The sequence below is a fragment of the Malaclemys terrapin genome, chromosome 10 (assembly GCF_027887155.1).
Source record: "Malaclemys terrapin pileata isolate rMalTer1 chromosome 10, rMalTer1.hap1, whole genome shotgun sequence".
Taxonomy (NCBI): Eukaryota; Metazoa; Chordata; order Testudines; family Emydidae; genus Malaclemys; species Malaclemys terrapin.
The window spans coordinates 28,365,566-29,370,472 of NC_071514.1; the positions used below are offsets into that span (position 1 = coordinate 28,365,566).

Consider the following 1,004,907-nt stretch of genomic DNA (forward strand, 5'->3'; position numbering starts at 1 on the left):
AATCTTTTAGAAACCTGTCAGCCTATGAGGGACAATTAGAGAAGTTAATTATGGTTAAGGTTTGAATTTCAATGGTAGAGGTTTGTGTTCTAAATAGTCATATTAACTTGGAAATCTCCTAAATATTAGCATATTAAGCAGCTATGCAACTAATTATTACCCCCGACACATTCAGAACAACTTGATAAATTCTGCAGGACTCATCACAAATACCCACTAAACAGATCACTCTATAAGACACACCACATGCAGAATACAATATACACTACTGAAACTGACAGAGTTACAGCAGTAACATGCCACATGGCTTTTACCCTCACACTATTTAACAAGAGGTTATGAAACCACACTGTAGAACCAGTTCATTACAAAATGTCTTAAAACTGGAGGGACTTCGGGAACAGCATATGCAAATTAATACCAGCATATGCTTCCCTGACTTCAGTATGAAAGAAAAGCACAACCCTTTGAGGTCAAGAATTTTAGGCCAAATTCTAGGCTATTTTTACCCTACGGGAGTCCACTCAAGTAAAAATGGGTGAGATGGAGATGTAAGGGAGAACTGAATTTGGCCCAGAAAGCATGTGGTTTGCATCTCAAATCCACACTAACTCCATAATTCTGTCATTTTGTAAATGTTATTCTCATTTAGATTTGGAGAGAGGAAAAGCAAATGAATTGAAGGCTTTAAAATGTAAATTATTTACTTAAAAGAAGAATGGCTACAAAAACTCATACGTAAGTGGGTATTTATTCTGCTTCTGTAAATAGGCCTGGAACATGGGGCTTCACATTCTGACTGATTCTGTTTCTGAGATTCCCTCAAGAGCAACACTGGCTCAGTCATTATTTGTAGAAATGTTGTCTGCAGTAGTAACAGGTAAAGAAGAACGATTAGTACGCAAGAGCTTGAGTTTTAAAAAAAGGGTCTCCTCTGCTCTGCCATAACACTGATTCTTAACGGAATGAATATTAATCAACACACAAATACATACATCACTGCAATGATACAATAATTTACAGCTCAGGCACTTACATTCTACATGTAAATCCTTGAAATTGTTGCACATGTACTAGCTCTCCACATGCAGCTTCACCTCTTTCAGAGAGGTGAGCAAAACATTGTATTAATGAGGATTTTTCCATGAATTATTTTCAGAAGGAGCGATGCTTTCTTATTCTGACATGAAATTAAATTTGGTTCTCAAATTTACAAAGCCATCCAAAGCAGGAAAGTCATGGCTATAGAACAAGTAGTCTCGTTACAGCTGCATAGGGTTCCAACTATTCGTTTCTCGTTAAATTGAAGCTATTTCTTTGTATGCAGAATTTACACTTAGTACAGAAAAAAGTGAAGTGACTGCCTCATTAATGTTGTTCCACACTCAAATGTCAAGTGTTTGCTTCCATTAGGCTATTACTATTCAGATTCCTATGTTTACTAAGATTTCATACATGCCATAATACTTAATACACTCCATTTATAAAACTCCATTTTAGAGAGAGAAAGAGAGACTAGAGTTTCCTTTACATAATACGCATATTAAGCCACCACACAGTGGTGAGTCACAGAGGCCAAGTAGGGGTCTATCTGTACCATGGCGATGGGAGAATGTTGTCGCATTGAGTTGGCAGAAGAATCCCTTTGAGACCCTCAGAACCAATGGGCTTCTGCCAAAACAAGAAACTCATTGACTTGGCATGGCATATGCTAAGCTATTCACACATGGAACCATGAGAAAGGTGTACATTGCTTCCTATTTCCCTCTCTCTAATCTAGTCTTCGTCAGACATAGCCGAGGCAGAAAATGAATGGTTGGGGAATTAACATTTCCTCCATCACTGTTTCACAGTCATCACATCAATTAGAGAAATAAAAGAAAGACTGATTAAGCAAGCTTATTCATTCCCCTGCTGGTACAAATTGTTCCCTGCATGCTCATTCTTTGCATTGGTCAGGCTTGGTTTAAATGACTCAAGCAATGGGGTGCTTTCTGTTTACCAAGAATGACTCACTATTAGGAATTTTTCCGTCCATTTAGCCTGAATGTTATTCTGTTTATCACAGTCAGATATTTCAGTTGCTATTCAGCTCTCCATCAGTATTTTCTTTAAAGTCTCTCTCCCTCTAGCCCCTTATAGACTCATAGATTTTAAGGCCAGAAGGGACCATCATGATCATCTAGTCTGACCTTCTGCACATTGCAGGCCACAGAACCTCACCCACCCACTCCTGTAATAGACCCATAACCTGCAACTGAGTTACTGATGTCCTCAAATCATGATTTAAAGACTTCACGTTACAGAATCCACCATTTGCTCTAGTTTAAACCAGCAAGTGACCTGTGCCCCATGCTGCAGAAGAAGGTGAAAATCTGCCAATCTGACTTGGGGACAAAGAATTATCTGTAGTAACTCGAAGCCCTCCCCATCTAGTGTCCCATCACTGGCCGTTGGAGATATTTGCTGCTAGCAGTCGCAGATAGGCTATATGCCATTGTAGGCAGTTTCATAATACCATCCTTTTCATAAAAGTATCAACCTCAGTCTTGAAGCCAGTTAGGTGGGGTTTTTTTTTTTTTTGCCCCACTGCTCCCCTGGGAAGGCTGTTCTAGAACTTCACTCCTCTGGTGAGTAGAGACTATCATCTAATTTCAAGCCTAAACTTGTTGAAGGCCAGTTTATATCCATTTGTTCTTATGTTCAGATTGGCACTTAACTCCTCTCCCTCCTTCATATTTATCTCTCTGATATATTTAGGGAGAGCAAACATATCTCCTTCAGCCTTCATTTGGTTAGGCTCAACAAGCCAAGCTCTTTGAGATGCCTCTCATAATGAAGATTTTCAATTCCTCTAATCATCCTAGTAGCCCTTCCCTGCATCTGAAAGAATTCATCTTTCTTTAAGATTGGAGACCAGAACTGCACACAGTATTCCAGATAAGGTCTCAACAGTGCCTTGTATAAAGGCACTAACATTGCCCTGTCTCTACTTGAAATACCTTGCATGATGCATCATAAGATTGCAAAGACTACTTTTTCACGGCCACATCACATTTGCAGCTCATAGTCATCCTGTGATCAACCACTACATCCAGCTCTTTCTTTTCCTCTGTCACTTCCAACTGAGGTTAGTCCCTAAGTGCATTAAATTTCATCCCTTTTCTATTACTCCAGTTTTCAAGACTGTCCAGATCTTGCATAATTCTGATCCTCCTCTGTATTGGCAATACCTCCAAACTTTGTGTCATCCACAGATTCTATTAGACTCCCACTTTTTGTGCTAAGGTCATTAAAAATATTAAATTATATTTGTCCCATGACTGATTCTTGAGAAACTCCACTAGTAATCTCCTTCCAGCCTAACAATTCACCTTTCAGTATGACCTGTGGTAGTCCGCCCTTTAACCAGTTCCTTATCCACCTTTCTATTCTCTTCTTAATCCTTGTTCTCGCCAATGTCACTAATAATTTCCCATGTGGAACTGTATGAAATCCCTTGCTGAAATCCAGGTAGATATATCTACTGTATTTCCTTTGTCTAGAAAATCAGGTATCTTCTTAAAGGGAGACTATCTCTTGTGCTGCTTTTTCACTGAATGCCTTATAATTTGGCAATATTTTTCGAGTGCAGATGTGACTACCCATTTGAGAATTAATTACTTATACATTCTGTTTCTACAGTGTCCCTTAAAAAGAGATTGATATCAGACACTTTTTATGCAAAAACAGGAACATCTGACAGCAAATAGCCAAAGATGGGATTATATCGAATTCCATTCCTTCTGCTGTGGTCTGCAATAAATGCTCCTTCTCTTTTTCATTTCATGCATAATAGCCACCCAAATGTGAAAATAACCTCTATTACAACACAATGATATAACTTTTGCTCATCTTGGCTAGGAGCTACAATCATCTCATTGTCTCTAGGCCTTAACAGACATCTACAGCATGGATTCTGATAATTTTAACACCCAACTTGCTTACTCTGCTCCATCCAAATGACTTTGTGTGGAGACCTTCTAATCATTGGCAAAAAAAAAGCAAGAGAATCTAAATTTGCCTCAAATTAGGGTGACCAGATGTCCCGATTTTATAGGGACAGTCCCGATTTTGGGGTCTTTTTCTTATATAGGCTCCTATTACCCTCCCACCCCCGTCCCGATTTTTCACACTTGCTGTCTGGTCACCCTACCTCAAATATTTCTTTGAAAACAAATGTTATTACATCAGAAAACAATCATTTGGCTGAAAAAAATTGCTGCTGTTGCAAGGTAGATTGGAGATAGAGAACGAAGACAGGTGCTACAATAAAGCATTAGACTTCTACTTATTTACTAAGAACTTACAGTATCATTAAAACAGTTGCCAGGCAGGCAAAATACATTTCATTTGGTTCCTTGCAAACCATGGCCTGGCATGTCAGGACACTTAGAAATCAGGAAATACTGTGTTTAATCACATGGAATTGGGCCCAGATTCACTAATATGACCATTTCCTACAAGGTACTATGCCCTAAATGTGTGCATAATATTTAAAGTACCTAACTAGATCCAGCCTCAGACTCAGTCACAGGGCTTGGGCTAGGGGTGAACCAGGAGACCAGACAACACACAAAGCCACAATGCAAAGCTGTGACAAAAGAATAAACCCAACACAAGGGGAATTCTCACTGCATCCACATAAACAGTATGAGAGAAGACTTAAGGAAAAGTATACAGTGCTCAGTGTATACAACAGGATGCTCAGTGAAAACTGAAACACAGCCTGCTTTAACATGTTCAGTCATCCGTGAAGGGGCAATTCCTTTCCAGACCCCAAACTTGCAGTCAGTTGCTGCCTTAAGAGCATGCAAGACAACTTATATAACAGACTATGCCGTATGTAATGATCAGTAACTCAGAACTCAAAAGTAGAATAATAGGTTGACCTATTGCATAAAAAAATAAATAAGAAAGGGGAAAATGAGTGAGCAGATGTGGTTAAAAAAATGGGGGGGAGGCTGAATTTTCTATGAATATTGCATATTTTTTCCCTTTTAAAGAAAAATCAAAATTTGAATTTCCAAAAATTTCAAGCAGTTCTACCAAGAATCTCCTCCCAGCCAATAGTAAGTTATAATGGCAGAGGAAAGCAAGTGGCTAATCCAGAGACTTGGAATATCAACTCTAGTCAAATCAGTTCACTTTCTGCCACCCTGCTCCCAGGGGCTACTTCTGCAGCCCCAGAGACAGTGCCAGTTACATCCCAGTTGTCCAAGAGCACACAGAACTTCCCTTTACAAAGTTTTTCTTCACTTTAGATTCTTAATATAAGTTGGTAGGAACATATATCCCATTAAAATATTTTACTGAAGGCAAGGATTTAGGACGGTCTATCTAGCTTTAGTCAAGTAGAATGGAAGTTAAGAGTTATGAAAAATAGATTACTTTTGTTTGTGACAGTTCTTGGACACTGGTCAAGTACCAGATACTGCATGCCACAGCCTGTCCACCCCCAGTTCTCTTTTACAATATGCTGCACCATGACACTAACAATATCCCAAGGTATCATCTATTTCCATTTACAATAGTACAATTCTCTTGTTTTATTGTCAAAAGCAAATACATTTCAAATAATTGGTGTGTGTCTGGGTCACATATTGATTTCATCCAGCTCGCCCAATGATTCTCCACTTGCAATAGTTTACATCAGTGCCACCATCACCGATTTCAGTGGAGTTACTTTTCCTGTTTTACAGTACAGGAGAATCACTCCCCATTGATACCAGTGGTAGCAATGATGAGAGTGCTAGTACAGTACTACAGTATCATTTCAACCTATACTCAAGCAGGATTAGGTGACTCACTATTTATAACGGTGGCAGCTGACTGTCACCTTGTCAATACTAGTGTCCGGTTTGCTACCACCAGTGGAACTGCACCAGTGGTAGAATAGTAGGAATATTTGGGGAAAACAAAATTCTAGCACAGACAATTACTATTATTTATTGTGGTAGCACTTAGGAGGTCCAAGTCATGGACCAGGACCGTATTGTGCTAGGTGCTATACACACACACAAAGCAAAAGATGGTGCCTCTTTACAGTACCATAGAGAGATACTTTCAACTCATCTGGAACTGATGCCTGTTAAATATGCACATAACAAGTACAGCCATCAGACAGTGTTTCTTTCATTCTCCAAGATCAGTGGTTATTGTGCTCCGTGAAATCCATTTATTCAGAAGAGTTTCCTACTCTTATCCTTTTACAGCTACAATTTTTGCCATAATGGCTGAAAAATATTTGTTTTTTTCATATTCCTTTCCAGTCCTATTTCTCAACGCAGTTTACAGTAATTCCTTAAGGTAGCTCCCCTGTTTGATGTGCTGTTTATAAGAAATGCACTGAGTCAGCTAGCATGCTTTGCTATCCATTTACAGTATGATATAATGTAACTTGGACAAATTCCTTTAAACAGGATTTCATACCATGAATTCCTGCTCCTCCCCCCAATCAAGAGTGAATCTGAAGGTGTGTTATTCTCAGTTAATTCCAGTATGGTTCATGGAAGGAAGAAACTGACTATGCTCATGCTATTTAGGTTCCTGATTGAAATGACAAACACAAAGTATTGTAGTATATACTGTGCTGATGTCAACTACTCTAGCCTTGAGCTGTCATGATGGAGGCAGAAAATGGGTGGGTCAGGAAAGTAACATGTTCTCTTCTGATGTTCATGTTCTGACTCATATTCCAAAGCTGGCAAATAAGAACGGTTTCCATGGCAACCTTCTAACCAAAATTAAGAATGTGAATAATTTCTGAGATCCCTTTAAAGATCTGACTGATAGTTTGTAGGTGGCAGAGTCAGGAACATTCAGTTTAAAATAATACCTGCTGCCTCAGTTATTCAGAATGTTTCTTCACTCAAATCAGTAGTTAAGGCATGTTATCATCTAGGGTTACATGGAAATCTGAGGATCCTGGAACCAGTATGCTGGTTCATCTGAGCTTGCCTGAACCAGTACACTGAACTGAACTTAAACACTGTGAATGATCTGAAAGACACAGGATTGCTATCTTTGACAACACATTTGTATGGCACTGGCATGCTATCACTGTGGTGTAATGCTACTTTTAAGAACACAGGAATAAAATCCCAGCTCCACTGAAGTTAACTGGTGTTTTTCCTAGGGCCCAGGTTATTAGAGAACTGCCTGCTTCCCTGAAGTGTCCTGCACTAAAGAATCCCTATTCCGCTTCACAAGCAGGAAGAGGAATTCAGGTTTGGGCTCACCAAAATTGTGGTCAGTAGGCAGAGGATCTGAAGTCCCCCTGGTTGCCCCCAGGACAGAATGTTCATATTAGCTGAGGTTTCCCCTCTCAGTCATAAATTGGTCAAATGCTCTTCCTACTGTGAGAAAGAGACTTCTGGAATTCTTCTGATTATTGTAGGTACTGCCACATTAGTGAGTTCCACTGCCTACAGCTTTTGTCAAGGCACTTTCTCCAACTGGGAAGCTTTTGCTTTTTCATTGTAATATTTGTAGCCACAACGGTTGCATCTCACCATCATCTCACATTAGATTAATGGTTTTTTGTTCCTCAAACTATTTCCTTCCTCCTCATCCTCTGATATTGAAATACAACAGAAATGTGAGCTACAATGTTCTGCAGAAACACGAGGAACATTCAATGTATCATGGTCTCTTAATACTTATAAATCAGTGAACATTTTCACAGCACTCTGCAAACATTGCGTAACATCCCCACAATCTCTCTGAGATGAGATTATCCCTATTTTATATTATGGGGAAATTAAGGCAGAGACAAGTTAAGATATTTCTCTAAGGCTGAACACAGCAAGCCAATCAGCAATAGTGCCATGATTGAAATTGATTTACAGCATTGTGCTGCTACACTAGATGGGTTCTCAACTGTACACAGGCTGTGATCACAGGACCAATTTTAGCCAAAGAGAGTCTTAGGTAATTTCAGAAGAAGAATCCATTATAACATATCAATTAAAATTATGAAGTTGGTATCCAAGTACTTCTGAATTTTAGATAGGGTATGTGGGATTTTAACCATATCACTAAATCATTCTCTTTCATCAATGAACTTTACAAATATTAGGTAGTTAAACATTGTTTTAATGAACTGTGAAATGCACATCATGTCTGCAGTAATATCAGTGATTCAGATATCACTGATCATATTGATTTTGTGTTCAAGTGGATCATGTTCCCTAAGTATTTTATAAAAAAAGTATATTCAGAGAAGTTAATGGATGCTTTCAAAAAATAACTCATTTCTAACTACATCCCACCACCCAGGTTCTTAATTATTAGAAGGTAATTCTATATTGTAGCTGATTTCAAATGCTTTGCCTTTCTACATGCATTTCTAATTTAATTTAACCAGGAGATTTTTTTAAAAAGAGGTTATTTTAATATTTAATATCTGATATATGTAGGGGTTTCCAATATACAAACAGCAATTATATTACTAAAGGGAAGTTAGTGATTCATGAAATAGAAAATTACAATTCAGTATACTTTGATTATGATTACTTACACTCAGCAAGGAGGAGGACTGTTTTCTTAGCTGGCACTGTGGAACACAGCAAAATATGTCCACATTCTGACCTTAGAAATATTGAATAAGCTACATCAAACCAGCTTGGAATGATGTGTGGATAAAATAATGTTCACTGAAGAAGTCTACCTTTTCTATTGCAGATTTAAACTTGTTAACAAGGACACACATTATATTTGTATTTCATGTGTTTCAGAAATATTGGTCTTGCACCATTTTATACCCCAAGAAATGAAAGATCTTTCTACTTCAGTTAGCATTCTATAAAACTATTAAAGGCATCCATCATTCTTTGCTCACTGAACCATCATACACAGGAAAGAGGAACAGCTACACTGATTTAAAACAGCCCTAGAACAACCTTTGATAGCTTTTGAGCTTTAGCTGTAATTTACAATTGCCCTTTTACCTATTAAAAAAAAAAGGATCATGGCATGACTGAATATCACTGATTCTCATGACTAGCTCTGAGACAGATATTGTGAATTATCAGATGGGTAAAATGAAATATGACAGGGAAAAATTTCCCCCACTCCCTTTTTACAGTTAAAACTGTAACATTCTACCTTGTTGATAGAGTAGAGATTATATTGTTCTAAATTGCTATATAGCTCCAATGGAATAGTAGTTCCAAATTAGACATGTAGTACAATACAACCATTCTATTATCCACAGGGCTTTAGCTTGCTGGGTTTTCCCTAATCTAAATAATTGTTATTCACCAGAAGCTCTCAGTGTTGGCCTAACTTTACTCTAATTAAGGTCAATGGTAAATCTCTTTAAAGATAAACAAATGTGTGCTTTTATTTTTCCCCACAAAGAGGTACTGTCATTCTATAGAAGGGAGAAGACATGGTGCCAACCACTTCCATTAACAAATACTCCTAAATCTTTCTATGAACTGAACAATTGCCAGGAGCTTTAAAAAAAAAAAAAAAGAATAAAAACTATCTCCTTTTAATCATGGAAGATGGATAAATGTCTGCTGATCTCGTTCCCTCCCTACTTTGTAGATTCTTGCTCTCTTCCATCCCTTACTGGGGGAGGGGGGAAACCCTGTATGTTTTCCATTTCAGTTTATTTATTGAACTTTATAAAACTACAGCTGAGGAGCCACCATTTTGTGTTTTTGTCATCCACTAGGAAGTAGGAAGAGTTTCATAAATGTGAAAAATATTTGTAGCATCCAGCACAGAGATTGTCAGTGAGAAACCATGGAGGCAGGGTTTGGAAAGAAGAACAACTGAGGGGTATCCTGGGGTGTGATTGCAGTTTGAGTAGACATAGCTGAACTAGCTTTACTGTAGCTAGCTCAGGCACTGAAGCAGTGAAGTCGCGATAGCATATGCTTCAGAGCAGGCAGTACAAGCCCACCAAGAACACTAGAAAATTGTTTGTGTGCTGCCTTGGTACCCAAGCTAGCTCATGTATGTCTACACAAGCATCAGTCACACCCCATGATTGCCGTATAGACACACACCCCGAGAGAGAAGTGGGAAAGGCAAGAGGATAGTAATGGCAATAAAACAAGAAGCAAAAATAGTACAAAGGGCAGGATTCTGATCTTACTATCCCAGCCATTAATTCTACTCTAGCCAATGGCATTACTCAAGGGTAAAACCAGTGTGAGAGAAGGATCAGGCCTGCTCAGATTACGTTATGTGGTCCAGTGCCTGGCAGCAGTGAAACAAACATGCTGTTACTCATGATAGAGAACAGGGAACAAAATACCTTTAGTTGTCCCTGTATCTGCCTTTAAGCACTACATGGAGACCGCTCTCCACAGAAATAAATTGGCTAGCCACTCACTTGCTTCTTAATCATGACAGTCAATTTAAATGACCTTGCCCTCCAAGGACTGTCCTTAAGTATAAACAGGGATGTGGCATAGGAGGGATTAAAAACTGTGATCTATGATACCACTTACCTTACCTGGCGATCCATCAGGCTCTGTCCCTCTATTACAATTTACTCACACCCACAATACTGTGAATTAAAAAAAAAAGGCACATAGAATCATAGAATATCAGGGTTGGAAGGGACCTCAGGAGGTGATCTAGTCCAACCCCCTGCTCAAAGCAAGACAAATCTGCAACTAAATCATCCCAGCCAGGGCTTGGTCAAGCCTGACCTTAAAAACCTCTAATGAAGGAGATTCCACCACCTCCCTAGGTAACCCATTCCAGTGCTTCACCACTCTCCTAGTGAAAAATTTTCCCCTAATATCCAACCTAAACCTCCCCCACTGCAACTTGAGACCATTACTCCTTTTTCTGTCATCTGGTACCACTGAGAACATCTAGATCAGTGTTTCCCAAACTTGGGATGCCGCTTGTTTAGGGTAAGCCCCTGGCGGGCCAGGCCGGTTTGTTTACCTGCCGCGTCTGCAGGTCTGGCCAATCACAGCTTCCACTGGCCGCGGTTCGCTGCTCCGGGCCAATGGGGGCTGATGGAAGTGGCGGCCAGTATGTCCCTCGGCCCGCGCCGCTTCCAGCAGCTCCCATTGGCCTGGAGCAGTGAACCACGGCCAGTGGGAGCAGTGCTCGGCCGGACCTGCGGATGCGGCAGGTAAACAAACCGGCCCGGCCCGCCAGGGGCTTTCCCTAAACAAGCGGTGTCCCAAGTTTGGAAAACATTGGTCTAGATCCATCCTTTTTGGAACCCCCTTTCAGATAGTTGAAAGCAGCTATCAAATCCCCCCTCATTATTCTCTTCTGCAGACTAAACAATCCCAGTTCCCTCAGTCTCTCTTCATAAGTCATGTGCTCCAGCCCCCTAATCATTTTTGTTGCCCTCCGCTGGACTCTTTCCAATTTTTCCACATCCTTCTTGTAGTGTGGGGCCCAAAACTGGACACAGTACTCCATATGAGGCCTCACCAATGTCAAATGGAGGGGAATGATCCCGTCCCTCAATCTGCTGGCAATACCCCTACTTATACAGCCCAAAAATGCCGTTAGCCTTCTTGGCAACAAGGGCACACTGTTGACTCAAATCCAGCTTCTTGTCCACTGTAACCCCTAGGACCTTTTCTGCAGAACTGCTGCCTAGCCATTCCGTCCCTAGTCTGTAGCAGTACATGGGATTCTTTCGTCCTAAGTGCAGGACTCTGCACTTGTCCTTGTTGAACCTCATCAGATTTCTTTTGGCCCAATCCTCTAATTTGTCTAGGTCCCTCTGTATCCGATCCCTACCCTCTAGTGTATCTACCACGCCTCCTAGTTTCGTGTCATCTGCAAACTTGCTGAGAGTGCAGTCCACACCAGTAGTCTGGGAGCTGACCTTGTTCGTGAAGACAGAGGCAAAAAAAGCATTGAGTATATGAGCTTTTTCCACATCCTCTGTCACTAGGTTGCCACCTTCATTCAGTAAGGAGCCCACACTTTCCTTGACTTTCTTCTTGTTGCTAACACACCTTCTTGTTACTCTTAACATCTCTTGCTAGCTGCAACTCCAAGTGTGATTTGGCCTTCCTGATTTCACTCTTGCATGCCTGAGCAATATTTTTATGCTCCTCCCTGGTCATTTTTCCAATCTTCCACTTCTTGTAAGCTTCTTTTTTGTGTTTAAGATCGGCAAGGATTTCACTGTTTAGCCAAGCTGGTCGCCTGCCATATTTACTATTCTTTCTACACATTGGGATGGTTTGTTCCTGCAATCTCAATAAGGATTCTTTAAAATACAGCCAGCTCTCCTGGACTCCTTTCCCCCTCATGTTATTCTCCCAGGGGATCCTGCCCACCAGTTCCCTGAGGCAGGACTGGCTCCAGGGTTTTTGTGCCCCAAACGGTGGGGGAAAAAAAAAAAAGCCGCGATAGCAATCACGATCAGCGGCACTCCAGCAGCAGCTCCACTGTGCCACTTTCTTCTTTGGCGGGAATTCGGCAGCAGGTGCTTCCCTCCGAGAGGGACCCGCCGCCGAATTGCTGCCGAACAACCCGACGTGCCGCCCCTTCCCCTTGGCCGCCCCAAGCACCTGCTTGCTGGGCTGGTGCCTGGAGCCGGCCCTGCCCTGAGGGAGTCAAAGTCTGCGTTTCTGAAGTCCAGGATCTGTATTCTGCTGCTCTCCTTTCTTCCCTGTGTCAGGATCCTGAATTCGACCATCTCATGATCACTGCCTCCCAGGTTCCCATCAACTTTTGCTTCCCCTACTAATTCTTCCCAGTTTGTGAGCAGCAGGTAAAGAAGAGCTCTGCCCCTAGTTGGTTCCTCAAGCACTTGCACCAGGAAATTATCCCCTACACTTGCCAAAAACTTCCTGGATTGTCTGTGCACTGCTCTATTGCTCTCCCAGCAGATATCAGGGTGATTGAAGTCTCCCATGAGAACCAGGGCCTGTGATTTAGTAACTTCTGTTAGTTGCCGGAAGAAAGGCTCATCCACCTCATCCCCCTGGTCTGGTGGTCTATAGCAGACTCCCACCACGACATCACCCTTGTTGCTTTCACTTCTAAACTTAATCCAGAGACTCTCAAGTTTTTCTGCAGTTTCATACCGGAGCTCTGAGCAGTCATACTGCTCTCTTACATACAACATACCAGCTGCCTTTGTAGGCATCACAACAAAGGCGAGATTTAAGGAGGGATTACCAGACTCCTTTCAATATTTGAACAAAACCAGGCTAGGAATCTAACTCAGATTCAGATGAGTAAACACTAATAATAACTGCCTCAAAGAGCCTAGGCCAGTTCCTCAACTAGTGCAAATCAGCATAGTTACATTGAAATTAGAGCCGCAAGTGGTGTAAATCCCCATGAAGTAAAAAGAACTATGCCAGTTTATACCAAGATATATAAAGATCTAGTGCGCAACTTCTAAGAAAAGTCTTTTGTGGAAAACTGCTCAGCCTGCTATTTGGCTAAAGTACTTCCCTGTGAGCTCTGACTCAATGGTGTGAAAGTGCAATTTCCTGTAATTACTCTTTGTAATGTGTTTAATGGTATATTTGCTCCTTTGAAGTCATCACAATATTTCTTTAATGCATAATGGTATTTCAAAAGGACAGTTTTTAGTATTTATTGCCTTCTTACCACTGCTCGTTTTAATAATATTTTTTTGCAATTTGTTCTGACTGTGTATTTGATTTATGAGTATTTCCTTTCAGAGTAACAGCCGTGTTAGTCTGTATCTGCAAAAAGAAGAACAGGAGTACTTGTGGCACCTTAGTCTCTAAGGTGCCACAAGTACTCCTGTTCTTCTTTTTGAGTATTTCCTTCTGCATCAACTGCCATCATTGCTAGCAGGTAGCAATGGTATAATTGGCAGATAAATTTACCTTGCAGGGGGCTCTTTTGCAGACATACCACGACTACAGAAAATTACTTCGGAAAACAATGCAAAGTCCCAGCAAGGTAATTCTACTGGTGAAATTATTCATGGGTTTATGAGGCTTGCTCTTCAAGCTGTTAAGCAGAGCAAAGAGGTTTCCCAAGCCAAGATGATCATGGTTAATGACCTAGGTGATAACTTGGTTCAGGATAAATTCCAGATTGCACTATCCTAAAGCTACCTCAGTACTCAAGGTGTCACTATCCCAGTCCAAAGGGGGCCAATTAACAAATAAATAAGTGTGTTTCTGGCAGAGATGCCCTGACATTTTATGTTTGTGATCTTGTAGTCAGTGTATACCACAATAAACCAACTATTAAATCTAGGCTCTGGACTACTGCAGATCATTGTAATCTACAGTAATTTCAGAAGAGTATTTTTAAAACATCTAAATCTATACCTATAATCAGTGACTATCACTGCTTCTTTCAAAACATATTTTAATAGTAATTTTTAGTGCAATGCATGATTTATTTCCCTGCATGTACTCATGATATCCTTTTGATAATTATTCTTCAGTTAAAGGTTTTGGGGGACCTATATCTGTAATTCATTCTGTGTATGGCTACCACCCAATTTACTCCTTTTCCGAGGGTCAGTCCCAGTACCTTAAATATTTAGAGATTTCTCTGTATGACAGTGGAGGAATTCTATCCATTCTATACTGTACTCCCACCCCTAAATATTTGCCCCTAGTTGGGTTATCCAGGAAGAATGAACCAGGGTCCTTTGGATCTAAAACAATGAACTTTTACTGCATTAGCTCTAAAACTCTATAAATGACCCAATCATGAGAAGAGGAACAGAGACATAGCATCTAACCAGCTCTTCTTAACACAAATATGATTTACTACCGGTGTTGCTACTGTGGTTCTCGTATTTGGTATTCAGATCAAGGGTCCTCTGTGACCACTGTTTTTATTAGTTGAGGGAATCTTTAGCTCCCCACAGACCTTGCTGGGGAAAAGCACAAAAGAAGCTGGGAAGAGCCAGCCCTGGTATGCTCCTCTTCTCCTGAACCCCACAGAAGCACTTCCATGGAAGACCCAGATCCATAGGTGTGCCTGGTTTAGATGAGTTTTGCTGACAGCTCTTCACCAGATTCTCCTCACCTATATTTGTAGGGTCTATAAACCTCCTGCCTTGAGGATGGCCCAGGAGGAAACAGCAGGCAGGGAGCCAGCAGGAGTCATGATGTCCAGGGGCAGATGGGTGAACACAGTTAAAAGAGCAGATATCCGTGCAAGGGTGGGGGCTGAACTCAGACTGATATTGTTGGGAATTAAAATACTTTAATTAAACCTGCATTTAAGTATTATAATAGCACTGCCTTGTTCTCCATGGCAGTCATAGCCCTCTGTTTTCATAAATTCCCTTACATCTGTGCTGATTGGCCTCACACAGCTTTACCTGAAGGCATTAAAACATACACGCATTCTAAAACAGTTTAGGACCTTTAACATGTAACTGTGCCAGGAGAAATTTGCCCTGACGCTATCGCAGCAAAATACAGCTAAATGCCAAAAGATATGGACTTAATCCCCTGATAAGAATAGAACATAAAAGCCTTTCAGGATTAAATTCAGGATTTATCTCTTATTAGTGAAAAAGAAAAAGAACTAGTATGCGGAGCAGATGCTCAGTAGGGCTGGCCCAAAAAGAAAAATTCTATTCTGTAAAAAAATTAGGTTTTGAAATTTATTTTCATTCTGATGTGAAATGAAACCAAGACCTTTCAAAATTTTACACACATACGCTCTCTCTCTCTCCCCGCCCCCTCTCTCCCCTCCTGCCCCCACCTCCCCCAGCATAGCCAATAGCATAGTGGTTCAGGCACTCACCTGGGATGTGGGAAACCCAACTTCAGGTCCCTGCTCTGAGTGAGTGCCTGAGCCACTGGGTTATTGCCTAGTCTGGGATGGGTTCACTCCCAAACACTCGACATGGGGAAAACTTTCTGTAGTTTCATCAAAACTAATACATTACTGCAAATGTTTTGGTTCCAACAAATCAACATTTTCCATTAAAAATGTTTTGTTTGAATATTCCTGACCAGTTCTACTGTAAATTGAAATCAGTAGAGTTTGTTGAAGTCAACTGAGCTAGGGCAATTTATACCACCTGGGGATCTGCCCCTTGGCACATCAATGTTCCTTTCTCGTAGTCCAATGAAGGTAAAATAGACCAGTGATAAGTTATGAGCTCTTATTTCTAACCAGTATTTAAAGTTCAGTATTTAAAGTTATTCAGAGATTACTGTAGCCTGTGAGGAAATACAGAATTAGATCTTTTCTAAATGACATGGAACAGCTGGTGTTAACAACTACTGAGAAACAATATTTTGGGACTCTTAGGAGCAGTGAGGGACAGAAACAAAAGTTTGTCAGAGTTGGAAGGGTTTTGAATATTGATGAGTCTGAATTCCTAAAGCAAAAGAAAGATGTTTTCTGCATTTTAAAACTTTATGTTTAAATAGTCTTGGTGAAAATGTCAGGTTTTATATTTTGTTCATAAACCAGTTCTCCTTCTAAACCAAGGTGATTAGGTGCTTTAGTTTGCCTGCAAGAATTATGTTTCATGCTAGTGTTTTTGACAAGTCTCATTAAAATAACATCCCTTTACTGTGTAGGCTTATACATTAGCAGATGGCTATAGTTTGAGGGCGAATTGCACAAATCCATTGTAGACACATAACTGATCATTGTAACGACTGTAATTAGCTTCCATGTAACTTTTCATCCATAGATCTCATAGCTCTTTACAAAAGAGGTGAAGTAAGATTATCCCCATTTTACAGATGGCAAAACTGAGGCACAGGGAGATGAAGTTGCTTGTTGAAGGTCATAGGGCAGGCTCGGAATAAAAGTCAGGTCTGTTCAGCCCGTTCTAGTACCCTTTCCACTGGATCACACTAGCTCCCTAGACAGCAGGCCATAGAAGGATTTATAGCTCATCCACCAGGCCAATAGGTACACAAGCATAAACTTAAAGTATTTATAACCAGCTTTATCAGAGATTTCTCTGTAACATAAGGGGAGGATATTATCTCAAATTAAGAATTGTTTCTAAGAGGTTGATCCTGATCCATGCAGATACACACTCCTGTGTGTTGTCTTGAAACCATGTGTACACATGACAGTTGTATAAGATTCACCATCCTATAGGTTTACGTAGCTGAAACTAAGTGCTAAATCTGACTCACTAATCAGTGGTCACCAGTAAACTCCTAAATTAAAATAGAATATGGACAAAAGCAAATTTTCATCTTTCTACTCAAATTGCAAAATCCTTATTCCAAAGACCATCTTTAAAAATTGAACCTAACAGTACTCTCAGGAATAGAAAGTTGAACTATGATAGAGCAGCCCCTGCTTGCAAATTTAGCAAAATGTGGATATTAAACCCAAATCTCAGCAAATTTCATTGATGCATTAGGGAATATTGTGAAACATCATGAAGTAGTATACCAACAATACACAGATGAAGCCAATTTCTACATCAACTTCATGCCTTGACCATCTCCCAGCTACCCAAGGGTTTGGCAGAGATCAGCACATTGAAACTAAAGAACAAGGTGATGATGGTGAGGAGAAAGAAAAACTTTGAGGTACTCACATTTACAACATTATGCTCCACTGAAGGCATCTGTTTGTAAAGACAGTCTGCAGCCTTGAGGCCACTGCTCATAATTATGCCTAATTAGCTTTTTTGCACATGAACACAAGAGGGGCTTGGGTTGAAGCTGCTTTGAGAATTTGGTCCATTATATTTTAAACTCAAACAATTGTCATTTGTTAGCCTTATGCTAGACTATTAAGGGGAATGCAGTGTGGATCTATATTTATTATCTTATGGCAACTTCAGGATGTTGATGGTACTTCATCAGATGGAAAGCTATGTTGATCTTCTGATGTTCCCTCTTCAGTATCTTCATATTTGCAGCAAGTCAGACTTTCTGCCCAGAAGTGAACCATAATCAGACTCAGAGTGCAATCCAGAGAGGTTCATTTCAAGTTTAATGAAAATTTTGACAAGAAACCCATAAAAATATTGGCAATTTTTGCAAAACATTGTAACGTTGTCTCCTGAAAACAGACTGCTTTTGGAGTTCACAGAATGAAGAAATCCAGGGTCTAATTCTCCTTTCAGTTACACTGGTATAAAACAAGAGGAACTATATTAGTGAGGAGACTGAGGACCTACATTTTGTCTTTCATTCAATTGCTGCATTGTTTCTTAAATGAATAAACTGTAACATTCCAAATTAGGGTGACCAGATGTCCCGATTTTATAGGGACAGTCCCGATTTTTGGGTCTTTTTCTTATATAGACTCCTATTACCCCCAGCTTCCGTCCCGATTTTCACATTTGCTGTCTGGTCACCCTATTCTAAATTCTATCAGAAAATCTCCCCTCAAAAAAGAAAAGATCCAGGGAATTATACTTTTTATGCCATGGAGGGACTCAACTAGAACTTATATCATTATTAGAACTGTGAAACTTTTGAAATATTGAAGATGCCATATCTAAACGTATGAATTTGCTGGGTGACACTGTAGCTTGGCAACATTATGCAACATAGAAAGTAATAATCCTGTGCTTTGTATTTATTGGTTCCTAACTTATGCATTTTTATGTTTCAAAGATGAGAAAATCCAGGAAACATTCATATTTATGAAACATCAGGAGAAAGCTACTAAGAGATGGAGAGAATTGAAAATAAGTGAAACCCTATAGCTGAAATTAAAGGTCATGCCCACCGTGCCCAGACCCAGAATGTACAGAACCAGTATTTTATTCCCTGGTGGTTCCTAGAACCCTGAAAGTGCTACCCAGCAATATGTATATCAAGAGAAGCATGTAATACGAAGGACACCTGTAGATTCCTTAATGAGACTAACTTATTTTATAAGGGGGTTGGAACTAGAATTCAGAATGGGTAGCTTGGCACAACAAGCCAGTCTCTTTAATTTAATATCACACTGCTTTCAGCCTTATCTCTGTTCTTTTCTCTACATCATTACTCATTTATACTGTTTACTTTGATGGACTTGGTTGGCAATTTCTTTCATATAATTGTGACTCTGAAAGAAAGAGTTCAACTCCTATTTCAGTCAAAGAACATTTAAGATATATTTGCCAATATTAGCCTTTTGAGCACTTACTGAGTTTCTGAGTTTATTCTCCTTAGAGAAGATGCAATCTCAGTAGCCTTTTCTCAAAATAATATTTTTGAGGCATTCTGTATTGTTACTTTATACTCACTGCAGTGATAATAGGTCACCATCTGTTAAAAGGTTTACTTAAGTATATTCAAGACCATATTCAACTACCAGTGCCATATACATCATTACTACTTTTTTCATTTTATCCAGGCATCCTCTTTACCTATTTTACTAGCCAAACTGTAGGTTTTCAGAATTCCACAACATGACATTAATCCCTTCTCTGATTTACATATTTCCCATTAATATCTGATCTAGGTTTGAGGGTATTGATGCAAGATGTATTATTTGATATCGATCTACATTAAAGCCTGTTTTCCTTTATTAGGCTAGTCACCTAAAATACCCAACTACTCTACCAGCGAGATTGTTAAAGAAAAGGAGCAAAGAAAGGCAGAGAGAAAGATACTAATTTTTAAAAGAGGCTTTAATTTTTAGAAGGACAAACTTTTTTGACAGCACAATTTGTGGGCAAGTAACATAGGGAATTAGTCACATTTTACAGATAGTTTCTCTGTGCCTCGTTACAAAAATAAATACATTAAAAGATACTCAGATACTATGGTGATTGGAGCCAAGTACATTAGATAGCCAACCCTTCAAAAATGTACCCCCTTTATTTATTTATGCACACACACTATGTGTATACATAACACACAATACACAATATAGAAACCACTCAACTTTTTCCTCCTCACTTTTGGGGGTTCTTCTTTCCCCATCCCCAATACATAAGCGATCTTTTTTAATGCAGAAAACCATTTAAAATAAAAAAAATTAAAACATTGATCCATATCACAGAAATAAATGCTCACATTTTACCTAGTTCTGCCAACTCCACAAATGCCAAAGTAGTTTGCAGAGTTCACAACCTCAAACTGCATAAGTTTAATGCATCTCTAGCTGATATCTTAACTAGTTGCTCACTTTCTAATGAGTCAGTTGTATACCACACAAGCTCTCTATATCACTGTTCCTTCTGTACTGTAGCCAGCTTGTGAATATGAAACCTTACCAAATGCATTTTGATAATCTGAGGTGCATAATATCCATTGAATTTAGTTTGTAATAGTAATAACACAATAGTAATAACTTGGATGGACTTCAAGAATTCTGTTAAGCAAGACATCTCTTTCCATATAGCAAATCCAAATTGACAGTCTAGGCAAATTATGATGACTATACGCCAGTAACAAAAGAACTGACCCAAACTTTTACTCATAACTCAAAAATGTTTTAGATTGAGGTTTGATTGCCTGTTCTCTGTCATTTTCACATAATTCAGCACACACATCCTGCACCTCAGATAGAAAAATTGCTAAAATACTTTAAGTGAAACTTTGCTCATTGCATTTTCTGACAGAGAAATTAAAGGCTTAAAAAGAGATGTAGAGGGCCCCGAGGAACTAGAATCCAGAGACGATGGATTTCCTCCACTACATAGCTTGTACTTATCTCTTTCAGTAATCCTATTACCTTGGTTAATTCCTGGGTGAACAACTTTTCTTCTTCCTAGTCAACTCCTGCTCCTATAACCCCAGCTACCATTTCTGCCCTTCTTCAAGCCTGCCCAGGATCTTGCCCATTTCTTTAAAAGAGAAAATTGAAGCAATCCCCATCTTGAGCTTCATCCTTCCGCTTCTATTCCCACCCCGTGCTTGCTCTTTTTTCTGTTCTGTCCGGACTCAAAAGCATCTATGTTGAGCTATTCTCCTTTTCCAATCTATTTAGGCATGTATATTATGAACATCAGCATGGTATCCAAGTGTTTTACCTTCTCCCTTATCCCAGCTGCTGTCCTCCCTTGCTCCAGCATTTACAATCACTTCCTAATATCTGGCTTCCTCCTCCTTCTGCTTTCAAGCTTGCTGGTTTCTTTCCTATCCTAAAATGCTCCCTTTAATGGTACAACCCTCTCCAGCTAGCACCTCATTTCCCTCCTTCCTTTTGACATTGGAGGCAAACTTTCAAAGACATTGTCTAGTTCTACTGCCTTGAGCTCCTCACTTAACTCCTTCCTCGATACCCTACAATGTCTTTTGACCATAGCATGCCTGAGCCCTGCACTCCAATAAATTTGCCCTTTACAAAGTCAGCAATGACCTTTTCTTCAAAGTTTTAAGGACTTTCTCCATTTCTTTCCAAAAACTTCCTCTCTTCTTCAAAACTCTCTTCTTTTGGCTTCAAAGACTGCATGTTCCCACAGTTCTCTTCCTCCATCTTAATTGCTCCTTTAGTGTTTCCTCCCTTGTTGGTCCACCCCATCTCCTTCCATTTCTTTCTGTCATCCTTGGCTTCACTCTCCCTCCCAGGCAGCCCTGTGCCTGGAATGCCTTCCCAGATCCAAACCAATTCATCATGCCACCTACCTCCATGTCTAGCAGAAAAGCTATGGGGGAAGATCTCTCATGTAGTATTTCCAAAACATAAGCAAGAAAGAGGCCAGAATTATTCAGATACAAATGGATAGCTCTGGAGGGAAGGCAGCAAGAAAACAGTAGTAATATTTAGGGTTACAAAATCTTTTTAACCAGGACTCTTTAAACTATAATGTACAGAGTAACATTTCTGCCTCTGAAAAGCAAGGTTTTAAATTTATAGAGATCTGAGCTCTTAAATTACCTATATCAGAGGAAAAGCCACGTTTTTTTTTTAAATCCATAGACAATCATTTGTGTGGATTCAAACACCTATTAAGATACACTCATTTTATATTCTTTGCCTCTCATTCTCTTTGCCTCAATTCTATGATTCTCTTTTGGATTTACAGTAGTTTCGCCCCCTATTTCTTTTTCTACACACACACTAGAAAGATACAATGCCATTTCCAGGCTTCAAAGACAAAGTAATACAACTATCAATTAACGCACGGAGATATTTTTCTACCATGTTCTCTCTAATGCCTCATATGATCCCCAGCTATCCCTCCCTGGGAAGGATGGAGGGCTAGCTCAGTGGTTTGAGCATTAGCCTGCTAAACCCAGGGTTGTGAGTTCAATCTTTGAGGGGGCCACTTAGGGATCTGGGTACTTGGTCCTGCCTATTGAAGGCAGGGGGCTGGACTCGATGACCTTTCAGGGTCCCTTCCAGTTCTATGAGATGGGTATATCTCCATACCCAAAGTATAAGATTCTGGAGGTTATGTTGACAGTGGAAGTACCATTCCAGTTTCTCTACCCAGCCTGGACCTTTGATGTCACCACACATTTTTTCCATTCTATCTGACAGTCAAACTGCATGAGATGTAGAGGAATGAGTCAAGTAAGAGGCAAGTCCCATTCAAGAATTTTTCAGTATTTGGATGGGACAATTTCTTACACTTCATGGTAAGAGACAGAAATTTGGTCCTGGTCTGCATGCATGTTGCCTTTATCCATCACTGCACAGCAAACAAACCAAATGGGGCTAGTTCCATTATTTTATGCTGGGATTATTTGGTCATTCCTTGCTTGGTGTCTTGAGGTGAAATTTTGGCCCCACTGAAGTCAAAATTGATTTCATCCATAGCGTCCAAAGTCTTTTTTTCCTAGTTTGATGTCTGTTGTCTTTGATGCTTGCTTCTCTCCTTTTTTTTTCTAGCTAGGGACTTAAGAAAGGAGTTGGGAATTTGTAACTTAAAGGGCCAGTTCTTATATTAAGTCACTTTGATACTCATCTCTCTACCTCGAGACAATGCATTAAACATTGATTACCTGGTCAGCAATCTTCAAATCCAAAGACCCATGCTCCTTGAATTTCAATCTGAACTTTCTACCCACCCCAAAAATCACAATATCTGAGGCAGATATTCTGCAAGTTCTTTGAAAACAAGAATCTATTCTTCATAACCAAGAACTGACATATCATACAGGAGGTTCCCACACCTCCATTATGCTTTAGACTGAAAATTCTTTTCCAGTGCAGTATATTTCATGACCTTCTTATGGCAATGCTGCAATGGCAGAAGTATTAATATTAGCCTGCCAGTTTATGGAGTATTAATACATGAAAATGTAAAAAGAACTGAAACAATACAGCAATGGAAGGCTAAAACAGTGGGATGGGGACTTGCACCACGGGTTCTGCTAAATGACCTGCCAAGCTTTTTCAGTTACACAGAAATCGAACACAATCCCACAAACCACTGCAGTATCTCACAAGCTGCACCAAAGGGATCCAAACAGCTTTCTGCTGACTGCACTAACCAGTATGCTTATTCAAGTGCAAAAATTATCATGTTTGTTATGATGCATTACTCATTTTGAATATCTCAGACTCATTCTTTCTGAGCCATTAAAGAAAAAAATCATTTTAAAGTTGAATGGAAGCTACAGCAGGCTGCAAATTCTCTATTTCTATGGAGTTTTGCAGTTCAGCACTTAAAGCTTTGGAGGAATTATTTTCTTTTGGGCAGTACTTTAAGATGCACTGCTACATAATCAGTCTACTACTTCAGCCACTTTGTCTCTCGGCTGTGGTTTTAATCTTCTGGGAATTTATTAGCTGCCACAATTGGCCTTGATTTTTCAAATAAAACTGCTCCTTTATAATTCATACTATTATGAATTTCAGTTTCTTCAAAATTTTAATTAAAGGCTGTATGATTTCACATTGTTTTCTGTATCAAGGTTGATTCATATAAATTTTAAGCATTGGAGTTTCTTTTCACTGGATGCAAGTTGTATTATGCTATAGCTCCTGAATTGGAGGTGCTGGATTACTCACTCAAGGCCAGGAATATTTCCAAGTCTTAAATTTATGCAGTCCTCTCATATAAGGAGGAGCCATCAGGGGTTATTATTGTGGTTCAATTATTTTCATAGCCAAAAGGAAAGAATACTTCTGACATGTACGCAAAAGAAGAATTATATTAACAGATTACAAAATGCTGTATTTCAATAATTCAAAAGAATAAAACAATCAGAACACATATGGTTAACATTAGGCAGAAAAGGCATTATAATAACTTGGAAATGCAGCAAGCATTAAATAATTACCCAAGTAGCACTTCCAGGGTCCAGAGGGAGATACAAACTATGGGGTCACAATCGTCTTACCAATTACTTTCCCTAAGAAGTTTTAAGAAGTCCCTAAGGAAACAAACAAAAAGAAAAAAACAAAAATACACATTACAGAGGACCAGGGTCGGCTCCAGGCACCAGCAAAGGAAGCAGGTGCCTGGGGCGGCCAATAGAAAGGGGTGGCAGTGCATCCGTTATTGGGGTGGCACGTCCGGGTCTGCGGCGGTAATTCAGCGGCAGGTCGTTCAGTCCCTCTCCTCCTCTTCGGCAGTACTTCGGCGGCAGCTCAATTGGGTTTCTCTTTTTTCTCTCTTTTTTTTTTTTCCCCTCGCTGGTTGGGGCAGCAAAAAAGCTGGAGCTGGCCCTGCAGAGGACCAATTGATACTGGTGAGAAAATGGAGTAGCCCCTTTGATTTACACTAGTGTAATATGAGAGGACAATTTGCCTAAGAGCATAGGTATGAGAATTGAACTGATTTCAGGCCTCGCCCCCCCGTTTTTTTTTTTTAATGGGATCTAATTTCAAACTTCAGGGGAAGTCCCATTTCATATTGGACTATATTGCATCACCTTGAGGAGAAGTAGGAAAGTAGAGCATTTCCACTTTGACAAATAATGATATTCTATCCAAAGGGATGGGAGAGAGAGACCCAAATTTGTTCACTTTTTGAAACATACGATTGTGTTGAAGTGATTCACAGAAAAGCAAAGTGACAATTCAGATGATGTATCTACTACAAACCATTAGTGTCAGGCAGAATAGAAAATATCACATAATTTCCTTAGTGTATTCTGAAATGAGTCCAGACCCATCATTGCAGATGAGCACATGCTTGTCTTTCAGTCCCAAATATTTTCTCCATTTCTATAAGGAAACAGACCTGTTTCCATTATTAATTTTTCTGGAAGGTGAATAGATTTCTGTCTTCATTAATACAGCTCCAGCTGAAAGCAATATATAATTTTTTATTACTAAGATATACACATTTATGTAGAGCACACTTCCTTTCTGACCCATTCTTGCAACCTGAGCAGAATTTACCTATGAATGTATTTGGAAGAGGATATTTGTTTTATTATTAATTATGTAAATTACCACGTAACCTTGGAGACCCAGTCAGGGACCAAGACCCAATTCTGCTAGGTGATGTACAAACTATTCTCCCAAACTCAGGTCTGTCTGAAAGCTAGATCCCCTTCTCCTTGTCAGCAGAGGGAATTTGACAGATGTGAGGACTATTTATGACACTAAACAGAAGCTGTCTGTAATCCAGAGACCTAATCAGAGTGGCTGAATTGCACATCCTATCTCAAAGAGAAGGGAAGACATGGGCCCGACACTTGATAAGGGTGCACTCAGGTGGCTGGAAAAGGGTATCAGAGGGGACAGCCTACTCAGGGGCCGTGACAAGGCCTTTTATTGTTTTAACCCTTTTCCTCTCTGTTGGTTATGTTCTTATTGATAAATAAAACTTTCTTTTGAACAAGCTTTCCTCAGTCACTGTATATTCACACTGGTCACTGGCGAGTTGATAGCAGGACCAAAAACTCAGTTGGACCTCTGAGGACACTGTTGGTGAACAGGGGTTCTGTAACTTGGGGACCCCATTCTCAGAGTGGGAGTGAACTGCGGGGTGCCACAAATAGACATACAAGTGTGAGCCTGTCCCTTGGAATGGGTGGCAACGGGGAGACAAAGCCAAATGCTACAGCTCACCCTGGAACCATATCAACTTCCTAAAAGGGGGATGGAATGATTGGTGAAAACTGACATGAGACACAAAAATTAAAGCTCTAGAAAAAGAATCCATCCACATTCTGATTTTCTACTGAAGAGACAAATTTAAACTGGATAATTGTTAAAAGCAGAATTTGCTTTGTGCGGCTTAAGAGCAGTGCATTGGGAAGTGAAAGGAGCAAGTAGCCCCTGTACTACTGTCTTGAAAAAGAAATAAAACCAGAAGCATCTTCCTGTATCCCAGCCATCAAGTACAATCATAGCAGTTTTCTAGCTAGCTCCTGGGGTATTGCTTAGGTCTTCCACACTCTTTAGAAAGACATTTTCACATCATCTGTCTCTTCCGGTCTACAGGAAATCAAAAGCTCTTTCATAGGATCACCACTGCCTAACATTGAGCAGACTGACAAAGAGGATTTAAATAATCCCATCACCCTCCAGGAGATTAGCAATGCTATAGCTATCCTTTGTGTAGGTAAAGTGCCTGGGGTGGCTGACTTCCCTGCAGAGTTTTTTTTTAAATGCTTCATTGTCAGATTCCTGAGCTGCTGTTATGTATGTTAAGCAGACAAACACTTTAGCTGACAATCCAGTTACTGGCAGGCACATGTATTTTGGATCTGTACAGGAAATGAAAGCCTGTGCTTTGATTGCCAAGGTTATATGTCCAACTTGCTCATACCTCAAGGGTGAAGAATAATAAAATTATTTCCAGGGGCTTAGCAACCCATCTAGGAAAATGCCCATTATACCTGATTCACCCTGACCAGGTGAGTTTCCACAAAAGGAAGTTCTCAGCAGATAAAACCAAGAGACTTCTAAAGTATCTGCATCCTGTACTCCAATCTGGGCAGAGAAGGCTTTTGGAAGCATCAATGGTTCCATTTCAGTTACTTCAAGCTTATTCAGTAATCCCCTTCCATGGGGTTATTCATCTCTCCACACAGTTATCACTCAATTCTGCTGGGTTTTCCCTCCAAAATATCTCCAGAATATAACTGGATCTCTGTGTTTCCATTGCCAAGACTCTTTGACCAGGCCCTGGTCATTTCTCACCTCAATTACTGAAGCCTCTTCCTCATTTTTCTCTCAAGTCTCCTCAGCCACCTTCAAGATGGGGGGAAACGCAGCCATTGATACAGCCTACCTTGCCTATCCCTTAGCTGCTCCATCCCTTCACACTCTTCGTCAGACCTTTCACATCAAATTTATGTGCTTGCTCCTGCTTCAACGATTGGCACAACTTAAGTCCTACTTACCTTTCTGCTCTCACCTTTTTCCATTACCCTCTTGTCCATTTTGGGTCACACAAGTGGCATAGCTAGTCTTACCATAGCTTTGTGTCCTTCACCCATACTTCTGTCCATATATTCTTCCATACTGCTCCCTATGGCTAGAAACCCCTCCATGAACTAATCCAGTTTACTGCCTCCCTTTCTTTATGACCCTCCTTCAAGCTCACTTTTTACAAAAGACTTACTGCTAGCCCTCAAAGAATGAGTGAATATAAACCTGTAAAATAAAATTGAATAAATATAATATCCCTGTCACACAAGAGAAATATTTCAAAAACCAAAAACTCCTACCATGGTTAACACTAGTTAATCTGCACTAGGGCTCCCAGTGCTATTAACCTCAGTGGAGCTGAACCAGTGTTAACAAAAAGTAGTCCTACCATTTGTAAATTCCCTAACAAAGAAGTCAGGATGGGTCTGGAGAAAGTTTGCTTCACAGCTCCATCTCCTGCTCTTTTTTCAACAAGTGCACTCTGCCTACCCGTTGACAAAGGCAGTATATGTGCAGAAGGGAGGGGCCTAAATATAATCTGCCTACTTGGGGATATGATGCCACCCATTAATTACTCTCCCACCCCATTCAAGAGAGCACTAAGCTGGAACATCTGTCCAGCTGCTGCATGAGTCTAGTACTGGGTACAAGGCCTCTTTCCTCATAGCACAGCCACAGTTTACAAGATAATATTTTGCCATTACTTCATACCTTGAATAAGGCTTGTTAACTGTGAACCAATCTATATATAAAGCAAAATCAAGAAAACAAAGCATATTTAAGGGCAGAAGTAGGAGATGTTAGCTACATAATACAGGTAGTTTGCTGTAATAAATCCCTTTGTAAGTGAACTCCGGTCTAGAAGCCTGATTTGTGTTGTCAGAATCATAATTTGTGCTGTCCCAGAGCATGCAGAATTCTTGTGACTGAGACCTAAAAGAAGGTTAATTCAGTCTATGAATAAAATAATCATTGGAGGGAGATAGGCCTAAGAAGTCATCATGGTATTTTGAACATCAGATCCCAAGCAGGCAGAGATTATTGCATTTAGATGAATGAAAGTTCAGTGACTCTTATCAAAAACCAAGTAATCACTAAAAACTTTTCAGATAGGCTACAGAATGGGACAGGGTGTCGAGGGAACTATATGACAGACAGAAAATACACTAGTCATCGGACAGGTGTAGCTAGTAGACTACCATTGCAATCTAGTGATATTTGATGTTGACACATTATATACCCATATCTATGAACTGTGTTTACCTGATCATAGCTAGATTGTCCTTTATTATATAGTATGCGCATCAGTCACTGTCACCAGATTTAAAAAAAAAAGAAAAAAGGGAGGGTCTTTTTCCAAGTTCAGTGCATATCTACAATCCTGTAACATACTTGGTTTTTCATAGATCTCAGAATACTTCTCTCCTGGTGACCTCTTGCAATTGGGGAACTATCATAACACCATATAGTAGACTCAATATGAATAAAGAAAATGAGGTAGAGGATTGGTTAATTTGTTGGATGATAACTGTACACAGTTCACTCTGCTTTTGAGAAAATCTGGTGTTATCCTGGGTTTGATGCAGAAATTACTGGGTGAGGGTCTATGGACTGTATTATGCAAGAGATCATAAGGGTACCTTCTGGCTTTAAAAATCTATGAACCATTCTGGTGCACTGTTTGCTGGAAAGTCCTGAAGCAGTTTCAGTTACTTCGATACATATCATAAAGTAAATGTATATAACCCCACACTGAATATTTAGCATAAGATTAGACTATTACCCCATCACCAATGCCATATAATTTGAAATAGTGTGTTATAAATGAAAATGGCTTGGTACTTCTCTTTTTGTAGGCATCATTCATGTAACACACCATTCATTATCTGCTGTACATCACATTTCAAAAGCACACAGTAACAAGACAGTAAAATCTGACTGTCAGATGTACTAAATCACTGCAAGATGACATGGGGCCATTAAGCACAATACTTCAATTTGAGCAGCTAGTGCTTACATCAGTGTAACATTTAAAAAAAAAAACAAATGAATTTTGCTTAATATCAATGCTCAACTAGAAGGTGAAATTCAAATACAAAGCTTCAGCAAATGAAATTCTGGCCTGTGGCTCTAAAGCTCAGTTGTAGGTAACATCCATATTTAGCCATCTAAACATGGGGCTTGGTTTTCGGCTGAAATGCAAACCCTTCCCTGCATGGGTGTAGTTTGGGGGGACAGGCATTGCCCCCCCAAAACTGCAAGCCTGGCTGGAGCTGCCCCCACAAATATAAAAGTCAAACTACCCCTATGCTTCCCTGCCTGAATGAGCTTGCATTTATAATTAATGGTAATTGTAGGTGCTAAGCAACTCTAGGGAGACGGGGGTGGGGTGGAACACCACTTATTGTGTGCCTAATTTTAGGTGCCCAGATTTAAAAAGTGTGAGGCTACGTTCTCTTGTCCCCATTCTTCCTTACCACCCCACAGGTCCTATGAAAACAGAGAAAGTAAAGCTATTCCATCTTTTCAAATCAAATAACCCCTGCATCAGCTCCTATCCACTAAAAAACTTAATTACTCCAGAACACATTTGTCTTATCCACATTTAGACTTCAGACTAATGGAGTATACTGTTTCCAAGATGCATCCTGTCTTTCCTTGGCACATGTACCATCTAATCTATCAGACAGAGAAATGCTGCTGTACTTATGAGTGGAACTTGCTTTATTTTTCTATCAGGTGCTTGATAAGTGATCACGCAGATGTGTAGCCATCTGATAGCAAAGTCTACATTGGATGTAATCAACTTATAGTCTCTACTCTACCTTTGGAGTTGCCATAAAAATACTGTAATAAAAGCAGATCATGTACCTATATTTTTAATGAAAAATGGTCCCCATATTCTGGATTGGTTTTAAAATTAGTTCAAGCCTTTTAGTCAGCATTAAAAACAAAGTTTGATCCCGTAACAAAAGATTCACTAATATCTCTCTGCAAATGTATTGTACTAAAAAAATGCAGTGGTATCCTTTTTTAATGTTAAGTGAAAAGCTTTTCAAAAATATGATCCCGATATCTGATTTTTGTTATGCAACATCAGCAGGATCATTTTCTTTTCCGTCTACCTTGTCATGATTTTATGGTCTTTAACTGAAATGTGTTACTTTTCATCTACTAAATGCTGATTTGTTCTTACTGATGTTAGCAGAAATTGAATGGTGTGAAAGGAAGTACAAACCTGTACCTTTTGTAAAAGTTGCAATATTTCATATTTTGCTCTTTCTATATAAACATGAATTCATCTTATTAGTACCATGTTCCCAGTTTGTTACAATGAATCTGGATAGGTTGAATATAGAAAAAGGAACTTTTGATGTGCTTAGCTCATAGCTAGTCACAGATTATGTAGGCCTCTCCAGTTTGCAAAAATGATTTCAACTAAACTACAGGCATAATAGAATTGATTTTCTAAACTGAAGTGATTTGCTAGCCTGTGACGTTTAGCATTAATGACCTAAAGTACGTGTGAAATATTTTTCCACAAATAAATAGCCATTGAACCTAATTTTGCAAGCATTTCCATCATTCTTTAGTGCTAGTCCCAGGATGCAAGGAGTCCATGCAAATTGTCTAGGATTCAGTATCTGTAAGATAGGGTTACCATACGTCCGGATTTTCCCGGACATGTCCGGCTTTTGGGGCCTCAAATCCCCATCCGGGAGGAAATCCCAAAAAGCCGGACATGTCCGGGAAAATAGGGAGTGAAGGGCCAGCGGTGCTCGGCCGGGGGCCGGAGCCGCTGAGGCCAGCGGTGCTCGGCCGGGGGCCAGGGCCACCTCCTCGTGCCCGCCTCCTCGCGCCCCCCAGCCCCAGCTTACTTGCTGCCTGCCTGCTTCAGGCTTCCCATGAATCAAATGTTCGTGGGAAGCAGTGGAGTTGGGGCGGGGCCAGGGAAGGGGCGGGGCTGGGGCGGAGTTGGGCGGGGCAGGGGCCCGTGGAGTGTCCTCTTTTTGGACACTTAAAATATGGTAACCCTACTGTATGAGAGGAAATCATTAAATTTCTTATTTAATACCCATTGACGTTAATGAAAGGACTTCAGTTCCCAAGCGCAGCAAAAAAATAAACTGGTTACATTTTTACCAAGTTTAGTTGGATGGAGGGGAGTTAGCAGGCTTTTGACAGAAAAAGTAAACTGAAAGCAAAGACCAGCAGCTCTAGTTATACAAATATAGTGTAATCATGTAATCTCCTTGAGTGGAAGGCCCCCCTTTGGTTTCAATGGGAGGTGCACATATGGAAGGACAGTAAAATACTACTAATTAAAGGTATATTTTATAGCAGTTGTGTTGACTTGAAATCAGGAAAACCTAAGTGCTTTGACTCAATTCATCCGAAGAGTAACAACCTCTGAAGTTATTGGAGTTATACCAGGAAATAATTTGTTCTTGGATGTAAACCTGAAATAAGAGAAGACATGCAAATGTAGATGGAGCAGAAAAAGGATCTGCATATTATGACAGAATAATAGACTACATAGGGAAAATCCGGACCCTTCTTCCATGACTGTAGTTAGTCTACTACAATGGAACTGGTACTATACTGCTATGGGAGGATGGAGGTGGGAAGATTTGAGGTGTCCACACATTGGTCAGACTCTGGTTATTTGGGCTTGGTGCAGGGGACAAGTTTTATCCTATATAAAATGATGTGATGCATTAGGGGTAAAGTCACCTTTCAAATCATTAGACTGGATTAAGATTTAAATATTGTCCTCTCTGCAGGCACATACCTTTCATTGACTTCACTGGGGATTCCATACATAAGAGGGAGAGCAGAACATTGAAGTCAAAATCCAATTTCCATATCAGAAAGAATTCCCTTCTTAGAGTCAAACCTAGAAAACTGTGGTAAGATTTCAAAGGCATTACCACCTGTCACTCACTAGACATTCTGCTGACACATCCCATTTAGTGCTTTTCTCCATAAAGGTAATTAAATATGCCCTTTATACACAACAAACAAACAAACAATGAAACCTTCAGAAGTGTTGAGAAGCGAGGCACAACACAGGAGAAAATACTGGGAGGGTTTTTCCTCATTATTTTATCCATCACTTTAGTTGCCCAACAAGTACAGCCCATAAAAACTCGAAGGTGTGAAGCATCCCTGGATCCCACCATTTAATGTTGGCTATTTTTATGCTGTTTTCCGCAGAATAGCAGCTTTCATTTCAAAAACAAGATTTTTTTTAAAAGTTAGAAGTGCAACTGGGGCTCCTACTAACATCAGGCCCCCATCTTATTAGACAAATTCTCTGCCCTTTGCCATTTAAACAGTTGAGGTAGAAAAAGCGGTTTTACATCTGGGAAATGGAAACAGCATGGAGAAGAAGTGAGCTGTAGTCCACGAAAGCTTATGCTCTAATAAATTTGTTAGTCTCTAAGGTGCCACAAGTACTCCTGTTCTTTTTGCGGATACAGACTAACACGGCTGCTGCTCTGAAACCTAGCATGGAGAAGGTAAGGGACTTGCCCAGGATCACACCAAAAGTTTGTGGCAGGGCTGGGATCTCCTGAGTCCCAGTCCAGTGTCTTAATCACAAATCCACCCTTCCTCTTGTTCATAGCTAGTTATTTCCCTTACAGAAATAACCTACCATTGCTCTGAAAACCAAACTAGTAGAATAGCAGATCCAATAGACAATAGCAGCAACAAACAAATGCACCATAACCCTTTCCTCTTTGCATGAGGTTTTAAACTTTCGGTCAGTGGTGGGCATTTGCCAGTAAATGGCATTAACTACACAAGGAAGTTTAAAAAAAAAATTAGCTGCAATTGAACTGACCAACAAGCAACAAAAGAACAGTTTCACTGTCAAGAGCTGCAGATCTATTGCTGTCAACTGGAAGGAAGTTGTCAGAATGTCCTTTGAAAAACAGAGATGTCATGTCTGGAGACAAAGAAGTATTTCAAAATGAATAATTTAATCAAGGAATATCACTTCTTTCTGTTCGTACATTGTCCACTATGATGAATTACTTGAAGTTATTATAAACAATTTCTGCAAGTACTACTTGGTCTGGAGGATGCTTACAAAATATATTGCAACTATTTGATCAAAAAAATTCCATATGCGAGTTGTGTAGGTTTATTTTATTTAGAGAACTAGGTCACAGGTAGCTTTAGACATGTAAGAGGAAAGTTTCACATTAATCATCTTAACACTGAAGAAAATTAGTATAAATGTATCTTCACACGTGCAAATTATCACCTTTCGCTAGACATGATATTTCTGCCAGAGAAGGCAGTGTTAATAGAAAGATCTGTTATTCATGCCCCCTTCCTTCTCCAACCTCAGTCCAACCAGGTTTTATTTCATTGCCCAGTCTTACCTTACATTAGATCTTGGAGGTGGGGCGGGAAATAATCTCAGTGGAATTTACTACCAGTTTTTGTAGGTCTGATTTTGCTGCTGTTGCACAGCATATTAGAAACAAAAATCTGTCTATCAAGATAGTAAATTTTTTGAATGTATGCATTTGTAGTTGTTAGATCAACACATTTATTCTGTCTTTAAAACATTTGTATTTTACATAGTTCCCTTACTAGGGTGACATTTTTCATTACCTTTATCTCCTCTGAAGATATATTCTCTTTTGATCCCCATTTTTATTTTGTAGTTTAAAAGGGAGTTTTGTCATGTTAAATGATTCCTTTTGTCATTTGAGGCTCCTATGCCCATTCCCTTTGAGTAGGTTAAGCCTTGGCAATAGATAGATAAGCGTTTAGGGAACAGCAGTAATGTGCCTATTGTTAGTTGCAGCAACATGAGAAATGTGTCATTTCTTCATGCTTTTAACTCTCAGCTCCCAGCACGCAATACTTTTCACCGTTTGTCTGTCTGAAGCAAGTCTGCCTTTCACTGAATTTTGGATTAAGGGATTCATTCAATAGATTTCTATGCAATCAAAATTACCCTCTCTGAAATTCCAAGTTTTAAAGAAATAAGCCTGTTAAAAATCCCTGAAATAGCTTCTATTAAAATAAATATGGGCCAGATTCTACAATCCAACCAAACTGCACATAGTACAGGTTGAGGTTGGAGTGATACAAGGGTGCTGTCAAGCTCAGTGCAGGGATGGTCCTCTAGCATAAATTATAGTAGCCACAGGATGTTCTAACTCATGCCAGCTGCTAGTGTCCCTATTTATTACCAGGTGCCCCAAACCATACTCAGGTATTTGCAAAGCATAGGAACATTCAAGCCACAGCCCTTTTCTGCCAGCCACATCCCTTACGCTGCTTCCCTCAGTTTTGTCAGCATAAGACATTTCCATTGTCTCCATGTTTTTGGAGGATCCTTTTTGCACTAAGGATATACTCACAGGGCTGGATATGCCTGGCCCTATCAGCAGAATCTGTACTGCACCAGAGAATTTGGCCCCTGATTTTCCAAAGTTGAAAGTTTATACACCTTACATATATTTAACCCAAAGAACTAATGGTATAAAATGGTCATTAGCAGAGAGAGCTAAAGCTGACCCGATTGCATTGCATCTAGAGTTTAGTTGACATTTTTCAGAACAGCATTTTTAAGAATTTCCATTTGTACAGTACATTTGCTAATCCTCCTGTATTTCCTGGTCAAGGAAATGTACCATGCCCTTTTTTCATTATTATTTTTTTTTTAATATATATAGCATGCAATTTTAAGTAATCCAGTGGCATCGCTGAAATATTTTGCAGCCTCACAAGTTAGTTTTTTTTCCAGTAAGAACTGATTTTTGTCAAACAGTGCTTGGTGGCAGAACACAATGAGGAATTTATGCAGAATGTGAGACAAACTGGTCTTGGATTATGCAAAAAGCAACTTTTGCGAGCTCAAAAAACAGCAACTGTAATTAAAAACATCAAATATCAAGATGTGTTTCTTACCTTTGGAATTTGCAGACATCCTGAACAAGCAGAAAATGTAGAGTTTTCCTTAAGTATAATGTATAGAAATCCAGCTGCTTTGTACCCGGGAGATAAGGTTCACAGGCATTTACCCAATACCAGTGTGGTTTCCATAGGTAGGGCACTTGTATTCCATTTCACTCCCTTTGAAGCACAGGATGTTGTTTGAATGCAAATTCCTTCCCAGGACAAATAGAATGTTATTGTCACTGAGTGATGAACCTGGGTCGAGGGGGTGCCATTAGTAACCTACACTCTATTTTCCTGAGTGTAGTCCATGAAACATTGAACCTAAAAGGGAGATTGTAATTTAAAATTAGAACCATTTAGTGCCTGCTCCATTCTTAGTATGCCATCATCATGAAAACTTTTCCCACAGCTTGCAGAAGGAAATTTTAAAGGCCCAGATTTTCAAAAACAGAAGCCTAAGTCAGGGTCTTAACTGTGATCAGATTTTCAAGTGTTTAAGAGCTCCTAGTGAGGTCAACCAAGAGCTGTTGTGAGATCACTAAAGTAGATCACTACTTCTGAAAATCAGGCTACTTTTTGAGGTGTCCAACTACAAATTGAGAAGTCTTAGCATGGCTTATACTAACTTTCAGATGTTATGGAAAACCATAGTCTAAATATTTTTAAATTGTGAGATTTTCCTGGCAATGACCATAATTAATACATCTACCACAGAAGAGCGGAAAGAGAATCAAGATGCTTGCTTACATTGGGCTAGATTGTGCCTTGTAGTAAAGCTGTGAACCAAGGGGGCAGTGCAGAGGCATTCCAACCCCAGGAGAATCCCCAAGAAATATTGTGTCTTGATGGGGAGTAATTTGCTTCTACCTTTACACCTTCTCCTACTACATGGCCATCTAGCTCCAGTGGCTGATAAGAGAGGTGACAGAACCAAGGTTCTATCTTACTCCCAATCCACCCCATCCCTTCCTGCCTACTTGCTCAAGAGGGAGGAAAATGGGAAAGTTGTGTGTGAAGAGAGGATCTCTGGCACAGCCCCTCTGCTTTTCCAAATGCCCAGAGCCACAATCTAAAGTAGATTTTGTCCAGTTGGGAGAAAATGGGGTAGGGAAACAGTTCTGCCCCTTATGGCTAGATTAATCATCCTAATTTAGAAGAGACTGTACCTTGAAGATCACTGACATTGTTTAAGATGTTTATCAGGGTATACACATGACATGATTTCTATCAAACCACCAAAATCAGCATCCTCTCCTGACTAAAAATGATTGTGTACTGCAAATGAAAGATATGGCCAATAAAAAGAACTGATAAAAATTAAACCCTTTGCTGTCTGTTTTAAGTCGCTAACGTTTAAAATAAATTGCTGTTTTCAGTACAGTAAATCACGAGGGTTGCTTTAAAGAAATTTAGTTTTTGGTATATCACAGCAGCTGCCAATTGTAGACTACTTACTATAAATAACAAACTTTCAATTTTACTATGCAATAAATATAAACACTGAAACTACATTTTCCATGCATTTTAACTAAGTAATGCCATACATCAGTCAGAGTAGAATCATCTACAGAAAAATCCAACCCTTTTAAGAAATGCAGAATGTGTAAAAGTCCAGAAACAATTCCATTTATTGCTAAAAATACTTCCTCTCAACCTATTTGTGCAGATCTGAGTTCAGATTTCTTTGTCTCCCCTTTCTCTCTCCTTTGTCCTGGACTACTATACTCAGACCCTGGCAGATACTGTAAAGTAAAGGAGGAACATATTTTTGTTCTGTTTTGTTTTTTAAACCAGGCCACTAACCACCCTTATATTGGTGTAAATTTGGCAAATCCGTTAAACCTAAATTTACGTTAACAACCCATTTATTTTTATTTTTATTTTTTTAAAACAGACCTGATAATGTTCAGGTCTGAATATTACAGTGCTCTTTGCCTCAGCCTACACAATCCACTATGATGGTGCAAGTTGCAAGCATGAATCAGTGACAGAATTGCTTCAGATCCTATGCTATTCATTGATAAAAGGTTTACAGTTTACTTTTTAAAAAAATGAAATTCTTTTTCTAGCTGAACTGTTCTTCATCTCTGCATTCATCTGCACTAATTGCCCTTTATTATTGCTGCTTTTTGACTTTTACTAGTGGCTTTGATTTCTAGAACAATCTTTTAGAAACAGCTCCAGCAACTAATCATTAGTCTGATTTTCTAAGAGGGGCATTCTGACTTTTAAAAATAAGTCTTTCTTGCCATGCAGAAACTGCTTAATGTTTCCCTCTCAAAAAGATGGTTACTAAAAAGCAAGATGGTTATATAAAGTCAACTATATAGAAGACATAGGGGTCAAAAATGAAATAGTTACAATACTCTGTTCAGGAGAGATGGTTTAAAAATATGGGGGAGCGGAGTGACAAGGAGTTGCTTACAACAGTGGTTCTCAACCAGGAGTCCGGGGCCCACTGGGGGGCTGCGAGCAGGTTTCAGGGGGTCCACCAAGCAGGGCTGGCATTAGACTTGCTGAGGCCCAGGGCAGAAAGCTGAAGCCCCACCTCCTGGGGCTGAAGTCCAGGGCTCCAAGCCAAAGCCTGAGCAACTTAGCTTTGCAGGTCCCCCTGAGGCATGAGGCCCCAAACAACTGCCCTGCTTGCTAGCCCCTAACCCTGGCCCTTGCTTTTATATGCAGAAAAACAGTTGTTGTGGCACAGGTGGGCCCTGAAGTTTTTATACCATGCTGGGGGGGGGAGGGGCTTCAAAAAGAAAAGGGCTTAGAACCCCTTCCCTACAAGACCATTCAGTTTTCGACCAGCTACTATAAAATCCATGATTCAGGTGGCCTGTACTCCTACGCCAACTGAAGTGGGAGAAAGAGGGAGGTAACACGTCTAAGAACGCCAATGACTAATGTCTCATTCTTTACCAACGGATCAATTTAGCCCTGATACCGCTAGGAAGGGCTAACTGGAGCTCATTATTTACCAGCTAGTGTAATGAACATTTAAGTACTTTTAACAACATAATGAGGAGGTCTGTCAGAGGAAAGAATTCACATGAGACCAGCTTCCATTTTTCTTGCTCAAAGCCTCAGTACTCAAAACTGATGTCCTTGTCTGTACATTTTATTCTCTCTATATTTTTGAAATAGAAACAAGATTAAACTAAAAGGAGCTCATATACATATTTATCTTCCACCAAAGCATGAAGAAAACATCAAACATGCTTTTATAGCCAGACAAATTAAAAGGAAAAAATAAATATCTGCAAATTCTTGCAAACTCCCTATTACTAGTCTCCCAATTGCTCATTATTAAACAGATCTGTATGCCAGGGGTGTAGGAGAGGAGCTCACCTCTGGAGCCAGACTCCTTTCACTTTGTTCTCACCTTTCCCTAGAGGAGTTCTTCCTCTCTACAAACCAGGTTCTCTTGCCTGATTCCAGCCCCTTTGTGCTAGAGCCAGGCATTTTACTTTCCAGCATGTAGCAAATTTAACAATAAATACATAGACAAATAAAAATTTCCATAGGGGAGGCACCAAAACTTCATGGTTCAGGTCAAATTTAGCATATAGTTTCAGCCAGAAAAAAAATTCAGACTATCAAAACATTTTGTTTTAATACTTTTTCAACAAACTGTTTAGACATTTCATTACAAAACTACATACAAAACATTGCATTTAACCTGAACATTTTTTTCCTTTTTCACAAGAAAAGAAAAAGTTTTAAAAAAATCAGTTTCGGTTTGACTAGCTTATTTTTCAACTGAACCAAAACAATTTAATATTTGCTCAGCTCTAATTGGTACTGCTAAAGCGGAGTAGAGGCCCAGCTCTTCTATGCTGTTTAGGTGTTTAAGTGGCTAGAATCTGGCTGCAGGTGCCCATTCAAAAGTGGCCATGATGAGAGAATGGGAACTCAGATGATATAAATGTGTTGAAACTGATTCCTATCCCAACCACCAGGACATTTCAGCAGAAGAAGGTCAGAGTGCAGCTCTGCTTCTCCAATTCACAGGACACATAGCCAGCTGTCATAAGCTATTGCCTATTGGAGCCTGGAGGCCGCAATGCATGAAACAGAGCATGTATAACCCCTCAGCTGTGGATGGGACAGCATAATAGCTTTGCACCTGTAATAGTTACAGATAGCTTAAGAGGAGAGGCTCCTATTTCACTGCTTAAGAATTGTGTGAAATTCACCATTGTTGCTTCACAAGCAACAGAACCATTTCACAAAAAGTTGTGACACTTTTCACGTCTGACATATGGGGGAAACCGAACATGTGGTTCAGCAGCTGACATCCTTTATTTTATCCAGGGATTAGAACAGGATCGCCATTTTTACTTGTAACTTTAGGATTGGAACCCAGCACCAGAAAGACACAATAAAAAAAAAGAAAAAACCACAAACATCCCCACTTGACTGTCCGGAGCACCTAGTTTCCTTTCAGACCCTCCTTCCAGAAGCACACCCACACTGGCCAATGCAAAGAGCAACACATGGACTAGTTATCTTTGAACATCACTATATTCTTCAAACAGAATCCCACTATGGTGAAGTAGGACAGGATCTCTTTCCACATCTGTAGCTTTATGTAGGAAGCCCTTCAAGACATAAGTAGCACTGCATAGGAGCAAATCATGGTTGACATCTGCCTCAGCCTGATAATTCCTTGTCCTTCTTTCATATTCAAGGATCCCCAGGATGACTTCTGACCCATAATCTGAGGTTTTCAGTGCTACCAGTCAGGAAGTTTTCTTTAGGTAGCAGCAGAAGTATCTGCTGAGGAGATGACCCCTTTGTTCCTCTAAAACTTAAGTTTACTGAGGGTTTTAACATATGAGACGGCTTTAGAGGGATTGATTTTTTTCCTTGGTAAACTGCATTGCTTTTTAGATATTTACTTGCAGATTACCTGCTTGCCTCTGTCTCACCTGGGTGTTCCAAGGCTTCACTAACTGATGTTTGTTTAATGTTTCAGGGTCCTCACACAGAGGGAGCACTTACTGTTATTGCTATTCATTACAGAACCTATTACACCTACCAAGTGAAATATCCACTTTTGCTATGAGCATTTAAGAAAACTATGGGGAAAAACCTGCATTTTCTGAGCTGGTGTGCTTCTGAGAAATCGCTGTGTTTCTGAGCAGAGTTTCAAAACTAATACAGGGTAATACTTGTCACATAATGTAGTTAGCAGTTGCTTTTATTACTTCAAGTCAGAGGGTGCTGCCATACCCCTAGGGTAGCACCCCTGCACTCGCTGTGTAAGCAATTGCAGAACTAGGGGCCTAGTGCAGCTATTGTGGCACAGAGGGGGCAAGGCCATGTTCTCACACCTCCCCACACCCAAGAAACAACAACAACCCCAGAGTCACTAATCTCAAAAGGCACCAAGACTGATTTCCAGAGTAAAAAAGATTTATTTAAACAAACTCTGGATCTAACCCAAAATTCTCATTGCTCTGAGGCTATATTTTCTAGTAAATATAGACTTCTGTTTAAATAAATTGAGCCAACCATTGCCCATGACATAAGGCATGTCATACTTGGCTGATGGAGTGATAGTCTTCCAAGGACAGCTGGTGATTAGCAAGTCCCCTTGGTTGGTAAGATATTTGATGCATTTTACAGTATAGACCCACTGTAAAGTACACAGTGTGACCTGAAGGTCTTCATTAGGGACCAGATACAAAACCTTTGATTGCATTCAAATTTCAGGACTCTTAATAAGGCACCATGATCCTATTATCCTTTACATTTATTCTGCCAAACTGCACCCTTTCATAGCAAGAGCTGTGATGTTTTTATATCAGGTATTTTATTTTTCACCCACTCCTCCTGACTTTGTGGAATAATATTTTTAGAAAAGAAAATGAGAGCAATCAGGGAAGATGATTAATCAACCTTGTAACAAGTATGTTGGAAAATTGAATTATCTAATTACTGTTGTAGCATTGCTGAAAGTAACAAGGCAAGAAGTCACGGATTCATTAGACTGTATTACTAAGCTTGAAGACCACCGCAGTTGCCATGGAGTACAGAGAGGAAGCGATCTAATCAGACTAATTTCTGTCTCTATATCTGATTTCCCTCCACGCACCCATTCTGGAATCGGGGCTTATGCACAATTGGCTTACCGGATACACACAGGACAACCAGCATGGTCAGCTAACCAGAAGCTCTGGCAGGGCAGAATTTAACAATTCCTCTCCTAGAAATAAAATCTAACTTATTTTGATCAAAGGAAGATGCCCCTTTCCACCCATTGGAAATAAGGTGCATGAGGCCTGATGCTCCCCTCCCACATATGGTGTCCAGAAGAGGTGGAAGCAAAAGTAAGTAAATGAGAATCAGGGACCACAGAAGGGGAACATAAACATCTAAAGAATGAGCCCTGATCCCTGAGAGATTGAGAGTCCCCGATCTACCCCTCATCCCACCCAGCTAGGACCTTGCTGTCATGAAGACGACAAACATGCCAGGCTGGAGGGCAGCCACTCTCTATACCACATTCTCTCAGGACCCAGAAACTCCCACAGAGTCATTTGCAGCTTCTACTACACTGCTGCAGAAGGCATTGAGAGACATGATACACAAACTAAGAGTCCACAGTACCCAGGGTGGCAGGTTTGTATAATTTTTGGTGGTGCCCAGAATGGGTCCAAGTCCCACTCCCGCCCCATACTTGCCTTGTAAGTGATATATATATTTTAAAATAATATAAAAATGGACTGGAAGAGGGCACAGGGTTGGGGTGTGTGTGGGGGGGTGATGGCTCTGGCTGGGGGTGCGGGCTATGGGGATGAAGAGTTTGGGATGCAGGCAGGCTACCATAGGGCTTGGGTCAGAGAGGAGAACTCCACAATTCCTCCAGCCCCTTCCCCCCCAGCACCACACTCACCCGGCACCGTCACTGCATGTGCTCCTAGAGGCCAGGCCCATCTCAGGTCTGGGAATCCCCCTCGCCTCCCCTGTGGTGGGTGCCAAGGGCGGGAGGGCTGCCATCATGTGTGTATGCCTCCACAGCCACCACCTCAGCCTGCCGCTGGCACCGCTCCCTTTTGTAGCCAGCAGCAGCCGGCGAGGGAGCACAATGCAGAATGGCAGGGCAACCTCCCACTGCCCAGGGCACAGGCAGGGACGCTCCGGGGGGAGGCGCGCGGGGGGCAGCAGGCGGGGCCAGGGGACAGATCCGGCCCCGCTGCCCCTGCAAAGTACAGCTTAGGTCCAGGTAGTTCATGCTGAATGGTGCTTTGGAGATGTCCTACATATAGTGATTGCTCTAGGTATAAATTTTATTAGAGAATATTTAAAGAAATAAACGATACAGAAAATTTGAAGCGTTAGTCATTGGTCATTGGGGGTAACATGCAGAGTAAGGGGGTATGTTGGTGTTTTGGGGCTGGGCAGCACACATAGTATATACACACTGCAATGTCCCCAATGAGGGGTGGGTAACCGGTGGGCGGGATCAGGAGACAGTCGATAAACGGTGAGGGTCCACCACCCATACGGGAGGCAGGGACAGTCATGGGTATAAGCAAGCGGGCTGGGTAATGGGGAAGGGGTGACCCTCACGTGGCGGGATTCAGCTAGGTTTGGTGGGTTTAGGGCTCAGGGGATAGGGTCCAGCAGGGGGTGTGTGTGGGTGCACGAGGTCTCCCCGGCTCACTCTCGGTATTGGCGGTGGCCGGTGATGTGCTCGGTGTAAATGTCCCGGGACCAACGGATAGTGTCCGAGACCATGAGGCGTCTCATGAGCCGCGCGTAATGACGGCCCACCCCACAGGACCTCAGCACGCGTTCGTTACACGGGTCCCAGGCACCCAGGGCCCCAACGAGCAGAGCGTCGACGTGCACCTCGTAGCCCTTGGTCCGCAAGGTGTCAGCCAGGGGGGCGTATTTTTCGAGCTTGCGGGCTCGGGCTTCGCGGAAGGCCGGGGTCCTGTTCTCGAACGGAATCGCTACGTCGACCAGGATGATCTTTTTCCCCACCTCGTCCGTGACGACGATGTCCGGGCGCAGCGGGCTGTCGGTGCCAGGGACGGTGCGGTTGACAGCGATCTCTCCCAGACGCGGGTTGATGGCCTTCACTAGACGGTCCTGGACGGCGTTGTGGCGTAGCTGCCAGGCTCTGGCGTGGGGCTTGCAGCAGCACAGGACGTGGGGCAGGGTTTCGTTGACGTACCCGCACTTCCTGCAGCGTTTGTCCCGGTTCCCGTGGCGGATGGCACCGTTGAGAGGGACGCAATTCAGCCGGGCGCGGTGAATGAACCGCCAGTCGGCGAACCGGGTGAAGCTGCCTGTGGGGAGGAAGTGGTTGCTGGAGTCCCACTTGCTGGTTACTTCGAAGACTTTACCCTGGTCCGGCTTTTTCTTCAGGGCGTCCACGTAGAGCGCGTGGACGGCGGCCTTCAGGGATCTCTCCAGCACGCCTCTGGCTCCCGGGGTGACGACGATGTTGTCCTCCGTTCCGATCCGCGGTATCAGGACTCCCAGCTCCTGCCGTTCCTCGTTCCATTCCCAGCGGCAGCCCAGGCGCTTTCCCAGCCGGCGCGTGGCATTGCGGGCGCGGGTCCACAGCGAGGCGAAGTCTCCCCTGTCCCGGGCGAAGTCGCCGTCCAGGGAGCCGCTCAAGAAGGTGGCCACATCTCGGTCGGAGGGAGGTCTGCCGATTCGTTTCTCGGTGGCGGCGTGCAGGGCAGTCGTTGCAACGTTCTTTACCGTGGCGTCCGGGCAAGTCAGGAGGCGGAAGGCGTGCGTGAGGACCGTGATGTCGCAGAGGTCTCCCATACGGGGGACGCCGGCACCACCGTGCCTGTGCTTGATGTATACGAGTTCGTTGCTGGCTCTCCGGGGCAGGGACATCCAGTTTTTGACCAGCTTCCGGATGGCGTTGTCCGCCTTGTTGAGGGGCACCTTTGCCACGGCGGATCCCCTCAGGACGAAGGCGATGCGGGGGATCAGGAAGGTGTTGAGGGCGTTGATCTTCTGCCACGGCGCCAGCAGGGATGTGTCGATTTTGGCGGCGTCTTGCAGGATCTCCCCGATGGTGTCCTCGGGGGTCTGCCGGACGCGGAAGCCTGTCGGCGTGCCGAGGTGCTGGTACGCCTGCCCCTCCGCCAGGGGAACGACGGACTCGCCCTGGATGAGGAACTCCGTCATCAGTACCGAGTCCCTCTTGCTCCCGTCGACGTGGAGGGACGCACACTTCTTGGCATTGAAGCGGAGTCCCGCCCAGTCCGCGGTTCTCCCGATGGTGTCAAGCATGCCCTGGAGCCTCTCGGGGTCGTCCGCGATCAGGACCAGGTCATCCGCGTAGGCCAAGATGCTCACCCTCTCGCCGTGTAGGTCGAAGCCGTCGGCGCCGTCAGAGATCGCCCGCAGGAGCGGCTCCATGGCGAGGTTAAAGACGATGGGGCTGAGGGGGCAACCCTGCTTCACGCCGCTGTGGATCGGTATCTCTGCGGTCTCCCCTTCTACCGATCGGATGGTGGTGCTGCAGCCCTCATATAGCTCCCGGATCAGGTGGAGGAAGGTCTCTGGCATCCCAAACTCCTGTAGAGTGTCGAAGATGTGATGGTGGGGGATGGACCCGAAGGCGTTGGCCAGGTCGAGCCACGCTATCGAGCACTGCCTCCGCGTTCTCCTGGTCGTCTGGATGACGGTCTGGAGAAGGAAGTTGTGCTCGTAGCACCCCTCCGACGGCATGAAGCCCTTCTGGGCAGCGCTGATGGCTCCCTGAGCTGTGGCGCAAATCTAGTATCTGTTCTTATCAGTTTAATCTTTATTAATTGCATCTGATAAGCTACTACCTAGATCTATATCAGTTTAATCTGAATCACTACTGATACACTGTATCAGCTATCCTGACGAGCTCATGGTGCTCTGGGATGCATCCTGCAACCCCTAACACGCAACCTAAAGCTCTGACCACTGTCCCAGCACAGCCTGTTGCTCGACACAGGCTCCCGGCTGTTACGCCTGGTCCTCCCCGGAGATCTTCTCAGATCACTACCCGAAAGAAGTCTCTCGGTGTCTCAGAGCCATGGCAAACCAGCAGATCCAGAGGGAAGTGCGAAGACAAGGAGAATCGCCCCCAAGATGCTGCTGCAGAAAGCTCTTCCATCCGAAGACCAGCCTGCAGGAACACCACCGAGAGGAGGAAGGTAGACCCCGGTCCCCAGCCGCCGGGAGGCCGCCCTGCAGTGCTCCAGCCGCTGGACGAACCTGCAGCCGACCGCCAGCAGCTGCAACCACCGGGCGTCTGCTCCACCTCGCTCTTGCCGCGGGAAGAGCCACAGCCGCGGAGAGACTGCCTCCCCACGCCCCTGCTACCCCAGACATCCACTGCCGCCCAGCTGCTGCTGCCGCCAGGAGTCCGTCCCCACGTGTCCCAGCTGCCGGAGAGGAGCCCCGCTGGCCATCTGCTGCCCCTGGGGCCAGGTATCCTTCCCACTGAGCCCCAGCACCTACTCCCCTCAGGGGATTCTCCCGCGGCTCCCCCACCGCCCATGCTGCCGGGGGGCTGCCCCCCCTCCCCAAAGCGGCTGCCCATGCCACCGGGGGACCCGTGCCCCACGCCCTGGCCGCCCCCCCTGGCGCAGCCTGGGGATCCCTGCCCCGAGCCCCAGCCCCTGCCGCGTGTCCACCTTGGGGAGCCGGGCCACGTGCTCCAGCTGCCCCTACCCCAGCCACCGGTGGGCTACTCCTGCCCCACGCCCTGGCCACCTCTGCCTGGGCAGCCCGGGGAGCCCCACCGCGTGCCCCGACCGCTGCTGCCCGAGCCGCCGTCAGGGGTTCCCTGCTCCGTGCCCCGGTTGCCGCTGCCTCCACGGCCCGGGGAGCCCCGCGGCGTGCCGCAGCCGCCGCGCCCCGGGCCCCTAGAGGACTCCTGCCCCGCTCCCCGGCTGCCGCTGCTTGAGCAGCCCGGGGAGTCCCGCGGCGCGCCTCCGCCGCCGCCGCCCGGGGACTCCGGCCCAGCTCCCCGGTTACCGCTGCCTACACGGCCCGGGGAGCCCCGCGGCGCGCCTCCGCCGCCCGGGGACTCCTGCCCCGTTCCCCGGCTGCCACTACCGGAGCAGCCCGGGGAGCCCCGCGGCGCGCCTCTGCCGCCGCCGCTGGGGGACTCCTGCCCCGCTCTCCGGCTGCCGCTGCCTGGGCGGCCCGGGGAGCCCTGCGGCACACTCCCACCGCCGCCGCTCGGGGACTCCCGCCCCGCGCCCCGGCTGCCGCGGTCCGTGGAGCCCCGCGGCGTGCCGCGGCCGGGGCTGCCTGGGGACTCCTGTCCTGCTACCCGGCTGCCGCTGCCCGAGCGGCCCGGGGAGACCCGCGGCGCACCCCCGCCGCCGCCGCTCGGGGACTCCCGCCACGTGCCCCGGCTGCCGCCCGGAGACTCCTGCCCCGCTCCCCGGCTGCCGCTGCCTGGGCAGCCCGGGGAGCCCCGCGGAACCCCGCAGCCGCCGCTGGTCCCACCGCCAGGGGACTCCTGCTCCGCTCCCCAGCTGCAACTACTCGGGCAGCTCGGGAAGCCCCGCCACGTGGCCCAGTCACCGCTGCCTTGGCCACCGGGGATCTCCTGCTCCGCGCTGCTGCCGCCTATGCAGCCAGGGGATCCCCACCACCCGTCCCGGCCGCCGCTGTCTGAGCCCCCGGGGGTCTCCTGCCCCGCGCAGCTGCCGCCTATGCAGCCAGGGGATCCCCACCACCTGCCCCAGCCACCACCGCCCGAGCCGCAGGGGGCCTCCCACCCTGCGCCCCAGCCGCCACCGCTCGCAGTGACCGAGGAGCCCACTGATGCGCCCCGGCGGACAGGACCCCGACCCGCTGCCCGCCGACTGCCGCGGAACCTGGGAGACCTGCCCCCCCATCACCTGGCACTCCAGCTGCAGAGTGACTCCCCCGCTGTCCACCAGCTGCTCCAGCCACCGGGGGACCCCCCAACCACTCCCCTGCCACCCCAACCGCCGGGGACATCCACCACGCTCCTGCTGCTCCAGCCAACGGGAGACCCCCACACCGCCCCACAGCAGTCGCAACTGCTGAACACCCCACCCCACGTCCCCCGGCTGTCAAGGGAACTCTGCCACACGCCCCAGCCACCACGAGATGCCTCCCCGGTTCTCCTGCGGTACCCAGACACGCCCCCTGCTCCCCAGCTGCTCCAGCCGCCACGAGACGGCTCCCCTGTCCCCCGGCGGGCACCAGTCACACCCCCTGGCCCCCAGCAGTCCCCGCCCGACCCCCAGCGGGACACCCTTGCTGGAGAAACCTCTACTACCACTGAGACCCCCGCTCCACAGGGGGGTGACGATGACACCATCTACCTCACATACCCCCTTGCCGCTGATGCGCTCACCTGCCCCATCTGCTCGCCGCCCCGGCGTTTCCGCCTCCTCGGAGGAGTCACCAGGCACTTGAAAAGGTGCCATGGCAAATCCACCACCTTCAGCTGCGCCCTCTGCAGCCTGCCCTTTGAAACTCAGAAGAGATGCAAGGCACACCAGGCCAGCTGCAAGAGAGCCCGTTCAGCGACAACTCTGGTCCCGGCCTCTCGCCCTCCTGTGCCCCGGCCCGCTGCTCCCGCGCCGCGTGGAAACGGGGCACCCCCGCCAACCGCCACCTTAAAACCCACAAAGTACAGCTTAGGTCCAGGTAGTTCATGCTGAATGGTGCTTTGGAGATGTCCTACATATAGTGATTGCTCTAGGTATACTACACTTCTTTAACAGAAAACTAGTAAATGGTTATGAACTCTAAGTGCAACTCACACTGAGAAGGATTAATTTTTGTAGGAGATTTGCAGCACTCTTTACTCTGTTAAAAGTGCTGACGTGTAAATGGAACAGCTGAAGTAAGCTTATATGAACAAGAAAGTGAAACAAAATGATTTCAGAAAGTGCTATTCAGCCCAGGTCGAGGAAAAGCCACACACAAAACGGCTTTTAAACAAACAAATCATGACTATTTAGCTTACATGACAGCTAAAGTCCTCCATTAAGTGAACAAATAGCAGACTAAACACTTCGGATTTGATATAAAAAGAAATTTCTGGCACATACCTACTTTCTTGAGGAAAAGGTGGTTGGTTGGTTGGGTTTTTTTGGTATGGCTCAGAACACCTGGTGGGTGATTGTTAAATTAGCATAATTAGCCTCCAATTAAAACCCATTACATTTTCACCTGTTCCACTTGCAATGCCTGGAGTTTCTAGATTGTGCAATTAGCTTCCTCCAATTTACCCCCCACTGGCAGGTCATAGGGAAGCAAACACACTATTAAATAATTAACCCTTTGTCTGCCAGTTTTCCAGGTTCCCACCTCCACTAGCATTAGAAATTTCCTTTATGAGCTCACTGGGAGAAGAATGAATATTGTACCTTTACATCCTTATCTGAGACAGCTAATACAAGGCACATACAACTTGATATCCTATACGTTCATCTCTAGACTGAAATATTCAGGTTGTGGCATCACAAATTCTCACCTTTAGAAGGAAAAAGCAGACTGTGTGCTATGTCATCCTTTACAGAAACTAAACAGGCCGCTGCTGACAGAATGTTACATTTCTTTGTACAAGGGAAAAACAAAAAGTTGGATAATTTTTCACTTTAAAACATTTTGTATATGAAGTCATTGAGCCTGCCCTCCCTTAGCATCATAGTCCGAGCAAAGCCTTTAGTAAGGAAATTACTGATTTAGAATCAATCTCAGACGTTAAGGCTAGAAGGCACTATCATGACCATCTAGTCTGACTTCTGCACATTGCAGGCCACAGAAACTCATCCACGCACTCCTGAAATAGACCCATAACCTCTGGCTGAGTTACTGAAATCCTCAAATTGTGATTTAAATACTTCAAGTTACAGTACATCCACCATTTACACTAGTTTAAACTTGCAAGTGACCCATACTCCATGCTGCAGTGGAAGGTGAAAAACCCCAGGGTCTGTCTGTGCTAATCTGCCCCAGGGAAAAAATCCTTCCTGATCCTAAATATGGTGGTCAGTTAGACCCTGAGCATGTGGGAAAGACCCACCAGCCAGAAACCTGGAAAAATATTTTCTGTAGAAACTGTCAAAGCCCACCCCATCTAGTGTTCCATCACCAGTCATTGGAGATATTTGCTAATAACAGTCAAAGGTTGGCTACATGCAATTATAGGCAGTCTTATCATACCATCCCCTCCATAAACTTATCAAGCTCATTCTTGAAGCCAGTTAGGTTTTTTGCCCCCAATGCTCCCCTTGGAATGCTGTTCCAAAACTTTACTCCTCTGATGGTTAGAAACCCTCGCCTAATTTCAAGCCTAAACTTGTTGGTGGCCAGTTTATATCCATTTGTTCTTGGTGCTTAACTTAAATTAGCTCCTATCCCTCCCTGGCATTTATCCACTTGATATATTTATAGAGAGCAATCAGATCTCCCCTTGGCCTTCTTTTGGTTAGGTTCAATAAGCAAGCTCTTTGAGTCTCCTTTCATTAAGTAGGATTTTCATTCCTTGGCTCATCCTAGTAGCCCTTCTCTGCATCTGTTCCAGTTTGAATTCATCTTTCTTAAACGTAGGAGACCAGAACTGCACACAATATTCCAGATGAGGTCTCACCAGTGCCTTGTATAATGGTACTAACACTTCCCTAACTCTATTGGAAATACCTTGCCTGATGCATTCTAGGACTGCATTAGCCTTTTTCATGGCTACATCATATTGGTGGCTCATAGTCATCCTGGGATCAACCAATACACCCAGGTCTTTCTCTTCCTGTCACTTCCAACTGATAAATCCCCAGCTTTTTATAACAAGAATTCTTGTGTATGACCTTGCACTTTGCACTATTAAATTTCATCCCATTTCTATTACTCCAGTTTTCAAGGTCATCCAGATCAACTTGTATGATATTCCAGTCCTCCTCTGTATTGGCAATACCTCCCAAATTTGTGTCATCCACAAAGTTTATTAGAATAGTTCCACTTTTTGTGCTAAGAACATTAATAAAAATGTTACATAAGATTGGTCCCAAGACTGATCCACTAGTAACCTCCTTCCATCCTGACAGTTCACCTTTCAGTATGACCCGCTGTAGTCTCTCCTTTAACCAGCTCCTTATCCAGCTTTCAGTTCTCATATTAATCACCATCTTCTCCAATTTAACTAATAATTTCCTATGTGGGACTGTATCAAATGCCTTACTGAAATCCAGATATATTAGATCTATTGCATTTCCTTTGTCTAAAACAAGAGTTATCTTTTCAAAGAAGGAGATCAGGTTGGCTTGGCACAATCTACATTTTGTAAAACCATGTTGTATTTTATCCCAATTACCATTTAAATTTATGTCCTTAACTACTTTCTCTTTCAAAATATGTTTATCCCTTTTACCAATTCACTCTCCCACAAATATGCAGCAGCTGAGGCCATCATAGTATTTATATGAAGTACAGGCATTTATTTCTATGAATAGGAATAACATCTGAACTTGTACTAGCCAGTACAGAGAAGAGGGGATAGAGGTCCAGGTCCTCAGAGGTATTTAGGTGCCTAACTCCCACTGAAATCAATAGGAGTTTGGTGCCTAAATATCTTTGAGGATATGGATTGGGGGGCCTAATCCTGCAACCATTATTTCCACATTTGATGATATGTTTACTTACAATATATATTATTCATCCACTAGGTGTCTCTGTGTATTGTACAGAGCATAGCATCAGTAGTATCGGTACGGTAAATAAGGTCTGGATGTGTGAGGGTGATTGGTCCTATAATTGTCATGCTTCAAAGCGCTTTGAATCAAGAAGATCTTTCCTCTCACATGATAATTTTGCATGAGCAAGGTGCATTATTGGATTCTACCAGATTATCAGAATCTACCATTCCTTTCTTCAAGGATAGCAAGGCCCACAGTATGTAACCTGCTGCACCTTAACAAAAGAAGAGAATATGTAATATCTAATAATTCAGCAAAACAATTATTGCTGAATATTCACCTTTCATCTATTACTCTCAGTGACCACAACATGCTGAATTAATTCCTTGTCATTTGGTTTTGAACTTCAGGCATTTCATTTAATTGGAAAGGTAATCTAGGTCTGCAAATCAAAAAAATAAAGAAAAATAAGTTTATATTGCTGATGGAATACAATTTGTGTGCTGATTTTCACACACTACATCAGGGGAGCTCAAAACTATTCATTAAATAATAAAGAGGTACTCTTTACCTACACTACACTACATTTATTCCCTTATTAGCTGTTTCCTGGATTGGAGTTTCACCTTTGTGATGTTACTAATATATAAGACAAGGATGCAAAGAAACAAAAGCATTCACTTTTTATTTCTTATTTGCTGCCCTACATGCTGTGAAGATGTTTCCAGATCTATTAGTATTTAGTACAATGAACAAAACCATGAATAAGAAATGTAGCTGTAGGGCAGTGTTTCCCAAACTTGGGACGCTGCTTGTGTAGGGAAAGCCCCTGGTGGGCCGGACCAGTTTGTTTACCTGTTCTGTCTGCAGGTCCACCAGATCGCAGCTCCTACTGACCGCGGTTCGCTGCTCCAGGCCAATGGGAGCTGCTGGAAGCGGCGCGGGCCGAGGGACATGCTGGCCGCCACTTCCAACAGCTCCCATTGGCCTGGAGCAGCAAACCGCGGCCAGTGGGAGCCGTGATTGGCCAAACCTGCGGACACAGTGGGTAAATAAATTGGCCCAGCCCACCAGGGGATTTCCCTACACAAGCAGCATCCCAAGTTTGGGAAACACTGCTGTAGGGCATCACTTGGAGTATGGAATTAAAAGTGAAAAATCAAGAATGCAGTGTGATCTGGCTTTCATCTTCACTGGGGCAATGAATTACACTGCCAGATAGGCTTGCCTTACAAATCACTTATCTGGTTCCACTCAGATAGAGGCTGCCTGGGACTATAATAGTATGCATGTGTACAAATAGGGCAGTATTTTGAAAAAAATGTTTTTAAAAGGAAGCAAACTCCCATGTTAAGGCAGCATGGAGAATTTGTTGTGATAACAGAAAAGATTAAAAATCTGAACTGAAATTCCACCTTTATAAATAAAGAACAACTATCTGATGGCTTTTTGGTGGGCTGTGAAAATCACTTGGGTGATCAGAGTCACTAGCAGCTTGACATGTGTTCCCTGGCACAAAAAACACTTTCTAACCAGGACCCGTGAAAAGGATCTTAGCATAGAAGTTGGGAACATCATAGACATTGGAGACAGAATGGAGCTTGGTTTCTCCCTTTTTGGGGTGAGATAGCATACAGTAATCAACACAATAACTGGCAAATCCATTCTTCCACTTTCAAACAGTAGAAACATAGGCAAAACTCTCAAAAGCGAATGTTGTGCCAATATTTAAAAAAGGCTCAGGAGATGGCAGGAAAATGTATAGACTGACATTGATCCTGGGCAAGATAATAGAGCGGCAGGACTTAATTAATAAAGAATTAGAGGAGGGTAATATAATTAATGCCAATCAAAATGGGTTTACAGAAAATAGATAGGGGATAGGGGGAGCCTATACAAGAAGGATGGGCTCCACCTAAACCAAAGTGGATCCAGACTGCTGGCACTTAACATTAAAAAGGTTGCAGAGCAGTTTTTAAACTAAGAAATGGGGGAAAGCTGATGGCAGCAGAGGAGCACGTGGATTGGACAGAGACATCTCTTAGAGGAGAATCTATTGATAGAAATTCTCTAGGTTTTAGTCAGGAGGAGAGGATGGAAGAGAATAAAGTATGGGCCAGACCAGATGAGAAACATTCACATAAAAAAGAATCTGACACATCAGAAAAGGGCAGGCAAATAAACAGTAACCAGTTTTTAAAGTGCTTGTACACAAATGCTAGAAGTCTAAATAATAAGATGGGTGAACTACAGTGCCTCGTGTTAAAGGAGGATATTCATATAATAGGCATCACAGAAACCTGGTGGAGTGGGGACAATCAATGGGACACAGTCCTTCCGGAGTACAAAATATATCGGAAGGCCAGAACAGGTCGTGCAGCGGAGGGGGAGTGGCACTATATGTGAAAGAAAATGTAGAATCAAATGAAGTACAAAATCTTAAATGAATCCACATGTTCCATAGAAGCTATATAGATAGTACAGATGTGGTCTCCTCATCTCAAAAAAGATATACTGGCACTAGAAAAGGTTCAGAGAAGGGCAACTAAAATGATTAGGGGTTTGGAACGGGTCCCATATGAGGAGAGATTAAAGAGGCTAAGACTTTTCAGTTTGGAAAAGAGGAGACTAAGGGGGGATATGATAGAGGTATATAAAATCATGAGTGATATGGAGAAAGTAGATAAGGAAAAGTTATTTACTTATTCCCATAATACACGAACTAGGGGACACCAAATGAAATTAATAGGCAGCAGGTTTAAATCAAATAAAAGGAAGTTCTTCTTCACACAGTGCACAGTCAACCTGTGGAACTCCTTGCCTGAGGAGGTTGTGAAGGCTAGGACTATAACAGGGTTTAAAAGAGAACTAGATACATTCATGGAGGTTAAGTCCATTAATGGCTATTAGCCAGGATGGGTAAGGAATGGTGTCCCTAGACTCTGTTTGTCAGAGGATGGAGGTGGATGGCAAGAGAGAGATCACTTGATCATTACCTGTTAGGTTCACTCCCTCTGGGGCACCTGGCATTGGCCACTGTTGGTAGATAGGATACTGGGATAGATAGACCTTTGGTCTGACCCACTATGGCCATTCTTATGTTCTTATGACAATCTGGACAATATCCTTCTGGGATTCAACCAGTGCCCAGTCTCCTGACTTTACAGTTGACAGCTTAGAGCAGAATTTTCACTGCATGTGCTGAGATTCCACTCCCAAAACTAACTAGCAAAGAAAGTCAGCACATCACATTTCTAGTCTGCTATCATTTCCAGCCTGGATAATCATTGCAATTCCCACAAAGGGAACAAAAAACAATTATGAATATAATTTGAAAAGGCTACAACCAAGTAGCTTAATGGATGCTAGCCTATTTGCTACCAGAACTCTGGCTTGATTTAGCTCTGATTAAAGTGACTAAAGTCAGTATGATTAGATACGTATAGGTAACACCCTGATGAAGAACACCAAGAAAGACTTAAGCTTGCCTTGAAAAAAATAGTTTACTGTCTCAAGCTATATAGTAAAAAAGTGAATGAAGGCCTGCTCTGCAGGGAGCTGCTGAGCTAAAGGCTGAGAAGTTGTGAGAGTTGCTTGCAAAGTATATAGGGAAGAAAATATTCAGGCAATTTATTCAACACATTTTCCCTCTTATTACAATGACCTCTTCCTTTCAGCAAGTATGTTCTGACTTGGCTTTATTTAAGAAGTTGATGACTATCTATTGGTATAAAGTCTGCCTTGACCTGCTTGTTGTTTACCAGTCTATTTCAATTTCCATGCTACAAGCTGCCTGATAATTATTCAAACAAAACCCAAGCTTTGTAAACGTCAATTGAGCCAGGGCCTCAGAGCTGAGGAAAGCACTTTCTCCAAGACACAGCCATAATTCATGCTTCTGCTTTCCCAATCACTCACAATTGCTGTTGTCAGAGTAGAAGCTTAGCCAGAGCGAGTGTTAAAACTAGCAGCACCAGGGCATCTGTCTTGCCACCAAATACCTCTCAATCTCTGTCTGAGGGAGCTACTGCAAGAAATTAGCCTTGTTGCTTCTCAGTCCAGTGATGCATTTAGAATTGATAGCTCTGTCGTTGCCTTGTATTATCCACATTGTAATAAGCTGAGTGTATCTTGCTAAATGTCACACTTAGATACCCGCTGTCATTTTTCAGTAGATGAAATATATGTTCTACCTTGTCCTTTGTTCTCCAACAGGAGATATCAGCATGCTGACAATGTCTACTACCGTATATACTTAATTCAAAAGGTCAAGATAAGCTGTGAGAAGGATCAAAAGTCATTAAAAAGCATGCTTCATATACTCCTCAAGGTAACACTCTGTGGATACTAACTAACATAATATACATTACAACTCTTGTAATGGAAACCGACATTTTAACACTTGCTGTAATTTTATGAGTAATGTAGAAAATCTTATGCTAACTTCCAGAGGTAAAACAGACTGTGCACAATGAGGGAGTGGAAGTGCAGTAAGTTAATTAGTCACACCAGAGTACACAGGTTCAAGTTCTGGGTTAGGGCACAAGTGAAACAGAGTTTGAGAGCTCCCTTTACACATAGTATACCAGTGTAACCCTTCTGCCCATCTAAGTTGGCAGCAACAAGGGCCGGGTTCTGTATCTAGGGGTTCCGTTTCAATAACGCAATGCAAAACCGGCTCGAGCCCCCACCCAGTGACCTGGGACAATTACATACCACCCCCTGGGCACCTCCAAGAGGCAATACTTCCCCTCTCGCAAGCACGGAGTCTGAGTGTAACAGAAAATGTTTAATAACATGAGGTAAACAACATCAGCATTAAATGGAAAAAACACCACAACTAGAGTTTTTAGACCAAACCATGAGCGAAGACCCACCCCAGCAAATTGAGCCGTGTCCTCTCCCGTTGGTTCTTGAAACCAGCGACCCAAGAATCACCAAAGTCCCAAAAGTCCACCAATCCCAAAGTCTCTTGGGTCCAGCAACCCAAGAATCACAAAAGTCCCAAAAGTCCGACAACCCCCCAAAGTCTCTGTCCATGATCAGTGCAGCCCCAGAGTTCAAAGGGGGGGTGAGCAGGGTGTTAAGGGGCACCTTACGTGATCCGAGGCCAACCGGCTGCTTCTCCGTGGGGTTCCACTGCAGCCTTCACCACGAACTGCTCCACTCCACCCGCAGTCCCACAAACTGCTCTGGCAGCTGCTCCGCTCCGCTCACCGACCTGTGAGCCGCGCTGCTCCGCTCCGCTCACCGACCTGTGAGCTGCGCCGCTCCGCTCCGCCCGTCCCTTGGGCCGCTCCCACAAGGCTCTGCTCTGCTAGCTGCCCCTCCAGCCGCTCCGCTCCGCTCACCCCCGCTAAGCTAAGTTAGCTTAGCAATATAGCTTCAGGCTCCCCCACTAGTTAACACAGCCTCAGTGACCTCAGCTCTTAAATAGCTTTAGCTCTTTTGTGATTTCAGCTCTTAGTGATTTCAGCTAGTAGTAGGGGAGCCCCAGTGCTGGTGCACTATTGGCCCAAAGTGAACTCAGCTCAGCAGTCTGTAACTAGACTCCTAAGGGAATCAAAGTTAGCTCTGACATTCAACAGTGGAGAGAGGAGGTAGTGCAATTGGTGTTTCAACCCCCTCGGGGAGGGGGCCACACCATCAGGTACAAATACCTGTCCCCATCCTCTCTCAATTCACTGGGTTTTGTAACCCATGCCCCTTGACAAGCAAATGCTACTTAGGTAATGGTGAATGACTCACTCAGTCCTTCTGTCATACAACAGTTCCACTGGCCTTGATTCACAGAATCAGGGTAACAAAACTTTATTCTTCCTGCCCCAATAACAGAGAAACTGGGGATCCCACACCAGCCAAAGTAACCACTTTGAGTTGCTGTGGTTTCATGCCAGGCGAGTGGGTGTGCCTATGCAAACAAGATCAGCCCCTGGAGTTCTTTTCCACCCTCGCCATAATTCACCACCAGATGTCAGGGTAGAGCTCATCCTGACTCTGCTTACATCCTCCCCCCAGCCGAAAATTTGTCGTCCCGACAAATCACACTCCCTATTATAACAACTCACTGGTTCCCTCCAAAGGGCCTCAGATAGCCCACTCTAGCTTCCACAAGCCTGTGTGCTAAACATATTGGTTCCTCACTAGTTACCCCAGGTGCATCATAAGTCAACCGTTTTACTGGTCTTATTACCCTGTCTCGTCTATTGAGAATCTCTGTTGCCGTGGTGGGCGGGACAGCCTCTTGACCGATGGATGGAGAGGTTTCCTTTGAGGGTCCCTCGGCTACTGGCATAGGCCCCTGCATTTCTAGTTCTAACAGTGGAGGGTCCAAGGTGCCCAGGACATCCTCCACCTGTATGTCTCCACTGTCCAATAACCTGGGTGTGTCATCACATGGGGGTCCCACCAGTGGCTCAGGGGTGTCAGGAATGGGCCTAAATACTTCTGCCATGGGGTTTAGGGTGGAAGAAGAGGAGCTCTCTGTTGATTCAGCCGATCGAGACTGAAATCTTGTCTCCATCCCAGGGTACACCATGGTTGTGTCTTCCTCCTCAGACTCACTCTCAGATGTGCTGCATGGGGGTAGGTTAGCTGCAGGGGGCTGGCTGTCCACGTTGGAGGGCGGCTTTGGTCCAGCACCTTTGTTCTGCCCAGGTGCCCTGTTGTGGCCCATCTCATACGGGGTGCCTACCAATTCCCCCACAGGGAGCAAAAGGTTTCTATGCACTGTCTTTGTCTGCCCTGGACCCTCTTCAGGTTTGATCTTGTAGACCGGCAGGTCTCCTAGCTTTTCCATCACCAAGTAAGGTATTGCCTTCCATCTGTCGGCTATCTTGTGTTTGCCAGCAATACCCAAATTTCGCAGCAGAACTCTGTCCCCCGGCTGGAGTTCTTGCAGACGTACCCTAGCATCATATCGATGTTTGTTGCGGTCGGCGTTCTTCCGAGCCGCAGATGTAGCTAAGTGATAAGCATCCCGCAGCTTTTCTCTCAGTCGGGATACATATTGCTGATGAGTTTCATAGCTATCTCCATCCTCTGATACACCAAAGCACAGGTCTATGGGTAATCTTGGTTCTCGTCCAAACATTAAGAGATATGGGGTGACTCCTGTAGCATCATTCTTTGTGGCATTGTAGGCGTGCACCAGATATGCAACATGTTGGCTCCAGGTTGCTTTCTGCTCTGGTCGCAAAGTCCCCAACATATCTAATAGGGTTCGGTTGAACCTCTCTGGCTGAGGATCACCTTGCGGGTGATAAGGTGTTGTTCTAGACTTCTTAATTCCCGCTATCCTCAGCACCTCCTTCAGAAGATGACTCTCAAAGTCCCGCCCCTGATCCGAGTGTATCCGGGCTGGAAATCCATAAACTGAGAAATATTTCTCCCACAGTACTCGAGCAACCGTGGTGGCCCTCTGATCACGCGTGGGATATGCCTGCGCATATCGTGTATAATGGTCAGTCACTACTAGAATGTTCCCAATATTCCTCTTGTCTACTTCTAAAGACAAGAAATCGATGCATACCAGTTCCAAAGGTTTGGTGCTGGTGATGTTCTTGAGATATGCAGCCCTCGTGGGCAGAGTTTTCCTTTGAACACATCGAGCGCAGGTCTCATATTTCCTGCGAACATCTTCAGCCATCCGAGGCCAATAGAATCTACTACGAAGAAGTTCCAGGGTCCTCTCCATCCCTAAATGTCCAAAGTCATCATGCAGGGCCCTCATGGCCAGGGCTCTGTACTCTTTTGGCAGCACTAGCTGTGCTTGTTGCTTTTGTAAAGGGTCTGTGGTCACTCGATGTAGCACTCCCTGAATCAGTTTTAGTTTGGTCCATTCTCTCAATAGTAGTTTACCCTCCGGGTTAGGTGGGACAACCACAGCTGGGCTTCGCCCCTCCCTTTTGGCAAGCAGTGTATCACGAATACCAATATCTTGCAGCTGGGCTTCCTGCCAGTCAGCCGCATTGAGCATGGGCAAAGGAGATTGGTCCAACGCAATATAGTTCACTGAAGCAGAAGGCACGCATTCAGGGGGCAGGCCCAAAGCTTCTGCAGCACATCCATGAAGACTCTCATGGGACTCTGGCTCCCGGCGACTCACACTGCAAATAGCCCTCACTCCATCTGTGGGTATCACAGCAACTCCTGGTGCCTGTGGACGCCTGGACAATGCATCTGCATCTACATTGCTTCTCCCTGATCGGTATTGAATGCTGAAGTCATAGCTAGCCAAAGCGGCCACCCATCTTTGCCCTGTAGCATCCAGCTTAGCACTTGTTAACACATAGGTCAGTGGGTTGTTGTCTGTCCACACCTGGAACTGAGCACCATATAAGTAGTCTCGAAATTTCTCAGTGATGGCCCATTTCAAGGCCAAGAACTCCAGCTTGTGGGTGGGATAGCGAGTTTCACTATCAGACAGTCCTCGGCTGGCAAAGGCTACAGGTTTACGTCTTCCTTCCACTTCCTGGTACAGTACTGCTCCCAGACCCTCCAAACTGGCATCAGTATGCAGGATAAATGGCTTGCTTGGGTCAGCAAAGACTAGTACTGGAGCATGAGTTAGGCAAGTAATGATTTCTCGAAAAGCCCTTTCACATCTCTCATCCCACCGTGGCCCAAATGGTTCGAAGGGGCCATAGTGTCTCTGCACAGGAGGCTTTGGGGACCTTCCCTTATTCTTGGTCTTAGATTTGTTCCTGCTGGACTGGTATCCCCTGGTAAGATCATTCAGAGGTTTTACAATCGTAGCATAGTTTTTCACAAATCTGCGATAGTAGCCACTAAACCCAAGAAAGGTCTTGAGTTCTCTGTAGTTACTTGGACATGGCCATGTAGTGAGGGCTTCTATTTTATCGGGATCAGTACTCACACCCTCTTGGGACACGATGTGACCCACATACTTCACGGAGGTCCTGCAGAACTGGCATTTGTCAATTGAAAGCTTCAAACCATAATCCTCTAACCTATCAAGCACTTTAAGAAGTCTTTCTTCATGCTCCTCCAAGGTTCTTCCAAACACTATCAGGTCATCCAAATAAACTAACACTTGCAGTAAATTCATGTCTCCCACAACTTTCTCCATAAGACGTTGAAATGTGGCAGGTGCTCCAGAGATCCCTTGGGGCATGTGTTCAAACTGATAAAACCCTAATGGGCAGATGAAGGCTGTCTTCTCCTTATCTGCTTCACCCAGAGGGATCTGGTAGTATCCACTCCGAAGATCCAACACAGAGAACCACTGGCTTCCCAGCAAACAGTCTAAGGCATCTTGGACTCGAGGCATTGTGTACTGGTCAACCACAGTACGGCGGTTTAGGGTGCGGTAGTCAATACACATCCGGATTTTCCCATTCTTTTTACGGACCACCACAATGGGTGAGGCATATGGGCTGCGGGACTCTGTAATGATGCCATTCGCAGCCAGCTCCTGAAGATGTTGTCGCACATCTTCCATCTCGGAGAGGGCAATCCTCCTAAATCTCTCCCTGAAAGGTCGAGAGTCATGTAGTCTGATGTTGTGCTCTACTCCTTTTGCACATCCCACATCCCACTCATGCAATGAGAACACCTTGGATCTTTCACAAAGTTTCCTCCTCAGGCGATCTTTCCACTCCTCGGACAACGGTGAATCTCCAAAGTCAAACTTTGCAGGGTCTATTGGCGGAACTTGAGTCTCACACTGGGGTTTTACAATTGATTCAGGCTCAAAGAGATCCGCTATCTTTTGTCCTTGCTTCACAACAACATCTCTACTTGTTTCATTAGCAATCAGTATAGTCACCTTTTCCTGGGCTTCAGCAGGTAGGGTTATGACTCCACTGGGGACCAGCACTCCTTCCGGGAGCTCTCCTTCAACCGGCTGCTCTACCATTGCTAATGCCCCTTTACTGCCTTTCAGCCGAGTACTCATGACAAGCACTTCTTGCTCCGTCCTTGCAGGCACTACTAACGGGGTTGTGCCCATGTACTTCAGCGCCCCAATCGGTAGCTCAGATGTCTCCTTTTTAGCACCCTCAATCTTCCTATAGGCTTCAGCACAAAGCGTATGGATCATCAGGGTATTCAGGTACTGGTCCCCAGCCCGTCATCTGCAGTAATCCGCGAGCACCTTGAAGAGACTGGAGTTGGTCCCGATCAGCACAGACACATCAGAGGTCCCTTTAGGGTCAGGGCATATTAATGCAGCTGTGTCCACCTCTTCTCTTACCCCAGCAACCTCCTCTGGGAATTCCAGGTGCACTATGACATACCCTTGGTAGGGGTATTCATCCATGCTGAGGCCACACAGACCAACGCCAGTCAGTGGCTGTATAGGCAGGTGCCTAAGCATTTGTTGGTAGAATGACTGAAATATAATAGTCACTTGAGATCCAGTGTCAAGCACGGCTTTACAATCCACCCCTTCAATCTTCACCATGACCTCTGCTCGAGGCCCTATCAGTCCTGCGGGGATCCCAGCTGGACAGTCTTTTCTGGGGGAATCTTCAAATCCTGCAGGCCTGGGTGGTCCCCGTCCCTGGACTCTCTGGCAGCTACCGGATCTCTCCCAACTGATCCTCAGCTTTCCATACACTAAGGAGGGGTTTTCTTCATTATGGCACTTGGCAGCACTGTGTCCATCCTGACCACATCGGTAGCAGAAGAATTGTCCTTTCCCTCTTCGCCCAGATGGGATGGTGGCTCTAAATGCTGACTTCTCCATCGCCACGGTCAGAGGCTCCTTATTCCCGGAAGTCTTAGCTTGGTCAATGGTGCTTTGCAGTTCAGCTATCCGTTCTGTCAGGACCTGCACTTGTTGGGCAAGTTCCTCTGTGGTGCTCACCATCAGTACACTGGCCATTTGCAGTGGTGTTGTGCCGGCTGGCTCCAATGTTTGGGCTTCCCAAAACTCGCTGGCAGCCTGCCTTTCTTCCTCTTCTCTGACCTCCTTTATCAGCTGGGAATAACTTGGGGGATGTTCCCGTCGTTCTCTTAGCCGGAGATGGAGTAGAATCGAATTCTGATATTGAGCTCCTCTTACAATTTGAGCCAGTCTGGTCCGATCCATCTGTTCAGCAGTCACTGCACCCCTCATGACAGCTCTCTGAAGCAGTCTTTCCAGCCTCTGTATATAGGCTGAAATCTTCTCACCAATTTGCTGTCGGGAATTAAGGAACTTACAGTAACTGTCTTCAGGGCCCTCTACACTCCCAAAGGTATGATCAAGGGCCTCTAGGCAGTCCTTCACACTGACCCCAGGGTCAATGAGCTTCAGGGTGCGAATCACATCTAATGCTGGGCCACTAAGGCTCTCTATCAGACATCTTCGCTTTTCTGCATCAGGTACGGCCCACTCCTGCAGCATTTCAGTGGTATGCTCCAACCAGGGTTCGAACTCCTCTGCCCCAGCAAATAACCTTAACTCACGACAAGAGTTTGACCTAGCATGGGACAACACAACCTTTTCCAATATTTGCCCCAGTGCTTTTGTCCAATCATTGGCTGAGGCTGTGGCCCCTGAGCTAGAGGCTGCAGGACCGGGGCCCAACAAACCCGACATATTAGCCATTATACAAACAGTAATTTCCTCAAAATATAACCACAATTGTTTCCCAATGCAGGGGAACACTCAACAGGTGCTTGCGAGGGGTACTGACCCAGGGGATCCCGGACGAGCCCCCAAAAATGTAACCCTTCTGCCCGTCTAAGTTGGCAGCAACAAGGGCCGGGTTCTGTATCTAGGGGTTCCGTTTCAATAACGCAATGCAAAACCGGCTCGAGCCCCCACCCAGTGACCTGGGACAATTACATACCACCCCCTGGGCACCTCCAAGAGGCAATACTTCCCCTCTCGCAAGCACGGAGTCTGAGTGTAACAGAAAATGTTTAATAACATGAGGTAAACAACATCAGCATTAAATGGAAAAAACACCACAACTAGAGTTTTTAGACCAAACCATGAGCGAAGACCCACCCCAGCAAATTGGGCCGTGTCCTCTCCCGTTGGTTCTTGAAACCAGCGACCCAAGAATCACCAAAGTCCCAAAAGTCCACCAATCCCAAAGTCTCTTGGGTCCAGCAACCCAAGAATCACAAAAGTCCCAAAAGTCCGACAACCCCCCAAAGTCTCTGTCCATGATCAGTGCAGCCCCAGAGTTCAAAGGGGGGGGTGAGCAGGGTGTTAAGGGGCACCTTACGTGATCCGAGGCCAACCGGCTGCTTCTCCGTGGGGTTCCACTGCAGCCTTCACCACGAACTGCTCCACTCCACCCACAGTCCCACAAACTGCTCTGGCAGCTGCTCCGCTCCGCTCACCGACCTGTGAGCCGCGCTGCTCCGCTCCGCTCCGCTCCGCTCACCGACCTGTGAGCCGCTCTGCTCCCCGACCTGTGAGCTGCGCCGCTCCGCTCCGCCCGTCCCTTGGGCCGCTCCCACAAGGCTCTGCTCTGCTAGCTGCCCCTCCAGCCGCTCCACTCACCCCCGCTAAGCTAAGTTAGCTTAGCAATATAGCTTCAGGCTCCCCCACTAGTTAACACAGCCTCAGTGACCTCAGCTCTTAAATAGCTTTAGCTCTTTTGTGATTTCAGCTCTTAGTGATTTCAGCTAGTAGTAGGGGAGCCCCAGTGCTGGTGCACTATTGGCCCACAGTGAACTCAGCTCAGCAGTCTGTAACTAGACTCCTAAGGGAATCAAAGTTAGCTCTGACATTCAACAGTGGAGAGAGGAGGTAGTGCAATTGGTGTTTCAACCCCCTCAGGGAGGGGGCCACACCATCAGGTACAAATACCTGTCCCCATCCTCTCTCAATTCACTGGGTTTTGTAACCCATGCCCCTTGACAAGCAAATGCTACTTAGGTAATGGTGAATGACTCACTCAGTCCTTCTGTCATACAACAGTTCCACTGGCCTTGATTCACAGAATCAGGGTAACAAAACTTTATTCTTCCTGCCCCAATAACAGAGAAACTGGGGATCCCACACCAGCCAGTAACCACTTTGAGTTGCTGTGGTTTCATGCCAGGCGAGTGGGTGTGCCTATGCAAACAAGATCAGCCCCTGGAGTTCTTTTCCACCCTCGCCATAATTCACCACCAGATGTCAGGGTAGAGCTCATCCTGACTCTGCTTACATCAGCGAAAGGAATGCTTGTCTAGAATGACTTCATGCTGCTACTGTGGTCTTATTCTGAATGTTAAAATTTTGTCAGGAGCTTCATCAGCTTCTCTTTTCATAGAATCCTAGAAATTAGAGATGGTCAAGACCTACAGTATTAAATCATCCTGTCCGTCCACCCCCCTGAAACTGAATGATTGTTTTGTAGTACAGTATGTTGGTGAGCATTTTGTTCTGTCACTACTACTCTTGGGGCACATTTTTCTAGTTTAGAAGACGTCATTGTTAAGGAACATGCCTTGGTATTTCCTTTTATATGAATTTTTGCTACTTTTCATTCCATTACTCTTTATCTTATCCCCTTTGCCCTAGGCAACAAATCTGGCCCAAGAGAACTTTTCTTCCTTCTTGGTTTTTACATCCTTCAAACTCTTCCCTCCTTTTTTTGTCAGATTAAATAGATTTAACAGAGTCAAATACTTCTCTATAAAATCAATTCTGTTGGTGCCCTTGGCATGTATGTATGTTCTTTTCTAAACAAACTCTCAGTTTTCAAAAATTGTTTTTTTCTAGCTCAGAAGCAGCCAGAACTGTATGTGGGATACAACTTTCAGAATGCTGAACTTCCATTGACTTTTAAAGAGACTTAGAAGCCTAAGTGATTTTGATGCTTTTCAATAAAAGCTACCTTTTGTTTTCCATGTATGCACTTGCCAGTCTATGGCCTCTCAGTTCTCTGACAATTGTCGTCGAACATTTCCATAACTCCACTAGTCTGCAATCTTACTCTTCATTGTGCATCTTACTGCATTCTCAAAAAGAAGAACAGGAGTACTTGTGGCACCTTAGAGACTAACAAATTTATTAGAGCATAAGCTTTCGCGGACTACAGCCCACTTCTTCGGATGCATATAGAATGGAACATATATTGAGGAGATATATATACACACATACAGAGAGCATAAACAGGTGGGAGTTGTCTTACCAACTCTGAGAGGCCAATTAATTAAGAGAAAAAAAAACTTTTGAAGTGATAATCAAGATAGCCCAGTACAGACAGTTTGATAAGAAGTGTGAGCATACTTACAAGGGGAGATAGATTCAATATTTGTAATGGCTCAGCCATTAGTATGTGAAGTATGCCCTCTATCTAACCCCTCTCCCCCGCTCTCTGCCCCCTTACCGCACTGCCTGGAGCACCGGTGGCTGGTGGCGCTACAGCCGAGCTGCCTGGCTGGAGCCAGCCACACCACCATGCAGCGCAGAGCACTGGGTCAGGCTGAGGCTCTACAGCTGCGCTGCCCCAGGAGCTCGCAGCCCCACCACCCAGAGCACTGCGCCGGCGGCACAGTGAGCTGAGGCTGTGAAGGGGAAACAGCAGGGGAGGGGCCAGGGACTAGCCTCCCGGGCCAGGAGTTCAGGGGCCAGGCAGGAGGGTCCTCCGGGCCGTAGTTTGCCCACCTCTGGTATAGACGAATAAAAATTCTTAAATGAATGAAAAGGCTACTACTGATTTTTACATTAAGAATTGTCATATAAGGCACTTTGAAATTTATGAACTTGTCAGCGATAAATCTGCTCTGCACCAATCCCTATAAAGCGCTCTAAAATGAATACCTGCTACAGTGGTTTACAAGTTAAAGAAACATTTATTTAACATCAAGACTATGCTTTTAGAGAGGTCTCCACAGTCTTGCCACCTAATTAAAAAAGCATCCCTTAGCCTCAGAACAGATTTCGTTTGCATGCCTCAGTGAATATAATCCATAAATGGCAAGACCGCTACACAAATTAAAATAAAATATTTAAGCACTGAATCTCTTGACTCTTTCTGTCACTCAACCAGGGCTGTTAATGTTTCCCTATAGTACAGAAGCTGCAGTGGGGCCAAAAGCGTACGTCTGTACTTTTCAGCCCCTGCTGCTCTGGCAGTAATGCTGGGTCAAACTCATCCCTGAAGTGACTCCATTCAAGTCAGTTGAGTGATCCTATTGATGTCTTATGTGTAGTCAAAGGAAAGTAATTTCTCTGGAGGAAAGCATATTCAACTCACATACGCAAATAGTTACTGTATGTTTAAAGTTGTGACATCCTATGAACTTTAACAAATTTACCCACTTATCTTTGTGAATTCCCCCAGATCTTATTTGTTTCCCCTCTTCTTCAGAATTGCCTTCCCACATAACTAATTGAGAGGCGGCACCAGAGAAATGCCTGCCAGAACTCACATGTACATCGGTAAAAAACGAAATTTTTAACTCAGGTAGTCAGCGAGTCTGCAAATTCCTTCCATGAAAGTCTGCATTAAAATATATTGTTTACTACCCTGGAGGACAAAAGCTAACATAAAACCAACTGTGAACATTCTGGATAACTCTATTCTATCTCCAGTTACCCATAGGAGCGTCATGTACTAATGGACTGCTACAACTTTAGCACATACCATGTAGAGCTATTAGAGCTAATGATTCTGGGATACCATATATAATTAGCTTTATCACTCAGCTGGTACAGCACTCCAGGGATTTCTACTGTCATGCAATGGCATCCTGGGAATATCAAATTGAAAGTGGGGCCACCTGAGGTTCTGCAAGGACAGAGTAAGGAAAATAACTGCTCTGATGGGGGCTCCACTCCAATCCACCACATAATTAAAGCTCCCCAAATGTTTACAGTTCTATTTAGCTCAGCTGGTAAAGCTGACTGTTACAATAGCCTCATCATTTGAAACACAAGAGAATCACACACACACAGGTTTTGATAATGTTTTGTTTTTTTCCTTGACATTCACCTATTTTTGTTCCATATGTTCTTTCATGTCTTTGCTGCTCAACGCCTATATTTATTTCATTCACTGCAAACTGCCTCCTTCAAACACTTGACATCTTTGCTTTTGGCTGGCTCAAAGTTACTATTATCTATTTGTGACTTCTTTCAGACATGCTCAGCATTGGGGGCCGGCTCCTGCCAGGTTCCTCCTCTCCTGAGTGCTCTACACCCAACTGTCATTAATTTTTAGTGGACATTGATGGGCCTCAGCACTTCAGAGGCAGTGCACAGTGTTTTGCATGACCAAGACCTTAGAAAAAATAAAGCAATATGCAAAAGACTCCTATTTATGCGATTAGCTCTATGTACAACATGGAGACCGGGGAAATGAGTCGGAAACAAGAGGGAGTGTGGGCTATATTGGCAGAGAGAAAGGAGAGTCAGGAAAAAACTGGGAGGAAAGATCAAACCAGTATTTTAGATGCCTATATACAAATGCGAGAAGTATGGGGAATAAGCAGGAAGAACTGGAAGTGCTAATAAATAAATACAACTATGACATTGTTGGCATCACTGAAACTTGGTGGGATAATACACATGATTGGAATGTTGGTGTGGATGGGTACAGCTTGCTCAGGAAGGATAGACAGGGGAAAAAGGGAGGAGGTGTTGCCTTATATATTAAAAATGTACACACTTGGACAGAGGTAGAGATGGACATAGGAGACGGAAGTGTTGAGAGTCTCTGGGTTAGGCTTAAAGGGGCAAAAAACAAGGGAGATGTCATGCTAGGCGTCTACTACAGGCCACCTAACCAGGTGGAAGAGGTGGATGAGGCTTTTTTCAAGCAACTAACAAAATCATCCAAAGCCCAAGACTTGGTGGTGATGGGGGACTTCAACTATCCGGATATATGTTGGGAAAATAACACAGCGGGGAACAGACTATCCAACAAATTCTTGGACTGCATTGGAGACAACTTTTTATTTCAGAAGGTTGAAAAAGCTACTAGGGGGGAAGCTGTTCTAGACTTGATTTTAACAAATAGGGAGGAACTCGTTGAGAATGTGAAAGTAGAAGGCAGCCTGGGTGAAAGTGATCATGAAATCATAGACTTTGCAATTCTAAGGAAGGGTAGAAGGGAGAACAGCAAAATAGAGACAATGGATTTCAGGAAGGCAGATTTTGGGAAGCTCAGAGAGCTGATAGGTAAGGTCCCATGGGAATCAAGACTGAGGGGAAAAACAACTGAGGAGAGTTGGCAGTTTTTCAAAGGGACACTATTAAGGGCCCAAAAGCAAGCTATTCCGCTGGTTAGGAAAGATAGAAAATGTGGCAAAAGACCACCTTGGCTTAACCACGAGATCTTGCACGATCTAAAAAATAAAAAGGAGTCATATAAAAAATGGAAACTAGGACAGATTACAAAGGATGAATATAGGCAAACAACACAGGAATGCAGGGGCAAGATTAGAAAGGCAAAGGCACAAAATGAGCTCAAACTAGCTACGGGAATAAAAGGAAACAAGAAGACTTTTTATCAATACATTAGAAGCAAGAGGAAGACCAAAGACAGGGTAGGCCCACTGCTTAGTGAAGAGGGAGAAACAGTAACAGGAAACTTGGAAATGGCAGAGATGCTTAATGACTTCTTTGTTTCGGTCTTCACCGAGAAGTCTGAAGGAATGCCTAACATAGTGAATGCTAATGGGAAGGGGGTAGGTTTAGCGGATAAAATAAAAAAAGAACAAGTTAAAAATCACTTAGAAAAGTTAGATGCCTGCAAGTCACCCGGGCCTGATGAAATGCATCCTAGAATACTCAAGGAGCTAATAGAGGAGGTATCTGAGCCTCTAGCTATTATCTTTGGAAAGTCATGGGAGACGGGAGAGATTCCAGAAGACTGGAAAAGGGCAAATATAGTGCCCATCTATAAAAAGGGAACTAAAAACAACCCAGGTAACTACAGACCAGTTAGTTTAACTTCTGTGCCAGGGAAGATAATGGAGCAAGTAATTAAGGAAATCATCTGCCAACACTTGGAAGGTGGTAAGGTGATAGGGAATAGCCAGCATGGATTTGTGAAGAACAAATCATGTCAAACCAATCTGATAGCTTTCTTTGATAGGATAACGAGCCTTGTGGATAAGGGTGAAGCGGTGGATGTGGTATACCTAGACTTTAGTAAGGCATTTGATACGGTCTCGCATGATATTCTTATCGATAAACTAGGCAAATACAAATTAGATGGGGCTACTATAAGGTGGGTGCATAACTGGCTGGATAATCGTACTCAGAGAGTTGTTATTAATGGTTCCCAATCCTGCTGGAAAGGCGTAACGAGTGGGGTACCGCAGGGGTCTGTTTTGGGACCGGCTCTGTTCAATATCTTCATCAACGACTTAGATATTGGCATAGAAAGTACGCTTATTAAGTTTGCGGATGATACCAAACTGGGAGGGATTGCAACTACTTTGGAGGACAGGGTCATAATTCAAAATGATCTGGACAAATTGGAGAAATGGTCTGAGTTAAACAGGATGAAGTTTAACAAAGACAAATGCAAAGTGCTCCACTTAGGAAGGAAAAATCAATTTCACACATACAGAATGGGAAAAGACTGTCTAGGAAGGAGTACGGCAGAAAGGGATCTAGGGGTTATAGTGGACCACAAGCTAAATATGAGTCAACAGTGTGATGCTGTTGCAAACAAAGCAAACATGATTCTGGGATGCATTAACAGGTGTGTTGTGAGCAAGACACGAGAAGTCATTCTTCCGCTCTACTCTGCTCTGGTTAGGCCTCAGCTGGAGTATTGTGTCCAGTTCTGGGCGCCGCATTTTAAAAAAGATGTGGAGAAACTGGAAAGGGTCCAAAGAAGAGCAACAAGAATGATTAAAGGTCTTGAGAACATGACCTATGAAGGAAGGCTGAAAGAATTGGGTTTGTTTAGTTTGGAAAAGAGAAGACTGAGAGGGGACATGATAGCAGTTTTCAGGTATATAAAAGGGTGTCATAAGGAGGAGGGAGAGAACTTGTTCACCTTAGCCTCTAAGGATAGAACCAGAAACAATGGGTTTAAACTGCAGCAAGGGAGGTCTAGATTGGACATTAGGAAAAAGTTCCTAACTGTCAGGGTGGTTAAACACTGGAACAAATTGCCTAGGGAGGTTGTGGAATCTCCGTCTCTGGAGATATTTAAGGGTAGGTTAGATAAATGTCTACTAGGGATGGTCTAGGCAGTATTTGGTCCTGCCATGCGGGCAGGGGACTGGACTCGATGACCTCTCGAGGTCTCTTCCAGTCCTAGAATCTATGAATCTATGAACAACAATCAGTTCAGATTCCCTAAAGAATCATCCCTATATATGGAAATAAATAAGTTGTCTTAAGCAAAGGGCTAATGCAAATATGTACAGACATACACTGGTGCAAAGCAGCCCTGAATTCAGGGGATCCAGCTCTTGGAGAATCCCCCCGTTTAGGGAAAAATATTCAGATAAGAACCTTTAAAGTAGCCTCTATACTGTCACCCAATCCTTTGTGGCATGTAGTAGGAAGCTGCGCAGGGGATGAGGGCCCTTGAAATAGGTTAGAGCATCTTTCAGGCTGCTTAATCTGTGCCAGGGGACCAGCCCAGTGCAGAGTGGCCTGGGGTTGGGGGACCCTCATAGAGCATCTTTGCACCTTCCCAAGATGTGCTGAGTGCTCCATGCCCACACCCAAGGATCAAGCCCATTAGCTATTACTACCACAAAATAAGACATTTACAGCATTTTTCCTTCTCAAAGCCACCTACTGCCATGTTTCTGACATCCCATTTGACAAAAAGATCAGTGTTCAATCCTTCTTGCACCACTTTATCTCCTTTTGGATCTCCCTTTCTCCAGCTGGGTATATAGCTCTTGACAACTCTTCTTTACCTGGGATGTTGATAAATTATGCTGTATGCTTCAGTTAAGTGATTTCACTTAAAGTCTCTTTGTATCTACAGGGGTCTTCTTCAGAATGTATGAAATAGATTTTTCAGGTGAAGACTGACAAGCTCTCCCTTTTCTCTGATAGATCAAAACAATCTGCCTAGATCTGTATGGTTGTAAAAATGTTCTTGACATAGGCAGCGTGGTTTAGCTACTTCAGTTTGCATATTCAGTTCTACAGGGCATTCTGATAGAAAGTCATACAGAATTTCAAACATTTGGAGATGTTGTACGGCTTCCTTTATAGTGACACTACTACACTTTCTGTAGGATGCAACATAAATTGGTTTAGGCTTCTATGACACTTCACAACCTTCTTCTTTACATTGATGGATATCAACCCTCTTCATCTCCCTCATTCCGAGTCCTTCATTCTACAGCTGTTCCTTTTTATCCTTGGCTCTCCTCCCTGAGGATAAGATGATGTCTTTTTCTTTTCATAGCAGCCTTGATCAAAATTTTGGTTTTAGTCATTTACTGACACAAGGACATGCAGTAAATATTTCCATAAAGAACAGTGTCAAATCAACACAAAGAAAGTTTGCTCCATTATTGTACTCACAGAGGAAATGAGAGACTGCACTACACAGTTTCAGGAGAGACAAGTTAAGGGAATAATTTGTGACAGTAAACCATTGCCTGAGGAACAGAGCAGCATAGAGGCACACAACCCTGGTGGGAACTATTGGAGCCCTCAGGCAGACACTATGCCTTGACATTTGCTGCACCACTCTAGATAGGGGTGTAGTGTTTGCTCCTCAGTGTGGGGGTGTGATTCCCTTTGGGGAATCAAATGACAGCAATGATAATAGAACCAAGCCAACTGGGCAGGGATGCAAGTTGCAAGAACTCATTGCACAGGGGATAAAAGCAGTCCAGCTCAAAATGTATACAAGCTTAAGTGTACCTGTGTAGCATAAGCAGTACTAGTTTACTGAAGTTACTGACTGACTTGTGGCAATGCCAATAGAAAATACATATAGGAACACTAGTGCAGAAGTGTGGGAACTAATGGAGTTTAGCAAGACTTGCCTGGAAAGAAAGAGCAATATAATTTTAGTGTGAGAAACAATCCTAAATATTAATAGGCAAAGAGCTGTGGAAGCTGAGCTGAAAAACCTGGGGCACAACTGGGGAACCATTGAAAGACTTGCCAGAAACAGACAGGAGTTGAGGAGCTTTGCGCTGCCCTAAACGCCAGAGGCATAACGGAAACACGATGATGATGAAGAATCCTCTCGAGCCTATGGTTCATTATGCTTATGAGACGGTGTTGCCAGGTACTGTTAGAAGAGACTGGCATTAGAATAATAAAATTGTTTTGCACAACCCTCAACTTATTCAACAGAGCAAGAACCAGAAGATTTATTCTCCTCTGCCAGTGCTGGAAGCACGTGGTGTGGTTGACTCCCTCACAACATCCTGCCAAGCTTCTGATTTCCATAGAAGCTAGACTCCCTCCTACTCCATCTTCTTTGGAGATCCACAGATGAGGAGATGGATCCTTCCCATCTCTATCGTCTCCTGAGTCTTACTCGGGCTGGTCAAAAATTTTCCATCGAAACATTTTTTTAACAGAAAACTGTTTTCGACTAAATGAAAATTGTTGCCATCAGTGTCTGCTTTCCTCAGAAAATTGGGGTTTGGTTTTTCAACAACCTATTTTTTCCCCACGGAAACCATCACAGTTACATCAGTGTCAAACTACTTCTATTGCTGCCACTGCCAGAGTGGGAGGAAGTGAGGAGCCTAATAGCAGGCTTGCCCCTCCAAACCACCTCCCCAGCCATCTAATACTATATCCCCAGACAGCCCTTTCCAGCCCTCATTTTCCCATCATCAACCAGCCCTCCAGCTACCGGCCTCCCTCCCAGCAATTCCCAGACACCCAACACTCACCTATTTCAGCAGCCTCAGGTACCTGTCAGCAATTCCATGCTTCCCCCAGTATCACCTATCTACCCCTAGACCTCTTCCAGCACACACCCCATCACCTACCCCCAGACACCTTAGCACTGTCTAGCACCTACCCAGCTGCACATCCCAGATACTTTCCAAGACTCACCCACTCATGTAACCTAGCAGCTGCCCACTCGCCTACCTGTCCCAGCCAGAGCAGCCAAGTGTTGTATAGCTCCATGATCTGCTCCAGCTACTGCTGAGGGCAGAGTATGTTGAAATTTATGGTCACATGCAAATGATTTGTGAATATGCAAATTAACTCAATCTGCACAAAATATCACACATAATTAAAACTTGGCAGCTATACATTGCAGTCAGCAAGATTACTTATATGCTTGCGGATCAAGGTCTTAGGTTGCAAGCTGCTTGGGGCATGGGCTCTGCCTTTGTATCTGTTTACACAGCTCCTAGCTCAAGGAGGTCATGATATCTGGCTCCTATTGCAATATAAATGTTAGAGGATAATATTTGGCTATGTTACCCACATATCTGCACAATAAAGTTCACCACAATAATAGGGTACTCAAAAGAACAGAGAACTGAGTGTTGTGTCAAGGACCATATTGTGGCCTATTGAAATAATGATAGAGTTTTTGCACTGCATGTGTGAAATCAATGATTCAAATCACAAGCAATTTCTTACAAAACTTGTGAGAGGTTCAGTGGTTAGAGATCTCACCTAGGACTCATGGGAGGCAGCATTCAATTCCCTGCTCTGCCAAAGATTTTCTGTATGCCCTTGGGCAAGTCAGTGTGTATGTGTTTAGTTCTTCATCTGTGAAAAGGGAATAAAGATATTTCCCTACCTCCTGACGATAGTGGAAGGACAATACATCAAAAGATTGTGAGAGCTCTTATAAGTACCTAAAATAGGTACAACTCTGTTCTCACTCTTCCTTAGTCAATGGGATTTGAATTATGTGTCCATTGACACGTATTCCTTATATCCTACCCAAACAGTTTAGTCATTAGATTTAATTTAACCTTCCTTACAGTGTGAATACTTCTAAACATATATAACACCAGAGTGAGCAAGTGGAGAATTCTAATTCAGTAGCATTTAACAGAGAATGTCTAGGCAGTGGCTAACTTGCAACTGGTACTAAAAAGAGAAAACATGAGGTGTCAAATACAATTAAAGACTAACTGATTATGTATGTTACTGATCAACTGACACTATCTATTGCCATTTGTATCCATTAGCATGCAAACACTGTCATTTTAATTATAAACTTACAGCCATACTACAAGACACAAAACTTAAAGTGCTGCCAAAATAAATTATCTTAGGCTGTTTGTATTGCATGCTGGAAACTATTTTATAATTAAAAATACATTAAAATAAAAGCGGGATTGAGTGGCACTTCATTTGACAGAGCTGTTCAAAGAAAAAAGGGGAAAAATACAGCTCACTGTCACTGTGAGTATATAAAAAAGTGGGGAGGTCCTAATTTTGGCATAAAAAGCATTATGTATATTTATACACTAATATTATCCCCAGAATTTCAAAGTGCAGCTATGCACATATAGGCAGTGGAATTAAAAAAAAAAGCTGTTTAAGAACATGGATGCTGAATATTAAACACCCAGTGTTCCCCCAGCCCTTCATTCTCTATTATGTGCAGTGACATTTGTAAACAGTGATTGCAAGATTTGTTTAGCTTTTATACAATTTTACTGGAATTGCGGCAAACGGTATCTCCCCTTTCCTATCTGTTGTCTTTGTGCGATTGCCTTGGATTAGGTTTGTAAAGTATTGTGGGAGTACATTGCTCCTCTCTCACTTGTTTAAGCAATACTTAATTGAATATTTTTCTCCCATCTGAAAAGAAATGCAATTACACCTTATAGTTTTGAGGAAATACCTGGCTAGTGCACATTTTCTGCTTATATTCGGTATTTGTCTCATTACCCCAAATATAATCCAGCTAGGAAAAAATATCTATATTTAAAGATGCACTACATTTGTATCTTTCCTTCCATGCTGCATACTGCATGCATCTGTACAATGGTTCTCTATTAAAGAGAATGTCAGAGCAGCTCAAATATAGCATGTGTGATCATACAAACAGTCTACTGACTGCACTCTATGGAGATATTAAGCCCTAATATAACCAAAAAGCATGAATGTTTCATGGGTTACTACTAGCTGAAGGTGCTAAGCAAAAAGTGGAAAGAGAATGTTTGCCATTTTAGGGATTTGGTGAGTGAGAGAGTTTCAGGACCTCAATGATCAAATCCCTTGAATACCTCATTATTTTAAGTGCCTTTTCTGTCATTTATAAATTATACTAAGGAGATTTGCAAAGGAGAAGCATATTTTTCTCTTGCTGTAGATAAGGTGCAGTTAGATGTCAGTTTTAGCATGTTCAGCATCCAATCCTTCATGGGTGAAAGATTCCTAGTGGTTTCATTTGTACTGCTTTATCCTAGTCATACAAAATTCAGACATCCTTTTCAATTGATTTGTCTTCCTCTATCATTTGGACCTTCATTATTTGTTCCTCCTCCTGTAGGGATATAAAAGAAGGTACTAACAGTGATTCCCCCAAGTGACAGTGACCCCCCTCATAATTTGTCCCCCACACTTTAAAATCCAGCAGTTTCACCAAGTACAAAAATCTCTTGGGTCTTCTGTTAAAACTTGTAAGCTACTGTCTGTAGAAACCATTGATTATATCTATCCTGTGAAAGATACTTTATTACTATGTAAAACTTACAAACAAGTTAATTGACTTTGTTCTTGAAGTAATTGATACAATGTAAACAAACACTATAAGCTGTTAAGTGACTTTCACTTCATTCAATGGCTCCTAGGACAGACCCCCACCCTCTGTGATTAAAGGGTCGGGAGTCTCAAACGAATTAAAATATGGTTAAGATATGGAATGTATGTTGATGAATGCTTGATGTACATAAATGGTTAGGGAGGTGCCAGCCTAGAAAAGGAGTATCCATCGGCCGAAGAATGTGTCAATTAGGACCACCAGTCAACCCCCTGAGGGTAAACTGGGATCCACCCCATCACCTGGAAGAATGAGAAACACAAACTTTGGACAGTGTGGAGCCACCAGGAATGTGCCACTTTGGACAGGAATGTGCCATCTGCTGATTGAGTCAGCAACAGCAGGATGAAACAGTTCCCATAGACTAACATAGGAATTAATTCCTATAAGAATGGACTCTAAAGACTGATGACTTTGAGTCTCTGGTTCTGCTGCCAACCTCCAGGAGCATCAGGTGTACCTGGCACAGACTCGGCTCCATCCTCATGACCAAGATACCTGGCCAGTAACTTGGCATGAGCAACTTCTAGGCTGGTAACTATAACACCTATACAGAACTTGAATGAATGATTGTGTGAATGAACCTCTCTATCTATCTATCTATCTATATATATATATATGTGTGTGTGTATAAGAAATAAGTAGTCAAACAACGTTGTTTACTTTTATCTTTTGCTTTATCAGTATATTTACAATAAATGTGGCATCTTTGCCTTATCCCTCTTAATAAGATCCTGCTGGTTTTTATTCTATTGGTATAACACTCCCCGCCAAATATCAGCAGATAATATATCTTTTCTCAAAAGTACCCTGATCTTCTCTTTCTGAAAAAGAAATGTTTATTCCCCAGCCACTTGCATTTCACTGACTTTCTGAGTTTGAAATTATGTCCCATCCCAAAGGTATTGCAGAGAGATCTTGGAGTGATGGGAAACATGGGGCCAGATCTTCTGGTTTGTTTAATTAGTACACAGGACTGATCCAAAGCCAGTTGACATAAATGGAAAGATGTCCATTGACTTCTAGGGGCATAGGACCAGGCCCTACAAGAAAGTAAAATCAAATAAGGGGTATCAGAAATAAACAAGGAGAGCTATAAATGTTACTAGTAGATGAAAAAAAATTATGATGTGAGAGGCAAAACTGAATTCCAGTTAAATGATTCCCTGCATGCATCTTCACTTTCCTTTGTTAGGCCAGGCTTTAGTGGGGTTGTAGTACAGATAATCAAGGACAGAACTTAATATAGATTCATAGTAAAGGGTAGATAGTGGCAAGACATGAGAAACATGGGAGAGGTCACCATAGGCATCTCCTCTAGACACTAAGCCTAGATGGAAGTGAAGATGAAACATTTCTGGATAACGGTCAAGGCATTCTGAAGCACAAGATACTGTCACCTATGAATCAGTTCATGATCTAGAGATACTGACTACAACCAGAAGACAAACAATCCTGGATCATCAGTTTACAGACAAGAAATTATCTGAAAATAAGAGGAAATACTGGAACCAGTTATTGTCAACTACTTGGAAGAGAGAGGTACGTAAGTATAAGATTTCAGTAAAGCAAAAGTAGGGAATTAAGCTCATGGGAAAGTTTTGCAGATTAAATTAGTGATTAGACCTCACCTGGAAACAAGCTGAGAAAAAGTTCAGCAAGATATTCACTTTCAAGTTCTGAATATTAATAGTCAGTGAGACAAGCAAGCTGGAAATGACAGACTATGCACATTTAAATTTTGGTGCTTGCAAAGTTTCTAAACTCCTGGAAAGAAATTATGTCAGATAGTAATCCAATCTGAAAGCATTTTCTTTGTATATAAATTGAACCACAGAAAAATTTCAGTCACAGAATCCATTTCAAAGACGACAGGTCATTTCATTTAGCATAAGAAAGCTCCAGCTGTGGCTCACAATACATTGTAAAAAAATTGGACGAATTGAGAAAGAACAAGGTGTCATAAGGACACCTTGTAGCAAAGGGCTTAACTCCATTCACTGTCTGAAAAAAAAATATTGAGATCTCAATCTTATGCTAGAAAACTTGACTTTCCATTAATCAATTGCCCATGTGTCATTTTTTTTAAGTTTGACAGGTCATAATTTTACTGTTTGACAATTGTTAATATCAATTTGTCAGAGACCTGGCATGGATAATTTAAATCTTCACCTCCAAATGCATCAAACACACATCTTTTGAGGTGCAGATAAACTTTTCCTCCTCTGTTTCTCTCGATATGAATGAGCATTGGATAAGCCTCTGACATTGTGGAAGTTTTGCCAAACTGAACCTTTTGAATTCTGTTCATCATTAATTTACTCTGTGGCTTAGCAAAATCAGTACTGGACAAACACAAGAAATCAATTGGTGGGGGAGAGGGGATGTTCCTTCTGTTCTCCTATGTGGTACAATAAATGATACTTTCTTTTCCTGGTGAATTGTTATTCTAAAGCCCTTTGTATCGAGCCTCCAGAGTCAGCTCAGTTGAAGAGGAGCCATTGTTCTTGGAGTTTTGTACCATAAAACAGAGCATCACCATTTAAAAATTAAATGAGAAAATAATTTGGAGGGTCAATTGACTTCTGACCTTTGGAATGTGTTTTGAATTATATATAAAGATGTTGGGCTCACAAATCACATGGGACATTCCTATTCTCTAATTGGATGGGCATAACTCTTAGGATCAGGTTTCCATTGCAAATATTCAACTTTCTGTAAATATTCTGCATTATCTTAATACTTCCTATTACTTTCCTGCCAGCATACTCATTAGCTAAAATATTCACGGAAAGTGAATATAAAAAGTTGCTTGCAATACTTAGGCTCCCTGACTAGTTTTGATTTCATTTTCAATTGCTTCATTGTAATTTACTTTGGATGTATTGTGCATGCATACAGAAATACCTTTGCTCAGTTACTTTAAGGTTTTGGGAGAGGAAGGGGTTTTTTTGTTCGTTTGTTTTTTAAATCACAGTCACAGTTATCTGCTGTCCTGCACTAAATACTCAGGGTGAAATCCTGGGTCCACTGAAGTCAACCTCCCATTGACTTCAATGAGATCAGGACTTCAGGCTCAATGTGGTGATGCTGTAATAAGAAAACTACACTGACGTAATGCGTGACCCACTGGCACACTTCCAGGATGCAGTAATTAAAAAGAACAAAACTAACTTTGGGAACATTTTTGGGAAAAGAATATTGAAATCCTTCTTCTGGGAAATGCTAATCTATTATCAGCAGAGTAAAATATTTTGAAGGTCCTCCATAAGCAGTAAATTGTCTTAAGATTGTCTGCAACAACGTGGTGGGTTTCCTTAATAGATATTTGGAAGTCATTGGATATTCCCTGCTAACATTTATTGCAGCTTATTTCCTTTGGTATTTTACTTTTGCCTTCACAAAGTGATTATAATTTATATTTATACAATCTATTAAAACAGACTACACAGAAAATGATAATTCACCAACCTACCCCATATGCAAGAAATACCAAATTTGTGGGTAAAACTTTTGTTCTGGACATGGATGTCTTTTTTAAGGAGTGTCTGGTACCAGCACATGCATTTTCTATACACTAAGGGCCAAACCCTTGTCCATCTGCAGTAGGCAGCAAAACTCTTTTGACCAGAATTGATCATAATATAGGGGGATTTGAAATTGTACACACACCAGTTTTGAACAGAGGAAACAGCAAGAATTAATTTAGAGTATCAATCGCTATTTACACTTAGAAGGGAGGAATAAATGTAAGCAGTGCTGCATATAATTCCTGCTGCAAAGCACTTCACATATGTTACATTTACTTATTAACATTCCTTGGTGCCTTTTTTTTTTTCTTTGTTTTAATTTGAGGTGGTGAAATTAAAAAAGGTAGGAGCGTTCTGGTCAATCTTCCAACTGGAGTTTTAGGGAGATATCTCCATGCCCTCTGCCCAAGAATCCCTAACTTAAATCATACTTTTCAATGGTGCTGCAAGCACTGGTGGACCATAGGGGACGTTTTACCAACATCAACGTTGGATGGCCCAGCAAGGTTCATGACACTCGTGTTTTCAGGAACTCTGGTCTGTTTAGACGGCTGCAGGAAGGTATTTACTTCCCAGACCACAAAATAACTGTTGAGGATGTGGAGATGCCTATAGTGATCCTCAGGGACCCAGCTAGTTCATTTCTTTTAAAGTCAATCAGTTATTTCACCTCATTCAACAGTCACTGTCCCAATAATCTTCTAATGTCATTAGTATATTAGGATCAAAGTCAATCCCACCCTGCACTCAGAGAACACTAGAAAGTCATTTCTGGGCTACAGAGCTTCTAGAGGAAAAGCAGGAAGAACCAGCCCTTTGGTGTAAGACACAGAGTGTAAGTATTCCATATTTTTAAAATGACTGACCCAATAAAATCATTTCTTATATCACATTACTTCTCACTGAGCATTCTGTGCTTGCTTGATGAAAAAACATCAGAAAGCTGTCTGACCAATGAACATCCAAACATTCCGATGGTGCCAGATTCTCAATGGAGCTACACCACTTTATACCAGCTCAGGATCCAGCCTTTGATTTCTAAATGTGCAGTGGAAGTAGTTAGAGAACTTCACCAGAAGCATAACTTTTCATACAGGCTTGTATAAGAAAGATCACTTAGACACTCCTTGAAACCATTTTTATTATATCAAGGCCTTTTTGCAACTAAGTATGCCCCCCCAAAAATGACCTGTTCTCTGCCTACAACCATTCCCAGTATTTCTATCAACCTCCCTAGGTGATACTCTCTTTTTTTGTTGCTGTTCTCTTCTCTCTCCCAGTCTCCTAATGGTGCAGCATCTCCTAATGTGGTGGTCTCTACTGGAGTAAGGCCTTATCAAGGATGAGCATGCTGAGTACAGAATACAGTCAGGTTCAGCCTGTTTTCCTGTGCTAAGGTCTTCTAGAGCCAGGGTACCTCTGTTGATAGTACTCTGCCCACACTCTGATTCCAGACCTGTCTACTTGTGAGTTCCTGTGAAGCATAGTTGCCTCAGTGGGCTGTAGATGGATATTCTAACCTATTAAGAGCCTTATAGATCACAACTAAGATTTTTAATTCACTCTGGAAATGAATAGGTAGCCAGTGGAGTTTGTAAAGCTCTGGTGTGGGCTGTTCAGACTTCACTCTGTTCTCACTTGGCTGTTCAATCAGCTGGCAGCTGCATGCTGTATGAGGTGGATTGCCTGTGATGGTGGCCATGTCTACTCCAGGTGAAGTGAGTTACCTTAGCCTAGAAGTTTGAAAGGTGTGGTTCATCAGAGAAGGAAGGGTGCAGCACTTTACAGCCCAACTAAAGAGAGTGGACAGCATTCCTGCCCATTGTTGTAAGGTGTGTGTCCAGAATCTGCGCATCAAATCTGGATTAACCCTAAAGTTTTTATCAGACCTAATAAGTCAGTCATGAATGAATGCAGTTTAGATGCAGTTAGACAACTTCATATTGGTTCCTATTTGGAATGCTTTCTTCACAAAATCACAATGGCTATAAACTTTAGGCCTGATTCTCATTTACACTAACACTCCTTTATACCACTCAGAGTAGAAAGGGGTTTTAACATAGCTCCTATACACTACCACAGCTGTGTAATGGGGCTTTAGCACAACTGAGGCCCTTATTTTCTATTGCCCTGTCCCTGCACCAAGAAATGAGAAGTAATTGGGGCCTCCAGAGGAGAATTATTACAGCATATTCTATTCTATATAAGGTCTCCCCCACTCTAATAGTTTTAAAAAACCCACTGGAAATAAAACAAGATAGATGTTCCATCTGTTGATAAGCAATTTCCAAGGCTCAACACTTTTGCCCACAGTGAAAATGTCTTTCCACAGCATAACACATCTTTAACTACTTGCATGATCTTTTGTTCTCACACCACGTGATCAGCTGTTTTAAAAACTCTAGAGCTTGTGATGAACAATTTACATGACACGCATAAGTGCTCTTAGTGATGAAGGCCCAGATGCTGAACTGCTGGGAAATCTTCAAGTGGCTGGCAAAGATACCACAGCACAGCCAAGGGTCTGACCCAAAATCATGGACCTTGAATGTTAATAGAATATTGTTGATCAGTAGTCAGTGTCTCTCTCTGTCTCACACATACACAGCGTCTTCCAAGATAATTCCAACCATGCGTTTTAATAAGCTCACAACAGTACTGGGAATTTACCTGAAGTCCTCTAGACACTATAAACCTTGACAAGGACTCAGTGTGGGGTTGATTGCCATTTAATCAAAACAAGACATCTTCTCCTCCTCTTCCATGTGTCTTCCTGTCAATCCTTCTAATCTACATCTTTGGTAACTACTCTTTTGGCATCAGCCTCCCGCTACTGTATGAAATAAGATGCCTGACAAGAGCACGGAAGTAGCAATAGATGTCATTGTACACTGCAGCAAATGTAGTAAAAAAACGATTTCGTATTATTGGACTCAGTAGCAGAAGACTATTTACAAAAATTGGCAAAGATGCCTCCTAGTTCATCTCAGTGGAAAATGTCCTTTCCCACAAAGCCTTTGTGTTATGTCACACAGCTTTTCAGAAACATCTGTTGAGTTTTTCTGTTAAAACTATGTCACAGATTATTTTGAGCAGTTTAACCTTTTTGCCGAAAAAGGTCACAGAGGAAAGAAAACATGAAACGGTATGTCAGTGTATGAGCTGAAAAACAACACGTCTGATTAACTACATTGTAAATACAGCAGTGAATGTAAAATGTAAAAGCTGCAATGAAGCAAGAAGGCAAGATTAATACCAAGCTAAATGAATGCCAGAGCCAAATGCCAAGGAATGATGAGATCCATTATCCAGGGTTCCAGCAGCAGCCAATAAATCCAAAAAGTTTATAGCATAAGATACAGGTTAGACCAGGTGAGTGCTCATATATAACGTAGATCAAGAAAATTTAGGGCTTTCAGGATCATGGCTCCTATACTTGAAAGCTTGATTTAGGGGAAAATGCTTGATGTCCCCACCCTGTTCCAGATTTTGCCCCCCTTATATATGAATGGTGCAGCACCCTTTCTATATAGATCTCCTCCCCAGAAGGTGACCTCAGCTGCCTCTGTAGCACTGTCCCCCTCCTCCTCTGGGCCCTCTCTCTGGCTCCAAAAACCCACCTGATGGGATGTACACAGGGAAAGAGTGGCAGCAGGGAAGGAGATAGTTTCACCAGTGTATATTCCCAGAGAAAGACAGAGACCAGAGCTCTATTCACTTTACTACAGAGCCCCCTAGAGGAGTCCTGTGGGCAGCGCGTTACTAGGAGGCTGGAGGAAAGAGAGCCAGAGCAGAGGTACAGAGCTTTGAAAGGATGACCTGGCTTCCTGGAGGCCTATCCAAGTAGGGGACAGACCCCCGTTTTGCAGGGTAAAGGGAGAAATCTTTCCCTGTTTGAGAGGATCTGATTTCTACATGTTATGTTGTAAAAAAAAAAATAAAATAAAATAAAAAAACAGCACAAAACTAGGGAAGGAGGCAAGTCTAACACTTGTCCATTTTTAATTAAATTCTTTAACAGCAGCAATTTTAATTAAAAATGAACCCTGTCAAGTGGCAAGGTATACTAATGATGTGAACTCACCAGAGCCGAAACATTCAGCTTGAAGGTCTTGCTCAGAAAATAGAAGTCTCCTTGCATTACTGCAATCAGTGGCTGAGAAAATTTCAAAGATGTCACCAATTGTGAAATTAACTTTTTATGACAAACAAATGGAAAGCGACAGTCTAGAATCTGAATTCAAATGGTTTTGCTGTGCATTGATACCAGCTCATTGTGTAAAGCCTTCTACATATATAGAAAGTAGATGCTTGAGGAATACTCTGTTTTTCTTTCAAGGTAACGCTGCAAGCAAACACCCCAAGGCGTTTATTATGCAAGATCATAGCTGCTAACACCAAAGTCTAGATGGGGCAAGAATGAGATTTAGGATACCTGAAAAGTTCCATTTATAAATCATTATTCCTTTGAACCAACTGTAGGCACACTATCTTAATACCACTACTTTGGATTTGTAAAATTACAAAGACTCTTGGTTTTCAGGTCAGGAAGTCTCAGTCCCCTGGGTGATATTCTGTCTTACTCTTGATCTCCCAAGCTTGAAATTTTGTCCCGACAGACAGCATAAACAGAGACATGCTTTTAGTCATCTTAATAAATACTAGGCCCAAATCTCCAAAAGGAAGAATTTGAAAAATAAAATGAAACATTGGAGGCAAAATCACTTTCATTACACTGACTGCAAATGCAATTTCAGAAACTGCAGCCTATCAAGGTCTTCTTTAATATTTTTAGATACACATTTATCCTTTACCACAGAAAAATGCCCAAGCAAATTAACATTTCTGTATCCCATTTAAACACTGGAAGTACAGACTTTAGCAAGAGGTAAGCCTTCCGATTTTAACTGTTTCAAATTATAGACCCCAAATGATAATTTGTAGTCACTAAACTTATTTGTGGTAAATATAAATGTGCAAATGGAGTTTACTACCAGTGCCTGAGAACACATTTTGAATAATTGCTTCCAAGCATCTGCATTTTGATTAATTTTGAATTATCTGAATAAATTAAATTGCCTATGACCATGTTTAGAAAGTGGATTAGGATTTTTAGTAACTATTTTGTAATGTTTCATATCTAATTTTTAAACACTGGAGAATTTTGGATCTTTTTGAGAGCTTTATTCATTCTTACAGGTAAAAATCTTATTTCTTTCTTCTCCCCCACCAAATAAACAATCCCCATAAAAACGTATTTAGATGTTTTATAGACCATATTCCCCTATGGATTTACCTGATATTCCTTCTACAGCATCCCAAAGTGAAGTGTCCTGATCTAACATCTTATTCATTTCTAGGAGCTTAAAATTTGTTGCTTTAGATCTCCCACTGCTAATGTAGAGGACATGTATAATGCCTCATTAATATGAGCAAATTATTTATTTAAACCCTCTGGGTTGAATAAAATATCACCTAACTTGTTTTGTATGGCATCTACAGCTCTAATATTCTAGCTTAATTCAACTGCAATGGGATTAGTTTGCTGGCTCTCTCACCTGAGTAATAACTATTGGCTTCAGCCAGTTTGGCTGAATTTTGAGGGAAATGTTGGAGGGAGGAAAGAGGTGCAAGGACAGGAATTATGCAATGAGAGCCAGGTTTTTAAAGGTCTTAAGGCACTAAATACATTTACAATTTGGCCTTAAGGCCTAATTTTTAAAGGTATTTAAGTATTGCTGCACTCAGCAATACCTGAATGAATGCATACCTGATTAAGGAGCCTAAATCTGTCTCGCTGTCACTTTTGAAAATGAGAAAGAGACAGAATCCAATCATTCCGATAGGAGAACTCAGAGAAGAGTTAGTTTCTTAATATGACTTTATTTTCTGTAAAGAAAAAGAAAAAAAAAAAAAGAACCCCAGACAATACACAATAACCACTGCTTGTCCCTTCCACTCAGACAATCAAACTGCACTGGAGTCTATGTGCCATGAAAGAGCTTCATCCTTGGAATCTCAGGATGTGGGCCTCGGCCTGTCAGTAACAATTTTGTCTAGCACTTCGGCAAGTCTGGAGTATGAAAGGCACAGAAGAAATCAGATTCATTCTGTTCCTTCAGAGAGATTAGATGCTGGTTTACCTTAAATTACAGACAACTAAATAAAACACAGACAGCAAAGAGAACTTTCAGCGAAACAAAGCTGAGATGGCGCACAAGTATTTACTTTAGCTAGAATTTGTCATTATCACACATTGTCATCTAGCCCCGTATATTTCAGGAGCCACTTTAGAGTTAGTTACAACCAGTGTGTCTTCTATTGAGAGGATTAAAAAAAAAAAAAATAACACACCCCAGCAGTCGGTAGTGTAGGGGAAGAGAAAGAGAAACCAGTGCTGGGAAAATTGGCTCAGATTCGGACTGGATATGGGTATGCACATGCGCACACATACCTGCTGGATTTGTTAGCTGGCCATATACATGAAGGAGACACCACTGTCAACTGCTGCAGAGAAAAAGTGTCCCTACCTACAAGCATAATTGTCATGCCGCCTCCTCCACTATAACAAAAAAAACCTTCATTTCTGTCTCCTTCATCACAGTAGTCCCTGGAGAGCACGAACAATATTTGGGTTGCCTTTTGGCAGGCACACTTGCAAGTGTTTTATTTCTCATTCTCTCTACAACAGCTATTGTTCCTTTTGCAGCTCATTTAGTGGAAGAGCAATGGACTCTTGGACGTAGGGTTCAGCTATATCTCAGAATACCTTTCAGGAGAGGTTGTGTTTGAATCTTATCACAAGCACACAAGCTGTGAAAGACATGACAAAATATTGAGGTGGTCTAATTCAGAATCTGCAGACCATGGCAAGTTAGCCCTGTGAGAGATTAGGTTTAAGCACTGCAGGGAGATTTAGCTATTCAACACGTTACTATTTAAAGGGACACAGTCAACTTGAAGATTTGTCTGAAAATTCTGTATCTGTTGTAGTTACAAGTAACACCCAAGGTGAAAACATTAAGTGGGAAAAAATTCTGATTTTTTATTTTGTGCATTGGACAGTATTGTGTGTCAAATTAATGTCAGTTTTTCCTGTCTATCGTCATTTAGGCTGAGATTTTGGCAACCCAGCTTCCATTCGATTTCAAATTCCTCTAGGCACCTTTAAAAATATATATATATGACCCTTAGTCATTTTCTCCATTGCTGAAAAGACATCAACAACAAGTGATCAGAAAAACCTTTAACACTTTTTAATTGGTTTTGGGGTTTAATTTTAGTGTTTATTTTAGGGCTGTCGATTAATCACAGTTAATTCATGCGATTAACTCAAAAAAATTAATCGAGATTAATTGTAGTTCTAATCTCACTGTTAAACAATAGAATACCAATTGAAATTCACTAAATATTTTGGATGTTTTTCTACATTTTCAAATATATTGATTTCGGTTACAGCACAAAATACAAAGTGTACAGTACTCACTTTATATTACTTTTATTACAAATATTTGCACTGTAAAAATTATAAAAGAAATAGTGTTCTTCAATTCACCTCATACAAGTACCATAATGGTACCTCAAACAACTACCATACAATCTCTTTATCATGAAAGTGCAACTTACAAATGTAGATTTTTTTTTGTTACTGTAGTGGTGCACGTGGCCCACTCCAGCAGGGGGTGGGGCAGAAGCAGCCAGGGAGGCTGTGGAAACCTGCAGCTAATTAGGGTGAGGCTTGTTAGGAGGCAGCTGCTGGGGCAGCCCAGATATAAGGAGCTGCCCAGCAGAGTGAAGGAGAGTCTCTCCCTGACAAGCAAGAGAGGAGGACTGGCTCCCAGGGAGAGCACCTGAGATACAGCAGTGCTGAACAGGCTCCAGGGGAGCAGAGGGTGAGCTCTGGCCTGTTACCTGCTAGGCTGCAGGCCCCTGGCAGAAAGGGCCCAGAAGGTGCAAGGGCCAAGGGGAAGTGGCCAAGGGATGATAGGCAGACAAGGGGAGAGAAGGAGGGCAGAGAGGCTGCCACTAGAGGGTTCCTAGGACAGGACCCAGGTCCCTCCCACCCCTTCCCTCTTGCACTGCACCTGTGAGAGATGATGGAAGAGCATGGCCAATACAGACTGTAACTTGCCCCTGAAGTGAGAGGCTAGACTTTGGGTTGTGGTTGGCCCCTGGGGTGGGTGTAAGTTAAAGGACTGCTGTGACCCCTGGAAGGTGGGGTGAGAAAGAAGTAGTGGGCACTGCTGGAGAGCAGTGTCCTGAAGAGGACACCACCAAGCGGGGGAGCAACGCAGGTCTGAAACAGCGGAGTAGAGCAGACAACTGGCAGGACACCACCCACAGAGGACACTCCAGAGCTGGACTGAGCTAATTCCCGGAGCAATCAGCAGGAGGCGCCAGCGGTGATGAGTCCTGACCCTGTTACAGTTACACAACTGCACTCAAAAACAAAACAATGTAAAACTTTAGAGCCTACAAGTCCACTCAGTCCTACTTCTTGTTCAGCCAATCTTTAAGAGAAACAAGTTTGTTTACATTTACAGGAAATACTGCTGCCTGCTTCTTATTTACAATGTTACCTGAAAGTGAGAACAGATGTTCACATGGCACTTTCGTAGCCGGCATTGCTAGTTATTTAGGTGCCAGATGCCCTAAAGATTCATATGCCCCTTCATGCTTTAGCCACCATTGCAGAGGACATGTTTCCATGCTGATGATGTTCATTAAAAAAATAGTGTGTTCATTAAATTTGTGACTGAACTCCTTAGGGGAGAACTGTGTGTCTCCTACTCTGTGTTTTCACTGCAGATCTGACAAAATGCAAAGAAGGTACCAAAGTACCTTCCAGCAGCTCCCATTGGCCTGGAGCAGCGAACGGCAGCCAGTGGGAGCTGCAATCGGCCAAACCTGCAGACGCGGCAGGTATGCAAGCCGGCCTGGCCCGCCAGGGGCTTTCCCTGCACAAGCGGCGGAACAAGTTTGGGAACCACTGCTCTAAAGTTCTAGGTTGTTTTGTTTTTGAATTCAGTTATTTTTTGTACATAATTCTACATTTGTAAGTTCAACTTTCATGATAAAGAGATTGCACTATGGTACTTGTATTAGGTGAATTGAAAAATACTATTTCTTTTATTATTACAGTGCAAATATTTATAATAAAATAAATATAAAATGAGCACTGTACACTTTGTATTCTGTGTTGTAATTGAAATCAATATATCTGAAAATGGAAAACATCCAAAATATTTATATAAATAGTATTCTATTATTTAACAGCACATTAAATTGCGATTAATTTTTTAATTGCTTGACAGCCCTAGTGCATTTTTATTATGCATTATTTAAAAGGGTGCTCTGTTAGAAAATGGTACCAGAGCAGGGCTATGACTTGAGCCTTCAGGCCATAATTATTGCAGTATTACTAACAAAACCCCATGTGAAACCTTGCACAGGGCAATGCTTAATGACATTTTATTCCACCTAAACCTCAGTTTAAACTTGGAACAAATTGTGCTGAGTTAATTTACTAATGAACTCATTAACAGAGTAATTTGGACAAGAGTTTGTTACAAAAGTATCCTACTTAGAAAACAACCCTCATATTCTTGACAGTAATTCTAGAGAGTTCATTAAGGTTAAATGATGGTAAAACACTTGTAACAGGTAAATAGAAGATAATGTATTTCATTACCTTCAGTGTCTGATACCATAAGCTAATTTTAACTTAATCAAATTAACAATGATAAGAAAACACTTCATAAAAGAGTTAAATGCTTTTCTTTCCCTTTCATCACAGTTTTTCCCTTTAAGTTAATTTTCACAGTGGACCAATAAGGTTGCATAGAAGAGTATCTTAAAATATTCCCTCCAATCACAACTGTGGTTCTTAAACCTGCAATGCGCAATTCCGTATTCTTCACTCACACCACGCTGTATTTGAAGAAAATCCCAGGCATGTTAGCCAAGGCTGTAGCAGGCTCATCAGAACTGGTCCAAAATTTTCCAGTGGAAAGCCTTCCTTGTTGGAAAATGGCGTTTTGTTGAAACCAAAACTTCCTGTGGCAATGTGTTGATTTAAAAAAAAACTTTTATATATGGAGCTGTTGTGATTGACCCAAAATGATTTTTCTTCCAGTAATTTCATTTCATGGGCTATTTAGAAAGCCTTTAGTTTTGTTTAGATTCAGAATGAAAGTAGTTTCAAAAAAATCACAGAATTTCCCATGAAACAAACTCTGATTCCCACACAGTTCTACTCAACCACCTCTACCTGAGGCCCAGTCACCACTAGAGAGGAACATATTGAGAGGATGTGGGTTACATATGACTTCAAAGTACATTTACATGGTAAAGTACTGTAGAAGGTAAATTAACTTGACTTGATAATAATGTGACCTACACATTTGGACACTCAAAGAGGCACACCTATGTGCCTAACAGCATGGATTGAATAGGCACTGAGCCCAAAAGTAGAAACTTTAGATCCACACCCAAACTCTTCCCATGTTTGGTGGTGTTCAGATATAGATATTTGATACAGGATTTGGATATCAACTGGGATGTTGGGGAGAGTCTAGTAGTTAAGTGCAGAAGAGCCCATTTGAGGAGCCAAGTACGGGATCGGCGTTCCTAAATCAGGTGTCCAATACTTTTTTCTGCATACACATGGAGGAAAAAATATATGGGTAAGTGTTTTTAATTTGTGTACATACTGTGCAAGTTTTTTTTTTTTAAGTTTGTAATAATTATTAATTAAGTAAAAACATTTCTCCTTTTAGCCCAGATTAAGAAAGATGCATTTTATGCAGAATATCAGAGGTTGTATCGCCAAATAGAAACTGAAAGTCAAGGTGACAATTTCTGGCCAGTGTTGATTGATAGTTTGTTCTCTGACCAGCGAAAAAGATGTAACTGCTGCAATTACAGGCATATATAGTGATGAACCCAAGAATACTCAAAGCTGAATTGTATACCAGCCTCAAGCTGAAGCATACACCAGCCTCTCAACCAAGGACTGCAATCAGTTTGATGCTGTTATTGGTTTGATTTGCTGACATTATTCCCAATATAAAGCATTACTATAACTGAAAAACAAGTCACTTTCAGAAGAAACATCTTTTAGTGGACAAAAAGAACTGGCTTCAGCAGTAGGTGCTGCAAAGGTACCAATAGAAAAGATTTACTCAGTTCTTTGTCTGGTCAAATTGGCTATCAATAACACACAGTACAGGCTCCCCTCTGCCTTTTTGCTAACAAATATTCATGCAGCATTTGCCAGTCTACTTCATTCATCGTGGGGGATTTATCACTCAGCTTTAAGGGCAGTAATAATAATAGAAAATATAATTTGTACTTGAGATACCATTGATTTCAACTGGAGCTGTTGAAAGTAATCTAAAAGTCATATTTATATGTTGCAGAATTGGGCACAGGAGAACTGAGGCATCCAAAATTAGTGGACATTGAAATTTCTGGCATAAGTAGCTTGTTTTCACACAGAAAGGCTGTGCCAGAGGAAGAAATAGAACAGGGTGCTCTTGACACCTCATCATGTGCTTCAGAGAGATTGAGTGCACTCCAGTGACAGTTCATTTCCATACCTTTCTACACTCACTTCTGGCAGCTGGAAATATGAAAGCTACAGTGCATGTAGTCAGAGGAAGGATGGCCTTGTTGCTGAAACACAGGAAACAGCAAGTAGGGAGCTGGGAGGGGAATGGTTGGGAAAGTAGTCAAGGAGCTGAAGTAAGCTCTCAAAAAGGAACATCTGTTTAGATAGCAGGGCAGGGGGAGGAACAGGAATCTGGCCATACCCAACACCAGCTACGCTGCTGTTGTCTCCCACTATTAGACATTAACAAAATGAGAGACCTCAGTGAAAGGAAGCTCTGAAATTCCTCTCTGATAACCAGCTTCTTAGATCCATCCTACACTGTTTATCCCAAACCATCGAGAGTGTGAACTTGCTCATATTGTGTGAGTTAAAGGTACAAGCAGGTAAGTATTTGAGGTGAGTGGGAAACCGTTTTTCCACCTAGTGAAAATATGAAATTTCTAAAATCTCTCATTATGCATCAGGATGAAACCAACATCTTCTGAAAAGTTTCACCAACACCTCCCTCCCCCACACACACACACGAGGCCCACCCCAAAATAGCCAGCAACCTGCAGCACAATAGCTATGCCAGCCTAGTCCCGGGTGGAAATGCAGCTGGTTTGATGGAAGAATGATTCCATAGACCTGGCTCCCATCATTCAGGGAGGTGTAGTTCCTACAGTGACTGAAAAGCCTCTTCCGTTGCCATAGTAAGCATCTACATTACAATGCTACAGTGGCATAACTGCAGTGCTATATTTGTGCCACTAGAGGGCCCATACTGTAGACACAGAAAATTGCCCTAGATATTGGGATATTGGCTATTCCAGGGCAGGTTCTCTGTCTCCCCCATGCCCCCATACAATGAATAGGGAGAGAGATGTCTCAGAATGGGATTTACAACAACCAGCACACTCTACGTGGCTATCCCCCTAAGCTAACCAATTGGAGATGCCAAGGTGAGGGATCTCTCTTAGGCCCTGTCCCTCACAGGATGTTCAGTACCCACATCTGGGCTCTAGGAAGATGCCCCCCACTGCTTGGTATTCTCGGGTGCAAACTTTCTCTTGGCATTAGGTGGCACTGGAAGAGGAATTCCCTCATGTCTTTTTATCCCAGTGGATACGGTATTCATGGGGGATGTGGGAGACTCCTGGTTCAAGTCCTCCTCCACCTGAGTGGGAGAGGGGATTTGAATAAGGATCTGCCACCTCCCAGGTGAGTGGGTTATAGGATATTCTGGTGAGGGGCTCTGTCAACGTGTCCTGCTCCAATGTAGATAAATAAGTATTTTAAAAAGTCATTGGTGTGGGGGACTGGATCTTGTATCTCCCACCTCCCAGATGAGTGCTCTAATCACCAGGCTCTTTCTCACACTTGCTCTGATTCTCTCTGGCCCAATGATTCTTTCATTATTTATCCAGAGTGGAACAGCTTCAACAGGAGACACTGAGGGGAGCCCACATCAGTATATATCTTGTAGCCCTGTGGATAGGGCACTCACCTGAGAAGTGACAAATCCCTGTTCAAATCCCTTCTCCCCATCAAAGGGAAGAAGGACTTGAACCAGGGTCTTCCACATCCCAGGTGAATACACTAGACACTCTACATACTTACCAGATCTGGCCTCACAGGTAAGTTAGGCAGAAGAACGCCTATCTTTCCCTGGCTCAAGCATCACTAGGAGGCTTAGGTGTCCAGATGCCTGGCATGGGGCTGTAGTTTGCACACTCAGAAGCAGAAACATAGGTGCCAAGGTAACAGTGCAAAAATGTAGGCGCTGAGTGATTTTAGGTACCTGCAGGGTTTGGCAATAGCTGAGTTGGGTTTTTTATTAATCCCACTGGGGTTTAAGGTTGGGATTCTGAAAGTGGTAGTTAGGCACCTGAGTCTTTTTAGGAATTTAGCCCAACACTGTCATTAGCTATGTTGCCCTGAGTAAAGTTCTTATTCAGCTGAGTCAGCTGTTTCCCTACACGTTCCCTACATTATTGGGGACAGTCTTTCAACTAATTACGTTTAGGGAGATACACTTCTGTTAGAGCAGATAAACCGAGATACTCATTTGTATACATCACAGTGGAACAAGTCTTCTAAAGATATCAATTTGACAAACAATATTAGATCATTATGAGGAGGCAAGATTAGATCTGATAACAAACAGTGACGAGCCATATTTGCCTATGGCTGTCAAAGTAACATCAGCATTAGATTTTCTATCAAAAGTATAATTTGAAACAGCCAGGGATGGCTCAGATGTATTTATCAGTGTACAGATGCATTTCCAAGGAAGATTTAGAGCTAAAGCAGTAACTTGTTAATTTATTACATACAGTAAATGGAATTTCCATCTGTTCTTGCTGCACTTAATTGTAGATGAATTGCAACTAAAAGATCTCCGGAACAAAAAACCCGAATCAAGCAAAACATTTAAACATGCTTAACTTCAGGTGTGAGAGTAGAAGTAGAAGTATTCACATGCTTAAATGCTTTGGTGGAGAAGGACCAAAACCCTATTCTACAAAAATGGGCCAAAATCAGAACATGGAAAATAAAGATGAGGTGTGTTCAGGTCAAGTTCAGACCCAGGCTCTAATCTGGCTCTAATCCTGCAACTGGATCCACTAGGGTGGGCCCCTGTGCCTGTATGGAGCTCCATTAAATCAGACTCCATGCGAGTATAAGGGTAAATGCTAATGGAGCCTTCCTGGCTCAAGCCCACCTGTATCTGGGAAAGAGCAAAAGTGTTCACGCCACAAATATGACAACAATCTTAGCCTCCTAGCAGCAAAATTGGGTCACAGTTAAATTTAATCTCATGCCCAACAAAAGTTGGACATTATAACAGCTCATATCAAATTTGTCAAGTTTCCTAAACACTAGATTTTGCATTGAAATAATGGAAGGGGAAAGGGACAGTTTCACATAACTTGGTTGTTGAGCACACCAAGCTCAGGGCATGTAGGGGCTTTCTAGGGGGAGTGTTTGTTCTGAACTGTCTCTAACATTTACCCAATAAACCAAATGTAGATAGAAATTGAGTTATTCTAATATTTTCCATACTATTTGGCAAACTTCATTTAGTTATGTGCTAGCCTAGAGGCAGCATAACAGCTGCTAATGGACATAGCCAAGGATCCATATGGTGCTGTTAGAGGGTTTTTCCATGGCTTAACATCTAGATCCTCTGAAAGTCAATTTGTTAAATAGCTTGCAGATGAATAAAAACAAAACACAAGAATGGAGACTTTGCATTAAAATTCCAATGTAATCACTTTAAAAAGTCCTACGTTTTAACTTACCTAGACTTTATATGAATATATAATGGGAGAAGACATTTCTTATTTTAACCAACATATAATTGAAGACATGTCTGCACTACCACTTAGGTTGGAAAAATTTGTGTCACTCAGGGGTGTGAAAACACACACCCCTGATTGACAGATAGTTTTGCTAGCATAAGTGCTTGTGTGCATAGCTACCGCTGCTCATTTAGATGGTTTTATTATGTCAACAGGACAGCTCTCTCCCATTGGCATAGAGCAGCTACTGGAGTGATCTTACAGTGGCACAACTGTCTCTGTACAGCTGTGCTGCTGTAAGATCACTAGTGTAGACAGGTCCTCTCAGAGGTCCAGAGAGGCCCGGGCCACTTCCAGCTTTAGAGGCCCCTAGCCATAATAAAAATTGATGACACATGGTGCCATCAGAACCGATATTTTTATTAAACTTGGTCATATTAAAGAGTTTAAAATGTTCATAAACTATATCAGTTAACAAAAAAATTGTCTTTTACCAAATCACAACTCTCATTTGCTTAAATTTGCAGCTCTAAGCTGAGAGTGTGTGTTACATTTTGGTCCGATAGGGATGTGCATAAAAACAAGTTACAAAACTTATCAAACGCCAAAAAATTAACAAGTGTTAAAATTTGAGGCCCCGTTGAGCTTGAGGCCCAGGCCAAACAGCCTTCCTGGCCCCACCTCTGATTGGTCCTGCGCATAGACATGGCCTCAGTATATTAATTAGACAAATGACAGAGTGCATGTATGGGGAAATGTACATCCCCAGGTGGGTTTGATATTACTATTGTATTTCACTTTTCCCAGACGGGTGGATCATGCCTCAATCCTGGTTAACATTCAGGTTGCATCATGCACTGGCACAAGTGAAGGAGAAGGAGAAGAAGAAAACCTTGTCTTATTCTTCAAAGCTGTTCAAATACATAAACAGAAGACATTGAGAAACATGCAGGGCGCTAATGTAAGGGCAGTAACCCATTCAGTGACCACTGATATGCAAAAACATTTGGAACACTTAAAAGGCTGTTCACCAAAAAGTAGTAAATGTTCCATGTGCAGTATCATTCCAGCAAAAGACAACCAGACACAATCATATATGCCATCCCGGTCCCAAAAGGAGATTAGATACAGTGGCCTAGATTCTCCTCAGAGCCAGACCACTTTGTGTTGTGCTGCCACCACGAAGTGACCCCCAAAGCCAACTCAACCAGTAACGAGAATGTGAGATTCTCAGAAGGTAAAGAGCTGTCATAGTGATGTGTATGTTACCCCAGGCTTTGTGGCCAGTTTAGGGAACCATGACTTTCCTATACCCCTCAACTCTACAGGGTGCTCTGATTTATATAGGGGTTTTGGCTCAGTGCACAACAAGCTCAAGTTCAGGAGAGCCATCTTTACACTCAAACCCCAACACTCCCCTACACCTGCTCACCTCTTTCTTCTTAAGACATGTGTAACTGTTTGCAGGACTCAGGCCTTAAAATATGAGGGGAGAAACAAAATATGTTTACATCCTTGGAATCTTTACCCTGTAAGCTCTGTATCAGAGATTTCTTCACATACAGCAAAAATTCAGGTTTAGAAAAGGTGTAACTGTGAAACAAACACTACAGATGATGGCCTTTTTTATCTCTAGGGTTATTGCTTTTTTATGTAATAAGTCAGAAGAAAATATAGCGAACTCTCCTTTCAAACACAGACAATAAGGTGCTAATTTCTGCACAGCACCTGCCTGCACTTCAATAGTCACACTGTTCGATCTATCACTCTGAAGCAGCCCTTGCAAACTGTCACTGCTGGGTTATGAATTAAGCTCTCTGTGATTTAGGATTGGCAGCAGCTATTTCCAGTGATCTTGAAGACCTGTAACAATAAATTTGAAGTGTCCGGCAGGTATTCAGGGAAAGACCCCATTGGAGGGGAAAAAATAGATCTCAGAACCTGCACAACTCAAAAGCTTTGAAGAGTATCCAGGGAAAAAAGCAGCAGGAATCACCTTGGTAAGTTTCTCAAAAAAAACCAAACAAAAAAAAACCACTAGTGTCTTCCCCTCTAGTAAAATTATCACACTACCTGCACATTTCCTCAGACCTTGCTCTGCTCTAACAGACCGGCATACCATTGGGAAGAGGCTGGGGGCTCTTGCACCCCCCCTTCCTGAATTTCGTACCCAGAGGTCTGCTCACAGCGCATGCCCTAGCCCCAGCCAGAGCTCTTACCTGCAGCACTGCTTGAGTGTGATATGTGATGAGTTCTATGCTGCTCCCAGCTTCCACCCTTGGAGGGAGGAGTTTATTTATAAACAGAGACAGGGTGATTAAGATAACAAAAGGCTTGTCATTAAATTAAATTAAGGATCATTAGATGATCCTGAAAGCTTTGCCATGCACTCCAGTTAAAAGATAGGAAACAAAGGGTAGGAATAAATGGTCAGTTTTCAGAATGGAGAGAGGTAAATAGTGGTGTTCAACATATTCATAAATGATCTGCAAAAAGGGGTAAACAGTGAGGTGGCAAAATTTGCAGGTGATAGAAAATTACTCAAGATAGTTAAGTCCAAAGCTGACTGCAAAGTGTTACAAAAGGGATCTCACAAAACTGAGTGACAGGGCAACAAAATTGCAGATGAAATTCAATGTTGATAGATGCAAAATAATGCACATGGCAAAATAGAATCCCAACTATACATACAAAATGATGGGGTCTAAATTAGCTGTTATCCATTAAGAAAGATCTTGGAGTGATTGTAGATAGTTCTCTGAAAACATCTACTTAATGTGCAGTGGCAATCAAGAGAGCTAACAGAATATTGTTAATCATTAAGAAAGGGATAGATAAGACAGAAAATATCATAATGCTTCTATACAAATCCTTGGTATATCTGCATCTTGAATATTGTGTGCACATCTGGTCACCCCATCTCAAAAAAGATATATTAGAATTGGAAAAGGTTCAGAGAAGGGCAACAAAAATGACTTAGGGGTATGGAACAGCTTCCATATGAGGAGAGATTAAAAAGATTGGGACTTTTCAGCTTGGAAAAAGAGATGACTAAGAAGGGTTATGATAGAGGTCTATAAAATCATGAATGGTGTGGAAAAGTTGAATAAAGAAATATTATTTACTCCTTCTCATAACACAAGAACTAGAGGTCACCCAATGACATTAATAAGCAGCAGATTTAAAAACAATCAAAAGGAAGTATTTCTTCATCATCAACCTGAGGAACTCTTCCAGGGGATGTTGTGAACTCCAAAACTATAAGAGTTCAGAAAAGAACTGTTTGCGACATGCAGGAGGCACTGGGAGGGAGGGGGATGAGTGGAATCAGGATGCACTCAGGAGAGGGGGCGGAATCATGTCTGGGGCCACCGGCCCCACTGATCAACTCCTCACCCCCAGTGCCTCCTGCATGCCGCAGAACAGCTGTTCAGCAGCATGCAGGAAGTACTGGAAGGGAGGGGAAGGAGTGGGGATGGGGCATGCTCGGGGGAAGAGGTGGAAAGAGGCAGGAAAGAGAAGGGGAAGAGGTGGCGTGGGGGGAGGAAGAGGTGGGGTGGAGGTAGGTCTTTGGGGAAAAGGGTGGAGTGGGGGCAAGGCCTGAGGCTGAGCAGGGTGCTTTTTTTGGGAGGGGGTGTCCGCAAAAATTCTAAAATAAAAATGGGGTCCTTGGATTATTAAAGTTTGAGAACTGCTGGTTTAAAGGTATTTCTGACTGGCTAAATGAAAGATTTTCATTAAAAATAACTTTTATATCTCTGGCTTTAGCATGGTCTTGGTAGGTTTTTTTTTTTTATATCCTCCAAATTTTACTACTTCTGATTAGCTGGCAAGTACACTAGGGGACATTTGAATATCAGGTACTGTACTTTTTTCCTTAACTTGGCTTATCCCTCAGCACAAAGAACATACTTTGCACCACTTGCTTAACTTGTGGTGTATTGGGAGCAGTTGTATTGATTTACAAGCAATGCAGACTGCTAAGGGACAGCACCAAGGAAGGAGTATTTTTTGCCTGCCCAGATAGAGAAACAGAACGTTCTCTCATTGGTTTTCCCACAGTGATCATTCAAATAGCAGTGAAAACAGTACACTGCTCCCACTGTATTAGCAGTTCAATTCCTTATCAGAGAGAGTCTGCACCTAAACCCAGGTCTCCCACACAAAATGTCATCCTGCATTGAAAATTAGAAATTAAACATGGAAAAGGCATAGAAGAGCATCTTGTTCATCCTTCTGCTAGGGCAGAATTATCATCTTCACTATGGCCCCAAGCCAACAAAGCACTTATGAATGGACATAATTTAAGTATGTTAATAGCACCATGACAACTAAGTATCCCCCAATAGTGCTGCCTTTTCAGCACTGAAACCAATGGGACTACTCCCATGCCTAAAGTTACACGTACACTTAAATGTTTTGCAGGATTGAAGACTATATCGTTGATGGTTTACTTCTAGTCTATTTCAAAGAATTGTGAAGTGAGAAGAATTTTCTCAATTAGGAACAAGTTAGGAAATAAAAAGAGATTTCGCTGTTTTCCCCCTTTGTTGTACTTCTATCTATAGAGCAAATACAGAGCAAATACAATAATTAGTAAAGACTCCAAATGTTGCATCAGAATGACAAACCCCATCCATAATATTGCACACACATTTAAAGTAGTCTTATTACCACCAGTTGCATTCAGGATACTGTACAGACACAGAGAAAGACCCGGTACTAAATTGTTTACAGTTAAGGCTGTGATTCTGTCATGGAAGTCGTGGATTCCATGATGTTCCATGACCTCCGTGACTTTCGCAGCTGCAATGGCTGGTGCGGCTGATCCCGGGGCCAGCTGCTTGGGCGCCTCCTAGCCAGTTGCACCAGCCACTGCTTGGGCAGACAAAGGGTGGGAGAAAGCAAGCATTATCATCTCTGTTTTACAGATAGAGTACTAAAGCAGAGATGATTAAGAGATGTGTCCAAGGTCACACAGGGAATCTAGGACAAAGCCAAGATTTGAACCCAGATCTAACTCCACCAGAGAGGTCCTTTGGGGCCATCTGCCTGTCCCAAGTCAGGATAAAGGAGGAGGGTTGGGCGTGGGGCTAGCAACTCCACCCCGTAAAAAATCAACCTGCTATAGAAACGCCAACAATAGAGATAACAGAGACTTTTAGCCTGGAAAAAGAAGGGTCTTCGACTCGAAGACGCATGACGCTGGGTGGTGAAAGTCGTGAGGAAGCCACTAAGCTGATTACCCTTCTTGCAACCAGGAGGATTACCATTGGTACATGGAACGTGAGGACCACGTACGAGTCAAGAAAGATGGCACAGGTCGCAGCAGAGATGAGGAGCAACAACTTGACCCTACTAGGCATTAGCGAGACAAGATGGACGCAAGCTGGACAAAGATGACTGTTGACAGGAGAGCTGTTGTTGTATTTCGGACATGAAGAGAGTGACGCACCCCACACACAGGGAGTAGGCTTCATGTTGTCCAAGCAGGCACAGAGGGCACTGATTGGTTGGGAGGCACATGGTTCCAGGATCATCACAGCATCCTTCAGAACTAAAATGAAGAGGATTAAGATGAATGTTGTACAGTGCTATGCTCCAACCAATGACAGTGAAGAGGGGGACAAAGACTATTTTTACAATAGACTTCAGAAAATATTAGAGATTCTCCCAGACAAAGACATTACCATCCTTATGGGAGATTTTAATGCCAAAATTGGACCTGACAACACAGGATATGAACAAGTCATGGGGACCCACGCTCTGGGAGAGATGAGTGAGAATGGAGAGAGATTTGTGGATCTGTGTGCACTTAACAACTTGGTCATAGGAGGTAGCATCTTTCCTCACAAGCGGATCCACAAGAGTACCTGGGTATCGCCAGCAGGCATGATAGAAAACCAGATCGATCATGTCTGTATTAGCAAGAAGTTCAGAAGATCTTTGCAGGACGTTAGAGTTAGAAGAGGAGCAGACGTAGCGTCCGACCATCACTTAGTGGTGGCCAGATTGAAGCTGAAGCTGAAGAAGAACTGGATAGACGCGTCAGATAGAAGAGTGAAGTTCAACGTTAGCCTTTTGAAGGATCATAAGATCAAGGAAGATTTTGGACTGACGCTGAAGAATAAGTTTTCAGTACTACAGGATCGGTCTGAGGAAGAGGAAGACAGTGTATCCAACAGATGGCAGAAAGTGAGAGAGACACTTAGGTCAGCATGCCAGGAAGTGCTTGGAATTAAGAAATATCAGCAGAAAGAGTGGATCACAGCAGAGACCTTGACTAAGATAGAAGATAGAAAGAAGAAGAAGGCAGTAGTTAATAACAGCAGGACTAGAGCAGCAAAGGCTAAAGCGCAAAAAGAGTATGCTGAAGCCCATAGAGCAGTGAAGAGGAATATTAGGAAGGATAAGAGAGATTATGTGGATGGAATGGCAGCAGAAGCGGAGCAGGCAGCATACAACGGTAATATGAAACAGCTGTATGACATCACCAAGCGACTGTCTGGAAAGTTCAGCAAACCAGAGCGTCCCGTCAAAGACAAGCAGGGAAAGTCTATAACAGAAATAGAACAACAGATGAATAGATGGGCGGAGCACTTTGAGGAACTCCTGAATAGACCAGCACCATTAAATCCACCAGACATTGACCCAGCCAACGAAGACCTTCCAATCAATTGTGATAGACCAACCAGAGATGAGATCAGAAAAGCCATCACTATGATGAAGAATAGGAAGGCGGCTGGACCTGACGATATTCCAGCAGAGGCCCTGAAAGTAGATCTGGATGTTTCAGTGGAAATGCTGTACCCCCTCTTTGAGAAGATATGGGAAGAAGAAGTGATTCCAGCAGACTGGAAAGAGGGATATCTTATTAAAATCCCCAAGAAAGGAGACCTCAGCAATTGTGCCAACTACAGAGGAATCACACTTCTGTCGGTGCCAGGGAAGGTCTTCAACCGAGTTCTCTTAGAGAGAATGAAGGATGCCGTTGACCCACAGCTACGAGATGAGCAAGCAGGTTTCCGGCAAAATAGATCATGCACGGACCAGATAGCAACGCTTCGCATCATAGTCGAGCAGTCTATGGAGTGGAACTCCTCATTGTACATCAACTTTGTTGACTATGAAAAAGCATTCGATAGCGTGGATCGAGAGACTCTCTGGAAGCTCCTTCGGCACTATGGCATCCCAGCAAAGGTGGTCAACCTGATTAAGAACTTATATGATGGCATACACTGTAGAGTGATCCATGGAGGGCAGCTTACAAACAGCTTCCAGGTGCGAACCGGAGTCAGACAAGGATGCTTGTTGTCACCATTTCTCTTTCTCCTTGTCATTGATTGGATTATGAAGACATCCACTTATGAGCGTAGGAACGGAATCCAGTGGACGTTGTGGACCCAGCTTGATGACCTGGATTTTGCCGATGACCTTGCACTCCTTTCGCATCGCAAACAGCAGATGCAAGAAAAGACCAACGTAGTGGCAGCCATGTCATCACAGGTTGGCCTCAACATCCACAAGGACAAGACCAAGATCCTCAAGATTAACTCCATCAGTAATGACCCAGTCACACTGAATGGAATCCCTCTGGAAGAAGTGCAGTCCTTCACCTACCTAGGCAGTATCATCGACCAACAGGGTGGCACGGACGCAGACATCAAAGCAAGGATTGGTAAGGCAAGAGCAGCTTTCTTACAGCTCAAGAACATCTGGAGCTCTAGAGAGCTGTCTTTGGCAACAAAGATTAGACTGTTCAATTCCAACGTGAAATCAGTCTTATTGTATGGAGCTGAAACCTGGAGGATAATTAAAACAACCACCAGGAGGATCCAGACCTTCATAAATAGTTGCCTTAGAAGGATTCTCCAGATCCGCTGGCCAGACACCATCAGCAACATCTACCTCTTGGAGAGGACCCATCAACTTCCAGCAGAGGAAGAAATTAGAAGGAGAGGGTGGGGTTGGATAGGACACACACTACGCAAGCAGCCAACCAACATCACTAGACAGGCATTGCGGTGGAACCCCCAAGGCAAGCGGAAAAGAGGCCATCCAAGAAACACCTGGCGACGCGACCTTCAGGCTGATAGCAAAAAAATGGGCTATACCTGGAACCAGCTAGAGCAAATGGCCCAGGATAAAGGACTCTGGAGATCTGTGGTTGGCAGCCCATACCCCGACTGGGGCGACGGGCATGAGAGAGAGAGTGAGTGAGTGAACCCAGATCTCCAAAGGCCTTAGAGAGTGCCTTAAACGCAAGACCATCCTTTCTCCCTACATTCTTTTTAATGCAAAGTTCACATACTGTACAAAACAGAACTCTTGCATAAGTCCTGGATAAGAGAATATACTGCAAGCAACATGATAAAGAAAATCACAGAACAGCCCAAATTCCCATATGGAAAGACTGTTACCAGTGGCGCAGATGCATATAACCCCTGTAAAGCAATGAAGTCATTTGGAGTTTGCTTTCTTGTTTTGACAATTCCTTCACCCTCACTTTTTATGGATAAATTATGAACAGCAAAGTCTATTGACCACAAGGAAGATCTACATTTCTTTCTTGATATGCAACAGTGACACCATATGGATGGAAAATAAAGGTAGGATGAAATTAACTCCGTGTGACTCAAACTTGTATTTGAGAGTTGATTTTCTACCTACATACCAACTTTGTAAATAAAATAAAAGAGGGATTATTGATCTGTGGATTTTAAAAACAAATTGATTATTGACTAAAGTTTAAAAATAAAAAACTGCAGTGCAGGAGGCTAAAAAGCTAATGTCTTTCATTGTTATTTTTCTCTTTTTATTAAAGAATAGCTTCCTAGGCTGACTGAATCTTTTGTTCCATCCTTGACATATTCTGACTGACCTAAAGCCAGGATAATCAGTACTTGTCTACACTTACAGCACTATAGCTGTGCCACTGTAGCACTTACTGAAGATGCTACATATGCTGACGGGAGAGCTTCTCCCTGGGCGATGTAGTTCTAGGAACATAAGTTTGTGCCATAGAGGAGGGCTCAGACTAGGAACTGGAGAGCAGAATCCTGGAATTATGCACCCAATTTAAACACAGTTTTTCTCTAGCACTGCCACTTTGCCACAGCTACTGGCCCCGCCCATCCTGACTTTAGACCAGGGGTTGTGCTGGCCGCGGGCTTCTCGCCGCCCCCATTGGCCCGGGACGGCGAACCGCGGCCAGTGGGGGCTGCGATCGGCCGAACCTGCCGTGTCAGCAGGTAAATAAAACTGGCCCAGCCCGCCAGGGTGTTACCCTGGCGAGCCGCGTGCCGAACGTTGCCGACCCCTGCTTTAGACTATCTAGTGGGGCAGGGTGGGCTATATCAGGTACTTTGCTACAGCAGCCACTGACATGGTTTGTGCTGGACTTGCACAGAGGGATGAATTTAACTCTATAAGTGGAGTTGGGGGTAAAGTGTAGCAAGTTTATAGACACTGCTGTGATGCTACATCCCATATTCTTCATAGAAATATGGTTATGATATGAATATGGCATAACTAAGATATACTTTATGCAAAATGGCTCACATAAGATATCACTGAAAAGGTTATAATCTACTGAATGTGTTTATCCAATTTGTATGCATATATCATTTTTGTACCTGAAGCTAGGAATATTGACCATGTATCTGTATTTCAAATGTGCTACTTTGGGTGACATCCACAACTAGCCCTTCAGGTACAACAATGAAGAAGTCCGACAGGGCTGATGGTCCATCAGCAGAGACAATGGACTGTGAAAGATCTTAGTCTTCCTGTGGATGCTCCAAACAGCCTGCGAGTAATGGCTGCTACAACCCTGCAGAGACACGTGACTGAGTCACCTGGTACTGGACCCCACTTGGAATGCCATTGTTTTTTCACTGGAAGGCAAAGGGTTCCTATCATACATAAAAGCTATAGAAGGCAGGGGAGTGACATCATCGTGGTTCTCCTCTGCCTCCCCACCCAAAGAGACACTGGGGAAACACCTGAAAACAAGAACTGAACTGCGGGGAGAACAGCTGAGCCCAGGCTATAAGAGTGTCCAGCCTGTAAATGAAAATACGTGAAGTTTCAAGCTGCAGGCCAGTGCAGCTGGCTTTCAAGAATCTCTGTAATCTGTCTGAGACAACATTTAGGGTGAGAAATTACTATTTGTAGCCAATTTCTTTAGTGTATTAAATTTAGTCTGCATGTTTTGTTTTATTTGCTCAGTAATTTGCTTTGTCCTGTTTGCTATCTCTTATAATCACTTAAAATCTATCCTTTCTAGTTAATAAAATTGTTTTTGTTTATTCTGAAACCCAGTTTGTGCAATTCATAATAATAAGGGGGGGAGGGGAGAAGAGAGACTGTGCATACCTTCCTTCACACTGAGGAAGGGGGAGGATTTCACAATATACCTTTGGGTCTGCACTCCAAGGGAGGTGGCACCTGAGAGCTAGAGCACCTTAAGCTGAGTCTTCCCAGAGGTGATCTCAGTGTCTGTGTCTTTCTGCAGCTAGGTGTGGCCCTGCCTTTGTGTGCACTAGTGGAGGCTTAAGAGCCTGGCTCAGCAAGACAGGGTAAAAGGGGGCACAGGCTGGCAGAACAGCCGGGCTCAGTGGTATCCCAGTACATCAGGTGGCACCTTAAAAGGGGGCAACCACTTACAACTGCCTCTGTTAAAAATTATTTGTTTTATTTTTGAAGTAAAACAAGACCATCATGGGCAATGCTTTAATGCAATACAAAGGTTGAGGTTTTCCTCACACAAGTCAGAACACTCAGTGCTGTGGTTCCTTCTGAAACCTAACCTTTGTCCTCTGCATGCATGCCGAACAACAGGGATTTTCACTGTGGGCTCCATTGTGAGCCCCACAGCATGCCTGTGCAGGGGAGTAGGGAGCACTCATGTGGGTGGCCACATCATAGGAGCCTGGCCAGGACTGCTACTCCTCTCCCACACACAGGTGGGCAGGAAAGGGTAGACTCTTGACTTCATGGGCTTATACAGCAGAGTCTGAGCAAAAGGGGGAAATTGTGATCTGGCTCAGAAAGGAAAGCAGGAGCTGGATGGTTGCAATCTGGTTCTGCTTGGCTGCTGGTCCAATGCAACCTTACTCAGGGTGGAATGCAAGGTTCCAGAATCCAGTCCTCTATGACCCACACCCAATTGCACAATATCACATACTGATTTCCTGGCTTTCTGTGATTAAAATATAAGCTCCAGTGCTGCAACACTAACGCTTATTTGCATTTCATTATTAGCGCAAAGGCACAGCTCAGCACTGTGACCTTCAAATGCTAACCTGATATCATGGCTGGAGTAAAACTCCCATCATTCCATACAGCGGTCAGCCTAAAGGTGAAGTGATTCATGATATCAAATTTGCTGGACTCTGCTAAATTAAAAGCAGATCATTTGATTTCCTCAAAAATTTCTGAAAATCTCATTCTGAACCAGGTCCACTTGCACATCAGTGCTGTGGTCTTTCCTAAAGTAATTTCATTTTGGATATAGGTAATACATTATATTAATTTTCTATTAGGGTTTTGCCACACAGAGATGTAGTGCATGACAAACCAGGGTGCAGCTGTACAATGGACTAGCCTGTCACACACACTAAGGCACAGTGCAGATCTTGCTGTCATTCACTAAAAAGAGCACTTTGACACTGTTGTTTGACAAGGCCTCAGATTCATCATTCATTATCTTGCAATGTGAAACCAAAATATGGTTAAAGGCCATATTTACATGTTGTAAGTGGATTACCCCCATGCACCTCCTAGTGATAAGACAGTGCTGCAGGTCCTCTACCTCAGTTTCCCAAACCAGCATTTTTCCCACCTGCTCTGGTGTTCTCAACCAGGGGTCCACAAAGGTCTTCCAGGGGGTACTTCAATTCATCTAGATATTTGCATAGTTTTACAACAGGCTACATAAAAAGTGAAGTCAGTACAAACTGAAATTTCATACAGACAATGACTTGTTTATACTGCTCTATATACTATACACTGAAATTAAAGTACAATATTTATATTTCCAATTGATTTATTTTATAATTATATGGTCAAAATGAGAAAGTAAGCAATTTTTCAGTAATAGTGTGCTGTGACATTTTTGAATTTTTATGTCTGATTTTGTAAGCAAGTAGTTTTTACGTGAGGTGAAACTTGGGGGTACACAAGACAAATCAGGCTCCTGAAAGGGGTACAGTAGTCTGGAAAGGTTGAGAGCCACTGTTCTATATGGCTTGTTCTGCCAGGTGCATCACTATGAAAGTTCAATCCCCTCCAGGGCAGCAAAGTCCAAAGTTACAGTCTAGACAAACAAAACAGAGGAGCCTTTGTTCTAGTTTGGTTTAGTTCTCAGCCCCTTTAAGATTGGTCATCCATCCACCATCAGTCGCTCCCCTGCTCCTTCAGGTGAGACACCCCACTTCCAGAGCAGGGCTTAAGAAACTTCCTCAGGTCCCCAAGTACCTATAAATATTTCCCTGTCCGAGCCAATTTCCTCCAAAGAGGCTCAATCAGGCATCATTCCTAGTTCATCTCCAGACTCCTCCTGACATCTCTCCCCAGTGAGGGCTATTGATCTATGCTTCCCTGAGATGACTGGGCTTTCCCTGTTTTAGCCCCTCCCTTCTGGCCTTACACTCCCCAGGCACAGCTGATTGGACTCACAGCAGCACATTAACCCTTCTGGGTCCATGTAGGGTTTGTAAAACCTACCATAGATGTATCTTTATAGGAACTACAAGAATAATGAGAATACAAATGTTGTATAAGAAAATATTTTAATCTTAGGCTTGGTCTACACTACCCCCCTAATTCGAACTAAGGTACGCAACTTCAGCTACGTGAATAACGTAGCTGAAGTCGAAGTACCTTAGTTCGAACTTACCTTGGTCCACACCCGGCAGGCAGGCTCCCCCGTCGACTCCGCGGTACTCCTCTCGTCTAGCTGGAGTACCGCAGTCGACGGCAAGCACTTCCGGGTTCGACTTATCGCGTCCAGACTAGACGCGATAAGTCGAACCCAGAACTTCGATTTCCAGCCGTCGAACTAGCTGGTAAGTGTAGCCAAGGCCTTAGTAGCTGTTTCTAGACTGAACTGTTGATATACTCTATGGGATTGTCAGAGCACTCTACCAGAGAGAGGGCTATTAAAATGCCACCAATACTTTTGTTGCATAAGAACATAAGAATGGCCATACTGGGTCAGACCAAAGGTCCATCCCGCCCAGTATCCTGTCTACCAACAGTGGCCAATGCCAGGTGCCCCAGAGGGAGTGAACCTAACAGGTAATGATCAAGTGATCTCTCTCCTGCCATCCATCTCCACTCTCTGACAAACAGACGCTAGGGACACCATTCCTTACCCACCCTGGGTAATAGCCATTGATGGACTTAACCTCCATGAATTTATCTAGTTCTCTTTTAAACCCTGTTATAGTCCTAGCCTTCACAACCTCCTCAGGCAAGGAGTTCCACAAGTTGACTGTGCGCTGTGTGAAGAACTTCCTTTTATTTGTTTTAAGCCTGCTGCCCATTAATTTCATTTGGTAGGCCCTAGTTCTTATATTATGGGAACAAGTAAATAACTTTTCCTTATTCACTTTCTCCACACCGCACATGATTTTACATACCTCTATCATATTCCCCCTTAGTCTCCTCTTTTTCCAAACTGAAAAGTCCTAGCCTCTTTAATCTCTCCTCATATGGGACCCGTTCCAAACCCCTAATCATTTTTGTTGCCCTTCTCTGAACCTTTTCTAATGCCAGTACATCTTTTTTGAGATGAGGAGACCACATCTGTACGCAGTATTCAAGATGTGGACGTACTATGGATTTATATAAGGGCAATAAGATATTCTCCGTCTTATTCTCTATCTGTTTTTGAATGATTCCTAACATCCTGTTTGCTTTTTTGACTGCCGCTGCACACTGCATGGACGTCTTCAAAGAACTATTCACAATCTCTTTCCTGATTAGTTATAGCTAAATTAGCCCCCATCATATTGTATGTATAGTTAAGGTTATTTTTTCCAATGTGCATTACTTTACATTTATCCACATTACATTTCATTTGCCATTTTGTTGCCCAATCACTTACTTTTGTGAGATCTTTTTGAAGTTCTTCACAGTCTGCTTTGGTCTTAACTATCTTGAGCAGTTTAGTACCATCTGCAAATGTTGCCACCTTTCTCTTTACCCCTTTTTCCAGATCATTTATTAATAAGTTGAATAGGATTGGTCCTAGGACTGACCCTTGAGGAACACTACTAGTTACCCCTCTGGAAATTTACCATTTATTCCTACCTTTTGTTCTCTGTCTTTTAACCAGTTCTCAATCCATGAAAGGATCTTCCCTCTTATCCCATGACAACTTAATTTATGTAAGAACCTTTGGTGAGTGACCCTGTCAAAGTCTTTCTGGAAATCTAAGTACATTATGTCCACTGGATCTCCCTTATCCACATGTTTGTTGACCCCTTCAAAGAACTCTAATAGATTAGTAAGACATGATTTCCCTTTAAAGAAACCATGTTAACTTTTGCCAAACAATTTATGTTCTTCTATGTGTCTGACAATTTTATTCTTTACTATTGTTTCAACTAATTTGCCCGGTACTGACGTTAGACTTACTGGTCTGTAATTGCAGGGATCACCTCTACAGCCCTTTTTAAATATTGGCGTTACATTAGCTATCTTCCAGTCATTGGGTACAGAAACCGATTTAAAGGACAGGTTACAAACCATAGTTAATAGTTCCGCAATTTCACATTTGAGTTCTTTCAGAACACTTGGGTGAATGCCATCTGGTACCGGTGACTTCTACTGTTAAGTTTATCAATTAATTTCAAAACCTCCTCTAGTGACACTTCAGTCTGTGACAATTCCTCAGATTTGTCACCTACAAAGGACGGCTCAAGATTGGGAATCTCCCTAACATCCTCAGCCGTGAAGACTGAAGCAAAGAATTCATTTAGTTTCTCCGCAATGACTTTATCATCTTTAAGTGCTCCTTTTGTATCTCGATCGTCCAGGGGCCCCACTGGTTGTTTAGCAGGCTTCCTGCTTCTGATGTACTTAAAAAACATTTTGGTATTACCTTTTGAGTTTTTGGCTAGCTGTTCTTCATACTACTTTTTGGGTTTTCTTATTACATTTTTACACTTAATTTGGCAGTGTTTATGCTCCTTTCTATTTACCTCACTAGGATTTGACTTCCACTTTCTAAAAGATGCCTTTTTATCTCTCACTGCTTCTTTTACATGGTTGTTAAGCCACAGTGGCTCTTTTTTAGTTCTTTTACAGTGTTTTTTAATTTGGGGTATACATTTAAGTTGGGCCTCTATTATGATGTCTTTGAAAAGTATACATGCAGCTTGCAGGGATTTCACTCTAGTCACTGTACCTTTTAATTTCTGTTTAACTAACCTCCTCATTTTTGCATAGTTCCCCTTTCTGAAATTAAATGGCACATTGTTGGACTGTTGAGGTGTTCTTCCTACCACAGAAATGTTAAATGTTATTATATTATGGTCACTATTTCCAAGCGGTCCTGTTATAGTTACCTCTTGGACCAGATCCTGCACTCCATTCAGGACTAAATTGAGAATTGCCTCTCCCCTTGTGGGTTCCTGTACCAGCTGTTCCAAGAAGCAGTCATTTAAAGTATTGAGAAATTTTGTCTCTGCATTTCGTTCTGAGGTGACACGTACCCAGTCAATATAGGTATAATTGAATCCCCCACTATTATTGAGTTATTTATTTTGATGGCCTCTCTAATCTCCCTTAGCATTTCATCATCACAATCACTGTCCTGGTCAGGTAGTCAATAATAGATCCCTACTGCTATATTCTTATTAGAGCATGGAATTACTATTCAGAGAGATTCTATGGAACATGTAGATTCATTTAAGTTTTTTAATTCATTTGATTCTACATTTTCTTTCACATATAGTGCCCCTCTGCCCCTCCCCCCATGTGCATGCAGTGCTGGTGTAGCTGTGTCGATCCCAGGATATGAGAGAGACAAGGTGGGTGAGGTAATATCTTTTATTGGACCAACATCTCTTGGTGAGAGACAAGCTTTCGAGATTACATACAGCTCTTCTTAAGATCAGCTCTTCAGTTCTGTGTAGCTCAAAAGCTTCTCTCTCTCACCAACAGAAGTTGGTTCAATAAAAGATTACCTCACCCACCTTGTCTCACCAATACTTTCAGCATTAACCTTTAAGGACTGCTGGGAGAGGCAGAAAAATAAGACGGGGTTTGTGTGTGTGGCTGAATTTGGAGATTAAATTGAAGGAGATGAGACAACAGGGTAGTATGGGGTAGGCTTATGCAGAAAGAATGTCAGAAACTACTCATGCTCCTACTACTCACCCACGAAACCCTCTCAGGTTGTCAGACACATGTGTTCGTGCTCCCTTTTTTCATTCCCACCAGTTATGGTAGAGGTCTGTGCTATGAAACTGAAGATTCCTGGTTCGAGTTCTGCTGATTACTTACCCATGTAGGAAAAAATAGCATGGATGTGATAATTAAAGATTGTATCCTAAAGCATATGCGGGGGGCAGTATTAAGGGTTACATGAACAACTTTAACTCTGGCACTTCTTGACTTTGAGCATTTAAGTTTTCAAACATTTGAGCATTTAAGTTTTTAACATTCTTCAGGACTTTTTAATATATATGGGACCATCTATTAGCACTTGTGGGGGAACTGGATATCTATCTCTCAGGACATTGTATGGATTCAGAGCCTCTCACCTGTTGTTCACCACTTTGAGTCCAGCCCAGATCAGTAAGGACTGAAAGTTGTTTTTGACTCATGCTGGCTCCAATACGAGATGAGTTTGGTATGTTTTAGTTCTAGTTCCCAAATCATAAACTCACTACCATACTTAGCACCAATGGGCAAACTTTCTGCCGCTCACTGTGCAGACATACCCTCTGAGACTCAGAGCTATAGCACTGAAAATAGCCACGTGGACTCCACTGAGGCTGGAGTTCGGGCATCTGCAACATCCTCCTGAAGAAGAGGGAGATATGGAAGCAGATACTTCACCAACAGCTAAAGGACAAAGCACTGAGAAAACCACAAGGGATCCTTCAGATCAGCACACAGAGCAGTTTGCTGATTCAGCTAGGGCAAGGACTGCCTCATAGATCTAATGGACTGTGTAGAGCACCTGAAAGGCTCATTGAGCACTGCTAACAAAGTTGAGTATCTTATGGTACCTGTGCAGAAACAATTGGTATGTGTGTTAAATGGTTTGGGATTGCTTTTACTGGAAAGGGGAGATGTTAAGAGTATGTACTGTGCCTTTAAGAGTAGGTTAGAGGGAACTGGATTTGGGGCTAGGGAGAATCACTTGGAAGCAGTCTAGTGGCAGTTTCACCAGACACACAGCTAGGAGCTCATGGGTCTCCTTTGTCTTGTGTAACTCTGTTTTAGTTCTAATAAAACCTTACTTCTTAACGCCCAGACTCTTTTTCCTTCTTATGAATTAAGAAGACAACCCAGGCCTGGCCACCCCAGATCCAGGGAAAGTCACAAAGGTAAAGGGGAATATTCCCCTCCACCCAGGAACTGAGCTGTACTGCCCCAGAAGGCATTGCCACCACCATCTCCTGGGCACACCGCCTCTGCGTATTGACTACTGCATGGCTTTGTGGGCTGTGGCTTACTCCCCCTGTGCATAGCGGGAAACCCATAGCCCTGTCTCTCACCCCAATCACCTTACATACCCTAGAACACAGATGCTACAATTCTGGCTGGCCTTTTCATGGGCTACAGGAGGACAGGGGAATGGTCCTTATTAACTCCCTCTACTGGGCAACTGTGAAGTTATAGACAAATTCTGGCCCTTGTTCTGTGCAAGCCTTATAATAATAATAACCACTTTAACAGTGACCTGTCAACAAGCGGAATCACTGCTAACGTGCTCCTCTGTGATTGGGCATGGCACAACAGGCTCTACTTCTCTAGCATCCCTGACAACAGCTGTTCTGGCCCTGCAATGATCTGGTTCATCTTGCAACTTGGCCCTCTGGCCAGGTCACCTTTAGTCCCCCACATTCAGGGGAAACAAAAAGTCTGATAAACTAAACTAAAAATACCCGTAACTCCTTGGTCCTACCTGGACTCACTCCTCTGCAGACTCTTCACTTTTCCCAGGCTCTGCAGAGGTTGTCTCCAATGCTTGTGCAGAGCAACGCCTCGCAAGGCTTCCTCCATTGAGGCCTAGCCCCACACTCAAAAGTCCTTTTCCCTTTTTGTCAGGATTTTCTGCACCATCCGCAGAGGAACCCAGGCCCTACCTCTGTGGGTTTCACTCCAGCGACTCTGTGGTGAGTCGCTAAAGCCCTCCTTGGACTTCTCCCTACCTCAGTCTTTCTTCAGGCCCTTTCTCACAGCCCTCCCTGGGCTTACTGCACATCTGCCCTGCTCTAAACCTCTAGAACTCTCTAGCAACCACAGAAGGATTGAAGAGTTGTTTCCCTCTCTTCTGGGCTTACCACTGAGCTTCTTCCCCAGCTGGGCCTGACTCACCCTCCAGGTGCAACCACAAGCATTAATTGCTGTCTGTCTCCAATTAACTCTTTCATTACTAGCGTGGGGTATTATGCTCCTCCACATGGAATCTAGTAACATATTATTTTGCTCTTTCTTCACAGGTGTGTGGTTTTTTTTTTTTTTTTAAAGATAATTGACTGAAGAGAACTGTGCTTTGGGTCTAATCCTGAGCCTACTAAAGTCAATGGGAGTCTTGTCATTTACTTCAATGGGAACTGAATCAGGCCCTTCATTTCTTAAATAAAGCATTTACTGCTTCTTGAACCATGAGAGTAGAAATCAGAGCCCACAAAACGTCCATCTTAAATCAACCCACAAAAGCCTCCCCTTTTTCTCTTTCAAAACAAAACTATGTGTTGACCTGTTTTCCTGGGAAAATATTTGCACATCTCATTAAAAATATGCAGCACAAAACAAGTTGGCTTACGGGCTGTAAAATATAATTAAATATAAATAATTACTCACGAAATGAGAACTGTATCCTACATTTGTGGTACCATTTACAGTAAAGGGATTGGGAGATGTATGAATGGACTATACAGCACAGCCCCTTTATGGAGGCTTGAGGAATGCATTAACAATGAAGAGTTCCCCTTCCCTTGGAGAGTTCACTGTGAAGCATTATCACAGTGCATTCTCTTTCACTAAAAAGAAATGACATCTGCCTGACAGATGCCACTCCTGGGGCAATTCAGCAGGACAGTATACAATACCAACACCTTGGTATTGATAGGGTTTCCTCCAGCCGCAATGAAACATCATTATTAGAGCACATGGGTCAATTTCAATGAACTCCCTGTTATGGAAACACATTCATTTTGATGAGCACAAACTCTAGACTTCAGCTGTTTGACTCCCTCATTTTAATTGCTAAGTATTTTGCTGAGGGATGGTTGATGGTTCTAACTCTTCAAATAAATGTCCACAAACAGATAAATGTTGTTTGTCTGTTGTAGCCTTAAAGCTTCCCTGTGGGAGTATGTAATTAGTTTTGGATTTTCAGTGGGACTGATGTACACTGGAAGCTTTTTAAAAGGAAGTGAGGATAAAAAGGGGAAAAAAAAAGATACATAATTCTTTTCCAACAGAAACTTCTTTCTATGAAAGCGAGTAGAAGTCTTTGATCATAATATTACAGTAAAAATGATCCTTTCCAAAACGTATTTTGCATAGTAATAAAATTTTCAAGGTTTTGCTTCTTCTTAAATGCACTTTCAAGTACAACATATGAGACTTGGGGGAAGAACTGTATAGTTTTGCTAGGGAGGAAAAAAATGCAGCAGATATTAATCTAGATCATTCACAAAAGTCACAGTGCAATTTAAAGAGAATAAGAATGAATTCTGTAAAATTTGTGTAGAAGTAATATGTCAAAGGAGGAAATGTGAAAATGAACCTATCCTGGTTATTTTCAAGTCTGATTAAGGGAGAGAAACTAATTGTATTCATACATTTTAAAATTTCCTCTCCAGATTTCAGACAACATGTCAACCATACAACAGTCATTTGTACTGTCATTTAAGGATTAGAAAGGATATTAGGCACTATACAGAAGAACTGACTTTTACTATTAAGTTTATAGCTACAGGATGAAGTAAATATTCCCAGACTTTGGGTTTTTAACAGATCATTCAGAGAAAAGGATTACCAACTTTTTACCAACCAACCAGTCCTGGAGCTCAGTGGGTTGGAGATCTGGGTGCAGGTGGCTCGTCAGAATGTTCTGGGGGAGTGGGGTTCATGGGGGGGGGGGCTGTCAGGGTTGTGGGGGATGAGGCTCAGCAGGAGGGTCTGTGTATGAGAGGATCTGGATGCAAGGGGGTTGGGTGGATGGGGAAGCAGGTCCATGTACAGGGATCCCTGCCCCTGCAGGTGAGGAGAGATGGATGCAGGAAATGGCAGGGGGAGTTTGCAGAGCTTCCTGCAGCCGAGGGAGAAACCTGGGATAGATCTAACCTGGTCCCAGATGTGGTGTAGGGGAAGAGGAAGTCCCGTTCTCCCCAGACCAGCCGGAACTAGCAGCTGAGCCCACCGCAGGTTAGGAGCCACCAGCCAGGTCTTCTCCAGTCCTGCTCCCTGCTCCACAGTGATTTACCTCTCTGCCAGCTGCCCTGGGCACCTGAAACATACCATTGGGGAGGGTCGCATGACCGCTCTTGTGGCTTCCCTTTGCTTCCCCATCAGAAAGTCATTTTTCTGCGGGAAAGCAAAGAAATCTACAGAGGACATAAATTCTGTGCATGCGCAGTGGTGCAGAATTCCCCCAAGAGTACATCATGAACCTTAGCGCTGATGGGTCTGTCAATGACCACAAACATATAGCATGCTCTGATAATAGTCATCCACGTATCTGGATTTGATAATCTGATTTTGAAAAAGGCTTTTTCTCAAGGTTTTCTGTACCTCAGCATTCAGGCCAAGCCAGAAATACCATGAGAATTTCCCTTCCACCAAGAACATTTTGGTTCTTCAGTTTCTAGTGCCATTCTAACCCAGGAAGTTGAAAGCAGAACCAAAATATGACAACCCTTGTTTTTTAAAAAAAACAAAAAAACAAAAAATACAATTAAAAAACCTCAATAATGGTTCCACTCAGTTCTTATTTAACTCACAGTCATCCATAGGTGTGCATCAATAGAGCATGTTGCTCTATATGTCAAAACACAAGCTGCTCATATCAGGATACTTTGAATTGTGACAACCTGAGTTTTGACATGGAAATAAATAATGTCAGCCCTGAGTTGAGTAGGAATGCATTCCAACACATTTTGTGAGGCACTGATTCATCATAGATCAGATTCTAAATCCATTTGGAAATAGACTATGCCTATTTATCCAGGCTGTTGGTTTCAGATTTTATTTGGTTATTACACCGTGGTATAAATCAATCAACCCAGCTTTATTGCCAAAGCTGCTGTTGAGTAGGTTTATATTCTATATCAGGAAGACACAACACAAATGCATTGTAAAAATCCACTGCCGTAGAGTAGTAGTCTTGCTCACTAAACTGGACTAGCACAATATAGCATTCAGGCACAATGCTATTGAAGAGTACACAGTAATGGCTCTGTTTGTTTTACTATGCAGCCTCACACACACACTTACTTTCAAGCTTTGTTCCTGTAAACTATATTTACAGCTAGCTACTTGTTTGGTATCTTTATACAGGTTTTTAAAAAGTGGCATTTCTATCATGAGCTTACCTTACTCCTTTTGCCAGCTGGATAAGAATAAAACCTAGCCCCAGTGAGAAAAATCTGTTCTCCTTTCAAGTGGGGATAACTTGAATGTGCAAGAAGGCATCCCAGAGACATCAAAACTTTCATAATCCTAGATGCACCCTGGACCCATCCCATGGAAAATCTTTCCATTGACTTTAATGGGTGTTGGAGCATGCCCTTAAAATCTTAGGGCTCAGTTCCTCCAGCGCCGCCCCCTTCTTCCCCCCGCCTCCAGGCTCACTGCCCACTTCTCTCAGCCAAAGGGCTTATTTTATTTTGAACACAGACAAGTATGCCTGGTAAAGTGTTACCAATCAGAATGATACAACACTAACTTTACTCCTGTGACATACCAGCCAGCAAATCTTTAAATTCAAACACCACTGGAACGTAGATATTTTACTAAAAGTTCCTTTCACACAGATTACATTTACATTGCAACCCCCGGTATGATTTGCAGCTGACATGTTACGTTGACATATCCACGCTAGCTAGCTTGCTAAAAATAGCAGTGAGGATGTAGTGGGGCAGGCTGGGTTTGGAACATAAGGATGTACCCAGGGAGGCCAAGCAGGTTTGCACAGCTAGCATCTTCACTGCTACTTTTTGTAAGTTAGACTAGCGCAGGTGTATACAGAGTTTAAATTTTGCCAGGGCTGAGCCCCAGGACCTCTAGACTTGGCAGTTCATAGCCCTGGCACCTCTGGGCTTGCCACGTCAGTTATGAAAGTAAAAAAATTGCTTGAGCCCAAGCATCTCTTTCGTTTCAAATTAAGCACTGGGTATACACAAGCTGCAAATTACTCTCTGAGTTGCAGAGTAGATGTAGCCACAGTGGTGGTTCTGACCTCCTGCAGACAGGTACGAAAGGTACCTCAAGAAAACCTGTTTGGTTTGTGACACTTCAGACTCAATATCATTTAGAAAAAAAGCCACCAGACCCATTTGTGTGTGGGTGTGGGGTGGTGGCAGGGGTGCTTGGAAAGATCAGTAAAGTATGAAATCTGCTTTAACACTGTGGTTCAAAGTCTCAGTTGACGTCAGTTGGCATTGCTCCATTGATTTCAGTGTCAGCTGCAGTTATGCCAGTTTACACTAGCTAAGGATATGACCCCCATATGTTAGTCACCAGGAGAGTCTCCTGAACTCCCTTTGGACCCCTTTAAAAGTCAAAAGGGAAATTAAATACAAAAAATAGTGCTAGTGAAACATTAAGGCCAGAGGGCAGAGTACTGTGAGGCAAACTATATCCAAGCTCTGTGACACTGATGGAAATTCTGCAACCTAGGCAGATAAATTTAAACAAGCTGTCCTATTTAGGATTCAGAGTAAACAACACTTTAGGGTGCATGGAGCAGTCCTCTCCTCTCAGTGCTATTGTTTCAGACTTTCTGCAAAGTTGGGAAGACATTGATGTATTTGTCTAGACTCAGGTCAAGTTTTCAAGGTTATGTGCAACGTTGATGATGGCAAGAAACATCCATTTTTACAAATGAAATCTGCAGAATGGCAGAACCTACATATTGCTGATTTAAGAATGAAGAACAGGCACACACAAATTAGGGATTTCCTACCTGTCCAGCCCACTGCTCTTATCCAAACTATCCACATCTAGGAACACAACTGCCCAAGTCTATGTAGTCCTCTGACTATACACAATTCTTTTTCCCTCAGCAGGCCATATGACATAACCTGCTTACAGCTACCCCTTCATTCTTACCTTGTGTTTGTCTTCTTCTATCAGTCCCCAGCCTGATGTCTTTTCTACAAGACCATCCTTTAGGAGTTGGCCATGAGGGAGAAACAGAGGCACTCTCTTCCTTTCCTTCCCATATTTACTTGGAGGGTGGAGAGTTAAAATGGCTTCTGCAGGTGATCTTGAACACATGGGTAAACTCACCCAGCCAGCGATCCTGAAGAATACCAAATACCATGTGACTTCAACCATGTTACAAGGCTCACTGAAACTTGAAAATGCACATATTTCCCCCAAGTACCACGGCAAAAAACGCAAACAAAAACCTTTGTTGTGACATTCACACAGCAAAAAAGATGTATGGCCAATTTTGACTGATTTTTGCCTCAAGAAATTTTGCAGGAAAATTTACATTTGAGTAAATGCAACCTAGATGGAACTACTATAAGGTGGGTGCATAACTGGTTGGAAAACTGTTCCCAGAGAGTAGTTATCAGTGGTTCAGTCATGCTGGAAGAGCATAATGAGTGGGGTTCTGCAGGAATCAGTTCTGGGTCCAGTTCTGTTCCATATCTTCATCAACTATTTAGATAATGGCATACAGAATACACTTATAAAGTTTGCAGATGATACCAAGCTGGGAGGGGTTGCAAGTGCTTTGAAGAATAGGAATAAAATTTAAATGATCTGGACAAACTGGAGAAATGGTCTGAAGTAAATAGGATGAAATTCAATAAGGCCAAATGCAAAGTACTCCACTTAGGAAGGAACAATCAGTTGCACACATACAAAATGAGAAATGACTGCCTAGGAAGGAGTATTGCAGAAAGGGATGTGGGGGTCATAGTGGACCACATGCTAAATATGAGTCAACAGTGTAATGCTGTTGCAAAAAAAGCAAACATCTTTCTGGGATGTATTAGCAGGAGTGTTGTAAGCAAGACATGAGAAGTAATTCTTCTGCTCTGCTCTGATTAGGCCTCAACTGGAGTATTGTGTCCAGTTCTGGGTACCACATGTGGAAGAAAACCAGTCCTCACTCTGAGTTTGTGTGCAACATCGCAGAGACTGTTTATTCTCAAGCAATTGCAAGGGGGAGAGTGTGCACGGACAGGGATTCCCCCTTCCTAGGCAGGTCTCTGCTTTACAAGCAATATAAGGCAAGTATTTATACCTTCCTGTTACATACATCAGTGGCTAGTGGTTTATCCTTTGTTTATACAAATTTCTTCAGACACTACCTTATCTCAAGATTTCTGCTCAAATCAGCATTCCATCCTTATCAGCTAAAGTGAGGCAAGAAAACTAAAGCAGAGGCGAAAACAGCATCTCGTACAACTCTCACGTTGTTAGAGTTAGAGGCCTCTCTTAATTCTGCTTCCACATACATTTCAGGAAGGATGTGGACACATTGGAGAGAGTCCAGAGAAAAGCAACAAAGATGATTAAAGGTCTAAAAAATGTGAGGGAAGATTGAAAAAACTGGGTTTGTTTAGTCTGGAAAAGAGAAGACAGAGAGGGGACATGATAATAGTTTTCAAGTATGTAAAAGGTTGTTACAAGGAGGAGGAAGAAAAATTGTTTTTCTTAACCTCTGAGGATAGGACAAGAAGCAATCGGCTTAAATTTCAGCAAGGGACTTTTAGGTTGGACATTAGGAAAAACTTCCTAAGCACTGGAATAAATTGCCTAGGGAGGTAATGAAATCTCCATCATTGGAGTCTTTTAAGAGCAGGTTAGACAAACTCCTGTCAGGAATGGTCTAGATAATTAGTCCTGCCAGGAGTGCAGGGGACTAGACTAAATGACCTCTTGAGGTCCCTTTCAGTTCTATGATTCTATGAAAAGGCTTGCAAAACAGCAAATTTCAAAGTTTTAAGTAAGAAAGCTTGGCATAGCTTTCCACTAGTCACAAAACCATACACAATGCTGTATCTGTAATGGGATTGTGGCACACTTTAAGCCAGCTGGAAAGCCAACGTGATTTCAGCCATTGCAGAGGAGGAAAAATATCTCTATCCAACCGTTCTGTGGAAACACCTGGTAGAGATATACAGTCCAGTAATAAGCCTGGCACTTCAGCAAGCTTGAATGGCTCTTTATGTCTACACAGCACTGTTATGGCCACACCTTGTTAAATATGCAAATTACAAACAAAATTAAAAAGATCCTCCTACAGAAATGCAAACACCACTTGGCTTATCTCCATTAACAACCTTCCTAGATTGTTTAATTGCAGCTCTAACAGATGCTAACGAAAACACCTGTCAAGATTACAGATTGCACTGTAGGTAAGAATCAATGTTGTTTGATTTCTGGATTCAAAAATAGGAAACACTTTGCAGTGTATTGGATAGAAATTTGATGTCATGTGCTGTCAATCAAGAGCATCTAATTTGTAAGCCACAGCTCCATACTGTTCTCTGCCTTGGCTAAATAAATGTATGATCTAGGAGACCCAGACAGAGACAGATAAGCTTAAGGCTGGAGTCTGAGTTTAATTCCTGAAAGTGTAATTGTGGGCAATAGTACTAAATATGCAGTAGTGGTTTTCTCCAGACGCTCAAAGGCACATATTGCATTTCTCAGAGCAGCTAGCCCATGGTCTCTAAGCAGGGAGGATGCCAGCCAAAGCCAATCCACAAGGAAAAGGGCATCTATTCCTGCTGCAGTCACACCTCCTGCCTTGTTGTGGGGGGAAAAAAAAAAAAAAAAAGGACTTCCAAGGCAAACACACTTTTTAATTAGAAGGCTTTTCCCAGGAAACAATAAGATTGGAGCTAGACCATCCAGAGCTGGAGCAAGTCTTCCTGTGTAAAAGCTGTGGAGGATCAACGTTAAACTGAAAATTAGGGTCTGATGGAAATTTTCCACTGAAACTTCTTTTTGATGAAAACTTGATTTTTATTTTACTAACTTTAATTTTTGAATTTTTGTTGGAAAACCAAAAATGTATGGGTTTTTCAGTTTTTTGATGAAAAGTCTAAATTTTCCAATTAAAAAAAAAAAAACCAACCACCCCATTTTCTCACCAGCTGTACTGAAAACTCCACTGGTCTTGAAGCCATAGAGTTTCTGCTACAAAATCCCTTTTGGTGGATTAATCTAGTCACAATGCCACTTAGGTTTGTCCCCTGGCCTCCTCCACCATGGGAGAAGAGGTAAGTCCAAAATTGAGTGAGTGGCTTTACAACTTGGTGCCCAGCACCAGTCAGGTTTGGGACCTTAGTTCCTTCTTCTTGCTGCTGCCAGGAGGCTGGCTCCTGTACCAAAGCTCCCACCACAACCTCAGGGACTTGCCCAACCTCACCCCATTTCTAGCAACCTGAGCCCTGGTCACCTCACCAATGGTACACACCATGCATACAGCCACAGATAAGATTGGGTGGGGCTACTTAGTGCTTAACTCTGCCTGATGGGAAGTAACTGAGTACTTGAGTGGGATTTCCAATCTCCTCCTCCTCCGTTTCATGGCTATAGGAGACCCTTTCTGGTAGTAAAGGGATTTGCGTGTGTGTCTCTGGACATACAATGTTTAGTAGAACCCAAGGCAACTGTCTGATACTGAGAAATCCTCCTAAGCTTCAGTCTGTGCAATCTTAACTAACATTTTCAAGGCAACAGCAGCGTTAAGAAACAGCTAACTAGCATGTCAGAGTCCGGGGATGTCCCCCCTTGCTGGGCTTTCTAGTGGGACAGCACTTTAGCCAGCAGACTTTAAGGGTATATTTATAGCCCATAGAGGGAAGTTTGTCCCATTTTCCCTAGTTTAACTCGTTCATCAAGATCCAAACCACGCAGACGTCTTTCTTCTTCAAGAGTAATTAGCCAGCTCAAAGGGATTAAAGCCCTTCCGAACACGGCTTGCACCCACCCTAGTGCTTTTTAACCCCTCCCCTCCCCCCCCCCGGGTTACAAACCAGGCTAGTTACTAAGGCGCTTAGTCCAGACGCATTCCAAGTCCTGTTGTTCTGGACAGAGAGGTAATGAAACAAAATGTCCCCTGGTTTTAGACGCCAAACACTGGCAATCTCCCCTCCTATCGGCTTCCAGGAAAAGCGAGCACACTTCGTGCTCACCAGGGGAGCGTTGAACCAGCTGTGACCATGAAGGGGCAGCTGCTTTGCTACAGTCACACGTCCGCTCAGTTAGCAGAAGCGGAGGGGCCAGGCAGGTGTGAATTAGCTAACAGGCGCTAGCTGGCTGTCCGCAGGCTCGGCGCATTGTCGCCGCCGCAGCTAATCTGTTGCTACCTTGCATTGCCCTGTGCTGCAGCTGCTTGGCTGCCGGCTCCAACCTGCCCCGCCCCCGCCACACGTCTCTTCACCTCAGCTCATCGCATATCCACCCTGCCGCCCCTGCACGCTCCCCTTTGCCTTCCATTGGGCTGAGCTCCCCCCGCCAAAAAACCCCAACCAACCGAATCGGGGCACTAGCACGCTGTTTGCCGCCACCCCGCTGTTCACGAGGCTTGTGTGCGCTACCCCTCCCCCCAGGCTATGTCCATTTAGACACCATTGACTCGTTATTTCCGTGTGCGCCCCACCTTTGTAGCGCCATCTCGTGCCTCCCATCTTATACCTAGAACAAAACAAAACAAAAACAAAAAAAAAAAAAAAGAGAGAGTCCCTGCTCCAAAGAGCTTACAGGCTGTGTTTGTACAGGGCCTAGCACAGGGGGTTGGTGGTCCATGACGGGGGCTCCTAGGCACTAGAATAATACAAATAAAAATTAATTAATAATAATGCAATGCAAGTCAGAGAACATTCTCTAGTGTTGATTGAAATGGCCACCTCAGGACCCTGTGATGCCAACTGGCAGAGGGTACATAAGGGTTACAGGGCTCCCCAGGGGATAGTATCTTCATACTAGTTCACCATATAATGTCTTATAAAGTGTGTACTGAAATCCTGTGCTACACTGACTATCATCATCTTTGCAAAAAGTATGTGCAGATAATATGTAAGGCGATCTGTGCACATCTATATTGTAGATAGATATGTATATATTGGAAATTATGTGTTTAAAGCATTGCCATTACAGACAAGTGACCCAGAGGTAATATGCCTTAAGACAGGTTCCAGGAGGTGAGAGACTTACTTCCTGGCTGATCATTGTGTACTGTGTGCCTTACAATGGAAATCTATTTACATACTGAGTCAAATGCTAGTGAGAAGATTATGCATCTGAAGAAGTGAGTTTTTTTTATCCATTATGCCCAAATAAATCTATTAGTCTTTAAGGTGCCACCGGACTCCTTGTTTTTGTGGATACAGACTAACACGGCTATCCCCTGATACTTGAGAAGATTATGGGCACTTCAGGAGATGAATTTAACAGGAAGAGGTGACTAGTTGGTGGGAGGGAACCCAGTTTAGGGATGAAGAACAAAGGGCTGGTGTAATAGAGCTAGGGGGTGCAGAAAGACCCCCTGGCAGCCATCATCTGGGGAGGTAAGTTGCCAGCAGGCTTGGTTTTATGAAAAGAAGAACTCAGCCATTCTGGTTGAAAAACGCTGAGAGAAGGACTTAGGATAAGTAGAATCTTATTAGACAAGCAGCAGCTCGTTAGTTAAGTTTAGGCTCTAGAATGTGTGTTATGATTTAATTGTATATGTAACCCTCCTGTGACCAGTATTTCTATGTGGTATTATTTGACTCTGTTTTTTGTTAAATCAACTCATACCTGCTTTCTCTATGAACAAACCCATGTGCTGAGTTAAGTGGAGCTATGTCCTACAGGGTAACTGCTAAACCTTGGTGTATTGTTCCTTTGGGACCAGAGGATCTGTGGCTGTCCAATGGCTAGGCACTCTAGGGAGATGCTTAAAGGACTGGGATGGGGGGCAGATGGAGTATGCCAATTGCTCGCCTGCAGAGGGACAGCAGAGCCTGCGTGGGCTGAGAGCGGAGGGCTTGTGTTGCTTGTGGCTGATGGAGTCAAGAAGCTGACCCCTACCAGACACAGATGAGGCTTCCTCACGCTAAGGACAGGTGATAGTACAGTGGCTCACAAAGCTGGATAACCCCAGGAAGCACGGCACCCTGATTTGGATGCTTCTGATCCTACCACCTGGAGGCTGTGGCTGACTGGTCTCTGGGGTTTCCCCCCAAGGCTACATGAATCCTAGTGCCCTGCCGAGTGTCATAGTGGGTCTCCCCTGTACATTTCAGGGTCCACAAGGATGCTGGGGGGAGGAGTGGTCTTATCTAGTGCCTGTTTTGCCCCAACCAAACCACCACCAGCCCCCATTCTCTCTGCCCTCCCTCCACCAAGCAGTCCCTGCTTTGGCTGCTTCTGATACTACTGGCTAGAGCAGTGATACTCAGACTGAGGCTTGAGAGCCACAAGTGTCTCTTTAATGGGTCTCCTGCAGCTCTGTGCAGCACATGATGTTAAAACACTGTGTGATTTAATTATTAACCAATCTGGCTGCTTTTAAATTATGTTATTAACTAATTGTAGTTGTAATATATATCTGACTAATTGTAATACTTGGTCAGATATATAAATAGTAAATGAAACAATGAATTCACTCTACTGTGGCTCTTTGGGTAATGTTGATCACTAATTTGACTCCTGGACCACTGAGGTCTGAGTATCACTGGGTTAGAGTCTGTGGATGGCTGCTCTCTGTGGTTTTTCCACAAGTTCCTCCATGGCTGGAGGGGGAGAGGAAGCACCCCTGTATCCTAGTGCCTCCAGAGGAGAGGGCAAGTCCCTCCTGCACAGCCTCACACTTGTCTTCTACAGTGCCTGCATCAGGGGGATCCTCTCCCTGCTGGAACGGCAGTTTTTAGCACTGCTTTACACCCCTCCGGCCGTTTTACCTGGCATAAAGGAGCCAGAGCTTCTCAAGGGAAGTGATGGGAGAAAATAATTTAAAATTGGGCAGTGTAATTGAGAACATACAGTAGGAAACAACCTGGTTTGGAAGCAGGGAGGAGATGATGACCTATCAGTAAAAGGCTTTCTTTTCCAATCTCTAATAGGTACAATTGTCTATCAGGAAACCAGGATGGCACTGTCAATACTCTGTAAGGTTATAGAGCACAGTGTTCTCTCTCTTTTGGCAACATTTCTATATTCTGCACAGTATTAGATAAGGCATGTTAATTAGATCCCTTCAGGGATCTAGTCAACTGTTGATACATATGTTTAACTCCTGTGTACAGGAGTTACATAGGGTTCACCAAATAGGAAATAAACCATGTCACAAAAGCTGATCTTTAATTACTTTATTTTTCACAATAATAAAAAATAAATTAGTCATAAACAAAAATAGTTAACTTTTTCCATCAAAGAGAAAATGTATACAAAGGATGCTGTACAGTTCAGGTTCGGGTGCATTGCCAGGGATACATATTCCTGAACTAGTCACAAAGTACTTTAACTTATACTCCCCCTTTAAATCCACTCAAGAAACTGGCTAATCAGAAAATTACAAAATGGTAACTATGGATTTACAATATGACATATATATATATGCTATAAAATTCCATGAAAACTTGGATTAGTATGATGAAAGACCTGGACAAAAATGTAGATGGCATACGTAAATAAATACATATTAGGTCCCTTTAATAAAAATCTGCATATTCTAAATAATTGAACTATTTTGGTGCAGTGGCTTGTTCCATAGACATAGCTCAGAATACATATTTCCTATAAACATCTTGTATTTACAAATAACAAAAAATAAGTTATAATAAAGTATATCCTTCTGCCAAGATGGATGACTGGGTTAAAGTGAAATGTAAGTAATTTTACATATATAAAGTAGGGTTTTTGTGTCACTCAAATCGAGGCTTGATGATCTGCACAGTTAAGGCCCCCGTCCATGAAGACATAGGTGCTGGAACTAGAGGTGCTGAGGGTGCTTCACCCCCTAGCTTCAAGTGGTTGCCATCATATACAGGGTTTACAGTGTGGTTCAATGGCTCTCAGCACCCCAACTATACAAATTGTTCCAACACCCCGCTTAACAATGTCCCTGATGACTTCAGGGAGGGTCAGCAAGGGCACCTACGTCCACCCATGATGAGCACATTGCAGGGTCAGTTCTGAAGAGACCCACACAGTGCACCATGACAAAGCAGGCTAATGAAAGCAGTGTTGTTAGAAAGTCACTGGGAAAGTGTTGAATTTTCAAAGGAAATAATCAAGCCCAAAAGATAATGGGAGTTTGCATTTCCCAATCCATTAAAATTCCAAGGAGTCTCCATTTAAAAAAATGTAACTATACTCCCTTGTGTTTCATTGAAAATTGACAAAGGGCCAAATTCAGACCTAGTGTTAGTGGATGCATTTCTAATAAAGTTGCACCTGCTTTCACCAGGTCAGAATTTGACCCAATAATTGTTTCTTATAATGCAAATTAGTTTGCCTATTTAAAAACACTAAAGATGAAAATGTTAAGTGTTAGTAGATTGCTTTTATTCAGCTCCCTAAATAGAAACTAACATAACCCCCACTAATATATTCTGTAAGCCGTGTTAGGAACGAAGGAAGTTTACTTTAAGCATTCATTGTTTGAATTTCCCAATTAACTGCCCCATAGACCGACAAATGCTTTTATAGAGAGGAGCCAAAAGGCATTAAACACAGCTGTGCCATAAAAACCAAGTTCTGCAATGATTTTTTCTGCTATTCAATCTATAAATGATTGCTCTAATGGTACTTTTAAAACAGCAGATGTTGTATGTGAGAATACAGGAACAATACATACTTTCATAATTGTGCAGTTATAGGTACTCTGGGTGCATTGCACAGGAATTCATTCAGTAGTTATTTTAATAAAATGAACCACCAAGTGTTCAGGAGCTGGTTGAACTATCAGGAGAATAGCTCTACTAATAACTAGTCTTATTTCTGACACAAACTGTTAAAAGCTATCTTGTTCTCGCTCACTATAAAAAACCCCACCTTGTATTAATTCCCACAGCTGTGCCAACTAGTCCTCTGTTCAAGGTAATAAAATAGTCTGATCACTTAGCACTGCTCTAAACATCAAACATTCTTGTTGAGTAAGCAGGTATGGCAGTAGCTATTAGCACTCCAAACACTCCTGAATGTGAGTAGTCCCACTGAACTCAGTTAAGTTGTGGCTATCTCATCCATACGTGCCTTGTCTATGAACTTTTGAGTTAACACATCTCGAAAATACAGCAAGTGTTTTCCTACTTAAAAGGACCCAATTTTGGATCTGTGCCATTTGGCTATGGAAATGGGATCATATAAACATTGTAAAAACAACATTAATTCTAGACCCTGATGTATTATGCCCCAAAGACAGATTATTACATTACATTAGTCGTAATTGTATGAGTGTGTTGAAACCATGGCTGGGTTGTGTGATGTTCATGCAAAACCATGCAAACCTTGCCCACTCGCTTTTGCATCACCCCTCAAAATCTGCCTCTGTCATGTAAGATCAGCAAAATGGGTTCTCTACAGATGTTTGAGAAGCCAGATGTGGGGCTCCCTTTGTTGTGTGCTGGCTTCAGGTAATCACTTTTCACCAGTTTGCCTTATATTGACGATCCACATATTGTCCCCATAGTTACTCTGATCTTCTATTTTATCCCAGATCATGTAACCTGAAGATTTGAAAGGTGAGAAAATGTTTTTTCTACTACATATTCACACACAATAAAGAAAAGGTGTTATTCAAATTAATGAGCCTGATTCTGCACTTGCTTACACTGGTTTTATACCCGTGTAACTCCACTGAGTTCATTAGTGCCATTCCTGATTTACATCAATGTAAGTGAAAGAATCAGGAACTATACATGGTGTCAGGCCAAACTGGAGCACTGCTATATAAAAACAAACACTTGTAATAATTAAAATGCAATAACTGGTTTAAATGAATAGTTTTAAAAGTGCACTTCATGTGACAATGAAATAGTACCATAGATAATATTAGTCCTTCTGCATCAGTGTGTGTAGGAAAGGAGAGTTGATTAGTTTATATTCTAAAAACATCTATCATAATTATAGTGAAACTTGCCAGTGACAGCAAGAGATTAAATCTGGCCACAATCAGGCTGACTCCTTACTGCATGGTGTTTAATTAGGTGAGACTAATACTTTTTAAATAGTATATATGAAAACTGGCCTTACACCAGATAGCTCAGTTTATATAACTATCAATATAAGTGACCACATTCAACTAACAAAGCAATGAATCTGAGGAGTAATACAGGGTATATATACATAGATATATACCCTTTTATACTCGGCTCCTATGAACTTTGCTGTCTTCAATGGTAAATTAATGGAGCCCACAAAAAGATAAATCCTTCTAAGCCATCCCAACTGCCACGTATTCAAGAGCAACACATTTTATAACTTGCCTACAAACCATGTAAAGCACCACATTCACATACCTATTTACCAACTCACTGTTCAGCTTAAATTATTTACTTTATCCAAAGGTATGTGCAAACTGTTTATGGTTCATATATTATTGTTGTGTGAACTATAATTTATTTCTTCATCTGGGATGTAAATAATCTTTTTATGCTACAGATACTTCCCTAAAGTAGATGAAATACACTTCTCTTAAGGCAAAAGAGAAACAACAGAATTAGATACAGTTTGTCAGGATTTGCTACAATGTGACATTCATATGAAAATTTATATTTACCACCATTGGAAATTTGACAGTTCCTCCCCATAATTCTTTGGTCAAGAATCTACTGTATACAGTGTAATCTCAGATCTTCAGGAGCTATATAAAGTCCTTGATGGATGACTTTTCATGACATAACGGCATAGGACTGAGAAGGGATCATTAACTCAAAAAAAAAAAAAAAGGTATATAATTAGTCTTTCAATTTCATACAGGTCTCCCATTGTTTAATTAAATTAATTAGAGGATAATCCAAGTTCTAATGACATTTAATAATTTCTAATCACAAAGAATCATTATTGTGACATCAAATTTTAGAGACAAAGGAGAACTCCCACTGATTACAATAGGGACTCCTGATCAAACATTGATGGTACAATAGGGCTCAGAGATAATCAACATAGGACTAGCATAAAGCTCAACAGTAAACATGTATCAGGTATAAATAGGATTATTTGGCACCATTTTTGAATTCAGACAGTGGACACCTTAAAAATGGACTCAAGATTAAAGGTATCAGTAGGGTTTAGAGTACATTGCAATGAGTAATTCAATAAGCAAGTTATTTTTTTTCCACCAGCAGAACTCAGCGCTACTTGCACAGAAATACTTAAAAAGACTCAATAAAAGTGGATGAACTGTGAAATTTTCAGGTAGTTTAATACCTTTAATCTGCACTGAATGCCTTTATCTGCACTGAATGTCTCATTCTGTTTAGCTCTAGCAAATTCCAGGACTGAGTACAGTAAGTGTAGAAAATGAAGATCAGCTAACCCAGGTGCAAATCTGTAACCATTCTTGACTGGAACAGGGAGACATGGTGTAAATAGATGCTATTCTTTTAGAGTAAGTTTACTGAGGAAGAAAACAAACTACACTGTAATAATCCTTCAACAGATAGGAGTCAGGATTTCCTTAATACAGACTTCCAAACTACTGCACTAGCAGTTATATATATATATATATATATATAAAACCACCACAGACGGCTGATACCAAAGGGTTATGAAAACATGTTAGAGACAGAGGGCCAGATCCTTTGGTGGCAGCTTCAGAAACTGATGGCAATCCTAACTGAATCTTATACACATTTGGATTGATCCTATTACTTACTGAACACTTCTATAATGAAAAATTATTATGCAGCGAGATTGCTACATCATGGTGGAAGACCCTCTGCTGGTGTAAACTGACAATTTAGATCAGTGGAGGAACATCACCCATTTGAGCTTCAGCTGTTAGCTTCACATGTTAAAGAGAAGACTTAAAAGACTTAAGGGCACTGTGGTGGGTAATATATTGTTTTCAACATCCATACAGAATTACAGGCTATAACTTTAATGCACTAGTTTATGAATTAGATACAAGGCACTTATAGGCAGTCAATGTGTGTACATTTGCTGCTTAGTTGAAGGCAGGAAGTTAGTGAAAGAGAGCTTAATCATGACACTAATTTAGTATGAAGGGTTGAGGTAATAAAACACACATATTAGGGTGCCAGGAAATTGAGCTTAAATGGATCCTAAGGGTGTTGGATTTTTTATGACATAACACTTCTCATTTACATGTTCTACTGATACCATCTACTAATTTAAGTCCAAAACACCAAAGAAGGGTTGATACTCAGCAAATGATCATGCTGCTGTATCTGTACTGGTCAAACATCTCCAATAAATGCATTTGACTGATTTTCCTTTCATTCAGTTCATAACAAGAAGGGTGGTATTTTCCTTAAATAACAATTATTTGATGAACAGATGCATACAATAGTATCAGTAAAAAATAATGCTTTAAAAATCACGGTTTTACAATGAACATTTTAAAAGCCAAAAAGCTCCTATTATATGCTGCATGTTATGTGTGAGACATAACCATAGTCTTGATGTGCTCAGCAATAAGGAAACCATCTCTTTAAGAAGGTAGAACCAGTTGCAGTCCAAACAGTAACACTGTTTATGTTCCCATATCGAAGGTAAACATGGACGCTACAGGTGATGGAGTAGTTGTTATCTGCGTCCTAGAAAACCTGATTGTCTATTGGCCACCCTTGTGCAGGATGCACAACAAGCTGTCTTGTAATAGGTATAGACACAGAGACGGGCCTGCACCACCACATTGCAGTTGTAGTATTTGTCTTTGCAATTTTCATCTGGGGGGGAAAACAAAGCACAGACTTTTATGATTCAGAAAGAGTATGTTATCAGAGCAGATTATGGTAGAGTGCAAATTTATTTTTAAAGATTTACTGTCAGGTGAAAAAAGCATATATTTAAAAATAGCCTACTGATGTAAGTAAGTTAAATTATTAAAACTACAAGAACTTTTTTTATTTGAATAAATTTAGAAAAAAAATGCACATATTTAAAACAATCTACTTTACTTTTAACAATTTGTGTTTGCTTTTTACACTTAATTTGGCTTGAATAATGAAAATGGACTAGATAGTAGCACTTGTATTTGTAGTCAGGTTTGTGTCATTTTCACTTTCAGATTCTCAGGTAATAAATACCATGCTGCAGTGTTTGGGTGGCTAATGCTTCAGGGGAATATTAACAGTACTACCAACTCCCAAGCACTGAAAAGTCATGAATCAGGCCCCCCACAATCACAAGATTGGCTTATAAATATAGAGATTTTGAAAAATAATAAATGTTGGGTTCTTTCTATTTGCCCTCTGGGTTCTGAGCCACTAGGATGCACTCCACTCACATTTAAAAACCATGAGGGCTAGAAACGTGCTTTTTTGATGAAAACTGAGAGTCTCTCATAATCACATAACTCAAGGAGCAGGGATTTTAAGAAAAAGACCAAATAACACCAGGCACACAATAAAATCATGAGACTTGTCAGTATTAATTTGTTTTAAACAAAACTGTTTCCACATGGAGGAGGAGGAGGAGGAGGAAGAACAACATTTCTATCAGTCTTATGCTACATAATAGCTAATTTTTACAAAATCTAAATTTGTGAACAAATTTGACCTGAAAGTTGCTACAGAGTAGAATGAGGTTCTAACTATTTCTTAATACATCTTTCTCCCCTTCTCTAGTAATTATAATTAGTAATAAAATGATTCCATAAAAATTATGAAAAAAATCCCTGACAATATCAAATTAATGCTAACGTGTTACATTTTGGTTAATAAATTTCATGAAAGAAATTTGACTCTGCATTGACATCTTAGGTTCATATTTTAAAATCAAGAAGAAAAGTGAAATCTAGGAATTATTTTGGGGAGGTTCTATGGCCCGTATTATAAAGAAGGTGAGACTAGATGCTCATAATGGTCTCTTCTGGCCTTGGAACCTATGAATGTATGCAACAGCACCGGGAAGTTCATAATAAAGAAAATGTCTTTTGTATGCATAGTTCCTTGTAAAAGGTATTAGAAGACATAGAATATTATACATGATTAAATTTTCTGGTTTTAGGGTTAAAGCAGTAAGAACCCACCAAATCAAACATTCAAAATACGAGGTTCCATAAAATACACACTAAAATTAACCCAAATGTGCCATTTTAGCAGATCCAAAAATCTCTCATACGCTCTGGGACTTCAAAGGGAGTCAATTTCTGATAGTGTTCAAGGAAAACATTTTAATCAGAAGACTCAAAGAGCTTGGCTTGTTTAGCCTAATCAAAAGATGGCTGAGGGGAGACATGATTGCTGTCTCTAAATACATCAGAGGGATATATACGAGGGAGGGAGAGGAGTTATTTAAATTAAGCACCGATGTGGACACAAGAACAAATGGATATAAACTGGCTATCAACAAGTTTAGGCTCGAAATTAGACAAAAGTTTCTGAAGAGTGATGTTCTGGAATAGCTTTCCAAGGGGCGCAGTGGGGGCAAAAAATCCTAACTGGCTTCCAGACTGAGCTTGATAAGTTTATGGAGGGGATGTTATGATGAGACTGCCTATAATGGCAGGTAGTCCATCTGTGACGGCTAGCAGCAAATATCTCCAAAAGCTGGATGGGACACTAGATGGAGAGGGCTCTGAGTTACTACAGAGAATTCTTTCCCCTGTGTCTGCCTGGTAGGTCTTGTCACAAGCTCAGGGTGTAATTGATCACCATATTTGGGGTCAAGAAGGAATTTTCCCCATGACCCTGGGTTTTTTTTTGCCGTCCTCTGCACCATCGGGCACAGGTCACTTGCTGGTTTGAACTGGAGTAAATGGTGGATTCTCTGTAACTTGAAGTCTTTAAATCACAATTTGAGGGCTTCAGTAACTCAGCCAGAGGTTATGGGTCTATTACAGGAGTGGGTGGGTGAGGTTCTATTAGGGTGACCAGATGTCCCAATTTTTTAGGGACAGTCCCGATTTTTGTGTCTTTTTCTTATATAGGCTCCTATTACCTCCCACCCCCTGTCCCAATTTTTCACATTTGCTGTTTGGTCACCCTAGGTGCTATGGTCTGCAATGTGACTAGGTCAGACTAAATGATCATGATGATCCTTTCTGGCTTTAAAGTCTATGAAAACCTACTGTACCTTTTTAAAAAGAGAGCCTTGTTTTGTTTAAAAACAAACTCCTAAAATTGGAACAGAAAATAAACGCTGAACCCAGAGAGCCTATACAGGATTGTTAAATATTTTCTTCACTAGATGGAGTTCCACAGTCAAAACAGTCCAGTTTTCCTGTCTCCTTACCTATTTCTGGTATACAATCCTGAGTGTTACAAGGTTCTTTTTCTTCTGGTTTAAGCTGTGGATCACATTGGTTACTGGGTGTCAGATCATCTGACAGACATCGTACTTCTCGAACCCGGAATCCTCCTTCACAGGATTTGGAACACTGAAATCAAATGAGTTAAAATTCAGGAAGGTGATAATTTGTGCTAGGAAACCCCTACAGAGAAAGGGGACTTATAGCCTTATCCAAAGCCTCCAGATTTCTTTCCATTGACTTCAATAGGATTGGGATCCTTAAAATGCTGACTAAAAAGTTATGGGATTCATTTCCTGTTAGGGCTCAAGAAAAATCCCTGTCCCCATGATCCCCAGTACAAGTGAGCAGGACAAGGCTCTCTCTAAGAGAAACCACTTCAATTGAAATACTCTCATAGAACCCTCTTCTGGGGTACATTTTATGAACCATCCTGATAGCTATATGACAGGAAGCCAGAAAGATTGTTATAGATGTGAGAGGAATTCAAGGAACAATTGTTTTTGCTCAGGGATTGGCCTGTACACCACACCAAATCAACCTCAAAGAAACTATTGAACAGAAAGTGGATGTCACGCTGTCTGGAGTGGTTCACGACTGTGAATGCCTACCTCAGGGCAGATTGTCAGAAAACAGAGCAGACGCCCCAAACTGGTGGTGTGTTTTATATTGAGGTTTCAACAAGCCAGTGACAAATGTGAACTCCTGGATCACTATACATATCTTACCATGGAGTCACAGACAATCCCCTTAGACTCTCCAGTCTATCTTGCCACCCAGACAAATGGACTTTGTGATAAAAGGTCACTTAAACCAAAAGTCACATCACATCAGTTTGCTTGCAATTCCAAGAGACCAGTCACTTATCCCAGATCAATTGGTACTCTAGATCTTACACCAAAGACAATGCTGGTAGCCAATTCTATAGTCAACTAACTAAAGGTTTATTAGCTAAGAAAAAGGAAGCAAGAGTCACTGAGAGCTAAAGCAGGTAAAATATATGTACAAGTGAGTCACAGTTTGTAATTCCAAATGGTGCCAGTGATGTAATAAACTGCCAGTTTCCCAAAAAACTTTTCAGGGTTCCCAGATTGTCCGTGGGGATCTCCACTTTGCACCTGTAACCTTTAGGAGTCCATACAGTCCAGAGATGAAGGATTTTTCCCTGAATCCATACTTATAGCTTCTTCTCATAGAAAACAAGCTGACATGTCACTACCCATGTGGGCCTTTCCTTTGATGACAGAGAGAGAGGAACACATTTTGAGTCTTTGATCTCCGATCATCACAATGACCACTTGCTTCAAAATGAGCACTTTTCTGTTAAAGTTCTTCATTTGCATTCCACAAGGCTTCTTTCTCTTTTGATGGGTTATTTAGTTACAGGGGTTTACACAACGTAAATGTTTGTTATTACATAATAACAGGATACAGATATGTGAAAACAATGCAGGTAACTAGTTTTCATGAAGTTTAAACACCAATATACTCTTATACATTTAACAATCACTTTGATCTACGCTAATACACAAGTGAATTGGCCTGGAACTTCAGCATGAGCTGGCACCTGGTCTGCCAGCATCACAGTAGGCAAAAGAGGGAAGGTGAGGGGAGAACTGTGATTCCTTAATCCCCAAATGCACTACACTTTCCACATCTCCACCACTCCCTTGGGCTGACCTTAAATCCCCTACACACTCCCACATACCATGCTGGAGGACTGCAGGGGGCCAAGAGTTCTCCTCTGTGTCCTCTCCACTTCTTGGACCATCCTACTCAGTGTAATCACTGAGGTGCTGCTCAATTTTGGGAGCCAGGAGGACTTCACCAAAAGGGCCAAGTTCAGTCTGAGTCTAAAGTAAGTGCCATTCAATCGACTGCAGTGGAGCTGCCAGGGGCGGCTCTACGTCTTTTGCCGCCCCAAGCACGGCTTTCGGCGGCACGCTGCGGGCGGTCCGCTGGTCACGGAGATTCAGCGGCATGCCTGTGGGAGGTCCTCCGGTCCCGCCGCCGAATTGCTGCCAAAGCCGCGGGACTGGTGGACCTCCCGCAGGCATGCCGCCGAAGGCAACCTGACTGCCGCCCTCTCAGCGACTGGACCAGCAGGCTGCCCCCCCGGAGCTTGCCGCCCCAGGCACACGCTTGCTGCGCTGGTGCCCTGAGCTGCCCCTGGGAGCTGCACCAGGGCAGACGTGAGCTGAATTTGGCCCTAAGAGAAGTTATAACATTTGGATCACAGATTTGCAGGATGGCTTATTACTGTCTCAGCACCTGCTCCTATACTTGCACATACCATTGATAATTGCTGAGAGTTCTGCTCCGGTTCCTGGCAAGTGTACTAAAATCAGACACAGACAGCACCTTCAAGTATTCTTGAAAAACCCCTAAGCGGATTAAGTGTTTTAAACAAAACAGCCAGTATCTTCACAAAAGTCTTTAAAAACTCCAATCTTTGATAGTGGTTTCTGGAAACTGGGTTAGAAACATTATGTGAGTGTTATTATCCTAAACTCCTTCACAAAGAAGAGTGTATTGGGACTGCTATCCCTCTACCATTAAATGAAAAATCTAATCAGACAAAAGCCAAAATAGACACAAAGGTTGTACTGATAAATGGTAAGGAGCCAAGCCTCATCTATCTATTGTAATGGATAAACTCTGCTTTAAACCCTAGGGCATGATTCTTCACTCCATTAAAAAAAAATAAAACTTAAATTAGCTCAAACTTGATTATGAGATGAACATTGATGTAGAATAATAGCAGTGGCTTAGACTAGAAGTTCACAGCACATCCATCAATTTTTGTCCATTTACAGCAACCATGTGCCCGCAGTACTTTTAAAACACTGCCAAGTGCAGCCTCAATGAGCTTTTCTTCCAACAGCAGTTTCTCAAATGAAGAGACTCGTCTATGCTTTGCTTTGCATAAAGGCCTAGGTTCCTGAACACTGTGAATATACCAATTTTCATTAAATTAGCATTTAGAGTAGGGTTACCATATGTCCGGTTTTTCCCAGACATGTCCGGCTTTTTGGTAATCAAACCCCAGTCCGGGGGGAATTGCCAAAAAACCGAACATGTCCGGGAAAATGCCGGCCGGGCACTTCCCCTCCCGCGGCTGCTCTGCTCCTCCCCTGACTCTTCGGCTCTGTTTAAGAGCCGAGCTGCCCGAGCGCTATGGGCTTCAGGCAGCCCCCTTGCCTCCGGACCCCAGCCGCCGGCCGGGCACTTCCCCTCCCGGGCTCCGGCGGTGCAGGGTCCGGAGGCATGGGGGCTGCCCGAAGCCCGTAGCGCTCGGCTCTTAAACAGAGCCTAAGAGTCAGGGGAGGAGCAGAGCCTCTGGCTGCGGCGGCTCTGCTCCTCCCCTGACTCTTCGGCTCTGTTTAAGAGCCGAGCGCTACGGGCTTCGGGCAGCCCCCATGCCTCCGGACCCTGCGTCGCCGGAGCCCGGGAGGGGAAGTGCCCGGCCGGGGGCGCAGGGTCCGGAGGCATAGGGGCTGCCCGAAGCCCGAGCGCTACTGGCTTCACGGTTTGCCGGGCAGCCTCCAGACCCTGCGCCCCCAGCTGGGCGCTTCCCCTCCCGGGCTCCAGCTGCGCTGGGGAAGCGCGGGTGGGGGGGCGCAGGGTCTGGGGGCTGCCCGGCAAACTGTGAAGCCGGTAGCACTCGGGCAGCCCTTTTCGCGTGGCTGGGAGTGGGAGTGAGGAGGGGGCGGGGTTGGGGCGGGGAAGGTGTGGAGTTGGGGCGGGGCTGGGGTGGGAAATGGGTGGGGCCAGGGCCCGTGGAGGGTCCTCTTTTTTTATTTGTTACATATGGTAGCCCTAATTTAGAGTCTTAAATAATATTGTACTATGCATGGAGGTAAGAATTGCATGTCCTGAGGCTACTTGGTGGTTAGCTTTGCTACCAAAAAGAAACAAAAAACCAACATAGGACAATAGCTGATGAGAAACCTCTAATAAAATGTATTTTTCTTGAGGTATTAAATTAGAAGCATTAACAAAAGGAGAAAGCCATCTGAGAGGAAAATATTCTCTTATTGTACTTTGATCAATGTACCATAAAATAATAATGTGGCTTTTACCTTCAAATTTCTTACAAGCCATCACTACTTACCTTGGCTTACTAAGGGTACATCTACACTGCAATTAAAAACCCATGGCTGGCCCATGCCAGCTGACTTGGGCTTGTGGGGCTCAGGCTAAGCGGCTGTTTAACTGCACTGTAGATATTTGGGCTCGGGCTGGAGCCCAGGCACTAGGACCCTGCGAGGTGAGAAGTGCGAATGTTTACACCGCAATTAAATAGCCCTGCAGCCTGAACCCTGCCAGCTTGAGTCAGCTGGCGCGGGCCAGGAGCAGGTGTCTAATTGCAGCGTAGACATACCCTAGAACTGCAAAAATTTCCTCCACCATCTCCTCCTCCCCACCCTCAGTATTTCATGTGAATTTCGTGCTCATAAAAGGTGTCAGCCTATTTAATCCCTGTAGGAATGGGTGGAACCCATCCAAAAGGAACATTAGCAGCCATTCCACAACAAAAAATAAGGACTGGGAAGGTTACTAAAGAACAGGGGTCAACAAATTAGCAGGGACAAAGAATGGAAAAAACAGGAAGGGTCACAGAGTTAAAACATGGGAACCAAAAGGAGACACGGAGCAAAGAACCCCAGACAACACCCACTGTTCTGAAAAAGAATCTAGGGAATCAGTGGAGGCAACCATAAAAAGTGTCAGTTTGCCTGATCTGAAGGCTGAAGTCTTCTTTTTCTAGAGACAAGAGGTACATTAAAGGTGGCAACACTACAAGCTCCCCAACTCTGTCCAGTCCATGTGCTAAGGACTCTTATTTCAGTCTATATGGTCTATTTAGTCTTTGGTCTCTCTCTTGAGATTGCCAGAAAGGTGGGAATGAGTATTAACTATGCTGATAGTCTTTGTGATGCAGACACTTGTCCAGTAGGAAAATGACTTCACGCAAGTCACCAAATAGCCATCATTAGCTAATAGCTGTCAATCACCCACAAACAAGACTGGATTTGAAGTGGTGTCCTAGATGTTGAAGATTCTATTAACCTGTGAACCACCTGGTTCCCTTGAAAAGTTGAACTCAAGCCCAATTCAGAAGTTGAAATGTGGTGCATGGTGCAGTTGCCCAAACCCGTGATTATGGAACTGCTACATGTGTTTATCAAGTATGTGCACAACAGACTTTGTGTAAGGCTACTTCCTGTTCTATTCTATTCAGGTTCTTATACCACCCACCTCACAATATCATCTGAGAGCCTCTCTTCTCCAAAAGCCAGTTCATTAATTCTTTGCTCACAATCTTGAATGTGGCCATTCAGTAAATGCTTCTGAAACTTACAGTAGGTACATCATGTAACATTCAGCACTTTCTCTGCAGTTCACGCCATCCACCCTGTACCATAACTCCAAATTAATTCTAGGCAAGACCTCCCACTTATACAGTGTTGTACTAAACTCCTTTGTAAAGTGCTTTGGAATATACTGATAAAAGGCCCAACATAAGAGCTAGGTATTATATTATCATCATCATCTACTGAAATTTGGTGATCCTGAGGTATGGAGTGAGGTCAGAGTGGTGTGTCCCCCCCATCCTTTGTTAAGTGGAAATTCATGAGACATTCTTAGCATATGGTAAAGGTCAGCAAATTTTTCAGTGCAGAGTAGTGATATTTATCTTTCATTGTCTGTTATCAAACTAGACATGCTGCAAAGCTCGTGTATTCTTTCAGGCTTTACATGTGGATAGGGTTGAACAATCTGGCATGTCAGAAGGTGGGATGTTGTATGTGCTGGGGTCTTAATTGGGGAGTTTAGGTGCTAACAGTTTTTGCATAAAACATATTAAGTAATTTGTTGTATTTTTAACAGTTGCATGGGTATCTTTTGGGTGGTACAGCTTCACATTGCTCCCTAATCACTGCTTTGCCTAAATGGTACAATCTAGCCCTTAATACATTTTTTTTTAAAAGTGTTCCCTTATTAAATCCTTCTAAATCACTAATGCTTTCCTCCAAACGAGTTGGATTCCAGGCTAATCTCACAGTTCTTTTGGAAATAATGTTATTAAATTCCCCACATCTAGGTCTTTCAGGAAATTAATTGATATGACTTGCTCTTTCACTAACAGTTTTCCTCATTTCCTTTAACACTTGTGGAGGACAGTGATCAGAATCTGATGCTTTGTCTGCCATAAAATCATTTCCATTTCTTTTCACCCATTCTCTAACTCCTGTCAGGAAATCTAATCCTGGGGTTTGTTTACATTTTTGTCATCCTTATCCCAACTCATATTTCTATTAAAAAAAAATCAGATAAATGTCTATTTTCCCTACTTTACATTCTACAACAATTTTATAGTTTGGTAGAAACTTTCTCTGTAATTTTATATTTGTATTATTTTTTCAGGCTCCTCTAATTACTCTTCTTATTCCTTTCTGCTTATTTTTATATATCTCACCATTCTCTTCATTACCACACAGTTTATATTTTAAATACTTTTAAAAGCCTCCTGCCTATTGTTTACACTGCCCTAGTCTTTACATCACTATTTAACCACATTGGCCTTTGTTGCTCTTTTCCCTCCATGCACATTTAACCAGGAAGAATTCCAATTTAATTTTCTTCAGCTGACTATGTCCCACTTCCTGCAGCCCTATAGGCTTGCTATACATTACTGACTTCTAATCATAGCTCCTCAAGGCAATTTCTGTATTCCATCAAAATCAGCTCTCCAGAAGCCAAAGATCTTTGTACATGCAGCTATGGGATTTTCAAGGCCAATTACATTGAGTTAAAATCCATATTGAAGCAAAGTCCCTATTGACTCCAGGAGTTTTGTCTGAACGAGTTCTTCAGGATTTTGTCTACTTTGACCAATATGATCCTCAGTGCTCCCAAGCTTCACATTTATTCAATTAAACTTGGCTCACTTTTAAGGATTAGAACTGAAATAACCCCAGACTACACAGGCTGTTTTCCTCCTGTCTTTTTTTGGCATAACTATTTTGCTTGCCACCATTACAAAAATAGTTGTTACCATCATAACACCAGTCATTGTCACCAAAAGATTTTACATAATGATGTGCCTTCCTGTGAATATCAGTCAATCATTTAAAACCTGCCGTCTGATCTGCTAGTACCACAGCCACCTATCTCATATGACCCCCATTATTATACTCTCTGAGTGTTCCACAATCTTTAATGTATTTATTTTCACAATACCCCTGTGATGTAGAGAAGTATCCCCAGTTTGCAGATGGGGAACTCAGTCATAGAGACATGAATAACTTGCCTAGAGTCCATAGGAAGTCTGTGGCAAAGCAGGGATATGAATCTGAGTCTCTCAAATCCCATAATAGAGCCCTAAACACTGGTTGATCCTTCCCTCCTGCTCTAAGTGATAATAATCGCATAAAGATTTTTTAGCTCCCTCTTTAAATCTCATAATAATAAACTGCACACTTCCCTTACTACCAGTAACAATATCAGAGAGAAAATCATAATGTACTTTTTGTTGGTGCAAATGACTGTGTCCATGAGCTTGTGGGAATGCATTTAAAGGTTGTTTTTGAAAACTTGGGCCACATGATTTATTAGGGGAAATTCACTTTGGCCAAAATTGGCTGCCAGCAACACCAACAGAAATCTGAAGAAATTCCACTGGCATAAAATAACAACAGGAATAATACCTGACTCTCATATAGTGCGTTTCATCAGAACATCTGAAAGCACCTCAGTTGCTAATTTGTTTAACCTCAGCCTTGCGAGGTAGGGAAATATCATTAGCCCCATTGTACACATGGGAAACTGAGGCACAGAGAGGTTAAGCAGCTTGACCAAAGTCACACAGGAAGTTTGTGGCAGAGCACAAACTTGAAACTGGTCTCACTTTAGATTGACTTCTGCTGAGTTACTCTGGATTTATGTTGATTTTATTGAGAGGCAAACATGCATTTTTGTTTTCAGAGAAGCACCCCTGAAACAATTACAGGGAGAAATCTGGATTCTGCTCAGCTGCTTTATTTTATTTTGTTTCCGCCTCTGAAAGAAAGTGGCTAAAGTGTTCCCCCTTCTTTTCTGCTTTCCTTTGAAGCCCTAAGTGTGGCCAGATAAATGAGCAATGCAAGCAAGAGGACAAACAAAAAGCAATTTCTATCCTTAATGTCATGTGGGAAAAAATGTCAGGAGGGATTTAGAATCATATTACTTTCAAAGGCACTTGACTAAAGGTTTGCAGAAAGAAAATCAAAATGAGGGATCTGTGGGCTCTGCCCACAGAGGACTGTCATTTTGGATTTGATTTAAGGCCACGGAAAGGAGTGAACTACAGCATTTAATAAGATGTCATCTAAGTGCTTGTCAAACACATCATATGTCCTTCTGAGGAAATACTGGAGTTTTGGGTTTTCATTTTCGTGACAAATGTTGATTTTTTCATCATAATTCTAATAAGCTACTTTGTCACAGATGAGCTACGTTGGGAAGATATATGAAACCAAAGTCACTTGTGGCAGTGGTGCACATCAGCTGGCCCGCTTCCTTTGGAAAATGTTGATACATGGCACTCTCTGCACAGTAAGCTCTACTCCCGGTGATGTTCCAACTGTTGTAGACCGTTTTATGGTAAATATCAGATTGCTTTGGGAACTGGAGCACATCCATCATTCTTTAGTGTCCCTTAATTTTAAATGAAGCCATAATCCTGGAAAGAGGCACTTCTTAATGCTCTGGGTAATATCATTAAGGGATGAAACCACTTAGTAACAGAAAAAATTCATCATTTGCAATAATTATACTCAGCTGTAAAGGGCCAAATTCATATCTGGTGTAAGCAGGCCCTATAGCTTTATATTCTGTCTTATCTATTTGCTGAAGGACTGAAAGGATAGCTGGATTTATCAAGTTTGATTTTGATCATTTACATCCATTTCCCTGGAATGGACTCCAATAAAAGCCCACTCAGGCTTCCCAGGCTTAACACAGATGCTAAGGACAGTTCATTGGCATTGCTCATCACCAAGCAGTCAAATGAAACATGATTCATACAAAGAACTGGGGGATAATTCAAGATGCATGATTAATTAATAGAATATTATTAGGTCCAGTTGTAAGAACATTTCCATTTTTGCAGAACTAATTTTCCAAGTACAGCATGTATCCATTGTTTAATCTTCTCCAATGCTAAATACTTAATAGCCATTTTTCAATGCAGACTTAGTTGCAAGAAAAACATCTGTACCAAATTTAAATTTTACATTCATGCTGATTTTGTGGATTATTCAGAAACATACAGCATACTAAGAAAGGAAGGAAAGAAAAAGTGCTACCTCTTGATCCACAGTGAAATAACTAGTGGAAAGTCACTACACGTAACATCCTGAAACACTGCCATAATGCAAGGTTTCTCCCTTTTCTTTGTGCCATATTGCAAGGTTTCTCCCTTTTCTTTGTCCCATAAGGCATATTCAAACCCACACATATACAATGATAGTCAGGGATTACTGGTCTGTGTGTAAAAAAATGTTTAGACAGAAAATGCCCTCTCTCTCTTTTATTAGATGTGGTCAGTTGGGAATCTAATAAAACAAACAAGCAGACAAAAAAAATCCTCCAAACACTTGGAACTATATGGAATTTGATACCTTCCAACAACCTTATAAACAGTGAGTTTCTATTTATTCTGATAAGCAGCATCTTCGTTCCTGATATTATTCCTGCAGATAGTATTACTTTTTACTAACAGGGTGTAGTTTTTCTGAAACATTGGTTTCATGAATGTTAGTTCTCTTTACATTTTGTGGGCCAAATCTTCAACTGGGGTAAATCAATATAGCTTCTCTGAGGTCAATGTGTCTATGCCAAATTATATCAGTTTAGGAAGCAGCCTTCTTTTGTGTTAGTTGCATAGAAAACTGGGATTGTATTCAAATTATATACAAAACTAGAAAATAAATTGCAACATTTCCCAAATGCTTTTTGAGAGAGATATGATGCTGGTGATGTTATTTATTATTTGTATAGTGCCTCAAATTGGGATAGGCACTTTGCAGAAAAAAAAATAAAGACATAGTATGGAAGAAGTTCAAAATAACCAGATCATGCCAACACTGACTAATGAATACAGTTACTACTAGTGGGGGAACTACCGTGATTGCAATGGAAACGTTCCCAGTTGTGAGCACTACACTTGTAGTTATTTTTTGCAGTACTGGACCATACTACTGGAATTATTACATAAATGGATGGGTGAGAAAAACAATTGCAGAGATGAGGCAAGACAAAATGACAAAATGAAGATCACATGTTTACTTAGCTATGGTATGTGCACACCTTGAAGGTTCCATTCAAGTTATTTTTATGTTAAAATAATTCCATAAATAATCTCCATTTATAAAAACGGGTAAATTAACTCCAGTGGGCTGCAGCATGTGTTTGTTATCAATTCCACCAGTAGCTGAGTGGTTTAGATCCTAATCTTCAAAAACTTTTAAACCCTTTCCAAATCACTCTTGCCGTGGTGGTGCTCTTCTTTCCTGGATTATTCATACCCAGCAGCAAGTGTAAAGCTACAATACTGCTTACAAACATCCTCACAGCAAGTCTCACTCAGCTCAACAGTAATGACATGCTCTTCTCTCAGTGGGGAATTTCCCTGATATATCCTGAATATTCCAGAACATTTAGAGACCACTGCATTGCACATTAGTGGGACAGTATGGGAAAGGGGCACACACATTGCTCTGCAATTTTTCCTGGGAAGCAAGAAATCGTATTAGGCAATCCTTGAGCTGTCTCTCCAAAATTTCTAGTCATTGAACAAGTGACAGTGCAAATTCATTACATGATGAAAATAAGGGAAACTGCCCATACTAAGAGTCCAACTAGTACCCACTGAGGTAAATAGAAAGATTTGCTAGATCATGCCGTAAGAAACCCAACAATATCAGAAAAGCTTATTAGCCATAATTAGTAACGTTAATCTATTAAGCCTATTGGTAAGTTTATAGTATATAACCTAAACAAATGAAGAACATTAAATAATATGGACCTGATCTTAAAAGATGGAGATTCCACAGTGGATAGACATGAAAAAAGGGTCTGAAGGCTTATCTACACAGATAAATTAATCTGGATTAAGATAGGGTGTGGATTTAAAATGGAATAGCTATTACTGATTAACTCCCTGTGTGAGCGCTCTTATCCCAGAATAAGAATGCCTTAATCCAAATTAGTTTGATCCACTTGAATAAAGATAATTCAGATTAAAGTACTTTTATTCCAGAATAAAAGCATCCAGACAGGAAATTAATCAGGAATAGCTATTGCAGAATAACTTCCTGGGTAGCCAAACCCTGAATAGAAATCTCTACTCCCTTTTAATTTAAAATTGGATTTGCTGGTGTTCAGCTTCTTGCAGGGTTACACCATACATCATGAATAAATATTGCCCCACGATCATTTTAAATTCACAGTCACAAAGGGATATTCTTTGGCGGGGGGGGGGGGGGTACTAACACAAGTCAGCCTCATAGACTCTTGATTGTACTAAATTGCAACTGAAAACTTATTTAATCAATTTTACTGCAATTGTTTTCTGTTGTAGAAACATCAGGAAAAAATGCCATCAAAGAGCAGCTGGAAGAATGGTAGTTTTCTGATAAGCAGCTGCAGAAAGGAGTATTGTTGCATTATTGATTAAAATGGGCAGCTAAAACCACAATCACACACCACAAAACCACCACATTGTGACGGACGGCTGTGCTGCTGCAAAGCTGTGGTAAGATCTCTAACCTAGTGTCACAGAAAAATCGCTGACATTAATTTAATATCTGTTAAATAAGTTCCTTTCTGATTCACTTTAAGATCAATGTCAATAAGAATTTAAAGCTGAGTTATTTCTGATTTCTGAATTTAGCCAGTATTTTTCTAGCTATTTATTAGGGATCAAATGCCAGTTCCACTGTGGAATGGACTGACCATTTCATAAAACTCCTCAGGCATTTTAATTCACAGATTTACCAGTCACAAAAAGCTGACTATTCTCAGCAGAGCCTTTTCCATTTTTCCAGTTTAATGACACAGTGCTGAGGATAGGGGCTCACTGTTTATTTGTGCTATGTCCTCACTACGGGAGGGCGGGGGGGTCGATTTAAGATACCCAAATTCAGCTATTCGAATAGCATAGCTGAATTCGACGTATCGGAGCCGACTTACCCTGCTGTGAGGACGGCGGCAAATCGACCTCCACGGCTCCCCCGTCGACGGCACTTACTCCTACTTCCACTGGTAGAGTACAAGCGTCGATTCAGGGATCGATTGTCGCGTCCTGACGAGACGCGATAATTCGATCCCTGAGAGATGGATTTCTACCCACCGATTCAGGCAGATAGTGTAGACGTAGCCTTGGAGGGCAACATAAAGCCAGATTGCGGTCTCCCAGTTAAACAGGCAATCTGGGGTCCTTACACAGCCCAAGTGTCCCCTCCTCTCCGGCCCACACACTCTAGCCCCATCCCAACTTGGATTCTCACTCATAAGTACCCTCACCTCATAAGGACTCACCAATTCTTCTTCGGACAGGCTGAGCCTATGTACTTCCCAGACCAGAGTTCCCTCTGTTCAGGCAGGCTGGGGTCTATCCCAGAGGAGGAAAGACTCAGCCTCCACTTTGCCAAACACAGGACTATGTCTGGAGCGTTACCTCAGTCTAGAACACCCCAGTTGAGTCAAGACCCAGGTGACAGCAACAAGGACCCCCCCAAGCACAGAGTCCTCTTCTGGGATGGTATTGGTGGGACCCCTCAAAGCAGTGGATTTCAGAGCTAACAATTAAGGTGAATGGGACAGTCCAAGCTATTTTTTCAGGCTGTCTCCAGACTCAGGCAGAATCACTGTATTGCTTACAACTGAGTTTTCACAATCATGACAAATTTTTAAAATATAAAGTTGAAATTCTGAAGTATTTGCATGAGTCCAGGAGCATGGCCCTAAGCAATGGGCCTACAGTACCATGGATAATACTACTGACCTTGAAGTGAAACTTTGTATTCTTTATTTGTATTTACAATATAATTCACGTGCAGAGAATATGAAGTCTCATTTCAAGGTCAATATTATTCCCCATGTGATGTTTATCATATAAATACAAAGGAAATGGTCAGAGATGCACCAATCTGGCATGAATATAGAAAAGGAAAAAAGGACTTACTGTGCTCCACTCTGTATTAAACCACTTAGCCCCACAGGGTTTGAGGTAGCAGGACTGCTGGCTGGGAGGTCTTTCCAAAAATGAACATTCATAAGGGTTCAACACATCAAAACTGCCTTCCGTTTTTCTAATACAAATGACTTCTCTCTGTTGGGTTCCACTGCCACATTCAATTGAACACTGCATCAGGGAACAGAAAAAGTGGTGGAAGTCACATAACAGCATATCTCTGATATTCTAGTCACGTACTCTAGCTACTCTCATAAATTAAATATGCATTTTAGACTAGCGTTCTGTGCCACCAGAGGGATAGTCACATTTTATAAGTATTAATGTTCTGAAGGAGGAAGCTTTAAAGCTTGGTTTGCTTATGCTCCAAGTCCCTGGATACAAATCTGGACTGCAACATTCTAATGTCTTCTTGTACATCCTTGTTCCCTGCCTCCACTGAACTGAGGCAGATCTTTCTTCTCATCCCCAGCCCTGCAGACCTGATTATTCACTCTTTCCGATACCCTGCCCACAGCCCAACTTTATTTTATGCTAGAAAACGGCAGGTGAAAAGTGGACTTGAAATACTGCTGCCCCAGGAAATATTAGACATAGCACTTAACCATAATTGTGCCCTGAGGCCCTGATTCAGCAATGTACTTCAGCACATGCTTATAATTAAGCTTCTGAGTAGTCCCATAAAAGTCATTGGGACTACTCATATGCTTCACGTTTAGCCTGTGTTTAAGTGCTTCACTGGCTCAAGGCTATACAGCTTTTTGTCACGTTTTTGCTGGAGCACAGCAATCAGCTGAGCGCTGTGAAAGAACTTGCAAGTTCTAGGCTAACAGGTTCTGTTCGTTGTACTGTTCCATATGGCTGGCCAATAAACAAATGACACACAAGATTTCCATTGTTTATTTATTTATTTGGGCACCAAAGTACATTTTTCAAAACTGTCCATAAGGAAACAGGATTACTTGGTTTAAAAAAAGAAATCCTTACACTTGCCGTACTGAAGCAGCTAAAGCACTATCTTTGGTTCTAAAGACTACAGAAACAAGTAATATTTGGTCAGCTCAGAAAGCCACCTAATCTAGTTACACATTTCCAGCATTTTACAGGGGCGTCAATTACATTAATTTAATTGAAGCCTAGGAAAGAGAAAAGAAAATGAAGTACTTTTTAAAAGGCATACCTTTCAAACTGTTCATAAGACATGAGTCTTTATGAAACAATCACATTTTCTTTAAAATCAACACAGTAAAAAAAAAAAAATTATTTCCTCCCCGCCTTGTTACCCAAAATTAGCATCAAATTTTCAGAGGTGCCTAAGTGTCTTAGGAGCCTAAGTCTCATTGACTTTCAAATGAGAATTAGGGCTGGTCTACACACAGTTTTTACAATGCTTTAATTATGTCAGTTTAGAAGTTTTATACTAGTATAACTGCATCCACATTAGGTAGTTGTACCACCTTAATTGTATCAGTTTCTAAACTGGCATATATAAAGTGATATAAAAATTGCGTAGAAAACCCCTTAAGCTCCTGAATGCCTACATAACTTTGAAAATGGGACTTAGAATCCTGTCACTTAGTTTTGAAAAGTTTGCCCCTACACTGCAGTACCCACCTTGTAGATCACTTGGAAGCAATGGAAGATGCACAGCATTTAGTCAGCAGGTGATGAAGAAGGGTTATCAGAAATACACTTGGAGGATTTAGTGAAAGCCAACAAAACATTTTTTCCCCAATAAACTTCTAAAAAAAAAAATCACATTCTGAATGGATTATATCAGGAAACTTTTGTGTTTCCTGTAGAGGATATGACAGCTGTAACTGTTGATTTGAATTCAGAGCATGAAATTCCAACAAATGTGAACATTACCAAAACCAAACCAAAAAGGATACTCTGACTAAAGCCATGACAACACCATTAGCTTAGTTTCCCAAGCTATGTTAAAAGTAAAGAAGCAGAAGGTGTAAACACAGGATTCTCTATCTTTACATTTCACAGCTGTTTGATTTCTGTACTTGGTCTCAGCATAGTATATTTATATGGCAGTTTCTTTTTCTTACTTATAGGAAGAGGAAGGTCCATCGCTGTCTTGAGAACTATTGCATACTTTTTATCAAAAGGATTGATTTTGCTCATAAAGTAAACTTTATAGGAAACTTAGGTTAAATGCTGAGACAATACACTTTCACTAAACTAAAATATCAGTCCATGATATTAAACTGAAATAAGTTGGAGGCTTTCCATTTTGTTATGTTTGGTATTAAAGTTCGTAATGTGATAACGTATAACTTGAACCAGGCCAGTTTGGGATTTAAATTTCTGTGAGGCTCTGTGAAAAGGACCATCGAGGATAAACGTTGAGAACCCTATATTTATTCATTAGGTTTTAGGAGCCAATTTAGCTTACAGCAGCCATCTGAAAATAAGGATCACAGCGCAGTCTGAACAAGGCACAAATCAGGAAGCTTATCTGTTAGGATATATCCTAAGAATACTAAGGGATATTAATCACAACCTTGTACATTTAGAGTCTCTTTTTAAGGCCTAAAGAGAGCCTCACAAGAAAATTTACCTTAAGTCCTAGCCTGTGAACCAATTAATAATATTTACTTATGGCCAGCAAACTAGCCTCTACTTTGCCAAATGCATGATGATAGCCTAAAAAAGACTTTCTGTTTTGCCTTGGTTTTCATTAGTGAAATGGAATATATGTATGAGCATATAATACAGATCATATGACATCAATGAAAGAGTTTTATTTCTTTTCACAGGAAAAGGCTATCACCACCACAAACATTTTCCGGTGAACTCTCTTATGGGCTTTCTGTAGTTGAGAACTGTTGATACAGGGCTGGGAAGTTGAGGGAATATTGCTTGATCATCCAACTCTTCTACACCACTGGCCTGGCAAGCATTAACAAAAATCAGATTCTTTTAATTCTCCACTGGTGGCAGCAATGGTAGACATGCTGGTGGAGGCAGGGGGAGGTGGTTTTTTACCATGTATTATCATGAATTTGCTTTAGTGGTGCATGCAACCTCTCCTTTGCTTTCCATGAATGGTCATATGCGCAAGTTCTTGTCTGAAATAGTGTTAACAGACAGACAAGGTCTTGTGAATATGTATGTCATATTACAAGAATAAAACAATATTTTCATTCTTATAATCTTAAATGGACTATGGTCTAAGATGGGTTTTAATATTAAAATATTCTCCCTGAGCCTCCATCACAGATGCAGCCAAAAGAAAACACTGGGTTGCCTCCACTGGCCTTCCACCAGAATGCATAAGAATAGGATAAAAGACAGTGATGCCCACAGGTGCCATCAGGCTCCAAGAGACATGCTGCTAAATATGCTGTGCAAATGCTGGGTGGGAGGTGGTGTGTCCAGTTCCATCTCATGAGCATTGCTTAAACAAGACATCTGGTGGCTTTTCATATGTATTGCCAATGGCAACTACTGGCTATAAGATGGTTTGACTATCATTAATAGGGATGTATCATTGAGAACTGGCCTTGAGAGGACTGAAGTCATCAATGGCCACTGTCTGCTGGCACTTCCTCATCACATTGCCTGCCCTTCTGGTTACACAAAGTCCCCACATATCGAGCTCTGAAGATTGGACTTGATGTCAGGAGGGGACCCAGCCCGGTTGTGGAATGGCAGTGATCGCATAGTTGCCCACGATTAATCTGGCTGCACCAAATTAGTAATAACCCTGTGGCACTCTTAGATGCTAGGAATAAAGTGTATAGTGTGGACATGGACACTTGGCTCTATGGACTTCTGCTGTCTAAGTGTAGTGTCGTTGTATGCCACCTATGCAGTTGCTCTTCCTTTCCAAAGTTCATGTAGGTCCTACAGGGTTTAATAATTGCTCTTATTTAACATCTATTAACAACCATTAAGAGATATTGTGATGACACAGGCTGTAATACCAGCATTACTCTGGTGACATGCAGCTCCATTAATTGTTTTCATAAGCTCTGGCTATGGACAATGTGTTCTCCCCTACTTCTTTCAGTGCATGTGCAAATTGGAGCCTGGATGGAAAACAGCTGACTCATGCAGAACCCTAGAAAGAACAAAGTAATGCTAAATGAAAAGGGAATTGCTTCAAGGAACTGGTGAGCACCTTCAGCTAGCCCTCAATTGGAGGTATCTGCCCACCTGCTGTTAGTATTTGTTTTTTATACTGCAGTGACACCTAGGAGCTTCAGCCATGGATTGGGACCCCATATGCACTGTACAAACACTTTGTGCAGAGCCTGGTGGTCATAGTGTAGGGTCATTACCAACACAAAAGGTGACAGTCATCAAAAGTTTCTTCTTCTGTCTCTGGCTAACAAAAACACTCCATCCTATCTTCTATGAATATGGGCTGGCCATGATGGCTCTTGCATTCATCACCTCCTTGCTTACTTATTGTAACTCTTGGATCTAGATAAGATGTTTAAGAAGAAGCTACAGCTGGTACATAGTCGATGAGAACAAATTGCACTGACGCTCTGCATCTTGCAAGGACTTCTGGATCTACATCAGAAACCTCAGATTGCTCTATTGAGCCTTTATGGGATTAAACCATATTATCTCAAGGACCAGCTGTCCTAGGACCTGCCACACCACCTACCAATGTTCACTTCATTGTAGTGAATCTCTACGGCAGCCACTAGGCTCTGGAACACTCCTCCAAATGAGACCAGAAAAAGTCTAGTCCTTGCAAGACTTGTGTCTTCACCAAAGCATTCCTCAAAAGGTCAGAGCAGATGAGAAGACAAACCCAACAGCATCCTCAAAGACAGATGATGAAAACCTAACCAAAGAGGAGGATGGCAAATTGGCTCATCATTACACACAGATCTCACTGTTTTCTACATGTGCCTACAATGATCAAAGGTGACATCCAGAGAAGCAGTGTGGCCTAGTGGACAGTGTGCCAGTGACCAGCTGGGTAACCCTAGGCAAGTAGCTACATGCTTTTATGGCTCATATTCCCCATCTGTAAAATAGGGTAAAGATAGTGACCTCTGTTGCATCTACTATATGAAAGTTAAGTATTTATTAATTATTATTATTATAATAGATGGATTTTTTCCTTTCTATACAAAACCTCCCTAGACCCTTTAGGCTACCAAAAGTGTTACAAATCTTTGTTTTGTTTGCTAATGACTTGTTTATTTTTGCAAACACTGAGCAAAAGAAAAAAAAACTAACTGATTACATTCACCAAACAACCACACAATGTGTGAAATAACTGCACATATCCAGGACTCTGTTCTGCCCCACCAGCCTTCGGTGCACCTTCTGCCTGTAGGGATCGGGTGTCACTGGCCCTGTGGCAACACAGGGATCCCTCTGCAGCTCCGCTGTCTAGGTCATCTTGCTCATTCCCATGACAGCAGGCCTGCAAAGGGCTCCCTGTGCTACTGCAGGAGCCATCCAGAAGCAGGGTGGCCTCCCACATGGCCTGGGGCATGTTCTCGTCCTCGCAGTCCTGGCCAGGGGGTCTCTGCTCTAGTATGCAAACCTCTGCATTATCTGAATCCCTTCCTTGACCCCCAGCATGAAGTACATGGGGGGACAAGGAAGGGATTCAGATAATATCAAGGCCTGGATAATAGAGTTTTGGCTGAACCTGAGTATACGGTACCTACACTGGACATCTGCCACAAGTCTTACTTAATAAGGTGTGACATTTAAACATAATCCTCCCTGCTCCACTATCACTGGGTCCCAAACCTGCTGTGGGGAAGGCAAAAAACCTACCCCAGACTCTCCCAGACTAGTGGTGACCCAGCCCCCAAGGGAAAAGGGCAACTAGCGTAATGCCAAGAGCAGGTCAAGAGGAAACTCAGTTCTTCTATGATTACATGGCTGGGAGGGTGCTGCCAACCCTGTCCCGGTGAAAGATGGCTTCTCCGGGACTGCGCGGGACATATATACTCTCCCAGTTAGCTGGAAGGGCCCCACATCTGCTTTTGGGGGAAGGAGGGTCACCTTCCTCTGAAGCATCTGGTGTTGACTACTGGCAGGGTACAGGGCATGCACCTTGATCTGATCCAGTCTGGCAATACCCTAATTCTCAGTACTCCTAGAGAAATACAATACTGTGTTGCTACCAGCACACTTCTTTGTTTGTTGTTTTTAAAAGGGAGGGACGTGTTCACTGATACTGCTCCTGATTCAAGCAGGATTATAATCACTAATCCTTGGAAGGTTAGAGTTCATTTCTGCAGCATTACAAATTCTCATAGTGTGCGTGGTTTTTAGAAAACGCCTGAATCTGCCAGGGTTTTCCTTTAGTGTTTGCACATATCTATGTGAGGTGGTGTTGGTTCCAGTCTGGAATGGAAATTTGGCTCACATGGGCTCTTATTGCTTGTTTAAAGGTTAAATACACATGATACTGTTCCTGGCATTGTTTGAAAGCCTTTAGAAGATTATTCCAGCAGCATATTGGTTTCTGTGTTGCATAAAGGAGTATGATTTTCAAAGGCTTATTCTGGCCTAAAACAATTGAGTGTTATTAATAACGGGGATTCTGTTTATGTTTTGGGTGGAATTTTGTGATCCCTTGACCAGATAACCACAAAAACCTTGGCACCAATGAAAAAGTACAGGGTGTGTTGAGAAAATCAGCATACAGTTTACCTAGGCTAACATGCACATATAGCATAAGCTCAGAATCATATAATTTCTGCAGCAGAGAGGCTGCAAACTACCCTTAACAGCACAGTGCTGGGTACTGTGTCATACTCTTATCAGGAAGAACATGAGCAAATCAGCTACTGAACATAATAAACAACAGGAGAAACAATGTAGCTGCATTTTCTTTAACTCCTATATAGAACATCCCTGCACTCCCCTCCTTCAGCGATTCTACCCAGAAAGCTTTAATAGTCAGCCAAAGCTCCGGAAGCTGCCCTGACCATGCTCCTTTTACTGGATGGAATAGAGCTAATATCCTCTTAGGATAATACTATTTCTATTTCAGAGAGATGCAGTTATATGTGGAATTTCTGGTTGTAATCCTGGTTCTGTTGAAGTCAACAGGAGTTTTGCCATTAACTTCAGCGGGGTCAGTATGTTTATACAAGTAGAATGTGATCTAATGTTCAATAGCTCTGATTCATTTTCTCTGTTTTAAACTTGTTTAACTCAACGGAGAAGTCAGAGTGGTGAGTTTGTCAAGGACAACCGGTACCAAGTTGTGATAGGTTTGTGAAATAAGAACAACACGTGGAAATGGCAAATAAAAACACACGCTATACTAATGGACAAGCATTGCACAGTATCTTCTGCTTTTTTAGTATCTCAGCGGTATGCTACCTCCACTTGTCCAGCCACTCCATTCCACTCCCACTAATTCATACAAATTCCCCACAGTGTCATCTTTTCAAACTAGTTATTGTTAGGGTGGAGACTTTGTGTGATAAGAGTGAAGAGATTTTTAGGTTTGGGTGCAGTTTGAACCTTCAGGGGTGACAAAGAAATTGAAGTGAAATTTGGGGTCTCATGTTTCAGAGAGACTAAAACTCTGGCTTAGTTCTAGACCAGCTGTGTAGATAAAGCTATGAAACAGGTCATCTGTGTTACCATTTTGTAATCAATAATCACAATTGTCAACATATGTCTATTTGCACAGACTATATAAAATGATCCTTGTTTTGTGTATTCTATTGTAACTGCAAGGATACGTAGCACCAATAGATTTTTGACATGTGTGCTGGGTGAAATATGAGAGAGATTTTCTTCTGTTCCTGAATAGTTACAAAGGAAACACATGCACAGATTATGAATCAGCTTTACCACAGGACTCAGTATAAGTACAAAATAATAAATTACATTTGCTAAGAACTTTGATGAGTTATCATACAGTAAATGAGATTGGAATCGGGAAAAAATTGAACGAACGAATGACATTCTTGATTTTTGCAAGAGATTAATTTAGATGATTTAATTGTTTAATACTGATGATAGATCCATCTGCTTAGAATGCAGTAGCCAAGTTCTAGAAAAGGGACTAAGGATTTTAAAATGGGCATAGGTAGAAATTTTCTTAGAAATTAATCCAAAATGGCACCCATGTTAGACCCAATAGCTGGTTTTAAAACTTAAAATGCCTCTTTTTTCCATTTCAATACACATATTTGAGCATTGCCTCAACGTATGCACTGCAAAATATGTGTTTTCAATGGAAAACAAAGCTTTTATGATTTAAAACTTTGGAATACTGCTTCCCAGCTTTAGGTCTGGAGGCGATAACCACTGCATTGTCTCGATATCAGTGAAATTCTATACCAATTCTCATTTTTTAAAATATTGTTGTTGGTATAGCTCTTAGATAATGTAATTTAGAGGTGGTTTCTGACAATCTTCTGAATAAAGGACAAGTCTGCTGCAAATCACTTGGAGTCCTGATAGTATTTTAGTTATTGATTTTCTTGAGAATGGTTGTGAAAGCTAAAAGTATAATTTCATTTCATATAACTTCTGTTCTTCACAACAGGTCTGAACATTCAGGACTTGAGCAACAGCTGTCAATCAATGTAAAAGGATTTATCATTAACTAGTAATTAAACTGTGTGCACAGCAACATATGTGATTCTGAATATATTTTCGACTGCAAGAAGATTTCTCTTTGTAGAGAATGCATTCTAGCCCCTTCTGCAAGAAAACCACTTGCACATTCATGGACTCTGATGTCAAGAAACACTTCAACAACCTCTGGGAGATCTAAAGACTATTTAAATGTAACTATGATATATGCAGATGTTAATGCCCTCATCAGGTTCCATTACCAGCCACAAAATACCCACTATTTACAGGATTTCTCACTGATGATTTGGTTGCAATTAGCTTTGTAAAGCAGCATGTATCCTCTTACTAAGATCTAGCTCCCAACTGCAGCACTGTGTGTAACCGAACTTTCACAAATGGACTGAACAGGCCTAGGGAAAGATGTAAAAGATCCGTGTACTTTCTGTACAACTGCTGATGTCCAGAGTTCAATTTTTTTGATGTCTTTAAGTTGACAGCAATTCATTGAGGTACCCTTCAGTTGCCTGAGTACATTTAAAAGGGAAGGCTGCCTATGATCAAAGAGCAGGGAGATTTGGAAAACATCTTGCAGCATTTGGAATTCAGGGGAAAAGCTGAGACACAACATCAGACAATATTCTCAAATGTTGTTAATGCCTGAGAGAATGTGCTACAGGAAACAGCCATCACCCATCAGAAAAGGAGCTGCAGGTGCCGCTATAGGTGCAGTAATGTTTTCAGATAGAGGGGATTCTCCTTCCTCAGTAAGGGTTCACTAGAAGCTGCTGGAAAGAGTGTCTTCCATCTTCTGTGCTATATGTAACCTAAATGGGGCATCAACAAAACAGGCACATTGTTCTTAAAGGAGGTGTTCTGATTATCCTCTGAGATGTTCTGTTCTTTGGAACACAGATACTTCAGATCCATTAAATCAATGCAAGTCTCCCCTTACTCTATACCTTCCCTTTTTAGGTTGTTAAATATGTTATTTATTGTATTGATGTTCAAATGTGCAGAAATTTCTATGCTGTAAAGCACAGATTAAAAATACAAATAATATATTTCATGTGTGCAGTGTTCAAGCTTCTAGTCTATCTCCATTGTGGTTCAATGTTTAGAAAAGGCCTCTGGGCAGAATCATATCTGAACATGGGATGGTGCACCAGAAGCATGCTTATAGTTTACAACTATTTCTTGCCTCATTGACCCTCTGAGTTCAGTCTTTGCTCTGAAGGAATGTGTGGACAATACTGACAGCTGGGCTACGTTGGAGTTGCTTTCTTTTCAACGTCTGTACAGGTCATTTCTTCGTGGCCCCAGTTTTTATTGGCACTTGCTTGGACATTAACACTTTTAGTATTGTTTTTGACCACACCTTTTCTACAGAAAGCCCTACTATAAGTGGTAAAAATGGCATTTTATGTTGAAAGAGCCTTGTGATTTGTTATCTGATTGCTGACAGCCAAATTCCTCTTGCTAGAACAATGTGCAGGACCCAGAATGATTAGATTTACTGTGCTGGGTACATTTTGAACCCCTCAGGTTACGTCACTTGTCTTCAAAAGCTCCTGAGAGTTATAATGGGAGGAAGCTGGTATTTCTATGCAGCCTGACGTGCAAGAAAACTGTCATGTAAGGCTTGTATGCAACATCAGCTCCCTTCTCTTCTATGGGGACAGAACCAGATGCAAAGCACCTATTCGTGTGTATGGAATACTCTGTGTAATACGACACAGATTTCAAATATGGTTACAATTACATTTAAACATCTTTTAAAACTAAGTCTATTGTGACTATTTAAAAATACCAACAATTAGCACTTATATTGTGTTTCACAACTTCAAAGCATTTTCAGAATAGGAGCTCTTAAATCTCCATCAAAGCATCCTTTATCATCCCGGGGGATCTTGACATCTCTGATACATTGAAACTACAGGCCCAGCCAAGAGGCACTACCCTAATAATTTGATGGAATGTAGGTACCAGCAGTCTGAAAACCTCTAGAGGTTATATAAAAGTCCACCCACAGGGGATGTAACTCTTTGGGCTCCAGTTGTCAGCTTTTGAAATTCCTCTACTGCCAAGAGCAATATTTTTCCATTAGAATGAAAAGAAACATTGAGATGTGGGACAAGGGAAGAATTTATCTTAGTACAAAAGCACCAGGGAGCTGGCCACTGGCCAAATTTTGTTCTCTTCACCTGCCACTTCAGAACTCAGGGGAGCCAAACCAAAAATAACTTTTGTTTTTAGCACTTGCTTTTGTCTATTCATGCTTAGTGCTTTAGCTGTGACCTACATGCCTCCCTGCTGGCGTTCAGGGTTTGCAATGGCTCTACGATGAAGGGTCCAAAGAGAAGAATGCTGGTTTTGAGTTTTTGAGCTGCCTTAATTGCCAGAAGCAATGTCCACAGATTTCTGACATTCTCATTTTCTGAGGAAGCTGGGTCAATATATACTTCATAAAGTACAGTACTCTAATGGGATTAAATCAAATTTATTCACTTTCCAAAAAGGAGACTAAGGTTTTGACTACACTTAGAAGTTTTGCCATTTTAGCTATGACAGCACAGTTAGAACAGCAAAATCCCACTAGTGTAGCTATAGTTATACCAGTATAAAAGTGCTTATATCAGCATAGCCTATTTTGATTTGGTAAAGCACCTTCTACCAGTGTAACTGCACCTACACTGGGGTTTTACCAGAATAATTAGGTTGGCAAAAATGACACCTAACTAACATAGTTATGCCAGGAAAACGTTTATTAAAGTGTTGACTGGACCTAAACAGGGAGATTATCCCTTGAACTGGGGCTGGCAGTAGAGAAGAGTCCTTTGTAATTTTTCAATAATTAATCTTGTTGAGCATCATCAACTAGTTTTACAGTAAAGGTTGGGTTATTATTATATCTGTCTAATGGAATATCACTGAACATGTTTAACTGTGGCAAAAAAGTCCAAAAACTTATCCGCTCTTTTTTTTTTAATTAAACAAATTCTTTCCACTGGTCACTGAAACCAGTTATTAAACTTGCAAATCTCAAGTGTAATGGCAGCATTTTTTTGCTATTTGGTGACAAACTTATCATTAAAGACACCCTGATATCTTATGAAAAACATACCATTCAGAGAAAGTTGCGGGAATATAGCCTATGTTTATCATTTTTTATTTTAAAATGAAGGAACGTTTCATGAAAAAACATCTGTTTCATTAACTTTTGTTGCTTATAATTCACTTACCATTAGAGATTTGTAATATCGTATTAGTTACTGATGACAGTGTTGTCATCAAATGAGAACTGTGTACCTGGATTTGGGGTAGTGGGTAGCTCTAACTTTACTGTCCATGCTTCTGATCCTGGGACCAAACAAACCCCTGATGTAATTTAACTGAGCCTAAGGGATGATCTAAATTATGCTGGCTAGAACAGTCTTCTACTGGTAGCTTTGTTGGCCAGAGCAGTGTACTCCAGCCATACCCCTCCCTGCCTCTGGTCTACCCAGGAAATATCACCTATACCATGGGGGAGGGAAATGTTACAAAGAGCTGGTTGCTGGGTTTATGTCACATGAAGATTCCTCTGCAGGGGAATCCCCAGCTGCTCTGTGGCAGTGACACAAAGGAAACTAGATCTGGATTTATGTCTCCAGCTGAGAGATACAAGTGTAGTAGTAGAGGAGCAAAGAAACAAAAATTTTATTTTCATCCAAGTGTCATCATAATTTCATCCAAGTAATAAAAAACAGGGGGAGAAAATGACAGCAAATATATATCATATCAACTGAACACAGTTTGTAATTAGTCCTAAAGGTGCACAACCAAAATACTTTCCCACTTTAAAAAATTGTTGTATAGATAAAAAATTGGTGATAGAAATATAAATATATCATTTCGAGGTAAAACTCACCTGACTCCAGCTTCCAGCAAACCACTCCACTTTACCCACACAGGGTCCATTGTCACAGGGGATTGTTTCAGAGGGTCTGTTATTCCCGCAACCCTCCAGTGGCAAGCTGCTAACATGGTTGGACATACAAACTACTGACCGTGTTCGGACTCCCGCACCACATTCTGCAGAACACTGTATGATGGGAGACAAAATAGACACTTATTAGCCTCATTCTTTGGACCACGGTTACACAATGAAATGAAGAGTGGGAACAATCCTGAAAGCGCTAATGATACTATTTAATGCTCATTATTATTTGTATTACTGTTGTGTCAAAAGGCCCCATATCATGTCAGGGCTCTATTATGCTAGGTGCTGTACAAACATCATAAAACCCAGTCCCTGCTTTAAAGAGCTTACAATCTAAATGGTCAAGAGAGATGAAAGGCATGAGGTGGGGAGGGAAGGATGTAACTTATAAGGACAGTGAGCAGGATGAAGTCATGGTAGTTCTTCAAAGCTCTTCTCCTCCACCCCAGATTTGTTTTGTTTCCTTATATACACACAGTGGGAGACGGTGTGAGCAGAGGAAAGGGGGAATGGATGAATTAGACAAACTGCTTCTCAAAGGAAGAATATGAGACATGCATGGCTCAGTTTTCAAACTTAGGTGCTTCAGGCAGGACACCCCATTTCACATCTGGGTGCTCCAATTGGCATTTATATACCAATAGTGACAGCCTACTGCTGGCAAAGAGGATGGGGCTGGGAGGCCTTTCCTAGAACCCTGGCACTGGTCCTGAGGCGGGCTGCAGAGCATGTCTTGAAATCTGTTGGTCATGCTGCAGGGTGCAACAGCTAGAGCCACCGCAGAGTGATAAAAAGGTACATGAAAGGGTCAGGCAAACCCTAACCCAATCATTATTAACTCATCACTAATTATTAAACAAATAATTTCAGTGTAGAACTATTGATTATAATTTTTCCAGAGAACTTGATTCTGTGATACATCAACATTCACATTTTTTCAATGTTACTTCTTAACTGTACACTTCCTCCATATAACCCAAAGCATGTTTTCTAACCCCTCCTCTCCCCCCCCCCACTTGCTGAACAGGCATGGCATCTTACATCTGTATCCATTTTTGTATATCATGTTTGTTCAGAAAGTTCCAAAAACACCTTATTAACCATATTGCAATGGACACTCAATCTCACCCACTCATAGGTAACATTGCAAAGCCTCCTCTTTTTACTTCTAACAGTTGGGATTTTCACAGGAACCTAAGAGATTAAGGCACTCAACTCCCAATGAATTTCAAAGGGGGAAGTGGGCACCTTGGGTGCTTTGAATAGCCCACCCTCCAACTTACTTTCTTTTTTAAAATTCCCTTTGGGCTCACATATTCCTCCTGGTCATGGCTAGACGGAGATTTGATTTTTTTTAAAATTTGATTTCCAAATTTGATCGGACTCCCTTTCAGTCAATTTTAATCCACTTTTTCCCATTTAAAAAAATGTCTAACCATGCTGTTATTTTTCCCAGAATACAAGCCTACTGCAAATTGATATAGAAAGCCTGAAACCTACCATGGATGTAGGTCTCACTGAGGACTTTTGCTAGGTTTTTTGATTGAATCCAGCCAAGTTACCGGCATTTGACAATTATCTACTGAATATGCATTAAGATACAGTCATTAATTACATGATCACGGATGACTTTAGAAATGACCACAAAGTAGTCAAAACACAGCAAGGACAAAGTAGATGACCATAATGGTCCCTTCTGGTCTTAAAAATCTATGAATCTATGAAAGTTCAGATCCAGATTTCACAAAAGGTCAGGGGTGTTCAGATTTGAGGTTTTCCTTTGGCCTCTAGTTATTGAAAATGAAAAGGTACTAGCAAAATTGTAGGAAAAATCTGCACCTATATTACAGTGCATTGTATTGTATTATAATGCATACATCAAGAGTTAATTTTCACATTTCATGACTTAATTACTAAACTTTGCTAACTCTGAAACCTTAACATTCCATTAAATAAATTGTTTATTACTATACATAGACACATTTGTCACAAATCTGAAGATGCTATGCAGTTATTCATTGCTCATCTTGGATTAGATTCCATTTAGCATACCCCTTTAGCAATTCCCCTTGTACTCTGCCCTGTAATCTTTCTCCATTAGGAATAATTCTACTAGTTCAACACCCTGGGCAGCTTCTACTGCTGCCATTAAAAACAAACAAACCTAACATGCCAGTGTTTAATTTGGTATTTTGCATATAACAGACTCTAGATTTGTCTATTTGTTCTTATTACTCATATTTTTCTTGTTAGCTGAATTTGATATTTTGTGTCTGGATTATTAAAAAGAAAGAAAAAATGTGCAGCTTGCTGAAAGATGTGTGTATAACTAAATTTAAACAGCTACAAGCAGTTATATTATATTACACATGGAAAGAAAACCACAAATAAGAATTTGTTACATGGTAAAAAACATATGTTTGATTGGCATTTGCAATTTTATTTTTAATATATAATTTCATTAGCTAGGAGAAGTTATGCATTGCTGCTAGACTGTATAGAACATTCCTTGTGAATGAATGGATGGCTCTGCATTGGTTAGTGTATCCTTACTGCATTTTTAAAGGGATGACTCAAAGTACTGGTAATGGCACACAGACCTGGTCTCTCCTAGTTTGAATCTCACTCCAGTCAGCAGTGACAGAAAGTCTTCACTATCTGATTTACCGCATTAATGATCTGTGGGGCTAGTGATTTATTGAACTGGCGATCTCTGCCTAGTTCCAGCTGTCCACATTACAAAAAAAAAAACCAATCACAACTGGCACTAGCTGCCTTTCCTGTTGGTCTTCTCAAGAGAGGTCAAAGGATTGAATGGGCAATGGAAAACAAATTACCCCCTCATCATCCTGATGCATATCAGTAGGGTAATGTGGGAAACATACTGCTTTGTAACTGTTCCATGGATTAACATCAGTAATTTAGTTTCCACTGTCATCCAGCCAGCACCTTTCACAAAGCACTTAAGCAAATACAAATGCTTTGCTGAATTGGGACCTTGAAGAAAATAAAGTGAGTTAACTGTTACAAATGGTACTAATTGAATACTACTACTACTACATTGTTAATACTAATTAGTAATCAAAATATAATTTTGGAGTGTTTGAAAATTCAGGATTTAAACACATGCTTAAGTATTTTTCTGAATTAAGACTTGTGTCCCCAATTTCCTCCTGAATCTAACAAATAATTCAGGCTCTTCTAAATGATGCCTGCAAGTAACAGATAAAAATCTCAGTTTCTTTGTGAGACAACCTAAACCCAGACCCCAGCTACTAAACTTATTGTACACAGCTCTCACTGTCATCTCCCCAATATGCCTCTCTGCTCTGTTATTATGAATTAGCAATGTATTGATATGTACAAGAAAAGACAGTTACCTTTTCCGTAACTGGTGTTCTTCGAGATGTGTTACTCATGTCCATTCCACAATAGGTGTGCGTGCTCGCCACGTGCACCGGTGCCAGAAGTTTGTTCCCTAGCAGTACCCGTAGAGGAGTGCCCCAGCGACCCCTGGAGTGGCGCCGCCATGGTGCGGTATAAGAGGTGCTGCGCACTCCCCCCACCCTCAGTTCCTTCTTGCCAGACAACTCCAACAGAGGGGAAGGAGGGTGGGATGTGGAATGGACATGAGCAACACATTTCGAAGAACGCCAGTTACGGAAAAGGTAACTGTCTTTTCTTCTTCGAGTGATGCTCACGTGCATTCCACAATAGGTGATTCCAAGCTATATACGTTGGAGGTGGGTAGGAGTTCACAGACACTCTGGACGGAGAACAGCCCTGCTGAACCCAGCGTCTTCCCTGGTTTGGGAGACAATCGCATAATGCGAGGTGAACGTGTGAACCGATGACCATGTGGCAGCCCTACAAATGTCCTGGATGGGGCACCTGGGGGGTCAGAAAGGTGGCCGACGAGGCTTGCGCCCTAGTCGAGTGTGCCCTCACAATCGGCGGCGGGGGGACTCCCACCAGGTCATAACAGGTATGAATACATTAGGTGATCCAGTTGGAGAGCCGCTGTGTGGAGACCGGCTGACCTCTCATGCGTTCGACCGAGGCGACGAACAGCTGCAAGGACTTCCCGAACGGTTTTGTACGTTCCATGTAAAAAGCCAGAGCCCGTCTTACATCCAGCACGTGGAGGCAGTGCTCCTCACTGGACACGTGAGGTTTGGGACAGAGCACCGGCAGGAAAATGTGCTGACCCATATGGTAGACGGAGACCACCTTAGGGAGGAATGAAGGATGTGGTTGGAGTTGGACCTTATCCTTATGGAACACCGTGTACCGGGGTTCGGAGTTCCGAGACCCATCTAGTGGATGTGATCGCCACCAGGAAGGCTACCTTCTATGAGAGGTGTGACCAGGAACATGTAGCTAGTGGTTCAAATGGAGGACCAGTTAACCTTGCCAGCACCAGGTTCAGGTCCCACGGAGGGACTGGGGACCTAACATAGGGAAAGAGGCGATCCAAACCCTTAAAGAATAGACCAGTCATGGCATGGGAGAACACCGTGTGGCCCTGCACTGGTGGGTGGAAGGCCGATATGGCTGCCAAGTTCACCTTGAAAGATGAGGGTGGTAGGCCCTGGGATCTAAGGTGAATGAGGTAGTCTAATATAAGCTGAATCGGAGCAGCCACAGATGAAATGCCCTGATCAGTGGCCCATTGGGAAAACCGAGACCATTTCGCCAGGTAGGCCCGATGTGCGGAGGGCCATCTGCTTTCCAGGAGGACACGCTGAACCCCTTCCGAGCAAGTCCTCTCTTCCCGGCCTAACCATTGAGCAGCCATGCCGTGAGGTGGAGTGCCACTAGGTTGGGGTGGAGGAGGCGACCTTGCTCCTGGGAAAGCAGGTCCAGGCGGGATGGCAATGGCTATGGTGGGGCGACTGCCAGGCTCATGAGAGTCCCGTACCAATGTTGCCTGGGCCATGCCGGGGTGATCAGGAGGACCCGGGCCCTGTCCATTTTTATCTTTTCCAAGACCTTGCCGATCAGAGGAATCAGGGGAAAGGCATAGAAAAGTTAGTCCGACCAGGACAGAAGGAAGGCATCGGAGATGGCGCCCACGCCCAATTCCCCCCCCGTCCCCTCCAGAGCAGAAGCGGGGACACTGGCAGTTCTGCCGTGTCGCAAACAGGTCCACTTGGGAAATGTCCCATGTTTGGAAAATCCTGTGAACCATCTCTGGGTGCAGTGACCACTCGTGCTGAGAGGAGAGCCGCCCGAGAATTCCGGGCACCCGGTAAGTGGTGGGCTTCTAGGTAAATATTGTGGGCTATGAAGAAGTCCCACAACCTAAGAGCTTCCAGGCAGAGGGCAGAGGATCGGGCCCCACCTTGCCTGTTGATGTAGAGCATCGAGGCCGTGTTGTCCATGAGAACCCTGACCACTCTGCCCTCCAGATGCGAGCGGAAGGCCACAAATGCCAGACGGACTGCCCTGAGCTCCTTGACGTTTATATGCAGGGCAAGGTCCTGCGCGGACCACAGACCTTGGTTTCCCACATGGGCTCCCCACCCCAGGTCCGATGCGTCGGACACCAGCTCCACAGATGTGGGTCGGCCCTTCAATGGGGCCCCTTGGAGCATGTTCCCCAGGAAGTACCACCATCACAGAGAGGCGATCACCGGTTCGGGCACAGTGAGGACATTGTCCATCCTGTCTCTGGTCCGGGAGAATACCGAGGCCAACCAGAGCTGGAGGGGCCGCATCCTGAGTCTGGCATGATGAACTACATACGCCGACATGTGATCCAGGAGTTGGAGGCACACTCTGGCTGTGGTCATGGGGAACCTTGTGACCGTGATGAGGAGCTCCCTTAGGGTTTTGAATCTGTCCGGTGGGAGGGAGGCCCTGGTTGCCGTCGTGTCCAGAATTGCCCCAATGAACTCTATGTGTTGCACCGGGACTAATGTGGACTTGGTATCGTTTACCAACAGGCCCGGTGTGGTGCATGTGGACAGGCAGAGTGATACATGATCCTGCACCTGCAACCTGGAGCTGCTCTTGACTAGCCAGTCCTCGAGGTAGGGAAAGATCTGGACCCCCCGACATCTGAGGTAGGCCGCTACCACAGGCATACATTTTGTGAATACTCTGGGAGCAGTGGACAGGCCAAATGGGAGGACAGTAAACTGGTAGTGCTCCTGCCCAACCGTGAAACGGAGGAACCGCCTGTGTCCCTCGAATATATGAATGTGGAAGTATGCATCCTGTAGCTCGAGGGCAGCGTATCAGTCCCTGGAATCCAGGGAGGGGATGATGGAGGCCAGAGAGACCATGCGAAACTTGAGCTTTACCATGTACTGGTTCAGACCTCGCAGGTCCAGGATGGGCCTGAGCCCCCCTTTGGCCTTCGGGATAAGGAAGTACTGGGAGTAGAACCCCTTGTGCCTGAACTCCACTGGCACCACTTCCACCACTCCTAGGCCAAGGAGCTGCCTCATCTCCTGCTCGAGCAGGGTCTCGTGAGAGGGGTCCCTGAGGAGGGACGGGGATGGAGGGTTTGTGGGTGGGGTAGAGGTAAACTGGAGAGTGTAGCCCCAGGAGACGGTGTTGAGGACCCATCGGTCCAAGGTCAGCTGCGACCACTCCGGGAGAAAAGCACATAACTGGTTGGAGAAGGGAAGCTTTATTGCGGGTGGATCCCTGGTATGAACTGGTAAGTTGCCCCCAGGCGTCCCGTCAAAACTGGCGCTTTCCCGCCTGTTTACCCTCGGAGGACCCAGGTTGGGGCACAGGCCTAGATTGTCGTTGTGGGTGTTTAAGTCCCTTGACTTTTTATAAGGGGGCTCATATCTAGAGTGAGTCGCCTGGGTGGGAGCCTGATGCGGGTTGAACTTGGTCCTGGCCGGGGCTGGGACATAGAGGCCAAGGGTCTTTAATGTTGTGCGGGAATCCTTCAGACCATGTAACTTCATGTCTGTCTGTTCCGTAAACAGGGCCTTGCCATCGAACGGAAGTTCCTGTAAGGAGTTTTGCATCTCACTGGACAACCCAGACAGCAGGAGCCACAACACTCTCCTCATGGACACCGCAGAGGCTTGCAGCCATATCTGCGGCATCCGAGGCAGCCTGCAGGGCCACCTTGGTGGCAGCCGTACCCTCCTCCACCAGAGCCTTGAATTCATTTTTGTCACGCTCTTGAAGGGAATCCTCGAATTTGGGCAGAGAGACCCACAAATTGAATTCTTATCTACCCAACAGGGCTTTGTGGTTTGCCACCCTCAGTTGGTAACTCGAGGATGAATAAACCTTTCTACTGAATAGATCTAGTCTCCTTGAGTCCTTATTCTTAGGAGTAGGGATGGGTTGGCCTTGCCTCTCTCTATGGTTGACCGACTCGACCACTAGAGAGTTGGGGGCAGGGTGGGTATAAAAGTATTCATGCCCCTTGGCGGGCACGAAGTATTTCCATTCTGCCCTCTTAGAGATGGGGGACAAGGAAGCTTGGGTTTGCCACAAGGTGTTCGAGATCTTTGCCACCCCTTCATGGAGTGGGAGAGCTACCCTGGCCGGTGCTGAAGCCGAGAGGACATTGAAGAGGGAGTCCGAGGGTTCCTCCAGCTCCTCAGCTTGTAGGTTGAGGCTCGATGCCACCCTTTTCAACAACTCTTGGTGGGCTTTAGAGTCCTCCTGAGGGAGGGGCAGAGGAGGGGCCGTGATCACCTCATCCGGGAAGGCCGCAGACCCCACCACTTGGTCCCCTTCTGAGCGCGGGACCGGGGATGAACGCTCCACCAACTCCTTTCTGGGTGGCTGAGAAAGGGAGGCTGACTGTCTCTCCGAGGCTCCGGCCACCAAGCAATCTACCACTGGTACCATGGCGCCAGCCAAGAGATCTGGGGCCACTGCACCTGCTGTGGCACCGGTGGAGTGGGCTGTCCAGCCTGACTAGCCTGGCCCATTGACTGATGACTGTGAAGGGAGACCGGATGGCATATGATCTACTGCTATCCTGGGACTGGGACGAACGGCAGCGTTGGGAATGGTGCCGACTATGAGACCATGATTCCGGCGTGGAGGAGCGGGAGTACCACCGGTCGCAGCTGCTCCGCAACCGGCTCCAACGGGTGGATCTGCGACAGCGAGGTGCTGGCGATCGACACCTGGGGTTGCGGGAATGGTGCTATGGTGGGGACCTCGAGCGAGATGAAGAACAGGAACAGCGTCAATGCCCGTACCGCGAAGGGCTATGATAGCTTCTGGGAGATAACAACCTCTGGTGCCATCTGTCCTGACAGGGCACGGTCTCCTCACAAGGTCTATGTTCCCTCGAGGTGGAGCAGTGCCTGGAACCCCGGCCAGTCGGTACCCAGCCAGATAACCTGGTATGAGTTGACGGGGACCTGCGCGGACTGTGCATGGGGTGGTCACTGAATGGGGAATGGCATCGGGAACCTTCCCTAGACTGTGAACGGTACCATCCAGGCAGCAATTGCGGGGATCCGAGCGGTGGCTTGCCTCTGGACCAGGGAGCCAACGGTGGTGGTGCCACCGATACTGGCAGAGACATAACGTCTCGAGCCGTCTGCAGGGCCTCCAGTATGGAGGGCACCCGAATATGGACATTGGCATCCGGGGAGGCCGGCTCGGAGTGGGCCAGGCAACTCCGCTCAACTTGAGTCGGAGGCCGGGAGGCCGATGGGGACCGAGAGCTGCCCAACGCGGGTCTAGTCTCTACCCCAGTCTTGCTCCGGTGCCTCGGTGGAGAAAACCTCTTCTTAGCCTTTTTGGAGTGTCCCGTGTATGGGGAGAGGTGCTGGCTGGTGGAGGGCATCGCAGGGTCGCTGCACACCCAATGCTGTGGTGCTCGGTGCTGACTTGGAACGGCCCAGCTGTGTCGGAGTTAAGGCAGACTCCATCAAAATGGCTTGGAGCCGAATGTCCTGCTCCTTCTTGGTCCAAGGTTTGAAGGATCTGCAAATCTTGCAGCGATCACTGAGATGGGTTTCCCCCAGACAGCGTAAACAGTCCGCAGGCGGATCACTCATGGGCATCGGCCGCTTGCAAGTGTCGCACAACTTAAAGCCCGGGGCATGGGGCATGCCCCGACCTGGGCGCACTATACTAATTCTAACTAAGCTACTTTTAACTACAGGTACTGCTAACTGTGAACTAACAGAGTCCAAGAGGGAAGATGCAGCAAAGCTGGAGCAGAGCAGTTCTGAAGCACCTTCACTGGCAGCAAGAAGGAACTGTGGGCTGGGGGGGGGGGAAGAGCGCGCAGCATCCCTTGTATCACACCATAGAGGCGTCACTCCAGGAGTCGCAAGGGGCATCCCCCTACGGGTACTGCTAGGGGAAAAACTTCCGGCAGCAGTGCACGTGGCGAGCACGCACACTTATTGTGGAATGCACATGAGCAATCACTCGAAGAGGAATCATGCTTTGCAAACAAATCTGATAGCTAGTTTTGTATGTAACTTACATGGGTCGTTTAAACACTGTTTACTTTGTAATGAAAGAGGTGCCTGGGCTCAAGCAATGTTTTTACGTTCATAACTGAAGTGGCAAGCCCAACGATGTTGGGGCTATGAACTTCCAAGCCTAGAAATGCCGGGGCTCAGCCCTAGCACAAGTTAAGTACTGCCTTTAAGGATTAAAATATATGCTGGTTCCCTATTTAATACTATGACCTACATAGTTCTCAATATGTACGTGTTTAACTGAGCCCTATAAATAATTGTATTTCAAACCAACTAAGCAGGAATGTGCACTGTTGCTGTAGCCATGTCTCAGGATATTAGAGAAAGAAGGTGGGTGAGGTAATATCTTTTATTGGACCAACTTCTGTTGGTGAGAGAGACAAGCTTCTTCAGTGTAAGCTCGAAAGTTTGTCTCTCTCACAAACTGAAGTCAGTCCAATAAAAGATATTACCTCATCCATCTTGTCTCTCTAAGTGGGAATATGTCTTGTATCCACTCAGCATATTACACCCTAGGAAGGTATAGTTAAATATACGGGAGGTGAGGGGGACAGGAGCAGGGTTATTCTGCAAACAATCATCTGACAATCTAATTTACTTTTCTGCTTCCCAAACAAAACAAAATCGGGAACAAGCTTAGTCTGTGAAGTCTTCCAGAAATTCTCAATAGTCTTCTGTTTTAAATGATTATGTCTGAGCTGGACTAATGTCTCAAATAACAAAGGAAATACCAAATGGGAAGGTATCAAGCTTTCCCACTCTGTGCTGTGAGATTTTACAATAGATTAGCTACCCACAAAGGATCTGAGCAGCAAACGTCAAACCCAAATGTTTCTTATTTTAGTATTTGGTTTTCCATCTTGTTTTTTTCATAAGTAAAAACGTCCAATGTGAAAACCAGGCTCCCAAGAGTAGAGCCCAGCACAGGACTAGCGTAGAGCCCTGCAGCAGGACTGGGATCCCACAGTTCCACAGCACCTGCTGCCATAATAGCAGGCGCGGATGGGAGCGGAATTAAAAAACAGTCCTGCACAGGGCTCTACCCAAAGGTACAGCGAGGGAGTATTTGGATAAAGCCATGCTTTCCCTTCCAGTTTTTACAGATTACACACATATGTTAAGTTGCTTTGTATTCCCACAAAAATACAAGTTTGGGTGACACCCACCCTGATATTCAGAGGTGTGCTGTTTCTTTTCTTCCCAAACTCCCTCCCTCATCAGTTCAGCTTGATGACCCTTTTATTCCCTACATTCTTAAAAAAAAATTGAAACCATTCTTAAAAAAAAAAATTGTAAAAGTCGTCAGAATGATCTCTGGGGAAAACTGAGGTCTGATCTGGCACCACTTGCTCCAGAGTAGCAGGCCTGAATTTCTGTGTTTATTCATAGGATAGGTAAAACAGGTCAATTGTGATTGTGCAAGCTTCCACACACTGATGTGCCAACCTGGAGTTACATTGGTAATTCAGTCTCCAATTCTTATTCTAAACTGAGACAGTCAACATGGCTTCCAGGTAAGTGACAACAGCAGTGTAGACATTTGCCAATGAGGAGCTAAACCAAGCCCCGTCTCACCACTCATTTCATGTGGTTTTAGGCCACCATTTTTAGCTTTAACTGAAGTTTTAAAAAAACCCAAAGAAACAAGTAACATGTTTTCTAGTAAAGCACTGGTAAAACTTGCCAATTTCTGCTGATATCCCTTCTCCAGACCCCATCCCTATCCCACACATTATTCCCTACAGTATTTAGGAGATTGTGCAAATCCTCTCCAATTTATGTACTACAAGAGGGCCACAAAAATAAAATAAATATCAATCTATGAAAAGTTAAAAAACAAAGTTACAAAAATCATTCACCTCCATTCCATCTAAACTATGTGAAAACTGGACACTAATGTTTTTGGAATATACTCCAAGGTGAAGCAAGCAGTGATCTGCTGGCAATAGATTAAGGGTCAAATTTTCAAGAGAGCTCAATCCCATTTAGGAACCCAAATAAAGGCCAGATTTCCAAAGGAGATCAAGGTACTGGGAGCAGTGCTGATCTCCTTTGAAAATCTGGTCAGAAGTGTCCCAAATAGAAATGGCTGGTTCTTATTTGTCTGAGATACTAAGCATGTTTAAACCAATCAGACTAAACACACAGGAAAATTATTCAGTGTGGCGTTAAATGAGCTAATGCAGCAGAGACACTAGAAACTTTGTAGAATTAGTGTTAATTGGTAGTTACATTAAAATAGTGAACCAACCAAATTTTTCCCAGATGAATAGTAAAAATTCAGTAACTATTCGATAAATTCAGCTTATTTCCCACTTTATTTTTGTATTGCCTGGTTGGTGTATTTATTTTTATTTAAAGTGACTGCTCATTATCTTTCAGATCCAAGAGCTATGCCCCTGCTCCCAACATCAGGGAGTTTTATTATGTCAAGTGATTGCTTAACCTTTCTCTTGCCTTGATACAACAGAATAAGGGGAGTATCTGATACAGGACCTCTTCAGAGAGATGCCAATGAAGATTTTCCTTCAGACTAGTTACTGTACTGGAACGCTGGGGCTACTACACATTAAGTTTCATAAACCAAGGGAAAAGTGTGTGAGATATTTAGAAGTAGGGTGATGACTAGAAATACACTAGTGGTGGAAGAGCAATAATACGATAGCAATAGGAATTAGGTGTGATCAGTGACTGTCCCAAGTCACAACACAGTGAATTGCACTACCACTGTTAGTGATGTGAACAATTAGACACCCCACCTCAGAGTCTGAACCTTGGTGAGATTTGGACTCCTGAAGATGTATGCAAATCCTTGAGGGGAAATATTTTTAGTGTTGCTTGTGAAATCTGGTGTGCTATTGTACTTAACTTCAGCATTCTGTGCTAAAATATGAGCTTGTTTTACTGTAATTCTAATCTCTATGTATAGTTTCCAGTAATAAAATGTCTGGTTTTATATTAATGTCTGAAAATATAATAGCATTCTGTATTGACCAATGAGTGCCTGATTGCTTATAAACAAACCAATTTGTTTTTGGCAGTCACAGGTTTTTTAGGAAATCTGAAGCAGCTGCATCATGCAAAAGGGATATAAACTGGAGGAGGAAAAAAGCTTCTTTAGGCATTGGCCACACTTCTATCAACATGTCCTTCAAAATTAGACTGGTTCTGTGTTTCATTGCAAACTAAATACTGAGTTATGGCTTTGCACTGAAACAATGCAAAATTGGTGCTCTTACAGGATTTCCACACAAAATGAGGGGAAACTTGACACTTTGACTGAGTTTTACTTAAAACTCAGAAGAAAAAAAACCACATTTGCATGATCTCCTGTGAGGTGGAACCTCTGCACTTTCCATGGCTCTCCCCAGGCCATCCTTGCCCATTAGTTCATCAGGACCAGGAGGATTTTTATATGTCCACTGTTAGAAACAATCATTGTTAATCATAATAGACCCTGGGATACAGGCAGTATCGGATTTAGAGTTAGTGGGGCCTGTGACATTCTGTACTTCGGAGGAATACCCTTCAACCCCATGTTCATCTTTATAATATGATTGTGTGGTATCCAATGCAAAGTTTGTCATGTCGGGTATCTTCGGAAGGCTTATGATGCACTGAGCATTGTTGTTATGGTAATGTTATAGTAATCGTTGTTATAGTAATGTTATAGGTTGTAATTTCATGTATATAGTTATGAAGCTGAAAATGTGTCCTCATGGCTTAAAGCAAGCCCAGGCAGTTCACACCTCATCAGGGCATGTATGGTACAAACCCAGACCATCCTCACAGGAACAAAGGACACTGGCCTAGGCAGCAACAAAAGATCTGGTGGACTCTCGAGTGAGTCACCCCGTTTCCTTTGGTCAGTTTGGGACTGCGATGAGGTAATGCTCACCTGACTCTGAAGGGAAGGGGGCAAAGCCAAGAGGGAAGAAAGGATAAAAGGAAGAGATGTTTGCCATGCTCTTCCTCTCTCTTCCACCTCCATCTACAGACATCACCACCAAGTGACTGAAGTGCTGATCAAAGGGGATCGCCTGGCTGAAGGGCAACCAGCCAGTCTGTGGTGAGAAGCATCTAAGTTTGTAAGGGCACTGAAAGTGTTAAGATCAGCTTAGAATGTGTTTTGCTTTTATTTCATTTGACCAAATCCGACTTGTTGTGCTTTGACTTATAATCACTCAAAATCTATCTTTGCAGTTAATAAATTAGTTTGTTTCTACCTTTGATTCTACCTGAAGCAGTGCGTTTGGTTTGAAGTGTATCAGAAACTCCCCTTGGTATAACAAGTCTGGTACATATCAATTTCTTTGTTAAATTGACAAACTCATATAAGCTTGCAGCATCGAGCGGGCATAACTGGACACTGCAAGACGGAGGTTCCTAGGGTTGTGTCTGGGACCGGAGATATTGGCTAGTGTCATTCGGTTGCACAATCCAAGGAGCAAATTACATGCCAGAGGCTGTGCATGAACAGCCCAGGAGTGGGGGTTCTCACAGCAGAGCAGAGTAAGGCTGGCTCCCAAAGTCAAGAATTGAAGTGACCTAGCAGATCACCGGTCCAGATAAAACCAGGGGAACATCACATGGCTCTGGGCAGAGCTTCATTTTTGGGGCATCCGCCTCAGGACCCAGCCAAGAAAAAGAACATTCTCTCTCATCTCCTCTCCATTTTTCATTCTTTATTTCTTCCTCCTCCTTCTCCTATATTATAAATAATGGGAAGTAAATGAAAATAAAGTGAGGTACCTTGATTGGGGCAGGGGGTTGGGTGCAGGAGGGGGTGTGGGGGGTGGGCTCTGGGAGGAAGTTTGGGTGCTGGGTGTGGGCTCTGGGCTGGGGCAGGGGGTTGGGGTGTGGGAGGGGATGAGGGGTTTGGGCTCTGGGAGGAAGTTTGGGTGCGGGATGCAGCTCCTAGGAGGGGGCGGAGACAGGGGGGTCTCTGCACACTGCTTCCCGCAGGCACCTCCCCCGCAGCTCCCATTTGCTGAAGTTCCCTGCCAGTGGGAGCTGCGGAGTTGGTGCTTGGGGTCGGGGGAGCACACGGAGACACCCCACCCCTCCCAGAGGCTACAGGGACATGCCGGCCACTTCTGGGAACGAAGCAGTGAGGAGGGAGGGAGGTAGAGTGGGAAGGGAGCTGCCTTAGCCCTGCTTCTGGCACGTCTCTGCGCGCCCCTTGGTGGGAGCTGGACAGCGGGTCTCCGTGCGCTTCCCAGGGTGGGGGAAGCACGTGGAGCTGCAGCCTCCCCCCACCCCCTAACAGGGGCGCGCAGAGACATGCCAGCAACCAGCTACTTTTGGGAGCGGCGTGGGGCCACCAACCATGGCATGCAGGCAGCCTGCCTGCCTGAGCCTTGCTGCACCACCGGCTGGGACTCAGGGGCAGGTTGTCAGATATTTGTCCTGCATTTTGGGGGCCCCACTGTCATTGGGGGCCCCAAGCAACCACACAGGTAGTTTTATGGTAAATCTGTTCCTGTATTAACTAGGGGTTCTATTGCTCCTGGCAAGCTAGCTAATCTAGTGTACTAAACTAGTCACCCATACAAACAGTCCCTGAACATTTTGCTGCCCTAAGCAACCACCTCCTTTGTAGAGTCAGCTTTGGGAGGATAATTTGGCAGCCTTCAATATCAGAACTGTAGGCATTTCAGAATAATTTACCAATTTAGAAGGTTATGCTGTATATTGATTTCTAAAAACAACCTGGAATTTCTAGGGTGAATTTCTCAAGTGATGGAGAATGCACTGTCAAAATATACGACACTAAACAACAGGAAACAGTTTCACTGAAATATAAGTCAGCTAGCCTGTTGAGGATGAGATTTGTGCCAAGTTACAGAGCAGTAAACTGCAGTGGATAGGCCTAGTTTTATGGCGGAACTCCAACCGGCCATGTAGAAGCCCATTGATCTTGAAAGGTGTGTTGTGGAGTGCGTTGATCATCGTAGCAATGAAGACATGTCTACAGATTTTGCATCTGTTGTTCTGGCAGGGCCTGACACTGCTTTGAGTTGGTGTGTCCTGGTCTGTGGGAAGCTGGCTTCTGATGATGAGCTTGGAGAGGGTGGGGGTTGTTTGTAGGCCCAAAGAGAAGGTTCAGGAAAGATTTATTTCAGGATGTGGTCCCCACTGAGTATGGGTTGAAACTGTTTAATGATACCCTGTATGGGTTCCGATGTGGGGTGGTAGGTGACAACTAGGAGTGCATGGTCAGAGGGAGTTTTATTTCTATATTGAAGCAGAGTCTCCTGGGGTATTTTGTGTGGCCCGTTTCATGATGCAATTTAATTCTCTGATGGAGTGTCCTTGTTTGGTGAAGATGGTTTTAAGGTGTATATCCTGGACTTTCTCCTCGGAGCATAGTCTCTGGTGTCTGAGTTCCTGGCTGTAGATAACAGATTTCTTGGTGTATTTTGGAGTGGTTACTGGATCTGTGAAGGTAGGTGTGGCAATCTGTGGGTTTCTTATCTATAGTTGTCGCTGTTGAAGCTGAACGTGGTGTCAAGGAAGTTGATGCTAGTGTGGGAGCAGTCTAGACAGAGTTTAATTGATGGGTGGTGGAAAACTAGGTTGGAGTTTTGATTGTCTGTCCAGAGGATAAAATATCGTTAATGTAGCTCAGGTATATAATTTGTTTCTTGGTCCAGAAATTCTTCCTCAAGGTGGCCCATAAAGAAGTTGACATATTGGGGAACAGTCCTAGTACCCATGGCTTTTCCCAGGGTTTAGAAAAAGTGTTTGTTGTTGAATGTAAAATTGTTATGGGTGAAGATGAAATGGATGAGTTTGGCAATGTATTTGGGGTCAGGTGGATATCGGAGTGTTGTCCATTGTCTTGTAGATATTTGAGGCAGGCAGTGATTCTGTCATTGGGAGGGATTTTTTTCCCTTTCCCACCCCATGACTGGAAAGGTGCTAACTGAACCCTTCACCTTGAGAAATCCTTGAAATACATGTTAACTAGTTATGCTAAACAATCTGTTTCATCTTGCATTTAGCAGTGACACTCTGAATATATTTCCCAAATGTGAAGAAGAGCTCCGTTCAAGCTTGAAACATTGTCTTGCTCACTGACAGAGATTGGTCCAACAACAGATATTCTCTCACCTCCCCTTCTCTCTCTAATATCCTGGGACCAACATAGCTACAACAACACTTCATATATCTTCTCCTAATCTCAGGGCATGTCTACACTTACCTTGGATCGCTGCGGCGATCCATCCACCGGGTGTTAATTTAGAGGGTCTAGTGAAGACCCACTAAATCGACCACAGATCGCTCTCCCATTGACTCCACCACAACAAGAAGCATAAGGTAAGTCGACGGGAGAGTATCTCCCGTTGACCCAGCGCGGTGTAGACACCGCAATAAGTCGACCTGAGCTACGTCGACTCCAGCTACATTTTTCATGTAGCCAGAAATGCCTAACTTAGGTCGACTTAAGCCTGTAGTGTAGACCTGCACTCAGTTCTGCCACTCAGGCTTCAGGATATGTCATTGCACTTTCTCAACCTAATTTATACACTTATTGTGACATACTGTTTATTTATGGCATTTAACTTTCATAACTGAAAGTATGGTCTTTTGATTATGAGGCACAGGACTGGGATTCAAGTGCCCTGAGTTATTTTTCCAGCTTTGCTATAGACTCACTTTGTGACCCTGTGCATAAAATTTATCTGCTGAACTTCAATTGTTCTGAGCACCTGCAAACCCATGGAAGTCAGATGCTCAGCACTTCTGAAACCTTAAGGTTGTCTATGGAAGTACTTCCCCACACAAAATGCACAGTTAACCTGATGCGTCTGATGAAGTGGGCATTCACCCATGAAAGCTTATGCTCCAATACATCTGTTAGTCTTAAAGGTGCCACAGGACCCTCTGTTGCATTAACCTGTGGAACTCATTGCCAGAGGATGTTGTGAAGGCCAAAGTATAACTGGGTTTAAAAAGATTAGATAAAATCATGAAAGATAGGTCCATCAATTGCTATTAGCCAAGATGGTCAGGGATGCAACCCATGCTCCAAGTGTCCCTAAACCCCTGACTGCCAGAAGCTGGAACTAGACAATAGGGAATGAATCACTCAATAACTGTCCTGTTCTGTTAATTTCCTCTGAAGCATCTGGTATTGGCAATTGTCAGAGACAGCATACTTGACTAGATAGACCACTGATCTGAACCAGTATGCCTGTTCTTATGTGCCTCCATTTCCTCATCTGTTAAATGGGGATTACATCATTAGTGTATGTGAAGCACCCTAGAATCCCTCCAATGGGAGATATAAGGTAAGTATTATTATTTCATTTTATTGTAGCATAGTTGACATTCAAAGCTAGTCTTGCTTTGCTGTTCCCTAATGCTGTTTTCTTACCATCTTTTATTTTGGCTTCCAAATATCATTAACATTTTAAAAGTTCTCTCTTGTAAATATGTACTAAATATAAAATGAGAAACAAATGAACAAACAAAAATATGGTAATAGAGAACAACAATTGAGCACTCCAGTCAGTAGAAACAGAACACGAGTGATTCTCCCACTATAGTAAAATAGGAGAGTGTGTGTTCCCTGCTTCTGATTCTCCAGTAAACTGAACTATAGATCAGAGCCATATGGACCATTAGCAACAACATTTTCAAGCCACATGGGTCTCATCTAATTTCTGTTAACCTAGTTTTGTTGATATGTTTGGTAAGGGTCACCAACCTTACACCCTGGTCTGGATTGATTTATGAATTTGAATCCAAATGTGGTGAAACATTGCAGTTTTAACATAGTATTATTTTGAGCAGGGGGGCAGGGGAGGGCTTTAGCCCTCCTTCCCCCCAGCCCCCCCAGTTTCACAGAGGAGGTCTACCCTAGATGGAGCTCTTAATTGCAACAGCTTGAGGGTGATATGTGATGAGTTCCAAAACTGTGAGCAGCACAGCCTTTGAGACAGGGAATTTGTTTATAAACAGAGGCAGGGTGATTAAGATAACAAAAGGCTTATCATTAAAGTAGATTAAGGATCCTTAGATGATCCTGTACGCACTGCCAGGCACTTCAGTGAAAAGATTGGAAACAAAGGGTAGGAATAAAAAGTGAGACCAGAGAGAAGTAAATAGTGGTGTCCCTCAGGGGTCTCTACTGGGACCAGTTCTATTCAACATATTCATAAACGATCTGGAAAAAGGGGTACACAGTGAGGTGGTACAATTTGCAGATGATACAAATTACTCAAGATAGTTAAGTCCAAAGCAGATTGGGAAGAGTTACAAAGGGATCTCACAAAACTTGGTGACTGGGCAACACAGTGGCAGAAGAAATTCAATGTTGATAAATGCAAAGTAATGCACTTAGCAAAATACAATCCCAACTATACATACAAAATGATGGAGTCTAAATTAGCTGAACTCGTCCATAAAGAGATTTTGCAGTCACTGTGGATAGTTCTCCGAAAACATCTGCTCAATGTGCAGTGGCAATTAAAAAAAGCTAACAGAATATTGGAAATCATTAGGAAAGGGATAGATAATAAGAGAAAAATATCTTATTGCCTCTATGTAAATTCACGGTACACCAACGTATTGAATAGTGAGTGCAGATTTGGTCACCCCATCTCAAAAAGATATATTGGATTTTGAAAAGGTACAGAGAAGAGCAACAGAAATGATTAGGGATATAGAACAGTTTCATATGAAGAGAGATTAAAAAGACTGGGACTTTTCAGCTTGGCAAAGAGATGACTAAGGGGGGATACGATAGAGGTCTATAAAATCATGAATGGTGTATAAAAATTGAATAAAGAAGTGTTATTTACTCCTTCACACAACACAAGAACTAGAGGGTCACCAAATGAAATTAATAGGCACCAGATTTAAAACAAACAAAAAAAGTATTTCTTCACAGTCAACATGTGGAACTCTTTGCCAGGGGATGTTGTGAAGGCCAAAACTATGACAGGATTCCAATCAGAACTAGATAAATTCATGGAGGATAGGTCCAGGAATGGCAATTAGCCAGGGTGGGCAGGGATCCAACACACTGTTCTGCATGTCCCTCGCTTCTGTTTGCCAGAAGTTGGGAGTGGGCAACACGGCAACTTGATGATTATCTGTTCTGTTCATTCCCCCTGGAGCACCTGACATTGGCCACTGTTGGAAGATAGGATACTGGGCTAGATGGACCATTGGTCTTACCCAGTATGGCCCTTCTGATGTTCTTATATAGAACCCAGATGCATCTGCACCTCACTGTAACCCACTAGATCCCACTCTCCTCCCAGAACTGGGATAGAACCCAGGAGTCCTGATGGGATCTCTCTCCACACAGAGTTAGTAATAAAGTAAGAATATACATTAAAATTTAAAACCTAACAAGTGTCCCTTAAGCCAGTGGTTCTCAAACTAGGGCCGCCGCTTGTTCAGGGAAAGCCCCTGGTGGGCCGGGCTGGTTTGTTTACCTGCCACGTCCGCAGTTTTGGCCGATCGCGGCTCCCTCTGGCTGTGGTTTGCCGCTCCAGGCCAATGGGGGCTGCAGGAAGGGCGGCCAGCACGTCCCTCAGCCCGCCCCTTTTCCTGCGACTTGCCACAAGATGTTAAAACATGTTGTTATTAGAGCTGAGTGGGCCTAATATTTATTTTATTTTATTTTATTTCTTTTATAAAGGAATTAGATACAGGGCTCCAGTCAGCTAATTGCTAAGTTATCTGCCAAAAAGCTAGAGTTTTCAAGTGCCTAAGGAGTCCTACAAATCATGGTTAAAATTGCCCCCCCTATCAAAATCTGAAATGGCCCCCCTGATTTTGAGCTGTCAGGTTCATTGCAAAAGAGACTTGGGAAGACCTATGCAAATTTGTTTATGCAAACTCATGATAGTAAATTCACCAAGTTTTGCTACTGAGCTTTTCTGTAAGTGAAAAAAATCACAGATAATGAAAGGCAGCATTTGGAATTTGGAGCGTTAATTAGCTGGACAATTTTTTTTTCATAGAAAAAGAAACAATGAATGTAGTATGACAAATAGAAATAGACTGAAGTTCTTGTGAAATGCTTTGGGCCCAGTCCTGCTCCTGTTGATTTTGATGGGAACAATATTTGGTCTTTAACCTACCATTGCTCTCCCTTTTTCATACTGAAATAAATGGAAATTTCTCTCAGTGTAAAGAGCAACAGAGAGTCCTGTGGCACCTTTAAGACTAACAGATGTATTGGAGCATAAACTTTCGTGGGTGAATGCCCACTTCGTCGGATGCATGTTCAGTTGGAGCTTAGTGGATATCAGAGTCAGGTATTTGACACTTAACTTTAAATTCTTTAAGTATTTACCGGATCACGTCACTCTCTAAACTTGTGGTTGATTGATTTATTTTTTGAGAGGAGGAGCGTGGAAGGTCTGGCTACCATATACAGAAGAAGATACACCACCTGATCCACACTGTGGTCATGCAAACCATAAACTTTGCACATGAAACGTATATAAGCCCCAAAGTCCATAAGACTCTACATAAGTGCATACACAGGGATTCTGTCAGTGTTCCCTGAAATAACTATTAAAGTAATGCTATGATTTTTGTGTGGTTTGGAAATTGTCTGTTATGAGTCTCCTTGATCTGACATGCAGCCTCTCTCTAGTTTCTTTGTTTAACAGAGGTTGCTTAATGGTGGTTATTAGACAGCATGTCACTACATCAATTCAAACTTAGTTTACATATAGTGTTTGGTTATGACAGAAGCAGCACTATAGTGAACTGTGTCTCGCTTTACTCTTCAAAGATTTGCTTCAGGGAGATTGCTTGGAGCAAGATGGCTTGTTCTAGGAAGGAATCAGAACTCGGGTTTATATAGCGCCTTTCAGACCCTGGGTATACAAAAGCATTTAACCAAGCAATGACTCAGTGTTAGTGCAGTGACTGACGGTAACAGCAGCTGCCAATATGCTCAATACTATAATAGCTAACACTCTTAGCTGGGTAGCTCATTTTATGGACTGTTGTATAATTCTATTATTAAGACAGAATTTCTAATGGTAATTGATTTCTATCAGTGTGTTCTTGAATAATTCATACTATAGACAATAAGTACATTTTTACACATATACATTACAGCATGTCATTAGGGCTGTGACCATTACTGCTCCCAGTATCTCATTAGGTATATAATTTAACACAATTTTTCATTAATTCTCCTGCTCATGGATCACAGAGTGCACCCTTCAGATCACTAGATTTCAGAGAGCCCGGTTCTCTGCCCTATACTGTGGCTGAGGTGGGCGAGAGTGGAAACCATGACATTCTTTCAGCATGTGTGAGGTTGTTCAGGAGGACTTCTCCATCCAGCTACTGAAGGATCAAATGTATGCAGCTGGAGGGCTGATATGGTCGAGGAGGTTTGAAGCACAGTCTGTAAACTCAAGAATGGCTATGCTGCCAGTATTTGCGGCATAGCTGCAGAGCTCATTGAGCACGGTGGGAATTCCATTTTGGGAGGGTTGACCCATATTATCAACCAAGAATGGATTCATGAGAAACTACCTGACGACTGGTGCCATGGGATTATTCTCCCATTTTGGAAAGGGAAAGGCAATGCTCTGGTGTGCTCTAATCACCACAGCATCACTTTGCCTTCCATTCCAAGCAAACTGTTCATGATGGTTCTTCTTGAACGTGTTAAGCCCACCATAAGAAATCTACACCATCTACAAAAACTTCTGGTCAGAGTGACTCAAATTATAAACATGTATTGGTATTACAGACACAATTTTTTTTTAAAAAAAAGCTTAAGGATGAGTTATTTAAAAATTTCCCTACACACAACATTTCCTGTTACTTCAACAAATCATAGAAACATAGAAATGTAGGACTGGAAGGGACCTCAACAGGTCATTTAGTTCAGTCCCCTGCACTGAAGCAGGACTAAGTGTTATCTGGACCATCCATGACAGTGTTTGTCTCACTGGTTCCTAAAAACCTTGAATGACAGAGATTCCTCAATCCAGTGCTTAACTACCCTTACATTGAGGAAATTTTTCCTAACATAAATCTCCCTTGCTGCAATTTAAGCTCGTTATTTCTTATCCTGTCCTTAGTGATTATTGAGAAAAATGTATCATTCTCCTCTTTATAGCAACCTTTTACGTACTTGAAGACTCATGTTTCCCCACAGTCTTCGCTTCTTCAGACTCTCCATTTTTCCTCATCTTTCCTCATCAGCCATGTTTTCTAGACCTTTAATTATTTTTAAAAAGCAACAGAGGGTCCTGTGCAGAGGGTTCAGATGCAAGAAGTGAGGTTCTTACCCACGAAAGCTTATGCTCCCAGTACTTCTGTTAGTCTCAAAGGTGCCACAGGACCCTCTGTTGCTTTTTACAGATTCAGACTAACACGGCTACCCCTCTGATACTTAATTATTTTTGTTGCTCTCCTCTAGACTTTCTCCAATTTGTCCACATCTTTCTCCAGATGTGGTACCCAGAACTGGACACAATACTCCATTTGAGGCCTTATCAGTGCTGAGTAGAGTCACTTCTCATATCTTGCTTACAACATTCCTGCCAATCCATCCAGAATGATGGTTGCTTTTTTTTGCAACAGTGTTACATTGTTGACTCCTATTTAGTTTGTGAACCCCTATAATCCCCAGATCTTTTTTTGCAGTTCTCCTTCCTAGGCAGTCATTTCCCATTTTGTTTTTGTGCAGTTAATTATTCCTTCCTAAGTGTAGTACTTTGAATTTGTCCTTATTGAATTCCATCGTATTTACTTCAGATCATTTCTACAGCTTGTCAAATCATTTTGAATTCTAACCCTGTCCTCCAAAGAGCTTGCAACTCCTCCCAACTTGATATAAACCACAAAATTTATAAATGTACGCTCTATGCCATTGTCCAAATCATTTATGAAGCTATTGAACAGAACCGGACCCCACGACAGATCCCCACTCGATATGGCCTTCTAGCTTGACTGTGAACCATTGATAACAATTCTCCAAGTACGGTTTTCCAACCAGTTATGCACCTGCATTATAGTAGGTTTGTCTAGGAAATATTTCCTTAGTTATCCAGGCTCCTTCCCTCTTTGCAATCTGCCTCCTGCTCCAGCCCTGGCTGGACAGTCAAGCCCCTGTCCCCAAAGACTTTGGTTTTTCTCTCTCCCAGGCCTCTAGCTCCTTGTAAATGTAATTTCTGCTTAGGTATTGGACCCCTCCCACTGTAGCAGACAATAATGACGGAGCTGTATTGAGCACCAATGCATACAGGAATTGAATGCAGAGATGTCAATGCCCAGCAGAGAGGCAAGTGATCAGAAGTTGCTCCAATAAAAGATTACCTTGGCCCCTTTATCTAGCCATATAGTGAATCTACATCCATATACACTAAGTAAAAATAAGGACCAAATCTTCACTTATTGCTGTAAACACATTTGAACTAAATATTTTAAGGTTCCAAAGTTGTGAAAGCTTGTAAGTTCTTTCACTTGTGGTTTCCAGCCACAAGTGCCACAATACAATGAGAAAGACTGTTCTGTGGTATTTCCAGCTGGGAGTGGAAGCAGACATGTAATAAATCTCATAAAGAAGGTCTGTTCTTGTGAGATTTCTACCACACTTTTGCAGACTCAGGAGGTTTGAAAAAGCTTTATTTTAGCATCTGAACTTTTGGCTGCTTATCTGAACTATTTGTGGGTCACCCATCACTGATCTACACTTATTGCTGAATTGTGGCTTGGCTTAAAATATTTTTTTTAAGAGTTGCTTTAGGAAATTCGAGTGAAAGATACAAAGCCTGCAAATCTGGGAGTGCCCATTTCCATATCATTTAAAACTGTCCATCTAAATGCCCTTAAACAGAAACACGCCCAATCAAAAGGAACAGAGGTTGCTGAATCACTGAAGTAGTATTTGACATGCAAAAATAAAATTTTGGGCCACAGGGACAGACTGGCAGAGCACCGAGAGCTCCCACTGATTTCAACAGGTATTGCTACTGTTCAGCACCTCTGAATATCTTATGCAGGCGTCTAACGCAAGGGTCCAATTTGAAAATTTTGGCCTGTATATTTTTCTGATTCATGTAGAGAAGAATCCTGTTCCTTTTATTCTTTTCACAAATCTAACTCAATGCATTGCTGGCAGAGTTGCTGCTAAATTATGCCAGACACAGTAGCAAACATTTGGAAATCATTAATTAGTTCACTTACTTCCATACGCAGAAAAGGTAAAAAGCCCATTATTTATTATCCAACTTTAAAACAGTCACAGTAGGAAAAAAAAAAGTTTTCAATATAAGATATTTCATCTCTAGGCTCTCACTTAACATACATTAGTAAATACAGTAAAATTTAAAAACACAATTCTAGATTCAAAAGCTTCCTAACAGAATGTTTTTATTTATTTAAATTTTTTAAAATAAACATTTTCAGCTATTAAAAAAAGTCACATATTTAATCCTGCAGAAATGAAAGTGTCAGGCTTGGAGAAGAAAAAAGAGATGGATAGATCCCCAACTGGTAAAGATGCGCTTCATTGCAGCTATAGCAAGTTAAACCAGATGAGGATCTGGCCCAGCATGTTCTCAAAGGGCTAGTTAAGTTTTTCTATCTTTGAGGATAAAATGCTTTTTTTCTTTCCCACACATAAAATATCACTCGAATAACATTTTACAAGGAATCCAGCTCTACACACTAGAAAAACAAACATAGAAAGGCACTTTGTGGTTTACAGTACAGCAATAGGATACTTTAGCTGTTAACTTCTGGGTTAGTCCACGTAAGACTGTACATTAACATTATCCTGAGTGACTAGCAACTTCCTCTAAAAGTTGAAATGTTCTAAGCTCCAATGAGACATGCTCCCGCCCACAAAAAATGCCTCAAAAGTTAATTGCATTGGGTCCCTCTTATTACGTGACAGTTAATTAGTCTGTGGAGGGGCTGGTAAATAATATTGCTTTCAAACAATGACTTCTATAATATTCCATTGCAGCACTAAGATTCTCTCTCAACAAATCTATTTGAAAAGGAAGGCTCAGTTTGAAGTTTTGTTGTTCAGATCTGAGTAGGATTCTGATAATTTTTTCCAATTACGCTTTGAAGAGGTGACTCAGGAGTCAGTTTTAATTGAGCACCTCTTCCTACTCTCTGCTAGAACAGTGTTTCCCAAACTTGGGAAGCCGCTTGTGTAGGGAAAGCTCCTGGTGGGCCGGGGCGGTTTGTTTACCTGCAGTGTCCGCAGGTTTGGCCGATCGCGGCTCCCACTGGCCGCGGTTCGACGCTCCAGGACAATGGGAGCTGCTGGAAGCGGCGGCCAGTAGGTCCCTTGGCCTGCGCCACTTCCTGCAGCTCCCATTGGCCTGGAGCAGTGAACTGCGGCCAGTGGGAGCCGCGATCGGCTGAACCTGCAGACGTGGTAGGTTCTCAAACTGGCCCGGCCCGCCAAGGGCATTCCCTACACAAGCGGCGTCCCAAGTTTGGGAAACACTGCTAGAAAATTTCTAAAATTTAAGGAGTACTGAATTTTGAAGAGCTGGAAAGCCTCTATGTCATCAAACTGAGTCATAGAGAATCATAAAATGATCCCATTGTGGAATTAAAATTTATAGCATGACAGACTAGACACCGCAATGTTTGCGTTCATCATGTGACTGCACTGCCAGAACACATCATCACAGAGAGAAATGACAAGACCCTGGTGGCTCCGCTAAGTTCACTCAGTATGTTTCCATTTTGCCTCAGGCAAAGCAGGCTGGTCAGCACATGACATGACCTCTGAACCAGAACTGTTGGACCCCAAAATGTCACACTGGATTGAATATCACTGAGGAGTATATATAAAATCTTACAGGTATTTCCTCTGAATGTGACTATCTGCCTGTGGGTAAGGACTGGCCAACAGAGTAAGGGATGGAAGGACGAGGCCTATGCAATGAACACTGAGTTTGACTTGTGTATGGATAAGATCTGCTATGCGACCCATAAGAGGGACTAAAATAGTTTGTAGGTGCTAGCTATGCCTATCCCGTAAGTCTTAATAAAATAATATGTATATTACAACTATTAAAGAAATTCCCTGGGCTAGATCATCAGATGGTGTAAATCAGCATCTCTCTATTGACAACAGTTTGACCCTGCCTATGCATCATTGGAACAAACCATATATCCAGCTTACCTAGGATGTGGAAACTTTGAAAGAACCTTTCTGGAGCCCAAAGGGGTCATTTCTATGGCTTTGTAGGGGTCAGGTAATCTTTTTCTTGAATGGGCTCAAACCGGAACACCAAATCTGAAACCTCCTATCCAAAAGAACACTTGGGTAGTATCTGGATCCAAACTTAGGGACTCAGGCCTAACCAAAGCAAAACAATAAATCTGAACACACCCCATCTTTAGGGAAGTCTAGATTCAGATCAGATTCCAAATCCAGACTTTGGGACTTCAGCCCACACTCTTGTCCTTTTTATCACTTCTTGAACCAAAAACAAGCTCATGAACCAGTTTATCTTTTCTTTATCTGCACCTGCCTATGTTATAGATTAAAGCAATTCAGTAAACTCGTATCACAATTGCCCCTTTTATGATTGATATTTTATATTCTTTTGCACTTAGGCCAAACTACTCAATTCTTATGTCTCAGAAGGGTGAATGGGACAGTTACAAAAAACCGTGGAAAGTCTTACCCTGTCACTCCACTCCGTGAGGAACCAGCTCTTAGCACAGGGCCCCATGTCACAGTTTTCAATGTCATTTGGCCGTAGCTTCATATTACACTCCTCGTCATCAACAATGTCTCCAAGATTGCTGACACACTTAACATCTCGGGTCCTCTGCCCCACTCCACATGGCACCGAACACTGTAATAAAACAGACTTTGCATCAGTACTACATTCAAGACCTAGCAACTATAGCCCAGGTCCAGCTGGAGATCATCTATCCATTACCTCCAATGCCACGGGTGCAAAAATCTACATGAGCTGAAGAAATACTGGTTGTTCGTGGGGAGATATTTCAATAGTTCTATAGATGAGGGTCTCATTCCAATGAATCATATAGGTGAATTTAGAAAGACAAAAATTAAAAATATAGGGCCAAACATCGCCATGATGACCATAAAGAACCTAACCACATTGGGACTGATGTGGTTCTGCTGCATTGGGGAGCTTTGTTACAATGCACAGAAACTTAGCCCTCTAAGCTCCAGAAAGGTTGTTTCAAGGTTTCCACACACTCTGCATGCTTCTGAGTTGCACTCCTGGGCAGGAGATAAAGCAAAGAGTAACTCAAGGGAGCACAGCTGCTCCTGATCTTCAACTAAAAGTGGGGGGAAGACTCCCCTTCCCTGCTCTTCTCTGGTCTCTCTGTATGGAGTGCTGCTCCATACAACAGCTAGCAGCATCTCTGCCTGGCGAGGTATGCAGCTCAGATCATCAGAAAGGAGGGCAAAGAGAGGCAGATAAGGAGTCCTGCCTAAGGAACTCCACTGCCTGTTGTGACCCAAAACTGAACATCTGGATAGGACCCTCCCCTGCCAGTGCTCCTATCGCTCTATCATCAAACACTATGTGACCATGTAATTAAAGGCTGCACGATTAAAGGCTGCATGATAACACATACACACAAGGGGTACAAATTAAGGTTGCACAAGCAGCCTTATATTTGGCATTTCCTAACTTCTGAGTTCTTGACTTTGTAGCCTTAACATTCTCTTAACATACGTTTTTTAATTTTTTTTTAACGATTATCTACATGGCTGCAAATGATCAGTGCCAGCAACTGGAACCTTCATTTTCCCCATCTGGACACACTTCTCACTTTCCTGTCTAAGCAAATGCGAAAGCCATGAAAGCATCTAGCAGTAAGAGCATCACTCATGTAGGATTGCATCTATTTCTCCAATCCCTGAGCCCAAAATACTTGCAGAAATTCAGGTTAGGCTTGTGAAACAAGTCACTAACGTATTGGAGTAACACCAATAACGATGATGATGATGATAACACCCAGCTCTTCCATAGCTCTTTTCATCCGTGGAAATCAAAGCACTTTACCAAGGAGATCAGTATCATGACCCTCATCTTACTGAGGCACAGAGAGATGAAATGGCTTGCCCAAGGTCACCCAGCAGTCTAGGAACAGACTCAGGAATAGAACCAAGGTCTTCTGAGTGCCAGTCCAGTACTCTTTCCACTAGGTGACACTGTCCGGAAATGTCCTTAAATCTGGAGTTCCATCTTTTCTAACCAGAATCAGATCAAAGCATCTGCCATTTATGTTTCTGTGTTGGGAAAAATGGCACTGCAACAAATTGCTTAAGATGCATTTTTAAAATCAGGGAGCTATCTCCAAAGTGAAAACCTACTTGTACTCCAGTAACCTAACACAATAAATGCTCTATTTAAACCACAGAGTTTCCAAACTTAAATGCCTCTCTCACTACAGTAGGTCCTTTCCTCCTGATGCCAAAGGATTCTTTTTTTGGGGGTGGAGGGGGGAGGGGCAGGGGAATAAATCAATCACTGGATTTTATTTTGATTGCCATTTCATATCACCAGCTAAAATTACTAAAGCAGTATTTGATTTATAATATTTCTTTACTTTGCTTCATAGGATGTATTTAAAAAAAAAACACCCATCCAAGCCTCTAGATGCCCTTGCATTTAAATATTATTCAAAATACAACGGAATAAAAATAAAAACAAAAAAACCTTAACCAGGTACTGCTTCTTACCACCAACACAGACAATAATTAACCCTACATAGAATCAAATCCTGGATAATAACATATGCCCCTTAACTATAAAATAAGCCTTTATCAAATCTTCCCTCCCTAAAAACACAGATAAATACATTAACCTTGCAAAGCACTCCGAATGATATTTTAATTAACTAAGTATATGTCTACCCTGTCCCTTTTCTCTATTCTCTCTGGTCTAAACAATAAGTTTTAATTGGTCATAACCACCTGGCTTGTTTAAATTGTCTAAGCTCACCTACTACCTATCTTGAAAGCTTTCCCACATTCCCCTCTGTGGTTTTTAATCAAAGCCAAATGTAATCCAATCACATCTGATTAAAGATCTTTGGAGCCACTCCATTGTAGCTCCCCTGAGGTTTCATGCTCCAAATGAACCAATCATTCCCATTTACCGAAGTCCACTCTGTCTGAATTTGCCATTCACTGCAAATCTTCAGCTGGCATGTGCTGGTTGTTTCTGGCTTCTCCAAGTGATGGCATCGGTATTGCTGAACCATCAGAGTACGATTGGCATACACTTGTCGGCACAGGACTTGTCGGTGCTGCATACCAAGGCCACATGTTTTACTGCACTCAGACCACTCCCCTATATCCCAGCTAACAGAGAAAAGAAAAAGGAGAACATAATAATGATCCACTGTTAATAAAGACAGTGCCATATTGTAGACACTAATCTCCTTTCAATTCTGATTATAAGTGTTTGGACAAAAAAAAAGTCTTATACTATCATTTAAACCTCTGCATGTCTTTTGCTGAATACTGAAATAAATAATACTTATCCTTTATATAGGGGACCACTGCATACTTCCAAAGGGTCTACAAAGGATGAGGTGTTACGCTATTAAATGTGTAAGAGTTGCAGAACTGGGTACATAGTGATCTGAGTGTATTTTTAGAAATTGTCTAGCAATATATATTATTTCTGATTACTTTAACAACACTTCCCAAAACATGTAAAAGCAAGATGTCTGCCCTGAGGAGCTTACAGACTTTTTCTGGACATTACACAGGGAGAGCAGTAATAAGACAGTTGTTTGGAGAAGGAATGGTAGATGGATCACCTAAATGGGCATTAACTTACATATACAAATAAAATGATGTATGACAAACAATGAATAGATTCATTTTATTTCAGTGACAATAAGATTCCTTTCCATTAAGATTTCTATTAAAACTGTATATATGTATTTGTTTTATTAATATACATATTTTAATTTTCATGTCATTTTTGGTGTCATGCTCAGGGAGATGAGTGCATTGCTAGTACAAACGCCCTTCACACTGTTAACTTCAGACTTGTTGTGGAGAATGAGGGCAATAGCTGTATCATTTATCATCAGCACTCTATGCATCCCAGTTTACCTGATTGACAATATTCTGTCTGATTAGACAGAGTTGAATTAAAACGTAACGCTTGAATTAAAGGTTATTAAGAAGAACAAGCAGGAAACAAAGCTGTGGCTAGAGATCAGCTATCTCTGGGGAAAGTATTCCAAGAGTCCTTTGAGAACATTGGATGGGCTATTACTTAGAATTGCCCACCTGGCTCCAGCCAGGTCACAGGCCTATTTTTCCCAGGCCAGGGGCCCTAAGATCAAAAATGACAGTAAATCTTAAAACTCCCTGCCTGGAGAGGAAGTGTGTGTAGAGAAGCTGACAGGGAGAGGCAGAGATTGCAGCAGGAGCAGTCAGTCAGAGACAGAGGCCCTGCAGAGTGTGTCTGAGGCAGTATAGGCTTGCCTAAAGCTTATCCCTTGTCTCAAAGCTTAGGCAAGACCCTCTGTAGTGTTAACCCTTTTATCTGCTTGCTATATACCCTTGAGTGAATATATAGTCTGCTGTTCGGAAGGAGCTGTTCTGAGTTACCTTAATCAGCTGCTGATCACAGGCTCCCAGAGAGAAGTGCCTTGCAGGTGCCCGGTACATTTGGGCCTGTCATATTAACATGGTTAGAAGATGGGGGACTGAGTTGTAGAAGAGGGTGGGGTTGCACCCAGAGAGGTGAAGGCAGCAGAACCTGTCGCTGGGGGTGCACTCATGAGGGACTGCAAAGGAGTATAACGTATAAGGCACCACTTACCCTGAACAGTGGGAACGTAACCTGGTGATTCAGTCTAAAGTGGTGTGAACTGCGGAGTTCTGCTCTAGGAGAAGTGCAGGTAGAGGCTTCTCTCTTGGAAAGAGCACCAAGGGAGAGACTAGGGGAGAGATTCCAGGGGCAGTGCACCCTTAACGATCATACCTGTTGAGGATTGGCTGCATTTAACCCAGAGTAAAGTCGGTTTAAGATATGCAAATTCAGCTACGCGAATAGTGTAGCTGAATTCGACATATCAGAGCCAACTTACCCCACTGTGAGGACGGCGGCAAATCAACCTCTGCGGCTCCCCCGTCAACGGCGCTTACTCCTACCTCCGCTGGTGGAGTAGAAGCGTCGATTCGGGGATCGATTGTCGCGTCCTGACGAGACGCGATAATTTGAGCCCCGAGAGATAGATTTCTACCCGCCGATTCAGGCGGGTAGTGTAGACCTGCCCTTAGAAAGGAATAAAAACCACCTCTGACAGGGGAACCCATCAGCTGCACTCCATGTCACAAGTGGAAAATACTTGAGATGTTCACCCTAGAGTCCTATTTAAAACAGCTACCCTCCTTTGTGCAAAGCTTCAGTGACACTGCTGCCTTCATTTCCAGTGTATTTTCTGGCACTATCTTACAAGGCTGGGCATGGGAAGATGTTGCAGGCTTCTTCTTCTGGCGTGGGCTTGGTGCTGGTGTCACAATAGCTCTCAGACACCTCCTCATGAGATATTCTGTTTACACAGTGGAAGATTGGGTATCGCAACCCTGAAATGGCAATAAAACAAAAACAAAAACCAAACCAATAATAAGTAGTGCAGATAAAAAGAAAACATTCAACATACACGTGACTTAGCTACAACAACAGGATCTGGTACAGAAAACTTAAACACAAGAGAGCAACAGGATAAGGAAAATGATCCAAATTAGTAGTTTATCCAATGTACATAAACACAAATAAACATGGGGATTGGTCCTGCTTTGAGCAGGGGGTTGGACTAGATGATCTTCTGAGGTCCCTTCCAATCCTGATATTCTATGATTCTATAAGTGAAATCTGAATGCCTTGCTGCTTACAGCAACACGACGACGGCAGCTGCCTGCAAACACAAACCACAGCACAGCATTGCAAAAGAGTCTGAGAAAGTGTTGTGGTTTTGCTCCATTAAATGTTTTTTGGGGAGAACTGTGCATAGCTTCAGCCTGTAGTTGATTTAAAAAAATGCAGTTTAGCAGCTTGAACACAGGACTGGGAGAAGGAACTTGTGTGCACTAATCCAGCCTCTGAGTCAGATTCCTTTTCTTTTTGCTTTTGGGCAAGTAATTTACCCTCCCTACTTTAGGATTATCATCAGGTAAATAAGGATATAAAAATAATACCTACCTCACTGGAGTGTTGTGAGGCTTCATGAATTAATGCTTTAGGGATGACAAGTACTGGATAGATGTTAAGTATTATTATTTCTCTCCTTTTTTAACTGCTTAGTCTCTTTAGCTAAGTTTTGCACTTAGAGAGAAAGGCGGTGATTTCCTTTGCTTGTGTAACCTGTCTCTGAGGATGGTGAAAAATTCAGACCAAAGTGCCAAGTGTGTCACTTCCATTATTCTGGAACAGAGAATTTTCACCATTTCCAGCAGTTCAGTGAGTCACACAACTCTAGTTCTGAGGTGAAAGAAGAGTTTGTACAAACTCCCTCAAAACCCACACAGTTCTTTCTCATTTCTGCTACTCTGTTCCAAAGAAGATCCATGTCAAACTTTTCCATCCTTGCCTGTAACCAATTTATTCTAATTCTTCTCGGGAGCTACGCTATATTGGCTGAGCACCAGACCTGTGAAAATCAGGCCATTTTCAGTTATCTTAAGTTGGGCATCATAAAGTGAAGCACCCCAAATCACTAGCAACTTTGGAATAGGCCCAGTTAATGTGGAGACTGATGGGTGGGCAAAAAAAGAAATAATGGAGTGTGAAAATAAACTCTGATGTGAAAGGGAAAGATCCTGCTTAGGTTAGAGGTAAGTACGTTTATACCCCAAAATGAACTAACCACAAACAAAACACATAATTCAAACAGGAATGCAGCTAAATTGTTTCCCCTTCTTTCCACAGACATATCCTGATATGCTGTCCCTATCTTACTAACTCTCCTCCCCAAATTTAGGGTCTGATCCTGTTTCAGTTGAAAACAATGGAAGTTTTGCCATGGACCTATGTGACAGCTGGGGTAGACCTTTGTTTCTGAAGTAAAACTAAGGTAAAACTATACTGACTCTCATTTATGTTAACAGCTGCTTTGCTTGGGAATGTAGGGAAGAACAGTATACAACCTGAAGAGTAGAGTCCCCAGTTCGTTATCAGACACACAGACAACTATTAGACAATGTTTATGTTTCAGCAAGCAGACTCTTGTTGCAGCTTTCCAGAGATCATATTGCATATCTCCCACCCTTACCCAACACCAGCTGTTCTTCCTGATGTATCAGGTTTCTTGAAGGCACAATCCTCTACAAGGTACGTCTAGAGTAGACCAAACACCAAGAGGATTTACATCCTCAGAGTAAAGAGAAGTAAATCCTTACAGGAAAGATGCGAGAGAGTATGGCACCAGATGTTAGAGTTGCAGCTTAATTCCTTCCTTCGGCCACCAAATATGCTTGCGTCTATTTTAGAACCAAACTATAGGCCTACAGTGCAGCAACTTGCATGGAACTTAGAGGGAGGAGTACAGGATGCAGGAGGCACTAGAAAGCCAGTCTGTGTGCAAATGGCTAGAATGCTAGCTGCACCTCTGTAAATAGTTCTCTTAACAAAGAGCTGTTTAATTGTAGAAACATGGAGTCCTCTCCTGTTGTTACCCAGCATGTAACATATGAAACACGCACATGTGCAGAGTTCAAAGCTGCATGACTCATCGTAAAAGTCCAAATGAGTCACATGGCTAAAAGTCTGCACAACTCTGAAACTGGATAATTTGCTGACAACATGCAGCTGTGTATGTGTATGTGGCAGGGAGGAGTGAACAAAAGGGTAAAACTGTAATAGCAACAGCTTGAACATCTTGGCTAATGTGGTATAAGTTAGAAGCCTATTATGCTAAGAGTCCATCGATACTGCAACTGGCTTACATGATTGCTGACAATGCAGATCTTATGCCATTGGACTGAATGCTTAGTCTGCTCCAGCTCCTTCTATATCTAATTATCCACTTGAATCTGCTGTCTAAGTCTAGCATCTGTTGTTAACTAGCCCCACATTCCTACCTCCCAGTGTTTTAAATCTCAATTTTAATGGTAACTTTTGGTGATTACTGAAAAGTTTTTAACTGTGTTAACAGATTTTCTGCAGACTCCTGCATCTCATCCCGTATTTACAAAACTTACGTTTTTCTTCATCTAACCAGGAGGTTGGCTGCGAGAGAAAGAGAGAGAGAGAGAAAGAGAGAGAGCGCACGCGCACAGTACATTCAGATAGCTATTTGTTTTAATTGATCTTGCACTAAAGTTTTGTAATAGCTTTAACTCACACCCATGGTTTAAATAAAATAAGTGTGGTTCTGATTAATGCTGTTGGCTGACATGCAGCAAAATATGGCATTTATAATAAAGGAAATTAAAAGCTTACATGTCTGCCAAATTTAAAGTCATTCAGCAATATATTTAAATGAGAAGGTTTGCAGCTGAAATGCTAATTTACAATAAAATTGCATACAGAGCGTCTTCATTCTTCTAGTTCTAGTAGAAAGTAGGTAATTTAGCAATCAGCAGGGTGCTTTAGTCATTAGCTTTCTTTATGAATTTGCTTTTTCAATTAAGAACATGCTGCACACTGCGGTATCACTGTTACTAAATTTCGTATTCATACCACTCTCTCTGTAATGTGTTTCCATTTACAGCTAAGCTAAGGCCTAGATTGTGGCTCTAAGCCACAGTCTGTGCTGGAGGATAGGGGAACAGGGAAGAGGAGTTGCTCTCAGGAGGAGTTTCTCTGGTTCCTGGAGTGTATAAACTGTAGTGGCATATGCTCTCATCTGTATCTGGCTGATGCACAGAGTTGGTGCCAGAGAAATACTCTCACTACCGCGTTTGGGGAAGTTAGCAGTTTCCACAGGCATGGACCCTGGTATTAAAAAGCTACACGCTCAGTCTGATCAGATAGAACTTTAGGACAGAGCTGGTTGATATTTTTCATCTGAAAAATAATTTAAAAAAAGGATAAATGGCCTTTTTTCAAAATCAAAAACTTCAGTGAAAAGTACGTCCAATATTTCCAGTTTTTAATGAAAAATCAATTTTCTTCTCAGTTTTTCCTTGATGCCATTCTGCCATAGAATGAAAGAGAATGAATGATGTGTAGGCACTTTTCTTCTTTTCCTTCCTCCTTTTGCTAGTCAATAACTTCCCAAAGTTGAAGAAGTTATGAAAAATTAGAGAGTAGGAAAAGAAGAAAAGAAAAAATGAAAAAGTGAAGGAAACGATGGACATAAAAAAAAATTTGCAGTTGCAAAAAAGGCAAATGTGGAAAAAAGTTCAAATTTTCAAAAATTATCAAAAAAAAATTCTCAGAATGTTTTTAAAAAAGAAATAAAAAATATTCCTTTACAAACTCTGCAAAATGGAAACAAGTTCAAAATTTCAACGTTGTTTCAAAAAATTGTTTTGCCTCTCTTTATCATTTCTCTTTGAGAGAGAGCAAAGAACCTGTTGGACCTCAATTGCCTTGGAGAATTATATGGGCAGAGGTAGTCAGCCAAGTAACTCAGGCCTAGATTTGTAACAAACTGTTCATGCTATTAGCAAATCATAGTTCTCCCAGTACAGTATACTGCTAATTAAATTTGGTAGAGTCTGGGACACAAGGTTCACCCCCCGTTAGAACCTAGGGAAGGTATATTTATTTCAGACATTCCTCCTCTCTAATTTCAGGGAGTAAGTCTCAGTTCCATAACATGCTGAAAGCTTTCCTGTGATATGATATTTTTCTAGTGTTCTGCTGTTTAATCTGGATTCAGATTTCATAGCTGCTTCCCACTGACTGCCAGATATTTAAAAACAGCAAAATTCTGATCATAGGGATTACAAAGGAAAGTTTCCAACATTCTTCCTATAAAATGACTGAAACCCCTCAAAACCCTTGCAGATTTGTGCACCTGTATTTGCATGCAGAATTTCTTGATCTGAGTGCTCAAATGCACAATTATTTTGCAAAGAAACTTCAGCTTCCACCTTCCGAAAATATGATTGTTCCAATCCTCAGCTGGTGATCCTCACTGATTGCAAGAGAGTTTATATCTATTTACAGTAGCTGAGGATCCTGCCCACATACTCTAATCTAAAAGCCATTTCCTAAGTCCAAGCAAAATAATATGATTTACGTTCACTGCCTGCCCCCAAGTGTCAGACTCCCAAGAGTCCTGATTTTAGTACTGTAACATTTCTGCCATAATTTCCCCAAGTTGGGCCGATTTCCCAATTCATTGTCTGGGACTAGCAAGGAATAACAATAAAAAAAAGAGAACATCGATGTAGTGTGCTTAACTACCCGCTTTCCCAACAGAGATATAATTTGAATTCATTATGATGATGATGTGCATAAGGATCCGCACGATATTAAGATTTCATGCACTAGCTCAGTTTCGTATTTTGGAGCAAGGAGAGCACGCTAAAGAAAATTAACTAAAATTTCCCCCCAGAGGAAATAGGTTTGCAGAGCAGTCACATCTGTCTAACAGCTCGATATTCCCAGTAACAGAATACACTATCAACTCCCTTTACATCACCACCTTTAATTGTCTTCCCTCACCTCAGGACTATGCTCACTGCCACAAAGATGTTACCTTTCCTCTATGTCCAGAGTTAAAGTTTTCTTTATTCTAGCTCAACAGAATCACAATTTTCCCATCAACTTATCAAGTTATATGGAATGTGTAGAGTTGTGTTTCGTTAGCTATATCAGTAGCCCTGACATATACCTCACTGGCCAAGCTTTCTGAGGCTACATCTACACTACAGGGGGAAGTCGATTTAAGATACGCAAATTCAGCTACGTGAATAGCGTAGCTGAATTTGACGTACCGCAGCCGACTTACCCCGCTGTGAGGACGGTGGCAAAATCGACCTCTGCGGCTTCCTGTCGACGGCGCTTACTCCCACCTCCACTGGTGGAGTAAGAGTGTTGATTCGGGGATCGATTGTCGTGTCCCGACGGGACGCGATAAATCGATCCCCGAGAGGTCGATTTCTACCCGCCGATTCAGGCGGGTAGTGTAGACCTAGCCTGAGAGAGCCTTTCCACTTTATAATAAGCTCAGCTAGGAGGTATATGTTGACAATACCTGGAGTTAAGTGTATTTTATAAGTCCTGGTGGCAGGACTTCTCAGGTGACCTTCCCCACCAGTAGAATTTACTCCTGTCAGAGGTTTGCTAGAGCAGGAGTCAGAGCATGAAGGAAGGCACTTTCACTTGGTTTAGATTATATCTTATTTTGATTGTTTTTATTATTTACACTTGGGTTTTATTCCAGACAAAAAGGACAGTATTTACTAGAGCACCTCAATTTAGGTTATATTTTAATACAATTTGTTGGGTTTCCAAATAGGAAAAGGGTACTCAGCTGCTACAGTGAGAGAGGCTGTAAACATTAACAAAAATTGTGTTTGGACATCACAAATCTCTAGAAACTACACACTCTACTATCATCTTCTGCTCAAGTATTCAGCTCCTGCACGCCTGTTCTGGAGAATATACCACTGATGTTCGTCAAAAGCATCAGTACCTCTGTTCCTACCATTGGCTAGTTCAACCAGCTTTTGTGCACCAAACAGCTATGCCTCATCATGCAAAAGGTTAATTAAAGGGGTCGAATCCCTCAAAAAGCTTGTAATTCACACCATATATTGTAAGGGCATCTAACTAGCAAATGGAGCTCTGAGATGGAGGAATCACTGGAGGAATCACTACCAGTATAGGTGCAATCCAGGCAAATAGTAGGAAGATATTTACAGAGGTGCTAAAAGTACTAATGAAAATGGAGGACTTAAACAAACAGGGAAAGGAAACCAGAGAATGCTGAGGATAATGGTAGTGTATCAGGGAAACATGAGAAAAGCAACTTTAGGCAATTGTCCTCAGCCATAAAAGACTGCAATATTTCTCATTTTAGCAATGGATACCATGTTCTGCTTTATAATTAGGCTCGGAAGAATTAGATTTTTGTCAGTAAATGTCGATTTCACCATACACACACAAACCAATGAAAAATATTTCCATCAATAATAATTAAAATTTACAGATAGGCAAAGTAAGAAAAATGCTGCTTGAGAACTTATTAGAGTTTGATTTAAGGATATTTACTTTGTATATTTTGATGCGTGTTGACAGTTTGTGTGTTAATGGTTATGAAGCGTTACCTTTTTGAATATCACTGTCATTAAATAATTATGGACTGACCCCCTCTATGGACTGACACCCCCCCAAAATTCCCACAGCTGTGAAAATGTATATGGATAAAAATATAAAAAATGCTTAAAACTCATAATTTTGCACAACTGTGAAAAATTAAATTGATAAAAAATACTTAAAAATAAACATCAATATTATCTGTTGAAATTATAAAAAAAATTGGAATCTTCCAAGCCTGTTTGTAAACTATGTGCACCATGCTCTGTTTCTTTTCTTTTAAAATTATTTTTATTGACATATATTTGGAACCCACTTTGTGCTACAGATTTGTCTGTCTATCACTTAGTGAGAAACAACAGGAAGCAGTGACTCAAACATATGTCTAATGCATAGAGGGATTTGCTGGGTTTTCTAAGGTCTGGTCTATACTACCCGCCTGAATCGGCGGGTAGAAATCGACCTCTCGGGGATCGATTTATCGTGTCCCGTTGGGACGCGACAATCGATCCCCAAATCGGCGCTCTAACTCCACCAGCGGAGGTGGTAGTAAGCGCCGCCGACAAAAAGCGGCAGAAGTCGATTTTGCCGCCGTCCTCACAACGGGGTAAGTCGGCTGCAATACGTCGAATTCAGCTACGCTATTCACGTAGCTGAATTTGCGTATCTTAAATCGACTCCCTGCTGTAGTGTAGATGCACCCTAACATGCTCTTTCCCCCATGTTTTTCTTCTCCTGGCCTGGAATCCTCCTGTGTGTAATATAAATACTATGCATACACTGTAAAGCATTTACCTTTCCCACACGAAGTGGTGCACTCAGTTGTTCCAACCTGTTTCCAGTTGTGTTCTCGGTTTCGTCGTGGTGGCTGCACAGCAGGCACCTGGTTGTCTGGCTGATGAGAAGGAAACCTTCCTGGCTGAATAACAGGAAAGGTCCCTGTTGACTGTCCAGTGTGAGTGTCTGTCTCCCTATGCAAATTCCCATCTTCGTGATCTGTACCATCTGTCAGTTCTAACTGACCATTGAATGGCTCCCCTGGGGACAGGCAACAATAGCAAATTAAAAGAGTGATCATCTCTTTCAAATATTAGCTAATGCATTCACTAATTAGTAGTTGCAACAATGGTCTACAAAGTTGTCAAGCTTGGAAATAGCTTTTATCTCCATATCCAGACTTGCTGGATTGTTCTGCAGACAAAGACTTTGCTGCTTTTCAATGAGGCACCCAATTCTCAGCAAGCAAACACACACACAAAAGTGGAAATTCACCAGGCATTTTCTAGCATAATTATTGCACCTAATGTCAATCAAGTTTTCCAAGGATTTGTTTTTTCACCATGCTCCATATTCTGTGCCTCTTAATGTCAAATTCCAGCTGCTCCTCATTAAGAAACAGGCTATAGAGCCAATACAAATCTGACAAGGAGAATCAAAAACATGAGAAATAGTACCAAACTTGCCTGCCAATTTTCTCTTTTTTTTTTTTTTTTTCCAGAATTACTGTTACATTTAACACACCTCCATGCTATAGAATTCTAAATATATTCTGTCTAGAGAAAGTTTAGCTTTGGGGGCTTAGAAATTTCCACAGGATTGCGAGAGAGAAGCTGAGAAAGGTTGTTTCAAAATATCAAACTCCAAAAAGAAAGAAAAAGTATTTTAATTTCTGAAATACAGGCAGAGCAATTCAGCTCATAACAGTAACTGATCAAGGAAAAGTCACGGTGTGTTCTTATCCCATGTGACACATTAAAGACAAAATTACCTTCAAAACAGAACTAAAGAACCAGATCCTAGGCTGAAGCAAATCAGAGTAACTCCATCGAAGTCAATGGAGTTACATTGCTTTACACCAGCTGAACATCAGGGGTGAAATCCTGGCCTCATGAAGCCAATGACAAAACTTCCACTGACTTCAGTGAGGCCAGAATATTACTACTGGCTCATAATGCTAAAGAATGTGCTTAAGGCAATGATGATTTACCTGGCCTTCTGTGAGGAGGCAACTGAGGGCTAATGACATTGGCTTCTGGAATGATATACTCGTAATGTATACCTGGGTTAGGTTGCTGATGTATCATCTAAGAGGAAAAACAGTCAAATAAATGTTTCCTTATTCAAAATAATCACCCTTTCACTTGTTAGCTTACTACTGCTTAACAGAAATATGCATTTAAACCAATCAACAGCATGATGATTGCTATTATTAGAAAAGACAAAGGTTTGTTTGGTACATCAGTGAAATATGAAAATAAACAATTTGTTCCTGAGAGGCTAAGACAAGTAAAGAAAATATGAGTTTCTACATTTGCAAATTGCACTAAATTGTAATAGGAAGGAACAGCTGTTACTCAAAAACATCACTGTGAAGAACTACATCATATGCGTCTTCTTGGTACAGGTGCAAAATGTGAAAATACAGCAGTGTTGTTAAAAGTCTTTCACTGAACACTAGGTGGCGAGAGAGGTTCAGACGACAAATGGGTTGGGACTGAAATAACTGACCTGACAGATAACTGAGAAAAGATAAACAAGAAGGAGAAGAAAGAGGGGGAAGGGTCCATATCCAAATGTTCCAAACCCGGCTAGCTCTCTTCTCAAATGATTGTCAGTTCTACTTGAGTTGAGAATGCATAAACAGCACTTATGTATTATCATTTGATAATCGCCCTGTTCTGTTCATTCTGGAGCATCTGACACTGAGCACTGTTGGAAGACAGGACAGTGGGCTAGATAGAACATTGCTCTGTCTCATTATGGCCATTCTTGTGTTCTTATTAACCCATCTGTGTTACCTCAGATACCAAGTTGTCCCCTTTTATAGCCTTGCAGCTCAACACATATCACTCACCACAGTATGTATAAAGCAGCAAGCAAAACTAGCTAACAATTGTATGTCTATTCCATTTATATAGCAGTCGTTTAACAGTGCTCAAGTAAATAGATAACAGAGGTCCACATATACATTGTGGTGACTGTATCACTGATATAGAATTGTGTTCCCAACCACCGCCAAATTCATTTTCAGCCAATTGGACTGAACATTCCACAGACAGCCAAACATGCAGAAAAGGTCCCTCATTTTTTCTACTGTTGGACAAAAGGGTTGGTTTGGTTGGGTTTTTTTTGGTTTGTTTTAATATTTTTATCTAGCACTGGGAACCTTGAGCGTACCTGCAAAGAAAGACAACAACAAAGTGTAGAGGTTTTAGAGCCCAATTGTAAAATCCTTATGCACATTAGTAAGCACTCACATGTGTATCCCATTGAAATCAAGGGAGGGTGTGTGAATAAGTGCCTACCAACCTAGGAGCTGCATAATAAAGCCCTTGCAAGGTACTTGCGCCTCTTGGAAAACCATTTGAACCCCTTAGCAGCGCTACATTATGCTGGTGGAGTGGGAATAGGGATGCTTGCATTATCAGTTATAGACACTATGTACTGTTGATTCTATTAGCCTGGCCTTGGTTACTTTAATAATGCGGCTGATCACACTGCTGCCTTAAAAGAACTTGGTCCTCTGCAGGGGTGTTGGATTGCTCTGGTAGAAGCTTCAGCCAGTTTAATTTTAAAAAGTCTGTCTTAAAAAAAAAATCATCACTACAGATTGCTGTTAGTGCCTTATACCTGAGTTTCCTTATCAGCCAGACACTTCCTCTTGAACATGAAAAGTGTCTTGGTTCTGCCAAAGCAAGGGCTACAACCAAGAGAAAATCCCTTCAACACCCCTGTGACCCACCAGCAACAAACTTGTGGCACTAGGTTTGTTTTGCAGTCAGAAAGCCATTCTGGAATCCACTGAAGTCTACAGAGTTATTCCGAGTTAGAATTCATCTCTTTGTCTTTGAAAAGTGCTTCCTCTGGCAAACTCAACAGCTTTTTCTCTAAGCTCTGCCCCAATGAGAGCACCCACTTTCGGGAATCATATGAGAATGCACTACCTGTAATGATTTCTATAAGAGCTGACCTTCTGACCTCTCTCTACAATTTTAAAATGCACTCTCTTGGTGCCCAGTCCTGCGAGGTGCTGAGCACTCTCAAGTCCTATTGACTTCAGTGGGAGCGGAGAGTGCTCCACATCTCTTCAGATCAGGACCCTACAGTTTGGGTAGTTCCAAGGAAAGCTCTCCTATGGTTCCCCTGATTCTTCCATAGTGTTTCCCAAAACTACTCACAAGGACCTGTTATAACAGTTCTGCTTTGAGTTAGTGGCAATGTAAGCTTTTGTAACAATTAGCTTTATTGTATTCATGTCATAGCTGCTTTATGTGCATAACCAAACTGATCTGAATTTCTGTTCTTTATCTATCTGTTTAAACTTTGCTATAACATAACTTGGGAGCCTTTTCCTGTGCAACTGGAGAATGGAAGAAAGACAGCAGGAAGTGAGAGAAAAGACTGATAGCCAGTTGGAATTAACATTTTCATATCCCTTCAAGGTTCGGAGCTAAGGAAAAGGATTCAGAAATGGTAAGACAAGGACTGTATGGTTCAGGGAGTTGAGGAACTGGAAACTGGTTTATGTTAATATTAGCTATCTCTCTGTAACTAGAAAGTGAGGACCTGTGCGAGGGTGATTATGCTATTAACAAAGCTCCTATGATTTTCTTTCATCTAACACTCCTCCAATCCCCATTTTAGGACAAACCAGCACAGATGGCTTCTCAACCAACCTACAATGCAGTGAAAGGGAGAATGCTGATCTATCAGCCAGCCTAGATAAGCCTCCGGCGGTCCTGACATCCTACAGAGAGCATGATGAAAGAGACAGAGTGCCAAACCAGGGGGCCAGTCCACAGCAATAACCCACAGTTCAAGTCACTAAGCTGTGCCCAAACCCATGGCAACCTTGCTGTTTTCTTACTGGCAAATAAGATGTCTTGAAGGGAAAAATGAAGGGAGATAAACAGGCAAAGATTAAATCAATACATAATAGTGACACAAACAAACTATGAGATATAAGAGCTCTAAAAATCAAAATACATTTTATTCTGATTAATTTAAGGTGCTCTAAAGTTTTTGATAATACTTATTTGGGAACACCTGAATAAGTCATGCATGGCTCCTTTGCCTTCCCTCTGGGTAATACAGTCATCGTACATTAGGCATCAATTTCTTGGCAATAAAAACATCACAGCATCTCAGCTCACACCAGCCAATATTCTTTATGTAAGTGCTCATTATATCCTTTTTTTTTAGTAATATGCATTCTGGGCAATCAGAATCTATTAATCTTTACATCAACATTTTACATCACAACAAATGAAAAATTATTCCCCATTTCCCACATTGGGCCCTGTTAAAGCAATACAATAAATAATTATTGTTACTTTTTAATCATTTTGCCATTTGTAACTCTTCCAGTTGTAGGAGCCGGTGCACTTTCTATAAAAATATACGGCACTAATTTTTCTATCATGTGTCATTTCACTTGTTGAGTTTAATGACAACCAAACCCTGGCCAATTAAAACAACCAATATCATCAATTCAGACTGTGTATCTATACTACATGTGGTCTTTCAGCCAATATATTTTATTTTATATTTGTGTATGAGCATGCTTATATGCACAATTAATTTCATAGTATGCTATAATAATCCACAATAGCATTTTTATTTCAGTGTTGAACAATACCAGAAATACACTGAGTTGAATCCTGACTCCATTGAAATCAATGCTTTTGCCATTGACTTCAATGGAGCCAGGATTTCACTGCAATTTGGTTCTGCGATTGCTTTGCAGAGTGTCTGCTGTTTAGGATTTCCTAATGAAGTTTGCCATTAAAACTCTGCCCAGGAATGCTTCATTTTGTAGCTTTTACTTATATTCATTTAAAAATATACAGAATCAAGAAGGCTTGAATCCATCAGAAGTCTTGACAGGCTTCAGACGTTTGATTCAGGTAACTATAAAACTAACCAAGCCAAATTATCTTCAGCAGAAAAGTGTCTGGAGGAAATACAGCTCTCATGAAATAAAGAATACTATATGCTTTGCCTCTGATTTTACTCAACAAGTTAAATTGGTTTTACTGGAAAAAGAAGAACAGGAGTACTTGTGGCACCTTAGAGACTAACAAATTTATTAGAGCATAAGCTTTCGTGGACTACAGCCCACTTCTTTGGATGCATATAGAATGGAACATATATTGAGGAGATATATATACACACATACAGAGAGCATAAACAGGTGGGAGTTGTCTTACCAACTCTTTGAGGCCAATTAATTAAGAGAAAAAAAACGTTTGAAGTGATAATCAAGATAGCCCAGTACAGACAGTTTGATAAGAAGTGTGAGCATACTTACAAGGGGAGATAGATTCAATGTTTGTAATGGCTCAGCCATTCCCAGTCCTTATTCAAACCGGAGTTGATTGTGTCTAGTTTGCATATCAATTCCAGCTCAGTAAACCCAGGTGGTAAGAGATATCTGTTACTGTTTAGATTTCCTATGATCTGGGGCAATACAGAGGTAACAGCAAAGATATTGTCATATCTAAAACACTGTTACCTCTAAGGATTAAATGGAATGCTGGCATTTATCTATTGCTATTGCTTGTGTTTTTAGTGTCATGTGTGAACAAAGACCAGAACTCTTGTTTTCCACTAGGAAGGTTAATCTGAATTTGACAAACTTACATAGACATCCAGGATCTCGTCTGTCGGACCGTCTGCTAAAAAGGACTCCCCTGCAGTGCTTGAGATTTCATTTGGACGTTTATATGTGAATGTAGTCCCTCCTCCTTCATATCTCCCGGGTCGATCAATTGCCCAGTTTCCATTGATGATGGACCGTCCTGATCGACTCCGCAGTGCTGTCAGGGAGAGAAAAAAAAACACACACACACAAATGCTGATCACAAGGTATCACTTTTATATACTAGTTCTCAGACTGTTAAAGGGTTTTTGAGGCAAACACAAACAAATTCACGTAACTGGATTATGCTGCTGTATATTCTCTGACTTCATGGAATCAGGCAGTATTGCTGGAACAGAAAATATTGCAGATAATATAAATACTTGTGCAAAGAAACCCAGTCTCAAAAACCTGACTCTTATTTGAATATGTGAATTTTATTCCGCAGGAAGAGAAAAATACAAAGCTACAATAGAAAACTAATTTTTCATGGAATATCATGTTGTGATTTTGTCTCAGCCAGCCAGACGGGTACATTGAATACACATGGATAACGGGGAAGTGGTTTCCTGAACTTCCTCCACATCCACGTGAATCTTTATTTAGTGGTTTGGACACAGTAAAGCACTGAAGTGAATACAGATTATCACAACATCTACACTATGTAGAACCACTACCACCCCTACAATTTATGAACCAGAAAATACTTTGGTTTGCCAAATATTCCAATTATTCTTAATGCAGCCTTTGGCAAATCTTTAATTTTCCTTTACAGAATACACATTTTGCCAAACATCTGCAAAATTCTGTTCTGTAAAACTGCTTGGGGTGACGGGTATCTGCAAACACCATTGTTCCCTATCCGTAAGGGAGACTAATTCTACTAATTCCTTTTTCTGCCTAGTCTATTTAGATTGTAAGCTCTTTGGGGCAGAAACTACCTCTTATGTTTGCCCAACACCTAGTACAATCATTGTATTACTATGACTTGTGCCTAAAGGCCCAAACAAAACTGAAGCCTCACTGTGCTAGGCACGGTACATACATAGGCGCCAACTTTCCCCGGCGCTGGTGGGTGCTCAGGCCCCCCCGCTCCTGGCCCCGCCCCATCCTTTCCCCACCCCTGCCCAACCCCCATTCCAACCCCTTCCCCCAAATCCCAGCCCCAACTCCACCCCCTCCCTGCCCCTATTGGACCCCTTCCCCAAATCTCTGCCCCTTCCCCGAGCACGCTGCGTTCTCCCTCCTCCCCCCTCCCTCCCAGCGCTCGCCACGCGAATCAGCTGTTTCGCAGCACAAGTGCTGGGAGCTAGGGGGAAAAAGCAGGCACATGGTGTGCCCAGGGGAGGAGGTGGAGGCAGAGCGGAGGCGGAGGTGAGCTGGTGCGGGGTAGGGTAGGGTGGGGAGCTGCCGGTGGGTGCTAAGCACCCACCAATTTTTCCCTGTGAGTGCTCCAGCCCCAAAGCACCTGCGGATTGGCGCCTATGGGTACATATATATAGAAAAGAGAAAATCCCTACCCCAAAGAGACCACCCTGAGTCTACTATAGTTTAAGTGTAGAATGAGGTTATCTACCATTTAGGGAGATATATAAAATAGAACAATAGGATCCTATTGCATCCTTGAATGAAAAAATTGAACCTTACAGGGTTCTAAAGTAACTGTATAAACCCAAGACAGGGACCTGGGCACCACTCTACACAGCTCAATGACAACCTCTGCTCAGTGCACCGCTGCAAGAGTTCATAGCATTTGGTTTTGGTCACTGTTGCAGACAGGGTACTGAATGTGATGGACCCTGGTCTGATCTAGTATAGCATTAGATCAATGGCCACACTGGAGCCACACATTTACTCCAGATTCGGGGAGCCCTGAGCAGAACACCAAGGAGCCAGAGGGGGTAGGGCTCTTTCTATGACTGGTTCTCACAAGATTAAACAACAAGGCCCAAATTTTGGACCTCTCTCTTTTCCCATGACAGTGATTGCTGCTGACTAGTTTACCTTTGGGGAAGTAGAACAAGTATAAACTTGTTGGTGAAACCTACTTCTAGCAGAAGTCTCCATGCTGGGAACGTATAAGAAAATATTGTTTAACTGAATTATGTAAACAGTACTCATATACTACGGTTATATATAGTGAATTAATAATAATAGTCACTTATTTATTATTAAGAAACAATGGTAACCTTGAACTACCAGTTTTCAAATCTAAATCAAATGGAAATTGCGGTATGTTAGTGACATCAGGTCAGTTTGCAATGGTCTGCATCATACGTTGACACATATAGAAGATGAGAGACAAAACTAACTTTTATCTGTATTGCCTCTCATATCAGAAAGAGGTCTCCTTCCTAACTGGGGATGGAATTATGGGCAGAATAAAATGAATAAGTGCATATTGTTGGTTCTCAGTATTCAGTATTTTCAAATGGGAGAGTATAAGTATTCTAAACACCACAAACAAGTGGGTATTCCAGTTGGACAGGACTTAGGAACCCTTTCCGTAACAAATAGAGACAGTGCCAGAGATGCTATTGGCTCAGGAAATTGGCAAACACATTCACCAAATACATTTAAACAAGTGATATGTGAGGAATTCATGAGCGAGCGGCACAAGGATACTCTGCGAGCAGAGTACACACCATTGTGCTTTATTCACTTAGCTTATGTAAAAAAAAAAAATGTAATGGAAACAAATCTGTTTACCTTTAAAAAGAAATTAGTAGTGACACAATACAGGTTTCAAACTACATAAATTGCAATGAGGATATTAGATTTCAGCCTACTGGGTGCCCTTCACTGTAAGCAGTGAATTTGATATATTTGTTTAACAAAATATAACTTTATAACAATGTGAGATAGCAAATATAAAAACAGTGATAGAAGTGTCTAGCTAAAGCCAGATTATACCTACACACGAGAGAAGGCATAAAGAAACCTCCACTTTGTGCAGGCCGTGTAGAGGTCAACCATCATTGTAATCCCTGCTCTCAAGGGAAGACAAAGACTGCTCTGTTACTATTCTTCTAGACAACTAATCCTCCAAAAGGGGCTGGGATTGGCAAGTACTCCGCTCTTATGCACAGAACCCAATGAAGTTTACTAGGTTTACAAAGTTTACAAAGACTAATAAGCTGCACCCCAGAAAAGGATGTGGTAGTAGGCATGCACCCACCTTGCATCTGAGCACTCCTGGAAGCATTCTGCCTCCTGGTTCTCCCCCTGGGGTGGGGTGGCTCTTTACTGCTCCCAGCACAGCACTATGCTCAAGGGCACAAGCAAGAACTTAGAACACTTGGTATCCAGCAAAAACACCCTTCACTGCTTATGGCCCAGATCCCACTCGCATTGAGGTAATTGGCCCAACTAGTGACTATGATGGTGCAGCATTAGGCCCCACAATAGTATATTAATTTTTATTGTAATTTTATCATTTTATTGTAATGTATGCTACATATTTTCTCTTGAGAAGTATTTTAAGTCCATTTGTTTCCTGGATCTCTTATTTTCTGACACACCTGTTACTAAATAAAGAATTTCTGTACCTACGGATGTTGGCTGACACAAATAATATATTTCACATAACTTTTTTTTTTAGCTTAGCCATACAAGTATATTCTCTTTCCTCACATATTTCTGGGAGGCAAAGTTCAGGTTCAACACACTATTAAATATAGATTATTATAAAATACCGACAGAAAGAAATGACTATAAGCAACATGCTATTTACAACTGTTAAACTTTAATTCAAACACCTGAAGTACAGGGCTGCTTTGCAAACTATATTGATCCTGGGGTTGCATCATTTTTAATATGGAACACTTCTAATAAAGGTTTAACTTTATGATCTGAATATTTTTCTTATACAGTTACTTTTAAAAAAATAATCCGCACATCAAGAGCTCGGAAATGAAAAAAGCGCTGGCAAAGATTAAATTATTGTTAATAATAAAGCTGTAGAAAGATGGCTGTCTGGAAACCAACAAGTCCATTAAATTTTAATTTGACATTCATCAGATGACAGGTTTGAAAGAGGCCTCCACATAAAAAAGGAAAATGTGCCTCTTACTGTGTTTTGATCACCTTGCATTTATCACCTCTACTGCCCTCCATCTAGAAATTTTATGGTGCTAATATTTTTAACCAAAGTATGAAAGAGTATAAAAAGCATTACCAGATTCCTCATTAAGGCACAGTCTACTGATGATTTCATCTACCTTATTTGTCAGCTTCTTAAATAAAACTGCATAGTTTATAATACCCTTCAATAACACTTTGCGTCGATTGTACCATACGTCTCAGACTTCAAATTCTCATCGCACTTTTGTTTGGGCTAGGAATTAATGGGGGAAAGCTCAATGTGATATAAAATAGAATCTGAACTTCGGGTGCCTTAAAAAACATTCATTTTTCCAAGTTCAGCTTTGAACACTTCTTTTAATTATAATGTTTCATAGCGCTTGTCCTGATGCTTGCAGATTCTATTCTGCTTCTCCTGCATCTGATGCTCAGAAGAATAGGGAACAATTTAAAACAAATAATGTAGCACTAAAGAGTGAAGTTCTGTAAACAACGGGTTCCTGCCCATTGATTTTTATTTATTTTATTTTTTTTAAATACATGGGTTGGGTTCTTTTAAATACATGGGTTGTCTTCTGGCTTCTGTGCCTTTAAGGCTTACTCAGTTCACATTTTCAGGCTTTTCTCCACAATCATAAGGGGTAGAAACTTACTTAAAAAAAATCACACCTGTGAATCCCAAATAGCCAGTGGCCTCCAGGAGCTGGTGCTTTAAACCATCAACTATCACAAACTAAAAATTGCAAGAGTTGACAAGATTGAAAATACAGTAAAATACAACTATAAAAAGAGTATTGGCAAGAGAAAGCCCTTTTATTTCCCTGGTCCCAGTCACATGACATACTTTGAAACAGACACAGACAAAAGATATAAACTGTGATTGCTGCAAGCCTGTTCCCCAGAACTGGTGAAGTATTAATTTCTCTGTGCTGGTTTAACTATGTTTAATTAATTGATTGAGCTGAGTAATCTAATGTTAATCAATAATCAAAACCAAACCCTAACATCATGTTGTCTATGTCTAGGGTATCATGAAGAATACACATGCCGAGTTATTACATAATATCAGCAAACAGCATAGCACATAGATGATACAAAACATTATGGTGTAACAATCATAGAATAGGAAAAGCACATTGAAACAGAAGGTATTAATGTACTTGCCAGTACAGAGGGAATATATTAAACAATGGATCACAAGAACAATATCGTGGGATAGCATCACATCCTATCATACGGACACACATCAAATCAGAAGAGAAAAAATGCTTTGCTGTGCATTTTGAAGAGGAATAAGTCTTTAGAATAAGCATATGAAATCTTGTAAATCCTATTGAAATGTCAATAGTAAAGATGCCAAATGGTTTTCAAGGGAGACATAATTCCATGCATTGGATTATCCACAGTGGGACACTTATTGTGAAGTTTAGGAACATAACATACTTGTTAGTTTGGAGATGGACTGGGTGGATAGCAGAGGACTCGTATAGCATGTGTAGGCTTGGAAAGACTAGATTTTTACTGGTAAATGTCAATAAACATTTATTTCACTGTACACACACAGCCTGATGAAAAATATTTCCATTGATAGTAATCAAAACATACAGATAGGCAAAGTAAGAAAAATGTTGCTTAAGAACTTGATTTTGATATATGATGTTGACAGTTTATTTTTTAACAGTTATAAAGCTTTAACTTTTTGAATCTCACCACCTACAGTCATTAAATAATTATTGTCTGACCCTCCCCATAATTCCATACAACTGTGAAAATTTAAATCAATTAAAATTGAAAAGGTGCTTAAAAATAAACCAACATCTGTCAAAATTATAAAGAATTAAAAATCAAATTCAGCTAAGCCTAAGAATATAGCAATGCCAGGTTCTTTTCCAGTTTAGCTGCCAATTGTAACCAATTAAATTTGTGTAACATTTAATGGTGAGTCTCATAAATCCTACCTGGTAATGTAACTGGCTAATTTTTTTTTTTAAATTAAAATTCTTGATAGGTTTTATTCTGTAGGAAAAAAGAGGTAAGGTTAATTACTTGTTAATTTATTACATTGAAAAAATCCATGTGCTGCAAGACCTGGCAGATGTTCCAGGCAGTTTGCCATATCTAAGGACAGAAAGGACTCTAAAATTCATACCTATGAATTATCTACCGACACATTAGCTCCAGCAGCCTTCATGTAATTCTAACTCCCACTGAAATCACTGGGAGTTTTGACTGAGGATATAGACCTCTCTCTCTCTCTCTCTCTCTCTCTCTACACATACACGCATGTAAAGAGGAACAGTATCTGATTGGCATGGCAAAGGTTTTGATTGTGCAGGTGCTCAGGGTAAGCATGGAGGTAGGACTCGTTTGCCAACTCTTACAAAAAAATTACTATAATCAAAACAATAAAAGCAATTTAAAAATGCAGGTATAACCCTGCGCTTCTTGGCTTCACGATGCAGCTATGGCATCTGGGCATCCCTGTACAGTTGCACAAATGTAATACATCTATAGCAATGGTTCTCAACCCACAGCCCAATCAGCATACAGCTGCGGCCCATGTCACATCCTCGGGGCCATACAGGTAGTATGGGATGCGGCCCACAGATGCGGCCCACAATGGTAAATAGGTTGAGAACCACTGACCTATAGGGTTTGAGTTGCAAGAGTGCTGAGCAGCTACAGCTCTAATTGTGGACAACTGGATCTGCAGGTGAGGAGCGCTTGTGAAAATCTGGCCCATTAGTACACACATATAGGAAAAAATAGAGTTTCCATTTTATTCATTCTAATAAAAGATTTTGGTATGGCATTTATGTACATTACCAGAAGTAGCCTATATAAAGTCAAGCACAAACTATAATATGGAAGTTGTACCTAGTTCAGTAATGCAAATGCACAAGAGAGCTTCTGAAAGCTCCAGAAAGAATATCAATATTCTAATCCCACAGGTATCTGCCTGGTGGGTCTTGTCCACATGCTTGGAGTCTAACTGATTGCGATACTTGAGGTGGGGAAGGAATTTCTCCCCCAGGCTGAGAGCCTGCGTGGGTTTTTTTGCCTTCCTCTTCAGCATGGGGCATGGGTCATTTGCAGGTTTAAACTAGTGTAAATGGTGAATTCTCTGTATCTTGAAGTCTTTAGACCCTGAATTGAGGACTTCAGTAACTCAGCCAGAGGTCAGTCGTCTATTTGAGGACTGGGTGAGTTTCTGTGGCTTGCAATGTGCAGGAGGTCAGCCTAGAAGATCACGATGGTCCCTTCTGACCTTATGAGAAATGGAACAGCATAACCAGAGTGCCCTTTGGAGTTCAGAGAACACTGATAATTTACAGATCCATAGAGTGATTTGGGATTCTTTTCCAATACTACCTTATAAAACCTTTTTTTTGCCAACTAGTTTACATTCGAAAACTTGGACAGGTGAAAAAAACTGTACACTGGCTGGTTATCTACCTTAACCCATTCATCCATCACTATAGTATGTAGGCTTTGTACTAATAAAAAGATTCATACAAAAATATTTTTCCCATAAACCTCTCAAAATCTGGCAGTAACATGGACAGAGTAATGTAGCTTATCTATTTCATATTCTAAGGCCCTTATGGACTGAGGGAACAATGTCCTAAGTCCTACTTAATTGCTTCAAAACCACATAAAATCATCACCAGATGGACACAATTTGATTACCCTTATATTAAAATGGATATAAAGTATGAGAATCACTCAAACATTTTGTTTGGTCCTGCCCCAGAGAGAGAGCTGTAGGGAAAGAACACAGGAAGATACAGGAAAACAAACAAATAACGGTGCCATCTTCAATGTGATTTCTTAAGAGGGATACTCCGGCTTGACTAGGACCTTCACTGACACCCTGTTGCTTGCTGAATAACCATATACAATCATAAAATGAAGGAATACTTCCTTTCTTTGGGGAGAAGACTGGGAGACTTATATTTGACAGGAGTGGGAAATACAGGGTGAAACCCCAGCCCCATTGAAGTGAATGGCAAACATCCCACTGACTTCAATGTGGTCATGATTTCACTCAAGAAATCCAATATTTATCCCAAGAAAGATGCACCATAGGCTAAATTCATGGGTGGATAGTACAAGGTGCAACAGCAAAAGGAGGAGCAGGTACATGTATGTATAAGGGACTTGTTAGACTGAAAAAGTCTTCAAGAAAAGAGAACCTAATTAGAGCAAGACCATCTGGGGCACAGTTAGAGCTGGTGTCAGAGCTTATTAAGACAAAGGGAAGGAAATTTAAAGTCAAGTCTGCAAGGGAGAGCCAAGAGCTGCACAGCACGCTTTCGTGGTGGCAGACAACAAGCATACTTGGCATGACCCGGTCAGTTACCACATCATTAAAAAAAAGAGAGAAGGTATTTTTAATGGGCAAATGAACAAGTGCTGCTGATTGATACAGCACTATGTATTAAATTAAAAAATGTGTTATCAATATAGAACATAGCAGTGATGAATTTTTGTGATAGTATTAAATAAGCACATAGCACATTTTCAGAATATTTACCATTAATCACACACTGATCACATTAGCTCTGCCATTGGCACACAAACTCACTACACTGTACTAAGCTGATACACACACAATCAGTATATCATTAGGCAGGAAATTGCAGTTTAAGCTCCAGTTTACACAGTGGAGCCCAACAGTATAGCACCTCTGGTGTAAATTTAGATTTCTCCTGACTTCTGTTGGTTACTTGCACTGCTTAAGTGGCATAATTTGCTAACTACTCACATTCATAACATAATTGAAACAATTTTGCACTATGATATCAGATTTTTAATATATTTTTGGTATTTATATTAAATAAAAGTAAAGTTTAAAATGCATTTTCTTCTGCCATTTAAAGTATCATTTTGGAAAAAACTGTTTTGTTTGATATCACAAAGTACTTCTGCAGAGACAGCTGTCCAGAGAATAGTTGCAGCAGATAATGCGACTACTGTTGATTAGGCTCTGTGATGAAAGAGGGGAGAAAGACACACAGTTTCCTCTTTACCAGTCATTTTCATATAGGAAAACCAGTTTGTAGTAGGATTGTTAGAAGTAAATCTACTAAGATTTATAAATTTGATGATGATTAAATATCTTATAATGGTATAACTGAGAAATAAGGATCTGATATGATGGCATCCCATGTAAGAGAACAAAACTAGTCAGATGATAAATGCCATGCATAATTTGGTATTGGAAAAATTAAATGAAACATATTTGACTTGTATTAGGGAAGTTCTAACAGTGCAGTTTAGTGTGTATCAGACCATCTGCTAATTTGAATAGTGAAGGTTAATAGCTCACACGTTGACCATAGTTATGCAGTATAACTTTTTAAGCCAGTGGTAACTTCTTAATGTCTGTGGACTATAGAAACTCTCCCTATTACTCTCCCCATTAAAACCTTTTAGGACAACAAACTTTTTAGTATTCAAATGTTACAAAATGTAGCATGCCTTCCAGTCTGCTGGGCTAAACACACATTAACAGTGTGGGATGAATAATCTGTTACATATCATTAAATAACAAGGCAAGGTGGGTACCGTCTAAAAACAACACGTAACATAGTACTTGGTAGCTAAGAAAGGGAAAAAAACAACATTTCAGGTGGATAAAGTGGCAAGCAGCCAAATGCCAAGTGCCTCAAGTATCTAAAAAGCCTTTTCAATTTAATAAAATGAGAGTATAAGTGGAGGTATCACACATGGATTGTCATGAAATAACTCTTTTCAGTGTTAGAAATGCAGTCGTTACTAGAACTAGAACTAGTTCAATGTTATAGTTAGAGAAATGGGTGAAATATCACTTGCTAAAATTTGGTGGGAAAAATTTAATATACAATTCCTCCTATAAATTGAATTCATTATTATTAGCCCTTAAAAATAAAATATTCAGGGATCAAACCTGCTCCTACTGAGGTTAATGGCAAACCTCCCACTGAATTAGATGTGAATAGCTTCCTACCCTAGCTCAAGAGCTAGTCACAAAATGGGGAGTATTCTAATCAGTAAGGATCAACCTATCCTTAAGAACCTGATCCTATAAAGCACTGGTTCCAATGGTAGTGGAGGGTTGCTAGCAACTCTCATGAGATGTTCAACAGCCCACAGGATTGGGCCCTAAATCAGGATTCTGCTACATAACACAACATCCCTTCAGGTCCTTTGCTTCATCTCCTCCTGTGCATTAGCACTATGAGGTCCCGGTCCATGACTAGGGCTCCTAGTCTGCAGACTTTGATGGCGGAGCCTCCTTAACACAATTTTCCAAAGACGAAGACCGTAGGGTAATAGAAATAATAATAATAATAATAATAAAGATCAAAAAAGGGGGGGAGATTTTCAAAAGCAAAAATGGGAGTTAGGTCCCCAACTATTTGGCTTCTTTGAAAATCCTAGCCTGAGACAACCTGTTGCCGAATTTTCAAAACTTTTTAGCATTTTCAAAGCTATTATTATTTATATTAAAGTAGGGTCCAAAGCACTCAGATTGGGATCAGAACTCTGTTTTGCTAGGTACTACACAGCCCCTGCCCTAAAGAACTTGCACTCTAATATATGAATAAACTTTAAAAAACAAAACAAAACACATGTACACTTCTGCACTTCCTGGTTTCAGCCAGGACCAGAAGCAGACGCACCAAACAAACCGCAGACACCTTTTAATGCGGTGTTTACAGCTAGGCTAAAACAGAGAGTGAACCTGATCTTGTGAGAGTTCCAGCTGATGTTCCGAAGCCTAGAGACCAGGTCCCGTCATATATGGATCCAAAACTTCAGAACCTTTTCAAACTTGAATCACTGAACCTTCTGAAATTTCAGCTCTGTCCTCTCACATATTTCCCCAAACACATCCAATAGTTCACCTCCTGAGAGATCTTCCTGTCTATTGAGAACTTAACAATATGCCTTTTAAGAATTTATAAAGAATCTCTCTCCTAGACATCAAGATTCTCCCATGACTTGCCCTCCTGCCACAATGTTTCCCAGCCACATTGCTTCTTGTTCTCCAGGAATTGATTCTTTATAACAATCATGACATTAACTTGTAAATTCCATTTCTAGGTCTATAGTTTCATTATTAATGCTGGTGATCATAAATTCATATTTTTGAAATACGCAGTAGGCAATAAAGATTCTATAAACATAGCACAAATAGAAATACAAAATTATGGTTTATAAAACAACAATCATATGAATATCAGTGGGACTATTTCTTTTCATGAAAAGATTAATCATTTATTTGTTTTTCTTTTTTAATTAAAATATTACATAGTGAAGCATAGTACCACAGGTATGTGCAGATTGGGAATAATTTTGTAAACAACAAAATAATTAAGTTTCAGAAAAATACATTATTTCTAGTTTATTATTCTGTATACTGGTGATTCTACGATGGAAAGTAAACTATGAAACTTGAATAATAACAATAAAAATTGCAATGTGGGAATTATCCAAAAAATGTTGAAGTCAAGGGAGTCTTTTCATTATCTTCAATGGGCTTTGGATCAGGCCTTATGTTTGTTTGTTTTCAAATGTTGCTATTTCAAGAAACGAGTTAATCAACACTGTATGTTGGGTGGGGGTTTTGGGGTTTCCTAAGTAGAAAGAATTCATTTGTGTGTGTTCCTGACTCGCAGGAGAACTGCATTTTCCCGCTAACGGTGCCCTGCAAACACCTGTCTCTGGCTTATGTTATCTAATTAAAATGAGTTTCAAATGTTCCTTATTTCACTTTTACCAATGAGGTACTTCAGTTAATTGTATACACCAGATTAATGTTTTGAAAGTTTTTCTTTATCTCTTACACAAATTAAAGAAAAAAAAAGATATCAACATGTACCATAAGAAAACTACCATGACAAGTATTCAGCAGGTTCTTTCATTTTGTGAAAAATGAAGTAGGAGATGTGAAACAACAAAATGTGGACATAAAATGAATGTATTGCTAAATCAGGCTCTCTTCATTATCCGAATGTCAGCTCTTGATGGTTCTGCTATCTCTTTGTTAGCATGTAATAAAATGAATACATCTTTTGTTGGTAAGTGAATTTAGTGTTGATGAAAGATGCTGGATTAACAGTTGTTGAGATAGTAGCTGCAAAGCATATATGATCTGTGTGGTGCATGGGGTTACTAAGACACAATCATCTCACCACCAACTACTGTATAACTAATAGGAATGCTGGTCAGACAAAGCAGTCCAGGGGAGCTGGATGGTGCACCATCATTCTTACTTTGAACAGAGAATGGTAAAGCCCAGGGTGACCTTCCCTGGAAACTGGATTCCTCTGTTCCCCGAGAGAACAAATGCAGCAAAAGCAGAAGGCAGCACTTCATACACTACTCCAACAACACGCCTCACCCCTGATGCGGAGGAACTACCGCTCAAGGTGGGAGGATAATTTGATCCCTACGTTTGTTTATTCCTTGGCCTTTTCACTGAGACTGATAACTAAGAAGCCAATTAATGTCACTTCAAATGCTCTTTATAATATATGGACAGCTATCCACTAAGAACTGGTCTGGCACCACCACTTCATTTCACTTACGCAATTTTATGGCAGCAGATTCTACTACTGATTTTGGGTTACTACCAAATTGACACGCATCTGACGAAGTGGGTATTCACCCACAAAAGCTTATGCTCCAATACATCTGTTAGTCTTAAAGGTGCCACAGGACTCTCTGTTGCTTTTTACAGATCCAGACTAACATGGCTACCCCTCTGATACTTGATACCAATTTGAGGTGGATATTAGAATTGAAAGCCACTACATTCCAGGATGACACTATGGAACTCCTAAGCTAGACACCCTCTTAAATGAAAGAAGCTATGTTTTGATGAAATCACTTTCTCATAAAGGATATTGCTTTGTCTTCTTTCGCCAATGAGTAATGATGCAGGCAATTAGAAAAAATTATCCTAAAAATAGTCGCTCGTTATGCTGTATACAAAGTTATTTAAGCATTAATAAGAGCTAAATAAAACATTTGGTACATTTTTAAATAGCATGCCTCAACTTACAGGGTTCTAATCACTTCTGAATTCATTTAAATTAACCTTTTAATTAGATAAAGAATTAAAATGCAATACATGAGCAATTTATTGGACACTTCTTCAAGCAGGAATGTTTTCTAATTAGACGATCAAGAGCAATAATTTTGCATTTTCTTGTGCCGTGAATCTACTAAACTCTGCAAAAAGTTAAAAGTGAATGGAAATTGCTGTGTTCTTAACTGATGATGACAGATGTTTATAAAAGCAGGTTTCCCTCTTTCTGTCCTTATCATCAGGCCTGTCTTTTCCCACTACAGCATATCATTTCGTCTCTATCTTTACAGGACACCATAAGTCCTTTTTGAAGTATGTGTTTTTATTCAAAATGTTCATCAATAAAGCTGTCACCAAAAAGGCAGGAAGGCAGGCACCAGGTCAGTATAGGATCGCAAAGTGATAAATCAAAGAGACCTCTGCTTCCCATTAGGAAGAATTAGATGGAGTGAGTAGCATGAAATACTTTCCCTCCAGTTTGCCCAGAGAATCTGCTTAAGCAGGTTCAACCCTTCCCTGGTAAAGCAATCAAGAAGGGAATACACATGGGATTTATGTCCTGCCATCTGGGGTATTTTTTATAGGTGTTCCAGAGCAAGGGCACATATATATCATGGACTGATACAGTTCCCAATGAATAAGGTACAGGTTTGTTTGTTTTTAACGACATGTGATCTACAATGTTTGCACCAAGTTGAAAGACAGATACTTTAATATTCAGAATCACTTTGAATGGGACTTCACCACTACTCAAAAAATTAATTGCATTGGTAGCTAGATAATTATGCTAAAGAGAATTAACCTTAAATCCAGAATCCTTATTATAGAGTAGTCAAGTAAGAGGCAACAATTTCTATGAATCAGTCTGGACTTGCCAGACTTCTCTACAAGCAAAATTGATGGTTTAAATCAATAGACTTAATTTTAGAAATGCCTCCTCTACCGTCTTGAATAATCCAACATGAAATGTTCCATTTCATCAAATTAAAATGAAGGCATTTTTTCTTTTCTTTTTTTTTTAAATCCTGTTCCATTTATTTTCTGGATTTTGTACTACTTGTTGGATACCTTTTTACAGAATAATTTTTGACAATGTTAGACTCGTGACTTTTTTGCTGTTAAAAACGGATGATGAATTTTACTGATTTTCCTTACAGGATATTAATGGTAAAGAAGGGGTCAAGACCACTGCTTAACACAGACTGTTCCCATCACTTATTATAATTTTTCATATCACCTTGTTATGCGGTATTATTCAGTCAATGTCTTTAGTTCAATACTTTGCAATTTTGTATTGTAGACTTGAAAAACAATTACCTACCTGTAAATGTTGTTCTTTGAAATGTGATGCAGACATGTATTCTATATGGGTGTGCACACTCCACACACCAGAGCCGGAGAACTTCATCTAGCAGTACCCATAAGGGCAGCGCTTATGTCTTGTGGCTGTAGCCCCGCCCCTGGCTGTATAAGGGCAGCACCACCTTGGCCCCCTTAGTTCCTTCACATTGTCAGAAGTGCAGACTCCAATGCAGAGGGGACAGAGGGCAGGTCATGAAATACACATCTGCATCATATCTCAAAGAGCAAGTTACAGGTAGTAACCATTCCTCTTCTTCATCTAACCATGCATTATCCATGCTGTGATATGCAGGGAGCAGAGTGCTGGGTCCAAACCTGACCCTGATGCTGAGTCAGGAGACTGGGGTGAAGAGGAAGGGATATGGGAGGTCTCACTGATACTGTGAGGAGGTTGGGAAACCAACATTGTCTCAACCACACTGGAGCAATGAGAATGAGCTTGGCATGGTCCAATTGCAGCTTAAGAATGAACTGCAGGATGAACAGAATTGGAGGAAAGGCACACAGGAGTGCTGATTCCCAGATGAGGTGAAAAGTGTTGATCAAGGAGCCTGGACTGAGATCTCCTTGAGAGCAGAACAGACAGCATTTCTGGTTTTCTCTCATGGCAAGCAAGCCAATTGTGGAGATGCCCAAAACTACAAAGATGGACCACAGGATGCTGGCTTCAGAGACCAATCATAATTCAAAGAGAAAGCCCTGCTGAGGTGATCCACCAGGTGATTGTGGATCATAGGCAAATGAATGGCCCTGGGGGAAATGTTTTCCCTAATATAAAACTGTCTGACTTTGATTGCCTTCTGACAAAGCATGTTGGAGTGAGCTTCCCCCTGCCTATTCAAATAATACATCATGGTGGGTATTGTTAGTGAGTATGAGAATTGCTGAGTCCTTGATGTAACCTTAAAAGGTGTGACAAGTCTTGTAGATAACACAAAGCTCCAGGACATGGACATGTAGAGAAGTTTCCTGTTCCAACCACAGGCCTTGAGCCTTCAGTGAATCAATATGTACTGTTAGGCAAAGTTCTCTGGTTCTGGTGCATGGGGCATGCACACAGAATACATAGAATTGTAGGGCTGGAAGGGACCTCGAGAGGTCATCTAGTCCAGACCCCTGTACTCATGGCAGGACTAAGTATTATCTAGACCATCCCTGACAGGTGTTTGTTTAACTTGCTCTTAAAAGTTTCCAATGATGGAGATTCCACAACCTCCCTAGGCAATTTATTCCAGTGCTTAACCACCCTGACAGTTAGGAGGTTTTTCCTAATGTCCAACCTAAACCTCCTTTGCTGCAATTTAAGCCCATTGCTTCTTGTCCTATCCTCAGAGGTTAAGAAGAACAATTATTCTCCCTCCTCCTTGTAACAACCTTTTATGTACTTGAAAACTGTTATGTCCTCTCTCAGTCTTCTCTTTTCCAGGCTAAACAAAACCATTTTTTTAAATCTTCCCTCATAGGTCATGTTTTCTAGACCTTTAATCATTTTTGTTGCTCTTCTCTGAACTTTCTCCAATTTGTCCATATCTTCCCTGAAATGTGGCGCCCAGAACTGGACACAATACTCCAGCTGAGGTCTAATCAGTGCAGAGTAGAGCGGAAGAATTACTTCACGTGTCTTGTTTACAACACTCCTACTAATAGATCCCAGAATGATGTATTTACCATGGCTGCATTTACTTTAAGAAAAAATATTGTGTGTGTGTAACAGTCAGAAACGGTGACACTAAAAATAATATTTAAAAAATATAGGTCCAGATTACCCCCTGCCATGGAAATACTTGCAAGATGAGGCTGACCAAGGGCTTGGGGGTGGGGGAAGGGAATCCTGATTCCTCCTTCTGTGCTGCTTACCTATCCTCCTCCCTCTTCTGGCTGCCATTGCCCGGCTCTCCTGCAGCTGCTCAATAACAGCCCTGGAGGGGAGGCGGAGTGAGTTCAAGTGGCTCAGGGCTGTATTACCTCCAGCCAGATTTTCACAGGGAAGCCTGGGGATTCCATAGGAGATGATGTTGCACAATATGCCCTGTTCTCTACCTTCCTGTATCGCAGTTCTGTTCCCCAAATGCTGCAGAGCCTCAATTCCCCAGTGGAGGGGATTTTCTGGGGCCCCAGAAAGTGGGGACAGTCCCCAAATGGTGTATGCACATGGAGGACACCTCGCCTGCACAGAGGGAATATACCAGGCCATATTTTCCATACCTGTATCAGTAATACCAGGTTAGAGTGCTAAAAGTGCAAGAGCCTTGAAAAGTTAATTTACTTTTCACTGTTTACCCTGCTGGCTTACTTTTTGCAATTCAGTCTGCAGAGATGATGAAAACAGATCAGTCAATTTTACTTTGGTTTCTAGACAGTTTCACTTTCTGGATCTTATGCATTCAGCAAGTGCTGAATGCTTCAGATGCAGTCCCTTCAGAGCAAATATTTATAAAGAATAAACTGTCATAAAAACCATTTCTATTAATACTCGTTTTTAAGACCTCCTCCTTCACATCCACCCCTTCCATTTAACCTGAATTTTGGCCCTAAATTACTTGGCAATGTCTCTTTAAATTTCTGAGATCCACTAAGAACATGGAAGTTTTCTGTGCATCTTAAACATCTTTTTTGTGTGACTGTATAACAAAGAGGCTAAAACATAATTCCTAATAGGCTGGTTACTACTAAAAAATGTTATGCTTTATTTATCAGTCAAATGCTAGAAATGAATGATCAGTTTAGTCTTGATTCTGTTTCAGTACCAAATTATGTGCAGCGATGTTTCAGTGATTGCAGCATTGCGTTCATGGAAGAGCCAAATCATTGTCGAGAAGAGACGTAGAGTCTTGTAAATTTTTTACTTCAGATTCATAAAATGCCATTTCTAAACAATAAACAAGTTCAAACTACCCTGCTAACAGAGATCTAAAATCCTGTAAGAAAAAACGCAAATGTTATCATTACTGACAATTCCTTTTATAACTGTCTGCAGATTCAGTAGGTATAATTTAGCAATTAATAGATATCACAGTGCATTTCAAGCCTATATTTTGCAGTATCTATGGTATATAATTGTCCTTTTGTCTGCATAATTTAAGGTTTCACTGCTAGATCACGTTTAAGTGCCACACCTTTCTGATGACTTTCGTACTTTCTCCAGCCTTGCTATTTTGTCTGGAAATTTCATAGAATAAACATAAAAATGACTATACTGGATCACACCAATGGTTCATCTTGCCCAGTATCCTGTCTTCTGGCAGTGGCCAGTGTCAGATACTTCAGAGGGAATGAGCAGAACAGGGCAATTATTGAGTGATCCATGTCTGAGGTCCAGTCCCCGCTTCAAGCAGTCAGAGGTTTAGGGACATCCAGAACATGGGTTTGCACCCCTGACCATCTTGGCTAGTAGCCATTGGTGGACCTGTCCTCCAGGAACTTATCTAATTCTTTTTTGAACTCAGTTATACTTTTGGCCTTCACAACATCCCTGGAAACAAGTTCCACAGCATGATTGTCTGTTGTGTGAAGAAGTACTTCCTAATGTTTGTTTGAAATCTGTTACCTATTAATTTCATTGTGTGAGTCCCAGTTCTTGTGTTAAGAGAAGAGATAAACAACACTTCCCTGTTCACTTTCTCTATACCATTCATGATTTTATAGCCCTCTGTCATACTTTTCCTTAGCCATCCCTTTTCTAAACTGAACTGACCTAGCCTTTTTAATCTCTCCTCTTATGGAAGCAGATCCATATCCCTAATCATTTTTGTTTCTCTTCTCTGTACCTTTTCCAATTTTGATTTTTCCCCAATGTACATTACTTTGCACTTATCAGCACTGAATTTCATCTGCCATTTTGTTGTCCCATAGCTATTCCCTAGTTGCTAATCTCAGAACAACTGAAAGGGATCCCATTCCAGAATTTAGTGTTTCAGATTGGGTATCTTTTTTAGATCCTCTATTATTGGAGGTCATAATGTTGGCAGGTACAGCTTGTTCTCTGCTATCTCAAATACTCGATGGCATCAAAAACCTAGAATCCAACTCTGAGAAGATCTTACAATATTGCTAGGAGTACTTTGGGGGTGTATATGCATCAACATTTCATAAAATATCAGTGTCGTTATTTCTTACACACATACTCAGGACTTATTTTGTTTTTCCTGGCTAGCAGAACCAAGAATGTAGAGGAACATTACAGACCTGATTTACATTTAAATCATGGGTTGGGGCTGGTTTTTGTTAAATCAGAAGTATGTATTGCTGAGTGCTAATTCTAAATTAGGCTACACTTTCACTGTTGTTATTATTATTTATGTCTATTATGGTGATGACCAAAGTTCCTTGGGTCTCACTGTGGTATATTAGGTTCCGTTCACAGACATAAGACGATGAAGTCCTGCCTCCAAAGATTTAGTTCTAGGATAAACAGATTAATGTACGTAAAGTCTCCACATAAGGCACTATTAAGAGTTAAAAGAAGCATTTATATAGTATATTATTGCTTTCTTTCAGCAACCTTTATTACTTATTACCACAATTTTCTGATCTTCCAAAGAGAGAGCAGCACAGTCTAAGGTCTAAGCATGACAAGCCCGAAGCACGTGTGTTCTAAGATCACCTCTGACAATAATTCCCAGTGTGGCTTTGGTAAAGTTACTTTAATATCTCTGCCTTGTTTCCCTATCTACAATAGAGAGAGAATATTTACCTGCTTAATAGGAGTATTATAACAATTAATTAATGACTATAAAGTAGAGTGTGTGGGGCTGGGTCAAGGTCCCAGCCTGCATGGTTTTCTGTATCTTTCAGAAAGAATCACCATTCACCTTGGAATATTTATTGTAGTGCTGCCCTGCAATCCACCACTCCAATGATTTAACTTCCTCTTTAGTCAGCTACACATTCCATATTTCCTACTTTCTTGACATCAGAAGCCAAGTCAGTGCAACCACAGCAGCAAAGCAGAGGAGAATATTAACTACAGATGCAGACCAAGAGACCACAAGTGCTCTGAGGAACAGAAATGGATATATCATCTACCCAGACACGGGCACTGTGGAGGGATTGCATAAGATCCATTTTAAAAACTGTAAATAGCATTGTTATTCATTTTGAACTCTTTTTAAAATATAATAGTCAGCCAGCTAGAAAACAAAACCAGAAATATAGATAGTCCTGAATCCATATTTGGGCTCTGATTTTTAAAATAGGGAGTCCATAAAACTTACTGTATGTTGCAAACGAAAAGAAAAATGAAGGCAGTATTGTTGACTTTCAGGAATTCTTCTAAAACTAAGAATATGACTTCCTTATGGACCTAATCTTATTTTTAATTTTCCTAAAAACATTACTAGGACCCATATTCGGGAAATCTCTAAAGTACAGGCTTAATTATAAGCATGTGGTTAAGTTCCATTGACTTCAGTGCTTTTAGCCACATGCTAGACTGCTGTCCTGAACTGGCCTGCATTCCAGATCAAATCTTAAGTGACCACAGACATTATAATCTTATTCTCCAGAAACCCATGTAAGTACAAAATATGCAACAGATACACCAAAAAAACCCAAACACAATAACATAAGAACATAAGACCAAAGGTCCATCTAGCCCAGTATCCTGTCTACCGACACTGGCCAATGCCAGGTGCCCCAGAGGGAGTGGACCTAACAGGCAATGATCAAGTGATCTCTCTCCTGCCACCCATCTCCATCCTCTGACAAACAGATGCTAGGGACATCATTCCTTACCCATCCTGGCTAATAGCCATTAATGGACTTAACCACCATGAATTTATCCAGTTCTCTGTTATAGTCCTAGCCTTCACAACCTCCTCAGGTAAGGAGTTCCACAAGTTGACTGTGTGCTGCGTGAAGAAGAACTTCCTTGTATTTGTTTTAAACCCGCTGCCTATTAATTTCATTTGGTGACCCCTAGTTCTTACATTATGGGAATAAGTAAATAACTTTTCCTTATCCACTTTCTCCACATCACTCATGATTTTATATACCTCTATCATATCCCCCCTTAGTCTCCTCTTTTCCAAGCTGGAGAGTCCTAGCCTCTTTAATCTCTTCTCATATGGGACCCGTTCCAAACCCCTAATCATTTTAGTTGCCCTTTTCTGAACCTATTCTAGCTCCAGTATATCTTTTTTGAGATGAGACCACATCTGTATGAATTATTCGAGATGTGGGCATACCATCGATTTATATAAGGGCAATAATATATTCTCAGCCTTATTCTCTATCCCCTTTTTAATGATTCCTAACATCCTGTTTGCTTTTTTGACCACCTCTGCACACTGCGTAGACATCTTCAGAGAACTATCCACGATGACTCCAAGATCTTTTTCCTGACTTGTTGTAGCTAAATTAGCCCCTAAATAGAGATACACCTAGTCTCATAGAATGGGAAGGTACCCTGAAAGGTCATTGAGTCCAGCTCCCTGCCTTCACTAGCAGGACCAAGTACTGATTTTGCCCCAGATTCCTAAGTGACCCCCTCAAGGATTGAGCTCACAACCCTGGGTTTAGCAGGCCAATGCTCAAACCACTGAGTTATCCCTCCCCTTTACAATTCACGAGTATTATGTTATGCACCTGAATTATGGGAAACAGCCACTTCCTGCATCCCAAGCCCTCACAATAGCTGCTGCAGTGAGAAGGTGGGAGAAGGGTGATAAAAAAGCCACTACAGCAAGAAACAGGAGGTAAAATTGTCTTCAGTAATAAGTGCAAATGCGAAAGTGTCCCCTAATGGGGAAATATAATTATAATCCTCAACCGAGGTTAAACAACCAGGGTTCTATAGAAATTACTCAACAGTCCTATAGAGTTTAATACAGAAAGGATAGCCTTTCTATACATTTGTTTTACTATACCATCCTACAGAATTCTATATATGAGATAATTTTTCTGTTAAATACAATGTGATGGTCCAAAAATATATAGAAAGGAGAACATTTTCTATTCAATTGTATAGGAATTTCATAAAGGTAGGAGATTAGGAAGCACCAAGTGAAATCATGGTTTCATTGACAGGCAATACTCCCATTGACTTAAATCAGAGGTTGACAAACTACGGCCGGATGTGGCCCACGGGACCCTCCTGCCCGGCCCCTGAGCTCCTGGCCCGGGAGGCTAGCCCCCGGCCCCTGGCCTGCTGTTTCCCCTCCCCCACAGCCTCAGCTCACTGCACCGCCGGCACAATGCTCTGGTGGTGGGGCTGCGAGCTCCTGGGGCAGCACATCTGCAAAGCCGTGGCCTGACCCGGTGCTCTGTGCTGTGCGGTGGCATGGCTGGCTCCAGCCGGGCGGCACGGCTGCCTGTCCTGGTGCTCTGGGTGGCGTGGTCAGGGGGCAGGGAGCAGGGGGGGGGGGTTGGATAGAGGGCAGGGGAGTTCGGGGTAGTGGTCTGGGGGCAGGGATGTGAATAGGGGTCGGGGCAGTCAGAGAGTGGGGAACATGGGGGCAGGGGTCCCAGGGGGGCAGTTAGGAAGGAGGGGGGGTTGGATGGGGCAGCAGAGGGCAGTCGGTGTGGGGGATCCTGGGGTGATGAGGGGACAGGGAGCAGGGGTGTGTGGATGGGGCAGGAGTACCGGGGGGACTATCCGGGGACGGGGAGGGTTGGATGGGGCAGGAGTCCCGGGGGAGAAGTGTGTGTGTGGGGGAAGGTTGGATGGGGGCGTTGGCCGGGGAGGCACCGCCTCCCCTAACTGGCTCTCCATACAATTTTGGAAACCCGATGTGGCCCTCAGGCCAAAAAATTTGCCAGCCCCGACTTAAATGGAGCCAGAATTTTACCCATCATCCTGAAAACACTGGGGAAAAGGGGATACACTGGGTGACACAGAAACTGGGAGAGAGAAAATAGCAAGGGGGAGAGGAAGGAAAAAGGTAGCATTAGAGAGAGCAGGAAAGAAGGGGAAGACCATGCATATCATACAGAGAATACAATAGATATACTTAGAATTGTGAGCCTCCTATTCTGTTTTAGGCAGAAGTTATCTCAAGTTGCTCTTGTGGTTTAGGATGTCACAATAATCAATCAACAGAACCACAGCCCCAAAATTCAGAGTTGCCTGTTATTTTATAGCCAATTTGTAGGAGTCTTTTCACACGCCTAGACATGCATCTTTAATTTCCTGCTGTGGGAATGCAAGGCATAATGAAGATTAACATTTTAAGAAATGGTGAGCCAGATTCTCAGCTGGTGTAAAACAACACAGTCCCATCTACTTCAATGGAGTTGCACTAATTTACACCCATTGAAGAAATAACCTTGAATAGAAGTTATTTTCCTACTATAAAATAGGGAAATATTCCTTCATTGTGAATACCTGCAAATCCGGTACTTAGAAGCAGTGACCAATATTCAGATCTGGACACTAGCAGTCTCTGATGGGGATTACTTTTCAGTGTAGCATGTGATGTTTTATCTATGCAACTCCCATTAAACCTGTAAGATATTCAATGGTCATCTTATTTATAAAACCCCAGATTGAATCTGGTTCTTATATTACAATAGTTGATCCAACGGACTATTAATGGTCCTAAACTCGTAAGTTGTTCCTGTATAGCGCAACTGCACATTAACTAACTCACCATAGAAACATCACACATTTGGCATAAATCCTAAGGCTGGATAAACTCAATTGAATTATCTCCTAATCCAATCACAACATGGCCACTTGAGTCAGAATGCACAGATTAGTGAAGTGCACATGGGCACCTACCCCATACTTTGGTCCAGTTGGCACAACAGAAAGTTTTTATAACGCTTTATACTCACACTATTGCCAAGGGCTGGCATCATTACAACAGAACTAAATAAAAACAACAGATTCTGAAATCATCTGGGCAGAAAGCCGATGCTGTATCTCCTCATAACAGAAAGGTGAAACAGGAAGATGGGGGGAAAAAAAGCATTTCTAGCAATGTAAAAATGGAATTAATTAATCATTACAAACTGCTTTGAATTTCAGAAGGTATTTATTAAGAATGTATGTACTAATTTTGGATACCAAAAATGTGGTGAAACTGAAGATTGACAATACAATAAAAATAATACAATGGTCAAAACCGATATTTGCTTTTCTTCAGTGCATCATATAACTCTCAGAGGGGTAGCCGTGTTAGTCTGAATCTGTAAAAAGCAACAGAGGGTCCTGTGGCACCTTTAAGACTAACAGAAGTATTGGGAGCATAAGCTTCTGAAGAAGTGAGGTTCTTACCCACGAAAGCTTATGCTCCCAATACTTCTGTTAGTCTTAAAGGTGCCACAGGACTCTGTTGCTTTTTACATATACCTCTGTTTATCTGAGGCCTGGTCTACACTACGAGTTTAGGTCGAATTTAGCAGCGTTAAATCGAATTAAGCCTGGACAAGTTCACACGGCTAAGTCCCTTTTTTTGATTTAAAGGGCCCTTTAAACCGGTTTCTTTACTCCACCTCCGACGAGGGGATTAGCGATAAAATCGGCCTTAGCGAGTCGGAATTGGGGTAGTGTGAACGGAATTAGACGTTATTGGCCTCCGGGAGCTATCCCACAGTGCTTCATTGTGACCGCTCTGGAAAGCACTCTCAACTCAGATGCACTGACCAGGTAGACAGGAAAAGCCTCGTGAACGTTTGAATTTCATTTCCTGTTTGCCCAGCGTGGAGAGCACAGGTGACCACGCAGAGCTCATCAGCACAGGTAACCGTAATGGAGTCCCAGGATCGCAAAAGAGCTCCATCATGGAGGTACGGGATCTGCTCGCCATATGGGGAGATGAATCAGTGCTAGCTGAACTCCGTAGCAGTAAACGAAATGGCAAAATATTAGAAAAGGTCTCCAAGGCCATGAAGGACAGAGGCCATAACAGGGATGCACAGCAGTGCCGCATGAAAATTAAGGAGCTAAGGCAAGCCTACCACAAAGCCAGAGAGGCAAACGGAAGGTCTGGGGCAGAGCCTCAAACATGCCGCTTCTACGCGGAGCTGCATGCCATGCTAGGGGGTGCAGCCACCACTACCCCAACCGTGTGCTTTGACTCCTTCAATGGAAAAACACACAGGGAAGCGGGTGTGGGGTACGAGGAAGATGAGGATGAAGATAATGTAGATAGCTCACAGCAGCAAGGAAGCAGAGAAACCGGTTTTCCCAACAGCCAGGATATGTTTATCACCCTGGACCTGGAACCAGTAACCCCCGAACTCACCCAAGGCATGCTCCCAGACCTCTGGTGAGTGTACCTTTGTAAATATTACACATGGTTTAAAAGCAAGCGTGTTTAATGATTAATGATTAATTTGCCCTGGCAATCGCGGCCAGTACAGCTACTGGAAAAGTCTGTTAACATGTATGGGGATGGAGCGGAAATCCTCCAGGGACATCTCCAGAAAGCTCTCCTTCATGTACTCCCAAGCCTTTGCAAAAGGTTTCTGGGGAGGGCTGCCTTATCCCGTCCGCCATGGTAGGATACTTTACCATGCCAGGCCAGTAGCACGTAGTCTGGAATCATTGCATAACAAAGCATGGCAGCGTATGGTCCCATGTTTGCTGGCATGCAGACAACATCCATTCCTTATCACTCTTTGTTATCCTCAGGAGAGTGATATCATTCACAGTCACCTGGTTGAAATGGGGCGATTTTATTAAGGGGACATTCAGAGGTGCCCGTTCCTGCTCTGCTGAACAGAAATGTTCCCTGCTGTCAGCCACGCGGTGGGGGGGGAGGGGTGAAGTGATCATCCCCGAGAATTGGGTGTGGGAGGGGGGAAAGGGGGTTACTTGGGTTTGTGCTGCATGTTAACCCGGAAACCGCAGCCCCTCCTTTTACATTGCAAACCCATTTTAAATGGCCAACAAAACGGGTGCTTGGTATGGGAAATGAGGGCGCTACTGTTTGAAACCATTCCCACATGTTAAGAAGGTTAAAAAAGCCAAAAGACTGTGGCTTACCATGGCTGCCTGCAAGCCGAAATCTGTTGCCTGGCACTGCGTGAGTGATCTCTCACACCAAACTGGCAGGCCATCAATATAAGAGGAAAAATGCGACCTTGTAACGAAAGCACATGTGCTGTGTAATGTGAACAGCAAAATTTAACATGAAAGAGTGTACCCATCGTTCTCTAAAATGTGTCTTTTTTAACCACCTCTCCCTTCTCCTCCACCAGCTGCACATGTTTCTCCTTCACAGAGGCTAGTGAAGATTAGAAGGAGAAAACGGCGGACTCGGGATGATATGTTCTCGGAGCTCCAGATGTCCTCCCATGCTGACAGAGCACAGCAGAATGCATAGAGGCAGTCAATATCGGACTACAGAAAAGCACAATATGAACGAGAGGAGAGGTGGCGGGCTGAATCGCGGGATGAACAGAACAAGTAGCGGGCTGAAGATGATAGGTGGCGTCAGCTTGCAGACAGAAGGCAAGAGTCAATGCTCCGGCTGCTGGATCATCAAACTGATATGCTCCAGCGTATGGTTGAGCTGCAGGAAAGGCAGCAGGAGCACAGACCGCCTCTAAAGCCCCTGTTTAATCAACAGCCCTCCTCCCCAAGTTCCATAGTCTCCTCACCCAGATGCCCAAGAACACGGTGGGGGGGCCTCTGGCCACCCAGTCACTCCACCCCAGATGATTGCCCAAGGATCAGAAGGCTGGCCTTCAATAAGAGTTAAAGTTTTAAACTGCAGTGTGTCCTTTTCCTTCCCTCCTCCCACACCCATCCCGGGCTACCTTGGCAATTATCCCCCTAGTTGTGTGATGAATTAATAAAGAATGCATGAATGTGAAGTAACAATGACTTTATTGCCTCTGCAAGTGGTGCTCGAGGGCGGGAGAGGAGGGTGGGGTGGTTGGTTTACAGGGAAGTAGAGTGAACCAGATGGGGGGGGTGGTTCATCAAGGAGAAACAAACAGAAGTTTCACACCGTAGCCTGGCCAGTCACAAAACTCGTTTTCAAAGCTTCTCTGATGCACACTGTGCCCTGCTGTGCTCTTCTAACCGCCCTGGTGTCTGGCTGCGCGTAATCAGCGGCCAGGTGATTTGCCTCAACCTCCCACCCCGCCATAAATGTCTCCCCCTTACTCTCACAGATATTGTGGAGCGCACAGCAAGCAGCAATAACAATGGGGATATTCTTTTCGCTGAGGTCTGAGCGAGTCAGTAAGCTGCGCCAGCACACTTTTAAACGTCCCAATACACATTCCACCACCATTCGGCACTTGCTCAGCCTGTAGTTGAACAGGTCCTGACTCCTGTCCAGACTGCCTGTGTACGGCTTCATGAGCCACGGCATTAAGGGGTAGGCTGGGTCCCCAAGGATCATGATAGGCATTTCAACATCCCCAACGGTTATTTTCTGGTCCGGGAAGAAAGACCCTTCCTCCAGCTTTCGAAACAGACCAGAGTGCCTGAAGACGCGAGCATCATGTATCTTTCCCGGCCATCCCACGTTGATGTTGGTGAAACGTCCCTTGTGATTCACCAGGGCTTGCAGCAGCACTGAAAAGTACCCCTTGCGATTTATGTACTCGGTGGCTTGGTGCTCCGGTGACAAGATAGGGATATGGGTTCCGTCTATGGCCCCACCACAGTTTGGGAATCCCATTTCAGCAAAGCCATCCACTATGGCCTGCACATTGCCCAGAGTCACTACCCTTGATATCACCATGTCTTTGATTGCCCTGGCAACTTGGATCACAGCAGCCCCCACAGTAGATTTGCCCACTCCAAATTGATTCCTGACTGACCGATAGCTGTCTGGCGTTGCAAGCTTCCACAGGACTAACGCCACTCGCTTCTCAACTGTGAGGACTGCTCTCATCCTGGTATTCTGGCGCTTCAGGGCAGGGGAAAGCAAGTCACAAAGTTCCATGGAAGTGCCCTTACGCATGCGAAAGTTTCGCAGCCACTGGGAATCGTCCCACACCTGCAACACAATGCGGTCCCACCAGTCTGTGCTTGTTTCCTGGGCCCAGAATTGGCGTTCCACGGCATGAACCTGCCCCAGTAACATCATGATTTGCACATTGCTGGGGCCTGTGCCTTGTGAGAGGTCTATGTCCATGTCAATTTTCTCATCACTCTCGTCGCCGCACTGCAATCGCCTCCTCAGCTGGTCCTGGTTTTGCTTTGGCATGTCCTGGCTCTGCATATACTCCAGGACAATGCGCGTGGTGTTCATAGTGCTCATAATTGCTACGGTGATCTGAGCAGGCTCCATGATCCCAGTGCTATGGCGTCTGGTCCGAAAAAAGGCGCGAAACTAGTATCTGACGGATGGAGGGAGGAAAGGAGGGAGGGGCGAGTGACGACATGGCGTACAGGTACAGAGAATTAAAATCAACAAAGGTGGCTGTGCATCAGGGAGAAACACAAACAACTGTCACACAGAATGGCCACCCCAAAGATTGAACTCAAAACCCTGGGTTTAGCAGGCCGTTGATTTCACGGAGGGAGGGGGAAGCAAATGAATACAGAACAAATCTATTTTTTACATCTTAAGCTGGCAGACGACGGTGCAGCATGACTGATAGCCCTCGGCATCTTCTGAGTGCTTGGCACAAAATACTGGGCGCTTGGCAGAAAATAGCATACTACGACTGATAGCCATCATTATCATTAGGAATTGGGGACATACGGAGTTTCAGCCACTGCAGTACGACGACGACGGATACCAGTCGTAATACACCATCTTCTACCAAAAGGCTGCTGTGTGCAATGCAGCCCCACTTCTGCCAGCACCCAGATTGCCAATGAAGGCTACCAGTCATACTGGACCTTCTACTGCCAAAAGGCAATTAGCTGCTGCTGTGTAGCAATGCAGTACCACATCTGCCGGCACCCAGATGACATATGGTGACGGTGAGCTGAGCTGAGCAGAGCGGGCTCCAAGCTTGGCGTGGTATGTTATCTGCACAGGTAACCCATGTAAAAAGGCGCGAATCAATTGTCTGCCGTTGCTCTGACGGAGAGGGAGATGCCTGACGACATATACCTAGAATCCCCCGCGACACTGTTTTGCATCATTCAGGCATTGGGATCTCAACCCAGAATTCCAATGGGCGGCGGAGACTGCGGGAACTGTGGGATAGCTACCCATAGTGCAACGCTCCGGAAGTCGACGCTAGCCTTGGTACTGTGAACGTGGTCCGCCGACTTAACGCACTTAGAGCATTTTATGTGGGGACACACACAATCGGCTGTATACAACCGACTTCTATAAAACCGGCTTCTATAAATTCAACCTAATTTCGTAGTGTAGACATACCCAAAGGTATATTAGGAACAGAAAACACATTTGGATAGAGTGACATTTGGATAATTAAGGAGAATGACTGGGCATCGTAACAGAGACACAAGTTGGGTGTGGTAGTATCTTTGATTGGACCAACTTCTGTTGGTGAAAGAGAGAAGCTTTCGAGCTACACAGAGCTCTTCTGCATATTCTTTATAAAATTCTTATTCATTTCTTTATAGACTTTGGATAAACCTTCAGATAAAGTTGGCCTGAATTTTACAATGGGAGTTGTACTCAATATATTTGAGTTTTACATATGGAGAGTATGAAAGTCACTCTCAGAACCAAAAGAACCGAACTATGTACTTTTCCAAATTGTACCTCTAATCTTAAAATCTTTGTATGCTGTTTGCTAACTTGGGGCCTGATCCCAAGCTCAATGACTTAGATGGAAAAACTCCAATTGTTTGAAGTGGGCTTTGGCTCAGACCCTTAGTTGCCAAAGCCTGGCCAGTGGTGGAATGTCACCACATGTTTGAAATGCACCACCACGTATCAAAGTCCACAGTGCAAATGTAACTCCCTACCCCAGTCATATCATTTCTTCAGTGTAAACTATATAGGATCTTATATAGATCATTTAGATTTGAAATGGCAACATAGCTTTTATATGCAGCTTTCCACACAAAAGTCCAAAGTCAGTATTTAGCTTGTTTTGCCATTATCGAACACTTCCAATTCAGAAATTTCATGGTATCTTTCCATGTTAGCAGAAAGTCTATCAGCAGGAAGTATTAGGGTGAAAAGAAAAAGAGTATTTTTATGTGTGCACATTATAGACAGCTCGTATATGGCCTACTGGCAATGAGTCCCTTTTGACATGGATTATTTGTCCATATTATTTAACTCCTCAGTGTTTCCATACCACAAATTATAGTCTCAGACCATCTCAAATGCTGTAGGAGGCAATACCTTAACTGCTTTGCTAATTTTATCTAAATGTTGAATTTAAAAATTGTCAGAGATGGAGAATCCACCATGACCCTTGGTAAGTTGTTCCAATAGGTAATTATAATTGTTAAAGATGTATGCTTTATTTCCAGTGTGAATTTGTCTACCTTCAACTTCCAGCCATCAGATCATGTTATACTCTTCTCTGGTATACCGAAGAACCCATTATTAAATATTTGTTCCCTAGATACTCACACACTGTAATCAAGTCAGCCCTTAACCTTCTCTTTTTTAAGCTAAATTGATTGAGTTCCTTTAGTCTATCGCTATAAGGCACGTTTTCTAATCCTTTAATCATTCTGCAATTTAATAACATCCTTCTTGTATTGTGGGCACCAGACCTGGAGAAAGTAATCCAACAGTGGTCCCAGCAGTGCCAAATACAGAGGTAAAATATCCTCTCTACTCCTGCTTGAGATTCCCATTTATGTATCACAGGATTGCATTGGTTCTTTTGGCCACAGTGTCGCACTGGGCGCTCATGTTCAGGTGATTATCCATCATGGCCCCCAAGTCTTTTTCAGAGTCACTGCTCCCCAGGACAGAGTCCCCCATTCTATAAGTATGGCCCACGTTCTTTGTTCCTAGATGTATACATTTACATTTAGCCATACTAAAATGCATATTGTTTGCTTGCACCCAGTTTACCAAGAGATCCAATCGCTCTGAACCAGTGACCTTTCCTTTTAGCTTTTTTACCACTCCCCCTATGTGTGTGTTATCTGCAAACTTTATCAGTGATGCTTTTATGTTTTCTTCCTGGTCACTGATAAAAATGTTAAATAGTGTACGGCCAAGAAACATACCTACTCGATGAAGACTCCCTATTTACAGTTACATTTTGAATTCCTAGTTATCTGTTAGGACAAGGCCTAATTTGGGTGTACAAATGATACATTTATACATTGAAGCCAAATTTATTTTTGATTTGTGCTCCTAGAGCACAAAAAATAGAGTTTAGCCATGTAAATTCTATCAAGTGATAATGATCAAAATGGTGTGCACAAGTAATTTCGCACAGAATGTTGCATGTTTCAAAATTCTGTCTCCCAAGATCCTTCCATGCAGTTTGGCTTTGTTATAGCCCCATCAGTGGTTTTCATATTCCCACTCAAAATGCGCACTTCATCAGGCTGCCAGGAAGTAAGGAAACAGGGACTTTCTCTCCTTTCACATTAGTGTTACAGCAGTGTAGTTCCACTGATTTCAGTGTGGGTGAAAGGACAATTACATTCACAGTATGGAGTATTAATCCCCCATCACATTTCCTAAATCTATGGTAAAATAGTCTTGTGGATGTTCTCACAAATGCATCTGGTTCACTTACTGGGAGGACCTGGAACAAATAGTTCTATCTGAGAAAGATTCATCTTGAGAGAGTTGACCAGAACTAGCCAAGAGAAGTTAGATTGTTTCTCTAATTTGTCTGTGAAGGAGGATGACTTCATTTTAACCTTTTCTGTATACTTAAGGGATGGGAAATTTAAAGCATTTGTACTGTATTTCTTGGCTTGTATGGTCTCAAATGAAAAATGACTAGCTATATATTGACAGACCACATGCTGAGGCTAGTTAGTGTTTTTATACATATATTATTCATTACACAACAGCCCAAGTGAGGTGGATAGCTTCGAGCTATATCATTTTGAATACTGCAAGTAAAAGGATAAATCCAACTACTACAGTATTTTTTTCATTACAGAAATGTTTCATTCTTCACTTGTTCTCCATTCCAATAAAAGCTGACAACTCAGAAATCAATTTTGGGTTTTAGCTTAAAACAACATTAATTTATTAAGGATCCTCCCTAGCATTTGGCTGCCAGCAAAGAAAAATAATATATACTCTAGTGAAAGGCTGTCTCCATTTACCTAAGAACTCTTTGCAAGGAGAATTCCTAGCAGTATAAGCTGGGTGGTCAAAAATAGTTGGAAACTTATCACGTAGACTCATTTCTGATATCTGTTTTCTGATACATTATTTTTCTCTTAGCAGTCTCAAGAGAACAATATCCTGTAAATGTTATCATTTGTCATTGCTGCACACTGAAAGTTAAGAAGATCCACTGTGAATGAAAATGATTTGTTTTTTCATTTGAATGAAGTTATCAAACTATTTGAAATGGAGAACTCCCGTAACTATAATAGAGGTATAGCCTGAGTCTCATAAACTGGACAGTGTGGAAATATCTTGCTAATATTTTCACTAACTTTTTGTTCCAGAAAATGGAGGAAATAACCAGGGGATGGCCATTTTACACTTGATTCTGACCAAGAGGGAAGAACTGGTAGTGAATCTGAAGGTGAAAGGCAATTAGGGTCGCAGTGATCATGAAGTAACAGATTTCATGATTCTAAGGGTACGTCCAAACTACCCACCGTATTGGCGGGTAGCGATCGATTGACCAGGGATTGATATATCGCGTCTCGTTAAGACGTGATATATTGATCCCCAAACGTGCTCCCCGTCGACTCCGGAACTCCACCGGAGTGAGCCACGGCCGTCGATCCCATGCCATGAGGACCCAAGGTAAATCGATCTAAGATACTTTGACTTCAGCTACGCTATTCACGTAACTGAAGTTGCGTATCTTAGATCGATCCCCCCACCGAGTATTGAGCAGTAGAATAAGGATAACGTACTTGAAAAAAAGCAGATAAACTCAGAGAACTGGCAGGGTAGGGTCCCATGGAAAGAAAATTTAAGGGAAAAAAGTTCAGGAGAGCTGACAGTTCCTCCAAGAGACAATATTAAAGGCACAACTGCAAACTATTCCGATGCAAAGGAAAAAGAAGAAGAATAGTAAAAGGCCAATATGGCTCCATCAGGAGCTCTTTAATGACCTGAAAATCAAAAAGGAATCCTATAAAAAGTGGAAACATGATCAAATTGATAAGGAGGAGTACAAAAAGAACAGCATAAATATATAGGGACAAAATCAGAACTGCTAAGGCACAATATTAGTTACACTCAGCAAGGGACATAAACGGCAATAAGAAGAGATTCTTTAAATACATTAGGAGCAAGAGAAAGATGAAGGAAAGTGTAGGCCCTCTACTTAGTGGGGAAGGAGAGCTAGTAACTGATGAAATCAAGAAAGCTGAGGTGCTTAATGCCTATTTTGCTTTAGGCTTCACTAAAAAGGTTAATGATGACCAGATGTTTAGCACAATATTGACAACCGGGGGAAGGAACGCAAGCCAAAATAGGGAAAGAACAGTTAAAGATTATTTAGATAAGTTAGATGTATTCTAATCAGCAGGGCCTGATGAAATTCATCCTAGGGCACATCCTAGGAACTAGCTGAAGCAATCACTGAACCATTAGTAAATATCTTTGAAAATTCCTGTAGGATGAGAGAGGTCCCAGAAGACTGGAGAAGGGCAAACATAGTACCTATCTTTAAAAAAGGAAACAAGGAGGACACAGGGAATTATAGACCAGTCAGCCTAACTTCAATATCTGGAAAGATATTGGAGCAAATTATTAAAATATCAATTTGTAAGCACCAGGAGGATAATAGGCTTGTAAGGAATAGTCAGCATGGATTTGTCAAGAACAAACCGTGCCAAATCAACTTAATTTCCTTCTTTGATAGGATTACTGACCTAGTGGATAGGGAGGAAGCAGTAGATACGATATACCTTGATTTTACTAAGGCTTTTGACACAGTTCTTCATGACATTCTCATAAGCAAACTAGGGAAATGTGGTCTACATTAAATTACTATAAGGTGAGTGCACAACTAGTTGAAAGTCTGTACTCAAAGAGTACTTATCAATGGTTTGCTGTCAAATTGGCAGTAGTGAGTTCCTGCAGGGGACAGTTCTGGGTCCAGAACTATTTAATATTTTAATTAATAACTTGGATAATTGAGTAGAGAGCATGCATATAAAATCTGTAGATGACACCAAGCAGGGAGGGGTTGCAAGCACTTTGGAGAACTGGTTTAAAATTCAAAATGAACTTGACAAATTGAAGAATTGAGCTGAATTCAACAAGATGAAACTCAATAAAGACAAGTGCAAAGTACCTTACTTAGGAAGGTAAAACAAATACACAACTACAAAATGGGGAATAACTATCCAGGTGGTAGTACTACTGAAAAGGATCTGGGGGGTTATAGTGGACCACAAACTTAATTTGAATCATCAGTGTGATGCAGCTGCAAAAAGGCTAATAGGATTCTTGGGTGTATTAATAGAAGTGTTATATGTAAGACATGGGAAGTAATTGTCCTGCTCTATTTGGCACTGGTGAGGCCCCAGCTGGAGTACTGTGTCCAATTCTGGGCACCACAATTTAAGAAGGATTTGGACAAATTGGAAAGAGTCCACAGGAAAGCAACAAAAAGGATATAAGGTTTAGAAAACCTGACCTATGAAAAAGGTTGAAAAAATTGGGCATGCTTAGTCCTGAGAAAACGTGACTAAGGGGCAACCAATAGTTAAGGGCTGTTATAAGAGGACAGTGATCAATTGTCCTCTATGTCCACTGAAGGCAGAACAAGAAGTAATGGCTTAATCTTCAGCAAGGGAGATTTAGTTTAGATATTAGGAAAAACATTCTAACTATAAAGATAGTTAAGCTCTGGAATACACTTCCAAGGGAGGTTGTAGAGTCCTCATCATTGGAAGCTTTTCAAAACAAGTTGGATAAACACCTGTCAGAGATGGTCGAGGTTTACTTGGTCCTGTCATAGCTCAGGGGGCTGGACTTGATGACGTCTCGAGGTCCCTTCCAGCCCTATGTTTCTATAGCTCTAATGTTAATGGCTTGTGTGGGTCCAGTCCAAGAGCAAGAGTTTGTACATCAGTAGTATTACATGAAAAGAAAACTATCTAGGACAGGGATGGGCAAACTACGGCCTGTGGATCAGATCCAGTCCCTGAGGGCTTTGGATACGGCCCGCAGCGCCACAGGCACCACGTCCCTGCGGCCCCTGCGCAGGGGGTGCAGAGGGCTCCATGTGTTGCCCTTGCCTCCAGGCACCGCCCCCCGTAGCTCCCATTGGCCAGGAACGGGGAACCAATGGGAGCTTCAGGGGAGGTACCTGGAGGCGTGGCAAGGGCAGTGCACAGAGAGCCCTCTGCCCCCAGTTCCCCTGGGGCTGCCACCCCGGAGCCAATTGAGGTAAGCGGGGCCGGAGCCCAAACCCCTCCTGTACCCCGCCCCCCAACTCCCTGCCCTAAGCCCCCTGCTTGCACCTCACACCCCTCCTGCACCCCAACTCCCTGCCTTGAGCCCCCTCGTACACTCCACACCCCTCCTGCACCCCAACCCCCTGCCCTGAGCTCCCTCCTGCACTCCGCACTCCTCCTGCACCCCAACCCCCTTCCCTGAGACTCCTCATACACCCTGCACCCCTTCAATGCCCCAATCCCTTGCTGAGCCCCTTCCTGCACACCGCACCCCCTCCCACATCCCAACACCCTGCCCTGGCCCTGCAAACTATTTCCCCACCCAGATGTGGCCCTCGGCCCAAAAAGTTTGCCCACCCCTGATCTAGGAACACTACAAATGCAAAGACACCACTGAACTGAGTTTAATCACACTTCAAAATTACATTGTGCCTCATTACTGGTATCACCAAAGTAAATTAAACTATTAAGCTAATGGACCAAATTTTTCCTGGGTCAAACTCCATTAGAGTTTAATGGAAGTCAACAGACATGAGTCTGGCCAATATCATTAGAACATAAAGGCTACCTTATTAATGGCAACCACTGTTTGCAGCATAGACAAGGCATCAGAGATCAGACTCTAAATAGCTAACAAAAATTATTTACATTTGAGCATAACTGGGACAAATTACCTCCCAGCTGCTTTGCATTCAGGATTTAAAGTTTTATAAAACTGATTTGTGGCAAGGATGATAAAAAAGATATGGCTCAATACCAACAAAGCTAATATGATTTCCTAAGTAGTGTTTTTTTTAAACGAAGTACATATTATGCAAATGGTTCTAAATACATACCAGTCTTGATCTTCAGAAACCTCTCTTTTTCAGGCCTGACTGCCACATTTCTTACATGTTGATGTTTCAATTCCCTACATCACCTGATAGACTGTAGTTGTAAATGCAGTAGCTGTCAAATTCCTGCATACCAAAACTATGACAACGTGGCTAATCTAGCACGTGTCTTCTTTCTTCACAACAGACAACTGCATGCTAGCAAGGGAGATAATGTCTGTCATCAGTCATGTGTTATATTTCTGTTCATACTAATGTCTCCAGAAAGCTGTTGAGAGCACATTTTTGGTTGGTTTATAGATAGATAGGAAATATATAATTCCTTCACAAATATTTATAATATCTCCTATATATATATATACTTCCTTCACAAATATTTCTTTAAATTTTCTTGGTGACTGCATCTTTTGGCTAGGACCGTCACTGGTGAACAAAGGGAAATGGATTTAGGTCTTCATTAAAATCAACATGACTGAGGGAGAAAATATCTTCCGGGCAATACTGTTCCAAACTGATTAGCTTCATGTGTATTTCTTAAACTAAAAAAAAGATTGATAAAGTAGGTTTTAATAAGGAAAGGACTGTTCCCCTCAATAAGTGCCTGTAAATTTACAGCTAGCAGACAGTCAAGCTTTGAAAGGATAAGAATTAAGAACTATAAAGGAATTACAGGTAACGTATAAATGGTTACATATGGTAGCGTAAATAAAATTAACAACATTTTAAAAAGGCAACAAAAAAAAAAGCTGGGAAACATTTTTGGCTTCCAAATGAAAGAGGACAAATATAATGAGATAATTATGTACATCATTAAGAGCTTCACTGCTTGTGACTTGATGTCATTTCTATACAAATTGTTATATAGATTCTGTTCTGCCCCTACCAGACTGCAGTCCATCAAATTATTGCCACACAACCAGTGCCAGAGAAACTGCAGCAGGGAACAGGAACGTCTAAAATACAGGGATAGATCATCAACTCATGGAAAGGGGATGTAGCTCCATTACAGTCAATGGAGATAGCCAATGTAAATTAGTATGAGGATCTGGACTATAAATTGGTATTTTCCCAAAATACAGAATTGTTCACAGAAAACTACAAATGTTACAAAAAACCTCAATGAAATGAATAATATTAAGTTCCTCCCTGGTCGTCTTGAGTAGAGGCAGCAGGGGGCGGGGATGTATTTCTGGCATTATAGTACTTCACATAGATGTTGAACTGGATGGACAAAGACATGGATCTTGCTGGATTTCACAGGTGTGGGCGGAGATTTACAGAGTTTTATGGGACTGCAGTCTGCAAGTGCTTTTCTCTTACCAGTCTTTCCTACATAAGTCAAAACCAATGGCTCCTCAGCAGCAAGCTGTTTGTTTTGAATGGTTGAAACACTCCATGTGGCTCTCCATAGAGCCTCTGTGTCAAAGTGTAAGGGTCTAGATGAGGTTCCATAGAAGATTGTAGGATTTTAATCTTGTCTTTGGTGGGCTCCGCAGGTCATTGTGCAATGGGATCCTAGTGTTTGCATTGACCTGGGTGAGAAAGCGAGATAGAACTGGAAGGGACTCTTGAAAGGTCATCAAGTCCTGTCCCCTGCCTTCACTAGCAGAACCAAGTACTCATTTTGCCCTAGATCCCTAAATGGCCCTCTAAATGATTGAACTCACAACCCTGGGTTTAGCAGGCCAATGCTCAAACCACTGAGATGTCTGGGCAGCTCAATTGGTGGAGGTTGGATGTACTATAGGACTAGGAGCCAGTCGATTGGTATCAAGGAGTTTAGTGTGATTGCTGTGAAACCACACTGGCACACAGTATTTAGCCATAGAATATACCAAGACAATTGTTGCAGTTCATAGGGTCCATGGACTGGAGCCCTGTGATGTTCCAGCCAATGACAGTATATTACATGTAGTCTCTTTCAAGGAGTGCAAAGCCACAAATCTATGCCACTGGATATCATAGCAATGATAAGCAGATCTGGCAAAAGGCACTTTTTCAAATATAGCTAAATCTACAGTAGGTTGTCATTCTATTGAAGCACATCTGAAACTTTGTCCACTTTCTTAAACAAAGAATCAACTAATTCCTGCTTATTTAAATGTTTACTATGGGTTTTGTCATCCATTGTGATTTATTATAAGTTGCCAACAGAGATTGTGTTAGGGAGAAGAACAGAAACAACAGGTAGAGATAAAGAAGGCATAAGACAAAAAAAAACTGAACTATAAATGAGTTTCAAAGATCTATAGAAATATACAGATAAATTTGTAGCTTAAAACATAATTGGCACTATTTTGACTTTCAATAACTGAAATGTACAAATCTCCAGTACCACTTCAAATGTAATTTCGTTATTTGTCCTTTACAGTTACAGCTAGTAAAATAAGAAATCCTTGTCTCTGTGCCCTGAAAATAATGTATATAAAAATCTGATGAGTTCAATCTTCCTCCACTTTAATGGGATTTCTCCCATACCAATATTCCTTCATAATTATGAAAAAGGATTAGCTGTAGGCTTAGGGCCTCTTTAAATCAAAACAAATGTGGAGTAATCCTCAGCCTCTTGTCAGCAGATGAGCCAATATGACTCATTTGACTTTGATTAAGAGGAGCATTCAATTTTTATCATCTTCCCTTCTGCCTTATGCAGTGTATAAAAGTGCATTTTCTCAAATGCTCAAATGGGTGAACACTGTCCATACTTAAGACTGAATAAAGAGATGATTCTTTTACTAATAGTGTCCCTGGGGGAATATTATTATATGGCACATGTTATTAGCTGAGTACAGAGCCTTCAACCTCTAAATCACCAGTCTGAATCTGACCCAAGGCAGAAATGGTAGCGATTTAATGTGGCCAGTGCAAAATTACAGAAGTGATGGTTTTAGTTCAGTTTTTTGTGTGCAAGTATCAACATCACCGTGACCGGCATCAACAATAGCAGTTTCAGTTAAAAGATAAAGGATTGAGAGTCAGAGACAAAAACCTTCCCAAATCCTTCCACAGCAAGAACCTCCTCATCTGGAGATCATCTCTCATACTCAGGCACATGAAAAGAGCAGTGTGGGAAAGACTGCAGTGTTCAATGCCTGTGCTACACCAGTTCTGTGCATAAACAGAGGATTTCCATATGGCACTATGCATGAGCCCTAAAAGCCTGAGCTTGATGACATCATTTTGTTATAACATTAAATTACATTGTGGGATGGAATACCAGTATAACTTACAGGGTCAGATTCTCTTGTCCTATGTGGTGCAAAGTGAACTTAAAGCCACTGGAAATTGCTCCTGGAGAATTTCCCTTCCATATACGGGAGTCTCTGCCAGTGCAAAGCCTGACTCCACTACCTCCTGAGCAGTATTACCTACCTCCCAGCATAAGGCTAGGCAGGGTCCATGCTGGAAGCAGGAGGAGTGTGTCAGAGGGGGCATGATGGAGTGAGGCTCTGCTATGCTCAATTCTTTGCTGATGAAAATGAAAGTTGTCCCTCTGTAATTGTAACTTACTCCAGGCCCAAGTGGCCGGGAATCACAACTGGCTCGCTGTCATTTTCCCTTTCCACCATGCCTGAGTTCTGCACCAAGAGCTCCACTTGGGGGAGACAGAAAATCAAGCACACGAGGTGAAATTCTGGGTCCACTGAGGTCAGTGGCAAAACTCCCAGTGACTTCAATGGAGCCAGGATTTTACTCACCAAATCCAATCCATGGCCATTTTGTGCCTCAGAATGCTTTGGCATTGATGCTGAATGATTAAACTTGGTGTGCACCAGTGTGAAGGCTACTCTGCTATTTCAATATGAATATTAGAGCTAAACTTGAAAACTTGTCGAAAAGCAGGGAGCAGATGAGAAAATAAATTGAAACAATATTTTTCAAACTTGGCATTTTATGGCCAACCAGCCAACCATCAGGTTATTCCTGGCTTTTAGTTGTTTAATTTCGACTGTTAAATTGGAAGCATATTTCCAATTTACACATTTTTACTAAATAGTGAAAGACAGAAATGGCCCAGCTGCTGGCAAAGACCCAAGGAAAACAAGTACTGAGGAGAAGGATGCCCCAGAAAGTCAAGCATATAACCCTAAAACAAATGTTAGGATCCTGCAGGGTCCTAGAGCATGTGGTATTTAAACAGTTTATAGGCTGGTATAGTGCGATAGTTGGTAGTTGCCAAAGTTAGCAGAGGGTTATTTAGCTACATGTGGTTTAAAAAGTAACTGAATCCGAGACATATGCATGTAGCTGTGATTCACAATAACCTCTACAGATTCAGATTGATGGAGGGATTGATTAATATACTCAAACTAGCCCAAGAAGTGACTTTGGCAGAACTGACCACTTGCTGTACAAAAATCAATAAAAACACATTCTACAGTAGTGTACTATTTGTTAACTCAATCTAGTGACATTTAAAAACACCAATACATGTTACAATGTATCCTTAGCAATCCAAGGAGTAAATTGGAAGAGTAAGTGAATTTGCATGTGGTGTTTCTTTCTCTCACCATTCACTCTTGCTTTCCAATCCCCATTTTCTTTTTTAAAACTTTTTTTTTCCTTTATTCACTTTATGCTGGTTTCTGTTGTTAAGCGCCAAAAAAAATCTAAACTACAACACAATCTCTGCCCAACTCATCCAAAGAAACCAAAACCAGCTGATCTAACAGTAATTTTCTCACTCAAGCCAACAAAATCATAGCACACATCTGCACTAAACGCCTCCTATGCTTAAAAAAAAAAAAAAAAAAAAAAAATGAATAGGAGTCATGGACTGGTATTTCACATAGCTGTAATATAAATAATGTGCTGGCTGAACAAAATACAGAATGGCTTTGAGTGGCATATCAAATGAAGCCAAAAAAGCAGCAAAAGATCTCTAAAACTTACAATTGTTTTCCAGCGAATCATTTAATGGAGGTTTTTTTTCTTTCAAGGGAAAAATACAGGACTTTGTTCAAATACATCAGGCACATGCTTGCTCTCATTCCTCTTCCAATTGTGTAAAGTGAACAGAAAGGCGTAAGATTTCCAACACGTTTCTGTACTTAGTAACATTTTAGGACAGGAGGAGTTGAGACAACTCATCTAGTTTGGCTCACCCCAGTGTTAATCACTCCATCATGTTGACTAATACCATCATTACTTGACATGGAGCATAGGAGAAACTCAATACCTTACCTAGCAAATAACCTTCTCAATTAGGGAAGAATTTCAATCTTCAGATTAATAATTTAGAATGGGTTCCTACCTTGGTTGGGTGGGGGGTGACAACAGGATGTTCACCATATTGTGCACAGAAAAACAGGGGAACTCATTTCTGTGTTAGACCTCCTTCCACAGGTCTAACAGTGGTGTCTGTGTAGGGATGATAGGCATTAACATCTCAATGGCAAAACACACTGCTGCCTTCTGAGAATTCTTCAAAAAAATCCCCACTGTTATCCCGGCCGCCAACTGGGGTGGAGGTCTTGAACAAAAGCAATGTGCTCCTGCATGCTCAACCTTTTTTCCCCTTTGTGTGTGTGTGTACATACACACGCAAGTCTGTAATCCATTCATATCTGAAATCTATAGACTTTGGTTAAAAACCTGTAATGCGTACCCCAAATCTCTTTATTCCCTCTTTTCCACAATAAATAGGAAGAATTGCCACTGCCAGGATAAGAAGGCAGAAGAACTTCAAATCAGTGCAATTGCTGGTTGCAATTTCAGTCTTACTATCCTGGAACTCCCTGCTGTGATCTGTCTTCATGGATAAAGGGATAGTTGATGTAAATTCTCTATCCCCACACTGGTTTCAGATCAATGTTGGTCAATGTGAAAATAGAGCGAATGGTAGTCAGACTAAAAGATATTCTCTGTCACTGGCCATGAGAAAACCCTTGATATTTGTGTCATATTTATGTGCGTCCCTGGCAACCTCAGTACTTTAGATTTCTTTCAGCATATAAAAGAAATAGTTTAAAAAAAGTAAAGAAAAAGGAAGCTTGAAGGACACAGCTGATACAGATATGTTCTGACAATCACAATTCTAATAAACATAAGGTAAGATAACATCTCTGTATGCTGAATCCACAACAATTCCCCATTAGAAATGACAGCCTGAAATACTATTCATAGTGTTAACAGGATACATATATGATCTTTATTTAATCAGTCTGCATCTCACTGCTTTCAAAGCCCATGTATGTGTACTTATTGTCCTGGAATCTGATGTCACAGACCGGACCATTGGCAATTGTTTTCCAAACTAAATAGCATCCTCAAAACAAAAACAAACAAAAAAACTACCACCTTTCTAATTATTCAAAAAAATAAAATAAAAATCGGAGTTGACCACATATTGTGTAAGCAGAATATTAAAGAAAATATTTTTCCAAAGCAGACCAATTTACCAGATTTTTCAGGTGATGCTGATGTGCATAGGAAAAGTCTGATTAGTTACAAAATGTCATGCACATTCTTTAACATCTATTGTCCTAACAAACTATACACATTTTAAAATAATGATTCTGATGGATAGCAGAATTAACCACAGATTTTAATGGAAGCAGGATCAGGCCCTGGAGAAATGCACTAGTGATGAAACTTTTAAAAAATCATATCATTTGAAATTACATTTTTCCTTATATCAAACTGGCAAGTGTTTACGAATATTCATGAAAACATTGGGTGTCAAAAAGCAAAAATCGTTATGTTGGTGCAACTTTGCTCAGTCACTTTTTGTACCTAAGATTTTGCTATAACAACCAGCAAGCATTTTAGGGTTTAAGGACTTGATCTTGCAAAAGGTAGAGCATTCTAAATCCCACTAAAGTCAATGGGAGTTGAGGACCTGCAGCACTTTGCCGGGATGCTCAGCACTTTCCAGGATCAAGCCCTAAGTACTAGCCCTGGTGTAAATGTTTTTAACACTAGTTCAAGAGGCTAGTAAACTCGAGGATGCTTGATTTTGGGTGAAATTTAGAGAGATCCTGAATATGTTGCCCTTTTGCTCTGTTGAACAAAAGTTATGCTAACAAAGTGGAAAAAAAAGCCCAATCAATTCACTTCCAGAAATGATTTCATTTTGAACTATTAGATACACATGGTTTGTATCAGAGATGGGCCTGACCCAAATCCCAAGATCTATAGTCCCCTGAACTTTAGGGAAGTTCAAGTATGGGGCTAGACTCTGTGGCTTGATCCCATATCTGCTTCAAAAGTGTTTACAGTGAACAGGGTGAGGCTCAAAACAGATCACACATTCCAAGTTGTAAAACAATCTAGTGAGCAGTAAATGTTATGACTCCCTCTTTGCTTGGTTCCAACTTTTTGTTTAAATCTATGCCTGTTAACTTTAGCCAAGAAAATCTACCTCAGAGGAATGTGATTCTCTCAGGTTACGGTGTCAGATACCTTAAGGCATTAGCTTCACCAGATACTTGACAAACACACAACACCCAAATTGATGCTCATCTTTTAAGAAGTTTCCAAGCAGTCACATTGTTTACGTAAGGGTTTGAACCTTTGAAATAATTTTCTGGTTTTATTGTTACAATAACACTGCCTTGTGCCTGCTGTTATGTTCATTTAACCATCTGTTATGTAAAGACAAATGACAGAGACAAGCGCCACACTCCTGAGTGGCTTGTGAAAACACTATTCAGGTTTGCTGTATGGTAGTGGTGGGCAACCTGCGGCCCGCAGGCCACATGTGGCCTGTCAGGTTAATCCGCTGGTGGGCCACCCAGACAGTTTGTTTACATTTGCATGGCCGCTCGCAGCTCCCAGTGGCCATGGTTCGCTGTTCCTGGCCAATGGGAGCAACGGGAAGCGGCGTAGGCTGCAGGGATGTGCTGGCCGCCGCTTCCCACAGCTCACATTGGCTGGGAACAGCAAACCGTGACTACTGGGAGCTGCAGGCGGCCATGCAAATGTGAAACTGTCTGGTGGCCCACCAGCGGATTACCCTGACGGGCAGCAGGTTGTCCACCACTGCTGTATGGTCTAGACCATGGGTCGGCTATCTACAGCATGCATGCCAAACACAGCACACTAGCCGATTTTGAGTGGCACACTGCCGAGGTCCCGGCCCCCAGCCCCACTCATCCCCCCCGCCCACTGCTTTCCCCTGCGGGGGCAGGAGGCAGAAGCTTGGTCCTGCAGCAGCCAAGCTTCCCCCATCCCCCACTTCTTCCCCCAGCGTGGTGCTTTCCTGCCCCTCCCCCTCCATCTCTCTGCCGCCAATCAGCTGATGGCCCTTGTGAGGGGGAGGGGGAGAGGGAGCAGAGCGGCAGCGTGCTTGCTGCTCTCTAGAGGAGGCAGAGAAGAGGTAGGGACGGGGCCTTAGGGAAGGGGGAGGGACGGGGCATATCCCTTCCAGCCCCCTGCCATGATCCGCTCAGGGCAGGGGGCTGGGAGCACCCCCATGAGCCAAGCACCCCAGCCCCCTGCCCTGACCCCCCCCCCACACACAGCTTTCTGCTCTGCACCCCCACACCCCTGAACTCCCCCCCAAACCCAGCCTTCTGCCCTGCACCTCCACACCCCCCAGCCCTCTGCCCTGACCCCTGAACCCCCCCACGCACAGCCTTCTGCCCTGCACCCCCCACACCACACACCCCAAGCCCTCTGTCCTGACCCCTGAACCCCCCCCAGGTCTGGGGTCCCGGCTGCCAGCCCCTTGCCAGCTGGCATCCTGGCCACAGGCCCCGCTCAGCCCGTTGCCAGCCTAGGTGAACAGAACCCCAGGCTGGCAGCAGGCTGAACAGGCTGGCGGCGTAAGATCAGCATTTTAATTTAATTTTAAATGAAGCTTCTTAAACATTTTGAAAACCTTGTTTACTTTGCATACAACAATAGTTTAGTTATATAATATAGACTTATAGAGAGACTTTCTAAAAAACGTTAAAATGTATTACCGGCACACAAAACCTTAAATTAAAGTGAATAAATGAAGACTCGGCACACCACTTCTGAAAGGTTACCCCTGGTCTAGACAGTACAGTCCATCTTGGTTTTGTTGCTTTCCTAATGCTTGGCACACAAGGATTCCATCAGAAAGAAGCTGGTATGTTATTTTGTACATGCAGCACTTCAGAGAACACCAGCACTACAGGCAATCCAGGAGTTCATCACCATAAGCTGGGGCAGTTTTGCCATTTCCATTTTAGTTAAGGTGCAGAGACTACTCACTTGGGTCATATAAAATTATAAACATATTAAAGGTGAGAATCACCCCTTTCCACAAACCAGTACATGGAAGAGAGCCTGGAGGAGAAAAATTCTGTAGAGATGGGTCCCCCTGGCAGAGTTTTCTCCAAAATCATTCCTTTGGGGGAAGGCTCTGGAGTAGGCAGTGGAATACCCCACAAACACTGCATATATTAGGGGAAGGTTGGAGTGCCTCTGAATTTGCTCTAAAGCACCCTGACTCCTTGTCTGGCTCCACTGGAGCCGAACTAAATGGACACTATGATTAATTGCTGTTTCCCCTTGGAGAAGGCATAATATAAGAGTTAATGCAGCTTGACTGATGCCCTGTATGGGAAGATAACATGTGGACACCTGATCCTGCAGACTGGCAGGCAAGAGGTGTTATGGAGGTGACTGACTCTCATCCTGCACAAGAAGGGGATGATGTGTGCAGAAAGGGAACCCCTTTCTTGGCATTGAGTTGCATTAATCAAGATCGGACAAGGAAAGAAAAAGTGTTAGGTAAAATCAACAAAAAAATCAGAGCAGATTATTAATTTGGAAGCCTCGTGACCTGTGCTAGACCAGCCAGATTCATTTGGAGGAAGAATCAACCCCCCTTCCTCCCCCCACAAGCTTTGGATATGAACCTACGAGTGAATGATGAAGTGTTGTGACAGAAATTCAATAGTTACCTTAAAGATCTGCCATTTATTGAAGGACTCTTATATAAGAGTTATAGCTGAACATCTGCAGACAGATTACAGATTTAGACATTGTTGCTTCAGTTCCTGTCAAGCAATTTATAAGACAAATGATGAGCGGCTTATTTTGCCAATAAACATACATCACTTCCGAGAATTTTCCCAAGCTCTTATGTTGCTTTGCATATAAATGCTCTCATGTTTTGGGTGGAGTCCTACATACTCATCAGAACAACAGATGTGTTTACCTGATATGATTACTAGCTTTTTTTTTCTTCTGCTGGCAAAAGTTACAGAAAAAAAAATCCCAATTTTTCAAATGTTTAATAAACCAAGAATTTCAGTTTGGTTGGAATCCAAATACAGGAAAAGCTTGGTTACCCGGCATGTTGGAGGAATGGGGGGGGGGTGCCAGCTAGTCAAAAATTCTGGTTAAGTAAGAGTTATACTTACCAATGGAGGGTGGGAGTTTGGGTTCGGGAGGGGTGTCAGGGCTGGGGGTTGGGATGCGGGAGGGCTGCGGGGCTCAGGCTCTCAGAGGAAGTTTGGGTGCGGGAGGGGACTCAGGGCAGAGGGTTGGGTGCAGGAGGGGCTTTGCGGTGCCGTATCTGGGCAGTGCTCACCTCAGGCGGCTCCCCGCAAGCAGCGACGTCCCTGCTGTTCATGCTCAGATACATGTCCCTAGATGGAGGTTCAGCCAGGTGGAGCCAGCGCTCGGGGAGGGCGGGACAAGCGCACAAAGCCCCCATGGCCGTTCTGCTGCCTAGGAGCAGCAGGGATATGTTGCCCCTTCCGGGGAGCCCCATGGAGCCCAGTAGGGAGCGTGCCAGCCCCACGCCAACCGGACTTTTAATTGAGATATCAGAAATGCTGGTTTCTAGAGCTTTATGGTTGGTAAAGTGCTGGATAACACAGCTTTTACTGTATTAAGAAAAAATATTATTATATAAACAGATAGATAAAATGGCCAAAACACCCCAGTTTCTTATTTATCTACACGTACCCGAAGACAGATTTTACTACAGTATCTCAGAGGCGGAGACAGATACTTACACATGTAAGTTCAAGGCTTTTAAAGTCACGGTGATGCTGAAGTTGCACCACAGTTACAATTTTTCATATATACAGATATATAAATTCATAACCACATTCTGTATGCATATTTCATAATAACTATCAAGTTCCAGACATTTCAAGCCTTCACAAAAGAGCTTACTGATATATTTTACAATACAAAACAGTATGCAACTTGTTGGTTTAACTTTAATTTTTGGGATTTAACCCATCTGTTCTCCCTTTGGAGTGTCTAGAGCTTGATGACACAAATACCCATGCTTCTTACAGGCAGACTGGGATTGTGAGGTTCCTAGATACCCAAATTTCTCTGAGGCATGTAGGCGCACCTCTAATTAGCCCCATTTGTCCAGTACCATCAGAAAAAGAACATTATCTACATAACTCTGGACAGAGCTTTTCACATGTGAACTGATGAGAGGAATTTGCTATCGATACTACCCAAAGCATAGTTCTTTTAATCCAGGAGCAGAGCCCCAGGTGCAGGGCCAGGAGAGGGGCAGGACCCACGAGTGGAGACCTGGGAGTAGGGGTGAGGCCAGGCACAGGATCCCGGGCACAGGGCCAGCGGCGGGGACCCAAGCCCCAGGTGAGGTGAGGGGTTGGGGAATGGAGGGCTGGGCCAGGGCATAGGTGTGGGAAGCACCCACAGGTTTTTGCTCGGAGTCCGTGGCTGGGGAGTGGGGCGCTGGGCCAGTGGCCCCGCATAAAACCCTGGGGTGCTGCAGCACCCTCTGCACCCCTACTTCCCGTGCCTATGTACAAAATAATATCTTATAACCAGCTTATCACATCCCTTGGGGTAAAGAAGAGACTGAATGTGGTTCTAGTGAATACAAAGGGGCATCTTCACTAAAGCTGCTGGCCGCAGAAAGGCCTTAAGAACTATAGCTCCCAGATTGACACAGGGTGTGCTGCTTAATGTCACTACGCAAGGTCTCTCCAAGTGCCAGCCTAGGCTAACCTGACATGGAAGGTACTGACTACACTACATAGAGGTTTCCAGACAGGTGGACAACAGTACAAGAAACTGTAATCTGAATAGCCCTGTAATCTAGAATTACCACACATATAGGAGGTCTAGCCACTGCATGCTGGACCTGTTAAAAAAGGACATTATAAACAGCAGCAGAAGGAAGGGCTGTGTAAACACCACTACCAATAACAAACTTGAATTGCAAGAAAAATAAGGATGAGGATTTTTCCACAACAACACAGACAGCCAACCTTATCCTCGCTATGTTTCTTTAGATGGAGAGAACCCAAAACGTGTAGTGACAGCAACATAATTACATAGTTTATAAAAAAAAAAAAAAAAAAAGGGGGGGAGGGATAGCTCAGTGGTTTGAGCATTGGCCTGCTAAACCCAGGGTTGTGAGTTCAATCCTTGAGGGGGCCACTTGGGGATCTGGGGCAAAATCAGTACTTGGTCCTGCTAGTGAAGGTGGGGGCTGGACTCAATGACCTTTCAAGGTCCCTTCCAGTTCTAGGAGATGGGATATCTCCATTAATTTTTTTTTTTTTTTTTTTTTTTTTATAAGGAAAAATCCAAGTTAAGACTGACCCTAAAATTCCTGACAAATTATGCTGCCAAAATTTCTGTCCTGTCAAAGGGTAAGTCAGGGAATCGCCCTCCTCTTCATCACTATCTTGTATTCATCAAATGCAACTTGGCAGCCTGATTGCCTGTATTAAAGCTGACATGATTACAAACCATGCAAGACTGACTCTAAGACGACGGTAAGGGGGACTGTTTGCCAGGTCTGATTTCACACATAAAAGTACCCTTCCCAAAACAGCAGAAGGACATTTTCAACTTGTAAAATTCAGCTATTAAAGAATTATAGCACTAAGAGGTCCAAAAAAGGATCAGATATTTAGGCTGAGATCCAGCAGAAAAAGACCACTGAACTAATACTATCAGTCTAAACAAAGAGATTTTGCCAGAATTAATTAGTATATCATTTTACTTACTTCTTGATTTATAAACTGAAACCCATTCCAAGTCTCAAGGCAATGAACATAATTTAAACAACATCAGTCCCAAAGAAAGCTAACAACAATCAGTATTACACCAATTCTCATATCCTGGAGATGATAACTCCTTAAGATTATTTGTTTGTTAACACAGCAAAGATCAGACTCAGCTTCTCTGGCAAAGCCAAAATTAAGGAAGGGACCTTTCCTGCACAATCTGGTATTTCTCAGTTCAGCACAAGGGTAACTATGGTCTTAAATTCCATTCTTGGAGGGATGTCTGTCTTCATTCATCACATAAACCTATGCTATCTCCATACTATGGATGACCCAATTGAAAGACAGATTGCAATTGATCATAACAAATGTATTAACTCAGGTAAGCATGGATCTATTTTCTCACTTAAAAAGGGCAATTTGAAAATTAGATTAAATATCTGACCTATCTTTTCTTTATACAGCTCTTTAAGCACCTCTCAAAAAGTCCACTTCTAACCTTATTTGAGTCCTGTATTAGTAGCCCTGTACCGGAAAGCTTGTCTAAATTTTCCTTGACCAAGAATCCATTCATTGATTAACTTTGTACCATCCTATTCCCTAAACTCTTTGAAGTTTATATGTATTCACTGATACATCTTCACATAAAACTAACCCTATGCCATTTGTCCTCCGCTCTAGGATAATACCTCAGAAAATGTAAAGACATTGCACAGTTTTTGTCTTTATTAATTCTTTTAATCAAATACCTATATTGTACAGTGATTTTTCTGGTCATATTCTAGCCTCAGTAAAATGCTTGCACCTTTTTCTACCCTGAGATATTTAATTATGGCTGTAATAATCAACCAGTGCCAGTAGAGTAGGCATGAGTGAACTGACTTGGAAACAAAAAAAAAAAAACCAAGATTTTCTTTGAGCCTTCACTCATTTTTAGTGCAGATCTAGATTCAAACCTTCTGAGGAGGTCAAATGTTGATTTAATTTTTTTTACTCGATTTTATGTTGTATTTTCAAATCCAGTTTCTAGCCAGAACTAGAAACAAAATGCAACAAGAAACAGTTTCCCACAGTATTTCAGTTGGGACCTGTAGTTGATATGCCAGAAGTCTGTTCTCATGAGCTAGCAGCCCAACTGTGCAGACTCAGGTGGTAAGGATAGTTTGGCTAAGCTGTGCTTAGGAATCATTTAAACTGATGAAAACCTAAGTAACTCTTCAACAGCCTTCAGCATTTATCAAACTCAGATGAATTACCCTAGATTCCTACTCATGTCAAATTATGTTCTCAGTTACCCCAGAACTTTTGGATACTTCTGGAAACTGAACCCAAACTCCGAGCTTTTGAAAAACTGCACTGGAGGGCATCATTTTCAGGAATCCAGCCCTGCAGCTTTCAAAACCTGGTTTACTCCATCTCTGGATTCTCAATTAAAACTAGCAGATCATTTCCATAACCCAATGCATCTCTGAGAAGGAGAAAGTGAGGGAAGAATTTGATTGAATACCTCCACTGGCAGAGAAAGAGATTTGTGATTTTACATTCACTGTGTTACACTGACACAAATTGAGTTTTCACTTTACAGCAAGCAGATGCAAGTCAAGCAACTGCTACAAAATACTGCGTTCACCCTGTCCAACAACTGTTTTCAGGTTTTGGCTATAGCACTCTACCAGAGCACATTAGAAATTCCATCCTTTATACAAGCAGGTATGAATGCTTTGGCATTTTCATAAGCACATGAAACATTTTTAAAATAGATTATTTTATTTTAATTATTCTGTGAGAAACAAATGTCTATAGTGTAAAGCAGGCATATGAGGTATCTATTAGATGGTTACCTTAAGACAATAAATAAATGCTTCAAAAATTTTCAAAATTAAAAATGAAATGCATTTTATTTAGCTGTAGTATAAACCTAAAAGCTTGCTGGCGTGGAAAAAATCTTTGTAAATGAGTTGAAGAGATCTGAAAAATTTCAAAGTGAAAGGAAAACATGACAAACACCATTGGAAAAGAATCAGTTACAAAAACAAGTTCAATGGCAAAAAAAAGTAAATAACCAAAAGTTATCAAGTAACATTAATACACGGTCTAGATAATACTTAGTCCTGCCATGAGTGCAGGGGACTGGACTAGATGACCTTGCGAGGTCCCTTCCAATTCTATGAGTCGCTTACAAATGTTTTGCTTTATACTACATCTATTGCCAACAAAGAGTTCTCCTCCTTAAAAAACATTATTATACAGGTACTCACAATATAACAACAACATACAAATGCCTATCGGTTTGCTGTTTTACCACAGATAGGCACATTTTAGTGATATTACAGCAAATCCTTGAATTAACTTTGCATAGAGGCTTTGATTGTAACTGCCTGTATTCACATGCTTATAATTTTCTCAGAAATTCTCCTTTTAATCTAAGTTCCCATGCTTAGTTTCAGCCTCTCTGTGAATAAATTTCTTTACATCTTTATTTTCTATACATGTTCAGCAAGAGCTCTTCATTCTGAGGATGAGAAAAGGTCTGTCCGGTGGAGCTGGATTAGCAGGCAGGATAGGTACAAGATGGTTCCAGGACAACCTGCCTCTGTTATATGCAATATATGCATTATGATGAGTGCCCCATACACATACACCTCTCTCATGCATACACTGATCTATACACACAGAGTATATGAATTTTATATATGGTAGCAGATCTGTAGCAGTCAAAATTTCCCAGGGAATTTCACAAACCATAGCCGCATTCACAGAGCTTTGAATTGTGCTATGCATTGTGAAAACAAAATAAAAACTGTCAGGGATTTTTCCCACAATTGGAAAGAAACTGGAAGAATCTTTAGTGATTCATCTATGGCTCTCACTAGCCATCTGGGACTCTTATTGAGCTCAACTACAAGCAGAATACCATTACATATGAGTTCACTATAAGCAGATCCCTTTGTGCACATTAAACTTGGTTAAATAAATTCTCCTCCTCTGGCATGAGACTAAGCACAAGCAGTATCAGACCTAAAGAAAGTGGTTTCTGATGTGGTTCGAAGGCACAATAGGGTCAAAAATGAATATGTGTTTCACCCTTAACAATGGATCCATGACCATAATGAAATCTTCCCCTAGATCCCCTTCCTTCCAGTTAGTGCTGGATCAAACTCCTGGTGCTTAGTTGTGCCCTTGATGTTGAGAATTTAGATCACTGTACTGATTTCCTTCTTTATTTTCATAGCTATTCTGGCTCAGTGACCTCAAAACACTCATACATCCTAATTCCAAACCCACCATCCCCAGACTAGCTGTATTGCACCTGTTCTGTATAGCACACAATAAGCCATTAACCTTGGCCTCTGTAATCCAATTATAATCCTCAACAGCAACCAAAAATATCTGCTCTCCAGATTCTGATTTTAAATATATTAAATAAAAACAAAACCTAGTTAACATAACACAATCAGTCAGTCGGCTAGCCACAAATTACCTTGACATTTTAGAATCTAGATGATTAAATGTGAAAAAGGAGTGCCTCTAACAATGTTTATTTTCAAACTCCTCTGTCAATGGTTTAAAATACTTAATTCATTTATTTGCTGTAGATGTACATTGGTTTAAAAATGTTATTTCAAGCTTCAGGGCTGCTGACAATGTTTCTCATGAGACATTATGTTTGAAATGTTCTCTCTGCTGCAGGGGATATTGAATCAAAATATTTTTCACAGAATCTTCTCCCAGTTTCTTTGGCTTCATCCAATCTCATTTTCACAACACAAATTTCTTAAATCCACTTAAACATTCAGACATACTAAGCAATATGTCCAGTTCAAAAGGACACTAGCTATATCCCCCAGACTTTGTTCTAAAAAAAAAAATAATCTTGATTTGAACTTTCAGATTCTTGTTTAAACACACATACTGTCTATTTTGTATTTATTAGAGGAAATAAACCTCCCATTTCCTCACTAAAAAGTCTAAATATAGTTCTGTTGTATGCTAAGCAAAATTGACATTAATTCTAATGTTCCACATATCTCTTAATGCCTGCAAAGATGAACCATTCCAGGAAGAAATAAAAAAAAAAAATTAGCAAATTTTATCGGATGATCTTAAAGTACTTTATAATCATCAGTTAATTAAGCCTCACAACAGTCTGTGCAGTAGATATACAGATAAGGCGACAGAGAGGTTAAGTGGCTTGTCCAAAATCTTATCTGCACTAGTTTGTCCATAAAATGTCCCAGTATTGCTAATACTGGTAAGCACTATGTTTGGTACTAAGTGCTTGTAGGACTAGATGCTAAGGTTTTCAGAGTCCAGAATGGGAGGTTTTTTTCTGGAGATATATGATTGTCCAGATTATCAGACCATTAGATAGGATTAATATACTTTTATCACTTGTTGGCTTATTACAGTCTGAGGATATAATGGCCAAAAAGCCACTTTTGATACTTAATGCTGAACATTCTTTCCCCAAGATCTCTATTTGTTGAGAGGCAATGAACAACAAAATCAATCAGCTCCTCAAATTAGGTCTTAAAGACATCTGGTAAAATAGCCACTTTCAGAATAACAGTGTCAGATTGATATTATACAGCTTTTAAATTATTTATCTACTCTAAGTCTTAATCCCCAGGATGTTAAAATATTTACATTCAAACACAACATTTTGCTGCTCAAGTAGAATTGTAAGACCAGAGGTCAATGGTACAAATCCTGGTCCCACCTAAATCCATTGCAAAATTTCCATTAGTTTCAATGGATCATAATTTTACCATTGGGATTAAAAAAAAAAAAAATAGGCCTTCATCCCATTTCTATGCACAGCTGGGCATGTCACAGAACTGCTGCTCCAGATGAAGTATTTTAGTGTGGGCAACTGCTCTGTTGCATCAGATGTCTACCTGACAAGCTTGTCAGACATTATGCATTATGGAGAACCACTTTCAAAAGAAGTAATGCAAATTACATGTAGAGTTCAGACTGCATTGAGATGAGTCTAAACCTAAACCTAAGGTAGTTAGTAGGTAGGTAATCTGAATTGTAACTCATTTCCAAATTGAACTGCTGAGACTAAAATAAGTGAGTTGGTAAATATGCTCATTACTACTTAATGTTTAAAATAAGTAGCACCCAAGAAGTTTGAAAGTGATGTCACGTGAAATGAAATCAGAACAAAGACAATCTGGAAACTTATAATCACTAGGAAAGTTTTGAGGTGTTTTGAAGGATACATAGATAATAGTGTTATACTTGAGACCATTTAGGTAACATAAACAAAGCTGAAAAAACTATGAACACTGTCCAAGGATATTATGAAGATCTCTTCTGAAATGTCAAATTTAAAGACACATGAGGTAACCTGTGTTTAAATACTTCACTTTTGAACCAGTCTGTCCTGATCTTATGATATTTACTGCATGTCTTCTTTTAAATTTGAATTTTCTGAATACCTGGATAATATCACATGTTTTGGAAACACTACAAACCCTGTTCCGAACACTAGGGTTTTGTTCTAAAGACAACATTTTATTATTGTTTTAAAGTATAAGCAACTTAAACATCATTATCTCCTAATCACTGTCTCTTTCACGTAGATGTTAGTCTGAACAAATTGCTGAGAAAACTACACCTAGAACTAGCAAGAATGAACAAGTTACCCTCGTTAAATATTGCTGTCAAAGCTGTTCTGCTTAGCACACTCTGGGCCTGACTCCCAATTATAATAGCTAGTGATGGGTCAACTTCAAAAGGTTTGGAAATCTGGTTTGGAGAAGCATACAAATGTTTAGATGTTTGTATGAATTTTAGCTGAATTTGAATCTCTTTGGTCAAGAAATCCAACTTGAAACCCCACAGATGATCTCTTCTACCATTTCTAGTACTTCCTGGTTTCAGCCAAGCTTGAAATACTGTATTGCGAGAACATGTTTTTCCTCACTGCATTTGGGGTTTGTCATAGACAAAATTGTGAAGAGCAGAAGTGTGATAAATTTGGTGCTGTGCAAAAACTGTGTAATGAAACCACATGGAGCACAGATGGCCTCCATGTTTTGTTACAAACTGAAAACTCAGCGTAGGTTCCCAGGGTGTTTGCTGAAGTGTGATTCACGATTCTGCAATGAAAGAAAACACATGCAATATGCATATTATGTGACAAAAAACTAAGGACCCAATTTTGCCTTCTTTACATCAAGCAGTACCTTACTCCACAAGCAGCCCCGTTGACTTTGTGGGATTATTTATGTAATAAATTCCTGTTTGGTGTGAGCAAAGGTGGCAGAATTAGATCCTAAGCCACAGTTCAGCAAAGTAATTAAGTACGTGCTTAAGGGCTTTGTTGAATTGGGACCCTGAACTCTGGCATGTTTAGATTCAAGGTTTCTATTCATCCCACTAAATGTAGGGAAGTTTGCAAATTCCAGATCTGGGTCTGGGTTTTGAACAGCTCCGTGTTGGGGGACGTTGAGACCCAATGTTATGGTTCAAGTCCTTCTCTATCAAAAACTGCCAGAGTGTCCAGATTTTGAACATAGAGCTGGCTGCAGAAGCTTTGTTGCCTTCCACCTACTGGGAAATGTCTGCCTTTAATTCCCCATTGCACTTCACAATCAACTAAAAATGAACATTTTGCAAGCGGTCATATCCTGGTCCTCTAGCTAACTTCTTTGCCTGTATGCTAAAGCAGGGCCTTGTTTAAAAGCTGATTTGCTTGATCATTAGTTGACTGCAACTTGTGAAAGCAGAGAAGTTAGCTGTGCCCTTATGGGATAAGCAGAGAGGCTGGTAATTTCATGGATGGAACCACTACCCAAGAATGTTCAGTGTCGGGGAGGCTAATTTGGTTAATTTAGCCATCTAAAATCCATAATGACCATATGTGACAGTATCAAAAAAAAAATGTAATAATTGGTGGTGGCACAAACAAATCAGAAAGAGCTCTGGGAATGAGGAGAAGCATGGGAAACACACAGCTTGCTATTTTCCCATACATGCCAAGAGTCTCGATTATTTTTAAGCACAAATGTTACTATTTTTCTGCTCTGTGCATTCAAAGAATGTTCACGTGGCCCAGCACATTTCACTAGGGTTAAGGGTGTTTTTCTGCTGTTTTTAGATGCTGGCATGTACATCTGAAAGAAAAATTATCTGCAATTTCATGGTTTGACAGCTTTCATTATGTGATGACTTCCAGCAGTTTGCCCGGCAAACTACATTTTCACCCATTTGATATAAGAATTCCACATTTTCTTCCAAACATACTGTATCTATGGAAGTTGCTCATACAGAATAATTCATTCCCTTCATCACCAAATTAGTTAAAAGAGATGGACACAGCTCAAAAAGTTCAGAGAGGAAACCAAAAACTCATGCTTATATACAGCTTATCAGAAAATTCTTTGATTGGGAAGTAGCCAGGGTCAGAAATACTATGTGAATAGGCTCTCTTACAAGAGCTCCAAAATGTCTAGGTTTTAGTACATCAGCAGAACCCCAAGTCTGGTCTTTCTTGTATTAGTCTGAAGAATCACACTTTTGGCTAAAGGAAGAAATGTACAAGGACACATTACAATATACAGTTCTCTACCTCCCCAAAGGACTCCTGTCTACACAGAGATTTCTGTAAAACTAGTCAAATTCCTTTCCACTTCTTGCTAGCAACAGCAAGAAAAAGAAGTAGGAAGTGCAAAGCAAAGAGCAGAAAGGATAAGAAGAGGGCAAGTGACAATGGGGATAATAATGTTTCCCTTCTTTCTGTTGGTTAGCAGTGGCAGAGACATTAGAAATAGATGATGTTAGGAGAGCTGTTAAATGGAATACTAGGGTCTGAAGCTTCTAATGCACTTGGACAATTCTAGGAGTGAGGGCTAAGGAGGATAGTGGTGAAGATTTTGGAAAAAAAATTGGGGGAGGGGGGCAAATAATCAGCTGAACATGAGATCCCACTGTGATGCTGTGACCAAAAGATCAAATGCAATCCTTTGATGCATAACGGGGGAATCTCTTAGTAGGAATAGAGAGGTTATTTTACCTCTGTATTTGGCACTAGTGTGACCACTGCTGGAATACTGTGGCCAGTTCTGGGGTCCACAATTCAAAAGGAAGTTGAAAAAATTGGAAAGGATTCAGAGAACATCCACGGGAATGATTAAAGGATTTGAAAACCTATTATTGTGATAAGCTAAATAGATGGAGCTGGAGTCTAACAAAGAATGTTAAAGAGTGATCTGATTACAGTCTAAGGGTCATGGTGGATTCTTCATCACTGACCATTTTTAAGTCAAGATTGGATGTTTTTCTAAAAGATCTGCTCTAGGAATTATTTTGGGGAAGTTCCATGGCCTGTGTTATACAGGAAGTCAGACTAGAAGACCACAATGATCCCTTTTGATCTGGAATCTTTGAAAGCTCTCAGGCAGAGCTCCATTGTTGTTTATGTTTGCTAATGTCACTCACGATGGGCGCACCAATATAACTGGATTTGCTTTAGGCAGTCTGCCAGAAGTGGGTCTTTAAGAGGGACTTAAATGAGGACAGGCTAGGGGCCTTGCAGATGAGCTGTGTGAATCCATGCCACGCATGGGAAGCCAAATAGGGAAAAACTCACAAATGGTAGACATGGCAGGTCTATGTTTGTAAAACAGGAAGTTCCACACTAGCCCCAATACCAGACACCAGTCAGCTCTGAAAACATACCTCCAGATGTCTGGTGTTACCTGATACTCCCAGATTCTCACTTCCTATTTAATTCTCATGATATTTCTTCACATCTGAATGACCCTGTATTCTGCAGATGCCTTCCCAACACACACACACACACACACACACACACACACAGTGCTGTGACTGATCAGGGTACCTTTTGCATTAAAAGTTCTGCATGTTGTGGTGGTGTTTTTTAAGGAAATAGGAGAATCCGGTTTTCAATGGCTTTCAACTGACTAGCTGCCTGCCTTGCTGGAGACAATTGCCTCACTAACATTTTAGAGAAGATTTAGAAAGTGTGAAGTATATTTCCCATATTGGAACCAATGAACAGGGAAAGTCACAGCAAAACTCTCCTGGACAGGGCAATAGATACAAATCATGGGGTTTGTCCTGCCAGTATAACCAAGAAACAAAAACAATGAGTTAGTATTCTTGTCAATAATTTTGCATTTCTCTCACTTTGCTGAGAGAGCACTAACTGGGACAAACCTCCAGGCAAACAATCACACCAATCGTGTTTTATCTGGAATGAAATACAAACTTACCCAAGTAGTTGTTGCTCTTGGACATCTCGGTAATGTTGATTTTAATAGCCCCTTCAGGAATTTCTACTATTTTGTGGTAGCCAAGATTTGTTAGCGTGTGTTTGAAAACGCCAGAGACCACCTTGCAACCAGTGTTGTCCCCTCCGCATATTCCGCATTTGTCAGCCACCTTGTCTGAGCCCAGGTAGTCATCACAGCCAATGCTCTGCAAAAATCAAACCAATATTTTTTTTCAGAGCTTACAAATACTGTCTCATGAATCCTTCAGAATATTAATCAACATAGAACACTGTCATATGTGACTTTCACAGAATATAAAGACTTCAGAGATTCAGTGAATTGGCATTGTGGATTGTTCCATTTCTTTGCTTTTCCACACACTACGTGTAATAAAATACCAAGTCTCAGAATAGACATTGAGATACTCTGGTTGGAATTTTCAAGTGAGCTTAGGGGTGTTGCAGCACTTGATCTTGCCATGCTTGGGTCAGTGGGACTCTCATTCTCATCAATGTCAAATCAAATTTACCAAAATATGGGCACTGCTGTGACACAGTGCACGTGACCTACTGAACATCATCAAGCAATGAGTTAACACTAAGCTTGGGTGGACAGGGTAGCATAATGAAGGAAGACTAGGGACTTTAGTCTCCATCAGATAGTCAATGGAAAGCCAAGGAGCCTTATACAAGCAGCTGCAGTGGCTGGTTGTCAAAGGCAGGACTAAGCAGTAGTTGGAGCCAAAGAGGTTACTTACCTGTAACTGGAGGTTCTTCAAGATGTGTGGCCCCTATCTGTATTCCACTGAGGGTTTACACATGTGCCATGTGACTGAAGCTGGAGAATTTCAAAGTAATGGTGTCCGTTGGTCCGCGCACGCACCCTTGCTTCACCTCATGGTTTAAGACAAGGCGATAAAGGGCAGGGAGGACCGACCATGTCTCCAGTTCCTTCCCTACTGCAAATCCAACAGATCCGCAGCAGAGCGGGAGGTGGAATACAGATAGGGACCACACATCTCGAAGAACCTTCAGTTACAGATAAGTAACCTCCTCTTTTTCTTTGAGTGATGGTCCCTATTGCATTCCACTGATGATGACTAACAAGCAGTACCTTTTTCAGAGGAGGGTGTGAAGCTGAAGATGGAACAGTTGAGCTGAGGACAGTCATGCCGAATGAGGCATCTGTCACAAAGTTCTGCACCAAGGCATAATGTATAGTGAAGGTATGTACTGAACTCCACATGGCTGCCCTACATATGTCCCTAAGCAGTATATCATGGAGGGTGACCATGGTGGACACTTGGGCCCTAAGTGGAATGGGCCATACGTCCGACAACAATAGCATAGTGTAATGCATCCAGAAATCCATTTGGAGATTCTCTATGTGGAAAATGCTTGCCCCTTAACTCTCCGCTATTGCAATAAATGATCTAGGAGACTTTCTGATCAATCTTGTCCTCTGTAGGTAGATGGCCAACGCCCAGTGGATGCCGAGGGAGTGAAGTCATCACTCCTCTTCCAAGCCATTAGGCTTCAGGAAGAAAGCAGATAAGTGGATGGATTGACTGAGATGAAACCGAGAGAGAAACTTGGGTAGAAACTTAAGATGTAGGTGCAGGGAGACTTTGTCTTTATGGAAAGTGGTGAAAGGAGGGGGATCTGCCATCATAGCACCAAGTTCTCCCACCAATCTCACTGAAGTGATAGCCACAAGGAAGGTGACTTTCATGGAAAGAAGGATCATAGAGCATGAAGCCAGCAGCTCAAAGGGTTGTTTCATCAGTGCCGATAGAACGAGGTTGAGGTCCCATTGGGGAGCAATAGGTTGTACGGGTGAGACATTCTCAAACGGCCTTTCCAAAACGTACTAATCAACGGATGTGTAAATACAGAGTGTCCTTCCATGGAAGAGTGGATCTTGAGAGAGTTTAGGGCAATCCCTGACATCTTTAAGAACAGGAAGTAATCCAAAAGAAGTGGAATCTTCACGTCCTCTGGGAAAAGCCCTTTTTGTTGGGCCTAGGAGGCAAAGCATTTCCACATGGTCCAGTAGGAACACCCTAATGTACTATTTCCTACTGCTCAATAGGATGCCTTTCATTTCCAACGAGCACTCTTCAAGAGAAGATGCCCATCCAAATACCATGCTCTGAGGTGAAGCATCTGTGGATCAGAATGTCTGATCCTGCTGTTGTGGTGCTTTAGCAGCTTGGAGAAAGTGGGAATGGGAAATGGGGGCAGGCTGACATGCAGCGAAGGTTGGTGGCTCTCTAGTGGTCTCAGAAACATCTTTTCTAAGAGGGTTATGTGTGAGGATGAAGGCAGGCCTGGAGGACAGGATTGTTGCGTCGTCTGGTGCTTGCATGATGGTTTGTATGGTTTTTGGTGGAAGAACTGGGAAGTCCTGAACCGTTGTGTAGGTGAGCAGATGGTAGAATTTCTGCTTGGGTGCAGGTGTGTAGATACCCATTGATTGAAGTGTGGCTCTTAAATCCTCGAGGGTGTGGAACTCATGAAAGGCACATCGCCCTTCTTCAATTTGGAAGAAGATTTACTGCCATGCTTATGCACATGCTTTCTCATCTCCCACCTAGGTCCCAGCATGGGGTCTTTACTGGTGCTACCACTGGAGGTGGACTCGATCTCCAGAGCCGGAGACGCATACCTGGCTGTCTCAGGCCAATATACAGGGGGCAGTTCCCCAGCCTGAGTACGACTGAGACCTTATGGTGACTTCCATGAGGTGCTTCTTAAGGCAGAGAGCCTGGCCTTCTCGGGTATGGCTTGGGAAGGACTGACAGATACTGCAGCTGAATGAAATGTGGGCTTCTCCCAAGCAGTTGAGGCAGTGTTGATGTTAGTTGCTGATCGAGAAGGAACATGGACAGGAGGCGCAGATCTTAAATTCTGGCATCTTCGGCATAGTCCAGTACCCACTCCTGGGTACGGAGGGAGGGTATAACCGGTAAACAGATTCCCCCAAAGTCTTAGTTCTATTCCAAATACTACTAAAAAAAGCTAAAACTATGTTAAAACAGTAAAAACAGCAAATACTACAACAAAAACTAAGTATATACAACTCTACACTTTTTAAGGTGCGTCACACACAAGAGGACACTAGTAGCTTCAACTGGACTCTGCGGCAGTGAGAAAAGTGGAGATGTGGCCAGTTCGCCCTGCCCTTTACCACCTCAAACGAAACCATGAGGCAAAGCAAGGGTGCATGTGAGGACCAATGGACACTACTACTTTCAAATTCTCCGGCTCTGGACACATGGTGCGTATACGTAAACCCTCAATGGACTACAATAGGGACCAATCACTGAAGAAGAACTTCTTGTAACCCAAACTGGGATTTTTCTGTTTATATAGAAATCTTTTGTTTCTTTTCTTACAAATTTGATGCTTTTAACCCCAAAAAGAATGAGCAATGAGGCATCTCTCAAACAAACAAGTCTCTAAGTTGTGCTAGGAGCCAAAATCAACATCCTGGCTGCTCCTAGTGATCCAGGTGAGGGGCAGAAATGTGGCCTGATGCCAACGTTGGCTCCCTCTTCAATATTCACCTGGTCCTGTACAATTCAGCCAGGCCAAGGTTTGGGCGCACAATCTCAAAGACAATCCAATAGTATAGATTACAAAGAACATAATTCCTAAAAGTAATGTAAATTTAAAGCAAGAAAATGTGTTCAGTATTTTCTTCAAACCAGAGGAAAATTCAGCAAGACTTGTACTTTACATGCATGCACTACATACATTTCCTCCTTATTTTCAAGCATTTTTATTTCTGTTCATAATAAGTGGATTGAAAGCCTTTCTTTGTAGAACATTACTCCTCATGAATACTGATAGACAGTTCTCATTTCACCTATATAATAGGTCTGCTTTCAAAACAGTGCTTCAGAGACACACACATACAAGGAAGAAACTTACAGTTTATATTATGACTCAAAAAATGTGTGACCTTATGGAGAAAGACAAACCAACCTGATTAAATATAACAATAAAACAGCCTCCCATCAGACTTATGAGTTTTATCAGTTTGATTTATGTATTTTTTTTAAAGTCAAAAGCACTCTTCCATTATTTTAAATAGATAGCCACAATACTTAGTGCAACAGCTGGTTAATGCCTGTTCCATATTCTCTCCTGCAAGTAAAGAGCCAAATGAAAAGGATACGGAAGGCTTTTCCAATAACCCATAACAAAGGGCAGAATCAGGAGCACTGGCATTGTTATGTTTCTTTCCAGTTCCCAATCCTAATTCTTGTCTCTTGCTGTGAAAAATGTTCTAAACCACAAGCCAAATTCTGCTTAGTTCCAATGAAAATATTGAAGACCCTACATATTTTTTTTATGATTATCCAAAGAACACAGATTAAGCCATCTCACTCAACACTGCCAGCATTATGTGGGGCTTGAAAATGATGCCTGCTTGTGGTCATAAAGAGGCTGAATCAAGGTCCCAAACTGTGTGTGTGTGTGTGTGTGTGTGTGCGCGCGTGTGTGTGTGAGAGAGAGAGATAACTGAAAAACTGTTATAACCTATCATTTTTAGCCAGATTGAATTGCCCTGTCATTCAGAAGAGAGTTTGTTTCTTGTTGGAAATATTTGCTTTAACATCTTTCATTTACACTGCATAGCATATACATAGCATTAGAAGGAAAAATCATGTACATATTTCATTTTTGCCTTTTACTTAAAATCTATTTTACTTGCTAATAACTTCATGCCTTTGGACAATTACAGAAATAACCACTGTGTGTTGCTCCTTCAAGATTTCAGACAAGCCTAGAGCAATCTGAAAAATGAAATGCTCTGAATGTAAGTCTTCTGCACAATAACTACAGATGATTGATTGAGCTCTAGCCTTTTTCCTATTAAGGACCTTTTGCTGAAAGGATTTACACTTTTTCCATTGTAAGTTTATCTGAAAAGAAATGTGATTGTGCTTATCACCCTCTTAGGTTATCCCGGTGACATTCAGAAAGTGTTCCACTGCCAGTATGTAAATATATGGAGGAATCCCCTTCATGTATGAAATGTTGTACAATATCTATTGTGTGTATAAATGTTCAGTGATCTTCCATGCGAATATTCTGTCTTCTACGGATTAATAAAGTTTCCTTCATTCAAACAAGCAAAAGAGCTATTTTACAGAATACGTATTTTAGAAGTACTTCAAGGGATTTTAAATTTTTAATTGGTACTATTATTCATATCCTTCTGCCTGTGAATGAAGGTGCCTTTGTACAGGAGTACTGCTCAAAGATCTGAGAGACAGGCAAATTATAACAACTTATTCATTTTAGAAACCCTCTAAAATTGCCTAAAATATTTTAGCCATGCATTAAAAAAAAACAAAAAAACAAAAAAAAAAAAACGTGCATAGCCTGTATTTCTAGATATGGCAAGGATAGCAGTATAGCAAGTTGTGTGTCCCACTGGATCAGTGGGACTTTCTAATTGTATAAAACACATTTTTAGCATTGAAGGGTCATGAGATATTAGATCTGACCCTGTCACTGGTCCAGGACTAAATACTGCCTGTCCTAGGCCTTGGGCCAGAGTAATTTTGGGCTGAAGGAGGAAACATTTTTCTGGCAAGTTGATTTTGAATTTCTTTTTTAAAGGCAGCTGTTTGAAGCTGTTCAGAGGTTTGGAATGTTAGAAATAGTCCTGGTGGAGTTAGATTAATTAGTAGAGTGCTGGGGAAGCAGGGAAAGATGCATGATATTGAATGGATCTCTCTATCACATGTGTGACATAGTATGGATCGTAAGCACTTTGCTGAATCAGGACATAATTATCTCTACATAAACACACACAAATGAACAAGAGAAAATAAAGTTAGGAAATAAAAAAAAACGTAACAAGCCCAAAACAATTCTCAGTGTATACAGCGTCCAGAATTAATGACTTAATGGCCCTGGATTTCAATGGCAGAAAGTTGACTGGAGAAGTCACAGCAACATAATCCACAGAAGCTACTCACACTGGCCTTTCTGCAGTGTGGCCTGAAGCCAAATTCTGCAGCCCAGAAAGTAGGTCGGGTTGGCTAGGACAAGCAATGAATCAGCTAATATGGCTGTTTGGTAGAATAAAGTGAATGCACTTTGCTGATTAGTGTTCAGCTAATGCACTCTTCCTGTGCTATAAAAAGGTCAATATTTTTCCTGAGAATTTTTGGAATTATGATTACATACATTTGAGCACCAGTTTGTTATTTCATTAGCCATTAAACATATACAAATGTTTAAAAAAATCAGAACCCCCTTCTAAACTTTCTTATCAAATTGTTTGCATTCCATATAACCACACACACCAGTTTGGATTGTTAACAGCAGATTCATGGGCACACATAAAGAATGACATGTCTTGCCTGTGGAATAAGAATTTTTTCTCTTGCAATAACTTACCTTTTCTTATGACACTGCATTTGCAGCTGTTCTTGAGTTTCAAATGGAAGAGGGGTAGTGAACATGTGTCCCCTAAAATAATGTTATAGTTCAAAAGACTTCTACTTTTTTGAAATGAATTAAAAGCCAAATATCTTTACTATTTTCAAATAATTTTTGCAATATGTTTTAAGAAAACTTTATAAGTTACAGGTTAGCACTAAAGAAGTTGTTCAAGAATTACACACAATTGTGTGCCAACATTAAGTTAAATGAAATCTCCGGGAAAAACAAGGGACAATCTGGATGAAATATTCAGTGGTGGACTTCACAGGGATTTAGGGCTGTACATACACAATAGAATGGGGTTAGTGCCAGGCATTTAAAGAGATGAAGTGCTGATTCTTGAAATGGAAAGCAGATGTTACAATTTCAGTGCTAAATTACTGTACTAAACTAAATTACTGTACTAAACTAAAACCTATACACAATACAAAGTGACAATGATTTGCCTTCTGTGCTCTAGCTATATTGGTTTATGAATGATAAAAAGAATGATGAGTTCTAATATGTTGCTAATGTCCACTTCTAAAACTGCCAGTATTTGCAGTTAAATGATTTAGAAGAAAACTGTCAGATAATTGATTTGGTTACTGTGTGCTCCAGTGCCTAGCAGACTGTGGCGCAAAGCAGATTGCTGCAAGTTATACTTATATAGAGTTGAAAAACTCCCATGCCTATGCCAAAAAGGCAAAATGACAACTACACGTGTGCCACAAGTGACTCAGCCACTAAAGAAATGGGGTGTGGAGCCACAACCAGCAAGATTCAAATATGACCGATGATCTGACTGTATGTTGTGAATTATCTAGAAATCCCACTTACCAGAAACTGATCATAAAGTTCTGCAGGCTATTAATCTCAGCAGTGCAGAGCCTCTTTTGGGATCTGCAGGCTCTGTTGTTCTGCATGCACAACATAACATCCAACTTCAGACAGGTAGCATCAACAGGGCCTGCCAAGGTCTTGAACTTTTCCTCTTGTAATAACGGTACAAAACTCCGCTGGGCTACTAGCATTGTGGGTGGTACTTATGTTAACACAGCTACACCACCAGATATTGCCTTTATTTTTCTGTGTAATTTTAAGGCCACATCTCTCTCTGTTCTGATAAATGTTCAGTGTGAACCTAATAAAATGATGCTTTGCAACATTATTCCCTAATCAGACAGACATATTTTTGCAGATTTCATTTACCTAAAGAATGGCATTGCCAGCCCCTTCATGGGTGAAAGCAATTAAAATAATTGAATATTGGAAAAAATAACAAGTGTTTTTGATGACCGATAGTTGACTCTTTAAAATTAAAATTTGCAGCCATAGAAGAGAGATTTACTTTTTTCAACCTATTAGAAGTTAGCAGGAAACAAACCACAAATGATAATTTTGAACCAAACATATTCTGATCCAGGCAGTCTTTAGAATATTTAGTGACCGGAAATAAATAGGGCTGTGTATGTTATCCCTTATTGTGTGGAGTATGTGAAGGGTAAGACCCCCTTTCTGGGATGCCACCTGATGTGCTGGGATCCCATTTAGCCCTCTGGCCCTGCCAGCCTGGGTTTCCCTTGCACTGGGTTGCTATGCCAGGCTCTCAAGCCCCTTTTCAGCACACACCCAGGCAAGACCACATCCAGCTGCAGGCACAGACTGCAGTCAGATCTGTGAGAGAGGATTCACCCAGCACTCACATGCACACCCACTGTGGAGAGATAAACCCCAGATAATATTGTCTTGCGCTGTATAGAAAGAACTGCACAGCACAAGCTCAGAAAAATTCACCCTCTCTCCCAAGAGAGATATGCACAGCTTCTTGCGATTGCACAAACTGGGTTATATTATAAACAAGAAATAAATTTATTAACTACAAAAGACAGACTTTAAGTGATTATAAGGGATAGAAAACAGAACAGAGCAGATTACAAAGCAAATAAAACAAACTAAGCTTGATTCACTAAAGATACAGGTTACAAAAAGTAATCTCACCCAAAATGTTGAATTAGGCAGGATGCAGAGTTTCTGTAGCTTAGAGTTCCAGTTATCTCTTCTTACAGACTGGACCCCTATGTCAGTCTGGACTCACCCCTGCCTTTCCCCTCAGGCTAGTTTCTTTGTCTCTTCGGGTATTTTCAGCAGTCTTTCTTCATGGGTAGGCAATGGAGGAGAGTCCTGTTTGCCTTACTCCCCAGCCTTAAATAAGATTTACATAAGGTGGGAAGCCTTTGTTTCCAGTGAAAAAGTACTAGCAGTGTCCAAGTGGTATTTTGCATCAGGTGACATTATCACCTGACCTTGTAGTGTCAATGCAGCATCCCAGGAAACTCCTCAGGAAGGTATGAGATTAGTATCTTCAGAGTTCTACTGTCCTTCTTAAATGGCTCATTCAGGATGATTACTTACTATCTGGTGGGTATTCCCCTCCCCCGCCAAGTACACACACAGTTGTAATTGTTACATAGTCAATATTCCTAACTTCAGATACAGAAATGATACATGCATACAAATTGGATAATCACATTCAGTAAACTATAACCTTTTCAATGATATCTTTGATGAGCCATCTTGCATGAACTATATCTTATTTATGCCATATTCATATCTTAAGCATATTTCTATGAAGAATATTAAGTGTTATGCCACAGAGTAATGTCTTGCAAAAAGGTTCACTTTTAGATCAGATACTTCTTCTACTAGCATTTGCAATGCTTGCCAAGCCAACCAACAGCAGTTTCATCAGCACAGTGAAGGGCACTGTGAAATCTAGTCAGCTGATACTCGTCGACAACATGCACCATTGATTGACAGAGGCCACAGTGATAAGTGTGTCATCGCACAGACCCCATGTGTAGAGGTTGGCTGCAAATATTCCTTGGACAGTTCAGAACCTGTTCCTCAGAGTCCAGAGGTGACATGGCAGGTCAAATCCAGATGATCAAATGGTCAGATCAGTGACAAGGAAGCCATTCCAAACATCTTTAGCTGACTACTCATCACGTCATAGGATTGCTGCTGACAGATTCCGATCTGGTGGTTGAAACCACGATGGATGTCTCGATGTAAGTCGTGCTCTGGGGTGACTGAAAATGGCCATGTACAGTGGGAGACTGGGATTGGCATATAGCTTTTCCACCACTCTGGCTGTGACGAATGTCTGGAGGGGCTATGTTGCTCAGAACTGGTAGCCATGGGATAGGAGTGATGCCTAGGATAAGCATGGTTGAGTTCAAGTTGACGTCAATGAATTTAGTGAGGTGAATGATACCACACAGACGCACAGTATCCCACTAAGGAATAGCACAGTGAAAGAGCCGACATGCGAAGTGTCGATGTGCCTGCACCCCAGGTCAAACTGGCAAATTTGCTGATTAGATTATTCCTGGTCCTGAGTTTAGTAGCAGTCTTTTTGGATGGTCATGGAAAGTCAAAGAACGGTCCAGTGTAACACTAAGGTAGACAGGCTTTGCCTTGAGTTTCAGTCATTTTCTGTTGAGGGAGACGTCTAACTCATGTTTAGCGCTTGCATTGTGGTGGTGGAAGGTACTTTGAAACTGTCGTAGTTACCCTTGGTTGGAGGTGCCAACTGCTACAGTAGGCTGCCAGCTTGGCCAGGTCGGTGTTCAAAATGTTCTCCAATTTGTGAAAATAACTTTATGGCAAAGTCTGATTTTAAAAATAGGAAAATTGTCTCTACATTTCTAAGTTAACATATATGGCAACTCCCTTCTCCCCACACATGCTATTGCTAAAGTTTGGTTGGTATTACTAATGGTTGTACATTAAAGCAAATTTGCCTGAAAAATACATTAATTAAAGAGTGAAATGAGTATCCTGGTTCATGCAGAGAACATAAGATGTGTTTCAATCAAGCCAAATGCAAGATTTAGGAACAGATTGGAAAGGGCTCAGAAAAGAGCTACTAGAAAGATTCATAGCCTGGAAAACCTGCCTTGCAGTGAGAGAGACTTAAGAAGCTCATTCTATTTAGTTATTGAAGAGAATACTATGCAGTGACTTGATCATGGTCTGTAAGTCCCTATATGAGGTGAAGATTTGTGACAGTAAAAGATTCCTTAATCTACCAAATAAAGGCATAACAAGATTCAGTGGCTGGAGCATGAAGCTAGACAAATTCGGACTAGAAATAAGGTGCAGATTTTGAACGTGCAAGTAATTAATCACTGGAAAAACTAACCTAGGGATGTGGTGGATTCTCTCACTTGAAGTCTTTAAATCAATAATGGATGTCTCTAATAATATGCTATAGCTCAATCAGAAGTTATAGGTTTGATGCAGGCTGAAATTCTATGGTTTGTGCTATGCAGGAGGTCAGACCAGATTTCCATAATGGTCCCTTCTAGATTTGAAATCCGTGAAGTTAAACGGTGTGACCTATTAAAAAAAAAATCTAATAGCAGTAATATTGTCATCCAAATACTATAGGAAATGTCTCTGACTAGGTTTTATCACCATTATGTAGCATGAGCCATGGTAATTTATAATTACATTTTTCAAAATTCATATTTAATATCACATTGAAATTAATAAAAACAGTGTGGAAGAAAAGGTTCTAACTAGATAATTTTTGTATTAAATATAACTGACTCTCCTTACAGGGGTCTGGCATTTGTTGCATCCACATTGTAAATCTTACACATGTTGCTCTCAGCAAAAACAAGATACTGCTAATCAAACTGTCTTGGGGAAAAAAGAATAAGAAAAAAGATGGACTAGAGGTGAAATCATCAATTTGAATTCTTGCCATTAAATGATGCGGTGTAGACGAGCGGACTCACCCCTGCGGTGCCTCCTACTGGTCGTCTCAGGAATTAGCTCTTCCAGCGTCCTGGAGCACCCCCTGCAGGCCGGTGATCCACCTGTCCTCTGGCCCCCGTGTCCCTCCCAGACCCCGGTGCCCTTTGTATCTGGGGTGCTGCCCCCTGGCAGTACCCCTCAGTACTAGGGTCTCCCCTCCCCGGGAACTCCCACCCACTATCCCTACCTCGCCTCAGAATAAGGCCACTGCCAGTCACCAACTAGACCCCGCTCCCTGGGGTAGACTGCAGTATAGGCCACTCATCACAGGCAAGGAGGGTTTGGACCTGCTGCCTTGGCCTAGCCTAGGGTTACCATACATCCGGATTTTCCCAGACATGTCTGGCTTTTTGGGCTTCAAATCCCTGTCCGGGGGGAAATCCCAACAAGCCGGACATGTCCGGGAAAATCGGGACATGCGGGGCCGGCGGTGCTGAGCCGGAGGCTGGGGCCGGGCCGGCGGTGCTGGGCCGGGGGCTGGGGCCGGGCCGGCGGTGCTGGGCCGGGGGTGCTCAGCCGGGGGCTGGCCCGGGGCCGGCACCCCAGGGCCCTAGCCGACCCAGGCTGGAGACGCCTGGGGGGGCCAGACTGGGCCGCGCCTCCTCCCCCACCCCCACCCCCTTACCTGCTTCAGGCTTCCCGCGAATCAAATGTTCGCGGAAAGCAGAGGAGGGGGCAGAGTTGGGGCAGGTTGTGGGCAGGGGTGGGGGCGGGGCCCCGTGGAGTGTCCTCTTTTTGGACACTCAAAATATGGTAACCCTAGCCTAGCCCTGGGCTGCCCTCTGCAACCCCCAGTACCCCTTGGCCTTCTACTAGGCTGCAGCCTGGGGCTTTCCAGGCTGGAGCTCCCCAGCTCCTCAGCCTTTCCCCAGCCCTGCTCCACTCAGGTACTCTGTCTCAAGCTTGCTGCAGCCAAGCCCTTCTCCCTCTGAATGCAGAGAGAGACACTTTGGCCTCTGGCTCCCAGCCTTTTTATACAGGCCAGCTGTGGCCTGATTGGGGCGTGGCCCAGCTGTGGCTACTTCCCCAATTAGCCAGGCTTTTAGAGCTGCAGTCCTCTGCCAGGGCTGTTTTAAGCCCTTCCAGGCAGGAGCGGGGTAAGCACCCCGCTACATACGGAAAAAACAAACGAGAGGAGGAAAGTGTTTTAAAGCTGACCTGCAAGTATGTAACAAAGTTAAGGTTGTGCACTAGATTATTCAAATAAACATGGTCTTTTCAGTACATTGCCGAAGTCTACTACATCTGTTGTCGTTGCTGTCATTGCTGTTTCTCAGGTCTGTAAATGGTCAATCTCTGCTCCACGGAGCACCCGCTCCCACTCACTATGGTGACTCAGCCTTGCTATCCTGTTCCATTGACACAGAACAGCACTGCAGGCTAGACCTTTCTCTAAAGGGATAAGGGGAATCCTGATTTTTCCAGATCTCATGGTATTTTTGTTGTTATGCTATTATTAAAGTTTAATTACTTGTATCATACAGGGAAGATCCATGTCCCAGAGATATTGAGTGTGTGGAGCAAGACAAGCAGAATATATGCTAGCAAGAGTCAAGATGCGCTTAATGAATTGGGGAAAGCAACAAACAGAAACCTTAGATTTGTGCTGAAATGACCCTTAATTTGCTTACCTAAAGCATAAGCAAGTATTATTAGGACTGTAATATTTGAAATTATATTTACAGACCATCTTTACTATAATTTCTCTCTCAGAAGTCTGGTTTCCCTTGTCTACCTATCCTAAACAAAGGAACTGCCACCTAGCATTGACTGAAAACGGAACAGCAGTGACACACAATTATTAGATTTTTCATTTGCGGTATAAATCAGACTTATTTTTTATTTTATGAACAGTTAGCAAGTAGCATGTTCCATCACAAGCTCAATACCTGAGTTAAGACTCTCCATTCTCTCTCTCCTCCTCCTCCTCTCTAATCAAGTTCAGGTTTACTACCAATCTCTGAAATGGTTTGTAAAGTTATTTTGGTTAGTATCTGACAGAAACATGCACAGAAAAGTTTAGTAGCTCCATATGTAGAACTTCCATAAAGCTTTTTATTTATCCACAATAAATCTTACATTTCATCAGAGGTACCTAGGTTCAGGAGACGATTACATTTTCCTACACCACCACATCAATTCTCCTACAGCACCGTATTGGCAACTAACACTGTATTTGCACTAGTCTCTTGATGTTTCTATTAGTCACTTAGCAGTACGTAGCAACAACCCAGTACGTAATGGCTCCCTTGTCCCTCTAGCTTAATTTCATTGGTATTACAGCAGGAGAAGAGCAAGTGGTTCATAGCAACAGCAGTGGAAACTAAATGCCTCTGTTTGACTTTTCCCCTCCATCTCAAGCCTAAGAAGTTCTCTAAATACACATCAAGCTGAAGACCATAGAAGAGATTCCTGCACATACCTTAGCCCTCCTCACAAACAAATAAAATCAAATCTGGCCTCCCAGGGATATTGCAAGGGAAAAGCATCTCAGAAAATGGAAGAAAAAAAAATAGAAATGTGTTTAAAGTTTGTTTCATTCAGTTTGCCCTAATCTTTGAAATCTTTCCCTAAAACCTGTAAGAAAATGTCTGCTAAAATACAAGGCAAAACAATTCAGCCAGTAATATGGTAGACAGAATTTAAAAGTTAGTGTTGCCCCCAGGGCATTTGGGTAAAAGTAACAATTTTTAAAATATGTAAAGTGGTTTCCCACAAGCAGAGACTCTAATGAGACTTCTTCGGTGACCAAAGGTAACAGAAATCTCCTTCTACACAAACAATAGCTACTGTATATTTTTGCAATGGTTTCATTAAAAAACAATTTTTCTAAAAGACAAAGCCAGCTTCTGTCCTGCAAAATCATATAGAGGCAGCTAAGCAAAGCACTATGTTGGCAAGCCTGAGATGAGATTTGAGTTTCTATACTCATGCTGGGGATGGTCCATGTATAACCTGGAGAAGGAAATAATTTGTGACCACATGTGTATAGACAGTCACACTGATCATTAGGATACCACATATATGTCGCATAGGGAACAAATTTCATGAGATTCAGCTTCAACAACATACACTTGTTACTCCTGAGGGCATTCTGCGCCAAAAAATTAAAAATTCTGCGCACAATATTTTAAAATTCTGCGAAATTCTGCAAGTTTTATTTGTTAATAAATGCAGAGGCTCCAGCATGACAGTGAGGAGCACAGGTCACTGGCTGCACGAAGATGGGAGATCACCTTGCAGCCTCCCCACACCCCACGCCAGGGACACTGACTCAGTGGTGAGGCTGCACCTGACCCTGACACAGCACAAGGCCTGGGCCTGCCCCAGAAACACCCTGGGGCCCTGCCACTCTGTGCCAGGCACACCAGGTGTGGGGCAGGCAGGCTCAACAAGGTAGAATCCAAGTGTGGAGGGGCTCCGTGAGGGGGGATCCAGGCAAGAGGATTCTGCGTGGGACAATCTGGGTGCAGGCAGCTAAGTAGGGGGTCTAGGTGTGGGGGGATCTGGATGCATAGATGCTTGTTGGGGGGTTCCAGGTGCAATGGGACTCTGCCAGGGCTTCCAGGTGAATGTGGCTGGGTCTCAGAGGAGGGGTCTGGGTGTGGGGGTCTCAGCAGGGAGGTCTGGGTGCTGGGGGAGTGGGGCTTGTGGGATGGGGGTCTGGGTGCAGCTAATTGGGGTCAGTGGTATGGGGGTCTGGATGTGGGGGCTCAGGGTGATGCAAGGGTGGTGGGGCTCATCAGGATGGGGGTTTGTGTGCAGGGAGTTCAGTTGGTGGTGGTCTGGGTGCAGGGGTGGTGGTCCAGAGACAGGACATCTGGGTGCAGGGGGCTCCAAAGGAAGGGTTGAGGTTCAATGGGATGGGGTTTGGGTATGGAGGGCTACGGGGGTTCTGGGTGTACAGGGTGAGGCTTGGCAGGGGTTTCTGGGATGGGAGGTCTGGATGCATGATGATTGGGAGGATGGGGGACAAGCTCCACATATAGTGACCCTCCCCCTGAAGCGGAGGAGTGATGGGGGCAGGAAGCAGGGGAGAATGCTGAGCTTCCTGCAGCTGGGGGAGGTTTCTGGGGGTGGGTCTGACACAGCCACTCCTTGCAAGGGAAGAGGAAGTCCCATCCTCTCCTGCCTCCAGCCCAGCCAAGACTAGCAGCTGATCACGGCTCAGGGTTGGCATGATTTACTTCTCTGCTGGCTGCTGTGGGTGCCAGAAATTATGTACCTGCAGAGCTATGGAGAGGTGCGTGACTGCTCTTGCAGTTTCAGAAAGTCATTTTTCTGCAGGGAAGCAAAGAAATCTGGGGGGAGGAGCATGAATTTTGTGCACGCGCACTGGCGCAGAATTCCCCCAGGAGTAACTTGTATCTCAGTAAGATGAAGGGGCAGCTCCAGATGCTCAATACACACTGTTAAGATTAAAAAGCACATTTAAAAATGCCTTCTATCCAGTGTTACTTTCAAGTTGTTAATGAACAGTTATGGTCAGAAAAGTGACTAGATATAAATGATTCCTCAGAGTTTATTATTATTTGTATGACAGAAATGCCTGAAGTCCTTAACTCAGTTGGGGCCATGTTGTACTGGGCACTATACATATACATTGTAGAAGACAGTCTGTGCCCCAAAGGTCTCCCAATACAAATAGACAAGAGGGACAAAAGGCGGGAGAAAGGAAGTACTATTATACCTACTCTAGAAATAGGGAACAGTGAAATTTCATGACTTCCCCAAAGGCACAGGAAATTGGTAGCAGAGCCCAAAACACTATCCAGACCTCCTGAGTCCCAGTCCAATGTCTTAATTACCAGATTATTCTTCCTCTCTTCCCTATATCAATTCAGAGCTGTATCTAGCACTGCAGAACCAACAAAGGTATGGGAAACAGAGACTAATTATTTTCTGGTTTATGTATCGTCAACAGAATTATTAACTAAATTTTAATTGTAGAAAATTTACCTTGAGGTGTAACACTTTAATACTACTTAATGATACCTTGTAAAGCTCCTTATGTGAGCCAGGGTTACTGATAAAGCAGGTTGAATCAGTTCCTGCAAGCAATGCATGCCTTGGTTTTGACCCTTTTTCCTGTTAGTGAATTGTCTGCAAACAGATAATGAATTTGTGCACTATTTGTAATTGGTCAACAAATAGTTTTTATAAATTCTTTGAGACAATGGGTCCCTCACAAACAGTGTGTATTCAGAATTCACTCTAGGTTTGACCCAAAGCTCATTAAGACAATGAGAATCTTTTGATCAGGGCCTATTTGAGTTGTGTGGCCAGTCACCTAAGTCCACAGTATGATAAATATAAGTTCCCAGCAAACTTTTATAGAAACAAAAATGGTTAGACAACCTTGGTGTAAGAAGGAACTTCACTACTCAGATCACAATTCAGCCCCTGATTTTCCTACTGACCCATTTTCTGCATCCAGGTCCCCTCACACCAATTGCCCCAGATCTCATCATGATCTCCATTTCAGTTCTTATATGCTTATAATGAACCACCACCCTGGCGCAAGGATAGATTTGAGGGCTATTGAACTCTGGATTTCTCAGCACTCTAATAGTGCACCTGTGTTAAATGATGGTGCACTGCTTCATTTCAAATGTATTATTTAAGAGACTTTGGTCTAGGCATGCTCATTGTCAATTAACGTGGTGAGCACTACAGCAATTAAATTGAGTGGGCGCTTTCAAAAGTTCGTAAGGACTTTTTCCACCTGTACTTCTTTGTTCTCCCCTTCTGTGTTTTACAGGTACAATATTCATTCAGCTGAAATCCAGCCCTGATTTTTGGGTAGCAGGCCAGGTCTTCCAGTGTCTGTCCAACAATAATCACTTTGTGGGAAAACACATTCTTGGTACTGCCAGTTTGTTATGGCCTCCAATCCAATTTCCACTGAAGCCAATGGAAAGATCCTCATTGAAATCAATGAGAGTTGGACCAGGCCAGCTTAGTCCTACTCTTCAGTGGAATGCCATCTACACAATGTTTTAAGCTAATTCACGAGCTCCTTGGTTTGCAAAAAGCAGCTTGCTGATTTTACAACTATTCATGCCCTTTATTAATTCTGAAAGATTTTCAAAATGTAGTTTTAGAATTAATTATGGGTATGTCTACACTATGAAATTAGGTCAATTTTATAGAAGTTGATTTTTTAGAATTCGATTTTATACAGTCTATTGCATATGTCCACACTAAGCATATTAAGTTGGCGGAGTGCGTCCTCACTACCGCGGCTAGCATCAACTTACAGAGCGGTCCACTGTGGGTAGCTATCCCACAGTTCCCGCAATCTCCACTGCCCATTGGAATTCTGGGTTAAGCTCCCAACGCCTGATGGGGCAAAAACTTTGTCGCAGGTGGTTTTGGGTACATGTCGTCAGGACCCCCTCCCTCCCTCCTTGAAAGCAACGGCAGACAGTTGTTTCGCGCCTTTTTTCCGGGGTCCTGTCCACTGGACCCGTTCAGCCCACTGCCTGCCTGGATGATTGGAACCCCAGGCAGACAGTGGGCTGAGCAGGGCCGGTGGACAGAGCCCCAGACTGGCAGCGGGCAGCTCTGTCTGCCCGCTCCTGCCAGCCGGGGTCCCACTCAGCCCCGCTCAGCTGGCAGACCTCGGTGAGGTCGATCAGAGGTGCCTGGACAGACATGGCTATCCTCCTCTTAGAACACCAAATGGGAGTGACTCCAGGTCATTCTCTTTTTTTTTTAAGTTTTGTCTCATGGAGATCCAGTCCTGCCTGGAATATCATGCGAGCTGGAGGCTTCTGCCTCAGGCTGCTCACCCAGTCGGCAGCACCGAGTGGTTGCACCTACCCCAGCCTGCCCTTTGCTCCCATGAAGCCTGGACAGTAGTAAGGAGCAGTTCAACTTGTGGAATGACAAATCCAGAACGAAGGATTGCACTCTATGGCCACATTAAGATTATTTCAGAGTCCTAGATAGCATTTAGTCCCTATAAAAGGCTTCATGAAAATTTTCCCTCGCCCCTAACAAAAATGTTAATTTATCAGAGCAGCTGAAAGGGTAAGGAACCCAGGACTATAACTTAGAGAGAGCTTCCATATTATTTAACTCATAATTGATATAATTCAAAGTAAAATTTCACAGCGTGGTCTGTTCTAAGACTAAAAATGCAGGAGGAGAGTCAGAAAAAGGAACAGTGACCTGTTTCTGCCCGGTTTTGAACCGGGGACGTTTTGCATGTTAGGTGAACGTGATTACCACTACACTACAGGGCTTTTGCGTGTTAGGTGAACGTGCTAACCACTACACTATGGGGCTTCTCTTTTTTGCCATAGACTTTGCTGAATGCACAGGAATGTTTTCTCTAGCTATAGAAGCTACCTAATGCAATGTCTATATCTATGGCCTTCCTGCTCACAAAGCGGTCATGCCCCCGCCCAAGGCTGACACAGAGTGGAGTGCATGTGACACAGCGACCTGGCTCGGGCAGGATCACTAGTGAGACATGATACTTTTGCTGTTAAGCAAACACAGCAATTCTTTCCTAGCCTCTGCCACTGAATGCCTCCATGTGCCTTATCAGTGTGGGAGGACTACATGAGCTCGGAAAACATGTCACCAGGAGTGCATTTTTTTCACCTTCTAATCTGCGATAACCTCAGGGATGGAGATAAGGGAGCGCAGAAACATTCTAGGGGGACTGCATGGTCACCTGTGCTGCTGAGTGCTGCTGAGTTCGCCACGCTGGCCAAACAGGAAATGAAATTCAAAAGTTCCCGGGGCTTTTCCTGTGTACCTGGCTAGTGCATCTGAGTTCAAAGTGCTGTCCAGAACGGTCACAATGGAGCACTCTGGGATAGCTCTCGGAGACCAATACCGTCAAATTGTGTCCACACTACCCCAAATTCGACCTAAACTCGTAGTGTAGACCAGGGCTAAGTATCATCATTAATGCCCTTTCAGAGTCTTTTAAACTCAGACAACGGCTTACCAAGGCTCTCAGATGGCCACACACCCTCTGGATCTTGTTTTCACTAGGTTTTGGGCTTTGAAGGGATTTACGTTCATTCATTATCTTGTATGGTTCATTATATTATTCTTTTAAGCAAATTTCAACTTAAACTAACCAAATTTCAACTACCACGACAACCACTCACTGAAATATAAGCAGTATAAATTAGAAACATTTTAACGTGAACATTAATCATCTTTTCTATTTGATGCCTGCTTTGGAAGATACTGACTAGTTAGTCAGCTTGTATATAACATTGCCATTGGAACTAATATTCACCCTTCATCGGCAGAGCCTCTAGGACTCAATCACAATTTGCCTCTTGTCTTCTTAAATAAAACATTTTGAGCTCACTTTTTAAGACTCCATCTTCCAAGGTTTTAGGTGCTGTGTTCCAGTGTTTCTGCTTGTTGAATTAGCAATGTTTTTCTTCAATAAAATTGACAAGCGTTGTGGTAACATTTTTAGTGGTGATACTTGGGCTGTTTACTCTTTGTTCTCCTTCTTGTTAGTCATTCTGGAATGTGTTTGCGGTCTCTGAGGCAGGAGTCTGCGCACACATTTCTGAGCCCAATAAATCCCTTAATGACCTCTTTCTGTTTTTCCTCTATCTCCGTGAAATTTTCTCCTACTGCTATGGACCTATAAATATCAACAAATCTGGATTGTTTGGGGGATTTCTAATAAGCTGACAAAAGTTGGTATTCACTCATCTGCTATTGTATTTGCCATTGACAAGGAGGATGATCTGCATGTTAGTCTTGCTAACTTGCTTGTCATTACTGATATAAGGTCCAATGCACTCTCCAGAGGAAATACTGAAAATACTTGTGCATTTGTTTAACCTCTTCACATATAAACTCAGGAGATAGTCATTTCTCCAGAGTTCCTCCTGCCTGGAGACTGACTTTGGAACAATTCCTCCTGTACTGATCTCACGAAGATTCAATGAGCACGTAAGCTTGTAATACCACACCCCAAACTCCAAGGTCACTCAATGAAGATTCAAAAACACAATCTTGGAAGCCAACAGAAAACGAAAAGGATAATCATAGAATATTAGGATTGGAAGAGACCTCAGGAGGTCATCTAGTCCAATCCCCTGTGATGAGTCATTGCCTCTCAGCAGAGCTCAATTCTACGAGACTTGTAAAGATGGCTACTAAAGTTATTCATGGGGGGTTTATGCCTTCCATTTACTATCAAGAACTGGCTAAAGTTGAACCCTATTTCTACAAAGCACATAAGCAGCTAGTTAAAGGTAAAGGTAGGCAAATCATAGATCAAGTCTTTGGGAATTGGATGCTGGACACGACAGAATATGGGCCACTGATCTGCTAGCAACCTGAGTATAATAATGCCCAAGATCCTAGCCCCATATTCAGGCCACTAGCCTGAGCTGTCAACTATGTAACCACAGCCCCATTTTTAGCACACTAGCTCGAGAAGAGCTAGTGCATGTACGTCTACCTGGTCTGGGCATTACACCTTCCAGCTGCTGTGCAGACATACCCTATGGGACAAGCAGAAAAGATAAAAGAGCAGGTAAACTCTGTTTTAAAAAGTGAACTTCTTAATGGAAAAAAAATTGTGGCCCACTGTGGCAGGCTCCCATGTGCTACACAGGAACATAGGAATTGTCAAACTTTGGTCTGTCTAGCCAACATCCTGTCTCTGACAGCAGCCAGCATCGCATGCTCTAGAAGAAAGTGCTAAAACTGCAAGAGATGCAAGAATCTGCAGCAAGACTGGGTTAGTTTTTGTAAGCAAAAGGGCTAAGAAAGTTCTGAGACTATACCACATAATAGCATTTATGTACAAAAAATTACTGTTTACTTTGCTGTTGGCAAAAATTCCTGTTGGCTGAAAAGTGTGACTTTATAATATCTACTGTGTGCATTCTACAATGTCTCTCAGCTGTTAACTGTGATGTTGAGGCACCCTGGACAGATTTCATGGATGGGATGGTAGTATTCATTTTGGGTTTCACCCAAAGCCAATGGAAAGCCAGTAGAAAGTTTGGATCAAGCTGCTACACATTTTGCATGTATCAGTTAACAATACTCAAATATAAAATAAATTGAGGTCTTGTAGCAAACAGCAAACAGTGTCAAAATATTTCCTTTCCACACACATTTTAAAATGAATTATACTACCTTACCCCCACTGAATTTTATCTGATAAACCATATTTAATATTTTTGCCCACAAGGTGGCACTTATAAGCTTTATAATGTAATAACCTAACCTGAATTTAGAAAGTCTTATGCAGGAAAAATAAATAGCACTGGATGAAGATCATTTTAACTCATATTCAAAAACTAATTACATTTCTGCAAATTAGGCCACTGTTCAGAAACATTTTAAATGTTTAATTCTTTATTAGAAGACACAATATTACATAATAATAAAATACTGTATGCTTCTGTTCTGTTTATGTGAAACAGTTCATACTCATAATAACTCAGAACAACTTTTGTGCTCTCCTCCTTTGGAGTAGTTAAACACCACTTGAGTAATATATTTCTGACAGCCATCACTCAGCAATTTATAGAATCCCATAACCTCCGGAGACAGCTTAAAGTGAACTAGAAGAATATTGCACAGACCAGGAATGAAAGAGAAACTCTTGAACGGATTCCCCCCACCCTTCCCATCAGCTGCTCTTGTTCATCTGGAGACCAGGTGGACTCCATTTAGCAGTCATAAATAAAGATTTTGGGCAAAATCCTACAGTCCTTTCTCAAGATGAAATCCTATTGACTTCAACAGTTGACATCATTTGGAATTCTGCCTGAGTAAAGTCAATAGAAGTTGGCCCTAGTATGGTTTGATAAGACATAACTATTTCACTGCCATTGTCTTCATAACCTTTTCTAATGGAACACAGATAATAGAATATACTTGTCAGACAGACTTAAATGAGACGCCGCACAAAAATTCAGGCAGCTCTCAAATAGATATCATGCTTTCTAGCTTTTTTTACTCTTATAACTTCACACGTAGACTGAAATGACTGAAGCTCACTAATTACTGCATTAATGTTGAGTAAAAAACTGGAGAATGAATAACAAAGTTGGTAATGAGTGAATTGGTTCAGATAAAATAAGAACCAACCTGAACCTTTGCCCGACATTTGAACTAACCTTTACCAAATCAATTTGCGGTTTTCAGAAGTTTGGTTGGCGTATTTTAAAAATAGATGTTCACCTGTATTAGCATTGCTGGTGTCAACAAGAAACAGAAAACAAAGCACCAAATAACACAGAAAGTCTTGTAGTACTTCTGATGTGTCTGATAGCAAGAAGGGTTGGAAATCTGAAAACCAAATAAAATTGAATAAGGCTTGATAATCATGTGTCAAAGGTAAGAGAAGAGTGAGAGAGCAGAAGGAAGGAAGGAATATAGGTATGAGAGACAGAGACACATGCATCCTCTCCTTGAAGATATTTCTGGGGGGGGGGGGAATGAAACACACTTGATTCTTTTTTATTTGTACTACAGTAGCACCTAAAGGCTCCAACTAAGATCAGGACCCCATTGTGCAAGATACCATATAGACACATAATAAGACACAGTTTCTATGCCAAACAATCTAAATAGAGAAGACAGATAACAGGTAGGAAAAAGGAAGCATTAGCATCTACATTTTATAGCTGGGGGACTGAGGTAAAGAGAGACCAAGATCACACAGAAAGGCTTTGCTGGAATTTGGGATTGAACCCAGATCTTCTAAATCCTAGTTCAGTACATTAAACACAAGGCCATCCTCTCTCTCTTAGGGTAACTTGAGCTCTGAATTTGAAAAGTATAAATATGCCTTCATATATGTCACTTAAAGCTGCCCATTAGAAATGATAACATAAGAACTCAGAAAGATTTACCATGCTGCATGATTGTCAATGTCAGGCAACATCTACCTACCGGTACTTTCCAGCCTACTACTGTACATGCAGCAGAGAAGTTCTAACATGGAAATCAGGAAGATTGGCATCTTGAATGAGAAATCAAGATGGCAGGAAGAGAGTTATGTTATTTATTTCTGTGCTGGAAAATTGAATAATTTCATAGTAGATAAGTTTAGTATAAAGATGTTCAGATACTATGGTTATGGGGATCCGACTAGTACTGCAGACAGAAGGACAGACAAGATTTCTTTGTTCATATCTGTAGTATCCAGTTCCTCTTGGCAACAACTCCTTGCATTTACATTATCTGAGTCTCAAAGAGGTTTTACAAACATTAATAGAACCCCACAAGCCTGGCTTAACAAAATCCAGGGCTCCTGGCTTCCATGCAGCAGTTGTAACCACTAGACACATGCTACCTCCAATAGTCCCTCTAATATAGCACAATGGAATGAAAACTAATTCATTGACATTTACAGGAGTTGCCAAGCAATATGATACTTGTCTGTAGCTTGAATTTATCATTCATAGAAGTGGCAGGTTAATAGCACTAGTACAACGTGGGAGCAACTAACCCATGCACCATTTCATGCAACGTGATTCCACCCAGATGTGATGGTAATACAGTACATGTAAGAAGACTGATCTGAGAAAGGTCACAAGCGAAATGAGCATAGGAAGTGTAGCTTACCCTTCATTTGACTTACAAGAAATCAGGTACCTTAATTCAATGATATGTTATTCCCTGTTAGAGTCGTCAGTCTTTCAGTTGTAGCAGAGGTGGCTGAATATACACAAACCCTCTGCTTGGAATGTAATGCTTTGCGAGAGGTCAGCACTTAAGGTGTCCGCATAGGAAGGATGCTGTAGAAAAGAACATTGCTAATGGCATGGGAGGTTTCCCTGCTTGTGAAGTCCATAGCATAGCACATGCTTGGTGCATTCTGCAAAATTAATGCTTGTTTACTTGAGAACTGGATATCACAAATAAAGCTGCAGGTATCCTTGTCAACCACTATGTGGTATTGTGGTTGGGGAAGGGTGTGGAAATCATACCAGGGTTAATTATTTTCTGACCTGTTGGCCACTATTTTCATTGTAGAATTTGCAAATTTTTATATATAATTTCATTTCAAAATCTCTTCAGAAATTGGAACCATGAAGTTTTTTGGGGGGTGTTTTTTTTTTAAGATGATAAAAGATAGCTGGGTCATTTTCATTAGTAGAAAAAGAAAGCATCCTGTCTCCATACTATTTCATTACACACCCAGAAGTATAAACATATAAAAGTCAGCAAACCACAGAAGGATGGGAAAAAATTCACAATAAAATGATGCTGGTTATCAAGTGTTTCCACCATATATCTTGGAAGAAGATCCGCATCTCTTCCTTTTCAATATTTTCTATTCAGTTAGATCTATTTGCCAACAATGGCTCTTCCTGCTCTCTCATCATTTCCTTTTTTATCCCCTCTCTGTCAGGTTTATGAGATGCAATCATTCTACAGCAGGCAGTAAACCTGATTAAAACTGGCTAAAGGTACATGAGTCTAATGTCTCCTAAAGCAAAGGGATTTGGATTAACTTCATTTATCTACTAGTGTTAAAAACCATACACCATTTAAACTAAAAAAAAAAAGTGTATTAATTGTGATGATCCTTTGCTATGAATTTACTCTCTTGCTGCTAAACAACCTTTACTCGTGTCTTCTTTTGATGCCAAAGCTCAATTCATGATCATTATATAGAAATGGTGGAATTACTCTAATTCTAAATGTTTAAAATGATAAGGAAGGCCAAGGTTTGCTGGCAAGAACGGCCATTGGGCAAATAATTTTCTCCTGAGGAACATTTAGCTCCTTTCACGCAACTGCAAACTTTTCCTTTTCCTTATAACAAATCTATAAAATAAAGGGATTTTCAGAAGTAACTAAAATAGGGACTAATGAAGAAGAAGATGAGCTGTGCTTTAAAAAGATATAGCTTTATACACCATTATTATAGCAGAAACCACTAGTTCCACTCTGTTCATCCTAAGCGCCGATTTCCAAGGTTATATAATATAACTTAGCAGCCTTACTTCACATCAGGTTGTAAGTTGTAGAAAATTTGTATTCTCCCATTGATGCACATGTGTAACTTCCATTAAGGATGGAGTATATTAATGTATGAAATTCACATCAAAAAGTGAATATTTCTCTAAAAGAAAAACAAATTCAGGAGCCTAATGGTCCGAAGCTAAGGATGGGCAAAATAGTTGGGTTAAAATAAGAGCCAACCAAAACTTTAGAAAATATATTTGTCACCAAGGTGAAAGCTTGTTAGGGCAATTTTGAATCTTCCAAATTCCTTATTGTGATTAATAACATTTCACATGTGGCATTTATATACTTTTATATATATATAAATAAAAGTAAAGGAACGGTCCAGTCACATGAAAGGTGGGATTTCTAACAAAACAGTCAGGGCTGTAGTTATACATAGTAACATTTCTGTTACATTTTATCCAGTTAAGACCTAATCATAACAGGATTTTAATTACAACATGATGGGCCACAACTTTAGCTGATATTAACTGGGGCAGCTTCATCGTGCCAATTTACGCTAGATGAGGATTTGGCCCTAAAGGGAAGGAGCCTAATTTCCATCCAGAGTAATCTACAGACATTGAGCTGGTTGAATAATTTATTTCATGATTTTTTGTAACATTTTTTCCTGATTCCTACAACTCTAATTAAGTGTTAAAACAGCTGCACAAGGTCCCTTCCATTGTTTACCAAGGCTCAAACTGTGGTCTCCTCCTGCAAAATTTAGGTAAACAGCTTCTGTACAAGGAACCAAGGCATGGTTTGGGAAAGGAAGTCATCCTCCTCCTTAACTTGGTGGCAGGGTGTGGATGCTAGCACTGTCACTCTTTGACCACTGCTAAAGCCTATTACAAAAAGATAGCGCTAAAATAGCAATCTGAATTCCCACACATAGATAAAGATAATTCCATTCATTGAGATGTGTCTACCTTTGATAGATTATTGAGATTGTCAGGAAATGCTTTCCAGCCCCTGTGGAAAATGTACATGATACATTTTATAGGAACAGCAAACAAGTTATATTACAATTAAATGCTCAAGAACTGGCAGTGTATTCTACATACCATGTAGAAACTAGAAAACTTAAGTTCAATTGGACCAATTTTCCCATGCAAGGCTCCTTATGTGATCATTCACACCTCTACAAAGTGAGTGCAAAGTGGGTATGAAATGCTACCCAATCAGAATACACAGAATGACACAGCTGTAAATGAAGCGAGAAGGTGCACGGCTGTAAATGAAGAGAGAAGGTGCACAGCAGCGCAGATCCCTGTCCTTTAAAGGTACATCTGGAGCACTCCAGATGTTTTGAATGGAGCATGGATATTATAGCTTGGATACTTAGTTTATGAATTATGTCCCTTCATGGTTGCAACATGCTCCCCATTTACTTTACAAATAAAAGGAACAATGCAAGTCTTTATGCAGAGACTCAACTCCAATACAACAACATTTTATGGCTCTCATTTGTGTTTATCTATAGCAATTGTTTTTACCCAAACACCTGATCCTATGTAGGCTTAGGGTGACCAGATGTCCCGATTTTACAGGGACAGTCCCGATTTTTGTGTCTTTTTCTTATACAGGCTCCAATTACCCCACCCCCCACCCCCGTCCAGATTTTTCACATTTGCTGTCTGGCCATCCTATGTAGGCTTTCATATATTTTCTGCAGTCTAAAGACCTAATTCTCACAAATCTTTGATGCTATTTACAGACTTCTGCAAATATGTTGCAGTAACATTTGCATGGTGCTACTTCATTAAATAGAGATTTTCTACCTGCACAGTAGGTATTTACATTACCTATCTTTATTTGATGCAGCACTTCATTTTATCAGGGATATCTCTCATATCAGACAGAAGCAAACTGTTCATTTCAGCAATCTAAGAACCCAAATGACATTCACAGCAAATACAGCAGTCTAAGGAAAAAAGCTACTCAGAGAAAGACATATAAATACCCTTTCACAAATACATTCAACAGTTTCTTGCAAGCTAGAGATTTACTTAGGAAAAAATGGTTTTATTCGTGTACAATGGAAAAGTAAAGCTATCCAGGAAAAGTAATCATGTGAAAAGATGTCCTTAAAGATATCAACTAATAACAGCTAATAAAAAAGGATTAAAAATAAAAAGTATGCCTCTCATATCGATGCTTCTGATAGCACAGCTCAAAAGTTTGTCTCTTTCACCAACAGAAGTTGGTCCAATAAAAGATATTACCTCACCCACTTTGTCTCTCTATTGGAGGAAAGTTTATTGTCAGAGATTAAGACTAATAACCATCAGTTACGTACTATACAAAAGACAGAAAAACATATGGTAAAGATGAGTGCAGGGCTTAAAAGTCCTTTCTCTTCATTCTTAGAAAGCTTTGTTGTACAATACAGTCAGCATGTTTTAAATCAGGCACATTCACTGTTTTAGATTAGATTAAGTGGTACATTGTGAAAGTAAGGATGGGGAAACTGATATAGAAAAAATAAGAACCAAACGTTTCTTGAACTTTGGAAGACTTCAAATAACATTTTATTTTCAGCTCTTTTGTTTGAAAAATTAATTACATCTGCACTTCTTGGTTCCAGCTACAGACAAAAAATATGTCAAGACCGACTGTTGACATAGCATTTTCAGTCCAACCAGGAGCAGGGAGTACTGAAAATCAAGAGATTCCATTAAAATTTGCAAACACTAAAAGTTCCCACTGAAGCCAATGGGAATCTTTCCACAGCTTTCAATGAACTTTGGATGGAACAAGACCATAGCCCAGACAGGCATCCAAATTTGAGTGCTTATCTGAAACGAACCTTCTAAAATATGGGATCACTCATTACTCATGATAAATATAAATATCAGCACCCAATGCAATGTGCAATGGAGAAGATTTCATCATGGTCTCAACATGTTGGGTACATTCAATATCTAACTATTACTCTTTTAATATACTGAGCATTTTTTCAAAACAAAATGTTCCAGTCCTCACACCACATAAACCTGCCATTCAGCATCGCATTGTAAAACAGTAGAAGAATCCTGCTACTGCAAAAACTATAACATCCTAGATTCACGCTCCTAATTGTGGATAGCTCAGATGGGAGCATAGAAAATCATTACTAGATGTGTGGTCTTCAACATCTCAATATCTGAACCTCAGAGCATTCATACAGCTTCATGCAAAGGTAAAAGATCACTGCACTTCTTGAAGAGCAACATCTTGTTTCCCAGATTCTCCACATTAAGATCAGATATATGTTTCTGAAGTTGATTCTCACTAACATCATAAGGCTCAAAGCTACAAAGCCTCCCATGAGATTAATACAAACATAAGAATGGTCTTATTAGGAACAAAATCTGTGATCCGAGGGCTAGAAATACACAGATAACTAAAGCTGAGTAGAGTTATTTTCAGTCTTATGATGTTTATGTGGAACATTTTATTTGGAAAATTCTCAGTACATAAAAAGAGTAATGCTTAGCTATTGCTGTTTTGAATGTACCCAGTGCATAGGCCAATGGGGTCCTAGTCCATGACTGGGGTTCTAGGCATTATGGTAATACAAATAATAAACAGAGAGTCAGTAGCAGAGTAGTAGAAACCAGAAGTCTTGACTTCCAGGCAGTGCTTAATTTGTAATGAAAGAGGTGCTGGGGCTCAAGCAAATTTTTTTTTATGTTCATAACTGATGCAGCAAGCCCAAAGGTGCTGGGGCTATGATCTGCCAAGAGTAGAGGTGCCGGGGTTCAGCCCTGACTAGCCCTGGCACAAAGCACTGCTTCCAGGCTCTGTTCTAAACACTAAGGATATGTCTACACAGCAGCTAGACACCCCAGCTGGCCCATACTCGCCAACTCGGGCTCATGGGGCTTGGGCTGTGGGGCTGTTTCATTGCTTTGGAGACTTCCAGGCTCAGGCTGTATCCCAGGCTCTAGGCCCCTGTGAGATGGAAGGGTCCCAAAGACTACACAGCAATGAAACAATGAAACCGAGCAATGAAACAATGAACCAGCAGTGAACCCAAGTTCAGTTCACATGGGCCAGCCACAGGTTTTTTCTTTGCTGTATAGAGATACCCTTACAAGCAAATTCTCTTTGCTACTTCCATGACTGCAGGGGGCCCTTCCTTCCACAGAGGGTGTGGTCTGCTAAAGGCAGGATTTGTGATGCAATCAGCATTATGGGCATGCCTTGTTTGCTGCTGTTATGGAAGAGGAGGAGAAAGGAATAGCGCCTGTGGATTTGCTACTTGGGTTCCTCAGCCATTCAAAACTCTTCTCCCAACATGCATGTGGGTGCACTAAAGGTAGATTAACTCTACAGGTTAGAGTTCCCCATCATCAATCCTTAGTGCTTAACTGCTGTAGAATATTCTCAAAATTAATATCAGTTCAGCCGCAAGGAAAAAATTGGTGGTTTCAAACAGCTGTAAGTGCTGTTTCTTGCTTTGCCTCTTTGCTGCATTAAGAGTAACGGAAATAGTTCACTGGAGAGAGCTATAACTGAGAAACTTCATGAACAAAATATCTGCTGAATCTACACACATTTGATGAGTTTTACTCCTTTTTCGTATAACAGATTTTATATTCTCACAAGGCTTTCTTTGAGCCTATAGTACAGGAATCTTAAAATTCCACCTGTCCTACAGGAAATGACAGCCTTTAAAAAAATAGGAAAAAATATCTATTATTCAAAATCCCCTCAGGACTAGTTGAAATTGAAGGCTCTAGGGCTTTTTCCTCTGCTGCAGTCTCATTTTCACCTGATTTTTTTAAAAGGAACTGGTGGATTATGGCTTTGTCATACTAGTTAACTACATTTAATGCTCAGCCACCTGGATTCTTGGCTGTACATTGGTGCTATACAGGAAGGAGGTGGCCACAGAAGTGGAGGATGTGATGGTATAAGACTGCTGCTTTCAGAGTATCACAAGTAGCAGAACCAGGAACATTCATATTCCTATGAATCTAAGCAATTCCTGAAAGAGATGGTTTCTTTGTGGCAGTCTCTCTCTGGAGGTAACTTATGTGATCCTGAGCACCTGTTGAACTTATCAAGTCTACACGTAATAGTATATTCCCCACCCCCTCTTTCAACTGCCAAAAACTGGACTTTGTTTAGCTTGTACTGTATTGGTCTGGTTGTTAATGTGGGGTTATTATCAAGGGCTAGGCCAAAGAAGCACACTGGGGGTTCATGGTCATTCTAATAATTTCCAGGGGTAGCAGGAAACAAAAAAAAAGCACTTTCCATATGCAGTACAAATAAATGAAAAGTATCACCACGTCCACGTGAGAAGGTATATTCTGCCTAGCACCAGTCTATCACATATTTGGATAATCTTTGTGTTAGTCACCTTGCAGTTAAAGCACCTGTTATCTCATGGCCTATATCAGATTCTCATGCTGTGGTGCTTCTTTTGCTCATACTCACCTAAGTTATTCTGTATTCTATTGTCCTCTCAGTGTAAGTGAACTCTGCCAACATATACAGCCCAAATACCTTTCTGTCTCTCATCTATATTAAATAATTGTTTAAAATAATCTATTTATTTTGTAACTATTCCTACAACTGAGGTTTCCTCTAATAGAGTGAAATTCACATTGAGCAGAGATCCAGTTGTGTAAGATGATATCTAGAGTTCAGATATCTCATCTCTACTGGATTTGGTAGTGACAAGTAATCAGCAAAAGAGTAGATGAATACCAGCCCTGCCGGTAGAGTCCCTCCTTAGAGACCCATGGAGCATATTTCTGGAAAAGTTTGGCTCACTTCTAATTTTACCGTTCCTAGTTCTTTTAATTTTGTCTCATCACTCAGAGCTCGATCACTAGCAGATACCTAGTAGTTTTAATGCACCAAGGTCTGTTTTTATCTTGACAGACAATGTGGTTTATTATCCTGTTGCTATTCTGCAATGGGAACTCCAGTGTACAGAACTGAAGGAAGCTATGTTTAATGTTAGGTATGAAAACTCTCCTGGTTTTACATAACAAGTGAGTGCCAATTACAAAACCTTATTTGATTTACATTTTATTGGTAATATTATAATTACTTCAAAGGGAAAAAGAGAATCATTCAGAGGCCATGTTTTCTTTTGGTGTAAATGTCTGCAGCTCTCTTTACTTCAATGCAATTTTGCCCATTTACACCAGTAGAGGGAATTTTGCCCCAAATATTGAATAGTATCTAAATCACAAACACTTAAATCTCTGCAAAATTTACCAATGATTCACAATTAACCTACAACATCAAATTTTAATACAAGATAGAAGATCTCCAAAGTAGCAAAAGTAGCCAAAAATAGACCTGACTTTGATTTATATTAAACATTTTCTTTTAAAGGATTGTTTATATATTATGGGGCTTATTTGGGTTATTGGACCACATTTTGCTCAGACTTGCATCCTGTGCAACTCATAGAGGAATTGACTTGAATGGGATTGCATAGGCTATAAGCTGAGGTATCTGGTATTTAACTCTGCAGGAACTTATTTCTGGACCCATTTGATTCAGTGCATCTTTCCAGTTTTAGGAAGTTGCTTTTCCCAAAAACTATTTGTACACCAACACTTCTTTATACTCTTCAAAACCTACTTAACAAGTAGCCCACTAGGCTCCCACAGAAAATGTAAAAGTTTGATTATAGTATTTCTAAGGAAAATTAAATTGATTGAACTAAATTGCCTTCAAAGGGTTTTTACAGGTATAACAAAGACATTGACTCAAATTATTCTTATTTATTGTATTTCAAATAGTTCTCCTCCTCCTTGAAAGCTGAAGAATGAAATGTCACCTTATTTTCCAACTACTTATTAGCGAGAATCTTTAGGGCCAGATCCTCTGGTCAATTAAATATTGCAAAGCGGACGTAAAATGGTTGGAGATGGAGAGAAATTCATCCAAGAGGGATTCTGTCATTGGAAACCTGCTGACCCTTGTGACAGCTACCCTCAACCCCAGAACGAGGACTGAATGTTTCTGGGATCTTCTGTATAAGGGACAGAGCAGAATCCCACTATAACATTTCGCCACTGTTAGAGAGTCCCAGAAGAACCTGATGCCAGTGACATCTGTAAGAGCTGCACCCCTGAAACTCTAGCTTGCACCAGTGCTTGGCAGCTCAGGATTGAGGAACTACAACCACTCCCTGATGTTGAACACAGCTTGGACACAGCTGGGACTATGTTCCTCTGTGAGCTCTTATTTAGCACATATATCAAAGCTTGATTTGTACAAAATGATCTTCCCTAACAAAGAACATCCACTCATGTCTTAAATGTGACCTCTAGATTAGACCCCTGGATGCTGAAGTATGAGCAATACACACTAATTCTCAAGACTCACATGCGTCTGACGAAGTGGGTATTCACCCATGAAAGCTTATGCTCCAATACATCTGTTAGTCTTAAAGGTGCCACAGGACTCTCTGTTGCTTTCATTCTCAAGATGTAATCTGTCATGTTATGGAACAAATTAAGTAGTCCCTGCCTGCAGTTATATACATTTATTGTTATTTTTAGACAATATTGTGTGGTGGTTTTCACTGACCATGCGCTGTACAACTGGAGCTGTTTACACCAGCAGTAGAGAGTCCTTGAACTCCCCAGGGAACTGTAAATTGCAATGCATTTTTATAGCTGTGCCCTTTAACTTTTTATACTAGCAGAGGGAATGTTGTCCTGTTTTTTGCTTATTTTGAAATAGAACTTTGTGGTCAGGCTTGGGGTGAGAGAGGAGAAGGTTTCGTATTTAAGATTTTGATACTATAGTTCAGTGGTTCTCAAACTTGATTGCATCGCAACCTCCTTCTGACAAAAAAATTACTACACGACCCCAGGAGAGGGGGACCGACGCCTAAGCGTGCCCAAGCCCCACCCCCTGGGTGGGGGGGCCAAAGCCCAAACCCCACCCCCTCAGGCAGGGTGGACCAAAACCGAAGCCCAAGGCCTTCAGTTCCAGGCACGGGGCCTGTAACCTGAGCCCTGATGCCCAGGGCTGAAGCTCTCAGGCTTCAGCCCCGTGTGGTGGGGCTTGGGCTTGGGCCCTAGCAAGTCTAACACCAGCCCTGGCAACCCCATTAAAATGGGGTTGTGACCCACTTTGGGGTCCCAACCCACAGTTTGATAACTGCTACTATAGTTAATGTGAAAGAAAACCTGTTGCACTGTTACATGATGTGGTCCTCACCCAGGAGAAGCCTCTGTACACGTCTTTATTTTAAATAGCAAACAAACAAGGAAAAAGTCCTGGGGCCAATTTCTGACCTTTAGATGAATGTGCTCAGCTTCATTATGCTGACAATGGGAATTTAATCCTTAATTTGCACTGGAAATTTTTGACTGATATTCTGACTTCTCAGACAAACATAGGACATGATAAAGGACTAATGAGGCCAGATTCATTGAAGTATATAAAGTTTTCTGAGGATCTCAAGTAGAAGGTGCTATAAAATGCATTATATTATTTGTTTATGATGTGAGAGAGCTTTTAATATGTGAAAACACATTTTATGCCCATCACTTGGGATCAGAAGTTTTGATACAAAATGTAAACACATGCTTGACAGTTTTAAAATGGCACTGTGTCATTATGGAGGGTTGGAAATCTTCATATTGAAAAATCAGGTTTATCAATAGACAGATCTTTTTATCTTATGAGTTCTACTAACTTCAACAGAATAAGTCTTCCCCAATCCCATTCCAGTCTTTATTCTACAAAACTGCACAATACAAATCATCAACCCAGTGCCTCAGCAAAACATAGGACTCTTAAGTCAAGAGTGTATTGTATTTGAATGTCCAATTTTTTTAAGTGCAACTTCAGCATTCAATATTGTAATGAGCTCCATGCAAGTAGATCCCTGATCATGAGTGGAGGCCCACTGAAGTCTATCTGGTTCTGTCCAGATGGGGCCTCTTATAGGATCAAACAGGGACTTGGCTTTTTTTTGTTTGTTTTTCAGGCAAAGCTGGAATATGGTGCCATACCTCCAAACAAAGTAAATTGATAAATTTCACAGTTAACCTATTTCAGAAAGAAATAATGCACTAAGCAGACAAAAAGATCACTGTGCCACTCAGAAATATGAAAACATCTTCAATTAAATTTGCATCTGGACTCAGGCAAAGACCTCTTCATTCAGATATGGACAGTTTGAGAGGTAACACATAACAGGGGTTGACAAGTATGAATCTTTACTAGACTCCTCATAAATCAAGACCAATATGGTACATCTTTAAAATCTATAAATGATGGTGAGTAAAGCTCATTTCTGTAAAACACCAGGGACATGTGAGAGACATTAGGTTTTAAGAGCCAAGGAGGGCTGTAAAAATGTATTTGGTGAGTTTCTTGTAAGACTTTTCAGCTATCCTGTGTTGACACCCGTCTGGATCACAAAACCTAAATATTTTTCACATTTGAGCAAATGACAGGATTTGTCTTAATTACACCTGCTGTTTCAGTCATTATCTACATTATGCTTTCACAGAGACAGGAAACAGCCAGAAGCCCATGTTAAGAAAAACATGTGAACCAGTTTCAGTGTTGACCTGCCCTAGTGCAATATTTGAACTTGTAGCATGATGTCATGTCTCTCCATCTGAAGACAACAGGAACCAGAACAGGCCTAAAATACATTAACCTACGTCAGTAAACATAACAACTACTAAATGTATTAGCCAACAGATTTCTCTAAAACACTCTGTCTTACACACAAACTGCGCGAATACCAGCTCCCCAGAGTTTATCCAGTAACAGAGGCAAGAAGCATTCCTACTAAAACCCATTTTTGTCTTTACGGGGGGAATCACTTTTTACTGATAATTTTTTATATCATCCCCTCAACACTAACTCTTTTGAGGAACCACCTGGATGTTGAGAGGATCTCCAGCAAAGGGGAAGCTTTATTATCCTCAATGCTCTTGGCATTTTCAGTGCTTCACTGACAAGAACGGGCTTAAGTAGTGGAATCTTGGGCTTGCCAAAAGAGCTGGAAATCACACAAGGATAGGTGAACCAACTGGGAAAAGAAGAAACTGAACCAAAGCTGATGCCAAACTGCAAATAGAAATGTATTGTATTTGTTCTATCTAATTGAACCCAGTTATTAAAGTGTTTACCAGAATTCCATGAAATGTCTGCTTGAAAGACTTATGACAACAAAAAGAAGGAAACGATTATATTGGGAAGAACAGACTTGAAAGGTAGATGTATAAACATTCCTTCTTGTACAGCGCTTTCACCAGGGCTCTAATACGCCCATTATATAAACCAAATTCCTGTCTAAAAAGTCTAAAAAGTTGCATATGGTGAGTTTTGAATGAGACAGTACCTACGTACAGAAAGATTAAGCACTTCAAGAAGCAAAATTAGCCCCTCAGATAGAGAACTGCATATAGTGAAACAGAAAACTCTAAATGGGATTATAAAAGCTGCTACACATTATAGTACTGTAGGCAATATAGAGAGTTCATCCCAAAGCCTTTAGAGATGAGACACCCACTTGAATTCTTAATCACATGATGCTCTAAATGATTCTGAATACTCATTTTAAAGACAGTAGATCAACACCAATACTATTTAACATTAATACTTCTAAAACAGCCTTGCAACATGTTATCCTCCCACTCCTCCAGAGTGATCAGTTTTTACTTTTGGGCAATGAATAATATATTTTTTCCCCCTGAAGCATGAGATTTTATGCCTGAGTTGATAAATTTCCATGATAATTGCATGACTGGAAACTACTGAATAATAATTTCAGAGTAACTAGATGTTTAATTACAAGACTAGAAGCCTAATTTCAGGCACCCATTTCGGAAAATGTGATTACTCCAACTGTATACGGTGGGTCCTTTGTCCAGAAGAAAAGGGGTTGTTAACCCTATAAGGGTACATCAGTTGGTAAATGATGAGTACTGACAGCAAACGAAATACAGAAAGCCTGCCTCCTGCTCCCTCCCACCCACTAGGCTCCCTTGTCTGGAGATAAGTTAGAGCTAGGCACTGTTTCTAAACTGGCAGGATTCCGGGAGTTGTCTAAGAGAACAAAAAGCACACAAGATTACTTTGCAAGAACTACAAGTTTGGCCATCTTCAATTTCATACCCCAGATGGTGCATTTGGAATGGGTATTTTACATTTAGCAATTGGCTGCCTCCTCCCTCATGACCAGATCCAATGTACCGAGGGAAAATTAAGAGATGGAGGTTTTACTGAGAACTGCACAATCCCTTAGTCAGTGCAAGAGAGTTTCTTTGAAGGGAGGATGGGATGTCAGAGTCAGGCCTGGGAGTTGAGCAGTGATCACTGGATCTGGGAAAGGATGGGAGCATAAGACTATGGGCATTCTTTCCTGTCCTAGTGGCAGTGACTACCTACCAGAATGGATCTGGGAAAGGATGGGAGCATAAGACTATGGGCATTCTTTCCTGTCCTAGTGGCAGTGACTACCTACCAGAATGAAATCAGGTGCAAAGGATGCAATTCAGGCAGGGGTCCACACTGGTAATGGGCAGTTCTTCAAATCACTCAGAGTATTAGGTGGACGGAATTGGAGAGCTGGTACAGGGAACCAGTGATAAGCCCATCCTGGTGCAGTGAGATCTCGAGAAATCCTGGTTCTTTATTGACCTATTTTGTCTTAATGCAGAGCAACTAGCTCCTAGCACCTTGAACATTTAGAGGTGTATATTGGGAGTGTGGTGTAATCAGGGGTTCAGTAAGGAAAGATTTACAGAGCTTTGGAATTTGGTGATCTGCAATTTGTGGGGAGGGACCTGACACCCTGATTCACAAAGTGTCAACAAACCAATTAACGGATGTCAAGGAGATTCATAATACTACAAGAGCCCAGGGAGTCTGTCAAATCGGTGCAGACTTTGCGTAGGTGCCACTCCTTCCTCACAGGGAAAGGAGTTACCTCGGAGAAAGACATATCAGTTCATGGCAATATCAAAAAATGCACACTGATGAGGTTACCCCAGTTAATTCATTCAGCATTGTACTGGTTACATCCACATCACAGCTTGAAATGGGAGCTCAACAAATCAAACCTAACAACAGCAGAATCCAAATGAATACAAGGTTGGAGCTCCCTGTTAGGGAGAATAACTCAGTGGCTTAAGTGCTAAATTCTTTGTGTTAATTCCTTCCTTCAAGATCACATGAAAGCATCCCTTAAGGAAGCTGGGAAAGGGGGGATTGGGACTTCTATGTCTGGTACAGCAGAGAATCAACCCTCTTTCCTTTTCTGCCCCCTTAATCTTTATATGAGGTAGGGTCCCAGCAATGGGCTGGCTGGGACCAGGTTGGAAAGGGGGATGGCTAGTCCCCTAGACAGGTGGAAATAATTAGGGGAAATAATGATGACTTGTACTGTACAATTTACTGCAAGTACTTTCAGATATTTTAGGTGACTAAAGTTGAGGCCTTATTAAGCCACATCCATTGCCTCCTGTCTTTCTTCCAGCATCGTGGGACAATTTTAACAATTGACTGTATGAGGAAATATGGTCACAGGGCCAGGCAGATGCTGCTAGCTGGTTGGTTTGTAAAACAAACCTACTCAATTCCTCTATTTTCTCCCCGCCAACCTTTTTGTTTATGTTTTATATACAGTGTAACAATAAAAGCATTGCAAGATCAAATGTGACAGGATGAAATAATATGGTGGTGTAGTATGACCAAGTTTTACAATAGTCAAACAAATGCGCTGAGCAACTGAGGAGACTATCAATAGCTTTCCTATGATCATGTGGCTCTTTGCTTCCATGTGTAAAATGTGTTGGTAGCATTCCATTAAAATTATCCTTTTTCTTGTTGTTGTTGCTTCCTAAGATACAGTTACAGTACACCAAGGGATGAATTACCATAGTTACAACATCTGTGTGCTATTGGGAATTGTACCATTAATTCGGTATGCCACACATTCCAAAATTCCTCTAAAAGAGAGAGAAAAATCAACTCGAAGTAACAGTACTGAGAGAGAGATTTATAGTCTTCTCAACACACTTCCCTTCTGAATGAAGGGAAAGGACTTGATCCACCCACATATCACATCATCTGGCTATACCAAAAGAAGGACAGGAGACATTTGACATGGGTTTAATTACGCCGCAACATTATTATTAGATGTCTGGGACTATCTGGCAGATAAAAGTGTACAGTGTGGGTAACCTGTGTTTATTCTGTAATTACCCAGGGGCTTTTACCAGCTCCCCCTCTTTTTCCATCCAAGTCCCTCCAGCAAATGTATTGCCGGGACCTTACCATATCTGGGAGGGGGCTCCCACCAGCTCCCCATCTTTTTCTATCCAGGTCCCTCCAGCAAATTTATTGCTGGGACCATACCACCTTCCCCGCCCCCCCCCCCCCCCCCCGGTAGGAGGGTTAAGGTGGGCTATAAGAATGGGGGGTTGGCTCCCTGCCATACCTATCATAGGAGTCCCCAACTGCCCCCCATTCGTTCCTTCAGTGGTTTGAGCATTGGCCTGCTAAACCCAGGGTTGTGAGTTCAATCCTTGAGGGAGCCATTTAGGGAACTGGGGTAAAAAAAACTGTCTGGGGATTGGTCCCCCTTTGAGCAGGGGTTGGACTAGATGCCCTCCTGAGGTCCCTTCCAACCCTGATATTCTATGATTAACAAACTCCTCTTTTTAAGTCCTTTTCCAAGCCATTTATCCAGTCGCTGTATACCTTTCCTATGGAGTACCTGCACTGGACATCTGCCACAAGGAGGGGCCAGCAATTAGCTTGGCTGCTTCAGACTGCTCTGTGTAAAAGGAAGGTTTAGGCACTGGGCTGCCCCTTTTAAACAGTGCATTCCTAGGGGATGAGTCAGCAACCACACTGTCCCCTTTTGCAACAGTTTTCATCTCCCCCCTCCGCCAAAAAGCAGTGTTCCCTTCATTCAGCTAGCCATCCAAGTTGCCCCCACTCCCCCACTTAAAGGTGCAGGGCAGTCAGCATCAAATACTTAATCCAGCACTCACTGAAATCAGTAGGAATCTCTCCTTCTCTAACTTTTATGCACAATTGATCTGGCCCAAATCAAATAACTGTTTATATGGTTAGAAAGTATTTCTAAGACGTACTGGATGAGTAGACCAAGAGCCAAAAAAGAGCTATAGTTGATTTTACAGTTGAAGGAAGACGTGTGTTCATGGACACAAATAGGTTTGGCAGAATGATATAGACCTATCATTCTGAGATTAAATCTGCAAATATAATTATTACCAAATCTAGAGTGGCAAACATTCTATTGATATACACTTATTTCATTTTTTTGTTTTTTATATATATAAATAAAAGCCTTATTATTGCAGAAAAGCTATGAATGTCTTCTGCTGAAAATGATAACATCTATGTGCTAACGTGCTTTTTATACACTTTGGGACCAGACAATTCACATCTCAGGACAAGGTGTTTGCTATGAGATTAAGAGACAATTTATAGCTGACTTATCCCTGAAGCTATCTCAGCAAAAGAGCAAAATGCAGTATAAAGACTAGCAGTATTCCCAAAACATTTCTTATTCTGTGAAACTCATCCATGAGTTTGGTTTACATTCCTTTTGTAAAGTTGTCTTATTTGAGATCCATGATTCAGTGGCTAGGTAGACCTGCTCAAATAGTGTTCTATCTACCAAGGCAGATACAATGTACTGATTAAATAATAATATTCCATTTACAACCAAATAAATTATTCATTAATATTTGCAAACATTTCATTATTCATCCAACTGCACAATTAGCCCACACCCACCAACAGCAGCATACTTTCCATAAGAGGTTCTTAGAGGTCTCCCATAGGATAAAATGTCTCTGTGTTGTATTTCTACACATGGCTCTTGATAAGGTTTCACTACTTGTCAGTACCTAATTTAGAAGAGTCATCTGCATGGGATAAGCATTAGTGAAGATTTTTACTCTAGTTATGAGCCTAAAGTACTTTTTCAGATATTATACTCCCTTATAAGCCTTATGATTAACCTTTTCAAGTATCTTTATGGAAAATATCCCATTGGGTATTTTTTGGCATAGAAGAGACTGATTCATTAAATAGCAAAATATGTTCTTAGAAAATATTTGGACATTTTTCAGATGTACACACCTCTAATGCTACAATTCTGTTTTGAAGAGAACCCTATGTAGTATGTAAGGACTTGGGGTATGAAAAATTGCTTAGCCCTGGTCTACACTATGAGTTTAGGTCGAATTTAGCAGTGCTAGATTGATTTAACCCTGCACCCGTCCCCACGACGAAGCCATTTTTGGCGACTTAAAGGGCTCTTAAAATCGATTTCTGTACTCCTCCCCGACGAGGGGATTAGCGCTGAAATCGACATCGCCAGGTCGAATTTGGGGTAGTGTGGATGCAATTCAACGGTATTGGCTTCTGGGAGCTATCTCAGAGTGCTCCATTGTGACCGCTCTGGACAGCATTCTCAACTCAGATGCACTGGCCAGGTAGACAGGAAAAGCCCCGCAAACTTTTGAATTTCATTTCCTGTTTGGCCAGCGTGGCGAGCTGATCAGCATAGGTGACTGTGCAGAGCTCATCAGCAGAGGTGACCGTGGAGTCCCAGAATCACAAAAGAGCTCCAGCATGGGCCGAACGGGAGCATGAATCCGATGGCTGTATGGGGAGACAAATCCATGCTATCAGAACTCCGTTCCAAAAGATGAAATGCCAAAGTATTTGAAAAAATCTCCAAGGGCATGAAGGACAGAGGCTATAACAGGGACCCGCAGCAGTGCCACATGAAACTTAAGGAGCTCAGGCAAGCCTACCAAAAAAACAGAAGAAATGGCCGCTCCGGGTCAGACCCCCAGACATGCCGCTTCTATGATGAGCTGCATGCAATTTTAGGGGGTGCCCCCACCACTATCCCACCCCTGTTTGTGGACTCCTGCAAGGTGGGAGTCTCACACAACAGGGATGAGGATTTTGGGGACGAGGAAGATGAGGAGGAGGAGGAGAAGGAGGGTAGCATACAGCAGACAAGTGGAGAAAGTGTTCTCTGCGACAGCCAGGAACTGTTTATCACCCTGGAGACAATATTCTCCCAGCCCTCCCAAGGCAGGCTCCTGGACCTTGAAGGTGGAGAAGGCACCTCTGCTGAGTGTACCTTTGTAAATATAATACATGTTTTAAAAGCAAGCAGGGCAAATTTATCATTAAACATGAAGACTTGGGATGCACTCATGGCCAGTACAGCTACTGGAATGCATTCAAGCAACATCCATTTTTTATCTCTCTGTGTTATCCTCAGGAGAGTGATATCATTCATGGTCACCTGGTTGAAATAGGGGAATTTTATTAAGGAGACATTCAGAGGCAAAATGCAACCTTGTACCGAAAACACATGTGCTATGTAATGTTAACAGCTTGGTTCACCGTGAAAGAGTCTACCCACTGTTCTCTAAAAAATGTGTGTCTTTTTAAATAAGACTCTCCCTTTTTTTTCCCTCCTGCAGCTGGAAATGTTTCAACGCTCCCCCTATCATCTCCGTCCCAGAGGCTAGCACAGCTAAGAAGGTGAAAAAAACGCACTCATGATGAAATGTTCTCTGAGCTCATGCAGTCCTCCCACACTGAAAGAGCTCAGCAAAATGCGTGGAGGCAGACAATGTCAGAGTCCAGGAAAGCACAAAATGAATGCGAGGACAGGAGGGACGTGCGAGAGGACAGATGGCAGGAGCAAGAGGAGAGGTGGCGGGAGCAAGATGATAGGTGGCGGCAGCGTGATGTGAGGAGGCAGGATGCCATGCTGAGGCTACTGGAGGATCAAATTGATATGCTGCGGCGTATGGTTGAGATGCAGGAAAGGCAGCAGGAGCACAGACCACCGCTGCAGCCCCATGTGTAACTGACCGTTCTCCTCCCCAAGTTCCATATCCCTCTCACCCAGATGCCCAAGAACTTGCAAGGCGGGGGGTTTCTGGGCACCCAACCACTCCACCCCAGAGGACTGCCCAAGCAACAGAAGGCTGGCATTCAATAAGTTTTGAAGTGCAGTGTGGCCTTGTCCTTCCCTTCTCCCCCACCCCTCCTGGGCTACCTTGGTAGTTATCCTCCTATTTGTGTGACAAATTAATAAAGAATGCATGAATTTGAAACAACAATGACTTTATTGCCTCTGCAAGCAGTGATTGAAGGGAGGAGGTCTCGGTTGGCTTAGAGGGAAGCAGAGTGAACCAAGGGAGTGGGTTTTCATCAAGGAGAAACAAACAGAACTTTCACACCGTAGCCTGGCCAGTCATGAAACTGGTTTTCAAAGCTTCTCTGATGCGCAGCGCGCCCTGCTGTGCTCTTCTAACCGCCCTGGTGTCTGGCTGCGCATAATCAGTGGCCAGGCGATTTGCCTCAACCTCCCACCCCACCATAAATGTCTCCCCCTTACTCTCACAGATATTGTGGAGCACACAGCAAGCAGTAATAACAATGGGAATATTGGTTTCGCTGAGGTCTAAGCGAGTCAGTAAACTGTGCCAGTGCGCTTTTAAATGTCCAAATGCACATTCTACCACGATTCTGCATTTGCTCAGCCTATAGTTGAACAGCTCCTGACTACTGTCCAGGGTGCCCATGTATGGCTTCATGAGCCATGGCATTAAGGTGTAGGCTGGGTCCCAAGGATAACTATAGGCATTTCAACATCCCCAATGGTTATTTTCTGGTCTGGAAAGTAAGTCCCTTGCTGCAGCTGTTCAGACAGACCAGAGTTCCTGAAGATGCAAGCATCATGTACCTTTCCCGGCCATCCCACGTTGATGTTGGTGAAACAGCCCTTGTGATCCACTAGTGCTTGCAGCAGCACTGAAAAGTACCCCTTTCGGTTTATGCACTGGCTGCCAAGGTGGTCCGGTCCCAAGATAGGGATATGCGTTCCGTCCATTGCCCCACCACGGTTAAGGAATCCCATTGCAGCAAAGCCATCCACTATGATCTGCACATTTCCCAAAGTCACTACTCTTGATAGCAGCAGCTCAGTGATCACGTTGGCTACTTGGATCATAGCAGCCCCCACAGTAAATTTGCCCACTCTAAATTGATTCCCGAATGACCGGTAGCTGTCTGGCGTTGCAAGCTTCCAGAGGGCTATTGCCACTTGCTTGTGAACTGTGAGGGCTGCTCTCATCTTGGTATGCTTGCACTTCAGGGCAGTGGAAAGCAAGTGACAAAGTTCTATGAAAGTGCCCTTACGCATGCGAAAGTTTTGCGGCCACTGGGAATCATAGATCATAGAATATCAGGATTGGAAGGGACCTCAGGGGACCAACCCCCTTCTCAAAGCAGGAACAATCCCCAGACAGATTTTTGCCCTAGATCCCTAAATGGCCCCCTCAAGGATTGAACTCACAACCCCGGTTTTAGCAGGCCAATGCTCAAACCACTGAGCTATCCCTCCCCCCTCATCCCAGACTTGCAACACTATGCGGTCCCACCAGTCTGTGCTTGTTTCCCGGGCCCAGAATCGGCGTCCCACAGCATGAGCCTGCCCCATTGCCACCAGGATGTCCAAATTGCCGGGGCCCGTACTTTGAGAGAAGTCTGTGTCCATTTCCTCATCACTCTTGTCACCGCACTGCCGTTGCCTCCTTGCCTGCTTTTGCAGCTTCTGGTTCTGCACATACTGCAGGATAACGCACGAGGTGTTTACAATGCGCATAATTACCACGGTGATCTGCGCGGGCTCCATGCTTGCCGTGGTATGGCTTCTGCAGGAGAGCAGAGTTGCAGCGGAAGCATTGGATGATGGAATAGATATTTATAGAGAGATGCCACGAGAATAGATATTTATAGAGAACAATGAGAGGACCTGTGAGGTGGATTCATGAGCGCAGGAAAGCAGAGTTGAAGTGGAAGAGGGAGCCCATGACAGCCAACATGGAGAAATTCACTATCGATCGAGACAAGAGCAGGAGAGCAGAGAGGCAGCAGAAGTGGTGGTTGGAAGACCAGTTTTGCAGACCTATTGCACCATCTGCTCCCAGCAGCACCAGGACACAACAGTGGCGGTGTCCCTTAGCTGAGCTGAGCGTGCTGCACGCTTGCCGTGGTATGGCGAGACAAGAGTAGGAGAGCAGAGTTGCAGCAGATGCCATGAGAATAGATATTTATTCAGAATGATGAGAGGACCTGCGGGGTGGATTCATGGCACCAGGAAAGCAGAGTGGCAGCGGAAGCGGTCATTCGATGATGACAGTTAGCAGTCCAACTGCACCCGTCTGCTGAAAGCAGTATGGCACCCGCATGGAAAAAAGGCATGAAACGATTGTCTGCCATTGCTTTCACGGAGGGAGGGGCGACTGACGACATGTACCCAAAACAACCTGCAACAATGTTTTTGCCCCATCAGGCATTGGGAGCTCAACCCAGAATTCCAATGGGCAGTGGAGACTGCAGGAACTGTGAGATAGCTACCCACAGTGCAACGTTCCGAAAGTCGACACTAGCCACAGTACTGTGGACGCACTCCGCCGACTTAATGCGCTTAGTGGGGACACACACAATCGACTGTATAAAATCGCTTCCTAAAAAATCGACTTCTATAAATTAGGCCTAATTTCGTAGTGTAGACATACCCTTAGACACATCCACAAAAAGTTACTATTTCCTCCAGTGTACAAGTACACAAGTACACCCAGTGAATATCTGATCACTAGAGAAAATGTCTTCTCTTGCCTGCTGCAGAACCTTTTCGAAAACCTTTAGTATGTCAGGGTACTGACGTCTGATTTTCATTTACACTAAGATTCTTTTACACCACTATGGAAGCATATGGAGTGTGGTGAAGTGCTTAAAGAGTGTGGAAAGGCAATTTATACCCACTTTGTATTTTAAACCCACTTTAAGGCATCTTTACACTGCCAGAGTTACTGATTTTAATGGGACTACTCACATGCGGAAAGTTAAGCATGTGCATGTGTGCCTGCACACTGCAGGTTCTCAGGGCCTTAAAAATTCAAAACACAGTAACAAAAGAAACAGGGTGGCAGTGGGAAGGGGGAACCTAAATGTTTGGAAGCATCAATATTGCACATATCTTGGAATGATAAAAAGAAAGAGGGACGGAGCTTTATGTTTGTAAAAAAAAGCATCATTTCCATCTGTATAAGCTTAGACTTTTAAGTGGATTAGATGTGATAAATCATTCATCACCCATAGGTCCTGACAGTCTATAGGCACTCTTGCCTTGTTTGGTCTTTGTAACTTGTCTTTATAATCAGTGTTGCAAAAATTCTCCCCAACGTCTTTCCCAGATAAAAGACCTGATGCAAAGCCCATTGAAGTCAGTGGAAAGACTGCCATTGGTTTCAATGGGCTTTGGATCAGGCCCAAAGTGCCTGATGTTATTTGTTGGCTGGCTTTATTGATATCAAAATCCATACATGAACCACATTTAATATCAAACCCAGGCTGAATGATGTCATAAAAATGCATCATAAACTGGGCAAAGTTAGGGGAAAATCATACTGGGAAAGTTTAGCTAAAATATCCCTTCATATTTGTCTTCTCCACGTTCCTTTGGCTACCTCTCTGTATTTTAGATGCTTCACTGAAGGTTGACTATGTTTAACTATCCGTTATGTGAGTAGCATCAGTGAAAAATGAGGGCTCTTTTTTCCAGCACATTGGAAAAGATTATTTGGGCTGTGTGTGCACCCATCCATACCACCATAGGCACTGACAAGAATGGCAAAATGGCTCTTTGGGGGAAGGAAAGAAAAAGAAATAGGACACCAAACCGTTACCTTAGCTAAACAGGAAATTAATTTTATAATTCAACTGTATTCTACATAACTTCACACCTCCCGGACGTCAGATAAAAATACGCCAGCTTCATTAAGCTTTCACTGAATAGCAGTAGAAAGACAATACAGCAAGCAATCGCTACTTTATACATACTTTTTTTTTAAATGACTGTGCTTTTTCCTAAAGAAACTTAAATGCCTAAAATGCTGTTTTTGTGCATTTCAATTGAATTTGAATTTCCAACTAGACAGAGTTTGACACAAACCACAAGTAAAAGAATAAATTGAGCTTGTAAATAAGAAATCTATCATTTGCCATTTTCTATCATAATAAAATATGTAAAAATTAATAATCTGAATAAATGCAAGTAAAACTACATGATTGCTTAAATAAATGTGTGTTTGCAGTGTTGTTGTAGTTGTGTTGATCCCAGGACATTAAAGAGACAAGCTGGGTGAGGTAACCTCTTTTCTTGAACCAAGTACAGATATCATATAGTTGCAAATCGACATTTTTAAATGGTTACCAACCAATGAGAATCAACCTTTCCTTAAGAAAATAACTAAAAAGAACAACTGAAAAACACAATTTAAATTGATTATTTAAATCCAGGTTTACTCTCTGCTGATTTACATCCTGATTAGAAAAAGGTGATTTAAATCGCTTTGATTTAAATCAATTCACCCTTGGAGCAGTTATTTTTGCATCAATAATATAAGCATTTTGTGGGTCAATTCATTTTGATAATCTATACAAAATGTGCCCTGACTGTTATATACTTTTGCAGAGACAAATATACCCAATTGTAAAAGCATGGGATTCTTAACTAAATCAAGACGTACATTTCCAAATCTTTGAAGGTTTGCCATATTTATTTAAAACGAGTTTATAGGTTCTCCTTTACGTTTATAAAATCATATATGAAAGGATGATTTCCTGAACTGAAGTGAAAATATGCAAGATGAGTGTCCTGTGGTAGAACAGTTTCTATACTGTCAATTACATAGTACAGATACATTAGTATATTTCCCTTCCTCATAATCTCCAGACTTGTTCTTTGCTTGTATGTTAGACTTAATAATGAGACAAAGCCTAATTAAAGGAAGGATCCTTTATTGACAGGAAAAACTATTTTTGTAAACTGAATGGAGAAGAGAGACAACCTCCAAAATTGACGACATGGTTCCTAGGATTTCATAAGAATGGCCATACTGGTTCAGACCAAAGGTCCATCTAGCCCAGCATCCTGTCTTCCGACTGTGGCCAATGCCAGGTGCTTCAGAGGTAATGAACAGGTAATCATTAAGTGATAATAATATCAGAATTTGATAATAAATACTTTAATTATAAAATAAATATGGATATTTACTTAAAACTGTTTTATATTTGAATGAATATTGATCATAATCATAAGATGGCAACCAAGTGAGATACTTCTAGTTAGAAGATTTTAGTGTAAAATGTATACATGTCATTCTGCACATTAAGCATACATTATACTTTCATATTTCATAGACTTTAAGGCCAGAAAAGACCATTTCATCATCTAGTCTGACCTTCTATCTAACACAGGTCATAGAATTTCACACAGTTACTCCCATATTGAGCCCAATAACTAGGGTTTGGCTAAAGCATATATATTTTTAGAAAGGCATCTAATCTTGATTTGAAGACTTCAAGAAATAGAGAATCTACCTTTTCACCTGGTCATTTGTTACAATGGTTAATTACCCTCACTGTTAAAAAGGTGTGCCCTATTCCTAATTTGAATATGCCTGAGTTTAACTTCCAGTCATTGATTCTTATTATGCCTTGCTTCACTATGTTAAAGAGCCCTGTAGTATGTGGTATACTGATAGCTGAGTAAGTCCAATGCTTACAAATTGTATTATGTAGAGTTCAGAGTTCCTGCTTTCATTGAACTACCGAGCATACAAAAACCCTCCTTCAGCCCAGAGGCAAAATAAATTGGGGAGTTTCAGAGAAAGTGGAGCCAACCCCAATTCCTGGTGATGGATTGGTCTGGTCCTGCCTGCTGAACTTGCACAGCAGAGGAAAACACACTGTGGGAGCCTGCTTATGAGAGAGAATTCCTCAGAGATGAAATCTGATTGGTTGTATTTGTAGACCACATATTATAGCAAAAAGGAAATGTGTACTATAATACTTAAATGCCAAAGATATTCCATTGCATAACCAAGCTTCCCAGGAACGATTACTCCCAGATACTATGCATATCTGCTCAACCTGAAAAGAGCGTCAATGTGTATTTAAATAACATGGTGATCTCCAGAATGGGTTACAACTGAATTTCTTCCTTTACTCAGTTTTCTGCTTTACCGCCTATTTCCCTTTAGGTGGGATACTGACATTCCCCGTATATCTACTGGACAATAGATCTGACTATGACAATTTCAAATGTTTCCAAAGTTCAACGATGCCACACAGTTTACAAGTAGGGAAAAATCCAAATTAGGCAGCTCCCAACACAAACAGACAGAAAAGAATACTAATATTCTTCAATATGAAATAATGTAAACAAATTTCTTGATGCATCACTTGAAGAAGAAAAGACTTTCATTACATTGTGTATTTAATATGATTAGGTTTACAATTAGCTATTGTACACTGATTCCTGGCATGGATCATCCTCAGGCATGGAATTACCACTAAATGTATTGTGTTACTATTTAGGAAAAACAGTCTTAACACAAAGAGAACAACAGACATGCACTTTATATACCATGCTGTAAGTATTCACCAGGGGATTATTTCACAGCCTGTGCACTTTTCTCGGTATGGTATTTTCAGTCATAAAACTTTAGAAGAATACTAAAATCCTACAAAAGCATTACTTGGTTTTCATTTTGTTCTCATAGCAATATCTCAAAAGTTTAGGAAATGATAACAGTGATTGATTCCCCTGCCCCTCAGTTAACAACTGCAGCAAAGCCTGCATCTACCTTTCTGTGAATGTCATGTGTGTATGTGCACAGAGAAAGGCAACAGGAAACTTCTTAAAAAATTAGCTAGCATGGTGTAACTGAGAGCCTGCTGCAGAAATACTATTCAACTGCATACAGCTGGGTTGAGTTTTTCACCTCCTCAATCTCTAAAAGATTATTTATATTTTTCTATTTGAATAACAACTTGAAAACCCTTTGATTTTGGCATCTTTTCAGCTCCAAATCATGAAGGAGTTGCTCAGGGAAGGCCTCCAGTTCACCATCAGGGATGATTAGCTGAAGTTGGCAGTCTTGAACTCATTTAGCCTTTGAAAACCTATCACTCCTGAGTACATTCATTACCTCCTTTTCAGAGGTTCTTGATCCCTTTTGAGTATTTACGACGACAACAGCACAAAGATATTTGTCATTAGTGACCCCTTTCCAAAGGTCTGACGATATTACTGGCCTTTAAGAGCATGAAGCTATTCTTCCCTGAACCTTTTAGTTCTATCCTCTTCCTCAGCATCACCCTGAAAAGCAGGTGGCCGCCAAGGATATTTGTACTTCAAATGAGTTAGCATGCATCACAGCCACACAATGGATGCTAAATCCTCATTGGCTTAAAATTCTTTCCTCATCAGAAACACACAATAGTGCCACAGAAGGACCTTTCAGAGTTACTGATGCAAACAGAGGTCTGCTTGTGTTTCAAGTGTCCATGTGGACATAACAAGTGGCTTTCCGTTGGCTGCATTGCTAGGTTTTCCAATATTTCTGGTGAGAACCCTTCATACATAAATGGCACTCCACTTTTCTTCTTTTTTGCCTCCCAAATACCCGCAGCCTATAAAAGGGGCCATCCTTCAACCAGCACTTTGCAGTGCAAGTATGTGAATAATGGTCAGGCTCACAATTAAATATGCTATCAAATTAACCCCTCCTAACACAAAAAGAAGGGGACTAGCTAGCAAAAAAAAAAAAAGGGGGGGGGAGTTTAACTAGGGAGGAGTTCTTATTTTGCTGCGATACAACAAACTACCTTCTATTGAAAAGTTCTGAAAGGGCCCAATTTCAATGCAACTTGATGGTGTCCACTCTTCTAATGGAAGTGCCTAGGTTTAGCACCAAAGTGCTGAAAATGGATAGCCACAGTACAATTCAGCACTGAAATACTCAGGAGCTACAAAGTTAGGGGATGTGTGGTTTTAAAAGTGCATTGTCACATATTTTATTTATTTTTAATAGGGTGGATAAAAATCAACGATTTAAAAAAAATCAAAAAAATCGGATTTTTTTATTCAAGTCAGATTTTTTGATAAAATGATTTTTGAGGAAAAAAACTATCTAAACATGGCTTTAATTAAGATACATTATAGCTCAAAGATATCTCATTATGGAATAGGGATTATAAATTCTAATTCTATAGTATGAGACAATATATTTATGTAATATTTAAGACAGGGTAGGTAACCTATGGCACATGTGCCAAAGGCAGCACACAAGCTGATTTTCAATGGCACTCACACTGCCCGGGTCCTGGCCACCGGTCTGGGGGGGCTCTGCATTTTAATTTACTTTAAATAAAGCTTCTTAAACATTTAAAAAACCTTATTTACTTTACATACAACAATAGTTTAGTTATATATTATAGACTTATAGAAAGAGACCTTCTAAAAACATTAAAATGTATTACTGGCACGCGAAACCTTATATTAGAGTGAATAAATGAAGACTCGGCACACCACTTCTGAAAGGTTGCCAATCCCTGGTTTAAGAAAAGTTTTGTAAATGAGTTCCAATAGTTCATGGATTAGGGACCCAATCTTATGGGGTTCCACAGGCTTCTATATAGATTATATAGGTTAATCTTTCTATCCACCCAATGGGACTCAGTGCTTAGTCTAAAACAGTGCTTCTCAAAGCCAGTCCACCGCTTGTTCAGGGAAAGCTCCTGCCCGTTGTCTTTACCTGCCGCGTCCGCATGTTCGGCCGATCGCGGCTCCCACTGGCTGCGATTCGCTGCTCCAGGCCTTTGGAGGCTGTGGGAAGCGGTGCAGGCCGAGGGATGTACTGGCCGCCCTTCCCGCAGCCTCCATTGGCCTGGGACGGCAAACCGCAGCCAGTGGGAGCCGTGATCGGCCAAACCCGCGGACGCGGCAGGTAAACAAACCGGCCCAGACCGCCAGGGGCTTTCCCTAAACAAGCGGCGGCCCAACTTTGAGAAGCACTGGTCTAGAAGATACCATCAGAGATGCTTAGTTTTGCAGTTCTCAAACTGTGGATTTGTGTCTCCAGAGGTAACATGCTTGTTAACAGCAATAATGTCTTAAAATAAATAAATAATATATAGAGGTGAGAAATAACAGACCTCAACTCTATTGTCCCTCTGCAAATTTGTGTACACAGAGTCAATCCGTTACCACTCTCTAAAAGTGAAAAGTTTCAAAAAGTTCAATGAATAGAAGATTGTTGGGGATGGAATAGATCTGGACAAGGAGAAGAAGTCTGGAGATAAATGTGAGAAGCAAGAGACATATACTTGTTTTGTTAAAATATTATAAGTTTGTTGTTGAAGAAAAAAATGCAGAATACTTAATGTTGTTTTAGTTAAATGTCTGTCTGGTGGTGTTCTCCTCCTAATACAGCATGTCAAGAAAATCCTCCAAATATTAATGATTAACCTGTTGAATTGGAGATAGTTCACCTCCCAATGACTTCATAAATATCTGCTTCAATTACCTTTGGTAAATGAAATAACCAAACAATCATTCATTTTCTGATATAGCTGTAAAACTAATCTGAAAAGTTTTCAAAATAAATCACTGTTTAAAAATGTACAGTGTGTACCTTCTAAAAATGAAACCTACATCTCCGAGTGGTGAAGAATATGTATTAAGGTTTTAACAACCAACAAGAATGCACTTTTATGTAGAAAACTATGATTAAATTGAGTCTTCCTTTCTAGTGATTTAAATCAATTTGATTTAAACCAAATCCACCCTGATTTTTAATACTCATTGTTTATAATACTGCCCAAGAGACATGAAACTTCTAAACCCTAATAATTGCCTATAAGTCTTTTCCTTTTTCTAGCCAAATACTAACTGCAACTTTACAACATCTTGTCATATCAAAACAGTCTTCTGCACAAGCATTATTGATGTCAGCACAGAAATGGAAAGAGTGGTACAGATGACAAATTTTTCATTTGAAACATTTTTTCAACAAAAACAGCTTCTTCATCAAAACAAATATTTATGGAAAAAGTCCAATATTTTTCTGCTGGAAACCAGGTTTGACAATTTTTTCCTGTTTTCAGTCTTTTGATTCTTAAACAAAAAAACTGAAATTTTTTGAAGAAAAATGTCGATAAAAATGAAAACTTTTTTGTTATCGTCAAAATTTGACTTGGAAACAAAAATCATTTCCTAAACAGCTCTAAAGAGTGGGATTTAAACACAATAGCCCCAAAGGAGTGCACCCAAGACCGTGGGGCTCACTAAAAAAGTAGCCATTTTTAAAATTTGGTGAAAACAAAATTAGATGCTGATATCAAAATCCAAACAACTTTCTCATTCAGATTGGGAGAGACAAGATGCATGAGATAAAATCTTTTATTGGACCAACTTCTGCTGGTGAAAGAGAAGCTTTCAAGTTCACAGAATTCGTCTAGCCCAAACCTGAAAAAGAGATACTCTTTTTCAGGTCTGGGTTCTGTGTAGCTTACCTCACCCACCTTGTCTCTCTAATATTCTGGGACCAATATGGCTACAACAATGCTGCAAACAACTTTTAAAGATATGACATTTAAGGTACTTTGGGTGAAATCCTAGCCCCACTGAAATCAATGGTGAAACTCCTATTGACATCAATGAGACAAAGATTTCACCCTTTCACCTTACCTGAAATTTTTGGAAACAGAATATAAAAATCTGGTTTGGGGATTTTTTTATGTCCATATTTAGAGAGGAGGCCTTGTGGCTTGGAATAAATTGTAGAGCAAACTAAAAGACTCTTATTACTGTCTGTGCAGCATAATTACATTTGAAGCCATCGTAATCATAGCACTTGTAAGGCAACACCTCATTTTGGCCAAGTCTCTCCTTATAAAACACTTGTTTTACTTTAAAGATGTCAGTAAAATACCCAGCACCCTCAAAGCCAGCAATCCTTCTGGCTACTACCTCGCTGGAAGTCATTTATGAGAGAATTAGCTCTCCAATATTTAATCTTTCATTGGAACTATTTATTACAGTCTTTTCTAGAGTGACTATTTTGACTGGGCACAAAGCATTTGGAAACTATAGACAATTTTACATTATGTCATTTATTCCCCAAACATTTTCATTTGGAATAATCAATGCAAACAGAAGAATAACTACAGTATTTGTCATTACACATTGTATATACAAATTAAATTAATAAATATCCAATTTCCCTTCACTGGGTAATGGATGGCATTTTTCCCAGCATGTAGTTCAAACAGCTGGAATGTTTAGACTAATACAGTCTCCCAGCCACTCTCCTTGCTGCAGAAAGCATGAACAACAATGGTGAGCTTTGACTGAGCTATGGGGATTCTATTCAACTTCCCAATATGGGCATGCTACTTACATTTACATTATAATGGAAGTTACACATACATATTAAGAAGAATAGAGCTCTAGGAGCACATTCTTCTGTACTCTTTCCTGTTAGGTAACTCTGGAGGCTGGTATTCATTCCAAATCTCAGAGATAAAAAATAGGGCTCCATTTCTAGATTTCAATGGCAACCTGATACTGCAGTGATAGGAACCATAGAAATGTCCATAAATACAATGAAATATAATAAATAACTCCTCTACAGTGTTAGGACAATTCAAATATTTTCCCATCACTATGTCTTACAAAAATATCAAAAGACACATACATACATAGCCAAACAATTCCTATTGCTCTTAGTATTCAAATAATATGCAGCTAAGTGTTGATTATAAAATAATGCAGCAGAAATTATAGAATGATAACAGAATGGATAGGTATCAAGTCATACATTGTCAATTAATTTTATATTTCAGCTAGGGGACACTTCTCACAATATGTTGGTGGAAAGGTCATAATGTATTGCAAGTAAATTAAGGAAACTCCAAAAACTCACAGGATCTCACTACAATAGACCAATATCTCCTCAAACAATCACAGATTCCTAACAGGCTGTGTGGATAAGAAGATATACTGCAAAGCTTGTTTGAGTTTCTAATTGCATAGATAGAAGTATTTTATTTATTCTAAAAGAACATTAAGATTAGTAAGCATATAATACTCTACCCCACCACCCCACCCCAGTTTACTGAACAATAGATATATAGGTAACTTTTTAAAACAGCAGGTTTTGACTTCTGGTATTTGTCTTTAGTTTCTTATTGGACATGGTCACAAAAGCCCAGATCCCCATATGCCCTGTGCATCCTGGAGCAGCAAAATAAAGCCAGATTGGGGCTACAAAATTTGCAGATCCTCTGCTCTTACTCCTCCCCAGTGGATATGTACAGCCTTTAATTCTGGGAATGCAATCCCTTACTCTCCCAAGACAATCCCCAACCAAGTTACATGGGCTGAGGGCACCATCTGGAACTATATCCAAGCTGTAGACTGGGATTTAGAACTACATCAAGGTTGTAGATTGGAACCAGAAAAGAAGATAATCAAATAGTATATAGTACCATAGGACCAGAAACAGGCCCTGGGCCTTTCAAATCTGGAAAGATTTAATAACAAATCTGCTTTCTCCACATAGTTTTAAAACTAGCAGGCTAATGCAGTGTTTATAGCCATAGTAGCATCTTAAAACAAAAACAGTTATCTGTACATTATAAAATTGTACAGTACTGCAAGTCTCAACAGCCACTGCGATTTCAATTAACTTGTTTATACAACATCTATGGGCAGGTCACTGGATTTCTCAAGAGTTTGTACCCCTCTACCAGGGACGAGGTTTTCGGAAGGACAAGATATGACCTAGAAAGTTGAAAGACAACTCACTCAAGGGGAGGTTTGGCATTTATAAATTAAAATATTTGATATTTCAAAACCTTACTAAGTTAGACCAGTGCAACCACAACCACCACAATGCCATTTCAGGGAATGTGTGGGAAGAATTTGGCCCATAGTTTTTATGATGACAGAAGCAAAAAAGAGCACAAACTTTCTCCATTTTCCTTTAAAAAGCTAGAAATTTTTGTACACGCTTTAGTAATCCTGCCCATCTGCACTGAGCTCTCAAAGGCTCCTACCATATACATTCATCATAAAACAAATCAAGAACTAAGATCAACTTCTTCAAGCAGCAAGTTATATTTTGGTGTTACTTCTCTCACAAAGCGACAAAGAGTCCTGTGGCACCTTACAGACTAACAGACGTACTGGAGCATAAGCTTTCATGGGTGAATACCCACTTCGTCACATTCATCTGACGAAATGGGTATTCACCCATGAAAGCTTATGCTCCAATACGTCTGTTAGTCTATAAGGTGCCACAGGACTCTTGGTCGATTTTTACAGATCCAGACTAACCTGGCTACCCCTCTAATACTTTTCTTACAGACATACTTCAGCTCTAGTCATCAGAATATGGGGTGGAAACTGAAACCACATTAATTATCCATGTGTCTATATAAACTGGGCAGAAGCTTCTTGGTTAAAAGCTGAAAGGAAATAAGGTCCTGTTCTGCTTCATCACTCCCCACCCCACATCTGGAAAAAGAGGATTGACAGAGCTTCTCTCTTGCTGGTATAACAAGCGTAACAATTGTATATGTACTCTAGAAATTTAGGCACTGATTCACAGAAGCACAAGCGCTTGCTTAAATCTCACCAAAATCAACAGAACTTAAGCACATAGTTAAATGCTTTACTGAATCAGGGCCTAGCAGAACAGCAGATACTCACCCAAATTACACAATTAGCAATGTGAAAGCAAACCACACTGACCATAACAGACAAATTCCCATTGGATTCTTTAGACATTTCAAAAAACTCCAGAAAGCATATAAACTGCCAAGGACAAGAACAATAAGTCGTGCTGTAACTTCCCCAGAGGCTTTGAAAATATTCCTCAATTATAAGCTTAGTTTACTTCTGCTGAAATCACAGGTAAAAGTAGCCTCTGTTTTCCAACAGACTTCCCTGGCAACTTTGATGTTTTTGTGAGAGAGTTATTAGATGCAATTAACCAACAAGTTCATGTAACATACAGCAACTCTCCTGTTACCAGGGCCAAAATAGTGACAACAAATCATAAACTAGACCACTGTGCATTAATATGAAGGAAAAAGCAATTTCCACTCTGTCATAACTCATTCCTTATAGCTTCTCCCTGCACATTAGTTGATACCAGGATTCCCAGAGATACTCACCTACAGTGGATGTTTTCCATCATCTCCTTAACATTGCTTTATTTGATGTGTTTCCTTCTTCATCTATCACCACCAGGATGTGCTCTACTATGCTATAAAGATAGTTAAGTACTGAAATGTGTCACCAAGGGAGGTTGTGGAATGCCAGTCACTGGAGATTTTTAAGAACAGATTTAGACAAACACCTATAAGGAATTGCCTAAGTATACTTGTTCCTGCTCAGCATGGGGGGGTGGATGGACTAGATGACCTCTGGAGGCCCCTTTCATCCCCACATATATATGATTCTAAGCTGAAGAGCCAGAGGCTAATTGTGGCAAGCAGTCTGAATTTATAACTATATAATAAATATATAATAATAATAAAATATATCTGAGACACATAAGTGTGAATGCATGGCACTGGTTTTGAAATACATCCAGGTCTCAGGTAGGGTTGCCAGGTGTCCAGTCTTCATCCAGGGTCAAAAAGGGACCCTGGTGGCTTCTGTCAGCACCATTGACTGGGCTGTTAAAAGTACAGTGGGAGGCGCAGGCAGGCTCCCTACCTGGTTCTGTGCGACTCCTGGGAAGCTGCGCACTGCCCCCGTCCCCCAGCTCAGCTGCTCCCATTGGCCACGAACCATGGCCAATGGGAGCTGAGGAGGCGGTGCCTGCAGGTGCAGGCAGCGCAGAGAGCCACGTGGTCGCACCTCTGCTTAGAAGCCGGAGGGAGATGCCGGCAGCTTCCTATGAGCTGCCTGAGGTAAGTGCCACCTGCAGCCCACACACCTTCTGCACCCCAACCCCCTCCCCCACCTCTGAGCCCCCTCCCGCACCCTCAACTCCTCATTTCTGGCCCCATCCTGGAGCCCGCACTCCCAGCCCAGAGCACGTACCCCCTCCCACACCCCAACCCTTGCCCCAGCCTGAAACTCTCTCCTGCACCCCAAACCCCTCATCTCCAGCCCCACCCCAGATCCCGCACCCCAGCTGGAGCCCTCACCTGCTCCCGCACCTCTGGCCCAGACAGAAGCCCTCTCCTGCATGCCAAACACCTCATCTCCAGCCCCACCCCAGAGCCCATACCCGCAGCCAGAGCCCTTACCACCATTCCCCCACACACCCCAACCCCCTGCGTCAGCCCAGTGAAAATGAGTGAGTGAGCGAGGGTGGGGGAAAGCGAGCGAAGGAGGGAGGAGGATGGAGTGAGTGGGGCCTCAGAAAAGAGGCTGGGCAGGGGTCTTTAGTTTTCTGCAGATAGAAAGTGTCAACCCTAGTCTCAGGCCAGGCTGTTACTCTGAATCAGGCCAGGATGGTAAGGAATAAAAATTGATATAATCTCTGGAACATTCAGTACCCTTTTTCAAATAAATTGGAGAGTTCAGTCTGGTTTCTTGCAGATTATGTTAGCATATCTCAGATTACTACTGCAGTTAATATTTATTAGCAACCTTGTTGGCACACTCAGCAGAGAAGATTACAAGTATTTCAGATTTAAATATTTGGCTCTATATACATGGTCCCTCATGTAAACTGCAAACCTCTTAACAGAAAGAGGCAGAGAAAAAGTGTTTTTATGTGGTTACAATGGCCAAGGGAAAAGATATAAATAACATAATATTGCATACAATTTACTTGGAATCATGCAATCCATATATAACATATGCAAATGCACACTGAGATTATTATGTATCTTTTCCTCTAACAGTAGTAACCATATAAAAGTGTCTTCTTTTACTGTACTATACAATGGATTTCAATGCAACTACTCATATGCTTAATAGTTAAGGCTGTGTATATGCATGTGCACATTAGGCCTAAGAGCTCCTAAACCAACCTTTATTGCAAGAACACTACAGAGTAATATTTAAAGGAAGCCTTTTCAGCAGAACACATGCTTTACGTTTTGTTTAATATATACTGTTTATTGTAAGCGTGTGGAAAGGGTGAGGGAACATAAGGGTGAGGCAGAAGGTGGTGAGTATTCTGCCTCCTTTCTGCTCCAAGGTTGATTGCTGTTTTTAAACCAGCAAGCAAACCAAATGGGGAGAGGATGGAGAAAAGAAAAAGACAAGATCACATTTGGATAACAGATGTCAGGTAACAGTAAAATGCTAGAAACTCTAAAGTTGTAGAAACACTTGTCATTCAAGTACAATCCCACAGAGAAAAGTTTCAGAGTCAGGGTTGCACTTTTTGTCTGAAAATATTTAGATTAACAATATATAAAATCAGAAAGCAACATCAAAGGCTGAGTCAGGTTATTTTCCTGTGCCAGAATCCTCTCTCATCAATAAGGGAAGCCTGATGGATTTTAACTTGGCTGAAATGACTGAAACTTTTTTCCTTTTATATACGCACACACTTCTTTACGCTTGATTACTTCTACTCTTTACTATCTCTCACAGAGTTTTTTTTCCGATAGATGTGGTATTACAATATCAAAAACAATGAGTAAATTCTTATTAACGCTAAGACCCCTTTACACTGCCAGAGTAGTACAAAAAGACCTTGGTACAAATGACATCTGGTCTTAAGAATTAAATTCAGACCTGTTCAAGTTGGTGCAACTCTTCTCTCTTAGCAGATTTGCCCACAATTTCACCATGTCTGAATCTGGCACCGTTTGAAGGTTGCATGTTTCCAAGTAACTTGTATAGGATAATGGCCAACATTTTAAAAAGTGGACTAGTGGTTTTGGGTGCCTAACTTGAGACACCTTAAAAGAGCAATAATTTTTAGAAAGTGCTGAGTATCCACCCTCTGTAAACCAGGTTCCATCAAGGTGCCTAAAATTGGACAACCCAAAATTGAGATATCTAAAATCACTAGACATTTAAAATGTTGGCCAATGCACATTACTCTGATATCTTATCCGTACGCTTATGTGATTAAGTCATGCTCTATCACATTGATAAATAATGCCAGTTAGGGTATATCTACACTTCAATTAAAAACCTGCAGCTGGCCCAGGCCTGCTGACTTGGGCTTTCAGGGCTCAAGCTACGGGGATGTTTAATTGCACTAAAGACCTCTGGCTTGGGCTGGAGCCCAGGCTCTAGACCAGGGGTCGGCAACCTTTCAGAAGTGGTGTGCCGAGTCTCCATTTATTCACTCTAATTGAAGGTTTCACGTGCCAGTAATACATTTTAACATTTTTAGAAGGTCTTTTTCTATAAGTCTATAATATATAACTAAACTATTGTTGTATGTAATGTAAATTAGGGTTTTAAAATGTTTAAGAAGCATCATTTAAAATTAAATTAAAATGCAGAGCCCCCTGGACCGGTGGCCAGAACCCGGGCAGTGTGAGTGCCACTGAAAATCAGCTGGCGTGCCACCTTCTGCATATGTGCCATAGGTTGCCTGCCCCTGCTCTAGACCCTGTGAGGTGAGAGGGTTCTAGAGCTCAGGCTGCAGCCCAACTCCAGAAGTCTACACTACACTTAAACAGCCCTTTACCCCGAACCCCTAAGCCCAAGTTGGCTGGCTCTAGCCAGCTGCGGGTTTTAAATTGCAGTATAGATATACCCTTAGAGGCTTTTTATGACGACAGTAAATTTATCAAATTTACTTTTGATACTATCCTCATTAGCTCCTGATCCTCAAAGTGACTTTATGTAGGTGGACTCATGTATCCATGAGGAGTTATTGCAGGATCACGGCATACAATTATGCTGTCTGGAATCTTTTTCAAGAACTCTACCAACCCTGCAGCGAAAAGATTTGAATTTCCACTTGCTAGATTACTAACTAGAGGAGCCTGTGCCTGCAGCATTAATGTCAACAGAATTATCAGACATGATATGTTGGGGAAGAGTCAACACTGCTTTTGTAAAGGGAAATCATGCCTCACCAATATATTAGAATTCTTTGAGGGAATCAACAAGCATGTGGACTAGGATGATTCAGTTGATACAGTGTACATGAACTTTCAGAAAGCCTTTGACATGATCATGCGATAACAGGGAAGGTCCTCTCATGGATCAATAACTGGGTAGAAGAGGAAAGAAAGGCTAGGAATAAATTATCAGTTTTCACAGCGAAGAAAGACAAATAGTAGGGTCCACTCTGAATATGAACTGGGACCTGTGCTGTTCAACATATTCATAAATGATCTGGAAATGGGTAAACAGTGAGGTGACAAAATTTGCAGAGGATACAAAATTACTTAAGATCATTAAGTCCAAAGCTGACTGCAAAGAGTTACAAAAGAATCCCAACTATGCATACACAATGAGGGGGTTTAAATTATCTGTTGCCACTCAAGAAAGATTTTGGAGTCATTGTAGTTCTCTGAAAGCATTTGCTCAATGCAGAGCGTCAGTCAAAAAAAGCTAATTCAGTATTAGGAAAGGAGAGATAAAAAGACAGAAAATATCATAATGTAAATATATAAATCCATGGTAACACCCATACCTTGAATACTGGATGTAGTTCTGGTCACTCCCTCTCAAAAAGATATTAGAATTGGAAAAGGTACAGAAAAAATTATTAGGGATATGGAACACTTTCCATCTGAGGAGAGAATAAAAAGACTGGGACTATTCACTTAGAAAAGAGACAATAAGGGGGATAAGATAGGGAGAATGGCCAGGAAAAAGTGAATAAGGAAGTATTATTTAAGCCGCACATAATACAAGAACCAGGGGTCACCCAATGAAATTAATAGGTAGCAGTTTTAAAACAAGCAGAGGGAAGTACTTTGCACAACGCACAGTCAATCCCTGGAACTTACTGCTAGGGAAGGTTGTGAAGGTCAAAAGTATAACAGGGTTCAAAAAACAATTAGATAAGTTCATGGAGGGTATGTCCATTATGGATATTAGCCAACATGGTCAGGGACTCAACTCCCTCTCTGGCTGTCCTTAAACCTTTGACTGCCAGAAACTGACTGGACAACACACAATAATTGTCCTTTTCTGTTTATTCCCTCTGAAGCAAATGGCACTGGCCACTGTTGGAACACAGGATATTAGGCCAGATGGACCAAAAGTTTGACCCAGTATGACCATTCATATGTTCTTATGTAACAGGGGATTTGCCATTGACTTAAATGGGCATGGGATAAGGCTCATACTCCAGAACTGAAATTCAGTATGGTGCACCTGTCTACAGAAGTCCAACTGTGAGCACTCAGTACTGACACAAGAACTCAGCACTTTTCAGGTCCAGGCCCCCATGTTCCAGACTTGACAGAACAGGGAAATAAGTAATATTATCTCTAAAATGGTTGAAAATAGCTTTTCTACAAGTAAATGTGTCATGACTTGAAAGTCCTACATCTTGCAATTTTGGATACAAGATGGAGTTAGCTATATAATATTTGTATCAATGGAGAACCAGGATTTCCTGATGTTTAATGTAATAAAGCACACTTCTAGACACAGTCATTTGCAGCTATCGGACCTCAAACCTATCATTGGCTAAAGAGATGAATGCTGCCGCTCGTGTATTTTTCAAATTCTCCTTGTCCCTGTATCCACATTTTTGGGAAGATAAATGGAAGAAAAAATGGTGGAAAGTTATTTTTTAATAGTAGCCATCTGAAAGCTGTTAGAATTTGAAATTTTCCAGCAGAGATTAGTGGGCAGAATGTAGGTGAGCAGTTCAAGGAACAAATAATATATTTAGATTATTCCCTGGTAGCAGCAATGGATGCAACAGGCAAGGTATTTCCAGTAGAGACAGGGAACTGTTAGTACTGTTATACAAGGCACTGGTAAGACCTCATCTGGAATACTGTGTGCAATTCTGGTCTCCCATTGTTAAGAAAGATTAATTCAAACTGGAACAGGTGCAGAGAAGGGCTACTAGGATGATCCAAGGAATGGAAAGGAGACTCAAAGATTGTGGCTTGTTTAACCTAAACAAAAGAAGGCTGAGGGGAGATATGATTGATATCTATAAATACATCAGAGGGATAAATACCAGCGAGGAAGAAGAGTTATGTAAGTTAAGTGCCAATGTGGACACAAGAACAAATATCTATAAACTGGCCATCCCCAACTGCTGGACATGGGACACTAGATGGGGAAGGCTCTGAGTTATTACAGAGAATTCTTTCTCAGGTATCTGCCTTGTCTTGCCCACATGCTCAGAGTTTAACTGATCACCATATTTGGGGCTGAGAAGGAATTTTCCCCTGGGTCAGATTGGCTGAGATCCTGGAGGGGTTTTCACCTTCCTCTGCAGCATGGGGCACAGGTCACTTGCAGGTTTAAACTAGTGTAAATGGTGAATTCTCTGTAACTTGAAGTCTTTAAACCCTGAATTGAGGACTTCAGTAACTCAGCCAGAGGTTAGGGGTCTATTTCAGGAGTGGGTGAGGTTCTGTGGCCTGCAATGTGCAAGAAGTTGATTAGATGATCACAATGGTCCCTTCTGACCTTAAAGTCTATAAGTTTATGAGAAATAAAAGAACTTGTTGCAATGCTACCAAGTACATAAATGTAACAAAACTATACTCCAGGCACAAAACATTGGGAATGCAAATATCAAGTTTCTAAAAGTGATATTAAAGTTGTCTCATTACTTATTCTGTATGCTTTATGGAATACTTTAAAAACAAATGATATTTTAAACTGCACATCTAACCAGAAGAGTAATGAGAGAAAATACTATGGACAGGCAACAGGGCAGAGTTATGATTGGTCTTAGAATCTTAACTTTGCATTTCTGAGTTTTCTGTTTATGATATTTAAATGTACACCCTTAATGTTGTATTATGATTTCTCTTTTCTTTTTTAAGCAAAAGTGGAGGGGAAGGAAATTTCCTGTAATAATATATTAGGGGTAGATTTTAAAAAAGGACCTAAATGATTTAAGAGCAGGAGCCCCATTCAAAATCAGTGGGAGTTATGCCCCTAAGTCTCTGAGGTGCTTTTAGAAATGGCATCTTCAATATTTAACTAGTCCCAGTTAAGCTTTAAAGTTCACATTTCATTAAGGTGTCTGAGTAGAAACAAGGCCTGTTGCTACTGTGGTTGTTGGCTGGAGACAGTTGTCTACTAAGCTGAGTTAACCAGGCAGCAGCATACCTGCTTACAGTGGGATAATTTAAAAATACTCATTCCACTTCTAGAGATATTCCTGGTTCTAGCAGTATTTTAAAGGCAATTATAAATATGGGCAATATTGCTGGAACCAGTAATCTCTCTCAAACTGAAATGAACTTTTTAAGTATACCTACTGTGCTTTGGGATGGATGCATTCTGACAATGAAAAAAAGAGGGGGGGGGTTGTTTGTTATTTTTTTGTCCGTTTTGTTTGTTTTTAAAAATGGCTTGAAATAGGCAGAATATTGGCAAAAACCTGCTAACATTTCAGAGAGACTTTAAAAGTTCAGGATTCGTACTTTTTTCTCCCCCCCATCAAGAATTTCTGTGTGTGTGTGTGTTTGTTTTGCTTTGAGGGTGGTGGGGAGAGGTATTTCTAAGATATACTTGCGTTTTATATTTTTGCAATCTGTAAAGGGTCTGCAGCAGGGGACTGAGGGAAGCAGCCTCTGTAACTACCAACTAGGGTGACCAGATGTCCCGATAAAATGAGAACTGTTCCAATATTTTGGGGTGTGTCCTGCGTCCTGACCGATCTTTGGTCAGGACGCAAACTGTCCCGATATCTGCCGGCAGTGCCTTTTTTTGTGTGTGTGTGTGCTCCGGCAGGACGGACTGACTCCGCTTTTTTTTTTTTTTTTGGTTCTTCCCCCCTCCCCACACGTGTCCTGATTTTTTCTTTCCCTCATCTGGTCACCCTAAAAGCGCCCTACCTAAATTAGAAAGGGAGAGCATTCAGTGATGTCACAAGGATAGCTGCAGGTTGAAGCTGTGCTTGGTAGCACTACTGAGGATCCTCAGAAGGGATTTTTCAATTGTTTATCATTTATACATGTATACTTTTCCAATGCCTAATCCAAGCCAAAACCACAGACCTCAGGGAAGATTATATCTATACTTATCTTCAATTTCCAAATTTTCTCCAGTATTGTTGTTGCTACATTGAAAGTATAGCTATTAATATTTTTGCCCTAATGGGAAAAGTGTTAGTGTTTTTTTCACCCTCCTGGAATTAAAAAAAAAAAAAAAAAAAAAAAAAGCTGGTGGCAATTTGACCTAGTTTTGCAAAACACTTCACCTTCAGGAAGAGAACATGCATGGGAAATTTTAGTCCAAAGGATGTGCCGATATGTTTCAGAATATTATGGCCATGATAAAAACAGAGGAATTAATGGAAACTGGCCTGCAAATTTAACAGGTTGTATAGCATATGCAATCTGTACATGCTGTAAACCATGAAGTAAATGTCTTAGGACATATTTATGAACAGACAGGAACACACATTTCTCTTATTTCCATTTGTTTGTTGGGAAAATCAAAATAGCCCTTCAAGAAAGTGATTGTTCAGATTTATTTGAACAGCTCAGTGACACAAATAAAGGCCTCTATTTTGTTAAGATTTAAGTATGTGCTTAACTTTAAGCAAATAAATATTCCTAGCCATATTTAGCAAAGCATGTATAGATGTGCTTAACTTTAAGCATATGCTTAAATCCCACTGATGTCACAAGCTTAGATGTTTAGCTTAATAGTTAGAGTTCTGCACAGATACAAAATAAAATGAACAGAATATATGGAGATATACCTATCTCATAGAACTGGAAGGGACCTTGAAAGGTCATTGAGTCCAGTCCCCTGCCTTCACTAGCAGGACCAAGTACTATCCCTGACAAGGGTTTTGTTTGTTTGTTTGTTTTGCCCCAGATCCCTAAATGGCCCCCTCAAGAATTGAACTCACAACCCTGGGTTTAGCAGGCCAATGCTCAAACCACTAAGCTATCCAAATCACAAAAATGATCCATTGATATCTGCAGATATAAAGCAGATCTTTGTGGATTTGCAGGGTTCTATTAATAGTGATGTGTTTGCTCATGTGCTTTAAACTAAGCATGTGCTTAAATGCATTGTTAAATCAGGCCCACACTTATATAAAACCTTTCAACCAAGGATCTCAAATCAGTGTACACACTTTAAGTTTCACATCACCCTTGCAAGGCAAATATTAGTTTAGATAGTAGAATAATGGCAAGCCATTTTTTAAATCCACAGCATAAGATAGCCATATTATGTTTCCAGAAATACCTTATAGACTAAATGGATGATGATGTGTGGGCAAACTGTCCAAGTCCACAGTGTACTTGATGTGACTAATGATAAACTCAGACTCAAATGCCATTCCTTCCTCAGATTAAGTCAAGGAAACAGTAAATCAAATAGCTTTAAATAAGGTTGTCACAGGCACTGAATGAAGCTTCTACCAGTCATCTTCCAACTGGTTCAGCAGTATGGTCAGTGATGGCAGCCCATAAATAAACAGAGTAGTTTGGGGCCTCTGAAGCATTAAAGCCATAAAATGTGCCTTTGACTTTCCGAATATCCAATAACCAAACACAAATAATAGATAACTTCTATACCAGGTAATCCCTGCTTAGTTTAATTTATAAACCCACTTACATTTATAGCTAAAGATAAGGTGATGACTTTCTTCTGTTTCCAATAACTTGTGTGCCTATGCTGTGTATTTGCCAAGTCAGTATTCACTCTCTATATGAAACTACAAGCTCAAGTATCTTTCCTTATGTCACTGCAATGCTTTTGGAGACAGTTGGGGATTTTACAAATTGAAGGAATATGGGAGGTTACATGTTTCTAAGTAGCAGGTCAGAAACATACAGAGAAAGAAGTAAATCCAAAGAAAACATATATATTTAAAGGGATATCAATCAAATACAAAGTAAAACAAATCTAATTTGTAGGGAATATATCTCAAAAGGAATGTTCCAATACACATTCTAATAAAGAGAACAGTTACTGTACCCATACACAGAATGTTGTCACTTTGGCCTATGGTGTCTTATAAATATATCAAGCAACAAATATTCACACAAACAAAAAAATATTAAAAGAACAGCGAAGTGGAGCACTTCAAAGTCAGCAAATGGCAACATTAGGGTTGCCTGTGCAACCTTAACTCTGCTCCCTTGTATTCCTGAATTACGATAGTTTAATTACATGGTCATATACTGCAGGATCCCAGCTTCATTCAGTGCACACATTGCACAGAGAACTGGGTTCTTTCCTTCTCACACAACACGACCAGTAAGGGATTCTGTGGACCTTTGTGGCTGATTCAAAGCCTATTGAAATCAATGGAAAGACTCCCCTTGACTTCAGTTGGCTTTGGATCAGGCCCCATATTATTCCTTCAGTTATATTTGACATATAGTCTACAATGGGGTTGCATAGGCACAACTAACTGGAATTCAGTAAAATAATTCAGTCAGACTTGTATTCTGATGGACGAAGGGGCACCAAACCTCAAACTCAAGGACCTTCACTGAAAACTATAATTCACAGATATTTAAAAAAGGAAGAACAGGAGTACTGAAACCAGATATTTAAAAGTAAGGACTGTTAGCAAAAGCACCTCAGCTGTTCTGAACTGCAGCTTTGCATGCGGAAATATCAGACGTGTCAACAACTTCTATTCAAAGACAGAAAAATTAAGGAAAACTTTTAAAGCTCAAACCATGTAACTGCTAATATATTGCATTGCTAATGACATTATTTGGACCCATTACTGTCTCCCTTACTCACAGTGGATAGTGTCTGAGCTTAATGGGGTGACTTGTGGAGAAAAAGATACTACTTAGCGTGAGTAAGGCCTACAGAATCCGGCCCTTTATGTTTCACTTCCATTGGTCACTTTCACCTAGACTATTTTTAGTAACACCTTGTGTTTCCTTTCACCTCAAACTATATAAATAGTTGTTCAATTTCTAAGCGCAATGCAATAGAACAGTGTTTCTCAAACTGGGGTCGCCACTTGTGTAGGGAAAGCCCCTGGCGGGCCAGGCCAGTTTGTTTATCTGCCCCGTCTACAGGTCTGGCCGATCGCGGCTCCCACTAGCCGTGGTTCGCTGCTCCAGACCAATGGGAGCTGCTGGAAGTGGCGTGGGCCCAGGGACTTACTGGCCGTCACTTCCAGCAGCCCACATTGTCCTGCAGCAGCGAACCATGGCCAGTAGGAGCCGCGATTGGCCAGACCTGCGGAAGGGGCAGGTAAACAAACTGGCCTGGCCCGCCAGGGGCTTTCCCTACACAAGCAGCGACCCTATTTTGAGAAACACTGCAATAGAAGATTGCTCTAACACTAGAAACCTGATAATCCATCTTCCGCTGACTGTCATTGTAAAGGATTTCTTCATTAATTCTGCTTTCTTGTCAAGATTGTATCAATACAGAGGCATGTTGCCTGCTTGCCACCATGCTGTGGGTAAAGTAGCTAATGTTAACAAGTGTTTTACATTCACAAGTGCGTATACTCAGACTAGGAAAAAAGTAAAGATTTTTTTAATACCCAGAAGCACCAGCATTAACAAGAATTAAGCAAAAAGCTCAGTGAAAATAAGCTTGCTCTGTGAAGCTTGAAACTTGTCTCTTCCACCAACAGAAGTTGCTCTAATAAAAAATATTAGCTCGCCATCTTGTCCTATGCATTCTTGTCCAGAATGTTATTTAAGGAAAAACTGATCTATTAATACAATTTTTTCCCCAAATGCACAACATTTCTGTTTCCTTAATGGATTATTTCACAAGACAGCTACTGGGCATTTTAAATATATTTGTCTAAATTAAATTAAACTAAAGATTTGTTTTTAATTCAATTTCTAAACTTATCATCAAGTTTAGTCTATAAATTGGGAAGTCAAGTTTACTAACTTGGTTTATTGTCCTCCCAATCTGCAAGTTACACACAAAAATCTACTGAATGGCAAAAGATTGGGCTCTTTGGGGCTTCAATTTTAAATATTAAGTGGGAAGGTGCGATATTAAAGGTTTCGCATAGCTGTAACTCTCATCAAAAAATTCATATCCAAAATTTTAACCAACAGAAAGTCAGCCTTCGTATGCATGTATCCAGTTTTACACACACAACTGTTTGCACCCCACCAATCTGTACACACCCATTTTCAACATTAAAAAATATATACATTTGTAACCACAAACCATATAGCAACTCAATTTACACATATGACTGTGCGAGCAGAATGAGTTCATTCCCAATGAACAGTATATTTAAAACTGTGCATGAAACTGTGTGGCCATGCAGTTAGATTCACCCCGGTCTTATTAAGTAGATTTGATTACAGGATCAAGGCTTTGGAAATGCAGGATGACAAAATACACATTAAGGCTCATGACTTTCCTGAGTATTGTGCATGTACATCAATAATACATAGTCTTCTTACTGTTCTCTGCTAAACTGTGACATGCACTTTTTAGATTTAGATTTTTAGATTTCACATTTTCAAAAGTGCCTAAGTGACTTAGAAGCCTAAGTTCCAGTCTCAAATGGTCATTCACTTAGGTGCTTTTTAAAATTTTATCCTAACTCCCCATTTTGCCTTGCTGTTTTCACGCCTGATTTTTCAAAGGTATTTAATTGGGATTTTCAAAAGCACGTAGGCACCTATCTCCCCATAGGAGTTTAGCACTTTTGAAAATCTCACTATGCACATCATTAGGCACCTAAATACCTTTAAAAATCTGGCCCTAAAGTATTCAAAGAGTTGCAACTGAGAATAGAAAGTTTGCAGAAGTTTAGTTTTTAAAAAAAGTTGGTAGCTTGTTTTTCAGGTGAAATTTGAGCTCAACATTAAAGTTAAATTAGTGCACTGAAAATTATATTGGATTTGGTAAACAAGACTAACCTGCCTGAAGTGCCCATAATCTCATAATTACAGTACATCTATAATCTTGTAATTTTTCATGCAGTTGGGCTCCCATTTTATGTATTCACTGTAGGTAAGTATTGTACTACTGCCATTTAATCTAGGAAGTAGTTCTAATTAAACGTGTGGAGCAAATTTCTTCATAATATTCCTCAACTTTCTAGAAATGCTATCAAATCAGAAAATGTAAACAGTGTGCATTCATTAACATTAGCTCCTACAGCTAAAAGACTTTAGGGCAGTGAAATCAAATTTGACAATAATTCTTAATAGTTACAATATAAAGCACTTTACAGCTTCAAAATTCTGTACAGACATTAATCAGCCTTTATGACACCTAGATTAAATAGGCAGGGAAGTGTTATTAAAGAGCAGCCCAAACCAAAACCCAGCACTCTGAAATTTAGGGGAAGTATCTGTCTCTGTGTATGAATTCTGTGCCCACATTTAGTTTTTATTAAAATACTGCCTGCACATTGTATTATGCCACAGGATTGATTCTTCAGGCTCCAATATGGTCTGGTGCTCCAGAGATGCATTGGGATGTCTTGCAGCTGTGTGTGCACTAGAGCTTGGATTAAAATTAAAAAATTAAAATGCCTGGAGGCAAACTTAAACATGCAATCATTGTTGGCATATTTTAAACCTTGTGTCTTTTACTAAGAAAAAAAGAAAACAGAGAAAAATATATTCAAATCACATTACAGTTTTAACAAAAAATGATAATATTTTGCACTCATATTTTCACATTTCATCCAAGGATTTCAAATTATTTTACAAACATTTATTATGTCTTGAAAAAAACCCATGCGGCAGATATTATATTCACCAATTTCACAGTTAAATAAACTGAAACACAGAGGAGTGTAATAATGTGCAAACTGGCACTCACAGGCAAAACCAGGAACAGAATCCAGGTGTTCTGACTCCCAATTCCTTCATTACAGTCACTTGACCACAAATCATTACCTCACTCCAAAACACAAGGAAGTCTGTCATTTACGTACACAGGCATCTGAATCTTGTGTGATAAGAGAATGGGACTAGAGATGGTTGGAAAATTGTCAAAACAACAAAAACAGATTTCTGTTGAAAAATGCTGTTTCAACTAAACCCAAATTTTTCACATGCAATGAAATTTCATATGGAAAAAACCTATTCATTTAGAAAATGTCATTTATGGAAAAGAAACCTCAAAATTTGATTCAAAATGAATTTTTCCTTTCAATAATTTTATTTTATTTCATGGATTTTTTTTTTCATTTGTATAGAACTCTTGTTATTTTTACACTGTTTTGTCCCAATTCAGAAACAAAAAATTTTTTTTCAAAAATTCTCACCAAATGGCAAATCCAAGTTTTGACCAGCTCTAAACAGGACTATTTGTGACAACAAAGTGTAATGGTGTCTGCATCTTCAAGTCCATAGGATGTAACATCAAACACATACTGGATCCCTGGAATATCAAGGCATAACAATGATTCACTATTTGAATAAACTTTACTTCTAAATGTCCTTGTTTTGTCAGTTGCACGTGCAAAACAAGTGCTTAGGTGAGTTATTTCCCAGTTTGCATCTTCAAGTGTGAATTTTGCACACAAACGGATGCTTGCACATTTTGCCACAGCAAAGTTAAAGGATAGATTAACAGGGCTAATGTTATATCTTTACACTATTTAAATTAATAATTTTGAAACATAAAACACTATATGCTATATAAAGATGATCTAATTACTAGCCTAACACTCTTGGCATCTTCCAACTATGTTTTTGCTACTACTTTCTTTTTAATGCAAAAACTTCCTGAGCCACTTTGTGGAAAGAAATGGCAGATTCAGTGTCTCTCTAATAATTCCCAATGTAAAAGGGGTTCAGGCCATTGCCAACAGACTAGTCCCAACTGGCTTTACACTAGGGTTGTGTTTATTCAAGTATTCTCCTTTATGAAGGAAACATTTGGCCTCCTTTCAAGGTAAAGAAGAAACTTCAAGCAGCAAAATATTTTAAGGACAGATGTCTGATCTTGAAACAGCAGCTAATGTTACAAGAATAGATCTGTGCAATAAACACTTACTTACTCATCAGTACTGTTCTACAGTTGCAGGTGTTTCTTTCCACCCATTCAGCTGCTCACAAAATGGTAGCTTAGAAAGCGGTATTCCCTTTTCTACATGGTCTCTCAACATTGCTTTAATTAGTTTAACTTTTTATGAGAGTGAAACGGCACTCTCTTGGAAACAATGTTGCAGTTATATTTGTACTCTGGGCTCAATTATGCCTATTACAAGCCATTGTGGTGCTGAAGAGAGGTAAAAGGCGTGCCGCCCAAGTAGCAGCACCTCCACTGAAACTGAGATGAAGGGAAATGAGTGTGCAGTAGGACTTGCTGGACCATTGCCCACAGCCAATCTTCTCCTCCAAATGCTGTCCACTGCAGATGGCTTCATCTCTGTCCTAACCTCTGAAGTTCTATCTGCACTTCACAAGGGCAGTCATCCAAACTACAGCTTATAGAGCAAATTATAGGCAGAACTGGTAACTATGGTTTATAGCTAAGGCACGTTCTAGTAGAAAATCCTGTTTTCAGTTACTTACGTTTTTGCTGAATTTAAACACTTTGGGCCGAAATTTTACATGTGGGGTGCCTGCTACTGCTGATTGTTATTGTCTTTTATTTTAAAGTTTCAGTAGAAAGAGTTCTGCCATTTCTCAGAACAAGACTAGGGAAATATATGTTGTTTCACCAATATTAAAAAAATATACAACTGTTTCATTGAGACGCTCTAGCACTTCAGTGCTTTGCAGCGGGACTTGAAATTTCTCAGGAAGTTCATTCCAGTGTCGGATGTGCCATTTTCTGTCCCTGTGAAATCCACCCAAATGTAGTGACGTTATAAACCTCTGAAAATCACCATTTCTAGATGCACAACAGAGGTGTGTTAGCATTTGACAGTAAAATTCTCTCCAGATCCCATCTGTACTGAGCACACTCCAGGGGCTGATGAGGACTGTTCCAGCAATTGCTGCCCCTGCCAGGGCAGTGCTGCTGTGGTGCCAGGAACCAGAGTCACTGATTCTCCTGAGCTCTCTATGCCCAGGCAATGTGAAGGAGACATAAGAAAAGGCTGGACTGTAGTGCATCCAGTGAGGGACAGAACTATAACGAGAGGGGCTGGTGCAGAAAGTGACAGCCATAGGACGTAAGGAAACAGCAACAAGGGTGACAGGCTGAAGGGGGGCATTCTAGAAGAACAGGGCAGAGGGGACAGGCTGGGTGAGACAGGGCAGAAGGGTCTGTAACCAGCAGATCATGCTTCCTTCCAGAACCTGAAATTGAACCCAGGATTCCTGAGTCTCAGCATTCCTTGCTATCTAGTAAACATCGAAAAGCACGTGTCTTATTCCCTTCTAATGACTGGTTCACATAGATAACAGCTTTTAACTGTTGCCAGTTACTCTGTTAACTTAAGCGGCAGTGGTCTGTGGTGTGGAACTACATATTTTAAACCAGCTGCTGGCCTATCTGTGGGTCAATATGATTCCATGTGATGGAATTTCTGGTGGTTTTTTTCCCCTTCAGTTTGCTGTTTTTAAAAACAGAAGAGAGACCATACAATGAACTCCATTAGGAAAACATTAAGGTTGCAAAATCAATCAGTCAAGACCTAAGAAATACCACTTTTCAGTTGTTTGGCCCCTTGGAGTGTATGATATACACTAATTATGTGATCACATACTATTTTTCCACATGTATTTCCTTGATTCTCAGGGCCAGCTGAGGCCCTGATCTGAGGCTCAGGACAGCTTTAAGTTGCACCCCAGATGCAGGGACCTTAAAAGATCCCGTGCCAATGGAAAACAGGCATAGTGGATTGACATGTTTATGACATGAGAAGTTGCTAGGTAACATTTTCTCATACTTTATAAAAGAATATTATAGATTTTATTGGAAAGTTTGGCTCACCACTTATGTGTTATAAGTAATAAGGGCTCATTTAGGACTCTTATGAGCCTAGTTTTGCTGGGGTGGAGAGGAGGCAGTGTGCCCAGCCAGCAGTGTGCAGAAGTAAGAGTCTCTGCTGAGCAGGAATCCAGGTGGTAGAAGGTAGGTTTAAGCCAACTGCTCTCTCTCCCTGCTTCTGGACTGTTCCTTCCTCTCCTGCCTCTGGCCATACCTTAGCATGCCCTTAGAACAGGTGCAGTGCAGAAAGGAGCAGTCTACTTCAGCCCTACACCACTCCTTCCCCAGGGAGCCATTTCATCCCCTTAACACCAGTGAAACGGCATAATGAGGCCACAACGGGAGACAGAATCTGTTCCATCACATCTTTAAGGGGATCTGTTGATCCATCCATTTAAACATATCTCTAGATAACTCCAGAAGCAGTGGTGGGAATGTGGGAAAGGGCATCCCTTCCTACATCTGAACAAGTCACAGCCTATAACCTCCTCCTTCCCAGCACAGCAATACTGATTCCTGACATGAAAGGACATGAGGCAATAACCAGCACTCTCCCTGCCCAGAAATATCCTTAAGTAGTGGTAGTCCCCATGTGCTGGGAGGCCAATTATGCCAGGCCACTGCACAGACATGCAGGATAGCAGGAGGAAGAAAATCTCCCACTACCCTTTCCGTTCCCCAAGTGCACCCAAGTGAAGATCGGGCATAATTTACCTCTACCATGACGTAATACCACATAATAGAGCACCCATTCTTCAGGCACCTTTCGGCAAACACATTCAACAGTGTTGTTTTTCGAACCTGATTTCAACACTGGGAAACTATCTGCAGCACTTATACCCTAACAGCAATACGGACCTCTCTACAAACAGCTCTTTCCCTTGTAGTACTTCCACTGTCAGAATTTATAATTCATCTGCTACGAAATTACTCTGGCTGCAGGGATTAGCTAATACTCTCTCAATCATTCATTACATAGCAATAATTAAACACAGTAATATCAGTTCAAGTTATCGTTTAGACCCTTTCAAAATCATTTGCCCCTAACTATCCATGAACTCACTGATGTAATTACAGCACATTGCTCTTGCCAGGACATGAAGGTTGGAATTAGCCATGGGTTTCCCCTTCCCCAGAGCTTGTCAGTGCTTGAACCCCAGCTAAAGCACAGCAATAGCTTTATTAGGGTCCTTACTCTTTAGTGCCTCTCTGTGTACTATGGTCAGATTGTCAAGCAAATATGCTGAAGGAGACCCAGGTACTTACTCTATTTTTATTCAAGGCAAATCCTCAGTTAGGACCTCAGAGGAAATAAATGTGAATTTTGATCTGATCCCAAAATTGAATTTCTCTTATTTAATTGTGCAATACCCCCCCCCCACACACACACACACTTTTTTCAATCAATGATTTGCAAATAAAAAACTGCTTCTTTCACTTAGTTCTCCTATATTTTCTATACCCTGAAAGCAAATGCTTATACTACTTTATTAGGCACTACACAGGATTCAAGTCCCCATTTTTTTCCTCTCTCCACACTACCCACAAATCTTTACTGTCCACTGTATTTAGCACTTCACTATATATAGATCTATATATATGAGATAAATAGATAATTGTTTTTTGGCAGTGGGTGTTATACTTAACTGTTGAAATACAAGTTTAAGTGTCAGTCCCACTTGTAATAAATGCAGTGGGAATTCTGCCGCTGTCTTCAGTGGGAAGAAGGGCTTTCTGCATTTGTCTTCCATTTACTGAAAGCATAAGAGAGATCTTACGAATAAATAGCTGTTACTTTTTCAACAGTGGTACTCAGCATCAGGAGATGGGATACGTGTATTGTCCAGACAAAACTCCCAGTGCCTCTGGTTTGTGATTTATTGACCTGGACTTGTGTGACCTGTGCTAGCTTTGTCTGATATTTAGGTTGCTGTAGTGTTTATGACTGTCTAGTAAAAATACAAATGCCTGTCACAAAATGAATGATTCAAATTCCCTGGAGTACAGCCAGACATCCCAGACAACTGTCCTACCAGCCAACAATATGCTCCTTGCTTTGTCTTCAGAACGCCACAGCTCTAAACCTTTGGAGCTTTCCATCTTCAGTGAGAGGTAGAGCCAAGATTCTGAGTACTTGTATTCTTTAAAGGCCCCGTGGCACGTTTTGTATGAGAGGAGGTTTTAACCCTGGCACCCTGACCAAATTCCAATTTGCCTAAAATACTCCATCTAGTTGTAATAGGAAAAATGTTTCACTTCCTCTCCTGAAAAATACTGTGATGTTATCACAATCCAGAATGCATGCTGTACAGATACCACAAATGCTAGTACAGATGTTCCCCGGGTTACGCAAACCCGACTTATGGAAAACCAGACTTACACAAAAGTTCCGTAAGTTCCGTAAGCTTTTTTTTTTTTTCCGTAATTGTCGGAGATATGTTCCCGACTTACGCAAAATTCGACACGCAAGGCGTTCCGGAACGGAATGTTTGCATAAGTCAGTGAGCTTCTGTATAACAAAAAGCAAAATCTAGGGCCTGGTGTGGGGATATGGAACTGTGCAGTTGAATCCTCCTCATGTCAGGTGTTTGAAACTTCCATAGAAATGCAGAGATATTTTTGCTGAGTCAACTTAGCAGGTGGGTTTTGTTAACTCCGAGTTGGAATGTGTTTCAGAGTCAGAGGAAGGTAGGGACTGGGAGAGAGAGGCCTTGCAGGAAATAAATCTTAGACTCAGGCTTATGGGACAAATTACGAGGCCCCTGTAACTGATTAAATGATCCTCATAAGCAACCCACACCCTACCCTGCAGAGGCAGGCTAAAAACACCCAAGGTCACTGCCGGTCTGATCTGGGGGAAATTTCTTCCCGACCCCACATATGGCAATCAGTTAGATCCTGAACAGGTGAGCAAGAACCAGCAAGACAAGCACCTGGAAGAGAGAGAATGCTCAATACCACCTCAGAGCATTGGCCTACCCCATCCAGTGTCCAATCTCCAGCTGTGGCCATCTCTGATGCTTCAGAGGAAGGAGACAAAATGATTTAAACACACCACAGCACATATCCTATTCACAAGATATACTGTGGCTGTCATTAGACAGTCAGCATTTGTCCAGTTACCTTATGGTAGCTCATATATTGCAGCTAGTTCCTGTTGGGGCTATAGTGGAAAACTGTGATATCTCAAATATTGCTGCACGGTATCTGTTGACAAACGGTGACTCGTATGTGGCAACCACTGAAGCACAACATAAGTAGGAATGGGTGAGACACTCTAACACTGAAAAATATGTCTAATCATATCTGAGAGAAGAAAACAGAACCCTTGAAACAATTTAAATTTAAGAAGCCCATTCGCTGTCCCTCGTATGTGTTTTACACATTGGCCATTCCAAGGCAGTTGCACACCCTAACATCTGTATTGACAGCTTTGGATCCTCACTGATTTGGAGCCAGATTGTAACAGGCCTTTACACAACTGGGTGTCTGATTGAACAGCACAACAGGAGCCTGCAACTCTTCCATCAGGGTTGCACAGCACCCAATGGAGTAGGAAAGAGAGTAAAAGCGACCCGCCCTGGCACACAGTTTCAGCAGTGTGGGGAATCAGCTTGCTCATTACCCCTGACATCATATTAGCACTCTCCCCAAAAAGGTCCCCATGAAGTTCCCCTGCTCAGGCCAGTGGCTAAACAGTACAATTTGATCCTTCCTCTTAATGTGAAAACAGAGGCAAAAAAGCAAATTCTTCCATAAACTGGAAATCTTTGTATAACATTGGCAAATTCACTCTTATCAAAGACAAGAAAGGTTCAGAGGGGAGCCTGTCCAATTCCATCAACCCTGTCATTCCATCTGCACCTAGATTTTACATAGTGTTTAAGAGCCCCACTAGGTGAGGAACAGTAGTGATGGAGAACAGAATGTTCTTCATTGCACAGTAAGTTTGCCGGTCTGAGATAACCTACTAACGTACACTACTGGGATTTGTCAGGCTTAACCCAGGCATTAATGACTTTTCCACAATTTTGTTCTCAGACTAATCACAAAAGCTGTCCTGGATAAATAACAGAATATAGGGAAGGTTAAAAAAATGCCACAAAATTTTACAAAGTAACTTTTTAACAAATTAGCACAAATTAACAAAATACCCTCCAGGAGGACTGAGCACTCATCTAAGACAAGCAACATTATTTGATTAGTACAGTCTAATAAATGCTGCTAAGCCTGCAATCTCACCACAAGACAAAACCTGAAGTCCTAACTCAAGCACTGTAAATTTTGACTGCAATGGAAGCTTTAAGCTGAATAAAGACTGAAAGTGTCCCTCATCTTAAAAAAACTGGACTGAATGAAAAAAAGTCCTAACTTACTTATTTTACAGCATATGCAAATTAAAAATGCATAGAGAGGTCCAATAAATTCCACATATAATTTTTAGGGTGAATATAAATTACACTCCAGTCCACAATAAACAAACATAATCCATATAACTTATGCTCTGACATACACAACTAAGGCCTAGGGACACAGATGAGTCTTCCAGAGTGACCCACATGTAATAGACTCGGGGGTCCTTTAGACAAGCTGAAGAAGTGAATTCCAGAGACAAGGGCCTTTCCCTAAAAATGCTATTCACCCCAATGCCACTGAGAAACTTCATATCTGGGGTCAAACAGAGAAACTGGACATATAATACCTACATAGGTTTCAATAAAGAGCTAAATTAATAATGAATATTAATCTTAGCAAACAATTCAAACAGCTCTAACAAAAACTTTGGTGCACATATTTCATAGACCAAATTCTGCTCTCAGTCACACTCACGCAGCCTCATTGACTTCAGCAGATTGTATGCTCTCTGGGCAGGGTCTTTTTGTTCTGTAAATGAATGAGGCTTCTAGGCACTACCATAATCAATGAATGAATGAATCAATCAATACTAAGACTGAATAGATGAAACAGGAGTTCTAGTCACCTGTACAAATAAGAATCCAACATGCAAACATATATTAATTAATCCTTCTGCTGATGTCATCCTAGTCACATGATTACATCATTCTTCCTGTTCCAATAATGTCTTACCCAACTGGAAGTCACCAGGTATCTCATACTGACTCTTCATAAACACTTAATAAATAATTATTGTAAAATCAGATTGTAACTGCAGCATGCAGCCATGCTAGTGTATATAAATTGACTGAAAAAATCCTGAATCATTTCCTCATTTCAGTCCTATAGTGAATCCAATATCACTCGGGGGAAGGGTTAAACTGCTATTTTCCATAGCATGGAGTAGTAGAAAACAAATAACCGCAACAGCAGGTAGCAGTGTGGCAATAATTTTTTATGGCATGATCAGTTTTTTCCATTTAGAGAAACAGCCAAAGGATATAAGAAAACAGCCAAACAAATATCCATAGCAAGCATGGAACTAATCATTCAGTGAATATACCAGTAGGTTCTTTATGTAAGAAAGGGGAGGGAGTAAAAAAAAAAAAGGTGAATTTCCACCTCGTGTAAATTCATAATATTATCCAGAGCGTGGAAGTTTGGCAGCTGAATTTGCTAGCATATCAAATTAATATCCCGGATCAAATTTGCAAATTCATTCATGTATCAGTTTTCACTCACTCATAACTAAATAAATACTCGCAAAGCAAAAGGTGATTGTTCAGCGCACAGCTCTGCTTCAGTCAATGAGCGCCCATGCATGCACCTGAGCTGAAATCCTTGACTTGCACAGTAAGATGATTCCATAGAGTATAGAGCTCCAATCCTGGAAGCTGCTCCATATGGCAGATACCTGTGCCGGCACACCAGGATCCACCTGTGGAGAATGGCTTGCAGGATTGGTGCCTGGATGCATTTCTTGTAAATGACCACTTTATGGACAGAGGTTCTGAAAGTGAAAAATAAGAAGACCAATAACTGACTAATCATTAAAAGAACTAGGAAGCCCCTTCTCACTGTGTAGAAACTCCCTATGTTAAAGTACACAATAGGAAAACCATTGCAAGCTATTTGAATGGTCACAAGCTGTGCTGCGGCACATATTATTATTTGAATCATAATTTTGGTTATCTACCTCATCTGTGGCATCATGTGCAGAACAGATAATAGAAGCATATTGATTCTTGTGCATTCAGTGTGTAGCAGGGTGACCGTTTACCAAGCACCCTCTCTCTCTCCTTCACCCGCACCCCCTGTGGCCAGAGGTCACTTTGCAGGCACTCTGCCCATTAGACCCCTCCTGTACACCTCCTAAGAACCCATTCAGTTCAGAAGTAGTTCAAACAATCCCCTCCTGGTACTGGTGCTCCAGGCGTCAACCCTCATTCAGTGTCTCTCTCCTGATAGTCCAAAATAACAGTCTTCCAAATAGAATGCAAACTCACCCACACTTCACACAAGATTCTGCAGGACACAGCCCCTCCTCCTGGAAGGACTGTCTTTCTGCTTCTCAGTACCTCCAGCTGGAGTCTGCCCTTCTCCCCAGGTCCTCTCAGTTAGTGCCCTCTGCTGAATCAGGGCCCTGTAAAAGCCTTCTTACTACACCCTGCAGAGTCTACACAGACATAACTACTGTCTCCTCAGCTTCCCCCTTTATTACAATTTCTGGTTCCTTTTTATACTGGAATCATCTGATTCCCCTCAGATGGGGGTCATTCTGTAATTAGGGTTGACTTAGCCTGATGATCTCCAGCCCCTCCGCCAAGCCATCCTGTTACATCGTGCTATCCTTGTACAATATAGAATTTGTTCCTCCTGAACATGTGAAACACATTCAGTACTGTCTGTATAATTTCCATCCTATTATTAATATGAATCTTTCCATCTCATATTAACAAAGTAGGAGAAGAAAAATCTGCCTGACAGTTCAGTTTAAATGAAACTCTAGAGAGGCACTAAAAACCAGATTGTACACTGTCACTGCTGAGGTTTACTGTAGCCAAGAAAATACAGAAAGATAGAAGGAGAATTACATCATGTTGCATAATAATACTTCACTGTGGTTTTAGTGGCAATGGAGCCAGTTGTGAAATCAGCAGCAAATACAAAAATTTCAGTGTTGGCAGAGGTAAGGTAGTTCCAAGGTAAAACTATTAAAACATTAATCAGTAGGAAAATAAGGGCAAATTAGATCAGCATGGTCTACGCTGGAAGAAATTACCAAGCACACAATCATTAGAGGCCAGATCCCCACCTAGTGTAAACTGATGTTGTTCCCCTGAAATCAACAGAGTGTCATTGATTTATTATTTGTATTATGTAGTGCCTGGAGGCCCCAGTGGGATGGGTGTTGTACAAATACTTAGTAAGAATTGCAGATTTTATAGTCTAAATAGAAAAGAAAGACAGACTGAGAAAGGATATGTTGTTATCCCCATTTTACAGATAGGGGACTATGGCACAGAAGGATATGTCCAAAATAACACAGGGAGTCTGTGACAGAATTGGGAATTGATTCCAGTTCTTCCAAGTTACAGTTCATTCCCTTATATACAGGACCATCATTCATCTCTTTACAACAGCTGGAGATCTGCTCCTACATTATACTAAGTACATTTACGTATTAGTATTGCTTTTAACTACAAATTTGCAGAAATGCCACCCACCAGCATCAACGGGTGGGAGAACTGATGGAACCAGTGCTGAAATGGGAACAGTCCCAGTAGCAAGGAATGGAGACACTCATCAAGGGACAACAGGTAACTCCCAGCCCTGGGAGTCTCTGGCACCCATTGGCCAGCTGAGAGAAAGGGGTGCTGACTGATCAGCATTCCCCAGATCCCAGGATTTAGCTCAGCACAGGGGCCACGTGGAGCCTCTTTTGGCTCCACACCAGAAGCCCACTCTACCAACAAGAACCAGGAACGGGAACCTGGCCTGATGGATGCTGTGGGTCTAGCCAACTGCCATTTTAGAGGGTCAGGAAGGAATTTTTCCTCTATGGGCCAATTGGCAGAGGACCAGGGAGTTTTTTCCTTCCTCACAGCACTTTCAAGCCACAGTGGATTGAGTAGGAACATGCCTTGTGCCTAGCTAAGGTACTGGGGGGGAGAGTTATTTGTTGCAACTTGAGGCCAGTTTTCAGTACAGTTAAGAGAATAAAACGAACCATTCCCAGAGGTAAAAGACTTGGGATTTTGGTGTTGGGCCTTGGGCTCATGGGATATGGTGAGACCATGTGGCCTTTGTGGGCCAAGGTCAGATCTTGTGGTCCTCACAGGCCGAGGTCCCCACCCTGCTGCAGCCTCTGTCCCCCTCACAGGGAGAAGAATGCTGGGGGTATATATGGTAAGGAGTTATTGGTTATGTGGTAAGAAGCCTTGTAGCCTCCACACTGGAATCAATTAAATACCTGGTATAAGAGTGAATGGGTGATGGGCAGATTAGCACAGCATAGAGGAGGTAAGTTTAATAATAGTTGCAGCAAGCCACTTAAATTCATGCATGTGTCTGTCCTCATTTTGTCACTGTGTCCACGTCAACAAAGCACTGAATTACTATCACTTGGATATTTTTTCACTGCTCTATGAACCGTCTCCTTTCTGATTTGATGTTGTTCACTCAATGGAAAATTCTAATTGCTGCAGGTATATTTATTCTTTATTGCACTTGTACACAGTATTTCATAGTTTCAATTTTCCTTTCTTCAAGTGTTTTAGCCATCTTCCAGTGTAAAATGATTCTGTTTCTGGAAATGAAGCAGAGACCCATTCATGGCAAGAGAAGCCAAAAACAACACGAGGAGCCAATATTCTTGGTGGAAGATTGGATTTTTACAATGAACGATGTGTTAAATAATGACATCATTTTTCACAAATCTTATAAAACAGTAATAATAGAAAAGAAAAGTGAAATAACTGAATTGTCAAATGGATGGAATTGCCAGTGTCCAGAAGAGGGAGTAGGAGAATGAGAAAGAACATTGAGTTTCATGCAGTGCAGTTGTTGCTGTGTCAGTCCCAGGATATTAGGGAGATAATTCGGGTGAGGTAATATCTTTTATTGGACCAACATCTGTTAGTGAAAAAGACAAGCTTTCAAGTTTACATACAGCTCTTCTTACACAGAACCCAGACCTGAAGAAGAGCTCTCTGTAAGCTTGAAAGCTTGTTTCTTTCACCAACAGAAGTTGGTCCAATAAAAGATCTTACCTCACCCACCTTCTCTCTCATTGACTTTCATGTGAATCAAAAATACAGTTAAAGAATGACATGATGGAAGTGGCAAACAGGAGTAGTTCAAGAGATGGGCACCACTCAGAAGTAAGACTCTTCCAGTGACATATTCAGAAAGACTGAGCTACCTGTTAAGCAGTAGAACCTTATATTTTCAATCTATATTTCTATTTGGGAAAAGTGGCAGATTGTCCCCCACCACTTAGAAAATATGGAGCTGACTGAGGTCCACCCATCCCTAAAGACTACTGAACAGCTCAGGTGGAAGACCTGCTCATCCATATGCCAAATTAACAACACTACTGCAGTTGTTGGTAATCTTCTTTCCAAACACACAATTTTTGCAAGTTCATAAGGAATTGTGGTGACTGACAAACAAGGAAAGGAACACAAGAAATCCACCCCAGCTTCATTTAGCTTATTTTTCTGGAATTTCCAACAGTAAGAAATACAAACAAAAAGAGAAAAATTCACTTTTCAGACTAAAAAGCTTTTAAATCCAAGTCAACCATGGTTGGAAGCTGTCTCGCTGAAAATAGGTATCAGGGGGTAGCCATGTTAGTCTGTATCCACAAAAACAACGAGGAGTCCGGTGGCACTTTAAAGACTAACAGATTTATTTGGGCATAAGTAAGTAACCCTGAAGAAGTGGGGTTTTTTACCCATTAAAGCTTATGCCCAAATAAAACTGTTAGCCTTTAAAGTGCCAGCAGTCTCCTCGTTGTTTTTGCTGAAAATACAATGCCATTTTGGGATGCTAACACAATCGTAGTACTGCACATAACTAAATCACTTTCTGGTTTTGCTTTAAGAAGCAGAACCTGACTGCCTATTCTTTAAAAAACAAAACCTGTTGATTTGTTGAAATCTCTACTATAATTTAACCATTATTAAAACTAAATGCTAATGGTTTACATGTCAGTGACATTAGGTTCCCACCCTACTATCAGAGTTCCTTTTCAGCAACATGACAAGCAGAAGACTCGGAAATGTGTCTATAAAATTAAAAAACTCTAGGCCATATCCTCAACTGATGTAAATTGGCATAGCCCCATTTACATCAGCTGAGAGTCTGGCCATCCATCTTTAAATACAGTTAAAATGCATGGACTCCACGTGCAGCTTTTATAAATTGTGGTTAATTTACTCATTATCTTTTACGTTATCCTTTTATTACTTTTTGTCAAGTAAAAAGTTAGGTTGTGTCACTATAAAGTTGTTGGGTGGGCTGGCTGCAGAGGCCCTGTTAAAATGGACTTAATATGCCAACGTTCAACTTTCGGTATCTCTAACAACTAAATGGCTGATATTGGCTTAGTGTTTAATAGCCCGGTCTGGCAGTTAAATCCTTTACAGCAATTAAAGTGCTTAACCTTCTAGTTCAGATTGTATTTATTGTGGTCTCAAGCTTAACATTTACTGAAACTCTAAGAGAAAAAGGAAATGAGACAAGGGGCTTGAGTAGCTTAAATATGACAAAAGAAAGGGTGTCTGAATTAGTGTTCAAGTGTTTGTAGAAGACATTGCCTTTGTCATCTGCAAGTCTTTCAATCTGACCCCCAGTGAAAGAGAGGAATAAAAAGAACAAACAGGGCAAATAGTTCACATGAAGGACATCCGTCCACAGCTATTCATGAGGCAGCATGGAAAGCTTCTCCAGCTTGTTGGAAATTTTATGTTGGGTGTTGCATTTGTACAGGGCTTAAGCTTGACCTCTGAAATGTTACAGATGGGAACTCTACTCCAGAGGAGAGTGAATACCTGCTGTAAATGTCCAGTTGACTGAAATACTCTAACACTGTCAAAACATTCCAGTGGGGGTGGTGCTGGGGCTAAATGTCCTTATGCAATTCATCATCATCAAAGTGTCACTGGCTGAGAAAGGAGTCACACTGAAGCCTATTTGTGAGGAGAGAAGAATTATAACTGGACCTTATTTATAGTACTGTATCAGCTTTGTATCACAACACTAGCTGTTGGTCATGTTTAGCAAGACAGTCCATTAATAAAAGAATGCCCTGGCATTGTCAGAAATACCTACACGGCTAGACAAGATTTCTTCACACCTTTTTCCTAAAAGATACCTCAGAAGTTCAGTACAGCTCAAGCCAGGAATTCTTCTTTCAATGACCCCATGGCTTTTCCTAGCTTCAGTTAAGTTACAAATCACTAATTGTTAACAGGCTGTCCAGTGGATATGAAACAAACAAAAACTAACAGAGGGTCCTGTGGCACCTTTAAGACTAGCAGAAGTATTGGAGCATAAGCTTTCGTGGGTGAATGCCCACTTCATCAGATGCAAGTAATGGAAATTTCCAGAGGCAGGTATAAATCAGTATGGAGATAACGAGGTTAGTTCAATCAGGGAGGGTGAGGTGCTCTGCTAGCAGTTGAGGTGTGAACACCAAAGGAGGAGAAACTGCTTCTGTAGTTGGATACAGGGCCGGCTCCAGGCACCAGCTTAACAAGCAGGTGCTTGGGGCGGCTAAGGGAGAGGGGCAGCACCTGCGGCAATTCGGGGGCGGCAGGTCCTTCACTCCCTCTAGGAGTGAAGGACCTGCCGCTGAACTGCCACCGCGGCTTCTCCGAGCCGGTGATGTAGCTGATCTGGTTAGGTCTTGTGATGGTGTTGCTGGTGTAGATATGTGGACAGAGTTGGCATCGAGGCTTGTTGCATGGGTTGGTTCCTGAGTTATAGTTGTTATGGTGCATTTCCTCAGATCCCACTGAGGAATACACTAAGAAGCTGCACTATCTACTCAGGACACTCCCTACACTAACACAGGAACAAATCAACATATCCTTAGAGCCCCGACCGGGGTTATTCTATCTACTACCCAAGATCCACACACCTGGAAATCCTGGACGCCCCATCATCTCGGGCATTGGCACTCTCACTGAAGGACTGCCTGGATATGTGGACTCCCTATTCAGGCCCTACGCCACCAGCATTCCCAGCTATCTCTGTGACACCACTGATTTCCTGAGAAAACTCCAATGCATTGGTGACGTCCCAGAAAACACCATCCTAGCCACCACGGACGTAGAGGCTCTCTACACAAACATCCCCCACACACCGATGGAATACAAGATGTCAGGAACAGTATCCCTGATGATGACACAGCACAAATTGTTGCTGAGCTCTGTGACTTTATCCTCATGCACAATTATTTCAAATTTGGTGACAATATATACCTCCAGACCAGTGGCACCGCCATGGGCACCCGCATGGCCCCACAATATGCCAATATTTTTATGGCTGACCTGGAACAACGCTTCCTCAGCTCTCATCCACTCACGCCCCTTCTCTACCTACGCTACATTGATGATATCTTCATCATATGGACCCATGGGAAGGAGACCCTGGAAGAATTCCACCATGATTTCAACAGCTTCCACCCCACCATCAACCTCAACCTGGACCAATCTACACGGGAGGTCCACTTCCTAGACACCACAGTACAAATAAGCGATGGCCACATTAACACCACCCTATATCGAAAACCCACCGACAGCTATGCCTACCTTCATGCCTCCAGCTTCCACCCCGGACACACCACACGATCCACCGTCTACAGCCAAGCGCTGAGGTACAACCGCATCTGCTCCAACCCCTCAGACAGAGACCAACACCTACAAGATCTTCACCAAGCATTCTCAAAACTACGATACCCACACAAGGAAATAAAGAAACAAATCAACAGAGCCAGACGTGTACCCAGAAGCCTCCTGCTACAAGACAGGCCCCAAAAAGAAACCAACAGAACTCCACTGGCCATCACCTACAGTCCTCAGCTTAAACCTCTTCAACGCATCATCAGTGATCTACAACCTATCCTGGACAATGATCCCTCACTTTCACAGACCTTGGGAAGCAGGCCAGTCCTCGCCCACAGACAACCCGCCAACCTTAAGCATATTCTCACCAGCAACCACGTATTGCACCATAACAACTCCAACTCAGGAATCAACCCATGCAACAAACCTCGATGCAAACTCTGCCCACATATCAACACCAGCAACACCATCACAGGACCTAACCAGATCAGCTACATCACCGGCTCATTCACCTGCACGTCCACCAATGTTATATATGCCATCATGTGCCAGCAATGCCCCTCTACTTTGTACATTGGCCAAACTGGACAGTCAGTACGCAAGAGGCTAAATGGACACAAATCAGATATCAGGAATGGCAATATACAAAAACCTGTAGGAGAACACTTCAACCTCCCTGGCCACACAATAGCAGATCAAAAGGTAGCCATCTTACAGCAAAAAAACTTCAGGACCAGACTCCAAAGAGAAACTGCTGAGCTCCAGTTCATTTGCAAATTTGACAACATCAGATCAGGATTAAACAAAGACCGTGAATGACTATCCAACCAGGGCCGGTTCCAGCATTTCTGCCGCCCCAAGCCAAAAAAAAAAAAAAAAAAAAGCCGCGATCAGCGGTGGCAGTTCAGCGGCAGGTCCTTCACTCCTAGAGGGAGTGAGGAACCTGCCGCCCCCGAATTGCCGCAGGTGCTGCCCCTCTCCCTTAGCCGCCCCAAGCACCTGCTTGTTAAGCTGGTGCCTGGAGCCGGCCCTGTATCCAACTACAGAAGCAGTTTCTCCTCCATTGATGTTCACACCTCAACTGCTAGCAGAGCACCTCACCCTCCCTGATTGAACTAACCTCGTTATCTCCATACTGATTTATACCTGCCTCTGGAAATTTCCATTACTTGCATCTGATGAAGTGAGCATTCACCCACGAAAGCTTATGCTCCAATACTTCTGCTAGCCTTAAAGATGCCACAGGACCCTCTGATGCTTTTTACAGATTCAGACTAACATGGCTACCCCTCTGATACTAAACAAAAACTAGTCACTGACAGTACAAGGTCTTTTTGTCATTGCTAAAAAATAGCAATTAGGTTGGAATTGTTAATCAGAAACAGATTGTACGCTATTAGCTGAAATTATAGTGTTATGCTTTAAATAAGAAATCTCAATCCATTTGGCACAAGAGATCAGCCCAAAGATAAAGCAGCTTTAAAAGAACGTGTCTTTATTTAGCTTTTGCCTGATGGATTCACTTTTTCAACTGTTTACAGTTTTCCAGTTTTTGGATCCAAGTAAGGTATTGTGCCTTCAGACTAGAGTGCAATAAGTTACAAATAAAACTAATAAAATAGGGCTTTAGAATCCTGACCTTAACTATATTATCACTTTGACACTAGAATAAACACAATTTTATTAATTACGAGAATAATATGTTGATACAAACCAATGTACCATTTATTTTCCTTCTGTTTATTTCCTAAGTTGGGATTTAACCACTACTACTGCTCTCAAGAGCCTCCATTCAGTTAGGATTGGGCAGGAGGCATGATCGTCATCGCTGAGGATCCACAGATGGAGAAAGTCTGCCAAAAGTTCATTTTCTGGCTACTTTTAGGGGCAGACACTGCAAGCCCCAATTTATTTTACTTGACCTATATGTTACCATTTTGTGGGTTCCATCCATAGTTTCTCGCATCTGCTATCTCCTCATATCCTCTTTACAGGATGGAATTGATTCCCTTTTCTTGGTGGAATGACTTGCCTTGACATTAGGCTGATTGGGTTTCTTCCTAGGCCAGCTTCCAGCATTCTCCCTGGATGTATATTTGGGCTGGTTGGTTCTTTCTGATTAAAGTTAATGTTTTGCAATTTGGTTGTTATTGTGTGGCAGTCCAATACCCAGTGAGATGGAGACTAAAGATGTCTAAGACATAGCTTTAAGGGGAAAATGTCAATTAAAAGAAATTCTCCCTTCAAAAAGAAAAATCTCTCCATGTCCCTTCATTAGTTGTATGTAATGACCGTTTTTAGCTGTAATGACTGTTACAATCATCCTCTCCCTCCCATGACAAAAATCTACCTGGCAGTGCCACAGAAGGGACCAGAGAGCTCTGTAGGTTCCTACTATTGTCTCCTTATGTTGGAGTGACTATAGTGGGGGTACGAAATGGAAACGGCTACAGCACCCTATGCTGCCAGCATTGCGCTGCCAGGAACCCACACTATCAAACCAGACTCAATAATCTGAAAGTAGCACTGAAGAGAGCTGCTGAACCAGTGCAGGGAGGGTTTGCAGAACAACACCTCTGCTGGGAGAGCCATGCTGTCATGGGATTCCCTCACTCTGTACTCCTGCTGTACTTGTGATGGTCTTTCAGGTCCTACACACAATCTACTCTGCAATAAAGGGGAATTCCCCTCTCCTTCACTTCACTGGATAGGGATGAGTAGGAAACCCAAGAAGTTTCCTGACATTAGCACAGGTTTCTTGTTCATAGGGCCACAAAACTCTGACTAAAGATTCAGAATTTGGCCGGTTACAATTGTACGTTATCTGTTAAATATACAGTTTTTCCACAATTACCCCAAACTGCAACCAACAACCAACACAAAGATGTAAAAAAATAAAAATGTGTGTACTACAGTCTGTTGTGCATCACTATGCAAAAGATACAATTCAAGTAAACCAGGATATTAGCAAGTAACTAAGGATTAAAAAGCATTGCTTCCAACAGGCTGATTTGTATTATTCTGAATACAAAGCATACTCAGGGTAACCAAAAAATGTCAAATTATGGCAGGCATACTGAGAGAATCACTGAAACTTGATACTAGAATTAAGAAAGAATCTAAATATTCCATTTTCTACCCTATAGCAAAATTAGCAGCACTTTGAAGTTCTGACACAAAATCTTCAAAGTCTGTTTGTAACAGTAACAAAGAGTTTGTGCTGAACTATACAGTTAAAAAGGGACTACGAAATTTGTAGGCCTGAATAAAATATTCTGATTTAGATCCAGCTCTTCCACTCCCTCCCCAAAGTCTTGTGTGGCTCCAGACCTCCCTGGCAGATTTCCCTTCCCCCTACCTTTGCCCACAGGACATACCACAGGATTTCTATTCTGAGGCAGCGATTCAGGATGCCAGGGTTCGCCATGAGGTCTCACCAACTTTTCCCCATTCCATTCTTACGTTCTTTTGTGCTCTGCAAGACTATGCAGAATCCCATAGATTACAGCAGCTGTGGTACCTAATCTAACCACCTAATAAGAAAGCAGATAAACTGCTCCTGCTAAAGTAAAACCAACACTTATCCCCAATTCCTACCAGCCACTGACTTGGCCTACTCTCACTTTCAGCAAGACACATTTATGACACACAGCCCCCACCAATCTGCAGCAAGAGGAACTGATCCCACATGATAAAATTTGTGCCCTATTTCTAGTCCATCTTTGGACTAGTTATCCCAACGTTATTTTGGTTGCTTAGAAAGTTACCATACCTGCATTTCTGGTATGACTACTGAAAGAGCCTGACTCTCCATTATCTTGCATATTTTATATTCATTTACACAAGTGGAAAGTGGGTATAAAACACTAACATTCTGACTAGGTAGCATTTTACACCAGTGTGTAAATACCAGGTACCTGGGGACAATACAAGGTAAAAGAGAACTGGTCCCTCAGTGCATATTCTGGAAGACTGGGCAAGCCTTAAACAAGTGGTAAGCGGCAAACGGTTAGAAGATGAACCTTTGGTATATTTATTATATTGGGTAAATAAATAATTATTTCCTGGACCTTGTTCAAGGTTTTTGCATATGAGGATTATATGCACAAATAAGTCTCCATTTTAAACTTAAAGCAAGAAAAAAACAAGCTCTTTAAAAGTACCCTGTTATTTTTCACAGAACATCTATTCTGTAACCACATGACAAAACACTGACCAAGCTAATACTTCTTATAATTCATTAAAGAGTATCTCCTTGTACTTGGCAGTAAAGTACAAAGAAATCTAAATGTAATTCTCAACATCCCCACTCCCAGATGCTGGCACAGTTCAGAAGCCAGGGTTTTCTCAGAAGGAATGCTTTTAACTTCAATACTAACAAAGCTGAAATTATTGCAGAAAGAAGTGTATTTCCTCTTTGTTTCCAACACCCACCGTCTTCAGTGCAGTCCAGTCCAAGGTTATAGAAAACTCTATGTTCTAAGTTTGGTGATCCAAATCCTTCAGTCTTTATTTAGGCAAAACTCCCACTGAAGTCATTGGGAGTTTTGCCTGGGGAAGGACTACAGGGTTTGGCTCAGAGTATACACATATGCTCTAGAAACCAAGAATAATGTGACCAGGATTCAACGCTGCATGTATATAGCACGTTCCCAGCCTGTTCAAAGGAGATTCTTTGCACCCACTTCTGGGGTGGCAGGCAGCTGTCCATTTGTGTGGTGCTGGCAGGAGCAGGGAGCAAGACGTTCAGCCCTATTTCTGTGTACTTTCAGTGCCATCCAGAACAACTCCCTTCTTCACTTCATCAATATTAGCAATATTAAAACATCCAAGGAGGCCTAACAATAAACTTCAGCTGCAAGGCAGTGACTATGTAACCCCCCTAGCCTGATGAAAGGATTCTGCCTCATACTCAGCCTGCTCTCTATGGCTCATTCTAACACAGTTCAGATACCCTCCCTAATAGCTCATCGCTCCACTAGGGAGCTGTGGAGACCTTCTTCATGGGATCTGAGGAATGAGATGATTCTGAGATATATGTCTACGAAGGCCACCTGTTGGGATAACTAATAGGTAGACTATTACTATTCTTCCTGCTATAACAAATGAACCTGTTTCTATGACTTAAAAGTAGTTGAGTGTGCCCTCTCTATTTCTCACACACCCACTGTTCCTGTGGATATAGCCCACCTTTCTTTCTGCACCATGCTTAAGCTCCTCTGTTTCTGGATTGCAGCCCATATTCTCTGAATACCTTCTTTTTAAATAAACTGGTTTCATTTTTTTGCCTTGCTTGCTTTTCTCTTTGCCCCTTCCTCAAAGCCCCTCTCAGCTGCTCTTTGGATCCTGACCTCTCCACCAAGCTCAGACAGTTGGACTGAAACTCTTCTTGCAAATACTAGAGTTCAACTCAGACTTATCAGTAGGGCTCTGGGGCTTAGCCAAGCCCCTTCTGCCCTGGAACCAGATCCTCTGCTTCTGGAGGCAAAAAACAGAGCAGCAGTTCAGCGCTCCTTCCTTTCTCAATCACTTCCTAGCTTTCAAATCTCAGTTTGGGGCAGAAAAACAAAGCCTCCCATTTCCACATCCCACCCCAGGAAGCAATCATTTTCTGGGGCTCCATTCTGGGAATGGGACCAGCTACCTGCTAATTATATTTCCTTCTCCCATTGTGCAGGTTCAGGCCAAGCAGAACAAACCAAAGACCAAGCCGTGCTCCATCTGTGAGGAATTCCTCTCAGGAAGCATAGAATGGGAGCTTTGCCACAACTGTTTCTGCCTGCAGACCATCACACTGCCAAATAAAAGGAAACAGAGTAAGAGCAGCATGTTGGAATCTCCTCAGCACCTCCACAATAACAAGTGATTTCTCTTTAGCACTTGGGATTCAACAAGCTGCAAAGTCCTTGTTGATTAGTAATTCTTCCAGAGACCCTTTCACCGCACACTCCAATCCAAAAAAGAAAGGATTCTTGGTCTCCCCCTCTTTACCCACCTCATTACTATTTGATTAATTGAGCCGCTTGGCAAGGAGTCTGGCACGTCACATGACTCTCCTTACCACAAGGTGGATCTAGACTCTTGCAGGGTGGTACCTCCCGCATTTCAACCCCAATTACATATCAGAAGATGAGGGGTAGGGCTTACCCTCCCTCATACGTTGTAGACTGATTCCCTCCTCCCCTTCCCTCCCCCGCCACACACACACACTCATACAAACATACACACACCAACTTCAGACTCTCATCTTCCTCAGTAAGCTCCAGCTCCCCCCCTGGAGAAGTGGAGAGCTCCCAATATGATAGTCCCAAGTCAGGAAAACAGGAGTGATTCTTTCCCCAGAAATATTTGAAAGCATGGGAAGGAAGCTTGTGAGCACCATCAAGATTCATGCATCCATCCAGAAAAAGCTCTGTGTTAACTAGGCCTGTATGTAAATCACACTGCTTTCTCTGCCACAAGACCAGTTTCCACAGTATGGCTGAGAACAAGAAAACTAAATCCAGTTCAAACTATAACTAAATAGAATGGCATTGCAAAACACACTATGTAGAAACATTTGATCTTGGAGGGCCACTGCAAGGTAGACTTCTCAGATTCAGATGATCAAGAGACAGAGGAGCAAGTAATTCAGACATGAAAATGGTTTTATTCCTATTTTAGAGAGGGCGGGAGTGGGGTGGTAGAGGGTGGGTAAAAGTCAAAACAGATCCCTTCTGAGATATCACCATATTTTTTCATCTCATTTGGATTCTGGGTTTAAACCTTTGTGGCATAAAGTTGTGTTTAAAAGTAACATTTCCTCCTCCCTGCTTCCTCTAGGGCAAAATCTAGCTGCTCCATGTATTTTATCAAATATCTTTCCACATATGAGAGAGCAGCAGAAGAGCTTAACTTCTAGTGTTGCTGGAGCAGCCCAGTCCAGCAAATCTTGGAAGAAGCAGAGTTGAAGTTCATAGAAAACAAAACATTACAAGTCCAACAAGCTATACCACTTCAGCCTTCTTGCATGCCTTCCAGACATGCATATTTCTGAGGGAAAATATACCCATCATGGATCTCAAGGACAGAGATGGCTTTATTTCCTTACAAGTTCCCATCCCTGAAAGGCTAGTTGGAAGTAGCTAGGCATTTTCTTGCAACTGGTACCTGACTATAACTGCTACCAAATCAGTAGTAATCCGGCTCTAACTATGTGGAATAGGGTGGGTTCTGTTCCTCCGTCACAAGGAAACCAGGTCTTTAGCCTGGCACAATCACTGCCTGGAAATCTGCCACAATTGTGCATTGAGATTAGCTCCAGACTGCAAGTGCTGAACTTTAAACCATTTGTATTTTTAAAGTACACAAATAAATTTATAGCTACATAAAAAAAATGTCATGCTGCAGGGATTAACCTTTAACAACCTCTCCTGCTATGTTAACAAAGACATTTAACATCTGCCTCTCCAAGTTACATGCAACCCAGGCTAATGAAGGCAGCTTGAAAATTAAGTGGGGCCTCATTATACCTAATAGGGGATTAGTGACACCAAAAATGTTTAAGACCATTTGTGGACACTTTGATGCTGCTCTTTGGCTTGAGTCATCCACCATTTTACCTCAGGTATCCTCCACCTATGTTTGAAACACGGTAGAGCAGCACTTCTTACTGTTATAGAGGAGAAAGGCGTATTTTACTTGGAAAGTGAAACTGATTTCAAAGGAGGTGATAATAGTAATCAGCTCTCATGTATGACTTTTCAGCCCTAGATCTCAAAGCATTTTACAAAGGAAAGTAGGTAGCATTATCCCCATTTAACACACAGTGAAAGGCACAGAAAAGTGAAGTAACTTGCCCATGGACCTCAAATTTTGTTGCATGAACAGAAATCAAGTTTGCAGGAACAATGGACATCTAATTATAAGGAAAAATGGCAATTCTTTTGCTGCAGAAGATCAAAATATTTTTTTTAAAATCTCCAATCAGATTAAGTCTGTGGAAAGTGGAGAGACTGTGATAATACTACAGAATACCATAGATCATCCATTTAAAAAATCAGGGCTATCTTTTGAGCAAGTAGTACACTGGATGCTGTCCCATCGGAACTAGCTTTTCTTTGCTGCATTTTTCAGGCGATTTCAACACTGGGGAATCCACTGGGGTCATGTTTTTGTCTTTAAATGTAAGGTACAGTGAAGCTACCAAACAACTATGAGAGCTGCAGCAGGACTCAATAACCAGGTGTGTCCACTGGTCAGCTAAGGATTTGATCTCTGTGCCGAATGAGAAAAGCAGCAATAGAGCATCAAGCTGTACTTTTCTTCAGAATAAAGTGAGACTAGTTTTGTTTTAAATATGCTAAGTGACCCCATTGCTCTTTTCTGCCTGCACTTTGGCCGAAATCCAGACCCCAATACCAAGGGTGGAAGTTGAAGGTTCCACTGGGGAAAACTAGCTCTCCTTCCCGCCTCTTCCACATGCGGCCCTGCCCACACTCCACCCCTACTCCGCCCCAGGCCCTGCCATCTCTCCCGCTTTGCCTTCTCGCCACTGCTTGCCGCATGCATACCTCCTCTCTTCCCCCCCCAATTGGCCCCCCGCCACCACGCGCTGCGTGTCCCCCTCCTCTCCTCCCGCCCCTGCTTGGCCTGGCTGCCACTGCTCACCGCATCTCCTATCCTCCACACCCGACACTCCGCTTTCTCTGAATCCCCCGCCACTCGCTCTCTCCACCGCTCCCCCAAGCCGAGTGCTCCCCTCACCCATTGCAGAACTTGAACAAGTAAATAAACTTGGGGGGAGCATTTGCTGCCCCCAGGTACCCCTCAATTACCGCCGGCCTGCTGCTTACTTGGGAACGCTCCAAAGGGGAGTTATGGGCCAGGTGGAGGGATTCGGTGAGTGGCAGCGGGGGCAGGGGGGGAAAGAAAGGAGAAATGCATGCAATGAGCGGTAGCGGGGGTGCCGATTGGCAGGGGAGGGGGAAGAGGAGGGATGCAGCGAGCGGTGGTGGGAACATCCAGAGAGGGGTGGTGGAGTGGAAGAGAGCTGGAGAGGAGCAGCCAGGCATCAGCAGTCGGTGGAGGCCTCAGGGAAGCGGCAGAACAGGGACGAGAAGAGGCAGGCCACTACAGCCCAGGTGTCCAGTGGTGGGGTCGGCAGCCGCTGCACCAGAGGAGACTTAGCCTCCCCTGGCCTATTATACCCACCACCCAATACCCAGCCTAGTAAATGAGCCCAGGGGCAGGGAAGATGCATGGTAGGTAAGGGGAAAAAAGACTCCTGTCTGCCAGGCCCCAGATCAGCTGCAGATAGGGTTGCCAGGCATCCATTTTTTTTTTTTTTTTTAACCAGAACACCTGGTCGAAAAGGGACCCTGACGGCTCTGGTCAGCACCGCTGACTGGGCCGTTTAAAGTCTGGTCAGCGGCGCAGCAGGGCTAAGGCAGGCTCCCTGCCTGCCATGACTCTGCAGTTTCCTTGAAGTGGCCGGCATGTCCGGCCCCTGCGGCCAATGGGAGTGGTGGGGGTGGGGCGCACACAGCACGCGCAGAGCCATGTGGCCAGACATGGTGGCCGCTTCCGGGAACAGCGCTGAACCAGGGCAGGCAGGGAGCATGCCTTGGCCCCACTGCACCGCCGACCAGGAGCCACCTGAGGTAAGCACCTCCTGGCCAGAGCCCGCACCCTGAACCTCCTGCCTCAGGTCATAACCCCCTCCAGCACCAAAACTCCCTCCCAGACCCCACAGCCAGAACCCCCTGCCCGAGGTCAGAACCCCCTCTCACACCCAAACTCCCTCCCAGACTCCAAACTCCCACCCACAGCCCAAACCCATACTCCAAACTCCTTGACCCCAGCCCGGAGCCCCCTCCTGTATCCCAAACCTCTCATCCCCGGCCCCATCCTAGAGCCCACACCACAAGTCAGAGCCTGCACCCCCTCCCCCACCTCAACCCCCTGCCCCAGCCCTGAGCCTGCTCCTGCACTCTGAACCCCTTGGCCCCAGCCCAGAGCCCCCTCCTGTACCCCAAACTCCTCATCCCTAGCCTCACCCTAGAGCCCTCACCCCCAGGTGGAGCCCTCACCCCCTCCTGCACCCCAACCCCCTGCCCCAGTCCAGACCCCCCTCCTGCATCCTCAACTCCTTGTTTCTGGCCCCACCCCAACTCCCTACCCCAACCCAGTGAAAGTGAGTGAGGGTGGAGGAGAGTAAGCAACAGCGGGAGGGGGGCTGTAGTGAGTGGGGATGGGGCTTCAGAGAAGGGGCAGGGCAAGTGTGTTCAGTTTTGTGCAATTAGAAAGTTGGCAACCCTAGGTGCAGATTGCAGAACCACTCTGCGGAGGCTTCTTCTGCCCAATAACTGGAGCAGCCTGAATGGGGCAATTATAAGCTTTCCTTGCCATACAGGGAAGCCTTCATAGCACCTGATCTTCTGCCTGCTATGCACCGATGTCTAATGGGTCAGGGGTGTTAACACTCTGCACAACTCCCCCATGGCTACAGAGGAGGGAACAGGAACTTCCTGCAGAGAAGTCAGTGTGTGTAAAAAGTTGAGAGCTCACCTGGGATACAAACCCAGGATAAGAACTACAACATTTGCTTGCTTCATTGGAATCTTAGCCACATTTCTTGTGCCTGAAAACCACTAACGGAAATCTAACTTGAACAGGATTCTGTATATTTCCTGGAAAGGTCAGAAATATCATTCAAACCAATTTTTAAAGGGATTTTGGTGCTTCTGTTTCTTGCTGAAGGCAGACAAATAAAAACATATAAAAATGCCAAATTAATGAGAAAAGCTAACTACACTTTCCTGAATTTCAAAGAAATGTAGTTTTGTTTTGTTTTACCCTTGGGCAAAGTCTCAGAGTGCAGAGGTTCTTATTCTACCTGACATGGTTACATCCCTCCCTCGCAGAAAACTATTTCATTTGGATGCATTTTAAGCTCAGTATATTTGGTTTTGATAACTTATTGCAGTACATCTCCATGTTATAAGATGCCATGAAAACTGAGTAACGCATTATCTTTGTGGTTGACAGAGAGGCGAATAGAAGTCAATATCACACCAAAGATGTCCAGGAACAACCAAGTAGTAAAAGATTGAGTGGGAAATGAGGGCTTTCATGAATGGATTTGGTATTACTCCTACAAGCAAAGGCCTCTGAATCCTGGGTGTCCTGGGGGGGAAAAAAACAGTTTCCAGGAAAAAGACACAATTCTGGTGTGTTTGGTTTTTTTTAAACCAGGAAAAAAAATGTTGCTCCTTTTATGGCATGATTGTGTTTTTCAATTAAGATCATCTTAATTCTAACAGATGCTTTTTAATAATGTAAACACTTTGTTCAAGATTGTAGTACAATAATTTGCGAACAAATGGGAAATGTATAGAAGGGAAATCAATTTACAAGTAATCACATTTACAGGCAAAAATATGACAACACTATAATGTTAGGAACAAATGAAACTGCAATTTCCTATTTGAATTAGTGAAGAAAATTTTCTAGTGCTTAATAATAATCCAAGAAATATTAATCTATCTAACCTATAATGATTAACTGCTTATATCTGATCAAAATGGTATAATGCAAAGAGAGTCTGAATAATAATCTGAATATAATTGATAAATTTTGGTGGACAAACTTAATGGCTACTGTTATTAGCAAACTAACTTTTATAGGCTTATATTCAAGCTGATCTGTTATTAACCAGGCAACACAATTTATAACAAATGTTTGTGAAATAAGGGTAACTAGATTTAATTGTAACTATAAATCCTTACCCATCTTTGACAAACATTTCAGAACAAGTTTATAACATATACAGACTACCCTTAGTTTTCAGTTTCTAAATCTGTAGATTCCAAATGAACACAAAGTCTGAAAGCTATACGTAATATTCCGGTGTAGTATTTGACAATCTAGCTTTTAACCCTCCTTTAAAGTGAAAAGAGAACAACACAGAGAAATGTAATTAGCTCTGAAACAAAAAGGTGTCTGCTGGCAGCTAGCTTACCTGTAAAACCATTAACAATGGAAAACTGAAACCATAGACTAGAGGAAGGCATCCCTTACTGAACAGAAAATGGGATTAGTACAACATTTCTCCATTTTGTGATTTGGAAGTTCTGGGAGACCATGGTCATAGAAAGGGCAATAGAAGATTATTTAACACATATGTCAGTGATGTGCTCTAAAGCAGCCAGGTAAGACTTGTCTGTCAAAAGAGGCCATTTCTTCCAGTGCAACAAACCAAACCTATTACCATAATGAGCAATGCAGATTCAGTCAGCTATTTACCCCTCACCGACAGCTTCCAATAAAGTTTTTGAATTCGCTACCACTTCATTTTAGCAAATTTGACAACGTGGTGAGTCAACACCACACCGCTAGCTTATTTTGGGTATACTTGGTTTCTAAGCACCCAAACTTGGTACTCTAGATGATTTCAGACAATTCCTTTAAAGCCTTTTTTGGAACATTAATTGCTCAAGAAAAGCTTCGGTCTCCCTCTGAGCTTACATAAACACTCTCCACAAGCCTTCATCAAGTTCCTCTGTAAGTGATCAGGCCAACCCAAAAAGCAGAACTGTTCATTTGAGTTAAACAGGAAAAACTGGAAGTATAGGGAGGGACCATTACTGTGTAACCATCACTATATTTTAAGTAGCACTGTATATTTATAGTATGTTACTGCACTTATGAAACATTTCATTGTACAATACAGCTATAACCATGTTTATATGACAGTGCTTGTATTTATAACTGATTTTATACTCATGGACATGAAATATTTAAAATAAAGATAGTGTAACTGTATGCTCAAAGTATGCCATTCAATACATCATCATGATTTTACTTCATGTACCATTTTTGTACTGCCAAAGTTTTACTAGAGAACTACAGGACAAATAAATGAATTCTCAGTGTTCTTGGAGTGTGAGATTAGATCCTCTTCCTGTTTGATCCAGATGAAGTTCATTTTTAAATGGAAAATATCTTGTATTCAGAGACTTTAAATTTATGTATTTTTCTTTTATGCATATTTATGTTATAGACAAGAAATTATAAAAATCATTTTCCTAAGAACATGTTTATCAAAATATCAAAAGATAGTCTTTCATGATGTCAATAGCCGATGTCTACTAAATACTAAGAATTTGTAACACAAATAGACAGTCCAGTGAAACACATTTAGAAGAAACATGCATCTTTCCTGAATTTATTTCCATTTTTGAGCTAAGTTTAAATGATTTGTTATCAACGGTAGAGGTTCAATTAAATGAGCTACTCCACCTTACCCCCAGAGCAAGTCAAGGGCTTCTCCAAATGTGGAAAGTCTATCACGGGTTGACATGGATTCAGTGTTAACACAATGCAAATAATACATAAATATCTGGGGCAATTCCACTTACTAATCTCCTCTTCCAGAATAACTTGACACACTTCAGATACTCTTCTGTGGTAGCTTGGAATTATACATATCATTCATTGTTTAATTATAGAGAAGACGGGGGGCCTGATTCAGATCCCACTGAAATCAATGGAAAAACTGTTGTTGACTTCAATAGGCTTTGGATCAGGCTCTAGGACACCAGTAGTTTTCATACGTTTTGTATTATGCTTACATTTCAATGCTTTCAAAACACCAAAGGGCTGGTCCTGTTTTTAAAAAAAACTGTCCCCATTTTCCAGTAAAAATGCTTGGGATTTAAATAACCAATTTTCATTCCTCTCTGCCTACCTCTCCTGACCATCAGACCAGACTCATGATTTTAAAATACTGCTCTCCATCATTGTCTGGTATGCAATGCACATGAGGAGCACAACTGGGCTTCACACAAGTATATTGGCTTAAAAGAAAAGGAAACCTCAGCCCAATGAAAATAAAAAAATCACTGCCTCTCAGTCTGTGTGTGTGTGTGTGTGTGTGTGTGTGTGTGTGTGTGTGTGTGTGAGAATATATAATAGAGGGATATATACAATATATATAACATCCCTCTATCATGCCATAAGGGCCAACCATCACTAAGTCAACATTTCATGAAAACAGATAGTGGGATTTCAGTATATTCCAATCTAAATCCGATCCAGCCTTATTCAGATCCATGCTCAGCCTTATTCAGATCCATCTCTAATGATCACTGTAGCAGTATTTTTATTGTATGAGTTTTATTGACTGGATTTCCAGTACTCCCCAGAATGCCAAAGACTATTTGAACTTCTGTATCTTGATTCATAGCCAGCCTCACAATGTTCTCCTACCTTGAAAACAACGGGCCTTCCCAAAATGTTGCCTTGTCTCACATCGAGGTTCAGCTAGACCAGGGGTGGGCAAACTGCAGCCCGCAGGCCACTTGCGGCCCACCAGCCAATTTAATCCAGCCCTCAAGCTCCAGCTGGGGAATGGGGTCAGGAGTCGCTCCATGTGCCACAGCTCCGCGCAGCTCCTGGAAGCAGCGGCATGTTCCCCCTCCAGCTCCTACGTTTAGGGGCAGCCATGGGGCTCTGCACACTGCCCCCGCCTCAAGCCCTGCCCCTGCAGCTCCCATTAGTCGGGAACTGCAGCCAATGGGAGCTGCAAGGTTGGCGCCTGTGGACAGGGCAGCGCACAGAGCTGCCTGGCCGTTTGTCCACATAGGAGCCGGAGGGGGGACATGCTGCTGCTTCAACTAAGCACCTCCCGGAGCCTGCACTCCTGAGCCCATCCCGTGCCCCAACCCTGATCCCCCTCCTGCCTCCGAACCCCTCAATCCCAGCCCAGCCCACCCTACTGAACCCCAAACCCCTCATCCCCAGCCCCACCCCTACCCCAGAGCCTGCACCCCCAGCTGGAGCTCCCCACACCCCAACCCCCTGCCCCAGCCTGAAGCCCCCTCATGCACTCTGAACTCCTCATTTCTGGCCCCACCACTGAGCCCACACCTCAGCCATAGCCCTCACCCCTCCCCCACCCCCCAACCCCAATTTTGTGAGCATTCATGGCTCACCATACAATTTCGATACCCACATATGGCCCTCAGGCCAAAAAGTTTGCCCACTTCTGAGCTAGACCATAGGGGAGAGAAGGAGTTTGTCAGGAAAAAAAAATTATAATAAGCAATTTTGAGACCAGACTCTTCCATAGTGCTCTCTTGGGGGGGGAGGGGTCTCTCTCTCTCTCTCTGAGGAAGCAAGATGAACCCAAACTAATCAACTATAGGTTTTTCACAGAAAGAACAGATGTGATGAGGTTATTTTTTAAACACCATCAAAAAGTCCATCCTTAGCAAAGTGCTTATTATTCACAACACTGCTATTTGATTGTTCAAGACACTTCCTTCATGACATCAGCACCAGCAGGCACTCTTGACCTAATTAATTTTTCATAAATCCCTGTAACGGGGTGCACGCCATGCCCCATTGGATTCAGCCCCTTGGCCCTGCTCCTTAAAAACTCAGGGACGCTACAAGCTTGTGCAACACCCGTGCTCTTTATTTTGGGTCCGTTTCCCACCAACAGTTTCCCACTATTTACAATCTATTTACACGGTTTGGCCTCACAGACGCCTGACCAGCAACAGATTAGTAGGCTCCTTCTTCCCTCTGAGCCAGACCTTCCCCTCCTGGTCTCCGCCCCCTCTTCTTCCACTTCCTCCCAGCCTTCTAGCTCCTGCTAATGAGGCTGGCAGGTGCGGGCAGTTCCCAGATAAGTGCTGGCTATTTACCCAGCCCCAATCCATTTCCCCTGACTCGGGGCTGGGGTGACAGGAGCTGATTAGTTGCTTTCCAAGCAGTGCCCTGCCACAATCCCACATACACCACAGAACATCAGGGAATCCAAGACACAACACACAACAAATCCTTACTACTAAGCATTGGACAAAAACATGTGCTTAAGTGTTTTGCTGAATTGGGGCCTAAACATTTAATGATTGACCAACTCAGTGGAACACCAACAGCTCCCAATACATGTTCTTCAAAAGAAGAACTCGGCAGTAGTTAGAACTGTCTGAATATTTACCACAGAGGAACTTTAAAAAAAAAATAAAGTCGCAGTCTTTTAATACATCCCTGGAGAAGGCAGCCCACTAAAAACCATGGAAATACTATTGCAAATGACATTGCTGGACTGAGATTGATCAATCTGAACTGCTCTTGTCAAACTGATTAAGAAAAGCCCAAAGGAGATAATAATGGAGCTCAGACACAGAGGATATAACTACTGGAATCTCTGAGGGTGATCCCTGTAGGCCAGCCACAGGGAGTCATTCTTTAAGATGTGGTCAATAGTGCAGAAAAGTATGAGGCAATTAAGATTTGACAAAGCAATAGGTTATGCACATTACCTTTCATCAAACTTGTCAGTTCTACAGCTCCACAGAGGATGACTTTCCACTCCTTTTCATCTACTGTATTAATTTTTTTATGTGGAGTTCTCCTTTTAACCTCTTCAGTACTCTCACAGCATCCATGCATTTCAGCAATGCTTTTAAACAAAACATCCATTCATTTGAAGGGAACATCTCATCTACACACACATCACAGGCCAGAAACATTTGGAGCAGGAGCCTCCTGGAGAAAAGGGGACGCAGGCAGCTTACACTGCTTCGCCCCACTGTGAGATGACTTTTGGCTGGTAGGGTACTGCAGTCTGGGTTCCCCTGGCAGACTGTCAGTGAATTGGGGCTCTGTGTGAATACTGTACAATCAGCTAGAGGCATTTAACAAGTACTATGCAGAACCACAATAAAGAGACCCTGATTATATCACATGATGCTATTGGACATGGGTCTCCTCAGACTGGAATGTCCTGACTGTGTCTAATCCTATCCCCTGAACATTAATGCTGGGAACAAACACCTATTGATGCTGTAGCCTCATTTATAACAAAATAAACCAAACATACGCAATGGTTTATATTATGTACACTTCTGGTGAATGATTTAAACTAAGAAATGTGAATGAAATCCTCCTGATGAAAGCAGATTTACCTTTTCAAAGTGTATGTGTCCAGCTAACATCCCATTCCAGTGACTTCTCCTTTTACCTCACTTCATGCTAGGGTATCATGTATGCAGAAAAAGTTGTGGCTTCCTATTAACATGCACTAGTAGAATGCACAGTCACCCCTCTCTTTTCCAAGGCCAATGATAACCTCAAAGCCAATGAGAGCCCAAAACTGGGATGATCCCTATTATCCCACACCTGTCTGGGGAGGTCCATAGCCAGCTGCTACAGACATTTACTAAGATGTATCCAAATATAACCTTTCCCCTTGCTGACATAACGCATTCTTTACAACTAAGAGGTATGTAAAGCTACAGACTCAAAGTCTCATCTCACCAATGCTATGAATCTGAAAATGCCCATCTTCTATGGTCAGAATGGGAATTTTGCAAACAAAGTGGAAGGGAAGGACATGTTATCATTTTGGCAGAGCTATCCATGTTCAAAGTCATTGTCTCTTTCATATGCACTGACCATTTCCACTACACTCCCACAGGCCATGAATGAGTCTTTACCCTGGAGAGGTTTTTTTGTTAACTGAATGAAGAACTTAGTATCCAATGACAGGTTTCAGAGTAGCAGCCGTGTTAGTCTGTATCCGCAAAAAGAAGAACAGGAGTACTTGTGGCACCTTAGAGACTAACAAATTTATTAGAGCATAAGCTTTCGTGGACTACAGCCCACTTCTTCTATATGCATCCGAAGAAGTGGGCTGTAGTCCACGAAAGCTTATGCTCTAATAAATTTGTTAGTCTCTAAGGTGCCACAAGTACTCCTGTTCTTCTTTTTTTAGTATCCAATAGCTACAATACTATACCGTTAGCCTTCCCCAGAAGCACAGGTTTATGATGGCTCTTTCTTACCACAAAAAGCTGTTGCCAGCCATAAATTTACAAAGAGCTACTTTAGATTTACCCACCCAGCTCCCACTGCCTTTAGGAATATTGGTAGCAAAAGTCATCCCACGCCCTCAAAGCATCAGAAAACAGCTCTGTTCTTTCCCTATGTGGAGAACTGTGACGGGACCCCCGGGTGCCGCCTGGGACTGTGGGACCGATGTGCCCCCTTAACTCTCCAGCCAGGGCTAGCTCTCACAATGCTTTGCTAGTGACAAGCAGCAAACCCCTACAGGCCCTGTTATCACTCAGCACAAACGCATGTGGAGCCCTGCACCCAGCTAGATTACATGAATGCTCCTAGAGCCACTTATGAATCACACAGAGAAAGGCACCAGCCAAATCCCACCAGCTCCCAGCACTGTACCTCAGGAATATACAGTCTTGCACTGCTCAAGATGAGCAGTTTAAATGTATTAATTGGTTCACCACGTCATCAATGGAAAGTGGATATAACCCGCCTTTGCAAACCTGAGCAGATTTACCACACACTTCGGGCAAACTCACTGGTAAAGATAAACAGTAAAAGAAGTTTATTGACCACAAAAGTTGGATTTTAAGTGATAGTAAGTGATAGGCAAAAAGTCAGAGTTAGTTACCAAAATACAATAAAATATAAACACGCAATCTAAACTCACAACCATATTAGACTGGGCAACATCTAGACTACGCAGTTTTTCTCACCCCACTGGATATTGCAATCTTTAATATACAGGTTTCTCCCTTAAGCCTGGGCCAGTCTCCTCTGCTGGAGTCTTCAGTCTTCTCTGAGTGACCTTGTTGCTAGTTGCAGAGTAGGTGGATGAAGGAGAAAAGTGAAACATGGGCCCCCTGTGTTCTGTTTTATACCCTTAGCCCATGTGCTTGGAGAACACAAGTCCACACATGTCTGGTGGGCATTGCTGAGTCCCCAGGCAAGGTTGAGCAATTCCCCCAGTGTGGCCTTATGCAGGTGAGTCACTGAATTGTAGCTCCCTTGCTGGACAATGGCTGTTGATGGTTGTTTGACACTCTGCCCAGACATTAGTTGCTTTCCTTGCTGTTGTCTCTGGGGAGCTAATATCTGGCTGATTCCCCAATTTACAGCATGTTTTAGTGACAACCATACAACACAATCTCATAACTTCATATGCACTAAAGATATACATATTTAGATAGAACAATGACTTTCAGCCAATCATAACCTTTCCCCTGATACCTCACATGACATGCTTTATTTGTAATATCACAATTATATACAGATGAGGAATATGGGGGTTACAGGATGCTCCCCAAGGTATAGAATGTCACAAGAGGTATCAACATTTTCTCCAGGTCTTTCCAATCCAGGAGTCTGAATTTAGCCCACATGTAAACAGATCCGTCTGCACAGAGTATAGTGCACTCGCCCATGACATCTCTTCCCTAAACCCGAGTACTGCCTCTCTGCTGGGGTGAAATCCTGGCCCAAATGAAGTCAATGAAAGTGTTGCCATTATCTTTCGCCCTGCTGTCCACATTTTGGTGTTCAGTAATTCACTCCTTTTGCTTTCCTTTCATGCACCCCTAATGAAGCCCCCAATAATTTACACAGGACTGATATTTTCAGCTCATTTCCTTACTATCCTGTTGAGAATCTAGGGCAATTTTGTTAAGCAAACAGCTAATGTATTCAATAATTTTTCTTTCATTATTTTTGAATTTTTGCCAAGCCATTTGCAATAACGTGGAGGTTTTTTTGTTGACCTTAAGCAGAAACATTAGCACCTTCTGGCAACATTACTTCCCTGTCCAAGAAAAATTTAATATATTTTAATGGAAGTTTTGAAAGTTCTGCAGGCTTTTATTTGCTTGCTAGACATTCAGAGCTTCCCCCTGAACACAGCAAAGAAACACAGTCCTGAAACTCATGTGGAAAGAGTGCTGTACTGTTGTAAGTGTTGAAATTTGCTCCTTCCAGCCCTGAAGTGTTTCTCTTTCACTTAAATACTGCTTCACCAGCTCTCCTGTGCTTATTTAGCAGCTGAAAACAGCTGCAGATGTTAACTTTTGATCTCATCTGCTCTCAATCAAATCTTAAGAACAGTTGCATAGATGGCTGGAGCTATACCAAGTGCCATTCCTCACTTCCAAGGACTAATGGACTTTTCAGCATTGCCATACTGACTTCTGACAACATGGAAATGTATATTACATCCTGCAAGTTAACTCCTACCTGTTCTGCACATTGTACCTTGTCTTGCAAACACTGATTTACATTTTTTTTCCTAACTGCCTTTGGGGAAAATTGTAAAAGGATTAGAAAGGTCTTCGTTTCACAACTAAAATATATGATAATTGAAGTGACACAATTAGGATTAACCTAATGAATGATGTCACAACTAGTGAGTCCAAAAGATTGAATGAAAATTAAATTGGGAATTACAGTGACATTTCTCAGTAATCTCAAAAATTGCAGTTTTACATCCTAGCTAGGGAGCTATACATTACAATACATTATAGTCCTTGGTTTTGAAGTTAAACAAAAGAAAACATTAGCACAGGTGGGAGGTCAGAGGACAAACAGATACTAGAGTATGGACTCTGAGAAATTATAGCACTTCTGTTATATTATATATTATATAAATTATAGCACTCAGTAGCTCTGTTGTGGGGGAACAAACATTTTACACATGATAATTTATTTTAAATTAAATTTATTGCTAATGAAAAGGGCCAAACCAATATCCTTAGGCAGCAAAATCCTCTGCAAAGTCTGTTACCCAAAGGACAGTCACAGGATAGACATCGATGGCATAAGTTTCCTTACGGTTCCCCAAAGTGACTTGAACTCAACCTGTTGGTATCACCTCCAAAGGCAAAGGAGTAATTCAGTCTCCATGGCTCATTCAGTACATGGACTATCTGCTGAAACTACCAGCAAGGTACCAATTAGGGCTTGTCTATACTTACCGCGCTGGTTCGGCGGCAGGCAATCGAACTTCTGGGTTCGATTTATCGCGTCTAGTCTGGACGCGATAAATCGAACTCAGAAGTGCTCCCCGTCGACTCCGGTAATCCTGCTCGCCGCGAGGAGTACGCGGAGTCGACGGGGGAGCCTGCCTGCCGCGTCTGGACGGCGGTAAGTTCGAACTAAGGTATGTCGACTTCAGCTACGTTATTCACGTAGCTGAAGTTGCGTACCTTAGTTCGATTTGGGGGTTTAGTGTAGACCAAGCCTCAGTGTCAGTTGTGATGATGATGTTGTCATGTAGACACCTCTGAATCAAGAACTGGAATGAGACCAGTCAATTACTTTACCTTTGCAATTGAACAGCTCTCTCCCCAGTTCCAATGCAATTGCTAGGTGTCAAGCTTCACATGGACGAGGCAGTGAATATAGCCTTCAAGCTTCTTCCCGTCATTTTCCAGAGTCCCATAACTGAGCACTATGAAAAGAAGTTCTGTAGAGTCATAGTGACCCCAAGCATAGACTGTCTGGACAACCTTTCATTTAATTCATAGAAATGCATTAACTGCATGTACCCAATATTTAATACACTGAAAATTATGCCCTAATAGTAAGAAATAAATTCAAAGCTAGTGGATAAAGGGGGCGAAGAATGCACAATACTGTGAACGTCTAGAGCTATAACAGTAATCTCTGTTCGAGTCTTTTTCTGAAACCTAGCTGTATAGGACATTTCTCTCCTCTGCTATTAGTGCCACATTGTCAGTTCTGATAGCAGGACTCATTGATACACTGTGGCTGCCAAAGGAGGCCAGGTAAGCTATTATAGATTGCAGAAGTGGCTAGAGATTCTAGACAAACCACAGGTGTTCCCTAGCCTCTTAAGTTATACTGGGCTAAAGAAGAGAGGGTAAAGAAGAGAGGGAACATTTCTAAATCCAGAGCTGGGATGATCAAGCACAAACCAAGCATTATAGAGATTGAGAGGATGCAGTATCCCGTTCCTGAGAAGCCCTTTGTCCCTCACTTTCCTCCTACATCTTGAAGCCGGACTACACAACCAGCACAACCTAATCAGCACAGCCAGAAGAGCTAACAGTTTATGTTTGCCGATACCCACCTGTTCAGGGCTCTAGATTGCTAATATAAGTATGATATATTAATCTCTGTGCCCAGCCCAGCTTTCTAAATTTCATGGTAAAGGCTAGTGCCCTGACCCTAATCATCCTCTGATTCAATAACAAATTCATAACAACAAGGTACCAGGAAGCAATGTCTTGTGTTTCTGTCTCTTAGAGAGTTTAGCTAAACTACTGGAGTTACTGGTCAACCTTCCCTATGGCCACTTTATTATATATTACTCCAAAATTCAAAAGGTCTCTACTGGAATCAAGAAAAAAATACCAACAATTAGAAACAAGCATTTGGTGGTCACTGGCCCTTAGTTAGATCTACTGAGGAGGAAGAAGAACCTAATAGAAGACTTGGGACTATAAAAATGTTACTGATCAAAACACTAGAAAAGGAATAATTGTGCATTCACAAGAAGGTATATAGAATGGCCCAATAAGTCTTTTCATTCCCTAACTTTTATGATGCATCTCCTGCTAACAAAACTCTTCTATTTAACAATGTCTACTCCAATGATCATAAAGATTGATGTTTGAAACTCAAGATGAAGCACTTCATATGTTTATCAGAAGGTAAGTGGCCTATGAAATGTGCCATAGATTCACCTGAGCATAATGAAATTAAAGTCCCATGCAGTTTGGAAAGTTCTAAATAAGTTACATATGTATCAAAGACAGCAAAACTGATGCGTGTAAGCATTCCTGGATCCAAAGATGTTCTTCAAACCATGAGATCTATGAGGGATTCCTATGCTGGATCTGTTTGCCAAGCCTCCACCCCAAAACTCAAACTCCTTACAAAATAGTCCTGCAAAGTTGCAGCTGTGAGGGATGCATTTTTGAATCTTTGAACAGGTCCCACAGATTTCCCATCTAGTTTTCCCCTTCCTTGAGCTGTGAGTGGTGCACCAGTCCCACGAGGTACTGCACCTGACACAGGAACAATAACCATCCCATGGAGCACAACCACTCCATAGAAACCTTTAGAATGCTCTCCCCTCCATGGGCAGCCAGATCTACTGGCTTCTCCAGAAAGATCCCTCTCCTCCTCATACATTTTGCACATGCCGAATCTATCTAATTGTTTTTCCAAGTCTTCATTGTAACTGAAACCCAGACAAATGCAGGGTTGCTCTCTGTCTAACTCTAGTAGTTTGTCTCTGTGTAGAGGTTTATGAGTGCTGCAGCCTTTTGTATTACATGACTTTTCAATAATTTTTCTACGCTTCTCTCTCTTTTCCTACATATGGCAGCCAGGTGCTGGCTCTATAGGAAAGAGATCCTTTTCGCACCAAATACCTTTCAAATATTTCTAACATTATTATTGTATGCCTGTATCAAATGCCGACAGACAAGACGTTTCTTTTTCACTTTTCATTAATATCTGCTGTGAAGTAATATCTCCAAATCATTAAAGCAAGAGAAAAATGTGTGTATTCAGGGAAAGCTGTGAAGCAACTACAGTGAGATATTTTGGGGCATTTGGGCAAAGACATTGACTTTATTTTCATGGCACTTCACTGGTGAGGGTAAATGATGGTCCTTAAACAAATCAAAAAGGACAGAGGCCCTGTCTAGGACACACTAGGAGTGGGGAAGACTGCATACACAAAGAAACTGAATGGAATTCAATAAGTTCAGGCCTTTCATTCACACTAAGGCCCCTTTATATTACCAGAGTAATGTAAAGGGGACTTCGTGTAAATGAGAATCAGGCCCTCAATCTCCTTTCTATTTTTGCTGAAAGAGAGAACTCATTAGCTAAGAACCTAGCAGACTCCTCAATGTTAGTTAAATATGAAGCATTATCATACCACTATCTGGGTGTATGACTGCATACCTTAATCATTTCTGTTTTTTATACTGAAAATAAGTCAGCATAATATTAGTGATGCATTTAGTAATTCTGGCACTGATTTGATACCACAAATTGCTGCTGAATTGAAAAAAAAGAAAAGAAATTTATTTTGGTCACATCATGGACTAGGCAGTGCAATCAGAAGTTGGACCTATTAGACATTTTCTGGGTGGCACCAGAATTCAGCTCTTTTCCATCATTTTTCTGCTCACTGTTCTCCATTAAGTTGCCATTTCTTCCTGCAGCATTCTATAACAGTGGAGGCAACTGCTGAAGAACCAAAATATAGTGCTATGACTTTCAGTTATTTTTAGTTATTGGTTTGTTGGTTGCTGCATTGTGCTTTTGAGTGCCACCATTCCACTGGAAACCATGGACATCAATTAAGATATACCTGGTATAATACACAGAGAAGCACTTGTGATGCATTTGACCCTGGCTACCTGTTACATTAGGCAGCACTGAACACCTATCCTGAAAATGTTAGAGAATGGCCTGGGTGCCCGGCTGAAGATGCCCCAGAGGAAACCAGCTATTCAGTATCTAGACACCTAAACAGACACTTAAAGTCACTTTTAGTTCAATAGATTGGAGAGAACATGTAACTCTACTAGATAACCTCAGACAGTTTCCTGGTTAACAAGGAAACAATAAATGCAGTTAACATAGCCATTCTGTGTCCTTATGCTTTTCTAGAGGATATGGGTTCAGAGCCCTCATCGGAGCACTTGGCGCCTCTGGCTAGAATACTTCACTATCACCTACTCATTGGAGAACTAAAATAAATCTCAGTTTTCAAGCACCTACAAGCAACAGCTCAGCACATCTGTTTGAAGTGTTTTACTTATGTACAGATGTTATGTTTCCCACCCACTAAATGCTTATCTTACAGGAATCTCCGTCTATTTTCTCTCTAACAATTACATTTTATTACTGGTTTCCAGACCTGATTCAAGTACAGTACATTGTTTAATATAAACAATGTCATCAATATAATCCAATACAACAGAAGTGGTCAATGCTGCCTTGTCCCAATACCCCACCTTTAAGAGACTACTTGATTTCATCAGCAATAAAACTATCAAAAACAGCTTAAGTAAAGCTAAGGAACATAATAACAAAATACTAAACTAGGAGAGAGAAAAAAGAAATCTTCCTTTAGTGGGGGTAAATTCCTCTGGTAAAGCTGTTGACTGTTTGATATTAAAATGTAGCATTCCCACATGTTTTTACCATTGTTTTCATAATTTTAATTTCCAAAGAGAAAGGAAACAATCATACACTGAAACATCAAATATCAAAGATTTTTACTGCCATATTTCCCTTATTTGTGACTAGTTAAGCAATAGAGTTGGGAAGACATTTTTCAACCATTTTTTAAAATAAAAAATGGGTTTTTGTTGAAAATAACATTGTTAACCAAAAATGTTAATGAAAATATTTGAGTTTTTGTCTAAAAAGAATGAAAATCATTTTGATTTAAAGTATAAAACTAAAAACTTTGGAGTTTTTTGATGAAAACCTAACATTTTGGGGGGAAACTAATGAAAAATTAAACAAAAAAACATTTTTTGTAAAAAAAATAAAATACAAAACAAAATTGCAGGGCAGGAGAAAATTCATTCAAAACTGTCCTTAGCCTACTGTATCTCCCAAAATGGCGGCTTTGCGGTTTCAATGGTGAAGATTCACTCAGAATCTCCACCACCTCTCTGTGGAGGAGGGGGAAGATCAGAGAGAACTCTTCAAGAACCCTTGCCCTCCCGACATATCCTTCCTTCTTATTCACACTCAGGCTTTTCTCCCAGGTAAAACGATTCTTTGGCACCTGTGAAGAAACAGATCAATATCTTCAGGCAGACAGAAACAGATAGATCTTTTACTTGAATGCTCTCTCTCTCTCTCTCTCTCTCTCGCTTGCTCCACTTTCATGTGTCTCATTTAAAAAGAGTCTTTAAAGAGAAGCAAGGTAGCTGCTGTCAATGATATAATTGCTATGTTGATAAATAAGGGTCTTAAAACACATCGGAGGATGACATTCGGTTGCTGGTGCTGTCCTTTTAGCAGCAATGATCAGTAAGTCACGTGGAAGGCATAATCGAGAAAGCTACAGATATCCAGCAGTGTTGAGAATACAGCTTATGTATTTCAGTCTAGTGGGAAGAGGCTGGATAATTTCGTTAATACACCAATCTCCTTATGTCTCTCAAAATTTGTACACCATAGGTGCAAAGAGAGAGAACGTAGAAAATGCTGCTGTAAGTAATAGAGATAAACCTAAATATTAAAGTAGGGAGCTAATAAAAAGAGATATTACCTCACACAGGCAACAGCCAGGAGTTTACAAGAACTTTAAACATTCCTATGCCTCATTATACATCAGAGCATTTGAAAATCAGATCCTTATAACATTTCCATAAAGAGATAGGAAAACCAGAGAAATGATCTTTAGAAGAAAGAACTATTTGTATAACAACTGTATGATTTAAAAGTAATTATTTTGCTTTAGTGGCACACATTTTTTTAAGTGAGTATCTTTCAATACATCACAATGTAAACTACCCTGCCTTGTACATTCATTGTTCCATTTATATATTCAGCATGTTTGGATCAATCTTAACATTCTTAGAAACTTTCTGCTATTCAAGATTAAGTTGCTATGCCAGAGTAAATAAAACCATTAATATTACATTGCTAAATCTAAATGCTGATGAATGTATTTTTAAGGGGATTATTATTTTTAAAGCAAAAGATAAAAGAAAATCTAAATAAAGCAAGTAAACCAATAGTACAGTACAATAAAAAAAAGCATTTACTGCACTATTAGTTTCTGAACAAAATTATATTTCCATGTGTAAAATTCATGGTAAATTTTTTTAAACATGTGTCTTTATCTAGTAAGTGATCTAACGGGTTTTTTCAGAGAAAAGCTTTCTGGAAAAATGGTCTATGAAATTTAAGAATCAATGAGCTAACCAATCAAGCTTAACCATTTATTTGCCAATGATTAAATGAATTTAATCTATAGTGGACTGCAAATATGAGGCTATAGTCAGAAGTTGTATGCACTATTATGACCTAATCTCTGTGTTCCTCAGATGCTTGCAGCATAACCAAGAAACGTAACATAGGCCTGATCCGGAGCCTATTAAAGTCAATGGGCTTTGGATTAGGTCTTATGGGCCAAAAGCTATTCACAACTCACTACCAGTGCACTTCACTCAGATCTGCAATATTCCTGGTATTACAGACCTGGACTTGCCATAGGAGGAGAGGATCCAGGAGCAGTTAATGCTTGGGAAGGAATGAGAAATTCTTGAGGACTGGGGGTGGGGAGGAGGGAGGGAGCGATGAAAAATTCATGAAACGTGAAAAAATCATTTTAGGAGTTATTTCTACAGCAATATAAATCACAACTTTATTGATGGTAAATCACCCTAGCATACATTTCTATAGCAAAGGATAACTATTAGTCCTGAAGTTAAAGTTGAGAGAGAGCAACAGCAGCACATGACTGGAGAGTATCTCAAGGACACTGTCTCATCTCAAGGATAGAGCATCTGACACAATGTGTGGGGCTTTTTAGAATGACACCAGAAGATTCCATTGAGCGTGCTAAGAAAATTGCTCATACATCCTAGATCAGGGGGGTGAATTCTTCCATGATAGACTAAATGTCAGTCAACCAGGGAAAACATTTAAAAGGGCCATGGCCTGATGTTGTTTACTGGGTTCTTCGCTTGCTCAAGCAGTTCATTTCTCATAACAGTGAGGGAGAGCATGATTTATACCCTACTGTATAGAAAGAGAATCACAATGCTGGCATAAGCTATACTCTTTGGCTGACCTCAGAAATAGACCTGTCAGCCAAGGAAGACTACTACACAAGCAACACAAAACCTGAAGATACTTTTAAAAGAAGGCTGTTAAGTGACTTGGCTCCTACCACGCAACCCAGCAAAGATTTGAAAATATATATGTATTTTTAGAAACAAAACCCCAGTTAGAAGCTGGCACCATGGACCTCAGCTCTGTCACAGGATGGGAGAGAGTAATTAGGAGTGGGAAATGCATTCCAATATAATAGGAACGGACCTGAATCTTTGGCCTAAATTAGAACCAAAAAGGGGTTTTTTAGGTGTGAACAAATTAGTCTAATTTTAAAGATAAGTATATTCTATTTATTTTTATCCATGTTTGCACTTCCTGCTTCCAGTTAGAAAAGGGAACAGACATACTGAAGTACTAAAAGAAAGGCTGTTCTCGCAAGATTTTCAGTGCAAAGTTTGCATGGTTCAGATAAGCAACTGAACGGAAATTTTTAAGGGCCACCCATGATGGTTTGCCACAGCAAGCCAACCTTTCTGCTAAGTATGTTGGCCACCCACAAAGCAAGGACCTATATCTCCAAGAGTTGTGACATTTCCAGGGAAATATTAAGTCAGGAACTGGGGTTTGCAAATCCATGAGGTGGGCAAGGAATTGATGCAGGCGGGATCAACTGCATTCCTGCATATCTCCTCCTAGTTTTGCAATACATGATGTTGTGTAAAGCACTCTCTCCTACCAACAACTTTTACTCCACTCAGCCAAATCAAAGTGTCTGAAACATCCATAGTTCACACATTGGATCTTCTATGGTTTCAGAGGGCAGGGATATAAAGACTATAGATTCTGTTTCCCATTTTTGTATGTTCACATTGCTATCTTGATCCCCTCCCCATGCCTAAACTCATAGGGGATGTTTTAACAACCATTAAACTAATAAAAGGTGTTGTATTTCCAACAGATAGCTGATGAAACTAGCTTTTAAGAATGTGGTTAGATTTTCTGTGCTTCATACTGACTGCTGTAGGAAGTACAAAGCAAATGACATCCCATCTGTCTGAATAGAAGTTCTTCTTCTTTAACAAATCCAATTACTATAGTGATTGCAGAAAAAATCCTTTTGCCTGGACACAATATCATCCTAGAGCTGAAAAGGATTTGGAAAAAGTTTACAAGCTAGTTCCCATCCATTTAAATGCACCAAAAGATCAGCTAGAAATATACTTTTATGAGTAGTTCACATACAGATGAAAACACAGATGAAGAAGACATTTATTTTACATTTGAAGCTATTTTTTTTTTGCCATGTCTATAATGTACATCTATTTATTGTCAGGCAGACAGAATTTTAAAAATGCTAATTGCAAACAATACTAACCAAAAATCCAGATATTTTACTATTTGACCTTGGTTTAGTATCACATGGGTTTGGATAAGAATTTCCTAAGGAGCCCAGGCTGGGTGAATTTCTTTGTAAAGATTTTTGCATTTCCACATACATTTTATTTTCTGAAGTCAGTGGTCATGAGCAACATAGAGTATGTCTACAAGCAAAGAAAAACCCGCGGCTGGTGCATGCCAGCTGATTCAGGCTCACAGGGCTGTTTCATTGCTGTGTAGACACCTGAACTCAAGATGGAGCCTGAGCTCTGGGATATTTCCACCCCGCAGGGTCCTACAGCCTGGGCTCCCACCCAAGTCCGGAAGTCTACACAGAAATGAAGCAGCCCCACAACCCGAGCCCAGAGAGCCCGAATGGGCTGGCATGGACCAGCTGCGGGTGTCTAGCTGCTGTGTAGACATACCCTTAGGGCTCCATCCTGCTAGGGAACCCATTTGGGTGCACCCCTATGCCAGGCCAAGCTCCACTAACCTCACAGGTGCTCCATGCAAGTGCAGGAATCTTTAACATGAAACTCATTGTGGGACAAGGGTGTAGGGATTAAATTACAACGTATTAAAGACAACCAGGTTGAAGACCACAGAGATTTTTAATGGGCGAGAAATTCTATCAAATTTCTAATAAATCTGAAAAATAAGACTCAGTACAAGTCAGGATTAAAATGCCAAGAACAACCTAATGTCTGTCACCCTCTGAGATATTCATTTTCTGTATGAAATCTGCTCTTATATTTCACTACTTAAAACTTGACTCCCTTAGGGTCAGATCCTCGGCTGGTGCAAGTCAGCATAGCTCCACTGACACCTACAGAAATCAATAGGACTATTCCAGGAGTAGGGTATGTCTCAGTGTAAGGTGGCACAATTTGGCCGTTCCATGCTAAAAGCAACTGCCACAATGGAAGAGGAGGCATGGTTTGAGTATTCAGCTGAAGAGATTTAACCCTTATAGAAGTTCAAATAAGTCCCTTCAAATGTGCACCTTGCAAACTGCAAAGGGGACATTTAAAAGTCTGAGTGTTTTGAAATAGAAAGATGGATGATTTTAATCAAATATGATGTAATCGTGTGCTGATGTCTGAACCAAGGAATAAGGTAATGTAGAGCATGCTAATGAAGGCTTAACATATGGTTATACAAAGTCCGTCAGAACTACTAAAGGAGAGACTCTCCAATTGCACATTGAGAATTCCCAGGACAACCTACCTTGTTAAGCCCTGACACACTGGCCCTGGAGGAAAGTTTCAGTGACAGGATGGAACTCAGTGAATGGTCACGTTGGGAGCTATGACACAGGACTTGCAAAAATACAGCATTTCAAAAAAAATCTTGGTTAATCATTATTTTAAAAATAATAGCGGAGCGCTGCATTTTCTGCAGTGTTAAATTCAGATAGCTGGTAGTCTGCTTCACTTTTTTCTGGTTTTCTCATTATTTTCTATCCAATGCCAAATAAGCTTTACTTCTTTCTTAGTCACAGGAACCAATTGTACAGTCTGTTGGTGGGGACAACTGCTCCTGGACACCCAGTAGAGAAGGAAACTGTACTCTGACCTGCAGAGAGACTGAGTCAGGAAGAAGGTAACATTTTGAGCATCCAGCTATGGGTGAAGAGAGTTTCAATTTCCTCGCAAACAGTATCAAAAAGGGTTCTGATACTGGGCTAGTGTGAGCAATAAGCAAGTTGCAAGGTTACATTGCCACATTCCCCTACTGGATAAAAAAAAAATCTTGATACTAAAATATCAGCTAAAAAGACAGGAAAAGTGGTGCAATGCAGTTTAAGTGACATCATGTTGAGTCATTCACTAACCCAATGACTAAAAACAAGTATGAAATAACCAGACCGATACAGTCAGGAATTCTTTAAGATTCACAAAGGAGGAAATTGTAACAGTTGGATTTTCATTATTTTCTCGAATGTTTCTTGAATATCCAAAGAGCATGTATTACAATGCAGGAAAGAACAAGCCATCAAGAAAAAGACCATCACAAGCTGATGTTTTTATGAGCAGACCTTTAACAAATATATACACACACACACACAAAACTATAAATAGGACCCTAACAAATTCACAGCCATGAAAAAAGCGGACCCTGAAATCTGGCCTCCCCCCCCCATGAAATTTAGTCTTTTGTGTACTTTTATACTATATTACACAGATTTCATGGGGGAGACCAATGTTCCTCAAATTGAGGGTCCTAACCCAAAAGGTCACAAGATTATTTTAGGGGGGGTTGGGGTATTGCCACCCTTACTTCTGCACTGCCTTTACAGCTGGGTGGCCGGAGAGCAGCAGCTGTTGGCCGGGCGCCCAGCTCTGAAAGCCGCGCCCCACCAGCAGCAGCGCAGAAGTAAGGGTATCAATACCATACCATGTCACACTTGCTTCTGCGCTGCTGCCTTCAGAGCTGGGTGGCCAGAGAGTGGTGGTTGCTGACTGAGGACCCAGCTCTGTAGTCTGCAGTGCAGAGGTAGGGATGGCAATACCATATCATGCCATCCTTACTTCTGCGCTGGTGCTGGCGGTGACTCTGCCTTCAGAGCTGGGCTCCCGACCAGCAGCTGCTACTCTCCAGCTGCCCAGCTCTGAAGGCAGCGCTGCTGCCAGCAGCAGGGCAGAAGTAAGAGTAGCAGTACCGCAACACCCCCCACACACAATAACCTTGTGACACCCTTTCCCCCCGCAACTCCTTTTAGGTCAAGACCCCTACAATTACAACACAGAGAAATTTCAGATTTAAATTGCTGAAATCATGAAATTTCAGATTTTTAAAATCCTATGGCTGTGAAATTGACCAAAATGGACCCTGAATTTGGTAGGGCCTGAACTATAAAGCAATACAAACATTCATAGAAGTAAATGCAACACTTTAAATCAGCAAACTATAATACAGGCTACTTTTTAAAATGGCTGCTCACTTATTTTCCCTCTTTTTATTTCCTTGTCTATCCAGCAAGGGAAAAATCCTAATTGAATAAATTTCCTAGAGAGATAATATTTATGTAGCCAAGATTCTGCAGCTGCAGAAGAAAAATGCACATGATTATCCATTGGTCTCTGGCGACTCACAGACAAAGGAACTACTCCATTGCTATCGGACATTGTGTAGTTTAGTTATTATATGGCTTTCATGATTAGACATATAATTAGATTTTAAAAGCAGACTTCTCACTACTGTAGTAAAGCATATGATCAATGATACACCTCCAATCCCCTTTTCATATTTAGTCTGCAGTATTAGCTGAAAAACTCAAGTTAACAGTACAGCAGTGTTAAGTATATGGCATAAGGATTACAGTTCTAAAACATTCCACATTGCACTTCTACTGCAGCAATTCATTTCCAGGTAAGAACACAGCATTGCTTTTATTTTACTCATTAACAAGGATAATTGGCAGGCAACACTGCTGCTGCAGTAGATTTACTGTTTATATGGATCTCTGAAGACCACATGTGCATGCAGTGTAACAGAAATATTTTCCATATGAGCCACCACACATTTCAAAGTCCCTACGCCTGGGTAAGGTGAGTCCATCTATCATTTTCTTTACTCAGTAACAATCAACAGGAAAGTTAAAACCTCAGTGACAACTAGAGGGCAATAATTAGCTTCTAGTTGCGCTGAACGTCCACCCTTTTAAATTCCCAGAGCCTCTGATGAAAACTTTTCCCCACTTTTTTAATTAGATCAAAGACTGCATTTCCCAACACACGATTTCATTAAAATAGACCTCGTTTCTGGAATCACAAATATTACCATTCCTTTTTTAAACCACTCTGAAAGCAAAATGCACTCTCTATCTAGAACTATGAGCTAATAACCAGTGCCAACCCAGCAGCTTTTGACTTAGATGTGTTTTCAGTTCACCTCCACTTTCTTTTACCAGGGAAAGTAATTGGTCTGGCTTTATAAGGCTATTAGAATCTTCTGACACGAACAACAAAAGTCAGAGCTTTAAAGCAGAATCACCATCCTTCAGAAGATTTAGTTTTCACTTAGCTCTTATGCATACTGTTGACATACGTAAAGAAAAAAGGCTTATCAAAGAATAGCATATCCGTTTGTTCTTTTAAAATGCATAAATATGCATCACATTTTAGTTAGGGAGTGGGGAGAGAAGAGTATCAAATGTATCAAGGAGTGGGTATGTTTTTGCCAGTGACTTCATTAATAAGGATATTTCATATCTATATAATTATGTTTGCTGAATTCTTTCCTAAATGGAAAATGACTATTTTAAATTTTCTGCTTCAATATGCAATAAGGGCTTGATGTAGAACTAGGCAGATCTGAGCAAAAACCTGGAAAAGTGCATTTAGCAAATGAAGCAGCAATTTCTAATGCATAGGAATGACTGTTCCATTCCATCATTTAGAATTCTCATATTAATAGGAATATCACAAAATCCCTCTTTAGGGATATCATATATATTCTAAAATAGGGATAGTTTTTCTATTTCTTATGTATTATTCTAATAATTCACACACATTGAATGCAGAGGCTAGTTATAAATATACACCATACAAGGAGACTTGCAGTGTTTTACATAAGAAAAACACCAAATAAAAACTTTTTTCAATCATACATCTTTCCTGCAGAAAACTTGAACTTAACGTTGTATATCATCAACACTACAGATTGTTGTAAACAAAATTATATTTTTCTACATATTAGCAGAGAAAAATCCACAAAACATGATGTGTCCTCTGTGCGACAATTAAAAACAAGCTGGCTTTCAATAGGTAGTTTCATTTTAGCAACTAGAGAATTCTGCAAACAGCTATTTTCATACAGTAGCAGACAAAGCAATTCTAAAATGTAACACTGCACATTAGTCTTACACAACATAAAATCACTCACGATCCCTGCTGATAGATAGAAGAGGAAATTAAATTCTGACAAGACGATAATTTTTGACAAGACTTTACACTAGGCTTACCTCTCCCTCAGGTCTTGCTAACACTGCTGTTTGAAAGTCGAGCAATGTTAATATCAGGTAGCTGACAAACATTATTACCCAAAGTTAGAACTACCCTAAAGGAGAAATCCCTCTGCCAAGTACTAACAGCTAGCAGATGCACTTGTGTCTCAGTATCACAGCCCTGTAGTTCTGCTGGGCACCACTCTCTCCCCTTCTGACTCACTGTACTACCAGGAGCTTTGCTCTCAGCCACTACGCTGAAGACAACTGGTAAGCTGATCTCTTCATGTAATGACTTCTCCCTGCTGGGGGAGGGGGCTCGACACAGCAATGAGCTGGGGGCTGCAGTTTGTATCAAGCATAGAAGGGGAGGGACAGAAATGGTCAATGCCAAGTTATGCATCTGCTCTGATTCATAAAACAAGCTAAAAGGTAACCTTTAATACACAGGGAAGCCTGTCAATGCCTTATTGACTTAGGTAGGCATGATTGGAGAACAGAGGCTAAAGCAGTGCAAAGATGCCTGTTGATGCTCAGACAGCAAGAGCTGCTTTAAAGCCGTAGCATGTCCCTTTATTAAAGAAGTTTCTAGCAAAAAAATCAACTAAAACACTATTCAGAAAACTACATATAACCTCTCAGTTTACAAGGAGCCTTACATCAGCACAGCATTAGAGCACAAATGGTCCAATCCTGCAGGGGGATGGAGTCAGCACCCTCAACTCACATACCTAGTTCCTAGGAGTTGAGGGTGCTCATTACCTCTCAGAAGGTGCTTCCTTGCTTGCAGGAATGGACTCTATAGAAAGATTAACTGTGATCCTTTATGGTAAATCTTGAGCACCATCACCAATATACAATCTCTCTCTCTTGTTTTCATGTAGACAACAGACCAAAGAAATTTTGATTTAAAGTGATACAAACCCCAACAATGATAAACTGCTTTGACCAGAATTACAGTTTCAAAAATAAGGAAAAGCTTTTTGTTTGCTTTGTTTTTAGTTGGTGATCATGACATATTTTCAAGCAAATAGTAAAACAATATACAAATATGGAACATAACTTTAGTATTCAATCTGCCAAATAGACAGCTATATGTCTCAGAAACTAGCAATGATGCACAAGACGAGCCATAAAGGATTAAGTGGTTCCTTTTGTTTAACATTCCTGCAGTTCTCTGTAGGATGCTCTTTTCTGCTGTCGTCAAGAAACTAATACAAAATATTTATGAAACATGAAAATACTGTTCTGAAGTCATATTGACTAAATGCATCACACTCAACAGCAGAACAGAACAATTTTGTAACATTTAAGACTTTATGGGACCTCTATATCAGCCCTAAAATTCCTCTTCTTCCCTTTCTCATTTTACTTTCTTCTAATTAGTGATAAAATCTTGAGAGCTGGCAATACAAGTCATGTCAGATTTGGTGTTTTCCTTAAAGCCCCAACTCCTGAAGTCAAGTGTTTACCTGAGAATTTGAGCTTTAATTTAAAAATGTGTTTCTACCCCTCATGGTAGCAAATAAAAGTTCAAAAACATGTTCTGAATGTAACCTAAGGTATCAAAATCCAGAAGATAAAGAAAAAACAACCCCAAATATATTCTTTTTAAAAATCTCATGATTTTTATGCTGATTTTATGATTTATGGGGGCTTGACTCATGATTTTTGAATCCTTGGGGTTTAAATACTGTAACTTTGCATTTGATCCAGTATCTGTTATGTACCTTGGTTTGCTTCATCCAGTCTCTCACTCTCTTTTTTAAATTTATTTACAGTATTTTGTTTGACATTTAACTCCACGACAATCCTTTCCTCTCTCTACCCTAAAAAGGAAAGGTCTGCATATCTGGCTTCCTTGCTTTAGTTTTCAGACTGGTGCCCAAGTAACAGCCAAGTATATTTATGTAAAATGAAGCTTGAAGAATTGTAAATAAATAAATACAGTCAGACTGCTAAAAGATAACAGAATACTGGTTTTCTTCTTACTGGTAAAGATTGTGCTTAACTCTACTGAGCAAAACTGCCACTGAACTCAATGGGGATTTTTATGAAATAAAGGCAGCAGAATTTTCGTAAGAACCTAACAGCCATACTGGGTCATATCAATGATTCATCTACCCGACTATCCTGTCTTCTGATAGTGGGCAATGCCAGGTGCTTCAGAGGGAATGAATAGAACAGGCAATCATCTAGTGATCCATCCCCTGTCATCCACTCCCAGCTTCTGGCAATCAGAGGCTAGGGACACTCAGAGCATGGGGTTGCATCCCCGATCATCCTGTCTAACAGCCATTTATGGACCTATCCTCTATGAGCTTAACTAGTTCTTTTTTGAACCCAGTTATAGTTTTGGCCTTCACAACATCCCCCAGCAAAGAGTTCCACAGGTTTACTGTGTGTTCTGTGAAAAAGTACTTCCTTTGGTTTGTTTCAAACCTGCTGCCTATTTATTGCATTGAGTGACCCCTAGTTATTATGCTGTGTGAAGGAGTAAATAACATTTTCTTATTCACTTTCTCCACACCAGTCAAGATTTTATAGACCTCTACCATGTCCGCTCTTAGGCAACATTTTTCCAAGCTGAAAAGTCCCAGTCTACTTAATCTCTCCTCATACAGAAGCTGTTCCATACCCCTCAGTCATTTTTTGTTTCCCTTCTCTGTAACTTTTCCAGTTCTAATATATCTTTTTTGAGATGGGGTGTCCAGATCTGCACACAATATTTAAGATGCGGGCATACCAAGGATTTGTATTGAGGCATTATGATATTTTCTTATTATTATCCCTTTCCTAATGGTTCCGAATGTTCTGATCGCCTTTTTGACTGCCTTTGCACATTGAGCAGATGTTTTCAGAGAACTATCCACAATGACCCCAAGATCTCTTTCTACAGTGGTAACAGCTAATTTAGACCCCATCATTTTGTATGTATAGTTGGGATTATGTTTTCTCATGTGCATTATTTTTCTTTCATCAACATTGAATTTAATCTGCCATTTTGTTGTCCCATCACCCAGTTTTGTGAGATCCCTTTGTAACTCCTTGCAGTCTGCTTTGAACTTAACTATCTTTAGTAATTCTGCAAATTTTGCCACCTCACTGTTTACCCCCTTTTTACCAGATCATTTATGAATATGTTGAATAGCACTGGTGCTAATACAGATCCTTGGGGGGACACTTCTATTTACCTCTCTCCATTCTGAAAACTGACCATTTATTCCTATCCTTTGTTTCCTATCTTTTAACCAGTTACTGATCCATGAAAGGACCTTCCCCTCTTATCCCATGACTCATAATTTCCTTAACAGCATTTGGTGTCTCAGGCTTTCTGAAAGTCTAAATACACTATATCCACTGGATCACCCTTGTCCACGTTTGTTGACCCACTCAAAGAATTCTAATAGATTGGTGAGGCATGATTTCCCTTTACAAAAGCTATGTTGACTCTGCTACAACAAATCACATCTATGTGTCTGATAATTCTGTTCTTTTTTACAGTTTCAACCAATTTGCCTGATACTGAAGTTAGGCTTACTAGTCTTTAATTGCCGGGATCTCCTCTGGAGCCTTTTTTAAAAATTGGCATCACATTAGCTATCCTCCAGACATCTGGTAAGGAAGGTGATTTAAATGATAGATTACATACCACACTTAGTAGTTGTGTAATTTCATATTTGGCCAAAAGTTAGTCAAAGTTAGTTAGTTAGTTAGACAGATAGTCAGTTCACTGACCTAGTTCCCAAACCATTATTAACAATAGGGAATTAACTGGCTAATTTCTAATGGTCAGTTCAGCGATCACATGTGCAATTGATGACAGAATCTAAATCTAAGGCCTTGAGGGGATGCCATGCTCTGGGAGTAGAAGTGTTTCTGTGCAGTGTAAGGCAAATACTATGAGTAGAGCTGGCCAGAGACCGACAATTCTGTTTTGGGACAACTTTTGAGGTTTTGACTTTTTTTTCATTCCAATATAGAATGGATATAGAACTTTTCAAATGATCTTGAGAAATGTGTTGAAATGTCGATTTTCAGATCTAAAAGGTCAGTTTTTCAATTTGGGTTTCTCTCCCTTCCTCGTCAGAAATTACCAAAAGAGCTTTGGACCACAGAAATCTTCCCAGCTGTAAAACATTTCAGCTTTGATGAAGCAGCATATCTCGACAAAAATATATTTTATCAAAAATGCAACAACCAGTTCTAAAAACCAAAGTTCTTGCATGGAGCAACTCCCAGCATATCCTGTCTTCCTATTAATAGAACTTTCATTTCCTCTGTTGCAGAGAATGTAGCCCAGCAGATGATTTTAACAGCTGGAACAAAATTTTAAGGATGAAATTGAAAATACTCAAAGTGTGAGTTCTCATTTTGGTAAGAAAAATCGAAAATTGCCTAATTTTTGTGAAAAATTTGCTAATTATCCACTCAACAGTAGTGGAAGTTCACTTGAAAATGAGCAAATTTTCAAGCTTAAGTGATTTTGCAGTAAAAAAATGTTACAGATTCACATTCTCATGAATCTTTTACAAATATCCCATTTAAAGAAATACAAAAGAAATAGTGAAAATGTCCACAATTTCAACAGCCCTATCTGTGGGTAAATCAGGTGTTGGGGCAGCATCTGTAGGCAGCCTGGATTACTAGGTAATTCTATCCTAACCCACAGATAAATGCTAAAATAATTTTTAAAAACCCTGAATTTAAAAACACATTTGTTATTTTATTTAATAGTATTTGTAGGGTTTAAAAAATACTTAGCCCCTTACAGTCAACAGGAGAGTCTACTGATTTTTATGGGGCTTGGATAAGTCGCAAATGTTTTTCTCAAATAAATCAGGGTCAGATTATTAAACATTGTTCATCCACAAACCAACTAATAGTGTAAATGGTATCTAAATAGACTGCCAAGCAGGGGATCTGGGTTTGGGTACCTAATCATCTAGGCCAAGCAGAGCTGGGAATAACAGGGAAACAACATACTCAGCTCCAGGGGATGAAGGATTTACTTGAGTCTCTCATATGATTACCTTCCAGAAAGTAGCATTAACCAATTTCAGACATATCTGCATCCAACTTCTTCAGCTGGAAGCAGACCTGTTAGAGTCTTGGAGCACATATAGGGAGCCTAGAGGATTCCTATAATAAAGAACATTAATCCTCAGCTAAAAGCTTCTACTGAGTAAAAGTAGAGTATAGGAGAAAAAAAATCATCTGTCTACTCAAATCAAGTGGAAATGAAATTCTTCAGCAGTTCAAATATGTTGGTCCAGATCATCCTCTGGAAATTCATGCACAGAGTTAACTCTCTAGCAATTGAGGAGAGGAGAAGATGATGACCTTGCAGAAATGCCCCTCCATGAGTATTCTGGGCACGAGTCTCTGCAAATTCTGGATGCAAGGTCAGAGGTGGGTGCAGCTCTCTGCAGAACTATACTTTACAAGTCCCTGGAAATTTAGGTTGGAGGTAATACAGCTTGGCCTTCTATTACCTCCCTCTGGGTCCTCTGCACAGCTGGAAGTGAGCTGCAAAAGGGGTACCAGACAACAGCAGTGTTGCTGCAGCAAGAGGTAGCAGCCTAGTCCATCACTTCTGAAAACTAGACCATGTAATTCTTTGGGAGGAATAATGATGCTTATGGTAAAAATCATTTCAGCACTTTCTAAATCTCTTAATCTCATGAACACAGCACTTTTAATCAGAAGCTACATGGGGGAAGGGATGGGTCAAGTCACCATTTTATTGTCTCTAAGCTAAATAATCACAGGCTTACCAAATGCACCACCAAATTGACATCTCAGTAAAGATCTGTCCTCACAAGTACTTGTGTGTGTGTTAATTGCCCATGGCAATATGTCTGAATTACAAATGTCAGGTCAAATGAGACTTAGAATACGTTTCCACCAAAATGCTGTCAGAGAGCCAACTTGTCCTTCACTGTTTTCATAAAGACCTAAACATACCACGGGAGGAAATGCTACTGAGCAAATGTTCACACAATTATTTCTAATAGAATTTTTACACAGGAGAGCTCTTCTTCTGAGCCTTACAACTGCAGGGGACTGGTTACTCAAAATAAAAACTTCATATGAAATAAATATTGGTGTTTAAATGTTATAATGTGCCCGTTGGTCCATAGGTTACAAACTGAGGCCTCAATTCTGCAAGCTGTTGTATGCGGATTTACCTTTGTTCCTGCATGGAGCCCATTGAAATTAACAGGGTTCTGTGTGGGCAGAGAGTGTCTGTCTGCACAGAGCAACTTTCATTATTATGGTAAATTAATACTGTATGCACAGAAGCATATTTCCTTTTCTAGATGTGTGGTGGGTAAAATGGTGATGACCACAAAAATTAATAACAGTTTTTTGCTGTTGTCAGCACAAAGTGATACAGCCACTTCACCCAGTCACTTTTTTTTTTCAGTGTCTAACAATATACTTATCAGGGATGGAGTTTTTATGAATGGACAGAGTGAATTGTATTCCATATCCATCTAATTAAATTTTTAGTAAAGCCATCTTATCTAAACTGAAGTTGGTAGGCAGAATTTCCTCCAATCCAGATGCTGACATTTTGTGCATAATTTTATTATCCATTTAAGCAAGGATATTCACCTATAGAAACTCCTGTGCATTTCTCTCTTCCCACCCCACTTTTTTTGAGATAGACACAGATAACATGGTGACTGGGAGAAAACTCAAGAAACAGACTTCATTAAGAGTGTCTGCTAAAGAAGAGGAAAGCAAGTCCTTAAATTCTTGATAAAAATCAGTAGAGAAGCCGTTATGCTAGGGCATCTTGTTTGCTTTGTGGCCCTGAATATTCACTACTTTTTCAAGGTTAGTTTTGCTTTTACATTCCATTTTAGTAAGCTCAATCTTATTAGAGTAAAATACTTTTTAAAAATCAGTCATTTTGAAATGGAGTGTAAAGACTGTGGTAGAAAAGATCAAATTCTGCAGCGATAGGCTTTGTAGAGCCTTTTCACTTACCTCCATTACCTTTTATAAGTGCATTCCTAACAACATATTACTTCACCATATTTTTTATATTTTATCCACCTCAGCTGACTATGCTGCTATGCATTTTACAGTTGTACCCTCCAAGAACTAGACAGGATCACTGAAAACTTTCCTTAAATATCTTACCTTACCAAAAAGAATCCTGTGGTATAATGATCCCACACACATGCACCGAACTACACTAATGATACTGAAAGCTGAAACATTTCAAAACAGGTGTTCTAGAAAATTGTGGCTTATTTTAACATTGTTAATATTATATTAAAGGTGTTATCATTTGACCAAACCCTCTATTGTTAGATGGCATCACTGTACTTTATTAGTGCATAGTTCTAAGATAATGAGAAAATTATAAAAAACAAACAAACACTAAAGGTCAAATTAATGTCGAAGGCTACCATCTTGCAAAGATGTATATACATGCTTAACTTTACATACATGACTAGTTCTACTGATTTAAATAGGAGAACTCACATGCATAAAGTGTTTGTGAGATATGGGCCTTAGTTACTCCAGTGTAAATCCAAAGTAACCCCAAACCTACGCTCCTGTAGCTGAGGTCAGAATTTGTCCACAAAACTCAGTAACCACTGGATCAGAAACTGCACAAAATAATCTGGTCTAGTAGAGAAAGATATACCAGTAGTTTAGAACTACTAAGCCACCTCACATTTCAAGTTTTGCAGCCTTTGGATGGAGAAGCCAAAGTACTTTGCTCTTAGTACTTAGTCTCTAAGGTGCCACAAGTACTCCTGTTCTTCTTTTTGCGGATACAGACTAACACGGCTGTTACTCTGAAAAAAGTACTTTGCTGCGGGTGGTAAATAAAAAATGTCTAATTCATTCGTAGAGTTCCTCCAAACCAGAACAAACTCCTCTTCTAATTTGCTTAGAACCACAGAAATTTAGCACCACAAGTATTTTAATTATTTTTTCAGAGATATTATCTAGAGTAAGATTCTCACACCTTCTTCCCACTTTAATGGGAAAGGCATCAGATTACATTTTCTTTCAGTGTAATTTCTAACTTTTGCTCTTTGAAATTAACAAACAACAAAGCAAATCACACAGGATCCATCTGCATAATTATTTTCCCCTTAAAAATAGTAAGCTTCATCTTTGAACAAATTGACTGCCAGCCCCAGGGAATTTCTAAATCTCAATTAGTTTATGGAGTACACTTCCTGGCTGCCCCCTGGGAGAAATAAACCACAGGGCCAAGTTCTCCAAACTTATTACAAGCTTACAGTTTCCCTCCAGATCTCTAAGCTTTTTCCATGACTTCAGCTGAAATCATAAACAATATGCTCAGGTGAAATCATACTTCGTTGCGTCTTTCTATTAGGGGTATATTTGCTTAGAATGAAGACCACCTTTCTAACATGAAAGTAGCAGTAAACCCCAGAAGCTTAATTAATCCCATACATGACAGTCTAGCATTAAAAAAAAAACCCTAACAAGCTTTTCTGCTACTGAAAGTTATTTTATTGGTGTTGACATATTTTAAGTATATATTTGTACTCCCCTCCCTCTCCTACAGCTTAAATTTATTATCTTAATTTTTCAGTATAAAATAAAGTGACTCTTGTGTTGAGAAGAAACCAAGACAACCAAATAATAGTTTCTGTTTTTAAAGGAATGACTGGTAAGTGGACAATGAATATCCCTGTAATGTTTCAGTGTATTCAAAAAACGTACAAGAAGAGTGGAAAAAGAATTACTCTTATTAACATATCATTACCATGAACGGATTCATTGTCCACTTGAAGTCTAGTCTATTTGGGAAAAAAAAAAACCTTAAAAACTGAGTTCAAAGTATTTTCAGACAGTACACCCACCCCGGAACCTCCACCCACTCTCCCTCCTCATATTTTTTTCTGGTATTACAATCATATTTTCCTACCACATAAATTAAAAAATAAAGTTCTCTCCCTTGTTGCTGTGTAAAATAAACAAAAAAGGGGGAACTTACAGATTTACTAGAGAAGCAGTGAAAATGACAAGATGCTGTTGAATGTACAAAGTAAATAAACGGAAAACATTAAGAAAGATTTTCAATTGCTAATACATCTCTCTTACAAAGCTCTGTGTGTTACTTGTAACAACAATAGGTACAAAAGTTTCAGAGAATGAAGATTCTCTTGTTTCATTGTTAGTTTTATGTAGCTAGATGACAGCTGTGTTCAGTCACTTGTTGGGAGGTGAATTTTGGAGAATTCTGATTTCACTTGTTCTGGAAATGATTAGATTGTGGGTTTTATTATTCATAAATTTTAAGCATAGGCGTATTTTGACTTCTATATGGGGAGTATATAGAAGTGGGGGGCTCCAGTCAGGCCAATGGGGCAATGCATGGGGTGGGGGGCAAATTCTGTGCCTGCTCACAGCGGTGCCATTTCAGATTTTTCGGGGGAGGATGGGCAACTTTAACCGTGATTCCAGGGACTACACAGGCAACTGAAAACTCTAGGTTTTTTGCAAATAATAACGTAGAAATTATCTGACAGGAGCACTGTATCTAATTCCTATATCAAGAAAGAAAATTAAATAAATATTAGACCCACTCAGCTCCAGTACTAACATGTTCTGATCTTGTGGCAAGTCACTTAAGGGACACTGGTTAGGTTTAAAATTGTAATGTACAGTAACTCTTCACTTCACATTGTCCCGGTTAAGGTTGTTTAGTTTTTGATCTATTAGAGAACATGCTCGTTTAAAGTTGTGCACTGCTCCCTTATAAGTTGTTTGGCCGCCTGCTTTGTCCCCTGCTTGCAGAATTCTCTGGAAGAGCAGCCCGTCCTCGTGGGGGCTTGGAACCAGGGTGGGCAGGCACCCAGGCTATCAATTGCTGTGCTACTCCTGCCCTCTGCCTTGGAGCTGCCCCCTGTAACAAACCCCTTGCCTACTCTGTCCCCATCAGGGCCACAAGAGTGGGGGAAGCCGGTACAAATTACCGGGGCCCGGCAGTCTGGAAGGGGGCACAAGGCCCGGCTTCCCTGGCTTCCCCCCGCCCCCCATCGGTCATGTTTAGCCAATCCACCCTTGCTGGGGGGCCCAAAAAAATTCCAGGCCCGGCTTCCCCCCACTCTGGTTGGCCCTGTTTAGCCAGTCCGCCCTTGCTGGGGGGCCCGAAAATTTTTTTCCACCGAGGCCCGAACCTGCTCTCGGCAGCCCTGGTCACCATATCTACTCTAGCGACACCATCAGAGGACCCAACGACATGAGCCACACCATCAGGGGCTCATTCACCTGCCTGCATCTGTAATTTTCACTCCATGTATCTGAAGAAGTGGGTTTTTTACCCACAAAAGCTTATGCCCAAATAAATCTTAGTCTTTAAGGTGCCACCGGACTCCTCATTATTTCCCTGGGAAATATCCCGCCCTCTTTCACCCTCTGACTCCACCACCTCAACCAAGCTTCACAGTCATCATTGCTGTGTACAATAAATTGTTTGCTTAAAATTGTTTAAAACTTATACTGTATAATGTCTTTTGTCTTGTGAAAAAATTTCCCTGGAACCTAACCCCTATTTACATTAATTCTTATGGGGAAACTGGATTCACTTAACATTGTTTCACTTAAAGTAGCATTTTTCAGGAACATAACTACACCGTTAAGCAAGGAGTTACTGTATATTTTTACTCAGATACTCTTACTAAAGTCAGAAGGGACCATCTAGTCTGACCTCCTACACAGTGTAGGCCACAGAACCTCACCCTCTCACTCCTGTAATAGATCTCTAATCTCTGGCTGAGTCATTGAAGTCCTCAAATCATGGTTTAAAGATGTCAAGTTACAGAGAATTCACCGTTTACACTAGTGTAAACCTGCAAGTGACCCATGACCCATGCTGCAGAGGAAGGTTAAAAAAAAACAACCAAACAAAAAAACAACAACCAGGGTCTCAGCCAATCTGATCTGGGAGAAAATTCCTTCCTAACGCCAAATATGGTGATCAGTGAGACCCTGTGCATGTTGGCAAGGCCCACCAGGCAGATACCTGGGACAGAATTCTCTATAGTAACAGAGCTCTGCCCATCTAGTGTCCTGGGTCCAGCCATTGGGGATTTTTGCTACAGGCAGTTGCTGATGGGCCACACGCCATTGTAGGCAGTCCTGTCATACCATCCCCTCCATAAACTTATCAAGCTCAGTCTTGAAGCCAGTTACGTTTTTTTTTGCCCCGACTGCTTCCCTTGGAAGGATGCTCCAGAACTTCGCTCCTCTGATGGTTAGAAACTTTCACCTAATTTCAAGTCTAAACTTGTTGATGGCCAGTTTACATCCATTTGTACATCTTGTGTCCACATTGGTGCTTAACTTAGATAACTCCTCTCCCTCCCTGGTATTTATCCCTCTGAGGTATTTATAGAGAGCAATCATACTTCCCCTCAGCCTTCTTTTGGTTAGGCTAAACAAGCCACAGTCTTTGAGTCTCCTTTAATAAGGCAGGTTTTCCATTCCTCAAACCATCCTAGTAACCCTTCTCTGCACCTGTTCCAGTTTGGATTCATCTTTCTTAAACATGGGAGACCAGAATTGCACACAGTACTCCAGATGAGGTCACACCAGTACCTTCTGTAATGGTACAAATACTTCCCTGTCTCTACTGGAAATACCTTGCCTGATGCACCTCAGGACAGCATTAGACTTTTTCATGACCGCGTCATATTGATGGCTCATAGTCATCCTGTGATCAACCAATATTCACAGGTCTTTTTTCTCCCCTGTCACTTCCAACTGATAAGTCCCCAGCTTATAGCAAAAATTCTTAATGTTCATCCTTAAATGCATGAACTTGCACCTTGCACTATTAAATATCATCCCATTTCTATTACTCCAGTTTACTAAGTCATCCAGATCTTCTTGTATAATATTCCGGTTGTCCTCTGTATTGGCAATACCTCCCAACTTTGTGTCGTCTGCAAATTGTATTAGTACACTCCACCTTTTGTGCCAAAGTCAGTAATAAAAACGTTAAAGAAGATTGGTCCCAAGACTGATCCCTGAGGAACTCCACTAGTAACCTCCCTCTAGCCTGATACTTCACCTTTCATTATGACCTCTTGTCGTCTCCCATTTAATAAGTTCTTTATACACCTTTCAGTTCTCATATTAATCCCCACTTTCTCCAATTTAACTAATAATTTCTCACATGGAACTGTATCAAATGCCTTACTGATATCCATGTAGATTAGATCTACTGCATTTCTTTTGTCTAAAAACTCAATTATTTTCTCAAAGAAAGATATTAGTAACTTTGTTACTACCTCTTGAATACAACAATCAAAATAACTGTAGAAAAATCTACAATTACTTTCTATCATTTAGGCTACTTACATGTGGCTCTGTACCCCCTCCCCCTGTCCCCACGTGTCTCTGTGCCCCGAGTCAGCCATTCCTCTACCCCTATGTAGCTTTGCACCTCCTCCTCCATCACCATGTGGCTCTGCACCTCCCTCCCCCCTGTGGCCCTGTGCCTTCACTCCCATTCAGCCCCTGCTCCAGTGTGTCTTCCCCCACTAGCCCTTATAAGCCCCCGTCTGAACCCCCAGCACCACACACTGTATGTTTCCCCATAGCCCGTCTCCTCACCTGGCCTGACAGGCGCTGCGAAGAAGGCAGGCTTTTTCTTTTCCCTTGCTGGCTGGGAGCTGCTGCTATGTTCTGTCACCACAGTGCCCTCTGTTGGGTAAAAGGTGGAACTGCAGCAACATTTTGGCAGAAGCTTTTTTTTGCGCAAAAAAATTAAATATATATTTGGCTCATTAATTATGTGAATGTACAGTAGCGCAGATTTCCGCCAAGAGTATACATTGTACACTCAGGCTGCCTGCCTAAGGCTTGCAGTTTGGGGAGGGGCAACACCCCAGATCTCCCCTAACTCTGCCCATGATTTTAAGGCTATAAGAGACCATTACAGTCATGTGGTCTGACCTGCTGCATAACACAGTTCTGAATAACACAGAATTTTACCCAGTAATTCCTTCACCAATCCCATAATGTTGGTTGAGCTATATCTTGATTTAAATACTTCAAGTGATAAAGAATCTACCACATCCCAAGGTAAGTTGTACCAATGGTTAATTACTTTTACTGCCCACAATTTATGATTTATTTCAAGTATATTTATCTAGCTTCAACTTCCAGCCATTGGATCTTGTTATAGCTTTGTCTGCTAGATTAAAGAGCCCTCGACCATCAGAAATCTTCTCCCCATGAATATACTTACAGATTGTGATCAAGTCATATCTTACCTTTCACTTGGATAAACTAAATAGATTGAACTTCTTTAGTCTTTTGCTCTTGAATTAATAATTATCACACTTAGCTCCCTCGTTCTATTGGGTTACACATGTAGTCAGGGCCGGCAGTCGCCTAGGGTGGCAGGATTTGGAGGGCAGCATTTTGCCGCCCTCGGCGGAAATTCGGCGTCGGGGAGTCCTTCCGCTCCAGGTCTTCGGCAGAAATTCAGCGATGGGTCCTTCACTCACTCCGGGACCTGCCGCCGAAGTGCCCTGAAGACACGGAGCAGAAGGACCCCCGCCGCCGAAGACCCCAGGCCCCCTGAATGCTTAGAGGAGGAGCGCTGCCACGTAGGGCGGCAAAAACCCTGGCACCGCTCCTGCATTTAGTACAACATAGTCAACAACCTGCAAGATGATGCCTACCCTAAAACCTCACCTCTTTCACTCCTTTAAATATAGGTTGCTCTAAATAAATTCAGTTACAACAATACAAACCTGCAGAAGCACAGACACAGCTCAGACAGGTTAACCCAAAAAAAGACTTTGCAAGTTTGGAGCAAACCTATTACAAAATGTCTTATCATAGGCCAGCATTCACAAGACCTGCAACCTGCCAAAAAAACATGATAACTACTGAAAACTGTACATGTATCTTCACAAAAGAACTTAAAAATATTATTTATCTCAAATGCTTCTGTAAAGGTAACTTCATGATGCATTTTTAAAAATCATTTTCATGTAGAAGAGTTTTCTCAAATGACAGGGTGAGTTACCATATAACTGTATTTTTAAAATATATTGTCCCTCTGATGCAGTCTTAACTCAGGGCTGAAATAAATCAGATTGAAAAGAATAATCTATTACACTCATTTTGAAGGAACTCATTATGGGTATTAAGAAGCATTTATTTCATTCTCTTTCAAGGTTGCCCACATTGTGATAGAATTTCAATAGATACATTTCTGAAGGGTGGACTGATTCTAGAAACTTCCATGCATATAGATATGGAATGGACCGTCTTAAAAGCAATTTGAATATTCTTCTTTTCCCTTTCTTGAGGGATATTCCTTCCCTTCCAGGAGAAATATTAAATACTACAGAGAAGCATACCTCTCTCCCCACAATGAGGGAAAAGGGAAAATGCTCCCACACTGCCCTTGTTAATTGGCTTCATCCCTTCATAATTACTACCCTGCTGTCTGTCGTGCCCTCAGCCTGCCCTCTAGCTCCTTGTGGCACTAAAATGAAAATTTAATGTTGATACAAAAGGAGGAAAGCAGAGCAACATGGTTTTGGTACGCCTTGCCTTTTTTTTGCCCTCCCCCCTCTTTTTTTCCCCCCCTCACAGCGGGGTGATTAAAAGTGAACACAGTATGGCAAGGGAGGGTCCCACTGAGATGATTCATTACTGATGCTCAGTGGAAACAGAGCTACAGACTAGGTAGGCTACAAGTAAACTTCTCTATAAAATTAAGACAACTGGACTGAAATCCTAGCCATGCTAAAGTCAAAGGGAATTTGCTATTGATTTGAATAGGGCCAGAATTTCACCTGTAGTCATCTCTGCTTAACCAGTCTCCTCTGATTGTTGCCCATTGTATTGGCACTATGCATTGTTCATGCAATTACTTGAACTTTTTAAATTTTGTACTGCAATCCTGAAAAGGAACCTCACTTTACTTTTGCCCCCATTGTCTGATAACCTCAAACTCTAAATACTTGCAGCCAGGCCTGACTGAAAAGTCCATCTTAATGGACCTGACTGAATATTAACATTGTGTTGATTTATCATTTTGAATCTTTTCTACAGTGGTAAAATGTCTCTCTTTTCCTTCTTTTTGGCATGACAATGCACATGGGGAGGGAGAAAAGGTCCTTGGTTGTCACCTACCCAGTCTTGGACTTCAGTGCTTATTTTTCATGGCCATGCTCCAGTCTTCTGTATTTTGATGACAGAATCCTGGTTTCCATCCCAAGTCCTCCCAGCAACTCTCCACCTTCCCAGAAAGCAGCAGTGTGGTGCAAGCAGAATAAAAAGATGTTTATAAAACATTCATTCCTCTGCCCAACACTACATTTTGATTAAAAAGAAGTGGCAACCTTGCTTTGAACTTTGAATGTTATTAAAAACCCATCATATAGGACCAAAGACTTAGATGTTGTCATTTTCTATCTGTTAAACTTTTCTGCTCTCGAAATAAAACATTAAGATCTTTTGTACAATAGCCAGGCCTTCTTTAAAATATTATGCTAAGGGTTCCCTTTCTATTTTCATAACACCACAATCCCTAAAGTACTCATGCCCCCTGCCACCTCCTCTTAGGAGTAATAAAGCCTTACATTTGATACATTTCTTGTTTAAAATTTACAATACTACACTATCAACCTGGTAGACTCTGCTCACCAGAAAGTAAATGTCTTTGAGAAATCTCTGTGTATACTGTGGTGCGTAACATTTAGTTTCCTTCACAGACTCTTTCTCTCTCACCACACAAACACACACACACACACACACACACACACACAGAGAGAGAGAGAGAGAGAGAGAGAGAGAGAGAGAGAGAGGGGGGGGGAAAGGGCAGTATCTGATCATGTTACTTTTACACAAAACACTTCAATCCAATGTTTCATCTTAATCTGTAGTAAACACGAATCCACGTAAAAATGAACACATACTCTTTTTAACATGCCTAGAACAAAAATCAACTGAAAGTAAAATCATGATGTTTTTCATGGACACATTTTTGGGCTAAACAATGCCCCTTAAATAAAATGAAACCCAATAATCTCCATTCAGTTGTAATGGTTTTAAATTTAGTATTGGAAAGCACTAGCATGTGAGGAACATGTAGTCAAATACAAGAAACTGAGCTATTCCTACATTGCAAAATCCAAGTACAAAAAATAAACTCCCTTTAAAACAAAACAAAATAAATGAAATATACATTGTACAGAGAATGCAGGATTATTTCCTATTCAGATGATGGCTTGTACTAATTAAACATTTTAAGCTAAATCTGGGCTACATAGTAAGAATTAAAATACACTTAACTTCTTCATGATAGATCAAAACTGATGTATCCAACATTATGTATCAGCAAAAGTACTCTAAACACAGATGGGGGAAATGGGTGTATGGATCACATTACTATATAATATCTGCCCTCTTTAATCAAATACAAAGAAACGTGAGCTCCAGCAAACAACAAGTTAGTAGTTTGCATCTGATTACGAGAACATTCCACAGGCTGTGTCAGAAAAAGGAACTAGAGGGATGTAGTGAATTTTGGGGGACAGATAACGGCAAAAGTGTATTTGTATTTCTAGGGCTATACAAACCATATTGTCCTCTAGGGAGTATAAGAACAATATTGTCCCTTGTGACTGTAGGGACAGTGAAAACGAACTAGAGTGACTAATAACTGGGGGAACACCAACATCCACAGACAGAGGAAAAGCTGACTGAAGGTTCTCTAACTCTTAGATTGTAAACTCTTTGTGGGGACCTTTTTGTGCAGATTGATTCAGTAGGGCCTTGGTCATGATCAGATTCTCTGGCACTACAGCAGTACAAAATAATAACTGCAACAAAGAGGAGTCTTTCATCATGTCCATATAGTGGCAAGAATAAGAATACACAAAGATACATAAATAACAACATTCTACCGCTTTCCCGGACAAGTTCCACCTGGCGAATGAAAGCTGGTGGCATATTTGCCAATGTTAAGTGACAAAACTAGACACTCTTTCTCCGTGAAGGAGCAAATAATTTAAGATTTCAGAAACTAATTAATATCCTTAACTGTACTTGGAAACATCCTGGACACTTGCACAGAGTATGAAGCACTTGCATAATAAGTTCTCATTAGCATACCCTCTCTGTGCTGCTATGCAGCCTCGTAGAGGTCATCATTGTAGCATCATGTACAGCACATTACAGTAGTCTGGCACATAGGTGGACAATTGTGGTCAAGTCTATATTTGAGGGGGGACACAATCTCTTGCACAACTAAAGATGAAAAGAGAGCACTATAAAAACCTGACCTATGACTTTCATTCTTAGTTGTTAGCTACAGAAACACTACAGGACAATTTATATGACACAAGAATGGTATCCATAAAGTCATATCTATAACTATCTGTATATAGGAATAGCAACAATAGAGATCTACAGAACAAAGTGAAGAGGATCAAGAGATGTATTATAAAGTGGAAAAATGGCCTCAAACTAAAAAGATGAGCTTGGGGAAAGATAGATATAGATTAGATACAGATCTCTCTCTCTCGCCAGAATCCCAAGAGAAGCCAGCAAGTAAATGTCACAGTTGTGATGCCATCTGAGAGATTTATTTCTCTAGAACACATAGACCACCTCTCTGATAACAACAGGGCAGTGAAATAGAGCTGACTTCAGGTATAAAAACAATAGCACAGTAACCCAAAGGATTGATGTTCATGATCAAATCCCACTTAGAATAGAAACCTGGTGTATTGTATTATAAAAATGCTACTAAGGGAAATAAGCATTGTGGGTATGTTGCTAAAGGCAATGAATACATTTGGCCAAAGACTTGGGACTTAATTGCACTACTGATCAAAACACATTGGATTAAACTTTGTTCAGCAGTTATAAATGAAAACCCACATTACTTCATCCTGAAACAAAACAGAAAAAAAAATTCCAAAGCCATTCACCACACAGCAGAGAAATGAAATGAGCGGTCAGGGAGAACTAATCCTGTAGCGATGTTATTGATACTTTGGGCAGCAACCACATGTTGCCTTTCCCATCCATTTACAAGACCTTGGAGTCACAGAAGTAGCTACACATGTCAAAACTCCTCCACATACTGTCCATTTCCATCTTCCCAATAAAACTGTCAAAGGCTAATCTCAACATACTGTAGAGCACTTCCCAATTCTAATTACACTGCAAATTAAAAGAATTAACAGGCCTAGGTCACAACCCTACCTTGTTAGTGGGCTAGGGACTCATTTGTCACTGGTTGGGGTCCATGCCAGGTCAAGGAAACACAAAGCATCAACAGATCAGTTACACATCACTGGTGCAAATTAGAAGCATGATTTTGATGCAAGAACAAGGCTTTAATTTTCCCCAGAAGTGTAGTGTCAATAATGATCCCTTTTTAATTAAAGAGAAACTGTCTAGCCCTACTGAAGAAAATTAAAATCTGTGGAAAATGTGCTTGTTTACAGAACAGACTTCTGAACAGTTTATCTTACAAGTCTGCCTGTTTTTGAACTAATCACATTAAACACATGTTGTCTGTCAGAACCAAGTGCAGTATCAGCATGTTATAGTCTGCCAGCTGTCCAGATTGTAGAAAGTGGTCACGTGCCAAAAGGGTTGGCAGGCAAACATAGAAGAGCAGTCATTTTGGGGCACTGCTTGATTCATCTAGTTACATGTAGGTATAAATTCCATTCAGGAAGATAGAGCAATGGGTTAGGTGTATAGTATAACTGATCACCTTAATCACCCCCCATTGTTCTTAGTTCCTGGTGGAGCTGTGGCAACCCCTCTCCAGAGTTGCATGCATTCACGCATAAATCATTCATATACTTAATACAATATAGTCCCCAAAGATTTTGTGTATGGTGGCGATATATCACACACATATAACCCATTGATTATATTAAATCTAGCTTGTATATTTGTTTTATGCATTTTGAAAACATGAAGCCTTAACAAAAGTAAAATGTCCCTACATTAATTCTGCATTCAAGTGCCTCATGGAGGTTTCATTTTTTCAGGTACTAATAGGTCAGCAGACTGATAGGAAATTTTAGGGGGAAAAAAACAAACCCTCAAAAAACACTAACATCCTTAAAATCTCAGGCCACTTGTTCACAGCAGCTACTGTTCAACTGTGAACTCAGTGCAAATCAAACATAATTTAGTTTGTAATAAATGAAACTGAGATAATCACAAAGTGCCTGATTCTGCCACACTTCCTCATGTTGAGTTGTACCTTACTCTGTGAATAGCGCAACTGAATTCAAGAAGGCTACTTATAGAGTTAGGGTAGCAGAATTGAGTCTGCAATGATTGCAGCAAAATAGTCAAAGTAAGATGCTTGCTTAAAATATGAAACAGTCTAAAAGTTGTTGCATTTTTTTAAACATAGTGTGCTCAGTAATAAGTCAAATAATGAAACCTCTAGCATGTAGTATAAACGTATATCATGGTAAAGAATTGGAAAGTATCAAGGTCTATCATCAGATCTGGGAAATGTTTACATGTTAATTAAACAGTTATATTATATATTATATACTGCTCATGATACAGGATTTCATGAGAGATGATATGGATGCTACTAAAGAAGAATAAAAAATAATTCTTAAATGTCCATGTAGAACAAAGCAATTGGGGAAATGAATTTTGTATTCCCAGTGATAGGTACAAGTGGTGCTGATTATTTGATCCCCATGCTCATACGATCTACATGGTTCAAAGCTAGGAGCAACACCAGTTCTAATCTGAAAGACCCCCCAGAGAGTTGTAAAACTTGACTGTTTAGATAAATGAGGCCATAAACGCAAATCTTATAGCTAACAGCAGCATATGGACTGGAAAACAATCAGCATTCTCAGAAAAAACAAGTGAACAAAAGCACACAAAATTCTTTGAATGTTGATGCATTAGGAACACTCGAAAGACTTCCTGTCCAGTTCCAAATTTTTTCAGTAGAATAACTTGACATTTGTATGGATTACGTCTTAAATTTTTTTCAGCAATTGTTTCAGGAAAATTTCCCTGCCGTGAACTCTAGGAAATATATTTCTCATTAACTAAACAGTCTAATTTTGATATGTAGTGAGCTCGACATATAAACTTATGCTCACTGAAACAAGCAGTAGTACTGTATTGCATTATGCCCCTTGTTGTTCAACTGGTTGTATATCCAATATTGGAAATACTTGCTTTTCTCTTTCTTAAAATGGTTATTTGGGGATATTTCTAATGAGCCAATCTCTGAATTTCTGAGTCCCCAAACAGTTAAAAGTATCACATAGTGTCCACAACGCTCCTCACCTCTTCCTAGGTTTAACTTCCTATTTTTGTTGTTATTGCTATTGTTTCTTATTTGGTTCTAGTTCCTTGTTCAGTTATTGCAGGGAAGCTTTTGGAAACAGGTAAGTCTTGCAACATATTTTGAAAATATTCAGGCTTGAGCTTAGCTATATCTTCTTTGAGCAGGGGCTTGGACTAGATGACCTCCTGAGGTCCCTTCCAACCCTGATATTCTATGATTCTATGATTCTATAGGTCATTCAAGAAGAAGAAGGTAGTATTACTAATGTATGACTTCATAAATGACAACATCAGTGATATTCACATAATAATTTTGGGGTGGGATTTTCAAAAGCACTTAATTGTGCTCCTAAATTACAAACCCTCAATTGATGTAAATGGTGCGATGGCCATTTACACCTTCTGAGGATCTGCCCCTTAGTCTTCCAGAGTGAATTCATGGACTTCAGTGGGTCTACTCACATGTGCCTCAGTGTTTTACTAGATACAGACCAGAAAAGCAGGGAACAGGAGCTTGGTAAATCGGACTTGTATTTTGGATCAACCCAAGAGTGAGTAGTCATCTCTTTAGACTAAAGCAGTACCAAAAGGTAAAAAACAATCCTGTATCCTCTCTGCGGCAGGTGCTCATTACAATCATGCTTCACTACAAAAGGGAATATTGGCTGACTCACCCTGGGGATAAAGATTATTCCATGCTATTCGTGGGTTTATTTATTGGCAGCTTCCTAGGGCTCTTTTGAATTCTACCTGAAAACACAAATGATCAAAAGAGACATTGGTTTACCTCATCTGATTGATGGCACCACTCCAACAATGGAGAATTCCCAGTGCTTACATTATATTAGTGTGACACTTCCGGGTGGTACCCAGAGTTGTGAGGCACCTCACCACACACTGCCCTTAGCGTGAAGGAGTCTGGTCTGTGCTTGTTGTCACTCAGCTCCATGAAACCAACAGCCTCTGACAGCACAAGCACTACCTTTTAGGCCTCCGCAGGCTTCGTTCTTTCTGTGCGGGTTAGTGAATGGCACACACCAATCCCCAAGCCCTCTCAGAATGTTCCCTGTAGTGTCCAGTCCCTTATCCACTGAACACTCACAGAAATACCAGACTTGCTGTTCCCTCAGGAACAGTGCACACCAGCTTGTAAGAGTCAGCTCAGAATGAGCACTTTGCCTAACCAAAACACTGAGATATATTTATAGTGACAACAAGAAGAAGTTTTCCATCAAAGACTAGAGATTCAGGAGATCGTAAGAAAGCAAATGGTTACATATAACCATAAAATTATAACATGCTTTCCAGAGACTAAACTTAACTTCAGATTAACCTCCTGGCCAAAGAACTTTATCTAACCCAAAGACCACTCCAGCATTTTCAGCCAAGGTTGGATGAGATCACATTTCATAAATGTAATCACACTGTCCACTTACTTCCTAGATGCAGGTGTAGTTTTTCCTTTAAAGATATACCCCCAAAGGTCACTGTCTTTACTGAGAGACAGAATAACCTCCAGTGGCTTTTTTCCTGCGTGCTCATTTCCCATTAATTTCACATCTTTTCATATGTAAATGGACATCCATTGTGTTAGCTTACAAAATGTACATCCCAACAGAGAGATAGGCGAATAAATACCTCTTGTTTTTCACCTGTGCTGGAAGCTAATACCTTGATACAGACTCTAGGAACACATTTTTGTATATATACACAACTCCCTACATAATTTCTGTAGATATATCTCACCAGTGTGAAGCTGGTTTTCATTTGAGACCTCACATAACAGTCTTTGGTGAAACAGAATGTACATACCCAACTCATGAGATTTCTGTAACCCCTTGCCAGATTGCATTCAGAGATTCTTGTGTCTGATATGATAAAACTATGCCATTTTGTCCATGAATAGTATCAGAGGGGTAGCCGTGTTAGTCTGAATCTGTAAAAAGCAACAGAGGGTCCTGTGGCACCTTTGAGACTAACTGAAGTATTGGGAGCATAAGCTTTCGTGGGTCAGAACCTCACTTCTTCAGATGCAAGTAATGGAAATCTCCAGAGGCAGGTATAAATCAGTGTGGAGATAATGAGGTTAGTTCAATCCGGGAGGGTGAGGTACTCTGCTAGCAGTTGAGGTGTGAACACCAAGGGAGGAGAAACTGCTTCTGTAGTTGGATAGCCATTCATAGTCTTTGTTTAATCCTGATCTGATGGTGTCAAATTTGCAAATGAACTGGAGCTCATGTTCCATGCACCGCACCATAACAACTCTAACTCAGGAACCAACCCATGCAACAAACCTCGATGCCAACTCTGCCCACATATCTACACCAGCAACACCATCACAGGACCTAACCAGATCAGCTACAACATCACCGGCTCATTCACCTGCACGTCCACCAATGTTATATATGCCATCATACGCCAGCAATGCCCCTCTGCTATGTACATTGTCCAAACTGGACAGTCACTACGCAAGAGGCTAAATGGACACAAGTCAGATATCAGGAATGGCAATATACAAAAACCTGTAGGAGAACACTTCAACCTCCCTGGCCACACAATAGCAGATGTAAAGGTAGCCATCTTACAGCAAAAAAACTTCAGGACCAGACTCCAAAGAGAAACTGCTGAGCTCCAGTTCATTTGCAAATTTGACACCATCAGATCAGGATTAAACAAAGACTGTGAATGGCTATCCAACTACAGAAGCAGTTTCTCCTCCCTTGGTGTTCACACCTCAACTGCTAGCAGAGTACCTCACCCTCCCTGATTGAACTAACCTCGTTATCTCCACACTGATTTATACCTGCCTCTGGAGATTTCCATTACTTGCATCTGAAGAAGTGAGGTTCTTACCCACGAAAGCTTATGCTCCGAATAGTTCAGTTAGTCTCAAAGGTGCCACAGGACCCTCTGTTGCTTTGTCCATGAATAGGATTTTTTGAGCCACTGTTGCTAACATGTTTTAGTTAAGCCATTCACTGCTACTGCTAACTTTTTGAATGTCTCCATTTTTGGGACATTATCATATATAAAATAAAAATATGTAGAAAATCCAGGTTTACCTATACTAACTGACTAATTCTGCAAAGAGAATCCATTTCCCCCCTCTAAATGTCTAAGACATTTCCATAGAATGTCTTAAACATCTGTAAGATGCATACCCTGAATCCAAGATTTAATTAAGATTAAGTTTTATTTTACCTGGGGCTTGTGAAAAAAATATTTTTGTCATAGAAGATAAAATTTTGTTTTTAGAGTCACTAGGTGAAAGGCTGATGCAATTTGGTGATGTGTGGCTGAAAGCAGGATGCACTGTTCATTGCTATGGTATCATGATTTTAAAGAATTGCAAATTTTCTATAAAATACATTCTCTTTATCCCCCGCCAAGGAAATGTACCAACTAAACAGCAATGGTAAGATATGTAACACATACTTACTTCTCTTATATAACAATGGAGTCCCAAACACAGAGTTTTATGTTTTAGTTTTATCATGTTTGATCTTTTATCTTTAAGTCCTTCATCCTACAAAGAGATGCACACAGGGAGACCCTTGCCCCAAGTGATGCCTCATTTAAGTCATATTTGACCAATATGAGATTCTCATGAGAATCTGCCCCTCTTCCATGCACTTTTTCAGCAATTTTGAATGTCAATCCTTCACCTCAAATCAGTCATTTTCCATTCCCTAATGTGAAATTCTACCACCATTATCATGATAGTTGTCATCCAAGGTCATAGCTCTGATAGCTTTGACTTTAACCAAATCCTACTGTTACTTTCTGCATGTTGTTTCCAAAATTTGTACACTATTTTCCATTCTGACCCTAAAGCATTAGTCCCTGCTCTGTCATTAACTCTCAGCTTGATTACTGTAATTGATTAAAAACAATGGCTACTGTGCCAAGATCTGACACAGCAGAATATAATCTTTTATTGCCTAAATTTTTGCTAGCAGTCTACATTTTGGGGGGGCAGGCTTTTGCAGGTAAATATTGGCCTAAAACCAAAACCAGAAGCCTTACTTACATATAACATAAAGGCCACACATTGCTTATTTTTCTCTCATATTCATGTGTCTTGTACTCCTCTACCCCAATATAACGCGACCCGATACAATATGAATTCGGATATAATGCGGTAAAGCAGCGCTCCAGGGAGGTGTAGGGGGCGGGGCTGCGCACTCCGGTGGATCAAAGCACGTTCAATATAACACGGTTTCACCTATAACGCGGTAAGATTTTTTGGCTCCCGAGGACAGCATTATATCGAGGTAGAGGTGTAGTATTGTCACGTTAGAAACAGCAAGCTGACTCCAATAAACATGCCATAATGTCACTTTAAATGGTTATTTTGACCTTACAGATAGTAGAAAAACAGTCACAGCAAATACAAGATTTATATCAACAGGGGTCCAGCTGTGCTCTTAAAAAACTTTTACTGAAGATAATTTAAAGTCAGATGTACAGTATTCTCCCTTACCAAAATAAACATCATGAAGTACATCTACAGTAAATAGGCAAAATTTCTAAAGGAAATTCAAATTTGCCTACAGATCTGTATCAAACAATAATACATACACTGTGAGGGACAGCACAGTCAACTAGAAATCTGCTTGACCCCAATTTTAAAGCTGGACCCAGACCCAAACCTAACTGGAAAGTGTCTAGTCATTTTCAGACCCAACACTTCCTCCCAACCTGTATCAGTGCTGCCACCTCGTCTTTGGGTGTTGGCCTGGTGGGAGCTTCCTGCTACCCATGCCAACAAGCCACATCTTCAGCTACCTCCTGCCTGTGGGGCTGGTAGGGTGGCAGCTGCATGCTGCACTCCTTCCAGGGGCTGCAGCCACCTCAGAGCACTGTGCACACTCAGGAGTTAGAGGCACAGTGACACTCCCTCCACAGCACAGTGAGGTGATCATGGCAGGTAGGAGTGGGTCTCATAGCCGTTGCTGCACTGACCCTATCGGCAGGAGGTGGTGATCAGAGACTACCCAACTTGAACCTGAGAGGCTTGGGTTGTTTTCTGACTCAATCTAAACCCAACACTTGTAGTCAGGTGCTATCAAGTTGCAAGGCTCTATGATCAGCCATAAGATTAGTGAAATATCATAACCCAAGTTTCATCAACACTTCCATCCTAGTAAGTCATTAAAAGGCTTATAATGGTAAGAATAGCATGATGCATATGTTTTGTGTTGCCGATTTCCACGCAGTTTCAGCACTAAAACATGCTTTTCTCTTGCAGCAAAACTCCACCAGCAAAAAAAGGAATTAATTTGGTGGTAAAACTGGCAAAATGGAAGCCAAAATCGCCAGGTTCACTTCACCTTCAGAAACTCTGATAATATTCCCACATTCTACATGAGCAGCTTAGAAAAAATGACTCTTGATCAAGAATTTTATTTATTTAAATAAACAAGAGCAAAGGAGGGGAAGTAGGGACTCTCCAATCTGAGATTTAAAAACTAACATTCAAAAACCCCTTCTCCAACGGATGTCTTCTACAACTATGTGTTTACTTTATGGATAGTCTAGTATGTTGTTTTCATTGGAAGGATACTCTGTTTTTTAATCCAAAAAAGAGTCATCACATCATGCTTAATTTGGGTTAACATTCCTCTTACAAACCGAGAAGCAATAGAAGGGGAGCTTGATTGGTTGTAGTATTATGTATCTGATGTTAAAAAGATAAAGAATATCACCTCCCAACTATATATTTTTTTAAAATGTGCCCAAAGCAAAACCTCATTAGTCTCTCTGTGTCTAAATACATGAGAAAAAACAATTGACAAACTAAACCTGGATTGCTCAAGGTGATCCTTGAAGTGCATGTATGATATGGGAAAGGTTAGATTATAGACAAAGGTGCTATGCAGTGATAACTAGGGGTAATTGATCAGGTGTGCCCTGACTTTTGGATAGCTTTTTTTTTTTTTTTTAATTGATAGAGCTCTGATTCTGTTATGGCTACAATGAATATTTTTGGTCTGCTGTGGAATGTTAGAAACAAACATATAATTATGGTTATACAACATGTTTGTCATAGCCTGTATGTGCATCAGGGATACAGCGTTTTCCATCTTGACCATAATATGGAAGAGTGTGAGCATGAGAGATTCAAAATGAACTTCTGAGCTGCCAAATGTTGGTTGTGTCCCTTCTGGATCCCTTTATTCAATGTTTCAAAAAATATGTACTCGGAGCTGTATTACTTTGAAGGAACACATAACCATTCAGCCTGACCCTAAGATTAAGCCCATTAATAAATAAAGTGGAGACATTACGTGCGGGATAGGAAGACACTCAAGCCTGGTTTACACTACAAAGTTAGGTCATCTTGTATCCACCTATTTGTACATATATCTATATTCAAATTTATTTCTGGCTGATGTAAGTGCCCTGTTAAGGTGATGCATCATATCTCCACCGAGCCATGGTCAACCTACAGAGGTCAATGCAGCGTGAATGTAGAGACTGTGTGGCCCAGGGGTCGGCAACGTTTGGCACGCGGCTCACCAGGGTAAGTACCCTGGCGGGCCGGGCCAGTTTTATTTACCTGCTGACGTGGCAGGTTCAGCCGATCGCGGCCCCCACTGGCCAAGGTTTGCCGTCCCGGGCCAATGGGGGTGGCGAGAAGCGGCGCGGGTGAGCGATGTGCTGGCCTTTTGCATCCGAAAGTTCTTCAGCCACTGCTCATCATCCCAAACCTGCATTATGATGTGATCCCAGCAGTCAGTGCTTATCCCTTCATAATTTGTCCTCAAAGAAATCATTATCGTTGTGTTTTTTCCTGCAGATCTGCAAATACCAGAGGACCATTCTACCCGTATTTGCAACATTCACGAGAATAGTGCAGAATTGTGTGGGCTCCATGCTACTGTCAGAGATGGCAGACAGCAGGAAGTGCCACATGGGTCTGTCGTATTTAAAAAGGGGGGGGGGGAATTATGGGATATGTATGGCATTGTGGGATGGAGAAAACTGCATGCAAGGAACTAGAACCCCACCTTCCAGAGATCCCTGAGCAAGTAATTTCTATGCCACAACACACTGCAAAAACATCCGACGAAGCATTGCACTGGACAGCTGAGCAAGGCACACTGGGACACCTACCTGCGGTGCACTGCAACTTGCATCAATACAAGTACTCCTCGTGAGTATATGCAGTGCCAGCACAAGCAGCCAAGTATGCACGTGCATGAGTAGTACAATAATTTTGGTAGCTTCATGCCAACATAAATTGCATTGACCAACGTTTGTAGTGTAGGCATTGTCTAAGTGCTAAGCCTGCACTTTTCCATTGATTTCAATGAGAGCAGGATCAAGCTTTAAAGTATAAATTAAGTAGAGACTTGCTCCAATCTTTCCATTGTGATAAACATCCATCCCACTTGTGCTTAATCAGAACACTGTATGTGACACTGAGCTGAACACTTCATGTGGTTAATCTTCACTTTGTAACAGTGAAATCCCTCACCCCGTTAATAATAAAAATAAACAAACTGAGTAGATATTCCCACTAAAGCACTTGGAATGCTTTACAACAGTGAAAACAAATACAATAAAAGCAAAATAAAATACCACCTGCTACTGCTACTATTTTTCCCTAGTAAAATTGTTGTTGACTTTTTAAGTCATATGTTTTGCCAACAGCATCTTATGCTTTTCATAGTAGTTTCCCATCACTGTGCATTTGTCTTTTCAAGTCTTAACAGTGCAGCTAATTCCTATTGTCCTTATTTGGTGAAAGCTATGACAAACCTGAATTCTTGAAAGCGATTTTACATTCCCTCTCTTTAGTGGATCAGATGCTGATCATGGTACAATCTTTCCCTTTACATTTGCAAGTCTAATTAAGGAAGGGTTTTAACAAATATTTAGGAATTTTATGAGAAAATACATCTGTACTAAATCTCCGACTGGGATTAATTCCACTTTATTCTAATCACCAATGTCAAGGGTCGCCTTTTAACTTCCCTTACACACACAGCTCAACCATTCCCTGGCAGAACTTTTACAATGTCTAATAGGACAGGACTCTGTCCTGAGGTTGGCTAAAATATGTGGTGCATGTCGACATCAGAGTCATGGGAAAACTTGACAGAAAGGCTGAAATCTGGCAAATTCAGATGGTTTTTGAGATTTCTTTTCCACATACAAAGAAAGAATTAGTCTTCTTGGGCTTTCCATTTTGTATGCAATATTTTCCCACAGTCAGAAACTGTCTGGATATCGCCTCAACACTATGAGCAAAACCATTCCATTTAGGTACCAGTCCGCATTGCATATGGCAGAGAGCCTCAATTTCCCCAGGGGACTCAGAGGGATGGTGCGCTGGCCCTATCTACCATTTTGCTGATGCTGTGCCCATGCCTGTACCTGCTTTGATAATTCAATGGGAGTTGCAGATGCTCATCGCCGCTCAGAATCTAGATCTTTGGCAATGACAAATTGGGATGTTTATACTTGGTGGACACATGTTTTAGTCTTAAATTGTGTTTTATTATGAAATTCTTATGTTATCAAAACACACTTTAGATTTTTTTAAGCTAAATAAAATGAAATTGTAGAAAAAGAAAAATTCTGCTTCAGAAACCATAAGTGAGCTGATGATATTCTGGGACTAGAATGAGACATCTATTGTGCCCTAAAGCTTCTTTAGCACAAGGACAGCAGGATACCAGCACAGCATAATTTAACAAAGAGAGACGCAAGAGAATGACATGGCCAGCTTATGTAGTTCCTTTTCATGAGTAAATCTGACATACCCAGATAGGTATCTCACATTCAACACCAAGACATCCTTAGGTAAAAAATACTGGGGGCCTAATGGAAGACATTCAGGAGAATTCCTTTTGCTAATTTTCTAATCAGTAGCAAGCATTATGTCCCTCCTTGATAAGAAGGCTAGAGACAGGATTTATTGGCCTGGGGAGTTTATGATTAGCATGGGAAGTCTGAAGCCTGCTGCTCAAAAAAAAAAAAAAAATCACTTTGATGCATGTCTATCAGCACATTCAGCTAACACAATAGTAAAATGTTTTTCTTTTAAAATGTGGGTTTCAGCTCCTGTATCTGGCCACCATCTGATTTAGAAATGAACATTCTTAGGCTGCATACCGTGTTGTGCGTCTACCTTATACTGTATATACAAGAGAGATTATCAAACTGCAAGTGTTCTCTGAGTTCTTTGTCACAAAAAAGGCTATTCAAATTGATAGCAAGTATTTACTCTTAAAAATATCTCTGTTACAATTCAGACATTAGGATAAAAGCTCTATTTCTGTTTACATTTTTAAATACACATAGCATTTTTCACCATCATTTCCTCCTTTGCTTCTGTGTGAATATTGACGGATACTAAGAAAATAAAATACATCAGGGATGTTCAGGTCATGGAATTAGAATAAATACCATCTTCACTGCACTAAGTGGGAAAGTCAAAGTTAAATCCCAGACTCTGTCAAATGTTGCCCAAAGGGATACCTCATGGCTATTCAGGAATACCATTAACCGAGCTCTGAAAGGTACTTATTACACTTCTCCTATACAGAGAGAATCAGTTCTGTTGTCCCTATATATAAGAAAGGAAAGTATAATATAGAAGGGGAAATAAAAGCATACATGGAAACACCTAATTTGACCCTAGTCTGCCATAGCTTAAGCCTCATAGTTCATAGCCTAGAAATACAAGATTGGCTAAAACTATTGGTCCATCAGTAGCAGCCTAATATACTGCCTGTTAGTGGCCAATACCTTATGCAATTCAGATTAAAGAAAGGCCAAAAGTAAAACATAATATGTACTCAATTAAATGTGCTATAATTTCCATGGGAGGAAAATTTCCTTTCTGGCTCAAGCAATGATAACTTTATGCAGCCCTGAAGTCTGACTTTTGATTATCCCTATTTTAGCACGTATCACCACAAATACAGGCGCTGACTTGTTTTGGTCAGTGAGTGCTTTCCACCTTCCGGTTTCTCTGTACATGCTCCTGCCACATACTGGTGGCCCGTGGGTGCTGAGCACCCCCTCTTTTATTTCAGTGGGTGCTTGAGCCCCAGAGCACCGACAGAGTCAGAGCCTGTGACCACAAATGCTGGGCCAAACTGACATCCCCTTGCTCACCCTGCTCTAAAAATATCCCACTGAAATCAATAAGGGACAGTAATGAAACAAGACATAATTCAATGAAAGTAAGAGGTCCACCATCTACTCCCTTGTTAGGAAACCTAGAATAAAAAAATCTTCAAACATGCACTTGAAAAAAAGCATGGCATTTTATGCTGAATACAGCCAGGTGTCTTTCCAAATCATGTTTAAAAACATAAAGACCCCATAGGTAAAATATATGTGACTACATTTAAAGTATTATAAACCATGCCAAAACTTCATTGCATTTATAAATGTACAGCAGAGCACATAAACTAGTGCTCTGCTGTACATTTATAAATGTAACCCCAAATTAAAATATGTGCAATCAAACCCCATGATAAATGTATTAATTTTGCATATGGTCACAGATGCAGAATCTTAAGCACCCTCCATGTGCAATAAAGATAGATATATGACAAATATATTAAAACCCTGAATTTTCTCACTCACAAAAAATCATTTAGTACATTAACTGAATCAGAGCTTGGAACAATCTTCAGCAATCTGCATACCAGAGCAAAACAATGCCCTATCAAAGTGCCCCATGACCCTTTGTCTAACAGGCTGTGCAGTTGGCTTCCCTGATCCAAGAGTATATTAAAATTGCCATTTAAGAGAAGTAGAAAAAACTGCAGCAGTGCTAAGATTATAACAGAGGTTATGTATATTGAGAAGGAGAACAAGAGACAAATTTGTGCATGTGTTTCGTCATTTATAGTTTCAGCTCTCTTGATTAAGTCAATTTCTCTCCCCTCCCTGCAGTTAAATTGTACATGAGAGAGTTAATCAGAGATAAGGAGAAGGGTGGGTCTTATTTTAGAGTAACAAATTGGACTCAGGAAATCTGGTTCTGTTCCTAGCTCTGCAGCAAATTTCCTAATTGGAAATGGACTGAGCTGGCTGTGTTTAGATTGAGACCTGGATCTGAATTAGGTTTAAATACGACATTAGGATTTGAGGCTAGAGTTCAGACCCAATGGAGAATGAGCTGCTAGGTGCAATTTTGGCCACATCTGGAATGGGAAATTCTGACCCAGAAGCAAAACTATGGGGTTGGATTTAGATCGGGGTAGGTGGGTGGACATTGGATCCAACCCCACCTTCCAAAATTCAGTTTCAGATCTTTGGTTGCCTTTTGGCCAATCTCTAATCTTAACTGAATGCAAAGGTGAGGAAAATAACTGATTAGAATCTCCTAGGGACCCCACATATAGCTTCCCCAGAATGACAACTTTCTCTCTTCTAATCTGTTTGAAGTGACTGCTGGCTAGGTTTATCAAAACAAGCTCTCTATTTGTGTTTGTGTGTGTCTGTCACCTCATTAAAAAGAGTTGTGAAAATGTACTTTTGACTTCTCTGCACGCTTTTCATTAGGACAGTGGAATATGTTGACCAATTTGTTTCTCCAGGGTATGTTTCCAACCCCCTTGCTGCTTCTTTCTGTGCCAGATGCCTAAATCACAAACCATGATAAATCTGAAGACTTTGTAAAAAGCATGAAATGGTCTAGATATCACTAGAAACCAGTTTGAATGGTTTGAGTTGCAGCTGTGTACAAATGTTTCAAAATTTGAGACACATACCCGCATCTCCCCATACACCTTGAGTCCCACAGGAAAACCACGAAAGGTTCCAAGCACAAATTGCACCCAGAGCTCATGAAGTCCATGTGGGAGATGTAATATTTTATGGCTGTGTGTAGTTTTACTGTCTAGCCATATGCTTGTTGGAGTACGGATTACACGAAGCTATAAAACCATATGGACTGTTTAATGGTAGTTTAGTGATTGCTAGCAGGCAGAGGCCCTATCCTGTCCACAACAAAACACACAGACTAGTGTCCAAACAGGGGTTTGGCTTTATTGGTAACCCAACACAACAACATAAACTTAATCTAAATTTCTTCTTTTAGTTTAGCTATCTTTAGAGTTTCCTCCAGAATCTCCTCAGTACTAGCTCCATTACATACTCTTACACAGTTCAAGTAGACTAAACAAGCCATACTAGCTACAATCCACATTAAAAAAAAATTCTACCCTTTTCCAGCAATGCTGCAGAAATGGTGCTAACAAAAGTGTAAATACTAGTATAGTCAGGGCTCAAGATTGTTTAGCATAGTATCATGAAAACCTACTGTGCCCATACAATGAAATAGGGGAATAAATTCTGGCCTAGTAGAGTGGGGTAGGCTCACATTTTAGTACAGGATATGACTACACTGGAATAAAAAGACCACCAGCATGGCCAGGTCAACAGACTTTGGCTCACAGGACTCAGGCTGTGGGGCTAAAAAATGCTGTTTAGATGTTCTTGCTCCAGCCCAAGCTCAACCATTTACACAGCAATTTTACAGCCCCATAGCCAGAGCCCTGCAAGTCTGAGTTAGTTCACCTGGCCCAGCCACAGGTGTTTACTTGCTGTATAGATGTACCCACAGAGGCAAAGCAAGGTAAACAAATACTATATATTGCTATATTTAGAAGGAGCCACTGGATTTTACATTTATGGCTTTAGACTGTAAGCATTTTGGAGAAAGGACTGTCTTTTTATTATATATGTATACAGTGTCTGGTCCAATGAGGTCCCAATTCTGATTAGGGCCTCTAAGTACAACCACAAAAATAAATTATTGTTTGTGTGTGAAAACACTTTAATATAGTTAAAAATGAATTTTCTACTAAAACAGAAGTCCATCACAAAATATTTCTCATTTACTTTGAATCTATTTTGATCTGTCCATAACCTTTGATATTTATAATTCAGTGTATAAAACATTTATTATACTTTTGGTGAATCAAGTTAGGAAGGGATCAGTTGTGAGTGATCATATAAACCCAATATAGGACTCATATGTATATATACAGTAACCCTTTGTTGTTTTAAGAGTTTAAAAACTGGATGTTCTAATTCCCCCATCCTCAAGACAATAAAAAATTCTATTGTATGAATTACTCAGTTGCCAATATTTTAAAAATATTTCATAGTAATTGTTGAGTAAAAAAGCATCCGAAACTAGTAAACTTTTTGTGGCTCTCATAAATCTGTTATTTGTAACTTATATGTTTTCTTTAAATCCTCTCCAGCCCCAACATATATTCTGGTTTTTAGCCCAGACACATTAATACATACATTCCTAAAAACAGATGTTTATACTGCAAAACTCTTAAATCCTAAGTCAACAACAGAATTAATGCATAAATTAAAAATGAAAACAGAGTTGACAATAATTTTCTGCTTAAATTACTCTCCAAGAACCCAGTACGATTCTGTCCACAATAGTTGATGATATCCTGACAATGTAATGGGCAATGCAAGGGATACTCTGAGTGAAGGAAAAAAAGTTGGTTTAGGATCACTGTCATCAAGTTTTGCAGGACAAACACAGAAATCTGAACTCAGGTGAATAGCCTTTAGATCATTTTTAAGGTTGGAACACATAACCCAAAAGCCTCCCAAGAAGTGTCAAGTTAAGACTGGCATATCAGTAGCATTCCCGGTTCCTGCTTCCATTGAAGTCAATAGAAATTTGCCATTGACTTCAATAGAAGAAAGAGGAGGCCATGAGTGTTGGTTTCAGTTACTACGCATTCTCTTCTTGACAACTACATGGAGGTTCAATGTGTCATGTCTTCTGCTGTAGACATCTTTGTATTAAACAGGTAGGTACTCAAAGGAACAAATAGTTTAAGCTCAGCTAGGGCTCAGTTTCAAGGTGATCAGGTCCAGAGGCTTCAGCAAGGAGCGCACATAAACATGCAAATACTCCCATTGAAGTCAATGGAACTTCTCAACATTAACTTGAAGTGGAAAGACGTTGTTGACTTGAGGCAAGAAGCCTTGCTCTCAGGACCTTGCAGGTGCAAGATCCTATAAGGCTTGGTGCATTCAAAATTGTATCAGAATTGTAAGCTGTCACTTTAAATGTTCAGGGGGTTTTCTTGGTCCTGCTTGCAGGCTAGGAGGCTGTGTGCGCATTCTAGGCAGAGCAGCAGTCAGCCAGAAGACAGACAGCCTAAAGCAAGCTGGGGAGAACTGTGCATCACTGCTTGAGGTAGCAGCCTGTTTTCTCTCTTCCTGTTTTTGGGTTCTTCTATGTTATCGTTCTAAATTTTAAAAAATAAAGTAGCATTTCGTCGTGACCTTCCAGCAAGAATATTTATGTTTTCATCTAATTTTTCTGGATATATGCTGTGAACATAACAAAGGACCCTTGTTCTCCTCACATACAGTAAAGTCTCTTTGGTTTTGCTATGCAGAAAAAGGTTCATCCATTTCTGGACTTGGAATACTCAGGCAAACTTAATATTAGTCAAACTTGACCTAATTAAGCAACAATCATATCTCTCAAATTTGTTTTTTACTCTATGTTTTCAAGCATTCAGTTTCTGAAGTGTGGGCCACTGTCTAGAAAAAGGTAGTCATTTACCAAACAGATTTCAGCTCCTGTCTATTCAGTTTTATAGAGTGGTTTGACTAAATCTCCAGTGTCAGAGTCAGAGGTAGCCATGGTTGAGAGATGTTGTGGCAAGGGGAAGTGAAGCACAGCTGAGGTACAAAACTGTAAAATATTTTAAAATATTTTAATGGAAGTCTTAAACAGCAGGAAAGTTATTGTGAGTTTGAACTGGTCATGAGCTAATCAAAATTTAGCATTTTAATTGGATGTGATCTAATCAGCTTGCAGTGTTCCAGGAGCAAAGCAAATATTCTCTATCTCAAAACAGGGTAGATTAAGATAGTTTATAAATTATTCACAGTTTTGTTGCTAAATAATACTCTAACATGGCTGTATATATTCTAAAACAATATAACCACACAGTATTTTACATATCGATGTATATGTTAATAACTATTTAACCAGGATTTGTATACGTGCATCCATGCATTGTCCCTCAGCCACAACATAACCCGAGACAGAAAATTTTAAGTAGAGGGAGGCGTTGGGTATTCTGGAAAGAATTGAGGCTGATGTTATTTTTGAAAAGCTTCTGATAGCAAGTTTGCAAATTTAAAGATAAATTCTCATCTGGGAGGGGCCATGCACAAAAAAGGGCAAAGGGGTATGAAATACATAAAGGAAGCTCTAACATTTTACTGACAATTTTCTTGCTCCTTGCACAACTTCCACCTATGTTGTCCTTTGTGTGAAAATGAACAGCAATGCAATATGACTCTGTCCATATCTGCTGGCAATATTGAAGTCAAAGAAAACAAAGGAAGGGTGCTCAAGTAAAGAAAGAGTTTGGAAGTGAGATAGGGTGATGCTCAATTAGTGACAGCAGTGGAAAATGGCTATGGAGAAGATGCTGATGCTAGGAGGGCAGTCAGACCAACAGCTGGAGACAATATAGGGACTAAGGTGCAGACGAGAAGTCTAATGATGATCATAGAATCATACTTCTGGAAGGGACCTCAAGACGTCATCTAGTCCAGTCCCCTGCACTCATGGCAGCACTAAGTATTATCTAGACCATTCCTGACGGGTGTTTGTCTAACCTGCTCTTAAAAATCTCCAAAAAACTCCAACCTCCCTACGCAATTTATTCCAGTGCTTAACCACCCTGACAGTTAGCAAGTTTTTCCCAATGTCCAACCTAAACCTCCCTTGCTGCAATTTAAGCCCATTGCTTCTTTTCCTATCCTTAGAGGTTAAGAAAAACAATTTTTCTCCCTATGCTTTGTAACAACCTTTCATGTACTTGAAAACTTATGTCCACTCTCAGTCTTCTCTTTTCCAGACTAACCAAACCGCATTTTTTCAATCTTCCCTCATAGGTCATGTTTTCTAGACCTTTAATAATTTTTGTTGCTCTTCTCTGGACTCTCTCAATTTTGTCCACATCGTTCCTAAAATGTGGTGCTCAGAACTGGACACAATACTCTAGTTGAGGCCTAATCAGCGCGGAGTAGAGTGGAAGAATTACTTCTCATGTCTTGCTTACAACACTCCTCTTAATATATCCCAGAATGATGTTCATTTGTTTTACAACAGCATTACACTGTTGACTCATATTTAGCTTGTTGTCCGGTCCACTAAGACCCCCGGATCCCTTCCCGCAGTACTCCTTCCTAGACAGTCATTTCCCATTTTGTATGTGTGCAACTGATTGTTCCTTCTTAAGTAGAGTACTTTACATTTGTCCTTATTGAATTTCATCCTATTTACTTCAGACCATTTCTCCAGCTTGTCCAGATCATTTTGAATTATAATCCTAACCTCCAAAGCACTTGCAATCCCTCCCATTTTGGTATCATCCACAAACTTTATAAGTGTACTCTCTATACCATTATCTAAATCATTGAAGAAGATATTCAACAGAACTGGACCCAGAACTGATCCCTCAGGACCCCACTCATTATGCCCTTCCAGAATGACTGTGAACCACTGATTACTCTCTGGGAACGGTTTTCCAACCAGTTTTGTACCCACCTTATAGTAGCTTCATCTAGGTTGCATCTCCCTAGTTTGTTTATGAGAAGGTCATGTGAGACAATATCAAAAGCTTTAATAAAGTTAAGATATACCATGTCTACCACTTCCCCCCATCCACAAGGTTTGTTACCCTGTCAAAGAAAGCTAACAGGTTGGTTTGACAAGATGTATTCTTGACAAATCCATGCTGACTGTTACTTATCCCCTCTTCTAGATGTTTGCAAATGGATTTCTTAAATATTTGTTCCATTATCTTTCCGAGTACAGAAGTTAAGCTGATGGTCTAATTCCCCGGATTGTCCTTATTTCCCATTTTTTATAGATTGATACTATATTTGCCCTTTTCCAGTCTTCTGGAATCTCTCCCATCTTCCATGACTTTTAAAAGATAATTACTAATGGCTCAGATATCTCCTCAGGGAGATCTCCTCAGGGAGATATCTGAGTGTTCTAGGATGCTTTTCATCAGACCCTGGTGACTTGAAGAAATCTAACTTGTCTAAGTAATTTTTAATTTCTTCTTTCCCTATTTTAGCCTCTGATCCTACCTCATTTTCACTGACATTCACTATGTTAGACGTCCAATCACCACCAACTTTTTTGGTGAAAACCGAAACAAAGAAGTCATTAAGCACCTCTGCCATTTTCACATTTTCTGTTATTTCCCACCTCTCATTGAGTAATAGGCCTACTCTCAACTTGGTCTTCGTCTTGCTTCTAGTGTATTTGTAGAATGTTTTCTTGTTACCCTTTATGTCTCTAGCTAATTTGATCTCATTTTGTGCCTTGGCCTTTCTAATTTTGTCCCTACATACTTGTATTATTTGTTTATATTCATCCTTTGTAATTTGACCTAGTTTCCACTTTTTGTAGGACTCTTTTTTATTTTTAGATCATTGAAGTTCTCCTGGTTAAGCCAGTGTGATCTCTTGCCATACTTCATATCTTTCCTATGCAGTGGGATAGTTTGCTCTTATGCCCTTAATAATGTCTCTCTGAAAAACTGCCAACTGTCTTCAATTATTTTTACACTTAGACTTGCTTCCCATAGGATATTACCTATCAACTCCCTGAGTTTGCTAAAGTCTGCCTTCTTGGAATCTATTGTCTTCATTTTGCTGTTCTCCCTTCTACCATTCCTTAGAATCATGAACTCTACCATTTCACAATCACTTTCACCCAACCTGCCTTCCATTTTCAAATTCTCAACCAGTTCCTCCCTATTTGTCAAAATCAAATCTAGAACATCCTTTCCCCTAGTAGCTTTCTCCACCTTCTGAAAGAAAAAATTGTCTCGAATACATTCCAAGAACTTGTTGGCTAATCTGTGCCTTGCTGTTATTTTCCCAACAGATATCTGACTAGTTGAAGTCCCCCATCATCACCAAGTCCTGTGCTTTGGATGATTTTGTTAGTTGTTTAAAAAAAGCCCCATCCACCTCTTCTTCCTGATTAGGTGGTCTGTAGTAGACTCCTATCATGACATCACTCTTGTTTTTTACCCCTTTTATCCTTACCCAGAGACTTTCAACAAGTCTGTCACCTGTTTCCATCTCAACCTCAGTCCAAGTATATATATTTTTAATATATAAGACAACACCTCATTCCTTTTTCCCCTGGCTGTCCTTCCTGAGCAAGCTGTACCCTTCTATACCAATATTTCAGTCATGCGTATTATCCCACCAGGTCTCTGTGATGCCAACTATGTCATAGTTGTGTTTATTTACTAGCATTTTGAGTTCTTCCTGTTTATTCCCCATACCTCTTGCATTAGTACACAGACATCTAAGATACTGATTTGATTCCCCCCCCCGCCCCAGTTCTGTCTTATCTCTCCTTTAACCCTACTATAACAGCCCATGTTCCCTGCAAATGCGGCCCTTCTCCCAGGTCTCCATGTTTTTGACTTACCTGTGGGTTTTGGTCACCTGCCCCCTTCGAACCTAGTTTAAAGACCTCCTCATGCGGTTAGCCAGTGTGTATCCAAATATGCTCTTCCCCTTCCTCAACAGATGGACCCCATCTTTGCTTAGCAGTCCTCCTTCCTGGAACAGCATCCCGTGGTCAAAGAAGCTGAAGCCCTCCTGGCGACACTATCTTTCCAGTCAGGCATTCACCTCTAGGATGCATCTGTCTCTGCCTGGGCCCCTACCCTGGACTGGAAGGACCGAAGAGAACACCACCTGCACTCCAAACTCCATCACCCGTACTCCCAGAGCCCTGTAGTCACTTCTGATCAGCAGAGGGTGATATCTCGCAATATCATTAGTGCCCACATCGATGAGTAGCATGAGGTAGTAGTTAGAGGGCTGGATGATTCTTGACAATCCCTCCATAACATCTCAGATACGGGCCCCTGGCAGGCAGCAACACCTCCCGGGATGCCACGTCAGGGCGACAGATGGGTGCCTTTATCCCCCTTCAGAAGAGAGTCACCAACCATCACTACCCTACTGGGAGTGGTGGCTGCAATCCTCCCAGCCTTGGGGGTACATGGCTTCTCCTCCTCCACCTTTGGGGGTGATTCCTCATTGCTCATTGCCAGGGCAACATATTGGTTTTCCATCACAATGGTGGGTGGGTTGGGATGCCAAGAGCAGAGGAGGCTATTGAACCAGAATTGGTTGTGGGAGCAGAAAGTGTGTGTTTAAACGTAAATTTATATCCATACATCTCATCTCTCCAGATTACAGTATCCTCGTTAGAGGCAGGTTAGGACTTTAACCATGCCCACTTCTTACATCCAAGTTCAGCTGTGGGGATCTTGGGCAAAGCTTGCTGCTCCCTTCCAACCACATTCCACAAGAGGAACTTAAGGATAGAGAGAGGGGTCTCCATACATTTGGAAACCTCTGCATATAACCGGAGGTATATTTGGTAGTTAAGGGGGATATTAATGGTAAATTCCCACAGCTACGTTTTTAATACACAATAGAAGGAGGCTGTCAAAGTGGAATGTAATCCCTATTTAGTCACATATTATTAGCACTTTGTGAGTGTTTTAGGAATAATGTTTTTACAGTGACTATCTCAGGAAATATTAAAATGTATGATATAAAAAAATTATTCAAGCCACAATATTAAATGTTTGCCAAATACAACAAGAACAAAATGGGAAGGAAAAGCAATCTTATTTTCAAGTTTCATAGGATGGATTATGAACAGCAAGTAAAACATACTTTTTATTAAAAAAAATTGTTGGCAGGATCCAAGTGATGATTAGCCACCCACTGTAAAAATGTTACCAATAATTCTTGCTAAGAGACAATATTATTAGCTTCAAAAACAAACCATGTTCCTCCCCTGGCACAGGGCAGGATCAGTCCGTACTGGGACCAGAAACCATACAATCCTATCAGGAGCGGAGAGGATTTTTTCTTGTGCCTGGTAGGGTTACTTACTATCATGAATATCTGAAAATAAGGTATACATAATTCATCTAACTATTAAAGCATTTCCGTTTTAGTTAATCAGCATTTGAAAATTTTCCAAATGTTGTAAATCATGGACTTTTCCCCAGGGGACACAAGTTAATAAATATCACAATGAAAAATGTAAAAAAATTGCTTAAATCTCTTTTTGGCACTCAATGAAGAAATGAATGCTTATACAGTTCAATCAAAACATTTTAGAGAATAAAACTGCATTTATAAGAATGCTAAATAAAAAAAAAAATCTGCCCAGCATTCAAAACCCTTGGCAAACTAGAAATATCTCATTCTTATTCCCCATCTGGTTACCAAGCACTAGAAAGTCCTTCTCATTGTAATGGATAAAACTACTCAAGAGTGACATTGTATTAACATTATAGTCATATATCACTTTGACCTTCATCCTGTCCAGTGATAAAAATGACATTGTGTTTCCATTGTTTCCCTAAACGTCTAATCTTTTTCTAGAAGGCAGCCACATTTTTCCCATTTAATGTCAGAGGGAGACCAGCAGACACAATTCACAAAAATTTATAAACATAAATCAGCTTTCATACAAGCTATCCTTCCTGTTTAGGGGTCCCAGGAGATTACCAACAATCAGGATAAAGACATACTGTAAATTTCCCTAACAGTAAGTACTATGCATAACACTGAGGAGTGCTTGTTAAACATTACTGTATATATTCTGTCTCTTAGGATATTATCAGATGGTAGGACTGAGTTATGTTAAAACACTTCCCCTTGAGATTCTTCTACAAAAAGGCACAGCATTAGCATCAAAGGTAAGGAGAGACTAGGGAATCAAATACAGACAATGAATTTGAGTCTCTTCACTAGTTATGGTTGGATGTGAAATTGATGGAGAAGATGTGCAATGGAATACATCTCACTCCTCTTGTGATTAACCCTTGATGCTTAACAGATGTGAAGAGTAGCTGAAGAAACTCATTAAGCCAAAAATCCACTGTGACTAGGGTCCCTCCTTGACTCGGACAGACCACTACCAAGACTTTAGTCGGGTGTAATGAAACAAAAAGGAATGTATTGAGCTGTCACTCCCCTCCTCCCCCGGAGGCGGGGCACCACCTGCTGCAGCCTTACTCCACAGCAACAACGAAAGCACTGGTAGGGATCGATAGCCTCACATCAGGCCTACTTCCCTCAGAGAGACTCTGAGAGACAGCCAGCTCTCAAGCAAGTCTCTCGGAGGACATTGTAACTATAGTCTCATGTCAGGCCTCCTAACTTCCTTCAGGGAGGCTCTGACAGGGAGCCATCTCTCAAAGCAGTTCTTGACCCCAAGCAGGCCTCTGTCGCAAAGTTAGAGCTAGAAATCTGCTCTCCTTTCCAGGCAGTCTCCAGATGAGCTGTGCTCTCCCCTTTGAACGCTCCCTCCAAGCCACACAACTACTTCAGGTATAGCAAGGCAGGGCTGACTTGAGTCTACAGCAGTTCGTTAACCCTTTCCTGGCCGGTATGCAGGTTTGTATATCCCATCACAGCCATGTTTCACAGAGGAAATTTTCACAAATGTCTAAAGGGTTTGATAGTAATACAGTCCTAGTGAAAGTCATTGGGAACTATACTCCTAAATTATTTATGCGCTTTTGAAAATCTCCCATTAAAACAACTGCAACAGCCATAAAATGAGCTGAATATAATTTCTTTTTGAAATTACACATTTTCCATATTCAGCCGCGAACTTCTGCTGAGAGAATGGAATCTGCAGGTATAGGTTTCATTTCAAGCTAAAAGTCAGTGTTTTAAATTGCCAATGTTTTGAAGGGAGTTTTTAGAAAGTAATTTAGTACACAAATTCCGATTGTTTTAAAAAATAGAAAAACCTTTCACAAAGCCTAATTAAATGGTATGCTCATGAATAAATAAACCTTCAGAGGAACATTTTCAAAAGTGCTCTGGTGACCGAGGAGCCTAAGTCCCATTTTCAAAAGTGTCTTGGACACAGAGTAAAATTATCTTCCAAATTCCTCCTTATGAGTTTCCTCAGCTAAGATGCCTACAAAACTCTGACTACTGTCATGGCTAGACAGGTGGCAAGCTGTGGCTATTTCTCTTCCCCTCCTTTCCTTTTCCTACTCCCTTCCCCTCTGCCTCTAATCCCAAATATTTCTTTAAAAATAAATAAATCAGTTTAAAGCAATATACATATTTACTAATAATCATAATAATCTTGTAACAATAAATAGCAACAAGTGTTGCTTTTTTGCATTCTTTAATGAAAGACAGTTGCAGAAGTAATAATGTCAGGTATGATGTTTGAGATAGGAGAATAAATTTAACAAGCAGTCCTCTTGTTTGCTCTGCAGTCAAGTCTAGATGAATCTAAAGCATATCAACAAGGCATGTCACAGAACAAAAAACACGACAAAAATTTCTTTCCCCTGTGACAAAAAAAAAAAAAATCAGTTTATTTTATAGAAGTCAAATTACCATTTTTTCCAGATGATGAAAACTGAAAATCGATACTGAAAAGAGATGGCTAATCCTTGATTGAATAAGACATTACTTCCACCAAAAAGTAACCTCCCCCCACACTTCCAACTCTTAGCTATCACTCTTTTCTACTTGTGAATTACTCTAGGGTACACTGCTACTTTTTTCACTGAATATTTCACATAAAAACACATATCCTAGAAGGAAGCTATGAAGTTCACCATTACAGCTTATTAATCTGCCTTGCTTGACAATTTCAGCCACAAGTCTTGATGCTCTTAATTTTTTTAAGTTGTTCTACAGGCATTTTTTGTTCCATAGCAATCAATGCTGCTTTGAAGTTTTCACTGGATGGGGGAAAGGAAGTATATAAATTAATTAATAATATTCTGACTTTCAATAAAAAAGACAAACATATTTTGATAAATCTCAAGCTTCCATTTCTATGCATCAGATTGGAAATATCAAGGATTCCTAGAATGAAAGAATGAAATGCCAGCAGGGTCAAACCAATCTTTCATTGTTTTCATTACACAATGTTTACAATGTATTGCTCATTCAGATGAGAAACTCAGCTCCTATCTGCTTTGCATGGACATAATAGATCCCACAACTATTTTAGTAAGATCAGGGTTTATCCCAGGGTCTTAGGCTACAAAAAAGGCATCTGGCAAACTGACAGTGCTATAATGGAATAATTTCTGCCCCCCTTCCCCCTCCAATTGTTGTTCAGTGTACTGCCTGCACATTGTCTGGCTAGTTGATGACTTCCACTCCAGAAATGACTACATTTCAGTGGTGAAGTGATGGCATAGAGTCTGTTAAGCATTTTGAGATTCTTCAGAACTCACTGTATGAGTGTAAGAAATTATTCCTTCTCGTAGAAATGAATTCCTTTTTACTTAAGACTTAAAACAAGCTGTAGCTTTACTTGGGTTCCTGTATATATATTATTATAAATACTTGTACATCTGAATATTATACATCTCATCTTAGGTATACATCCCCTGCAAATTTTTCAAAAGTGTGTTGGAATATGGGTGGGGACAGGGAGCGAAGCAAAATGTGAAAAGTTAACTAAAGTTTAACATATTAGATGAAATATTACAAAGACCACAAGCTTACTAAGCACAAGTGAACATTGGTCTGTTTCTCATCTCCATTAATCAAGAAGTCCCTAAGCCAAGTGACTTCATCCTAATAGTGTAATAACTACTGTTTCAGCCTTTTTTGGAAGATGTTTCATATATTAAATGCTCTTCCAAGACCTGAGTATAGCAGCAGCAATACATTTTTCAAACCAATAAATAAATAAATAAAATCTTATCACTGTCCTTCCAATTTCTTCCTCTTCCAGGCCAGCTCATTGATGGTGATCAGCATGCGACTATGCTATCTATAATTAGTTCTCATACTTTATCCTTACAATGTGAAAAGCATAAAGAATCTAATTTAAAAGTGACAATTAGAGCTGATACAGTTATTCACTATGAACAAATTATCCAAATTAATTTGCTCCTTTGTCCTGTTTGCCAATATGATTTCTGTAAATATACTTGATACTCATAAGATCTCCTAAAATATTTTGGCCAAACAATTTTCACCATATGAATAGTTTATGAACTGACCGCCTTGTTTTTTAAGGTGTGTGACTGGTCAACTTCGCATTGCTTCTGCTTCCAGACTGAATGACTATTGAGAGTGACTAACAAATAATGGTTAATTAATAGTCCTGTTGGCTCAGAAATGCAGTTTTTGCATGTAAACACTTACATGAATGAAAACCTGTTCATGAAAAGATGGAAATAAATAAGGGGTGCACACATGGTTGAACAGAACAGCTCTTTTGGATTCTAGTGACTGTTGGTGAATACTATGTTTTTAGCAGGTGAATACTATGGTTTTAGCAGTACTCAACCATTTCATTATTTAAGCTCTGAACTTGCTCTGCACCTCTGTAGGACCACAGCGACACAACTGAATGGTTCTAAGAACTAAGCTGAACTATAACACTGAAGAAAAAAGGATTGTGCACTGTTTTTCAGTAACATCCATCACTCACTTAAAGCAGTTTTACTAGCCTGGACTGAATGACTTAGTTCCAGAGTTTTGCTGTGCATTTTGTAACAATTTCAGATCAGTAAAACAGATCTATAACCAATCAAATCACAGAGTTGGTGTTGCTTTTGAAACTTCATCCTATTTGCCACAGGAAAGAATTTTCATATTCTTCTGACACATAAGAACCATTATTGTTTTCTTAAAGTCTATATTAAATTTACAATATAGGCCATCAAGATGATTCAAATGGCAGAAATTACACTTGACAGATTACAGTAGGCACATACTGAGTGTATGTGTCAGTCCCAAACAAAATTTGGGATTTAAACATGCCCCCAATACATTTCATATAATTTAATTAACCGATATACTCGATCATAAGCTGGTTCGTTTATAAGCTGACCCCCCCCCCCCCCCCCGCCCAAGATGGATAAGTAAAAATGGAAAATCTTTATGACCCGTTCAAAAGTCGACCCTATAATTCAGGGGTCAGCAAACTTTGGCTCCTGGGATATCAGGATAAGCTGCTGGTGGGCCAAGATGGTTTGTTTACCTCGAGCGTCTTCAGGCACGGAGCTAAACCTAAGTAAACAAAGTGTCTGGGCACGCCAGCTGCTTACCCTGACGGGCCGGAACAGCAACTGGTGAGGACATTTTTTGGGGGTGGGGAGAAGCTGGGAGTTAGGGGAATAACCCCTGTGACGACCCCCCACATGACCTCACCCCTAGCCCGGGACCCCCACACTCTCTCCATGCCATCCCTTCCCACCTTATCTGGGGAGGGCCAGGAGAGGATGTCTCTGGCCTGGCTGGAGCTGTTCCGGCAAGCTGGGCAGCGTGGCCGCAGCCTGCTCCGGCAGACTAGACTGGGCGGCGCTGCCGCAGCATGTTCCAGCGCGCTGGGCGACGCAGCCATGGCGTGCTCCTGTGGGCCGGGCGGTGCGGCTGCAATGTGCTCCGGCGGGCCGGACAGTGCGGCCGCAATGTGCTCCCACGAGCCAGACCGGGCAGCATGGCCACAGCATGTTCCAGCGCCCCACAGCGTGCTCCAGTAGGCCGGGCGGTGCGGCCGCATTGTGCTCCGGTGGGCCGGGCAGCGTGGCCACAGCCTGCTCTGGGGGGCAGGGCCAATCAGCACGGCGGCAGCCTGCCAGCCCCGGAGCTGCAGCTGCTTCGGAGGTTGGGGGAAAGAGCAGCGTGGCCAGAAGTGGAGAGATTCTGGCCTTGCCTCCTCCCTTCTGGCTCTGCTGCCTCTCCTTGCTCCCTCTGTTGGGGGGAGGGGCTGTGTCCCACCTCTCCCTCTCTATACCCGTTCATAAGGCGACCCCCTTCTCTGGTGCTTCCCTTTTTTACTAAAAAAATTCGGCTTATGAACGAGTATATACGGTCATCTAAGCAGCTAGAGTTGACCTTTACCATGAGCAACTGTATAGGAATCCATGATTTTGGAGCCCTAGACTTGCAGCCATTCCTGGCAAAGTTCAGGCTTTTGGCATCGGATTTGGTCTTCTGGGAGACTTTACAAGCCAACAAGACTGTCCCAAAAATCTCAGGACTTTTAGGCTGTCCTGCAACCAGAGTTTGGGCAGCACGAGGTGATGACACTGTACAGTGATGCTGAAGAGGATTAAAGGGGGAAGTGTGTGTCCAAAAAGACTGCAAATGGTTGAGCCAGACCCTGTTTCACTTAAAACAGGTGCTAGGTTATTTTCCATGTTTAACACTTTCAAAAACAAATGAACAAAAAAAATTAAGGTGGAGAAACACAGAGGTCAGAAAAATATCCGTTTTTTTGACTCCCCGAGTATAATTGCAACTCATGGGCTGGCTTTTCCAACAGAGAGTCTGGATCTGACAGAAACTTATGGTCTTCCACCATTCTCAGGCAGCTTGTAAGTTGTTACACTGGCCCTGGAAACAGGGCTGTAGGTCACACACAGTGTATTGCTGGAACTGGCTGAGCTGTGCATGCTGAAGCTGTACCAGCTCTGTGATACTTAATCCTTTTGTGCCAGGAGTTGAGTTTCCCCACACAAGATTTGTTGGCAACAGTGCCAAAGAACTAACCTGAGGGTCTGTTTAAGTCATGGGGTTTTTTTATGTGACTCCAGAGAAAGACAACTTAAACAGAGTAAATTGTAATTGTAAACCTACTAATTGGGCTTTTTAAAGCCTTATCATAGAAATTAATTTCTGCAGAGTGGAAATTGGCATCACATAATGATTTCCAGAATGGTTACATTCTTTAGCTCAAAGCCACAGACACAGTTACTGAGATAATATGCCATTTATTGAAATCTGAGACCTAATGGTAATAACTTCAGGGAAATATATTTATGTAAATCCTTTCCAAACAATCACCACAGAGCAGTATCCAAAGGTATTTGCCTACAGCTTCCCTTCACTGAGTGTTTAGATCCCTGCAAAGGAAGCTGGCTCACATGAGAAGGCAGTATATTTTTAATTTACTAATTTTACCAATTTTCATACAGGCAATTTTGCTACAGTATCTGAGTTGCGGAGGGTAATTTACACCATTGTGAAGTATTTCTTCAAACTGGAGCTTTAGACACAAGAGCCTTTCTACAGAAAATCTTTGGTTTGATATCTTGCCATTTTGCTGTAACTTGTCTTTTACCAAGGGACAAAATTTTAGGAACTAGGTGACAATAATGCAATCTAAACTCAAACATTAAAGCACATTTATCAATGGTTTGTTTATGCTGCTGGAATTTTCTACATAAGAACAGCCATACTGGGTCAGCCCAAAGGTTCATCTAGCCAATGCCAGGTGTCCCAGAGGGAATGAATAGAACAGGTAATCATAAAGTGATCCATCCTCTGTTGCCCATTCCCAGCTTCTGGCAAACAGAGGCTAGGGACACCATCACTGCCCATCCTGGCTGATAGCCACTGATGGACCTATCCTACATGAACTTATCTAGTTCTTTTTGAAGCTTTTATAGTTTTGGCCTTCACATCATCCTCTGGCAAGGAGTTGCACTGTTGATTGTGTGTTGTGTGAAAAAATACTTCCCTTTGGTTGTTTTAAACCTGCTGCCTACTAATTTCATTTGGTGACCCCCTAGTTGTTTGGGAAGTTTTTCAATAAAAGCTCCAAGTAGCTACATCACCTGCCTCTCTGGGGCTGGATAGGAAGGCAAAATAAACTGATTCTACATTTCAAAGAAGTGCATGAGGGATACATGGGTTAAAGCTTATGTTCCAAGTTTAGTGGATTTTTTTTTACTTAGCCTTATATACAATCTATTCTCTAAGAGAGGTGGGTTTTGTTCATTGCTCTCAGCAATTATAAGGTAGAATGACACTAAAAGCACAGGTTCCTGTCTTATGGTATGCTCACATTAATTCTATTTTTATTACTTTTGTGAAAAGACCTAAATAACAGCTTAAAGATAGATATAGAAAGGTGATGTAGTAATGAAAGTGCTCTAACTTTCTCTCTGCTCTGAAGGGTAGCAAACAGCAGACCTATCGTTGATCAGGGATTTCATCTGAACACCTCACAAGTTACTAGTACAATCTCATCAGTGTAATTTGTCCCATTTTCGGTGTGTTCACACTGAAATCACATCTCATCTGCCTATTAAGCTCAGTGTTGCAAATCAGCTGCCACAACTAGGGGTCCACATTATTTTAGTTTGACCTCCTCCCACCTGAAATGCTGAGGGTTCTTCTGGAACTACTGATTCTCTACCAATGGCAGGCCCTGCATTCATTCCAAAACTAGCCCTACTGTTGCATGAGGCTCTTAAAATTCTGTAATGTCAATCAAGACTGAATTAGAATCACTACTTATAGGAGGCTGGTATTTTGCTGCTGTTCTGTGTCCGTCTCCATTGCTGGTACTGTCTAGATAAGCAGTAGGGGGTTCAAGTTGAGCTTCTGAAAAAGGAGACAAACTGAATTAATGATCATTTCTGAAAATATTGGATCCTCTCTGGGGAGCCTCTATTTACCAATTGGAAAAACAGAGCTAATGCTATGTGAGGCTTCATTAATTTTTGTGAAATGCTTTGAGATCCCCAGATAAGTGGTCCAATATAAGTGAAAATTAGTCTATTCTTTTAATTGGTATCAAGATAATACTTGAATAGCTCATCTCTCTAAGCAGCACATAACTTTATTTAAAATGGCATTTGCTGCCCAGTTCTTATACAAGTCTCCCTAGGGAACAGTACAAATTTTAATATGACTTTTTTCTAACAACCTGAAACACCTTTTGAAGTGCACACTGAAATCTGTATGAGTGCCCTGGGAAATACACAAAACTAAGCATAACCAACCAATCGCAGTACCCACTTTGGAAAAAACTGCTGTGACTTGTCCAGTATCACATACTATTGTCATTCATTAAGGTCCTAAGATATATAAATCATATCAAGACACTGACGAAAGGTGAATTACTGGTTTACTTCCATGCACAAAAGTGTAAGCTAATATAAGTATCTAATGCTTAAGCAATGCAGTATTAAGAGTTACTACTGCACTATCCTGCTACACAAGCAAACAGAGCTTCAGAGGAAAAACTATTCATTTTAAGTACTTTAACAGTTATCCACTTATTTTTCATGAACCCGGAAGAATGTTTTTCCATGTGATTTATTGTGGAGATTTAAAATTCCTCCCAGTACAAAGCAAGAGCTGAGCAAACCAGGAAAAAAAAATAGTTCAGCAGCTTTACACGGGCTTCAAATCCAAAATGATGTAGTGTGTTAGTCAAAGGGGGAATATCATCTTTCCCTTGTTATAACTAAACCCTTACATTTTTTAAAAAACAACACATACGAAAACTGAGGTCATTCTGTGAAAAACATAGTTGTACTTTTTTGTTACACTTTCTTTTCCTTAAGAGACCACCCAAGGCACTAGAAAACTGCAGTTTCACTTCAGAGAGGGTGATGTGCGCATAAATAATGTCATGGGAAAAACGGAATGGGAAACTATCCCATTAGGAAGACAATGGCCATAAGGACAGGTTTCAGCCTCATCCCACATGGAAACACAGCTGCAAAAGATCACTCCCTTTATAGGGAACATTTTACTTAGCATCTTGTTTTATGCATTTAAACCAGTGATGAAGCAGCAGGTGATGGCTGCAAAAGAAAATGAAAAAAGCTGACATCAGAAGAGTGAGCACAACATCCCCAATTAGTGGGAAGGTTCAAAGCTGAGCCCTTCACCTTTAAAGGGCATGACATATGCAGTCTGTGGTTGAATTTGGCTCCTGATGGCATGACACACACGGATTTTTTTTTAACTGCTTTGTGAGCAGCCTTTCTCTGATGATTAAAAAGGAGTGTGTGTGTGTGTGTAACAAACTGTCAAGAAGTGTAATTATTAATATTTTTTCCTTCTTCAGAGGCCGTTGTTATGGCCGCCTGCTGAAGCCTGTCCTCTACCAGGCAGATGGCCTGGAATACACTCCCTGGGCTGCTTATTTTCTCTTGAAAGACATTTTGAGTAATGAATTCTGATGGCCTTGTCATTCCCCAGAATCATTTAATTTACAGCCCATTAAAAACCAAATGAATTTCCATTAGTGATTATTATCTTAATGAATAAAAACTGTGTTCTTTCAAGCAGATCCACCACCTATTGTTAGGCATTTAGGCTTCCTACCAACCATTTCCTATTACAAAATAGGTGAATGATTATTTCCTATGCTGCAGGTTTCTTTTCTGCACTTCAACAAAGAACTTAAAGCTCATACAACAGCCCACCCATCTGTCAACCTGGTACCACAGACTATACATATCACAAGATTACCTCCACTCAGGTTGATCCTCAAGCTGCCAAAAGGCTATTGCCTTGCCTCTTAAGAATAAAATTGTAAAGCTCTCCCATGTGTAACACTATCCATATGCACATTGCCATAATATTAGCTCAGTAATGCTGACTCCTCAGCAAAGGCAGAGGGTGCAAGCAATTAGCATTCATGATTGGCATGCAAAGGCAGAAACAGCAACCACAGACACATGTTGGGCCTCTCCTGGACTTCATCAGTGCAGCACAGATTCACAGGAGCCCAAGAAACTGTCAGCCTTGTAGAAATACAAGTCTTGTAGTTTCAGTTTGCTTGCAAAGGAGGAAATTGTTTTCAGAAATATGAAATCACTATTCTTCCTGCAAACTGCCAGAAACCTTTCTTTCAACCATCTACTCTTCGGACATACTGTACATCCTGGAACTACCTACACCCCTCCCCCATTCCTTTCCATTAGGATGACAGGCCCTTCAGGGTAGGCCCATACCTTGTATCACCTAATAAAACCTCAAGGTATCTTGTCATTACTGATTGCATCCACAACCATCACATGCACAATAATTAGTTACTCCCAAACCTAAACAGTTGTAGGTCAAACTTCATTGCATGTGAGTCCCCAGAAAAGAAAACATTCAGTCTTTAAAGGCTTTTATATCCCTGTGTGTTTGAGAGCTCTGACTAAATCATTTAGCACCTGATTTTCCATGACAGCATTTCATTCCGGGGAAGCACAAGCCCCTTGACTCTAACTAGTTTCAGCACAGGCCAAATTGAAATTGATTGGCACAGTGTGTTCTTCCTTCCATACTTAAATAAAAGGAAAAGGCAGTAACTCTACAATCCTGCAGTGTGGAAGCAGCTAAAATGAGGTTTAGCAGCTGCTGTCAAACTCATCAGCACAACATGCTAATCTTAGAATAATTAAATGATGTTTGTTTTCCCACACATAGATAAAGGCAGAAGATTTTCTTAAGACCTCCAGGAATAAGCAAGACACTGCTCTTGCTAGCACTCTGAATCACACCATCCGTCAGAGTATTGTTATTCCAGGTACAGCAGCCTTTTCATTCACTGGGTAGCAAATCATATCTTCAAATACGTTGGCTAGGCAAGGATTTTCCCCAGCCAATGAAAGGAAAGGATTCCCTTCCCATTCAGATCAATGAAAGGAAATTATTCCTTTCAATGCCAGAACAAAACAGACCATCCTTTTTGCTCTCAGTTTGAAATGGATAGGACCGGCCTCTGGAGCATAATGTCAGTGGAAACCACAGGGTCCACCTCTTTGTAGTTTATAAGTTTAAGGAAAGCCCCAGCCCATCAACACATTGAAAACACTCATTTTATCTGCTCCCATCTTATCTCACTTAAAAAGATTGTCTCAAGGAAAAAATGTCTCGCCATTTATTCCCAGATCTGGAAATCCTACAGCTACTGGTTACATATCTTGTATTTCAGTGGAACAATTTCATTAGGCTCCTAGATCAGTTATGCCACTTGTTAAATATAAACTTCCTGATACACTTGCACTGTGTGCCAGAATACCAATAGCAGCCAAGTCTGCTTTTATGAATTAGTCTAAATTCTGAGATGAAGTCTTTCTGCTCCCTTGATTATAGAGATTTCTCTCTCTACACATGTCCTTTTCTATGGTGAGTCTAACACTTTTAAATACACAGGGTCAAATTCATAGCTAATATAACTACTAAAGTCAATGGAGTTAGACCAGTGATGGATTTGATCCAGTAATCTGTCACAATTTTCATGACTGCATAGGGTTATAGCACATCCAAAATCGTTTACAAAGTCCTTAGTATAAGTGAGAATCAGACCCTTTCTACAGTTTAGAATCAGGTATTTAACTATATCATCTTTCTAAACATAACTTCAATAAGTGTGTGTGTGTGTAGGGGGGTGATAGGGCTGCATATTTTATACTTTACTTTCTTTTACTAAAACATGTTGCAATTTCTCTTCTAGGAGGAAATTTCTAAATTTCTGTTTATACTACAATATTTGGCAGAAGAGTTCTGGGGGTTTTAAGTAGTGATTTGCAGATGGACATTTTCAAGCACACGTGGCTAATGCAGTCTCAGATTTGCCAGGTCTAAATGAATTATAAAATAATATGTCTTCAAAAAGATAAGCACTGTAAACAATATACTATATGACCATTTGTTAATGAATCCAAAGTATACCAGTCACAGCTTAGCAGGCTTTGTTTTCTGCCTCTTTTTGCTTAATCAGCACAGCAGACATCTGTTATCCGGAGAGCTGGTTCACCATGTTCGGTATCCTCCTAGTTCTAGTAGTGGTTAGTACTAGATGCTTCAGATGGAGGTCTGCAAAACAAAAACAAAAACAACCCCCAACACCACACCATAAAACACTTAGCTAATTGTACAGTGACATATTAAGGAGGATGACAGAGGAAGAATTCATCCTCACCTGAGGGTTAATGAACTTATGTTCCAAACTGTAAGATCTGACAGATCCTCTTGGCATGTAAAGTGGTTGCAATTACTTAGAAAAGAAATAACTGAATTCTCAGATTACATGGGTATGGCAACTTTTGGTAAATATGGACTTTTTAATAGTGGTCACTAGGCAAATGTTATTTTTTGGCCAATACATTATTCATACATACAGCTACATTATATTTAACTTTGACTTCTCATTGCAACAAACTCCATAGGTTAATTGTATGCATATTAGTTATAAAGTTACTTTATTTTAATTTCAAGTTCCCCTTGTGCCTGCGTTAGGACATCTGAAATACACAGCAAGTGTTCTAAGGACTGATATCATATAATGGGTAAAGAACCCTATCTAGAGCTAAGTAATGTACATGTACTGTCAGCTGTTGTTGGTATTGCTAATTGTAAAGCTGGGTATAAAGTTATTATTAGGAGAGTCCCATGCAATGAAATGATATAACATTACTATGGGAGTGACTATGCTGTGAAATGGATACTGTGTCTTGTGCGAGCTGCATATGTCCCAGTAGCCGGAGCAGATTAGGTTGAGCTAGGTGTGCATCCCATTAATAGACAGAGATGTTCTTCCTCTCCTGGAAAAACCCGACTCCAGGGTTTCTACTAAACCATCTACAGTGCCAAAAGCTATATCAATGGAACAATCACTTCCATCAACACAACTGGATTTGCAAGGAAACTTTGCAGAAAATATGGCATTAGTTTAAGCAATAGTTTGACAATATTCTCAATAGTTCTGGTTGAAAACCAGGGGAGGGAGTGGGTATAGTAATTTTTTTTTTAAATCTTACATTTTGAATTTGGAAATGTATGGAAAAAAGTAACTGACATTAAAAAACTAAACAAACGGATCCCCTCTTTTCCCCACCACTAGGGGCAGTTGTGGAGAAAGTACTTGAAATGATTGTAAGGTTCCTCTCCTTGGTAAGCCTTGCAACACTGCAGATATATAAGAGCAAGAGGAGGAAGACAGAGGATTTAGACATTGGTTTGTTAAATGTCATAATCAAGGGCTATATGAATCACTTAAAGCTCAAACATGTGAACTTTAAGATCCATAAGACTTATTAATAAAATATGGGCTTGTGTCTAGTATACAAACTTACTATTCAAGCAGAAACTAACGCAGCAAGCAGACTGAACTTAAACTCAAACCACAGATATGGGTTCTAAGTGACCTTGGTGCAGAAAGAACAGCTGGTCTGTGTGGCTTCATTTAGAGAAAAAAGAAAATTAGAAATGAAGGAAACCAAACCAGCAATCCAAATAAGAATAAAAGGTTTTCTGAAAGGCAATTGTATCCTTTAAACTGTATTTTAGATAATGATGCAAGTTTAATCCAAGGAAAGTATATAGAACTGAAGTCAAGAAAATGGTGCAGAAATCTAAAACAGAGTTTCATATTCAGGACATGCACTGGGAAGCTGAGAACACTTCAGACAAGATCAGCACTTTTTATAGAACTTTCTAATATATAATTTGCATGCAAAAGCAAGAAACTTTACAACTATTTTTAAAAACCAGCATTGTTCAGCTTTCAAAGAATAAGATCCTGACTCAGGAAAATGCTCAAGTATTTGCTTAAGTCCAAATATCAGGGTCTAGCCATGTTAGTCTGTATCTACAAAAACAACAAGGAGTCTGGTGGCACCTTAAAGACTAACACATTTATTTGCTATGCAGCTGAAGAAGTGAGGTTTTTACCCACGAAAGCTTATGCCCAAATAAATGTGTTAGTCTTTAAGGTGCCACCAGACTCCTTGTTGCTTAAGTCCAAGTTCATTCAAGAAATCACTTCAGCACATTCTTATCTATAAGGGGCCTAAATGCTATGCACCATCTATGTGATGTGTAAAAATATGCATAGCCATGAAGTTAAAGATGTTTGATGTAAATGCCACAGATTCACAAACAAAAAAACACAGATAAGAGGCATTTTCAAGATCTATAATATCTGGAAGGATAATACCCCTAAAATGGGTTAATATGTTCTCTGTTGTCCTATGAAGCAAGATAAAAATCAAGTTCCTGAACAGATAACATAAAATTGCACTTGATAATCTGGAAAAATAGGAGTTATTGAAAAGGGAGAATAACCTGAATATTGAGTTAATACTTCCAAAAGAAGATCTCTATCAAGCATTCTTAAAACTACAATACCCACATGCTGAAGTGAAAAAACAGATTGACAGAGCTAGAAGCGTACCCAGAAGTCACCGACTACAGGACAGGCCCAACAAAGAAAATAACAGAATGCCACTAGCCATCACCTTCAGCCCCCAACTAAAACCTCTCCAGCGCATCATCAAAGATCTACAACCTATCCTGAAAGATGTTCCCTGACTCTCACAGATCTTGGGAGACAGACCAGTCCTCGCTTACAGACAGCCCCCCAAACCTGAAGCAAATATTCACCAGCAACCACACACCACACAACAAAAACACTAACCCAGGAACCTATCCTTGCAACAAAGCCCGATGCCAACTCTGTCCACATATCTATTCAAATGACACCATCATAGGACCTAATCACATTAGCCACGCCATCAAGGGCTTGTTCACCTGCACATCTACCAATGCGATATATGCCATCATGTGCCAGCAACATCCCTCTGCCATGTACATTGGCCAAACCAGACAGTCTCTATGCAAAAGAATAAATGGACATAAATCTCACATCAGGAATCATAACATTCAAAAACCAGTAGGAGAACACTTCAACCTCTCTGGTCACTCAATAACAGACTTAAAGGTGGAATTTTGCAACAGAAAAGCTTCAAAAACAGACTCCAACGAGAAACTGTTGAGCTTGAATTAATATGCAAACTAGATACCATTAACTGGGAGTGGCTGGGTCATTATACATATTGAATCTATTTCCCCATGCTAAGTATCCTCACACCTTCTTGTCAACTGTCTAAAATGGACCATCTTGATTATCACTACAAAAGTTTTTTTTTCTCCTGCTGATAATAGCTCATCTTAATTAATTAGCCTCTTACACTTGGTATGGCTACTTCCACTTTTTTCATGTTCTCTGTATGTATATATATCTTCTTACTATATGTTCCATTCTATGCATCTGATGAAGTAGGCTGTAGCCCACGAAAACTTATGCTCAAATAAATTTGTTAGTCTCTAAGGTGCCACAAGTACTCCTGTTCTTTTTGCGGATACAGACTAACGCGGCTGCTACTCTGAAACCTGTCATATGACAGAAAGAGCAGCCAGTTGTATTTGCAGCAAGATTCCTAAACAAAGCTATGTCAACTGAAAAGGAGATGTAGGCAGCTGGTTTTGTCTGTCTGTCTTGAATCGTAGTAATGTATATTGAATCCCTCCTAGCTTTTGCTAGATGGTGTTGATGAGAAGGGTCTATGTTCTTCAATGCAAGAAAGATTGAGTTAATATGATGTTTTCTTAATTTCTATATTTATACATTCTCCCATAGACTTTTTGGTGGGCATTTTATGAATTGTAAAATGAATTAAACAAAAATATTCTAGAAGGCGAGAGATTCTGTACTTATCTACACACTGGCTGGGGGATTATGTATCTGTACATGGCAATATTTTTTTTTTAAATTAAACACTAGACTGAGAGCATCATGTATGGAATCCTATCCCTCTACTTTGCTGTGACTATACACTGTTTGCTTTTAGCATGCATTGTCAGTAAGGAAAAAATAAATAAATCCCAGCACCTTGCCATTAAGACTATGGACTCGTTTTTGGGAAAAAATGTATATGGATGCCTGGAAGTCATGCTTAACCAAGTGGTCAATATAAATGGATTGCCTCAAAATCCAGGAAACTATACTCCAAGTATAAACCCATATCCTCTCTCTGGAAAGCTGCCAACTACTTTTAAAGAGACAAAGTGGGTGAGGTAATATCTATTATTGGCACAACTTCTGTTCATAGACTCATAGACTTTAAGGTCAGAAGGGACCATTATGATCATCTGGTCTGACCCCCTGCATGCTGCAGGCCACAAGACCCTTCCCTGGACTCTGCCGTTGAAGTCCCCAATCCTGTGTTTTAGTGACTTCAATCGGCAGAGACTCTCCTGCTAGTCATCCCTGCCCCATGCTGCGGAGGAAGGCGAAAAACCTCCAGAGGCTCAGCCAATCTACCCTGGAGGAAAATTCCTTCCCGACCCCAAATATGGCGATCAGTAAGACCCCGAGCATGTAGGAAAGAGTCTCTAGCCTGACCCTTGTTGGCCATTATACTATTTACTTACCATTGCTTGGTTTTCCTTGGCTACTATGTTTTACCATTAAACCATTCCCTCCATAAACTTATCTAACTTAATCTTAAAACCAGACAGGTCCGTCGCCCCCACCGTTTCTCTCGGAAGGCTAACACTTAGGCCAGCCCTGTGCATAGTGCTTTTATACTTGTGAAAACTGTTTTAATTTTCCTATTGTCCCATTCCAATACGTAATTGTGTGTAGATGCACTGGCCTGGGTGAGGTCACATACACATCTAGCTGACAGGGTCTGTCAGCTTGCAATAACAGGAGAGGATTTTTGGGAACCCTGTTTCAAGCAGTGACCCCATCCCATATAAATTACGGCACTTCTGGTACACATACTTAAATGTGCGAGTTCAAAATTCACTTTCCACAGACATTTGTGAAAGTAAAAATTGTTCACTAAAATGGTCATAGAAAGTGAACAGAAATGGGGCATGAATACTGCCAAAGTGCATTTATATTTAAATAGAGTGAATAATCATGGTTTGCTTATGTGGTCTCCACACACTTGAACGCCAACAAATTATAATGGCATATCTTCAAAGCATTCTACTTCAGACATTTGATTGATAGACCTGGTCAAGTAAATCAGAGGATCACTACAGTTTAATAATTCATGTTTCAAATTGTCTGTACAAAAATGTGAGTGTCTAATTCACTTCCGGTGAAGGATTGGGAAAGAGTTTGATAAGGGGTAATGAAATCAGCTGTGATTTGAACACAGAGCTGGGTGGTCAGCAAATTGGAGTTCTAATCCCACCTATGACAGGCCCCAGCCCTAGAAAACACTTTGCCATGTGCTTAACTTTAAACACATGAATACTCACATTTCAATAAATGAGAATACTCACGTGCTTAAAGACAAGCACATGCTTAAGTGCTTTGCTGTACTGTAGCCAGAATGACTCCCTCTGCGTACTTGAGTAAGTCCCTCAAACTCTCTGCTTCTCTTTTTTCCATCTGTATTATGTCCGGTATAGCAATACTTACCGCACTAGGATATTGTGAGGATTGTGTATAGAGAGAGTTTCCAAGATGAAACTTATGTTGTAAGTGATAAGTATATTATTGTAGCACACATGGCTTTGTGGTGACAAGATATTTACATAGCTATCAGAACTATCATGGAAGCAGTAATTCAAGTTACCAATGTACCATATTTATCAAAAAATCTGGATTTTTCATACATTTACATTAGGTTTGGATTGGCTGAGATCCAATCCCAGTGTAAACAATACCCTTTAAGAAAAGCAAAACATCAAGTAAATTCACAGACAAAAGCTACATTGAAAGAACATTAAGGCTGTGGCTTAAACCTACAAGGCATTCACGTTTAGTGACCACACTTTTGCTATCCAGTCACAACAGGAAGTCACATTACTATGGCTTAAATGTATTGCACTGTATCTAGATAGTAAACATCTGATTCATAATTCTTAATTTCCTAACTTTGATGGATTCAAATTTAAGCCTGGTCTTTAATGTTTTCTTATGGTCATTTCTGAAGCTGAAAATGGCCATGTTTACAAAATGTAAAATATTGTACAGTGCAACGTATTTTCACATTATTATTGTTAACAAAATAAGATGCATGCTACTGTTCTGTTTATCTTGGAATATTTGACTCATCCCCAAGTTCTGTTGCTAGAAATTTGGTTTAAAGATTATGGAAATTAACCCATGGTAATCAACTAACATAACATGACCAAGGACTTGAAATTGGCATGTGCCAAAATGAATACAAACCATAGACAAAAACAATTTTGTTGCTAAGCTCCTAAATGTGGAATCAATTATCAACTGACTTACGAACAATAGAGAGCTTTTCCCACTTCCAGATAGATGCATGTATCTAAGGGTGAGGTGAGGAGGTTCCAAATGGTATGGCCAGTCCCTTTTTCATTCTCATCCTTTTAAATGCCTCCTGCACTTAGCAGCCTTCTCCCATCATGGGAGTTCCTCTTTTGCTTCTTCAGCCTCTTAAGGATTAAACACTATCCTTGCAAGACCCCTATATATTCTGCCGCCCCATTCACAGGGCATCACTTTCTGAGGCACATCAAGTCCTTGATCAAAGAGGCAGCAAGTGTTGCAGAGAAGAGAAAGTTATTGAAAGTGGCTATGGAAAGGCAAAATGCTCATATGTCCCCTCACGGCTGATGATGCTGGAAAGTTGAGTTAGTGAAGTCTTGGCGGAAGAGTGGTAAATGATGGAGAACAAAAAGTGGGGGGGAGGGGAAGAGAAGGAAAAAGCCATGGAAAACTGTTTAGCACCTGAGAAGGAAAAGAGAAGAGGTCATGAGAAAATGTTGGAGGGGCCACAAATGGAGGGGAAGATTAAGGGAAAAGATAAATATGGTAGAAAGCATTTGTGAGAGAACAAGAAAGTAAAAATACTTTCAGCTGGGATGAAGACTAGCATAAAGGTTGCTGTGTTTGCCTAGAATAACTTCATTAAATCATTGCTTTTCAAAAATCATTTTTACACTATTTTCACAATTTTAAAATTAAATATACTGCAAACAAACAGGAGGGTATAACTCCAGTTTTCCTCCTGAAAGAATGAAACTGTATAGGGCTAAAAACAAAACGGGCCAATATTTAAAGATCCTCTAACTCATTGTTTTAGAAAGGGCCTTGACATACTTTGAGTACCGTAAGCCACTGTATAAACCCAAATGTTGTTCTACACTTACCAAGTGGAAGAGCTATACATATACTGTCAAGAATATTAATTAGCTCCATTATTTTTCACCACCCAGCTTCTATTAGTCTGAGTTACTGCAGGTCATACTCATGTCATTACAAACCAAAGAGGAGAAACAGCTAAGAAACATTCTAAGGCTATGTCTACACTACACCTTATGTCAGCATAACTTATGTCACTCAGAGTGTGAATAAACCAACCTCTTGAGCAACATAAGTTACACCAACATAAGTGCCAGTGTGGACAGCGCTATGTTGGTGGGAGACATAGCTCCCACGGACATAGCTACTGCTGCTCGCAGAGGTTTTATTATGCTGATGGGACAGCTGTCTCCAATCAGCATAGAGCGTCTTCACCAGACTCGCTGCAGCACTGTATGTGTAGACAAGCCCTTTGTGACTGGAAATAGGTCTTAGGTCCCCTTGATGGGATGAGATAATCCCAAAGGTATCTAAAGACAGACAGTTCAGGGGTTGGTCTGCCTGAAAGCCACCATTTTTGGAGCATCACAACTCACTATAACCTCAATCCATAGTTTTACTTTAAGCACATGAATTATCCTACTGAAGACAACTGTGCTTACAGTCAGAGCCGGGTCCAGCATTTCTGCCGCCCCAAGCAAAAAAAAAAAGCCACGATCTTGATCAGCGGCGGCAATTGGAAAAAAAAAAAAAAAGCCGCAATCGGCGGCGGCAGTTCAGCGGCAGGTCCTTCACTCCTAGAGGGAGTGAGGGACCTGCCGCCCCCGAATTGCTGCAGGTGCCGCCCCTCTCCCTTGGCTGCCCCAAGCACCTGCTTGTTAAGCTGGAGCCATCCCTGCTTACAGTAAAGCATGCGCTTAAATGCTTTGCTAGAGAACAGTCAAAAACATCATAACTAGTGGCTTGTTTGATGCAATTCTTCTCAATAATAGACTAGATGCAATTTATCACTGAAGAGATGAATGGGAGTTTTGTGACTAACTTCACTGGCAATAAGATATGGCTGCATGCTTTGAAACCAGCCTGATCCCTGAGTAGCAGACTGAGAATCTGTTGCTTCTTTGCTGATGATTAGATGCTAAGTGTATAATCCATATTAAAACAATCATTTAATTTATATACAGTCAAACAATTATTCCCGCTCTCCCTAAACCTTTACTAAATGCTGACATGCCACCACATACAGTTAATTTATTCATTTATTTTAATTATGTGTGCCACGAAACCAAGAGACTCATTTGGTCTTGTTGTAAATTGAATAACATTAAGTTCCTGTCACAAAGCAGCCAAACAACCTTTCAGAATCCCAGAAGGAATGCAAAAAACTATTTTTATATAAGAACTTCATAAAATATTTCATTTTCAAAATGTTACAATTATCATCACTTCAACAAGTGACTCTACAAATCCAATAGATCCCCAGCACAAATTATGTGTCTATGTTCCTCAGAATGTTAGGGTATTGGTCATTATACTTAACAAGCTACAGTGCATACTACTTGAAGCATAGCAAATGCAAAAGATTTGCTTTGTACCATCTCAAATCTGCTCCCATCTTCCCTCTGATGGAGATAGCAAAGGTGCAAACTACTCAAAGCTACTCACAAATACACAGAAATATTTAGATACTACTCTGTGAAATGTATAATCATGTAAAAGGACAAACTGTGATGCCTGTCAAACTATGAAATATCACTAACACTCAAACTGTTTAGATCTCTGTCTCACCCAATTAGTGTAGTATTATGTAGATGAAAGATTGCCATAATTCAATTCTTCCCACAGAATCAATGTTCTGAAAACATATTTTTAACTTCAATGGCTGGTTCAAAGCTTTTACTCAGGCTGGTTAGAGTCCTTTCAAAATAAAAATACTGTTTATTGGTATCTCACTATTTCCATAACACAAAAAGCCAGATTCTTCTCTAAATTACACTAATATAAATCTGGAGTTAATTCATGCAATCATAGAAATATAGGGCTTGAAGGGACCTCAAAAGAGTCATCCAGTGCAGGGGAAGGACCAACTTTACCTAGAACATCCCTGACAGGTGCCTGACTAACCTGTTCTTAAAACCCTACAATGACAAGGATTCCACAACCTCCCTTGGTGAACTATTCCAGAACTTAACTATTCTTATAGTTAGAAAGTTTTTCCCTAATATCTAACCTAAATCTCGCTTGCTGCAGATTAAGACCATTACTTCTTGTCTTACCTTCAGTGGACATGGAGAGCAAGTGATCACTAACATCTTTGTAAGAGGCCTTAAGACATTTGAAGGCTTATCTGGTTCCCCCCGGACACCCCATTTTCTTTTTCTTAAGACTAACCTTGTCCAGATTTATTAAACTTCCCTCATAGGTCAGGTTTTCTAAATCTTTTATAATTTTTATTGTTTCTCCAGTTTGTCCAGAGCTTTCCTAAAATATGGTGCCCAGAACTAGACACAGTACTCCAGCTGAGGCCTCACCAGTGCCAAGTAGAGAGGGACAGTTACCTCTTGTGTTTTACATGTGACCCACTGTTGCCCACAGATCCTTTTCACCAGTACAAATTCCTAGCCAGTTATTCACCACTTTGTATTTGCACATTTAATGTTTTCTTCTTAAGTGTAGTACTTTGTATTTGTCTGAATTGAATCACCTTGTTGATGTCAGTCCAATTCTCCAATTTATCAACATCATTTTTAAATCTAATTCTGTCCCCCAAAGTGCTTAAGACCCCTCCCAATCACGTGTCATCTGCAAATTTTATAAGCATGCTGTTCATTTCTTTATCTAAGTTATTAATGAAAATATTGAATAGTACTGGACCAAGGACAGACCCCAGAAGGACCGTATTAGATATGTCCTCCCAGTTTGAGAGTGAGCCTTGATATAACAAAGCAGAATATGGGCCAAAATATTTTTAGCCAGGCCCTTGAGAACAATTGTTCATGGTAGATAGCATTATATGTAGCTATTTATTCAATTAGTAATATAAGCATAGATCATAGACTACCGCTAAGGCCAGTGTGAGGGAAATCCAAACCTGACCTAAAGCTAGCAGAGCCCTGGCTTAGGGAGCATGTCAAGACTCGGACAGAGTACAACAGAGCTAGAAAGGTATGGGACAAAACTTCACTGTTCCACTAGTACCCGTTTTGGTCCCCAGTGGCCCCAGATCCTAGAAGTGGAAAGGGGGCTTAGAGTCCCCAGACTCTGTGCACTCAAGAATCTGATCCATTATAGACAAGTCTGCAGGACTTACTTTAGAGATTGGCAGGTCATACACCAGCAATGTTCACTTAGGGTATATTACCTTTGTCCAGGTACTGCTATTTGCATTGAGAGAATGCATGCAGAAGTATATATTGTATAGCAATATAGAAAATAATTTCTTAGCATCCACAGAGAGTAAAGCATGAGCTCACATTTTCTTGCATGTAGTAGATCAGGACACTGGCAATGGTAATAAAATAATATATAATAATAATTTTGCACTCACAGTGCCCTTAATCTAAGGATTTCTTGTACATGGTAATGGGTTAAACCTCACATAACTCCTGCTAAGTGGGAAAGTACGCCCATGTTACAGATTAATATATACACAGAGCCCAATACATAAAAACATTCTATGTTTATGGGAGACAGTGTGCTCTAGTGGACAGTCTGGAAGACAGGAAACCTAGGTTCTATTCTTGGCTCTGCCACTGGCCTTCTATGTTACCGTAGGTAAGTCATTTCACCTCTCTGTGTTGCTGTCTCACCACCCATCCTTGGTCTGCCTTGTCTATGTGGATTGTACACTCATGGATGCAGAGACTGCTTCTCACTACGTCCTTGTAAAGTCCCTAGCATGTTACAGCTTCACTCCGACTTACATTACACATAATAAATATAATTAAATGCATATGCCCATCTACATTATACTGCAGCAATTTGGCATCTCATCTTAACTCTCAAACTTCATGGCACAAACCAGAAATGCCAGAGGTTTTGTTGATCTGACTTGAAGCATTTCCCTGTGTGTTAAAGCAGTATTTTTAAATTCTGCTCTGAAAAGTGACTGCAAAAGGGCAAAAGGAGGGTTATTGTTCCTCAGGCTACGTCTACACTACGCACTTTTCAGCAACACAGCTATGCCACTATAGCTGTGCTGCTAAAAGGTGCGCAGTGTAGCCGCTGTTTGTCGGCAGGAGCTCTCTCCTGCCGACAAAGCTCTGTTCACACCGGCGCTTTTCATCTGCAAAGATTTTTATTGCTTGTGGAGGGGGAAGAGGGGGAGAGAGGTGTTTTTTCACACTTCTGAACAAGAAAAGCTTTTTCATTCAGATTCCAGTGTAGACAAAGCCTTGGTGACACACACACTCTGATTTGCTTAATTTACAAATTAAAAGGCTTTATTGTTGTTGCTGTTCTAATAAGCAGCCCTACAAATTCAGTTTGACTTCCAGTCCTTGGTTGTGTTCATTCCTTTACATTCACCCTACAAGCAAAATTCTGCCTTCAGTGCAACTTATTCAAACAAAGGCCTCAATTACACCTGTTCAAACCTATTGCCTTCAACCCTTCAGTGGAATAATGCAGTACAATGTGGCAAGAATCAATTACCTCTTCACTAAAAACTCTTTTGATGATGTATGAGCCAGCAGCAGTTTCAGCTCACACGCCCTATCCCTTTTGGATGAAAAAGAGACATGGAACGAACTGTCTGTTGTTGTAAACCAATTCTTGTATTCCTTACAGAGGTTAAGCAATTTTTGAACCATTGTAACACATTATGTTTGTAAACAGGGGGAAAGGGACCATGATCTTCCTTATTTGAAAATGACATAAAAGCAGCTCCTGCAGCACCAGACGAGTTCCTGGACAGCATCTTGCATGCTGTAGCTTGCTCTTAACACCCAGACATATAATCTTCTCAAGTCTGACACCTATAGATTACAAAGATCTTGGACTTTAAGACAGCAGAATTGTCTGTTAAGATACAAAAGGCCAAATACTCTCTTCAGTAACATCTACAAAACTCAGCAAGTCCCAAAGGGGGTGGGTGTAACAGAGAGCAACACTAAGCTGTAAGACTCTTCTGTTGAAAAGCTCAGGTGACTTTAAATAAAGACAAACAGATCTGTTGAGTTTGAAATTGCCTTTGCACAGTTAGTTTTCTATCAATATCCATATTTTAAAATCATTCTGAAATCTGCAACAAAGTGTAACATTTCCACAGCTCATTTTTTTAGTACCCCTATTCATGAAGCAACAGAAATGGATGCTACACAGTTTTTTCTCAAACTGCCTTTCACCCCACTTTAGTTCTCCATATAATAAGATTCCAAGAATGTCACTCTGTGTGTCACTCTGAAGCCTGAAATGTCTGTAGTCAGTGTGAAGTGAGGAAGCAGTTACAAGCATGGCTGAGAGCTCATTTTGTTGAGGATACCACCAGGTACAGTCATCACTGGGATTCGCAGTGTGTTACCATTGAATTTTTAAGTTCTCAGCAATTTTGCCTTCACGAATCGCACTCATTCCCCAGCAATGCATGTATCTATGCCATGCCAAGAGTCCTTGACCATTATGATAGAGGTGATCCAACCAATCACCACTCCTATTCTACAGCTAATTTGCATGAAACCATTTTATTGGCTGAACGAGGGAGACTGCATAGATAGTGGGTTACTTGGCCCAACTGCCACAGTTCTTCAAAACACAACACAACTAGCATACACATGAATCTCAAACACACACAGCGCCTCACAGCAGCACATATCACTCATTTGTCATCAAACACAAATCTCCCAACAAAAAACCCCAAGACACAAGTCAACACAACCACCCACATAATAACACAACCAGCACAGATTACCTCAAACATCACTCTAAAACCTAGAAACTGAGTCGTGAAGTGATGGAAACAGATACATGCGTGGCTGATGGCTCTTTTTGCGCAGAATATCAGCAGGTTCAAACATCCCTGGGATTTGTGTTCTGTTACCATTCAATTTTTAAGTTCTCAGCCATTTTTGCCTTTTTTACATACATGACTTGACAAATTGCACCCGGGCAACAGCACAAGATTTCAGCTACTAGTGTAATATAATGTATCAATCTCACTATAAGGGCTGCTACTGTTCCTCTTGCGTGGTATTTTATTTAATTCCATGTAATAAAAGAATATGTATTGCCAAGTCTTTTCTGCACATTAAGAAAATTTCTAATAAAATTAACTTTAAAACCCTTGTACATTTTACATCACTGCTATATGCTGGTCTTACTTTTTTTTTTTTTTTTTTTAATACCCCAGAACAGTCTTAGATAAACCAGCATGCTTTACCTGACCAGAAACTAAACAAAGAATAAGAATTCACCTACCAAAACTATGAAGAACCAGCAAAACAAAATGGACTAAGAGTTATCTTGCCCTATAGTCATTATTTTTAATGTCCTACTTTACTAGAGATTGCCTTCCTGGACCATGTACAAATACAATGGCTAAAATAAAAAAGTAAATAAATTTAAATTAATGGAGATATCCCATCTCCTAGAACTGGAAGGGACCTTGAAAGGTCATCAAGTCCAGGCCCCTGCCTTCACTAGCAGGACCAAGTACTGATTTTGCCCCAGATCCCCAAGTGGCCCCCTCAAGAATTGAACTCTCAACACTGGGTTTAGGAGGCCAATGCTCAACTCACTGAGCTATCCCTTTTAAGTTTGGAAATACGGGGGAACTATTCATTACCAAATCTCTACTTCTACATATACTAACACAATGAGCTAGCTTAATCTTTACAGACAGTTCTAGCTTTTTCCTTTCTTTTAAACAAAAAATTCATGGCATCCAAGGAAAACAATGCCTCCTTGCCAACATACAAAATAATGAGCAGCTGTGAACCCTTCCCCCTTAATTGCATATTTACATTGTGCTTGCAAAATTTTGCTTATGTTTCAATACTGCATGAGAAACAATACATGATATGCAGAAAGAATGTGCCATGATTTTAAAAAAATTCAAAAGTTATCCAAACTCAGTTTCCATTAGAACTCCCATTAAGAATTTTGAGCTCGGCTCAAACAAGAGAACAGCAGAAAGACAATGGGACTCCAAGTTTCTGGATGTGACAATAATGAATTCATTAATGTGTATTTTCTCTATACTCTCATCTTTATAAAAACTTCTTCCTTCTTTTTTCTATAAGATGTTACTATAAAGTGATACATAAACCTATTTTAAGTGATTGTGTTGTCATTAAGATTGAATCTGAATGCATTAAGAATTTCAACAGAGAGTCCTGGCTTTCAAGGTACAATAATAAAACAACTAGCTATTTTTTCCCAGATCAAAGTGATGAGGTTTGGATAAAAAATTATTCTTCCTGCATTTCTGTTTAAATAGTTTTTAGACAAATACTCTGCTTTGGTGAAATGAGACCCATAAATAGCTGCTACACTTTGTGAATCGTAGATTTGAAAACACTATAAATTATATAATAAAAGACAGTATCAAAAGAAATCCCTAGTTAAGTCAATTGCAAACTCTGACTTCAGTGCAGGCAGAATAAAATTTAGAGAATTAGCAACTGCTCATCCTGTGTTAATAAGGGATTAAGAGCTTCTCTTTTGCAGCCTCTGCGCAAGGTCAGATATAGTGCCTTATGGAAGTCATCGTGGTCCTAATCTAACACTATTCAAGTTGATGGGATGATTCCCATTGACTTCTGTGGATATTGATCACACATCCATATGTCAGTTATTGAATATTAAACACCACATGATTATTTAATGACAGCTATCAGGCCTAATGGTAATCTCAGTTATCCTGATGTAAATCAAAAGTAGCTCCAATGAAGCCAATGGAATTACACCAGTGTAAAACTGGTTTGAATTAGATAAGGTTATTTAATCACTATTCATATATATATAATTCTATAAGAGGTATGCACCTAACAGACTGTTAGAAAAGTAATGTCTTAATTATAAATTAGATGCATATTTGAGACCATTAACACAAAGTATGTCCCAATATAGGTAAACTATTTCACATTCCAAATTACTTTCCTTACTTAACTCACTTACACCATATAAAACTGGAACCGTATTTCATGGGATATCATGATGACTTACTACAATAATGCACACTTTCTCTGGGCTTACTTATTCTCAGTATAGTCATATCTCCTGCAATGCCTTTATTGTTATTGCAACATTCTCTTCACCTTAATTCAGACATACAAAATTATGATTAACAGGAGTCTACATCATGTATGAAAGTGTTTCAACTGTAATTCTTAACAAGATCAAGCTGAACTTTAGCAAACCAAATAGCCTGTCAGAATGTTCCTCCAGTTACATTTTTTTTTTGCAGTTTTAGTTAATGCCAATATGAGACCAATGTGACTTTGTTTACCTAAGTTATGAAATACAGTAATTTTTTAAAAACTACATTCAAGACACAATCCTTCAGAATGTTATTACATCCAGTTCACTTCCTTTATACATTGACTCAGACATAGTTAGTGCCACCTTTAAAAGGTCTGCTAAAATTCATTGCAGTGTTAAAGTACCTGGCTCAGGACTTTTGGAAAAAAACAATTCGTTTGTACCTATACTTCCAGAAAGCTGCAACACAGCAGTTTAAACTGCTTTCCTGAAAGGGCTGTTGAGAGTTCTGTGAGCCTGAAACTTCCCAACCACTCTTAATTATGTGCTTTGTTTTCAGAGTGAAAAACAAATTACTCTGTATTTTCAAAAAGCTCCTCTCAAGGGCTATCTACACTGGAATAGCTATATCAGCACAGCTGCACTGATGCAGCTGTGCTGCTGTAGGACATCTGGTGAAGACACTCTATGCTGATGGGAGAGAGTTCTCCCACCCACAAAATAACTCCGCTTCCACTGGAGGTGGTAACTATGTTGGTGGGAGAGCTGCTGTCCACACCAGCGCTTAGGTCGGAGTAAGTTATGTCACTCAGGGTGTGTGGCTTATTCACACCCCTGCGTGACATAAGTTATAACAACATAAGTGGTAGTGTGTACAAGCTCTTGGTAAGTGCTGAGCACTCTTAGCACCCATTAACATTCATCAGTATTTGAGGCACTTAGCACACTTCAGGATCATAGAATCATAGAATATCAGGGTTGGAAGGGACCTCAGGAGGTCATCTAGTCCAACCCCCTGCTCAAAGCAGGACCAATCCTCAATTAAATCATCCCAGCCTGGGCTTTGTCAAGCTTGACCTTAGAAACCTCTAAGGAAGGAGATTCCATGACCTCCCAAGGTAACCCATTCCAGTGTTTCACCACCCTTCAAGTGAAAAAGTTTTTCCTAATATCCAACCTAAACCTCCCCCACTGCAACTTGAGACCATTACTCCTTGTTCTGTCATCTGGGACCACTAAGAACAGTCTAGATCCATCCTCTTTGGAACCCCCTTTCAGGTAGTTGAAAGCAGCTATCAAATCCCCCCTCATTCTTCTCTTCTGCAGACTAAATAATCCCAGTTCCCTCAGCCTCTCCTCATAAATCATGTGCTCCAGCCCCCTAATCATTTTTGTTGCCCTTCGCTGGACTCTTTCCAATTTTTCCACATCCTTCTTGTAGTATGGGGCCCAAAACTGGACACAGTACTCCAGATGAGGCCTCACCAATGCCGAATAGAGGGGAATGATCACGGCCCTTCATCTGCTGGCAATGCTCCTACTTATACAGCCCAAAATGTCATTAGCCTTCTTGGCAACAAGGACACACTGTTGACTCATATCCAGCTTCTCATCCACTGTAACCCATAGGTCCTTTTCTGCAGAACTGCTGCCTAGCCACTCGGTCCCTAGTCTGTAGCAGTGCATGGGATTCTAACATCCTAAGTGCAGGACTCTGCACTTGTCCTGGTTGAACCTCATCAGATTTCTTTTGGCCCTATCCTCTAATTTGTCTAGGTCCCTCTGTATCCTATCCCTACCCTAGGATCGACCCCTACCCTAGGATCAACCCCTATGTTTCCATTCACACACTTCTAAGAAAAAAATACCTTACTGAGAAAATGCTTAAAAATAAATTAAACAAAAACTACTGTCTAAAGAGCTGCTTAGAGCTGCCTTGTGATTGTTCCTTCATCAATGAATTAAGGGAATCTGTACATTAACCACATTTCTGTTTTACAGTTGCAGCGGTGTTTCAAATGAATAGAAATCTTTCTTTAGCAGAGTTCCAAACCCACATAATAAGGAAATATTATCCCTTAGGCTGGGAGTACTGATATGGCAACACACTTAGGTTCTGGGGATTATTACATTGCACAGTGATCCCACTGTAAAGTGAAGGGGAAGCACTAATGGGCTCTAAAGAGAATCCCACCCAGCTGGAAAGGTGAGTCTAAGTGCAGGACCTCAGAGTTGGAAGAGCTGGGTTTGCCATACTGGATCAAACCATTAACTGCTTCATATATCCCCGGTACCTGATGCCTCAGAAGTGGGTGGCAGAAAGCAAACCAGTGAAAGAGAACTGTACAATGTAAAGCACAGGTTAGAAATTCCTTCAGTGATCCCAGTGGCAGTAAGTTTATGTTTCCAATGTTTGGACAGTGTGTACTGCATAATCTATCTTTGGTACCAATACTGGTGTCAGTAACATATCACAGATTTTGGGGTGAGGGAGCATCTTCTTTTTCTGTGTGAGTACAGTTCCTAGCACACTGGGGTCCTGGTCCAAGACTGGGGCTCCTAGGTTCTACACTAAGAAGAATAAATAATAATTAGTAGGAACAGCAATTTAAAACATAACTCGTTGCAGTGGGCCACTAGTGTTAACAATAAAGAACAGCTTACTCACATTCTAACATGCATGTTTATGGTGTAAGCATAAAAGACACAACCAAAAAAAAAAAAAAAAAAAGAGAGAGACAGCCAGGTTTGTCATTTGGCAGAACAGGAAATGTGGTTATAGTAAGAATGATGAACGATAACATGTGTGTTTTAATTGAGAACATTGGTTTAAATATTCATTTATGGGAAATAAATGTGCTCTATCATTTGACTGTAATTAATCCTGAATAATTTTACTCACTGTCCTGGAACAGCATATCTATTTCAAAAGTTCTAGGAGCAGAATATTAGGTTATGTCCAGTTTGCTTTAGCTGATACTAAATATATGGAAATATGAAGTGTGGGGATGGAGGAAATAAATACTATCTGTAACAGGAAAGGGAACAGGAAAAGTCTCAGCCAACAAAATACTTTAATAGAACTAATTTTTAAATATTCATTATTTTCTAGCATTACTTGCAATTGAATATATAGGACAGTGTCAATTTGAAAACTAGTCCATTTCAAAAAGGAGCTTAATGTAATTTCTGACTCTATACATGTCCTTGAGTCTCCCTACTAATTTTTGTGGATTTTCAGTTACATTTACCTTGAAAATGTCCCTTCCCGCCCCATTGCTGTGAAGAAAATCCACACAAACGGGACAATGACTGACTTTCTACCCCAGGGAAAGCAATGAAACCAACTACACTCAGAGTATTGTCAAATAAACAAAGTGAACTAAAGAGAGAGAAAAATCACCTCTGTCCCTAACTTTCTTCTGTGAAGAGTAGAGCCCTGCAGCAAGACTATGATTCCATGGGTCCTGAAGGACCCACTGCCTTAATAATGGGAGTGGGTAAAATGAACTGTGATGTGTGCAGGATTGGGTGGGTAAAAAAACCAACAAAAAAACAGACCGGTAATTTGTGGGAAAACACAAAATCTTAAAAAAAAAAAAAAAAAATTTATATACTTAAATTTAAGCAAGAAATAGAAAGAGAATTGATGTCAATTATAACAAGAATTAAAGTATTTTTACATGGTTTAAGCAAGATTTGTTTCATTCTTTTAGTGGTAAAAATTCCATTTATATGAATAATATATTAACCAACTGTGATGGGTTTTTTGCTTTTTTTCAGTAGCATGGGGGAATCTGTCTCTCTTGCAGAATTTGCTGGATCTAAGGTTTTTGCAGGTGGAAGTGGGATAAAAATGCAAGAAACTATGCAGGAGCAGGTCAGATTGGATATTGCGGGGCGGAACAAAAGTGGAATTAAAAAAATAGTCCCGCACAGGGCTCTAATGAAGAGGCCCCTTGGGCCTTGATTATGCAATCCAGTATTTTGGCATATCTGCCATCTCAATGCAACCCTACAAATACTGAAGTAATTCATATGCAAATATGAGACCAATTCTGACGTATGTACAGCCGTGCAGAGAAAGGTGATTCTGTTTGACAGAGGGTTTAGAAATTTTGAAATTTGGTTTCATTCCAATTTGAAACAAAAAACAAGAATTTTAAATTCTTAGTAAAAGGGAATGGAGCCTGGCTTCCTGGCTGCCCTAGAGCGGCAGATCCAGAAGTCGCCACCTCAGAGGCAATCCAACTAGTGGGCTTCTCCAGAGCCATGGATCCTGGGAGCCCTGTGGTTCCTGACACAGAGGCAATCTGATCATAGGCACTGACTCCATAGGTGGTCTGGGGCTGGAGCACCGACCAGTAGCCCCCCCATCAGTTCCTCCTCCCCCCAGCTCCTCCCCCTCTGCCCACTGCTGGCCTTGCCCCAGCGCCTCCCGTGTGTTGGTGATCAGCTGTTCAGCAGCATGCAGAAGGCGCTGGGGGGAGAAGGAGAGGGGATGGAATGGGGCAGGAAGAGGCTGGGAAAGGTTCAAGCACCCCCAGGCACATTAGAAAATCAGCACCCTTGAATCTGATCAGTGAGTTGCTCCTCAGCAGCCTGGGCTTCCAGGAGGAAGCTGAGCAGGAACTGGAAGCCCTGCGAGCTCCAGCTGACCCAGGACTCTCATACCTGAGCTTAAGAGACAAGGCAAGGTTCCCAGCTCCCTGTCAACGCACCTGCCAAGACCTGGAAGCCTGGGCCCTTTAAGGGGATTCCAGGCCCAGGCTACCCATGACAAGCTAATTTAAGGAACCCAGTTAGGCAGTTAATTAGGTAAGAAGTACCTGCGCCTGATAAAAGGCCATCAGGGCTCAGTTACAGGGAGGTGCTCACAGAAAGCACAGTTCTCCTAAGGAAGAGGAGCTTTCAGGATTGAAAACCACAGGCCACATGGAGGAGGACTGGGCACAACATGAGCCTAAGAGGAGAGACTTGAGTTCAAGTTTATTTGGGATGTAATAAAGTAGAACACCAGCAGGGGAATGTTGTCTTACATCCCATTTGGACTGCATGGAGTTCTTAAAGGGCCCTGAGAGAAGGGAAACTAGGGCAGGGAGCACCTGCAGCATCACTCTACCTCAGCAGCGCAGGTATGCCCTACAACATGCCATCACAAAAGTGTTTTTCAAGTATTGGTCCTGCCTGTGCAACTGGAGTATGTGTTTTCTATAGCAGGTGGTGTCTTAAGCCCACAGACAACCAGCCTAAAGCCAAAATTAGTATAGACATTTGTTTCATTGAGACCTACCTGCCACAATAATTAGATTATATCTATATTTGCAACAGCAGTGGGGTTCAGACGGTTGGGTGGGTCGTGAGGGGGGTTGTTTGATGCACAGGACTGGCAAACAATCTGGCAGGGAAGCCTCCTGTGACATCCTTACAAATATGCTTATTGCAATCTAAACTGTCACTTAAAAATAACTCAAGAGGAAAAATAGCAACAAAAAAAAAAAAAAAAAAAAAAAGCACACACAGGGATGGCAGATGTTACATGGCTCTTATTGCATTTCCTCTCAATATACAGCACGGTGGCTTTAACTCCCTGAGGCAGGGGTTATAAAGCTTCTTCACAGAACCACTACTTAACAGAGAACCTTCCTTCTAGACTACTTTCCCTCTCACTCCTAACTGTGAGGACCAGTCTTCTTCCATAACATCTCAGTAGTAACTTCCATAAGTACACACACAAAGTGTCAAAAGTGTTACATATTTTAGATGGTCTTTAATGCAGTAGATGAAAGCAAGCCAGTCACACTGAGTCAATTTTTTTAAAAGTGCCTATGTGACTTGGGATCCTGAGACCCATTTTCAAAAGTGATTTAGGCAATTAGGAGATTGAGTCTCACTGAAAGTCAGCAAAACCAGGCTTCTAAGTCACTGGTTCCACACCATGGTAACCTCTTGTTCTCCCTGATTTACTCTGGTTTAAGCAAGGGTGGAATCAGGTTCAGACACCAGTGCATTACTCATGACTGTACCCTAAGACACACAAGCCTTGCCAAACATCCTGATCTGGATGGGAAGTTGTAATTTTTTTAAAAGGTCATTCATATCCTGTTTATTTGCTAATTTCCCAGCAATGATCTACTTAAATCCTGCTGGCTGAGTCTTTCATTGCTACTTCACTTTACAACTTCAGTCATCTAAGCTGCCATAAAGTGAAAGGATAACCCTGTGGATTTTATTTTTAAGAACTCATAAAATGCAGAGAAAAAATGTGTTTATAGTCAGTAGTCTGAGCTGAAGTTTTACATTTTAACATTCACATCTACCCACTATTCCATTTTCAGAAAATAAAATATGCCCTAAAAACACAAACCAGTATGTTCTATATCTCTTGCTGGAAGCATCAAATACAACAAGTTTTAGAAATGTAAGTGTTCAGCTCAACATTGTAAATAAAGTTAAACAAAGCCAATTGCTCCATCCAAACATCCTCACTGGGTGGAGAAACATCTTGTTTGCTACAAAACTTGACAGCTTAACATCAGAACAAAAGTTCCACTGGAAAACACAAGACCCATTAAAGTCTTCATTGCACAATGTAAAATTCATAGCAGTACGCTGTTGCCAACAGTTGCTACTGTTCATCTCAGCTTGTTTGCTTTAGTGGTCATAATGTTGATTGTAATTAATACAGCAATAAAAATAACATGCATTATTAGTCTCGCTGCCACTCTGACAGCTATCAGAAAGAGCAAAAAAGGAAATGCAGTGGAGACTTCCCTCAAGGTCAACAAATTTTTCTTGGACAGTCTGAAGGCCAGTGGCCCTTGTTAAGTCTGACAGCTACTCATAAGCTCTTAAGGCAAATCCTCCTGCAGTACATTAATTAGGGACAAATCCTGCACTCCGATATGCACATAGAACTGGAAGGGACCTCGAGAGGTCATCTAGTCCAGTCCCCTGCACTCAAGGTAGGACTAAGTATTATCTAGACCATCCCTGACAGGTGTTTATCTAACTTGCTCTTAAAAATCCCCAGTGATGGAGATTCCACAACCTCCCTAGGCAATTTACTTCAGTGCTTAACCACTCTGACAGTTAGGAAGTCCAAACTAAACTGCCCTTGCTGCAATTTAAGCCCATTGCTTCTTGTCCTGTCCTCAGAGGTTAAGAACAACAATTTTTTCCCCTCCTCCTTGTAACAACCTTTTATGTACTTGAAAACGATTATCATGTCCCCCCTCCCAGTTTGGTATCATCCACAACTTTATAAGTGTACTCTCTATGCCATTATCTAAATCATTGATGAAGATATTGAACAGAACCGGACCCAGAACCGATCCCTGCAGGACCCCACTCATTATGCCCTTCCAGCATGACTGAGAACCACTGATAACTACTCTCTGGGAATGATTTTCCAACGAGTTATGCACCCACCTTATAGTAGCTCCATCTAGGTTATATTTCCCTAGTTTGTTTATGAGACGGTCATGCGAGACAGTATCAAAAGGCTTACTTAAGTCAAAATATACAACAACTACCACTTCCCTCCTATCCACAAGGCTTGTTACCCTGTCAAAGAAAGCTATCAGATTGGTTTGACATGATTTGTTCTTGACAAATCCATGCTGACTGTTATTTATCACCTTATTATCTTCTAGGTGTTTGCAAATTGATTGTTTAATTATTTGCTCCATTATCTTTCCGGGTACAGAAGTTAAGCTGACTGGTCTGTAATTTCCCAGGTTGTCCTTACTTCCTTTTTTATAGATGGGCACTATATTGCCCTTTTCCAGTCTTCTGGAATGTCTCCCGTCTTCAATAACTTTTCAAAGATAATTGCTAATGGCTCAGATATCTCCTCAGTCAGCTCCCTGAGTATTCTAGGATGCATTTCATCAGGCCCTGGTGATTTGAAGACATCTAACTTGTCTAAGTAATTTTTGACTTGTTCTTTCCGTGTTTTAGACTCTGATCCTACCTCATTTTCACTGGCATTCACTATTTTACATGTCCAATTGCAGTTTTCTTGATGAAAACTGAAACAAATAAGTTATTAAGAACCTCTGCCATTGCAACATTTTCTGTTATTGTCTTTCCCCCCTCACTGAGTAACAGGCCTACTCTGTCCCACATGAAGTCAGTGGGAGTGATTTGCACATATTTAAAGGCAGAATTTGGCCCCTAAACAACTAATCAATCTCGCACATCTTTGTTACCTGTCTGATGACATACAGCACATGAAAAAGGCAGGATTTGCAGATATAGATGTTTTTCTTTAAGGCTTTTAATCCCAACTCAACATTCTGAAACCTCAAACTAAAATATAGTATTTATGGTTTAGTATCCTCTAGTCCTAGACCTGCACCAGAACATTTACTCATCTTAAAAATACTTCAGAACTCCAAACGCAAACTGCATGAAGAATGTGAAATTAGACAAACATCAAGGGCCAGACTGTGAACTCCTTATTCACATGGGTTTGTTAGTGACAGCTCATCAACTAGAGCAAGGAGTTCACAAACTTGGCCCCAGTGAAATAATTCCAAGGGTGACATAGAAAGAGTCAGAAAGGTGGTCTAGACCCAAGACTAAGCAGAAATTAGTTCTGATATAGATACTGTTGTTTCCATATATACCGACATTTCATATTTTATCATCTTTAACCAATCTTCCTCTTTCTTTTACCCAGAACTTTATCATCCTTCTTGACTCTTCACTTCCCTTGAACACATATACAAAGAACCTGTTGCCTAGACTCTCACAAATACACATGCTGTATGTACGTATTGTGAATATAATGTATTCACGGCTACCCCTCTGAGTATTATAACTCTGAGTATTAGAAAATTGTTTTAAAGATTTGATGCATTTTCTGATTTATTTCTATTTTGGAACCAGATCCAGGATTTCCTGAAAGCCAGACTTCACATAAGGTATCTATTCTAAATATGTACAAAGTGAGGAAGTTGTTTGCATTGCAACAGGAATCAAATGAAATTTCCCCCAAGAGTAGGCACCCTCAATATGGTTTTCTTTCTGCAAAGCAGGCCCACAAATACAACTGGACTTCCAGGACTAGATTTTCAAAATTTTTCACAGGAGAGGCATGCCAAAACATATCAAGAAAGCCGCCAGCACCACCAGTGCAGTATAATCCAGCCCCTACCCTTCCAGCTGGAAATGGGAAGCAAAGATGATATTTGAAAAGATCATCAATCCAACTTGGCCATAGCCCTGTGAAATGATTTAATTCATCTTTCTCATTTATATTTATCCAGACTAAAGCTCGAATGATATAAATACCATGTATGGTAGACTGTACCTTGCATTTTAACTGTATATACAGCAAATGACCAAAAATAATGCAGTGACTTGCAGAAGGCATTAGGTCAATGGTTACACAATTACAGGTGCTGGTACAGTTTTTCTATTTCCGGACGATACCATATATTTGGATCAGATATCAGAGAAAGAATCTTGTCATAATATACTTACCTTTTTTCTTTCAGTGTTGTGTAATAAGCTCTGTATACTTTTATTATACAATACAGTTACACTTACTGTGGTGCATTATGTTCTGGGTCAGTGAAGTTTGATGTACAGAAAAGCAACAACTAAAAGAAATATGTCAGCTATAGATCAGATGCATTCAGGTAGGTATTTTGTGCTTTAACAGCAAAATTTTGGATTAAAATATATATAGCTGTGCAAAATAATATGAATATATTAGATTTATATAGATCCTTTCATTGTGAATAGTCCTAAAGAACTTTTCAAGGATACACAGGGAGCACTTAAACCACCAGAGAAATTTAACTACCTTTAAGGATGTAACTCACCAAGTGTTTAACAATGCACATCAACAGTACACATCAGTTTTTGGACAGAGAGTAAAAATATTTCATCCAACCACAGAGGGAAACTAAGTAGGTAAGAAATAAACACCAGAGCTGGAATTTAACAGCTCCCCGTAACCCTTGCAAAAAGTGCAATCTTTAATGATCAGGATCTCAGTTTTACAGCTCATCCAAACACCCCCCACTATATCATCACTGAGCACTCAAATCATTTTAGAAAGAGAACCAACTACTGCATCACCAAAACCTGCAGCACCAAGTGATTCTTGGAACCTCCCTCCAAGCATTTAGTTGACCAGATTCTACTTAGTTTGTAAAATCCTACTGAGTGGATGAGAAATGTATGTAAAACTTTACCTGCTGAAGGGACAATTATCTGTTAGTCATTCAGCATATTGTAGCTGATAACATGGTGAACAAAGAATCAGGAGAGAATTAAATAGCGGTATAAATTCTAGAGACAGGGACTTTCCATATTTTCATTACATCAGTATTATCAATGTGTTTTATTTCTAGTCTATAATGTCTTAGAAAAAAAATTCCATGTATCTTAAATAAAAACATTCTGCATTTCCATTTTGAAAGCAATAAACACATACTATAAACATTTTAATGATTTGCTGTAGACAAACTGCTTACAGGCAAAAGTTAATGTTTGAGTTAATAGTTACTAATTTTCCCGAAGAAAATCATTCTCATGTGATGGGTTCGGTCACAGAGACCCTCTTGGGACTGTCACTTGACGTGCTGAAACTACCTCTGAGCCCGTCTTCCTTGTCAGCTTGGGATTCCAGAATCCTGTCTTGTTGAGCCAGACATGCAAGCCTCCTGCAACACAGACCCAGGGTCCGAACCATGTCCCCAAAGCTGCAGGCTTTAACTGAAAAAACACCCAGCAGGTACTCCTGTCTCCAGCACCCAGCTCCCAATGGGATCCAAACCCCAAATAAATCCATTTTACTCTGTATAAAGATTATACAAGGTAAACTCATAAATTGTCCACCCTTTATACTGATAGAGAGATATGCACAGCTGTTTGCTCCCCCAGATATTAATCACGTATTCTGGGTTCAATAAACAAAGGTGATTTTATTAAGAATAAAAAATAGGATTTAAGAGGTTTCAAGTAATAACAGACAGAACAAAGTCACCAAATAAAATAAAGCAAAAAAGTCTAAGCCTAATACATCAAGAAACTGAATATAGGTAAATCTCACCCTCAGAGATGTTCCAATAAGCTTCTTTCACAGACTAGACTCCTTCTTAGGCTGGGCCCAATCCTTTCCCCTGGTACAGTTCTTGTTAGTTCCAGCTCAGGTGGTAAATAGGGGATTTCTCATGACTGGCAGCCCCCTTTGTTCTGTTCCATCCCCCTTTTATGGCTTTGGCACAAGGCGGGAATCTTTTGTCTCTCTGGGTCCCCACCCCTCCTTCTAAATGGAAAAGCATCAGGATTAAGATGGATCAGTACCAGGTGACATGGTCACATGTCCTGTGAGACCCCAAGCCTCCATTCATTCCGGTCTGACTCACAGGAACATAGGAAGGCTTACAAATAAACAGAGCCATTTAAAACCAGTTGTCCAGGTCAATGGGAGCCATCAAGATTCTAAACCACCATTAATGGCCCACACTTTGCATAATTACAATAGGACTTCAGAGTAATAATTTTTATTTCATAGAATTAAATAGGGCACATGAATTACAGAAAAAATCCTTACTATGCAGCCATTCTGGAAATCTCATTCCATTATTACTATTCTATTCAAGAGCTGGTTACATGTGCAAGCTCTCTCTTGCTCTCTCTTGTAATGTTACTTTTCCTTGTTTCTCTTATTTTATGGCAAACCACAGCAAAAATTGTAGTGACTAGAGTTAAGAGTTTCCTATTTCAAATGCTTAGGAAAATTCAAGAGTTCATCTACCTATCCAGTAGGTATCTATATCACCATAATGTCTGAATGTCTCCTAAGTATTTAAATATAGAAACAAATAAAAATCTCTCTCTTGTTCTTCCTTCCTAGCCTGTAAGAAAAAAAGTTTGATTACCTATCGGGTTGTTTATGCATGTGAGGGGTATGTTGGCTCAATGTGTTTGTGTGCATATGCATGCCGAATTTATTCTAAAGCAGAACATTCATTAGACTGTATCATAGATGTTAGCTATAGACACTTGGTAGGAAGAGGAGGTTACTTATCTGTAACTGGAGTTTCTCCAAGATGTGTGGTCCCTATTTGTATTACATACATGGGTGTGCCTGAGTCTGGAAGTGTTTCTTAGTAGTGTCTGTTGACCCACATGTGTGCACCATGATTTCCTTGTGCTACAGGACAAGGAGGTTAGGGTTTCTCACAGGCAACCTTTTATAGTAGTGTTGGATGATGCTTGCAACACCATCTTTTGCATACCAGATATCAGTGAAGCAGAATGTGTGTGGGGGAGGTGAGTCAGGGTGTGGGTGTATGAGGTGGAGAGGAGTCAAGGCTAAGCTATTTTCAGATAGGGGATGTCAATTGTCCATCACACCCTTTTGTTACTTTAGGGTCTTACAAAACCCTTGAGACTCTTCAGGCTTGATTCCAGCTTCAGGTACAGTTCTTCAAGGTGGGATCCCCCAAACAGCAATGATTTGCCCATTCTGTGGGAGCGTGAATTGTGTGGAGCACCACCTCAGTCTCAGTGGCAACACCAGCCAGCACAGGGCCTTGATCTATCTTTTAAACACTCAAGGCATAATTAGGGTTTGGTTTATAGGTCCCTCTCCCGGGATATGTGTGGTCTGCCTGGCTTCCCTTCTTCAGGCACAGACAAATCCCTAGCTGGGCCTCCATGTACAGCTAACTCATAGGCAATGGGCTTAACTCTCCGCAGGTACTAGCAGCCTAGTATCCCTTTCTGGATGCAGCAGATGGACTCCTGCAAGTTATTTCCATGTTATTGGATCTGCTGTGAATTGTGGTGAGTGTTCTCAGCAGCACAGCAATGCACTGCACTCTCTTGTCTCCTTCATCAGCTGCTGCAGCAAATAGGATCCTGCCCTCCTTGGCCCTTCCTCACCTCTGACACCTGTTTCGATGGAAGGAGAAGGCAGCTCATTCCATGGCCCTGGCTGCCTGCTGTGCCACTTCTCATCTGTGCCATGAAGCAGTTGGCTAGGTCTCTAATTTGATATTTTGTGGAAATGGTGTATGGTGAGGCTGTTTAGCCCCGGCATAAATCACTGCAGTGGTAGGTTTTTCATTTAGTTCTCATTCTCCACCACCCACCAAGGTGGTATCTGCAGTCTCTTCTGTGCAGCTGGGCAGCATTGTTTTTCTTACTCTCTGGCTACATGGTTTGTTCCTTTAATGCCCACATCTCCTGCCTAGTTGGGGTTTTTCTCTCACCCTGCCACTTCCTGCTGGATGTGAAAGCCCTAGTAGGTGGTCTTTCCTGCTAATCACATACAAGGACACTCAGGAAAACCTATGAGTAATCTGAGACCAAGGTCATTGTAGGGGGAAGAGGAGAGTGCAGTATTTAGTACAAGAAGGATGTGGGGGGAAATAGCACCTCTTGGCAGAGTGCTTCTATATCCCTTGCAATAAGAAAATGTTCCTTGTACAAAGATCCAGGGCTTTCATATTATTTTAGTACTGTTCACTTTTATGTTCTGACTAGGGCCAGATGACCCTCTGGAGGAAGTACATTCTCTTTTATCTAGGGTGTGGACACTCCTAACTGACATCTGTTCCTTCTGGACTATCCAAGGTTTTGTTACCTTTTGATCAAAACCAAGAAAATAATAATAATAGACAAGTTTGCATGTAGGAAAATCATGTACTAAAAATGAAACAGGCCCATGATTAAGTGGTCTGACTGATCACAAATGATGCGGAGTTGTACCGGAAACGATACACTATTACTGTGTGTCCGAGTTGACCATCGCTGCTGTAGATTTGACCAATCACATTGGGTGACTCTAGATCAGTTTAGATTATAGTCATGAAGTCTGGCAAATCCAAGAACTGCCTATGTCCTGAGAGGATGACGTTTGCACGATGACACAATATGGTCACATGACAAAACTGGCCTGGAAGAGCTGATTCTGTGAAGACAGCAGGTTCCTAGAGCATGTGTGGCAGGAGACAAGTGGAGGAAGTTTCAGAGATGGGCACCCAGGGCTCAGGCTATTCCAAGTTGGCAAAGCGCCATGCTTTGCTGTGCCAGATTAGGGCTCCATCTTAGACTCATAGACTCATAGACTTTAAGGTCAGAAGGGACCATTATGATCATCTGGTCTGACCTCCCGCATAATGCAGGCCACAAAGCCGTCCCTACTCTTTCCCTTGACTCTGCTGATGAAGTCCCCAAATCCTGTTGCTTAGAGACTTCAATTAGCAGAGAATCCTCCTGCCATCGATCCCTGCCCCATGCTGCGGAGGAAGGCGAAAAACCTCCAGGGCTTCTGCCAATCTACCCTGGAGGAAAATTCCTTCCCGACCCCAAATATGGCGATCAGTAAAACCCCGAGCATGTAGGCAAGATTCTCCAGCCTCACCCTCATTTGCCATTATACTATTTACCTGCCATGGCACGCTGTTCCTTTGACTAAAATCACGTTATCCCCTTAAACCATTCCTTCCATAAACTTATTTAACTTAATCTTAAAACCAGACAGGTCCTTCGCCCCCACCGTTTCCCTCGGAAGGCCGTTCCAATATTTCACCCCTCTGACGGTCAGAAACCTTCGTCTAATTTCAAGCCTAAACTTCCCCACAGCCAGTTTATATCCATTTGTTCTCGTGTCCACATTAGTACTGAGCTGGAATAATTCCTCTCCCTCCCTGGTATTTATCCCTCTGATATATTTAAAGAGAGCAATCATATCCCCCCTCAGCCTTCGTTTGGTCAGGCTAAACAACCCGAGCTCCTCTAGTCTCCTTTCATACGACAGGTTTTCCATTCCTCTGATCATCCTAGTGGCCCTTCTCTGTACCCGCTCTAGTTTAAGTTCATCTTTTTTAAACATAAACTAAAGCTTCTGAGGGAGCTGCTTCAAATTTTCACTGAAAGCCTGTAACTTGCCCTTCTGACAACACATTCTTCCTATGCAGGGGATTTTCCCCTGTGTGTCCACAAAACATGAAGAAAAGGTGTCTGCTATTATTGACTGTAAGCATTTGGTGATATACAAAGCCTGCATACCTTGTAATAAAGTCAAACTAATCCCTCTCCTGGAGTTTAATTAACAAGGTAAAAAATACAAGTAATGTAATCTAGCTCAAGCCTTCTCCTCAGGTGTGGCTGTTCCCACAGTTCATCCTATAGGACCTGTCTGCTCTTGGTCCTAGATATCTACTCAGACAGCCACTTCCACTTCCTTGAAATGCAGGTTGGAGTTAATAAGCCATAGCAGCCAAAAGGAGTCAGCAGGAGTCAGTCAGTCTCCCAACAGGATTCATACACCTGTTAACAGGATGGCATAGGAGACAATCCCTACCATACTATTACACAACTTTACCAAAAATCTATTCATTGACAACAGGTGATTTATCTTGGAATAGTGCCTCTAGACAAGAGGGAGTGTTGCATTTAGAATACCTTGTGCAACACCAGCTTTATTAAGTATTTTGCTAATGAAAAGGTTTTCTGACTAGTTGATTATTCTGCTGTCTATATCCTTTGCAATGATGTCAGAAAAAGATAAGTTCTGAATCTTTTTCTTTTTTTAATCAGTTTTGCTTACAGGGTTGTAGCCATGTTGGTCCCGGGATATGAGAGAGACAAGGTACCTGATGTAATATCTTTTATTGGAACAATTTCTGCTGGTGAAAGAGACAAGCTTTTGAGGTACACAGAGCTCTTCTTCAGGTCAGCTCGAAAGCTTGTCTTTTTCACCAGCAGAAGTTAGTCCTATAAAATATATTATCTCAGCCAGCTTGTCTCCTCTTTATTCAGGCAGTTCATGGTCAGGGAAATGGAAGGTGTTTCCTCTGAGGTAATCTTACTACAAGTTTGCTCATCTGGGAAATAGTAATGAATTTAGATCCAACTGGTTCCAAACAAATCAGCTAAATATCAAGCATTGTTTAGCATTTTAAAAACAGTTTTATCCAGTGTTGAAAGATTACTGAACAGTCTTTGTCTAAAACTGTTTCCACAGTGTGAATGTGACATTGTTAATATTTGTATGATCGTTTATACTTGGATAATTTCTTCCATATTTAAAAAGAATGCGCACAATACTTTTAACCAAAAATATGTTGGAGGCTTTCAAACACTGAAATCCTAGTACATGTACAGTGCAACAAAGACATCCTGGTGTACTGTATTTTGTCTAAAATTCTCTTTCCAAATCATATTGTCTCCCTGAGTTTTTATTGTTATGAAGCCAGAGGCAAGCTGAGCAGAAATGTTATGAATTGAAATATATTATATAGGCTCCTGTTGGAACGCTGCATAGCTGCTATAGTTCCAAATGAAACAGCTGCAGAATTCCACCAGGAATACATAAAGCATGATTAGTTCTTAAAGGGTGCGGGCTAATTAGTTGACGGAATGATGTCATCGAAGCTGCCATTCAGCATAGGGTGACTCGTTAAAGCCCCGGAGTACTTTTTTGGAGTGTATGGCACTAACAGTATTGACAGTGCCCCCTGATCCAATGAAAGTCTGATTTACTGGTTCATACAAACAGTTTTTAGACATGCAGACAATGAATTGGTTTCATTAGACATTGTATTGTACTCAAGTTAGAATTTTAATAGGATACTGGATATATGTTACCTGGTGAGTTCTCATGGTTGAAATGGATTTTATGGTATAAGGGGAAAATATAAGTAAGCATATTTTTCTCTTATTTAATCTATAGCTGTATATTAGAAAACAAAATGGGTCAAATTTCCATCAGTAGGAATTGCACAGTTGTAACTCTGAAGAGAATTTAGCCCAATGCAGTAAGTTACTTTACAAGAGACAAATTGAACTATTCTAATATATGTCATCTTTTGTATCTGACATCTACAGCACCAAGACCCCACCTCTGTGGAGCTAGTCCATAGACACCCAAGACTTGTATAAATACAACCTAAGACTGTAGAAGCTCCTGCATCTCCTATGACCCCATCATTACAAAATGGATTGTGCATCTGGTTAGTCATTAATCTACTGGCTTTGACCTTGTATCTCTCCCTAACTGCATTGCTGCAGAACAAGGGACCCTGTGGTTCTGGACTGCATGGCACACAGGGTTTGTGGGCTCCTGCCCACCACCACCTCATTCAATGCCAACACCACACTGATTCTGCTACTGACAGGGGCCTCGACCAGGGAAGGAGATAATTTGCTCTGTGGGAACAGTTGCCAAGACAGGCTCTTGAAGGCTCCTCTTTCAGAATTAAACATATTTTTCTATACATATATTTAACAAGTTAATCAGTTATAGAACTTGACTTATTGGAAGCCTCGTAAATAGTAACAATAAAGCGGTTAAATTCAAACAGTAGTGCAAATGGCAAAGATATTTAGTAAACTGAGGATGAAAGTTCTCTCCCGTCGGGGTCACAATCATTGCTAGGATGGTTAGCTTCATAGAGAAACTGTTGGTTCAAAGGAATGTGATATCTGTGGCTTGTGCAGGCTATGTTGGAATAAAATTGTGATCACAACTGCATATGGATATGAAGGTTGATGCTTGTGTTTAATGTTGCAAGAAATTTTACCTTGAAGAATAACCACAAGACTAGAGATTGGGGCTCTTCATTCATTGGAAAATCTGGTTTGGTAAAGACATTTTCAACCACTAATTTGCCTAAACACGTTAACATCTGAATGCTGCCACTTCTCTATAAATTACTCAGGGCCACGCTTTGTTCTCATTTATACCAGTGTAAGTACAGAGTAACTGCACTGAAGTCAATGAAATTACTCAGGTTTCCAAAGTGTAACTGAGAACAGAACTTTCACGCTGCTTATGAATTATACTGAATGTAAATATTGTCCTCTAGCTTTTTCATTCTGTCCTTTTAAGGGCAGCAGTGCCAGAGCTGAATAGGAAAACCAATAAACTCTCCCTTGGGGAGAAGCACAATGAATCATACCGACAAAGAGAAAATGTAAGGCAGGCAAACTGCAAGACACAGAATACAACTTAGTACTTGTGAGAATTCTGCAGTGAAAATGAAGACATCTTTTTCAAATGTATTCTGCAGCCGTTTTCACACTTCAGCATCATGGTACATCACGTCCAGAGAAAAGAAAGTCTGCTGCTATTCAGACAAAGGGTACTTCTACAATGCAATCAGAGTTGTGACTGCAATACATTGAGTTTTGATCTAGCTTGAACAACAATAGCAGTGAAACCCTGGCAGCGTGGGCTAGCCACTTGAGTACATAGCCAGGGTGCCAAAGTGGGCTTGTACAGCCCATGCTGCCACAACTTCACTGCTATTGTTATTTAAGCTAACTCCAGTATGTCTACATGTGCTGCAGTCACACCTTTGAGTGAGAATAGCATTGTGGGTCAAATAAGGAATCACCACTGTATAAGACCAAAACCTTCCGGGACAGATGCAGCAAGAAGAGGGGACTATCCTCTGTGCTGCAGGAATCTCCAAGAGATAGATCTTGTAGTAGTGTCACTGCAGTCTGATGAAAAGTCTGCACTGAACTTGCACTGGAGACTGAAATGGGTCAGCATAAAGATGTGAACTTTTGGGAATGGTGGGGCTGAATATGCATTTTAATGTGGAAAACCTCCCCAGCCTTGTCGGGAAGTAAAAAGAGATCTACCTTACCATCAGGGCCGGCTCCAGGCACCAGCTTCTCAAGCAGGTGCTTGGGGCGGTCGCTCCGGAGAGGGGCAGCACGTCCAGGTATTCGGCGGCAATTCGGCGGATAGTCCCTCACTCCACCTGGGAGCGAAGGACCTCCCGCCTAATTGCCGCCGCAGATCGCGATCATGGCTTTTTTTATTTGTTTGTTTGTTTTGGCTGCTTGGGGTGGCCAAAACCCTGGAGCCGGCCCTGCTTACCATCAGAGATGGTGATCATAACATGAAAAGTCTGGTGCACATTTCAGACTGATTCATAATTTAAGCTATCATTTAGATAGGATGAATTTATGCTGAAGATGTACTTTGATTTTTCTAATGTGCATTTTATACAGTATCTGTTGAAAGGAAGACCTAAGAAAAGCATCCAATAACAAAGGGCTCAGAAATCACCGAAGCTGTTACATACAGGCTGCTCCCAAAACAATTGTGCATGTCCATGTCCATGTTTCTGGCACTTATTTTCATTATACAGGTTTAACAGCACCTTTTATGTATAGGGCATAAAAAAGGAAACATCTGAGGAAAATGCCATGCTCCTATCAGCTCTGTCAGAGCTACAGCGAAACAGAATAGAACACAGAGCACTGGAATCTGCACGCAACATTACCTCACAAAGAATTTTTGTAATAAAATTTGCAAAACATACATAGTGCCAACTTTATCCATGGCACACCACCATTTGAGTTAGCAGAGTTGTATCAGGGATAACATGACCTCCACGGTATGATATTCCAAATTTAAAACCTCTATATTGTATATTTTAAAAGCACCAATCCACGGCATTTGGACAGAAGTTAGGGCCTACAACAACAACAAAACAAAAACAAAAAAAGAGAGAGAGAGAGACTGAGACTTTTACATACAACTTTGTTTTTTGAAAGCTGATCTTTCCCCTCTTCCCCCCAGCAAAACCGACGTGTATGTGCACAGCACAGCACAGCCATGTCTCCGCTGCTGCTACCTAAGCTACCGCAGCCACACTGTTGTTTATACCTGAGTTAGCTCGATGAGAGCTAGCGCAAGTATGTGTACACGAGCAGGGGAATCATGCCCCTAGCTTGTAGTGTCGACATAGCCCTAGTTAGAAAGTTTTTCCTAATATGTAATCCCTAGCTGCAGACTAAGCAGATTATTTCGTGTCTACTTCCATTGGTCCTAGTGAGCAATTGATTGCAGTCTTCTTTGTAATAGCCCTTAACAGGTCCCCGTGAGTACACAGACAGGGTACCAAGGTGGGCTTGTACAACCCATGCTGCCACAACTTCACTGCTGAAGTTTTCTTTTCTCAAGACTAAACATGCTCAGTCTTTTTAACATAGGTCAGGTTTTCTAAATCTTATCATTTTTGTTGCTGTCGTGTAGAGTCTCTCCAATTTGTCCCCATCTTTTAAAGTGTGGCACCCAAAACTGGACACAGTACTCCAGCTGAGTCGTCACCAGTGCCAAGTAGAGCAGGACAATTACCTCACATGTCTTATATCTGACACGTGTTAATACAACAGGATATTAGCCTTTTTTGCAGCTATATCACATTGTTAGTTCATATTCAATTTGTGATCCACTATGACCCCCAGATCCTTCTCAGTCGTACTACCAGCTAGCCAGTTATTCCCCAACTATTCACACATTTGATTTTTCCTCCCTAAGTGTAATACTTTTCACTTTTTTTTATTGCATTTCATCTTGTTGATTTCAGACCAATTCTCCAATTTTTAAATTCTAATCCTGTCCTCCAAAGTACTTGTAGTGCTCCCTCCCCCCGCCCACATTGGTGTCATCTGCAAATTTTAAAAGCACACTCCACTCTATTATCCACGTCATTAATGAAAATATTGACTAGGACTAGATCCCATTAGATACGTCCTCCCAGTTTCTCTGGAAACCATTGATAATTACTCTGAGTATAGTTATTCAATCAGTTGTGTACCCATTTTACAGTAATTCCATTCAGACCCTAGTTTGCTCGTGAGAATGTCAGGTGGGATTGTTTCAAGAGCCTTACTAAATAAAATCTTGAATTGTGCACAAGCAACTCCCACCAAAAACGCAATAAATCCCAGCATGTCCACGTCAAAAAATAAGAAGAGGGAGTTGCATTGCTGGTTTCCAAAATAAAACACAATTGCCACATAGCATTAGCTCACAGACAATGGCCAGGGAGGAAAAATATGGTAAATGTAAATCTGTCATTAAAACTTTTTAACCTGGAAATGGCTTTACACAAGAAAAATTGGTCAGCACATCTCTTAAATCCCTTCCTTTTCTCTGCATGCCAACATCTCGCAGTTCTCCTAATTAACTATAGTGTGGGTGCCAGGTTACAAGATCAGAGCCAAAGTACAGTAAGAAGCTAAAATGCATAGCTCAAAAGGGATTAAATTTGCACATTGTGATTCCACAGGGCCAGTACATTAACAACGAACTCAAACACATACCAAAGAATTATAGGCAGATCAATAAAATCTCTCTCCATTTTTTATTTCCCTATAAAAGGATTCCATCCCCTTACTCCCGCACAGAATCCTGTGGACTTCAGTGGAAAACCTCACCACTAGAAGGAAATGATGGCATGCACCCCCTCAAAAGATCACAGAGAAGAAAGGGAATGCCATTTCAAAGGTAACAAGTAAAAGACTGGCCGGGGGGGGGGGGGGGGGGAGGGGGGGGGGGAAGAGACAGAGCTATGACTATTTATACCAGCTGAAGATTTTCTCAAGGTAAAGCTCTCATCCTGCAAAAATGGAAGCAAGTGTGTAGTGTCACTGACTTCAATGTTGCAGTCACAGGATGTGCTAGTCACTGGATAAAGCCTATAACTACGGCTGCAATCCACCAAGGCACCTAAGTATGTGCTTCACTGCATGTAAGCAGTCTTCCTGGAGGGCAAGACAACCTTTATATAACAAGGAGGGTATTTCACAACAGAAGGGCAAGAAATTGCTGAAAAAGCTCAGACTTGGTAAAATTAATCAACCTCTGTGGCAATAAATAAATTATTAGTTATTGTAGCTTTACTTATTTGTCAGCAGGCATCTAGACACTTCCCCCCTCCAAAAAATACCCAACAACCCACAATTGCAAAATGACCTTGTATTTTCAATCTTACACTTACACTGATCCTGATTAACAAGCAGTGCAGTTTGGGATATAGTGACAAAGCAGAAAATGTAGTCAGCCATGTAAAAATTACTAAATATTTGGAACATTAAAAAGTAGATTGTGGTATATTTTAGGGGAGAATGTTTGTTTATTTGTTTTTGTAAAGTATTTGAGAAAAGATCTGAAGATCCACTGTTGTGTTTGACTGTTCTGGACCATGTGTCGAGTGTTCAATGCTGTTCAAAACAATATACCATAATATATGGAGATTACCTATCTCATAGAACTGGAAGGGACCCTGAAAGGTCATTGTGTCCAGCCCTCTGCCTTCATTAGCAGGACCAAGTGCTGATTTTTTCCCCAGATCCCTAAGTGGCCCCCTCAAGGATTGAATTCAAAACCCTGGGTTTTACAGGCCAATGCTCAAACCATTGACCTATCCCTCCCCACCACCAAGTTAGTCAAGATTTAGAATTGATGTGGTAAAACTGAGGGATGACAAGAGATAAACCAGCAGTAAAACACCACAACAAGCCAGATGCCGCCCTGATGGAATACCATTGGCTTCAAAGGAGTTACAAATGTGATGGGCATTAAGTCTACAAAGTTGCCTCCTACTTTATCTTTTAAAGATCTTAAGGCGGACACTGCTGCAACTGTCTGGAGATGTTCTATTTTAACTGTTTGAAAATGAAAAACTAAACACCAACTAGGGAAAGGACTTGTGACAGGGCCTGTTAACTAACTTAACCAAATTCATTGTGTAACTAGGAACAGCCGTGTCACTGCTGGGAAAGAACCCCTCCTTCCTGTTTTTATAAAAAGCAGACTTTGGCTGGCCTACCATTATAAAGCCAGAAAGAGGTCAACACTCAGAATATAGGGTCACTCAAGTAACTTGTTTGTTGATTTTTAGTGGTCCAGTGTAAATCACAGAGACAAAAGTCTCAAGTGTATCACTGTCAGCTCTTGACAGAAGGTTGCGACTTAAGAAAGGATAAACTAAGCTACTACCTCCATAACTCTTGGTATTGGCGGAGTATAATTATGCCCTGCTGTAAGACAGACGTAGTAAATAACATGTATGCTGGTCTTTCTATTTTGATGAAACGGTCTGCAGAACATCCCTTAAGGCTTTGTTTGTGTCTCAATAAATGGTTTGGTTTATTTGAAACTCCTTTTTGTATCTTATGTAACTTGTTTTTCTTTTCTTCACCACACACTTCAGCTTTTCTAGAAATATGGCCATTTGAGCTTTCTATTAACATGACTGTGCCTAGAAGAACTTTTCAGTACTACAATCCTCATCTAGTCACTCAGGGCACGTTTATTCAGCAATTAAACACCTGCAGCTGGCCAGGGTCAGCTGACTCAGGCTCAGGGCTGTAAAATTGCAGTGTAGACATTCAGGATAGAGCAGGAGTCAGCTAACCTAGGCCAACCACAGGTAATTGCTGGGTAGAAATTCCCTAAGTCTCTGATTCATCGTGGTACCTAAGGACATGCCTAACTTGAAGTACATGAGCACTCCTCACTTGCTTTGTTAGAGATGGGTTTAAGTACCTTATTGAATCAAGGCCTATGTGAGCATATTTGTGCCATTTGGCACAGAACCTGCACAACAGAGAACCAGCAATCAGTTAAATGTTAAGAATGCACACCAGAGAAACAGCACATTGTTAACAACCACCTTTTAACTGTTGTTGCTGAAAATCATAACAACAACTAGTGTCCACTGGGAGTTCACTTGCTGGGTCCTCAGTGCTGCTTCCCACGCCTCAAATGGGCATTTCAACGTGTGTTTATTTAGTGGAGAAGCTGCAGGTGTTTTCAGTGACTATCATGGCTGGTATCCCAGTGCAGAATTTAAAATTAAGCACAATAACTTGAAGAATTAAACACCAAGCTGTAAGCTTTAAACTTCTAATTTATTAGATTCACTGAAATAAGTACATTGCTGAGTTTTTACTGGCTCCTGAATGATTCTCAAAGAACTTTACATAGTTCTAAGTATATGTCACAAATGATAGAGGATTAACATTCTTTATTAAAAAATTGTGTGATGAATTCAGCCCATAATTCTAATAACTTGGAACTTTTAGGGTTCAGCTTAAAAATAAAAGGAAAAGGTTTGTTAAAAGTACTTACAATCAGGACTACAGGAATAGTTTGTAGACATAGAATATCAGTTTTATCAACCGGGTTTTATTTTTCTTTATACCATAGTCTTAGGACACAGACTGTTCACAGAGAATTTACACAACTGTGCAGCACTCTCAAATGACACTGTAGATTTGTACTGTGTTTTAAAGTGGGTGAGAGAACAATACACCTGGAAGGAAGTGTTCACCCAAGGCAGGGAGGAAGTTCTGATAGCTATAAGAAAGGTGAGGGCTCATCCTGCTGCTCTCCCATTTTGTTTCAGTGACAGAAAAATCATCTTGGTCTCTCCACATGTTCAAAAGTCCTTACGTACAACTAACCATGAAACAAGGTCTCAGCGCAATACATTATCTAGGTTAAGAATCAATGCCAAACACTCAAAAATATGAACATTTAGCAGAGGTTGGCAAGCCTTTTTACAGAAGGGGATGAACGGGCATTGTTACCCTAGATAGATCCAATTGACTGCCTTTACTCTTCTTAATTTACTTTGGGCTCAGTCCAGGTATTTTAATCTTGGTTCTAGTCAGCATGATCCGATGCCTTGTGAACTATTTCCCAGTGAAAACACTGAAAATGAAATTAAAGCATGCATTATGTATATTTGTCCATTCAATTTCTGCTGCTTTTAAAAGCTACAAAGAAGATAAAGGGTTTGTAATATAGTCACATTGTCTTCACACTTCATTACTGATGGACTAGACATTGCACTGACAATTACGTAAAAAATAATTGAAAAACAATACACATAGCTTAACCGTCTACTCTGGATATATACTGTTAGTACTTCATTCATCAGTGAAATGCAGCCAGGGAAAGGAGGCAGCCTTTAATGGCAAACGCCATCACTACACAACTGTTCAGGACAAAAGGGAAAGAATATCTTACACATCTGAAATTCCAGGTAATTTTATGCAGACAGACTTCATTCAATATTGGATTTTATACAGGATATAGGGACATACATCTCAACAACTTGAAAAGGGGGCATAGAGGTTTTAGGGACAAATTTTGAGCCCTGGCATCTACATTTGCACCACAAAAATTCATGCGCAAAACCTATATTTTACAAGTGAATAGGGTGCTGTATTTAGGAACTTAAAAGACAGTATGTGATTTGTGTTTATGCTGACAGGTTTCTGTCCAAAGTTAGAGACTGGACTGGCCTGTAATTACCATAAGTGGTCAGAGTCTCAGTTTTAAGTCTCATCTTTAAGATAGAGTCCCTACACCATGCTGAGAATTTGTTCTGTGCCACCTCAGAGGAAAGTGAACCCCCGTTCTGGATCTTTAACACCACTTCTTAGAATATCTAGTTTGTTGCTGATAATTTTTAATAATGCCTTTCAAAGTACTTACCTGGCCCAAACTCAGTTTATAAAAGCTGATAAAATCAGACCAAAATCATTTAGAAAATTAGCACTAACTACATTAACATCCTAGAAATCAGAAAGTTTTTAAATTAGTCATAAACACATCTCTTTGGTTAAATTTGAAATAGGACCGTTGATATTATGGGATGCTGTGGCCCTCTATTATTTACAGTAAACATACACATACACCATATGTGAACATATACAGTGCTTTTAAAAATACTACTTTTTGTTTAATACACAAAGTATCCACAAACAAACACACAAGGGTGATTGAGAACACTATGTAATTATGAAGCCAACAAACATCTCAGCCATTTTAAGGGGAAGAATATTTAAAGCATTTTCCAGGGTTTAAAAAAGCCAACTCAGTATATTAAATACAAATCCTAAATATCAGGGAATAAACTCAAGTAGGTTGGAAATGATGACTAAGCTGTCCTCACTGTATGGAGAGACTGCTACACATACTATGCATAGGTAGAAAGTAAAGTAACCAAAAGAAACAAAAGAAGCCTTCATAAGAAGGAGATATGCATGCAAATATACAAAAAAAATGTTCAAAGAAATAAAATTAATGAGCAGTTAGCATGTAAATAGAAGGGCAACATCCAAATGATATAAAACCCAAACACTACCCCAACCAATTTGGTCACTGGGGAGAATGAAGGGTCTCAGAGCAGCATGGAAATTATTTAAAAAACCCTAATATTTTAGTTTTTGCCACTGTGTATTTTAATGCTGCTATTGAAGTAAAAATAAATGTACAAATACCACTCTCAAAATAATACCTTTTTTCTGTATATTTCGTTCTGAAAATGAAAATTTAAACCCTATAAATTATTTTTATTCAAGGCATGTGAAAACTTCAACAGCAAGTTCCGGCCCAACTATAAGATCTGTGCAAATTCATTAGAAGTCATAAGAGAGGTGAGTGACCTCCACACTAAACACTGTAGAGTTCAAAAGTCACGTCTGACACGGTATGATTTTGTGTTGGTAAAGGGGCTTAAAAGCATAGAGCAATCAAGATAAACTGTATCTGCCACATACAGTGAATTCTAAACAAACAATTCTTGTAGTAATAAAATGTATTTGTTTTCATAAAATTCTATAGGCTGTAAAACAATATCCTTATGCAGATAGGATTTCCATAGGTCAAGGACTTTCAGTCATGCCCCATTTCTTGAAATGCTAGGATAAATTATAACAATCCCTTACACATAAGAGCTTAGGTAGTAGATTCAAGGACACTACAAGGATTATGCTGTCTGTCTGCTAGTCTAATACACTAACAGTTCATATAGTTCTGAATTTTCACTCACTAATATGGCTTCTGTTTACATATACAATTGTTTTTCTTTCAATTTTATCATGAGCCAAGGGAAAGATCACATATGCCTACTAAAAGATTCAAATGTGACTTATTACAGTCCCCTGTGTTTATGCAGAAGGTTGTCCCCCGTCCCACTCAGGGCTGGTGCAAGGATATTTTGCACCATAGGCGAAACTTCCACCGTGTCGTCCCCCCCCCCCCCCATAACATCGGTTCATTGAGGGGCAAATCCCAACGAGCCTTTATAGACCGCAGGGACCAGCCTGCCCAGGGACCAGCCTGCCCAGGGACCAGCTGTGCCCAGGGGCTGCTCCCCAGACGAGGTTCCCCCCGCCCCGCCCCCTGAACTCCCCTGGAGGGTGCACAGCCCCCGTGAGCCCTCCCCACCCCGGCGGCCCCCGCCCCGAGTCCACTCACTGGCTTTGCCGGGCTTGGGCCGCTGCAGCAGCTCGGCAGGGAGGAGCTGCCTTCTGGGGGCTCCTGCAGCAGATGCATGTGCCCAGAGGACCCCGTGTGGCCCCCGTGCGCCCCGCAGCTCTCCCCTCACCGCGCTCGGGCTCTGCGGCTCCCAGGAGTGTGAGCCGCTGCCGCTGCTGCCCCTCCCAGAGCAGGCTCAGGGCCCCATGCCCTGGCGGTGGTTCACATGCCCGGGAGCCGCAGAGCCCGAGCGCGGCGAGGGGGGAGTTAGGGGGCGCCCGGGGGCCGCCCGGGGGCCTCTGGGCACATGCATCTGCTGCAGCCTGCAGGAGCCCCCTGGGGGGGCACCAGTGCTGCCGCCTTTGCAGGGCTCCTGCCCCCCTGTGTCGCACCAGCTCCTTCATGGCTGGAGCTCACTGCCCCCGCAAGCCGACGCTCTGGCTCTCCAGTACCTCCGGAAGGCAGCTCCTCCCTGCCAAGCCAGGGCACCACTTTTTGGCACCCCCAGGGCCATCCTTAGGATTTATGGGGCACTATGCAGTATTATTAAACTAGTGCCTCTATGCCCGACAGCAGCCTGAGCTTGAGCCCAGCGGGGTGGGGGCGGGGGGACAAGGCAGAAAGAATAACAATATGCCCGGCCCGCCTTACGGTGGCAGAGAGTCACAGTTCCCCGCAGAGACCCCTGTATCCTCCCCCTCATGCAGAACGGACATGCAGAAGGTACCTAATTAAAAGCACTAAACTTGGGAATAAAAAATGTCAGTCACAGGTTTTTTGATATGGCCTGAAGTTTGTCAGACATTTATTTACAAAAACTTTGTAGTAAGGGTGAGTAAGCTGTCTTGCTGAATACAACATTAAATATTATGGAATACATGATGCAGCTCTTCTCTGTTTTACATTTTCTTAATCAGTATTTCTAAGCTGATTTTATATTTTAAATGTACTCTTAAGCCTTCATAAAGTAATCATTCCAGATGACTACATATTTAACTCACTGAAACAGACATTATTTTAAATTAATCAGTCACAGAGGTTTAGTGTGTTCATAACAATGTTCATTGCTTTTAGAAAAAGGGAACACTAATTTACTGTGTGTGATCTGCATAACAATACACATGTTTATGAAATTTCACCAACTTTAAAAAATGTGTTTCCAAAGCTTTTAGGCATAACAAAGGATTTTATATCTTACTAAGGTACTAATTTTGCTTAAAACTAGTTCATCAGATAGTCAGAAGTAAAGAAATAGAAACTCTTTGTCCAGCTATCTGGAAGCAAAGGGCTCTTGCTTCCTTCAAGGGGGTGAAGGGAGAAAGGGATGGACAGAAAGGACAGGAAGACTTTGGAAGTAAGTTTTTTTACTATAGTCATTAAAGTGTGTATTTTAGATAAGGGTGGTCTTTTGAAGAATTTATTTAAAAAAACATGTGTCTGAAGATCCAAGTATTTAAGGCTAAAGATGATTGTGCATCTAAAAATCTATGCAAGGATTTTTTAGAGATGTGATTTTATAATCTTCGCCAACTTACTAATGAAATATTTTTAAAGCAAATTTTAAACTAAGGTCCTGTAGACTGACGTGTCCTGCGTAAATATGACAGTCATGCACAACTGTTTTTGTCAGTACATTCAGAAACTGACAGTAGATACCTGGGGGTTGGCAAATGCCTGTTAAATGTCTTCATTACCCCTTGAATGGCTCTTTAACAGTTTCAGTGTTGTGCTAATAGGTCTGGCAGGCTGGAGACTTTTTCTCTTTTAACTACTAGATCTCCTTCCCAGGAAGACTCAGAGCCTGCAGGAAGGGTCAGAACAGGGATAGGATAGTGGGGTGGACACTAAGACCCAGTGGTGCCCCAAATTTTCAGGTGCCCTACCCAGCTGCTTATGCCTGAGGATGGCCCTGGGCGGCGACTGCCTAGTTCGCCTAGTGGTTGCGCCGGCCTGTTCCCACCCAACACTAAGGCTAAGATTTTCAAAAATGACTCACATGGGCAGCATCACAATTTGGCTGTCCAACTTGATCATTACCTTAAAGGAACATGATTTTTAGGAAGTGCCGAGCACCTGCCTCCTCAAAGGCCTTGGCTACACTTGCCGAGGCAGCACTGTGAAGCGCGAGTGTAGTCGCGCCACCAGTGCTGCGAGAGCTCTCTCACAGCGCTGCAAGTACTCCACCTCTCCGAGGGGAATAGCTTGCAGCGCTGTGAGCGAGTGTGCAGCGCTGCAGGCGCTGATTACACTGGCGCTTTACAGCGCTGAACTCGCTGCGCTCAGGGGGGGTGTTTTTTCACACCCCTGAGTGCAGCAAGTGCAGCGCTGTGAATTGCCAGTTTAGCCAAGGCCAAAGTCAGGCACCAGTAAGATATCTCAAACTGGGCAGTCAAAAATGGAGGCACCCAAAACTCCGAGCCATTTTTGAGAATCTTGCCTAAATCTATTGATGAAGAAAACTCTTAACTATTACATAAATGAGTTTGAATTGAATTTCATGGAGTGGGACAAAATGGGCCAAATTCTGCTCTTATTTAAGATTAGGCAAATATCGACCAGGTATGGTCTAGGTATATTTAATCCTGCCTCCACACAGGGAGACAGACTAGATGATCTCTTGAGATCCTGTCCATCTCTACAGTTCTATGATTCTGTGCGTACAGTCCCACGGACATTAGTGGGGTTACATGAATGTAACAGAATCAAATTTGGCTTGTCATTAGCAAATACCAGACAGAAAATTTTTGACATGGCTGAAGTTAGTTCAGATGAAGTAGCCTTTGGCTCTAAGTAGCCAAGATGGTGAAAACATAAAATCCAAAATAATGTCTACCTAATTAAAGGCTTTTATGAAAAAAAACAGTCCCTTTAACTGGCTCAAAAAAATCAGTATCATGATCAAACATTAATACAAATTGGCAGAACTTCTAATTTAATTTTAGGTTTTTCTTTACTTTCAAAATAACAGGAGCCATATAGTCTTCTAGTTTAAATTGGTGTGTGACTTTCATACTGGAATAGCCTGAAGATATCAGTGATGAACTAAAAGAAGCAAAAAACACTGTGGAAGTTAGAATGAACAGTGAAGAGCTTATATATTTTACTGTACTTGAAAACATGTTTGAAAACAGGTGAACAGAAACCCAATAATGTGGGATTTTTACACCAAGAAAGCACAAGTACTAATCAAAACAGCCTAATACATTCCCTAAAAATGCTGGAATGTACAACTGGCAATTGACTGGAAGTATATTAAAGCTCAGGATCCAAAATAACCATAGAAGAAAGGCAACAAGACAAAAGGTAGGGAACTCACTGAGTTCCTATAAACACTCCCAAAGCAGCACTAGAGCTGAGCAAAATTTCAAGCAGAGTTACTGCGTCACTCATGGGCTCTTATTTACTTGTTTCCGTAGAATGGGTTCCAACAGTTCTCTAAGGTTGTATGCTACTTTTTATAGAGAAGTTTTTAGCATCCAACAGAGATTATTGGGGCGCACACTGATAAGCGTTTCTTTGCTTTTGCAGAAGCTGCCAAGAAGGCAACTCTTCAAAGTCATCACATTGCGGAAAAAGAGGAAAAACAAAGACGGAGATTTATGCAGGAATATGATTGATCCAGAATACTTATCACTCCATTGCAACAACATTGTAATGAGAACCTGCTGAGTTGCTCTTGGCCTCTCAGTTCCAAGAATGGGGTCTAGGTCATAATCACATTATCTTAGACCACAAATACTGCTGACAGGAGTAACAGAACCAACAGTTTCAAAAGATTAATTTCTTTGAGGAATTGGAGAAAACGTTCACGTTCCTAACGGGAATGTGAGATTATTAAATATTTAATAAAAAAGAAACCAGAGTCACTGCCCAAAACCTAGATGGTAAGATTCTATGGCTGGCACTACCTTTATTTTCATTTTATTTTATTTACATTTTGTTGTCATCTACACAGTTTCACTCAAACAAATACTATGACCACCACTGTGTAAATGAATGGGAGCTGAGTCCTACCTTTTCCACCAGCATAATACTTATTGCTACATAGTTGTAATTAAACCCCATTACAACCTGACCCTGTTCCCCACTGAATCGTCACCAGTCTATTGCTAATGGACTCAATCGCTTGGTACCATGCGCTTATAAGCCAACTAGATCTGGCCAGAGCCTAATAACTGTTCTAACTCAGGGATTACAGGACACACTTCCAGGCTCAGACCTCATCTGTCATCCTTTGGGACATAGGACACTGATACCCAGCTGCCCTAGACTCTAAAACCAGTGTGAGACCTCCCAAGACCACCCACTCCCTTAGCATTTGATCTAGACTGTGGGAACTCTGGTCTGCTAGTTTAACCCCTTTGGGGATATGTGGCAGGAAAGCAAAGAACACAGACTTAGCAAAGAAATTTCTTAACCACAGTGACTTTACTAAAACACCCAAGAGTTACAGAACTTTGAAAATATGACAAGTCCTGAGATGTACCGCACCTTAGTTTGATCTCACCTGCTTCTGTGAGTCCATGGTTCATCAGCATCTCACATTGGACAGGGTCTGTTCCATTCTCTCTCTCCTGTAAGTTCTTCTTATGTATGGTGTCTGTCGGCCAGCGCTGGTGTTGGCCAGCCTCCTGCTACATAGAGCAGACTCCCATTCTTAAGTAGGCCTCCGTCTCTGTGTAATGTGCTCAACTTGAGAAGCTACAAGCCCAATTATGCTCGCCCCACCTGCCTTGCAAGTCCGTGTAGAAAATTCACTGTTCAATGGGAGTGGGCCAATAGTTGAGAATTATTCAAAGTCAATAGTCCCAGATGATTCTCTCTCACTGATAGCCCTTCAATGAGTGGCCGAATACTTTTTCTGGATGAAGCAATTGTCTGGAACACAATACAATAGGCTGCCCTCAGCCAGGTTTAGCTTTGTATTCAACAACTACTACAACATGGAGTTCATAATTTGATGCAGACATAGCCCATTGTGTCTCTCTCTCACACATTAGGAGTGAAAACCTGAGCTGGAAACAAAACTCTTCAATTGATGTAGAAGTTTTGTGGATTTTTCCCATCTGCCATCTGATTTTCCTAAATGTATATCATTGCCTACAGTTGGAGGCAAATCTGTTGAACAGGTATCTCTACAGGGTCTGCTTTGTACTGCTGTCTAATATAAAACATTAGGTCATTATAGACGAGGTAAACAATTTTCAGTTATTGATCACAGTGAATGTTTACAGTGGCTGTGTACAGATGTTAGGCACCAGCGAGGTTTACTGCAAAATTTCAGTGTTCAATGATCTTCAAAATTCCATTTGGACACTAATCTAGGAAATAATATATATTGGGATAGAGCTGGACTTTAAAAAAAAAAAAAAGAGTTACTATTCTGAAAAGCAACAGGTATAAAAATGGAACCCTTTTGCACAACAGATCTGCTCTCTGTGTGTAATCAGAGTCAAAATGCTAACTTATGTATACTGCTGCTTACTCCTGTTGTCACTGCTGAGCCAACACAACGATGGCAGAATGAGCCGGATTTGACTCTGACTTGTGTATTGTCAACAAAGTTGCCAATTAAATTGCAACTGGAGAAATCCCAATTAGGCCTTCAGTTATATCTTTCCAAGCCCACTGAAGAGGGTAAGATTGCACATGTGTAACAGAGGGCAGAATGGCCCTGCAGCATCCTGATTACAGGTGATGTGTGAACTAGAAAATCAGCTTCCCTTTCTGGTTTTCATGCATTAATAAAATATTTCTTTACAAGGCAGGTGGAAGGACTGTTTGAGGAGTTGGGATAGGAAATAGTTCTGGAGGCGGCCACGTATGACCAATTTTTATGAGATCACAGCATGTTATGGGACTAACCTGTTATGTGTGTTGCCTGTGCTGAGGTACTGTTTTTAATTTTTGTACAATGCCCAGAGCACTGGATGGGCACTTTGTAAATAGAAATTAATGGATTAGTACGGCACCTTGGGGACGGGAAGGGGGGGGAGGAGAATGTTTAACCCCTTCAGGAAAAAAAAAGGCTGTTTTCACTGAAATGTTCAAAATTAAAACCAAGCAAAGAAATTCTGTCCAGAGGACAATCTGACCCGGAACCTGTATTACCAAACATGGCAAATTCCTTTGACTGCATAACTGCAAGAGGACTCCCTGGAGGCTTCTCTGATTCTGGGGTAACATGTAGCTCAGGGACATGATACTACTTTAGGGCAGCTAACAAATGTCTGCATTCCATGTACTGCTACTGTGGTTTAACAGAAAAAACATTCCCTGTAAGTGTAAGGCCTGGTCTACACAACGACTTTAATTCGGATTTATCAGCTTTAATTCGAATTTACCCTGTAACCGTCCACACAACGACGCTATTTATTTCAATATAAAGGGCCCTTTAAATCGATTTCTGTACTCCACCCCGACGAGCGGAGTAGCGCCAAAATCGATTTTAACATTTCGAATTAGGGATAGTGTGGCCGCAATTCGATGGTATTGGCCTCCGGGAGCTATCCCACAGTGCATCATTGTGACCGCTCTGGACAGCAATCTAAACTCGGATGCACTGGCCAGGTAGACAGGAAAAGCCCCGCGAACATTTGAATTTCATTTCCTGTTTGCCCAGCGTGGAGAGCACAGGTGACCACAGATAGCTCATCAGCACAGGTAACCATGCAGGCTGATAATCGAAAAAGAGCACCAGCATGGACCGTGAGGGAGGTACTGGATCTGATCGCTGTATGGGGAGAGGATTCAGTGCTTGCAGAACTTCGTTCTAAAAGATGAAATGCAAAAACTTTTGAAAAAATCTCCAAGGGCATGATGGAGAGAGGCCACAATAGGGACTCTGAGCAGTGCCGCGTGAAAGTCAAGGAGCTCAGACAAGCGTATCAAAAAACAAAGGAGGCAAACGGTCGCTCCGAGTCAGAGCCGCGGACATGCCGCTTCTACGCCGAGCTGCATGCAATTCTAGGGGGGGCTGCCACCACTACCCCACCTGTGATCGTGGATTCTGGGTCGGGGATAGTCTCATCAGCGACGCCTGAGGATTCTGCCGATGGGGGAGAGGAGGAGGAGGAGGATGAGGATGAGCTTGCAGAGAGCACACAGCACTCCGTTCTCCCCAACAGCCAGGATCTTTTTCTCACCCTGACTGAAGTACCCTCCCAAGCCTCCCAAGCCAGTACCCAAGACTCTGACCCCATGGAAGGGACCTCAGGTGAGTTTACCTTTTAAAATATAAAACTTGTTGTAAAAGCAAACGGTTTTTAATGATTACTTTGCCCTGAGGACTTGGGATGCATTCGCGGTCAGTTCAGCTACTGGAAAAGTCTGTTAACGTGTCTGGGGATGGAGCGGAAATCCTTCAGGGACATCTCCATGAAGCTCTCCTGGAGGTACTCCGAAAGCCTTGCCAGAAGGTTTCTGGGCAGTGCATCCTTATTCCCTCCTCCATGGTAGGACACTTGACCACGCCATGCTTGCAGCAAGTAATCTGGTATCATTGCCTGATAAAGCCTGGCAGCGTATGGTCCCAGTGTTTGCTGGCATTCAAGCAACATCCGTTCTTTATCTTGTTGTGTAATCCTCAGGAGAGTGATATCACTCCTGGTAACCTGGTTGAAATACGGGAACTTAATTAAGGGGACAGAGGTGGCCGTTCCTACTGGGCTGTTTGCCTGTGGCGGAAAATAAATCCTTCCCTGCAGTTAGCCAAGCACAGATGGGAAATTGGCCCTGAGTTTTTCGCGTTTGGCTAGCAGGGATCTTCCCTGTTACCAGCCACGCGGTGGGGGGGGGTACCGTGATCATCCCAGAGAATTCATGGCGGGAGGGGGGCGGCGGCGGGGGGTGGTGGTTAGTTTGGTGCCTGCAGGGATCTTCCCTGATACCAGCCACGCGGTGGGGGGGAGGGGTACAGCGATCATCCCAGAGAATTCATGGCGGGAGGGGGGCGGCGGCGGGGGGTGGTGGTTAGTTTGGTGCCTGCAGGGATCTTCCCTGATACCAGCCACGCGGTGGGGGGGAGGGGTACAGCGATCATCCCAGAGAATTCATGGCGAGAGGGGGGGTGGTTAGTTTGTTTTCTGCTGCTGCTGCTGAATGTTAACAGAAAAACCACAGCACTCTACAGGCTATGCTTGGTATGTGGGAAAGGAGGGCGCAGAAGCTGTAAGACAATGGCTTACCATGGCCGCATGCAAGCCGAATTCTGTTGCCCAGACCTGTGATCTCTAGCAGCAAAGCCACAGGCACTCAGCATTAAGAGGCAAAATGCGACCTTGCACAGAAATCACATGTGCTATGTAATGTGAATAGTGTTGGTCACCGTGAAAGAGTATAAGCATTGTTCTGCAAAATGTAGCTTTTTAAACAATTCTCTCTTTTTTCCCCTCCCTACAGCAGCTGCAAATTCCTCAAGCCTCCCTCCTCCATCCCGAAGGTTATCACAGATAAGGCGTCGTAAGAAGAGAACGCGAGATGAGATGTTTTCTGAAATTATGGAATCCAGCCGCAGTGACAGAGCTCATCTGAATGAGTGGAAGGAAACAGTTTCAAAGTATAGGAAAGAAGCCAGTGAACGTGAGGACAGGAGGGACCAACGTGAGGACAGGAGGGACCAACGTGAGGACAGGAGGGACGCTCGAGATGAGAGGTGGCGGCAGGAAGACCAGAGGAGGCAGGATGCAACGCTGGGGCTGCTGCATGAGCAAACAGACATGCTCCGGCGTCTGGTGGAGCTTCAGGAACGGCTGCTGGAAAACAGACTGCCGCTTCAGCCCGTTCCACCCTCCCCCCTCCCCATGTTCCGTATCCTCCTCACCCAGACGTGTAAGAACACGGGGGGGGGGGGGAGGCTCCGTACACCTTCCCATTCCACCCCAGTAGACAGCCCAAGCAAAAGGCTGTCATTTTTTTAACCTTTTCTTTGTGGCTTTTTCCTTCCCAGCAATCCTCCTCCCAAATACCACCCGGGTTCCCTCCCTCTCTTTCTAATCTATTAATAAAGAATAAATGATTTTTAAATGATAGTGACTTTATTTGGTTTGAAAGAAAGCTGGGGGAAGGGGGAGGGTGGGTTCCTTACAGAAAATGAGTCAATAAAGGGGGCGGGTTTTCATGAAGGAGAAACAAACAGATATTTCACACTGTAGCCTGGCCAGTCATGAAACAGGTTTTTAAAGTTTCTCTGATGCACAGCGCTTTCTGGTGTGCTCTTCTAATCGCCCTGGTATCTGGCTGCGCGTAATCAGCAGCCAGGCGATTTGCCTCAGCCTCCCACCCCGCCATAAAGGTCTCCCCCTTACTTTCACAGAGATTGTGGAGCACACAGCAAGCAGAAATAACAATGGGGAGATTTCTTTGGCTGAGGTCAGAGCGAGTCAATAATGATCGCCAGCGACCTTTTAAACGGCCAAATGCACATTCTACCACCATTCTGCACTTGCTTAGCCTGTAGTTAAACAGCTCCTGACTCCTGTCCTGGCTGCCTGTGTACGGCTTCATGAGCCATGGCATTAAGGGGTAGGCTGGGTCCCCAAGAATAACTATGGGCATTTCAACATCCCCAACGGTTATTTTCTGGTCCGGAAAGTAAGTCCCTTGCTGCAGCCCTTTAAACAGAGTAGTGTTCCTGAAAACGCGAGCGTCATGAACCCTTCCCGCCCAGCCCGCGTTGATGTTAGTGAAACGTCCCTTGTGATCCACAAGTGCTTGCAGCACCATTGAAAAGTACCCCTTGCGGTTTATGTACTCGGTGGCTTGGTGCTCTGGTGCCAAGATAGGGATATGGGTTCCATCTATCGCCCCACCACAGTTAGGGAATCCCATTGCAGCAAAACCATCCACTATAGCCTGCACATTTCGCAGAGTCACTAACTGTCGTAGCAGCACCTGAGTGATTGCTTTGGCTACTTGCATCACAGCAGCCCCCACCGTAGATTTGCCCACTCCAAATTGATTCCCGACTGACCGGTAGCTGTCTGGCGTTGCAAGCTTCCACAGGGCTATCGCCACGCGCTTCTCAACTGTGAGGGCTGCTCTCATCTTGGTATTCTGGCGTTTCAGGGCAGGGGACAGCAAGTCACAAAGTTCCATGAAAGTGCCCTTACGCATGCGAAAGTTCCGCAGCCACTGGGAATCGTCCCAGACCTGCAACACTATGCGGTCCCACCAGTCTGTGCTTGTTTCCCTTGCCCAGAATCGGCGTTCCATGGATAGAATCTGCCCCATTAACAACATGATCTCCAAAGCACCGGGGCCCGTGGTTTCACAGAATTCTGTATCCATGTCCGTGTCCATGTCCATGTCAATGTCCTCATCATGCTTGTTGCTGCGTTGCTGCCGCCGCTGCCTCCTCGCCTCGTTTTTCTGGTCCTGGCTGAGCATAAACTCCACGAGAACGCGCGAGGTGTTTACAATGTTCATGACTGCTGTCTTGAGCTCAGCGGGCTCCATGCTTGCCGTGGTATGGAGTCTGCAGTGTTCACTCACCCAGGAAAAAAGGCGCGAAAATGGTTGTCTGCCGTCCGTTGCTTTCATGCAGGGAGGGAGGAGGGAGGGAGGAGGTGAGGCTGTACCCAGAACCACCTGCGACAATGTTTTTTGTCCCATCAGGCACTGGGATCTTAACCCACAATCCCAATGGGCGCGGGAGACTGCGGGAACTATGGGATAGCTATGGGATAGCTACCCACAGTGCAACGGTGCAGAAATCGACGCTAGCCCCGGTACTTGGACGCACACCACCGAATTAATGTGCTTAGTGTGGCCGCATACATTTCGACTTTATACAACCTGTTTTTCAAATCCGAATTATATAAATTCGGATTAATCCCGTAGTGTAGACATACCCTTAGTCCTGCCATTGCTTCTGTAACGAGGGCAGCTACTGTCTATTTCACAAGATGTAGAAAGCAATCTATAAAAAGATAGCAACTCTCTAAATCTGCAAAACCCAAACTGTATGTACTGAGGGAATCTACCATCACAGGAAGAGTTAGATTCCAAAAAATATTCTAGCTTGATTAAATTCAGTTTGGAGCCATTATTCTATGACTCAAACAACAGTTTTAGACAAAGCTGCTTTAAGTGTCTTAACCTGACGGGAACGTTTGGAGGGAGAAGGGTGAGAAGACATCTAGTTTGTGGAAGTTTATTAAATCTTGTGGTAAGAGTTTGCAACTTTGCAAAAATGAATATACTACACAGATAATTCACCTAGCGCTTTGTAGAGAGGCATGGGCACAACCTTCAGCCATCTGCACAAATGTATTATGTATTATGCTGTTGTCTGAATGTCCAAACCTCTCTACATCGAAAGACGCAGTAGTTTGGTTTGGAAAACTTTATAAGCAGCTAAAGCATGATAAATAAGAGCCTGTATCATAGATTAAGTTAAACCTTCTGCCCCTGAAAATCCCCACATCTCTGATTTTACCTGTAGCTTGCTAGTATTTTTTGTTGTTGTTTTTAGCATGAGGAAGCCAGCCTATAAAATTAACATATGTACTTTTGCTTCAGGAGTACCACCTGCTTTTAATATTGTATAGACTAAACTAAACTGCATAGAAAATTATACTGTAGAAAACAGCCTGCATTGGCAAGGGCATGGACTAAAAGACCTAATAGGTCTTTGCCATCTCTAATTTCTATGATTCTAACAGCCTGGTAACCTGCAGTTATTACAATTACAAGCACAGATCTGGTGAAGAAAGGGGAAAGACTGCATCTGGACAAACATTTTATGTTCAGATTATAAAAGAAAGCAGATTTCTGTTTCAAACCCATCTTCCCCTGCTACAAAATACACACCTACTTATGTTTCTAATTTCCACTACATGGGATTTGTTAAAACTACAGACAAGCCAAACTACACTAAAATACTGCCAAAGAACCTAGGTCTGCCTGCCTGTGGGTACAATAGGCTTTCACCCACTGGCAAAGTTTTCATGTTATGAAAAGCATTTGAATACCATGCTACACTGCAACAAACTACAAATCTGTCTTAATGACATGTGGCAGACACATTATTGATACAATTAAATACACCACCATTTAAAAAAGAAAATCTATCAAATTTAATATTGTGTATGCAATTAGAATTTTACTAGGGACTTTCAGCAGATCAAGTGTCACTGTCTGCAACATGGAAGAAACAGGAATTTATCCACAGGCAATTTAACCACTTCTCTGCTGAGCAAAGTACAGAAAACATTCAGAGTTGCCAGCTGTGGCTGATATATCTTGGCCTTCTTTTCCTGGTAAAGTGTTTAAAAAGAACGGCCAGGAAACATGAATTTGCTAACCATTCATGGGTTATAATAGCGACATTATTCAAGAAAAACAGACTTGTGACTGTGAAGGAGCCTTGCTCATACAAAGTGGTGGTTAAAAATGTCAGTCACATATAACAGCACCACATTTGTGTTGGTCTGGTTCAAAATGTGACAGCATTTCTCATGCATTTCTACTCTTTAGGACTACTCCTTAACTAGGGTGGTGAGCATCTTTCTTTTTTTCATATGAAATTCTGTACTACCAACCCCAATCATTCAAAACCTATATATCAGCACTTCTCCCCTCCAAAATATCATGAAATTGGCTTAAAAGTCAAGAGATTTTATAAAAACAACATCTGGGTTCTTTTTATTTGCCTTTTGAACTTTTGGGGTACATTTGTTCATATTTTTAAGCTTTTCTCCACAACCATGTGGGCTAGAAACTTACTTTTTTTAAAATTGAAAGCTGAGATTCTCACATATTCACATGACTCTAGTAGCTAAGGCTTTGCGAAAATCAAGTAACACGAGACTTGCAATAAAATCATGAGAGTTGGCAACACTGGGAATCCACAGTTTCATTAGAAAGCCACGAAAATGTTTGTCTAGTTTTGTTATGAAATCCAATATCAACCAAGCTTGATCAGGCTCAGTTTTCCACCAAATTTATAGTCTCGTATCCAAATCCTATTCAATTTCACAATTTATCGGTGAAACCAGGTGATGTTCAGAGTTTTAAATGGACTGTTTGTTGGGTATATATTGTAATAAAGTTGGTTGACAAAGCTGTTCTCTCTCTCTCTCTCTCTCACACACACACACACACACACACAGGATTCCAAGGACTTGCTTTTTCATACAAAAAACTAGTCCAACTCACTCTATCAAATACATAATTAATACTCTAAGAGAAATGCCTAAATACATATTAGATGCATTCCAGTCTCTCAAATAAGTACTGTAATATACTTAAATGAAAAACACAGCCTAAATACTTCATTTCCTCTGAGATCAGAAAGGTTTCAAAAAAAGCCATTCATGTTTCTTGATTAAATGACAGAGGTTTTAGAATCTTCCATAACAGTTTTTATTTGTATTTTCAGACAAAGATTAAAGATCTAATACTAATGTTATAATAATTTAATTCATGTTGTTGCCTCTGGTGGCGGTTTGTATCACAACTTTACTGTAATTTAATGCCAAAATTTGCTCAAAAAGGTTTTGCTTATTTAAAAAAAAATCACCAAATTAAATTAAGAGGGTTCTTGCTATTTAGTTCCTTAATAGAATGCAGTTTGGCTCTCAGACAGCATTCCAGTGAGCTGTCATTACTTGTTTTACTTTCTCTGTTTTACTTGAGACTTCTGTGGTGTTGGATTCTTACAGCTTGTTACAATTCCTTTTAAAGTAAAACTCATGCTAAAATTCTTGTTGATTAGCCTCTCTATACATTGAAATCGGAGTCAAGTCCTTATTTCATATAAAGCATTTACAGCTTTTTGAAATTCAGCCATGCTGCTGCTGCAGTTTAAAAACAAAACACAAAAGAACTTAAAAAAAAAAAAAAAAAGGGGTTGAATTCATACTATTACCTTCTCACTATCAAAACGAGCAGTGTATTTTACTAGCATTAAACAGTAATTAAAATACCATGAATATTACATCCATCCAATGGTTCAAATGTATAATTGTATAGTAGTGGACAGAGCTAAGCAAATAATTAATAGCACAATTTAACTGATTAATTTAGTCTAATTTAGATTGCAAAATATCGGTGAGCAGATTGAAATGGCCTTTATTTGGGATGTGATGGGGCCACGCTCTGTCCCTGTCCTCTGATACCCTAGAAACTGCTAAGAGTCACTTTCATCTTGTGTGCAGGCTGTATTTTACTCTAAGCCAATTCACCAACAACAGGACAGTGCAACACCACAGTTTTAACCTCTACTTCTTACAGCTCTTCTTTCTAGGAACCTAGAAGGAAAGGAGATCTCCGTCACTCTAGGGAGCTCCTTCATTCCAGGCTCAGCTAGCCCTGTTCTCCTCAACCTGTACACTTCCTTCCTGGCTTTTTATCAGGATGGTCAGCTGACAGCTAATTAGTTCCTTACCTCCCCAGCCACTCCTTCTGATTGAATAATTATTTAATCAGCTGTTAATGGGGAAACTAACTGAGGCTACAGCCATCAGAGTGCTGACCCCTCTGTCAGAGCTCAGCAATCTGTCACAGGGAGCATTCAATACAATTCATTATTTTTTAAAATAATCATGCCTAGATGGTGAACAATTCTCTAGGACTATTCACAGGGCCGGCGCAACCCATTAGGCGACCTAGGCGGTTGCCTAGGGTGCTGCGATTTGGGGGGTGGCGACCGCGGCGGTATTTCCGCGGCAGGACCTTCCGCCGCCTTTGTGTGGGGGGGTGGCATTTCAGGGTGGGACCTTCTGCCACCTAGGGCGGCGGAAAAGCTGGCAGCGCTCCTGACTATTCAGTATTCTTTATTTGAGCTGTTTTGATTTGTTGTGATTGGTCAAATAAGTTACATGGTTTTATTATGTATTTATATTGTGGTAGCACCTAGTAACCCCAGTCATGTACCAGGACCACTCTGTGCTAGGTGCTGTACAAACACAGAACAAAGAGATGGTCCTGCCCTAAGACGTTTACAATCTAAGTCTTAGACAAGAAACAACAGATGAGAGAACACAAGGAAACAATGAGATAATAATTAGGTATTATTCATATTTGGTGCTTCAAGAGGTGTTTTAGCACTTCCAACATGAATACTCATAAATGTAAATCTGAAATTCAGTTTCTGCAAATACTCAGTCTGGCAACTTTGTGGTTTGTCTTCTATTCATGACAGTGTTACTATCTATCTTGCAATAGTGCCTACCAGCATTGGTCATGCACTAGGGACCCATTGTGTATTACAGCATTCGGTGTTCTCAAAAAGCAAACAGAAAAGGTGCACAAGTATGACCCAAACCAAAATCAGAGTGAATATTCGCAAAATACAATACATGGTATTCATCCTGCTCTAATAATGAACACAATTTACATTTGTCTTTGTCAAGCTGTGATAGTAACAAGACTCGCCATTGTATTAACAAAATTCTCAGTTAACTCATGGGTATTACAAGCTTAATTTTTCCACTTCCACTTCTGAGTGTGGTATACTATATGCCCCTTGGTGAAAAAGAAATTCTAGCTCACAGCTTTCCAACAGCATGTTGACACAAGGTATTAACATTAACAACAGGAACTCATGAGGCCCAATTCTGTGCTAATTTACAGCTCACAACCCCCCATTGACATCAGTGGAACACACAGGCTGTAAGTCAATGTAGCATTTGGCTCATCAAGTTCAACTTATTAGGCCACATGTTGACTAGTTTTATATAAATGTATATACCCTCTACCACAGTGTTTCTCAACCTTTTCAGATTGGTGACCCCTTATTGGAAGTCAAACATTTTCACATTCTTTTATAGCAAATGTAAGGGGAAAGAACAAAAAAAAGTATCAGGGATAACAATGTAACAATGATATGCCTATATAATACAACAACTACTCCTACCACCACACCACCACCCACCCAAGGGTGCAATCCACTCACTGGTTGAGAAACATTGCTTGACTGTAACTAAATATACAAATAAAGGAGTTAGAAGAGGGAAATTATTATGTTTCTGTAAAAAGTTAAAGGTACAGCTTGGATCGAACAGGATTGAGTACCTGCAAGGACTTATGCAGTAGTAGTTCTATTGACTGCATGTGTGGAGTATTTGCAGGATTGAGTCTACACAACTAAATGGATTCAAACTGAATTTACTATTTGTGAAATTTCCCTCTGTGCAAAGGACCAGTACACCTCTGCACCTTTGCACTACTTACATGACACTTAAGGCCTCAAAATAAGGCTTATGTGCAAGTCAATGGAAATTTTGCCTTCATCAGGAATGCAAGATAGGCAGAGGCCACTGGCTAGACATTTTTAAACACTTTAAAAGCTTGCTTTTTAGTCAGTTTAGATAACTGTGTTAGAATAGCCACACCACTTCTTTAAGATACATCATTGAGTGGTTGCTGTTGTTGCTTGTTTTAATTTTAGCTGAAAGCCTGGAAGACATTTTTTGGGTTTAGATTTGCACTTGAAACCACTGATATCTGTGTAGAAAGATTAAATATGCAGAATTTTAAGGATGGATATTCCACTACTTAGGAAAGAGACAAACAGTCCCCCCAAGACTAACAAAAGAAAGCAAATAACTGACAAAAGAATTTTTAGAAAGATAAAAATAAAGTTTTTGAAGACCCATTAGGAGCTGCCAACTCTGTTCATTTTTCTTGGTAAGCTTTAGACACTTTATAGCCGAGTATGAATAAGAACATTAGCGTTGGAACTTTATGCGTTCAGTGATTATATATTCTTCTACTTTTTATTTTGTTTTTTCATTTCTGGCCATGATTTTAAAAAAGCCCCAAACAATTTAATTCTTACAATCCAAACCAATCTTTTCAGAACAAAATAAAATTATTTACTTCTAGGCTAGATAGAGCCACCAAAAATTATGACCCTGCACCCATGAATCTAATAATTATAATCCAGGTTTAGTAATCTTCTGTATAGTATGGCAGGCATAAACTCTCACTCACTTATTATCAGCCTTCATCCCCACCAGGAATTCCTTACTTTCCTAATGGGGCTAACTGTAGAAAGAGAAAGCATCCTTTTCATTTACCTCCAGTTTCATATTTAGTATGGTGGAATTTAATTAGGACACTTTCTCCCATGTCATACAATGTAGTGGTTTAATACATGGACTGTACAAATGATGTGCACTTTTTCACAGCAATTTTTTTTTTCAAAATAGTACTTAAGCAGCACATAGGTCTCATGTTGGCTCTCTGCACATGGGTGGATTTTACTAGTTCTGCTATTCACTGCAGACATTCTCTGCATTATGTTAAGAACGGACACTGAACTTTCTGAGACACCACCCACCAAGCTACACGAAATGGCTCCTGAATGACTAGACTGAAGGAACCACTAATAGTACATCTACCCAGCAAGATGCAGCCCACACCAGTGAGTCTCAGAGGTTGGGTCTACAGACTCAAGTTTCGGGCCTAACACTACAGAACTAAAAATAGCTGTGTGGATGTTCAGGTTCTGGCTGGAGCGCAGGCTCTGAAGCCTAGAGCACAAGGTGGGCTTCACAGCTCAGGCAACAACCAGAACCACAACATCAACACAGCTCCTTTTCATGCCAAGGACAGGCTGTGAGACTTGCTGCTGTGGGCTGCCGTTTGCTATGTAGATGTACCCTTAGTAGCTCCTTAGTGGTCACTCTCTTCTTTAAACATAAGCTGTAACATCTGCTGCACTAAATCTAATCCATCTAAACAGAAAAGAAGGATCCTGAAATTGGAGGCCCAGGACAGATTTTCTGTATGAAATTACTGGCCTATTTCTAAGGTCTGGTCTATACCTGAATCGGCGGGTAGAAATAGACCTCTCGGGGATCCCCGAATCAGCGCTCTAACTCCACCAGCGGAGGTGGTAGTAAGCGGCGCCGACAAAAAGCTGCAGAAGTCGATTTTGCCGCCGTCCTCACAACGGGGTAAGTCGACTGCGATATGTCGAATTCAGCTACGCTATTCACGTAGCTGAATTTGCGTATCTTAAATCGACTCCCCGCTGTAGTGTAGATGTACCCTAAGTTTCAGTCCATATTCTGTTGTAACGAGGAGAGCCAGCCAGTACATGCATCTCTTAGTAGTAACCAATCTTCCCTTTAAAATATTTCCTCCCACTGCTTGTCCAGGTGTTAAATAGAGCCCTTAAAAATCTGAGTTGAAACCTATTTCTTTTGTAGGCTTATTGATTCTTTACAATAAAAGCTCAATTATGTTGTTTCTCTTTGCTATTTAACCTCAGAACAAAGGTCTCTCACTAGCTGCAAGATCCTCTTTTACAATTGCCTTCCTGCCTCTTCAGAATGAATTTCAGCAGGCTGTGTTTTCTTGTGCATTTTTTCTTTGAACTGCTGTGCTTCCTTCATTTTGAGTTAGTTTAATATGAAACAGATTTGGTTCTCTTGTTTACTTAAAAGGCGTTAACTATAAATTAGTAATTCTTGAATGTGAGGCATCATGTGTGCTGCTGCCCCCTCAACTGCAGTGCAGATGGGAAAGGGGGCCTGTTTCACTCTTCATTATTCCCCCTCCATTGCAAATGCAGTACCACGATGCACTCCCTCATTCTGAAGGCTATCCTATTACACTAATGTACAGACACAGGTTTGTTTGGCTAGAATGTGTCCTTTTAGCATTTAGGAACGGGACTGGAGAGACAGAATGGCTTTGAATTCAGCATTCTGGATTATTTTCTCCACTTTCTTATGTCAGTTTGTACTGGATTTGTCACCATGGCACAGGACAGACATTTAATTTAAAAGTGACACCACTGATCATAAGTTGTTGACCTGCCTGTGGATCACAATGGGAGTGGATGGGTCTGCTCTTGGGTGGCTCCATTACTTTCTTGCTGAGTGTTTCCAAAGGATGAATTTTAGGTAATTGTCCATCATTCCCCAGGACACACTTCACAGGGCTACCTCTTCTCTTATTATTTTGAGGTGTAGTATGTACGACTACCTACACCTCCTACATGGGAGAGTTAATAAGGTGGCATGCTCTACTGTGCTTTTAGTATGTCTCATCCTGCTGTCAGTCAGTACAGTTAATTGCTTTACCTAGTATCTCACTGAGATTTGAGCATGCATGAAGGCTTCCTGGTCAAAGCACAATTCCAATAAGAGGGAAGCAATGCTAATAGGTTGGGGAGAAGCAGTAGGAAGATGTGGTGGAAAAAAAACCACATCCTTCCCTCTGATTGAGGATGTGTGACTGTCATTTATTACATGAGTTTGCAATCTGTGGGTAATGATGAATGATCAGCTACTATTAGATGATCATACAGCAGCAGTGACCAGGAGAACGCTATTTATTCGTGGTACTTCAGTGGGAGTTCTGGGTGTTCAGTGCCTCTAAAAAAAACCAAAGGTGTTAGAGGTCTCAAAAAATGGAAGCATCATAAATATTGAACACACTTGAAAGTTTTTGCCCTGGAGCATTAAACAAAGAGAGAGGCAAACTGTGAAGACCAGAGTCTGACATGAGCAGAGAACATGGGCTTTTGGGCTGAGTGAAAGGAGCAGGAAAGAGTGAGCCAGAGGTGGCATATGATAGAAAAGATTGGAACAGAATGACAGAGAAAAAGATGGTTCTTCAGACAGTGGAATCATAAAGGAGTCCCAGAAACAAAGACGGAAACAGAACACAAGACTGCAGAGCCTAGAAACAGAAAGCAAAACCCAAAGGGGAACACTCAGATACTCCCGCTTGGAAATATTTCCAGGGAAAGTGTGTAATAAATAAAGAATGTTTTTACACACAAGCAAATGTAAGTTGATTTGTTTACTCAGGAAAAAAAATCCAGGTCCTACAATGTTTGGCAAAGTCATTTCATTTTACATTCTTTTAAGGTCCCAGGGTTTTCTGACACAACACTTTTCTTTGGCCTTCTATCCCTGATTAATTATCACATGGTCTGACTCACACTCTGTGATGACTAAAATGAAAGACCATTAACATTACATCAGTGTTGCTACTATTACTGCCGATAATCAGTGAATATTTAGCTCAAGGGCTACCTACGCTAGACCAAAAAGATGTGTTAGTCCAGTGCTGAACAAGCTTTTTTGTTAAAACCACTATCGTTCATGTATCTTAATCTGCCTAGGTATTGCAGACTAGGGTTTCTTTTCTATTTGATTGGTTATTTTTCTAAACATATTTAGGTTCCAAGTATAAATCTTCAAAAGTATGGTTAATTTGAGTTTATTTCTATGTTATGTGAAATCTGCCTTAACCAATTTATAGTAAACACACACCCAGCTCTTGCACAGCACTTTTCATCTCTAGGTCTCAAATTGCCTTCCAAAGGTTAGTTAAGCATTATTGTCCCCATTTTACAGATGTGGAAACTGAGACAAAAAGTGAAGAAAAAAATCACGTTTCCTGACTCAGAAAACATCATCCTGTCCTCTGAACCACACCTCCTCCCTCAGGTCAACAGGGTGCAGGACAAAGGGCACAGGAGTTTGAGTCTAGGGCATACTCATCTTCCTTGGGTTACCTGATTTGTCGGCATGCTTTAGATGTTCAGGTATTTCCTATCATCAGACTTTGCACCAGTTTCATTTCAGTTCAAAGCTGCTAATCTGATACTGAACAGAGGGAGACTTTGCAGTCTCTTTTACATGCAGTAGTTGTACATGCTGTGTATCATATTCCAGAAGAAACTTAAATTAGGGCATGGCTGAAGATAATATCCCAATAATAAAATGATCTTGTTTTATACTTACAGGAAGGCAAAAGACAAGTTGAAAGATACTAATGTGTGCAAAGTCTTCTTGGACAGGGAAATCCCAACAGAAGGAACCTATCTACAATATAACAGAGGCTCACTGTCTTTGGAAAACACTGTTAACATGAAACTATACAAGGAGTCAAGGGGTGGAGGGTTCTTAGCTCCCAGGAACCTGTTTCTTCCATTAACACCTTATTAATGCCAGGCAGGTGTTTCCCAAAGCAATGCCTGGCATTAGCAAGTCGTTATGGGGAGAAACAATGGAGAGTTCATATTTCCAGCAGCCAAGGAAACATAACAGTGTATGCAGAAAGCACAGTAAGAGAACACATTCTACCATAATTAAATATATTTTAATTCTCTTTAGTTTTGTACACACTGGATTATTTTTGTTGCATATTTAGGAGCTCTACTTTTTTGCCAGTAAATATAACCATTCCTAACAGAGTCTCCAACAACAGCAAAATTTCACTCAAAACGAGGTATGAAAACAGCAAGTAAGCTCAAGTTGTTCTGCTTATTTTATAGTGAAGGAATCCTACTTTTTTATATGAAGAAAACAATGTACACCACAAAAATTCAGTGTTAAGCTCTCAAGTTTACCGCATGTTATGCTCGGTCATGGTGGACATTAATAAAACCCCAAAACAAACAATTTCTGAATGTTTCAATCAAGCCACTTTTATTTAATTCTTAAAAGCTATTCAATATAACAGTAACCTATTTCTCCACCTCCGGGATGCACATCTCTGTGTGTGTGGTCCGATCCTGACAAAAGCTACCAGTAACATATAGCTCTATGCCATTCTAATTTTTAAGATAATTTAAATAATTGCATATTCCAAGACTAGCTTTTAGAATGGGGTCAAATACCTGTACTCACACTCCATTAGATCTGCCCTTCCTCAAAAGCAAACAAAGTTCCAAACCTCAGACCCGCACTGTGCCTGTGTGGTTCCAATTAAACACTGCAGACCTCATTGTGCCATTAAGGCACAAGCCTGTGTTTAGGGTGGTGCAGAACCGCTGTGGCCCCACAGGGTATTCCAAGAGCTATTGTACCTCAGGCACAAACCTTTACAAAAGCTCCCTGCATGTTGGAGAAAGCACCCCCACTGTGTCAGCTCTGAGGATGCACTCAGATAGAATGAGAAGGAGCATGGAATAAGACAAGCAGATGGCCATGGTCAGCTAATTCATTTGACTGGGTTCAAACGGGGAATAAGCCCATTGGTCCACATGCCCTTCCCCCTTACACACTAATGCAAGGGACAACCACACACTATTATTGCTAGTAGTCATGTTTATTATGGTAGTGCTATTAATCATGTTTATTATATTTAAAATGGAGCCCCCTTGTATATATATACTGATACTGTATATGCACAGTGTCTGCCCCAAAGCACTTTCAATCTATACAGACACAGGGTAGGTAGGGGTAAGGGATATAAAGCCTGGCCCTTAATATTAGAAATGTAATAATCTTCAATACTGGAAGTGGAATAAGCAGTATATAATTAAGGTGAGATCCCTATGAGAAATAGATTTTTCCACATGGGAATGATCTTTCTTAACCTTTCCAATGTCTACCTTCCACCGCTTGTGAGTTATGAGAAAAGCCCTAACACCTGGAAACTCCACAGTTCCTACTGTTATGTTTTCTGGCTCTGATTTATATATATATAATCTTTAGAATTTCCTAATTTATATTTATGGTGTGGTCCATAGTTTTGCTAACTTGACACTGGCGTCTAGGTCGCCATGGGAGCTCTTTACCTAACCACACTTTTGTATGCCAGAGCTGCAGAAGAATGGACCATGTTTCATATGGCTGACTGAATCTCTACCCCGTAAAGTCTGCTTGGATTTCAGTATGATATGTGCTTTCCTCAGTATAAATTATATCTTTGAAAGGTTGTAAAATAAAATGTCTACAGCTTGACTGAGGGTCCTTTCTTTACTAAACTAAAGCTACTTACTGACTGCATCATGGAACTGCTTTGATATTCACCGATCAGATATTACAAGAAGTTACCTAGAGGATGAAATATCAACAAGCACTCAAATGAGAAAATTAGATACCAAAAATGAGAAGAGAAAGGAAATAGCTGCTTCATATAATGTAGACAATTTACAAGAGCCTTTTAACTGCTGTCTAGCGCAACATCAGGGGAGCGAGATAATTTCTATCTCAATCCAGTCTTCATGTGATGTCCTCTTGTAAAGTGCGCCACTTTGTGGCTACTAGTTTCTCTGCAAAATCAACTGCTTTGTCATTTGCTTTACAGCTTTGGAATGACTATTTTGCTCTTTTCAAAACTACATTGCTCCACTGTTCACATGCCCTCTCCCACTTAGTTGTCATGAGTGGGAAATATCTACAGTACTGTGAATTGTCTAGAATTTAACATACAGAACTTCCACTAACAGTACAAAAATGAGATCAAAGTGATGGCCTGTACTATAAATTCTTTAAAATAAATCTTTCCTCAGATTTTCTTCCCTTAGTGGTTAAAAACCCTTCAGAATTCCATTTACACTCTTCTTTCATACTTTTAAAAGTCTTTGAAGCGCACCTTCCTGACTTTAAAAAAATCAAGAAAGGCTGATATTGATGTGAAGCTAAAGGGGTCTCCTGGCATTAGAATCAAATGACCCCTATGGCTGGAGGAGATGCTGGAGAAAGACAGATTTGTCCTTAATCCAGCGATATTTCAGTCATTGAAACTTACTTTTATGGAGGTTTAGGACACCTGAGGGCAAGATATAGCAAAAAAAGACAAATATAAAAGATTATATTGACAAACTATTTCCAGACCTGTATTTTGGTGTACATGTATTAGCAATGCACAGCTATTCAGCATTTGCCATAACAACAACTAACAACAATAGTGAGGCAAAGTTTAATGAAATGACCACCCAAAAGGTGAGATCTTCCCCAAAACTCACCAGGCAGTATCCTGTTCAAAGGCTGCAAATTATGCGCACACACACAAAACCCACAATATCAATAAATAAATAATAAAACTGGTTCTTGGGAGATTTCTGGTACTTCCTGCTTTTGGGTGGGCTGAAAAAAGTATTAACAATCTTTCCTATTTTTTCCAGGGTCATTTTTAAATGACTAAAGTGTTTGTGAAAGAGGCTGGTTTCATATGGAATTCAGAGTCCAGCCCAGGAAGCACATAATAATTGTGATGGATGTGGGGCAGCTCTGCAATAATTTGTTAATACTGTATATAGTGTGGCTACTGGTATATTAACTGTATGAATACAATAATGTAGTTTAGCATTAGGCTGTTGTAAAAGACAACCAGGAAACAAACAATAGATTGAGATAAATTACCTCCCCATAAAAACAACGAGGAGTCCTTGTGGCACCTTAGAGACTAACACATTTATTGGGCATAAGCTTTCGTGGGCTATAACCCACTTCATCAGATGCATGGAGTAGAAAATACAGTAGGCAGGTATAAATATACAGCACATGAAAAGATGGGAGTTACTTTACTAAGTGCGGGGTAGTGCTAACGAGACCAATTCAATTAGGGTGGACGTGGCCCATTCCCAACAGTTGACAAGAAGGGGTGAATATCAACAGTGGGAAAACTAAAATAATAATAACAAACTCAGTAACAGACTTAAAAGTCGCCATTATTCAACAAAAAAACTTCAACGAGAAACTGCAGAACTGGAATTAATTTGCAAACTTGATACCATTGAATTAGGCCTGAATAAAGACTGGGAGTGGCTGGGTCACTACAAAAAATAATTTAAGCAGTTATAAAGAGACACTTTGTCCAGAGGTCAGGAAGTTGCTGCTGAGATGCTGTTCTGAGAGTGACACACACACAGATAGCGCTGGGCATGTCTGAAGAGCCTAGGCCAGCCTAGGTCACCTAGGTCAGCCTGGATGGTAGTGCTTTAGGTAAAACACAGGCATGCATATAGACACTGTTCTAAAATCCTTCCCCCCACCTCATGTTATGCTACATTTCTACTGTTAAGGTTAAATAATACTTTGGTTTAAGAGGCTGCCTTGTCAATGAATTCACCACTGGTCTCAGATTCCAGACCATTGCTGGGGTAGCATGATTGATCCACAGGGTACTGTAGCCCAGAGCCCCATCTAAGAGTGAGAAGAACCATATGGATTACACCCCAGAGAAGTAAAAGTATGAGGCCTGCCACCTGCACTCAGAGGGATGGGACAGATGTGCAGCTAGCCCTGTAACCGTGACACTCATAAAATGGCAACAGTGATTTCAGAACAAGAAAGTCTAGCTGAATAAATATAACTCCTTCACACACCCTTTCCATAGAAAATATGGAGTCTGCTCAAAATATACACAATATTAGAGGTGGAAAAGCCTTAGATCAAGTTTGCCCCCTGTACGCACAAGATCATGTACCCAGCACATCACTCTTCTGAAATGATCATTTCTGTCTTAATTGGAATGAGATGTGAAGAGTCCACAGCAGAATTTAAAACAATTGGTGGCGTAAGTATTACTCCCCCCACAAACACAAAATACAGACCACAAATGTCATCAGAACAGATCGTGTTATTTGAAATAGGGATTTATTCTTGTTATACTAAAGAAACAAAAAGTGTCCAGAAGATAGTGATACAGACCATGTAAACTGGCTCTTTAGACAGTGTATTCAGCCATTTTTTTTAAATTATTTTTCCATAAAATCCATAGCAGCACAAAATAATGTGCAAATTAGGAATAACTGCAATGTATAACCATATTCTCAATGAGCTTGATCATTTTGAGATGCATTTTATTGTAGTCTGTGAGTGAGCAGACTCCAGTACTGCTAACAGCTGTTGTGTAGTATATTTTTGTAAAAAAAATAGATTTTTAAAGTTTAAACCAACCTATTTAGCTACAACAGGGGGCAGGGCTCCAGGTCAGTTCTTATTTCATCCAAACCAGTTTGCCCATCCCTACTTGTAAAAACATCATTGGCATCTACAGACAAAATTAAGAGAATCATTTCATATGTTGCTAAGGGAAAAACTGTCAAGCAAATCATAATGGGTAAGACTTGCTTAATAAAGTAAATGTATGTGTTATTGAATATGGTGCTTCATGTTAATCAAGCTATGCAAGTAGCATCCACTCCAAAAATCATTTAAATTTTTAAAAGACATTTTCCCAAACAGAACTCTGTGCATGTTTGTGCAGAGTCAGAGAGAAAGAGAGGGAGGATACTTCCTTCAGAAAAATAGCCATTCTTTAGCACAAAAGACACAAATCTATTGGTTTCTTAATTTACTTCATTCCTATGATGTATCATTGTGTTCATTCGACAATCCATGGAGACTCATGTTATTGATATTTATAGAGTTTTTAAAAGCACAAGATGCTTTCCAAATATGTAAAAAACAACCCCCCCAAACCAAGCAGACAGGCAATATTTCCTGCTTTAAAGATTCGCTTGTACACAAGTTACTTTGATAAGAAATCCCTAAGGTGCAAGACAATTAAGTTAGGTAAAACTTGGCTCCCTCAATAATTTCAAATACAATGGGAAATGGCTGATGACTGAGACTGCATTGTTTAAAATTTCTCAACACAAGAAGAGGTAAATTATTCTCAAGAGGCAAGGCACGAAACGAGAGACAGCTAATCTGATATGTAAGTTACAATATCATACACCGACTTTGTTTCAACACAGAAGGTGAAATCCCACCGTCACTGACGTCAATGGAGCCAGGATTTCACCCATATGGTGTCACTCTACCATGAGCCTCATCCTGCAATCAGGGAAATCAATGGGAGTTTTGTAACTGACTTCACGGGAAGCAGAACTGAGCTGTAAATGGGGTAGGTGGGATATGGTAACTACAGTACCTATAATAAACACTAGGTGACACTGTATACTAAGATTAGGGAAATATAATGTCCTTGAAAGATCCCCTTCAAATACCAAATCGGGGCTTTGAAACAATTAAAAATAGACAGGTTCCGAAGAATCTATCTGAGACAGGTCGCAGTAGCAGTTCAGTTTAGTTTCAGACAGCAAATTGAGAATGCTGGAGGTATCTACGAAGTTTGCTTTTACTAAAATACCACATCCTACTGCATTAAAAGGCACCTGGTAAACTGTGACACATCAGATACAAGTCATCAACTGAAGAGGAAGGGGTTTTTGTTTGTTTTTAACTTTACACAATTTAAGAGTATTTACAGAAAATCTCTAAAGGTATTTGCAGTCCCACTATTACTTTAATGACACCTATTCTTTGTGGTATTTATCTTCACTGAAAAAAAATGAGAGTTAATACAAAGATTAGGAGCCATATCTGAAACTGCTGTAAATATGGCATTGCTTCACTGACATCAGTGAAATTACACCGATTTGCACCAGCTGTGGCTCTAGACCATTTAGACCAGACTCCATTGGCTGTGCAAGTGATTTATGCTTGTGAATAGGAGTTCTATGTGCAACCCCCCTCAGTACAACACAGCCAGGCAGGAAATGTCTGAAAGATTCAAAAGTGTCAAAAAAAACACCCAAAACCTTCTTTACCCAGTGCTAATGCCATACAGCCTCATTCTGAGAGGTGCTGAGCATCTGCAATTCCTGTCATAGTTTTCCCAAATGCCAGATTTATGAAAAAATAGCAACCTCTTGGTTAACTGTATTTAATTTCCTTTTCAGAATGGGTGTTGGGACCATCAAACAAACATGCTATCAAACAGTAGTTAAATGCTTCCCCCTCTTAAAATTTACTCAAAGCTTTTTTCTGAGCAGCACATGTGTAGCGTTATAGTCATGGGCCACAGAAAGATGCTATAAACACTGAAGGCAAACTGTAGCATTAGGTAATACATTTGGATTATTTCAATCCTCCCCATTTTATTTTCCTTATTTCCATCAACCCCTCAGTACGCATGAAAGCAAACTGATGCTGGAGGTCTATATATCTGGACCACTGGGTCAACATTATGGTTTTTAAACTTTGGTATTTTATAGACATTACCCAGATGCTTTTTGAGTGATGAAAGCCTTACACCTTATTTAAATAAATAAAATACATTAAACAAAACTCGGTGCAAAACTATAAAAAAATTGATACTAAAAATATAGTTTATTCAAATATCTTATGTATACAAGGAGATTGAGTTGGCTTTCACCCAGCCCAGTAAATGCAGAATTCAAATTTACTCTTTTCTCCAAAATTTCCATGGGGTATTACAAATAAAGCTAAAACCCATATTGTTCAATTTCCCATAAGCCTGTGAAACTGTTTAATTATGTTCACATAGACTTGCTCATTACTGATCCTAGATCTGATTGTCAAGGGATGGTCTAGAATTTAAAAGTTAAAAAACCAACAACAACAAAAAACCCATATACTCTCCACTACCAATTTCACTACTCACCAGTAATAGCTATCCTCACAAGGGGCACAAGAATGTAGCCAGGATGACTATTTCATGAATAGCTCCTTCAGTTACTTGCATAATGATGGAGGTGATATGTGCCATATTTCCAGCTGAGGAAAACTTAATGAGATTCTCTGTAGTTTCTATTAGCACCACTCTTTAATCCCATGGAAGATTCATTGTTCAGCAACATGAGAGGATAAATGTATTGCCTTTACCCCAGCACCTTTCACACAGATTATATTAATATTCTAGCATTTATTGTGCTGCAAATAGCTGTGTAACTAATGCTTTTGTCTCCTATGTACCATCCCTTTACATTTCTAGGAGACTATTGGATGCAGCTACTATTGTGTGTTTAGTTCAGCCCAAGACAGGACATAGATACACATACTATGCTGTCTCAAGGATACTTTAATTTTAAATTAAAGGGAAACTAAAATCAAAACCAAGAAAGAAAAAAAGTAAAGTCATTCACACTGAAATTATAAGTTGCTCTTTGTGCACAAAAAACATAACTGAATTATCATTATAATGAATACAATCTTTTAAGTGATAGGTCCTGCACCACTATTCCTCTTAGAGTGGAATCCCGCAATTCTCCCACTCACAAGTCCACTGGCTACAACACCTCTGTTCACAACCATGAGTCCTGAGATGACTCACCTGGGTTTGGTTTGGCATTTGCAAGAGACATCCCTATGGGAGCTGTTACCAGTAGGTAAATGCAACAATTTAGAATAGCTTCACCAAAACAAAGTATTATGTATTTATCCATAGAAACAAAGCATTCAGACAAAAAGATTTTAACAACAAGAAAACCACATACATCTTACTTAAAGCTTAGGTAGATCTAACTTATCACACACACCCCTGTTTCTGGCATTGAAGGGTCAATCGTCAAGACCAGCAATCAATGCCTTCTTCTGTCTCTTCACCTTTAGGGCTGAGGTTTTTGTTTCATCTTCCCTGATTGGATTTTCCCTGGCCCCACTTTGGAGCCTGTTGCTCAGAACATGGCAGGGGTAAAAGTTCAAAGAATCGACACTGTATTATTTGTTAATTACCAGCGCTTGGATTATCTGAAGTCATTGGCTTTGGTTCCTGCCAATGTGCAAAACCACCTAAGAGACTGAAGTCACATATCTTCAGGAAATTACCCTCTAGTTCTTGTTTAGCAAGCAAAATGATAACTATAAAGCAAGCAACAAGGAGTCTGGTGGCACCTTAAAGACTAACAGATTTATTTGGGCATAAGCTTTCATGGGTAAAAACCTCACTTCTTCGGATGCAGCAAACAGAGGATCACATAATAGGCATAAATTATATTACAGTTACCCCTCTCCTACATTCTTGATAATACACATGTAGGAATTGCTTCCCATTTAAACAGAAATCCTTCTGCACAGCCAAGCAAACTGATATAGAGCAGATGGGGGGGGAGGTAGAAGGTAGGTTACCAAATAAGATCATACGGATGTTTTTTTTATAAATTTTTTTTATAAAATTAAAGCAAATCTTTGTATTTGTATCTAATGCATGGCACAGGATTGAAACATGAACACTGCCAGTTGGAACTTTGCTTGTAAAGGTATGTTTTGGATGGCTGGAGAAAACAGAACTAGAACATGACGAAGTGTGTTGATGATTTCTCTTGCTAACAAAGGGAAAGGCCATGAGATACGGGCTGTAGTCCACGAAAGCTTATGCTCTAATAAATTTGTTAGTCTCTAAGGTGCCACAAGTACTCCTGTTCTTCTTTTTGCGGATACAGACTAACACGGCTGTTACTCTGAAGTTTGAACTGTTTATCCCCTAAAAACTTGGATGTGCAAATATTTGTCTTAATCACTGTAATCTCTTGCTTGTCAGCAGCTGATAACGATGCATAAACATTTTGGAGGAACACACTGACGTCAGGGGAGTTACTCCAGATTTACAATGATGTAAGTAGGCGCAGAAGTTATCCTCAAATCTTTCCAGGCCTGTTAGTTAAACTTTAAAAACCTGTGAACCTTTTTGTTTGACTTTAAAGGAGGAACATTTCTAATGGGAAACAGTAAAGTAAAAAGGAAACCTGTCAAAATTAAAGATCGGTTTCCAACTTCCTGGGTTTTATTTGTTTTTAAGTTCTTTCCTCTCCACCCCCATAAGATCTTTCTTACAACTAAGGGAAAGTTTTTGAATAACTGCCTTTCAGTAACCTGTGGTTAAAGTGACTGACCCAATAAAAAATGTAATTTAATACATTCCTCCTGCTGTCAACATCAGGAAACAAACTGCTCTAGTTACTCTCCCATCTTCTATAAGAAGTCAAGTTGAAATGGCTCATCTCAAGATAGAATGCAGTGAAACTTACCTCTATATTGCTGTTCATCTCACACGCAAGCCTGCTTGTGTCTTGTTAGGGTTTTTGCTCACTAAAGTCCAGTTGCAAGGAGGCTAAGAGCCAGATTCTGCCACCATTATTTGTGTTGAGTAGTAACTTAGTCCGTTATTTCATGGTTAATAAGGTGGACGAATCTAATCCTAAATTAGTAACTATGTTGCACCAAGACACTGGGGTGAATTATGCCCCAATATTAGTGAATATTAGGTTGCACATGTTTCCACTTGATTCCAATGGGATCCCTGTTCACCAATCCAAAGGCAGAATCTGGCCCACTGTATGCCAGAACTACAAATGAAAATTTTTTTTTGCCACAGTTCCACAAAGAAGCTAATTAATTACTCACTCTCTGAAGGCCTTTCTAATCAACTGGCTCAGTGCAGTTCTGAATTTGACAATCTGCATCCCATTATCAAAACTCTGACATATATCATCCGACCCAAAGGGTGGTATGTGCAGTCAAATACAGTCATGATCCCTAAGGAAAACATTTTTGGGCTCCATTCAGCTGTGCAATTTTATTGGCAAGATTTCTTTGTACCTTTCAGCTCCATTCAGAAGCAGTTTCCTGCAATGCAACCAGCTTTTGTTTGAAGACAGAAGCTTTAATCTTGTGCTGAAAATATCCAGCTCCTCCAGGCACCAATGCTTGTTTGGTCACATCTGGAGTACCCATGACCGGTAATGTGATAGCAAGTGTTTGTTCCCACCTATTCCTTCACTGCTATGCCTAGGAATATTACACTAATACTAAACAAGCTTGACTTGTTTTCTTACTCGATGAGGAAAGGGCAAGATCCTACAAATGTTATTTTTAATGTATTGACCCAAGACATTGTCTGGATATACCACAAGGAGGACAGGAGACTTGTTAAGGGTTTTAATCAGGCCGCAACTTTATTATATGTCTGGGACTACCCGGCAGATAAAGTGTACAGTGCAGGCAAATCCATGCTTATTCAAAGCAATTCTCTGGGGCTTTCACCAGCCCCCTTTTGTTTAATCCATGCTTATTCAAATTATTTTTCCGGGGCTTTCACCAGCCCCCCTTTGTTTCCATCCAGGTCCCCCAGCCGACCCATGGCTTGGATCTTACCATCCACCAGCCTTGTAAAAGGGTTAAGGAGGGCTATGAGAACCTGAACCAAAACTTCTTTAATTTTATGCATCTTTGTCTTCCCATCCAGAACCACAGACAAGAAGTGCAAAAATACTACATGAAAAACTGTGCTTGCGGTATTTCTGTCTTAACAAGGAGTGCCAAAAAGGTTGCATCAAAAGCCTGTTCTCATGAGAAGTTTTGCTCAGTTTTGCAGGCCCAAGTGATTAGGACAGAGCAAGTGAGAACCCTGACTTTTTGAGGTTCACTTATCACTACTACAACTAGCAACAAAATCATTGGGATAAAAACAAGAACAAAAAAAATAGGGTGGAATAAGATGGTGCAAAAATAGTGAAAAGTAAGACAGATGTATCAAAGTAGAAAACATCAAACAGAGAAGAAATGCAAGTTATACAATCTAATCTTTTTTAAATTTTTGAACTGGAGAATAATGAGATAATTGCACACCAAATTAAGTTAACTGATATATGTGATCAGTTATGACATGAGTTATGAACATCCCATAGTTATAGCAAAACTGCACAAGATTTTGTAGTAAGTACTGTTCAGTATACAGTAGTTTCACTGAAAATAATGGTAACTATAAACTACCCCATCATATAATAATTATGCAAACAACTCATGTTACCATGCTGGTTAAAGAAGGCTAACAGCCAGTATTGAATTACTGACCTCACAGCGTTTGCAAAAGAAGGTCCGAGCAGATGAGGCTAAGAAATGCATTTACCAAAGCAGGAAGAAGGAATTCTGAAGGGAATCAGAATCATGTCAGAACAGGTGGTCAAGAAATTAAAGTACGGACAAAACTCCAGGAGCAGACAGAATAATCCCAGAAGTCTGAAGAAAGTCACAGGAAAAAAAGAGGGATTTCATTAGTGAATATAGTTAAACTAGGAATAGTTTAAAATAGGTTCTCTTTTCGGAAACTTGCATTTTCAGGATCAGTTTAATATTCAAAGAACCTGGTTAAAGTTTCTGGCTTGCTTGCTGGGGAGCCCACCCTTCTCTGAATACACTAAAAAGAGTGACCAAATTTCTAAATACTTATCCTCTTTCTGGTGCTTCTTTTATGTAGTACTTGGTGTGAAAGCTTTCCCATACAAGAACAGCATTTTGCACAATTTCAAAAGGGGAGAAGTCACATTTGTCCAATAATTAAATAGGTTTTAAAATTTAATTTTTCTTCAAACCAAACAAGCTGTAGTCATATCTCCAAATGCACATGCAGAGTGCAGAAAAGCATGCCCAATTTAAGCCAAATCCCCTAAATGCACACACAAACTGAGGTAAGAATGCATATACACAACATCACACATTGAGTATTAATCAAAACATAAGAACATAAGAATGGCATAAGAATGTTAAGTTTATCAATTAATTCCAAAACCACCTCTAGTGACACTTCAATCTGTGACAGTTCCTCAGATTTGTCACCTACAAAAGCCGGCTCAGGTTTGGGAATCTCCCTAACATCCTCAGCCAGGAAGACTGAAGCAAAGAATCTGTTTAGTTTCTCCGCAATGACTTTATCGTCTTTAAGCGCTCCTTATCTATCTCGATCATCGAGGGGCCCCACTGGTTGTTTAGCAGGCTTCCTGCTTCTGATGTACTTAAAAAACATTTTGTTATTACCTTTTGAGTTTTTGGCTAGTTGTTCTTCAAACTCCTCTTTGGCTTTTCTTATTATATTTTTACACTTACTTGGCAGTGTTTATTGAGTTCCACAAATGGAAAGCACTATGGAAATGCAAATTGCTGTGTCAACTTAATAATTGCTGTGTACATACTAACATGATAGGAGCTGTTAGTGTTTATCAAATGTAAGTGTTTTTAAGTCACCTTAATTCCCATACATGATAAACTAATCTAAATACCTGCATGACAGATTTCCCCCTCTTTTTTTTTTTTTTTTTAGATCCTATAATGTTACAGTTCTGATTTAAAACCACAAAGGAAGGATTCAACATTAAGTAAAAACATTTAACTTATTTGATGTAATCTAGCAAGCAGAACATATTCTGCCCCTTTGATACACTAACACCACACATTAAATCTAGGAAAGAAGATTTTTTTCTGTCCAAGTAGAAATGTTACACATTGCAGTGATTACAATTACACTATTGAATGCATTAGATTTATTAACCCATAATAGGAAACCTTTACTGAAGCTATACATTCGTGCATACACAATATGGATAATTTCAATGTCCAAGCGCCTGATTGTTCCTATGAATCAAGTACATTAATGTCTAAATAACCTAAATTGTACCTGCAAACAACTGAGCCCCTTATCCTGCCTATTTGGAGACACTATCCATGTCCTTACTTATCTTACCCTCTCACTCTACTCTGATGTTGAGAGAACCAACACAGAGTATAGAGGTGTAGAGTGCTTTTAGGGCCTTTAGCACCTATAGAAGTGGGCAGAATTGGTTTCATTTAAGTTCTTTTGGGAATGATATGCTATGCCAATTCATTGAACATTACTAAATAAGAAGCTTTAAAAATAAATACAGATGTGACCAGTATAATAGTAAGTAACAAAGCATAAGAATCCCAGGTAGTAGCCATTTCATATTCACACTATCGATTTGGAACACATATTAGGTTTTTGACATCTCATCCGGAGATTTGGAAATTAACAAACCGCATATGAACTTCATGATGGCAAAATTCTGAACAATATTTCTCATTAGGTTCCTGAGAAGCCATCATTCCTTTTTATCCTAGACTTCCAAATATAGACACATCATCCTATATTCTGTATTTGCAGAAAGCATCAGGAAAACAGGGCTGCTGGTTCAATAAAACGTCCATATCTCAATTCCGCTATTGGCCACCGATCAGAATTGTAATTTAAAAAAAATTCTGGCTCCTTATGAATCAGTTTTAGATCAAGGCATCTTTACTGATAAGCAACTTCCCACGTATCTGTCATCTACAAAGAAAACTCAAATCTAAGACTGCCTGTACTGCTAAAAATACAAATATAGACATATACATGGCATTGTCCAGATGTGTACAAGTAGGAGGAATAGAAAAGGGTTCTAATTTATATGGGATTTCTTCTGGCAAAGCAACAACTAAATTTGTCCTTTTTCATATTTGAATTTATAAGTCACATTTCACACCACTTGTTAAAACTTTCCAATGTTTCTTCTGCCTACTGATACTGGAAACATCAAACATTAAATGCCACTTATTTGCAATTATTAGGTTTCTTTTCTAAACCCCTTCCCATATACCAGAGACTCGAAAAGCAAGCTCTCTTTTGCAAATGCAACAGATAAGAGCTTTTTACACATTTTTCTTATCTTATTGCATCAGAGGTTTTAAATAAACATAAACATCACATTTTGCATAAGAGTGCTATCATCTCACAGAAACTGCAGGACATTTACCCTTTATGATGAGAATCCATACAGCAGATTGTGTAAAGTCAACACAGTACCTCATTTGGACTCCAAAGAAATGACTGTATATCCAACATACAATAATTTATGTTCTACCAACAGAACAGTAGATAACCAATAAGGAGAATAATTTGCATCTCTTAACTGCACATATGGGCTGATGGGAAAAATTACAGTGTTGCTGGTTAAATGACATGTACTTTAACATTTAATTGAATAAAAGTGAACACTAAGTCTTACCATCTGTTTCAGCTGAGAAAGAAGAGAGATATCTACATTCCAAAGCTAAAGCGAAGTTGCTTTCTTACTTTTTATTTTTACTTCCATTGTTTAGCTTAAAAATTACTGGGGAGTTTAATTTGACATAGGGATAAACACCTCTTTTGCAAGAAGCTAAATATATGAGGAAATTCACTGAAAGCCATCTTAATTCTGGTCAGAAACTTCCACACAACCTTTCAAAATTCTCTCAGTCGCTATTTTTCAGGTTTACATATAAGTAAAGTATGATAAGGGCACGTATTTTTCCTATCTATGAAAAATATACAGTATATATAAAGTTAACAAGACACCAGATGTTCACAAATCAGATTGCATCAATTATTATTGTAACTCACATAACATATAACAGACTCCCCAAGATGAATTGCTAAAGTTCACATATTAAGATGCTGGACTTACCTTGCATTGCCCAGACACACAGACTGCAGTTCCATTTTGATCACATGGCGTGCCGTCTATTACTTTTTCAGCTTGTCTCACATAGAACCGGTAGCCTATTGCTCGGCAATTCAGTTCACACTTCTGACTTCCCTTCACTAAAGAAAGAAAAAGGCATAAGTTCCTGCTACCAAGTCTACAGATGTGGTTTAAAAAAAGAAATTAAATATTAGGCTAAGACCTTACCCCTGATTTGGAGAGGCAAAAAAAAACAAGTAGGCAAGTAGTCTATAAATGTCCTATCTATATCAAACAAACATTGGATAGGAAAATATCATTTTTTAACCTCAAGATTATTGCTGGTTTTGGAGAATTCTACAGAAGATTTTTTAAAACAACAGAATAGCTTTTCCAAACACCAGCCTTATAAATCCCTGGCCTTCACTCCAAGTCGTTTGAATGTAATACTGTAGCTGAGAGAGAGACCCAGAAAGAGAGGAACACACACATATTATACAACTAACATGATAAATGCCTAACTTCATGGCTCTGTCACCTGGTACTGATTGTTGCTTCCCTTTCCTGTTCCTATTCCTTTGTCTACATGATTTCTCTTAGGATGAGAAGTCCCTCAGAGCAGGGACTGTGTCTTCCCTTTTGTCAGTCAGTGAACTTGGGAGATATAAAATTAAATAACTAAAACAACAATGGGCCCTAATGAAGAAAGGTCAGCGTAGAATGAAAAACTAAAAATTGGATACTTTGGTTGAACAAAACTCTTCTCTAAGATCCTGACACTACTAAGACCCTGACACAGCAAAACACTTATGTACATACTTAACTTTAAGCGCATACGTAGTTCCATGTTCAATTCATGTGCATAAAGTACTTTGCTGGATTGGAGCCTAAACCAGACCTTAAATCAAAACTGAGGAAATACATCCTCAAATCTGAGCCCATCAAAATATACTCCAGTACAATTGGGCCACAGCTTATAGGTACCCTTCACAGGCTCATCTGCAATTCTAAAGTCCCAGAGACGGATGATGATAGAGAAAAAGAAAAGAAAAAAAAAAAGGGAGAAAGTGCAGATTCCACCTTAAATCACATCTAAAGAAGAAAGTGCCTGGAAGTCAATTGCTCAGGATCAGCAACAGAGCATTCTTAGTTGCTGTCTCTAAGCTTGAAATTCATTCCCTATGATGGTCAGAGAAACCCTGATATTGATGAGCTTCAGGTCACATTGAAGTCTTCTCTGCTCAATCAAAATACAACACGTAGTCAGTTTATTTATTATTACAGCAGGTGAGTTCCTGTTGAGAGTTAGGACACTGCCAATTGTCTGAGTCGGTTTTAGTGACCAATATTTTTGTATGTTTTTGATTCTGTTGGAAAGTGCGTAACTAGACAAATACTTTAATAAATAAAAGCTGCACTAATAGCCAGTTTGCTCTGCAAATATGTTATTTAGGAAATGAAAGCAGGAAGAGTTGTCACCATTATGGAGGTTCATTTGAGGTGGACTGATAAGAAGTTATAAAGTGTATTAATAAGGGACATCCATGGGAAGGCACAACAGATTATACTAAAGCTGATGACAATCTGTACATACAAATGAGAGTACATGACTATGTAAGGGTTATAATATATCAGCAGGCAACATCTGTGGATATGCTAGAGGCAGAGTAAAAGGGCTACAGGCTCAGAGAGAAAGAAATTTGATATTTTCTACTCCATACTCATCCCTCCATCCCTGGTATCAAGCGGAGGGCCCCAAGGGTCGGTTTTGTTCAATATCTTCATTAATGATCTAGAGGATCACCCTCAGCAAGTTTGCAGATGACACTAAACTGGGAGGAGTGGTAGATATGCTGGAGGGTAGGGATAGGATACAGAAGGACCTAGACAAATTGGAGGATTGGGCCAAAAGAAATCTGATGAGGTTCAACAAGGACAAGTGCAGAGTCCTGCACTTGGGTGGAAGAATCCCATGCACTGTTACAGACTAGCGACTGAATGGCCAGGCAGCAGTTCAGCAGAAAAGGACCTAGGGGTCACAGTGGACGAGAAGCTGGATATGAGTCAACAGTGTGCCCTTGTTGCCAAGAAGGCTAACGACATTTTGGGCTGTATAAGTAGAGACATTGCCAGCAGATGGAGGAACGTGATCATTCCCCTCTACTCGACATTGGTGAGGCCTCATCTGGAGTACTGTGTCCAGTTTTGGGCCCCACTCTACAAGGAGGATGTGGAAAAATTGGAGAGAGTCCAATGGAGAGCAACAAAAATGATTAAGGGGCTAGAGAACATGATTTACGAGGAGAGGCTGAGGGAACTGGGATTGTTTAGTCTGCAGAAGAGAAGAATGGGGGGGGGGGGGGATCGATAGCTGCTTTAAACTACCTGAAAGGGGGTTCCAAAGAGGATAGATTTAGACTGTTCTCAGTGGTACCAGATGACAGAACAAGGAGTAATGTTCTCAAGTTGCAGTGGGGGAGGTTTAGGTTGGATATTAGGAAAAACTTTTTCACTAGGAGGGTGGTGAAGTATTGGAATGGGTTACCTAGGGAGGTGGTGGAATCTCCTTCCTTAGAGGTTTTTAAGGTCAGTCTTGACAAATCCCTGGCTGGGATGATTTAGTTGGGGATTGGTCCTGCTTTGAGCAGGGGGTTGGACTAGATGACTTCCTGAGATCCCTTCAAACCCTGATATTCTACGATTCTATGAACTCTTAACACAATGCATGAACAAAAATATTTGTTTAAAAAAATCCATGCAAAAAATTATGCAACTAACAAGACATTTTCTAAACATTATAGTTGAATTACCCAGGGCCAAGCTGCCCTCCACTGTGGCAAAACCCATTTGGATCTGAGGGAGTTTTCTCCAAATTCTTCCATTGAGGTAGGTGTGAATGGGTTGTCAACACAAACAAAATAAACAGGGGCTCTAGCTCCCAAAGAGAATGGATTACTAGTGACACAAGGACTTCCAGGAAGAAGCTTTGTGTCTTCACATTGATTCTGGGTAGCCCACCATGACCCCTGTGACAGTGCAGATTCGGCATTAGCAGTCACCCCTGGAATCAATTCCCCAACTCTTATATTTTCGTGATTCCCTGAGGTGTTTGAGAGCACAAAGCTGGTCATCCACCCACCCCTCCCAACTTTTAAAACCTAGACCCCAGACTTTTATTGCATCTCAGCCCATCACCCAGCCTTCATCTGTAAGTGGTTTTTCTAGATTGCAAATCCTTCAGTGCAAGACCATGTGTTCTTCTAGTCTGCAAAGGCACCCGGCACACTGTTGTTGCCATACCAGCAACAGAAACATTTCCATATAGTATGTTTTTCCCTTCATGATGAAACATCAGCAGTTCAAGTACTGAAGAATAGCTGAGCAGTGCAGCAGACTGTCCTATTATGTTCGGTATTATATGCCCTAAATTTTTGCTTGCTTATTACAAAGTGTTCAGCTTAGCCTCGTGTTCTAAATTCTTTCTAAAACAGTCATAAAACTCCTATCAGCACAAACCCGTCTCTAGAAAACTTCTTTTTGGCAGAAAGAAAATGTCTGTAGACACTTCTTTAAAACAATCCTCCAGATATCAATGTTTCCTTTCTTGCAAATGCAACCAACATAAAGTGTTTTATTACCGCAACTACAATAATGCGTCAACTAATTTCAATACAGCTACTGTACCACCTTAATATCAGGGACCAGGCTCTCCAGATATCAAAATACAGTAATCCTTAAATAAGAATTGATTTCAAAGCATGGGAAATACTCAGAGGGTGTAATCTGGCCTTCTCAACAAGAGAGCAAAGTCTCCATGGTCATAATGTATATTCATTAATCCCCAAGTTCAATGGCAAAGAAATGGGAAGAAGAGAGTATTCATCCTGCTATATATGGATGAAAAACATATGGACCAAAGTTGATGTTGTTTAAATGAAAGAGAATCTATCCACCACACTTTTAAAGGTATAGTGTTATAAAGGGGTAAATTGCTCATAATGCTCACACAGCAGATTAAATACACAACTCCTGTAGGAAATGGATGGCTCATGGATTTAGAAATAAGCTAAAAAGCCTTTCATCTTTAAGTCACCAGTTCAAATCCATCCCTAGGTGAAAGTGACAAAATCATTACCATTTCATGGCTGTTCAGTGGCCTGCATGTATTGAGTTAATGATCTTAGTTCAGTCCAACTGTCCATATTGCAACTCGCACTTGCATTACTGATACCTTTGAATGACCCTGTTATTCCTACTAGTAGTTTCTCAAAAATGTGGCTGAGATATGCCAGAGGGCCAGATGAAGCAAGTTTTCCATGCTTCTTCCTTATTAATCTGACTAAACAGAGGACTCCAACACCTTCTATAAGGAATACATTACTTTTACCACTAGGATGTCTGGGTATTATGGCCCTGATGTGTGCTTAGCTAGATTGGGGCCTATGGGCTTCATCCACTGCAACATTCCCTGAGGTCTGAGTCAAAAAACAAATCACACTTGATTTGCAAAGTACTTGAACTTCCCATTCTATTTTAAAGTGCTCAATTTTCCACTCTCCAGGCAGAGCAGGGGTGTGGGGAAGAAGGAGAGGGGCAGCACATATCATTTTGGTAAAGTTCTTGGCCTCTTATGGAAGAGTTTGTGACACATGCTGTTCTTGTTACATATTTAACTGCCCTTTTGAGAACAAGCCAGTTGTAAATCCAACACAAACCCTGCTGCATTTCTCTTGGGCTACAACACAGGGTAGGAAGCTGTAATGACATGGACAGGTTCTGAATTTAAGATGAAAAGACAACGTGACCATATACAAGATAACAGAGTTCCTTTCCCTCTGGGACAGGAGCTCCCAGGGGCTGGTTCACATTCTGATGAATTTTTAAAAGGTAGTTTTAATTCATTTACTTTTTTTGTTATTAGATCCTCTGAGTTACTCCCAATTTATTAGGTGAGATGAAGTCCCATTTGTGTGACTACCATATATAGTTTGAGAAACCCTGATTTATAGCTTTCACTTCACAGCATTAAATTAATGATGGAAAAAATCTGCAAGGGCTCTTAAAGCACTTGAGTTCATTAAGCCTATAAATTGGGGGCGGGGGAGACCGCTAAAGTCAGAAATTATTTTGCAAATCCAGTAACATTTAGCTTTCTTTAAAAAGCTAAATGTTATATAGCATTGAACTAAACACTTAGCAGACTATTTCTGTGTAAAGGACTGATCATGCAAAGGTGCTGAGAGCCTCCTTGTTTCAATGGAAATTGAGGGCATTCAGCAACTCAGGTGAGCACTTCGCTGGAGTTGACCCCAACTTGCAGAAGTACAGTTCCCAGGAGACCTGTGCTGAAATGAGACTGTACTGTAAAGAGTGTAATTTTTTTTGAGAAAACATATATTTATGTATGTTGTTTAAAAAAGTGAATTTGGTGTTCATGAAAGATGCCAGGTTGACAGCTCTTACCCATGAAGATGTTAATGTATCCAGAGCAGGTCTGGTGCCAAGCAAGCTTATTTCACACTGCCCTACCAATATCTCTAAGCTGTAGGATCCCCTTGAATGGCTGAGATTTTTCATTTCCCTGCCCATTCAATCCTTTCATTTTTCATTTCCCTGCCCATTCTCTGCTGTTACTGGCAACAAGGGATTCAATTAATGCCAACTAAGATTCCAGCAAATAGAGAGAAAACTATTAGGCAACCTATTCCTCTCCTACTCTCATGTTGTGGATGCCTACCCATGAAGAAGTGGGTTAAGATAGGTCATTACACACAGATTGCTAACCATTCTTCAAAGGACAACAGCTTTGGTCACCATTAATCGGGACTGGCTTTGAACTAGCATTCCCAAAGTGAAAGGCACCATTAGCTCATTAACTACTGCCAACATCATCCAGTCCCCCAAGGTAAAAACATTAATTAAAAGTGGAAATCAGGGTGGGGATATGAGCAATAATATTTGACACAGTAAGAAATTAAAGGGCCACCTGTTTGGTATATTTTAATTCTTCTATAGAAATACTGTTTGTTCTTTTCCCCTTTTTGAAAGGGTTACAAAATAACCTGAATAAACCCCATGCATTCTAGAATTACCAGTTTAATTAAACCAGACCTGGGAAAATTATATCATAGACTGTCTACACTCCAATTAAAAGGAAATGGTCCAGATGTTTAGGCCTCTGCTGTAACTGCTGTAACTCAAAGTTTGTTTATTAATTTACAATAGCTCTTCACTGCCAGATTCTATACCATTTTCCCCTCAAATGATTTGTTGCCCAGTTTTATTATTACACTGCACTTCACCACTGTAGTAGTTGAATGTAAACTATGTTATGCTTGGCACCATTTTACTGCAATTGTGAGTGCACAAACAGCCTGATAGGGCCTGTTGGGCAGCATATGCAGCCTCAGGGAACCGAAATAACTCGTATTTTCAGGAAAGCTGGTTGAATAGTCCTTATGGTAGAGATTATAATCTTCCAAATGCAATGCGGTATGCAGTGTAGTTTTAGCTGCGTTGGTCCCAAGAAACAAAGTGGGTGAGGTAATATATTTTATTGGACCAACTTCTGTCTCTCTCACCAATAGAAGTTGGTCCAATAAAAGATATTACCTCACACACCTTGTCTCTCTAAATGTGAAGTTGTGAGTCTGAGTCCAACACAAATCTGAAGGGGAAAAAAAAGAGTGATGTAAACTTCCACTGACTTGTAGCCTGAAGCCAGCACAAGGCCCACGCAGCCTACCTGAATGCTGACATTTTTCTTTTCAGCAGCATAGGGGTGGGAAGGAATGTTCTTTCTCCAGACACTGCACATCAGTAAAGTAGTTCTGCAGCTATTCTAGCCTAGGAGCAGCCTATGTTTCATGCCCTCAGAATTGAGGTACATTTGAAATTTCTGAGAGGCTTAACCATGCCTCTTGCTCTCTTTCTCTCTCTCTCTCACTCACTCACACCTCTTCCAGACTGTGGGTGTAACTGGAACACTGGCAGTAAGCATGAGAAAATATCCTAGCTAGCAGACGCCTAGGGTTAGTCAAGGGTTTCAAGGTTGACAAGGGTGATTTGTCAAGGGTTAGTGCCCTGGCAGTTCAGAATATTCAAACAGGTCTGAAGCCATTAATTAGCATATTTCTGTTTCCCATGTGGGGAAACTACTAAGAGGTTGTGACAGTGCATTCACCTCTTGTGAGCGCCTTCTGTCAGACAGGTGTGAATTTGCACTCTCTGCTCCTGGCGCTCCATCTCAGCTGTTAATCTCATCAGGTAGGTCTTCAGTGGCTCAGCCTTCCAGTTAAATCACACAAAATCTAAAATGGATGAACCCCTTCTGCAGGGCTGGTGGGCCTGGGGCTATTAGATTTTGTGGAGTCCCTCGGGGTCTGTAGTGGAGGAGTGGGCTCAGGGCTGGGGTAGGGGATTGGGGTGCGGGAGGAGGTGCAGCTCCAGCTGGGGGTTGGGCTTGGACAGGGGGGTTGGGGTGCACCAGGAGGTTTGGGGTGCGGGCTCTGGGAGGGAGTTTGGGTGCAGGAGGGGGCTCCGGGCTGGGGAAGGGGGTTGGGGTGCAGGAGGGGGTGTGAGGTTTAGGCTCCGGCTGGGAGGCGCTTACCTCAGGTGGCTCCTGGTTGGCGGTGCAGGATGCCTGCCTGCCCTGGCTCAGCGCTGCTCTGCTCCCTGAGGTGGCCAGCATGTCCGGCCCCTAGGCAGAGGGACCAGGCCACTCTGCACAGTGCACGCTGCCCATGCCTGCAGGAGCTGCCCCTGCAGCTCCCATTGGCCGCAGTACCCAGCCAATGGGAGCTGTGGAGCCAGCGCTGGGGGGTGGGGGCAGTGCACAGATATTCCCTGAATGCCCCTCCCCTAGGGGCTGCAGGGGCACATCGGCGAGTTGGCACTTGCAGCTCCAGTCCTGGGAGGGGCGCCGAGGCTCAGGGACCAGTGTCAGACCCATGGCACGGAGACTTACCGCGGGCCAGATGAAAAGAAGCAGCAGGCCGCATCCGGCCTGTGGGGCCCCCCCCTTAGCCCAAAGCCCTGGGCTGCAGCCCCTAAAGCCCCTGAATTAATCCAGCCCTGCCCTTCTGGGGTAAAAAAGGTCCACCAAGGACAATCGCTCTACCCTTGTTGGTGGCTGCAGCCCTGTCTCTGGCCTCAATTCTCAGCCCCTTCTGGGCTTGCTTTAAGTCCATCCCTGTCCTATTAGGAAGCAGTGCCAGCAGGGATTCCTCTCTGAAGACTCAGCTCTAGTTCCTAACAGGACAGGGATGGACTTAAAGCTAGCACAGAAGGGGCTGAGATTGAGGTCAGAATCAGGGTTGCAGCCACCAACAAGGGTAGAGCGATTGTCCTTGGTGGACCTTTTTTACCCCAGAAGGGAAGGGCTGGATTTTTTTACCCCAGAAGGGCAGTTCTCCAGCCAGGTCACCTCTCACATTCAGTTCCCTTCTGGAAGAGTGCGCGGGAAGGAGGCAGGGTAACAAAGTTCAACAAATGGTTGGCCCTCTCTAGGGTCTTAGTCCCATCCTTGAGCCCTTTAAATTCTAGCCCCTTTCTTGGGCTTTTAAACAACATTTGTCCCCTTCTCGGGGCCTGGCCACTACTCTGGGTCCCAACCCAGGAACCCTACAAATAGCAGCCATGTGCTGCTTCCTTTAATAATTGCTACTGCTATTCCCTGGGCCTCTTTCCATCTAGTCCCTTCCTCTTCACCTTCACCTCAGGGCTGAAGTTCTGTCTGTTCCCAAGCCTGAGGACCTGGAGAATTCCAGTCTTCCTCATCCTTCTAGTCCATCCAGCAACTGCTCTGCTTAGGCCCTGCAGCTCCTTTTAACAAAGCCTCTCGTGCTCTGATTGGCTGCTACCTCACAACCTTTCTAGGCAGGCCTGGAGGACTCACCTTTACTGCTCCTCTTTTAGGGTGGGGTTTGGTAGGACCATGATGATTCAGGATGGGCCTCAAAGGCATGGTAAACCCAATCACAGAGATCTGTACTGTATTTCTGATGATGGAAAAATTAATTTGGTACAGAAGCATGTTCCCTTCTTTGTCAACAAAGAAACATTCATGCTACTGCTATGGCACTGCCAACTAGAAACAGCATCTAAACTATATGGCTGAATCAGAAGCACATAGTTTGAGTGGTCCATAAATGGGTTATATCCTTTCTACCTCCACGTCTTATGAGACATATGAATACACAGTCTCTCTAAATAATTTAGATGAAATAAAAAATGACTCTTCTCAATTTTTCAATATGCAACTTTAAAAGGTGAGTTTCCATTGTCATGTCTGCAGAAAAGGATCTAGGGGTTACAATGGATGAGAAGCTGGATATGAGTCAACAGTGCGCCCTTGTCGCCAAGAAGGCTAACAGCATTTTGGACTGTATAAATAGGGGCATTGCCAGCAGATGGAGGGACGGGATCATTCCCCTCTATTCGATATTGGTGAGGCCTCATCTGGAGTACTGTGTCCAGTTTTGGGCCTCACACTACAAGAAGGATGTGGAAAAATTGGAACGAGTCCAATGGAGGGCAACAAAAATTATTAGGGGGCTGGAGCACATGACTTATGAGGAGAGGCTGAGTGAACTGGGATTATTTAGTCTGCAGAAGAGAAGAATGAGGGGGGATATGATAGCTGCTTTCAACTACCTCAGGGGTCGGCAACGTTCAGCACATGGCTCACCAGGGTAAGCACCCTGGCGGGCCAGGCCAGTTTTATTTACCTGCTGACGCAGCAGGTTCGGCCAATCGCGGCCCCCACTGGCCGCAGTTCACCGTCCCGGGCCAATGGGGGCAACAAGAAGCGGTGCGGGCGAGCGATGTGCTGGCTGCAGCTTCTCGCCGCCCCCATTGGCCCGGGACGGGGAACTGCCCCAGTGGGGGTCGCGATCGGCCGAACCTGCCGCGTCAGCAGGTAAATAAAACTGGCCCGGCCCGCCAGGGTGCTTACCCTGGTGAGCCGCGTGCCGAACGTTGCCGACCCCTGAACTACCTGAAAGGGGGTTCCAGAGAGGATGGATCTAGACTGTTCTCAGTGGTACCAGATGACAGAACAAGGAGTAATGGTCTCAAGTTGCAGTGGGGGAGGTTTAGGTTGGATATTAGGAAAACTTTTTCACTAGGAGGGTGGTGAAGTATTGGAATTGGGTTACCTAGGGAGGTGGTGGAATCTCCTTCCTTAGAGGTTTTTAAGATCAGGCTTGACAAAGCCCTGGCTGGGATGATTTAGTTGGGGACTGGTCCTGCTTTGAGCAGGGGGTTGGACTAGATGACCTCCAAAGGTCCCTTCCAACCCTGATATTCTATGATTCTATGATTCATTCTTTAGTTTGAGGGGAAACTGAGAGGGTAAAGAAAAGCTTTAAAAAACTCTGCCACATCATTGTTCGAAAATTGCTGAAATCTCATCACAAGTAAAATCTACAGAACTGTCTGATGCCAGCGTTCACTGTTAATATGTAAAAACCATAAGAAACACTAACCCCTGATCTCCTAGGTGAGAGCAGCACAGATTTAAATTCTCCTCAAAACGGAAACAAAATCCTGTGTGCTATGGTACCAATTTATCATTTAAACAGAAATATTCTAACAACTACATATTGCATGCTATCAAGTCAGTTAATACACTTAATCATTCACTATCTTTCCAATGTCCTGTAATGTTTAAGTTGTAGCAGGTTAATCACCCCTGATTTGCCAAGGGAAATGGCACTAGCTTAACTTTCCTTCACACTGAGAGTGATATTATTCCATAGTGACTGATGAATTAAAAAGAAATTCCTTTTATTTTGGCAATGTAGGTTTCTTCTTTTGCATAGTAAGGGACAAAGGACCAGACTCAAAGCCCATTTTACAGAATGCCAACTACTCCATAACATGTAGAAAATAATGTAATAATAACATTCCTTTTTAAAAGACTAGCCCATGGCAAAATTTTAGTGGACATGCCAACGGGGACCAGTTCAGACAAAATAAGAAGTGATCCAAATTTCTAACGTATGATAAAATTTCAGACAACTACAAGAACAAGTCTACATCTCTACTCTACTATGTAAAAGCCACAACCAGAAACAGAAGGACATGCCAAATGCCATGCAAAGGCTGCTTTTGTAGTATTTCAGTCCTGATCCAGAAAATACCGAAAATGTCATGGTGGAGCCAGTACTTGTGGGATTTCCAGTCCATTTTCACAGACCCAAGAGCTTCAAATTATTCAGATAGAATCTTGGCTAGTAGGTGCTTCTTTGAAACCAAATCCGCAAAAGCTTGGACGGTTACCTGAAAATGCTAGATATTTTAGGTTTTCAAAAGAGGATCTTCTAATCTATTAAACCACATCAGTCTTAAGATAGCTTCTTGGGTCACCCCATTAACAACGGGCTTTCAAGTCAAAAACTGACCACTCATTTCAACTGGTATTTCACTCTTATTAGCAGTTTCTAATCCATGATAGTCTTTACCTCTCAGCCCATAACTACCTCATTTTAACTGCCACTTGTGTACACCTTGTCAATTGAAACTGGTTTTCTATGGTTAAACCCTTCAAATAATTGTAGTAAGTTGGAGACAGACAATTTTCCTTTGTGGAAGCCATGCTAGCTTGTCTTTAGCATATTATTATGCTCAGCTAGATGATTTTCAAACAATACCTTCAATTAATTGGCTTGGTATTGAAAATAGACTCACTAGTTTGCTACCTACAACATCACCTTTAGCACTTTAAACAAAATACTTACATTCCCAACCTTCCAATCCTATAATGCATTTGAATGATAATTGGCATATTTTTGTTAGCAGATCAGACACTTGACTCTTAAAAAGTCCAGAATTCTCAAGTTCATATCAGCCAGTCCTGATTATCATAATTTAAATCCTCCTTTTGTTCCATCATAGCCTCTTTTGTCGTCTCCATCTGAGAGTGCCCCATTTTTATTACCTGCAAACAACAGTTTTAGAGCAGCAACTTTGGAGTATACATTTCCTTATCTCCCTGCATAGTAAAACCTGGTGCAAAATAGTCATTTAGCTTTTCTGTAATGTCTTATCCTCCATGTTTGCTTCCTTCACTCACTGGTAACCTAGAAGTGATTTTCCTGTTCTTTCTCCTCAAATATATTTAAATTAATTTCTTATTTGCTTTTGATCCATTAGGTTATTTGTTCTTGAAAATTCAACCTTCGTCCTCCAAATTGGCTTCACTTGGGCTGATTTCCCAGGAAGTTGAATAAGTTTGCCATTTAACCATAGTATTCTTTCCTCGCGTCTGGTTTTATTTTCTTGTTTTGAGACATGTAAACTTTCTATAGCAGTAATGTAGCATGTTTAATGTAGCCAGCTGCTTTGCAGAATCAGGCTTTTATTTCTTAACTTTTGTCTTTACTTCTAGTTAATTTCCTCAGTTAGGCCCTGATACTGTTCCCATTGAAGTCAATGGTAAAATCAACTTCAATATTACAGAAATGGGCATTAACAAAATCACCTTACCTAAGTTTAATGTCACAGTACAAGTTCTTATGACTGTCTCAGCCTCCAGCCACTCTTTGATATTCAGATTGTTCCTCAACTGAGAAAGGTTGAATGGTCAGCTGATGACTCAGACCATATATAGATAACTGCTGTTTTAATACAACTCTACAACAAGTCTCTTATGGCCTAAAGCACTTTTGGAGGGATTTGGACCTTTCCTTCACTCAAATGAGGCCTCTCTTATATCCTCTGCCCCACTGCCACCTGCAGGCCTAGGGGTTGCAGAACGCATTGTGTGACAAGAGCCCCAAGTGGTGAGAATTCATCTGTAGGTTTTATATGATCATTGCCATGGTGCATAGTTAGAACTTACTGTGCTGGGATCATTAGCAAATGCATCTTAGAACTCCATTGTAAAACTAGGTGCCGAGCTAGTCAAGAAAGAATGCTCCATTACTAATTAGCCTCACATGTATCTTAACTTTTTTCAAATTATTTGTCACAGCTCTTTGGTTCCTCTAAATCCTTTAGGCTTAAGTCAAACTACACCATTTGCTTGGCAACTGTACATAAAATGTCAATTAAGCAATGAGCTGTGAAGCGATTGATTCCACAACAGGCAGCACATTAAGTACTATGTCATCTGATCCAGGGCTTCACAAAGGGCCTATCTGACTTTGGGGAATAAAGTAAGACTTCAAGGTGAAGATTTTCCAGACCAGCTGGCAAGAAGATGCATTTCCACTCAAAAGCAGACTCTCTTTAAAACCATGACACATTCACAGAGAAGGCTCACTATACAGGCACTGTTTCACATGCCACATAATGGAGCTCTGCTTTTTCATTGTCATGCCTGCTTTACCCCAATTCAGACTTTGCAGTGATGCTCAAGTTACCCCGTTTTAACTACCTTATGACTAGAGAACATAGATGAAATTTAACACTATCTTACGCGGCCAGTCAGTGCTAATAACTATTTAATGAATTGATGGAGGCATCTTTAATGAACAATTCTGATAGAGTGAAGTATTTCTTTTCTGGCTCTTGATTTCCATTTCACAGACAGAAAAGTAGTTCAAGTTTCCATTGCAATTGTAACATAACCAAAAATAAGACAATGTTTCTCTTGCAACCCCCTGGTCAGTGTCTGCTCTGAGTTCATAAGGGTCACTGAGCCAGTCAAGGTACTTCTTTCTATTCCAATTTACCACCACAAGGGCTTTTTTGCATGTTTTATCAAGACCTGGAAACGGAGCACTTTTACTCATTTAGAAGTCATAATCTCTCAACAGGGCTGCAGTTGGAAATCAGTCATTACCAGTAGTAAGGTCAACAAGTAAGCAAATCCACCATGCTCCCCAATTAATTTTACCCTATTCATCAGTGTGTTAAGGTTCACGTTAGCTTTTTGACATGCTTTCTTTAGATCTTTTCTGCATTTCATGTTCTTACATAGGCTAATGTGTGCAAGTGTGAGAAAAAGAGGCAAAAAGGTGATTTTCTAGAACACTATTTATCAAATTGACACAGTCAGCCATACTCACTTTAAAATGAATGCAAGTCAGAAAAAAAACCCAACATGAATTGTTACTTTGCTTTTATTCTTCGAAGGTGTTTTAAACAAATCAATCAACCCCAAGTCACAAAGAAATATAAACACATTTCATTTCCTTAATGAAAAACAAAGTTAGTTCAAATGGAGATTTACATAGACTTGAAAAGAAAACCCAACTGCACAACCCCAATACACCTCTTCCTAAAAAGAAAGGGAGGGATTTCAATTTTACAGCACTATAAAGAACTCTATGAGCTCATCAAACCAGGACTTAATTGAAATTTCAGTCTAAAGCCTTCTTTGTTGCACTGGGTGAAAAGCAGGGTGGGAACAAAAGCACAGTTTGTTTGGGAGCATAAAAAAGCATGGCAAAAACAGCCCTTCCTCCACTACCATATTCTACAGCCCACAGGCCAAGCGACTTACTTAAGGACTGCCTTTGAATCAGCTTCTCCAACAATTAAAGCAGTACCACCCTCCAACTGCAGATACTTGCTCATGACTAAGATTGTTCTCTTTGTTTCTCTTTAATTGGGCTTCAGGAATGGCCAGGTCTGGTTCTTTAAAAATAAAAAATTACAAGAACAATAAACTGTTCTTGCTGCCATCTGTCTATTTTTAAAGCCAGGGCATCACAATGCATGTATCAGACCACTAAACTTTAGTGAAGACCAAAAAAAATAAAATCTAATGGAAAAATAGCAACAAGAAAAATCAGTTCATCTTTGTTTAAACTCTTACTTGTTTGGCCTTATCTCAGTTTCTTGGCTCTTACACATTCAGTAGCAGAATGTGATTAGGGCATTTTTGGTTCCTGCTCGTTACTGCTGATATCCAATCACAATACAACGTGTACTTGTTCCTTTTCCCTTTTGCTGCTGTTAGACACTAACTTATGCCCGATGCTAAAAGACGCTGACTGCTTCCTGAAATGGGAAAGTGCCCTCAACTTCCACTAAGAGTGAGGGCAAAAACAGCACTTTCCAGAAGCATTCAGCACCACAGCCCCTCTCATTTTGGTGACGGAATCAGTCCCTGGAAATACTATTTGGTCATCTCAGACATTGTCTTATTTCCCAACTCACTGCTTGGGACAGGCACAAACATACCCCTTTGTAGAAGAAACCCATATGATCCAAGTTTCATCCTGGCTAATGTCCATCATCCACCGTGACCAATATTACTGTAGTAGGTTTTCTTTCATCAACCTGAAGTCCTCCAAAAGTATCTACCCCTGCAGTACGTGTTCCCATTTTACTCTGCTACTGTTTTCTGGTTTATTCTTTAGTGCGTTAATGTCAATGTCTAACCTAACTAAAATGTTGGTATTAAGGACCAAATTCTAAGGTCAGTTGGGCTTCATTAAGGGGAATCAATACAAGTTTGAGAAAAGGAGGAGAATGCAAGAACACCCCACACAGCCAGTGCATTTCATCACCAACAAATGGCCAATGAGTGCACATAGTCAAATATAGAGTTGGTAGGAACATTTTGGACTAAATGGTTATCAGAAAGTGCTGGTTCGTGGAAACAAATGTTTTGTGGAAACGTATTTATTTTGATGAGATTTCTGACAGAAAAGTTTCGAGGATCAGGGTGGATTCTCTGGTCAATTCCAGAGAAAGAATACAATCTAAAAATCTGCCCTTTTTGAGCCAAAAACAGATATTTCAACAAAATTCTATCTTGTGAAAACTTTCAAAAGATTTATTCTTGTTCTGGTGAGAAAACAACTTCCAAAACCTCTAAAGTCTTCATGAAACAGAACTGTCATTCTCCAGACAGCTCTAGTCATATTTCATTGTCCCCTTATGCCAACCTCAGAGTATGCAGGCTGTGTGGACCCCCGTGTGGGGGCCCCAAATCCAGCCTCACCCTATCTGCAGCAAATTGCATTGGTCGCACTTGGTCAAAGTCAACGCAGCCCTAGAGAATGGAGACAGAGGAGATAACTGAAATGATTACCTACATTTGTTCATACTGTGTCCTCCTGAGTCATTTTATACTCCTACTCCTCTTCTGCAGGATACCCATCTTTCTTTCTGACCTTTCTTCTCTCAAAGTAGGCCTCTCTCATCTCCCTAGCACTATTTTATCACTCCAGATGAGACCCTCATCCCAGAAATCCTATACTAAGAGTTAACTACACAGAACCTTTCTGATCTTCATGCCAACAACTCTCTTCCCCCAGCCTCCTATTCCAATGCATAATGCCCCTATTTGTGAGCCCCTAGCCTAAGAAAATAGTCAAGAATTGTCAGTGGTAAGAGATAGAGCACAATGAGTAAGCAGGCCAATGCTAAGCAGTGCTGCTGCTCTATAATGAAGAAAGAATCTAAGGGGATAGAACTAAGAAAGTGAAACAGGCAGAGTGCCAGTGCAAGGCATTTCACTCCAATGACATTCTTAAAAAACAGGAAAAAGTTACACAAGATAGTGAGTTCCAAATGCAGGTCATTTGCTAGATAATTTATTCAATCGTTTAATCGATAATTTATTCAATTGTTAAATAGCCCAGTACCAAACAACATCCAAATCAAAGCAAAATGCAACTGATAACAAAACTGATAACTAAACTAATAAAGAAAGTTTAACCATAGTGCAAAGGGGTCCCCCACTATATGTGAATAATAACTTCTGTCCTCTCTCCTCTGTCTTAACTATTTGGATTGTAAGCTCCTTGAGAAAAGGATTATAATGCACCTACCACAATAGAGCCCTTGATTTCAGTTAGGATCTCTAGGCACTTACCACTACCATAATAAATAATAATACAAAGAGAAAGTTCTCATTCTGTGTGCCACAAAGTAGGGATGGGGAAATGTGTACCCTCACCTGGCTGACTCTCAACCCAAATCTTAGGCCTTGTCTACACAATAGTTAGTTTTCGGCAAGCTGCAGTGTGAATCTATTTTGCGTTAACTTGCCAAGGACTATCTGTCCATGTGGATCCTGCTGCTGTGTTGATTAGTTAACTTTGATCTACTCCCATTTGAAAAAAGACTAGATCAAAGTGAACTGAAACTGTCAATGCATGGCAGCAGGGTCCACACGGACACTCAGGATATGTCCACTTTGCAATTAAAAATCTGTGGCTGGCCCATGCCAGCTGACTCAGCCTTGCGGGGCTTGGGCGAAGGGGCTGTTTAATTGCAGTGTAGACTTCTTGACTTGGGCTGCACCTGAGATCTGGGACCCTCCCACCTCAGGAATCTACACTGCAATTAGCCCGAGCCTCACAAAACCTGAGTCAGCTGGCATGGGCCAGCCGTGGGTTATTAATTGCAGTGTAGACATATCCTTAGTGCAGGGGTTCTCAAACTGGGGGTCAGGACCTCTCAGGGGGTCGCAAGGTTATTACATGGGGGGTCGCGAGCTGTCAACTTCCACCCCAAACCCTGCTTTGCCTCCAGCATTTATAATGGTGTTAAATATATTTAAAAGTGTTTTTAATTTATAAGGTGGGGGGTCGCACTCAGAGGCTTGCTATGTGAAAGGGGTCACCAGTAAAAAAGTTTGAGACCCACTGCCTTAGTGCATGGCAGGTATTGCAGGGTGGACTTATACCCCAGCTTGCTGTAAACTAATTATTCATGTAGACTATACCTTAAATAACTATGCAATCCAAACCCTCTTACTGTAATCTGCCTGGCCACAGTAGCTCCCCACAGTAGAATACTACCAGAGGCTTTGGTCATTTTTCAGGTCTTCTCATTCTAAATAAATATCTGAAAATAGCTAACAAGTGCTGCATTTTCAAAAGCAGGCACATAGGGCACCCAAGGAGAAATTGCATGCAATACCCATTTTGCTTGCAAACTTCACATTAGCACTGCTACTACATTATGGATTTAGTGGTTTCGAATTAGGATGCCATTCTGTCATTTAACGGCCTGTGTGCACATTGCCTTACAAAATCAGCTACAGCACTTCTCCACAAATAGTCAGTGAAACGTGCCTAGAACCCAAGTCCTAGGGCCAAATTCTTCCCTGACTTGCACCCTAAGAAATCCAGTTGATTTTAGGGCAGAATTGGCTTAGTCTGCAATCAGTATTTGCCCACAATAAAATTTTGAGTCATCTGAAGAGAGGTCTAAAACAGGAAGCCTAATGGGGGGTAGCAGATATTGGCATTACTATGTGGTAAAGCTTTCATGGTATCTGACCACACTATGCCTGCTTTTAGTTGAGGTTATCCATGCCTCACTCAATCCAGCATCTGAGTAAGTGACATTGTACAGTTCAGGTTTGAGCAACAGAAGGCACTGCTGGGCATCCTGCAGTGGCTTGGATGGAGGGAGTATAAGGAAAGGAAATGAGTCTGCCAAGTGATGGACCCTCTGTATGCGGGAACCAGAAAACCCTGAAAATTCATTATACATTTGCTAATTAACGCAACAACATACCTTCACCTAGTGGTGCCTCTACTCCAAAGGTCCAGAATAAGCACACCATCTCTCTAGACTATTCTGTCTAGAAGACATGTGATTGTACTGTCATCTGGAAAATAATTCCAGGCACGCAAACAGCACATGGGAACAAGAACAGGTTAAACACGCTTCTATTAGTCTAGCTTTTAGCAATCTGCTTTTATGCACTGTAACAGTTTATGCATTAGAAGAAGAGCTCTGTGTAAGCTCGAAACCTTGTCTCTTTCACCAACAGAAGTTGGTCCAATAAAAGATATTACCTCACGCATCTTGTCTCTCCACCTGCAGTATTGGAGTTCTAAGCTCACAGCTATATGGTGGCTTTAAAGCAACACACTATGGTTCGACTCCAGTTCAATTGGAATAATTCATACTTCACCATATAAAAAAAATTAGTGATTCCCTACCCATTCATAACAGAGCACAGATGTGATAGCAAATATTGGTGTGCTAAATCCCCACTATCTAGTCATTTTAGTCATACTGCTTTGTGTAAGAAGACGGAGACAAAAATCCTATAGATTTTCAGCATCTCTAAGAAATATTCAACTAATTAATTTAAAGCCTTAATTATTTAAGATGATGAAGTTCCTGTGCTGGTTTAATTAGTGAAGTTGGAAGATTTTGTCAGTTTTTGGTGGTTGGATGCCAGAAGTCCATTAGGCCAGTAACATAAAACTCATTCAGAGTCAATCTGCTTCTCCACTGATTTCCAGTTAAATGTTTATAGGAATGGCCCAGATGGAATGTCATTTATTTACAACAATAAATTATTCTGTTTCAAGAGATTCAATTAATAATATGCAAACATTATCCAACAAATAGCAGCTTAGACCAGTCATATGATGTAACTACATTTGTATGTCCCAACAGAAGGACTAGTTCTGTGGGGAGTTTTCAGCTTCTTTTGATGCTTTGTCCTTATTAGGGCTAACATTTGTTTTGGGAAGATCTTTTGACAATAACCATCAGTTCTGTTTATTTTTTGCCATGTCTCTTTCATTTTTATTTGCTTTTGGGAAATTTTATTCCTCTCTCTCTTATTTTTAAAATTAATTCACGCTCTTCTTTCCACAGCTGTACACAATATTTCCATTTCTTACAGTCAAGGTTTGCTTTCTCCCCTTTTAAAAATGCTGATTGCTTCTCATTGCATTAGCAATTTTTTATTTCATATATTCTATGCTGTGTGAAGACAAGCTAAATATTTGAGTTTTTATAGAAAACCAAATACAGCCGAGCTCCAACTCCCATCCCCACTCCCAGCTAAAAAGGTAGTGTCGGGGTAAATCCAAATATTTCGTTTTTATGCATCAGGGACATATTTATGGGGACAAAAATGATATGAAGTCTGGTCTTTTAATGTTATTTTCAACATCTGAAAACTGAAATACAGTAAGAAGGACTAGCTCTTCATTTATTTCATTGCCATAGACAGTATTAGAAAAGATAAAAGTGAAACATACTTCTGTTTGGATTACAAATATTAGGACACACACAGTGTTAACAGTGGGATTTCCTTTAAAGTACTGGAAAGGCCATGATTTTTGTTTTAAAACAAGTGGATTTTTTATTTTATTTTATATTTTATTTTTAAAAGGAAACAAAAAGCCCAATTTTATATATAGATAAAAATACAATATTCTGCAAAAATTGATCACATGAGCAGTCCTATTCATTTCAATGGAACTACTTGTTTGTGTAATGATTGACCCTTAATTATTTCACAAATGCATACACTGTATATCAGTGTAAGTAATTTAATGATTCTGAATGAGCAGTCAGACATGAGCCCATCTTCAGACCCAATCCTGCCATGTGCTGAACACTCCTAAGTCCCATCAATTTCAGCAGGAGCTGAAAACACTCCACTATTTTGTACGATTGGGCCCCTAAACTGTTAGCTGTTGAGAATCCTACCAATGTTCTTTGGAAAAGTGATTTCACCTAGATTTTCTCTAAGACTGCAATGCCCTGAGTTAATGATCTCCCTGAAGGTAACAGATGTGGTGGTGGGGTTTAATAGATTCATTAAATCATATTTTTTCAGAAGGATAAAATCTTTAAATTTAAATGTATTTCTACTTAAACTCCGCTCATCAGATTGCAATTTCCACTACCTATTACCTCATCTTGGTGACTTGGCTCCATTGCAGAATTTCCTCCCAAGACTCCAAACTCATTTTCCCCCTTTAAATAGAAAATGAATGGTGCAGCAATGCATATCTAAAGGGTGTGAATTCTAACATGCTTCACCATGTTGTGCACTAACTGACCCATGCAGACCCTGCTGGTGCACATCAAAAGTTTTCTTGCGCACATTAATGTAGTACACACTATGGACACAGTACTAGGTTAACACTGATGAGGGGACTATTTGTGTGCACCAGCAGGGTCTACACCAACTAATTAGTGCACAGTTTGTTGGAGCACATTAGAATTCACATCCTTCTGGTGCACACTGCTGTACTGTTTAGACAAGCCCTTAGATTCTTCCACCCTTATTTATATTGAAGTAGTACCTTACTCCAATAAGAGCTCCGATCAGGATATTTGCCAGATAAGAGGCGGCTCAGTGTAAGAGTGACAGAATCTTACTGTGAAGGTATATTTGATAACACGCATCTTCAAGAAGATATAGTAGTTACAAATATGGCTAGTTTACATATGCCAAATAATTAAGCTTAGAGTGCAAAATGTTTCTTTCCTTCCTGATTTTTCATCCCAATTAATATGCATGTATTTTTATATATGTAGAACCATAAATAAGTTCTGTAAAATAAAAAAATAAGAGGGAGAATATCCAAAAATCACACAGACTCCTTATTTAAAACTGAATTGACAAGGAACACATTTTGTACTTGCTCTTACATAAGCCCAGTGTAAATTACACATGAGCATCTATAAGGCTTTGCTAGCTTCCTCAACCGAGATGACATCCTAGACATTCCAGAGGAGAGAAGGAGTCCTCCTGTCTCTTTTGCCTCCAAGAGATAGAGAAGCAGTGAAGAGTCTCCAGGGGCACTATTGCAGCTGCAATGGTTGCAGTTCCTCTACACAGAAGAAGGGTGGGATGACTACTTGTAGATCCAGTGGTCATGCCCCTCCTTAAGCTCCAAAATTCCTGTGCTCTGTGGTCAAGGGAATTCAGGGAGTATGCAGGCTTCTCACAAACTGCCCTCCTACACAACAGAACTGGGCCAGGTCTGCTGTTACTGGGACTTCTACAATCATGTGAGATAATGGGATGGGTGCAGAATTAGCTTCTTACAAGAGTAGTACATTAAACATCAGAAAGAAAGAGTTCTCAAAATGAGCCCTATCCAACTCTCACTGAAGTAAATGGGAATCTTTCCATTGTCTTCATTGAGAATTGGATTGGAGCCAAAATGACTTATCTTGGAGACTAAGGAAAGCATACATTCATGATTTTGTTTTCTTTAATAATTTTAATCTTACCCTGGAAGCAAAATCTCCAGCTAATTACTACTGATACCATTTGCTACCAGATTTGCTGTCAGCCAATAGAAACAGCTGGAAAGTTGACCATTATTCCTTGGTGAAATTAGAAAGAAACCTATTACAAAAAATGTATTCACAAAAGTGTACATGAACAAAAATAAAAACTCCTTTGGACAGTGAGTTATCTGGAAACCAGTAAAATGGCACAAACTGTACAAATTTGTGAAATTGCTCTTTGTTCTAGTTGGCTTCAAATATGACTGACCATATCATCAATATTACATATGGTTTCCTTTTTGAGAGAAGAGAAATGAGCTGGCTGTTTTGGAAGCTTGGCTTTTTAATAAAACTCCTGAAATGGCTGGAATTGACTCAATCATATCTGCCACCTTTCACTACTTTTGTCAGAGGAAGAAACCCAAAGAGTTACTTTAGCAGCTTTCAAAGGCTTCCTTTTCTAGCATGTAGAAATAATAATTCATACAAAATGTGGGCTTTTTCATAGTAATAGTAGCATAACTACTTCAAGAAATAAACATCTGGCATTTACACAGTGAATGGTGCAGGAATAAAAACTCAACTTCTGTAAATGCTATTACCTAAACAGAGTCATATTTATTAAGGGAAAAGCTCAAAGAAAGGAAAAATTTTGACAATGGAATTTTCAGAAACTTTCAAAAAAAAAAAAAAAAAAGATAGTTCACGTTGGTAAATTTAGCCCTTAAATTAAACCATAAGTACATCTGATATCCTTTACTAGTCTTCAAGTATTCAATATTGGGTAGTTGTAATATAAGGCCAAACAGCTCTCTATATAACAAATTACTAATCTATTCCACAAAAAGAACAGGAGTACTTGTGGTACCTTAGAGACTAACAAATTTATTAGAGCATAAGCTTTCGTGGATTCCAGTTCACCTAAAATATAGCAAAACTGGAAGCCATTTATCTTCAAAAACAGCTTTACATTCGGTATAATATCCAATGATCTTTTCCACTGTTAAAGTGCCTTTACCAGAATTTATTAATGAAGGGCTGGACAGTGTGCTGTTGTCCAGTTTTTAAAAATATAGTTGTGTGTTAGGAATAATACTGTTTTTTTAAACAAAACAAAAAAAGCAGAAGTTGCAGTCTGACTGTCCAAACCAATATCCAGAAGATAAAACTTAGGACCCAAAGGAAGGAGAACTGGGAATATATTATTGAGCTCTCCATAAACTGCTTTCCAAACATTTTGAATTCTGGGACAATGCCAGAGGGAATGGATAAAAAGCAGGACTAAGTCTGGTTACACTTTGTACAGACAGGAGAAATCCTACAAATATCATTATAGAGGTGTAGTGAAATAAAATATCTATTAGCAATAAACATTTGTACCTCCTTCAGATCATTGCATATTGTAAAGTTATGAATAGATTTTAAGGTAGCTCACCATTATTTCACAGTGAATGGTATTTCTATATCTTTAAATCACTGTGATTTAGTTAAAGGTTTAGGAAAAGTCACAGCCTCAAGAATTTGGTAACATGATACAGGTAAATTTTCTTTGCTGACCCTCATTTGCACCAGTTTCTCCCATGGACACACAGGAATAGGTTTTTTACCTTCAAATTTTAAGTCATTATAAATACATTTTTGTCCAAGAAATAGGTTTTCATTCTTTTTTAAACAAGAACCTGTATTTTAGTCCAGATTGACCAGACACTGGCTCCAATTTAGCAAAAGCACCGAAGCATGTAATTAATCATAAGCATGTGTGTAGTTCCATTAACTTTATAGGTCTATCACATGCTTAAAGTTACCCATATGCTTAATTGCTTTGCTAGATCATGGTCAGTACCCCTTTAAACTGCAAATGGACAGGCACTGAAGTGACCTTTAAGAACCTTAGTTTTTACTATGTTGCAACTGGAACTCTTCTCAAAATTAAAAATAATCCATACCTAAAATGCCCAACTCTAATGAGGGTTTTGGAGTTGTTGTTTTTTTTAATGTCCACTGTCATAAAACTTCCCATGTGTTATGCAGTCAGGATTCAGCCATCTACCAATACAAGCAATTTTTGAGCTGTTAAGGTAACTAGCCACTGGATGTCTCCACTGCTCCACACAAATACAGTTTAAAGTACTCCTCCGGCGGTGAAAAATATGACTCTAAAAAGGCAATACTTTGGTATACCCCTCACGTTCATGGATACGGCTGGTTTCTGCACAATAATCAAAGAGATCCATATCCTCAAATCCCAGGGGACAACAATTCAATGTGTAATGCATCTTTAGTGGTAGCTCTGATTAATAGTCCAGTCCACAGCACATACAATCCAATTAAAATTACCCAAATGTCACTAGACCCTTTAGAAGAAAAACACATTGCATTTTTCTCAACACAAATCGTTTATGCCCTGATTGATAGCAAACATTGTAACAGTAAGGCTCCACAGCAGGTATACATGGAAAGTGGCTTGTTCTAAAAACTGAAATAGATTTATCTCCCATCCTTTTACTCTTTCATTGAAGCGAATGGCCAGTTAATGTAAAACTGAAGAGATCCACTGCCTGATCATTTCGAGATTATGGGACAGCTTAGGATTCATCAAATCATCTCTTTCACAGGAATATCAGAGAGAGATTCATAAAATGAGCACATTTTTGAAAAATGCTTGGAATACAGGTCATGAAAACCCTACTAAAGGTTAAAGATAGAACAGCTGACAAATATTTTAACATGACCTGCTTCCAGGCTTTATTACTTTTATTCTGTCTCTCTTCATAGAAAAATATTGTATGAATTGCACTATCTGATGTGAGAAATACAACCAAAAATGGCTCAATCCTGTGAGATGCTGACCAGTTCCTGAGAGGTACTAAGGCCACCAGCTATGAGTTGCCTTGAGTAAGAGTTAGGTGTTCAGCCTTGTAGGTGTTCAGTCCCTTGCAGGATTGACTCCAAAGGCAGCTCCCTGCCACCATGTTCTGTTATTCTTCAAAAATGTAAAGATTAGAATGTTTAAATCCGATCCTCCCCAAATCTTAGCGGCATTTGAAATCCAAACTTGTCTCTAGATCTGAATTCTGTGGTTTGAGTCCATCTCTGTTGGAAAGAGAGTAGCCAAAAGCAATATGCAAAGGGGAATCATGCAAGTTACCATGTTAAATGACAGACTTTGCCAACTCTTGTAAATGTACCTTCAAATGCTGGACACAATCTTTCCTTAAAGAGTGCCTAGCAGCCTATTGTGTTGCTTGCATATTTTTGTAAAATACAATTCCATTCAACAAAGACATCATACCACATCAGAGAAAAGCAAGTACAAGAGGTAGAGGAAGAGAAGAGAACATTCAAGTTTGGGCTTGCAGAGCCTCCAGCAACATTCCAAGCAAGAACTCCTAGAGTCTGCATCTTGAGAAAATATTTACGCTTACAAAGTTGAAGGGCTTAGGTGTCTCCAACTGAAACTGGGGCTCTATCTTGGAACAATAACAATGCGCAAGGTAATGATTTTAATTGAAATTAAAAGTAATGAGTATAATACTCAGATCTCCAAGACTATCAAATGCTTTCTGTGGGACTTCCAAAGCACCCCAGAAAAAGGAGGTTGACTTCTGTGTACACAATGGCATGCTATTTACATGTTAAGGAAATGCATTTCACCTCAATGACTGTTTAAGGCATGTCCTAGCCCTCCCTTGATATAAAGGAAAATCTATCAGAGAGCTTCTTACTTATTAACCAATTCTGACTGCGATGGAAGAGTGAAATCCTACTGTAGAACACTTATCTAGCCATCAAGTTCCTGTACAAAGTGGGTCTGCTAGACCATGAGATGACAGAGCAGATTCCAGGGAAACACAGTATGTTAAACAAATCCTGAGTAAATCATTTCATAGGATTATGATGGATATCTCCCCATTGACAGCATAGACTGCAGCTAAGAAAATGGTAGCAGCACTGGATTTACTGTGTCAAATTTTCTGCTGGTGTAAATCCTGATTTCAGTGAAGCTATGCTGATTTACACCTGCTAAGAATCTGGCCCACTATTTCATAGTGGGAAACCATAATTCCTGGTACCAAAACGATGACAGGTTCAGCTTTATTAAATAGCTCTGTTGCTTTTTCACAAGCAGATTGTTGGCACAGTGTACTCTTGTAAATACACCTGAGTAAAGAACGCAGTGACTACAAGGAGCAAGTGGGGACCCTTCAACCCTTAGAGAGGGACAGGGAGGGAGAGAAAGATTGTACACCTGTGTATGTTGGGGGAATTAGTGAATACGTACAGGAACAAACAGACAAATATTGAAAATACAGCAATTTTTAATCCAGTAAACCAACCTTGTATGTTAGGTATGAGACTACGAAACAGAACACTGGGATTATTTTGCACTCTGTGTGATGTGCAATTACATTGCTAAAAAGCCACACAAAAAACTAAAATGCTCAAAAAAATCTCATTTAATCCTCCACAGAATTTATTTTTTTCTGTTAATATATAGTTGTGCACATCTGATTGGTATGTTGGCAATGTGTGTAAAGTAATGCACACACATTGATTAAACATATTACAGCACAGTCACTGCAACACACACACTTGACAAGATATCAGAGCCTTGTAACAGAAAGGTCTCTAGTGAAAGTTAAATTGCCTGAATGCAAGTGCCAGCAATGGCTCAACTCCTCATTATTCTTTCCCCTTAGGCACTGTTACATTATATGTTATAAACTATGCAATGATTTCATTAACATTTTACAATTGTCGATAGACAATTAACAGAGATATTTTTCTTCCCGGTAACATGGTGATTTTTTTAACTTTTAGTCAGTCTGACCTTTTGCTCTTTAATAATATATTTCCTTATAATCAAATATGAACAATAACTCCCATTCCTATAGTTTATTAAAAATGCAAGAGGCAGTAAACGTGCCAGACACAAAGCTTCCTATCTAAGTGCAAAGCTTCCATTTGACATTTTTCTGACCATGCTTGGACAATCATGAATCCCTTCAACCACAAGGAGACCTTGTACTTATTGGCAGCATTCACTTAGCTATTGAGAAACAAGGGAAACACACAGGTAATGTGTGCAAGCAAGAAGACCAAATCCCTTTTTACAGTGACCAGACCCATCGGTCCTTGAAGCTTCTGTGGCAAAATATCAAACAGCCATCTCTTTGGGATTCATCTGGGGACAAGTACAGAATTCAGAATCAGAACAGTGACTAAAAAGTGAGCCCCATATTGAAAGGAAAGTGGGTTCTGTCACTGCTACAACCATTAGGAAATAAATGTGTATATACCTGGAGGGATAATTACATTATTAAGATATTGAATTAAATGAAAACCATTATTGAGGTGCTGAGTTTTTCTTAAATACTGGAATATGCTTCTGTTTAGTTAAATATTATTAAGGCCTTTACTGGGCCTAAAGTGTCTCAGTGTATTTCCTTGGCCTCCTTCCACAGTCTCTAAGAGCCAAACATAATCTTAGGGATTAGTTGAAGCATTCTGTGCTTTAACGTACTGAGCTCTCTCCCCACCCCCGACATGTTGCCCACTCTAGCATGGGAGAGTGATGGCTGGTACAGGAGCTGCCTCCACCAGTTTTAGCCCATTGAAGAGCTTTGCTCCACCAAGGGAACTCTTTGCTGGCCATTCACAGTCAGAATTTGCCCCTTCCACTGTCTGAGTGCTGCAAAGGAGCCAGATTGCCACAGACTGATTAGAGATAACTATCCAACAGCCAACTTAAACGAGGAGAACATACACGTGTCCGGAAATCAAGAATCTTGAATAGTTCTGCTGTGCTTCCATGTACTCTCTCCTACAGAGATTATGTACAGGAAGAAGAACGAGATGTTTCTATATATATACTGCAAGTTCCAAGATGTTGTCCTTTACTGTTTTTCCTGATTATTAATAATAATCTTAGCTCACCACTGGCTCTGCATGCATGAGCCACCCCCTGTAGCTTCTCACAAGGAAGTTTAAATATCCCAAAGCAGTCAGAGAAACAGATGTGCCCAGTGTCCAAGTGAAAGACTTTCCTGCCTCTAGCGGTGCTCTTGCCCCTCTCTCTAGACAAGGGGTCGCCAACCTTTCAGAAGTGGTGTGCCGAGTCTTCATTTATTCACTCTAATTTAAGGTTTTGTGTGTGGGTAATACATTTTAATGTTTTTAGAAGGTCTCTCTCTCTAAGTCTATAATATATAACTAAACTATTGTTGCATGTAAAGTAAACAAGGTTTTTAAAATGTTTAAGAAGCTTCATTTAAAATTAAATTAAAATGCAGATCTTATCTGTTTAGTGTAGTGGTTCTTAACCTGGGGTGCACGCACCCACTGGGGGTGCCAGATGCCCTTTCTGGGGGGTGCGAGATATGCAAGATTTTTTTAGAAGGTAAAGCATCGAAAACACAAATTAAGTACAGGCACGTAAGTACAACTACTTTGTTTCATCAAACCTATGTATTTATTAACATTATAATTTTTTTAATGATTACTATAACATACAAAGTTTTTAAGTTTTCAAGTTTTAAAGCTAATTGTAGTGTAATTTTTGATAAGGGCTGCAGAGCGCTGGGACCAGGCCAGGAGCAGAGCCCTGGGCTGGCTGCCGGTAACCCACGCCGGCAGGAGGGCTGAGGAGGCTGGAGGCCCAGACCCCGGCTGGCAGGGGGCTGGGCGGCTGGAACCCCAGACCAGCAGCGAGGTGAGCGGGGACGGCGGCTGATATCCCAGGCCGGCAGTAGGCTGAGCGGACCCCGGCTGGCAAGGAGCCGGCGGCCGGAACCCCAGATCGGAAACGAGCTGAGTGGCTCAGCCCGCTGCTGGTCTGGGGTTCCAGCCGCCAGCCCCGCTCAGCCGCGGCCAGCCGGGGGTTCCATTCACTCAGGGCAGCAGCGGGCTGAGCACGGCCAGTGGCTGAGATCCTGCTGGCAAGGGGCCGGCGGCCAGAACTCCAGACCGGCAGCGGGCTGAGTGGGGCCGGTAGACAGAACCCCAGATTGGCGGTGGGCTGAACAGCTCAGCCCGTTGCCGGACTGGGGTTCAGTCTGCCAGCTCCTGCCAGCCGGGGTCCTGGCCGCTGGCCCCACTCAGCATGTTGCCGTCCAGGGATTCCGTTCACCCAGGCCGCCAGCGGGCTAAGTGGGGCCGGTGGCCAGGACCCCGACTGGCAGCAGCGTGCCAATAAAAATTGGCTCGCGTGCCGCCTTTGGCACGTGCCGCAGGTTGCCGACCCCTGCCCTAGACACTGCCAAGCCATCAGGGGCGGCTCTATGTATTTTGTCGCCCCAAGCACGGCAGTGAGGCAGCCTTCAGCGGCATGCCTGCAGGAGGTCCGCTGGCAACATGGATTCGGCGGCATGCCTGTGGGAGGTCCGCCAGTCCCACGCCTTCAGCGTTCCCACCGCCAAATTGCCGCCGAAGCTGCGGGACTGGCGGACCTCCCGCAGTCATGCCGCCGAAGGCAGCCTGACTGCCGCCCTCATGGCGACCAGCAGGCTGTCCCCCGCGGCTTGCCGCCCCAGGCACACACTTGGTGCGTTGGTGCCGCCCTTGCAAGCCAGTATTGTACTAGAGATGACTTTTAGTCTGCCTCATAAAGATGACTCCAAAGTTTCAATTTGTGCCTCTGTAATGCACCAAATTGCATTTTTTTAAAAAATCCTTCTGCTACTTAACAGTCTTGCAAGTCCCAAACCTAATTTTGAATTATGGAATTCAAACACTAACTGTGTCAAATAGTAGGGTGGAACATAGCAATAGATGGCGTAGATCTCAAGAGAATGTAAGATAAAGAGAATTGTAGACTAAGCATAAATAGCCTAGGATTAGCACCCATTGGCAGCCAGCTTCCCACCACCACCACCACCCAGTGCCTCCTGTGCCCCACCAAACAGCTCCCTCCCAACACCTACCACTTGCCGCGATCAGCTGTTCTGCGGCATGCAGGAGGCGCTGGGGGAAGGGGAGAGGACCGGGGATGGGATGCACTCGGGCGGGGGAGTGGTGGAACCGGATGGGAAGAGAGGTGGGGCAGGGGTGGGATCTTGGAGGGAAGGGGTGGAGTGGGGGCAGGGTCTGGGGCTGAGCAGTGGTTGAGCACCGCCGGGCAAAGGAAAAAGCCGGCACCTGTGAGTAACAGAAGTTTCATCAAGGGCTACTTTTAATTCAAACATTCATTTTTAAGTTTGAGGAACAATGTAAGAGTGTTCTTCTATACACAAAAGTGGTAGAAAGATCCATCAGTGATGATAAGTGTACAGTTGTGGCAATTTGTGGAATCTGTCCATGTACAATTTGGGAATTCTGTTTGAGATTATGAACTCAGTTCAGTTGAATTTAAGTTCAAATCCTTATGACTATCTGTACTGTGTTCTTGCATTATACTATGTTTCTTAAGGAGACAGGGGAGTGGTGCATGCATGTCTGGTTTGGGTGAGTTTCAGAGTAGCAGCCGTGTTAGTCTGTATCCGCAAAAAGAAGAACAGGAGTACTTGTGGCACCTTAGAGACTAACAAATTTATTAGAGCATAAGCTTTCGTGGACTACAGCCCACTTCTTCGGATGCATATAGAATGGAACATATATTGAGGAGATATATATACACATACAGAGAGCATGAAAAGGTGGGAGTTGTCTTACCAACTCTGAGAGGCCAATTAATTAAGAGAAAAAAACTTTTGAAGTGATAATCAAGCTAGCCCAGTACAGACAGTTAAGGAGTGTGAGAATGAGTGGACTATCTAGACTCATTCCCATTTCAACAGGCCGACCTGGGCAATACAATCAATACACTAAAGAAAGTGGCCAAACCATGAAAATTAGTTCTGCCCAGGTGGCCTGATATCTAAGCACCAGATCTCCTGGTGGGGGGACTTAGATCATCTGATCCTGGAGAGGCTGATTGGGGGTCACCTGACAAAGAGGAGTGAAAGTTATAAAAGCCAGGGTCTCTCAACCGCCTTTTCATCCCTTTTTTCTTTTACAAACACAGTTCTAGAAAAAGGCAAACATCTAACTGGACAAGTCATTTTAGAATCAACTACCGGTAATTAAAGTATGCAGCACTTTGAAAATATAACACATGAGGGGAGACAAGTATCATCACAACACTCTCAGATTATATTAAAAACAAACAGTCTTAATGCCTGTCACCACATTCCCTCCTCAAGCTGTCACAAGAGCACTATAGTATATAGAGTGCACTCCCCTTGAGTCTGGCAGTAAAGATGCAGCCAAATACATAAACTATTCCAAAAATATTTGCTGAGCAGAAGCACCACAAATCAAGAGCTGGGAGCAGAGTTAGGGTTAAATGCACAAGCCTCATTGATGAAGAGAGTTTTCTTGTCTAAATGGGCTGGGGTGGCTTTACTAACTGTAAAGAGTCAAAGGGGGAAAAGAGGGGAAGCTTCAGGAAGTCTGTTGTGAAAAATAATGAATTGCATACCCAGGCTGCAAACTATAAATTGCCTATCTTTTAAGCCAAAAAAGCAGCTTCTACAAAAGTTGATATTATCCATGTTCCATGTGGCCACGTACTCCCTCAGATACTTAAAACTATGCACACACACACACACACACACACACACACAGCCTTTCCGCAGTCTCCCCCCCCACCCTTCAAGTGATTGCCTGATCTTCTGAGGAAAGTCAGCTAGTAAAAGTCCTTTAAACAGCTTGGTGAATGCGATGCCCAATCCACACTGAATAATTAAGGAAGTGAAATAAATATCAGAAATTGCTTTATTTTCCTTATAAAGAAACACAAGAGTGTTTTAGGCTGTTATTCAATACCCCACCAGCATAATTAAAAGCATTAAACATCCCAATGCACCCAGTATTCTTCTATTATCTGGCATTCTCCTCAATCCTAAAACACTCTGCAGTGAACCAGGAACACCAACATGAGCTGGCACCAGGGCCGGCTCCAGCATTTCTGCCGCCCCCCCCCAAAAAAAATAAAAGCTGCGATCAGCAGCGACAGTTCAGCGGCAGGTGCTTCGCTCCTAGAGGCTGGTCCTTCGCTTCCCCAGCTCAGCTGGAGCCTGGGAGGGGAAGCGCCCAGCTGGGGGCGCAGGGTCTGGAGGCTGCCCGGCAAACCATGAAGCCGGTAGCGCTCGGGCTTCGGGCAGCCCCCTTGTCTCCGGACCCTGTGCCCCCGGCCGGGCACTTCCCCTCCCGGGCTCCGGCTGCTGTGCTCCTCCCCTGACTCTTCGGCTCTGTTTAAGAGCCAAGAGCCGAGCGCTCCGGCTTCGGGCAGCCCCCTTGCTTTTTGATTACCAAAAAGCCGGACATGTCCGGGACAAACCGGACATATGGTAACCCTAGCGGAGGGGGAGCAGGCCCACTGAGGGGGGAGGTCAAAGGGGGAAATTGCCCAGGGGCCTGGGTGATTTAAAAGGGCCCGGGGACCGCCACTGGCAGCGGAGCGGGACTAAGGCAGGCTTCCTGCCCGCCCTCGCTCCATGTCGCTCCCAGAAGCAGCAAGCATGTCCCTGCGGCCTCTGGGGAGCAGGGGGGGTCTCCCCACGCTGCCCCTGCACCGAGCTGGGAATTGCGGCCAATGGAAGCTGCGGGGGCAGTGCCTGCGGGCAGCGGCGCACGGAGATCCCCTGGGCCCCCTGCATCGGAGCCGCTGCCAGAGGGGAGTGCCAGTCGCTTTTGGGAGCTGCCCGAGTTAAGCACTGGCCCCCTGATCCTCTCCTGTACCCAACTCCCTGCCCCAGCCTAGAGCCTGCACCCAAACTCCCTCAAAGAGCCCACACCCCACACCCTCTCTCTTACCCAAATTCCCTCCCAGAGCCCGCACCCCCTCCCGCATCCAAACTCCCTCCCAGAGCCCAACTCTGCACCCAAACGCCCTCCCACAGCCTGCACCCTGCACCCCCTCACACCTCAACCCTCTGTCCCAGCCTGGTGAAAGTGAGTGAGGGTGGAGGAGAGTGAGTGATAGAGGGAGGGTGGATGGAATGAGCAGGGGACAGGGCCTCAGAAGGGGCAGGACAGGTCCGTGGCCTCAGGAAAGGGAAGGGGGCAGGGCAAGGGTCTTTGGTTTGCACGATTAGACAGTTGGCAACCCTACCGGACAGTCATGTGGAAGCCCTGGACGTGCTGGAAGAGCATGCCCAGCAACACAGGTGCAGCCCTGCCCAAATGTCAGGCGGACCGCATCCAGATGGGTGTGGCTTGTGCGTGTGTGGGGGTCCATTGACTGTTCTGCCCTGGGGCCCAGAATTGCTGTCAGCGGGCTTGAGTGGGAGGGTTGGGGGCAGTGTGCGCTCAGGGAAGGGGGCAGAGCAGGGGCAGGAAGAGGTGGGGTGGGGCCTTGGGGAAAGGGGTGGAGTCGGGGCAGGGCTTCGGGGCCAAGTGGGGATGGAGCATCTCCAGGGAAAGCTGAAACTCAGCACCTTGGAGCCAGTGTAAAGTGTTGAAAACACATAACTAAAAGCACAGGAAAAAATATAGCAGTTTCACAGTCAAAGTGGCTACCATATAATGTACAACGCTTCTGGGATTAGTAGCGTATCACTGATTCACTAGACAAGAAAACATGGCACCCTATTTAAAGGTGATCAGCTAGATGATGAAAAGGTAAGAGATTACTGACAAAAAACACACTTTTCACATACTGTGGCTTTCCAGAATACCAACAAGACAGGCAGCCTCTGTAAAGGTGATTTATACAAAATACCAAAGAGGACTGACTGTTCAAAGTGCTCATGCTAGAGGAGCCTCATACTAACACTTCAGATGCTCTAAAACTGGCTGCCTCTATACTGATTAGCTTTCAGTGACGGTAACACAATACAGAAGTGAAAAATGAATAGTATCCCCCAGCATACTCCACAAGGAATCCAATTCACTGAGATTATTTTCCTTGATGATGGACAGTACGAAGAACCATACAGTACAGCACAACTATTAGTCGAAGCAGACAATTGGCACTCACTGTACCCCTGGCTCCGCTATGGACCTAGAGCATGACCCTTGGCAGATTTTCTCCTGAGCCAGAACTCTGCACTGTGCAAGGGTGTGTGTATGTGTCAAGGACTGGATTCCAGTTCCCTGATTCTGAGCGCCAGTCCCAGCCGTGATTCAATTTAGAACTGTTGCCAGTCAGCTCTAAGTTATGTCATTGACGTAGGGCCCTTAATGGACACAGTGCCAGTGGATGATTGGCATTGCAACTGGCTGGGGAAGAAGAAGCAGAGGGCCAGGCCCTCCAGCAGGGATTTTCCTAAACCAATAGAATTCTCTGCTAGTGATTTGTGGCTGGACTACAGCCCCTTTATGCCATATGAGTGGCACAGTGGGGCCATAACTGGACTAGACCTGCATTTCAATCGTAAAATTCGGTTGATACTATCTAGCTCAGAGGTGGGCCAACTATGGCCCGTGGGACCTTCCTGCCCGGCCCCTGAGCTCCTGGCCTGGGAGGCTATCCCCAGCTCCTCCCCTCTGATTCCTCCTCCCCGGCAGCCTGAGCGCACCGTGCTGCTGGCGCAATGCTCTGGGCAGCCAGGCAGCACAGCTGCAGAGCCCGGCCTGACCCAGTGCTCTGTGCTGCACTGTGGCGTGGCTGCCTCACAGCCTGGCGGCTCGGCTGTAGTGCTGCCAGCCACCGGTGCTCCAGGCAGCGCGGTAAGGGGGCAGGGAGCACGGGGGGCGGGGGGGTCACTGCTGCTTGAATCCCATCTGCCCTCGTAGACCTCTTTCCCAGTAAGTCCCAAGAACTGGTCTCATTTTGAAAACTGAACTACATTTTGACTTATTCCCTGGGGAAAATTCCCACACCATTCTGCTTTACGTTGGCTGCAAATCCCTTCAGAAGTCAGAGGACTGCCCAAGGGCAAGTTGAATGGGAATGGGAATGGGATTTGGCTAAAATATGAAGTTCATCAGAGCAAATAATGGCAAATAATCAGAGTCGGAAGGTAAAATAATATTTCAAGAGATATTTCAATTGAAAGGTTGTGGAGTGCAGTCTCTATTACCCTTTTTGTTGATGATAGTTTGATAGCAACAGTATCATGAAGAATTTGTGTGGCCTTGCATAGGCTTTAATTCTCTCCCTTATAGACTCAATTAACTAACAGCAGAGATCAGCAACACTTCGTGTTGGACCTAACCGCTGAACAATCAGAGGTTTTTGACATGGATTCCAAATAATTGCCAAGAAAGTTCACAGCAGTTGGACAGGCAGAATTCTTCACTGCCAGAGATTCCACTACCTGCTCAAGCCATGATGATATAAAGGATTAAACAAAGCATTAAATGTGATTTGACAGCCAATCAAGTCTAGAATACATGGTGATTCATTATGAACAGAACCATCATTTCTCTACACTCAAAGGTAGTTCATCTTCCTATTTTATTCAGTTTCTTAGAATTTTAAGAGTCAGATTTAGGGGCAGGAAAAATGTACTAGTGGATAGGGCACAGGACTGGAACTCAGGAGATCTAGGTTCAGATCCTGGCTCAGCCAGACACTTCCTGTGTGACCTCTACTACCGTGATGAGGGCAATATAAATAGGTAGAGTCACCATCCTTTCTTACACTGAATAGCACTTTACTCTTGCAAGTAGTCATATTGATCTAAATGGAGCTATGTGCAAAGTAAGGTAGTATTCAGGTGAGTAAAGGTGACAGAATCTGGCTCACTGTGTCTTCAGAATCGAAGTAGCTTCCGAAAGCGAGAATCAGTGACAAGGAGCACAGCGACAAATCATCTTCATCAAGGGGAAGCAGCATCAGCACAATCTGCAGCTGTTTTTGGCAGGGAAAACCAAGCTGACAGTTTGAATATTATCACAGAGCACAGTCTCACCTCATCTTAAACTGGATTTTATCCGGTGTTCCTGCAAGGCCCTAAGGACATTGATAACTCAAACTAATTTTCATACGACTGATCCAATGTATTCTTTAATTTTCCAGTGGTAAGCAAACAGGAGCAGCGAACAGGGGAGGTCTGAGAGGGAGTTTCCAGGTGAAGGAGGAATGACTATGTGAACCCTTCGGGCAAGTTTGCTGTCTATTTGTTGTGTGCTTGCTTGTTTGCCATGTGCTTGCTCGATTAAAGTTTATAGTGTGGTCTGTTTGGGGGTCTGTGTGCTGAGCTTAGAGGCCTGCTACGCAAGGCTTAGAGCTTCCTAGCGGGGCTCTAGCCTGCCATTTTTGGATCCCTAATCCCTTTAGGATCCCTTGATGAAACTCTGTTCTCAGGGAGAACAGAGGTTTAAAAAGCTTGCTCCTAAGTGACCAGAGGGAGTTTTGCGAGGGAGTGTGACAGGCAAATACATCATACAAACATTCTCTAGGCCAATAAATGCCCTCTTCTCAAAACAAAACAAAAAGCCGCAGGAGTAAAAATCATGCAGGCAGAAGTCAAGCAGCAGAGTGAGTGCGTGTGTTGCGGGGGAGGGAAGAATCCAGTTTATTGCACTGCATGTAACATGTATGGATTACCTGCCTTTTGGACAGGTAGGGTGTGTGCGTGCATTTGGTGCAAGCAATTCATTGCCCTCAGAGACCGAGTACTGGTTACCGACACCAGAGTGGCTGAACTGGAGGAGATAAGAGACACCAAGAGGTACACAGACAAGACTTTCCGGGACACAGTAGAGTGGTCCCATTCCCTGACTGACAACCTATTTGCTGTTGAGGGGGGGAAAGAACATAAGCTAGAGCGAAGAGAAACAGTCCCATAGTTGGGAGCCTTCTTCCATATGATGTCATCATATCCTCTGATACTGAGGATACCTCTCTCGGGGAAGGAAGCCAAGTTATTATGAAGAGACAGGTAATAGTAATGGGGGATTCGATTATTAGAAATAGAGATAGTTGATTTGTGATGACTGGGAGAACTGCATGGTGAATTGCCTGCTGTGTGTGAAGGTTATAGACCTCTCAGGACATCTAGACAGACTTATGTACAGTGTTGCGGAGCAACCCGTGGTCATGGTGTATGTAGGTACCAGTGACATAGGGAAAGGTAGAAAAGAGGTCCTGGAGGCCAAATTTAGACTGCTAGGTCAGAGATTAAAGTCCAGGACCTCCATGATAGCATTCTCTGAAATGCTTCCAGTTCCACACACACAGCCAGTTAGGCAGGCAGAACTACAGGATATCAATGTGTGGATGAGACAATGATGTTTGGAGGAGGGATTTAGCTTTATTAGGAAATGGGGAACTTTTGGGGAAAGGAGGAGCCTATACAGGAAGGATGTGTTTCACCTAAACCAGAATGGAACCAGATTGTATAATTAGAATTTGAAGAGCCCAACTACCAAAAGACACAAAATCTAACAGCAATTTTAAAAAAATACATCAGAAGCAGAAAGCCTGGAAATAATCAGTGGGGCCACTGGACAATCAAGGTGCTAAAGGTGCACTCAAGGAAGATAAGGGCATTGTGGAGAAGCTAAATTAATTCTTTGCATTGGTCTTCACTACAGAGAATCTCCCTCATATCCCCACACCCAACACATTCTTTTTAGACAAATCTGAGGAACTGTCCCAGATTGAGGTATCAATAGAAGTGTTTTTTTTTTTTTTTAAACTTGATAAATTAAAAAGTAAGTCACTAGGACCAGATGGTATTCACTCAAAAGTTACGAAGGAATTTCATTTATGAAATTGCATAACTATTAACTGTGGTATGTAACCTATCACTTAAATCAGCCTCTGTACCAGAAGACTGAAGATTAATTAATGTAATGCAAATTTTTTAAAAGAGCTCCATAGACAATCCTGGCACTTACAGGCTGGTAAGGCTGACCTCAGTACCAAGCAAATTGCTTGAAACTATAGTAAAGAACAGATTTGTCAGATGCACAGATGAACACAATATGTTGGAGAAGAGCCAACACGGCTTTTGTAAAGGGAAATAATGCCACACTTATCTATTAGAATTCTTGGAAGGTGTCAAGAACCATGTGGACAAGGGTGTGTGACAGGATCCCTGGGGCGGAGCCTGGGACTGTGGAACAGCTGTACCCCCCTAACTCTCCAGCCTGGGCTGACCCTCACAATGCTTTGCTAGTGACAAGCAGCAAACCCCTCCAGGCGCTGTGATCACTCAGCACAACAGCATGTGGAGCCCCACACCCAGCTAGATTGCATGAATGCTCCCAGAGCCACTCATGAATCATAGTGGGAAAGACTCCAGTCAAATCCCCCCAGCTCCCAGCCCTGTATCTCAGGAATATACTATCTTGTGCTGCTCAAGACGAGCAGTGCAAATTTATTAACTGGTTCACCGTTTCATCAATAGAATGTGGATATATACCAGCCTTTGCAAACCTGAGCAGATTTGCAACACTCTTCAGGGAAACTCACTGGTAAAGATAAACAGTTAAATTTATTGACTACAAAAGATAGATTTTAAGTGATAGGCAAAAAATCAGAGTTAGTTACCAAAAGAAAAGAAAATATAAGCACGTACTCTCAACCCTATTAGACTGAGCAACATCTAGATTAAGCAGTTTTTCTCACCCCATTGGATATTGCAGTCTTTAATATACAAGTTTGTCCCTTAATCCTGGGCCAGTCTCCTCTGCTGGAGTCTTCAGTCTTCTGTGAGTGTCTTGGTTGCTTGCAGCATAGGTAGGGGCAGGAGAAAGGCCAAGAATGGAGCCCCTGTGTTCTGTTTTATACCCTCACTCCCATGTGCTTGGGAACCACAAGTCCAGGCATGTCTCATGGACATTGCTGAGTCCCCAAGCAAGTTTGAGCAATTCCCCTGTAGGTTGTTTGATACCCTGCCTGGGTGTTGGTTACTTTCCTCATCTCTGGGGAGTTAATATCTGGATGATTCCCCAATTTACAGCTTGTTTTAGTGACAACCATACAACACAATTCTCATAACTTCATATGCATTCATGATATACATATATGGATAAAGCAATAACTTTCAGCAGATCATAACCTTTCCCCTGATACCTCACATGACATGCTTTATATGCAAAATCACAATTATATATAAATGAAGAATATGGGGGCTACAAGAGGCTCCCCAAGGTATAGTATGTCACAGGGTGATCCAGTGGCTACAGGGTACTTGGATTTCTAGAAAGCCTTTGACAAGGTCCTTCACCAAAGGTTCTTATGCAAAGTAGGGTGTCATAGGATAAGAGGGAAGGTCCTCTCATGGATCCATAACTGGTTAAAAGATAGGAAATAAAGGATAGGAATAAATGGTCAGTTTTCAGAGCAGAGATGTAGATAACAGGGTTCCCCAAACATCTGTGCTGGGACCAGTGCTGTTCAACATATTTATAAATGATCTGGAAAAAGGGATAAACAATGAGGTGGCATAGTTTGCAAATGATACAAATTTACTTAAAATAATCAGCTTTGGACTTAACTACGAAGAGTTACAAAGGATCTCACAAAACTGGGTGATTGGGCAACAAAATGGAAGATGAAAATCAATGTTGACAAATGCAAAGTAATGCACATTGAAAAACATAATCCCAACTACACATAAAACAATGTGGTCTAAAATTAGCTGTTACCATTCAAGGAAGATCTTGGAGTCGTTGTGTATATTTCTCTGAAAACATTTGCTCAATGTGCAGTTGCAGTGGGGGAAAAAAGCTAACAGAATGTTAGGAACCATTAGGAAAGGGATAGATAATTAGACTGAAAATATAATACCTCTACATAAATCCATGGTCTGCCCACACCTAGAATACCATGTGCATTTCTGGTCACCCCATCTCAAAAAAGATATATTAGAATTGGAAATGGTGCAGAGAAGGGTAACAAAAATTATCAGGGGTACGAAACAGCTTCCATATGAGGAGTGATTAAAAAGATGGATTGTTCAGCTTGGAAAATAAATAACTGAGGAGGGATATGATAGAGGTCTATAAAATCATGAATGCTGTGGAGAAAGTGAATAGGGAAGTGGTATTTACTCCTTCCCATAAACACAAATCAAGGGTCACCCAATGAAATTAATAGGCAGTGGGTTTAAAATAAACATAAGGAAGTACTTCTTCACACAACGCAAAATCAATCTATGGAACTTGCCAGGCGATGTTGTGAAGGCCAAAAATAAAATTCTTTTTTGAACCCAGTTAAAGTAGTTCATGGAGCTGTTAGACAAGATGGTCATGGATTTAACCTCATTTTGGGTGTCCCTAAACCTCTGACTGCTAGAAGCTGGGACTGGATGACAAGGGAAGGATCACTTGATAAATTGCCCTGTTCTGTACACTCCCTCTAAAGCAGGGGCTGGCAAACTTTTTGGCCTGAGGGCCGCATTGGGTTTAATATATTGTATGGAGGACTGGTTGGGGGAGGGGGTCGTACCTGGCCCCCACCTCCTATCTGACACACACCCCCAGGACTCCTGCCACTCCAACGCCCCCTGTTCCCTGACAGCACCTCTGGGACCCCTGCCCCATCCACACACCCCCACTCCCTGTCCCTTGACTGCCCCCGGACCTCTGCCGCCCCATCCAACCCCTCCTCTCATTCCTGACGGCCCCCCCGGGACTCCTGCCCCATCCAACCACCCCTTCTCCCTATCCCCTGACTACCCCCCAGAATCCTTGCCCCCGACTACCCCCTGCCCCCCATCCAACCCCCCCCCTCCTTCCTGACTGCCCCCCCGGGACCCCTGCCCCCATTCAACCCCTGTTTCCCCCCCAACCACCCCTGCCCCCTGACGACCCCCCGAGCTCCCCTGCCCTCTATCCAACCCTCCTCCCCCGCACACTCCCTGCCCCCTTACCGCGCTGCCTGGAGCACCAGTGGCTGGCGGCACTACAGCCAGGCCACACCACCACCGCCACGCAGCACAGAGACCAGGTCAGGCCGGGCTCTGCAGCTGCACTGCCCCAGAACCTCACAGCCCCACCGTCCAGAGCATTGTGCCAGCGGCAGAGTGAGCAAACTGAGGCTGTGGGGGAGAGGGAACAGTAGGGGAGGGGCTGGGGGATAGCATCCCAGGCTAGGAGCTCAGGGGCTGGGCAGGACAGTCCTGCGGGCCGGATGTTGCCTGCGAGCTGTAGTTTACCCACCTCTGCTCTAAAGTATCTGGCACCAGCCACTGCTGGGTTAGATGGATACTGGGTTAGATGGACCATAGGTCTAATCCAGTACATTCTTATGTCTGATGTACACTGTATTCATTTTGAAAAATACATATTCCAGTAAAAAAACCCCAAACTGTATATTTGTTAAAATTCAGCTTTTTCCTAAACATTCCATACTTATTCTGATCTTTCCTCCCATCCTCTACTTCTGCCCCAAAAGAAAACAGAGGACTTGAATCACAGAAAGACAAACTTGTCAACCTGATTATAAGGTCCTTCCAAACTAGCCACTTTCAGAATTCTTTATGTGGCAATAACTGCTGAGCATGTTCATTCATTGTCATTTTTCAAACAAACAATAATCAACTAAATCCCAGACAATAGGTCCTTTGACAGTTTGAAGTCAAATGTTCCAGCTTAACCATCATCACTTGCAAAATGTTTCCAACTTTTCTTTAAAATGAGGTATACAGAGGGCACTGTAAACACATTGGAAAAGTCACCATGAAAAGGTAGCTCAGAATTTATTTTGATTTTAACAAGGAGCTACTTGAATCCTTTGGTACTAGAACAGGAACAGTAACATAGTAACATACAGGAAAACAACTATCGTGTCATTTGTGAAATGCTCAGTTTCATACACAATTCAAGGTATTTAAACAGTTTGCTTTACTGAACAAAATAACTAGGGTATTTGCACAGTGCCGGAAGGAACTCTGTATTTCCTTATGTTTAATTTTCCCCCTCACAATTTCCCTTCATTTCCCCCACTTTCTCCATAGACTTGGAATGCAATCTCTATATATACTTCCCTTGTGCTGCCAAAAAGGACTCCTGTGGCTACACTTTGCCAAGACACTTCATTTAGCCACCACCCTAAATAAAAAAAGTCTCAGTGATGCCTGAGGGACTTGATTTTAAAACTGCATAACGAGTCTAAGCCACCATAAACTCCTGCTTCCTGTGCTGGTTTTAACCAAGGGAAAGTAGTTATGCATAATTGTGTCATATTTTACACAACAGTAGAAAATTAAGAAAAAAAAATCCTGCATGTCATCAGTCCTCCCCATGGTGAGTATCAATAGCCAAAGGAATTCAGTAATTCCCATTTCTTCCACAGACAGGAGAAAACAGAGAGTAATCCTACTGGAGTGCTGCCCAATTTCAGTACAGCAATGATCTTTTAATATTGCTTAAAAACAACCAGAGATTCAATATTCTGCAATAAAATTTCTGTCTATGACGTTAACGAAAATATTACATTTCAGCAATATGCTGACTATTTAGAAAATAGACATCTGTTTACATTTAGGTTCGTCATGTGATTGTACTCAACACAATGAAAAGATGAGAGCATTTCCTTCCCCCATGTCTCTCAAATACTGGTGGGTGAATGTCGTGCTTAGTAAAGTGAGGAATTAACAGCATCGAAGAGCCAAATCATGCAGTCCCTTCTCAGGCAAAACACTCCCACCGAAGTCAAAGGAAAGAACCTAAATAGAAGTCAGTAGACATTGTACCTGAGTAAGGACTAAGGAAAAATTACAGGGTTTGGCTCATAGTAAGGGCATATGCTGGACAAACTGTCAGTGCCTCTCAATCCTGACCTCCTGCAACATCTCATTACTGCAGTCTTGGGTTTTCGCCAACTGTGCTAAATTGTGAAGTAGCTTTGACATGTGTACAATCGGTAGCTTGGAGGAGACAACAAAATTCCATTTTCACATGTGAACTAAGGCAGACTTAAACCTCAAGGTCTCCAAGGATGAAAGGTATATATTCACCAACTACCTAATTCTGCCCACTCCAGAACAACTGCTATTCTAAGACTTTGCAGGATAAAGCTGAAGCAAAGCTTGTGGACATTAAGACCCTCAAACTAGCATAAAACAGAAATATCTGAAGTGCTTATGCACTCAAATCCCCAAGTGCCATGCTGGAAATGCATTTTCAATGGTAGTTTATCAAAACACGTGAACTAGAGAAATTGCACAACAGTTACAATACAGTCTGTTTTATATTAGCAATTTATGTTTTACCATTTGAAATTCAGACCAGTCTGCCTTTAATGAAACCAACCAAAGACATCTAGCTTTCTACAGGATTTATGTACTCTGGCCACAATTATCAACACTGTGGTTGCCTAGTTTTGAAGGTTTCTTGCCAACCATGTTAACTCTCAAAGTCGGCAGAGGAAACTCAATTCTGGATGCTGTATTTTTACTGCTGTAACAAATTTCTTTGAGACATAGATTGTTTTTGTGCTTTTAATGGGAAATTTTAAAACAACTCAGCAGTGTCATTAGACACCATGATGTTCAATTTCCCAACTGCACTGAACAGTACTGCAGTTTAGCTAGGTATGGCTTTGTATTTAATGGGTCAGCATTTGGGGGATTAAGGCTAATTTATTTGGTGACAAGCTAAAAGTAAGAATGTTTCTACATTGCCTATTGGTCCCATAAGACACATTGTAATTGGCATGTCTATAGTCATTGATCTTTTGTTTCTAGTATGGAGGAAAGGGGGGGTGTTTGTTTTTACTGTGAGCAGAGTTTGTAAGTTTAAAAAAATAATTTAAAGGTATTTTTGTATGTGCAAAATTTCAATGTTTACTAATGTCAATATTAAATTTCTTGATTAAAAGTAAACCTCATATCATATAGCAATACCTGCCAACATATTAATATTTAAAATGAAATGTCTCCAGAAATAAAGGGATTCTCATGTACTATGAAATATCAGGACATGAAGGAGGACATGCACAGGCCCGATTCTGTGCTCAGTTACACTGGTATAAATCTGGACTGACTTTATCAAAGATACCGAATTTATACTAGCTTAACAAGGATCAGAATCTGACACCATAACTTCAATGCAGAGGAGTGCATACAAGTTTTGATTACAGTGTAACTCATGACCATCCAGACACTTTATTCATGGAATTACAAAATCAGATTAGGGAACTAAGCACTGGGATGTTCTTCTGATCATGTATAATTATAAGTATTTATTTTAATTGTTAGTTTATTATTTTCCTATATTACGGTCAAAACAAGCTCTGTGTGGCTCATTAGAGATCTGTACAATCAATATGTCATTTTAAAATAATCTTTTCTGAGAGAAGCTGGAAAGGTTATAAAATTATAATATTAGGAATATACCCCTAGTTATAAAATTATAATATTAGGAATATACCTTATTTATCAATCATGCAACACGTCTATACTGTGAGGTAAGCTATGGCATAATAAAAGAGACAGATTTCATTGTGGTGCCACTTAGCTAAGGTTGTGTCAGCACTTTCATAAACCTGTTTTCAAGGATTTATGTTAATGAGCTGTCACATTTTGTTCCTGGTTGACACACCTCATACAAGGATACCCTCTCACATCCCACTATTCAAAGGGCCAGTCCCCCCACCCTTCTTTGTTCCTCACAAGTCCTCAGCACCATGTAAAAGTTCTGCCTTCCCAACTGCTATAGAAATCCTTGAACCACACACAAAACAGTCCCCCACCATCAACCTATACAGAATGACATCCTAGTTCCATTTAAGTCAATGGCAAAGCTCCCATTAATCTCAATGGAGCCAGGATTTCACCCAGAAAGTCTTGTTAAATCTGTTTGTTTCAGATACTCAACATTTTGGGAAAACTAAATTTTGTTGGTAGGTTCTTCATTCATAATGCAGACCAAGCAGTTTCCTTTTCTTTTTATATTTTAAGAAGCTTGAACATTTTTGTTTTTACACAAGTCAGCTTTTATAGTACTTTAACACAGTGTTATTAATGTCATAGCTATTCATATTGCAGAGATATACAATTGATTTTTATTTAACAGATTAAACACTTGCATTACTTTTGAATTAATTTGTAAAGGAATTTTCTGATGCAGTATGGACCAGGATGGTTCTAACTGGGCAGTAAAAGCAGAATAGGAGTCAGCAATATTCAACTTCAAGAAATATAAAATGCTTTTTACTTTTAGATGTTTATATGCTGAATTCCCCAACTAGATTCTGAAAGGAGTATAGACTTCTTATGGGGAATAGCTCATATCCACTACACAAGGCCCCAAGGTTCTGGAACTCACTTTGCTTATAGAAAGGGTATGTCTACACTACGGGATTAATCTGAATTTACAGAATTCGAATTTTGGAAACAGATTGTATAAAGTCGAATGTATGCGGCCACACTAAGTACATTAATTCGGTGGTGTGCGTCCATGTACTGGGGCTAGGGTCGATTTCCGGAGCGTTGCACTGTGGGTAGCCATTCCATAGCTATCCCATAGTTCCCGCAGTCTCCTCCACCCATTGGAATTCTGGGTTGAGATCCCAATGCCTGATGGGGCCAAAAACATTGTCGCAGGTGGTTCTGGGTACATCCTCCCCCCCTCTCCAGGGAAGCAACAGCAAGGAACAATTTCGCGCCTTTTTTTCCTGGGTGAACAGTGCAGACGCCATACCATGGCAAGCATGGAGCCCGCTCAGCTCAAGACAGCAGTCATGAACATTGTAAACACCTTGCGCGTTATTGTGCAGTTTATGCTGAACCAGAACCTGCAAAACCAGGTGGCGAGGAGTAGGCTACGGCAGCGCGGTGATGAGAGTGATGAGGACATGGAAACAGAATTCTCTCAAACCACGGGTCCCAATGTTTTGGAGATCATGTTGTTGATGGGGCAGGTTCTATCCATGGAACGCCGATTCTGGGCCCGGGAAACAAGCACATACTGGTGGGACCGCATAGTGTTGCGAGTGTGGGACGATTCCCAGTGGCTGCGAAACTTTCGCATGCGTAAGGGCACTTTCTTGGAACTTTGTGAATGTGCATTTGGACATTTAAAAGGTCGCTGGTGCTCGTTACTGACTCAGTCAGACCTCAGCCAAACCGATATCCCCATTGTTATTGCTGCTTGCTGTGTGCTCCACAATCTCTGTGAGAGAAAGGGGGAGACCTTTATGGCGGGGTGGGAGGCTGAGGCAAATCGCCTGGCTGCTGATTATGCGCAGCCAGACACCAGGGCGATTAGAAGATCACACCAGGAAGCGCTGCACATCAGAGAAGCTTTGAAAACCAGTTTCATGACTGGCCAGGCTATGGTGTGATAGTTCTGTTTGTTGAAAACCCGCCCCCTTGATTGACTCATTCCCTGTAAGCAAACCACCCTCCCCCCTTAAATCACAGCTTGCTTTTAAAGGAAATAAAGTCACTATCGTTTAAAAATCATGTATTCTTTATTAATTGATTATAAACATAGGGAGAGAACCGACAAGGTAGCCCAGCCCGGGTGGGGTTTGGGAGGAGGATAGGAGGGAAGTAAAAGGCCACTGAAAAAATTCAATATAATGACAGCCTTCTGGTTGGGCTGTCCACTGGGGTGGACTGGGAGGGTGCACGGAGCCTCCCTCCCCCCTCCCCCCCGCGTTCTTGCACATCTGGGTGAGGAGGCTATGGAACATGGTGAGGGGGGAGGGAGGTTATACAGCAGCTGCAGCGGCACTCTGTTATCCTGCTGCCGTTCCTGAACCTCCACCAGATGCCGGAGCATGTCCGTTTGATCACGCAGCAGCCCCTGCCACCTCTCATCTCGAGTGTTCCTCATGACCTCACGTTCACTGGCATCTTTCCTGTACTTATATACCGTGTCCTTCCACTCATTCAAATGAGCTCTTTCATTGCGGGTGCATTCCATTATTTCCGAGAACATCTCATCTCGCGTCCTCTTTCTCCACCGCCTTATCTGAGATAGCCTTCGGGATGGAGGCTTGAAAAATTTGCAGCTGCTGGAGGGATGGAAAAAAGGAGAGAAGTTTTTAAAAAGATACATTTTACAGAACAATGCTTATACTCTTTCACAGTGAACAACACTGTTCACATTACATAGCACATGTGATTTCAGTACAAGGTCGCATTTTCCATCTTAATATTGAATGCCTGTGGCTTTGGTGTTAGAGATCACAGACGCAGGTCTGGGCAACAGAATTCAGCTTGCATGCGGCCATGGTAAGCCATTGTCTTTCGGCTCCTGCGCCCTCCTTTCCCACATACCAAGCAAAGCCTGTTGAATGCTGCGGTTTTCCTGTTAACCTTCAGCAGCAGAAAACAAACTAAACCACCCCCCATCCAATTCTCTGGGATGATCGCTTTATCCCTCCCCCCACCACATGGCTGGTATCAGGGAAGATCCCTGCTAGCCACAGGTAAACAGCCCAGTAGGAATGGCCACCTCTGTCCCCTTAATTAAATTCCCGTATTTCAACCAGGTTACCATGAGCAATATCACTCTCCTGAGGATTACACAGCGAGATAAAGAACAGATGTTGCTTGAATGCCAGCAAACACCGGGACCATATGCTGCCAGGCTTTGTCATGCAATGATACCAGATTACTTGCTACTAGCATGGCGTGGTCAAGCGTCCTACCATGGAGGACGGAATAAGGCTGCACTACCCAGAAACCTTCTGCAAAGGCTTTTGGAGTACCTCCAGGAGAGCTTCATGGAGATGTCCCTGGAGGATTTCCATTCCATCCCTAGACACGTTAACAGACTTTTCCAGTAGCTGTACTGGCCGTGAATGCATCCCAAGTCCTCAGTGCAAATTAATCATTAAAAAATGCTTGCTTTTAAACCATGTTTTATATTTTAAAAGGTAAACTCACCTGAGGTCCCTTCCATGGGGTCATGGTCTTGGGTACTGGCTTGGGAGGGTACTTCAGTCAGGCTGAGAAAAAGATCCTGGCTGTTGGGAAGAACGGAGTGCTGTGTGCTCTCCGCAAGCTTGTCGTCCTCCTCCTCCTCCTCTTCTCCGTCCGCAGAATCTTCAGGTGTGGCTGATGAGATTACCCCCACCTCGGAATCCATGGTCAGAGGTGTGGTAGTGGTGGCGCCCCCCCCCCCAGAACTGCATGCAGCTCAGCGTAGAAGCGGCATGTCTGCGGCTCTGACCTGGAGTGACCGTTTGCCTCCTTTGTTTTCTGATAGGCTTGTCTGAGCTCCTTGACTTTCACACGGCACTGCTCTGAGTCCCTGTTGAGGCCTCTCTTCATCATGCCCTTGAAGATTTTTTTAAAAGTTTTAGCATTTCATCTTTTCGAACGAAGTTCTGCTAGCACTGAATCCTCTCCCCATATAGCGATCAGATCCAGTACCTCCTGTACAGTCCATGCTGGTGCTCTTTTTCGATTATCAGCCTGCATGGTTACCTGTGCTCTCCTGTGCTGGGCAAACAGGAAATAAAATTCAAATGTTCGCGGGGCTTTTCCTGTCTACGTGGCCAGTGCATCTGAGTTCAGATTGCTGTCCAGAGTGGTCACAATGGTGCACTGTGGGATAACTCCCGGAGGTCAATACCATTGAATTGCGGCCACACTAACCCTAATTCGAAATGACAATATCGATTTCGGCGCTACTCCGCTCATCGGGGAGGAGTACAGAAATCGATTTTAAGAGCCCTTTATTTCGAAATAAATGGCTTCGTTGTGTGGACAGGTGCAGGGTTAATTCGATTTAACTCTGCTAAATTCGAATTAAACTCATAGTGTAGACCAGGCCAAAGAAACGATCAGTACAGAAGTCAACCTTCCCTCAGAAAACAAACTGTTCCAGTTCAGGCACCAGAGTCAGTTTTATGGGAAAACCACAAGGTAAGTCACCGAGATGCTTATTCTTCACTCCAAGGACATCTCAGGTTTGGAACCCTGGGGAGGGAACATCCAAACCACACAGGTTTTCCATTTTATACTGAACTCAAAAAGTCAGCAAAAGCAGAAACAGAATGCATATAAAAATCAAATGAATCTAATTATCAGGTTGATTAAACCACAAATAAACCAACAATTCCATATAAAAACCATACAAAAATTTGAGAGACAGTTGTCTTGTTTAACTGGAAGGCACAAAATAACAGGACATTGTTAGTCTCAATGCCAATTGATCCATTTAGGTTTCAGGGAGTGTCAAATGACTCCCAGGCAGAGGCTAATGTTGATGCCAGATAAAACAGCCTGTGCCTGCCCAAATTATTGGTAATTAGGTGATAGTGGAGAGGGAAGAGAAGAGAAGAGATTGGCTAACACACAGTTACAATGAAACATTTCAATAGAATTAAAGATGCCACATCTTGTTATAGTTAAAATTCAAATGACAAATTTAGATGAAAATAATATTTCTCAGGATTAAACATACAACTCCTAGTCCATGAAAATAAGTGTGCATGATCTTTTAGAAAGCAGGATTGTTTTACGAGGGCTATTTTAGGTATTTGAGAAATTATTCTTTAAGCACTGTTCAGGTTTTGTGGGTTCCAGTGACACACATTCTTGCACATTCACAAAAACACCAGCCACCTGCTGGTCTTAAAAACAAGTGCAAGACTGCTCTATTAAAGATTGGAAAATAAAATAAAAAAGGTTGGTAGTTATGCAGGATGGTTGCCATGACTCCTGTGGTTTCATTCACCTCCAGGAAGCTGGCACATGGTTGAAAAGATCAGCCAGTGGTATTATTGGCTCTGATGTTTAACATCAATGGATTTACTGGCTGGTGAGAGGTTACTAGCTGAGATATGTCAAATGTTAACTGTTGCCGGTTGCTGAACTTTGTCTCAGTTCTCAGGGTGCTGACAGGCACCTCCTACTGTACAGACACTGAAAAACCCTTAGGGCACCCCCATCTGCCTAAGCAGGGGTCTCTGTGATACAAATTGAGCAACAGTCTGCTTATGTTTGAAGGAGATGGGGCTCCTGGCTCCCATTGCCCTCGCCCCTCTAAGTATGGTCTCAGATTCCCTAACCCCAAAAGGGGTAAAAGGTAGCCATACCAACCACTGAATGGCTCATTATGGCGCTTGCCGAACATATCCTGGCCAGCATATCACGGTCATTGTCTCCTTGTATGCATGGGGGTAGGGTGGGTGGCTGGTAAACAGCCTTCCTGAGGGTAGTTCCCTGAACACTCCCAGGGGTCTCCCTTAGGTACTGTGGAGCCACCACCTGCTCTGTAGGAAGATAGCCTTATAGAAATCCTGGGAATGGGTGTTTTATTTGCTGATCCCAATATCTTTACCACTTTGGATAGTCCACAGATTCCTGTTTCACCAAGGCCCAGCCAGCTATAACCCAAGGGCTGGAATGCTGCTAGCTGTAGAGACCAGAGACTTTTGTTTGCTGACAGGGCTCTAAAGTGTTTGGGAAAAAATAAGACGCTGCTGAAGAGTCCAGGTAACACACACTACATACTATGGTCACACACTAAACACTGAGAAATCATCTCTGATAGAATATCAGAGGGGAATGTGTTTTCTGTACTTTAGCACATACACCGCTACCTCGATATAACGCGACCTGATATAACACGAATTCGAATATAACGTGGTAAAGCAGTGCTCCAGGGAGGCGGGACTGCGCACTCCGGTGGATCAAAGCAAGTTCAATATAACAGTTTCACCTATAACGCGGTAAGATTTTTTGGCTCCCGAGGACAGTGTTATATGAAGGTAGAGGTGTATAATATAGTGGTATGTTTCAACTGTGCATTTAAATATGTAACAGCAACAAATTGGGAAAAATCTATATAAGGAACACTAGTAGATTTGCTGTATAATAGCTTTTGTTTAAGTTATTCAGGGTATTCCAAACGCTTTTTACAATGTTTTATACTACTTGCAATGTTTATGTGTTTTTTAAATGTTTGTTTTACTAAGAAACTGTATGATACTCTCTCTTTGATGTTGACAGGGAACTAATAACAGTTACATTCAGGATTTTACATACAATACCTCTGAGGTTTAACACTGTGTAATGCTTTTTGGAAAGACAGAATTCTGGCCTATGCTTCAGAGTTAAGCTGAGGTTCAGGAAGCAGGGGAGTGTAATAGAATTATACATAATATTGCCTCACCATCCCTTTACCCCATCACATTTGCTTTTACTATTGATACTTTTTTCCCCATGGTCAGAACCCTTGAATGTTTCTATTTCATTTTTCTTTTAGTAATTTATTTGAAAATCTCAGCAGAGATAGTCTCCTGTTTGGTCTTGCATTCTGCCCAGTTCCTGTTGGCTTTATTGAGTCACAATGAGGTCAAGTGATTGCCCAAGGTCAGACAGGGAGCAAGTTGCCCCAAATCAGCTCCTTAACTCATCTCTTCAGTTCTTTGTGCTAAATTACACAACAGCCTCCTTAAATTTTCCCTTCTGAAAGCTTGATCTGTTCCTTCCTATTCCCTCCATGTTGCCATCTCTTCATTGCCGTGCTAGAGGTGTAACACACATAATGATATACTTTGTTTCCTGTACTGTATTTCTCAAGCAAATTGAATAAGAGAAGAATTATTGCATACTTAAAAAACCCACTCAACTATTTATTTTGTTTCCTTTCTTTAAAAATACTGTTTGCAACAGCCTTTTGGAAGCCTGAAAATAAACTGCTTTTCTCTACCAGTCATTTCCATTTGAAAAAAAAAAAAAAAACACTCTCTGCCCTCCCTTAACCTTAATTGGTTTGTTTTCTTGTGCTGAAGTAGCTTCATGATGTTAGAATAGGTCTGGAAATAGTAGTTAACTCTTGCTGCAGGGAGGAGTGGGAGAACTCTCATGTATAAAATTAAACACTTTCATAAAGACCTTAAAAAAAGAAGTTATCAAGATACCCACAGTTTAAAAGAATTCCTTACCTCTCTTACCAAAAGAATATTTGTTTGCAGTGTTGCTCCCAGGATCCGAGAGAACCAAGCTAGGTAAATTATGGGACCAACTTCTATCTGTCCCAACTTGTATTTAGCTCAGACACTCTGATTTCTTTCCCCAGACCGGAAGAGCTCTGTGTAGTTGGAAAGGTTGTACCTGCCTCCAACAGAAGTTGGTCCAACAAAAGGTATTACCTTACCTACCTTGTCTCTCTCAAAATATTACTTAACATTTATTTTTAAGATAGGCACTTCACATAAACATAGAAAGTCTGTTCCAGAGAGCTTACACTCTGAGACCTTGATTCTCTCACCACTTATGCATGGATGTAACTTTACTCATGTGAGTAGTCTTACTGAAGTCAAGTCCATCTTCTGCATCCAGTTACTGAAGGGTTTTGTGATGTACATACCCAATGACAGTTACACCTTTGTTTTCTTTGCACCAACCCTTGTGTTTCTAAGGAGTCTGCCTGTCTGCAGGTGTTATAAATGAGATGCAGCTGATGGAACAGAGGAACACACACTGTGTTCTTTCTTGGACACATTTCTTTTGTTGTGCTTAATTTAAATTAAGAGAGAGAACAAAACAAGTCTTTGAAGCAAAGTATATGGTAATTTCTGGTATATGAAAATACAGAACACACAAATGGCAGGAGAGGGTGCTCCCAAGAGCAGCAGGAGAGAGCTAGAATAACATGCTGGCCTGTGCTCCACAGCCCCACGGAGATGAAGTCTGCCAGCAAGCAGACACATATGGCTCTCCCTTCATCTACTAGTGTATACATCAGCAGCACATGCTAGCAGGGAGATAAGCATTTCTCCTTCACTGATGAGCACACCCCATCCTTCACATATACCTAGTGAAATCCTGTCCTGACTACAGGGCCGGCTCCAGGCACCAGAGCACATGCTTGGGGCGGCACCTGGTAAGGGGTGGCGGGGGAGCGCGGCATGGCGTGGCATTCCGCAGGGGGGGTGCTCCGGCAGCGCGGGCGCGGCGCTGGGGTTCCGGCGGCGCTGTGCGGGGGCGGGCTCCGGCAGGGGGCTTGGGGCTCGACGCTCGGGGGGTTCTGGTGGCGCGGGGCGCGGCGCTGGGGACGGGCTCTGGCAGCGCTCGGGGGGGACGGGCTCCGGGGGGGGAGCGGTGCTCGGGGGGGGGGGTCCGGCGGCGCTCGGCGGGGGGGCGGCACGGGGCGCGGCGCTCAGCGGGGGGTTCGTGGGGCGGCGCTTCTTTTTTGCTGCTTGGGGCAGCAAAAAAGTTAGAGCCGACCCTGCCTGACTAGCAATATTTCCAGAGCTGAGCACCCTTGTGCCATATCCCTGCTCCCAAGGATGGAGCAGGAGAGGAGTCGGCCCTTATTGTTGACACCATGTGTCCCTTCAAAACCAGAAGACCAGGAAACACCACAGTAGTTACCTTAACTGGGTTCATCCCTTTCCCAGATTCTCTTTTACTGTGTGAGTCAAGGTGAGGGCAGAAGTGAAAACATCTCATAGCACGAAGAGAATTAACTGTGGATAATGCAGTCTTTGAAGTAAATGAAAGTTGCTCTCTCATTATAGCTGAAATGGTAACAGGTAATCTAGCCATGCAATCAGCATTTCTAGCTCCACAGAAGTGTTTCTAAAATGCATAGTAAAGTCAGGCAGCCGTTGGAGGAAGGAGCAACTAGCGATCTTCACGCTTTACATCTTTTTTATGATGTAAACTGAGAAAATCCAAGCATTTCAAATTGTGACCAATAGGTCATCTAAAAGACCCCCTATCCAAATCTCCTCTTCAGCCAAAACAAGACCACAGTGAGCAATATAGCGGAGACCACAGTGAGCAATACAGCGGAGACCACATACTTTCTATAACTAGACTGAATTTATGTGTTCTTGATACTTTATCTCTACAGTTTCCTGTTCTTTTTCAACAGAACAGTGTAAAGTAGGAGGGGACAAAAAGGTGCAATAGGTCAGCATGACATAAGAAAATCCTCAAGTCATAGTGGACAACTTGGTAAAAGAACATTTTAAAGAATACAAAGATGCTATTAAATGTGTTATCTATTTCTTATTACTACTTGTTTTACTGAAATTAACCCCCCCGCAACCAAATATCAGCACCCCATATTCTCTTCCAGTTCAGTGAGTGGAGAAGACTGACTGGGTTGATAAGCCCCAGAGGCACAAGATCCAACAGATAGTTTAGCATAAGTAGTTAGAACAATGTGCTATCTGTTCAACCTTGTATTTAGCTGTGACACTGAGTACCTTTCCCACATCTGAAGAAGAGCTCTGTGCAGCTTGAAAACTTGTCTCTTTTACCAACAGAAGGTGGTCCAAGAAAAGATATTAGCTCACCCACCTTGTCTCTAATAATGCATGGTTGTCAGTTTCCAAAACAAGCTCTGAGAAAGAAACTTGTTAGTTTGCGAAGTTTCTTCTTCAGCTGAAGAAATGTTTTAAATTCATAATGAGATGCAGATCAGACACTAAATGGAACTAAACTATCACAGACCCTCTCACTGAATTTTAGCTCTGAGAGGTTATCCAGAGTTAGTCAGGAGGCAGGAGTCCATAATTGTTCTTTGTTTTAACACTATATTTTATAAAATGATGAACCTCTACTATAATAATATGAATTGCATCTGAAAATAACATGGATGCAAGCAAGACTTGCTGACAATAATTCAGATTTTTAAAAATGTTTTACAGCAGGCCTGCGTTGCTTAAAATACCAACCTCTAGAAAAGATATGTAAAAGCAGAACTGGGTCATACTTAGGCCATCTATTTACCTTCCACATTTACCTTTTTAATTAATAGATAGAACTATGAAATACGTGGATTTATTTGCCCTGATATATCAGATTTCTCCAAACTTTGGATGCAACACTACCTTTATTTCACACCATGTAATACAAAAGAAACATCAGACAAAATGGAGAAGAATCAGCAGAAAAAAAAAAAAAGACATTGATTTAATTACATCTTTACCACTGTAACTATTTGGGTGGGTCAAATTTTATTTCCAGGACACAGCTGCCAAAAATAAGGATGAAGGCAAGTTACAACATGAATCTACCCATTTATAGACAGACATAGAACTCTAATATTACAGGAACTGATGTTTTCCATAGTTTCAAGCTTAGTGATCTTTGATTATTTCAGAGAGGTTTAGAAATTTGAGTTTAACCGACTACTTCATGCCTTAACTTAGATTCTTCTGACATAATTAACCTTTTTTTTTTCTGAATGAGACAATTAAGGGCCAAATGAATCTAATTTAATTTCAAATAAATGAAATCAAGATTAATTAACTCCAGGTCCAAAAATATGCCTCTATCCCAGGTTTATTTAGCTACATTTCTTAGAGGCTTCTAATAGAGTGAGGGCTGGGGAGGAAGAGATAAGAGTTATTAGCGCTGTGGAAAAATTAAGTAGCTGTGGGTAATGGAAAATGTGAAGAGGAAGAGAGAATTACAGGATCAACCTGAAGGATTTTTTATTCTTCTCATAGTATTTACAATTGTAGAAACATCCCCTATTTCTGGCTTCTCTTCTTACAGTACCCCCCCACCCCATCTTTTTTTCTTTTTTTTGCGCAATACCAGAAGAAACTATATCCATCCACTGTAGAGGAGACCTAGACTACATGAATTCTCATAAGGACAAAAATTCTGGTCAATTGCAAAAGTCTGACTTATTTCAATGGGACCAAGATTTGTCCCGTTGTTAATAATGGATTTAATCTTTTAGTTTAAGTGTCTTTTCTGGAGAGCACACTCCTTCTCATCATCCAATAGGAACCTCATCTCCCTGGTTTGTGTCTGACTTTAGCTGTAACCAACATTTTTTGAGGATAAACTTACATCATAAAGTGGAAATGAAGATTTTAAACATATAGAAACATATCAGACTTGAAAGTTCCTGTGGATTTTGGTTTGCATTTTTCTGGTAACTATGTTTACATTCCGTTCATCTTAAAGCTAAGTATTTTTCCTTCTGGACTCGGGGGGGTGGGGGGGAGGTATGGTATGCTAATCTCACCTTGATAATTGCAACAACAAACCCTTAAAGGAAATTGTTTTACTAAAATCTACAGGATTTAAACTGAGACAGTTTGGAAGCAGCCAAAATTGAAATCTGCCAAGAACTGGCTTCAACAGCACATTAAATATCTAGACCATATTTCACTCACATTAGCTACTGCTTTCCTCCTTACACAAAATTATGTTTGCTAAAATACTTGAATATGTTGCCCTGACCCAGTTAGGGTGACCAGACGTCCCGATTTTATCGGGACCGTCCCGATATTTCCTTGTTTGTCCCGCGTCCCGACCGACATGCGGTCGGGACACTGGACAAACAAGGAAATGCCCCGGAGCCTAGAGCCCAGAAGTACTCGCACCCCCCCCCCCCCGCCCCGACTCCGCCCCCTCCTCCCCCGATTGGCTCCCTCCCCGAATCCCTGCCTCTTCCCCGGGCTCACCATTCCCCCTCCCTCCGCAAGCGCTGGAGGGAGGCCTGGGAGACTCAAGGGAAGCGCGGGGCCGGGGTGAGTAAAATGATGAACTGTGTGCAAAAGAACATTTTCAATACTCTGCATGCAAAGAAAGGAAGATGGAGGCAGGCATATCTGCAGAGTAAAGTTACAGTAGTTTGGGTGCCCTGTTTGACAAATGTAACTTTACTTCTGTATTTCCTAGGTCTCTAATGTTAGAGGGATTTTTGATTTTTTTTAGCTCTGTTCTTGAAAGGTAAGATGCACTCAAACCTCTAATATTTGCCTGCAACCTGAACTTCATCCAGTGACTTTTTTTGCATGACAGTGACTTGGGCCCCAGTTCTAGAAAGCACTTAAGTGTATGTTTAAATGATTTCTAGAATTGGGGCCATGGTTAATTCATACATTGTAAAGGTAATTTCGAAGAGCCATTGCAGCCACTGCAAAAGTGAAACATGGTTTGACCAACTATGAAACATCTCTCCCAGCCAAAATACTTTTATGACAGATGAGCTGAAATGTCTCCAGAGGAGGAACAGTGATCGTTCCTATCTGGGCTGAATCTATTGCACAGAAAACACACTAGCCTTTTTCAATGCCACCTCTTGATGAGTTACATGATAAAAATCATGACTCCAGTCTAAATAGTGGAGATTGTTATTACAGTTTTAAGGTTGTTTTTTTTTTTTTTTTTTTGTAAGGGTCTGATTCTGCTGTCATTTAAGTCAATGAGTTTGACTATTGAGCTTGAGGGCAACAGTTGGGCCCCAAATCACCATGATGTCATGGTAGGAGTATACGACAGACAACCTAACCAAAAAGAAGAGGTGGATGAGGGCTTTTTTTAAACTAATAACATCATTCGAAACACAGAATTTGGTGGTGATGGGGGATTTCAACTACCCAGACATCTGTCCGGAAAATAACTCAGCAGGGCACAGTTTATCCAACAAGTTCTTGGAATGCATTGGAGACAATTTTTTATTTCAGAAGGTGGATAAAGCTACAAGGGGAGAGGTAGCTCTAGATTTGATTTTGACAAATAGGCAAGAACTGTGAGAATTTGAAAGTGAAAGACAGCTTGGAAGAAAGTGATCATGAAATGATAGAGTTCATGAATCTTAGGAATGATAATAGGGAAAACATGGATAATGATAATGGATTTCAAGAAGGCAGACTTTAGCTAACTGAGGTAGTTGGTAGGTAAAATCCCATGGGAAGCAAGTCTAAGGGGAAAAACAGTTTGAGAGAGCTGGTAGTTTTTCAAAGAGACATGATTAAGGTCAAAAGAGCAAACTATCCCACTGCGTAGGAAAGATAGGAAGTGTGGCAAGAGACCACCTTGGCCTTACTGGGAGAAATTCAATTATCTGAAACTCAAAAAAGGATCCTACAAAAAGTGGAAACTAAGTCAAATTACAAAGGTTGACAATAAATAAACAGCACAAGCATGTAGGGAGAAAATAAGAAAGGCCGAAGCACAAAATGAGATTAAACTAGCTAGAGACATAAAGGGTAAGAAGAAAACATTCTACAAACACATTAGAAGAAAGAGGAAGACCAAGGATAGGGCAGACACATTTCTCAGTGGGGGTCGGGAGGGGAAAAACAGAAAATGTGGAAATGGCAGAAGTGCTAAACGACTTTTTTGTTTCAGTTTTCACCAAAAGATTAACAGAGGGTCCTGTGGCACCTTTAAGACTAACAGAAGTATTGGAGCATAAGCTTTCGAGGATGAATGCCCACTTCATCAGATGCAAGTATCAGACCTCTGATACTTGACACCAAAAGATTAGTAGAGATCATAGTGAACGCCAGTGAAAATGTGGTAAGATTTGAGGCTAAAATAGGGAAAGAACAAGTTAAAAATTACTTTGACTAACTGAGGAGATATCTGAGCCATTGGTGATCATTTTCGAAAACTTATGGAAGACGGGAGAGATTCCAGAGGACTGGAAAAGGGCTAATAAAGTGCCCATCTATATGTAAGCAGCGGAATGGTCCCGCTATTGTCAGGAACTTTCCTGGCTTCTGCACTACCCCGGTGAAATGGGCTAGTGGAAGGATCTGAGTCCTCGCTCCCACTTCCTTTACCTGGAGGCCTCCCTGCCCTTGAGGACTTCCCTTCCACTCTCCTGTCTTGTCGTAACCCCGACAAGGCTGGGCCCAGGATTCCTGGAGGCTTGACCCCCAACCCTGCTGTGGTTGCCTAGATGTGGTTGGCTAGGGTGTCCCCACTCCAGGGTGCTCTCTCCGCACTGGACACTTCCCTCACCCACAGATCATTTCATACAATTTAAAGCAAATACAAATTATTTAATCAACAATTAATTTTAAAAAGAATAAGGAAAAAGGGGAAAGGTTAAAGGAAAACACATCACCCCGCTCTGTGGCAGGGAACATTACAAACAGTGTCTCTGGAATGTCAGGGCAGTTCACAGTCTGTTCCTTGTAGGTCCCAGGCCTCCTTCTCAGGCCCTGGCTGTGCTGCAGGTTGGACACTTGCTCTGGTGGTGGCCACACACCTCCGGGCTTTGGGTAGTGGGACCCTTCTTCCCAGAGTCAGCTCCCCGTCGGGTTAAGATTCCCCTCTCAGTCTGGCCTGCAGGGACCCTTGGTTGGGGGTGTCTTTCTGCACTGGGCCCTTTGCCCAGGGTCCCCCCTTGGCTGGCCCCAGTTGCTCACCACACCTGGCTTCAGACTGCTCCAGCTCCATCCCCAGCTCCACTGTTCTGGCTCCGGCTCCACTCTGCCTCAGCACTGATGCTGCTGCTCTACCTCCAGCCCCCTGGGCTGCTTCTCTGGCTCTGTGGCTGCAGCTCTGCTCCCAGCACAGGGTCTGCTCTCCCTGGGCTGTGTCTCTGGCTCTGGGTCTGCTCTGTGCGCTGCTTCCATGACTCTGCTCCCAGCTCTGACCTGCTTCCTGGGCAGCTTTTCTGGCCCCTCTGGATCTGGCACAGCTCTGCTCCCCAGCTTAGCTTGGGCCCCTGCTCTCTCCATAGCTCAGCCCCACTCGGTCTGACCCAGGCAATTCCAGCTCACACGGAGGACGATACCCACCCTGGCCTCCTTACTCCCTGATTAGCTTATCCGCCCTGTCAATCAGGCTGACCTGGAGCATTGGCCTCTCCCCATTCTTTTAGTACTGGGAGCTAGCCAACCAAAACACCCCCACTGAATGTTAGTAAGGAGACAATGGTCCACTTTCATTTAGAAAGGGGAATTACAGACCAGTCAACTTAACTTCAGTACCTGGAAAGATAATGGACCAAATAATTAAGCAATCAATTTGCAAACACCAAGAAGATAATCAGGTGATAAGTAACAGTCAGTATGGATTTGCAAGAACAAATCAGGTCAAACCAACGTAACAGCTTTTTTTGACAGGATACCAAGCCTCGTTGTTGGGGGGAAAGGAGTAGACATAGTATTTCTTGACTTTAGTAAGATTTTTGAAACTGTCTCACATGACCTTCTCATAAACAAACTAGGGAAATACAACCTGGATAGAGCTACTATAAGGTGGGTGTGTAACTGGTTGGAAAACCATTCCCAGAAAATAGTTATCAGCGGTTCACAGTTAAGCTGGAAGGGCATATCGAATGGGGTCCCACAGGGATCAATCCTGGGTCTGAGCCTGTTCCATATCTTCATCAATGATTTAGATAATAGTACAGAGAGTACACTTCTGAAGTTTGCAGACGATACCAACCTGGGAGGGGTTGCAAGTGCTTTGGATGATAGGATTAACATTCAAAAATGATCTGGACAAACTGAAAAAATGGTCTGAAGTAAATAGGAAAACATTCAATAAGGACAAATGCAGAGTACTCCACTTAGGAAAGAACAATCAATCAGTTGCACACATACAAAATGGGAAATGACTGCCTAGGAAGGAGTACTGCAGAAAGGGATCTGGGGGGTCATAGTGGATCACAAGCTAAATATGGGTCAACAGTGTAACACTATTGCAAAAAAAGCAAACATCATTCTGGAATGCATTAGTAAGAGTGTTGTAAGCAAGATATGAGAAGTAATTCTTCCATTCTACTCTGAGCGCTGATTAGGCCCCAACTGGAGTATTGTGTCCAGTTCTGGGTGCCACGTTTCAGGAAAGATGTGGACAAACTGGAGAAAGTCCAGAGAAGAGCAACAAAAACGATTAAAGGTCTACAAAACCTAACCTATGAGCAAAGATCGAAAAAATTGGTTTTGTTCAGTCTGAAGAAAAGAAAATGGGGGAGGAGGACATGTAACAGTTGTTTTTTCTCATTAACCTCTGAGGATAGGACAAGAAACAATGGGCTTAAATTGCAGCAAGGTAGATTAGGTTGGACAGTGGGGAAAACTTCCTGTCAGGGGAGTTAAGCCCTGGAATAAATTGCCCAGGGAGGTTGTGGAATCTCCATCATTGGAGGTTTTTAAGAGCAGGTTAGACAAACACTTGTCAGGCATGGTCTAGCTAATACCTAGTCCTGCCTTGAGTGCAGCGGACTGGACTAGAAGACCTCTTGAGGTCCCTTCCAGTCCTATGATTCTATAATCAGTGTTTAATTCAGGAAATGGTAGGATCTTGTTCCCTCTTTTTATTGGAGGAATTGTTGGTATGTCAGGTACTACATTATATGGCTATACAGGACCCGAAAGGGGACACTTTCAGGGAAGAGGCTGGGGAAATCTACTGCTGAGGCCTCCTCTATACTGCAGAAAGGAGGGAATCTAGTATAGCTGGTAGCACACCGCTCCACCTCCAGCGTGAAAGGAAGATGAACAAGTCTGTACTGAACTAAGCAGTCCCTTAATGTGACCCTTCCACAATGTCAAGCCCATAATTAAAGCAATTGCTGATCACTTGGACTCACTAAAATTAAGTCCAGTTAGATTTTGGATTAAAATAAACCAGCTATGTTTTTATTACTGCTTAATTTACCTCAGCCAACATGTCTGTTGGTTGTACTGCATTACAATAATAATATGAAGCTTTACAAAACGGGACTGGCAATGCTTAGAAGAGGCTCTTACCCAAACAGTGTGAAACTTCTGTTACTAAACCCAAAGCCACGTGAAACTTGCCCAGTTTCAGGTTGTGTTACAAACACAAATCTCAACCTGCATTCACTGAAAGGTTCACAACCTGGGTTGATAGAGATGCTCGTATCTAAACCCCGCAGCAGTCACATTCACACAGAATTGTTCAGTTCAGCCATTTCATCTGAATCTCCCTTTAAGCTTCCAGGTTCATTCAAATCTAAACTTCCAAGCAAAACTTCAAGGCTGCAAATCCATCCAACTCAAAACAGAAGGAAAGCTTTCAATGAACCTTGTGAACTAGAACCACCGAGTTTCATATAGCTCTGCCCTTTGGATGATGTGGGCTTTACCACTAACCCAAATACAGGAATTTCCTGTTTAAAAGACATTCAGTTTTTAAGGCTTATTTGAGAGTGCAGTTTGGAACACCATAGGCCTTTTAAGAGATTTGGTAATGATTGTAAAAATGTGTATTTGCCCAGTGGAGTCATTAAGGTGTTTTGCAGAAATACATATTGCTATTCAGGCATGTGCCAGCAATAAAATTCCTTATGAAATGTTTTTAACAAGTAATTACTACTCAAGTGCAGTAGCTACATTTCAAGGACTAATATCAATGCTTCAATTTTATTTGCAAAGTACCAATTAGACCATATTAAGATGATAGCTTCTTCTCAATATTTAAAGTCAGCTGTGTTTTAGTTCTAGCATACACAATTAATGTATGTTATATCATTCATGCACCTCTCCTCCCCAAACATCAGAGTCCTGTCTTCACGCCACCAATAACACCAGCCTCAATTGTCCGATTCTCCACATTTCCAATGCACTTCTGTGCTTTCTCCATGCTGCCCTTTTATCAGTGGGAAAAGCTCCCAGTCAATATCCATAAAGCCACCACCTTGTCCTCTTTCAAGACCCTCCCTAAAGCTCACTTCTGCCATAACCCATACAGCAAACAGCAAGCTGATAATGGCTAGGCAGGTGAAGAGCTGTGATCACGCCTGCTGACCAGCTAAGAACTGTCAGCATGCCATTATATTATTTGTTATTCCATCACCCCAAACCCAACCCAGCCCACTCATTTGTCCCAGCCCCGTTACAGCATTAATGCCTCTAAGTGCTACTGCAACATTAAATGTTAAACAACAGAGATAAAGTCTAATATTTGTTTACTTAGGTGCCTGTAGTTAGACACCTAAATCGTTTTTAGGCATTTAGACATAAATTGGCTTGATTTTCAGCAGTGACAAGAATTCACAGGTTTCACTGACTTCAGAGACACACATCAGTATTGTGTGTGTTTAAGTCTAATTTCTATGGAGCTTGTTACCCATCTGACTTTCAATAATGAAAAATAGGGACCATTACAGTGTTGCCAACTTTTGGGATTTTACCATGAATCTCAGGATATCTGGTGTTTTTCTTAAGTTAATATATGGTAAACTCTACTTCCATTTAAAAACTCCTTTCTACTCCTCAGGGTTGCAAAGAAAAGCTTGAAAAAAATGACACACACACCCCTTTGTAGGTTCCAAATACCAAAAGGAAAACAGAGAAATCTTTGTCTCGTGATTTTTTAATGATTTGGTTTGGCAATATTGGGACCACCAATAATTTTCTTTGCAGCCAAGATCTTGTATACCAGAATTTAGCATAAACATTTCTTACCATAACCCCTAGAAAATAGAGATTGTTTTCAAGAAATGGGTGCTACGATTAACTAAGACCCACATTTTAAAGCACATTTAAGTGCTTAGTGTGATTTTTAAATTCATCTGGGTGCTTAACATCCACTGAACTCAAAGAGTTTTAGGAACCTAGGTGCTTTTCAAAATCCCACTAGATGCCTAAATTGTCCTAAGAGTCTCGTATAATAAACATTATTGTATATGGAGTACTCTAAAATAAAAATAACAAATGTTTAAAGCAAACTGTAATTAGAATGACTTGGTTACCAAAATATAAAGCTACAGACTGGCCAGATGGAAAGTCTCTTTCCTGGAGAGTGGCTATCATACCCGTCAGATATTTACAAGGACTATCAAGGCAGCGATGGGAAAATAGAGATGAGCTCTCTTTATAACTTCCCCTACATTGTGAGAAAATAGCCTCCATATTTTATTAGTATAGTCACAAGTTTACGGACTTTCATACAAATATTTATGACATGCTTACAGTTTGTTGGGGGTACCTGGGGGAGGAAAAAAGGAGCTTGTCTATTGGAAACTCCTCTATAAACCTTCTCAAGATGTCAAAACTCTTAAGCCAAACTAAGTAAATGAATAGAGCTTTTCACAGGAATAAAGGTAAGCACATGTGTTGTTTTCACATTCAGAGCTTTACCGAAGATATAAATTGGATTGATTGTAAGAAAAATGGGGCAGGGGAGAGAGAGAACTCGGAGAAAAATATTGAATGATTGACCCTGAAAGGAAAAATAAATGAATATTTTCCCTGAAAAGTCCATCCTTGACTTTGCCTTGCTATTGTACACATATCTATAGGACATGCATCAACGCATACTCTAAATATTTTGCATGCTTTCTCTACCCTAACATTCACAAAGGCAGCCTTCCAACTCATGACCTCATACAAACCAAACAGTTCTAGCATTTCTAATGCACTTTAGATAATGTGCAGAAGTCTTTACTGCATGTGATGTTATAGTTCCTTTCATGCATCTGCAAACTATATATAACTTGTGTGCCAGAAGAGCTCCTACAGACACTTCTCTACTCTGCATCTAAACAGTCTTGCTTCTCTTTGCTATAAAATACATGGTCGCTCTCTAATGGATTTCAGCAGCTCCCCTAGATTATTACCACCGATTATTACTAATTTTATTCAGTTGTACTTATACACAGAGACTGGCATATATTTACATGGGTAAATGCTCTTTAGAAGTCCAGTTTTATGGTTAGTTTCTAAAAGCCCAGATGTGAATTGCAGCTCTTATGTTTTTTCCTTTTTGAGCAGGAGTTCTTCCCCTTTGTCCAGAACCAAGGTCTAGGCACTGACTTCAAGATCTAATCTTCTCCTGATGGAGAAAGATTTTCTTATAGGTGTCTAACCTCATTGTGCATTTACTGGATAGCATTATTCATTGATTTGCATAGGTTGAAATATTTTACTTTATCGGCCAACTACAGAATATGGCATCCTCACTGGAATTTGGGGAGGGGAAAGTAGATCTGATTTGGGTCCCACACTGTTTTTACACCAATGTAAGTCCATTGATTTCAGTGGAGTTGCTCCTGATTTACACCTGTATAAGTGAGATCAGAATCTGGCCTAGTATCATTGGCTTATCACTCATTCCTATCATGCAATCCATTCTCCCTTTCTGTTCACCTAAATTCAGTAAATAGTCTCTGGATCTTTCCTATTCAGATAGTATTGATTGCAAACATTACTTACAACCACAAGGGGTCAGACTTTCACATCAGTCATTAACTGTTCCCTACAGTTGAACAATAACTAATATATAATTCACAATCAAGAAGTATATAAAAAAAAAATCACATGTTCTCCAACATCTAGACAGGATCAGTGCCACCACCCATGTGTTGAAAGATGTACATTTCCCAATTAACTGCAACTTCCTGGCTACTATGGTCAGTTTTCCCTGGGTTTATATTTCTTATTTTACATTATTTTTAGAGATGTATATCCCACCAACTAACTGTGTGTTTGTGGGAAATCTATTTCTCTAGGGATTTAGGCTTCACCGATATATATTTTAATTTTCCTCTAAATTGGTCTGCTGGGAACTGGGCTCCGAAACCATCCTACTCCAGGAGTAGGTCAGGCAACAGATAAACCAGCCTGCAAAATCTGAAAATGCAAATAAAGTTTTGTAAAGTAAAACACTCCCTGACACTCTCTCCCCAAGTAATTTTATTTTTCCAAAACTACAGCTCTTAATCCACACAATTCTCTTCTTCTGGAAGTCCTCATTACTGTGCTTCTCTATTACTCCCAAAACCTTGACAGACAATAAGAAACAAAACACAACAGGCCTAAGCAAGAGTTAAACCCGAATTCCTTGGCAATGGTTCAATATAGTGTATAGTCTGGATTATCCTCATCTAACTGAATTTTAATTTCTCTTTCCCACTCAAGAGACACAATAAAGGAGAAACCGGGACAATGTGAAAATTTTGCTCTGTAATATTAGTTTACTTCAGCTCACATTTTGTCCTTATTTCTGGTCTATAACTCTGCTGGTCTGGATTTATAATCTTGGTTCATGAATGGTTATAAAGTCATCCAATAGTAGACTCACTTTGTGGCAGCTGAACTGTATGTAATTTTTAAATTATGGCTAAATCAGAAGGTCATTTTGTTTGATTTCCTCAATAAATTTGCTAGATTTTCAGTGGTTATCCATTACTGTTCATTTTAATGGCACATGTCCCCAGGAAGCACAATATACAGATTTGTGACTTTTAGATGGACATTTACTAGGACACAATTGTGTGACCTTACAAATCTAAAACTACAGTTCAAACAAAAGCAAACTCTTCACTGGAGCTTCTCCAGCAAAGACAAAACAGAATTTTAAGAGGAGTTTTATTGCATCTCTTGAGTTTGCGAATTTGGGAGATATCAGAAGAAAGAACACGTCTTCTAACACCAATATGCTATACAATGTTGTCCTGGTAACGTGCCATGCATGATTAGAGTGGAAATCAAACCTTTCTGTTCTGCTAGTCCACTTTGGAAAGTTACATTTTCTTTGATTCTCAGATTTTATTAAATGATTGCAATAAAATGTAAGTGCATTCCTAGAATAGATTTGAACCTAGAAAATGAAGATAAGAAGGTTCACTTCCTACAGCCAATCAGTTATTTTAAAAGGAACAGAATTCTCATAACATATGTTTTTTTTAAGGCTAGAATTTTTACGTCATAGCTGCAGGACAGATTTCTGTTCCAATACTTTGGTTTCTCATTGGGAGTTCTGTGGGTGCAGGAAGAGCAGAACACCAGTCAAAATCCATTGTGCATTGATTGAGATGATGTCAAAGGCTGAACACATTAATACCCTAGTGATAAATCTTTTCTGCTACCCCAGAAATTTCAGAACATTAAAATAATCCTAATGCTTTGATTTCAGATTGCTATTTGCATACCAACATATTTCGCTAGATCTGTCCCTTTCTCTTCGTTATTCTACACCCCAAATACTGTATCTACATAATTGCATCAGTTAGTGAAAAGGCTCTGCCATACAGTAGTTGCTTGATCTTTTAACTGAGATACATTTATTTCAACATAGCTTCATACATGAAAAGCTGATTAAAATGAAAGGCATACTGTCTGAACTGTGACTCAAAGCCATGTGGTAGTTATAGTAACACAATACTGTAGCTGTGGTTGAAATTTCACTGTTTCACATATAAGTGTAAGGAACTTACATGGTGCCAGCATTCCATAAAACAATTATCGTGAATAATTTTTGTGAGGATGCCCAACTGGGGAGTAGTGATGCATTTATTTGTCCTTATAAGATCTCTGTAGCTGAAAAACACTGGCAAGAGGTAATGTTCAGAGATCTGAAGCAACAAGTCTGAGCATTTTTTTTTTATTATTAATTTTGTTATAACTTGTATAAAAGGACTATTATGGGGAGCAGGAGGGCAGGACAACTGAATTCAAAGTAAAAAAACAGCAACATAAACATTTATAATATGGTTTAGCTCTTTGCAACTAGCAGAACATTTCTATTATTCCTCCTTCAGTAGAATGTGACCTGACGGGCAAGTTCTAGTCTACAAAAACACAACTGTCCAAGAACACAGATTTCTCATCTGATCTTATTACCTTGGCATGCAAAGCTCTCAGCAAAGTTGCTGATGCGGTAGTACTGTCATCTTCCTGGTTCCCGAACTGTAGGAAAATCCTTTTGCAAATCTGATTTTTTTTTCTATTTAACAAACTATTCACATCTGAAAACTTTAAACCTTGTTCAGAATGCTGCTTCTAATTAGGCCACTCCCCCTAGGTTACCTCAGTGATTCAATATCCAATGCAACCTTTCATATGTTGTGTATATGCAACACACACACAAACACACACACACACACACACACGGATATAATTAAATAGAGGTAGGAGAAGTATAGTAAAAATGCTACAGTAGGGGTAACAGATACGAGACTGGACAAATATTTATAATCGGTTTCTGAGCAGGTCACTCAATTAAAAACCAAGTTTCAATTCAGATCAATCATATCCCTTTATTAATGATTCTTTGTAAACTTCCATGGCATGGAAGATATGTCCATGTGCTGCAAACAATAAATTATAGTCCCATGGAAGAGATCCATTTATCTAAAAGCATGACCCAGCAAACATGGGAGAGACTTCACTCCTGCAACGTGTACCATGGGAACTATAAAGGGGTATAAACAGTCTGATTTGAAAGCTAGTTCTTAATTCAGTGACCTTGTTTTATTGTGTTGCTTTGCATTGCTTTTTGACAGAGTCTATGTCTACACAGCAATATATGCCTTGGGTTAGTGGGACTCAAGTGAGCTGACCCATGTCAGGGACCCTGGGTTTGAGCGTCTACATTGCATTTTAACCCCAGGTTAAGGTTTTTCTGAACCGTGCTCAAACGTAGGGCTTTGGCATCCAGATTGCAGTGCACGGACCCGAGTCAAAGTAACCCTATCCCAGAGTGCCTGGTGCTCCTCCAGATGTGACACTCTAGCCCTATGAATGTGGTGCACTGTGGGAAACTCTTCAGCCCACCCTGTTTCCTAACTGAGCAGTGCTATTGTTAAGCTATTCATAAGGAGCCCGTGAATACATAAACTGCATATTTAGCTCCTTTGATGGCTGTCTCAGTAGAATAACTGCAGTTTGTGAAAGTTTTATACTAAACTACCATCTAATCTGAGGCTACTTCTACACTACCACTTATGTCAGAATAACTCAGATCTCTGAGGGGTGTGAATAAGCCACCCCTGAGCAATGTAAGTTACACCGGCCTAAGTGCCAGTGCGGACAGTGCTATGTCACAGGAGAGTTTCTCTGGCTGACATAACTACTGCCACTCGTTGGGTGTGGATTAATTAAGTTGATGGGAGAGCTCTCTCCTGTCAGTTTAGAGAGGCTTACAGTGGTGCAGCTGCACAGAAGTACCAGAGCAGGGAGCACAGATCACAGGCAGGAGGCGGCTCCTGGTTGCCATGATGTTGGGGATCATCCCTCCCTTGGCCATAGTGAGCCAGGAGCTCTGCTGCTCCCCCTCCCTGCAGGGCAACCGCTTGGTCCCTCTCAGTTCTCCATCCCTTGCTCCCAGGCCCTGTGGGCCCTCCCTGAGGCTGTGTGTGCAGGGATGCCCGGGCAGCGTGCACCAATATCTGTCTGTGCTCTTGTGAAAAGGAATCAGCTCTCTTTGCAAAGAGCCAATCGATCACCACTGAAAACCCTGCAGGTCTGGAACCCTAGGTTCAAGCCCTAGGTTAAAACAAATGGGGTGTGGACGCGAGGGGGGGGGTTAAGGCTTGAATCCAGGCTCAAACCTTGGCTTACTTTGATGTGTAGACACAACCAGAGTAAAGGACAGTAAATGCTGAAGCAACTAAATCAACATTTAATTAGTAATCAGGTAAAACACCAATTGATGAGCAAGTTATTTTTTTAATTTCACTTGCACTAACCTGAAGAGTGGATGTGATTGTGGTGTTCCTCAGTGTTATCACATCATTCCAACTATTTCATTTTATAACATACTAAGTTAATTCATCACCTAGAACTTAAAGTAATATCTGGCCTTGGGGATAACAGTGGTAAAAATACAAAATTAATGTTACTACTGTCTGAGCCAGAGCTGACATCATAGTAAAGTATGTGTTTAGAACAACTGCCAAAAAACAATCCTATATGACAAAAACAATCCTATTACTCTGAGCCCAAAACTCTCCCAAAAGGATAAAACTTCATATCATTCTAATATAATGCACACCATAGTCTGTGCAATAAGAGTACAATATACTTCCAACAATCCACTGGATCTCTGTTCCTGTGTCTCAACAACAGTGGACAGACACTAGTTTACAAGGACAGAGACATGTTCACTGATATACATTTCTGTATGGTACACATTGTAAGGCATGCAAAGATTATAGACCAAATTGATAATCTTTCTATAGTTTTTCCCTCTACAGAATTTAGTAATGAAACGTGTCTTCTGCTGTAGAATTTTAATTTTATGTTACAACAGCACTGGGTCCATCTGGCTAAGTGCTGTCTGAACATATAGGAAGATGTTGTCCTGGTCCCAAACATCACACAATTTAGAAAGTGATGACAGGTATGGGTGGATGCAGGCACTATGGCATATGAGTTCCAGGTCTTCTTTGTGCTCATGATGGAAGTGGGAAAGACTAAGGGATTGTCAGATAAGAGAGAGGGAGAGGAAAGAGGAAATCCAATATGGAGAAAGATATTTTCAACACAACACAATTCAACTGCAGCTAAAACCCTAATGATACAAAAGAAACATCAAGAACTTTTGAACAATCAGCTAAAAGAAAATCTTAAATTCACATTAAAGAACCTTGAATTGCAATGCAAATATCTACCAGTGAATTCACATCATGAAAGTTCATCTGGTGGAGTTTTGTATGTTTGGCTCTCCTGGAGGCAACGTATGGATTAGTGATTTTAGGATACATCTATATTTTAATAGGTCTCAGTTCTGTTTTGACAATATTTTTTTTCAAAACTGAAGTTCTGCAGAGTAGATACTACTACTATGCATACTAGGGAAGTACAGGCCACACCTCCACACAGGGGAGTCTGCCTCCAAAGCAAATGCTTTAAAACAGAGCATAAATCTAGGGTTACCATACGTCCGGATTTTCCCGGACATGTCCGGCTTTTGGGGGCTCAAATCCCCGTCCGGGGGGAAATCCCCAAAAGCCGGGCATGTCCGGGAAAATCGGGAGGGAGGGAGGGCTCGGCCGGGGCCTCTTTGGCCAGGGCCGGTGCGGGGCCGGGCCGGGGTCGCGGCGAGGGGCCGGGCGGGGAGCAGGGGGCGCGGTGCCGGGAGCCGGTCCGGGCCCGAGGGGCTGGGCCGCTGGGGGGTGCGCGGAGCCGGGCCGGGAGCCGGGCTGCGGAGCCGCGGGGGTGCGCCGGGCCGGGAGCCGGTCCGGGGGTACGCCGGACCGGGAGCCGGTCCGGGGCCGCGCACCGGGCCGGTCCGGGATCGCGGGCCCGGGGGGTACGCCGGGCCGCGGAGCCGCAGGGGTGCGCCGGTCCGGTCCAGGAGCCGGTCTGGGGCCGCGGGGCCAGGGGGGTGCGCCGGGCCGCGGGGCCGGGTGGGTGCGCCGGGCCGGGAGCCGGGCGGGGCCGCAGGGCCGGGGGGGTGCGCCGGGCCGCGGGGCCGGGGGGGGTGCGCCGGACCGGGAGCCGGTCCGGGGCCGTGGGGCCGGGGGGGTGCGCCGGGCCGGTCCGGGATCGCGGGCCCGGGGGGTACGCCGGGCCGCGGAGCCGCAGGGGTGCGCCGGTCCGGTCCGGGAGCCGGTCTGGGGCCGCGGGGCCGGGGGGGTGCGCTGGGCTGCGGAGCCGCGGGGGTGCGCCGGGCCGGGAGCCGGTCCGGGGCCGCGGGGCCGGGGGGTGCGCTGGGCCGCGGAGCCGCGGGGGTGCGCCGGGCCGGGAGCCGGTCCGGGGCCGCGGGGCCGGGGGGGTGCACCGGGCCGCGGGGTGCGCCGGGCCGCGGGGCCGGGGGGGTGCGCCGGGCCGGGAGCCGGTCCGGGGCCGCGGGGCCGGGGGGGTGCGCCGGGCCGCGGGGCCGGGTGGGTGCGCCGGGCCGGGAGCCGGGCGGGGCCGCAGGGCCGGGGGGGTGCGCCGGGCCGCGGGGCCGGGGGGGGTGCGCCGGGCCGGGAGCCGGGCCGGGGTCGCGGGGCCGGGGGTGTGCCGGGCCGCCGGGGGCCGGCCGGCAGTGCTGGGCGGGCCGGGGGTGGTCGGCCGGGGCTGGCACCCCAGGGCCCGAGCCGACCCAGGCTGGAGCCGCCGGGGGGCCAGCCTGGGCCCGCACCTCCTCCCCCCCATTACCTGCTTCAGGCTTCCCGCGAATTAAATGTTCGCGGGAAGCAGGGGAGGGGGCGGAGACTTTGGGGAGGGGGCGGGGCTGGGGGCGGGGGCGGGGCTGGGGGCGGGGCCGGGGCCCCGTGGAGTGTCCTCCATTTGGAGGCACAAAATATGGTAACCCTAATAAATCTCACTCTGAAAAAAAAGTATGCACACACCGCATATACTCCAGACTTACCACCACTCTGGGATTTGACTTTGCTGCTCACTTGAACAACATAACAAATCTCAGCCTGAGCTCTCTTCCCAAGCCTAGCTGTTTAACGCTTCCCTGCAGGACTTTCTCTGTCCCAGCCATAGTTCTCTCTGATTTAGACAGACACTTGCAAATACACCATGGCCAGAAATAACAAGATCCACCAGCCAGAATCTGTCAGCAGAAATTATTAAGGGCTGGACTGTAATTTACAGTCTGCCCCAATTAAAAAGTTGGTTCCTAGCTATACCCATCCTCTGAATAGACCAGAGAGTGAACTGTGACTCACTCACAATGCATCTCTGCTCTCCTCTTGCAAATTGCTTCAGCTCTATCATGAAGCAGCTTCCGCCAACCTGTGCGACCAACTTTGGAGTAAAGACATTGCCCCTGGGTTCCTGTCATTCCCCACCCTGACTACCATCTCCCAACTCAACTGCTCATGAGAGATGAGAGTGAATAGCTCCAGCTCTTCCCCGGTGCAGCTGAAATCGCCATCTAAGCAGGACTAAAAAGGAATGTAAGGGAAGGATTTACTCCCAGAGCAGCTGGGTTAGGATGATGACACAATCTTGCCTATGTATTTTATGCAAGGTTCTAGCATCTGATTAAGGTGACTCAAAAGAAGAGCTTTTCATTCTTTAGAAGAGTCCCAGCGCCTGCCTCCTCTGCCCCATTACAAATCCTAAGCATTACTGTCAACCTTTTCCTTCCTTTTTTTTTTTTTAAGCTAAATATGTATACAATTGTATGGCTAAGTGACAAATAAGGGGGTATTCCATAGCCATCTGCACATCTAATCCAGGGGACCTCTTGAGGACCCTTCCAGTCCTATGATTCTATTCTATGATACTAGAAGTGCATAAACCCAGGAATGAAGCGTGATTAGTAAGGGTTATACTAAGGGCAGTTGATTAGAAGAAAGAAGATTCAGAAAGAAAAAAATTAATCAGAAACAAAACCTAGGGTTACCATTCGTCCGGATTTACCCGGACATGTCCTCCTTTTGTGTGCTAAAAATAGCGTCCGGGGGGAATTTGTAAAGCACTCACAATGTCCGGGATTTCCCCCTCCCCCGGCAGAGCGAGCGGCTGGGAGGGCTGCAGGAAAGTCCCGGGCTGGACTCCGGAGCAGCTTCCTCCTCCCACCCCCCCCTCCCTGCATTCTGAGCCGGCCGGCAGCTCCTCCTCCTGCAGCCCGCTCCGGCAACCCTGTGCAGGGCCAGGGACCGGGTTTTGTGTTGTGCAGGGGAGCTCAGCCATGTGTCCGGCTGGCACAGAGCCCAACACCCTGTTCTGAGCAGCAGGGTAAGGGGGGGGCAGGAGAAGGAACAGGGAGGTTCTGGAGGGGGCAGTCAAGAAACGGGGGGGGGCTTTTGGAGGGGAGTGGAGAAAGTTTTGGGCAGTCAGGGTACAGGTAGGGGGTAGGGTCCTGGGGGGCAGTTGGGGGGGGTCTTAGGAGGGGGCAGTTAGGGGACAAGGAACAGGGAGTCTTAGGTAGGGGGTGGGGTTCTGGAGGGCAGTTAGGAGCAGGGGTCCCAGGAGGGGGCAGTCAGGGGACAAGGAGCGGGGGGTAGGGGGCTGGGAGTTCTGGGGGGGAGCTGTCAGGGGGCAGGAGCGGGGAGAGGGATCGGAGCAGTCAGGGGACAGGGAGCAGAGGGGTTTAGATGGGTTGGGAGTTCTGGGGGGGAGCTGTCAGGGTGCAGGAGTGGGGAGAGGGATCGGAGCAGTCAGGGGACAGGGAGCAGAGGGGTTTAGATGGGTTGGGAGTTCGGGGGGGGGGCTGTCAGGGGGTGGGGAGTGGTTGGATGGGGCGTGGGAGTCCCAGGGGTCTGTCTGGGGGTGGGGGTGTGGATAAGGGTTGGGGCAGTCAGGGGACAAGAGGCAAGGAGGCTTAGATAGGGAGTGGAGTCCCGGGGGGCAGTTAGGGGCAGGGGTCCCAGGAGGGGGCAGTCAGGGGACAAGGAACGGGGGGAGGGTTGGGGGTTCTGGGGGGGCGGGAAGTGGGAGGGGCAGGGGCGGGGCTAGGGCGGGGCTCCTCCCGTCCTCTTTTTTGCTTGTTGAAATATGGTAACCCTACAAAACCTGACAGCGAGATCTTTTACATAATGGAACATTCTTCCAAAGGGAAGTGGTGAAACCTTCAGGATATTTAAAACTTAGACTACAAAGCATTAAAAATGTACTATAATGCAGAGTCGAGCACTGGAAGATGGATGAACTCAATACATCTTTTCCATCGCTACTTTCTAGTACTCTGTGTTCATAAAATTAATGATTGTTCTGTGAGCTTGCTGCTGAAAAGTATGTTTTGTGAAAAGAGGACCTCTAGGCAACATTTCTCTCAGATATCCTCATTGACTTCCCTGGAGAAGCCATTACTTCTACATTAGGCACAAATTTGCCTGTAGACTGCACAGATTTCTCAGACTTCTAGTGTTTGTACTGGAGGAAGAAACATGCAGAAAAACATGGGATCCTTCTCTGACCCATCACTCCCCTTTTCTCCCCATAGCAAGATGGTACCCATCTCACAGCAAGCACTATTTATATCTAGGTGGTGTGTATCACACACATTAAGCCAAATACAAACTGAGTGTCAGTTGATACAAGTTTGTTGATTCAAATGGAATTACAGTAGTTTACTTCAGATGTATGTCTGGCCTGCAGGGGTTGTTGTTTGTGAATAGCTAACACAGAATAATCCAATTACACCACATAAAAAGTCAGTTGAGGAAAGAGATATTTCTAAATAATTCCCCTGAAGCTGCTTTCTTTTTTTGTCATCACAGCGCCACCTCTGGTGCTCTGGACTAGGCTACTTTTGCCTATTAAACTCTCAAAACCAGAGATATTTTCCACAACCCATATTTCGGTAATATGATGCAGATCCTCGGCTGCTGTAAATTGTCATTGCTCCTTGGAAGTGAACAGAGTTATGACAATTTATACCTGATGAGCATCTGCCCTCAGAATCTCTCTCCATCAGCAGAGTTTGGTTTTCTGTCCTAAACTACATTAAGACTCTGCACGGATATTTTAGGTAACAATAACATCATTAAATAGAAGTAAAACAATTGAAACACTGCAGAATAAATAGTGAAAGTTATTCTGAGTAGAAGGCACAAAGTTAAACTGGATATTTATATCAAGTTATGGCCACCCACAATTCAACTCAGGGAGAAAATTCTTCTCCTCTTTAAAGGGAGAATAGTTTTTAGAAATTCAATTGCAACAAGTGTTGGTTAGGTGATCCAACTGCTCAAAGCACCTTTTCTCTGGTCTCAAATTGCATGTGCAACAGGCCAGTATCCATACAAAGAAAAGTTTGGGAATGAACCAAGGAAGAGTGTAGGGGGAATAAGAGGAGCTGATTCCAAGATGCCAATGTAAGTCACTTTAGAGTAAAAAGGAGAAACTGTGCCAAACAGTACAATGAATTACTCTCACTATATTATTTTACAAGTGCTTTGGAGGGCGGTGGTAGTTAAAAAGTAATCTCAACTGAACTGTATGCAACAGAACGGAACATGAACCAATGGTTTATTCTCTTATTCTGCTGTACATTTAATCAGTCTGGAATCAGGCTTCTCTTCCTTTTAAAATGATTTGGCAGGGAATATAAAGAGCTGTTGGAAGCAACTGAAGTCCCGTAAACCCCTTGTAGGATTATTTATATATTGTCTATCACCGCAGCATTGAGGAGTCTGTTTATTCCTGGGGCTAACAACTTATTCCCAACATGGAAAAAACACCACGCCATTTGAATTCATTGCTCATGATCTCCCACTTAGCTCCATCCTTTTGGAACGCATTATCTCAAACCACCCACACACTGAAATATGGCTGCTTCCCTTACTCATGTTGTTGGGAGAGGTCTCTACAGTTAAGAACCTTTCCTGAGCTATTGTTAACTGCCTTGGTCTGAGTTTATTAGCTACTTGCAAAAACACGGTGTGCGGGGTTTCTAGTACACCCAAATGCTTATCAGCTTGAGATCCAGAGATAACTGTTCATGGGGAAAGAGGGCAGATTAAATCCTATCTGAAATAACACATTTCTAGGAGCTCTGGAGACCATCCCTAGAATCACTACCAGAGAAGATAATTGGGTAATTAACAATTAGAATAATTTAACTAGTGACATAGTGGATTTTCCGCCACATGAAGTCTTTAAATCAAGACTGGATATCTTTCTAAAAGATATGCTGTAGCTTATCCAGAAGTTATGGGCTCGGTGCAGAAATTACTGAGTGAAATTCTATGGCCTGTGCTATGCAGGGGGTTAGGCCAGATCACCATAGTGGTCCTTTCTGGCCTTAAAAAACCCTATGAATTTATTAATAGAAAATTAAGGAAAATTCTGAATCCAGAATGGCCAGTATCATCTGGGAATTGCCACTGAATACATTACAGTCCAGAAGGTTTAGTACATGTTTGTACCTTGGATTAATTTATAGTTCCTAGAGATTAGGTGTTGGGGAAAGAGGAAGGAAAGGAAAATAGGTAAGAGTTTTCCTTTTCTTTTCCATGTGGCATTGTGTCAGTGAGGTGACGAGGATGTAGGGTGACCAGACGTCCCGACTGTCCCGATATTTAGGCGTTTGTCCCACATCCCAACCGATGTTTGGTTGGGACGCCATTTGTCCCGATATTTCGCACTGTGGGGTTGTTGTTTTTTCCTCCGCCGGCAGCACTCCGGGTATTTATTTTTTTTGGCTCAGCTGGTGACGGCCCCATGTGTCCCGATATTTTCTTCGTCTCATCTGGTCACCCTACGAGGATGGTGTTAAATCTAATAGGAGTAAATCCTATTGTTCCAGGGAAGGTATATTCTCTCGCTGTACTCACTGACCTTTCTGTATTCTTCATGCATTCAACAGCATCAGTATTACATTGGATCTTAAAATTTATCAGATGCTGGTTGGATGGTGTGGGCCAAATCCAACTTCTATTCAAGTCAACAGAAATTCAAAGTCCCATTGTCTTTAATGGGAGTTGAATTGTGTCTTATAATCCTATATTATATGTTTGGACTCTATTTCCTATTGTTGAATAAAACAGCATTAGAGCAATAAAAATTATTTGGCTATTTAGTTTTAAAAGCCTAGTAAAAGGCAGTAGCCTAAATTGCCACCTCTGAATTTGCCTCTCCTGCTACACCTACTCCCTGCCAGCAGCAGGCAGTTGAAAATATTATTTCCCTTCCCTTGTATCTTTGGCAGTCACTGAATGAGATTAAGATGCCTGGTAGAATGGGAAAAAGTAGTGTAGAAACCCTCTGAATCCTAATTCAGCTGACATATATTCTGGCTTCAGTAAGGAATTTGAAGGCGCTGTCATGCCTCTTTGTTACTATGACCTGATGGGTCATGTCACTGACAGGAACATAATGAACAAATCAAATCCTCCACAGTTGTGCTGAACTCCTCCAAGAGAGTTCTTTACATCCCTCATGTGTGCAGCTGGGCAAAAGTTTTGGACTGAATTTTTTTTGGGGGGGGGGGGTGGGGGGGGGAAATGCAGATTTGGATTGACCAAACATTTCACAAATTTGTATCAAATACTACAAATTGTTTTAATCTAAAAATCTCCCCCAAAATTAAAACGAACACGTTTAATTTCAACATTTTCCAAATGAAATCTTTCGATTGTCAATTCAAATGACTGTTTAAAATTGAACCATTTTTTAAAAAAAATTGAATTAAAAATTAAGATTAAGTGTTTTGGTTTCAGTCAAATGTAACATTTCATTCAACCCCAAATAATTTTTTTAAAACTTTCAGTTCTCCAAAAAAAGTCAAAAAGTTTTTGTTTTGGGTTGACTCAAAAACTATTTTTTCCCCAATTTTTCAGTTCAGCCAGCAAATCCCTCCCCGCCCTGCAATCAGTTATTCACACAGCTTTATTGCTGTGCAGAGAGCCATGAAGTGTTATAAGCCTAAATGAGAGACGGTTCAAAGGGACCACTGTGGGGTATGTCTACATGGTAGTTTGGAGCGAACCTCCCAGGTCAACAGACTTGTGCTCTAAAAAGAGCTGTATAGACAGTGCTTTGAAGTTGCAACTTGGACTGGAGCTCTGGCGACAAGTTCAAAGCAAAGGCTAGAGAGCTATTTTTAGAGTGCTAGCACGAGCCCCGCTAGCCCAGGTCTGTGACCCGGACTAGGAGGTTTGCTCCAGAATGCTGGGTAATCATACCCAGTAAGACCAATTGTCCAATTCTGGATGATTTACACAGAGCCATATTATTCTTAGACTGACTAAAATCAGACACCCTTGTATGACATTAAAAACTTCCACAGTTTTTATCAACCGCTTTTACCAAAGCACCATACAACTCCCCTATTAATACAGCCTGGCCTTCCAGGAGCAATATTCCAGCATCCTGTCAGATTGCTTCACTTGGTGATGGATCATCTGAAATGAAAATGAAGTAAGTGGTGGGTTTTGATTTTCAAGTAGCTAGTCACCCATTCTTTCCAATTAATATGCATACATGTTTGAAAATTTGGCATATATTTGGCTCCACACCGATTTTTATCTAAATTTAACTTTATCTCTATATCTATCTATATATTAACCCAAAGAATCACACCCAGAGGCAGTTCAATATTTCCATGACAACATTTCAAAACGAACAGTTGACGTTTCTCAGACTCTCTGGCACAGAGTTAAAATAATAATTAAAAAAATCAGCATAAAAAAAATTTTTTTTTTTAAATCTCGTAGCACTACAACATACAGATCCTCAGGGAAACCCTGCACTCAATGAGCTATGTAGAATACTCTGGGCTGGGCTCCATGACTACATGTCAGCAATTATAGAAGTAAAAGTTTTTGTATGTTACTGTTCACATATCCCAGCCTGTTTTAAACCTAATTTCAGGCCTCTAATGTCAAAATGTACCAAATGCACCTCAGATTGAATGCAGTTAATAATTAATCTTGGGAGACAGACCTGTCCTTGCTTACAGACAACCCCTCAACCTGACGCAAATAGTCACCAGCAACCACACACCACTGAACAAAAACACTGATCCAGGAACCTATCCTTGCATCAAAGTCCGATGCCAACTCTGTCCACATATCTATTCAAGTGACATCATCATAGGACCTAATCACATCAGCCATGCCATCAGGGGCTCGTTCACCTGAACATCTACTAATGTGATATATGCCATCATGTGCCAGCAATACCCCTCTGCCATGTACATTGGCCAAACCGGACAGCCTCTATGCAAAAGAATTAATGGATACAAATCTGACATCAGGAATCGCAACATTCAAAAACCAGTAGGAGAACACTTTAACCTTTCTGGTCACTCAATGACAGACCTGCGGGTGGCAATTTTGCAACAGAAAAGCGTCAAAAACAGACTCCAACGAGAAACCGCTGAGCTTGAATTGATATGCAAACCATGGCCGGCTCCAGGCACCAGCTTACCAAGCAGGTGCTTGGGGCGGCCACTTCGGAAAGGGGCGGCACGTCCAGCTGTTCGGCGGCAATTCAGTGGATGGTCCCTCACTCCTGCTCGGAGCGAAGGACCTTCCGCCGAATTGCCGCCGCAGATCGTGATCGCGACTTTTTTTTGGCTGCTTGGAGCGGCCAAAACCCTGGAGCCGGCCCTGATGCAAACTAGATACTATCAACTTAGGCTTGAACAGAGACTGGGAATGGCTGAGCCATTACAAACATTGAATCTATCTCCCCATGTAAGTATTCTTACACTTCTTATCAAACTGTCTGTACTGGGCTATCTTGATTATCACTTCAAAAGTTTTTTTCTCTTACATAATTGGCCTCTCAGAGTTGGTAAGACAACTCCCACCTGTTCATGCTCTCTGTATGTGTGTATATATATCTCCTCAACATATGTTCCAGTCTATGCATCCGAAGAAGTGGGCTGTAGCCCACGAAAGCTTATGCTCAAATAAATTTGTTAGTCTCTAAGGTGCCACAAGTACTCCTGTTCTTTTTGTGGATACAGACTAACACGGCTGCTACTCTGAAAGAAATTAATAAAGCATTTGTTTCTGAAGTGAGGGTGAAAGGTTAGTAATCAGAACAGTAAATTTCTCTTACTTCAAGGATTCTGCTTAAATAGTCCACAGCATATTATTTTCATATCTATTTTTCCCCCAGTACACATGCATAATTCCGATTAGCAGTAAGTCAACAGATGAGGACAACAGATCATGTACACAAAACTTTTGCAATGTCACACACATATGGTACATGTGATAACAAGATGATTTATCCAGGTAAGTGACAGCAACTATAAACAATCAATGCAAGTTGGCTTTGATATACTGCTTGCAACTTTGTATCCTGGCTGGAGGGTTTTTGTGAATGTAGTTCAGTGAACTGGTATCTCCCATTTACATTAATCCAGCTCTACTGCTTGTAAGGGTAAATTGTACGCATTTAAAAGTTATTTTCAAAAGACATTTGAATGAGAGAGAGAGAGAGAAACATATTCAATATTTGTCCTCTCTTTTAATGTTTTGTTTTGAGTCTGAGCTCAAACTGGGATTAATCTCCTTAACATAATACGCACATTCAGGATTCAGACAGCTTTAATGCAATGAAACAAATAGAAGAGAATGCATTTATTCATCATCATTGGATCATATTTGCTCTAATCTTCATTAACTGACAGACAAAGGTAGGATTTATTATACCATAACGTCTATTGACTGAGTTGTGATAATTTCATAGGAGAAAGGACGTTATACACACAGCTGATCATTTGAATACTTCAATATATATACACACAAACACACACGTGCACACACTTTCTATATTTTAAAGTTTTACATTATTGAAACAAAATGATTTGATGCTGCCAAACAAAATATTCTTTGAATTTCTATTCAGAATGATTAGATATAGTTCATTCTGAGTCAGAAGAAAAACAAATTTCAAAACGTTGACATTTCCGATGGGTCAGAAATTCCATTTTCCAACCAATTCTAGTTACAGGTGTGACCATTTAGATAGGTCATCACTTCACAGAAGCCAGGGGTCAAAGTGATAATAAATTCTTATCGGTACTGGGGCTGGCTCCGGCCCCCGGAAGGGGTGGGGCCTCAGGCAGAAGGGGCAGGGCTGAGGAGTCAGCCTCCCCAAGCCAGCCCATCCACCCTGCCTGGCCCCCGCCACTGAGGGCTCCAGCGGCGATTTAAAAGGGAGCCCCAGGCCCTTTTAAATCACCGGCCCCAGAGCAGCTGCCCTTTTGCCTCCCCCACTGTCGGAAGCCCGGGGGGAGTGTGCAAAAGGGGCAACAACGTTAAAGCACTGCAGCAGCGCTTTAACATCCTTGCCCCTTTTGCCTCCCACGTCGGCGGCCTGCCAGTAGGGTCTGTACCAACAGGGCCGCTGACGGGGGGGCGGGGGAGGGCGGGAAGGGGCAGTGACATTAAAGTACTGCTGCTGCAGCAGCGTTTTAAGGAGGGTTCTTTGCCATGGCAGCACTTTAACATTGTTGCCCCTCTCTATCCTCCTCCCCCTCCCCAGTGGCAGCGCTTTAACGTGTGCTGCGTACAGGCCAGTACCGGCTCGCTTTCACCCCGACTGAAGCTGACCTTACTTGCAAAATAATCAGTTAATATCTACCATTAAAAATCTTGTGCCAAATTTTCACCTAAGGTTTGCTTTGCTGTTTGCTTATATGCGTTCCTCTGGTATCCAGAGCCTCATATACATTAATGAATCGCAAAGCCCAAGTGAGGAAAGAAAGTATTTTTAATCCATATTTTACAGATGGGGAACCGAGGCACAGAGAGATTAAATTATTTTCCTCAGTGCCACACAGGAAGTCTAATGGAGCCAGGAACCTGGCTTACAAAAGAAATCCAAACCACCGGTCCTGTGTCTTAGCAACAAGACTATAAATAAGCAGTTGCAACTCATCTCAAAAATTGATAGATCTACTCCCAGTTTTGCCAGATCTGAATTTGGCTCATTATCTAAAATTTTATTACTTTATTTGATCAAAGTGGTGGGCTGGATGTTGAAGGTTTAGCTGTTTTGGCATCATTGTTGGAGGAACTTGTAATTATTAAGCAGATGTTATGTGACATAACTGGGGACTTGTTCTGCTGTAATGAGATACAATATTTATTACAATGAAGGGAATTGGTAAAGGATTTCTTATATTACATTTTACATACATGGAGTTACCTTTGTATCAGGTGTAATGAAAAAAATCATAGCAGTCTATATTTGACATCAGATCTGATGTCAGACTCATATTATTCTCTTTGGGGCAAGGGGAAGGAGGGGAAATCAGGCTTGACTCTTTGAGGTCTGTTTTTATACTTGATATCTAACTCAGAGGCATAATGTATCCAAATAGTTTGTTCCTTGTTATCATCCAGCACTGTTACAATATTATTTCACTGGCACTAATCATACAGCGAGATATTTCATAGAACTGAAGGACTTGAAGGGACTTTGAGAGGTCTTCTAGTCCAGTCCCCTGCACTCATGGCAGGACTAAGTATTGTCTAGATTATCCCTTACAGGTGTTTGTCTAATCTGCTCATAAAAATCTCCAGTGATGGAGATTCCACAACCTCACTAGGCAATTTAGTCCAGTGCTTAACTGCCGCGAGAACTGAAATGGCTACGCGGTTGGCCTCTAAAGAGGTGGGATGATTTCTTAACAAGGAGATATGGAGAAACATGGCAAAGGATGGCCAGAGCGAGAGAAGATTGGAAGACGTGTTGTGATCAGCTCAGTCTTAACTGATGAAGGACCGACAGTCTACGCAGTCTACGCTTAACTATCCTGAGAGTTGGGACATTTTTCCTAATGTCCAACCTACCCTTTGACCAATTGTTCGGAAACAGATCTCCTTTCTTTCTAGATGTATTAACAAGTTTAATGTATAGCTTGCGCTGGACCTTTCAAACCTAATTTAAACTAGTGGTGTCTAGATTTAAATTTACAGTTACTGAGCACAATATGGAAAGCAAATTAGATTCATGTATTGATCCTTTGGGCAAATGCTTGATAGATTTGTATCTATTTGGGTACAAAAGTGAGGTTTGAACCCCAAAATGCTGTTAGCGGGAGCGATCTATCATTTGTTAAATGATTTCCAACTATGGTTTAGATATTTATGTACCACTGCTTAGAAAATTTCCAAGAGGTCTAATGGAAATAGTGCACAACAGAAGCTGGTTCTGCTTTTCATTATATACTACCATTGGCAATGTTTCTTCTGACATCTGACCATATTATAACCTTTTCTTTCGCACTGGGTAAAATTTTCCTTTCTTTGGAAATAGTAATTCACCAAAGCCAATGGGAATATCAAGCATTTATAAAATGTCAGTCCAGTTACATATGCTGGTCAAGTTGTCATAATCTTCTTTCTTACTCTGTTTATAATAGTCTCAGCACAGCTGAATTCAAAAGTTACCTAAACAGTACCCCAAAAAAATAATCACAAAATACTTAAGTCACGTTTTAAGTGTTAATGCTCAAACGTGGCTGTCCAAATCCCTGTTTGGGCACCTAAATATGTAGTTTGGTTTTCCAAAGGGTTCACCACTCCAAATTTCCACTGAAGTCAATAGAAGCTGACAGTACTTGGCAGATATGAAAATCAGGACACATATTTAGGTGCCTATCATTAGGGACTCACACTTGAAAATGTTGTTCTAAGCACTGTTTTAGGTATTTCCATCTTCCAAATAAATTACGGTATTTAAATATTTAATCACTACCAAAACCTCTGAAATATTTGATGTTTTAAAATCCCACACCCCCCTCCCCAGACCATGGAGTGACTTGCCCAATGCAACTGTAACCCACACCCACTCTGTGTGGGGCTCTGTCCCCCTCCAGTGGGGGCTGGGACATAGTGGTTGATGAGTCTGCTACAGCCTTGCCTAGTAGAGCTTGGTCTTTCTACTCAGGCAGTAGAGGTTTATGCTTTACGACCCAAAGGTCTGAAGTCACCACTGCCAATGACCCATCCAAAAATGCTGCTGTAAAATGCAGAGTCAGTGCCACAGCTAGATCAGTCAGGAGTTCCTGGCTCCCAGAACAGCACAAGCCACTAGACTAGACCTCCCTCTAGAGCTATACCACTTCTTTAAACTCATCAAATGAAAGTTCTAATTTTCAGTATGGCCTGAACCTAACCTTCGCTTGTGTATGTTCATTTTCCAGCTCTTCAGTTTCTAACATCCATGCAACGCAACTACAAATAGCATTTGGATAAATAGGTTTAGTACATGAATGTGCAGGTGATCGTTAATACTGAAAAAGTTAGGGTGCCGGAGTGTGCACACATGTAAAATTGTGCACAAGTGAACAAAATGAGTGCACAAACAGAAGCCAAGAACTGAAAAATGTTAAGGGTCTGATCCAACTCCCACTGAAGTCAGTGGCAGTCTTTCCTTTGACATCAGTGGATATTGGATCAGGCCCAAAGTGAACAAATCATTTATTAAAAGTATTGTAATATGTAACTGTTTCAGTATGATGGAAAATATTCAGAACTAATCACCCTCCTTAAGTAGATGGGAAATAGACAAACTACTGGTGATTGCCATTAAATAGAGACTAAGAACTAGTGGTTTGGGTGGGTGTTTTTTTTTTTAAACAAAAAGTAAATTTCCTAATTTTATGGTATTTTAGGGAATTAATACTTTAAAATCTCAGTTTCCACAACTGTCCCTACCCAGGACCACATACAGTAAAGCTCTCAACTAATACACAAAATCCCCAGACACTGCATATCACAGAGCATTGGAGTAGATATAAGATACATGATGGCCATCAGGCCCCAATGCTGCAAAGATGTATGCACATGCTTAACTTTATGGAAAGTAAGTAGTGTCACTGAAGTTCATTGCTTTTTCAGTTACTTGGTCACAATTTCTTTGAAATGCTTCTGTATCATGGGCCTGGTCCAAAGCTGAAGTCAATGGAAAAGCTCCCATTAATTTCAACAGGCTTTGGATCATCAGGCCCCATAAAACCATGTGTATAGTGCACATCTCAACAACACAAAATATTTTATTCCATTCTCACAATGAACTTCAACTTTAACTTCATCAGAAACCTGACTTGGAGATCCACAACCTGGAATATACATAGCACCAGATTAGGCCAATCAGTGTGGAGTGGAATAGACAATTGTAAAATAAAACTAGATCCAAAAAACCCTTGATTTTGTGATATCAAGGTTATTTGTGGAACAGTTAATAGACAAACACTCCTTGAAAAATATAACAAATGGAGACTGACAGTTATATAACAAATGGAGACAATACTGCTTAATAGATTTTGTAGATACGAAGGCTATCTTCCCTTTTACTTGCATATAGAACTGACTTTATGCTTTTCCTACCTCTCAATTTTTCATTTCTGCTTAAACATGGAGAGATATTTACCATGCATTTTTCAGTCTTGAATCCTTAATATGTTGACCAGCCCACATTTCACAGAGGTATATATTTAACGTCAAGAACATATACTGCCACAAATTGAAAACGCCACAAGAAACTTATTGGGAAAATAGTCCATGAATTTAACAACAAGGATAGAACACATGGTGATGATCCTTCTCTTAACTGTTGTACTGTTTATTCAATACTCCCCCAATGTCAACATTTCACACATTAAAATTATTACAGTATTGCAACACTACAGCTCTCTAATTCTCCAGACTCTTTCATAGAGCTAGCAGTCATGACAGGATCAGTAGTGTTTGTGCAAAAACTACACACCTGCAAAATATTAAGAGCCTTAGCACAAGAAATGATTGCACCTATTTATACCCCTTTGAAAATATAGCATATAGCTATTTTAATTTTTAATCAGGTTAAGGCCTGATTTTCAAAAGTGCTGAGCATCCATAACTCCAGCTGAGGTCAATGGGAAATGAAGTTACCTTTAAAATAATAAATAATTTTAGAGGGTATCTTGGTCTAATATAAAAATAATCCCTGCTTTAAAAGAACAGCTAAAAGGGTAAATTCTTCCTTGTGTGGATATCCCATAAAAGGCCATGCCTGGCGATGGAGTACTCCCTACAAGCTATGGATGAAGAGCCACAGAAGCTAGAACTATGTGGATCCAGTAGCTTAAACATTGTACATGGTGTAGGAGGCAAAACTCTTTTGGAGCCACATTGTGAATCATGACTATAATATTCTGCTTTCTCTTTGTACGTGGGACCCTCCACTGAAGTTAATATAATAATCATAGCAATATAATCTCACACAGGACTTTAATCGCAAAGGATCCCAAAGCACTTCATACATATACACCATCCATACCATACCTATGAAAGGCAAACCCTTCTGGAAGGAATAGCTCAAAATGTACTGCATAACAGTGGGCGGGGTGAGGGGAGAATGTCATTTTTAGCTAAGTACACTGATACAAACCTCTAATCTAAAATATATGCCATGGGATTTGGAGGGACAATTTTTCTAAAATGGCAGCTTCACTTTTGCTGTTGCATTTGTGCCTACAACATTTTTCCTTCAATAGAATTGTGGAAGCAAATATGAATACAAGTAGCCAGATTTGCACCTGTGATTCTTTCTGCTGGCAAAAAAAAAAAAGTGTGTGTAATTTGGAGGGCTCAATTTATATGCACCAAAGAAGGCACGATGTCTCCTCTTCTGAAAATGTACTCAAAATCTATATTGGGGACAAGAGCACAATTTTTAAGGTCTCATTAAAAAAAAGGAGTACACTTTATGGTACTCCCAGTTTATGCTTGGTTTACCACTGAGGGTTGAGGGACTGCTCGGACCATGTTGTTCTAGTCCAAACATTGGAAGCCTTTCACACAGCAAGTTAATACACGACAAACCAAGTAGCAAATGTTGGCTTGCCACATACTAACTTGCTGTGTAGACAAGCCCCAAAGCTATCAGTCCCACAAACAGATTATACAACAGGTATCTAACACTACAAAATAGAGAGAAGACTTCTTTCATCCTAAAGTCCAGCTCCGTTCTAGAATACATACCAATGCAACTCTCATTGAAATCAGTCCCGGGTTTTTTCGGGGGTGGGGAGGAGGGAATATAAAATTTAAATTATAAAATTCACAGAGCACCTAATGCTTGAGTCTGGGTGATCTGTACTTGGCACAAGACCCAAGTGGGAGGAGCATGGCAAAGGTAAATCCCAGTCTCTGGAGTTGCTTGGGGCTACTGATAAACATACCCATTGCACCAGCAAGGAATTGGACCTATGCCACACTCCATGCTAACCTCTATGCCACATGGGCAGTTTCCCACAATGTGGGAATCCTCAGCTGCCCAGTTAAGGCAACTCTTGGGACGCCACCAGCAAGGCACAATGAGGCTTCCTCAGGGCTAGACGATCTGGCCCATAAACCTTTGTACCTCATGTTGGGTCACATACTGTGGAACATCTTGTCAAATGCTCTGCCTCATGACTAAGTCAGGCATTGAGAAAGCTGTTCACTGTTTTACTCGATGTAAGGTTTTAAGGATCAAAAACTATTACACTGAATTTATTTTTGGCTCAGTAGTGTAAGGAAGTATTTTTCTAGCAAATGGTGGCAACTGATTAGAGCGAGAGAATCAAATTACCCCTGAGAAACAGGTAAGGTATGTCTTCTTTCCTCACTTCTCTCTGTCCTGACACATCCCTTCACAATATCCTGTAAACACAATCTTTGCGCAAACGTTAATGTGTTTCAGAAGAACACTATGTTTTTCAATTTTATCTTGATCCAATCATTGAAACCAGACACGTCTTTCATTTATGGTTTCAATAATTCAGTGTTAGTCAACACCTAATTCCAGTATTTATTTCTCTCCCCTGCAAAAAAATCTGGTTGTCATAATTACCATTTATAGCTCTTACACAATGAAATTAGCAGAGTATTTCACAAGAGTGACATAATGGGAAGAACTTTACATACCCATTTTTTTTTAAAGGACATGGTTCCCTCTTCAATCCCTTATAAATATATATATTAGTTTGACTACTAATAGATTCTTCTCCAGAAGTTATAAAACTGTAGGAGAGTCATCCATTTGGCAACGTATTATGAAACAAACACAGCCCATGCATAAATAGCCCTTACAAAAAATATGTTTTTACTTATGAAGCTTTCCCCCAAGATTAACAATCCACGTCTAGGGCTTTACCTTTATTACATTGGTAACATACATCATTTACTCCACTATGTTGTAGTGTGTTAACACTGCAGTGAGTTATCACTGCATCCGATGAAATTATTACATATATGCACATGTAACCAGAGCAAAACACCACACAATATTTCACAGGAGTTCTGTGCATAACTTGTCACCACTTTACCTTACTATGCAAGATGGACAGTATCTTTGGCTGCCAAGTAAGGTTTTTGTGCAGGGCTTGCTTTATCGCTGGATTTGAACATGCACTTCCATTTGCCATTGTTAGAGGAACACAATCAGGTCAAATTTGCCACAGAGTTTAAGTTTTGTTAAAATAAATGTTTACACAGTGTAAGATCAATAGGAATAATTTATTTATTTTTTAAATTCCAGTGGAAGTAGTTTAACACACACACACACACACACACACACACACCCAAAGAATCATCTCCCCGCCTGTGTTTGAACTCTAAACTTCGCAGCACTAGGCTAGAGCTGGGGAACCTGGAAGTGAAAATCATTAGTAAAGGACTCTAAACTAAAATGAGACCGACTTTTCTGTTTTCATTGTTCAAGCTGAAAAGTAATAATCAAACAGAATAATTAAAAGTCAATTGGATTTTTAAAATACTTTCAAGTTTGCGTAATTGTTAGTGTTATTGGTCACATAAAGACCTCTTTTAAATATACATATATTATTTTAACCTGACAATTTCCTTATTATATCTGGCTTCTGAAAATTAGGTGCCTATAACTTGTTTGTTTCAAGGATTTTTAACAAGTAATATTCTTAATATATAAAATATAATTGGTAGCATCTGGATTCATTCACTTAATTTGTTTATTTCACAACAGGAGATCACACCACTAGCAACACACACGATTACTGAATCCTTAAATTTTACCACTCTTGCATAAATTTGCAAGTCACTTTGGGATTAATGAAAATAAGCTATATTTGTAGCAGTGTTACACCATGGCCGAAGTAGACACTCAGAACATCTAGAAATTATATGGGTGCATATTTTCAAATGGTTAAATGAAATCAGAGACTATTTAATAGGAAAAAGCATAGACTATGATGATGTGCAGTTGAACCTTTTGACCATAAGGTTTCTCAGCATCTGAACTTTTATTAATGCTGCAGCCATGAATGCTGCATGAAAGCGGCACTGTAGGTAATAGCAGAGGAAGAGAGAGACATTATCAAAGCAGACCACAGAGATTATGTTTCCCATAATTTCCCATCCTAATGTACATTTAGAAACAATGCTGGTAATAATAAAAAGAACTGAAAGAAGGGCCAGATTGAAACCCAGTAACTGTACTGATGTCAGCAGAAACTCTCAGGATGAAATCCTGGCCCCACTGAAGTCAATAGCGACATTCCCATTGACTTTAATGGGGCCAGGATGTCACCTTCAGATTTCTCACCCACCCATTCTAGCTAGGTAATTCAGTGGTACAGAATTTTTCACTACCAAAATGATATGCCATTACTCTTTACCGAGTAGCAGCCAAGAGTGATGCTGAAAGTTCTGTAGTAAAAGCCAAGTGCAATGACAGCAGGATCATGAGATGTACCATCTCCAGCAATAAAAACAGGGTAGCTTAATATCAGTTCTTTTTCTGCCTGCTCTTCTTTCAGATTGGCTTTATCTACATGCATGAGGACTTGTTCCAATTACAAATAACCAGGGGATAATTTAAAAGCTGATCAGAAGAAAAGACAGGTGCTCTCGTGGTGACTGGAGCTCAGGAGATGTGGGTTCAGTTCCCAACTCTGCCACAGGGTCCTTCAACAAGTGACTTTGGCAAGTCATTTAAGGCCTGACCCACTGCTACATCATTGGGAGTTTTGCTACTGACTTCAATAGATGCAGGGTCAAGTTCTTAATCTTTGGCCTCAGATCCATATCTGTAAAATGGGAACAACAATGCTTTACCAGTGTGATTATTTATATCTATAGTAGCTATCTCAGTGGAATCCTGATCTCAGCTGGGGACCTGCTGCCACTGCCGTAATACAAACAAACAATAACCATGAGCTACAAACAGTTTTATGCTCTAACCACAATAAAGGCCCAGTTAATATTTCAGAAAATTTAAATCCATTTGCAATAAGAACTTCTCTCTTTCTTTTGCCAGAGCAATCCATTTGTTTTATTATTTCCCTTGTAAATTCTAGATGTAGAGTTCACTAGAACTATAGCACTTGCCAGAAATACTAGAATGGGCTTTGAAGTGGTTTTGGGTCTTCGGAAAGGGCATATAAAACAATCCTAAATGATTTTCAACAGCATTTTCACTTTCATGCTATTGATTAATTAGGCAATTTCTTCTTCTGGAGGAAATATAAAACATAATCTGACTTTGCCTGAAACTTGGTCTATTGGAGCTTCATGGACTAAGTGGAAACAAAGTTAAATCAATGCTACATCAAACACACATTGGCTTTTTTAAAAATATACTTAAGAATATTCATATGAATAGTTGCAATTTTGCAATTTCTTTAGATCCTGAACTTAAAGTACAGTAAACAGGACACTCCTCTTATAAAGGTGTTCCCTAACTATGTGGAAATTGTTCATTTATTGGCAGTGGGAATTCTGCATGCAAAAGAAGAAACAGACATTTCCCATATGGATCAGTCGGGAAAACGCAAAATGCAGCTCTCAAAGTTATATCTGCAGAATATCTAATTTGACCTAACTATACTATTTGTTTAAACTAATGTAGATTTGACCCTAAACATTCCATATTAAACTGATTTTGCTTCTGTGACAAAGTTGCTGCCCCAACATGCCACTTCCTGGCTGGAGCATTGCCTCAGTTCCCCTCACCTTCTTATGGACTACCCTGGCCATAGGAGTGTTCTGGCCCTCTGACCAGACCACTTTACAGCCCTTCTGAGGCCACATAGTCCTTTATCAAAGTCCAACAAAAAATACATAGACAAAACAAACCTTCAGCATGGCTGGGCTCAGCAGAAAGTCACCTCGGTGCAGGAATGCCTCTGCTGATGCTGCTACTTCTACTTCTCCCTGGTTCTATCAACCCCCCGAATCCAAGAGCTTGTCATAGGGACCATCTTAGTTAGGCTTCCAGCTTGTCCCTGGAGAAGCCTATCAAGTCTTCTCTATTTTTCCCCTCTCCCAGCCTTCTTTTCAGGCTGCTCCCCCAAGACAAGGCCCTTTGCACTTCCCACCTCCTCTCCTGGAGTTCTCCTCCCCCACAGCTGGGCTCTCCCTGCCCTTTATGGAGATAAAACCCTGCTCTTGCCCAGCTGGGCTTCATTTCTAATTAGACATGGCCCACACTCCAGATGTACCCAGGCTGGTTAACTGGCCTCAGGCCTACATTAACCCTTTCACAACTTGTGCGGGGTAAACAATCCATCATAGCTTCATGTTTAAAAATACTGAGACTAGATCTGAAATCTTTACCTTAAGGTAAAATGACAGGTTTTGCTGAATAAAGGCACCATTTTCAGGTCTGCACAGGACTCATCTTCGGTTTTGGCTCTCCTCACATATGTAAATATTCCACAGTTGAAAGGGATAATTTTGCCCCAGCAAAGAATTCCATATTGTCCTAAATTCTTGTCAAATGAGTGCTGAATACCACAATGGGATATTAAATATTAGTCTTATGCTCTACCTTCTGTACTCATGAAAGTATGAGATTAAAAGTACTGCATCAAGCCTGGTATAGATCACCTGGTGTGGATCACGGTGCACAGGTTTGGCAATTTATCTCAACCCTGACTTGCAAGCACATATATAATTCAGTCCTAGTCTCCTCTTCCACAGAGATGCAGTCATGTGTCTCTAGTCTGAAGTTAAACCATTGACTAATCACTGGAAATAATACAATTTCAAAACAAATCCCTAGTTTTTACATTTCAGGTAATGTTTCTAATACTCTGTCACTGGATATCACCTTTATTAGGAATGATCTATTCTAACACTCCCTTAGTCTATCTTGACTTTAAGTGAAAGTTATTGGGATTCGTGCTGCTAACCCACTAGGCGCTTTTGAAAAAATCAGACCCTTCATCCACATTCCGTTCTGTTCTAATAACCTTCATTACCACACAAAGTATTTGGCTACAGTTTGTAGCATCTGTAAGGGAGGTGCAATGAGCTATATGGGTCGGGGGAGAAATTTTCCATTCCATACTATAACTCATTGTCTGCTCACTTTACTAGATTACCTTCTGTAAGTGGCCTGCTACGGTAGGAAGAGATATGATTTTATACAGTGGATTATGGCTTGTTTGAATAAGCAACATTGAATAAAACTGAATACATTATTTGAATTGCAATCTAGGAGACCCAATCATGGATCATGACCCCATTGTGCTAGATGCTGGCACTGTACTGATAAAAAAAGATGTAAAAGTGCTGTTTTAAAAAAAAAAAATTAGGAAGAAAACTGATGCTGGCAGACCAGGTGCTAGCTCATACCAAGTCCCCTGGGCCCCAATGAACACTGACAAATGGATAGCAGGAAACCAGTCTGGTTCGCCTCTGTATTAGTATTGTTAATATAAATTAGAGTTGTAAGAACATTTAGGGTTTAGAATTTATGGAATGCTTGTAGAATGCTTCATGTATTAATCTTACTTATAATATCTGTATCCCATGTTATAAGATTTATTTAAGTGTTTGCTCCGTAACTATAAAAATGTTTGCTAACGCTGTAAACCCCCCACCCAAGTCAGGGGAGAAGCATTACCAAGGGTGAAATACTAGTTCACCACAAGAGGTGTTATCTCCTCCCCAACAAAAGAAGGCTTATAGACACCAAACAAGCCATTGTGGAACATCAGTGGACAAAAGACTTTGTTGATTGCTTCCCCCACATTCTTGAAGAGGGTACATGCACAAGTGCTCCTCCCATCCCAACTTGAATGCTGGGGGAAGGGGATAACAACCCCTTTTATGTGGGATTGTTATTCCTGTGCTGCTTGAACTCTGAGGGGTGAAGACTTCTAAGCATAAACAAGGGGCCCCCAGCTGTTTAGTGTGGATTAGCCCTAAAGGACATAAAAAGCTTGTATATTATAGCAGCTACTATCATCTATTGGAACCGAAGACTGTATCTCATCTATGTGTGTGTATGTTTACCTGCTTTAAACTTGTAAATAACTCTTATTTCCTTTTCCTAATTAATAAATCTTTAGTTAGGGTATGTCTACACTAAGAAATTAGGTCGAATTTATAGAAGTCGGTTGTTTAGAAATAGTTTTTATAAGGTTGATTGTGTGTGTCCCCACACAAAATGCTCTAAGTGCATTAAGTCCGCGGATTGAGTCCACAGTACCGAGGCTAACGTCGACTTCTGGAGCGTTGCACTGTAGTAGCTATCCCACAGTTCCCACAGTCTCTGCTGCCCATTGGAATTCTGGGTTGAGATCCCAATGCCTGATGGGGCAAAAACAGTGTCGCGGGTGATTCTGGGTACATGTTGTCAGGCCCCACCCTCCCTCCCCCTTGCCATGAAAGCAACAGCAGACAATCGTTTTGCGCCTTTTTTCAGCCCAGACGCCATAGCACTGGGATCATGGAGCCCACTCAGATCACCGCGGCAATTATGAGCACTTTAAACACTATGCGCATTATCCTGGAGTATATACAGGACCAGAACCTACCAAGGCAAAACCAGGAGAGGAGGTGACGGGGGCGCGGTGACGAGAGTGATGAGGAAATAGACATGGACATAGATCTCTCACAAAGTACGGGCCCCAGCAATGTGCAAATCATGGTGTTAATGGGGAAGGTTCATGCCGTAGAATGCCGATTCTGGGCCAGGGAAACAAGCACAGACTGGTGGGACTGCATAGTGTTGCAGGTGTGGGACGATTCCCAGTGGCTGCGAAACTTTCGCATGAGTAAGGGCACTTTCATGGAACTTTGTGACTTGCTTTCCCCTGCCCTGAAGCGCCAGAATACCAAGATGAGAGCAGTCCTCACAGTTGAGAAGCGAGTGGTGATAGCCCTATGGAAGCTTGCAACGCCAGACAGCTACCGGTCAGTTGCGAATCAATTTGGAGTAGGTAAATCTACTGTGTGGGCTGCTGTGATCCAAGTAGCAATCAAAGAGCTGCTGGTATCAAGGGTAGTGACTCTGGGAAACGTGCAGGTCATAGTGGATGGCTTTGCTGCAATGGGATTCCCTAACTGTGGTGGGGCGATAGACAGAACCCATATCCCTATCTTGGCACCAAGCCAGCGAGTACATAAACCACAAGGGGTACTTTTCAATGCTGCTGCAAGGACTAGTGGATCACAAGGGACATTTCACTAACATCAATGTGGGATAGCCGGGAAAGGTACATGATGCTCGTGTCTTCAGGAACTCTGGTCTGTTTCAAAAGCTGGAGGAAGGGACTTTCTTCCCGGACCAGAAAATAACTGTTGGGGATGTTGAAATGCCTATCGTTATCCTTGGGGACCCAGCCTACCCCTTAATGCCATGGCTCATGAAGCCGTACACAGGCAGCCTGGACAGGAGTCAGGACCTGTTCAACTATAGGCTGAGCAAGTGCCGAATGGTGGTAGAATGTGCATTTGGACGTTTAAAAGCGCGCTGGTGCAGTTTACTGACTCGGATAGACCTCAGCGAAACCAATATTCCCATTGTTATTACTGCTTGTTGTGCGCTCCACAATATCTGTGAGAGTAAAGGGGAGACATTTATGGTGGGGTGGAAGGTTGAGGCAAATCGCCTGGCCACTGATTACACGCAGCCAGACACCAGGGTGGTTAGAAGAGCATAGGAAGGTGCGGTGTGCATCAGAGAAGCTTAGAAAACCAGTTTCATGACTGGCCAGGCTACGGTGTGAAAGTTATGTTTGTTTCTCCTTGATGACCCGCCCCGGTTCACTCTTCTTCCCTGTAAGCTAACCACCCTGCCCACCCCCCTTCGATCACCGCTTGCAGAGGCAATAAAGTCATTGTTACTTCACATTCATGCATTCTTTATTAATTCATCACACAAATAGGGGGATAACTGCCAAGGTAGCCCGGGAGGGATGGAGGAGGAGATAAGGACAAGGACACACTGCACTTTAAAACTTTACAACTTATTGAAGGCCAGCCTTCAATTGCTTGGGCAATCTTCTGGGTGGAGTGGCTGGGTGGCCGGAGGCCCCCCCACCGCATTCGTGGGCCTCTGGGTGAGGAGGCAATGGAACTTGGGGAGGAGTGCTGTTGGTGACACAGGGGCTGTAGCGGCAGTCTGTGCTCCTGCTGCCTTTCCTGCAGCTCAACCATACGCTGGAGCATATCAGTTTGATGCTCTAGCAGCCAGAGCATCAACTCTTGCCTTCTGTCAGCAAGCTGACGCCACCTATCCCCTTCAGCCCGCCACTTGCTCTCTTCAGCCCGCGATTCAGCCCGCCACCTCTCCTCGTGTTCATATTGTGCTTTCCTTCACTCTGACATTGTCTGCCTCCACGCGTTCCTCTGTGCTCTGTCAGTGTGGGAGGACATCTGGAGCTCTGAGAACATGTCATCCCGAGTGCGCCTTTTTTGCCTTCTAATCTTCACTAGCCTCTGCGAAGGAGAAACATTTGCAGCTGGTGGAGGAGAAGGGAGAGGTGGTTAAAAAAAGACACATTTTAGAGAACAATGGGTACACTCTTTCATGTTAAATCTTGCTGTTCACATTACACAGCACATGTGCTTTCATTACAAGGTCGCATTTTTCCTCTTATATTGAGGGCCTGCCAGTTTGGTGTGAGAGATCACTCATGCAGTGCCAGGCAACAGAATTCGGCTTGCAAGCAGCCATGGTAAGCCACAGTCTTTTGGCTTTTTTAACCTTCATAACATGTGGGAATGGTTTCAAACAGCAGTGCCCTCATTTCCCATACCAAGCGGCCGTTGGGTTGGCCATTTAAAATGGGTTTGCAATGTAAAAGGAGGGGCTGCGGTTTCCGGGTTAACGTGCAGCACAAACCCAACTAACCTCCCTCCTCTCCCCCCCACACCCAATTCTCTGGGATGATCACTAACAGTGGGGAACATTTCTGTTCAGCAGAGCAAGAACGGGCACCTCTGAAGTCCCCTTAATAAAATCACCCTATTTCAACCAGGTGATCATGAATGATATCACTCTCCTGAGGATAACAAAGAGAGATAAGGAATGGATGTGGTCTGCATGCCAGCAAACACCGGGATCATACGCTGCAATGCTTTGTTATGCAATGATTCCAAATTACGTGCTACTGGCCTGGTGTGGTAAAGTGTCCTACCATGGAGGACGGAATAAGGCAGCCCTCCCCAGAAACCTTTTGCAAAGGCTTTGGGAGTACATCAAGGAGAGCTTTCTGGAGATGTCCCTGGAGGATTTCCGCTCCATCCCCATACACATTAACAGACTTTTCCAGTAGCTGTACTGGCCGCGAATGCCAGGGCAAATTAATCATTAAACACGCTTGCTTTTAAACAATGTATAATATATACAAAGGTACACTCACCAGAGGTCCCTTGTGTGCCCTCAGGATCTGGGAGCACGCCTTGGGTGGGTTCGGGGGTTACTGGTTCCAGGTCCAGGGTGAAAAACATATCCTGGCTGTTGGGGAAACCGGTTTCTCCACTTCCTTGCTGTGAGCTATCTTCCTCGTCCCCAAAACCCACTTCGGTGTTTCGTGATTCTCCATTGATGGAATCAAAGCACAGGGTTGGGGTAGTGGTGGCTGCACCCTCTAGCATGGCATGCAGCTCAGTGTAGAAGTGACATGTCTGCAGCTCTGCCCTGGACCTTCCGTTTGCCTCTCTGGTTTTGTGGTAGACTTGCCTTAGCGCCTTAATTTTCACGCAGCACTGCTGTGCGTCCCTGTTATGGCCTCTGTCCTTCATGCCCTTTGAGACTTTTTCTAATGTTTTGGCATTTCGTTTACTGCTACGGAGTTCAGCTAGCACTAATTCGTCTCCCCATATGGCGAGCAGATCCCGTACCTCCCATTCAGTCCATGCTGGACCTCTTTTACGATCCTGGGACTCCATCACGGTTACGTGTACTGATGAGCTCTGCATGTTCACCTGGGCTCTCCACCACGCTGGGCAAACAGGAAATTCAAAATTGCGTGGCCCTTTTCCTGTCTACATGGCCAGTGCATCTGAGTTGAGAGTGCTATACAGAGCGGTCACAATGGAGCACTATGGGATAGCTCCCGGAGGCCAATACTGTCGAATTGCATCCCCACTACCCCAAATCCGACCCAGAAAGGCCGGTTTCAGCGCTAATCCCCTCATCGGAGGTGGATTAAAGAAATCGATTTAAAGAGCCCTTTAAGTCGAAAAAAAGGGCTTCGTCGTGTGGACGGGTCCAGGCTTAAATCGAGGTAACACTGCTAAATTTGACCTAAAATTGTAGTGTAGACCAGGCCTTAGTTTCTTACAAGCTACAAGTGTCTGTGGTTTGAAACCTGAAGTACAATTAATCTGGTCCTTTGGAATATTGAGTATTGTTGTGATTTTTGGTGGAAGGGACCATCTATCACAAAGGCAGGCTTGCCTGGGTGGCAAGATAGACTGGAGTGCCCAAGGGGACTGTCTGACTCCATGTTAAGGCTGTTCCAGTGCTTGAGGAGTTCACACTTGATGCTTGGTTGGTGAAATGTAATTACAAAACACACAACAGGGATTCATGCCCTGTTTCTTGACAGCCTGCTCTGAGGTTGGTACTCTCAGTCATGAGCCACTCCAGACAGCTTGACAAATACCAAGAAAGATAAGCTGCCATGTTGAAGCAATCAGTTGAAAAGTATACAAGTCTTCATGCGTATTTATTATTAAAGCCTCCTACAGAAGGGATTATATATTTCAGTAATACACAGAATATTTACAACTGTCCAAACTCCACATAACCGACGGCCAGGAAACAGGAATATTGATTAAGGATCATATTTGAGAAATGCCTCAGATATTTTAACATAGCCACAGTTTTAAAACTGCCAACTCCCATCTGCTTTCTCTTTGATCTATTCACAAATTAAGATTCCATGAAGCACAAAGAACAGGCATGATATTAATAAGCATACTTTGTGTTTGTAGTTAAATGCTTTCTGTTCTTACAGTTCAACAGTTTTAAAATAGGTTTCATTTGAAAAAAGTAACTACTATACATGTACAGCAGTTTAAAAAACACTGACATTTCACTGCCTCAGTTACCTAGTTTTCTAGTAGACGGTGATTTTCAAAGTAGCTCAAAGGAGTTAGGAGCCAATATTCCACTGAAATTCAATGGGACTTGAGCACCTAAACCCATTAACAGCCCCCTTTTAAAAAACTCAGGAATATCTTTTAGAAAATCTTTTGATACAGATCATTTCTCCTTTCCAGTTTTCTATTAATATGCTATAACCAGTTTAAACCGCACTTGTTTTTAGAGCTACTTTGGTATTGAACTACCTGGGGTTAAGAACAGCCAAATTTTAAAATATCCTAGTTCAGCAGAAAAATGAAAGATTATTCCATTATGGTTAGTATATAACTTCAGCAATAACTGAAGATCTGAAGCTGTATTTTTCCGTAATAAATATTATGAATGATATTTTTGCAACCATACACACTGGACTATTTTCTAAGACTCAAGTTATTACGATATACTGTGATGCCTACCAAAAATGTGTGTGGAGCTGTAGCAACAGTGTAGGATGAGATGACAGAGCATATGAATGGACTGACATCTGGATGGTTGTTTAGAAGCTTTTTTTTTTTTTAATGTATATGTATATATAGCCAGATTTTGATGTTTGGTTTGCATGCTTCTGTGTGGTGAGCTAGTTCAGGGGTGAAACTAAGAGATCTGAGAACCCAGAGTGCTGCTTTCTATGCAGACTCTAAAGGCAACAAAAAATTTCGGTACAAAATCATCCATTTGCTTTCTTAAGAGGAAATGTCATAAATCTCAAATAGAGTTGTCATCTATGTGCTGGTTTGTATAACTGCAGAAGGGTGGTATCCACCATGTAACTAACGAATAGAAATACCATATGTTCATTACAATCCCCCCAAACCTCTTTGTTTGTTATCTCTGATGAATCTGGCTGATTGCAGTAGTTCATGTAATGTGGGATAACAAAAAAAAAATGGCTTTTAAAACAGTGTATGCAATTAAAGCATAAGCTTTAAGAACAACAACTAATCCAAAAATGGAAAGAAAGCAATCAAAAAGACTTCTAACAGGTGGAGATAAAGAGTGGGTAGGGAGAAGGTCTGTTGCCTTGAGAAATGGAGATTTAAAACAGCTGGCCCACTGGATATAATACCTTACAGCTGAAGGAATTGCAGCACAGCTGGATTATGTCTGGAGATACTGTGTATATATTCAAAACATCTGCATGTCCACTAACTAAAAATAATTTGCTAAGGAAAATATAGAGAGGAAGACTTATTTTATTGTTTGAAAAAAGTCGCTATGAAAATGTCAAAGTTTTGCACCAAGAACTAAGTGAATGCTAATTCACATATCAAATCTTAAGTCACAAATAAAACTGGCAGGCACTGTTCAGGAAAAGCCAAGAATTCATAAGCCTGGACTAAATTACCTTTGTCTCAGAGGGCTTGCACTCTCCCAGCCAAGAAATCACAGGTGTGCAGGAAACATACATCATCATGGTCTACCTTACTATATTTTGCTTATGGACAAAATGAGGACTTGAAAATATTCTACAGCCAATTCCTAGCCATCAAAAGCTAAAGTTCTATTCTCCCATCCAAAAGGTGTAAGATGATAAAACTGACACCATTTATCTCCAAATACTCAAGATAAATGCTACAAGTCATTTTATTTATGGTGATATTATATATGCGGATACCCCCCACACATGAAAATGGGTGCCAAAGGAATGCTTGTAATAATGTGTGTGTATATATATATGTATATACGTATATATATATGTATATATATATATATATACAAATAATTTGTATATTATATATACATACACATCACTTATGTACATTTCAAACATGCAATGAGAAAAAAATCAACATACTAAGCTGATTTAAACAAGTAATAAAATATTCAGGGTTAGCACAGAACATTTACTGATTTACTACTCCACACAGAATTCTATGGGCCAAAGATTTAGCTGGCTTTAAACCAGGTTCAAAAAATACATTAGCAAGTGTTAAGTACTGGAAAATTGTTCATGCAAAGAGCGTAGCTGGGTCTCTTCATGCAAATACCTGATTGTGAAGGGAAAACAGATGACCACACACTTGAGTAAGTAGAAAACTGGGAAGTCACAGCTGAAAATTTGACATAGATGTCATAGAATCAAGGAAATGTAGGGGTGAAAGGGACATCAAGAAGTCCTCTAGTTCCACCTCATGCACTGAGGCAGGATCGTATGTTTCTTATGATAACCTTGTCCCATACCTAACTGATGCCATATTTGTAGCTTACCCTCCAGAGACATATTTAATGATATATGAGTCGTATACTACCCTTCTGGGTGCAAATCTCTCATTTCCAATTATTTATTATTTGTATTACCGTAGCAACTAGGAGCCCTAGACATGGACCGGGACCCCAGGCACTGTGCAAACACAGAACAAAAACACAAAACAACAAAAAACAATCCCTGCCCTAAAGATCTTATAATTTACATATAAGGTAAGAGACAACAGATGGATGCAGACAGACGGGGGAGTACAATGAGACAATATTACAACGAGGAGTCCGGTGGCACCTTAAAGACAAACAGATTTATTTGGGCATAAGCTTTTGTGGGTACGAAAGCCTATGTCCAAATAAATCTGTTAGTCTTTAACGTGCCAGTGGTAACAGAAAGTAGTAGCAAGGCAGGTTTCAACGATGGGGTTGCTGGTCATTTAACTAACTGGAGTTGCTAATACAGCTAAGAATGGCTTGTGCAGCAAAGCTTTCGAGTGCAGATTGACTGGAGTTCAAGACAGAAAGCACTTAGCAAACTTGCAGCATTTCCAGGAAGGACTGTCCTGAGGTCACTAGTCTTGGGCAGATTCAATTTGCTAATTGTTCGGATCTAAGGATACTCCATAAAATCTATTCAATGGGACTCCAAAGGCTATATCCCTTTTAGTGTGGTAGAGCTCACATGGTTTCCTCTCAGGCCCAAACCCTCTCCTTTGCACAAGTCTGAGTAAACGAGCTTGCATATGAATGCTCCACAAGTGTCCAAGGGACAGAATCCTCCACGTGTGAGATAGCACCAGTAGAGCTGCTCTACGGTTCCAGCCTACTGGCAATATTGCCTCTAAACACCCTCCAGTCCCTTGTTGTATTTAATTATGGATCCACAGGTAATGTCACCACTGCTTCTTTGCCCTGTCTCTATACTTCCTCTACAATGAACCGGATGCACAGTTTCTTGGCCTGCCATTTCCCACCGACTTTGTCTGGTACCAACTGATAAACCTTGTCGCTATGTTATTTACACCTCTCACTCACTGATAAAGAGACTTTTAAAAGATCAATTTCATTCCCTTTTAGATTTGTTATAATTGTATTAATCAAGATGAGCTCCTTTACTTGTGCACTGCAGAATTTCCATACAATTCACCATGAATTACTTCAAGTAGGCCATTATTACAGAGTGCTACTTACTAATTTTATGACCTGCTATACTAAAGCTGTCTTTGTTGAATCACAAACAGTGAAACTTCTCATTAGAAATCCAGCAAAATAAATATGTATAAATAAATGCAGCCGTCTGGAAGAGCAGAATGATAAAATCCCAAGACTATTTTTTGCTATTAAAATCACTCTGGATCATGAGGAATAAGAAGCATTTATGACATGCCAAAGTTGCACCAAGTACAGTATCTGCTGCACACCTTAGCAAGTAATAGATTTCATTTTGTTTAGAGCCTATATGCATTTAAAAGCACAGGAGGTAAATGTCCCCTTCCTTGAGTAGCTGGGTTTGGCAACAGATGTCCAGGGATGCAAGAGTGGATGAAATATTCCACAGAACAGGAAGCAGCAGGAGCAGCACTATTCTAAAGCTGCTACTGCAGCTTCAAGGTTGCAGTAACCTCCATTCAGGTTGCTCACTCCCAGCCATGCTGCAACCCTGCTCCAGGAATCAGGAAAACTTTTCAGGTTTTGATTTTTTTCTCCCCAAAGTAGAAAAATTTCAAAAAGAAGCAAATTCTCTGTTTTGTCAAAAAAAAAAAAATACTTTGCTGAAAGCTGGTCTCTGAAGCTTTTCCTTGTGGGCTAGTTCTCCTTAACCTACAATGTCCCAGTTTTGAAGCTTTGGTCTGCAAAATTGGAAATTCTTATTTTAAAAATCAGGACACTGTAGGTCAAGCGTAATTAGCCACCAGAAGCAAACATGCTGGGAATATCACACCTCCCAACCTTCTTGCTGGTAAGGTGTGAGCTCTTCAGGAAGTCTGCCTGTAAACTGCAACACTTGTATAAAAAACCAAAATGGTACATTCTTAAAGATTTCACATTCAACACAGTAAGAGCTCAGTTACGCCTCCCCCTTTACAGGTTCCCTACCAGAGGGAGAGGAAGCCCTTCCCTGGCTCCCCATGCTGGTTTAGCAAGGCCAGGGTGGCCAGGGAGGATCACAAGAGCAATCTCTCCCACCTCTCCTAATTAGAATGCTGGAATAACTCTCACAGCAGTTACACTTCTTGAACCAGCACAGATTGCAATGCCGCCCACACTGTACCCACAGCACCTTTGCCCTTTCAAAGACACATTCTCATCTTCCCGAAGCCTCACAGGCATCGAATCCCCTCCCTAGCACAGATGACTCTCTTACAAGCCATAAATAAGCCCTGTATGTTTAGCCTTCCAAATTCAAAACACAGACTAGTAGTTGAAAGTCCTTTCCCCCGTAACTTATCTGCCAAGTCCTGAGTTCAGGGTTTTGTGTTTCCTCTGCATTCTCAGTCACATCTAAACCAGCGCTGGTGATGCTATATCAGGGGTTTACCAACTAATATATCATTAGCAAATGGAACTGAAAGTGAACCAATGGCCATACTTGGCAGGTGCATCAGAGAAGAACTGATTTTCAAACTTTGTGTTTCGACGTGTATTTGGAATGTGTGCGATTACCTGTGTGTTCTGCTATAGAGGTAGGATTTTGATTGATTTAAAAAGCACTTCATTTCACCTTTAAACCTGCACAGCTTTTCTGATAATGGACTGGAATCTTCAACTATTCCACCCCTCTTCCCCACCGAAAAATAGCAATAGTTCATCTGCCTTGACAGATTCTATTGTGGTCAGATAAACCCATACATTTTTAAAGGAATTAGCAGTTCTGTTTCTTCTTGAACTTTCAGTTACCTGTTCATAAGCCATCAAAATATATTAGGGGTTCTCTTTAGGTTAAAGAACCTTTTCCCCCTAATCCAAAACAAACATGATTACAATTACATTTGATTTAAATAATTAGAACATTTGTTATGGTAATTTTAAAATGGCTTGCTGTTTTTATTGTACTCCTCCTTTTATTCAGACTTTTCATTTTCACAATATGACTTTGCTCCCAGAACCTGGCCTTAAATCCATTTTATGCCATTGTTCCTCCAACATCAACTAGTATTTTTCATTAGAGAATCTAAATTGACAGGGTTTATAGTCCCTTTAATATGTTTTTTTTTAATAAAGACAGAAGTTTGTGTTGGAGCAGAAGTATGTAAAATACAGTTCAGAACTGCAACTGCACCAATCTAAACAAGGAAGAAATAAAAAAATGTGTTTTTTTTTTTTAAATACTAATTATACATAACTCCACCATCAAGGCTGGGCTGTAAATCATGGTTTAGCTGCTCTCAGTGCTCCAACATAAATACTAGGGGCAATATGCTCCCCCCAAATCCTTCTTCATTGGGATTGTGCAATGGGGGGGAAGAAAAGAGAAAGGGTGGTAGTTGTGTGTAAAGTCCCTTGAGTTGTCTCTGCTAGCTCAGAGCAGAAGAGACAAGGCTGCTGTGGGGAAGAGGCTGGGGGTGCAGAGGAAGTGGTCTAAGTAGCACCTCCTCCGAGCAGCAGCAGCACACACTGCCTACTGTATGCTGTCAATTGTAGCATGCATACAAGGAAATGGGGCCAGACCCCTAAGCTTGTGTATCATTAAGGTTGCCAACTTTCTAACTGCACAAAATCCTTGCCCCACCCCCTACTCTGGTCCTTCCCCAAGGCTCCACCTCTGCCCCACCTCTTCTCCAAGGCCCCACTGCCCGCTCCCTCCTCCCTCCATCATTCATTCTCCCTCACTCTCCCCCCCTCACTCACTTTCACCAGGCTGGGGCAGGGGGTTGGGGTCTAGGATGGGGTGAGGGCTCCAGCTGGGGGTGAGGGCTCCAGGGTGGGCCCAGAAATTAGGGGTTCTAGGTGTGGGAGGGGGCTCTAGGCTGGGGCAGGTGGGTTGGGTGTGGGAGGGTGTGAGGCTCCAGGGTGGGACCAGGGATGAGGGGTTGAGGGTGCAGGAGAGAGCTCAGGGCTGGGGGAGGGGGTCGGGGTGCAGGAGGGGGTGTGGGGTGGGGCTGGGGGTGTGGGGCTGGGGATGAGGCATTTGGGGTGCAGTAGGGGGCTCTGGGCTTAGGGGTGGGGCTGAGGGGTTCAGAGTGTGGGAGGGGGATTAGCCCGGGGGTTGGGGTACGGGAGGACCTGTGGGGTGTGGGGTACAAGAGGGGTCTCAGGGCTGGGGCAGGGAGTTGGGATGTGGGAAGGGGTACGGGTGTGGGAGGGGGCTCAGGGCTGGGGCAGGGAATTGAGGTGTGGGGGTTTGGACTCTGGCCAGGTGGCAGTTACCTCAGGCTGGCATGTCCAGCTCCTAGGCAGAGGGACCAGGGGTCTCTGTGCACTGCCCACACCTGCAGGCACCAAACCCGCAGCTCCCATTGGCCACGGTTCCCAGCCTATGGGAGCTGCGCAGCTGATGTTCGGGGCAGGGACAATGTGCAGAGCCCCTGTGGCCACCCCTGTGCCTAGGAGCCGGACATATCAGCTGCTTTGAGTAGCCGCCAGAGCCAGAGCAGGAAGGGGACCTTAGCCCCGCTGCACTACCGACCAGACATTTATTGGCCCGGTCAGTGGTGCTGACCAGAGCCACCACGGTCCCTTTTCAACTGGGTGTCCCGGTTGAAAACCAGACACCTGGCAACCCCTATGTATCATGATCCTTTGGGGCCACTTTGTGTGGAGAGGCCTCCCTCTTAGCACTCGTGCTAGGAGTGTACCTTGCCCTGCTTCTTCGTGATTGCACAATGTGGTGGATGAAAGGGGTACAGCTCTCTGGGCTTTCCCTCAGTGCCACCACACAGACAGGGCAGAATTTAAATTAAGACAATACAACACAACATCAACTGTAGAAACTTCCCTGTTGATGCTTTTAAATACAGAAGTATAACTAATTGCAGCACGCTGCTGGAATTAAAGCCAGGACTGAAGCCTTGGATAAACCAACGGTTAACATCATTTCACCAATCAGGTGTCAGCAACTGGTTTAGCTGACCTGGTGTTGACCCAAGTTTAGCTGTATGGGTAGGCAAGGTCAACTATGCCTCTCCTTACACCTGTTAAGCTAAAGCAGTTGATGAAATGATGCTATTTCTCAGCCCAGAGAAGGCAAGAAGAGGCATGTGTCTATTCCTGTGTCAGGAAAAAAGGAATCCTCACACTCTTGCAACACTCCTGGACCATAATGGGAGTTTCCCCCCAAGAAAAGGCCAAGGAAGGACTGAAGAATTCAATCTTCTGCTCTTTTAAGATGGAGGTTTTGCCATTGTGCAATCAACTGGAGGAGTTTTATGGCTCTGCATGTGGTGATTATCCATATAGAAGGATTAAAATGTGAGAGTGGGGAGTTGCCCAAATCAGTCTTTGTGACAGATTCCCCTGTTCTGGAGAACGATATTGATATAGAAAGTGACTATCTGTGATGTACGTGGTGAGTATGTTTGTAATTCATTACCCGGGCAAACAGATAACAAGCAAGAAGTTATAGCTCAGAAAAATAAGCCACACTATTCTATGGCCAGCATACTGCATCTATGACCAATATAGCGCACTGATCTGTGGCTGATATATTGCATTCTCTTTCTGGAGGTATAGTACCTCTGAAAGTTCTTACAGTCAATGACAGCTTAAGTCACATAACCTTCAAGCAGTGAAAGTTTGGGAAAATGCCACGCCTATTTAAATAATCAAACAATCATTCCTTACAGTATTTTACAGGGCTTAGCCATGAAAGTTTAGAAATTAAAAGATTTGAGTTAAGCTTCAGCTAAATGAGGGCAGTTCCTCTTATATCCAAGTACCACTAACAACTGGAGCCTGTCAATACTTCTAAATTCTTAGATTCCTAAATCACTTTATGCAAGACTTCCAACAAAATTACAATTTCACACTCAGCAAATAAAAAGGGAGAGATTGAAACAAGTTTGGTTTTCATTACAAGAGACTTGCATGGATATACATATTTTTGCTGAAACTTACTTTATCCGTCTCTCCAGGTGATATTGTAGATAAGCAGCAGGACAGCTCCCTTATTTTATATTTTTATATATATATATATATATATATAAAAGCAAGACTAATGTGATTAGAAATATGTGAACCACAGATTTTTTCCAGCAATGAGAACCTCTTCCAAGTTGTGCCCTTCGAGAAGTTGTATAGAAATAGAGGAGCCCTGCACTGAGCCAGCTTGCTGGGACCTCCCTCGCTGAAATGAAATCTTACTTCCTGCCTCCACCATAAGGCATGTTGATTTGTATTCCATGTCAGCAGGCCCACATGTTCACCTTCAAAGGAGTTACAATTTACCATCTCTGGGCTTTTACAAAAATCAATAATATTCCACCTCCTCTTCAAAGCTAACAGCAGCAACAACATAGCTTTTAAAAATACTTGTTCTTAGAAATGGTCAGCCAAGAAGTTGTAAAGACTCATTCCCTAATTGCACCATATTTTTTTTCAAATGCAGTTTGTAGTGGAGAACAATGGGAAAGAAGAGGACTTCTGTTAAAATATAACTGACTTCAGTATGGAGGAAAGAAACAATTAGCCCTCCAAATGTGTTTCACTCACTTTAAGAATTCCATTCCCTGAACATGTATTTCAGCATATTCTGTCCTACTCCAGTTCCATTTAAAAATAGGCCTTTTATAAATTAAGGTTCCAATCTTCCAATTCAGACTACGCAGCATTTTAGTAGGTCTTCTTATGTAACTAAGTTCTACTCAACATGAGCGGTGCAGAATTGCAACCCAAGAAGAAATTGGTGCATTTGAAAATGCATCACTGTATTTATTATTAATTATTATTATTATTATTCAAGAGATTTTTATAATCCAATCTAGTAGCTAGCTAGTAGATTAATTTTCCTATACTAAGTAAGGAATGTTTGTTAGTCTCAATTTGCAGTGCTGCACAAACACAAATCATTAGTTAAAAGATTATTAAACATCAATATGAAACAATTTCTCTCTCTCCATTTGCTAGACATTTTTGGATGAGGAGGGAGATAAAAATAAATAAATCTTTGGCTCGGAGACACAAGACTCCCAAAGTGGCAAAGAGAATCCCCAAATTAGATGGGGCTACTATAAGGTGGGTGCATAACTGGCTGGATAACCGTACTCAGAGAGTTGTTATTAATGGTTCCCAATCTTGCTGGAAAGGCGTAACGAGTGGGGTACCGCAGGGGTCTGTTTTGGGACCGGCTCTGTTCAATATCTTCATCAACGACTTAGATATTGGCATAGAAAGTACGCTTATTAAGTTTGCGGATGATACCAAACTGGGAGGGATTGCAACTACTTTGGAGGACAGGGTCATAATTCAAAATGATCTGGACAAATTGGAGAAATGGGCTGAGGTAAACAGGATGAAGTTTAACAAAGACAAATGCAAAGTGCTCCACTTAGGAAGGAAAAATCAATTTCACACATACAGAATGGGAAAAGACTGTCTAGGAAGGAGTACGGCAGAAAGGGATCTAGGGGTTATAGTGGACCACAAGCTAAATATGAGTCAACAGTGTGATGCTGTTGCAAAAAAAGCAAACATGATTCTGGGGTGCATTAACAGGTGTGTTGTGAGCAAGACACGAGAAGTCATTCTTCCGCTCTACTCTGCTCTGGATAGGCCTCAGCTGGAGTATTGTGTCCAGTTCTGGGCGCCGCATTTTAAAAAAGATGTGGAGAAATTGGAAAGGGTCCAAAGAAGAGCGACAAGAATGATTAAAGGTCTTGAGAACATGACCTATGAAGGAAGGCTGAAAGAACTGGGTTTGTTTAGTTTGGAAAAGAGAAGACTGAGAGGGGACATGATAGCAGTTTTCAGGTATCTAAAAGGGTGTCATAAGGAGGAGGGAGAGAACTTGTTCACCTTAGCCTCTAAGGATAGAACCAGAAACAATGGGTTTAAACTGCAGCAAGGGAGGTCTAGGTTGGACATTAGGAAAAAGTTCCTAACTGTCAGGGTGGTTAAACACTGGAACAAATTGCCTAGGGAGGTTGTGGAATCTCCGTCTCTGGAGATATTTAAGAGTAGGTTAGATAAATGTCTATTAGGGATGGTCTAGGCAATATTTGGTCCTGCCATGCGGGCAGGGGACTGGACTCGATGACCTCTCGAGGTCCCTTCCAGTCCTATAATCTATGAATCTATGAATCTATGACATTCTAAGAAAAATCTTAGGAATTTATTTCCTGTTTGGATTAGGGAAAGCAATGCTACTCCATCAACAGCATAGTGCTGAACCTGGGATTAAGTAAAACATACCCAAGTAGCTAATTAGTAGGTTCAGTCCAGAGGATTTACCTGGAGAGCATAAAAGATCTCTAAATGGAAGACATGCACAAAACAGGCAACACTGTGGGTACGTCTATACTTACTTCCTGGTCCAGATGTAAGCGATCAATCTTCTGGGATCGATTTATCGCATCTTGTTTAGACGCGATAAATCGATCCTGGAAGTGCTTGCCGTCGACGCCGGTACTCCAGCTCAGCAGGAGGAGTACGCAGCATCGACGGGGGAGCCTGCCTGCTGCATCTGGACCCACGGTAAGTTTGGACTAAGGTACTTCGAATTCAGCTACGTTATTAATGTAGCTGAATTTGCGTACCTTAGTCCAAAGTGGGGGGTTAGTGTGGACCAGGCCTGTGGCTACGCTGACTTCAGATTTAAAAGGGGCAGAGTGTGAAAGTAAAAATACCTTTTTGCATTAATGACTATTATAGATAGCTCCATTGGAACCTGCCACTGTGATTGAAAAGCCTGATGCAGGGAGAGAAATTCCTACAGACATTAACCAAAAGAGAGGGTCAGAGTATCTCGTAAAGTAGATTTAGCTACTAAAAAGGCATCTATTCAAGTTAATGTGGCTGTAGCAAAATGTGTTACTTCAACTACTGAGGCCTGGTCCACACTAATCCCCCACTTCAGACTAAGGTACGCAAATTCAGCTACGTTAATAACGTAGCTGAATTCGAAGTACCTTAGTCTGAACTTACCGTGGGTCCAGACGCGGCAGGCAGGCTCCCCCGTCGATGCCGCGTACTCCTCTCGCTGAGCTGGAGTACCGGCGTCGACGGCAAGCACTTCCGGGATCGATCCGGGATCGATTTTTCGCGTCTAGACAAGACGCGATAAATCGATCCCAGAAGATCGATCGCTTACATCCGGACCAGGAAGTAAGTATAGACGTACCCTTAGTGTTGCATTATGCTGAAGAAGGGGCAGTTGAAGAAGCAGGGAGCACAGCTAGTAAGAAAAAAAAAATCTAATTAAATCATCCGGATACATTCTTTTTCCTAGATTGTGAGTTTCTCAGGGCAGGGTCCATCTCTTTGCTGCATGTTTTGCAGTGCTACCACAATCCAAGTGACAGGAATAATACAGGGCTCTCTATAGCTGAGAACAGCCAGAATGAGGGGCCTGAGGTAAAGATTTAAAAGAAATACTAAAAGGAAAATGGATGGATCAACAAACTCTTCTTAACATCCTCACTTTCAAAGTTCAGGGTGACCGTCTCTGCTACTCTCAGAGGTGCAGCACAGAAATCACAGCCCAGTGGGAAGGGGGACAGTGATGACTTTAAGTCTCCTTTGCTCCCTTGTAATCCGGAGCTGCTCCAGAAGCTAGACCATAATGGGCCAACAGCACTGTCTAGAAACTCCATAGTGGTGCAGTCCAAACCCTGAGACACCACCTACGCCAGACGGTATGAGCGGTACCTCAGAAGCAGCCTGCTGGTCTCCACAGTCTCTGCAACCTGAGAAATCCTCCTGCAGCCAGATACAAGGCTTTTTAGGCCTCTCCAGCCCTTTTACCCAGCAGTCAGCAGGGAGGATCTTGCCCTGATAGTGCACATATTTCTCTGTGCTTGAGTTCTCTTTGTTCCACTGATGTCTTCACCGCCTTTTTGACAAAGTTAATAAAGCATAACATGAACTAGCCTCCTCTCAGCCCACAAAGAAATATTTGAAGAATACATTTCTATATACACCATAAATATTTATACAGCGATATCACAGATCTTGCCTGAGGGGGGACCCAACCATTGCTTACATGAAAATGAATAAATAAATAATTTCAACCTCAAAGTTCAAAACAAAAATGTCTCTAGAAGAGAAGGGTTCTAACCCCCCTCACCTCCGGACCATCTTCCTACTAGGAATGGCAAGCCACTAGTAAGCTGCTGATGCTTTTATATCCCAGGGTGTTCAGTTCTAGTCCCAGCTGGGCAAATTCCTATCCCAGTTATCCTCTGCTATTGCCCACCCCAACTGCTGAGGATGTCCATAGGAAGAGAATGCATTATGACTATTCAAAGAATCTCGAGTAGGATGTGTAAAAACCCTGGGCAAGATGCTAATCTGATGTAAAATTGTTTAGCTCCACTTACTTAAATGGCGCAACACTCTGTTTACACCAGTTGGGGGCATAGCCCCCAAATGTAAGAAAGCAGAAGAGAAGATACAGAAGTTAAAAACAGTCCCCTCTGGTTGTACTAACTAAGGAGGTAATTGGGAAATATTGGTGTTAGGATTTTATCAGTCACATATACCTAGAGTGGATGAAGAGAGGAAGGTCAACAGGGTTTAAGACAGTTAAAACCTGTTGATATTTCCTGGGTTAAAGATGTTTCCCTTTCCAAAATGCAGGACATGTAATAACTATAACATGGATTTGACTTCTTACCTTCTGCAAAAGGTTCCCACTCATAAAATCGACCCATAAATGGTTTGTTGTTGTATGATGCACACTGTACCTCTCTGATATTTCTGCTGCTTTCAGGACACATCTATTGCAATAAAGAACAGGGGTGTTATATTATGATTTCCAGTGAGATCATTATCACTTTCTTCTTTATTAATTACTTTAAAAAGTCTAATAAAGATGTCCCAAGCGCAGATCCAAAAAGCTACATTACAGGAGGCATCTTTTCTGCAACATAGTAGAGGAATTGTAGCTGTCCTGTGCAGTCAAAACTCCTGTTATCCAGTAGAAGTCTTGCCATGAGGGGTACCTCACCAGCAAAAGTCACTAGTGAATATGCCTCTGAGCAATCACCATGTGATTGCCTAGCCCTTCCCATATTCCATAGACAGAAGCAGGCAGTGAACATATTGGGGCTAAGCATGCTAATTGCCTCAGTTACTTTGTGCAGCTTGTGGAATAGCACTACTGCAGTGACTTATGTACTTGCTCACCAAAAGTCATGCAAGAGATCCTGCTACAGGGGATCATGAGTAATGGCTTGGTAGGGTCAGGTCCCACGTTGAGCTGGGTGAATATTGCTGGGGGTTTTGGGTTAATAGACAGTTCTAAATTTAAAAAAAAAAAAAAGTCAGGTCCAACTGAATCCAACATTCGAAAAACAAAATTACTGAATAAAAAAAAAAAAAACCCACACAACCCTGTTTAGTTCGCCACACGCCATCCAAGTCCCCCCAAAATTTGGGGCTAAAACTATTTAACGAATTCATGTCAAATCTGTGAATAATTTTGTGTTGACCAAAAAATGGATTTTTTGGCAAATAAGCTATTTGTCAGAAGAATTTCACCCAGCTCTGGCCCAACGTTGATATTACAGTGATGAGCACAATAGAAATGTAAGAACAAGAAACAAATGAGTATATTCATGCCATGGTCATAACTAAAACTGTAATTATTATTTACAATAACATTAAAATCTGAAGTATCCAAGGAAAGAAAACATTTGTGAGCTTTGTGGAGTTAATGGGGTAATAGTTGTCCAAAATAAGCAACTTTGTTACTAAACTGTCATTTTTTCCAATCAAATGATATTTCAAGAGAAATACAATAAACCAAATTTAGTCATTTCCCTTTCACAATAGCTTTGAATTATTCTATTTACTGGGCTTAGATTCAACACAGTTGAAACTCAAACACTTGCATAAAATGTTAAAAGCTGGCCACAGTTATTTCCTAGTTTATATTTAAAACTCATTCCATCTTACGGTTTGTTTATTTTTTCTTCCTATTTACATACAATTCTATTATTTCCATTACTGGGTATTTCAATTTGTGTCTTAGTTCCAGCTGCAATATTCTTGAAACAACAAAAATGTCCAAGACCAACAATGCATGTGTGTGTACATACAAAGACTATGGGGTGTCACACAAAGAACCAGACCAGCATGTCAAGTTCCTCTACTGAGAAGCGATAGATTTCAAAAGAATGGGCCCAGAATTTTACAAAAGCAATAAGTACCATTGATTAACTAATTCATCTGTATCAACTTTATTTTGGAAAAAAACAGTGAGAAGAGAGATATTGCTGAAATTATGTGTTGGTTTTCATATATTTATGTCAGGTGAAGGAGCAGTTTTCTTTATAGTGGAAGACAGTGTACCAAAGGTCCAACATAGGAGCTGGCTGGTCATTATCCACCCTCTGTCTACAGAGATGTATCTGTTTGGCTGATGGAGGCACTGAAGCCTAAGTCTCTCCCAGCTGGCAATTGTAGTAAGGGGAGGCCCTGAGATATAAACCTTGGTATCAGAGGCCCGGTGTGAGACCTAAGGCCTGAACTAAAGTAATCGTCATGACTTTGCTAACAAAGCAAAGTTAAGCCATGAGCCAGAGGCAGGCCCTACTCACAGAAGCTGGCAAGGAAAGGGCTGATGCTGCAAAAAGAGACATACCTAAAAGGTACTGGACACCAGATATCAGAACATACACTATACTGGAGCATTCCACAGATAACATGGAACAGGCCGACCCATCCCAATGACAGGGGCAAAAGGGTAAAATGATGGATAGAGTTGTTTTGATCGAACCAACATGTACAAGGTGAGAGGCGGCACCTTACTACGTAGAGGGGTTGTACCTTGCTGCGTAGAGGGGTTGCATCTCAATACGTCAGGAGTGATGTATAACTTGTTTGTACCTCTGTATAAGAATGTATCCCTGAGGCGGTATCTTTGTCCGCCGAGGGGGCAGTGGAAAGTCCCGCCACTGACTGAGCTGAGTCCATTGCCGAGCGGCACTTTCTCGTAGTATGCCCTGACTTAGGCTAAGAAACCTACAGGGAACTGCAATTGTGTCAGGGTCACAATAAACCTGGCCGAGGTGCCTTCGTACCTTACTAGACTCTGTGGTTATTGGGGGTTCTCGTCGGGTTTGCTATGTCAGCTATCTGCAGAGCTGGGACCGCACACAGAGGGAACACACGCACGCAGCCGAGTAATATCAACATAGGAGAAAGCAGAGCATCACACCGGTAGCATCTGACAACCGCAATATATTGTGCCAACGTCACATCCACAAGTCACAAATTGTTTTTTTAAATGTCACTGATTTTTTTTAAATTATTATTATTTTGGCACACGTCTTCTGACAGTCTGAGGTTTTGTATTTGCTTGTTCTTCCTTCTGCAATCTTGAGCTAATGCTCTTGCCTATCTGTATTGTATTTCTGGCACATAAATCATTTCCTGTACACCCTGTCCCTACTAACTGCAGACCATACATGAGTAAAAAGATCAAAATATTCACTGTTGGGTTGCCGAAAAGTAGTCCTTCTTTTTGTATTTTATATCACTGGATTTTCTATTTTAAAGTTATGGAAGAGTCACCCAGAGGAAATGGTGAAAACCCCAGCTCGAGTCATTAAAAGTTGGACAGGACAAAGCTAGGAAAATACATTGTTCAAAACAATCCTGCACTAGCTGAGAAATGCACTGCCTTAATGAGGTCTTGGCTACTTCTAAAAGTTACAGTGTGATGGTAGCAAAAAGCCCATTTGCTAGTCTGTCTGTTTTGAATCATTGTGAACTATCATATGTACATAAGAGTTGGTAAGAGACAACAAGTCTGAACTGATTCTTTGCCTTTTTGGGGAGGAGATTTATTTCTTTATATAGATTAAGGTCACAAGCGTTTATAAACACATTCTGCTGATGTGCTAATAATCTATAATACATACTGCTTAGGTCTATAATTGTCTGATAACACTTACGACTCATTTAACCGTTATAAACCATTTATATATGAATATATTATAAATATAATATGACCATGACCCATGCAATATTTTTGTGCAGCCTGCCTGAAAAACAGATCTTTTGAGTGCTCTGATGGAGGGACTGAAAGTTGTGTAAGCTCCCTGTGTCCTCTTAAGCCTAGTTATAACCTTTGCGGTATGCTACAGTATGTCACTACAAAAAATATAAGCAAACAAAAAAATGAATCGTGATGCTACAAAACCAAGTGCAAGATTTTGCAGGTGCCACAAAACCCCATCAGTTGCCTTGGTTTATTCCTTTTTTTCATCAGAGGCTACAATCAGTTTTTAAGCTTCCCATTCCCAACACCCATTTATCACACACCCTTATTATTGCCTCAAGAAAAGCTTTAAGAACAGCATGAGCATCTGAGTTTCAAAAGGAGAGACTCCAAGGAAGACGTCACATTCACCCCTGCCGCAGCTTTTAGGTTCTTACAAAATTCCCCAGCAACTCTCATGTACCTAGTAGTTTTTAACCACACCTCCCACCATGATATCAGAGTGTCTGCTAATGATAGATGCCCTGTGCTTACTGATCCTTCCAATAATGCTACGCATAGGTTCATTGCAAATGTGTTGCTTTAAATATATTTTAAAAGCATGTTCAAGGAGGAAGGATGGTCTTGGAGTGGGACTCAGGAGACCTGGGTTCATGTCCCACCTCTGCCACAGATTTCTCATGGGACTTTGGGCAAGGTACTTAATCTCCTTGTGTCTTTGCACTGAAATGCCCCATTTATCATTATTATTGGGTTCAGGGGTGGCTCCAGACACCAGCGCAGCAAGCGCAAGCCTGGGGCAGCAAGCTGTGGGGAGCAGCCTGCAGGTCGCTGGGAGGGAAGCAGTCAGGCGACCTTCGGTGGCGTGCCTGCGGGAGGTCCGCCGGTCCCGCGGTTTCGGCAGCAATTTGGTGGTGGGTACACCAAAGGCGCTGGACCGGCAGATCACTCGCAGAAACACCGCAGAATCCGCGTGTCCGCAGACCACCCGCAGGCATGCCGCCGAAGGCCAACTGACTGCCTGCTTGGGGCAGCAAAAAACATATCCCTGATTGGGATAATAGTAACTCCTTACCAAATATGGATGCTATGAGTAGGGATTGGGGACAATTTTCAAAATGCAATTTTTATCAAAATCGCCACTTTTGATTTAAAAAACAGATCCAGAATTTCAAGCATTTTTTTACAAAACTCATATCTTGTATTTTGTTCAGCAACAGAGCTGGTCAGAAATATGTAAGAAAAAATAGGGTGACATTTTTGAGAAAGTTTTTGTAGAACACACACACACACTCTGAACTAGCTCCAATTGTGAAGACACACATTTAGGACCAGAGCTCATGTGAAGCAATACTTATTTACACCTACTAAGTTAAGATTTCAGGTACAACTGTGATAGGGCCCATAGAAATTAACTAGATAAATCAATCTCATATTGGTAGAACGTTTAACTATCTAACATGTTGAAGGAAAACAAAAACTAGAACCCATAATTGTGTAAGTTTTTAGTCACCTCCGTTTCATAATACACTGGAAGAGAAAGAAAGTGTCAAGCCAGCGACAAATTATTTTACTCAACTATCAGGCTAGCTAGCTTAAAGTGTTAAATATTTTCTATAAAGGTAGATTTTCAAAAATTTCACTGACTCAACCTGATAGATTCGTAACAGATACCTTTTCAGCAAACAGTGCTTGCCCATCAGTGAGAAACAGAGGAAACAGGATGATAACCTGCCACTTATAGTCCTGAACCTTAGTGCAAGGGTAAAATTTACAACTCAATATACAGGATTTTAACTACTTAGCTAGAGTACCACTAAGCTCCAGTTAAGAACCACAACCCCTTTAACATGAGACTATAACCCTCAGTGTTTTTGTCCAGCCAGCAAGTGGTGGAAAGGACAGCAGCACTACAGAAACTGAGGCTGAGAGAGTGTAAGGGCAAAAATTTCAAAACAAGTCACCAATTTTTCTTGCCCAAATTTGGGTAACTAAGGCCTGATTTCCAAAAGCACGGAACCCCTGCAGCTGTCTCAAATAGAGCATCCAAAATCAACAGACACTTCTGAATGTTTTACCCTATTTCTGCCTCAATTTCCTCATCTGCACGATGTTAATATTAAAGGTTACCTAGTTCAGGAAAGCACTTTGAGATCTAGGATTGTTATGCACTTTATTATATATGTCACATATTGTTAGTGTTGCCTCAAAATCAGCATCAATGGGGAGCAGTTACCGCGTATAACATTTAAAAACTAAATCTCCTCATTTATTCCTCACCTTTCAAAAATATTTGAAACAGGGGTTTTAAATTTTTCTTGAAATCTTAATCAGTTTAAATAGCTTTTGGCTAAATACCAGAAAATTACTATCACTTTCCCAAACTGGACACATGCCTGCAATTAGCAAAACTGTTCCAAAGCTGCACTAGGATAATTCACTTTTGGAAATGCACAAAGGGGTTGTTCTAACTCTGAAATCACCTCTAAAAGCAATTAAACCATTCACTAAGATTTTGGCACTGTTTCGTTTGTCTGACCTACAGTCACTGGCAAAATCTTTTTCCTAGTCCTACAGTCCCACTGGATTTCCCAGACTCAAGTACGGTTCACTGATGAATACTTTCCAGGGTAGATAAAATCAATGATTTTTTTTTTAAATTTGAACTTTTTATTTAAATCAGAGTTTTAAGGAAAAAACCTATCTAAAGATAGTTTTAATAAGATACATTATAGCTTAAAGATATCTCATAATGGAATATGGATTATAAATTCTAATTCCATAGTATGAGACAATATATTTTTAAGAATACATTTAAGGAAATGTTTAAGAAAAGTTTTGAAAATGAATTCCAATAGTTCATGGATTAGTGACCCCATCTTATGGTGTTCCAGGGGCTTCTATATAGATTATTTAGGTTAATCTTTCTATCTACCCAATGGGATCAGTGCTCAGCCTAGAAGATACCATCAGAGATGCTTAGTTTTGCAGTTCTCAAACTGTGGATTTGTGTCTCCAGACATATGCTTGTTAACAGCAAAAATGTATTTAAATAAATAAATAATATAGAGAGGTGAGAAATAACAGACCTCAACCCTATTGTCCCTCTGAAAATTTGTGTACACAGAGTCAATCCCTTACCTCTCTCTAAAAGTGCCAAGTTTCAAAAAGTTCAATCAATTGTTGGGGTCGGAATAGATCTGGACAAGGAGAAGAAGTCTCGAGATAAATGTGAAAAGGGAGGGACAGGCAGGGGAAACAAAAGTGGAACTGTTTGAACAGCATATTCCAGAAGTCTTGAGGTCTTTCTGAGTGCAGCCTTCATTGATTTGAGATCTACCATACCATTCTCTCACTAAAAGGGAAAACCTATAATGGCAGCAGGCCATAAAAGAGACCCAGTTTGGGAATATTTTAATGAAGTTCCTCTACCTGTGGGTAAGACAAGCATGCGTGCAAAATGCAAACAGTGCAACAAAGAAATGCAAGGCCTGGTTGCCTGAATGAAACAACATCATGAGAAGTGTTCCTTCTCCGGAGGAAGCTGCGTCAAAGATAATGAAAGGAACACGTCTGAACATGTAGGATCTTCAGGTTGGTAACAACCAACAAGAATGCACTTTTATGTAAGAAATCCATGATTAAATTGAGTCTTCCTGACTAGTGATTTAAATCAAATCCATCCTGATACTTTCAGTGTATATAAATAAATAAATGGGGAAAAATTCACCTCAGCTTTGAAACCTTTGTTACAGTGAGCTCCTAACCTTTCATGAAAATGGTTTAGAAGGGATTTTCTAAAAGTGATAGCCAAAAAAAGTCTTCCATGTATTTCCAGAAAGTAAATGCTTCATAATAAAGTGAAATCATACAGTCTATCTAGACTTTCTTTGTCTCATGGCCCATTTAATTTCTTCTACAGTCCTATCTATTCTTACTGACACATGACCATTCTTAAAAGGAAACATACCACCAAAACAAAAGGGAATTTCTGAAACAATGATTCAGCATCTTCTTTCTTTAAAAAAAAATAATGTGCTATCAAAAGCAGAATTCCTTTCCCATGTTTATATGAGTCTCTCTCCAGCTCTTTACATTATCACTCACTGTAATCCAAACTCTGCCCCAAAATGCATGTGCATGAGTCTCACTGATGTCAATGGAAATCACATGCCAGTATCTGAGAGCAGAATTTGGCCCTTACATTGTAAGTTCTTGAGGCCACAAGCTTTTTCTTCTTGTATGTCCAAAGCACATGCACAGCAATGTAAATTATATACCAAACAGTAAATATTATGTAACAGCATTTCTTCTGCCTAGCATGCATCAGAATTCAGTGATACAGATGGTTGAAAAATAAACTAATTTCATTAAGTTGGTTTTGTTTAGAAGGTTTGAAACAAACCCTTTGTAATGTTTAGTTTTGCATTATTTATTTTTTTAATTTAAAACGTTTTTCTTTTTTGTTTTTGTTTACAAAAACAGGTTTATGGTAACTGACATTTTTTGTTGTAAATGTTATTCTATATTTTCAGAAAACGTTTTGATTAAAATATGTGATGTAAAGCAAAATAATTGACAATGTTCCAACTTCTTGCAAAAAGAGTTATAAAAGGGCCATTATTAAATGGAAAAAAACTTTGAAAATTTTTGATCAACGCTAGTTACAGACCATGACCATAGATAGTAAACCATGAACATATGGGTTGGTAAGAAGTGAAAATTACCAGCTGAGTAGTGCTGTACCTTGGCATGTTTAGAAGGAATAAGCACCTGAATTGACTAAATCACAACCCTGCCTGAAGCACTGAGGTTGCATCTACATGTCTGCTGCAGTACTTTTCTATGCCTGGTTATGGTTAGCCACACAAAATAATTAAGGAATGATGTTCTTTGAAGCGAGAGTTTGAGTACAGTTTGAGGCAGCAGGTAATGCAAAGAGACTTCAATTTCTTGATAGCTAAATAGCTGGTTTCAAGCCTATTCTGTGTCACAGAAGAAAGCAACCTTGGTGGTCTAATTCATGTTTCCTGGATAGGCTTGTGTCCATATCACAAAATCACCATACTTCCACCAAAGTCAGAACACCTGAAAGTACCTACTCAGGGAAGGCTCATTAAGAGGCTATATTTCAGACCCATACTGAGTTGCACTGATGCAGAGCTAGGGGAGGATAGTGCAGGAAGGCGGGCACTGATAAGCTATTTTAGATACTTATATGCAGGGCCGGCTCCAGGCACCAGCGGAGGACGCACGTGCCTGGGGCGGCACATGCTAAGGGGCGGCACAGTCCGAGCGGCTTTTTTTGTTTGTTTGTTTGGGGCGGCAAAAATAGTAGAGCCGGCCCTGCTTATATGAACACCATCACTGTAGTACCTGAGCACCTCAGGTACTCTGATAAAACACCCCTGTGACGTAAGGAAGTGCTATTATCCCCTTTTTACAGATGGGGAACTAAGCGACTTGCTCAAGGTCTCACAGGCTGTTTGTGATAGAGCAGGCATTGAACCCCAGTCTCTCAGACTGGCGCTCTAACCACTGGACAATCCCTCCTCACTATGAGTCTTATTCAAAGCCATCAGAGTCTTTCCATTTAACTCAATGGGCTTTGGATTAGACTTTATGTGAAGTACTAAATTCCTGTATTCATTCTTCGCTTTCATGAATACTTATGTTCTTCCACAATCATTTAAAAAGATTAGCTTTGCCTATTTACACTCACTAGCTATGTCTTAACAGTTTAAAAAGAGTTTCTATATTTCTCCAGTAAATCACACAAATGACAATAACTGGGTCCTTGAATAAGCAAATGTTTGCCCTTACGTTTTTTTTTTAAATAGAGAGCATACTTTTCACAGTATAGTTATTGCTTTTCAAAGTATATTTAATACACTAGATTCCTCAACCCGGTCCTGACTTCACATGAAAGCTTTTAATTTCCTTTCGATTCACTTAAAGAACAGTTTCCAAATAAAATCTACTCAATTTATTAAATGTATTTAAATACATTTTATCCACACATAAAATACCCATGATCTACTAGCTCTATTTTAGTCAATGACAGACAAGAAAAAATTTGAAAAGAGAAAGATAGGAATTAACATTTTAGCTACATGCCTTCTACACATGTTGAAACTCTGGCATGCTTAGCATGCTTTCCAAATACATATAATAAACTTTTAACATGCTCACACATCATCAGCCTCTCTCTCATTCAGTCTTGTCCTTCTGCAAATCATAAAGTCACTGACAGGGCAAACATAAATAATTAGAACTTTTCACTTCAATCAACTCAATGTCATGCCAGGCATTTCCATATATAATTCCCATTTGAGCACTACTGACAGTGTTTCCACTATGTCTTTCAGCAGTCTATTGCCGTGCCTCACCTCTCCCCGTTCAAGCCATTTTCCTAAGGTACAATCTGAACTTCATGGTAGATGGAAAAGAACTGTTACTGTACCTTATCAAGTTATCTAGTCTAATTCTTTCCAATTTTAGCTGTAGGCCATTTTTTCTCCCTTTTTAAAACCACTTTCAGATAACTTGAATAATCTTTTCTTGACAGTGTTTCTTTGAAGAGATTTGTACGGTATAATGTAATAGCTCTCAATCTCCATTTTTCCCAGAATGCAAAAAAATGAAACTCCTACAGGCTGTCTTTGTACGTTGAATTCCCAATAGTTATACCATTCTGGAGATGGGCCTTTCGAATTTCTTCAAATATTTATGCTCTTTGAGGCAGAAACTGCCATTTATTATACGTTTGTGCAATGCCTAGCACAATCGAACACTGGCCTGGTGTAATTGCTAGGCAGTACCCCAGTAAATCATAAGTATTCAACAGTATGGGTTTTAAGTTTTGCTCTTATATACTGCCAGGACTCTGATTCACATACAATATCTCATGAGCCATATTTTCTGAGTGGGCACTACATTTGAGCTTATAGACATACAGAGTTTGCACGTTATAGCAACTTCTATTTCTTTTTGATACTTAAGACAAATTCATTTGTGAGTGTATGTTTACCTGTTTTAACCTTGTAAATACCTCTCAGTTCTTTTTCCTAGTTAATAAATCTTTAGTTTATTACAGGATTGGCTACAAGTGTTGTCTTTGATGCAAGATCTGAGGTACAATTGACCTGGGGTAAGTGACTGGTCCTTTGGGACTGGGAGTAACCTGAATATTGTTGTGACTTTTGGTGTAAAGGATCATCTATCACAAAGACAGGATTTCCTGGGTGGCAAGACAGACGAGGGGACTGTCTGTGACTCCATTTTAACACTGTTATAATGCTTGAGGAGTTCACACTTGATACTTGGTTGGTGAAATCTAAGTATAAAACACACAACTAGTTGGGGCTTGTGCACTGGTTTGTAACAGTCTGCCCTGAGGCTGGCACTCTCAGTTGTGAGCCACTCCAGACAGTCTGACAGCATCATCTAATTTATATGAATCCCCTGCTATTTGTCTTTTCTCCCAAGTATTCACAATCCTGCTCTCTTAATTTATGTTGGAATATTTTATATGGTATGAAAGTCAAACTAATTGATCAGCAATTTCCTGGGCTTTCCTTTTTAAAGATACTGGTACATATAACATTTACCTTTCAAGCATCTGGTACCTCTCCAAATTCTTATACTTTATTGAAACATATTTCTAGAGGTTCAGCAATTTCCTTTGCCAATACATCTAAAACCCTAGTGTACATCTCATCTAGCTCTGCTGATTGAATATGTTCAGTTTTACCAGGTAACTCCTTTACCAAGCCTGTGTCGTTAACCTTCTTCCTTTCTCCATCTGTCAACTGCATTAAGTTTTCTGCATTCCTTGCAGCTAAAATGCAATTAACAGAATATGCCTTTTGGATGTATGAACACAATGCCTATCTCCAAATTGGAGTTTGTCTCCAACTTTTTAAGAGTGTAGCTCGAACCTTAAACCTTTTGTTCTACTATTGATTTCAGCTTTGCAGCACTGAAGAGTTCTCTGAATTCACTTCCAAAGCCTTTGAAGTGTTACTTGAATCTAATCTTTATTAACTTTGCAATGCATCAGAAACAGGGACAATGCAGCAAGTATATCTGTTATTGCTCTAGCGAGTTGTTTTCCCACAATAACACTTTCCAATTTAAATCATGGCTCTTCCAATGTCAAGGAATCTCAGTTAATAAAGCACTTGAAAAATGAAAAATTCTTGTCTAGCTTTTATCATTATTGTATTTTATTCTGACTGTGCAAATCTGCTAAGCAGAGAGCTGTTTAAATGACTGGGGGTGGGGAACATCTCATCTCACATTTTCCACTGCCAGTGGGAGGATTCAAGTACAGCCTCAAATCTTGCATAAAATTTAGTGACTCCATTCAGTCAGAGATAAACAGTCCATATCACTCCATTGTGTATAATTTAGCATACTTGGCATTTCAGTATTGAATAGGTCCACAAGAGAACTGGTGTGGGAAAACTAACAATACAAGTGCCTCCACTGCACCTAGTCCACAGTTTTAAGAAGGACTCCTGCTTCCACTGCTGTCTATTACTAAAATTTCACAGTCACAAATATTTATTCCAGGAAAATAAAAACCCACTTGAAAAACACCCAGCTTCTACGTTACTGATTTTTAACAATAAGAAAATGAAAACAAAAACTAAACATGTGAGAACATCTCCTCAGTTGGTGTAAATAGGAATAGCTCCACAGAATACAGAACTACATTGATTTACACTTTTGCTTCTTTCCAAACCCTTGATCCATCAGACGGCCAGATGTCTATCACCTCACTCCAGAAGAAATGAATTTAAAGAAAAAAAAGTCTTCAAATTTTATTTTCCCAAGTTGTCGTCAGTGTCCATTTCACTGTGAGACGGACATGCCATTAAGCATTCAGATTGGGCTGTCCAAGGGATCTTCTTTGGCTGATCTTAGCAAATTTACTGCAAATTCTTAGCTACCTTTGTACCCTGGCTGCTCCCATTCACATTTTTATATAAATATGCTGCAGGAGTCCATCCAAATTCAAAAATCCTTTCACTAAACCACATTTATAGAAACCGTGTGTCATGCCTGAGGCATTTAAACAGCATGCTGTTGTCTCATTTAATGAGAAACCAATGAGAATTATTTCTATTAGAGAAAACCTGGCAAAAAGTCTTAAGAATGTCTAAACATGAAACCCTTCAGATTAGCTGGTTCTTCATTGTCTCATTTGGCTTTACTGTTCAAAAACACACAAAAAATTATGGCATATATTTATAGTCATCACCAAAAAATGGGCCACAGCATAGTTGCCCTAATACAAGAGATAAAAACAAATCAAAATGCTTTCACAAGCAGAGTTTTTATAAACTAAAAAGTGTTTTCTTTATACTAGAAAAAGTATTGTCAACTCCAATATTGTTTTTAAAAAGGTATCAATGCCAATTTTGAAAGACACTAAACCAAAGTAATACTTGGTGAAACTCCACTGAAGTCAATAAACTTAAAGCAGAGATGATGTGTTTGGCACATTCAGTTTGTAGAAAATTATGCTGACAATTAAATCTGCACTAAGACTGCCAGTGATATTTGATTTGGTTTTAAAAGACCGTCTCTACTAGGCAACTGATTTTTGCTGGGTCATTAGGGGATACCTAAATGCAGGTTTAGATGTACATTTTCACTTTCTGGTTTTACCTTTCATTTCTCATTTTCCATTTATGGTCACTAGCATAAGTATAAAGCCTATGGCCATGATCGTATCACTGGGTCTGTGCACCTATGTGGAGTCCCATTGATTAAACATATATCTATGTGTATGGAGCTCTGCTTAAGTCAACTAGGCTCTGCACAGACTCAGGGCTCGGTCTACATAGATCCAGTAGCAGGATAGGAGCCTTGTGTTTGCTCATTTACTCCTGCTGCTTATTTCACATTTGAAGTAATAATCCTAATCACAGCAAACAGTCCTGATGATACTAATGGAGGATCACGACTTCAAGTGAGGACCAAGCAGCAGGAGCAGATGAACTGACCACAACAATTCCGTTTTCATGTCCCCAGCAATGCAAATGAAGGAAAACCACCAGCTAAAATTCACAGGTATATTAACAGAATCATTTCAAAGCAAAATGCTTACAGTTTTCTACAAAGTACAAACGGAAATTTAGTATTTCTAGTGGGCATTGTGTGCAAATCTGCTTTGAGTATCTACTTTGTTCTAACCCGTTATTCCTTAATACAAATAAGGAACTAGACAAAAACCAGACAAAAAGCAACTTTCTTTAGAACACATTTTAATACACAATAAATACAGCTTCCTCTAGGCTTCTCCTCAGCACTATGCTCCTCAATCAGCATGTCAAAGAGTTACCGATGCTAAACCTTTCAGTTGCTTTTATGGGTACTATGCCATTTCTCACGTTGCGGGTTCTTGCTTTCATCAAAAGTCAAGACCTTGAATATCTGCTGATGCAATAAGATCTTACTATTAGTGTTTTGCCAACACGTTGTATTCACCCCCCTGGTTCATACTTAAAATAAAAAGATGTTCCAATCTAATATTTCTGTTTATCACTGTGTTATAAGTGCTTTGTTATTATTATAGGCAGGACCAGTAGCACGACCTATTATTTTTATGGTCACCCGACACTTTCCATTATAAGACCCTGGTTTTAGTTGCTTATCATTTTACCAGATTAATTGGTCAGGCTGAGGAATGAGGCAAGTCAAAAATATGGGGGGTTTTTGCCAATGTTTAAAAAAATTCTTAGCGAAGCTTGAATGCCACCTGGTTTTGGAGGGGGGACTCAAAATTTGGCAGGAGATGATTTTGTGTAAGGCTTTTTCAGTTTGTCTTTATTTTATTTATTTATTTTGTAATTTTGGTTCAGGTCAAACTCCGCCCCTCCCTCTCTCCCCCACCCCTCCACAACTGCCAGCAAACTGAAAAATCAGTTATTAAGTCCAAGGTAATTAGCATGCTTTACTATCTTCAGCAAATGATAATGCAAACCACAGACAAATAGAAGAGGAGAAAAATGCATTCCTTGGCTGGGAAGTTATTGCAAGTTTAAAGTCAGAGACACAGACAGTTGCCAGGAGAGAGTTGGGGGATATTTCCTTGGCTTCTTCTCCCTATAAATCAATCACTTCCCTGCAAGCATAGTAATGACAGAACTACTGTTCATATAGTGTGCCCAGCTCCTTTCCTCGCCTTAAATAATACAAGGAATTTGGGATTAGCTTTCCCATAACTGTAAGGTAGATGTTTGTGGAAAAACAGCATTACTGTACATGTTGCTCAAAGGAAAGTCAAAGAAAGTTCAGTACACAAGAGTGTCTCTCTTCACATACGGTTGTGGCTTTCTCTCCTAGACATTATTACTGCATAAGCACATAGGACACTGTCTCAGTACCTGACAAAGCCAAAACAGAGCACTGCAGGTTTGCCCTAATTATTTGTCCTTTGCAGTGTTATCTATGAACTTTGCCCTCATATTCCACATAGAAAATGCCTATTCAACTGCTTTTCTCATCACAGTACATCTAGAGCCAGCCTTCAGTTTTCAGCTCTTCTGAATGAGCAGGCTGTCTATGACACCCTTGAACCAAATTATCCTTCAGCTCTGTCCCAGGAAATACCCTTACCTAGCTATGACCTTAGGTCCATGCTCCTTAAGTATTTGCATCGCTCTGACCCCCTGCTAACGAACAGCTGACAGCTTCAGTAATAGAGTTCCACATATACTGCCTGCTCTCTCAGCACCCTCCAGCCACCCTCTCCCCAAACTCTCTCTCACCCCGCAGCCCGGTTCACTGTTTCTGTTCCTTCTCCACCCATCTGTGGCCCAGCACAACAGGGTGCCAAGGCAGCGTTCTTTCCCTGCCAGGTCTCATCTGCACTTTTTTTGTGCTCTTTGCCTGCTGTCTCGCTTATGTACAACCCAATGCTTGCTTGGCAGTCAGTGGCGGCAGGGGTGGAGGGTGGGTAATGAATGTGCACAATTGAGGAAGCTGGATGGCACACTGCATACCTTACTTCGCAGAAGTACCTTCAAAACATAGGATCAGCCCTGTTCTAATTACTTCTGAACCTGTCCACACAGCCTTAGAAAAGCAAATCACCTTAAGCTTGTGGTATTGGGCAAACCTTCTTAAAATGTCAGAAAAAAGTAGATTCTTCCCCTGAGTAGACTTGTTGATACCATAGTCTGCTCTCACCAAAACAGACATTCCAGCAGAAGGTGCTGTATGACAGAATGTGTATTTTATTGTATTCTTTTTGAGCGACGATGAATAGTTACCAAATGTTCAAAAAGCATCATTTTTTGGAAAACAATTTTAATGGCATTTGTAAATGAATTCACAGGATCTCCCTTGAATGAGGTTTCCAGAAGACTGAGACTTCCACTGCTTCCAAAGCCTGGATGCAATTAAACCAACATATAAGTAAAAAGTGAATTTCTTGTTCAAATTATGGCTGTGTTTAATATTAATGCAGCAAAATTCAGACAAAGCATCTTGTGTGAAAAGACAAAAGAGAATTTAAGACGCATTAAAATGCTTTAAAATATCTTCTAGGACATTTGTGTGTGCAGATAAATGACAGATATTCAAATTTACACACTAATATTAAACATACTGTCAGAGAAAAACAGTTCTCACTCTCTTTTTTGGATACATTCCTGACATATTTGTCAGTGTAACAACCTGACTTTAGGTAGTTGAAGTTTTGAACTGGAAATTTTATTTTAGTCGCTTTTCATCTTTAAAATATAGTACTAGCGGTTACCTTCAAACAATAACAAAGCTGTGCATCTAAATCATTTTATTGTGGAAAAAAATAAATTCAATTCAACTTGACAAGCGGCAGAATGATGACCTTTGAATCACCACCACAATTCAATTTTTAGTGCTAAAACTGTTACTTGGAACTGATGAGATGATCAGATGTTGCAAGCCGTTTTCCCCCTCCCCTTCCCTCTAACGTGACATATGAATTCCATTGACTTTAAGGTAACTTCCCAGACATTTCCAATTACTAAATCAAACCGACTGTACTTAGTTGGCCAAAAGCTCAGGAAACAATCTCTTTAATAATTTGATATGGATTTGGTGCCAGTTATAAAAATGTTAGTCATTCATCTATCACACTATTTCTAGACACAAATCAGGGTCTGAGTCTTCAGAGAAACAGATCCCCCGCCCCCATCCAACCTCAAACAGTGTACAGACATCCCTCAAACTTCAGAAGAGGGTTACACACCAACAGAGACAGATCCAGTGACAGAACCATATACTAGAACATATACCATAATGAACCTTCATGAAGAGATATTTGTAGTTTTGGGAGAATTTGATTTTTTTTTTAATAGTTTCAACAGGTACTATCAATGTTTATTTTAAAAAATTTTCTTCAATTTTTATCTATTTAAATTTTAACAGTTGCACAAAATTAAGCACAGTACCAGGGGTGAAAGTAAGTTAGGACACTTACTGGTACAGGCGGGCGGGGGCGGGGGGAGGGCGCTCCTGCCCCCAGAAGGGGCTTGGCCTTAGGCGGAAGGGGTGGGGTTCAGGGTCAGCATCCCCCAACCAGCCCTTCCAAGCCGCCTGGCCCGTGCTGCCCAGGGCTCCCGTGTTGATTAGGGTTACCATATTTCAGCAAGCAAAAAAGAGGATGGGAGGAGCCCAGCCCTAGCCCCGCCCCTGTCCTGCCCTAGCCCCGCCCCTGCCCCACCCACTTCCCACCCCCCTCAGAACCCTCAACCCTCCCCCCCGCTCCTTGTCCCCTGACTGCCCCCTCCTGAGACCCTCCCGCCAATCCTAACTGGCCACCTAGGACCCTACCCTCTACCTGTGCCCTGACTGCCCCAACCCTTATGCACACCCCCACCCCCAGACAGACCCCTGGGACTCCCACGCCCCAACCAACCACTCCCCACCCCCTGACAGCCCCCCCCCGAACTCCCGACCCATCTAAACCCCTCTGCTCCCTGTCCCATTGACTGCTCCGATCCCTCTCCCCACTCCTGCCCCCTGACAGCCCCCCCCCAGAACTCCCAACCCCCCCCTTGACCCCTGACTGCCCCCTCCTGGGACCCCTGCTCCTAACTGCCCTCCACAACCCCACCCCCTACCTAAGCCTCCCTATTCCTTATCCCCTAACTGCCCCCCAGGATCCTACCCCCTACCCGTACCCTGACTGCCCAAAACCTTATCCACACACCCCCCAGAAAGCCTCCCCCCAAACTCCCGACCCCCCTCCATCTCTTGACTGCCCCCTCCAAAACCTCCCTGCCCCTTCTCCGACCCCCTGGCTCCCTTGTCGTTGGCCTTCGGTTCGCCTAAAGGTCTCTCTGGGAGCTTGCTCAGGAACGGCCGGAGCCGTTCTCCCAGCACGCTGGGCAGCAGCAGGGGAGGAGCTCCAGACTGCCGGAGGCGAATGCAGGGAGGGAGGGAGGGAGTGAGCTATGCTGCAGGGGAGGCGGAGGGACTTTCTCTCGCTGTCGGAGCCCCATGTAAGTGGCACCATCCGGCTGCCCTGTTAGCTGCGCGTGCTCTGCATGGCGGGGGGGGGAGGGAAGTCCGGACATTAACAAATTCCCCCCGGACGCTATTTTTAGTTCAAAAATCCGGACATGTCCAGGGGAATCCGGACGAATGGTAACCCTAGTGTTGATTTAAGGGGCCCAGAGTCCCGGGCCCCTTTAAATTGCTGGCCCCAGGGCAACTGCTCGCTCCCTCCCCCCCCCGCCCATTGGAGGCTGCGGGGGAGGAGGGGACCAATGGGGCAGGGACATTAAAGCGCTGCAGGGCCCTTTGCGGCCGTACCGCTTTAACGTTGCTGCCCATCCCTCCCCCACTCCCCTTTGGCGGCCCTGCCGGTATGGACCTTACCGGCAGGGCTGCCGACAGGGGAGGCAAAAGGGGCGGGGACATTAAAGCACTGCCACAGCAGTGCTTTAATGTGGGCTGGGTATGGGGCGGGTGTGTTCTTATGGTACGGAGTACCGGCCTGTACCGGCTCACTTTCACCCCTGCACAGTACACATAAAGCCTTGCTGTCCACTCTGGCATTGCAACAGAGCAGAGTGACCCAGGGTAGATTGCAATGGGGATATTATTTTCAGAGCAACTTCAACTGCAATGGTAGCAAGAACAGCTGTGCACCAATGCAAGCATTTTTGAGTGCAGATGGGGTGTTTTATAGGCACACTGAGGTGCTGCAAAGGTGTTGCAACACCAAAATGTATTATCTATTGTAGATAAGCCCCAAGATGTTATTCCAGGAATCTTAGCTGCATGCAGGCTTTGCACTGCATAGTGAAGAAAAAAAGTTTCTGAAGAGTTACAGAATATTAGCATAATAAACTATCCTCTTGTTAGGATTTTGGAGATTCTGAGTATTATGTGCAAAATATATTCCTGGGACAAACTTATCTTGACAAAGCATGGATGATGTACAGGAGTGTTATGCATTATCTTCCTTGCTGATTCAATACAGTAAATGTACATGCTAACTCAAAGTAACCAGAAACCCCAAAAGATGTTAATTTTCACCACTTCACAAGAAAACAATTGACTTTTCTTGTATTGGTCTGGATGAAAACACTTCCTCAGCCACACACAGCACTCTCCGGCATCATAACGACTACTACTCTCTAAAAGGTCCCAATTACATTGTGTATGTAGCAAAATAAATGCAATGTGGATTATAGCCATGTACATTCAATGATCTGTAATTGAAAACTCCTGGATTTACAAAATGGTTGGAGAGCAGGAAGTCTGAAATGCCAATATGTGAATTTGATGAAGTACCTGAAACCCTTCCACCAAAAACAGAATGGATTCTGTACATTGAATTCAAACTGCTTCCAATATTGTGTGGATGCCAATGAAATATTTTCAGACATAGAATATGAACCAAATGTCTGACTTTCACAACAAGTCCCAAAAAGATTTAAACTATTTAAAGAGAATTCACAGAAGGAGAGTGTGGAAGGAGTGACTTGAGGAAAGACTAAAGGAGCTAAACATGTGTGTGAATTGGCTAATCTTATGTGAGGATATGGTAACTGTCTACCAGGTATAAACTCCAAGAAGAGACAAGGGAACCTTTGGCTGGTTCACGGAGGCTGTACCAAGGAGCGATGGGATGAAAGAGAAAAAAGGAAAACTTAGGGTGAATACCAAAAAGAATGTCTGGACTTTTAATAGGAGGGAGGGGTTTCAGGAGGAAAGGAATCTGATCTTGTTACATTTCACTGAGTTTTAAAGGGCAGATTTGTTTGAACTACATAATGTTGAAATTAAAAGTGACTATTTATAACAACTATTTAAAGTGGAAAACTGGAAGATTTTGCAAGGTTTGACAGCATGATCCTGATTTTAGCAGCTGCAACACGTAAGAGGAGGAGTAATAATAATGCCCACCTAAGGTATTATACCCATGGGGACTTGCGGTAAGCACACTCAGAGACACTTGCTACATCTGTACAAAATGTAGAACATGCATTTCACTCATGACACCTTGAGGAGAAAAATATTAAAAATATCTCTTTATAATTCTAAGCTGAGACAACATGCCATAAAATGCCTTAATGATAATTGTGGTGTTATTGCAGAATATCACTACAGGACAGAGTTAAGGTTGCTTGGTTCTCTTAATTAGTAATTTCTTATCATAATGTGTGAAATTAAGTGTAACCTTAACTCTGAATTTTCTGGGCATATAAATGCATATACTGGTTTTGGGACACCTATAACATCTTTATTTATCCTTCAGTTATTGATATGCACTCTGAACCTTTACATTAAAATGGAGGATGTTGATGGTGTATAGTTTTTTGGTTTTGTGTGTGCATGTGCACCTTGAAATATACTACACAATACCTAAAATATCTTTGGAGAAAACTGAAATCCTGTCATCTGGGTGCAGAAAGCCCTGGCTAAAGCATTAGAGGTTCTTCTACTAATTACTTTTCTCTGGCCTGGAGAACATAAATTTGCCTAGGATTGTAATAGGCATGCATACACTATGTGATTGTAAGCTCTTTGGTGTTGGTTCCATTATTTTGCTCTCTATTTGTGCAGTACCAACCACCATGGGATCGTAGACAATGCCTGGAGCTCCTAGGCACTATGGCAATAAAAATAATAATGTACAGTCCCTGGTGGAGAAGTATTTTTAATTTATTTTCTTAACACACTGGTAGTCCCCATCCCTCGACCTATGTTAGTGATAATTTTGTGTAATGGACATGCCTACATTTGGAGTTTATGGTCCTATTGGGGGTGGAGAGGGAAGTCAACACAAAACTGTCAAATGGCTAACTAAATTTGTTACATCCACAGTCTTGGGCCTTTCTTCATCTGTAATTATATTTGATGCTACAATATATTGTGATGACTGACTGACCATGAGCTGGTTTTATAGGATAGATCACTACTTGCTATGAAACAAGTTTAGGTTAGACAAAACACATTAAAGTGAAGGCTTCTGAACTGCAACCCGGCAAACATTTTCTCTAGTGTTTTAACTCAGCCAAGTCCCTGTTATTTAGTCAGACTCTAATGAGACTTGCCTAAGACATTGTGTTCTATGGAATATGGAAAAGAGATTCAAAACAGTGGGCCCAGTTTATCACTGGAGTAATCTCATTATAGCCACAGCTATAGAGTTACAACAGAAATTAATTTGGCCCAGTATCTTCAGTGAAAATACCCTAGAAGTCATTTTTTTAGGGTAACATCTACATGGAAGGGACAAATGATCAACTGATGTACAAACAGGAGAACGTTTAACGGTTATTCCCATAGCAATGGCTGGCATGTTACTTCTGCCACTAACACTAATGACCTTTGAGCTAATACTTTAAAAAATCCCACCCCAAACCTCAAAGAATCAAAGAAACCACAGTACAGCCTAAAGTAATGTAAACTTATAAGCTTTCCTGTACACCTAGAAATGTCGAACTGTTAAATGCACATACAATCCTACACTGTTCAAAAGGAAACTCCCAAACTAGAGTCAAAGCTAAATTCCTTGGGAAAAGATCATCTTAACCTCATTTTGAAATTATATCAAATACAGAGCCCACGCAACACTCAAAATGAGTAAAAACAAGGTACACAGATGTCCCAAACAAAAAGAGTTTTTAATAACAACGTTCTTGCTGACATACTTACATGCCTTCCCAGTCACTTTTTGTATCCCACAAATATTAATGAATACATCCTCACCGCACCCCTGTGTTGGTAGTGAACAAAGCAATTACAGAAAACAGAATTTCCACTCCACGGAAAATTGTACATTTCCAAAAAAATGTTTTTTCTGAATCAGAACAAAAAGCCTCAAATGCAAATTTCTGTAGAATGCAAATTTTTTTTTAAAATTCTGGGCAAGGAGCCAGCCAGCTCTCAATCTGGCTAGGCATCTGGGGAGCGAGGCAGCCTAGTGTCCCATGGCGGTGGGCAACATGGGAAGTCTGGAAGCCCAGCAGGCAGATCAGGAGACTGCTCAGCCATCATCTGGCTGACTGGCAGGAAACACACATGCAAGTGCTGAAGAGATGAAGCCATTTGTACAATGAGAAAATGAGTTTCGTGATCTGCAAAAACACTTGAACAAATAGAAGCTCTTCCCAGCCTCTCACTAACCAAAATCTATAAGCTTAACTTTTTATGAACCAAGCTGTCAGTCATGCAAAACGAGTTCAGCTATAAATGAAAGCACATTAAATGCACAATGATGAGGAAATGACCTAACAGGCCAAGGCAGATTGAGTAAATTTGTAATTAATTAACTACCCTTAGGAGAAACCAAACACCGGGATACTAGTTAATAGAATCTTTCCCCCTTGATAAATTATATTTACCTCTTGGAACATGCAAGAAAAAAGGAAAAGAAAAGAAAAGAAAAAAGAAGCTAGTGTTCTCTAGATGCCAGCAGCAGCTCTGGAACACGTCACTGAAGATAAATTAAATCAAAGTCCATGTATAAAAGTGGAGAGACAGGAAGAACAAGTAAATAAGGACAAACATTATCAGCTTTGCTTTGCTCTGGTCTGGCCTTGACTCCTATGATTGCTCCTACTTAATTATTGTTTATAACTATTAAATACCACATCCTAGGGGAAACTGATCCCTGATGGCAATTATAGCTTCCACTTGGTTCCTGAGAACTTCATCATCAGAATACAGGGCTATGTGCAGGGCTATGTGCCTGCAAGGACTTAAAATTCTAGCTGCATCACCTGCAATTTCTCTCTTATTAAAAAGATCGTTGAATAGTCATACCCATTTCTTTAGAATTTGATTACATTCAGAGGTGCAGGGAAATGATGGGGATATGCTCACATATTTGGCGTTTTTTGGGGAGAGGGGCGGGGTTGGTATCCTGTTGCTGTCCTATCCTTAAATGTAGCTTCAAAATTTAAAATTATTTACTGTGAATGCATATTCACTCTAGCTCCCCCACGAACACTGCAACATATTTAAGTTACACTGAACTGTATGTCCTGCCACCATCCAAAACTTCATCAGAGCTAACTTCTCCTTTCCTTCTCCATCAGTGCTAACATGTTCACTGTTCTCCCAAGCCCACATTTACAACTTTCTCTTCACCCCACTCCCTGGATGGCACCTCTTCCCAAGTTTCCTCTATAATGACCCTTCTTCATCATCCCCACTATTAGAACATTGGGTCCATGCCTTGATCGCTCCTCTTAGCTACTGTCATCTCCTCCTTTCTAACTCCCTCTCCAATCACCTTCAACTCTATCTGAAATATTTCTGCTGTAACCATCTTCCCCTCATGCCACTCAATCCACATCACCCACTTCATTGCTTTGCGTCATGATCTTAATATAATTCAAAACAGTAAAATCAAGATCTTTGCACTTGTTTTCATGGCTTTACTGTAAACATTTTCACCCCCACCTAATCTCTGCTCTGATTTTCCCTTATTCTCCAATACTCTAGTAACCCCATTGAATAGAAAACTGCTTTTCTTTTGAGTTTGGAAAGCCCCTTGCATATTGTGGGCATTATCAATAATAATAAGGATAGAAGTCTCCTCACAGTCCTCTCTTCCAACTTTGCCCTTCACCATCTTCGGAATAGTCTGTCTCACATCCATCTTGCAAACTCCTCTTCCAGATCCCTCATTACACCTCACTTCTTTAATGGAACCTTCCAACTCTGATCTCCATGACATCAGCCAATCTTCTTCATATATGGAGATATACCTATCTCATAGAGCTGGAAGGGACCCTGAAAGGTCATTGAGTCCAGCCCCCTGCCTTCACTAGCAAGACCAAGTACTGATTTTGCCCCAGATCCCTAGGTGACCCCCTCAAGGACTGAACTCACAACGCTGGGTTTAGCAGGCCAATGCTCAAACCACCGAGCTATCCCTCTCCCCCATTTCTTAGGTCTGAGCTGTTATCCACTGTGTCACATTTGTCAGCCTGGTTTTGATTCTAAGCTCCTCTGGGCTGGGACCATGTCTCGTGTGTCTGGCAGGGCTGTGTACAATACAGATTAATCCTTAACTATCCAATAACTTGACAAACGACAAACCAATCGTGCGTCCATCCCACATAACACTCCCACAAAAGGGACAGACAGAGACTTGGGAGGGTGCTGGTTATAGTGTTGACTAAACAGAAGTTTCCACAGAGAAGCCTGTAAAGAGACCATTCTTGAAAAACCCCTTCTGATGCTTTATGTGTAGTGATGAGGATGATGATTACGTTCCTTCCTGCCCTGATATGGCTGGGGCTGAAATAGAGGGAAGAACAAGGGGAAGCAGGATTCAGGGCTGAGAAAGTAAGGACCTACTACAAAGAAAAACAACTAGAAAGGATTTAGAAGCAGAACTTCTCATCACAGAAACTGGAGTCTTGGACACCAGTGTAACACAGGGTTTAGAAAGGGCTGTTACAAAAGCACATAGCAGAGGTACTGAACCAGTGCGATCAGGGTGTAGTGGTAAAAAAAAAAAAAAATTGGGTAAACTAATCTAAGCTAAACTCCATATTCCCCAAAGAGAAGTGATAAACTGTGTTTACCTGCTGTTACCCTCAATTACACGACTGACTGAGATGTATTACTACCCTACCTGTGCACCAGTGTGCAGATTCACCAGCCACGGCAGTTCAAATTAAAGCCCAAACACTCAAATTCCATTCCATGTCCTTTTCCCCAATGCAAGTTTATTAATTAACAGAAAATGCAAAAAAGGTTCAAAATAATACAACACCCTTGGTAACAGAGACTCTTCCTGCTGTCTCTGGCTGCCACAACTGGGAAGGGGGAACGCATGTTTCTCCTCTGGTAACTTTTTCCTGCCTACTGATGGGGAAACATACAGCAAAGCATCCTTGACATTGGGTCTCTCCTGCCCCCACCTAAGAGACAGGAAGTGTCCATCTGGCTTCCTGAAGGTCACATGCTTGTCCCTAGTCATGTGCCCCATGACTACATTTCCCAGTTTTAAAAGGCCCAAAGGCTATAAAGGCAGATTAGGACTCACATATGCACCCTAAGGCCCAATTCTCTGTTAAATCAACATACAACAGCACTAATACTTTAGAAAAAAACCATTATTAATATCCAAATAGCATGGCTCTTGAAGTCAACAATGTTAATTCACTAGAGACTGGAAAGGAGAAGGCCTCTTGTTTTAGGTTAAACGCTGATAAAACCCAGCCAAGGCAAACATTGGAGAAAGACGTTTTAAGAAATTTTCAAGAAAAACAGCCAAAAATTACAGCTCTTACAAAGTTGAAATTTGTTTGTGGAGCAGAAGAGCAGACCCTGAGAGGTCTCATACAACTAACTGGGAGGTCATCCCAGAACATAGAGTAGCACCAAAGCCAAATATTTTAAAACAGCTTTAAGAAAAATGTTATTTAAAAAAAATTCTAATACAATAGATTTTTACACACAATTTACCCTAAAAATAGGCACCTAAAATCAGAAACCTTAGTTTGGGGTATATGAATTCCCAAATGTGGCAAAAAGGAAGGTCTGTCACAAAAAGACCATGTGGTCTTGTGGGTAGAGTGTGGGACTGGGGACTGGGAAACCTGACTACCAATCCCATCCTATTCTCTGCCTACTCCTGTCTGTGAAGCAAAGTCAGTGCCTCAGTTTCCCCATCTATCTAACAGGAATCATACTTATACCACCGGTGTGTGAGATTTAACAACCATTTGATACCCCTGGGATGGATGCTGCAATGCAAATGATAGATTATATAGCAACTATGGACATCCCCCCAAGCCACGCTTCTTTTAAATCAACATACAGTGGGTTCTTTTATTCCATGACTAACTAACAGAATGAAGGGATTTCTTTTCCATAGTTAATAAGATCAATATATATCTCTTTTGATTTTAAGCCACAGGAAGAATAGAAATCCAGCATGCTCAGGGAGCTGTCTTTAAAACTGAGAGAGAAAAGAATGGACTTACATTTGTGTTGCAGAGTTTGTACTGCTTGTAGGCTCCAATGCACACAATAGCTCCAGCCCTTGGAGAGTGAGGTTGACCTTGGAAGGGCTGGCGGGATGCAGAGCCATGGTGGGTTGAGTCAGTCCCATGAAACAAACTTTGAGATGCAGGAAAGGCCTGTGAATGGGTTGAAGCCTGCTGATAAATTGAGGGCCCCAACACCTGAGGTCCACGTTCTTCTTGGTAAAGATTCCCATGTTGAACTGAAGGGTTAGATGGATAATTGTGTGTGTTCCCAAGACCCTGATTCTGCTCATACGCTTGGTTCCTTGTTGACTGTCGCTGCCGCCGTGTTTTTTGAGGCAGTTGCCCAGTGTCAGTTTGCAGTGGTAATATATATGGCACTTTTCCATATCCATATTTCCCTGGGCCTATGGGACTTTGGTTTCTGTTTCTAAAGGAAGATAAAATAAAACAGTTACTGCACTGATAAATGTATGAACATTAAAATACGCATATGAACTTTATCTACAGCCAACAAACTAGACAAAAACAGGTGAACCAAAAGCTTTCGTTTATTTTTAACAACATATGTACAAAGCTCTGGTCTCATTTTGTATATTGGACATCTACACAGCCTGCAGAAGTGAGCCTCCCAGCCTAGGTCAACTGATTTGGGCTAGCGGGGATCACGCTAAAAACTGCTGTGTAGACAGTGCTTTGGAGTTGTGGCTTGGGCTGGATCTCAGGATCTGAAATCTAGGGTGGTGTTTGGGCTTCAGAGTCTGAGCTCCCGTGCAAGACTCAACTTCAAAGTGCTATCTACACTAGGGTTACCATATCTCATAAATAAAAAAAGAGGACCCTCCACGGGCCCTGGTCCCGCCCATTTTCCCACCCCCAGCCCCGCCCCAACTCCGCCCCTTCCCTGTCCTAACTCCGCCCCCTCCTCCCTCCCACTCCCAGCCATGCGGAAAGGGCTGCCCGAGCGCTACCGGCTTCACGGTTTGCCGGGCAGCCCCCAGACCCTGCGCTCCCGGCCGGCGCTTCCCCAGCGCAGCTGGAGCCCGGGAGGGGAAGCGCCCAGCCCGGGGTGCAGGGTCTGGAGGCTGCCCGGCAAACCAGCCGCCGAGGCTCTGCTCCTCTCCTGACTCTTCAGCTCTGTTTAAGAGCCGAGCTGCCCGAGCGCTACCGGCTTCGGGCAGCCCCCATGCCTCCGGACCCTGCGCCGCCGGAGCCCGGGAGGGGAAGTGCCCGGCCGGTGGCTGGGGTCCGGAGGCAAGGGGGATGCCTGAAGCCCATAGCGCTCGGGCAGCTCGGCTCTTAAACAGAGACGAAGAGTCAGGGGAGGAGCAGAGCCGCCATTTTCCCGGACATGTTTGAGTGCCGAAAAGCCGGACATGTCCGGGAAAAAGGGGACGTATGGTAACCCTAATCTACACAGCAATTTTTAGAATGAGCCCTGCTAGCCCGAGTCTATTGACCCAGACTGGGAGGCACACTTCTGCAGGCTGTGAAGACAAACCCTCAGAGAGTGCAACAACTCCTGCTTCCTCTTTGGCTATAAGCAGTCTTGTGGTAAGTCACTGAGTATATGCCAACAGAGGTAAAGACTGAGGTCTGAAGCAATGTCAGTCAATCAAACTGCACACCTAAATTGAGTGTCCTGATTGGCCGCAGTGTAGTTCAGTTTTAACTATATTTCACCATTGCAAACCCATGCAAATCTCTGGCTCAGAGATGAACAGGCTTATGTAACTCTAACTTTCTACTTCAACATGGTCCAGTTCATGGTTAACTTAATCTTCACCTTTGACCTGTTGTAGGATCCATTGGAACTGAACATTTATTTTAAGTATGTAATGACAAGTTAAGCAGAAGTCACATACACACACACACACACACACACACACACACACACATATCCCACACTTAGAATGTCACATTATATGACTTTACTGCAGTATATATGTTAATCCCGGTATTCTATACCACTATAGGCAGCGGCTATTTTTTTTTTTCCTTGTCACCCACTGTAACTCAAAGTCACTTCAGGCCTCTTTGTTTTTTTTATGCTGCAGTCCTGGAGAGCTAGAGCTGATGCAATAGTTTTCTTCCAACTGTACAGCAAATGCTTATCTCTTGATGAAGTTGTCCATGAATAGCCTCTCCACAGGTCAGTGAGGAATACATTTTTCAAAGAAGGAAACCTCTCTCCTGTCTGTAAAATTTATTCACCTGTTTTATTACATATTATATATAAATTTGGATTACAATGAAAATGACGTTATATTTTTAACATACATTTTCTAAGAAACTGGAAGTTACAGATGTCAGGCATTAGTCCCCAAATCAAAGACTCTCTGGATTCATTTTGCCTTGTGTTTATTTCTTCCTATCTCTTTTTTATTGTCTCCTAAGACTCTTGTTACATACAAATCTTGGAAGTAATTTACTTTACATTCTAACTTTAGTGGCCATATGGAGTTTTAATCCGTCTTCATGCCTCAAGGATGTGTGAACTAGAGTGTTGATTTACCCAGCCAGATAAGGGACTAGCACTCAAGTTGTTTATGTGAGTTAATCTGCTCTGTGAGACTGATGGTCATTGTTGAGGCAAGGTTTCTTTCTCTACCTTAACATACTGAAATATTATGGGTTTGTAAAGTTAAGGGGGGAGGAATGGAAAGAAGGGTAATTACTAAGATGACAAATCAGGAGGACACAGGAGTGTGCATCAGAAAGGGACAAACCAATTCAGAAGTTCAAATAAAGCAAGACCCTTACTTCTCATTTTCACATCCCTCCTCACTTCCCAATTCTGAGCAAAACCAAAAAAACAGGAACAACCAGTAAATGTGGTTACATGATATTTAACAATAGATTCCCCCCAAACAAAGAAGACGGGTGTGTGCAGGGGTGAAAGTATGGGTGGCAGCAACAGCTGGATCCCTGGGTCCTCTAAATCGCTGCTGGAGCTCTGGGCGGCATGGGCCAGGCAGCCTGGAACAGCTGGCTGGGGGACGTTGACCCCCAGCCCCACCCCTTCTGCCCAAGGCCCCATCCCTTCCGGGAGAGGGGGGGTGGAGCCGGCCCCAGTACCGGTAAGTTTTCAATTTTACTTTTACCCCTGGGTGTGTGTTAGATCTGGTCAAGCTCCAATAGCTGCATACTCGCCAGACTGCTGTGAGGGGCTCTAAATGCTGAATCCCACCTGCCCTTAGTTTGCTGAGGCTGGGCACTATTTCAGCACTGTCCCTCGCTTTGGGCCAGTAGGTGCGCACTCCAGGTGCAGACCATATGTATGATAACCCTCTTGGCCCTGGGGACTCTGTGGTCAAATTACACAGGCCTTGAAACTAGTACTGTTTTTCCCATGCCTCCCCAGCTGCTCTTGCACATTCCTCAGAATGCTACCAAATGTGTGAGCCTTCTGGTTTCTAGTTTAACTCTACAAGGGCATGAGATAGTTTGAAGCCAGCACACGCAGACTTTACACAGGATTCTAAAACATCATACCTCCTCATTTAGGAAGCATGAGAATTATACAGCTCTATATAAAGTTATAAACACCTACATTCATTTTTCTGCCTCAGGTTCCTCACCACTCCGGAAAGTTCTTTAGGCTTGGAGAGAGCCCTCTGAGTGTCCAGGTTCCTTTCCTTGCAGCTCATTGGTTTCCCTTCAGAATCATAAAGCCATTTGAGCTCACTTAGTCTTCTCTAACTGCAGTTGAACAGGACCTTTCCAACCCACAGATTCCTGTTCCTGTCTCAGTCTCAGTGAGTCTCTCAAGTGAATATGTTCCATCAACAACACCTGGTTCCTTTGTTCTGCTGCTGGGAATCTTCCACTCTCCACTTCTCGCTCCTGTTGACCAGTTAGAGGAACTAGCTTCTCCCAACCTCAACAAACCTTCTTAGCATGCCCATATTCAGTCAGAGCAGTGGTTCTCAACCTGCGGCCCAACCAGCACACAGCTGCAGCCCATGTGACATCCTCAGGACCATACAGGTAATATTGGATGCAGCCCACAATGGTAAATAGGTTGAGAACTACTGAGTTAGAGCATAGTTCATTAAGGTTAACTACTCTCCATTGTCCCTGTTCCCCAAGTTGTTACAGGGAGCATAGCCACCCAGCACACTCAGAAAATCCAGGGTGGGGGGCAATAGCTTGAAGAAACAGCACATGTATAAAAGACCACCACTCCCTCTGAAGATAGCAATGGTAAGAAGAGAATCCTTGGAGCTTGGGAAGAGGAGATGACTGACAGTAGCAGTTATGGCTGTGTGAATTGCACCAGCCCAGATCCGATGAACTTTCAGCCACTCGGACAGATGTTCATAGGTATACGAGAAACCCAAACCCAGCCTGATTTGGTGTATTAGTCTAGCATAGCTCTTTTGGCAAGGGGCCAGATTTTGCCTTCACACACAATTGCAATTCCCAGTGCATCACTAGGAGATGTTTGCATATATCTGAGGGCAGGATTTGGCCCAGCGTTTGAAAATAATTTACCATGCCAAGCTGTACTGACATAAGATAATTATCCATTTCAGAGGCTTGCACCCAATCATGTTAAATGTTCTGACACATAGCAAAGAGGGATGAATGTTTCTATAGAAATTCCTCATAACTCCCATTAAAACAGGCATTCACAGTCATATTTACACCTTTTAAAGTACATATTGTAAGCCTCTCCTGGTAAAATGACTTGCTACACTCAGTACAGAACAGCTTTTATGTATAGGAGGATTCATTTAGGTATTAAAAGTAAAAGCTGGAATGTTAAGCATGAGATTGATTGCAGGATTGAACTCAAGTAGATTTGAGGAGTGTATCACTGGCATTAAGTCAAGGATGATCTTTTCCATGATCAGGGTTGCTTTGTTTAAAAAAAAAAAAATCTTGTAGCTAATTTAACTATATAAAAGACAGTTAAAATACAACAGGAGAGAAAACCCCATCTAACATGCATCTGAAAGCTCAAACTGCTTTTGAAAAGATGAAACAACTCAGGTAATAAGGAGAGAGCCATGGGAAGGTCACTAAAGCATCCTCTGATTTTATTCCAGCTCCTTCCCTTACAATTACAGCATCTTTACAATGGTATTTCTCTGTTGTGTAAATTCAGGGCTCTTTTGCACATGCTTTTTTGGATCTCAGAGCACACTTGGTTATCAGTTTACCTCTTACATGAATTTCCTCAAAGGCACTCCCATCCTCATCTGGGTCCAACAGTGGATTTAGCACTTGGAGAACAGCCACAATTTTATTGTACTAGTCATAAGTTAATTTTGTCAATCTTTTATCGTAAAATGTGTGCAGTCCAGTGCTGGTCTCAAGTAACTGTTAGAGCTGTCCAGAGGATGATCCTTCCTTTTGGGAGCAAATTTTGAGGTTTCAGAATTTGTTTTTGTTCTGCAGTGGTTGGAAGGAGGAAAGAGAAAGAAAGACTGATACTCACATTCTTTAGTCTGATGGTCAAGCCAGCAGCCACGGATATAGGAGACCCAGGTTCAAGTCCCTGCTCTACCTGATTTAGCAGAATTTTCATCCCAGATCATTCAGGCAAGCAGGGTTTTGAACCTGGGGGTCTCTCATCCCAAGCCTAGTGGTTAGGGCACTGGCCATCAAGTGAGAAAGTTAGCCCTTTTCTATACTTAAAAGAATTTTCAGATGGAGTATCAGTATAGCTCTGCTAGTGGAGATGCAGATTATAGCAGCAAAAGAGATCCCTGAATGGAATAAACTACACCAACAAAAGGATTTTTTGCTGATATAACTGCATCTACACTACAGCTTTTATTATCATAGCTATGAAGGATTTTTTTTGTTTTTGTTTTTGTTTTATTTTTTAAAACACTCCTTGCTAACATAACTATGCCAGTAAAACTTTCTAGTGTAGACTAGGTCCCACTTATTTAACTGTTTCTAATAAGCATTTAATATTAATCAACGATTTTCTGCAGTGTTTTGGATAGACACAGACACCAAACACCAGTTCAAGAGTCAGAAACATACAACAAACCCCAGAAAAATAGGTACCCATTGCTTAAGGATTATAAAGCTTGTGCATTTTATCTATCTATTTGCAGGCCAACTGTGGTAATACTGTTGAGTTGTTATAAGTGCTGATTATCCTGCTATTTTTAGTCTCAAATAAACCCTTAACAGTAAAATCTTGCCCTTGTGGTACAATCCTTTGCAAGGGCAAGAGTTCAGTGCCCTTCACAATCAGTGTTGAGAATACATCTAATATGCACAACTGAATATGGGAAGAAAGTGCCATCAGGAATACAGTTCTCATCAACAGACAAATTGCTGCTTAACAGAAAACATATGTTTAAAGACAAGTGCCATCAAGTGTTTCATGCCAGACAATAGCCATCAAACATCCCTTATCACTGTGCTTTAAACAAATGGAGGCATTATCTACTTGTTTAATTTAAATCTGGCAATATCCTTCCTGCAGGACAATTTGCCCAACAGGAGTATTCAGACAAATCTAGTCAGTGCCCATGGTAGCCTAAATGACTGACACATTAAAACTTAATGCAAACTATAGGTACCATTTACATTCATAGATGAGTGACAGAAGACAAATTTGACAAATCAGTTTCAGTGTTCTTAGTTTTAGGATTACAGTAAGTATTAAAATTACTATGTATTTTAAAATATAGAGTACTACATTGATCGACTTGATAATTCAGTAAAGTTCATAGGGGTAAAACAACAGAGCAAGCAACGAGCAAAAGCAAAATCTATTTTAGTTACCACCATTACTGAAGTATCTGAGCAGTGCACAATCTTTAATGTGTAACACCTGTGTAAGGTAGGGAAGGACTATTATCCCCATTTTACAGATGGGGAACTGAGGCATATAAAGACTAAGTGACTTGCCCACAGTCACACATTGTGGAGCAGAGTCTTCCAGGGTAGCCCCCGAACCACTGGACCATTCTTCCTCTGATGTTGGGGTAAATCATGGTAGCTCCATTGACTCGCTACAATCACAATCCTAAGTATTTGGCTCTAAAGTTAAACTGATCTATAGGTGTAGCAAGGCAACTCCCCTTGTTTTCAATTATTTACCTAGAACCATAGACATGCATGGCCATTTATAGACAAAAAATGCATGGTCCTTTCCTCACAGAGCTTTGATCTAGGTCGGGAACAGTGCTGTCAGACTCAAGTGTTCTTGAGTTTTGTTAAGTAATGAAGTTGTGTATTGAATTGAGGGATTGTTGTTTACATTGAAAACAAGTATTCTTTGAACTGAATCATTTATTGAGAAAAAAACTTTAAATGAAATGCATCAGTAACGCTTCTCCCTCCCCACTCCCATCTGTTCCTTTGGTTGCTCCCTCCAGAGACTCCCCCAAACCTCAGTACTGTCTTCATTTTCCTCAGCTTCTTCCCTTTCTCCTTTCATTTCTCTTACAGTTTCCTGGACATATCCTACCTGGCTTGCTTAAACTTGAAGTGTACTGATTTCTCACTCTCTCTCATATGCATGAGCTAGGGAATATATTTTCCATTAACACTGTAGCTGTTTATTCCATTCATCATCACTACTTGGTTACCATTTCTATCACAGTAAATGACAAAATATAGGAGCTGGACAGTGGCAAACATCCATTAGTGATACAATGACAGATTTGTTGTACTGCGGTCAAAATATTTTCTTGGCAAGATTCCACAGAAACTTCTAATTTCCCCCACTTTCAGTTCATAACCTTTCATCCTATTTTTCAGAGGTTTCTGTTCCTGAAACATTACCATAAGTGTAACATCCCTAAGTTGCTAGGCCATCATGAAGGAGGAGGAAAAACTGAAGGGGGAGTACCAGACTCAGTAGTGCCTTTCCTGGATCTTCTCATTTCCAGTCACAAAATAATACTCCATGAGCTCAGGGGAGGCCTGGTGGTACAGCCATGGGGCAATTCAATTCAGATTGGCAGCTATTCGGAACAGGCAATGCATGCTCCCCACTAAGAATTCAAACAGACCCCAATGCAAAAAGATGTGATTGATAGTTGAGTGAATTTGTAGCTTGACAATAGTGGTAGCATCCTATTTACTAAAGGCTTCTTCAGAGATCAGCTTCGCAAAAGCACTGGGCTTCATTGACTCCCCGATCACAACTTCTCTAAATACTCACAAGTTCCCATGGGGGTGGGAGGGAAGAGTATGGGGTGAGCTGGGCTGACTTCCCAATCAGTGATAATGATACAACCATATAAATCTCACGGGTGGTGTCAGCAGAGCCTCAGTAATAGCACTGCCAAGAATAACTTGCTGATTATGGCAGGTACATGTAGGACTTGTGTTCGATAGAACAAAGGAAGTGTCTTAAGTAATTACATTTAAATTAATGATAAACTTAACTGTCTTTGTGGGGGGTGGGGTGGGGAAGATGGAAAGGGTCCAGAGAAGAACAACATAAATGGAAACGAAAGCAAATAACTTTCTGAGACTGGCCCAGTCTCCCCACCACAAAGTCATATCAATCCCCAACCAGTTTATGTTCCTCACCTGAGAGTATGTACAGACCTATCTACATGAGGAAACTGTGGTTCCTGAAATGTGCTGTCCATGGTTTAGTCCTGTGTAGACTTGCAATTAATCTATTTTCAGTGCCGGTTTTACCCACGCCTGCTACTGACACCTATTGTCAGCAATAGCTACATTTCCTTAGGTAGGCAAGGCTCAAGGGGAATGAGAGTAGGAAAGAGATTTGAAACAGCGCAGGTGCATAGCCTAGAATTTACCAGGTTTCCAAACTGCTGCTCTGATGTGCCTTTAGTTCATACAGACATGTGCCGTTCCAATGCAGTTCAGAGCAATACATGCACACCAACCATATGGTAACTTGATCCTACAAGCTGCTGAGCACTCGGGCCTCAATCCAGCAAAGCACTTAGGCACATGCTTGGCTATTGACTTCAATGGGACTATTCAGACTATTAAAGGTGCTTAAAGTTAAGTATATGCTTAAGTGCTCTGCTGGATTGAGGCCAGAGTGCTCAGTACCTTACAGGATTAAGCTACTATTTCAGTTTTCTAACTTCACACTTAAATGAACATTAAGATACTAAATCTGATCAAACACTGACCTGAGGCACCTATAAGCCACTGGCATCGTCAATGCAGGGTACAGACGGTCCACGGACTTACGACACAATTGATTCCTTACAATTGCGTCGTAAGTCGGAACTCGGAACTGCAATCATTGCAGTACTGAGCGTCATAAACTTGAAACCTGTAGTTGTAAGTCAAATCAGGATGTCAATGTAGAAGCGATGTAAGTGCTGTTTGTCATAATTTGAACGTTGTAAAGTCGAGGACTGCCTGTATTCCTGACCACTCAGTGCATTACTAGTGACACTTTCCACAGTTTAAGACAACATTGTGCAACGTCTTCAGCAACTGACTAGCCAGGATGTGCTATTTACAATCATTTCCCAGGAAGACGCATTGTGTTTTCAGAACTATGTCTAAAATTCAGTTCAAGCACAAAGTCCAAGTAAAAAGAAAATACTTTTAAAGTCTAGCTGAGGCCCAAACAGTATTGCATTCCAAAGCTGGAATTAGTTTTAGTTTATCACATCTTGGAAATGAGACCCAGGAGCTAAATGAAACATTAGTGTTTGAATTCAGACTTAGATTGCAAATAAATCTTCAATCCCAAATCAGATGTTTTTTTCCCCATCTGATGACAGTATAACACACAATTCAGGAAGAACATTAAAAGTGTTTGATACAAACTGAGGAAAAAATTATTCTGAGTTTGTTTTCGACTTCCATTAGGGTAAACGAATCTCCACTCTCATACTATATTGCTTAATAAAAAGACAATAAAAATGATCAGCAAGGACTTATAGTGCAATATATACACAACTCAGTACCAGAAGCCTTCTTTAATATCAGAGTAATTCCATTTCTAAACCTTCTGTAATACATGGATATTTTAATGCACCACTAGACTCCGATAGCTTGTAAAATACCTTTTTGCTAGAAAAATGCAATCTAGGGTTTCCTACTTTTAAATAAAATTGTATTACTATGCCATTAAAGTTTATTATCTTTTCTTTATCTTAAGGTAACTTCTTATGCTTAAAAAATGCAGTTTTTGTTTTAAAAACGTGTGTGTGTGTGAGAGAGAGAGAGAGAGAGAGAGAGAATGTTTTATTTTGTTTATAATGGACAAATGCCTTGACTGTTTTCTGATTACATGAATAGTCCCCTGCTTTGGCTTTTGTGGAATGGAAATGTTGTCACTGAGAAAGAGAGCTTTGCCCCAAGTATTATTGAAACAGGGGAAAAAAACCTCAGCCTCATCACAGAGGGCCCAGTTGTACAAGTCATCCAGGCCTGAATCCACAAAGGGACTTGGCCTTGTGACAATGAGCATTGCATACTGCTTATAAGTTAGGTATCCAGAAAAAGCACAGGAACATCACTGTGATCCACAAAGCCTGAGTGAGGCATAGGGTTGCCAACTTTCTAATTGCACAAAACCAAACACCCCTGCCTGTGCCCCGCCCTTTCTCTGAGGCCCTGCCTCTGCTCGCTCCATCCCTCCTCCTTCCATCACTCACTCTCTCCCACTCTCACTCACTTTCACTGGGTTGGGGTACGGATGCGGGAGGGGGAAGAGTATTCCGGCTGAGGGTGCGGGCTTTGGGCTGGAGCCAGGGATGAAGGGTTTGGAGTGCGGGGAGCACTCTGGGCTGGGATAGGGAGTTAGAGTGAAGGGCGGGGTATGGGCTCTGGTCTGGGGGTGTGGGTTCCAGGTGGGGCCGGAAATGAGGGGTTCAGGGTGTGGAAGAGGGCTTCAGGCTGGGGCATGGAGTTAGAGTCCAGGGGGAGAAGGATTTGGGGGAGAGGGGATGAGGGGTTTGGGGTGCAGGAGGGGCCTCAGGGGCCTCAGGTCAGGGTGTCGGGAGAGTGTGGGGTTTGGGAAGGAGTTTGGGTGCAGGAGGGGGCTCCAGGATGGGGCCAAGGGGTTCAGAGTGCAGGAGGTGGTGCGGGCCCTGGGGTGGGGCTGAGGGGTTTGGGATGACGGAGGGGGTTCTGGGCTGGGACAGGAGGTTGGGGGTGCAGAGGGAGGGTGTTTGGGTGTAGGAGGGGACTTCAGGCTGGGGCAGAGGTGCGGGAGGGGGCTCAGGGTGTGGGGTCCTGATGGCGCTTACCGCAGCTCCCATTGGTCATGGTTCCCAGCCAATGGGAGCTACAGAGCCAGCACCAGGGACAGGGGCAGTGCGCAGAGTCTCCCTGACCACCCATGCGCCTAGGGGCTGCCGGGACATGGTGGTCACTCCTGGCAGCCACGCGGAGCTACGGCAGGCAGGGAGCCTGCCTTAGACCCACTGCACCGCTAACTGGACTTTTAACCGCCCCCTCGGCAGTGCTCACCGGAGCCGCCAGGGTCCCTTTTCGACTGGGCGTTCTGGTCAAACACTAGACGCCTGCGCTATAGGGAGAGAGAGAAGCCTAAGCCAGTAATCCACAAAAGCCAGCAACTAGACATGGAGCCACCTCAGCTAGCCAATGGAAGATGCTGATAAGAGGAGTGTGCCCTCTCATGAAGAAACGTGTCCAAGTGTGGGCTGCAGGGAGGCACCCAGCTTTGATAGTGATCCACAACTGGGAACTCCTGTCTTGGAATCAGGTAGCTTAGATGCCGAAGTCATTCCTTTTGAGTACGAGTTAGATACCAGCTTCACTCCACATGAAATGGGAGTGGAGAGTGGGAGGAGGGAGGATACCACTGCCCACCTGATAACTTCAGCCTAATGATTAGCACACTCACCTAGGATGTGGGAGACTCAGGCCTGGTTCCCCACTCCACATGATGGGGAGAAAGAATTTGAACAGGGCTCTTGCACTTCTCTGGAAAGTGTTCTCACCACTGAGCTATAGGATATTCAGATGTGGGGCTTTGTCAGTCTGTCCTATTGAAGCTGTTCCACTTGGGATATATATGTAAAGAAACATTGGGACAGAAAGTGTGTGAGAATGACTGTGTAACTGCGTGATTAGGGCACCCACCTGGAAGGTAGGAACTTAAATGTCTAGGGAACTTTTACATCAAAGCTAGGTGCCTACAGGTAGGCAGTAGCAGAGCAGGAGTTTTGTTGATAGTAGTGGCATATAAAATTGGTACTTAGGGATGAAAGTACCTTTGTGGATCTGGGTCCAAGCACCTCCAAATCCCATTGCAGAATCAGGTTCCGAAACAATAAGTGACCATTCCAACACACATGCAGGGCTTTGCAGGATTGGGCCTCAAATTTCCTGCTAATTAGAAGTGATTATTTTTCTAATGCTGTTTGGAATAAAGTCATCTCAATGGAGTTACAACCGATATGAGCATGCCCTACTGTCTTTTGCAAGCTGTAATACAGTACAGTTTTATTCAGTTTCAGAAAGAGAGAGAGTTGAAATGTTGATTACTATTTAAGGGAGAAAAAGCTGAAGTTACAGAAGGTGATGGTCATAAAATAGTATGATAAGCAATAAAAAAAATTATTAGAAGCTTGAAATGTGCTGGCAGAGGAAAGAGACAAAGATCAGGCAATAAAAGCCATTTTATTTGAAACTGCACCATACATACTGCAGGAGGGAGCAAGGGGCACATGTGGCCTAGACCTTGCAGGGCCTTTGATTGTTACAAGAGTATTTGAAGTAGTCACTGGCAGTGCTGCAGCAAGCAGTGTAAATGAACAAAGAAAAGCTGGCTATGCCTCATTTGAAAGGTTTTCCTGGAAACTTAACTATTTACTCCTTCTGGGAGTCTCACTGACCCGTGAATTATAATGCAGCTACCCACTTGAAGCAAAAGGCAGTAATGCAATCAGGGCTGCAAGAGGGAACCGCCGCTGAATTGCTGCCGAAGAGCCCGACATGTCGCCCCTTCCCCTTGGCCACCCCAAGCACCTGCTTGCTGAGCTAGTGCTTGGAGCCAGCCCTGAATGCAATAGTAACTGTCGTAGAAAGAGAAGAGGAGTAGATAACTAAAAGGCGTAATTGACATGCACTACATTTATCGCTCTTATTAACAGACATCCCATCTGACGTGTACATTTAATTAAAAAATGGTTTTCAGTTGCTTTTTTTTTTTTTTGATGAGGGTAAGGGAGAGGATTATTTTTAAACACATTTATTCTTGAAATCATAAAATTGCTGCCAACCAGATACATTTCCTTACTAAAAGGAATCTGTGCTCTAATGCAGTGGTCTCCAAACTTTTTTGATCGCGCACCCCTATCAGTAAAAAAAAATTTGAGCATGCACCCCTGCCATGCCGAAGCAAAAAAAAAAAAAAGCGCTCCTCCTGCCGTGAACCCCCAAGGATCCTCTTGCACACTCCACTTTGGAGACCACTGCTCTAATGTGACAGCAGCAAATATTAAACACATCTCAGTAATATAGTGAGAGACCCACCGTTTCTGGTCCCTTGGAACTTTGATGTGTATTTCAACACATTTAAAAATGTTTCCACAGCATGGACCTTATCTTGCAGTTTTTCACTTCAGCAAAGCACTTAAGTAGATGTTTAAGTTTAAGCACATGCTTATATCCCATTGACGAGAATATTTAAAGCTGAGCACATGCTTCAGTGCTTCCCCCTCCACATTGATTGACTCAGCAGTTTCACTGATGTCACTATGAGTATAAGAATTGCAGAATTAGACGCAGTACAAACCTTCCAGGACCAATTAAAAGAAAAAGATTCCAGTATTCCCAATGTACATCATTAAACAGTTCCCCAAAACAAATAGCTCACTGCCGTGCAGTACCAGCCTCTCAAGCCCAAGTCAGCTGACACGGGTCAGATGGGGGTGTTTTATTGCAATGCAGACATATGCTTAAGGATGCATCTCATACAGGACATAATGCAAGATCATCACGATTGGCCTTTACTGAGCCAGTTGGATTGCAAATGCTACATTTTGTCTCCCCCTGGACTTTGAATCAAGTAACACTTCCTCCCTGACCATTCTATGCTATTAATACACATAATACTTTTGAGTTAATATACATTATATTTTTGAGTTAACATGGTAAAAAATGAATGAACTAGAACACACGCAAAAATGGAAAAGCGAAATGCATAGTTTCCTGTTACTATTTAAATGAAAATATCTTGGGAATATTCAGAGGATAGCTTGATTCAGTTTTTGTTGTTATCATCATACTTTGTTACATCTAATTTTTTAAAGCAAGAGGCAATTTGGAGTCTTTTATAGAATTGAGGCATAGTCATTCAGTTTGTTAGGGGCCAAATCCTGCTTACCTTACTCAATTACAGAATCATAGAATCATAGGACTAGAAGGGACCTCGAGAAGTCGTCTAGTCCAGTCCCCTGCACTCATGGCAGGACTAAGTATTATCTAGACCAGTGGTTCTCAAAGCCGGTCCCACTGGCCACGGTTCGCCGCTCCAGGCCAACGGGGGTTGCGGGAAGGGCAGCCAGACCATCCCTGACAGGTGTTTGTCTAACCTGCTCTTAAAAATCTCTAATGATGGAGATTCCACAACCTCCATAGGCAATTTATTCAAGTGCTTAGCCACCCTGATAGTTAGGAAGATTTTCCTAATGTTCAACCTAACCCTCCCTTGCTGCAATTTAAGCCTATTGCTTCTTCTCCTATCCTCAAAGGTTATGAACAAATTTTCTCCCTTTTCCTTGTAACAACCTTTCATGTACTTGAAAACTTATGTCCCCTCTCAGTCTTCTCTTTTCCACAAACCCAGTTTTTTTCAATCTTCCCTCACAGGTCATGTCTTCTAGACCTTTAATCATTTTTGTTACTCTTCTCTGGACTTTCTCCAGTTTGTCCACATCTTTCCTGAAACATGGCACTCAGAACTGGACACAATACTCCAGTTGAGGCCTAATCAGCACGGAATAGAGCGGAAGAATTACTTCTCGTGTCTTGCTTACAACACTCCTGCTAATACAGACCAGAATGATGTTCGGTTTTTTGCAACAGTGTTACACTGTTGACTCATATTTAACTTATGGTCAACTATGACCCCCAGATCCCTTTCCGCAGTACTTCTTCCTAGGCAGTCATTTCCCATTTTGTATGTGTGCAACTGATTGTTCCTTCCTAAGTGGAGTATTTTGCATTTGTCCTTATTAAATTTCATCCTATATACTTCAGACCATTTCTTCAATTTGTCCAGATAATTTTGAATTATAATCCTAATCTTCCAAAGCACTAGCAACCCCTCCCAGTTTGGTATCGTTCGCAAACTTTATAAGTGTACTCTCTATGCCATTATCTACATCATTGATGAAGATATTGAACAGAACTGGACCCAGACCTGATCCTTGCTCAACCGCACTCGTTATGCCCTTCCAGCATGACTGAGCCACTGATAACTACTCTCTGGGATCCGTTTTCCAACCAGTTATGCACCCATCTTATAGTAGCTCCATCTAGGTTGCATTTCCCTAGTTTATGAGAAGGTCATGCGAGACAGTATCAAAAGCTTTACTAAAGTCAAGATAAACCAAGTCTATCGCCGCCCCGCCTCCCCACAGTCCACTAGGCTTGTTACCCTGTCAAAGAAATCAGGATGGTTTGATATGATTTGTTCTTGACAAATCCATGCTGACTGTTACTTATCACCTTATTATCTTCTAAATGTTTGCAAATTGATCACTTAATTATTTGCTCCATTATCTTTCCAAGTACAAAAGTTAAGCTGACTGGTTTGTAATTTTCCGGATTGTCTTTATTTCCCTTTTTATAGATTGACACTATATTTGCCCTCTTCCAGTCTTCTGGGATCTCTCCCGTCTTCCATGACTTTTCAAAGACAATCGCTAATGGCTCAGATATCTCCTCAGTCACTTCCCTGAGCATTCTAGGATGCATTTCATCAGGTCCTGGTGACTTGAAAACATCTAACTTGTCTAAATAATTTTAGCTTGTTCTTTCCCTATTTTAGCCTCTGATCCTACCTCATTTTCACTGGCATTCACTGTGCAAGACGTCAAATCACCACCAACCTTCTTGGTGAAAATCAAAACAAAGAAGTCATTAAGCACCTCTGCCATTTCCACATTTTCTATTATTGTTTTCCCCCACTCATTGAGTAATGGGCCTACCCTGTCCTTGGTCTTCCTCTTGCTTCTAATGTATTTGTAGAATGTTTTCTTGTTACCCTTTATGTCTCTAGCTAGTTTAATCTTGTTTTGTGCCTTGGCCTTTCTACTTTTGTCCCTACATACTTGTGTTATTTGTTTACATTCATTCTTTGTAATTTGATCTAGTTTCTACTTTTTGTAGGACTCTTTTTTGATTTTTAGATCATTGAAGATCTCCAAGGTGGTCTCTTGCCATATTTCATAGCTTTCCTATGCAGTGGGATACTTTGCTCTTGTGCCCCTAATAATGTCTTTTTGAAAAACTGCCAACTGTCTTCAATTATTTTTTCCCTTAGACTTGCATCCCATGGGATCTTACCTACCAACTCCCTGAGTTTGCTAAAGTTTGCCTTCTTGAAATCCATTGTCTTTATTTTGCTGTTCTCCCTCCTACCATTCCTTAGAATCATGAACTCTACCATTTCATGATCACTTTCACCAAAGGTGCCTTCCACTTTCAGAATCTCAACCAATTCCTCAAAATCAAATCTAGAACAGCCTCTCCCCTAGTAGCTTTCTCCACCTTCTGAAATAAAAAATTGTCTTCAATACAGTCCAAGAACTTGTGCTCTGCTGTGTTATTTTCCCAACAGATGTCTGAGTAGTTGAAGTCCCCCATCACCACCAAGTCCTGTGCTTTGGATTTTTTTTTTTTTAAAACAACTAAGCCCCAACCACCTCCTCTTCCTGGTTAGGTGGGCTGTAGTAGACCCCTACCATGACATCACCCTTGTTTTTTACCCTTTTTATCCTTACCCAGAGACTTTCAACAAGTCTGTCTCCTCTTTCCATCTCAAGTTCAGTCCAAGTATATACATTTTTAATATATAAGGCAACACCTCATCCCTTTTTTCCCTGATGGTCCTCCCTGAGCAAGCTGTACCCTTCTATACCAATATTCCAGTCATGTGTATTATCTCACCAGGTCTCTGTGATGCCAACCATGTCATAGTTGTGTTTATTTACAAGGATTTCAAGTTCTTCCTGCTTATTCCCCATATTTCTCACATTAGTATGCAGACATATAAGATACTGATTTGATCCCCCCCCCCAGTTCTGTCTCATCTATCCCTTGTCTCTCCCTTATGCACATTTCTAATTTCAATAAGACTATTTTTTGTAAAGATAGCAGGATTTAACGTCAAATTTAACCTCTTAAGTCAGAGTGAAAATTCATTTAAAAACTTAAAATTATACTTAAGACACTGAAAGCATTCATATTTGATACAAAAATCATTATGTTGTGAACAAAAATATAAAGCTATAGATAGGTTACCATGATCTTCTTTTTAAACTACCAAAGCATGCATTAACCTTCCATGTTTGCAATGAAATTATTGCAACATTTTGCCAGTCCTTGAAAATTTAAAAAGTGCAATTATCAAAAAAAAAAAAAAAAATAGGAAGACGGATACGTACTTTCAATAAGGAAGATGCAGCAGTATGCAATAAATACAGTGAAGGGCTTTTTAAAAAAAATGTTTAAGCTCCTGTAAACATAAGATTTATATATAGCCATATAAAAAATGTTCATCTTCAACCAGTGCCATTATACAAGTGATACCAGGCTTTATTTCTTGGCATTGTCAACTCCATGATTCAAAACTACAACTGCTCTAAAATTGTCCCACTCATACACACTCTCCAGTTCTCTTACTACTTCTGCATTGTTGTGTGTTCTAAATACTCTTAAAGCATCCGATTCAAAAACAAAAGTTTAGTCTGGAAAAACTGTACCCCACAAATTTTTGCCCTGTTTTATTAAAATCTTAAGTCACAAGATAAACTCCATCTACTTCTGTCAAGCTTATACTTTGTAGTATTTCAGTAGATTCTGACACACACACAGCATATTTTTTACTGAATATGACTGATTTACTAGTCTTGGAGAGTGTAGTGCCATTTATTTCCCTTAGAAAGGGAGAGCTCTTAAAAGCCAGGTGGATTTGCACCAGTGTTTTGAGGCAAAGACCACCATATATCACCTCACAGTACTGCACAGCTTCGCATTCCACACACTTGCCTTTCACCAGCTTTAAATCAATCAGGAGGAAATAGTTTAAACATGAACGAAAGAGGGGAGAACTTTGACTCCGTTTTGTGTTGTAAAAATATGTGCAGATCTGCACATTAACCTAGACAATAGCTCAAAGTGATGAACAGCCATCTTTGATAAATCTTTGTTCACATTAATCTATAGCCCCTGGGAAAACACTAGTCCATCTTCCTATGAGTAACCACACTTTTCTGGCCCCCTATAACATTGTTTGCACTTTAATATCACATTTCACTGCTATTAGCCCAATGCAGGCATTTGAATAATTAATTATTGCAGTGTAATTAAAATTATACCATTAACAGGTTGGTTAATAATTTTAAACTTGAGTGCCTAAAGCCAAGCTCCTCAATCCATATAAAAATGGGTTGATTTTCAGAGGTAATAAACATTGGCAACTTTCATTGGCTTAATTATAGTTTGCAGCGTTAAGCATCCACTGATCTGAGCATTAACAGCAGGCATTGGTATAGATATAAGATAGCTTCAGATTTGATACAGAGTTCCCCTTTGCATTTTTTTTAAACTATACTCTGAGGAAATGAAAAACTAATAAAATTTAAAAGACTCTCTGGAGTCCTTGTTAACCTCCCATCAAGAACCTTAAGGTAAAGCACTACACTAGAGTTATTCTGCTTTTCCAATAACTACATGTAAAGGTGAGCTCACCCAAACTCCCGCCTACAAGGGCTAGGTGATGCATCAGAATTTGAACCCAGATCCAGATCTAATTTTCACAGCTGGTCCCTATTTCTGTAACAGGTTGAATAAAACCCCAAATCCCAACATCCTGAGAGTTTGTTTTCAAAATCTGGCTCCAAATTTTGCAGCTCAGGTCCTTGTCTAACGTGTATATCAAAGCTGCAGCCACATAATAGAAAAGGTGTGTGTGTGGGGGGGGAGAACGAGAGCAGGAATTTAAATGCATATGGCCTCCAGCTGTGTTATCGGGTTCATCCACAAGGTATTCAAATTATGGTGGGAGACATGTTCGCCTTATTTCACCCAGCGATGGTGCCTTCCCCTAAAGCATTCCAAGGTGCTTTACAATTGTTAGGGGCTTTTTTTCAATTTTTGACAGCACCATACAAAGTCTGCTCACAGTAATGTAATAAAAAACAGTATTAACTAGGCAAAAACAATTGAGGCCCAGGGTACTTCCTGAATTAATAGCTGAATTGGAAATGGGGTAGCACAAAGTCAAGCTGAGGCCAAAATAACCTCTGTTAGCTATTCATTCCCAGGAAATACCTTGCACTGAGGTCTTTATTGCTATTAGAACCTGTTCAGAATTTTTTTCAGAAGGAAAATAAACGTTTTCCCCCCTGGTGCTGTCATGCCTCCCGAGTGTCGTGGAAATGATTTCTCTGAATAATGCTGATGACCTGGATACTTTTAAAGAATTTATACCCAGTAAAACAGCAAATCCTATTTTATTTTTTTAAAATTCAGTTTTCACATAATAATAATATATGGAGATATACCTATCTCATAGAACTGGAAGGGACCCTGAAAGGTCATTGAGTCCAGCCTGCTGCCTTCACTAGCAGGACCAAGTACTTGCCCCAGATCCCTAAGTGGCCCCCTCAAGGATTGAACTCACAACCCTGGGTTTAGTAGGCCAATGTGCAAACCACTGAGCTATCCCTCCCCCCTAGACATGAACACTCTACGTAGGTTATAATATATCAAATTTTTATCCGGTTAGAATAGAACAATAATGCTAGCCCGTGGAGAAGTATATGAACTGCATTTCTAGTACAGATATGTAAACAACTTGAAAACGTAGTTTCTATTGTTTCAAACAAGGCGACGAGATAGGTGTTCACTTCCATAAACTGGAGCTACAACAATAGGTCAAGGTAAGTCACATCAGAGGAGGCGTAAATTGGTTAAAGGCATAACAGCTGTATTGTCCTACTGAGACTGAGGTTAAGTTTAGACATTCCAACCACGGGACCTACATTTCCCACACCAAATACGCTATCAGATGAGACAACAGAGGTATCTTCAGAAAAGAAAAGCCACTTTTGATAACCTATACTCTCTCCCCTTCCCTTATGTACAGTGTGAGAACTACCCAACCCCTCTTGCAAGTCGCAGGCAGAACCTACGTGGTACTAAGAAGCACAGCAGACTTTCCACTTCAACTGCTGGCACCAGAAGAAAGGAAATGCAGCCGTAGCAATGTGAAAGGCTGATAATTTTTGGATTCTTTCCTCAGTACAAATCCTCCCTCTCACCTCCTTTCCACATACAGAAATGCCTTAAGGAAACTCTTCCCCCATTAATAGGTTTCCAAAACTATAGTGAGACTGATTTTTCATTTGTGCGGAGATGGGGAGATGTAATTACTTTCAACTTGCACTGTTTGTCTAAGTCTGTGTTACCCACCCATCTCATTAATGTCTCATAAATCTCACTGACATTTGCAATTTTTCCTTCTTTCAATAAAAATACACATACGCGCTTAGTTCAGCCCAGAGTCCACATAGGCTTCTGCCAATGTTGATGCAGCCACAGGGCTCCACAGTAAAAATTCCACTTGCAGAGGGAGATGAAGTAGCAGTGACAGAAAAGTTGCAATTGTCCTTTGACTGCATGTGGGTGTGTAGGTAGCCAGTGCAGCTCAACTTGTGGTTGCCACTAAAGGATATGCTGACTCTGCACAGTTTCTTAGCAGGCTCAGTTTAACACTGCCCTTTCCCAGAAAATCCCGCAAAGGGAGAGCAGGCAATGGCAACCCCACCTTCTCCACTCAAGATGAATCCCTCGTCCTTTCTGGTGCCAGAGATAATTGACACCTTCCAGTATCCACATCAATGGAACTACCCATGTTCTTTAATGTTTATCACTTTCATAGCTGCTAGAATCTGAATTGCTCTTTTAGGCCCCGATCCTCCAATTTAAAACATGTGAGCCAGCCCCCACACCTCGAGTCCCTTTGATGCCAGTGGGGTGCTACGGAGGCGCAGCAGTCAATCTATGTGCTATCAATTGCATGACTGGGGCCTCAACTCTCTTCATTTCTGCAGTTTCACTGGGGAGAAATGCAGAGCTCTCGGAGCTTTAACCACTAGTCTGTGAAAGCTATTTCTAGTGCAAAGGTGTTTTCTGTTTTGAACGCTCTGCCTTTCTGCATGGTCAAGCCCCCTTTTTAATGCGGCTGCTTCTTTTTTAGATGCTTTAGTACTTGGATTTTTACCCTACTGATTTTATGCTGGTTTGTTCCTGTTCCTATTGTTTTAACTGTGAAGTGCTCCAAGTACCTCAGCTAGCAGAGATGATGCTTTAAGAAGTAAAATTATTACGTAAGATTATCATACAGTTAAACAATTGTAATGGGCACTTAGCTCTCCAGATAAAGTGAGTGTGCTCCCCACTTTACAGTTAGCAACCAAGGGATCTGCAGCATTTTTAACTCCTACCCCACTTTCAACTTACTGAATTCATGGCTTCCTGATAAATACATGCACTATGAAGAAATTCTAGTTACAATGCTCCAAGAGAGCAGCAATTGTTAATGAAATGTATTATTTGCAGTCTGTTAACACTAACAGTGTGGTAGGCGCTGTCCAAACATATCATAAAGCAGCCCCCTGCCCAAAATTTTTTTCAGACATTACTATAAACGTGCAAAAAAGACAAACAGAGGTGATTTGGGACATTTTTGTAGTATAACTCAAAGATAGCTTTGATTTTAAAATGGACTTTGGCTTGCCCATTAATCACCAATAAAATCTGAGCCCTTTGGAATTAAAACAAATTAGAATGGCCAAGACTGAGGTTTAAAAATTGGCCATTGCATATGAAAAGTATTTTTTTCCAATCAGTTTCACAAGAATTTTTATCTCATGCCAAATAATGTAATTGTATTCAAGTGGGAACAGATTAGAAGCAACTTTGGTTTGTTTTTTTAAATGTATGTTATTTAATTTTTATCATCAATTTTCTGATAATCAGTACCAGAATTCCTTTTAAAAGATTCAGGGCCCAGTTCTGCAGTCCTTATTCACATGGGTCCCGATTCAAGAAAACTTCCATTTTTAGGGCCAACACTTGTGCACGTGGTTAACTTTAAGTCCTTTCCTGGATTGGGACTGTGTTGTATCACTGAATCATGCAATTAGTCCTACTGAGTATTTGAAAAAGTATGTATTACTAAGTGTGAGTAAGGATTGCACAGTATGCAAAATAGTATTAAGAACAAGACAAGGAATGCCAGTAACATACCAATACTATATACTGATGCCTATGAGATCCATATAGAACCTGCATTAGGGGAACAAGAGGACCTCAAGATCATATGGTAAACTCTAATACAAAAGCATTCTCCTGAAGGATTATTGATGGGGGAAAAAAGGAAAGAAAAGAACAAAATCCCATATCAATGCCCCTCCACAAGACCTGGGAAGATAAAGCAAGTCAGCAGGACTGTATTTCGGAGATACTTAACGGCTTTGCCCCACATTTTAAAGAAAAATTATTATTATTATTGTCAACAGCTTCCTCAACAGTCACAACATCCAGTATTTTTCAAAGCCATTTCTGAAGGAGAATCTGCGTCTTTCCATTTCAAACAGGATTACTTTTTAGTGACAATCAGTGCTGCTAAAAGCAGCTTTTTAAAAACTCCCTTATTTGCAGCCTCGAGGTTTTTATTAGGGCCCGTTAAAATAAATTTAAAAAATTATATTATATATTTATTTATTTTATATATATGTCTGTCAAAAATTAGGTTTTCGAGTAACACTAATTTTTCATGAAAGGAGTCTGCTTTCCACAGCAAATTTTCCAATTATCAATCAAAAATGTCTAACACCAAAAAATCAAAAATTATTCAGAAATGCCGCCCTGGTTCCACTTGAGAGTTGCCGTTCCATGGCGATGAGTACTGGATGTCTCATGCCTTCATCCTTCTCCATGAGTCAGGCTATCCAGCTGGACCACAATCTCCTATGACTCACCACAACAAGAGACGAGACCATAGTGCATCATGGAAGATGTGCTCCTGCCAGAGAGCCTGGCCTATAGAGAAGAGCGGGGACATAACTCCCCCAAACCACAACTCACATGAGGCACCACAGCGGTACTTCCAAATAAAAATGTTCAGTGGTCAGCTGAAAGTTTTCCCGTTTTCTATTTTTTACCAAAAAGTTCAATCTTTCTATGGAAGAAAACTTTATTTTCCAATGAGATCTCACTTGTATTGTTTAATATCACGGGGTAGCCGTGTTAGTCTGTATCCACAAAAACAACAAAGAGTCCGGTAGCACTTTAAAGACTAACAGATTTCTTTGGGCCTAAGTTTTCGTGGGTAAAAAACCTCACTTCTTCAGATGCATGGAGTGAAAGTTACAGATGCAGGCATTATATAATGACACATGAAGAGAAGGAAGTACCTCACAAGTGGAGAACCAGTGTTGACAGGGCCAATTTGATCAGGGTGGATGTAGTCCACTCCCAATAATAGATGAGGAGGTGTTAATTCCAGGAGAGGCAAAGCTGCTTTTGTAATGAGCCAGCCACTCCCAGTCCCTATTCAAGCCCAAATTAATGGTGTTAAATTTGCAAATGAATTTTAGTTCTTCTGTTTCTCTTTGAAGTCTGTTTCTGAAGTTTTTTTGTTCAAGAATAGTTACTTTTAAATCTGTTATAGAATGTCCAGGGAGATTGAAGTGTTCACCTACTGGCTTTTGTATGTTACCATTCCTGATGTCCGATTTGAGTCCATTTATTCTTTTATGTAGGGACTGTCCGGTTTGGCCAATGTACATGGCAAGGGGGCATTGCTGGCACATGATGGCATATATAACTTTAGTAGATGTGCAGGTGAATGAGCCCTTGATAGTGTGGCTGACGTGGTTGGGTCCGCTGATGGTGTCGCCAGGGTAGATATGGGGACAGAGTTGGCAACGAGGTTTGCTACAGGGATTGGTTCCTGGGTTGGTGTTTCTGTGGTATGGTGTGTAGTTGCTGGTGAGTGAGTATTTGCTTCAGGTTGGGGGGCTGTCTGTAAGCGAGGACTGGCCTGCCTCCCAAGGTCTGGGAGAGTGAAGGATTGTTTTCCAGGATAGGTTGTAGATCATTGATTATGTGCTGGAGAGGTTTTAGCTGGGGGCTGTACGTGATGCCCAGTGATGTTCTGTTATTTTTATAGCACTTAAGTCTGTGCTAGGCAATTTGCTTGCTCCCCACCTCAGAAGGTTTAATCCTGCACACACCTACTATAACATAGCACCTATTATGGTAGTATTCCCTCTTCAGTTTCACTACTTACAAAAATACACAGTACACCTGGAATAGCAGGGAGGGATGAGGTGATCCTGATTGCTTACAACTCTATATCCCCTTTAGTAATGGATTAGAACCACTAACGGTTAGTCAAAATCTCCTTTCATAAACATTTAAAAATAATATGGGATTTAGGACTACTTTGTCAGTGAGCCACTGGTTTGTGGGTGTGCAAAATTTGTGTGAGCATCCATTTTCACCCCTTGAAACCTGCACATGTATATGCAAATTGTGCCTCTAGCTATGCTATTTGATTTCCTCACACACATGCAGGTTATACATAAAATAAGAACTAGAGATAGAAACATGTCTGCACATGCATAATACAGTTCTAACGACTACTAAACCCTTAAGGGCCTATCAGGAGATAGCAAAAGTACGTCCTGCATTTTGCTCAAAGAAATGAACAGTTTACATCCTCTCAGTGTTATGATCTTCAGATCTTTTACGATGGCTTTCCTATTTCCAATTCAGCCACATTTATATTTGATGGCGGGAAAAGGTCAAATCAGAGACGCTCTTGATCATCCAATGTTCTGAACACTGTGGCTGATACTGCCGTTATTTCATCCCAAACAGGTGCAAGACTCCTTTACCTTCCTGATGCATGATAATAAAATACTGCATTCTGCAATGTATTCAAACTATATGTTTTTTATTTGTTGTAATTACGTCTCAGAAGTTCAAGGATATGTAAGTCTTCAACAGTCTTCTTTATAACTTGGGCAAAATTATTGTCTCCCATACCCCTCCATCCTTACCTCTCAGTTCTGAATGGAGCTGGAATGAGCATGACTGTTTTTATTTAGGATCTTCTAGCACTGTATCTTCCTAAAACATCTTTAGTCTCGCACGGACACCATCCATAGTGTCCACACAGCTCCAAAAAACATTTTATTGTGGCAAAGGATCGTATAGATAAATATAGGACCCGGAGACAAATTAGCAAGCTTTTCTTAGAGCATCATGATGGAGCTGTCATTTTCTAAAAGATCCTGATCCCACTGAAGAATGAAATAATTATCAAATTTTAAAAGTTAATAAAAATAAAAAAGGCTTATTAGTTAGGACAAGAGCTGGCTGACAAATTTTCATTGGAGCAGTTTATCATCTGCAAATGACGTTCAGTTAAAATTAAAATACCGGTACTTAAAGGGAACATGTCATTTTGATGATATTTTCTATGGGAAAACTTCAAAACAATTCGAACTGTGGTGTTTTGTCTTGCCTTTCTCATTTCATCTTTGTCATTTTAATTTCAGTGTTAATCAATTTTAACATTGCATTATAATTATAACATTTTATATTATATAATGTTTAGACATTATCAAACCAAAATGTTTTGATAAGGTTGTTGCAGTTTTTCTAAAAGAAAATATCTTTGGAATTTTCATTCCACAATAAATTTTGACTTTTCATCCCAATTTGAAATTCCATTTGCTGACTAGTGCTAATCAAAACAGTGCTTAACTGAAAAAGCCCCTCTATGCTCTCCCAGTACATCCCTCGGCCTGCGATGCTTCAAGCAGCTCCCATTGGCCTGGAGCAGCGAACCACAGCCAGTGGGAGCCGCGATTGGCCGAACCTGCGGACGCAGCAGGTAAACAAACTGGCCCGGGGTTTTCCCTACACAAGCGGCATCCCAAGTTTGGGAAACACTGCTCTAGGTATTCCTGTTGGAGCAGTACACCTCTCTCCCCACATATACACAATACAAACAAAGCCACAATAGAGCCCTAAGGTCCAAGCTGGTTTACTCTCCCCTTCCAAAAAGGAATCCAGTTAAAATTTTAAAGTAGGTCAAAATTTGGGCTAAGCTCTCCACTCCCTCACTCCCACCATTTAAATTTTCTAACTCTACCTGATTAGCCATTTATAGTTCAGTGTTTCTACATTCTCAATTGCATTAAGAGACCATTCACATTTGCTGATTTCTCTACTTTCCTGGTCGGCTGCCTGAGAACTTTTCCACTTCTTTCCAAAAGGTACAAACGTAGTTTGCTTTTTTGAAGGACGCCCATTGCTCGTGGAATATATTTGACTTGGAAGCAGTCCCATTTCATCTTCCTATGCTTTCAGATGTTAGCTCTTCTCGGTCAGAAATCTTAATTCCTATTTTATTGTTTTAAAGAAATCTACTAAAATTATGGATCATATATAAATTTGAAAACAGTAATTATAAATATTCCAAAAACTTTGAACTAATTCTCTACATTATTAAAATACAGACTTTTTTGAATGACTTGGGACAGTTCCTCCCCATTGTATGGGCTATTGAAGAACACATTTTACAGTATATAAATACAGTATTGGGGTGGAGGGATAGCTCAGGGGTTTGAGCATTGGCCCGCTAAACCCAGGGTTGTGAGCTCAATCCTTGAGGGAGCTACTTAGGGATCTGGGGCAAAAATCAGTACTTGGTCCTGCTAGTGAAGGCAGGGGGCTGGACTCGATGACCTTTCAAGGTCCCTTCCAGTTCTAGGAGATAGGGTATCTCCATTAATTAATTTATTTATTTAAATCGTATGTAGAGCTCATTAATATTTGGAATTCATTTTCTACCCACCCCCCCTCGCAACAAACATTTGACCTCTGGGCTTTACAAAATTAAGAACACATATTAGGCCTGCCATGATAATCCATTTCATTTTAAATTAAAATAAAAAATTCCTAGTGTCTTTATAGTCACCGGCAAAACATCTCAAAGTTACACAACATAATAGGCTCTAAAGCCACAAGGGACCATTTTACACAAGGAGGAAATAAATTTGTTACATAAATAGGACTTAAACACCTCAATATCAATCACTCTCTTTTCAAATCTTCATCCTTGGAAAAACTGCTATACATCTGTACACAGATTTGCATCATACCTAGAGAAGTGTACAAAAATAAAAATCCCCAACATAAACCTAGAGGACTTCCATCATACAGGAAAGCAGAGCTGAATTAGGCTTTATCCTCATTTTAAGATTCCATATTATGAGGCTGTTGTACTGTATCCTGACTTCTACATAACGTTCAATACTGAGTTCTGCCCATTCTCCTCTCCTAAATGCAGGGCCGGCTCTGGCTTTTTGGCCGCCCCAAGCAAAAAAAAAAAAAAACTGCGGCGCGGCCGGAGCGCGGGTGCAGGGGGACCGGCTATGGGGAGGGGAGGAGGGAGCGGGCGGGAGAGAGAGAGAAGGGGGCAGCCAGGGCTACAGCAGGGGCGCTGCCACACAGCCCCTCCCGCTGCGCCGCCTCCTGCCGCCTGGGCTCCGCTCCGGTCGGTGGGGAGGGAAGGAAGAGGACTGCCTTGCAGGGCTCTCTGGTTCTCCGCGCTGCCGCCCACTACAGGGCAGCCGGAGCGGAACAAGAACAAAACAAAACAAAAAAGTGGCCGTGCCACCCTAGGATTGGGCAGAATGCCACCTCCAACAATCTGCCGTCCCAAGCACCAGCTTGCTCAGCTGGTGCCTGGAGCCGACCCTGCCTAAATGTTCTGTTCTTCTCCTTTTCCAACTGCAAAGGCTGCTATAAGCTGTGCCAGCCACCAATCGCCCCCAGGAGCTGCTACCACAGCTAGGGATAGCCAGAGTGGAGAGGGAAACACCAGACAAGTCCAGCAGGTTGATAGCGGAAATGGTACAGAAGCTGTAGCCCACCAGAGGATTCCACCTAGGCAGGGAAGGCTGGATCAGACAGACAGTTTTAGAATGGCTTTGCACTGCTGATTCAGGGACATTCATATATTTTATTTCTTTAATTTCTGTATTTTTGGAGAAACAAGAATAAAGTGAAATTGCCCAGAACTAGAAATATCAGCATCTGAACCTAGTCTGGTTCCAAGTAATCTTTGACCTGCAGGCCTCACTGAGACAAACATAGGGGGAACAAGTATGCTGCTGCTGTTTGGCTGGAGAGAGTTTCCTGCAAGCTGTCAAATCAGCCCCTTTTCCCCAGAAATGGAGAGCCACGGGTGTATTGCTGGGATTATCTCAGGGTAAGCGCAAGGGTTCTCAACCAGCCAGCCAATTGAAATTGAAGGAGCAAAGAAACAGAGCATAGAAAGGCAAACTTTGACAAGGTAGCACAGGATCGCAGGTCTACCCAAGAAATTAGGCCTCAAAGGTGGGCATGGCCACAGGTTGCTTGATGGTAAGTGCATTCTCAACTACATTTTAAGCTTTGAGATTCTGGCATGAACAAATTAAGTTCTGTCTTTGGGGAGCGACAGGAACATAGAGTTAATATTAAATCAGAAGCGGGGAGCTGTTCGAGATTGAATTGTTAAAATGATTAATATCCACTGAAGTCAGTGTATATTAAAATCAGGGCTAGTCAAGGTAAGCATTTAAAAACAAAAAAAATTTTTTAAAGGAAAAAGGTTCATTTACTCAAAAAAAAAAACACAGTTTTTCTATAGAAAAAGCAAAAGGGATATGAAAAAGGGAAGGGACGACAAAACAAAAACAACAAACCAGAAAACCAAAAAGTCCTTGAAAAGTCCTTTTTATTGAAAGACAGGAAATTTTGACCAGAAGGCAAATTTTGGTTCAAAAGCCATTTTTCATCACAAGTAGGTTTGAAGACAAAATTTCAAACTAGTTCTAATTAGAATAGGCTGATGAGATTGGTACCTGAGGGGCATAGCACAGTTATCCTTTAGTAGGTTTACTATGAGGTTCGCAAAGGGTAATGGATCATGGGGGAAATTACTAGATCACAAAATTATATTTTAAGCTGAGATATTAAAATAGCTTGCAGTTTTATTTTGCCTGCAAGCAAAATTATCACACTCGTTTTTGGTTTTAGAACATAAACAGCAGATATTGAAGTATAATACACAGAGTATCACAAGCTCTCTCTTGAGACAGCCCTCCAAAACAGTTTGTGGATATTACAGACCCATGCTATTCTTCCCTGAGATTTTCCCATCAATTAATGTAAATCTGGCATGAAGAGAGACATTCTTCAAACACACCATTCACACCAAGCTATGGAATCAATTACACGTGCAGGAACAGTACCTCCTCTCTGGCTTGGTTCTGTGCCTTTGAGAATGCCGGCTGCCTCTCAATGTTCCTCTGTTCAGATGGCTGTCATTGCGGCCCGTGGAGGAAACTGAAGCCCAAAGACCTCTCTGAAGCTGCTCCTCATTTCTGTGAAGTGGCACAGACGTACGGATGGCAGAGATGACATGGCCGGAATAAGGGGTCAATGGATCTTCACGACGGTGGGAATGCTGGGGTGCAAGAGTTCTTTCCAAGGCTGGGTACTGTTGCCCTGGTCTAGAATAAGCCCTGTCGTGGTAATAACTTGGGAGGCAGGGCCGGGTTTGCTCCATCACCCCACCACTGCAACTTCGAGAGCAAGCAGACCAGGGGCCCCAACTGCCCCATATGCCTGGGATTCCTGCGCTGCTGTCTTCAGAACTTTGTTCTTCTATCCTCTGGGGAACCTGAGGACACAGATGGACAGAATTAGGGTAACTAGAAATTACACTGCAATATAAAGGAAAGCTCTACTTTCCTTTTAAAAGCCATTCATTCCATCCTCATGGAAATTAAACCCAAGCTGACTGGGAGCTGATTAATTTATATTTATTCGACATTTGCTTCACTCTGCTAGCACAGGAGGTAGCATCCCTCTTAGAACCATCAACCCTTCAGACTAAAAGTTGTTTTTGGACTTTCTGGACAGGGGTGGATTTCCCTTTGGCCTCCATGGTGGAAAATGCTGCTCAGTGCAAAGTTCAGAAGCGTGGAGATGGAAAACTATTTTTTTCCTCCACATCAACAGCAAAGTCAGATGGGAGGGGAAATTAGTTAAATAAATTAAAAAAAACACCCTCAAGTCACTTACCACACAATGACTGAAAGACATCATAAAAGATCAGAGTTACATTTTTGTTCTCTGTGACAGAGACTAAGATGTCTCTGCTTGTTTCTCCCCTGCTTGTGACTGAACAATAGTGATTGCAAGTGGTGGATTGAGGCTTACATGACATTTCAAACTGAACTTTTTATAGAAGCAGCAAAACCAAAAAGAGGACAAGAAAGCTGCATTCTTGAAAAAGTGCACTGCATCCTCTTTTTCTATTAATGCAATCTGCTATGGGCTGGATTGTAACCTTACAATTTCAGAAGCAGGTCAGGACCTGGGTTCTTAATCTACTTCTGTGTTGTTCAGAGAGAAATAAGATGATCCAGCTTTCACTGGAGCAGCTTACTTCCCTCAGCTGCACAGCCTATTCCCCACTCACCTACATGGCATGAGGAGCAGCAGCCAACCCACGCCTGATCTTCCTCATGTAGGGTTACCATACTTTAAGCCTCCAAAAGGAGGACACTCCACGGGGCCCCGGCCCCGCCCCCAGCCCCGCCCTCAACTCTGCCCCTTCCCCAAAGTCCCCGCCCCAACTCCGCCCCCTCCCCTGCTTCCTGCGTATATTTGATTCGCGGGAAGCCTGAAGCAGGTAAAGGGGGTTTGGGGGGAGGAGACACGGCCCAGTCTGCCTCCCCCTCCCCCCCCCGGCGTCTCCAGCCTGGGTCAGCCTGCCCAGCACTGCCAGTCCCCGGCCGAGCACCCCCGGCCCGCCCAGCACCGCCGGCCCGGCCCCGCCAGCTCCCGGCACTGCCAGCCCCCGAGCCCCCGGCCCGGCCCCGCCGACCGCCGGCCCCCGAGCCCCCGGCCTGGCCCGGCTCTGCCGGCTCCCGGCACCGCCGGCCCGGCCCGGCCGGCCCCGAGCCCCCGAGGCCCCGGCCCAGCCCCGAGCCCCTGGCCCAGCCCCAAGCCCCTGAGGCCCCTGCCCGGCCGACCGCCGGCCCCCGAGCCCTCGGCCGACCGCCGGCCCCCGAGCCCCCGGCCCGGCCGACCGCCGGCCCGGCCGGCCCCGAGCCGCCGGCCCCCATGTCCCGATTTTCCCAGACATGTCCGGCTTTTTGGGATTTCCCCCCGGACGGGGATTTGGAGCCCAAAAAGCCGGACATGTCCGGGAAAATCCGGACGTATGGTAACCCTATCCTCATGTGCAGTGTCTAGCAATGAGGATAGCCTGCACAGGGCAGTAATGAGTTTCCTAATTCCTCTGTATGGCCCAGGGTCATGACTGAGACCTTTTAGTACTGGGTTGAGTATTTCATATTTGAAATTCAAGAGTTAAGGCATTTTGATTAGACATAGTTCATGACAAGTTTATTTGCTCTTAAAAGATGAGCCTTTAGTCTTCTAATCAAGTTTCCAAGGCCAATACTCATGATTATGGATATTCAGAAGTCTTTTTTACACAAATATCTTATAATGTTTGCTGAAACTTGCTGTTTCAGGTAACATTCCTGTCAATAAATTTGTTCACTGGTCTATCCACTAAACAAGAATACAAGAACCACACACTCCCAAGAACATTTCACTTGAAATGGGAAAGATGGAATAGTCGTGAATAATTTTATACTCCTTCATATACAAATATGCAACCATCTCATATCTTTAAAAGATAGACACACAGATCTCTCTCTAGGTCACATTCTCTTTTCAAAGGATGGCCTTTTAATAACATAACTGCCATTAATGGTTTTGTTCCATGCATCATTATGTAGTAGGGGAGAGATTAACAACTAAATATTTGCCTCCAGTCAAAGTCTGCTTGAACTGCAAACCCCCTCAGCCAGTCAGAGCACATTACTGAACAGCTAGCTACAAACATGGGAAGGCTTTAGTGGAATGTGGTTTGCAAATATGGCTTGAATACACTACTACAAAATGAAAACCCAAGCCAAAACAGGGTTTGTGGTGGACTATGTAACTATCAGCTGTGGTCTACATAATCTGAAACATTCCCGCCCCCCCTGAGGTTCCTCTCACTCTTTCATCACCAACCACATTAAAAAAAAACTGCATTTAATTGTAACTAGCAAATAATAAAAAGCATCTGTATTAATGTGATGTGTTCTCAGTTTCGGCAATGTTACTTAGAAAACAGGAGCAGATGTCTCTGTATTTAATATTTCTTTTTCCATGGGTAGCCCATTTGGCATCAGCCTATTAAATTCAATTGCCTGTACAACCAAATAACTACATAATGTTGAAATTATGAACAATATGCAACAAGGTATTGGTTTCTGGCAGTTATATTTGCATCTATTTCCAACAACAGAAAAGCACTGGCTTATAATATGACCAAACAACTAAGTTATTCATCAGTTTGCCGTTTCTTCACTGAACACTTACTATTTATATAGAAACACTGGGTTAACACAGCACTATTGTAAATATAAAACTGCCACATGTTAGATTAAGATAATCATCCATCATCTTTCTTGCACCCGGCCCTAGTTTGCAGTGAAATTTACTTGTCATGGAAGTAAACGTTCATTCTCATCAGAAACATCAAATTTAATTTGTCTGGATTGCTTAGTCATCATTTTTACGGTGATTCACTGCAACTTTTTGCAAAGCCACAGGCATTCATCCAGGCAATGATTAGAATCTATCAGTTTGCAAACAAGCTCAGACAACCACTTAAAAATGAACCGTTTTGTTCCGTAGAAAGAGAAACAGACATAAAAGTGACAAGTGTTGACCTGCTAGAGAAAGACCCTCCTGTCTGTCAGACCTCAATATAGCAAGAATTGTTTCAGACAAAATGAAACTTTGATTGGCTAAAGGCAGTGGGAAAGTAGTTTCACTCACCTTCATGTCTAGTTTTACTGCTGAGATAGCACCGCCGGCTTTAAACTAGGTATTTAAATCAGAAGGGAATAAAACAAAAAAGTCTAGCATATCTTATACTGTGGTATATTCATTAATGAGACTTACACTCACAGGTTGGGGAAATTCTGGGGAAAGGGGAAGTTTAGATAGGAGATCTGACAGCATATACATAGCATATTTCATCTTCAAAGCACTTTACAAACATTAACTAACTCCTCACATCAGTCCTAGCAGGTAACTGAGTGGGCATAATTCCCAGTTTGCAGACTGGGAAAACAGAGATTTTGATTTGCCCAAGGCTGCAAAGGAGTTGGAGTCTGATGGCTCATGTACATAGCACCGCAGTTTGGACTACATAGACCTCTTTAAACTGAACTACGTTAATTCAAACTATGTACCTTTTAGTTCATACCCACAGCATCCACACGGAGAAGTTACCATACAGCACACTAGCATGTGCTGCCATTCACCCACACACATCTGCCCCCAGTTCTAAATGCAGGGCTATGTAGACGTAGCCTAAGGTGACCTATGTATTCAGAGGTCCCTGGCTCTGAATCCTGTGCTCTAACCATATCTTTTACTCTCCCTTCAAGACTTCAGTTGTCCCTTGTGTATTTTGGATTTGCCTGAAGGAAGAACCTGACAAGAGATAGCGGGAGCCTCCTTTTCTTTATCACTATGACCTTTTGTTTGCAGTTAAAATTATCTAGAGTTCTTATAACATTTATTTCCTCCCCTGCATGTATGTCAGGGGAGAATGTGAAACACATGGTGAACATAGTACCTTTCTCCACTAACCTAAATCCATCTGTCTACAGATTCAACAAATGGAAGTCATCAATTAGACCATTTAGTCCATCTTCCCACAGAGAAGGATTGCTTCCTACTGTATATTAACTAGTATTATCCAGTCTAATTGTAAATGCACCAACAAAAGAAGTTTTCCTCTGCTTCCCTCAGGAGATTACCCCACAGCCAGGATGTCTACACTGACATTTTATTTTTTACTGTCATACCTTTATTCCTAGTTATATCCCCTTTTAGTATTCTAAATTATTCCCTTTTCTCTCCGTGGTATGTACACTCTAAACATGTGCCCTCTTAAGTCTTCAGGTGAAGATACTGTAATTTTGCTTCATTCGGAACTGTAATCAGGTTTATGCTCTTCTTCGAACTTTTTTTCAATTTGTTGGTAGCTTTCTAGTAATGGGGTGACAAACTGAACAGTTGTTACACCTGCAGGATGGTAATTGCCATGATCTCTCCTTTTCCCTTTATTGTACATCAGTACAGTAACTCCCCACTTAACATCCTCTCGCTTAACGTTGTTTCGATCTTACGTCCCTGCTCAATTACAGAACATGCTCCATTTAAAGTTGTGCAATGCTTCACTGTAACATCGTTTGGCTGCCTGCTTTGTCCACAGCTGGCAGCCCCCCATCCCTCCACAGCACCTCCCGCCCGCCGGCAGACCCCGTGGATCAGCGCCTTCCCCCTCTCCCCCACCTCCTGCCCGTGGCAATCAGCTGGCTTGTGGCGTTCAGGAGGGAGCGGGGAGGAGCAAGGACTCGGCGTGCAGGCTCCCCCTCCCTCCCCTGCCTCCGGAACGCCACAAACCAGCTGATTGCCGTTGGCAGGAGAGGGAGGGGGGAGCCTGCGCACCGAGTCCTCGCTCCCCCCCATGCCCTCTGAATGTCACAAGACAGCTGATTGCCACGGGCAGGAGGGCGGGGAGAGGAGCTAGGACGTGGTGTGCAGAGTAAAGGGGGTGGAGGGGAGAGGAGAAGAAGCGGGTTAAGGATGGCGGCTTGGGGGGGAGGGGGGAGGGGGGCTGGCTGAAGGTTGAGCCCCCCCGCCCCTGGTGCTTGCAGAGTAGGGGAAGCTGCCACTGTGCAACATGCTTCTCCTAGCCTACATCACCTTCAGCCTCCTTGCCTGCCTCATTGTCTCCAGTGCCAGTGGGCTGTGCCTGTGTGGGGTAAGGCGGGGGAACCTCCCAACTATAGCACTGTATGGCCAAAAAAAAAAAAATTCCCTGGAACCTAATCCCCCTCCCCCCATTCTTATGGGGAATTTGATTCACTTAACATCGTTTCACGTAAAGTCACATTTTTCAGGAATATAACTACAATGTTAAGTGAGGAGTTACTGTACTACATATGCCTTGCTCCAATCTTCTTTTAGCTCCCCAACTGTACATTATTTATATAAAAAAATTTCAGTGCTATAAGAAAGTAATTTGCCAACTCTCTTAATACCTTTAAGATGTATAGGAACAATCCTTCAGGAAGCCACACTGAATGCTTCCTCTCCGTCCATGTTTCCCCCACCTGGAACCAAAAGCCTTTTTGATGTGGGGTTCCAAGTTCATGTAATGCAGTTGTGGGACTACCTGAACCCTCAGAGCCAGCCTGCTTCCAGACTTGGGACCTCATGTTGCTGCAATACATGGTACTCCAGGCTGCAGTCCTGATCTGTAAAGCTTTCAGAAAGGTAACATTTTCCCATCTCCAGTTCCACCAGCACTGCTCCAGTGTGGTAGCAGGCTGCCTGGAGTTGCTCTCATACAACCAGAAAATGGGTACAGGGTAAGAGTGAAGTCTTCTGCCAAGCCTCTGCAGCACACCTGTACAGGGGAGGATGAGCAGGGAAACAGAACACACTAAAGACTGATCAGTCAGTTGTGTGTGAGTCAGAACAAAAGAGTCAGTGATTTCCTTCATATGTTACTCCTTCATATTGGCTTTTGTGATATTTGTTAACTGGGTTCAGAAGAGAACATACCATATGAGTGAAACACCTTGTATGAAATCTCAGTCAAATTCAGACACAAGTAAAATTAATAATTTTTTTACTTTTACTCATGAAAAAAAAAATCTATCACCTTTCTGAAACAAAGGCTGCAATACAGACAAACAGCAGCTTCTTAAAACCCAAGGTCAGAGATTTTCTAAAATCCTCCCCAACCCTCCTAAAATAGCTTATCTACATATAAAATGTCACTAATTTAAACGCCAAAATCTCAGGAATTTCCAGGGCCAGAAGCAAGTGCAATGAAAGACAGAGGAAAATCTAGCCTTCCAAGGGTATAAATCTCCCATTTCTAACTCTGCTGGGTTGTGAGATATTAGATCTTAGATCTGTCACAGCAAACAACAACTGATAATTGTTTGTCCCGGGCATCAGCTTAGAGAAATGTTGTTGGCAATTCCATATTTGGGGGAAAGCAAGTGGCTGCTCAAAGCTGCTCAGAGATTTAGACTGTTCAAATTAGCCTCAGCAAAGATGGAGCAGTGGGCAGAGTGCAGGGGAAGTGCATACTGGACACAGTTTATTATTACTAAATAATAATAATAAAGGTAGACTTTTTAAAGCCTGAGAGTTAGGCACCCAGTTGAATAGGATTTGTCCACTAATACCTTAAGCTCTTTTGGAAATCCGAGCCATAGTTTGGATAAGAATTACTCTGGGATGTGGGACTACTGATACCTGAACGGATGTTTTATTTAACCACTCTAAAAAAATTACAAATGCACAATCACGTAGGGTGACCAGACGTCCCGATTTTATCGGGACCGTCCCGATATTTCCTTGTTTGTCCCGCGTCCCGACCGACATGCGGTCGGGACACTGGACAAACAAGGAAATGCCCCGGAGCCTAGAGCCCGGAAGTACTCGCACCCCCCCCCGCCCCGACTCCGCCCCCTCTTCCCCCGATTGGCTCCCTCCCCGAATCCCCGCCTCTTCCCCGGGCTCACCATTCCCCCTCCCTCCGCAAGCACTGGAGGGAGGCCCGGGAGACTCAGGGGAAGCGCGGGGCCGGGGTGAGTAACAGTCCGGCCTGGCCCCGAGCAGGCAGGACTCAGTTGGGTGGTTGGGAGAGGAGGGGGGCGGCCCCCGGGGCCAGGCGGCGGCTGTTGTTGTCCCCCCAGGCAGCGGGACTCGGGAGCAGCCGCTGCTGCAGCTCCCACTGCCAGGGCGGGGGAGGAAGCGGCCATGATGCTCCGCGGCTGCGGCGCCTCCAAACCCCCCGAGCCGGGGCCTGCTGCAGGGACCCAGCAGCGCGTACGCTGCGCCCAGCCCCTGGCCGGTCGCGTCTGGGCTGCTGCCCAGCTGGTGCTATCCCGCGGCGGCGCCGGGGCGGAGGCATCGGCCGCCCAGCCCCGTTCGTTCCCCTGTGGGACCCGAGCGGGACGGGGGGGCTAGGGCCTGCTGCCCCCACTCCGGGGCCGCTGTGGGATTGCACCAGCTGGGCAGCAGCCCAGACATGACTGGCCAGGGGCTGGGCGCAGCGTGCGCGCTGCTGGGTCCCCGCAGCAGGCCCAGGCTCAGGGGGTTCGGGGGCGCCAGAGCCGCAGCCGCGGAGCGCCATGGCCGCTTCCTCCCCCGCGGCAGTGGGAGCTGCAGCAGCGGCTGCTCCCGAGTCCCGCTGGCCGGGGGTGAGAACAGCCGCCGCCTGGCCCCGCGGGCCGCCCCCTCCTCGCCCTACCACCCAACTGAGTCCTGCCTGCAAGGGACCAGGCCGGAAAGTTACTCACCCCGGTCCCGCGTTCCCCTGAGTCTCCCGGGCCTCCCTCCAGCGCTTGCGGAGGAAGGGTTTTTTTTTTTTTTGGCCCCGCCCCCGCCACGCCCCCCCACGTCACCCTCCTCCCGCCCCCCCCCCTCCCCCGCGTCCCGATATTTGTCTTGGGTGATCTGGTCACCCAACAATCAGGGCATGAGTCAACATATTAAAAATTCACAAGTTTAAAGTCTGGTCTCTTGTAGCCCTTGTGAGAGGTAAAACAGAGGTTTTGCAACATAGAAAAGGGGAGGTCCTCAGGCACTAACAGAATCCAGCACACACTAGTCCCGGAAAGACTCAGATTTTGGACTTTAAATTTGTGGGTTTAAACACCTCTAAAATGATCTGAAAAGGGTCTTCTATCCATAAAGTGTACAGGGATTTAATAAATACCTCTATGTCTGGTATAGTGGGACTCATGGTAACTAAGGACTGGTCTACACTACGAGTTTAGGTCGACTTTAGCAGTGTTAAATTGAATTAAGCCCGGACACGTTCACACGACGAAGCCCTTTCTTTCGACTTAAAGGGCCCTTTAAACTGGTTTCTTTACTCCACCTCCGACGAGGGGATTAGCGATAAAATCGGCCTTAGCGAGTCGGAATTGGGGTAGTGTGGACGGAATTCGACGTTATTGGCCTCCGGGAGCTATCCCACAGTGCTTCATTGTGACCGCTCTGGACAGCACTCTCAACTCAGATGCACTGACCAGGTAGACAGGAAAAGCCCCGCGAACGTTTGAATTTCATTTCCTGTTTGCCCAGCGTGTAGAGCACAGGTGACCACGCAGAGCTCATCAGCACAGGTAACCGCGATGGAGTCCCAGGATCGCAAAAGAGCTCATCATGGACTGAACGGGAGGTACGGGATCTACTCGCCATATGGGGAGATGAATCAGTGCTAACCGAACACCGTAGCAGTAAACGAAATGGCAAAATATTAGAAAAGGTCTCAAAGGCCATGAAGGACAGAGGCCATAACAGGGACGCACAGCAGTGCTGCGTGAAAATTAAGGAGCTAAGGCAAGCCTACCACAAAGCCAGAGAGGCAAACGGAAGGTCCGGGGCAGAGCCGCAAACATGCCGCTTCTACGCGGAGCTGCATGCCATGCTAGGGGGTGCAGCCACCACTACCCCAACTGTGTGCTATGACTCAGTCACTGGAGAAACACACAGGGAAGCGGGTTCGGGGTACGAGGAACATGAGGATGAAGATAATGTAGATAGCTCACAGCAGCAAGGAAGCAGAGAAACCAGTTTCCCCAACAGCCAGGATATGTTGACCCTGGACCTGGAGCCAGTAACCCCTGAACTCACCCAAGGCATGCTCCCAGACCCTGAGGGCACACAGGGGACTTCTGGTGAGTGTACCTTTGTAAATATTACACATGGTTTAAAAGCAAGCGTGTTTAATGATTAATTTGCCCTGGCAATCGTGGCCAGTACAGCTACTGGAAAAGTCTGTTAACGTGTATGGGGATGGAGCAGAAATCCTCCAGGGACATCTCCAGAAAGCTCTCCTTCATGTACTCCCAAAGCCTTTGCAAAAGGTTTCTGGGGAAGGCTGCCTTATCCCGTCCGCCATGGTAGGACACTTTACCACGCCAGGCCAGTAGCATGTAGTCTGGAATCACTGCATAACAAAGCATGGCAGCGTATGGTCCCGGTGTTTGCTGGCATGCAGACAACATCCATTCCTTATCTCTCTTTGTTATCCTCAGGAGAGTGATATCAATCACGGTCACCTGGTTGAAATGGGGTGATTTTATTAAGGGGACATTCAGAGGTGCCCCTTCCTGCTCTGCTGAACAGAAATGTTCCCTGCTGTTAGCCACGTGGTCGGGGGGAGGGGTGAAGTGATCATCCCTGATAATTGGGTGTGGCTCCAGGCCAATGGGAGCTGCTGGAAGCGTCGCAGGCTGAGGAACGTGGGGGGAGGGGGGTTAGTTGGGTTTGTGCTGCATGTTAACCTGGAAACCGCAGCCCCTCCTTTTACATTGCAAACCCATTTTAAATGGCCAACCCAATGGGTCCTTGGTATGGGAAATGAGGGCACTACTGTTTGAAACCATTCCCACATGTTAAGAAGGTGAAAAAAGCCAAAAGACTGTGGCTTACCATGGCTGCCTGCAAGCCGAAATCTGTTGCCTGGCACTGCGTGAGTGATCTCTCACAGGCCCTCAATATAAGAGGAAAAATGCGACCTTGTAACGAAAGCACATGTGCTGTGTAATGTGAACAGCAAAATTTAACGTGAAAGAGTGTACCCATTGTTCTCTAAAATTTGTCTTTTTTAACCACCTCTCCCTTCTCCTCCACCAGCTGCAAATGTTTCTCCTTCACAGAGGCTAGTGAAGATTAGAAGGAGAAAATGGCGGACTCAGGATGACATGTTCATGGAGCTCCAGATGTCCTCCCACACTGAAAGAGCACAGCAGAATGCGTGGAGGCAGTCAATGTCAGACTACAGAAAAGCACAGTATGAACGAGAGGAGAGGTGGCGGGCTGAATCGCAGGATGAACAGAGCAAGTGGCAGGCTGAAGGTGATAGGTGGCGTCAGCTTGCAGACAGAAGGCAAGAGTCGATGCTCCAGCTGCTGGAGCATCAAACTGATATGCTCCAGCGTATGGTTGAGCTGCAGGAAAGTCAGCAGGAGCAGAGACCGCCACTACAGCCCCTCTGTAACCAACAGCCCTCCTCCCCAAGTTCCATAGCCTCCTCACCCAGACACCCAAGAACACGGTGGGGAGGGCCTCCGGCCACCGGTCACTCCACCCCAGATGATTGCCCGAGCATCAGAAGGCTGGCCTTCAATAAGAGTTAAAGTTTTAAACTGCAGTGTGTCCTTTTCCTTCCCTCCTCCTTCACCCATCCCGGGCTACCTTGGCAATTATCCCCCTAGTTGTGTGATGAATTAATAAAGAATGCATGAATGTGAAGTAACAATGACTTTATTGTCTCTGCAAGCAGTGCTCGAAGGGGGAGGGGAGGTTGGGGTAGTTGGTTTACAGGGAAGTAGAGTGAACTGGGTGGGGTGGGAGGCGGAGGGTTCATCAAGGAGAACCAAACAGAAGTTTCACACCATAGCCTGGCCAGTCACAAAACTCGTTTTCAAAGCTTCTCTGATGCGCACCGCTCCCTGCTGTGCTCTTCTAACCGCCCTGGTGTCTGGCTGCGCGTAATCAGCGGCCAGGCGATTTGCCTCAACCTCCCACCCCGCCATAAATGTCTCCTCCTTACTCTCACAGATATTGTGGAGCGCACAGCAAGCAGCAATAACAATGGGGATATTCTTTTTGCTGAGGTCTGAGCGAGTCAGTAAGCTGCGCCAACGCGCTTTTAAACATCCAAATACACATTCCACCACCATTCGGCACTTGCTCAGCCTGTAGTTGAACAGGTCCTGATTACTGTCCAGGCTGCCTGTGGACGGCTTCATGAGCCATGGCATTAAGGGGTAGGCTGGGTCCCCAAGGATAACTATAGGCATTTCAACATCCCCAACGGTTATTTTCTGGTCCGGGAAGAAAGTCGCTTCCTCCAGCTTTCGAAACAGACCAGAGTGCCTGAAGACGCGAGCATCATGTACCTTTCCCGGCCATCCCAAGTTGATGTTGTTGAAACGTCCCTTGTGATCCACCAGGGCTTGCAGCAGCATTGAAAAGTACCCCTTGCGGTTTATGTACTCGGTGGCTTGGTACTCCGGTGCCAAGATAGGGATATGGGTTCCGTCTATCGCCCCACCACAGTTTGGGAATCCCATTGCACCAAAGCCATCCACTATGGCCTGCACATTGCCCAGAGTCACTACCCTTGATAACACCAGGTCTTTGATTGCCCTGGCAACTTGGATCACAGCAGCCCCCACTGTAGATTTGCCCACTCCAAATTGATTCCCGACTGACCGGTAGCTGTCTGGCGTTGCAAGCTTCCACAGGGCTATCGCCACTCGCTTCTCAACTGTGAGGGCTGCTCTCATCCTGGTATTCTGGCGCTTCAGGGCAGGGGAAAGCAAGTCACAAAGTTCCATGAAAATGCCCTTACGCATGCGAAAGTTTCGCAGCCACTGGGAATCGTCCCACACCTGCAGCACGATGCGATCCCACCAGTCTGTGCTTGTTTCCCGGGCCCAGAATCAGCGTTCCACGGCATGAACCTGCCCCAGTAACACCATGATTTGCACATTGCTGGGGCCTGTGCCTTGTGAGAGGTCTATGTCCATGTCAATTTCCTCATCACTCTCGTCGCCGCGCTGCAATCACCTCCTCGGCTGGTCCTGGTTTTGCTTTGGCATGTCCTGGCTCTGCATATACTCCAGGACAATGTGCGTGGTGTTCATAGTGCTCATAATTGCTGCGGTGATCTGAGCGGGCTCCATGATCCCAGTGCTATGGCGTCTGGTCTGAAAAAAGGCGCGAAACTAGTATATGACGGACAGAGGGAACGAGGGAGGGGTGAGTGACGACATGGCGTACAGGTACAGGGAATTAAAATCAACAAAGGTGGCTGTGCATCAGGGAGAAACACAAACAACTGTCACACAGAATGCCCCCCCCCCCCCCAAAGATTGAACTCAAAACCCTGGGTTTAGCAGGCTGTTGATTTCATGGAGGGAGAGGGAAGCAAATGAACACAGAACAAATCTATTTTTTTACATCTTAAGCTGGCAGACGACGGTGCAGCATGACTGATAGCCCTTGGCATCTTCTGGGTGCTTGGCAGAAAATACTGGGCGCTTGGCAGAAAATAGCATACTACGACTGATAGCCATCATCGTCGAGACTGCCCAGGTGCCCATGATTGACAGCCACTGCAGTACGACGACGATGGATATCAGTCGTAATATACCATCTTCTACCAAAAGGCAAGGGGCTGTTGCTGTGTGCAATACAGCCCCACGTCTGCCAGCACCAGGATTGCCAATGAAGGCTACCAGTCATATTGCACCGTCTACTGCCAAAAGGCAATTAGCTGCTACTGTGTAGCAATGCAGTACCACGTCTGCCGGCACCCAGAGGACATATGGTGACAGTGAGCTGAGCTGAGCTGAGCGGGCTCCATGCTTGGCATGGTATGTTGTATGCACAGGTAACCCAGGTAAAAAAGCACGAATCGATTGTCTGCCGTTGCTCTGACGGAGGGGGAGGGGCCTGACGACATGTACCCAGAACCCCCCGCGACACTGTTTTGCATCATTCAGGCATTGGGATCTCAACCCAGAATTCCAATGGGCGGCGGAGACTGCGGGAACTGTGGGATAGCTACCCACAGTGCAACGCTCCGTAAGTCGACGCTAGCCTCGGTACTGAATGCGGTCCGCTGACTTAATGCACTTAGAGCATTTTATGTGGGGACACACACAATCGGCTGTATACAAACGATTTCTATAAAACCGGCTTCTATAAATTCGACCTAATTTCGTAGTGTAGACACACCTATAGGCACCTCATTTTATAGGTTCAGGGAATTAAAAAAAAAAGTCCCTATAAAATTTTCTAAAACATGTTTGTGGGGTCTGGTGAGTTAAATGCTGCTGTGACCTTTAAGTGCTGTGACAGAGTATGGCAAAGTTCAAGGCCATCAGTTGCCTCTGGAGCTGAGGTGGATACCAAACTGAACAACAAAGAGCTGCTGGTTACAGTTTGTAAACTGTACTAACTCAATTCATTTGTGTTTTATTTAATCATTTTTATTCTTCTTATCCACTAAAAGTCTCTGTAGGTAATTACAAAGGCCTGACTAGCTTATTTGGAGCTAAAGACAATGCCTAAAACAGTTTTTTCTGAAATGTGCCATATACAGAATACATAATGAAGTTGAATAGTAAAGGATTTATAAGCATGCATTTAGGGTTATTTGCATTACTCATTTGTAATTCACATGCCTCTCCCAAGCTCATGCTGGTAAGACTGACACCGTCCCACACCCTCTACTCTGTAGTAGAAAGCTATACTTTTTTGTGAGAGAGGTCATTAAGACCATGTCACCAGTATCTCTTAATTGAAACTGAAAGAATCAGTGTGTGTGTTTTTACAGCTCTTAAGCTAGAGGACAAATCCCACATAGCCTTCAGCTGTATTTGAACCCACCCAACTATAATCATGAGACTTGATCTGTGCCCAAGATAAGACTAAAAATGTGCCCAAGATTAACTGAATTCTCTCTCTATAGCAACAGAGAAAAAGGCCATGAACATACCCCAACATTATGAAATATGCAGTCAGGGAAACTCTGTTAATACACTGGACTGATATTGTGGGAAGTCTTCATCTTAAATATAACTAGCAGCAGATATCTGCAAAAGTTGAAACTGATGAAAGGAACTATCTAACCAGGTTGAAATAGAAGCATGAACTAGATCTCAGGACCAGACTCAACCCCACCTTAAGCAGGTGCAGCTCTGTTGATTTAAGTAGGAGCTGCTGGATGCTCAGCACTTCAGAAGAATCAGGTTACTTATTTAAGAGCCTAACCAGGTGTTGTGCAGGTTGATGGGCTCTTTCATCAGTCAAGGAAAGAACCAACACCCGAGCCAAGGCTGTTTCAGGCACTTGCCTTAATTCATTGGTTAAGCCAAATATCTGGACAACATATCCAGCTCAAGTAGTTCCTCTGCCCCACCTTGGCTACAGTGCTCAGAGTCATGTGCCTCCCCTGTCTCAGCTCCTCCAGATCTGTGCCCTGACTCAGGGACTTCCTGCAGGCACCTAGCTTCTATGTTCCAGGCCATCTACCTGGGAGTCACCTAGTAGCTGGGTTCTTTTCCCCTATTAGAGAAACCTTCTGGCAGTTCTCTAGCCCAGTTGAGCACTTGCTTTTATAAGAACCAGGTCCTCTTCAGGCTATCAAGTGACCCTTAGCCCCACAGCCTCAGCTGGGATGCAGCTAATTAGTCACATGTGGGGCCAGGCCCATCTCCCCTTAAGGGGCCAGTAACCCCAACACACACTTTCTTGACCTTAATAAATTCAAGTTCTTAACTATGCACATGAAGGCTGATGTAGTACACAGGCAGTTAATTAACCCTGTATGTTAGGGGAATTTACAGGCTCAGCTGTTGAAGCTGGAAGAGAGGTAAGATCAGGAGGATTAATCACTTTAGAGCAAGGGGTATTGGGTCTTGTAAAGATGCAGCCAGCTGTCGAGCTCCAGACCAAGGAATTTACAGCACTTTTGTATAGTAGCTCCATAAATTCATTAGCTTCAGAGAAATTTAAAAGCTCCTCTGGCAATGCATGCTGAGTACATAAACCAAATAGCTGCAATGTAAGGAACTGACACATACAGCTGATCGAAAAAATTTTAAGAAATATTATGGACAATAGTTTCCATCAGGTCCAAGGTTGAATTTCTGGACGGAGAAGAACAGAGTGACAGAATAGCCATAACCTTGTGTTTATGATGCTTTTCTGCGATGTGGGAGAACCAGGTTCAACTCCCTGCTCAGTCTGATTTGGAGTGAGTACCCCAACCAGGTTATTGGCTATTTGGGTGGAGGGGACAGTGTTTAAAAAACAAGTTTTCTAAAGGTCTCATTTTTGTTTCGTGTTAAACAATTTCAAAACCTGGAATTATTTTACAAAATGTTTCTTGACTGGCTCTATGGACAAGTTCCATTCATGAAGGCTACAGAGCTTGTAAGCTGCACATCTCTAGATTTTTCTCTTGAGAAACCCAGGGGAATGAAAAGAACACACGCTCATCCGAATACTATGTTAAAAATGTGAAATAGAGCACTCAAAAAAAGATAAAGAGAGTTCAAGATTTAGTTTCTCTTACAATTTTAACTCCCAAAACTTGCACATATATAGTAGTTTGTTCTCTTATTTTCCTAGTAAAATGTAAACTTTAAAGCATTGTTATTAATGTGTACAATCTTAGCATATGTTATAGAAGAAAATGTAATATGATAGATTGTGTGTGCTTTATTACTTTATATATTATTCTCAAAAACATTATGAAACCAAAGCATCTAGAAATGGGTCATATGCAACTATTACTAACATTACAATAGTACCTAAAATCGCCAACAAGGGATCAGGGACTCATTGTCCTGGGCACTGTGCTAATGGTGGGGGGTGGGAGGAGGAAAAGGGGAAACAAACAAAAAAAAAAAAGACAACCACCACCCTAAAGAGTTTATAGTCTGGAGTCCTTGAGTGAAACCCTAGACCCTATGAAGCCAATGGCAAATCTCCCTTTGGAGCCAGGATTTCAATCCCGGTGCTAAGTGCAAAAAGCAGTCATTCCAGGATTAAATTTTCCTGTAAAAAAATGTCCATAAGGAATCATAGCAATACAATAGGTGGGGAATGTCACACGGCTCGCACCCTTGAGCAGTCAACCATGGCAATACAGGTGAATCCTGCCTCAGCTTCCCCCTGCTGTCTATAAGGTCAACCAAATTGCTCATCTTTTCTCCCACAGATCAGACAGATGGTCAGCTCCCCCACATGAGAGAAGAATGATGTCCCTCTTCAAGTCCAATTCAGGCCCTGAGTCTGGGGGTTATTTTTTACTATGATTCCAATTCCTCTAAATCACCAACCTGCAAAGTACAACAGATGCAAAGGCAGTAGTTTTCAATCCCTACTCCCGGGACGCCATCTCCAGGTCACCCACCCAAGAGTCTACAACCAGCCTGTTCCCACTTCCTCTGCCCTTATTCCAGGGCCCATTTTCCATCTACCTGGGATTGAATAAACCCAGTTCTGTAATTCTTGTGCCTCTATTCCAGAGCCTCCACACCACTAGCCATTCTTCACACTTCTTATTACTGTTCTGTCATATCGCTCACCGCAGGGCTTCTACAAGAAGCATTCCAAGCCCCTTCAGATGAGATTCCTAACCCTGTGAGCAACTCCAAAATCAGCCTCTTGTTCTTGGGTTTGGCCTGCCCCTGGCTGAGCCAGTTCTTCCCTTTTACTTAGGGACCTCCACACTAGCCTTCTACCTGGCATGTTTCCCTAGCTCTGGCCAGTACTGTCCCAAGGACTCCTCAGTTCTCTCTCTTTTGCCCCAACTACGGTTCTTTCCCTCTCTTCAGACACACGCAACTCTCCCCAAGCAACTTTTACTAGTGCCCTGCTGCTTTCTGTTCCTCCTCTTCCTATGTACTGCCTGGCTTTTTAGAGAAACCCTGGGCATTCAACCGGATCCCACTGAGAGGCAGTTAATTAGTCTTATTTCCTGGGCCTTATCCCTCCTAAAGGGGCAACTCACCCTGTAACAGGGACCAAATCCCTATTTTCTTAAACAACTCAGTAAGATTCTCCTTAGACAACACAGCAGAAGATGATCTTTAAGAGGAACTTAAATCTGAATAATATAGGGTCCAGCAGGCCAACCAAGTGAGGAGGCTGTTGACTCAAAGAAAAAAAAAGACACAAAAAAGTTATTGTGGGAGAAGCTGACAGACAAATGGACAAGAGTGGGAATGCTGGCAGAGTGGCGTTAGCAGGGAGCAATCAAGGTCAACAAAGGAGGAAAAACAGGGAGGAACAGAGTTGGATAGAATTTTAAATATGAATGAGAAGCTAATGGAGGGATTCAAATAGAGGAGTAGTAGTCAGTAATGCCAACTCTTATGATTTGACTGCAAGTCTCATGCTATTTGCAGTTTTTCTTAAAAACTTCAGCTCCTGAGTCATGTGATCATATGAGAATCTCAGTTCTCTTTTTTTTTTTAAATGCAACTTTCTAGCCCTCATGGTTGCAGAGAAAACCCTGAGCACATGGGCCTGTAGAAATTTTAAATTGCAGAAGGCAAAGAAAAAGATACCAACATTTATTTATTATCATTACTTTAATGCCAATCTCATCATTTTTTGTGACCTGGTTCACGATTTCTGTATATCTGCTGTTGACAATACTGTGACGTGGTTAAATTAGATAAGAGGTACTGTGATTTCACATAATTGAGTCTTTTAGGCTTTAACACAGCAAAGTATGTAAGCATATGCCTAAATTTAAATCTCATTGACTACTCAGATGACTAAAATGAAGCACATATTTAAGTACACTGCTAAATTGGGGCTTTAGTGAAAAAATAGGTAGAAATCCTTTTGTAGGAAATGAAGTCCAAAGTTTCCTATGTAGCAGAATTTAGAAAATAATAATTAGCACAAGGTAGCAGGACCTTGTCCCTTCTCCTTATATAAAACAATATAATGTAGATGTATTGGCTTACTAGCTAATAATACAGTTAAGTACAGTTAACTTCCACAGCTATAGTGTATTTTTCTGTGCTAGAATCCAGCTACCAGAATGGGGGAGGGAGAGGGGGGGCTTTTTTTTAGTTTGGTCTCCCTTCATGTGAAGCAATGGCCAGGGCAATGAAGGGCCTTGGCATAATTCTAGTGCTGATCTTGTCATACTGCATTACCACTACTGGGCTCTTTCAGCAAACGTTGCTTCCCTGTATCTAAAAAGGAGTGAATGTAAGTTAAATAGCCGGAGAGAAGGTATTTTGATTTCTGCTTCTTGAATTTATCTCAGCGTTGGTCTAACAGAAATGAAAGATGTGTGCTACACTTGAGGAAAATGGCAATCTTCTTTAACCACTGTGGCACAACTTATTCAATGCCAATTATTTAAATATATTGTGATTTAATAACTGTATAATCTATATATTCATGTCTCTATGTTACGCATTTGCTCAACTTCAATATATGTATATCTATTAAATGCAAATCTAGATGCAATGCATTACTGATATTGAGAAATCAATTACTGGAACAGAAAAAAAGTATTTCTACCACAACATTAACCTGGCTACATGGAACATCGTGTATGGTTCATGGTGTACATTGAAAGATAATTACGTATTTACTGAGTTCTTGCACGTGCAACTGCTACTGAGGTCAATAGGAGTTGTATAAGTGTATCTGATGGTAGATTTTGGTAATCTGTTTTTTAATAAAGCCCTCCTTACTGATAATGGTTAACCAGGGAAGACGAATAGGATGCATGTTGTAAGGGACTTGGGGAAACACAGACGAGAATAGGAAAATGCAAGAGGTTAAACATTCTCCATGTGAATAAAAGCCTCCCTCTCTTCTCTTCCAGTATCCACTACTGCTATATCTCATGGAGATATGATCACCATCCTACAGACATGCTTCACACAACTCACAGTCAACTTGTGGAACTCCTTGCCAGAGGATGTTGTGAAGGCCAAGACTATAATAGGGTTCAAAAAAGAACTAGATAAGTTCATGGAGGGTAGGTCTATCAATAGCTATTAGCCAGGATGGACAGCAATGGTGTCCCTAGCCTCTGTTTTCCAGAAGCTGGGAATGGGTGACAAGGGATGGATCACTTGATGATTACCTGTTCTGTTCATTCCCTCTAGGGCACCTGGCATTAGCCACTATTGGAAGACAGAATACTGGGCTAGATGGACCTTTGGTCTCACCCAGTATGGCCATTCTTATGCTGACAGCCAAAGGAGGGGAGCTCTGCTTTGGTGGGCCACAAACTCTGTCAAGAAGGGCTATCATCCTGTTCATCTTAAACGCCAACCCAGCTTAAACTTTTGGCTTTTTCCATTTACAAATCTTCCTTTTCTTTTTAAACAAACTTTAAAAACAAAAAAAAAGACAGGGTTAAAAGTGCATTTCCACAGAATCCAGACAAAACTCCCTAAAACACATTACATATTTGGGTGGGGGAGGGGGGGCGGGGAAATCCTTTACAAAAGACTTAGAAAAAGCCTGGAAATGAACAGCTATGGATCCAGCCAGTTTCCACTGCCACACACTCCATCACCATCACCCCTGCACACACATACATAATGCTCATGCAGTCCCAATATTGCCTCAAAGAAAATTTGTACAGATATGCCAAAAGGTGAAACTAGTAGGAGATTATCAAAAACCCATCTATTATATTTACTACTGCATATACTTTTGAAAATTTTATTGGTAGACAACGTTAAGTTTAAGTGGATGGTGTAAATCAGAGGTGGGAACAGTGAGTGATGAAGAATGATACGACAACAGGGAATTGGACAGATACTTTAGTATAAAAGTCTGGTAGTGTTCTCCTGAAAACCCACTCTACCAGCAGGTGGCTAGAGGATGCCAAGTGAGTCTTGCTGACTCACTAGTGCAGATTCCTCCACCCAGATATAAAATAGATGTCTGTGGCACTCCAGAGGATGAGAGGTGTAAGGATGTGAACTAATATATTTTAACTGTGTAGCAAGAGGTTTTTATGAATAATAATAGTAATAATAGCTAGCTCTTATCAGCAGATCTCAAATCAGTTTATAAAGGAGGTCAAGATCATTGTCCCCATTTCACAGATTGAGAAACTGAGGCACAGGAGGGGGTCATGAATAAAAGTGAAGAGAGTCACCTTTGGAGCTATGAAATATGTTGAGTATATGGGGATTTATTTAAGTCTACTTAAATCTACTATTTATTTAGCTCTAATTCTTAAAATAATCCATGAATATTTGTATTCTTCCCCTGCCTCCCAAAAAGTAGCAATACTATTACAAGTTAGAATTGTAGCAAATTGGAAATGGACCTCTTGATGAGGAGATAAGAGGATTTTACAATCACCTACTCACATCTTTCTAACTTTACATATATTTATGTAAATTATAAGGGAGCAAAGTTGAGACTGAGTGGAATAGTATAACTTACATTGGTTAATAATATGGGGAGAATATGTGGCTTGAGTTAGGCAGCTGTATCCCTTCATTGTTCATTTCCCAACTTTTGAGGGTATGGGGATTTTAAGTTATTCTATGGAAATTTGAATACTTTTCTGGCTTTTAAGGCAGATTCCATTGATACAACCTAAAACTATTTTGTTGTTTACTAATACTTAGAGATCTTTATCAGAGCTCTCAGAGGACTTTCACCCCTTATGCCATGTTATAATTAACCTTTGTTTATATTTTATGAAATATGCCCTCGGTGGGTTGACATAGATTGCCTGTAGAACAGAAAAGCAGTTTCTCATGCCTTCATATATTTCCAATATGTATAATCACTTTGGCTCCGAATCAAAAATTTCACTGCAACCAGCAGTCCATAAGCTACTAAAAATCCAGTGCAATTTCTAACATTGCCTCTATTAGACAAGGAAGAAACAAGATCCACATCTTGGGATTTAGACAGCAGTTGTTGAAACTATGTGAGAATGTCCCAAAAGAGGAAATAATAACACTAGTATTTTAAGCCAGAAATATTTCACATCTAACTGGTTGTGCACGAAACTGAAGATGTAGTAATGTTTCATAAATAAAAATTTCCTAATATTTTATAATATTTGGTCATATTAAAAAACGGGAATAAACACTTGGGTAAACACCTCACACAGCAATGAACAGGTTAGCTTTATCTTTATAGTAATCTAGTAAATTCTCACTACCTGCACTCAAGGGCAGAGACCTCTGTTTTGTGATTTCTGCATGACCCCACTGGCCTCAAGTCTTCAGAGAGCCACAACTGGCTCCTTCATGCTTCTCATGCCGGTGAGCTGAGTCATCCTTACTACCCATTTAGCCCAAGATGACTAACATTTATTTTCCTCAAATCAGCTCACTCTCCCCTCCTCCTCAAAAGCTTGGGAGAACAAGTAACTCTTGCAACCCAGTCTAGCACCTGGTAGCTCTGTCAGACCCAGGGAGGAGGATAAGCTGTTTCTAAGGCGTCTTAGAAACAAGACTTCTTACTAAGAACACATTGCACCATTTCCCTTCTCTCTAAACTGGGATCCTGGTGACTCAAGAGCCTCACTGGATATTTTCTTTCTTTGTACCACACAAGAAGTAGCCTCTAAGCTAGCCGGGAGTTAAACAATTTAGGGATCTCAAGGTCATGAGGAAAGAGAGGAAGTATGGTAGTGGTTAGAGGACTAGTAGAGGTCACCATATTTTTCCTGGGTCAGGTCAAGAATCAAATCAAGCCAAATATTTAGAAATTGAATGGATTTGTATACAAACTAGCTACATTTCAGGGAATTTCAAATCCCTAATTGTGAATTTGCAAATGCTATGCTTAATTGCATAAAGGTAATTTTTTAAATATCTTATGAAGTGGTTTACCCACAGTAATACTTTTCTACATCAAGATTCCAGGTTTACTAAAAAAATCATTATATCAACTGTTTAAAACTATGTCATCCATAGGTGCTGGAACTAGGGGTGCCACCGCCACCTGGGCTTGAAGTGGTTTCCATCACATACAGGGTTTACAGTTTGATTCAATGGCTCTTAGCACACCCACTATAAAAATTGTTCAAGCACCCCGATGTCATCTCCTTAAGAGCTTACAACCAATGCAGAATCCATCAGCGTGTAGGGGTGCTTTAAAATGGATTCTAACGTATGCATTAACGTGCATTTACCTACATTTAACTTCATCTGCCATATTAGTATCCTGATTTTCTTAGGTCCTTCTGGAGAGCCTCACTATCCTACTTAACCTTGAATAACCTAAATAATTTTGGGTTATAAAGTGGCAATATAAATTATTTATATTGCAGTAGCACAATGGGGACCCAATCGGGAATCAGGGCCCCATTACACTAGGCCCTTGTAGAAATGCCTAACAAAAAGACTTACCATGAAGAGCTTACAGTCTAAGTATAAAATGAGAGAGAACAGGTGGACACAAGTAGCAGAAGACGCAAAGTAAGAGTGAGATGATTTTTTCACTTCACTTTTCACCACCGTCAGTGTTGTGCGCTGATCCAAAGCCACAGTACATTTCTCTCGCCATTCTACTCTTCTCCATGGAAAGATCTGATCCCACTTTTAGCCCAGCTGATTTCTAATGAATTGACTACTACATGTAATGCAGGCCATGTGTATATTGGACATAACTTAAATTGCTGGCTATAAATTAAGTCTGCAGAGTCTACATTATATAAGTTCACTTGGAACAGCAGCATTAATATTTAATGACAATTATAAGAAACACACTGAATATTTGTGGCTTTTATTCATGAGTGCCTGACAAACAAGTCCAAGCACTTCTAGATAGCAGTTGCTCAGATCTCTGATGAGTGGCTGAAGAAAGGAGCATGGGCCAACTAAAACATCACCACACAATGTGTACATGTCTGCCTGGTTAGTGAGCTCTGCTATTTTAATCCTTTCGTGCATTTTTGGAAGCCTTTAATCAGAGATGCAGTAAACTGTTTGAATTTTACAGTACATGGTAAGTGTAAATACTACCAGATTAAATGGTTTGGGTTTCCGTTCTTTGTATAAAAAAAACCCAACCTAAACATCTGTGCCTGTCAAGATTAAAGGACTAAAACCCCTGGAAATAGAAGATTTTTGTATCCATGAGTCACTGCCGAGAGCTACAATGCCTGAGAAGCTTAACTGCCCCACCAACTGATTTCATCCACATCTGAAGGGACTTAAATATTTTCTAAACACTTGAGAAAGTAAGCTGCTCTGAATCAATTTAACACAGTCTTTGTGTGACTAGAGCTTGAGACTTCCTCCTAACTGTGCCTAATCTTTCACACCAAAAGCACATCCATTGTTGGCTGTGAGCTCAGTGTTCAAGACAGAGAATGTTGTCCACTGGGAATTCAGCTGAGATCATGTACTTTCAAAGAAACTCACAGCTCAATTTTGATCCCACTTGCAGCCATTTTACACTGATGCAACTTGACTCCTCCTGATTTACACTGAGGTCAGGGCCGGCTCCAGGCATCAGCCGACCAAGCACATGCTTGGGGCGGCATCTTGTAAGGGTCGGCCAATCTTGGGGTGGCGGGGCGGCACTCGGGTTTTTGTTTGTTTGTTTGTTTGTTTTGGTTCGGCGGGGGGGGAGGGGTTGTTTTTTTTTTTTTTTTTTGCTTCGGGCGGCAAAAAAGTTAGAGCCAGCCCTGTCTGAGGTAAAGGAGATCAGCATCGGGCTCTCAGATTATAGAGTTGAGAGGCCTCTTCAGGTTAAGTCACTACCAAATTCAGGCCAACGGTCAAAAATATTTTAACAAAACTGTTTCTTTTCCTGTCACGGATGATCACATGTCCCTGATCCTTTAGGCTGCTGAACACCTTCTTGGAAGCCATCAGCACTCAACTCCTAGTAGGAGTTGGAGCTCTGTACCTTGCAGGATCAATCCTGCTATGCCAAAATGATGCTCTTGTCACTGCACAGTGTTTATTCACATGGACCCCAAAGTATTTTATTTATATGAACACACTGGCACAGATTCCTGGCCATGGCTAAGTCCCCTTTGCATTATTCCAGCAGCAAAAAGAGGGGCCTTAAAACAGCCCTAAAGGGGCACCTAGCGATTCCCACAATGTAGGCAGTCTGATTAACTTCCCTCCCCTAAATTTACACTGGGCCCCAAGTCTAGAAAAGACAAAGTTAGGTCCCATAGCTAGGGATGCCAATCTTGGTTGGATGTATTCCTGGAAACTTCTTCATCAAATATCAGGGGGTAGCCGTGTTAGTCTGTATCTACAAAAACAACAACGAGTCTGGTGGCACCTTAAAGACTAACAGATTTATTTGGGCATAAGCTTTCGTGAGTAAAAACCTCACTTCTTCGGATGCAACAATCTTCAGGAATTAAAGATTAATTTTTAATTCCTGGAGACTCCAGGCCAATCCTGGAGGGTTGGCAACGCTACCTGTACCTGTTAGAGATTTAAAGGTCCAATATCTCATAACTCACCTGGTCTAGAAATGGGAGATTTATACAACTGGAAAGGAGAATCTCCTAGCTTTCCAGTCACAGCACTTGCTGTAGGCCCTGGAAGGTCCCAGGCTTAAAGTAGTTACAGTTCTGTGTATATGAAAACTATTTTCAGAGCTCCACGATAAAGCTGTTCAATAATCCCTGATTTTCACAAGTGTTGATGAAAAGATGAGGGATAACATTCTTCACAAACATTATGTGAAAAAAAGTGTGTCTTGTTTCTACCTGTTCTATCCCACAACTTAAAGGATGGGAAATTTGCTGAAAATCTACCTCTTGCTGCTGTCAAGCTATACTCTAGAATCTAAGCTTTCACTTGAAAGGAAACAAAAAACTTCTCTCACTCTCCATAATTCATCTTCACTAGACTTTTGAGTATCAAGCAAATAGTTTGTTAATTAACTTGTGGTGCTCACTATGTTCATAAAGGCTAGTGTGGATTCTTCCCACATGTTTGTTCCAGTGGTAAACTTCTTCTACATGTGCAAATTCTTCCACGTGTGTGGAATATATGAATATGCAAACATTTGTCCTTTATCCTAGGGATAAGTCTAGGTTAAGGAACATTTTCAAATGTAAAAACTATTCCTGAGTCGGCAGACAGCCTGGAACAATAGCTTAGAGAGATGTGAATGGCCTTGGATCTTCAACTCTGAAATCTTAAATAAAAATAACTGCTATCTTATTCAGATTCAGAGTTAATAGCAGAGCAGTACAAATAGCTCTACTATAAATAGCATGTTAGTTCCTAAAGTCACATGAATACGTTCTTCATTTTTAGTTCACGGGGCCTGGTCCCTATAAATTTAACAATGCTCATCAGTTTCTAGTGACCACAAAAATTTTAAGTGAAATTCAATTTCAACTAATGTGTTTTCTGATAAACAGAAGTTTTGCTCTTGAAGGCAACAGAAGTTCAGAATAAGAAACTGCAAACAAAAAGAAAACTCTCCCAACTATACTGTTGTTCCTACAGCCTGTTTCCATTTGCACTTCTGCACTATTTAAGAATTTGGCTAATTTTCCTCTCTAGCTAAATTTGGACTAGTGTGCCAAAAATAGATTATTTTTGTGTTTCAGAGCAAAGTAACCTATTCAGCTCAGCTCCTGCAGGATTTGCTGAAGAAGAGTTTTTCTCTTCTAAAATATTTTTTACTATATGTTGGCATGCAGGACCAGACTTTCATTTCTCCACTAATATTAACACAGCCAATAAGCCAAATCCTATTAGAAACATATCCAAAGCAGTGACTCGAGTTAATTAAAACAAATGTTAGTGTACATGGGAAAACTACAGGTGAACTTTAGTTCAAAAGCAATATTACTTCCAAACAAGCTGAAGTATGATGTAAGCTTCCAAACCAGCAGGAACCTATTTCAAGCTGCTTTGAAGGAAAAATAACATTCCTACCACTGATACCTTTGAGGGAGGGGTGGCGGGAAAGGGTTTTAAGGAAGAGAAATAAAGAATAAAATAAAATAGTAAGACCCCCCATAATGACAGAGAGAGAGAAAAAACCACCACCCCAAACCTCTGCCTATAAAGTCATAAAATACAAGGTCCCAGCTGCACTGAGGTGCAGTTAAATTGGATTCCCATCAGCTGCTTTGGGGATTCTCTTCATTTTCCAGAAAGCTTCAGAGTAAGAAAATAACTGGACTATTTACAAATATTTTAGCAGAACGTTCACCCAAGTATTCGCATCCAGGACTCAGAGTTTATTTCCTGTCTTTATCTTTAAGAGCCAAAAACAACTGTACAAGGTGCAAACTGAGCAAGCATCAGAGGTGAAAGTGGGCTGGTATGGACTGGTACAGCGTACCAGTAAGAAGTGGCCGCCGGTATGGGCCCGTACACAACCAAAGTTAAAGGGCTACTGCGGCAGTACTTTAACATCGCTGCCCCTTTTGCCCCGCCCAGAGGAGCGGGGGGAAAAGCGGCAGCTGTCCAATGGCCCAGCGATTTAAAAGGCTCCCAGCCGCTGCAACTGCAGCAGCAGCCAGAGGCCCAGGCCCTTTAAATCGCCTCCAGAGCCCCAGCAATGTGGAAGGGCTGGCTGGGGTAGTCTGACCCCTAGCCGCACCCCTTCCGCCTGAGGCCCCAGCCCTTCTGTCTGAGGGCCCAGAGCTGGGTCCCCGTACCAATAAGACTTAAGTTACTTCCACCCCCGGCAATCATACTATTTCTAGCACCACAAACTAAAGCACCAAAGATTTATGAATATGCCAAAGGCACATGCATAAGGACCACTGACTAAACAGCCTCTTTATTCCCAGAGACTGGCTCAGATCCACCAATTTAATGTGTACTCTAATTTTTAATTCCATAAAGCCTTGTAAGAGTACATAAGAAAGTTTCCAAACAATGTTAAGTTGTATCATTCACTAGAATTTTAGAAACAGCTACTGCTCCACTGCAGAAAACCTCCCCCCGAACATATCTGCTGTTCTGCAATTTCTGTCCACAGAAGCAAAAGGAGCTCAACACAGAAGCTGCTAGCAGGGGTACAAAGTTACTCGCTCAGCAAACACACACCAGAATCTCAACATAAAAGCAGGAACAACTCCCCCAGTGACAAAGCTGAGAGTTTACACTTAATTAGAAAGATGTCTCTCTCAGCCTGAGCAGCTAACATTCTTGTTGTCTGGCAGTTGATAGGTGGGGTCAGAGGGGTTTGGGGAAGTTTAACTCAGACTTTGAGGCCAGAAGGGACCATCATGATCATCTAGTCTGACATCCTGCACATTGCAAGCCACAGAACCTCACTCACCCACTCCTGAAATTGACTCCTAACCTCTGGCTGAGGTACTGAAATCCTCAAATCATGATTTAAAGACTTCAAGTTACAGAGAAACCACCATACACAGTATCTAGTTTAAATCTGGAGGATTGGCAACCCTACGATCTGTTGCACGTAAGGGACAACATATAAAACCAGAAGCATCCCAGAAAACTGGTAAGAAACTGCACCACAAATTGCTCCCAATGGTGAAACGCTCAGTAAGTGAACTCTGTCAAATTATTATCCTTAGTGATATCGCAAGAAAGAAATTGCCTCTAGGGAAGAAGGCTAGCTGGTTGGGGAAACTTCCTCCCTTATGATGTCATTTTAGCAGGGACATTCCCCTCCTCTCTGCACTTTAAGATCCCTAGCAGGGGACTGGGAATCCAACCTGCATCTGGCACCAGAGTATGCTAACCAACACAAGGGCACAAGGCCAGACAGCCTCCCATCTTTTTTACATAATAAGATCCTGCATATAATGCCTAACAGCAGAGGTATTTGCACCAAGTTACTTTATGTTTCTTACACTAACACACCATACATGTTACTTCTAATGATACAAAACCCGAATTTCTGTAGCTTACCTTTCTGTGTTCAATTGACGTTTGTGGGATGACCAGCTGAAATCCTAATACCACTATGAAACTGAGAAGTCTGAAAAAAATAGATAATATTGAATGTGTATGTATTGCAGATAATCACTGAACCACACCACATACCCCAGCTACCTGTCTTAAAGCTTGAGCCTACAAAAGCTTAGGCACTTGAGTAAATTTACTGACATGAGTAGTGTCACATGAAACATCCACATAACACAACATTTCTTGGACCATATAACGTGTATTTCTGCAGCATGCTTGTGTGCATGTGCCCTTCTTAAAGGCAAAATATACCAAGCAACTTACCAGCATGATAATAAAGAGGGTAGAACTGGGCAAGCCACATAACTACACACACACACACTTTATTGCTACAAACCGTATCCCACTTTTTGCTTGAATAAAGATGAAAACTAACATTTTCAGAAGCATTCTATTAATTTTGTGCACCTCCATTTTTGGGTGCCCAAACAGTTCCCCTGATTTTCAAAAGTGCAAAGGAAAATTTGACTGTAAACATACAAAACCAAACCCCACTTCTTAGTTCTTTCCTGGGCCATGACTCCTCCCTCCTCAGTACAGTTGTGTAAAATAGTGTTGAGGAAGCACTGAACACGCACAGAACCTCTGTGACAGCAAGGGGACAGGTTCCTCTCCAGTCAGCTGTGGATACTGACTAGACTTTATAGCACAAGACCTGGGGGGCAGCAAGACAACTCACCTGTCACTTTCTCCAGAGACTCTCACCACACCCAGGTGCCCAATACATGGTTCAATGTTTATGATCCCCATTCCCCCTGCCTCTCTCCATCCATAACATGTCAACATTGAGAAAGAGTGCCCAGGATTTGCAGATAGCATCTGAGCAACCTCTGCTCCCCACTCCAAGTGGAGCTACAGGCCCCAAACGCCAAGCTGCTTTTGAGCCTCTCTAGCCCTTCTTCCACCAACCAGGAAGACGCTGATCCACCATCAATAAGGGGCTTCCTTGTCACATCTATATGGGTCCAAATGTAGCTCAGTGAGGGGCCTCATTCTTGGCCCTGCTGTCAGCTATTTTGTGCTGCTCAAAAGGCTGCACAAAAGGGATTGCTGGTCAGAGGCACACCAGTTGCACCTAATATTTTTCTGTGATGTGTTTCAGTTCAGGGGTGCAATCCAGACCACTGAGAGGTTGTGTCACTACCTGTCCTATAACCCTGGGTGCCTCACAATACTTTGTTGCTGTAGCTCTCAACCCGGGCCACTCACAACCAGCCTACAAGCAGGAGGGTCATACCCTGAGTGTCTGTGTATAGCTTCAGCCCTGGTCTAGCAGACTCTGACCCCAGCAGCCTGAAGCAACACACCATCACACACTGGCTTCCAGCCAGCACACTCCCAGTCAGGGCCGGCTCCAGGCACCAGCAAAACAAGCAGGTGCTTGGGGCGGCATATTTCTAGGGGCGGCATTCTGGTACCGGCCATCATAGGTGCCGACTCCGAGGCATGGGGAAAAAGTGTCCCCGCCGCCCCAGCTCACCGCCCCAGCTCGCCTCCGCTCTGCCTCCGCCTGCTCCCCTGAGTGCGCCACCACCGCTCCGCTTCTCCCCCCTCCCTCCCAGGCTTGCTGGGCGCAAAACAACTGTTTCGCGCAGCAAGGCTGGGAGGAGAAGCCGAGTGGGGGGGCGCTCGGGGGAGGCGGAGGCGGTGGAGTGGAGGTGAGCTGGAGTGGGGAGCAGTTCCTCTACCCCCCCGTTACTTCCTGTGCCCCCCACCCTAGCTCTCCTCCGCTCTGCCAGCTCCCCTGAACGTGCCACTGCTCCGCTTCTCCCCCCCTCACCTGAGAGGGAGGGGGGGAGAAGTGGAGCGGCGGCACGCCCAGGGGAGCAGGCGGAGTGGAGGTAAGCTAGGGCGGGAGGTTGTGGGGGGCCCCGCAGGAAGCAATGGGGGGATGGGGGAAATGCGGTATGCCCGGGGGAGGAGGCGGGGCTGGGGATTTGGGGAAGGGGTTCGGAAAGGGTGGAGTTGGGGCGGGGCCAGGGGCAGGGAGGCACGAATAAAAAGGGGGGGGCTGCCAAAAAACTTTTTGCTTTGGGCGGCAAAAATCCTAGAGCCGGCCCTGCTCCCAGTCCCAACTTGTCCCCAAACAGTGTGCTCTGTAATGTCCAGCCCGCTCCTGGACAGCTCAGAGAAATAATAAGGTTCGTTTGTTCCTCTAAAGACACAAAACCTACCAGCTTGCCACATTAACTGGAGTTAAGATTCACTTTAATTCAAACACAGCACTGGTAATTTAGATTGATGGTAAAACAAGTTTATTTACAAAAGATGACAGGATTTTAAGGGAGTTCAGGTACAAAAGGAGGAGAGTGAAAAAATTGTTCTCGTTAACCTCTGAGGATAGGACAAAAAGCAAGGGGCTTAAATTGCAGCAAGGAAGGTATAGGTTGGATATTAGGAAAAAACTTAACTGTCAGGGTAGTTACTGGAACAAATTACCTATGGTTGTGGAATCTCCATTACTGGAGGTTTTGAAGAGCAGGTTAGACAAATACCTGTCAGGAATGGTCTAGTTATTACTTAGTCCTGCCTCGAGTGCAGGGGACTGGACTAGATGATCTATCGAGGACCCTGCCAGTCCCACACTTCTATGATTAAGTTAGAAAGGGTTACAAGCAAATAAAAATGAAAACAGATCTAAAAGTGTCAAACTTAATCTATCAAGGTACAACCTTTACCTATGCAAGTTTCTCACCTATATTCAGTTTCCAGACAGTTCAACCACCCTTTGGTTGAAGAAACCATCTTTCTCAGCTTGCATGAGCTCTGTTGTGTGTGTTTGACTAGTTATAGATGCAAAAGATGGCTTCTGTCTTTGTTTATCTTCCAAAGTCCAATGACTGTTCCAAGAGGCAGAATGACCTCATGCTATTTTTTCCCTTCCTGTGGCCTTCCCACCCCTTGACTGATTTCTGCGTAAATGCAGCTTCCATTGGTTTTGGTCACACCTGGCTTAATCTCAGGAGACAGGTAAATAGCTGCCTACCCTCCTGTCTGAGAGGGAATCTGTTTCTCCACAGACTTTACAACATAATATGATTAAGTATCCATATTTCCTCCTATACTTTTAATACATACATTTCACAATGATATTAATTAGTGTGTCATTAGCTTTCAGCAAAGACCTCACTCTATACATTTCATTAATACAGTAATACTGTATATGATCAGTTGATTCAATTGCTGAGGTTCAGCCGACTGTCTTTATAAACCAGTAAACCTTTTAAATGGATTCTTCCAAAAAGTAAAACCCAGACCAAGCTTCTCTCCCCCGCTGGGTGTAGACACCCTGCTGTCTCCTCACCCACTTGTTAGCATGAGGTTTGCCTCCATCCCTTGTTAGCTTGTTGGGTCTGTTTATGTGATATGTAAATACATTCTCATTGTCCTTAAAAGTACATAGAAAGTAATTCCCAGTGAGCAAAACACATTTCTTTGTTTAGGGCAGATCAGTTTACCAACTCCCCCTGACATATCTGGTTTATCTGCACTTTGGTTGTAATTCCAGCATATATTCATAACTCTTAATGCTCACTGCATATGCACATCACGCAAGAATTTGAATGATTGGTGAGTCACCATTTTCATATCATACCGCACAAGGCATATTTTACACAAGGATTATTACAATAGTGTGAATACAGGGGTGCTGTCACACTCTCACCCAGCCTTGAAGAGACCACAATGACGATGAAGCTCAGAGAAACTCTGATCTGTCTAGCCTCACCATCACAATGCCTCTTAAGTGGCCATTACAAGTTAGCCTAAATTAAAACAGTCCTTTGACTGCTCTAATTTGCACCAGAGATTGGTGTGTCCCCTAGGAAGCCCCAGGATCTGGGAAGGCAGACAGGCAATTTATGGCAACCTTTACCTCTCTCTACACTCACTTGGATTGAGCAAGCCCACTGAAAATTTACAGTAAAAATTAACCTGGTCCTATGAACACCAAGTAGTCTGATGAATTTCAAAAGCAAAGATAAGAATGGTGGAGATGATGAAACACAGTAAACCACAAAGAATCCAGCTGCCAACTAAGGGCTTATCTACATGGTCAGGTAATTTGCTTTACGGAGGTGATATTTCTAAAGCGCACCATGCACTAGGTAACCTTGAGTCCACACCAGCAGGATACACACAGATCAATTAACGTGCAACGTCTTAGTGCGCTTTAGAAATCGTCACCCCATAGGGCATATTACCCCATCATGAAGACAAGCCCTAACAGATCAGACAGAATCCAGCTGCACTTCCCACTCACAGCACCCTTCTCCACAACCCTTTAAATATTCTACATTGTTTCAGACACTTTCAGAGGGGGGCTGACAAATCTCATCAGAAGCAAGGTGTCTCGTACAGCAACCCCTTGGTAGTCTTGAAACAGTTAACTGAAATTTTACTAAAAAACGCCAGTTAGGCATTTAAACTCCACAACAAAAATGAACAGTGTCACAAGCTTTAAACCAAAAGTGCTGTTGAGTTGTTAGGTCCTGATCCAGGCCTAAGTATTTTGGGTTAGGTCCCGGGAAATCCTCTCCTGAGCCATCTTCACCCAGCACTAGGGTTACCACCTGGCTCGTATTTGACCAGCCTGGCCTGTTTGTTTTTATGTATTGCCAGAAACAGAATTTAATCTGCCAGGGTTTTTTGAACTGGTTCTAAAGATTTTCATTATTATCACAATATACTGGGATATCTAATGTTAGAAGTTTCTGTGTCCAGCTAACAATGCTATGATGTTGCTGTTAAAAATAAGAAATGGCTGAAAATGGCAAATTCAAACAGCAAATATAAATTCAAGAAAAAGACTAAATGGATTTTCTTTATATATAAAGTTCCAGAAAGTTCACATTCAAGTATACAGTTAAAAATATAGAATCAATGAAGTTTCAGGGGGAAAGGATCTCAGTGAAGACCGAAACAAACAAAGCAGCTTGGAGAAACACAACCAAGGTAAGAAAATGATGTTCTCTCTCTAGATACTATAAAGTGGCTGTTGATGTGGATGTGTGGAGTTACTTTTAGTTGGGGTTGTGGTGGGCTTGCCTTGTGGGGAGTGTGCTAGGTTTTTTGCATTTCAAAAGGTGCCCACCCAGCACTCCTCCTTAGGAGAAGCAGGCAAGCCATCTTATCTTGTCTGGTAGATCCTGATTGCCTACTGCCTCCTCCTGGCATTTCTAACTGACAGAGGGGCAAATCTTGTTGGTTCCCCCAGTACCAAGTTTGAGTCACTTCTCTAGGCAGTGTGTGGAGGTCTAAACTCACTACCCCTCTTTCCCAGGTCATATGTCTCCTTCGAGAGGGTGCGTCAGGGCAGCGACAGCTCCAGCAGGGACAGAGAAGGCCTGATACACACTGTTACAGGGGTCTAACAAACAGAGATACTTTTTTGCACTTGCCATTTCGTTACCACAAACATAGAAAACTCAAGAAAAAAAGTTCTCTATGTTAGAAAGATATTTGTTTGCCTTCACTAACATACTGGGGGTGGGGGAACTGGCCATTGGATAATAAGTATTATATAGTGCCTATCACCACCTCATTATCATGTTCTAGTCCTCTTGCACAAAGCAATAACCATGAAAAGGATAAAAACTAAAGTGCCAGTCTTGTTTTCTTTGTTTTTAAATCAGAACATTTTAAAGCCCTTTTAAAAACATGCTGCATCTTTTATTGTTATTAGCACCCAGATGTTCCAGAGCCTCTGCAAACACAGTAAGAAACAGTCCCCATCCTGAAGAGGGGGCACTTCCAGAGAAAGGGAGGGAGAAAACAGAGACATAAAGAGGGGAAATAATTTGCCCAAGGTCATATAGCAGTTAAAAGGCAAAACTGGAAATAGAACTCAGATCTTCCTACTCCCAGTCCAGTGCCTTAATTACAGAAGACACTGCCTTCCCAAGTGTGTCCTGTAATCCAGGAGCCACATATGCTTTTCCCTCATGGACAGGTGATCTCCTTCACAGTGCCCCATTTCAATGAAGTTTTAATGGAAATATGACAAACTCCTAGCTAGAATACAAATCACAGACACCCCCGGGCAGCCTCACATTATATGATCCCCATAATAGTTTTGGAACATCTGATTTGCTCTAGTTGAATACCCGCTTTACTTTTTCAGAGGTCTTCACCCTCTGTCTGGCTTCTGCTCTCCCTGTTCCCTCAGAGGATGCAATAGGAAGTTCAGCATTTGCATAGGGAAACAAACTTTCATGAACAGCAAAAGGCCAGGCTCTGTCGATGGGCAGCACATTTCTATGAATACATTTTAATAAAATCCTGCATGAGGGTGGCAGTTCTAAAGTGAGCAAGGACTAAAATCTTCAAAGCAAATTACTTAGCAGATTAAAAATTTCCACTTCAAAACTGAACTCCTTAGCATGTGTGTGATTATTCTGTGCCAAGCTTTTCCTGACCAGTCTCTAAAAAGGGGGATTACAATTCAGCATGTGTGTGCACGCGCACACAGGGACAATGAGGGTAGTTTATAGTTTGTCTCTGTGTATGTGCTTGGGTCTGCCAAAAATATTTGTTATCAACCTACTGTTTCAAGCACATAGGAAATCTGGTAGGAATACTTAAGCCTTCCTGAGGAAAGCCTCTGGGTTGATTGAGGGGTTGTGATTTTTTTTTTTTTTTTTTTAATTTCATGTTATTTCACTTTGACTTAGTTGACTTTGGCCACTTCTCTGGAGTTGGTAATTTTATTTATCATGCTTGACTAGTGCTAGGTTCTCTAAACTACCAAAATAGGTTTATCCTGCTCTGAAGATTTGTTACAGACATTCTAAATACGTGGGAAAGCCAAAAAAAATACCAAGCACACATCAAAATTAGGCACAACATTTGAAGTGGAGTATGTAGGGATCTATCAAACTGTCAAACCAAAACATCCATCTCACACCAGGTGGAGAATACAGCAAAGTATTCAGTCATACTCCCCCATAGAGGCAATGCCATCTTTTGTTTAAATCAATGTCCGGGGGGGAGGTTTCCTGTTGAAGACACTAATACTCTTATCTGGGGAGGTGTCAAAAGGCCCCTCTCCCCCACAGAAAACCCAAGGGGCGGAAAGATGCCCCTCAGTGAGTTTCCCTCCTATTATTGATTATGGTGGTGGGGGGGGGGACGGTTGTCTCCTCGTGGTATAAGCTGTGGGGCCACTCTGTATCATATCCTGTGCCTCTGGCAGCCATGGTGAGTGACTTCCCTGAGCATGGGGGCTTCTTGGTCCATCTGTGTGGGGGGAGGCTGGGAGAAGTCTCCAAAGAAAAGGTAGCACTGTTATAGGCTGCAATATATAGAAGATCCATTGGAGTGTGAAATCCGAGCTGAAAGCTCAAGACAGAAGCAGGTCTGGATCTGGGGATTTCGGTCCAAAGCCTGGCATTTGAAATTCAGAAGAGAGAGGGTTGGATCGGAGGACTCGCTTCCAGTCCATTTTCACACAAATGAAAGGAAACACGCAATGCCCTAGCAGTCATGAACATGTGAATGAATCATTCCAAGAACATATAACTTTAATGCATACATTACAATTCATTCAAAGTTTAAGAATAAAAATTATTTAAAAGGCATTTACTATAATTGGGAGTCATTAGATCTCACCAAAAATGGTATAAAAAAATCTGCAAATTACAAGAAATCCTGCTAAGACACCGACACAAGGTGAAAAGAAGCCATCCTGGAACAGGAACAAGACATTGGGAACTTTCCAATTCTCTCCTCCCCCCCTCAAAGATTGCTCAAAGATTGCCCTTGCCTGATTTTTCTAAGTGATCTATGCACTTAACCATTCAATCATTTGGACTGGACTTTGCATTAAACTACTAATGGTCCAAATAGTTAAAATAACACTTGCTTGTAAAGTCTACAGATATTCAGTCAATCAATACTTATTGCACTGTGACAAGAGCATATTAAATCATTAAAAATAATTTTATTGTACAACTTACCTCAAAGATACTATTAAACTGTCTACCATGATCCTTGATTATGAAGCCTTTTGGGGTGGACAAATGCCCTTCAATGTGTTAGAACGTAATGCAGATTACACACAAATCCTACAGAAATAGAGAAAAAAATATTTGTCAATACTTATTCAATACTTTCCAGGATGCTAATGAAACTAGAGATAGGTCCCAACCAAACATCTGTAGCTGAACTCCTTTGGACTTTGCAGCAATTCAGATCAGAACTTAAGGTCTACATCTATTTAGCAAAGCACTTGAGTATGTGCTTAAATATAAGCATACATTTTCCCACTGAAGCCAATGGGACTTAAGGAATGGACTGCCGAATCATGGTCTGAACAAAGTATAAATAACCAGTGTTAAAAAGGGTACTTGTCTTTTTATTTCATGCCTCTGTTACGGCACTTTGGTGGCTTCAGTTCCCCTGTGGTGTGCCAGCATGCACCATGCCATTATTTCACGACTGCCTCAGGTTGTTTATTTTTTTTTAGGATATGACAGATTTTTTTAAAGGGTTTCCAAATGTTAGTACCAATACCGTTTCTAAGCATTCAAGTGCACACTGCAGAAGATAAGACTCCTCTGTGGTCCAGCCAAAATGCAAGAACCAATACATCCTCTCTGAATTCATCACGTAGTCTGTCTAGGTATCTTAGGTATTTCTATGGCCCGATTACCATAATTACCGGAGTGCCTCACAATTTTTAAAATTTAAATGTGATTTATCCTCACAACACCCCTGTGATGTAGGGCAGTGATATCAACACCACATTACAGATGGGGGAAATCAAGGCGCAGAAAGGCTAAGTGACTTACCAAACCAGTCAAACCAGAAGCCTGTGGCAGAGCAGGGAATTGAGCCCAGGTCACCCAGATCTTAGGCAGTGCCTTAACCACTGGACCTTCCTCTCCTAGTTATAGAGCATTTTATATTTGTGCCTTTTAGTTTTGCAAACACAAACATGAGTTCTGTTAGCCCATTATATCATGTGCATAAGTTCTGAACTATTGGGACACTGGGGATTCTTTGTCTGGTAAAGTTGCAGTCAACATACTGGGTGTCCAGTAACGGCAGTGGGATTTTGAAATATGAATGAGACAGGGATGGTGAGTTGTATGGGCCCGCGGTGCCCAGGCTCAAGGAATATTCAAGGCCTGGGTGCCCAGCTCCACCAATGTTCAGAGCCAAGTCTCTGCCCCGGCCCTGCCTGCCGCCCCCAGACGCCTCTCCCTGACCCCGGAGTGTCCCTGCCTACAACACAAGAGTGGCGCCGGCGGCAGGCTGAGGCAACTGCTGCACCTGAGGAGGGAAAGAGGCGCACACATGACTGGCAGCCCTCCCCTCCCCCGGCACCCACCGGGAGGCGACACCGAGGGGCTTCTGGGAGATGGAGTCTAGACCTCACCTGAGCAGCTGCTGGGGCTTGGGTGAGAGTGTCCAACCGTATGATCCCCCTTGCCCGCAGCCACCACTCCTGCCCCACCCTGGGCAAAGGGCAGCCCCATCCCCCACGAGGCTATGGTGAGGGGCAGCAGGCTGTAGCGGGGGAGGAGGCCACATGTGATGGCAGTCCCCTCCCCCCCCCGGCACCCACCACAGGGGAGGTGAGGGGGCTTCCTGGACCTGAGAGGGGTCCAGCCTCTAGGAGTACGTGTAGTGACAGTGCTGGGTGAGTGTTGGGTTTGGGGGGGGAGAGGAGGCCTCTTCCCTCAGAGCTCCCCTCAGGGACAGGGCTGGGGGGACTGTGGAGTCCTCCTCTCTGGCCCCAGCCCTGGGGCAGCCTGCCTACACCCCAAACTCCTCATCCCCAACCCCACCCCAGAGCCCACATCCCAACCCTCTGCCCCAGCCTTGAGCCCTCCTCCCCCTCCCACACCCCAAACTCATTCCCAACCCCACTCCAGAGCCCACACCCCCAGCCAGAGCCCTCACCCCCCTCACCCCAACCTTCTGCCCCATCCTGAGCCACCTCCTGCACTGTGAACCCCTCATGCCCAGCCCCACCCCACATCCCTCATCCCAACACCCCAACCCTCTGCCCTAGCCCTGAGCCCCTCCCACACCCCAATCCCCTCAGCCCCAGCCCTCATCCCCAACCCTCTGCTCTACACGAGTCCCCTCCCATACCCCAAACCCCTCATCCCCAGCCCCACCCCAGAGCCTGCACCCCCAGCCAGAGCCTTCATCCCCCTCCCACCACACACACCCACATTGTTAAACACTTACTGTTTCCAATCCATTTTTATATATATAGGCTTACAAGGTAGGTATGGGGAGGCGGGACTGGGACCCATTCTAGAAAATCTGCTTCAGAGGAACACAGTATAGTTCTAAATTTAATTTCATGTTAGGATTGACCCTATATCTATGCATCTCAGAGCTGGATCAAGCCCTGTCTGCGTTTTGCCATTTACAAGTAGCTATGTGTTGAAATGCAATTCGGTGAACAGAAACATTAGAGCAGTGGTTCTCAAACTTTTGTACTAGTGACCCCTTTCACATAGCAAGCCTTTGAGTGTGACCCCCACCCCTATACATTAAAAAAACACTTACTATATTTAACACCATTATAAATGCTGGAGGCAGCGCAGGGTTTGGGGTGGAGGCTGACAGCTCACGACCCCCCCATGTAATAACCTCGTGACCCCCTGAGGGGTCCTAACCCCCAGTTTGAGAACCCCTGCATTAGAGCATTGCTGCTCAAAGATAAAGAGCTAGTAACTTCTGTCAACCAGACAGACAAATAGAGACAACTAAAAGCAGCTAGAGAAAGACAAGGCTTATGAGAACTTTTTAAAAATGGATATAGTTAGGTGCCCTATACCAGAAATATGGATTGTTTCTAGGTAACGGGACAAGCTGCACATCCCATATAATCCAGGAGACTGCCAAAGACAAATCTGAATGTACTAAGAAAGATTTTTTGGTGGTGGTGGTAAATAAATAAATAAATAAATAAATAAATAAAAACCACACAATATGTCTCCTTTTCATGTTTTTTCTTAATCAATGAATCAGAAAGCAGAGCATTATACAATAACTGCAAATGAGATGCCCTAAAACAATTATTCTCAACCTTTCCAGACTACTGTACCCCTTGCAGAAGTCTGATTTGTCTTCTCTACCCCAAGTTTCATCTCACAAAACTACTTGCTTACAAAATCAGACATAAAAATAAAAAGTGTCACTGCACACTATTACTGAAAAATTGCTTACTTTCTCATTTTTACCATATTATAAAATAAATCAATTGAAATATAAATATTGTACTTTTCAGTGTATACTATATAGAATAGTATAAACAAGCCATAGTCTGTATGAAATTTTAGTTTGTCCTGACTTTGCTAGTGGTTTTTATGTAGCCTGCTGTAAAACTAGGCAAATATCTAGATGAGTTGATGTACCCCCTGAAAGACCTCTACGTACCCCCAGGTGTATGCATACCCCTGGTTGAGAACCACTGCCCTAAAAGGCAGGGACTGAGAACAGTAGCCATCTAGGACAGAATATATTTTTGTACAGAAACTAATAAAGCCCTGGCACCACATATCAAAGTTACATAAAGTATCTGGTACTCCAGAGTACTAAATCATCATAATCACTTGGAGAGATCTGATGGGGCTCAGGAAGTTAAGAAAAGAGGAAGCTATTCTGGGGAGTCGATAGCATGTTAAATAACACAATATCCATAAGGATAAGTAAGTTTAAAAGAGTTCCTCCTAAGAGAAGGTTTGAAAATATGCAGAAAGCTAATTTATTAGATATCTTAACCTTTTAAATCTCATGGGACCTCTCACATGGAATTCTGCAAACGATTGTACCTTTTGTTTATTGTGAATAGATGGCATTTCACTTTCATGAACTCCCATGCAAACTTAGTCACTCTTTCAACCTGTATATTTTTCTACATCCTGTCATTTGCCATTATCTGTATATTAGCTATAAACACAGAACCTCCCTCTTTAATCTGTGTGTACTCATGTGCAATAAGAAAGTTCATAAAACTACTTTAACCTGAAGCATGAAGCTTCCATCATCTAGATTTATACATAAACTCAGGATAGGTATGTGCTGTGTAACCTATTTTATCTTGTTGACTTAAATATATGGAAGCCGAGCTACATTTCCCTTGATATTTATCTTTCTGGTAGGATTGGGTATCTTGCCAGCTACTGACAATGGCTACTTGACGTAGCTATGAAACTTGAGTGGCTTTTAAGAAGTATTTTCTAGTGATTTATAATCTCTCTTTTTAACTTTAGGAAAGTTCAATAGCAAATAACATTGAGCAAGATTTGTCTTTTAAAAAGAAAAATCAAATATCCCTTAAAGCATAGATAGTCTGAATAAAATGACAGCCATGTCAGTAAAGTATGGTCTACCTATTAGCTGCTCCTGTCTATTAATCTATGCACAGTATGTGTCCTTTGAATCACCTTCAGTGCACTACATTCACAACACTCTCAAAAAGCAGTGTATACTACAGCAACTTTATCAAGCTGGATAACTTGTATATAACCTGCACATCCGGTAATCGCTGTGGGACACTGAATTTTTGCTGTTGGTGGCATGGGGTCTAGAATCATACAGTAACTCTTAAACTGTTTATTAATTACAAAAAACAAACTCTTCTCTGAAATCTGGATGACTGGGATGTAATTCCCACAAAATTCATAAACGCCGTCATGTGAAAATGAGGTTGTGTTGTGCTGCAGATTGCCATTGTTAAAGCATCTTCTTTGCATTAGCCTATGTGGAGCAAATACACATTTTACTGCAGAAATTACCATAGCTCAAGCATTTACCTTGTAAAATGCAAAGGAATGACTAGTCAAAATTTTCAACAGATCTAGCCTAAGCTAATGGTTTCCTGTAAGACAGAGGAATCAGCGCCACATGAGAGAGCAAAGGCCCTGTTTGTTGGGAGGCAGTTTCCCTTGGCTTCTTCATGATGTAGGAGATCCCTATAGGATAGGGATTAAGCCCTGGAACAAGAGAAGTAGAAGTATTACTAATATCTGTATTAAACTGGTTGCCCCTCCCAACACATTTGGGGGAGATAAAATTCTGTTTGGCATAAATAAATATTATAAAGTAAAACCTCTCTTATAAAAATCATTTTGGAAAGCAGCTGCCTAACCAATTTGAGGTCAAACAAAATGCTTCTGGAACCTCTGGACAGATTTTAAAGCGATCATCTAAAACAAGGCTTGTACAGGAGGTAGTCTCACTGTACTGGGAATAACCAAGTCCCTTAGTATTGATGTAGCTTTCTTATGAATTGTTTTCGGTTCATTCATCAGTTCATTTAAACTTACATTACCCTGGGAGTCATCACTATGGGAATCGGAGAGAAGGTTATACTGAACATGCATTTGTATTTGAAGATGATAATATGCCTCTAAAATCCATTGAAGAGCTTTTCAACTTCATAAATATGTTAATTGTTGAAATGTGGATTTAGTAGATGAAATGATAGGGTTGATGATTACACGATAAATGTATTATTCTGACATGAATCATGAGCAGAGACTGAATTAATTGATGTCAGGTGAGGAGGAAACCCACAGAGATGATATCAGTATCAAGTTGATTAGGAAGGTTTTAGATTTATAAACCCACAAGTCCTGAGGAGGGTAGGTTAAGTTGATACCCAGTTCCCAAAATGACGATAGGGTTGCTTTGAAAATACTAAAGTGAATGGAATCTTCTTGTAACAGGACAATGTCTCTCTCTCCATGGTCTAGGTTGTAATAAGATTTCCATTTTAAGCCTGTGTTTGTTCCCCCTTCCACTTCTCTATATGACTTTTATTGGGTCATGTATATTGCTCACGTTCAATTTTTGCACGTGTGGCTTATTTAGTAGAGGAGATTTTTTTTTTGTCAAAGTCTGAGATGAATCACAGAGAAATGCAGTTATGAAGCCCCCAGAATTGGCAGGGGAAATCAGGGGAAAGTGTCCTACCAGAAACTACTCCCAACATATCTTTAGAAATTGACTAGATTACAAATTGTCCCTTTAATCTTAAAAAAAAAAAAAAAAAAGAACCCAAAACCAAATGTTAGAAAGTCAGAATATCTTAACATTTGTTTTTTAGTAGCTACAATTCTTGAGGTTTTCTTACAATGCTAATATGCACTTACAACCTCATCTCCAGTTCAACAACTTTTGCCTAGCAGTCTTGGCTCTGATTAACATTAATAGGTGTTTGAATCAGTCTGTGTTGTCCTCCACTGCAACCTTCTTAGAAAAGCTTATGTAAAGGTCAAAATTAGGGCTTGGCTATGCCTTTGTCACATGATTGATCTTTTCCTGGCTTTACTGTACTCCTTTCATAAAGAAACAATAGTCAGAGTTTAACATTTTCCACAATTTTTTTCTGAAGTAGGTAAACTGAGCATTATGTCCTATTAAAACAGCCCTCATACTTCAAAAGACCTTGGAGACAGAATAAAACCAGACAAATAATAATACCCCAGATCAAGAAAGGATAGACAAGCTATGTCCTATATTTAAAACCCTTATGCTGTTGTGAAATATTGCATTATATTGTATAAATGTTCCCGATATGAAAGAGGTGGGGAAATCATTTGCCACAAAAGCATCACTGGGCAACCCATAAGCCAATCCTTCATGCAACGACTTTGACTCTAATAATGAAAATATCCCAGCCAAAGTCATTATGAAAAGTTATTGGAAAAACTCTTGCTTTACCAAACTGAGCAATAGAACAATGGCAATTCATAGCCATATAGTCTGCAAAGGAAGAGAGAGCATGGTATTGCAAAGTATTCCACTCTGAAATGCTTAGGGATCTAAAGTTTTTCATAATAAAAGCATCCCAGGTAAAAGGAGAAGTTAATATAATGTACCAACTGTATCAAGAGTCAATTTATTAAGATACCATGGATAATTGGTTACAATGAAGAAGAAAGCTGTGAGTTACAGTCCTGTTCTCCCTCAGCCCAGAGTATAAAAAGAGTAATTTCTCTGCAGTCAGTTCACTTAATACCAGTGTAAAACTGAGCAGAGCTAGAGAGCTCCCAATACATAGAGACTGACAAAGGCTTCCTCGGGAAGTCTTTTTTTTTTATTAAAAAACACGCAAGTTTCTTTTTCTAATTATTGATTCTAGTCCTTTGTATAGAAACGTGCACTTGTATGGAGGTATAACAGTGTACTCTAAATTAAGAATCTTTTTTTGCTGCTTTCTTTTTCAATGTCTGAAGGTATTAAAGACTCTCCAACATGCAGACAGATCTGTGGAAAGAAGCCCACTGAATTTCAAGCATTGCTCCTTTCTAACAGCTTTTGGGGTCTTCAAACAACAAAGTGGGTCAATGGAAGCCAAACAATGTTTTTTTGAGAAGAGTCCTATAAAGAGAGCAATCTATCTGAGGTAAGCTGTCCTGCCATGTCCTTCTGATATGAAGGAAAAAAGTCTTTTCCAGCAGGTAATCTGAACTGGGTAGAATATAATAGCCCAGCTGCAGCAGGTGAGCGCACAGCATAACTCAGGAGGGAGAATCATAGAATATCAGAGCTGGAAGGGACCTCAGGAAGTCATCTAGTCCAACCCCCTGCTCAAAGCAGGACCAATCCCCAACTAAATCACCCCAGCCAGGGCTTTGTCAAGCCTGACCTTAAAAACCTCTAAGGAAGGAGATTCCACCACCTCGTTAGGTAACCCATTCCAGTGCTTCACCACCCTCCCAGTGAAAAAGTTTTTTCCTAATATCCAATCTAAACCTCCCCCACTGTAACTTGAGACCATTACTCCTTGTTCTGTCATCTGCTACCACTGAGAACAGTCTACATCCATCCTCTTTAGACCCCCCCCTTTCAGGTAGTTGAAAGCAGCTATCAAATCCCCCCTCATTTTTCTCTTCTGCAGACTAAACAATCCCAGTTCCCTCAGCCTCTCCTCATAAGTCATGTGCTCCAGTCCCCTAATCATTTTTGTTGCCCTCCGCTGGACTCTTTCCAGTTTTTCCACATCCTTCTTGTAGTATGGGGCCCAAAACTGGACACAGTACTCCAGATGAGGCCTCATCAATGTCGAATAGAAGGGAATGCTCATGTCCCTCGATCTGCTGGCAATGCCCCTACTTATACAGTCCAAAATGCTGTTAGCCTTCTTGGCAACAAGGGCACACCGTCAACTCATATCCAGCTTCTCATCCACGTAACCCGTAGGTCCTTTTCTGCAGAACTGCTGCCTAGCCATTTGGTCCCTAGTCTGTAGCAGTGCATGGGATTCTTCCATCCTAAGTGCAGGACTCTGCACTTGTCCTTGTTGAACCTCAGATTTCTTTTGGCCCAATCCTCTAATTTGTCTAGTCCTTCTGTATCCTGCTACCCTCCAGCGTATCTACCACTCCTCCCAGTTTAGTGTCATCTGCAAACTTGCTGAGGGTGCAGTCCACGCCATCCTTCAGATCATTAATGAAGATAGTGAACAAAACCGGCCCCAGGACTGACCCTTGGGGCACTCCGCTTGATACCAGCTGCCAACTAGACATGGAGCCATTGATCACTAACTGTTGAGCCCAATGATCTAGCCAGCTTTCTATCCACCTTATAGTCCGTTCATCCAGCCCATACTTCTTTCACTTGCTGGCAAGAATACTGTGGGAGACCGTATCAAAAGCTTTGCTAAAGTCAAGGAATAACAAGTCCACTGCTTTCCCATCATCCACAGAGCCAGTTATCACATCATAGAATGTAGAGGTAGCTTTTTAGCCTCCTTTGTCCTCCTCCAATTCTGGCCCAGCAGCATGCTGAGTTGGTCCCTCGGCATAAGCCAATGGCCCCGAGATGCTAATACAGCAGCTGAGTACAAGTGGGTATAAACATGCCCTTGCCATGCCTCTTATCTCAGCTATATCTCCTGCAATTGCTGCAGGAAGGGAGACAGTGTAGGAGTCATTACACTAGCTCGTCACTGGTGGAACAGCCCCTACACTACAAAGATCCTCTTGTGGTCAGTCACACCAGCTTTGGAGCTGCTTTGCATCAGTACTGCAAAGTGGCTGTAGCACAGACCAGGATCTGGACCAAGAAATTTGGTGACCATGTGGCCATCTGAAAGTGTGCAAAAATACTGCATTCTCCCCACCCCCAACTAATGTACTCTAGAAGTATCAGGTAGAGAAAGCTGCATACTCTTTTCCCTTGCAGGCCTCTAATTTTCAGTAACAAACTACATGAGGAAAATATTATGCTGTTTGGGCACTTAGGAGCATGGTATTCCGCATACACTTGAATGTGGGGACAGCTGAGGAGGAAAGGGGAGTTATTCTGACTGCTTCATCATGGTGAGGGGTTGCTTATGACTTTGAGGGGGGCTACCAACTACAGCTATGTAAACATAGTATGTGTCAGTCTCTCTACTAATCAAGACACTTGAATATATTAAAAGATTAATTTGTGTTTTACTTGGGAGGAACCTCTTTTGCTGCAGTGGAACATTCCACAACAAGTAAAGAGCAGGAAATCCTATGGGGATTTGTGAATGGTGTTTCACGTCTTCAGTTTATAAACCACTCTGAGATCCTTCGTGATGAGGAGGTTCTATGTCAAATGCTCTGGACAGGATAGAGGGAAGGCAGTCTCCTCTAACCGGTGCATTGCTCAGTGGGAAAGGCATTAAAATAGGTTGTGTTTTCCCTGCAATCTCCTAATAGATTTCTTGGGTGAAAATCAAATAATAAAAACACCTTTTAAAATACAGGTGAGGCTGCATTTCAGAGCATTTAAGAAAAATCAGTGTTGTATAAAATGAAACCCTGATGTTACTGCAAGAAGATGACAGAGACACAACAGGTCTGATTGTAGTCCTAGAACTGGTATAATATACAAAAAATGGGTGGCTATATAAGAAATTTCCCACACCCTTAACTTTCTTTGATCCATACTAATCTCATCTACTGCTCAGTACAGCTACATAACTTACAGAAAATGGTCTTTATCTTATTCTCTCCTTTCATCACTTGCTAGATGAAGAGTGTTTTCACAAGATAAGATTTCTCTTTGAAGTCAGAGACAATTGAAAAGTTTATCACCACATACAGCAGTTTGCCTCTACCATTACACAAATGATCACACTGGTGCTGATGTTCAGAAAGGAAATGCTTTGGGGATGGCTATAACCTATGACACTTGGCAAGAGTTTCACAACTTATAACTGTATTACTGTCAAGGTTATACAGATCCATTGCTATAGCTGAAACTAAGATCACTGGCCTGAACCCACTCCTTTCAGCAGTGGACCACAGGTAGCTCATGGAAATTGATGGATGGCTTTTCTTGTTATTTTCAGGTTGGAAAGCTACCAAATGATGTTACATGCCAAAAACAGAACAGGATTTTCTCAACATTTATTAATAAAAATACCTTAGCTCTACAAACCCAGCTGATTTTTCACTTCCCCACAAAAAGATACCCTGAGCCACTTCTAGTATCCTCTGCCTAGAGTTTTCTACCAGGCCATATGCTTTGAGAGTCGAGAACGGCCCATCAAACATCATCTGCAAATAGAGAGAAAGCTAAACCTGTTTTGGGTAGCAGCAGATACATTGATGTTTGGAGTTGTTGATGTAACGTTTCCTTTTCTGTCTGGCACAGATGTAATAGATTTCGAAATGCAACATACCTACTACCAAATTCGGTCTGGATGACTCAGATCCCTGGTCATTCACCCTACTTACTGAGCCACATCGTCAGCCGTGCCATAGGTCCATTTCAGTTGGTATAAATCAGCACTATTCCACTGACTTGGAATGGAAGGAGTAACAGAATTAAATCAAAGACTAGGGTTTATAATTTTAAAAAGGCTAATTTTAACAAATTAAGAGGACTGGTAAGGGAAGTGGATTGGGCAAACGTATTAATGGATCTAAAGGCAGATGATGCCTGGGATTACTTTAAGTTAAAGCTGCATGAGCTGTCGGAGGCCTGTATCCCAAAAAAGGGAAAAAGATTAGTAAGCAAGAGATTTAGACCGAGCTGGATGAGTGACCGTCTCAAAGGGGCGATTAGGAAAAAACAGAAAGCGTACAAAGAGTGGAAGAGGGGAGGGATCAGTAAGGAAACTTACCTTAGTGAAGTCAGAGAATGTAGAGATACAGTGAGAAAGGCCAAAAGCCGTATAGAGTTGGACCTTGCGAGGGGAATTAAAAGCAATATTAAGAGGTTTTACAGCCATATAAATAGGAAGAAAGTAAAGAAAGAAGAAGTGGGACCGCTGAAGACTATAGCCGGAGAGGAGATTAAGGATAATCTAGGCATGGCACAATATCTCAACGAATATTTTGCATCGGTGTTTAATGAGGCCAATGAAGGTATTAGGGATACTAGCAGCGTGACAGAGGGGGATACAGGAGGGGGGATTACCGTATCCGAGGTAGAAACGAAACTTGAACACCTTAATGGGGCTAAGTCAGGCGGACCGGATGATCTTCATCCGAGAATATTGAAGGAATTGGCGTGGGAAATAGCAGGCCCATTAGCGATAATTTTTAATGAATCTGTAAACTTGGGGGTGGTTCCATTAGACTGGAGAATAGCTAATGTGGTTCCTATTTTCAAGAAAGGGAAAAAAAGTGACCCGGGTAACTACAGGCCTGTTAGTTTAACATCTGTAGTGTGCAAGGTGCTGGAGAAAATTCTGAAAGAGAAAGTAGTTGAGGACCTTGAGGTTAATGGCAATTGCGACAAATTACAACATGGTTTTACGAAGGGCAGATCGTGCCAAACGAATCTGATCTCCTTCTTCGAGAAAGTAACAGACTTATTAGATAAGGGAAATGCGGTGGACCTAATATACCTTGATTTCAGTAAAGCGTTTGATACTGTACCGCATGAGGAATTATTGGTTAAACTGGAAAAGATGGGGATCGATATGAAAATCCAGAGGTGGATAAGGAATTGGTTAATGGGAAGAATGCAGTGGGTCGTATTGAAGGGTGAACTGTCAGGTTGGAGGGAGGTCACCAGTGGAGTTCCTCAAGGTTCGGTTTTGGGACCCATTTTATTTAATCTACTTATTACTGACCTCAAAACCGATTGCAGGAGTGGGCTGATAAAGTTTGCGGATGACACGAAGCTGGGAGGCGTTGCCAATTCGGAGGAGGATAGGGATATTCTGCAGGGAGACTTGAATGAGCTTGTGAATTGGAGTATCAGAAATAGGATGAAATTTAATAGTGAAAAGTGTAAGGTGTCTGGTTTTAAGATTAAGTTAGATAAGTTTATGGAGGGAATGGTTTAATGGAAAAACATGATTTTAGCCAAGGAATACCGAGCCATGGCAGGTAAATAGTATAATAGCTAACAAGGGTCAGGCTGGAGACTCTTGCCTACATGCTCGGGGTTTTACTGATCGCCATATTTGGGGTTGGGAAGGAATTTTCCTCCAGGGTAGATTGGCAGAGGCCCTGGAGGTTTTTCGCCTTCCTCCGCAGCATGGGGCAGGGATCGCTAGCAGGAGGGTTCTCTGCCAATTGAAGTCACTAAGCCACAGGATTTGGGGACTTCAACAGCAGAGTCAAGGGAAGGGGTAGGGACGGCTTTGTGGCCTGCAGCATGCAGGGGGTCAGACCAGATGATCATAATGGTCCCTTCTGACCTTAAAGTCTGTGAGTCTATGAGTCTATGAGACTTCAGTGGAGTGTTCCAATTTAAGTCGACTCAGATCTGGCTATTATGTCTAAAATGAATAATTTATATTGTAATGCTCGTGAATGATTAGGATAAAAAAAATTTTTTAAAGGGACAACTTTCCCGATATTGAACCTCTCTTTTCAAAATTTCTCCAACACATCCTAATGTGCAGTATTAGATTTTTACAATAATGTGGATTCTCACAAACCTGGGTGACTAGGCAACAAAATGGCAGATTAAATTCAGTGTTGATAAATGCAAAGTAATGCACGTTGGAAAACATCCCAATTATACATATAAAATGATGGGGTCTAAATTAGCTGTTACCACTCAAGAAAGATCTTGGAGTCATCGTGGATAGTTTTCTGAAAACATCCACTCAACGTGCAGCGGCAGTCAAAAAAGTGAACAGAATGTTGGGAATCATTAAGAAAAGGTTAGATAATAAGACAGAAAATATCACATTGCCTCTATATAAATCCATGGTACACCCACATCTTGAATACTTTATGCAGATGTGGTTGCCCTATCTCAAAAAAAGATATATTGGAATTGGAAAAGGTACAGAAAAGGGCAACAAAAATAATTAGGGATATGGAACAGCTTCCATATGAGGAGAGATTAATAAGACTGGGACTTTTCAGCTTGGAAGAGAGACGACTAAGGGGGAGGATATGATACAGATCTATTAAACCACAGAAGATTAGGGTTGGAAGAGCCCTCAGGAGGTCATCTAGTCCAACCCCATGCTCAAAGCAGGACCAACCCCAACTAAATCATCCCAGTTGGGGCTTTGTCAAGCCAGGCCTTATATACCTCTAAGGATGGAGATTCCACCACCTCCCTAGGTTACCCATTCCAGTGCTTCACCACCCTCCTAGTGAAATAGTTTTCCTAATATCCAACCTAGTCTTCCCCCACTGCAACTTGAGACCACTGCTTCTTGTTCCTTTGTAGCGTACATGACGCATGTGCCTCTATGAACTCTTTCGGTCATACGTGTCTTAGATGCTTATGGTATACTTGATCATATTTCCTATGCTAGGCAATTTGTACTTGACATCTTTGAGGATAAAGCTGTCAGTCAGAGAAAAGAAGAAGTTTTAAATGTCTAGGTTCCTATCTTCCTATTGGACGATATAAGCTTCTCTTCACTTCTATGACACCTCTTATGCAGGTATGGCAGAATTTGATTTTTTTTTAATAATTTCAATTGGTTATATCAATGTTTATTCTTTAAGAATTTTTGTTTTTTATCAATTTAAATTACCAGTTATGTAAAATTATGGGTTTTAAGCATTTTTTTCAGTTTTATGTATTTAAATGTTCAGAGTTGCAGGAAATTAAGGGGGAGCTCAGACAGTTATTTAATGACAGAGGATGCTGAGATTCAAAAAGTTAAAGATTTATAACTGTTAAAACACAAAATTGTCAACATTGCATGTGAAAATATACACAGTAAATATTTTTAAATCAAACTAAAATTTTCAAGCAGCACTTTTCTTACTTTACCTATTTGTACATTTCCATGATTATTAATGGAAATATGTTTTCATTGGTTTGTGCATAAGGGGAAATCAATGTCTGCTGATGATTACCAATAAAAAGCAAACTTCTAACCCATTCTTATATTAGCCCCTCTCCTCTTCAGTTTTACCTGTGCAACTCTATTGATTTTAGTGTGGTTGCTGAAGTGTCAGGGAAAATCTAGCTCCTTAATTAATCCTCAAACCACCCCTGTGAGGTAGGTTAATATTTGGGGAGGGGCAGTGGGAACTGAAGCAGAAAGTTCATCCACGTGTATCATTTGGCAGAGTCACTATCAGAAATGGGATTAGAACGCAGGAGTTTCTGGCTCCCCATCTTGTATTGCAGCCACAACTCTCTATAGACCAATTCTCTGCTATTTCAGCCAACTTCACCCCCTCTGCATATCAGACAACTCCTGAATGGCTGCTGTTCATAAATCTTTCCACCATTTCCACACCTTATGTAACTCTGGTAGCTGGGGGGCGGGGGGGAGAGAGAGAGAGAGAAGAGACCATCAATGACTTTACTGACACTTGAGCATACTGAAAGATACTGTCCAGTCTGCTCACTTGAGCTTTATTACTCAGTCAATTTGCAACTGTTACCTAAAGCTGAAAAATGAGTGATATTACTTGACAAGTCTTAATATATTTTAAATTGCCATAAGTCATTTTTGATTGAGTTCTCTGTTAAGGAGCCACTCAGTTAAACAAGAACTCATTATGTTTTGCTCTGATCATCAGCATGAGTGACATTCCCTGTAAAAGCAGCTCTCTCTCTTGAGCAGGGATAAACAGAACTCCATGCCATCTAACATGGATATATTCACTGCACAAGTGCAAGGGAACTAAAGGAGCTCCACATGGTCAAATTGTTTTCACTCCAAAGATTTAATGAAAAGTAAACAGTCTAACAGATGCATTCTATTAACCAAGATTGTAGACATTGTTCTTTCTAATTTAATTTGGCAATCACCACTATTATCTTATGCTACTTAATTCTTGCGAGGAGGAGCAGAAAGCCAGGGAGAGCATGCATGCATGCAGAGGTCCTGATCCTACAGGACACCTTCAGAGGGCATGGCGGAAAGTGGGGGAGAAAAGATGGGATAAAGAATTGCGAGAATGGGAGGAGGGGTAGTGAGAATAAAAAAACCCAAAACCTATAGGTACTGTGGTGTAAATCAGGAGTAACTTTACTTCAGTCAATGCAGCTAAACTAAAATAAGACTAACAAGTCAGAGGAGGATCGGGTCTCTAGAAAGAAAAGGAGGTGGCAAAGGCAGAGAGAGAATGGATAAAGACAGGTTAGACCCAGCAACTACAGCAGAGTGTAAGCTTCCCCCAAGCACCAATACATCACAAAATGGGGGTACTGACCAAACATATTTGGGAGCCACTTATCTAGGTGTCCCATCATGCAGTCACTACTCAAACAACCTTCTCAAGCTTTGTTACAAGTTTTTAATCAAGGTGTAAATACCCATTCTCCATTGCCTAAGATCAGCCTCTGTAGAACCTAGCCATTCTAAGAAGGTGCCCACCTTTGAAAACAGAACCCTGGGGCCAGTCAAATGAATACTCATTACTCTGCATATTGCAAACCACCGAATTTTTTTTAAAATGCAAGTTATATAAATCACACAATGCTTTCAAAATTAAAAGTTCAAAACATTTAGGGACAGATTTTCAGCAAACCTACGATTTAGGGAATCCCTTTTTGTGCATGCAGCTGATGTACACATACACAGCATGAGTAGCAGTGAATCCCAACATGTGCGCACAATAGCTATTTGCATGACTAAAAATGGGTATACATTCACATCTGAGACTGCAGGCAGCTTTATATGCAAAAATGAGTGTGCAAGGTCAGTGGCTAGGGCTGAACATCTGACCATTATATTTGTCAGCAGTATTCTTTGGGGCCCACAGGACTCCCAAACCACCTAGACACTTATAGGGTTACCATATTTCAACAAGCAAAAAAGAGGACGGGAGGAGCCCCGCCCTAGCCCCGCCCCTGCCCCTCCCACTTCCCGCCCCCCCAGAACCCCCAACCCTCCCCCCGTTCCTTGTCCCCTGACTGCCCCCTCCTGGGACCCCTGCCCCTAACTGCCCCCCGGGACTCCACTCCCTATCTAAGCCTCCTTGCCTCTTGTCCCCTGACTGCCCCAACCCTTATCCACACCCCCACCCCCAGACAGACCCCTGGGACTCCCACGCCCCATCCAACCACTCCCCACCCCCTGACAGCCCCCCCCAGAACTCCCAACCCATCTAAACCCCTCTGCTCCCTGTCCCCTGACTGCTCCGATCCCTCTCCACACTCCTGCCCCCTGACAGCCCCCCCAGAACTCCCAACCCATCTAAACCCCTCTGCTCCCTGTCCCCTGACTGCTCCGATCCCTCTCCCCACTCCTGCCCCCTGACAGCTCCCCCCCAGAACTCCCAGCCCCCTACCCCCCGCTCCTTGTCCCCTGACTGCCCCCTCCTGGGACCCCTGCTCCTAACTGCCCTCCAGAACCCCACCCCCTACCTAAGACTCCCTGTTCCTTGTCCCCTAACTGCCCCCTCCTAAGACCCCCCCCCAACTGCCCCCCAGGACCCTACCCCCTACCTGTACCCTGACTGCCCAAAACTTTCTCCACTCCCCTCCAAAAGCCCCCACCCGTTTCTTGACTGCCCCATCCAGAACCTCCCTGTCCCTTCTCCTGCCCCCCCTTACCCTGCTGCTCAGAACAGGGTGTTGGGCTCTGTGCCAGCCGGACACATGGCTGAGCTCCCCAGCACAACACAAAACCCGGTCCCTGGCCCTGCACAGGGCTGCCGGAGCGGGCTGCAGGAGGAGGAGCTGCCGGCCGGCTCAGAATGCAGGGAGGGGGGGGTGGGAGGAGGAAGCTGCTCCGGAGTCCAGCCCGGGACTTTCCTGCAGCCCTCCCAGCCGCTCGCTCTGCTCTGCCAGGGGAGGGGGAAATCCCGGACATTGTGAGTGCTTTACAAATTCCCCCCGGATGCTATTTTTAGCACACAAAAGGAGGACATGTCCGGGTAAATCCGGACGAATGGTAACCCTAGACACTTATCCTCAACCAAATCACAGCATGGATCAAAACCTCCTCATGGTAAAGTCATAAATGAAATACCGATCGATACTTGGAATTAATCACTGAAAATTGAGAGTTTTGGCTCTCTCAAAGCCAAGCGAGTTTTCAACTAGGTTTCTGGCAGTATTGTTGGACTCCATTCCTGCTCAGTTTCTATTAACCATCATATTTTCTCCTAACCTCCCTCTGTCTCTCCCCTTCTCCGCAGTTTCCAGAATCCACTTTCTTTTCACTTTGTCTTCCAACTACAGTAGTTTGGGAGGAGAGGGGGGCTGATTTGCCCATACCTGGATGACATCAATGAGAATTACCCATATCCCACAGTAGGAGAACTGCGTCCCAGAAACTGTCTTTGAGAGAGAATTTATTGTAAGGAAAGTTTCTAATTGCTATATTGGCCTTCATAGGCAACTTCACTCCTGATCACCTATCATCATGCTGTGGGCCTTATCCCTTACACCTAACCAGAATTTACCCCTTACCTAATCTGCTTTATTATTACAACAGAGGTCTCTCATTCCAGGGTCTTTCCTCCACAGTCCCACAGATTAGTATAATTAGGCCTGGCTGAATTCATATTTTTATGTTTTTATAATTTCAACAGATATCAATGTTAAAAATAAAAAAATATTTTTTAAGTATCTATTTAAATGTTCACAGTAGTGGGAAATTATGGGGTGGGGTCAGATAATTATTTAAAGACAGCAGACTTTAAGATTTAAAGCAGCAGTTGCCAAGCTGTAAAATGCAGATGCCCTCACTGAAGTCCTACTGCAGCTAGTCTGGAGACCCCATTGGAGTGCAGACTCATGGTCTAGGGCACTCAAATACATACGGTGACATTCTGTATCTTGGGGAAACACCCTGTGCCCCCATGTTCATCCTTATAATATGATTGTGTAGTATCCAATGCAAAGTTTGTCATGTCAGGTGTCTTCAGAGGCTCTTGATGCACTGAGCATTATTGCTCCCTTTTATGGACACCCAGCCAGCCAGTTAACTATAAAAATCCCTCTTCGTAGCTGTTCTCTACTTGCTTTACCTGTAAAGGGTTAAAATGTCCACAGGTAAAAGGAAAGGAGTGGACACCTGACCAAAAGAGCCAATGGAAAGGCTAGAACTTTTTAAAATTGGGAAAAACTTCCATTTGTCTGTTCTGTTGTTGTTCTCCGGAGAGAGGGGACAGAGCAGAGACAGGGCTGGGACTATGCTGTAAAAAGATTTTGGTCAGGTATGGAAATCATCAGATCATACCTAAAACCTCATAAATCAGAAAATGTCCAGAAAGATGTGATTAGGTTTATTTCTTATTAGCTTGTAGATTCCGCTGTGCTAACCCCAAATGCTTTTTGCTTTGCTTGTAACCTTTAAGCTGGACCTCAAGAAGGTTATTCTTGATGTTTAATTTTTGTAAGTGGGTTTTTTAAAATCTAGAAAAAGCCTGAGTTCCAGATTTATTTTCTTTTTGTTTTTAATAAAATTTATCTTTTTTAAGAACAAGATTGGATTTTTGGTGTCCTCAGAGGTGTGTGCATATTGTTTAATTAGCTGGGGGAAACGGCTAATTTCCTTTGTTTTCTTTCTCAGCTCTTCCCTGGGGGGGCGGATGAAAGGACTTGAGAGTACCCCACAGGAAGGAATTCCCAAGTGTGCCTTCCTGGGTTCCAAGGGGTTTTGCATTTGGGTGGTGGCAGCATCTACCCATCCAAGGTCAGAGAGAACCTGTAACCTTGGGAGTTTAATACAAGCCTGAAGTGGCCAGTATTAATTTTTAGAATCCTGGCAGGCCCCCACCTTCGGCACTCAAAGTTCCAGAGTGGGGAATCAGCCTTGACAGGAGGTTCGTAGGGTTGTGTCTGGGACCGGTGATATTGGCTAGTGTCATTCAGTTGCACAATCCCAGGAGCAGTTTACATGCTAGAGGTTATGCGGGAACAACCCAGGAGTGGAGGTTCTCGCAGCAGAGCACGGTAACGCTGACTCCCAGAGTCGAAGACTGTAGTGACCTGGTGGATCATTGGCCCAGATAACACCAGGGGAATGTCACACAGGCCCCTTCTCCAGAAGATAGAAACACCAGGCTGCGGAGAGACCGGGGTGAATGACACAGACTAGGATGAAGGCAGATGGATTTTACTTTGATTTCTCCCCCATATTTGTAAATGGGGGAAGTCCCTATGCATCCCAATGCAAAAACATCGCTGTTCTTAACACAAAGCATGGCTTTGCTGTGGTGGTTCTAGCTGGAGCAATTCTACAACCACAGCTGCTAACTGTTTCTAAGTTTACCAATGCCTTTCCCTGCACTCATTTGGTGCTGTGAGATGCAAACAAAGGAAGACAAAGCCTCCTAGAACTATAACGGTCTTCCAGCCTTTGTCCTAGCTTAGTCTTGGCCTCCCCTAGAAGATGGGTTTACAAACAGCAATTAATGTCTGTTTCTCTCATGAGGTGGAGGAGAGTTCTCAGAGGAGCTAGGCTAAACTATCAAACGTGTATTTGGGATGAGAACCAAAGGCCTACCAGCCTCTCTTAAAAATTGAGCCATCTTATTAGAAAAACCTAACTAATTAACTGGCGGCATGTGTACCTGGAAATTCAAGTACAACATATGTCAGCACTACCATCAGCTAATTTTCAGGAGCACCAACACCAGATATATCCAGTCAAAAGATATAGACAGTTTCTCTCTTTACAGAAGGAATGTATCAGGAGATGTAGTTTTTCAGCCACCCCTCCTTAATGAGAGCTTCTGCCTGGCAGGAGGCAAGCTGTATTTTCATATTTTAACCAAACTGTATGTACTAGTTCAGACTGCCCAAGTTGCCTTGCTTATACTTCCGAGGGCCCAATCATCAGTTCTCACAATGCTGGGAGTAAGGCAGCAGCAGCCGTAGTAGGAAGCAGAGGCCAAGGAGATTCAGGGTACTGGGGAAGAGAGCCATGTGTCTGTAGGTTAGGTTTTTGAATGCTGCCCAGGTTGGTGGTGACCACAAGCCATTATTTGGTGACTGGTGGCCTATGTGAAGTGTTTTAGTTCCTAGTAGGCGTCCATGTCATGTAGCCACTAAAACTGGCCCTCCATTGATGACTGTCTCAGAGAAACCCAGGAGAAATCTGGCATGAAGAATGATGAGCCCTCTCATCCCTAAATCAGGGCTGGTGCACACTGACAAGGCAGTGTAAGGAGCTACTCCTGCTCTGTGGAAAAACAGAAGAATGCCCAGTGATGTTGAAATCCTGCCCTTTTCAGGTGGGATTTTCAAAGGAAGAAATTAAATGGGAGTTGGATACTCAACTCCATGGGGTACCAGTGAAACAGTAACTAAAGATTCCCACTTTTCTACAGGAAAGTCCTATAGAATGAAACAAATTAACCCAATAGAGATCTCTAGGTATCACATAGGGTTCTATAGAAATTGATATAAAAACCTATGGGGCCCAATTCTAAGTCACTTAAACTGTTGGAACTTCATAAGCTTCAGCAGAATTCTCTCCAGTTTACACTGGTGCAAATGGGATAAGAATCAGGCCCATAGAAAGAATTATCTGTGAAATTTTCTTACAAAATTCTGTGAGTTGGGTTAAACATTTGAAAGAGAGGTTGCCATTCCCTATAGAATTTAATAGGGCTTAGACACAAGGGTCATTTATTAAACAAGGAAAATAAAAATTCTTCCTCAGTACAGTTACAATCAAGACAATTCAGTGTTGGATTATTAGCATATCTACATAGAGACAAAGAAATTATGTTTACAATGGATAGCACTGGGCCATGGCCAAATAAATATCCTGCTCCAATATGTTGAGACTGCCAGAACAATGCACAGAGGTTCTGTAGTCTGCGGCACAGTACAATGAGCACCCCATTGTGACTCAATGGAGTGCTGCATTACAGAACACTGGCTTCCTGTACTTTCTCCAATGGAAATGAACATGGGCACACATCCCAAAATAACTCATTAAATCCTTTTCAACACAAGTTTTTAGTGACAAATGTTTTACACACATTTCAGTACTGCCATAAGTGGCGAGGAGAGAAGGAGTGAAATTAACAGTGAGTAGTTATTGATGTACATTTTGCACTAACCAGTGTCCAGAAACTGTGACCGGGGTCAAGTGGTAAATATTAAATAAGGGGAGCGCCTCTCCCCTTCAGTCCTCTCCCTGCAGTTAAGAAACTCAATTGCTTTATTTTGGCAGCAAGAACCAAATTGCCCCCCCCACCAAATCCCATCTAAATCAAGCCCCACTTTAACCAAACTAGCACTGCTCAGACACTCTTGTAACTCAAATGCCATTAGAAGGGCAAATTGTGGCTTTAAGCCACAGTTCCAGGGGCGGCTCTAGGCACCAGCAAAGCAAGCACGTGCTTGGGGGCAGCCCATTTGCAGGGGCGGCAGGGATCCAGCGTGGGAGCTGAGAACCAACAGGGGGCCCTGGGAGCTGTAGTTCCTTGGTTAGCTCCCTGCCTATAGAGCCAGCCCTGGAGCAGGGAAAGAACTACATTTCCCAGCATTCCCTTGGCCACTACCAACAGGAAAGAGGGCGAAGGAGTGAGGTAGCTGAGACCTCATGCTGCAACCTGCTATGAATGGAGAACTGTACTCTGAAGAGTAGGGATACCATATTTTAACATTCAAAAAATAGGACAGTCCACAGAGAGGGTAGCCCCACCCTGCCACCATCCACCCCCTCCGACTGCCCCCCACAGAAACCCCAACCCATCCAACCCCCCCTGCACCCTGTCCCCTGATCACCCCCTCCCGGGACCCCTGCCCCTAACTGCCCCCCAGGACTCCACCCCCCATCTAAGCCTCCCTTCTCCTTGTCCCCAACTGCCCCCTCCTGAGACCGCCCCAACTTCCCCCCAGGACTCCACCCCCTACCTGTCCCCTGACAAATCCCTGGGACTCCCATGCCTATCCAACTGCTGCCTGTCCCCTGACTGCCCCCCCCCCGAACCCCAGACCCATCTAACCCCCCCCTTCTCCCTGCCCGACTGCCCCCCCGAACCTCCGCCCCATCCAACCCCCTTACTGTGCCACTCAGACCAGCATGTCTGACTCCGTGCAGCACCAGACACTGCTGCATACATGCTGCCGTGCTCCCCCTCGGAGCCACAGCCCCCTTTTCCCCACTTCCCCCCCCCCCCACAGCACTTGCCTTCCAGATTTGAACACCTCAAAATTCAGGAGTGCTCAAGCTCAGTTTGGGCAGCTGTTACTTCATTTCTCCCAAATCAAATATACTGATCCACTGTAACTTGCTGTAGAAAAAGTAGGATAAAATTGAGCAAGAAATGCTTCCCAGTGGTTATTAGGACTGGAATTGCTATTTTCAACAGCCATTGCCTTTTTGTTTGGTTTGTTTGTTTAAAAAGTGATATTGCATTGGCAAATTCCCCATAGCAAGAAAGAGTGGAAGAAAAGAATAATAAAGGCACCTCAACTTTTCCTCATTTATGTAGGACAGTCTTATAATATGCATCCAGATATCCTCCAATCACACAAGCTGAAAATTGTTCCACTTTACTGCAGTTCTGTAACCATATGGGAACCAATCCTCTCTGTGTTCTGTGCACGCACATCTAAAATTCATGCTGAATGACCTGCCGTGGGAGCGAGTTACCAGTGACCCAGGGCTACGGCAGAAGGAGGGTGCAGGTGGGGGAGGCGGGGGAGAGAGCCCAGGGCTGGGGCAGCAGGAGGTGTGTGTGGGGGGCAATGGTGGGGGGGAATGAGGGAGCCCAGAGCTGGGGCAGCAGGGTGGGTGGGGAGAGCCCAGGGCTGGGGCAGCAGGGGGGTGCGTCAAGGAGCCCAGTCCTGGGACGGGGGGGCAGCCAAATTTTTTTTTTTTTTGCTTGGGGCGGCAAAAAACCTAGAGCCGGCCCTGCACAGTTCTGTACTGGGGGGCGGGTCAAGCAGAGGTCCACTACCTCAGTAGGAATGCTCACAGATACTGTGCCCAATGCAGGCACAGCACCATCAGAGGGGCAGGGGTGCTTGAGCCAGAATAGATCCTGCTACACCCCTTTGAAGAGCAGCATGAGAGAGCATCCTGGAGTAATGAAAAGCTTCTGTGCAGGAGTGAAAGTAGAAGCTTCTTGTGCACCCATCTGGGGTAAACTTTAGGTACCACTGAAGAGATGATAAATGGCACATGAAATCTGTGTTGACTTCAGGTCACCTAATACTGCAATACTATGGTAGTCAGATAAATCTTAAGTATGTCAATTCTGATTGAAATGCAGCTGCAAGTCTGCTCCTAAAGGAATTCAAATTACCTAGTAATGAGTGATGTGTGTTGCTTTTCATTTAAAAAAAAAAAAAAAAGTCAGTATAAAGATAAGGAACAAACTCTGAATCGTGGACAGAATAGCAGCCAGTGGCATAGTTTATGCACATTTCCTGGCACATTTCAGAGCTTAGACATGGGATTTTGAAACAGATTAGTTGCAGAACATTGCTTAAGTTAATTAGTTAATGAAGTAGTTTAACAAGTCAATATGCTTGATGAGTTTCCAAATTCTTCCTCTTTAAAAAATTGTCTGTTCAGACTCCCCATATACTGCAAGAAAATTACAACAAAAACATTTAAGATTTATGACTTTCTTTTATGTTCCTACAGAATGATAATGGATCTAATTAGAGGTCTGAAGAGCACTGTGAAAGCAAATAATCTATTGCAATATTGTCAGAAGTTTCAGAGGAGGAAAATGAAGGGCTAAATGGATCTCAGAGCCACCTGCATGAGTGACAAAAAGTCTACTGAATGCTTGTGATGCCAAATTGCATGTGCATCTGCAGGTTGACTACATGCCAACAAATAATGTGAGGGCAATCAAGAATATCTATTTGAAGACTGCTCCATAGAGTTTTATTTACATAGGTAGCTTCATAACAAGCCTCAGGCCAACATGACAAAATAGACACTGAATATCTTTATCCATGGAAATACAAAGTCCAGCAGGCCTGAGCTCACCAGTCTTACAAAAAAAGTCTCTCCTCTGAATCAACAGGAAAATATTTAGGAAATCAAGATAGCAACAGCATGTGTCAGAACTACTTTGCTGACCCTCTATCACCCAGACAGGGGCTATTTAATCCTCAAGAAACCTATATTTGCACCTCTGCCCCTCAGTGTTAAAATGAGCAAGTTGAAACAGGAAGAGAAAAGAAAGGTTAAATTCCCTGGCTGCACTAAATAACAAGGATGGCAGAACAAGATAACATGCTCATTACTGGCTAAGAAAGAGAAAGGAAGAGACAGTATGGTATTTAAGGCAGCCTGGGATATATTTAAGGCACAGAATTTGCACATCTGCAAAGAGAGGGCCAAATTGTGTTCTCAGTTACACCAATGTAAGCCTGGAGCGATCTCTGTGGACATTTTCAGTGCATAATTCTCATTCTGGTGCAGGCTTGAAACAGAAGATCCGCTCCTGGTACCATTCATCCCTGGCTTATACCTGCCTTTGACCTTTACAACCAAGATGTGATCTCATCAGATGTGAAGGCTCACACTGTTTATTCCTATCCTGTTAGAGTCTGGAAAAAGATTTTAAACACACCCAGATTTTGGTTCACTGCTGTGCTTTGTGCACTCAGTGTTCCTATCATTTTAATGTAGGGTTACCATTCGTCCGGATTTACCCGGACATGTCCTCCTTTTTGTGCTAAAAATAGCGTCCGGGGGGAATTTGTAAAGCACTCACAATGTCCGGGATTTCCCCCTCCCCCGGCACAGCAGAGCGAGCGGCTGGGAGGGCTGCAGGAAAGTCCCGGGCTGGACTCCGGAGCAGCTGGAGAGGAGCTCCGCCCTGCATTCTGAGCAAGTGTCTCAGCACAAAGTGCAGCCCTCCCCTTTTGCAACTGGGAGCGGTTTCTGCCATGCAGGGTAGCAAAACGGGAGCGAGAGCACTTTGTGCTGATACAAGGGCAGCTCTCCCCTGCAACCCGGTCCGGACCAGGGACCGGGTTTTGTTGTGGAGGGCCAGGGACCGGGTTTTGTTGTGCTGGGGAGCTCAGCCACGTGTCCGGCTCGCACAGAGCCCAACACCCTGTTCTGAGCAGCAGGGTAAGGGGGGGCAGGAGAAGGGGCAGGGAGGTTCTGGAGGGGGCAGTCAAGAAACGGGGGGGGCTTTTTGGGGGGAGTGGAGAAAGTTTTGGGCAGTCAGGGTACAGGTAGGGGGTAGGGTCCTGGTGGGCAGTTGGGGGGGGGTCTTAGGAGGGGGCAGTTAGGGGACAAGGAACAGGGAGTCTTAGGTAGGGGGTGGGGTTCTGGAGGGCAGTTAGGAGCAGGGGTCCCAGGAGGGGGCAGTCAGGGGACAAGGAGCGGGGGGGGTAGGGGGCTGGGAGTTCTGGGGGGGAGCTGTCAGGGGGCAGGGGTGGGGAGAGGGATCGGAGCAGTCAGGGGACAGGGAGCAGAGGGGTTTAGATGGGTTGGGAGTTCTGGGGGGGGCTGTCAGGGGGCAGGAGTGCGGAGAGGGATCGGAGCAGTCAGGGGACAGGGAGCAGAGGGGTTTAGATGGGTTGGGAGTTCTGGGGGGGGGCTGTCAGGGGGTGGGGAGTGGTTGGATGGGGCGTGGGAGTCCCAGGGGTCTGTCTGGGGGTGGGGGTGTGGATAAAGGTTGGGGCAGTCAGGGGACAAGAGGCAGGGAGGCTTAGATAGTCCTGGGGGGCAGTTAGGGGCAGGGGTCCCAGGAGGGGGTAGTCAGGGGACAAGGAACGGGGGGAGGGTTGGGAGGTCAGGGGGGGTGGGAAGTGGGAGGGGCAGGGGCGGGGCTCCTCCCGTCCTCTTTTTTGCTCGCTGAAATATGGTAACCCTATTTTAATGTCAACTACACTGAGTGTTACAATCCTATGGGGGCTCAGAGACACAAAAATATAGATAACCTTGAGTTAAGAGACTCTCAAGTTACACTGGTCTACAATTTTTGAGAAGTCGTCTGCTTCAGAGATAATATGTGCTATTTATTATGTATTTTGATGTGCTGAATTCAAATATGACAATTAAAACAACTGATTGGCTACTGTTTCTAAGATATTTAAGTTTTTACATTTTATGTCTATGCATATTGTGTAGATGATAGAGTTTTAATCAAATTGTAAACCTAGGTCTTTTCATGTGTTTATGATTGCTTTACATGATAATATTTCACCTGTTCTGTGTATGTAACCCTTTAAAAATCAGCAAAAGGGTTATATAAATAAAATTTATTATGAAACAAAAGGCAAAAAACTCTTGTTTCAGAGAAAATTTATTGCCACTAACTGCAAGGCTTTCCAGGCCGTCTTTTCCTTGCCACACAGTGCATGGTCAAATGCATCATCTCGAAGAAGTTCACGAATCTGAGGACCAACAAAGACACCTTCCTTTATCTTAGCTTCACTTAACCTTGGAAATTTTCCACGGAGGTACTTGAAAGCTGCTTGTGTTTTGTCAATGGCCTTGACAAAGTTCTTCATCAGACCCAGCTTGATGTGTAAGGGTGGTAACAAAATCTTCCTTGATTCAACAAGTGGTGGATGCTGAACACTTTTCCTCCCAGGCTCCAATGACTGTCGGAGTGGCCAATCTTTCTTGATGTAGTGGGAATCTCTTGCATGACTATCCCATTCACAGAGAAAACAGCAGTACTTTGTGTATCCAGTCTGCAGACCAAGCAAGAGAGCAACAACCTTCAAATCACCACAAAGCTGCCACTGATGTCGGTCATAGTTTATGCACCTCAAAAGTTGTTTCATGTTGTCATAGGTTTCCTTCATATAGACTGCATGACCAACTGGAACTGATGGCAAAACATTGCCATTATGCAGTAAAACAGCTTTAAGACTCATCTTGGATGAATCAATGAACAGTCTCCACTCATCTGGATCGTGAACGATGTTGAGGGCTGCCATCACACCATCGATGTAGTTGCAGGCTATAAGATCACCTTCCATGAAGAAGAATGGGACAAGATCCTTTTGACGGTCATGGAACATAGAAACCCTAACATCACCTGCCAGGAGATTCCACTGCCAGGAGATTCCCAACAGCTCTGCCTTACTCTTGGGTAGTTCCAAATCCCTGACAAGGTCATTCAGTACATCTTGTGTTATAAGGTGTGGTTCAAAGGAGGAGGATGGGAGAAAATGTGGGTCCTGTGACATTGATGGTTCAGGACCAGAAGTTTCATCCTCTTCCTCATCTGACTCAAGTGAGAATGATTCTGGTGCATCTGGAACCAGCAGTCCTTCTCCATGGGGTACTGGGCGTATAGCTGATGGAATGTTTGGATAATGCACAGTCCACTTTTTCTTCTTTGACACACCTTTCCCAACTGGAGGCACCATGCAGAAGTAACAATTGCTGGTATGATCTGTTGGCTCTCTCCAAATCATTGGCACTGCAAAAGGCAGAGATTTCCTTTTCCTGTTCAACCACTGGCGAAGATTTGTTGCACAAGTGTTGCGGCATATGTGTGGGGCCCACCTCTTGTCCTGATCTCCAATTTTGCAGCCAAAATAAAGGGGATAGGCTTTCTTAACCATAGTGGTTATACTGCACTTTTGTGATGCAAAAGTCACTTCACCACAAACATAGCAGAAGTTATCTGCACTGTTCACACAAGTACGAGGCATCTCTGCTTACTTTGGCTAAACAGAAATGTGTCCCTTTGCAAAATCAAACACTGACAAATAAGAGAGCACGACACTGTATGATTTCTAGAGCTGATATAGGGCAATTTGTTCAGCAGAGTGATGTAAGCTTCGTTATGATTGCATCATCCATGACTTCTAGGAATAACATGATGCAATTCAGATCATGTGTGATGCAATACCAGCTTCAGATTGCATCATTCATTGTTTTGCCTAAAAAGCAAGTACTGTCCAAACCCAGTCATAGATTTATTCATAGATCCAGTCAAAGGTGTATTTTAGTCATTTCTGATTTAAATTGAGATCCCTTCCCTTTATAACTCACTTATCCTCCGCCATTCCCAAGTCAAGGGTCGTATATACTGACCCAATAGCATATCTTGAAAACTAGAGCCAATCAACAATTTTAAGCATCATTTTCGTTCTCAGTGACCCAGAATTAGTAAAGTTTGACTACATTTATTTCAGAAGCATTTTGGCTGAAGAGCAGTGTTATCAGTCATCAGGGCTAAAAAGTTTTACAAGCTGAATATTAAAGTCTCCCTCTTTAGAAAGAGGTTGTCTGAGGCTGCTGTCCAGGACCCTTAGGAAAATGAGTTGATGGTCTTAGCCAGAGTAGTGGACAGTCACATCACAAACCCACCACCAAACATTGGCACTAGAGTGACCAGATGTCCCAATATTTGGGGCTTTTCCTTATATAGGCACCTATTACCCCCCACCCCGTCCCAATTTTTCATACTTGCTGTCTGGTCACCCTAATTGGCACCCTTATTGGTAGTCTCAATAAAGAAGCTAAGAAACGAATGGGCCATGAAGCCTGAAGTCTACTTTAAGCCCCAGTTGTTGTCCTTTCCAGGTCAGGTTTTAGTCTTGAGATTCTTCCTAACTCTATAAGTAAATTTCCCTTGACTCCAAAGGGAGTTTGCCTGGTGGTATATCCGAGTTGGGACCTTAGAATTGGCTAAATAGCAGCATGGTCAAACCAACCTGGGGTCACTTGCAGAGTCACTCAATCGGAACCCACATTTGCAAAGCCAAGATGCAGTCTATATGCCACAAATTCATATGCTGCATAAATTGCACGGGCAGGGTAGGCTGATGAGGGAAAATAATAAGCAATGTGTCCAGAACTACTGGATGTGCTTGTGAAGAGATTTAGGCTGATGGAAGTTTCCGATAAACAGGGGAAACCCAAAGTGAGCTTTGGTCATGGGCACAATAAAAATGGGAAACATTCTGATCCCCCAAGTTATTATCCCCACACATCTTTCAGTCAGCATGAGGTTGCCTGTCTTCAGCATCATCTTGCACTGCAACATAATCAGTAAATATTACACCAAGCTTTGTGGGGCCCTGAAGCTACAGGCTTAACAACACAGTCCTGAATAGTAGAACTGCCATGCAGTTGGCAGAGACAAGACAGGTGAAGGAACCTCTTTTATTGGACCAACTTCTGTTGGTGAGACAAGACCTGAAGAAAAACTTTTGAGCCACTCACAGCTTGTCTCTCCAACCAACAGAAGTTGGTCCAATAACAGATATTATCTCACCCACCTTGTCTCTTTAATATCCTAGAACTGACATGGCTACAACTACACTGCATACATGCCTATGTTCTAACTGTTGAAGAGAGAGAGAGATTCTTAGGGCATGATCCAAAGTCCATTGACTTCAACAAGTCTTTATCAGAATCTTATCCTTCTGTGCTAGTAATAGAGTATCTTTTATAAGCACTCAATTCACTAATTACAAAAAGTTAGTTAGTTTCTTTGGAGACTGAAATGCTGCTCCTCACTAAATTTAGCAGTTCCATGTGTGGAATAGAAACAAAAATAAAAGTCTTAGCTTATTTCATTCAACCTTCAATAAAAATATGTAGCTTAAAATTTGGATTCTCCTTCCTTCTTACATTATCACTGGGCAAAGCTGCTTAGTTCACTAACTTAAGTGCTAGTGACTGTAAAAGAATATATATCCAAAATACAGGATTACACCAGCATTTTCACATGCTGAAATTACAAAAATGTACAGCGGTAACTTAAGATCAGTTCAGATGACAAGGTAGTCAGAGGAACTTCACCACATGTTCTGTCAAAATTGATGACTTGCCATTGAGACAAGATGTATCATTAAACTCAAGAGATTTGTGATATTAAGTGCAATTTAAATGGACACCATCTATTTACGTTAAAAATGTCTCTCTTAAAGGGAAGGTAAATATTATGTAGTGTCTCTGGAGAATGCATTTGTATGTGAATTTTTAAAATATTTTAATAGACTGAGGACTAGTATAAAGGTTATTACTTTATTCACCGATTTTGAGGCCAGAAGAGATCATTAAATCATCTAATCTGCACTCAATTATAACTGAGGCCATAGAATTATCATATTTAATGAAATGTTAGTGTGTGTAATATAAATATATATATATATATATAAATAAATAAAAAATCTGACAGTCCTGAAAATCAACTTGGACCCCTCATGTAGATTTTAAGATCCGAAATTTGCCCCTCCTTTCTTTTAAAAGGGAAGTAAAGCCTATCATCCATGGCAGACATATGTACTTTGATACTGGATGCCTCAGCGTAGTGGGTGTCCAACTTGTGACACCATGGGCCACTGAAAAGAAAAATTGCACAATGGATGCAAGACTGTTCTTGAGGAATTACAAACTGCAGAGATGGTCCTTTCTTATGTTCATCTTTCTTTTCCAGCACAGTGGAAAGTCTCATGCTTGCCTTAGCCAGAGCTTTGCATTGGGCTGAGTTTTGCTGTTCCCTTTCTTGCAAATTCAAGAAGATCCTCATTCAATAAATTGTGAATCCCCTTTTTTTCAGTTGTATACAGATGGGTATTTTGCCTGCAGCTTCAGCTGATGGCAGGTGAGGGTCACTGCTCCGTAATAATTTGCCCTTGAGCACAAACTAGTTCAACATCTATCTGCCAACTGACCTCTTTTTCACCTGACACAATCAGGGCCCTATTCAGAACTCCTCACGCAATACTTAAGAAAAGCTAGGAGTTTTGCACAAGTATGGAATTCTGCAAAAGGCCCTAAATTATGTGCAGTGGTGGAGGCTACTGCATTGTGGATAATTTAGAAATGCTGGTTTAGTTTCAGGAGTTATTGTATCTTAAAAGGAGAGTTGAGGGGTCTAAGTTGATTTTTGTGTTTGACCCAAACTTGCAGGACTGTCAGATTTTTTTTAAGATCCAAAATTCGCCACTCCCACCACGCTGAGGCACCCAGTACCAAAGGTGAAAAATTTGGGGGTACTTTTCCTGCCACCTAGCTTACAGAAGCTCATTTATAGAGTTTGTTGATAACTGTGCATATTCATTTAAGAAAAGTCAAAGGAAAGCAGGTTATAATACCAGTGACACAGGAGCTTCCATTTCAACTCATGCAACAGCAGTTTGGGAAAGGGGCATGAAAGCAGAAATGTGAAACATTGCCAGAACCAGCATAACCAATGTGCTTAAGGAAGCTTAGTTTGTGGATCAACGACCCCCTCAACTGTAATGGCTTTTTGGGAGCTGTTAAAGATCTACTGGGTCAATACAGGTGCTGCACATGCACAGTAAACTTGCATACTAAAACCATCTTTGTGAAATTTCCATTAGGAGAAACAAAAACTACTGAACGTTTATTGTAAACCCTGGTTTCTGAAAAGAAATCATGTTTTTGTTTTAAACTATTAGTCACAAGTAAATATTCAAAAGAAGTTAAACCAATCTCAGACCCTGAGTACAGAAGTAGCATCATACGACTTTCTAAGAATTTTTTCATACCCCAATCATTCAAAACTGCCAAATGGATTTTTTTTAAATTATGTTAAACACTGCATGGGAGCAGAGATCTGCTGTGCTAAGCATCAGCCAACAGCAGATCTGAGCAGACAGGATATAAACTCTGTAATGATGATGGTTAGAGACAATTAAGTAGAACAGTGTTGTCAGCACCACTGTTATTAATCAAGGCCTAAGCCTGCAACATTGTAAATCTCCCCTGCATGGTGCTGAGTGCTCCCAACCCCCTGGCCCCAACGAGAGTGCTCAGCACTTACTGGATTGGACCCCTAACCTGTAGGCTAGCAAAGAATAATAAAAATCTAACTTTTGCTGAATAACATGGATTAACAGTTAAAAGCAATAATAGTAACGTTAAGGAGTAAAGGAAATTGCATTTTAATGGTCAGGTAGCACTACAAGATCAATACTGACATTCATCCTGAACCCCCGCAGCTACCAGATCTAGAAAAAAAGCACAGTATTTCTTTGGCTGCCAAACCTGAACAGTACTAGCGACCTAAGAGTTAATAGTTAATTTCCTTTTTTCTTTTAAGTCATAATCCCCTCGGTGCTCTAGTTGAATGTTTAAATTCCACGTACAGACCCAAAGGGGTCACAGCAAGCAGGTTTACCCGCTGTTCCACGTTCATTTATCCCGTGCACTATTCCATGGGACTAGAGAAGTATTAGATACAGTTTTCACTGCTGGCAGATTCAATAATTGAGTCCATCCTGTAGGATATCCTTACTTTTGGGCAGCTTATGGAATGTCATTTTATTATAATTACTTGGCGTGGGACTGGACACCTGGTTTCTCTTAGCCAACCAGATAGATGGATTAAAGGTAAGAAAAAAAACAATACACAAAACAATACCTAAATAAAATACAATTGATCTATACGACCACCACCTTGGCAACTTCAAAAAATAGAACTAACACAATGGGTGTTGCCATAAGAACTGGAAATCAGAAAGTTTCAGAGTTATCTTCAAGTAAATTCTCACTGGTTTTTGTAAAAATGAATAAATAAATAATTTTAATATTTAGAGCCAGATTCTGCCACTAAGCTAATTAATGGGACTGCTCAACAAGGTAGCTATTACTCAGCACAAGTACAGGGGAGTAGAATCTGGTCCTTAGCAAACTTCAATTCACAAAGGGCTAGATTGCAATACTCCTACTCATGCTAACTAGCACCTTACTCTGAGTATCCAACCTCCTGGGGACTGTTCAGGTAATAATTCAGCATGAGTTGAACATCAGCCATTGATGGGAGAGACAACAGTCACCGTGCAAGATACTGGAACAGATACAGGTGCTCATATGGATTTTAAAGGATTTTTAAGACAATTTTAGGAGATAATTTTTTTAAATGATCCCACAGAATTGCTGACCTCACACTATGCCATAAATTTTTAAAATATAGTCTTAGTTAACTATTTAGCTATTGTAGACCCAATACTGAAATCCTTATGTTTGTGAGTGATCTTGAGCTCACACTAGTCCAAATGCAGTCAATGGGAGTGTTGCCTGAGTAAGAATCGTAGATATTAGGGTACCTAGCTGAAGTTTTCCTGTAAGGGAACACTACCATACTCCTGCATCCTTATGATGCAGCAGAGTGAGGGGGTGATGTCAGCTGGCACGCTGAAGGGAGTGCATGAGTGTTCATCAACCAGTAGTCATCACGAAGAAAAGCATTTTAAAACAGCTACATTGACCCCTTCACTTCCCAAACCTCTGGCAGTGGGAGCCAGGAATACATCCATCTAGGTCAGTGGCATATTGGATGATGGTGAGCTACCATGCCACTTGTATCTCCCTATAGCTCTTTTCTCTTCTTTGAGGTCCCATTCACACAGATTTCTCTGCTGAACTTTGTTCTTTGTCCTCTGCTGTTAAAGTGATCCCCAGATGTGGGTTCCACAGCAAGAGAGAGGTCAGCAAGTGCAGAAGTTTAACCATTCAGTATTATAATATATACCATCAGATTTAAGAGCAGCCATGTCTTATTAACAGCAGCATTTTTAGAAGTCCAGGAATCATGTGAAGAACTGAACAAAATCAGAAAGTGAACTAAACAAAGGGGCAGTAGAAAATCCAGCACCTTACAAAATAGTATTACACTGTCCAGTTACAGAGCCCCATGGGTTATATGGAGTTATACACGATTAACATCTTTATTAAAAGGGGGAGGGAATCAGAAGGCAGCAATTCCTTTCTACTCTTATTGCAGGGCAAAATTCACCTCTATGCAGGGGACAACTGTAAAGCTTGTTCCCTGGTTAAGCCTATAGCCGTGAGATACCAGATTCCTTCAGAACATGAAATGAAGGATAAAGTGGTGAATAAGCCTTGGGCTATCTCTCTGCACAGGGACAAATTTCTCCCAGCATTGCCAACTCTCAAGAGTTTATCACAAGTATTGCAATATTTAGAGATTGGATGACATCACCATCCCAGCTTTCATTACAAGAGTAAGTTTCTAACCCTCATAGCTTCAGAGAAGAGTTTGATGAACAACAACCCTAAGGGCTCAAAAAACTATAAAGCAAAATGTATTATTTAAAATCTCATCATTTATAAGCCTATCTCAAGATTTTAGGGGACTAACATGACTTTTTATGATTGGTGTTGGCAGTACTGCACAGTAATAAATTGGTAGTGAAGCAATAGCAGAGCAGGGCCTCAGAGATGCCTATATGGCAACATCTGTCATCTCACTAGAAACCTTTATTTTGAGAGGTTTAACACTTGGCTGTTTCTCCAAACAAATCACATAGAGACTTGCTTTCTGTCTCACTAGCACACATACATTTCTCTCTATAAATAAGTGTAAATAGAACAAACAGTTTGCTCCTTAAAACTAGCACATAAGATGCAGGGGCACTACCCAGTTGTGGCGAACAAGGGGTTAACACCTCTCCCATTGCACAGATAGTCCCTTGTGCTGGGGTAACAAGAGGGTTGAATATCTTTGAGTCAGGAGAACTCCAAACACAAGTCTTTTTAGACAGGGCTCATCTCCAAGTTAGGGAGTTTGTCCATTTACTTTCTGATCATATTAACTTTTTTTTTATTATTGTTTTCATGCTGTAAATACTAGAGGGAGTTCCAGAGATTTATGCCACCAGAGAATCCAGCCCTAATGCTGGAGGAGATGACGACCTTGTTGTCTACATCTCTTTGTTCTATCAAGTCATTCCACCAGTTTGTATCACCCAATTAGTAATCACAAAGTGTGCTTTTAATTTGGCTCTGACAGTTACTTTTCCAGCAAAACAGAAGCACTCCGTGTGCTAGCAGAAAGAGGACACAAGTGTAATTACTACCTTCCATGCCTGGGTAAGGACACCCACAGGCTGACAATCTGTAGAGGACTGTGTTTGAAGTTCTGATACACTGTGTAGAAGACCCTTCATTTTCAGTTTCTATTTTGTTTAAGAAGTTTCCCATGAATTTATAAGTGTTTATAACAAAAAAAAATAAAAAAAAATGTAAAAAAATCAATGAAAAAATAACTTCAGTTTTAGGGGTTAATATTGGGGGGACAGGAAGACAGAAAAAAGCAACGAATAGAGAAAAGTAAAAGTATTGAAAGTAAAAGCAATTTAATGCTGTGGTTTGTTTCATGGAGTGCACATTAACAGAACGTACACATATGCACACAAGTAAGTGTATCTTCCGCTATGTTGCCTTACTTTAAACAGACAGCCTTGCATTTATACTTAGGCTAATTTATTAACAACATAAATACATCTACCTAATGTATTGAATTTTCTTAATACAATCAATATTTTCCATACATGAGTGGTGCACATTTGGGTGAAAATTGGTAAAGACCAAACAATGACTTTTGTAAAACCTGGGGATTTTTAAGTTAAAAACAAATCTGTAAAAAACAAGAATGAGTGCCACAAACCAAGCACTGTTCCTTTTCACTGTTTCCTTTCCTACATCATGCATGTAGGGCTTGATCCAAAAGCCATTCCAGTCAATGGGAGCTTTTCCATTGACTTCAATGGGCTTTGGATCAGGCCCTTACAGAAAATAGATTCTTAGTGGCTCCCACAGATACTGAGAAAACAATTTACAGAAGTAATTTTTTTAAACCTGTCTTCCACATAAGGGGTACGGAATCTTCCTATTAACAGAATATCCAAAATAAATACAGGAATGGGATGCCAAAAGGTAGCAGCACAGAACCACCAGGCTCATGTCAAATAGCCAAAAAGCAAGTGCTAAAGCTGCAATTTAAAACAACAAAAAACAAAAAAAACATTAATAAATCCAAAGGACACACACTGTATCATGTGATTTCTTTATACATTATAGTTTTGATGCCTAATATACTTCTCATGTGAATACATTAACACACTAGTCAGTAAATATTAATATCCTTCTGGAATATTAATTAATATTTGGAATATTAATATCCAATACGGGGAACAGAGAAAGAGGCTAGATGACTTGATCAAGGTCACAGAGAAAGTCAGTGACAGTGTTGAAAAGTAAAAGCCCAGCTCCTGACAGCCAATCCGAGCATCTAGCCAATATTGCCTTTTTCTTTACAATGATAATTTATGCCCAATTTGCACTGCAACGTAACATTTCAAGTACAACGCCTGCCATTAAGAAGTCAAACATTTGCCAGCAGTTACCACTACTTGGTATCTCCAGCTGCCACTATGTGGTAGAAGTTGGCAAGTGTTGCTGCTTTAATGGCAACCACTGCCAAGATTATAAATACTGACCAAAGCTCCAAGAATGCCACAATTCTGCAGCTGTAGAAGCCAATGTAGAAGTGGGTGCCTTTCCAGCCTTAAATTCACAGGGCCCCAAAGCAAAATCATCTTGTTTTTCTGCCTGGCAGCTTTAGAGCCCAATGCTGGGCAGAGGGAGTGCAATAGCAAGTGCATTAACCACTGGATTGCCAATGTCAGTCAAAATTGGAAGAGGAACTGTGATGGTTCTCAGGGGACCCAGGACTGCGAGTCACCTTGTTGCCCCTTGTCTCTAGCAAGAAGGAGTCTTGCCTTTGGTAGCTGGGTGTCAACTCCCCAACACTGCCAGCCTTTCAGCCACTGTCCCAGGCTATGCCAGTCCTGTCTTTGCCTTGCAGGTTAACAAGAGGTGCACCCCAATCCTTGAATCATTCCCCTGTGATCTCCAGCCCAACACTGGCTGCTACTCAGAAATCCCAGATCCTCTGCTCCCAAAGGAGCCATGTACGCCAGTTTAACCTTAATTCACTGCCCCTGTAGAACACACAGCACTTACGCATACTCATAACAAAACATAAGAAGGTTTATTTAAGAAAGAATAGAGGTTCCACTAGAAACAAGAGTGACTAATAGAAACAGATGGTTACAATACAAAACAAAAATCATTAAACGTAAACTAGGGCCTACACTTATTTCCTATGTAATAAAGTAGGTTTCCCTCCCACCCCCAGAGTTCAGTCTGTCAGAGAGCTGGCTGGCCTCCCAGGAACCAGAACTCAATCTTTCATGAAACATACCACTCAACAAGATGTCTTCTCAGTGAATGGATGCAGAGCATCTTTCTCCACCCTGTGATACACTGAATCCGTCTTTTGTCCTTATTCACAGACAGGATGATCCCTGTCTAGTATAATGCTCCTTTTTACTTGCAAGTGGTTTTGATGTTTACAGTACATCTTTGATGGTTTTCCATTGACTTTTCTGTGTTTTTGTGACAGTGGGAAATTGAGCAATTGAAAAATAATTCAATAATTCACTTGAATGGGCTGTCACAGAAACATATGATTTGCTCATGACATCACTTTAACTTCAATACCATAAAGGCATAATTTTTCAATAGAGTTAAATTATTCCTTAAACATTACTGGTACACACATCTCACAACAATCGTGTGTGTTGGCAAGAGACAAACTGTCAGTAGAGCCCTCACATGCAACCCTTCATGGATAAATACCATGGATAAATATCATGTGTAGTGAGTCTTGTCAGGTCTGAGACAGGAGTTGCTTCTAAAGAACAGTGAACACTTTGCCCATTGGCACCAATAGGCCTCTTCTTACCAAGTTCAGTATACAGTTCCTTTCCCACACCTGAAGAAGAGTTCGGTGTGGCTCAAAAGCTTGTCTCTCTTACCTAGGGTGACCAGACGTCCCAATATTTCAGGGTGTGTTCCGCATCCCGACTGATCTTTGGGGTCGGGATGCAAATTGTCCCGATATCCGCCAGCAGCATTTTTTTGCTCCGCCGGCAGGGACTGACTCGGCTTTTTTTTTTTTTTTTTTGCTCTTCCCCCCATCCCATGTGTCCCGATTTTTTCTTTCCCTCATCTGGTCACCCTACTCTCACCAGAGGTTCATCCAGTAAAAGATATTAGCTCACCTACCTTGTCTTTACCAAATTTAGTGGCCATTATGTGTGACAGCATGCCAGAGGAAGAAACTAGGGACAAGAGAAGAAATGCAGCCAGAAGGAGTTCCCATCACCAAGCAGGCCTCTAGCTAAACAAAATCATGGTGTGTTGGGGGAGGGGAGAGTGTCCAGTATGTGGAACTACATAGGGACATATCCCCTTGTTCTCCTTCCCCCATTTCTACAAATGCTGCAGTTTAGACTTGCTCAGAAAGAAACACCTGTATCAATATGATAAAAATGGAGAGAACTGGGGTGGGAGGGGTGTTACTTCCCTAGAAAATGCTGGGGGGAAAAACAACCATACGGTTTCCTGCATTTTAGCTGAGAGATGTTGCAAAATCAGTTGTTCATCTGCTGTCCTACCAGGGCCGGCTCCAAGGTTTTGGCCGCCCCAAGCAGCCAAAACAAACAAACAAAAAAAAGCCGCGATCGCGATCTGCGGTGGCAACTTGGCGGGAGGTCCTTCACTCCCAGGCGGAGTGAGGGACCGTCCGCCAAATACGTGGACGTGCCGCCCCTCTCCGGAGCCGCCGCCCCAAGCACCTGCTTGAGAAGCTGGTGCCTGGAGACAGCCCTGTTTCCTACAACCTCTGCCCTTCAAGCAGGCAGCAGGTGCAGGTGTCACAGAGAAGGAGTCACAGGGACATTCCCATCTTTACCTGAAGAGATGAATAACTTGGCTGGCTCTGGCTTGGCGGGGGGTGGGAGAGGAAAAATTTGGGCAAGAAGATCAGCATAGAGATTCCCTCCTAGCAATCCTTTCCCTGCATGGCCTAATCAGACACCCCTCCTCAGTGACAAAAGCCCCGATGCTACCTCCAAGAAAAGCATGCTGGACTTGCAGAAGCAAGTGTGGCTGTGCCACAGAATGCCTCAGGTTGCTTCTGCTCCAAACTGCAATTTCTAGGGCAGCTGCAGAGATAGGCAGCTTCAAATGAGTGCACTCGATATTCCCATGATCTCTTTGCTCAGAGCTGCCGGTTAGTATCTAATGAAGAAGTAGTCCCTTTTGCACTGCCACAGAGGCTGCAGTTTGCCCCAGCAATATAGGGGGCAATCAGGGGCTTGCAGCAGCTTTAAGATCCTGACAGTCACCAAAAGTGGGGACCCTAACATTAACACACCCAAAGCATGGGCAGAGAGACTGTCTCAGTAAAGGAAAAGTGAATTAACATCAAAACATAGTAGTAAGTATCAGGGTTAAGTATCAGGGGGTAGCCGCATTACATTGTATCCACAAAAACAACAAGGAGTCCGGTGGTACCTTAAAGACTAACAAATTTATTTGGGCATAAGCTTTTGTGGGTAAAAAACACCCACTTCTTCAGATGCATGGAGTGAAAATTACAGATGCAGGCATTATATACTGACACATGTAGAGAAGGGAGAACCTCACAAGTGGAGAGCCAGTGTTGACAGGACCAGTTCAATCAGGGTGGATGTAGTCCACTCCCAATAATTGATGAGGAGGTGTCAATTCCAGGAGAGGCAAAGCGGCTTTTGCAGTAAGCCAGCCATTCCCAGTCCCTATTCAAGCCCAAATTATTGGTGTTAAATTTGCAAATGAATTTTAGTTCTGCAGTTTCTCTTTGAAGTCTGTTTCTGAAGTTTTTTTGTTCAAGTATGACTACTTTTAAACCGGTTACAGAATGTCCCGGAAGATTGAAGTATTCTCCTACTGGCTTTTGTATGTTACCATTCCTGATGTCCGATTTGTGTCCATTTATTCTTTAACATAGAGACTGTCCAGTTTGGCCAATGTACATGGCACGGAACATTGCTGGCACATGGTGGCATATATAACATTAGTAGATGTGCAGGTGAATGAGTCCCTGATGGTGTGGCTGATATGGTTGGGTCCTCTGATGGTGTCATTAGAGTAAATATGGAACAGAGTAGGCAACGAGGTTTGCTACAGGGATTGGTTCCTGGGTTAGTGTTTCTGTGGTGTGGTGTGTAGTTGCTGGTATTTGCTTCAGGTTGGGGGGCAGTCTGTAAGCGAGGACTGGCCTGCCTCCCAAGGTCTTGGAGAGTGAGGGATTATTTTCCAGGATAGGTTGTAGATCGTTGATGTGCTGGAGAGGTTTTAGCTGGGGGCTGTATGTGATGGCCAGTGGTGTTCTGTTATTTTCCTTGCTGGGCCTGTTCTGTAGTAGGTGACTTCTGGGTACTCGTCTTGCTCAGTTTCCTCGCTTCCCCGGGTAGGTATTGTAGTTTTAAGAATGCTTGATAAAGATCTTGTAGGTGTTTGTCTGAGGGATTGGAGCAAATTCGGTTGTATCTTAGGGTTTGGCTGTAGACAATGGATCATGTAATGTGTCCTGGATGGAAGCTGGAGGCATGTAGGCAAGTATAGTGGTCAGTAGGTTTCTGGTATAGGGTGGTGTTTATATGACCATCACTTATTTCCACTGTAGTGTCCCGGAAGTGAATGTCTTGTGTGTACTGGTCCAGGCTGAGGTTGATGGTGGGTGGAAATTGTTGAAATCCAGGTGCAATCCTTCAAGGGCCTCCTGCCCGTGGGTCCATATGATGAAGATGTCATCAATGTAGCGCAAGTAGAGGAGGGGCACTAGGGGACGAGAGCTGAAGAAGTGTTGTTCTAAGTCAGCCATAAAAATGTTGGCATACTGTGGGGCCATGTGGGTACCCATAGCAGTGCCACTGACTTGAAGGTATAAATTGTCCCCAAATCTGAAATGGTTGTTGGTGAGGAAAAAGTCACAAAGCTCAGCCACCAGGTGCGCCATGCCTCATCAAGGATACTGTTCTTGACAGCTTGTAGTCATTGGTATAAAGAGCTTCTACATCCATGGTGGCCAGGAGGGTGTTTTCAGGAAGATCACCAAGGCATTGTAGTTTCCTCAGAAAGTCGCTGGTGTCTCGAAGATAGCTAGGAGTGCTGGTAGCGTAGGGTCTGAGGTGAGAGTCCAAATAGCCAGATAATTCTGCTGTAAGAGTGCCGATGCCTGAGATGATGGGACCTCCAAGGTTTCCAGGTTTATGGATCTTGGGTAGCAGATAGAATACCCCTGGTCAGGGCTCTGGGGGTGTGACCATGTAGATTTTTCCTGTGCTATAGCAGGGAGTTTCTTGAGCAGATGGTGTAGTTTCTTTTGGTACTCCTCAGTGGGATCAGAGGATAGTGGCCTGTAGAATGTGGTGTTGGAGAGTCACCTGGCAGCCTCCTGTTCATAATCCGACCTATTCATTATGACTACAGCACCTTCTTTGTCAGCCTCTTTGATTATAATGTCAGTTGTTTCTGAGGCGGTGGATGGCGTTGCGTTCTGTACCGCTGAGGTTATGGGGCAAGTGATGCTGTTTGTTCACAATTTCAGCCTCTGCACATCTGTGGAAGCACTCTATGTAGAAGTCCAGTCTGTCATTTCAACCGTCAGGAGGAGTCCACGCAGAATTCTTCTTCTTCTTGTAGTGTTGGTAGCAGGGTTCCTGTGGGTCAGTGCACTGTTCAGTGGTGTGTTGCCATGGTGTTCCTTGAGTCGGAAATGACAAAAGTAGGCTTCCAGATCACCACAGAACTGTATCATATTCGTGGGGATGGTGGGGCAGAAAGAGAGTCCCCGAGATAGGACAGACTCTTCTGCCAGGCCAAGTGTGTGGTTGGATAGATTAACACAGGGCCGTCCGGGGGGCGGGGGGGGCAAGTGGGGCAATTTGCCCAGGCCCCGGCCCCGCAGGGGCCCCGCGACCCCTGGCCTGGCGGCAGTCCAGGTCTTCGGCAGCATTTCGGCGGCGGGGAGCTCTTCAGTGCTGCTGAAGACATGGAGCGACTGAAGGGCCCCCCACCGCAGCTCCCCTGCTTTGCCCCAGGCCCCCTGAACCCTCTGGGCGGCCCTGGATTAACAATATTGTTAGATGAGTTGAGGGTACCACTGTTGTAGCTCCCTGTGGCATGTAGATAGTTTACTGTCCTTTTTCCTCTTATAGAGAAGTAAAATGTGTGTTGTAAATGGCTTGTCTCATTTTTGTAAAGTCCAGCTACGTGGAAGTTTGGTTTTGTATGACAGTCTCCAGTTTTGAGAGCTCATTCTTGATCTTCTCCTGTCTGCTGTACAGGAGGTTCCTCGGTTTCTTTGAGAGTGTGTGGCAGTCTCTCACCATATCAGTGTAGTAAGGGTTGTATCCTGTTCCATCAAATTAATCAAGTACCTTTCATTTATGCAATAATCATAATTCACAGAGGAAGACTCTTGAATTTAAGATGTAAAAGTCATTACAACAGAAGCAGCTATAGTTATGGTTGCAGCAACATTTACAGTCCAATACCAGCCCTGTCTCAGGGATTCACAACTTCCTGAAACTTTTGCCTTCCCAGGCTCCTTCCCACCTCCAAAGTGAAGATCTTTGCAAAGTGGGATAACAGGTCAGCCACTCTGAAGCCTCAGGAGTGCGAAAAAGTACATTTTCCCCATTTAGAAGTGCTTGAAACTCCCCCACCCACCATTTAAAGTTTCCTCACCTGAATGTTGCCCTTTGCCATGGAAATATCCTTTATTGATGAGAAATACTTTTTAGTGTTAGAGGAAACAGATTTGAATTGAACCGAGGGAGAAATCAGCAAAACCGCAGTGCGCACATACACTAGGAGCTCCAGAAAGGTTACAGTGCACATGCATGTGTGGCTGATTTAGCTGTGCAGTGAAAAGCATAGTGAGAGAGCGCAGAAGCTGAGGCAAGACTCCATAGGATCACAGGTGCATTTTATAAGCTGTGCCCTTAGAGGCTCAATCTCTGTGGCCCTTGCAAGGTGTGAAGGGTTTTGAGAAGGCTGCTGTGTGACTGTAAGGTAAGCAAGAGACTAACTCATGCCCTGCAGGAAGACTCAGCCCTGACACAAAGATCATTGAAATCAATGTAGTTCTTTGTATTCCCTTCAATGGGCCTTGGATCGGAACGCAGGGTGGGACAGGGCATTCCAGTGCAGTGTAGGCAAATATTTCCAGCTTGTGGAATTAATACTTGCTATTGCCAGGTATCGCAAGCCAGCTTTGGAGTCCTGGAGACCGAAGTTCCCATTTACCTTTGTTTTTTCTCTCCTCTCTTTTTTGAGAAAAAAAAAAACAAAACAAACCAAGGAAGTTCTATTACACAGCTAGGTTAAGGGAATGATCAGATTACTAGGGTAAGGGCGCAAAAAAAAAAAAAAAAAAAAAAATCAGGAAATGCCAAAGCAAAGGTTACACAAAGCAGTATGCAGTAGGATACAGAGCCAGAGGCTTAGGCAGTATTAAAAAATACCCCCACACACATTGGTGTAAATGAATAAACTGAGCCACTCCCATTTACACCAGTTGACGATATAGCTAAGGGGCCTGAATTACATAATATTTCTCTGTACAACATAATACCATAAAATTTTTCTACAATCTCATGATAGATACGTGCAGGATGAGCAGATGTCCTGATTTTATAGGGACAGTCCCGATCAGGGCTGCCCGGGGGAGGGGGGAAGGGGGGCAATTTGCCCCAGGCCCTGCAGGGGCCCCCAGCCCCATGAGAATGTCTGAGGCTCCCCCCCGGCCCCGCCTTCCTCCATCCCCCGGCGCCTCAGCACGCCGCATCCAGGAGCGGCCCTGGACAGTGCTGCAGCGGCAGAACCTGAGCTCCTCCCACTCAGAGCCGTGTGGTAAGGGGGCAGGGCTCCGTCCGGACCTGAGCTCACAGCCCCACCTCCTTACCACACGGCTCTGAGTGGGAGGAGCTCAGGTCCCGCTGTGGAGCCACGCTGCTGCAGCGCTGTCGAGGGCTGCTCCTGGACGCAGCGCACTGAGGCTCCCAGAGAGGGGAGAGGTGCGGGTAAGTGGCATGGCCAGGGCCTTTTTTCCACCCTATTTGATACAGAAAGAACAAATAAAAGATAGTCACTATTGCTGTAAAAACAAGTTTCAAATGACTTCTACTGGCATTTCTGAACTCATGTGATGTGGTACACCCACCTGATGTGCCCAGAGACTACTTCTAGCCCTGCTTTCCCTGCCAGCTCAGACCTCCGGCACCCTGTCTTGCTGAGCCAGACACTTCTGTCTGCTCCAACAAAGACCCAGGGTCTGAATTACTTGCCCCAAAGCTGCAGGTTTACCTGAAAGCAGCTAACAGAAGTGTTCCTGTTTTTAACATTCAGATGCCCAACTCCCAATGGAGTCTAAACCCAAATAAATCCGTTTTACCCTGTATAAAGCTTATACAGGGTAAACTTAAATTGTTCGCCCTCTATAACACTGATAGAGAGAGATGCACAGCTGTTTGCTTCCCCAGGTATTAATACATACTCTGAGTTAAGTAATAAGTAAAAAGTGATTTTATTAAATACAGAAAGTAGGATTTAAGTGGTTCCAAGTAGTAACAGACAGAACAAAGTAAGTCACCAAGCCAAATAAAATAAAATGCGCAAATCTATGTCTAATCAAATTGAATACAGAGAAGATCCTCACCAGTTCCAGAATGCTCCCTTTTACAGACTAATCTCCTTTTAGCCTGGGTCCAGCAATCTCTCACACCCCTTGCACACTGTCCTTTGTTACAGTTTCTTTCAAGAATCCTGGAGGGTGGGAGGCTCTCTCTTTAGCCAGCTGAAGCCACCATGGAGGACTCTCCCAGGGGTTTAAATAGACCTTTTTCTTGTGTGTGGAGACCCCCTCCTTACTCCTATGCACAGTCCAGCTCCAAGATGGAGTTTAGGAGTTACCTGGGCATGCATGCAGATAGATTCAGTAGATCATAACTTTATATAGATACGTTACATAGCATATGTAGCAGATAGATTCAGTAGATCATATTCCAGTTGTGTCATATTCCCATAAAGCATTATGGAGTACAGTGTCACAATACCTAACAAAATGAAAGATACCAAGGGAATTCATTTGTTTGCAGGTATCATCACAGTCAACGATCGTAGGGGTTGGAAAAATGAAACGTACATATCTTTCAGGATTTGAGAAGAGAAAGTAGAAGAAAGCCAGACAGACGCAAGAAGAAAAGGGAAAAATAACTTCACAAATATCTTCAGGCACAATCCACGTCAAGCCAGTTGACTGAGTTGATCGATGCTGACATTCAAGGCTCTTCAGAGGTGGGAAGTGAAAGTGGTGTTGGTAAGAGAAAAAGAAAAGGCGGTGTTTGAGGAATCCAAAATATTACCACATTCAGAAAACAATGTTATGGTTGTTGTGGAGGAAGAGAAGGAAATCCAGCCTTTTTGGATAGACAATGAAGAACACAGCGGTAATACTGCTATAACTGAGAAACTGGTACAGTCGACTAGTCCTGCTGCTGTGGATGGGAATGATGAAGAAGAGTTGTGCAGTAATGACCCAGCCTCTTGGAAGTACCTAGATGTAAAGAAAAGAGAACTTATTGTATTGAAGGGTCCACCACATAAGCCCAAAAACTTTCCTCATGATTCTTTTGGCAGGAAATGGCCGATAACAGTTTTTTCTAAACAGCTGAGTAATGGCGAATGTATTGAAAGAGACTGGATGGTGTGGAGTAAAGATGCTGAAGCAATATTTTGTTTCCTTTGCAGTCTCTACAGAAGTGCAACTCAAACTAACCAATTACATCATTAAAAATTTGGCGAAGGTGGAATTGCCGATAATTGGAAAAAGATTTACGAGAAAATCAAGAGTCATGAAGAAAACGCTTTACATTTGAGCAATTACATTAAGTGGAAGGAATTATTTCAGACACTCAGTGATAAAAGAGGCAGCATTACAACATAGTATTAAATAGGAGGAGGAAAAATGGCGTAAAATATTAACTGCCATTGTTGATGTAATTATTTTCCTAGCAAAGAATAATCTGCCATTTCGTGGTAGCCATTCTACTGTTGATTATGACAACTGTGGGCTTTTCTTGTCAATACTGAAGCTTGTGGGCAGGTACAATACTGAGGTGAAACCACATCTAGACATGATAGCTCAATGCAGTTAGTCTGGTCGAAGAATGCAGGCTCACTACCTGTCATGGCGAAGGCAGAATGAGTTCTTGAAACTGTGTGGGGAGAAAAAGTTTTAAATTCTATTCTTGAAGAGATAAGAAAAGCCCAATATTTCAGCATTGTTGTTGATGGTACACCTGATGTTTCACACACAGAGCAGTTAGTTTTTATTCTCAGATATGTGATGCAAAAAAAACAAAATTGGGATGTGCATGAAAGATTTGTTAAACTAGTAGATTTTGAAAAGAAGACTGGCGCAGATATAACAAAACAGATAAAGAGATTTTTAAAAGCATGTGATTTAGAACTATCTTGGTTCAGAGGGCAGGGATATGACAATGCCTCTAACATGTCAGGAAAATTTCAGGGAGTAAAGACAAGAATTTTGGAAGAAAATGCCCAAGCCTATTTTTCTCCATGCATTACTCACACGCTGAACCTCTGTGGCACCCACGCTATGGAAACCAGTGTAGAGGTAAAAACATATTTTGGAAATGTTCAGAAACTCTATAAAGTATTTGCTCTTAGCCCTGCAAGATGGAAAATTTTGCAGACCACTGCAACTATATCTCTTCACTCTGTATCTAAAACTAGGTGGAGCGCAAGAGTTGATGCTGTTCGCCCCCTAATAAAAAAAAATCATCACACAGGTGCTTCATTTATCTTCCGAAATCCAGGCAGATGTTGACTGTTTGATTAAGTGGCTTAAGTCATTTGAATTTGTACTTCTTACTACAATATGGTTCAATGTGCTTCAGTGTATTGATGATAAGAACAAGGTCCTACAAAGTGCCAAATCAACAATGGAAGAGGGAACTAAATACATGAGCAACTTAGTCAAGGTAACTCAAACATTGAAAGATTGTTGGCCAATTTTTTTGAAGAAGCCAAACAAGTCACTTCAAGCCTTGGCATTGACCCAAAAATGAAAAGTGACTCAAGGATCCGGAAGAACAAGCGATTCTTTGACAACACAGGGGATGCAGACTATACGTTTGACTCTCCCGATATTCAGTTCAAAGTACAGGTGTTCTTCCTGACAATGGATTTGCTTCTATCAGAGCTAGGAGGTCTTGGTGAAAGAATGGCTGAAGTCTCAAATTTATTTTCACCCATTTTGTGTCCGCCAGATAAAGTGAATGAATCTTCTATAGAAAATTTTGTTGACACTTTGGCCACAGCATATCCAAAAGACCTCCAGAGAGAAGATCTTAAAAGAGAAACTTAGAATCGTTTACAAAATAAAAGAAGATTCCAACTTAAGAGTTGATGGACATATAACCTCTGCACTTGCACTTCTTAATGCTCTCTTCAAAAAAGGGTTGGAAAATGTGTTTCCACAGTTTTGTTTACGCCTACTAACAGTGTTGCCAGTGTCGGTAGCATCGGGAGAGAGTGCATTTAGTAAGCTAACATTGATTAAAAATAGTTTGCATTCAGCCACCGGGGAAGAAAGGCTGAACCATTTACTCACTTTGAGCATAGAATATGAAAAGGCCAAAGACATACGTTTTGATGACATTATTAATGAGTTCACCAAAATGAAAGCGAGGAAAAAAATTGCAGCTGTATAATTAATGTTCAGAACAATTGGTAAAAAAATAATTTCATAAGAAGCATTATGTAATTGCAAATGTATACATACCATTAAAGCATTTAATGTTTTCAAATAATGTATTCTGTGTATTTTCAAATTATTAAAAATTAATTTTAAATGTATTTCACTGGTTATTTTTTACATTTCCAAATACATGTTACTATAGTTTTGCAACTTTTTTTATGGAAGGGGCCCCCGAAATTGCTTTGCCCCAGGCCTCCTGAATCCTCTGGGCAGCCCTGGTCCTGATACTTGAAGCTTTGTCTTATATAGGCGCTTATTTCGCCCACTCCACCCCCATCCCAAAACACTTGCTATCTAGTAAGTGTCATTTTCTAGCATCATGTGCTAGCTCAAATGCCAGAGAAACAGTCCAGGGAAGTCGTTCAGATGAGAAGTACACAATAAACCACTGGTACACAACATCCAACAGCCTAACTATATAGCCTAGAGTAATCAGCTGGCATATATAGGTCACTAAATTCACAGCCAAATTAACTTCATAGTTAAGTGACTCATCCCCTCACTTGTACTTATGGCAGGCTGTGCTGCCGTTTGAAAAGAAAATTGTTCAGACACATATGAAAAGCCTTGCGCTCTCACAGGTAAGTTTTCAAGCCTATTGTAATGGAACATTACAAGGATGACAGGAGTGAAGTATAAAAGAATGGAAAGTTACAAAATGTTACATATGCATCTAGGGCGACAGAAAAGATACTGTCAGAGACAGGATACTGATTAGATGGAACATTGGTCTCAGCCAACATGGCAATTATCTTCCTGGGAGAACAGCATTTTCTCTATTTGCCAAAATTGATGGCCTTACATAATTAAAGCCTATGATGATAGTGCAGAGGCCATTGTTAAAGATGCACACACACACTTGATTTTAAGCACTTACCTACCCAAACTTAATGTTCTCTTAGGGCCTGATCCAAAACCCTGGGTAGTCTTGAGTTCAGTGGACTTTGCATGAGGCCCTTAATGCAGGGGACTTTTGGCAGAATTTTTGTTTAAATGCAGAGCCTAAACCTACACTCCATTGCCACAGTTTTACACTAACACAGCTTCACTGGGATCAAAGGGTCTACACCACCACAAAACCAGTGTAACGGTGTGGAGGATTGGGCCCAAAATGATGACAGCAAATAATCTCCAGAGTTACTCTCTTGGGCTGCTTCCAAGTCTTTTTTTTAATTGTAGCTTTTGTTTTTTATTGACAGCAGGTTTAAAAAAGACAGTTATCCATGTTCTCTAAAGCAAATGTTTTATACTCCCATCATAAAACTCAGCACTGCACACCAGTAACCCTAATTAATTTTCTGCAACTAAATCAACTGTTGTGAGCAAACCTGTTGTATGAAGCAGGAAAAGAGAAAAAAAGAAGAAGTACAATACATAGCTAGTGCAAACACTATTCAATGGACCTACTCCAGATTTAAATAAGAGCACGTTTTGATCTATTCCTAAAACCTAACTAGCAAGAATCAGGTGCCAGATTAAGGAATTAGGTTCTCAGGTAAGTGTGCTGGGTATTCCAACCATACTTATGTTTAAGGCACCTATAAGATAGCTCAAGTCAGAGCAGCTTGTCTGATCTTTCTAGCCCCTGACACTTGTTATTTTATGGCATTTTTTCCTTGAAGGATATCTGTTTTTTCACTGAAGTCACTCACTCTCAGAGCATAGTTTAGAGAATCAGGATTTCAACTCTATTGTTACAACAGAATATTTGAAATTTTCACAAGGCCCAAAAAGAAGAGTTGAGCATTACAAAAGTCTGGATAATGTCACCATTTTTAGCTTTCATTTTGAATCCTTAATGATATCTAAATGACCTGGAATCATATCCATCACCAGACCTTGTGCCAGGGAGAAGTCCAGGTTGGCAGAAACATGTACCATAGGACTGATGGACCAGTTAGGTGAGTCAGAATGCACTGATGGTACCATGGTCAGCAATAAACTCAGCAAAGGACTGGTCTCTTCCAATGCATTCCCTGGTCACAGAACACAAGACAGGGACAAGAGCACTGTTCATACAAGACTGGTGGGATGTCGGAAGATAAGAAGCACTGGCTTCTCTCATCCACAGAATTGTGTAATTGTGCTATGCTTGAGACACTAGCAAAATTAAGCGATACTATTCTTCAATCCAAAGAACAAAGTCTTATCTGTAGAGGGATGCATAGAAAACAATGATGATTTCTACTATTTCTGTTGAGAGTTCATATCACCACAGTGACTATTTAATTCTGCCATGTCAAACCTGAAACTTCTTTAGACTAAAGGAAAAACTTACATTTTTAGGAAAGGACATGTTCATTCCAGGGCTTTTTATTAAAAAAGTGGCCTGGAGAAAAGGACTATGGCAATGCCCAATGGTAACAGTGAGCCAGATTCTACAGTTCAGTTTAACCAGTTTGCTCCATGCTCCTGGCATAATCTGGCTCTAAGGGGAGTTTACCAGCCCAGGGGAGATCACCCAGGGAGTGTAAAGAGGTTCCTCTGGTGATATAGAGCTGGAGTAGTGACTCTTACACCACTCTTCCTTGCTGCTAAATACTTGTCTCCCAGCAGTATATTATTTAAGTTTATAAGTTTCAGTTATAGTGTGGCCAGAGGAAAAGTGGCATTTTGAGATGTTTCTATACTGCCTCAATCCTGCACTGAATTTTCAGCCCCCTGGAGCCACTACAGCTCCATGTAAATCGGAGCAACTCATAGGCTGTTCTAGCACAGTTTTGAGAGTCCAGCCTGGCACAGCGCAGCATCAAGGGAGTGCCATAGGGAGCTGCAAGACACCCATTCACCCTTCGCAATTTGCACAATACATCAATCTGGACCCCTGGATATGGACCAACATGTCTCTTACCAGATTAAAGAGATTAGGGTCACTGGCTCTTCATCCTCCATAAAAATAACTAACTTTTTTCCCTTAACCTCTTGTACAAAACGCTCTGGAATGAGCTCTTGGGTTATCTGGATGGGACAAATTCCAAAACAAGAAGAGGCTCCCCCTTCCTTACATACATTATGATTACAACCACCCGGGGGTTAGTCAGTGCGAAGGGGAAAGCAGCTCTGAAATGGTTCCTTATGGGAAAAGAATCAAGTAACAATAAAAGAAGGGCCAGGAATCCCCTAGATGAGATCAGAAATGTGTAGGAGAGAACGCCTTCAAAGCTACAAGCCACATGATCTGAGATCACATTAGCCTGCTAGCAGACCAGGACTCTGTGCCATCCTCTGGGGGACATCAAGGGGGCCTGAAGAGCAGATGCAGATTGGGAGACAGGAGTGCTGAATAGTCACTTACTTCCTGTGGGGCCCAACAACTGGCCAATTCCCCCTCGGAACTGTGAATATACAACGTGTCCCACAGAGGCAAACTCCAGCCTCAGCACGTGGGGCTCTCAGCAGCCCTTCAAACCACCACCAGAGAGACACGTTCAGCATGTTACCAAGAGGGAAATGACACCCCGTACGCGCCGGCTAAAGCCTCTCAGATCAAACGCACCAGGTCACTCTCCGATCCAAGTGACCTGCCTCTCTCCTTTCCGATTCCCGCAGCTGGCATGGGGGGATCCCTGCAGGCCGGCTGCTCCAGCGGCGGCTGGGGAGCGGGACAGGGCTGGAGCAAGCAGCGCGTTTACCTTGTCAGTGTCACCGGGAGCTCACGTCCAGTCCCCCCACGGCGAGGATCCCTCTGTGCTGCTGATGCAAAGCCTGATACCCGAGCAGCCTCAGTCCATGGAGAGCAGCGGGGAGCCCCTAAGCAATGGCCAGTGCCCAGCCAGGCAGCGCCTGCTGGAAACCCCTGCGGGATCCGAGGCGGGTTCCCAGGCTGCGGGGAAAGCGCCTCTCTCGCGGGCGCCCTTCCTCGCTCCCCTTTCCCTCCTGCCTGAATGGGCAGAGAAACACACAGTCAACAGGCAGCGGCGGACGAGCTGCTGCCCCTGCTGCCACCCGGCGGCTCTTCTGGAGAACAGCATCTCCCGCTCGGCTCACAGCGCTTCCCTCCGCACCTCGGCACAGGCTGAAACCACTTAGCTACCACTAACAACTGTTGGACATTTAACAAACTGCAAGTCAGAGCCAGGCAGCGCCTCGTTCTCTCTCCCCCCTCGTTCATCCAGTGGACTTGACCCTCACCTAGCACGGCTAGTGCTGTCCTCCTGGGCCGGGGTGATTTTAAAAACACTGCTAGATTTCTAGCTCTGCTAGCCAGGTGCCGTGGAAAGGTGAATCCCAGGCTCCTAGTAGCTTTGCTATGTGCAGAAGTGGGAGCAAAGAGGGAAAACAACAATAATCCGAGTAGTAAGGGACTTGCTGAGAATCCTGAGAACCGCATGCTTGGGCCAGCCCCCCACAGGGGAAATACTGGGCTAGATGGACCAGAGGTGTGACCCTGTATGGCAATTCCTCTGTTCCCTCCTGGCTTAGCCTCTGCTTCAAGGGGAATGCTCAGCCAGAATTACAATAAAAGATTCCATTCACACACACAGGCCTACTTAGAAATTCTTTACTTCACCCCCCTGAGCGAGCACTGTAAAGTGGCAGTGTAGACAGTGCTATGGCACTGGTAGCTAGGCTCCCAGTGCTTTAATGTCAGCTGTGTAGACATACCCTTGGTAACTAGCACTAACTCTACTTTAAAGTGAAAAGGATTGGTAACACCACACCCAACACCTGCCAACCAACCCGGAGAGATTACAGAAAAGAGTAATCAGGCCAGAGTCCTCTGGCACTTCAAAAGGCGAGAGTAGGCAGAGTAACTCACACGTATGCTCTTACACAATTAATTTATTACAAGGAGAATATTTGCTGTGTGCCAAGACAGTAATGCCCTCAGCAGCTCTCTTTCATGGGAGGGAGGGCTGGAATACTTGTCTCCCAGCAATATAGTCATCATTTAAGTGTATACATGGCAATTATGTTAGCTGCTACAGTCTTACAAGGTGCCAAAGTGTTTTGTGTGTGTGGCTGTGATCTCATTTCAAGACCATTCTCTTCGTGGGAGACTTTGAGAAAAAAGTCCCTATTAGAATTGAGTGAATGATTTCCAACAAATAATGTATTCAACTATTTTAGCTCCTTTTTCTGATCATGGAATAGCCATAGATTTCTTTGATTTATTCATTATTAGAACCTTTTAAGTTTTTCTTATTTATAGATTGGTCATTAAAGGTCGCTGCAAGTTTGCACTAATGAATATTTGTAATAAGAGTTGTGTTACCTGGTTTTAGAATTGACCTGGTAAACCACAGCCTATGGTTTGTTTCCTGGATGGATGAGTGGGGAAGTACTTCTAACATGAATACTCACTAAAGAAAGGTTAACTTTTTATTTCTACACAGAGGATTCTGAAATTTGATGCTGTCAACATTCTGCTAGTAAAGTGTGATGCTCTGACGTCTGTGGAAAGTGGAACACAAAATGAGTACAAACACAGGGAGTTCTGTTTGAACTTCAAGTCCATGTACAATAGATTTTAAGTATTTGCCTGCCTCTCCACACCATATTAAATATACTGGAACCTAAATTATAACCTTGATACAGTCCTGTACTACTACTAACAATCTTTCCTTATGATGAAGTGTTCCATAATGAGATCTCAGTGTCATAACAAGATATCCACAGGGAAAGACTCGTTGCAACTTAGGAAGTTAATCACTATTATTCTGGTGCTGGGTGGAGCCATTTTGTTACTTGCACTTAGACCAAAGTAAAACAGATTACTTTTCTTTACAAAAATTTTGGGGTGAGGGATGTAGCATTTGTATTATAGTAGCACTGTCCCAGCAGGGCCGATAAGTTGCCCACTGTGCTGTGTATACACACCACACCAAGAAAGGACTGTCCCAGCCCCCAAAGCAGTGCAAAAATGACATAAGCAGATACTTTGTGCTCCTTTTCTGTTTGTAACAAGAGAGATTTATGATAGGGATAATAAGCAGCTATCACCGCACAGTCCAGGCTACTTAAGCACTCTTGAGTGTTTTGTTGGCACCATAGTGCAAGAGGTGAGTTTTAAGGAGAAATTTGAAGAACAATGCAGAAACCTTGAAGTTTTTTTGATTCCCTGTTGCATTGCTTCCTACTTCCCATAGGCAACTTTAGGGGGACTATGATGAATGTTTAGTGCTCAGAAGCACAGAGCTAGGCTGTACAGTCAGGGGATTCATACAGCTTCCTTTCCCTCCTGGAGACCTTTAAATCTTCATAGGGGACATATAAAGCATGGTTGGTGGTATCTAGAGTGGACACTTTCAGTATGCACCTTACTAAGCCAGCCCACACTTCAAGCTGATTAGAAGTTTGAGCTCAGGGAAAGGGCTAGGAGGGGAATAGAAAGGAAGATTGAGGCCAGCCCAATAGTACATTGGTAAAGCTGTGCCAGATAGCTAGCAGAATGCTTGCTTGGTTCTTGACCCTGCCCAGAGTAGCATTCAAGTGACTAAACGCAGTGTCTTGAATCAGGTATAGTGTGAGCAAACATTCTAAAAGCTTCCCCACATAGACAGACCAGTGTACAGAGCCTCTTTTCTGATCTGCATTACCCCTAGTTTATCCACTCCGGCTCTGTCCTGGGTAAAGAATGCCAATTACCTCATTTTATGCCATTCAAAGGGCTTCAGTGAACCCTATTCTCTACTCAGCACCCAGGTTCTACTCTTTGTCAAGAACCATGCCGGTTTCCTGGGTCCTTACACACAGTCAGAATGGATTGTTAGTCTTGTCCTAAAGAGCGGAGTACTTCACTGCAGAGCATTTGCCATCCTGGCACAGTCTGATTGCAGCAGTCTCTCACACCTGAGGTTGAGAACAAATGATTTAGTCTATAATTGAATGCTGATGTGAAGCTAGGCCACCTAATCTTGTCAGAACTCAAGCTGAAGGACAATATTGTTTGAGTTGCCCAGGACAAAGAAGTCCAACCAACAACAGTTTATGTGCTGCTGAGAGGCATGTGGGATGAACAAAATACCTATTGAAACAGATATTAATAGCATTCAGAAGAAGGCTCAGTGTTTTGAAGTTCACCATTCACAATTACAGTCACAAATAACAGACTCACAATATTGGTGATCTGAATATCAGAAAAAGCAGAGGACAGAGCATATACCCAATCACTCATCCATCTCACCATTTTACTTTTCTTCTTGTCTCTTTTCCTTCCCTCCCTTCTTCTGCAGTCAGGGCTGGCTCTAGGTTTTTTGCCACCCCCCACCCCAGCCCTGGGCTCTCACACACACCCCCAGTGCCCTCCCCCACCAGGACCCCCTGCCATCCCAGGCCTGGTCTCTCTCTCCCCCCCTACCGGCACCCCCTGCCGCCCCAGCCCTGAGCTCTCTCCTCCCCCCCCCGCCCATACCCCCTGCTGCCCCAGTCCTGGGCTCCCCCCCACCAGTGCTGACTCCGCCCGCTCCCCCCTTGCCTCCAGCCAGTCCGGCGCTGTCAGGGTTGGGGTAAGCAGTGGGGCTCTCGGGCCACGCCTCAGCCCAGGGTCCCTCCAGCCAGGGATCCCACCTCCAGGACTGGCCGGACCCGGGAGGGCAGAGCTGGTGGACCGCCCCGGCAGAGGGCTGAGGAGCCGGGACAGGGTAGCCCCAGAGGGAGTGGAGCCCCGGAGAGTGGGATGCGGGCCCCGCACGGCAGCGCCCCGCCCTCTATGGCCCCGCTGTTGCTTCTGCTTCTGGCTGCCCTGCTGCAGTCCCTGGGCAGCTCGGGCTGTTTCGCCCAGCCCCAGCTGCAGCACTGGGGGGTGGCTGCCCTGCGGTACCTGCAGGTGGCTCCCTGTGCCCCACGGGGCGGCCCCCAGCACGAGTATCTCCTGCTCGGCCCAGCCACAAGGTACAGGCGCTGCTCCCCCACAGTGTGAACCGTAGCAGTCCCAGGGCACCCTACGCGCACCAGGCACTGCTGCTGCCAGGGCCAGCTCTAGGCTTTTGCCGCCCGAAGCAACAAAAAACAAAAACAAAAAAAGATGGCCGGAATGCCGCCCCTGAAAATGTGCCACCCCAAGCACGTGCTTGGTTTGCTGGTGCCTAGAGCCGGCCCTGTCTGCAGTCATTTCTAGTCACAACTCATCTTTCCCTCTGCACCATTCATCTCCCTTTCCTCTTTGGGAGAGAGTTCTTTCCCCCAGTGCTAAAGCAGGAGCCTAGAGATGAACAGAACCCCTAGTTTGCCTGATTAAGTATTGGCAGGTACAGCTGCCATCACTTTTTCCATCAGCCAAAGAGGAAATTTGTTGCTGAGCTGGTGAATGGAAGAGGAACAATGTTTCCATAGCTATGTATCTATCCTTCAGATTAGCTGACATGTAGAATTTATTTTCAACAAGTATATTTCTATGAATGTCACTTTGTTATCATGCTCCAATAAAATCCTAAAGCTTTCATCAGAGATTTCATAATCTCATACAGTGAGTTTAGAAAAAGGCAAAAAGACCATTCTGATTGCGGGTTTTATGTTTCTAAAATATAGATAACACTAAGGACCCTGCGAAACAGACACCATTCTTTCCAAAAGCAGAGCAGGATTCACTGAAGCACTCCAGGACCAGAACTGACAGTGAGTTTAGAAGTATTTCTCCTGCAGTAATCCCTAAAGAAAATATTTAATACTTCAGCTTGTGACTGTAGGTATAGATGAAAGATTGAAACGGTATGCCTTTGGGGAAGGCCTGAGTGAAACCAGTGCCACTAGGCACACAAAAGACTCGATCATTCACTCAGCACATCATGACCAAGCCAGATCCCTTCTATCAGGTCATAGGCAGGAGTATCCACCAGCTTAATTTAAAGGGCACATTGCAACTACATCCATTTGAAATGCACAGGGTACCCAGGATCCTTCTGTCTTCACAGCTGGAAGATACTCCTGCCCATGAAGACATGCCAGCTCTTAGGCCAGCTGCTGCAATGAGAGAATAATTCCCTGTTTCTGTAAGGCTTCATTGAAATGCTTTGGTCACAGCAGCATGGAAAGTGGACTTCAGGGCTCCTTTGAAAATCCCACACTAGGTGTCACGGAGTATTGGGGGACTCAGGGCCCTGCACCCCCGGCTTCCTGCGATTCACCATGACTCTCAGCCAGCCAGTAAAGCAGAAGGTTTATTTGGATGACAGGAATACAGTCCAAGACAGGTCTTGCAGGCACAGACAACAGGGCCCCCCTCAGTTAGGTCCAGCTTGGGGTCCCAGGGCATCCCAGCCCACCCCCCTTTGGGGGGGGGGGGGGTCAGAGCCATCTCTGCCTCCCAGCCATCTCTCCAGCCCGCTTCCAGCACTCTGCCTTCAGCAACCCCTCCCACCGCCTTTGTTCAGTTTCCCGGGCCAAGGTGTCACGTGGCCTCCAACCCCTTCCTGGGTTCTCATGTTACACGCTCAGGTATTCGCCTTCGGGCAGACTCCCATCCTCCAATGCAGACTATCCTAGCCACACTCCCCTGTCAGCATTCACAGACCACAGTAAGAACAGGCCCAGTTCGTCACACTAGGTTCCTGCCCAAGGTAAAAGTACTGGGGGAGGAAGAAATGTTATGGTACAACAACAGGGGATTGCCCAGGAAAGCAAAAGATTTTGTACCCATTACTATTCATCAGGAAGTATCTTGCCCTGCCAGGGACCCCACTCCCTGTCCTTTCCCTCTAGTAGTAGGGAAGGAGAAAAAAACACCACACCGGAGATGAGATTTTGTGAGAATAAGAAACTCTTGTACTGAAGTTTTCCCTTTTTTAAAATTGTCTCAATCCCTTATAACTCATCCCCGTATCTCTTTGTGAGCCACTAACAGATGAAATAGGATCTTTCTACTTTCAAGACAAAGCACGTGCCATGGATCTATTTCCAATTCTTTGGGAGAGCAGGAAACAACATTGCAGAGAGTTGGAAGTCTGCTGCTCAGTACAAGGAAGCCCATTTTAGATCTGCAGGAGGATCCAACAGATCTGTGTCATAGTTAAGGCTGGGAAACCTGCTCCAAGGCCTTATAATGCAGAGCCAGATACTGAGCGAGTGGAATGTTAGACCCTACACAGGCTTGGACGGAGCATGTAGTTTCTACAGGTTTCCTCTTCATCTCTATGTTAATCAATCACTTTATTAGTGACAAAAATTCACATGTCCACATCTGGGTATTACTACTTGACAATCATAGGTTTTAACAGAATTGCTGCTTTGAAAACTTGAATAATAGTATTTAGCACTTCACATCCAGAGGTCTCAAAGCTCATCTCAAAGGAATAGTATATTGCCCTCATTCTACAGAAGAGCAAACTTAGGTACAGACAGGATAAGGGACTTGCCCCAACCCACAAAGTTAGCCAGTGGCAGAACTGGGAAGGAGATATGGATTCCAGGACTTCCAGTCCAGAGAACACATGTCACATTGCCTCTTAAATAACAGACGATTATTTGGAAAAGAACAAAAGAACAGCCATACTGGGTCAGATCAAAGGTCCATCCATCCCAGTATCCTGTCTTCCAACAGTGGCCAATGCCAGGTGCCCCAGAGGGAGTGAACCTAATAGGTAATGATCAAGTGACGTTTCTCCTGCCATCCATCTCCACCCTCTGACAAACAGAGGCTAGGGACACCATTCCTTACCCATCCTGACTAATAGCCATGAATGGACTTAACTGAGAACATAGGAGGGTAAAAACACTAATTTCTACTGGGTGTGCACTTCCTCTCATCCGTGGCTGGAAACCAGCATGAACGAGATAATCAGAAGGCAAGAGAGATCCAGTGAGAACTGAATGTAGAGACTCAAACAGAATCCATGTTTTCTGTGTCTTACAGTGCTGAGGCACACAGTGTAAAGCAAAGGACCATGTCTTCCTCAGGTGTAAGTCACTGTAAGTCAATCGAAGAATAAAAATGTACACCAGCTGAGGAGGTGGCCCACAGTTCTTAAAGCTTAAAGGACATGCGATTAAGCATAAATCCTCCCACTGGGATCCATGGGACTAATGTAGCCATGAGCATAGCATCAGGTTGGGGACACCCCATTACATGAGTAAAGTTCTCTTCTCATTTTTTCTAGTTTAAGGAATTGATCTTCCAACCCCTATATTCATGTTTGAGAAAGAGCTTCTGAGATAAATAGATGAAAAGTTACACAAGACCTAAATTGTCCTATTGGAATGAAAGAGGACACCCATTTTACAATCCAAATTCTGGTCTCAGCTATGATTGTGTAATTCCAGAGTAACTCCACAAATTAAGTGCATGAGTATAGATTTACAGTGTCACGGCAGCCACCCAGCCACACCAAAAAGAATGCCCAGCCACTCTTCCCAGGTCAAGTCCTTTCCCTTGGCTCACAGTGAAAGACTTCCTCCCACCCACTCTAGATGCACCAGCCTGTGACCTATACATGATCCAGTAGGGTATTGGATGAGTCAGATTGTCTGGGACCCATAAAAGATAAGCAGTTGCACAGACATGATCCCAAACTCACATCACTCCACCTGTCCCAGACCCTAATAGTATCTCAAAAACAACCCTTCACTCCTCAGAACAGGCCTCACTAATAGTTCCTTGACAACACTATTGTCATAAATATAAAGGGAAGGGTAACAACCTTTATGTATGCAGTAACATAAATCCCTCCTGGCCAGAGGTACAGAGTCATTTACCTGTAAGGGGTTAATCAGTTCAATTAACCTAATTGGCACCTGACCAGAAGGACAAATGGGGAAAGAAGATACTTTCAAATCTGGGGAGGGGGAAAGGAGGTTTTGTTGTGCTCTCTTTGTTGGTTCCCTCTCGGGACAAAAAGAGAGACCAAGCAGGTAACCCAGCTCCTAAAAAGATCCTGAACTGATACATCTAAAAATTACAGAAATTGTAAGTAATAGCAAGGAACTGCATTAGATTATCTTTTGTTTTAGCTTGTGAATTTTCCCTATGCTAAGAGGGAGGTTTATTCCTGTTTTTGTAACTTTGAAGTTAAGCCTAGAGGGGAATCGTCTGTGTTTTAAATCTTTTTATTTAACCTGTAAAGTTATCTTCCATCCTGATTTTGCAGGTGTGATTCTTTTACTCTTTTTTTTTTTAAATAAAATTCTTCTTTTAAGAACCTGATTGATTTTCAGTGTCCTAAAACCCAGGGATTTGGTCTGTGCTCACTTTGTTAACCTATCGGTTGGTATATTATTCTCAAGCCCCCCCCCCCCAGGAAAGGCGGTGAAGTGGCTTGGGGGGGGGATATTTTGGGGGAGATAGGGCTCCAAGTGGCCCCTCCCTGAATGTTTGTTTAAATCACTTGGTGGTGGCAGCAATACCGTCCAAGGACAAGGAAAGGAATGTGTGTCTTGGGGAAGTTTTTAACCTAAGCTGGTGGAATATAAGCTTAGGGGGTCTTTGATGCGGGTCCCCACATCTGTACCCAGAGTTCAGAGTGGGGAAGGAACCCTGACAACTATACAAGGCTCCTTCCTGGGTATCACCTGGCTCTCAGTCACACAATCCCTTTCAGTCAGGTTTTAGAACAGCTGAGGCATTGATGGACCCATGCTGTTCACAAAGGAGGACTTGGTCCAAAAGACTAAATTCATTCTTGACGTAACTCTACAGAAGCCTATAGCACTACGCCAGGGATGAATCAGGCCCTAATGTGATATTCAGCTCTACAGCTCTTCCTTTATATCAACAGTACCGCAGTAAAAAATGCAGTAGGGCTGTCAAGGTGCTGCTGCATTTGCACATCAACAATAGGTGATGTTTACAATCAAGGAAACCAACTGACACCAAGGTTCAAGCCTGAGATGCATTTCTCTCTTCTCTGTACCAGCATTCACATTAATTCCCTTCAGAGCAGCTGAAGTTCCCAGGACACTCAGCAATGCTGCTGCTAAGCAGTGCCCAGCCTTTTTCAAAGAAGTTGCAGCTCAGATTTCCCAGCTCTTGAGACAGGGAGGATCTGAAGAATGCTTCTCTGATGGCAGACAGGCTGCACTAAGTATTATGCCAAGTCATTCTCCATTTATAAATATTATAATGTGCTGGAGTGTGATACAATACAAAAATGATTTAAATTATACAACAGAAAAACAAGAGGAACACAAATATAAGACAGCAGACTTTGTACATGTTGTAGGTCAAGAGTCTTGCTACAGACAGCAAAAATAAAAACAAGAGATAAGGCCACCCTATCTACGGACTCTGATCTTATAAATGTGTATCTGCACTGTATCATGCTCACTTTATAGATCCCTTTGCCTGACATTTTGAGCTCAGATTAAGGAGAGATAGCTTGGCCTCTCTCAGAGCCAATAGGATATTGTTTGTGTCAAGTAAAAAGTTTATGTAAATTTCACTTCAGGGCTTTGTAAGTGCCTACTTAATTCATTTGGTTTATTTGGCTCCTTTTTTCCTTGAATAAAATCCTCTCTTCTGTTGCTCAATTAAGGAACATATGCAGAGTTCTCCTCTTTGCTATGGATTTTCTGACATCTGGCTGTCTGATCACCACTGTTAGTGTTTGGACTATTGCTCATCAATCATTGCTAGTTTAGCTTAATGGGTCTCTGCTACACCTGACTGACCAACGCCCAAACCAGTCATGTGGAAAGGACTCTTCCCCATATCAGAGGTAAGAGGATAAGAATGGTGAGATTTCATTTCAAAAATTAAATTAAAGAATAGAAGGGGAAGTACAAATAACTGTAGGTTATCTTACTAAGTTGCACTCTCTAGTGAGTCCTCAAGTAACTATATTTTAGATTTTAACTTCTTCGTAAGTCCAAGTAAATTGGCCTGAGAGAGACGGAAAACAAAAACTTTAAACAATTGCTTTTGGTATTCTAAACTTGTCTCTTTTGGACCAACCCCTTCAGACAATTAGTAACCACACTCTTAAAAGTGCCTTAAAGCAGTAGTTTCAACCTTTTTTTTTTCATTTGCAAAGCCCTAAAAAAATTTCAAATGGAGGTGCGGATCCCTTTGGAAATCTTAGACACAGAGTGAAGACCGCCCAGGGGTCCATGCACCGCAGGTTGAAAACCACTGCCCTAAAGACAAAAGCATCCTTGGAAGTGTGATAATTGTGTTAGATACTAAAGAAATTGAGAATTGATGATAAGTTAATTATATTGATAATTTGCCTTGTTCCGAGGTATAACCACTGAGCCTCAACTCTAGTCTGTGATAATTGCTTGCAAGGCTATTGCATGTGTAGTACACACCTAGAACATTGGCTGTGTCTACACTTGATTGTAGACTGTTGATCGTATACTAATGTGGTTCTGGGTGAATTAATAAATTGTTGGCTTGTTAAGAATAAGCAAGTTCTGATTTGAGAAATACTGTTTGAGTTGAAAGTTCACCTGAAAAGAACCCAACGTTAGTCAGCTAATGTCCCATGAACTGAATAGAGGGGTATTATCCTTTAGATCAGTGGATGTCAACCAGGGGCCCAGGTCCCCCTGAGGAGCCACAAGCAGGTTTCAGGGAGGCCACCCCGGAGAGCCAGCATTAGACTTGCTGGGGCCCAGGGCAGAAAGCTAAAGCCCCACCGCATGGGGCTGAAACCCAGTGCCCCGAGCTCCGCCTTCCAGGGCTGACGCGGAAGCCTGAGCAACGTAGCTTCACGGGGCTCCCTTCAGCATGAGGCCCAGGCAGTTGCGCAGCTTGCTACACCCCGTGCTGTCCTGGCCTTTTATGTGCAGAAAAACAGTTGTTGAGGCACAGGTCAGCCATGGAATTTTTATAGCATGTTGGGGGCACGTGAGGGGAAGGCTGAGAAAGACAAAGGTTGAGAACCCTTGATTTAGATTCTATTCTATATTGGCTAACACTTACCCAGTTGGCAACCCCAGACTTCAGCTTTAAAATCTAACTGGCACGACAGCAAATTCATAAAAGTTGACCCCTTTCACACTTCCCTGGAGCACATGAAGTTCTGACTCAAAAATGAAAATCCAACTGCTAGGAGGATATATTAGGAAAGCATTAGACTGCACATGCCCTACATGGTCTGAGCAAGGAGGAGAATTAGTTACAAAGTGGCATTGTTTTTGTTGTGAAGTCATGTTGGGGATCTCGCTCTCTGTCCTTGATTTGTCTGTGGGACTCCCACAAGCACCAAGGAACTTTACAGTTGCACATCAAGAGAAGATGGATGTTTTTCATTATTGCCACTTACAATATAGAGCTAGGAAACTTAACAAAAAAAGAAAAAAAAAATGACCAGTGACCACCTCTTATGCTGTTGCCTCCTCCTGCTCCCCTTCCCAGAAAACCCCACCATTATATCCTGAAATTATAGTATGGTAGCTTGTGAAAAGACTAGCTGGGAACATCTTAAAGGGGAGGCTGCCCCACAGCCGGAGGAACGCTGCAGAAAATAGAGCACTGCTTTCTGCAAGTAAACTTCGGGGAATGATGTGAGGGGAATGTAAACATTCCCCCGGCTCGGCTCAGCTCCTCAGCCCACCTTCACCTGACCCAAGCTTGCCCACTGCTGCTCCCCACTCTGTGGGGCCCCAGAGAGAGACCTCAATGTGGTCTAAGGAAGGGGAGGGTGCTGCTTGGAAGTGGCTGAACCACTTTTCAGCACCGGTGGGGTGCGACCCTTCTACATGCAGTGATGTGGTCTGGGCTATTGAGAGGAGAAACTGTTCATACATTAGCTGCCTTTGTAAGCCATTTGCCTGTTGAAAGGTGTGAAAACACCTCTGACATCCTGTGACAGGCCGAGGGTCCTGAAACAGCCAGGACTCCTCCTATGGCATTATAACTTCACAAATATTGACTTTGGATAAATCTTGACAAAATTCTGATTTTTTTTCCCCCCCTTCCAAGTGGATTTCCAGAGCTAATTTTCCTAAGGCAACACACATGACACAAGAATGAGCCCTCTGAATAGTGATGCAATTGCTTGGTCATGAAACGAAAAGGCTGAGTTTTGATGGATAGCCTGATTTCATGCTGTTTGATTTACTCCGGATTCTTTGTCAGCCCATTGCTATTCTTGCCAACGCATGTCAGAGTTCTATTGATTATGGGCTGAAATACTGTTTAAAAAAAAAAGCTTTCTGAATTTTACACTTGATCAATTCTCTTATTTTCTTTTCCATGGAAGCCATGCACTTTTACCCATAAATCTTTGCCTTACAGTTACTTTGTAAGTTACAACCCTTCACATGCTATGAGGCCTGATTCTCCTCTCTCTTGCAGTAATATAAAGTCAAAATAACTTAATTTACTTTAGTGAAGTTATTCCTAATTTATACTTATGCAAATGAGGAGAGTCAGGTCCATTATGGTTAGGAAAGGGACTATTTCTGTCTACATTAAATGAGTTTGGTTGTCTCTTTTCAGTTCCTGCTGGGTAAGTTCCCAGTCACAACAACTTCCATCCCAGTTGGCACATAATGACCCCTTCGTTTACAGGCTATTTTATATGTTTAAAACAGGAGTCCACCCTAGGATTTTTCCACTGGGCTGGTTTCCATGCTGCAGATGAAATCACAAAGACTTAACAGTTATGAGAGACTATTTATGTCTCTGAAATGTGAGTTCCAGGGTAGATAAGTTTTCTTAAAGACATTTTTCAGAGTGCTACTTTTATTTCAGCACCCGAAGCTGTCTAGCTAACAGAACAAGATAGCGAACTCATAAACAAAGTTGACTGTTATTCACAGCTCTGAAGCTTAATGTAAGCATACTGTATATCAGCCTTTTAGGCAGGAAACCTCTGTTGCCTACGGGTGAAGGATATGTTCAATTAAACGGAAAAGCAGCAAGTTTTAGGCTGATCAAAATAAAGTCTGTATCACACAGTGTGTGATTAGCTTGTGGAACTATCACTGGGCCTGGCTCCCCAATCACACCCCCCTTCTGAACCAATGTGGTGCTGGGGGGACTCCTTGCCTTGAGATGGGTCCCTCGGCCAACCCTGGGACAAGGTTGGTAATATGACAAATTTTAAACCCTTCTAGGGTAACAAAGTCCAAACAAAGAGCCAAACATCCTGACCCACTTGTGCTACTTTTCAGCCCATCTTCTAGACTCAGCTCTCACTCCTTCTAGGCTGTCAGCGCTTTCCTGCTCTGTTCAGAGAGCCACTCCCAAGCTCCTTTCCCTGGAGTCTTTCTCTCTCACAGTCTTCCATGCATTGGAGTTCCCTGTTCTTTATGTCTACAGCCAGGACCTGCAGAGCACTTTCTTACTCTTTTGGAAGAGCACAGCATCCTAGAGCTCTCTCCCTAGAAGCCCTTTTTCCTAGCAGTTCCCCAGAGGACTCCCAAGGACCTTCCTGTAGACATTACCTCACACATCTACTTTACTTCCTGGAGCACCTTCCTCTGACTGAGTTCCTTGCTTCCCTCAGCTCATTTTGTAAGACCTACATATTTGTCGTGGTAATACCTGACCCCGTTAGTCCCACTCCTTCTGGGTGGGAGGCAGTTAATTAAAGCATAGGTGGGATTAATTGAACAGGGCAGGCTGGCCCAAGGTTCCCTGGCTCTTATAGGGGCAGGCCAGGCTGTTACAAACTCATTGCCACAAGAGATCACTGAGTTGAAGTGCTTGGTAGGCTTCAAGAAAGGACTGGACATTTATATAGATAACCATATGCAGAGTTATGATAGCAAAGATGAAAAACAAAAAATAAGAGTTTAGGAAGGGATATTAACTCCCATACCTCAGGCCAGAAGCTGACCTTTAACTGACATGAGTTAGGAGAAAAAATTCCCTGTAGGCAGCTTATCCCAGGACTGCCTATGGCAGGGTTTCTTATGGTTTCCTCTGAGGCAGTACTGTCTACTGTGGGACGCAGGATCATAGATTAGCTGTTCCCCTAGTCTGATCCAGTATAGCAATTCCTGTGTTCCTATGCCTCTTGCCAGCTTCAGGCTCCAATGGGAAGTCTTTGTCAGATCCAGTTCAAACAACTTCGGAGACAAATCATTGGCCCATTAACTGACACACAGTTGGCTGAGCAGTGAGATCCATGTTTAGTTTCTTCTGTAAGGAAACACTCAGATTTGCAGATAAATCTTACAAAAGAGAGGATGGTTTATTTCGGTTTCTGTACACTAGGCTTCATTAGTTGAGGGGAAACAAAGCAAATGGATATCAAAGTTTTGTACATTTGCACATCTCTTTTAAAAAGCAAACTATCAGGACAAACTTTGTTCATTCAACAGCTTTTGAAAATATAAACAAATCTATACATATACCTTAGTGTTACCTAAGCACAGTAACCAGCAAAGAACACTAGATGGCTCTGATCTAGTGCATGTGAATGGAGGCTATATGTGGATGCAGGTAGAGTTAAGCAGAAGTAAGACTATTTCAGGAAAGCACTTAACCATGTGCTTAACTTTAAGCATATGCTTAAGTGAGTTGCTGAATAAGGATAGACTTAAGCACATGCTAAAGTTATGCACATACTTAAGTACTTTGCTAAATTGGTCCTAAATCTTCAGTCCCTTATTCTCAAAAAATAAGAGAGGATGTGATTAGACAAGCTGCAGCTGAGGAAACATGAGAGTAAGTGTGATCCATAGCAAGAAAGGAGGCACAAAGCTACATACTCCTCTCTTTATAAGAGCAGGAGTAGCTTGGTAACCTTCAACAGAGCTCTTGTAAATGCAAAATTAAGTTACTTAATACTGCCTGCCCTGCTCACTATATTTTTACCTATATGTGCAACACTGAACCCAGGGCATGCAGGCTCGTGTCCCTAAAACTGAACTCATCTTTGAGACAGAAGGTCTGTGCATGTCCAGGGCTGCTTCCAATCTACATGTAAGAGCAGTTAGTAAATAAAGTTCTCTGGTCTCATGGGTAGACTCGCTGAAACTACAGTCTCAGCCAAAACCATGTTCCTTAGCTAGGAAGAAAAGATTTAGGACCTGCAACTGAAACAGCTGTATTCCTGAGCAATACTCTGGGGAACTACCTAGAGAACAGAACACAGAATTCCAGTCTCTGAGCTATGGCTCTGAACAGATACCAGATTACAAACCGCTGGCGACAGTATTCCTGCTCATCGTGTGATTTCATGCTGTACGCAGGCAACTCACTGCTAAATATTTGAATGTTTGTACCAGCAATTCAATCAGGATATTAATCTGAAGCATAAGAAGCTTGTTTACAAAAATATAAATAAGCAGCCTGATGTAAGTGAAAAAATATGTGCCTGCTTCCCCATGAGGTGGAGATGCCTACATGTTTTACGCCTGAGTCATGAAAACAGTTGGAGCATAAGCGACCTGCATACCGATCTGCAGGCAAGCCTAATATCAAAACATTGATCTAGGCCTCAAATATTTTGACTGCATGAGGACTAGCATGAAACAAAACATTTTGGTGCACGTTTCCCCCACAAGCGTGCATTGATAAGCAGATCTGCATCATCTTTTACTGTCAATGGTGGGCGTTAGCACTCATGGGACATCCTTTCTCTCCCACACTGCAGACAATGCCAGTGCAATGGAACACTGTGACAAGATGGCCGATGTTCGTATGGTGGATCCTGTGCTTTTCTTGGAGGTGCTAAGACACCCCCCCTTGTCCCTGCTCTTGGGCACCGAGGGCCCCGCTAGTGGCCCGGGAAGGTGATAGAGGAGGGAAGCAGGGGAGGGGTCTGGGTTTGCTCCTTGCTCTGAGTCCCAGCCCCTCTCAACCCCTGCGGGTTTCTTATCCTCTTCCTCCCTAGGTTGGGGCAGGGTCTCCTTTACTTTGGTTCTCTGGTCTTCCAAATCTCACAACACACCTCCAAGCTCCAGTCCTCTCTCCTTCCTCCACACTAAACACGTGCATTAATGAAAGGAAAGGGAAGTCCCATTGCTGGCCCAGTCAGGCCCCACAGCAACCTGCCATGCAGGGAGCCCTTGCAGAGCACAGTATGTTCTCCCATATCCTGTCCTGTGCAGTAGCACAGCATCACTTCCATTGCCAATGGGCTTGTCACACCCACAAATAAAGGCATGATTTGGCCCTTAAAGGAAGCTTTTTCTTCTAAAGGGCAGAGTTAAGCCTCTCTTAGCCCCCACAAAGTCTCTTGTATCCCCTGCAGGGAGGGGGAGGCATTTGTTTCACTTGAATAATAATAGGAGGAAGAGAACTTGACTAGACAATGTGTTTGTCTTTGCACAAATATGTAAGTAGATTTCAGTTCCTTTTAATTAGATGTCCAAGATACATTTCATACAGGCATGTGAAAGGTATACTTGGATGAATAAGGTGGTTAGGGACTTCAGATCTCCTCAATCTAGCTCTGTTCTTAAAGCCTTTATTCTTTACACACCATGCACTTAACTCAGAGTGCTGGCCTCTTCCAGATCTCACACACAAGTCATTCTTGGGATATACAGTGGGGAAACAAAACATTCCTCCCAGGCTTAAAGATTTCACCTGTTTGAGAGGCAAAGCAGTAAAGTTTTAAAGCAGCAGAACTTTCAAACTGGGAGAAATCTTCTGGGTGTGCCTCTAATGTACATACCCGTCTACATTTAAAAAGCAGCTACTGATTTTGGGCTCCTCCATTTTTGGGTGGCCAGTTCGCAATGCCTGAAGGAGGCACATCAGGGAATGGGGGCTCAGCAGACTGAGCACCCTTAAAGTGTCTCCAGTTGGGCAGTGAAAAGGTGAGGTACCCAAATCCATGAGTCATTTTTTAAAATGTAGGTCCTATTCTTATTGCAGTGATCAGCAGGTGGTGCTCAGTTCTTTTTCCTGATCAAGCAAGCAAGCCTTGGAAAATATGCTGTATTGTTGGTTTTCTGATGAAGTTTCTCTGGGGGAGCCATGGTTAGCAGCAAGAGCCTTTTCTCTCTGCCTTAAATTCCCTAAATTATGGTCAATGCCTGAGGTGAGAGTTGTTCCCTGGGGCCTGTGCATTGGTGTTTGGGCTGAGATGCCTGAGAGGCAGGCCTGTGCACTGTTTGTGACCAGCACTTTTCCAGAACTGGGCTATATTTGCAAATAAAAAAGTTACACTAGGAAAATACCCAAACTCTGTGTCCTTGATTTCTCCTCCAACAGGAAGCTGACCTTCAAGGCCCGGACTTCTGTCTGCTTGGCCAAGAGGCAATAATGAATATGTTAGCATATACATAGTCTCACACAGATTAGATACTCGCCCACAGTCTCCAGAGGATTAAACTGTACTAATTGCATCAGAGCCCCAGATAAAATTTGTGAGAAATATTGCTCATCTTCCTGAATGAAAGCTGTAGAAAACTTGTAGATGATGACAATCTATTACTTAAATCAAATTTAATTCCTATACTCTTCATAGAAGTGGATCTACTTTCTCAAGGGCCAGCTCAGCCACTAAAAAAAATTGGCCAGTAGCATTGATCGGACACATTGGTAGACAAGCCAGAAGAAAAACATAGTTTTTGAGCTACACAGCAATAGCTCAATCTGCAGTGTTCCTAGAATCTCAGTTTCCAGTTCCTTTAGCTCGTAGCACGTCTGTATGGTTAATTACAACCCAGCTACAAAATCAAATAGGCATAATGGGCGTAGGGAGATGCCATTTTATGTCAAAAGCATTTACCTCATGTGCAAACCTTGCCAAGGATGCACATACACACCTCTTAGGATAGGTGACGCTTTAGCCAAAGCAATCACTTATCAAATCCAAGCTATGCTAGTTGGCTCTTTGTGCGGAAAAGGGTTTTTGTATCATTCGTATTTATGGCAAATGAGAGAAAAAGCAATGGTTACTCTAAACCACCATATTTCGTCATTCTCATGTCCAAGAGATCTTCAGTTCCTCCCTCCTAGGCAGATAATTTTTTAATAAAGTGTGAAGTGGGGCACTCCCCCCCCAGCACCACCTAGTGGTCCAGCAGGGGTGTAAGGCAGATTGTCTTCATCCCAGGCATCCCCCTTTTTCACTACCACTCACCTTACAGTGGTCTGTCCCTCCAGCAACTCAGGGACCAGGTGACATTCAATACTGGAGTATGCAGAGAGAGTCCAGCAATGGGAGAGCCTTTGGGATTAAGCAAGAGGCCTCAAGTCTCCCCCCTTAGGTTGCAATAACATAGCCCAGACCCTTTTATCTTCAGGGTCTCTTCCCCACAACTTGGTTCCTCACATCAGGGACAGTCAGTTGCAGTCATCTCTCATTGATAGAGAAGCCTAGGCCCACCCTCTTCACCAGGCTCCAGTCCAGGGCCAATTGTAGACAGCTAAACCCTACACCCTGGGGTGCTATTCAGCTGCTTCCCTAGATCATTTCCTACCAGTGCTCTCTCCTCCCACAGAGTAAAACATAGAACTATAATCTCTAGCCTCCAGGGAGTCACAGGTCCCTTCATCATAGGCCTGGCCAGGTCACTGTAGCCAGGCCTCAAGCAACGAGAGCTCCTGCGATGGCCTCAGGAGCTCAGAGGTAAATCAGCTCATCTCTACTGAGCTGCTCCATTCCCTTTTTAAAGCTCCTCCTCAATCCAGTGCAGGCTTGCAAGTGCAGTGGGGCAGGACCACCTGGGCCCAGAGCAACTCTTTAACCCCTTTGTTTCCAGTGTGTGGTTTGTACACCCCATTACATACAGGTTTGGTTTTCGATGCTGTACATTTCAGATGTGGCCTTGTCAATTTTGTGAGTAATTACATAAAGTCAGTACAACCAGCAGTAAAGATAATTTATTCCCTACATTTGTTTAGACCCTTCTAACCTAGGGCCTGATCCAAACCCCATTGAAATCAATGGATCAGACCCTTAGACTGTGAGCAAAAAGTTGCTTACATTTAACTTCTGAATCATTTCATTCAGAGGAAAGGGCCCATAATTGACTCCTAACCGTGGTCTCTGCCCAGGAAGAAGTTCTACCTGTCTTGTATTTCCAGGGTGCCATTCACTCCAGTACTTGAATGCTAGCCCTTCTGTGGGGAAGAGGACATCTTGCACTGCTCAATAACAATGCTTTGCTGTAGTAGATTATAGAGTGCTGCCATTGATAGACTGCAAATGTGGTGCCTCTTCAGCCAGAAGGGAAGTGGCTTTGCCCTGAACCTTGGCAAGTGGGGGGGGAAATGTGATAAACTGCAGTTGAAAGGAACATTTTAGGCTAAATTCACACCAGCAGAGAATTTGCCCCTTAATCTCCAAAAGGAAAAGAAGGACTCACCTTCCACCACACACAAACAAATCTTGATGAAATAACATATGAGTGAAAAAAAGATACAGTTCATACAAACCATTTCTATTCAGTTCTGCCCTGTTACACTTGGGTAGTGTCCAGTAGTGAGTTAATATAGCTGCAGTCACTGAGCACTGATGTGTTGTGTGGTAATGGCAGACCATAGCATTTCCATTGAAAACAATGGCATAGACAGTGCCATCAGGTTAAAAAACAAGGCACTGCCATGAGACTGAACAATAGAGTTTGATGCCAAAATAGGGGCAGCTCCTTGCAGCAAAAGTTTTATTAAGTAGATTTAGACACTTTCACGCCATGTCAACACAGACATCTCTTGTTGTTTATTTTTAAATTTAAAAAAGTTAAGATTTCTGCAAAAGCTAACTTTGACATCTTGGAATTGTTCTGCAATAGGATGTTGCAATTCCCACAAGCCATTGGGCCGGGAGTCTAGTCGGTTTTTTTTTTTTTTTTTAAGTAGTGGCATTCTAACTCTATGGTTATACCATATATCAGTTATGTCAGATGTTATATGGATGTTTATGTAGCTCTGTGTTGTTACTAGAATATGTATTCACCAATATAGTTGCCTGTCCAGATGGACCATTTCTTGGTATTTATAAAACTGTTTATGGCTGTGCAACAAAACAGACACATTTTGAGTAGTGCTGCTACACAAACAAGTTCCACAGAACACTCTCTTATTGCTTTGCATGTTATCGTGTACATTTCAGCCTCTCTTTCTGTAGCAGATGCATTCACTGCATCCACAGCATCATGCATCAGTTCAAATGTACAAAGCACAGCTGGAACAAATCCCATATTTGCATGCTGCAACACTGAGACGTGTAGATCCTGCCCTTTTTATGTAACATTTTCCCAAAGCTCAAATGCTCATTTATAAAAATCTGCACATTTCCACAGAGGGCAATTGAAAACAAGAACTTAATAAAGAGCCAAAATAGGTGTTTAGAGTTTTCTTTATGAATTATGGATGCAATTTCCACTTTGAGAAATCCATGGAGAAAAATACATCTCTATATATAGTCTATATACTGCCTGTGTAACATGTAAGTACAGCTTGTCAGCACGAATACTTATTGCCAAACCACAACCTCCACTTTGAGGCGTGGAGAAAACCCACTAGAATGGCCAAAAATCTGTCAAGGGAAGTCAGAGTGGTCTTCAAGCTAAATGGCACCATCCATTTCTCTCTGTGGCCCCAAAGTCCTAGGCATTTGGGCTTCCATGGTTTCACAAGGGGTGTACTTGGATAGAGAACAATTGCTCTGAGCAGCATGATTCTCTGTCAAACCCACAGCAAAATGCCCAGAGGAATTAATGTTGACTCTGAAAGTTACTGACATGATCCGGATGTGGGTGGTCATGCCTAATGGTTGCAGAAGCTGTCAAGCCTGTGAGTTATAACAGGAGCCAGCAGGCAGGAACCAGACTCCACAGTCAGAGCTGGAATCAGAGGCCCAATACCAGAGCCAGAGTCAAAGGGCAGGGCTTGGAACAAGAACTGGATTACATGGAGGCAAGGTAGGGGCTGGGCTTGGAACAAGGCTAGGAAGAAGCAGGCACTATCAGAGCCATGGGCAAATGCTTTCAGCTTAAGAGCCAATCTGCTGACTCTTCCAACTAAATAGGCAGCATAGGCAATTAGGCAGCCCACTACAGGCCACCTGTGCTCAATAGGTCACCAAAGACTGGCTGTGTTGCAGGCCCTGATTCCTGACAGTTAATTCCAGTGGGTGTCTGATCTGCACAGAGGGAGGCAGGGAGTGGGTGTCATGTTTGTGCAGGCAGGAATATGGAGCTGTTCACATGGGGCAGAGATCCATGGAATTTCCTGACATGTTATGGGACACTGACAGTCATGTGCATAAGGGGTCAAGACCTGTGCCCATTCTGCAAGGAGGCAAACCCCACTCCATCACAGTCTCGACTAGAGATGGTCTGAAAACCCAAACATATTTCCCCCAGGAAATTTCACAGGAAAAAAACAATCCTTTTTTGCAACTTTTCAGCCAAAATATTTGGGGTTTTCCATGAGAATTTTTATTTTATTTAGTTTCCAAATAACACTGAGTTTTCACTTATAAAACATTTGGAAATTAAAAAGTTTCAGTTTTCTATTTTTCAGTCTTCAAGATTTCTCTCTCATTCTATTCTTTTCCTCTCGATTTTCTCCTCTGAAAAAAGTAGGGGGAACCCTCTTCTCACACTAGGAAAAAATAGGAAAACAGTTGAAAAATGCATAAAAGTGGGAATTTCCCTGTGGACAAAAAGATATGATTTAGTCAAATCCACATTACAGTGCAATTTTTTTCTATTTCAGAGACGTTACTCCTGGTTTACACTAGAATGCTTACATTCTGAGTACAGAATTTGGCCCATGAGTTTTGTTGAGTATCTTCAATCTGTGGAAATTTTTCCAAGGGATTGTGGGACCAGACACCCTATCTGTAATAAGGTGCTAGGCCACTGTCTCTTCCTAAATGAATTTGTGGTAATTAAAATATATCCAGCTTTCCTTCCTCAAATTCGTAAAATATGCCTATGGCTGAAGTAACCCAGGAGAGTATCAAGATTCTAAATGTAAAGTATTATCAGCGAAAGTTGTGAAATGCAAATAATTACAGCATTTGGAATTCCAGGATTATTGTCAGTACAAGGTAAAGTCAAGCGCCAAAGCACTTATTAAGCAGCAGGAGAGAAAAAGCAATCATAAAACTTTGATAACCTTAAGAGTAATGAAGCCTTTAAAGACGTGCTGACACCAGATGGAATTTTTTTGGAAAAAAGTTGATTTTGAAACAATTTTGCTTATATAATCACAACTAATTGCTGCAGAAATTATTATAGTGTCACAGAGGATTAGGATTTCAAAAAAGGAATATACAGCAAGAGCACATAATTTCTTAGGCTAGAAAATATCCTGCTTTTCATGCTGGTGTCCCAAACAGTAAAATATGAAGCAGGAAAACCACCAGAACACGTGACAGGGCAGAATTGTTTTCCAGGAGTCATCAATTGCTCTTTAACACCCACATCAGAGAAAGTAACACACTATAGTCAGTCTGCCTCATGAGAACCTGAAAAATAACTCCATCTCAGACCCCAGGCAGGCACAACTGTACACTGAAGAAGAGACAGAAGCTGAGCAGCTAAGGGAAATCAGATGTAGAGGCATACAGAGGAGATTGCTTTATAGTTCTTTTTGTTAAGTAAATTCAGATTAACATATTCTTTTGTGGAGTGGGAAGTACATAGAACATCACAGTTACTCTATAGGAGCCCAACCCTGAAAGGTGCTAGGCGTTGCTGCTAACGCCTCACTTCAGTTTCTGAGGGAGTTCAGCACCTCACAGCAAACATCCAGTACCTTACAGGGTTAGGTAGTAGGTGGGCATATAAGCATTTTCCTGATGTGTTGAGCCCAGCTCATTTTCATCTGGTAGCAAATAAGGTTTCTTAGGAGAATCATTCTTCCTTACCTTACAAAAGGGGTCAGAAGGCAGAACATTGCTATAATTAGACAGATCTTGGCAACAAATGGTGTCATGTTGCAAGAGGGCTTTTTACATGTACTCCATGAGGCATGCAATGAACATGTTCTTCTTTAATAAAGCTGGAACCTGTCTGCACAAGCTGCTTTGTTTCTGAGTAAGTGGAGTCTCATGGTAACAAGGAAATTACTTGCGAGTGTGATTTACTTTGTAAAGTAATGATTTCCTCTCCCTCGTTTTACCAATGCCTCTCAACTTCCCTACATTTCTAACATTATTTACCCTTTGCATTGTGCAAAATAGGTTCAAGTTAAATCATATCCCCTCTCTTAGCAATGGCTGTCTTACCAGGAACATCCTGGTCATTTCAAAAGTGTTACATTTATCTTGGGTATGGTGTGTATATATTCTATGCAGGAGATGAGAGTGCATAAATAATCATGCAGCACAAAGGTTTTATCATCACTTGTTGTAGACGACCTGAGTAACTCATTCATGGCTTGACCCAGTGAGAGTTATTCACATGAACCCAAATTAATATTTTATTTAAGACATAAGCAGGATCTAGGCAAAACAATAAAATACTACCCAGGACAACCATTAAAATACACATTAGAAAATTCCATAGCAGGCACTATAGAACACACAGCCCTTCCACAAAAAACATAAAGAGGCCATCCTTCAGGTCTCCAAAAACCCCATCTCCATCCCACACACTTGAGCTATCGTCAAATGCCTTTCTAAAAAGATGGGCTTGGGAGCATGCAGGGTTGGTTTATCTCACACCAATGGAGGGGAACTAAATCTAAAAATGAGGGATCCTACCAGCAGCCCCCCTATAAACCAGCTCAAGCACCTCACTGATTGTAACTGAGGCAGTATCAGATGGGGAGAGAGGTCATTTCTCAGGCAGGCAGATCCCAAGTCATTTAAGGCTTCATATGTCAAAACTAATAGTTTATACTTCATGTAAAAGGAAGACATCAGCCAAGGCAGATCATAAAGTAGTGGTGTAATGTTCATGACAGGATATTCCACTTACCAACCCGTCCAGTGCATTCCTCAGTAGCTACTGAATAAATGTAAGATGTAGCCCTTCTTGAAACAGTCCAGCATAGAGTGACATTAGCATGGATTACTGTGGCAAAGTGCACATCCAAGAAAGAAAGGTGCAACCTTCTGATTAAATGCAGATGGAGAAATGCAGTCTATTGAAACTAGTAGTGGCATAAAGCATCTGTTTGTAACCTGGACAGGTTCATGAGATTTCAGACTCTGAACCTGTCACTGGCCCAGGTCTGTTATTTATCAGTCCTGAGCCTTGGATGTTTTTAATTTGAGGAGGATACACCTTTAAAATGGAAAGGAGGGAATATTTCTGTGACCGTTTCTTTTTACAGAAATAACTATTGTTGTCTGAAGCTGCTCAGAGACTTGGAAAGTTAGAAATAATTGTGGAGGTAAAGAATTAGTGAAAAGAGCACTGATGGCAGAATCAAACCTGCAAAGTAAAAACAATGTATACATCAAGAATATTGCCCCATTACTTTTCTACACATGGACATTCACTTGCACTTTTAAGAAGATGTCACACAAAGGCAGAGGATATCTTGTGGCATACATCTGAATTTCTTTATAGCCAACTTCAAGGAACTCTTAGCCATGGCGGAAGAAGTGCCTGTTTTGGGGACTTATCTTACTTTGAATCCAAATCTCACTTAGGCCAACTTCCTGCTGATGGCTCTGGGGAACAGGAGAGGCAGACACCACCTCCAGACTTTCATACCGTGCCCTCCCAAACCTCCTATCAGACTTCAATTATTGGATCGTCACAGAAAGTCCACAGTAAAGCGAGACGGGGGTGGGGGGCACCAAATATTGACAAAATCTTTTGACTGCCCTGTGAGGTCTTCTCATGGCATGACTACCTCAGGATGCAAAATGTTCTAGAGCCTTCCTTGTATGAATACCTTTCCTGTTTCAGCTTTCCTAGCTGCCCCTCCCGAGGAGCAGTCTGCCCAACCAACAAAGTCCTCTCAGGTTGTACCCTTGCCTGAAAGACAGCCAGGAGGTCTGCTGCTACCTCTAAGCAGATTGTTTAGGTGAGACATTCTGTTCTCCTAAGCTCTTTGACACAATGATACAGTCAGTAACATCTGTGAGCACAAGCAAGATTTAATGAGTCCTTACAGTCAGTCAGAGGGGTGTGCACATCACAGTGTGTGTCTCCCACACTTGTGACCCATTTTCACAGTTGAAGTACTGGGACTATGAATGACTACGTGTGGCACGAGGTGTATCAGAGTTTAAGGTGAGGAGGGGAAGCCTCCATAGGAAATATCATGGAGGCTGGGGGATTCTTGAACTTCCTTTATAAGCATGCAAGACTACAAGTGTAGTACATCTGCTCCACCACATACACACTCCCCTGTCCAAGCCATGTATCATGGCTCATACCATAAAGCACTAAGCCATGTGAAAGGGAATGTTATGCTATGGTATAACATTATCCAGAAATATCACTGCTTGACAAGAACCTGTCAAACTCCTTTCCTCAGGAGCAGCCAAGACCTTGAAAAATAGACAAGAAGTGCTTCAGTCCCTCAGCTGCTGAAGTATAAATTAAAAACAATGAGTCAAGAAAAACTGTCTGACAGAAGAAACGTATGTCAGCCTCCTTCCCCACCACATCTTCCACAGGCTGATTGCACTGGTCTACAATTTTTGAGAAGTCGTCTGCTTCAGAGATAAAATGTGCTATTTATTATGTATTTTGATGTGCTGAATTCAAATACGACAATTAAAACAATGGATTGGCTACTGTTTCTAAGATATTTAAGTTTTTACATTTTATGTCTATGTATATTGTGTAGATAGTAGAGTTTTAATCATAAATTGTAAACCCAGGTCTTTTCATGTATTTATGGTTGCTTTATATGATAATATTTCACTGTCCTGTTTATGTAACACTTTAAAAATCAGCAAAACGGTTATATAAATCAAATTTATTATGAAACAAAAGGGAAAAACATATTATGTACATAGTTTAGTCCTATTCAGTGTCTACTCGGCGCTTCTTGGCTTGTCTCTTGTATTCATTACATGGAGCATCTCTTGTCACTGTCCAGCAATAGTCTGCAAGCATTGATGGGCTCCATTTGCCCTGGTAGCATTTCTCCATTGTTGCAATTTCCTGGTGAAATCGCTCGCCGTGCTCGTCGCTCACTGCTCCGCAGTTCGGTGGAAAAAAAAACTAGATGAGAGTAAAACAGCTTTAAGTCTCGTCTTCGATGAATCAATGAACAGTCTCCACTCATCTGGATCGTGAACAATGTTGAGGGCTGCCATCACACCATCAATGTTGTTGCAGGCTACAAGATCACCTTCCATGAAGAAGAATGGGACAAGATCCTTTTGACAGTCACGGAATATGGAAACCCTAACATCACCTGTCAGAAGAAGAACAGGAGTACTTGTGGCACCTTAGAGACTAACAAATTTATTAGAGCATAAGCTTTCGTGGACTACAGCCCACTTCTTCGGATGCATATAGAATGGAACATATAATGAGGAGATATATATACACACATACAGAGAGCATAAACAGGTGGGAGTTGTCTTACTAACTCTGAGAGGCCAATTAATTAAGAGAAAAAAAAAAAAAAAAAAAAAAAAACTTTTGAAGTGATAATCAAGCTAGCCGAGTACAGACAGTGTGATAAGAAGTGTGAGAGTACTTACAAGGGGAGATAGTCAACGTTTGTAATGGCTCAGCCATTCCCAGTCCTTATTCAAACCGGAGTTGATTGTGTCTAGTTTGCATATCAATTCTAGCTCTGCAGTCTCTCTTTGGAGTCTGTTTTTGAAGTTTTTCTGTTGTAATATAGCCACCCGCAGGTCTGTCACTGAATGACCAGACAGGTTAAAGTGTTCTCCCACTGGTTTTTGAGTATTTTGATTCCTGATGTCAGATTTGTGTCCATTAATTCTTTTGCGTAGAGACTGTCCGGTTTGGCCAATGTACATGGCAGAGGGGCATTGCTGTCACATGGTGGCATAGATCACATTGGTAGATGTGCAGGTGAACGAGCCCCTGATGGTATGGCTGATGTGATTAGGTCCTATGATGATGTCACTTGAATAGATATGTGGACAGAGTTGGCATCGGGGTTTGTTACAAGGATAGGTTCCTGGGTTAGTGGTTTTGTTCAGTGATGTGTGGTTGCTGGTGAGTATTTGCTTTAGGTTGGGGGGTTGTCTGTAAGCGAGGACAGGTCTGTCTCCCAAGATCTGTGAGAGTAAAGGATCATCTTTCAGGATAGGTTGTAGATCTCTGATGATGCGCTGGAGAGGTTTTAGTTGGGGGCTGAAGGTGACAGCTAGTGGTGTTCTGTTATTTTCTTTGTTGGGCCTGTCTTGTAGGAGGTGACTTCTGGGTACTCGTCTGGCTCTGTCAATCTGTTTTTTCACTTCAGCAGGTGGGTATTGTAGTTTTAAGAATGCTTGATAGAGATCTTGTAGGTGCTTGTCTCTATCCGAGGGATTGGAGCAAATGCGGTTATATCTTAGAGCTTGGCTGTAGACAATGGATCGTGTGGTGTGTCCTGGATGGAAGCTGGAGGCATGTAGGTAAGTGTAGCGGTCAGTAGGTTTCCGGTATAGGGTGGTATTGATGTGACCATCGCTTATTAGCACAGTAGTGTCCAGGAAATGGACCGCTTGTGTGGATTGATCTAGGCTGAGGTTGATGGTGGGATGGAAATTATTGAAATCATGGTGAAATTCCTCAAGGGCTTCTTTTCCATGGGTCCAGATGATGAAGATGTCATCAATGTAGCGCAAGTAGAGTAGGGGCGTTAGGGGACGAGAGCTAAGGAAGCGTTGTTCTAAGTCAGCCATAAAAATGTTGGCATATTGTGGGGCCATGCGGGTACCCATAGCAGTGCCGCTGACTTGAAGGTATATATTGTCCCCAAATGTGAAATAGTTGTGGGTGAGGACAAAATCACAAAGTTCAGCCACCAGGTTAGCTGTGACATTATCAGGGATACTGTTCCTGATAGCTTGTAGTCCATCTTTGTGTGGAATATTGGTGTAGAGGGCTTCTACGTCCATAGTGGCCAGGATGGTGTTTTCTGGAAGATCACCGATGGATTGTAGTTTCCTCAGGAAGTCAGTGGTGTCTCGAAGATAGCTGGGAGTGCTGGTAGCGTAGGGTCTTAGGACAGAGTCTACATAACCAGACAAGCCTGATGTTAGGGTGCCAATGCCTGAGATGATGGGGCGTCCAGGATATCCAGGTTTATGGATCTTGGGTAGCAAATAGAATACCCCTGGTCGGGGTTCTAGGCATGTGTCTGTACGGATTTGTTCCTGTGCTTTGTCAGGGAGTTTTTTTAGCAGATGGTGTAGTTTCTTTAGGTAATCCTCAGTGGGATCAGAGGATAATGGCCTGTAGAATGTGGTGTTAGAGAGCTGTCTAGCAGCCTCCTGGTCATATTCCAATTTATTCATGATGACGACAGCACCTCCTTTGTCAGCCTTTTTGATTATGATGTCAGGGTTGTTTCTGAGGCTGTAGATGGCGTTGTGTTCAGCATGGCTGAGGTTATGTGGCAAGTGATGTTGCTTTTCCACAATTTCAGCCTTTGCACGTCGACGGAAGCAATCTATGTAGAAATCCAGTCTGTTGTTTCGACCGTCCGGAGGAGTCCATGCAGAATCCTTTTTTTTTTGTAGTGCTGGTAGGGAGGATTCTGTGGGTTAGTATGCTGTTCAGAGGTATGTTGGAAATATTCTTTGAGTCGGAGACGTCGAAAGTAGGATTCTAGGTCACCGCAGAACTGTATCATATTCATGGGTCTGGAGGGACAAAAGGAGAGGCCCCGAGATAGGACAGACTCTTCTGCTGGGCTAAGAGTATAGCTGGAAAGATTAACAATATTGCTGGGTGGGTTAAGGGAACTACTGTTGTGGCTGCTTGTGGCATGTAGCAGTTTAGATAGTTTAGTGTCCTTTTTCCTTTGTAGAGAGGCAAAGTTTGTCTTGTAAATGGCTTGTCTAGTTTTGCTTCTCCAGTTGGGAAAGGTGTGTCAAAGAAGAAAAAGTGGACTCCAACCTAAAGCAAGTACTCACCAGCAACCACACATCACTGAACAAAACCACTAACCCAGGAACCTATCCTTGTAACAAACCCCGATGCCAACTCTGTCCACATATCTATTCAAGTGACATCATCATAGGACCTAATCACATCAGCCATACCATCAGGGGCTCGTTCACCTGCACATCTACCAATGTGATCTATGCCACCATGTGACAGCAATGCCCCTCTGCCATGTACATTGGCCAAACCGGACAGTCTCTACGCAAAAGAATTAATGGACACAAATCTGACATCAGGAATCAAAATACTCAAAAACCAGTGGGAGAACACTTTAACCTGTCTGGTCATTCAGTGACAGACCTGCGGGTGGCTATATTACAACAGAAAAACTTCAAAAACAGACTCCAAAGAGAGACTGCAGAGCTAGAATTGATATGCAAACTAGACACAATCAACTCCGGTTTGAATAAGGACTGGGAATGGCTGAGCCATTACAAACGTTGACTATCTCCCCTTGTAAGTACTCTCACACTTCTTATCACACTGTCTGTACTCGGCTAGCTTGATTATCACTTCAAAAGTTTTTTTTTTTTTTTTTTTTTTTCTCTTAATTAATTGGCCTCTCAGAGTTAGTAAGACAACTCCCACCTGTTTATGCTCTCTGTATGTGTGTATATATATCTCCTCATTATATGTTCCATTCTATATGCATCCGAAGAAGTGGGCTGTAGTCCACGAAAGCTTATGCTCTAATAAATTTGTTAGTCTCTAAGGTGCCACAAGTACTCCTGTTCTTCTTTTTGCGGATACAGACTAACACGGCTGTTACTCTGAAACTTGTCATCACCTGTCAGGAGATTCCACTGCTGTAGTCTGGAGCCCAACAGCTCTGCCTTACTCTTGGGTAGTTCCAAATCCCTGACAAGGTCATTCAGTTCACCTTGTGTTATGAGGTGTGGTTCAAAGGAGGAGGATGGGAGAAAATGTGGGTCCTGTGACATTGATGGTTCAGGACCAGAAGTTTCAACCTCTTCCTCTTCCTCGTCTGACTCAAGTGAGAATGATTCTGGTGCATCAGGAACTGGCAGTCCTTCTCCGTGGGGTACTGGGCGTATAGCTGATGGAATGTTTGGATAATGCACAGTCCACTTTTTCTTCTTTGACACACCTTTCCCAACTGGAGGCACCATGCAGAAGTAACAATTGCTAGTATGATCTGTTGGCTCTCTCCAAATCATTGGCTCTGCAAAAGGCATAGATTTCCTTTTCCTGTTCAACCACTGGTGAAGATTTGTTGCACGAGTGTTGCAGCATATGTGTGGGGCCCACCTCTTGTCCTGATCTCCAATTTTGCAGCCAAAATAAAGGTGATAGGCTTTCTTAACCATAGTGCTTATACTGCGCTTTTGTGATGCAAAAGTCACTTCACCACAAACATAGCAGAAGTTATCTGCACTGTTCACACAAGTACGAGGCATCTCTGCTCACTTTGGCTAAACAGAAATGTGTCCCTTTGCAAAATCAAACACTGACAAATAAGAGAGCATGACACTGTATGATTTCTAGAGCTGATATAGGGCAATTTGTTCAGCAGAGTGATGTAAGCTTCCTTATGATTGCATCATCCATGACTTCTAGGAATAACAGGATGCAATTCATATCATGTATGATGCAATACCAGCTTCAGATTGCATCATTCATTGTTTTGCCTAAAAAGCAAGTACTGTCCAAACCCAGTCATAGATTTATTCATAGATCCAGCCAAAGATGTAGTTTAGTCATTTCTGGTTTAAATTGAGATCCCTTCCCTTTATAACTCACTTATCCTCCACCATTCCCAAGTCAAGGAATGGTATATTTATATTGGTATAATGGTATAATTATATAATGGTATATTATTATAATGGTATAATTATAACTCACTTATCCTCCACCATTCCCAAGTCCCATTCCCAAGTATATACTGACCCAATAGCATATCTTGAAAACTAGAGCCAATCAACAATTTTAAGCATCATTTTCATTCTCAGTGACCCAGAATTAGTAAAGTTTAACTACATTTATTTCAGAAGCGTTTTGGCTGTAGAGCAGTGTTGTCATCCAGGGACTGATGATCCTGCTAAGCAACCTCTGCCACCCCATCCTGAGCAACAAGATCCAGTTTGAAATGGAAAAAACAAAAAATAGTTCTTGTGGATTGAAGCATTTCCAGAGATAAACCTATATATGCCTAATGCTGCTGGGGCTGCAGCCTTTTGGCTTTGGAAAAAGACTTTCTGAAAATATATGAATTACATAAAAGTTTATTAGAGCTGTGAAATGCAATAAATTTCATCTGTTTTGTCATGTACATGATAAATTATTGAAATAGTTTAATCTATTGTGGCAATTTGTCAGCACTGGCCCACATAGCAAGGATGAGTGCCAACTCCAGCTCCCTCACTCTCTCCCATCACTTGCTCTTATGTTTCTGTAAGGATCTTTGCAAACCTCATACTGAGCATAGACAGAAGGGAGAGGACTGGGCTGACCACATCCCCAGGCAGTTGTCAGAACTGCCCATCTGTGGAGAGATGCACCTACAGCTGTGATCAATGAACAAGCCCAGATATAGAGGAGGGAGAACAACATGGAAAAAAGAGGCAGGAAGGCCTAGGATAGTGGAGGGGCAACAGCTCTATACGAAGCTGCCTCTGAGAAACTGGCAGGGAGACAAAAGGAGACTACAAGCCCCGGCGTTTAAGAGCTAATAGACTCAATTTAAGTTAAGAGGTTCTAGACTGGTCTAATTGTAGGTGAATTGAAGGGGACCAATTAGGAGAAAGTTGGAACCCCTCGAGAGACTGCACCAAGATCAGCTGACAGTTCCTTTATCCTCTTTTCCCTCACTGCCCTCCCACTGGGGTAGCTGCTCCAAGAAGTGGCCCTTTTACATGGCATGCCAGTATGAAAACATTACAGGCTGCAATTTCCATTCTTCCTAGCTTAGGTATATCAAGTAATTGTATTTAGTCTGCGGTGCATTCATTTCAACAACTGGTCCCTAACCCCATCACCATCTGTTCATAGCGACACACCGCACTAGTTGACACTTAATTTGCTTCATAAGATAGCCATATGTTCCTTCCAAAGAGGAGTAATTGAAATGTGACACTGGTATCATTTCCCAAGATCAAGAGTTTCATCTAACCATCAGTCACCGCTGCCCAGGAATAGCAAATGTGCCCAAGAAACCAGGCCTTAAAGTTTGCTGTCAAGTGATTCAATTCTAATAATACATCCATTAATCGAAGCCTGACTGAAGCTGGTTGGATATGCATATTACCCGTTATTCATGTTCTCTGACTTGTAAGAGTTAGATATGAGGTGGAAAGGTGTACCTGATCAATGTCAGCATACAGCTCACATTCAAGCCAGCAGAAGTTCTTTCTCAAGCATCCTAGTGTAGAATCAACCTTACAAACCAACTGAAAACATGTAGGTCTGGACTAAAAATGCTGACATTTGATCTGTGTAAATTGCACTTTTTATATTTGCAATATCCCTAAATTGCAACATACTATACATGTTCTGTTATAGGATATTGAGTGCTCTCTTGATATCACATTAACCATTTCAGTGTTATACTAGAGTTAGGTCATAGAATCAGAGCAATTGGAGAAGGCAAAGACCTACTGGTCGGCCAACTCAGAATTGTTCCCATGCTGTACATGTTTAATCCAGCCTAGTTTTTAATGCCTCAAGTGCTGAGCTCACCCCCTCACTTCTTTCTGGAAAACTATTCCACAGCCTAATAGGTCTCCGCACAGGCCAAAAAGCCCTACCCTGTCCTCAGCAGATCATATAACCTGAGGTCATGTCCAAACTAACCCTCTCCTGGTGTTTGGCTAGGTGCCACTAGCCCAAATGAAACCCCCCTTCCATCTGCTTTATACCCTGGTTACATCCAACTGTCAGCAAGAAGTATTTATCCTGAATTTTATGCCTGGTTTTGGCAACTGAATCCAGACTAACTCAACAGAAAAGCCCATATTCCCATAGACAGTCTACCAGCCTTGCACCATCTCTATCTATTCCTGATATTGAATCAAAATTTCCCTTTGTCCTTATCAGCCCATTACTCCTAGTTGCTATTGGTTATTCTTGTGGGTTGGATTGGTTTTGTGTTTGTTTGTTTAAATTACATGGGGGACACAATCAATTATGCAATTATTCTATTTCAAATGCAGGCTGTGTAAGCAAGTCTATAAACAAGAGACCATGTATGTATCTTGTTATGAAAATGTAAAGTTCCTCCTTATTACCTTTATTTGCCTCTGCCTCCACACTGCTCATTTAATGGGAGTAATAATTGGGAGTATTATTTTGGGTGTTTAAATTTTCTTGACAGTTTGCCTGGAGAGATTGTGATTGGCACATTGTATAGATTTTGGCAAAATAAACTAATTTTAATGATGTTTTTGGAGGGTTCCTTCTGCACCACAGCCTCCCTACAAGTCTGCCAGGAACATTGTTGCTCTTTGTGGGCAAAGGCATTCCTGTGAGGCAATAGTTACAAAGGTTTTAATCCTACCTGACATTAATCTTACTGTGCTTACCTGCCCATTCACAGAAATAAGCAGCCCCAGGGCCCTCAGTTACCTCAGAATCCACACCAAATGCAACCAGAGCTAATAGGCAGCCTTAGTGTTAGTCTTAGAAATCACACACTCTTGAGAAATCCTTTTTTAGTCTCCAGTTGTGTCTCTGGTTTCTGAGGAGGAAGAGACAGACATTAAGTAGGTGCATGTTACAGAGCATGTTTGCACAAAAGATGTTTGACTTTAGAGACGGGGGTTTTTGCTCTTCAAACAAGCCAGTGAGTTTAAGTGCATCAGAAAGTATCTGTGCCTCTAGGCAGGAGATGGGAGCCATGGAATTAAACCTATTTAGGGACTAAAAACATTGTTATAACTCTTAACATTTTGGACACAGCTCTGTCTGCAGTAGGTATTGATTAGGGGAAAAAACCGGCATGACTTGACTTGTTCTGTTTTACTGTGTGCCAGCATTCAATGCAAGGCACAGGATTAAGAACAGACTTCTTGGCCTTTATTCTTGGTTGCAGCTGAGGAATGCATAGTGACAGCAAGGGGCTTTGTGCATCTCCTATCCTGGGCTGTCTCTGTGTTGGTCCTCTGATGTAACTTAGAGTAGCCCATAGAATGCACTAAGTTACACCGGTTGTCAACAGCTCCAAGGGATGGCTGGAGATCACCAAAGCACAGAGAAGCCCCAGTTGAGATCCCTTTCCTTTGGCCAGTCCTTCCTTTTCCTTTATATGCTAGTCACAGGAAGGTGGGATGGTAGGGAACTCTGAACCACTAGGGGATTCTCCTTTGCTCGGGTGATTCCTCCCATGCCTGGCTACACTGGCTTTATTCCAGTGGCATGGTGCAAATCGTCTTTAATGTGAGGGAGAATCTAGGAGGATAACTCTACTGTGTGGGTTTGCAGATTGAAAGGAAGTTATCTTTGTAAATTAAGGAGAATTTACATCTCTATTTTAATTCTTCTCTTTCACCTTGATTTTCTGGGAACTAGGATTGCACAGAATAGGAATGTAAGTGGGAGTCAAGCCCTTCAAGCTCTTAAATAGCAAAGAAATTTCATCTTGTTTGTCTGTAATCCAATGTATCATATGACAGCTTTCTGCAAATGCTAAAGTCTTATTGTACCTGTGTACATGTGCAGCGGGCATGTATGAAAAGGGTAACTTGTATAATCAGTCCAGTCACCTCCCACTGTCAAGACATGCCCAAGTCAGATACTGTATTCTTTAAGCCGCTTACGAATATAAATCCCTCAGCTTCTGTTACACGTCAGCAAGACTGAGCATGTATCAATGTGCTCATATAACTCCTTTAAAACAAACACACACACAAGAAAATTATAGTAAAAGGTCCATCTGAGTAAACTTGATTTGCACTCAAATCACCAACCTGTATGATAATGAATCCATTATCCTACTGAATATTGGCACTGACTTCAGTATTAGCAGGACCCCACTCTCAGAGACTGTCACCAATCAGAGATAGCAGAACCCACAACCCATATTTACATTCTTTTAGAAACTGCAGGATTGTAGATTGCTGTCCATTCGGATGTATTGTGGAAGTCTATTTAAAGTTAGTCAAACAAGAACTGGCCTGAAAACTAGAGAGTAATTGAGTGAATATTGTGGTATGCATTTCAAAGGTATGCTTAATTATTAATTTTATAAAACATGATTATACTTCGACGGTAGAACCTTACAGTTCTTTCAGTAAGAGTTGGTAGAATGTAATCAGGTTATCAAATGTCCCTGAATATATATTTATCCATATTAAATGCATATGAAGCCAAATTCAGCGATCCTATAACTCCATTGAAACTAGTGGCGTGACAATAGGGATGAATTCTGGTTGATTGTGTTATAGTATATACTCAAAGAAGTCGTCAGTTTACCCTTTTGAGACATTTGTACTAACACAAGTGATTTTGGTGGCACTAGGAACATAGGCCTTGCCACACTGGATCAGTTTGATGGCTCATTCAAAGCTGGTATCTTCTCTGCTACAATTACTAGAACCAATGCTTCAGAGGAAGGTGCTTAGCTCTTAGTTTCAGTGGCACTGTATGACAATGGGTTGCGCTGGGTCATGATGTGTTGTGCAAAAAATATATTTTCTTGTCATAATTTTAAATATACTGCCTTCCAGTTTCATTGGATGGTCTCTTGTTAGTTTAGCCTAGTTTAGTTCACAGAATTGGAAGGGACCTCGAGAGGTCATCTAGTCCAGTCCCCTGTTCTTGTGTTATGAAAAAGGGTAGCTAAGAAAAACAGATGGGTTTTCTCAAAGCATTCATTATATATATATATATATATATATATATATATATATATCATGTCTTTTCTTATTTGTGTCCTCCCTAAATTTAGCAGTCTTAATCTCTCCTCATATGGAAGTCTCTCAAGGCCTTTCATCATTTTTGTTGCCCATTTCTGAACCCCTTCTATTTCTGGTCGTTGGAATTGCGGGGGGGTTGATAACAGCATTCTAATACTCTCAGTACTATTTTCTATCCATTTTTTACATATCCTAACAGCTTCTTTGCCTTTTCTAGCCACTACTGTGGGCTGAGCAGAGCCTTTCATGGAGTTATTCACAATGACACTAAGGCTACATGGACACAGCCTATGGCAGCAAGCCCCCCAACCTGGGTCAACAGATTCGCATTAGCACTCCAAAAATAGCTGTGTAGACAGTGTTTTGAAATTGCAACTCAGATTAGAGCCCCTGCCCTAGGCTTCAGAGCCTGAGCTGCAGCCTGAGACAAGTTTAAAGCTGTGTCTACTCAGTTATTGTTAGAGTGCTAGTGCAAGCCCCACAAACCCAAGCCTGTCAATCCAGGTTAGGCGGCTTGCGTCTGCAGGCTGTGTAGACATACCCTAGGTCTTTCTCCTGAGAGCTTACAGTCGATTTAGAACCCAGGAGTGGATATGACTAGCTCAAATTATTTGGTCCAATGCATATTACTCTGCATTTCTCAAAACAGAAGTTCATCTATCACACGGGTGAGCAAACCTTTTGGCCTGAGGGCCACATCTGGATATGGAAATTGTATGGCAGGCCATGAATGCTCACTAAATTAGGGGTTGGGGGGAGGAGGGTGCTCTGGGCTGGGACCGAGGGGTTCGGCAGGAGGGAGGGGGATCAGAGCTGGGGCAGTGGGTTGGGGTGGAGGAGGTGGTCACGGATGCAGCTCCCAGAACCAGTGGCATGTCCCCCCTCCAGCTTCTATGTGGAGGCACAGCCAGGTGGCTCTGCGTGCTGTCCTGTCCGCACAGGGCCGGCTCCAGGGTTTTGGCCGCCCCAAGCAGCCAAAACCAAAAAAAAAAAAAAAAAAAGCCGCGATCGCGATCTGCTGCGGCAATTCGGCGGGAGGTCCTTCACTCCCAGGCAGAGTGAGGGACCGTCCGCCGAATTGCTGCCAAATACCTGGACCTGCCGCCCCCCTCCGGAGCGGCCGCCCCAAGCATCTGCTTGAGAAGCTGGTGCCTGGATCCAGCCCTGTGTCCGCAGGCGCCGACCCTGCAGCTCCCATGGGCCACAGTTCATGGCTAATGGGAGCTGCTGGAACAGCATGCAGAGCCCCTGGGCTGCCCCTAGGCCTAGGAGCCAGAGCGGGGAACATGCCACTGCTTTTGGGGGCTGTGAGGAGCAGGGCAAGCCCCAGACCCCACTCCCCAGCGGGAGCTCAAGGGCCAGATTAAAACGTCTGGCGGGCCGGATGCCGCCCCAGTGCAGTAGTTTGCCCACGCCTGATCTATCATCATGTTGTCCAACCATGTGGCTCTGTTATGATCCCCCCCCCCACAAAGTTTTTTTACACTCTTTTTTAGGGTTGCGCATCCTAAATATTTTTGCAAAGATACAAATTAAAAATTACCCATACCCAGTTGGCCAAATTCTTTCCTCATTCAAGACCCTCCTAAAGATTTATTCACAATGCCCACAAGATGTGAATAATAACAACCACCAAGTTACTCCCTCCTCTAGCTTTCCCAGTGCACTTCTGTGTATGTCTTGTAGGCTGTCATCTCATCAGAGCAGGGACTAGAGCACGTGGCTGGCACTTAGCAATAACAGCTACTGCTCACAAAACATGTATAGGTTCACTAGGAATTCTGCTCATGTGACTGAAACATCAGGACATAGTTGAGATTCAGCAGGCTAGTATGGGAAAAAACTAAAACACAGAAATCCAACCAGGCCAACACATGTTCATAAACTCATTTCAAGTGCTTAGGCATTTCTGAAATCACATATCCGTAGATGTTATTATAGTACACACTGTATCCTGGATGCTGCCAGATACAGGCACAAAGGTCACAAGTTAAGGTGCAGTATTGGAATTAACTCTGAAAAGTGGTTGCATTCTTTCTACTACTGTACTAGGGCTAAAGTTGTTCTGACACAATTAGTGACAGATTCTACCATGATGGACTCTGTGGTGAGGAGCACAGTGTAGAAAGACAGGTAGCTAGGTAAGATATTGAAGACAGACTGATAGCTAGAACACAGAGACTCCGTTTTTAGTAACAATTACTGAGACACACACACACATACACGTACAATATAGTTCTGCTAGTTCTTTTTGTTTAAATTGTCAGAACATATTAATATCCCTGGGATACTGGCATCAACTTCAAAAGTCCAGCAAAGCCCCAACTCACTGTTTTATTTTTATACCTCAGCATGTTAACATTAGTAATCTATTGCTCACTTAACTTCTTTGTAGGATGTAATGGCATCTGCAGATGGTTCAGAAAGCTGCTGTTAGGGTACTTACTCCCACTAATCTATCTCAGCAAATCATTCCCACTCTGAAGTCACTTCACGGGCTTCCTGTTAGCTAGCTTATAGACTATAAAATTGCTCTCCAACTGCACCAGCAGTTTACCACTTTACCCTTCTGATTCAGATTTGCTTTCTCACTCTGCTCCCAGGTCATTCTCTTTATCCTGGTCTCCACTGTACCTGTGCTGAACACTGCCAGGATAGCTCAGAACAAACATGTTCAGCATCCGTCACAGTTTGTGAAGTGGTGCTCAACACAGTTTGTCTTTGTCTACATGTGAAGCTAAATCTCATTCATCTCCAGTGCAGATGCAATACTGCCAACACCCAATGTCAGCAACTGGTAATTTTCCTAGTGTAGACAAGATTTATGTCCATCGGATACTATGCTTCGTACCATTCATAAATACCAGCTTGAATCACAAGCCATTGTGACTAATTAACATTTGAGTTCACCAAGCATCTGGTTGTTGTTGACCTTGAAAGGGAGACAATGAGGTAGAGGACCAGATCCTCAGCTGATGTAAACTGGTGCACCTGTGTTGAATGCAAATGGAACTATGCATCCGAAGAAGTGGGCTGTAGCCCACGAAAGCTTATGCTCTAATAAATTTGTTAGTCTCTAAGGTGCCACAAGTACTCCTGTTCTTTATGCTGATCTAGTCCATCTGTGGGTCTGGACCATAGTCTTTTCTTAAAGTATTTTTTAATTAACATGGTTTTATTCATACCATGTAATGCAAAACATAAAATCCCTTAGATTATTTGCACAAGAGGCTATATGCACATGTAAATCCACCTTGCATGCTAAAAAATAATTTCTCACACAAGAGCTTGCTCACAAGCAGTTCCAGTGAAGTCACTGACATTTCTCTGCTCTAAGTCGCTTTATCACTTGCAAACCAGTCTTTCTATGGCATACTGAACTATGCAAAGGGTACATATCACCTGGTACACCTTAGCCTGCAAGGCCCAAATATGGGACTTGTGTATGCAGGGAGAGGCAGAGTTGCGAAATCTTAAAATATATTTGGTATTCATCTCTTTCTGATAAACAACATTTTCTACCTCCTGTGTTTCACAATTCTGCCTTCCCAGTGTGAATTATTGACAGTAATTTTAATAAGATAGTAGCCAGTCATTGTAGGACAGGAGGTCATTTGGGTCCAAAGTGAGAGACAGCCTTTGTCATGAAGAGCAGCTGGGAGAGGGTACAGAAGTGTTTAGTGATCATTTAACAATTGTACTTCACATTCTGATATGAAGGACTTTGGAGGACAGGATTAGAATTCCAAATGACCTTGACAAATCGGAGAATTGGTCTGAATGCAACAAGGTGAAGTTCAATAAAGATAATTGTAAAGTACTGCACTTAGGAAGGAAAAATCAAATGCTCAAAACATAAAATGAGGAATAAGTGTCTAGGCAGCAGTACCGCTGAAACAGATCAAGGGTTATAATAGATTAGGTATCATACATAGAATATGAGCCAACAATATGATGCAGTTGCAAAAAAAAAAAAGGCAAAATGTTATTCTGGGGTGTATTAAGAGGAGTGTCACACAGAAAACGTGGGAGGTGATTGTTCCATTTCACTCAGCACTGGTGAGACCTCACCTTGAGTATTGTGTCCAGTTTGGGGCACCACACTTTAAGGAAGATGTGGAAAAATTGGCAAGAGTCCAGAGGTGAGCAACCAGAATGATAAATGGTTTAGAAAACCTGACCTATGAGGAAAGGTTACAAAACTGGGCATATTTAATCTTGAGACAAGACTGAGCGGGGGACCTGATAACTGTCTTCAAATATGTTAAGGGCTGTCATGAAGAGGATGGTGATCAATTGTTCTCCATGTCCTCTGCAGGTAGGACAAGAAATAATCAGCATAAATCTGCATCAGGAAGACTTAGGTTAGAAATTACGGGGGGGAATTTAACTATAAGAACAGTTCAGTATTGCAATAAGTTACCAAGGGAGGTTGTGGAATCCCTATTACTGGAGATTTTTAAGACCAGGTTTGACAAACACTGGTCAGGGATAGTGTAAGTATACTTGGTCCTACCTCAGCGTAAGGGGGATGAACTAGTTGACATCTCAAAGATGAACCTTTAAGCCAACAATCAGCATATAGATGATGTTCCCAAAATACTGTAGACTGGGAATCCTTTTCCTGCCCACTACCCAGAGTTCACTGTATTTAGACAGATTGGGGTATTTCTACTGCTGATGATGCTAATTTAAAGAACTGAAGCCTACGGACCTAATTCTGATTTCACATATGCTGGTGTAAGATTAAAATCAAAGCCTTTGTTTAAAAGATAAACAAACAGACAAACCAACCCTACATTTGTACAAAGTTTCATGCCAGGTTAAAAAAAAAAAGTGAGGTTTCACCTTTAGGAGTCCTTTCTAATTCTTCACCCTCTGCCTGGGATGATCCTTAGAATTAGCATTCTGCAATTTAATTAGTGTTAAATGGCAAGAGTTCAAAAATTTTTAGCTGTAAAAGGGATAAGAAGAAACATTTCTAAGGCTATTTATGTCAATTCTCATTCAGACTTATCTGTCCAGTTCCCATGATCTGAAATCTTAAAGCTAGTCTCAGCACATTTCCTTAAATATTCTTAGCATGCTTTACTGATTCAGAGTTGGTTTTTCCATTGTGCTGATCACAAATCATCAGACAGAAAAGGCCCCTCTTTCCTCTCTGACATGGGGAATGAGTTTGCAATCCATCTGCCTTTATCATTCATTTGGGTGCAAATATGATTTGAATAGAGAGCTTCAAACAAAGGCTTTTACAATCTTTCAAAGGCAACATAAATGGATAAGGACTGGCTAACTGAAAAATTCACTGCGTTTTTCTCTGATCCATATTAGAAGAATCTCTCCAGCGTCCCAAGAGAGATTTGCCCATGTTACAGAATAGCCATACACTTTGGAATAAGCAGCTGCTGTTGCATCAGAGATTCCCAACTTTCAGTGAGAGAAGGCACTGATTCGCCAACCCTGGGTGGTCCCCATAGAATAAAGGTTGAGGTATGTGGGCAGAAAAGTATGAGAAATTCCTGAAGTGTCCTCTCACAGTTTCCAGCTCAGGAAGAAGGAAGTGGCCTTTGTTTAAAGTTGTTTGGGGGGACAGGTAATATCCTGCCTTAATGTGACAATGTGTGGTGGTTGCACAATATTAATCAAGCAACATCAACAAAAAAGAGGTAAGCGTGGCAGGTTGACATCTTGGCCACTCCCACGTGGAGTATTAGGGTTCAGCACGATTGTGTCAATCACCCATGGGAAGTGTTAATGATTTAAAAAAAAAGACTCTATATGACTGAATTTCCCCTTCAGCCTCCCACCAACAAAAAAAGAGGTGGTGAAAAAAAAAGACACAGAAAGAATGGACTTCACTCAAATACTCCCTAATACAGCTTCACCTAAATCCAAAGGGGAACTGAGATGGTCACGCAAAGAGTATCAGAATGAAATGTATAATCCTTGATCTAAGGAACAAATCTCATTCCCAGAAGATGGAGACAATTGCTCTAACAAAGCAATTCAGACCCTCTTCAGAATTTGGCCCCAAGAATTTAGTATACCAACAACAAATAGTTCTATAGATTTATCTATTAAGAAACATTTCATATTTTTATTTCACAGATGTTACAGTGTATCACAGGGTCATTTTTTTTTTTAAAGACCAACTCCTAACCTCAGGCTCTCATATATCGTTCTGAAGAATTGCAGATTTATACCAGAGTCCTTCCTTTTGCCAGCTGAAGTTCAAGGCAGAAAATTTCTGTTAGCTGCTGGATCAAGGACATACAATATTTTATGGCTAATGAAGGTCCTCTGGTAGTACATGCCTAGAATGCACAACTATATTCCTCAAAATAAGGGATCTCTCTGTTGTGTTAATCTCTAGAATGTACACTGGTTTCAATGCCTTTCCATAACAACAGTGTGTTAGCAAGAGGTCAAATGCAATTGTTCTTCATGGGGTATTTCAGTATCTGTGTCCATTCAATCCTTGCCTCTGTGATAAAACTACCAATAAGGGAGTCCATTTAATGGCAATTGTAATGGTAGTTTTTCTGAGCTGAACAGCTGTTCACTAGCAACTGGACTTTGACTACCAACAATTTTCACAGGCTGCTGCAAAGCCATCAGATTCTACTGACTTGTGCCAGATATTAAAAGAAAGAAAAAAAACCACTACTCAGCCATATTTTCTGTAATACTTCAAGTTTTTGGAGCTCATTTGGATCAGATAGTATAGATTTGCCATTTAAAAAAAATTAGGAATAGCAGTAGTATTACAGTAACTCCTGTTGTCCCCAGCAAAGATTGAGGCCCCATTATGGTAGGCCCTGTACAAATTCCTAGTAAGGGCATGTTTACTGCATTGTCACCCTGGATCAGACTCAGGTTTGAGCCCAATCTTCACAGCTGACCACACACAATTTTTTCTGACTCAGGTCTGCAAGCACTCCAGACGCAGGTCCTTGAACCCACCTGGGGGGGTAGGTCCAAGTTCAAGTCCCACTGTGACTCAGGTCCAAGCCCTGTCATTTTACAGTGTAGATGCATCTCAAGCCGCAGACCTGAGTCAGAGGGACTGTATAATGCAGTATGGACATGTTAGCATGGTTGTGAGAAGCAGGTCCAGCAACTGTAAACTCAGGTTTACAATGCTGTGTAATGCTGAAGCACAAGTCCCACAGACCCATGTTTACTATACAGTGTAGACATACCCTAAGTTGTAAGTGCCCAGGCACAATGAATGAGGAAGGGAAAGTGTTACTAGACATGTATTGCTAATCCATGGATGATAGGTAACACATGGTTCAAAAAGAGGATGAGTCATGTGGCCGCCTCTTGTGGCAAAGACTGCAGTAGAGCATTGGACAAGGGGGGAACTAAGCTCAAAAGAAACAAGATTAAAGTACAGGAAGTTATGGGCAAGTGCAGCAGAGAAGTTTGTGCAAGCAGGACAAAGAAGGATGTGTAAAGGAGAACAAATGAACCCATTGAGTGTAAATGAAAGTGCATACAAAGAAGCAAAGCAAGCTGCCACACCGCAGTGAAAAAGGCCAAAGAGAATGTCCTAAATGACCTGAACTCCAAGCTTGTAAACTACTCACACCCTACAGATGCCTGAAGTTGTTGCAGCAGCTGTGCAACACCATTAGTGTCCCCAGCAGGGGCGCACCCTCCAGATTGGTCTGATATGGATTCTGGGACTCCCATTCCTGGCCCTGGCCTGTTGGTTACCCCGCAAGGCTCACTCCTGTCCCGCTCAAGTACACTCTGAGATGGACAATTTGAGCCTGGATGCTGCACTTCCCTCAGGCCCGTGCAACCACCACACATTGTCACATTAAGGCAGGATATTACCTGTCCCCCCAACCTCAGTCTGTTGCAAAACACACTCATCCCTGGAATCAGCCTCACCCCCATCTCCTGGGTTCAGTGTAGAAGAATGTTGTGGTTCTGGGCAGCCCAGTACACTTTGGAAGCCCCGTAGTGCTGTGGAAACAACCTCACTGACCACTTACCGCAAATGGTTGTGCCAGAGCTTGCACCTTTAAAACTTTCTGCCCTTACATTCCAAGGAGGTGAGTCAGTGCTTCAAAGCTGACCAACACCACTTTTTTGCAGCACTTTCTGACCTTGTTCCACCTACCCCCCACCATAAAGCGCTACTGCCTTCCTCCGGCAAGCCTGGGTAACGGCACCCCTGCTTAGAGTGCAGGGCGGTCATTATCCACCACACCCACAAAAGCTTTTTCTGTGTCATCACTTCCCAGAATACATTCCCCCAATCTTTGTTCTGAGATGTATATATTTACATTTAGCCACATTAAACTGTATATTGGTTGCTTTTGTACCCAGTTAACCAAGTGACCAGGTCACACTGTATCAGTGGCCTGTCCTCTTCATTATTTACCACTCTCCCAATTTTTGAGTCACCTGAAAATTTTACCTTTGAAGATTTTATTTTCTTCCAGGTCATTGATAAAAATGGTAAATACTGTAGGGCCAAGAACTGACTCCCTATGGAACCGCACTGGAAACACACCCGTTTGATGACGATTCCCCATTTATAATTACATGTTGAGACTACCCTATAGCCAGTTTGTAATCCATTTCATGTGTGCCATTTTAATTTTATATTCTAGCTTTTTAATCAAAATGTCATGCAGTATCAAGTCAAATGCCTTACAGACGTCTAAGTATATTAAGTCAAAAAGTATATTACATGTCTGAGCTGGCCATGCCCTACCCCCTCTTCCTCCAGCCAATATCATACAGTTATTGGGCTGTGCTGGCTCCATGCAGGATGTGTTAAGTGTATCTCCATAGTTGACATCACCAGAGTGAATCTCTGAGTGGGAGGATCGAGGCAGGGGCAGCACACAAGCTACAAAATTACTTTCCTCTTTGCCAGCATTTATGAGTCTAGTCCTATAAACTTAAAAATTCATGACCTATGTTTCACATAGCACCTTCGTTTAACTGAATAAAATTATAAAGATCAAATTCAGTGTTTTATGTTGTTACAGTTTATCATTACTCTCAACTTGGGCAACGTATATAGACTAGTTAGATTCTAGTCAATTTCTCTTTCAGTTTCTCCTAAACTAGCAGTAGGAACCTGTTTGGAACCTGGATGGGGAGTACAGGTGCTAGAGGCAAGAGTTGGAGAAGGCTCTAGGAAGTCAGTCTATGTGTCAATACTAGGAATGCTGAGCCTGGTTTTGGAGCAGTATAATAAATAATTGCTTTAATACAGAGAGTTTAGTATGATAAGAATAGAATTGCCTCCAGTTATTACCTAGTGCACAGTAAATAAAACACTAGCTAAATGCAGCAGTGCTTGGGCTGCAAACATTAACAATAATAATTAGTTTAGATCATGGCTGGCCCAGCCATGGGAAAGAAAAGGGTTCAGTGCATTGTGGGAGTTGGGGAAGAGGACTATTGAAACTCTGGACCTGGTACACAGCTCTTTTCCCTGTTTGTCGATTTATACTGTAGGACCTTCAAGGCAGGCACTTAGCTGCTGCTTCTTTCCCATATCCCATCATCTGGAGTTGGGTTGTCAGGTAAGCATCCTCCATCCTCATCTGTCTGAGATGGCACTATATGCGCCTATTTATCACCTTCTTTGACACAATCAATCCATCACTTCTTCATCTTACCTTTGTGTCTCTTTCCTACCCCCTTCTTCACTAGGGCTTCTTTTTTCATCTTCTGTATGAGTCTGAGCCAGCAAAGTCGAGCTTCCCGGTAATCATTCGCAAATGGTGTTACAATATCCTCCTCCTTTCTGTGGGTCTCATTTTTGCAGATCTCTTTGCCAGCCAGCTGTGAGTAGTGCGGGGAGAGGGAGGGAGGGCAGTGGTGTGGTTGAAACCCCTGGGCACATATCAACTCACTGGTCGTTAAGACAGATAGCCTTCTAGAATAGGGTTGAACTTCCTGAGGGGGCCGGGGCTCCTCATTTGATCAGACACCTTCCGAGATAATTTAATTGCTACACGTTGAAAATGGCAGCAACCACTGATCTACATTGGGCCCCCCAACATTGCAGTTTCACTAGTTTTTAGCAACAGGGACATTTTTAGAAAATTCCTCTAGGCAGACAAGATTTTATAGGGCTTAATATTTCTATGGCCCAAAATTCCCATTAAGTGCTTTTGATTGATTAGATAGATAGATAAACATCTCTCCCTTGATATATCAGTCTAATGAAAACGTAGAACAGGGGAATGTTGACCCACTGCTTTCCACCAGTCTGAGACTTATAAACAATCCTAAATTATCAGTGGGAGCCTTGTGTGAAAAAACTGGGAAGACGGAAGCTTGTTAAACTTGAAGCTTGATCTGGATGTTCTCATCATATAAAGTTCTGTCTCCTCAGCACATAGCATGCCATGAAGCAAGCCTCTGCTGACAGGAATAAAATCAGCACACACTAAAGTGAGAACACACCTGCAGAAAGCCTGGTTGCCAAGTTAGCTGCCTCATCCAAATTCTTCACAGCTGCTTGGTTATTCTCAAATCGAATGGCAACAAAAAACACCTCACTGTAGTTTACAAAGCCGCGTTACTAAATCACTAACAACATAGAATCATTTCACCATGCTACTTCTGATAGAAGCACACACACAAAGAACATTTGTAATAAGTGACAGAGGTTAGAATTGCTTAACTGCCTTTTTATCCTCACCTTCAGCGTTATAAATAATCCTCTATTTAAAAAAGACTTACAGGAGAAACTATAAAAACAGAACAAGCAATTAATGAGCCCAATCCTGCTCTCCCTGGAGTCAGTAGAAGAGAATCTAGGAATTGCACATGAAAGGTCATCAATTCAGGTAAATACTGTTCAGTTAGTCTTCATTCAGATAAGTTCTTACTAATTTTAATGTCATCTTTTCCCATAGAATAACGAGGATCTTGATCAAGTGGCCCAAATTAAAGTGATGAGTAAATATTTTTTCATATTTTAACAAAAAATGAATTTCAATTTGTTTCATTAACAATTTTCAAATTCTAATGAATTGTAACAATAATTACCAAATATTGGTATTTCTAAAAAATTCCCCCCACCTATGTCAATCAGGTCCCAATTCTGTCAGATGAAATACCAGGTTTGATAAATATAGAGTTTTGGTAATTATTACCCATTAATAAGGAGAAAGCATGTTATAGATAGAGGTTAAAATATAGGACTCTCAGTCACGGGACATGGGGTGCCTTCTCATCTTGGCCACTGATTTGATATGTGCTCTTGAGCAAGACACTGTGGGTCTGGTACTATTCAATATTTTCATTAATGACTCGGATGATGGAATGGAGAGTATGCTTATCAAATTTGTGGATGACACCAAGCTGGGAAGGGTTGCTAGCACTATGGAGGACAGGATTAGAATTTAAAATGACCTTGACAAATTGGAGAATTATCTGAAATGAACAAGGTGAAATTCCTTAAAGACCAATGTAAAGTACTACATTAAGGAGCGAAAAATCAAATGCACAAATACAAAATAGGGAATAACTGGCTTGGTGGTAGTACTGCTGAAATCGATCGGGAGTTATAGTAGCTCACAAACTGAATTTGAGTCAGCAATGTGATACAGTTGCAAAAAAAGCTAATATCATTCAGGGATATATTAAAAGGAGTGTCATATGTAAGACACAGGAGTTAATTGTCCCCAGTCTATTTGGCACTGGTGAGACCTCTACTAAATTCTGGGCACCACACTTTAAGAAAGATATAGGAAAATTGGAGAGAGTCCAAAGGAGAGGAACAAAAATTATAAAAGATTTAAAGGAAGTGACATATGAGGAAAGATTTAAAAAACTGGGCATGTTTAGTCTTGAGAAAGATGGAGTGGGATCTAATAACTGTCTTCAATTATGTTTAAGGCTGCTATAAGGAGGATGTTGACCAGTTGTTCTCCAGGTCCACTGAAGATAGGGCAAGAAGTAATTGGTTTAATCTGCAATGAGGGAGATTTAGATTAGATATCAGGACATTTTCTAATTATAAGGGTTATAAAGCTCTGAAATAAGCTTCCAAGAGAGGCTGTGGAATCCCCATCAGTGGAGGTTTTTAAGAACAGGTTGGACAAACACCTTCCAGTGATGGTCTAGGTATACTCAGTTCTGCCATAGCACAGGGGGCTGGACTAGATGACCTCTTGAGATTCCTACCTGCTTGATATTTCTAGGATATATTTAAAAGTTTCTCCAGATTTGGGGTTTGAGTGTCCAACTTAAGCTATGTAAGGCCTAATTTTTCAAAGGTGCAGTGCAATTTGAATTGTGGACTGTCCATGGGAGTTACATATTCTCAGCACTTTTGAAAAGTCAGGACTTGGGTATCTCATACCAAGCACCCAAGAAAGTCAGGAACCCAAAAAACACTAAATGCTTTATTTTTTTTTTAAATGTAGGCATTGAAGTTTTAAACCACTTTGAAATCCTTCGGTGGAATGTTGCAAAGCAGAGCAGCGTGTTACTTTGACTATTACTACTGTAAACAGACGGAACAAAAATGACAATTATTGTTAAAACTGGAAACACAAAAAAAAATTTGTTCTGATGCTCATTCTTTGGTGCAAATCAGAGACAATGGAGTCCAATTCACCCATTGATATGTCTGTGTGTATAACATCCAGGGTTAGCTTTAGACATGTGCTGAGAGCCTGATCTCTTTCCATTGACTTGTCTGGGTCTTTTGAGAGCACATCTCCCACTGCACTCCCTGACAACATGCACCAAAGGCTCCCCAAAGCACCACCATCTGCTTCCCTGTTATGACCACCACTTACCTCTAAAGATCAACTTGGAGACCCTCTAAAGCCCTACAAGGACACCTACTTCGTGCTGACTGCTCACTTCTCTCTGGTACGCCTCCAGTGACAGATGCACCAATCCCTTCGCCAATGACAAAACCTCTACAGCAAACCCTGCAGCCTGCTAAGCAACATGGGCCCGCCAGCTGCCAGGTACACCCCGACAAAGCATACTCTGCTGTTTGCCATTTGGGTTCATGGGAGTTACTCAGATATATCGAAGGAAGAATGAGTTTTGGGTTTTTTAATCTCTTAATCTCAAAACTGCTAAACACAGGTTCACATTACAATCAATTTCCCTACATCTATTAAAACTTGTTGTCTTCCTTGCAAACATTTAAAATAGACAACAACAAATACCACTAGCCTATATGCTTGGGTTCCTGTTTTAATGGATCTTCACCAATGGCAAGATGGAGCAATGGTGTCTCAATCTAACAATTAGGGACTTCAAACGCAAGCAAATTCTTCACATGGTCATTTTAACTGTATATCATTTTCAATGTTAAATTGCTGCATTCAAACACCTCTGCTCTTTGCACGTTTTTACCGCCTCATTCTGTCTTGATGTGCATTTGTTCTCTTTGCCAACAAGATGGGCAGTAGTGATGCTATTTTTGATGTTATTGACACCTGTCTATAAGAAGTGAATAGAGATCAACAATATACCACACATATGAGTAATATCAATGACGTAATAGTTGCCAACCTGGACCAGAGCTGAAACGCTTTATATCCCATTACCAGTCACCTAAACCATCCAGCCCACAGTGGGCAATCTTCCTGCTGATTAGAATAAAAACATAGATAATACTGAACTTGTAAATGAACACATTCATCTCCCACTTAATTTTCTTCCCATTTCTCTTCTCTAACAATGGAATCAGCACATGGAGCTGTATTTATTCCTAAGGTCCAGCACTTGGAGCCTGCAAACCCCTCCAGGGAATTGTTCCAAAAGATTTGATGGCTTTCTCCACAAAACTATATGCTGCCTTTAGCACCACTTCCAGTGTGAGGGCCCTTGGATTACTTCCTTCTGAATTTAATCAACACTTTCAGAGAACCTGCCATCACCTGTGTGGCATTCAGTGAAATCACACAGACACTCCTGCCATTGAGCAACAAGCTCAAAGCTAAAACCCTTATGTTCTTTGCTTAGTTTCTTACTCCCTTTTTTCCTAATAAAAATCTCAAATTTTATAAGATAGCCGAGCTTACGGAAGGACATGGAAAAGACATTATTATTACACACACTGTGCAGAGTGTGCGGTTTTTAAGAGGCAAGCTAAAAGTAAGTGCACTTTAAGAGTTAAGACAGAAATACCTCTGATTTTTCAAAATAAATCAGATCACATTTCCCAGGAACACCAGACTCCGTTTCCCGATTAGCATTTCTTTTTCTTTCCTTCCCTCCATCCCCCACATCCTCCTTTTTTTTCTAATTAATAAAAAGGAGAGAGCACAACTGTAAGGTCCCCTAAGGCACAAAGAAAGCACGTGAAACTTACTTTTTCTTCAAACCCTTCAAGGTATGCATCTGTTCATGAAGTGAACTTGTCTTTGTTCTGTGTAAGTGAGAGGAAGCAGGTGAGAAATATTTGGATTGGTTAAATATATCTCCTGAAGTGAATTTCATGCCCTTCAAGAGGGAAAGATGCAGCACAGATTACCTGTAATTTGCATAGCAGCACGCAGAAAAAGGAAACTCAGCTGGTGAAAAGAATGAAGTAGGGAAGCGACAATGGGTTTGTATTTCTGGGTCATGTGTGAGGACGTAATGAGAGTGGAGCAGATTCTGATCTCATCTACACGGGTGAAAATCCAGAGTAGCTCTACTGAACACAATGGTATTAATATCTAGGGAACTGATGTCAGAATTTAGACCAGCAAATTTTCCTACTTTCCCCAAGTACTCAATCCTGCAGTCCTTGCAAAGGTAAAATTACCCAGTTGGTTCAAATATGGATTGGGTCCTTGTGAAGAACGTGGGAATTATCTGTCTTAATTTTTTATGAATGTTCTCTCTCTCTCTCTCTCTAAGTGTGGCAATTATTCTGTTGCTGGCTAAAGAGTTAAATCTCCCTTAAATTATGTCAACACTAGTGACTGAACACGTGGCCATGCACGTGGTTGTGCCATACCCTCTATTGTCCACATCTGTACCCCAGAAGCATATGTTGAAGGTAAGAGAGGGCTAATACGCCTAAGGGGTGTGGGTAAGTACATGCCTCGGGCTGTGGCACAGCTCTGTACACATGCCATCGTGCAGCATGGACGGGGGAAAGGGTCCAGGTCACAGGTTTCGTTAGGCCTCCATCCCCATTCCCGCAATGCACTGAACCCTTTTCTTTCTGACCATTACCCAATCTATAAAGGTCCCAGTCTCCCACCCCCACATTTTGACCAGTAATAACGAGCTGTGCTGACCATATCAGAATAGCTTTCTGCTATATTCTTTGCAGATCAATATAGATGAACATGGATCCTGCTCCGAGAGCAGCCACATGGCCTGCTGACCACTCCCGGGTCCTGATCAATGTGTGGTCGGAACACACCATCCCCCACTACTTCACCCAAAGCGGCAGGAACATACACCTGTACCTGTACTGGGAAATTTCACAGAGGTTGGTGCAAGTGGGCATTTAGTGGATTCCATCTCAGTGCTGGGAACTCATCAAGCACTTGAGGCTCCTGTACAGGAGGATAAAAGACTCCAACAGTTGCTCTGGGCGGGCTCAGTGTACCATGCCCCTTTTACAAAGAGCTGGAACAGGTCCTAGCTCATTGGCTGGTAGACTCGGCCAGGTTTCCTGGCCTAAGGTGGGGAGCCTGCCACCCCAGTGGTGGGTGACAGGAGGACGCAGGCCCACCCGACTCCTCCGAGTCCCAGCCCAGGGCCCTAACAGTGGCAGAGCGGTCTGCCACTGGGTCAGCGAGGATCCAGATGCAACACACTGACCTAGCGTCAGCCAGCAACATAGCCAGACAGTAGTCAGCTGGCCCACAGCCACTTCCTCCCCTCAGGCTGTAGCTGAACCCCGGGGTCGCCCTTCGTCTCCCCGGGATACACTGCCCAGTGGCAATCCAAGCAGCTCCTCGGTGTCAGGCATGAATGGCAGTCCTGGGACATGGGACGTGTCCTCGGGACAGCCCAAATCTTCCGCAGGTTCCAGCCCCAACAGCGGGCTGGAAGCGTCTGTCTCTCTCGGCGACTCCTGCTCCACTGAGCTAGAGGGCCTGCCTCTTATACTTCCTGTTCCTATCCCGCCCTTCCGCTTCTGGCATGGCAGCCATTCCCCACCCCCCCACAGCAGCCACCGTTCTCTGGCCTCCCAGCTGTGGAGGCAGAGCAGAGACAGCAGTGGATGCTGGCTGTGCCCAGCTCTGAAGGCAGCACCACTGCCAGCAGCAGCACAGGAGTAAGCCCAATTTGGGGGGTCAGTGGGCCTGAGAGAAGCCCCCAGCCTGTGTCTCCTCCTGCCAGGGTGGAGTGTGTGGGGCTCCCACAGCAGCCCAGACTGACCTGCTCTATCCCAGGCTCCTGGGCCCTACAGTCACTGAGCCCCGAGGACTCTGCTGGCCCCAGAGCCGGGAGGCAGTTACCAGCTGCGAACAGTGAAAGGGCAGCGTGGATCTGAGGAGCAGCCACAGACCTGGGGCTCCAGGGGAACCAACAGGCAGGGCCGGCTCCAGGCACCAGCTTAACAAGTAGGTGCTTGGGGCAGCCAAGGGAGAGGGGCGGCACCTGCGGCAATTTGGGGGCAGCAGGTCCCTCACTCCCTCTAGGAGCGAAGGACCTGTTGCTGAACTGCCGCCGCCAATCGTGGCTTTTTTTTTTTTTTTTTTTTTTTGCTTGGGGCGGCAGAAATGCTGGAGCCGGCCCTGCCAACAGGAGCAGGAGGAGGAGGAGGGGGAAGCATCGCCCACACCATGGCACCAGCCAGTGCAGCAGCTGCCCCACACTGCCTGGCTCCAGCTTCCAGCCTCCAACCTGGCTAGGGGGGCAGGGCCTGGGGAAGGGTGGGGGTGGGGCTGACACTTACCTGAGGAACAGGGGCGGGGCTATGGAGAGGGGCAGAGCCTCATGGTGAGGGGGGTGCAGCCCCCCAATTTTCTGTCTAGCCCATCTCAGGCCTCCCACTGGGAAGAGACTGGCGCCGCCCCTGAACAGGTTCATGGAGCAGGAGGCACAGCACAAAGAATGGGAGTGTTCCTTAATGGAGAGGCTGATTGAACTGGTGACTGGGAGAACAGGAAGCCTGCAGGACTCCCATCACCTCACACCCCACCCAAAACCCCAAGCAGAGTGACTCCCCTGAACATGCAGGAGGGCAATGATGAGCTGGCAGGTGACCCAGAACCCCAATGGCCCACTACCCAGATTCCTCATACGAGACACCCCCGACGAGTCATTTTCCCCCCTCTCCGTCCCCACCCCTCCATGACAGGAGGAGGCCAAGAAGACAATGCACAGACAACATCTGACAGGTGTTCCTGGTTGCATTCCCTTAAAAAAAAAAAAAAAAAAAAAAAAAAAAAAATTAAGATTTATGGTTGGCCTTTCTTTTTAAAAACATTTCAATGACATATTCTATCTACTACTTTTAATCAATGTTATAGACTCCTTGACTTGTGCGTGGCCCCTCCTGCCTAAGTATGATGAACTGAAGATGTTTTCAGGTTTGGTACTGGGTCCCACAATGTACAGCACATGAAAGTAAATGGTGCATAACTATCTGGTACCATAATACTGCAAACACTTTTTTGTTTATTCCCCACCCACCCTGTCTCCAGGTTCAGAACTATCCGAAGACCCAAGGATATACAGGAGGGATGGGGAAAGTGCGGTTAGTGTTATGTGCTTACAGAAAGCACTACCCGTTTTCAACACAGCAGAAGTGTAAAACACAGATAAGGGGTAGATGAATGTCTATGTGGCTTAGTTCACATGCAGAAAATTGAAACACAATTCTAGTAATAATACAGGAAATGACAGCATCTGCCACACCATGTGCATAAACATCTTTCCCTTCCCACTGAAACCTTAACCAGTTTCAACTCTAGTAAGGATTAGTGTTCTGTTAACAACCACAAATTTCAGTTAGCTCCACTGACAATGAACAGTTAAAAAAAAAAGAATAGCCGCATATCACCCCAAAGAAAATCTTCCTAAGGCAGGTAAGAGAGATTAAGTGCTCACAATAACAGAGGTTTGTAAACAAGTGTGAATACTGAAGGCAAAAACACTGCACAATCACTGCATTACAACGCGGCTGCCACCCCGCACAGCACAAACCCAACCCTGTAGTGATATAACATGGAATCTCCACTGGGTTAATTGTCTTTAATGTGTGCAGTGCCCCAGGAAAGAATGGTTAATGACTTTCAGCCACCTCACAGGGGAACAAAACCCTCACAAAGCTATGTAGCCCCATAAATATACGCCAACATTCACTCATGCATTTCCAGCAGCTGATACAGGGTGTGCAAGTGTCCTCCAGCACAGACCTATGGCATTCCCTGCCTCCCCCCCGTGTGCACATATGCCATCCCTGATTCCCTGTACCCAACAGGAACCAGGGCCCACAAAGAGTTTGTAAACCAGCCTTGTCCTGAGGTTTGTTAAGTAAAGGAATTCCCCAGTGTTGTGACCTGTATTTCTTCTTAAGACAGATGCCACTGCTCCAGACTGTGTGTCATTGTGGAACACATACTAGCAGCTCCATTTGCTGATAATTACTTGATAAAGTTCTTTGCAATACATTCAGTATAAAAGCATATAGGTATGTATATAAAACCACCACCAGCAGCCCAAATTCTGTTCTATTAGCTTCACCCACACAAAACAAGTTTGATAGGAAGAAGTTCCAGATGGACTTTTAGACACCTTCTGAATTTCTGGGTTTATGCCAAATCTTTATAGTTTAAAGATTTGTTTAAGGTAGAGGCTGAGGTGTGCAAACAAAAAGAAAATTCACGCAAATGCACAAATACCTGCTTGTATTCATGAATGCAGGTTTGCACTTGTATTTTTTCATTTAGCCTAAGTTTCTACCATTTAAAAATGTGACCTTTCATTTCTCTTGAAACATTGTTTGCATGTAGATTGTTTTAGGCTTTCCATACAGAGAATTTACTGTTGCTCAAAAGAAAGTTTGAACATGGTACTGTAGGGTCTGAGCCAAAGCTTACTGGAGTCAATGGGAATCTTTGCATTGACTTCAATGGGCTTTGTGTCATGTTTATAAAGATGTTTCCTTCCTACCTATAAGGCCAGAGTGAGGCAAGGGCTGTAGCACGGGAAGCAGGAGTACGTATTTCTTTATCATATTGTCTAAATTGTTGGCTTTCTGATAAATGTTATAAGTGGAAGAAAGAAAAAAAATAAGGGAAACATTTTCTTTCTGCAAATGAAACACTTAATAAAACAGAGAATTAGATTTGTGGAAATAGGTTTGTGCACTTTAACATACTTGCTTTTAAAAAGACAAAACATGACAAAGTCTCAGCTTACAAACATTAGGAGGAAACTAGTCTGATTTGAGTGGAAACATGCCATACTGTGTACTCCATGCCGGACAGGGATTGCAATAGTAGGTCAGCCTTATTAATAAAATTTAAAAAAATTAAATAGTCATGCAAAATCCAGCATCCATGAGGGAGTGAGTGCAAGATAAGCTGTCTTAAGGCAACCTGAAATTATGTTCAAACTATTTTAATTTCTCAAGTTCTTTGGAATATAGAGTTCTGAGCATTAACAGAATGCTGTCTTTTTGGATAACTGCCAAATAAGTGTTTTGATTTTGTTTTACTTTGCAAGCCCATAACACAGGGATACCTTTGTGTTTGTTGAAAAATCAGCTCTTTAAGGCCCTGATTCAGCAAGATACTTAAGCACAAGCCTAGCGCTAAGCGTGTGAGAAACACTCCCCCACACACCACCACCCATGATTAAATACCTTGCTGAACTCGGGGATCCTGTCTGCAAGTGCTGTTTTAGATTGTACGCTCTTTGGGGAAGACACCATCATTTACCTAAACATACATTTTAAATAAATAATAATAATAACTAAGGGGAAAGTAGAGTTCTCATGTGGGTGCAAAAAAGTCTGAAAAAACCATGCAAGCAGAGCAATTCTTAAAAGTCACAGTGGTCCCAGCAGGATTTGGGAGTCTCTAGGGCTTCTCCATGCAGTCGAGCCTAAAATCAGTCAATGTCTGAACATGATACTCATGAAGTAAGATAGATGCTTTGATGCCAAACATTAGAGCAGAAGGAGTTGTAGGATTATGGGCAAAAATAAGATGAATTAAGACAACACACAGGACTAATAGCCAAACTGCAAAAGGAGAAGAAAAAGACTCATGGTAGAAGCAAACCTCTTTATAAAGAAAAGGGAAAATAATTGTATATATTTCTTCACTTAGGCCTAATTCTGCAATGGAATTAGCCTGTATAATCACAGCCTCACAGGGTTTTTTTTTTTTTTTCCCCTACTAGGGATCCATTTACAGGATCAGGGCCTCAAGTTGAGCCCTTCCATTAATTACATACCCCAAAAAAGTGAACCCTATCAAGAAAACATTCACTGAGCAAAAGATACTGGTTTCTGTTCTTTCCTCAATGCAACTCAGAGTAATTTATTACATGTAATTTCTGAGACATAGCAGCTAGCAGACTACTCAAACATGTGCAACCAAATAGATGACTATCTATCTTTTGTACTGGTGTCCATCATCTTAGTGTAACTATCAGTGGGATTCTGTAAGGTGAAGACCTCATGAACACTGAGACTGACTAGCATACTTCAGATGCTCAGGGATTTACACACACAACAAGAAAAATCATGAAAATATTAATGGTACAGTGCCCATGTTTTTCTAATTGTGTGTGTACATCCTCAGCTATTTTGATATAAGTGGAAAAGGATTATATTCTTGTATAGCCAGTGTGTATTGGACTAGTGGGAAAACTATGAGAGGGACTTTCCACTGGAGAAATAACATTGTGACTCCAGTTTTTCATTAAAAGTATTCTCTATTTTTGCGTGTGGCATAGTTACTCAGATCCTTCACCTCACCTGCTAGTTTATTGAATGTTGATTCTTCTTTCCCATTTCCCCAACCGTCTTTCCCACAAGCGGAGAACAGGCCTTCATATGCTCAGATACTAGTGTCAGTTTTGTTGGCACAATAGATTGAAGTGAATATTTGTGTGCACAACTTGTTTTGCATTGTAATCTACTCTTCCTTTTTCTGGTTGCTATGCTGATAATGAGGTATATATAAACAGTGCTGGTAAATTAAATATACGAAAAGAGATGCACAATTAAAAAATCAGAGAAGACCCTTAAATGCCCGAATTAAGCAGCATTACTTCAGCCATGCCAAGTTGTGGATATGTACTCTTTTCTATTATTCTTCTTGTTAAACATAGTTCCCTATATTACAGTTTGTATCATAAAGTGTATCTGAGAAAATATATAACATGCATATGTACTTGAGTTGATATCCCTGGTGGCTGCCCAAATTGAGATATTCTGGGGACTAATTTTCAGAACTTCTGAGTTTTACCACTTCCTGACTTTTCTTTCCATTTAAGTGTTCATCTTTAACATTGCATTGACCGTTTTTGAGTAGTTGGCTAGACACACCTCTGTTCAAGAACTTTTGTGCCGTTATTAGTTATGCTGAGTTATGCTGGGAAAAGAACAGAAAAAAAGACAAAAGAAAAAAAGAACCAGGTCTGGTTTGCATCACCCCTGCAGCTTGCAAGGTCTATGAAGCCTCAAATCTGCACCTAAGTAGCTTGTGCCTGCAGGTAACAGGATACCTCTAAGTGTCCACAGACAGCATCAGATTCTGATGTAATTTTCACTGGTGTAAATCAGTAGTTCCACTGACATCAGCAGTGTAAGAGTGATTGGAAACAGGACTATAGACTTAAAGGGCAGATTCTCTGCTATATCCTTCTTTGTATTCAACATGTCTGAAAATTAGTGCCCAAAACATCTCAACTTGGATACCCAAAACCAGAAGCCCCCTTTGAAAATGCTGACCCTCAAGACATGTCTTATGCCCTTGAAAGGGTTTAATGAATATTATTTCATGGATATTTTGATGGCTTTCTAGGTTGAGTTTAAATCTCTCTTCACAATTTTGTTGTAATTGAGAAAGATCATTGGCCAGATTTTCAGCTGGTGTAAACTGGGAGTAAATCCATTGACTTCAATGGAGCTATACTGATTTACACAAGCTGAAAAATCTAGCCCCATAGTCTTCTATGGCCAACTCACACTCATTCCCTTTGTTTCTGGAGGAATAACTTGGAATCACTCCTGGTGAGCGCAAAAATCTAGTTCAGGCAGTTACATGTGAATTCAAATCTGGGAGACTTCTCTGCCATTCTGACATTACTGCCAACTTTACTGGCTCTCTCTTCAGTTCTTTCAGAGTTGGATTTAAAGTTTGATTCATTGTGCTTACCCGTTTTCCCCGTCTGTAGAACATTTGAGAGCTGACCATTCCAAACACTGGAATCATGTAGGCCTTCAACATCAAGTAAGATCCAGTCACACTTGGAAGCAGATTTTGAGCTTGATACCACTTTCCTTGTTTGCCCACAACTTTCACTGAGGGTTCTGGGTGTACAAGGAATGCAGAATTAGGCACTTCAATGTCTAGCCATGTTCATCCATCAAAGTGATTACACATGTCTTAATATGAGTTTTACAATTTTGAGAGTTATATTTAAAGCATGAAAAAGGATGTGTCCATTTAAACAAATGGCTCCCCAGAGGGGCTCACAAAAAAAGTTCTTCCCAGCTGCCTGGACTTCTACCCTAGAAAAAAACATTACGTTTTCCTTTTGAAAACAAGATAGGAGATTAGAATCATTAAATTTTGTTCTCCCAAGACATTTATTCCATTCCTGGTGTCCCCATAGCAACTGTAGCCAAGTTAAAAACAACTGCCCAGGAAAGGTTCATTCAGGCTGACCGCCTACCACTAATACATCTTTTAACTACAGAGAAAATTGTTGACATTAAAACAATGCTTAGCTCTGATCAAGAAGAAATGTACCCTTTTAAGAGGCTTTTTAACTCCCTTTTTCATTTAATATTCTTTTAATTGAAGAAGGGAGATGACACAAAGTGCTAAAACCTGCCCAAGTGATATGCTGGATTCTCCACTAGGTGGAATCTTTAAATCAACTGGATGTCTGTCTCTGTCTGTCTGTCTAAAAGATATGCTTTAGCTCTATCATAAATTGCAGTGCTAGAGTTAGGAATCACTGTGTGAAATCCTATGGTCTGTATTGAGCAAGAGGTCAGGCTGGAAGATTATGATGACCCCTCCTGACCCTACGTCTAAGAATAACTATTTTCTCATAAAATTGGTAATTAAACTATAAATATTAACAACGTTTTAAAAAACAGAAGGGAGGAAAGCTTCACTGTTTGTTAATTTTGCTGAAATGCTAAGTGCTTTCAGGGGCAACGTACTGTTATAGCAAATCTGATAATGCATAGTAAAATATGCAAGATACATTAAACTGAGAATTAACACCCCAGTAAAGGTGCCTATTCCAGAACGCTGTGCCTCACTGTGAGATGAGTGATCATTTACAACCTTCCCCCGCCCCCACACACCAAATACACAGGGAAGCATGGCAAGATTTCTTTCCATCTCCCCTTACTCCAGTTTCATCTCTTTCCTCTCTTCCTTCACTAACTGGCAGTTGGGAGGGGCCCGAGTGTCTCCTCCAATTTTAATGAGTTTGCCTTCTCCCAGTCCATCACCCTCACTGATTTCATCTTACACATGATGAAAACATGCTGCCTTTATCCTTTCTCTAACCTCCCTATCTGACCTTCAATTCTGGACCACCTACAGACAGGGCCACTGCCTGGACAGGTCTTTACTAAACACTGCTAACCCTCACTGGTGGTGCTCCTGTCTTTACAATCCCTGACACATTTCTTATGGTTTGTAGTCCATTATAATCCAAAGTCAATCACTAGCTAAACACCAGAATGATTCCCCCCGTGCAAAATGTCAGGTAGCAAAAGCATAATAGTATGCTGAGATGAACACCCAGTAAAGCCCCTTGCCTCACAATTAACCAGTATCCTAGACTAAAGGAAATTCTAGGAGATTTGCATTCTTTTTACTGATAACTTGCTAAGCACTGATTGTATGATCACTACACTAGACAGAGAAATCAATACAGTTTCTCATTAGAATTTTCCAAAGGAACAAAATAAACAGCTAAAGCACAGCTAATATACAGTCAAGAGTGTGTGTTACAACAACTTTGTTTTCTCTATTTCCAGCTTTGATTACAGTGATTGCTGGCTTTTCTTGTCAAGTTGCTCTCCTGCAGTAATGAGAGGTGATGTCTCTGTCCTGGAAACCTGGCATTAATCTGAGCTCGTGTCCAGCAGTTGCCTGGGAATGAGTGATTGTAAATGTTTCAGTGCAAGGGCTAATTAGAGTCCCTGCTTGGTTCTGTGAAAAGACAAAAGCATTTTCGCCTTTTTTTCTGTGACCTAGAGGAAAGCAGAACTTGTGTGTGTCACAGCATGGGGGAGGGGTGATGATCAAAGGGGAAATTTGATTTGCTATGACATTTTGGGAGCTAGGTCTTACCTCTGTGATCTGCTGCACTCAGGCTCACAGGGAGAGATGGGTGGGGGTCTGGGAGGGCACAGAGGCATATGGAAAGAAAAAGCTTTGTCGGTGCCACAAAATATTCTGGAAGAAGTGGGATTGAAACATAATCTGGCTTCATGGGTCACTCATTTAATTCTTAAATATACTACTGGAATAAATACATGTTGCTTGTTTGCTTCCCCAGTAAGTGATGGTCCGATGTCGGGAGGGGCGGGGCTAGGGGGAAAGTATACAGAATAAGCTCCACCCAGGTGAGTTGCTAAAAGGAGATGCCACTTGCAGTAAAGTGTGCAGATGTTCAAAGTCTGACCATGGTGCTGCTTGGCTCCACTACGTTCCTTGAGCTTGGCTCCTCCTCTGTGGGGCTTGAATACGACATTGGGCTCTGCTGGCTCCTGCTTAATTAGCAGGGAGGGGAAATAAGTGGAGGTATCGTCCAAACGTCACTGACTTGTGGCATCAAAATGAGATGTCACCCACCGGAAACTGTGCAGATCTGTGACCCTCTCTCTGCTTTCCTCCATGAGGGATGAAATACTTAATGCTGACTTGTAAAATCATCACCATTGAATACTTGAACTAACACCTCATTGGGATGAATAGGGAAGTTCATGCCTCTCAGAGCTCTGGTTCCAGGTGTGACGGGTTGGATCACAGAAACCCACTTGGGAGCTGCCAACTGATGTGCCAAGACTACTTCTGCCCGTTTCCCTGCCCTGTCAGCTTAGGACTTCAGTGCCCTGCCTGGTTTGAGCCAGACTCGCTAGCCTGTTGCAAACCCAGACCCAGGTCTGAATTACGTCCCCTAACAGCTGTAGGTTTGACTGAAAGCAGCTTACAGAAGTGTTCTTGTCTTTAGCACTCAGATGCTCAACTCCCAATGGGGTTTAACCCCAAATAAATCTGTTTTACCCGGTATAAAGCTTATACAAGGTAAACTCATAAATTGTTTGCCCTCTATAACACTGATAGAGAGATATGCACAGCTGTTTGCCCCCCACCCCCCCAAGTATGAATACATACTCTGGGTTAATTAATAAGTAAAAAGTGATTTTATTAAATACAGAAAGAAGGATTTAAGTAACAGACAGAACAAAGTAAGTTACCAAACAAAATAAAATAAAACACGCAAATCTATGTCTAATCAAACTGAATACAGATAATCTCATCCTTAGAGATGCTTCAGTAATTTTTTTCCTCAGACTGGACACCTTCCAGGCCTGGGCACAATTCTTTCCGCTGGTACAGCTCTTGTTCCAGCTCAGGTGGTAGCTAGGGGATTCTTCATGATGGCTCTCCCCTTTGTTCTGTTCCACCCATTTATATATCTTTTGCATAAGGCGGGAATCCTTTGTCCCTCTCTGGGTTCCCACCTCCTCCTTCTCAATGGAAAGACACCAAGTTAAAGATGGATTCTAGTTCAGGTGACATGATCACATGTCACTGTAAGACTTCAAGCCTTCATTCCTCCCAGCCTGACTCACAGGAAGGCTTGCCTGCAAACAGAGCCATCCACAGTCAATTGTCCTGATTGATTGGAGCCATCAAGATTCCAAACCACCATTAATGGCCCACACTTTGCATAATTACAATAGGCCCTCAGAGTTATATTTCATATTTCTAGTTTCAGATACAAGAGTGATACATTTATACAAATAGGATGACCACACTAAGTAGATTATAGGCTTTGTAATGATACCTTACAAGAGACCTTTTGCATGAAGCATATTCCAGTTATATTATATTCACTTATTAGCATATATTTATAAAATCATATAGAATGCAACATCACACCAGGCTCTCTGCAGACCCGTTTCTGCATCAGTTACATTCATTTTGCAACTTTCCTTCCTCACCATAACAGCTAGAGACTTTTTACAAGACAAAATTAAAGCTGGGATTCTGAAGAACAAGATAGAAGCCTCAGAGGATTCCCTACATAGGAGTCTTCTGGATGTTTTCAAACCCAGGTGATGCGGGAGAAAAAGGAAGAAAAGCAAAGAAAATTGTTGGCAGAGGGGAGACAAGAGTTCTCAGTGGCAGTACCCCTACACCAAGTTTCTAGTGAAAAATGTTCCACTGTTGCACTAGTACTTCCAATGTCAATAACGATGGGAGTACTAGTGTTGGCTGCATTTTTACCATTATGTTGTTTAACCATGCACATTGGAAAGATGCCGTGACCCATCTGCCAACGCTAACACAAGAGGAGCCGCACCAGTGCTAAAGCAATGGGGAGATATTTTGCTATATCCTCAACATAGACAAAGACTGTTAGCGGTAGCAGCAACACATTTTAGGTAAATGGATGTGATCACCATTCTTCATTCCCTTCCCTTCCATGCTCCCTACTGATGCATTAGAGGCACAGGGTGATGGACTTGGACACCAACTTAGAAGTTAAAAGCAACAGAGGGTCCTGTGGCACCTTTAAGACTAACAGAAGTATTGGACCATAAGCTTCATCAGACACAAATAATGGAAAGCTTATGCTCCAATACTTCTGTTAGTCTTAAAGGTGCCACAGGACCCTCTGTTGCTTTTTACAGATTCAGACTAACACGGCTACCCCTCTGATACTTGACACCATGCAAGGCACTGCATTTAGCCGTATGGAATGGAAATCTATCAACCTCCTGAAAAAACTTGCACAAATACAGACAGATATCATCTTCCTTTCCAAATGCAAATGGATGCACATCATATCAAATGGACTGAAGGTGAAAAATCCATTGCTATCTACATACTGCACAGACCACAGTGAGAGATTATACACTATCAAAGAAACTGAGGAACCACCTGATCAGCATCCTATACAGCAAACAGAAAAACATCAAGAAAGAGCTCTCCAACCTGGAGAATTTCATTAATAACCAACCCTCCATACAAATGGACTTTACTAAAATAAGACAGGAGATCTACATTACACACTTCACCTCTCTACAAAGGAAAAAGGACCGTAAGCTGTCTAAAATCCTACCTGCCACATGGGGCCACAACAGGGGTACCCCAACTCACCCAGCAATATCGTCAATTTATCCAGCTACACACTCAACCCAGCAGAAGAGTCTGTCATATCTCGGGGACTCTCTTTTTGCCCCAGCACCCCCACAAACATGATACAGTTCTGCGGTGATCTGGAAGCCTACTTTCACCACCACCGACTCAAAGAATACTTTCAAGATAACACTGAACAGTGCACTGATACACAGATGCCCTCCCACCAACAACACAGGAAGAAGAATTCCACATGGACTCCTCCTGAGGGTCAAAATGACAGTCTGAACCTATACATAGAATGCTTCTGCCGACGTGCACAGGCAGAAATTGTGGAAAAACAACATCGCTTGCCTCATAACCTAAGTCGTGCAGAACGCAATGCCATCCACAGCCTCAGAAACCATCCTGACATTATCATCAAAGAGGCTGATAAAGGAGGTGCTGTTGTCATCATGAACAGGTCTGACTACCAGAAGGAGGCTGCCAGACAACTCTCCAATACCAAATTCTACAGGCCACTTTCCTCAGATCCCACTGAGGAATACACTAAGAAACTGCACCATCTACTCAGGACACTCCCTACACTAACACAGGAACAAATCAACATACCCTTAGAGCCCCGATCGGGGTTATTCTATCTACTACCCAAGATCCACAAACCTGGAAATCCTGGACGCCCCATCATCTCGGGCATCTCTCACTGAAGGACTGTCTGGATATGTGGACTCCCTACTCAGACTCTACACCACCAGCACTCCCAACTATCTCCGTGACACCACTGATTTCCTGAGAAAACTACAATGCATTGGTGACCTCCCAGAAAACACCATCCTAGCCACCATGGATGTAGAGGCTCTCTACACAAACATCCCACACACAGATGGAATACAAGCTGTCAGGAACATCATCCCTGATGATGACACAGCACAACTTGTTGCTGAGCTCTGTGACTTTATCTTCAGGCACAATTATTTCAAATTTGGTGACAATATATACCTCCAGTGGCACCGCCATGGGCACCCGCATGGCCCCACAATATGCCAATATTTTTATGGCTGACCTGGAACAACACTTCCTCAGATCTCGTCCACTCACGCCCCTTCTCTACCTACGCTACATTGATGACATCTTCATCATCTGGACCCATGGGACGGAGACCCTGGAAGAATTCCACCATCATTTCAACAGCTTCCACCCCACCATCAACCTCAGTCTGCCCACATATCTACATCAGCAACACCATCACAGGACCTAACCAGATCAGCTACAACATCACCGGCTCATTCACCTGCATGTCCACCAATGTTATATATGCCATCATGTGCCAGCAATGCCCCTCTGCTATGTACATTGGCCAAACTGGACAGTCACTACGCAAGAGAATAAATGGACACAAGTCAGATATCAGGAATGGCAATATACAAAAACCTGTAGGAGAACACTTCAACCTCCCTGGCCACACAATAGCAGATGTAAAGGTAGCCATCTTACAGCAAAAAAACTTCAGAACCAGACTCCAAAGAGAAACTGCTAGGCTCCAGTTCATTTGCAAATTTGACACCATCAGATCAGGATTAAACAAAGACTGTGAATGGCTATCCAACTACAGAAGCAGTTTCTCCTCCCTTGGTGTTCACACCTCAACTGCTAGCAGAGCACCTCACCCTCCTGATTGAACTAACCTCATTATCTCCATACTGATTTATACCTGCCTCTGGCAATTTCCATTACTTGCGTCTAATGAAGTGGGCATTCGCCCACAAAAGCTTATGCTCCAATACTTCTGTTAGTCTTAAAGGTGCCACAGGACCCTCTGTTGCTTTTTACAGATTCAGACTAACACGGCTACCCCATTGAAACTTAGAAGTTGTGATTCCAGAGTAGCGGAAGAGGTAATTGAGCCTAAAGCCAATGGATTGCCAGTTCAATGCTTATTTAGCACTGGAAGTTTCCAAAAAAGAGTGAAGATGAAAACATCTACAGCATATTGCAAGGACTATCCCATGTTTCAGGATGAAAATATACATCTTATAGTTTTGTTTAACCAGTAATAAAGACTTTTGACTATATGTCAAGACTTTTGGCCAAACCACATTGAAATATAATATAAGTAGTTGTTGATGGGAATATATAAAATACAATCAAAATAAATGGCTAAATTTAAAGAGTCCAGAAAAATGTTTAACCTGTTTGATCTACAGCCTAAAGCTCAGGTCCTGCCAGAGAAAATACATTTACATTTTTTAAAAGGTCTGGGGGAGGGATAATGGAATAGCAGTGCCACATTTTGTAAAACAAATGGTCCCATTTAACAGACATTTTGGATCAGTTTGGAAGCTCTTTGGGTGTTTGAGTTTCTGGTTTTCCATGGCACCTAATCTAACTCAGTGATCAAGAAGTCTCCCCATCTAATCTATAGGACTCTGTCTCTGGTTCTAGCCTTTGGCTTGTGCAGACTCTGTAGACTTGTCTTATTTAGTTAGAAGGAAATATGGTCATCTCTGAGAACAATGGATGTCAGGGAGTCCAGTGCCTCCCATATGAGGGGAAATTACTCCAGAGGTTGCTTGTCTGTTGGCAAGATGATCATCTCTGGACAGCATTAAAAGATGATTGGCTCAGTTCTGCCCTCAGTTACATGAATGCAACTCCCACTGAAATCACTATAGGACCCAGATTCTGCCACTCTTATCTACAATGAGTGAACATTCACTTATTCTGTGAGTTGCCCCACAGAAATCTCTGAGAAAGCTCCAAATGTAAGTTATTCAACATAAAAGAGAGAATACATGGGAATTGAATTGGTGCTTCTGAAGATAGAGCTGTGAAGATGTTTTTTTACATGGTTCAAATGCTGAAATGCATGAATTTCAGCGAGGGTAGAACAGTTTCCACTGAGATAAGCAGGTAAAGTGGTGGCACACACTAACGTGCAATTCTGCACAATGATTTTAGGGTTCATATGAAGTAATGGTGACAGAAGTGTTGCCTATATATTACCTGGAGATAACTGATACTGGTCTTAAAAGTTCTGGTAGCTTGGGAGTGAAGGGTTGCTTTCTGTGAATAAGAAGGGCTATTAATCTGGTTTGTGAGATCCATTCTGAGCTATTTTAGAAACTGGTTATTGGGAGTTTGTACTATCTCAAATAGAGGCTTTCAAATGGAGCATGGAATACCCACCAGTGAGCTAAATTAGTAACCTGACACATAGCAGAAGCATCCTGTTTTAAACACCTGGTCTGCAGAAAGCTTTCTTCTAACGTGAGTTGAGAGTGCAGTCAAAGAATACTACTAGGGAAAGCTCTGAGCTGTGGGGTTGTCCACATATTTCTCAATGAAAAAAAATACAGCTTGAACCAGTCTACTCCAGATCTCCTCTCCAGCCAGCTCTGGGGTGGAGAGGCACTGAGAAAACTGAACCAATATTTTTTTGTACAATCCAGATGTATTTTTAGCTAAATTACTCTTTAAAGTTCAGATGCAAAATCCATGACCTTTCAAAGCTTCTGTATAATGCACCATGGAACATTTCACATTAGGATCCAAGAATATTATCACTATTTCTTGATTTCAAACCACTTTGTAATTAAACAGTCTCTGTACTTCTCAAATCTGGGGGGGAGGCCCTCCTAATTTTATTTGCGATGAAGTAAAGTTTCTGGTAGACAGCTTGTCAAACCATGAGTGAAATAACTTAAAAACTTTCCAGAAGGCAGCTCTAAATTTCCAGAAAAATACTTATGAAATTTCTGCCTGCAAATTCACAGTTTAAACTTTTATGAAGCTTATTTCAATTGGCAGATTAATTGATTCCTTCCTTCCTTAAAAATTTAAAGCAAGAAAAAAAGAAAAAGTTGACTTCCGTGGCCCCAAGTAAGTGGGTTAAATACAAGGAAGATATTGGATCACAGTGTTACAGTATGATAGGGGGTTTGTTCTTTTCCACGGCAAATCATCCTGTCTCGAAATCGGTTTGCCCTGGCTGAGATCATAGTGCAGTGAGTGCCTGCCAGGCAGATGACACGCTGTTTTGGTTGGGTGAAACAGATGTTACAACTTTGCAAGCTCCACCTTTTTCTGATTTAAAGCTAACGCCATCAAACAATTCTAGAGTGGAGTGAAGCCAAATACTGTCTTGCATATTATGCAGCTTTAACCTAGGAAGAAAACCAAGGTTAGTGGGTGGTGGCAGTGCTGTTTATTTCTAGAAGATTAAATTACATAGAGTCCCTTCAGAAAAACACATGACAGGAAAGACCTGGCCTTGAGTATATCACAGAACTGTCCATTAAAGATTATGGAAACAAGTCATCTGTAGGAGAGCTTTGCCCAAAAAAAATAGGTTAAAAAAAAGAAATTTAGCCAGGGTTCTGCTGAAATCATTTTTAATTGAGCTGCTGAACTCAATTTTCCACTAATCTATTTAAAAATGTACAAGATTTTAGCAGTATAATAAATTGACATAAAAATTAATATACCATAAGACTAAAACACCAGGACTTGGCATCCCCATTTCAGGTATCTAAATGTTTCTGAATAAGGATCATCCGATTAATTGAATTTTGAAGCAAAAAAAGACCGAATCAGAAAACCGAAAACTTGTAAGACGAGATAGCGAGAGATTTCCACTCTAAATCAACAAGAGTTTCAATGCAATGTCAGGTACTTAGCACATTCTAGCATAAGCACACAAAAATAAATTGGTTTATTTCATTGCATTTGATTTACTGGGAGTTCCCCACATCCCTCAGATTCAGGTGAATAAGGACAGAAACACAAATCCTATCTAGAATCCAATTCAGGTTAGTACAAAAAAGCCAGGCTCAACTTCACCTGTGACTGTTACAGTTGAAAGTCTTAGTTAATGAAGTCTGTCAATGGCAGCCAAATAATGGACTCCCTCTTCTGCTAATTCACTTGAAATAAGGAACAATCCAAAAAAGAAACTCTGGGTGCACCTCCCTCTGCAACAGGATAACACCAGGAAAAATCCTATTGAAACTGCATCTGCTACAACCATTTCATTCCACACTGACAGAGCTTCCCCTTCTCTGGTATTCAATCTTTTGGGTCTCTCTGAAAAGTACAGCTATGCTGTGCCATATTTATGATGGTAACAGATGCTAATTAAGGGAAAGCAATAGCATCACTGGAATGCGAGAAAAGTACACTTGCCTGTGGTCACCAATGGCCAAATCTCTGAGGCCACAAGCAGTGCCAAAAAAGCTTTCTTTTTTAAAATAAAATAAATTGAAGCTTAGAAGTGCATGGTGGGAAGAACCTCCTGGCAAGAGTAAAGGAGGAGGAGGACAGAAGGACCTTGTTCCACCGGGCAATTCTCACACTTCTAAAAATACACCCGGCTGACACATTCTCTGTAGCTTCCCATATACTGTGAACACCATGGATGGAATGTACAGAACCTGGCTGCTATAACAGCTTTGTCACCAGGTATATTTTGACACATGGTATGATTCAACTAAGCAAGCCCATTTGATTTTGCTAATATTAAATGTAGGGCTCCTCAGAGGTCATCCTCTCCTAGGCAATGCCCTCTGTCTTATGTCATGGTGGCTAGTACTGCAAACAGCGCTCTAGATAAGGTCTGACAAGTTTCCTATACTGTAAGAGCGTCTCCTCTTTCATTTGACTATAAGATGTACGTCAGTTAGTAGTGAGGGGATGGAGAGTTGTGTTAAATTCCTTCTGCCTCAAAGATGTTTCTAATATTAATACTAATACTTAGCTCTTATATAGCTCTTTGCACCAGTAGATTTCAAATCAATTTACACAGGTATTAGAAGAGTGATTCTAATTCATTTTTCATCCTAGATGATCCCAAAGTGCTTTACAAGCAGAATAAATAAGGCAAATGACCCCAAGTGCAGCCTGTCTGTACTATCAACACTAACACAGTTTCTCCTGGTTAGGAGCGATAAAATATATTTTTGACAAATGAAGCCACAGGACTCATTTTAAAAAGATAGAATGTGATTACTAATTTTGGAAATTGCCCAGGGCAGTGAGACAAACACCTCTACACCCATGAGCCCAATTACTCAGGGCCTCCAATCAGGTAATATAACTAATCCAGAAGATGAAGCCTCTGGCAACACAGTGTCTGCTAGTACTATGTTGGGTCAATGGCTAAATGCTGACTCAGCGGGAAGAGTGAATCATCAATTCTACCTCTTACAACATCTGGGATTTCCTTTGAGGTCTCCCATCCAAGTATGAACAGGGCATAAGGTAACGTGGATGCAGGTTTTAAGAATAGTGCATGGGAGGGCTGCAGGGACCTTTTAATTTAAGTCTTGAGGTATAGAGAGTACTGTAAACATATATGGCACTTGGCAGAAAGAACTTGCCCTCCAGAACTTGCTATCAACTCAGAAGCTACCAGTATTATTTGAAGTGAGAGAGGGTCTTTGGAGATGGAGTTTATGCCATAGTAAGAATACTAACAAATAATACTTTGTTTTTACATAATTCATATAATTTCACTCTAATGTTTCAATGCATTTTACAACCATTCATTACAAGAGACAATAATGCCTACATCAGAGATGTATTATACCTATAACAGGGTCGGCATCCGCCTCTCGCCAGTGTCCCCTCTCTGGCGGATACGTGCCTGCAATCCTTCAGTTTTGAATGAAGCGGCACCCACCTCTGATGGGTGCCCCCTTTCTGGTCAGGAGTGAGCCTGCTTCTTTCTTTGGTCTTACAATGGGGTGGCACCCGCCTCTCGTAAGCGCCCCTCCCCTGGCCGATAATTGTTCAGTGGGTCTTCAGCAACTCAGCCCTTCGGCCAAGTCACACACACTGTCCCCCATTCAAGGGTATACAATCTCTAGTTCTTTTTCACAGCTCTAATATGGGACCATAGCACGAAGACTTCCTCCACAGAAGCACTGCCTTCTTTAACAGCCCAACAGGGGCCCATCTCGGTACCCTCAGTTGGTGTCCTTCTGGCAGCCTTTGCCTGGACTCAGTCTTCAACCAGACCAGCAGGGCCCATCAAAGTACCCTTGCTGGCTAGGTTCTGGGTTCAGTCCCTTAGGCTCTGCCTGCCCGCACTGACCTGTCCATGGGCCTGCTGTTCTTCCAGACTGAATCCGGTCTTTGGCAGCCTTCCCTGGGCTCAGTCCTGCCTGCAGTGAGCTGTCTGCAGTCCTGCTGTTCTTCCAGCCAGCCAAGCACCTGGTTCTCCCTCTTCCAGCTCCAGGCAGCAACTGACTGCTCTGCCTCTGCTGCTTCCTTTTATATGGCCTGATTGGTTGCTCCAGCAGCCCCTCTGATTGGCAGACTGCCTGGAGAACTTATCTTCTGCTATTTCTGGGGCGGAGTGAAGCAGGGACGCAAAGCCTTCAGCAGAGGGCCTCCGGATTTAGTCCACCCTGTCATGGGTGGTGTGAAGCGGGGATGCAAAGCCTTCAGCAGAGGTGCTCCGGATTTAGTCCACGCTGTCACAATACTCATTTTACAGATGAGTGAACTGAACCAAGGAAAGGTTAAGTAATTGTCTAACATCACATATCCTGTTCTAACCATTACAAAACACTGTCTCTCTTATGTCATCTTCACTACATGCAGTAGCATTTACATTCAGGAATGAGAGAGGAAGGACAGAATTGTCAAAAGCACTTATGTTCCATTTTCAAAAGTAACTGAGGCACTTAGGAGCCCAAGTCCCAATGACTTTCAGTGAAATTTAGGCTCCTAAGTGCCTCAGTCACGTTTGAAACTAGGACTTATGAATCTTAGGTTCCTCTGAAAATTTTACGTAAATTCAAATTGTAAGTCGGACTAGTTGTGCTGGAACTGACTAGTACAAAAGGTGAAACTGAAGTGACTTGCATAAGAAGGAGACAGAAGAAAGCTACTGCATATCCATCATAGATCATGGGTGAAATTCTAACTCTATTGAAGTGAATGGGAAATTTGCCATTGCCTTTAAAAGGACCACAACTTCACCCCATTGCAGCTGTCTTGTTTGTTTTAGGGGTTGCTTTGTGATGCTGAATCCCAGTGAGGGATTCAAATCAACACAAACTGTTTTCTAAAATCTTTATTGGCCTGTGAACTTGCATTAAACCTTATGATTTTCTGTTTGCCTAGGAATCAATTGACAACCATAAAATAACAAATGGAAACAGATGATGGCAAACCATTTCAACACCTGAGTTATGGAAGTTTTCCTTGGGGTTACAATAATTGTTTTAGTTACTACAATTTCAGTCTACAAACAAATAGAATAGAACCAGAGTTTATACACCATATAGTAGCTCCTTTAAAACTCAGGGCATCCCAACATGACCTACAGTGGAATCAAGATATAATTATACTACTCACTTTGCAATCGTAAAAATCAGCATTGAAGTTTTCAGTGGCTACCACTGATATTCCTTGTTACCATTTTATTTTGAAATGTAAATAACCCTTATGTTCCACATATTTTCAGGTTAAGCTGCAATATTCTCCCCCAGATAAACTATATGGGTGCTCTGTGATATTTACATGTGCTGTTGTTTTGATAAACTGTTTCCTTCTGGAGCACTCTATTTTGCATTTTATTATCAAAGATATAGCACCATTTCATGTTTTATAGACTAAGTTTCTCAGGGCAGGGATTGTCATAATCTACATTAATAAACTATAACTAATAGACCCTTTTTGGATAACTATAAATGTCCACTGGAATAAACTAAATATAACTGAGATTCTGCCAAGCTCCATCTTAGACAGCATTTCATACTGGTTAAAAACCCCATAAAACAGGCTTTAAAATCAAAAAGGTCCTGATCCAAAGATCACTAATGTTAATGGAAAGACTCCAATTGACTTACGGGCTTTTGGATAAGGCCCAAAGCGAACATACAGTAACTGTAATAGGTCCCAATCCAGGAAAGCATTTGGAGCCAATAGGAATACTCACTCCTGCTAGAAGTTAAGCAAGTGCTTAAATGCTTTGCTAGGTCAGGGCCACACTGAATTGGTGGATCTTAGCAGTGCCTGCATTTGCACTGCTAAAATCTAAACAACTCACATATAAAGGTACCACTGGCCCAGACAAACACAGAACTGTCCACATCAGTTGGGAAACTGAATAAAAACAAACTTTTGCATTTATTGCTTAGCTCTTAAATGCTCTAGAACTACAGGTTCCAGACAAGAGAGTTAACATTCTACTCCAGAGATGGCCAACCTGTGGCTCCAGAGCCGCATGCGGCTCTTCAGAAGTTAATATGCGGCTCCTTGTACAGGCACCGACTCCGGGGCTGGAGCTACAGGCGCCAACTTTCCAAGTGCCTGTGGGTGCTCATTGCTCAACCCCTGACTCTGCCACAGGCTCTGCCCCTACTTCACCCCTTTCCTCAAGGCCCCTGCTCCTTCCTGCCCCCTTCCCTGAGCCTGCCATGCCCTCGCTCCTCCCCCTCCCCCCAGAGCCTCCTGCATGCTGCAGGAGGCATGGGGAAGGAGGGGGAGGCGCTGATCAGCAGGGCTGCTGGCAGGCAGGGGGGAGTTGATGGGGGGCTGCTGATGTATTACTGTGACAATGTACATAGGTAAATTGGCAATGTACATAGCAATGTACATAGGTAAATTCTGGCTCCTTCTCAGGCGCAGGTTGGCCACCCTTGTTCTACTCTTATAAAACAGTAGACATGCCCTGGCTATTGAATGTACTGTATATAACTATGGTAGGTCAATTTGACAATATGAAAAAGGTGAACCCTGAAATCAAAGGGAAGAAATAAGATCTCCACAAAGCAAGTCATCCTTCACTTTCACTATCTTATGGTCTTGTTGTTCTAGTTTTCGCTGCTCTTTGCATAAACCCAATAGTGGTGGCAGTATTGTAGCATTGTGTCTGCACAGGTAAATTTTCTACATATACATGCCTGCCAAGGGGTTGCCATCCTGTCAGGAGAGGTTTTCATGCTCACCTCCTTAAATTGGCAGTTATGAGATTTGCCATGTGTTTACAGGGTCTATAGTTTCCAAAAGATCACACAGAGAATACAATTGCTTTAATAAATATTGTGTTCAGTAGTCAATCCATGAGGCAGCTGGAGATCCTTTCTCCATTCCCTTTCCCCATTCCCCCTTTTCTCCAAAGAGGAAAGCCAACTCCTGTCTTCCAGATTATACAATACAGTGAAAATTCACCTTTGATTAGAATGATTAATGTCACCACTATTACCAAATTGTTAGCGCCTGGACTCTAATGCATCTCTGTAGGGACTCCATAGTGTAGATCTACACGGTAGCTTCTTACTCCTTGGTGACCTGACAGTCCTAAAATATGTATTTTACACTAACTATGACAATTGCATGATGTTTATTATATCTTGTTGATATGTGTTGAATTAGTAGGAGGGGGAAGGTTACGTTTAGTCCTCTTTTGTTCCCATCATTTTTTAAATCCTTTTATGACTCCATTAGGAAAAACAGGAAACTCGAGATTGGTATAGTGGGCTTCCCATCTATACGCTGTGGTTCAACGCCTGCTGCTTGGATGCAGAGAGAGCACAAATGGAGTACACTTCTTAATCTTTTAACTTGATATAGCAGCTGGCTAACAAAGCCACAATGATTCATTATTGGCAAGTCAGAGCTTCTCTATATGCTGCCATGGCTTGTTTCACTGAGTGTAAATTATGTTAATACCGTAAAGTCACTTGCATACTCAAATAAGAAGTCTAGACTATGTGAATGTATATAAGTAATGCAAACATAACATTCACAGGCACAATTTCCTCACCACTTTGAGAATGTATTTTGAATTAACTTTACAATCACTTGTCTAATGGTATATTATAAATAGATGGAAACCATATGTGAATCTGGGCTATCCTCCCTTGTGCTTAAGTGTTAAAGGCCAGTATTACATACAGAAAGGTTTTTGTTATCCTGATCCTCGTAAAGGTATAGTTCTCACAGCTTTGAAAAGGTTACTTCTGTTTATGTTATCCACATCTAGCGTTCCAGAAAGAGAATGAGTTTGTTTATGATCTGTTCAGTGTTCATATATGAAGCCCCACATGTGAGAGGGGTAAAATGAAGTGTGACTAATGTCCCAGCATTTCACACTGAGGACACTAAACTGAAGGGAATAATTTGTCTGAAACTAAAAAATTCTCACATTTATAGATGTAACAATTTACTAAGCTCCAGTAAAATGCACTTGTAATTACATATCAATAGACTGAGTATACACTATATACCAGGGTAAAGTTCTATTCTAGTCTATATAGATTCTTCTACCTTTCTCATCACTGTAGTATCTGAGCATCTTCTATTAGTGGATTAAGTAACATGACTAACACCTGTCAAATGTTTGCTCTCTCATCACACAAAACTACTTTTTCCTCACTATTATTAGGAGGAGGCCAAGGAGGTCAGTATGAACCAAAGGATAAGCAAACTAGGTAGGATTAATCTCTGGTGCAACTCTATTAACCAAAATGTAGTAGCACCAGAGATTCATTTGGTTCCATTCTCTTGATTATATTCTTCTTTTGTACTGTACCTTAGCCAATTCATGTCCAAAACACACTCAAAGCCATCAATTTTATTTTTGCAAACAAACTGTAGAGCATACTAGTGCATTGGGTGGCCTCGAGACAATGCAGTCACCAGGTGGAGAAGCCTATCTTGTACAATGGCACTCCTTGGGTACATTGCTTCCAATGTAATCATTGACTAAGGTGTCCTAGCCTGAGCTGTTTTCTGCATCTCTACACAGAAGAATCTTCACTAGCTGAAGATATTCCAGCTTGCAATATGTCTATGGGTCATATAGTCTGCAGACAAGACAATAGATGGACAACCCACATCAGTGACTGGATCCCCAGACACCACTAGCGACCACTGGACAGACCGAAAATGTGCTGGTCTGATCCCATGACAAAACTCTTTGGCCAGAAATGGAAAGAACAAAACAGAATGGCGTGGCATCAACTTGCATTCGTGGAGGGACAGATGAGCACAAGCTGGACAAAGAAATAGGTCTATCTGTTACCACCAGGTAAGAAGAAAAATGCTTTCCTCCCCTTTTAAATCTCTCACTCTGTTTACTAGGACTTTCTGAACCAGTACTTCCCAGGTGTGGTGTCCATCCACCTCGCTCTCTAGACACACACAGCAAATATGGCAACTCAGAACATGAGTGGTAACAAAACACTCTGATGTTTTCCCATGGCTGCTGTAGCACATTTACAATGTTGGACCAAATACAGAAATGATGTATGAGGTGGTATAAGTTACATATTGGTAAGTGAGAGTAAGGACGTTGAAGCTGGTGTAAGTTACATGCCAGAGAACTGGAAGAAGGAATTGTGTGGGATTTTCTTTACCTGCACCTTCTTTCACCAACTAAAAAGAAGAACAGGAGTACTTGTGGCACCTTAGAGACTAACAAATTTATTAGAGCATAAGCTTTCGTGGACTACAGCCCACTTCTTCGGATGCATATAGAATGGAACATATATTGAGGAGATATATATATACACACATACAGAGAGCATAAACAGGTGGGAGTTGTCTTACCAACTCTGAGAGGCCAATTAATTAAGAGAAAAAAAAAAACTTTTGAAGTGATAATCAAGCTAGCCCAGTACAGACAGTTTGATAAGAAGTGTGAGAATACTTACAAGGGGAGATAGATTCAATGTTTGTAATGGCTCAGCCATTCCCAGTCCTTATTCAAACCGGAGTTGATTGTGTCTAGTTTGCATATCAATTCTAGCTCAGCAGTCTCTCGTTGGAGTCTGTTTTTGAAGTTTTTCTGTTGTAATATAGCCACCCGCAGGTCTGTCACTGAATGACCAGACAGGTTAAAGTGTTCTCCCACTGGTTTTTGAGTATTTTGATTATTTGACGAGAGACTGCTGAGCTAGAATTGATATGCAAACTAGACACAATCAACTCCGGTTTGAATAAGGACTGGGAATGGCTGAGCCATTACAAACATTGAATCTATCTCCCCTTGTAAGTATTCTCACACTTCTTATCAAACTGTCTGTACTGGGCTAGCTTGATTATCACTTCAAAAGTTTTTTTTTTTTTCTCTTAATTAATTGGCCTCTCAGAGTTGGTAAGACAACTCCCACCTGTTTATGCTCTCTGTATGTGTGTATATATATCTCCTCAATATATGTTCCATTCTATATGCATCCGAAGAAGTGGGCTGTAGTCCACGAAAGCTTATGCTCTAATAAATTTGTTAGTCTCTAAGGTGCCACAAGTACTCCTGTTCTTCTTTTTGCGGATACAGACTAACACGGCTGCTACTCTGAAACCTTTCACCAACTAGTTATCTGCTCTTCCTGCTATACTTTATTTTGACACAAACCCCCACACATCTTCCCGATGATTGGGAGGGAGGGGGAGAGACAGGACGGGACATCACTTCAACTCCCTTAGACTTGTGCACTGAAAGCCAAACTCAGAGGTGATGTGCAAGTGGGTACTAGTTACACAGAAGTAAGCTGTAACATATACCTTCCTCCCCACTCGTCAGTATGTAAAATAACCAACTTAGACTCACTTCTTAGTTCAAATCACTGTATTGCCCAATAGTAAACAGTCACAGCCATTGTATTCGTTCCCCTCATCCTCCAGTTTTCTCTTGTTCTGTGTGTATAACTCACCAAAACTTACACACCCCAAGAAGAAAATGGGAAGAACTAACATCACTGAATCTGATATAACCACTGTTATTGTATTATAAAAACACAAATATAAATAGCCAACATTTTTCTTTAAATCTATAATCATTTAAATTCAGAGAAAAATTAAGAGAAGAAATAGACAAACACATGGCTTTTGACAAAAAATATCATCTAGAGAGAAAACATTTACACTGGAAATTGTGTTCCAAGGCACAGTATGGCTCACTCAGTCAAAACTAACTGCAACCACTCCAATGTTGAATTCCCACTGAGCTGCTCTCAAACCAAATTCTTCACACAAATAGTTTAGTGAACAATTTCAAATAGCAAATAATTAGTTTTATTTTCTTTAAGAGCTGGTAGTTCAACTATGCAAGCACGTAAGTATAGCAGAAAGAAGCAACGTAACCTACCAATTTGACTGATGAAAAACGCATTGCTGAAAACAATGACTACCAAAGTAATTGTTAGTTAATTCTCTTGTAGAATGCATTTAATATTTATGTCTGGATGTTTTTTGTACAACAGCTTCAGTATAGCTCCTTCTATAGAAATCTAATGTTTTAAGGTCTTGAGGGCTTTTTGTTATAATTAATATGATGAAAACAGAATCACTCATAGCTGTGAGCCAAGGTACTTCTGAATTATATCAGAGATTAACAGAGGATGGAGAACAAAGAGTTGATCTTTTTCAAGATACAAATCTAAACGCTTTGTCCTGGAAAGCAAAGCAGCTTTACTTACTTTATTGCACATAAATAAAACCTCTTCCTAGTGCTTTTCTCCACATAACTGGCAGGATTGTCTTGTGGTTCCTATCGGATGAATCACCACTCCTTTTGTTCTGTAGAGACTGGATATATGAGTGTATCCACAGCTCTGTTCTTTTTTAAGATTCCATATCAAAAGGAGCGTAGGAAATATTGCTCTGCAACTGAAACCTTGATCCTCAGCAAGGAGAGCTACACATAACAAACAATAAGTCCAGTAAAAATAAAGTATTTGAAATGAATTCAGATAATGGTCTAATTAACACATGGAGTAAAAGCAAGAAATAGCCATATCTGTCCTTGTCCTCAAAGGAAAGCTCTTGTCTCAGATAACATATAAAGCAAAAGCTTCATAAATAACCCAAGACAAGGTGGGTTTTCAGAAGGGTTGGAGGTCAAGATCATACTGTACCTTTTCCACCTTTAGGAGTATTTCAGATTGACATAGGCAACAGAATTGTGATTGAAACATGCACACAAAGGTCTTAGTTAAACCATCCTCAACCAAGACAGCTTTTGCATATAATCAAGTGGTAGATTCATGACCACATGGAGTCTTTACATTGAGCAGGGACGTCTTCCCAAATTATACCCACTAGTTATCAGGCTCAATAACGTTCACTTACTTGAGAAGAAGAATTTCCTTCCACTGCAGGAATTATTGGTGAGTATTCTACAGCCTGTGGTATGCAGTGTGGTCCCTTCTGGCTTGGAGATCTATGTATGTATGCATCATTCCAAATAGCAAGGCTCATATTTGCCTATTATATATTAGGCTTTTCGTGCTGAAAAAGAACTGCTTTTCCAGAAGTGAAAATCGATGCATTTTCTCAAGGTGGCACATGGCCTTCAATGTTGCATATGGAGTTCGCTCGGGTCCAACTGGACCCGACTTTACATATGGAATGTTAGAAAGAGTTAAACAAAGAGGGGCCTGAGTTTCACAACTGTTGAGCCCCTACTGCTCATGCTGATTTCAACTGGAGTTGTGGGGGCTCAGCAACTCAGGCCTCTAGTGATTAGCACAGTGGCTGCAGTAACCAATCGCACATTTCTGTCTGAATGGACTGAAGTAATTTCAATATGTACATTAACACCATATAGTCTATTCAAAATTTTATTTAGACTGTATTGCTATTAAAATTATAAGCTCTTATTTTTAAAATCACACTAGTGTCCAAAACCCAGTTGTTTCCTAAACAGCATGTGGAAATGTAGGGGGGAGTGGGGGAAAGGGACTGAACATATTAGCCCTACCAAAAAAGAAAATTAGTAACAGTTGTGTAACTGTTCCAATTGTAATGTTTTTCATTATAAACTGATCAGCTACTATCATTTAGGCAACTACCCTGTTTCCCCGAAAATAAGACATCCTCCGAAAATAAGGCCTACTTACAGTTTTGCCTCTCGTTGTAATATAAGGCATCCCCCCGATAATAAGACCTCCCCGATAATAAGGCATCCACCGATAATAAGGCATTTTTCATTTCTGAAAAATAAGACATCCCCTGAAAATAAGACCTAGCGCATCTTTGGGAGCAAAAATTAATATAAGACACTGTCTTATTTTCGGGGAAACAGGGTAATAATCCTACCATGACAGCTGTCATTGAAGAGGAGAATTTGGGCAATGTGGACCTGCAGCATTCACACCTCATAGTGAACACAGCACCCTCAAGAAAGGAGGTTCTACAGCCCACCCTTGTATTTTCAGGGTCATTTCATTCAGCTTTATCAGGGTCCTTAACTCAAACCACAAAGTCCTGAAGCAGGACCATATGTCTTTAGGGCTTAATATTATTACAGCCCTGGCTCCCTCTGGAACCAACTACTTCCAGGGTGTCTCCTTCCAGCCCTACAGATTTTTTTTTTCTAAAGAGGTTTCAACCTTTTATTGCTGCTGAATGGGAGCAAACAGAACCTACCTGCTCTGGCTACATCATGGGAAGAGCTCTGCACCTCCACACAGCTGGTGATGTTTCTGTCCCCCATGCAGAAGCAGGCTTGAGAAGTTTCCCCCCCCAGAGCCCCCCAATATGGACATGCTGCAACAGGAACTGATGTACCCAAAAAGTTTTGTAAGTGCACATTTTTCAGATAATTTCAATACCCAGACTGCATTTCTACAGTGTGAACTCCACTTTTCTTAAGATTTTGTAGGGAATGGACTGTCCCTTATGGAAAAGTACTACAAGATTTTATAGAAAATAACTTTTCTATTGGGTTTTTGGATCATCCTAATGATTTCATACGTAATATCCCTGCTATAAATGTAATTGGATGGTTCAAAAAGCCCATTGAAAGGAGATCATTCTCTATTAAATTCTACTGCCTGGAGTAGTTTATATAGAGTTCTTAAAATGTCTATAGGACCCAACTGATTTAATCTCTATTAAATTCTGCAGGGATTTAATATAAAGGGTAAGATCCCAGGCATCATAGTTTTCCATTTGAGGAATGAAGGTATTATACTTAATAGCAGTGAACTAAAGCATGAATTAAATAGCAGAAAAACATACATAAAACAGGAAGAACTTTTCTGAAGCAGGGAAGTCAGCGATGATGCTGGCAGGTTAAGGAAGTGCTCAGAGTCACCCAGGCCTTTGTCACCCTCAGATTGCCTTAGTGTGATGTGCTCTCAACATGGGGCTATTTCAGACCACTCAGAGGCTGCAATTGATGCAGAATGTGGGACCTGAATTGCTTCGCTGGGCTGGTGAGGAGAGTGTACCACACCAATGCTCCCATGACTACATTCAGAGCCGGTGTTAGGCATAAGCAGACTAAGCAATTGCTTAGGGCCCCGAGCAGCTCATGGGGAACCCCTATTCACTTTTAATTATGTGTTGTGAGGGGGACAAAAATATTTCTGCGAAGGGCCCCCAAAGAGCTAGCATCAGCTCTGACTACATTGTCTCCTCTAGTCACTTCCAGCTACATTTCAAGGCATTGATATTGATTGAAGATCCTATATTTTGAGTTCTACAGGTGCTCTGACAGCTGAGGCCTTATCTATACACAAGGAAAAAATACAAGCTGATTTAGTAAACCAGTGCAACCCCCTAAGTGGCCATTCTTATTTTGCTTTAAGAGTATTTTCTCTCAGTTTAGCAGATTTGTAATAGACATAAGCTAAAAGGAAATAATCCCCGTTTAATCCACGCAGGCTTTTACATTGGCTAAATCATACCTGGGTTCAATTGGTGCAACTGTCTCACGTAGATGAGCCCTCACCGTTGAAATCAGTTGGAGCACTCGAACTGACAGTCGCTACCTTTAAATATCTGGAAGCAGCTGGCAGGGTGTTGTCAGGGGATGTCCCTGTACTCTGAAATTTGTCTCTCCCATAAGAGCTCCCGTCAGCTGACTTCTAGGGCAGCATGCACCACACATCTCTGCAGGCTGATGGTTTATTTTTTGGGAGGTGGGGGAGGAAGACATTAGGCTTGTCTTTTGTGAACTATGTTTTTTAAAGTGTCTGTGCCTTGAGAAGCAGTGAAGGATGTATTTTTAATCAATTGAAAAATACATAAATAACGCAGTTGGCGGCAATGGTGACTCTAGGTGATAGCCGGGCACATTTCCTTACCAAAGGTTTTGTGTCTCTTTAGGGAGTGGTTAAGCAGTTTGAAGCAGTGGCAGGGGAGAAGCTGCAGCTTTGTTTGAGAAATTACTAGCTGGCTGCAGGTTAAAACACCGGACTGATTTACTGGAGCCGTGAAAGCAAGGCTGCATTTCTGTGTGTGTATAAACTTTTCTACTGCTTTTAACCATTTTTAAAAAAATGTATTTGTTCTTAGCAATAACAGGATTTATATGTATAAAGGGGAAATGCCTCCCCTTCCTCAGCAGCCATGGAGGGCATAGTGGAAGCAGTGCACTTTTGCTCTGTGGAGGCTGGGCATGGCTAGGCACCTGGGAGCTTGCATAGGGGGTGTCTCTGCATTCCTGGAGGGGTGAGGATAGGTGGCTCTCCTACTCCAAGGACAGGGAGCACCAGAAAATCACCCCCCCCAAACGGTGTACAACCAGAGGGGCTACTCAGTTGTGGAGTGTAGAACTGGGGGCAGGGGAGCATATCATATCATAAACTATCTGGGCTTGGCACTGGAGACAGGATGTGTCCTACTGCAAATAAACTCTAAAAAAGAACATCCCTCAGTTTCAGTTTACCCATTTCTCTCCCACAAGGAGTCTGACTAGGGTGACCAGATCACCGCACTAAAATATCAGGACACGCTGGCGTGCCATCAGCCCCCACTCCTCCCAGGCTCTGCCGCCACTCTGCCCCAGGTCCCTCGCCGTCCCTGCTCAGCCACCCCACCATGCCCTTCCTCATCCCCTGGCTACTGCTGGCTTGGTGCGTCCCTCCTCAGTCCCCCACCCACCGCTCGCCTCCCCGTCCACCCGCTCGCTTGCCCGCCGCTCGCCTCTTCACCCCTCCACCCACCATTCACCCATACGGCGCCTACTTCCCCTCTGCCGGGTGGGTGCTCGCCCATCCACCGCCTCTTCCCGCCCCTGCTCTGCCCTCGCCCCGCCCCCATTCCAACCCTCGCCCTGCCCCCATTCCAACCCCTTCCCCCAAGTCCCTGCCTCTTCCCCTGAGCATGCCGCATGCCCACTCCTCCCCCTCCCTCCTGGAAAGCGCTAAGCGCTTGCCTCCTTACCTGAATATCGGGACAAATGGTCCTGATCATACATTGATCAGGACGCGGGACAAAGGGTTAAATATCGGGACAGTCCCGATTTTATCGGGAGCTCTGGTCACCCTAAGTCTGGCCATTCTTAACTGCTCAAAAGTCAGGGCCAGTACTGTGAAAACAGTACCAGCAAATGAGGTGCTACACTCTACACCTGCTGAGAAGACAACTATCTACAGTACATTGTTAAGGTCCAGATTTTCAAAGATATTTAGGTACTTAAACACGCAGATAGACACCCAACAGGATTTTCAAAAGTGACTAAGCACATAGGCACTTAATGGGATTGTGCCTATCTGCATCTTTAGGCATATAAATATCTTTAAAAATCCAGCCCTAAGCACTTAAAAGGAAACATCCCGTTTCAAGATGGAATTTAATATATTGTTTCCATGTCTCATGTTTCAAAGAATGTGGGGTGAGCTGGAAATTCATCATTTACTAGCCAGAAGGCAGAATAATTATATAAATATTTTGTATGTATCCTAACAGAACTATGATAAAATTCAAAGCCCCCTTATTTTACTTTGGTATTTTACACATTATAGTTCACATTTATAAACATATAAAAGAAAAATAATGAAAAATATCTGGAATTAAAACTAGCATCGCAGTATGTTTAGTTGAGGATCTTCAATTAGTTTTATTTTGGTAAAATGTACTCCTTTTATAACAATACTGAACTGACAACATGCAGTTTTACAATCCATTGTATTAAATAATATTCAGTCTTAAATGATTAGGCTCAGGGAGTGCAAACATAATAATTTATTAGCTTCAACTCATAAAAAACAATATTCTGAACTGTGAATATTTTTAACCACAGCAGCAAATAGTAAAAAAGAAAACAACTCAAAAGTGTTCAATAAAAACCATAAGGCAAGCATCAGAGCGTGAACTTCTTCCTTTAAACCAATGCTTCAGCACTACAGCAGTAGCATCAGCAACAACAAAAAGCAAAAAAGACGACTTAGTAAACCATGGCACAGCTGTCAAGTTATTTCTATGTCATCACTTTAGCTAAGGATGCACCGTTAGAATTTTATACAAGAAAACTTGTATAAAAGAAAACTTTTGTTTTGAAAACTAGAGAGAGAAACATTAGCTGTAAAAACAGAGCTCATTGAATTTAAAGGCATCCTTTAAAAAGTGTCCTACAGTGATGGTAATTTTATATTCTTTTGTTTTATTTCTTTGTGAAACATAACATACAATACTGACCAATAGCTTGCAAGTCAGCAGGAATCAACTTTGCTATTTTTGATCAGTGATCCGCTGTAGGCAGAGTTTCATGTAGGAATTTTTATTACGTATTTCTATCACCGCATCCCTGACAAGCTCAATGAACATCTGAGGCCACAGCTTCTGCAAAGACTCATTTTTCATATTGATGTCAGCAGCTTCTTTCACTAAGTCTTGTATGTATGTTTGGCAAAATTTCTTTCTCTCCTTGATTTCCTGGATGGGAGAACCATAATAGATGACATAAGACAGACAAAAAAGGCTAAATAACAATAATGTTTTATTAAGAAGGGCCAAACGAACTTTAATGAATCAAAGAAAATAGTGATCTGCACAAAAACAAAACACTCCATGCTTTTCTCTAACAAATGAATTTAATTGCAAACTGTACAGCCAGGTTTTTTTAAATGAATAGGGTTATAGATTCAAGCTTTATAACCATTAAACTAACTCAGGGGTAGGCAACCTGCGGCACGCAAGCTGATTTTCAGTGGCGCTCACACTGCCCGGGTCCTGGCCACCGGTCTGCGGGGCTCTGCATTTTAATTTAATTTTAAATGAAGCTTCTTAAACATTTTAAAAACCTTATTTACTTTACATACAACAATAGTTTAGGTATATATTATAGACTTATAGAAAGAGACCTTCTAAAAATGTTAAAATGTATTACTGGCACGCGAAACCTTAAATTAGAGTGAATAAATGAAGACTTGGCACACAACTTCTGAAAGGTTGCCGACCCCTGAACTAACCACTCTCAAATTGTTTTTTCTGAAATTCCATTTGGAAGTAATGTTAACTTTCTCTAACAGAATTGGAATATTTTGTTGCTGTGGGGGATAGGAGTGATAGCATATTATGCTAACTATTACATTTTAGATTATTTTTAAATCTAGGCACTGCAAACGCATTGACAGAGAAAAATATCTGTTTGCCTACTGTGCTGCTGTTTGAAATTTTACGTAAACTACAGTAGGGAGAAATAAACCGGTATACATATACCTTTCCATATTTTCTCTGCTGTGTGCATACCGCACAAGTAATTTCCCACAACTGTGAAAATTTAAATCAATAGAAATAAAAAAAAATGCTAACTACCCATAATTTCACTCAACTGTGAAAATGTAAATAAAAAAATTGAAACAAATTGTGACGGGGCAGAGCGGCCCCACACTGGTACAGCAGGGATTAACCTTTCTCTCCTAGCAGAGGAAGCCATGCCCCGGAAGCTCTGCTGGGCATGCTGCAACTGGAGATCAGATATAAAAGCCTGCAGATCAGCTCAGTCTGGGCTGACCGCTGGAGAAGAAGGATGCACGCCGCTAGCTCCTGCAGAGGGTGGGCCTGCGAGCCAGGATCTGGGAGGCAACCTAGCTGAGGCACTACCTGAGACCCCGATGGAGGGCGTCACCGGGGAGGAACAGACCGGAGGACCCCCTGCTGCAGAGGAACTAGTATTCACGGTAGGAAGTGACCCAGGGGAACTATAGAGATAGACGACATTAAAGCTGTATTGACACTCAGCCTGTTGCGGGTGGATCCCCGCCGAGCAAGTGGCAAGGAAAGCTTGCCGCTACCTGGGTCAGGGCTCAGTGGAGATGGCGGGCCCGAGTCCTCCTACCCCCTCATCCCCGAACTGTGAGGGATCTTATATGGACTCTGGCCGCTAGGCCACGCTACCCCGCTTGTAAAGGGGTTTATATGGACTCTGGCTGCTGGGTCAGGCTACCCCGCTCGAAGGGGGTGTATATGGACTCTGGCCACTAGGCCGTGCAACCCCGCTCGAAAGGGAGTTTATACTGACTCTGACCGCTAGGCCGCAGTACTGCTCCAGACAGGGGGACAGTAGAGAGGAAGGCTGAGAAGCGTGGAGCCAAGGACTGCAGAGTGGTGAGGTGCCAACACCCCATCCTACCTCTGCCACAAGGGGGCACTGCGGTGCCACGCCTGCCACACAAATCCTTAAACAAATATTTCCACTGAAATTTATAAAAAAAAATAAACACTGAATTCTGCAAGCCTATGTACAATATACAGTATGCACTGTACAAAAGCCATCTGAACTTCTAGAAACTAACTTCATGACAAAAAAAATACATTTTGAGTAACTACTGGCACCACATTTTAGTCATTCTTCAATTATACTAATTCTTTTTTATGGAGGATTTCCAGAAAGTGCCATAACAAGTTGTCCTTTGAATAGTTATACTGGTGCTAAATACCTAATCCATCTGATTACAATATTGTTAAAAACATTAGGTCATGCCTTGGCCCATGAAAACAACACAGACCATTTTTTATGGGAGAAAAAGGAGAGTAAATGCTTTCCACCTGCTTAGTTTGAAAACCTAATAATCAATAAACCTCATCTACTATCTTCAGTAATTAGGTCTGACTCGATCACATTCAGTATGTTAGTTTAATGTTAATGTGAAGCAGGAATTGGCAGTTCTTGCCTATCTTGCTTTTCCCCTGTGACAACCAGTAAAATCGGCAGCCACATATGGAATACAGTACTATAATGAAGGACAAGGTGTGAATTACTATGCTGGTAACAAATACATCTATAGTTTTAATGTAATCATATGAACACCAAAGCAGTATTTTATTACTGTCGTCTGATTCTGGTAAAGTGCAAACAGGAGTAACTCAGTGGCTTACGCCATTAATTATTTTAATTACCTTTACCATTTAGCCATCACTACTACTCCTTTCAAGACTAAACAGCTTTGGTATTTTTAATCTCTCCCATCACACCTCCATGCTATCACCTTTTTGAGATGAGGTGACCAAAACTCAGTGCAATAATCAAGCTGAGTATGTACTATTGATTTACTTACCAGTATTGTGATGGGATTTATACACCTCATAAACCTGAGGAGTAAGCAAGGGACAAACCTGGGTACTAGAATGTATCTCAGTAGGGACTGGAGACAGCTGCTATTAAAGACTGTCCCCTCAAAAGGAAGAGGAGGGAAAAGATGTTCTTTCACTCTGCTTAAGGACAGAGGTTTGCAGCCAGAAAAGCAGACCTAAGATGGGCTTGGTTGAAACAAGACAGTCTGTCATTTTATTATTATTTACATATGGGCTGCACTAAGATTTCCTCTACCAAGATTTAAACAATTTTTGTCATGGCTCTATTCTATATTGAACAATACTAACCCCAGTATTGGATCTATAAGGCACTCCACTGTTAAACTTTTCCCAAGCTGAGAAATGATTATTTATTTCTACTCTGTGTTTCCTGTCTCAGTCTTATTTTAACACACCACATGTATCTCGCCACATGATAACTAGGTCTCTACCAGTCTCTTGGGAGGCACTGTATTAAAAGCCTCTGTCTACATTAAAGGATTCTAATGTGTGAGAGAAATCACTATACCCTTATAAAAGCTGTGCTTATTTAACCCTATCGTATTCCATTATTCTAGGTAGTTTAAAATTCCAGTTTGAATGGTACCAAAAAATTGGAAAGAAAATCCAAGTAAGGCTGTACTTGCATACTCCATGTACAAGTCCTGGATCCTGAATGTATGATCCAAGTATGTTTCACAGTATGGGTAACACCCTTTTTTAAGGGATACAGTGCTGACCACCTTGCCGTCTGGTATAGTTGCTATTTTTATACTGTTTGATCATGTGGTTGAATGCACAGTCCAGAACTCAGAGAGGGAGCTCACAAGCAGAGCAGAACTGGACTGAGAGCTTCGGGGTGCAGAAGGAATGACAAAGATTGCCCTTGGTTGAAGTCAGTGGGAGGAGCCATGCCGGCACATCTGAAAGCAGAAATTGGTCTATACACTTATTTTTAATAAAACATTATTTTTAACTGTGTTCAATTATTAAAATGTACAGATTTTTCATGGCACCGTTGCTATAATATGGATGTTAGTCACTGGGTCCCAGAGAAGTCTGGAAGTACCCTGTAAACTCTTTCAGTTGGTGAAAGCGAATAACATTATTTCAGGCAAATAAAATATACGAAAACTGACTAAAACTTAAACAAGCCACCCAAAAGAAAAAATATATATATTTGGAATGTTTCAGAGTATATGATCGTCACAGGATCCTCAAGCTAACACATTTACCTCAAGTTTTTCTGTATGAAACTCCCTTGTGGTATAATTCAGTATAGCTCGATTTGCATTTTCTCCTCCAACTCTTCTGCTGTCATTACTTTCTTCACTGACAATCCCAGATTTCTTCCCCTTTGCCTCTAGCATACAACAGAATTGCTTCTTCCTGTAGAAAGACAGTAAAAAGATTTACAGATTTAATTATCTGAGACTTTATTAAAGCGCAAATGCTTTTCAGTGATTTTATGTAACGCCCCCCTCCCTTTTTTGGGGGGGGGGTTGCTTTGAACATTGAGTTTAGGAGTTTTTGGTTTATTGCATCCTGCAGCCTTGGTATATACAGAAGGTCCCAGAGATATCCATCCATTATTTTGTCCTATCACAACTGCAGACTATTAAGACAAATGCTTGTTTTGACACATACCATAACAGGGCTCCAAAATGGAAAAAAAATCATACAACTTAAAGGTACTTAAAGTAAAAGTATCCACAGAAATCTAAAAATACCATCGGAACTTCTTTTCCACAAACTTTTAAACACCTTTTATTTTACCATGTCAAAACTCAAAACTGTTAATTGTCATATATTTCAATTATAAAACACCCATTACAATTATTTCCGTGTCTCTAGTATGTAACTCAGTAAGTGCTGCCCAACACATGACACTGGAATCCAATAAACAGTACACTTAAATGTATGGACATCTTCAATCATGTCCTATATCAGCTCCCTATTATCAGAAATGCATATATATAGTACATTATAGAACTTTGTTCAACTTGTATGCTACATTCTATTTGTGAAATCAAGAAGAAAGTGCTATGCAATGTACAGAAAAACTTATGGTTTTTTTAGTAATTTTATACAGTGGGATCTGTTTAATATTTGTCATTTTACTTAAAGGGATTTTCATAAGAGTATGTTAACCCATGTGTTCTGGCCAAATTCTTAGTTAATTATATTTTACCTACGTAAGTTTCAGCTGTCTTTGCTTTCTGTCCTAAAACTTCTAATCAGTATTGCTCTACATTATTAAATAGATGCTTAAGAGACCGCAGTTCAGTGGTGAGTGAACAAATCCATATTTTTATATAACATTAGAGATCTCTTATCTCTCAATTACCTTGCAAGCTCTCTAGCGAGGCTTAATAAATGTTTGCTAAGTATTTTGAGATCCTTGGAGGAAACAGTAAAAGTGTAAAGAAGTATTTATATATTGTAAATGTGAAAACAACAGTACATGATGGAACAGACCTTCAGAAAATAAATATAGGCAAACCTACTTCTGCTTGTGACAGAAATGCTATGGAGAAGTGGAACAAAATAAAGTAATGTTAGTAAAAGTATCTCTCTTCCAAAACAAAACATTTCTCACAGTTTAAGTAAGCAATATATATTTGGCAGTAACATATGCCAACAAATATCTGCAGGGTTGGGGACATCAAGGGAAGCAGTTGCCCCACCCATGAAGACAGGGACAGTTCAGCTGGTCACCCAGTAAAACGTTGTAGTGGGTAAGTTGTGGGGGACAGGGATGGAGCCAGCACTTTTTGGGGCACAAGCAATAGGTGGGAGAGCAAGACTCCATGTGAGCTTAGCACATGAAGTGCCGGTATGTTATAGACATGTAGGGGGTTGCAGGACAGCTGTACTGGGGAGTGGAACTAGTTGGACCGGTTGTCCCTGAGAAAATATTAGAAAATCTTCAGTGTAAATGTCTTAAGGAGATGTGGACTTGTTAAGGTCCAAACAGTAACAGGCTTCACACCCCGGCACTTCCATAGATTCCAAGAGAAGAGCTCAGTAGGGCAGATCATAGCAGACATTTACATGGTTGACCTTTTAAATGCCATCACCTCTAGCATTCCCTAACTCCATTCCACTTCTACACTGCTTACCTTAACATCCTCTGCTGATACCCGTCCCCCCATCTGTTTCCTTCCTATTCTCATCCCCTGCATTCTCCTCTTTTCCACATTGCCCTGTCTGTATTCCACCCACACCCTGTCAGTTTTCTGCCCCAGGCAATTTAAGCATTTTAAAATTAAATGTTTATATTTCTGAACATTAAAAAAAAACAAAAAAAACATAAAAGTGGACCAGAAGAAAGTACATGAGCCTAGTGGGAATAAGAGTTAAGAAAATAAAAGCATTGACTTTTGTGGAACAAGAGAGAAGTGGGCAAGGCATCTCATTCTCCCTCCAGACCTGGTCTGCACCATCCCCCACAAGATTTGGAAGGTATCTGGTGTCAGGAAGGCTATGGAGTACTAATTCTGATCTGGGCTCATCCCAGTCTCCCTGCTCCGACACTTGAGTAAGGAGAGTTCAGATTAGAGTGGGTGCTCTGCAGCTGCACCTGCTAAGTAGCACTCATTGAGTGTCCTCAACCAACCAACCAACCAAACCTAAACCAACCAAACTTGCAGTCTCTCCTGTGTGGTCCCCAATGAAGAACTTTCAACAGTTTTTATAACCTGTAAAATGCAGAAAGTAAGATCAAACTTGGCCTTATACAAGCCAATATGAAATTTACTTTTGCTCTTCTTCATTATGTTAATATGATACCCCAAACAGTCTAATTGTATGTGTAAGGAATTAATGTTGGTCTGAATAAATATAGGTCGAGCCTGTAAGTATTTCTAGTGCACACTTAGAGTACAGGACCTTTGAAACTATGAGCCACTGAAATATAAAGTGGCATCTCCCTCTGATTATTTTCTGTATCATCCTAGAAGTTCACTGCACATATCAATTTGTAATTGAGCTTTTTGTGTGTTTTCTCTATTAACTACTTTATTTTATTAAAAAAAAGAAAATCAAGTTATTTTTGAAAAAACTGATTGATTAATCTAACCTAACCTAAAGGAAGGGTGGACTGATTTAACTGTTAATTTTGTTTGTATAAGTGTGTTAAGAATTAAGTTATGGTAAAAAAATATAATTTCTATGGCTATAAAAGCATTCCTTCTTAAGCCGTTTAAAATAACTTTTTACCTGGATTCTCCAAGTAGTGAAAGCAGGCGATACTGGGGCAATTCAGAAGATGCTACATGTGCAAGAATGCCAAAGAGCCTTTCAGCCATTACTATATCATTCTGAGTAACCTGTGAAAAAAATAGGAATGGAAAATTTTCACAAATAGTAAAACCTGCTCATGTTCAGAAATGATCAGCACAAATCAAATCAGTTAAAATATGTGCTATAAAACACTGCATACCAGAGATATTCCAGGCATATTTAAGGAAAGGAAACAATATATCCCTACAACTTTTTCAAAACTTAGATTGACTTTTATTGGCATCTTCAATATATTCAAAGAGCAATCACACAAGTTACTTTTGCTTTTTACTTATTATTTTCTCTGGAAACTTTGATGCATACAATATGATATTCTATGTTTCAAGATACTGCTCATTAAATGACCAGTTCTTCCATCCTGAGTGTTCCAGCCCACACAGATTAATTCTTTACCATGTTGCATAAATTTACAGAGATATACTGGAAAAGTTTCTGATCCAGTTGTGATGCAGAAGTGAAAGGTCTCTAAGCACTTAAATGATGGAAGATAAGCCACAGTCTCTGTGACTTGGCAGCACTATGGGGCACTCTTTACAGAAAGATTATTTTTTTTCTGTAAGGGCTAACTGGCTGGCAGCCTTTCCCAGTTCAGTAAAATTAATTCTTCCCTGTAATACTTTACTTTCCTAAACATGAACTATACTGTTGCTCCAGCATAAAATTACAGCTGTGTCTTTAAGATAATTTCAAACTGTTGATGAAATGACACCATGTACTTTAAACATCTGTGTTCAAAGCCCAATTCTTTTCCCCTCCAAACTCTCTAATGATGCTCACCCCTCCCAACATCTAAATAAAATCTATTCAATTTCAAATAAAAAATGAGCAACACAAACATTCCCCTTGTCTGATGTCTTCTTTCCCAGCATCGTGTTATGCTACTGTAAAATTCCCCAAGGCTGTCATTGTGTGCTATATGCAAATGTTAAATAAGAATGCTATTCTTTAGTGAAACCTCTAGTGTGTTCTTGGTACCATTTACCACCAAAGGATGTAATGGCAACAGCACTTTGGGAACTACAGATGCATTATCAATGCTCCTTACTAGCATATAATAGGTCAAGAAAATATGCATACAATACTCAATCAATCTACCCTGTCATTTGCAAACTATACATCTTTGCTGCTAAACCTTTTGTAAAGTTCCACAATTAAATGTACACTGGTTTGTTACATTGTCCAGGGGTTTGTCTAGATTAGGAAAATTTACACTTGTGAAACTACATTAAAAGAGGGTTGGGCACTTCACAGCAAGCCCATATAGTAGGGTGAGGTCTGGGAGTAGAGACCCTTTGCTGGGGAGAGGGGAGGGGTTTGGTTAGCACACAGCTCTTCTCTCAAGCGTGGGTTTGCCTCGTAGATAAGTTTCATGGCTTTTCTTTCAAACCCGAGTTTGTTGACAGAGCATACTGGAAAGCCTAATTAATTTGACTTTTTCTGAGGAGTTGTGGGATAAGCAGGGAGGATTTCTTTTCTATTTTGTTATTGTAGGCTGAAGAACTCTTTAAAATCTAAAAACATGTTTGCACTTTAAATGGTGCAGTAAATGTTGCATGGAGATGCAACATTTAAATACATACATAGAATAAATTGAAAACAAGCTTTTAAAAGCCATATTCAGTCTTACAAATCCAAACTTTTTAACAAGCACCTTTTACAAGAGTTCATGATCAGTAAATTTAAAAAGAAAAAAACCCAACCTTATACTGTGCTACTTGATTTAAAAATGTTCGCCTGGGGTTATTTATGTTTAAGAAAAAGTCCACACAAAAATAGTATTAGAAGCTTAATGACTTGTTTTCTTTTTGAGATATAGCACAATTAAAAGGAGGCATTTTTGCTTTCTATTTTCCTCCACGTGGGAGCTTTTAGTTCAGTTTAGCTCTTTAACCTTCTCTTCCTATGTTGCATGATTAATATGTGCTGGATACAGCTAAAAAAGAGTAAATTATAGAGTTCAAATTTCTATAGACTTTATTAGTTATCTGATACAGTCAATTAAAAACAAAATATAATGATGAATTTAAAATACTAGACATTTAATTTACTATTTCTCATAAGTTTTATTTAAGTTTCTGGTAGATATTTTGTTAATGAGAAATATGAAAAAATAAATATAACTACTGCACTTTAGCTTCCTAATATCTATAGGTACAACTTTTTGGAATGACACTCCATATAGACAGCTCAAATCACTGTAATCCTGAAATTGGTATGATCATTTACACAAATGCAAAGTGAGATTTCAGTCCTACAAGGTGTTGAGAATCCTGGCCATGATCCCACAAAACACTTCATTGTAAAGCACCTGACTAATCTCATGCTTAAGTTTAAGTATGTATTTAAGTGTTGTATCAGGGCTATAGTTCTCAGCACCTTGCTTGCTTGAGCCCTTGGTGCACGACAGATGTATAATTTATCCAGATCAGATGGTAGCTTTTACACCCACTTTGCACTGGTGCAAATGGGTACACAAGGTGCAGATGTATACCAGTATTAATGTACTCCCTTTCTTTGCACTTTAAACAATTAATGATTTTGTGTAAGAGGTAAAAAAAATCAAGGGTTCCATTTCATGGAGTGGTGATGAAGAAAATATTTGAGATTTTATGTATGCTATAACTGGAGTTAAAAAATACTATATAAATAATAATGTGCTGTACTAAAACCAGCTGTCACGTATGCTTATATATATTAGGGCTGTCGACTAATCGCAGTTAACTCACGCGATTAACTCAAAAAAATTAATCGCGATTAATCACAGTTTTAATCGCACTGTTAAACAATAGAATACCAATTGAAATTTATTATATATGAAAATGTAGAAAAATATTTAATGTATTCTGTGTTGTAATTGAAATCAAAGTGTATATTTTTTATTACAAATATTTGCACTGTAAAATTGATTAACAAAAGAAATAAATAGTATTTTTCAGTTCACCTCCTACAAGTACTGTAGTGCAATCTCTTTATCATGAAAATGCAACTTACAAATGTAGATTTTTTTTTGTTACATAACTGCACTCAAAAACAAAACAATGAAAAACTTCAGAGCCTACAAGTCTATTCAGTCCTACTTCTTGTTCACCCAATCGCTAAAATCAAGTCTGTTTACATTTGCAGGAGACAATGCTGCCCTCTTCTTATTTACGTCACCAGAAAGTGAGAACAGGCATCTGCATGGCACTTTTGTAGCTGGCATTGCAAGATATTTACGTGCCAGATAGGCTAAACATTCGTATGCCCTTCATGCTTCGGCCACCATTCCAGAGGACATGCTTCCATGCTGATGATGCTCATTAAAAAAAATGCATTAATTAAATTTGTGACTGAACTCCTTGGGGGAGAATTGTATGTCCCCTGCTCTGTTTTACCCTCCTTCTGCCATATATTTCATGTTATAACAGTCTCAGATAATGACCCAGCACATGTTGTTCATTTTAAGAACACTTTCACTGCAGATTTCACAAAATGCAAAGAAGGCACCAATGTGAGATTTCTAAAGATAGCTACAGCACTCAACCCAAGGTTTAAGAATCTGAGAGGCATGAGGTTTGGAGAATGCTTTTGGAAGTCTTAAAAGAGCAACATTCTGATGCGGAAACTACAGAACCCGAATCACCAAAAAAGAAAATCAACCTTCTGCTGGTGGTATCTGACTCAGATAATGAAAATGAACATGCGTTGGTCCACATTGCTTTGGACTGTTATCGAGCAGAACCCATCATCAGCATGGACACATGTGCCCTGAAATGGTGGTTGAAGCATGAAGGGACATATAAATCTTTAGCACATCCGGCATGTAAATATCTTGTGATGCCGGCTACAACAGTACCATGAGAATGCCTGTTCTCACTTTCAGGTGACATTGTAAACCAGAAGTAGACAGCATTATCTCCTGCAGCTATAAACAAACTTATTTGTCTGTGATTAGCTGAACAAGGAGTAGGACTGAGTGGACTTGCAGGGTCTAAAATTTTACATTGCTTTATTTTTTAATGCAGTTTTTTTTTTTTTACATAATTCTATATTTGTAAGTTCAACTTTCATGATAAAGAGATTGCATTACAGCACTTGTATTAGGTGAATTGAAAAATACTATTTCTTCTGTTTTTTACAGTACAAATACATGTAATAAAAATAAATATAAAGTGAGCACTGTACACTTTGTATTCTGTTTTGTAACTGAAATCAATATATTTGAAAATGTAGAAAACATCCAAAAATATTCAAATAAATGGTATTCTATTATTGTTTAACAGTGCGATTAATCACACAGTTAATTTTTTTAAGGGCTTGACAGCCCTAAATACGTATATCCAGTGCCAATATTTAAATTCCTTTTAAACATATTATAATAAACCAGAGAAAAACTTGTTACAAGAAACTGAAGAGGTGAAGTGTATGAATTCTTTAAAATTAAAAAATACAAACACAAACTGTTTTGTGTTTCTTTATCATATGTACTCAGGAACAAGGTTGAATTGTCTTTTTCAATTACCAAGAGCTATAGCAACAATAGGTATTTTGGGGGGCTACATAATTAAAAACAACAGATTTAGTTTGACGAATGCAGAGCAGAGTAATTTATGTGGGGAGGTATATTTACATCTTTTTTACTTTTGCATAAGAATGAATGGAGTGGCTCTATTAATTTTATTAATATATAATCAATATAAATTTATGAAATAAGAACCTGTTCTTTACATTAATGAGCATTCATTTTATAGGAATAATTTTGAGAGGGAAGTTATACATTTTGTATTACTAAAAAAATATTACTTCCTCTTACCTCAGTTCCATTTATCTTCTGCAGATTAAAATGGTTCAGTCTAAACAGAACATAGTATTTCCAGAGAGTAAAGTTGACAACTGGATTTCCCTGAGGATCAACTGTCAACTGTTCAATGCGACGCACCTGTGCTAATGCATTAAACTGCTGCAACATAACAATATTTGTCTCCTTAAACTTCAGGTGCTGTAACAAAAAAAGACATGAACTATGTTATACTTACTGAGGAGGACACATAATAGTATGGCAACACAACTGTGTTACAGACATCAAGCTCAGTGTTAGATCAGATCCATTCCATGCTACTTCAATTCTCAGACATGAATAACCAGCTCTTGGGCCCATCTAAGCAACTGGGCTCACTTGATGTGTAGAGCTTTTAATACCTCTTCAAAACAATGTGGCACATGATGCCTTCCCCTCTTTAAAAAGAAGCCCTCTCCCTTTTGTATCCAATAAATTAAAATAAAAACTAGAAAATAAAATAAAAGATCTTAGTGATACAGACATCTGGTGGTCTCCTTAGGGAAAACCTTAGCATTTACAATCTTCTTCACTTGAAAGAGTAAGTGCACAGTCATAGCTAGTCTGTATTCTTCATGAAAAAAAAAAAGATGAAAATTCATCAAGGGAGTATTAATGCATGTAAAAATACAATAGGCGTTAATTGGTTTGTAAGTTTTCAGAAAGGTGTGACCATCACTTTTTCAAGTATGTATAATGCTATGGTCACTTAATTCAGACACTTAGCCTTAACTGTTTGATTAAGTTACAGGTGTATAGGATTCAATTCCCCAGTTTTTTGGATGATTGGTTTATCACACATTTATTATACCATCATTGTGATTCCTTGGGTTTAAATTGGGTCATTAGCAATAAGAGGGGCAAAACCCCACGCCCCGCTATAGAAGTGTTGCAACAACAAGATTTGCTTAAACTTTGTATAGAAAGAAAAGAGTGGGATATTTCCTTGCTTACAGTGTAGAAATAAGCAAGAAATATTTTGAGTATGTAGAGTCTGATTGCTTCCTGGTTGTACCAGCTGTATAGGTCATGGAATCACTCAATAATTCTGCTCCTTCCAACACTGCTTCAGTAGCACCCCTAAAAGGAGGCCACGATGAGCCAGATAGCAGAATGAGATTTTGAGGGGTTAAAAACCTTTGCTGGGATTTTGAAGTCGTAGCTGGAAATACCTGCATGAGCTGAAGAAAGGTACGGTCAATTAAGCTCAGAACCTTACAAAAAAAAGCATGGGGTATCTTTATGAGGAGAGACAGAGGTTTGTTGATCAGAAACCAAGAGAGGGAACTATGAAGGCACATGAGCCTACCTGTTTATACTGTTCTAGTTAGTTTTATGTTATTTGCTTTGATTTTACAGACCCAAATTGCCTGGAGGGAATGTGGCCAGAGACTTTGCACATTTATGTTTTTTCGGTTGAGTAAGAACCACAGAACTCCAGAGAATTATTTGCTTAACCAGCACCACCTTTGACCTCTCTGTCTCCAGCTGTTCAGATGCCAGCCTCGATACACAAACAAATACTTCTTGATACATGAAAGTAATGGATCAACAATGTAAAAGTATTGTATTTCCATCTCACAATTTAGCAACCCATTTCTATTTTATGAAGGGCCAAAATAAATGTTTGTGTCAAATAAATTTCCAACCTAAGAGGAATCCCTCAATTCCCTTTGAGAATTCTGACTCAAATCTCTTGCTCAATCAAGAAGGCCTTATCAAGTTAAAAGTACAATATAGACAAAACTGAGGGGTTATATAAATAACCCAAATTCATATACGTAAGTGATGATAAGCTGAAAACTAAAGGTTACTTGACCAAAATAAGGTGTTAATAAAGATCATTCATATATTCTGTAGCTATTCAGATTGCTGAAGTCTCAGAGAAAATGTCTTACCACAGAATTAGGAAATCTGATCTTCAGTTTTGGTAACACTTGAACAATTTCATCAAATTCTATGAACATAAAAGAGACTGTGATGACAGTTCCAGCTGTCTGAACGCTCCAGTTTCGATCGAGGGATTCCAGAGCTCCAGAACCATACAAGTAAAGAGTGTCTCCCTCCACTTCGACTAAGTGAGAATCGAGGACAGATAAGCCTTGTACAGAATTGCTCAGTATTGTGTCAAGAGACCTGTGAGGGGAAACAAACAGATGTAATATAAAAGAGAAGATATCTTTTGGGGCATTTGATTGAAGTGAATATTAATATTCCAGAAGTCCTACGCTTTACCAAAGCCTAACCTCTCAAAAATATCCACAATTTTGGGTTTCCAACTTGAGACACCTAGACCTTGATTTTCAGAGACGCTATAAATGCCATCAAATAATATGGCTGCACAGTATCACTGGAGCTGGGCACCTCAACTCTATGGCACCCAAAATTAGCAATCATTTTAAAATTGGGGCTCAAATGTTTGACTATTTTGTGTTGGTTTTGATTGCTACAAACAAAACTTCAACACACGCATTTGCTCAAATGACTTTACATTCAAATTCAGGGAACAAAACTAAGGACTCGATCCTGTCAAAATTTACCCAACATGAATAATTTCTCATGCAACTAATCCTGTTACATTGGTAATTGTTTGCAGGATCAAACCCTGTTTTAAGATCAAACACAGACTACAAAACCAAAGAAACCGGGATAATAATGCTATTAACCAAAAATGTTGAATAAATAAGCATTTTCATTTTTTCTTATAAATTGCTTCATTCACCACTTAAAAACCCTATGCCATGTCTTTTGACCAAGACATTACTTGATTTAAAGATGAGAATACTAAGTCATTGCCTACACACCTTGGGTCTTATTGACCCGATTTAATCCTGTGGGACTGGAAGCGAGGATGACTTCTTAACAGCCTAAGGTTCTAGATTAATTTAATATTAAAAACAGTGAATCCAACTCCATGACTAACTGCTTTATGTGAATACCCTATTGTATCATCTACAATCTTAAGTCACACACAGATGGGAAAATATCTTGTTAAAAGTATTTTCTACTTACAACTACTCTTTTGGGGCCTGATTCAAAGCTCATTGAAATCAGTAGGAAATCTTCCATTAAATTCTATGCCATAGAATCTATGGGCTTTAGAATAGGCCTCAGAGTGATGGTCATCCAGCTCCAGGCTTGGTTTGGTTTTCCCCCCCCCCCCTTGACCCATCTTGTCATATTGTTACTTCAATATGTCAAGGTGCTGTAGACAGCCATTTATAGGTTTCAGATAGAAAAAAAACAATAACACTGATTCTTTCAGGGACCATCGTTTAGGCCTGGTTTATTTCTACCAAGCAAGAATCATTTTTACCCAACAGGGCATTTTCTCAGCCCTGCAGTAAGGGCTATACACACAGGCCACACATTTCAACTACTTCCTTACCCTGAAAGGGCAAGGTCATTGCTTCTTAAAAAGAGCCTGTCAAAACCTCTTTTGATTGACCAGCACTACTAAATTTTTGAAGATCAGCCAGACACTTAAGTCTAATAGCCTCACAACTTTCCCAGCTTCTTCTGGCCTGAAGGAAATCTAACATTTTAAAGTGACTAATTCTGGTGGTATTAAAATAAATTATAGCCCAGACCCATAGCTGGACGAACCCCTTTTTTTTTTCTTCCCAACTAATCAGCATCAAATGTGCTAACTTCTGGAGAGGTAGGGCTCAATTTTTCACAAACTATATGTTGGCTCACTACTACTTAATTTTTTTAAAAAAAGAAAAAAGTCTTGTACAGGTGTGTTGAATTGTCTTCAAAGATAATATATCAAATTCCAGCTGTGTGTTTTCTCTGCTAGATATCTTCATTTATTGTAAATCTTCATTTCTCTTGAGAGACAGTGTATCATTCTTGAGAAAGATGAAGAATTGAAGTGGACATATCTTTCACTCTAACATCCACCTAAACGAGTAGAGCCAATTGCTTTTTGTCCATCTCCAAAGCATTTTTTACTTTCTTCCACTTTTACAGCAGTCAGACTTCAGATATGCAACTGTCACCTCTCCCCTTTGACTATTAGAACTAAATGCAAAAAAATTTGATGAAACTTTCTGTGTTGAAAAATTCCATTTTGTTGAAAAATTAATCAGGAACATTTCTCAGGACCAAGATGGATTTTTTTTTTTTTTTTGAGAATGGAGGTGGGGGGGTGGGGAGGGGCAGCGCACGGACACATGACACAGAGTGACTCTACAGATGAACTATTAGGGCATGGATATTGAAGACCCAGATTCAAGTCCCGTCTTCAAATCAGGCAGGGCAGGGCAGGGCAGGGATTTGAGCCTCTGTCTCCCACTTCCCAGGTGACATCCATAACCACCAGGATGTACGTGTGAGTGAGGAAATTCAGAAGACCTCCAGTTTATCCCAATGTGGAACAAAAACAAATTTCAAAATACTGAAATTTTTTGCAAAACAGAATTGTTGTTCTCTGGCTAGCCCTACTGACTATTCAATTTTAGCACAGAGCATAAGAGAAAGCTGTTCTGTTTCTCTAAAAGTTCTGACTGGTTTGATCAGGGAAGAGGGTTTATACCTCACACTATCACCCTCCATACCAAAGCCAGCTGCTGCAGTTTATCACAGTGACATGGATTCAGAAGCATCTCCACTCTCATTGCATTATTTAATTACCTACTGGCCAGATAAAGGATAAAAATGTTTCCTTCACTGATTGGGCTGGAAGAAATGTTCTTGTTTTGTAGAGGAAAGAGAATACTAAGATTTATAGAAATAAAACAAATTCAAAATGCAAAAGGTGGCTGAACAGCTTAAAACTCAGTCAGGTGGGAGCCCCGTAAATTGTTACTAGGCATACAGAGGGAGAGAGATCAGTCTTTAGTGCCTAGATCACCAATACAAAAAGTTAAGACACCCAGAATTGCATGAAGACATTCTAAAAGGTGCAGATAAAGTTTGCTTTGTTTGAATGTTTTGTATAATCTGATATTTTTGTAATTTTTTTTAAATAAGCAGTGATTTCTACAACACTGATTTTACAAAATTAAATTACAACTTTCAAAAGAGCATGAAAGTTTATTTTATACATTGTATTTTATTATAGTAGGTTTGGCTAAAAAAAGTCACAACATTCATAGTCAGGAAATTACCAAAAATAAACCAAACTTCATAACCAGTATCCAATGTAAGTAAAGAAAATATCACACCAATATCTTTCCTATAACTGCATGGAATTTTTTTTTTTAAGTTCTACTAAAGAAGAGTCTTCTCAAGCAGTCAAAACAGTGAATCCATTAACATATTAATGTTAATCTGCTGCAACTCTAATATTTTGCATCTTGTATTAATTAAGATATAATTTGCACAAGTGATTTAGAGTTTGGATAGAGGATTTTGTTGCAACTTGTTCCCCACTGAATTTGAAAAAGAGGGTCCTTGATTTGTGTAAAAGTAATTTCTGATGATCAATAAATCAGCACCTCCTGTGGTTATGAGGCAGTACATACTTAAAACATGCAGACTCACCACTTTACTCACTCCCTGCTTTAATCCTAAAATAGCTGATATATGGATATTCTAAAGCTATGTTGGATATACTGTGGAATTACTGTATTAAATACCCTGGCTGTACATGGCAATATCAATATTAGGATACAATAATGTTTGAATAAGGTGTCTAATGCTAACAGTGGTATTATAATGAAGTTTTGAGATGTTTGGTTAGAGAAGCATTCTAATAAATCCAGTTATTTAGCTATCGTGGTGGTTAGCTAGATAGCAACAAAAATAAAAATAAAAAAATAGCAGCATTGCATCTGGAAAGCAGAATTATAGTTCAAACATTTTGTGGTCACACAACTGAGAAACAGAGTCAGAACTCCAAGCAAAGGAAGTGTGGGAGTGGGAAATCATTTGGCAACCGTTGATATAATTCTAGACTAGAGACTGGAACATTTTTGTAAATTACCAGCTGAAGGATCTATGGGTTGGTGGCAAATAACTGCAGAAATCTGGGACCGGGGACAGCAACTCCGGACTGTAAAACTATTGTTCATCATTTGCATGATCAATGTATAACTGTGGCATAAGTATTACTAGAAATTGCGTAATCCTGTCTTTGTACGGTTGACATAAATCAGCTCTTGTCTATCACGGATTCCTACCACTTACGAGCATTCTTATATGTGCCCTGGCTGAGATGATTTAGTTGGGGATTGGTCCTGCTTTGAGCAGGGGGTTGGACCAGATGACCTCCTGATGTCCCTTCCAACCCTGATATTCTATGATTCTATGTGTGAGAAGTTGCACTAGAAATAACTGACCTATTACTACTATGACAAAGCAGAATAAAGGAAGAAGGGTGGGTTGGAATGATGTAATTCTTTACATTTTGACAGTACAGTTTTCTGAAGTACATTGAACAAATCTGTCTTTATAGCAGGACATTAATACCTCTCAGATTACTATGGGTATCATCTTCTCTGTGGAAATAAGTAACAAGGAATTACAATTAAAAGCTTGATTTGGACATGGGTTTTATTCAATTGAAGCCTTTTCCCAACTTAATTAAATTTAACAATTTTATGTGATTCATAGAAATCAGCAAGAGTTGTTTCATTCAGTCCTCTTTTACTTTTAATATTTATTCCAAAATTTTTAACAGGTCTTTGTGCTTCCTTCAATTCTGAAATCTTACCATTGTTCTCTGATGCGAAAAGAGCAGTGTATATTTCACAGGGGAGGAGACTAACTATGCAAGTGTATAGTCACAAAGAACAATAGGGCCAACAGGGAATGGAAAGGGATTAAAATGAATGAAAAATAGTGATCTAACTTCCTAAATTGTCTAAAAGTTTATCACAACTTTGAAGTTTGATATACTTTAACTCACACTCAGTTTTACCCAATTAGTAGCAAGAATTCCTTTATAACAAGGTAGAGATAATGCCTCTGACATCACTAATGAAACTAAAAGAATTATGCAACCATCAATGTACATAAGTAGCAGGAGTCCACACCAGTGCACCTTATGCAGGATCTGAGCCTTTGTCTGCTACTTATGTGAATGTGAGATTACGTGTTTTTTTTTTTCCTAGCATTATCAGAAACATTGTTCTCTGACAAATCATGGCCTAAATATCCATCTAGGCATATTAGACATAAATTGTTTTCTTCTAAGTAGTTGTACAATAAAAAAAAACGCATGCCAGATTACTGCTTCTCAGGGTGTTAGATGTAACAGATACTGTACATTAGAATGAAAATATTACAAAAGATGTTAAAAGGAACATTCAAGTTGCTAGGTCCTGCACTCAAAAATTAGGAAATGTCAGAATTAAAGTTGCCTGTGTAACATTAAATTGCCCCTCCTGTGATAATTAATTGTGATACAGTCTTTATGTATATGATCATATAACTTTTTCTACAGGACCCCTACCTCATTCAGTCCACAGAATGTGCAGTGATCAATTAATGAGCTACTATTCAATAGCTGTTGTTTTTTCCTCATTGTTCAATGTGTGGTCATAAGCCTTATTTCCAGCACATTATTCAAACCCTGCTCTGAAGATAGAATTAATAATTCTCTCATGGGATTTTCCACTATAGTAGCTGAGTGCTTCACATACATTAGTTTATCTTTGCAAACTCCATGAAATGAGTGGCACTATTATCTCAATTTTACAGTTGGGAAGCTAAGGCATACAAAGATTAATATCAAAAGCATCCACTAATTTTGAGTGCCCACTTTGAGATTTTTCAGAATACTTACCATTATATAGCACTTTATATATTCAAACATAGAATCCATTAACTTCAATTGAGTTGAGAGTAGAGCTAAACAAATAATTTGAAATCTTCTGATGAAAGTGCTATATAAAAGCCAGGTATTCCCATTAATATTAATAATGGATTTTTCAGTTCATTAGCTGAACTGAAAAATATTTGGTTGGTTTCAAATAGAAACTGAATTTTTTTAGTTTTTCTTCAACGAAATAACTGGAAAAATTTCATTCGGACTGAATGGAAACACTAAAACAGTTTTGACATTTTCAAAATGAAATGTTTCAATGTTTTCAAAATTTTTGTCTACAGTTTTATTCCAGGCAAAACTATACAATGAATTTGACCCAAATTCATTGCAGTGCTCCAAAAAGTGCTATTTGCTGGAAACATTGCTCAGATCTAGCTGTGAGCATTCAGCACTTCTTCAAAGAGGTCCCAAGGGTCTGAAGTTAGACCCCCAGAAAATGAGGGAACACATGATTGATTAGTCATAGCCTTTAAAAAGTATTGTTTAAATGACTTGTTTAGTATCACATAGGAACTCTGTGGAGATAGAATCCCATTCTCCAGGGCAGTACTCAACTGCTTTAACCTGCAATCCCTTACCTCATTCACTACACGCTTTGCAACTTCTGCAACAAATGAGGCAGGAGTCCTATGGACAATAGCTTCCTTTACAACACTAGTCTGATTCATCAAAGAATCCTGCCCCACCCTGGACTGGAGCAGCTATTACACAGGGAAAGTTTTTCTGGGTGCTCCCATGAGCCCTGGCCTGCAGTATGTTCAGTTTGTTTGTGGGGAAGATACATGCTCAGTGAGGACAGAGTTTTTGGAGATTTTAGCTGTTAAAACCGAAGTTCTCTCTACTGAGCATGGGTGGACTGCTATTTTTTCAGAGGCTTATAATAGTGGCCAAATTTGGGCAGATTTTCACTGGGACAGCAAAAGGCACATCCCTGAAATCATCCCCCTGCCAAATTTCAAGCCCCTGGTCCAAAGCATGGGCTACTTGAACATTTCAAACAAAAGGTCCCAAGAATTTTTTAACATGGGGAAAAAGCCTTGTTCGTGGAAATAGCCGAACCATTTTGGCTGAAATTTCCCTCCAAAATATTTAGCCTGAGGCAGACACCCGGCATGGAAAATTTCAGCCCAAATCATTGAAGTTACGCAGTTATAAGCCACTGAAAATGGGGTCTTATAAATAGATGTTTCGGGCAACCTTAATAGAAAGCAGTGCTACCAGCACCACCCATAGTACATAAAATATGTATAAACTACTATATATCCTTTTTGCAGCAAACTTTCATAAAAGAATGAGCTTACATTTACCTTCTCTCTCATTTTTCCTTTCCTTTGGTCTTTTTATTTCTTTTGCTCGGTCTCTTTTAATGTGCCCCCTTAACCTAGTAATTCTGTATTCAATATTTTCTAAAATGTAAGTATTTAAGAACATCATTTATAACTTTTCCTCTCGCTTCAAGATTCTATTTGCTTTTCAGAATCTGCCTCTCTTCAGCCTCTTCTCTGTTCCCTTCCAGTATACGCTATCATTTATTACCATATCCTTCTTCCCTCATCTCACACACACAAGACCCCACTATGGCACTGTTCTCTCAAATTTTTCAAAATGTACTACCCTCTTTTTCCTATGATCATTCACTTCCTTTCCAACGTTGTGTGAATGCCAGGGCTATAAATGGCCAAAGTACTATATTCTCTCCATTTTTAGAGGCCTCCTAAGGTTTGTGAAAACCCAAAGATTCTTTTCATAGCCCATACAGGGATGATTCATAGATATTAAAGAGCAACAGAGGGTCCTGTGGCACCTTTAAGACTGTTAGTCTTAAAGGTGCCACAGGACCCTCTGTTGCTTTTTACAGATTCAGACTAACACGGCTACTATCCCTCTGATACTAGACATTAAAGAATAGATCTATGGGCTGTAATTATCCTTTCATGTCTTTTAATGATTTCAGTGGAGCTATGTCAATCTACACAAGCTAAAAATCTGATCCTGCTTTTTACAAGCAGCAAACATTGGGGGTCTATATTCTTTCTTCAATGCACTTTTATCTTCTTACACAGTTACTTTTATAACTTCCAATAATACAAGTATCATGCATCAACTAGAATACACTGCTAGGAGATGACAAAAAGATATTTGCTGGCAGGGACATGACTCCACTCCCTCATCTCTACACATGAATACTGATAGTAAGTAAATCTACCATAGGTATACTTGGTCCTGCCTCAATGCAGAGGACTGGACTTGATCTCTGAAGATCCCTGGCAGCCCTAAATTTCTATAGTTCTACAATAGCAGAGCACACCTTCCTTTTATGATCTTTTGAAAAGACGCAGACTTTTTTAAGGCCAGAAGGGACCATTAGAACCTCAAGTCCAACTGCCTGCATAACACAGATCATAAAATTCCGCCCAATTATCCATGTACTGAACCAAGTAACTTGTGTTTGTCCAAAGCATATCTTCCTGAAAAGCATCCAGTCTTTATATGGAGACATCAAGAGATGGAGAATCTACCCTTCTCTTGGTAGTTTGTTCCAATGCTTAGTGGCTTGAAGGCAAAGCAAACTTGAAAATAAACATTAATTTCTTGGAAATCTGTTCCCACCTCGACAAGTGTGGGAAAGATGGAGATTGTGAATAGATCCCTTAAGAACAATATTTTCAAAACTCCCCCCCCCCTTTTTTTTCCAATTAAAAAAAATAGATACATTTCAACTAGCCCTATCTAGGATATTACAAGTGGGACTGAATGGGACAATAACCACCTCTTGTGAAAGCAAATGCTATTTTAGGACCCCTAATCGCAAGACAGAATTTGGTCTATTTTCCTTTATCAAGCATGTTCAGACACCAGTATGCCCACTGGTAGCTAATATCTGGGACCTTTGCAGGTCAGCTTTCCAGTGGAAGAGAAATCAATGCTGTAAAGATATAATAAACTGCCCTTTCTCCCTCAAGGCACACCAGACCTTAAGCAATCTCAGTACTTCCCAATAAATTATTGATCTAGAAAGCAAGCTTCCTGTGTACCCCTTTATACCTATCAACTGATCTCAACTGGGAATTGAGATCCCTCTCCTCTCACCTCAATTAAAACTACTCATGTACACCTAATAGTAGCCAATGTAAAAGTAGGAGAAGCCAATGAATGGCAGCAAAGCTGTGCTTTCTGTAAACTCTGGGGGTATATCTACACTGCAGTAAAACACCCACAGTTGGCCCTTGTCAGCTGATTTTAGCTCACAGGGTGTGGGTTGCAGGGCTATAAAGTTGCAGTGTAGACATTAGGGCTAAGGCTGGAGCCTGGGCTCTGGGACCCTGCCTCCTTGTGGGCCAGCTATGGGTATTTTATTGCAGTGTAGACATACCCAAAGAGGTTTGGTGGCCTTTTATTCTGTTTTTCATTTAGTTTTGAAATTGTAGCAGAAGCCTGTTCAACTTGAACTGAAATCTTTTCATCATCATAACACACATCATAAAGGGAGTGTAATGGGCTCCCTTGATAAGCTCACATTATAAGGTATAACAGTGTCCCATGATTATTCTGAATCACATCATATTGAAATGGGAACATAACATGAGTTTTCTCAATAATCTTCCATAGCAACATATTTTAACAGGGACTGCATTTTACGTTTGTATTATATTTGTAATGGACTTTGAATCACTGTAAAACAATACATATACAATATTAGAAAATGCAACATCTGCACTTGCACACTGTTAAGTTTCAGCTGAAGTCTGTTTGATTTTTCAAAATGTGAAAAGGCAGAAGGATCACAGTAGCAAACTGTGAGGAAAGTTGAATTTTTAATCAAGTAAGCAATCTTAAATTTGAATAATTTAAAAAGCACATAATTTTGTAGCTGTATGGCTACATAACTAACTTAAAATTTATGTAGAAAACAACATACTTGAATGCTTTGAAAATATGTACATCCACTATTTTTGCAAGGCATACCTGGCACATTATGTTGGTACCTTCATTTGAACAGATTTAATATAGAATACTGCTGATGGGTATATATGTTTGACCTATTTACAGCTGCCCAATCAGTTCATACTTTTTTCTTTTAAAACATCTTGTATCCAGGCTGACTTTAGGCCTGTATAACAAACAGATGCTGTAACAGAGGGCACTCTGGCAGAACACTAATGACAGCAGTGGAATCAGGACAGCTTGATATATGATTTTTGTACAAAAGAAGAATTTAAATTAGGAGTACCAGAGTTAGACACATCACTACACTAACTCTGCCTTAATAGTCTACTATCTTCAGAACTATTCTAACTAAAAAGATACAATGCAGATACCAATATAAAGCAGCTCAATTTTAGGTTTAAAACCTGCATGGCACATGATACTACTTTTTAAGATCCAAGTTTTTAATTTAACAATAGTAAACATGTTCAATTGTTCTTTTGAGATTTTTATTGAAGGAACTGGATGCAAAAGTAAAAGTGTGAGATTTATTTACAATAAAGAGTGAACAAATACCTAATCATAAATTTATCAGTAGCAATCATGAATAATATTTAATGCTCAAGCACATATTCATGCATACCTAGCTAATATGCAGAAGCAAAAAAGTCACCTAGATCCTTTTAAATTTTGATAAAACACTAATACTCTGATCAGTTTAACATGTTCTCTAATTTTTACTGATAGAAGCTACTGAATGCATCAAAGTGAAAATACAGAAGAAAAATCAGCCTAAAGTAAGCCCTCAATTTAATGAGCACTCTATATTCAGCAGAAATCATACATGGGCTCTCAAGTGAGAAAACACTTCGAGTGACTGGGGGGGTAAGGACATAAGTTGATGAAAGGATGGAAAATGGAAGATTTTCTGAAGTTCCACTCAAGCATCCTATCTGCTAATTAAAGCTCAGGAGAAGCCTATGATGCACGTTTGTTTTGCAGGAAATGCACTTAAAGTCCTGGAGAAAACCAGATTTGTACTTCTCTAGTCATACAACAACATACACAACCTTTTGCCATGTATATCATGCATAATGTCATACTTGAAACCCCTCTTCCATTTACAGAGAACATAGCCTAACACATAGCTTTGACCTAATCATCTTGAGAGGCAGTATGGCAAAATGGATGAGATGGATTTTCTTTACAACTCTGTCAGAAATTATCTTGTCCAACCTCATAGATGCTCAGTTATTTCATCTCTAAAACGTGGGAAGGATACCTAAAGCTTTATTCAATAAGGGTGGGAAGTGCATAGAGTTATTCCAAACAGTCAAAAAAAGAGGAAAGAACAGAACTCATGGTGTCCTTGACTTCGCACAGTGCCCTCTCTTCTTTGATAAAGAGTATTTTTGAAAGGGTACTCTCTCATGCACACTAAAAAACAGCAGCTTTGTTTAGCATTTAGTAGAAATTGTGAAGTTTTTTTTTAAGAGAAGGTCTAAAAGACTTTGAAAAGGGGGAAGTGAATGGCATGTCTACATCTGTGTGAATTTTGAAGTTGGGAATGCTATAATTTTTGTGCAAAAGGGGTAATGATTTTGAGAGACATCCCAGGCAAAATTTCTGAAAAGTGAATTTTACCATTTATTTATTTTTCCAGGATCACTTATCAGTGATCATGATACCCTTACAAAAATTCACAGACGCCTCCTCAAGGAGTGCTTTCCATTTTTAGTTTAAAGCAAGCCACTGTTGCAGCTCCAGAGAAGTTTTTCAGGTCTTATCAAATGGCAAAAACCTGGCTCGACCCCACCTATGGTGCTATAACTATCAGTGTCTCCATAATATCTACACTCTATACAACTATCTCAACTGTTTAGGGCCAAGATGAAAATATGTGCGTGTGTGTGAAGGAGAAAGGGGGAGAAAGAAAGTGGATTTCATAGCTGCTATGTATGAGAGGCTTGTGCACTATGACCCTCCTGAATGAAAGCCATGTATTGTAGCACCTGGAGGACCTCAAAACAGGGAGCAATATTACATACTACAGGTGACATCCTGGATCCACTGAAATCAGCAGCAAAACTCCTACTTAATTCACTGGGGCCAGGACTTTGTTAAAAAAACCCAGGCATGAGTTAGGTACAGTTTTGTATGTGATCTTTTCTCCTTTTTAATGCTCATTGTCTCAAAATATCTACATTGTTTTAACACAGGTATTTTGTATTTAATCCCAATTTAGTGTAAAATTTGTGTTATACCGAATGAAGGTAAAGAGGCATGTACAAATAAAATAAATATTGTCCTTGTATATGTTTGAAAAAAAGATGAATAGTGAAGATTTTCAAAAGCACTTAAGTGACATAGTAGCCTAACTCCGATTTACAAAGGGACTTAAGCATTTAGGAGCCTAAGTATAATTGAAATCAATGCAACTTAGGCTCCTATCTGCCTGTGTCACTTTTGAAAATGGGACTTAGGCTCCTAAGTCTCTTAATCACTGTTTAAAATTATAGCTCTAGTCAATAATCTTCGGTTCCCTGCTTCTGGATCTCAAACTGCTCCTTCAGTCTTAAGTGTCATCAGGGTCCATAGGCATATTTTTCAGTCTGTATTTCGCTACATTCTTGTGAATAGTTCTTTCAAATATGGACCCAACCGCTGTTACGAAAGCACCTGTGAGCTACATATTTATAACATACTCTTTATGGAGCCACAATTCCTCTTGTAGATCACTTGCAAGGTACCGCTAGTGGAGAATACAGCTGCTTGCTTAAACAATGGTGCTAGATGTAGAGAGCACATACACCCATTCTCCAATGTCTTCCTAGGCTTCTTGATACATGTCAAGGTATTGCTTTTGACCTAAAAATTCCTGACTACATACTTAAGTTTTCCTATATAACAGACTTGGAGCTGCTCTGTAATAATTCATGAATACTATATGTTGACTGGGTTATTGGGGATGTTTATAGTATGAATATATGTTGGTTCTGTAGTAAGAGCATTGTCCAGAAAAACAAGCAAGAAGGAAAACAATGACTCAAGGTAAACTACCCTCAGTAAACACTTACAGATTGTTAAGAGACAGTGCTGGACAGGAAAAGAGCCAGGAACACAAGAAAAATTAAAAGGACTACAGCAGTTGAGAGAGAAAGAGAGACAGAGACAGCGCGCACATAGTTTGTTTGGTTTTTAGGAGGGTAGCTGAAGGGGGGGTGGGGACAGGGGATGTTCTGGGAAACCAGACTGACACACAGACACTCACTGGGTATTTGAAGAAGCTAGACCTGCCTACGTTATCATCAGGCAATTGTGACCCTCAAATAAGAGGCACACATAGGTAAGACACTTTGTGGTTTGAAAATCCTTTTTCTCTTATGCTTCATTCCTTCTTACCATTAACATAAACAATACTTTGATATTTAGGATGCTGTCTGGTCACTAGACACAGCCATTGGTCACAGACTCCCAAAGGAATGAATGCATGTACCAAAACCAGTCGGACCTGCAGGGGTAAGCTCAGCTGATAGACAGCACATTGAAACCCAGAGCCAGGTCTGAGAGAGAGAAAAATGGAAACCCATCCCAGGAGAGGTAAAGGCACATGGCCTGACATTTTTTGGGGGGTCAGGGGGAAGGGAAAGAGAGAAAGGAAGAGGGGAGGAGGGGGAGCGAAGAGAATGGGGGGGCACTCAATGAAACAAGAAAGGGGACAGAAGTGCAGCTAGCCTTGTAATCATGACAGCAATGACAGCAGTTTCTAAACACTGTTCATAGGGATCAGTCCAGGCTACTTAAAAGACCAGTTGTCTTGAACTCTAAAGTTGAGACTGTTGAGATCAGCTGGGTGCTTTTGTACATGCACTTCACCCAGACTGACCATGATGAAGTTGTTCACGCTACTGAATCTATTCTATTTTTTTCCAGACTCTACCCTGAGCAAGCCATGGGAAGAATGTGTTAGTCTGGAGTGGAGTCCATCTGAGGTAGACATTGTTCAATAAGTCCTGAAATTGTTTTTTTTTTTTTTAAATTATGTGGAGTGCTAAATGGACACATTTTAGAAATCCAAAAATAAATACACATCTTTATATACATACACTACTTATAGACGTATATATACATACACACACTTAAATGAATGGAAGGATTAGTGTTTCCCATTTTTATTATATATAAAACGTTAGCTAGGAAATATACTTCCAAGAAAATACTTGTATACCTGGTTTCTTCAGGAAATACATATGCGGCACTGCCATTAATCTGACAGGAGTCACTGTCTTTTTTATCTTGATTTGAAGACGTCACATGGGCAACTCGATTCTGCTGAATCTCCCATTGGCGAGCAATGTTGCCAATTGTCAATCGTTTCTTTTCCTGAAACATGATATAGAAGCCACATGAAATTCTCCGAATGCATTGCTAGTATGTTGGTTTGCACCAGAAGAATACATTCCATAGTCAAACACTAATTGATAGATGGGAGGGGGTACCTTACTCCTCCTCTGCTCCTGGTACTTGCATGCTGGATGGGCCATGATCTCGCCCAAAATTATCTTTTTTGAAACTGAAGCCTCATCACTGAAAGAATAACACAGCCACTAACTAATCCTCAAACACTGGAGGGAGGCGGGAGAACTCTTGCTCTGCCTTAGCAAAGAAGAGTAAGCTGTCTCTCCCAAGATCCCCCTTCCCTTTAACTCATGGGCAACAGCAATTTACATATTGACTTTTTTCTGTAGATGTAGAAAATTTGACAAGGGATTAAGTTCAAAAGCTGTCCCCTTTTTTCCTTTTGTCACCAAAGGATTACTCCAAGAACAGCATTCAAATGACATACAATTCCAGACAATTAATCAATGAAAGAATCAATTATATGTTATATTAAATGTTTTATGTTGTTGTATGTTCACACAACTCAAGACAACTGCCCGTGTATCGGCCTTTTAATACACCCAGCTCTCTGTGTGGAACTCATTGACTGTGAGATTTAAGTGTAAGGCAGGGGAGGGCAAACTACGGCCCGCAGGCCGGATCCGGACCATCAGGGCTTTCAATCCAGCCGGTGGGATTGCGAGCCCCGTGGTGCAGCGGGGCTAACACAGGCTCCCTGCCTGCCCTGGTCCCGTGCCGCTCCCGGAAGCAGCCGGCACCATGTTGAGGGCTCCGTGCGCTACCCTTGCCTGCAGGCACCGCCTCCCACTGCTCCCATTGCCTGGGAACAAGGAACTACGGTGAATGGGAGCTTTCGGCGTGTTACCTACAGGCAAAGGCAGTGTGCGGCAGAGCCGCCTGCCCCACGGCACTCCCAGGAGCCTCTGCCGGACATGCTGGCCACTTCTGGGAGTGGCGGGGGGGGCCAGAGTAGGCAGGGAGCTTGCCTTAGCCCCACTGCGTGCTGCTGCCACCCCGGAGCTGCTTGAGGTAAGCGGCGCTGGGCCGGAGCTTGCACCCTGTACCCCAACCCCCTTCCCTGAGCCCCCTAACACCCGGCCCTGAGCCCCCACTGTACCCCAACCCCCTTCCCTGACCCCCCCGCCACACCCAACCCCCTTCCCCAGCCCTACGTTCATGGCGCTGCATACAATTTCTCCCCCAGATGTGGCCCTCGAGCCAAAAAGTTTGCCCACTCCGGTGTAAGGTGACTGTTGATTTTACTAGCTCATGGACCTGCTTCTGAACTGTTCTCAGATTGAAACTTTAAACAATATAAATGTTTTCAAAAGGTAAATTAATTGCTTGTTTCAGTTTGGTTGATTTTGCTGAACCAGATCTAACTGGCATGGCTTAGCCATCCCACTGTTACAGTGCTGCTTAATGAAATGTGAATAGATATCAATCTCTGCTATATAAAAGGAAAAACCTGCAAAGAACTAAGTACAAAACACCATCTCTTTCTATAGAACATCAAGGTTATAACACATTGACAAAAGCCAGGAATGTCAAACATTAGTTGATAATATTTCAATCTAAGTCATGCTGCCATAGTAGGGTTGCCAACAATTTAATCACACAAACCCAAACACCCTTGCCCCGCCTCTTCCCTGAGGCCCCGCCCCTGCTCACTCCATCCCCCCTCCCTCCATCACATGCTCTCCCCCACCCTCACTCACTTTCACCAGACTGGGGCAGGGAGTTGGGGTGCAGGAGGGGGTATGAGGTGCGGGCTCTGGGAGGGAGTTTGCGTGTGGGACGGGGTGCGGGCTCTGGGCTGGAGTTTGGGTTTGGGGTGTGGGCTCTGGGCTGGGAGGGAGTGAGGGGTACTGGCTCTGACTGGGCGGTGCTTATCTTTGGCGGCTCCCAAAAGCAACCGGCACATCCCTCTGGCAGCGGCTCCCTAGGTGGGGAGGGCCAGGGGGTCTCTGCGTGCTGCGCCTGCCCGCAGGCACCACCCCCACAGGTCCCATTGGCCGCAGGTCCAGGCCAATGGGAGCTGCGGAGTTGGTGTTCGGGGCGGGGGCAGCACACGGAGACCCACTACTCCCCCCTCCAGGGCCACAGGGACGTGCCAGCTGCTTCCGGGAGCGGCACGGAGCCAGGGCAGGCAGGGAGCCTGCCTTAGCCCCGCTGTGCCACCAGACTTTTAGCGCCTAAAATCTCCCAGTTTGGCTTCAGTAGCCTCCGGGAGATAAGCCTGACTCCGGGAGACTCCCAGCAAAATTGGGAGAGTTGGCCATAGAAATGGACCCTTTGAATTAAATGCATAGAAAAAGATTCTAAGGCATGTATACTCTTGCCCTGCAGTTTGGACTACTGGGGTTTGAACAGTAGTGCACACCAAAGTGCTGCAATGTAACACTCCCCCGTGGATGCCACAGGCACAAACTAAAAGGTCCCTGTTCACCGTCTTATTGTAATCCTGTTTGAAGAGGATTACATTAATGCAAATTAGTTCATTCCAGCAGTGTCCACACAGAGCAGTTACAGAGCGGCACTTTGGTGCACATTTACACCCCTCTATTCTGAACTGTGGGGCAGTGTAAAGAAGCCCTTAATTTAAAATTTGCACACTCTGGTTGGCATTTGTCAGAATATCAGTGTTATTTAAAGAAAATCTGTAGGGAACTACACAGCCGTCTTTTTAAGGTCTGGGGAAAGTACAGCAAAATGCAAGGTGGAACAGATTGTTTAGCATAAGTAGTTAGCACATATTGTAAGGAACTGTTCAAGCTAGAGTGACCTGCTAACACCTCTACAACTTTTTATGGTTGGCTAGCTATTCTTTGTCCACATTTTATTCAACTGCTAAATCAAAACCTGATGAACTTTACATGTCTTTCAATTCCAGTTTTTACTTTGAAAAGTAACAATGTTTCTACTAATCAGAAAGTTGTTTTTAACCTCCCTTCTTATAAAATAAAGCAGCTGGTCAACATGACTAACAAGGAAAAGCTCTCAATAAAAATATTGAATTCAATGAAGCCATTAAATGTTTAATAATTTATCTAAAACACTGTTGCCACTGTTTTATTCTTATTTCAATGTTTACTACACTGCAATATATTACTGCATGCTTTCACCTCTTGTTTATGAAATTCTTCATCTTGAAATATTGTTAAATTTTTCACAAACTCTCTGTGGGGCTACACTTTGAAATGATTTGGACCACGGTGTAGTATATGGTTGCCCATTTTAGATACGGTTTTATGCAAACAACACATGGTGCTCCAAAACATGCAGAGGCACCTGCATGAACTTTTTATTTTGCACCACAGAATCACTTGACAACCAGCTATCTACCTACCCACTGTTATATCCTACTGTGCATCTAACAGCCACGAGTCATCACTTTAGCTGCATGTTTCTACTAAAATACTTAACCCAGAGGGGGGCAAACTACAGTCCTTGGGCCACGTCTGGCCCACGGGACCCTTCCTCTGGCCCCCGAGCTCCTGCCAGGGAGCGGGATCAGGACAGACTTGCAGAGGAGCCAGCCCAACTCCCTGGCAGCATGGTGAGCAGGGAAGAGGCTAGCCCCTGGCCCCTCCCCTTCGGCTCCCCTCCCTCTCTGCCTCCCTCGCAGTCACAGTTCCCCCAGCACCTGGGCAGTGTGGCTGCAGCTCTGTTCGGGCAACATGGCTATAGTGCTTTAGGGTTGCACAGTCAGGGGGCAGGGATAGTTCTGGAGAGGTTGCAGGGGGGCGGTCATGGGGCCTTAGCCTTGCTGCCAGGGACAGGGACAGAGCAAGCCAGGGCCCACCCCTAACTTAAACCCTAACCCTAGCAACATTTGGCTTCAGATTTAACAGCTCATTTAGATTTAGGTGAAAGGGAGCAGTTTGCAGCTCCTTTAGAACTATGTTTTAGGCTACTGGTTTGCAGACTCAGGAAGAAAACAGTATATTGATTTACATTTGGAAAGTTATCTTTACAACCAAAAAGGTTAGAAGCTTTAATTATTTTTTAAACTAAAGCTTACACTTTGTAGTAAGGAACAGATTCTGTGACCTGTTCTTTAAAATGGAGCTATTAAATGTTTTGACATCTATGTCAAGCACTTTGACATCCACAGAAGAAAAAGCCCTATGAAGTCACTGGTGCTGGAACAATTTTTATAGTGTGGGTGCCAAGAGCCATTAACCAAAAACTGTAAACCCTGTTGTCATAACTATAAAGGGAAGGGTAACAGCTGTCCTGTGTACAGTACTATAAAATCCCTCCTGGCCAGAGACTCCAAAATCCTTTTCCCTGTAAAGGGTTAAGAAGCTCAGGTAACCTGGCTGGCATCTGACCTAAAGGACCAATAAGGGGACAAGATACTTTCAAATCTTGGGGGGGGGGGGGGGGGGGGAAGGCTTTTGTTTGTGTTCTTTGTTTGGGAGTGTGTTCGTTCTCGGGACTGAGAGGGACCAGACATCAATCCAGGTTCTCCACATCTTTCTAAACAAGTCTCTCCTATTTCAAACTTGTAAGTAAATAGCCAGGCAAGGCGTGTTAGTTTTCCTTTGTTTTCTCAACTTGTAAATGTACCTTTTACTAGAGTGTTTATCTTTGTTTGCTGTACTTTGAACCTAAGACTAGAGGGGAGTCCTCTGAGCTCTTTAAGTTTGATTACCCTGTAAGGTTAATTTCCATACTGATTTTACAGAGATGATTTTTACCTTTTTCTTTAATTAAAAGCTTTCTTTTTAAGAACCTGATTGATTTTTCCTTGTTTAAGATCCAAGGGGTTTGGATCTTGATTCACCAGGAGTTGGTGGGAGGAAGGAGGGGAATGGTTAATTTCTCCTTGTTTAAGATCCAAGGGGGTTGGATCTTGATTCACCAGGAGTTGGTGGGAGGAAGGAGGGGAATGGTTAATTTCTCCTTGTTTAAGATCCAAGGGGGTTGGATCTTGATTCCCCAGGAGTTGGTGGGAGGAAGGAGGGGAATGGTTAATTTCTCCTTGTTTTAGATCCAAGGGGGTTGGATCTGTATTCACCAGGAGTTGGTGGGAGGAAGGAGGGGGGATGATTAATTTCTCCTTGTTTTAAGATCCAAGGGGTTTGGATCTGTATTCACCAGGAGTTGGTGGGAGGAAGGAGGGGGGATGATTAATTTCTCCTTGTTTTAAGATCCAAGGGGTTTGGATCTGTATTCACCAGGGAATTGGTGAAGGTCTCTCAAGGCTACCCAGGGAAGGAAATTAGCCTTGGGATGGTGGCAGCGGAACCAGAGCTAAGCTGGTAGTTAAGCTTAGAAGTTTTCATGCAGGCCCCTACATTTGTACCCTAAAGTTCAAAGTGGGGATACAGCCTTGACACCTGTATATAATGGAAACTACTTCAAGCGAGGGGGTGCTGCACCACCCCTTGGACCCTTAGTTCCAGCACCTATGTATGAAGTGAAAAGTAGTATCCCTTTTGCAAATAGGAAAAATCAGAGACAATGTTTGAATGATTGGCCTGTGTAGCACTGCAGAATACTAGGTTAGACCTTAGCCTGTGAACCAAAAGACCTTGGATCAATGCTTGCTGGATGTGTGACCCTGGCCAAGTCCCTTAAGCTCTGTTTCCATTTGGAAAATTAATCTTTTGGGCAAGGACTGCCTATCACTATGTGTTTGCATAATGGCTACCCAGGGGGGATATGTGGGCACTACTGTAATGCAAATAAATAATAATTTAGATACAGAAGTGAGGAGAAGAACTTAATGACTGTACAGTTATTTGCTTATATACTGCTTTCTCTTTTCAAACAATATTTGGCATTTCCTGACTTGGGTGCTTATCTACGTAGCCTAAACATTTTCTTTAAAGAATTTTTTGTATAGAATTGTTTTTAACTTACCCATTCATTGTTACACAATAAAGGGGTTAAAGCCAAAACTTTGAAAAGTACATCACCCTCAGCCTGTAGTTACTGAACTCAACTGTGAAAGGTTCATTTTCCCCCTTTCTAAAGCAGGGGTTAGTCAACTACATTTTAAAGCCTTATGAGAATATGAGATTCAAGATGCCTAACAGGAAAGGTCTTCACAATCAGATTTAAAGTCTATAGGAACTACAGCAGATTATTCAGAGAGGTAGAATTTAAAATGTTTCTACTGGTTTTCAAGTCTTTGCTACTTTGAGACATATATACTATACATGCACTGGGGAACACCAGTTGAGCCAATAACATCTTTGAAACCAGTACAAACTTTTTAAATGCAACCACTACATATGACAAAAAGACTGAGAAATAATATAAAATCATATGAGTAAAACATAAATTGCAAGGTTCAATTCAAAGGTTTACACTACTCTTCCAAAGGGTTTCAGATTAAAACCAACAGAATTACATCTCTTTGGAAATTAAAGAGATTTGAAAGGTAGGAATTATTTTTTCACTGGAAAACAGAATTACAAATGAGAGACAAACCCTTATCAGTCAGTGTGAACATCTAATTTAGTTCAAGTTTATCAGACTAAACCATTATTTTGACAGCCTTCTGTATATATTACATCTCGTGAAAAGAAACCAATGCTGTTTTCTATGGCTAATTGTTTTGTCCATGCTTTAGCTAATCACTAACATTTTATATAGCCAACTTAGAGACAAGCCCAGGAGTTTACTGAATAACTGCTATTCAGAAAAGGAAACAAATGAGTTTCACTTGAAGATTTCCATTAAAATGAAAGGAATATTGAGAAATATGACAGATATTTTATTTTGTAACCACACCGTGAACATTATCATACAGTATATTGATCCATAAGACTGGAGCTACATAAGAATACACTACATAAAATGTGTTATAATTAACCAAAAATGACATTGGGCCAGATTCACCTTGGGTTTCTGCCAACATAAACTCTGCCACACAAGTCCTTGGTGGTGGAAAGACAATCAGGGGTTGATGTCACAGAGGTGTAAACCACCTCAGCATCCATTACAGTGGGGAATCATTGAATGCCAGTGCCACCCAAAAGCGGACAAGATGAAGCTGGCATGAAAATGGAGGTTACCTGTCTGTAACTGAAAGTTCTTTTGAGATGTGTAGCCCTTATCTGTATTCCACATGTGGTATGCATGCACTATATGCCTGAGTCCAGCAATTCTAACAAGCAGTGTCCGTTGGCCCACACCTGCGCAGTACATCTCCTCATGCTCCCAACCGGGAGTATAAGAGGCAATGTGTACTGATGCCTCTGAAGTTCCATTCCTTACCATAAGTCCAACAGGACCTGAGGTAGAGGGGATGGAGGGCAGACAGTGGAATATAGATAGGAACCACACTTCTCAAATAACTCCTAGTTACAGGCAAGTAACCGCCATTTCTTCACTGAGTACTAGTCCCTACATGTATTCCACATGTGGGTAATTGACAAGCAGTGCTCAGACTAGAGGTTGTGAGGAAGCCAGCAGCAAAGATGCTCACAACACTGCAGTTCCCACTGCTGCAACAGCAGCACAGGCCTGAACTAGCATGTATCATCTAGCGAACATGCAGACGGAGCTACAGCTGGCTGCTCTGCATATGTCTAATATTGGAACATCCTGCAGGGATGCTATACAGGCAACTTGTACCCTCATGGAGTATGCCCTGACTCCAGCAGGAGGAGGCATGTGAGCTAACCTGTAGAACACAATGATGCACCCAGAAACCCACTATAGATTCTCGGGGAAGATATCATTTGACCTTGCAATCTTTCTGGTACGGTGAGAAAAAGTCTTTGTGATATTCTGATAGGTTTGGTCTGTTGTAGGAGCAGCAGTGATCTGTATGCTATGTATACCCTGTATGCTCAAAAGGTCTGTTACGCTTCCCCCGCCCCCTTTTGTCTCCTCTCCCTCTCTGAATACATGTGAAGTGTCTTTCTCCCTCCTCCTCCATCCTGGAATGCTTGTAGGATGAATGGGCTGCTTGAACAGCTGGAAGATCAGAAGAGCTCCCAGGTAGACAAGATGTCTGGCACTCTGATTAGGCGGCGATCATACGCCCAATGCACAGACACTGCCCAAGGTGGAGTGTGACCAACCAGACGTGGCCAAGTCATCTCTAGTCGCAGGCCATGAGGAGCAGGTCCTTAAAAGGGGAAGGGGCCATGTGCTCGGGAGTACACTCCCAAGATTGTACCTCCCGTGAAGGCCCTTCACCCAGACCGCCTGGCCAGTGGTTCACAGCACTGCATTCCATCGTGACTTGGGAAGACTTACCTTCATCGCACCATCCATTTCTGCGCTGTGGGACACTTACCTTGAAGGATCCTGACATCTCCAGTGCCGTACCTGTCCTGGGAGCGTGAGTATGTGAGTGTGAGTGTGACACACACACCCCTTTTTTGAGCTTAGCTATCAGTATAATAAACGTGCTGCTTTCTGCCAAACTCGGGTGGGTCATTAGTCCTCCCTAAGCTTACTAGCCGACCCAATTTCAGGTAACATGGTCCTCTGCGGGTAGAATGCCAGGGTACATCTGACATTGAGAGAATGAAGTCTTTTCACTTTGACAGAAGAGTCGGGTTTCAGAAAAAGAACAGGAAAGTGGATATTTTGGTTGACATGGAATTCAGAAATAACCTTAGGGAGGAACTCAGGATGGAGCTGAAGGGATTCAAGGAGGGTCTGCCATGAGTGCTCCCAACTCGCTCACCCTCCTGGCCAAAGTGATAGCAACTAGAAATGCAACTTTCATGAACAGGTGGGACATGGAGCATGTAGCCAAGGTTTAAATGGTGGCCTGGTGAGTGTTGACATGATGAGACTGAGGTCTCACTCAGGAGTAGGTTTGACCACTGTTGGAAAGGTCCTGACTAGGCCCATCATAAATATTACTGTAGTTGAGGAAATCTGTGGACACAGGAATTCTGACTCAGGCCACATGGCAGTAAAAAGGAACCGAGGCCACAAAGCAGTAAGAAGGAACTGGAGACGGGTCAGCCTGCAATGCCTCTTATACCTTCGGTCAGGAGCATGAGGAGATCTGCACGTGTGCAGACCAATGGACACTGCTTATCAGAATTTCTGGACTTGTGTGCATGATTCACATGCACATCCACATGTGAAATACCCACATGGACCAGCACATGAAGAGAAGGATAATGATTCAGCACCTCACAGCATTCCTGATAAGTCTCCTGTGTGAGTTAAAGCTCACCCAGACACACATCCCCTTCCTAGATTAAAAGTCAGAGAAGGAAATGGCAATGTCATTCACTCAAATTGGGAGAGGGAATCGTTCCTGGGTAAAAGGCGCATCACTGATACAGGAAAATGAAATGTATGCCTGTATGCAACAGGATCTAGTGATGTTAGCCCAATATCCTCACTATAATTTGGAAAAATATATTTTCATATGGAAAATAAAAAGCCTTTATCAGAATTCCTCTGTAGTATGTAAAGAATTAGTGTACTTTTCCTTTTTCCTAGTTATTTATACTTAAGTACATAACCAGCACTAACATTCAAAATGCCTGTTTTTATTTAATTGCCTCCACCATCCCCTTATCATAACTAGTCCAACGGGAAGTAATTTTGCCATTATCATATTTACTAATTTAGAAGGCTTTTTATGGAACACATGTGTTAAATACCGAATCTGGTAGAGACCCTTTTTCTGGAACTGTAAGGCCTCATGAAGAAACATACATAATACTTGATAATACTGTCTGACAAGAAAAATATTGGAACATTTCCACGAAACTCTTTCAGAGACCTCATAGTACCTCATGGTTTCCAAAAATATTTACTTTGTTTACAATTTTTCACAAAATGTTTTTAAAACTAAGGAACTTGGAACTCTAATCTGCCAAGAGAGTTATTAAATACTGAGTCAAAAAAGCAGTTGAAGTAAGCCACAAAGAGGCTATGTAATTTATTTCTCATTTAAAATTGGAAATAAACAAAGATACAAGTTCATCAGATGCAATTTTAAATTAAATCTGTATATACAATAACAACGTACACAGAAAGCAGACAAAGAATAAAAAGTGAGTCAAAGGGAAATTACGTGCAAGAATGCAACGTGGCCTGCCTATTCATGCAAAGTACCAGAATGTCCTCCAAAGACAACAATACAAGCACCAGTGGAAGCCTGGATAACAAATACTGAAAAGAATAATTTCATCAGGATAGTACCAAATGCAATTATGATGGCAACCAGCATTGCAAATGGCGATATTTTATTCTATTTGAAAAACTAAAGTAGCAATCGGCACTATACCTTTACTCATTCTATATACTGACAGGTTCCACACCCTCTTTTTGATTTATGTCCTGCCCTCTAGTTTCATTTGTGGATATGTACGATTTTGGCATGGCAGCCATTTGGAATTCATTTTATTTTATTTTCTATGGGGAGTATTGTGCTTGTGTGTTTTATTTTCACATTTAGAGCCAGTTTAAAAGTTTTAAGGCTTTTTAATTTTAATCCTGTGATTAAAAATTCTCTCTCTGCAAAAGTTAAGTTTTCAAAAAAAGCAGGAGGGCTATTGGGAAACATGCTGCTTCAAATATGCCACATGCTCATCTCTCTCCTTACCACAGTTACTCAATCCTTCATGTTGACACATGACTTTTGTCTTTTTAAACTAATTTTTTTTAGGAAACCACATACGTAAATATGGGCTATCTATAGTGACATTTTCCTCTGTGCTTTAAATATTTAGAAAGTCTTAAATTATTCTTTCAATGACAATAGTAGTTTTAGCAAAAAGGAGGAGATGTTTCTTCAGATAAAGTGAAAAGGGCCAATCTTTGAATAGCTTCTCTTTTTAAACTTTCATTTTTATTGTAAAACTGCTCTGTAAATGAACATTTAATATATTAAGTTCTTATTTTTATCTTTGTTTTTTTAATCAATTAAAAATGCCAAGCTGGATAAATTTTATTTTTAAATTTTACTTTTATTGTAAATGTGTTTTGCATATTGACATGTCCTTATTTTTATATCTTTGCCTATTAAGCATTTCGAAAGTTATGACTTGTGTCTTTTAAAATAACACACATTTGTAAAGGGAGATATGATATTCCTCAGGAACTTATTTTTTCACAAATTACAAACTATTTTATAGGGTTATTTCTTACTATGTCCTTTGTTTAAAGAAAAAATTACTGAAATCTTTCTAACTAGGTTATGACAAAGGGGTGCCTCTGCTGCAAAATGCTGCTTTCTTAGTGTCATGTTTACATCCAATATAAATATTTTTTGGTTTCAAATATGATATAATCTCCTTTGAAGATGCCTCTGTAGTTTTTTTTTAAAAGGGTGAGGGACTGTTGTCGTTTCTGGACCATTGCTTCTCTGAGAATATGAGTAAGGAAGGAAAGGAAATGCCCACTGAAAACTCTTGATTTAGGCCAATTATGGGGAAAAATCTGGGAATAAATCATAGCTATGAGTAGTATGACAGCTGCTTTCACATACCCAAACATGCATACTTGCACAAGAGGAACCTGGGAAAGGCTGTGGAGAAATAGAAAATAGAAAAAAGCTGAGGGCAGTTGCTCCCTTGTATGCCTGTTGCCACAAGTGCCCCAGTGAAGTTTGCTCCCTTTGAGGTTCCACAGTAAGCAGGGCCGGCTCCAGGCACCAGCCCACCAAGCATGTGCTTGGGGCGGCACTTGGAGGGGGGCGGCGCGGCGCTCCGGCCCGAGAGCGGGGCCGCGACTGGGCTCGCCGCCCTCCCCACGGCACTCCAGCCGCCAGGGAGAGCGGAGCCACAGTGGGCTCGCCGCTGGGGAGAGTGGAGCCGCCCTCCCCCCGGCGCTCTGGCCGCCGGGGAGAGCGGAGCCCCGGCTGGGCTCGCCGCCCTTCCCCCGGCGCTCCGGCCGGTCGGGGAGAGCGGGCCCGCGGCCGGGCTCGACGCCCTCCCCTGCCACGCTCCCGGGGGGGGGGGGAAGGAGGGGGCGCGGCGGGAGGCTTTTTTGCCTGGGGCGGCAAAAAAGCCAGAGCCGGCCCTGACAGTAAGCAGGAAAGGGTGACTTCTCTCTTCCAGTACTGCGGAGGAGTACTCCATGGTGAACTTCATGTCAGCAGAGTAAAATGGGTCAGAAATGTGGAAGGAAGGAGGCCTAGGTTAAGGGTGACCCTTCTGTGGCTCCAGCATTTTTGGAAATGGGGAGAACATTCAGGAGTACTGAATTAGAAGAATACATAGTCTGACACATCAGTGAGGCATCCTTTCCATCTTGAGAGTCCCTGTTGCTTTTCTGTGTCATCTTCTGTGCTGGTTGGCCTTCTTGTGAGCCCTCAGCTGTGAAACTGCTGATCTCTTGTAGTGCAACTAAACTAAAATATCCCACCCAACACCTTATTCATTTGAAAGCCAGTTAAATTTAAAGTTTTGGTGGCAACTGATCATTTTTATGTCACAAAATACTCAGATAAGACCCTGTCAAACGGAAGGTCTTACCCTGTGCAAGCCTCTGGAGGCAGAAAATTCTGGGACAGGTTTTTCTAGAAAGCACTGGATTCCACCTTCAAATGGTGGAGAGGAAGAAAAACCCACCGTGCAGACAGGCATGAACAGGAAAACAAAAGGGTGAGTTAGAACTTGTGAAATGAATATGGGAATGTTTATGAAAATTCAACAGTTGTTATTAGCATGGTAAGCTTTATGGCAGACACTTTTCTAAAACAGCAACAGTTACCTTATTAAATGGGCAGTATGCCATGACATTTCATTTAAAAGGAAGCAAGGTAAAATTTTATAGTTTTCTCAAGAAAGCTTGTGGAGGAAAATATATTTTATTGCTGAATACAACTCCACAAAATTTCCATTCATTGGCTGAATTTTTACACTTCGCAAATTATTTCACAGCCACTTAATCCCACTGTTAGATCTGTGGGAAAGAAAGTCCCATTAAAGTAAAACAAGAGTCTGAAACAGAGAAAACAAAATCTAAACACACAAGGATGGAATGGAAATTTACATAGAAGAGAGATAAGAATCATCTTTTTGAAGCAAATAAAAGAGAACAGCAGTTGGCTGTTATGCTTCTTTATCCCCTTGAAGACAAGAAAGAACCTTCACTAAAAAGAATGAAAACTTCAATTTCCTGTTCAAGCTTGAGCGAGTATGGCATTACACATTAACAATACATGCCCCTTTCCTCCAATGGGAATTTTCATTGGCAAAATGGTTTGAAAGATCTAGGGCATCAAGAAAAACAACAGCATCTCCTACTGTAAGGAAGCATACCTCAAAGCTTAAGAAATAGAAATAAAAATAAATCACACTTTCAAAAATTTCTGTTGCTCAGTAAGTGGGCCAACACATTATCACCACCAAACCACCAGATGGATGTGTCTGTGTGTACTTCCCTTCTCTATGTCAGTAGGAACTGACACTAAAACTTCAAAACCAGATACATTTAAAACATATCAGTCATCTATAGTAAAAATAAAATAAACTATGCAAGTATTAATTTTTAGAATGTGTGTGTGGGGGGGGGGGGGAGAGATATTTTCTGGAACCTGTTTTTGAACTGAACAAATCCAAACTCAGATAAATCTGTTTTAATAGGTAAGATACAGAAAAACAGAAGTATACTAGACACACTGTTGGATTACCATATAACAATTAACTCCGCCTCTTTATCTATTTACTTTTTCCTATTTTTTAACCTATTGCTTCCAGTTTACAATATGTACTGTTAAAATTCTGCATGTGTCCCTTGGTTTGAACAAGGTCCAATTTTACACACATGCTATATTTCTCAACCCACCTCACCTCCAGCTACTCCTTTTCTTCTAAACTCCTAAATGGTGGACATTGAACCCACATTCTCCAGATCCGTGATACGAAATCTTACCTTGACAAACCACAGCTTACCTAGCCAGTACCCTAAGTCATGGGTGAGTCACCCCTTCGCAAGATTCTTCAGGACAATACTATCCCAAACTCTAGTAGAACCTTTTCAGTGTTCAACATGGCCAACCATAAGATACCGCTGTCTCACCTGATAAAGGGTACTGTGTTAAAATGGTTTTAGTCTTTCCTGGGGAATCACACTCAACAAGCTGTAATAGGAAATTTCACTTCCACTACTAGACCTCTCATGTGGAGTGTCCCACAGGGATCAATTCTCTTACCAGTCCTATCCAACATCTACATGAACTAGTCAGAAAACATGGACTCAAGCATCAGCAATATGCAGATGACACATAGCTCCATCTATCATTCACCACTTATGACTATACCACTACCCGAAGATGGCCAGTTCATGGATGAGATCAGGTCATGGATGAAGAAGAGCTGGTTGAAGCTGAACCCGAATGAGACAGGGGCGATATTGGTGGAACCGTCTCCTCCTTTGATTAAAGGTACACACCCCACAATTGGTTAATTCAGTCTGTAGCTTAGGAGTGCTCCTGAATGCCTCACTAATAATGAGCTCTTACACAGCAGTGCTTTCTACAGTCTCCAGTTGGCTAAGAGACTCCATCCAAACAATGACCTAGCCTCAGATATTCATGCCCTCATTAACTCTCAGCTGGACTACAGCAATATAACATATCTGGTAGCACTTAGAAAATTCCAACTGCTATAGAACACCAGTATATCTCCTCAGCAACACTGGCTATTGTGAACGTATCAAGTCTGTCCTCTGCTCCCTACTCTGCCTTCCCTTAGACTATCAAATCAAGTTCAAGGTCTCAGTCCTTATTTCAATGTACTCAATGACCTGGCTCTAGGGTATCTAAAAGTTTGACTAAAGCTCTGGGGTGAAGCACATGGTTGTCAATTTTGCTCCACTGGCGCAATGGAACTTTCTACAACACAGGGTTGCATGTTTTGTAGCTTCTGTAGGCTGAGCACATTGCACCCAGCAGGGGCACTTTACATTCCGCAATTCTCTCCCACAAGCTACCTCTGTACTGCCTCCCATTCCCCTCTATTTCAGGGACTCCCTGAAACTCCCCTCATTTCTCCTCTCCCAAAATTCTGTGTTCGTCCCCTCCATGGCACCCTCTATCACATGCTAGGGGACTGTCAGAGAGAGCCCTCTCCCCAGACCACTGTTCCTCATTCTTCCCCACAAGGCAGTGGCTCAGTGCAACCCCCCATTCCCTCCTTCTTCCCATGGCAGGGCCTCTGTGCGTATGTCTACACAGCAAAGAAAAGCCCGCGGCTGGTCTATGCCAGCTGACTTGGGCTCACGGGTCTTGGGCTCAAGGTTCTCGGGCTGCGAGGCGGTTTCATTACTTTGTAGACTTCAGGACTCAGACCCTGCATGGTGGGAGGGTCCCAGGGCTTGGGCTAAAGCCCAAGTCCTGAAATCTACACAGCAGTGAAACAGACCCTTAGCTCAAGCCCTGCAAGCCTGAGTCAGCTGGCATGGGCCAGCATGGGTTTTTCTTTGCTGTTTAGACATATCCTCTGTGCACCCCTGTTTCTCCCTCCTCAATTCCATTCCTCCCCGATCACATATCCCTATCTTCCTCAATCCCTGCTTTCCCCTCCCCATCTCCATCCTCCACCCCGAAGGGCTCCACTTTGTCCTCCTCACCTCCACTCCCCTAATCCTAGGTCCCTGCTTCCTCACCCACCTACCCAGTTCTCCCTTTGGGTCCCTGCTTCCATCATCATCACCATGCCAAATCTTCCCATCCCCTTGCGGGTCATTGCTTTGTCACTCCCAGTCACACACTTCCCTCCCTCTGGGTCCCAGCTTCTCTCCTCCGTTCAATCACCAAGTCCTCTTCCCCCACTAACCCCATGTCCCTGCTTCTTTCACCACTACTACAGTACCCCTGTCCTCTCTGAGTCCCAACTTCCCACCTCCCCGACCTGTGGGACTCTGCTTTCCTGCCTCATCCCTCCAGTCCCTGCTGCTCTCTCTCCATACTCACAGTTGCCCCCTCTTCCTTCAGTCCCCATTTCTCAAAATCACTCCACTTCCCCTGACCCTGGATCCTCACTTCCCCCTACAAACCCTCCCTGTGAGACTATCTGATTTATGTTAGAGGTCAAGATACTGACAAATCTCCCTATGCCGAGAGTTAAGCTACTACCTCTGATATATGTCGGCGGCAGCAGCAGAGGCAGATGAGAAATTCCTCTGCTTGCAGCACCAGGCAGTCTGCGAATCAGGCTTTTCCACTGGTCCAATTTGCTCTAAAAAAATCAGCAGACTTGTGCCCATCGATGCTTAGAACATCTGCTGAAATTTTAGAATTGATCAGATGTTTTATTTGAAAGTTATCATCATATTACAGACAGAAATCTTAATGAGTTGAGTGTTAGACTTCACTCTGCACAGCCAGTAAGGGCAAAACTTTTGTGTGCAGGAGACCGATTTCCTGGGGGCTGGCCCAAGACTGTGGAATGAACTCCCACAGAAACGAAGACTATCACAAACCTCAGCACCTTCCGTTGTAACTGCAAAAGTGCATTTCTTTGACCTACTTTTCTCTGACAAACATATGGCAACATGTGTACCTATAGAATGGAGCAAGCAGTGTATACTATTCCACTGGTGCTGGTAATCATCTCAAGGGTACCCACCAGTACCACTACAACATTTCTATGCTCATTTGACCTGTGAACTCATCTATGGAGTATTGCAGGGTTCTAGTCTATGAGGCCTACTGGTAATGTGCCCACTTTGCCACTGGTAATTACTGGAAGAGAGTTTGTTAGTGGAGTTCTTACATGGCTAGTGAGATCCTTAATATTTTGGCTACTCCCCACGGTCTAACCCCATCAAAAATGGTTTTCTACTTAAAATTTTGCATGTGTTGTGTTCAGATAGAGAATTATTTGACTATATTTAAGGTATACCTTAAATTATGTGGATTATAAGAGTTGGTAAAACAGAAGCTCAATTTTTCCAAAGCTTGTAATGCCCAATATACACATGCAAAATCAACTTCCATGTGTGCACATGAAATACCAACTTGTGTGCGCAAAAGTTTGCATCTACTTTTGAAAGTTTGGCCCTATATGCAAGTTATGGGACAAATTATGCCTGGATGCTCCAGGGGTGCAGGATGGGTGGGGATAAGAAGCTTTATATCCTTTGTAACGGTCAGATACAAATGTAGTCTCTGTGCTCAGCTGAGTACAAAGACTGATTCCCTTAACTTGCCTTCCTTGGGGTGCAAGACAAATCAAGAAGGCATGGAGGAAGTCGGGCTATGGCTCTGTCCCATCTATGTACCAGCTGCTCCACAGCCCTGAAAGTTCTCTTGGAGTTCCCCCTTGGGCTGTGCAGAAAAATTTGAGCACCTAAGATCAAGTGCTCACTTTGAAAACATTAATCAAAAATGGTTTCCAGAAAAACCTGAAGATGGGACCCATATTTCTGAAACTGACAGCGGCAGATGGCACCATCTGGCACACAAGGCTCTTAGTCAAACTGTCAAGAACACTCCCAGCATGAGTAGTCAACATCATTGACATTCTCTTCCACAACAGAAGTTTCCAAGTGCACATAGGAGACAGAGTTAGCAAGAGGAAAAAAGTCAAACCAATGTTCTATCCCAAGGATCCGTGCTGGCACCCATGCTTTTCAACCTATACACAAACTTATGCTTTTCACCCTGTTCTGCAACTTCACATACACAGATGACATTTGCTTAGACGTCTAAGCATGGTCATTTCCAGAACTTGAAGATGCCCTAAACACTGACTTGATTGAGTTGGCTGAATACTGCAGTTGGTGGCATTTACAGCCAAGCATGTCCAAGAGAATTTTGTGGGTGTTCCTTTTTTACAATGACAGAGCAGACCAAGAATTCAATATTCTTCTCAATGGACATCACTTGAAACACCCATCCCACCCACTCTACCTTGGAGTTACCCTAGATAGATCTCTCACATAGGTTAAACACCTGAGGAAAACTGTGAATGAGCTGAGGACGAGTAACAACCTTCTAAGCAAATTGGCTGGCACTTCACAGGACACTAATGCTCAAACTCTGTGAGCATCCAACTTAGCCCTCTGTTACTCTGTAGCAAAATATTGTGCTCCGGTGAGGCTCCATCTGTCTCATATCAAGTTGGCTGACACACAACTACACTCAACCACAAGCATTATAACCGGGACAATTCGACCCACACCAATACTGTGGGTCCCCATGTTAAGCAACATCACTCCTCCACAATCTGTCTTGAAGATATTACAGCTAGAATGGTTGAGAAAAATCAGGGCAAAACTTAGCCTACCACCATACACAGACCTGTTCAACCACTCAAGAGCACACTTTTCATCAAGGCACCTGCTGTGGGCCCTCTTGCCTTGCCCAGATTTCTCTGTGACATCATTGTGGCATGAGGAATGGTCCACACGTGAAATCAGAAACCAGTCTCTTATAACTGACCCTGACCATGCATGTACCCAGCTCTGATTTGCCATGCTGCTCATGGACCATTCTGAACAGATTTCAAACGGGCCAGGATCAACATGAGCCAGTCTTCACACCTGGGGCCAATGAGAGTCTGTGGCCAAAGACCGACAATATTACACATCACTGATGATTGCCTTCTTACCAGATTTGATGGTGGTCTGAGGGCTCTGCACTTTGCTCATGAGGTTGCCACAAATTGGCTTTGGCAAGCTCCGCATCCAAGAAGAAGAAGAACTGATATCTTGTCAGTTTTGACTTATCATCATAGGTGTCATTTTTCTTGAGGTTAATAATAAAAGTAGGTATAAGTAAACTACAGTACCAAGATATCAGAATCTACCTTACTATGGTCAATACAACTAAGAATTTTATGGAATTTTATCTAACCTCAATTAGTGTTAGAAAGAACAGAAAATACCTTTAACAGGGTCTGTTTGTGGCTTTCACGCTTCTTCTCTTCTTCTTTTCTTGCTGCAACAGATGCCATGCGCCTTTCTTCTTCCTAGATGAAGAAAAAAAATCAACTTTACTAAAGCAGGAGTAACCTATGGAAAATGTAATTGACAAGCTTGTAAATTCTGATGTTTGAAAGGCAAATATATCTTCAGTGTCTATTCACCAAAGGGTGACATGCAGGCAGTACTAAACATGGCTTGGTAACACTCCTATTTCTATCTTTATCTGACAATTTCCAAAGCTAACACCTCTATTCAGGATGTGAACCTGAATGCTGTGTCTTGTAACGTTTTTGGTACAGAAATGTAAAAGCTTTCTGTGTGCTAAATAAAAAGTGTTAGTTATTCATTAAAATGTTTTAATAAGTAAAATATACTCCCTCCGACACTTTTAGTGTTTACACAATCAATTTTTATACCAAGAATTTACAGGAGTTTTGTAGTTTAAAGGTGATCTGAAAAGGGAGGAAAAAAATGAACATGTTCCCTTTGTTGCTTCTTTAGAATATATAAAGGTAGCCTGAAAGTTTGTTGTTGTTGTTTGGTTGGTTTTTCTTTAAAATAAAAAAAAATTCTGCTTGGTTTTTACATTCAAAATTTAGATAATGGAAAATTGGAGCAGTGATTAACTTATATTTACTTAAAGAACTTAAATAATTGAGAGGAGCAGCAGTGTTTAGTTGGACTGTTTGAAACTCTGCTGTGGTTTTATTAAAAACACAAATATTTTTCTTACTAAAGCTTAAAAATATTTTACATATATTGAATTTTTTTTATTATTTTATTAGCACACACTTATTTCAATGACTTGCATTTAATTAAAGCATACCTCTGTAAAAATTCAGCACATCCACACCATCAATTAAGGTGTTACAGCTCACAAAATGTGTTGTGAGAATGACTGCACCACAAGTAAATTGGGGCAGAGTTTGTCTGGGGCTTACCCAAGGAAGGGCAGCTCTGCTTTTTTTTTTTGTCGGGGGTGGGGGTGAGAGGGAGGAAGGTGGAGGTCAGAAACTGCTGTAAAAAAGGTGTTCGGTGGTCAGCTTTGCACGAGTGACTAATATTCCCCCCCGCCCCCAGGAACGTGCATAAAGGTATGAAACCTGGGTGGGGCAAGTCTCTGTGCTCCACGCCGCGAGGAAGCATCTACACCTTCAATTAAGGTGTTACAGCTCACAAAACATGTTGTGAGAACTCCCAGTGGATCCCCAAGAAAACCCAAGGAAGATTAGACTTGACCTTCCTGATTTTTCAAAGCTGAAAAATAAATAGAAAAACCAAACAGAACAAAACAAAAACAATGCCAACAAACAAATAAACCAAACCCTTTATAAAATATTTCAGGGTTTTTTCCCTACACCATAATGAAGCAAAAAAGAGGCAAAAGCCCAGATCTTTAAAGTCTTTTGTCTTTAAGCATGATAACAGTAAAAGAAAGATCTACTTTTATTACTTATTACTCTGGGCTTTTGATTTTCTTTCCTGGTTCTTTCCAGCAATTTATTTTCAACAATATATAGCGTCCTCTAATTTTAGCAAGCTGCAGCAATTGTGTGAAGTTTCTTTTAGTGCTGATTCTTGTTATAGTACATTTCTATCACTATGATACAATAAGCCAAATTGAAGGGATAAAGAGATTAGGGTTTTTGTATTTATATAATTATTACTAATAAATAACTTTCCTCTTGTTTATCTATTTTCACATATTGAACAGGAGTACTTGTGGCAACTTAGAGACTAATTTCAGAGTAGCAGCCGTGTTAGTCTGTATTCGCAAAAATTCTCTAAGGTGCCACAAGTACTCCTGTTCTTTTTGCGGATACAGACTAACACGGCTGCTACTCTGAAACCTTTCACATATTGAGTAATTCTAATGCTATCACCCTGATAAATACAGAACAACTGTCTATATATTCATAACACATTTGAATATTGTTTAGAACATTATTTATTAACATTTTACAAATGAAACAAAAACTAAATAGTTAATCAATCCTTGTAATCTAGACCACATTTCTGGCATAAACACTTCATCTTGTATGCAGTAACAGTAAACAATAAGATTTTTCTAGAAAGGCTCCAGTTTTCCTCAGGCCTCTGTCCAGGCACCCAGGCCAAACAAAGAGAATAATTTCTCAAGGTTAAGTAGGAATTTATCCCAACTATTTCAGGCTGTGCTGTACTACACATTGTGAGTAAAAATAAAACAGGTCAGGGAGCTAATTAGCCAATGCCAAGAAAAAAACGAGAGAATTTAACAGACTCGGATACTTTAAAAAATTGCTACTCAAACAGGGGCGCCATTTGGGGGTGCAGGGGGAGGTTCCAGCCCCCCCGAGTTTCGTATCACAAGCTGGGAAAGACGTTGCTTGCTCCTCTCCCCCCTCCCCTCACTGGCCTATTATTTGCTCAGCAAACAGAATGTAGAGGTGTATCTGGCAGAGCCAATAGCAGGACTGGTAGCTTCTGCTGCACTTTTTCATTCCTGAAACAAACATGCTCAAGGAGTGGTGGGGGGAAGGAAGCTCTCAAGCTCTGTGCTTTGGTCGTAAGATGCTTGCTATAGATTTCATCATGATCTGCCCCTCACCTTCACATGTCTGTGACACCCTGGCACCCCATATTCATCACTGTCACATAATTAAGATACGTTTTGCACAAAGCATGCCTCGTGAGTTATTCTAGAAGTCTTGATCTGCTAGACATTAATATCTCTTTGGATCATGTGCTATCATTGTATGTGAAGTTATGCTATGTATGTGCTACTAAAACATGTTGTGAGGTTGAGAACACCCACAAGCAGCCTTTCAGGTACAACAATAAAAAAGGCCAAACCATGTTAATGTCTTATTGAGGAAATGCACACAAGCACAAAGATTACCCCAGGAACTGTGTACAACAGAAACCTCTCAGAGATAGCACTACGTGATGGGAACTGTTTGACCCAGGTCACAGCAAAAGAGCTTTCCAGCAAGTTGGAAGAAGATATAAAAGGGGAAAATGACATCATGACTGGACCTCACTCTCCCTACAACACCACACCTGAAAGTACCAGAGGAAAAAGACTGAAGGGCGGAGGGTGGGGGGGGCTAGATTTTAAGTGTCTTTGGGCAATTAATGCAGTAGAAATCTGGCAACCCTGAATACACATATCTAAAATGTGAAGTTTGACAAGTCATGTTCATTTTGCTGATTTCTCCCAACCTGTTCCTACAAATCCCATAATCCACTTCCTCATGGCACTCTTCAATTCAGTGGGAAATTTATTAGTTCGCAGTGCCAGTTCTTTAGTTGAAACAGTCCCGCAGGTACACACACACTGCTGAAGGCTGAAAGAATTCCGCTTTTCAGATGTGGTTTTCTGTTCTAAATTTACACACAATCTTAAAATTTAGCTTTAATTGGCCCTTGTATATGTTTTTTATTTCAGGGTTGTCGATTAATCGTGTGAGTTAACTGCGATTAATCGCACGGTTAAACAATAGAATACCAATTGAAATTTAAATATTTTTGGATGTTTTCTACATTTTCAAATATATCAATTTCAATTACAACACAGAATACAAAGTGTACAGTGCTCACTTTATATTATGTTTGATTAAAAATGACAAACAAACGAAATGGTATTTTTCAATTCACCTCATGCAAGTACTGTAGTGCAATCTCTTTATCATGAAAAAGAACTTTCAAATGTAGTTTTTTTTGTTACCTAACGGCACTCAAAAACAAAACAATGTAAACTTTAGAGCGTACAAGTTCACTCAGTCCTTCTTCTTGTTCAGCCGATCGCTAAGAGAAACAAGTTAGTTTACATTTACGGGAGATAATGCTGCCCACTTCTTGATTACAGTGTCACTTGAAAGTGAGAACAGGCACCGTTGTAGCTGGCATTGCAAGATATTTATGTGCTAGATGTACTAAAGATTCATATGCCTCTTCATGCTTCGGCCATTGTTCCAGAGGACATGCTTCCATGCTGATGACACTCGTTAAAAAAATATGCATTAATTAAATTTGTGACTTAACTCCTCGGAGGAGAACTGTATATCTCCTGCTCTTTTTACCTGCATTCTGCCATATATTTCATGTTCTAGCAGTCTCGGATGATGACCCCGCACATGTTGTTTGTTTTAAGAACACTTTCATTGCAAATTTGACAAAATGCAAAGAAGATACCAATGTGAAATTTCTAAAGATAGCTACAGCACTCGACCTAAGGTTTAAGACTCTTAGGTGCTTTCTAAAATCTGAAAGGGATGACATGTGGAGCTTGCTTTCAGAAGTCTTAAAAGAGCAACACTCCGATGCGGAAACTACAGAACCCGAACCACCAAAAAAGAAAATCAACCTTCTGCTGGTGGCATCTGACTCAGACGATGAAAATGAACATGCATCGGTCTACACAGCTTTGGATCGTTATCGAGAAGAACTCATCATCAGAATGGATGCATGTCCTCTGGAATAGTGGTTGAAGCATGAAGGGACATGAATCTTTAGTGCATCTGAAACGTAAATATCTTGAGACGCTGGCTACAACAGTGCCATGCAAACGCCTGTTCTCACTTTCAGGTGACATTGTAATTAAGAAGCAGGCAGCATTATCTTCTGCAAAGGTAAACAAACTTGTTTGTCTGAGCGATTGGCTGAACAAGAAATAGGACTGATTGGACTTGTAGCCGCTAAAGTTTTACATTGTTTTATTTTTGAATGCAGGGTTTTTTGGTACATAAATTATCATTAATGTTGAACTTACAAATGTAGAAAGAGATTGCACTACAGTACTTGTATTAAGTGAATTGAAAACTATTTGTTTTGTTTTTACAGTGTAAATATATGTAATAAAAATAAATATAAAGTGAGCACCATACACTTCGTATTCTGTGTTGCAACTGAAATCACTATATTTGAAAATGTAGAAATCATCCAAAAATATTTAAATAAATGGTATTCTATTAACAGCACGATTGATGATTAATTTTTTTAATCATGCAATTAATCACAATTAATTTGTAATTGCTTGATAGCTCTACTTTTTTTATATGGGAATTAGATATAGTGCTCTTGTCAGCGAATTTCTAACTTATTATCTGCAAAAAAAAACACTAAAGTTTTCAGGTGCCTAAAATGTAGCCCCTGGAATCACAGTTAAAGTTGGACACACACCCCCCCCAAAATCTGAAATGGCCCCTGTCCTTCAAGCAGCCTAAAGACACGATCCTAACAGGTTAAAAGTCTCCTCGACTCTCAATGAGAGTTACTTGTGCTAATCACCTCTCAGAACAAGTCCAATAAGATATAACAATCAAGGTTTTGGGATAAGAAAAATGTTGTAAAGTTGGAGGTGAATAGCTCTTGTTTTCTTTAGGTCACTGATCTTACTCCCATAAAAGACAATGGGAGTGTTTCCATTGACTTTAATGGGTTGGATTAGGCACTTAAGAGGCAAGTGTTGCTAAAAATCCTGCAGAGCACAAAGCTGGAACATAAAATGCCTCTGAGAATCTACTCCCCAGTAAATATTGGTTCTAATATAGAACATTTATGACTGGACTAATCAAAGGCTGTCAGTTAGGACAGAACTTAAATTTGCTGTAGACCTATGTTTTCTCTTCACCTCTCCCACCACTTTTGCAGACTGTAATTCTAATACCACAATATTAGATTATCTGGTATATTTTCACAATGTTTCTACAAATAAATTCATTACTAAAACAAAACTAAAAACTATACAGAATCAGTAGTTAAAAGAAAAAACTATCAGGAAATGTACACATTCCTATAATGAAAATATAGAAGATAATAAAGCACCAAATTTGGTGTTTTCTATAGATTAACATTCGTACAGTGCTCTGAAAAATGTAAAGTTCTGTATATATGTTAAGTACTCTTCTTACTCAGAGGGCAGTTATAACATATTTCATTACATCTCAACATTGTAAATGGAAATATTTGAGAGTAGTTTTTGTAGGCAACTAATTTTACACAATTTTTGGGTAAGTAAAATACAAATAAAATGAGTCTGTGGTATTCAATTTATGTCTGAATCATAGTCCAAAAGATTCATTTTAATAGTTAAACTGTTCCTGCCCCCTATTGTTCCAGTGATTTAACTAGAATTAAAAAGAGAGAAAGCAAAGGATCTTTTCTGCAGACCGTTGACTAGACTATATTAATTATATTCTTCATATAACATTGCTACTTACTAATGCTCAAGAAACCACATATTTGCCCCTAAATACAGGCATTTGGTAATGTTTGTCTCGCATCAGGACAATTAAATAACCAGTAGAGCCATATTAGGCTAAATGTTCCTTGTTTACAGAAATCCAAATATTCTCATAGCACAGTATTTTTAGAACACATATTTTCCAAGTAACAAAGAAATGTTAGCTATGAAATGAAAAGCAAAGAGGTTCTCCAACACAAACATTTGAGAAGTATACTTTTTAAACTTACCGTATATACTCGTTCATAAGCTGAATATTTTTGGTAAAAAAGTGATGCATCAAAGAGCGGGGGTCGTCTTATAAACGGGTCTACACCAAAATGTGATGATTTCAAACTGTATGGAATCATTGAATTGAATATCTAATACATTGTTGTTTTGTTTACCTGGAGCGTCTGCAGGCACGGAGTCCCTCAGCTCCCAGTGTCCGCGGTTTGCCGTTCCCAGCCAATGGGAGCTGCAGGGCCACTTCCTGCCACTCCCATTGGCTGGGAACGGCAAACTGCGGACACTGGGAGCAGAGGGGCTCCGTGCCTGTGAACGCTCCAGTTAAACAAAACGTCCAGGCCCACTAGTGGCTTACCCTAACGGTACAGGAGCCAGAGTTTGCCAACCCCTGTATGAAAGGGTCATACAGTTTTTGCTATTTTTACCTAACCATCTTGGGGGGTCGGCTTATAAATGAACAGGCTAATGAACGAGTATATACGGTAATTTTATTTACTTCATAACCCCCTGAAGCATTTATATAAAAATATCTTCCAAAACCGTCAGAGAAAAGTTTTTTGGGAGGGTCCCTTCTAAAATAGAAAGCTCCTGTAAGAAACAACAGACTTAACTTTTCACTTCCATTTTTCAGAAACTTAAGACACTAACAGAGAATTTAAGCAATCTCAAAAAATAATCTTGATATGTTAAAACTACTGTACAAATATAACAATTCATTGTAAGCTTTAAGTAATGTGAAAGCATGCAAAGCAACTGTATAGTTGCTTATTTTAAGATGAAATAAACAGGAACTTCATGACACACTTATCCTATTAAACTTCACTACTACTAAGTCATTACCACAGTATCCGATGGAAAATGAAGTAGAGTACAATATACTTTAAATTATGTCCACAAAAGGATTGTTTCTGTGTGTGTGTACACAGCACCTAAGACAAAGGGGCCTGCAATCCCTGACTGGGGATTGAGAACTGCTGCAAAATAAATAGAGTACATTGCAGCCACTCCAGGACTACACATATCACAAATACTATGTACACACTATCAGTGCAAAACAAAGAAAAATGTTAATTAAATGTTATGTTTACAAAGTTAAAACACAAAGTTTTAAAAATCACAAATATTAAGATTCTCATAACAATAAGTTTACCCCAATTACACCTCCAGCATATTAATAATAATATCCTCATATAAACAGTCTAAAATAGCCCTACCATAAAATATATACATAATGATAATGGGGACAAGTTTAATGATACTATGATTAAGACAACTTTATAAATTATGCCTTTCCTATCTATTTTGTATTTAAATATAATCAACTTGACATTTCATTTATATGTTTTCTTTTCTTTTAAGTTCTTTTGGTCTTTTAAAGACAGACACTATTACTTGCCTTCCTTATTCAGATTCCTCTCAACTTCTCCAATGATCTTCCCTCATCCTAGGCTACCTCCTCCATTTTGGTCCACCTCCCTCATTTAACTGCAAACCCAGCCCAAAAACTGTCTCCTCATTGCCCCATTCCTAATGCCAAGGCTGAGGGAAGTTGAGGAGAATATTGACTCCAGCAATGCTGCATTCACTTGGCAGCTCCATCCTCCATTGTGCAACCCAATGTAATGGAAGTAGTAGAGAGCAGCAAGGAATTGCATGAGCACACCGATGGAAAAGATGCATTAAGATTTAAAATTATAATCCACTCAGCCATTTATGAGTTATATATCCTGAACATTCCCTCCAACACACGTTTGTGAAAAAATTAAGGAAACTACTAAGGAAAAAATAATAATATGGATGCATGGTAGAGACCTCATAGGTAAAATTGTCATTCTTAGTAAATCACTAATGTTTGCAAAGCACAGGGAAGATGAAAGATAAATGTTAAGTACTATTGTTAATTTGTTTTCATGGTAAGTTTGATACTTCCATCCCTTTAAGCTTCTCATGACATTTTCTTTAAACCTGAAACTTCTCATGTGTGGTCTTTACCTCAAGCACATTTGGGGGTGGGGGTTTTTGGTTAGTTTGTTTGGGTTTGTTTGTTTTAAGAAGAAACTTGTGTTTAACTGGACTAGACTAAAAAAAATGAACTCCTGGACTTGGGCGGGAGGGAGAGGGAGAAATTTCTTTGTTTTTGTAAAGCCATACTAAAAAAATTACTCATGCCCAAATTAGTAGGGTCCTTAAAATAAATCCAGAAGCCCAAGCTTCACTGGACCCATATGCCAGGTTGTAAAAAGTTTCCTTACACCCAAATCAAGAAGAACCTGGAAGATCTTTTGGTCTGAATGTCTGCAGAGAAAGGTTAGGAATAAGAGAAATTACAGAGATGAATGTGAATTTTCAAACTCAAGGGGTGTAGGTACTAAACATAAAATAGAAACAGTAACTCATTTATGAAAAATATATTTAGAATACATTGCAATAATGATAGTTCATCAAAATTTAAAAAATGAGGCTAATTTCCCCAAAACTGATTAGTTTAAGTTTGCCAGCAGATATACCTTCAACACAAAATGCCTCATTAGTATACTATTTAAAAAAAAAAAAAATCAGAAAATTTAATAAACAATACCACTCACCATCTTGAGGCAGATCAGAAACCCCCAGCATACACCTATAACTAGTTAACCATTCTGACCACATTCACTATCCAAAAATTGGATATTCTGGACCTTACAATATCTCATTTGCTAAAACAGATTGTATAAAATATGACTTCAACTAGTCTCCACAAAGAACAGAGGAGAGTTGACACATGCATCAAGTGTATTACTTCTCCATTGTTAAATATTTCAAAAATTTTGAAGAGTAGTTTACATATTTATAATCCCCTATCTAGCTTGGGTGGATTTTTCATAGTTTTGGCAGGATACAGGGACAGCTTTAAGGCTATTTGTGGAAGACTGACCTTGAATTTCCTGACTTTCACCATACATCAATATTACACAAAATAACTTTTAGAAGACTGGAATTTTAATAACACGTTTTAAACTTTGAAAGTGAAGGTCAGGAAATTTGGAGTTACAGATCTGTATGAAATGGTTTGTAGAAAATCACAGAGAAGATATCGTTTCAACATTTTTTTCCTCTGAAGTATTTTGTTTGAGACTAGTAGGTAGCATTACCATACGCTCTAGTACAGGGATTGGCAATGTTTTTTTTAATAAGCACCCTAGCAGGCTGGGCCAGTTTATTTACCTGCTGACACGGCAGGTTCGGCCGATTGTGGCCCCCACTCGCCGTGTTTCACTGTCCCGGGCCAATGGGGGCGGCAGGAAGCAGCGCGGGCCGAGGGATGTGCTGGCCGTGGCTTCCCGCCACCCCCATTGGCCTGGGACAGCGAACCGCAGCCAGTGGGGGCTGCGATCGGCCGAACCTGCCGCGTCAGCAGGTAAATAAACTGGCCCGGCCTGCTAGGGTGCTTACCCTGGCGAGCCGCGTGCCAAACGTTGCCGACCCCTGCTCTAGTACAAAAGGAATCCCCTGACAAAATATAGCAAATAAGATAACTGGAATTCCACATATGAAATTAAGCTAATTAAAAATAGGAAATATCTAAGATCTGCACAAGTTTTGCAGGTCTCAAGAAACTCACTGTAAATACACGGGAAACCCTCAAAATTCCTCTAATTTTCTAGTACAAAGTCAGTACAGTGTTTACTTTGCCAGAGTTTCGTTGAAAGAACCTTGGTCTTCTTAGAATACATATGTAATTTACAAAATATTTTTCATTTGTATGTATACATTAGATATGTTTATTTAATAACATCACACAGGAAAGCAGAAATATTGTGGTAAACCAGACACTGAAATACATGGGGTTTAAAAGTTCTGAAAACTAATAACAGAATATTCTAAGAGGGTGATGAATTTCTGCAATAACAAATACACTGCATACTAAATGTGACTTTGGAACTTTGTATCTTAAAATGAGATCTACTTAGCTAAATGAAGGTTTTTAAGAAACGTCAATAGAACAAACAACTTGAGCCATCGCTACTCTGTAACTGGGAGAGAGAATAGTTTCACAGCAAGCATTACCGTGCTTCAAGGGTAAAATTAATGTGTGTTGAAAGGACCAGCACAAGTCCTATGACACCACTTAAGTCCTATTTTGAGAGCTGAACTGATATTAAGAGGTGCATATACCTTCTTACAGGGATGAATTTCATCCTAAATTAATAGAATGAACTTTTGCTCCAAAGTTACAACAGATTACAGGAATGGAATGCAATTTTTTATATTTCTGTAAATATTCCTTATGATTAAGAAAGCATAAGAAAAAAAATCAAAGTTAGCAAGTGAGACCCACTAATCATTTTGCCATTGTTCATTCTTTTACTGTGGTTCCTAAAGATTGCCTTTATTCTTCTTCTAGCCCTACTTCCCTGGATGTCTCTCTGTTCTTCTAATATTTTAATCCTCATCATAAAACTGCCTCTCTTTTATTCTTCCTACTGCTATGTTCTTTCAATGATTTGATCTCTTTTCTTCTTGATAGTCCAATATTTTATTGGGTTGAATATGCAGGAAGATAAGAGAAGACTCGAGGGATGTGGTTTAACCAGCCTACACCTTTAATCATTGATCTGAAAAATATCTGACAATGCTTTGTACAGTGTAGCTCGTATCTCTTGCTAGAGAGCTCCATCAGCCCTTCCCCTCTCCAAAGTTGGTCCCAGCATATTGGTGGGACCCCACTACCCTCTCCTTGTCTGAGTACTAAGGCTCTGGGGAAAGGAGATGTCTTCTTCTTGTACCAGATATTAGAAACCCCAACAGTGTTTCCTAGCTTATTTAGGGGATGCCTTCCCCTGAGTTCACTTCCAATTCCAGTTTATCAGGGGATGAAACCCCTATTAAACAAGTATCTGCAATGGACATCCGCCAAGATGCAACAATCTGAACCTTACTTTCACTCCCACCGGGTCCCTCAGTTGGTGTGGGAAAGATGGAAAAACCCATCCCTCTTGGCCAATCTGGCAGTGAAGAAAAAATTCATTTCCAGTCGCAAATAGCACGATGCCCCATTTCCAGTCGCAAATAGCACGATGCCCACAGCAGACCCCCCAAAAAACAGTCCCATGACAATCCCAGGGGAGGAAGAATGGGGGGCTGCTTTTCCAGCATGCAATGGTGTCCTGACCCCTATCCTCTGTTGCACACGAACCATTGGGCTTTCTCAGAGCTATTGCCCACTCACTCCCAAATGGCTAAAGAGCTGAAGGGGAAACCTTCCTTAAAGGGGCAACAGTACTTTCCCTCCCTGCAGGTCCAATCACTCTCACCCTTGAGGATTCAGGTGTACTTTTCACTCCGTAACAGCCATGGTGATTTCTTTGTATTTCCTTGTTGATTCTTATTTTTGCGTTTTATTACTGTGTCCTTTTGTTACCTTCACCCAAAGTGTATGCAACCTTTAATATAAAAAACAAGAAAGTGACTATATCTGTAGGTCTACCATGCTAGCAGCTGCCCCTGATGCTAATATGGCATAACATTGATAATAGCACTCCAGATACTAATTGCAGCTGAACCCATTGCCATGCGATAGGGCATGCTGGAGAACATTACAAATGAGCGCTGAGTAGGATGATAAATAGAGCACACCAGGATGCACCTTCTGTTCCCACTTTAAGGTTATTTTATTTTATTTGTTGTATGTTTTTCATTAATTATTATTATTATTATTCAAGGAGGTGCTTCTAGTGAATGCCACTACCTGAATATCCAGTGCCAAGGATAAACCAACTATAACTCCAAGACTGTGAACTAGCTTAGCTAGTTGAGGACAGCTGTGCACCCATATTTCCATAGCATGTCTTATATAAAAATATTCCAAACAGAGAGTTCTGTTTAAATATCTGTAACAAATATCTTATATAGGTATACATTTATGTTCAAGAACATACGTTAATATATTAGAACTAAATAAAATACAACTACTGATACCAGTCAGCTCTGTGTTCTTGGGGAACCAGGGCGCAGTATCTAGCCTGTCTGACTCATGAAAGACACCTCCCCCCCCAACCAGTCTCTGTTTGAACCAAAACCAATCAGAGAAAAGGCTTGCAGAGAGCAGTGAAGGGAGTTGGGAGACACACCTAGACCCCTCCTGACAAGGGTGAAAAAATTAAGACATCTCCATTCGCATACAGAATGGAGAGCAGAGACAACTCCCCTAGCTTCATCTGCATGAAAGATGGGACATGGATTAGCATACAGAATGAAGAACAGAGAATCGCACTGAACTCTAGGACCAGAAAAGCAGGGAAGCCCTGCATCATGGGAATCTCTGCTCCAGATGTTCATGAACCTACACCTGCTCACACCCAGCTCAGCAGTTATCGGCCCAATACTAGTAATGAATCCGTGATTGATATCCAAAATACTGAAGCAGCCTAGTTTCATTGTGAGCTCCCTGGAAGAAACGACCACCGATAGCCAAGAGTGATCAGCTCCTATTGTCTAGCCTAAAGAAAACCCTTGAGTCATCAGTTTACCCATAAAAAAAAATATAGTGTTCTCCCTTGAACTATTGTTGTTTCTCTACAAAGACCTCTACCTATGTTCAAGTAAGTGTTCTGATGCATAGACCCAAACTCTGCATCAGTTCTACTGGGACTCCAGCTTCTCCTGACTGATCGTGCTGGGGACTCTGCCTGTCTCCAGCACTCAGGACCCTGAGCTACCACCACCACCTGGGAACCCCAACCAGTTCAAGCCTCATGGAGTGGGTGAGACCCCCTCTTTCTCTCTCTCTATTTTCCTTGGTTTAGCCCTCCTTGTGTAGTTATCACTATTATTCAATAAATAACTTTTATGGTTAAGCTGGTTGCTTCTCTCTCTCTTGCTGAACTTTACTCTTTTGGGTTTTTAGTTTCCCCCATTTACTCTGCGGCAACGCTTCTTTTACCTAAGCTAAAAATCCCTGCAGCACCCAAAATACTGTGGGGTTTGCTCATCAAGTAGGTTACTACCAGTACAACTGTGATGTGAGAGTGGAGATAGGGACGTGCTGAATCTGGGACACATAAGGGGGGGCAGCTTGAAAGTGCTGCTTAACCTGGTCCGCTCAGACTTGCTCTATTAATGTATGCGTGGGTGTATGTATGTGCATCTGGTTCTGGGGCTGGAGGAACCCAGCCCTAGGGAACCTAGGTCCTGCAGGACAGCTCCATTGGGAGGGGACTTGCAGAAGGGAGAAGTAGAGCTCCATATGAAAACACAAGTAGTACATTGATAGCATTACAGCCCCCCACCCCCCCAAAGAGTAACCCAAATAAATGAGCATACCCCAAAGTAACAGGCAAATCTGGTAACACTACCTAAGTCATAGAAATCTGAAGAATGGCCTGGGATACATATATGAACTATAAACTCATAGGGAGATTGAATGCAAGATATAAAACAGTACACTTCTAATACCCAATAAGTTCATATCATCTGTATCTTGGAGATAACATGCTGCTCATTAATGGAAGTTATAGCATTTTGGTTTGATGTAATATAGGAATCAACAAAGACATGCCGCCTCAGAAGATAGAGAAGCCAATTTTTTTTTAAGTTTTCCTGATCTACAACTGTTCTTTGTAAAAATGGTATTTGATTAAAAAGGTGCATCTCCCATTATTTTTGATACTAGCCTCTAAGTTTCCTAAAATATGTGAATTAAGGGACAGGATTATTTCTTCTAATAATTTATTAGGAAATTCCTGAGAAGTCTGTTTTTCTCAAAGTTGCGAGGGAGATTTTGTTTGGGGTCTTTCTATAGCATTGCCCTACCAGTGCTAAAACACTTCATGGGTGGAAGGTTTCTCAATGAAAAAATGTAACAGTGCCAGAAGGGAATTCCATTCTGAATAAAATAGGAGAACCAATTCCTTATTCTGGAAAAATTTTCAAGCAATAATAGCATGGCAAAGCTTTTTAAAATATATGTATTGTACTTAACAGATTTTGTTGGAAGGGCAAATTACATACATAGTACACAGTCCATATATTTCTTTCTGGTTAACTCCTCCACAGTAAGTAGGCTTAGAAGGAGTAGATTTTTTTCAGTAAATGTCAGTAAACGTCAATTTCACCATAGGCACACAAATCAACAAAAAACATTTTCATAGATAATCATCAAAATTTACATATAGGCAAAGTAAGAAAAATGCTGCTTGAGAACTTATTAGAGTTTGATTTAAGGATATTTACTTTGTATATTTTGACATGATGTTTACAATTTGTGTTTTAACAGTTATAAAGCTTTAACTTTTTGAATCTCACCATCTACTGTCATTAAATAATTACTGCCTAACCCCCTTGTTGTCTGACCATCCAGTAATAGGGTGTTCAGGGGGGCTGGGTGGATTAGGGCTTAGTGTACCTGGTTTCCAGTCACTAGTTGCAGAAAAAAAGGTGGGGGAAGGATAGAAATGCCTGGTCCCTACCCCAGAGGAGTCGTGGCCTCAGCCCACCTATGGGCCGAGTTCTCAAGCAGGATGGGGTAGGGGAACCAGGGCCAACCCTCTCCATGGGATCCCAGCCCAGGGTACTGTGGGAAACAGCACCAGAAAACCCAAGTCTGCCACCCTGGACCACTTCCTATCTATCTGCTCCTTCAGCTTGGGGCATGGTCCCCTAAAGTTCAAACAATCAGAAGTTTAACAGAGTTCAAATGAGCAGAGCCTCTCAGGACCTGTTGGTTCTCAGAAGAAAAAAGGTGTGGGCGAGAGATAGGTTAGAGAAAGCACTGCCTTTGGGGCTCACCAACACCATGGTCCCATCTCAAGCTCAGCCTTCAGTGTGGCTTTCAAGAGACTAGCCTGCCTTTCCCCCAGACTGTTTGCTCTCCCTCTCATTGCCTGGATTTCTGAGCTTCTTTTTAACCTGTACCTCCAGTCAGAGCACGCTCTGTAGACCTGGCAGGGCAGGACTACATGGGCCCAGTACTGCCCTTTAACTCCTTTGGGCCCAGTGTTAGATTTGTATACCCCATCACAAAAACCCCATAATTTCCTGCAACTGTGAAAATGTATATAGATAAAAAACAAAAAAATGCTTAAAACCAAAACATCAATGTTATCGAAATTACAAAAAAATGAATTCTGCGAAGCCTACTTATAAAGCTGCACCATATTCAATTCAAATTTAGACATGTTTTCTACATATCTGCAAACTGTTGTAAAAAGGATATCTTTTATTTACTTTTCTCAATGGTAGATGGCAGAAAAGGGCCATTTTCCTGCTTTGAGAGGGGAAAAAAAAAAAAAAAAAAAAAACTTACAAAGTGTGTCATCCAAAAAGGTTCAGTTTATTTTATCAACTGAAGTTTGAGGGGGGGGAAGAGCTAAAGACTTTCTCTTGGGATGCGATTTATCTACAGGTTAAACAATTGGATAGGTTTGTTTTTCTTAACTGGAACTGGTGTGGACAAGAGATATACACTTGCAGCCCGAGGGTAATATTTTCACAGTCCAAACATGACTTAGGAGCCAAAGTCTCATAGGAAGTTAACAGGACTTAGGTGCTTTTGAAAAATGTTACCCTTAGCCTCTGCTCTCACTTCAATGAAAACTTTTGCCAGCAGAGATGACATGCCAAACAGAAATGAAGGGGAATATGGAGTAAGAGCACCCACTATAAATAATTTTCAGACCAGCAGCTTCTACAACTTTCTTGCAGAAGAAATGAAGGAATTTCTAAAAGAGCAATGACCAGGTCTATTAGTTGTCTGCAAGGCAAAGCAAGACTGGGGAATTCAGGATATTCAGGTGGGCCATCCAATAAAGGAGAAAAAAATTACAATCCAAGTAGAGTTTTGGTCCATTCATCAAGTGAAGTTAGACAATGACCACTCATAGAAACATCAAGCTAGATATTGCCCAGTGTATACCAGTGCAACATGCGGTTGCCACTCAGAACACCTGAATTCAGTGTTGCCCACTCAATTTTATCATGAGCCTCATGATATTTGGTATTTTTCTTACAGACCTAGCTCCTGAAGTCATATATGTGAGAAACTCAGCTTTCATTTAAAAAACAAAACAAAAAACAACAGAATTTTAAGTCCTCATAATTGTGGGAAAAGCTTGAAAATGTGAAACCGTAAGGCTCAAAAACCAGAAGGCACATAACGAATGATATAAATAAATCTCATGGGGGCAATTCTTTTTTTAGGGGGGTGGGGGGCCTTGAGTGCTTAACAATACTGTGGATTTTAAGACAACTATGGGACAAAAAGCTGGCAGAGATCAGACATAACAGAGCTGAGGAACTCAACAAGGATGTGGGCCTAGTTAGTTAAAGGTATTAACAGAGGGCTTGTTCTTCCAACAGGTGATAACTCACCAATATAGTGGTTGTGAGGACATGTACTGTTACTTAAATCTGCAGAAGGAAGCCAGGAATGACTGGGATGGGGAAGGTTCTAGGCAGAAGCACTGTACTGAACCAAGGAGTCAGTAGTTTTAGAGAGAATAGATTTTCCTTATTGTAATAACATTCTTTGTTCAACATTTAGAAGAAAACACCTCTGATATTCTTTACTGTTGTTAGGGAACAGTTGTCACGGTATGGGTGAATAAAAATAAATGTGTTCGAGTTGAGCAAGAAAAATACATACTCATGTAGTATAAAAGAAAAACAAGTTACAATATTGTAATGTTCAAGTTATTCACAGGTAGATATAACGTACAAGTTTTTCCATACATAGAACCTAGCAATCCTATTTGCCAATTTTAATGCTTACAGTATCTGATGAATACTTTTTCAGAAAGTTCCTTACCGTGATTCTCTTCATATCTAACTGTCGGAGCTGCATCATATGATGAAGAATAGTGTTCTTGTACCATGTCTCCTGAGCTATTGGATTGCCATCAAGGGTGATATCAGACAGGGATGAGGAATCAGCAAGGCACAGAATGTTGTCAAAACTGCACATAAAAAAGGGAATTGCTTTTAACGCAACTGAGGAATCAATTTTCTTCACAAAGACATACAAACTACAGGAAGGCATTCTCTAAACGCTAAATATGCTTGCATCAAAAGCGTGTTACAAATGAATATGAATTGTTCTTGCTTCCCTCTCCTCTATCACTAATTCTTTAGGAATTGGTAGTTTTTTGAAACAGGATCTCTGAACATGGCAAGCAAATATTTCAACAAGGCATTTAAAAAATAAGTAAGGAGTAGCAACAAAAACTATCCTTGCTCAATTAATTTCATGATTTGATAACACTATTGCTCTTCATTTTATATCTTTATATATTGGTTGATGTCAATTAAAATAAAATAATAAAAATAATAATAGAAAAGGAGTTACAAGATGCATTTACTATTTATAACATGACGTTAGCCTGTATTCACAAGATATTGTCTCTTGGAAGAATCAGAAAACTGAAGTTCATAACCACTTGCAGGCATTATAACCCCCAAAATAAGAATGATTGTCATTTTCTTGGCTAAATTTTACTTTGAATACTTAATTTTGCCTAAGTAAATTTCCCCACCACCAGCATTGGAGAAAGATGTTATTTTTCTTAATTTACTGTCCTAAAAATATTATATAGAGCTTCTCAGCACTGCTAAACATCTGCCATAATTCACTTTAACGGAAGCTGATTCAGTGGTGGGTGAAGGGATTCCTTTTTACATAGTTTGCACAGTAGTTTGGATTTTTTCAAGATCTTAAAATATAAGATATGGCAGCATTTTTTTACCTAATTAGAATCACAGAATATCAGGGCTGGAAGGGACCTCAGGAGGTCATCTAGTCCAAACCCGTGCTCAAAGCAGGCCCAATCCCTAGACAGATTTTTGCCCCATATCCCTAAATGGCCCCCCTCAAGGACTGAATTTACGACCCTGGGTTTAGCAGGCCAATGCTCAAACCACTGAGCTATCCCTCCCCCCTGTTCCAAACTGCTGAATTGTGTGAATTAAAGCAAAATAAGAAATTAATTCAGGATCCCTGTATCATAAAATATACGTTGTTCCTTTATTTTGACACACATCTTTTTTTCTGATATTTAATAATGTCCAAGAACACGCACTGCTCAAATATTTTGTAAAAAATAAATTCTTAGTAATAAGACCTTAGTACAGTGCTCATCTATTTATATATTTTCTGAGAAGAGTGCAAAGACAACTGATGTTTGTGTGTATTATAAAATGTGCAGATTAGTGAAGTTCTGCTAATATTTCATGTTTCTGAGTATATCAGAAGTTGATGGATATTTTTCTTAAATGCCATTAGTTAGATAAGAGCCTACGCTTGCCAGCATCTGAAGGACATTTCCAATCGTATTATTATGTACATTTATATGTCCTCTATGTAAAACTATGGCTGCCGAAATTTCATTGAAACCTGGCTAGGTGCTGGTCTAGATAAAAAACAAATACTATATGAAAATACAAGAAGACTCCTTTGAGAAGTGGAGAGACAGATTCAAGACACCCTTTCTAATCAGTCAGAAAAGGAAAATCAGACAGTGGAAAAATCCAAATGTTCTAAGATAAACATTGTAAACAATAGCAAAAACATTTCTATATGAAGGTATAACAACATGCTGCCGCTTCGATCTGTGTATGGAAGACCACTCCATGCAGAAAAAGGGCTCTGATGCCTTCATCCTCCTAGAGGGCAACAAAAAATATTGTGCACCCTACAGAAACTTCAGCCAAAAGGGGACCTTGCAAGTATGGCTCCATTGCAGACACTGGAGACCAGAGCCATAGGAGAGGTCCAAGGCCTCCATGCAGATGGCCAGGCCTCCTGCAAATCCTGGGCGAGACATCATATGAGATGCCTTACCACCCCATAACAGTAGACCTTTGTGCGGATACAAAATTTGTATCTGCATCTGATCCACAATCCACAAAAATGGTCCCTGGATATAAAACGGATATCCGCAGATTTGCAGGGCTCTACAGAACAGTGCAGCAGAATGTCTATAAGCAAATCCTTACAGAGTTTCTGTGAATGATAAATCCCCTCTTTTAAAAGCCAACTATTTAAACAAGGGGTGGGCAAACTATGGCCCACGGACTGGATCCAGCCCACCAGCCATTTTAAGCCAGCCCTCAAGCTCCCACTGGGAAGTGGAGTCTGGGGCTTGCCCCGCTCCAGCCCCGGGGGGCGCAGGGTCAGGGGCTGCTCCATGTGGCTCCCGGAGGCCATGACATGGCCCTCCTCTGGCGCTCCAGCCAGGGATCAGGGTTAGGGGCTGCTCCACGAGGCTCCTGGAAGCAGCGTCATGGTCCCCCTCTGGCTCCTATGTGCTCCAATGACCCCCTCTGGCGCTCCAATGGGAGCTGCAGGGGCAGTGCCTGCGGACAGGGCAGCGTGCAGAGCTGCCTCGCCGCACCTCCATGTAGGAGCCGGAGAAGGGACATGCCGCTGCTTCCGGAAGTTGCTTGAGGTAAGTGCCGCCCAGAGCCAGCACCCCTGAGCCTCTCCCCAACCCTCTGCCCCAGCTAGGATCCCCCTCCCACCATCCGAATCCCTCCATCCCAGCCTGGAGCACACTCCAACACCCCAAACTCCTCATCCCCAGCCCCATTCCAGAGCCCACACCCCCAGCCAGAGCCCTCCCCTTCACTCTACTCCCTCGCCCCAGCCCGGAGCCCCATTCTGCACCCTGAACTCCTCATTTCTGACCCCACCCTGGAGCCTGCACCCCGAACCAGAGCCCTCCCGCACCCCCAACCCCAATTTTGTGAGCATTCATGGCCTGCCATACAATTTCTATTCCCAGATGTGGCCCTTGGGCCACAAAGTTTGCCCACCCCTGATTTAAACTATGATTCTTTAATATACACAAGTGCTATGATTTAAATATCAGCCCAGGGCAATTACATGACCATGGAAAACCATGGTAGTGTTAAAGCATCATGTTATTATCTAATAATCATGCCGTTAATACTTGCGACCACAGTATAAAAGATTACAAATATCTTCTGTATTAAATGCTTCCTCTTTTGGTAAACTTTAAAAAAGTATTTTCTCCATCCAGTTGCTAGTTTTATGAATAAGTAGTTGTTTCAGTGCTGCATTTTCCACATTTCTCAACCGACAGCTTGATCTACCTTATAGATCTACAGGACACATATGACTAGACTGTAAATACATCTACATTCCATTCAGCAAGAACTGCTTTGGTATGCTGTCCTTTGTGACTCACAAGATCAAAACAAAAGCTACTTCTTTATCCCAAGATACATATTTCTAAATACACTATATTAAGTCTTGCCGATTTAAAACAACTTACAAAAACAAATGTTAGTATAAAAAATTAATAACTGGGCAAAACAGGTTTCACATAGTGATATGTTGCTGAAAAATATAACACAATGAGCTACATAAAAGGTGCACTCAAGGAGTGGATGAATAGCACTACGTGCAAAAAGTTTTAGTAATACCCACTGCGCTAAAACTGGATAATGAAACTCGTGCTGGTGAAATTATTTGAGAAATGATATAAGCAATGAAGAACAGAGAAGAAAAGACTATTGGGATTTGTTAATAATTACATTTTGCACTTCTATAATGTCTTCTTTCTGAGGGCCTCAAAGAATTTTACAAAATAAATGACACCAAGCTTTATTACGTTTTCTATCACACTTCTGTGTAACAACAAACTAATGGATATAGCACCTACAAGAATGAACCCATGTGATGGAGCACCATAAGATCTAAACAAAGGAGTTACTTGGCAAAGGGGAAAAGCAACATCCTTTCACATCTAACTATATTTTAATGAAGGGAAACTGATCAGCTAAAAGCTTTAAATACCTAATGTGAAAACCTGGCCCTAATAAAATCAGTGGAAGTTTTGCCACTGACTTCAACAGAACCAGCATTTCACTGACAGAGAGTCCTGTGGCACCTTATAGACTAGCAGACGTATTGGAGCATAAGCTTTCGTGGGTGAATATCCACTTCATCAGATGAACGTAGTGGAAATTTGCAGAGACAGGTATAAATATGCAGGCAAGAATTAGTCTAGAGATAATGAGGTTAGTTTAATCAGGGAGGATGAGGCCCTCTTCTAGCAGTTGAGGTGTAAACACCAAGGGAGGAGAAACTGCTTTTGTAGTTGGCTAGCCATTCACAGTCTTTGTTTAATCCTGAGCTGATGGTGTCAAATTTGCAAATGAATTGAAGCTCAGCAGTTTTTCTTTGAAGTCTGGTCCTGAAGTTTTTTTGCTGCAGGATGGCTACATTTAAATCTGCTATTGTGTGTCCAGGGAGGTTGAAGTGTTCTCCCACAGGTTTTTGTGACTGTGAATGACTGCAGAGTCCATGGTGTGAAAAAAACTCCGAAGTAGAGGGGAGAAGGGAAAGTAGTGGAGCACTCACAGGGACAACCATATTGAAGAACCTCAGTTACTCACAGGGTGATTAATCTTCTCATTCTTCGACGAGTGTCCCTATGGGTGCTCCACTTTCGGTGACTGTAGAGCAGTGCCTCTTGGTGGAAGGGAGGGGCTTTGGAGTTGCAGTGGTGGTGGATGATAAAACTGTATGTCCAAATAAAGCGTCTGATGACATGTGCTGCTCTATGGCATAATGCTGGGTGAATGTATGAGCCGACGCCCAGATTGCTGATTTACAGATGTCCATAATGGGCACATTGTTGAGGAAGGCTACTGAGGCAGAGAGTGGTCTGGTGAAGTGTGTGCAAGTCCCCAGTGGAGGTTGTAGCTGATGATGGCAATAGCAAAAGTCAATGCAGCCGGAGAGCCATTTAGACAGCCTCTGTTTGTACATGGCGTCTCCCTTAGATCATTCCGTGATGGAAAGAAATAACTTTGGTGACTTTCTGAAAGCCTTTGTCCTCTCAATGTAAAATGTTAGCACCCTCGGACATTCAGGGTGTGAAGCATTGCTTCTTGTTATTTCCGTGAGGTTCTGGGAAGAATGATGGGAGATGGATGGGTTAATTCAAATGGAATGAGGAAACTACTTTATGTAAAAATTTGGGTGTCTGGTCTTAGGGTAACTTTGTTTTTGAAAAATATTGTGCATGGGGGGGGTGCTATGATGGCCCCGTTTCTCATTGAGCGGATGTGATAGCAATGAGAATGGCCGCCTTCATCAAGAGATGGAGAAGTGAACACATCGCTAATGGTTTAAAAGGGGGTCCAGTAATGCATCGCAGCACCAGATTGAGGTCTCATGATGGAGTAGGGGCTTGTATTTCAGGGTAAAGGTTATAAAGACCCTTGAGAAAGCGTTTAATGGTCAGGTGGGCGAAGATCGAGAACTCGTCCACTTTGCGTTGAACGCCGAGATTGCTGTGAGGTATACTCTGATCGAGCTCATTGAGAGACCAGATTTCTTAAGTTCCAGTATGTAGTCCAGTACCAGTGGTAAAGGAGAGGTAGTCGCCACTGTTTGTCTATGCTGGCACCATGTATGGAATCTCTTCCAAATTGTGCAGACAGATATGCCAGACTTTCTGCTGTTTAAAAGAATGTCCCTTTCCTCCTCTGAACAGGTCATTTCACTGTCTCGGAATCATGGAGTGGTCATGCCTTCCGGTCGAGTCTTGCCAGGTTTGGGTGGTAGACCTGGCCTGCGTCCTGAGACAGGAGATGTGGTAAAAGGGAAAGAGTTCATGGTGGGTGCACAGCCATCTTCAAGAGGTAAGGAAACCACATTTGTCTGGGCCACGGAGGGTGGGGGGTAAGGGTTTTTCAAAAATGACTCTGGTGTTGTCGGTCCTGATCTTATGTATGACTCTGGAATAGGAGAGGGGTCAGGGGAAAAGGTGATTAATAGGGGTGCATCCCATCTGACGAGAAAAGCAAAAGTATGGGCACTTGGCATTTTGGGTTGTCACAAAGAGGCCTATAGCTGAGACTCCCCAGTGTTTGAATATGCTCTGTAGTACTCTGGTGTTCATTTCCCACTTGTGGGCCTAGGAAAATTTTCTGCTCAGTGCATCTGTAGTGGTGTTTTGACAGCCTGTAGGTAGGAGGTTGAGATGTCAGTGTTGTGGAGGATGCACCAGTTCCATAGTAGCATGGCTTCTGTGCACCCTACTTATCGGTTTATATAAAACATAAAAGTGACGTGGTCTATCAGAACCTATATGGCCTTGTCCCTGATCATGGGTAGAAAGTGTGAGCATGCACTGCGGACTGCCCACAGCTCCAGCTGGTTTATGTGTAGTGTTGATTCCGATGGGGACCAGAGGCCTTGAATCATGTGCTTGTGCAGGTGTGCCTCCCCCCATCCCAGCCCCGCAACCTAGCAGAGAAACGTCTGTGAGTATCATTGATGGAAGGGTCTGTATGAAGGGAACTCCTGTGCAAACATTGTGTGGTTGAGTCCACCAACGTAGATAATTTGTTCTTTGGTTGGCATCATAAGACGCTTGTTTATGCTGTGTCTGTGTGGAATATACACTGTCCTGAGCCAGCCTTGCAAGCATCGCATATGCAGTCTGGAATATTTGACGACAAATGTCATCACTAACATGTGCCCTAAGAGTTGGAGGCAGATCCTGGCCAATGTCTGTGGGCTGACTTGTGGTGATTAGATTGACTAGAGTGGTAAATCTGCATCAGGGCAAAGAGGCAGTAGCTTCCAGAGAGTCCCTGTCATCTGGGGTGGATCTGGAATGGGACTGTCTGCCCCGCTCATTCATGGTCTCTACCACCAGAGAGTTTGGTGTAGGGTGTGAATATAGAAATGCCATCCCTTTGGAAAGGATACAGCATTTTTTATCCACACTTTTGCAGGTGGGCAGAATTGTTGCTGGGGTCTGCCAGATGGTCTTGGCTGGGTCCATGAGAACCTTGTTTATTGGGAAGGCAATCTTGAAGTCTGAAGAATGTCCAGCAACTTATGTTGGGACTCCACCACTTCTTCCAGCAGTATCGCCAGGAAATCTGCAATCCTGTATAAAGTCATCCCCCATTGTGGGTGGTGGGGGCATGATAGCTTCATCTGGAGAAGAGGATGAAAAATTGGCAGCTGGTGTGACTTCCTGATCTGAAATCTTCTCCAATTCCTCTACTGCCTCTTCTGGAGGTTCAGAGGGTGATGGAGAATGCCTCAACCTCTCCTTGGGTGGACTGGGAAGCTAAGGATAGTGTTGGTGGTACGTTGCCCATGGGTCCCAGTATGGCCACTGTGGTGGAAATGGCATAGGTGGCAGCATCCATGGCGTCTGTACCTTCCTTGAGTTTCAGGTCTGGGGTGGTATTCATGTGCTTTGGCAGACCTGGTCTGGTAGCTGTATGGAAAGGCAAGATTTCCCCGATATCATCATCATCACTGGATAAAGGAGGAGCTGATCTGGGTGGGGTGGTAAGTTGGCACAGTACCAAGTGTGCTGGAGTGAGGTTAGTACCAAGGAGTGGAGATTCCAGTGCCAAGGAGACCAGAAGATCTTTATGGCAGAGAAATTGCTGCAGTACCAAGAGCATTGGTACCAAGGAGGGTGTTGTCGGTGGTATCGATGCCTTTACCGCAGTTGTCGGTGTCAACGGTCATGTGCTATGAGCTGTGGAGGCAGAAGGTGGCACCATAAACTGTAGTGCGGCCAAGCTGCTTGGTGCCACATGTTTGAGCGTCTCCAGCAGTACCGAGACATGGCTAGTAGGTTTCCCTTTAGTGTCTTTTTCCAAGCCAGCCCGCTTAGGGTCTTTGGCTCGCACAGTACCCATGGTACTGGATGGTCCCACTACCTCAGAGGTTGATGGTCCTGGTGCGGTCTATACCAATAGGGTATGACAGATTGGGGAATGTCTCTTTTTGGCAGATTCACGAGGAAGGGAGGTTGGCACCTGCTTCTTTGTCACCTTTTTAGCGGAGTGCTCCTTCCTCTGAGAGGGTGTTGATGAACCTCTGTCAGATGCCACCGTTGGAGATCAATGCCCAGAAGGGGTCTGTGATCCTGAATCGGACGCTGGGTACAGAGACTTCTCCGTCATGAGAAGTTTTAGGTGTAGGTCCCTTGCTTTCCTAGCGTGAGCCTTGAGATTGTGGCAGTGTGAGCACTTTTGTGGTATGTGTGTTTAGCCAAGGCAGCGGACACACTGAGAACGGGGAGCCGGGCATGCCCCTTAGAATAGGGTTTCTCCCAAGAGGGAGGGTAACTATACTACACTAAGGGGTATCCTAATAACTGAAAATTTAAGTCCAAAGATAAGATTTTATTTTAAGAAAGAATGAATGGGGAAAAGGTAGGGTAGTAAAATATTGACTTAATTATTGATTAACCAGTATTCTAAAGTTAAAGCTAGACTATGATAAGCTCAGAGGTGCTGCCAATTGCTCAGTCTCAAGCCAAGAGCCATAGAGAAGGAACTGAAGGAGGTTTGGTCGCACAGCGCTATGTAACCACCTGAGACAGCGCGAGACAGGGACAACACAGGTGCAACCCACAAGGCACTGCTACTAAAAATCTCCGATTACAAGAGCAAGGGTGCAGATTCACTTAAAGTGGAGCACCCACAGGGACAATCCTCGAAGTAGTGGGGGGTTTTCCCCAAAAAAAAGGGCACTACAGTTCAAACTTCCACTGAAAAAACAGCACACAAGCTATCATATACCAAATTAAACATGTTCTTAAAGGCTCTAATGACTTGTTCAATTTTTTTCTTATAATAATATAAATGGAGATATCCCATCTCCTAGAACTGGAAGGGACCCTGAAAGGTCATCAAGTCCAGCCCCCTGCCTTCACTAGCAGGACCAAGAGGTCCTTCTCTAATTAGAGCAGGAAAAAATGTTCCTATATCCTAGATATGCCAGCCATCATGAACTAAACTCTGGAGATCTACAAAGAGCTATATATATATCCACCTGTAATACAAATGCACAAACAATACAGACTATGAGTAGTAAAATATTTCCCGCAACCGAATGAAGTACTGTAACCATTATTCTCTAATTAGCTGTTGGTTTTGACTATGACCTATACGTGCATGTTTAAACGGACCTTTTAAGAAGAAAAAAAAAAGATATATTTGATATTATCACTTCTCTAACAACAGATTCTGCAAGGATCTCCCCAAATTACTTTGGTGACATAACATTCCAAAAATATTTACAAATGATAGAAGAACATTACTACTACTAAAGATTTTCTTTGATAAAAAATAATAAATACTAAGCCATTCTTGACATATAATGAAATATATTTTTCCTAATTAACCCACAAAAAACACGAGAGGAAGGATTGTCTTACCATTCTTGAGGAGGAAGGATTGAGATTCTCCCTGTGAAATTCATAACGTTGACCATGTCCAGTGTTTAAAGGTATCAAGAATTCCAGGCTAATCATAAAATATTTTAATACAGTATTTGTTTAAATAAGCTACTTTACAAACTACACAGGGTTTTTTAAATAACAGTAATATATACAATCTTCTCGCTAAAGGAAAATAAACCAACTTTTCAGTAAGTTTAAAATGTTCTACTTCCCAGAAGATGGCTCAATTTCCTGTTTGAGGCAGGAGATGGTAAGGGGCATTGGACCATAAACATTGGGACAATTTCCTCTCATATGACAGGCAAGCCATGAAGGAGGACCTCTCTCTCCCTCTAATGACTTAGCTATAGAGCTGGGCAGAAAATGGTTTTCTTGTCTCATGAACGTTTTCAAGACCTCCAAAATGTTTGTGCTCCATATCTGGGTGAAACTGAGACCTTTTCAAAGTTTTATTTTGAAATTGCTAAGAGTATAACAGCAGAGTTATAAAAGAAATTGGAGGAAATATATTTTTTAAGAAAAAAGATTTAGTGGGGAAGCATGTAAAGATGCAGGCAATAACTGGACTTAGTTATCAATATGTATCCTTTTGTTTATTGAAATTGTGTCAGTGGGAAAAAAGATAAATGTACAATTTTCTTGAAACTAAATTAAAAACTCAATTTTAGATCTATTTAACTTTACCATAGACTTCAAAAATATTTTGTATACGTTTCTGCCAGTTTCATTAACGTAATGAACTCCACAATAATCACTTTTACTGACTTTAAAAGATATTCTAAGGTATTATTCTCAACTCAATTACAAAGTGAGAATGAGCATGAGCAAGGCAGACATGAGTCAAACTATGGCATCAAATTCTTTAATGTTATTTAGTTATATAATCAAATTGCTTGTTTTATAACAAAAATTATGTATTTCTATTTTTACTACTCATCAAATATTTTGTTTAAAATTAAGGTCTGGTAAAATACCTTGGTTATGCTTCATTAAGCTAAGAAATGCTTAAACATGCTACTATGCAATTCTAAGAATTATCAATTTAGATTTTTGCTGGACATAATACTGAACTAAAATTATTTTTAAGTTAATAAAAAACTATAAAAGATTCAAAACTCAGTTAAGGAATACACATGAAGATTTAAAATTACAAATAAATACAGTTTAAAATTAAAGGGTATTTACTCATTTAGTTACCTGCTAAAACTATATTTTGGAATTGTGGCCTTTTCTTGCTACACTTGGCCATGTTAAAACCACCTAAAACAGGAAAAGGAATTAAGAGAATGCAGATTCCAGCATTATGCCGGGTGTTTCTGATATGATCAAATGATGCAAGAGAAACAAACGTGACCTTTGATAATTATAAAAAGCATCTCAATTAACCTTTAAAGCTGATCAGTCTGTTGGAAAAAATACAGTGCAATACGAGGCTCAACTCCATTTCCTCCTGAGTAACTTTATTGATCTGAGCAGCCTCAACAATTTCAGTGGGATTATTCATGCATGAAAACATCTTTATGATCAGGCCAATAGTCTGCAACACATTCTGACCACGTCGCTGGTAATTCCGTAATCCAAAGGGAAATAGTGTATTTTCTGTAAAATTATTATTTATTACAAAATTTGTTTGCTTCTAAAAGTTTGTTATGCAAGAATGTCTGTAAATAGAACAAAACTGTTCACAATCTTACATCAATGATATTTCTGATGATCAGACAAAATGGTGTTAAGCACAATATGAAAACCTAAATAGACATATTTGCGGACTGAATAACTGCATTAAAATAATTCCTCCTTCACTTATTGAACAAATCTGATTCTGTGATTTCCTGCAACAGTTAACAACATAAGCACCTAAGAATCAATCTTGCCCCACTCAAGTCAATGAGAGTTTTGTTACTGATTTCAATGGGAGCAGAACTAGGCCACTAAGGCCAAGGAGGAGTGCAAAATTACACTTGCTTTATGTGCTGGTGGTTTGATATGATTTTAAAATATTGTATTTAAAAGTGTATTATTCGTTTTTAAGTTAAGCAATCACTCAAGGGATCAATAAACACTGATCTTGTAATAAAAGATGGAACAGAACTGTACTTAATACTTTTAGGAGGTCTCTTAGGGCAGGAAGCTATGTAATAAGGGTGATCTCTTAGGAAGGTTTCAGTGTATATATTGTTAGGGATCTGGAATCTTAACTATACCCCGCTCCAAAAATAGTATAATTTAGTTGTGCAGAGTATTTTGTATTATTACTTCGTACGTTCTATCAGTGCATCCTGCTCTAATCATTCTGTTAAACATTAATCTAAAAAGACCCCTAAGATAAATATTATCAGGAGGGTACCAGTTTTTAAACTGTCCTACAGACATACAACTTCATTCTGATGTCCTCCACCCCTTTAAAAAAAAAAAGTGAGAAAGGGATTTTATTTCTAATGCACAAAAGAGCTCTACATTAAGTTTAAAAATAAGTTACTGGCCCCAGGACTGGAGTTTGAGGAAGTCCTGAGCTCTGAAGACAGGGGGCTCCTGGCTGGAATATTTAAGGGAGAAGGGTTCTTATAGATTATATATTTTGTTTGGGGTCTGAAGTGTTTTCATTAATGTGGGAACAACCTTTGCTCCTAACTATCAGTATGGACATTAACTGATCATTAAAGACAAACTTTCTCTAAGCTACAAACAATGTAAGAGTCCTGTGATATACAATCATCTTTATGCCTAATTTCTTCTACACTGCTTGAACTGGGGAATTAAAGTTCTGTCTTCAGGCTGAGAAAGATCATTTGCAAACTGTAGTGGAAAAAAATAAAAAACAAAAAGCCCATAAAGAGTCAGTAATCTAGAAGGCAAAGTACCACTAACTTTAGGATGGCTGGAGACTGTAGAAAAAGTCAATAGCAACACTAGAAGCTTCTTTTGTCCAAGATAAAGTATTTACTAAAATAATGTATTATTGACGTGTTAGGGTGCACAGTCTCTTGGACAAGCATATTTTTATTATTTTAATCTAAATAAATAATAAATACAATAATCTTTCATGCAAAAATCAGAAGTCTGAAGAATCAAATGTAAGGAATAAATGTTTACGTGCTAGGGTTCCCAGTAAGGTGAAAGATAGCAGACTACAAGTTTTTTGAGTCTGATCTTTTTTTAAGACATTTTCTCCCAAGAACTGGGCATAAACAGTGAGAAAGCTCTACTATATTGTTAATTGGGTACAGATCCCTGAAATAGAGAAGAAAATGGTAGAACACAAGAGGTATTGTTACAGATTACTGAGACCTGAAACACATTCCGTGGACATCAAGGGGACAACTGAAAGGAATACAGGGTTTGTTTGTTTTTTAAACCTAAACCTGGGCTTTCCACCTAGGCAAAAACAAAATACTTCATCCCTGACAATTAGCTCATTCTAAGACATCCATGCAGCAATGCTACATCAGGCTATACTAAAAGATGACTGACCTACCCTGTATGTAAAATTTTATTTTAAGATGCAGAGTCTGTATCCTTTTCCTTTATTGATGGAAAAATCTGAAAAGGTGGCAGGTGACAGTTCTCATGGCCTTGGATAAGTTCACTTAGGCAAAAAGTGTCCGTTGTGGCTGGCCAAAATAAGACACTTAAATAAGTGGTCTCATTTTGAAAAGTGCTGAGCACCCTTAGATTCCATAGACATCAAGAGAAGCTAGGGATGTTTAGCACCTCTGAAAAATTAGTTACAGTATCTAAATATATATCTAAGTACCTACACCTCTTGGCACATAGGTCTGAAAATGTTCGTAATAAAGGTAGGCAACTAAATCCACATTAAGGGACCTAAAATAATAGCCTGATTTTCAGAGGTGCTGAGCACCTGGCAGCTCATATTGAAGTCAATCCATGTGCTCTGCACCTTTGAAAATTAGGCCTTTTTGCTGCATAGGTTTAGGAGCCAAGTTTGAAATTTTTACCCTCAATTGCTCTGTGGCTTAATTTCCACTCCGCAAAATAAAAAAGTTCCATACGGCATAAATAAAATTTTCAAGTTGTGGAAAATATTGCGTAGCGTACGAAAACACAAAGTACTGTACTGTAGTGCGGTGTGCGGAGGAATACAGCAGTAGCATCTCCTACAAGGGAAGGCTTTGCGCTCTCACAGCCTCGTGTTATTTCAGTGATACTGTATTTCTGTTATTTCACTCTATTATTTCATTCAAATCATTCCTGGAAAGCGACCAAGTGATAGCAAGTGTGCAGGAACAGTTTGTAAGCGAAAGAAGATTGATTTAGAGCAGAAAATGTTGTAATTGTTTGTTTTTTTATGATTGCACAATATACGTTTCTGACTTACATAAAATTCGGGTTACGCAAGGCTTTCCGGAATGGAACGATTGCGTAAATCGGGGAGTGTCTGTATATGCAGAATGCAAAAACAAACAAAAGCAAACGCCTTCAGGAAACCACAAAAAGAACTTTTTAGAAAGATTAGTTGTGTCTTCAACCCTTTATGATAAATGTGTATTGACATGCTTTGAAGTTCTGAGCACTTCAACATACCTCAGAACATTAGTGAAGGAACTGAAAACACGGCATTACTAGTTCAGGAATGGGGAGCACACAAGCTTTAGTCCAAACCCCCTGACAGGTCAGCTGGCTCAAGTAGGAAGCACCAGTTAACTTGAGATAGATTTTTGTACATGGATAGGATGGAGTTGGGTTAGAGGCAACACTCTAATTATACCTCAAGCTAATACTGCAATGAAGAGAAGCCCTAAGCAAGTTATGTGCAAGTAGCAACAAACAAGCTCTAATGTGATATTTGCCAGCATCCTGAATATTTGCAAATCAGGATTCCGACTGTGGCACAGCACAGAGATAGCCCTAAAAGATGACCCCTTACACCAATACAGGCTATGTTTCAATACTCTCTTCTGATCGCTTTGTTCAGCATAAAAGGTGTTGCTGACCTGCTTGCAGTTGCATAATAGAAAACTGTAATAGATGACAGTGTTAAAATGGTTCCAATCATTCCTCTCACTAAGTAACTAGATGGGGAAATTGCTCCTCTTCTCCAAAACCCACACCTGAAAGGGTCACACCTGTACCCAGCCTGTCTCTGCAATACTAAATAAATATGATGATTTACAACATCGGTTCCCAAACTGGGGGGGGGCATGAAGAAATTCCAAGGGGGACGCGAGGCTGTGACATTTTCATCACCGTAACAATTTTTTTTTAGTTTTTTATTTATTTAATATAGACCCAACAGACAATTATACATATTCTGTATACATAATAACTATTCATAAAATTGTCCAATTACAGGCCTATATTATTTAACTATAATAAAGTATTAACAATCTTCTCATTTTTTATTATGAATCTAAGTAGACAAGAATAAAGGTATAACGAAGTACAATAATAATAAAAATACAACTATAAAAAAGTATATAACTGCAATGTTTTCAAATTTCATACCACGAAATACAAATATTTTTTATTTTTTTGCCTTTCGACGTGTAGGAGTGCCGTTTCGATCAGTGGGGAGGCTGAAGAACGATGTAGAAAGCGATGGAACTTTTAAAAACGTCCTAGCTCGCTCGTGAGAGAACGTTTGAGACTGTTCTATCATGGGAGTGATTACCTCCACCAATCACCATGCAAGACTGGCTACTTGCTGGACTGGTGGTGGAGTATATATAGGGCAGCACGCGTCGATACGTAATAGTAGTAGTAAATAAACATTCACGATAACAAATAACTTGCGTCAGTTAATATTCATGAATCAGGAAAATTATTTTTATAGATTTTTTTTATTAGTATATTATGGCTGCGATTAAGAAAAGGAAGTACGATGAAGACTTCATTCAGTATGGTTTCACCATCGTGGAAAAAAACGTGATCAATTATCCTCAATAAGTAGTATGCCACGCAATTCTCAGCAATGATGCCTTGAGACTTAGTTGTCTTGAGCGACACTTGACAAAGAACTACAGCGCTTTGAAAGACAAACCAAAAGAGTTTTTTGCTGCTAAACGTCAAAATTTAAAATGCATGAAGCTAGACACTACTGGAGCTTTTCATCAAGTGTCAGCCAAAGTGGTAGAAGCATCTTATGAACTGCCATTGCTCCTCGCTAAAGCCAAGAAAACGCAAATAATAGGAGAAACTCTTGTGAAACCTTGCTTGTTGAAAGCAGCTGATATTGTGCTTGGTGCTGGAAGCAAGAAAAAAATATCAGAAATTTCGCTTTCCGACTATTCCATGAAACATTGCATCAATTACATGGCAAAAGATCTAAAACTTCAAGTTGTGGAGGCAGTGAAAGCTTCTCCTTTTTTCGCAATTCAGTGCAATGATATCACTGATGTAGCACAATGCTGTCAGTTGCTCGTCTACGTTTGATTCATTAATGATGGAACTGTGAAAGAACTGCTTTTTTTTGAAGGAATTGACAACCACATCAAAGGCTTCTGATGTTATGAAAACGGTTTCTGACTTTTTTGAAGAAAATGGACTTTTATGGGAAAAACTGGTTGGTGTATGCACAGACGGTGCTCCAACAATGCTCGGCTCTCGCTCTGGATTTGTGACATTGGTGAAAGAAAAAAAATCCAGCCATAACCATGACTCACTGCATCATACACAGACAAGCGTTGGCTGCCAAAACCCTTCCCAGATGACCTACGTGACTCGTTGAATTTGGCCATCAAAGTTGTCAATTTTGTGAAGAACAGCGCTTTAAATACGAGACTTTTTGCAGCTCTTTGCGCGGATTTGGGAGTGGATCATAAAATTATTTTGTTTCACACGGAGGTACGATGGCTTTCCAAAGGGAACATGCTTTTGAGATTATTCGAACTGAAAGACGAAGTGGAAATTTTCCTCAAACAACAGAAAAAAGAAGAATTATATCGTGCATTTATGGACCAAACGTTTCAACTTTTACTGGCATACCTCGTGGATATTTCTGAATCTTTGAACCATTTCAATTTGAAGTTGCAAGGAAACAACGCTGCAAACATTATAGCACACCACAATGCCATCAAAGCATTTACAGAAAAAATCAAGCTTTGGAAACGTGGAACACAGGCTCAGACACCTAACTTTTAGTCTTTTCCAACATTTTCATGACTCGCTGAAAATGAAGGTTTCCAAGAACTTTATAAAGAGGATGCGAAGAACAAAATTGTGTTTCATCTAGACTGCCTTGCTGATGAATTCATCCGCTATTTTCTAGACAACTTTTCTGGCAAACCCATTCATAAATTAGCATGTAATCCATTCAACGTTGATGTCGATTCATTGCCAGTAGTATTGCAAGAACAAGCACTCAAAATGAAATATGATTCAAGTGCGAAAGATATTTTCGAAAACTTAAGACTGGAGGAATTTTGGATAAAATATTTCCCAATCTACCCAAAAGTTGGAGAAGAAGCACTACGTATTATTCTTCCGTTTTCGTTGAGTACCTCTGTGAAAGAAGCTTTTCAAGTTTAGTCATAATAAAAATGAAACAAAGGAATCGACTGGATGTCAAAAACTATTTGCGTTGCGCACTTTCATCTTTCAAACCTAGGATTTCCCAGCTTGTGAAGAAAATGCAGCTGCATCCTTCACATAAATTCATTTTGTTTATGCTATTTCTTATTTTAAATTACATTTTTATTAAATTTTTGTGCCAAGAAAAACTATTTGTGCTTATTTTTAATTTTAAATAAAAAATTTTATACCAAGTTTGTGTGTTTATTTTTAATTTTTTAATTACGAATTGAATTTGTTAAAAGGGGGTTTGGATGATGGTAAAGGAAAGGTGGGGGGCGTGAGGGTTTCTCGAAAATTAAAAAAGGGGGCATGATGCCAAAAAGTTTGGGAACCAATGATTTACAAGATGCAGAATAAAAGACAGTCGTGGCCTTGTAAAGTTTACCATCATTGGCAAGTCAGTTTACATCTTCAAGACACAGAATAAAAATGGCCTTCTTGGTTTTCATATTAAAAATACCAGTAATAACAACCCCTCTCTCGCTCTCTCTGAGCTCTAGTGGCACAAGTTAAATAGTTCTGCTCTAAAAGAAAAAAAATTCTCAATGTTCTGCCTGATACCAATCTAGATGAGAAGTGTGGATAATTCAGCAATAGTCCAAAAAATTATTTTTATTCTATGTTTGTACAGCACCTAACACAATGAGGTTCTTGTCCCTGACTGGGGCTCCTAGGTGTTACAATAATACAAATAAATAATAATTAATAATAGTTTATAAGGCACCATCAAGCTGTGTTGTGATAGTTGGGCCTACAATATTTTCCCTAATTGTAAAAAGCTTGCACTCGCCCGCCCCCAGAACTTCAATAGGTGTAAAAAATCCATGAAAGTTCATAAGATGTCACAAAAACTTATTAATGGGAAATGGTACACAGTGTTGATGGGAAATGGTACGAAAATAACTCAATTAATCCAAACAAGAAGGCTTAGTGATATAACTCAAGGCCTGTTAAGATCATGCTTAGTTATCAGAAAAAGTGTGGAACCAGAAACCAGTGAACCAAAATTGGTATATTGGAAACTAGGTCTAATTGGTGGACAAAATAATGAGAGGATGGGCTATTTCACCCACCATTCCCTTGGTGGGTTCTTAAAGAAAGAGACTTTTGGGAGAAAAATTGTCTAATGGAGTGAGCTTCACCATCATGGCTGCCAACCCCACCATCTCTTGGAACCAAGGGCCTTCGTCATCCTGATCCTGAGAGTCCGGTCCTAACCAGACTATGCCAGAGAGAGGGACCCAGATGATATCGCCACCTCTACTGGCTCCAACTGAATCCCGAACACCACTTGGGATGAAACAGGATTGGACTTTAACAACAACAGCAACAACTCCAGCTCATCTCAACTAACTTCTTCTCCTTTTCCCCAAAAGGACAGTTATTACCCTTTTTAAGACTGTCAAACAAGGAAGTGGAGGATTTCCTTCTAAAAACTCTCCAGCTAAAGAGAAGGGGAACAAGGAATATTGTTAAAATGAAAGCCTTATTTTACAAATACTTCACATTAAATGTTTAAGTGTTTTTCCTTCTTTTCTATATCTTTAATAAAAGGTTAAAAGGATTCTTAATGGTGTGTTTGCCATGTTACCAACCCCCCAAACCTTGTTTAACACTGTTTAATATTGGACAGTGACTGGGTTACGTCAACATCTTTAGCCCTTATATTCCATCTAAATTAATGTAACAGGTGCGAAGGCTATCAGTTTGCCTGACTACTAAATCTGTCCAGGCTGAGGATGGAAATAAGATACTATTTTCTTTGTTCCAGTCCCCAAACCAGTTCTTGGTTTGGTTTTAACTTATGAGGTCTTAACGACATGAATACTTGGGAACTCCTGTACAAAAGATTTCTTTAGGAACAGTAGCATTCTGGGGCCTCCTCTGAAAATGAAGAGGAAAGACTCTCTCATTAATATTAAGACCGTAATAGCTTGAAATATATGTCCTCATCTGTAAAGAGGCACGTTACAAAGACATTCCGATTCATACATGTCAGTGTTCATCAATACATGATGCAACAGCTCTTGCTGCCATGTGACAAGCACCAAACTGATGCTCCAATGTCAACTTTTGCAATGTCAAAACAATTCATTCTAAATTAGTCTTTTTAAAATGTTCTATACCTCCTTGGGAGATATTCTCATTTAACATAAAGGCCGTATTATTATATCTCATGAAGTGATTTTTTTTTAATCAATGTCTGATTAACTGAATCTAAGAAAACTAAGCTGTGAATACAACCAGACTTTTGCAACATAACTTGCTAGCAGAAGCAGCAAGTTATCATCGGGTACCTATTGATAAATGCTTTAAATCATTGCATAAGTATTGTCGTTTGTTTGAAATAATTTTCGTCTTTTTCAGACACACATACAGAATTGCTTCTTGAAAAAATATTTTCAAAATTTACCACAAGGCATATGGTAAATATAAATAAATAAATAAGTCTTGAGAATATATACAAAGGGTAGTGGGAACTTTCATGCGTGCTGATCTTACTACAGCAATACTCAATGTTCAAACTGTGTCTGAAGTTCCCACTAAACTTGCCAATTTTCAGTTTAAACATCTTGGTCAAGTCAAACTGCATCAAACAAAATATTTGTACACAATTGGTCATAAAAACATATTGTTTAAATTATTTCCCTGATACGAAACATGTCATACATCAGTTACGTCACACAAAATATACATTCAGTGCTGTTTCACCTCCTCGGTGAAATGCTGTTGTTCAATGGCATGCCAACATTTCAAAACATCAATAAGCCAAATGCCACCACCATCAAGATGTTATAATGGTGACTGGCAAGTAAAGTGTTAGGTTGGTCCAAACATAAGGTTTGTACAGTGGAAAAGTGCAATTTTCATCTGATTTCAGATTTTTTTTAAAACTGATTCAACTCTAAACCAAAAACCAAACTAAACATTACGTACTTGCAAGACAATGTTTAAGAAATGTATATCCCACTTAGGGACAAATTCTAAGACTGAGTTGTGCAGACATAGCTTCACTGTAACCCCGCTGAATAAATTATAAAAGCAAGCAAGATATTTGTTTGAAAATCAGCTACAGATTATGTAAACAATTGGATTTTCCAAGCTTCTTTTTAGGTCCTTTTCTCTCCTTGTATACTGCAAAAATAATATTATAATTTTGTATAAAACATTGTGGGAGAGGAGGCTGAGAACTGGATGAGTTACTAGGTCAGTTACATAAAATCAAAGTAATTACCACTGACTGCAGCAATACTTCCTGGTGACTCGGGAACTGGCCACTGCAGTTCTCCAACTGCTAAAACCAGGCTAGGACATTTGTTGGCAGAACAGAAACAAAAAGCATGTTTGAAATTTGGGAACCAACCATTATCCAACAGAAATAAAATGCTAATCTATGTCTGCTACTATCCAAATTTAAAACATGAAGCAGAGGCACAAGAAGATTAATTCATGTGCAATATCTGTAGTTTAGTAGAAGCTCATATTTGATTTTCAAACTTTTTTTTTTAATACCCAGTAATTTTAGGGGTAAATGCTGCATCACTGCATTAAGAACATAAGGCTCGTAAACAAGTAAGTTGGACGTCTTTGCAAGGAATAAAATGCAGGTCTGTATAAAATACTCTAACTTACTAGTATAATAAAAATTTATGATAATTATAACATAAATCATTCCTATGTTTCATCTCTACAAAGAGAATAAGTACAGCAAAAACATCCTGGTCTTTCCAGCAATAAAGGAATGCAGTACCTTTTTTCTAGGTCTCTAATAAAATCATTTGATGCTGTTAAATATAGAGCTATGGAGAAATCTATGATGAAGATATATGAGCAACCGTAAGTTGCTCTCTAAGGAAAAGAGTGCATGCAGTACTTCCCAAAATTTAAAAAAAACCCTTGATTTTTAGATGTCTATAAATACAGAATCCAGTAACATTTAAAAATACAATGAGAAGACAGATGTAGATGACAAACGTTTCTATACATTTATAATGAAACATGTTCATCAGTTCTTAAAACAACAGAAGTCTTACTGAGAAAGATGAGTTACTACGGTATGTTCTGATGGCCCGGTTTGAAAGAGTGACACAATAATGAATATAGATTGCAGCCTTAGGTAACAAAAGATGTTCAGAAAGCAATACAAATTAAGAATCATCTAGTCACATTGATTAAACAGATTTTCATTCAATATTTTATGTTGAATGAATGAATATACATTTATGTTAAAATGAATGTATACAGTGATGAATGTAAACATAAATGTAACTTATATACTGTTAAACAGATAATTAACACTAAAATTATACAGTATTTACAATCCTATTTTCTATTTTCATAACTATAAACTGTATGGTCATCTTTAAACAGAACAGTAGAATTTTCATAAATATACTGTACATTTAAAGGATGAGGGTTTAGAGAACTTTGGTTTCACACATTTTGTATAATCCAGACATTGTATATTTCTTATTCAATCTGCCATATTAGAAAAATTTAACCACCTGCAAAGTATTCCAGTTTTAACTGAATACAGCTGCAATATTATACTTAAGTTACTGATAAGAAGCAAACTGCTAGCCCCCTTACCTTGATATATTGTTAAAGCTGAGAAACAGATGCTGGAGGCAGGGCAAAGTATCCACATCTTTCTAGAAAGAAAGAGAAGCATAAATTCAGCAGCTGAAAGAGAACATCTTTTGAACCTCTCTACTTGTCCTGATGATGAAATATACACATTTCTATTTTCTGTAACCTTGCTGCAACATTGATTTCTGTTGAACATGCAGCTCCATTCCTCTCTGGTGCAGACTCCAAGGGAGTGCTTCAGTGCAGATATCTACTCTGCAGAACAAGCTGCACCACTTGCAAGGTAAATAGCGTTAAAGAGAATGAGACTGCTGTTAACCTTTTTTAACAGGCTTTCAGGAAAGGAGCCAAGGTGCTTGCCTCAGCGTTTAAGCTTCAGGGAAGGCATACTGTAATCAAACTGCATAAATATAAATTTGATTTTGTGACCATTCTGCACTAAAGCTTCAAAGTGCAAACTCATAAATTAGCTTCCAAATCGCAGTGGCTGTACTGTCAGTGAAAGACTTAAGTAAGGATTCTCTCCTATCAACCAACTCACTATCTTAAATTATATAAAAATCTACACCATATGCACTAAAAACAACATATAGATGGACTCTGGAGTCCAGTCTTCCAAAATCTATGTATTTTAACAGTGTAAAATTGTTACTTGTGGTTTTACATGCTACTATAAACCTTTTAGAATACTTGAAATAGTATCTAATTCAACATATTAATAAAGCAAATCAGAGCAAGCTGTATTAGAAAAATACAAATCCACATTTACTAGGGATTGCGGTTTGTCATTACCCATCCACACACTCATTTATGCCATTAGGTGCATCTCCCTACCCTGTAAAAACCCATTCTCCAACTTGCAGTTTGTGGATATGAACACACCCAGTCCAAGTGCCTGGAGACTGGTGCAGGGGCAGGCAATTTGTATTTTTCCAGTAGCTAGGCCCATATTCCCACCCTCCATCAGATTTAGTCTCCATGACTTCTAGTTGTGATTATAGTTGACATGGGGAAAGAAAGGGCAAAAATACACCTAAAGGCTAGATATTAAGAGTTGTGTGTACGGTGATTCTTACTCAAATCCTCAGTGTCTAGCTGAGCACAATACTGTGGGATGTGAAGGAATTTTATTTGGGTAGCAGTTTGCCACAGCCACAATTGTTTGCTTCTCCGTCTAGGGTTGCCAACCCTCCAGGACTCTCCTTGAGTCTCCAGAAATTAAAGATTAATCTTTAGTTAAAGATTATGTCATGTGATGAAACCTCCGGGAATATGTCCAACCAAAATTGGCAACCCTATCATGGGGTAGCTTGCAAGCATCACAAACATGGGTGTAAGTTTACCCTAAGTACTATAAGGAAATCACAGAGTAACTGAAGTTCTGTTTCATGAATTTAGCTCATTCAGGCATTGGCTCTATGGGATTTATCTATCAGAGTCATAGAGCAGGAGCCCTTGTGGAAAGATACACAACTTGATTTCTTGAGGGGTCCACTGGGATTGGGACAGGGAAGGGGAGGAGGTCAAGAGGCCCATCTGCAGGGACAAGAGCCCAGCTGGGGGAGGGGGGGGGGAATTGGCTAGAGCAGGACAAGGGGTCCAGCTAGGGATACAGCTCAGACTAAAATTTTGGAACCTATCAGATGTCAGATGCGGTTTTCAAACAGACAGACAAAGGCCCTCAAGTTGAGCATACGGCCACACTTTGGCCAGGGAGTCTCTCAGCTTTCAAGAACAGTACGTTTCTAAGCCCTCATGGTATCAGAGATAAAGCTTGAGAAGAACACCACTAAAGGCTCAAAAATGAGATGGCAAAGAAAAGAAATTTTAAAAAAATATTTTTAAAATGGTATATTTGAAGACAATCTCATGTGTTTCGGTGCCTGACATGATTTCTGAAATATTGGGGTTAGCAATACTGCTGTTTAAGTTTATCTAAGGTTTGAAGTTACAGCAAAGTTATGATATATCTTTATTCCATAATTACTCTGTCAAGTTATATTAGGTACTGCCACCAATGGCACTATCAAAATACAACCTATGCACAAGAAAGCTAATCCATTTTAGTACCAAAATTAAGTGATAATTTGCAATTTTAGTCCTATATCATGATTCAACTGTAAGGAACAAAACCAAGAATTATTCTGTGCTATCACTGGTAAAGAAAATCCAAACTGTCCTTAAAAATAAAGCTGCACAAGAAATCCAAAAGGGACTAACTAACAATATTTAAGAAATATTTCTTTCAAAAAATAATAGAGTGGATTGCAGATGTTTGGATAGTTGTCACATGGAGTTGTGGGATACTTCCATCTGACTACTGGGACCCAAGTCAAGTGGGGTTGCACCTACACTGCAAAGTAACAGGGCTCACACCCTTTGTCCCAGCTTAACTCAAGCTTGGACCTTCCAGTGCTGTAGAGTCCTGGGACCCTGGGTCCAAACCCTAGATTAGCACAATTGCAGTGTAGACACAAGGGGGTTAGGCATGAGTCTGGGCTCAGGCATGAGCTTATGCTGAAGCACAGACATATCTTCAGAGTCCCCAAGAACTCCACATACAAATCGTTCAGTTCAGTTAGCCCTCCAGCCAAGTCATAAACAAACTTATCCCCTTCTGGGGTAGCAAAACTCCAATTAATCAAGCCCCAACAAACAAAAAAGTTGTTCTGTCCTTCAGTGGTTCCTCTTCAACCAGCCTTCTGGGTCCTGTACCCATCCCCTCATTGGGTTACCTTTGAGTGTCTTTCTGGCTCTGGAATAGAGCACTCCACCCCCAGGCTGGTTCCGCTGGAGTACATTCTCAGCTCTTGCTGGGCTCCATTCCTTCCATCCTTCCCTGCTCCGGTATGGAGCACTGGGCCTCAGGCTGGTTCCCCTGGGATAGCAAACTTCCTGCAGACCCTGGCTCAGGGCCTTCCACAAGAGCATACCCACTCCCTGGGTTCCACACCAAAATAGATCTCTCAACCCTCTTATGAGGCTATGGGAAATAAATTTCCCTAATAATTTACTAAGGTTTACCACAACTCAGTTTACACAAAAGCATTCCTTTATTAGACCAAAGGGCACTTGGTGATGATTACACCTAAAATATAAATATACGTATACACAAACTTATACCCAACATCCTAGTACAGCGGTTCTCAAACTGTGGGTTGGGACCCCAAAGTGGAGTAGCCAGAGCCAGCATTAGATTAGTAACTTTGTTGGAAGCAGTGGGTCACGGTGCAATGAATTTTGAGAACCCCTGTCCTAGTATCAATCCAGTTGTAAGTATTGGCCAAAACATACCCCTCTGGAGTCACAGCATGACGGGAGACAAAGAAACTCCCAAAAACCTTGTTTTTTATACTCTATAACAAGTAATATCACTGCTGGTTATCAGACCTTAGCCAAAGCCAGAGGAAGTAGTTTTAAGGCTGTATCCTGTCCTTTTTCCCCAGTCAAGACAAGACTAATGGCTGGGCCCCCTTTCTCAAGGTTTTCTTCTTATTTTATTTTGCCATATTTCTTCCCAATAACTGAACTAAGCATTTCTTTTTAAACAACCCATATATAACCAATTATTTACTGCACCTGGTACCCAATTAAGCAAGTTTTCTTTATTTCTATTACCTCATCCCAAACGTTAAATAAGATAATGCTGGTATTTCAAGGGTCACAAGAAGTTTAATATAAACAAGCTCTTCTTTCCCGTGATCTCATTCTTTTTTGGTCACATACTTTTAGTCCTATCACTTATGCTAACATTCAAACTCAATTTAAAAAAAAAAAAACACAGTTCAACCAGGCCCAGTTTAGGCCTATATTCCTGCAGAGGCCTATGTGTCCATTAAGCTATCATCTGACCCCTATAATCTCACCCCCTCAGGTTGGGAAGCAGCTGATTAATTATGGCACAGGTAGACTGGCCCCATCTCCCATTAAAAGTGCCAGTCACCCTGTGACAGAAGGTTACAGTAAAAAATATAAAAATAATATACTGCATTCATTAAATAGTCAACACCTCCTAGAACACAATTTCTAATACCTTCGAATTAAAACAGGCCAAAGAGAAAGCATTTTTACTAAAATTAAAATGATCCAAGACTTGCCTGAACTGAGCATGAGTATAATTTTTCTTTAACCAAGCCAAAGCAGATTGGGACCAAGAACGGATATCACAGATACTACAGCCCAAATATGCTAATTCTTAAAAATTTAGAGTATTAACTGTCTGGGTATAATTTAAAGAAACAAAAATATCTACCATACACTAGTCAATCATTATTTCCATGTTCTCATTGTTTCAAGGAACAACAACAATAGTGGATAATTTGGCATACTACATGAACAGTTAGACATTCAGGAGATTCAAGAAAATATTCCTGAGGGAAAGAGAGCAGGGACTAAGCATGACGCTGAGTAGTAGTATGACAAAGGAAATTTTGATTACACAATCAACATTTCTGTTACTGTCGATTTAGGGGTTTGTTTTTAATATCCTTTACTGAATGATAGAAAACAAATACATAATCAAAAACTCACAAAAAAATGCTGAGTAAAATCTTGGCATCGCTAAGTCAATGACTAAATTCCCAGATTCATAGCAGTACCTGAGGTAACTCAGACCTACTTAATAAAGCCCTAAGTGCACTAAGAGTTGCAATCTACTTTTAAAGACAATCCTATCAACTTGGGGAAAAAGCAGTCAACATTCCTACAGGGAAAGTTCCATCACTCCCAAGGAGGAAGTTCTATTTGCAAGTCATATCTGACCAGAGAGATGTATACAGAATTCTGCTGGCTGCACATGTTATAAAAGAGATTGAATTTAAAAGGACCAAACTGCCCATTTTCTCAAATCTCAGCTCAGCCACATAGACTAAGAGAGGACTTTGCTATTATTATGAAGAAAAGCAAAAAAAAAAAAAAACAACAACCAAGCAAACAAAACTGGAAATAGAGCTGAGGCCTCCATTTTCTACTCAGTAAAACTGACAGTTCACTTTTGTCAGAAAATCATATACCAGTGCTCAGATTAGTTGACATGATCTAAGACAGAGCTCAAGACAAGAGCTCTAATAAAGAAGAAATTGGAACAAGACTCACTGCATATATTAACCTCTCTCCTTTGTTGTCATGTTCCATTTGTTTCTTTCCAAGCGGTGGAAAAACATTGTTCTAGGTATTTAGCAAAACAGCATTCTTTTATGCAATGTGCTCTTATTATTGAATTATGAGTATGTTACAACTGCTGTATATTAAGGTTATGTAGTAAGAAATTGAAACAATATCTTTTGTAGAAACAGATCTTTATTGCTCGGGTACTTTCTCACTGACAAAATGTTGGACACTGATGGCCTTTTCTTTTTGAAAGCATTGGTTAATGTTAAGTGAAACAGGAAAGTTTAAAATAGTATTTTTTGTTTTCTTTTAAGATCATACTGACTTTCTCTAACTGTCATATTAAAAAAAAGAAAGGCTACTACTAAAAAAGCACTTTATACCACCAATAGCCATGATTTTTAAATGTAGGGTTTAAATTTAGTTAGTATATTGTTTACTATATTTTTAGATACCTACTCAATCTATGCACCAGAATTGTATAGCTTCAAGATTTCCTCACTTTTGGCACTTTAATTAGTATAAAGACAGCTTCACAGCTACAAACGATCATTTATATAAAATATCCACGTGTTATTTTTGGTTTCATCCACTTCACATAAAACTAAGCATAAGAGCACCAATGTCATAGGACAAATGAAAATAATTTAGTTCTAGAACTATGTAACACTAACATGGTTCAAATCAAATGATAATATTACTGTATTTTGCTAACTTTTTTGTGTGGGGGGGTGGGGGGGAGACAACAAATATCAATTGAGTTTTATCACTTACCATGGAGGTGATTTGATTATGACGAAGGTTAAGTTCTGTCAGTGAATCCAGTCCATTAAGGTTTTCTACATAGCTTAAAAGGTTTCTGGCAAGATTTAACACTCTGAGTTCACCCAAATGATTGATATTTTCTATTTTAGCAATCTGTAACGAGAAGTATAATTAATAGCATGCATATTGTGCCTAGTTTGCTCAGACACCTGTTAGATATACATTTTAAAACAATGGAGATACTAATATAATTCTACATTCGTTTTTATGTAATTTTTAATAGTCTGACATTTATGTGTTTTAGGTTGCCTTCTAATGGATTTCCAGCAGACCACTGGAAATTACACATTATCATCCAGTTTACTAATGTTCTTTCTGGTCACAGTCACAGTCTGGTGTAATCAAATCAGCAGTCCTTATTCTTTATCATCAGAGATTCTGTGTATTTCTGCTATATGGGCCAAATATGTGCTGCTTCTTAAATGTTCTGCCTGAGAGCCTTACTTCAAACCAGACTTGCAAATTCATTCACTTGCCTTAGGCAAGCATGGAGCTTCCTTGGGTTAGTGCGACCCAGGCCATCAATTTCTGCAGAATGTAAGTTTTAACTGAAAAAATAAGTCTAGAGCCCTTATGATTGTGAAGAGAACCTTAAAAAAGGTGAACAGAATTCAAAGAGGCAGTAAAATGGTAGAGAACAGCTGCTGCTATTATATTACTGGGCCTAACTGGGGAGCCACAATGACTGCCTCATTTGGTCTCAGAGGGAATGTCTTTGGCCAGCTGAGGGGAGAATGGAAAGTCCCACCATTCACTGAGCTGAGTCCATTGCACCAGGCATACATGTGCTAGTGTAACTGTAGACATTGATCCGGGCAGCTAGGACCATGCTTCATTGACAATAAACCTGGCTGGGTGCCTTTGCAACTATGCCAAGTCTTGTGGTCTTATTGGGCAGATCAATCAAGGTCTGCTGTGTCAGCTATCTGCACAGAGCTGGGACAGCATACATCAGGAACAAACACTCAGCCAACGACTAACTACACCAGGCAGAGTTAAGGGTTCTTTAAATGCTAAATTGTTTACTGTTCTATGTCTGAATTGAGAATACTGGTGTGTCAGCTATTTCAGCAGTTGTCTCAGGTTTTATTTCATGACAAAAAATTCCAAATGAAAATATATACAAAGCCAATAGATAACAGAACCAAAACATCATTAATCAGATTAAACATTCCCTAAACCAATTTGATTATAATAACATGAGAAAAATAGTAACGGGCTTCTCCTCAGTGATGTATAATAGTTTAATATTAGTCTTCTCTGAAGAAACAAAAGATATTTTAGAAGCACAAGTAAAGATCAACTCTTAATATACTGGAGCACCAAAATAATAGCAAAATTCACAGTGAACATTATTGTTTAAAATTGTGTATTCAGACAGACAGATTTGTGAAACTGAAGCCAACAGCAGATGGTTAGCGCAAGTACACAGCTTTCTGCAAATGGCTGTCTAGCTATAACTACAACAAACTGCAATGCACAAGTTCTAAATGGTCCTAGCTTCTGCTGGTACTGAAGAAATCTGTGTTTCATCAATAATTTATAGAGATGTTATTTATAACTTTTCCGAGTCAAAAGCCTGTGTCAACAGTAATGGAATTCCTTTCCTCCTTCCTATCACACTTTTTTTTTTTTTACATAAAGATATACCTGCTTTTAGCCCTTATTTTATTTTTAGGTAAGAAGTCATTGCCTTTTCATTTTAGCCATTACAAATTATATTCCCTTTAACAGATGTAAATGATACAGATCTAACTTCCTGTAGACTATTTTCTACTGACCATAAACAAAAGTAACTGATAATCAGTTTTTCAAGCTCCTTTTTTGCATTAGGTTTTAAATAAGAATGGAAAACGTTGATTTTAAATAAATGTATAAAACAATACTACCCTGTATCTTCATGTTGTTTGTTTCTAAGAATTACTGGATATTTGACTAGTGAGAAAATTTGAAACGCTCATACAGTCAACATAAAAATGCCTTAAAAAAGATTTGTATGCAGCACATAACTCATCAATAATGGAATACCACAAAGATAGCATCAGTTTATGACAGATATTTCTTGTGTACATTCAAAAGAGGTCTCTGTTTGCTTAAAAATAATGTTGCATATTTCTTATATTTATGTTCAGTTAGGAAAGCCTGGCATAGAATTAGATAAAGGACTACACAAAGCAATTCCAACAATAATTTTATTTTTTTAAATGAAATGATATGGCATAAAATCTATTCTATATGCAATAGGCCAAATTTTCCTGTCAGTTACATGTGGGCCAACTCCATCCATTTTGATGGGGCAGCCTGGGTGTAACTGGAGGAAAGAATTTAGCCCAATATGTCTATAACTAAAATACCTTTGGAGAGATTTAATGAAATATTAAAGAGCATACCTCTCAATTTAATGAAAAGCTGTTGCTTTGCTACACAAGGGATCAAAACTAGTGTTCAGTCCCTCTCTTCACAGGACTGCTCAGGCTTGGAAGCACATTGCTTAGAAATGAAATGTTGACCTGAATGCAATGCTGCTGTAGCCGTGTTGGTCCCAGGATATTAGTGAGACAAGGTGGGTGAGGTAATATCTTTTATTGAACCAACTGCTGATGGTGTGAGAGAGAGATGTTTTTGAGTTTATACAGAGCTTTTCTTCAGGTCTGGAAAAAGTGCTCTCAGCATCACAGCAAAATGCTACGTTGAACAGACTGTTTAGCATAAGTAGTTAGCACATATTGTAGGGGGACCATTCAAGATAGAGTTGCCTATTAAAACCTCTGCAGTCATAGGACAAAAAGAGGGGGTTACTGGGTTACAGATTGTTGTAATAAGCCATAGATCCAGTGTCTCTGTTTCGTCCTTGATTTTAGTATCTAGCAGGGTAATGAAGGGAGAGACACATTTAAGCAGTAAAAAGAAGAACAGGAGTACTTGTGGCACCTTAGAGACTAACAAATTTATTAGAGCATAAGCTTTCGTGGACTACAGCCCACTTCTTCGGATGCATATGCATCCACGAAAGCTTATGCTCTAATAAATTTGTTAGTCTCTAAGGTGCCACAAGTACTCCTGTTCTTCTTTTTGCGGATACAGACTAACACGGCTGTTACTCTGAAACTTGTCATTAAGCAGTAAACAGAGTCATCGAGCAGGAAAGGAAATAAAGGAAGCTCAAACATATGACAAAAAAAGCCAGCAAGGAACATCCTTCCACATAAACTCTTTGTCTCCTAGTGCCCAACTGGAAATGTTTTTTTCAGGAAAGGGACTGAAATTATAAAAGGATGGGACTAATATCCCAAGGCACCCCTTTCTCTCTCCCTACCTATTGCCTTCATGACACTTGAGGCAACAAAAGAAGCGTTTGTTGGACTCTGGGGGGAGGGGTCCTGACCTACAGGGTTTGGTCAGTAAGACTGCTGAAAACACGTGGTGAGAAACTCTGCTTGAATCTGATATAGTTTGTTAAGTTAGGCATTAGTAGATGTCTTATCTTTTTCTTGTAACCATTTCCGGATTTTATGCCTCACTACTGGTACTCACTTAAAAACTCTCTCTGTAGTTAATAAACTGGTTTTACCTATACCAGTGTGTTTTAAATTGAAGTGTTTGAAGAACTATTTGAGATAATACACTGGCATATTGTTCCCTTTAAGGACTTAAAATATTTTGTACTGTGCAAGAGAGGGCTTGGCAGTACAGGACATACACTTTTGGTGGAAAATCTGAGACTGGGGGGGGGGGTGTTCGGGGTAACTGCAATATAACCAAGGGCTGGTCAGAGCCAGAGTGAAATCCCAAGTGTGGCTGGCAGGCTGCAGTTACACACAGACACTCAAGGTGTGGCTTGCATGCTAGAAGACTGTTTGTGAGATGGCCAAGTGGGAGCTATTTCAGTAAGACATTGTAAGGCACCCAAGGTTGCAGGACGGCAGGGCTAGCGCAACCCATTATGCAACCTAGGCAGTCGCCTAGGGCGCTAACATTTGCGGGGCGGCGACCGGATCTTTGGCCGCCCCGGTCGTCGTCGGTATTTTGGGGGCAGGACCTTCCGCCGCCTCTGTCGGGAGCAGCATTTTGGGGGCAGGACCTTCCGCCGCCTAGGGCGGCAAAAAAGCTGGCGGCGCTCCTGCAGGCCGGGATGACTTAAGTGCTCATTAGTCTGGATTGTACCCTGGTATGTCACAACCCCCTATGAAGCTGCTTCAGTGGTAGTGCAACAGCAGGAAATCTTAAGCAAGAGTTTTCACTGTCACATGTCCCTGAAGAGGTGAACTGTAAAACCAGAGCACCCACAAGGTTGGAGCTCTGGCAAAGATGGTGCTTAAGCTATTGGGGAGTTGATGGGTGGCGGGGAGTCAGCACTGGCCCTGGGCATCAAGGGCAGGATGGTCCCATTTCCATTAAAAGGTATCAAAGAACGTGTACCCAGGAAGTGTACCAGACAGACCAAGGAAAGAGGTACTGCTGGAGCCTATTCAGACCAAGAGATGCTTAAGAGCACATGGGTCTAATCTGCTGGGACCCAAATGCAGCAAACTGATGAGTGTCCAGCTGGGGGACCTCTACCAGGGCTATGTGTGACACTCAAATTTACTGAAACTTCTGTAAGAAGAGCAGCAGCAATCTCTCTCATTCAGACACTAGGAATGGGATTGGCCTTTCTTCTGGGTCATTACAACATTTACACAGGGATGAGAACTAACAACTCTTTCCCCATAGATTATAAATACCCTTATCTTTCCTTGAGTTCAACAAACACATCTGAACATCAAGCCATTATTCTCCTTCTGTCTCTGTTTCCCATCTTTAGAAAGCTACACTACACAAATACTTTTTTTTGTCAACTTTAAGTGATAAGTACTATTGTTGTTAGCAGAATTCTGGCAAACAAGATTCCCTAGTAAATAATATTCTCGGGACAAGAGTGTTCAGCAATCAGGCTCACCCTGAACACGATTCTTTGTTATGGATACTGAGCCAACTCTTGGGAGTGAGAGAAAGGATAACTTTAAAGGGGCCATTTGTGGCTTGATCAAAGTTTTCTTGTGAGCATAAAAGAGACTTCAACCTTCCTCAACACTTACGAACTTTCTGTTTATCAACAAAAACAGTGAACAACCACTAGCTTTTTATACAGCGTGTTTATCTGCCAAACAAGTTTTCACCTGACAACAATACATTGCTCAATGTCCTGGTGAGGTGAATATGCCTCAGCAATTACTAGCAATTTAAAACATGCACCGACACAAAGAGATAGGCAACAATGTGAAAAGTTCTGCTTTGTTTTCCAACTTTACTTCAACAAAGTCATTCTAGGGGAAGGTAATTGTGGTTAATGATATTAAGAAAGGAATTACTATTGGACTATCATTAAAATTGCTCACCTAGGATCTAATTCTGCATTCTTCACTGACTTAAAATCAATGGGACTACTGACAAATTAAGGTACTAATCAACATGAGTAAGGGTGGCAGGATCAATGCCATAATAGTCATGTAGCTGTTTTGACAAATATATTAGTTATTATACTATAAATGTTTTATATTGTTGATGGGTCTAATTTGTTCAGGTTCTCTATAGCTCCACTGGATGACAAAGTGGCTTTTTGTTAAAGGTGTGGTTACAGAGGCTATGCCAACAAAGGGAATTCTGTACCTATGTTGCATCATTAAAAAGACAACTTGCCAAGGTTATCAGTCATTGCAACACAGCAAAAACAATTATTGTATTTAGTCCTACTGGAAAGATTGCATGTTCAAAATCCAAATTTAATTTTGGATCATACAGGAATACTTGACTTTGGACCCTTCTGTTTTGTTATTTTAATTGCTATGTTCCGGAGTCCTGGATTACTTTCTTTTAATGTTCTGAAATTTAATTCTGTGGTTGAAAGGGGATTATTATGGCATGTTTGGTTTGGAAATTGTACATTTTCAATACTAATATAAAAATCAAATATCAGGGGGTAGCCGTGTTAGTCTGTATCTACAAAAACAACAAGACTCCTTGTTATAAAAATCAAAGGCTACCTTAAAGAAAGATCCCAAGAATCTCAAGATGGAACAATAATACATAGTCTTTGTTCATTAATAAAAACAAAACAAACAAACAAAAACCCACGGACTCCAAAAAAGATAATAGAATAAGAACTAGAAAAATTACACTTTTTCATGTCATAGCAAATCTGCCTATTTTCTTACATAATGGTTTATATAATCATAAACATTTTTGTTTTAAAAGTATCCATTGATCTTTAAGCAAAACTCCCTCTTGTGTGTGCATTCGTACAAAATTAAAGGAATATGGATAAACACAATATTTTTAAACATATAGATTCCTTGTGAAATTGACAAATACATTTACAAAAGTTACTGTGACTTAATATCAGACCTCACCTATCCCCAAGAGATGTAGGTAGGGAGGGAGATGTAATTTGTTAATGTAATATAGTTTTACACTTTGCATACTTTCTATTCAATGAGAAACATCCTGCCCTTGCAAAACAGCAGCAAGCTAAATATACCGTTTGAAGGTCCCAACCATGTATATGCCTCATATTGACATTGTTAGCCCTTCTCAACTAGAAAAGTAACATCCATTAACCTCTTCAGTCTGGATTTCTCCAGTATTCCAACTCCTGGTACAAGATTTGCACATAGCTACATAGATTTCATGTACCAGCAGCTGGATCAGGCACCACGTGCACAACTCTTACTGAAGTTAAAGGGAATTTCACAAATATATCTGATGAAAGAATCTGATTAGATGAACATTTAAAAGAGTTGTGTATTATTTGGTTTTTTTTTTTAAATATACTTTCATTAATAATTTTCCCCGGCTGAATTTCCATTTTTGCTTATAACCACCTGTGCCTGCACAATTCTTTGTATCAAAGCTTAGGCTACATATCTAGAACAAAAGTTTCAAGAAAGTGTACATGTATTTGCAGCCACAAAAGTGTGTGCATTTGCATGCCTAACTTGCATGTGCATTTACTGGAAGTATATAACAGTACATACAAGTAATGATATGGATGCATAACTGGTCGTTCTCAAACACACAATCCTCTAAAAATTTAGGCCCTCTCTAAAAGTAGACACTGACTATGTTTTATAATGCCCCATCACAGTGTATTTGAGCACATACTACTACTCCTAAAAGTTCAATAAAAAAGCTAATCCAAAGAAACAATTATATTTTCACATATGTAAATTATTCATTAAACGCTTTTATGTAGGTACTTCCATTCCCCACTCTCTACAAAGTGCAGCAGTAACACAATAAGGAGCAACATCAGTACATAGCCTTGTCAGATCAAGAATCCAGAGTTTTCACACATTGATTTTACGTATTCAGGATAATCACAGATTATTTTAAACAGCTCAGCTATTTAAACATTTTGTATCACACATTTTACATTTTCCAAAAGATTACTGTATCTGACTTACTTATCCTTACACACTTTCCACTGGATACATCATAGAAAGTACTGAGAACCTTACAGCCCACCTTCCTCTCTCTCAAACATATCTATTATAATAATACTTTGCACTTAGATAGCCTCTTCATCAAAGTAAATAGAAGCAATATACAAAGATGATTACATATCCCTATTTTAGAGGCAGGGAAACCGATGCATACTTCACAGGTTTAGTGATTTGCCCACGTCGTATTGGATATTCTTGGCAAACCTGGGAACATATCCTAGATTTCCCAAAGCTCAAGCCACTGCATTAATCACAGACAATACTGCCTCCCTGTATTACTCACTATACAGATTTTGAATTATTGTACTTTATGCAATGAGTCATTTGTAGGGTGACTAGACAGCAACTGTGAAAAAACGGGACAGGGGGTGGGGGATAATAGGCGCCTATATAAGAAAAAATCCCAAAAAACGGGACTGTCCCTTTAAAAATTGGACATCTGGTCACCCTTGTCATTTGTAAGGTGAGATACAGCAGATGCAATATTTCATTAGTTACTGTAACCATTTTAATTCTTCTACCATAAAAATGACTGCATATTATTTTAGCTACATCACAGCTATTTTGCATTAGATGAGTATGTTATAGCTCTAACTGAACTGATCCTGTTATTTTTAATTGTATGAGTATTTAGTAAGGTTTTTTTTTTTTTTTTTTTTACTTTTCATAAACTTCTGCAAATATAAGAAATTAGAGACCAAGATCCAAAATAACATCATGCTCCCTTTGATTAATTTATAAATCTCTGTGAATTCCCTAATAAAAGCAGTTGCAAAACTATTAAATCCTCCTTCATAAAAGCAATATTACAGGAAACCACATCGGAGATGCAACATGTCTAAATCAGTGTTATTTACGAATGGTTTAAAATAACAGATATACTTACTGTACAGTACCTGATTTCCATGAAGATCCAAAACATCAAGATTTTTCAAGTTCTCCAGATTTGAGATTTTCTTTATTCTGAAACGTTTAAATGTTGACAAAAATTGTTTTTCATTTTAGATTAAACATTTCTTCTACAAAAACATCTAGCTCATCATGTATTCCTACCAAGTATAAGAAAGTAAGAGGATAACTGTCAACTGACTGAAATGAATAAACTTCTGTATATAGCCCATACCCATTCAAGACATTTTAGGAACCCAATGATACAGGAGTTGAGTAAAGACTAAAGTCATAATACCAGGATGCTACTGCCACTGGGAAAGAGAAAAACATAGCGCCTTTCTCTATAAAAAGTAATGTAACAACATCTGTTGTGATTATTTGAGGAATACTATTTTAGGAAGTTAGAAACGAGACTGCCAAAAGGTCACCACCAGAACCAACTTACTTCATAGGAATTACAAAATGAATTTAACAGTTATTCTGGGAAACACTACTTAATTAGTAAATCAAAATAATTATAAACAAAAGAGGGTCACTGAGTGCCACTATTACCGTTTTCTGATATACTTTCTCCCCCAAGTGTGGCCTGTAACTATGTAATCATGTATTATCTTTTTGGTGTCTGTCAAGCATTCAGTATGGGAATACATATGCAGTACAGGTCTGATTTTCACTCAACAGGATGCTTTCTTGACAACAAGCTAAAATAATACTTAGGACTTACTTGAGTAGAGTACATACATATGTGTGTGTGCGCGCACACACACAGCCTAAAGTGTTTTTATATATATATATATATATATATATATATATATATATATATATATATATATATATATATATATATATATAGCTCTACCCACACAGCAGAATTACATTTTCCCAGAAAATTATTTTGTGTGTTTTAATTTTAAATAAATATATCAAAATTTATATCACTAGAGTGAAACTAGTCAATCCTTTAACCAATTTATAAAGTTTCTGAGCTCTCAAGAGACCCTTCACTTTAGGTGATGCAGAGTGGTGTCCAACTGTTTAAGGCTGGAATGAGGAACATCAAGAGGAGGATTTAAAAGCATTTAGGAGTATGGGTTCTTTTCCCCAAACCACAGACTGCTTTCCTGAGGCCACTTCCTTTTCTTCAGTGACTATGTCTCTGTTCTAGAAGTACTGTTCTTGGAACAGTATTGCTAACCTACCTATAAAACCTTAAAAGGCCAGGACATCTTTTTACAGTAATTAAAAAAACAATTACATCTGTTGAAGTTCTGTGAGATTGTTACATTTACCCTTAATTCTGCAATTCTAAAATAACATCTGAATCTGTTGCATCAAAGATAAAGTTTACCCAAATGACCCACTTTGTTGTGAAACAGCCTTTGCACATACATTAAAGGCCCTAGGAAATGGATCTTCCATTATTATAGCAGGTCTGCATTTACCAGTATATCAAAAGAATCTGGTGCACCAAAAATTACACTGGTCTACAATTTTTGAGAAGTCGTCTGCTTCAGAGATAAAATGTGCTATTTATTATGTATTTTGATGTGCTGAATTCAAATCTGACAATTAAAACAACTGATTGGCTACTGTTTCTAAGATATTTAAGTTTTTACATTTTATGTCTATGTATATTGTGTAGATAGTAGAGTTTTAATCATAAATTGTAAACCTAGGTCTTTTCATGTGTTTATGGTTGCTTTACATGATAATATTTCACCTGTCCTGTTTATGTAACACTTTAAAAATCACCAAAAGGATTATATAAATCAAATTTATTATGAAACAAAAGGCAAAAAACTATTATGTACATGGTTTAGTCCTAGTCAGGGTCTACTCGGCGCTTCTTGGCTTGTCTCTTGTATTCATTAAATGGAGCATCTCTTGTCACTGTCCAGCAATAGCCTGCAAGCATTGATGGGCTCCATTTGCCCTGATAGCGTTTCTCCATTGTTGCAATGTCCTGGTGAAATCGCTCGTCGCTCACTGCTCCGCAGTTCAGTGGGAAAAAAAACTAGATGAGAGTGAAAAAAATGTATCTTTAGTGACATGTTGCAACCAAGGCTTTTGTTTGCCTTGAGGAGGTTTTCCACCAACAACCTGTAGTTGTCTGCCTTGTTGTTTCCGAGAAAATTTATTGCCACTAACTGGAAGGCTTTCCATGCAGTCTTTTCCTTGCCACGCAGTGCGTGGTCAAATGCATCATCTCGAAGAAGTTCACGAATCTGAGGACCAACAAAGACACCTTCCTTTATCTTAGCTTCACTTAACCTTGGAAATTTTTCACAGAGGTACTTGAAAGCTGCTTGTGTTTTCTCAATGGCCTTGACAAAGTTCTTCATCAGACCCAGCTTGATGTGTAAAGGTGGTAACAAAATCTTCCTTGATTCAACAAGTGGTGGATGCTGAACACTTTTCCTCCCAGGCTCCAATGACTGTCGGAGTGGCCAATCTTTCTTGATGTAGTGGGAATCTCTAGTCCGACTATCCCATTCGCAGAGAAAACAGCAGTACTTTGTGTATCCAGTCTGCAGACCAAGCAAGAGAGCAACAACCTTCAAATTGCCACAAAGCTGCCACTGATGTTGGTCATAGTTTATGCACCTCTAAAGTTGTTTCATGTTGTCATAGGTTTCCTTCATATGGACTGCATGACCAACTGGAATTGATGGCAAAACATTGCCATTATGCAGTAAAACAGCTTTAAGACTCATCTTGGATGAATCAATGAACAGTCTCCACTCATCTGGATCGTGAACGATGTTGAGGGCTGCCATCACACCATCGATGTTGTTGCAGGCTACAAGATCACCTTCCATGAAGAAGAATGGGACAAGATCCTTTTGACGGTCACGGAACATGGAAACCCTAACATCACCTGCCAGGAGATTCCACTGCTGTAGTCTGGAGCCCAACAGCTCTGCCTTACTCTTGGGTAGTTCCAAATCCCTGACAAGGTCATTCAGTTCACCTTGTGTTATGAGGTGTGGTTCAGAGGAGGAGGATGGGAGAAAATGTGGGTCCTGTGACATTGATGGTTCAGGACCAGAAGTTTCATCCTCTTCCTCGTCTGACTCAAGTGAAAATGATTCTGGTGCATCAGGAACCGGCAGTCCTTCTCCGTGGGGTACTGGGCGTATAGCTGATGGAATGTTTGGATAATGCACAGTCCACTTTTTCTTCTTTGACACACCTTTCCCAACTGGAGGCACCATGCAGAAGTAACAATTGCTGGTATGATCTGTTGGCTCTCTCCAAATCATTGGCACTGCAAAAGGCAGAGATTTCCTTTTCCTGTTCAACCACTGGCGAAGATTAGTTGCACAAGTGTTGCAGCATATGTGTGGGGCCCACCTCTTGTCCTGATCTCCAATTTTGCAGCCAAAATAAAGGTGATAGGCTTTCTTAACCGTAGTGGTTATACTGCACTTTTGTGATGCAAAAGTCACTTCACCACAAACATGGCAGAAGTTATCTGCACTGTTCACACAAGTACGAGGCATCTCTGCTCACTTTGGCTAAACAGAAATGTGTCCCTTTGCAAAATCAAACACTGACAAATAAGAGAGCACGACACTGTATGATTTCTAGAGCTGATATAGGGCAATTTGTTCAGCAGAGTGATGTAAGCTTCGTTATGATTGCATCATCCATGACTTCTAGGAATAACATGATGCAATTCAGATCATATATGATGCAATACCAGCTTCAGATTGCTTCATTCATTGTTTTGCCTAAAAAGCAAGTACTGTCCAAACCCAGTCATAGATTTATTCATAGATCCAGTCAAAGATGTAGTTTAGTCATTTCTGGTTTAAATTGAGATCCCTTCCCTTTATAACTCACTTATCCTCCGCCATTCCCAAGTCAAGGGTCGTATATACTGACCCAATAGCATATCTTGGAAACTAGAGCCAATCAACAATTTTAAGCATCATTTTCGTTCTCAGTGACCCAGAATTAGTAAAGTTTGACTACATTTATTTCAGAAGCATTTTGGCTGTAGAGCAGTGTTATTGTCCAATTTATTTTACACCACTTTGAAAGTGAACAGCTTGCATCCATATCCACTTCACTGTGGCTGATATGAGAACAAAGGTTAACTTGCTGACTTACCTTTTCCTGTCTCCCCTTGGTTTACCATCTACACATCCTAATTTTTACATCTTCCGTCTATTGCCATACTAGGTGTTTTTATTTTAATCCACCTCCGTTTATTTTCCATGGTCTCTTGTTCTGCAAGATTAAGTGCTTCCTTCTCCTTTGTTGTAGTTGCTATGTTACAATCTCCAGCCTCCTGCCTCAACTCACCCATTACAAATATAATACTTGATAGAAAACACTAGTTCCAGCCATCACATGAACTTTACTCCCCAAGCCAAAACTATTTAAAAGAAAAATTAGACATTAACTGTAGGGTATTTTGCCGCTTTGAACAAGTATATTCTTTCATTTACCGTTAAAAACATATTCAATTCACCAACCCCCAAACCTGCCACTAAGGAACCTGTTGCTTAGTCTACTCTAGAATGTAATGAGATCTGAAGCAACAGTTCAAAATCCTCATCCTAATTCAGCCTTAAAACACTAAATAAATGCACTGACTACAGTATTACAGAAACTGCCTGAAACTGCAGTTTTAGCAAATGGCATATTACAGAGACAGACTCCTTAATTTTAGAATAATAATTATAAATCTAAGATGCATTTATACCAGTTTTAGTCTGTGTTACAGCTCAGGCTAATTGAAAGGAAATATACAGGACAAATTATATCTATAGTCTTCAGTATAAAAAATATGACATATACACCGCTACCTCGATATAACACGACCCGATATAACATGAATTCGGATATAACGCGGTAAAGCAGTGCTCTGGGGGGTGGGGGTGGCTGCGCACTCCGGTGGATCAAAGCAAGTTCAATGTAACGCGGTTTCACCTATAATGCGGTAAGATTTTTTGGCTCTCGAGGACAGCGTTATATCAAGGTAGAGGGGTACTATTAAACTGTAACTAATGGTGGCCTGTTGGTCTAGCTTCAATGCAGCACACTGCCACTTTGGGGGAACAGGAGAAAAGTCAGGGACCTATGCTCTTGACTCTCTTTCTGGCTGTCAATAATAATACAGATCCAGAGTGCTCAGCCTCTGAGGAGGGGCGAACTGGAAACGAAACACTTTCTCCATAGAAAATCCCACTGGTTGAAGCAGAATACTACTGCCAAAGAGCTTATCCTGTCCCTTCTCAAGGAAACCAATAGTGATGCAGGCATTTGAGAGTTTGTAGGAAGGGAGATTCTAGTGAGAAAAGCACTAAGAATATTAAACTGAATATCACTGGACTTCTTGTAAGTAATACAAGATGTCAAAGGAAAAGTAAAGGGAGAAGATTTCTGTGGCTGGCAACATCGCTTCTCGAGCACATTTCACTCCTTGTCAAGACCTAACTCCGAGCCCTGAGGAGTTCTACTATTTTATGGCTTTTTTTTTTTTTTTTTTTTTTTGATTCTGTTCCGTTTGCTGAGATTCCAACCTCAAGTCACCATACATTATTATATAGCCAACAGCATCATCTACTGGCAGACTGTATTAAACATCCCATATACTATTCTTCAAGAACAAATTAGAAAAAACAGAACAAGGGGGAAAAAGGGTTCTTTCTAGCCATTTAACTCTGATGTTATTACTATTCAGAAACTTTGACCTTTCATAGCACTCTAAAAAAATGATTGTTTTATGTAATATTAGGCATCATGCTTAAAATTCATAAGTAAAATATTTAATGCTACAATGCAAAAAGCTAAGGCCCCCAAATAAATAGGAATAATACAATACATTCTGACAACTCTATAGTGGTTTGGGGTTTTTTTACATTAGGAAACACTTCCTTGGTAATCAGGTGGATAAACCACCTAAAATTTGCTTAATGATTCTTCCGATGCAAATGATAAAAGTGCAGCCTTTTGCTGGAGATGGTCGATATGAATGACTTAAACACCGGGTCCCATCATACAGCCTTTAGTGACACAACTACGCCTATTGATTAGATAGGAGTACTCATATGAGTAAAGGTTTCAAGATTTGGTCTATATTTTTGCAAAGTTATGCTACTTGCTGGTTCTATTTCCTACCACCACAGCAGAATCCATGAACCAGTGGGACAATCCACTATCCAGTCTATTTACTGTCTTCCCATCTAAAGATGAACTACTTGTAGGAAATATTTAAACTGGCTGGAAGGGACCATTTAACAGCCTACTTTGTGTGCAGAAAGACAGAGACCTTCATCTGTAGCAGAGAAATGTGCAAAATATTAAAACTACTTTTAGAGACAATCTTCAATGACAAGATTACATGGGCTCATGTGTACATTTAAAGTAGGAAACTTTTATGGAAATATTGATAAAAGTTTCATGTAAAAAAGTACAGCCGGAAAAGATGGCTGTAAGAATTGGAGCATGTATATCTTCTGTAATGTCTTCAACATTTACTACTCTAAGATGATGAATTGATATGCAGTTAAAAAAAAAAGTAAAGTTTGATGACTGGAGATAGATGGTATGAGATTAGAAGTGGCTAAATTTACTTGTGACTACCACCTTACTGCAATGAAGTCTGAGGCACACATTAGCTTGTTCTGTAGATTAGATTCTGGCAATAACTAGAGAAAAACTTTCTTCCGGCCTATACACTGAGTGAAAAATTAATATTGACCTTTTTAAAGAATTCAGGCACAGAAAGAAAAGGTCCAAATGAGACCTTTTTTCCGGAAGAGTGGAATACTGTTTTTGGCACTACGCTGGTTTTGGCAAGATCAGCTTTAACTCTTTAAAATAAAAAACCTAACAAAATTAAGATTAAACTATTCTTACAAAAGCTAAATACAAAGGAAAACATTGAACAATACTAAAGCAAATGCAAAGAACGCCAACAGCTGGAAAAAAATGGAACAGAACTTGATGGAGCAATGTGCACCCAATGAGTATTTAGAAAGTAAATGGCCAATGCTTGGAGCATGTTAGAGCCTAAACTGGCTTTCTGCAAGTTCCTTTTCAACATCTGTTAAGAGTGGACATCTGGAGAAGACAGCAAGAATGGAAAGTTCATTATACAAAAATAGAATAGGTTTGGTTTTACAGAACCTTCTTTTCTTATATCTTTTGCAAAAAGAAATGAAAGTTGGGATGGTTCAGCAACGGTCCTGTTTTAGCTGAGGAGGGATACAGAAACATAGTTCAGGGTTTGGCCCATCTTAATATTAAAAGAAAATCATAAATAGAGCAGTCTTTAATAAACTTTGGTATAAATGTGGGAAAAGTGGAACACTTATGTACTTAGTGGGACTGTTATTGTTTCCTCAAGCTTTTTGACTAGAAGTATCCTCTTGTTTAAGAAAAAAATTACAAAGGTTGAGTTTTCCTGGGACCCTGCAGTTGAGAAAACCCTACTGAGAAAATATATTCCAGCAAAGAAGGAAAGGCAACCTTTCCCCTTGGCATGACAGCCTTATTTTGGGAAAAAACAAAATGCTCTCAACCTCATTTTGGCTGACTGAAACGTAGGATATAATTATTATGGAAAGACTGACTGATATTACATGCAATTAATACATGATTATTAAACAGATGGGTCCCATTCTTGAATTAATGTGAACAAATGAAGGACTCACTCTCTAAGACTAAATCTTTTGACTTTTTTTAAAAAACAACTATTTTTCTTAATAAAAATGGAAAAAGTCTTCTTATTTTTAGCCAATACACAAGCATTACTATGTTCCTCCAAAATATATAAAAGTTAATCTGTAGACAGCTTGCCCAATTTTTGGTTATTTAAAAATATTTGCGACAGGGTTCTAATTTTTGTTTAGGTTAAGTTTTAGTTTTGTATTGTGCGTTCCTGGATGTCAATACAATATTTTTTTTTGTTTGTTTTCATGTAATATTCTTAGAAAAGCACTGTACTTTGGACACTGTTTCATCACATTTGATATCCTGATTGTGTGTATTATTACCACTGTTGCAAAGTTAAAAAAAGTTTTTGAGAAAAAAATATAAAAACTGATGCCTAAACATAATAGGCCAGATTTATTGTTTATGGCCTAGCCCCATCATCTTTGTTGAGTTATATCAATGATGAATTTACCCTAGTGAGATTTAATAATCTCACAAATAAAACATAAAATAGCTCAACCAAGTATGAACAAGTAAAATACCTCCTTTTAATTGGTGTACATGTGAATGTATTCATAACATCCTTGAAGGCCTTCTGCTTGAAACAACCACTCCAGTTCCAGAAAGAAGAGAGTTAAATTTGTTGCTCCTATGTGTTTTTCTGAATTTTTTTAAACCACTAAGGGAAGATGAGGGTAAGACAGATAAGACACCTGTTTTAATGAGTGTTTCCATGGAAACTTCCTGGAATGGTGCCTGGTGGCTTATAACCCAAGGCCCGTCTCTATTTTCATTCCTTTCAAACTAAGCTGATTTATGTTTATGTAGATTCCACCCTCATCAGTAAAGTGAAAAAGTATCCATGTCATAGGAGAAACTGAGATTTGGTTTGAGCTGAGGGGACAAAGGGGGGAGAGAGAGCTTTAAGATTCAGAGAGGAGATGAAAGAAAGAGTCAGAACTAGGAATTCCCGCAACATAGTACCATCCAAAAGGAGGTAAACACAAGTAATAGACTGGCAAGCTTGGCAGTTAGCGACAGTGAACAACTACTGGGGAAAACTGGTAACTCTCACCTTATTTCAGTGAAAGGTAGTTCAGCGTCCAAGGCACCAGGGAGGAAACTCCTGTGCCGAAGAAGATTTATAAAGAAGTCCCTAAGTGATTAATTTCTTTAAAACCAACACCTAGTATTCCCTGAACAGGTTTGACCAAAATCAAAAGAAGACCTTACCTGAATGCCAGATCTGAGACAAGAATTGCTCTGAAGTAGATGACTTCTAGCATCTCCCACAGATAAAAGCCATTAACAATGAGAACCTAACAGCATACAGAAATTGATACTTAGGAGAATTCAGAGTTAATCCAGAGAATTCCCACTAAATATCATGCCTCATCTAAGCAAAGTAAAGTGTTAATATCTCAAGCTTAAATCTTTTCCTGAAACCTGATATCCAGCCATGTGTACAGTGCTTAAGAGTGAAAGAAATTTAACTTCACAATCCTAAAACTGTAGAGGCATTTACTCCACTGAAATCTTCATATTTGTATATTTACATAATTTAAATTAACTGATATTCTAGGGTTAGTTTTGAAACAGATTCATTCCTATGCTGATGGGCCAGAATCTGTTATCAGTTACAATGATGTAAACTAATTCAATTTACAGTCGAACCTCAGAGTTACCAACACCAGAGTTACGAACTGACCAGTCAACCACACACCCCTTTTGGAACCCGAAGTTCGCAATCAGGCATCAGCAGAGATACAAAAACAAAAAAGCAAATAAAGTACAGTACTGTGTTAAATGTAAACTACTAAAAAAATAAAGTTTAAAAAAAGAATTGACAAGGTAAGGAAACTTTCTGTGCTTATTTCATTTAAATTAAAATGGTTAAAAACAGCATTTTTCTTCTGCATAGTAAAGTTTCAAAGCTGTATTAAGTCACTGTTCATTTGTAAACTTTTGAAAGAACAACCATAACCTTTTTGTCCAAAGTTATGAACATTTCAGAATTGCAAACAACCTCCATTCCCGAGGTGTTCGTAACTCTGAGGCTCTACTGTAAACAGAGCAATTTCAATTTAAACTGATAAAACTGTGGTCAGAATCTGATTTGATTTCCTCCACTTGACAACAAAAAGCGCTAAAATGATATTTCTGTACTTACTAACTGGTTCTTTTTTATTCCCTATTTTATTTAGCACATGCCACAAACCTGCCGTAGTTCAGAAAAAGTCTAGGATTTCTGTTCTTCAAAAAGAGAAGATGAAGAAACTGTGCTTCCCTTGTACAAGCCAAAAAGACGTTCTGCAGCTCCATTAGATCTTTGATTAATTTACAATAAATTTAGATTGTTAAAAAATTAGCTCTTCTCCTTTCCCCAATATGCTTTCAGAAATATTATAAAAGCTCAAATGTTTTCCACATAAATTCCCATCTGATTGTATTTTTGAGTAACAAGCAAAATCAAAAGGCTTGTGTCGCTCTTGATATTATATACATGTTCTCAAAGGACAGATGTCAGCAGTTCCCAAATGTAAAAAATATTGGGCAATATCATGAAGTTGGTGGCTAAGACTTTAGAAGAAACTAAAAAACAAAACACAGAACTCAGACTTCCAAGACCCTCAGTAAGGCTAGGGTTTTGTCTGTTTTTACTAGAACCTGAAATTTTGCCAACATACCATAAAAATATTTTTAAAAAGCAATCAAATACATTTTTCCCATTTATAATCAATCGCTGTCCTGAATGCCACATTCAGACCCCCACCCTCACCACTATCTTGGTCCTTTTTTCCCCCATGTTGTTTGTCATTTGTGATCCTGCATTGCATGTTCTAGACTCTTCTTTTCACAATTTTCAGTCTCTATACAATTTAGCACACTTTTCCATGGTTTCCTTTGATTTTTGAGGTTTCTCTTTTCCTTCTTTATTTTCTGTATCTCTATTTCTGTGTCTTTACTTTTTGTTTCTTGCTCATCCTACTTAGGAATAAAGGAATTTCCATATTAGATCAGAACAAAGGTCCAGGTGGGTCAGTACCAAATACCAAATGCTTCAGAGGAAAGTAGAAAATTCTCATAATAGATATGCCATTGGGATATACTTGTATCTGCTACCTGTCTTCTCCATTCTGTCTTCTCTTTCAGACCATTTATTTTTCCTGCTCCATTTTTCTTGCCATATTCTCCGCTTAGATCTGCCACATCTCCTTCCCTTGATTTAAATGTGCACTTTCTGTCCATCCACATCTATTCTGTTCTGTACAAGTTCTTATATCAAGCTCATCACTGTAGCATCTGATCATTATCCAGTAGTGCATTAAGCAACATGAGTACATATTTGTCATGTATTTGTTCTTTTGTTATGGCCCTTATTTCCTATGGGATATTGTTCCTGTGGGATATTATTAAAGGGATGCTCTAAACCTTTTGTCTGTCCCCTGCCTCCCTCCCCCTGTTCGCTTCCCCTGACCATGATCCAGAAGTCCTACTCATTTCCTAATTAAAAGGCCTCCACTCGCTCTCTTAAATTTCCAGGTGGAACAGGGAGTGCCAATCAGAAATGCTAACATGTATATCCTTCAGTGCAGGAACACTCTTAATCTCAATGTTCTGCACAGACGAGCATCCCTCAGCTGTGTGTATTATGAATAGTGTATCAGAAATCATAGCTAGTAGCATCATGAAGGAAAAAGGCCCAAATGCAAGTTGAAAGATAGGCTCACCCTTAACTATGATTTAGGCTACTATTCACCAGTAAAATGTGCTCGAGGCATAAAGTTAAAACTGTGAACTCTAAAGACCTTTGAGGATTGATTATGTCCTGAAGTAATTTTATGTTTTTTAAAACGTATTATACAGGTGCAATCTTGAATATATAAGTAAAATGTCCTATTTATGAAATAATATACTTTATATATTTTAGCCCCAACCTGATACACAAGAGACTTGTTTAGGTCTCTGAAGTTTCATCCTAAAGATTTCTATTAAGATTTTTGACAGCCAAACTATTCATACCACAAAACAATTTTTCACTCCTAGGAAATTTGGTTGATTGGTTGGTTTTGTTTTGGTTCTAGAATTGAAAATTGCACAGTAAATACAGTACTTGAATATCTGCTGCTTTAGCATATGCAAGGTATGTTCTGCTCTGTTAACACATAGCATAGCTGTAATGCACAATGGCCAAAGCGGGCTAGTGGCAGTCCAGAGCAATGGTCAAGTATGCACAGGTGGTGGGCAGCCAAGAGGTGAATAGGTATCAGAGGCTGTCCAGGGCACTGGTCAGAGTTCTCACAGAGGTCCCTAGTTAGGAGATCCAATCCAAGGGGCTGGGTCAGCAAGTTTAGGCAATGAGCTGACAACTCAAGGTCAGGCAACACAGCAAGGCAGCGAGGCAGTAAGATAAACTTATGCAAAAGTAGCAAGGCAAGGCAATGGCCTGTTGCTCAGACAGCTTGTTCTTCCTGCTGGGGAAGATATATAGATATATAGCCCAGATATCCTATGAGAATGCTGTCTGTCCAGCCAATCAGGGGCCTGGGACATGGCTGCGGTGGGACTAAAGGCTTAAGCACTAAGGCTGGTGTTCAGCCAGTTCAGGGGTGATGGTTCAGTGTTCTGTCATGGCACGGAGGCTAGAGACACCATCAAGAGACTCAGCAGAATGCCGTCCTGACAGAAGCTAACCAGAAAAAAGTATAAGTCCCGTGCAAGATCACTGGCAAGATCAGATATAATCCTAAAGCTTCAGCAGACAAATATTATAGTTAGAAAGTACCTTACTTTATATGAAATATTTCACATTCCAGTACACATATTCCCTTTCTCAAAGAGCATAACTACAGATTAAATGGCGATAGCAAACATGAATAGATGTTTAAAAAAGATGTTACTAAATAGCACCAAAATCATAATGATCTAAAAAAAAATCCTTAAAAAATAAAATAAAAGGTAATTCACTATAGAGGAACAGAATCTTTCATTCCACAGCACACCCCCCAGTATTACTGCAGGACATAAAAAAACAAAAAGATCACAAAATAGGACTAATTGGTTAGCCCACTCAGGCTTTTGTCATTTAGCATCAAAGATGCCAAGCCCTATTGTGTTAGTTAATTTCTTCAGGTTTAAGATGCACTTTTCAGCAGGGCTGTACTGGAGCAACCTATGCCCTATGCACATCAGAGACCCCACATGGCTCTGTCCCCATGCACCCACTCCCATGCTATGGCCACCGCTTCCTCTTGGAATGGTTGTGGCAGAAAGGAGGGTAGCAGCTTAAGACTCCCATTTTCCCCCCCACCTCAGAACAGTGGGTCATGAAGTTAACACCCTATTGAGATGCAGTTCACCTCTCTCAAAGCTTGTGTTTCAGGCTGACTGCAAAGTCAACCAGCTGTCACTGCACACGTTATATTTGGGTCACATTTTCAGGTTTTTCTTTAATGAGTGCCAGAAAACAGAGGGCTAGAAAATTATTTTTTACATTTAATGAAAGCCGAGATTCTAATGTAACCACATAACTTCGGGAGCTGTGAACTTAAATCAGCCTTTGTTCTCAGAATAATGCAGCTATTATTTAAAAAATAACCATTTTACTGAAAGTGAGCACGTCAACAGAAATTGCTAAAAATTCTTGCACAATAATCTGAATTTGTGCACTCCTTGCAATATCCATTGTTCTGTATTACAATGTAAATATAAATTGTTAATATTTCAACTTTTAATGTATTTGTTACACTGTCAACAAAACTGTATAATCAGATGCACTATCAGACTCAAGATCATTCATATTATTTAGCTCTACTTACTAGTCTGCTCCTCCATATTTAAATGTGGTATAGCCACTCCATTTTATCAGAAAACTATATTCAAGTCCCCGGGCACAGTGGCACAATGGGACCCAATTTCACATCAGCAAACCCTAAATTTCACTGAAACATTTATTCTACCATGAAATACCTCACATTCTCATCCTCCCTTACTCATACAAAACCATGCACATCTCAGTTAAAAATACTTATTCATTTACAACTCATCATTATTATTTTGACAGTTTTTTAAAACTATGCTCTCCAAGTAGTTTAGCTCCATTCCTGTAGCCTCCGCTCTCCTTCCTCTAATATATGCCAGGAAAGGGGGAGACTGTAGCCAGTTTCTGAAGCTCCTTTCCACTACTCCCTAGGACTTCATTACTGTGCTATTCTCCACTTGGCTTACACTTCTCACTCCCTCCACTCTCTAGCTGCAAGATGAACTCCAGCTCTTGGTTCTCCAACCCCCTGCTACCTGGACACATCAAACAATGCAGGGATTATGCACTGTAATTCAATTAACGCCCTCTTGTGGGGAAAGCTAGAGAGCAAGAGGCACCAGCAAGCAGTTTCTGGCAACACAAGGATACAAAAGTTGTTCAACACCTGGCCACAGACAAAATGGCAAATTCCGTAGCAAAAATGCTGAGTTTTATGGCATTTTGGAAAAATGAAAAATCCCAGTACCATGCTCCACCTTGGTCCTAAGAGATGAATGAAACAGTTTGCAGTTCTCATAACTAATTTAACAACCAGGACCTTTAAACAGAACAGATATGATGCAGGCTACAGGTGTTACACCATAAATAAAATATACAGAACTATTCAATTTTTTTTTTTACCTGTTCTTCCCCAACAGGAGGACACGTAGAGACCTGAGAGTTGAAAGCCCACTGATTTCCTCTATCTGATTATCATATAAATCTAAGAAAACAAGATGCTGCAGATTAGAGATATTCTGGATCCGAGTTATAAAGTTATGCTGGAAGTTCAACAGGCGAAGATGTTCTTCCCCATCGATAACTGGACAAACTGTCAGCTTTTGCCTAAAAATAAAGATTATAAATAATAATTTTGTAATCCATTATTAGAAAATTAAAAAACGTAAAGTAGGTGATAGAACAAACTCTCCCTAGTAGGAATGAAATATATTTGTAAAAATATTGTGCAAATGTAAATTATATCACAGAATCCTGAAGAGATCATTACAATTTTCAATATTCCATTTTTGTTTTGTATTTAGTGTTCTTTTAATAATCTTAACTACTCTGATAATGAAACATACAGACTAAAGTCATTTCATTGCACTATATTGTTAAACGCCATTTATTTTACAAACTGTTAGAATTACAGGATGTTAACTGAACTCAATATATAAATTTTGCATCAAATTATATTAATAAGTATGGCCAGAGACTTCAAAATGTTTCCTAAAGCCTTTCTTTTAATCATCATTTATTTAATTGTTACTCAGCAGTGTTGCTACAGAGTCATCATCTCAGTATCAGCCCCTTTGTGTCAACATTATCATCTTCCAACAGCCAATGGCCTATCAGCAGTCCATATTTATACTAACGCCAATCAAAAACTATGCTTTTACTATTTGGGGGGGGATTAATTGGTTTATTGAACTTTTACTTTATAAAATTAATAAATGAAACAATACACATTAAATATGACAAGTAAAAACAAAACCAGTCTAGGCTATACACAAAAGTAAAACAAGTTGTGGGAGTGGTACCGCAAAGGGTTACAGCCCCTCTGACAGTGGCTTCTAGGAAGAATCCCACTGAACTCATGGGACTCCTTGTGGGAGTAGCTACATGCTGGGATATAAACTTTTGCAGGCTGGGGAATTTATACTCTGTTTTACTATTTCATTTTTAACACCTTTGCTTTTTTATTATTATTCTAAAAGTTATGCCACTATAGTTATGTAGCCAGAAATGACATCATAGCCATGATATGCAAGCCCAGAAATTCATAAAACCCGATAGACAAGTTAACAAGTGAGGGTGAAATCTTGACCCTGCTAACCATAACAAAACTTCCATTGACCTCAATGGGGCGGTTTTACCCTGAATGGTGTCGATAATTTTTCTAATCTTTCTACTAGTTAGGAACTTGACTTTTAAAAGAGTTATGCATTATTAATGCAGGACTTTATCAACCTTTACATGAAAAGGAGCAGAATATAATATTTTTACAATTTAAATATGGGATGCCCATTTATAAGGCATCTATTAGGGATGGAAGAATCAAAACAAGTTTGCACTAGAGAAGAGAAAAAATTCTCCTTTAAACAAATGTATATAAAATTAAGATTTTGCAAAATTCACAAATTCTACTGTGACTTGTCACCATTTTTTCCAGACTGTTGGACAAAAGATAGTTACAGGGCACTCCACTGGCTTCAATTTCTACCTAGGGTTTTGACACCAGGTGGGGAGCTCCAGTGCATATTTTGACATGTTCACTCATGTTGTGACATGCTTTCTCTCCAGTGTTTCAGTATCTGCCACAGCACCTGCCCTCCATGTTTCAGCACAGTATTTTTCTTGTAAAACCATAAACAATGCATGAACTAGCTTTCTTTGTGGCACTTCTTAAGTGTTTTACTAAATATTTCTCTGTACACTGGTGCCCGAGCTAGGGTGTTCCTGCACCTCACATCTCTCTGGCATTCAGACCCCTTGGTGCATCAGTGCCTGCTCCTTGTTACTGATGCCAGAAAACAGTATAATCAATTTTAGTGTTAATGTACGTCAGAACATTTATGATGTGTCACCACCAAATTTGTGGGGAGGGGGAAAGGGAATGTCTTGGAAGGAAGGAAGGCTGTTCAGCTTCTCCAAAGCATATTACTATGGCAGAAAGACGTCCAGGATGCATGATCACGTTCCCTGCATTGCCTGACTCCAAGTTAATCATGATCTTCATGCATACTTTTTCTTTTGGAACATCTCTTGAGCATCTTAACTAGAGGGAAATAATTATCTATATGGAAGAATGTTATGGTCAATGCATTGGACTACAACTCAGGAAATTAGGGTTTAATTTTTGGCTTTGCTACAGACTTCCTATGTGACCAGGAGTAACTCACTTAACCTCTCAGTGCCTCGGTTCCTCATCTTTAAAAAGGTGATAACCATACTTCTCTACCTCAGAGGAGTGTTGTGAGAACAAATTTTTGGTAGTACTCAGCCACCACAGTAATGGACCATGTCTTCATATCTGTGCACCTCTACCAAAATGGGGGCCAAATTTTAATTGGGGCCTCTGGGCATTACTTGAATAATACTTACTAATTAATAACAACAGAGACAGTCTTTAGTTTAAAGATTCTGGCATGTCAGAATTCAGATTACAAAGCAATCTATAGGAGTTAAAATGCAAACGTTTTCCCATTCAAATATAATAAAAAAGATCTCTCTCAAACTTGAAAAAAAGTTAGCTCTCAAACTGAGACCAGACACGAATGGAATATTTGTCAAAGTTATGATAAATTACATTGAAGTTTTACATAGAAGCTTGCAGTATCCTGATAGCATGACACAATTTTTTAAAAATCCTTTCGAAGTGCAGTCCACATTTTTCTCATCTACACAACATGATACTTATACCATTCTCAAATTTATCTTATCGGAACATTCCTCACCTTTCAAGGGTCAGCCTATCAGAATTCAGTATTTTTTCATCAGCAGCACGATGCAGAATGGGAAATGCTGTGATTGATGCACTGCTCCCAAAATGTATGTTATCTATTAGAAAATCATACAAAAAATAACTTGAATTCGAAATTTTAGAAGTTGCTTTATTAATTCTGCAGAATAAAGGTGGAATATTCCTATGTGCCAAAAATTAAAAGATATGCATTGTTCACATGTATGTTAGGACTCCATCATGGTACTTAATTGACTCTACCCAATGTTTATACTAGAACGAATATTTAACCATGTTTTCTTCTGTGCTATTTATAAGTTACTACAACCATACTGTACATATGCTTTTAGAAACGTAACTATTAATTTGGTTGATTTTACACAGCTTGATACCAACTGATTGTTTATAGTAGGTTGTAAATTTGGAACTTGCTCGAAGTTACCTTTATTTGTATTAGAATGCTCCAGAATCATTCAGACATCAGGTTACAGGTTGCATTCATGGATTTAACTGCAATATCTGAACTCTGAGGAAGACATCTTCCAAATGAACAGAGGTGAACTAGAATTATTTTATTTTACTTCACCCCAACTCTGAGCCTATAACTGGCTATGCCTGAAGTTAAATATTTTTAAAGGGGGAAATATCATGTGGGTGTGGAAGATGATATTTTAATTTTTAAAATACAACAAAATGAATCAGCCTAACATTATAAGGTTCAGTCAAGTAAGTGCTGAATGGAATTACTCACAAGGTCAGGAGTTCACAGCACCTTAGAATGCGCCCTATGTCTCTCTCTCTGTTATGGTGAAAGAAAGGAGGGGCTATTTTGATGACATAATTTAATTAGTTACTCTGGAATCTATAGTTAATAGTTAAATAATTGGCGGGGAGGAGAAGGGGCTTAAAATTTATTAAAACACATACAAAACCAACCAGCCTGCAAATCTCTGACTTATTTGGAGAACAATTAACCAAAAAAATATTCTTCTGAAATAGGTCACTATGCCCATAAGAATGGGGGCTCAAGTCCTATAGCTGATCGCACAAATTCCTCCTTCCCTTACAATTAAAATAAGTTTAAGTTGGAGTTGGAGTGAGGAAGAAAGTTTGAAAGAAGCAAAAAAGAATAGTTTCTTTGACACCTCAAAAAGTTCATTCCTTCTTGCTTTAAGCCTAAAGTCAGACTAGGCATACAGATGAATACTGTGATTTGGTAGAATTCTTGTTTTTAAATATAACACTTTCAACACTTTCCCCTAATTTTTATGCTAAATTCCTGGAGCAACCCCAAACTTTGTTTTTATTTCTTTGGGGGCAGCAGAAAGGGAGAGTAAGATAATTACCAAAAATTAGAAAGAAATAATGATGGGGGGAGGAAATATAATGAATAAATAGGACCAAAGAGAAAATTAAATAAGTGTAATCATAGCTGTTTGGACCAATACATGCAAGATCAAAGACTTGAAAATCAATCTGAAACTTAACAGGAGGCCTGTGTGGAGTACAGTACAATATTGGACAATGGTTCATACAGACAATGCAAAATTTAGGAAAGAAGAAGAAGAAAAAAATATATACATTTAAAAAAAAAGATGTCCTTTTAATGTAAAACTATAACTAACAATTTATTGATAAGGCTCATTCTGATCCTCATAATACAAAAACATAAAGGAGTAGTAGCCAGTGCTTTCTGTTTAGCCACACATACTGGCAGCTGAAGTGGCATAAGAAGTTGTAACCTATAGCTTTTCCACAAGACACATAATTAGAAAGAAAAAAATTGGACTACTTGTCAAAACAGACTAGTCTCCATAGTTACCTGAAATATTTGGACCGGCACTATGACAGCCCTGTCGGGTTCTGGATTTTGTAGGAGTATGAATAGAAGAATCCCCAAATGCTGATAGACAGCCTCCACCTTGTTTCAATTCCAGACCAGAAAGGTCTGCCAAATTGGCTGCTACTGGGACATACACCTGCTTATTACGCACCAAAGGGGTCAACAATCTTCCATCTCCTGGAGCAAAAATAAATAAATTACCAGAAACATGCAGTTCATTGCACAATAAAATAAACCACAGGCGCTGACTTTCCAAAGTGCCAAGGGGTGCTCGACCCCTGGCTCTCACCCAGGCCCCTACTCCACCCTTCCCTTAAGCAGCAAACATCACCAAGATTACATTATTACAACGAATTTGAAAACAAACAAAATAAAAACTAGAGCTAGTCTCCCCCAGTGGCCATGCACCCAGATGAGAATACAGTCAAGTCTGTCATATGCCAGAAATAATTATTTTTCAAGTGTGCTCGGTGTATGAAATAAGTTTCTGTTTGCTAGTCACACTTTTTCTTTCTATAATTAACGTTGTTATAGAAGTTAATTAGAAAAGGAAACTACCTTGTTTTCCTGAATGGTTTTTTTCCAGATCATGTTGCAAGAGCCTGTTGTGGAAAGACGACTGGTCTTTATTTACCCTGAATTCAAACTGCAACACAATGTTTAAAATATGACATAAATGAAACAAGATTTTTAAACACACATTGTTTTACAGTTAACTGTATAAATTTGGTACACAGTCATTATAATTTATTTAAGATAGATATTTCTTTTCTGGGGAATAATAATTAATAGCAGATTTACTCCATGTTAAAATGTATTATTCATTTCAATAAGGCAGTAATATTCAGATTTCACTGTGTAGTGCCAGAAAGACTTCATAGGACAGGTTTATTGAAGAGGCATATTATAAATATCTAAAACAGATTAGATAAAATTATGTTCATTTAAAATATTTCATTAGCAACAAGAAAATGGACAGAAGGTACAAACAGTACTGCAGTTAGGCTGAGGATTTCAAAGCTGCCTAGAGAATTTGAGCAACCACTTCCCATTAAAATTAATAGTTACTGGGTGTCTACATTATTTTGTTGGCTTTGAAAATCTCAGCCAAAATATATTATTTACAAAACAGATATCCATTAAAAGAATAATTCTATTGAAGATCAACTTTACTTTTAGAATATAAATGCAAGAATTCAGTAGATTAAAATAGATAACCTCCAATGTCAAATCTTGCATGGGCAATATACAATTATTTTCAGGGTAGTAGGCATGAGTACAGTAACAAGAAATCAGTTTTCCTTAACAATAATGAGTCAAACACATCCTGGAGACTGGCACTGGAGGGGGAGCAGTCTCCACTTGGCCACTCTTCCACTTCATCAAGCACATAGGCAAGAGGAAAAAGATGGGAATTGAGACTTGACTGCACCCCCACAATACACTGGCCAGCATAGCTGAACTAGGGAAACATGTACTGCACCACATAGACTCCCCACTCAGAGCAGTAGGAAAAGCAGAAGGGAGACACAACAAGATGCTGAAACTTATTCTGGGTTCCCCAGTGCTTTTATTTTATATAGCACCTGTCCCCGATGGCTGAAATAAATCATTACAAAACAAAAACAAAATACTAAAAGCTAAATATTAAAAACTATTTTAAAAAGGGAAATCCTAAGTACAAGAGTATTTTTGCATCTGTATTAACTAATACATTTGGAATAACTAACTCAGTTATGTTTCAGGAATTAAAAAAAAATGTATTTGGATCTTACTGGTTTATTTCTCTCTGCCACTGATGAGGTTTGGATAACCAGATGAAGCCCACAGTTGTTAACCTGTAAATTGAAAAAAAGAAAAAAAAAAAAAAAACAGATTGCATTTTGCAAAAACTGGATGCTTAAAACAAAAGGCTAAATATACTTTATTAATGAGGGAAATTCTCTGAATATAATAATTCATCCAATAAAGAAGGCTGTCTTAGATAATACTGTCTGAATGGACAAAAGTATATTCATTTATGGCAATCTGTACTCACTGACCCACCCCCATCATACTTTCTTTCCATTTTACACTCAAATGGAACTCTGGTCTATACTGCATGCATCTTCTGGCAGTATGTAGAACAGGGGTGGGCAAACTACGGCCCCTGGGCTGCGTCCAGCCCATCAGACGTTTTAATCCAGCCCTCAAGCTTTTGCCAGGGAGAGGGGTCTGGGGCTTGCCCTGCTCCCCACAGCTCCTGGAAGCAGCGGCATGTCCCCCCTCCGGCTCCTATGCATAGGGACAGCCAGGGGGCTCTACATGCTACCCCCGCCGCAAGCGTTGACCCTGCAGCTCCCATTGGCCAGGAACCGTGGCCAATGGGGGCTGCGGGGGCAGTAGCATGTGCAGAGCCACCTGACTGTGCCTCCATATAGGAACCAGAGGGGGGCCATGCCGCTGCTTCCAGGAGCTACTTGAAGTAAGCACCGCCCAGAGCCTGCACCCCTGACCTCCTCCTTCACCCCAATCCTCTGCCCTGATCCCCCTCCCGTCCTCCAAACACCTCGATCCCAGATCAGAGCACCCTCCTATACCCCAAACCCCTTATTCCCAGCCCCACCCTAGAACCCGCACCCACAGCCAGAGCCCTCATCCCCCCCTCACACCCCAACCCCCTGCCTCAGCCCGGAGCCCCCTCCCACACCATGAACTCTTAATTTCTGGCCCCACCATAGAGCTCGCCCCCCCAGCCAGAGTCTTCACCCTTTCCCACAACCTATCCCCAATTTTGTGAGCACGCATGGCCCGCCATACAATTTCTATATATAGATGTGGCCCTTGGGCCAAAAAGTTTGCCCACCCTGATGTAGAGTATGTACTCAAATAGCCCCCCACCCCCAGCAGAGGTTTAAACAGCAGTGTAAATAGTGAAATAAAGACACATGTGAAGGGTGTGACTATGTATGTGAGTACATACCCTACAGTGCTCCCTACTCACCCAAGCTGTGACTTCCCATCTAGAATGCTATTTTTAGTCATGTACTCTCCCCCTGCCTCCCAGCTGCTGGAGTCTTTTCCTACAAGGGAGCTGCTGGAGCCTCCCCCCACAACAGGAAAAGACTCTGGCAGGGGGGAGAACTGCTGACTCACCTGTTAGAGCTTTTCACACTGAGACATGTAGCTATACACCTGCAGTATGGCTTGCTCTTCACTGAGGTACATAGCTACACATACCCTATACCCCACCGAAAGTGGTGTGTGATGTAGATGCAGTCTTAGTCTTAAAGCACACAGGTAGTTACATTAGATCTATTTTTAAATGGAAAAACATGCCTCTTAGACTTTTTTTGAGGGACAGATATCAGGTTTTTATAAATATTTATTATTTACATTACAAAGCTTAAAGCTAATCTTCCAAGACATTTCTAAAAAATAACCACAACTGTTTAGTAGAAATGTACATAGCAGCTCACACACCTAGGGAGCACAGTATGAAACATACACACATGTAAATATACTTCATCCTCCTGATCATAATCACTGCTAGTGGACTATACAACTCGGCAAATTTTAAGCTGTCACTGTGTTGCAGTGGTCCCCGAAACACATGTACAGTGGTACAAGCAAGCAGCATCCAAGGGCAACCAAACAGCCGCTGTGACTACCTGCCCACCTGCGCAATTCCCCATCTCTAGGAGTACGAGATGCAAAAGAAAAAATTCGAACAACATTTAGCACCAATACAGTAATTTACACATTCGAAGTCCTGACAAAGATAAAATTTTGGCTCGCGTTTAGCCAAGGGAGCAGCTTGCCCAGCCTGCGTTTTCACAGGTGCGGGAGCAGCCTCGGCGTGAGCCGGGACGGGGGAGAATCGTAGTCCCCTGGCAGGTGGAGTGGGGCTGGGCACGGCCTCGAAGGGATGGGTGGGGGGATCCTGCGGCCCGCAGCCGCAGGCGGAGAGAAGAGGGGATGGAGCCATGGCCTCTACGGGGTGCAACAGACCCAGGGTGCCGGGGCCATGCCCCTGCACCGGGCGCAGAGGAGCAGGATATATGGGGCGGGGTCCAGGGAGCCCGGCGGCCGCGGAAGGGGCACAAAGCTCCCACCTGAGGCAGCCAAGATCCGAGGCATCCAGCTCACAAGCCCCGCACCTGCCACTGGCGGGGCCCCTCCCGCCCTCCCTCCCGCGGCGGCTGCTGCTGCTGCTAATCCTCCCCCCTGACCCCCGCGGCACCTACAGGGCTGGGCCCGGGCCTGCCGCCGCCCCCGGCCCGGAACTTGCTGGGCACCATGGAAACGAGTCTTCCCGACCGGCCACCACCCCGCGCGGCCACCGCCTCTTCTTTGGCCGGCGGAAACCTCTCCCGAGTGGCCATAGCAACCACCACTTCCGGTCCAGCTCTTTCGCGCTCCGGCTACCCCCACCCCGGCGGCGGCGGCGGCGGCGGCGGCAGGTTGAGCTCTAGCAAGCCCCAGCCTGAGCTAAGCTAACGGGCCCCGGAGGGGCAGGCTCCGCGGGGAGGGGAGCGCTGGCCGCGGTGCTGAGCGCCGGTTGCGGGCTCTGCTCTCTGTGCTGCCTTCCCCTGGTGCCAGGCCCCGTGCATCTCACGTCAGGCTCAGCCGCCCCCTCCGTCGCCCCGGCTCTTCCTTTCCCTGCCCGCCGGTAGCATTGCCCCGACAGGACGGGCTCGGGCGTTATTTTTCGTTCCCTGGCACTTGCTGCTCCGCCAGGGCCAAGCGATATTGTGAACCGGGGGGTTTTAACCAGTGAAGCAGCACAGCTGGCTGTGGAGGTGTCCCAGAGCATGTAAGCAGGGTACCAATACTACACCCAGGAGCAACTCCCTTCGCTGATTAAAGGGCTTTGTCTCTTTAGACTGTGACTCTGCAATTTGATTTCTGTTAAATGTGTTTTTCTAAAATATAATCATAAAACTGAAACTCATCCGAAAAGGTTTTTCTCTGAGTGCCTGACTAGGTGACAAGTTGGAACAGTGAAAACTCTTTTTAGGACCAAGTGACAGCTTACACCTTGGAGAATTATGTTATGATGTCTGAACTTCAGGCAGGACTGTGTGACTTTTCTTCGAGTGGCTCTGTACGTGTAACTCGTGTTTTTAACTTTAATAACACCTTAATATACCTACCCCATCAGGAGCATTTAATCTGTGTAGAATAGGGTGTACATCTCCCTCTGAAGCAAAATAAAAACATACTCCTTTGCTTGCTATTTATGAATTAAGTGTTAAGCAGATTTGCCATAGTAAAAGCAACCCACGTTACATTACACTTTACATTTAAAAGTTTTTTTAAATCTTTTACGCATCCATATTTGTACATGCACTCAAAACAGCAGCTCCAATAAGCCTTCGCAAGTAAAACGAGCAGCTAAACTTGGGGAGTAAGTACCTATAGTTATTAACAAAAAAATTGGTAGAATGATTCTTAAAGCTCTTAACCAATCAAAAATGGCAGCAGACACACAGATACTAACTATGCAACAAGCCAACCAATCCTGAGGAAACAATGGACTTAATGCAGTCAAACAAAGATCAGCTAGTCTTTCCATACAGAGCCAGTACTGAAAAGGAAGTGCTCATCTGTAGATGTTCTCCAGCCAGTGACAAATTAATCCTGAATAAAAGACCTAGCTATAAACTATATTCAACAGGCTCTGTAGGGATCTGCCCATATGGATAAGCTCTCAGAGTAGGACCTAGTTGATTGGGCATATGGTTACTGGTGTTCCAAATTACAATGCTCTATTTATCAGAGCACTGGAGTTCACAGAAACCATTGTATAATAAAAAGGGAAAAATTGTTTCCCAAAATACTGAGAAAAAAACCAAAGCATTTCTACATAGGTGTTTTTGCTAAAAAATAAAAGCACTAGTCAATTAAATTTGTACTGCATGAAACAGTAATACTGGTTTCTTTTAGCTAGAAACCTCACAATTTTGCTGCATTTGATGTTCCTAAAGGGGAAGTGTCACACTCAATCATGTTACAAACAAGCTTCTTTATCTTTGTTACTAACCCCTTGGATTACTGAAATTGAGAATTTTAGAAGTACAGTTCTCATTTCTCTCAGCATTGGTGTCAAAAATCAGTGGTTAATTTGAACTTTTGTTTACAGTAAGGCTCTCATGGCTCAACCTTGAGTTGCATGCACTCGGAGAAACTACATTTCGTTTAAAAACAACTGTTGACGTTTTTCAGAATAAATCAGTGGGAATATCTGTTGTGCTTTGTTTTTTAAAACCAAAATCAACTTCTGGTCAAATTTGAGTCTGACCTTTTACAGCTAAATTATTTTGTTGGAATTCTCTAAGAGAGATCAAGCACAGCAACACTTGATCAAGATGTAAGTTATGTCAACTTCTGTATTTATCAATTTCAGATTATATATGAATTTGAAACTACACAAACACAGCTAGATATTAATCAGTCTAGTGAGCTTATACCTGCTTCCAGCCAAGAAAGTTTGTTGTCAGTGGATGTTAATGTTCATACACTTAAAGAGTACAAAAGTACACAAGTCTTTTTGAAAAAACTATTCCATTGTAGCATAGGTAGGTCTGTTTACTGTTACTTAGATTTCCTTTTAAATCAATGAAATCACATTGCAGTTACACAAGCGTGATCAACTTACTCCAGATTTCCCCCCACTCATTTTTACAGGTATTCAAACAAAAGTGAAAGTATCTGGTAAACTACTCTGTGATGCAGCCACTCAGACAGATTAGTCCGTTCCCAGTACTTCATCCCTTTTTGGAATTTACTCCAATGACTAAGAAACTGATATTGAGTCGGATGGAAAAATTGAACAGAGTGACTTGTCACACACAGAACTGTTCAAGTGAAGGAAGAGACATACTGAGAGAATCTTAAAATAATTTGCTAGGCTGTAATTCTAATCTCATTAATCCATATGTATTCTCTTTGGTCTGTTAATTCTGTTCTACATGGAAATTTGATGAAGTCTCCCCCAAGGCAGCCTTAGGAACATGCGGCACATACATATGAATTGGAGGAGCTCCTTAGTGCCATTGGAGACAGCTCTAAAAGCATATCAAAGAGCAATTTTAACTAGTTTTGTCAGTTTACTGACAAATACTAATTGGCTACATATAAGTTTCTGGGATAACTTATTCTACCAACTAATCTTTTGCTGTGTTGTATGCAAAGAAACTTGAACTTTGTAGTACATGTAATGCGTGTTGAGTGCAGCGAGGAAAACTGCATGTGTAATGTAACTTTTAAAAAAAACTATTGTAAATAACATATTTTTAAAAGTTCATTTCAACTATAACTTTGAACAGCAATGTACAATAAAATTTTTAAATAAAATGCAAAATATTTTTTTTATTACTTTTACAAGTTGGACTCTGGTTAATTGAATTGACAGGTCTGAAGCATTTTTATAAAGTATAATTCTGCACTTTGCTCAGCTCATAACCTCTGAATCATACATCTGTGCACTATAAAAGCTATAGATAGAAGAGTTGGCTTTTAGTTCTTGATCTCAATAAAGTTTTAATACCAGTGCTTCTCGTAAATATGGTTATTTCCATATCCATGCCATATGTATTCCCATACTTGTTTTGTCGAGTATACACCAGGTTATTGCTATCCAGTCCAGAGCATACTTACTAGCCACTTTCTTGGATGTAACCTAGGCAAGTATAATTGCATAACATTATAACAAATCAAATTGAAACAGGCTCCATACAGTTTAGCCAATCGATGTATGGCAAGAAATAACTATTTCTACTCCAATCCCCACTTCTTATATCTTATTTCCCAAAAGTAAAAAAAGTTCACATAGTAATAGTATGCATGACCAATGTCATCACTTCTATAAGGATTGGTGCTTTTCATGTCTCAGTGGAGTTAAAGGTCTATTGCACAGGCTTTTAGACTGAGGTTAAAATATTTTAAAATGCCTGTCTAGCTTTCAAAACCGATTCCAGCTCTATTGGATATAGATTCTAATGCCACCTGTACATAGTAGTATCTGAGCATCTTCCAGTAGTACATTAAGCAATGTGACTAACATATAGCATGTGGTGTTTGTTCTCTCATACTCTTCCAGGGGAGAAGCATGTGTAATGGAGTGTCTAGTTGTGGTAAGGATTTGTTTGTTGGCTCCAAACTGCTAAGTCACTTTTGAAAATGAGACTTAAGCTTTTAAGTTACTTAGAGACTTCTGAAAACTTTAGCTTGTAACAATAGCCTGTAGCCGAAAAGTCAGTGTACCATAACTTAGTTTTAATCAATTACATGCTGAAACCCTGTTATCTCTTTACTTCAATTTTGTTAAACACGTAAACAAAACTAATATTTTTAGTTTGTATGGAATTATCCTTTTACTAATTAAATTCAGGTTATCTAGATTAGTCACCTCTTTAAATGAATCATCTTTCATAATTATTTGTAGAGTTCTCATACATTTCCCCTAATTCATGGTTTTTGAGGATGGTGAAATTCAGTAGGAAGCAAACTAAGATTTAACCTAGAAAATAAAATTTTATTATATGAACACATAAAAATAGTTTTTGCATTATCTAAGTGAAGGGTCAGAAGAGTCCAAACCCTTTTGAAGGGCATATTCTGAATGTATAGTAATGTTTGTTTGCAGTGTATACCATAAATTACTCCACTAAAATCAGAACCACAGGGCTACAGAGCTAAAGTTCCGTAAAAATCTTTCCATATGTATGTTATTTCTATGCTATCTTAATTCACCCAAGTTTCATTGGTTTCTCAGACCAGCAGGATCTAAGATAATTTCACAGCTGATAACCTCATTCCTTTGAGGGTTAGTGTGCTGTATAGGCAGTAAGAACAGGAGTACTTGTGGCACCTTAGAGACTAAAAAATTTATTTGAGCATAAGCTTTCGTGGACTACAGCCCACTTCTTCGGATGCATCCTGTTCTTTTTGCGGATACAGACTAACACGGCTGCTACTCTGAAACCTGTATAGGCAGTAACGTCCACCTGGAGGACTCTGTCCCTCTCTATTCTCTGGGGCTTCTTGCTGCTCTTCTCAGCTCTTTAGTATGGCTCTATACAAAACCCTTAAGGGCCTCAGCCTGCCACTAGAAATTGCCCTTACAGGAGGGATTCCATAGGAAAGAGAAGCTCATAGGAAAGCTAAAACAGCCTGAGGCCACATTAACTTTTCAAACAGTTTGCAATTAGAATGGAGATAATTCCAATCCACTCACTCCCTATGGATAAATCCTGGAGCCTGTTGATCTTCCTACTAGGTGGGCAGGGACCCATCAGTGTGTGAGGGTCCCTTATGCTCACAGATCAGGTGCAAACAACTAAGCCCTCAATTCTTAATACCATTGACATTAGGAATGTCTTATATCTGTTCTATTACAGCTAGGGGGCACTGTGCCCATGGCAAACATCCACTCACAGATTACGTCTGGTGTTGTCCACTTGAAGATTAAAACAGTCAAAGTTAAAACCCTGCACATTCACTCTATAGCCAATCTTGAAATTACAAGAGAATTTTTGCTCAGCCTTCACAACTAATGTTAAATGTTTGCAACTAAGCAGGAAACACCGATAAACTCACATGGGCTTTAGGGGGTTATATTATGAACTCAAATGAAACTCAACAAAAGACTAACCAAAGTACAGATATTTTTTAAATCTGAGTCAGCTCAGGGGTCGGCAACGTTTGGCACGCGGCTTGCCAGGGTAAGCACCCTAGCAGACCGGGACAGTTTATTTACCTGCTGACGCGGCAGATTCGGCCGCTCGCGGCCCCCACCAGTGCTTACCCTGGCGAGCCATGTGCCAAACGTTGCCGACCCCTGCCCTAACTAATGCTTTTGTGGCAAAACCATGTGAAATTTTATTTCTGCATGATCTGATGCAAAGGCAGAGTGAGTTTCATTAGGAAATACTGGGTTCATTTGAACCTGAAATTGAAGAATTTTTTCAAAGGATAACATGAACCCATAGGACAGTGGTTCTCAACCTCTTTACCATTGTGGGCTGCATATGCAGTTCTCTATGCGTTATGTGGCCCGCATCGTCACAATATATATACACTGTACCACCTTACTCCTGGGGGAATTCTGCGGGACTGCGTACCCACAGAAAACACTGCCCCCAGCAAATTCCTGTGATTCCCTGCAGAAAATGGCAGGGAAGCAAAGGGAAGCCGCACGGCTGGGAGGAGAGGGAGGTGGACGGGACCCGGGTGCAGTTTTTTGGGGGTGACCCCCCCGACAGAGGCGAGGCATGGGGGGGCATACTGGATTATGCATCACTCCCCCTCCCCTCATTTCTGCAAGTGCAGAGGTGCCCAGCTGAAGGAGACTGTGTGTCTCCACTCCACTGACTCTGCAGCTGAACGCCACCTCCTGGTCTGAGTGCCAGTCATGCTCCCCTTCTATGTGCTGGAAGCCTTCCTGATTTCTGTGCAACAGTGAGTGCCAGTGATGAGGCTGGGTAAGGGGGAGCAGGAAAATGAGGGAAGTGGGGATGAGGGAAAATGAGGGAAAGGGGGTTAGAGGGTGGGGGGAGAGGCAGTGGGGAAAGAAGGGGATGAAATAGGGAAGGGGAGGGGAATGTGGGAGTGAGGGGAAAGGGATGGGGCAGGGGGAGAGGGGGATGAGATGGGGAAGAAAGGGGGACTCACGAGGGGGAAGCGGAAGCCAGGCATGTGGCGTCCCCTCGGAAGCAGCTGGGGCTCCCCCATTAAACAGGCCCATCGATCCCTTATCTTGACAAGCCCTAACCCCCTACACCTGGACCTGCCCCCGATGAGTTCCCTCACCCAGACCCCCACCCTACTGAGCCCCAACCAGCTGCACCTGCACCCCTCCCCATCAAGCCGCACTCCCCCAGCACCCGGACCCCCCACTGATTCAACTGCCATTGATATGAGTGAGTTTAGTGAAGTCCTTGAGTGTAGTACATTGGATTATCAATATAATCATTTTTAAAGTTTTGATAAATAGGAGTTCAGGTGATATAAAATGGGAATACCACTCCCTCACCTCACAGGAACATTGTGTTATCTATGGTATGTGAATGGCCCTGCATCACTGCAGTATTAGAGTGCATCTCATTCTTTAGTGTATTTTCCCTCAGACCATCACTGGGAGATAGGGAAATACCTTTTACAGATGGGCAAGACATAATCAATGGAGAAACTCCCATGTTAAAATTAAGCTGTTCAGAGCAGGGACCATGTCTACAGTCTCTCTGTAAAGCACCAAGCACATCTATGACCCTACATTATAAAACAATAAAATGTATGCAATCATTTCTGTTTATTCGTGTTTGTTATCTTCAGACCATTTCTCAAACATTTACAACCTAAGCAGCTATTGAATAAACCATTTTAATTTTCCAGAAGATGAGACTTGAGATGGAATGTAAACAATTTAAAACAGATATTTTCAATATATTGAAATACAAGGAAAAGGCAATGCCACATTAGTTCCTTTAAGCTGCTCATAGTTACCATAAACTTCTTTGTATAACATTCACATTATACTTTGGATCTATGCATTACATGCAGTGATTTCTTTATGACGTTATTAGATGCAAAAATCACATTAAGGTCTCAAAGTTGTTCACTAAGATAAATAGCATGTTGTAATATATTTAGCACATAAGAATGCAAATCAAGGAATAGATAGAAGATCATCAGAAGTCCAACTGGAATATAGTGAACCCTTATAGCTGCACTTCCCTGATGGCCAATCACTTTCTAATGAAATTAAATTAAAAAAAAATAATCCCTACCTCTTATGGTTGCCAAGATAATCTATTTTGACCTGATACAGCACTTTCTTCAGATAGCTGAAAATAATACCTGGGAAAGAGGTGTGAATGGATGCCAGTCATCTCATTGAAATGTTAACTCTGAAACCTAATGGCAACAGATAAAATAACATTATTTGGCTGATAGTAATTTTGGCAGAAACATCCAGTGACTGAGTTTGAGTAGCCTGCCATCCCTCCATCTATCCTTCTCAGCCCTAAACTGACCTCGGGATATCACATACTCCCAGGCCTGGAAGCCAATGAATGTTGTTAGCTTGTAGAGTGGCCAGCTAGCAAATGCAAAAAATCAGGACTTTTTTTTCCCAGGGGCAGGGGATTATAGTTGTGTATATAAAACAAAGCCCCTAATATCAGGAAGGTCCTGATAATATCCAGAGGTTTGGTCACCCAACTAGCTTGTATGAAGGGATTTCCCAGGCCTCCTCCTGCATAGATAGAGGTTGCGACTAGGAGAAGCCTGGCAAACCGGGGACTCTGCTTTAGAAGAGTGCAAAACCCCTTTCCCTGCCCCGACAAATGAGGAGTGACCCCGGTCTCATGGAAACTCACCCAGCAGAATCCTTCTCCAACATGGGGAGAGGTCTACTCCACGCCTTCCTGAAACGGGGGCCCACAGGAGGGAGATTCTGTCCCGAGGGTGGTCCTGCCCGGATCCCACGTCCAGAGACACCCCCTCCCCCAGCCTTCCTTGGGTGGAGTGAGAGTGGCCCCGGCCCCACTCGCAGACTCCCCCGGTAACCCGGGATGGAGAGTTTGTGCCCCCCATCGCCTCGCCCGGGGCGTGCGGCTCAGCCCGGAGCCCCGGCCCCGCGTATAAAAGCCCCGACGGGCAGCCCGCCCCCTCCCCTACACTAGGATCACCCCGGGGCGGCCATGTACGCGCTGCTCAGCGCTTGGCTCCGCTGCCTCCTCTGCCTGCTGCTGCCCGGGGGAGCGGCGGAGGGGGAGCGCTGGCCCGGCCCCCCGGTTCCCCGCGAAGGTAGGCGGGGGCCGGCCGCCCAAGAGCAGGAGGGGTCTGGAGCTGGGGGCGCCGCCGCGGTGCTGCCTGGCTCAGAGGCGCGGCGGCAGCGGCGGGACAAGAAGGCGGCAGCAGCGGCTGCAGGCAGCCCGGGGGCGTCGCTGCTCGCTAGGCTCCGCCGGCTCTGGCGGGCTCTGCCCTGGCACCGGCCACCGGCGCCCCCTTCGCACCAGAGCCCCATGGCCGAACTGCCGCCAGGGAGCCCCCAGGGCTCCGATCCGGAGCAGCCCGGCGGCGCCAAGCGGAGCCCGGAGCCTCTGGAGGATGGGCCCGGCGGCGCCCCGAGCCCGGTCCGGGAGGCAGGCGCGGGGGAGCCGGGGAGCGGCCCGGTGCGGATCCATGTGGCGGTCCCGGCGGAGGAGGAGGAGGAGGACGGCGGAGCACCGGGTCTGACCCTACTGGGCGGGGGCAGCTGTAGCGAGGATGACTCCGGCAGATATGGGAAATCTAGGTACAGCGCGGCCCCGGGACGTGAGCGGCGCCCAGCCGGCCCCCGGCTCGGGAGCTGTGCTGGGGAGCCCTGGACAAGCGGGGGCAGTTAGTGCCTGCCTAGAGGGACCCCTCCTGCCGGCCGCGTTGCGCCCCTCGGGGCCCTGCGGCTTGGGAAGCTGCCCCGCCCCGTGGGGTGTTAAACCCGGGTGGGAGGTGCCTGGTCCTGCTCCCCCTGGGGGTGCGAGCACCGTAGGAGACGGGTGTGCGCCCCGCGATGGGCCTGCGGGGGGGGGGGTGCAGCAGCGGCGCTGCAAGGGGACGGCCAACGCCTGATGCAATGAGGGCTCGGGAATAGCCTCTCTATAAGAAACTTGGTGTAACTCGGGATGGACGTCGCATCAGGCAGCGGCTGCCCCCGCCCCCCAAGGCACACGCGCATTGCTGGAGACGTGTCTGGCAGGGCGCCGACTGCGGGAGGCTTGCCTTGGGGCTGAGGCGAGGGAGGAATCCCCTGCTGATCTGGCACTTCGACGGGGAGGGGGCTGGACTGGCGGGTCGGGTTTACTAGCGCTGGAAACCCGAGGTAGGGGAGGAGCCGTGGGCAGTGGCTGGAGGAGGTGATCTCCCGCCTTCCCCCCTCCCCAACAGAAGTGCTGGGGTCTCCTTCCAGCTCTTTAAATCCCACTGAGATGATACTCTCTGAAGCCTGCTGGAGAGAGTCCCGTGCAAAACCACTGTGGAAAAGCCAAACGTCCCTAAAGATGCAGTTAGTAGCCGGATTGCATTTCCCAGCCCTCTGGGTCAATCAGAGCAATGTAGGGCTGGAAGGGACCTGGAGAGGTCACTTAATCCAGCCTCCTGCAGAGGTAGGACCTAGTAAACCCAGACCATCTTTGACAGGTGTTTGTCCAACCTGTTGTAAAGACCTCCAGTGATGGGGATTCCACAACCTTCCTTGGAGCTTAACTACCCTTATAGAATCATAGAAATGCAGCCCTCCCTCCTGCTGGGTGGCAAAACCTGTGTTGTGGGGCTCTTCAGTGACTTAAATAAGGAATGTGGGGGGAAATCATGCACAAGTTTGGAAACTGTGGATCCAAATTATCCTTTGCCAATATATTGCAATGCATGAATAGAGAGGGCAAATATATTTCTTTGCTGGGGAGGTTATTGGACACAAAGAGGGTGAAATATCCCTGGACATGACTCTATCCTTTCCTCTCTGCAGTACTCACAGAGCAAACCTCTCATATAAATCATGATTAGATATTTCCTTCTGAGCTAGGGGGCTTTGCTAATCTGATTGAGTGGGTGATGTTTACATAGCAGAGTTCACCCAGGGTTGGAGGAGAAAGGAGGATTAGAACCAATCCAGTCCTTAATGTTGCCTCAAAACACTAGAGCTACATGGTGTGATGCTGAGATTGGAAGCTATTTCCAGAATTGCTCGTTAGCACAATTAGTTTGTCAGTCTCTTTCTGGAGTGTGATGCACTGGCCACTCTCAACAAGGAGTTACCCTAGAAATAAATGAATCAAAGGCCTCAAAACAGCTCAATCCAATGGCTTTACTTCAGATTAAAGCTGAGCTGGGGCATTCCTGCCAGGTGGAGTGCAGGATTCACTTAGCAAAACTCTCTCCTTTGGAAATTAGAAGGGCTTCTGTCTGCTAATAGTTTCTTGTCCTGACATTAACTCCTGTTCTGTAATCATGAAGCCTTAGGTAGATGAACTGCTTGTAGGCACAGTCATCTTCCTGTATTGTGGCTATAATGGTCTTTTGAGGATTGCTGATAATGTAAAGAGTGCAGTATGCACTTGTCTATACTATTGTGACAATCAAACTGCTTTTAGGAAGTATTGTCTGTGCAGATTTTATTATAGAGGGGAGAAAGGTCTATGGTGTGACTAGCTAATACATTTTTAAACATGACTGACTTGGGGCTAAGTGGTGATTAACTAGTATAACTGTTTCCATTAGGGATGTGAGATTTTTTTTCTGATAGTTACACCCCTAGTGTGGAAACAGTTATACTAGTGTAAAAGTGCTTCATACCAGTATAACTTCTTCTTCTTCCCTTACAGGAATAAGCCATACCAGTATAAATGCATGCACATAAGGGGGCTGAGCTGGTCTGGCTAAACCCATACAACTTTTGTGTGTAGACAATAACACTATTCATTTTTTCAGGATAAACAATGCCATTGTGGGCAAGGTCTGTGGGTACGTCTTATGCTGTGTAAAAAAGATGTTTACTTTGATTTAGCTGGTTGTAAGACTACAAAATTGCCCTGTCTGCACGAGGATTTTACAATGTGTTAGCTACCACATTGTAAAAACATTTCCCCTAGTATAGATGAGGCCTGTGTGAGTTGTAGGCTAATCCACTTAATCATGGGTGGAAGAAATATGTTGTCATCAGGGCCGGCTCTAGGCACCAGCAAAACAAGCTGGTGCTTGGGGCGGCGCATTTTTAGCGGCGGCATGGCCGGCGCCAGAATGCCGCCCCTAAAAATGTGCCCCGGCCGCCCTAGCTCACCTCTGCTGCTGCTGCCACGGTGCGCGAAACAGCTGATTCGCGCACCGCTACTTGCCCTCCCTCCCAGGCTCTCAAACCTGGGAGGGAGGGGGAGATCCCGAGCGGCCGCGGCGCCGCTTCTCCCCCTCCCTCCCTCCTAGGCTTGAGAGCCTGGGGGGAGGAGGCAGGGCTGGGGATTTGGGGAAGGGGCGGAGTTGAGGCGGGGCCGGGGGTGGGGTAATTAAATAAGGGGGGGGGCGGCGCGGCCAAAATTGTTTTTGCTTTGGGCGGCAAAAATCCTAGAGCCGGTCCTGGTTGTCATTATTCCCTCACATGCTACCACTACTATGCTTGGTGTGTAAGAGATGGCTAAATGTTACAGCTATAACTCCCCTAAATTAGTAGGTTGCCATTTCCAGTTTGGTATTTGTCATTATAATGTACATGTGTGTGTATGTATATGTGTGTGTGTGTGTATATATATATAGAGAGAGAGAGGGAGAGAGTGAATATGGGATCAATTATTTAGCTAAAATGCCAACCTGTTAATGATGTAAATACATTTAAAATTGTTTAATAAAAATATACAAATAGTGAGCAGTATTAAAATTACTTACATCTGTTACAGGTTCCATTGCGATGCATCTTGTTAATCTTAATGGGACTGTTGGGCTCTGCATTGCAATGAAACCCAGACTAGTCCTTAGCTCAGTTCACCTTCAGGTCTATGTGAGTGGAAAGCCAAAGGCAAATACACTGTGGGGAGATGGCGGTGGAGAAAACTTGGTGTGTACAGGGAGGCCTATACATTGCCAAAAATAGGCAAGGAAATGCTGTTGGCCAGAGGGGCACCATAAGAACTCTGACAACTTAAAATTCATAACTGACTAAGACCTGGTCTGAACCACTTTTATAAGTATAACTGTTGGTTAAGGAGGGAGTGGGGGATATTTTAACCAGTATAGTTATACTGCTACAGCCCCCAGGCATGGATGCATTTATACTGTTATAACCATATCCACTTTAACTATACTAGTATCATTAAAGCAGTACAACTTTTGTAAGTAGACAAGGCCCACAGTTTAGTTCGTGTTGACCCGTCAAGGTTCCCTCCCCACTCCGAACTCTAGGGTACAGATGTGGGGACCTGCATGAAAGACCCCCTAAGCTTATCTCTCTACCAGCTTAGGTTAAAAACTTCCCCAAGGCACAAATTCTTCCTTGTCCTTGAAACGGTATCGCTGCCACCCCAAGTGAGTTAGACAAAGATTTAGGAAAAGGACCACTTGAAGTTCCTGTTTCCCCAAAATATCCCCCAAAGCTCCTTTACCCCCTTTCCTGGGGAGGCTTGAGAATAATATACCAACCAAATAGGTTAACAAGGTGGGCACAGACTAGCCCTTCGGTTGTTAGGACACTAAAACCCAATCAGGTTTTTAAAAGCAGAACTTTATTATAAAGAAAAAGTAAAAGAAGCACCTCTGTAAAATCAGGATAGAAGGTAATTTTACAGGGTAATCAGATTCAAAACACAGAGGATTCCCCTCTAGCCAAAACTTTAAAGTTACCAAAAAAAAAACAGGAATAAACCTCCCTCTTAGCCTAGGGAAAATTCACAAGCTAAAACAAGATAATCTAACACATTTCCTTCCTATTACTTACAATTTGTAATCTTAGATGATTAGTTCAAGTATAGCTTTAGGAGATGTATTTTCCCTACCCTGGTTCCTCACTGACCCGGAGAGAACACACAGAGAACAAAACCAAAAACTTCCCCCACAGATTTGAAAGCATCTTCTCCCCTTATTGGTCCTTTTGGTCAGGTGCCAACCAGGTTATTTGAGCATCTTAACTCTTTACAGGTAAAGGAGGGATTTTATGCTACCCTTAGCTGTATGTTTCTGACAACCCCCCCAATGAAGTGTGCTGTGCAGTGGTAAAAGAGAGAGGAATGGAGTGAAAAGGGGAATTGAGGCTCATAACTGATCCCTTGTTTGGTGCCAGGAAAGCTGCAAAAAGCAGAAAGCTTTGGATGTGGATGAAGGATAACTTTTGCACTAGGAGTGATGCCTAATCATAAATGGAATGTTTAATTATAAGACTTGATATTTCTTTAGAAGTAGAAACACAGTAATCACATTACTGGTTAGTTATTTCTGAGCACTGGTTTATAATCTTGCTGGAGATTAGCCTCTAGCCATTAAAATGATGTAATCTAGGATTACCATTTAGATATCTTTCTCTACTCAAGTTAAATAGCTATCTTTCTCATATACAAAATCATAATTTAAACAGAACTAATTTAATAACTCAGCAATCAGAGTTAAAAGTCGTGTGTGCTTTTTGGTAATACAATTGAAAACTTCTGACTACTTTTAACTGGCAGCAAAATATTAACCATTTTAAATATGTGCATTGACATTAGTTCCCCTCAATGCTTTATAATTATGGTAACTTGATAGTATCTGTATTTAATAATAGATTATGGGGGACAGAATGGCTTAAAGAAACAGTCAAACCAAAATATTACTCTTTGAATTTATCTACTTTTGTTAATGCCAACACCCAAAATTACTATAGCTGAAAGGCAACTTCTCTCTGCTCTAAATCCCTATGCCATTGTCCATCTGCCCTATGCCATATGCTTTTAGTTTGTTCATTTGATAGACTTTAGAAAGTCAGTTTACTGTTTGGGTGAAACACTTAAAAAAAAAAATTGAATCACGAAAGTTGGCCAAGGACCATAGACAGGTTTAGTACCTGAAATCTAGTTACTTTTAAGTTAAAATTATTTTCAAGTTGACTTTAACTTCATATTGCATTTCTATTTCTAGGATGAATAGAAAGACACCTTTAAAATACAAAGGAATACTCAAGTGTAAAAGCTGTTTGACATTAAGTTCCATCTAATATGCTAAGAGAAATTGGAGAGCATAGTTAAGCACTCAAAAATCAGGAAATCCATAAGCTATGGCTGAGCCCATTCCTTGTGCTGATTGCCATAGTCTTTAATTGCAATATCACACTCTCAATTATAGTATAATACAGATGTTCACCCTCTCTGAGAACTCCAACCATGTGAGTGTTCTGGGTCTGCAGTTTACCTTTTCAAGGGGGCACATGATAGATGTAACACAACACAGATTGCACAAGATTAAAAAAAAACATTGCTCTTTAATTGCAGAAAAAATGCACAGATCTGTACAAAAATTAGAAACCCTACATTAATTTCCCTGTGTCAGTTTTCTCTCCATTCTGGAGCTTTCCTGGGGCTGGGGTCCCATAGTTGCTGCAGCCCCTACTTTGACTTTTGGTGCAATCTTTAGGTCAGCTTGCTTTCTCTGACCTTGGCCCTGCAACTAAATCACTGCCACCCATGAAAATATGCCCTTCTCTTCCTCTCCTTCCCAAGGGTTCCTGTGTGGATCTGAGTCTTGTTCCTGTGAGTCCTTTTTAAACATTTATGCCATGGATGTTACAGCAGCAAAGTTGCAGCACTGTACCTGTCCCACTGTAGGACTATGGCATAAAGCCTTCCTATATGGACATAAGTTGTCTTTCTATCAATGTAGATCTAGGTAATCCATCTCCCTGAGCAGCACTAGCTGGGCTGACGGACAAATTCTTCCATTGACTTAGCTGCATCTACACAGGGGTTAGGTCAGCTTAACTACAGTACACAGGAGGGTGAATTTTTCATAGCCCCCGAGTGATGTAGCTACATCAATCTAAATTAAGTGTAGACCAGGCTTTTGCCTTGTTTGGGAACTTTACACTCTAAGTGCCAGCACCCTGCAGACATGCAAGAAGAAATAGTTTCTCCCAGCCTCAGCCAACCCATTGTCATTCAGGTGTTTCCACTGAGTTCTAATGACCCCCATTGTATCTCGTCTGGGAGGGCCATGCAACAAGCCTTGTGGGCCTATGGTGGATACACTTAAGCCTGTTCTACACTTAAATTAGGTTAACATAACTATGCTGGTCAGAGGGTGGAAAACTCCAAACCCTGACTGACAAACCTATGCCAATCTAACCCCAGGTGTAGCTGCAGCTGTGCTGATGGAAGAATGCTTCCATTGATGTAGCTACCATTGTTCGGGAAGGTTGTGTTCCTGCACTGATAGAAAAACTCCTTCCATCAGTATAGGCTGCGTCTATGCTACGAGGTTGTCAGCTTTGCTACAGGAAGGTAGCTATGCTGGCATAGGCCTTGTAGCGTAGACGTACCCATAGACCGACGCATTGCATGATACAGCAGTTTTCCTAAGAACAACCTCACAATATCAACCAGAATCATAAATTGTATAGACAGATTCTCCAAATCATCACAGTACTTTCAGTTTGCAATTTGAGGCTCTTGTAACGTAGCAACTGAAAACCAATTTCCTCTGGGTCAAGGCAGAGAACACCTCATTGCAGACTATTTCCAGGCAAATTGCAGTATTCAATCCTTGGCTATTTTGGCTGATAGGTAGTTTAAAAAGGTTACACAAATATTTTTCTAATGTTTTCCTCCCCTTATGCAAAAACAGCTTATTTGTTTTTGCGCAAATTTTAAAATGGGGCACAGACTAAGGCTGGAAATCAGTCTGAAAGGTGAATGTTTTGTGATGATATGACTGTCTAAAATAGTGCTTTAGAAAGGAAATAGTTTTGCAACTTGTAAGGCGGTAATTAGTGCTGCTCCCACTACTTGGAGCCCAATCCTGAATCCATTTAAATGGATACCAAACTCATATTGTCTTCAGTGACTAGGGCAGTGGCACCCCAGTTCAGTGCTTTTAATTTTGCTATTATCATACAAGGCTTATTACTGTAGTGCAGTGTCACTTTCAAATGAGATTTCACCGAGGTTTGTCAAAAGGTTAGAATGTATCCAAACAGCTTAATATATTGATAATCCTAAGAGTTTTGATATCCAAAGGACACAGTGCAGTGCACAGATGCATTTGGTTTCCTGTATGAGTAATCTCCCAGATGAGTCACAACCTAAATAAGTTGTTTTTCAGTCTGCCCAAGCAGATATCCAAAGAAAGAGAAACACTCAATGCAAGTTGTAGACATTATACATTTATTAAGACACTTGTTTCTCACATAAAATCCTCGTGACCTTCTAACATTGATTCCTGAACCTTTTAATATTAATTTTTATTTTTTTGGTATTATGAAAATGGTGATTTCTTCAGGTTATGATCACCAGAGCTAGAGCAAGTGCAGGAAACTGGTTGTAAACAGAAATGCCAATGTTCAGTATTTTATAGAAAACTAGAGCTAAAAATTCTAAAAACCTCAAACTTAATGTGCCAAGTGAAACAGTCTTGTCAAATAGAATTGAAAAGGCGTATGGTGTTTGAGGTGGGTAGAACTAGCAATGCAGTATAGCTCAGACCAATGCATCTGGAAATGAGGTATCCTGCTTCTGGCATATACCTGATACTTGAGGGAAAAGGTAAAATGGGACGAGCTAGCATGAATTCAGTGTTTTGATATTGTGGGGGTGGTACTGACCTTTGTAAATGAAAAGATTTTCTTTGAAGCATGAGGCTCTTCCCAGATTTTCTTCCCACATTAATCTTAACTCAGTAGTTGCAAATGTCCATGCTAATAAAATCACTTCAAAAAACCTTGATAGCTGTCTGTTTTGTACTTAAATTTCAGGTTAAAATAATTCCATAGTGGTAGCCAAGTGAAGATATGGATAGAGTTAAAAATCCACATTCTAATTAGATGAAATAACTCTGTATCTTTAGTGACATAAAGTGAGAAATAGTCAATTCTTTGGACTAGGATGCTAATAAGTTTTCCTTTCCATCCCCCTCTGATGCCCCTATCTAAAAGTAACTACTAAAAGGGCATAAAAACTTTATTATCCTCATGGCCACCTGCTTAAGACCTAGCTTTCAAACAAGAATTCTCTCTCTCTTACCCCTGCCCTTTTCAATTGTACTTCCAACATCACCTAGCTGGCTAAATGGGTATTAAAATATGGAGACCTTTTTTAGAATTGTTCCAGTATATTATTCTAGGGCTTGACTTTGTGTCCACAATTGAATGAGCAGTAAGTAACTATTGTGTGCAAACTCCATTGACCCAAGTAGAACCTTTGTATACAAAACAGCAATCTTCACGTGATTAAATCTCTCTTGGTGGGTACAGACAGTGGTGCCTCAAGATTGCATTTGCAAGTGATAGGCTGTCTCAGTCAGGCAAGTGCACTATCACTGCTTGACAAACTGCCATAGCAGAGGTGCTCAAGCAGCGGTTCCCTCTTACCCTAAGAGTGAGCAGCCAACAAAGGGCTCCCCTGTGAAAACCCCAGGAACTTGCTCTCTCCATTGGTCCACAATAGCACGAAGATGATCATATTTGGGGCTTGTTGGGAAAGCCAAATAAAATTTGGGGGGAAGGAAGAGGGGATGTTCTAGGGGCCTTTTCTGTTGATTTGAATTACTTGGGTGGCTGAATTAATTTATCAATGCATCTATTTTTATGGTCATTGTGATTTATGATGCCAACAACTTTTTGGGTAGGCATTTTTATTTAAATCTAAAATGTATCCAGGAAGCTATGGACTCAAGTAAATTCCAGATGAGGCCCCACTGCCAATCAGGCCTTTAATAAATAAGACACATACCTGTACCTGGATATCTCATGTATAATTATGTATTAAACTTCTGTGAACCTTGATATAACTTCTAGGAATGTACTCTTGGGTTGAGCTGTTTGCCCCAATGGCATGTGGTAACTTAATTTGCCCAGATTTGTTCGTCAAATTACAGACATTGGGAGCGGTAGAGGGACAGAGGTCCATGAGAAGCGTGCCCTGGATTAAGAAAAAACGGTTACTCACCTTTGTAACTGTTGTTCTTCGAGATGTGTTGCTCATATCCATTCCAATTAGGTGTGCGTGTGCCGCGTGCATGATCGAAGAATTTTTACCCTAGCAACACCCGGTGGGTCGGCTGTGGAGCCCCCTGGAGTGGTGCCTTCATGGCGCTAGATATATATCCCAGCTGACCCAGCACCCCCTCAGTTCCTTCTTGCCGGCTACTCCAACAGAGGGGAAGGAGAGCGGGTTTGGAATGGATATGAGCAACACATCTTGAAGAAAAACAGTTACAAAGGTGAGTAACCGTTTTCTTCTTCAAGTGCTTGCTCGTATCGATCCAATTAGGTGACTCCCAAGCATTACCTAGGTGGGGTCAGAGTGAGACACTGCAGAGTGCAGAACCACTGAGCCAAATGCGGCATCGTCTCTAGACTGCTGAACTAATGCGTAGTGAGCGGCAAAGGTATGTACAGATGACCAAACTGCCACTCTACCAATCTCATGGATTGGAACCTGTGCCAGGAAAGCAGCCGACGAGGCTTGAGCCCCCGTGGAGTGGGCGGTGAGGCGTGGCGTCGTGACACCGGCCAAATCGTAGCAAGCACTGATACAGGATATGATCCAAGAGGAGATACGTTGTGAGGAAACCGGTAGGCCTTTCATCCGATCATCCACTGCAACGAAGAGTTGAATCGTTTTCCTAAACGGCTTCGTACGCTCGATATAGAATGCGAGGGCCCTACGAACGTCCAGAGAGTGCATACGTTGATTCTGCCGCGTAGCGTGCGACTTTGGATGGAAGACTGTGAGGAAAATATCCTGGTTCACATGAAAAGCTGTTAGCACCTTGGGGAGAAAGGCAGGGTGGGGGCGAAACTGCACCTTGTCTTCATGGAAGACTGTATACAGAGGCTCTGACGGGAGGGCTCTGATTTCAGAAACATGACTCACTGAAGTGATGGCTACAAGGAAGGCTGTCTTCCAAGATAGGTAAAGGAGTGAGCAGGTAGCCATTGGCTCGAACAGGGGCCCCGTGAGCCTGGGAGAGGACCAGGTTAAGGTCCCACGCCGGAACCGGTTGATGCAGTTGTGGGTAGAGGTGATCTAAGCTCTTCAGGAATCCTCTAACCCGATGGTTGTTAAAGACAAAGGAAGCATGTTCTCCTGGATGGAAAGCTGAGATGGCTGCCAGATGCACCCTGACAGATGGTATAGACAGGCCCTGCTGCTTTAGGGATAGGAGATAGTCCAGTATCAGTGGTATCGACGCCTGCAAGGGGGCATGGCGCGTTGCTCACACCAATAGGAGAAGCACTTCCATATGGCTAAGTAGGTGGCCCGAGTGGAGGGTTTCCTGCTCCCTAAGAGAACCTGCTGCACGGATTGTGAGCAGAGTAACTCTGCCCGAATTAGCCAGGCAGCATCCACGCTGTAAGCGGAGATCAGGTATGACCACAGTGGGAGTGTGATCGGAGGCTCTACCAACAATTTCAAGAGTGTGGTGTACCAGTGCTGCCTGGGCCATGCTGGGGCAACTAGAATCATGCGTGCCTTGTCCCTGCACAGCTTGAGCAGAACCCTGTGGACCAGCGGGAATGGAGGGAAGGCGTAGAACAGCTGGTATTTCCACGGAAGTAGGAAAGCGTCTGATAGGGAACCCTGAGAGCATCCGTGGAGAGAACAGTACACTTGGCATGATTGAGGCACGAGGCAAATGGGTCGACCTGGGGAAACCCCCACCTCAGGAAGATGGAGTGGATGATATCTGGATGAATCAACCACCCGTGAGTCTGGAATGACCTGCTGAGGCGGTCTGCCAGCGTGTTCTGGACCTCTGGGAGAAACTATGCCATCAGATGTATCGAATGGACTATGCAAAACTCCCACAGGCGAATGGCCTCCTGGCATGGGGGGACGACCGGGCTCCCCCTTGCTTGTTGATGTAGAACATGGCCGTGGTGTTGTCTGTGAGGACTGCCACATAACGGCCATGTAGGAGCCCGCGAAATGCCTGACACACTAGGCGTACTGCCATCAGTTCTCGTACATTGATGTGCAGCGCTAGTTTGGATGTGGTCCAAAGGCCCTGCGTCTGGTGTTCCCCAAGGTGGGCGCTCCAGCCCAGAGATGATGCGTCTGTGTCAAGGTATAAGGAAGGTTGTGGGGTGTGAAATGGTACCCCTTCACACACCGACGTGTGGTTCAGCCACCAGCTGAGGGAGATCAAGACCGATTCCGGAATCGTGACCACCATGTTCAGGCTGTCCCGACCTGGATGATATACCGTTGATACCCAGGCCTGAAGTGGGCGGAGCCGAAGTCTGGCATGCCTGGTTATGTAAGTGAACGATGCCATGTACCCCAGAAGGCCGAGGCACATCTTTATCATGGAAGTCGGGAAGTTTTGGAGGCTGCAGATGATGTTTGCCTTAGCCTGAAAACAAGTGCCTGGCAGGAGAGCGCGGGCGAATCTGGAGTCTAAGACTGCCCCAATAAACTCTATTCTTTGGGTTGGTTCCAGAGTTGACTTTTCGCTGTTGAGCAAGATGCCCAGCTTGTGGAACGTGCCTAGGGTGCGTCAGACGTGGGATCACACTTCGTCCCTGATGTGGCCCCGAATGAGCCAGTCATCTAGATACGGAACACCTGGATCCGTTGTCAACGAAGGTAGGCTGCCACAACAGCCATACATTTGGTGAACACTCTTAGAGCCATGGACAGCCCGAAGGGCAGGACAGCAAATTGATAGTGTTCGTGATTTACCACAAAGTGAAGGAAGCGCCTGTGTGGAGGGTAAATTGCTATGTGAAAGTACACGTCCTTCATGTCGAGGGCGGCGTACCAGTCTCCAGGATCCAGGGAAGCGATAATGGTCCCCAATGAGACCATGCGGAACTTCAATTTTACCATGATTTGTTGAGTCCGCACAGATCTAATATGGGTCGAAGTGCCCCTTTTTGCCTTGGGGATTAGGTAATAGCGGGAGTAAAACCCCCTGCCCCTTAGTTCCGATGGAATCTCCTTGATCGCTCCCATGGACAGGAGCGTAAAGACGTCCTGTATAAGTAGTTGCTCGTGAGAGGGGTCCCTGGATAGGGGTCCCTGAAGAGGGACAGGGAGGGAGGATGGGAGGGGGGAAAAAAGAAAATGGGAGAGAATATCCCCTTTCCACCATGTGAGGAACCCATCGGTCTGAAGTTATAAGGAACCACACATGGTGGAAATGGGAGAGACGATCTCGAAATGGAGGGAAAGGATCCTGGATGGTGACTAGTACACCGTCCTTGGGCACACCTTCAAAAATTTTGCCTAGGCCTGACGATGGCTTAGGAGGGCTTTGGTTCTGACCAGGTCGGTGGCCGGTGGATCTCTTTCTGCCACCTCGTCCACGTCTTACCATACACACTATATTGTAGTGGTAATGAAAATGGGTAAAACTATTTCCCCATGCTTATTTCCCCCCCCCTACAGTTCCTCACATCTTCTTGTCAATTGCTGGAAATGATCTATTTTCATTACCACTACAAACAGTTCTTTTCTCTCCTGCTGATAATAGCTCACCTTAACTGATCACTCTCCTTATAGTGTGTATGGTAACACCCATTGTTTCATGTTCTCTGTGTGTGTATATATATCTTCCTACTGTATTTTCCACTGCATGCATCCGATGAAGTGGGCTGTAGCCCACGAAAGCTTATGCTCAAATAAATTTGTTAGTCTCTAAGGTGCCACAAGTACTCCTCGTTCTTTTTGCGGATACAGACTAACACGGCTGCTACTCTGAAACCTGTTATTTTGGATGAGATGTGATGACTTGTTAACTAGAGAACTTTAGGTAAAGAGAGTCAGACTTTGGAAGGTCTCTCCCAAGAGGGAAAAAAAGGCACTTTAAATTATTACCTGTTTGTACACATCCAAAGCAAATAAGATGGACACCGAACAAGAATGCAATACTGACCCAAAACCATGAATCTAAAACTGTCAGCTCTAGACTATCTCTATTGTATGGTTAGCATATGCGCCTTCGTTTGGTATGGAAATAACATTTAAAATGGGTAAAATATAATCCTCTCAGTCCTGTTCAATGTTTAAATGCTTGTTGGAATCCTAGCTTTAACATCAACTACATTTTTGCACTGCAGGTTGTTAGGACACTGTTTTCTGGCTCATTGATTGTTATGCAACTATCCTCACAAGAAAAAATCTAAAGTAATTTTTTTAGCAGCTTCAGATGGAAAAAGGAAGCAGTGATAGATAAATAAGCTTTGCATAGCACTAACCTCTTATTTTGTTAAAAGCTGGCTGAAGACTTGGACTTGTGGTGTAGTGTTTGTGAACTACTAAAGTACATGACTCATTGTTCTATGAGATCTGCTCTTGCAGTAAGATGAGGACTTTGGCTCCTTAGGCTGACTGGAAAGATTCCCTCTCTGAACAAGCATCCTGCTGTACGGGGAGAACTGACTGAACCTACTCATTGTTTATCAAATAATTTGACAAAAGAGTCTGTACTTTTGCTCTAGTGCCCATGTGGTTCTGTGAGTTAATACATGTGCCCTTTCACTCTGAGTTGGTTGTTTTAGGTTGCTTAGGTCACAAGTGAAAATTAGATGTTTGTCCCCATAGGTACAGTTGTCATTTTCTGTTCAGAGGAGTAAACTGTTTGTTGTGATGAAACTTACATCTGCTTCAAATCGGTATTCTTAGTTTCTCATTTTACAGCCTGTTCTCCCCATTCCTTTCCTCAAATTCATGTTTGATGTTACATTTGTACAGGGGAGATGATGGAATCTGATAAGATCAATTGCCAAACAAAGCTCAGCACTGGAGTTGAAGGGTGGGTTAACACTGCTTAGTTTAGTGAATCAGATTTATAATATTTCTAGCACAGCATTCTCTAAACAAGCATCTACAATTTGCTAGCTTGCTTTTTACTGATAAAGCTAATGAAAAGTAAGACAGCAATGACCAGACTAAGATCAGTTTATAAAATGACTTCATTGTCTTTTCTAGTGGCGGGGAGAATGATGGTGATGACTTCGACCAGGACTGGAAACCCCCAGATAATGAGCTGATCCAGAAGCTTATAATACAGGTTGAATATTATTTCTCAGATGAGAACCTTGAGAAAGATGCCTTCCTCTTAAAGCATGTGAGAAGAAATAAGATGGGTTATGTCAGTGTTAAGCTACTCACGTCTTTTAAAAAGGTAGGTTTCATTTCTGAAGGGCCTTTAAATCTACTCTATCCAACTTAATGAGCTATTGAACAAATATGGCACACTGCCTTTTTTGGCCAGTCTGAAAGGTTGATGCAATTAACATCCTACTGTCACAACGTTTTAGAAGAAAAGAACAAAGGTATAAATAGTCAGACAACACTTCTTGATTTGCCCAAGAAATTGTGTAAGTCCATCAAGCCTAAGGGAGAATGAAATTTAGAAAAAGCATCCCTTCCTACCAAGCAAGATCTTAACCTGTCTTTTTTCCCCCCCCTTAGGAACTCCTAGCTTTAGGGGGGAGACTTTTAAAATGACATGGCAGACTTTTTTTTTTTTTTTTGAGCCAGCACAATCCTGACTAAAGATTTTTACCTATACAGATTTAAGAACTTGGCTGTACAGTTTGGTCCAATAGCTATAGTGCTCTGAGAGTCAGGACTTGTGGGTCCTAGGCCTGATATTTTGCCTATAATCCTCTGAAAGGCACTATGGAAGTGCCTATTTCACTATTCGAAGATAGGGACTCTGTTTAATTGTTTTCTCAAATTAAGCACAAAAATAAGGTAATGGGACAGAGAGGCAGGCTACCTGTTTGGAATTTGATGCACCAGGCAAAGCAACTGTTGAATAGCATGCCTTTGGGATGAGATGGGAATAGAAAGATTCTAAGAACTCTTGAAGAGGCATATAATAGCCATAGAAATAATGACTTGTTTAGTCTGGGTAAGTCTGCAGTTGGTGATGACTCTGATCTCCAATCATGTAAAAGGAACAGGAGGTTCACAACATCTTACTGATGCTCACAGTGACAGTAGGGAAACATTTTTAAACCTACTTTCTGTTCAGGAGGGATACTACAGAAGTCTTTGGCTGATCTTTCATTTGAAATCCAACCCTGTATTGGTCTCAGGTTTTCAATAGCTGTAGAACTATTAATTCTGGTGGTTTTAATGAGCTGCATTAAAGTGTAACTCTTTTCTTAAAGGTAAAACATCTTACCAGAGACTGGAGAATCACAGCCTATGCCTTGAAGTATTCTGACATTCTTGAGCTGAATGAAGATAGCAGAAAGGTTAGAAGAAATACCCCAGTTCCAGTGTTTGCTAGTGAGACCCTGCCTAGCAAGATGCTGCTTGTGTATGATATCCACTTGATTTCTGAGCTACAGGTTCTGAGCCAGGAGCAAGAAAATGGATGCATGCAAGAAAAGATGATGGAGCATCTTCTCAAGACCTTTGTTATTTTTGGTGCAATCTCATCAGTTCGCATTCTCAAACCTGGTAAGGATCTTCCACCTGATGTCAAGAGATTCAGTAATCGATACACCCAAGTTGGAACAAAGGAATGTGCAATAGTAGAGTTTGAAGAAGTAGATGCAGCAATTAAAGCTCATGAAATCATGTGTATTGAAAAGAATAATGAAATTGGCATGAAAGTTATCCTGATAGGTATGAAGCCTCCAAAGAAAAAAGTTGTGAAAGACAAGAATCAGGATGAAGATCCCAGCAAGTCTCTCAACAAAATTAGATCCCTGAATAAGAGAGTTGAGGAACTTCAGTATGTTGGGGATGAATCATCAGCAAACAGCTCTTCTGATCCAGAGAGTAATCCTACATCTCCACTGTCTGGACGCAAGACTAATACTTCCAACAAGTTGAGCCCTACCACCTATCAGAACAACCACCTGAGCCCTAATGTTTCACCTAGGTCAAGTCCCTGGAATAGCCCATCATCTTTGCGCAAAGTGTCCAAGAAGTCTCCACTTGCTAAAGATGGCAAATTTAATCCTAGCACTAGCCCTGAAATCTCAAGGAAATGTGCAGATTACTCTTCAGATAGCAGTATCACACCTTCTAGTAGCCCATGGGTTCAGAGAAGAAGACAAGCTCAAACTGTAACACAAGAAAAAAGTCCAGTAAGTAGCCCAATGCTTGCCCGGAAAATACAAAATGCAGATGGGTTACCTGTAGGAGTGTTGCGGTTACCCAAAGGTCCTGATGGTACTAAGGGATTCCATAATGGATGCGAAAGGAATAAACCTATGAAGAAGGAATAAATCTTGGGTATTTTTTTAAAACAAGTTTCACAAATCAATTTATTTTTGTTCAAGCCTGGTAAAAAAAACTAGCACTTAAGTGACTGAATGAAGTCAGTATTTAATTTTTAAAGGTTTTGTATTCACGTAGAGACTCATTTGTATATTTGTATTTGCACTTAATCTGCATTATTTTTATATTTTTTTGTTTGAAAGAGCTGAACATTTCATACTTTTTTTATGCCAGGTATTTAAAACAATTTATGTAATTGCATTTTTGTGCAAAGCTATGATTCTGAACAGCAATGTGTAAACACTTGATAATATTTAGCTGTTGTACCATAGCATTTCAAAGCAATACATCACCAGTCTGTTTACTAAGAGGTTTGAAGGCTTCCTATTTTCAGTATGTTGAAAGGAACACTAAGCTGTAATGTCATGTCAGACTCTGTGTTTGCTTAAACTTCCAAAGATGCTATATAATAGGACCAAACTGTGTGTATTTTCTGTGATGTGAATAAAAAAATGCTGAGCAATGAAAACTGTTTTCTAGGTATCCGATTCTAATGTTCAAAATTATCAGATAAAGACTAAAGGTTCTAAAGTGTGTGACCGTCTAAACCAAATTGTTTAAATGGGTGTTTCCTATAAAGTAGGCTGAACAGTTCTCTTTGAAATATGGAATACCTACATCTTCCAACCCTGTCTGGCCCAGGTTTAGGTCTCAAGTTTCATATGACTTGCTCTACGTGTTGTGCGAGGACATCATGTGTATATGCCAAGTGACCAATGCAGTTTAGAGTGAATCCTGTGTGTAAGCTAGGCCTTATATTAATGTATATAAGCAACCTAAGGGCTAGTCTACACTAGAATCTCTACAGTGGTGCCTCTGTACTGATGTAGCTGCGCCACTGTAGCACTGCTAGTGCAGACACACTATGCTGACAGACGAGAGCTCTCCTGTCAGCATCACCCCACCTCCCCGAGCGGCTGTAGCTATATCAGTGGGACAGCTTCTCCCACCAACAGCACTTTCCACACCACACTTTTCCATGCCCGTGAGTGACTTGCGTTATACGGAAGTAAGCACCGGTGTGTACAAGCCCTAAGTTTAGCTCATTAAGAACATGACTCTCAGAAATTTCTATCTTCAAAAAGCATCCAGACAGCAAAGCCATAAGCATTCAACATATTTGAACACAGGTGGTGTGCATGTTTTGTTTTGCCTAAGTACATATCAATACCTAGAATATTTCCTCAGGATTGCACAAGTATGAGCACACTCAGTCTTCACTTTTTTTAAAAAAAGCCATTGCAGCTGGCAGAAGTCCAGATTAGATGAATCACTTCATCTGGGGCAATGCATGTCTTCCTAAGAAGCTGTCATAGCTCAGGCCTCTTGTCAAGCAGGGTAATGTGCCTCTAGGTCTAAACTTCATCCTACAGCAAAAGGTCACCATAACAGCAGAAACTATTTTGGAGGTATTGTTACTTACTTGATTTTTAAAAATTGGGACTGTTGGTTAACCCAGTAGAACAGGGAACTGAAGAAAATCAGGCTTCACTAAAGAACACATGAGCTATTGGGATGAAAATTAAGTTTGAGGAATAGGTAATCAAATTAGGTAAACAAGTTGGCTATTGGCAGTTGCTTCATAGAGAAACAGTTTCTCCTCATCTCTAGCAAAAGGGAGTAAATTAGCTGTACCTACACAAACAAGTTGTCTTGCTGGTCCCTTTTCAAGGCTGATATAAATTAATACACTCTAGCATAGAGGCCTATTATTCATTTTCTGAGAATAACATACCTCATCCATGAGGTGGGGTGGGGAAGAAGCTTGGGGAAAGGGTCCTCTGGATGGAGTTGTTTAAAATCCTAAATTTGTCAAACTACTTATAGCCCAGTTGGCTGGATTTGAGTTGATATGTTCTTCAATAGGAAATCTTAGAGAATAGCACAGCTTTTCTGAGGTGCCACATAGTTTGAATAAGTAGTTGTGGTATAAGCAAGAGGGCATATGATAAATGGCTATAAAATCATGAATGAGGGTGAGAAAATGAATAGGAAAGTGTGACTTACCCCTTCACATACCATAAGAACCAGGGGTCACCCAATGAAATTAATAGGTAACAGGTTTAAGACCAACAAAAATGTACGTCACACAAAGCCCAGTCAACCTGTGGAACTCATTGCCATCGGAGGGTGAAAAGGCCAAAACTGGGTTTAAAAAAAGTATTAAGTTCATGGAGGATTGAGTCATCAGTCCTATTAGCCAAGATGGTCAGGGAAATGAGCCCATGCTCAAACTGTCCCTAAACATCCAGCTAGGAGAGCCTCACGCTGGACAACAGGAGATGGATCACTTGATAATTGCCCTGTTTTGTCTATTCCCTCCAAAGCCTCTAGAACTAGCCACTGTCATCAGACAGGATACTGGGCTAGATGAACCCTTGTTTTGACAAAGCATAGTCATTCTTACAAAACACATGTTCTGCCTAGCAATAGGCTGTAATTTAAAGTTTCCAAGTGTGAGCTCCAACCTCTGTCAAATACAGCAGCATGAGCACTTTTCAACCAGGCTGAAAAGTAACCACTTCATCAGTACTGTCAAATACTGTTTTTTACCCAGTAGACTTGCTGTGTTTATTACAAGCCAAAAGGAAAAATAGCATTCACTGTCCCTGGGCTTGGGGTCCATTTTTAAGTGACAGGTTTCAGAGTAGCAGCCGTGTTAGTCTGTATCCGCAAAAAGAAGAACAGGAGTACTTGTGGCACCTTAGAGACTAACAAATTTATTAGAGCATAAGCTTTCTTTCACGAGGTTGATGGATTTCCATTCCATACGGCTAAATGCAGTGCCTTGCATAATGACCGGTTTCAGAGTAGCAGCCGTGTTAGTTATCTATAGCTAACAAAAACAAATTTCACTTCATTTTGTGTAGCACAACTGATATTAAATTAGCTGTATCTTTACCTTTAAAAAAAAAGTTTCCTCTCAAACATTTATCTAGCAAATAAGCTCATCTCTATTTGAGTGGGGAGGCAATATATGCTTGCAGAGAAAACAAGTAAAAATAGTAAAGCTTACTGGAGCTGTACCATTGTTTCACTCAGTATGCAGGCCTCAAAAGTAAAATTTATTCCTGTGCATCACTGATGCTTTGAATATGAAATCTTCTCCTGGACTCAGAAGTAGCTGGTTTTACTTGAAACTTTTTGATGCAACAGCACAACTACTTAGCATCAGAAGTGTTCCACTCACTGCTCAACGAGTATCTGCCAATAACTTGGTCCTTTTTTTAATTCACACATTAAAAAGTACTATTTCACAGACAACCCCATCAGAAAACTGTATCCTAGAAAAATACTAATGAAGTCAGCAGGGAATACTAGTCCATTGATGAACCCTATTCATTCCAGACGCTAAAACCTGGTTAAACTATAACATCCTCAGACTGCAACAACCTTTTGTCAGGGAGCTGAAGTGCAGTCACTTTTCCTTACAGAAGTGAAAAAAGGGGAATATAGTCTCAATTAGCTAGAGCCACATTCTGCTGTTTACTCTCACTAAATATTGCCCCACTCTACAAGTATTCCCAGAGACTTCAGTGAGCCTACTCATTGTTTGAGATACTATTTCTTTGTGAGTAAAGATACCAGAATCTAGTCTCAAGGTTGCTAACAAGGTCCTAAACTTACTTTGAGTCCAGGTAACAAGATATCCAGGCCGATTTCATGTCATTTTCCTTACTTCACCTCAACCATATACTTCTTGGTTGAGAAACACATTTTGTGGAAACCCTGATTATGCAGATTATGGAGCTGCCATGTAGACTCATTCTTTGCCAATGCCCTGGCCTGCTAGATGGCCTGCTTGCCATTCAATGGCCATCTTTGAAGAATAATAATTGCATTCATATTGCTATTTCAGTGTAAAATTAATTACTGTAGTCTCCCATTAGCATTCCACAATGTGACTATTTTAGTCAATGTACTTATTTTACCATCTTAGTTCCAAAAAAGGCCAAAACAAAAGTCACCAAACACTTCAACATTCCATATTCATATTTTATACAGTCTCAATAAACTTACAAATAAATAATGTATAGGCCTTGGAACTAAAGCCTGTAAGTTTGTTTAATATCAGTTGAAGAATGGGAATGCGAATTAAAAATACTTATTTTTTTCTGTCTGGATAACTTTTACTTCAGCCATTAAATATGATGGGCATATTAACTGTTATCATATCTGGAGAGTAGGTCCCATCATTGGGAGTCGAAACAATTGTGTAATTAAGGGTAACATTTGGTTCTTTGTATCTACAAGCACATTCTACATTTGGTTATTATGGAGAAAGCTCTCAGGCTGTAGTGATCAGTCTGATTAGTTAGTATGTGTATTTTTTAACATTGCTAAGAACTAATGATTGGTAAATTCAATTGGAGTTTTGTTCAATAAATAACCCCAGACTTTAGTCCTTCCTGAATGGCTGGAAGGTTCGTTGAGTACATATTACCTGGATTAAAAGGATCAATTTGAAATATTTATGTTTTAACTACACTATAATTTCTATACTTCAGCTAAACAAATTAGGATAAAGTATGTTTTGCTTATAAATCAATTTTCTTTTATGATCTTGAGTACTAATATAGCATATGGCAAATAAGTTACCATTTACTGATGATATTCTGCCAAGAACTATTTAAAAAACTACTCTGACACTATCTACATAGTGTGATGGTGTCAACAGCATCAAAGTACATGATCCCGTGGCGAAGCTTTAAGCATCCAGTGTTGTAGAACATGCGAGGTAAACATGGAGCTGAGAGAATACAATGGACCGATTGAAATAATTTGGAGTGTTCGCTTGTGATAGGCCCTGGCAGCAGGAAATTGAGGACACAAAACCACTACAGATTATTTTTTTAAAAACTGAAGAGTCACAAATGTGGTATTTCCCAATAAATTGGTCTAGTGGGTTTTCCTGGATTAAGGAGGAAAACTATTCTTCCTCTTTTTGCCATAGCACTGTAGTCCCTTTTGTGCCTGTTCATAAGAACACATATTTCCAAATCTGAACTCTTCCTTCCTTTTTATATCAATGATCCACTTAGTTAATTGGTGCACTTCTGTGCGAATAACCTTTTTAAGCCAGCTTTTAATCAGTAATAACTCTCACAATACAGCAACTCAGTTTAAGGTATCAAATGATGATACTGCTGCTTCACACATCATAAGGTCACGGACTCCATGTTAACCACATTGTGAAGTCATTACTTGAAACTAGTACAGAAATCAGATAAAACCCAGTCTCAAGCCAACACCTAGGCTGACTACATCATGTCCTTCTGTGCCGGGTGAGTAACTGTGTTTCTTTTGGTGAAATTTGGTACAATTTAGTTTATAATAAAATAGGTTTACACTCTTAAATTTATATTAGAATCAGTATGTATTCAAATAAAATACTGTGTTCTTTTAAAATATTTATCTGAATATAAATAAGTACTTTGTTATGCACAAAAATTAAAATATATTTGGAATAGCATGTGTGTGAACTATTTTACAGAAAAAAATTGAACCTGTAGCAATTTGATTATTAATCTATTTTATTTTTCTTACTTTCAGAGACCATCTTTAATTTCTATACCAACAGCCTTTTCAGATCATAAGATGGACAACAAATTAAAAGTGTATCTTACTGATCTAGTAAGTAAGCTTTTCTCCTAAAAGCACAAATATTTCTTACTATCTTGGGGGCTCACAGTTGAATCCTGATCCTGTTGAAGTCACTAGAACTGAATCAGCCTCCAAAATGAGGTTTTAATTATTTGTGTGCTCTAGGGGAGGAGGAACTTTCTGATGTACCAAAATGGGGCAAATACAAGGAA

At 41.6% G+C, this 1,004,907-nt stretch overlaps 4 protein-coding genes across 6 annotated transcripts; 2 read left to right on the plus strand and 2 right to left on the minus strand.

The window, feature by feature from the left end:
- Nucleotides 1-124,484: 124,484 nt before the first annotated feature.
- Nucleotides 124,485-766,302, minus strand: THSD4 (thrombospondin type 1 domain containing 4). Of its 3 annotated transcripts, XR_008446511.1 has the most exons (19): nucleotides 766,218-766,302; nucleotides 714,826-714,933; nucleotides 706,814-706,883; nucleotides 678,506-678,936; nucleotides 648,990-649,422; nucleotides 623,191-623,293; nucleotides 512,357-512,493; nucleotides 261,533-261,737; nucleotides 203,627-203,802; nucleotides 198,972-199,068; nucleotides 197,780-198,022; nucleotides 190,227-190,356; nucleotides 187,902-188,106; nucleotides 185,438-185,611; nucleotides 158,266-158,439; nucleotides 145,806-145,985; nucleotides 132,556-132,700; nucleotides 127,913-130,046; nucleotides 124,485-126,860 (listed from the first exon to the last, which is right to left on the minus strand). XR_008446511.1 is itself a non-coding variant. In XM_054042518.1 (18 exons), exons 2-18 carry the CDS (start codon nucleotides 714,852-714,854, stop codon nucleotides 129,904-129,906), a joined length of 3,075 nt encoding a protein of 1,024 aa, XP_053898493.1. In that variant the 5' UTR covers nucleotides 714,855-714,933; nucleotides 766,218-766,302; the 3' UTR covers nucleotides 124,485-129,903. The 3 variants fall into 3 exon arrangements, 2 of the variants coding, with proteins under 2 accessions (XP_053898493.1, XP_053898494.1); XM_054042518.1 differs by having other exon boundaries at nucleotides 124,485-130,046; XM_054042519.1 differs by lacking the exons at nucleotides 512,357-512,493; nucleotides 623,191-623,293; nucleotides 648,990-649,422; ... (2 more) ...; nucleotides 714,826-714,933; nucleotides 766,218-766,302 and adding an exon at nucleotides 381,338-381,555 and having other exon boundaries at nucleotides 124,485-130,046.
- LOC128844624 (SRRM2 protein homolog rsr-2-like) lies at nucleotides 483,293-485,595 on the plus strand. The gene is made up of 2 exons (XM_054042520.1): nucleotides 483,293-483,844; nucleotides 485,029-485,595. The coding sequence occupies exons 1-2, from the start codon at nucleotides 483,445-483,447 to the stop codon at nucleotides 485,544-485,546; spliced, it is 918 nt and encodes a 305-aa protein (XP_053898495.1). The 5' UTR covers nucleotides 483,293-483,444; the 3' UTR covers nucleotides 485,547-485,595.
- Nucleotides 766,303-849,649: 83,347 nt separating the features above from the next.
- LRRC49 (leucine rich repeat containing 49) lies at nucleotides 849,650-973,516 on the minus strand. Its single transcript, XM_054043082.1, has 17 exons — nucleotides 973,379-973,516; nucleotides 970,928-970,990; nucleotides 969,711-969,798; nucleotides 969,132-969,329; nucleotides 967,305-967,407; nucleotides 964,489-964,692; nucleotides 950,159-950,225; nucleotides 941,731-941,874; nucleotides 935,848-935,909; nucleotides 914,280-914,427; nucleotides 897,003-897,086; nucleotides 878,048-878,202; nucleotides 864,014-864,251; nucleotides 862,092-862,277; nucleotides 857,216-857,325; nucleotides 854,230-854,383; nucleotides 849,650-850,354 (listed from the first exon to the last, which is right to left on the minus strand). Exons 1-17 carry the CDS (start codon nucleotides 973,514-973,516, stop codon nucleotides 850,151-850,153), a joined length of 2,346 nt encoding a protein of 781 aa, XP_053899057.1. The 3' UTR covers nucleotides 849,650-850,150.
- Nucleotides 973,517-981,997: 8,481 nt separating this feature from the next.
- LARP6 (La ribonucleoprotein 6, translational regulator) lies at nucleotides 981,998-999,548 on the plus strand. The gene is made up of 3 exons (XM_054042307.1): nucleotides 981,998-982,434; nucleotides 996,776-996,971; nucleotides 997,969-999,548. The coding sequence occupies exons 1-3, from the start codon at nucleotides 982,163-982,165 to the stop codon at nucleotides 999,037-999,039; spliced, it is 1,539 nt and encodes a 512-aa protein (XP_053898282.1). The 5' UTR covers nucleotides 981,998-982,162; the 3' UTR covers nucleotides 999,040-999,548.
- Nucleotides 999,549-1,004,907: the final 5,359 nt, after the last annotated feature.

What these genes read in the sequence shown, in the direction of transcription:
- LOC128844624 (XM_054042520.1), top strand. Translation starts at nt 483,445, where the DNA reads ATGATGGAGAGAGGCCACAATAGGGACTCTGAGCAGTGCCGCGTGAAA. An exon ending in CCCCATGGAAGGGACCTCAG is followed by an intron (nt 483,845 to 485,028) that starts GTGAGTTTACCT and finishes CCCTCCCTACAG; the next exon opens with CAGCTGCAAATTCCTCAAGC.
- THSD4 (XM_054042518.1), bottom strand. Translation starts at nt 714,854, where the DNA reads ATGGTAGACAGTTTAATAGTATCTTTGAG. An exon ending in GCCTCCTCACAGAAGGCCAG is followed by an intron (nt 198,023 to 198,971) that starts GTAAATCATCAT and finishes GCCTGTCCCCAG; the next exon opens with GGGAGCCATTCAATGGTCAG. An exon ending in TCACGGAGTGGAGTGACAGG is followed by an intron (nt 158,440 to 185,437) that starts GTAAGACTTTCC and finishes CCCATCATACAG; the next exon opens with TGTTCTGCAGAATGTGGTGC.
- LRRC49 (XM_054043082.1), bottom strand. Translation starts at nt 973,516, where the DNA reads ATGGCCACTCGGGAGAGGTTTCCGCCGGCCAAAGAAGAGGCGGTGGCC. An exon ending in ACAAACAGACCCTGTTAAAG is followed by an intron (nt 878,203 to 897,002) that starts GTATTTTCTGTT and finishes ATCATGTTTCAG; the next exon opens with GAAAAGAAACGATTGACAAT. An exon ending in TTCATACAGAAAAACTTGAG is followed by an intron (nt 850,355 to 854,229) that starts GTAAATGTGTTA and finishes TCTCCCATCCAG; the next exon opens with GAAATCAAGGAGAGAAAGAA.
- LARP6 (XM_054042307.1), top strand. Translation starts at nt 982,163, where the DNA reads ATGGCCGAACTGCCGCCAGGGAGCCCCCAGGGCTCCGATCCGGAGCAG. An exon ending in GGCAGATATGGGAAATCTAG is followed by an intron (nt 982,435 to 996,775) that starts GTACAGCGCGGC and finishes TGTCTTTTCTAG; the next exon opens with TGGCGGGGAGAATGATGGTG. An exon ending in TACTCACGTCTTTTAAAAAG is followed by an intron (nt 996,972 to 997,968) that starts GTAGGTTTCATT and finishes CTTTTCTTAAAG; the next exon opens with GTAAAACATCTTACCAGAGA.